The 1,038,602-nt window shown below is 30.1% G+C and overlaps 19 protein-coding genes and 1 non-coding gene across 29 annotated transcripts; 9 read left to right on the forward strand and 11 right to left on the reverse strand.

Annotated features, from left to right (window-relative positions):
* The first annotated feature begins 5,760 nt into the window (after positions 1-5,760).
* LOC132949309 (annexin B11-like) lies at positions 5,761-10,172 on the forward strand. Its single transcript, XM_061020130.1, has 3 exons — positions 5,761-6,030; positions 6,484-6,915; positions 9,224-10,172. Exons 1-3 carry the CDS (start codon positions 5,934-5,936, stop codon positions 9,517-9,519), a joined length of 825 nt encoding a protein of 274 aa, XP_060876113.1. The 5' UTR covers positions 5,761-5,933; the 3' UTR covers positions 9,520-10,172.
* Positions 10,173-15,211: 5,039 nt separating this feature from the next.
* Positions 15,212-27,415, reverse strand: LOC132948673 (soluble calcium-activated nucleotidase 1-like). Of its 2 annotated transcripts, XM_061019256.1 has the most exons (5): positions 21,273-21,528; positions 19,426-19,648; positions 18,470-18,968; positions 16,019-16,380; positions 15,212-15,515 (listed from the first exon to the last, which is right to left on the reverse strand). In XM_061019256.1, exons 2-5 carry the CDS (start codon positions 19,426-19,428, stop codon positions 15,303-15,305), a joined length of 1,077 nt encoding a protein of 358 aa, XP_060875239.1. In that variant the 5' UTR covers positions 19,429-19,648; positions 21,273-21,528; the 3' UTR covers positions 15,212-15,302. The 2 variants fall into 2 exon arrangements, with proteins under 2 accessions (XP_060875239.1, XP_060875238.1); XM_061019255.1 differs by lacking the exons at positions 19,426-19,648; positions 21,273-21,528 and adding an exon at positions 27,121-27,415.
* Positions 27,416-47,130: 19,715 nt separating this feature from the next.
* LOC132948941 (uncharacterized) lies at positions 47,131-140,826 on the forward strand. 2 transcript variants are annotated; one of them, XM_061019642.1, is made up of 9 exons: positions 47,131-47,528; positions 81,485-81,566; positions 127,052-127,388; positions 127,496-127,853; positions 128,043-128,165; positions 128,285-128,423; positions 130,304-130,638; positions 133,979-134,464; positions 138,612-140,826. In XM_061019642.1, exons 1-9 carry the CDS (start codon positions 47,433-47,435, stop codon positions 138,948-138,950), a joined length of 2,295 nt encoding a protein of 764 aa, XP_060875625.1. In that variant the 5' UTR covers positions 47,131-47,432; the 3' UTR covers positions 138,951-140,826. The 2 variants fall into 2 exon arrangements, with proteins under 2 accessions (XP_060875625.1, XP_060875626.1); XM_061019643.1 differs by lacking the exons at positions 47,131-47,528; positions 81,485-81,566 and adding an exon at positions 106,041-106,230.
* A 26,512-nt stretch (positions 140,827-167,338) lies between these two features.
* On the reverse strand, positions 167,339-167,420 carry Trnal-aag (transfer RNA leucine (anticodon AAG)). Its single transcript has one exon. It is a non-coding gene; the product is annotated as a tRNA-Leu (tRNA).
* Positions 167,421-210,284: 42,864 nt separating this feature from the next.
* Positions 210,285-240,640, forward strand: LOC132949254 (leucine-rich repeat-containing protein let-4-like). The gene is made up of 2 exons (XM_061020042.1): positions 210,285-210,839; positions 238,141-240,640. The coding sequence occupies exon 2, from the start codon at positions 238,155-238,157 to the stop codon at positions 239,976-239,978; it is 1,824 nt and encodes a 607-aa protein (XP_060876025.1). The 5' UTR covers positions 210,285-210,839; positions 238,141-238,154; the 3' UTR covers positions 239,979-240,640.
* Positions 240,641-247,260: 6,620 nt separating this feature from the next.
* LOC132949767 (glutathione S-transferase-like) lies at positions 247,261-251,766 on the forward strand. Its single transcript, XM_061020834.1, has 5 exons — positions 247,261-247,420; positions 247,575-247,722; positions 250,281-250,448; positions 250,526-250,668; positions 251,462-251,766. Exons 2-5 carry the CDS (start codon positions 247,593-247,595, stop codon positions 251,633-251,635), a joined length of 615 nt encoding a protein of 204 aa, XP_060876817.1. The 5' UTR covers positions 247,261-247,420; positions 247,575-247,592; the 3' UTR covers positions 251,636-251,766.
* Positions 251,767-253,131: 1,365 nt separating this feature from the next.
* LOC132949764 (glutathione S-transferase-like) lies at positions 253,132-514,135 on the reverse strand. Of its 4 annotated transcripts, none has more exons than XM_061020833.1 (5): positions 514,129-514,135; positions 255,451-255,590; positions 254,557-254,724; positions 254,330-254,472; positions 253,132-253,556 (listed from the first exon to the last, which is right to left on the reverse strand). In XM_061020833.1, the coding sequence occupies exons 2-5, from the start codon at positions 255,581-255,583 to the stop codon at positions 253,383-253,385; spliced, it is 618 nt and encodes a 205-aa protein (XP_060876816.1). In that variant the 5' UTR covers positions 255,584-255,590; positions 514,129-514,135; the 3' UTR covers positions 253,132-253,382. The 4 variants fall into 4 exon arrangements, with proteins under 4 accessions (XP_060876816.1, XP_060876815.1, XP_060876814.1 ...); XM_061020832.1 differs by lacking the exon at positions 514,129-514,135 and adding an exon at positions 255,790-255,998 and having other exon boundaries at positions 255,451-255,587; XM_061020831.1 differs by lacking the exon at positions 514,129-514,135 and adding an exon at positions 255,790-255,998 and having other exon boundaries at positions 255,451-255,602.
* On the forward strand, positions 319,836-332,191 carry LOC132949051 (F-box/LRR-repeat protein 4-like). The gene is made up of 3 exons (XM_061019807.1): positions 319,836-320,280; positions 324,122-325,359; positions 330,754-332,191. The coding sequence occupies exons 1-3, from the start codon at positions 320,225-320,227 to the stop codon at positions 331,173-331,175; spliced, it is 1,716 nt and encodes a 571-aa protein (XP_060875790.1). The 5' UTR covers positions 319,836-320,224; the 3' UTR covers positions 331,176-332,191.
* Positions 347,797-697,787, reverse strand: LOC132949763 (junctional adhesion molecule A-like). 3 transcript variants are annotated; one of them, XM_061020828.1, is made up of 10 exons: positions 697,172-697,787; positions 630,203-630,249; positions 513,528-513,582; positions 461,878-461,974; positions 440,419-440,551; positions 404,019-404,230; positions 370,303-370,464; positions 353,333-353,467; positions 352,152-352,365; positions 347,797-349,435 (listed from the first exon to the last, which is right to left on the reverse strand). In XM_061020828.1, exons 5-10 carry the CDS (start codon positions 440,516-440,518, stop codon positions 349,332-349,334), a joined length of 927 nt encoding a protein of 308 aa, XP_060876811.1. In that variant the 5' UTR covers positions 440,519-440,551; positions 461,878-461,974; positions 513,528-513,582; positions 630,203-630,249; positions 697,172-697,787; the 3' UTR covers positions 347,797-349,331. The 3 variants fall into 3 exon arrangements, with proteins under 3 accessions (XP_060876811.1, XP_060876810.1, XP_060876812.1); XM_061020827.1 differs by lacking the exon at positions 630,203-630,249; XM_061020829.1 differs by lacking the exons at positions 630,203-630,249; positions 697,172-697,787 and adding an exon at positions 540,672-540,689.
* Positions 451,895-455,343, forward strand: LOC132949077 (dynein regulatory complex subunit 5-like). The gene is made up of 2 exons (XM_061019848.1): positions 451,895-454,563; positions 454,852-455,343. Exons 1-2 carry the CDS (start codon positions 453,519-453,521, stop codon positions 455,301-455,303), a joined length of 1,497 nt encoding a protein of 498 aa, XP_060875831.1. The 5' UTR covers positions 451,895-453,518; the 3' UTR covers positions 455,304-455,343.
* LOC132948319 (uncharacterized) lies at positions 464,223-465,584 on the reverse strand. The gene has a single exon (XM_061018739.1). The coding sequence runs from the start codon at positions 465,582-465,584 to the stop codon at positions 464,223-464,225; it is 1,362 nt and encodes a 453-aa protein (XP_060874722.1).
* LOC132948320 (uncharacterized) lies at positions 465,678-466,904 on the reverse strand. The gene is made up of 2 exons (XM_061018740.1): positions 466,334-466,904; positions 465,678-466,202 (listed from the first exon to the last, which is right to left on the reverse strand). The coding sequence occupies exons 1-2, from the start codon at positions 466,811-466,813 to the stop codon at positions 465,678-465,680; spliced, it is 1,005 nt and encodes a 334-aa protein (XP_060874723.1). The 5' UTR covers positions 466,814-466,904.
* LOC132949653 (uncharacterized) lies at positions 476,516-487,092 on the forward strand. Its single transcript, XM_061020641.1, has 9 exons — positions 476,516-476,699; positions 476,825-476,951; positions 477,774-477,900; positions 478,021-478,130; positions 480,098-480,300; positions 482,575-482,697; positions 485,546-485,711; positions 486,502-486,594; positions 486,682-487,092. The coding sequence occupies exons 1-9, from the start codon at positions 476,620-476,622 to the stop codon at positions 486,832-486,834; spliced, it is 1,182 nt and encodes a 393-aa protein (XP_060876624.1). The 5' UTR covers positions 476,516-476,619; the 3' UTR covers positions 486,835-487,092.
* Positions 697,788-729,606: 31,819 nt separating the features above from the next.
* LOC132949081 (general odorant-binding protein 69a-like) lies at positions 729,607-734,834 on the reverse strand. Its single transcript, XM_061019853.1, has 7 exons — positions 734,670-734,834; positions 734,513-734,594; positions 734,390-734,442; positions 730,832-730,867; positions 730,661-730,760; positions 730,001-730,071; positions 729,607-729,815 (listed from the first exon to the last, which is right to left on the reverse strand). Exons 1-7 carry the CDS (start codon positions 734,736-734,738, stop codon positions 729,795-729,797), a joined length of 432 nt encoding a protein of 143 aa, XP_060875836.1. The 5' UTR covers positions 734,739-734,834; the 3' UTR covers positions 729,607-729,794.
* A 3,410-nt stretch (positions 734,835-738,244) lies between these two features.
* Positions 738,245-742,497, reverse strand: LOC132949343 (general odorant-binding protein 69a-like). The gene is made up of 7 exons (XM_061020193.1): positions 742,388-742,497; positions 742,233-742,314; positions 742,104-742,156; positions 739,316-739,351; positions 739,138-739,237; positions 738,639-738,709; positions 738,245-738,451 (listed from the first exon to the last, which is right to left on the reverse strand). The coding sequence occupies exons 1-7, from the start codon at positions 742,454-742,456 to the stop codon at positions 738,431-738,433; spliced, it is 432 nt and encodes a 143-aa protein (XP_060876176.1). The 5' UTR covers positions 742,457-742,497; the 3' UTR covers positions 738,245-738,430.
* Positions 742,498-815,687: 73,190 nt separating this feature from the next.
* On the reverse strand, positions 815,688-819,274 carry LOC132948323 (ATP-dependent Clp protease proteolytic subunit-like). Its single transcript, XM_061018746.1, is given in 8 exon segments — positions 815,688-815,798; positions 817,056-817,079; positions 817,082-817,256; positions 817,328-817,343; positions 817,346-817,418; positions 817,484-817,642; positions 817,900-817,931; positions 819,256-819,274. Coding segments are annotated over 8 exon segments (609 nt in total).
* A 1,046-nt stretch (positions 819,275-820,320) lies between these two features.
* LOC132948263 (uncharacterized) lies at positions 820,321-821,040 on the forward strand. Its single transcript, XM_061018666.1, has 2 exons — positions 820,321-820,768; positions 820,871-821,040. The coding sequence occupies exons 1-2, from the start codon at positions 820,321-820,323 to the stop codon at positions 821,038-821,040; spliced, it is 618 nt and encodes a 205-aa protein (XP_060874649.1).
* An 87,045-nt stretch (positions 821,041-908,085) lies between these two features.
* Positions 908,086-909,617, forward strand: LOC132948326 (uncharacterized). Its single transcript, XM_061018748.1, has 4 exons — positions 908,086-908,261; positions 908,415-908,593; positions 908,662-908,930; positions 909,071-909,617. The coding sequence occupies exons 1-4, from the start codon at positions 908,086-908,088 to the stop codon at positions 909,437-909,439; spliced, it is 993 nt and encodes a 330-aa protein (XP_060874731.1). The 3' UTR covers positions 909,440-909,617.
* Positions 909,618-927,575: 17,958 nt separating this feature from the next.
* Positions 927,576-933,514, reverse strand: LOC132948570 (forkhead box protein D3-A-like). The gene is made up of 2 exons (XM_061019095.1): positions 931,126-933,514; positions 927,576-928,178 (listed from the first exon to the last, which is right to left on the reverse strand). The coding sequence occupies exon 1, from the start codon at positions 932,955-932,957 to the stop codon at positions 931,263-931,265; it is 1,695 nt and encodes a 564-aa protein (XP_060875078.1). The 5' UTR covers positions 932,958-933,514; the 3' UTR covers positions 927,576-928,178; positions 931,126-931,262.
* Positions 933,515-976,031: 42,517 nt separating this feature from the next.
* On the reverse strand, positions 976,032-1,005,773 carry LOC132949213 (zinc-regulated GTPase metalloprotein activator 1-like). 3 transcript variants are annotated; one of them, XM_061019978.1, is made up of 13 exons: positions 1,005,544-1,005,770; positions 1,005,229-1,005,417; positions 1,004,571-1,004,759; positions 1,004,438-1,004,497; positions 1,003,263-1,003,300; positions 1,001,813-1,001,871; positions 996,211-996,297; positions 996,076-996,120; positions 995,945-996,001; positions 990,411-990,468; positions 990,171-990,305; positions 977,079-977,202; positions 976,032-976,213 (listed from the first exon to the last, which is right to left on the reverse strand). In XM_061019978.1, the coding sequence occupies exons 2-13, from the start codon at positions 1,005,398-1,005,400 to the stop codon at positions 976,131-976,133; spliced, it is 1,107 nt and encodes a 368-aa protein (XP_060875961.1). In that variant the 5' UTR covers positions 1,005,401-1,005,417; positions 1,005,544-1,005,770; the 3' UTR covers positions 976,032-976,130. The 3 variants fall into 3 exon arrangements, with proteins under 3 accessions (XP_060875961.1, XP_060875963.1, XP_060875962.1); XM_061019980.1 differs by lacking the exons at positions 1,005,229-1,005,417; positions 1,005,544-1,005,770 and adding an exon at positions 1,004,948-1,005,103; XM_061019979.1 differs by lacking the exons at positions 976,032-976,213; positions 977,079-977,202 and adding an exon at positions 980,120-981,769 and having other exon boundaries at positions 1,005,544-1,005,773.
* Positions 1,005,774-1,038,602: the final 32,829 nt, after the last annotated feature.

Below are 1,038,602 nucleotides of genomic sequence, written 5' to 3' on the forward strand. Positions count from 1 at the left end.
AATTTTATTTCTTTTTTTTTTTGAGAAAATCCGTTTGTTCGATTTAATTTAAATATTATAATTAAGGATATACATTTAAAAAAATTATTTTAATTATAATAACAGCAACAACTATTGGCCGTTGTCGTCGATGTTTTGTTTAGATCAGTAAAAAAAAAAAACAAAACAATTTAATACCTATTTCAATGTACAAGTATTTTTTTAAATTTTAAAAATCAAATAATAATAAAATATATAACCAACATGGCATACTCTCTAAAAATATATTATCCTTTATACTTTTTGTGATAGGGGATCATTTATGAATTACAGATTTTATACTTTTTTAAAATTACTCGAAAATCACAAAAAAAAATACGGCCGCGTGAATGCGTTTATCCAACATGTTATTGCACTGGTATCTACTTATGTGATGATTTAAAAACCAATAATATTATGAACCACAAAAAATTTTAAAAATTTTAAAAAAAAAACTGGTCGAGGGCATAATGTTGATTTTTTACTTTTATACACGTACAGAGATTATACATATTAAGTATGATAATAATATATTTTTAAGGTTTTTCAAATCGTTTCCTCATCGTTTATAGATGATCAGCTCGGGAAAATCGTTTACACGGCGTCTACGGCGATCTGATTTTACAAACATTCGTGCGGAATATTTATTCGCATATACTTTAATCAATATCGAAATAAACGAACGATAATAGATAAGCTTTGGTACTTTCGTGACAGTAGTCGTAGACCGTAGTCAATTATATCTACGCACAGGCCACGCACACGCACACGCATATTACATATGATAATGTATTATGTATTTATTCCCACGGCGGCCGGCCAGTTCTTTGGCTGCAAAAACCGTAGTATATAATATATTCACGGCCCGGCGTGCACTATGAGACTAGAGTCGGGCAAGTACGTGACACGCGTTTTGCTAATGTGTATAATTTTTAAAAAAAATTTTCTGAAATTTTTATTTTCTCGTTTTTACGTGCCTATTGTTTGACGGTCACGCGGAGCTCGCGCGTGCGTGTGTGTGCGTGCCGTGAAAACCGTCATCGGAGCGACTACGACAATGCGAAAAAAAAAATAAAATAATAATGTAGGTATATTATATATATTGGCAACCGATCGCAAACTCGTGTGCCGACCGTACGTCGTGTGGGTGTGCGGGTGTGCGGGTCAACGACGACGACGGCGACGACGTGTCCATCGTTCCGAGATTATACAGACGTCGTGTCTCGTGCAGACACGACAGGTCCTCCTCCGAGCCGGACTTCTGTTCTGCCGCTGCGCCCAGGTGCTCGGTTCGCGTTGCGTCACAAGCTGCTGCCGGGTTCATCAATAATGAATGAGCGTCGCCTCTGTACGGACATAATAATATAATATACTATGCGACAGTAATAATATGAAATTATATTAGCAACGTCAATATCGTCACGACACGGTTTTTGTCTTTAGAATGCGTCCCTGGACAACACTATCGGCAGCAGCGGCGGCGGCGACGGCGACGAACGTACAAATAATAATTAAGTGTGACACATCTCGCCCGGAAAATGCGACGAGCTTACAGTGCGATTGTCATGCATCATTGCGTATTCGCGACCATTCGCCGACATACGTTGGTGAGCTCCGACCGCGGCAGTCGTCCGCTGACGTAATAAAGTGGTGTTATGATAATAACATTTTATTATACTATAGACAACAATGGACGACAGATAACGTATCTGCTCCGGGGACTGATGAAGACGTGTGTATCGAGCCTAGATTACAATACGAATTACACTCGTATTACACTCAGTACAATATAATAATAGCTGCTATTATTATTGGTGCGTTTGAAAATAAAAAATAAAAAAAACACTACCTACCTATTATATTATTATTGTTTCGCGAATAAATGGTATGATGATGAATAATACTCTCTCGCGCGAGCATTGGCGCAACTAGGACCATTTTTTTAGGGGAGGGGTATTTTCATAATATTTGCAACGAATCACGAAAGTAAAATATCATTTAAGATCTCAACAATAGTTCATAGATATTAATTATCATTTTGTATAACAATATACATGAATGGTACCATGCTCATCATACTATATATTATTAGACTTCGCTGGATGATCTCAAACAGAATAATCGAGTTACTAAAATCTTTCTCATAAGACATAGGTAATGGCGTGCTTACCTGTAATATAAAATGCGTTATCTATACATTTTATCTTACAGTCCCAATTAATTTATGTACCAAATTACCAATATCATAAATATTATAAACTAAAAACAACTAACCAAAGTAAAAAAAAAATAACGTCCCGAGGGGTTATATCACCCACATTACCCCCCGTAGCTGAGCCGCTACATATGACTATAACATATAATAATATGTATTTATGAAGTATGAGTTTTGAAATGTTTGGTACAAATAATTATGTAGGGGAGACGGCGGGGATAGTTGTCACATAATTCAAAATACCATCTTAAAAGAAAAAAATGTAGTACTTATAATATGAAGTCAGAATACATATTTTAATTTTTACTAGTCACGTCATCACTGGGTTAGTATTATCCCAGGTAAATCAAATGAGAAGCCACATACAATTTAAACTTTGTATAAAATTTTCAGTTTAAAATTTGTGTCAAATTTTCGAATTACTCAATACAAATACATATAATCTAAGAATAATTGTTTTAAGTAAACAACAAATTTAAATCATATTTAGTATGAACCTTTTAAAAACATGTGACAACAAGTTGAACAAGCATTTCGTACATTTGACAATAATCCCCAATCTCTTATTTTATAACAAATTAACTTTATGAGTTATCATCATTTTCCAATACAAACGAAAATAACACACCAAAATATATGCCTAACAATAACACACTAGTTATTTTTAAAGTTAACTGCAATAATTAAAACGTTAGTTAAAAGTATATAAATGGTAAATATTAAAGTATATTTATGGAAAAAAAATTACTCAATGAATTAAAATTTATCATACGACTACAATCAGCCCATAATCGAGATAAAAACATTATTTTCAATGCGATAATGTACAGAACACAGAACATGCAATTTAGTTTCAGAGTTATTAACATATGCGGTGACAAACCAACCCGTGTACCATTACGTTATAATTGCATTTTTATTAGGGTATATTATTCTAGATATCTTTGGATATATTGTATACCATGTGTTCATATAATTATTAAAACATAAACATGACAATTCTATAAAAAAATCAGTTATTATCTCATATAATACTGAGTCAAAACAAATTATGTTGACGTCGCAATAGTTTCAGAGGTAACAAAATATTTTAATATTTTTTTTTATGAACTCGTTTAGCTTATACTTTAGAATTAAATCCGAATTAGGTATCTTCAAATAAATTTCGAATCAATTTCAATTATGCCATCTTAATATATTAAATATTATAATATTAAAATGTGGGTTTCCAACACTAAAGTTATTACTCGAGAAACACATTATTATATTCTGCGGTGAGACATTTTAACCTTTGTGATTTTTTAGAGTTATAATCCAACGTAATATAATTTTCATTGAAGTTCTTAATATAACTGATGAATTTTGTTATATTTAGTATTTAAGTACCTGTGACAAAGAAAATTAAAATGTGTATGGTGGTTTACCACAGGTTGTATAGCTGTTTTAAATAGGTAGGAAATTCAATTTCAATTTTATACAATGACTTATAAATTATAATGTACAATAACTAATAAGTAATATTCTCTTTTAAAATACTAAACAATCTTCAAGGAAATTTAATACTCACATTATATTTAAACTTTAAAGATAAAAAAAAAGTGGGTAAGTGGGTGTCGCTCTGCTGTACAAGTGGATCACTGTAATGGATGGTGTTACATTTGAATTCAATAATATAATACCATTGTATACGAAAAACTGAGCGGAGGCGGTTTGTCAGCCAATTTTATATTATATATTTTATAATATTATTATAATTACCTATTAATAACACGGTAACCGGTAAGTTGAATTAATATTATTTCTATATAAAAAAATACATTAGAAGTTTCAAGAACCCATGAATCATATTTTTTAAATATATCACAAAACTAAAATCGTTCTTTTTCATTTAAGTATCTAATTTCGTCCAAATATGAACATAAAATAACAATAAAGTTTTTAGATTTTTTGGTTACCTATTAACCTTATCTATACCTAACCTACTTATGTAATCTACCTTATTTTAAATATTCAATCCTTACCTATAAAAGTTAAACTTTATGTACATTTTTAACTACAAAATCATTTTAAAATGTTGTCAACAAGTAAACAGCACAAAACGAGTCAAAATATTTTGAAAATGTTATCAAGTACAGGAATAGATGAAATATTTGAATGATGTATATTTCAAGTATCTATAGTTACTCGTTTTTGAATTACAGCAAAATATGAAAATCGCTACATTAGAAATCGATTGAAAATCCAATGTTGTAAAAATTTAAATTTCAAACGCTCATAAAAATTTAATTTGACTTTCCGGTAAAAATTTTTTTTGATAAAGGTAGACAGACTTATGAGAATTTTCGTATTACATTTTCAAATCTTAAATTTAAAAATAAAAATTGTTACAAATTTCTAACTCAAAATATTTTGCACATTTTCGTGATTTTTAGAATGTTTATGATTTTTTAATCAATATTAAAAATCGATTTCAACCTCTGAGAATACTTAAAAATACTTCAAGGAAATCATTCAGAATTTTTTTTAATGAAATGCAGAATTGGATGTCGAGCCTCTCATAATATTACAACATTAAGGCGATCATATTATTTATGTCACGTTGATAATCAGGGTTGGGATTTAATAGCACTTAAAATTGCATCAATACGCGCTTTAATATTACTTTAAACGTTTAAACCATTGCTAAATATGCACACAAATGTGAAATGAAAACAATAAAATATGCAAAATTGGCATTATAATCAAAATTATACGTTCAACCGAAAATCACGGTTATAAATGATAACGAATATTTCAGCCAAACCTAAACTATCTTTCTGGGGTAGGTAGATACTCCAACTAAACATGCAAACCGTTTTTTTCCTCTTCACAATAATATAATATTATTATCGCGGGTACCTCTATATATTATTGTATAGTGCCAATAGTATTATAATCCGAACGGGAATATAACATATTATACAAGTACTATTATAATCATATCGTTTATTTTAATGCGATGTATACACCTACGTGTGCGTGCGTTAATATAGGTAACGATTGACGATGATTCTATACGACATATCGAAATAATATTATAACTGCAGTCCGCGCACACAGGAATCGTTAATGGGTTTCCAGCGGCATTTTGGCAACTGTGGACTCGCCCATCTCGCCCGAACCCGGACACGGCCGATCAGAGCATAATATTATATTTTATAATGCACGCGACGACAGCGTATCGTCATTATTATAATTTAATGACCATCGCATTATTATTGCGTTGGCGCGGCGACCGTTGAAATTCGCGGAAAACGGCATCGACGAATAATTGGTATAAATCGCGCGCGCGCGCCCAATAATATTCAGCACCACGATTACGCGTCCAGACCACGTATCGGGTGGACCGGGGGGATAACCCCCCTCCCCCACCCCTACAACCACACACGACCATCTTACAACGGCAAATTTACGCCTCCCCCCCCTCGCACCACTGGCAACCCCGTAGACGACTCCCCGTAGGGGCCTATATATACGGGATCGCGATCGGTCACTCGTCCCATTCCACCGCTGATCGCCGAGCAGCCCACTAGAACACGTCAAGCTCTGCTCTGCAGCAAGTACGACACTGGACTGAAACATCCCCCCTCAACACAAGTCCTGCGTACCGTTTTCGGTTCAAGTTTCCAACCGTAGTACACTGCAGCAGATCTTATACGAAATGGCTAGCCGTTACGCCTCCGCCGCTGCTCTGCTGATCGTCGTCGCGGTCGCCGCCGTCTTCCAAGCTACGTCCGCCGCTTACATTGTGCCCGAAGGTAAGTTCTTTCCTGAAAATGTTTGACGGTTTTGAACGATTATCTATTAGGGATTTAGATTAAAAATAATGATATGCCCTCTCTCTATACTGCACCACCGCAAGAAGAGATCGTGTTTTGCGACAATTAATCGCATTTGTACTGAACACCCATATATAGCAGACAAAATCAAAATGTTTGTTGTGCATAGTGCATTTTTGAAAAGAACCGAAAAGAAATCGTAGGCAAGACGCAATGGCGTAGGTTAAATTCGTTTCGAGAGTAGATTATTTCGTGTGCTCGCGTTCTTGGAAAATGATTTCGAATGTTTCCTTTCGTGTTGCAAATCGACCCAGTAAAAGTCTATGGACGCCGAAATAAAAGACATCACGTCATAATATTGTCATTCGCCGCCTCGCGGAGTTTCGTGGCTTACGAAAATGGTATGCATTTAACGGTTAACCTTTTTCGCAGTGGTCATGATGAGGATGAAGCGTAACCCCGAGCCCATGCGATCGTTTTCGTACAGCGGTTTCAACCCCAACGGGCAGATGTCCGCGTTCACTGGTCTGGCCGAGTACCCGATGTTCGGTGGCAGCTTCGGATCACCGCAGCAGGCCGGTCCGTACAACTACGGGCCACCGCAGGCCACGCAAGACTCTTACGGGCCACCGCAGGCCACTCAAGACTCTTACGGGCCGCCGCCGTCGGGCGTTGCGGGACCGCAGCAGACACCGGCCGCCGACTCGAACAACAAACAGCCACAACAGTACGGAGGCTCGTCGGCCGCGGGCAGTCAACAGCAACCGCAAGAGTACGCGCCGCCGAAATCGGGCGTGCCGGTCGATTCTAGGGAACAGAACAACAACAGCGTGGAACAAGCAGACAACAAGAAACAGCACAGAGGTAAGCGTGTCAATTTATTATTCGCTGCGTCAACTCCGGCCGCGCATGACGTGTGCGATGATAATTGATATTATCCTGTAAACCTACTTGTGTGATTCACCGAACGTTCAGCTTATTTCGTGTCCTTTAAAAACGAGTTTGTTCAAAATTTCGAAATTTTGATTTTTTACATTTAAAATAAGTATTTAATAGGTATTAGGTAATAGGTATTTAAATAAGACATTTTTTGTGATCGTTAAACAGATTTTTTATGCCATTTAAGGATTCTCCTATGTCGATACAATCTTGGTTTTTTTCATACAAAGAACACCCTCATTTACCGCACATTTTTAAGCAGATTATTTTTTGTTTGATGTGCCTATATAAATTGGAACGAGTAGTATATTAATAATTAAACTATATGTACTAAGGATATAATAAAATTAAAAATAGCCTATGATAATAAATAATAATATAAAGGTTACGGGGGCTACGATGATTTGAAATATATTATAATTATTAACATTTTATGCTTTTGTAAAAGTTGTCCAATTATAATTGAAGATAGGTACTAGACTGAATACTTATTACCTATTTACCTATATTTTTTTATATATATATTATGTGAAACCATTAAGAATATTTTACTCTTATTGCGTACAGTGAAATAACTCAAAATTACACGTTCGAATTAGTGTTTAGATGTTGTAAAATTTTCAAAGAAGTCATGTGCTTAACAATATTTACTATGGAGAAGGGTGGTTCTTATTTTTAAAATTAAATTTGTATCATCACGTCACGATACTACTTAAATTATATAAACAATTTATGTAACTGAAAAAAAGATCTTTAAGTAGGTATAATCAAAAATTCCAAAAATCAAAACTGGTTGGTGAATCACCCCGTGTATGCGTACAGTGTGTTTGCCCAGGTCGATGACTTTTATATCCTAAGACACTACCGTGGTTCAAGGTTCATGCAAAAATTTAGTTCCAATTATTTTATCGAATCGTTTACTAACTCCCGGCTGAATGTATAAAAATCTATTTTGAGTATACATTCGTGTTCCTTAAAATCCATAAAACCAATAAAAACGTAAATATTTAAAAAAAAAAAAATAATAGAATTACTGATTTCCATTTTCCATCGAGTAGGTATTAAAACTTACTCTAACAGTATTGACAGGAGAAGGATGAACGTATAAATGTATACTTGTTTATTTAGTATGTGGGCGAGTGCTCACGGCGACAAACGTGAGATGTCAAACACAGTAATGTCGTAGTCGTGTGTAAATTAAAATACCAAATAACATAATAGTTTTGTCCGATATGATAATATTATTATTATTATTATTATTATTGTATTGTTCGCCTAAGCACGTCGTTGAGGTCATTGCCGTTAGCATACTAGCAAAATATTATGTACTGTTTATATTTTTTAATAATATTTTATCTAGTTAATATATTATTATTATAGATGTTATAGGCAACATTATTATACATTGTAATACCGTCAACCATTATAGTCCATTTTTACTGCTGATGTACCGCAGTTTTCAACTGTTTACTTATTTGACACTGTTTTCCGTAAAAAGTTTACTATAACTTTGCTATGGTTGACCTACGTGATATATAATTTGTTTTATTGAGAAAAATGTTTTCAAGGAATCTATTATCAGTTCAAAATATGTATTCATAACTCATAAAACATAATATATTATACGAAGAAAAGTCTATTTATCAGAGACGAACAACATTTAATACTCGGTATATTTAAAGATGGCTAGTATAGATTATTGATTCGTGATATTTTATTAAACCCGCATATTATGAACGAGTTCCAAAATAAGAATATTATTGATTTACATGAATAACTATTAATAATATTGTGGTTAAAAAAAACGATTTATTTTATAGAAGAAAACTTATGTTCAACATTAATTATTATCTAACAATAATAACAATAATAATTTTTATAGTAATAATATGTAATAATAGTTATTTATTGGCCATCCAGTTAATCACAATAATAAATACAATATAATGGCCCAATTAAACGCTCAGGAATTAGGATATCCTATTATTTCATTAATTTCTTTCTATGATCAACTATGATGAGTAAAGCGTTGTTTATTTAGTTAACTGTATACTAAGATACGTAAGTAGAACTTCAACATGGAAATACCGTAGTTAAATACTTACATAATATCATCGTGTGTCGTATAGCTGTATGAAATGTACCTAACAATAATGAAGTCACCTATAATAAAAATAATATAGTAATGTGTTGATTAATAATAACATATTAATATTGTCATGGTGGTCGGCAGGTCGCGATGGTCCGAGCAGCAACGCGGAAGCTTCGTTCAACGCTTGGTTTCCCATAATGTTCGGCGTTTTCCCCAACGGTGCCGGCAGCGGCAACGGTCAGTCGGGCAACTCGAACAACCGCGGTTACAACAACCAAGGACAGGGCCAGGGTCAGGACCAAGGTAACTCGTACGGGGGCAACGGTTACGAGAGGTCATCGGGCACGACGGTGATCGCAAACAGCGTGAGCAACGGCAGACACGGTGTGGCCACCAGTCATGCGATCGCCTACGGAAATCCCAGGTCGCAAAACTGAACGCGACCATCAGTCATAATAGTTGGGATTAGAAAGACCCCGAGTTAATGATTTTGTATAGAATTAAAAGGCCATTCTAGTTCTCCACGATATATATATATATATATATATATTTATACTATGATGTTAGATACCGTAAAATGGGTTAACTGCATACCAATGTATACCATATACCTAATTACAAAATATTTTCAAATTATAACTATTATATTATATACATATTTTTTTTTGGCATATAACAATTATAATCGTGTGTGTTATATTCGTAGTTGCATTTTGTAACAATAATTGGTACAATAAATCGATTAAATATGAACATAATATGTATTATACACCTACTCCTTAAACTGTCGTCTCTTTCATTTATTTTTAGTTTTTACAATAACCTATCGGCTACCGTAATTACATGCGTTGTCTGCTTGATGGTTCAACTTGCGTAGAATTTTCTTATCCATTCTCATAATAACAACATAATTACTCCTGAACTTCGTCAGAATAGTTACTATAGGTTTACATAGTTACATTTACATTAATAATTTTTATAAAACGTGTCTTATAATAAAAATGTACCTATTTGATATGTTTCTTATTTATTGTTAGATCTTTTTGATGAAGTGAACCAATTGATTTGCAATTATATTATTTATGCACTATATTATATTACTATATTATATTTGTACCTACATATTTTATTTAATATTTTTACTTAGGTTTTACTAAAAAATAACGTTATTAATCATACAAACGTATTTGACCTGTGCATTTAAATGTTGTTCGTTTTACTAATTTCCGTAATACTTTAAATAATATTTTGAACAATTATATGACATATAGGTCATATAAGAATAATAATTATTATATGTAACGCTCAATTTTGTTTAGAGAAAAACAGAGGAATTATAATTATATATATATTATTATGTTATAGATAGTAGGTAGTACCTAGTAATTTTTGTAATAATACAGATTTACAGGTGCCAAATCAAAATTTTGGATCATGGTGCCAACCAAGGTCTAGTTAAACTTTACAATTGGTATAACACTCTTAGTATAATAGTACTTAATTATTTTACTGCACGTAGATGAAAAATTGTGCACTAAGTGAACAGATAATAATTACCTACCTATCTAAGAATATTACAGGTCAAATTACCTATGTGTAAACTCTTTGCGTTAGCTTAAATAAAATGATTTAAACGGTTTGAAATTTAAATATTATATATTCATGCAGACAATTTTATGAGATATATAACATATTTACATTATAATAATATATTCATATGATCAAGTTTGTATAACTATCTGGAGAAGAAAAAAAATTAAATAAATAAACAAAATATAATTTTTTTTTATTTCCAACAGTTAAGCTTCACTTACTCAAAGCAACCGATCTCAAAAACGACTTTTATGTCACACCAACGCTTAAGTCCAAGTCAATTCATCATTGCACATAAGACTCTCTTTCGTTTTATAATAGTAGTAGTAATAATAATAATAATAATAATAATAATAATAATAATAATAAGACGTTTTGATTTTTTCGAGAAAGAAGAAAATAACATTGGCCCGGCAGCGCATTAAGCACACAAAAGCGACACAAGCCCTTTTAACTTCTGGGATGCTTTTGTCAGGTATCTCCCGGTACGCTAAGCCCCGCGAAAGAAGAAGAACAGAGTGAGACAGATGTATATACATATACATAAAGGTGCTCTTAATAGACAGATCGAGTCCCCTTAAGCTCCGAGACATTTTTAAATTATGATCTTCCATCGCCGCCGCGGCAGGTATATATATTATCGAGGAGGAGATGATGGCACGGTGGCGGCGGAGTCACGCGCTTCTAATTATGAATGCGCGGCCGAGAGAACGGGTGGGAAGAAAAACGTCCCGGCGAGAGAGGAGAGAGACAAGGTGGCGTGGCGGGAGGGGGGAGGGGGAGGCAAAGAAAAGAGACGTGGGTTTAGAGCTTTTGTGATGGAAAACGGTGGAAAATATTAACAAGTAAAAGATTTGAACAGACGACGCACGGTAGAGAGGCGCCGAAGGGATCAATTATGAAGTAGGATTACTACTGTACTATATACTAAAGGATGGGGTTGATGATGAAGAATGTCGTTTAAATTTCATTAATGTCAGTCTCCATTTTTATGTTATATACATAATAACAATATGATGCGAGCGAACGAAATACGGCGCGAGGGGAAAGGCTATACACAGAAGAGTTTTTTTTTCTACCGCGCCACACGTCGCGCCGTCCGCCCCTCGAGATTCTTTTTGCGCGCAATATTATAAGAATTTAAGTCAGCCCCGAGCGACAACAACGATATATTAACGACCACGGATCGTTATTGGCCATTACGCGCAGAAATAAGCCACGTCGCGGTCGTAGCCAGCCGAAAAAATTATTATTATTATTTGATTTTTTTTTTTTTTTTTTTAATGCTTTACACAGTACGACACCCCACAGATAATATACGTCAACTGAGAAAACGGAGTGGAAACGAAATCGGATTCAATATAATATTTTAATTTCTGAGAATATTGATGAGAAAAACATAGTTTCTTTTATATGGCGTGCCTAGTGGAGAAATATATCAACGACTATACCTGATTAACTCGGCTTCAGCCGTGTGCAGTTTTTTTCGTGTTATAACGTTTTGCTTTATACTACAGGAAGAGATTGAGATCATTACCATTATTAATATTATAATTATTTATTAGATCACCTCGATTTATTAAAAATAGTTATTTCTGGGTACTATTCTAAAAAGCTGTAAGGTACGATGTCGGTTTCTACCTTATCTGTCCAAGTAATCAAGGCAACCATTTATATATATAAAAAAAACATAATATAAACATATTATGAATGCATTAGTTGTGTGTGTGTTGGTAGCAGTAAATAAACATTACGAGTAAAATCGTGGCCTGCTGCACCGCAAACTAATGACATTATATTATATTTGTTCACGGAGATGGAAAGGTTTTTATTAGAATAAGTAATTAATATTTTCACTATATTCAAAGTTCGATTAATTTAAATAATTATTATTGATCATATTTACGTGTCTTCGCGTATCAAGTATGGATTTTCTAGTCATTAAATATCCAATTTAAAATATTATAAATGTATAACAATGTATATATTTTTCTTGGTAAAAAAAATATAACTATTAGTGCTTACATATTAAGTACGGGATTATTTTTACTAGAAAAAGTTTTTATCGGTATATATAATAATAATTTCTAAAACTAGTACATCTGTCAATTACTCACAATTTAATATAGTAATATATCAATACGTTTAAATACGGGATGATGTATCTATTAAACAGTGTTCGGTTCATTAACTTTTACATACAAAAAACGTGTTCAACACATCAACGAAGCAGTTTGATTCTAGATGGATACCTATATTAATCATGAAATGCACGGTAAATTCCATCACGGCGGAGGATGAATTTAAGACTGGACGTTAAAAGCCGACCAAGAGAAGGTAATCGAGTCAGACCCTTTGAATAATATTATGGTACCAAAGAACGAACGAAGAAAGTACAGAGATATTATAATGAAATCACTGTGCGTGTTCTCAGACAAAGGTTAATTGACTATAGAGTGAAACTTCATGATTTCATTATTAGTTAAACGAATTATACATGTTCAATATTATGTATATTATATTCTTATAACATGCACATGCATATCACGAATACCCTGCAGACATATATTCCGTAAGTCAAGAAAAATAATTTTTTAATAACATTATTTTCTAAGAGATTATTAATTAAATAACCGCATATTAAGCTCCTTCTTATGGGAGGACACACGTGGTTTTGATATATTATTAAAATTGTGTTATTAAAAAATGTTACTCAGGGATAATGCTGCAGCATTCCATTGGTAAAATAATTTTCAAAATCAGTTCTGTAGATCCAGAGATTACCCGCTACAACCTCACAAACTTTACCTCTTTATAATAATAGTATAGATTACGAATAATTAAAAAAAAAAAAAAAACAATAAAAAAATACTGTAATATAAAGTAATATTATAATATATTATAATCAGTGGCTTGGCGTGGCGCGTTGGCTGCTAACAGTCGCGGAATGCGACTGGGAGTAAGTAACGGTCACAGCTACTAGCTCCCGGATGGGTGACCACTGGGGTTCATAGTAGTTAAAAACCTTGCCACACATACACGTGTTTGCTACCTACCGTAACAACCGTTAAAAAACAATCGTGAAACCAATCTACCGTACCAACTTTACCTCTACCACAGTTCATAACCCCTACAACAGCTAATGGCCATAGTCGCCGGGCTTAAGTTCAATAAAAAAAAAATAAAAATATTTATTTTTTTTTTTTTTTTTTTTATTGGTCTTGAAATCTATAAAATTTCTGCTTCGACAACTTGGTCATTAGCATGTTACTATAAATAATAGATACATAATATTTATAGTGGGTAACAGATCTAAGAATTAAATACAAAAAGATACAATAGAAACAGTTTTAGATTAGTTCGTTAGTTTAGTAATTTGTACATTGAAAAGGGGTTGACTAGAGTAGCTTGAGTAATTTGGTTGTCTTGAAGAATTCGATGGTGTTGATCTCATTTTCAGGATTTGGGCCTAGACTTGCTCCAATTTGGTGGCTTATATTGAGCTCCTCTCTTTGTTGTATGTAAATTCTACATTCTTCGAATATGTGTTTTATTGTAATTGTTGTGCCACATGATTGACATATTGGTGGGTCTCCTTTGATCATTATGTACTCATGAGTTAGTCTTGTGTGGCCAATTCTGGTCCTATTTAGTTTTTTTTCATTTGTGGTACTAATATTGGGATTTCTTCTCCATCTTTGGATCGTTTGTTTAACTTGGTTTAATTTGGTGTTTTGGATGTTCCATATATTTTGCCATATTATAGTGGTGTCTCTTTGAATTTGTTTTCTTATGTCAGAGTATGATGAAATGTTAATATATTGTGAATTCGGTGAATTGATTGCTAATTTAGCTTGTTTATCTGCCCTTTCGTTGCCGATTATTCCAATGTGTCCAGGTATCCAGATTAATTTTATATTGTTGTTCTTTTGGTTTGCTTCCTCTAGTCTATTCTGAATTTGAATTGCTATATCGCTCGGATTGAATTTATAATAATAAAAATATTATAATCACTATATAGTGATTTATTTCATTTTAATTATATGTGTGTATATTTGTGTATATTAAGTTATATATGTATTATTAATGTCCATGTTCATTATATTCCAATAAAAATATTGTTACACGACGTTCTATTGAATAAAATGAATATTACCCTGAAAATTACCGAGTGGCAACCTCAATTGGTATATTGACCCAGAAAATGACCGAGCGCAATTGATATATCAAAAAGTAATTTTAAGCGCAATTGGTAAATTTAAATTCGTACTCCACGGTAAGCAATTTTAGGAGGTATAGATATCCCAGTAATATTATACCGGAGGCATAAATTTTCCAGGTTTTCCATACCCCATGGAGGTAAAATGGAAAGATTACGTTTTGAAATGTCGCCCCTCAATTTAGGTGAAACCTTTTCGACGAAAGCGGTTTGGAAATAACCGAACAATGTCTGGGAGCCGTTTGGGATGCGCCGAATACTTTTATACCAGGTATAAAATATTAATAGTTACCTACTCAATAAAATGCAAATTATAATATTATAATATTGTACAATGTAAATTGTACATTCGTATATAAACTGTATATAACTATAAAAACAAATATAGTTAATTTATTAAATAAAAATTTATATAAACTCAAATCCTTCATACTTAAGATCCGAAACTTTAGTTTCCGGAAAAAGGATCTCTCCGTTGACGGTGAACGCCTTTATAAACGTGGCTGTAACGCCGCCTTCTTCTTGAGTGCTGATTGCAGTAATAACTGTATTTTTAGTTCCAGGAATAAATTTAAAACTAGAATAACCATGGTTAGGCATTAGTTCACCAATGCATATTACCTATATAACAAAAATCAAAAGCATAACATATGTTTAAGGGTCGCTTTAAAGAAATATTGTTTAGGTAGCTGGTGTTCAAGGTGACAAGATTTTTTTTGGTAGTATATAGGTTTTATAAGTTACAGTTATTGAATATAGTTTATATCACTTATATCCAATGGGTAGGTATCCGAATAATACATGCCAGGTAAAGTTTTAAAATAAAAATCAAAACAACTTAAGTATAAAAATAACAGCAAAAGTCGGAAATAAAAATAACCACACCTATATTATCAGAAAACCTCGCTGACAGCAGCAAAATCAAAATAAAAATAAACCGATATTTTACATAAAATTTGACGAACATTTAAAGTCAAAACTTTTATCACTGTATACTTGGCTTAGTTTCCGCGTTGGAAATAAATAGGCAATACGTAATAGTATACATCGCATAATATATACGATGTATATCGCGTATTATATACCTAAATAAATGTAACATGTTATGTTATTATTTTGTTCACCTTAACGTCATCAAAATCTGGTGAGACGGATAACAGTACGTTCGTGCCTTTCTGGCCGTCCGTCAACTGATCGTACGGTTCCGCCGAAGCTTTTCTCGGCAAAAAGAGCCATCGGCAATGCACGTCACTCCACACGACTGCCTCGTGAGTCATGTACCCCGGGAAGTGTATATTCATGGCAGCCCGGACTTTGACGTAGTTTTCCGTCCAGTCCAGGTGATGCACGCTTCCGGACTTGTCGATGGTCTTCACCCACATTAATGACCGATCGACCTCCTGACCGTTCGCCGACACCAATTCATTACCATGCGAGCCCACGTAAAGTTTCGAGTCCTTAACGGTGGCCCATTCGTTCTTCATACCTGCAATAGGTACCGTGGTAAATTTTCACTATCTACTTTTTTTTGAAAAACTTAAAAGTTACTATAAGTAAAAATAAAAACATTCCATGTTCAATAGACATAATCATAGCAATGTTTGGATTTATTGTTTTAATTTAAAATATATTCGTGCAAGTGTGAATATTGTGCATGAGCAGTGGCGTAACTGGATAAAAATCTAGAGGGGGCAAAAAAATTAACCTCCCGTTCGGCCGTTCCTTTATTCATAATCGCGATTTCAAGATAATAACGTGTTCACGAATAACGGATAATAATAGTCACGAATAATGCGATTATTGCGATAACAATAACACTGACAATATGTCAACATAATATCATTCAACAAGAGAAACCTATAAAATAAATGTAAACTTTTATAAAGTAATTTGAGGAAAAAAATATTTTTATATTGTAATATTATGCTAACAGTCTTGTTAAGAATACTTTTAAATATGGATTATTTGGAGGGGCAAAATGATACTTATGCCTCCACAAACATTTCTGGGGGGCAAGTGCCCCCCTTGCCCCCCGAAATTACGCCACTGTGCATGATTAATTAATTAATTCTATCTAATCCCTCCCCTACCCAGCATAAAAAAAAATATAATATTTTCTTGTTGCACCAACAGTAACAACAGTTAAACCAACAGTAAAAACATACATTTTTTATATCATTTTCTTAAGCAGAATATTATTTGGAGTACTTCGATCTATCAAAATATAATTTCGAACAAGCATAGTTTATAAGTTAATAAGTGTTTTAAGTTTTAAATGAGCTGACTAGTTGACTAACATTTTGCAGAGTACGCCTATTATTGTACCATTCTACTCCGCTCATCCAAATTTTAGATAACACCTAAACGACCAAAATTCGAATTTTATGTATCGAAGTCCTCCAAAAAAATATTCTACTTTGGGATAAGGAAAAATTAAATATGTAAGTTTTACAATTTAATAAATTCTGACGATGTAAAATAGTTGTTGCTTATAATAATATATTATATTTGTTTTGTTTTTGTTATTCGAATTTGGCGCCATTACTGTTTGAGTAACTATTGCCATAGTGCTGCCGATTGGCAGCACTGAGTGATATCGGTCGAAGGCTGCGGGATAGGGATTGAAAAATTATAGGTTGTGATGTTTTTAGTATTTGTGAAATTAAAAGTTTCTTGTTCTTGTTTTGTCCATAGTACGGGCAAGAGCCTTGTGTTGAAAATGTTTTGGTTGCTGTGGTCTTCGCATTAACTCGTTTGGTATCTATTGTTCGGCAACTCTAACTATAAAGCACGTTTTGCTTATATTTTGTATTATTAGTCTAGGGTTGTCATTTTACCCGTGATGTTAATAGTTCTGGCACTTCGTGTCTGTGGGTCCAGCAATGTAAATTAACGTGGTTTTCCTGTTAATGTCTAGCTGCGACAGCTCTGTGATCTCTTGTATCGTGCACGTAAGTTTATGTCATCGTATGTGCTGCAGCACATAGGTACAATTAATGATATTAATATTATTATTATCAACTTGGGCCCCGAGTGCCTTATATTATCATTATTTTGTATTCATTTAGCCGTCTGAGGCAAGTGTTATTATCACTATTATTATTATAATTGCATTTACTATTGGCGCCTTCTGGGCTGTACCTATACATATAATTATTATACCATTTTGGGACTTTCAAGTCAATTATTATTTATTTTGTAATCTTTAAGGATTTATATTTGCCAACCAGGCAGCTGATATTATTATTATTATTATTATTATGTATGTATGTATGTTATAAAATGATTGCAACTTTTTTAGAACAAAAAAAATAAATACATTTATACAGTTTGCTACAAAAAGTATGTTAATTGATTTATATTAGAGCGACAAAGACTGTCCACCACAACTGTGGGCCCTTCATGTGCCTACAATAGTAAATATATATATATTTTTTTAGAAAAATTTTGTTTCTTAACAACTTAGTATTATGTAAAAAAAAAAGTATATTTTCAATAACTTGTAAATAGTTTTTGAAATAATTATGTGTCTTACGCGTTTAATGGATACCTCAGTATAAAATGTATATTATTACCTTTCGTTGTTGGTCCATTGCCGGCAGAAACCGTCACCCAGGGTATCAAAACGTTGTTTTGGATTAAATAAACCAATCCAGTTTTGTCGTCTAGTGTTATTAGATTAGCATCATAGGTAACTAACTCTGATAGCTCTGAACCTCGACCGTTCTCCGAAAAGTGCGATTTTAACTGATCGCCTTTACTCGTGGAATTATCCCATTCAATCGAAATTTTTTTATTGGCCGGACTATAAGTCAGGTACCCTTTTTTGAAATAACTGATCCACGTAAAAGGCTCGTCTGGGCTCACAGAGTTTTTGTCCAAGTCGCTGATAAGAGCTATGCGGTACTTGACACTGCCATCGGGCAACACTATTGGGTCGGTCAGTGGGTATCTAGTATCTATAAGTTGCGTTATCAAATCGCAATCGGAATCCGAGACAGAGGTTGTTGGGGCACCGAACACAATGTTGGTGGCTATCGCTGCCAAAATCACTAAACTAGTAAGTTGGATGGACTGAAACACATTACATTAATAATAATTAGTATTCAGTTAAATATCGTGTTAGGTATTAACAGAAAAATATTTCATCAAATTAGGAATAAAAATATATCATGTGTTATGCGATGTTAAATGAAAAAACGATGTAGTGTAATGCACATTTGTGCAATATAAAGTATAAGAAAATCGGCTGATTGGGTATTTTATATTCTGAGCGGAGCGATGGATGTATTACAACGATGTGTGTTTTTTTTTCTGTGTGTAAACATTTTATTTGGTAGAAGCAATTCTTCGATTTTCATCTTTAGCATATTTTCTAAAGTGAATCTGATTGGTACTTATATGAGAGATAACATTTAAAATGCACAGTTGTTTTCAAAAGCATCGGGAAAAACAAAATAATATTAAGGGAAAATGGAGATTTTCACGCAAGACCCGTATTCGAGTTTAGCCCGTATAAATGAATTCTTACCATTATTTCTATTTTCCAACAAACTGCAGTATTATTTAGAATTTATTATACACTATGTAAAAACGAGAACTCGATACAAACTAAAACGTTGCTTTTAATATTTGTGTTACTTATACGTATACCAACTAGCATATGGGGAGACAACACTACGCGTATTTATATAAACCAGTTATGAAAAATGAAAATGGTATGAGTCTCAGATAACACAGCTGCTTACATCATCCTAATTAAATAAATTGCACAGATGTTATTTTTTTAACTAACGATAAAATTGTTAATGATATAAAATTCAGATCAATACAAATTACTTTTAACAAAAGCTAGACTACACATTATTGTGAAAACTATAAAATGATGAATACAATATTATATTATAATAAATAAAATAATCTACAGACTTTGGGTTTTATTAAATCAATGAATTAACCTTTAAGGTGGGTTTCCACTACATACGCGCATATATGATCGAATACGTTCGCTATGAACGGTCTCACAAACGTTTCCCATCGGTTAATATGGGTTGGATCGGTTAGGATTGGTAACATATTAGTTACCTCATATATTCTTATGTTATCAATATAAAATGAAAAGTTGAACTGGATCCAACGTCATGGTATCATGGTCAAGCATGTGGTAAGAACGTATAACACACTGGTATACCAAACACTTATCATGTATACCAACCAATCACAGAAAAGTATTTTTATGCAAGTACACGTACATGTATCTAGTGGAAATCCACCTTTAGTGACGCCCTTGGTCTACGTGGTATCAGACCCATATATAGTTGCACGCGTGGGGTCATTTTTTTCCATTCAATTTGTAATAATATATGACACAATGGACCAATTTTTTTTTTTTTTACTCTGTTTTGAGTTATATTATTAATCGTTACATACCGATTAGGTAATTAATTTAAATTTTGTATGTAGTAAACAAATGAAAAATGAAAAGTTATATTTTGACATTTTAGCGATTGCATGGTTATCACTTAAAGAGATAGCATTACTCAATAGAACACTCGCAAAATTATTCATATGACACTTAAAATAAATAATGGTGGAAATTTCCCACCCGGCTGTTTTTGGCGTAGTAGGACATTCCCCCCCCCCCCTAACCGATACATTTTTGATGCGGACATTTTCCCCCGTTTTATTTGTTTTTAATTATTTACCTTTGAATATAAAATTATTATTTTTAAGGCATATTTTTTAGCTTTTGTTCATGTTAATTTTTTTATTTTTGTAAAAACTACGTTAACTAAAAAATGATTAATCTTAATTTCAATAAAAAAATAATAAATAATATTTAAAACAAGTTAAGTAAAATTATAATTTTAGATAAAAGATTGTATATTATAAATAATATAATATAGTACAAATTGTAAAGTACAGCTGGCCAAAAGATCCGACATAAAAATAAAAAAAGATTGTAATACCAAAATATAATTAATAGCTAATACAATCGGCTAAAAATTCCGACATAAAAATAAAAAATATTGTATAAACAAAATATAATACATATAGTTTTGTATACAGTGTGTTCCGTTTTAAATGTACCACTAAATATCTCAGCCCGATAATCTTAGATTGAAATACGGTTTGCTGCAATAGCTAAGGAGTACTGAACTACACATTTAAGGACAGATTTCCAATTTTTAACTTGTAATATGTGCATGTGCATTACAAATTTTTTTTTTTAAATTACAACACCTATTTTAGTCACCGGATATGGATAGATTATTTTATTCTAAGTAATTTTGATCCATTCACCATACTTCTAAACCTAAAATTAAATGAGTTACAGCTTTTGGAAATTTTAAAATAATTAAATTTTTTAGATTTTACCTAAAACATTACACGCTTGAATTTCATACAAAAGTAAATCATTTTTGAACAAAAAAGAAATGTATTTAAATAATTTAATACAAAATTTAAAATGTTAAACAATAGTGAAAAAGTTGATATGATTTTAATTTATGGTGAGTGTCAACTTTTTCACTATTGTTTAACATTTCAATCAACTTTTTCACTATTGTTTAACATTTTAAAGAAGAAAAAAAGAAAAATCTTTCAAAGTATTATGTTAAAAGTTATAAGTGTCATCGATGAACGTACAATACTGAGTGAACGTGCATTAGTTCATTTTTGATAATCAAACAATATCTACAATAATTATCGAAGTACTAAGAATAAAAACAATATCTACGATAATTATCGAAGTACTAAGAATAAAATTAGAAATAATGTACTATTATCAAAGTACTAATAGTAAAACTTGAAATAATTCAATAACTTTTATCGCACAATAATAACGCAAATTACAACGTCATTGTCAATTTAGTTGGTAAATTTATTTTTAAATTAATTAAATTTAAATTAGTTATACATTTTTTTTTAGGTAATTTTGTATTAAATTATTTAAATGCATTTCATTTTAGTTCAAAAATGATTTACTTTTGTATGAAATTCAAGCGTGTAATGTTTTAGGTAAAATTGAAAAAATTTAATTATTTTAAAATTTCCAAAAGCTGTAACTCATTCAATTTTAGGTTTAGAACTATGGTCAATGGATCAAAATTACTTAGAATAAAATAATCTATCTATAACCGGTGACAAAAATAGGTGTTGTAATTTTAAAAAAAAATTTATATTGCGCATGCGCATATTACAAGAGTTAAAAATTGGAAATTTGTCCTTAAATGTGTACTTCAGTACCCCTTAGCTATTGCAGCAAACCGCATTTCAATCTAAGATTATCGGGCTGAGATATTTAGTGGTACATTTAAAACGGGACACACTGTATATAATATAGTCTTTAAAAACAATTTTTAAACCTCTGTCTGTTTTAAGAATTTGTATTTTATCCATGACTACAAAAAAAAAAAATTAAAACGAGAATTTTTATTTTAAAACGTATACAACCACTATAACCACTAAACCACTACTAAACTGCTTTGAACAGTTTTGATATAAAATATTGACTCAATGCTCATGAGTCATGACTATGTAAGATTGTATTATAATGTTATCTTAATAGTCTTGGTAATTGACTGGGTTTTGGACACAATTTTTGCGGCGCTGACAGTCGCGGGTTCGACTCCCGGCCACTGGGCGGCATTTTTCTTCGGGCAAGTCACGGTGTCCGGAGAACAAGTGCCGCCATCCCCCACCCGGGCATGGCAGATACCTACGGGTGCCCGAATTGAAAATTCTGCCAAAACCCAACACACACGTGTTCCCCCCTACTACTACCAACAATACAATACACCTAACCAAAACCATACACCAAAACCATACAGCTAATGGCCATAGTTGCCGGGCTTACGATCAATAAAAAAAAAAAAAATATTAGACACATAATATACAATTACAATTTAAAGCATTGAACAAAAAGTATAATAACAATGTCAAATATTAAAAACTTATAGTAAATAAATTAAAAAAAACAACACCAGGGAAGTCGCTGTGCTCTTTAGTAACTTGTAACTGTCGAGTGTCCTACGAACGACTTAGGTCATCGTAATCGTAATGGATATGTTAAGTTTGAACTCGGTGATAAATCATTTTTTACGAAAAATATTATATAATTAATTATTTATATTGCTATTGGTAATTTAATTTTAGACTATTGCAACTCGTCCACCTGGTATATTCTAATTGAGACATTTCGTATAGGCTTGTAAGCTTATTACATTATATATTGGGTATAAACATTATTTGGGGATTAATGGTGTGCTGGTACAAAAAACGGTAGGTGTTAAATGTCTATATGAAATATGAATATATTTTTATCAAGTTAGATTTATATGTTTGTCACAGATTAGTGCTAGATTAAGAAATATATTCCACCTTGCTCATTATAATACATCATTAACTTTAGGCATTTTTAGTTGTACTGAGTAATATACATGAGTATGAAACATTGTAAATTTATTTTTAAGTTGTAGCACCTAGTAGTACTGAGTTGTAATATACCAAGGATGGAACACTGTAAACTTGTTTTTATTTAGTTTATTTTTCTTGATTTAGCATATTTTGGAATTTTTAACTCCAATTATTGAGCATATTTTTGAATGCATAATTATATGCATATTTTCTGGTTTCTCAGTGCTTAAAATTCACAGCCACGAATGTCATAAATCAGAAAGTAATAATTAATAATAAAATATATTTTAAATCCAAAAATGTATTGATAAAAAGAAAATTAATTTGTATGCAATTTTTCTACTTGATAACTACTAATCAACATTGTTAAATAACGCATATCCTTCGCTTTTTCAGAGTTTAGAAGTAGATCAAATTAATTTTTTTAAATATGTGTTTAAGTTCTTCACTGTTATTGTACGCCAATAATGACTTATGTTACCAATATTGAATTATAGAGGTAATAAATAACCAACGAAAACCGTTCGTCGGCGATATTCGTAGATATTTTGCTTTCTTGCAACTCGAATGTCGTGCCATCATGTAAGAGGAGACATCGATACTCAATATTTCACTAAAATACAAATTTTCATTCATATTGGAAAAAAGAAAAATATGTAATCAATATAATACGTTCAGAACCCCGAGTGGTTTCAATAAATACGGTCAAATGGGTCTGCAGCCAATATCCGCTAAACTGTCCACTATACGTAGTACCGTCATTGACTCTCTTATATAATATTAACTTTTCCTATGGGTTACCATTTAATACTCGGCGTATTTCTATATACACGCAGTACCTACTCATAATTTTAAACTACTTTATTTATAACCCTGCGGATTCAATATCCGGTTAAAGGTTTCCATTAATCACTTAAGATCAAACGAGCGTTTCAACTGAAATATAACGTAAACGTTTCTATGTTTGTCTTTTAAACTGATCAAATAATCAACATAATTCAACCCGCAACGAAATTATATAACACATATTTTTATAAATACATATACATATACGTTCAATTTTAAATCAAAGGTCTCAGAGAAACCGTATTATTATTATTATTATTATTATTATTATTATTACTGTGTACACCAGTAGAGCTTTTAATAGAGTTACCTATACTGGTTGGGTGATGTGATTAATGAACCATCTAATTAGCCGTCCCGATTTTACTCGACAGTAGCGGCGATTAAATTACACGCATACGTCTATAGAGACTCCTCGTCTAGAGAGTAATCGAATTCAGTTGACCGAAAGGTCCACTTCAAAGGACCACCATATCAAACTCGAAGATATATATTATTATTATATTATTATTTAGTGGAACTCTTTATCTTAAGTGATCCTCTCGGAATATGCATTTAGCAAATAGATTATAATTTTTTGTTCGACCCATACACTTACGTATATATTCTCATTTCTCGTATGATTACTTACGCGTTCCGAATTAACGGTTATTTATTTGTATAATAATTTAAATTATGAACGTAATAGATTAGTAATGCAAATTAAACATAAACGGTTTGGTTCGAATGCATATAGGTACCTACACTATAATTATACCTAAATAGCAGAGGTATTCAAAGTATTTCATCCCACGGCTCCTTTGTATGTTCACTATAATATATTATGAACATATTATGTCTATATTTGTACGGCTCCCAAATTATTATGAATAAATTGAAACAATACGGATACAATAAGATAGCTAATATGGGTGATAATAACTGTGACTTTAGAGGGATGGAGTGGCCAAGCAGAATAAGGCGTCGGTTGCTACGCGCACTGTTGCCGGTTCGAACTCGGTCACGGGCGGCATTTTTCTTCGGGCAGTCATGGTGTCCTGAGAAAGAGGCCACCATTCCCCACCTGGACATGGCAGATACCCCCACAGTTCCACAGGCTAATGACCTCAGTTGTCAAAGCCTCAAACAAAAAAAAAAAAAAAACAGTGACTTTAGTACTAGAAATAAAACTTCAAATACCTAGTCGGGTAATATGTTTCATTGTCGTCTCCATAATCGCTTTAATGATTATAAATAACATTTGTATTAATTATACTTTACCTACATTAATTTTGGTGTCCGGTGCTTTAACGCGGCTCGGCTCCCTTCGACAACTCTCGCGACGCCCCTGGGAGCCAAGCCGCACAGTCTGAATACCTCTGCTATCATATACGGATATAGTGTTCTAAAATCTAAGTAAAATACATTTTAGTCAGACTTAAAAAATGCAAAAATATGGTGCATCGATTTAAGAAAATTCCACCCTAGTACCCTACATGATACTGTTATATAATTATAGATAAATGATTTTGAACGATTATTAAAATATATAAAATAATATAGATTAAAATTCAATCAAATAAGGGGGGAGTAGGCAACCACTCTGTAGTCTATCTTCACTTGTAGGTATCGAGTGTACTTCGTCATTGACTAATCACTGTAATGTTATGAGCTAAATTTGAATACGATGAAAGATCATTATCAAATTTTCATTAAAAAAAACGATTCTGAGCGAGTCGAGGCGAGGTACTGTACAAAAAAATTATCCATTAAATATCCACTAATTATCCACTAATTAATTAATTGAAGAACATTAAAAAAGAGGATTCTCATTTATCAATAGTTATTTTTTATGATACTCAATCTTTTGATAAGAATGATATCCATATAGTTAATTGATATACAATAAATATAAGAATTTTACATAATGTAGGACATAGGTATATTAATGTATAATATTATACAGTGGTACCTATTTACAATTTACTACACATTTATTATTTGCATTCACATTCATTTAAGTAGGTATCAAAAATGGTCCAAATGTTTAGATTTTTTGAACAATATTGGGTATAATAAGAAGAGTAATTATTATATAGTATTCGCATAGTCATCCAAGTTTCAGATTAATGTATATACTTATTATTATTGCATATACTTACACTCTTAATCAAAGAGTCATTAATAGAGTTATAACATTTTAATTACAAGTTTTATTTAAAAATAAATATTAATAAAAAAGTCGATATTTTAATAATATTCTTTGATGATTTTAAATATACCCTGTTGACGACAGAACTATAATAATATAATGTTTAAGCATTACAATTTTAAACAGTTGATTTTTCTACTAAATATAAATTTTATATTTTTGCGTGGATTGTTTTGTATTAAAAAGAAATGCTCAGTGTTAGAATTTTAAATAAAAAAAATTTAAAATAGAAATAAGTGATATAATACTATAATCTCATTGAACATTTTCTTTATTTTAATATAACAAAATAAAAGTAATAGCGTTTTAAATAGGTTCAAATTAAATAACAACGAAAGTAATAACCACAAATATAATTTAAAATTAATAAGTATGTTTTGTCCATAAAATTATCGTTTAAAAAATTGTACTAAAATTAGTCAGAAAAAAATATCATGCATCAATAATGGACAAAAAGTGTAAAATATTATTGGAGTTCAGACGAATAACTTTTCTCAAAAAAACTTTAAAATATTTTCGTTTGTACATTTGTATAATCACCTCTCTCACACATGCTATTATTCCTGCACACACAAAGTTAAAATATATAATCATTAGGTACCTTGTTATCAATTTTCTATAAAATATATTTAATGAACACGATTCGTTTACAATGTGTAAAGAAATATAATTTATTATATTGATAAAATAATTATTGCTTTTCTTATACTAATTTATATTGTACAGTATTAATACATTGCAATAATTTAAAAATTCAAAATATTTACCTACAATTTCTGGATGATGTTCATAATATGTCCACTTGTTATGATAACCCCAAACTAGAAAATCCAATTCGTAAAACAACATCTTCAACTCAGTGACCCGAGATACAAAACATAACAATTTATTATACTATGTAGGTACTTACATACCACGTATTAAATTAAGAAATAGTGTTTTAAAGGTTTTTAAGTGGTGTGAAAGAGCCAAAATGTGATAATATTTTTAAATACAAATAAATGGTCTGAGAAAATAAACCTTAAAAGATGATTAAAAAAATCAGAAACGATTTTACTTCATGTTATATTACATTTGCCAGAAAGTTACTGTCAGATTCATGCGAAAATAAGATAAAACGATAACGACGTATATTATGACTAAATGAGACCACAATAATTTATTAATGTCGTTGCTCCGTCAAAACAAACATTATATAATTTGTAGGACTATTATAATACGTCGTTAACCGTCGCACACCTAATTCAAACAAAGCTTTAAATCCTTAAAAGTTTAAACTGATTTTTCTTCCAAGTGATTACAATGTCAAACGTTTTTAGTAGACGCTTTTTTTATTTTTTACTCGTATAATATCCGTTCGCAATTGGCATCCTTACTGTCTTACGCATTGAGAAATAATTATTATATTACATAGCAATATTCGAGCGAAATAAAAAAAATCATCAAATCATTATAATATAGGTAATAGGTATCGAATTACAAATAATGGCAATGTTATTGCTATTATTTTTACTAGCCACTTTACTCGTATTGACAAGTAAACTTTTGTTTTGTTACTGAAATATAAAAATGTTGAGATAATTATAGACCTACGCACGCGGCTTTGTGCGGAGAGTTTATTGTCGGTTTTTATTTTTATTTTTTGTAATTATCTACTCGGTGACTATATTATAATATTATAAGACGACGCAGTAAAAAACAAATGGCCCCACTTAATTTTGGTTTAGACGTGTACGCATACTTAAGTTTTGGGGCTCGGCGGATTCGGGGGCAGCGTTGTTATAGACTATACACTTATATATAATATATATGTATACACAAAAGTATACGGGCGGGCACGTGACCTAACGGTGAATTATGCACAGTATAGTACGTGCTCATTGACGGGAGGAAAAAATGAGACAGTGATCCCCGTCTTAACCCGATAATTAAGAAAATAAACGGAGAAAAAAATGTCCTTCCGCCGCCGACGACCCGGTGCCACTTAACGTGGAGAATCCCCCGGCAGAATAAATAAAGAAAAAAATATATATAAATATAAAACCCCGGTAGTTTTCGTTTCTTCCCTCCACACCATCCCCCTGCGACATCCCTCCGCGCCATCACACCACCGCGCACCGCTCCCGCCGACCGTATTGTTATACTATATTAAAGGCGCGCATACAATATTACACAGTCATTTTTGCCCCGCGCACTTTTTTCTCCGCTTTTAATCCCGGCACTTAATTTGCGACGTCGATGTTGTTGCAGCAGTGCCTGTGTGTCTGTGCCGGAAAATATTTTCTCGTAGCGTGCAAAAAAAAAATGGAAATAAAACATGGGAAATCCCTCGACATCCTCACCACCACCTCTCCTCTCAGCATCATGATCCATACGACCGCGTTGCGCCCCCCCCCCCTCCCATCATCCAGTTGATGAGTCTCCGTTTTAATCGCGTTCCGCCCCGGCATCGTTAATTGACCAGACGCATTTTTCCCTTTCTTTACATTTCGTAATCCCGGTGAATTCGAAATACACGCAGACTCGCTTTCACGGATATCTTTTCGCCCGCTCGCTACACCGTCCGCCGTACGACTCTCGTCTCAGTATAATATTGTAATACAGGGTGATTCACCGTGCATGTTCACCTCCAGTTTTTCATTTAATATTTCAGTCATGTTCAAATACTGATTTTTGGATTTTTTTTTTAATATGTACTTGGTCGAGGTTTTTAAATTCTTGAATCTTTTTGTGCTACGCTGCAAGGAGTGTCCCGTGGTGATACAAACTTTTGTTTTTCAAATGAGAACCCCACACTTCCCCCTCTTTTTTTGACTATAATATATATATAAAGTGGATAATTGTTTTGATTATTTTGATGTACCTACCTAATTATTTGAAAAAAATTTAATCAGTGGATTCTGAGTTATCAAATTGTTTATGATGAAAAATGATTTCACAAAAATATAAGTTAGAGTGTAATATTGAATTTAGTATTTATTTTGTACCATTTTTAAAAACTACTAATGTTGATAGATTATTATTATTAATTATAATTTTTAAATCACCATATAGCCACCATATCTTCCAAACCCGTTATCCTTAACACACCAAGTTAAAAAACTCAGAAACTTTACTCGATCAAATTTTGTTTCTAATGCGCCAACGTTTTCAGAAAAATTATTCGCTTAATATTTGAAAAAACAGAAGTTATCGCTACAGGAAACTCCTTGAGTAGAAAAAATAATCTCTACAATTTTAAAATATGGGCTTTAAATGCAATATATAAAAAATTCCAAAAATCACATTTTTGAACAACTGGGCATTATTGAAAAAGAAAAAGGGGTGTAAGTGTGCTTGGTGAATCACACTGTATATATAATGTAACACACACTATATAGTATATATATTATATATTCAGCCACCCCCGCGAAAGATTCTTCCTTTTATTTATTTCTGATCCGCTACGGCACTCGTTTCTTTACTCGGGGATTACAGCGTGGTCGAGGAAATTGCTTTCTTTCGAATAATATAAATTAAAACAACGCTGAACGAAAAAAAAGTCATTGTCTTCATGCATATTGTCTTTATTATTATTATTAAACAATCAACATACAGCCGCCGTCACCGTCATCGCATGCGATTGTCATCTATTTTCAAAACAATCGTTCTGTAAAACATATTTTATGAAGGTATAAGTGTATATTACCTATGTCTGTGAATCTATAACCACTCAAAATGTATATGTCTAATAAATTCAAATTTCCCAATAATTATTATATTAATTTGCAAGTTAAGCTATTTTCATTTATCCATAGAAGTTTACATCACACCTTATTTCTTCAAAACTGGTTGTTTTGTAATTTCCAAATTATCGGTCTTGCCTAATTAATGCTTTAATGTATTTTTAAACAGCATTACAACCAGCACAACAATAAAATAATTCTAAGGCATCCATTCTTTAATTTTCCCTAAAATAGAAGACACCGGTGCATCATAGAGCTTATCAAACTTTAACTGTTCCAAAACGGTAAACAGAAAGGTCTAACAACATTTTTGTGATGAACTAAAGAGGTTTGTTTTTTACATTTTGAATTTGTGTTATAACAAATAATTACGAATCGTGCAAAACATTTTGACGTGATCAAAAACTTGGAAATGATAAAACTGAAAACAGGTATAGGTTTCGTAGAAGTTATCTGCGAAATAAACTTTTGTGAATAAATGAAAAACGCAAAACTTACATAGGTACTACCAATATTATATTCTTATGAATACTTACAAATAATTTAGATTGATACTATATTATTGAGAAAACTTGAATTAAAAAATTGGATTTTAGGCAATAACTTCATGGACGTCGAATTAAGTACGCGTGCTCGAGCAACGGCCGTGTATTTTTTTATATTTAATTATTTATTATTCTCGGTTGCGAAGTGTGGTACTTATATTTTAAGTTTAAAATCTTTACGTTCGTGTAACTTAAAATCTACAGACTTCATTCGAATGTACAAGTATAATTATAGTATACATTATAAAAAAATATATTGTGTTAAAACGAAATTGGGTTGAACAATATTATCCACCTTATATCTTAATTTTTATAATAGTTAGTTTCATATTTATGCAACCGTGAATATGACGGAATTTGATTTTTAATTCAGTAAACAGTTGCCTGTAAATTAATTTAAATTAATGTAACTAATGAGTAGTCTTGTGTTAAACATCACAACATTTAATCTTATACATTTTATATAGGTAACTATATCCATAGGTCGCAGAGGCATTTTGCATTGTGTACTTACATGAAACAATTAGGTCAATATAATATAGACGACATGACAGTCGAAAATATAATAATTGTTGGGAACGACCCGATTGAAGACCTATCTCATTACCTATATTATCTAATGAACAGATAACAAATATTTTACCCAGCCCGGCAGAGCTCTATACTGTCAGAGACTGGACAATATATTATATTCGTATTTTTAATTATAAAATAAACATCTTTGATAAAAAAAAAACTGAAAATATCTTAAAATATCGGTTTTTTAACAAGTTATTAAGGTTCTCGAAGTGGGGTATAAATTTACATTTTACTGCATAGTCACATTCTCAATTTTGTTCTAAGTTGAGACTACATCTGATGAAAGAATGTGTACAATTTCAAAAATATTTGTTATTACCTACTTTTTATACTGTACTATGATAACGAACATTATCACTTATCATGTGTCAATGAGGTCGTACTTATAGTTAAATAAAAAAAATAATAAAACTATAATCTCAACAACCGACATAAATGAAAAAACACATTTATTTAACATTTCCGAAAGAAAATTTTTTTAACAATTTAAGTAGGTAAGTATTAATTTTTTTTTTTTTAATTTTAAAATAAAGTTAGTAAAGTTTTTATTTTAATATTAATATATTTTTACATTACAAAAACAAAATTATATAATACATAAAAATTGTTGTACTATTTTGTTTTTGTCTTCTTTCAGTAGGTTTATATTTAGCAGGTTAGGTTAACCTAACCTATGTTATTTTTAGTTATATGAAAGCAACTTTAAACATTATTATTTGCAACAAAATATTTTAAGAACGTTAACACATTTGCGTTTTTGACCGAATTTGTTCATAATTTATTTATTTTTTATTCACGAATACCTAAAAAAAATTAAGTCGTATATAAAGTATAATTCACTCGTTTATACTATGATCGTTGAGTTTATTTTTTTGCATTACCCGTAGAGCTTAAGTAAATTATATTCCGCTGGTACAATTTTTTTTTTTTTTATTAAAGGTACACTTTAGAGTTTTTGTCCTCCTCTCGTGGCTTTGTGGGGAACGGGGGTGGGGGGTAACCACCGGCAACTGGCAACTGAGCTCCGCCTATGACGCCTGTTCGTGTGGCGCGACTACTGGCTGGGCGGCGTCTCCGTACGTTTAGTTGCCACCCGACGCCTGTCAACCGGATTGCTCTCACACTTTATTTTAGTCAATAATTGACAAGCCACTTTAGCCAGTCACAGCATTACTATAACGTAATAATACTATTTCCGATTTCCCAAAAAAAAAAAATATTATAATTATTGTATTATTAATTTTAAAACACCATCCAATCTATCTATATATTATTATCCTATTAACATCGATTCAATAGATATAAATTATAACATAATTTATATTATATTCAAAGTACTCAATACTGATACTCAGCGGTCTCAAACATGAAACATATTATTTTTAGTATTATTTCTATGTTATTTAAATATAGCGTGAAACTTAATAAAATATAATATTGTTGAGATTAAAATTGATTAAAATTTTAAAAATATAGTAAAATGTTATAAATTTACATAGGATTTTATAACCCTATAATTTATATAACTTTTGAAATATTAAAATACCAATAATAATTTGCACATTAACCTAAAAAAATCTTCTAATACATTCAAATCATTTACAGGATTGAGTTTGGTACCTACATTCTAAGTGAATTAATACTTGATTAAATTTAAATTTTAGTTATAAATCGGTACAAGCTTCCAATCCTCTGATCACATACGAATACAAATAAAATGTTTGATTACGTTACATGTCATAATAATATGGTCCCCAAAAGTGTTTTACTCATTTAAAATTCAACATTAAGAGTCCTATTGTGAAAAACAGTTGTTAAGGTGTTGGATATAGGCAATTACTTATACAAATAAATATATTTACAATCGCCATGTTCGTACTTAGTTGTAATTAATATTAGCACGGCGTCGAGTACATTTGGACTAAAACTCTCATGTGCATCGCCAACCTTATTTATATTTTACTATATAGATTATTTGGATGAAAATCATGTAAAATTATCCGTAGGCCGTAGGCGTTAATTGGTTATCGCCCGTACGTATTGTATAGGTACGCCGTATGCTCGTGTCCATTCAGTATCACTGTACTAGTTAACCGATATATATTATACTGTAAATATATAGAGAATTACGTTTTTATAAAATAAGTAAGCCTAGTAACCAAGGCTGGGCAAGTTAATGTTTTTTTTAACTCAGTTAAGTTAATATTCACCAATAATGAAAAGTTATAAGTTAAAAGTTAATTTAATTATAGGTTAACTCAGTTAAGTTAAAAGTCAATCCACACTTTTTGTTAACTTTTTTTTAACTTAAAAAAAAGTTAATTTGTTTGTACGACGCTAGCGTAGGTGCTTAATTTTTTTCAAACTCAAAACTAAATAATATTATAGACTATAGTGTTTAAACTTCATAGAGTATTTCCATATAAGTTAGATTCGAATGATATACATTTTTAACTTTAAACAATTCGCGGTTTCGCGGTATATATTTGTTGATATGAAAACGAAATAGACTGAAATAGTGAAATATAATTAAACTAAAAACAAATAAATTAACTTAATTTACTTCTTTAAATGAAAAATTAATTCGTTAATTTAAAGTTAATTAAAAAAGAAATTTAGTAAGTTAACAGTTAAGTTAATGAAAAGCCAAAAGTAACTAGTTATGTTATAAAGTTAAAACAAAATTAACTTTTTAACTCGTTAATGCCAGGCCTTGCTAATAACTATAAAGTCTAGGATGGTGGAACATTCGTCGGACTTGAAATCGAATGTCTCCGCGGGAAATTTTCTGGAAAAAACAAATAATAATATAGTCATCAATCGGCAGGCCAATACTCCTCGTTTAAACATAATCACAAAACTAGTTTTTAACAAACTAAAAGTGTCCGAAAGTTTTTAGATAAAGATAAAATATAATATGTTTTTATCTAGATACAAAAAAATATAAGTAGGTACCCGAGGTACTTCAGTATTTTTCTGTAGGTCCTGTAACATTGGGTAACATTGGGTTTTCATGGGTAAAATCATAGTAGATAATAGGTAATAACTAATAACTTTTGTAATAATAAGCAGTGATTTAATCTTAAATCCTATAAATTACTTACTAAAAGTCTAAAATGGTGGAATCTGCAGGTTTGCCAGTGCCGTAACTATACCAGGCATATAAGATGTGCCTTGAACGTGGACCTCAAACCGATAAGTATTGCCAGCCCCTCCCACCTCAATCGGTTTGTTAAAATTAATTTTACAGCCATAGTGGTTGAGATTTTAAAGTAACTTTTTTTCAGTCGGATTGTCTCCCTAGCATAGCTAGATTATTAATTAATATGTTCACGCGTACTGTCGATTATTTTATCGATTTTTGTAATGTTAAAAATATTTCTTAAGACATACAGCATTTCCCAGTCAGATTAATTAATTGTCGAATATAATAATCTTGTCGATCACTGATCAGCTAAAGATCAGTTGACTATCGTATTAAATATCACCAGTTCAACAAACAGTATCGTTTCCCTAACCAAAATTTCAATATTTAAAATTATTGGCAAATATATTTTTAACCTAGGAAACATTGAGATACAACATAATACTAACTTACATTTTTGACAGTAAAGCATAATGATAATTGATATGAATTATTATTTTTAAATTTGTATGCTGATATTTTTATACAGTATACATTTACTAAAATATTTATAGTTATTTATTAACCCTACATTTACATTAAATCAATCAACATTGACTTATTAGGTACTCAATATATTTGATATATTAATATTTCGTGTAATGTAGGCTGGACAAACTAACCTATATCCTTCTAAATGTTCTGTATGCGCTCGTAATTGTATTTAATTTAACAAAAAATTAATGTTGAGATTTAAAATAGAAATCGATTAATATTATAGCTATCGAGGTGATTTTAGTACGAGAGGGTCCCTTCCTAAAATAGGCGGCAATTCAAGTGAATGATCTTTTTGAAATCAGGAGGCAGTTAGAGTAACCTTTTAAAAAAAAGTTCACTGGAGGTAATTCGAGGGTCAGATGGTAGGCAATTTGTATACGTCCAAATAATATTATACTCCTTTAGAAAATAATTACTTGTTTGTTACCGATAAAGTGATAAATATAAAGTAACAATAGTCAATAGTTAATAAGTTGAACTAAATTCAAGTTTGTAAAATCGTTTTCAGTAATTTGTTTTCGGGTGGGAGGGCGTCTGGAATAGGCAATTAAAGTAACGTGCATGCGCATTTTTGAAGTTAATTCAACATGAACTGAACATGAACTAGTTTTCTACGGAGAACTTAGAGATGACTTATTGTTCTCTCCACGTATATGAGATATTTGAAGGGTCCAGTGCAACAACCTGGTATGTCCACTTTCTCAAAAAAGTTTTTTTATTGTGGTTTTCTTGAAATTTCGGTGTAACAAACTGGTATGTCCGATTATTAGATACGGAGATATAAGCAAAAATGGACTTACCGGGTTATTACATTCAATGCAAGAACCTGATATGTCCTTATTGTCTGGACATTGTTTTTGCACCGAAACTAATTTGACTAAAAATTATAAAAATCAAATTTATGAGCAAGAAACCGGGTAAGTCCATAAATTTATCCTATTTATAGATAATAACATTTTTTGTGTTATTATAATTGTAATTTGAACGCATAATATCAATAAAGAAAATAGACTGTTAAATGTTTTCTATATAAACATAAAATGTATGGCAAATACCTATTAAAGAATTTAAACGTTTATTTCTTCTTCTGAAAAATTTCCAAAAGTGGACATATCAGGTTGTTGCACTGAACCCTTGAAACCTTTCAATTATCTTTTGACCATTAACCAAGATAATGAAAACGTGATGGTGAGACACTATCGGTATCCCGTGGTTTCTGCGATAGTAATAATTGGTGGTAATGACTGGTGATTTATTATAATTTATCACTCAAATTAGTAAATAGTAGGGTAGATATCGTGTTATATTTCTATTTGTATAGATAAAACTAAAATAAATTCTATAAAGTAAAAAACGCTATCACAATCTGAGTTACTAAAAATTGAAAACCCTTTTTCAAAGTTCTTGTCAAACATGCGACCAACACACACAAAATATTATTATACTGAATCATTTCGACGTAGGTACAAAAATGGCTCAACAATAATCAGAGTGAAAAAGAGTGTTAATATATTGTATCTATACAATATAAACACTATGCATTCATATTATTATGTAATACGCTGCCATATTATTATACGCTTATACAGTAGAATCAGTTTATTACGATATTCTCAAAACAACAATACTCAGCCATGTATTTAATTTTTGGTTGGTTTTATATCTCACGTACAGTATGTTTTTGTCATCCGGATATAATGAACTTTGGATATAACGATATTATTCTCTAGGTCCCTTGAAGATCGTTATATAAGCGGATTCTACTGTATATATAAAAATTATGCATTTATTTTGCATTAGACATCGTGTGCACTTGCAGCGTTATATGCAGTTATAATATGATGTACTGGCTTACCGCCGGGAATAAGAAATCGATATTTTATTACTGCTACAACTACACTATAATAATATTATTATTATCGCTACGAGCAGACGTCCCGAGTAAACTCGATACCTGTAACGTCGGAATCTAACGTGGAAATAAGATTGCGCTTCGTATATTATGTGAGTATAATATTATTATCACGATTAGCATCGACAGTAACGCGTGTTATCGACTCAATTGCTTTATATGTATATAGCGCGCAAAAACTATATACTTAAAAATCGAACGCAATAATAAAGAAAACAACAAACAACCTAAAAGGTTTAACAACCTTATACAAATACAATTAAACATACAGGATGATTCACCAAACAATTTTTTCTTTTCGAAATTTTAAGATACACTTAACGACGATGTTTTCAAATTCTTGGTACTTTTTGTACTAGGTACTTAAAGAGTAACCTATGGGCGACACAAAAAACTGTATTTCAAATGAGAATTCGTATTATTACCATAATTTATTAAGTAGATCATTTTTAATACTTAAACTTAAACGAGTAGTTTTTAGATACCTATTAAGATATTTATACTAAGGATTAAAGTCCACATTTACACAAAAATATAAAATATATTTAATATTGGATCTACTGTTTATTATACTTGGAACATTTTCAAAAATGATAAATGTTGTAATAGATTAATATTAATTACTCACATTTTTAATTCATCACAGCCCCCATATCTTCCGAACGCATTATCATGCAACTATTATCCTTAGTGCCTATATAAAGTTAAATAACTCGAAAACTACTCATTCAAATTGTATACGTCTACTTTATCAGAAAAATGATTGTTATGACATTATCCAACATTATTGTTGGAAAAAAGGGGGTGACCACTGACCATGCTGACGAATCTACTCGTATTGTAAAACCAACCAAAGGTCGTGTAATTAAATATGCATTATGTACGCAATATATGACAGGTATATTTAGTATGCGATTGCAATGTCCATGTTAATATTTAAAACATAAATAATCATGATTTGCATTATATATGTACTAATGCGTTGTAGTAGTGACTACCGACTACAACTATGGAATATGGATGTCGCGAAACAATGAGTATAGTTGTAGCCTGTAGGTATGAGCACACAGAACAGTTACAACACCGAATGTGAACGGAAACGCCGTTCTTATTTCGATCGATTTCGTCTTTACTCGTGTTCATATAGCGGATAATTTTTGCATGGGAAATTCTTCACCGATCAAAATAAAAATAATAATATAATTATTATTATGTGACATATTTACTGCAGACTAGTGCAGAGGTTTGGTTCCGAAAGGATTTCCAATTTTCACACAATCACACTCGAACCAACGGTGAGAACAACGTTTCACAAAAGCCAGCACATAATATTAATATTATATTAATACGTTGTTCGCACATCTAAATAAGAAAAATATAAAACTACAAAATTCAATTAAAATAAAAAAAAACTATTCATATATGCTTTATATTATATATTTATTATTTGTCAGAAATGACTGTAAAATATTGTACACCAAAAGAAAAGTGTTGTTTTGTTCTCAATGTTAGTTTGTGCTAGTTTTAAAATTTTAATACTATAGTAAAAATTTACATTTTCACATCCAGCAACATAATTCGGTATATTAATATATAATATACATTTTAAGTAAAACATTTTTTACCCAAAGTAAGTATTTTTTACTAGGTATAGAAACTGATAATATACATTATACACTGTGATCACGGTTTACGGTAGGTAACACTAAATATTTCGGCCGGATAACCTAGGACTTGATTCATGTTCTTACCGCACAAATGACTTATTATTCCCTTATATTATGCATAAGTAGGTACACTAGTGTATTAAAAAATTACAACACTTTGATTTTGAGTGTAGCGATGAATGTATTGTTTTTACAATTTTTTTTTCTGCATCAATATTTGAGGTACTTATAGTAAAATGCTCCAATTTTTGAATTAAGCATCTTTTCTAATACAAAAATGAAGGAAGTCTAAATAGAACATTTTATAGCGCCAGGAAAACCAAAAAAATAAATAAATAAAATACAAATAGGAATTTTTAAGCAAAAACCAATTTTGGAAAAAAATTGATTTTATTTTTTTATCGTAATTCAAAAATCAATAACCATAGAAACTTGAAATTCTCACCAAATATTTATATTAGCATTTTCCATATATTGTAATATTTTTGAATTAATTTGAACCTCTTTCTCTTTTTGTGCTATTATTATAGCCATCAGGAATTTTTCGAATTTTGTTAATTTTTTTTAACTATTGTTGATAAAAACTTTTTCAATTAGTAAAAAAGCTTGAACATTTATTGCAAGGGCCCTCATCAGTTTTTTTTAATAATAGTTCAAAAATATTTAAGATACATAGGCACGAATATTTTTTTATATGTATTTAAAGTTCAAATGTTAACAACATTTTTCAAAATCCCGAAAATCCCGAAAACGCTATTTATAGCTATGAGATATTTTCGATTTATACTAATAAGGTTATTGTTTAAGTTATGTAACATAGTCACTTATCATACGCATGTTTATATATAGGTTAGGTTAGGTTAGAAATTAATAATTTAACAGAAAATGTATTAAAATACGTTATGTCCCATTATAATGGCTTCACGCTTGAAAAGAAAATATTATATATTATTATTTATTATTAGGTGTTTTAATTGTTATGACGTCTTATTACAATTTAAATATTTAATATTTATCAACAAGTTTAATTTATAATAGAATACCTTTTTTTCCTGATGAGGAAATTAAGGGATATATCCTATAGAATATAATTTGACCAATTTTTATGAAAATTTCAATCTATTCTTAAAGACCAAAGACGTCTGTAATGATTAGAAATATAGTCTGAATCCCGTTTGTAAATATGCCAAGTGCTATAATATCCTACAATCCACCTCAGTTGGATTGTCAATTTCGGAAGAATTTCTTTACAAACCGAGGTATACACCATACATCAATACCAATTTTCCTGTGAACTAAAGTACACTAAAGCGCGTATACAGCACAGTATTTTATATTTTGTTAATTTTTTCACTGTTGAAATTGGGTTACTCAGCTCCTGCTATAGTGTCTTATAAAACGAGACAAGTTTAATATTATGAGAATTAATGGTGTACAATATTACTTAAGATATTAAACCGTATATCTTGTAAAAGCCCATTTTACTTAACAAACTTATATAATTTCAAGCTACTAAGCATTATATCTGTTAATATTGAAACATTTGGTGTGTGGGGGGGGGGGATAATTATAATTATTTTATTATTTTATTTCTCAATACAAGAATACTGGACCCCACTGAGACTCTCACGCGGGGGGCCCAGGAGTCTAATCAATAAACCTTATATAATAATATGAATTAATTAACACAAGTTTGTATAATCTGGAAAAACTAAAGTAACATCTATTTCAATAAATAAACTTAAATATTAATAATATCAATTACTCAAGCTTAATATGAAACGGTACTATTGTTTTATTTAAATTATATAACTGAAACCCCGTAAAGTCGGAAATTAGCCAATGTGTTATAGTATTATTAAAATTATTAAGATTTGAATTTAATAAATTATGATGGCAACATAAGTGGGTAATATATAATAATAAGTATCACATATGACACAATTTTACTAAGATTCTTTTTATAATACATATTTAATATTGTGATTAAAATATGTTTATTTTTAGTACCTACACATCGACATCTAATAAATTAAAGTGCAAAGTAAATAATTTTTTTTTATTATGTGTCGATCAGCGCATGTTTTAAAAAATAAAAGTTACTCAAAAAAATAATTTGTATAATATATATTACCTAGTCTAAACTGTTAAATAGGAAATAGTATAATGCTCACAAAGCTGATTAAATAATTTGAACAAAAAAACTTATATTTATCACAATATGATATTAATTATATACTTTATAAGATGTTAGAAATGTTTATGAAATAAATGACATAATAATATGTGTTATTTAGAAAATAACTCGTCCATTATGCTGCCTATACCTGTTGAAGTATTCTCTGCATATTCCATTAACTAATCCACTTATCAAGTAGAATAATATTAAACAAACTGACACAGATTTGTGTAAAATAAGTTAGGCAAGTACTCAATGCTGCTCTTGAGATACATAGTTTATGACTCCCATAGGCCATAGTTCCATATTCAAAGTTAATAATACTACTTTTATTATGTTGTAAATTATTATTAATTTGTGAATAAATATTTAATTAATTTATAAAGCGTTTAAATTATATAAAAATAATTAATATTTATTTTTAAACATTTTCTAGAAATGTACTATTAAATATTTCAGTGTATAAAATATAATATGAATATTAATTTCCAATTTGTATATGGCTATTTAGCTTAGGATGTTTATTCCGATACAAACATTGTCTTTTGTACTATTTATTGATTTATCATATTGGTTTTAATTATTATAATCACAGATCATCTGCAGTACAACAATCTTATAAATGTTACCACAATTTTAATTGTTAGCACAATTATAACACGTGTGACAAGTCATCCATTTCAATTTCAAGAATTTAATATAGTAAAACTCAAGAAATCTCTACAAAATTATATAATTATATCCAACTTGGTTACATATATCCAATACCTACATGAGATTCAGGCGTTCTGGTATAGTGGCTATAACACGATTGAGCATAAAACAACTTTTTTACGACACGATTGAACACATTTGTCGGCGTATCATGTAGGATATAGAAATACAAAAGAAAACCTACATGATTAAGCATAAAAATATCTGCGATGTTGCCATTTTTAATAATGAACTATATTATACAACAAATATTTATTTGAATACTTATAATAATTTAAAATATGGTATGAGACACTACGAGTTAATAAATAACATGATTTTATAGTCAATAATTGTCAAATTTATATTTCTTATAAATTCACTAAGGTCAATTCTTTGTCTCTTTCCAAAAAAATTATTGTTATATGCATACTTATCATTCATATCCGTATTAAGAAAATAAACTGAAACTTTGTTTAAAGCACTAGGTGATACGACTATTATAGGTGATCAAACTCTATATAAACTGAATTATTTCTATATAATAATTTTGGAACTGTTACTTCTCTTAATTATTATCTTATATTTTCCCTAGTTGCTAAAATATGTTTAAAACGTCACATCTTTAACGGTCAGTACATTACGAATAAAACTAATATTTATTGCTCCCGAACTAAATTAATCAATCAATAATATTGTCAATAAAGCTGGGCTCGGCTCACCACTCGCGGTTCGTTTATATTTGGTATCATAATAGTTGGTGTAATAATACATGAAAATAATAAATTACACAATTTCGGCAATGTGAATGTGGCAACGTCACATTCAAGCCAGGATAAGGGGGGGGCAAAAGGGGGCACGGTCCCGGGACCATTAATTTTAGCGACCCATCTTTATCCCCAAAATATATTTTTTTTAACCAATAGTTTAAAAAAAAAAAATTATTTATTTCTTGTAAATTAGGTATTTCAGTTAAAAGTATTAATGCATATTACTATACTAAACTTTAGAGGACCATAGTAAATAACCTAGCAAACCAAAATTGATTATTTGACTGTCAAAATATTCAGAAAAAAGCTTTACCGGAATCCATCAAAAAATATAGTGGTTACCATTTGAAAAAATAAAGTCAATTTTATTATTGGTACAACTGTGTTTAAAAATTTTGAAAATGTTATAAAAAAATTGCCTGTTTAAAATAAAGAAACACGCGTCTTTTTTTATTTTAACTAAACTCTATATCATCGATCGATAATTGTTAAAAAAAAAACCGCGTACAATGACATAGGATACACTCTGTATATTTTTTTTTATAGTAAAAAATTATACAATAATATAAAATCGTTAGTATGTAATGATACAATTATTTTGAAGTTAAAGTTGAAGGGGGGCCCACTAAGCGTATGGTGTCCCGGGGCCCAATTGATCTTTAATCCGGGCTTGGTCACATAAAATATTCAATGCTCGATCATGTTGCTAAAAAGATATATGCTCAATTGTGCTTTACCGCTGTTACCCTGTTAGTAATCCAACTGTTTGGCTTGTCTCGTGAAGACCCGAAATCTGCAATTTGTGAGCCTGTTGTCCTAAATTAGCTAAATAAATTGTCCCTTTATGCATGGCAATCACTCAATATAATTTGAACAACAAACCGTGCCTTTTGTCGTATCGCTGGGAGAATAGAGTTGGTAGCTTGTCCGTTGCCCTCCCTGTATATATGCTATTGTATTCACTAAAGTTCTAACAAACAGAAGCAATCACGGCGACATAATAAATACCATCAACAAGGTGCTAATTCCTAGCATTCTATTATAACCGTAGAGTAAGAATATAATATGGGTAAGGAATATGATTTTAACAATCAGTAATAAATTAGAATATAATCATTTTCATAAGACATACGATATGATGGGTTAATTATTATTAATTACGTTTATTACCTAATATTATTGACGCAGGTGTAAATCCTTCCTGAGTCATTAGTGGATTCTACCAGCGTGTACCTCACATGGTACGTGCATGAAGTTGGCTCTCCCACCAAGGCCAAATAAATTAAAAAAAGATGTGATAATTTAGCAAATTGGTTTTCAAAATTTACAAATCATTTCACAGTATACTATTATAAAAATAATAATATTGAACTTCACGCAGCCCCCTCATACTACCTATATGCCGATGACGACTTCAAAATGATACAATCATTTTAGTGCCATTTTGAAGTATGTACTCCCCCCCCCCCCCCCCCCGATCTTGGTGTATCTATATCAGACTACCGAAAAATGATTTTTACAATATTCTAAATATTAATTTGCAAGATTTTGGTACCATTTCATATAGGCCGTAAGTTCCTAGGAAGTGGGGTGAGTGAACAATAAGATTAGCCCCACCTCACGATATTTTTGTTTATATCGGATTAGGAAATAGTTTGTAAATTCTAATAATCAATATGCAAACGTACTACATAATTAATTTTTAAATAAATTGGTATTAGGGGGGGGGGGGGGGTACTTAACGCACATTTACATGGTTATATACTTACATATATGCGTGACACACTGTAGCTCAACCAAAAAAAAAAAATTAATAATAATGATGATAATAATCAACCGTTGATGAAACTAGGATCGGCGGCCGCTTCGTATGATCTACCTATACGGTCAAACAAACGTGAATTTGCAACCATTTTCGTAAATAATAATATCTTAAACGTAGGTATATTATAATATTATATTGATCGGATCAGCCCATATGAGATTAAACCATCGGCAGCGAAGTTAATACAATACAATCAGGATTTACAGTTACCATGTCACAAACTAACGCATAAAATAAAACTCAATTACCACTTATAAAATGTGATATACTTATACAATAACGGTGGAGTACATATTTTTGAATGTGCCTTTTGTATAGTATGTAGACATGTACCTACCTAAGTAGGTACTTTCAATGTCACCTTTGCAATTATAAAATACGTTTTTGAGTAAGAAAAAAAATACCCAAAAATAAACTGTTAGCTTTTTCCAGTCTAATGTGAATTGTGATATCATCACTAAATCATTTTCAGCAATGATCGTCATCACATCTACTTTGTGAAATTGTTGTCTTTGTGAAGCGCTAATGGATTTCCACAATAAACTTCATTGAAAAGTATCCATGGATCGATATGCAAATCGTAATAACATTTAAAACTTATCTAATTTTAAACCAGTCTTAGTACCAAATTGTTTAGATTATAATTTAAGATATTCCTTAGAATATTATTTTATTTCGTAAAATATTACTGAAGGATGATACTGAATTAAGAGGACGTTATACCCGCATGTGTTGTCTCCGTCTTACAAGTGCGTAACATAGCAAATTTTACGCTCAGTAGAACACGTGTAGCTCCGTTGGTATAAAAATTAGAGCGAATTGACATCTTATAAAATCTAAAGGTAAGATTATTATCTAGGCATCCTCATGGGCTTTTTATTATATTTTAATTTAAACGCGAGTTATGAGTATTTTAAAAATTAAAATATACTAAAAAGCCCATGAGGTTGCCTAGATAATAATCTTACCTTTAGATTTTATAAGAGGTCAATTCACTCTAATTTTTCAACTAACGGAACTACACGTGTTTTGCTGAGCGTAAAATTTGCTATGTTACGCACCTGTAAGGCGGAGACAACACATGCGGGTATAACGTCCTCTTAATGGATGAAACAAAGTAGGTATAACGCATAAAATGTATTCAAATCTGTGAATAACAAGAAAAAAATGAATTGTCCTCCAACCACACAAAAATAATCAAAAATAAAGGTAGACTTTTTTCGATGCTTGCATTTCTCTATTAGGTTTTTTTTGTTCCGACTAATGAATACCTAATTATTAGCTATTTATTTATTTCGTGTGGTAAAAGTACCAAACACATATCACACTAACGTCTAACACACTATAGGTATTACAAAAAAATTCGGAACAACATAACTAGCCATTATATATATATATATAAATATATAAATCAACGTACAAATAAATAATATGTAAAATATAATAAAAATAAATTACAAGTCTAAGTCATGTTCATTTAACCATGCTATAATTGCCTCTCTGGTTTCTCGACCTATATAGTCCCTTGTTCCCTTGTATAGTTCCTATGTGTACAGAATATGGCACTTTAAACTAGTATAAAGAGAGTTTAACATGTGACTGCGGAGAAACAGAACAAAATATGACTCACATTGTGGAATTAGTAAATAAGTTGAGTCCAAATAAAAAATGATAAGAAAGCGTCTTAGTTTTCCATATTTTATTAACCCTAGTCGCGTCCCCAACTATCGATATAATAATTTAACAACCTTCAGGATAATATTAATTATTATTGGTTGTACTTCCTATTAGTATAATGTTAAAAAATAAATCTTAGTTTACCATTAAATTATATAATATACTAGCTGACACGAGTTGACTAGCGTTGCTATTGCTGGGTTTTTGTGATTGATCAACTCCTTTTGAGTGTGACACGCTGTGGAAGCATGTCTTTGTGTAAATTATATTATAGTATTTTAATTTATAGCCATCCCGACCGGCGTTGTCCGTGAGATTCGCTTGTGATTATGCGAGCAGTATATTATCAGGTAGGCAATCTATCTGCGGTAGATCGCGGACCCCGTGTGGTGCGTACGTAAGTGTATAATTTAACTCTAAAGCATCAAAAAATGCAAGAAATTGGTCTACCGAAACCGCGGTTCGAACTCGAGACATTTTGTACTAAATCATAGGCAGGCTTACCGAATTAATAATAATAATTATTATTGTTATTAAAACCAATTGCAACCATTTGTAAACACAAATTTCCATCTTAAATCTCAAAATCCCTGTTGTGACAAAAAAATGTTTGTACCTTATTACGCAATAACATATTACGATTATTGGGGTTTTTACCTCATCCCTCACTAGTCACTGGAAAAGATCCTAAATATGAAAATACTATAATATTATATTGCATACTTACGCCACTGATAAACCGTTAAAAATAAGAAAACGTACTATAATAATATTGATAATAGCATGTGAAATGTAAACATATTACAGTAGAATGGTAAATTATTATACATTATAGAGCTGCCAGAGAACGATTGCGGGAAAACGAACGGGACGGGACGGGACGGGACGGGACTACTACTTTTACATGTTATTATATCTTAATATGTCATATAATAACAACAACTACATATTATAGTATTACTATACACCTGCAATGCTGCAACTGTAATATATATATATTCCGAGGTATATAAATAATATGTTATTCGTGATGGATCGCGTGGTACGGGGGGGGGGGGGGTGCACGGCAGCATGTTCATAATAATATTAGGTGTATATATATATATAATATAGGTATGAACACGCGAGTCGGAGCTTTTGTGCGCGCGGAGGTGTTTTGTCTTTTGAATTGTGTTTTAATATTATTATTATACATCATAATATGATATTATTATAAAAGCGAAGGGAATCCACTCGAAGGCGGGTCCCGAAACGCCGGAGAGGGGCGTATTTATGTCGTCTCGCGGCTGTGCGCGGTAAAAGACGCTGCCGTTGTCGTCGTCGTCGTCGTCGTCGTCGTCCGCGGTTTTCGCGGGACACGCTTGGGCGGACGAGGCGGCGGCGGCGGCGGCGGGCGAGCGCGAAAGACGACGGTCGCGCGCCGGGGGGGTGGGATGGGGGAGGCGTCGTCGAATAATATTCGCGTCCGACCGACAGCGGCGGCGGCGGTTGCGGCGGCACATGTTTACGTCGCGCAGTTCAGTCGGCTCCGGAACGCGACCGCGTGGCCACGTGTTCTGCTGCTCGTCCTGTTTCCGCCGCGTACCGCTCGTCCGACCGACCGTCACCGCCGCCGTCACACACGACGAATGCGATCATCATCACTACGGCGCTACGTCAATAAATTATTATCTCCCATTGCAGCGATACCGCGGTAACCGCGCTCCGTTTAACATTTTAAAAGGTCCTGCTGCTGGACGGTTTTCGAAAAGCCCTAATCGTTGTAAGATACGTTACTACAACTGTGACGTTGTCGCGAGTCCACCAAGTCGGGCAACGATCTCCCCGACATGGACTTCCAGAGCGCCATGGAGACGTTTGCCGAAGCGTGGGTGGTGGCCAGTGCCAAAGGCACGTTCACCTATCCGCCGATCAACGGATTCCAGGTCAGTTTTATTATTACTGCTCCGGCTACGTATATATTATTACAATATTGAGTTTCCGAAAACCGTAGTAATACAATATTTTATTTTATAATTACCATAGGCTTCCCGATTCGCAGCCTCTGAGCATCGCGAAACCATTCCCATTTTAAAATATTATATATTTACTGCACGACCATATGACATGATAATATTATAACATCGTCCTAGAGTCGAGTGACAAAATATTTTACCGTTTACGCAGCTTTTGCAAAATACATATTTTCGATCTGGATTAGGCGTATGATACCTAATATTATGTTCTATAAAATACTAAAATTATCAGCGCACCTATATAAACATGACACAAAAAACTGAATATGATAATAATATTGTACATCCTAAATGTGTAAAAAGTATACGAGTAAAAAAATACGTTCATTACTCATCCGGTCGTTCGGTACACAGAACACACGCTAAGTCTGAGAAAAACATTTTATTCCAACATTTTGTATTTGCGCGCGTATTACGAATGATAAATCGTCGTATTCAAGCTAATCGTAAAATTTTTTAACTGGCGTCCCAAACTTAAATTTACAACGTTGAAAACTCGTAAAAAAATTACGTGGCTTTTTAAACCGCTGTATAATTATATCCATGTGTATATTATTATTAATATCTGATACAATGTTATTACAAATGATATTAATAAAAAAAAAACGTAACCGAATTTAATTACTGCATTAATATAATAATATGTAAATTAATATCGAGCTTAAGTAAACTTATTTTTAGATTTCATTAATTTATAAATGTTTAGTTTTATTTGCTATTAATGTGTACGTTTATTTTTGTTCGAATAAATTAGAATGAGATAATTTACATAATATGCTAAAAAGATAAAAATATAAAGTTCTGACAATTAATAAAAGTTAATTATTTCAAAATTAATCATTGTAAAGAAAAACCCAATGACCTTTTGATGTAATCATTTGAATTCATAACTGCACAATAAATATTTAAACAATAGGTAACTGCTTAAATATCACAAGTACCTAGCTATATCGGTACGACAATGCACAAACTAATGCTGTTCGAGGTTTTTTTCAAAAAAAAATGATCTACCACATATAATCTTGAAATCGATAAACTTTTATTTAATGACACAATTATTTTTTATCACATTTAATGGCCAATATTACCATTAACGTGATTAAATTAGTTTGAGCTGGGAATACGTCATGCCAATTGAAACTATATATTATTAATTGAACAAGACGCGCAAATAAAGTATAATTCACAAATAAATTATAGAAATATAGGTGATATAAATTAACGTAAAGACAGGTCTAATTATTTCAATAACTAATAACATTATTCAATATATTTTTTTTACTTAATTTTAAGTTATAACAAAGCAACATTATTTGGAATTTGAAACTATATTTAAACTGCAACGTATTAAAACGATATATAAAAAAAGTAATATAATATATATTATTTTGTTTTGTAATTACCTAGGTATAATATTATAAAAATAATACGTACTTCAAATTATTTAAATAAAAATTTTTGAAAGCGTTTATAGTTTTTTGAATAGTTTTTGAAATAATGGCGGGTACCTATCTTAATTCAAAATAATTATCCTTTATAGTATGATATTAGTTACTGCTGAAGCGTAATACCATGGATTTTGTCCGGAATCCGTCAACTGGTGGTTTAAAAGTTTTTACCCTCGAAGTACTGCCACCGCGCGCAACAATATTATGTTTTCACTTCGTAAAACGTGCACGTTATGCAACAGATTTGTTGAAAGCTAAGCTAATCTGTCGCAACTGTAAGTGTAACTCAGTCGTAAGCACGAGAGAAAAATGAGAAGTAGGGTAGAAATAACACACCTGCCAACACTCGAGACGGCTATATTTGCTCTGTTTATTTAATTTATTTTCACCCGTTAAACGTCTCTATTTTGTGTCTTGTTTATAAAAGCGCAAGCACTTGAACGACAGCCGTAAAAAGCTTTTAAACGGTAAAAAATAGATCAACTGGTTGTGCTTTTCGAGTGCTTATTACCACATTATTTTCACTGTAGAAAATAAAACAAGAGCCCGCTGTTATATTAACAGCTAACCAATCGACTTTCAATAATATAATATTATGTTTTCTATACACGAAGTACGTCGCTTTACTAAATCGAGGAACTAAACACTATCGCGTCGTATGGGTTATACGCCAAAATAAGTATAACATCCGAACATCGTATATTATATAAATACTTTTTTATTAGTTTTGACATTTTATGATATGCGCACATTATGTTTGTACATTGAACATACTAAATGGTATATTAGTAAAACGTTTACCAACACAAGACCGTGATGTGATGTTTAATATTATCGCATAAAACAATACTGTCAACCCCGTAGTGTTTGTGATTATTCGGTTACAATAATATACAATGTAAGTTATACCTATTGCATTAGTTGTATTGCGTGGTGTTTAAAATTAACTTTATTTTTTATAAAGACGGATTAGGAAACAGTCAATTGTACTCTAAGGTGAAAATATATTAGGTATTATCTAATGAAACAGTGGTATACAAACATATTTGAAAATTAATTGTTTAATTAACCCCGGGTACTTATATATATTATATAATTAGTATAATATACTCTATATTCATTCACACAAGTTATAATTAAATAATGTACATATTTATAAATATTACAAGCAGTACCTAAGCACTTGATACCATTTATTTTTAATTCCTCAATATTGCAATAAATGCAAAATGTATAAATTATTACAACTGTATTATTGTGAAGACTATAATATTATAATATAAGAAGTATATAGATATAATGTATAGATACCTACAAGAAAAATGTAATTTTATCGTAAAATTAATCCAAGTGTTTTTAATTTTATATACTGAATGTCTTCGGGCGTGTATTTCAAATAAATAAAAATTTTACTCTAGAAAAAAAATAAAGCCCTCTAAATAAATAAATCAGTTTAAATTGATTTATGATTAGTCTAGAAATTCTCTTCACCGTGATAATTATTATTGGTTAACTTAACAGTTTTGTGAAGCGTATTTACGATAGTACGTTAACATGGAATAAGCTACTGTATACCTATAGTCACTACAGATTATCGTTTAATTTATCGTATCAATTGAGATTTAATAAGTATTAATATTTTAATATTATATGCTATAGTTGTTCATGGTTTATTATTGAATCAATTTACTTTATCGCAACCGAAGAAATTGTTTTGACGCATTTGTTATAAACGTAAAGGGGCTATGGAACGTACATTATAAGTTATAACATTAATTTGAACGCGATACGCAGTATTGAAGTGTTCTACTATAATAATAATTTATAATATCAATAATAATAATATGCGATATGTCTAATCCATTTTATTTTTTATACAACGCAATGCCAAATCACATAAAAATCATAATCATAGTTGTAGGTACCTATAGAAGTATTATGAATTGTTGATATTTATTACACGCGATTACGCGAAGCACGGTGTACGCATTTATGTAACACATTTCGAGTTTATTATTATCAGACTTCAAAGATATTGTGTACAAACTACAAAGACGGAAAGAATAAACAATAATCACTGCATTATGTTTTCAAAACGGACTTAGATTAAGAGGACGTGATACCCGCATGTGTTGTCTCCGTCTTACAAGTGCGTAACTTAAACAATGAATTGATCTCTTATAAAATCTAAAGGTAAGATCTATTATCTAGGCAACCTCGTGGGCTTTTTATTATATTTTAATTTCAAAGCGAGTTATGAGTATTTTAAGATGTACAAACAATTTACGATTTAAAAAAAACTTATAACTCGCTTTGAAATGAAAATATCATAAAAAGCCTATAGATCTTACCTTTAAATATTTTACAAGAGGTCAATTCACTCTGATTTTTATAAACTAACGGGGCTGCTCGTGTTCTGCTGAGCGTGAAATGCACTATATGTTACGCACTTGTAAGACGGAGACAACACATGCCAGCATTACGTCCTCTTAAAATACGCTGCAGTGATACGATTTACCTAATCTAATAAATAACGTCGCGGGCCGCGGCTGTGTGATGTATATAATGTACATAGGCGTTATATCAATATCGTGGTGTCCGGTGATAGCCATTGAAGCCTATAAATCGCAACACACTGTAACACGAAAATACTAATTATTGTCAATAGAGCGGTACTGCGAGATAATGCTGCAGTGGTCTGCGGCAGCATATTATAATATTATAAGCAAGTATAGGTAGGTGCCGTATTATAGGAATGTGATTACATATAAAATGACATTTTGCACGACGTACAAGGTATACCTACTTACTCGGGACATCGCGGTTTTCGGTTAATCGCGTATTCAAAACCATCTCCCGACGTAGATCGTCGACCACAATATGACATTTCACCGCCACCGGCCGCCGCTGCTCCATCCGTCGTATCGATACGACAGAAAACCCATTCCTCTCCGATATTGTTCACGATACATTAATATACGCACGTGGGTAAATGTGTTATACACGATATGTACCGCGGATGTACCACACTATACCACGATATTATATATATATATATAGGTCACAGGCGCGTATTACTCAATTAGGTACCTATACTGTCTAACAGTGCACACGTCACATTTCAATAATAATATCCAATATCAAATTATAAATTCGTGACAGCAGATGATCTTCTATATATACAAACATGCGCATGGTGTATACTAATAAGTAATACGTCATATTATATTGATATACATATTATACGATGGTATAAATGGACGCGGTGCGTTTCTGTTGATGATGCGGCGCCGTAGGGTCTATACGCTGACCAGAGCACACCGCTGCACCGGGATTACCTCGAGAGGTTTCGAAATTATTGTGCACGATCCGCTACAGATTAGGACGTCGCCGCCACGCTATAGTATGTGCAGTATATATATTATATTGTAAATGTAGATACCTAACTACTATGTGTAATAATTCCGTTAGTCTGGCATCGAATCGCAATATAATATTATAATATCATATAGGTAATATAGTCTCGTGTACCTATGTATATAATATAGGGGGTGTATTATATATATATACACTCCTGCAGGTTCACGTATTATTGGAAACTACGGGGTGAATCGTGACTTTTTCATACATATTGCGGTGTAACGATGATGGCTGCTAGAGCCTAGAACACAGGGGTCCGTCTTGCATATAAACAGCGACACAAGCACACTTCAGAAACACGTAATAAACCAGTAAACCTCGTAGTTTTTGCGTTTATTATATAAATGTTGTATCGTTGTATGATCGGTCAGTATGGTCACTATAATGATGTATTGTGAAAGTATGGGTTTGCAAAACCTAGGATTCCTTGAGGATCCACCTAGGAAGACAGCGCTTATTATTTATCCACCCTCCTCTGCAACCCCGTGCAGAAGAAACTTACTGTAGGAATACTAAGTTTATTATGTTCGGGTTGCGCTAAAGTATATAGTGAAGTATAATCCGTTTAAAAGGGGTTACGCGTGTGTACACTAAGGTGTCGTATTTTGATTTCTAGAGGTGTTTTTAAGAAGGCTTTATTATACTTGAATTTAAGATCTTAGAGATATCTCGCACACGCCGCTGACAAAAGGTTTTCAGATTAATTTATTATAAGGTGAGCATTATAGAAGCGGGTCACGCAGAATACTATTATTATACAGAAAAACTACACTGTAAAAATTACAAAATAAAAGTATAGGCTCTTAGAATCTTAGATGCCTACTAAATTGAATGAATATTTTAATAAAATAAGTTTGATTTACTTAACGTTTTTCAATAATCTAGGTATAATATAGTTATGACAATAGGTACTAATATAAATACAATTAAGTACGTTATTGTAGCAATTTGTTTTTTTTTTTGTGTGTCAACCGAGTTGACAATATTGGTATATTTTTGGAATATAATGAAAACGCTTAAGTTTTTTTTTCACACTCAATAAGAATAAATCAAATAATATGATGACATGTACGTTCATAGATACATTTATGATGTTATACACCACTAGTTTTTCTAACGCCTACAAAGAGTAAATGTTGTAAATATGTACCACGTACCTACGTTTATTTAATGATACTTGATTAATTAATGTATTTAGAATTTTTATATGGTACTGTTTACTATTATAGTTTAACAAGAACTAATATTATATAAAACTCGGTATCTTATGAATAAATTTAAATACCTTTATACATTACAGGAGAGTTTTATTTTTATGTTTTTTCAATAATTGATAATGACCAGTGGTGGATCCAGGGCTTAATTTTGAAGGGGCATGGGGGGGGGGGGGCAAAAGTACAAAAAGTTCCAAAATTGGCTAAACACGGTGTAAAACAAAGGAAAACTACAGCGATTGGGGGGACAAATGCCCCCTTTGCCTTCCCCCCAGATCCGCCACTGTATTGACGTAGCTAAACAAAATATTATATAGGTATAGGTAAATAGCTTCTTAGAAAATCATAAATTTTTTTTAAAAACTATAATACAATATAAGCCCATGTATAAAAAACTGTATAAAATTGGAGATTTTTTCAATCTTTAGCAGAGCCTATATTTGTCATTTATTCTTTTTAACAACTATAATAGTATAATAATATACGATATACATAATATTATATTGAACTGTACATATTGGTCTATGAATAAATGTCTATGTTGGATTATCACGTAAGGTTGTCCTTTAAAATAAACCTACCTAATCTGTACGAATAATGTCGCTTTTTCCTCAAATATATACATGAATTTCGGAAACCTTCTGTTCCGAACTAAAAACTTATGACCATAGTACCTAAAGTATTTTATATATTTAATCATTCGCGGAGATTTTTTATTTTGATCAAGACTTACGAGAACAATAATAATTTGTATAGATGATAATATTATAGATACGTATTCAACGAACAATCCTGATGTGCAAAACACTAAACCAAGAGTATGCCGCTCGTCGTGTTAATATAAATAAATCCGCGGTAGGTCACGCGCTTTTAAATTATATTCAAAATGATTAAATATGCAAATGAGACGCGTGTAAAAACTAATTTTATCTTATGTGATCTTTAAATTCCTAAAAAATACCAACAACACGATTGGTTTTCGGTTCGTCGTGTTGCGCTGCTTGAAATAATAATATAATATCAGGCTTAATAGTAATTAATGTGTCTTGCGATCGACAACCAATTGATATACAAAATAATTATTGCAATATAGAATTTACGATTAACGTGAATTTATAGTGTGGACGTGTGGTAACTGTATTATTAATATCATAGTGCCACTCAGGATAATTATTTGTCTGATGATTAACCAATGTATCCGATCACTTATTGTGACTGATTCGCGTGCGTATGTGTGCGTATGTGTGCGTATTATTTTCGACTGTTTCTACAACAACTTGAACAAAATAAATAATACGAAAAACGCTGTTAATCACTTCGCGATAAAAAAGTATTTTAAAAATGTATAACATGCAATGTACATTATACTATTATATTAAGATACACCACGTCATTAATCATTTGACCGAAGAAAAGCATCCGTTTAAAATGATCAATAATAATATAACCAACACTTGTATAATATTTAACATCATCAGCATACTTTGCATTGGAATTCTTGTTATCGGGTCACGTGATCCGATGATCGGTGAGGACAATCAAGCTTTTCATCTGTTAAACAACTATATGTCTATATATCATTACAACATGTGTAGTAGGTACGTTCATTGATAATATATGCGCCGTAATAACAAAAGTAAATTCCTATACAATAACACTCACTGTCTTCAGTTTTGGTGCTAATTCCAAGCACCTATATATGTATAGTGTTTTAAAGAAACGAATAAACTCGATAAATATTGTTGAATTATTTATGTATTTTGTGGGTTATCACTATATTATATTCTCCTCAAACCGATTCAAAATCAAAATATATACTTATGTAGAAATTCGATTCGTGTACAACCTAGGGGATACCTGTATCATTTTAACATAGAAATGTTTTTGGGCTGGGTATAATTTTTTTATCTAACCAATTTTTGCGAAGCTGATTTTTGTAACACCTTGTCTATTACCATAGAAACGCAAATCAACGATACTAAAAAAAAACAAACTATATTAAATTCCTAACGAAATGTAGCATGGTTCCTAGATATTTTTCCACTGCACTATACCCAAAAACAAATCTATGATAATGATTCGACAATTTTCCTGGAAGAGAAAAAACAGCATGCTACTTATATTTCTATAATTTTATACATTTATTGCATTCACAAATCAAGTGTTTTATTCGTTTAATGATATATTATATGGATAGTGTTACGATTCGATAGCAAGCATACGCACTTGTTATTAAAAACAAAATCAAATTATATTAAATATCATTTTGGATGTGCACACTGCACGTGCAGTATAGCACGCACCCAACGTTTTATTAAATGGAGGTGTAAACAAATAATAAACATCAGATGAATAGAATAATATACGTGTTATACTTAATAAAGGTACCGGGTCTTGCCCAATACTATGGTATCCCAAATTTTGGGACGATTTCCAATAGGATTTTAAGGTTATCTGCGTGGATATTGGATACGGGGACGTTTATGATTTAAAATATTGCTGCCGATAAGATTGTCGTATATTATATTATCATTATCAAAGCATCAAAAATATTAAAACTCAAACGAATATTTTAGCGGGCTATGCGCATTAATGTTACCATATTATAATAATTTGCAGCGGCTGCAGACAAATCTTCGGACAACAATACATAATATTATATTACGACAATCGGCGGTTGTTTCTCTGAGTGTCGAGATTTGTATTTATAATTTTGGTAGGTAGGTTGGTAGGTAATTTTTCCTCCTCCTTCTTTAGATTTATCGTAATTCCACTTTGCACAGTTCCGGATGACGTCTTGCGAAAACCGCAATGTTCTCACGCATTATGACACCTGTATATATTTAATATAAATAATAATACTCGGGCTACCCTCTCGTCGAAAGCACTGCTCCACCGGCATTATAATTGTCGTGTGTCTTAATGATGACAATGGTTTAACTTTTCGGTTGGACGGTTTTTCACGCCGGATGCCTGCAGCAGTCGTGCACTCGAATAAGTGCCAATTTTCCCGAAACATTTTACACGTCTAATGCGATTATTGAAATCAACTGTGTTTGTATTCCGTTTATTATTATTTATTATATTTGTTTCTTTAATAACAATGACGTTTTGATTTTTTTCCTCTCTCTCTCGGGTTTCGACACCGTCATTGTTCTCTCATGTCGCACACACGCTGCTCCTCACCGCGATCTTATTTTAAAGCTGTGTATTATTATTATTTCCGCGCTAGTATGTTGTATAATAATACTACTCACGAGCAGTGGAAAAAAACAAAATAATAATAATAATAATAATAGTATCACGCGTGTCAACTTATTTATATATATACAGCGTATTACGGTTTCTTTTTTGGACTCTGCGTGGATACTACAGCGAGGGGGAGGAAATATGGTAAAACGTCATAAATTTCTCTTAAACTAGATAAGGATTTTCTTCCGGAGAACTTTCGCGCGCCTCACATAAATCAAACTTTATACGAACAATAATAAAATGTCTTTGTGATTACGAATTCACGGACTGCGTGCGGTCGATGAGTAAAAGATAAACTCGTCACCAGACCCTGCTGCAGCCCTCCTCATACATAATATTTGTATTCTATTTTTGTTCATTTTTTTTTCGTACGAGTGACCCTAGACAAGTATAGTTTATCAACATGTTTTATTATTTTAACAAGAAATATGATTTACGCGCGAATATAATATCATATTAGGAACAAGGATCATGTGATACGGACGTGCAGTTCGATTTCTAATAAACGATGGCTTTTACCTTGAGTTTGCTCATATATAGAATGCATATAATCGTAAATCAGTTTTTGTTTTGGTTTCTAAGCCTAACATCAAATATTCATCCAGTGACTATTATCATACAAGAAAAATGATTGTACGTTTCGGCTGAATACCAATGCTGTCCTGCAATCGTAGCCTATAAAACAGTCGCTGTGTTGTGTGTACAGTGTACTTATACATTTTGCAACGTTTAAAGATAAAATAATAAAGAAGTGTGTATAATACATATTATTATTATTTCATAACCAATGAAAAAATAGGCATTTTCAACGACAGTTAAGACAAAGATAATTTATCGTAATTTGTTACAATTAGGTAGATTGTCTTCATATATTATGCATTATAAAATTATATTTAAAACTTTTTTTTTATTATTCTTTATTAATTAAACAAAATAGTATATTTTATAATCTGTAATATTTTATATACAATAAGTTAATAAGTAAATTTAAAAACTGGCCCACTGTGGAAACCCTCTGCAGATACTTGTTTATTTAAAACATAATTTTGTTTGATCTGTGTTATGTGTACTTAATCGAATATATGCATTTATATCTAACACTTGTCACATATGTAATATACTAATATGTATACGTTGTTACTTAATGGAACTAAACTTGAAATAAATTATATTGATTTGACTGAATTATTCTTGTACAGGAGCGGAGCAAAAAAAACTATTCAACAAACAATCACACTTTTCGGTTTTCATAGATAGTCTGTGGTGTGAATTTAAGTAGGTGAGATAGTAGTGATAAAAAATGTTGGGTGTTGCTTTTACAAAAATTCGCCAAGAACACTGCATTTGTGGATATGATATTAATATCATATGCCATATTATGCCAACACTACTTGTATATAATATATAATAGTGATATGACGAAAATTGGTATCAATTAATCCAAATTAGTTAAATGTAATATCGAGATCAATGAAATACATACGGTTACTACTCGATAATTTTGTATATTATATAAGTCGAGATACGATGTTTGTTCAATTGGTGAGCTCTAGTGAGGATGACGCACGTTCAAAAAAATGTACTAAAACTACTTTCAAACAAACAGCTTACGACCAAACACATTTTCAAAAACAGTCTAATCACGCACTGTATAATATACAGTAATTATACATAATAAGTATATTATACATTATACATTTATCGTGCATCTGGTGGTATACTCAGAAACCACAAAACACGTTATGAAATTTCCGATGTTACGTGCGGATATAGGATATAATATTGTATAGTATAATTATTATTACATGCTATTATATCTCGGGGGACAATTTCCATTAAATGTCCACTATTTCTTAAAGTTTTCTTAAATTATTCATGCCGGTGAAAACTCCGCGGGTTACGGTGATATTTTTTTAAACTTTTTGTAACGATTCGATTGTGCAGAGATATATTATGAACGATGTAAACCCATTTCCATGTAGATCCAAGTGTATTATACTGTTATACAGAGTGACGTGCACAGCTGTGAAACACTCAACACTGTGCGCGTTGTACCTACATACACCGCGTATTTCAATTAATATTAGTCATCCAGAATGTCAATAAGGGGATTTAAAGGCATCATAGAATAATATTATGGAGATATTGGAAAAACAGAAACTGATACCTATCTTACCGTAAGATATCCGTTACTACTTTCTATAAGATACGATTTTATTACGCCGTACTTAAAAAAATGTATAAAGTTATACACAAGACGACGACATCTATACTTCCTCCAGTATAATAGTCATGGTATACCTATACTTACTTACGATATATATATATATTAAAATAATATGAATCCATGGCGACCACGTACGTTGGTCGTATAGGTATAACATCAATATACCGTGTAATGTTATTATAATAATAATATAATATAAATGATGTAATTCGTTATTTGATTATACACATTGCAGTACACAGCACAGCAAAAGTAGCATGACATAGTATGCACTGTGCAATGCACTTACATAGACATTTAATAGTATTATGTATAGTATAATAGTTATAGGTAGGTATAGTGGAAAAACAGAAATTAGTTTATAGCGATGGATGTTATTGCGCTTATTCGTGGAAAGAATTTAAATAAGTGCGTATACGAAGTATAGTATAGTGCCCGTGTATTATAATGACAGTACGCGGGTGGCGAATACCCAGCTGTAAATCGGAACTAAATAACAACACCGTGACATTGTAAAAAAGGAAAATAGGTGTCAACGTTTTTCCGCTACCATTGTGTTGTATATTGCACCCGTTCTTCGGTGTAGGTATATATGTATATATATATATATATATATAATATCCTATATATACGTATCAACAGATATTTATTCTACAGGACGACGCTAATAAATAAAAATACAATTTACGGTATTCGATTATTCCGTTTCAAAATCGCCTCTTCTTGGTTGGCTGATTCGGATCGGTCCACCATGATCTGCTATAAAGAAGAGAAATAATACCTTATAACGAGCGCAGCGAAAAAAAAAAATTGACTGCGAACAGAAAGAAGATGACGAATAATAATAATATAATAAATACATATATATTATATGTAAGAATAAAATGAGAAAACGACCAGATAATAATGGCAACGGATGAAAAATACCGTCACACGATCGGTGTACAATGACAAATTAGTTGGGTTTTTTTTCTACTCTATTCCACCGCCATCGTCTTTTCCGCGGAGGCGGCGATTATTCGCGGTGTTTTGTGATGCTATATAATATTATATTTGTTATATTCTATAATAATATAATATATATATATATATATATATTCCGGTCGTGTATTACATACTTTTAATATTATATCGTTATTATACGAGACGGAACAAATATGGTTTCTCGGAGAGGCTAACAAACCGACAATGAACCGTAATCGCCGTCGTTGATACACGAGTATCATACATAGGTAACACATTATGTTATTATTATAATAATATAATGTGTTACCTATAATCCGTGTGTCCACGGAAACTTGGCACCTACAGTCTATAATTAAATTACCCATTTTATTATACATATTTATGAATTCTGTTTACGGGACATGAAACTAGACTATATTGGATCATCTATATCTCCCGCAGATAGAATTCTAGGCATAGAAGTCCTAGAAGAATAGAGTAGGTAAAGGATACGCCTCTAAAATATATTTGTGAATTGTGATGTACAATGTACATAAAGTGCACATACGAGGTACAGTGTATTATTTGCAAATTGTGTGTATCGAGGGTTATATTATTATATTCATATATAAGGATTTATCATGTGTTTATTAGATGTTTGCGTTAAATTAATTCTAAATAGTATATTAAATATTTTATTAAATAACAACAATACTTTAAACTAGAGATATTGTGGGTAAACTAATTTGAATGAATTTAAACATTTTAACAAATCAAAACAAATGTATCAATAAGGATTCGATTTTAAAAAGCTTTCTTCGGTTAGTTGTTAATTATTAAGCCATGTAGTTGACGAGTCAATAAATCACTTGAAAAAATTGGCCTGTCCGAAAAAATAGACGTTGCTATTCAAAACAATTAAGTGTTGCCGCACATGCGCGTACCGAGAGGGGGAAAGATTTGAAGTGTTCCGATAAAATATATTATATAAAAATGTGTGTATTCTTATTATTTGAGACTAGAGTATCCTCCAGCTTAACAAAAAAAGTCTTGTCGACAAATCGAGTATTCTCTAAATGAGTATGTATTTTTAAAATCGTAATAATCTTAAAAAATATTGTGCTGTTATTTTGACTAGGCGTTGTTTAGGTACGATATTGTTTCCTGTACAATATTATATATAAGTATATTTTTAAATATTTTTTTCGATATTAACGTTTTAAATTTAGAAATGGTAACAAAATATTTGAAATGTTGTTGAAGAGAACTGATCTGTATTCCATTAGTTTAAACGTAATAAATAATAATACACCTTATGTTTACAATTATGTATTATTACCTATTAGATCTTATAACGTAATTGGTTGTGTGTATTGTTATCCCTAAAAACTACTGATCATAGAAGAAAATAATCGATGGACATATGTATTTTGTTTTGAAATAATTATCAATTAACCAGTTTTAAACTTATAGTGTTATAGATTATAATAATAGTAATAATAATAATAAAAATAATTATTATTTATTTATGTGTAATAGTGTTGTATAAAATATAATACATGTAGCAATTTTTATGGAAAATTATCTCTAGACCTCATTCTAATTAAAAATCGTAATTATTTTTGATTACAATTCAATGATGTTGTTTTCTTATTGAATAATAAATACCTATCATTCAATAAGCTATAGTGATTGAACATTTTATTATAATATATAATACATTATTAGTTATATTTAACTCTGTATTATCAAGTTTTCATCTTAAAAATAAAAAAAAACAATATTAATAACTTGGTAGAACAGTGATTCCCAAGCAAAGTGTATTTTTCAACTAACCTAAACTACAGAATTTGATTTATGAAACCAACGAATACTTTTATTTTAAATTTGTTGCAGTTCTTAGTGTAAACCTAAGTAATTCAAAATATTATCTAAAGACATTTTATTATGTTTAATATACAAATATGAAATAAGGAATGCTCAAAATTTAACTGGTAAAGAAAAATTTTATGCAGAATTTAACAAAATCCTAGTCTTATGTTTGAAATGCATGTTTAAAAGAAATTAATAGTACTAGGCATATAGTTCAGCACTAGTTCACCGATAAAAACCATCACAAACGAGTTATTACTTATTTCAAATTGTTTGGCTATAATTTATTAAACTTAGGATTATTAAAGCATTGTTAGGGTTAAGTGTTATTTTTTAAGAGATCATTTTTTGGCTATTTTTAGAGCATTTTTCGATAGTTCTTATGTAATTTAAATAATTAAATCATTTACGAATCACTAATTATTTTTTTGTACTCTTATACGCGATTATATAACATATCTTTCTCTTTATTCTCTACACCTAACTCAACTGTTTTAAAATTTAAAATATTTAAGGATTTTAATTTATTAATTTATAAATAAATAATTAAAATTATTCGTTTTTCAGAAGAAAAAAGTACGAAGGTAGTCAATAATATTTTAATGTACGTTCATAAAAAAACTCATGTAGTTTTGTACAAAACTTACGCAACAATAATATGTGTGAAGTTGGTACATACATATAAATAAATACACAACGCCATAATCCACAACTACTAGTAGTAATATTTCCATGAAAAAAATGTAATATACGTAGGTAATTCGTTTTTAAAATGTTGTCTAAATTGTTTTCAACACTCTGTAATCAGCTGTATAATATTATCTAAGTGAAGTTCAATAATTAATATGTATATACTAAATATAAGCATATTATTTATAAAACTAGTGAAAAGTCTGAGAATATTATTATTTTTATTCAGCTTATAATTCTCTGATTAACACAATAACACGTTTGTTAGTTTAACAGGTCAAAGTTAAATCAATTAATCGAGTAATATGTTTAAAATTATATGAGTATTTGTATTAAATAAAACATTATACTAGTATAATAAGTTGTAGCTACAACGAACGAACGTAGGCATATGCTAATAATACGCTCATTTATTGATACAAATTAACTATAACTCGTTAAAATATATTCGATAAACATTTATTTCAGATAAATCGCAGTTAAACCATCCTGTGAATGTAGGTACTATAGGTATATTACAACGTTATGAATGAACATTTAACGATTCTGGATTTTTTTTATGATCATGTAATGTTTGCAAACAACAAAGTTTAAAACTATTGGAGTTACAATAATTATTATACAATTAGCTATGAATTAACCGTTAAATAAAAATATAATTTATAACTATAATTTAAGTGTTTCAATCCTCATGGATGTATTACTAATAGAATATCGGATTCTATAATCATGTCCTAAATTATTATTCTAATAGATAATATATATAATGTTCACATATTTAGGTCAATAAATCACTTTTATTAAGTATTTCGGTTTATTTTAATATAATTTCTGGTTGAACCTGAAAACTAATTTAATTTTAGATTCTGAGTAGAGCGGATGATTTGATTTTCTTCAACAGTATCTTGTTTGATATGAAAGTGAATCTAGTTGGTGCATTTGGCAGGTCAACATTTAAAATTATCAATAGTTTTCAAAAGCGCCGGGAAAAACAAAATAAAAATTAAGGAAAAACGGAAATTTTTACACAAAATGGTTATCGACAAATTTTTGTTCTTATAGTGTCACTCTAAAACAAATGGCCCAAAATACATGAAAATTTCATTGAATGTTTATATTTTAATTTTCTATACACCATGACATTTTGAAAATATTTTGATTCGTTTTGAGCGGTTTACGGACATTTTAAATTTTTTTAGTTTTTTTTTTCTATATGTATATCGTATATGTCAATATAATTAGTTGGGTAAAAAGGCTTGAATATTTAATACAAGGCTCCTGATATAATATTGTTACAATAGCAGTTGAAATATATTAAAAATACATGGGCACAATTTTTTTTTATAAGCATTTAAAGTCCGAATTTTGACAAAATTTTAAATTGATTTTGTAGTTATAAATGTATAAATGTTCAACTTTTATAGCTAAGAATTAAAAATTTAAAAATGAGGTTTCACGTAAATAGGTGAGTAAATTACTTTATTCAGAATAATTTCATCAAATATACTTATAGTTGTGTATCATAGTCTGATATCGTTTTCGCTCAGAATCGTTTTTCGTATACAATGATATTATATCATTGAATTCAAATGTAAGACCACGGTTCGAACTCGGCCATGGGCGGCATTTTTCTTCGTGCAGTCACGATGTCCGGAGAGAGATGGAGAGAGACGGAGAGAGACCTACTCGGAAATGGCAGATACCTATATGGATGCCCACATAAAAATTCTGCCAAAACAAACACACACGTGTTCAAAAACCTACAATACCCTCCCCCATAGTTCCACAGATTAATGACCTCAGTTGTCGAAGCCTCAACTAAAAAAATAAATAAAAATCGAGAAACAATTAAGTTAATAATGATAACTGGAAGATCTATTAGGTGCGTACAAATGTACAATAATAACTATTTTGTATACGTATCGATATATAAATATATTATTAGAGTTTTCATATACAATCACACCGTGAGACCTACCTACTATAATATTATTGTGTATTGTAGTAGAAGCATTTTGTAAATAATAAAAGTATTAGAAATTAATGTGTGTGTGTGTGCGTATCTATATACCTATGGTGTATATACTATACGAGATATATATATATGCATAACCATATTATTGTATTATACATTATATATATATATATATGTATATACGTAAGACGGTATTTGATCGTAAAACGTCTTCGCGGATTCGATGGCAACGATGATGGTGCTCCATTTTATGATGTGCGATTGGCATTCACATACATATGTGTACCTATCATATATATGACTGCGGTGTGTGTGAGTGTATGTAGGTACACTTATATACTAACTTTATCAATTATTCGCCTGTTGCCACTGCTGCTAACAGCGACGTCCCGTTACACCGTGCGAATACAATAAGAATAAAAAGCCGAAAAATATATACCTATATTATATTACCAGTGTATAATAATAATAAAGTCGAAAGAACACCGCGAACGCCACAAAAAAAAAAAAACCATAGACGATTGCTGTTTGTATATAAATCCTTTTCCGACGGGAAAAAAAAATAGCATCGCAGCCGACCGGCAAAACGAAGATGATAATACTATATAGCTACAGGACGGTGGTAGATATAGCTGCAGCAGGTACATTATATTATTATTATCATTATACCCATTACCTATTATATTATATATATATGTGTGTACAGATAGATATAGATAGGTAAGTAGGTATACGTATATAATATAATATTGGCCGACACAAAAGCGTCCTCAATTGTACGCCTATTATTTAGCCATGGGATTCGCGTTTCGGAACTATTGGACGGTCGGATGGCGGAATAGGTGCGCAGGAAAAAAAATTATCCTCCAATGTCCGATACAGATAAACAATGGATACCGCATTTTCGCCGAATCGGCGAGCTGCGAAAACGTGAAAAAAAATCGAAATAAAGAAAGAATATAATATAATAATAATACCGAAATATCCGTCACCGTATATACTTATACATATATATATATATTTAAGAGTGCCGTACCTATAAATATATAATATGCCCACTAAATTTGTGCGGAGTTCGCGTAACGGAATGTGTTGAAAAAATATCTGGTACACCATATAACAATTTGTGTGTGTGTGTGCGTGCGTGGTGTAGGTGTAACCATACGTCTATATAATATCATTATGACAATTTGATTATGGCAAAGACGTGTGTGCCTGCATGGAAGTATGTTTATTAGATTCTCTGCCGAATCGCGTGTCGTACGTGATGCTCGTCGACGGTTGTCATCCGCGGTGCACGCGATTCGATACGGATATTTTGGCGACGATCCAAAACGATAAAGGAAAATAGAAAAAAAAGTAACCAAATTTAACGCTAAATTGTTGTCCGGTAACTATAATATAAACAACGAATTAAACCTACCTAGTACCTACCTACCACCGTTTTCAATGCGCGTGAATTTCGATTTGCATGTACGTCGTTGTTTACGTTATTATAATATAATATATGGAGTAGGTATGTATAATAATATATTATATTGTGCACAGTAAATATTTTATTGAATACGATGTCTTGCGATATTGCACCGCGAAGAGGACAATACCGATTTAGAACCGAATATTTTACTAGAAAATTTTATATTTGGTTTTAATGAATTCTAGAGTAACAGTTTTTTTTTACTTTACTACTCGCGTTCACTTCTCGTCAAAAAATTAATGTTTTATGACAACGATTCACACGATATCAATCTAAATATATAACTATTAAATAAAGTACATACCTAATATAGTAATATCAAGTACTTACCTATACATCAAATTGTTTATAATATTATAATATTATATAGTTTTAGTGCTCAAAACTTTCATGTTTTATAAAATATTTTCTTTTAAAGTTATAATTAAGACTTAATATACCGGTCAAATATGTATACAATTAACCAATATACCTAATTTTTTTTAGAGGAATCTAAATTCAAGTGATTTTATTTTATTCTCTGGTCCATACGGCCAACAAGTTATGACTATATATAATTACGTATAGTGCTATTGTACTACAGTAGAGTACATACTATGGTTATGCGCTATATGTTTTGCAATTAATACAAATCAATCCAAAACAATGGTTAATTTGCAAATTTCCACGATTTAAAGTATAAAATAACGAAATTAATTATGATATTGAATGAGTTTGATGTTGCAAAATCTGACTCCACTATATCCACTAGAGTTAATGAAAAAAAAACAACTAAATAAGTTCAATTTTACTACAATTTTGTGATTACCTACACAATATTAATGAGTTTTAATGTCGATCGAGTGGCTGTTTGAAACAAAATTTATGATTATTATAATTATTATATTATCCATACACAATAATATAACGTTAGTTAGCGTAAAATGCACTTTTACAATAAAGTATTGAAGTACCTATACATATTATATATATTATATATATGATGCAGCTCGTTTCGAATTTTTTTTTTTTTATTATTATTTATATATTATGATTACCTATTACGGTTTATGACTAGCTATAATGAGTTAAAAATACAATTAAATCTATAGATCATTTCACAGAATATAAATTCATTATTTTTTATCTAACGCAACCCATTCAAATCTGTTGAAATAAAATAAACAATATATTTATTTCGTAAAATTAGCTTTTATAAATAATAAATACCAATTGTTTTATATGTTTAGATCTTCTCCATTTGATATGCACTAATTTGGCTTCTTTTAGATTCACACAACATTTTAATACCTATAGTCATTTTATCCAAATAATAACAGATAAATTATAATACATTATCGCTGGAGCTTGCGAACACACATGTATTGGATATAAATATATAACTAATCAAAAATGCTCTACTAAAAATCAAAAATTCGGTCAATATACAGTATAATATAGTAACTATATATATATATTGTTTAAATATAATACAATATTATGAATTATCGCAAATTCACGAGAATTTTTTCAGTTTTTATAGTAACCGTAGGTACCTCAAAATATTAAATCCCTTTTCAGTTCTTGATTTCGGGTTCATGCAGCTTTGATCACGAATAATTCGTAACAAAATAAAAATACCAATAGAGTTAAGCGGGGTTGCATTTATTCATACGTGGTTATAGGGGGGATCTCCCCCCCCCCAAGAACTTTATCAATACAGCCGCGCAAGGTTTTAGTCCTTCTACTACACATATAAAGGTAAAAATTTTAAACAGACTTGACCAAATATCTGCCTATGTATATAATATCATGATCTATAATTTGCACCTACTATATATTGTGCAGCATTGGCTGTGACGTATGATATTGGGGAGGAAGCATCAGTATTTCTTGATAGGCGTACCTTCCACAATTTCTGTAATTTGTAGGAGATTTAGCCATTTAGGTGGGTGCCAGAAAAGAGAGCATCACAGATGAATAACATCGAATATTGCCGTAATCGAATAATAATTAAATTAGACCACTGAGGAGGAGAGAGCGGCAGCAACATCTATAGCACCGTTTCGCTACCATAATTCTATAATATTATTATACGCGTGGGCGAATATATAAGAAGAAAAAGAAAAAGAAGAAGAAGAAGAAGAATACAAATAAGTATAAGATTTAATTTTATCGACGTCCGCTGCTGTGCGCGACTGTTGTGTCGAATCGCTGTGATGGACTTGCGTCTGTATAATATAATATGTATACCACGGTAGCGACGATGATAAGAGACAATGACGACCGGGACGACGTGGAAATAGGAATACCAAAACGTATAGGTAATGACGTATAATACATTATAAGTCCAGGGCTTGAATTCCCACGTATTTGCTTCTTTTTTTTTTGACACGATGCATTTCAAGCTATAAATATTTTTCAAGTACACAATAATATAATGTTCTAAAAACGAATTTATACACATTTCGTGATTTTTTTGATTTTTAGGTAATTTTTAATTTATTTTGATAAATGTGAGATGTGACAAAAAGAAATTGTCTTCGATGCAAGTGTATAATGTGTATTTATTTTAGTTTACGCTCTATAACAAGTCGTTATCTGGTTTTACACGAGTATCGGATTTATCTTATGATGACCGGATCGGTCGGTTACATACACAGCTGACGATGAATTTCGTTAATTCAAAACGTCATGTCATCACATTTTTTTTTTGCTAAAATATAATTATGTTGCACTTACAAAAATAAAAAATAAATAATATTATCCAAGCCCGTATTTTGTCTTGAGTTCTCAGGTCATAAACTCATAAATAATTAGAATTTTTAGGAAATTTAAATCAACTTCCTAGTTATTTCATAGTATTTATCGTAATGTTTTATTATAATAACGAACCAGGTATAAAGTCTTAGATTTCGTCGGACGGCATTAGTGCATAATATATACTACCTATCCTATAATAGTAGATAATAACATGCTGCAATATTGTTGCGTACCTACTTATATGCATAATCATTTTTAAGAGACAGACTCCGTCGTCGTGCCTATCGTGTAATAAATAATAATGACATCTCGGTAATAATATTATCATAATAGAATGGTTTTCGACCATATTATGTGGTCTACGTGCGAATAAAATTAGTGATAATATTATGATTGTTCGACATGCGACAAAATTCCTCTCAGCAGTCGGCTGTGTCTATTCCTATACGTAGTCTGTACAATGACGTGTCACGGGTCTGCAGTAGGATCTCATAGCTTACATAATATTATTATTAAATTATACAATATATCATGTATAGGTAAATAGGTAATACCGCAACTACCTGTTGTGGCTTGTGGGCAATACAAACAAAAATTCTCAAAAATCTATCTTAATCGTATACCTAAATAACGTTTTTGTGTACTTGCATGTAATCGATTCGATCGTATTCGTACAAAAAGTTTAAAACCACAAAAGTATGCTTTGTACTTTGTGTTGGTATAAGACAATAATTCAACCGTGGTCGCACGCGTAAAAACCCAAAGTTCGCATGTATATGTTTACAATATTTATGTATTATAACGATATCAAATTACCATCGGCGTGGTCGTAGGAATAATAATAATAATATGTTGGGACCGCGCAAACGGGTACAGTGAACCTATAATTTTGGGTGCGCGCGGGCGTGGCCAAACGGAGGCGGCGGGGCGGATCTCGCGGTCGACCGCCGCCGCCCGATCCGGTTATCTTATTGGGCCGTGGAAATTCCATGGGAAAAATCAGAAACCAGTTTTCCTCGTCGAAATCCACTCGGCGGCGGCCGTGGAAATCCACCACCGCCGCGCGCCCATTCCTCTCGCGCGCCGCCACCGCGGATAAACCGCGTAGGTATTATTACATATTATTATTATTATTATTATTATTATTATTATTATTATTATTATTATTATTATTATTATTATTGCTGTTGTGGCGTTCTTTTTGTATCATGCTATTATTCTCTTTCAATCTGCACGCCAATCGTCGAACGATTTACTTCGGATTTTTTTTCGTTACGTTTTGTTTTTTTTCTTTCGATTTTTGCTACGCGGCACAATATTCGTCCGATTATCGTCGGTGCAATCACCTCTCACGGGCGGCTATACATAATATTATAAGCGACGACGACGACGACGACGACGTGGGCATACATAATAATAATATTATTATTATTATTACGTTCGACTGCCCCCGCCCCCGCCCGCCGTCTATTTCTAATTCCACGGCTGTTTATGTACCAAATAATGATAGTGTAATATCATAATATTATTATTGTTTCTCGTGACCGCTGCGTGTCGTCGGCCAAACGAAATATTGTGCAGTTTACGACGTTGATAATAATAATAATAATAATATATTTATTGTATTATTATTATTAGTAATTATTAATATATTATTATTATACATTATGCTTGTAACATAATATTTTACAAGTTACACCACCAACGTGTTGCTTCTGATGCAGCTATCTCGTGTCACTTGTTCTTAGAAAACATTCATATTATATGGAAACATTTTTGTTAATACCAGATCTAAAATTAAATAACTAATTGTAAGTATTAACAACGCTGCTAGAAATTCCATAATTAATATTATTTTCTATATATTATGTATTAAAATAAAATATATGTAGTAACATAATTTTACTAAGCCTCTATAGTTTTTTTTTATACATTATGTTTTTGAGGATAAAAGTCTAAAATAATAATTTTGTTTATGCTATATTTTAGACATCTTTCTCTGACTGTTTTGAATTTTCAAACTACAGAAACATCTTTAAAGCTCGTTAGATTAAGTTAACTCACGAGTTTTGAGTGGATATAGACGCACTTATTTCTATTCGAATTAGCCATTAGTTATTTAATGCACGATGAAATTATAATATTAACTCCGATGCACATTAACCGCGATTGCATATAAACTCGGTAATACCAAAATGATTGCGTTCTGCTGTTCGCGTTTAGTTTCATTAGTTTAAATATTAGAGTACTTAAAAAGTAACAACATTGTCCGTTTCACTGTGGTTTTATTCAATATTTTAATTTTAAATAAAGTCAAAGTTTTAACTTTAACTGAAATATCCACTTTATTTTTATGATGAGTTTGAACAAATAAGTCTAATTACATTGTAACTATGTAGTAGATCAGGGCGGTCCAACCCGCAGCCCTCATAGCTTATTTTGTGGGTGTCCTTGGCATAATATGTAGTACATAATATTATATTTAATAATTTTAGTATTTATATGTGTGATGAATTTAATAAAAACTAAGGCGGTGGAAGATATTAATGACAGTATTAATCTATACGTATTTTTTATAGTATAATAATTTGTTTATTTATATTATAATATGTTTGTTATAAAATAAAATACAAATATTTTTTTTTCTATCGTCAGCCCCCTTAGTGTTTAAAAATGTGTGTAAATTGGCTGGCCAACCACAAAAGGTTGGACCACCCTGTTTATTAGATAAGACTTAGCTAAATTATTTGTCACTTTATTTATCGACTAAGAAATTATTGATTGGTTCATATCAGCACTCTCAATCCCGCAGGTAGTACAACTGTGTCAATGACACGGATACCGAATAAAATAAGTTAAATAAACACGTCTATTCGTTTGACTAGATTCGTAAATCGATAATTATTTACATTCATAAAGAAATTACAAAATTATTTACGGTATAATTATTTTTAAATCTAATTGTTTTGAATCAGATTTTATAATATATTTTTGAATTACAGCTTACGACCTATGTTATCCGGTCGTTTTGGGCTGTGCTAACTGTGCAATTGTTAAAACGTGCTATTCGCAAACGAGTAACGACCAACAACATTTTTTACCTGAAAGATTAATTATGTACAACAATCAACTTCACGGTTATTTACACCGATCACAAGTAAAAAACTTCCGGAAAACGACTGCGAGCACTACCCTTAGACATATCACATATTATTATTATTTTCACGTATTATTTCGTGACTAAAATTCAAAATCACATGTGCTTGCCATATCATATAATATTATTATATCACAATAAACTCGTTCGGCCAAACTGGACAACATGAAGATGAGATATAAGATAGTATCGAGAGCTTGATGTAGGTATACGCATACGCGTATGTGAAACGTTGAAATTCAAACAAAAAAATTGAATAGGTAATAGTTTCATATTATTAGTTGTTACACCTATGTAGTTCTGTACAACTATTATTATGTAGAAATGCGTATACAGGCAACGCCAGACTCCAGGCAATACTTTCTGCTCAACAGGAAATATTGTATCTTTTTAAAGTTGGTATAATATCCAAGCAGACGGCTATTTGTTTTCATTTTCATTTTTTTTTTTTTATAATAGAAAATCATTTGCGAACATATTTAGATATTCTTATAATATATTTCTAAACTGTTGACAACTTGTTTGTGCACAAAATGCATAAAACCAATTTTTGGATACAGGATGAGTACCATAATGATGAGTATAATACGTAGGTAATAACTAATTCGACGATTTGGAGCTATACAGTACACAAGTTATGCGTACACTCTGTAGCAGTGTACGTGGTCAAATTTTATTGAAAAAAATGTTTCTATTGGTCGGAAATTGATTCAGTTGTGTTTTTGTGCGCAAATGATTTGAAAAGGTAAATGTGTAGTTGCAACCTATAAAAGTCGCTATGCCCACCGGCTAAGACGTCGTACCCATAATATGGCTATGTACTCTAACCGGGCAACGCGTATATATTACCCTATTTACCCTTCCTATTGCAGACGACAAGATACTATTTTAGTGAGTTAACACCGAGCAAAGTATAATAATATAGTATAGATATTAGGTACATAGGCCGCGTGCAACGTGTATCACATTGCCCGGAACATAGATACCCACAATAAATGTATTATCTATATCAATTGTGTACGGCTGTCACCCGGCCACAGTGTGTACAGCGTGCGTATTCGGCATTGCGACTTTTCGAAATCGTCCCGAATTCTATACCCATACAAATTATTGGCATTATTATTATTATGTATCTTGTGCATTTCCCTAGCAATAATACTATGGTCAATATATAATGAAAACGACGGCGTGATTTGGCATAAAATAATATTATTTTAGGCAGACTTATTACAACGAATATTACGGTTTAAACGAGCCTATCAGCGGGTTGCGTAAAATAAAATCTACCGTTTGCACACATAATAACATATAATATAAGAATGTGTTTGGTAATCATTTTTGTTTTTTTTCACTTTTTTTTTGCCGGATTTTTCTCCGTTCGTTTAATAGTAGAATAATATTTTGCTAAAACATGTGTTACGAGTTTCAAAGAACGAATTTACGGTACTGACTATTACAAATAATAATAATAATAATAATCGTAATAATAATGATATACTTCGTAGGCCCCCACACGAACATGTTCAGTGGGGCCCATATTATCTTCTTGAAGAATAAATACAAATAAAAAAAATAAAATACTAGGTGATCCGTTTAACGTAAGATACTCGTTGTTTTAAAAACTATATTGACTTTTTTTAAATACTTTTTTTAGTGAAAAGTTTCATGTTATGTAATCCTCTTCATCATTATTACTTGTTGTGCTTAACTGTATAGTTGTATATTTTCATATTAAATAAAAAAAAAAAATTCTTTATTCCAAAGTATAATATGCTCCCTGTCCAAATTTTGTTTTTCATAGATCGAAATACTCTGAATATTCTGATTAGGATTATGAAATTGAAATATACGTTGTTAATGAAAAGAGTTTTGACTTAAAAAATGATGAAAAATTTAATTTGTTTCCATAAATGTTTTTTTAACGAATTGAAATGATGTAAAAGAAGTAATTTCAAAATCATTAGTAGATTAGAAGTTGTTTCATATTTTCTGAAATAATGAACGTCTTACGTTTTAAAATTTAAAAACCCGTATATTAAGTACACGTCGAATTTACATTATTAGCACATAATATTAATTTAATCTTTACTTTTGTTCCAACAAACATTCTTTTTTTTCCATTTCTATTTGTACCTACTTAAGTTCATATTTCAAACTAAACTGTTATGCCGATGTTAAATAAGTTTAGCTTGTAACTCTATATTCACCTCGTAAAATCGACTGTTTGTGCGAAAATTACAAAAATAAATATATATTAAATAGTATTGGTTTGATCATTAAGTATATTTTACCAGACTTTGCCGCTCGCACATCTCCGTATTGGTATTCAATCGTTCTCATTTAGATAGCTGTGATGCGTTGAGTATATTAGTTCAAAAGTTTCATTGTTGACCTATTCATATTATTATGTAGGTACCTATAATAGATAGGTATATTATTTGTGAATAATATTATGATGTCACGTCGAGTTGGCAACTTACTAATAAAATAACGAATACATGGGAAAAATATGTATGCATTCAATATTGTTGTTCTATATTTATTACTATATCATAATTTGTAACATAATAATCACATATAGCATTAGTTAAGGTTTTAATTTAATCATAAAATAATCATTTTCGGTTGTATTATTATTATTATTGTTATTATTATACTGTTAAAATACTTGTGTATATTTGGTTCTCGCATTCGAACCGTAGCGATTTTTAAATGACAAATATACGATAATGATATGACGTAATATAGGTATAGGTAATCGAAATTTATCCGTTTCTATATTTTAATATTGAATATTGTTATATACCTATACAATATACATAAATACGACTTTTTAAATTTGTTTAATACCATGAATGATGGTAAGTGTTTATATATATATATATTTACATTAGTAGTAACGTCACATACAACATAAATAGGTGCTATAGTTCGGTATTTTGTCTGCTGCTATAATTGCAATTTTACCGAACACCGTAATGTTAATTTTTAACAATTATCTCTCGTTAAACTCGATTAAATAATGGAGTTATAAAAGTAATTAGAAGACATTTTAGGATATCAAAAAACAAAATACTAGATTTGAAAAAATGATACACGTCGAGACTATATATATAATATATTTTAAGCTACGTGAATTAAGAAGAATCTTAATTTTTTTTAGTCGAATTGCAAAAAAAATATTTCATGAGAATTTAAAAAAAAACATCTGTTCCCTATAAAATTTAAAAAAAAAAATGCAGTAAAACATTATTTAATTAAATCTCAATTTGTATAAAAAAATGTATATTCATTTTTTTAAATGTATGAGAAAATCACATTGTAAATCTGTAATATGTAAGGTAATACATATGGGTAGACCTAAGTAATTTTATCAACTATAGCTATCGGTCGACGTATTGTTTAATTTATTTTATGTGATTCTTATCACTATAATAATAACATAATGTCTCACTTTATATATTATTATTATTATTAATTATTAATTCTATGAAAACCCTCAGTTAAATACCGTTGATTATGGCTACGTATGTTAGTTTAGGCTTTAGACATTACTTTTATATTAGAAAAATACATAAAATGCATAATCTGCATAACTATACAATTATACGGAATCGTGTAAATATTGGAGTTAATAGGTAGGGAGTGATGATATTATTAAGACAGACTAGAAATTATTATTAAGCAGTAAGAACCACCTGTAAACAGAGTATATAATATAAGGTATACAATGGCACGTTTAGTCTAATATATATATTACACTGTTATTGAGAATCAAGAGATGTGTTCTAATCCTTCCGTGTGCGTACAGTAAACATATCGGAAGTTTTAACTACATTACACTTCGGGTCTGACAAAATTGTATAATAACACTAACTGATGTTGTGCAAACACCAAAACAACGGTTGCCTAATATCATAATACCAGCTAACTACTAAATCATATTATTCGTGTCATTTTCAAATGCCTACGCTTTCAATTTAATAAGCACTATTAAGCATAATATTATACATACTATTATTAATATATTATATTATGTACTCATTATAAAAATTTTAAAAGGCGTTTTAAAAACAGTAGTCTATTGATCTATATATGCTCTTATAATAATAATATAGAAGATATTATGGGGAAAAAACGACAAAAGGAGGGAATAGTATAATTATAAAAAAATAAAAAACCGACTAAAATAATAAAATTGGTGCATGTCTTATTCCATACCTATACAAATATATGAAATACTCCCTCCATTAAACCTGCATTATAGGTAATCACTGCTTAGGAGGTACGAACACGAACCAAACGATTATTATTCTTAACTGCAAAGTGCAAGCGGTCACATGGAATGATAACCAAGTTTCATATTGATTGATAATATCATATTCATATTATATGATATACCTTTGTCGATTTCATTAAAACGTCGCGAGATGATCGATAAACACCCAGCCACTGAACATTATCTGAAATGGTTCAAAACAAATTGCCATAAAACGGTTTGAGCATATTACTAATTTTATCACCGTTTGGTTTACATAGGTATTATTAAAATATTGAAATCGAGTAGGTATGTTTTTCTCGTGTCGGGCAGCACACGATACATCATGATATATTATAATTAAACATAATTTAATTACGTAATTTAATTTTTCTGATGGTTCCGTTCATCGTTTACCAGCCATGCCCGTTTGTTGTATTTTCTACTGCGATACAATATTAACATTTAACATAATGTTATTATAGGCTATATTAGCCTACATTAAACTATGATAGGTGCCTACTATTAGCCTTTCTGTATAATATATCAGACACCAAATCTATGAAAACAACTTTTTATTTTTTCCTTGTGTTATCGACGACGTTGCCGGGACTTCTTGCGAATTACTTCGGCAACGCCACCATCGTTTATTAATTAATTAATAATAACATACAAATATTTACAGAACTCTCAGAAAGCCGGAGAGTACTTTCCATACAGCGATACAGCTAGTGTTTATGTATAGGCTCCGGGCGACCTGAGAGTGTACATTTAGTTTTTATTTTTGTTGGTTGAAGCTTTTGCTGGGCACTTTGCGGAGCGGCCTTAGCCTGCCGTCCTTCTAAGAAAACAACTACTATAATTTATAGAAGTTATTTTTTTAATTTCGTTGTTTACATAGTATATTGCTCAAGACTCGTGTCTTTTGTCAGAAATACGCTAACTGGCGGTGTAGATAGACCAAGCTCGGTGCAAAACTGTTGCGGCGGAAAGCACTCGAGTATTTTATATAATATTATTTTCAAGTCGACAAACTACAACGTAAATGTGCAATATTATATTATGCAATAATAATTGTTTGGTACGAGTCACATACGCGTGTACACCTACTCAAAATCAATTTATCGAACCGATTGCTTTGAGATAATAATCATGAAAATCATTTCTAGCTACATAAGGTATAGATACTATTAATATACTATATCATGTTGTAATAAATAAAGCAATATTTTAAATACCTATACAACACTCATTTTTACTTTTTTTTGCTCATTACGTTTTTAATTGCGCATAATATACGACGAAGGTCTAGTTAAAACTATATACATGTTAGCTATTAGTTAGATCTAAATTTTGTTGTCATATTTTTATCCGTTTAATTTTTTAGATTGTTTATATATACTTTTATAAATTATTGTATGGTCATCCAAAAACGGAATTCTTTTAGCTTTAACACGTTTATATAGTACCTATATGTAAAACAATAATTATTTTATTTTTATTTTTGAACTTGAGCCCGGTGACTGTAACCATTGGCTGTTATAGGGGATTATGAACTGCGGTTGGTAAAGGTTGGTACGGTAGGTAAGAAAACACGCGTGTGTGTACTGTGTATGTGTGGCAATAGGTTTTAACTACTACGAACCCGGGTGGTCACCCATCCGGGAACTAGTAGCAGCGGACGTTACTCACGTTACTTGTTTAGTTTCTTTTTATATACCTAGTACGTTCGTGTGCGGAGGGCCCCAGTAGCAGCCAACCCGCCGCGCCAAGCCTTACAATAACTATTATACAGTTTAATAATCGAAATATTTATGCAGACAATTAACAATACAATGCGGTTAGGTACCTACTCTATGATATTATATGCAGTCACCTATAGGCTATAATAATTATCGATGTCTTACAATAAATACATATTAAATCGTTCGAGAAACGATAATGATACAGCGTATAATATATAGTCTCGCGGTGGTAAAAAATGCATGCACACTATAATAACGCCGTGTGATAATTATAGCAGCTATCGTCATATTATGCGTACATCTGCGTGAATATGTCGAAGAAAAACGCGGCAATTGCATTTCAACATACAATATTATATATGATTGGAACGTTTCGAGTTAACGACGTTTGTATAGCTCACTAAAAAAAAAAAAAAAAAAAATAATAATAGTAATAAATAAATGATAATAAGTAGAAGAAAAAGAAAAAGGAGTCGACTTACTGATTCGGCCTCTAGTCGTTGACATCACTTAACCCCGGTTTAGAAAACTATCGCCGTGGACCGCGCGGATTATTAACTCATTTTTATTGTCGTCCCATAATGGTGGTCGAATTCATTAAGCGGGTTCACTCGCATGCTGCACTGTTTCTATATTTATTATTTAATATCGTATATACACTGCACACACGCGCGCGCGCGACTTGGGCTGGCCAAATGCGAATTTAACACCAGCGTCGATTTTTGCAAATTACAAACAGTTTAAGTTTGACTCTGCAGTGCGATATGATATAATATGCGATATCGTATATTACGCTGTGCGCAAGCGTTTAATTTTGTACACATTATTATTATGAAGACGTGTATGACGTACCTACCATTAGTGTTGTTGTTGCCGCGGTGTGGCCGGGAAACTGGCCGTCGACTCGTCCAACACGAAACGCGATACCTCCTATATAGCTATCTTATATAATAATATCCATAAGACTTGCACAGATATTACAGGGTATACAGGGTGTTTGATGTGTAACTGGAATGAGTTTCGATATCATTTTTTTTTCCTTTATCGAAAACAGCAGCGATCGTATTCAGCGGTCGACCACCGCGTTTTGTCGATTATTTTTTTCCGCAGTGAAATGCAAGGCTGGGCATTGACGCGAGTTAAAAAGTTAATTTGATTTTAACTTCTTTACTTAACTATAGTTGCTTTTGGCTTTTCATTAACTTAACTGTTACCTTACTACATTTCTTTCTTAATTAACGTGAAATTAACGAGTTAATTTTTCATTTTAAGAAGTAAGTTAAGTTAATTTATTTTGTTTTTAATTTTATAATATTTCACTATTTCAGATTATTTTGTTTTCATGTCAAAAAATGTGTATCGTTAATTGTTTAAAGTTAAGAATTCATATCATTAGAATCTAACTTATATGGAAATACTGTATGAAGTATAAACACTATATCCTATAATTTAGTTTTGGGTTGGAAAAAAATTAAGTATGCTAGCGTTGTATAAACAAGTTAACTTTTTTTTAACTTGATAAAAAGTTAACAAAATGTGTGTATTAACTTTTAACTTAACTGAGTTAAAAAATGCATTACCTTGCCCAGCCTTGGTGAAATGTATATAATAATACAATATAATATTATAACTCAGATCTAGGCGGTGTGTACAGTATAATATTATTCAATATTGTAAGATAAATATTATAGAATATGCGCATGGTGAAAATACAATAATTATCAAACTTTGATATTATATATAATATGGAAAGTGGTAATATTGATGCAGTACGATATTTTCATTTCTATTGATAGGTATCGCGTATAGTATTATGACAAGTAAATTTACTAGTGATTTTTTTTACTCTAATGTAATAATAGCTTCTTTTTAACTATTTATTAATTTATCATTTTATTTTATACCAACAAAAAAAAAATACATTTTAATAATTAAAAGTTATATCGTAGAAATAAATTAGTTAAAATAATATTCGGCTAATTATTTTGCTATATAATTGGATAGATATCTGATTAAATAGTTAAATTTATTTGCAGGCAAAAAATAAATAAACAGAAAATATAAACTAATATTAATAAATTTAATGCGGATAACACTCATTTTTTCAAAAAAATAACGTATTTGAAAATATTTTTTTACTTTAATAATCAACATTTTTCTAAAAAAAATGTATTTATTTTTTACCTTTCTTAGTGATAACATTCGTTTATAATTCTTACTCCATAGCATATATTATATAATATTATTCGGAGTAGGTACTTCAATATATTAAAATCGAATTTCAGACGAGTAGTTTATGATTTATAAGTATTCAAAGTTTAGATAAACGGAGTGGATTGGTACACTGGTACAGGCCAGGTACCCTACACAATGTTGGTTCGCTACTCCGCTCATCAAAACTTTAAATACTTATAAGTTATAATATAACTTATACACTTAAAGTAGTCTGAACAGAGTCCGCTTTGGAATATTAAATTAAAAACGTTCGTTGTCGTTCAAAAGAGTAAAAAATATAATTTTGTTCCGAGAAGGTTGTTTGCAACGACCCCTATAGAGTCGTGTAGACGAACTATTTTCAAAGACGAGGGTTTTCATAAAGAAAAATGAGTGCGTCTCGCGCGTTAAACGGATTATCCCGTAAATGTATACATGTAAGCATTTCTAACATACATGTTACATAATATGTACATCGCATTTGCGCGAGACTTTGGGCACACGAATTACCGCGGGTGCCGATCGCCGGAAATGGGATACTGCAGTGGTTTTGGATCGGCGTCGTCCTCAGACCGTGACAAACCCCGCCGCCGGCGTTGAATCGAAACCCGAGTGTAGAAAAATGACTGTCGAGGAAGCCGTTAATCCTTGTGACAATGTAAAGGAAGGAAACAACGGTTCATCGGTTCCCTTTTGACTGATTGAACTCGTTGGGGGGACGACACATCCAGCGCGGTTGCGGTAGATGATAAAAACAAAACGAAAAAAAAAATAAATAAAACACAATAAATTACCCCGCCGAGGGGAAACGCAAAAGAAAAGAACCGCCTGCCGTTCGAACTGCAGTTTATAGTGGGCGCATAAGGAGAAAACCCTCATCGTCGTCGACGATGATTTCATTTTGTTTACTTTGTTACTGCACAGGCCGAGGCCCGAAAACATAAGTTTATACCGCACGATAAAGACAATGTGATAACAACAATAACGATAAGATCGAATACAATATTAATCGACTAAATAGAGTGTATTGTTATAATATTATTATAGTATTACTAAAATACATTATATATTTTTTTACGGACTGTATAATAAATTAGTATAATAATAGTATGACGTCAGTGTATCGTGTACAATATAATATAGTTCGCGTCTGTCCTCACAATTTTATAATATTTAACATGTGATTTTTATGAATAAAAAAACAATAAATGTGTTTTCTTTTTTGTACAGAATCAATCAATGTCATTGACTCCACACTTACAAGGATCCACGTCACCGGTCTCTACAGCAAACGACGGACAACTCGGACCAGGTATAATAATTTTATTATTGTTTTTATTTAATATAAAGATGTTTTTTTTTTTTTAATTTTTGCACATTTCGGGTTTAGCACTTTAGCCCACAAACTTCATAGATCAAAAAATCCTAGTCGACGGTAGCATTATTATCTAATCCTTATGGATGCTATAAAGACCCCATATATAATATTATATAATATGCAAATATTTAGATATCAAAACGTTAATTCGAATATTAATACGGCAGGTTGTACTAACTTTTGCCGAAAACAAATCGCATTTTAGGTATATTATGCTTAGTAAATTAGTAAACTATTATAACAATATTTCATAGTATAGGTTATAGTCGTTATAGGTATAAAGTAATCTAAAATGTTGAAAGTTTCATTGTGTAGGTATATTTAATATTAATACATACAATGGTGAAGAGATTCTAGTAACTCGAATAATATTTTTTTGAATTACAACAAATTACTAAAATCGTTATTTTTATTTTAAATATCCAATTTTGACGAGATATGAACTTGAAATGCAACTTATAAAAAACAAATGATGCGTATTATGCAATTTTGAGATGTTTATGTTTCTGTAATAATAATTTATGAGAAACTTTGAACCCATACAATTTTTAATCCTCAATATTATTAAAATTTAAAATTTAAACTATAAAATAATTTTCATATTTTAGTGATTTTGACAAATGTTGTAAACATTTGATCTTTAAACGCTTTTTTAAAAAAAAATTAAGAGTATCAACTAGATTCAATTTTCCACTAGAAATCACTGTCAATGTTGAACATTACTGCTCTTAACGGTGACGCTTCACACATCATTAAAATAAGTTAAACAGTTGTATACAAATTTCTAATATAAATAAAAATTCAACGCTCTGCGCAGAATCTAAAAAAACCTTGTTGGTATCTTATTTTGTCGAAAACAACAATGTATTTTGTACTCATCAAATTCCGTGGTGGCTCATCGGCTGTACATAATAATATAATATTATATTGTAATGTGCATAATGTATATATTGACACCTGACCCGAAGATTAGGTCGTCGAACCATGGAGACTGTTTGTATTGTCTTATCCCGTAGATTGTTCGGTTGGCCGGTCAACCGATCGGTTGTGTATAATAATAGTGTGTTAGGTGAAGTCGTCGGTGAACGCGCAATCGGTCGGTTTATATTATTGATTGTGCACCCAGTTATAGACTAAACGATGGCACTGTGTAATTTCTAAGGTCGTATCCATAGAGTTCTTTGAACATGGTACAGCATTAATAGTTTCAATAAGCATTGCTCGGATGTCTATTATAATGGCTGTCACCAGTAATAATAATAAAAAAAAAAAAATCCACTAAGATTAAAAAACTAACGACGTCATTATTTTTTTTTCAACCGATTATTATATAGATTGGGTGTTATTATTATTTCTGTCTGAATAATAATACATATTATCATAATGTAATATTATAATACTATGCCCGAGTATTTTATAATAATAACTATAACACCCAATAGCTAACTACTATTATACACTTCAGTGTTGTACCGTATGTGTCGTAATACCATTGCTGTAGGTTTTCCGGGTTTTAAGCTAAACAAGCGCGTTCTCTATTCAATAATATATATATATATATAACTCTTTAGCAGTTTACTATTTTAGATATCATATACATTGTTAAACTGTTTAGTTCGGAGAAAATTGTTTATATCGTTCAATGTTAAATTGAACAAAAAAAATTAAAAATAAAAACAACAAATGGCCACTGTAGCAGTGTACGCACATAATATAACTGAAACTATACGGCAGAGGTCATTATTGTGGGTTGAGAAAAATTACAGTATATCGAACGAGTAAAAAATATATACGGCCGAGAGTTACAGTCGTGGAGGGAAAAAAATAAGTTTCGTTGTTTAGGTGCTCGGCGGTCGTCGGCGATATTTTTTATTGTACGGAATTAGGGTTCATTGGAGACGTAGCTCTGCGCGCGTACACACCGAAGCGACCTTTATTATCGAATCTATGTAATATGTTTATGGCGTTGTGTCAGTTTTATGATGATACGGAACCGGATGTTTGCATCGTTTCCGTGGTCATAAATACGCGCGCGTACAGTCTGTTTTATAAAATAAACGTAATCAATGGATTTATTTAATCTAAATCTGAACAACTCGGTCATTGTTGCGAGTATGAAATATAAATAATAATAATAATAATAATGATAGTAAAAAAGAAACAGAAAACAAAACGGAATTAAAAATACGCACTGCACACGAATCCTGCTGCTGCATCTTGTCGTACGCCCCCGTCTTTATGCAGCACTGCATCAGGGACGCGTATTTACCATATTAGGAACGATATGCCCAATGGCCTCCGTTATTAGAATGACTATAGGAATTTATGATATGAGTGTACAAATGTATATCGTTTTACAAAACTAATGATGTCAACAAATATGTTTAATTTGTTTCAATATTATCGGTATACATATTATTATTTAATACAGACAATATGTTGAGATAAAAATATTATAGTGTTGTAATTTTGTTTGTGAAATGTTTGAATTAGGATGGTTGATCATATCAGGGTCGTTACGTATATCCTGGATAAAACGGCAAAGGCCTCAAAAAATTTACACCTGACCAGTATTTTAAATCGTAACTACATAATTTGCTTTATATGACTCGGGTCATGGGTAAAGTGGTCAACAACCGGTGGGGGTATGAAGCGGGGGTACACTATAACGTTGCACAGTAGAGGTCACGTCATAATATAATAGTCTATCTCGCCTTATGTCTCAAAACACCTAAATCAGGCCATGGACATGTAGCGAATACAATAACGATGATATTTTTTGGAATATTAATATTTTTGACAGAAATAATATTAATATGTGATTCTGCCACCGCTGTTATGGTGTTCAGCCGTTATCAACGATCCGATCCCTTAACGACGAGACCACGACGGCGTATAACGGGATTATTGTGTACACGCGGACTTCACCTCTAGACACCCGGTTAAGACTCCGAGGCTTTGTAAACTGACACCTGCGGGTCCCGTTGTCGGTGGTGGTGGAGGTGGTCGGTGGTGGTGGTCAGCTCATCGTCTAGGCCGGTCCGAGCGGGGATAAATAATTAGAGACCTGGGCACGGCCCGTAATGGACCCGGCCGGTCTTCTTGGACAGTGTAATAACGTCTTGTCCAAAAAGGCTTATCTGAATTTAAATGACTCAACCCGCGGTTACAATGGCGTTTTGATTGAATTCCGGGTTGTATGACAACTCCGAGCATAATAATAATATTATAATATATAATATATTTATGTATATGCCTACGTATATCCCCGCTGGGATTGCAGCGTTTGTGTATGGTGTGGTGTGCCGTGACACGCTAAGTCCGAGTGGCTCAAGACATCAACGTGTTTTCGTTCCGATATATTATGTATATGCACGAAGATACATGGATATATAGGCGCAAATAAATGTATATTGGATAATATAAGTCATGAAAAATGTTTTCTTCGATGAGGCATAAAATTGACGCTAAGCCATTAGAGCACAAAATTAACGACTGCTAGGCTGTTTGGACAGATCTCACTTGTTCTCATATTTGGCAAATGGGTATAGATTTGTTGTAGATACCATTTAAGGAGTGCAGTCCCGTGGAGATACCAACTATTTTTTATTTAAATGAAGTCCACAACCTTTTTTTATCGTAAATTATTAAGCTGATTTTGTATTTATCCTTGTTATTAGGGTCCTTGCAGAGTATATTTAAAAGTTCCGATTGTCAGAATTTGAATAAATACATATTGTTCAACGATAATACGGGGAAGTGCCTTGCTTGCCGCTTGGCGAATCATATACTGCAGAATAAATAATATATTTTGATAATTATACATTTTATGCAAATTTGTATTTATTGCAAGATTTTTGCAAGTATGCTGACTTAGTAGAGTAGAGTTTAGATGAATTAACACAGATTATAAGTAGAAAATATTATAAAGGATAGCCCCCATAAAAAAAAAAAAAACGTAGTCCCATACCTAGTTGTACCCATGTACTTGGACACCGTAGCGGTCGACTAAAGCCCGTACGTATAACGCTAAAATTGCACGTGTTTATCAATAAACTCGAAAAAACCTAATTAAAATATTTGATTTTTTTATATAACTTTTTGTTATGTAAACGAAAACGAACTGAATTTAACAGAATAAATAAAACATTTTGCGGCCGTAGAACATGACATTTTTAAAACTAGCGTCCATATTCATAATACACGTATTTACTATTTTATTTTAAAATTAATAACACGTTGTAATTTTGAACCTACTCGTATTATACAAGTCAGTCTAAAAAGTCCAATTAGAACTTTTACCGTATTTTTTTTTGAGATTTTAGAACTGAATTAAACATCTGAAGTCCAGTTCAGTTGAACATTTCAGGTTACATCAACAATCTATTTAAAATTCATAAAAATTCGAAAAAATTAATGCCCTTTTATCAAAATATTAACCACATAGGTTAATGTAAGTAAACATTTTCTGTCTATGTTTTCATGGACACGGCAGGTCGCTCGTAACCTGCCCATACACACTAGTAATAGCGCCCGCTATTTAAAGTAGTCTCCGGATGGCTGAGAGTTTCGTATATTGTCGTACGTCGTTAATTGTGATTAATTAATAAACGATGGCGGCGTTACCCAAGTAATTGGTAATAGAAGTTCAGGCAACGTCTTAGATACCATATAAGGGGGAAAAAAATAAGGTACATGGACACCGTGATAGTCGCCTAGTCCGCACGTGTAACTCTATAAAGCTACACGTGTTATATCGATACCCAAGGCCAAGGCGTTTGCCAAACAACCGCGATCTATATAAATTGTTGTAATATGGTTAAACAAAACGTTTTGGCGTGAAATAGTTAATAGTATATTAATATATTGTATTATATTATATTATATTATATTATATTATATTAATATATATATATATTATGATCGCCTTTTACACATTTCTAAAACAAAAAATCGTTTCGACGATTGATATATTATAATTGCATTATACAGACGTATTTCTCAAATTGACGTTAGGTTTTTTTTCCTTCGATTTAAAAGAAAATAATGATCAGTTTTCATTTAATCAATTATATACCAGCAATCGAAATATTGAAAGTAGTCTGCGCTATGATAGTATATTAATATATGTAGATCATAAATACCAGCAATCTTCCCGACGATGTTTTAATTATCGACGGCCGTTCTAATTATATTTAAAAAAACGTGATTGTAACAACTGATAAAAAAATAAAAAATACATTTGTTTTTTTCCCTCTCAAAATGTGCATATTATAATATTATAATATACATCATTGGGATTACCATGATGTAGTGTCTACGGATGAATCTAGTAATGAAAAATAACAAATTTTAATAAAGCTAAAAATATATTTGGCGAAGTAATTAATTACCGTGCATTAAGAGATATGACTTGCGTGGTGGGATGTAGGCCATAAATATTTTTAAATGACCTAACCGCGTAGTTATATATTTTATTTTAAATACTATCTAGTTATTACAAACTATGTGTTTAATACTACTTAACACCTCAATCTAGTTCTATTGGCTATAACATTTAAATGAGTATTGGTTATTTTATCGATTATAATATAACCACTTTTACTAAGAGCTCGTTAAAGTGGAAATCAAATAAAAATAACAACGCTAAATTTACTAAAATTATTAATTGAAACGCAAAATTCGAAGTTATCATTTTTTTCAATACGTTTTTAGGCCAATTAACTCAAACCGGTTTCAGTCGTTTTCTAATTATTTTTTTACTATTTTTAATCAAACTCAACAAACCTATACGATTTAAAATATTAAATACGCACATAACATTATAATTTTATATAACTAGAATTATAAGTCATACAGATTTAGTTTATAATTATTCGGTTAGCCCAAAAGTGACGCCGGTGGTCGGCCTCTCCTTTCAAGTCTTCATGTTAAACCTAATTAGTAATTATATTTTTATTTCAGCTCATTATACATACGTTTTATAGATCATTTAATCCAACTAAAAAATAAACTAAAATAAAATAATTTAGTTGGTATTTCGTAGGTAGCTATAATTTATGTATTATTATAATATAATATACCTATATATTAAAGTTATAAATTTAGAGGTTTTTAAAGAAATGCATCACTTAGTATTACTTATTAAGTAAGTATAAGTATAATATTTATTAATCAAACCTGATGAATTGGTGTTTTAAAAGTTATTTATTTCGGATTATTCGAATAATAATGAAAATTAAAATGATTAAAAAGTTTCAGCCGTTTATCATTCGTATATAAGCGGTTCGTAGGTACCATAAATTACTAAAAATCTGTAGGTATTACAAGGTATTTCCTCCATAATATTTTCGGTTCAAATTAAGTAAATACAACTATTGAAAGAATACAATTTCGTGCATCAACATTTTAAAATAAAAAATAAAACAAAATTATTATTATCTAATATAAATATTAGATTCGTTTTTGCGTACAAACAAATCGCAACACAATGAATTATTTTTTAGTATAAAGTACCTATAAAATAATATTCACAATACTCTAATATACCTACGTTATATATTATGTATACAATATACAAAAATATATCCATTTAAAGTGGCGTTATTAGTCCATGCAGATCTGTGGGATCCTTTGTACTAAAATAAATTACAAATTGTAATTTTTAATTGTATATGCGTACTTAAGTCTTAAAAGTTTAATTAGAACTTTTTTTCGTATTAAGATTTTAGAACCGAACTATCAACGTCTAAAATTTGGTTCAATACAACATTTTAACTGTTCATTTAAAATTCAATAAAATAAAAAATAAATGTTGTTTTCACCAAAATATTTACCACATCATATCTCTGTCTGGCTGTCTATGTTTTATGTTTCTTAAATATTGGCTCGAACAATTATTATTCATATGCGTTTGATATTTTGTATCTTTAATATTCTCAAAGACATTTGATGATTAGTATTGCAATTTTTAAGTCTCTAAACTATTATTTTTGTAGTTTCGACTAAATAATTAATAAACTTTTCATGATTTCGCAAATTTACACCGTTGTATATCCAATTTTAACAGCCGAGCTTAAGAGGACGCCGCACCCGCATGTGTGGTCTCCGTCTTACAAGTGCGCACATTTTACGCTCAGAAAATCACGTTTAGCTCTATTGGTTTAAAAATTAGAGTAAATTGACCTATTATCAAATTTAGAATTAAAAATATTATCTAGGCAATCACATATAGCCGTATAGGGTTTTTATTAAATTATAATTTTAAAGCGAGCTACACGTGTTCTGCTGAGCGTTAAATTTGCTATGTTACGCACTTGTAAGACAGCGCTTATCTAGATAACTTGTAACATGTGGGCGCGGAGTCCTCTTAATTGTTTAAGACAACAGTTCTTAATGACATCTTTAATTATTTTCAATGGTTTTTCTCAAATTTATGAAAATCTATTGAGTATTACGAAAAATTACCTTTCTACAATACCAAGCTAAGGCAATTTTCCATCCAAAGACATAGATACATTTTTTTGGTCATTATATATCTTGATACCAAAAACTCGTGAAACAATTGATTATAGTTTATAAATACTAGTATTTATAATCAATGGTAAAATAGACCACTAAGAATCTAAAATAATAATGCTGTAAATTTAATTTAGACGCGTAAAATAGGTATTATTTTATTTTTATTTTTGAGGCATCAAATAAATTATTTAGGGGTGGATAAGTCCCCGTAACCCCCCTCCCGATCTCTGCCTATAGTTTTTAACTATTATATTGTATTCGATGGGAAAATGCTTTAGATGAACAGAATCTGGATCTTGTGTTCTCTTGTTGCCTACTGTAATCGCCTTAAAACCGAACTTAAAATGGTATCAGTGAACCGTAACGACATTATACAACAATACAATATATACATAACATAAATGTATACTCTTCCTACTTTGCCCGGCCAGATAATATATATATTCTTATGAAATCAAGACATTAAGTCAATTTAAGCTATTTAAATACATTTGAAAAGCAAAAAAATATGATGCACCTTTTTATCATTATAATAATACGCATAAAACAATGCGTACTTCAGGACATTAGAAATGTACTGCACATTTTAATACAACTCAATAATCGTGTGACAACTGACCGATTATTCTTAATGTAGACAGTCCACAGTAGACTGAATACGAGTGAATAAGTGTGATATTATACCTATACTCCTGAAGATATTATTTTTGAGTGTATTTCAAATAATTATGTATCATTCTGTGATTTCTATGTCCACGATTGGTGTACCTACATAATATTTTAAAATAATTATTTTTCGTCTAATGTTTAATACGTCAATAATAATATCGTATGACGTATATTATACGGTATGCTCATATTATTGTACTCGCATAAGACCCGAGTTTATTGTACCCATACCTATTTATAGTTTAATATTATTATTCACACGTGAAGTGGTATTATTGTTTTCCTATATATTATATACGTATCAGTTTCACGTATAACGTGGGTATATGAAATAATATTAAGCGCGTGTTCAGTGCAAAGTCTTTTGAATTAAATTTGAAATCGTAGGACGTCGAAAACAATCTAGTTACCGTGGCGAGGAAAAATCTTCAAGAGGGGGGGGGGGATCATGAATCGTTAACGATAAGTCCGTTGGCGTGTGTACATGATCATCGTCATTATTATTATTATTATTACCATTATAATAATATTATTATATTATGGTCGCGAAGGAAATCTCCGTTTTTCCGACCTTAACATCAGAATGGTAAAAAAAAAAAGATCGAAATTCCGCGTAGTTATCAACACGTGACGCGCGCCGCCGCCGACTACGGAATGCGTATTTAAGTATTTTAAACGGCCCGGGAAATTCGAGTGAAACACAACCGAAAAAAAAATAAATAGGTACAAAAACACGAGAAAAATGTGCGCCACTCAAGGATGTTTCCCAGGTGATGTGCGCTGATAAGGAATTCTAATGTGCGTATCTGCGACCGCCGCCACCCGATGGAATGCGTATATATTTTATTATTATTGTGTCCGTCTGCCTATATTATAGCCGGCCACAGACCGTCGCCACTTTTTTTTTTTTCATCTCATTTTCTATTTTCTATTTTTCTACAATATCATACACTCTGACGGTCGCCGGCGAGACGACTTCGGCTCGCGCGCGCGACGCCTGGCCAAGGTTAATTCCACATTGTTTACACACACACACACACACACACACGACGACGACGGTCCGGGCGGCCGACGTGGCGGCGCTAAAAACCCGGCAGTTTGCCACTGCCGCCACTGCCAACTGCCTCTGCCGCCGCCGCCGCCGCCGCCGGGATGAACAATGTGAAGCCCGCGATGCACATTCGTCGCGGTGCACCGATTATTATTATCTCTATTATATATATATATATTATATACTCTTCGTTTTACTATTTTTTTTTTTTTTTTTACTGGCGTATATAGATTAAAAAAGACAGGAAAAAAATCTTCGCCACAACAGTCGTACAATAATAATAATATAATACCCGATTGTTTCGTATTTAGCCGCGTGAAACCACCGACGCCTGTACGCATAATATTCCTCGCCGATGTCTATAATAATATATACCTATATTATTGTATTCCCGGCCAATTATTATTAGGCGCATCTTATAATATTATATTATGCTATTACGATTTTTTTTTTTTTCAAGCCGACCGCTGCGACACTTCCTCGTCTGGAATTTTCGTATTAAAATTCTCAGCCACGTGTGTGTGTGTGTGACGCTCAATACGTACAATATACGCACACACATGCACGCGCACAAGTACTGTTTTTTTTTTTTTTTTTGGCGCCTAGTATTATAATAATAATAGACGCATGACGTGTACATTTATATGTTTATAGGTAACTGCAGCCACAGCGCGTATAGTAATAGCTGTGTATAGGTATGCAAAGTCGAAGAAAAAAAATATTTAAAAAAAAAAACACAATCAGTCGTAATATTATTATTTATTATTTGGAGAAACACGGAGCACGTCTTAACGATGTGCCCGTGACGCGCGCCTTATTTACTGCCTATATTTTAATGTGATTATCTGCAGCGTCGGGTGCATTATAATTTATAATAATATTATAATACGACGTATAGGTATACTGTTTGCGTCGCCGTCTATACGAGCTATGAGAATGTGTGTGTACTGTGTTGTGTTCGTTTCGTGTACCTACTCGACTTAGGCGTGGTGGACTGTGAATTCGGCCGGGGAAGACTATATTGTGATCGGCCCTCAAATTTGTTTCGTCCTCAATATATATATTATAATGATATGGTGATTTCTAAGACTATAAATGCATGCTTATTTTGAATTTTTACAGATCATGTTGCCACTTTTTGGAATCAATAACTATTACCAAACGAAATAACTTATATTTTGCACTTGATAAAAATATAATATCATATAAAATGTAATAAAAATTTGCATACATTTGTATGGTTTTATTTATCTTAATAAATCGCTTTTATTTTAAAAAAATTCAATATTGTACATGTATAATATGTTGATTGTGAACAGTCATCATAAACGGGAATGCCTCTAATACCTAATACTATTATTCATTTGTACTATAATAACATTCGCGGCCCACCCGGATAAGTCCCCATACCCCACCAGCAAAGTCGGCCACTGATACTCGTACATCTGAGTTCCTCAATCAGATCGGCCGCCGCGCCAAAAAGCAAATTATTATATTTATCCTTCGTATCAACTATAGGTAGGTAGATGATTTAATATATTTTAAACCCAGTTCCTATATTTTATTATATACTTATATATTGTTAATATAAATATATCATGTGATTCTGTGTACTGAATTAATATTGAACATAATATTGACCACCGGCATATCAATTATTATAAACATTATATAACAGCATCACATCGAACGCACATTTCGGTTCGAATCTAGCTCAATGTCGTCGAGTGCGCTTGATATCGAGAGAATGAACCCGAACCCTTTAAGAAATTATGGAACAGAAACCTCCAAGTAACTTTTATTTTAACTTTTTAAGAATCAATTACGAATAATTTGGAACCAAAATTAAAGATTTTTCAGCATTAATAAATCCTCTATTATTTTTGAAAAAAGTTTACACTGTCGATTCTTAGTAAGACAGGTTACTTTCATGACTAATATCAATATACCTAAAGAGATGTAAAGAAATTATGATTTTAGAAATGGGTTTGCTATATATACGCCTAATAGTTAAATCTACCATTCATATCATATAAACTGTTGAAGTCTCTACAAAATTGGGAACAATAGTGAAAACCAGCATTGTAACATAATAATATACTCTAACGAGTCTAATCGAATTAATAAGGTACGGTGCCTATTGCAATACCCGTCCCACACACCCGTGTTTGTATAATTTATTATTATTTTGAACTAGTGAAATCTGACTCAGAAACACGTAGTAAATGTATGATAATTGGTTAATGTATAAATGTTTATGTATATTATTTTGAGACAATTTTATTTGTATAAGAAATATTTTGAGTTAAAGTAGTCCCTCCTCATTACAGACTGTATAAGTACACTCAAATCTCATAAAATCCAAAAATGTCAACTGATAATATTACATTGAATTGTATCTCCTCATTTATTGTGCTTGTGATCGGATCGTCTAATACTCATTTGATACACGACGTTCCATCAATGGATCAATCAAATGGATTCAACCAAGTCTCTCATGCCTTTATAATATTAATAAATTATCTAGCTAATTTAATTTAAACTGTTAGATTTATATTATTATTTTATATTACCTTAAACATAGTTTTTTGATTATTGTAAAAAAGTTATTTACATTGATAAAGTTGATCGTAAATACAATCTTTAATAAAAAGTTCAAGTTTTTGTTAACACTGGTTTTCTATAGTAGGTAGAGCCGAAGAAATCTACCTAATTATATCAGTCTTCGTTAACTTATAGAGCAGTTCAAATTGTATGCTAAAGAAGCATTTGATGGCTGTATACAAACAGTTGTATTTAAAAACTGAGTTCAAATTTCAAACAGATGGATTTTATGCCTGTATAAAATATTTCTATTGTAACTTTAGATACAAATTGAATTTGCTGTGAGTAAAGTATAAAAATTGGATTAGTTACACCTACCTTAAAACATTCTCAGTTTCACACACTCACATAAAGTATATTATATTATGTCGGTTCTTAGATTTTTACCAAATGTTTCACTATTGTGTGAGTAATACAAGTTATTATAGTATGCCACTATATTAAACAAAATATAACTTGTTTAAGTGAATTTGATTCATTCAACATGTTTCAAACAAATAATGGACGAGACAAAACGAAATATTATATTATGTAATGTATAACGTTATTTATAATACGTTAAACCTGACAATAATATAATTTACTGACCTTTGACCGTTTACATAATATTATATTATAATAAGTAATAACTATCACGTTAACTGAAGACACTGAAGACACATCTTCTCGATTTCGGGTCATCCCATGTATATCGTATCAATGGTTTTCAAAAAAAGGGTAGTGTTTTAAGAACCCTTATTGTAACCCATTGAAAATATTTTAGCCCCCCAATATGACCTCACAGATGGTCACGATACGCATTATCACGCTTATTAGTCGACGAAAAAAGAATATTGTGACATACTTGAACATAAAATATTACTATGAGACCATGTAGTATGTACATTGTACACATTATTGGGAAAAAGTAAGAATAGAAGTATTATAATAAAATCTATATTGTTTATCAAATCCTTAAATCGTGGGAAATAGTTTGTACATAATCTGTATTGTTAATCTTGCTTATTCAAAATATAAATATTTGTATTAACATTTATATTAATAATATGTGTCGGAAATATACTGGTTGATTTTTGGGTTAACAATACACATTTGTCATCTAAAAAATGTATTAATGATTTTGAAATTATTTTTTTTTACACAGTTTGAACTTGGACTTCAAACCAATATTTTAGGAAAAAAAACTAAATTTGTCTTTCTCTTATCGATATTAAACATTTTTGCTTTTTTAAACGACAAATGACAACATTTTCTAATATACAACTCCACAAATCTTAACTCTAAGTACTTAAAATTATTAATTAAATACTCGTTTCTAATAAGTTGATATGTTTATACATCAAAACTCTCAAATAAAATATTCTGTTTTGAAGTATGAAACTAAAAATGAACGTTGTAACTGGGAATAAATAAAAATTATAGTTTATTTTCAAAAACTTTAAAGTTTTTTGAGAAAATAATCGTTTACTGTTTAAAGAATCTTAATGTTATACCACTTATACCTATTATAACCTACAAATTGTTTTTGATTTGTCATTTATTTACTTGGTACGTATCTACTTATGTTATTACTAATGTATTACGTACATTGTATTTGTATAAATTTATAATACATTACATATTATTGTAATTTCATTTTCCAAATCAAGATGGAAAGATGTAGTAAAAAGCAATATGATATTACTTAAAGAGGGTTTGAATTGGAAAGAAAAAGCAACAGTTAGAGAGGAATGGAGTATTGGGTATGTAAGATGGAATGGTTACTGGAGTCTAGAGGCCTATAATAATCAAAGAAGAATCAGAATTTAACAGTGTTCATATTATCTTGTAATTATTTTTGTTTTATCTCAATACAATTAAACAACGCCATATCTATCACTTATATAATATCGATTCAATCAAGTGTAAAATATTTAAACATTATACCTATATAGTATATACGGTAAAAATTTAAAAACCAACTGTAGGAGTCAAAACACCATTAATCTAAACAATATCACGAATCAGATGCAATCTTTAAAATCGTCTTAATTATTTTAAATAAATAAATAATATAGGAAAAAGTAATATTTCAAGTATAAAGTATGAACAATATATTTGAAACGCATATAAGAGATGGGGGGGGGGGATTAACACGTAGATTTATCTGGAGAATTATTATTACCTTAAAATGTAATATCTAGACATTGAAGTGCTATCGTTTTAGTAGTTAAGTAACTAAGTAAAAGAACTATAGGTAGTAAAAATAAAATCGCCTGACGCCTGAGACTTACTATGATAATATATATATAGTGATTAGAATAAGAGTCGAGTTCATAGATAAATCGCAACTATCGCACACGCAGCTAATACCTATATAGATGATGTATTATAATTTATAATATTTAATCCCTTTTCTAATAACCACGTGGGTATTAATATTTGTATACGTTTTAAACAATAAAATAATACAAGTATAGGAAATATATTATATATCATAGCTAATTGATTTTGGAGTAAATTCTCGCTGTAAAGTAAAGTGAGTACTATAAATATTGTACCCTCATAAATAACGCAGCAACGATTGTTAATTAATACTCTGAGATCGATTATAATGGACGTCTTATAGCCACTCGAGATTATCGAGACGATTAAGCAAGGCAACAAAACTATCCATTTATGACGTATTCTCGGAAGTCGGAATAATAATTGAACATTTAAAACATAAAATTAAAACCGTTAAGACGAGACAGTGTATTGTAGATTTCTCTCCGTGGTTATACGGTACTACAATTTCGAAATTGCAGTTATCTTCTATTCTATAAATTGGACGACCCTAACCAATCGCTTTGAAATCCACTATGCGGAGGAGCAAAACGGTCATGTATATAAACCGACGTACATGTATAGGCGTATACGTCACGTTCAATACCTCGGGGACTTTATCGTATTTTGATGTGTATATGAGTTCGAGTATATACGTATTGGCCTCCGAATGTGTAATTGGTGCAGTGTATGTGTATGTGTGTGTGTGTGTGTGTGTGTGTGTGTGTGTGTGTGTGTGTGTGTGTGTGTATTTGTATAGTGAACGGATATAGGAGTTTGCGTCGGCGATGTTGTTGGTGATGGTTGTGGCGGTGGGACGAGGAGATGCGGCGGTGGAAGGATCCAAATGGGGCACCGAGGAAAGAAAAATCATCACGACGGCGGCGGTGGACACGCGATTTAACGAGACTTTACCCACTCACCCGTTGTTCTTTCACACACACACACATGCACATATATATTCGTACGTTACCGTGTATACCCCAGCTATACTACCACTACCACTACCACTACCACTACCACTACCACTACCACTACCACTGCTACGCCTTAGCGCCCTTGAGGTAATCCGGATTTGCCGGATCCGTTTCCTAATAGCCCTCGCCCGTCGGGGTATTTGCCCGGGGCGACCCGGTAATCCTGCACTAATGAACGCTAGGGATAACGGCTTAAATCCCTTCGGCGGCCTCGCCATCATCCTCCGCACAATATATACCTCTCTTCCACTCACGCACGCACGCACACTTAAGACTACTACTATTACCACTATACCACTACCACTACAACTGCAAAATTGTGTACAACAAAAGACTATACGATAAACACACACACACACACACACACACACACACACACATATATACATACATACATACATATATATTATATAAACACTCGCGGTATATATATTTGTATGCGATAATATCTGTGTGAGAGTGTATGTGTGTGTCTGTAAGTGGGCGTGCGTGTGTGTGACCGGTATAAGGATTACGGTGTACACAGCGCACACGGACTAGTGTGCTCGGCCGACCGAAATGCCTGAGAGTCGGTCGAGTAATCCGGGCGGCGATAATCTCTGCAGCAGTTCGCCGGTTGCAAGGGCAGCACGTGGCCAGTTTTCCCCGTATAATATATTATGCATAATACGTTTCGTCAGTCGATATTATGCTAAACGAAAATAACGGCAATAAAAAAAAAATAACAAACCTATATACACGCAAAACTGTGTTCTATAATTACACATAATAATAATATTATGTATAACAAACTATAATAACTATCGATAGCAGACAGTGACGTATATAGGATTTAAATACAACTCTAGAAATGCTAATACCAGGTAACCGTTTGAACGGTATACATATAAAATACAACTAAATGTACGGCTAATCATATGTTTTTTTTTTTTAATTCGAGTAGCCAAGTGGTGGTCATATCATACAGCTCATATAAAAGCTCTACCTTGACTTATTCCTGGCAACGCTACCTCTGTCTATATACCTATTTCTACCTACTTGTATATCACAGAATTAAATTCACGCACGTATATATATATATACGAACAATATAAGTACCGAGTTATTGTAACAAGTATTTTTGATGCTTAAATTAATTATAATTTTCATTAAATATCCAAGATATTATTCCTGCTATAGGTACATACGTTGCAGGTCTAAATTATCATACGTCATATAATAGTTCACGATTATCATGATATTAGCCTGTGATTATTACAGTATAATAATCTCGTATTATATATAGATATATTTTTGGGTATAGTACAATGGAAAAATATATAGTTTCATAAGTACTATATTTTGTTAGGAATTCTATGAATCAAGAACTATATATAGGTATTGACTTTTAATATATATATATATTAATAATAAGCGTTTCGATGGCGATAAACAACGGGTTATGAAAAATAAATTGGTTAGAAAAATAAAGTTGTATCCAGCCCAAAAACATATCTAATATGTTAATAATAAGAATCTGTAACCATTGCCCAAGTGACAGATTACGCTGGGCATCATAATATTATTATGCACGCGTTGGTATTTTTACGGAGTCGACTATAGTTGTAGTGCAGTGGCGCCATTTGCGTTTTTTAATAGGGGGTGCCAATTTTTTTTTTATCGCAATCCACTTTTTGTCCATCACACTAAATACTGTGTATTTTATGTATGCGGAGGGTTGAAAAGTTATACTATATTGGATATTTTAATGGATTCAAAAAATTGGAAAGTTTCAATTCGGAAATAGCTTTTGTCAAGCATATGGCATTGACATACATACCATTAAAACATAAATCTATAAATAATAAAGTGTACATTACCTCCGTACACAATATTACATTTTGCGCATTTATGTTTTCATAATATTACCTATATAATATAATATTAACTCTCATAATATGCATCCGGCCGTCGTCGCGTTTGAAAATTTCGTACGACAGGCCTATAAGACGCGTACAGTGGTCGTGGTGCCAACTGCCGAAGTATACCTTGCTCCCCCCCATCTAGTTCGCACTATAATACAACAACATATATTACCTAATATGCATATTATTATCAGTCGTGGTGAGGACTAACGATAGTGTGTATGCATCATGTACATGACTGCAGGAAGTACAACTACGCGTCTATACGATGCGTTCAAAAACACATTTTCTCGTGCGGTCACTGCGCTTTGAATAATATTTGGATCACGTCGTTAGGGTCTGTTCTACCGTATTAATCTCTACCGACATCTCGCGCGCGCGTGTGAAATCGATGTGTCCATTATTGTAAATACTAAATATTATAATATATTATTATTATTATTATTATTATGATTACGTTTGCAGTACAACTGCAGTATAGGCATAATACCTACACCAACGTGCGTATTGTACGAGTACGATACGCGAATTATTATACAATCCGCAATACGCGTAAACGCATGCGAGTCCGTATACGACATTCGCATTTAAACACTATGCCTACACCTATATATACCTATTATGCATACGCCATAATATCGGTACGCCTAAACGTCGGATTAGCGTGGGTGCCGTGCATATTATTAAATTAAACGTGTCGGGTTCGGTGGCAGCCGGACGACGGGTTTTAAAGAACCTCCACGTCCTGCAGGTGGTGGCGTGTGCGTCGACTCGAGCTGGATTCGGATATACGTACGTATATGTACCGTACCTATATATTGTTATATATAACACGATATTATATTATTATCGAACGCATACTAAGTAGGCATAATCCGAATAGAGGAGTAGTGCAGTAAGAGTTATATATATATATATATATATATATATACACTAACCCAAAATCATTTTATCAGACTATTATATTATTATAATCCGGTCGCACGTATATATAATAATATATACGCGCGCGCCGGGTCTTAATCCAGATTTATTTCTTTGGCGAATTATTTCGGTTTCCGAGTTAATCCGATTTCCAAACAAGCCGGATTTTTATCATAATATATATACGTATATACATATATATTATTCTAAGTAATTTAAGCAGTTGTAGTATACCCATTGTCCTAGCCTATTAAAATAGTTCCGTTCAACCATTGTTGCGATTCTTCTTCTTATTTCTTAACATCGCGGTCCTACAGCTCTGCAGCCACTAATAAAAAAAAAAATAAACACAAATTCAGTTTATTATTATATATTATACGTTGCGTGTATAATAAGTTGTATTTTCACGCAACAATCCTATTTTTATTACGATTTTATACGTATTAGTATCTATCACGATAATAATATAATATTATTATTTAAAACAATCATTATATTATTATCATACAAAATTAAAAATATCGATCGAAACTGCCATTATTCTGACTTTGCAAATACCTAAGTAGGTATTGAAAACGTATCCACTATATCGTTATGTTGGCCACAATATGCTATGACTTTATAATACTCATTTCAATAATAGTAGGTAAATTAAATTATACAATACCGTTAAGTGTTCTTAAAATGTGTGTTTTTACTTGTACGCATTATTTTTTTTAATAAATAAAAAAATCGAATGCATTGTATGGAGTGCATTCAACAAATATCTACCTACCTACTCGTTGTTTGTACGTAATGATTTATTTTTCAAACGATACGAGCTTTAAATTTAAATCCCGCAGTCATCGGACTCATTTTTCCACATTGTGGTTTCAATAGTTTTAAAGGATGTGGAATCTATATATACCTATAATTACGATTAATGCTTATTGTCCGGTTCGTTTTTTTTGTTGTTTTAAGGATTGATAATGTAATATAATACCATGTGTCTATAGGTATATGGCAGCTGCAGCCGCCGTTGAACACTGATTATTTTTACAGTTTTTCCTGCTGTACACGTTCGAGTTTGATTTTTCCGGATTTCTAAATTATCGACAATCGTTTTTATAGTATATTCGAGTAAAAAATTTTTTTTAAAAAGAATCACCGTTACTGAATCGGTTTTCCATTGTTTGAACCATTGGCTTGCGTGCGTATTAAATAATAATATACCTACCAACATTGTTCGGTGTTTTTCATTAGGGTATTTTTTTTTCTTGTTAATTTCACCGGATCATCGTAAAATAATTTAGTTACGATAATGTCATTAAGAAACATTTTGATGGAGATTTACCTCACCGCCACCGCTGTGGGATCATGAACCCGGTATAGATGATCGTAGTATATATACGATGTATAGAGTCATTATGCATGTCCCGTCAACTTAACTCTTTATAGGACTCACGTATCTGCGCAAGCGCGACTGCTTATCAATGACGTGGTTCACGGAAATTATTGGTTGATTAGGTTGTCACCTTTAATTTATTGATATTTATAAATTATAATATTTTAAATTTACCTTAATAAAATATGATAAGAGGCCATGATGCGGCGCATACACGTCATTTCGCGATCGCTGCGGACTGCGGCCCTTTAGTTGTGTTATCTTCACATATACTTTTCGAATGACTATATCCTTTGTAGTATACATGATAAGCCATTCTAAGCGAATCCATGAAGAATTTGCAGCAGCTACAAATAATAATATTATGCGGGGGGACGGTGTGGCCGAGAGGACTAAGGCTGGTTCGATACCTCGGCCGCGGGCGGCATTTTTCTTCGGGCAAGTCACGGTGTCCAGAGAAGTAGTGCCGCCATCTCCCACCCGGGGCATGGCAGAAACCTACGGGTGCCTCATTAGAAATTCTGCCAAACACAACACACACGTGTAAAACCCTACAGTTACTGGGTCCACTACCTACAATCATAAAGAACCCACCATCAGCTAATGATAAAAATAAAATAATAAAAAACAGATAAAGTGATACAAAAAAGTCGCCGGGCTTAAAGATCAATTATAAAAGTAATATATTAATATAAATATAAATATAAATAATAATACGCGCTATCCCCCGCGACAATCGCCGTCCGCAAATCGAGAAAACACTGATGATGGCGCTCGCCAATTTCACTCCATTTTCCGTCGTCGTCCGAGAGGAGGTACTTACTCTTTCCGTGCGTTTAACACGCCGCGTGATGCGTATACCTCTTCGTATTAAAAAAAAAACGTATATAAATCGCAGTACAAAGAAACGGCGGAACGACCAGCCGCGAATAGAGCGCAAACGGATACGCGTGGTGGAGATATCGCGATATTATGTACAGGTACAATATACCTAATAATAATATTACGTTCAACCGTGGTGAACTGCAATTGTCCGCGAATAACGTATAGTTGCAGCGTATAGTACAACAACACTATAATTTATAATGATAATAATATATTGCGTTATGGCGTGCGAACGAGAAGAAAATGTATTAATAAGCCACGTCGGATTAGTCGACGACGGTTTTTGTTATTTTTCCACGACCGCCTCCCGCAACTGTATTATATTAATATGTTATTATACACCTGTAATATCGCGTAGCGTATAAAAATAATATAATAATAAGCAGTAGTAGTGGCCGCTGATCTTCGTGGAGGAAGGAGAACCCCTTCGATCGACTTGGTACTGGAAAAAAAATTCTATTATAACCATACAAAAACGAATTTACGTGAAAACTAGTCTTAAGGGGATTGGAAGCGGTGATTTTCTGTCTCTGTTTAACACACGTGGAACATAGGGAATTATACGTGTTTTCATTCCAACGTACCGATTCTAGTGAAGCGATAAGAATTCTAAAAACAGATTTAGATTTGTCATCATGTCTACTTCAGATTGACTTTTTCACATTTTTGATTTTATCCTCCTAAATCCTAAAAAAAATCGTACAAAAAAGGAAAAGGAATATTTACATTTTTGGAGAAGTTAAAATCAAAAAATTAAAAACTTGAGAAAATTGATCTCAAGTAGACTTGACGACAAATTCAAATCTGTTTTTAGAATTCTTATCGCTTCACTAGAAATTGAGATTTAATATTTTAATTTATGTAGAAATTAAAATACGTCTAAATTCCTATTCACTTCTTCCAATTCCCTTGAATCCGTTGACACTATTGAGACAATGATGACCAAAAAATTAATGATGTACCGAATTATTAAAATTTTTAATGTGCATGGAGGTAAGTATATAACTATTTCCTATATAATTTACAAATTAATTTACCTATACATATATTCATACTTATTTGCCCAAAACGTATTTTTTTGTGAAATAAACACTCGCCCAAACGATGTACGCCGGTCTATTGCGTCCCAAAGTTAGGTTAACGACATTTTTTCCCCTTTTTTATGTCTGATTGAGTTCTATTGTAAAGTGTAGATAAGCACTAAATACCTACTCTATTTAAAATATTATGAAAGCACGTACAATAATAATGATAATATGAGACTGGGGAAATAAATTAGGTCAAACATTTTTCATAATATTATATCATTATTTATTAGATACAATCAGTCAAGTATAGGATTCAACAATTAAAAAATGAATTTCTTTGTCAGTGTTATTAAAATACAACAATAATAAAACAAAAAAATTACATTTAGTATTAAACAAAAGTAGTTATAAAGTATATTTTGATCAAGATATGATTTTTTTATTTAAAAATTAATAGGTTTTAAGTGAAATAATTGTAATTATATTTAAATATGATATTATAATTTTATTATATAAATTGCTTTTTTTTTCAATATATTTTAGTCTTTTAAATAGTTTGCTCTGTGTTTTAAAGACATTCAATTCTAACTGTCACGTCTGCACGCCACTTGGACCAAATATAACTTTATACCTTGGTCCAATACAAAACATCACGAACGCACAACATATTATTTTTAATTTACATGACTTATAGACGAAATTTAAACACTGGAAATGTATTACTTACATTGAGTCCTAATTATATTTAATTATGTTTAATATACTTAATAATTGCCCCTGCTCCTTGGCTACGGTAATTATATCTACTAAGAGTTCCATGACTCTTCCCAAAAATCTTATATTTAACTTGTCATCCACGACCATGTTACACCTTAGCAGTGGTGGATTTATAGGGAAGAATAGTATTTTTTTAAGGGAAGAATAGCGACCATGGTCTATTATAGTTGTGATACAAAATTTATGAGTAACTTATACAGTTATACCAATACTTTTAAACTCTTATACTTATAAGTACGTACACTCATTTATTATTGTACATTATAATTTATAAAAATACCTTTATAGTAATAAAGGTGTATTTTTTATAAATATGTGTTGTATTTACCATTTTTTTGAAAATCCCTTCACAAAAAAAAAATAAAACAAAATCCTGTTATAAAGTTGTAGTATACATATTATATGTTATTTCAATATGCTGCGGCCGTTGGCAATTGACATAAGCAATATTGTTGCAGTTTTGGTCGAAATATTGAGTCATTGTCAGAGATTCAATTTAAAAATATTCACATTTGGCGGGAAATGATCGATGGTGTTATTGTTTTTTAATATTTATTCACCTATTATTATTATTATTAAAGGTATTGGCCCTCTTCGTGTCGGTTTAAAGACCTAGGTACTAATCGTCCACGAACAAATAAAAACGTCCCCTCCACGAAATACACATGCGTATAATAGCTTACGCTAAAATACAATCGATTTTTGTTCTGTTTTTTTTTTTTTTTTTATTTATTAGACTAACCGTTCTATTAGCGAGAACTGTCTGTTTGACATAATACGCATTAATGACTCGTCGACAAGCCCTAAACGGAATAGCGTGAAGAACGGGCACATATTATAGGCGTATTATAGAAGAACAATGCTCGTATATATTTTTATGCATCGAAAAAATACACTTTTGATGGGTATACGGTACGTAGATTAGGCGTACTGCCTGGTCATGTCAGAAAATAATAATTTCATGGTTCGGATTCATATACAGTATAGATGATGACGGCGACGCACGGGGTGATAAATTTTCATCATAATACTAGGAACCGTCACTATATTCTATAACATACAATATTATAATACAGTCTGTAAATTTAACGGAATGTGCCGAACATATAATATACGACCCGATGTATAACATAAAATCACCATCCTACGCAGTGTATTGTAACGATCATTTACAAAAACGTCAAAACGGCAATTTTATGTGTTCGCGGCGGCGGTCGCGGTCGTCTCGTACCGGGTTGCAGCTGCATCAGTGAAAGAAAAAAGGATTTAAATGTGTATACGAGGTGAACCGACAGTAAATTTGTGCCCGTCTGCCTATATACCCGTCACCGTAATGTAATTGTATTGCATATTACCGTAGTCGTCCGTAGATTGTTGTCCATCGAACGGAGTCAAGTGACTGATGATATTATACTCGTCGTGTGTCGTATACGTATACATAATTTAATATTATTCCAAAGATCCTAGGATATAGCATAGGTATATATTTATTCATACGCCATAAATTGAACACATTCGCGGGATTATAGAACGATCGGGTCTGTCCTTTTTTGCCCCCGTATTATTATGTATAACCATATAGGAATTCATTTCGTAGACTGCACTGGAAGACAAAACGCAATATTGAATGTCGATCTCGGTCGGTCGGTGGTCACCCTCCTCGTCGTACTTTTGCCCGGGCAAACGTTCGATCTCTTCAAAACTGCACTTCACTTGAGAACGCGACCCGATAGTACTGTTTAATATAATAATATAACATACGGAGACCCGTAAGTTTCAGAATAAACGATATAAAAATGAATTTTACAACGAACTAGACAAGAGTATATACTCTCACATATCAAACTATAGGCAATACATAATATTATGATATGATATGTCATATTTTACGAATATTTACGAGTTGACGTATAGCAATAATCATAATGATGTAATAAATTATATTGCACACGCGGCAGTCGTACGTTTCGGTTTCGGTCGTCCCGTCGGCGGCAGCACTGCAGGGGTGGCGCTGGTCGGAGGACAGAAGGAGGTGGCGGGGGGATGCCGCCGTAATCCGGATTAAGGGCGCGTCAGTGGCGGCGGCGGTGTGGGGGTACGGTCGTTGCTATATTCCCGGCTAATCTCACCCCCGGTCTGCACACTCCACGCCGCGAACCGTTCGCAGTGGCACACAAAGTTTCACCCCGAACGGCACACGATAATCCCTCTGGTCTCCTTCCACCACCACGCACCCCGACTGCCGCCACCGACTCTCCGCGTCCCCGTCGTCGACAATCCTCATCCACCGCGGCTGCCGGACGGGTTTTTCGACTCTCACCGTGCGCGTGTGTGTGTGTGTGTGAACGCGGTCGCGCGTTAGTCTCGGTCGGTCAAACGGGCCGCGTGGTGTAGTGTCGTCGTCGTCGTTGTGCGGGGTACAGTGTACGTAGTCGTCGATTCGAGAACGACAGAAATAAAATTAATACCGATATTGTACATGATCACGTGCGCCTTATCCGGACACCCAGGGAACCCGGACGAAATGCAAGATCAGCCGACGACGTCAGAGTCGGAGGAACTCGTCACCGGTAAGACCAGCGCGTTTCGTCTTACATTTTCATTGTATATTGTATATATATTTATATATTTGACTCAATTTCTTACTACCATGGTCATTTCAACGGAGAAAAGCGGAGAATTTTCGGATTACAATACATTTAGAGGCACCGAAAGTTGGTTTTCGCCTATGTCAAATGTCAACTTTAAATTCATTGTTGGATAATTTGTTTGTTAGTACTTGTGGGCGGAAGCCTAAGCTTTAAAAATAATCAAGCTTTTCAAAAGAAATCTGTGCCTCTTGCAATAATTAAAACACGATCATTGTATAGGCACGTGTATAGAACGCGTGTATATAACTTTCCAGCGGCAACAAGTGTGCCATGTAGATGTGTTTTCGCCGCTGATTAACGAAACTCATTCAACACAGCATCCGCAAGGCGACATCAATAATATGACATTTATTCACGCACCTTATAAATTATGGTTCACCGACCACCGGGCCATGTACTCTATACAGCCACCATATTTTCCTCTAATACCTATAGGTTATAGGTAACGATTTTGTTCAAATTCTGACTTTAGGAAGTTTAAGTATATCTGTACCAATGCTTAAAAACTATCTTTTCAAATATAAGTGTATACAATTTGTATGTAATTTAAGTAGAGATGTGGTGTCATGTGGTAGCGATATCTACAAACGATTAAATTACAGTCAACTTGTATATTAATTAGATGATTTTAAACATTTTTAAAGAATTTGATGTAGGTACCTATAACAATTTAAATTTAAACGAGTAGTCTCTGAATTAATTAACTATATTATTATGTACTAATAATGATAGTCAATAATATTGTATCGGTGTAATGATAATATGAAAATTATTGTAATATTATAACATTACTTATATATTTTAATATTATTTGTATCGGTCTCGTTTGATGAAGTATCTTAATACAATATTACTGAAATGCTGAATGTCGATCGTCAAAATCTATCAATCTCGAGTCCGTTTTAATAGTTTATTAAATGGTGGCTAATTCGATAATAATGTACCTAATGAAACGTTAAAAATTTAAAAATGTCTAGTTTTTACCGCAACTACGCAATACGGGATTATCTTACACGGGTGTATATTATAGTCGGTAGGAAGTAGATAACACGCACAGCTTTATCCACAACCCACATAATACAGTCACCGCATATTATTATTTTATAATCATATATATTATAATACTCTGCCGAATATTCGTAGTTTATTATGTGTTATAGTTTGAACATAAAAAAAAACCAAGGAAAACAAAACGATGATTTACAAACAAATTGTTTTCCTTGTATCCTTTATTGTTCATATTAACTATCATAATATGGCCATAGGTATATTTATATTATACTACACGTGTGGTGGGTATAATATAATATGTATAATATTATATTTCTATTGTTTTTGTGTATAAGCTATCAAGGTGTGTTTTTGGTACCTAATATAGGTGATAAAATATATAACAATACTAGCTGAACCCGTGCACTTCGTTTCCCGTTAAATGTATCAATTCTATATGACTCAAACTTTGTTCAATTCGTTATTTAATTTCCGGTGTATGGTGTTTAAAATTTATCTTAACTTTTCCGTTGCCCGGAATAAAAATTCTGATTCGCAGCTAAACATTATCAGGTGGGCAATCTACCTGCGGTAGATCGCGGACCTCGTGCTGTTTGTACATAAGTATATGATTTAACTCTAAAGTATCAAAGTTATACCTAGTTTGTCGTTTTTACTTAATTCCACCTACGGTGGATTAATATAATCAATTTATACAAAATCCTATCCTAACCTAACCGTACTAAAATCCGATGAATAGAAAAAACAAATTTAACCCTTTGTAAATTAACCTATCTTCTTAGCAGAGGTCTAATCTACCCACAAACTTTAGTTTATATATATACATATATATTCAACTATAGAAATACACAGACTATAACTATACAGACTAAACTCTGGAACTACTTATCAGATCTTCTTGTATATGATTTATTTATGTTTATTGACAAAAAATAATAATACAAATCAACAAACATGCCCGATTAACCAATAGCGACCAATATATTATACACCGGTGGTTTTTCCTAAAATTTTCTTTCATATAAACCTTCTCCGTGAATTACTCTTTCGTTTAAAAAAAAAATCAAGAAGACCTGATAAGTAGTTCCAGAGTTTAGCCTGCACAGAGATTTTCATTTCACATTTTTATAGTTAGATATAATATTATAATTTATATTTAAAAAGTAAAGCAAATAGTTTTTTTTTTATTATTATAAATTATTATTATTATAATAGCTTAAAATCCATGGCAGCCATTTATAAACGAAAATTTCCATCGGAAATCTCAAAACCTCCCGGGGTTGTTCCTCTCTCTTTTTAAATTAGCCTCTCTTTTAAGTTGGACTAAATTACACATGGTGTAAAAAATTTCATCAAGATCGGTCCAGTAGTTTCAGAGTTCATCCCGGACAAACATTGTGACACGAGATTTTTATATATATAAGATGTTTTTTTTGTTGTTATTATTTTTATGTAAAATGGTGTATCTGAAATAAAATTCTTGTAGTAATACGATATACATGGTTTTTCACTATCGATTTGGAACCTCTCCAAGTTGAACAACTGTCGTGCAATATTATATGCATTATACATTTATATGTATATAAAAAGTGTATAACACTTGTCGTCTATAGTTACGAGTAATTACAACAAATTTAATATTATGTAATCATGTATAGGTACACATATCTCCTAGCAAGTCACAATAAATATGTAAATGATTAGTGTTGAAGATTTAAGGGTTTTGTGAACATAATAATTGCAAATAATTTGAAGACGATCGTATAGAACACCAATATAGACTCGAAATCAATTGTTGTTACTCGTCCAACATTTCGTGTGAAATAAATTCTGCATTATTTATGAAAATAAACAACGTTAGGGCTGACCCTGTTTCATGTTCTACTTGAAAAACGTAGATTAAATGGACGACTGAGCACAATTTCATGCATAAAGTGATTTTTATTATATTCTTAATTTCAAAAATAAATCGTTTTGATGATAAATTGGGTTTTATCCAAATCCCATGAAATTTTTTTTCGCAATCGTGTATTTCGTTCAATAGTTCTTGCTGGGGGACACTCACGCTATGGTTTCTGTTTTGGCAACGAATGAATACGTGAGTTATTTTCATACGGACGTCAGATCGTTCACAACAATTTTACGCTAAAAAATACTTCCGAAAATTATACATATTTTATATCTGTGTGACATATTATTATTTATTACTGTTCGATTATAAGACACGACTACAAAAAAAAAAACGCCAATGTCAATTTTAATTTAAACGCATTCATCGTAGTAACGCAGAACGTAATGAATCAAAATCAAAACGTTTTAAACGCCAATAAAATCATATACCATATAAAATATATAAGTAAAATTATACTTCAAGGTAATTTGTATTTTCATCTATATATATATAAATGAATATATATTAATTCAAGTGGCACATGTATGCATATCCAGATGCAGAACATACTATATTATATTATATTATATATAGGAAATATTGCTATGGAGAAAAAATGATTCTTCATTTATCCCGGACTATATGCGGTGACGGTCGTCGTTTTGATTTTGGGCCATAATAATATGATAGAATATAAATCGTAGGTATGTGAATCAATACAATATAATATTATAGGTATGATGTGATGAAACGATTTTTGTATGTTCAATATACGAGAAAGATAATATGCATATTATATTATTATGAGAAGGAAATTGTGAAAGATTTATTATAAGTGCATAATATTTTTTTTTAATTGCATGAAAACACTGCGTGAAATTAAGATATACCGAATTTGTATATTTTGCGTACCTACCTATTTATTATGCAATATTATGTACCTGTCACTCAGACATGTATAATGTATGTATATATATTAATATATTTAACCAACCGTCATAAAAACTAGAGAATCGTCCGTGTACACGGAAAAGTATTACTCGACTCGAACAAAAGGACGGACGATATTAAAAGCCCCAAAAGCCGGATAAAGCTAAATGCTCGGGGAAAGCCTGAAAGCCGTGCCTTGGTGTAGCTTAAATAGATGTGGTCTTGCTGACCGAAGGGATTAAGCTCATCCTACCCCCGAGAAGAGAGGTCTTACGGGCCCGCCGAACGTTTCCCCACGGGAGAATATTATCCCTTTGACTTGCCCCACCCCCACCCACTCCAACCTCTTTACGTTTCTAGACATTTCTCCCTTGCTGCCACACCATCGTACCACATTATATAAGACCTATAGCTCGTTTGACAAACGCTAACCCCCACATATTGTTTTGCGGAACAACGGGAAGGAAATAAAGGATATGCGAAATCGGTATATACGAAATTGATTTCTATCTGACAGACGACGTCTCATAACAAAAATATAAAACATTCAAAGGCCACGACAGAATTCGAAGGAAATATACTTATTCCAATGTATTATGACGTATAAAATAATATTTAAAAACGTATATATATAATATTCTATACGTTGGAATAATATTAAGGCCAAATGATTTTAGGATTATATTTAAGATCAGCGGTTACAGACTACAGTTGTGTATTTTTTTTTCAAGTTCGCTATTCACGTACATGACGTATACTTGCATAAAGAAAACAGTGGAAGACAATACATTAAAATATATGGTTAAATATCGCAACTTCACTAATTTATTAAATATTATACTATAATTCACTTACTTTACAATCGTCAACGAAATATAAATCGATATTTAAGTATAATAAACGTTATTTATTTAATGTACCCATATACTATTATATATAATATATTTGAATAGTATATAAAAATAAATTTGTTTTGTTTATTACAATAATAATTTTTGGTATGCTTTGTTGGTGTCATAATGAAATAATAATATATTTAAGTACCTATTATTATCGTTTTTAAATAATATAATAATTCAATTTTTGGAAAATGTACTTTTTATCGAATGTGAGATTTATTTATAGCACGTTCGCTGAAAAGGACCATTAATTTTAAATAGTCGTTCAGTTGTATTTTCTGGGTCTTATGATTTGGATATTATTCCGTTTAAAATGTACTTTCTAAATAAGTATAAAATATTTACTTACCGTTCAGCATTCTTTAATGTGATGAAATAGCAAAATAATTGTATTCGTTTTTAAATTTATCTTACACATGTAGGTACTTAAAGCAAGATTTTTTTTTAACTTAAATATATTTTAAAATATTTTATCATTAAGATATTACCACGTTATATAATATCAATAAAGTGATATAGATAAATAACACTAGCAGCAGTTTAATTTTAATTTAAAACTGTGGTACATACAGTTTGTTTTAATATGATAAATTCGAAAAAAAAATAACGTTCTAACCAGAAAAAAAAACTCAGTCTACGAAACGATCAAACTAACTTACTAGTTACGATATAGCAACGATACTTCGTTGAATGTTCCAACTTCTAAACCAGAAAACATTCAATTAATTTTATCCACCGTGCCGGGTGTAGAAATATTTACGCGGGTGCATGGGTTAAGTGATAGGTACCGCGTTTCTGTACAACTATGATGATATAATGATACAGTTCAAAGGTAAATAGATTCTGCCGATTCCGGTTGAAACCACTACGCGATACCGTTTCTGCAGTTTCGTTTGATCGTCTAATGAAAAACTACTCTGATTTCAAACGTGTCGTTCTGGAAATCTCTGGCCGTCGCCGCGCAGATATTGCGGCTGACGGTCTGCCGTGCATTTTTGATGTGCAAATTCCGAGGACTGTATTATAGACCTATGTGTTTTTTTTTTTTTCGGACATAATATATACTTATTTCGCGCGGTGCAGGGTGAGAGGTGGAGAAAAACGCGAGGCGACGTTGAAAGCTTTTGATTGAGAGCGAAGGACGACGCGGAGGGGCGAGGAGCGAATCGAAGAAAAAGGACGGCGAGAGAGTGAGGTAGTAGTGAGTGAGAGATAGAGAATGTGAGGAAAAAAAAAACTAAAATAAAATATTACCGAAATTCGTTTAGGCACGGGGCAAAGCTCAGCCGTTCGCTGTGGTTGCATGCAAATGGAGTGTCATCAAAGGATTATGGATTTGCAGAAAACAAAAACAGACGCAGAAGCAACATTAACCGAATATAAAACCGTAGAAACGTCGCCGTGTATACGTATACCGAAAGACACACGGCACGGTGTCTGCGCGTATGTATAGCGCTCGCGATTCCCGATACACACACACACGCACACACGCACACAGACTGTACTCGGCAAAGAGCCGATCTGAGTAAAAGGATTTCACCAGGACGCGGAGCCTATATATACCCAAACCTCTGCTAACGAGATTATACAATACAAATACTGTTGCATACGTAATAATCGCCTTCGCGAAAACCTTTTAGAGAGAAGGGAAAAGGCCAGCGTGTGGGGCGCATGCGAGGTTATACGTATATATATATATATATAATACATATACACGTCGTGCATGTGTATACCGAATTACTGGCGACGTGGAGGGGTGGCGGTAAAAATAAATAAACTAAGACGGCCTTTGCAGCATCGACGAACCCGGCGGTGGCGGCGGCGGCGGCGGGAGAGGGGCGCGCGACCCACTCTCGTTGCGGCGGCAATCGGTATAAGATCAGACCCGATCGGGGTCCCGGGGAGGTGGTTGCTTGCGGATGACGTTGTGTATATATGTGTGCGTGGGTGTGTGTGTGTGTTGTCAGTTGCGTTTTAATTTCAATATATAGTCTCACTCGGATTTAGCAAAGGCCGACCGACGCATGGATTAAATGGGATTTTGCCGGACAAACGCGGCCTACACAGTATAATACTATAATATTATATAGGTAGGTGATTTCTACTGTAATACGTACAACCGGCCGGGTGTGAGAAGAGGAGGGGGGGGCGGAAGGATCCTTAATGAACTACTCGCCGGCGTATGCCACGTTTAATAGTTCTGTGCACGATATGATGTAACAATATATATTATAATTGGGTATACGCGCGTTTGGAGGTAGGTACCTATGTTGGTTATGGCGACGAATTATTGGACGCTCGCAGAGCTAACAACGGCTACAGCCCTGCAATAGACTTGCAGGCGACGACTAACCTAATAATTCCGTCGTCGTGGTACAGTACTGCGATTTGCCGACGACAAAAACGTTCACGTAGTGGCGTATCTACAAATCTAAAACGGGGTGATGGGGGGGGGAGGGGTTAATTATTTTCGGGAAAAATACAATAATTTATATGTTAGTTTTATGGATATAGGTTATGGATAAAAATATAAACATTTTTATTTTTTATTTTGGACTTTGAACTATTATTATTATACGAAATTTCTAAAGTGAAATGCTAAAGCAGAGTAGGTACAGATGCAGAAGCACCAGCAGTTAGCACCACGGCTAATAATTATATCATCAACTGCTCTACTGCAGTTGCAGTTAAGTAATGCACTAATAATGTACAAATTATTGAAGTTTAAATTTTCGTCACGGCTAAAACCTGCATGCTTATCGTTAAGATTGTAATATAAATTATATTATGATATTAGATTATAGTTTCTAAGATCGTATGATGTAAACTATGATATCGCTAATATATATTCACCGTTGACCAATAAGTATGTGATTGAAAAAAATGTTGCATGCAAATGATTTCAGAAGAAATAATTCCATGATATAAAATAAATGGTAAGACTAGAACAGATGAAGGAAATTATTGTGTACGCTTCTTGTCCTCTGTGTAGTTTTTTTTTCCTAAGAAGACGTCATTGTAGTTAAACATTCACTTTTCAATAGGCGAACTCACATTGACTAACTTGAGAAAATTTTTAAGAAAAACAAAATTTATATCTATAATATTTACTTACCTACTTAACACAATAACACGTCGTAGTTAAAAGGGAAATCATGGCAATAATAATTTTGTTTAAGGCATCATAGTAATATAGGAATTGGGCAACTAAGATTATATTATATTTTCAAAATTAAATTGCATAGCCAAAAAAAATCATGAAAATGGGTCACGTCTCTAATTAGTTATTACCTATTATCCGACTATCCGACTTATACGACACTTCGTTGTCCAGTAAACCACAGATAATATTGTACTAATGTTATAATATATCTATTTAAAAACGCTATAATCCCGTTTAACTGTAAATTGTAACACTCAAAATAAAATTTATTATTGTTAATTTTTATTATTCATGTCAAAACACTTAATTATTAAAAATGATAAGCAAAAAAATTGAATAAAAAATGTTCAATTATAGGTTTTCATTACTCATTAGTGGTGAAAATCTTTTGACAAAAACTTGAAACTGCTGAAGCGTAAAATACCGTGTACAATTAAATTCAAAATTGCATTTTTCATTATGTTATTAAAATCATTCGATGTTAAGACGTTTGCCGAAAATTAAAATAAATTCATTAATCATTTTTAATACTTTTGATTTACCACGAAGTTTTATTAAAATAATTCAAAATCGATTATCAAAATTTACGAAATCTGATTACGCGTGTCACCGCGGTATTGTTGATAATATACAGTTTAAGTAAGATGTATCTATATAAAAAGGGTTTTCAATTATTAAAAAATGTACAGAGTATTAACGTAATATTTCACTTGAAACATTAGTAAAAATACGAAATAACGAATACAATAAAATCGAGTGGTATTGTACGTGTCTACACGAAAACAACAATACCGATGTACACAAAAGTAAAAAAATTCTAAAGATTAAAATATGATTTTTCGGTGTTTAAAATATATTATTTTTAATTATCTGGCTCGCCGCGGCCGCAGTGTTTGATATCGTTATGTAGGTACTCCTCGACGGCGGAATAGAATTATAAGAAGACGGCAAAAAACTTCAATTAAAACCGATTTTCTCCGTATTTTCCATTTCAACACGTACGCATAATACGCGCTTGCGGTTAGTAGGTAGTAGCGGTTGATTGTCGGCAGCGAGAGGGTATATACCGCACCGGAAACGAATTATAACCGCGGTGGCGGTGGCGCAGCATCAGCAGGCAATATATTATTATATTATATTGTTATAGTTGCACTCGGAACAATTAAAACGATAATAATAGGTATATAATAGGCACATCATAGGAATGCTAATCACCGTCGTATGCGACGACGACGGCGGGTTTTTGTCCGAGTGCGGAAAAAGAGTGGAATTAAAAATATACCTATATTATGTACAACTCCAGACCGTGTATTTTAACGAAATCACTATTATACGATATAAAAACCTATTCTCTTGCCGGTCCCTCCCCCCCCCCCCGCGACGCGTATACGTGATTAACCGGCGAGGTTAATACGTCATAATATATATCATATTATTATACATTATTATTAGGTATGACAAGTGTTTTATATGGAGAACCGCTGCGCCGAAATCTCGTCGAACAATACCCGCCGCCGAGACGGCTATTAGATCGGAACGCCGCCGACTGAGGATAATTCGGAATTCGTATCGGCGGAAAAAAAAAAACGCGTTTATTTCAATTTTCCAGGAATGCGCGTGGGCACCCGCTTCCCGACACCCCCTCCGCCCTTCGTACGATACGTATAAATAGTGTTATAATAATAATAATAATAATAATAAATAATACCTCATTTATAACACTATGTGCGTACACTATATACCGCAGCAGTGTGTCGCGGGTAAATGCGTAAATTATTAGTCGCTTTTCCAGACCATCCGGAACGCGATGGCCAGGAATGCGCGTGCAGTAGGTACACGCATTATATTATTATTGTTATTATAATAAAGTTGTTGTTATATCTGTGTACTTACGCGCGGGCTGCACCGGCTGGTACCTACCTATGTAGGAAGGTCGACGCCGAATCGCTCACCTTGGCGTTCCTGCGTCTCGTGACCGTGAAAATGTCCGGTACGAAAACGCTGCTCGGAAAACGCCGCTCGGAAAACGCCGACGCCGAATTAAGGACGGCGGCGGCGGCGGCGGCGGGAAATCGTCGTTTCATTCCGACGAGTCGTATTGCGGAACTGCGCGTGTCATCGGCGATGGAATTTTTCGGCGGCGGCACATCGGGTTATCGGGTTTTCGTGTTGTCTTCCACCTTACGCCGCTCCCGTGGGAGAGTGTGCCGCAGATGACACACGACGATCATAATATTATAATAATAAAAACGTCTCGACGAAGAGTATAATAATAGGTAAGTATGTAAATCGCCACACGTTAACACTACACGTAAAATATATTATTATTTTATGATTTCCATATTATTATAATAATGTGATGCGAGATTATATCGGTAGACGACAAACTCCACGCGCTTAACCTAAATCATTCTTGTTTTTTCAATCTAAAATTATTCATACAATTGAATAGTATGTATCTACCTACATCATAATTTGTGCAGGCGAAACGCGGTAATATTCGGCGACTCTAAATCAGTACCTAGGTATACGCGATACACCCATAGACAATATCTATCATACTTAACACTTTTTTTTTTAGTCGTGATGTAATAAATTTCTGAATGTGATGTTGAGTCATTTAGTTGATCAATTCAATTTGCAAGTTTTTAATCGAACATCAATATATACATATATATTATACAATATTAGCATATTAAGTTATAATTAATAATTGTTCTTCGAATTGCTTTTTATGAATTTAGGCATTATAGTATAGAATACTTCACTTGAAACTATATTGATAAAAATTATTTATAAAATTAGTGACAATGTCGATAATAGATAATCTGAGGATATTGAGGTGAACCAATATTGCTCAACAGTTAAAATAAATGTGGAATTAAATTTAGGTGTAAGTAATTAAAAATCTAAAAAACCAATCAACGATTAAGCTATATAGGTGTCAGGTTAAGTAGTTTTTATAAAATTAAAATAACTTCAGTTTTTAGTATAATCTTCTACAGTTTTGCATGTTATAAAGCACGAATGATAAATATTTACTATTTAGTGCCTCAGTCATGTAATTCTTAAGTAGGCTTTTGAATTTTAATATTTTAAGACGAGACAATGTTATCGTCAGTGGTTTTCAAAAGAGATCTAACCATGAGAAAATACACGTTAACAAGTGCGCTTAAATTAAAATCAACCAAATATTAATCTCATAACTTATATTTTTAATAAAATCCACCAAAAATAATCTAAACTATTTACACGCGATATGCGTATAATAAATTTACATATTTGGGAACAACACCGTATTTGGTGACTTTCTAAATTTTTAAATATTTAAACGTACCACGTAGGTAGGTGGTATTGCTTACCACGAAGTGTGAATTTGCAGTACATAATAATGGCAACTCTTAATAATTGAATGCACTGAATACATATAATAATATTATATTATTTCATCCCGATACTAAACCTTTCCGCTGCCATCGCACAACTATTTCAGTATTACAATATTATATGAACTAAAATCCTTTATCGATGCACGTCGTATTCGTACGTCACGATTGCCCGGAAAATCTCGAATTCATAATAATAATAAATATTAATAACACTATGATCGTAATACTATTTTCTCCAAAACGAATATCACGAATAATATGGCGTGTAATAATTAATAGGATCTGTCTGCGTGTGAAGATTCCCATCAAATATAATACTATTGAACGAGAAAAAATAAAAAATAATATGTTAAACCGCATTGTCGGGCCGCGGCGGTGTTGGCGACATGCCTAAATACGTGCCATATCGGGAACGACGATTAATACGTACAATATAATATATCGCAAAACATATTATATTATTATTCATTGTTTTTCATTCCGTTCTTAATATTATATTATTATGTGTAATTTAGTTTTTCTAATATTATGCAAAAATGTTGATGGGAAATGGGAGTTTTCAGCGTGTTCTCATTCCGGAATGTAATTCGATATTCAAGTGTTATACTTATTATGAATTCCATACTGGCCATTCCGAAACTAAGCTCGATTAAACCCGGCGGAGTATAATATCATAACGCAATAAAAACGGATTGAAATTACAATAAATTACAATATTAACGTTTGAGATTATCACATTTCGCACGGTTAACCGGTATTTGTTAATATATATATATAAATATATATTTTTCAAGTGATTACATTGTATATTTCTTATTATTAATATCAACTCTTAGAAACGATTAAGTTGGAATTTTAATATAATTGTCAAATACCAACTGATCCGAATAATTTGATAATAATATAATAATTATTATAATACTACGGTTTCGAATCATTGCGTGTTTTATAGGGTTTAAATTTGAGTGTGCGCATATTATAATATTGATTTTTCTGGACCGTTTTGATTTTTTTTTTTTTGATTTTATAGATCTTAAAATTTACAACATATTAATTGTCTACCTATTGTATTGATAATTCGATATGAATATCACAAATGCGCAACATTATATTAAAATATAACTGGATGAAGGGACTACACAGGGATAATTCAGTGCGGTGACATTTATTAATTGTAAAATTAAATTCAGATTTGCCTCGATTTACACCGCAAGATATCTGCATCAATTCCGTTTTAATCTAGTTAATCTACAGCAGTAAGGTCGGATAAGGGCGAGGGAGGGGGGAAGAATACGGAGTTTAGATAGGAATCTGTTGTAAAATAGTTTCGATAGTATCGCTCTGTTATTAATCGTAATTTAATGCAGGTCGTGATTCGTTACATAACTCCAACCGTAGGTACCATTATGGCATTATATTGTAGGTCCACCACAGGTTTTTGTGTCGGACCAACACTAACGCGCGTGACATTGTAATATCATAATAACTACAATAAACATTTTATACTAATCAAAAACTTTAATTTTTTTAACAAATTGTATTCGTTAATTGTACTCGAGCCAAAACCACTGCAATCGTTATAGCAGTATACAATATATAATATTAATATTAAATTATTATTATTATTATTACGACGCAGAAATATCGTTACTACCTATATCATACCACGTACAATTTATAAAGGTATATACAATTTAAAATAATATAATATTCAGAGCAGTAGACCTAGTAAGGGGGGAGAAGTTCAACCCTTAAAAAACGCACTTACAACATGGAAAGTATGTATCTAAATACATTTATACAAACAATTAAAACTACTAACATATTTTAAAGTATTTTTTATTTAATATGATGAATCCCCCCCCCCAATATTAAATTCCTGTCTACGGTAATCTAACTATTGCATATAATTGTACAACTATACTATAACATTCATATTTGGCGTGCATTAACTTATTCGTATTACACCCCGCACACGACTTGCTGTGGATTTAAAGTGAAAGGGTTTCGAGTGATTATTTTTTTCATCCCTTCCACCGGTCCTTAATCCCCCGTTCCCGAGAGTTAAACGCGGCATGACCTTATGCAACTTACAAACACAGTGTCCACGGTTAGGTTAGGTTATGATCGGGTGGGGAGGTGGGGGTAGTGGGACACGGGGAATTGTTTTAACAATGCAACCTTTTCCGTACGCCACCCTCTCCGCCCGCAACAGACGTTTTGCGAGAACGTGTTAAACCTCCAGGGCCGCGGGATGCAGAGAATTATTAGAGACCCCTTCATCCGGGGCATCCTCCATCCCTCACCCGTGCCAGGACTTCTGTCCCGCACGCCAATCGTCCTACCTACATCGCGTATATTGTAGCGTCTCTCGATTATATGAATGGACAATAGAGGCTGTTCGCCGACACCCACACCCCTAACACCCACACACACACACGCAGATATACGCTCGCGCGCGCGTGAGTTTAATCCCTCCAACTACAACTTATCTCTTTTCATCGCGGGATCGCAATTTTTTTCTCTCTCCTGCAATCCGCTCATTGCCGCCCGCACAGTATATCGGTATATTTTTCTCGTATTTTTAATCCTTAGCACCACCGGCTCTCGTCGCGCACCATAATATACCTATCTGGAGAGGTAATGCTCGCCGCAAAATTTGGTTTACATGTATATATAGGCACTACGCGGGTTTGTGCCGTACGTGTATGTGTGTGTGTGTGTGTGTGTTCGGGATCAGCGGAATCGGTAGGATCAGAGTACTTAGCGACCTCTCTCTCTCTCTCTCTCTTTCACTTTCTCTTTCTCTCTGGCCCTTATTCTCTCGATATATCCCCCACCCTCTCTTACCTTGTTCCTGTAAACGGGCCCCTAGTTAAGCTCTTTGTAGCCGCTTTAACCGGTCCCTCTCCGCCCCATCCCACCGCGGTGTATACGTTTTAATAAGAACCCATCTCATCGCATAATTTCAAGATGCCACTAACCTCTCCGCGCCTTTCCCTTCACTGTCGTCCAACCCCAGTCCTGCCGCCTTCCCATTTCCTTTCTCTCTTCTGCCGCGCTTTTCACGTGTCTTCCTGCGAGTTTTCCTGAATAACTATATATACAACATTGTCTATGTTTTCTGAGTTCAAGAAACCATAAATACGATTTAACACCAAGATCGGCTTATACACAGTGCTTTAAAATCAATCTTGAACAAAGTATGTAGCGTGTATTATAATATATACATTTATATATGCACATTGTATGTATTATACCCCAACCTATGCGAATTAACAGTAGGCATAATGCGTAGGCGTATTTTTTTTCCAGTAAATACATCATAATAATATTATTTCGTCGTTTTTAAATATACGTTTAAAAACAAAGTTAGTAGGTACCTACCTATTTCTAAAACCTAAATAATATTATCTCTGGAAAGGTTTTTACGACGATCTATCAAAACGAGTAATCATGGCGTTAGAATTATTTCATCCTATAATATTATTACGTCGATAGAATTTTATATACACATAATATGTGTATGTCCAATCCAATTCAATACAATTCTGAATTACATCAGTTCAGATTTAAGCTTACCCAACATTATGTTATTCTATAAGACTATCGATAACAATTATTCTTTATTTTCAATAACATTGATCGCATATATATTATGCTTATCTGCGATCAAACGTCCATTATTTCGAAAAATTCAATACAAAAAGGACGTTTTTATCCGATTTGTCTTAATTTGAATAAGAAGATTTAGAACATTGATATAATATGTATATACATAATACTTGTGCAAGATTAAATCTTTAATTAATTTTTTTGGAATGTATACTATAGTAAGTACTTACCTAAGTAAATATATTTTTAAAACGATATGAAGCATTGTTTTATATATTTTACTTGAAATTAGTTTCTTTAATTCGTTAGTCTTACTCAATTTACACAAGTCTGTTGAAAATATTATAAACTAGTCCAATTCAATTTTATTTTTTTAAATCGAGTTCATACTTTATTATTCTTTACCTTACCTATCATATAAGTGTTAACGTTTAGTTTTGTTTTACTTTATTTTAATGGAAATATGATGTACCCTGCAATTAATTATACGTGAATATGATTGTAACATAATTTAACTATAAAAAATTTAAGATTTTATTTCGTCCATGTCGATTAATAATAAGTTTGTATTTATTTAAAGCCTCGACAACTAAGGTCATTAGCCTGTTACTGTCAGGGTATTGGCATGAAAAAGCCCAGCCCGAAAAAACCTGGGCTGCTTTTCTTCGTTAAACCCACTCGACATTTAGAAAACCCCTTGAAAAAAACCAATGCTCGTTTTCTTGGCGAAATAGAAATTCACTCTAAATTTTTTTTTAATTCTTGTGTTATTTATCAGAAATGTTTAGTTTATAGGTATTAATTAATTTTCCAATTAAACTTTGATTAGAAAAAAATGTAACTATCAATAAATATGGATTCAGATTCCATACATTGCCATCCGGCTTTATGGCCACTACCAAAGACTGATGTCATGACTTATAAATTTAAATTTAACAATTCATTAATTATTCAACAATAAGAAACAAACAAAAAACTTAACAATGGTATGAAAGGTAAAAACCACCAACGTCAATAACAATGGGAAAATGTTGGAATGTCAATAATATCAGACATATTATTATCATATAGTTTTTGGCGGAGACGACAATTATTAAGCATGTAGTAAGCCAGTTACTACTTAACAACATCATTGTAATATAATAGTAATTATACTATACTATAGATTAGCTATACTGTAATTCGGCATAAATCGGATATTAGGAACGGAAATAGGATTTCCTACTGTTTAGCATGAGAAGACAGGCTCACTGAATAATGTAATTACTCGGGGAGTCCTGTGAACGACAATATTCAAATATAAAAATATAAAATAATGGTTATTTTAATTACAACGCTGTACGCGACGATGTTCAATATAGAAATATAAAAGAGTAGAATGATTATTCAATTGAATCATAGATTAGCATTTTTAGCAATACGTAGAAATATAAGGAAGTCATAAAATGCGTGGGCCGGAACGCTGGTCACACACATCACATCCGTGAGCCGAGATACAGTATCTATAGGCAAGGGGTACGGGGAACTTCATATATAAGGGAGCCCGAATCGGCCTGTTTTCAGACGTGTACTACCACCCATTAGTGCAAGCACCTTCACGCCACTCTGTACGAGCATATTTTGGACTTAGAAAAATTATCAACAATATAATAAAATTCACAATAAAACAACAATTGTCTTTTATTTATTATCAAGCACGACTACAACATCAAACAAATTGTCTGCGACCTGCAACTATAATATCTTGGCAGCCACTTATCTACTATCAGTACTACGATAGTAGGTACCAAGCTACCGAGAATATTACAAGCATTTTACTCTAAAAGAGACAAGGCGATAAGGTAAAAATTAGTCCAGCTAAAACATAGAAAAAAATTTCTTATTCTTTCAGATTGGTTTTTTAGAAAAAACCTGATAGGTTTTATCGACGGTTTGTTCATTATAACTTTAACAATAAAACACTCCAGGTTTTTTGGTGTTTTGTGTTTGAAAAACCCTGAAAAATCCAAACGGGTTGGGTTTTTTTCTATTAAAGTCATGGTTTTTTCCAAGCCTGGTTACTGTGGGAGTACGGTTATTTTGGGCAAGTATGTGTATGAGTTGCAAGGATTTGTCACTAAGAACCCAGGTGGTGGTCACCCATCCGAAGTAGTGGCACCGGCCGGTGCTTACTCTCAGATCACGGTTTGTGACTGATTGCAACCACCACGCCATGCCAAGCCACATTAATAATAATAACATAATTGATTTTTTCAGACATTCTGTTATATTTATAAAGACAATCTGCAATAAATTGAATGCGCATTGTAACGAATTAAAACAAATTATTATTTTAAATGTCACAATAAATATCAACTTTAATATTGTATTTGTATATTACCTATGTAGATGTTGGAGAAATACAAAACATAAATTTTACCTGCCACGTTTTCGTAATATAAATATTTTAAACAATTTTAAGCAGACGTAATTCAAATTCTTAATGATTTTTGGATTTCTATATTGTATTAATAATATTAAAGTTATCGCGCATTATTATACGATTCTTTATTAACGATAACATACCTACTTTATTTACTATTTTTAAATTTCTAAGTATTAACCAAAAGAAGTGGGCGGCAAGTAAGAGGTAATTGTTCTGCTGTGCACTTGTAATTATCGAGTGTATCTCGTCATCAAGTAAGTCACTGTTATATGGAATATGGATGTGTTAAATTTGAAATTAATAATGATGATCATTGTACATAAAAAACGATTCTGAGCACAGACAGCCTGTCAGCCTATGTATATATTACTAACAAATAAGTAAATCGTATTATTATTATTATTATTATAGTAATTTATTTTACTATCAGTAATATGGTGGGTGGTATACGGTATAATAGCTTAAAAATAAATCTAAATATTTTGAAAATGTCATTGCGTATAGTAAATCATTAAAAAATATGTTTAAAAAAATTATTCTAATTTAGTATTCCAGAAAAATATAGTAAAATTTCACGGTGTCCCACCGCATGTCGTAACTCCTCGTAATGATCAAAATTGCGTGTATTAAACCTTATTCTTATCTCAACTCTCAAGCAGTGTTTGAAATCAAAAAGTAATATAGCCTAAAAATCACATATTTTAAATAAATAAAAATATGTCTATTTTTTACACAACATAAACGTAGATAGTGAAACATTGAGTATCAGAGCAAAATGTAAATATCTTTTTGTTTTACAATAATATAGAATTACAGTAAACTCTCGTTAAGCGTCAAGAGAAATGGAAAAAAAAAATTCAGACACCTAGTTTTATAGTAATTCAATGGTAATTCAGTGGGGATTTCAATTTAATTCAACATAATGAACAATTCGAGATATCAACATAATACAAATCTACTGTAGTTATATATACCTATGTATAGGTATACTTACTTGTGTTACTAAATAGCTGCGGTACACGCGTTACATCTTACATGCTCGCGAGATGAAAATAATAATATTATATTAACCAACTTAAAGAGTATATCGTTCTATGCTGCGAAAAAAATAATATATATATAATATTTTAACAACAATAAGAGCTGATTGTGTTTTCCTAAAAACAACCCGCTGTAACCGAATGGCATCCCCTTCGAAAGAGAAACCAACTACAACAACAACAACAACAACCCCCGACGACATTTGTATATTCCACATTACGCACCGGATTCGCGAGTTTCCGGTATAAAATCTTCGTGGCATTTAACACAATATAATAATACATATATATATGCCGAACGGGCGAAAACCAAACACACGGTGTGCAGCTATACCTCGTTTATTATTGTTTTTTTTTTCTTTTTTAACCAACCATAAAGAACCACTGCATTCGTTTCGTTCAACAAATCAATATTTCGCGTTCGCGAGATAACGTTTTTCACACGGCAAAGCCACGCGACAGTATTATATTATTAAATCTGGTAAAAATGTCTTCTTAAAAACAGATAACGAGGTTTTTCCGCGCCCCTCGCGCCCTCACACGCTTTCATTTGGATAGCGTTATTATTATTATTATTATTTTTTTTCCCCGGTCTCTCTCCACTCAACAACCGCGTGCCACTCCGTGTCTCCCGTCTCGTCGGGCCCGGTTGGTTCTGTTTTTCATTTCCGTTTGCACCACCACAAAAGGGTGGAGAGGGAGAGAGAGAGAGAGAGATGCTGCCCGTGCGTCGCCGCCGATCCGGTTATTTGTGTACGGCACGTATACAAACGCGCAGCGCTCTGCAGTTTCTTCCGATAAGAGCTTATTATTACTATTATTATATTATTGTCGTAGTCGTCGACGCCGTCGTCGGTGGTGAGAGCGAACCGCGCCGGCTAATAATGAAAAACGCTTTACACCTCCGCGTAATGTACAATATCATATTATTATTATTATTATAAACACCGCACCAACCAGTCAGATAGACACGTACGATAGGTATATTATATAATACTGCCACAGAGACCCGCCACCACCCGCAATGCATTGTTTATCGGGCTGTCAACTTTTGTGGTTTTGAAAAGTTTTTACAAAGTGTCATCTCCGTTTTAGCGGAAAATCCGGGGAGGCACTCCGCAGACGTAGGTGCATTATAGACGCCGGATGTGTCGAGACGAAACGCTATCTCTCTAGGAAACGCTGGATGGTTTCTGCTTTATATTTAATGGTACGATATTATATTTTTTTTTAATCTTGAACTCAGTGGTTGTCTGTAAAGTTATGCGGTTGTCTGAATACTTCTAACGGTGCACTCGGCACGGCGTCATTGAAGATGAAAATAATACGTTATATTATTATGGTGTATTGGTATATATATTATTACTATTATGGTATTATAAATATTAAGTAATATTGTGCATACTCGAACTTTATTAAAATCGGGCCACCATTTGATTTTCTACTCGACGTACTCCCTACAATAGCGTGTATCCAAACCATTATAAGTGCAAGTGCAACGCCATAATATTATATTGTGTATAGGTGCAATAACGGCGATGATGTTTAATTGATTGCATTCTATTTTAATATACTCTTTTTAATATTTTCCAATTTAAATATCAGCTGTGTACTTATTCGATTTAAATAAATAATCAATTTTTAAAACTAACTATATATTTTATTATAATATTGCTATTTGGAAAAATTACGAACAGCAAAAACAAAATACCGATGGTCCATGTATCTAGTAATAATGGATCAACTTCAAATAAAATAAAATAAAATATCTGCAAAAAAAATGCATAAACATGTAGTTGTTTTATAAAAACGATTCATTAAAAATAATCAATTTAATCTAATAAATCCGTCTGAAAAAATAATAATAACTAGTTACAAAATATATAATTAAAAATAAAAACTATCCAATAGACAGAAAATATTACCAATTAATTACCATATTAACTCCCAATAAAATAATTGTACTGTTTTCATCGAATAAAAACGAATATTATGAAATTCAGTGATGTTTTCGAGATTACGACTCGAGTGATAGAATACAATAAGCAGACCAATAGTTTCCAAAGCGTCTCAAATTAAACTTTAATCCGTCCTTAAAACTCCGGCCTAAGAACCGTGTCTGAAACCCGTTTTCAGATTAGAATGAATATAGACTCAACTCTGGCTTAAGGCTTAGTCGAAGAATTATAAACTAAACTCTTTGGATTAATATTAACATTATAAATACGTCTTCGCCTGATATACATAATATAATAATATGCACAGGCGCGTATAGTACACTGGACAGCAATAAATATCGTGTACTATCACTGCGGATTGTTTTTTTACACTGTTGTTTTATTTTTTTAAAAAACGTTAAATTCATTTTTTTTTTTAGCGAAATCTATACCAGTTCACTGCATAGTGGAATCGATCAACCATGTTTATCAATGGAGCCAAAAGCACTCGCCGTCACTGCATCGTCCTAAAGGCCACGTAGAATTGGATAGATTCGTCATCATCCCGAACAACACTGCGTTTAGAGATTTGACGGAAGCCGCATTGGTACGCCTGGGCTATTCCAAAGACACGGCAGCGGCGTCGAAGGGATTGGTAGTGCTGAAGAACTGGTTGCCGTTAGACCTGGACACAATCGCCGAAGATCCGGTGCTGACAGTGAACGACGTCCTCGGAGAACTCACTACCTTAGCTACTCTGAGAATACTCGTGTTCAGGTAAGTTTTCACACCTAGTGGAATGTTATTGTTACCATTATGATGAAATATTATGCGATTGCCAATAATTATGACCAGCTGTATTATTATCTCGATTGCCTTTGCAGGGAAACGAAAAACCGATTCTCCGATTTGAAGGACAAACTGTTGAAACTGCTGTTGGTACAAAGCCAAACGCAGCTGACAGCGTCGGGATGTCCCCTGGACGAAGCGATAATATTGCAGATGATGAAGGTGGGGCAAGCTTGCCCAGATTTGCCCGAAGATTTGTACAAAAAATTCGAACAATGGTGGATCATGCAATCGTCAAACATCGTTCCCAAAATACAGCCATCAGTATTGCCGCAATCAGTGAGAGACATGTTCTATCGTAACGGCTCGTCGCCAAGGCAGTCCATCAACATGCAAGACAACCCCGCTAATTGTATTGTTCCTAAATCAGACCCCAAGACACACAGTCTCCAGGTGATTTAATTCACACGATAATTATTATATTATTACATAGAATCATCCGCGTTGTATATTTTACAGTACTCGACAAATCGTGTAGTTGTGTGTTATCTGAGTATAATAAAATTATTATTTTATTATTTGGGTACCTAATTTGTATTATTACTTGAATTGTATTGACAAATATGATGTTTTTGTTTTTAGTCTGTTTCTCAAAATCAGTTCCAAGGTCAAAAAACGCGTATGCGTACAAGCTTCGATACAGAACTCGAACTCCCGAAATTGCAAGCTTGGTTCGCTGAAAATCCTCATCCAAGTAGACAACAAGTACGTCTTTCGCCCGTATACATAATATACTAAATTATATATTTTATATAATATTATTTTTATGAAGCTTTGACGTAATTCGTGTTAATTGTCGATTTTTGATACTATTTTAACAAAAGATACACCACTACGTGAGTGAATTGAACAATCTGGAATCGCGAAAAGGCCGTAAGCCGTTAGACGTCAACAACGTCGTATATTGGTTTAAAAATGCCAGGGCAGCTCAAAAACGGGCTGAAGTACGTGGCACAAATTCAGGTCAGTATACTTACATACTAAATAATACTAGTATTGTTATTAAAATTTGTTTTGGAGAGGCAAATCATTTGTTTTTTACAAAATGCTGCAGTAGTGCAGTGACCACTTCAACACCTACCTTTCTCATTGCTGTCCTATTCTAAATTGTATAAATAAATGTCTAGGTATAAATATTGCTCATAGCTCAACTTCTCTCCCGACAATGGCTGACACGCATCCAAATATAGCTCATATAATATTATCCTCTTAATAAGAAAATGTCATTGCTATTTTTCTTCAAAATCTAGCCTAAATTTCACACTATAAACCTAACTAGACAATTGAATACCTAATTCCAAATATCAGTTCTCTTAAAATAATATATAATCTACGACATGTAGTCCTAAACAATATGATATAATCCGTCCCACGAGAAAATTAGAGCGTTTCGCGCATGTAGACAAACGGCGAGCCGCTCCGTTGCACCGCTTCCCCTCCATTTTGTAACAGTCGGCGGCTGTGGGAATGCTAGTTTTGGTCGCCGTTCGGTCTACTTCTCTCGTGGGATGGAGCATAGTATACATGGGTATTTATAATATTAGTTACATTGGAGGTACCTATAGGTAATATTCTTGGAATTCATAATACATTTTATGTAGATTAGTACTACGTTAATTTCAACATTTCCGTAAACTCCATAGTAGATAATATTATATATAACTAGCTGATCCCGTGCACTTCGTTACGCGTTAAATGTACAAACTGTATATGACTCAAACTTTGTTCAATGCGTTATTTAATATTCGGTGTATGATGTTCTAGATTTATCTTAACTTTTCTGTTGCCCGGAATAAAACTCTGATTCGCAGCAGTATATTATTAGGTAGGCAATCTACCTGCGGTAGATCGCGGACCCCGTGCTATTAGTACATAAGTGTATGATTTAACTCTAAAGGATCAAAGTTATACCGAGTTTGTCGTTTTTACTTAATTCCACCTACGGTGGATTAATATTATCAATTAATACAAAATCCTAACCTAACCTAACCGTACTAAAATCCGATGAATAAAAAAAAACCAAATTTAATCCTTTTTAAATTAGCCTATCATCTTCCAAGAAGTCTAATCTACACATAAACATTCTTTTTTATGTATATATTTCGACAAAAAATAATAATACAATAATCGTCAAACATGCCCGATTAACTAATAGCAACCAATATATAATACACTATTATTATTTTTATTTTTATTTTTTTCTGGACAACCCTTATCACTTAGGGGTATGAAAAATATATAGTAGCTGATTCTCGGACCTACTGAATATGCACATATAAAATTTCAAAAAAATCGGTCGAGCCGTTTAAGAGGAGTATGGTAACTGACATTGTGACACGAGAATGTAGATAATCGCGCTATTGTAGGTTCGAAGTTTGACTTTGAACAGTTCTGGGTAAAATCAATCATTGGTTTTCCATCACAGTGTATATACGATACACCACACTGACACTCAATATATAATATACCTATATTATATAAACCAGTCTGGCTATAGTATAAAAAATGTGGACTTTTCAACACCTACCGTAGCATAGGGGGAGGGGGGGGGGAGGCTGCGGCCCGTGAGTCTGTAATTACGCCACTTTGCCGTGTAATATCTCAATCTGCGATGGCATAATATTGGAGTAGCTGCCAATAATGCGTGGGCACCTACCTAGGTACACAATATTATTAACGACCGTAATCCGAGTGGAATAATGCGATTTAACGATATCGTTTTCTGTGGACTCGGCCGACCGCGGCAACACGCCTACGCCGCAACATACCCCCCCCCCCCCCCCCCGTCATTGTAATATTATTATAGCGAAGTATCCGTTGTCTACAATGTCTTTGTGTCGCAGGCGTCGCAGACAATATGAACCCGGCGAACAACGACGGCAACGCGAACGGTTACTGCAAGAGCAGCAGTCCCAGCGAGCACGGCGGCAAGTCGTACAGCGGGCAGGGGTCGGTGAGCGAGGCCGAAGACGACGACGACGACGACGACGACGACGACGAAGAGTTCGGCGACAACCGGGACGACGACGACGACGACGACGACGCGAAACCGCCGATGAGCCCGCCGGCGGAACAGCCGATATCGTTGACCACGCACGGCCGGTTTAGTAACGGCGAAACTCTGTTGCAGTCTCCAAGACCGCAATCGCGCAGCTCACAGCAGAGCCCCGAACACAAGGTAAGATAATATTATATACGCGTCGATGTTATGATAATGTAAGGCCACACCATTATTTCAAATACTGGCTGAACTGTCTATTGCAGTACGCGTGAAAATAAAAGAAAACCCGGGGGGGGGAGGTAATCTTTTCTTAATCTATTTACAAGAAAATAGGTACGTCACATTAAACAATAAATGTATACGTTAACAATAAATTATACGTCACAATAAATTCGGCATAAAAATGTTTTTTCAGTATTATTGTTAACAACTCGGAAAAATTTACTTTTTATATGGTGTTCGTCGTTATTTCTACACGGACATTGTTCTATTAATAAAATATTTATTACGTTCGCTGCTCCTCACTTAAATTGGATACAAATTACAAATATCAGAGTATCATATTTATTAACTAGGAATCATCCGGAAACCCCATGCTTGTGCTCAGCTTGTATCTGGCTGTCGAAGAAAACGCCCAAATAATTGCGATCCACGAACGACATAGACATTAATATAATGTATTATATTTTAATAAAAAAAAAAGAAATTTCAAGGAAGTTCTAAAATTAAATTTATTCAAGGATATAATAAGTCACACAATATGCATGTAGTAGGTAACTATGGAATAATAATTTAACATCACATTACATTTTAATTCATTAAATTTGGTTGTATGAAGTTGAACGTATTTTAAAATGTGTTTTATTTTCACGAACATTATCGATTGTATCTGTTCGATACCTAAATTTGTGATAGTTTTGATTTTGGTTATAATTGTTATTTTACTCTGGCAAACAAAAGCATTGTGTTAAAACTTACAGTTAAACATAAACTATTTGGTAAGTTTCAATACGTGAATTAAAAATATTATTAAATAATATTGCAATAATATAATATATTTTAGGTATTACATAATTTATGAATGTACTGCAAAAAAAGGCGTTTTTCATATTTTATAAGTCATCAACAAAATTGTTGGCATAATTGACAAAATATTTTCAAAAATATAGGTTTCTACATAATTGTATTATAGTTTTTAAATATTATCCACTTAAGATAAATATACGCGTACTGCAATATACACTCGTATCGTTATAATGTACCTATAATTCTTGTTTGTGTAAATAATTAATATAACCTTTTTTTTTTTTTAAATTCGTAAAACACACAAATATGTCGTTTATATTGAAAGTGTTTATGTCATCAGTCGATCATATACCATGTTCTTTACATTTTCCACATAGGAGTTTGGAAATCTCGTATTTATTTTAGATTTGTTTATTAAACAATACGATATTATTTTTCATTAGAGTAAAGTTAATAATATAGTTAGTAGTTACACTATAATTTATTTTTATAAAACTACGATTCCCCGAAGTTAATACTGTTAAAAATACTGTAAAAAATAAAAATCATTAAATTGTATCTAAAATATCATACATGTCTGAAAAGTGTTCATTTAAGTTATTAAGTACCTACCTAGTTCACACACATTTCAATTTTTTTATACGATTCCAAAATATTAAAAGTTATCTGCTGCATTATTATCGGAACACTTTGCGATTACCGGTTGTCGAGTTTAAAGTTTATTTGTGACCTACAGTAAATTAATTTATTCCACACACGTAAAATAATTCCGGGCACGTAGTTTTAATAACACCAAAGGAATGGGAATAGCACATATTATAATACACGTGTAACGCTGTAATGTGTATTAAATATAGGTGATTCATTCCAAGTTATAAACAATTTGGTTTGCAAGCGTCAGAGAGCCGCGTTTTTAATAGAGGAGTAAAAACTTCGATTGTCTGATTTAACTATATTTAAATATATTTATATTAATATTTTTATATTTATATTTACCTATACAATATTATAAATTAATCAAATCATAACAGTTATAATTACATAATAATATACCCGTTTATGTGTATCGTAGCCTGTAAGTACTATACAATATCACTATAACCAATATTTACAATCAACAACTATACCTATGTAGTTAAACCAATTCAATAAGAGTCATTTTTTTTATTTATATATACTATATATGTATGTTATATAATATTATCTCATGGTCAAGGATGACATTTGAGAGACGAAGTCATTGACTGGGAAACGCAGTCAATATTCAATGTAATTGAGCTAATTATTTAAGGAAGTGTTGTTAAATAACATTATGTACTATAATTATCTACCATACTATTATTATTACCTACAATAATTTTCGTATTTTAATTTAGTCTTATAATCATGGTTGGTAAAATTATAAACTTGCCCCCCCCCCCCCCCCCCCCCAACACAATTATTCAATAGTCTTGATGATTAATTATGTATTTTTACAATATGTATTAACTTATAAATATAAAGTAAGAACTAATTATCATTTAACCATAAATGGAATATATTATGAGAGTGTCCGAAATTTAAATTATCCGTATATCTGAATAATATCTAAATCTGGATTTGAATCAAACTCTTATCTGGATTTCCCGAATTATTCGGATTTATGGATTTGCTTTTTATGTGAATTATAATTATTTACAATGTATTTGTAAAATAATTTTTTTTTTATTGTAATGAAAATATGTTGTACAATTTAATTTATTAGAATATAAAAATGAGTCATAATCAGCATATTTGGATTTCCTAAATCCGGATTTGTCAAATCCGAATGATTCGAATTTTTGAAATCCGGATTTGCCCACCACTTATTAACGTCACCGAACGTAACATATTTTATACACAATATACCTTAATCTATTCATAGGATATTGTAGTCTTGGAATTAACCACACTATCCAATAAAATAATATTTTATTAAAGCGCACTAAAAATAATACTCTGGTCTGGTTGGCGATTAATGTTTCTCGCATACCAAGTTAAGATTTTGTAAAAATGCATACATTTTTTTCCTTATTTACTTGTAAATAACAATAATTTAAATTTTTTTGAAAATTATCTTTTAGCCAAATACGTGCTGATTTAATGTTATTTGAAAATTAACAAATTAACAAATAAAATTGTTATTTTGCCAGTGGGCCGAACTTACTTTTTAACTCTTATAATAATGATAGAAATAATTTTTCATAATTTATAAAACTTTTGACTGATAAATGTATAGTATATAATATACCCAATGATAAATCTTAATTATGCAGCACAATACTATTTCCTTCGCAATATTCTCCAAGAGTAGGCCATACAAGTGTACTTGAAAAGAAATAAAACACTTCTTAGCGTAATAATAATAATACATCGCCATCAGATGATGGGCAATATACCCTAAAAACAATTTTACAATTTACCGTTCTGAGGGGAATTTGAAACCAAAACACTGTTTTGATTTTTTAAAAAGGTGATGGTGATCAAGGAAGAGCCACCAGATAAGGATAAGACGACCGTGACCACCGGACTGAACAATAACGATTACGAGGACGAGGACGATTTCGACGAGGACATGATAGACGGTGACGGGTCGGACGGTGGCGGTGGTGACGACCGCGACGCGATCGGCAACAGCTGCAAACGGTTATCATCGCAACAACAACAACAACAACAACGACAACAACAGTCAGCGATGTCTTGCACCACCAGCCCAGTGGACGACCACCCAGTTGCCACGGGACACCACCACCAGGCGACGCCGCCACCCCCGCCCCCGCCGCTGTTCCACCGCGCCGCCGATCTGCACCAGCCCCTGGTCCGGCCCGGGTTCTCGATGGTGCCAAACTCAATGTTCGGCCACAGCTTCATGTACATGAGCCAATGCTTGCCCGGCTTCAATATGGGCCGCCGGCCACAGACCGGCACTCCGCCACCGCCACAACCGCAACAGCCTCAGGTAAGTCATCGCGTACTATTACCATAGTTAGAGTAGGTGCTTACTAATTAATAATCATCGAAATATGATACTCGAACCCCCCAGTAGCATATTTTGTATGAAGGTGGCCGGGTAGGTGATAAGTGGTTTCGGAAATATGGTGGGGTTGAGTCGCTTTTCAGCCGTTTCACTTTTCGGCCAAACAAAAGTTTTAATAATATTTACTTTACATTATCAATTATTACACATACCTATGGAAAAGTATTATAGTTATTGGCTATACAAAATATGAAATATAAAAATAAAATTACAAATCAATATTATCACTACCTATTCTGTTTATAAAAATAATAATATAGTTTGTTCGGTGGTCGTCGAGTTCGATTGCAAAGGCAACTATCTAAATTATATTAAACCCCGTGCATATTATGGGTAGGTATATGACATATTAACTTAAGAACAATGTTAATATATTTGAACTACGGCGGTGGTCGGTGGAGAAGTATTGCCGACAGTAGTTCCTACTCCAGCTCTCGATACCACGTAAAAAATAGGTACGTTCTCGGTATTTAGCTCCCCATTATCGAACCAGATACCGAGTGCTTTTCTCCGTAACTACAATTTGTATGCGATGCTTTTCAATACTTTTCAGGATTATCATCACTATCATACTATACCGTGATATATTGGAATTAATTACAACGACTAAACAGTTATTTTTCGAGGTCAGTCTAATAAAATAACATCAGGGTTTCCGCGGTAACTACGATATCAAAATGTATTCCTCATCAATATTATATTACATTATATTAAATCGTGTTCTATGCTATGCTATTATATTTTATTATATAGTATAATATACTATTCTAACATTAACTTTAAGCCTTAAGGTAATGTTAAATTATTTAATCCGTTTGATTACTATAACAGTTTTCTATAGGATATTAAATAGGATTTAAAATTATTGTTATTTGTAATTATGATTTACCGGCAACCGCCAACACTAAAAAAAATATTTTTTTAATGTTAAATGTTTTTCCTCTAAAGTATAATTTTTAAACTATAATTTATTTTTGTTTTTTATATTTATTTGATAGATCACCTGTTTAATTTTTAACATTTTAAAACATTTTGTTTCATACAATTTAAAATTATTAAAAACATGATGGTCTTATAACTTAATTTTCGATATTAAGATTGTCATGATAACCTGGAAGTACCTACCTTTCCCCCTCCCACTTGGACATGTAAATTAGAAAAATATAATAGTCGCGATCGACTTTCCGTTTTTAGATTTCTTTTCTTTTCTTTCACTCCATCTACATTTTTAAAATCTGAAATGTCTGTAAGGTTAAAAATTTGACAAAAAAATACAGTTAAGAAATGCTGTTTGCGGTTGCCACCTTTATATACTATACAAACAATTTAGTAGGTATCTATTTAACATCGGTAACTACTAACCACCGAAATCGCCATCCATAGTTTGTTCGTACCTAACTTTAATCGAAGAAAACCCTTCAGAATATAGTATATACCCAGGCTAGACGACATGAATTATTGGATTTTCTGGATGCGTGAAGTTAAATGTGTTGTTAAGTTGGTAATTCATAAACCCTGAGTAGTAAAGTATGGATTTCACAATAGTTTACTTTAGGTGAAAAAAAAATTAACAAAACAAATATTGAAATATTTACAAAGCTACACACCTATATAGATATGAACACTTTAATAAACAAATTAGTTTTTCAAACAGACGATAAAATATAATTTTCTCTATATCATAGATACAACATAATAATATAATATACATTTTGGTTTCAATATTTTTATACTGTCTGCAGACGATTTGTTGCGACTGTCGTTGGACTACGGGTTGGTAACCACTGTTGTGTTTTGTGTATTACTTATTTATAAAATGTCCATGTGGTGAATTTATATCGTGGTTTAGTTATGGGTAGTACCTATATAGTTGCTAAAGTGTAAAAACAAACGATTGCGGTGGTCTGACAGGCCTCTGGGAGGGGGTTCTGAGTCTGACGAAGAGTAACGGGAATTCGAATAGTGAATATTTATATTTTTCAAATTGTAATAATGTTAGATACGCTGCAATACAAAGGTGATATCATAGGCGGATATTTGATTGAATTTTAGGGGGCTTAAATTTTTCTTTTCAAAATAAGCCGTTGGGGCTTTGCCCCCACCCTCTCTCTAATATCAATATTACCTTCAGTACGCATTAACTACTAAATTACTAAATTACTAAATTACAACACTACTGAATACCCATTACTAACTACATAATATGCACTTTGAAAATCACCGTGATATAGATATCTTGAGTTAAGTTAAGATAAGTTGGACACTGAGTTATATATTTTACTTATTCGGAATGAGGTAATGACTAATGCGAGTATTTCGATGCAATGAGTTCGTCAGAACACTCAGAACCGCGTTTATCTAGCAGATAACCGCGGTTAGAACGAAAAGTACTGCATATTGTGAAAACACATGCCATAGTATACCACATGTATTATTTCGTATGTACTTACAAGTTACAAGCAATACGTTTTTAAGCGTTTAATCAGCAAACACATAATTAAATTATGTAAATTGCAAATAGTGAACCAAGAAGTAATTATTTACGGATAATCTTTAGATAGTCAAAAGTGTATTTTAATCGCCAAACCATCTTCTGAGAATCCGCTTTAAATAATAGGTACTAAATTCACTCAGGATAGTAAGTACCTTATAACAGATACATTATCAAATAAAGCAATCAAAGCACTTGATGTATAATACTTGACAAAAGGAAAAATAATAATGACAGTAGTACCTAATCACGGTGTATTTTAGTACACCACAAACAAAAAAATATCATTCAAGAACAAATAAAAATTAAAAATATTCAAACGGATTATTGTCAGAAAAAAAACACCTCATGATTTTTTAACGATTATCGCAAAAACTGATAACACGATTTATTCTACTCTCGTTGATAAATACAAATTAAATAAGTTTATACACATATAGCTACTACTTACGCAGTACTTGAAAATATGTTTAAAATTATATCAGGTCTTATTTATTGTGGATTATTATGTAATTACCTGTTTGCAGTTTGTGTACTTTGCACAGTTAGGAGTTAGGACTAGTATCTATACTGGTATAGAACACTAAAATGTTCCCATTTTTGACATGTAGAGAAAAAAAATGTTCTCGTCAACATTGTTTTCTCTCGTAGTTAAACCTGTTAATACGAGACAAATATAATAATATATTAATATATGTCTTAATGGTTGGTTAGAGCTTGAGTAATATTTAATATTCAATTATTTGTTGTTTACTGGTGATCTTAACTTATTCGGATATCGGTAATTTGATAACAATATAAAATCAATACAGTATTAAAACATTGTCTTGTACTTAACTTTAAACTTACCTATTTGAATATATACAATTGAAGCGTGAAGTTTCACACTGACCAATGATCATTGTCCATGGACGAATATGGTGATACTATAATAATTGTTCAATCGAAATGATTAAACCATAAAACGAATATTGTCATAAGTACATTCAACAATATATTTTGTGGATGTGAAGACTCATGTAAGCCATTTATTATACATAAAACCAAGAGCGGAATCGAAAACAATTTTTTCGGTTTGGTTTTGGATTTTAAAATCTGGCTTTTTATACAAACAATTTTGTTCACCGGTTTTAATAACCAAAATAATTATTTTCTGTTTTTAAAACGAGTTATGAACTACAATGGTTTTGGTTAACCACTTTCAGGTTTTTTTTTAAATATATAAATATTTATGTTACAATGCCTTTTCATTTGGGTTTATACCTAACATCACTTTTTCCTGCATACAAATAATTGTGAATGTACAGTCAAAAATTAACAAAACATGTTAAATGTACATCAAACGTCCATGTATGCATCGCTAACGTAGGTAAAAATAATTTCACTCGCCCAAACAGTATAAATGATATTATGGTCGCCCAAAATTATTACACTCGCCCGAACGACCACCGCCTGACACTATTGCGGACTTACGTTATATGCATCTCATTTCATACCTCCACGCACACACACACACACACACTCACCTCCACCAAACCGAACGTCGAATGAATTTCTATTGTTTGCGCGTGTTGACAGGTGTCGTCTGCAGCCACCGCAGCGGGTCTAAATCTGTCGGCGCTGGCCGAGGAACGCCGGAAACGGAACCGGACGTTTATCGACCCGGTGAGCGAGGTGCCGCGGCTCGAACAGTGGTTCGAGCACAACACGCATCCGTCGCACAGCCTGATCGCCAAGTACACGGACGAGCTGAACCGGATGCCGTACCGGCAAAAGTTCCCGCGGCTCGAGTCGAAGAACGTTCAGTTCTGGTTCAAAAATCGCCGGGCCAAGTGCAAGCGACTTAAGATGTCCCTGTACGACGCCATGTCGCCAAAGGATCAATTCTCCATGCCCACGTACCTCAATCACGATTAATGCTGTTCCACGCGTCGTTGTTAGAAACAAACATTTTCACGGATGAATAACAATATTATATTATACTAGGTATTAAATACAATATTATATACACAATATTTATACGATAAAAATATTATTTGCTATAGGTACACCACGCGGCTGCTCGTGTGTACAATACTACTACTATGGCATCGTTATGTATTATTCGAGTATTAAATCACGTGTAAAGATGAAAAAATTTTTTTTTTACTAAATTAATACTTTCGGCGCTTAAAAAAATGGAAAAAAAATTCTGAACAAAACGAGTAAATATTTTCATTATAAGTATTCATTATTTATTTTTCAATCGGTTTTTCCTTATTATATAGTCGTGCTAGTCAAAAACGTTATCCCCCCCCCCCCCCCAAATAAATAAAACATCCCCTACACACGTAGATAGGTACTATATGCGTTCGTTATAAACATCAAAAAATATAATATTTTAACTTCCGAATAATATTTCGTACTCGTAAGTACGAATAATAATTAGTCCCGAGAATTTAGTATAATATAATAGGTGCGTCAATGTTTTCCGAGCCGTTCACGCGAAACAGACAGCGTGTTTCGAGGAGAAGAGCACAAGTTTGCACAATATTATATATTTTATACTTTGGTATAAGCGTTCTTAGCTCTTCGCTTTGGGCATCGCCGGGTTCGAAACGTGACCGTTCGTCGACGCATTCCCGCTGTAAATATTGCACACTCGTCATAATAATAAAATAGGTAATAATATTTAATAATAATAATAGTAATATAATCGCAATAAAAGATCGCCCACATAATATGATATAGTATCTTAATAATATCGCACCTCGTTCGTTGACGCGTATAAAAATAATTACGATCCAGCTGTGGTCTTGTCGCACCACACCTCCGCCGTGGTGTCACGTTAACCAAAACCAACGGACTATAATCTATACCATTATAATATGATGTAATTATTTTTCGAAAAATGCGTCCGACCCGAGTTGTATCGTCGAGAAATCGGCGAGGTTCCGGAACAGAATTCGCACACGATTTCAATCGACGGGTCAACGGCCTTTTTTTTTTGGACCAGATCTCGGGACGCGTCTTGTCGTCCCTGCTCTTGTCGGCCGTGGCCGTGGCAGTTATTTATTTGAGGTCACTCGGGGATGACGGAAAGGGCGGTGGAGTTTTCGACCGTTTTGCCTCCAACGAGTGCACGATTAGTGCAAGTCGAAACTTAATCGCGTTTATGAGTAATAATTAGATATCGATAGGTGTATTATAATCATGATAATAATAAATAATAGTGTCGCGTAGTCTTATCGATATAATAGCTGTTAAATAATATTCATATTTGTATTTGGATTTAAAAGCTTTTGAACGTAATTATGAAAATATAATGCCAAAAAGAAAAAATAATGTTTATCTCGCTGGCCATTAAACGCTGATGTGATGAATTTCACCGGTCGCGCATTGTATAATATTATAGCGGATTAAATAGTTATACTAAAAAAAATGTTCCTGGGCGGACCTACAAATTTGATATTATGCCTGATATTACGTTTCTGAGATCGCGGTCTACGGTCTGTATAATAATAATATTTCACGTCGACTACTATGGGTTCTAACTGACCCATCGACATGTTGCATTCGATTGTTCTTGGACAACATTCCTCTATACCTTCCGGACAAGTCTGGGACAGCGTAATCACTAGATCAGACGACTATAAAAAATAACGATTGTAGTTTTGAAACAAAGCCCAATCCGTTTTGTTGATATTAATATTAGGTCTGGGACGTGTACAGTTATGACAATTATTATGATGATATGTAATATTAAGCAATGTCATAGACATCGCGGTTCTCTCAACATATTACTAATTACAATTTACAATAATAAATTACATTATCATACCGAGAAGATGGTGATTTTTAATTTTTGTTTGTTTTTGTAACACCGATTTTTAATTTTTGTCCGTTTTTTAACACCGATTCTTCAGAAACGACAGAAACAATACAATATATTTTATCTGTAGATCGGACCAATATATGATCTCTCGCTTATGGTTTTTGTTGGTTTTTTTTAATTTGTTGTCGTTAAATTTTTTATGATATTATTATTTATTCATTTTTTTTTTTTTTTTTGTTGTTTGTATTATATTATAATTTTCAATTATTTTTACGAATCGCCTTCGCAGTATACGCTTGACACTATATCATAGTATCGGCGCTAAATGTTTAAGGATTTGGGATAAATAATCGCCCGAGATTTTCAATAGGCGGTGTTAAGTTATCTACAACATCGAAACCAAAGATTTATGTTCTATGTACGGTATACTTTGTTTTGTTTGTTTGTTTGTTTGTTTTATTAATTTATACTATTTTAAAAGCGATCATGTACAATATTATTAAACTGTATTATACAATATAATATTATTATTATCACATTATACGATAAAGTGTTTTTAATAGTTATTTAGGGTTTTGTTGGTAAAAATTAAGCGTTATTATTATTATTGATTTTTTTTTTGTATTTTATTTATTTATTTGTATTTTATTTTATTATTATAATCTTTTTTTTTTTTGTTCCTCTAGTTTAGAATAAAAAAATAATCTTACTATTATTAATTTATTTCAAAGTCATATAATATATGTATTTCCAAATACATAGAATGTATTTTAACAATAGTCGGTTCAATTATTCAACAAAAACCTTTTACTTATTATACTCCTCTGTTGTATCCTATCACCCATTCACATTGATTCCGTTAAAAATGAATGTTCAAAAATAAAAATTTGTAACAAACAAAAGAGGGTCGTTTACAAATCCAAAAGGGCTGCAGCTAAGTATTGAGAGCCACCGATTTAATTAAATTCTTTTTTCACTAGTCCTTTTTTTTCTTTTTTACTCATTCCCTACTCTCTATGTATTTTTAATTCCGAGAGGTTTAAGAAATAAAAATTAGCCTTCCAGTGCGAGGGTGGAGGTAGTGGTAGTGGTGGTTACCAGTAATGCAATTTAAAAACATAATCCAAGATTTATATAGTGGAATTTCGTACGTACGCATTCACACACACACACAGACGCGTCAGACATTTGTTCGGGAAATGTTAAAAACTTGTAGTTTTTCCGTGCTGCAGACCTCGACAGAATAAGAAACATAGCTCGGAGTGAGCGATTAAAGGATTTACCGTCATTTGTTTGGAAAATAAGAAAAAATAAACTCATCCCGATCGAATGGACGCTGCAAGGTTTGTTTGAACGTTATTTATTTTTTTATTTGCATTAAAAAAAAAAAAAAAAAAAACAGTAATAATAATAATAATAAAGCTATGCCATTATTTGTTTTTGAAACTTGAAATTAATTTCGTACGCGGCTTTCCTCCGTCGCGCGAACCCGAACACATCCGCGCAGAGAAATCGCCCCACAAACCTTCACGACTGTTGTAGTTTTCCTCCGCGTGACTTGAAATCAAGGCGATTTCGGTTACGGCACGTGGCTCGGCACATGGAGTGGGTTGCACCCGCCGGCGGGTAGAGCGGTGAAAATGGAAAACCCCACGGTCCACTCTCGGTAAAAAAAATATATGACCATTACAGTTGTCGTTGCAGTCCTCTCGGTCGCCACGTGTCGTCCGCTCGGGAAATGAGTGTTACTGGCTTTTCACGATATGTCACGCGTACGTATATGCGTGCAGAGAATGTTATAGTGTAACAATGTGACGACGAAACAGAATGATTTTATCAAACTTCACCCGATAAACGTAACAGTCGTATTTGTTCGTTATCGACTGAATATTATTTTAGTGGGTGAAAAAATAGTTATTGCTTACACCTTTAACGTCCTATCCCTAAATAATTTATAAAAACAAATTTAAATACCAATTATAGCTTTATGCTAAAGCTCGTCATGTTCCAGAAACAAGTACGTAGCATAAAAACCTGCTGCTATATAATTATGTCTATGACATGCATCAGACTCTACCTATAATATTGTTCATTTACTCGCCTCTTAGAACTCAACTCAGAGCCGGAGTTATTGGCCTTTTACCGTTGTCTGTTACTAAGTTTTTGATATATATTTTAACTACACGTCATGATACCGTGGCCATCACAGGCGTGTGATAGCCGTGAATTAAGATGAACGAAAACGTGGACCAATATTTTTCCGGGTACCAATAAGCCACTCTACTTCATTCGACTTAACTTTGAATATTCATAAGTTATAACTTATTAGTTATTAACCACTGCAAATCGTTCAAAGTTTGAACGATAAATATTTTGTTTCAGAATATGATTTTAATAATCTACGTTGTTATTCATTAATAAGTTTTTGCCATCACTTCATATTATCTAAAAATATTTTTAACAAAGTTAAAACTTATTGAAATAATGGTCGTACTATAGGTACCAGTAGAGTTATCAATATTAGTGTTCTACGAACTATTGATAGTTTTTTCATATAATAGTTTTAATATTAATATACAATAAATAGGGATGGGCAACTCCCAGGAACGTGCGGGAATTCAAGGGAATCATACAGATATTGCAGGAGCCATTGATTATTATAATTTGCGCACCATAAATCTATATTATAATGGTGTACTTCTTTCATTTCAAATGTTAAATTTGTTTGCTAAATTTCTTCGAAAAAAAATACTTATACTGCTGAACGGGTTAAAATAAATACTGCTATTAATATAATTAATGTTCTAGGTACCAAAAATGGTACAAAGAGCAGTTAATCTGTTAAAAATATAAAAAACTAAAAATTATGTTTCAATATGCATATTATTATGTATCTACCTGTACTGGCGGAATCTATACTATATTATGGTCAAATCAATGGGCCTTATTACAATACATTTTCGGAGATGTTTTTTCTCGGGAAATTCATAGAGTGCCAACCCTAACTCTTCAAAAGTACAATTTATAATATATTTATCTAATTTGGAGTAAAAAATTTAATAGTGAACTATATATAAAAATAAATTCTTAGTTGAGGAAAAAGTTGTCGACTGAGACGTGTCACGCGTGTGCCGTGAAAATTTCATAAAAGTTTAGCTTAAATTTATTAATTTATTGTTTTATACATTCGAGTTTAATCAAAAGCAGATAGTATTAGTAAGTATTTACTGCAATCTTATTTTAGATTTATTGAAATTAATCGTATTATTATAATTAAAATATCTTCTAAGAAAGACACGTCTTACGTTTTCGACTTATAATATAAATTATTATAAACACAGCAGAACACTAACTAAGTACATAAACTAAATCTGATTAAAATGAAATATTAGTATGTGATTGTATCTTATGATTTGACGAATACCCCACATTTTGAGTAGGTATTGCGGAATGCCACGGGGGGGGGGGGGGTGTTCCTCCCACTGCTAAATCAACCTTACATTGTTTTAGGAACCCAATTTTTTTGTTTAGAGCTTATATTATTATGACCGTTTGTCCGTTGATAGAAACTTAGAAAACTACTTAATGAAAACTTTTGAAAAAATGGAAAAAAAAATTGTCACTCAACCATGCAGTCTTTTCGGAAATCGATATACCTAACTTTTTATGGATTCTGTTTACATTTTAATTGAAATAATAATGAACATTTTTTTCTGTAGTATTACGACAAAAACAACGATTATTGCTTAATATTTGATTTTATTATAAGACGCCACGAACTACGCTCATCGTATAACCACCCAATTCACCGCTCGATGCGTCTCACAAACGAACACCCTTTTAACCTCACCTAACCTTGTCGTATAAATATATGTTGATTAATTCTGTACAGTGTTTGGGCTTTGGACTGTAATGTTATAAGTATAACACGAAATTAAAAACCAAAAAATATCAAGTCAGTATCTAATACAATTTATATTATTATTTCAGTTAGGTATATATTACTAATTATTATATTACAATATAAATGTTAAGTAAAATATTGAACGAAATAAGTAATAACTTATGTACACAGCTCGGTGTTGTACCGTTTACGTAGAAACATCGATAAAAAAAAAATATATATATATATATTTTTAGAAAATTATAACCGAATGGGATCAATACATATTTTGTTGAATTTTGAAATCTTAATATTATTAATTTGAATTGTTCATTGGAAGTAATGCAATATTGCACTATAATATATTAATATTTATCTGGCAGAGATATTTAAATGAATCATCCATAATACTCAAACATATTGTAGAGATACAAATCCAAGACGCCGAGGCCGGAAATATTAATATGGCGTTGCTAAGTTCCAGTCAAACTTCCGCACTATATTAAACAGAAGTAATTTGAAAAGCGTTTAATATAATTAGTAAATTAGTTTGCTATTGTTAGTTTCTTGTAGTATAGATCGTAATAATAACACAAGTATAGGTATGGTTAAAATAAAATATTTTGAAATTACTATTATTACTTATTAATTCTGGCGTATACCTATATAATGATATAATATGATATTTATAAAATATATAAGACGTTTATCATAAATTACATTCTATTCAATATTACTTATTGTTCATAAAATCATAAACATATTATTATATAATATGAATCATATTGATATTTCGACTTTTATTCGTTTAGAAAAAAATCAAGACAATCAACAAAATATTTTTACGATTTAAATTTTTTAATTATTTGAATGTTTTTCATTAACCTGTGATATTAACCAGGTGATTTCCATACCTCCATATTTATTCACTATAAATTATAATATTTGTTCGTTAAAATTAATTTTTGTATTAGTATTTTTAGTATACATTTAAAAATCTTATCTATATTATTTTTTTAGAACATTCTAAAATAATCTAAATATTACAGTTTACTTAAATACTAACTACAATTTTTATTTATTCCCATTAAAATTAGTATTAAAACAATTTAATAAAACGTTAATACAATTTTTAATCATATTAGGACCCGTAATGATCAAATTTTTTAATAAGATATCTACCAAAAAATTATTTTAATTTTTGTATTTTTTTGGTTCTGTATAAAAATTAATTTTCTTTTGTGTTTCATTCCTTTAGAAATATGAAAATAATTATGATTAAAATCGTATTACGCATTATTACTTTTAATCCTTTTTTATGGCTTCGTATAAACCATTGATTCGGTTATTTGAGTTTAAGAAAAGAAACAATACCTACATAATATCTACATAATAATTTGTTACATTATATAATTTTTGTTTAGTTCAATCTCATAGCTGCAATCATGGTTCGTTTATTGGAATTTAAATGTTTGCTTTATTTTTTGAATTTTGATAGAATATCGTATGGTTGCTTTTGGTATTTATTTTTTTAATATTAAATTTTATCACGCACACTTTTGTACAAATAATATATGATGGTTACATGATTTTCCAAGATCATTCGTGTTTAGAAAAATATTTTATGATTTCAATTATTTTTTTATGTTTTACTTATCGGACAGAGAAAAATGGTTAAACGATGATAATGATTATTGCTTGAATTATTGAATAATTACCTACACAAAATTATGAAAACTCGTGTATTATTTAGAAGGGGGCAAGTTATGAGAGTATAAATCTAAATTTCCTAAAACAAACCTATATCATATTATAAATATACCACGCCAACCAGATACAGGTGATATGGCTTTATTCGAGGATATTATTTGAGTTTTATACTTTTATCCGTAAAGATTTATGTTGTTCAACCCTCCGTGAATTGAATATCATTAAATAGGTATACACGTGGCAAATCCTAAATTGCTTACAAACCTTTTTTCTCACCGTTAACAGCACAATATTATTATCTGCTATAATATTGGTACTGAAATTATTATACTCACCAACTTTAATACAAATTTATTTTATATACATAAACACAGTAATAATAAATATAATAATAATACAAAATAAATAAATATATATATAAATAATGTGACCGAAGGCCACGAAGACTTTTGCGGAGACTCCACGAACAAGGCTGACGGTAATAAGAGACAAAACAATATAATATATTATAAACTATCTATCTCAAAATTACTTACATTAAACTTAGTTATACTCTTAAAAAATATCACTATCGTAAATCTCAAAATGAATGTATTAAGTGTGTGAGCACCTCTTTGAAAATGTGCAATGGCACAGTGAAAATTATTTCTAGTCTCTAGCTATCATAGTTAAGGCTTTTCGTTGATCAGTCAGTCAGGAGACGTCCGATTATATATTGTATAGATTACCTATAATACAACTAGGTACTGGCTTTTTCCAGTTTTGGAACTCTGTTGGTGCATTGCAGAACTTCACAATTTGTTTCCCACTTTAAACAATATTATTTAATAATAATAATAATAGTAATTGCCTGCATTAGATGATGGTAAAATTATAAGCTAATAACGACAGTCGGAAAACATAACACTTTAGCCACGTTTAGACAATGATATAAATTAAAATCAAATATGGTTCGCGTAGCAGACGACGACGACGGCGACCATTTTGAGAATTAATATTATTTAATAATAATTGCCTGCAATAGGTGATGGTTAAATCATAAACTAATAACGACAGTCGGAAAACATAACACTTTAGTCGCGTTTAGACAATGATATAAATTAAAATCAAATATTATGGTTCGCGTAGCGCAGACGACGACGACGACCATATTGAAAATTCGGTCTAAAAAAAACTTGAAAAAAGAAAATATTATAATATAATATACTATAAGATTACAACAGTATACGATGCGCATCAAGTGTCACGGTTAACTTTGGATTCAAAACGTGAGTGGAAACTTTTTCTCTCGGCATTAATGTTATATATTATTATTATCAGCTTGGAAATAATAATAATGTAAAGACTCACGTGTGCCTTTGAATGTGCGAGAAGCTTTTCAACGTTTCACACAAAGTACGCTCACAAGTGCGCTTTACAAAACCAATTATTACCGGTTGAATTGAAATTATGTACAAACGTCACTGTACAAAAATAAGCTTGTATACACAAATCTGTACCTAATACCTAATACTACTTAATACTGCATAAATAAAAAATATATTTTATACGGTTATATATTCGACTGCACTCCACTAATTCACTCATTATATTATATTATGACGGTTTAAATTGTTCTTTCCATCTTGTTTGATGCATATTTAAATAGGATAATAATATTTGCTCCTTTTCATACGTCGCGCGTTATATTATTCCCACTATACCCACGTTATTGAAAGCGTCGTTAAAATCGTATTTAAGTATAATTTTTTATTATTATTGTAATAAAAAAAGGAATATTTCGAATCTGTATTATTATTATTATTATTATTATTGGTACAACAAGTGAATTTTATAAGATATTTTTTTTTCAAAATATTTGTACGGTGCATATTGTTTATACTATACAGTAAAAAATAAAAAACAAAAACATTAAATCACTGCATGAGTGAGAAGCAGTGTGTAAGTCCTCAGACTTTGAAAAAAAGCAATTACTTAGTTATTTTTTAATTAAAATATACCTAGGTGATTCGTACAACACGAATTGTATGCACGTGTGCATATAACGCATTATACAATATTATTTAAATAAATAAAGTTTAATAAACACTATATTACTTATATAATTATAGATGTTCCCGAGGTAGTAAAATTTCTGTTGAATAATACATTGTTATTTTATTTTAAGGCCTCAACATATTGTATAAAAACTACAATATTACGCAGACCAGCACTTATTAGTTAGGTCTTTAATCCTTCATATTTAATAATCCACAAACACATCTAAACAATGATTTTCTATGCGCAACTTTATAATCACCTCCATGTACATTAAAGCATCGTATAAAAATCAACTACAACAAAAAAACAAAAAAATTATTAGAGGATAAATCGTTATTATTTTGTTGTTCGAAAAATTGCACGTAAATATGAAATTCAAACGTTTATAAAAAAACATTGTGATCATGTATTTTCGACGTTTTTAAATTGTTTAATACATAGTTGTTGTAATCAATGGTATAACAAACCTTACATTACATATTTTTTTTTTAACGAGATAATAAATGCTATTAACATATCTCTAAAATAGTCGAAAATTTAAAATGCCTATAGTTAATAGCCTAAAAACAGCCAACATAACATTTTTAATATCAAAACATAACTAGAATATGTTAACATTCATAAGACTACAACAGATTTAATTTGCTAACAGAAACCATCCTCGATAGTTAGGCTTTTTACTGGTATAAAAAATGCGTACAAGCTTTAGTATCAAGGCCCCCATTACATTCAAGGCTCTTTTCAGAGTCTAAAATGATAGGCATTAATTCCAAACGAAAATTGTTATTAATTACTTTTTTACAAGCCAATGCGTTTTGTATTATTTTGTTAGCTATGACGTCTTTAATCATTTTTTTTCTATTTTTTTTCAAAATTAGTAAGTACTTTCAAATTTTCAGACAAACTTATCCATCGATTATGCTAGACATTTTATCTTTATGCGGTATTTTAGAGAGGTAATTTTTTAATTTCTCATTTAATGGGTAAGTTGCACCTAATTTTGAATATTATTTGTTTATTTGTGTATGAAAAGAAAAATATTCTATTGGTTGGGACGGTTGGGTACCTAAGAAACATGTATCCATAGTCAAATGATTTTATTAGTAGGTAGGTACATATAGTTATTTGTTTTCTCTAGTGTACAAAATAGATAATCGCCAACCCGTCTTTTTACATATTAATATAAGTGTTGTTGAAATAAAATAATAATAATAATCTCAGATACTATTATAATGTTTGCGATGAGGTACTATAGATTTTCATAAACTGGGATGTTTGTTTCAGTTATTACATATAAAATCGAAAAATATTATTTCCTCATGTACCAACAATATAGACTAGGTTTTGAAAATGTTCAAGTGTTCTTAAAAATATTCCTACTATATCACACAAACAAATGATTTAAATACATCGTTGGCGACAGATTTCCACTCATCACGGGAAGGGTCGGGCTCCGGAATAGGCTATAGACCCGTCATCCGCGCATGCGCTTACGTATTATGATTGTTACAGTTATAATAACAATAATATTATGCACATCGGTCGTGCCACTCGTGTGTCAGCACTCACCACGACTGACAGGTGGTGGCAGACATCGGAAGCCGCAGGTTGTGGATGACATTCGAATATCAGATCGCCGGCCTGATCGAGAAAATCTCTTCGTACTCATCGTATTATAATATTATTATACATTGTAACAGCACCGCGAAGGGGCAACCACCGCACTACAACCAGATAATGATTATTATTGTTATTTTTTTCCCCTAAGCGTTGCGTTAAGTTAATATCCTAAACTGTCAAACCGTTTCCTCTGGATCGGCTGGCTGCGCTGATATTTGGCGGTGGTTTTTGACGTCTTCTGTTGCTGCCGGCGCTCTGCACTATAATATATTATACGACTCCCTATAATATAATATCTGACTTGATCTACGACAGTGTTGATAATAATAATTATTGTTATTGTTACACGATGTGTCAGGGTTTCGTGAGCGTGTGTGATATATAATATGTATAATAATATAATTGTTGTATATATACATGACTTAAAAAAAAACGTTTATTATAAAATATTGAAATATCGTACTACCCACGAATTATGATTACATTCGAAGCAGACGTCAATGGATGCCGAGTCAACAAAATTGCAACGACTACATAAGGCGACGTCCACAACAGGAGCGGGGCTGTCGATCATTAGCCGTGTCGTAGCTAACGACCAGCCTTTAACTTTTTTAGTTGTTTGTTTTTTGGAATATCTTTTTATTACATTTCAGTTTATTTTTAACCAAGTGGCACTTGTTGTTCTCTACTCCTGGTTTAGAGTATTCTATCTCACGTGTGCGTACACAGACGTCTGTGACGGAAAACACTTTTACAGTAGTCAAGACACCGTTATACTTACTTTCTCATCCAGTACTCGTTATCGTGGTCAGTTGTTCTAGAGTAAAGTAACCTTACGGTTGTATAGTGTAAATCCTGTTGGACCTTGTTTAATTATCCTTTTTGTTAAATAATCGTTAACGCGATTCTAAAGTGTCTCGGCCGTATATCATATGCATACAGTGCGATTCGTCAAGCAAGATAATTAAACATCTGATTTTTGGATTCATTTTTCTGAAAATATTTAATCAAAATCAAAATTTCATCAGATACCTAGTTTTTGATTTATTTAACTTTGTATTCTAAGGATAACGTATAAGTTCATGATGATGGGTTTGAGAGATTTAGGGGCTATGATAATTTGAATGATTTAGTAATTTATATCAATCTATCTATATTTATAATTGTAAAAATGACCTAAGATATTATCATATTATCTAATAATATAACACCTTTTACATAATATTATTATAAAAACAATTTTAAGGACTATTAAATCTATAATATAAACAACTTAAATAACTGAAAAGCTACTCATTTGAATTTTGAATTAGATACATCAACATTTTCAAAAAATCATTCACTCAATAATTTACAGTAAGAGAGGAGGGTTTCTCGTTTGTAAAACAGAAGTTTGTATTGCAAAAGAACACTACGACATAAAAAATACATAAAAAATCTCAAAAATTCTAAATACATAAATTCTTAACAATTAGGGATAATAATTCCTAAAATGTCCACAAATATTTGATAAAGCAAAATATTGTAAGCGTTTGAATATTATCGTAATCAGTTGACCAATAGTGGCAAGCAAATAATTTAGATATCTTATATCTATATATTTATATTGAACTGCGGAAATTCGTGTAAAAATAAAATTGTAGGGATATATAATAATCGAACGTTGATACGTTGTCGTTCCATAATTAATATTTGATCAGTTTATACTTTATATAGGTAGTATGAAATATGAATCCAGTCTCCAGACATCCAAAACCTTGTTATAATAATATAGTTGAATTATTGAGCTGATTCTGAGCGAAGCGATGAATGTATTGATTTTACAATGATGTGTGTTTTTTTTTTTTTTTTTTTATTTTTTTTTTTTGTGTCTGTCATCACCTTTTAGGACAGTAAAAGTGCTTGGATTTTCTTCAACAGTAACTTTTCTGATAGGGTAGTGAATCTAGTTGGTACTTTGGGGAGTCAAAAGTAAAAATTCCCAGTGGTTTTTAAAAACGACGAGAAAAACAAAAGAAAAACGGGAATTTTTACGCAAAATCTATTTTTGAGAAAATCGATTTTGGTTTTTGGTGTAACTCTAAAACAAATGACCGTAGGGACATGACATTTTGACTGAATGATTATAATTGCATTTCCTATACACCATAACATTTTCCAAATATTTTGACTTATTTTAAGCTGTTTACGGACATTGTCAATTTCCATTTTTTTAGTTTTTTTTTCTATAAATATCAATAAAATTTCATCTGTTGAGTAAAAAAGCTTGAAAATTTAATAGAAGGCTCTTAGGTTATTGCTTCAAATCCAGATGAAAAAAATTAAAAATCCTTAGTCACAGTTTTTATTTATAAGCATTTGAAGTTCAAATTTTGACAAAATACGGAAAAATCACGAAAAATAGCAAATTATTTTGAGTTGAGAATTCATAAAAATTTTTCTTTTTAAATCTAAGATTTGAAAATGTAATATAAGATTACTCATAAGATTGTCTACCTTTATCAAAAAAAAAAATGTCTAGAAGAAACTTAAATTAAATTTTTATGAGCGTCTGAAATTTATATTTTTACAACATTTGATATTCACTCGATTTCTCATGTAACAATTTTCTTATTTTATTGTAATTAAAAAACGAATGACTGTAAATACTTGAAAATTTCACTGAATGTTTATATTAGCATTTTCTACACATCATAAGATTTTCAAAATATTTTGACTTTTTTTGAGCTGTTTACGGACATTGTAAGTTTTCAATTTTTTTAGTTTTTTTTTCTATAAATATCAATAAAATTTTATTTGTTGGGTAAAAAAGCGTGAAAATTTAATATAAGGCTCCTGATAGGTACATCGTTCTAATAGCAGTTGAAAAATATTAAAAATACATAGGCACAATTTTTTTTTATAAGCATTTAAAGTTCAAATTTTGACAACATTTATCAAATTTATAATTTATTAATTATTTTGTAGTTAAAAATGTATAAAATGTTTAACTTTTATGGCTAAGGATTGAAAATCTAAAACAAGGCTCCACGTAAATAGGTTATATATAAATTACTTAATTCACAATAATATCTTCAAATATACTTGGTAATATCGTAGGCTGACTGACCGTTTTCGCTCAGAATCGTTTTTCTTATACAACGATATTATATCATTGAATTCAAATTTAACACCATCCATTACGGTGACCCACTTGTAACCTACTGTACAGAAGAGCGACATCCACTTATCCACCTTTTTTTTATTTGTATTATATTATCGGAAGTGTATTCACGAACTCATTTTATTTTTGTTCGTGATTCCAAGTACCTGCAAACAATAATATGAGAAATTTAAAATATTTAATTACAAATCGGTATGTAAAAAAATGTACATATTATATTTCACACACTGTCGACAACACAGAAATGGTAAAATCAGAACAAAGCCGAAATCAATCGTAAACGAACAATCATCAAATTAAACGTAGATTGGTTTAACATAGCTAACTAAAAATATAGGTTATTGGATCCTACCCGAGGACGTCCTCAAACAGGGATATTGAGATTTTGAAACAGGGATGGAATTTTTTGTTTATAAATGATTGCTATTGGTTTTAATAATAATTACTATTTTTACTTTTTTATTTTTTTCTTTATCTATACATACGAATGTTTGTTTTTTTTAGTCATCGGATTTTAGTATTAATTGTTAAGTTAGGTTAGGTTAGGATTTTGTATTAATTGATTGTATTAATCCACCGTAGGTTGAATTAAGTAAAAACGACAAACTCGGTTTAACTTTGATCCTTTTGAGTTAAATTATACACTTACGTACGCACCACGCCGAGGTTCGCGATCTACCGTAGGTAGGTTGCCTACCTGATAATAATATACTTCTCGCATAATCACAAACATCTCACGGACAACGCCGGTCGGGATAGCTATAAATTGAAATTGAATATAATCAACACTTAAAAGACGTTGCTTCCACAGCGTGTTGCACCCAAAAGGAGTTGAACAAAGACCATTTTTTCCCGGGAAACGTCGGGTAATACGGCAAGTAAACTAATAAAAAGTTTCAATTCCCACCGTGAATCTCAAACTCATTGTTTGAGCACCTCTAATTTACATTTTTTCGCGACAAAATGTAGCATATTTTCTTCCCCGAGGTATGATCTATCTTTTTACCAAATTTCATCGCAATCGGATGAACGGAGGTTTATGAATGCATAAAGGATCGACAGACAAACATTCATTTTTATACATAATATAGATATTATATTTATGCTTAAGCAGATTTTAAATAATGTATTAAAAGTCATTGAAAAAAACGATTTTACGTGATTTTGTTTTATCTATGTTGCTTATATTGGCCTAAAAAAAAAATATCGCCCTGACATCCTCTTAATACACATTTTAGGAGGTACATACCTGTATATATTTAAACAATATAATATGTATTGTCAACCCTCGATTTCCGTAACGGCGTAACGTTTCTGCCGATATGATTATACTCTTATTCGATCGTTTCAATAATATATTATAATAATAATTATTGTTTCAATTTCGTACGACGCGCTTTGCAGCCACTGGAGTTGCGCTGATGCGTGTGGTCGGATGGGGTGGGTCGGTGGTCGGAGTGCATGTAGTTGTACGGGGTCGCGACGAGGGTAACTCGCGTAATAACCTTATTATTGCTAACTACGACGACGATGAAACGACCCCGCGTAAAACCGCAATAATTTCGTTGTTGTTATAATCGCGCCGTGAGAACGACCCACAACCTGTCGCGCGCGCGGCGAGTGTCGGCGCGAGGTGCAGAGCTGCAAGACCTGCAGCAGGTAAATCGGGCGGCGAGAGGCTGCGGTCGCGACGAGTGGGCGGGTGGGTTGGTGGGTAGTGAGGTGGGTGCCCGAGACGGAAGACGACAACGACGACGGCGACGTGTTTGCTCGCGTGCGACCGAAAGACGCGCGTATTATATAGATGTACCTGTATAATATAGACGCTGCAAAACACCGCGTATTATATTCACACACCCACACACACACACCCACACACCCGCGCATTATATTATATATACATGACGGCGGGGCGCTAATAGGTGGCGGGTGGAGGACGGTGTTTGGGTGAATAAACCGTGATGACAAAATATACTCGAGAGGAGACGCGAGCTTGTCGTCGTCGTCGCGGTGCGGGCGGAGGTTTAAAAGTTCTCGTTTAAAATCGACTTAAACGCGCAAAGTTCACGGCGCGGCTTTATTGTTTATCTCCGCGGCGCCGTCGTTAATGCCGGGCACGCGGATTTTGCCACCGCCTGCACCTCCTCGCACACCTTTTGTATCGCATCGCGTTCTCGGGCTCGTTCGCGCGTAACGTTCAAGCCGCGGAGACGACCCTCCTCTTCGGCGCAAAAACCGTCGTCGCCGTTTTCGCACCTCGTCACGACTATATACGATGTCGGATTACGACTCCTTATATAATATAGCCACGGGGGACTTACCTACGTGTACACGATGACGCGTATATTATTTTATTATTATATAATTACGTGTGGCAGCGTTTCGGCAATGGCGTAACAGCGGCGCACACGATGCCCGACCTATAAGAAGTCGCATGCGACGGAAGCGAAATCGTCCGGCCCCGGCCCCCGCATGATTCGATAATAAGCGCCCAACGACGTTACATTAGTAATGAACTCGATTTCTTTATATTCGAAATCTATACAATAATAATATTTATTGGCCAAAAAAATTACAATTAAGTGACCGATGATTATATATTTATAAGACATAGTTAAATGGCCCATCTCACCACTGAGAATAACCTCTTATCGGTGATTTTGGAGTACTATTCAAAGATAAGTATAAATTACATAGGCTACAGGTCACTAGTATTATTTAACAACCATAGTTTAATAGAGTGTTTATATATCTTACAAGATGTACTGTTAATAATTTGCACCGGAATATCATTTAGTAATCTCAAACCCACTTGCGAAAAACATCGACTAGATTTCAATACACGTACAGTAGGGATTTCTAAGTTATTTTTTAGACGTGTGTTGCATTTTTAAGTTTAAATGATTTTTCTGTGTTCACTGTTGAAATGGTATTTTTTAGCGTTTTACTAAATTATTGTTAAATTTTTCCTTATATCTATGTATATTATAAATTATTTTTATGACCAAGGCCATAAGTGCAATAAGAGGAGGGAAACTGTGAGAAAAGCCTCCATTAACCGTACCATAAAATATGATAATGTATAATGTAGATTTTACCAGGGCTTGAAATCGAAATAAAATTTTTCGATTTTAATTTCAATTTTGCTTATCGATTTTAGTTCTTTTTGATTTAAATTTAAAAATAATTTATCGATTTTAGTTTTTTTCGATTTCAATTTAAAAATAATATATCAATTTTAGTATTTTTTGATTTTGATTTAAAAATAATATATCGATTTCATTATATTATGATTTTGATTTTAAATATAATTTTCTTTTTTTCAATTTTAGATTACATTTTAAAATTTAAATATCAAATTTATACTATTATTATTTCAATGTCACTGAAATATTTTCAATTTATGAACTTTAACTATACATTTTTGATTATTCTTTATTACTTTTACATTTCAATCAATGTGAAATTTAGATTAGATTTTAGATTCTGATATTGATTAACTTTATCAATTAAATTTCTGTCGCAACCAGGCCCGTATTTAAGGGAGGGCTCGGAGGAGCAATTGCCCCTGGCGGCAGTATAAAAATTAGGTTTAGGGGCGGCAAAATATTGAAATGGTCAAAAATGTAAAATGAAGGTTAGCCCCTGGCGGCAATATTTGTTAATACGGGCCTGGTCGCAACCATTTAAAATTTAAATAATAATGCCCAAGATCTAACGTTTACCTAGTGTTTAGACTTTTTTAATAACAAAACACTTAAGAGCCACCAAAATTAAAGATATTACCCAATAGATTGTTATGCTTTTTCAATTTTACCTTCAATCTTACATACGGACTCATTTTTGTCAATATTGTAAGAAAAAAATAATTTTTTCACGGGATTAGTTTGAGGTCTACCCATTTAAAATTATATAATATGACAATTTTACAACGTGATAACTAATAACCGGGCATGAGCGGCATACACGGCAAGCTTCAGCAAACTGAACAGTCAAATCGACAAAATGTAATGATTGAGATTGACGACGCGTAGCAAATTAAATTATTAAAACTATTTTAGTATTTTAGGTTATTGGTTTAAACTTAACAACATACGCGCCACGCACTAAGATATTATTATCTTACCTCCATAATACAAAATATCTATATACGGAATAAATAATGTACGATAATGGAAAAATTATTTTTCCAAGCATTTTACTTAATAATAAGTTAAATGTGTGTATGGAAATAAAACTTGCAATAACAACAACTATCGCCTGTCGAACGCTGATTCCTTTTATCCTATAATATTATGTAGGTACACTATATTGTAAAGATTCTATTTTAACTTTCAAGAAAACAAAATATTAGACACAAGTTATTAATTATTACTAGTAATTAGTTATTACTATTGTGCATAATACGCAATATGGTCATTATGTAAGTATATAATAGTCAATGCTATAACTTATAACCCAATATATCAATGCGTGTGCCTATTAACAATATAAAATATAAATAGACCTGATGGCTGTATGCCTGTATACTTTTTAATTTTAAATTAAATGTTTTTTGTAATTTCTTTAAAATCGATATTATTATGATATGATTTCGATATTGATATAAATTATCGATTTCAACTTTTTTCAATTTTAATATAAATTTTGGAAATCATTAACCAGCATTAATGATTTCGATATTACTTTTGATTTTTTAAAAAATTTTTAACGATTTTTATCGATATTTAAAATCGATTTTGAAATCGATTTCAAGCCCTGGATTTTACACATTTGCAAAATGTTTTTCTTTAGTTGTCTTATTATATAAGAAAAGCCTTAATATTCCGGTATGGACCTGAGTTTCATCCCCCCCGCCCGCCAAATTTCAAACACTACTTGCGCCTATAGCTAAGACGCGATTAGTGTTGGAACTGTTTTACATTTTCCAATTGTTTATAACATTATAAATTTTGTTTTAATTATTTTCTTTCAATAATTTGGACTGATTTGATTATAAAATATAGATACTACAGATAAGTTAATTTAGTACCTTTTATACTTTAATATATTTTAAATATTTGTATACATTTTTTTTGTCATAAAACGAGATTATGAATTTACATTAGTTTTCAATATTAGATTATAAGGTCTTAATAATAATTTCAAAAAATATAATATACAATGTCTCATTAAGACATGAAAATTAAAATATAAATTAAGGAGTTATAGCCATATAATATAATAATAACAAGTCATCGGTGGGTCATATTGTATTATGTCAAAGCAAATTTTATGAGAGTTGTTTTTTTTACAACAGAAGCTTAAAAATATTTTACACTTATGATAGGTATTGATAAATTAAAAATGCATCAAATATTTTTCTTTTTTATCTAAAACTACCCAAAATCCACACAAGATGACTCTCTCATTATTATTCAATATTAATACTACAATATGTATAAGAAGAATATTCAAATATAAGTATATGGTTACTAAAATCCTTATAAATAATTAAATTAATAGAAAATTATCGGGTCTGGACGTTTGATTCACAGGATAATCGATTGAAAATAAATATACCACTATACCGCAAATATTAAAAAAAAAAAAACACATGATTTAGACAAATTTAAAATTATTCATTAAATACACATCACTTTACCTTTTTATGTTCTTCAGTTTTATTTTAAACTTATCGAAGACGGGAATCCATGCGAATGCGTTGATTATTGCTCAAAGTCACGTATTATGTATATTCTGGTGAATAATGGCGATCAAATAACACTACTGTCATCAACTATACATCAACTATTTTATAAAAATGCGCAAGCGACTTTTTTTCTCCTACTTATTTATTTTGGTTCTTAACATTTTCGTAAAGTCACATAATGTGTGTACCAAAGCTCTCTCTCTCTCTCTCTCACTCTCTCTGTCTCACGAGATCATATAGGTCAGGGGTCACCAACTGGCGGCCCGCGGTCTGCATCCGGACCGCAGACACGTTTTTTACGGACCATAATGGCTGCGTAATGATAAAATATATAATATAGTTTTACATTACGTTTTTATAATAAAATGACGTATAAAAATATGTTCTTATATTGTGAGTATGGTATACAATATACATATATAATATATATCATATACGTGTCTCCTTCGCCAAGCGTTACGTTCAAAAGCCCATCGGTGCAAAAAATAATTCAGAGAATTCGACTGATAGATACGTTAGTAACGTTAGACGCTCGTTCCAAGTAGGTACGTTTTATTACAATTTAGTAGTTATTAATTGTTAATGTATGAGTTGGGTATTTAAATGTGTTTTGGACCGTGGGAAGTTTGGTAAGTTTCAGAAAGGACCCCTGTAGAAATTAGTTGGTGACCCCTCATATAGGTAAACTAGAATTTTCACCGAAGTCAACTTTTAGATTTTATTATGTACATTATATAGTTGTATGAAAATACTTAAAACAATAAGTATCATAGAATATTCAAAACAATAATAATTATTGAAATAGTTTTCGTCTGTTTCTTACAGACTACAGTCAGTATAAGACCCGAGCATTTTGTCATCATCTAATAAATAAATATAATTTCATTTGCTGTATTTAAATATAATTCAGACACAAAATACGAAAAAGCAACCGTTATAAAATCAATACATTTATCACTATGTTCAGAATTTAAATTTAAAATAAATTATAAAAACCCATTTATATATTTTTAATTTTGTCAATAACAATAATAATTAACCAATGATAAAAATTATGCATGCCTTTAACTAATCACTACCTAAAATAAACAATAGTTATATAATAACTAGGTAAAATATAACAGCCGAAGATATTTTTTACTATATTTTAAATTACTATAATATTATTAGGTATTCGATGTAGATTTTTCTGGTGTTCTAAACTATAATTATTTCTAATTCTATATATTTTATTTTTATTTGTTGGAAACCTTAAACCCACCCTATGCTGGTCGAATGGTTGATTGTTCATAGGGAAAATGAAATGGAATTTTAATTTTCGATTGAACTATCAACTTAAAATATTTCAAAGTATCGACGAATGAAATATTTTGTCGTGTACAAAAAATATCACTATAGCAATACAATCATAATAATATATAACATAAATATATTATTCAATTGTTATACAACAATATGAGTATACAAAAACTTTGATGGCAGACTTACAATACGGTTAGACGGAGCACTTGCGACGCAGTAGGTGCACTACGCTCGATTTCGAAAGTTTGGTTTGTGTAAAAGACGCGGATAAATGCAAAGGAGGTGGCGGCGGCGGCGGTGGCGAAGGGGTGGAAGGTGGTACGCGATATCCTTATATTAAACAGTTACTAAAAAGTGACAAAATTAATTTCACTCGAACGCCAAGCGAATAAAGCTCTTTACCGGGAACAGCGGCGAAAATAATATATATATAAAATATATATTTTATTGTATAATATTATTATATGCGCCCGCCACCGCCGCTCCCATATAACGCGTACAAACTCTTCTTCTTCGCGCTACGGTCTGCAGTGCGTGTGCGTGTGTGCGTTTGTGTGTGTGGGTGTGTGTGTGCGTGTGTGTGTGTGTGTGTGCGTGTGTGCGTGTATTTATATATATAAAGTGAGTATGGCAGCAGAAAGCTCGCAAATAATAATAATAATATAAAGCGCGCGAGAAAGCTATAATTCAACCGGCAGCCAACATTAAGATTACTAATCTTTAATCCTCGGGCACCACCCTCCGTGCCGCGGCGCCGCATCACCGTCGTCCGCGCGCGCGTCCTCTCGCTCCTCGTCCACCTCCTCTCCCGCGCGTCTCACCTATATACGCCGCGATATTATTATATACGCGACGCGCGGACCACCCGCCCGCCGCCGGCCGGCCGCCCCGACAGCATCGGCGGCGGCGGCGTACCCCCCAAAGTTAAGATTTACGGGCCCGAAGGCATTATACGAGTCTCGGAATCTTCCACGGCGAATTATTATGATATAACGCTAAGAAATCGTTATTATATGGTAACGGGCTTATCTCGGGTACACGCACAGCCACGGCGGCCCACCCGCACCGCCCGGACGAGCGCGTCTTCATCGCCGCCGTCCCGCACCCCGTTAGTGCCGGTACGACGACGACGACTACGACGACGACGACAACAACAGCGGCGACGGCGACGGCGACGGTAGTATATGTGTATAGTAATAGTCGTACCGCGACTAGTAAGTAAGTATAACGGCGCGCGTACACATATTATGCGTATGTGTGTGTGGTTGTGTGGGTGTGTGTGGGTGTGTGTGTGTGTGGGTGTGTGTGTGTGTGTGTGTGTGTGGGTGTGTGTGTGTGTGTGTCTGTGGTGTAGGTTTTTTTCCATTGCCTACCCTCCCCTTCGCGCGGCGGCCGCGGCGCATACAGACACGCTGCATGGCGTGAAACATAAAATATTACCTACCCCTCGACCCCCGGTTCTGCGTATCAATCCTATTATATTATATATATATATTATATAAATGGAGATTTAGATAACCCTTTTTGCACTCGGCAAACGATGACAAAATCGTCGTCTTCGCGCCATCGCGCACTATATTGCGCGTTATTATATCTTTTTTCCGGTGTTATTTTCGCACTATGTATTCATTCGATTCGAATTGCTACCTGCGACGAGTATTGGTCCGCGGTGGGTATGCCCCTAAGATTATATTATTTTCAACAAATCGCAAGGATCTACTTCAAGATAATACGCCATTGTTGATTTAATAGAAGATTGTTTAACTCGTGGTCAACCATAATAATATTATGTTGGTAGAATATGCTTCTAGGCCGGTCCTTGCATAGCCGGAACCCCTAACACCCCTAAAAACCTTTAAAAAATCAATCACCCGAAACCAAATGATTCTGTTTTCAATTCACCCGAATAAAACATTCTGATTAAACCGAAACCCGAATAATTTTGTTTTTTACAATCTCCGTGTGCCATATTATGATTTTGTATGTACTTCTTGTGGTGAGTTCGATTCTGTAGTTATTTATTTATTAATAATAACAAATTAACAGAAACAATTTTACAATCAATCATAGGTAAATTCAATAATTATTTTCTTGAAAATAAAATCATCAATTGATTCTGAATAAACCAAATCGCCTAACACTAAATTATTTCTTAAGGTCCCCACACACTGCCGCGGTGGCGGTGACCGGATTTTTTTTATAAACTTTAAATGTTTAAATTTTTAAAGATTTTTTCTGATAATCGTAACAAAATATTGTACCAAAATTATAAATAATATAATTAATTATTATTTGTTCATTACTATAATATAATTACGAGTATCCGACGTATGGCCGTATGGGCTATAGGTAAATAATCATTATAAATATATTAGATTGGGTAATAGATATATAAGTCATTACTCATTAGGAAGTCGCTAGTATATAGTTAGTATAGCTAGTATAGTAAAATAATAATAACTGCATTGACTGACCCAAAATAAAAAGGGAAAGAGGAGAAGGTGAGGAACAAGCATTACTATAAGATGTAAGTAAATATTTATATACATATATAAATATTTAAGAACTCCACAGGAAATAATAAAATAATATATAGAGAGTTTGAATGGCTAAATATATAATTCATTAATTTTATCTTGTGATAAGAACAGTAATCGCGTACATGAGAACCCATACCATAATTTCATACCACGTTCGACTGTCAAAGGCACGTGTTTAAAAAGTTTAAATTAAACCACATAATATTCTTGTATCTATTACTACGTACAAATATACAATGGACGTATATTTATCATCAGAATCAGAAGATGATGAAATTTTACTTTTGGCAGCAATAGTGGCAGATGATGAAGAACGTAAAAGGTATTTTTAGTTTTACTTTATATAATTGTAATTTGAAAATAATTAAATAAATATACTTTGTCATAGAAAGAAAAAAAGAAAATGTTGGGTTCAAAGTGTTAATAAGGAACGAGAGATATCTGGAGAGTATTGTAATCTAATGCTTGAATTAAGAAAGGGCCCAGAAAGGTTTCACATATATTTTAGAATGACTACAGAGTGTTTCGATCAAATATTGGTATAGATTATCGATGACATTCAAAAAATGCTAAGGTATGATTTTGTAATTATAACTGTATTTTACGAAACCAAAATATTATATTTCACTTGACATATAATAATAAAATTAAAAAGTAGCTAGGGGTAGTACATTTGATAAGTTTAATTAAAATTCATTTAATTACTTTGAATGTCTACTTATACATGAATTTAACAATTTTAGTTTTTATGAAACTTTAATCATAAATTATAATTGATGTATATTATAATTGCTAGGACGGTCTGCAGTTGACAAATTAATTACATCACCTGTAGGCTGGTATGTCTGCACGTCATCTGTAGGCTGGTATGACTGGTATGTTAGTGGAGATGATTGATAATATTGACGGTGTTAATTTTCTTCAATCTGTTCCAATTCCAAATTTGTAACAATTTCTGTAATATTTTTCTTTGCTATGGATTGTCGTCTCTGAGAAAAAGTTTTAACTGTCTTAGCATGGCTTAACATAAGCATTTTGACTGCATCAAGTGGGATCTTTTGTTTTTTTATTTAAATGTTCTAACACTTTATCGACATTAGATTCTATTGGTACATCAACTTTTTCTCGTCCCAGTCATCTTTTTTTTCCTATGTTTTCTGGAATTTTGTCATTGCTCTTTTCGTTTTCATAAACACTGTCCTGTATGTCTAGCCTTTCTTCGGAATCTACTACTTCAACATTAGACATTGTGCTGAAAACAAAATTATATTATCTAAATATTATTATTTTAATTATAAACTATTTTTAAAAATAATTTACATATATTATGTTTTTGTTTTATCATTATTACTTATTAGTACCTATTATTTTATTTACTATCTGCATGCGTAACATACAATTATAAAATGCAGTTAGGTGGTCCGCAATATTGTAATCAAATTGATAAATAATAAGTTTGTTTTTAAGTTTTAACACATTTGTATCAATTTTTTATATAATTTATAATAATTTTTAATTTTTAAGACAATATTTTCGTATTACATATTTTGAATTTTTTATGTTCATATTTTGGTCGTATAAATATATATATTAAATTTTTGTATTATAAACACATAAACACATATAAATCATAGCCCTATTTATCACAAAGAACGTACAATTAATTTAATACCTAATAAAAGTTTTTATTTTTAGAAATATTCATTCATTTATAGAAATACATACTTAGCGAAACTTAAATGTAGTTTTAAAATCTCCAAATGATTTGCCCAGGCCCAATATTTGTATGTATCCAAGTGTTTTCCTTTTATAGCACCTGCAGCCTGACCAGTAGTTGTCTTATTTGCTCTTAAATGTTTTTGGTAATTATCTCTTAAGCTTTTCCATTTTGTTTTTAAAGTTCCACCTAACACAACCATATAAATTAAAAAAAAATTATATTCTTAAATAAAAAAAAATATTTTACTTTTTATTATTTATCTATCTAATATTAAACTTTAAAATACAATTTTTATTTTTTTTTAGATATTTTGCCACCGGTGACTTGTTTTCGACAATAGGCCATAGTTTTTGTGTTGGGTTTTCTACTGTTAGTAACATTGTCACAGAGGTCAGTGAGTCTATTATTAAAGTTATGGAACCAATGTTTATGCCTGAACCTACCAATAACATTTGGGAAGAATCTGCACAAGGTTCTTACGAAAAATGGCAATTCCCCAATTGTATAGGTAGCATTGATGGGAAACATGTCACTATAAAATCTCCTAATGACAGTGGATCCAGAAATTTTTGCTATCTAAAAAAATTTTCAATTGTTTTAATGGCTATAGTCGATCCAGGCTATAAATTTATTTGTGTTGACGTTGTTGGATATGGTCGAAATGGTCATGATTGTGAAATACAATTATGTTTAAGAGGACGTTATACCCACATGTGTTGTCTCCGTCTTACAAGTGCGTAACATACCAAATTTTACGCTCAGCAAAACACGTGTAGCTCCGTTAATTTAAAAACTAGAGTGAGTTGACCTCTTATAAAATCTAAAGGTAAGATTATTATCTAGACAACCTCTTGGACTTTTTAGTATATTTTAATTTTAAAGTGAGTTATGAGTATTTTAAGATGGATAAAAAATTTACAATTTTAAAATACTCATAACTTGCGTTAAAATCAAAATATAATAAAAAGCCCACGAGGTTGCCTAGATAATAATCTTACCTTTAGATTTTACAAGAGGTCAATTCACTCTAATTTTTAAATTATCGGAGCTACACGTGTTTTGCTGAGCGTAAAATATTCGATGTTAGGCACTTGTAAGACGGATACAACACATGCGGGTATAACGTCCTCTTAAGTACGCGTTTATGAAACTGTCGGCCAAAACTAAACAAGAGCAACTAAACACTGTCCACTACTTGTTTGAAAATGATTATAATAATAAATATATTAAATACAATTATTTCACAGAAAAATATTTCCAGAAATTGCCAAGTTTGGAATCAACGGCATACGATGACTATAAATACTATTAATACTAAGATATAGGATAACTAAATAGTATATTTTTAATTCAAAGAATAGATATCATTTTTAATACTAATTTATTAAAATTATCGGACACCAAATATTGACCCATAAAGACTATACCTAATCAAATCCACCTCTATAATTCTATAAATTTATCTTATCGTTTAATGTTGTTGTTAATTATATATACTTACTTATTTACTTGCGGGTTTCACTTGTTGGACATGTAGATGGTATTCTTTTTTAGATCATTAGAGCCGTCGTGTATAATATAAGATTTGTCCGATTTGGCGATATTTGTATTCTATAGAATAGAAATTCGTATTTTCTTGTGATAATAATAACTGCGATCGATAGATAATTATGTTGGTTTGATTTTTTATAAATCAGTTCTTATAAAATAATTATATTATATTAATATTTTTAGAATTCGTTCTGGACTTCTGGTACAGATTGTCTTATTATTTACTATTTACTATTTATCTTACTATTTACTTGTTCTGTTTTTTGGTCGCTCTGAATAAATTCCATGGCCTGAAATCCATAGTAAAGGCATTTTGTTTCTGTGTAATAACAATAATAACATTGAGTTTACGGTTGCTTTGAAGATACGTCTCTAGGACTGAAGGGTGTTTTAAATAAAATATATATATATATTAGGTATTATAATTATAGGTACAGTGTCCTCGAATAATAAATAAAAATCATTAGATGTCAAGTTTTTATATGTGTAGTTACTTTAAAATAACGCAGTCGTAACTTGGGCTGTTGTAAATACTTATATAGATAACAATAACGGTCATTTATTTTTTTGGAACTTTACAAAATTTCGATTTTTTGATAACTGCTTTGCCAAATCCTTCTTCGAACTGTTTTTATTATTACCATTTATACTGAACCGGGTATAATATAATAATATACACGACGTATTAATTATTATTATACGTGCCAAACACTGTAGCGCAAAACGTACGTTCGCTGGTTCTATATAACATGTATTTGCAACACAGGCTTAACGCTCACGCAGAGGCGTAATAACTAGGGCTAGGTCATGGTAAAGGAGGATCAATATTTTGATGTTTTTTCTTCGGATATTTTTGCCGTCCAGCTTATAGTTGACCTAAAAATTCAAAATCAACTATATTTAATACTAAATCACTATAATAATATCATGTACGCCAACAACCATAAAAAATCTGCGTTGCAAACATTTTTTCTACATGATTTGTTTAAAATAATAATTATTAGTAATCTACTATAATTGTTATTTTTTTAATATTTTAATGATTATAAATTTCACATGGTTTTTATGTAATTTTAATTTTTAATTGAACATATTATTATATTTTAAACGGATTGATTTTTTCAATAAAAAAATGTACAATATTCAATATAATATTGACCGAGATAACTGCGTTGATAATCATATAAAACAATAATAATATTCCTAAGAAATTATACCGCGTGATCGCAATTACTTAATAACGAGATGAGATAAAAAAAAAAATTGTTGTTGGCAGCGGTGGGATTCGAACCCACGCCTCCGAGGAGACTGGTGCCTTAAACCAGCGCCTTAGACCGCTCGGCCACGCTACCACCGTGAAACAAATCTGTTGAAATAGACCTATTTTTGACGGGCTGAATAACAGAGGTTTTCAAATTTCAACGATAATAAACTTTACCTATCAAGTCTATTTATTGGACTTGTACTATGGTAGGTACCTACTCTATGAAATTCGTTTTTTCATATCCGAGAAACGATATTCAGTTTGCTAGATTTTATGGAAAAAAAAGTCATCCTTTAAACTACGTACAAATATTACCTATTATGTTTTAATCATTGATTTTAGTTGACATTTTGATATTGGTAGTTCAATGCTTCAATCAGCTGTGGATCCAGAGAGGGGTCAAAGGAGACATATCCCCCCTCAATCGTTAATTAAAAAATTGACCAATGCGTTAAAAACGATTTAAAAAACATTACAGGTAACAGTGGTTTAATCAATAACTTTTTTTAAGCTATTAATTACATGTTAATTAATAGCTTAGTAAAATAATAACTTACAACTTATAGATAAAATATGTGTACTAAATACTAATGTACTATTATACTACTATGTACTTTCGGGTGGTCCTTATTTTTCGTTTGTTATTTTTTTTCAGATTACCCCCCCCCCCCCCCTTAAAAAGGTTCAACCACAAAAAAAAAATCATACAAAAAAAGTTTCATGCAAATTCTTTAATTTTAACTCGTGCCCCAAAAGCTCTAAGGTTACAAAAATGGAATAATTTCAATATTATAAATTTTTTTGATATTCTTAAACATAACTCTATAAAAAAAAAAATGTTACAAAAAATGTGTTGAGACACAAATGATAGAAAACTAAATCTACTACAATTATCTATTTACAATGTACCCAACATTATTAATTGCGTTATTTTTTTAAGGCATTTATATCCGGGACTCAGTTATAACTATTAGTAATAACAAAATAAAACTCTTGCGCTCTATCGTAATCTGATAATAAATTATTGTCACACAGGTATCTGCAGTGGTTCAGGCACTTTTGTACGCAATACGATTTATTTTTTGATTATTTCGTTTTGGCGCTTATGTCTTCAACAGTTCAACAGACGGAGCATTGGAGCAATAGTTATTTAATAGTTTTTTTTTTTCATGTCAATAACAAAATAATATGTGTACACTAATAGTTAGAGAAATACTGAAATGGTTTTATTATTTTTAAATCAGTGAATTTGCACACTCGAATTATTTATTCCACGCAGTGAAGGTCAAATGGTTGTGGGGTAAGGGAGCTGAGGCGGATATATCAGCCCCCTCCCCCTCCCATTCAATTTTTTTCAATATTGATAATAATATAAATTATAAAACATATATTTTAATGATCAAATAATGCATGTTCAAAAATTAGCCATATCTCCCCCTTGGGCCGTGGTGAAATAATTTGACCACCGTTTCACTTGCGTTCTCTCCTCGTTCGATATAACTATTGCGGGTCGACTAGTCAAGCGTACGTATATATAGGTACAATACGCGTCTAAGACATAATACATTAATACATATTATTTATATAAAATATATATTATATTGTGCTAAGACGTAACACCGCGGGGCCAATCAGGACCGGGAGCTTTGGGATGATAACGATTTATCGTTGATTATATTCTTTGGCGCGCGCGTTTACGTGTTTGGTGCGAAAACCGGGCTGCACCAGCGGAAAATTCGACGCCTGCACGTCGTCGGCGTGGCGCGGGATGGCTGTAGGGAAAGGCGAAAACCTAACCTATTATATATATTATTATTATTATTATATTCGGTCGAGTACGTGATGGCTTTAATTTCCGTCTCCCAAAGTATAGTAATTAACTTTTCGCCGTTCAACGCGCGGGGGGGGGGGGGGAGGGGGGGGAGAAAAAATATAACCGCCGCGGGCACACCTCCGCGGCGGCGCCGCTATGGAACCGCGCGACCGGAGCGGCGGCGGCGTGGCCTTCGATAATCCGCAATAAGACATAAATAAAGGTGACTTACCTACGGAAACTTGGTCGTGTGCGGGCCGCGTATAGTCGCGCGCGGCGGGCTTAAAACCACCCTGGGCTTTATTTATAGGCGAAACTCCTTGGCGGCCGCCGCCGCCGCGTTGGTGCGGTGCTATCAAAAATGATTGTTTATGTCACGGCGGCTTCTCCGCCGCCGCCGCGCACGCGGGTCGGGGCGGCGGCAAGTTGGCTAAGAATTAACTTGCCATTTATCTAACCGGCAAAGCCCCAGTCCCCCCCCCACTCTCCTCCCCACCCCCTTGTCTCGTCCAGCCGCTTATATTTCTCCCCTCGCCCCTGCAGGCCCCGGCGCGCACGACGCGATATTATACGATATGATTTACTGCCACGGTTTACTCAGTCGCTAATTTAAAGCTTTCGCGCCGCCCGACAACGACTGTATACATATATGTGTGTGTGTGTGTGTGTGTGTGTGTGTGTATGTGGGTGTATAAATACGCGAATGCATGCGCGTGCGTGTGCGAGAACGTCTTTGTGGATGGATGGGGGTGGGCGAGGGGCGAGGGGATGGAGATGGCCTCCTCGGCAGCGGCTGTGGCCTTTGAGTTTGCCCGCGCGCGTCTTACAAAATGTTATAATATAACAAGACAAGATATATTATAATAATACAACGGCAACGAGGACGCCAATGCGTTGCAGTACGCATTATTGTTACTCTCGAACTATATTATTATCATATCAGTTGTTTGCGTGAAACGTCGCAGTGTTTTGCGCACCCGTCTGCGATTGAGCCAATCGTTGTTTATTAGGTGGGTTATACGTGTATGCGATTATCAACATCAGTAATGCGACTAGTGCCGGATTACGAAAAGGTGCCGCCCTAGGCCCTTTTAAATGTGCCACCCTTGCCCCAAGAAAAAAAATGTGGTATTTATTACAAATAAATGTATTTCATTATAAAAAAATTAGGTCAGTAGTAATTATAAACAAAACGAGTAATTATAAATTCTAACAAATGATAATAGTTTTTATATGATTTTTCATTGAATTTCTTACAAAATTTGCCACCCACAAAAATTTGCCGGCCTAGGCATAAATCCAGCCCTGAATGCGGATCTAATGAAGGATGACTTCAAGCGTAGATCTAGAAATCTTAAGTGGTGGGGTGGGGAGCTACTTTTTTTCAGAAAAAATGCAATAGTTATAATTATTTTAGTACCAACGTCATAATATTGATTATTGATAAGATCTAATAACAATGTAATTACAATTTTATTTATACAAGATAAATAAAAAGGCCTAACCTAACCTTAGTTTCCCTTCTGAATCCGCCACCTGAATGGCTTTGCGTTACTGTTTTTTTTTTTTTTTTTTTTAATATTTATTTGTATGTATACAATCTGTAAATAATAGTTACAATAAGCATATGAGCTGAATTACAATTGACTTTGAAAAAACGTGAGGGGAGTAGTTACCCAGCAATAACACTCGATTGCGTTAATATAATATTATAAATATGTGTATCTATATGTAGTATGAATGAAACGTGGTCCTCATCCGGTTAGCGAATAAAACTGTGAGCGCGAGACCCCGCGAGCATATCAGATCCTAAACCATTCCCAGAGAGACATATCTACCAATAATACTGCAGTATTTATTATTATTAATGGTGTCTTTCATTTGAGTGCAATTCACATTATATAGAATGATTATAATATATAATATAAATACATTTAATACCTACCCGGAATAAACCAGTTCCCTTTAAATATTGTAATTAGTAATACGGTTGGTTGAACTGTTTTCTGCCAAAATCAAAATATTATTAACACATCATAATGATAATATACTATTAAACAAAAGTATTAGTAAAATACAGCATATTATTTCGTATAATATTATACTAGCTGTTAGTAATTTATAAAGTTTTATAAGTCAATAGCACCACCATAGATACTATAATATAGCGTGGTCACTGACCACTGGTCAGTATATAGATACCAAAGTACCGCGTAAAACAGAGTGTACTTATACCTAGGTAAAGGTTCATGGTACAAATATTAAATAGCTTAATAATTGTAATAAAAATATTTTTTGAATAAATAGACATCGTTGTTTTTATTAAATAATCTATATAACTTTAAATGTCCACGAAAAAAAATTATGGTATAATGTATTTATAAGATGTTAAGTTTCTGTAAGAATAATTCTTATTAGGAACATTTTGTTATACTTTTAAACCTCGATTAAACCTGAATATTATACACATATTGTTACATTTTCCAACTTTCGTGATGTTTACGAATTTTATTTTAATTTAATTTGACAGAGAAAAAGAAACAACAAACACTTGCATGCGTTGTCTCAGTCTTACAAACGCGTAACAAGAATTTAAAATTTTAAAATTCTCACAATTCGCTTTAAAATTAAAATATAAAATAATACCTTTGTCATTCATTAGGTAATATTCTTATTTATAAATTTTGGTAATAGGACAATTCACTCTAAAACCAAACATAATGCAGAGTTAATAGAATTTTCCAGACGTACAATTCGCCGCGTTATGCGTTAGTAAGACGGAAGCAACACGTCATGTGTGTATGGCACTGCGTCCTTTTAATAAAATACCATTAGGCCCGGTTGCACAAATATGTATTGGTTAAAAATTTCAAATGTAGGCCGACAAAACGTATGGCACCAGTTCAGAATCATTTTTCGTACCTATGCTATAATTTAATTAACATACATTTCAGTGATTCAATCACGAGATACAATTGACATTTACAACTACTATATAGATAATATAGCGAAGACAGTTCCTCGATTGTGTTTGTATAAATGACACCTATAAGAAAAGAAAATAAACCCTATGGAACACAACAAACATATTGCATTCATTTTTATAATAATATATACATTTGATTTCTTAACACTATGACTGTGGTTCTTTTTCACAAAATACCATTTTTACCAAATGGTACTATTGACACGGGACCACAATTTCTAAGATAGTTTGAATAAGTATTTAAATTTAATAGTAAATTCTCTTCAACATCGCAATAAAATTGCCTATATGAGACGCCTTAAAATGTGGAAGCGTGGCTGCCTCTTAATAATGATAGGTTTAATAGAATATATTATTATTATTATAGTCATAACTACATATATTCAGAAACTTGGGTAAAATTCATTGGCCAAGAACTTAGTCATAATCTTTTAAGTGAGATACAAAGTAAAGTTACATGTTGGGAAATAACTATCAAACGAAGGATCAATATTAACCCATTCAAGTCATAAACTTTACAGTATAATATAACATTTAGGATTATGAATTTGATCGTTTACATAATAGTAGAAGGTAGTTGATCATATTAAACCTATAGGCTATTATAATAAGGGTAAGCCAAGTGTGCATCTTATTCAGGAGGTATTTATTATACGCCCCACATGTCCGCAATCGAAACGAGTTAGGTAAGTCTGCTAATTTTTTTTTTTTTTAAATCGAACAGCTGACATGTCTTTGTATAAATCACTGCAAATAATCGGCAAGACGGATACTGACGTATCAGTTCAAGATGAGTGTGTGTATGAAATAGTCCACTAGTGCGTAATATTGTTTGGAGGACAAATTATTTATTTAAACCTGGTATAATAAATTATGAAGATTTAAGTTTTTCAACGTCTGAGCTAGTTATACGTAGGCAACACACACAAACGGGGCAAAATATTAGGTATTATAATACTTCTATATAGTTTTGGTGAACTTTTATCATATAAGTACCTACTTTAAAATGTTAATAAGATAATATATATAGTATTTAAGTAGTTCTTATTGTATTTTGGTGTTATCCTTTTAAATCTTTACCTACGGTATTTTATTACCATAATATTTTGGCTGAGTTATACTAAGTGTAACACTGCTCACGTTTCCTTTTTCGTAAATGCATACATAGCATTAAAATATTAAGAGAGTTTATTGAAAAAACGAGACATGTAAAATTAATGCACGGGTATGAATACAGAGTGTATCAATTATAATATTAAGTCTGCATATTTTTTTTTTTTTTTTTTTATTAAGTTATCCGTGGCAACATAGGGTATTGGGGTGTGGGGGAGGGCACTGTAGGTTTTTAAATTGGGTAGGTCGGTACACGTGTGTGTTGTGTTTTGGCAGAATTTCTAATGGGGCACCCGTAGGTTTCTGCCGTGCCCCAGGTGGGGGGGATGGCGGCACTTGTTCTCCGGACACCGTGACTTGCCCGAAGAAAAATGCCACTTACGGCCAAGGTATCGAACTCGGGTCGACTGCATCGCAGCCGACGCCTTAGTCCGCTCGGCCACTACGTCCCCCCTCTGCATATTATTATCATGTACCTACTGGCTATCTACTTGTCAGTAACTGAATTTTTAAATTAAATATGGTATTAAATTGTGTTTGTTCAATTCTCGAGTTTGATGTTTTTGTTATCACATAACACATTGATCGTTTTTAAATGACACGAATTAAATTCAAACAATCAATTATTACCGTTGATAAAATATATACATTTTTTTTATTATTACAGCCAAAATAAATGTTCATTATAATATGATACGTATACATGTATAGACATATAAAATTATAGATTAATTAAGTATAAATTAAGTTTAAAATGGGTGTATAATATTATACTATTTTAGTGGTATTTAGATTGTACATTATTATTTTATCTCTGTCTTAGATTTATAGTCTTGTACTAGTTATACTAGAACAATAATTAAGCAAAACATTAACTGGAATATTTTTTTCAAAAATAAAAATAAGTCGGGAATGTGAAACATTAGTTTTTATTCAAACAAACTGAAATCTATGAAACCAAATGATGTAACCCTGTAAAACGTCAAAATGTGGTTAAATAATATTTGTTGAATTTTGTCATCCACTCCTTTGTAATAATGAATAGGCAATTCAAAGTACACATGTATAATATAAGCTTCATCTACAACAACTGTGTAGGGGACGTAGTGGCCGACCCGAGTTCGATACCTCGGCTGCGGACGGCATTTTTCTTCGGGCAAGTCACGGTGTCCGGAGAACAAGTGCCGCCATCCCCCCTCCCGGGGCATGGCAGAAACCTACGGGTGCCCCATTAGAAAATTCTGCCAAAACACAACACACACGTGTACCAACGTACCCAATTTAAAAATCTACAGTACCCTCCCCCACACCCAATGGCCTATGTTGCAGCGGGTTATCCAATAAAAAAAAAAACAAAAAAAAACAACTGTGTAACTGTGTAAGTAGTTAATAATTTTGATGATTTTATAATATTTTTTGTTTTTATTTAGCTTATATTAATTATAAATTGTATTCATTACTCATTTTAGAGAACAAAGTCAAAATCATGATAAGATATAATATTAATTATTAATTATTATACTACTATACAGTCTACAATAATTTCCTATAATAATAATATGTTATGGCATAGTTGTTATTGCATCATTTTATCATCATACACCGAAATGTTACACTGTGTGTGTCTATAACTAATGAATAGTAGGTACCTATATCATAACATTTTTTTTATTAATAGCGACTTCAGCACAAATCCAATTAGCTACTATCTAGTATAATATTATTGTAATGTTGTACAATTATTTGTTTAATTATTAAAATGCAACTTATGGTTTCGTATCATATTTTATGTTTTTGAAGTTCCGCAATATATTATTAGATTGTTGTAAGTACTTTCCTCTCGCTGAACACTTATTTTTCGATCAATGGTAAATACGAGTAAGTAATTAATATAAGTAAGTTGTTAGGGTTTAATTTAGTACTAAGTTGTATTCCGTTACAATAATGTCAATAATTTTCCTTAAACTTTTCCTGAATATTTCGTAAAAGGTACCTTTGATCATAGCCTCAAAGCCTCAATGGAATGTATAAGAAATAGAGAGTCAAATTCTCGATTTGGTAAGAATAAGAACAGCTGCACAATATATTTTATTTTTTTTGGGGGGTTTCACTTTTTTTGATACAAATTTAGTTTTCAGCTCGATTGTTATCGGAGTGTGTTTGGTGACCTATCCTATGTATTAGGTTCTTCGTATCTATTATAATTTATATTATAATATATTATTATTGTCTGGTCAATATCTTTTACAATCAATTATAAATAAATAAATAAATAAATAAATTGGTTATCCCAGTTTCGGAAATTACTCGAAAACTCGTGTATATTTTTTGTCATATATTATTATTAGTTTAATTTATTAATATTATCAATTTTCACTGAAAAATACATTTTGCGTTGGGATGCAATAACTAACGCTATCTAGTTGTGCGTCTTACGTTTGATTCGTTTCATGGCAATCACTAAACGCAAAACAAACTGTAAATCACTATTTTTTAAATAATCAATTTTTTAATAGTACCTACTATTATTTTAAGAGACTCAGTGGAAAAAGTAAATTTAAAATGATATGAAAGTATGAAACAATAAGGGGAATAACATTTCAAAATATAATTATATTTTATATTGCTATTATAATTAATAGTTAGTGATAGAGACATAGAGCTAAGTCTTTCAGTTGGTTTTGGTTAGGCATTGGTATATTATTTTGTTTAGTTTAAGCGTAACGGAAAAACAATTAAAAACGAGATTTTATGAAAAATTCAAAAGGAGAATTTTGTGTTTTTTCCTTGCGCATTGTACGAACATGTGATAAAACAAACCAATGGATACAGGTAGGATTGAAGGAACTCTTTAAAGGACAGTCACTTAGATTTAATTTATTTCCTACCGGAAACGGGCATTGCGGATAGCTCAATTTATTTGAAAAAAATTATGTCGGACATAAAAAAACACAGTCTTAAGACTAACATATTATTGTCATATTGAGACAAATGAAAAAAAATATCGATGACTATATGAGGGGACGATGGACAGTAGTACCTACCTACCTATGCGCTCAGTGGAAAATAATAATAATAACTAGGGCTCGGATTTATAAGTATTTGTATAACCAAAGTATGTATTTATACAACAAAAATATGTACATAAATATGTGCTAAAGAATTCAAAATATGTATTATCAAAAAAAAAAAAAAATGATAATAATAATTAATAATAGGTATAATAGAATGTAATAAAAATGTATATTAATTTTAATTTATTGATTACAATTAATAACATTCATTTTTAAATTTTCGAATCCAAAAGTTCGTAAAATGTAATAAAAATTATTTATTTATTTAGTTATCTAATTATCTTGATTACAGTTATAATAATAACATGCACTTTAAAATTTTCGAATTCAAAAGATCGTCGATATAATATATAGTCATGATAACCTTTCAATAATTCTGAACTCTGAAGAAAAGACATTAAAACAGTATAATTGTCTAAATATGTGAGAACAAATTGAATAGTTGTGAATTATGTAATAACATGTATTTATGACAAAATATGTAAAAATACGTATATAGCTCGTTTTATCAAAAATCTTGTGAAACAAATTTATCACTTGCCGAAATTAGTTTATCCTGTCGCAGAGAAAATATGTATTTACATATAAATCCGAGGCCTAATAATAACTAACAATCGTGTGACAACCCGTTCGTTAACGAATATTATTATATATTATTATATCAATATACCTATTGATAGCTTAGAGAGATCGCGACACGTGTATAAGGAACATACCAGATTTCCTGAAACACGATAATCAATTTATTTTGTACTTACCTACATACGATCAGGTGAGGATCGAAGGGTGGATAAGGGGCTTTAGTCCCCCCACCAAAGAAAATAGTATGTATTGTGTATTTATATGCATATAATTGTTTAACAAATAATTCATACAGCTTAAAATCTATAAATTTAAAATTTAAATAAACTTGTAATTGTTGTTATCAAATTGTATCTATAATATTATATTATACGGAAAAAATTATAATTGTATTTTTTCCGAAAAAAATTTAGTCATACCCAACCCCATTTCAGATTTCTAGATCCACACATGCGTACCACGACGTGTTGATAATATTATTTATATTCATAATAAATAAAAACTATTAAAAAAAATTAGTACCCACACCTAACCTAAGGTTGTGACCGCGGTCGGCAGAACAGCACACAGGTATTATATACCTACTTAGGACATATCGGTACTATATTTGATACTATTTACTACGATATTGTCGGTAACCGCACATTTTACGAAATTTCAAATTACCGGAATTGGGGGGGGGGGAGGGGTGTGTTTGGTTAATAGTGTTATTACTTATTAGTTTAAACGATACCTGCTAAAAAGATATACCTATATGTGTCTTATAATATTATTTAGGCACCAGCATAATGTTGCTATAATCTCATTTCTGAATTATTACTACTGCACGTTTCGTCAATCTTTTTCTCGTTTTCTCGATTATAAAATGTGTAACTAACCGCGACCACCGATCATATTATTATACCTTGAATATTATTATTATAAAAATATACCTACGCTCGTTATTCGACTAATATAATATCACAACAGTCAGCTATATGCGATGAACACACTCGGTAACGCTATACCTATGATTTTCCCCGTTGTAATAACTGCAACAGTCGTCCTCTCTCTCTCTCCTCCTCTAAATGTAGGTACGTATACCTAGTAATGATATTATCATTATATGTTTACTGCACACGCCGCAATAATAACTATAATATAATGATTTGTAACTAATATTGATACAAGTAGGTTATAAACTCGTCGTTGGACATTATTTTTTAAATCGCTCGATATAATAACTATTATATGGGGAGCTCTCGACCCACAGCCGTACGCGATTTTCGTTTCACTCATGGCATAGTTTTTCGAACTATCGAAGTATAAACACCGACACTCAGCAGAAAAATAATTTATATTATTGAGGATGGGCCACGTGCAGGTCGGACGAAATTCGAATTTACCCTACAGAAAAATTAAACTGTACGTGTACCTAATATTGTCTAATCAGCATTGTTTTCGATAATACTCAATACACCATTAGAAATTATAATATTATACGAGCATGGACGCATCAACGCCGGTGTTTTGAAAATACGAACCAATTGCGTAGGCATCGATTATTCGTCGGCAGACAGTAACTTGCACCGCCAAAACTAGTGTTTTGTGATTTATTTGCTCGAAAATGAGTACCATAAGTCATAACTATGGTACATATCCTACATATCTATGTATTTGATTATCAATTAGTATTCAATTATTTGATCGGTACCCTTATTGTTGACGTCGAGACTCGACGGACTCGAATGACAATATTATTGACGGTAATATATAACTGTTCGGGATTTCTAACTATTCACAGCCTTATTTGGTAATAATTACAATGTCAGATCCGTCGTAATCACGTTATTTTACAGTATTACCTACATTTATTCAATTTTGAGAGAAATAATGCATATTTTACAATGTATATTATATTATAATATATTTTTCGCATATAATATTATTATTATTGTTTATTAGGTACCTATAGCTTTGAAATCTATATATATTGACGTACCGTAAACTAAAATTGAATATTCTATGTTATTAGCTTCTCTTTTATCTCAACATATCATACCTACTCTACCATCGAGACGTGCAGTACGTAATGATCGTTTTGAATTTTAATGCAAATCACAGTTGATATTTTTTACTACTCGAGATGTTGCAAATCACAAACGCATTTAAAAAATTTCAGTGCAAATTAGGTACCTACTCGACATGTTGTAATTATTTTGAGTCAAATTTAGGTCAATTATTTTGGTGCAAATTTACAACTAGCAGTTCAACCACAGCGGAGCGAATATGCGACCGAAAGGAATTTCAACGACAAGAGTTATTGTATACCTACATAGGTAATTGTGGCTGGTTGTTATGATTAGCGATAGTAGGTACTAGGTAGTAGATAGGTAGGTAAGTACCAACAATAATTAGTAAAATACAAATTCCTTGAATACGTCGTTAAAATATGTCTATACTCCATCGTTAAGTTAATGTGTTTTTTGTATTCGTTTTTAACAGACAATAATAATAATATTATAATAATGTCTAGGTTTTTGTGCAGCAAGATACAACCATTTCCAGCAAATTCATATGATAACCAACAATACCACCGTACAAGGTGGACATATGAAAGTGATTTCACTTTCACGTAGGTATGTGGGAAAGATCGGTTGTAGTTAAATATTATTGAAACAATACAAATTTCCATTTCCAGCTACTATTTAATTCATCAGTTAACTAATAGGTAGTAATTATTCTACTTTAACTAATTTATTGTTAGAAGAATAACTACAATAACTACTCACTACAATAATTATTAGTGATACTATTTAACATATTTTCATAAATTATAGAAAATTGTTACTGCCCTCAAAATCCTTTACAAAATCCTTCAAATGTAAAAGAAAGGAAGAAAATATTGTTTTCTGTACTAATTAAATGATGTAATATGAAATATGATAATATTTTATAGGTATTCAAATACAATTATTAGAAACTTAAGCTTTTTACGTGTATGAAAAAAAACCATTCTGAGTCAGAATTTCTGACATATATTTTGCAGATTAAAACCTTCAATTCCTTTTTGTTTTAAAATATATATCGTTGGTCCTGTCTATAATATATTATGTAACTAAACCAAATAAAAAAACACATGAGTAATTGTCTTAAGTGTATTGCTTCACTATGTACAATTTGTCGATACATTTAATTCAAGTTATTCATGATTGAGCAGATCAAAAACTATGACTGCGCAGTTCTAATACATCTATCTTATGAAACAATGTACGTAAGACTATTATATTATACACGACGATTGATAATTTTGAATTCATAAGTTAACAAAATATTACTATTACTAACAATTTAAAATCATATTCGTTTTTGAATATTTTTGAATACCTAATTATAATATTTTCATCCTAAATATTATATTCCTATGTATAGAGGTACTATTTTTGTATTTTAATGAAAATTATTTTTTTTTATTCAGCCATTTTTTTTTTTACTTTAAACTATTATTATTATTATCTAGACAGAGACTAGATCAATACATGTATCAACATCTTACATAATAATATTTATAAGACTATAGGGTTTCTATTATGCAATGGAGAATAGTAAGTTATAATATTATAATTTATAATCATCAATTTGAGTAAAGTCATTATAATTGATGAAAAATAAAAACCATCAAATATGTTTTTGAAATAAACCCTAGCCCCAATCTCAATTAAATGTAATTTTTTGACACCTAGAAAATATTATCGATAAAATAGGTATGTATTATTTTCTTTTATTGAAGTCAAACTTTGAATACTTATAATACGATTAATGAAAGAAAAAAATGTCCATATAACTACTACAAATTACATTTGATGTGAATTTGTATAATATGCAATTAATGTACGTACGAATTTACTTTAAATTTTATAAAACTTATCAAACATATATTTATTTTGTATACCTACACATAATTAAACTAGTATTTTAAATATATTGCAATATATTTTATTACTATTGAAGATGTGAAAAACCTTATTTATTTTTCTAATATTGATGTGATGATGGTAGTTGTTAACTTATTCAGTTTTATTTCAGAATATAACATTCTTTTAATCAATAAACATAATATATTATTTCTTATTTTATTACAATATAAAAAAAATATGTATATAATTATTATAATAATAAATTTTATTTATAATAAATTATCTGTACCTATATTAACTGTTGACTGTATTGTGAATAAATGTAGAGGATATTGTGTGCAATGTGCATTCTATATAATAACCTTATAACTTATACTATGATGTAAGTATATTATAACCCTCTAAATAAACATAATAGGTTTATTGCATTATGATTACATTTAATATTAGAGCGATATGACCTATATTCAAACTTAAAGGTAGAATATAACCTATGTTTGTTTTTCCATAATTTAATTTAAAAGAACATTTTGTATTTTGTATTTTTAAATTGTAATATTTTACATAGTCATAACTCGCTTAAAATGGAAATAATAACATAAATTAAAAACATATCTACAAACACAGACAATATTATGTCCTTACTTTTAATAGTTACATATTATTAGTCAATCAGTCTAATGTTAACAAACTAAAACTAACAGCACAAAATTGGTTCTGTTTTAAACGCGAATTTGTAAAGTTGTAAGTAAATTAAACAGAGATATTACACATTGGTGTGTTTAACATCCTCTTAACTGATGAGGTGATTATTGTGTACCATAGATTGAATATCTCTTTGTACCTACTTGGTACATCTAAACTCTGAAAAATAATTATCAATATTTTATAAAAATATTCTAATTCAGTGTATGAAATGTAGTTTATTATTTTAATTTCAATTTAGATACGTAAGTTGTATTGGAAAATTGGCTATATTATTTTACCTCTAACATGGACAAAAAAATAGCAATGAACAACTTGCCTCATCTTTTTTTTTTTTATTAAATTGTGATCTTAAACTTATGACAATTAATATAGTACTTGGTAACAGTTGTTCGTCTTTCTTGGGGCAAATAATTCCAGGTGAAATTATTTAAACTTTTAATTTATTTTACTAAACAGTTAAAATTATTCGAAAAATAGTTTGAAATAGATTTGCGTGACGCTGTGTGTTGGTGCTCAAACTATTACGATACGACATGACTGACTTCTCGAGTTGGCCACGGGATAAAATATTATATTCTCAGCTAATTGTGATTTGCAATAAAGGCCGACGGGCTTACCAGATGTCTCTTATATCTCTCAGATAAGGGTGCCATTTGGTTTACGTCAGTTTATATTAAAATATCTTTATATTTCCCAAAAAGTCTATACAAATGACAATAATTATCTGTTTTTTCGTACGTGGGATAGCATATTATATGTTTAGACCCGCGTATAGTTGTTAATAATATGGTTTATAAAATATAATACATTTCATGTAGACGATTTTGGTATCTGTGTTTTTATTCTAAGTCTTCATCCGTATAATGTCGTAGATAATGTTATATAATACAACGGTTGTGGGCCCAATTTATTTATCTCCTTGTACTGGCATCGATATATAATTTGATATAGGGTAATTAATCACTTAAATAGTTTTAGCTTTTATCATATACATTTGGCAGAATATGTTTAACAATATAATCAAAATCTGTGGCATATCCGTGGGCGGACAGGCTAGGGTGGCGGGTGGGCGATTCCCGGCTGGGTCTGGCGAAAATTTGTGCTGCTTGAATGGATTTGGGCCGATAACTTATAACAATTTTATTATTAGCCCAAAATAATATAGGAGGCCAATTTGTATTCCCAGCCCACCCCTGGGTACAATACAACTGCAAGCAACCCATTACCGTCATCTTGTTGGGTATTTTTTTTAAGTATAATAGATATATACAACTTTAAATGTCTTATGCGCATGATATTTTACGTAGTGAACCAGTGAATCTGCGTCAGGATGATTAGGGACGTAGCTAATTGAAAAATATAAATGGCTCTCATTATCAGTTATAAAAATTAAAAGGTTTGCACTTAACAATGTAGGCAGAGTCTATTCAAGACATTTAATTGTAGTGAACTTTATCTTAAGTTTTATATAAATTAAATCATCCACGAGATTATTAGACTGAATTGTATACATTGTATAATTATAAATTATACATTTGACTGATGTGAATATTGTTTACCAAATTTACCTCCTTTAAAATATAAAGACAATTATAAAGACATCAGAATGTTGATGAATTAATGACGTAGTAAAGTATTCCGGATAAATTAAATTGATATATTGTGTACAATCTAACCTTTTACTTGTCGATATTTTAGCCAGCTAATACTACCGATCTTAGAAACGTTCCAATTATATTTGTATAGCATGAAAATTCTTTTTATAAATTATTATAAGTCATAATGAATGTACGCATATTTTAATACCAAAGTCATTTTATTTCTTAGGTCAGTTATAAGAGAATAACAGAATATTCTTAAATACTCTTAACATGTTGAACAGACGCTAAGTATAAAGTATATTTTTTACTTTTGTAGTAATATTTCTATAGTTGTTGATTTCTTCAAAATGTCATAAAAATTATTAGTCAATAAAAGTTTTTAGTTTTAAGTTTAATATTAAAGTATAATATGTAGATTTTCTTTGCTCGACACTGACTACTTTGAATTAATACAATTTCATCTTCAACATTGAAAAATAAACCATATATTATATAATGGAACTATAAATCGAAAACATAATTAGAAACTACTTAACCTGAATAACTGATTTAATTACATACGAGGAGATGATGAAGATACATTGACTTTTATGATCCTTGTACTTTACTATCTTGATATAATTTGGCAAATTAATTATCCAAATATATTTGAATAATAAATATGTTTATTCAGTCTTTCAATTTATAATATTATGATCATATGGATTTTGAAAAATTTCAAATATATTATAGGTAGGTAGGTATTACGCTTTAAATAAATAATCAACAAATCTTCAAAAATTGTTCTACCTTTATGTAAAAAATTTTGAAATAATAATTAAGTACCTATGACATTATGAACGCGATAGCCAAAAAGTGGCTGATATACAGTCTTTATTGCAAAATTCAGCGATTAAGTACATAATCTTGAAAATTATTGCTCCGTTCAAAAATATGAGATGCAATAATAATTTTGTTATTTTCGTGAAGTATGAAAAACAACATTATAAATTCAAATTTTATAATGTTACGTATCTCTCATAAAATATTATGTTACTCACTCTTGTTCGCTACGTACCTACTAATTCATGGGTAAACACAAATATTTTAACGTGCACTAATGAAATGATACTTACTGTTAAAATGATAGCTCTTAGATTGCTTGTGTACCTACATTAGCTAACATATAGCTACCTATTATACTATGTGTAACAAACGCGTTTTACAGTTCTATAATAATGGTCGAACGGTGCTGTAGATATTATGTCGAATAATGATATTAATGATAATCTTTTATAGGTAGGTACCTGTATGTGATTTTAGTTTGTTTACCGTTCATTCTAAATTCCTAACAACTGACGAGAGCTGAATAGTAAATTAGTAACTATTTTTCTTCTAGCACTTTGAGTTTTTTTTATTGATAATAATATGTAAGGATAGGATGTTTATGACTTTGCATGCGTTTTTTTGAAGTTGTTTTATTGCATGTGTTCTTAGATAGAAATATTTTGTTTCACGATATCTAGATTCAATTATCAACATTTTATTTTGCATATATTTGCATATTTTCCGAAATTGAGCATATTATTATGTGCACATTTTTGGTTTTTTCCTTGGTATCAATCACTTATTGTATGGTTTTCAATACAAAATATTATCAACAAAACAAAAAAAAACGTAATCAACTTAAACTGAATTTAATAGTTTGTACATCAGATGTATTTTATATAGATTATACAAAAATATTATCGATTATTTATTGTTTGAGATTTTATATTGCTATTCGGAGATAAAGGTACATGCGGATACACGGTGGAACATTTAAGCCATTGCTGTTCAATGCAACTCTCTCTTAATTAAGTCATTTATATGTATTTGTAATTGTAATTAACAATCATATTATATATATTTGTTTAAAACAGCTTCTTAAATATCATAGAAATATTAATATAAATAAAAAACGAGCAATAAATGCAGAGGGGTGGAGTAGGTCAGCGTTGGTGGAATTTTGTCCATCGTCCTTTCGGTCCTCGGACAAGATAGTGTATTATTGCAGCATTCGATTTGAATGCAATGATTGCATTTGATAAAAAAATGATTCTGATCGGACGAAAGAAAATTTATGAATCATATAAATATGTTTTAAGTAATAAGTAACCATCAATTATATATAATATACCTAGTGAGAATTGGGTAATTTTAAATTGTATTTCGTTTCTATGGTGATAACTGATAAACAAAGCGTTAGAAAAAAAAATTTTGGTGGTTTTTCCCGTGGCGTAAAAAATATTGAGAAAATATTTTTTACAATATAAAAAAAAAAATATATATAATTGAAAAACCAATAGAATTCATTGCTCCGCTCGTGTTTAATGCCTTAATAATGAAAATTTTACAATTTTTTGATGCATATTTAACTATTTTTTACTGCATAAGTGCATACTAACTTATACGTTATAAACATCACCTATATCGAGTTATATTATGTAGGTATTAGTATTGATATTTCAACAAGTTGTCCTGTTCGACTATATCGTCTGCCTTGAAATATTTTACCATAGTAAAATAAACAAGAAGCCATAAATCACGACCGGTGTATATGCCATTATATTTTCTACAACGTGATTATAATATTAGTATCATTAATCATCATCGATCGTCTTGTTGGATTTTAAGGATCGTTTTTCATGTGCGTTAAATGATTTCAATTTTCAATGCTCTGGGGACACGTCGCCATATTATTACAATTTCAACAGTGTACTTATGTGGTTATAACATCAACATTATTCACGATGATCGTTGTATGAAATATGATCACTTTATTTGATTTTTAGACTGTTATTTTCACGTATATTAAAAACTTATATTCTATATTTTGTATATTTTTTATGACAATTTAACTGTGATAAAGTAGGTACATTTATAAATTTAAATAATTGTATCTTTTAATAAGCTATAGTTATGTTTAATAATTCAACTAAAAAACGTCCTCATAAACTGTTTCAAAGCATGAATAAGGTACATATAAGTTGTTATAATATTCAAGAGTTAAAACTTGGCAAAATGTACAAAAATATTATATATTTACGTGAAAAATACAATATGACCAATACGTTTCCCATCAACTATATTATACACGTACAACTGTATACACGTGTGTATTTATATATCTCTAACAATCACCTTTAGTACACAGTAAACATAATATTAAAACAACGCTGAAGTTCGTGCCTGACTAATGATATAATAAAAACAAAAATGCATTCGCCTACAGTGCACATCAGACGACCGCGCATGATGTGGCTAACATCATAAGTGTCTATAATAATAATCACAATAATAATATTATTATAATCACGCGGGGCTTATAATTATTAAAAAATGATTTTTTTTTTCATTTTTGTCTTGTAATATTTTTTATGCACGTAAAATATAATAATGTTTTCATAGTCTCATATTATATCCACATCCCGGCTGTAAAATAATATAGGTACGATATTATATGCAAAGGAAGCGCAGCTGCTGCAGTACGTATATCGAACAATATAAACTTAAGAGGATACTACCCATGCGTGTTTGTTCTCTCCGTTTTACAAATGCATACGACATGGCAAATTTTCGTTCACTTTTATAGCTGGTAAGAAAATGTTATCCGTCGGCTTACATACGATATTTTAATTTTCAAGCGAGATATGAAAATTTATGAATTGTGATATTTCACATACCTATATCTTGCTTGAAAATTAAAATATCGAAAAAATCGCTGACGCTTAAACACGCATAATTTTCTTACCTAAAATGTTGGTAATATAGGTCAATTCACTCTAATGTCAAAACTAACGAAACAACAATATTGAAACAAGGGAACGAACATTTGCTATGTCGTACGTGTGTAAGACGGAGACAATAAATGCGTGTGTAGCGTCCACTTAAGAGCGCATAATATAACACAATAACTATAATTATAATATCGAATAATAGTAAAAAAAAAAAAAAAAGATTAGGTATTTATTTATAAATTTATATTATTATTATTATGGACTATAGTGTACCTACATTATACTTAATATAATATACTCTTGTATACGAGCACGGACTCCACGCAGACAACAATAAACCGCAGAATTAGTATATAGTTGTGGCGCGCAACACACTTGTTGCGTCCGCGAAAAAGGATTGACTTACAGTCTCTCACGACGGGCACGTCACAGAGAGAACACGAAACCGCGCTAGACGTTTTCATATTACGCATTACCTATATGGGTATAATAGTATAATATGTTATATACCTAGGTAATAATAATAACGTACCAAGTACCAACGCGCTACACGTCACTGGGAAATATCAAACGATTTCATGGTATCATTATACACCACCAGCTTACACCTATAATAATAATATTATATAAATACATTTTACAATATATACCTATATACGTATGCACCTCGTTAGGTATAGGTATATATTATTATTATGTATTATGTACAGCGAAACACGTGACGCACATGGACGCGTATCATATTGTGTGTGTCCATGTTCCTTACCTTGAACTACTGTTAAACATTTTTTTTTTCATTTTTTTATTTCCCAATTCAATTTAATAGCACGCTTACATTTATTATTATTTTTATTTTTGTATTTTCACGGTCGCAAAAAAACTCATTCATCCACCACATCCTTATTAAAACGCATCAATTGAAACGCCTCGCGACCTATAAGCCAACTACAACACACACACACGCACACAAATCGCAAACGTATAAATATATATATATATATTATTATTGTGTTGATGATGATAAGGGCTCGAAATCATTGTCCTAAAAAATGAAGATTTCCTATAGGTACTATAATTAATATAATATTATATTTATTTCACATAAAAAATAAATTTACAGGACAATTGTTATAAATAAGTACAGTTATTACATAACTATCATAATATGCAACACTCCCGTTGTAAGCCAAGCTTGTGTTGGGAAAGTGAGTTCATCAGCGTAGTCTTACGGCAGTATTGTAGTCATGCACTACAAAAATTATAAAACAAAATAGATATCTATTATAACGCGTGTTTTAAATCGTATAAAATATTGGTATTTATATGTACTCTTCACATCTACAATATCGATGTACAATAGTTATAGATATTATAGGTACGCGTATAGTATTATAAAACAAATACGGTCATCGAATTATAGCTATTTTTGATCACGAATTAATGACACGAGATTAAAATCTCAAGCCGGCATTCTTAATTTACAAAGTTTTTTTTTTTTTTTATCACAAATCACAACTAAAAATGTTAGCTATCATATGGAAAAGGTTACAGAATATGCGCTAAAAATTACATAAGCAGAAAAGATGCACTAACAAAAATGTCTAAATATGCAAAATAACACGCGTTAAAAACTTTTTATAATATTTTATACTTCGATATACGAAATCAATATTTTATAGCTCACCCGTATAGTAATAAATCTAACGAGCAAACGAATGACAGTAAAAAACCGCGCTTTTTATGCAATAAAGTTCCTGCGTTAATGACGACGATTACGGTTATTATTCCAACGTGTACGCACCGCAAGCGCTACGTATATATACGACAAAAACGTATGTACAACAGACGGAAGAAATTCCTCAAGTGGTGACTCGCCCCTTACCCCGACACACCCCGATCGCCGGACGGACGGATTAGGGGCTGTGAATATTTAAAAGAAAAAAAAGAAAAAAAAAGATACATCTCATGTATTATATTAATCATATAAATTCGAAACACATATTATTATATGTATTGTGTGTGTCATCGTCGGCGGCGTCGGCGCGGGTGAAAAAGAAGACGAACCCTTCGCTACAATATTACATTATGTACACATTATCGTCCGTCTACAACAAAACGACATTTAGTCACGCTCGAAATCATGCCTGGTGGCGCGTTGAGAGTGCTGCAGTGTACAGGGTGCTGCAGAAACGTTACCACTAACCGCGTACGACCAGACATGAAATATGTTTGTCATAATGTGCGTATACCGCCGCGTGTCAGACGACGTGGAATGAGACGTTTACTACGATTTTTTTTCCCTTCTGCTTCCATAGAAAAACTCCTTTTATGACGACCACGACCACTGTCTATATACGACGAGTTGTAGGTACTATAATACGTACAATATTATTATCATTTAGAAATGGAGAATAACAAATCGCGTACACTAATCGCTGTATTCGAAAAAAGTCATTTTAGTTTCCCTCGGCCACGTCGCATAACATAATATATGGTGTCCCTGCGGGCATGTGTACATAATTTGACTTTACGATTTATATATATATACGTAGTCTTTGGTCTGTAGACAGAATATATTTTTGTCCTGCGCACCCACCGTATGTACCTATGCGTACATCATAAAAAAAAAAAAAACTTTAATTAATATAATTACAGACGAGGTCTGTCTATAATATACTTTTGAAAAAATTTCAATTTTGAAGTAATTTCAATTTTTATGATTTTGATTGGTTGGATTTTTTAAAATTCAAATTTTTCGGATGGTTGTATGAAGGTAGGTACAACGTAAAAGAAAAGACTATACATCTATAATTATTATAATTACATCCGTGGTCTGTTTAGTATACGTAAAAAATATAAATTTTGTTGTTATGTATACATTTGATGATTTTGTTTGGTTGAATTTGGTTTTTAATTTCAAATTTTTTTTTATTGATTTTATGGTATATACAATATGTGAACCAATAGCGGCGATTGTGTTGTCGATATAATATAGTCGAGTCTCGATAACTCAAATTTTTATACTAGCTCTTGAAGTGTTTGCAAGTTGTCTTTGAGATAGTTATATAACTTGAAAAATACATCAGTCGAATTTGTTTTTATTCCATTTGAGATTTGACTGCGTATCTATAGTCTTCAGGGAGTGCAGTTGCATTTAAAAGTTAACATACTAATATACGAATATAGACGTAGACGTTTTCTCATATAATGGTGATGATTATTGATTAACCACAGTTATGTTTAACTTTAACAGTATTATTAGGTTAGGTACATAGGATAATATTACTACTTCTACATATGAAATTCAAATTTAAAAATATCAATCATCCAATCGTCGTATTATTACAAAATGGATGTATAACATCTCACGTGCAGTGAAGTTACACAATAACAATGGCGAAAAAACAATAAAATAATTTAATATTTCTTCATGATATATCATTACTTATTATAGAATATAAAATAGGTGTAGGAGATACCTCCACTTATCAATAATTATTATAACAGCAGCTATTACCTATCTATTTTCTTTATATAATTTCCAAGGTCAATTTGTCACCTGGATTGTAAATTATAATATCATATTCACAATTATTAAATTATATACGTCGTATATACCTATAAATACAGTTATACATATAATTTTAAAAGTAAAATCGAACATTTCATAGGTGGAACTCTCGAATATTCTTGATAAAAAAATACGACATATACATAATTTTTTTCGAATAAACAAAATTGGAACCTTAATAATATATTATTTTACTATGCTGCGTATCTGACGTCTGCAGGCAGTGTCGTATTTTTATAGTGCTACAATATAATAACAGGTAGTTGTTTTGATAACAAATTATTCTAAAAAGTTACTTAACCCGTGCATTGGTACATTGTAGATCCGTCTAAAAAGACGACTGAACGGATTTAAAATTATAATCGGTAAACCATTATATTTTATACGGTCATATATATAAGTCTGCGTAGAATGTTCATAAATAACAAAATCAAAAGAAGAATTATTGTTCTATCGACAATAACGTTCCGTCGTAAACCCCTTGTCTGTTTTCTTAATCGTTCTTAGATGTTCAGGACCGTCCATCATTTTAAATAATATAATAATATGTAGCTTTGAAAAGTAAGTTGGTAAACATACCTAAACCAACGTGTTTTGGATATAAATATTATAATAATTCAGTAATGTGGTGCGGCCATGTATATTGTTGAAACGTCCATGTCGTAAAAGTTAAAATATTTTTATATTAGCTTACAAAGACGTCGTACCCCTGTGTCAGTTGTGTCTACCTTACTAAGGCGAGACATATCAAATTTTACGTTCAGAATAATACACTTTAGTATACTTTACCTACATAATATTAGAGTGAATAGTAGTTAAAATATTTATTTTGGTCTAAGCGGGGCCAATATTATCGATAATATTGTGCTTACCTTACGATTTGATTCTTCTAGGTTCCACGTTTTCTTCCAAGGTTCACAACACATGTGGTTACGGGTGTACGAAATCTTAAAATAATAATTTATAACGGAAATATAGTATAATAATTAGGATCACTAAATATTAAAAATATATAGTTATATCACAGTTATATAGGTACCCACAATGGATACATAATACCTATAGTGGCTAGTAATAATTATTTTCATTACCCAATACTAAATCGTTAGTATAATATATCACTCGTTATAGGTAGTCATCGTGAGATTTAAAATGTAATGCTTGTTTTTACGCACTGCGCAGTTCGAAAATCGTTTATACCATAATATAATAACATCACATAGATTTAAAATTATTTCGGTTCAGTTTATCGTTCCCAACTACTTTTTTCCTGTTGCGTTTCAAATCGAATTATAGTTTAAGTTAAAATACTAATTTTTAACGGCACGCATAAAATCATGCTTTGGGTAAAGGAAATAGAAATCGTTAGTCGATAGTATTAAAAATTACTTTTATCACGAATCAAAAGCAAACATTGACACAAGTGGACGGATAATTAAATTTCTTAAAGAAAAAAAAAAAAAATGCCAAACGATTCATATGGTAATACAATACCTAAATTATACCTACGTGTTTATATAAGTAGATAATAACTAATGATTATAATAATAATATTATGTATTATAAGATCACGGTATTCCGATTTTGAGTGACTTGAGTGCAAATGCGTGTGAAACATCGCAACGCCTATAATAATATAATATATAACATGAATTATAATACATTTCGGCGAAAACGTGTCGAAACTATATTATAGGTGTACGGTTTCAAAGAAAATAAATCGTACACTGGATAATAATAATAATAATATTATGCACACATTATTATTTTACATCCGCTGGCCATATTATTTTGATAACGTTCAGACGATTTATGACCTGTACACGACCGGGCGACTTTGATCAGCCTACTTGTCAATGTCAAACGCGCGCACATGGTGCCCGCCCGGTAGACTTATCGGTTTCAGGCGAATACCGATATTGAAACACAACTATGGTTGAGGTATACGCTTTCTCGTTTCGAACAGCGCTCGGCGTCCGGTCCGGCGGCTATTATTATGTGAGTAATCGCAGGGTAAATAATAATTTAATATACGACGTGTGTTATTGTATTTCCTATTATTATCATTATTATTATTATTAATATGACGTATGCTGCGGACACTACGGAATGACGAGAAACGAAAAACCAATAAGGGAGATAGGCGTATTATAATTTTGTATTTTACCTTTTTTATACCTTTATAATATTTACCTCTGTACTACAGTACGCCTAGGTACACGTTATTATCGAAACACAACCTAATGCATAGTTATGGGTATACGCCCATTTTACTGCACCTCCCCCTCACCCCCCCCCCCCCTATAGAAATTGGCACTAAACATAATATATCTGATCCTTTAATACAATATGTAATATATATTATAATATTTAAAAAATAAAACATTTAAAATAATTAAAATATATTAATTGTAACAAAAATGTATGAATACATACTATTATGTTTCATAAAAATATTAAAAATGAGAAAAAACATTAAAAAAATATGCTCTTGAACCTATCGAATTTATTAGTGTACCTATACGTATACAAGCCATTAACATGGTTTTACGTCTATACTTCTTGGGTCCAACTTACCGTTATATACGTCTTATATTATCCTAGTGACCGAGTCTATTATATATTTATAATATATCGTTAGAAATCCCGAAATCCAAAATTCCTACCTACATATTGTACCATAGTATTTTACCCTTTTACAATATTTATTAATATCAGATAGGAAATTATGTGCCGACCAGTGGGCCCCAGCTGCAGATGATGCGTAGGTGATAGTATTATAATGTGGCGTAGATAATATACAGTGGGCGGTCGACACGTCGAGGGTCAATGTTTGCGGCGGCGGTCAGTCTTCAACAATATTTATACGGTGCAACGGTGTAACATCGATTTTGATTCGGCTGCATGCGCTTACAACATGTGAACATTACACATTTGGAAGTCGAACGACCTGCCACAACGATTTTGGCAGTCTGCCGCTGGCCGGTGTGCGCCTACACCATACTTCGACGTTTGAGCGAGTGTACTGCACACCACGTGCCTGCCGCCGTCGCGTTTGTGTGTGTGTGTGTGTGTGTGTGTGTGTGTGTGTGTGTGTGTGTGTGTGTGTGTGTGTGTGTGTGTGTGTGTGTGTGTGTGTGTGTGTGTGTGTGTGTATGTGTGTGTGTGTGCGTGTGTGTAGGTGTACCACCCGCAAACAGGAAACGATCGAGCCCCACGATACATTATCGAAAAACGGTCAGCCCCGACGATATTGTCTCGGACAATCGGATAAATATTCACACACACGAGATGGCCATTGACCATATTTATTTGCCGACCGCGTTTCTGTCTAACCGTTACACGGTTTCATGTTATATCCTATAGAATCTATAGACACTATAATATTATAACATACACCGTCCTATATAATAATATTATGTTAAGCGCACACGCACAAACCACGCGGTAATATTATATTGAAGAATATAATATTTAATATTATGCGCTTCGATATAGTTGCGGGTAGGACCCGGATGATGATGCTCTAAAAAAATGCATTTATGACATAAAAACCCAAAATATGTCCTTATTATAATGTATAATATGTTAACGACTGAAATGTAAAAAAAAAGATCATAAAAGATAAAACTGAATAGGATCATAAAAATTATTTTTTGATTTTTTTAATTTAATTTTTTTTTTCTTTCATATGGTGAGGTAAAATTTAATAATCAAGTTTAATGGTAATATTCATAACTGTACAATTTAAATAACATATTGAAAATATAAAAATATAAATAATTATTACCTCATAATTTTACTCTCAATTGTTAAAAAAAAATAGTAAAAAAAACGCACTATATTATAACTTCAAATATAGTTCTAAATTATAATATAGATTCGTATGTTATTAAAATACATGCAATCAATCACTAAGAATGCATAGTCTGTGATGTTTCAAAAAAAATGTGCAAAACTGCGAAAGTCATCAACATCTAGACCTTAGTGTAAATAGTTATGGATAATGGATTAGTTGGGCTAATATTTTGTAGAATTTAAATAATAATAAATTGTTCGCATTGAACTCCTGCATACCCCGCGGTTATAAATTCAACGAGTAAATACCTAGTACCTAAATTGAATATACCAGTGTTAAAATTCAAACATATCTCTGTCGCATTATTATCATTTATCACTTTTCCAGTCACAATTTTAGTGAATTTGGAGAATTTATTATTTTTTTAAATGTTATTATTTAAAGTTTATCGTTTACGTCAGTTGCTAGATTTATCTAATTAAAATTGTAAGCCTCAACTAATTAAAAGTTTTCCAAACAACTACATCAAGTGAGCAATATAGTATAGTATTGTACTAATATTTAATGGACAGAATTCTAGCCGAGACATTAATATCGTTATTCTTATTTGATACAGTTTTTTCCCCAAGATGTTTTTAAATCATGTTTCTATATTCTATATTATCTTAATTTTTTAGCATTTCAAATTTTAGATTATATTGTCTTAAACTGCTGATTATTATTTATTTTATCATTCTTGATCAACTTATAAATGCTGCATTCCAACATACAAATGCATACAAATAATGATATGGAATGTAAGGTTAAACGTTAAAAATGTATTAAAATGCCATTGGGGTATTAATTATTTAATTATACGTTATTAAATTCCTATAAATAATTTCAATCAATACAGTCTTTTAAAATTCTATTGTACCTATATTATATTTTACAACATTTTACACTTCCGGTAGCTTACTGTTTTCATGGTCAACGCATTAACGACGGTCTAATGGTCGAATATTATAGTCTCGTGTGTACACAAAATTAGTGTTATATGCAGACTTATGGACTATGGTATATGTATGAAGTTATATATGCATATATATATATATATGTGTGTATACATATTATAGGTTAATCAGCTCAATTTAAATATTTTACTTTACTCTCCAATATACACACATACCTACACATATTGAATGTACACGTCGTGATTGTTGTTTATTAACGCAAATTATATTCTTTAATGTGTATTTGAAAATAATTCCGCGCTGAGACAACATTCCGATCGATTTGCGGTATAATGTTCACACAATTATTAATATATTATACTCTATACTCCATAGTCCACATCGCGGTATAATATTAATTAACCGCGACGACTCGACTTACAGCAATCCTAATCGATCCATTTCTGTCGCCATCGCGCCACTACCACACCTCGAACATCAATATTAAATATAAATATTATAATAATAATAATAATAATTGTATAATTTTTCCTTAATGGCCATGATGTAGTCTACGTAAGAATCATACACCTATAATAACAGTCGCTATACACATAGTATAATAAAACGTACTATAGGTACTTTCGCTTTTCAATCTCGCGAATAACAATATTATTATCCTGTCGTGAATTGTTCGTTCCCCGACGCATTAGTTTAATTTTCTGCGCGGTACCTACCTACGTTGTTAGTTGTTGTTCACTGTAAGTTGTTGGTTATTACGTATTCCTCTGTTTTTATTAATTATATTTATCAACCAAGGACAATATTCGTACATAGGTATTTGAGTGCTTCAGCGCCGTTTTATAATCACAACTTAAATACTTTTACAGCGACCATTTGCATATTTTTTATTTTTTATTTTATTACTCTTAATCTGCTCATAAAAACTAATTAAATTATCCATCATTAAATTATGAAATAGTTTTGTTCAAACTTTTTAAACTATAATAGGTAATCATGTGAACGTGGTGAGTCATCCTCAGGTTATTAAATCATTTTATACATCGAGCAACGAGCGTATACGTATATTATAACAAAAATTCAAATTATTAGGTTTCGAATTATCATAAGTTTAAATAGATTTAATATAATATTGTATTATCAATATTACATAAAAAGTACTAAATGTTCGAAATTCTTTTTCGAAATCAACAGTCGTATAATAATAATTTTTGTGTTTGAATATTCATTTTCTGTTGGTATATGTCTATTATAAATTATAATTATTATTATTGTTTAATATTTGATGTTTTTTATGAAATGAAAGTTGGTATATTTGAGTGGGTATATAGGTACACAATAAACATAATTTATCCCAACGAAACACTTACATACACTAGACATTGTATTTTTAACACTTTTCTTAAGTTTGGTTTCACGTCTGTCTGTGATCAAATCTTGCGCGCTCGATTTGAGGCACTTTTTGAAGATGAAAAATTCTGAAAATTGGTATAGACCTTGGTCTTGGATGACAATACAATAATCCGTTGTCATTTTGGGACATGGACCAAAAAAAAAAAAAAGGATTGTCCCCACGACGTCGCCGTAATATCTCTCGCAGATATTGAACTTTCTCTCTTCCCCAAAAAAAACCGCAACCTCTTACGAAGCAAGTATAGGCGTGTCCTATCCATTATTATAATATCTATGGTAACAACGGTAATTATTACCAAATAACATTATACCGGTATTCTGATATAGGTACCGAAAACACCGGATAACATATTTCTTAAACGTTTAATAAAAATATTTACTTTCAACTAAAAAGTAGAAAATAAAAAATAAAAAAAAAATTTTAAAAACACACTTTTCCATAAAAACATTTAAAAAAAAATTTTAAAAATTGCACTAAAAAGACAAAAATAATTCTCTGTACTTAAAAATAATGAAAAATTTATTGATGAAAAATTTAAAAGTGTGTGGTGCATCATACAAAACATTAAAAGCCGAGCTAAGTCTCACATACACTTCTTTGTTCAATCCTGTTTATAAGATAGTGACTGGCAGTATATGTCAAGTATAAGAGCAAAATAATGAAAAATTTACTGATGAAAAATTTAAAAGCCAAGGAAAGTCTCACATACACTTCTTTGTTCAATCATGTTTATAAGATAGTGACTGGGAATATATGTCAAGTGTATGAGCACCACACACTTTTAAATTTTTCATCAATAAATTTTTCATTATTTTTAAGTACAGAGAATTATTTTTGTCTTTTTAGTGCAATTTTTAAAATTTTTTTTTAAATGTTTTTATGGAAAAGTGTGTTTTTAAAATTTTTTTTTTATTTTTTCTATTATAATATTAACGCTGACAATAATTGCATTCTCTCTATCTTTATTGTATTATTATGTACACAACTACGAATTTAATTCATCGGCACTCTGCGATACATAGTATGAATTGCAATCAAATAATCTACAACTTACCACAAATATTTTTTTGTTCTATAAAAACATAAACTATCATAAATTTAATATAATACGAGTATCAACTATTTGAAATATAATTTCAAGAAACGTTATTTTATGTTTTTTTTTTTTACTTCCAATGCATTTCAATAAAAAATAACTCGTGAACGACGAACGTACATGAATACAAACTTATGATTACCTATTTAAAAAAAAACAAAACATAAAGTACCCAAATTTATTTTCTGTCTCGGTATATTACCATTAGGCATAATAATACAGCTTAAACAAGTTTACACAAAATATTTAAATTATATAATTACATATACATTTTTTTTGTAATTTTCAAACTAGAATTATTAATTATTACTCATAACTCATAAATGTTTCGTTGATTAGTAGGTACCTTGTTAAAATATAACCACCACAGTTTTTCTATAGTATCACTTACATGTTTTAAAATAATTATTGTTGACAGCAGTTTTAATTTCTTTAAGCACTCAGTCACAATAGCTCAGTTCACTGACCCATGCCATGCTATATACCATGCCATACCATACCATATACCACATCATACCACACCACACCATGTCATACAATACAACATCGTATGCAATATATATATACTATATTGCATAGGATAAATATTTTGGGTATGGTGGGTATGGCTTTAGGCTATATTCACGTAGGTACTTACGTCCAAATTAAGAAACCGAATATACCTTCCTCTATAGGTGTCACACCATCGGAATATCTTAATCGCGACCGTGCGTTCTTATATTTGGTTGGTTCGTTTATAAATATTATTATAATGTTACTGTCAAAATATATTTAACAATAACCGGAAACCAACTTGAGACCGAGGTATTGTATACGAATGTTATGGTGCACACGATACCTACAGCGTCTATATTAAAAATTGAAAGAGTCATAAAACTGTAAAGTATAATAACAATATAATATTGAGCATACAAGAAGTAACAACGACCCGTTAGGTCAGACAAAATATTCAGAATAATAAATAATAATATTATTCACGCCGTTGTCTTTGCACCTAAACATAAGTAGGTATGTGACTCACGAGCTCATATTATCATCGGGCTGGCCGATATATATACATATTGTCATCGGGTAGACGCCAGTGCGTTTACCTATATGGCGTGCAGTGAAACAAAATCACAAACGCAGACACGACGATCGTATCGAGTTACCACCTGCGTGATGGCATTGAAATGATTATTGGAATTAAACGAGTTTTGGCGTCCCGTGACAAAATAACCGATCAGCGACATTGTAATAGTATTATACAATTATTATATAAAAACAGATTCATATTCCTAATTTGCATAATATCTACGCTGTGCGCGCGCGTTGAAACGGAACGGAATTACGAAGGAATAATATTATAACTATATACGTACCTATTTTCCGGTGCGATGTAAAATTATTGTTATTCCTCGTCGTGTAACATGAATTTATTATTCTCGGGATGCACAATCGGTCGCGCACAAAAGTAGAAAACCCAGCAGGGGCATTAGGTATGCTGGACACCGCGAGGGTCTGCAGGACAATCATTTTTCGTTTTGTACCTGGGCCATTATTTAAGTTCTGGTAGGCACCTACCCTATATTTTATTGCCACTAGAGGCGCCACACCAAACGACTCGTGCGTTTTATATTCCTATATCCGAATCCATTCTGTAAAATATTTATGAATTTTTTTTACCAAAACATTCTGTCTCGCGCACAAACATAACACTAAAAAGTAAAAACTGTAAAATTTGTAGTATTTTTTTTAGAATCCAAAACCGTATATTACACATGGTTTATATATTTGAACTATTACATACAAGTATAGTCACCGTAACAGGTACAACACATTTTTTTCGAAATAAAAATAAAATATGGGAGATATTCAACAGGCATATTGTATCCCTCTCATTATTATTTTATGGTTATATTTGATAGATATTTCATTAAATAAATCTACAGCGTAGATTCAATCTATGTATAGGTAGGTAGTATAGGTACATAATTTTTAAATAGTAAATACATAGTATTATAATATATAATACCATGTATTGTTGTTATTACTACAACATGTATAATTATAATCTATTTTTAGTTAAAATTAATATTATGAAATTATTTTGTTCACTTATTTTTTATTCGATAATACTAAGTAACCTGTAAAATAAACAGTATTTCAAGTAGTTTTGAAAATTATATTATTCAAAAATAATAAAATCATATTTAGCAATGCATAGTAATTATTTGTCTATCGTTTCTGGTAAATTACAAACTATATTTTAATATAATTAGACTATGTCCTTAAGAATGGTAGTTTTTTAATCCAACCTACTTATTTATTTACCTAGGTGGTAGGCACTAAACATAGTATTATATATACGACTGTTGTTAAACTAACATTTATAACATTATTAAATTGTTTAAATGATTTATGAAGAATTTTAAATTTGTTCTTTTTTTTTTAATAAACCAATTTAATCTTTTGCAATCTTTTTCATGTAGTAGGTATATAAACGAGTATCTTACTGTCTATTTAAAACCTTTTTTGATGAAAATATTACACTAATTCATGTGCCCTTGAGCAATGCACGTATTACTTTATTGTAAATGCAGTTTGTTAAGTACTCATATTTCATAATAAACTTTTCATACGACTCATGTCAAACGTTAAAAGTTCAGAATTTAAGAGCACACTTAAATAAGTGTTGCGTCAAGGTTTAGTTGTTGGGTATCTTTTAAAAAATATTTTTATTTACAATTACCTAGGTACCGAAATGGAAAAATGGATTGTAAAATATCTTAAATAATTTTTATATGATTAGGTAGTTATAATAATAATAATATGTTTAGTGGCTTATGTATAAGTAGGATTATACAACTAACCATTACACATTAAGAGGACGTCACACCCGCATGCATTGTCTCCGTCTTACAAAATATGTACAACATAACAAAAACTGTTTTGCGCGGGACAACTTTTCTCGCACCATATTTGTTGAAGAACTACCAAGTTTTCACAACACGTAAAGAAGAACTTTATCTGTGCTTTTTTTTTTAATAGCACTATCCAAGCATTTTTTATAAGCTAATGCAAGAAACAAAAAAACGAAATGTTTAGAAGCAAATAACTTTTGTTGCATTTATGTTATCTAAAATATAGACACGCTGTTGCATAGATAATTTTTTTCCCTATAAGTTCAGAAATTTTGGAGCCACTACTACAAACACAGAAAGATAAAAGTTGTCCCGCGCAATACAGTTTTTGCTATGTTGTACATTTGTAAGACGGAGACAACACATGCGGGTGTGACGTCCTCTTAAACATAATATTATGCATATTTGTACAAGACGTAGGTACAAACTATAAAACTGCACAAGTCACGAGATAAAACATAATATAAAAATAACAATTATCTGAAAAATGTCTATAGATGTTTGGAATGACGAATAAAGATAACGTAACTTTGCAAATGATACTTTGTAAATAATGAACCGAAACCCGAAATAATATTTAACGATAGACCGCATGTATACGTACCGCTCCGGTACGTAACAGATAAGACGTATAGGTTAGGTTACAAATGTTTACAAACACGAACACCGGGAAATCAATTATAGAAAAATAATGTCAGAAGGTTCAAGGTTACATGCCCTTAGATAAACCCTACATTTGGGGTTTAAGTAGATTTCCATATACAAGGTATTGACATAATATTATTGTATGATCGCGTAGTTAAAATAATTGCAATATATTTTTTGAAATATATAGGTCATCCACCTGGTTGGTATATGATTTTTTGGAAAAATTACTGTAACTAGTTTTATAATAAATAAAACTGCAGACAGCTTGGTATATCATAAAAAAAAATGCATTAAAATTATAGCATACCTAAGGATAAATAATTTACTAATGTACCTATGGTTCAATTCAAGAACTTCAAGCTTTCAAGGACATACGCCTAATGTGTAATGTCATACCCACCAATTCGATAAAATGTCTAATATAAGCGGTATCTGGTTAAATTAAATTAACAGAAATTTAGAGTTTGTTTCAAAATTAGGTTAACTATTATTTCCTTGCGTTATTACATTAATAGTAAGTACATCATAATTTAACGTACCCTGCGCATAATACCAGCTTTAAGTGACATTTTAATACAAGGTTACCTACTCGTACATTATTCATTACTGTATACTTTAATAGACGTTCAAAATGTTTTATTATGATATTATTTGTTTAAGGGTAACATCATTCATTTTTAAATATTCCTATAAACACTATAAACCACGTTTAGTATGACTTGTTTTTTTAACACACATATATTTTGTGCGGGAAGTCATCGATGAGTGAATACTCACCACTTGCTCTCGGCATATTATATAATAAACTATTAGGTTTTTTAATGATATTTATCTAAGATAAGTAGCTACAATTTATTTAACTATTTAAAAACTTGGAATGTATAATACATACTATGGTAATGCACTTTAAATACTAAATAATTTAATTACGTATTATGTACCTATAACCTATATATTTTATATGAAGATAATATACTGTATTGTAATGTTCTGTGTATCTCAAATTCTGTACTATTACTAGGTACTATCGATTTAACCAACTATATGGTGAGTGGTAAAATGTTATTTTTTTTGAGTATGATTTTGTTCATTTCCACATGGAAATCCGAAATATCCCGTTACTCAAAATTAAAGTATACAAATTGATGTAGTTTTACTAACAGTAAATATACATTATTGTAAGTTTTTAAATTTTTTTTACATGTATTTGTTAGAAAATGTGACTCGACAAAATATAACTTTCACGTGTGAATATGTGATTCATACCGGATAATCCAGTGAATAATGAAATTAAACTAAATGACTGTAGCCTCTACCTATTATTTTAATATCTTATTTCAAAAATATAAATTAAAAAGTAAAAAATTATATATGTAAATAAGTACCTAATAATATAAATAAATATTTAAGTATATAATAAAATAATAATGATAATATATAAATATAAAGTATCAGCGTTAGATGTTATACTATTTCACTTTAATAATATATTATACGTAACTATATTATAATGCATTCAGATATACTTAGAAATATACTGAATAAATGCTTATTGTAAATTTGATTTACGTTATAATAGCGATTACGTATTCAAAATAAAAGTTAAAAAATGTAGCTATATACTGTTTAATATACTTATAGGTATAGATTTTAGGTTGGGATTCGTATTTGAATCCCATTTTAATGATATTATAATATTTTATATTTTAAAATAATTTGATAATCAGAATATAAAATATAATATAATAGTATAATAGAAAATATAATAATTAATTATAGTATATAATTAATGTATACAAGTGTTATCATATTTTGTTAGAATATATAGGCACCTAATACGTATAATTAATCATTATAATACTGAATAATAAAATCTTGATGAAATGAAACTGTACTGGATAGTAAATTTTTTTAATAAATAATGTTGATATCATATAAATATTTATTAAAATCTCAAAATTTGTGCGTTCTCTGCACATTCTCCGCACATTTTATAAATAAAGTATAAATAAACACAAACATAGCAACAAAAAAATGTTATTGAAGTCTTCTCTGCGTTTCTAAGTATTTGGGGAGCCCGATAATACTAAACTAGTGGAGAATTTAAACATTTAAATGTATATAAATTATTGTGTGCGCGATATCAAACTCATTTTTAATCCTTTACATTTTGTTTTAAATTTTAATTGATTTTAGTAATGACAGAATATAGCAAGTTTGAAATTATCGATGTTGAAATGGTAGTTGTTAGTTTTCTAACGAGAGAGTAGCCTATAGATAGGTACATATTTTGTATATTCACAGCACCCTTTTACAGGGGGATTTCGAAAGTTTAATCGGGAATGTTCTTCCACCTTGGTTCTCCTTAAAGACATTAATTCGTCACTTGCACAAAAAATTTACCATAATATGCTACGGTTGCCTTACGTCTCGATTTGCCCGGCATTACACTGGTTTTGAATATATAGCGTCCCGTTGGCCCGATAAAGTGTTTCGAGACGGCTAATATTGTCCCGGAATCAAACTTCAATAATTATTTATGTCTGTTTTGACATTTTGTCATTTTGTCTTTTACTAAACATTTGTAATAGAAAAACATTATTGTTTTGATAAATAATGAAATAATCAAGTTTCAGATTATTCAGTTGACTGATGAAATATCTTTTAAAATTATTTTCCTGGCTTGGTGACGGCAATTATTACTGAATAATATCTATGATCGTTGTTTTCCTGCTAACCCTCGACAAATTTTGTAATCAACTATCGCTCATCAACAAATTTTTTGGTTAGTGGTTACTCATTTAAATTTTTAACGCTGAGTTAGTTTTCACCTTACAGACGTATGTCATAGAGTGCTGACCATATTGTGAGTGCTATTCCAATTTTATTGTGAAATAATAACAGTGTGTTAAAACTTTTTGATCGGGGAAGAGTGGTACGATATTTTCCATAAAAAATGATGCAAAAAATATTTGCAGAGTGGCCGAGCGGACTAAGGCGTCGGTTTCAACGCGCACCGACGCCGGTTCAAAACCTCGACCGCGGGCGGAATTTTTCTTCGGGCAAGTCACGGTGTCCGGAGAACAAGTGCCGCCATTCCCCACCCGGGCATGGCAGATACCTACGGGTATCTAATATACTATATAGAGTACGTATTAACAATGTTCATTTAAATGTAAATATTATTATGAAGAAGTTGAAATAAATAATAATTATTATTATTATAAATTATAATTTAATACATATAATTTAAAATACGAAAGTTTGTGAATTATAGTAAAAATAAAATACATCATATCGTAAAATTTCAAGTGCCTAGAAATAATATTGTATTTGAATAACGACAAAATACCTAACTAAAATCGTTATTACAATATTACTTGTTTGAATATCAAATTTTAGATTTTTAGGTTTCTACAAGCAAAATGTATGTGTAATTTTGTTTAAATTTGTTAAGCCCTATAAAAATTACTTTTTTTGAAATGTTGAACTATACATATACCTAATAATTTAAAGATTTCTTGATTTTGACAAATCTTATAACAAGATTAAGAAAATTAAATGTCTATATCAGAACAAATTATTTGGGATCTTGTATACATTTTCAGGCCTTTTGACTGATCATAAAAATTTTCATCAAATGTATTTTAAAAAAAAAACTAAATGAATTTTAAAATTTTAAATGCCTTTAAGTAGCTTAAAATTAGTCTGAATATTTTAAAAATGCCATTGTGTATGGAAAATGATAATTTGTTTAAGTTATAATGGAATGTCTTAAGTGTCTACGATTAATATTTTTAAGTAATAAAAATATGATAATTGCTTAATATTTAAACGAAACAACAAAAATCCATTAGAGGATGAAACGTTATTATACGTCTAATTACCCCATATATCGTCAAAATGTTAACTTCAATGGCTCATAAAAAATGCGTGTGGCTTCACACTTAACTTATAATTAATCATATTTATTTTTATTGATAAATAATATATATATATAATTTTTTAACATTTCATTTGATATAAGAAAATATATAATTTAAATGTCAACATATTATTTTTAACTTAACTTAATAAGCAAAATTACAGGAATACTCAAAGTTTTGAAATTTAAAGTTCAAATGTTAAATAATAAAGTAAGTATTGAAATTCAATGAGATTGTATAGGTTCCTATATAGACTTAAGTAACCTACCTTACAGTTTTACATAATACATATACATTGTCGACTTATTATTTTGGAAAAATGAATTACCTGCTGTATCCTAAAGTATGAATGTATAATATTATAATAAGAACGTTAAAATACCATTATAATTTATTTACGCTTTTATATTTGTATGTCTTGTGTGGGTACCTAATACCTATAAATGCTATAATAAGTCATGAAAGAATATTAAGAATTAAAATATATTATCAATATGCTACACCGAGATTTGGTTTATGTTTTTTTTTTTTTTTTTAAGATTTAAAATATTTTTACTTGAATAGGTCTTTATACTAATATTGTGTAATATTTATGTAGTCATTCGATTGAACAAATATTTATAAACGATATAGATAGGTACACAACGTCAACTATACAGTGTAAGTTACGAATATTATATGTTAAGTGAAATCGTAAATTGTAAGCTATATTATTTGATGAAATCTTAAGTGAGTTGATGTATACTGAAACTGTTCGAATTCGTAGGTTTTTTTAAATGATCATCAGTTGCCACCGTAAGACTGGATATATTATATATATTATATCCTGTAAATGATGCGCTTCAGTTAATATGCGGAGGAAATTCTCAGCAGTCAACGTTAGGTATATATGATACTATATATAAGTACGGGATATAGTAATTAGGATTTCAATTTTCAATCACGCTACAGCCAGTTTGAGTAACAAGTACAATGTTAGAGTATTATGTTTATATACACTAACATTTACATACTATACATGTAATTGTCCTTGAAACAAAAAAAAAATATATTAAATACTTTTAAGGGTCTAACGATTATTCAGTGAACAATGAACTAGGTATACGTTTTAAAACTGGGTGGTTGAGAAGGTCCCAAAATCGTGTGTACTTACCTATATCTTAGGTACCATAACCAATCTGAAATCGTTAATACAAAATTAAACGTAGTTTAAAAAAATCAACTTACTATAATATTATAATAGTGAATACCTGTATATTAAATACCTTTTAATGCCATCAACGTGAACTATTATATTATTATTCTACGTTTAATAACCTGTAGGTATTATTATATTTAAACATTTAACTGTGATTTAATATTAACGATAATATTATTAAGTTTGATTTATATATAATATATTGTATAGTACATTATGTTACTATAAATCATAATACATCAAATAAGTGTAATATATGTAATTTATGTATAATATATTATACATGAATCAAATAACAACTTGTATTCATAATGTGTAATTAATATATTTTGTGAAAAAGTTACCAAGACCACGTCATATTATATAGTAGCTGTAGAAAAATGTTTACAATTTGAGGGCTTATCAAAATTACAATATTACCTTTACAGTTTTTAATTTAAGATACTAATTATTAAATTCTAATAATGGACGTTAATCGACATAATAATATGGCAGGCACTTGTTTAAATATTAATATTTTTCCTACGATTATGGTATGTGTGATATCAACTACTATATAACTATTTATATTATATTTTAAAATGTTAAACAAAATTTCATATTTTAATGAGTCAATCTATAATACTATTATGTTAACTTCATAAATAATTAAAATACTACTAATTCCTATATAGATGGATCAAAATGTTTAACGGTTAACAAATTAATTTTATACAATTCAATATAGGTTCTAATATTGTAATTTAATATGTTTTCCAAGTTCAATTTATATTTAATGTAACCTAACCGATAAACCTTTAAACAGCTCAATTGAAATTTAAGTAGGTACTATGAATTTTAGAGAACATTTACACGCGATATATGGGTGTTGGTAAATTTATTGTATTTATCCGCGAGGGCATTATTATGTATAGGTAACCTTTCTTAACATCGACTTGAGCCTGTCATTGAGCAAACATGCATGCATAGACGTTTTATTTTGCTAATCTTTGGTACGTATTATATTTTATAGATACCTGTTAATTATATTATAATCATACATTTGTATTGCTATATTTTCTTTTTAAAATTACAAGAAAGTACCTAACTAATAAATAACAATAGAAAGGTTATTTTTATAAATACCATAGGTATTATGGATGGTTGTTAAAATATAATCGTGTCAGGAAATTCCCAAAAGAATATTTTAAAAAAATTAGGTATTATACCTACTCAATATAGGGAATCGCTTGTGGTAAGAGTAGGGAGTCTGTTAGAATATTAATTAATTAATTATACACAATTTTAGTTTTTACAGTACATAATATTGATAAGAATGAAAACAAAACAATAAACTAAAACTAGTTTTAAATAATAAATACAACTGTTATTATTGTAATAATACAATAATTATATTATTATATAATATATTTATATTAATTTTAAGCTATTTACACCATTATACCGTACGCTACTGGTATTATACTATTATGATAAGTTAATGACAATAGTATATGACATAATATTATTATAATTTATTATAATTGCTATATAGCCGCAGACCTTGATTAACGTATGCGCAAGGTATAAGCACATGCTTAGGGCGGCTAGGCAATTGGATGGGCTATTTTGTTTGTAGTATTAAATCAAACTCATCATAGTATTCGAAATTTAAAATCTTTTTAATGACAATACTTCTATGATAACATCATAAAAATATAAATTCAAATAGGTTATCAATTTTATAAATATATTGATATCATTTTTTTTTATGTCTATTGTTTATGAAAATAGAAGACAAATATATATATATATATATCGTCTGAAAATTCAACAGCCCTCACAATGTTAACATATCTTAAAAGTAGGTAAAGAGTTGGATGGTGTTTTTCCAAATCTTAATTGATAGTCTTAAGAAAGTTTCTGAGTACCAACTACACTTGTAAATTGTACGGGCAATTTTTCATTTTCAGTCGGGCCAGTCTCAACGGGTAAAAAACTACACACGAATATGCGATATTGCAATCTACTAAAGTACTATGTCAAAGGAAAGATTAAATGCTTTTTCTTAAATCCAGTCCTGTGTATAGTTAATATTACATGTGATTTATTTTTGACTAAAATCAGTTCAACCAACCTTATTACTAATAGAAAAATAAATTACCAACTATAGCATTACATAAATGCACCTAGCTATAATTAAATAGGTAGCATTAAAAAATATAGGCTAACAAAACTAATCGTCCTTTTTTATTGTAATTCGATGTATAACTGTAGAGACTTTAATATTTCTTAGAAAATATTTATTATTTAGTATTTTCATGAACACGAGATTAATTACAAAATTATATGTTTGCTCTTTTTTTCTATAGATTGACATTTGATATTTCCTGCTTTTTTGTTACAAAGTTCTCCATAAGTAGTTGTTCTTACCCCAAATAAATAATATCTAAAATACATTGAAACGGATTGTGTTTATAAGCGTTTAACATCTCAATTTTTTTCGAAAATATGTAAACTATTTTGTAGTTATAATATATTAAGGAGGAAGTGACATCTTATATTTTACTACTCACAGAATTCACCAATATAATATAATTTATACATGTAAAAATAACTACCTATATAAAAGTCATTGAAGTTTTGTAAAGTTAGTTGAAAATATATCAAGTGTTAGTACTCACGTTAATTCATATAGTGAGCATAAGTTTAAGCATACCTATGCATTATACATATTTTAATAACTAATACCTATTAGTAATTATTATTACAAATGTTCGGATTTTGTAGACATTTAATTTTTTATCTGTTGGTCTTAAACAAAGCTATAAATTCGATTTATACTACTTAGAATAAAATACTTGACATTTTATCTAGCTATTCACTTTTAAGTAAAACGAAATTTTTTTCGCTTTCCAAAATAGATAATACCTAACCTCGAGGACACTCGATCGATAATACGAGATATTATATTAGGTTTATAGATAAATTATTAATAAATCGTGTCTACTATAATAATTGTCTATAATTGTATAATTGTATACTCTGGTCGTAACCCTGTAATAATAATAATTAATAAATAATAATTATATTGTTAAATTAAATCTTAAATGGCTTAAATTACTGGCATTTATAATTTAATAATACTTTTAAATTTTCATTAATTAATCTGATTGTTGGTTTTTTTTTGCCTGCCATATTAATTTGTAGTAAAAAATCGGCGTGTGAAAATTTGAGCACATTAATACAAAATATCCAAAAAATGAGTCAAAAACTACGATACAAATTACGATTCTTATTAGTGCCCGAGCTTTCAGCTTTAATGGGTACAGCACACACCTGTCGCAGTAATAATTTTAATGACGTATGTTTGCATAACAATAATTATAGTAATAATATAATGTCATTCGTATTACATAAGGTCGATAACGTGGTAGATACGAGTTCTCGGAATATAATAATAATATAATAGTATTACGAGATTGAATACTACTATAGTCAGACTATATAGCTGGTATCCCCTGTATACAGAGTCGGTGGAAAAAGACTGTTCGTCGTGCGCAGGTCGTCGTAATCGTCGATATAATAATATGTAATAAAAATGTTATAATAATAATAATAATATGATAATATTATAATAGTGACGACGATGACGATAATAATAATAATAATAATAACAATGCGATCGAGCACAAAACGAGAGTACCTATTACCTATATTACTATTGTCATTATCGTTTACCTCTCTATACCACTATTATAACACTATAGAGAGTAGATAGGTACCTACGTCCTATTATGATGATGAGCCGCACGTGACAAAAGTTTAACGGCGGCGGCAGACAGCGCTGCGGTCGAGGGTCAGCGAAGGTCGCGTCGCCGCTGACGGTTCAGACGACGTACGCCAGCGTACGCGGGGAGGTAAAAAACGCGCACAGACACGACCGACCGACCGCGTCTCGTGTGGTAGGAAAAAACAAATCTCACGCCGCCGCCGCGTTCTGGGGGGATCGTATTTTTTCGACCGCGACACCGCCGCCGCCGCCACCAGTTGATTCACGTTTTTCGTACCGGACGAGCGCGCCCGCCCGAACCACCACCGACCGTATCCGACGCCGCCCGGCCACCGCCGCCGCCGCCGCCACCGCCACCGACGCCGCCGCAGTCTGTAGGGTCAAAATAATCGCATCCCATATCGCTCGAGCGCGTGTGTTCGTCCGTCCGTCCGTCCGTCCGTCCGCGTTTGTCTCGCGTCACACGCGCCCGCGCCACAACGCACGCCCATACCGTACGCCGCCGTCGACGTCGCCGCACGCGCCGCACACAAGGTGCCAGCGTTTTCGCGGTCTGTCGCAGAATATTTTTTTAATAATAATCATTATCGCAGTTCGCACCCGTGAGCCATAATATTATAAGAAGAAGACGACGACGAAGAAAAGGGATTTCTCTGGCCGATCGAGGTACTGGGAACACGCATTTTAATATTTCCGGTGAGTAACGATAATAATAATAATTGTATTATGTCCCGTCAACACTTAGATTCCCAAGACACCATCATAATATTATAGGTACGCCATCATAATATTATTATAATATTATTAATAATTGATAAATGTTTATCATACAACCGCTCGTCCTTCCCGCTTTTCCCGTTTCTTTACCGAAATTGTCCACTCGCTCGCGATTTTCTTGGCATTTTACGCGCGAATTTATTATTGGTGCACTGCTCGCAGTACATAGTACCTACGCTCCGCGCGTTCCAATGCAACGGTTATTTTTACGACTCAGGTACTTTTTTCCGCCGCCGGTCGTGACTATAGAATATTATGCTATAATATAATAGAATATTATCGTACATTATGTTCGTTTTTGTTAAAACGTATCAATAACGAGAGTATATTATATACCTATATATTATTTTATTGCGGTCCGAACGGAACATATAGTATAATCCGCAAACGGATAAACTATAGATTATTTTGATTAACGTTTGATTTTATTAATTCAATTATTTCCGGCGATAATAGACTTGTTAGTGAAACTTCGGTGTGCACACTTATCATTATCATTTGAGTAACTTGTACTTTCCTACATTACAACACATAGTTGGGACAGATTTAAAATTAGAACGATTTAAACGAATGAATAAAGGCCGGCTATTAAAACCATTAAATATGCCAACAACAATAGTTGGCACTTTTTACCATGGTCAAGGATTTTTGGAAAAGTTACAACCTACGTATTTCATCTTCCGGTTTCACTAATCTTATCCTAAAGATATAGAGAAAAACAATATTATAGAATAGAATAAACCCCCGAATAAACAAACGGTTTGATTAATTGATTATATCATTATGCTTAACATTTAAATACCTATAATACCTGCTATTAGTCCATTTTTCATTCAAAACAGTTAAATGTAAGAAACAAAATGTTCTTTTATAATCAATTTTAATCGTATAGTGTTATAGGTTAGTTTAACCTACCTTAGTAATGTATAACTATATAATGGCGTTACAACCTATAAGGTTTTTCTACCTGGAACAGTTGAATTGCAAACGTTATTAAGGGCTGATGCCTGCTGAGTATAGTAAATTGAGCATTTTATTAAAGAAACTAAAATATTATATTGGCAATGATACGATAATGGTTGGTGCGTGGTTCGTGGGTGGGTGGGTGGTGGAAAGGTATGCCAAAATATATCCACCCCAGAGAGCCAAACATGTGAGTCTGCTTCTGGTTACTTCACTATCATATACGAGATAAATATCAGGATTAATAATATATACGTTATAATAGTATTGCTTTTTATTTCATGCTGTATACAAAATATGTGTAAAATCAACATCTTGTTATACCTATATACCGGATACCTATATCATTAATAAGTAATACAAGTATCTACATGCCATGTTGTTTCAAGCTTGGTGTAAAACTAAATTTAACCTTAACATATGTTTGTTAAATTTTGTTTAATAAAATAAATTATTGTTTATTAAGCAGGAAGTATACTTCCCCAATCCTGACCTTAACCTTGTTTTTTAGTGAAAACCTGCTCAATGAATACAGAATAAATCGCTCAATAATGAAATTATATCTATAATAATATATAATATTCATTAGGTAGTTTATTATGTTATTCAGACCTACTACAAATTACAACTACATCATGGTTACTGTCGTATATTTTAATTATGATCGGCACCATAATTTTTTACGTTACCGCTAACTCTCAATTTTATTTCTTGGTTTAAAATTATCATTTCACTGGACATCTGGACTGTAACATTTTTAACTGGTTAAGTATCATTATTTTTCGTCATTTTTGATTCATGGTTTAATTTTTTATCGACATTTACCAATGATGTAGATACATATTAAGTTTAAAATAGTTATATATATATGATACATATATTATGAATTATGATCTATGATCATACTAACATATTTATTAGTTTTAATTAATTAGAAATACAGTTTTTATTGCTAGAATATAGTTGGTATACGCGTACAATTCAAATCAGAGCTAGATCAAAAATTATTTTTATAATAAAATATTCGTATGTAAGTAGGTATATCGTATATATGGTGTATATAATATATATATATTTTTTAAATAGTCTGTGTTGACAGATATGTTATGGATAAATCAACACAGACCACGGGACATCATATATAATATTTATGGATATAACTATATACCCAAACAAGTACCTGTATAATATTACAATTTCACTTTTTAAACATTTACCTATGCAAGGATCCAGAATTACTCATCTGGAAATTATTACATAACATTATAGATTAATGTTTAATTAAATTTATGAAATAATTTTATTTTTGTTGGTAATCAAACATAATTAAAGTAAATTATTAATAATAATAATAATTATTGTATGTTAGGTAATATGCGAATCAGTTTGAAAAAAAAATGTTTGCCATATGTTTGCCATGTTTGTTAACATACAAAACGTTGGATACCTACCTATCTGTACGGAAATAATGGCCGTAATTCTGTTATAGATGATATTTTCTTACGGGTTTCTCGAAGCATTTGAATATCATATATCACGATGTGTGTAACTATAATAATTATAAAATCATATTTAAAATACTATACCGATAAGAACTTTTCTGTGAAAATATTCAAATTAATAAATGTATAACAAAGAAAATAATCTAATACATTTCTACAGAGAAAACACCGCCAGAAATAATATGATTCCATAAATATAATATTATGTGTGATAGGTACATAGGTTAATGTACAAAAAAGTAAACCATATAGGTATAATTTAGTATCCATACGGATGAAATCAAACGTAACTAGTAACTACCAGCATGTATGATTACATGGACATTAATTATATGAGGAATTAAAAAAAAAATGTGATGTTTTATAGGCTCGATGTTTTATACGTGAATTTTGTGTTTTAGAAATATGATTACGTAAAAAAATTGAATCTTTCACCGCTTCCACACCTTGTGATTACATGTTATCATGCTAAGCTCGTGTCACTTGGTGTTTCTCTGGTTCATTGCATCTTAAAAATATATTGTACTTTAACCGTTTCACTTCCATTCTGTAGCCTATACAATTGTATGTTATGTTGCAACATCACTCATGGGGTTTTAGAACTATGAAAACAGTCAACAATTATTGTATATGTCACTTGACGCTATTAACAATATTATTAATATATTATGTGGAAAACGAAGATATTTAACATATGATATAATTTGAAAACCATTATCAATAATATTGTTTAATTTAGTTGAAATATATAATTATATGATTTTAGTAAAGGTATGCACCTATATAATACTCTTGTTATAATACACTTGTTTGAGTAGACTTTTGCCTTTCTAAAACTATAAAAAGCGTCTGAAACGATAAATGAGGAAAAATAATTATGACTACCCGATGAAAGTACCAATTTTTTTTACTCTTTTATAGCTTGTTTTAGGTTAGTGCAATTCGTTAATATTACGTCAGGATATGCCAATTTATTGCCACATAATTTTCACTTGTCTACATGTATTTGAATCACCATTCATCACATTCAGTAGGAACTATTTAAATAAAACAAACAATATAATAGTCATTGCTTATCATACTTCTCGAACAATCTAAATAAAATAAAACAAAAATTAATTGATGCCTAAGTATAATATTGTCTACATACTTTCTTTTAACAATAATAATAATAATTATTATATTAGGTATATAGGTATAACTATTTTACTTAATCTTAAAGTCAATCAACTACAATAATTTATTGTGTGTAACGTTTCACATCTGCTCCAAGTTACATAGATAACCATTAAATATATTTTATTTAAGTTTAAATACATTATCAAAAAAAAAATGTAGGATTACGACGCTTCTTATAGTATTAGTAGTAATTTTGCAAAGACAGGATTTTGCAAATATTTTTACTTCTAGACATCCGATTCTTTACACACAATCCAACGTCTAGACATTCAAAACTGTTTAGGTATTTCAGTTTAAATTCAGAGTATAAATGGCTGGATTGGAAATAATACCAGTCGCACCCATTTCCCGTCCCTTTAACCAGTCGATAAAGTGACAATGACGCCATACGCATATATGTCGAATTGTCGACCCACAATACAGGTAAAATAAATTATGATTCTATTGTATACGCATCACACATTGTATATATTGAGGGATATCTTTTATATTATTTCTCTAACCTTTCCACTTAGTTTCATATCTGAATTTTATCTGATGTATTGTAGGGGATAAAAATGACCAAACACGGTATTTTATCCATTAACCCACTACCATTTCAAAAGAATGTATAGGTGTGGTAACATATAATATAATTGTAGTTTGTAATTCAGAATGTAAGCCTGCAAGCGAACAATTCTAATTTTGATCCATTTTCACGCGACTGTAAACTGAACTGTCACATCCACACTTAGCACATAGGAAAAATCATACTATGTATAATGGTAAATGATGCTACCAGACGTTTTCAGAAAATTTGGGAAAACATAATATGTACATAAATATACAAAATGTATACTTATTTCACATTATATCCGTGAAAATCCAAATAATTAAACAATGAAATATTTCTAAAATGTACATTACATCCATTTAGATTAAAAATATGATGGATGTGTGCAGCGGGCTATTAATTGTTTTTCTCACTGACTGAAGACCAACATGGTGAATTCACGTTCAGCAGAATTAATCTTGTATAGTTAGCTTTAATATCAGAATGAATTGAACCCTGAATTGAATATCATTAAACTCAATGTTAAGAAAGTTATCCGTGTTTTTTCGGTTATTTAAATTATTTATTTTTCTGCAACATCGCATATATGAGCATTTTTTAATTGTCATATTTTGCACACCCGTTACTTGAATACAAATCGAAGTAAAGTAAAAATAAACATAGGTAATGTTCTTAACTCTGAGTTTGCTAATAGGCCAATTCACTCTTATATCAAAGCTAACAACACAAGATTGGTTCTATTGAACGCAAATTAATTCCCTATATTATTGCGGTTGGCCCAGAGAGAGAAAACAAAATATAGTGCGCTGACATCCTCTTATAAATGTGTTCCGTAGTCGACCAATATACAGACACGCGAGCGCTACATTTATACTTTATCAATAAATATTTAAAAAAAAATACCCCTTGAGGTACCTGTCAATCATACTGGCTGATGAACTGGCTAATGGTATACTCTGTGCAGTATGCATGTATTATTCAATTAAAAGCATTGCTCCACAATATGTCTAGACACGTGCGTTTTACTCGATTACTAACAGTTTTTTTTTAGCCCGGTTATACCGCAGGGTACCTACATTTTATAATTCACGGTTTACGTGCTGAACTGTTGCACATTTTTAGAAATGTATTGCCAATTTAAGTACTTTCTAACAGCAACGCTACAAATTATATACCTGGGTAGGTATTTGTAGCTAACGTAATAAATATTGTATTTGTTAAATCAATTTAAATTTTTTAGTTCCGTAAGTTCCGTTACCTTTTAATATTGGACACGTGTTGTGCAAAGTTTTTGAAAAAATCTCAATAATAATTTATATTATTCGATATTAATCGCAAAAAGGTTTTCAAGAAATATATAAATACTTATTATAAAATGTGGGTGGCTATATTTGTATCTATTTTGTTTATAAGAATACATAATAATTAAAATTAAATGATGACAGACAGATAGATTACATGTAACTATGTTGTATATATGGTAATTAACTATTTATTTAGAAAAATAAAAATGTAAACAAAAAACTGTTTTTGATATCAGAATGGTGACAGCATCAGCTATTACTATAGAACGTAGAAAATAGGTAGGTATTTTTTGAACGCATAAATTATGTAGGTACCTTGCTCACGTTAGAAATTTCAATAGCTGGTTAAAGCTGTATAATACGTCTAAGTATACGGTAAAATGAGTACATTTTGATTTTCTTTTGTCATCAATCGTTTAAGTCTTTGCGGAGTAGTACACATTATAGGTAGATTAAGACACCGGTCCTATAAAAGCACGCGTACGGCCAGCGTAATATAATATCGGACAGTTATAAGTATACAGTTCCAATATTCTTCCGAAAGAAACTTTCCTACGGTTTATGTTATTGCGTTAGGTCAAAATAATAAATTATCTTTGTCGGAGATCGCGTCGGTAATACGGCCTGGCCCCGCTAAGGTGAGGGTGCGATTCCCGACGATTATGTAATTAAATTCAATTTATCTAAACTAACCAGGCCGGTTCACGTGCAAATGTATAGTGGACACAGTGCGGAAAAAAAACTAAGTATTATAATATCGTAATAATTTATATAGTAGACCGGCCGACCACGGGGCACCGACGACAGTGGGAAACGAGCAAATGATTTACAACAGGAAACATAGTTGTACTGTATACAGTCTACACTCATGTTCTTATATACATATGTAGATTATAGTATTATACGAAATACATCACACGCAGTCGTGCCCTTTTAAACACTTAAGGCGCGGTCCCTTTACACGTGTTTTCGGGTCACCCTGTATGGCAGTTTATTGCGAGAATGTCATATCCCACACGATCGAGTTTTCTCACGTTTTCTCCGTGCACACTGTACATATATATATATGTAATAGGTACTTACAAATTTGTAATATCTACTCGCGCGATGACAGCGAAAACGGATGACATTTGACATTTTATCATTATTATTTTTTGTTTAGGGGTTGGTACGGTGAGGGGGTTACAATCCAGGATTTACGTGGTCTGTGTTCCATATCGTATATAATATATTATTATATGAGCTGCAATGTTGTGTGCGTACCATCTGGTCATGTAAAATATTCAATTAACTCGAAAACCCGCATTGTCCTGTTGGGCCGCACACGGGAAAACGGACCCGTAGGCGGATCATATATATTATATTATTATTATTATTATTATACCATATACGCGTATATGGTTTTGCGCGTGCACATGTGGTCTTTAGTCTTTTGTTCAGTGAAAACTGAAAGTCGCTTCTGAACATTAGATACAATATAAACGAATACAAAAGATTGTTCAGATATCATGTACATTTTTTAAGGGCTCGTAACATACGTTTTTCATCCCGAACGTGACAAATTCCAAAATACAAATAATTTTATAGGTATAGGATTTTTTACTAATAGATTTCGATTCATCGACATGTGGTTTACATCGACATCGGATGTCAAGTGAAAGCAAAAATGGCTCTGCCGTCCAATGTGTTTACGACTAGAAAAGTTATTCCAGTTTAGTAGCCATATAACTACATTATTTAGTTTTGAACAAGCGTTAACAACAAGTGTTTGATATATACAGAGTGATTCGTTAAGTAAGCTCACCCCTATTTTTCACTGTAATGATGTAGGTTCATCAAATTCTGATTTTTAAAATGTTTAAGTATAGGTACTAAAGTATAGGAATTTCAAATATATAGATTTAAAAAACCATTTAAGGAGTGTTTTGTGGCGAATACCAACTACTTTATTTTCAAACGACAGTCTCACTTTTTCCTGTTAGTCAAATTACTTTTTTTTAAATGTTTATGTATTAAGATACATTTGAATTTGAACGAGTATTTGTTGAACAATTTAACTTTGTGTACTAAGGAGTAAGGATAATAAGTTCATGGGTTTGGAGGTATAATGGCGGCTATGATGATTTAAAAACTTTAATGAATTAAAATCATAGACGTATACGTCCGTAATTAATATTAATCCATCAACATTTTATAATTTGTAAGTATGCTTTAGTACCTATAATAAATACTAGATCCAATATTATTTTTATCCCTAAATGGTATAAAAATCTAAACAATCGGAGATATGGTCTTTAAATAAACTTATAAATTCATAAAGTCAGAATTCGAATAAATTTTATTATTAAATTTTAAAAAAATGGGGTTGAGAATTTTTCGTTAGATCACCCGCCTATCATGGTTACTAAAATACAATTTAAAATTGTTTTCATAATATTTTATATGAAGATTAGTTACTATCATAGTTATCTTAAATCATTGATACATTTTAAACCAACAATAATGTATCTATACAAATTATTTCACGTCTTATACTTGCATTTTTACCATGATCTGTAAATATATTTCAAATTTAGAAACGTTTCTAACTGTTAACTTTAATAGGCGGGGCAAAGAAGTCATACAGGATTTAAATTATATTTGTACCTTTTAAAATAAATTATTGCTTTAGTTAATCAAGATGAAAATTGGTTATATAATCTAATTACGTTTTATTGCTGCACAATTTTATAATATGCTATAATATTTTTTTTTAGAAAATCGTTACGTTATTATTTTTATTATCATTATTCTTTTAAGAACAGTTATATAAATTCAATTTTTAATAAATAAAAATTCAATGACACAAGTTGCAGTATTATTACAGTGAGTTAATTCTGTTTTATTTTTAGAAATAAATAATTTTTTTTATTGATCTAGAGCCTGGCAACTAAGGCCATTAGCTATTGTAGGGGTTACGGTTGGTACACGGTTGTATATATACACGTGTATGTGTGGCATGGTTTTTATCACTAATGACCTGGATGGTCACCCATCCGGGAACTAGTAGCAGCGGCCGTTGATCTAAATTGATTTCAACCACTGCGCCGCACTGAACCACTAAAAAAAAAAAAACAAAATAGGTATCTATTAGTTGCTAATCAATTAGTTTTTTTTTAACATATTTGAACTTTTTCAATATAACTAGAAACATTTTGTATGATATATCTAGAACATAATAAATATGCTGTAATTGGTCATTGGTTTTATATTATACAATAGGTGTATAAAAGACAAAATTTAATAGAAATTCATAAAACCGATTAAAAATCACCCATAATTTGAGGATCAAAACAGAAAAAAAACAATGATATTAACCAATAACTTATTATATAAGCTGGTGAGAATTGTAGATTGTTATATAACCCACTAAAAAATATAAACAAAACAATTCGGTCCAGAACGCAATTCATACTACAGGTATGACCTTTTTCAAGATAAAAATATGATTGGAAGCACTTTTGTGCTCTCTAATTATTATTAAACCATTTTTTTTTTCATGGTTGTTTTTGTTATCGCCGTATACATGGGCGACTTCGGGTCAATTCCATAGGGGCCAGGGGGAGGGGGGAAATACTTTAGTTTTTAATACCGTTTTGTTAAACAAAAACTTAACATAATATTCTATTATATGCTTATATAATCTATATATTTGATGTTTGCAACGGTTTGTATAATCAGTCTACAGACAATTAAAAAAATGTATACAATCTATTCATCTATTAGCAAAAACAGAACATCTCACGACTTATGGTGTGGGCCGTCGCCCCCTTCGCCCCCCTCCCCCTCAGGGACGCCACTGGCCGTATATGTGTTATTGATTTTTTAGATTATGATCATAAATCAACTGATAACGTCTTAATGTATTAAAAATTTTTTTGATTTACAAAAATGTTTTATCTTACAAATTTCCATTATTTTTAGTTTCTTCGAATTATTTTAACAAACAATATCGGATCTGAATTACCAGCTAATCTAATACAATTTTTGATTTTGTAATATCATTTTGTAATATCTATTAAACAATTTATAGCTCTTAAAATAGTTTTGAAAACTCATCATTTTTTACTGTGATTCCATAATAATTTGTATAGTAAATAGTAATTAAATTGTGTAATATTTATTTGCCTTCTTGTAGCTTGCGTATATCAACATACTATTATATACACCTTATAAGGAACAAAAAGTCACATTTTTTAAATGGTAGATTGCTCCTATAGAAAACTCTTTGCTCATATTATATAAGTGACAAATGTGAATAAAATAATTATGCAATGATAATTACAAATATGTATAGTATTCATGCAATTTCTAAATTAAACTTAATTTCTATGCAAATTATATTTTAAATAAGGAAAGCGATGTCCAAGCTGTACCGATCTATTACGTCGATTGACAAACACTACACGAATACCTTACATGATAAAATAATAAAAATAAGGTACCTTGTACCAAAAGATTAAAAATAATTTTTGTGGTTTTCGTCCATTTCTTTTTACACGATAATTTACACACAAAACATTTTATACCAATTTTGATGATTTTTCACCTTGACTTATGTGATTTTTCAACTGATCATTATTATTTCAATAAGTACCTATGCTGATTATTTTTTGGGGGTCATTTGATAACACGTCACATATAGTTAGGACTAATCATTTGCTTCAATCTTATTTGAGTTTCCAACTTGAGTAGTTCATAGATCAAACAATAGTTTTAAATTATAATTACTATTAGATTAGTTTATACAAAGGTCGTTCTGAGTACTTGAACAATCGGGTTTTGGTATTTGATAAGTAATTCTACACTTAACAAATTACAAACAAGGTAAATATTTTTTCTGATTAAATTATAATAATATTAATAATTTATTATTATAATCAATAAAATATCCGTCTAGAAAATACAGCATTGTATAACCTTTGAAGCTATTAATAGATTGTAAAACGATTGCTAAATTAATATCTGATATACTTAATTATATTATTATAGTTTAATAATTATAAATTTATAGCAAATGTACAAAAAATACAATTGAATTAGTAAAAAAATAATAGTAGGTAATTACTATTGATAATAATTGGTATCAACTTATTGTGGAATATAGTTCCAAACAGCATGTTTACATTTTATTTTATAGTTGTTTCCTCGAGTACATCAAATAGTAACATTTCCTTATTTACTTTGCATTTAGTATAGGTACCGAGAACTAAAATAGTCTTGAGATTTCTATCGAAAAAATAGTTTTAAATTAATTCAATTTATTCGTGTCATTGAAAAAAAAATTGTATCCAAATCGTATTATATTATTATTATTGAATGTCAACTTCTTCCATGTTTATACAGTAATTTCTCGTTATCCGAGAAAACTTGATATTGTTGTCAATAAAATCGATAAAGATACACGCAGCATATTATAATATGATACGTTATAAACAGCAATCTATTTTACAGACGTTTATAAAAAAATTAACTTATTATAAATTACAAGATTATATAATATGTAATATTATCTCCTGCAATGGTCAATATTGAAATTGTAACTGCTGTATTAGTTAGTTAACATAATAATATACTACACCAGAAATTGTTTTTCAATAAAATATTCGATTTCCAATTGGATTTTTATATAATTATTTTAAATTAATAAATTTATTTCACATCATTTGCGTACCTAGAGGTAACTATATTAAACACATAATAATATTATTTCATAGAATTCATAAAGTTATAATATAGTGTGGAACATTTGATTCATGCTACCTTGACATACATATTAAACGGCTAATTTTCACGAAACTGTCAAACATAGAAAAAAAATAATAATAATAATAAATAAATAAATTGTATGTATTAACCAGTTAAACGGGTTTGTATATATTTTAAACGAATTCAAAATTTGCTTTTTTTTTAATTTGTATAGGTACAAAGATAACTTGGAATTAAAATAAAACAATTTGTTTTTACAAAGTTTATCTAATAATAAATATAACATTATTATATTATATCAAATAATGATATTTATGTTATTCTTTTCAAGTCTTGAAACAATATACCGAACAAATTCCGCTTGTTTGCTCCTGCAGCGCCAATTTATGCGACAAGTATAAATTTCTTGTGGCCGACGACGACACTATACGGTGTACACAATCATGATAGGTGTTAAGGTCCACAGATTTTTTTTCCAATCACGCGTATTATAATAATACCTACGTTGAGAACACTCCTATGGGTTCGGCCTGTGCGTACCTATAGTCACAACGAATAACTCACCGCTTTTCTATTTTACCACTAGGCATAATATGTTTTCTTGTCTCGTTGAAGACGTGTTGTTTAATAAACTATCTACACGATGTATTTTTACTTACACTATATAATAGCTAGAGGAAATATTATGTTTTGATCCGCACTTCCCTTTGCCTCCGGTCGGACGGACCAAAGCGAAACAAATGACGGTAAACGCGGGTGCAACAATACACTCGTATACTTGCCCCAAGGACGTTGTGGATGTAAAAAAAGTCATACCGTAATGATAATCGTAATGATTGTCGGTAAGTGGGATATCATCACGAAATCCTTCATGTAACACATAGAGTTTACAATATTATTAATTCAAGTAGATGCCTATAGTGCATGTTTTTGTTTTGAAAACATGTATTAGTCATCGCTTAAAACATTTTTAATTGATCTCACGTCGAACAGTACAAAGCACTTGGGAAAAATCGATAAACCTCAGGATGTGTTCATCAATATTATAGGTAGCCACGAGAATTCATCTATATAGATTTCGATTACCATAGTGGTGGCGACGACGACTGCTGCAGTTACCACTAACCGGGTACATTATGACGCACTCGCGTTGTACTATATGCGTGACAGCTACCCGTCTGCCGGCGACGTAACGAACAACCGGTTACCATCATCGTGGATAGCAATCCTGTTTAATATGCTTCAACGTATTCTTCTCTCAACCACCCTCTCCTTATAATGACGAACCTGCGTCAGACGCGAAGACAATAAAAACGCTCCTACATTTTTTTTTCGTTCTCCAATTTTGTCCTCTATTTTTTTTTTTTTCATGGATTGTTATGCTGCTCGTTTTATACGCGCTCACGGTCTAGCTAGGTGGTCTGACTGTGAGTTTTACGGAAATACGAGTAGAATACACGTCAGTTTGTGTTTTGGATTTTTTTCCTACGGGATGAAATTATACAGAAAACCTCGTGGATTTATGTGTTCTTAACTCTTGAGCTACCCGTATTACTGCGTCCACCAGGCGCATAGCTTTTCGTAACTATTATAAATCCTACCGAAAAAACCGGCGCATAATCAACCAACGGTACATGATATAATATTATTTTTTTTCCTAACGATCAGCAGCTAGTAGGTGTATAACGTCATAATAATAATATATTAACTTTCAAATAAGTACTTTTGTTGTTCGTGTAACATATTCAAAACAGTCTAAAGTACCTATACATATACATTATACATCCACGAGAAAAAAAAATACAATGTCTTCAATGCTTTTTGTATTGTACGTTTGTGTGTTATTTATAGGTATAATATCACTGTGCTTAACATAATATACGACTAGCCTCACTCGTAAAATATTCCGAAGGACAAAAATCAAAATACGTTACAATTAAGCATTTTGATACCATCTAACAACACTACAGTTATTATCCATAAATGACTTGACAGAATATTGTATTGATGACTTGTGCAAAATATTAAGTTTAAGAATACACTGCTATCATGGGTACCTATTATAATATTATTATTCCGATAATCGAAAATAATTATTGCACATGGCGATAAAAAAATTATATTGCCATTTGCCAGCAGTTTAACATGTTTGCTTATAATGTTTTCAACCGTGGTTTCTGATTTTATCAAAAATTATCTGTAATAGTATCAATTTTATGATTACAAATAGTCCTATAGACTTGGTGATTTAATTAGCACATTTTCCGAGACTCGCATAACGAAAAAAACAACATAATAGTGTAATAAATCCATCGGCTGCAGAAGTTGAATATTTTTAGAAAATTTAACGCTGGAAATTAGTTTTATTTCAACGATGGTGCGAACTGATAATATGAGCATGCATAAACAACACAATATGGACGTTTCGGTTAACCACCGGTCCTCGTCAGTTATTCACGGCCACAACACTAATCATATTGTAATCGGCTATATGGTAGCACGGAGTCAATGATTATATAGGTATGAAAAATTCGGTATTCTCGTTTCGAAACCGGCCTAGAAATGTCTCGATATAATATATAGTATAAAATATTATACCTCCCTAAACATGTAGGTACTAACTATTCGCTTTATTAAACAAGAATCGAGATTAACAACGCAATATATTATGCAGGGTATCCATTTATATGTATTTTAATACTTTCCGCGAATTATTTTTTATTTACGTCTCATTATTATTTGTTTTTAACGTAAAAAGTAACCCGCCGTTCACATAATATTTTTTTAACGATAATCACACGAAAAAGTCGCAGTCTAGTGAGTTCACCGTCATGACCACGATGTCGTCGACTGCTCCATAATAATATATTATGTTCATATTATATTCTGTTATAATAATATTATTATTGTAGTTGCCCTATCAAGTGGCTGGGTGCGTGCTTTTTTTTTAAACGGCAATCGAACACACATCGTATTATTGTCTTCATACACCTGCAAAAGTCTCGTCCACTCCGTCTGTCTACGCGTTCTCGATCATCACATAGACACACCCGAACAAATTATTAAGTGAAACACAATGGACGCAAAAATCGCGTGTGTATTTTACTATCACAAAAACGGCTTAGAACCTAGGCGCACGTTCTATGCAAATTCATACAATGTGCGTTTAACGAACTAGGTGACAATAGCGCCTACTGGATTTTTTAAATATAATAATAATAATATGTAGGTAGGTACGCGTAATTTTTCATATACTCGTGTATACCTACATCATATAATAGAACTGTGGCTACAAAAGGGGTTTTGAATTGCAAAACAATATACAATGATATTCAAGGTCCATATTCATCGCACGGATTTTTTTTTTGTTTATTTATTTTTTTTATCCGGTGTAACATTGTTTTGAAAAAAATTTGCCAAGTTTATTGATCCTTCGGATGCGGGCGTATAATACCCATTTTTTTTTTTCGTACTATATTATTTAATATTATCGTAGGTTATACCTACGAAGAACAAAACAAAAATGTAAAAAAACGGCAACGCGCGCGTATATTATGTACCTCTACTGCATCGTAGAAATTTCGCTCACCGTCGTCTGAAAAGTAAAAATGCGCTTCCATCGTACAACGTGCGGATACATTCGAAGGAGAATAAATAATAGAAATAATGAAAATAAAAAAAAAAAAAAAACCCATGTGCGTTCTTCGTAAGACCTGTGCGTACCCAATTAGGAAATTTGCCGTCGACCAGTCGGACGGGTCCCGTGCAGACGCGGCGGTACGAGTAAATTGCTGCGTGCGTATATCATATAATATAATATACCTACCTTCGTCTAAGATGAGTGGTGGCCATTGGACGCGAAAATAATATACGACATTAAATTCGGTTCTCGGAATCGGTGACGGACGACCGCCGCGGACACATGCATCGCGCGCACCGGCCACATGGGAAAAGTTTTTTAAGGGTCGACTTTCACAATATCGGAATATCGTATAGGCACACGCGCCTAACGGTGTGCGTGCGTGTGTGTGTGTGCGCGCGTGTGTGTGTGTGTGTGTGTGTGTGTGTGTGTGTGTGTGTGTGTGTGTGTGTGTGTGTGTGTGTGTGTGTGTGTGTGTGTGTGTGTGTGTGTGTGTGTGAGAGTGTGCGTACGATGTCGACTCGATCCGATCGGCGTTTAAGGTGTGCATTTGAGAACAATTATTGTTTTATTAGTTCCACAGATGGTTTTTAGAAAACACTACACGCAGGCACTTGTTAAAAAACAACAACCAAGTAGGTATAATATGTGCACATAAAATATAATGGGTACCTGCCGGGTTTCCGGAAAAATGTATTTTTGTTGAAAACTCACCGAATAGTAGAGGAATAATATAAAAAAAAAAAAACGAAACGAAATTAATCGATTATACTTGTCGATAACCCGCCGATGATTAACCGATCGCCCGGACGAGAGTATACTCTTAGTAGGTAAAGTACCTTAATTGTTTTTTGAACAATTTCTATGCAATTAAATATATAGTTTTTTATTTTTTGTAAAGGGAAATAATGGCGTTATAGAATATCATTACTAGTGATGTGCCATTAGGAATGTTCCCGGGAACAGGGAATATTCCCCAACCTCTCGGGAAATTTCTTTAAAAAAAAAAATTATTATTTTTATGCTATTCAGTATCTAAATTGACATAATATCAATAATGAGCTGTCATTTGGATTATTTATAAATTTACAACTATAAGTTTAATTTAAAACTGAAAACTATGATGAATATTTAAAAACTTAATATATTCCCGGGAATTTCCCCATCATTAATTATTACATATAATTACATAGGTAAACTTTTGTTTTTTTATTACCTTGTTATCATCCACCGAAATCGTCAGTGCTTTGTAAAATAATTGAAAGTTATTTTCGGTCAAGAATAAGTGATGAAATTAGCAGGATTGGCATTTACTAAAATATATAGGTACTTATTGAGTTAGGTCGCACCAGAAAATTAGAATTGGAAGACATTATATAAACGAGTTCGGTTGCTTTAATGCTTGTAATTTACTCTTTTTTTTTTTTTTTTTTTTTTTTTTTTTTTTATTGAGTAACCCGCGGCAACATAGGCCATTGGGTGTGGGGAGGGTACTGTAGGTTTTATATTGGGTAGGTTTGGTAGGTTTTTATATTGGGTAGGTTGGTACACGTGTGTGTTGTGTTTGGCAGAATTTCTAATGGGGCACCCGTAGGTTTCTGCCGTGCCCCGGGGTGGGGGGATGGCGGCACTTGTTCTCCGGACACCGTGACTTGCCCGAAGAAAAATGCCGCCCAGTGGCCGGGAGTCGAACCCGCGACTGCCAGCGCCGCAGTCGACGCGTTAGACCGCTCGGCCACCTCGTCCCCCAATTTACTCTTATTTGCGGTTTGTATAAAACATCTAAACATAATTATGCAATACTTACTAATGTAACTTATATATTTAGTATTTACGTACCAACCTATACAATATATAGTTATAAAGATTAAAATACTAAAAAGCCAAAAGGTTATATGTATAAAACGTGTTTATTTTTATTTTTTTTTTAAATATTGTTACATGACCTATTTTTTTCCTGTCAAAAATAAACTTATATGTATGGAAAAAGGGAGAGCTAAATTAGATTCTGTATGAAACAATAATTCCGAGTACGTATCTTTAACTTGTGTAATACGATAACTATCTACTATTATGATGTTAGTAAAGCCAAAAACCATGGAATCTAATATAATTTCTCGTTGTTCCTTATGTAATTTTTTTTGGTTGTACAGAGAATTTACACTTATTTTTAATAATAATTAAAGTTTACAATGAAAGAAAATAAAAATAAAAATATATACCACCTTTAATCACATGCTTGTGGTGGTGGTTGAGAGTCATAATAACATATTATGAACAATTTAATTATAAAATACGAAAAACGGACAGTAACTGAATATTCTATACATAAAATTAGAATGCTTTTTTATAGGTAATATACAATTGCAACAGTTCTTCAAATACTGAAAATAGCCAAATCTGAATTTTTTTTATCCCTGTAGTTATACAATTCCCATTATTATAGAATATGTCCTTTTTTATATTTATTGGCATTACGTTGTAGTTTTTTGGACCTAGATAGTCTATGCACTTTGACCAAACGCTTTTTTTGAATACTCCATTCTAACATCAAATGCTCTATTTTATTTTTTAACTATTTCTTTTTTCATATCCAGAAACGTATCTAAGTTTTTAATTATGTATAAAATAATTATTTTCTTATATAGATACAGACTTATATGGTAACACATCTAATAACCTTTAATTATTATTAATTATTAATTATTTGTTTTAAAAAAGTACATTTGTACGTATACCAATGACTATTATTCCTGTTTTGATTCCAAATTAAGGTAAACGAATAAAACATTTCATTTGGAGGATTTTCATGAGAAAATGTGTTTCCATTACAATGTATCTACATTGGATTAAAAACATATATATATATATATATAGTATTTATTAGAAAGAAAAAACCATTATCCCGTTTGTGTTTTGTCCTCTTATTTACTCTAACTACCAAAAGACAAATGACTCTTAATTGTTGAGAATCATTAAAAATTACAAAACAATCTGCCACTATCATCTGAGATTAAAACCTCGAGATTTCAAAACGATTACGTGATAATATAATAATTATACCCACGTTATTTTTTTTTTACATTTTTAATAAAACACTCATGACAGTTATAACACATGTAATACGACCAAGGTTCGCATAATCGTGTCAATGGGTGGAGTCTGCAGTATTTTTCGGTCGACGACAAAAAGAAAAATGATGATTTAACTTTGTTTGACGTGCTGCCTAGACGTATGTAACGCGGTTAAACACGCCTCGGTCGCCGGTGGCGGTAATTACAGACGAACTGCACATAGAACACAATAATAATGTGCCATTTGGCTTTGCACAGGTAGTTAAATAGTGACTTCAGGAGTCGTACTCGAGTGTTGTAGTTGTCAGAAGTAGTTGGTCATATGGATAAATAACCTCCCCATATAACCGCGGTACAGTTCAAACATTACCACAGATATTATAATGCACACAACAATATATTATATAATATAATATTACATATAGTAAAACACCATACGGGAAAAAACCCACGTGTACCGATGTCGTCGATGCGAGGTACTCGAGTAAATTATCATAATATTCAAAATACAACACCACTTAGTAATCACTATAATAGTCAGTCGCACTATTACTGTTCTTAGTTCAAATGCAGCTTAAGTTGCATACAATAATATTTTATTCTGTTATTGAAATAATGGAAATAATTTATTAGGTATAGTATATACCTAACTATTGTATTGTAGAAAAGTCATATTTCTGTTTTATTAAATATTACTTGTAAGTATTTCATCTCTCCACTAGGTATATACAGTAAGTTGTATACCAGATTGTAGTCGAATATAATTCTGCAATATATATTAATATGCTTGTTATTTATTGTATTTGTGTATTTTCTAATAACATTTTCATTTAAATGCATACAAACATTATTATTTCTATAAACCACCTTTTAAGTTGTACTATCCTTTAACGAATGTTTTTCTGAATTGCAGCATTATTTTATTATGCATTAAACTTATTCAATTTGAATCCATAAAAGTTATTTTATCATAATATTATAGTGTGAGAGGATTTTAATAATTTGTAATGAATATTATAGTTTAATAAATATTTATGTTTCATCCCAACTAGCGAAATCTATACATACATGCCGCCGCCATTGGTAAATTATTACATTTTTTAATACAACTGGTTTAAACATTTTATTTTAAAACGGTTAATTAGATAAACAGTACCTTCCTTACCTACCTACCTATAAGTCCATCGCTACATGATATAAAAGTTTGAGTACGATATTTAATTTAAAAACTTAGGTATATTAAAAGGTTATCATTTTATTAATTCTTCTTAATCTTATTAAAAGTGCCATATTATCTTGACTTTTGTAACTAAAATACTTTTGAATTTCCATTAATAAATTCTCAGTATTTGTAATAATAATTACACATTGGTACATAATATAGTATTACGAATTTTAGATTCGTAGGCATGTGAAATTATATTAGTTTTTCTTCTTTTTTTTAAAGAAAAATTCGATTAAATCTTGTTGATTAGAATGTACCAATAATCATTTTTTGTTAGTACACGCGTAATCCAATAATTCATGCACATAATAATATATTATGAGTTTATGTTTAAACAGGCCCTTACAAATTATATAAAATACTAGTAAAATATTTTTTGAGATGTATTTTTATGCATTCTAAATAATGATAATGACATAACATTATTATGGTACAGGCATATCAAAATATGCCCTTAAAAAAATTTCACCAATAAAAAAACACAATTTTTTCATGCTTTTATAAACACTCCGTATAATGTGTGGACGATAATATCATATTATAAGGTTAAAAATAATATTAAACATTATCCTACCTACATAACAAATTTAGTACCAAATAAATAAACAATTAATGTATGCACCCGACAAACATACCACACTCGATAATTTTATCTCTGTAATATGTATATATTTATAACTTTCTGGAATGGTAGTCCAACAACTGCGTATATTCTATAGTTAGTTTTAAAATTATTGTATCGCATTATAATGGAGTTGAAAAATATATTTCGGTCTTAAGAAAGTCCTACGGAAAGCCAAAAATATATTTACCTAAAAATATGTCTGTACGTCTGAATCACGGATATCTGCTCGAGTAATCTAACCGTGAGTAGATAACGTTTGTTGAGTAGATAGCCCTTAGTCCATACGTATAGGTACACATAATGAAACCGAATAGCGAGCACTATAATATGAGCCATATGGTCCCTTATCGTAGCATACGGAACAGTTACTATAATAACTAATAAGACATGTTTTTGTCGTTTGTGAAACTGTAGAAAAACGTCCGAAGAAGACATTCTGTCATATAGACTTGGGACATAGACATTAGTAAAGCCGATAAACACTACAACGAATTGCATGTTTAATGTGTCGTGTGTTTGAAAACAACGAGAAATGTCAGTGTTTCTTCGGCTGCTGTCGTCTACAACTTGCTGGTGAACGATGTATATATTAGCTAAAATATTCACGAATGACATTGGGATAAAAGTATTTTGTAGTTGAGACCTACAACCGCCGAAATCGTGATGACAGTTGCGTTAAACTTAGCCAAAAAAAGATTTTTTTTAATGATATATTAATTACTTCGTAGTTTGTACGCATTATATTTTATTATTTTTTAACGTTCACGGATATCTGTGGTTGAGAGCCAAAACATGATATGTGCAAAATGATTACTTTACAGGAGAACGATTTTAAAAAATCAACAATTATCAAAATACAAAAATTCTACTTTATGAGTGTTTTTTTCATTGTTTATTGTTGTCTAACCATATAAATGTGCAATATGCATGTGCAATATTAATATAAATAACTGATAATAGAAAAAAAATAATATTCTCTATAATTTTTAGTAACATTAAGAATTTAAAATGCAGTTATCATATTTAGTCATTTTTTCTTTTACATAAATTAATAACATAACATATTTTGACACAAAATTTATATTTTCTAATTATTTGAAAAAAATTATTATGTTATTATCATTGCTTTAAAATCTCAATTTATTAGAGTTCAGACATAGAAAATAACATAATATGTAAATAAAAAATAAAATAAAAACTCAGACTTGTAATAAATTAATATAGTAGATACTCCACATTTGTAGTTTTAAAAAAAAAATAAGTAACAATATTATTAAAAATGTAACCTAGGTGGCTAGGTATTCATAAAAAATGGTTAGTAATTTAAAATAAATTATTTGTATCTTTAGACTTAAAAAATAACATATTATATAAATAATTAAACAAAATAATAATATAAATATAATAATAATATAATATTAACAATTTAAAATGTAACCTACTTATAAAAAAAGGTAAATATAAAATTTATTAACTAATAAAAAATAAAAACTATTCATCATCTGATGAGCTTTCATTTAAGTTTGCAGCTGTTTGTTTGGACTTGGTTTTGAGTCCATAGTAAAACGGATGATACAAAGGATCTATCAATGGTAGTAGACTAAGGAGATCTTTCTTTTTCTCAAAATCAATTGGATTTGGTTTATTGTATGTCTGTGGAATTACCAGTTGTGATGCACTTATAGTCTCTTTTCCAGCTCTTGTTTTACCAGTTGTTTTTTTTAAATCTAAAATGCGGAATGGGGCATCAGGGTCTAGTGTAGCTTTGAATTTAATAGTGCCAAAATTCTTATCATATCGTAACCATGTAATTTTCAACCAATTTACTTTTTCTTTATTCACATCCAAGTTTCTTTTAACAAAAGTACTTGATAACAGAGCTGAAAATGTTTTGAAATTGTCCATTTCGATTTCAACTACTTTAAGAGGTATTTTGCCTCTTACATTTCTCACAAAATTGTACCAGTCTATGGGTATGGATATTTCAGAATCAGATAATTTTTTAGCTTTTTCTATTCTTGCATGATCAGTATCACATTCTAAGTGTGTATGACCTGGTACAAGGAATTTTTGGTCAATTATTTCCAAAGAGGGATGATTTTGAATAGCCACACTTCATAAATAATTACGTTAAATAAAAATATATTATTATTATAACAACATTAACAACTGAAAATATACTGAATAGTGAATACTGATGCCTGATAATAATGAACAAATATAATTTTATTATCATTCGTAGAAGTATTCATTTTTAAACACATGAGTAGGTACATGATATTGGTTATTGCCGCTTTAAATGAGCAAAAACAAAGCAATAGCGGGAAAATAATAAATATTATTATTGTAAAACCATGATACAATAATAAGAATAGCTTGTGTCAAACAATGATAAGTGCTATAAATAGAAATGGACAAAATATGATACTCGTCGAAAATCAGCACATATCAGGTTTTGTCCAAATAAAAAAAAACATCAATTTTGATAAGTGAAATATCATATAATGCCACAAAATAATTTGTCATCCAATAAAAGATATCATTTATAATTGTTGTTATAACATCTTTGATATTAGAGCTACAGATACCATATTTTGACACAATAAAATATAGAATTAAAACAACATTTATCATACATAACCTCAAAATCGAATTTTTGCACATATCATGTTTTGGCTCTCAACCACAGATATAATAAGTGACGTGTGTAGAATATAAAACGCGACTAAACGCGTATTTCAGAAAGTATAAATTCTCGTATTAGTGATGTTTATTATTATATTTAGAACAAAAACCAATAATTATAAATTCGTTTTCGGACTAAAGAACTAATTTTATATATATGAACTGTGCGGAAACGGTCGACGGTGACGACTAACGAGACGATACGTGGCAACAGTCGCTCGACTGGTGCAATGACTCTCGTCCAACATTCAACTAATTGCATTTTCAGTTATTGATGAAAACGCGAAAATGGGATGCAAATATAATCCATCTATCGAAACTGCGTCGGTGAACACCACCAGGCACCAATGGGAAGCCAATAGGAAGCTGGCCAGCCAATATTTTAACATAATATTTAACATTATTATCCCATTGTATCGTTACTCCGGATCGGTAGTCGGTGTATAGGTCTGTACAGGGTGATACATCAAGCATGTTTGCCACTTTTCTGCTCTTGAATAATTTAGATATTTAAAATGTGATTTTTGGAATTTTAAATATACCTATTTAAAGACTTTGTTTTCAAATTCTTGAGATTTTTTGTACTACTTAAGGAAAACACTCCTGTGGTGATACAAACTTCTGTTTTATGAATAAGGATCCCCCTTTTTAGTGTAATTTATTAAGTGAACAATTTTTTTGAACATTTTGATGTAGGTAAGTACATAATTCAAAATTCGAATGAGTAGTTTTTCAGATATTAAAAAATATATATATATATATAATAGCTGGATCATATAGTCCTTAAAGATGCTTTTAAAAAATATAAAATAGAGGCGTGATAGGTGGATCTAGTATTTATTATAGGTCCATTTTTATAAATCATGGTTTAAGTAATCACTACAATTATTTAATCACGATATTATCTCCCCCCGCCCAATCTTCCTATCCGTTATCAGCTATAGGCTATAACATTATGCTTGGATCACAGAGATAGTCAATTAAGAAGTCTGCAAAAACTGCACGACGGAGCCCCTGTCGGTGAATCACCCTGTACATCAATATAGTATATAATAACGTGGCCGATATGTATTACCTATATATTATTATTAGGCTATAGGCCGCAATGACAAAACAATATTCGATTACCTGTTTGATTTCCCCTACCCCACCACCGCTGTAACTAGTGATATTGTGTCGCAGCAAAACTGCTTATGCCGGAATCAGGTTAACCGTCCGGGGTTTTTTTTTTTTTTTTTGCCAACACGTCGGTGAAATTTGAATCGTTGTTTGAGTCGCCAAGAGATTTCGCAATAGCCATCATACTGCAGGTGCCTACCTACACAGCGGGCAATATACGAAACATTTGTCACGATCGGTTTCCAAAACGCATAACAATATTCGAAACGGCCCGAACGACGGTCGAATGCTGCTGATATTATACTCGCGCCCGACCTATTTGTCTGCGGCGGTGATGAATTAATGCACATTGTCGTGTCCGGCTGCTGTAACCGATGCAAATCTACTGGATTTTACCGAATTCAGTTTAATATGTTGTGTGCTGCAGTATTATGTGGGTACCGGTTTCACTTTTCACACGTGCCCCGCGTTTCTGCGGCGGCCCATTTGCACACAATCGATTCGGAAGAAGACCACTGCGAAACCGTCGCGATTGTACAGCCGCTCCTCTTTCGTTCTTTTTTTTTCCCACCGCACTCGCCCCGGGGCGAATCCAGTGCAACGTCGCCGTAGCCGTCTCCGAGGAAACGAGACACAGTATACCTGAACAATATTATTATTATTATTATTATTATTATCCGAAGGCTTACTGTAGCGAAAAATATAATAATATACGCGTGTACAATTAATTACAGTTTGCCGCTCGTGTTTTATTCGCTCAATGTTATCAACGCACGTCTACCTAGTTTAATGTTATAACCGAACCAATTTTATCTCAGAGTAATCCGACACCGCGTGTGTATGATATTATGTACGTAAAATAATATAATAAATGTATAATAAGTAGGGTATTAATAACGCTAACTGTCCGTTTTCAATACGTCTCGTCTCGGCTTCTGAAACACACTGCGGCGTATTATTATTATTATATATTTTAAGGGCAGCGATTGGTTTCCAACAGACTACAACACACTCACTCGCCTTTATAGAAAACGTGAACGCGAATAGGTATATAATCATAATTTAATATTATCGTTGTGCCTACAGAGAGACTCCCGGTAACCTCTATAATATTATAATGTAGTGTATTATTCTCACTAGGTTCTGTCGTTCATTTTCATTCCACTCAATCATTATAGGTACTTCGATATTTTGATAAAATAATATAATAATAATATATCGTATTCCCAAGTAAATATATGTTCGATATAATTATAATTTATGGCTGATATTCAATGTTATTGAACATGATACATAATATGCATGATCATAATATTATTATGTCTATACGAATAATATAATTATATTAATACTGTATTATAATGATATTATTATTACGAAATTATTAATTGTAATTAATCAAAGTTGTTTAACGATGAATAATAGGTAGGTACAGGGTTTTAAACGAAAAATGTAGTCGATACAATTAAAATTGTTTACTACAGGTATTAAAAACTGCAATCATACATTTTCTGAACTTAAATATAAATTCTACCAATCGTATTAACTGCTACAGTTTTGAGTTAATTCTTAATATTTTTTTCAACTAAGCAAAGGACAGTAATTCGAAGGAATATATTATTTTTTTTGGTTAAATAAAGCAATATAAAAATAACAATAACTTATCAGCTAGTTTAGGTTATAGTTTTTTACTCGTGTACTAAATAGATTATATAGTGTATGTGCCTTATATAATACTGTAAAACCATAAATGAAATCATTAAAAAGGATTAAAAACTCAAAATATGATTAAAGACTTATGAATTATGGGCTATAATATATGTGAAATGTTAACAAGAGGAAATGAAATGTCGGAAATATCCTGCAATCGGTGTTATGCATTTTATTATACTATATTATTATTTTACAAGTTATACACTTCCACAGTTGTTTTATTTGATAGCCAAAAAATTAAAATAATTGTAATCTACACATTTTTGTTAGTTTAATGTTAAATCATTTCACTTTGATAATATTATTCCAGAATCCAGAATAAATTATAATTTATATTTGTTTAAAATAAAATAATTATTTTTACTATTTATTGGATATTACTTAATAATATAGACCTGACATATCCCTTATTATAATAAATTGTAAATTGTAGAATATTTATTTTGCTTTATTTGGTTGTCAATTATTTTTAATATGACTACCTACGACTACGGTGGTAAATAATGTTAACTAAATATATTAACCAAATATTTCATAATACTATTCACTTAAATGTAATATTTCTAATATATCTTAAACAGAATCACATTTTTAATATAGTATAATATATTAAAAACCGTGGCTAGTTGGTGGATAATAATGATAAGGGAAAATAATGTTATTATTATTATTATTAGTAAATAATCTAATTAGAGATTCTGTGAATAAATTACAACTTTCTTTAGTAATAATTACTATGTCTCACTAGTATCTACACTAGGCATATAAATAAAGCCTATTTTAAAATATGAATAAAAGTTTAAACGGAAACTTACCATCAGCTAGCATCTTCACTTCAGTTTACTCGGGATTTATATTATAATATATTATATTTTGTGTCTAAACTATTAAATTAACATTCATGATTTATTGAACTGTTTATTAAATAAATACATAAATCAATAATTAATCTGCTTTTTTACCACATAGGTAATGCAATTATTACTGTTTGCTGATCAAAAATTAAAATATCAACGACGTGCAACTGAATGACTATAATATTATAACGTTTTTAAAAAGCTTACAGATATTACAAATTGTACATAGAAAATAGCAATGCTATATAATATATTATGTTATTAATATTTATTACGCAGTTACATAACTGAATATTATTTAATTATGTCACCATCAAACATAAACATAATGAAACTTTATTATTTTCACGTCTTACATATTTTTGTTTTTGAATCAATGCATAATTGTATTTAGATAATTTATAAGTTGCAACTTGCAATCATCATTTTAAATTCGTATATTTATTATAAGTAGAATTTTCTACGAATATTCTTCCCCGTTGAAATGCTATTTTCTTTGTCACTTCACAACTACTCACTAGTACCTGTCCTCGGTTTTAAACGCAAATATTTTGAGTGCACATATTATAACAACTATATTGTAACTGTATTATAATTGCACATATTATACAAATGATTATACTTTTTTGACCAAAATATAAACAACTATTTAACAAGATAGTTATAGGTAAACATTAAGTAGTGCATTCCATATCGTAAAAATAAACTCTCGTCAATTTTTATCACGTTTATTATTTTATTAATCACCCCGTTACTTGATAATTAATATGTATTCTGTTATTAATTTTTGAGATTAAACCATGCATATTACTGACGTATTTTAAATACCTTTCAACATGCCTCCTAATACTAGAAAATATTTATTATACTTTCTATACTAGCTACTAAATAATTGTTAAATTATAACACATACATTTTAGAAATGGATACATCTGAGAACAAAAAACAAAATCAATACAATAACATAATATTATTATCGTAGTAATTTCATTCTGAAGTCATCTAAATGTTTTATTTTTATTTTTTATTACAGGAAGAAATGCAGTTATGATCTCACAAGTCATGCAAGCACTTACGGTCCTGTGTGCCTTGTTTATTGCAAGTGCATCCGCTACACTTTGCCCCCATCCATGCAAATGTTTCACCACCGAGAATGGAATACAAGTAGCTAATTGTACCGACTTACCGGATCAAATGACGACCGCATGGCCACAAAAAATTCTTCGAATTCACTTCGAAACTGATCGTGCGTCAACGGTTATGTTGAAAAACAAGGCGTTCAAACACTTCCCGCGGCTTACGTATCTAGATATTACTGGAGGCACGATACACTACGTGGGAATTTTGGCGTTTTATGGGTTACCGGAACTAGTGGAACTTAATCTTGTAGGAACGGGTATTAGAAAACTACACCGAAATACATTCACGAACAACCGGAAACTGGCATTCTTGTCATTAAGTAAAAACCCTAGACTCTTTGTGGGTCCTTCATTCCTTGTGTCCGAATCTATAACCGAGCTTGACCTATCAGAATGCGGGTTGACCACACTGAAAAGTGTGTATTTCAAAAGTTTACCCAATTTAAAATACTTGTTTGCTACGAAAAACCAGATCAAATCACTCGGTTCACAATTTGGACCTTCCGGTGTGAAGTTTGTAAACCTTGCTCACAACCAAATTGAATACATTAACGAAGACTTGGAAGCATATAAACGTTTGAAAACAATTGATCTTACCGGCAATCCAGTTAACTGCACGTGTGAACTCTCGGAAATTGATAAAAAATTATCATCTAGGGGCGTGGCTTTTGGAAATTCGATAACATGTAATAATACAGGAAAACCGTTGGGTGATATGTTTGAAGTATGTTCAGACAAAGAAATGATGGGAGACGACCCCATGGACATATACCAAGCGGATCATTTATTAAAAATCGAAAAAAGTGAGATGCATTCATTTGAAGAAATTGATGATTCTGGTTCAGGTTCAGGCAGCGGTGATAGTGAACCTACGGTGGTATACGTTAAAACTACAGTACAAACTGAAATGGAAAACGAAAAAAATAACACACAAATTGACGAAGTCAAAAACAATACACAAGTCGAAGAAGTAGTATTTACCAAAGCTCGCGTGGTTGATACATTTATAGTTCCTAAAATCGAAACGACGTCAGTAGAACCCATTACTACCACCGTTGAAGTATCGTCCAAAGACAAAACGGACGATACTACTATACTCCCGAACGAGGAAGTAATGGTTCACGTTCAACCTTCGGTCAATCCACTCGATGGAAATTCATCCACCATGCGATCCAGCATGGACCGTGGAATTGTCTCTCAGACGATACAAGCGCAAGCGCCAGAAGACGAAGACAATGTCCAGACCCAGGTTGCCGAGTTCCTAAAGTCTAATGTCTATATAGCTGGAACAGCGGCCATATTGCTAATAGTCATCGTAGCTATCGTGTACAAGGCCGTGTGTTTGGGAAAATCCCAGAGTCACAGTATTGTGTCCAGCAATGATAAGTCCGTCGAGCTCAAAGATATAAAATACGAAGCAGCCAACACGGAGGATACACGTGACGATTCGCCGGCTAGTTCGGTGGAAGAGAACCTGCTGGGAGACCACGATAGTGATGACGAAGACGACAGTAGCGGCCCCAACGAAGACGATGCATTGTCTTCGTCACCGGTAACCAATGGTCACGCTCAAAACGGTTTGTTGAACAGCGTCATGGATGCGGTGAAAAATAACGAGGCGCCCACAGCGAGGACTACACCCGGCGGCCAAGACGTTCCTACCAGAGTGATAGTGAAATTGTGTGAAACTCCAAAAGCCTCCAAGCCAATAACAATCAATAACGTCCATTAAGTACTCCACACAACATGAAGTAGCTCCTATATATTATTGGACGACGACGAAAAACACATATCCAAATGTAAAATTCGTAGCATAATGTATGTTTACCATTTAAATGTATTAACGGTACCCCGTGTATAATTTAAGTTTTAACAGACCATTTTAAAAAATAAACACCTACACAACTAAAATCATACGAATCAAATATCTCTGGTGTATAATAATATGTACTAGTTTAGAAAACTACTGTTGGGCTTCAACGGTTAACTTCGATCCTAGTGGTGTCATTGTGCTTGTTGTACATCGACGATTCGATTTATATATTTTGTTTCTTCGCCAAAAAATGGATAGTATAGATATGTCATCCCGTAAATCTTAATATCTGTTTAGTTTTATAATATTATGATTATATGTTTTTATAATCAAGCCTTTTTTCCTGGTTAAAAGATCATATCATATAATATCCATATTTTTAGAGATTCAAAACACTGTAAATGTACATTTTGCTTAAATATTTAATATTATTTTATTTATTGTTTTTCTACTATTTATTTTTTAATGATCTGTAACTTATGTTAAATTTTAATGTAAATTGTTTTTAATGTAGGTATATACACTACGTTTATTTGTTTTTTTTTTTTTTTTTGTAAATAAATAATTATTATTACATTTTACAGGTTTCCAAATTGAATTAATAATGAATAAACTATTTTTAATTATTCTAAGTACTTAAGTAATATTATATATATATTGTTTAAGAAGTTAAACAAAACTATTTGAATAAGAATTTCAACACAATGATCGTCAACTTAATCACGGGTCTTAGAAAATGCATTAGTGATTATACCGGGGTATGAAACTTGATACATTCAACCTAGTGGATTATGCGTGTCTATATTATAGGTGTTATATTATATTATACGCAGAAAAACACCAACATAATGGGCTGCTAGGATAGTCTATTGTGCAATAATATTGAGCTCGTCAAGCTGCATATTTGTATAACAAAACATGTTTTAAGTTCCAAGTGCAGATGGACTGATAACGTAGTTATACAATTAATACAATTATAGATGTATAATGGTCGGAATCATATTATACTCAACTTACTATAAGTGTCGTTCAAATTAAATAATATGTCGGCCGATGCACAGAATAGCACAGAATAGCGTAGAATAAAATATAATTTTTATTTATTATTAATTTATTACCAACGATGGTTATCGGTGGTTTTTTTTTAAAAACATCCAAGTAACAAATAACACTTGTCTAAGCTTTATTATAATATTGTAAATGTAATCAAATATGACGTTATTCCTGCATAATTTACCGTGCTAATGACGTATCGGTTACACATAATATCATCGATATTATGCATTTGAGGATGTCATGCCCGCATGACATTGTTTCCGTCTTCTACAACTAATGCATAACATAATCCTAAAATTATCGTAATTTACGTTCAACAGTGTTCCAATGTTTTGTTGTTTTTACTGCTGTGGAGTAACTAGGTAAAGAACTAGGAGAAAGGGAGGGCAAAAAAGTTAATTTTCCAAAATTAAAACCATAAACCTAGCTAATTATTGTTGGCTTTTACACATAACTACATATAAGGTAAGAGTGTTGACTTAAAACTCATTTTACACGGCTTGGAAACAAATCGTTGGTTTACCTATACCCATATTGTTAAATAATAATATTAAGTACAACATAATAGTTCATAAATAATAGGTGATAAACTTGTTTGTAAAAAATATATAATGTGATGATAATCCTGTAATTATAGTTCATGAAATTAATTGGGTTATTTTTGATTAACCAGATTATTCGATAACGTTGACAGTACGTCAACATTATATATTATATTATTATATAAAAAGAAGAAATTTGAAATAATTAATCTTGTTATTTGCAATAATTTGAGGGAAGAATATGTTTATTTTATGCATGTTGAATAATAAATGTGTGGCATTCATTCTTTAGTGTAGAAGACATTTAAAATTTCTACAACTGTTGGCATATCTGGGGGTAGCAAAATTACATCTTTCAAATTTAAGGGGGGCAAGTTTTCCACATTTTCCTAAAAATTACGCCACTGAGCGCTGGCTTGAAATATATTAATGTGAATAAATATTCACCTATATAATGAAAGTTCAAGGTCAGAATATTTTTATCTGTGTACTCTCGTTGGTTTTTATCATACCTATTTTAAGTTTTCACTGAGTTATGACCAGGCGAATTATATTATTTATTATATAATATTATTTTATATTTATACGAACTATATTATTTCGAAATGCTCACGACTCGCTCAAAAATGTAGAATGATATGCTTGTAAAGAAAATCAATGCGCTGAGAACGTTGATAATGTTTTTTATGATTGATAATGATGAATAATGATTATAATCAGTGTCGACATGAATTATTTTTCCTACGAAGCGAATACCTTAAATAAGTACCCACACGGCACACACCAATTTTTTCACATTTGAGACTTATCTTTTCACATAATTTAAACGCAGGTCGTATGTGACTACGCGAGTGTAAATTATAAACTAGTCTTGCCGTCTAGGTCTTGGAGAATGGACTCATTGGGATACCCACCCCCATTTTTGCATGAGGCGGCCGCCTCATAAAATATTCACGCCGGCACTGAATTTATAATTAAGTCCATTCCCTCTAATTATTATAAAAAACCAACAGACGACAGCATAAAATTGGATCTGCTGAACTAAAATTTGCCAAGTTCATTTGTAAGAGTAAGACGGAGACAACCACATACGTAATGTGATGTATGTAACGTACCTACTCTTAATTAGTCACACGTTTGGTTGGTTATCATAACGGTATTATAATATTATCTATATAATTCATATTCGCGCGTTTGATTTACTTGGAACTAATAAAAATGATAAAACACGCGTACCTATATAATATCAATGTAGAACTTTTGCACACCAGCAAGTATTATACCTATATTATTAATAATACAATTATAATATTGCAAAGTGCAAACATATACAGCTTATCACGACCACGTGTGCGCGTGTATTATAATTTATTGTACCCATACCTTATATATTTTAATGTTCGCCATTTAAGTGCAATAATATAATTATATTATAGATAAAATCGAATTAGATACGATTAAAAAAATAATTTTTATTATATTAATTGTTGATACACATAAACGTTAAGTAAATTCGGTTCGTGTGTTATAGATCAATAAAAATACAAATAATTGCAGAGACTACTTATTATCATCTGTTTTACTGAGTGACTAAGTGCATGGGTTTTGCTTGGGCGATTGCAGGATCGTCGACCGGTACGTACAAAGTTCGAAAGCTAAATTATTTCTGCCATGGTAGTTTAATAATAATTAATAACATCGTGTTATCAATTATTAATAGCATGCTGTTTTACAGCCAACCAATTTTAGACAAGGCCTCGTTTTAAATGGAACGGTATTTTAACTTTTGAGTAAAGCCCGAATTTGTGCGAAAAATAACGTTTGATAATATGATGCACTTAATATTATTTATGCATCAAAGTAATATTATAATATTATATTATGAAGGATATGCACAAATAAATAAACCAATAAATAGTATACATTATTGTACGTATAGATACATATTAGTATTTTACCATAAGAAGTGACTATGTTTATGAATTAAAATACTTGGAAAATGGTAAAAAATTTTCAATTTTTAAGACGTACCTACAATTTCTAAGGTGTTTTTAATTTATTATGAAACAATATTTAAATGGTATTCATAGCAATAAAATTATAAATTTGGCACTCTACAAAATATATTCATAAGATTATAAATATTTCGCCAGTCGATTTTTCTCGATTATCTTTGGTCCAAAATACAAGAATAATAGCCCGTAATATAGATAATAAATTATATAAAAATGATAATAAAAAATATGAAAATAGTAAGTATAACATTATTAAAAATACTTTGAGCAAAATTTAAATCGTTTTATCTAATGCAACATTTATATTTTACAATTATCTAAATATATCCAACATACAATATAGTTACAATATGAGTTAACTCAAATGATATGTAGAGTTCCGAAACGTTCACATATTTTAATCACAAACATTCAGAGTTTAAAATATGCTAGGAAATCCAGGTCCTAATAATTATAGATATAATATATTATATTCAAAACGTTTTCAAAAAACCATTAGGTCGAGCTAGTCAGCCAGTCGATGGCGACGAGTCAATAGGTATAATACGTCGTACACGATTGTGTGGATTGTAATAAAATTCTCTTGAATCGATTAATGTGTCGATAGACGAATTTATTGGTTTTTAAGTGTTTGAAAATCACCGCCGTCTAATGCGAATTCCTGTGTTGTTACAAATCGCGTCGACCTACCGTCCACAGCTGTCTTTAATCATCAATAAATTAATTTTTTTTCAGTGGCGACCAGCGGATACTCATTTATTGGTAGCAAAGTGGAAGTGTTTAAGACTCGATATGGCCATATGTGTTTTTCTATTATTTTTACATATTTTACAAAATACTTGTATTATGTTTCTACGATGGTAGGTATACAATTTAGGCCTCTGACAATACATGGTACCAATTTTTTTAGATTTAGACACACCAGGGTTTCTGCTATTATTATACAAAAACATCAAACTAATAAAAATTGTACACACTTATCTATAGCTACCTAAAATAATATAATTTTTAATATTATTAATTTAGTAATAAATTACTGTAAACATAATATGTTATTGTAAAACTCATTAAATTCTAATGGCCGAGGACAGTTCTAAATTATAATAAAAACAAAAAGTTCTCTAGAATGGGTAACTGTTCTACTGTACAGTAGGTACATAAAAAATATACGTTAAGATATTAAGTCCCCACAAACATTGTTAAATAATACATAATTACACTAAAAAAAATTGCCGAATTTTCAAGCGGATATGTGAATCTAACTTCAGGCGCCCGATTTTGACTCGGGTAGGCAACTTATCATTGGTATTTGCTTATGTGGACGTTGTAGGTTTTAGTTTTAAATTTAAACATAAAAATATATTATATTGGGTGGAGTTAAGCGAACTCATACCTCCCAGTTCGACGCAATCTGTTATTACTTGTTGGTATTTCTTCCTTAACCACTGGGCTAATATTCATTAAACTAGAATTATATTATAATATCAGTGGTGTAGCCACGGGGAGGGACGCATAACCCATTGCCCACCACCCAATTGGCCATATAATTTTGAGCGCTGGACGTTTAGGTACATTGACCTAAACGCCAACACGTTTTGGTACAAATAGACACATAGAATAAAAGGTATTTTATAATTATTTTATCTGGTAAATCGGTCTAATTAGGAAACGTTTGTGTAAACGTAATATACGATATAAGACTATAATCTTTATTACGCCTGTATCAATGTAATATATATGAGTTAAGGCAGAGGACTTGTAGTCAGTAGGCTAAAGCCATAACAAGTCATAAAATATGCACTATGATACCTACCCAAAATAAGTATTTATACCGCAAAATATATATTTTAAAAATAAAAATCGAGCGCGCAAGATTTGATCACAGACAGACGTGAAACCAAACTTAAGAAAAGTGTTAAAAACCAGACTATGTTTATTTATTTTTTGTATTAACTGAATTTATTATTTTCAATTAGTTTTATTTGTTCCATGTGTTACTTCTTTAAGTATTGAATTTTATTATAATATATAAAATTATTAAGAATAACGCATTCCTGCCATTATTTGTACAAATAATCAGTACTTATAAAAATGTTGAAAAATTGCCATAAAGGTGCTCCTCTTTTTAATTCGTTTGATATTGACAATTTATATTATAATTTTTATTCTTATTTTTTTTTTTTGCGTTTATTCAATAATAAAACGGTTGCTGGTTTTTTTTTTTGTTTTGGCCTTCCTTATTCCAAAATGCTGGCTACGCCATTGTATAATATTAATTATTATCTGAAGGGTACATACTACATAGGTAATAAGTTTGTCGTTTCTAAATTCTGTCATTTAGTAATTATTATGATAAATTATTACTCATCTACTACACAATAAAAATAAGATCCCAGGCTGACTAACTAACTTACAGCCAAGACTTTCAAAGCTAGAGACACAACACTTTCACTTTCGTACCACGATGTTACATTGTTCGATGTACACAAATAAATAATTTTTAAAAATTCTCATTTAAAGATGTTCTTACATGGAGAAATTGATTAAATGTTTTCAATTGTAAGATTTTGGATTGCACCCCTCCCAAATACACACACATTATCATAACCAATGCGTTGGTCGGTGATCAGAAAAAAACATAAAACCTCATAGATATCTTGGCACGGAAGAAGGAATTCCGAAACTTGTATAATAAATAAAAAAGTATATACTTACTGCGTCATCTAGTGACAAAAGTGAGCGTTAGTCGATGATGGATTTTCGAAAGTATACAAACATCATTCAATATAAAATCATAGATGTCACTGGCATTCATGACCAGCGCACCGACCGAATACAAAAAAGAGCGAATCACAGTCGGAGATATTCTCATTTCTCAAGCACGATGCACTTATGCACTTGTGTGATAGGTATATACTATATGTATACTATAATATTATAATATTAGATATTAATTATTAATTTTACAGATCAGAAGGATATTATTTTTAAAATTTTTATTTTATTAATATTCGAGATGCAGATTTACCGTGGTCATCCCATCTAATTGATAAAATTGAGTTTCCAACATTGATATTATAATTTATAATATCATAATATATTTAGTAAAAATATAAAATAGAAGTGAATTAATTTTAATGATATATATTATAGTAAAAGTATTGAGACCGGCTCAAGTCTCCACACGTTTAGTAAATAAAAAAATACATGCCAATATTGGCAATATTATAATGAATTGTACAATAGTGTGGGTATAATGTATTAATATACCTATATAATGTATATACCTAATGATCAATAAGATGCATATTATATCCAAGTAGGTATACGCCATACGTCACATCGCCGCATCGGTACCATACCATATTATTTTTTATTCTTATTGTTGATGGTACATTTTAATTTTTGCCTTTAGGTAAGTACGATAGTCGTGGACTTGTTGTTACAAATTGACGATATACATAATTATTATTAAAGTAAATAATAAGCACTAGACATGCAATCCTACGGTCGACAAACGCATCGGTGAAACATTCCCACTCCTTCCTATTCGGCCTTGGACATAAAAATCACTCTACCAGAACATAATATTATACACTCGACGAGAATTATAATAAAATATCTGTCTGCGACCGGTCTGATAATATAATAGTTGACGGTCGAGTGTTCGATATTGTAAACGCGTGTTTGGTGTACCTATGTCCGTCGTGAATTTGTTGCCAGCTTTGTTATAAACTATAATTTGATTGTAAGTTTATCTTTAAATGCATGTTATATATTTATTTAATTTATACAGGACTTTCAGTTGTTATATACTTATATCTATATACTATCATACCGTGTATCGTTTAATTGATTATATAAAATAACATTTTACTTGTAAACGTTCGTGTATGTTATAGCTGAGTAAAGTTTTAATAATGACTTACAAACTAACATACTTCAACTTCACTGCTTTGGGCGAACCCATCCGATTCCTGCTATCTTATTTGAACATTGATTTTGAAGATAATCGTATCGAAGTCGAACAATGGCCATCAGTCAAACACAGTAAGTCGTTTAAAATGTTGTTGAGATACGATTGAGCAAAATTGTCAGCGTATCAAGGGAAATCAGAATACAAAAGAAAACCTACACGATTGAACACAAAAAACTCTGAAACGTTGCCATTTCCCATTTTAAATTATATTATATAAAAATATTTATTTAAATAATTCTAATAATTATAAGATATAACATATCAAAAAAATAACATGATTTCATAGTCAATAATATAGTCACATTTCATAAATCTGTTTGATAATAATAATAAAAAAAGGTGGGTAAGTGGATGTCGCTCTGCTGTACAGTAGGTTACAAGTGGATCACTGTAATGGATGGTGTTAAATTTGAATTCAATGATATAATATCATTGTATGAGAAAAACGATTCTGAGCGAAAACCGTCAGTCAGCCTATGATATTACCAAGTATATTTGATGATATTATTGTGAATAAAGTAATTTATATATAACCTATTTACGTGGAGCCTAAGAGCCTTGTGTTCAATTTACAATCTTTAGCTATAAAAGTTGAACATTTTATACATTTTTAACTACAAAATAATTATTAAATTATAAATTTGATAAATGTTGTCAAAATTCGATCTTTAAATGCTTATAAAAAAAAAATTGTGCCTATGTATTTTTAATATTTTTCAACTGATATTGTATTAATATATCAGGAGCCTTGTATTAAATTTTTACACTTTTTGGCCCAACAAATAAAACTTTATTGATATTTATTGAAAAAAAAAACTAAAAATTTGAAAACTGAAAATGTCCGTAAACAGCTCAAAAAGATTCAAAATATTTTCAAAATTGTATGGTGTATAGAAAATGCTAATATAAACATTCAGTGAAATTTTCAAGTATCTAAATTCGTTCGTTTTTGAATTTCAACAAAATAAGGAAATCGCTACATGAGAAATCGAGTGAATATCCAATGTTGTAAAAATTTGAATTTCAAACGCTCATAAAAATTTAATTTGACTTTCTTATAGACATTTTTTTTTTGATAAAGGTAGACAAACTTATGAGGAATCTTGTATTACATTTTAAAACCTTAGATTTAAAAAAAAAATTGTTACGAATTTTTAACTCAAAATAATTTGCTAATTTTCATGATTTTTCCATATTTTGTCAATTTATGAACTTTGAATGCTTAGAAAAAAAACTGTGACTAAGGATTTTTAATATTTTTCATCTGCCTTTGAAACAATATACTAGGAGCCTTCTATTAAATTTTCAAGCTTTTTTAGCCAACAAATAAAATTTTATTGATATCTTTAGAAAAAAACTAAAAAAAAATGGAAAATGAAAATGTCCCTAAACAGTTCAAAATAAATCAAAATATTTTGATAATGTTATAGTGTATAGAAAATGCAAATATAAACAACCAGTGAAAATTTTAAGTATCTACGGTCATTTGTTTTAAAGTTACACCAAAAATCAAATTCAATTTTGTGTAAAAATTCCCGTTTTTCCTTAATTTTTCTTTTGTTTATCTTATCGCTTGTGAAAACTATTGGGAAATTTTTACTTTTGACCCCCCAAAGTACCAACTAGATTCACTTTCCTATCAGAAAAGGTATTGTTGAAGAATATCGAAGCATTTTAACTGCTCTAAAAGGTGTCCTCAGGCACAAAAAAAAAAAAAAAATTAAAAATTAAAAAAAAAAACACACATCATTGTAAAATCAATACATTCATCGCTCCGCTCAGAATCTAATAATAATAATAGTTATGAAAATAATAAAATCCAAATAGGGTTTCATTAAAAAAAGATACTGCATGGTTTATAAGTCAAGAACACTATAGAGTATGGGTGATCGAACAATGATATTATTTCTATAATAATTTTGGAATTGTATTAATTTATAAATGAATTAAAATGTTTTTATTTTTTACTTTATTGCTCCGGAACTAATTTTAAATCGATAACATTGTCGATAAAGCTGGCCTCAGCTCACGGCTCGCGTATAGCATTATAATAATTGGTATAATAATACGTGAAAATAATAAATTACAAAATTTCAGCCTCGTGAATGTGGTGACATCGCATAAAATATTCTATGCTCAATCGTGTTGCTAAAAAGATATATGTTCAATCGTTTTATGCTCAATCGTGCTTTATTGTAAAATGTGAAGAGTATTATGTTACTTTTTATTTATATTAATTTGGTTATAAAGTTATTGTTTGTATAATGTATATGTCAGACATATTTTGTAAAAGTTAGGCAATAGATAATGAAAAATATACTTGAGTTAATAAATTAAGTCAAGATAACATTCAAATCGTAAAGTTACTAATTACCTACCTAATGATAGTATATTATGTATTAACTCAGTTAAAAACAAGTAAATTAATTTTTTTTTAATTACCATCTGCATTAATAACTAGTGCAACTTTCAAATTAATTAAAAATAATTTTGTTGAAATTGTACCCTACTGTTCATCTTCTTATCACTCACTAAAATACAAGACATCATACAGGCCAAATCAAATTGGTAAATTTTATGTCGCGTAATTCATAGTATCATAATAGTGAGTATATTATTTTTTTTTCAGCCATCCCGTATGGTAAAGTCCCGTTGTTGGAAATTGACGGTAAAGTATTGAACCAATCCACAGCCATATGTCGTTATTTAGCTAAAAAGGCTAATTTAGCTGGTAGCGATGATTGGGAATCTTTATTGATAGATATCGCCGTTGATAATTTTCAAGATTTTCGTCTAAGTAAGTACGAGTCTCTCCGTCTGTGTACTTACACTGAATGAACTATGTATTTAAAGGGTTTAACATTGTTTTTAAAGGTATAATATCGTATTGGTATGAACAAAATGAAGAATCTAAAGCTGCAAAATATGTAACATTGGTCAATGAAACTATTCCATATAATATGGAACGATTTGAAAACATTGTTGTTGAAAATAATGGATACTTTGTAAACGGAAAGGTAAATAATGTATTAAACCTGAATGATTTCATTATTTATTTGCACCTAATCTGAATTATTTTATAGAGTACCAACATAATTTTTCATTAATTTTGTAACTCTGTGTTATCGATATATCGATAAAGAGAATGAATGGATTTTAATAACTTAAAATAACTATTATTGTTATTTCGACAGGCACCGAGCTTTTATTATTGAAATACATTTAGGTGTATTTAATAGGTATATTTTAAAACTGGTACAATGCAACTGAAAATACTGCCAAGCTTATGAATAATTATATTGTATTTATCTAAAAATTATATAATCCACATGTTTTTATAATAACAATATCAAAATTCAAGATTAACCATTTATCAGTTTTCCATTTATTTGGTTGCATGTTGTCGTTCAGCTATTTTTTTTTATAGACAGTATTAAAAAGATGACTTATACTTATATACTACCATATGATTTTATTATATGGTAATATTTATTATTATTATGCCAATGTTATATTGTATCATTATAATTTATTATCAACACGTAATTTTAATTATAATTTATAATACACGAATATAATATTATAAACTTATAACCAGTACCATAATTTTTGTGGATTATGTAGATAGCCAGGTGTAAGTAGATGTTTTTATGCGTTAGTGTATAATATACACTTGAATGTACATAAAAAATTTAAATTAGTAAGTAATTCAAGTAACAATACAATACATAGTATGTTTTAACACTTTTAAATAAAGGTGGTTTGCTATTAACAATGTTGTACTTACCACGATGTCTTCTTTTTTTCCAGTTATCTTGGGCCGATTTATTCTTTGTTGGAATTTTGGACTACCTAAAATTCAGATCAGAAATTGATTTGTTGAAAGATCGTCCTAACTTACAAGCTCTCCGAGAAAAGGTATTGGCAGTGCCCAAAATCAAATCATGGATTGAAAAACGACCATCAACTGTTGACATTGCATAATTTCGTCGTCTTTGTTGGACATAATTAATTAAATCATATCATACCCAATATAAAATTAGATAATGTATTATATATTTGAACACAATATTTAGTAACATTTTATGTAGAAAAATAAACGATGGTTACACTCAGTGGCTACAATGTTACTTTATTTCGAACTAAGGTGTTGGTGACAAACCTGTTGATGTTTTTTTTAATATAAATTTTACTTTTAGTGAATTTTGCGGCGGAAAGATTTCCGAGTGAACTTCAAATCTAAGTTAGATAGTTTACAGCACCGTTGAGTAACAATTTTGCTCAAAAATATTTGCAAAAATGTTTGTTCTACCTAGGAAAAGGATTGAAAACAGTTTTTAAAACGACGTTTATGTTACTTCGATTTTTGAAAGGAAGGATCTCACTTTTACACCTAAAACTACGATATACTAATTATTTAAATGGAAATCTATATGTCGATAGAAAAAAAATTCAACAAATCATAAAAATTTAGTGTGGATTTAAGCTCAACTTTTTTATAATAATTATAACATTATAAATGCTACGTTTTCTTCTAATAATTATTTATTTCAAAACTCGTATTTAGTATTGTTTTGTTTTTAATCATGCTACACTAATTAGTCATAGTATAATACATAATCACTCAACATCCAACCACATTAATGGTTATCTTACAATAGAATAATAAAGTATACATATACACTAAGTCTTGTCATCGTACTGTTCTAGACAAAATAGCTAACAATCGGCCTTTCTATGTCCTAAAACACTATAGTATTATTAGTTGACACTTGTATGGTTTAACAGTGATATTGTATTAAATTTTCAAGCTTTTTGACCCAACTCATAAAATTTTATTGACAATAATTGAATAATAAGCTATAGTTGTTATAGAAAAAAAAATTAAAAAAATTGGAAACTAAAAATGTTCGTAAATAACAGAAAGCAAGTCAGAATATTTTAAATATTTTATCGTGTATAGAAAATGCTAATATAAACATTCAGTGAAAATGTCATGTATCTACTGTCATTTGTTTTAGAGTTACTCCAAAAACCAAATATCGATTTTGTAGAGAATTAATTTTGCGTAAAAATTCCCGTTTTTCCTTAATTTTTATTTTTATTTTCCCCACGCATTTGAAAACTATTGGGAATTTTAAATTTTGACCTCCTGAAGCACCAACAGATAAACTTTTCCATCAAACAAGATACTGTTGAAGAAAATCAAAAAAGTTTTACTGCCCCAAACGGTGATGACAGACGAAAAAAAACAACACATCATTGTGAAATCAATACATTCGTCGCTCCGCTCAGAATCTAAAATAAATGTGACTATTTTTAGTAACATGCAATATTAAATATCATAGTCGATAGATATTGTTTATTATTCGATAAAATATCATTATTGTACCTGTCGACATTATTTATTCTAATACAAACTTACTATATTGTATACCAGGAATATTATGAGAACAATAAAATAAAATAAAATACCGATCTTATAAATAGGTAGGTAATATTATATTATTATTATGAACAAGTTTAAAAACATACATTTTATTATAAAAGTCTTCGTACAGTTTGTGTTACCAGTATGCATCTTGAATTTACTGGGTAAAGAAGAAATAAATTTCGAAATCAATAATTGTCACCTGATATTATAATATCATAAGTCACTTGGGTAAAATCAATTTTATCAGGGCCACGTGGAAACTACCAGTGGTCCCAAAATTAGTTATCATTTGAATCATCACAATTTCATGGAGAATGCAGGTCTTTTGGCGATCCATGATTTAATTTGAGGTATATCAAATATTTTTTTTTTATGTGCTTGTAAATTTGGACGTCCCTCTAGTAGATCCACTTTTGCCAAAAAGCTCAGAAAATCTAAAATAGCTACAAAGTGTATATCAGCCAAGGACAACTAAAATAAATAAAATAATTAAATTAAAATTGGTAAAATCAATAAATTATTATAAACAACTATTGAAAAAAAACACAATTTTGAATAACGAGATAAAAATAGTATACTAAAACTAAATCGAAGTCTGTATAATATCTTATAAATATAATATTATTACGTACAATGAGTGTTTTTACTAACGGCTAATCTCAGAAACTATTAGATCAATTTCAATAAAAGTTATATCAATAGATTCTTTCAGAAATAGATTGGAGGATGTTTATAGCTAGTTTAGTTATAAAAAAAATAAAAAACAACTTCAAATATTATGATGTTGCATATAACAATTATTAATTTATTTTTCAAACATGTTATAAGAAAAATAGGACATTATAATACATACATAGAGTAATAATTATTATGTAGTGTGTACTAAATCATTTTTAATATAATAATATTTCATTCGATTCAATAATTCTTAATATTTTATTAACATAAATATGTTTTTGGGATGAATATACGTTTTTTTTCTGACCGATTTTTCGTTATGTTTTCGTTGTTATGGTTACCTATTATTAAACATTTTCAATTTATGAATCATGGATTTTCTTTGGAAAGGAAAAATATAGAGTAGCGTGCTATGGTTTTTTGAGTCCGTCTATTAATTATTGTATTTATAGGTATTAATAATTGTATTAGACACAGTTAATTTCAGCCTATAGTCAATAATTTAATTTATCTTATGAGTTAAGATATAGCTTTAAATAATATGCAGATAATTAAAATAGCATTACCTTTCCATTTACAAAGTATCCATCATTTTCTCCCACGGTATTTTCAAATTTGTTCATATACAACGGTATAGTTTCGTTAATAAGAGTTACATATTTTTCAGCTTTAGATTCTTCATTAGGATCAAACACTGGCAATGCAATAGCTTTGAAAATAATGAACAAACATACAATTTACATATTATTGTTATATATTCTTAAAAATCAAAACAATAATTTTTATATTTTACCTTGTCTCAAATCATTAACGTTATCAACAGCGATATCGATCAGTAATGATTCCCATTCATCACTACCGGCTAATCCAGCTTTTTTCGATAAGTAACGACTTATGGCTACTGATTGATTCAATACTTTACCATCGATTTCTAAAATTGGGACTTTACCAAATGGCATTGCTAAAACAAATAATAAATTCAGTTCAAATTACACAGTAGGTATATTTGTTAGGTAGATATACAAATCAGGTTGGTATACTGCATAGACCTACTATGCTAAGTATTAACAATTAACATAGTAGTATAGAACATACATAAATAATATTTATTTGAAATATCAATCCCCATGGAGTGAAAAATACAAATGTGTCTCAACATTTTAGAAAATGGTAAATTGCATTCGATCACAACAATAGTTACTAAATATTTATTGTGATTCAGAAAAACAAAGATTTGACACCGTAAAATGTTTAATTTATAATAATTTTTAATTATATTATATAAATATTATGGAAGAATGAGTTTTTCTCAGTCATACGTTGATTACACAGTTTCAACGTAATAGGTAAGTACATAATTTTATTGTTTTTGAACTATTTTAATTGTTTTTCTAAAATTTTTTTTTTAAATATAAATATAATAATACACTTATTTTAACAATGTTCAATGGACAATAAAGATAAACTAATTTATTTTGGAATAAACTGAATTGAATTATTTGATTAAAATTTGATACGGAGTTTCTTTAATTAATTTATGAAAGTATAGATTTAAATACTTATAATCGTTTTTTTCCAATATTAATCGCAACCCAATAACTATTAACTAGCCATAGTTTTATTATAATAATATAAAATGTAAATCAATAAAATGTATGTATTTATTTAAAATTGTTTGATTACTTACTGGGTTTGATTGATGGCCATTGTTCACGTTCGAACCGAACGTCTTCAAAATCGATTTCCAAATATGACAAAAGAAACCTGATAGGTTCTGCCAGTGCAGGAAAATTGAAGTACGTGAGCTTGTACACAGCCATTTTTCTGCTGAAAGTGTGTCTATTAATTTCAAAATATGTTTTACTTATTTTGTTAGCCGAATTTATTGAACGTTTGTTTTTAATAGAATACCTTCGAATATCAATATGTGTTTGATACTCATTGGTACTTAATACTCAATGGTAATACTTATAATATTTATTTAAAAAAAAAATAAAGATAACACGATAAATTGCAAAATACTTACAACAAAAAAAACCTTTGAATAATATGGTCAACGAGTGGATATCAAAGACAACTGTATACAATACTGTGTCGCTGGACTGTAATTATTACAATGGGTCCGTTCTAATGTCTAACTGTTTATTTATATGCTGCAAGTGGATAGAACATAATATTATCCTACCTGCTACGAATCATAAAACCTACTCGGCACTTATCATGGCTGTTGACTGAATTGTCAGTAATTTATTTATTTATACAAGCTGATTAGAGTATTAGACAACTATCATATTTCGAGGCCGTTCGCGTACGGCCGCCGAAAGCGTCGTAGGCGATGGTTAGGAGAGCAAAATCGGAACATTTTCTTTACCACGTAATGATGGTTATTATTAAGATAATTACTGCTACTTGATTATACTTTCCGTCCATGAAATCATCAATCTCGAATGGTCGATGACGACATTCGATATCAGTGTTATCAAAATGTTGTATATTCTAGACGGTCGTAAATAATGTTATTATATTTGTATCATATAATATTGTACAGTAAGTTATACAACGACAGCACACTAATAAACCAATTACATAATATGATACTTATAATTAATGGTTTGTATTGTATTAATAGCAAACAAGTAACATAATTTATACATTGGAGATAAGTTAATCGATAAAAAATCCTATTTGTTATTTTGTAAAAAAAAAAATAGTTTAATATTATATTATTGTTTATACCTTCCTTACTATTTTTTAAGCTCTTAATACATTTTCTAATTAACCTTAATAATGTTCTATATTTTTATATCACAATACAAAATTTGCAATATTATTGCAGGTTTAAGGTAATTGAGCGTTTTAAAAGTTTTTTTTCCTAAAAATAAATATGATGATTTATCTGTAAAATTAAAAACAATAAGTAAATTAGTAAACTATTAGTTGTGGGATTACAAAAACTTAATGAAACATAATGAAATTGGTGTACAGTAAGACTACTTCAGTTTGATTGTGTGATTTTATTAAGTGTAAATATTATTTGTATGAATACTTAATTATTGTCAATTAGCTTTATTTTATGATTTACGATTTAAACATTTTAGTTTAGGTAGTTAGTTGAACTTAAAACAATTCAAAAATAGAGAGTACTAGTTACTAGTTAGTACCTTTACGTAGGTATACTAAAATATTTTGAACTGTATATACAGATGGGTGTGTTATTCAGCCATATCCTCCAACCCCACCCATGTCAAAATCATTTGACCATCACTGATAGAAGCTATATTATAGTGACGTGTACCTACTTATATTCCTTGTATACCAGGTGTCGATTTAAGTTTCTACACTCATATTTTGAAAAGCTTAAACTTTAAATTTTTTAATTTTTTAATTTCATTTACCAGAGCAAAATATTTTTTGAAGTATTTCAATCTATTAAAATTGAATTTCAGATAAGTAGTTTATTAGTTATAAGCATAGATAATATAAGAATGGATAGGACATGCCTAAACCAGTTCCATATGGGGCCGTGTACTTTTTTGGGGAAGAGAGAACGTAAAGAGAGAAAGACGATATGGGGCTTTTTAAAATGAAAAACTATTTTATTAAATAATAATGATAACATGATAGTCAGTTATTATATTTAGATATTTGTCAGTCAGTTTGTATTTTGATTGTTGTGCCACTTGTGCCTGGAAAATTACTCTAAACTTTGTTAGAATATAGAATAATATTGTTAAATATCACTAATTAATCAATAATGTTATTAGTTATTACAGAACAAAATTATGTTATTTAATATTTATTATTATTTATCAATTATCATATCAATATTTGCCCCATATAACCTTAAAAATAGTATCATTTAAGTTTCATGTGATAAGTTCTTATGTTCTATCCATTCTTATATTATCTAAGGTTATAACTTATAAGTGTCTAAAGTTTAGATTAGTGGAGTATAATTTTGTGTGGTTCCCCCGATATACACACAGAGTTTTACTTGCAAGTTGCAAAACGTTCAACAAATACATAAATCTATACAATATTATAATATGACACGTTTTTTATTGTATATAAGTATATGACACACAGTATTATCAGTGGCGTGCAATGGGGGGAGGGAGAGGTAAGGGGATATACCCCCCCCCATTGCCTTTTTTTCCCGACCTACAGACAACAACTTATTAGTTATTACAGCTATTTTAGAGTCATTACTTTTTATAAATTATAAATTATAAATTATTTTTTTAGTTGTGTCTGAACGCTGAGTACACGATAAGTAGTCGAAATAATGGTTTGATTTTCAACTTCAGTATCATGTTTGATGGGAAAGTGAATCTAGTTAGTGCACAGGAAGGTCGAAATTTAAAATTTCCAGTAGTTTTCAAAAATGCCGGGAAAAACAAAAACAAAATTAAGGAAAAACAGGAATTTTTACGCAAAAATGCAAAATTGGTTTTCGACAAAATCGATTTTGGGTTTTGGTATAACCCTCAAAAAATTACTGTAGATACAATTTTTAAAATATTTATATTTGTTTTGAGTTGTTTACGGACATTTTCAGTTTCCAATTTTTTAGTTTTTTTTGCTATAAATGCCAATAAAATGTATTTGATAGGTCAAAAAGCGTGAAAATTAAAAACAAGGCTCCTGATATTATATTATTACAATAGCAGTTGAAAGATATTTAAAATACATATGCAATATTTTTTTTTCTAATCATTTAAATTTTGAATTTTGACAAAATGTATCAAATTTAAAAGTTAAAAATAATTTTGAAGCAGAGCGATTTCCACTTAACCGCTTTTTTACTTATGTTTAAAAATGCAATACATTTTTTTAGTTTAATGGTATTATTTCAATAATTCATTTTGGCTACTTATAGAAAAATTAACAAATTTACACAATTATAAACTAGAAATGATTTTGGATGGCATGAAACATAAAGCCCTTTAGTTGTGTTTTAGGTATTACCACGACATATCATTTAAATATGTTATTACTTATAAGTTATAACTCCCCCTCCCCACTAAGAATTCCTGGGCACGTCATTGATTATTTTAGAACTTATATAACTTATTATTCGATACAACATTGTGATTATTCCGGTTTGACATAGATTATTTAGTATTAGTATTTAGTATTAGCCACGCGGGATCTTTAAAAGTGAGTGCTGTCATGGGCACCCGGTAGAAACGAAGTTTCTTTTCCAACAAATATTATAGATTACAAATACATTGTAGTGAAACCATTCAAAATAAAAGTAAGTATCAATAAGTAAATGTGAAAAATAAATGAAAATGAAAATGATTATTATTACTATTTAATTACTATTATATTAATCATATTCAATAATCGAAATTACAGGCCTGAAATATGACACGTATGTTTGTGATGTAATTTTTTCCAAATATCTTGAAAATACTGCAACGATAGTGGTGTGATACTGTCATATCTCGTTGTAGATTCTGCTGGATTGTTTATCATATGTAAATTGAATGTGTCCATATATGGAAAGTTTTAAAAGTTTCCGATTTCTTATCGTTAAAATTGATGTTAAAGTCACCAAATCATTATAATTTATAAATAATAATAATTAATAATTATAAATGCATAATATGCAGATCTTATTACGCTGTTGAAATTCTCGAGTTATAACCGTTTTCTATTACCTAGTCTATACCAAACGCGACGCACAAAAAAATGTAATCACGGCAAAAGTAAAGCACTATATAGGGATATATGCAACAATCAGATTATTCTTGAAATGAAAATGTATACGCGTCATGCAAGGAGATTATAAGATGTATATGAGATGTAACCAAAAGTTTATGTTTTGTAAGAACCGTGGTATAGATTTCAGTGTCTGGTCGTGCATGGAATACGAGCCCAGCAATTTTGAAGATTTCCACTTTTTTGCCCGGCACTATGGGGATTCCCACTTTCCAACGCTTCAACCACAATAATAAATATCAATCTCTATTGAACGAATAATGAAAAAAAATTACTTATATTTAAGAAATTAGTAAATTGTAATTGATCACGACTTCAGTAATTATAAATTACTTATTATGATCGATACATAAAATGTAAGTGTTTATTTAAAACTGTGTGATTACTTACTGGGTTTGATTGTCGGTCATTGATCAAATTCGATTCGAATATCTTCAAATATAAATTTCCAAATATGACAAGAGGAACCTGATAGGTTCTGCCAGTGCAGGAATATTGAAGTACATGAGTTTTCACACAACCATTTTTCAGCTAAAATTCTTTATTTATTTTTAAATTCACTACTACGCAACTATTACAGAAATTATGTTCTAATGTTCAATTGTTAATATATAGAATTATGTATTGTTTCACGAGAGAAAGGCACCTATAGAAAGAAACCCTATATTTACCAAAAAAAGTTTAGTAAAAGTCAAATTAATTTTTTACGAGCTTTTCAAATTAGACATTGGCTATTCACCCGTAAATTAACAAATTCTCATACAGTTTAATAGTTTATACAAAATTAAAACGTTATGTACCAATGTTACTTTATCTACTGGAATAAAGAATCATACCACCTAATTATAAACAATATATTTTTTATTTTTAAGGCTTCGACGACTGAGGTCATTGGCCAGTAAGGTTGGTAGGGTTGGTGTAGTAGGGTTGGGACTGTTGGTACGGTTGGTTAGGAACACGTGTATGTGTGACAAGGTTTTTGCGCACAACGAACCCGGATGGTCACCCATCCGAGAACTAGTGGCAGCGGCCGTTGTTTACTCTTAATCACGTCGCGTGATTGATTTCAGCCATTGCGCCGCGTCGAGTCACAAAGCAAACAATATATTATTGAGTCTATTCCATCTATATTAATTTGACCAAAAGGCAATTCTTCAGACCGTGAATATTAAGTTGTTTCTATTTTTTTATTTTTTTTTTATTAAAGTTATTAATTTTTATTTAAATAAAAGTAATGTTTCATAATTTATCTTTATTTTTTGATTTGAATATTTTATATTATTTTGTATAAATACATTACTAACACATTACTATTTTTTTCAGGCTCTTTGATATTTTCTTATTATTTATCATATTATATATTTCTTATTAACTCACTAGGTACATCATAATGATATTATTTTAGGTTTAAGGTTATTCAGTATTTAACTTAAACAAATTTTTGTGGGATTTCAAAAAAATTGTATTCCATGATGAAAAGGTTGTTTAGATAGACGAAGTTTGATTGGGTTATTTTATGAAATGTAAATATGATTTACATGAATAGGTAACTAATTATTATGTATTAGTTTTAAATTTTGATGACATAACACTTAAACATTTTAGTTTAGGTAGTTGGTTAAACTTAAAACAGTTCAAAAACAAAGTTTATTAGTTGTTACCTACGTATAATTAAAATATATTTTGGACTGGATAAAGGGATGGGTGTGTTATTCATATTAAAAGTTAATTTTAACTATTAGAATCAATAATAGTAGAATATGTTTGGTTTATTTAGTCATATGACTATTACAAGCAATAATATTGGTAAGACTTATTAGGAAAATTAAGCAAAAAAGGTATACAGCGTGCTATCTGGTGACAAAAGTGATTGCGATTATAAACACCCGGACGAATACAACTTAAAACGACTACAGTAGATAGCGCAGCTTTTATCGTTCAGACGCGTCAACTGTATTCAACAATAATTTAAACAACTTTTAAAACAGTCAAATTAAAAATAATAAAACTGTGTCAATAATTATTTTGTTTATACATTAGTAATACAAATATAAAATAATACAGGATTCAGTGGCGGCTTGTGGGGTTCATTGAAGGTGGGGCACAAATATTTCCTTCTTTTTCCACTATGACAACTTTGAACTTACCATAAATTCCTGTTGATTTTTTAAATAAAATAAAACATTTTTTGATACCTTTGATACCAAAACCTTATACGCTTATAAAGTATCTTGCACAACAAATTATTTTAAAAAAAATGATGGTTTAAAAATAAATATAATTATTATGCCATTATAATATGTAATACAATATATTTATAAGTTATAACACAATATTATGCGGTCGACAATAACAATACGAAGGCGATAAGACCGACAAAATCTTGTAAATCGTAATAAAAATAGAATTCGGGCACAATCGGATTGTGCCCGGCAATGCCGTATAAAAACTTAGTTGTGCCCACCGCCCAATGCGTATATATAGTATACACGTATCGTATCTAGGAGCACCCGTATTTGATAAAACATTTTTTTCGATAATATTCGATAATATACCAACTACCAAGTACCAACTTATATCATGATGGAAGAAATACCTATTCAATTTTAATTTTAATAATTTAATATAAATTTTTCTTTTTTCTTCTCAATTTTTTAGGTGGGGCACGTGTCCGTGTGCCCTATAGCACGAGCCGCCACTGACAGGATTACATTTAACAATGTAAAAATGAGTCAAACAAAATATCAGTTAAGAACATTTATGAATACACACAGCAGTCAGCAATAATAGCAATATTATGTCAAAACTATTCAAGAAATGTCATACAATTATGTAATAATAAAACTATTTTATTTTATTTTTAAACACTCTCTGTATATTACTTAAATTTTACCTGTATCTTACCTGTTAATAGATCGGTACCCGTACGTTGCCCGTACATAGGTAATATAGATAATTGTCTCGGTAGGTCACATACTAAACTCGATTTCCACTCTGTAGGTCACATAGTAAACGATCGTGATTCGTATCTATGTTACGAGCTTAAAAATGTATAAAAGTAAACGACAGCTATTCATACCTACCATCCGAGGTCGAGTAGTGGTAGCGGTTTTAGGGGGGTCTCAACTCCATTTTCAGCATGAGACGAAAACATTTGACAAAATTAACTTTTAGATTATCGTAATTATATAAATGGTAGCAGAATACTAATAATATATGATTAGGTATTTTTTTTTTATGTAAATTACAAAACAACAAAATAATGACTAAAATATTATTTGAGATATTATTATAATTATTTTGTTGTTGTATTAATTTAATGTCGATAGGGGTGGTGTTAGAAAAAAAAATAGCTACCTACCTATTTTTTTTTTTTTTTTTTTTTATTGATCTGAAATATACATCGACAACTAGGCCATTAGTACATGAATTTTAGATTACATTGTTAGTATTTTAGCATTTACATGGTTACATTAAATTAAATTGTACAATTCTGTTTTTTTTAAGAATAACATTAAGTTTTTAACGTCTTGTGGGTTTGGTCCTAGTGCTTGACAAATTTGTTCTGATATGTGGTATTGATTTCGATACATGTTGTATTTTTGACATTCTGTGATGACGTGGTTGACCGTTAAAAGTACATTGCACGCGTCGCATAGTGGAGGATCGTCTTTGGTCATCAAATAGCTGTGAGTTAGGTGTGTGTGACCAATTCGGAGACGGTTTATTATGGTTATTACTATTAAAGAAAAGAAGAAACTACCTATTTTATACACTTCAAAATACAATACAAGCTATCTCAACAGAGCATCACAAACTAAAGTGTCTATCTTATACACAACGATAACACAATATAATAAATATTTATCTTAACATAGTATTTGAGAACCTTAATAAGCTATTTGAATGACTCAATTCAATTACACTTTGAAATCAACTATAAGTTTGTTTAGTAATTATTATTAATAATGGATAAAACTAAAATTATTATGATGACACCTAATGCAAAGCAATTTGAACGGATATAGGTGGTAATGATTTTAGACAATATGATGTGTTGTAATGTTGTCGATTACCGCATAATTCTTATTGATTTTATCATAAATCTAAGACCGTCGGTCGATTTCGTGCGATATTTTAACTAAAAAAGTATTGCTAACTTAATAATCTGACCAAATAGTGAGACAGGTGGAAATGAGCGATGATTTTTGCAATCCGGTAGGTACGTCATGCGTTGTTTACGCACGAATATACCATGTAGAAAGTAGATAAATCGATGGGTTTATAAATGAATATATAAATATTTTATGTATATCATGATGATACGCATTATTGTCTTAAGACTACAACTACACGATATACACATTATAAAATATTATGAATTTATGAATTATTATGGAATGACAATTTATCACGCACTGTAGCAGCAGGTGGAGTGCGTATGTGTCGTTTAAATATGAATGATTTGCGAGATGAGTAGGTACACCCTCCTATACAATTTAAACGCGTGCGCATCATATTTGAACATGGATTAACTTATTTATTAGGCACAAGCTCTATTTTGAACGATACGTTGTAAACGATGTACGTTACGTGCGCATTACTCGAAACGATTCCAATATACTTTACGTAATAACTATTTTCGAAATTAAATACAAATATTGTAAACCATAATATTATAATAATGTTATGAAAATACTAAATAGAAGGTAAGTAGTTACCTGTATTTAGTTTTGCATGCGGTGACGGTTGTTTATACACATTCTGACATTCATAGGTATTTTTTATATTACTAATAATATTTTTGTAAATAGCAAAAACTTACTGATCTACAAATTGGCATAATAATATAATATACATGATTATTTGTGGACAGAATATGGTCGGAAAGAACGTATGTACGAACTAAATTTTAATCATTTAATTCAAATTCAACTCATACATTACAGTGACTTACTTAATTACGAGGTACACTCGACCTCTGTACAACGGAGCGGTTACCTATTTCCCATCATTTTTGTTACTAGGTATACTAGGCTTTATTATAAAGGAATTAAATTAATTTTAATATTAATAAAAATGATAATATTATGACGTTCTCCTCCACAGTATATGTGTCTATTTTGCATATACGTTACGCCGCGTAACATTATCCGTAAAAACCGAGTTTACACTAAGAAACTGTTGATAGAAATCGGTTTTCGATTAGTGCTGACCAATCGAAAATTTAATGGTTAACAATTCGCGTGTAACTACATGTGGTGGGTGGACAAATTGATCACAGCATATTATATGGTCTCCTGTATCGACCTTGGTAAAAATTCCGTTACCATGGTCCACATTGGTTTAACAGTATTATATTCGTGAGCAGGAATCACTATATATTTCGTCATATGTGTGTCAACTATCAGTCTTAAGAAAACGATGTCTTTATCAGATAGTGATTATTTACACATGATTTAAGAAATTACTATAATTTGATTAAAATTACTCTTAATATTGAAGATTAAACCAAATATTCTGCTCCAAAACGTAATGATAAATACCAGACACAAAAGGCCCATTATTGTAAAACAATTAAACCAATACATTCCTTAATATGCTCAAGATGAAAAATTACAAATAATCGAGCTTATGATATTTTTTTTTTGTTTTTACAATGAAATCCACTTCAACTGCTTAGTTGAAACAATTGTACACGAATGTTCGTCATTTTTAATCGTTATATTGTATTATATTATAAATATGTATGGACAAATGACAATCACTTGTACAAAATAACATCTCAAGACATTGTCTGTTTCGAATATAAGGAAACTGAGCTTGGACTTAAACTTGGAAGGATTTAAAATATTATGTATAGTTCAGGTTCTACCCGTAGTAGTAATACAATTACAATAAATAAATGTGACACGATTTTTATTATATTTGACATACAGTACTTTAGATATTACTTGTTATTTAATTCAATATTGTTATTATTAATTCTAATACCTACAGACGTTTATTAATACACTGAATTTTATTAACATAATGCTAATGTATTAACATATGCTAAGTACAAAATATTTAAACATAAATAAATTCAATGTTAATAATATGTACTAAATTAATTAATTATAAGCACGAAGATGTCCCAAATATTCCATGAGGGCATATCACCTCCCAAAATATATCTTTGGTTTGAACACATGTGAAATACAATTGAATGTTTAAGTGTTTGATATTTTTATGTGAAGCCATCGTGGTGAAGCCAAACTTTGCGTATTATGAACCATGTAACTGGTTATTTTGATAGTATATTTACAATAAATTGTACCGATAGTAATTGTATAACGTACCAACGTGTACGTACGCCGAGTGTTATCAAATTAATTTAAACATTATATTTTATAGATTAAAATACAATTTACAGAATTTAAATGTGAGTGTGCGTTTTGGATAGTTAAATAATATAATACTATTATCTCCAAAAGTTCTGTCATTTAGTCCTTCGAATACAGACCGCGTACAAGCGTTATTGTGCGTGACAAAATGTAAAATCGTGAGCACTCAAGTTGTACAAATTACGTAAAATCGTAAAATAGTATGAGTGGTGTACGAATACATTCGCGTAATATTATTAAAATAAATTCATATTCACTAGTCATCGTGACAAAAGCAAGTATCACGTGCCTGAAGTCAGCCCACCAACGACGAACATAACTTTAACTTCTACAATGCGACCATGCCAAAAGTTATTAAACAGTTATAGCAAATATATTTTCAAAATTAACGAAATATAACATCTACAATGTTCAGACAAAACCTACACTTAGGTGGGATTCGTAAGCGTTCCTTCCAAATTCGTATATCTACTTAAATGTTTAGACTTGATACACCGTTTGGGCACATTAATAATATGTACCTATATAGAGTGTATGGAAATGTACATAAAATCGTATAAAATATGATGATGGCTATATTTTGTTTCGTACCGATGCAATCCAGTGGTGTCTTCAGCACCCGTTCATATTCATACATTATAAATTGTAAAAACGCATTAACAACCGTAATAAAATGCACTAATAAACGTCGTTTGCGTACAACAGTATGTAATTTAGTGTGTTAATTATAAAATTATTATGGTTCCAATCCAAGGTTATACGGTTTCATGATATCACACACTTTATTTTATGGGTGTAACTATTATTTATTACAATAATCTTTTGTGTTTCATTATAACTCTTTTTTTTTTTGAAAATATATTATTATGCGATTTATACTATTTTATTCGTAATGATGAATTATTATAGTATAGGTTCCTAATAAACACGTGTATGATGTAGGCTAATGGATCACAAAACCCTCGAAAGTAATATTCATGATAAAATATATTTAATAATTATTATTAATTGGTAATGTACCTACCTAATTTTTATTTTCCTTTATTTTTTGATACTTGCAGCAAATTAATGAAAGACATGTTATTTTAAAAAATAATACACTATTGATTTAATGTACCAAAATTATTTTTACTGTAGTATTGTACACAAACATTTCATGACAACTTTCTGCTCCATTGTATATTAATTGATATTATACAGATTCCTGTTAAAAAAAAAAGGAATTTAGTAAAACCACCTAAATATATTATTGCAAAAATAATTGAAATTTTATCATTTTTTCATTGTTGCACTTTTAATATAATTATTTTACATATTATGTAGGTAGGAACGGCTATAAGTTTTACGTGGTAAAAATAAAACAAAATAATTGTTTATAAAAAACATAATAATATATGAGTACCATGCGTTAGAAAAATTGTACCGTATTTTAAATGATACAGCGAAATAAAGTGTTTAGTTTACCGTGTTAATAATTAATGATGTAGATTGAATCCGAAGAGAAAAGTTTTTGATGAATCGGAATTAAGTGGAATGAATTAATAATGAATTTACGTCGTTTAATTGAAATGGGGTTGTCGAAAACTAGATAAGGCTCAAAATAATAAGGTGTAACTATGTAAAATAATATAATCATAACCCTGCCATATGAATTGCATTGTAAATACTTAGGGACAATATTTACAAAACTCTTCTATACAGTAATATCTAGTACATAATATAGTATGAGCACTAATACCAATGACCTTATAGTAATTATAATGCACAGAAAAATTAAAACCTATTAATATTATCATATATTATTACAGAGGAAACGATTTAATCACTCGTATAAAGAACAAAAAAAAAAGCTACAAGCCTACGAATTATACACTTTTTATTAATGTAATTTATATATTTTGTAAATTCAAAACCTTAAGTGTTAGACAATTCATATAATGTTAATTTACACGTAAATTTAAACTTAAATGAGAATCTCCGAGTCTGGAACATGAATAGAGTTCTATAAATGTTAGATGTTTTCAAATACTTACAATATAATATATGCATCAACATTCATCAAGAATAAAGTATATAACTTATACTTATTAGTTATAATTATTTTTTTAAAACTAACATTAACTACTAATTAATTTAATTAAATTAATTAACTTAATGGAATTTGTTAACCTTATTTAAATCAATATCATTAACTTGTTCAGCCTTTCGTATTACCTACTAATAGACGCTAATAGTACCTATTATAATGCTCGAGAATGATAATTGTATTAAAAAATGATTAAATCTTGGTATCATATTATATTATAATATTATGTTAATATGCAATATAAAATAAAATACATAAATGTTTTCTCTAAATTAAAAACAAGTCAAATAATTGATCATGCCGATATAACACACGCTAACACAAGCTCTCATGAACATATCTCTAACCATTCACCACAAAGCATGAGAACACTGCAATGAGTATTTAACCGACTGATAAAACGACTGCTTCAAGTGAAATATGAATGTAGGTAATTATTAACGAACTGAACAAACTCGCAAAAAGCAATTATTTCACTGTGAAAATGCTATTTAAATTTTCAAAGACTACAAACAACAATTTATAATATTGCACTAGATTTTTAAATTGGAGGAAAAACATATTATTTTATGCATAAATCAAATTCGTTTAAATTTTATAATTTTTATTATGTAAGTACCTACTTACTAAGTTTATTTTATAACTCTCAATAACAGGTAAAATAATTTTATAATATTTGTTTCAATATTACGCAAAATAAAATATGTTATAATATTAATGATTGGTACATCTATATCCTATTAAATTGGCTGACAGCTGTACTATAAACTACTACGAGTACTATTATACTACCTATGTGAGCTGTGTTATTAGATTTTAAAATAATCATAATATTATGATGGCATATGCGGAAATTTTATTTTAACGACAGTGCTCTGACATAAGACTAAGATAATATTTAATATTATAATATTTAAGAGAAATTTAACAGTAGGCACCTAGGTATTTTTATCATTTATACATTCTAATATCAATACTAATATCGATACTATATTTATAAATTGTTTGACTACAACATCTGAACATTTGTTCGAGCTTATCATACATACTGCAACATAAGACACTAACATAATATTATTTGCGATAGTATTCTTATACACGATATTATATGTGTTGATATTACTCATTCCTGCCGAATTCACTGTTAAGTTAGGTCTCTACGTTAAATCAATAAAAAAATATTCGCGCAAACAAAGATTAAATGTAACGTAGGTACTATTGTAAATATTGTAATATATTATGTGTCACACCTCGCACAGCCGTACAATATTTTTTTCGCTTATAGCAGGTGCCTAAATATATTTAAAAAAGAATGAAAACCATTCGAAAACTTTTGATATGTATAGTCAGTCCACAGATTTAGTTTTATGTGTACACGGGGCAAAACAGATCAACCATAGCAACACACCTTGTGTGGAGAGTTTGGCCATTCAAAGTTTTGTAAATTTAATCTAAACTTTTAGTTTCACGCACACGTGTTATATTGATAATTTTACCTCGGTAGCTTGGTGATTACGCCTTTTAACATCTTAATCAAAATTATGTTCTAAACTGTACAGAGTGTACCAAACGACGCGTTCCGCCAAGAACCTACCTATACGTAACTCCACAGTCGCTCATATATTTTACACGGTAGTGGTTTTCAGCTAATTACATTAAAATAATGTTTGCCCTTTGTTTATTCTATAGTGTTAAGAATTCGGAACCGTGTTGCTTATAATCGTAAGATAATAAAAATATTATTAAAAGTAATAACAGGCACGGAATAAAAATAAAAATATAATTAATGGTTTTACGTTATAATAATTTTATAACATATGAATTAGAATTATTATTATATTGGTTTAGCATTGATCGAGTGTTTCAGTTATTTGGTTACAATGTGACACCAATTTGCACACTCACACGCACATAAAATGTTATATAATATGAGTTATAACGATGATATCACAACCTCTGTGTCACCCAAAATGCCACTCAAAGTGTGAATGATATTCTACAATGATCATTAATAATATTATTTTATGTGAAACACTTTTTTTCGGCAGAAGGAGAGATTTAGTTTGGAAATTTATTACAGGCTGTATTAACATCAGTATGTGAGTGGACTTGATTAAAATCCCTGTTCAAAAAAGAAATATGAATGCACTTTTGTGATAAAAATTATGATATTATTTTTTTTATTATATTTTATAGATGGATGTTCGAGTTATCTCGACAAACGAAATATGAATATTGACTGAATATTCAGCCATTATTTTCCAACTGTAATTTAACTAAATTATTTTTTTACTAAAATCAATAATTTAAGTTTGCCGTATTATAGGCATCCATATTATAGTATCTATCTATTATATCGACAGGAAATTCTTATTTCAACTAACATACCAACTTGAACCGTACGCTGTACAATGTACATGTTGTCGTCTTCAACAAAAAACCTATTTAATATTATAATATTTAGTACAGTAGTATAGTTATTGACTGAATTTCAAATGACCTTCGCATTTGTTATTTACATTCGCGTGCGTGGTTTATTATTTCAGTAGGGATGTATTATTATTAATTATTTGCCACCCATTTTTTTTAAACGGCTTCAATCCATAGAGGAATATAAAACATTTGACTAATGTTAATTAAACCTTACGGGTTTATAGACAATACTGTTTATATAATTAGGTTTAATATTAAATATATTAAAAATATAAGCGAATAGCTGACCGTTAATTTCATTTCACGGTTAAGTCAATAAGTAATATATCTAACGAGTAGTATACAATCTGGTCTTATAAAAAATATCTATTCGAGAGTTCGACGTGCACTCTTTAAATTATTTATCAATTTACAAACATATTGTTATTATATTATTATCGTATATCGATGCACTATTTATAAATAATTACTGAAAATCAAATAAGTGGATAATTCAAGATTCACGTTAAAAAATTGTAAAAAAAAAAATTATAGTTCTTAAGAGTCAAACAGTATAACCTTAAATACATACTTAAATTACTGGATTTAAATATTTAAATATGCTAGAATTTAAGATTGCCATTAGTTTCTCTTTTTAGGAATAAATGCAATATTTGAAACGAATATGGTGGAACATTTAAGTTATTATTTTTACACAACTCTTTTTATAGGTAGAGAGAGTATAATATTATAGTTAAATGATTCAAGATACATTCAACATATTTTAACATATTGAATTGTATCATACAAATATTGAAACAAGTAAGTATAAGTAAATAAAAATGGTCACACATTTTTTTCTCTCTTTATAAATGAATGTAATTTTGAAAATCGATTAATTTTATTCTATGATTTATTCATTTCTCAAAAATTATAAAAACGATTTTGTGTGGAACTGAGTGAGAAAACAAATATTGAGCTGATATCCTCTAAAATTTTCGTATATATTTTCTTCATCTTAAAAATAAAAATGTTTTAATGATTTCCTTAGAATATTATACACTTTTATTCTTTGTTTATGATCTTTTGGTTTAGTATTGAGTCATATTAATTGAAATGTTACAAATCATAACTTATTTAAATATTTTGTACTTGAATAAATATTGATGTGTGGAGAAAATTAATAAACTATTGTGTAATAATTATTATACTTTAATTGAATAATGTTATAAACAAATATTATATTGTTACGACCTTAATACAAACAAATGTCCATTTCAGGGGACTAGTGCCTACCAATAATTAATAAGCAATAAGGTACCAAACTAACGACAGACGCAATACGGTAGCAACGGTTATTTCTATATTACTTTATAATTAATATTATTGAATAAAGTATGCTTTCGAATACAGGTTAATATTTGTTTATTCAATAAGCCAATTAATAAACATAAAAATATTATTTTTTTTAAATATATGAGCAATTAAATTCTTAGGTAACTTTGAGTAGGTAGTGAATAATACTCAATGACCGTTGACGTTTTAAACATAATATAATATTCAGTTTAAAAGGTATTTAATCATAAAAATTTGAATACCATAATACCACTGATTATAAATACCTACTTGTATTTATAATAAATGATAATTCTACGAAGTCTGAAGTATTTGTAATGTCATTCGTGTTTATGATCATTAAAAAATGTAATAGTTTATAAGGTACGTATGGCAGAAAAATCTTCCTCAGGGCATAGTATATTTGTTAATTTTTAATTGGTTTATATTAAAATTTACTTATTGTTTTATTGACGATATGCCAATCGGTGAAATATAATATAGTTCCTAAAACATTAGTTGAGAAATAATTTAGGTAAGCATCGTACATCACCTTTCTTAGGTATATATTATATTCCAACATATTCTTAGGTAAATTGGATTAGCGTACAAATAAATATTCTAGTTTTTTCCGGGATAATTATTTAATAACTCTCAGGACATCTGGGCGTATGGATCATTAGCTTGTACTGTCCATTGATGAACTGAAATATCTATATTATCTATTAATAAAAAGTAATTTAGCGTGTGTGTATATTTGTGTGTGTTTGTAAGCAATCGACAGGCACCATAGTGGTTCTAAAATTGTATGGATAGTTAATCTTATAACCAAAAATGTGCAACTGAAGAAAATCTTATAAATTATGCATTTTAAAGATGGGCTCATGCAGGGATTTGTTGTCTTACGAAAAGCGAATATTTTAATTTTTTTTTCATTGGTTGCATGCAATAAAATAGTAATTACAATATTGTATATAATTACTATAAACCTATATTTTATATTTGGTCAAAACCTTTATATGAATTTCGCCAAAATAATATGTGTAGTTTACATTTAACGGAGTTTAAGACAGGGTATTTACACTGGCATAATTGCATTAGTCGCCGAGCAGGATCAGCTAGAAGAATGTTCAGCGGAATTTTTTTTTTGATTGTTTGTTTTTGCACTCAATAGCTATATCGGACCATTTTCAATAAAAAAAAATATTTAAATCATTAGATTCATTGAGACTTGGAGTGTATCTATAGCTTGCAATATAACTATAATAACTTCTTTAGATTGCTATTGGGTGGCTCACACAATAATTTAGTTTAGGCTCACGATAATTGAATATTGTTTAAAATGGTGACCGTGATTGGTCATAGAATATATTAGCGCCATTGGTTACAGAAAATAAAATAGTTATTATGATTGGATGTAGACCTCTTATGTTTGGTCAAAACAATCGAAATAACAGTGTTAAAAATCTGTGTAGTTTACATTTAACGGAGTTTAAGCAGGTGTAAATTGACGGATATTTAATTTGTTACAGGTAACGGCGTGCAGGATCAGCTAGTTGATTAATAATAATGAGTTTTGCAATCGTATGTTATTATGTTACTATATGTTATCTATTTTGCCAAAACAATAAGAAATAAACTATTTTATATTAGTTCAGTGTGGCCGTGTGGGCTACAGTGTTTTCCCGTTACCAAGACGTATATTTAGGAAATTATCTGGGGATGCATCTAAACTCTAGACCAGCGGTTCTCAACCTGGGGTACGCGAAAAAAAAAATTGAGTAATGGCGGAAAAAGTGAAATTTATTGTAACTGAAATAGTTTGCTATTAACGAAATATTTAATAATTGTGTACCTACTGATTACAATGTAGAGTCTGCGATTTAATGTTATTAATGCGATAAGATTTTATCGTTATAATATGAACACCGTAGAAGTATAGAATGTAGATGATTTAAGTAGATACATTTTTGTAGATTATTTTTAGATAATTGTAGAGACTCGTTATATCGCTGTATTACAGATGAGCCATATAAGGTACCTACACAATCGTAATAATCGTCAACTATTCAGTTGTTATATGATATTTGTGAGTGGTACATATTTCAAAAAATTAAGTTCAAGCAAACAAGCTCAAGGTTCACATTAAAATAAAATTGTTTAGTTGATATTATTATTTTTATATACATTGTTTGGCGCAAGCTAATTAAAATAAATAAATATTTCCAAATTTTCCTTAAAAATTATTATTATTATTATTATTTTCCATTATTTATATTAAAAATTGATATTTGGGGTACGTGAAATAGTGGTGAGTGGTAAAGGGGTACGTGAATGAAAAAACGTTGAGAACCACTGCTCTAGACCTAATGGGAAATTAGGAAACACTACGTCCGTCCAAAAATATCGTATTGGCTAGCATATTGTACAAAAAAAATCATCTTCTGGTGTTCAGTTGTTATAGTTATCGTAGTCGTAAAATGTTGATAAAATATATATTAATATAAATATATATTAATAATTAATATTTAAGCAGTCATTATAACACTACTTAGTATAACAAATTATTATGACAAGAGTCATATCATCGGAAATGTTACTCCACGTGTATGTATATTACGATGATTTTTGGTTTTAGATGTACTAACATTTTGAACCGTACCTATCAATAAAAAAAACTCAACATTTTAACGAGAAAATGCATTCATTTTTTCATTAGAAAAAAATACTTTCTAGAAACTATAAAAAGGTCATAGGTTTTTATATTATAATTTTTACTTAAATTCTTACCTATTTTTTTTGTTAAAACAAAAATAACAATCGTCACATCATTATTATGTACGAAAAAAATAACTTAAATAGAATTAAAATTATTGTTTGAATTAGTAAATTCTCAAGAGACATTCAACGTGTTGTGTCTTATATTATTATGCGTTCATAGAATTTGTGTGCTATAAAAATGGTAGAGATTGCTTAAGACTTCACTAATGACTCTAATTTGTAGCCAAAGTCGCTTTGGATGTTTATTATGCTAACAGGAAATTAGTTTTTAAGTTAATATATGACTTCAGGTTAACTTCATTGTTTAAAATAAGTTTACTATAATGTTACATCAAAGTTTTCGTTACCAGAGAATAGCCAAAGCTTATCTAAAGCTAACAAATTATTTCCCATAACTTTTTGATGGATGAAATTCTTAATAAAGAAAATAATTTTAGTTTCAATATTAACCCAGGGTGAGTGTTCAGTTATTTTTGTATGATAATACAAACATTGTTAAATGCGTTCTTTATTATATAGGATATTTAATCAGCCATTTTATAATTAGTTTTCTTTTAAACATTTTTGCTATTCTATGGTTGTTTGGGGGGGGGGGGGGCATTTTCAGATGAACTTTTATTATGATCTATAAATAAACAAACCGTACTCCAGTTGGAGTAAGTATAATACTTAATTTTATATTACGCACTATAATTTAGTTAAATGGTTTCAAAATTGGTTATAAGCTTATTATTATAATCTTAAGCTATATTATACTCGTAAAGTAGAAAGTAGAACAGTATCGTCTGTGTTGAAACTTTGCATTTTAATGGTTTGTTAAACATTTTATGGTATATGAATACGTATTTGTTTTTGAAAAACTTACATAATATTTTATAGCGTACGTTGTAATCGTTCGTTAGTTTTTTTTTTTATTTAAATTGCTGTAACTTCGTGTTAATGGAAAAAATATATATATCAGTCGGTTATCCGGGAATATTTTTTATCGTACCTAGTGTAGAATAACGTGCAGTGTGGCCCAGTTAAAAAAATAATGTTTTATACGTAAACTTGTGTGTGGATTAGGTACAAGTTAAACTATGGATGGATGATGGAAACTAATAATATAAAGATGGTCGAATGGATTTCTCGAATGTGGTCTAGACATAATATTATTATAATACATGCTTATAGACACATTGTTAATAATAATTAATATTGTATGTAATTCCACGCATTATACGTACATAATAGTATAATAGACCTAAAGGATCCACCAATCTTGGAAACTATTATACAATATACGTATAACATTGATACGAAGTTTGTAAGTTATAGCCTGCAAATACTAGATCTGATTAAAATTTAAATACCGAGTTTCTGCAGCAAGATGTATGTAATCGTACTTAAATTAAGCGTGTTTGAGTATACATAATACGTCATCATAATATTAATATCATGAAATCATAAAATAATAATAATATATCGGTTTGAATTACACGATAGTCTAGAGTTCTACTACGGATGAATGTATTGGATACAGCCTACACGATTTCACGATAATAATAATAAAAAAAAGAATATTCATAAGACGTACTTCCATTTCTGTTGTTTTCGATACCTGCCCTAGACGTATTATACATTAATTTTTACTATTTTACAATCTGGGTAATTCAATGTTTATTATACAAAGTACGCGTACGATTCTTAAATATCGCGCTATATAACCGTGTACCTATATCATTTCAAACGGTAAAAAAGTTCTACAATCCCGTCAACATGGCATTGCGAGAAAACGTTACAAAAGACACTTTGTATTGTTTATGGTACGAATAAAAAAAAAATAATAATAAAGAGCCTCGTAAAAGACAACCTAGAAAATGGTCTCAGGTGTAATGCGGACAATAGTATGAAAAACAGTTTGAAAAGTACGTTTAAGAATCATAGCCGGTTTTTGAATGTTTATACGCAGAACGCAGAAGAGGAACAGAAAACTGGAAATTCATACGGAATATGCCTTTTGGGCATTGTAAATAATTGACATGGACATAGGGGAGAGTGGGGAAAAAAGCAATGGCCGTTAGAACTTAAAACATTTTTCTGAAATAAAAAAAATTACGAATAAAAACTAGCTGCGTATACTGGTATAACTGCTGGTTTGTTATATGTGTCCCTTGTACAATGTACATAATATTTCGTTGAAACGGAGCGATTTTTTTCTCGTCCTACTTAGTTATATTGCGCATACGAAACAGAACGTAATTCTATAACATTTCGTACGGTTAGTAAATCATGAGAAAAAAAACAAATTTTTTTTTTTTACAGTCTATACAATGTTTTATTTAAAGTGTACTACGAATTACGTCCACTTGGAGTTTTACAATTACATTAATATGTTTGTTTTTAAGAGTACAACATGGATTCCTTTAACTTACACCGCATAAGCACATCATAAAGTTATCTTATACCCGTTATAAGAAATTAACTAAATAAGGGCTGTTTGTTTTGATGTTGGCAAAATTATTTAAAGGATTTTTTTTTTTTTTTTTGATCAAGCTTCAACATAAAGGAACATTTCAATGTTATCACTTATCTGGTTTTTGAAAATAATGTTACAAAGCGCATTCGGTAAATTTTCTAAAAAGTAAGATATTGTTCATTGTTTGGCACATAGCAACGATTTTTTTCCTCATATAGGAAAAAAAACTAATCATGTCTGAATAATAATTATTGTTTTCTTATATAAGAAACTAACTATAGTTAAAACATATATGGCTGAATAATAACTATTGTAATTTGACAGTGATTGGTAATTATTTTTATTTTTCAATCGTTAACATAATAAATAAAGAAAACCCATGAAAATTTGTAAAAAAAAAAATATAGTTAACAGAGATAGCAAAAATATGTTATAATAATATCTAGTAATGTAAAATACAAAATATTAAGATTCCTATTCCTAAATAGTTGTTTTTAAGAAAATGTCGATAACTTTTTGATAAGCCGAGGTTAGGTTATTGAACTAAATAATACATATTTTATTTAAAATAGTGTGTTCAACATACATAGATACGTGTCACCAATTTAACTCTAACGTTTGTTTTTATTTAAGTAGTTACTTATAATTAGTTTTTAGTATAAATTATTTGATTTTTTCCCCCGACGTATGGGCTAGTTTAGTTATATTAATTAGGTAATGATATTCACATTGTTTCACCTGTCCAAATTTTCTGAAATTAAATTGACAAAGAGTACCAATTAAAACATGCTTACCAGTCTAAATATTATCTTAGATTTATTAATTCATTAACTATAATTATTGAATTTTAATTTAGGTTATTAATTATAAGCAAATAGTTGATAGTTAATTTAATATAATAAATTAGTTGTTTTAAACTATTTTACATGTGGGCTAGAATTTGTGAGATATGAACACTCATAGATCTATCATTCATAAAAATAAATGATTTAAATGAATCCACTAAATAATTTACAGTAAAAAATGGAGGTTCTCATTTAAAAAACAATAGTGTGTATCGCCACTAGTAAACTCCTTCAACAACCAAGGTAACTTAAGAATTTGATATGTGGACTAAGAGTAAGTACTTATATTTAAAAATTATAAAAACCGGAATTCGAATAAATGCATTACTATAGGAAAAATGGGGTTGAGCCTGCTTGGTGAACCACCCTGTATATCAAATAGTATAGTCAGTAAAAGTTAGTGAGCCAAATAGATATCATTATTCTATCCAAACTTTGGAGTGTCATACTCTCAAATTTTTGTTATCAGAAAAATGAACATTAAACTTGGTAATTATAAACATACAGTAGGTACAAAATACACGTCATAGAGGTTTAATCAACTGAAATAATTAATTATTAATTTGATATTCCGAAGTAAAATATTTTTCAGTGTATTTATATTTATAAAAATCAAATTTCAGACAAGGAGTTTATTAGTTATAACTTATATGTAGGTATTTTAAGTTAAGATTAGCAGAGTAGTGGACCAATATTGCAGGGTGTCTCTGTACCAAATCACACCGCTGATTCAAACTTTAAATACATAATGTAACTCATAGGTAAATTATTCGTAAAAATTCAATTTTTATATTACAAAGTACTACTAAAAATATTCGTGAATTAAAAGTTGTTGGTGACATACTAATGATTGAAACTAGTAGTACTCCTAAAGACATACAGAATAACTAAATTAGTTTCAGTAGGTTTTATATTAAACATTATAAAATGTGAGTTGAAGTATAATAATTTTTTTTTTTTATAATTTTATATTATTCTTATAATATAAGGATAATCAATAATTATTAGCGTTGTTGGCTGACTGGGGGGGGGGGGGGGTAGAACTCAATCGTTTATTTCACATTATATTTAAAGTGATAAGTCAACTTAGTAAATTGCTAATATGATACCAAGTCATGATATTGCATACTTACATAGTGTTCTGTTTGCAATGCGTACAATCTATTTACTATCTTAATGCGGATAGAATGGGGGCTACGGTGGCTGAATACCCACCCCTAAAGCCTTAGGTACTTAAAATATTTCAAAGATTACTTTAATTTTTAGTTTATTAACTAAGGTAAAGCGATTAGAGAAGAAATACTATACTTAAAACATATTATATTAAATTGCTTATTGACATTTAGGAGTGTTTGATAATCGTACATGTTTTCATCTAGCCCTTCCCCTTTTTAATTTATAGATCTACGCATGCACGCCACTAATCCTACCAAATTCATTCTGGTTTATGTAATTAATGTTATTGTACAGAAAAATCGTGACCCCAATGACTGTAAAAAATAATTTAAACGAACACCGGAATACTATTTTTAAATATTATGTAATGTGGATAAATTACATTTGAGGTAGGTTAGTGTTTACTGTTTAGTTACAATTTTTAAGACCAGTGATATTTGTAATACGCTCATCATACGTTATCAGAAATTCAAAACTAATATCGAACTAAAATGATTTCATCATCAATCGAATCATATTGTTATAGTAAAAATATAAATTAATCGATATTACAACAATATTTTTGTTTATTTTATGTTTTAAAATAGTTTTCCATAACAAAACGTGTTTTATTTAGTTTTTATTTTAGTTGACAAACTACGTTGGTGACGTAAACAACTTATGACGTTGTCACTCGCTATATTATTTCACGCAAAACTTATCTTTATCATAGACATGATATTATTGGTAATTTATTATTGTGGTGTTATATAATTTATTGTATGGAATTTGATCACAACATATTTTTTTTTAATATAATGGAAATTTGTAATCGAATATTAAACGATCGTTAAACTATGAAATATGTTGGTTTTATGCATTCAATATGTTCGATATAATCAACGAGGTTAATCGAAAGAGAAATCATATTAATTTATTATACTTATTTATTAAATACATTTTTAAATTAGACTTATAGGTTTCATGTGGCTTCGTTATAATTCCTCGTAAACTATGGATTACAGTTATTTTTATTTAACTAGGTAATTATTTCGTAATAATCAACGAAATTCACTACTAATTAAAATGTATTGCCATTCATATTTGTTCATTATCGTAAATCATATTATTGTTGTTATTATTATTATTATAATTATTTATTAGTGTGTACGTGATAGTAGTCCACGCGTCCTAAACCGTGTCCTTGTTTAATTTAATTTCCTTAGTTTTTAGTACTAGCAAATTCCAGTAGAACGATTTTCTATTATGTTTAAAATAAATATTATGCAGCTTAATCGTAAAATACTACTTGCAGTAGTTGACGAATGTGATGAAAAGAATAAAACGCAACAATGGTTCACGAAAATGTTATCTAAAGTTTATACTTATCAGTTTAAAGTTTTAACAATAATATTAATTTATACTTTTGTTACTTGTTAGTCATGTTTTAGTGTTTCACAGGGATCAAATTGTCTTTTTGGCCCTTACCAATTATACAATTTAGGTCACATAAATTAAAGTGGTTAAGTTATATTTTATTTCATATTTAAAAACGGGTTTTTTAATTTTAACATCATTAAGATATTATAATAACATTTTAATCATCGACTTTTTAGTTTTATATTTTATAATTAATACAACTATGTTCTGTGTTTATGTAATATATTTCGAATTAATAAAATAAAATAATATAAAACCTAACCGGCATAACAATGTTATGATTCAATATTGATTAAGTATATATAAACCAATTTGAAGTTTTAACAATGATATAATTATATACTTTTGTTAGTCATGTTTCATAGAGTTCAAATTGTCGAAGTCGTCTTTTTTAATATACACAATTTAAGTCACACAAATTAAATTGTTTACATCGTATTTTATAAAATATATTTTCCTCATGGTTTGAGTTTTTTTTGACATCGTTTAGATAAAAAGTGTCGATCATAGATTTTTTAATTTTACATTTTCTAAAAAAAAATCATAATAATTAGATTTATTAACTATGTAATATATTTAAGGTACTTTAGATACGATATTACTGAAAATATTTTAGCCATATTTCTTTGAAGTCCATTTTGTTTTGAAGTTTATATAATTAAATTATGACTTTGAGATACTGAATATATAGCTAGGTTGTATCACAACAGTAAACATATTTTATTATGGAGTTGCATAATTAATATGATTTAAAAATACGATTGCACGTTGGCATGTGGTGTATGATAATTGATTATAATTCAGAAATATTAAATAATAATTGATGAGTTTCCTACATAAAAATAAATTAAATTATATTTAATGTATCTGATTATAAAATTATTACCAAAATAATATTGTTAAGTCTAATGCGTTGATTTCATTTGCACATTAAAAATGTATTAGTATTATTAATACATCAACATATTTTAAATTTGGTTAGAAAATTAGAATTATGTAAACAATCGTGTTTACACAAATAATTTAAATTAAATTTTTTTTTAATGTATAGTGATGAATATAGTACCTATCATAATTCATAAGAATACAATATACTTAATATTAAGTGTCAAATTTGGTTTTTATTATACGTAAGTATAAGCATTATAAATACAAGTATTATAACTAGTATTTATAATCAATGGTATAAGTTTAAGATTAATTGATGTTTTTTTTTTAGATTTGAGTGTGGTTGTTGAAATAATGAAATGTAAACAGGTTATAAACTACCTATTAGATAATCGATTTATGTATAGTTAAAAGAGTACCTAATGCAAATTTTAACTGGAATATTAAAATATAATAATGATCAAACATTTTTATAACTATGTTTGAAGGGTGCATGTAAGACAGCAGTTAAATGATTTGTCATAAACGATCATAAGATTTTATATACAATTTTTGTATACAAAGATAACCTATTATAGGTACAGATAATAATATTACGGTGGTTATAAAACCATTACGTATTTCCTTTCTAAAATCATCATTTGTCTATTGTTTTATATTACATTGTGTCACAATTGTTTTTATTTACGCTTTACACAGACGTCACTACTTTTATTTTCTCTACCATGTATTTATACCTCTTAAAATGAATTACGACTTGTTACAAATGTTTATAATATATTATTGATAAATGAATTAAGGATGAAATAGGTAGAGGTGGATAATTAAATTGCATAACTCAACATAATTTTATAAATGTATTATATTTAACTGATCCAACATATTATAGTTTGAAATTTGTATATTATCATAATACAAGTAACATAAGTTATGTATAATAACTAATAAGTAATAACTTTGTAAAACGCTGCAATCTTTATATTAAACTAGCTAAATTTCCCGACATTGTCGGGGTTAAAATGAATCTATGTTTCTATAATTTTCCGTTTTGCTTCAGTTAAAATATATAATACAAACACAATTACAATAATAAATTGTATGTTTTTCCTCTTCTTAAGTGGACATATTTTTTAATGGAAATACAAGAAACCGGAGACAGATTCAACAATGCTTGAAAGCCGACGTAAATACAATATCGTTAAGATTAGTATTCGTCTTTATGCGATGACATAAAATATAATATATGTCTAGATTTAAGAATTGAAATCATAAATTAATCACTGTAGCTGTATCCATAAGAATTTGATTTTAAGATTTGTTTTTATTTTTTTAAATATACATTATACATATTTATATGCATTTGTATATTATGCTATATTTCAATTAGGTAATAAAATAGTTATATAATCTGTAACCAATAGCAACCATTTAAATAAACAAAAATATTGGCACCTCGTGAGCCAAAAATAAAATCATCTATAGAAATGTTTAGGGGTTGAACTAATACGATATACACAACCACCTAGTCTCAAGTAAATCTATTGATACGTTTATACATTACATATTTAGTTTATTATTATTTAGTACCTATATATACCTAAATATATAATCTTGATTATTATAGAATTCTAAATAATAAATATAACTAATATACAATTTAAAATAAAATAATGACTAGCGTGTTTATGCCAACGTACAGGTCATTGCAGATGAAACGCAGCGGTATAGTACATAAATAATATTACTGATCATAGTGTCATTGTTTATGCATTGCGCTACTCAAAAACGGAAAACAAATTAATATTATTTATTTAAAATGTATAAAGGTATAATAATATAATATTATAGAACATGATTATTAAGTACTATGGAATTATTTAAACGTGCTTAATTAAGCATTAACCACAGTATCTACTTCACTAATCAATTATCAATATTCGATAGGTACTAAATTTGTTTTAGTATGATGTACATTATAAAGGCAATAAACACACACACATATATAATATTATACGCCATTATGGATGGGTAATTACTTGAAATAATTATATTTAGAATGTAAAAATTATACTACGTACCTATTACCATTATTAATATTATATAGTAATACATTTATTTTGTATCTACGTTCATTATTTTGAACTATTTAAAATTTTTTTTTTTTATTATAAAGATATACATTATGAAATAATAATAATGAAATAATAAATAATTATAATTTAATAACTTACTATTTACGTTTAACTTGTGTAAACCATTCATACAATTATAATAATATTATAATAACAGACATTTCACGTACAGTTATTATAATTCTTAGTCTAAGTAGTAACGTTCTATGTTATTGTAACGATAGGTTTGCCAAGCATAGCAAGGTAACCTCAGTATTGATGTGAGTAATTGTAATTCAGATTAAAATTGAAATATTTGTTTTGATTTTGAAACATTTGAAGTCCTCATTCAAGATTAGAGTCGAAACTTCACAATATTGCATGAGATTGTGCCACGATGCTTAATCGAAGTTTTGAATGGTAATCTTAGATTTAATGTACCTACCTGGTGAGTTTTGGATGTAAACTAGATATTTTTTGTACAGTGTCCAATGTGCATGTACACGTGGAGTCGTTCGGCGTGCTTCAATTCATCACAAGCAACCGTGAAGTATTTTACCATCATAGTATGATTATATGAATGTCTCAATAAATGATCTATAATATAATGTATGGTATTTTGGGTGTAACAATAATAATATATACAATTTCCAACAAACTTGATTTTGGGTCCATGCCAGAGTAATTTATATCCAAAGCAAGCGTTTAAGACAGGACATAGAGCGCATTTGGTCGAATGAATATTCTTTTTAATATTGCATTTTAAGGCAACACATTTGAGAGCTTTGGGCAAATAATAAAAATAGACAATCAAGTATTTCAATCATTCTATAAACAAATAAAAATGAGCATAATTTATAAATTAAATTATGATTTTTTAAATGGCCAATTTATTTAGTGTAATATAGGTACCTACTAGGTAGCTTATATTATAATTCTAGCAAAATTACATAATATAATATTAATATATTATGCTCTACGGATAATCTACATGTAGTACAGTGAGATTTAGTTTCCTAAAAGTTTCGTAATTAAAAGCATGATAATATTATGTCCTTATTAAGTAACAGTTATTACATTTTAAACTTTATAATATTATAATATTGCAATGCGATAAATTATAGTATTGTTTTACGTTTTTTTTTGTACTTCCTCTATTTCTAATTTTTCTAATTTTAAAATAGCACCGTATAACTATATTGTATTTTGAGTAATCGTAAAGTTTAAAATGACGTACGTAGTGCGTATATAACATAATATAACTAAAATAAAACTAAGCCATATTAATAATAATAATAAACATAACAATTATTGTATTCGATGCAGTTGTAGGTTCTAATGATACTAGTTTATTGCACACACCTATCGCAATCGATACGTAAAGATAAAAAAAAAAATATTATTTAGTTATGACTACAGATAAATCACCGATAAGTGTATATACAATTAATTGTAGATGTATAAAATGTATTGATGTATATTTTAAACCAACTTATATTACGTCTTCCGATAAATACGTAGATCAGGGTGTTCGTTATAAAAAATTTGATATCTGTTTTCTGATATACTGTTTCACATACTTTGTAAATAGAAATAATTGAACAATACAATATCTGTGTAGTCAGTACCTACCTACGCGCGGTTACATTACAATTTTATTGCTATAAAATAAAATTTTAAGAAGTAAAGGTGACAAATTGGGAACAGTGCCTTACAATTTTAACCTTTTAAACAATTTGAGTAACATAATATTCTAGAATTTATTTTTTATGATTTATATAATATTTGTATCGTTAAGAGTTTTTTAGGTTAATGTGAATTTTGTGAACAATGGTGAATCTTATCGTGCGGGACACTAATATTCCCAATATACTTAAATATTTTATTATAATTTAAAGCACCTATATTATGTTAAAATTCATTTATATTTGTCTTTTATTTTTTATCTCGAGACAGTAGTCTTGGTTATCTGACATATATATGACCAAAGTATTGTCGGGTTATTGTGATTTATAAATGAAAAATGAAAAATGTATTAAACGACACTTATACAATATACATACACTATTTTTTTTTTTTTTTTTATAAATTAACCCGCAGCGACACAGGTTATTGGGTGTTGTAAGGTTGCTACGGTCGGTTAGGAACACGTGTATGTGTGGCAATGTTTTTGCGCACTACGAACCCGGGTGGTCAGCCATCCAAGTATAGAGGCAGCAGCTATTACTTACTCTCAATCACGTCGTGTGATTGATTTCAGCCACTGCGCCACGCCGAGCCACACCTACACTATTATTGTTAGCCGAAAGATAATATTAAACAAATTAAATTTGACTGGTTTGAAATGTTCTTAGATAAAATATTTGATGTATGGTGATAATTTTTATTGAAAAAAAGGGGGCTGGATTATCGGACGTGTCAGATTATCACGTGGCCGGCTTACTGGACTCAGCTGTAACCTAATCTTTTTTATATACTATTTTTATTTTGAATATTTACTATATTTTTAAGTATAATTTTTCTTTGTAAATATTTTTTTCAAACACTTGTACAATCGTTTAAAACTTATACCTTATACGTTTTAAGTGTGAAAAATGTACTGTATTCAACACAACAGTATCAATATTTTAAATATTGAATGAAATTTCAATACAAAACTCTAGTTTATTCATTCCTCATTATAGTAAGTATTGAGGTAAGCCTCTTAAGTTTTTCCATACAAAATAAATGTAATTTAATATTATATCTATATAAATTATAAATAAATTATGATTTAAAATTATTTAAATATATTTTATAATATAAATATTGCAACTATTATATTGTATGCCTATATAGTATATAAGTTTTACATCATATAAGTGTTTCCAACTATACCAAGTTAGAACAGCAGATAATAGATAAACGATAACGATACATTAATAGCAAATAAGTGGTAATATATCCACCAAATATATGATATATGATCCATAAAAAGTACCAACTAATTTTTGAATTTTTTTCTTCTTTAAAACGTGTACACATACACAAAAAACACACATCACTGTAAAATCAATACATTCATCATTCCGTCCAAAATCTAAAATACTTAACCTAAAAGTATAAAACGAGTAGGTACAGTATAATACAAATGGAAATACGAATCCTAGTTAAAAAAAACAATGGACGTACTCGCAGGCTAGTAATAAATGACGTTGTACCCGTCGTCTATGAAATATTTGAATTTTTTGGTAACGGCTTAGGACGAGTTTCTGTAATTTTATTGAATTAATTTATGATTATGCAGTGTCCATCCTACGAACTACTGCTACCTACAAACTACTACGATAAAAACTAGGGTAACCGTCAACGATATCAAATTAGATACTAGTGAAGTCTTTGATACATTGTCAACCACTATCACGAACGAACAAATATATCAAGAAGAACAATCTACATCATCTATTATGAACAACGAAGACGACAAATTTATTGATAACATGGTAGCCCGAAATTGTTTACACGGTATGCTGTGATGGCAGGCGATGCTGAATCTGTCTGAGCAAACTAAACAGGGTGCAGTACTGACTGTCGACGCGGCGCCGGCATCAATATGAGTGGTAAAGGAAGACATTTCGGCTTAGGGCCACACAGAAGAGATGGACGATGGAGAACTGGTCAGGAGCAATCACAGTAACTTGGAAATCAACACGTGGACGGTTGAGGCGAATCATAGCCACTGCATGGAGAGGAGTAAAATGGACGGGTTACTGCTGAGCGGAATAACGTCGGCAATTATCCACCCACTCCTCATCAGTCGAGGTACATTTAGACAAGACGACGTCGATATACCGGATTATTAGTGTCCGGTGGTAAGTGACCATAGCCAATAGCTAGTACGTTATCTGGTTACCCGAGGCTCAACATGCGGGACCATTTGGAGGCTCTGTGTGGGCCCGGCTGCTTCGGTCACCCTTGGAGCGACGGCCGACGACGACACGGTAGCTAGGTGCCCCAACGATGATGTCGTGTAAGACGGTGACTCGACGTTATGGTGGTGACGAAGATAACACAGCACGACGGGTGAGCGATAGAGCTAATAGCAACACGTCCTGAACATAACGTCCACATCGCTGACCTGTGGAAACTGATACAATACTCAACCGAAAATACCCAACAACACACGCAAAACAAATCCCACCTCCAGAAAAATAAAACTTTTACTGAAACGGCGGCATTCACAAAATTTCCTAAAAAAGACCGAGGAATAGTATTTTATATAGTACATAGTATAGCACAAATAGAATACGTAGTAACTATTAGTTAATTAACACCGCCTTCCAATATTATTTTTGTTCCATGGATCTCAAACAATCGTTTCTGTGTATACTTCACAAACAAAAATATTGCCAACAACTTAATCGAAAACCATTCATACTTAAATGTCAATGATAACATAATACACCTACGTAGACTAAAAACTCTGGCCAAGAGGATAATAATTTAAAATGCTCACCTAATAATACCTCACAACATTATTGAAAATTAAATTACTGAAATAGAGGTCCAACACATGTCTCCTTCATGAAAGTGGGATTTAATATTGAAGGACTTGATCACATCGGCCGCTTTAGAAGATATATATTTTTTAACCCCGATGCCACACGTAATAACTACCCAAAACTACATGAGTTCATACTTCATTTTGATAATACTTATTACAGGATCTTTCTGTCTGATGAAAAATGTATACATATTATGAAAGAAACCTGGCCACACCACTAATTATTGTAACAATATCTAAGAAAATAAAAAAAACCAACCACAAATGAACCCTCTTCTCACCAAGTTTTATTATCAAATAAAATTTCACACATTCTAACATTGCAGGTTATTCAATTGGTACAAAACTACACCGTTCATTCCCAGACACCTCCTTTGAGAAATTAGATATCAATCTTCCTCTTAATCACTTTCTGTATCCATTAACAAAACAATTTGTCAACCTCGCAGAACAAATAAAAATGGATAGGGTCAACAACCCCAAAGCTCAACATCTGCTCACACTCTTGATAATACTCGACCTAATTCTGGATAAAAAAAAAACACACAACGACATAACACCCATTCAACCATTCGATCAAAATTAAAGACCAGTGGCAGAAACATCTACCACAAAATGTCTTAGCTCTGATACATCTCTTAACAATATGAGTATAGACAATGCTCTAAATATTAAATTACACAGTAACAAAAAATTGAAAATAAGATCTAGATCCAACATACATCAGCATCAAGGATATAAGATAATACTGATATTGATCCATTAAAACCTGCCAAATGCCTATTTAAAAACAACAAAGATCCATCTAAAACAACCATCTTCTTATAATTCAAATATATTTTAGAAAATTTTTCTATCAAAAAAATTAACATATACACTCTTTGTGAAGAAAAAACATCCCAATGTTCATGAAAATAATCGAAGAAATCCAACCAAAAATATCGAATTTCAACTATCAGAAATATGAAGACCAAGCTCACGTAACTGGCTTACCTTCTATTTCAAACCCTGGTCATTCTGGAGGATGACTATATAGCCCTTTTTAGCAACGGAGAACATAAAATGCTTTACCCAGCAAATGGCTTATTCTCAACAATTTACCTATCGCTGTCAAGTCCATCACTAGTAATAAACTGTAATAATAATAATATTTTCCATTTATCAGTAAATATTTATATACTACTTAAGATAAAACTACTTTTACGATTTATTTAGGTAATACTAATAATATAATTAAGTTTATAGAATAATGATCTGTAATTCAAATGCGTATGATCTGACGGTAGGAAGGAAAATCCACTTTTCTTCCATATTGTTGAATTTAATCAATAAAAAACAATATTTTTAATAAACGAAAAAAATATAACTTACTACTTATCATTGATTCACATTGATTGAATATTTTAACTTGTATACAATTATCTACTGTAAATTCAAATAAAAAAAGATGGGTAAGTGGGTACCGCTCTGCTGTACAGTAGTCGTCTAGTGGTTCACTGACCATTGAAATAGACTTGTTTAATCATTGCATACAAATAACGATTCTAACAAAGACAGTGTATTAAACTGTACCTATAATTAGATATTCGATATTATTGCTGTTAAAGTAATTTATTTTACTATTAGTAATACTAATACAGCAGGTAGAATAAATTTTTGACAAAAAAAATTTATTTTGAAATGTCATTGTGTGTATAAAATATAATTATATACTAGGTAAGTTTCAAGTACCTACAAACAATATTTTTAAATTTCAACAAAATAACTTAAATTATAATTCAATATTATTCATTTATTATTTAATTTATAATTTGGTCCTAATTTGAACTTAAAAAATAGATAAAAAGTTTAAAAAAAAATTGAAAATGTCTATAAATAGCTCAAAACGAGATTAATTACTGTTGAATTAATTGGAAATAAAAAAGTTGTTCAATGAGCATTCGTTAAATAAAGGTAAATATCCAACTATCTAATGTCAAAATAATTCTAACGCTCATAAAAATAATTTCACTTTTTGATAAATTTTTTCTTTTGTTCAAGGTAGAAAAATTCATAAGAAACTTGTATTAAATTTTAAAATCTCAGATATAAATAGACTTTTTTCAATAATTTAAAAATTTACGTATTTTTGACAAGTTTTGTTAAAGTTCCAACTTTGGACATTAATAAAAATTATTGTGTTAATTATTAGTAATTAAATTTCAAAGTTTTTTGATTTGCAAAACAGTTAAATTCTAATTATTACAAATCTAAATTATCTTATGCCTATATAAATAGCTCAAAAATAGTCAAAATGTATATTTTAAAATATCACTAATTTTGAGTACCTATTTCCGGATCTTTGTTTTAAAGTTACACTAATATAACTTAATTGATTTTATCAAAAACTTGACTATCGTACAAATCCTCGTTTTTCCTGATCATTTTTATAACTTTTAGGATTTTTTTACTTTAGAAAGTTGAGAAATTTAATTAAAATTTCTAGATAGATTATCTGATTGCACAAAATTTATTTTATTTATATAATATTTATTTTTTAATTGATACATTATACCTATTCAATAATATATAGTTAATAATTTACTAATTTATGTACCATAAATACAAAAAAAAAAGAAAACGACCCTTTAAATTCCTGAAAGTATAAAAAAAGAACACAATAAATAGGAAATTCGTATTCAACAAAATACTTCATGTCTTCATAACGAGTATATTATGCAATGAATCTTTTGTTCGTTGATCTTGAAAACAAAATTCATCTCATATTTATTATAGCACTATTTTTTAATTCCACTTTAATCCGATGGTGGGTGTGTTGATTTCATAAATCAGGAAGTTTGAAAACCCATTCACGTGATCTTTAGAAAACTGATGTGAACCATGGATGAAAATAATTCATATTTAAGTATATTATTAAGTAGATAATTTTAAAAATAAAATATATTGATCGCATAATAGTATGCAAATAATATAATACTATATGTCATGGGAATTTATTATTATTAATATTTTTTATTATTAACATTCACAGGAATAACAAATATTAATTTCGTGTTATTCAACTATTGTCTATTTGTGCGTTTTCTTTTAAATTAGCCATTGACGACCTCGTTTGGCTTGTTTAAAAGAAACGCATACCACCTATATAGCTATATATGCCTTACTTTGATAATATCATAGATATGTTATGACTATTTTTAACATTCAAAACTAACTTAGCACCTATAAAATTATAAAGAAATCGATATAATTTAGATTGGTTGTATGCTTAATAATAGAAAATTTATAATTTAATGCTAAATTTAGGCAATATAAGCACACATTAGAATTGTATGTGATTTTGATTTGAATTACAATATATTATTATCATATTATTATACCTATAATCAATACGTTCCTTTTCGCAAAGCGTTGTATACGTGTACGCTAATAAAATATGATTATTATTACCATTTGCTAATTTAGTTTTTAGTCAAATTTTTTTTCTAATCTTCTACTTTAAACCTATTATAATAAAATATTATTATGAATAGACAAATAGCGTAACGTAAATATTTGTCTTAAACGTATATTTATCTGATTGAAATGTACTGCTATTCACATGATAACCTCAGAGACGAGATAACCCACGTTTCAACCATGCTACCCAATACTTATATTTATTTTATTTTTATTATTGTAGGTATATGATATTAATACTTATGATATTATAATAAAAACATATTATCATGTTTTTTTTTTTTAAACAATAGTGATAATATAGGTAATATTGTTTATTATAACGATTACGGTTTATAAATTGCACACATTAAAGTTCGTGATGACGACGAAATTATACGATTGCGAATAATAATAATAATAATAATTTGACATTCGAAGAAAATCAACAGTTAATTATTTATGCACATAAATAAAATATTATACTTATATTATAACACTAAATAGTACTACTACTCTACCTATCTGTAGCTTATATGTATACAGTGTGATTTATTAAGCGTGTACTTCACTCGTACGTATAATTATTTGTTTTAGTTATATACCTACAATTGATAAATTAACCAGTAACCAACCAATTTTCTAATTACGATTTTTGAAATTTCAAAGTATACTCAAAGAATACATTTCTGAATAGGTACTTAAGTATTTTCAGCCATTTAAAAATCTCATCTATGAATAGGTCACTGTTATAGATGTGTTAGATTTGTATTCAATGATAAATAAATAATCATCGTATACGATAAAGTTATGAGCGGAGACTGACTGCTCATTATATTTTAAGAGGATGTGATACCCGCATGTGTTGTCTCCGTTTTACAAGTGCGTAACATATCAAATTTTACGTTCAGCAGAACACGTGCAGCTCCATTAATTTAAAAATTAGAGTGAATTGACCTCTTATAAAATCTAAAGGTAAAATTTTTATCTAGGGATTTTTATCTCATGGGATTTTTATTACAGTTTAATTTTAAAGCGAGTTATGAGTGTTTTAAAATTATAAATTGTTTGTTCATCTTAAAATACTCATAACTCGCTTTAAAATTAAAATATAGGTACCCCATGAGATTGCCTAATAATCTTACCTTTAGATTTTATAAGAGGTCAGTTCACTCTAATTTTTAAATCAACGGAGCTGCACGTGTTCTGCTGAGCGTAGAATTTTCTATGTGACGCACTTGTAAGACGGAGACAACACAATATGCGGGTATAACGTCCTCTTAAGAGGATGTCAGCGCAGTATTTGTTTTCTCTCTCTGACCCACGCGCAACATAGACAAAACGCATTTACAAAGAATCATTTTTTCTATGTTTTAAGTAAACTTAGAGTAAAATTACCTATTACAAAAAAGATGGAGAATAATATTTTTAAGGGAATGACATATCGATTTGTTGAAATATTGTACCGAAACAATTTAAACATAATTTAAATTTACAAAAATTTTTGTTTATTTTGAAAGTTGAATACAAAGTCAAATAACAATAAAATATAAAATCGATATGTCATTCCCTCAAAAATATTATTCTCTATTTTTTTTGGAATAGGTGATTTTACTCTAAGATTACTTAAAAACATAGAAAAAATGATTCTGCGTTAATGCGTTTTGTACATGTTGCGCGTGGGCCAGAGAGAGAAAACAAATAGTGCGCTGACATCCTCCTAATAATTTTCATGTTTGTTTATTTCGACGAAATTGTTACTTTAAAATGCTATAATAAAAATTGTGTATTTATATTTTGTTAATTTTAAATGTCTATAAAAACCTTAAATAGAATGCTCAAGACTTGGCTGTTTAATTGAAAATTGTAGGAATTAGTTATACTACAAACTAGTTTACAAATGTTTGCGATTTTGAGGAATATCTTGTAAATTAAAGTTGGTATTTCAGAAACCTAACTTAGGTTAATTCTTAAAAATAAACACACATTGTGTCAATAAAAGTTATAAATTTAAAAAAAAATGCGCTTTCATCGGGATTATAATTTACTTTGTAAAAATCATATTTTTAAAAACGTCTAAAATATGTAATGAGTGATTAAACAGTAGTTATAAAATGGTACCTATAGCCTGACAAGCGATTCGCACTTTTGTTTAACAATACAATTACATTATTTACAAATCGGGCATAAGGATGATATAATTATAATTAGCTATAATTATTGACATCACGTCGACGACCAACCCATACTGCAGTGCCACTGATTTACATAAATCCTTTATATTGCGAGATGACGCGTCTATATGATTATATTCTACGTTTTCGAGCGTTCTGTTTGAATTTGCGTAGTGTTGGTCTGCATCCGACCACAAAACGGCTACAAATTATCCTGACCAAGCATAATAATAGGTAGACACCTGCAATTGTTGTAGTTCTGTTGAAGCGTCATTAACGGGGGGCGTCGCGACAATAATGTGTCATTGTCCGAAAATTGGATGTTTTCCGTTCAAATCTCCACGAGCCAATCGAATTTCTGTTCGTAAAATCGATAGACCCTATTCGTTTCTGCAGAAAATTGTATATGTGACGCGTACAACAATATTATAAAAATAAAAATTGCTTAAAAAAAACTTAAACTATAATAAATATTTATTGTAACTTGAAAAAAATATGGTCTATGAAGCCAAAGTATCTATTTTTATCAATAATGAAATAAAAATAATATTTTATTTTCTAATAAATATTGTTGAATAAACTATTTCATTATTTTAATTTATACAAAGTAAAGCATGACAATATTATTTAAGTATAGTTAATTTTAACTGATTCGTCAGAAAAATTCAACATAAATCAGTTATGCGTCCAACATTGTTATATTTTGACCTCTATTACTAAGCACAATTTCCTTCTTATTTAAAATAGTGGTATTGTTAAAAATAATAAATCAATATTATGAATTAACGATAATGCCTGTAATATGTGACTTACAGAGCTGCTATAAGCATAAGTCCCGATCGAATAATTTTAAGTGGATAAGAATTAGAATCTCAAAAGTAGTATCACCACCATGTGGCTTTTTCGCCATTATATGTATATATATAGGAATGTATCACAATATATTGTTATTATACCCTGTTGGGTAAAGGTTGAATGATATATATTTTTTTTTTTAAAGAGTTAAATTTTTACTTGTTCATAAATTTATATTTGAGATCAAATAGGTATATTTTGTGTTATTAAATTAATTTTTTCTCAGGATGATAATATTACAATAATTGTACTAAGAAACAAATACTAATAAACCTGAGCATTTTCGTTTTTATATTTTATAAATTGAGCTCAATTTATTGTTTTATTTGTTTAACTGTTGAAATTTAATAAAAACAAAGCTTATTTAAGCATCTACTATTATAGAATACATTATGCAACTGAGAACTGATTGTGTACCTTTTATAAACACTGAAACATATTTTATTTTTATTAATTAAATGTACAATTTTTTTTTTTTTAATGCAATTTAAAAGTTTAGGTATTAGACTATTAGAGATATTTAATAAGAACAATTACATTTAAAATCATATTTGTATAGTAGGTACCTATGTTATTCAATAAAAATATATAACATGTAGGTAGTTATTATATTTTATACTAATTCATTATATAATATCAATACAAATATAATAACATAGACGAATATAAGACGAATATAAGTGAATATACAGCGAATTTATGTAAGTCTATTTTCTATCTATACACCTAACTATATAAAATGTACGAAAAAAAGCCACGGACAAAAAACCAAAAAAAAGTCAAATAAAAATTTATAAATATATAAAATAAAATAAAATTAAAGTATGAAATTATTATTTTTAATTTTGAACATGGTAGTTGGTCATAAAATTAAAGTTTAGGAAAATCAAATCAAATTTTTATATTTAAAAATGTCAGTTATTGTTGTAAATTATACTATAAATATTATAATAATAGCAATAGTATTCTATAGTAATGAATGTATTGATTTTACAATGATGTGTTTTTTTTTATTTTTTTTTGTGTGTCTGTCATTGCCTTTTAGGGCAGTAGAAATGGTTTGATTTTTAACTTCAGTATCTTGTTCGACGGGAAACTGAATTTAGTTGGCGAATTAAGGTCAAAATTTAAAATTCTTAGCAATTGGCAAAAGCAAGTAAAAAAACCAAAAAAAATAAGAAAAGGCCGAAATTTTTAAGCAAAATCATTTTCAGCTTCTAAATTTTTAAAAATTAAAAATTAAATATTTGAATTTATATTATTTAAATTTTATTATTTTTTTTATATACGCATTTATTAATTTTTATTTGACTCTTTTTCCGAGGCTTTTTTTTCTGACTACTATAAACATAGATAGTCTGTCTGTTGGTCTGTCCGGGTGGCCGGGAAATATGCTCATAGAAAAAATGGCCAGAAAAAGATATGGACAAATACATAAATATCCAGAGGGAAAATTGGCCAAAATCATCAATGTTTAGGTACAAAATTTACAAAGAGAAAAAAATGTGTGTGAATAACAATTTATTTAAATAGTGTAAGAACCATTAATTAATCTACAATTTTAGGCCATGTGAATTTTTATTTGCCTGAGACTAGTGGTAGTCTTGAGGACAGCCCTAGCTATTGTGTAGGTCTTACCTAATAATTAATATTAGCTAAATAATATGCGTGTTATTAATTTTCTTTTGATCGATATAAGAAACTTATACCTATTCAACTGTTTATTTCTTAATTAATGTTTAATATTTATGTTTAACACAATTCTGTTCAAAAAAACATTTAAATAATATACATGAGTTTTTACTTTCATGAATATTATTTATATTTTTCCATTTGCTGTTTTAATTTGTTTTTTATAAAAGTTTTCTAAAATTATATTTAACTTTTCTTAGTTTCTTTCTGTCTTTTTGTTCTGGTTAATATTGTTTTTTATTTTCAATATACAACCATTACACCGTTTTAATTTTACATTCACAGGTGCACACATCAACAATAAATGCAATCTTAAATGAGGAAAGGCTTATTAGAAATAAAACCAACAAACATCTGAAAAATTTATACATATATACCTCAATGTTTCATAACTGCTGTTAATTATTATGGACAAGTTATCAAGTCCGCGAGATAGTAATAATTAATAATTTATATATATAAGTTTTGGTCAGCTTAGCTAAGTCAAATACTGTGTACTTAAACCGAGTAAGTAAGACAATTGTATTTGTTTTGAAAATATAAATTTATAATAAACTTGTTAAAATATTTTTTAATATTCATTGTAGTTGTATAATATGATAATACATAAGCACGTATATATACTTTACCCTTATTTGATGAACTAACGCTTAGACTGCTTAGAGGGTCACCAGTTTTAATAGATGATAGTGACGGATGACTGTCATTGGACGACGGTCACTTACCGATAATTCGGAGACCAGAGGATTTCGGTGATTTAGCTGTTGTAGATTGGAATACAAATTCTTCGCGGAAAATAGTACTTGTATTATTCAAGTCACGTAAAATAATTTTAATATTATTTTATTTAATATTGTCGTACCCTCAGGCATCACCACGTCAACATCGTCCTGTCAAACACATTAAGGACTATCGCCGGCCGGCATTAAACGCGCATATATAATATATATATATTTTTATACACCAACACATATACACATTAAATGAATTTGCAACGTTAATTTGTTTTGTACTATTTAAATGTTGTTGTTCATGATAATATGCAGTAGTGTCAAAGTTTCTAAACAACGCTAATCGTTGTATATTTCTAGGCTCCTTCGAGTGAGCTCAAATTATATTGCATTATTGGAATCGTAATTATTATAGACGCTATAAGTAATTTATTAAAATAAATAGTTTTTTTATCATTGTTTTATGAAGCATACTAATCGCCGCTAATATGTCGGTAATACACCTCCATATATGTGTGCAAAAGGTCACAGTGCCTATTAAATTTTTATAAGGTGTACCCAATCATATTCGTGTTCTTAATATTATTAGATACCCTTATATTGTGTGTGCTAGTTATTTTCTTATATTATACATTTTGTGAGTACTAGTTATTTGTTTTAATTATTATATTATCATCATATAGAAAAGCGCTCGATTAAACTTAAACTTAATAATATTTCAGTAGCTCAAATAATTGTCCTCTAATCTTATTATTTACAATATGTCATTGCCGATTATTTATTATTACTTTAATGTGTTGTATTATTATAGAGTCAGAAGACACGAGTTTCTCTAATAATCGTTTTTTATATTTTGTATTAATTGTAGGGCCAAAAAAGACTGTAATTATTGCAGTGTGAATCTTTGGGTTTAGCCTGGTTTCGATACATTAATCAATTAATCTTTCGTTAATATTATTATGCAGTTATTATATTTTTTTATTATTTGAATTACATTTACATGTACTACTATCTAGCAACATATTTTTTGTCACGCCTGCACTGAAAGTTTAGTTTTCGATGACGGTTGAAGCGTTGGAAAGCGATGTCTTTCCGTTCGTCACGGCGGGCGGTAAAGTGGGAATCCCCAAAAGTACTGGGCGGTAAAGTGGAAATCCCCAAAAGTACCGGGTGGTAAAGTGGAATCCCCCAAAAGTACCGGGTGCTCAGAGCTACTGAGCTCAGATATGACGGGTATTCTCTGAACAGACACTAAAATCTATACTGCGGTCCTCATAAAACATTAACTTTTGGTTACATCTTATATTCATATTATAACCTCCTTGCATGAAGCGTAAACATTTTTCTTTCTTGAAATTGTTTTCGTATAATGATTTGATTGATGCATAGATCCCCGCATAATGCATTACCTTTGCCTTGATTACATTTTTTTATTCTTATTTTTTTTTTATATAATAATAATTATTTATACTGAAATCTATATCACGGTCCTTACAAAACATAAGCTTTTGGTTACATCTTATATTCATATTATAACCTCCACGCATATGACGCTTAAAATAAATAAAACAAAATCGTTTCTTTCATGAAATATTGTTTTCGTTTTAGTATTAGGGCAGTGTTTAAATAAGTATCCAGGGGAAGGTACATTTTTTTAAATAATTTTAAATTTCTGTTATTATTATATCAAGACGTATATTAGTTAAATTCAACACAAGACGTAAGCAAAAAATAGGCAAATTACGTGCTGCGACAAAAAAAAAAATTATAAATTAAAACCAATATAGGTAATAAATAACCTATTCAATGTATCATTGGATATTTTTTTTATTTATATTTTATTATATTATATCCATGAATTAATATAAGACGTTCCATGTTATACGTGATAAGTAGTTTTCGCTGTATAAATCTATATAATCAATTATTATAAATTGTAGTCGATTGACGTTCGATTTTTCTCGCTTACGACGTGGACTAGGCCTACTAGGGACACCACAATAAAATAAAAATGTGCCATATGTAGGCAATACCTCATATCTACTATTAAACCACACGGACGACGTGTTTTCATGTCGTTTAACGAACGAAGGTGGTGAGGAAATGTACACAACATTGTCGTTCCACTTTCATGAGCTAAAAGTTGCGATATACCCTACAATAAGGGTGATTATGTTAACTGCAGTTTAGTAAACACTCATTACAAATAATTGTTGAATATCAATAAAATAATTTTATTTATATCGACAGACGAGAAGTAAGTATTGACGTTCTTTAAGGCACTACAATAAAAATCAATGCTACAAACTTCCTATATTAATTTTTTATCATAATATAAGTATTTACCCCAGAATCGTTCCAAACGCATTGCTTCATTTTAATAGAATCATTTATTTTCGTTCATCGGACGCGTATTAGTTTGAATGTTTTAAACACAGATTTCTATATTGTGTAGTACTTACAGAAGTCTGTGGTTTAATAACGGTTTTATTATCATTTAATTTTAACAAGATATGTTAAATGATAAATGATAAATCATTAAGTTTTCAAATGTGCGATGACCTTTTTATATTTGTGATTTGCATATTATTGTAGTGATAAAAGTAGAAAAATTTGGGTTGAAGAGGAATAACTACGATGGCCGGCGTTTATATTTTGCTCGTATGCCCCTGACGAAAGTAGCAATTTCACAACTGTCACTAGGTATGTTGACGTATCAGTGTACACATATCAGACACCCGTAGACGTCTTGGCAGTTTTCTACTTGCGACCGGCTCTCCATATTATTCTTGGATTTTACAATCTGATTTGCTAGAAATGATAGATCGGTATTGTTTAAGTTTCGAACAATGAATAGTGAGAGGAAGGAGTAATACATACCTACCTGTTCGCTACTCTGCTCACCGGCCACTAAGCATTTTAATAGTGTATATTACTTATGTAAAACAATGTAAATAGCGTAGCTCCTTTGTTTATATTGTAAAATATACGTATGTGTAAACACAGATTATTATATTTAAAAATGTTTTGACATTAGGTTTGATAAGTTTTATTCGAAAAGATTTATTTTGATATTGTATGTGGTAAGCATAAACGATGATAATAATAATTATAATATATTTTTAGATATAAATGGCTGATATTATACAGTGTTTTGAGGTATCCATTTACGACATTAAATATTAATAAATAAAGAGGTATCGATAAGCTGTTCTATATTTCAACGCAATGAACCCTGGATAATGCGAAGTCTCGACAATAATATGTGATTATTATTACCTATGGCTGTGGTGTTTTTAATGTATTGCTGACAGCAAGATAAATTCGTGGAAAGCTTAATTATCTGATGTATACATAGTAAAACCATACTTTTAAATGGTAAATAAATAATTTTATAAAACCAATATCTTCAGAAGAAAATAACCAACAATTTATACTGCAGATTTAAAAAAAAAACAGACATTCAAAACCACATTTTTATTTATCTTGATAAAATTGTAAGGTCAACCAGTTAATAGTGGGGGGCTATAGCCCCCTTAGCTTCTGGCTAAGCCACTGGTTTATTTAATTTTACTATTTTAGTTTTTTTTAGGTTTGAAGTCTAATAAAAAAATTCTTATTTAAAAAAACAATTAAACAAATATTTGATCCGAAAAATTATTTAAACAATTCTAGACGATAGATGTAGTGAATGTAATGGAAATTTAGAATTTTGTCTATAATTAATATTATACTTTAAGATCAAAATAATTTCTGCCATCCTGAACCAAAACAGGATAACTCCAGTCAATACGATTATTGAGAAACAGTAAATAATGATTTTAACAGTAAATCAAGCTTTAAAAAAGCTCTTACACAAAAAAATTATCAAAACTTGTGCTGATATTTCTAACTGTAGTTGGTTAAACATTTTTAGTTTCAACTTGTTTGCGTTTATTAAGTAGAGAATTGACATCCTAAAATAAATATCGGAGTAGGTAGCTACTAAGCGAAAAATTGATAACTCCATAATTATGGACCTACCGGATTATCGCTTAGACTTTTTTAGACATACCTATTGTTTGAGCTTACAATCATACAACATTTTTTGTAGCTATGAAAGAAAACCCGTACTTCCAGTTTATCAATAAGATCATTTTAAATTCCTTTAATTATTAAAAAATTATTACAAAATAATTTTAGTTTTATTTTTAATAACTACTAAAGTAGTAAAATAGTAAAAAAAATTTTAAAAAAAGGTGGGTAAGTGGATTTCGCTCTGCTGTACAGTAGGTTACAAGTGGGTCACTGTAATGGATGGTGTTAAATTTGAATTCAATGATATAATATCATTGTATAAGAAAAACGATTCTGAGCGATAATTTTTTTCATCTGCCTTTTAAAAAATAACCAGGAGCCTTCTATTAAATTTTCAAGCTTTTTTACCCAACAGATAAAATTTTTTTGGTATTTATAGAAAAAAAAACTAAAAAAAAAAGGTGGATAAGTGGATGTCGCTCTGCTGTACAGTAGGTTACAAGTGGGTCACTGTAATGGATAGTGTTAAATTTGAATTCAATGATATAATATCATTGTATAAGAAAAACGATTCTGAGCGAAAACGGTCAGTCAGCCTATGATTTTACCAAGTATATTTGATGATATTATTGTGAATAAAGTAATTTATATATAACCTATTTACGTGGAGCCTTGTTTTAAATTTTCAATCCTTAGCCATAAAAGTTAAAAATGTATACATTTTTAACCACAAAATAATTAATAAATTATAAATTTGATAAATGTTGTCAAAATTTGAACTTTAAATGCTTATAAAAAAAAATTGTGCTTATGTATTTTTAATATTTTTCAACTGCTATTAGAACGATATATCAGGAGCCTTATACTAAATTTTCACGCTTTTTTACCCAATAAATAAAAATTTATTGATATTTATAGAAAAAAAAAAAATAAAAAAATTGAAAACTGACAATGTCCGTAAACAGCTCAAAAAGAGTTAAAATATTTTCAACATTTTATGGTGTATAGAAAATGCTAATATAAACATTCAGTGAAATTTTCAAGTAGATACAGTCATTCGTTTTTTAATTACAATAAAATAAGAAAATTGTTACATGAGAAATCGAGTAAATATCAAATGTTGTAAAAATATAAATTTCAGACGCTCATAAAAATTTAATTTAAGTTTCTTCTAGACATTTTTTTTTGATAAAGGTAGACAAACTTATGAGTAATCTTTTATTACATTTTCAAATCTTAGATTTAAAAAGAAAAATTTTTATGAATTCTCAACTCAAAATAATTTTCTATTTTTCGTGATTTTTCGGTATTTTGTCAAAATTTGAACTTCAAATGCTTATAAATAAAAACTGTGACTAAGGATTTTTAATTTTTTTCATCTGCCTTTGAAACAATAACCTAGGAGCCTTCTATTAAATTTTCAAGCTTTTTTACTCAACAGATAAAATTTTATTGATATTTATAGAAAAAAAAACTAAAAAAATTGAAAACTGACAATGGCCGTAAACAGCTCAAAAAGAGTCAAAATATTTTGTAAAATATTATGGTGTATAGAAAATGCTAATATAAACATTCAGTAAAAATTTCATGTCCCTACGGTCATTTGTTTTAGAGTTACACCAAAAACCAAAATCGATTTTCTCGAAAACAGATTTTGCGTAAAAATTCCCGTTTTTCCTTAATTTTTCTTTTGTTTTTCACGTCGCTTGTGAAAACTACTGGGAAATGTTTACTTTTGACCCCCCAAGGTACCAAAGTACCAAGATTCACTTTCCTATCAGAAAAGTTACTATTGAAGAAAATCTAAGCACTTTTACTGTCCTAAAAGGTGATGACAGACACAAAAATAAAAAAAAATAAAAAAATTAAAAATTAAAAAAAAAACACACATCATTGTAAAATCAATACATTCATCGCTTCGCTCAGAATCTAAAATGGAAACTGAAAATGTCCGTAAACAGCTAAAAATGAGTCAAAATATTTGGAAAATGTTATGGTGTATAGAAAATGGTTATATAAACATTCAGTCAAAATTTCATGTCCTTACGGTCATTTGTTTTAGAGTTACACCAAAAACCAAAATCGATTTTCTTGAAAACAGATTTTGCGTAAAAATTCCCGTTTTCCCTTAATTTTTCTTTTGTTTTTCATGTCGCTTTTGAAAACTACTGGGAAATTACTTCTGGCCCTCCAAAGTACCAACTAGATTCACTTTCCTATCAGAAAAGTTACTGTTGAAGAAAATCCAAGCATTAGCATCTACTGTACTAAAAGGTGATGACAAACACAAAAAAACACACATCATTGTAAAATTAATACAACCATCGCTTCGCTCAAAATCTAAAAAACTGTCAACATACCTTTGAATATCTGGCAATAATTAAATACATTTAGTAAAATAAAATGTTAGTAGCTTAAAATAAATGTAGTCTTTTTTTATAACTACCTAGGTAAATGTCGTCGTCGGAATGACATATTTTTATATTAAACTTACAATACAGAAATATATAGAACATATTTTCTTATTTTAAATTGTATTTAAAGATGGCTTTTAATAAGAAAACCTTATTTTTACATCAAAAGTTGGTATAAAACCATTAATATTTTCAATAGAAACAAAAAAATCATTTTTACGAAAAACAGAGTCATCCTGTTATTTCTCAGCACTGCAGCTTAGTCAATAGACAATAATGTAATAGATTTAGTATAAAAAAACAATAGCAATAATGTGAATAATAATAATAATAATAATAACCAACGGTTCTAAGATCCACTCAATGAAATATAATATCTATAATGGAATAGAAAGCTAAACGAAAAGTTTTAACTGTAATAATCGACAACAACGATGGATATTTAGTTTAAATTAATATGCAAACGAGCAGTATAGAAACAAAATCTAATAATGAATTTCAAGTACGTGCTATATTTCTGTTTTAAATTAAATTAGCCGTTCAAATAAGATAATTTTTTCCCGTAAAGCCACGTTGAGGGAGCGCATGGTTTGCGTGAATAGAAAAAAAACAAAATAATAAAGTAAACAAATAATATACTTACCACAAAATATTTATCATCAATACAATATTTATATAATATATTATAATATATTAATACTATAGGTAGTTTGAAGCCTTAAAAATCGTATTAAATCTTTAAATTATGATGCAGCTTATGTACCCTATATGCAACACACCCAACCCCCAAAAAAATGTTCAGTTTGCGTATTATATGAATATGTTTTTTTTAAAGATAATTTTAATCATAGTACCTATTTTTCTTAAAATGAAATTACCTTGACTTTTACGGTATTGTTTTAATATCTATATTCTATTTTAATAACACACGTACATAATACAATTAGACACTATTACCAATTAGGATTAAAACAGTAATTATTATTATGTTATTATCTGTACATCAATTTCTATAATAATTAATAAGCGATAACAGTGAGCGCCAAGCGATAATACCTATTAGTTTTTAATCTTTGTTGAAATAATTGCGTGGTTTTTCACACTTCTTCGTTAATTAGGTAGATATTTTGCAATCGATGTTTCCCTCAATCTGTCACACACATTCGTATTAAATTGTGGAAAAATCAAAAATAATACAGAGTTATTTTATATTTAGGTTTTGTTAGTATTTTATCTAAAAGAAATACAGTTGCTTAGCTGTACATTACATTGGCCTAGGCACTCAATGACGAGGAACACTCAATTATTTAGTATTCTACACAGCAGAACGGTTACATACTAGTTACTATCTAGCTTGCTTTTTGAAAAAAAAAACTTTTAAAGATTCTGAGTGGAGTGATAGACGTAATGGTTTTACAATGAAGTGTGTTTATTTTTTAATCACAATATTTTTTTGTCCAAAGACACTTTTTCTGTCAACAAAAAGGTTCCAGTAATGACTTTTACGAATGTTTCTGGTGTCGAATTGGATCTAGTTTGTCCAGTATTATTCAAAATAATTGGGAATTATAAAAAATTTACATTTAACAAAATTAAAACCAGGCTTTGAAAAAATTGATTTTGTTTTTTTTTATGTATTTCAAAAATATTACAGAAACTTGCAATTTTCAAAAAATGATTTGTAGTACACTTCAAAAACATGATACAATTTTAAGAATATTCAAACGAGCTGTGTATAAGAATTTGAAGTCCAAACTTTGGTGACATCGGGGATTCAAATGTATAATAACGATTTACCGTCAAACGATTTTTGGTATTTTATTACCTTTTGAATAAATAATATTTTTTTATAAATATAGACATATTTAAAATATTTAGATTAATTTTAAGCTATTTATACCACAAACCTACTTAGACCATGAATACGATATTAGTAAACTATAATTAATTGTATAGTTAATTGTCATGCTTGTTTAACATTAGGTACCTACTCAAATGTGTTAATATTATATTTAGTTTTTTTAGTAGTATAATTGTTAATCAAAGATCTTTGTTACATTAAAATTTTTTTTATTTTAATTTTTGTTTAGACTTAAAAATCTATATTCAACAATTTATGTTTCTAGTACTGATGTATTAATTATATTGTATTTAATAATTATTAATTTTTTTTATGTAGGCAACTACCTACAACCTTATTATTAAAAACTGTTTTCAATTGTTTTACATAAAACGTCTGGTGTACTCACCTTTTGGCATTGTATTATTAAAACAACAACAAAACTAAGCAAAATGCATGAATATAACAAATTTATTATTATTATTATTTAATTGTGTTGACCTTCGCTGACTTTAGACAGGATTCATATTGTTTGTGGGACACGATAAGAATGGTGCAATCCTTGTGTTAATTAAAATATAAATTCTCATTGGCAGATTGTATTAACTAAACATCTGTTTTTTGCCTTGTACAATTCATCTATCGTGATCAAATAGGTATTCTTCTTCTCGTGTCCGGGTCAAATAGATAAAACGTGTACAGCTAATAATATAAAGATATTATGGTATAACAGTACATTTGAATGTAGTATTTACTAATAATATATTTCTAAGAACTTTTTTAAACTATTATAGCCATAGTGCGTATATTAATTGCGCCGAAATGATCTTTTTACCTGTAAGAAATCTATCGATTGAGTCGCATATCAACTCCGCCGAACTTTTTTACATGATGATTCTGACGGTTATCACTTCACCGAACTTTTAGAATTTGAGCGAAGCGATGAATGTATTGATTTTACAAAGTGTGTTTTTTAATTTTTAATTTAAGTTCAAATTTTGACAAAATCCGTAAAAAATCACAAATATGTGCATATTATGTTGAGTTAGAAATTCATAAAAATGTTCAAATTTTATAGCTAAGAATTGAAAATTTAAAACTAGGTTCCACGTAGGTTACTATATACTTAACAAAAAATTCTTAAAAATATAAAAACACAGTTTTTTTTTTTATAGTTTTTTTATGTTTAAATTTTGATGATATTACATATTAAATAACCGAGAATAACAATTTTAGTTATTTTACTGTAATTTTATAATATTTATTCAATTTACCGTATTAATAATAAGTAATAACAATATAAATATAATATAGAATATCTACTCTGACAAACCATCTCCGCTCAGAATCGTTTTTCGTATACAACGATAATAACTTTATTTTTCATCAATAATTAAAAATATATTTTAAATCCAATTGCTCGTCGTTAATAACATAATGGTGACTAAAGTGTTAATAAGTGATCATTTTTTGTACGACATAAAATACTCGACATGTTACCATAGTTAAGACTAAATAATATTATAAACCGTTTTTTTTGTATTTCTAATATGAATCGTTATTGCACATACATCTACTAGGTTTTATTTCTTTCTGAGTATTGAATATTGACTACACTTATCTTGTTTATAAATTATAATTATTATTACAAAATTTATTTTCCACTTATAGTTGATTTCTACGCGCAAATGAGATTGCGGGTTACCTATTATAAAAGTATGGTAAAACTAACATCAATGAGCATCTAAGCTATAGTTGCTAGTCACGAGGAAACTATTTTGTAATGATCATACGCACTTACTGTTTAGAATATGAGAATGATTCAATTGCAGCCTGCAGGGCCTAAAATACAACTGATTTCCGTGGACACATTTATTAATTTAACTGTTACTTTTGGGCTTTGACAGATTTCCATAGCAAATATATTGTCAAAGTACAAAATATTATACTAATGAACGATATATCTTAATAAAATATAATTACTTTTTTTAATTTTTTTGATTTCAATTCAGTTATAAATGAAAAACAAATTGTAAGAATATGTTACAAAAGATAATTGGACTCGAATATAATGTCAATATCCCACAATACTTCTTTCATTTTTACATTTTACCTAAGTATTTACCTCATGGTCGTGTTTTTCATTTCATTATTATTATTTTTCTTTAAGAAAACTTCAAAGAGATGCAATTAAAGTTGGTATATTTACAAATTTTTCGTTAGACGAATGAATAATATAATATAATAATAATAATAATAATAATAATATATGTTGTAGTTGTATAGTATAGAGTTTGATACATTATATTATTTTTCTTAATCATTCTAATAGGAATTAATATTTGTTCTATTAAAATTATCTGTTTATAATACATTACTTTTATAATACATTTACTCCTAAAATAAATTATTCTTTATAGTATATGGTTAGACACAGTACTAAATTATTTGAATTTTGTGGAAATCATGCAATAATATATCTTACAATTTTTATCTTTAAACTTAGACTTTTAAATTTGTTTAGTTCTGCAAAATGTTGCTGGTTTCAAAATTAAAAATGTAAATAAGTTTGAATTAAATGCTATACTATTTTTGAATAACGGTGTTACAAGACAATAATGTCCTCGAAAGCTTACGTCAATCAGTGCAAAGTACAATAACAAATCCATGTCAAATCGTCATTAGTTTTATAAAATATGAGACACAAGCTAATTTATTTTTCGGTTGATAAAATATATATTTTGCTAAACTATAACTAAAACATGATCATAATAGTCGGTTAAAAGACCTACTGTTCTAGTCAGTATAGTTAAATAGTTACTAAATTAAAATGAGTTTTTTTCATCTCATAAAGATTTTAATACCTATACTAATATTATATGATTTATTTGTCAGTTAAAATATAATATAATATAAATTATAAATAAGCATCATACAAATTATTGTTTTATGGATGTTATTATGATTCATCGACCATATTAAATTTTAAATGACAGCATATCATTAATTATGCATCTATTGCTAGTATACCTATACATATAATATGAGAAGCATATACCTACTTCATATTATGAAAAATATCTTCCACGTGGTATATATGTCTTTTTATTGTAATGTCATAATAATTTATTATTATCAGGAATAATTATTATAACTACACGTGCACCGTGCAGCGTGGCTCTAGATTATAATGTATGATTTATTACGTTTGTTTTAACTAACTGTAAAAGAAAAGTTCAATGTCTAGTTCTTACAACCAGATATTATAATATTATAAATAGGTATATAATTTCATTTTCAGTTTCCGACAATATAAATTCATGTAGGTAATGGATTCCCAAGCTAAAAGTCTAGATAATTAAAGTTTAATATGTTCCGTATTTTTGAATTAACCTATGAATATATTATGATCAATGAGTGTATTCTAAAACCATGTGTGGTTTTAAGTTTTAGTTTTAAGGGTGTCTTTTTATTTTGTTGGTACTTTAAATATGGTTTTTTACGGGTAGTTAAGGTAGTTTAGATAAACGTATAATATAACTTTCAATAAATTAGTAGATACGGTCAAATTAAAACAACTATTATAGTTTCTTGTTGATTATTGATCTTTCAAAAAATAATTTATTAAATAGATACATATTATTATTCACAATCTTATTTATATTAGTCTGATTAAACGTAACTTGTAAATTTAAAACGTTTTGACTATTATGAGGTTTAGTTGAAAATACCCCTTAATCTTTATTATTACAATATTTGTATTACTTATACCTAGACATTTAATAAAAGGTTATAAATTACTAGGTAGGTACATTAGGTTAACATTCTGCATAAGAGTTTAAAGTTTGAATTAAAATTGTTTTAACAGTATTTGTAGCTTTATAAATATTAAAGCTTGACAGTAAAATACAAGGTTAGTAAGAAAATCATTATTATTTTGTTTAATAATTTACAAAGTTAAAAATTCTTGATTATTTTCCTAAGGAATTTTAAATTTTAAAAAGTCTGATAAAAACTTTATTATAGTGAGCTGAACACTTGTCAAAATCGCTTATTGAAATTGATATTATTGATTATTGCTCGCATACCATAACTTTTGTGAATCATAATTTAAATCAAATAATCTAGGTTTTTAAGTATTTTCTCAATAAATATTTTAAAACTTCAGTTTGAATAATAGAGTGTTGCTTTATTGTGTTTCATTAAAAACTATTATATAGGTCCTGAGCAAAGAAAACGATGTTTATATTATTATTTTTTTTTTAGTAGATCATTAGTATGCTCAAAATGTTCAAACAGAAAGTGGAGTTGGTAGAACTTATAAATTGAGGTTTATCAATGTTATTAGTAGTTTTTTAAGGTTGTATAGTTTCTAATTAGTTTGTTTTACTTATAGTTTATCCACAGTTAAATACGTGTTATACATGCACATACTTTAGGCTATTAATTTAATAGGTAAAATAATCTCAAATCAGCCGGTATATTATAACTATCAACATTAATGTTATTATAATTTATAGACTAATTATTATTGCAATCGATTTTAAATAATATATATATTATGTATATTATTTTTATATAAATCTAATACATTTGTTTAGATTATAATTTTTAAAAACAAAACTCGGATAGCATTTATTGTGTTTAGTCATATTTCTTTAGGTTAATGCTTCTAATTCTATTAGATTTTAATGATTTTAATATTTTTGAATTATCGTAATAATTATTATTTGTTATTTTTTTTTTTTTTTTTGTGGTCAATATTACAATATTAAATATGTATTATAGAGTTTTTGATGAATGTGTAATTATTTATTTTTTCGTTGGTATTTAAGGGATAAGAAGTAGACAATTTTCAGTAATTATGTTAGTAATCATATACAAGAAAAAAAACGTAAACTAGAACATTTTTACAACAACTGTTTTTGGAAAAATAGATTTTGATTTTTGATTGTAATTGCGATGTAAAATTAACAACTATAAATATTTTACATTTTCAACAAATGTGTAATTGCATTTTTCTACATATTATGATTTGCAAAAACCTTAAGAAGAATATAGGTGATATGATGATTTTAATATGTTATAAATTGCAATGTACATATCATGTTTATATTTTAATAGTGTGTAAAATGGCCCAAGTATAATTTGTGGTTTAATATATTATTACACTTATTTTAATTTTATGAAAAACCAATGTTAGTGAATATTACCCTCAAACCTATGAGTATAAAGGTTAATAACTGATAAACATGTTCGTTTGAATTTTGAGATATTATGTATACTAGGTAATTAATTTATTATAAGTATACACAAAAATTCTAAAATAGTCAACTGATTAACAATGTATATTGTATAGTTTGATACTGTGATTTTACGATAAATGGAAGTCCTTATATCACGTAACACACTAAATATTATAAACCATTTGGATTTTAACTTTTAAATAAAATAAAAGTTATAAAAATCAGAATTTTTATAAATGCATAATTAAATAATAAAATAGGTTGAACATGTTTGGGGAACTACCCTGTACCTTATGGCTTATATTGTATATACAATAAATTATATAATACTAATAATATATGCCTACTATGCATATTATATAATTTTAAATGTAACTAATAATTTATTATAGTAAATATTCGGCCACAACTGGATCAAATTTAAATACCTACTACCTGTGTAACATGTACCTATTTACATAACTAAATTTATACTTAATTAATTGTATTTAAAACGCCAATTAATTATTGTTATTTTATATTTTTATACCTAGCTACTCTTTTGGTTGTATACGTGAATAATGAATATAAACTAATTATCTTAATAAATAGGTATTGTAATTATTTTGGGAAATCAATGATCATATTATATCTTCCAATGTGTTTCACGGAAAGATTTTATTGATTTTTAACTTATTTCATACACGGTAGAATAAACCCTGAAAGTGTATTTTTCAAAAATAAATAAATAAGAACTTTTTTCTTTTAAGTGCACTGTGCACACATTTAAAAGTTAAAAATAAAATATTAAAAGTAAGGAGAAATGATATTTTTAAAGTACCATTGTATTTTCTTACTGAACTTTTGTTCGTATAATTTCCAAACAGTGCCAAACGAATTGATTCTTAACACAAAACTATGTACTTATTGATAAGAACAGTTGTGTAACTTGTATGGAAACACAGTCAAAGCAGTTTTCAAATTTTGTTTGTAAATCCCTGTTCAGACTGAATCAACATTTTCACCAACTTGTGTTGCTGACAACGTAGAAAATAAAAATATAAAATGTGTTGCAATCAATTGTGTCTTCAACAACCTTAATATTTCTACCTAAGTAAGTGAAAAAAATTGCAAAAATGTATTTTGTCAGGATTTAAAATTATTCATATTTTTAATTCGGTATACAAAATATCAGGTACAATTATAACATAATAACAAAATATTATAATCCATATTTTTTATCTTATTGTAGCCTTGATGGATGTAATAAGGAATTTATTTATTTTTTTTAATTATCCATTGTTTGAAAAACACATTTTTAGTAGAAAAATATTTCCAAGAAGATGCGTAGAATATATATATTAATTAATATTGAAATAGATAATGTTTAAAAATAACTTGTTCTATGCACAACACAATATCACTGCCTTTTAATTTAGTGTTACCCACATTTGCGACCAACTCAAATTGTGTTTTATTTTAATTTATTTTACATTCTTATTTTTTTAAATGGTACAACGATTTATCGTGAATTTATTCCAGATAAATTATATTATAATATTCATTAGTCATTATTTATGACTATATTGATAAAATAAGAACTCTGTTCATAGACATTAATTAGGGTTTTACTTTCCTTTTTGTTATTGTATATTTCAAACCAATTACAGTTTAAAATTTATAAGCTTCATTAAATGTTATTTCATCACATTTTTTTTTTATGTATTATGATTCAATCAATTAATTTTATTAAGAAGAGAATTCTTAGTTGAGTATACAGACTATTATAGTAGTTACATACATACATAGATTCATTGAGATTACAATTACTAATATTTCAGCTTGATACTATAATTTATTGAGCACACAAGTTCAAATACGAAAAGATGATGATTATAGTAACCAATAAATAATAATATGAATTATGGAATATTGATATTTATACTTGTTTAGACACACGAGCCGGCCTTTTATTATGTTATAAATAGGTATATTTAAAAATTATTATTGCATAATATTAAAGCAATATATATACTAAATAAGCAGTATATATGGGCATTGGGCACAACCATTTAGCATATAAATAGAATATTCAAAAGTAATCAAATAGCTTTTAATATTTTTAAACGGAGACAAGCTTATTATTTGTGTACTGCAGTTGTATTAGTCATTACTCCTGAGTATTGAAATGCTATGTTGAGTAGGAGTTTGTTTATGAAATTATGATGACATTAAAAAACGAAATGTTACCTAGTTATGTATTATTTAAAACTTCATATGCACTTGCATGCACATTTATGTATTAGTATTATAGTAAAATAGATGATTGATAACTCAAATTCTAACATATTAATGTACAATTATTGTAAATTCGATAATTTAGGGCGTTTGATTTTGTGAATATATGGAGACCCATTTATTAACGTGACAATATTAGTTACAAGAAAAAAAAAACGATAGAAATATTTATGTCAATATTGTTTAAACGTTCGACGAAACGCTGTTAGTGTTTAATTTGTTATTATTGACAAGTCAAAAATCAAATGATATTATATATTACATATTTGAATGTAATCGACGGACGATTAAAATTGTAATAATTTTGAGTTTAGTAATTTATTAGGCTAAGTTTAAATTGTATAATATACGATTAATTGTAAACGCAATTCAACGTAGTACCTAATTACTAATTTTATAAACAATAAACGTTTTAGGTATTATATGAATGAGTTTTTTGTCAGTGAGGTTCAAGATATTAAAGGTCATACATTTTATATGATTATTTTATATCGCATTATATACGCAATTCGTGACGTATTATATTATAGGTTTTAACGTATATAAATATTAAAATGCAAACTTTTTAGTTTCTGCTGTAGTTTATCGCTAACTGAACTAGTATAGAATTAATTGTTATAATTTTAAATAATCTTGGATTCTAAATTTCTATGCCTACAAATAAAATATGACAAATAATATTTTGTATAACATTAAATTTTGTTGTATTAAAAACTTCTAACATTAGTTTCAATTTTATGGTGAAGGCTTTTCATTTTAAATTTTTTGTGCAAATTGCATCCTATTTGATATCAGTTGAGATTTTATTGCAAACTTTTCTCTTGCTATCAGTATAATTTACTTTCAATAAAATATAATATAACTGTTTACTATAATTGAATTAATCATTAAAAAACCAATAAATTGTAATCTAAATTATTAACATTACCTATAGGTAGTTAGTAGTTATTACTCATCTGCTTTTGTATAGTCAAATAAATAATAACAATAAAGATAATACTAATTTATAAAGATAATAACTATTCAATATGAATGTACAAGGAGTCAAAATAATAGTTGGATTAACTGTTTTACCCATTTTTTGTATGTATGTAACTAGTTATATTTATAGCTATTATAAACATATAAAATAATATTGTTTTATATATTGAACTGATTTGTGGAGTTGTAGTTTAACAATATATTTAATTTAATATGTTAAGACTAATGTAAGTTATTGTAAGCTCGTAGCTCGTAGACCGAGGCTAGTTAGCTTACTTTGTATACTTGTATTTTTAACTCTTTGAGTATTTGTGATACTTTTAATGCTCCAACTACACTAAACATTTCACTAACATACAAGCTACATTATTAATTTACGTTATTGTCTTAATTAGTAATCTGTAATTGGCAAACAATATAACGCTAAAGGCTAAACAAGCCAACTTGCCATTATCAGGACAAGTTGATAATACCATTGGGGCATGTTAACACATATAGATATAATCAATACTATAATCAGCTTTGTTTATTTATTTAACTTTTTTAATATTTAAAAAATAAATAATAATTTACTAACTAATTTAAATTAACGAAAATTAAATAACCTCTTTATAGTTAGTTAAAAACAATATTTATATAAAACATCATCTGTAACACGTCCTCTTTCAATTTTTCGGATATATTTTCGAATCATCTATATAAATAAATAAAAATAATTTAAAAATATATTTGAAAAATACTTAAGAAGACCAACTAGTCACAAATTACTTTTTCATTATTTTGAACCAATTATAAATAATATGTGCATAATTATGATGGAACAATAGTCGAACCACGTATTATGTACCTTGCCTAATACATATCATCTGCGTCAAAGGTTTAAAAAACTATTAGGTGAAAACGATACTTTTAAAAGTTAAAACACGTAAAAAAAATAAAGATTGAGGAATACTTTTTAATGATTAAAATACCAAGGAAAAATGCATTATCATATGGGTTTGTATGGTGATAAAGAATGATATATATATAATTTAATGACTATGGTACAGTGTGTCTAGCTCAAATACTCGATTTGAAAATTCAAGTTCACCAATACTTGCCCCGGTACCCAACTAGCCCCAGTCTTCCCTACGCTGTAATTAGATAACTTGAAAATACGAAGTTATCAAGTGAACGTCGTACCAAAATACTGTGTTGTCTACTTTTTTCGTTTAATAAATAATAACCGTTAAATAAACGCATAATATAGCAAATTTTCCGTTCAGAAGATTCTTATTTACTTTATTAAATTCTGAGTGGATCAATTATGTATTTATTTCACAATGATGTGTGTGTGTTTTTTTTTGTGTCTGTCATCCACCTTTTGGGACAGTAAAAACTTCAATTTTCTTCAGCAGCATCTTTTCTTGTAGATTATATTTAAGAAAAAACTGGAATTTTAACGCAAAATAAGTTCACGAAAAAATTGATTTTATTTTTTAGGGAAGGTAAATCTAAAAAAAAAACAGTAGATACAAGAATTCTGCGTTACCCGCTTACCCACTTTTTATTATTTTTTTTGTATTAATTTAAAATGATTTAATGGTTTAGCTATTTTTTTACGGAAATAAAGTCATTTTGTGCAGGATACAAAAATTAATGTATGACAATTTTTGATCAAAAGTTACAATTTGTATTTCAATGTTATTATTTTGATAAAATACATATACATAACATGCATATTATGTAGCTATTCATTTCTAAAATTATAAATTTATAAAATTAAATATGACCAACAGGACTGACACATTATTCTTTGTAACAGCAGCTAATAAATAATATATTTCGAGTTAATTACTTCATCGTGTGCACTTTTATTATCTATATTTTAGAAGTTAAATTTATCTTTTGTAATCAATATTTACACAACGGATTAAGGTCATGACACGAGTGGGGTACCTATACTGTATTGTGGATTTCTCGGTGGCCATCTATTGTGTTAGTGTGTGCATATGTGTGTGTGTAGGTTAACCGTTGCTAAAATATATCATGCTTACATGTTAAAACAGCCGTTAACAACTAAGAAGTAAAGCTTCAAACCATATGCTTAAAATCTATAATAGTATATAGTAATATGAAGAAACAACAGAGGTAAACTAGTTTATATAATTTTTTTTTACTATGAGGTTTTTTATTAAAGCAACACTGTTTTACTAGTATTATTAATAATTCAGTCAACTTCACTGTAAGTACTATACCGTTAAATAATGCTTTAAAAAGTGTGGATTATATATTTATATGATGAGCACTTGAATCATCTCGCATACCTCAGCACAAGATAGTGGACTGTGTGGTGGATTATAATATCATATGAATATAATATGATCCGTTAAATTTTAAACTAATAAATTAATACATAATATTATAATAATGTAAATATTTTATAGCGATGGTCATATCATGGTATTTGCATGACGATATAGTTAATTTATTTAATTCATTTTTTTACGATTTTTGGTAGTTTTTATTTTCCATAATCATAGTGAATCCACAGAGAAAATGGAAAATATCTTTCCCGTTGCCACATCTAGTTATTTTATTCTATCTATAAAATTGTACTATAAGTATGAAACATGACTAATTTATTAATAGTTAGTGAAAATGAGTTTTAAATATTATAATATCGTTCGACGTGACTGATTAAAATATCACAGCAATAAATAAAATGCAAATTGAGTGTTTTTATTAACTTGCATTTCAATTTTACTTTTATATGCTACAATCTTTTAGTACTTGCAATGTAAATCAATATTTCAATTTTATTTTATTTTATTTTATTTCACTTGGTACCTATATGTGATAAGGTACACAATTAATGATTGTGCATAGGTAAAATGCAAATAAATCATTCCTAATTAATTGAAATAAAAACTAAATTGGTACTGCATATAAGTTTAGCGAATATTGAATTCCTGTTATGAGGGCAATATAAAATAAGCTAAAACAATAAGCAATAATATAATTTAATAGACTACCTATTGTTGATAATTTTTAGTTAATGTCGAGTAATGTGTATGATAAATAATAATGTTAACATGGTCATAATTATTTTCACATGTAAATCTTTCGTTTAAATATTGAAGTTTAACCCATTGTGAAATATGACTTACAAAGTTTCTTATATTATCACATACCTACAATTTCTGTGAATCGAAATATTGTAATATTTAAATAATGCATTAATTTCTTCCGTGTAATTGTTCAATGATAGATTATACAAGCTAGTTGAAAATAATACCTGTTAAAGTAATAAGTATTATTGTGCCTATAACTCGAAAATTGATTAATTCTCGATTCAAATTTCAAGTATATATTGATTGTTATTCCTTTGTAAATTTAATACTTACAATGGAAATGTTTAAAACTGTATTTATTTTAAACATTATGTATGATCTATTATTATATTTTAATGATTGTCTGTTTTCACTTTTTCAGTGTACTTAATATTTAAAATATATACTTATATATTGTAATTTACCAAAACTTATCAATTTAATTCAAGATTTTTTTAACATACTTATAAGTTATAGATGACTAAAGTATTAAAAAGTTTCTTCAAATTTATTTTATACACATTTTTGTTCTAGTGTTATAAATAATCCGGCGTTTAAACTTGATGAAAGTAAAATAATAAAGGATTTATTTTAGACATACAAATCCGATACTTTGACTATAAATCATTAACAGAACATTTTATAAATATCATAATTCATAATTAAACGAGTTAGTTTTTTACGGTTTTGTTTTTAATTAAAACCATCTACTTTCAACAATTATTCATTTTTTTTTATCTTGAGGTAAGATACCTAGGCAGTCAGTTAGAGTATCAATCGAGACATCGAGTGATTATCATAATTTATTTTGTGTTTGTATCAGGTAAACAATCATAACAGTCAACACAATTATATTATCGTTACTTTCCAACTATTTTCGAGAGCGTATTAATGATGTGAATGTAGAATGTAATATCTTGTAATAGTTACTACCATGTATTGTACCTATATCAGGTATTATAACTGTATAAGATATAAAGCTATTTTCAGCGACTAACAGCAACACTTAAAATCCTCATGAAACTCAAAGCATGTATTGAAACAGAATGGCTGCGTAAAGAGATATTACCAATATCAATTTTATTTTTCATATCATCAAAAATACGCTGACAAAAGCTAACAAATTCAAAATTCCCGCGCATATATACTTGGTTATTATTGGCTCCCTTTACGCTGCCATTGTTGTTTTTATCATCAAATATTTGACTGAGAAGGGGTATATATGCGATAACCCTGTATATTTAAACCATGATGTAATATTAGTGTTGTAGGCACCAATAAAAGTAAAAAAAAAATTTTTTCAATTATTGATGTAGAAATTTAAAATAAATTACAAATATTTATATATGTAATTTTAATGTTAATGGTTATTCGATGCTACGAAATATTTACTCCCAGTAGATGGCGATGTAACGTGACTACTAGCGATTACAACGTTACCAGACATTACTAACCACAAGCCCGTACCTAATAACATGGCCGCCCGGTTTAGTAAGGTCGGGTAACGTCGTGATCGCTAGTAGTCACGTCGCCTCGCCATCTACCATCTATCATATTTCGTGCCACTGAAAAACCCGCCAGTAAGGATCATCTATAGTACCTATATTTTATAATCAATGATGTTACATATGAATTGATACAATGTTGTTTACGTTTTATATATTATTCTGTATCTACTATAGTTTATTAACATTTCTATTTTGTAATATTCAAATATTATCGAATGATACCTATCATTACGTAAGTTTGATTCCCTGCTAAAGTTTATGCGTCATTCATAGAACTTTCAATTGAAATTCCCAGATAAATTAATAAAATCAAAGTTTTTTAGTATTTGACACTCAACGATGACGCCGTAATTATTAAAAATGTATTCGTAATTATGTAATGTTGTGCATTTTTTAGTCGTGTTAGTATTTTAGTGAAAATTGCTCTTTGTTTTCTCATTCGATAATAACATGACACTTTATATTATTATTATAGTATGCATTATTATAAAACATTATTCTTTATATTATTACAATCACATACAGATCGGTTTATTAAACATACATAATGCATTATTCTTTGTATACAGTTCATATTATATACGTTATACGATATTATTGTATATATTATGTGGGTAAGATATAATTTGTGTTTCTATATCTGTATAATGTGTCGTCATTATTCAGATTTAAAAATATGTTTGGATGTATAATAAATAATTCAAAAGTAAAATATGTGATAATAATAAACAGTGAGTAAAATGTTTACATTTTCAAAGGATTATTTGACATTTGTCGGACGAGTGGTTTTATGTTAATCGAATCCACCCACGTCCAAATGTCGTTTCAGTCGTAGAATAGTGTGGGAGTTCAAACACGAGAAGGTAGGAACTCCGTAAATGTAAATCTATAAAAAATAAAGTGATAGTGAAAATCTAAACTTGAACAGTAACCACGTAGAATTATATAATTTAGTAATAGATTTGATGATGTTGTGACAAAAAACATAAATCATAATAATATTCCACCTGTTTCGACAGAAAACCTAACTAAAATTTTAGTCACACAAAAATAATATAATATCAATAAAAGTTGTTTTTTTATATACCTACCAATAATACCACCTGTATACCTGTAATACCTGTATACCATAATATTACTGTCGTGCCGCCGCCCCGAACAGCAACCCTAAAATCAATTGCAAGCGTTTATTTTGCGAACGCGACGTTAAGATCAAAATAATACCTCGTTATCGGTGTATCAAATAACAATACTCCTTTGATAAATAATACTGTAGACGCCCTAAAGAGGTCAAAAAGAAAATCACATTTTCACGTTCCCTATACAATATATAGGTATACGAATAACACGCATCCGAAAGTGATTTACTCGTTCAGCGTCTGTCGCCGGCGCCCTTCCATACGATTTCCGATCCCATCGACCCGTCCATTACATAATCGATCTGTATGTCGGTATAAATAACAATAATAATAATAATTATTATTATCATTAATATTATTATTATTATTATTATTATTATTATTTATTGCGATTATTACGATTATTATTATGATATTGTTTTCACTGAACTATTTTGCTCAGATAATGCGTAAAAGCAAGTGGTGGCGGTGGCAGTGGCGGATCGGAAACGCGTATATAAGACAAGGAAACGGACCGGTCACTCAATGCACACACCGTGGTCGTGTGTTGAACATGTTTTTATAGTAAACCGACCTCGCAACTCAGTCCGTATTCCGTCTGCCGCTGCTGATACTTCTGCTGCCGCAACGACCGGTCTTCGCTTATTTTCTCTCAGTCCGTATATTTCGGTTTAATTTTCGATTTCGAAGTGGTCTCCGCGGTTAACGTTTCCGTTCGATCCGATTTCGAGTACGGTCTGACACCACAAAGTTCGTATTTTTCTATTCTACGTATGCAACAGTATTTAAACGTACGCAAAACCGTATTATAACCACACTTCACGTACATTTTTTTAAAGTTTGTAGTCCAACAGTTAACTATAATAGTTGGTCTTATTCAACTTCAGCACATGTCGGTCAGCGGCCAGCTCCAGACTACAACACAAAACATGGACGATACGGAAAAGTTAGTGTAACATAATATTATTTTAATCAACGCTTTATTTTCTCATTGAAAAAGGCTATTATTCAGATGAATTTTCATTCGTTTAAAAGCTAAAAAAAAATAAAAAATGTCATACATATCAGCTCTACATCCATCCATCCGCCCATACGTTTTATTATATTATTTTTCTTTTTTATTGTCAGGTATTTTTCCGATCGAATATTATATTCGCCGCTATTACGGTTTCCTATATAGTTTTTGTCTTTATTTTGGGTTTTGTTTTGATCGACGTTATTTCATAATGATACATGTCAAGTTTAAAGGACTGTGGTAGAGTTGTGTGTGTGTGTGTGAGTCAACGTGTTTGTACTAAAACTCTGCGGTCAGGCGATGTGTGGGTGATGATATCTGATTAGCACCGAATTTTCACTGATAAATTATTATTTTTTGAATACCGTTTGGATTGCTTTATAATATTTGTGTGTTATTGCCACGTACATTATTCATGTGTGTATATGTGTATACCGTCATAAATCAAACGTAGAACTGTGAACCAATGTTATCGACTTTGATGAAATAATAATAATTGTTACACTAACCTTCAATAAATCATTAACGGGAATATGTGATAAGTTTAATATACATTGTTACTGTGTAGACATCTAATATGACTGATCATATAATGTTATTGTGTTCATACTCATCGTTGTGTAAGCATTATTAATTGTTAGATAGGTCTTATTGTCTAGAACACATTATACGTTTTTTTCTTGTAATAAAAACCAAAACGTTTCCCATTTCGTGAATCTGTGTAACGCGAAATCGATTTTCATCTAATTTACCGTCGTCTCCGACCTGTCACAAGACAGCCTCGTGGGTCATTATTAAAAGAGTTAGAGAGACGAAGAGTGTGATAAAATAATTACATCAAGGGGTGAAAAAGGATGAACGAAATGAAAAGTATAGACAGAGAGGGCCTGGAATTAAAATTTAAAAAAAAAAATATGATATAATCGCGAATCTGCAGTGCCCACATACTTGTAAAAATAAATATAATACGGGTATATATCCACTAGAAGAGTGAAGTCCTTATAACATATCCTCTCTGGCATCGCGTAATGGAAAAACGTTGAAGAGCTGAAAAAAGAGCATTATTTGTATCCTTTCTAAAATACTTTAGAGATACCGCCACGCCAGCAATCGAATATAAGGCTCTGCCAAGGGATAATAGTTTTCACGAGTTGTTGAATGAAAATCGACATAACCTTTTATGGGCCTTTTATTTACATTGTGGCAAACAGAGGTACACGTAGACATGAAAGTTACTTGAGAGTATAATCATGATCATGACGTTATAGTCATAATACGCGCAATCAAACGGTACCTACTTTCAACGAACATTTTAAACGTACAAATAAAACATAATAATTAATAATGTACAATATTCGTGAACCTTAATTCTTCCTAAAAATCGATGGTTGTCTAAAAATCGCGTTAAATACTACTGTGTGATCTTTGCAGGTACCTCTGGAGTCACAAATCACAACTCCTACAGTCGATAGAATACAAATTCGATCGAATCAAGCTATATATTTTATCAATGTAGGTACAACGCACATTTGTACTTAAGCCGTTCGTCACTGTCCCACGGATATTATGACTTATTATTGTTTTTCTTTTTACGTATTTTCGAACTTATAAAAATCGAAAAGGAATACTGGGAATCACTAAAAGTTTATTGTAGTCACTGAAAGTTTATCGGTACCAAATTGAGTGAAAAATTGTCTCCTTTATTCTTTAAAGTTGAGATATAAAAAGTTTAAAACTCTTAACGGTTAAAACCCAATCTTGAATGTCATATTACAAAGAGATTTGTGAAACGTTTTGACAACGTCCCACATAAAAAAAACTGTTCTTGACAGTATCGGCTTTATTTTATATAACATAGAATAAATTGCTATTTTTTTCTTCATACAATAGTTATTGAGATGTTCACAGCTGCGAATTTATAAGCTTTAGATAACGCCCCGTAATGATTGTACATTTAACAAGAAATACATTTTTGACAAAAGCGTCAATGAAAGCCATAGTAAACACACGTGGTGTTTTTTGAAAAACGATGTTCCAAACCAAAAAGATTATAAACATTCGCATTAACTGAACCAATTAAAAGTTTAAAATCGGGGTAAAATTTGAACTGTTTTAAAATTGTATATAAAATATTATTAATTACATTTAAAGGTATGAATTGGCATCATACATCAGCATTGACAAACTTACTATGGTTGCACATGTGTGCGTCCATTTATCGGCTTCAAATTGCGAGAAAAAAAAATGTTGAGATTGCTCAAATTATATAATATACCTAAAATTATGTACCTAAAACAAAGACAATATTATAGTCATTAATATTTAAAATTACCACGGTATGATTAAGATAATATAATAAAATAAAAATTGTATCGACGGGAATAATTTCATTAATAAACCTATCGGGCCGGTATATGATATAATTTCGAACTTAACGTGAATTTTCGAATCCTACATAAATAAGTCCTCCAATCACCAAGGAAAAACAAAAAACATTGGTTTTAAAAACAAAACCAAACGTAACTGAAATGTGACGGCACTATGCTCAGTATCATGTGTAATATTATTATATTTATTTATTTATATAACAGACATATTAAGTTTACATTACAAATTACATTATATCGATGAGAATATATTATATTATATAGTAATAAAATTATAATGGTACAATTTTGTACATCAAACTATTAATAATAGAACACCAAAAAAAAAACAACGCTTAATGAGTTATTTAGCTAATACACAGATTATCATTGCAATATGCGGACCATCCCGTTGCATTATATTAAAAGAAGGATCGTATAAATAATTTTTGGATTTAGAACAAGTATTTTTTTCGCATATAGTAAGGATTTATTTTAAATTCAATTAGACGAAGAAAGAAGAATCGGCAATCTCATTCATTAATAATATTTCAAAAAAAGCGTGGCATTCGAATAATCTCTCCAATATCTTTTAATGTTCTAAAATGTAATCTAACCTAACCTAACCTTCGAGAATATTGTTGTAACTAGAGTGAGCTTTCTGGTAATATAATTAATTATAAATTATTAATTATAAGCTGATATATTATAGCAAAGAACAAGTTTTGTATAGACTCTTGACTCGATAGTCAATTGGTTTCCCAGACAATGTATGAATGTAGATTATTAATAACAATTTAATATGAAAAATAACTCCAAGATCTTTTATCCTTAGAACAAAAATTAATTATGGCAATTGGCTAAATTATAATTAAGTGTTATATGGTTGTGAATTAATAAAAAGTGTTGCATTTAAACAAATGTTAAGGGTTGCCCCGATCTTTTCATAAAAGATTCACTCATTTGTATTTCCGTTAATTAATTTGCATCATCAGTAAAATAAAGAAAAATATTTGTATGATAATTTAGAACTTATACAATATATCAGAGATTCTCAAACTTTTTTTCGCAGGTACCACTTTATTTGTATTATACATCGTTCATGTAACACTAATGACTAAAAATATAACTATTTAAAAATTCAATACCTATATTTAGCAAAAGTAATAACTTAGATATATACTATTGCAGTATATTTGTCATTGGGTACGAATATAGGTACACAAAATATAAAATAATATTATTACAAAAATAGGTAAATAATAATTTATCTATGTATTGCCTCCACACTGCCCTTCCGCGTACCACCTTATAACTTGAGAACCACTGCAAGACTGCATCATGAGTAAAAAATTATCACCATTCATTATGATACAATAATATAGTAATCGGGTATATGTCCACAGATCGTGTCCGAAATGCGTGTTCGACCGTCTGCCGCCAGAAATGATCCGGTTCATATTTCGAAAGCAGTCAACGGACGATCTTCTGCAGGCGTCGGCCACCACCGACCGGTTGTACCGAGTGGCCCAGCACCACATGTACGCGTCAGAAGGTGCGCTGCTCGTGCGCGGTGGCCAGGACACGGCGGCCACCGTGACGCGGACGTTCGACGTGCGGAACGTAACGTCACTGTACCTGGTGGACGTTTACGACTTTGACCGGGACGTGCCCCGACAACTGCGGCGATGCGACGACGACAGTGAAGACGTCGGTGAAGACGGTGGTAAAGACGGCAGTGAAGACGGCGGTGAAGACAGCGGTGAACATACTAGCGATGAGGATGACGACGACGACGACAACGACAACGAACTTAGTGACAAATTCCGCGACGGCCGAAGGTCGTCTGCGTTGGACGTGTTGCACGTGGGCTACGGTCGGGACGTCAGTTACACCAACCTGCCGGTCGACGGTCTGCGCCGGTTGTTGTCCGGCGTCCGTGCCCGGCGGGTGTGCTTCAGCAACGTTGTGATGACGGCCGACGACGTAGCCGACGCGGTGTCTGCTATGCTCGAGGCCCGCGATGACGCGGACGCTGTAATTGTCAATGACAACAGTGACGTAGTCGTTAATGACAACAATGATGTGGTCGTCAATGAGAACAATGACAACGACGACGACTACGGCGACGATGACGATGACGGTAGTGACAGCGGCGACGGTGGTGAGGACATCGACAGCCGGCCGCCGGTGCTCAGGTGCTCGCACGACCGCGCAGACGACAATCGAGTGATGGAACTCATGGACGCCGTCGAGCGCACCTGCGCCGGTCTGTTGTCCGAGTTCAGGGTGACGATCCGGCGACCGGCGCCGCACGCGTACGCCGTCTACCCGATGTCCCGGTGCGGGAGCGTGGCCTCCGTCAACGACTGGGACGACACGGCCACCGCCGCAAACGCCGCGTCCACCGTGGCCGCTGAGACGCCCGAAGACCTGCTCGCGCTCACCGCGGCCGACTGTTCCGGGTTGGGCCCAGCCGCGTACAGGCGGTTGGCTCCGGCGTGTCGCCGGTTGCGCCGGTTGACCATGAAGGCTGCGCGGCAAGTGGACGACGACGGGTTCGTGGCCGTGGCTGGAATGCCGTCGCTTCAACACCTCGACATGGAAGGCATGTCGGAAGTCACGTCTGACGGCCTGCTCAGCGGTGAGTCGAACGCTATTTTATTTATTTACATGACTTACACTAAGGGTGGTATTCGTAGTCGATGATTAAGAATAAGTATTGTTTAAGCTGATTTTTTTAGTTTAAAAAATATAAATATTTTGATAGTAAATAAAAGCAATGCTTAAGGTAGGTCACGACCAACCTTAATTTAAGTTTTTCTTTTCTTTAGCGAAAGTCTCGTTTATGAATTTCATTTGAGTCATAAGTATAGCTGAAGCAATTCTTATTCTTAAGCATCGACTATGACAGCCGTACCCTAATACCTAAACGCTGTTATGGTGGTGGTGGTGGAGGTAGAGTAATGCACCTCCATCATATTATTATAATTTTTCGAGTCTCACAAGCCGTCATCGATCAGACATATTATAATATAATAATATTATCATAATATTATAATGTATAGGTTTAATATTGGAAATTTTGATGTTCTATATACAATATGATATTATTTACTCTACGAAGTAGGCTTAGAAGTCATTCGAATACTCAGTAAGTAAAGGAATGTACGACAATATATGATTGAGGTGGTGGATCTGGAAATAATCAAAGTAATTTTAGGCGCTTATCAAATATTATAAGATACGTCATAGAATCGTATGACGTAGGCCGATTTGCAACAATTTATTAAATAAATAATGACTTTTAGCTTTGTAAATAATTATAAAATGCATTTCGTAAAGGCACGAGTAATTACGCCGTAGTTATTACTTATTATAAGATAACGCAACTACGCATCATTTTGGCATTTAGGAGTATTGTGGGTGGGACATATCTACATAATCCGATGAACGGTTAGGAATGTGATCATCGCGTTGTTTGATCATCAGGGGTTCTACTGAAATTGAGTTATATAGTATAGTTATAATAAAGAATACTAGAATAATGCCAATGACCTCCCTCTGGAAAAATAATATGAACATAAAATGTAATAAATAGAACCATATGGATATGGTGTTATCTAATTAAGCATCTTAATACCTTACTTAATTATTTAAATGATAATATAAAAACAAATGTTACCTAATTATATTAATTAATTTATAAGTTGAGATAACACTAATAATAACCCACTTTTTAGCATATATTTTAGAATTATTTATTTAGCCGACTTCTTTAAATTTTACCAATGGCCCATGGGTCCAAATAACTTTTAATTTAATAATTATTTTGGATTTTAAAAATTTCGTGTTAAATCTGGACTTAGAAAATAGTGAGTTGAATTCATTGTACCTAGGAATATAGAACAATTTTAATCAGTTTAAATAACACTTTTATATATCAAATTATAATTAATATAAACTTTTTCTAAAAAATATGCTGATAACATTTCATTTAAATTGCTATTAGAACTAAGCTTCCTTACGACTATACGAGTAATTTCCTTATCCTTCAATAGTTGCTAGTACGTGAGCCCGCTACACGTTTATGACAAAACAATTCGTTCAACGCCATAAAGTATAGACGTTGCCGAAATCAACGCGGTTTAACGAGCTTGGATGTGTCAAACAATTGGAAATGTTGGAAAGGCTAATTAGCCCAAAAGTTAAAGCGATTAACCTATGCCAAAAATGATCGGTTGCTGAATGAATTCCCGCCCACCTATAGGTACACGGGTAGGTAGTGCATTAGACTCGTTTTCCTAACTTCTACGAGACCAAAAACAATTTGGGCTAATGTTAAGTGTCGTGATGGTACACAGGTAATCGCGAATCGATGACACGACATAAATATTTAATAGGCATATATAGGTCCCTACAAAAAATAATGACACACATTTTTTTTTCATTACCTTCATTGTTAATATCGATATTAAATCGAATACAATATATTATACGATGCTTAAGTAGAGAAAATATAGCCATGGTAGATTACAATTATTAAACCCGCGTTAAATTTTACGAATTCACTATTCAAATAAACACCAGAGGCACGCCGGATAAGCGAAACGGTTATTAATATTTAAATTTTGTTAATTGCATTTTAACTCGTAATCCACGGCCGTCCGAAATAAATTAAAAGGGAATAAATAAATTTGAATAAATTTAGTGTCTGAACAAATCGGTGAGAATTTATTGATATTACAATACGATGTTTTTCGAACAATTTCTGAATAATAATGATAATAATAATAATTGTATTATTATCTGCAGTCGCGAGAGACACGAGGCTCGCGAATGTCTGCACTCACCCGGTGCAGTTTTTGCCCTAGGCCTATCCAAGTCATTGGGTCATGATTATGTTCTTATCACCTATTATTATCATGCATAAATCAATATTATTTAAATTTGCGTTATAAGCCACCCAAACATTGAAAATCGGATTATATCGATAAATATATGCAATTGTCTCGTGGTCGTCCTGCAGCAGCAAGTCGTATGATAATGATATTGTTAATATATTATTATTTCTTACAATTATACCCGAAACCAGGTATTGCGACACGACGAAAGTGAAACGGTATTATACATAATAATATTGTATTATATTTAGTAAACTCTTAGTGCGCACCACGTTCGCTAAAGTCAAGTGAACCGATAAATAATTATTGCCTATGGTATAATGGAGTGTTTAACAGGCTGCAGTGTCATTTTTGTACGACAAAAGGTTAGGTTCTCTTGCGTTTATTTACGAGCCACAATCATGATGATAGTTATAATAATAATAATAATAATAATTGTAACACCCCTAACGTTAGAGCAAAACCGTTGTCGGGTCCTGTACCCCCATATACACGTGATAGGGAGGCAAAATAGAACCCCCTCCCACCGTAGTCACATAATTAGCTTGTGTGGTCTACGAATTTTATATTATTGTTAAATATCAGTGCTTACCTATCATTGCAATTTATATAGTACATATTACTAAAATTAAACCAATAAAGTGATTTGACACTAATCGGGTAAATTATCGCTAGCCAAAAAAAGGCCACTTTTCCAGATACTTAATAAAATTAAATATTTTAAATAATTTTTAATACTGTTTTCATATTTCTTTGAACTATATTTTATGGATTTTTTTAAATATTTAAAATATGTTTTATTTTTAGTCTGATGACTTAATGAATATCTGCATTATAAAATTACCTTTTGTTTTATTTTGACTTTTGACCATTTGCTATTCTGAAATACTATAATATTATAACTTATAAACTAACAATAAAATGTAACAATGAACCTTTTTTTTTTTAACAAATTTGAAATATGATTTGTGACTTTGTGAGCATTCACATAATATGTCCGTTCACAAGAACAATGTATCACAATAATATGTAAATAACTGTGAATAACAGTGATACCATTGAATCCGGAAGAAAATTTACTACACAATTGAATACGCATAATCTGAAAAAAGGCAAAATTAGACACTTGTATCTTTGCCTGTAAACCGTTCTTAGGTAAAAATTATGCTGTAAATCGTCTTGCACTTACCCCCCTCCCCCCCCCCAAAAAAAAAAAAAAGTTGAACACTGGTTCCGCCATTGCGTAACGCACAGCAATATCATGCTGCAATTTTTTAGTACAATAGATTGATCAAAAGCCGGACTAGGTGTTTACGGACCGTAGAATAGTATTCCCAGAAGCAACTAGATATATTTTATTATGGCGGGCGGCGAGCTCAATCGGGATAACGTAAAAAAAAAAAAAAACAAAAGCTACACAATCGAATAAAGGCCATAACAAATCGATTTCAACAAACCCGGAACCGTGCGAGCTGCACGTTACGACGAGTACATCCTTGTCTCCTTTTATTTAGGTCGTATATATTTTGTATGCCTACGCGAAGGATTTATTATTCTGACTTCAAAGGAATCGTAAAACTGCAAAGGCGGTTGTCGTCCATGTTCCTTTCGCGCGTGCTATATGAAGTACAATAGACATCTATAATCTATACATTTATAATATTGTTATATATTGTACATAATATCCGTCCCGAACAATAAGAATCGATTTCTGAAGTATTATATAGGTAATATAATAATAATAATAATAATATATTACATACAATCGAATGTTGAGTTTGTTTTACGAAATTTTCTTCGGATCCGGTAGGATATTATCATTGTTATGATTTTGCCCCTGGATGCTGATGACGTCAATTTTTTCCACAATATACGATACATTATAATATTCAATAATCTCACGGTTAACAATAAAATTAGTTATTGCTACTGTACGGAATCACTGTAGCTTGGATAAGTACTCTACATATTATACCCACCCGAGTCCGTATATTATAATTTATTCAGAACAAACGCTGGGGTTATGCACTGAAATAATTTTTGTAAATAAAAAAAAGATGGACATTTTTACAAATTTATACTTCAAAAACGTTTGGTAGGTTACTTATCTGAAAAGTATTCAGTCATTGATTGGGATAGGACCATTAATTAATTTGTAATTTTCTAATGCGCAGATATTGAATAATATGTTATAGAATTTAAGCGATGGATAAAATAACACTAACGAGTAGGCATCTATACTTTCTACTTACACATTTTATGATATAAACTAAACAAGCAACTACGGTATAATATTATGTACCTAAATTTGATTTGCAAATAGTTTTTCTAATTAAAGTCGATCGGTTTAATCGATATACGAATATTTTTAATGATGCACGCTTTTCAACAATGGTGTATTTCGAGATTTTTCTCAGACTTGTAGATTATAATACTTTAAACCCTGTTAAATTCCAACCATATCACGATATACCTCTATGATTTTCATGTGTCCCCATAATAATAATTCATAATTTAATGAACAGATTTTGAATATTTATAATTTTTTATCGGGGAGAATTAATATTATACACAAACTAATATGGGACATATTGAAGAATATTATACACTATCCTATAAGCACAGAACTATAAGAAAGATGTACTTTTACAATTAATGTTATATTTACCCTCTACACTAATATCTGAAGATTTGAATGAATTCCTAAAATCTTCGTACACAAAATAAGCCTAAATTAGTTTAAAAACATTAAATTAATAAAAAAGTTTTGCGTGACTGCGATTCTATTGGAACATTTAACTACACAAAAATAGCTCTTCTCATTTAATTTTCCATCACCGCTCGTTATCTTGATTTATGCATCGTGTGGATCAGTTAAAAAAATTATGATTAATAATATTTGATTAGGTAAAAACCTTATTCGGTTGTACCCAAGTTACTTTTTAAGTACAAATCTTAAATTTAAGTTAAAAAACAGAATTGTATTGTTAAATACCCTAAAAACCCTAAAATATCCATACATACGAAATTTTTCCTCTTGAAAATATTGAACGTTACAGTCGCGTTAATAATATTATAATATCATATTAAATATTGTTGATGGTCATTAAAATATCATTTCGTCTGTCCCTCAGGTCTCGTGAGCGCCACCGGACTGCAGTCGCTGGGTCTTGCCGACTGCCCGTACGTGACGGACGACGTTCTGCGCCGAGTCGGCGAGATGAGGCAGCTGCGTAACCTACGGCTGGACCTGACCGACTGCGACAAGACGACGGCGGCCGGCGTGACAGACATGCTGTCCGGCTGCGAACGACTCCGCGAGCTGGACCTGACGCTGCCGCTTAACGCCGACTACGTGGCCGCGGCCGCGTTCGCAAGTCACCTGGACCATCTGCGGACGTTCCGGCTGACGTTCGAGCGGCTATCGTTTCAAGACCACCTGGACGACCAGCCGACCAACGCTGATTGGCAACAATCGCTGGCCGCTGGTTTCCGTGACGACGTTGAGTTCAGCGTCCGGCAGACGTTCACCAAGATCACCGTGACGGTCGACTGACTGGTTGTGCGCACCAGACGATCACAGTGACCGTTACCGCATCACCATACCGATTCGTCCACGCCCGCCATTTATGTCACCTTTGTGCGGTGATCGGCACGCACGGAATACGCGAAGTCCAACTCGTATACTGTTACGGCCCGAAAACGGTTACCATAATTAATATAATCGTGTACCGGATTAGGGTCCAGATAACTCAGGGGCGCCATTTGTGGAGGGGTGGCAAGGCGTACTTAAACTTTCCGATTTTCTTATGGTTTATTACAATATTTAAATATATTATAACCCTTCATCCCGATACATTCCCCACACACACATAAAACACCCGTATATTTACTGTGATGAAGATTAAAGGTTGACCCGACCTGAAATTGGTCGTCTAATTGCACGTCGGCACCACAAATAAAATACAACTCAAATGGCGTCTCTGAGTACTACTCGACATTAGATTACGGTCGTTTGGCGATGAGAAGACTTCCGTCCGTTAGTGTGCCCATCCCCCTGCACGACTGTCACCGCCCGACAAACGTGTCACCGAGTTTGGTCGACATCGTGTTAAGCACGTCCGATTTCGATTTATTGACGAGTGCGCGCCCAACCGAATTGCGTGATCGATTCTGAACACGATCGATACACGTGATTCAAACTATGGTGTCGCACACTCCTCAAGTGCACTATACGGTTTTAAACTATCGTAACTTGTAAATAATACACAATCATTAATACACCATACATTAATACACATAATATATAATAATATTGTTGTATCGTTATATCGTATATCCATATTTTATAATATTATTCATATTATACCCACTTATCCTATACATATTTTAATAATTTATAATGTTGTCATCTTGTTATTATTATTACAACTTACTATACATACTATTTATAATATTATACCTATCGAAACTAGTCAAAATTAGTTGTTATTAATATTATGTTTTGTTGAACTTGTGTGATTTTTTCATTCGAAAATTGTAAATATAGCACTTATGCGTGGTTTTTTTTTATTTGCACTGAAATATATTTTGATTCCTGGAAAACCACATGTTGTTTCATTAACGACAGTGCTTGTAACACGAAATTACCGTCTATTGGATTGTACTCGGAAACTAAGGACAATACTATAGAACCTACGACCTCGTTGTTGCTGTACGACGAGTTCAATAATTTTTATATTATTAAGTACTCCTCCATTACTATCCGAGAGTAGTAATACTAATTATAATTACCAACTGTCTGATAATAAGAAATCGCATGGTGGTTTCAAGAAACTTTGACTTAAAAAAATAAAATACATATATAATAATAATATTATATTATTATTTATTATACCATACGTATTTTTATTGTATACCTCGTTTAAATGTGTATGACTTTTTTATGATCATATATTATTTTACCACATTACTATAATACATCCTATTTATTTAATATAAGATAAATTTGTTGAACATATTAATGGCGGGTCTTGTATAAATCGTATAATATATACTATTATAATGCCGTACAGATTTTGCTACCTATACAGGCTACATCACGACGTCCTTCGGCTCATGGCACCGATGTGTATTTATTACCTAATAGACACGTATAGCGACATGGATGTTATAAACTTTGTCCTCTCCTGTCGCACCGGACGCAAAATTGTCGGTCAGATATTCACTGCAAATACCAACGTCGCTATGGCTACATTTCGCTGCACGGCCGGCCGAATTCGTTTTCCGGTTAAGTCGACTCGATTTTCAAGCCGTCCCTTTTCGACTTCACTTCCGCCCGAACGGCAGTTATTCCAAATGCTTGTTAGTTTAACATGCACAAACACAACCATCAAGTAAATAATGTATTACGGGTTATGCCAGGGGGCTGGCTAATGTAAGGATTTGTCGGTGAATGTTGAAAATTACAATTATCCACGGGCTTTAGCAAATGTTATGAATTCGGCAACTATAATCAGCCAATATTTTTGAAGAAATAATACCAATAACAGTGTATAAGATAGATATTGGCTTATTTTCAAAACATTTTTATGGTTTAAATGTATATATTCAAATGGATTAAAAAAGGTAACAATCATTTTATATTGTTACAGATACATAAAGCCATATAACTACAATTTAAATGATCTAAGTAAGTGTACAATTACCATCGAGCAAATATTTTATAATACTTTTGCAGTTATTTGTTTTCTTATATTAATGAAATCGTATTTATTCTAGTCTTATACAGATTAATAAAATATCTGTACAGCATTATTTGTCAGAGATATTAATCTATTTATTTACGTAATAATACAATCATCAACAATAGAAATATATTTAAGTTACTTATATATCACAATTGAAATTATACAAAAGATAAAATTAATTACATTTCTAGATATGTTTAAATACTGCAAAGAATAATCTAAATAAAAATGTATTAACCGTAATCATTAAAATATTCGCAGGGTAGTTTATAATTTAATTTCATTGGAGAACATTTGGTAAAAAAGTGTTTGGTATTTTGTACTGTGGGAATTTATTTTGAAAAGTGGAAAAGAGATAGAATTTTAGAGCACTCCTTGCCTGATGGTACCTTATAGTTGTGTAAGAATCGACAGAGTAAAAACGAACGTCTGTCATCAAACGGATATAAATTAAGAAAATTAAGCACATTTTGGTCCCTATGGCTGATGAATGGGTTTGAAAATATTAAATTTAAATCAGATACTGTGTAAAAATTATTTTGTTCGATGGCTTCGTATTGCTTAGATGTATTATTGATCCAATTCAACGGTAAATGTACAAGATTGGAGTGAACCTCTCGTTCAGTAGACAGTTTTTTAAAGCTGTTGGATCATTAAATTAATTACATTTACAATAGATGTCATAAATGGCTAATTGTTATATTTTTATCGTTTCACTTGATTGGAAATATTTAACCTAGAGTTAGAAATTGCACCAAGATATTTGAATTAGTTTAGGTACTAGACCAACATTTAATCTAGAGATGGAGTTAATAAAATTAATAGGAATTTTTATTTAGGTGTAGTGCATGAATTTACGTTTATCAATATTTAGATTTATGCAGTTATATTAGTGGACTATTCCCTAAGGCTATTTATATCCTTTTGAAGATTAATTGCGTCTTTATTTGTTCTTACTATGTTTATGAGCATCAGCGAAGAAGAACATTTGGGAATATTCGATTATATAAATATTAAATAGAGGAGTGTGGATAAATGATCACCTTGGGGGACACCTGAGGGGACATTAAATCGGGTAGATTTGAAATTTGGGTATTAAATTATGATACGATGATGAGTAAGAAAATAACGAAATCTCAATAGCAAAGGACCAGTAAATCAAAATAGTAACAGTAGTTTTTCAAATACAATTTAGAGATTGATGTTATTGAAAGCTTTGGCGAAGTAAGTATAAATTATGTCTAATAGAGCGTAGTTGCAGTCTCGGGATTATACAGTTATATTTTTGAGTAAAGATAAATAATTGTTACAAGAAGGTCGCATAGGAATACAACCATATTATTCACTTTTAGTAGGGAAATATAACAATAATTTTGTTATTTTTATAAGTACCTATTATTTAATATAGTAGACTATCTAAAATTTGAATCACGCAAACAAATTCTCATTCTATAACTATTCACAGCACATAAAATACTTATTACATTGTAAGTAATATAATGAATCGTAAGCGTCCCGTCTTCGTTTCCTTTATTTTATTTTAATCCATGTTATAAATTACATATCATGTATATTATATTATATTTTATTAGCTATGGCATGGTTCACTTATGGTCTTTAGGTACCGAGAATAATAATTTACACAACAATAATTTTAAATAGCCAAATAAACTGAACTGAACAATCAACTGTTGCTATAGTTGCTACCGTAGTATAACAGGGGTGTAGAACGGTATAGGAACTCAACAAAATAGACACAATTTATCTAATTTAGTGAAATATAATTATTATGTGAATTTCATATCAGGTACACTTTTATTGTGGAGACTTTCATTAGCCCTTACCAAAACAAATAGTGTCACTGATTAAAAGAATTAAAAAATGTATTTACAAGTTATATATTATAATCAACGATATAATAGATATTATTGTTTGTGATTGTGCGTGAGTATATTATAAGCATTGGGTTGTATCACAACGAGAAGATGAGGTTTTATTGCAGTCATATTTAACTAGTATAAAGAACACAAAAAGCCAAAATATTTTGAACATTATATCAAGTGTAGTAAATTATAAAATAAATATTTGGTGAACAATTCAAGTCTCTACAGATATTAGTTTTTGAATTACAATAAAATATCAAAATCGATTTTGTCGAAAACTATAGTTTTACGTAACAATTTGACCCTAATTTATTTTTTGATTTCCCTGTAATGCGTAGAAAAGTATCGGGATTTTTTTTTTTTTTGAACACCTAAATTTGGCAACTGGGTAGTTCAAATTGTCTATCTGAAACTACCATGAAAGTGGAAATTCACATTTTTACTGCATCAAAAGGTGATGACAAAATAAACACACACACACACATTATTGTAGATCCAACACATTCATCCCTCCACTCAGAGTCTTAAGATTTCACACTCACATGTCTTGTCTCCGTCTTACAAAATATTTACATCATGGCAATATGACGTGTTTAACACCTTGTCAAAACCTTTCATAAATGCATTGCTGATTGAAAAAATAACCATCAAATTTTATGTTTTTTCTAGTTTTGTTGGTTTTCAGTCCGATTGTTGTAAATTATAAAGTTCATAGAAGTTTATGAGTGAAATAGATTAATTTATAAATAACATTGTTTTGGTTATAAGTTATTGTAAATTGTGCACATCACAGCTAGCTTTGAAAGCTTGAACTTAAAAATTAGGGATCAAAGTTTTGAAATATTTTTTGGTAAAATACGGGACATTCGCTTGTTAATGTAATAAAAATTAATCTAAATTAAAATTCACAGTTCATTGTTTTTTTTATTTATCTGTTATTAATTATAACGTAATATAATAATACATATTTTACTATAAGTTTAATAATTGGTACAGTTTAAATTAATATAATTAGAGCTTACCTCCTTTGCTTGGGATGAACTTTGTAGTATGATGAATTTATAAAGTAAAAAAAAAAACGTTGGTTTGATCGATATTCATTATTAATAATAATATGGCCATTCCAGCTAATAAAATTCAGTAAACTATAATTATTTATAAAACATAACATCCATAATATTAATACGAATGTAGAAAACTGAAAATTTAAAAATTGAATGTTTAATTTATAATAAATGGTGGCCATTTCTTATTATGACATAAGTAAATAATTATACTAATGTGTATCATTAGTCTCACTCATTAAAATTGTCTCATTGATTACATATTTCAAATTTGCCCATGTCAAATAATTTAGAATAGTTGACTTTTAAGGTCTAAGAGCTCATGAAAACAAACCCCATAATTATCATTCAGACACTTCATGTAATTTTTATAGTTTTATACAATTTATATAGTTAATAATCATGTAAACATGGTGATTCACCAAGCATGCTAACCCAATGTGAATTTCTTTTGATAGGTAATGAGTTTATTTAAATTGTGATTTTTGGAATTTTAAAATATACTGAAAGACCAAATTTTCAAATTATTGAATTTTTGGTACTTCCTAAGCCTTAGGGAGTGTCTTGTAATAATACAGCTTCTGATGTGCCAAAATATTATTTTTACTAAATTTAAAAATAGGCAGGCACTGCTTGCTGTGATAAAATAAAATAAAATGTATCATATAGTATTAAAACTTTTAACGTTACAATAGTAAGTTATTAACTAATATAAATAAACGTAAACTCCATTAAATTGAGCTTCCCCAGAAATCCTTGACTGTCGATATAACTAGTTGATAATTTATTAAATATATATATCAAAAAGTTATAATCATTAATATAAACAAATAAGTTATATATTTTATAATTACCCAGTGCCGCATTAAGCCAAATTGCAGCTCCGGGGCAATATAAAATTTGCCATCTTATATCTTTTTTAAAGTATAATAAATTTGATTTTCACCTCTATTTTTAACGCTATTACAAACACAGCAAAAATATATTTTAATACGTGTTATAGTTTTAAAATATTAAAGATTAATTCCCTTACCTACATACAATGAATTTATACTTAGAATTTTTTTTAAACACATATTATTTAGATATTCAATATAGATAATAGATATTCATATAACTAATTGAAAATGATAATTAAAAACTAGAAATAGTAAATTAATATATATTTTTATTATTTTTATTTAACTTTTATTAATTTTTTCTATAATTTCAAAATTGTATTTGAATACAGATATTACAAACAAACACTGTTTTCTGTGGAAATTACGTCGGTACTGAGTCGACTGTCAATAATAAAAGATAATCAAATACGTATGTTACTATATAGTATTGTACGTTTAAAAGTAAACCATTCATAATTTATTGTTAACAATTATTATTAAATCATACGCCGTTCTTCGTCGAGATTGGGCCACAAACTAAAAGCTATAAACAACAGAGGCACACATCAGTGATGCATTTAGTTATTCTCGAATTGTTGGTATTAATAATTTTAATATGATATAATAATATTGTATTATTTAAAAAAATATGTAATACAAAATTCGTAAAGAAAAACGTATATAATATGATTTATATTATCTGTATTCACCACGTATAGTATTGTAAATATAAAATGTGTGCTCTATGTCCAAGATTTTCATAAACTGGACCCAGTGGCCAGCATTAATATTGTACATTAAACTATATTTGAAAATTTGTAGGTTTCCCAACTCAAATAAAAATATCATAATATACCAGTCCTATTTTTCAATTATACAGACTTCAAAAACAATTTTCACACTTCACTTTAATTTATTTGAGCGTTATTTATTTAGCTAAATAAAAACGAATATGCCGAACACCTTGATAACATCAATTAGCGTTATAAATTGTACTCTGGTTTTATATTATATAGATACGTAATATCGGTGACACATGCGTTTAATTCATATTAAATACTAAACTGAATATTGAAATGTCAGTTTCTAATATTATGTTTTTTTAAATTTATTTTCACGGTATTTTAGAATATTATGTGTCTCGTTCAATATTTATTCGTTTAAATGATTCTAATGACAAATTACCTACATCCAGATGAATACCTCACAGGTCGTTAGCTAATAAATGATTGAGAAACAGTAGGATTTCTTTTTGAAATTCTGTGAAAAAAACTGTAGATACTCATTGTAGAAAAAAGGGGATTTTATACAATCCTCTAGAAAAGAAGTGCCCATTAATATTGGGGACTATAACTATAAAACACTGACAGCATTTACTTATTTAAGAATAAATAGAAAAGAAGCTTACTTCTTTCGTCACGGGAGATAAGAAATTTGAAGTGTATACGCAAAGTTAAATTCAGGCACCTCTACTCGCCTGTACTGAGGTTTCTTACGTATTCAATGCACGAATGAAAAGTATGAGATTTTTACGTGGTTTCATTACAACTGCAAAAAACAACCATTAGAATATGCAAATTTAAACTTCTGATTCTAAAAAAAGGTTCGTATTGTAGTCCAATTTAAATTACCAAAAACAGTCTCACTGAAACAATTGCTTGGAGTGGATATTTTAAATAAAAATAAATTCTATGCATTTATGATTAAGTAATACAATGGAATAGAATTTTTTTTATGAGGTAATTTATTTATCAATTAAGTACCTAGTTAATTGAATATATTTTTAGTTAATTGTTATTTTAAAGGGATATTTCAATACTTTATATTTATCTATAAATTGTTTTTGAAATAATTTGTTATATTTTGTATTATTTAGTTTATATAATTTGTTTAATATTAAGTTAATAATATAGTAATATATAAATGTGATACATACAATTAAATATCTTATTATGAATTAAATATATAACTAATGAAATGCCTTAAAGCAAATAAAAATAATATATACATCTTCATGTATGTATATCATCTACATTCTACTTATCATAAAGAAATATTATTTTATTATTTTTGTTTTCATTTAAATATTATTATAATCTATACGCACATAATAAGTGCAATGGGTAATTTTGGTTGAGTACATAGTACCGAGAAATAACAGTATTGACAGAACACTTAGTAGTGAGACTCAACAAAATTAAATATTAAAAGCAGTTTTGTTTTATATTTTTCTTGTACAATATTTTAAATCGTAATACACATATCATAATATAATACAATATATTTATAATAAATTATTGGAGGACGGAGTGGCCGAGCGGACTAAGGCGTCGGTTGCGACGCACACCGTCGCCGGTTCGAAGTCAGCCATGGGTGGCATTTTTCTTCGGGCTATCACGGTGTTCGGAGAGAGAGGCCGCTATCCCCCACCCGGGCATGGCAGATACACTTACGGGTGCCCAACTTAAAAATTCTGCCAAAACAAACACACACGTGTTCAAAACTTACAGTATCCTCTCCCACAGTTCCACAGGCCAATGACCTCAGATGTCAAAGCCTCAACCAAAAAAAAAATAATTAAATAAATAAACTATTATTAAATATTTTTTATCCCTTCATACTGTTTAAATTTAAAAAAAAAATGATATTTAAATATTTATTTTGTGTAATTATAGTTGTCTCCCACAAACTCTCAAAACAACGTTTAAATTTAAGTTCATAAGATTATTTAATGCTATTATAGGCACTCAACATTTTGTTGAATCTGAAATAAAATATGATTGTCATACAATTTAAATTATGTTTATAAAGTCTCTACCTATTATATTTTAGACTTACAAAATACATTTTGATTAATTATTTTTAATTTAGTTTAAATTTTGTAGTATTACATTTTTAGGTTCTGAGATTATTGTTGCTTGTCTTATGCTAATTGTAGAAAATTACAATTTTCTATTTCGATCAATATTTATGTAGTACTATGATTACATTTATGTTAGTATGTAAAAGAGCTTGTTAAAGTTATAAAAGGTTGGTCGTAAGTTATAAATTTATAAATTTGAAAAAATCAAAAATAAATTTTCACTTATTTTTATATGCTTTTAAGGTTCTAATTTTTATGAAACTAGTATTATTATCACAAAAAACTAAGGATTTTAGTAATTCAGAACTACTTGACCGATTTATTCTAAATGTATTTGCAGTTGAATTTCACAACATACAAGCATATACGGAATATAATAACGGTTAACAAATGTATTGTGTGCTGATACTGTTTTGTTTTAATATTTTCTTTTCCATTTAAAATAGATTTGACATAATAATGTTATAGAAAAACAAAAGTAAAATAGTTAGTATAAACTTTGTTTTTCAGTAAATGGTCTTCGTTCATGATTCAATAAAAATTCGATGATATGGAGTGGAAAAAGTTTCAGGTACAAAAGTTTCAGTACTAAACATAGACAATTTCGCCAAGTACAATTTTCCGTGACCAATGAATGAGGGAAATGTAGGAAAACCAGAAAATGTTTTTAAAAACATCGAATTGAATCGGGACGTTAAGAGTTTTTGGAGTTTTGCCAGTTGCCATAAACAAGGAAAAAATCTGCCAGCCCTAGGGGTTTTCTTTTTTTTTTTGTTTCTTCTCTATTTTGGTACGGAATGGTGGCAAGTGAAACCGCCAAGATATCTTTTTTTCCAAAGCGTCTCTATCATTATTTTTCTCTTCTGCTCTTTCGTTATTCAACTTTCAGTTTTTCTACTTTTATATCAGATTTTTAGACTATTAGAGTTCTAATCTACATCTCTATTTGTATATGTGTATTCGTGCAGCGAGTTTTTCAATACAAATCAGTGGATTTCTATTATAATCCACGTGTGATGAAATAAATATTAAATTAACTACTATACATTTGTTAAATCCAAAATCATATTAAAAATATCAATATTATATTCCATTAATATAATAAAAGAAACATAATAGACTTTAGGACACTTTATTTCATACTTTTGATAATAACTCGATTCACAACAATTACAATTTAATTTAATGATGATAAACTTTATTTATAAAACTTTGCGTTGAATAATTTATTTAAGTTAGGCAATATAAGTATTATCATTTAAAATTAATACAACAACATTACATAAAAGGATCATGTTTTATGCCATTTTTTTCCTGTTTCAATTGCTAACACGGAGAGGAACTAAATCAGTATGATGACACCTCCACTCCCGATAATATTATCCCCGCCAACTAATCCTTACTTATTTCTCTAAGCCATGTTTGTACTGTAAGTTATTGTTTTGCTTAAAATTTGAGTACCTGTAATAATAAAAAATGTGACCAAGAATATTAATTGCCATACAATTAAACTTAACAGAAATATTTTTATTTGGTTATAATATTGAAACATATTACTTAAGTTAAATTTAACATTTTTATAAGTATTGTCCTATATGTTACTTTTATGGCAACGTTTATACACGCAAAATTAATATTCATGGACATTTAAGTAGGATCCATTAAAATATACGAACTAGTAGGGAAGATAGTAAACTTTTCTTAATTATTAAATATTTTAAACGTTTGGTTTTGAAGTTAAATTTTGACTAGGTAGATATTTAAATAAATATTCCAATAGGTAGATATTTAAATAAATATTCCAATAGGTAGATATTTAAATAAATATTCCAATATATTAAAATATAACAAATATTAAAATATTAAAATTCAACAAATTATGCTTTTAAAGTTTCATGTATTTTCAACAATAATTTATCATTCTTAAGTATCAGGTAGATAATAGGCCTAATAGGCATACAATTATTGCAGAAATAGATATATAATCTTACACCTATGTATTACTACACGTTTTTAAATGACCACCCAAACCCTTCTCGCAAAACATTTATCTCAACCAATTCCACAAAAAATCTCCCCAGCAGGTTGAAAATAAACTAGTGACGTTACCTACTCAACACATAATTCAGTTTATATTAAACCCTAGAAGAATCTTCAATGGATGGCTTCTCAAAATCAAGTTTTTTCAATTATAAGCCGTTCTGTAAATATTACTTATGCTTGTCATTCCTAAATTGTTTAAATATTATAAATTTGTAATTTAAAAAAAATTTTTTAAAAATACGTATGATACGATTTCTTTTTTTACAATCCTAAAATAAGAAGTAAAAATGTTACAATTACTACCTATGTAAATATGAAGAACCAATAATAAATTATATAAAATATAATATTAAATATTTTTAAAATAAAACCTAAATGTTTGATTTCCATAAAAGAAAAGTTACAATTTAAAAAAAAATTGCAAGACAACATAATAATAATATGGTGATTACCTATTATTAAATGTTGTTGTATACCTACCTATGTAAAACTTCGGTTTTTCATACTAAAATAGTAAAATGTAAAATTATATTGTAATCAAAAATATGATCCACTATTAATATACACATACCCAATATAATATTGTTGCCAAATACAAAAATACTATCATAGATAACATATTTTATTTTATATTTTATTCTATATTGAATATTATTTTTATTTAATCATGTAGGTATTATATGAATATATAACAAAATATACCTTCACATATTATAAAAGACATTAATAGTTATTAAAAAAATAAAATAAATAATACAATATATATTATCATATTATTATAGCATAATATTATAAACTACAATTTTCTTGGCTTTTGAGCGTAGTTCGTCGCTTATGAAACTGAAATACTAATACAGTCCGTCCTCTCGGGATAATTTTATAAGTTAAGAGGATGTCAGCGCACTTTTTATTTTCTTTCTTTGGCCCATGCGCAACATAGCAAATGTACGTTTAGCAGAAACAACCCTGTGTTATAATTTTTAATATTAAAGTGAATTTACCTATTACCAAACTTTAAGTTAGAATATTACCAGTGGCTGTACGTTGGCTATTTTATCATATTTTAATTTTTATGTAAGTTATGAGTGTGTAAATGATTAAAGTTTAAAACTACTTATAAATTGTACAAAAATTAAAATATCGTGCAAAAACCCAACGTAGGGACACATGTAATGTTCTTAGCTTAAAGTTTGATAATATGTGAATTCGTTCTAATATTAAAATTAACGACACTGGTTGGTTCTGCTAAACATACATATTTTGTTATGTTTGACGTGAGTCGGAGAGAGAAAACAAATGGAGCGCTATACGCTTTAACTCCACACGGTGGCGTTCTGTGGTAACAATATTTTAAAAACCAAAACTCCAACTAAGATTCTTTGTTTGATTTTAGCAAATATACATACATATTTATATTTATATAAGTAGGTACTCAAATTAATCTCTGGTGGATGGTATATATGTCTTAAGTCAAAAATTTACATTTTTTGGCTAATAATATGATTAGAATCAAACATTTTTATATTTTTATACTTTTTTGGAACATAATTATCACGGAAGTCAAAACTATAGCTCACTATCGGTGAAATTTGTTTTGGTTTAAACATTTTAAGTCACATTATATTTGGTACAAAAAAAAGTATGTCAGGTTAAGATTTGAGGAACTAACAGAAATAATTTTAAAATGGTCTTATTATCTTAAGTGAAGTTTAGTAATAATTTGAAATGCATGCCTTGATAGCGTAAGTCAAATAATATAAAAATTCAACTCTTATCAGCAGATTTAAATAAACGGGTCACGGAAACGTTTCGAACCGTTAAGACAATTAGCTTGTTGTCAAAGCAAAATAAATATAGTGTATATATTATACAAACTGTATAAAATACGGCTGTATTGCGCTTGATATTATACTATTGACATCTATGTAAAAAAAAGAGGGAAGAGTGGGAATTAAGCTGATCACTAGGGAAGGTCTGACGTTTGAAAGGAAATCAAATATAATCCAATAATGATGGTGTTGGTACATAAAGGTTCATCGATAGGGAAATATGAATAGATCATGAACTATATCAGTGTGGGTGTGAGACTATATAATATTATATTTAAGGAACAAACGAGTCTTAAATGAAAATTCAAATTAACACAGATGTAAGTTGAATTTACTCGTGTGATGTCTCATTGACTCATTAGTTACTTACCTACCTAACAGTATATAGTATATATAATTAAATTTGTGTATTAAGCAAGCATTTTTTTAAGGGTAGGTACTCGATTAATGAATGATTGATAATAATTAATTTTTGTCACGCCTGCATCGAAAGTTTAGTTTCTGATGACTGTTGAAGCGTTGGAAAGTGACCTTTTTCTTTCCAGCGGGTGGTAAAGTGGGAATCCCCATAGTGCCTGGTGGTAGAGTGAAAATCTCCGAAAGATCGGGGCGGTAAAATGGAAAACCCCAAAAGTGCTGGGCGTGCATATAACGCGTATCTCCTGCACAATCAGACACTGAAATCTATACCACGGTCCTTACAAAACATATTCTTTTGGTGACATCTTATATTCATATTATAACCTCCATGCATGATGCTTAAAATAAATAAAACCAAATCGTTTCTTTCATGAAATATTGTTTTCGTAGAATAGTCTAGTTGTTGCATAGATCCCTATTACCTTTGCCGTGATCGGTAACCACAGAGGCGTTACTAAATATAGTATGTGTGGCTCGTGTGACAAGGCAATTTCAATAAATGTATAAGTAAATAGCTTACTTCCCGCCCTTGCCACACAACATACTATTATTGACTTCACACGTCATCATTTCGATTCCTTGTTAAATATCTGTTCACTACGTCTTATTATCTGTAATAGACCTACGTAGTGCACGTTACGTTGGGGGAGGCTAATATACTACACAGATTAGTATACTATATTATATTGGTCTCAGTGGTTTTGATTTTAAATTTGCTTGTTGCACTGTACTACTGTAATTAATTTTTAATTTGTTTCATCTATTATATCGCACATGGTTTGCACATGTCTGAGAACTCACTGATGAAAATGTATGTAGTTTTCCAACCAAGCAATACAATGTAATATGAATTTATACCTTGACAAACATAAAAAAAAATGTTCCTATAAACGATGGTTATCTATACAGAATATTAATATGTTTTATGTATAATAATACTCTAGCCATTGTTTAAAGATGCGTTATGTTAATACCTATCCAATAATGCTTGATAATGTTGTTAAAGTATCGTACTTATGCTTAATGCTTGGAGTTTACGAACAACAACTATTCAATTATTCAGTTGTTACATAATATAATATTATACATTTACATCCGACAATAATATATGATATTGCTAAGCTATCTTTGGAAACTATTTTCGAGCATTGAAAATTCTGCACAAAGGGACAAACGTGTTATTTTTTTTTATCCCTTTTACCTGGATAATAATAATAATAATATGCTGTTAAAAGTACGTACTCAAATTTATCGATTTAAGAATACAACATTTTATAATAATTTGACATTTGCAGTAAAATTAATTTAATATTACCTACCTACCTATATATTATTTGCTTTTTTATCAATATGTTTTTTTTATAAAACCAGGACTCAATGTGTAAGATAAAATATTATAACAAAAAACATTCGATAATTTTACTTGCCTTTTCGTCATGTAAGTTACTAGTTACTACTATTCTTTTATTGATATGCAATTACTTATTAGTTATAAGTATATATATTATTATAGTTCCCAATAAAAATATTAAAAGTTTAAAATTTATATTGTAAAATATTATCAATGATAAGTTATCATTGATAATTTTCCCTTTTTTTAGCAAATAGATTATAAATTTAAATATATTTGATTTTTAGCAGTCCACCAAGCTGCCTAACTTGCAAGTGTATACGATTTTGAAATTATTCAATCGTTAGAATTTGGTTTGTGCACCTATATAATATAATAGTTGTATGTCAACATTTAAAACTCTAATAATTTTTAAACTCGCAATCATTAATTAGTGTAGAAAAAACCGTTGATGACAGTGTTAATATTATATCACGTGTAGTATTTCCAGTGATATTTTTTAAAAAAAAAACTGATTTTTTAGTAATTTTAGTTCAATAGAACTAAAGTAGATGATATTCAAACGCGATTGAACACAATAAATCACGCGAAAAAATAGATTTTCGGCCATTAAATCGGTATACTCAGCACTTTGCGCGTTATTGTTAAAAAAGAAAAAAAGATCTTTATCGCTTCTTTGTTTGTCGTCAAGCTCTATTCTCGACGCTGCTGCGATTTTGACTTTGCACAAAAGCGAACACTATCTTGCACCTGAAATCGTTAAAAAAATATGATACACGATATTTCATCGTATCTAAACTACACAGTACTGCCGTTTGGCTATCACCTTGGCCAATGACGTGTTTCGTCGTCGTAGTTGTCGTTGTCGGTTAATGCGCACAACAAACTTTTACGGAATGGCCGTTTTCAAATTTCTCAATCGATACCAGCTGCTGCTGCTGCTGCTGCTGTTACCGGAGGAGTCGGAAGTGGTGTTGACATTTCGGCGCCTGCGACAGCCGGTTTAATTTAAAATTACGTCGCTGGTAAAAAGTCTAGAGCGACAACTCTTTGGTAACGGCAAGTCCGACGCGTGTATAGGACTAAGTATTGAAAATGTGCAGTGTCAGCGTCGTCGCCCACTGTCCACTGACCTGTGGAAGGCGAGTTTCAGAATTGAATAATCGACCTATCCGGCGGACGCCAGGCGGGCGTGTTCCACTCTCATTATTTCACCCCTCCAAGTCTCCATATCCTGTCACGGCGAGGCAATAGCCCTCAGCATATTATTCCCGCGGATTAAATCCACGCCACAGTAAGCAGAACTGATGACACAATATTAAGCAAACGTTTTTTTTTTTTAAATTTATTTATTTAATTTATTTCTCGACGCAACATTGTCCGCGATACCGTCTTAAAACAGTTACGAACGTCATTCGGTTCGTCATTGTTGTTTTATACCCCAAAATCACCGACACAACTAAAAACAAAAGGAGGAGTTATTCTGTCGAATGAATATGAAAAGTTTGTCGATTATTCGCCAGAACGAGGAGTACAAATTATTATTACTTTGCTAACGACTTTTACAAACGGTATCAATTAATCCATGAGATTCTCAAACTTTCTTCTACAGCGTTAAGTTCCATAATTTTACTGCTGAAATTTCGTTTATCCGTGGTGGGCACCAGTCGTTTTATTGCGGTTAAATGTTAGAAATTAAATTATACGGTTTTATCGTCGAATTGGATTGGACCAATTTAATTATGTCATTAAAAAATAAAACGATAAAATTAATTTTAAAGATATCAAAAATAACGATGTTTCCGTTTAAGTTTTTGTAAAAGCATTAATAGCTAATATAGTTTCGTGTGCATTAAGTCATCTTATATTATTATTTATTACATACCCATCAAACAGTCGAAAGTAACATTTTTAATGGTGCTAAAAACATATTCAATAGGTAATAACTACAAAAAAAGTATTACTTTAACTTGTGACTTATAATAGATCATAAGTTTCTAAATATATAGTTAATAGTTTTAAATCACATAACATGATAATTTTGGTGAACACATAAAAATAAGCAACGCAAAAACAAAACAACGAAACCAGCATTTTGTTTTAAACTTAGTTTATTTTTATAATATTTATTTAACAATAATTAAAAGGACATTCAAGTATTCATTGTACATGTTATTGTAAGAAAATGAATATTTACAGTGGACTTATTATGCCTTAAGCACATATAGTATGCAGCTGACTTATAAGTGTCATAATATTATAATTATAGTATTACAATTTGGCAATACAATTTACGGAAAAAAAAATACAATAATATTACCAATTGATGAACATTATTCACATCTCAGAAACCTCTGCATGTTTTGATAGTTGTATTGTAATATTATAAGTAATAGTAGTTTTTTACACGGAATACGTTATAAACATTTTTGCTCTTTGAAAAAAGAAAACATAAAAACTTGTGAAATTCTGTACATACAACATATTTTCATTGAGCCCTTTATATTGTAAAACATAAACAACACTATTTCCAATCATTCTTTCGTAATATTAGTCCTTTTCAACATTATATCGTAATGACATATGCATAGTAATTGTATTATTTTATTACATTGAATATCCGATGATGTCGTTTTCAAACAATATAACATAGTACCAGAATATACATACTTAATATTATGATGTTTTAAAAATTCCATTACGTACAATCAGCATTAAAATATATTATGTCACAACAATTTTAAAATACTAATAATTAATATAATATTATAGTAAGTTATTAATAATAATTTTATTTAATTACAATTCTATTTACGTCCAATAAATCAAATAAGTAGGTACAGAGAAAACCAAATTATATTAACATGTTAGCCGTTAGGTATACATTGAGATGTATTAATATAGATATTTTTTTATTCATTTACACTTTATAACTTTAACTTTTCATATAAATATTATATATTAGAAGATAACTAAAGTCACTAATAACAACTAGTAAATAAAAAAATTAAAAATAAAAACAATTAGTTTTAGGCATTAATTTTCCAAAAATATTAATTAATATAAACTTATACATTAGTACAACGCATAACGGAAAAGAGTCATATAAAAATGGTATATACAATATTGTAATATTATCGTTAATAATATAAGTTTTAATTAATTTCGATTAAAATAAAATTAATATATTTTTTTTTTTTTGGAAATAAGTATGTGTAACCCTGTACAATATAACTTAAGTGCGATAATTAAAACCAAATCAAAAAGGTTATGTAACATTATAGTTATTTTAATACAATTTAAATTTTATAACACTTTTTAGATATATTAATAAATTGTATCTGTAATATAATATAGGTAGATATAAACAAATGTAATGGTAACGATACTAATAATATTAAGTGTGGGTTTATGAGATTAATTAATTAGTTAATAATAATTGGCTAAGTTCTAAATATTTATTTCAAAGTTATTATTTTACTTAATTCTGGTAATTGAAATAAAACACGATTAAACAAATTACATTTTTAAGAATGTTTAACAATAATCATAATAATTATACTTTTTACAAAGATAAAATACATACATATAATAATTTTTATGACCTATTCATAAGAATCGTTTTCCCTTATCTAATGGATATTACCATCAGTGGTAAAGCTACAAACCATAGCATCACTTCGATTCCCGAAGCCGTGGACTTTCTACGTGATATAGCAGCCATTGTGTCTCCTAAAAAATAAACAACCAATGAAGTGTATTATTTTTATTTTACATAAATTGTCTTTAAAATGTTATTCTCTTAGTATTACAGTACTATATCATGTCTCTACTTAGAGTATTTAGTAATGTAATGATGGTTTTAATATTTAAATTATTTCCAATATCTGTTTTAAAATTGCCCTTTTTTCCACTACGCAACAGAAACTAAATTCTTAATTATGAGATGATTAATAAAAAACTATTAAGTACATTATTATTAATAATCTACCTAAATAGTATTATTTTATTTTAACATTTTTTTTAGTAATTTATTATTTTTTAGTTATATATATTTGAAAACCGTTATTTTTAAATTGATTTTTTTATATTAGGCATTAAAATATAACCTCAATCACTAATATTTTATACCTTCTCGTGGTTTTTATTTCATCTAACAGTTTTTTAGCGTTTAGATAAAAGCTAATAATAAATTCATGAACAGTTTCAATGCTTAAATATTTTTCAATATTGATAATTGCTTTAACACAAGAACAATCATGTAGTTCAACACTAAAATTCCCAATATGATAAGACTTACTCAAATGGAATTCATTTTATATTTATATTATTAACATTTTTATTTCTTAGAATCAAAAACGAAATTCATAACGATACTCTGAATATTTTGTTTTGCTCTGCTCTCTTGCTTATAATAATATGTTTCAAATTCATGCTTAAAATAAAAATAATATCATAAAATATATATCAAAATAAAATAAATAAAACATAACGATAAAAAATTGGAAAAATATTACTTTATTCTGAAAATGTTGTTTATTAACAATTTAAAATGTACAAATCAAATATTTTCAAAACGTTAATGGTTTCTGAAATAATGAGTGTTTTATGTTAATTAATGGACCACTCGATAATTTATATTATTAATATACCTACGATTACACAGTAAATATTATAGTAAAATACTCTTGTGTTATAACAATGATAACAATAAGTAAGACAATTCATAAAAATATCTTCGAATTGTATGAAAAACACCTCTTCGACTGACTATCTCCTTACAACATCAGATGTTTGTTGTCATTGCGTAAAAAAACGAACAACTACAACTATATCGAGGTCGTACCATTGTCTCAATTATACTCATAGAGTTTTAATATCATTATCCAATTGACATAGTATTACACTCACCTGCACTTTACCTTTTGCCTATACCCAAATGTTTTGATTTTTTCTACAGAATTATATTATGTTGTAGTATGGTTTAAAATTAATACGTATAAAGCTGTCGTAGATACGTCTAACACAAGGGTAATAATGATTATAATAATATTATTTCAGTTATCTTTGAAATATTTGTTATAAGTAACTAATCAATTCGTTGTAGTAGCCATTTTTCCTCGGGGACACTAGTACTTTTTGGGAGCAGTACATATTTTGAGCGGGTTTTCATATGGATTTGCTACTATACTTAATTTATTTCGATTAACGTTGAATAGGTTTCGTTGCGTATTCGTATGCGACGTGTTCGACGAATTTGGAATGTAAATTTGTGTATAGGTACTATTAGAGTGTAATATTATAATCAGTTTGTTTTACGCGCGTTCGGTTGATTCATTATTATCTGCTGTCGCGAATGCACTTCAGGTCAAAAAAACATTTTTCGTGGCGTTTCGTTTGTCGCGGTCGTCCAATGCGGAAATACGACGGGGAAAATTCCGACCGGACCATCCGTCATCGGTAATAATATATCACTGTTTGTATATAAGGCACGATCGTTCTACGAATTCAGAACGTACGGCTGACGTTTCGTGTACGCATCGCTGGAAAAAGGGTTTCCACGGATCACATTGCTATAATAATATACCTAACGTAATAGGAACACTGCAGCACTACGACGACCACTGTTTGTACACGGACGACGACGGTTTCCACGACGTGTCCGGACCAATATTGTGTCCGTTCATCTGCTCCAGAGTCCGGCCGGATATTCTGGGCACGCCTAATATAATAATATCGTATCTACCTCCAAGACAAACGTACGATTATAAGCCACGCGACGACGTGCTGACCTGGTCCCGGGGTCAACCTGACCTTCGATCTGTGTGCTATACTCCAAACCGCAACAACTTACTGTTGTCACGTGACAATGATAATAATATTATTTCGCCCACTTTCCACCGCACCCACCGCGAGTGGTGTTATTGCGGGGCGCAACCGTTCAACCCGATCATAAACATTCTAGTACAGAAAATTGTACCGTATTACTGTATTAACTATAGTTATAGTTCGTCAAACACGATTTACTGCTAAAAAAATGTTGTATCGATTATTTCATGAGAAACTCGCGAGCTATCATCGTTACGCCAACGACAGTCTCACACGCGCACAACAGGCACAACAATAGACGTACATTGTTTTTAATTTAGTACATTTTATTATGATTTGACAATTATTAATATAACACTATTTTTTAGTTTATTAATTCTATCAAAAACGAAATAAATAAATATAGTTTCAATAATTTTAATTGGAGGATAAATTCATTTTTTTTTTTGTAGGTCTAAAAATCCAGGGAGTATAATATTATAACAAATATTTCCATGATATTAGAAGGGATTTGGAGTTAGACATTGCATGACAAAGTTATAATATAATACTATAAGTACTGCTTTTTTACTTGAGGTAGATACTTTATATTAAATGTTGATATGTCATTTTAACTTACCTTCAGATACAAAAACGTAAACATAAGCTTGTTCGGCATTTGCAGTTTCACATGTGTAATTTCCACTGTCAGTGTCAATAACGTCGTGGATGGTCAACCTGCTGGTACTACGGCCTCCATTTTCTGTATTGACTACAATACCACCTCTGATATTGTCATAATTGATCATTTTTTCATTATGATACCAAAACACGTACTGTGGAGGTTGCGGACTCTAAAAACCGATTCATACAATATAGTTTTTTTTTAAAAACAAAAAGATGATTAAAGATAAATTAATCAAAGTGACAATTTATTATTGGAATGATTATTATGTATAAGAAACAAAAAAAGAAATCCAAAAATTTTATTTTGAAATTCATCTTAATATTTAAATTCTCAAAAGTACACTTTATCAACATTTTAAAGAATAAAAATATGTTTGTAATAATGAAAAATAAATTATTATTATTATCAATAATAATATTATGATTATTGAGTTTTGTAATAATATTTTGGAAGCTTATGTTTCACGGCGTAATGGGTATGCAATATAATTACACACATTTGAACTGACTATAATGACGTTGTAAAATATTGTGTTACTCTTCTTTTTCTTAAATATAACTAAAATAATACAACTCCAGAACCCACTAAACGCCTAACTGTAGAAAACAGCTAAACAGTATCTAAACAGTTAAATAGACATTCGTCAATATGATGATACTTAACCAACTGCACGAGATAATGGATCACAATAGGACGCAGAAATCAAAGTTTTAAATTCTTAAAAAGAAAGCTGATTTGTATAAATTATTTTGAATATAAAGTACAATTTAGAAACAAAATGTAAATATTTATGTATAATAATTATATTAATCTCTGTGGTTAAAGCTAAAAATAAAAAAAAATATACATAATTTATATTTTATACTTCATTTAAATACTAGAATACCTTTGAAAACATTACAACGATTTAATACTATGAACTCTGTTTCGCAAAGAATTGTACTTTTATTTGTTGTACTTAAATATTAATCAACTGTTATAAATGCCGTTTATATAAAATATCAATATTATTGATTTGTATTTAAATTTTAAATGTAAATTAACTATAAAGTGTTACTAAATTTGATATTTAGTTCATTATTATTATCAGAAATTATTGCTGATATATTGTGTTAAAAATAATGAGCACTTACTTTTTCAATGATACAGAGAAGATTTATTATGCTGCCCATGTCTACGTGGAGTTCACTTGGTCCATCAATGTGGACCTCAGGAACGACGATGTGAACGTTGATGAACGAGGACATTATGCCTGTTCCAGTGGATATCTGTTAAACAGAATCAAAAACATAAACATTATAATCCATTGTCAACATTGAATAAATAATTTTAATTAGATACAAATGTGAAATGATAAATTTGAATGAAATTAATTAATTTAATATAAACATTGCTGTTGATTTTATGGAATTTTTACTCGACCTTAAATGTTTATAATAGTACAGACGTATACACACTAGTTATTATACATGTTGGATTAGTGAAACAATATATATAAAAAAAAAGTAACATATTATATTATACATCTCGTATCTAGTCATTTTTGTCTCATTTTCAAACGCTCTTAACGATAATATTGCTATCTAAGTTTTTATATAAAAATAATCTACAATTAGAAAATAATTTAGCTCTTGGACCATTTAAGAATAAAATATTATCATAATTATTGTGATGCAATATTAAATCTTATAAAACAGTATTACTATAAAAATATATTTCTTAGCTGAGTTACAGAAACGTATCATTAAAAATATAACTAAATTCAAGTATTCTTGGATATAATACATGCATTTTTTGTTTGCTTAGAATACACTCAATATTATTCAGTACAAAACATGATCACTATAAATGCATCAAAATACTTTATAAAAAAATGAAGTAATTAAAAAATGCACTTAACAGCATTAGTTTTATAATCATTTGATACTTTTTCTTTTTTTTTAATTAATACAAGTCGTTATTTTTTTGTAAAATTAATTCAGAAATGTAATAAAACGATAACTTAAATTTAGTAACAGTGAAGAAATATTAGTTTTAGTTCTTAATAATGATTTTTTTTTATGACAGCAATGACATTGTTAATACAAAAAATATATTTTAAATTGGCATTTTCTTAAGATAACAATTTATCGTTCAGATTTTAGAAATGGTCTGGATTTTGTAAAAAAAATAATTAACGATTATTCAACGAAAACTACATTTATTGTTATAATTCATTGTAAGCTCTAAGAATTCTGAGTCATTTTTGTTTCACTATATTATGATAACTGATAAGTATTGATATTTTTAATATTAACTGTAATTTAATTTATATTGTATTTTGGTTCTGTATTATATACCTAATAATATTATGATTACAAAATAAATATTGTTTATCTTATGTTGTTTAGTTAAAATGTTTATTATAACTTGCAAATAATAATAAAATTATAATATTATAGTACTGCTAACCGATATTATTTATTTTTAAATAAAATCGTATATTTGTTTTTATTTTTAATATTAATAATTGTTATATCGTTATTCAATGATATGAATAATGTAAATGGATAGTTTGGATAATGTTACCTATAAAATATTATATTATTTCGTTTAAAATATTACATACATTAATTGTACAACTACTATGAACATTTTTATTTTTTACCCAAAATATGACGTGTATATCGCGTATATAGTTTTTGTTTGGAACAAGTAAATATGATTTATAGTACAATATACTGCTGGATATTTAATTCTGCTGCACGCGATAATTTGTAACAAAAATTAATAGGGTTATGTATCAAAATCTACCATTCACTAGAAAATTAGAAATAAAAAAAACAAATTTACGGCTTTTTTTTATAGAGAATATTCACAAACACGTATAATAGCTAAACGATCTTACACACTCAGTTTTACTTGAATGTTAATTAAATGTATTATTAATATCGTTCATCTATTTGATCAAAATTATTTGAGTGAAATAGTATGAAGGAAATTATAAACAATATGTGCGTGTAAAGAAAGATAACAATTATAATTGCGTTTCAAATATAGTATAATTGGATGGTTTAATACTTAACAGCGTATTAAACATTTAAAAAGTAGGTTATTTTTTTTAACCAATACGAGCAAAAAGAATTGCAATCGTAATTAAAGTTAATTATAAAATAAAATTTAAAATGTTTACTTAATGCATCGAGCATATGGCCAAAAGCGAAAGTCTACAGATTACTTTATAAATTACTAACAAGTAACGTCTTAGGTGCTTGATAGTGTTCAGCATACCCTATTTCGGCTAAAACCCCACCCATTAGTCCCTGTCCCTTATCTACTAAAAAAGCAAATTATGAGCAAAATTCATGATAATGTGCGTTTGGAATAGATGTTTTACGTTGTATATAGACATAACGAAAATTCTAAGTCAAGGAGATTACAGTAAAAAATAAATGTACGAAGTATCTCAACATTTTTAAATATCTATAAAAGAATAATAATCGTACGAACATATTTAGAATTTTTTTTCTTACAATATTATTTGTTTACTATTTGGAAAGTTGTATAGGTACACAACTCTACAAAACCTGTCACGATTATAATAATATTTTTGGGAAGTCTAATTAATACGTCTGTAATCACTACTTTAAACTTAGATGACTTTAATCATGGGTAATTTTTTAATACTCCATACATCGGTAGCGAATAAGATTTTTATTTGGGAAGTTAAATCACATTTACCTCTATGTTCGTGTTATCAAAAGATATATTAGTATTGATACATGATAGTATGATATTTGATATCAGAAGGGCCAAATCATAAAATTACAGACGTCCAAAGTCAAGTCTAGTAATATTTTACCTTTAGGTGACAATTTTTCTTCTGGATCTTATGAAAATCCAATTTATTACCAATCTCTATTTTTACAGAACAATGTATGAATTTGAACAAAATTGTTTTTTTGGCATGCTGAACGGTATTGACAGTAATTGATCAGATGAATCAGGAATAGACGATGGAAATAGAATCTGAAGACCATTTATTAGAAAATAACGAAAAAGAAAAAGAACGAAAACTGTAAAAATCTGACAATGGAAGTGGTAAATCTAAAAAATATTTTATAATATGTGGAAAAGGTAATGTAAAAAAAAAATTTCATTTACATTTGGTCAAACAATTGGTATGATACCTCATGATATCATTACACAACTGCGGGTCCAAAATCAGTAAGCATGTATGGAATACTGTATTGTTGATTGTTTTTAATATTTTTGTGACGATATTAAAATAAGGACAATAATGATTGTTACCTGCTGTACAATAATTAATATTTATATTGAAAAAGTATCAACACTTTTAAAAATAAAAGCCTAAAAGACTTTCAGCAAATTAATTTCCTGGAAAAATCAACATTGATTGGTTTTCTTATTTTAGTCGGGGTAAATAAATCAGAAAAATAAAATATATTTGATTTTTGGGATACGAAATCATTTTGCATAAAATGTTTTTACGCCACAATGTAAATTCAGCGATCTGTATTTTTACCACGTTGCTTACTTAATAATAAACGTCACACAACGTAATAATAACCGCAAGTCCGTGAATCACGTCTATAAATGAACAAGTTTGCGCATATTCGTAAAATGTTCAAAATGTTAGTACAAAGTTGTCAATAATATTGGTATGTAAGGGAGATACACTGTTTATAACCTAAATTAAAATATTAAAAAAGAATGCTTAAAAAAAGTTACCTAACTAATTAGTGAACATATAAAATCAATAATTGCAGAAAAATATGACTTATACGATTTGAGTTAATGGTGTATATTTGATCACCTTGCTACTGATATTTATTTCAGGTAAATTTGAATTTTCAATGTCGTCTCATAAATGAATTTGATTCAAAAATATTTTGTCATCAATTTTCTTAAGCTTGTCGGTTTTAAGATGATAGAATAATATTGCATTAAGTATTTTGTATGTACTTTAAACTTATTAATTACATAATATTATTATAAAAAAAGAAACAAAACATTTTGCAAGCGTATCAATAACTTCTTGTATTGTAAAATATTATGTGATTCATATGCATACGTCGTCTTTAATTTTTGGCCATAAACACTTATTGTTATGAGTTCCTTTACGGATAAAAACAAAAAATAATAATAATAATAATATAATAGAATATGCAATAATATTAATGTAGGTTAGGTCTACCTACACTAAATAGATAAGACAATACCACATAAACTAAGGGCCGTAGTCATAGTCGATGATTAAGATTAATTATTGCTTAAGCTAATAATATTGTGATAATAACTAAAAGCAATGCTTAAGGTAGGTCATGACTCATGACCAACCTTAATTTAAGTAATATTGTTTCTTTTCCTAAGCCGAATTCTCGTTTATGAATCTCATTTAAGTCATAAGTATAGCTTAAAGCAATACTTATTCTTAAGCATCGACTATGACAGCCGTACTCTAATACACGATGTTATCGTGATGACGGTGGAGGTAGAATAATGTACCTCCATCATATTATAATTTTACGAGTCTCACAAACAGTCAGCGATCAGACATATTATAATTTATAGGTTCAAGATTGAAAACTTAGATGTTCTATATACAATATAATATTATATACTCTACGAAGTAGGCTTACAAGTCATCCGAATACTCAATAAGCAAAGGAATATACAACAATATATGATTGAGGCGGTGGATCTGGAAATAATCAAAGTCACTTTAGGTATTTATCAAAAATTAAGATACGTCATAAAATCGTATGACGTAGGCCAATTAGCAGCGATTTATTATACATATAAATAATGACTTTTAGCTTTGTAAATAAATATAAAATTAATTTCGTAAAGGCACGAGTAATATTACGCCGTAGCTTTAATAAGTTTTAATAATACTTATTCCTAATCATCGACTATGAATACTATAAATACTATCAATACTACCAATAAGTCAATAATAGTTTTTCCATGTTCTCTCATATGTCAAAATAATATCACAGACAATTATTTTTTCTTTTTTTGTTATCGATTTGAGTTAATCGGGTCATAAATTTATAGTTGTAATAGACAGATATATATATTATAATGTTTATTTTATACAAAAATATAATACATATAATGAAAAAAAATGCCTACATAGAAACCTCAGACCAAAGTAATTAAAAACATGTTAAAATGACCACAACTGTCGTATTAGTAATATAATATTTTCATTGTGACATTGATATATTTATATAATTTAACATGAAAACACATAACAAATTATTCCGCAAAGTTGGTATTATTGATGGAAATTTCTTTAAAGAAATGGATAACGGAATGTTAGACTTTAACCGGAATTGTCATCGGTTTATATCCGACAGGTAGAACTTGAACTAGTATGTATAGTGATTGATGGACAACAGTAGCTAATATACCCCTTTGGGATTACAGAAGTTGAGCCAAATTCGTCTATATTCTTGGTTTTAGGTTTTATTTTTCATTTCACGAACTATTTTCTTGGCTCTAACAATATTGACACAAATGACAGGACTTATAGGAAATTGGTAAACAATTTCCACATTTTAGACTTCAATAAGTGTTCATTGACTATATTTACAATTGAACAATTTTCAAACAAATAACTCAACGTTAAAATAATAACGTCGAAACATTTATTATTTAATTTTCAACCGATAAACAATAACCTATTGTTTTTCACATTCATATTATAAGACTTTCAACTAGAAGAAAAAAAATTATTCCTAGATTTTCCATTTTATTTGATTCTTATGTTATTTGTTCAATCAAGTATACAATCAGCAAAAACTAACATAATATTTTATGTTATAAAAACTCCCGAAACAAAACAATTTTACCAAAACCGTAACAAACATTTTTTTTTATGAATTTACTAAATAATTGTTTTTTAGATTCTGAATGCAGCATGAATGTATTGAATTTACAATGATATGTGTGTGGTTTTTTTTCTGTCTGTCATAAAAATTTGGGGTAGAAAAAATGCTCCAATTTTCTACATCAGCATCTTTTCTGATTCAAAAGTGAATTTAGTTGAGATTTTTGATAGTTAAAAAGGTGGGCAAGTTGGTGTCACTTATTGTATACTAATGTACACTATTAGTCATGTAATGTAATTAAAAAAATCGAATTTCTTGTTAAAAATATAGATGTACACAAATAAAATAATTATTGTTATAAATTAATTTAAAATGGATTTTTGGGAAATGTAGTATGAGCCAATATCATTATATTATTAGTTAATTAATTTGTCATAGTTAATAGTTTTTTTAAAAAAATACTGACGATAAAAACTTTTTCACTACCTAGGTAAAAAGCTTAAAAATGTAATGCATCATTCCTCAAAAGTTGTTTACATAGCCGTTCAAAAATATTAAAGATATTCATTCACAATTCTCTTTATATCCATTTAAAGTAAAAATATTGACAACATTCATCAAAATCCCGGAATTTTGCAAATTATTTGTCAGTTAGAAATTCATAAAAATTTATTTTTATATCTAACATTAGAAATTTTAATAGCAGATTCACAAACAAGTTTTTTAATTTCTTAAAAAAAAGATGGGCAAGTGGGTGTCGTTTTTCTGTACAGTAGGTTACAAGTGGGTAACTGTAATGGATAGTGTTAAATTTGAATTCAATGAAATAATATCATTGTATAATAAAAACGATTCTGAGCGAAAAATAAATATCAACGTTCAGTAAAATTTTCATGTATTGATGGTCATTTGTTATCACAGATATCTATATATCTATTATATAATATATATGTGTTTGTTATAGAGTTACACTAACAATAAAAATCGATTAGTCAAAAGTCGATTTTGCGTAAAAATTCCCATTTTTCCTTAATTTTTCTTTTGTTTTTCACTGCGCTTTTGGAAAGTACTGGACAATGTTTACTTTTAACCCCCAAAGTACCACCTAGATTCACTTTCAGAAAAGATACTGTTGAAGAAAATTAAAGCACTTTTACTGTCCTAAAAGATGGTGACAAAATAAATTTGCGACAGACGCAAAAATAATAAAATAGTGAAAAACACGGCTTTTAATTGTACGCAAAACCAATTTGTTTTAATTAAAATAATTTAATAACGTAAAATCTAATAACCGTACATTTAAAAGACTGTTACCAAATATTTATACTAACAATATATTTTTGCTCTTTTTGAACTATTTTTATATCCTTGAGAATTTTTCAAAAATTATTTTTCTTGATTAAAATACTTCACTTGGTAAAAAAGATTAAAAATGTAATGCAAAGTTCCTCGTAATATTCTTTAATGGAAGTTCGAAAATATTAAAGATAGAAATGCACAATTATATTTTATATGCATTTAAAGTTCAAATATTAACAAAATTTATCAAAATCTCAATTTTTTTTTTAGTTAGAAATTCATAAATGTTTTTCTTTTCATAGCTAACATAAGACATTTCAATAGAAGATTTCCCATACATTTTTCTTCCATAAACCAAAAAAAAAGTTCACCGGAATGTTATGCTATTTATAATATGAACCATATGATATTTTCAATTTTTATAATTTTTCTAAATTTTTTTTAATTATTAATTTTTAATATTTATACAATTATGCTAGGATGACAACGTTTACACTCAAAATCGCTTCTCGTATGCAATGGTTTATTTTTAAATTCAAATATAACACATAACAATGGCATACTCGACAGCTTCTATAGGTACAGCAGACTCTCCTGGGTAGAGCACTACCCACTTGTCTCACTGTGTAATCTCGTTTGATACATGGAATATTAATATTATTTTAGTATTCAAATTATTTCCATCTAAAATTGCTTACGAATATCTGTTTAAACTTTCACCTTAAAACTACACATACTGTCGCCTGCCACAGCAACAACATTAACCGCTCCCAACATAGTGACAATTTAACTGAAGTATATAACATTAAACTGTAGTGTTCAAATCTTATTGAAACAATTAGTCCAGGAGCTACTGGAGTTACTGACCTTACCCATTTTAGCTCACTTGGTTTTTTTATAGTATATACAATTTGGCCTCTTGAATACAATAAAAGAATTGGAAGAAGTGTCGATTGGCTAGAGGGAGGGGGGAATAAAAAAAAATCAAATGATTCTAGATTATTTAAAGATGTTATTAAAATTCGGCAGACAAAAATTAGTACTCAAACATAATATTATATATATTTTTTTCTGTATTTGTTCTTTAAACGACTTCAAGGTCTTGGTCAATGCTAGTATGGATAGTAGAGAGATCATTTGATATATTTATCTATGTATATATTACTAAATGCATGATAGTGCATTAGTACCCCCCTTCTCCAAGAGGAGACATGTGGGATGGAGTGGGACCTAGTTGGAAACCGGATGACGCAATCGGACGACAGCACGGAAAATGGTGATTGCGTAGAACCATACAAATTGTTTGTACTTTGCTATGAATCGAACCGATGACTGTGTTAGTCGTAGTCAACTGCGCCACTCCAGCCTCAATCACTTAAACATAGAAGAACATTTTTAATTCACCCCCTAACCCTCTCCTCATCAACCAAAAAAAAAAAAGGTTTACACTTCTACCGATTTCTTCATGGTATTCAGGATGCCCGATTCAACAATCAAATGACCTTAAATGGGTAAGGTCAAACCGTCAGTAGCTCCTGAACTAAATTTAAAGAGTGTGAATTTCTCAAATTGTTTCAAAATTGTGTTTAATTTTGATATTCTAGGTTGGTTGTAATGTCGACCTGGTAATATGACGTAATATAAAAGATAGATTGTACATTTTGTAGGGATTTTTTATTCTCAGATATAGGTGATAATCAATATTGAACACAAAAAAATTTAATCTTAAGGTAACAAAAAATGTATACGTAGTGTAATGAGTACAAAAGTTTTAGAAAAATATGGTAAAAAATTATGCAAAAAATAGCAATATAAAAATAAATGTATGTGGCTTCAATATTTGATAAACATCGTTTAACTCTTATTTTAAAACGAACTACAATTAATAGCCTTATACCTATTTAAAGTTTTTTATTACTTTTTTAATGCAATTAAATATTTATATATAGTATCTATATACATATAATGAATAAGCATATTTTAAATTATGTTTTACATTATAAACTATAGCTGATATTATAATTTTTAATTACCTAATATAATCATTTTGTTACTTTACAAAATTGTAACTACTGATTATTGATTACTTACATACTTCAAATATTTACAATCAAAAGTGAAAAATTTAAGTTTATAAAAAAAATTCACTTATTTACAAATGTCTAACCCCTGATAACATTAACAATTTCATGACTATGCGTTATTATCAATTGAGAACTTAAGGTTAAAAATTTGGAATTATAATTAATGAAGAATAACCTGGGGCCCTCGTAAAAACGCAAAGAATAGTATACTTCATCTGCTGATACCATAATAAGTATAATATCAACATATTATTATCATACCCAAAAGTCTCTTTCATCCTATATGAAAATAAACGTTATATTATGGGGCCCAGTCAAAAAAGTTAACATTCAAACGATTCAAGTTTTTCAATAAATTTGTCTTTGTTCGTCGCCAAAGTGCATTAATATGTAACACAAAAGTGCTAAACGATGATCTCCAAATTGAAAATATCACTGAAATGGCTATCACCTTTTTCAAAAGATTCAAAGCTTACTCCAATAAAATACAATTTTCCTCGTCTCTCAGCAGCTAGTTTCCAAAATACTTCCAGACAACATGATTAGATTTTTCAAACGCGGTCGGTGAAGATACTTAAAATTTGTAATTGACTTGAAAAGGTTACGTTTTTGAAGTTATCCTAGAAGTCATATCACAGTATTAAAACCATAGAATTTAAATATTCTATACATTGAATTAATAATGATCGATGTTATAATTTATTATTATTATTACTTAATTTATTATTACTACATAATGTATAATACATTAAACTAAAAAATATGTGTATACATTGTGCGTTTGCTTGCATACGATTTAAATTCTAATTTTTATTGCAGGCTATTATACTAGTAATAATTTAAACTGAATAATATTCCTAAAATTAAAAACAAGATTTATTTGTAATTTTTTTTAAACCAGGAAATAATATTATACTGACGTGATATCGATCATAGATTTGTTAAGGATATCGAAAGCAATTACGAATAGTTTTTTATTTATTTATTTATTTATTAATAATTAATACCGGGAAATTTAGGTGCGATTTGTCTGAACGGAATCCATTACAAAATCGATTTCAAGAACTTTTAGTGAGTTATACGCAATAAATAAATAAATAAATAAACGAGTTGCGAGACATGATCGAGTGATTCATAATATAACATGCTGGTATAGTTTGGTATAGTTTGCCAGTTTGGTAACGACAACGCTTAATGTATCATAAGAACTGCGTCAACAGCTGGTCAGCAGCTGTTAATTAAATACAAATGTCAGTGGAAAAGTGATATAATTTCTCATGACTATTATAATATAATATGTTATGTAGGTACAGCGAGAAAGTACATAATCCATATTAATTCCCTGCAAAGAATTATTTTATAAATTAACTGATTTAAATATTAACCACGTATCGATGATAAATAAAAAATATGGCCTATACAAAATCTGTGAATTTTCCCTTTACATATTTCTCTTCCTGTTTTCACGGAATAATTAAATACATTATAAAAATATGCGAGTTGAGTCTCTATCGGCATCCCGTTATTAATTAACAATATCGACACTACTTGAATTTTTATATTCTTCATGCAAATGTTTTTAATATTATGTTGTTTAATTTTAAGTTGATCACATTGTACTTCAACTTAACTGATATTTTGCAACACCGAGTTCCATAATTGTTTTGCATAAACAGATGTGGAATTAACGAGTAACATTTTTGTACGATTGTAAATTTAAAAACAATACGTTTTTACCATTACTTTTTATCACTAAGTTATTTTGTTGTTCTATTAAATATTTGAAACCAATTAATGTAATGTATTATCATTCATTTATCATGCAGTAAATGTACTTGATAGTTGGTAAATGATAATGCTCTAATTCTATATTACAAAAGATACAAATACTGCAGCTAATAGATTGAAACTAGAAATAACATAATGGGAAAAACTAGCAGGCTCGTCATGTAGATCATCTAATTCCACACTATATGAACGTCTGCTCTGGCCTTAGTTTACTCAGCCGCAGAGTACGCCTGCCTGCAGTGTGGCTAAACAGTTCTGACTGCAATAAAATTGATGTCCAACTCAACGAGTTGTATGAGAACCATCTCTGGGAATTGTAAAATCAACACCGAAACAGTGGGTTCTTGTATTGTGCAATATTATTCTACCTCATATACGCCATAAGTCAGTTAGTCATAGAGAACGGATAAAATATGCTGAAAATAAATCTGTTTCAATTCACCAGGATATCACTCGCAATTGAATCTTCAGACTGAAATCTAGAATACCCGCTCACATAAATATGAAATAACTTATCGAGAAACACTACAACGGGATTGCTGAATGGAAATCAAAATGTGAAATATCTAATCTTCCGGACAACCACAACATAATACAAACACTAGGTAATCCGATACAGGGATATCAGCTACCTCGACGAAATATTGGGTCGTGTTAAACTGCCTCCTCACTAGACGCGGAAGCTGTAAAGAGTTTCTTACAAATGGGAAATGGTAGACCTCCCAGACTGCGATTTCTGACATCCCTCTCAGACTCTCTACCATATACTGAACGATTTAGTTTCACACATTTAATGATTTATTATTTTTTTAATCAATTAACTGTTATATTTTATGCAATTATGTTAATAATTTGTATATTAATTGTATGGATCTAAATTAGTTAATTTAAATAATACTTAAATGACCCACTGTTTAGTGTACCAGAATACCAGTGGTTATGATTTTACGATCGGTAAGTTTAAATGCTGATAGTATACCTAATAATATTATGATTGTTATTTTATTTTTTATGTTTTCTTTATTTATACCAATAATTGTTATTAGAATGTTATTATAATTTTAATTTAGTCGATTTTAACTTAGTTAATTGTTAATTTTTTTTAACTATTAACAAAGTTATTAATAATATATCAGTTAACTTTTAAACTACTTTTACCTGTATTAACATATCGAGTTAAGCAAATGTACGTTAACTCGTCCACCCTTGCATGCAAATTGATTTTCAGAACAACTTAGTAGTTATGAACTCCGTATAAATTTTAACCGTATTAAGCCAGTCGCGTTAGAAGTTTAAATCACCCGCTCAGTCGTAGTACAGTGTGTTACTTTTTTTTTATCACTGTAAATCTGATAAAAAAAAAAAATAAAAACACTCCATTCCCGACGACTTTCGTCCAACGCCGCCGCCGTGCCCGACAAATCAGCCGTATTTTTATCTGTCGTACAATATCTTTTCACACTGGTGCACAAAACTACGAAAAACTTTTAAATGTGCTTGATACTTTTCACGCATGATTTGTTCTAGTTTTGGCGTGAACGTGAAAAAATAAAAATAGAGGTAAAAAATAGGTAGGTACCTATATAATAGTATTATGTATGTAAAAAAAAAAAATGTGAACGTATAACACGGACCGTATACTTAGAAAATCATTATAATATTCACATAAATGTATGCACCTTTTTAAAAGGCATGTATACACAGAGGAGAGGTTTCATTCATATTATAATAATAATAATATTACGAGTTTACACGAAACTATAATATTAGGCGCTTAATTTATTGAACCGTGTAGGGGAAGGAACGTGATATCGAGTGCTTTTTTCCCAAGATGTTAAATGCATAATTCTGTTACCTTAATATTATATTGAATATCTTGACAAATCTGTTTGGTCTAAACAATATTTAGTTTATGAACGAACTCATTTTATTATTCCATTGTACATTATTTCCGGACCCAATGGCTAAGTATTGTATTGTATTGAATGTGCTTGCGCATGGTATGACAAATATTATAATAAGGCTATTTTAAAAATATGTTTTGTTTTTTATATTCGTGAAAAAATGGTGTTTTCAAAGAAATGTAGGTACACGGTTGTAAGTTATAAGATTTTTATACCCTATTGAAGAGTTAATAGTAATTGCTTAAATTATTTGTTTAATTTTTTAGTTTATACTTGGAATATTGGAATAATACCAGTTCTATTATAAATATTATGCTATGATTATAAATTAATTGTATTGAGATCATAAGGGTTTTTTTAAATATGCAATTGGCATTAGATATATTATCCCCTACATAAATAATTTAATTTATAATTAACGTATGATTATAAATGCAGAAATATATACATACTATAGTTCTGAAATACATTTGATACAATTATGTGAAGGATACAGTATGAAATTAAGGTATATTCGTCTTCATTAATTTAGGTAGTAGGTAGTATAATACTCATACACAATCAATTACCATATTTCCATAGATTTTTACTTAACGTCAATTTTTTTAGAAATATGACAAAAGTGAAATTTGTTTCAAATAATGATAATATATTTTCAAGATGTTAAAACTAAAAGTTAGAATATAAAGTCAGTTCACATCAGATACCATAAATATCGTAAAGTCAATACACGGTATAGTACCAAGATTTATAGTAAAGTGATCTCAATTTTGCACAACTTAGTAAAATTCATAAAAAATAGTACTCACTCTTTGATTTAAAGTATAAAATATATTATTTATGGTGTATACGTACCTATTTATGTACAAATATTCACAATGTTTTTTAGATCGATGATGAAAGATAAGAATATTCAAAAGTTACGACTTATAATAATGACTGCATAAATTAATTTTCTTTCAAGACCTGCCAAATCTAAACGCGCTGAACTATTTGATTTAAACAAGGAATAATGAAATAAAATATTTTGTATATATATTGTATATATATTAATGTAATTTAAGTGTCTATGGGGTTTTAATAAACACGAAGTTAATTTTTTTTTCTCTTCTCTAACTGTGAGTTAACTTATTTTATTTTTAACCAGATATCGGTTTAGTCTGTATACAGCATATTATATATTTATTTGACGGTTATTCAATTGATATCTAGATATCTAACATTATAAACGAAGCACAGAATCATATAATATAGAATATTTATATGAAAGGAATATGACAAAACATGAGGTCCAACACCATTGAGTTGCTTTTCCACGTTCTAGTTGAAAATATATTTCCAATTTTTCACAACGTCTAAGGAAATCAATATAGCCATTGGCCCTGAACCATAAACAGAAATGACATTGATATAGTATGTCATTTTCGTGAGACAACATAATATTATTTTTGATATAAAACCAAATGACTTGATATTTAATTTAAAAATATACATTTCTTTTCATTTAGACTCTATTAAATACTTTATAAAGATCATTAATATCAAGCATAAATATCATTGGGTGCCACGCAAATATTTGAAAAAAACAATCGGTATTTGAGACAGTTAAAATGGCGCAAAAGTATAATTCAAACTTTTTAGATTGGATATTGGATTGTATTTAATTATTATGTTTTCAAATCTTGAAGTAGTTATATTGAAAAAAAATAATTATGATTTTAATTGTATTATCATAATTAGTAAGTACTCATGTTGATAATGATAGAATCATAAACATTTTATGTTAAGCCACCGTTGTAGATCAATATTACACTCATAATTTACATGCTATTATTGTGTCTTGATAATATTATGTTCAAAATCATTATCAATGTTATACAACATACCTTTTATTTTAATGAAGACAATTAATAGTTGTCCCTTCTTGTAATAAAAACTGGTATTTGAATTTCCTTCCATTATAAACTTAAATTTGTTAAGATTAATTGTTTGCCATTTTAAATTATATTCTATGTAGTATTAAAATCTCAGTTTACATTAATATAGTATTATAATATATTAAATATTTTTATTTTTACTAGTTTAACTTAATATTTTATTATCTCTCTAATATACAAAAAGTTTTGAAGTTTCATGAAATAATTACCATGACAACTACTATTAAAATTGTTTTGTAAATAATTGTAAGATGAATAAAAAGAGGTTTCAGATATCAAATGAAGAGCGCCCATTAAGAAAAAAAGAATAAACAAAAACGTGATGAGTATCACGAAAAGAAATCAAAGAAACAAAAGTTAGGAGAAGAACATATAGACGAGCCTGATATCTAAATATTTAGATATCACTATATTTATTTAGTGATATGATAAAAAAATTTAAATATTTTGACGACTTCGTAATTTTTTTTAAAAAAAAGGAGATATACAAATACTTGTAGTCACCACAGAAAATTTTAACTTCCTAAACATGATAAGTTTCCATAAGAATTTAAAGACTTATTGTATTGTTGTATGTGACTTGTGACCTGCCAGACATCCAGATGATGGTAGGTTTTCAATAAATAATTGAAGACTATTGGTGGATTGATGGTGAAATTAACAAACATTTTACACAAAATCATATCAGTGTTTAAAATAATGTGTTTGTACTAGCTTTTTTTAATTCTCATAATACTGGTATAAACTCGGGTAACCGTGTTTCATCTACAAAGATTGTTGGTCAAGTGCAGGTTGGCAAGCAGGGAGGAAATCCCACGGTTTTATTAAAATAATATAATATTGTATTTGTTTTTATATTTTTACACAGAGGTTAAACAGAATTTTATTGAATTACATTTCTAAATACCTATAATATAATTGAATGATTTTGAAAATGTATTTGAATTTGTTACCAAGTTACCAAGTGATTAATTATTACCTTATGTGTAAAATCTACTTACATATCTATCACATAACAGTCACACTATGAAATGAGATATTTATCATATTTTCTCAGTGACCACTCTGAGACAACGCACAGACGCTTAACGCCCAGTTTTTTGAAGTTCATCTGTGTGATATCTATTCAATTCTATAGAAGTACCATCTCAATGTATAACTTCTATAACGTGATATCTATGTTAAGTGTTAGGGAATGAATTTTTGGAATATAAAATGCCAATCACAGATATCTCATAGATATCTCAATAAGTGCAATTAGTTATCTATGAAACGTTACACTACTTAATATTTTATATTATTATGTGTACAAATGCAAAAGTTACCCGTGGATTTGTACAAATTAATTTACAATTTTAAGCCACCAATCTGGGAATCGATCATAGTATCTTAACCTATTTAACTTGGTAAAAGTACTCAAATCTGGGACACTAATGACTAATGAGTTAACAACTACAAGTATCAATTAGTTTTTTAATTTTGTATTTTATGGAATTGTCAATCAATTACCTACATCTCAAAAATTGCATGTGATAAATTCTAATAACCTTGTATCTTTTGTTCAGTATTGTTTTTACTTTTTAATATATTTCTTATAATTGTTTACGAACAATTTTTTTTTTTTGAGAAATAACTTTGGTCTTAAAGTTTTATAAGAAGACATTAAACGTAAAAGTAGAAGAATAAAAAAACACTGAACATAACTCCGTGAAATTGTTAAAAAAAAGAACAACAATTAGAAAAGTATGTTGTACTTGTTTAGCTTACTTATCACATGATGGAAAGTTGTCGTTTTTTATATAAAGAAAAATAAAGTTTCCACAACTATCTAGGAACATATTATATAACAATTTCAAAAAAAAAATACCTCACGACGGTGGTGTTTATACTTGTATTTCTACTAAATGTATATATAGTTTATACTCATATGTACTATATATATATATATATATATATTAATAATTATAATATATTCTGCACGGAGCAGTATAACATAATATATACACTTTTCGTGTAGGTATTCCGTCAATATATGCGTTATTCGATAGCGTTAAAAAAAATAAGGCACTAGTATAAACGTCACATTTATCCCCCCCCCCCCCCCCCCATCGTTACAAACCACATTCTCGGTGGCTGTGGACGACCCTCCGATATTATTATAATAATAATACAAATAATAGTAGATATATACAACGTAATGGTACAGCAAAGACCGAGCGGAATATTATATCAACAAGTTGTTTTTCACTCACCTGACATTCGTATGTGCCGTTGTCTCTTTTCTGCACGTATTTTATTTTCAATGTCCAATCATCCGAGCCCTCGGCGTGCAACACGGTGAACCTTTCGTCGTTTGTGTACGTAAACATTCCCGAAGTCAAGATGTGCCAGTCCCTGCGGCGAACCCATGATATCTGAAACCACAGGCAAATTTATATAATATTAATGCGATTCCGTAGTTGGATTAGATGAAACGACGCACACAGACAGACACGGACGCATAGCTAAACCACGTCAAGTCTGATCAGGGGAGGTTGGGCATGGTCGCGCACCGTGGTCGTGGTATACGCGTCAATGAAAATATTGTATTACAAACGCGATAATTTGTCTCACGAGTTAAACGTAGTCGACATTCCCGATACGCCTTCCGACACGCAAAATTATATCTTATGCGACGGTGAAGGCGGCGGTGGTGTCCGCATATTTTGAAAACGTCAAAACCGTGTAACATTAGACGAAGACTCAGTTTAGTGATGGGTTTTTCGCCATCTGGGAATTCGACCTCAGCTATTTCAGTCAGTTATTTCACTCTACGAATAATATGATACTTATAATAATATAACGTGTATCCGAAGATCGCCGTCCACAGTTGCTGACTATTGATTATAACAATAATATAATAATATCAGCTATCGTACGCAGTCATTGTTCGATCTACGGTAATATTGTGACAAAAAACATGTATACATTTAGGTGAGCGTCACTTGCGAAACTTCGAGTCACAAGTCACGAGGATTTTAATACCCTGAATGTTATACTTATATTATATTGTATACCGTATAATATCATAAGAGTGAGCTCAATGGCATTGAGTAGCTCTACATCGGTTTAACTATAATGGTGTGGTAATTTAAAAGAGAGATTTCCCTGAAGTTGTCAGGTAAATACTTCAGGGTATTAAATCACCATTGTTATACTTTGTTCCATACTACACGTCATACTCCATATGCATTTTCAAAGGGAAATTCAAATTTACTGAAAATTCACACATGGGTAATAAACCATTAAAATATAATAAAATATTTAGCACGTATTACATTATATTGACTTTCTATCGATATAAGTATATTTTATTAACAATGTTATGTATTGACGTCTGCAGAAGTGAAAGTTATACATTTGTAAAATCAAAACATCAATAGTCATTTACTCAGCCATAATTATCTTCTTGTGTGCGTATATTTTATTTTTATGCTTTAAATAATTACTTGTTGATAAATGTAGAAAATGTTTTTCCAAAAAACCATTTTTTTCAGTAAATGTTCCAATTTTCCGAAATACGAATGCCCAATTATTACCATAAAAGACGTCATTGTTATTATAAAAATCAGATAACAAAATAATAATATTTATATAGCATAATAAAATAATAAAACACTCTGACCTAGCAAAATAAACTTTTAGTTAATACAACATATAAATCAATTACCTACTTACATGAGAGTTTTTTTTAAAACTAGATTCAAAACTGATCGGCCTCAAATTTGAAATGAAAAAAAAATATATATTTTTTTTCTGGTGTCAGGTTGTATTGCTACAATAAGCTCATCGAAATGTGTTATGATCACAAAAGTTAGAATTTGTCGAAATTCGTAGTAAGTACTTACGTCAAAATAAAATAGGGTTAAGAGTATGAAATACTTCATTTGAAATTTTCAATTTGAAATATTTCAAACTTAAAACATTCACCCTTCTTGAAAATATATTTAAAATTTTTTTTTAAACTGTATCTTGGTATATTTCATAAAATCATCACTAAATGGTCATATTGATTTCATACCCGATTAGTGATTATCAACATTTAATTCCAGATCATGAAGAAGATATTATATAATATGATATATAATAGATAGATAATTACTATGTAATTTGTATAATGTACTATGTAAGAAATATTTCTATAATATTTTTCGATAACACTAAAATCAGTAGAGGTGTATACTGTGCTTTGTTATACTATAGTTTTAAATTTAAATTTTAAATTTTTTATCTTTCATGAATATGAAATATTTTATGAAAAATTCATGGAATATTTCAAAAAAATAAATTTCATGAAATTTCAGAACCCTAGACTAATAAATCAAGAGATTCTGGTACTGGGTTTTAGCACACTGTGCGGTTATTGATTTTAAAAATTAATTTCGTTGATATTACGAAATTATTTTTTCAACAATAATCAAGTGGACCTTTAATTAGATTTTTAATGAAAAGTAAATAAAAACACATGTTCAATGCAAATGATTTAATGCTATGACTTTTTCATTTTTCATTTTCTTTTTTACCATCAGCACTCATCCGTTTTAATCACTGTTCATTATACACTTTGAGAGCGAATCACATCAATAAATTCGGTAAGCACTAATTAAAATAACAAATAATGCACTAATGAATTGTTGAAAACCTCAATGCCCTATAGTGATTTGTAAAAATATAAAAAAATAATGACTGAAATTACATACGCGATTTTATGAAATGTGATAAAAAAAAGGTACAACCATACGGCGTATTATACAATATTTTATTCGTATGCGTATAAATAAGTGGTCAAAATTATTAATTAAAAAAAAAAACAGTAATATTTACTTAAACAAAAAATATTTTAACAAATTTAAATTTATTTTAACTTTACGTTCGAACACAATATTCGATAATATAATATTTTATACATTTGATTATTTAATGACGTGTATTTTTCTCAAGGACTTTTTCATTTATGTTTTTATCTCCACATTTTAATTTGATTAAAACAAAAAAATTACATCTCTATACTTTTATCAGTATTTAATATTTTGACATAATCAGTATTTATTTTATAACCCATAATTGTACAAATGTATGCATCTATTTAAATAATGTATATCACGATGACGATGACGTACATAGTGTATGTATTTTTTTATTTAATATTTCATTATCATTATGGTGTTTACTAGATGTTATCCTGAACCTATACCTACCTATAAATTAAACCTATGCAGTTTGTACCTAATTTAGAGTGTTATTTAACTATTTTAATATTTAAAATGTTATGTTAGTTATTCAGTATTGTAAAATAATCATATATGACATGCATTTGTTTGTCGACTTCAAAAACATTGTGAAATTTTCCACACATTTGATTTAAACAAAATCTTGACCATTTTCGTGTAGCCACGCTTGAATTATATTATTCGGTCACTGAATCCTGTCTATACTTATTCTCCTTTTATATTTTAAATGGGACGATGAAAATATTGGTTTAACAGATGTCTAGGTTCTAATACATTTTGGAACAGTTACATGGCAACGATGGCATAAAATGTTTTATGTCTAAATTGGTTGAAAATTGAACGTAGATTGTTCTTTAAAAAGGTTATTTTTCATATTTCACATTTGTTTTTAGAGACATGTTAAAACGCATTGTTGTGTTGGAAAGTATTAGACCTGACAACAGTTTTACAACTTTTGGATACACCGGAGGCTGACGTTCGATTTTATGATATAACGATTTATTAATGATTTCGAAAATTATCATATAATATTATAACGATCAATTAATTTATAAATTATTGCTTATTTTAATATCTTATTTTTTGGGATTTAGAATTGTAATCAACGCTTATAATGTATTGACAAAAAAAAAAGAAAACGATCCAACCTTTCTTTATCATTTTTTTTATTTGTTCACTCACAATATAAATCTTGTTATATAAAAATTATGACATTTTATTTAAAAAAACAAGCTTGCCCCAAAAGACGTTGTATTTACTTATCTTCCAATACACAGTTTTTGAAGCCGTTTCTCTTATAAAGTATTTGTACATGGAATTTAATATAGTATGGCGTCGGTAGTCTGAAATTTTCATCCTTTTGATCTTATAAACAGTTTTCTTGCCTTATAAAATATATTGAATATATTTTAATATGTGTTTTCGTAGTTATTCCATTCTATTATGTTATTATCAAACAGTATAGGTACGTTTTTAACAATAGAGTATTTCAAATTTTGCATTTTACAAACCAAACTATAATTACAATTGATTTATTTATAGTGGTCTTAAAAATACAAGTTATTTTTTTATTGATTTTGAGTAGAATTTAAGAATACAAGAAGATCTCTCAACAAAGATTAATTACAAAAGAAATACTTTAAATGCAAAGGAATTGTAAACGTAAAAGCAGAATGTCTTTCGAATTAAATTATCGATAAAAAATAGGGATTAATCATCGCTAGAATTAATTTAATTGTTAGTCATTAATAATACAATAAATGCACACTATTTTTAATGCAATATTACATTTAGGTATCTTAAATGTCCACTTGTTAGTGTGTATTAAATCTACATAATATTATCGTATCTGATACTTTGTATAGGATTATTAATATGAACTTTGATGGTTTACAAGCTATGATGATCGGTTAAGTAAAGCGAAATGTATACGCACGGTTTAAATTTCACAACTCGGGTTGTTACTATGATCTGTGGTTTTATTTTCATTTATGCTAATTGGCTTCACCGGTTGCCTAAAAATATACTAGTACTATGTGGGTCCGATCGAAAGTATTAGTTTATTTTAATTTTTTCCGCTTTCGTCGTTAAAAAATAGTAAACATTAAGGCCCGATTTCACCAACACAGTTAATCACGGTTAACGCTTAATCGGCTGACAACAGATATTTAACCAGCCAAATTCGGCCGATTAAAACTCCGGTTAACTTTAACCGTGATTAACTGTGTTGGTGAAATCAGCCCTAAGACTAGCAATACAACTCTCCCACGGTAGCGAATAAAAATAAACGAAATAATAGTTATACCTACCTATAATTTCTATACCTATATAATAATATAGGTACCGTGTTACGCTCGACCGACGAAAATGTCTCGAACATCGCGTGAATCGGTTTTTTTCACTCCTGTGAATTTTCTATTTTTCCACTCTACATTACTTAATATATAGGTTTCCCATATTATACGTGAGTATAACGCTGACACCGCCCGTTACCGCGTGTACACATATAATCGGGCCCACCACCGCCACCCATTCCCGCTCGCCCGACTATTAAATAATAATAATAATAATATCGTAAACCATCACCGCCGGTATCATTATATTACGGAGTTGAGGCGATTTATATGCGATAATACCGGTATACGCGCATACTATACCAGCTATATCAACTATGGGTATATACATAATATATTACCTATATCATAATATAAGAACGCATTTTTTATTTTTTCCCTTCCGTTCATATTTTTTTTTATAATATATTTTTTTATCCATCATCACATCGTGTTGTATTGTAGAGCTTCTTTTCGATTATGATTATTTTAATGCGTGCTCGTCACGAACGCATCGAACGTTAACGTTTTGCGGGCCCGCTGACCTGTTATGTTCGCTTCTTCGAGCCTAATATTATTATTATAACGGTACTTAGCACAGCTTAAAAATTGGTACCTACAACTGTATCTACTTATATGTAATGTATAATATAAACTATTAGTTATCATTCTGGGAGATTTATTTCATAAGACCAGTGACTACGATTGTCTATGAGTATTATAATATATTATTATGGTGTATGCTATAATATGCATGATGTCATGATAATCAATAATGCTATTATAATATCATTGCACTAAGTCTACATAGGTAATAAGTCTTATGGTTGAATAAAGAACATTACAATCATTTGCCGTTCCCGTCACCGCGATGCATAAATTCTTTTTAAACAAATTGTTTTTATATATTTAAAATAATTAAGTTATTAATTGGGTAGATGCATCTATGATATCATATTATTATGATATTAAACTGAATACCTACTCATATCAGAAATAGTATACAGGTGGGAGAGTTGAATAATCATATAATTAAACTTGAAACTAAAATGTAGGTATAACTCGTAGGTTCTATACATAATTTAGTAATCGGGCGAGGAGATGAATATCAATCAATTTAGATTTTAGACTTATTTTATTGGTACAATGATTTACAGCTTTACAAGAGTTTCTAGTAAAATTCAACTAGAAATTATTCGTTCATAGTCTGTTCTCCGAAAATGTTTTAAGGCATCAACACACAATAATAGCATTTAACAGTAAGTTATTAAATAATAGTATAATAAACCGGATGACGTCCGAATTATTGTATCCAGATATTAATACCTATCTACAGTAAATTAACTGTTTGTTTACGCGTAATTAGTTAAAACACTTTGTTACGTCCGAGTTATTTTTAATAACTTAATGTATACTTACTGAAAATACACTTATAAATTATACCGCATGTGTGTACAAAATCCATATCACACGAATCAATGCACAATATAAATTCAATTCGAAATCATAATGTACTGTTATGGATGCAATAACATCCGTATTATATTTATCGTAGTAAATATATTTATTATTATAGTTCTTCGGTGTATCCACTATAATTTATTAACTAAAATATAATGCGTTTTTTAACCACTCCATAATGTACGTTTGCGCGTTTTGGGGTTGCAGCATTCGCAGTGAAATTGTAGTCTACATTCTGATACAATAGCACGTGTACACGATGCAAAACGAATGCTGTCAATGGACTGCTCTCAAAACCACTACAACTACTGTGAAGTGTGTGTTTATGTAAACATGTTTCGGGCTACTTTTGTTATCTCCGCAGTGTTGACTGCAGCGGAGAGGTTAGCGGCGAGGGGGCGTTTACCTCGACAGACGGTCATGAATAAAACAGTGACGACTTACGATAATATAACGGCGCACGTCTATTTCTCGACTGTCGATTGTTTTTTTTTTCCGGTACCGTTGAGTCGATATATCCATGTGTTACTAAAAAAACATGACCAGACAAACGATTTATTTCGAGGCGCCGCCATTACAATATTCGATTTGCGTCGGTATTTTTTTCCTCCCCGCTATTCTTCTTTCCACACGTCCTCGTCACCCCGTAGACGCCTCGCCGACCGTTTGTAGTCTCTTTGCACACACCCACACAAACGTGCACACACGCGCACTGGCGTGTGGATTATATGGACTCGGATTCTGTAGCGATTGTGAATTCATGAAAAGCTGGCGTTGGCACCCACCTCCCCGCCCCACTGCCTGTCTCACGCGTTCCGTTCTTTATAGTCGATTGTCAAAAGGGACACCTTTGAAGAGTTCGCGGCGGCGTGACGGGACGGTTCACGTACGGTCGGGCAAAACGAAGAGTTGGAGAATATACTAACCTATTTACATTGGAAAACAGTACGGACGGGCGAGTGCTGCATAAAATCGTATTTATGATGGGCTCTTCCACGCACCCCCCCGAACCGAGTAAAAATAAAAAAATAAAAACAAAAAGCACGCATGCATGCATGCATGCGTGGCGACGACGAGAGGAAATAAAAAATATATTCGTCATAAATTTACCATATACACGCGCGAATGTCGTTATAATACTGTACGCGCGCGTATAATGCACGCATTTTATTATTGCGCGAGTGTGTGTGTGTGTGTGTGTGAGAGAGAGAGAGAGTGAGTGAGAGAGTGAGTTGGTGTGTGGGTGTGAGGGTGTGGGTGTGTTTGCGCGTACACTCTATAACAGTGCCATATATTTCTCCGCTCCCGCACTCACTGCTCGCGCGGCGTCTCTCAAAATCGTTCGCGTTTTATGTGTTGTAGTCGTCGTCGTGTTGTGCTGCCGCCGCCTTTAGAGTGGCTCGCACCCGGTAAGTGCTGCAAAAGGCACCCGCAACGAACGACGACGACGACGACGACGGAAAATACGGAACCGGAAAAACGGTTGAAAGACCGTGCACTGAACGAGACGTGCGTTTGTTTTCCCACAACCCTATCGTGTGTTGTGCGCCGTGTGCGTGTAATATTCCATCGGAAACAAAATTCAATAGGTACCTATACACGGTTTCGATTGTTTGACGATCAAATACTACACGAGACGACAACCCGTAACATCGCAGCCATTATGCCATAGGGTATAAGTGTTGTCGGTGTGGTGCCTCAGCATTTTTGGTGCTGTAACGACCGGCCATATTTGTATTTTTGTGGACCCTGGACTTGACTCATTATCATGTTTTGTTTTCGTTATCGAAACGCTAATAAGCTACGACCGTGTGCGATAGATATTATACTATGCCACACAAAAAATATAAATAATTTTATTTCGTCTGAAAAATTCCCAAGTAACCGCAACTTGATCGTCGCGCTGACCGATGCGATAATATATTATAATACATATTTGAATTTTGATGGATATCATGTTTTCATTAAATTCAGCGCATAGTCCCAAACAATAAAGCAATCACAGACATTTCCATTTTGTTACTGAATACATATTTAGTTCATTCTCATTTAAAATGCATATCGATATGATATATTTTATTCAAATAGTGTGCTACGTGCGTCAAACACAAACAAATTAACATGCAATTTTATGAGTTAATAATATTGACGCATTTCCTTTCACAAAAATTCAAAACTCTTACTATATTCTAAAATAATATCAAAGGTTGATATTCGCAGAATAATCTGTTTAATAAATATTTTGTTTAACGTTATTGAAAAAATATAATTTTACAAATTAAAAAAATATATATTAATTGAATGTTACTGTAAGTGACTAAAAACTAAAATCGTTTTTAAATTTAATTGTATTGCGATGTTGTAAGACAACAATTTTGAGATAACTTGTGGTCATTATTTTAATAAACACAATTATGTGTACTAAGCATTATTATTACTATTATTATTATTATTATTATTATTATTTTTTTTTTTTTTTGATAGTTTATAATAACCAGCTATATATGTGTTATATTAAGAATTAAACAAAGATTTACGTTGATAATAAAAAGAAAATACTTTAGAGGTAAAAAAAGTTTATAGTTTATAGAGGTCACCGATAAATATTACACAGCTGCAGCATTTATATAATATCATACATTATTGAAATATGATATAGAATGTTTTAAAGGCAATTTAAAAGGTAAAATATAGTGAACATGTCATCCTAAGCTATGAAATAGGTAATTTTTTCCATAATCATAAATTTTAGAAAACAAAATTATTCAAGTTGAGTATTAATATACTATTAACATACTAATAGTATATAATATAGAATTTTATAAATGTTATTTGTAAGTATGTAACTCACAGATAATAGTGTTATATAGTGAATTTGTTGTTTATTATATTTCTCTTCGTAACACATCATAACATATTATATACAATATGAAATAAGACATGGAATTAATATTCCTTACAACCAAAGATATAAGAAATGTTATTAATATTTCGTAGTATATGGAAATGGTCTGGGCTGATTTATTCTAAAAGCATAAGAACAAAGTTTAGTAGTGAAAAGTTAAAAAAAAAATAGTACGTTAATCTGTTTAAATACAGTAAATATTAATTACATTTAAATATTATAATATATTAGCTGAATAAGTTTTATCAAAATGCACATAAAGTATCTAAGTCATGATTTATAGCTTAATAGCCTGGCGGCCAAAAAAGGGTCTCATTTTAAATACTTTTTTATTCAAATTTAATTTATATTACTTTCATTAAAATTAAATTGTTTTATTTTTGTGATTGTTTGTACCACAAAGTTCTGAGACATAAATGGTAAACCTTCAGGCAATAAGAACTTTCAGCCCTTGATCTGACGAAGGGATTATATGGAAAAGTATAGAAAAGCATCCTATTCAATTCACACCATTGATAGGATACTTTATGAACAAAATTATTATTCATCTTATATAGCAAATTATTCTAATGATACAGGTCTACTATACAATGTACGTACCCATGTAATAAATTATATAATATATATATGTCCCAAAGATATAAATGGTTTGATTCGTCTTCATTATTATTTTATATAATTTATACTTAATTACGAATAAATATTTTATGCTAATATAAAAACGGTAATGTTATCTTGTGGAAATATGGCATAAATACATTTAGAATGAGTCTTAAGTAATAATTATGTTAACTGTTAAGCTTAAAATCGTAATACCAAAGTATTATTGTAAACGAATGCTTTTAAAGTACTAAATAGTTAAAAATTTGAATATTGTTCGATAGATCATATCCTAATATATGTCCTTCCTAATATCCTAATATTATTAACCTAACCTAACCTATTTTGGTCGCAAAAGTAATTCAATTATTTTCAAATTATGTTTTAACCTTGTTTAGAATAAAGAAAAATAGTTGGTAATATTATAATAAAAATCAACATAATGAAAACCTATGCACCTGAAACGCAACAGAGGTCAGAAGCTGTGTTTGGCGTCGCAATGGAAATTATATATATTAAATATATAATTTTGTTTTGAACCAATAACTAGGTCTGACAAATGAACATGAATGACGTGTCGTTTTTAAATACCTACATACAACAATACGGGAGTACAGTCATGGGACTTTGATGCATTTCGTTCCCTTATTTGAATATTTTTACGGATACCTATAATGATAGTAATTTGAAATTTGAATATGTCGTGTGATATCATATTAATATCATGTGGTCATCACTATTGGCCGTGTCGAGATACGTTTCCACAGTCGTGCTATTATAGGACAATATTATTGTAGAACTTAGGTATAAAGAGGAAAACAAAGTGATGGATAAACTAACTCTGGACGTGTGCTTATTTTGTCAGGTCATGGTCCGTTCCAAAATAAGCGTTCAACACCAACATTATACGCTTTTCCAGTGCTAAATACGCAGACAAAAGAAATATTGATGTGCATTAATTTCGCACCAGTTGTGGATTAGTTTCGTTCCCCAGAAACATCAACGTTTAGTTTCCGGTATTCTCTTCACCTGCGGTGTATAATAATTTTAGCTGCGACGGGTGGACATCGCGCAGTCGGACTGCCGCGATTGTGGTGCTCGATAAATACACAACAGTTGTACAAACGTATAATCTATACCATTCGCACTATACCGTGTATAATGACCGAAGCAAGTCAACTATTAATTCATAATAATATTATACCGGTGCAGTCACTGATTCGGGCCTGTGTCATTACGATTGCAGCCGGTGATCCCCATCCGGTGGCTCATTTATATAGTAAATAACTCTAATTTATTGTGAAACCGTTCTTCGTTTTATAAGTATTTTCTATGCGCGCAGACCATTAGGACATATATTTTATCACTATCGCTATAATAATAATATTATCTCTTTATTCTCAATAAACAAAAAAATACTATCAAAGATAAATAAAAACTCACAGTATGGCTTATAATTCACCCTTGCTCATCTATGATATCTGCTTAGTAATGAGATGTACCTACACGTCTTATTCAAAAATAATGCTTTTTCTTATTTCCTTTTATAAACCTATGTCTACGAAAAGTATAAATACATACCTACTTAATATTAAAGAAATCTTGTTTTTAATTCAGATTTAAGTATATATTATGAAGACATAATATATAAGACATAATAATTATGGATTGTTATGTATAATTTTACACATTTAAATACCAAAGTACTAATCATTTGTGTTGATTTTTTGAGTTCATTGCCTTATATTGTATTCCAAAAATGGACACTTTTCTTCTCTATTGCTTATTGTGATGACAAAAAACTAGTTGTATTGCAACATGCACTTCAGCAGTCTTCTCAGTTGCATTTTTAATGGCTCGTTTAAATACAATTGAAAACGTTTTCACAGCTATACAAACATTTCCGAGCGCTAATAAAAGTTCAATGCAAACTTCTTTTGTCTTTGTTTGACATAGAGCAGCATATATGACTAGTATAGCTTTTGTTTTGTACAGTCAACCAAGGAGACAGTTTTGACATGACCATCTGGATGAGTAGAAAAAAAATGCCATTAATATATAAACATTTCTTCTTTGTCGATAAAACTTTTAGACGTTCTATGTTCTAAAGATGCAAATAATGTTGTACCATGGTAATTATGATCTTGTCTCTCAAAAAATAATTTGGAGATACGAAACCTCTTAGATGTAGTAATAGTTGTTCATTATATTATGCAGTTATGGAATATCCTATATTATCTCATTTGGGTTTGTTAATTTATTTTTCAACCCAATATTATACATTTTTAAAACCATTTTTAATGTGTGGGTATTTGAAAACTATTTTATCTTATTAAATTTTGTTCACTGTATAAAACAACACCGTTTACAATAATTGTTCAATTTTACTGTTTTTTTTTTTCATTTAACATGATTACATCGAAAGATACTTCCTACAAGTTTTGAAAATGTGTTCAAAATACATAAACGTCGACAATTTATTATTTAATTCATGAATCCCCATGCATATTATATACCGATCACATATACATTATACATACAATATATTATTGTCTAAAAAATAAAGTTATAAAAGTAATACCCAATGTTTTCATTAAAGTTTTATTATCTAACTACAATAATAATCGTAATAATAAATACATTGACTGTATTAATAATGCAAAAGAAATTTCAATATAATATTTTAATAATAATAAACCAAATACAAATGTCTAAGAAATAATGTCATACCTGCTAATTTCTATTAGTTGTTAATTGTTACAAACACAACTTTTCAAGAAATTTTAAATTGTCTTTTAATATTAGTTTATTAGGAAGTTGAGATTTTTATTGTAGTCAAACATCTGTAGTACATCATATTAACTGATTCATATAATACAATTAGGTAACATGTCAACATAAACAATAGTTCGGTATAGGTACGCATTATCCTAGAGTTACAAATTGCACTACAAACCATTAATTTTGAATTATGAAAATTAAAATAATATTTTTAATGAAATAATTAAATGCTCGATCATTAATATATTATTAGGCAATGAAGAAAACTTGTATTTTTTTAAGATGAAATTTAAATAACATTTATTTCACAACTTTAGGTAATGTTCACCGCAAACATAATGGCTTGTACTTAAGTATAATATAAATCCATGCAATTATACGTTATAGTTTATATTGGTTTAAAACACAAACATAATAGCATTACAAAACTATTACTAATATTATAATAAGACAATTAAATATTTTCAACGACTAGGTTTATATTGCTACACTATGATTCAACCACATTTAATCGTATTTCATTTTATGAACTCCGTTTCAAGAATTATTCACGCCTAAATGCATCGTTCTATAACGTGGATCGATTGAGTCAATGTTTCTGCTATTATCTTTATGGTAATTTAAAGTTGGAGTCACTTTCTGAATACAAACCTTATAATATTGCTTTCTTTCAATTATATCATAAAATATCTGAAATTTATGATGAACCGGGACAAAAACGTTATTTACATTTTAATTTTCTATACCACACGTTACGGACTCAAAAATTCTTCTATTGTTGTTATTTTATTTTAAAGATAACATTTAAAATCTGTTTGCTATTTATTCGAATTCAAATCATTATTATTCGCTGCATATGTTGATAGGCATTAACTGTTCATGAATGTAAGTTAATTTTTCAACTAAAACTTTTTTCCACGTTGGTTATATTTTATGCCATAACACACACTCGATGTCAAATTACTTGGAAAATCATTGTGATTAAAACCCAAGTTCATACAAATATGATGAGTCTTCAATACTTGCATTAGTGGAATTTGAGATGAATTTCATCGAATAACTATTATTTTAATCTTAAATGATATATATATCTAATGGTTGTTAAAAATACAAAAATAAATACTAGATAGATAGAATGTTCAAAAACTGAGATAAACTCCAAATTATTATTTTTTTATACCTGTAATAATTTATCATGACTAAAAAGTTTAGTAATAAAAGCTTTTTATCAAGTTTTTTTAGTATCAATCTCATTTAACATTCAAATACAATATTAATATTACAATGTAGTATAAAATATCATTCAATAAGAAATAACGGTGCTCAATGAATACTGTACTCAAATCGTTGACTTTTTTCCAAAATAAATATAATTTTTATACGTAGTGCAATTCGTTACTAGCGCAAATATTATGATGAAAGCCATAATTTGTTTGGTTAAAATGTCATTGAATTACTAGAAAATTATTTTGCTTCAATATTGCGTTGAGTATTGGACGTGTTAAATTGTGATAAACCATTGCATACAAAAAATGATTCTGAGCAGAGACGGTCTGTCAGATTATGTATTATGTTCTAGAATATTAATTTTGAGAAACGGCATAATATAAATAACTTAATATTAGTCTAAATATTTTGAAAGTTTATTTGTGTATGTATGAAAACAATAATATGCCGGAATGCAAAAAGTTTCAATTTTTTAAACAACACTGATATTACAAAAATCGTTGTTTTTCATTAATAACGTATCTATATTTCTTGAAATTTGAACTTAATGTCGTGAACAAACAAACTAAATAACCATAAAAGAAATTGCATTATTACGTATGTATTGTGTATTTACAGTTATAATTTTAAAACCGTGGCATGTTTCAAGCTTCTACACAATTAATATAATTTTAATAATAAAAAAATAAAAGCATATCTTATTATTAAACTGTTATGTTTATACGTATGCATATCCACACTCGTCTATGTTAGAATTTTAAATTGGATTTTTATAGATCAAAATACTCTGAATAAAATATTCTGCTACGAAATACGAAATTAAAACCTAAAAAATTATGATGATAAAAAATACAGTTTTTTTCCAAAAATGGTGTCTTGTAACAGCTTAAATTAATATGTAAAAGAAAAATTTTCAAAAATGTTAGTGTGCCGAAACAAAATTGATGTGCATGCCAACCTAAAGACGGTTTAGACGGAATTAAAAACGAAGCCACCACCCTTCCCGAATCTCAGAAATCTATTGATACAACTTTTATTTAAATCGATTCGATGGTAATTATTGTGTCAATAGATTATAGAGGATGAACAAACAATCATTGGTTTGTATATTATTATATTAGATTCTCAAGCTGTATACGCAGGGGTAATGTATAGGCAAATTCGGTACAACGGTGTGTAGGAGGCTTTTCAACGGTATCGTGGGCTATTATCGAAGTATGAATTTAATATTAGAATTTAGAACACTTTGTAGCAACAATTACCTGCTTACATGTTTCTAACCATATGGACTTGGTATGTGACTGAAAAATTCATAGATCTCAGTTTCGAAGATGTGGTTTTAGTTATGTCGAAGTAAGGCATTATTATTATTATTAATTATTAATCCATTATACAGTCGTTATATTCTGAAATTCTTAAATTACCATCAGAAACATAACTCCAAAGTTGAAAAACCGTTTTAATAATGGTTAACGAGTTATTTTAATAATATTAAGTGTTTGGTAGCATGATGGAGATAATAGAATATATATGTGACCTAACCAAAAAAATAACATACTTTTCAGAATCACCAAATTCTGTTGTTATATCTATTGCTTGAATATTTCATTAGATTTTCATTACTTAATGTATTATGATGTTCATAAATTTAAGTTAAGAATAATCAATATGTTATAATAATTTATAACAATTTTTATTTATATACTGTTTTTATAGCATACAAATATCAAACAATTCCGATAACTTGACATTTACTTTAACTTAAATAAAGGTTTTATGTCAAGTGACTATCACTGTCGAGATACTATATCTTGTATTTGGCGTCAAATTATCCGTTATCCGTTATCCATAAACTATCCACATACAAATCTAAAATTACAAAAAACATTTTTTACTTATAATTTCTAAATATTAAACAATAGAACAATAAAAAAAATCTTTAACGATTAAAATTATTGAAGAATCAGGTCAAATAGTTTTATTCGCTTTATTTTTCGTATTGGCTTATGGCATTGTTCAGTGTTGTGTCAAGTTATTTATATTTTTTTTTCATTTTTGTAGAATATCTTTATCTGCATACAACTTCTCAAATTATATCAAAATAATTCAAACTTTATAAGTTTATTTATTGTCATATTGTTGCGTGGTTGTAATAATTGACGAATTAAACGCATAATACCAGCTATCGATAGAATATTTAGAAGTTCGAGGTGGTTCCATAATCCCATACTTCATACCTAATGGATTTATTTGATTCTTATATTTCTACATACTTAACGAACGATTCAAGTACCCTCGAAATAATACACATTTAGTTGAAAAGTTTTATTATTAGTGTACACCGAAGACATATCATCCAAAAATATTATGGACATTTTTATAAACTTATTAAAGTAAGAACAAAGTTTGATTGAGCCAAATTTAATAAGTTAGTTAAAATATTATTTAATTATAATATTAATGATCAAACCAAAATAGATAAATAATATATAAATAGGTAACTTGACCAAAATGACAAAAGACTGAACAATGAATTTTATAATCTAATAAACAACAACAAAAAAAGTTTTTATAATAATAAAATTAACTTTATGGTTTTGATTTTCACAGATATTTTTTGTATTAATTATTTTTTTTTACTAATTAAGTATAATATATTGTGAATTTAATTATTTATTTTGAATTTTATATTTTTCCGTTTAAATTGGTGTTTGCGCTGCAGTGTAAATTGCTCATTATAATAATTGTAACGTTAGCAAATCAGAGTGTGCCATTTATCAGTGGCTGATACGGCGGTTGCGCTTCCCATATCACAAATTGTTTATCAGTTATCACTCTCATTGTTTTCAGTTATGTTTAAATGTTGTTCACAAGTCTCAAAGTCCGTACCTCAGTGTCATCGAAAATATATTATTTCAAGCTTTCTCCGTTTGTTCGGGTGACACTGAGGTATCGTTCCATACTTGCATTACTTGCCACCACTTAACAAGGGCCTCAATGGCTTCAGGCCAACGAAGATCAATGGCCTAGGCTTCCCAGATTAAATGAAGAACTGCCAGAGATTAGGCCGTTAAGATTAGCGTTTAGTGCACAACGTCCATGTATATGAGCTTCTGGAACGGTACTCTTCCTGGAGACGACTCACTCACATTACAGTATGGCTTTTCGTTTCAAACATAGCACTTTAGCTCACGGTCAGCAGGTTTCACAAAAATCCCTGTACCTGACTGTCCTAGAAGTGCGCGCTGCCGAACATCATTGGATTTGTTGTGCACAAGCCGTAGCATTTGCCAAGGACATTCGAGATCTGAAGTGTGACCAGAGAGTGTCAGCCAAAAGTCATTTGAAGTTGTTGAACCCGGTCCTGTGCTCTGATGGCCTCATCCACGTACACGGCCGATTAGCTAACTCAAGTCTGTCAGATCAGCAAAAATTTCCAATAATTTTACCAGCCAGCCACAAAGTGTCCACATTAATCTTTTCATCAGAACACATACGACTCTTGCACGCCGGACCCCAAGCATTGCTGGCAAGTATGCATCTGCGATTCTGGCTGTTGAAAGGCAGAAGTTAAGCCCGATCCACCGTACATACATGCCTCACATGTTTCAAGTTTCGTCCTGCGTTTCTAAACCAAATCATGGCCCCGCTTCCTAAGGAACGCACAATAATTCAGTATCCATTCACATGCATTAGTGTGGATTTTTGTGGCCCAATAAATGTACGTATTGACATTAGATGTGTGATACCCGTGAAAGCGTACATATCCGTGTTTGTTCGTTTTTCCACGCGTGCTATTCATTCGGAACTAGTGTATGGCCTCACAACTGATGCTTTCCTAGCTACATTAAAACGATTAGTAGTTGCGATGTAGTTGCTACTAGCGAATGGTTTATTATTAATATACCTACACTATGCATTTTGATATATTTTGGGTTTAATGTTATCTGTGATATTTGGATCGTTATGCGTTAGTGAATAAAAATATATATTTTATGAATACCATAGTTGGATAATGAATATAGATATAAGATATTCAATTCCTTACGTTTAAAATATAATTTATTTCGAATTTCCAAATAATGGAAATAATATGTTGTGTATCTAAAATGAACAATATCGTATTAATTTCAAGAGAAATAGGAAAAAAATAATATACAAGCAATTATTTCTCTATAACAAGAGAATGGACCTATAGTTATATCTAAGAAATAAAAATATATTTTTCAACAATGTTGTTTTCAAATTCTAAATAACAAATTATATGATTTACTAGTAACATAGCAATAATTTGGCCTCTTGGCGTGAAATGTCTACGTTTTATGTGAGAAATCGTAATGTAGGATAAAATATATATATTATTTAAAAAAAAAAAATGTTTATTTACTAAGTTATTATTATTAATATTTCTAAATATAACTCAATACATATATTATAATTTATATAATACGTCAAAAAAAAAAAAAATATTTATTTATTATAGAGTTAAATAACTTGCATAACGTATTTTTTATACACCTGGTGGATTTAGGCATAGTATTATTATTTTTATACAAATATTTCATATCAGACATTTAATAATAATAACACAGGAAGTTTATATATGTACTAGTTTTTTTTTATTTAAGTTACGTAGGTAGGATAATAAATGTGCATCGTACACAATAATCACACTATCAGATTAAAAATATAAAATTATAAATTATATATTGTTACCAGTAAATTTTCTTTTAACTTTGAATTATATAAATTGATTTATAAGTATAGAAAACAAAAATGTCACTCTTTAAAATATAAATCAGTAACTTTACTTTTGATATTAACGAACTGACAAGATAAACTTAACTTGAACGAACGATTGCCAAGCGTCAAAATATTATTTTACAAAAACAAATAGAAGAATTATACCTAGTTATCGACATATTTTATATTGTTTCAACAAAACAATATTTTTTCTACATCTTACTAAGTTAATGAATATTATGCAGTATCTCCAATGTAGTGTTTCACGTAATTATAGATTTTTTAGTTATCTCCTGTGTTTACTTGATTCATTTTACATATTTTATTACACATGGGAGGTTTTCATACAAGTTTGAAAGTATCCATCTCGTGTACACTGTTTATACGAGGATAATAATATTATTATTCATATTAACATTATTCCAACACGGATAGCAGGTTCATTCGCTAGTATAGCGAGTTTTATTCAAAATTATGTGTTTTAGATTTTGAGAGAAGCGATCATTTAATGATTTGTGCTTTATTTGAGCGGTTAAAATTTTAGTATTTTCTACTTTTTTCATAGCTTTTGATAGAAAATTGAATTTTGTTGGTACATTAGTGCGTCAAAAGTAAAAAAACATATAGTACTTTTAAGTATAAAATCAATTTTATGTTATGCTGTTGTAATTTAAAAACAAATAATCATATAATCCTTGAAATTTTCATCAAAAATATTGTTGTTTGTTCATATTGCTAAGAATGTTTTTGTTTGGTCTAGTTAGTTAACTTACTAAGGTTTCTCAATATAGTTGTTCTTGCAGCAATTTCGTTGTTACAAAAAAAAACATCAAACATAAATAGTCACGAATTTTAAAGTTTTGGTGAATATAAAGGGTTAACAAAATACTTCAAAAACACAAAATTTGGTACTTATTTTTAATTATAATAACTTACTCTTGAAAATATAATACTCAGTATTTCATATACGTAGATTTAATGAAATTTAAAAGCAAAAGTTTGCACACAAAATATAAATTTTTTATGAGCGTTTGATGTTCAAATTTTCTCAAATCAGATATTTAAAAGGACAAGATGAAGAATCTTAGATTTAGTTTAGAGTCTAGTTCAGTCTAGAAAATTGAATTTTGTTGGTACATTAGTACGTCAAAAGTAAAAAACATACAGTACTTTTAGGTATAAAATCAATTTTGTGTTATGTTGTTGTAAACAAATAATCATATAATCCTTGCAATTTAAAAAAAATATTATTCGTTAGTACTTGAAACTTTTAGACTTTACGTTTATTATTGTTTATTATTTTATATACAAAATACAATATTCAACATAGTAAAACTAATTTTAAGCTATTTATAACTTATTCAGTTCTACGGTATGTCGGTATTGACTTATATTATGTTCATAACTGCTATTATTATAATATATGAAATAATATTAAGAGATTTTATTTTTTTTGAAATAATTATTTTAATTAAATCAATGCATTGTGGATATAATGTAACATTAAATAGTTCTAAAAATATTAGGCCTACAATTTTTAATCAGGCGGGTTTTCAAAAGTACAACAGAATTGTTTTACAAGTTTTACCGATCTCTAAAACAGGGGTAACTCGGTTTTCATTTTATGCGTGCTAGCGTAAAATATCGAAGTGTATTTCTCAAAGTCAGTGCATTAAAGATATACGAATACACTCTGACCATTAAGTTTTGTAAATAAAATAAGAATAGATGTAGGGTCTGCCATCGTACGTGCCTGGAAGATTAGAGGATGATTTTATTATTAGAAATAAATATCTAATCTCAAGACAAATTAAAAATCAACATGTTGTAGAATAATAACTATAGTAAATTTGGTTTACAATCAAGTTTCACACGTAACACTACATTAAAAAATAATTTAATGCTTATATGATTGTAATATGTCACTATAATATTATAATATATGAGGTTGAATAATAACTTTAAAAAAAAAATAATCTCAATATATTATATAAAATTATAAGGTGACTGATCTATCACTACACAGCACGTGTCCAGTAAAATAATATAAAATTCCACAGTTATAACGTAGGTATTTGCTTAATTTTTCACTAAACAAAAAAACGTATGAACTTCGAATATGGAATATTCTGGTACCTCTAATACTATTGATGTGTTTGGAAATTACTAATTTTATTCCAAGGCATACGCTTTATTTGGCACGCCAGAAAATCATCTAGATATTCCAATAAGAGTAGTTAACTCGGTGATTATTACTTGGATAATGTATAAATATTTTTAAATAGTCGGTAATTTTTCCTAATGGGCGTAATGGGCATATTATGTTGTCTTCGTAGATTGCACTTGCTGTAGCACACCATCGTGACCACAATTCACCACATGGGATTGCTTACCTTGATACACCGCTAGTATATTGTCCGATAATTGCTACAAATTACTAAATTGCACGCAAATCGATTTTGATTTGATGTGACTAGCTATTGGAATTCTAAAATTAAGCCTATTTAGTAGAACTGGTCATTCAACGACCGTCAATGAGTTTTGCAAAAATGATAGGTTTGTTTGAACTTGCCTTTCAACCAGCATGGTCAGGCCCAGGTGGCAAATTACTGGAATGATTTGTATTTATTGTACAATCGATGGAGTTGATTAAATATAACTAATAATAAAATAAAACCATATATTATAATGATAATATCATATATTTTACTTTGTTGTTACATGTTTGTTAATTTTTTAAAGGATGGATTTTCTGAAGACAATAATAACATCATATTTCATATGTTTCATGGTGAAATATTGTTGTATATTTCACCACAAATTCTTCGTCAAGTAATTTTTATCATAATATACGATTGCCTCTATAAAAATATCATGTATCATAATTCAATTTTATTAAAAATTATTTTCAAGAAGAAACTGTAATAATATTTTGGGGAGAGCGAGACTCGCCGACGCACGATCGCATGGAAAATATTATTATGAACAGTGTAAATAATAAATAGCCAATCGTTATAGTGGGCCGTCCCAGATTCCAATGTTTTCAGATAAAACCGAGCTAATCCATTGGTATATAATAGAACCCTTCGCATGACTATTCAACTCTAATGGAGGTAAAATGAAAAAAAAAATCGAAAAAAATGTACAAACACGGTCCCGCGCGAGCGTTAGTGTTTAGGTGGCTGTAAATTCGTGTACGAGTTGTGTGTTATGGATGAACGTATCCTATTTTTCTCAATTGAATACCGTGAAAGGAAAATAATGGCAGTGCGTATTTGGGTTTTTATGCGCGCGAAAGGGTGTTTTGTTTGAATCCAACGGTGAAATATCGCTCGACGCTAAACGCTATACGGCTCGAAGAACACAACACCCGCAGGCCTCTTTGTTTTCATTGTGTAACGTTTAACACACATGCCAGCGCATACACATGGTATGTTAAACAAGTTAATACCGCGGTAAACATCTATATATATATATATATATATATATATATTATACGTTTATCATATTATATTTTACTGTTTAACGAGCGTACTAGATAATTCTTTGATTTTTGTTTTTTTTTTTTTTAAAAAAAACGGAGGTACCTACTACAACGAGACTTTTCAGTCAGCGCTACGCTTCTGTCGACCGAACATGTTTATACTATTGTCCACACTGAATTTAGCTCCTGTTCTCAATGTTAATATTAATCGATGATTTTTTTCTATTTTTATGGGATAACGATCTTTGCCTTCCAACATACACATAGGCACGGGGTGATCCGTCGAACGTAAGACTATACACAGCTCTTCTCAGAAATCATTATAGAGTTTAATCAACATAAATACATAATATTTTAAATCAATACAAAACGAAATGTTTGGGAATAAGAATTATGATTTTTACTATTTTTATCGTTTGCAGTTTTTTTTTTTTTTTATAGTTTACTCTCATATTCCGGGGAAAAATATTATTTGGAGTATTTCGATACATAAAAATCGAATTTCGGTTAAGTAGTTTATAAGTTGTTATTATAAAGTGTTTGAGGTTTTGATGAGCAGAGTTGTAGTGGATCAACATTTTGTGGAGTATCCCTGTACCACTACACCCCGCTAAATTAAAACTGTAAATACTTATAACTCATAAACTATTCGCCCTAAATTTTATTCTGATACATTGAAGTACTCTTAAAAATATTCTGCTCTGGTATTAGGATTTAAAAATTCCTGTTTTCGTTAAAAAAGTAAGTAGTTTAAAAAATAATAACGATAAAAAATATATATTTTTTAGGAAAATGTTGTTTCTTAACGACTTGAATTATGTGAACAAAATCATTTCAAAAACGATTATAGTTTTTTTTTCAAATAACGTGTGTCTTACGTTAAATGGATCACCTGGTTGGTTTTAAAATTTCCTGATGGAAAAAGCCATCCAGCAGTCACACTTTCTATTGCTATCGATTTAAAATTTAAAAAAACGTCACAGAATGTCCATGATGTATGATAAAGTGTAAGCCTTTCTCAGGATTTAAAACTAAAAATATTACACAAAGTAAATCTTGATATTTGTTATATAATATTGCCATCGTGTTCGCACAATTGGATCATATTGTGTTTAAGTCGGTTACAGATAGCAGGTCAGTGCATATAAAATGTGTTTTATTAACACAAAAACTATACAATGTATGATAGTTGATGAAGTTGTTTTAGTGAATATATTTTACTTTAATATCAGAATCAATTGTTCAGTGATTAGGGTGATTAAATTATTTCAATGAATCGATAGTTAAATATGTACACAATTTAAAATAATATAATAAATTAATAGTTAATACATACAATTATGATTTAGATTAAAAATAATTTATTTTCAAATGCATGTATGCTTGATACAATTTGAATCAAATTACAAAACTGATCAAAGGATGGATAGATCAATAAATTATTATATTATATACATACTTCAGTTGTACTTCATGTTATTTATTTGGTTATTTACAACGACATAACGTTGGACTCAAATATGTGTATTCAGTTTTAATAGTAGAATAAATAGTACCTATATTATTATAATCATTATTATTTCAAATTGCATATCAATGGTCAAAAAACATAAATATATATCGAAGAAATAAGTTTTTATTGTAGATAAAATTTGAACGCCCACGTTAATAATACACGCATGGTTGATCAATACATGGAATATATTATGACCCTACGGTATTTAGTAACAAATATTATATATTTCATTGTGTAATACAACTGAAACCAACAGCTGGTATATTCATTTGTCAAAAACACCTCCCAATAAATCCAACCACTCGTCATCGAGAATACAATCGTTCGTTGTGCAGATTTTCAGCGATTGATCACTTTTCCACGCTGACAACAGTATAAATGATATTGTAATTTTCGTTCTAAATAAATAGAGACGCAAAAATAAATAAAAAAATATTCAAACAAACGGATTTTTTTTTATTATATATATCTTACAGCAGTGACATTCATTAAAGAGAAAATCGGAAAAATCCACTGTTGGCGTTACGGGAAGGGAAGTATAGTGTCGTAAACGTCATAAGTCATGTTCTGTCACGGACAATGGTTCTTCTCAGGACTGAAAAAAAATTATACAATGCCGTTTCCTTTTAGTGAATCTGATGGAGTGTTTAAAAAGATAAGAGAAAACGGATTTAGTATGGTGAAGCATCAACACAAGAAAGAAACAGAAAGTACCTCTTACCCGAACAAATATAAATACATACAACTTTTATTTTGTATGAATAGAAATTTAAATATAAAATTAGAGAAAAATTATAATATAATATTATAATGTAAATTCTACGCAGTTATTTCTAAAGTGATTATATTTTTTTATGTTCTTATAACATAAACGTTACAACGGTAAGCAATGTATATACATTATTCTAGAAACTATTTTTTCCATTTTGTCAACTAAGATGTTCAGCGGCTGTTCAAATTGATAATTTGGAAATCACATTAAGTTATTAAATGAGAATGTAACAAATTATTAATCATAACAAACAATTTTGTTTTCACGCTAATATAAATTAAGTTAAGTAAAATATTATTAAAATAATAGTTATGGTAACGTTTCTATAAATGAGTTATATTTTTAATGGTGTATTTATAAAAGTTCAGTAGGTTACAAAATCAAATTTCAGAATATATATACATTCTCGTACATATCGACAGTAACTTACTTTATGAATTAAATAATATTCACAATCTTAAGAACAAGGTGTAAAAAGTAACGTAATTGTAGTGGGACAGTATATGATATGTACTACCCTGTCACTGGCATTTTTTATTTGTATTGATGTTATTACAATAATCTATATAATATAACAATCAAAATATTATGCTAAAAAGTACTTCCAATTTAATTTTTAACCAAATGTAAGACAGAGCTTTTGAAATTAACTCTAGAGTAAGATTATTTTTTTTATTATTAATTTACATTCACATTTGAAATAAAAATTGGACATTTCCAATTTTTTTCTTATTAGTTAACTTAAAATGTAGGACATTATAATGTAGGTATACATTTTTGTGTTTATTTAGGTGAATTAATTATTATCATCGTCGAGATACAAAGTATACGTTTTATAATTAAGTACACGACAGTCAAAAGTAGAAGGGATCTACCTGCTGGTTTTACAAAGCACATTAATGTGTCTATGGTGGAAGAAACAATTTGTCTAGGTACCTATTATAAGTTTTATCACTTTACTTTAGGGTAAATATAGTATTAACATCCTATACGTTGTTATTAAACAGTGCATAAAAGTCTTTCAAACGGTTTAATTATTACATGTAATTTTTGTTTTATAACAATAATAACCAAAAGTTTATTTATTTGTTAATAATTTCATCAGTTATAGAATTGTTAATTCATACTTAATTAAAACTAATTTGACGTATTTTAAGTTGAAATGAGTAAAATGTAATACATCAATGGAGACTATATTTTATATTATAAATACCTATCGTTTAAAAAGTAAAGATTACTTTTAAAAAAAATATTAATAACCTATAAATTATAAAATATTTAAAACTATTAATAAACCTTGAGCAAAATTATAATAATAAATTATGAAGCCGAATAATTTAAGTCGTCAGTTTAATGTTTAATATTCAAGTTTATTTAAACTTAAATTACTGTTATAGTGGGTCGTTCATTAAAGGCTTAAAAAGTCTAAACAGTAAATTTTATTAAACATATTCATTATAATATAGTGTCGATATAAAATATTGATTTAATAGAATATTATAGTTAACCAATTTAGCTGAATAAAAAATATTACCACCAACCGTTCCAGCGACTGTCATAATTTTAAGCTGCAGTAGGTATGGGTGAGTGTATACCTAGTAATCTAACCTATCGCAGGAAAAAAAAAAACCGTTTCTTTAATAATATGCAATAATATCATTGCAAGAGTGTGCGATTTTTGTTATTTTTCGTTGTTAAAAAGTCGATGCGTAGGTAGGTTTAGTTTCTAATGATATACCTATACCTGGGTACTTATATTAGTTGTAGCCTGCATCTTAACTGGGTCGACTGCTAGGAATGCGTGTTTACACGAACGGCTCGCATTTTTAACCGGGAGTCACGATTCCGTTTATTATCCAGGCAAGACTATACAACTACACTGTAACAGCGCACATTACGGTTGGCCTGCAGTTATATAATATAAATAGGTCGGGTGGTGCCGCGGTGGGAACGGACACGGGCGTCCGGAAGCTAGGCGGGTAGGCGGCAACAGCGGCTGACGGAATTTAATTTCGCCCAATGGCATCTCTCTTTTCCGGACATCATTATGTCAAAAACTGCGACGACGACGACGACCCAAGAGATATATAAACGTCCGCGGCACTACGGTAAACGTGACCGGAATCTTTGAGTGAAATCAGCTCTCTCCCGCCCGGCTTCAAACTCGACAATTTGGTTCGAATGAGCGTGTTTTGATTAAGAGAGTTAACCCACTCCTCATCATACCTACCCACGTAAGTACTCGAGTACTCCTATTCCCATTCGTACTCTGACACTTGGTGTCTTCGAGCTCGGGGACGGGCGAATGAACGCTGGCCGGTCACCCCACTTAATTAGAGACGGGTATAGTATCCCGGCGCGGCACGTGCACGTGCAGAAAGCGTATAATATTTTCTCCGTTGACCGGCGTATAACAGAATTTTTTTAGGGCCTAACAATAATTATAAAAAGCCACAATTGATTCGGTAAAATGTTATCAGTTTTCCATTTTCATGAGCAAACGAATTTAATAAAGGTATACAGAAACTGCAGCTCCACAATCAATAACAGTAACGTGTATTGTAACTGAATATAATATTTCACCTAGCTTACCACCTAAATAAATAATTATCATACGATGAACCATCAACATCAATTTTGAAGCTAAAATCGGTTCGTTTAAATTTCATAATTTAAAAATATTTATTTATTTAAGTTGTCATAAAACCAGAGCCCAAATTCAAAGTAGGTACTTGCATCGTTTCTGAATGTTTTAATAATTACGATTTATCTAATACAAAATTACTGAGGCTTACTCTGGACTAAGTCCAACTAAACGAGGATGACGATCAGTATAAAGATAGAATGTGGGAAATGTTTTTTTTTCATTATATAAGTACTTATAGGCTATATTATGTAAAAATATATTTAATATTTGATTAGCCTATACTAAAGTTATTACACAAAAAAAAATGCGCGATTTGTTTATTGAGTTATTTTAATTATTATTACATATTTAAGTAATGATTCAAAACATATTTCATACACAAATGAAAAATAAATCAAGTTAAAAAAAAAAAATGTTCTACAAATTATTAAGAAAGGTACCTTTTTATTTAAATTAAACCATTTTTCAAACGTTTTTATATTAACAAAATAAAATAAAAAAAAAAAAACAGAAATTTAATTAACTACCTATTAACTATCTGTTCTTTTTGTTTTGAACAATGCATAATAAAACATTTTAATGAGTGCTAATGTTTCATTTAAATTGTATATTAGATATTATAAGTTATTTTGGAAAATTATTACCATATAATATATTATTGAAATTAAAAAAAAAATTATAAGAAATAAAATAATTTAACTACCTACAAAACATTAATTTATCAGCATTATATTATTTAAAAGTAATATATTTGAAATAAATATTAAATATAGAACAACTTCAAATTCTGTATTTTTCGTTAAACAAAAAAAATTATAATAGGTGTATAGTATAACAGCATGTAACAAGTTTAATTATAGTTTAATATTAATGACAGATAAATTAAAAGTCATATTATCTATGTAATAATTATATTATAATATAGTATTAACTATACACTGTAATTGAATATTAGTTAAATTAAAATACAGTATAATGATTGATATCCATTAACATGAAAATACACTACAACTTTAATAATTTATTGTAAATTATAGTTGGTTGACAATGCACTCTTCAATAAATGGTTAAACTTTTGTTATGGTCGTTTTACACCAAGAGCAAACATTAACAATGAAATTAATGTTCCAAGTGTCTTACCACGTAAAACTATAATTTATAAAAATAACCGCTTCACCACATATTATTGTAATAATTGTTCTAATTCAATACGAACTGAGTTTAAAGTTTTCAATTTACCACACGAATACAATATAATAACTATTTAAATTGTTTCACACTTAGATATATTTTAACAATTTTGATTTCAATTCATTGAAAGTATTATAATAGGTATTTTATTAATATATAAATTATGTTTCAACGTTTTGTGTTCACCTATACAAACTATTATAAAATATATTCTTCAAAAAACTTTTATTTTCCATTTAAATTATAAATCATTAGAAGAAAAAGTATATGACGTAATTAATTTAATTATAACATAATATTGTTATGATTAAAAAATGGAATGATTATGTTGTTTTAAGATTAAGTCTGTTATGTTTTAAATATTCGTAAATTGAATTTACATATTATATCATAATTCTAATCATAATTTTATATATCAATGCTAATAAATGTTTAAAACCATACACAGTTTAAGCATATAATATTACCCATGCTACAATAATATTTTCCGTAAACTCCAGTCTGCAGGGTATTAACGAGTTCATCCACGAATATGATATTATGCATTTATGTTTCTATTAATATTAACTTTACAATCTATTATCTTGTACATTTTTGAAAATAGAAACAATCGCAAATTATTGATACATTTAAAACGCTTTGTATTATACGAGTACAATATTATCGATAGCGTATTACATTAAAGTATTATTATAGACTAGCTATATATAAATAAATATTATATTATATATAAAGAATATATGTATTTACTAAAAATAATAATGAATTGTATACGTAATATTTATACATATAATACAATATTTAATGATTGTCCATACACTTTTTAGTACAGATGAAATTGGTACAAAAACACTGTGGTTTTATCTTGATTTATAAACCTATATATTATTATCACAGACTAAACGATTTAATGAAAATTATACAGTTTTTGCGTTATGAAGATAATATTATATTTCATAAATTAAATACACAGAGTTATGATAATTTATTTGTTGTTTTCATTTTACTTAAACTAAAAGTCACTGTTTGAAATTATTTTATTATTTGAAACATTTTTACATACCACAATATGGATACCTACATCATATATTATTTAACAAAATTCTCTGACAAACATTCACATAGTAGATTAGTGACTGTCTTTGTATTTTGCTTTTAAATCCAATCGTTTTAGATTAAGAATTGAAGACTTAACGTAATTTTGTTGAAAATAGATGAATGTTATAATTGAAACAAAAAAAAAATTTGATAAGTACCTACATATTTTTAGATTATTACAGTATCACTGAATCAGAGCATACATAATATTATTGTATCGATAACCGTCTATGCATATTATCATGATGATATTTAGATTATTGAAATGGTTACCTAGCTAGTATATTATTATACCTTTCAATTTTTTTCATAATTATTGTCTCTTATTTATACTATTGGCTAGTGCTAATGCTACCTACCTGAGCTAGACAAAGGCTTAATGAAAATAATAAGTTTTGTGGTTGAAAGTCCTCATCATTATTGACTAAGACCATGTAGCCAGATACAGAACTAATAAAGCTGTGATAACTTATCAGTTACTTTTAGAAAAAAATAATAAATTATGATCCAAAGAGAGTTATAATTGTGTACCATTAGAAATGTACCCATTATTGTAATTTTTGAAGAATTTTTGAAGAATTCTTGTAATTATTATTATTATACTATAATTTATTTGGACATCTTTTATTATCATCCGGTAAACCGCTTTAGAATTTCTCGAAGTGCAAAGACGTTTAGCTGAACGACGAGTACATTTATTAGATTTGAATTTCATTTTGTTGTGGCATCGTTGAAATCCTTGAGATCCCATAATACTGTTGTCCCAGTAGTAAATGGACACTCGTTGGCTTTCTAAAATCTAATAATCTAAATTTGATACTCAATTACAGATAACACTGTCTGTGTGAAAATTGGATATTTGAAAATTCCAAGTCAATCTCTCAAAGTAAAACATTGTCCTAATTACCAAGTCAAAGTTATAAATATTTTATGTTCTTAATGGATAATGACTAATGTACTTAGACATTTTATTACTAGCCTAACCATAATAAATAATGTATACATTTATAACATCAGTGGTAACTATTATAATATTATAATATTGCTTGCAGACTGTCAACATTTTTATTCGAATCAATATTTATTAAAGATGTTATCTTATAATTTTATAAGAATTATTCACTTAAATATATTAAACTATTTAAAAATACTGCACATTACATTTAGTTTGTATTTTTTGTTCAAAATAATATGTTAATATTATGAATTCTGTTCTATTAGTTGTTTAGTTGTTGTGGAAGCTAAAATAGGTATTGTACAATAGTTGTAAATTGAATTGGAATTAAATGTCCCTAATTGTTATTGCCTTTTGGCTATTGATAATAATCGTATTTATTAAAATGTCAGTATCGTATTCCATTAACCAAATAAAAAGCGTGTTTAAATATTTGATAAAAATCGAAATATAATTGATAATTAAAAAAAAAACACATTCTAATAGATTATCTGATAAATTTATAAATAAAATAATAATTATTAAAAAGTAATAGATGTTTATCAGTTTATTTATTTTATCATTATTTTAGAGAACCTATATTTATTATTTGTATCTCAACGGTTTGAGGAGGATTGATAAATTAATTTTGAATTTAACAGAAACAAAAGTGACTTTATCGATTTCAATATTGTTGATTTAAATTTAACTGTAAGCGAATAGTTGTTGAGTTTGTTACCATTATAGTGCGTTTTATGGTCCCCTGCACACAAATCGCACTTGACAAGCTGATGCAGAAATTGTGTACATAAGTTTAACTAATGCAACTCTTTGTATATTCCACAGAGTGATTGATGCATATTATGAATTATTTCTTGAAAATATCTGTATCTCGTAAGCTTGGTAGTTATCTCGTTGAAGTAGAAAATCCATATTTTCAAAGGTATTAAATGCGTTATTATTATTTATTATTATGTATTTCCATAAATATAAACCAGATTATTTGATAACGTCGGTCGCTAAAATTTGTAAAGTATAAAAGTATTTTCTAGACCACAAAAAATAAAATTATAAAGTGAAATAGTTTGAATGGTTATAAATATAGTAACACGAGAAACATGTTACATTTTTCCTTTAAAAAAAATAACTAACATTGCTCGTTAATTTTCAAATAAAAATAATTTCGTAAATGTGTACACCCAATATTATTCTATCCTTTTTTAATTAATTTGATTTCTGTACAACATTACATGTTTACGAAATGTAAACAATACATTGGACCAATATTATTGTATTTTATTTTATGTCCTTATTATGTCTTGTTATTATAAAAACATCTAATGATTTCAATGATTATTCAAAAATGGTAAAATTAACGAGTTATATGTAAAGACGCGGCTCTCTACCTACATTAAATTGACATAAATGACATTTTTAGATAAAGATTTCATTTATAATTTAAATTTGCTTAAGATGACTAATCCAATTTAATTGAGTTTTAATGATAAAATTATTCGTTGATCGTTAATCGAACAAATCATAACCAAACACGCGTGAGAAATGTTACTATGTTTTTGTACATTATTTGAAACAATATGTTGTAATGTCTTGGCTTTATGATTATTTATTATTAGAAATGTAATGCCTGCATTTAAATTACTTTTTTTAATAAACCTTATTAGTTTATTTTAGTTTTTCAGCTATTTTATTAATTAACTTAAACATAATTTCCGTGTCATGTTTTTACGATTGTTTACTTTTAATTTCCTCATATCATATCATAATATCGTATCATATCATAACATATCATTATACACTGTCTCTAATATACCAATACTATTTTTTGTAAATAGTAGGTACGCCTCATAAAATGCTGCGTGGCATTAAATTAAAATTAACAACACATTTAAATTAATTATGTTAAAATAATATATGTTATTGTGTAGAATAGTTTCACGATTACCACATATTGAGTTATAAAAAAAAATCATTTTTAAACACTAGTTTAAATATTGAAAACTTCAACAATATTAATTTAACATAATAAATAACTAAATAAATAGCAAAATGTGAAATATAAGTCACATTATTGTTTAAATTTAAAGAAGTAAAAAATTGTGACAATGTAATTAATTCGAGTAGTTGGAAAGATTATTGGAAATTGGAAGAGCTTAGATTTTTATTATTTGTCTCAAATCCTATACATAAATTAATACTCAATTGAATTTAGTCTTTTTAAGATTTTTCAAATTTAAATGTTTGGTTTTAAAATTGTTGGTAAGTATATTTTATAAAATATTGTGACTGGTGTGGTGATTTATGTACTTATGCAGTTATACATAATATTATTATAGTCTGTTAAAATATAAACAGTTATCCTTTAATTTATAAATAAGTTATAACAATTACATATAAATGTGAAAACTGAAAATATTTAAGTCTAAATCTGAAGTCTTTGATGATTTTTATTTCATTATTTACAGAAACATACCTATACCTACCAAAAACTACTGCGAACATGCTGTAAATTCTACAGTAATTTGTAGTTCTTAATTTATTTTTAACCTATTGGGAAATTCCAATAATGGTTACTTTTAAAGTAACATCTGTGCAGTTTTAGTTTGATAGAAACTCTACTATTGAAACTTTTTTATCCCATACATTTTAGAACCAAACGCAAGTGATCACAGAAACGGAAAAAAAAAAATATATATATATATATATTAAAATGAAAACGGTGTACCTACCTACCTACCTACATAACTTAATAAAGAGTATATTCCACCAATATTCTAAAAGTATGATATAAAATAATTTATAACTATAATTTATCAACTGATTAAATAAATATTATTCTGTGCAAGATTCTCATCATCATTTTTGGTTGGTTTGTATTAAATTACTGCGGGTAATTGATGTGAAAAAGAATAACAAGTGTACCGTATATAAATTTAAATATCAAGCGACTAATCAAACTGTTTTCATTCATTATTATAATAGAAACTTTTGTTGTTATTTCTAAACGATGATCCTGTTTTCCATTTTGATCCAATATTACTTCCGAATCAAGTTTGTGAATAATATCACTTTCAGTAATATGGAGGTATAATTAAGAGATTGGTAAACCAATCTCTTGCGCCATTGAGGTCAAAGTTTTGATTCGGTGTATTACTGAAAGTTATCTTTCACGAGATGTACAACTAATTGTTGACAAGATTATTAATTACACGAATTGAACAAGACGATGCAATTATCGTGAAATTGCAAAAATTAATATTAATACAAAACGATCCGATTGACTATAATGTTATACAAACATAATGTTATGCACTTAACTAATATGGCTATATATATAACAAATGGGTATAGTAATAGGTGCTATTGATGCCACCACCCCCTCCATGGTGGCCCGAATAACAAAAGTATGTCCACAATGATTTATTGAATGTCAAGTAAACTCATGTACTTATAAAATACAAATTGTTGAAATTAATATTATATTCTTACCGTTCGCTCGCCTAAGTTTCTGACACGACAATGAAGATAAGCTGTGCTTCCTAATGGCACAGTGAGGTTAGTTTCAGTGGTGTTGTCTAAAAGTGGCTCCGTGAGCTTTTGAAATTCATCAACGCTCGAATACCATAGTTGCTGCCATTCTGAGTTACCAGATCCCCCTGGTTGTCCACTTTTACTCTTCGGACTGGATATTTCTCGTTTTTCTGTAAAAAAAATAATGAATGTACATTGGAATATTCCTTTATAAGTACATAATTAGATTCTTTGACAAATATTAAAACATCGCTCTTAGATGTACAACGTACATAATACATACATACTACGTACGTAATACATTTATGTATTTTGGTTGTCTTCCAAATCGTTTTTAAATTACTTGTTTTTCATTGTCAAATGATTAAACAAAAACGTTTGAAATCAAAAGTCAACTATAATTATATGGTTATAACTTAAAAGAAAATAATTTGGTTAAAGATGTGCATTTACTTAATACCATAACAATAATGGTCTTAATTACTCATGTATAATAATTAATTACGATTTAACAAAGGACCTTCAAAAAAACCGTTATACATGTAATTGTACAACCTATTAAATATTATACTACATCAATTATAACGAAAATTATGTTATATCTGTTCATTCAGTATACATATCAAATGCATAATAAATATTTAATATATTATAATATAACACTAATTAATTATATAATATAAATTATTACACATCGTTTATAAGTTATAATAAATAGGAATACAAGTGTTCATTTCCATAATAACAATAATATGTTTTACATAAAAAATAATAATCAAAATTAAAATGTATTGCATTTTAATAACAATTATTATAAATAGGTGTAAGAATATTTTCTAATTTGTATTATTTGTACTTGTAAATCACAAACGAGGTAATTGAATTTCAAGCATCCATCGTCAATTGACTCACCATACCTTCTCCGTTTAAATGGAATTCAATCAGACAATGTCAAAAGCATTCTCATTATTGAGGGCATTTTCAGCTCGGTTTGAATGGAGAAAGAAAATAAATAAAAAATCTACTTCATTACAAAATGACGCGTAGGCTCAATCGATCCATTTTCCCGGGATTTAATTTTTGTTCTATTTAGAAAGACCATTGTCGATTAATGGATCGTTAGTTTTTTTTTTCTAACAGCATGTACCTTACTAGATTAACTAATGCATCTTAGAATCTTTTAATAGTTGTCATGAAATTGTGAATTCACAAAAGTACCAGCTGAGATTCTAAATGAGCAATTTCTGAGTAGTAGCATGTTGCGCGAGCTTTACCAGAGATCCATATGGTGGTGTTTTTCAATAACTAGTTGAAGACTATAATTTCAACAGTTTTAATTGCAAATATTTGTTTATTTTAAATAAAACATAAGTTTAAAAATAATATACCTATTGTACAAGTCGTGTGTGAGAGTGACGGGAAGATGCTCAGGACACGATGGCTATGGTACATCTGAAATAGCGATACAGCGGGTTTCCTTAACTTATAAGTGGTGTTCCGTTCAATTTTTTTAAACCGGAGTCCACGGAATTTGGCCAGCGCCCTTGTATTTGCAAAACATACCCTGTCATATACCCTGTCACTAACGCAGCCGTAATTTCGTACGTTTCTAAGAATTGCAACAGTAATATACCATTCCAAACTACATTTAAATAATTTTCGTAATCATTGAACACGACGTTGTAGCGTTTAGCTAGAGCTCTGGGCTGACAGTCATTACATTAGTATAGTTTTTGGATTCACGGAAATTGAGAGCGTGACAACTGAGCGCTGTGACAATTAAGTGCGATTTAAACCTCAGTATAAGTTATAATATGTTTATTGTAATAAATGTATAATTTATATTTATTCATAGTATGCTTAATAAATAGTAATACATTATGAGTCAAGACAAAATATTAAATAAAACATTTATAATAATATTTGGTAAATAATAATAATTTAAAAAAATAAACTAAGTCATAGTAAGTTATATTTTTAAAATTTGATCTGCTTTTCTCACTGCAATTTTAGAAATATCGGGTGCATGTGGTTTGCTCTTTTTTACTGTTATTAACAATTTGACCATCCATCAAATTAATACGATCACGATATTTTTTCGTATTGCACTCGATACATCGCCAACTACTACTTTTGGTCAAATCTATATTTGAAAGGTTAGAAAGTCTTTTAACCTTTTTCACTTTTAATAAATTCCATTGTTACATTTAAATTTAAATTGTGAAAACAGAACCGTGTGAGCAGCCGTACCTAACGCACGTCTGTACGGTCGCTCCGTTAAATACCGCTGTGTATCAGTCAATTTTCCCAAATTGACTTGAAAAACCACAAACACAAAAAAAAATCTTTATGATATTTTTTATTTTATTTTTATTTTGACCACAAAACGTCTCTATAATTCTCTATTATAATATGAACCGAGTTTAGCTCGTAATAGTTTAAAGTATCTTGTTACCTATAACCGTCGCGATATCGAACGCGCCACGCAACGGAGGGGACCTTTGTCCTCGAGATAAACATGCCTACATCGCCAAATGTAAATAATAATATTAATAAAAGTATTAATAAAAATGAAAACAAAACTATTATACAGGATGTTCGTCTAAGCAGCCCTTCAAATAAGCTTGATTCAAACAGCTGAATAATGATGGCCGGTCAACACAAACTAATAAACGTAATTTTTTCAGCTCTCCAAACTCAGCATCTGAACCACAAACTCCAAATCTAAATAAGAATATTATTCAAACAAACCATAAAAATAATTTTATCTCACGTAACAGGTTCGAAATATTTGCCCAAAATGATCCGTTTGAAACCATTTCTGTTGCTGAAATAATACCCAACTCTCATCAAACTAATACTGATGCTGAAACAATAATTATTAAAACTCCTCTTCCTATATTTGTGAAAGGTGTCGAAGATTACCCCGAACAATGCACGACCTTAATTGAGATAATTGGTGTAGACAATTGCATGTGGTTAGGTTAGGTTAGGTTAGGTTACATTAATATTATTAACTAATATTTAAATTTTTTTCTGGCCCACAAAAAATTTTTTTTAAATGATCTGGACCACCATAGAATTTGGTGTATGAGCGGAACAAGAAGAGCTCTCGTCCCCCAGAGGAGGATGGCACTGAGGGTAACGAGTGCCCACTGCACTGTTTCTAACTCGGCCATAATGTTGGTAACCAAGATTATCCCGATCCACCTGCTCGCTTTGGAAAAAATAGAAGTGGAGCAAGCGTGGAAGAATGGCAGTGACTTAGAAACCGCCAAACTATAGAGGCCAGAAGGAAGGCGTTGAGTACATGGCAGAGAGAATGGGATGCGGCTGCGGGAGGACGTTGGACGCACAGGCTGATCCCGACGATCGAAACCTGGAGAAACAGGAAGCATGGGTAAATAAATTTTCACGTGACGCAGTTCTTGACGGGACACGGATGTTTCAACGAATATATTTATTGCGATTCAAGAAGAGGAATGGTGCGGTGTGCATGTACTGTGACAATCCATACGACGACGCAGAACACACGTTTATCGTATACAGCAGAGGGTGGCGAGAACACCGGAATTTGAAAGTGGAGCTCGACATGGATATCACTCCAGAGGGGATGGTTGATGCAATGTTACAGTCCAAGTCCAAATGGGATGCAGTGGTCAATTTATTATGACGGTCATGGCCGGTAAGAAGGAAGCGGAAAATGCAGGCAGCAGGGAGACCAGAATAAAACATTTTTTAATTAAGTAAATTGTTGTGGCTTGAAGAGCAAAATTACAGGGATAGAGCCACGTGTTGTTTGTAAATATTAAATTGTTAGAGACAGTGAGTGGGGGATTGGCCCACCACTTCTCATGTTGTTTTGTGATTTTTTCAATAAACGATGGTCAGGCAAGTAGTGTGACGCGAAAGCAACTCGCTGTCCATAAATTGTATCTACATAATATTATAATAATTTTAAAAAAATACAATAAAGAGAAAGTGATACTGAAAAATCGTAATATCAATTTGACGCGTCAAAACATTGAGTGTGTGACCGTTTCATTATATTATTTATATTTCAACCTACCTACTTATCAAAATTTTATTTTTTTTTAGTTATAAGAGTACCTATGCCTAAAATATAATTATTATATACGCACAAACCCACGTAAAAAACGTACACAGTAAATCAGCCAATATTGTTATAAATATTCTCTATAAATCTATTAAATATTTATATATGTATTCAGTTATGCTCTAAAACTACCAAAATATATCCTTAAAATATTCTATAAAAATAAAACAATAAAAAGCTGTGTGGGTCATGAGACCCCAGCAGAAGCTATGTTTTCAAAAGAGAAAAACATATTTTTTCGACTGTACATAATGTGTACTTATTTATAATAAAATATTATAACATTTTCACTTAGGGGAGAGCTGGGCAGATTTGAATAAAAATAAAATTTTTTTTTTCAGTTAATTTGAACCGTAACAGTTCTATTAGATTTTTATATTATTTTAACAGCACACTGTAATTATTTAAACCCTAAAATATTATCAAATAGGTAATAATTTATTAAAAAGTGTAAAACACAAGTAGGTAACTTTTTATTCATATGTGCTGCATAGTAGGGGTACTTTTGAATCCAAGTGGTGCACATTTGAATGAGTCTTTATATTAAAAAAATTAACACGCTTAAAAGTATAGGTAGTAGTATTATTTTAATAAACTCACTCAGTATTATATTATAATAAACCTTGAACACAATAATTTTAACGTGAATATCCGTTGATCACAGATCGCGTGGGTTACTCGACGCTATTAAATATTACTATCGGACATGAGGGTTTTGCTAGTTGATACAACTATACAAGATACTTTATCGTGAACTATTCATAATAATTATACTGTATAAGAAAATGTATATTGTAAACGTATTGGTATAAATTATGTTCTAATAAAAAATAAAATTATAACATAACAAATTATTTCTCTAGTAGAAATTAAATTATAAAAACTAACAGTACTTCTGGTAAAAGTAGGTAGTTACTTACCTACCTACTTGCAAATAATAAAAATAACAAATTAATTTAAGAAGTCAATACAAAAATAAATAAAAGTTTAAAAACAGATTTTTATTTTTTGTTATAAATATTGATAACAGATAGCTGATAAACATAATATCACATATTGGGTGCAGCGTATGACGAACCGTCTGCATTTTAATTGCACCTAATTTCTCATTAAAACGAGTACGATTGAACCATTTTAAATAAACAAAATAGGAATTATAATATTATATTTTTATATCAAATGACAAAACACAGAAAGTAAAGACGTAAAATCATCATAGACCTTAATATACCCAGTAGTACTTAATATATTAAGGTTTGTAACGAATTATTCTTTACAGAAATTATTTGCTGTTATCTTGTTTACATTTCATCAATATCGAAGGTGTTCATAAAATAATTTTTGTACCACGTCTTTAGTATTCCCTAGTTAGCTCTGTCCCTTTTTAATTTTTTGTCGTTAACCCCTGCATAGCTTCAATACATTCTAATATTTTATTTAAATTAAATTATAATTTATAATTTATGTATTATATAATGCAAATTATTTAAACGATTGGTAAAATAAAAAGGGTGTGGTAATTTAGGATTTGAATTTCTCTTTATCTGAAAACCAAGAACTATTATATGATTCTCAATTCGTTAAAATGTCTTAAAAACTTACACAATTCTGATAGGTTAGGTTAGGCCCTAAAAATGCAATAATTCAAAAATATTAAAGTGTTGTGTACAAAATCGATAAATATTATGATATAAATGTTGGTATAAACTAGCTATTTTTATATAACCAACCACTGAAAATATGAAAATGCATACCAATTTTGGCCTTAATTATTAACATTATTAAAGATAAATAATATTGTAATTTAACTCAACTCCCGTGAGCGCATTGTGTTTCGTGTATGTATTTATCGTGCAAGTATTCATTACACTGCATGTGGATTTTTAGATATTTTTGGTTTTGCGATTGGATAAATAAGTATTAGTATCGATATAGACGTTATTCGTGTATCATTACAATATAAGCGTCGTACACTGTCTAAATAAAGTCAAGGAAAATATTGGATATTGCACGTAATATTTTTATCGTAATAAATACCCAATGAACAGACAAGTATCGTCTAAATTATGTGAGAGTTCAGCAAAATTATAAACTATTAAATGTAAAATATACCTTAAACAATACATTATAGTATACGTCATATAGAAATAAATTTATTCAGCTGCAGTATAATAAAAAATAAAAATGCATAATATATTGCTTGCCCATAAATCTACGAAAATAGTTTAACATACAAGCAGCTATTTTCAAGTTATTTATAGCAGTTTGGCAGGAAATATTGCAGTAATGTCACTCTAAACTTGCTGTAACTTTAATGTAATAATATGTGATCATATTTCTTTTTACGAATCACTGTTGTAGTAATCGTCACCAGAATTATTTGGCACTGATATGGCAGCTGTGTAACCATTAAGATTGCAAAGCATCATAACGAAATTGTTTCAATAATAAATGTAACGTTATTAGGTATGTACCTAACGTTACTCTGTTTATTTCCAAATAGCTTTCAACACTTATACATTATACGCATAGGTATTTTATTATATCCCCCCTCTCGCTCTCTCTCTTTCTGTATATTATATATAATATAATATAATATAATAATGTAATACTCAAAGCCATATTCATACATATAATAAATTGTTTACTGTAGGTACCAATGTTAATCCTAAACAAATTATATACTACTCAGTCATAGCGTTCACAAGAAAATGTCTACCTGAAAGTCAAATTAAATTTGTATGAACGTTTGAAGTTCAAATTTTTACAATATTGGATAGTCACTCGATTTCGCATGTAGCTTTTTATTATTTTGCTGTAATTCAAATACGAATAACTGTAGATACTTGAAATTTTCACCAAATGTTTTTTTTTACCAATTTCGGCCTATACTTGATAACATTTTCAAAAATACTTTGACTGTTTTCGAACTGTTTACGGACATTTTAAATTTTAAATTTTAGATTCTGAGCGGAGCAATGAATGTATTGATTTTAGAATGATGTGTTTTTTTTGTTGTGTATGTCACCACCGTTTGGGGCAGTAAAACTGCTTCGATTTTCTTCAACAGTATCTTGTTTGGTGGGAAAGTAAATGTAGTTGTAGCATTCGGGAGGTCAAAGTTTTAAATTCCCAAAAATTTTGAGTTATGAATTCATACAAATTTTTCTTTTTAAATCTAAGATTTAATAATATAATAGAAGATTCATCATAAGTTTGTCTACTTTAATCAAAAAAAATGTCTACAAGCAAATTAAATTAAATTTTTATGAACGATTAAAGTTCATATTTTTACAAGATTGGATACTCACTCGTTTATTCTCATGTAGCGATTTCATTATTTTGTATTAATTCAAAAACGAAAAACTGTAGACACATGAACATTTTACTGAAGGTTTATATTTTCAAAAAGCGTTAAAATGTAATACAAGGCTCCTGAAATATTGTTATAATAGCAGTTGAAAAATATTAAAAATACATAAGCAGACATTTTTTTTATATATCAATCTAAAGGGCACATAATGCAAGCCTAAGACAGCCTACATCAATAATTTAACGGCACAGAATAAATCACTTCGATCGGAAATGGTAAGTATGAGTGCCTACCTATCTTTATGTATATAGTAATTTGACGATGTATGAATAGGGACGTTACACACGGTGCGTAATAACTATTGTGGATGCCTTAAATTCATTGCACTCAGTAAATTAAAGAACTAACGGTCCTAAAAACATGACGTCAGAGACAGTAAAATCAATCACATTTGAGAAAAAAATATATAATCAAACATAAATAATGTAATAGATAATAAATATAGTATTCATATTTCATAATTAGTTAAATCGTACAAAGAGCATCTTGTATAGTGTTTGGATTTTCACACACACTCGTACTAGCTAATTTTACTCTTCTCCTCATATTATATCGCAAGACATTTAATTTTAAACAAATTATCTGTTAGAATAATTCATGGATAGAAGTAATTGGAACTTATAAATATTTAAATAGTTTAACTAAAGATCAACTTATCTACAACTATAAAGAAACACTAATGAACACTTAGCTGTTTCATTATCCTATAAAAAATTAATAAAATATTCTTTAGAGTATAGATAAATGATTTTTTTATGGATACTAACATCGTGAGACACTGTGCAATTTTTTTTCACATGTACCAATCTAGCAATATATTATCAACAATTTCTTCGATTTATAATATAAATACAATATTTTTTCGAAGTTACTTAGATCCTAATATTTGTCTTACAAATTAATGAATACATAAGATAAAAATATATAATTCATTAAAATGTAATACCATAATATTATAGATAAGTCATTATTACTATATTATATAATATGTTTATAATACAATCACTACACAACTTAATGTCTTCACTTTTTGGATTACGACTGAATTAATACATACATATATTTAAATATACGTAACTGAATTACAAAATATAGAGTACCTAATAGCTAAATATATTGTTTTCAAACCATCCTATTGAAGTTAGTAGGTACCTATTTAGTATTTAGCTATACAATACCTACTCAAAATATTGGACATTTCTGTTCATTATTATAAGTATTCTTATATAACACATACAAAGTTCCAATAACTATATTATGATTAATGACGTCAAAAATGTAAAACAAACTAAATAATGATACACTTTATTATAATACCTTGTTACCCACGTGTCTTTATTTTCATATCATATTTTCTTAGTTTGAAGAGTATAAGGTTAAGCTACATAAGTAATATTTTCTATATAGATACAACTTGAATTTTGATGATATAAATTGTCCAATCATCGAATGCATAGATATACTTTAAGCAAAATCTATAATATAACATAGTACGTTGATGCCTATAATATTTTCAATATTATGGTTAAAATAAGAAAATACTCTCATAAGTATTAAATACTTGGTATAAATAACAAATATTTAATGGTTGATATTATTTATATTCCTTAATATACCGTTAAATTAATCAAAAAAATCTCTTGCACGGGGTCACATTGTTTTCCTCCATGGGACGCAGCCATCGTCATAATAATTACAAAGCTTAACACACCACGTGCCAGCACTATGGTGAAACGACTAATTGGCAGTAATTAAAAAAAATAAAAAAAAACAATAAGCTAAGGGGCTACGGAGTAGCATTTGCATTTTTCGAGCAATGACTGGTAAATTCTTTTTGTTTTAAATATTTTTATTATGATTTTTTTTTACCGTAGTCCGCTAACTTTATTATTCCTTTTAATTTCCTTTCTCACGCAACGGATAAAATGTTTTTCATTTAAAACTGGACTAAGATTTTTTCAACGTTCATAATATGTTTAAGGTTTTTTTTTCTTAATGTAATTAATCTAATTCTAATCTCATATGGTATGTATTTTTGATTTTTGCTTCTATTAGGTATTATGTTTTGTGTGAGTAACTCTTCGTTTATCTACTAAGCTGGTGAGTTAAAAAACATAAAATATGCTAGGTGTGGTCTTGAAACGAAATATTATTTTTTTTTTTTGGAAAGTACTCTGTAAAAATATAAAAAATATAATGTTTTATATACATGGAATACGTCTATAAAATAATATTTATCAGCTCATCAGAATACAAATGAGATATTATATATATTATTAAATACATGGAGGGATAGTATTCCAAAATAACTCATAATTTAGTAGCAAGAAAGAGACATCTACTTGCTCTTTGAATTTCGTAATAGAAGCAGATTATATTTCACTCTATTTCATATACCTTTATCAATATACGAATTACTGAGAATATTATAATATTATTCAGAAAATTTTTCAAAATATACTTGAACACTATTAAATAACAAATATGTACGTTATATTAAACCGATCATAGTACTATTCACATCAATTATTTATTATAAATTATTGTTTGAGATTATATTATGTTTTTTTTTTTTTTGGCTCGATTACAAAACGAAAGGAAACAATATTTTATCGTAAATATAATTGTGTGGAGTAACATTTTTTAAATAATTTAATCGATATAAAAAACCCCACTATAAGAAAAACTATTACACCCATACCTATATTATTATTAAATTAATTACAATGAGAAGACAAAATATTTTAAAAAATCATTAAACTTATTATCTAGTATATGGATAAGCTTATCCAAGTAGGGAAAACATATTATTTTCACTTTTGCTTGGTAATATATTTTCTTAGAATACGCCAAAGAACTAAAGTAGAGCATGATTCGTATTAAAATTTTTATTCTTCAATTTCATACAAAACTTGTTAAGGTTTATAAGTAATGAGGAAAAAAAAAGTTGACATGTAACAGTACTGCTGAATGGTTTAGTACATGTCAAGTACGCCTCGTTATTGAGTAGATCACTGTAATTTACGTGTTAAAATTTAATTCAATGGTAAATCATTGAATTCTATTAAAAGCGATTCTGAGCGGAGATCGTCTGTCTTTTTAATATACCTATTCAAATTGTTGATTTTCTTATTGAGCTATTGATATAAGTAATGACATATTATTTATATCGTGCCTAAAATAATAATTTGTCATAAGTTAATAATTTTTTTTTAGAAGAATTTACCATGAGTTGTTATGGAATAATTGATCCCTGATACATATATTTGAGCTTGTTTGTAAGTAACTTAACACATCATAATTTATTGTATTGCATTTAAAATAACTTAAGTTTAGGGAAAGTGAATGTTTTAATTAAATTTTTCAAAGTAGGTAGTTGTTAACTCGCCACTTTTGTTACTATTTTAGGTATTTAATTATAAAATGCCAACAAGGTGTTTAGTTGACGCGTGGAGTTCCAATTACTTTTTTTTTAGTCCTACATTTGAAACCACAGTAAATACTGTTGTTCAATCTCAATAATTTAAGTTTTATATTTATTGTGTACAACTATAAACAACAGTGCTTCTCGACCTTTTATCTCGCAGAAGTACGATTCATTTTAGCTCAATTTAATGCTATTAACAACAATTATTTTCACTTTTATCAACGATAATTAATTGAAATATTAATTACGAATATCGTCGAAAAAGATTTTGTTTTATCTTAAACAAATTTATATTAAGATATTACGTCATGCATTTTTGATACATACTTACCTATATTAAAAGAATTCTGGTACCTTTGATTTGATTTTAATCTCAATTAATTTAAAAACGTACTATCCATTTGACAAAATATGCGCGTTCAATACTTCAAATACCTATGCAATACAATAATACATAACACAATGTATTAGGCACTGTAATTGATAATTATTGCACTCTGTTGACTTTTTTTAAGTGATTTAGATTTAAATACCGTGGTATTCGTTTTAACTAAACTTCCTTCTTCCTGGTATGTTTTAACATAATAATATTGTGGTAACGTTTTTTTTTTTACGATATCTCGTTAAATCATACTTGTGCATAATACAGACACAATTATTATTAATATACACTGTGTGACATTTCTTCGAAACTTTATGGTGGTATAGAAAGCTCGTATGAATAATTTATCATTGAGTATCCAACCACGGCGAGTTTCTAGTTTCGACGAACTGTAATGCATTAGGCTCTGTAAGTAATTATGGTAGATAACTACTTAATTGAATTTTTCAAGTCACCGAGCAAGATTTAAATGTCATGGTATTCATTTTAACCCTGCGTTCCTTGTAGTTATGTTTAAACATATTATTCTGGCTACGTTTTTTTTTTTTTTTCGATAACTCATTAAATATCAAATTGTATTCATTTTAACTATAGGTATGCGTGCCTCGTATTATAATTGAACATAATATTATGTCTACCTTCTTTTACGATATATTGCTAAATCATACTTATGCATAATACAAACAAAATTATTATTGTTGTAAAAAATGTCTCATTTCTTCGAAACTATATGACGGGTATTATTCATGGAAAGCTCGTATGAATAATTTAACATTGACGATCTAACCACGACGGCAGATGGTTTTGGTGAACTATAATGCGCCAGGCACTATAATTAATTATTGTAGCTTATGGACTTTTTTTAGTTTAGTTTAGTTCGATTTAAATGTCGTGGAATTCATATTTTTAACGCTGCGTTCTTTGTATATTTCAATATAATGATAACAATAATATTATGTCTACATATTTTAATTTTTTTTATGATTTCTCGGTAAATCATATGTGCGCACAATGCAGACACAATTATTATTGTTGTACAACTTGTGACATTTCTTCGAAACTTTATGGTGGTATTCTCTATACCAGTTCGTAGGAATAATCTATTATTGACGATACAACCGCGACGACCGAAATGGGACAGATAGCCATTTAGGCCGTTTCACCGGGAGGACATTTCGCCGTGAGCCGTTTCGCCTCGCGCCAAAGGGTCATTTTGCCGTGGTCGAAAAATTGTGTATACACTCAAATAACTTTAAATTCATCCTGTGTGATCGTTATACTATTATTGATATAATTGGATTTTACTTATTTGTTGTATCTTATCTTAAAGTGTATACGCACATCGCCCATGGTCTTCGATGACGATGACGATTACAATTATGGCAATAACGTTTTAATCAGTTCTCGTCTGGCTAGGTTAGGTTTTAAATACGGTTTTTTAAACTAAAAAAAATACACAATTCACAGTAAATTAGTATTATTATTAGTGTATTAATATATGTTTAAAAAAAGTTCAATCTGACCATGATTATTTTTATTCTCAGGAAACTGTAGGAAAAAGTCCACCCAAAAATTTAAAAAAAAATTGCCGATCTAGAAAGACGCATTTTAAAAATGGCAAGTACATCAAAACAACAGTAGAGACAAGAGACTATATATTGTTTAAAAGTCAAAGCAAATAATATTTCGCAACCATGATTACTCATTACTTTTATTATTATTTTTTGACCATTATTATTATATTATTTTAAAATTATGAATATGTCGAAATACACTATAAAAAATAGATTATTCTTTTTAAAACATTTTTATTATGAATATTTATGAATATTACGAAAATATTAAATGGCCACAGATACGGCTAAATGTCTTCCCGACTAAACGTTTACGTCGAAACGGCTACTTCGAAATGGCCACGGCGAATAATTGTCCTGGATCCACGACGGCAGCTGATGCGAGTTGTACTATAGTTTTGGACAAATTACAGTGCATTAGGCACCTGTAAGTAATTATGGTAGATATCTACTTTATTGAATTTTTCAAGTCGGCTATAGCAAGATTTAAATGTCGCGGTATTCATTTTAACTCTGCGTTCTTGTAGATATGTTCAGACACAATATTGTGGGTACGTTTTTTTTTTTCAATACCTCGTTTCAAATTGTATTCAAATTGTATTTATTCCTTGGTATGCGAACCTTGTATGTTTAAACGTATTATTATGTCTACTTCTTTTTACGACTATTTCTACAGAGCGTGAGAGTTTTTCCTGTAATACATGTTTTTGTACTAAAAAACGCATCGGCTCCGACGCCCTTAAATCATACTTGTGCATAATACAAACGAAATTATTATTGTTGCGAAATTTGTGACATTTCTTCGAAACTGTTTGGTGGGTGTTATTCATGGAAAGCTCTTATTAATAATTTATTATTGACGACCTAACCGCGAGACGGTTGTAGATCCGAGTTGTATCCACCTACACTAGTTTTGGCAAACGGCTTTTAATGTCGCTTAATATTATAATATATTTATTATCGTTTACGATGTTCGCGGTTGCCCTCGATATTGGCTGGAAAACGAAGAACCGAACCAAACGAGAATGATCCCTCCGGTGGCGATAACGATAAAATGATATCCGTATTTTCGACGATCGTATATCACGTCGTATTATTATATATTATTTCGTGTGCGTCCGTCCGCATAAATCACACGTGACGGAGGCGACGAAACGTCAAATTCGCTTTGGTGAACCGTCCGCAGTAGGAAAGACGGTCTCCCTATGGCTCGGTGGCCATTGTTATAATAATTTTTCGAACCCATCATCCCCGTGGATGTGATTTTCGAAACGTATACGCGCAAAGGGCGGCGCCGTCGCGTCCATCGTTTTGACGTGCCAATATGTTTGATAATAATACAAGTATGTTTGTACTATACAACAAAATTAATAATTACACATACTTTTTGTACAGTCGACTGAAAAGTCCAGGGTTTGGAGCCGAAAATGTTTTTCCCATTCCGATTTTTATTTCAAATACCGGAATTTATTTAATGAGGTTTCGATTTCGGTTTCGACCACTGGTATTCATTTTCTCGAATTTCAATTGCAGCTTTGACTACCGATATATTCATTTTTTTTTCTGATTTCGGTTTCGGTTTTGAGCACCGTAAACTATTTAATTTTTCCGTTTTGAATTTCGGTGTCAAATACCGATTTATTGTTTTAACTGTACAATAAATTGGTAGTGCAAAAAAAGTTTTAAATACAGAATTCCTTCTTACAACATTTTAAATTTCTATTTAACGCATATTTACGGCATCGTCAGCGAACAACAAAAAAACATCTTCGGATTGCCTTTCACTAATATGTTATTATTGTAACTGCCGTCATCCATGCGTTTATTCGCTAAACACATTAATTCACACACATGTGTGTGCACCCTCAACCTCAAAACTTCCGACTCGCAGTTCTTCCCCCTCCCCCCGAGGTTTGATGAGGGTTCACGTGCACCGCATTTACGGTGTTGTGGTTACCGCGCATGTCGGATCTGCACATACCACGGTCGGCACATGATTACAGTCGACGTCCGATGACATTTAACCGTAATTATATTATACAACACACGATCGTACTATATTGTTGTATTATTCATACGTAGGTACGCAATTACAGCATAATATACGTATAAGTAAAATATGGATACCTGTTCATATATTATTCGGGACCATTCATAATATAATATGGACGAACGTATTTAATCACGTCGTATACGCACTGAGATACTACGAGGCGTAGTGACGACATGTGCACTCTGTATATCTCACAATATAGACTATATTATATAGTATTAGCATCTTCGCACGTTCACCGCGGTGCACCGTTTCAATATTATACGTTGACACTGTTTATGTTTGCAATACAAACACGACGTCGCATGAGGTGGGGTGGGGGGAAGATAGTATTTGACGTAGGTAACGATATATAGATGATATATTATTATAACCTTTGGAAGGACGGCTCGGGTGTGCCGTAGATTTGGATCTCTCGAAATATAGTTGTGACCTATCAATGTCACGGAACCATCTCGTCCACCCGTAGACTCACCGGACAGGGGGTAGATATTAATAATTTCATCTAACCTGTGACGCACAGTGTATATAATATGCCGTGCACGTGAATATTACCGATGTGCACGCTTTAGTGGCATTCCCAGAAAACCACGAGCCATCAAAAGGACACCAATTAACTCAAAATAATTTATAATACATATTCAAATATTATTTGAATATCACCGTATCGTACAGAGCGTCAATTTCTTATAGGTATATAGAGTCTAGTATAGAGGTTCCAAAACTGCGGGCCATGATTAAATTTTCGATGGGTTGCATTTAGTTTTGAAATATTTATATAACATGTTATTATCTTTTATGTATAAATACGAGCTTTCTATGATACAGTAATTATTTTCATGTAATTTTATTATAGTTGTACACTGATGTTTGAATTCAGTTTTATTATTGATTCGGAACGATTACATGTCACTACGATGCTGCCAGAATAAAAGTCTTTACAACTATATAAGCAAGCTCATTAGTCATTTGTATGTTCTGGGTCCTAAAAATTTTCCAAAATAGGTCACACAATAAGAACTTTGGGAACTTTCGGTCAGGTTAATCACCGTGGCACGTAGACACACCAAAACTATTCGTAGAAAATAAATTTGTTTAGATCAGTACGTGATTCGAATGTATTAATATATTATAAACATCTGCAGTCTATCGAATGATTTAGTAGAGATATTTTTATTTCGTGCAGCAATACATATAGAATATATTATTTTGTGTTAATAAGTAAGTATTAAAATACTGTCGTTATACATTTGAAAAGTAATATAATTGTTAATTATAGTCCACTCGCTTTGCTGCGATCGATTTTCCGTACTTCCGTAGGTCTCATAATTTCTAGGGAAACGATATAACATCCCGTAAAAAAGGTGAGCGAGAGCGAAAATGAAAATTTGAAGAGGTAATGTCCGTTAAGAGAGAGCAGGGATGGAAAAACGATTTGTTGACGGACAAATTAATCATTACTATGGTTAAATTGGATTGAAAAACATATCTGTGCTCATTTCACCATCCCGTTTTCTAGCCCCTTAGAACTTCATTAACATTTCATCATCGTTTTGCTTTCGCAGAAACCAATTTTACAGTGTTTTATTGATTACAATCCATATAACTAGAGATGTCGTTACAGGTGCGATATATTATTAAATTAACTTTAAATGATGCTGCTATTAGCATAAGCTTTTCGTTTGATACACGTCCACATTCTGATTATTGTACAAAATATAATACCACGAAAGTATAGTTAATGAAACTAATGTGACGTATAGAACAGAAATATTTACTTTAAAACATATTTAGCTATAAAATAGGTACGTTAAACATTAATACATTTATAATGAATATTGTATCTAATTAAATGCAACCGTTTTACATATTATTATATTTCACATTTATATTATCGTTTTATGTTTAATTGAATTAATATAAAATTATTTTGCATACACATAAAATGTACAAAATAAATATAGTGAGATTTTTAAACACTTATAAATTATAATATATACTATATATTATCGAGTAATTCTATAAATGGTTTTTAAGGGTAAGAAAAATGTATCCAAGATAAAAAGCAATAACTGATAGTGCATCGTAAATATATGTTCAAACAGATTTTGTTAGATTTAATGTTCTCTTGGATTGACTCCAAATATTTAACTCTTCATTATGTTCTCCATTCACCGTCCTTTTTCTATATTTTTAATAGTTTTTGTAATTCTGGCATCATGGTATACTTTTATTGAAGTATATATTTTGTTCATTGTATTTGAGTAATATTGTTTTATTCGTTAAAATTAGTACGCAAAATGTTCTCAAAGATAAAATAAATATCTAAGCTATGTACCTAATCTTATTAATATGCTTTTGCTTAAATCATTATTCAAATTATATTGAATTCGTGAAAATTAAACAAACAAGTATTATTGTATTGGTAGCACCTCATTTCAAGGTGTGACATCAGACCCTAATGAAGCATTTATGGAACTTAATTATTATTATCCAGGCACTACCATTATTTAAGGTTAATAGTATCATAAGACACTTTTTATGTATATAATTAATTTAATAAATAAAAACAGAATTTTTAATTTAAAAAGGAATTTTAAATTAATTTTGAATAATTAATTGTAACTTACAAAAAAAAAAATTACAAAATATAAAATACAATTATCAGTTATTACAATATTAAGAATTATTTAATTCACATAAACCACTCATTAATATTATTATATATTAATATATTATACAGAATAAGCATACGTGAGTATAATTTCGCTATGTCTGTATTTAATTTATTTCTTATTTAATAATTATTGTACCTATGAAATTGGAGTAATAAATTATATTCTTTAGGTAGTTGGGTTAATTGGGTGGCCGAAAATAATAACAATCTATGTTTATATTATTATATAAAAATACACGTTTATCTGTATGTCAATTGAACTCTTCCTAAACCACTGGATATTTTTTATGTGTTTTTGAGTAAGTCCCTGAATGGCTTAGATTCACACTTAGAGTTTAGACCCAGTTGGTTCAACCAAGAGTGGTGCTCAAACAGGTATTTTTAGATTTTTATTTTTAAACAGTTACTATTGGTTATAGGAGAAATAATTAGTAAAAATTAGTGTTTTTAATGTTTGCGATTAGTTACTCTGGCAGATGAGGTAAAACCATCCATCAAATCGTCGCACGCTTATGGTTTTGAATAAAGAAATTATATCTTTATAATATTCTATCTATTAAATTATATCTTTATAATTTATAATATAGGTTCTCAAAAATTACTTGACCAATTTTGTGAAAATTTCGAATTTTTCTTGGACATATCAGGAATGTTTAAAGAGTAGTTTAAACCACGTTCGATTTATACCAAGTGCTATACCCAATCCACCACAAATGAATTGTTTACCTGGTTAAATATGGTATATACATTTTGTACAAATATATTTATTAAAAATACAAATCTTTGGCCTAGATAACGACGGGTGGGACAGCTAGTATAATATAATATAATATTATATTATATTGTATTATCTTATGCATGGTGACCCATTTAAGTTTTTACACTCACATCATATAATATATGTATAATATATATACTATAATATGCAGTCAACAACGAAACATTTGAAAAATATGCATATAAAATATAAAAAAAACTTTGAAACATGCAAAAATATACAGAGTAACATTTTGGATTTGAATTTGTATAGGTGTGAATATAGTGTATAGCTGATCAAGCAATTTTTTGGCCCCTTCTGTAAAAACCATGGAAATTTATGAACATTCGTGCCCTGCGACATAACATTAATATATATAGTATTATAGAGTTTTGTATCGAATGTAATACTAATGTTGAGATAATATTATTTATTTGGTTTTCTAAACAACAGATATACCATGATGTGTTAAAACGATCAAACATGACTGACAATACGTTAATGCGCAATATACTACCGTCGACTATATATTGCATACTTACTCTATATTATGTTTAATTCTAATAATATGTTTATGTACATTTTAACACGTTATATTGTTTAGATATAACGCTTAAGTCTTTTGCATAAGAAATGTCCATATTCCATACACATATATACATACAAAATAAATATTAGACCGCTAAATATTATTTTGATGCGACACAAAATTAATAATTTTCAATTTAAATAGTACATCATCATTATAATGTTCTCATATACTAGTTTGGGTTTAAAGTTTTAAACTCGCATAAAATTATGAACATAATTGCATTATAAATACAGTCGATTCTCGATAACTTGAATCTCGAGGGGAATAAAAACAAAAATAAATTATTTTTATTGAATTACCCGACTTATGTATTTTTTTAGTTATAATATACTTACCTCAAACGTAATTTAAAAACCCTTCAAGGAACAGGAAAAAAAATCGAGTTATCGAATCTCGAATGTAATTAGCTAGATGACCAACATGACGTTGTATGAAAAATATGCAAGGATACGTCTTCTATACTAAATACCCATCAAATATATCTGTGTTTGTGATACTTGATTTGACGATATCCATTTTTTTTTTATTATAATATATGACCGATAACCAAAATATTATGAGTTTTATAATAATATTCGTCGTTTAAATTGTTTCAATAACAACTTGTATACACGGAATTTTCCGATGTGAATAGACCACCATTTTTTCTGAATACATCACATTGTGGTGATTTTAGGAAATTGTCCATCTATAGTTGCAATTTTTTATATCCGTATTGAATATCAAAATATTGTGGCCCATCACTAAAACGACACAACAGATGGATATTCAGTTGTGAACATTGGCGGTTACACATTACGATAGCAATCTAGATTATACGAATAAATCTTTTTCGTAAATCTGTGATGACGAGAATGAATAATATTTTATCAGTCACAACGTATATTATTTCACACCACAATATTTGTATACAACTCTATCATAAACACGTTTATAAAAATGTAAGTTTATATTGTTATAATATTATTATTAACCGTCCCACATCTTTATTTGTACTTAATTTTAAAACTTTTAGTTCTAAAAACTTAATCAACACTTTATTTATCTTGGAATGTACAAACTACATATTATTTTCTTCAAGAAAATTTTTAAATGCATTAATTACATTTTGACTAATGCGCATTAGGTACTATAACGTTCCGATTCGGTGATATTATGTACTGTAAATTAATTTTGAACCCATTATTAAACGATATATCTGAGTTTTGCGTGCAAATTAAATTTATATAACTATCCTATACATATATCATACATAAAATATAATATAATAATATACAAGATTGTCCATTTATAATAATTATTTTATACACAAAAATCGAATTTCAAACGAATAGTTAATTAGTAAAGTTATATAACTTATAAGTATATACATTTTAAGCGAACTAAGTAGTGGGCCAACATTTTACGAGGTACCTCTGTCTCACTATAATATACATCACTCACATAAACTTAAAAAAACTTAAAACTTATTAACTGCACGTTTGAAATTCGATTCTTATGTATAAAATTACACCGAAGAATATTCGGCTAAGGAATATAATATTAAAATGTATGTTGTATCAAACTTAAAAAAATAATGAGTGGAAAACTTAAATTGATAATCTTGTTTCATATATTATAATCACAACTTTTGTAAAAAAATATTCAAGTTTATGTAGTATAAATTACTTTCTTCGACTTTCTGCAGGGTTTCATTAATAAATTTACAATTTAAAATTATTATGATATTTGGTAGAATACTAGGGAATATACATCAAATTGTATTGCGTTTAATTAAACCTGCCGTACAAAATAATTGTTTTATTTTTAATGCAACGTTAAATTAATATTTAAGTTATTCTAAAACTATCGTAAAATTGCTTGGATAATTTATTACAATATCAAATTCATTTTTATAGTTGATTATTCGTATTTTTAATGATCACAGTTTGGCTTGACGCTGGCTGAATTGTTATTTCAAAATTAAAGAATTGTATTTTATTCATAATGTGTTTATTTACGTCGCATACTATTTGTTGTGTTTGTTTTTAATTGTTCAATTTAAAATGCACATTCATAATTATTATTGTGTCCTTTGTAGACGATTGTAATACTATTTAGGTGTGCTATTTAACTATAAGTATAAAGCCTATATTATAGTTTATTTCAAAACATTTAGAGGGTATATAGTTATTTCATTTTTAAAAACAATTATAACATTATGTTCTATGCTTCGCTCAGAATCTAAAAGACAACCGCTTAGAATTATGAAGTGGGGCCATTAGACTTGAAGAGGTTCTGTCATGGCATCCAGTCATGTATACTTGTACCTACCATTATATTACCTATTGTATACATTTTATTACAGATTGAATATATTATATTCGTATTTATTCTAATAAAAGAAAAAAAATACATATCCAATTAAAATTAAATGACAAATAGTAATAATAATCTTCTGTTATTTTTTATCAAAAAATACTTTTAAGAGTTTCATATTGATGTTGAAAACTTTAAAATTTAAATAACTTCTGAAAGGTTAAATTGAGTACATTTTCGTGGTTAAATGATAATTACGAAGATTTATAATACAAAAATAATAAAATAAATAATAATTCAATTCTCAATATGAATTTAGTACTGTTTTGGATTTGAACTTTTTTCGTTCACTTCTTTTAAATCTTTTCTTAGAACTATTCTTTTGTTATAGTTTTTAATAAAAATAAATGTTTAAAAACAGCCATTTTCTTAAAACACATTTTTACTTGTGCTGGCTTTAGTTCTAACAATAAATTGTACTACGATTCGATATTTTAATAAAATATTGTCATACACACACCATAATATTGTATAAAATATATAACAAAAAAAAATACTGTTCAAATTGTCATAACACTTGTCTGCTTCATTCACTTGAAATTCTCGATGGGACAAATGTTTTTTTTTCTACTCGAACACTAAAATAACGAAAATCAACTGTGTAATCATTTATAGACATATACCTCATCCATTAAATTTGATAAAAACAAAAAAAAAAACTTTATAGTTTTTTGATTATATTCTTTGGGCTTGTTTTTTTAATTTTTAAATAGAGAAAAATAAACTTAAATATAAATAAACGTTTGATGTATAATTAAATGTGATATTTTATTCCACCGAAAAATATATAAATATTGAAATAGGTATTAAATAAAAAGTAATAGAGACGTTATTCCAATTTAATTTCTTCTAGCTTTTGTTGGTTACTAATGTATTATACTAATCATTGCGTCTTGTTGAAAAAATAAATAAATCTATGTAATTTCATTGAATAAATAAAAAGTATAAATTGTGACCGAAGGCACCATACCTAACTAGATTTGAAAAAAGACAATTACTACATTCATCAAAAATGAAACTCATGATAAATTAAACGTAAATATTGTAGATTTAAAATAAACTTGAACATCGAACTTTGATAATATAATTTCAGAACAAAAGAACAAGAACAAACATTTTTAAGAGACAGTAGAAATAAAAAATTAAGTGAATATTTGATAAATAGTTACATATTTTTTAGTAAGCAATATAATATTGTTAATAATCAAAATACTGCTATTCTTTACTTTTTAAATGTTTAAAATAATTTTAATATTTATATAACAAATTAATAAATATGTAAGAACACGCATTGATCCAGATGAATGTAATTATAAAAGAAATACATACTTTTTACAAAATGAATTGTATTATAGTAAAACATTTTATCGAATAATATGAAACAACAACAATCATCCTGCTGACGTAGCATTTATTTTTAACAAACAAATAAATAAAAAAATAATATTGTTTATTAAACATAGAGTAATACATAAATATTATTAGTTTATGCGTTTGAAATAATCTCAGAAACAATTATATAGAAGATGTTTTTATTTATTGAAAAAAGTTATTTGCATTAAATGACTATTCAATTTATATTTTTGTGTTATAATTAGATACTGAGTGAAGCGAAGAATGTATTGATTTTAGACGGATGTGTGCTTCTTTTATTTTATTCTTGTATCTGAAGATACTTTTTTTCTAGTAGAAAAAAACCTCTAATTATAAACTTTGAAAGAGGTTTCTAGCAGAAAATTTGATCTAGTTGGTATTTTTAGGAGGTCACTGTAGAATGATGTTCTGCACCTTTTAAACTAACCGGATATTCCCAAAATAAAAAACGAACATTTGTAAACATTTAATAATTACTATTAAAATAATAGCTTGGCAACCAATGTTACCATAAAGTTAGAATCAGAAACGTTTTTCATCGTTTACAATTATCATTATATAATTCAATTTTAACACAACCATTACAGTTGTAACCCGCTAAATTACGAGGTACACTCAAAACTTACAACTGTACGACATAGAGGTTACCTACTTGATAGCTTTTTTTAATATTGATAATAGTTTTATATATAGTACATGTTAATCAACTACGAATTAAACATCTTTCTAATCATGAATATTATACTTTAGATCTCACTGTGAATTGCAATAGCCTGTGTATGAAATCTGCATGGGTCTTAAATTTTAATAGTACCTAATATTAACTAAAAGTATCATTCCTGTTATAAAAAAAATTATTAAATGAAATAAAGTATTTTTGTTTTTGAATTAATCCAACCGCCTAAACTTTTAATAACAGAAGAAAATGCTGCTGTATACTTTAAATAATATAGTTTTTTTTTCTGAGACATCAAAATAGTATTATGAAAACATCAAGGATATTTCAATATTATAGATTCTTTCCATTATTCAATTATCCTGTTATCCAGTGTTCTTATTTATTACCTACCTATTTTGTGCTAGTTAATAAAGGCAGATAGTTTTTTTCGTGATAACAAAAATCGATTATTCTGTTTTTTTTTTGTACATTCTCTAAGATCGTGAGAATTTCAGTCTCATTTTATGGTTTCCACTTGGAAAAACACACCATCCCTGGGGTTATGTTTGCCATTTGATACGAGGGGTCTTAATAATATTTTACTAGATAAATATATTTTTTTTCAACGAACTATAATTTCTATTTGTATAAACCAAGACACAATATGTTCATCGCATTGACGTAAAATATATCACTGTTAAATAGTTTTAATATTGTTTATTATTATGAAATCATTGTGGAAACTTTTCTTTTCTGCATATTTATTGTGATATTATCGATGTATAATAAAATATTAGTTAAAATTAAATTATCACATACTTATTTGTATGCTGTATGTTTAATGGTATTATTGATATATACTTGTATAATATAACAGTTTGACAAAAATTATGTTACAAGGCCAAAAGTTGATATTATGTTAATTATAAATTAACCTTTTCTTTGACATTGTTTGATCTTCTTCATGAAATAAACAACTTTGCTTATACCGGGTGATTATTTTATCAGAAACCACTTATTGTTTGAAAAAGTATCATTGATTTTGGAAAAAAAAATTATATGGTTTCTACTTTCTAGACAAAAAAACAAAATTTAGTAAAAAATATATATATTTTTATATTTTTATCTTAATCATTTTTTAGGTTTTTACTTCTTTGAATGAGATCATACAGTTTTAATTTCATATTCCTATGTAGATAATTTATCTATAATTTTATGAATATTAATACTTTTTGAATGAATGACTCATTTAAGAAAAAAAAATCACTCTGTATACTTTGTTCAACAGTTTTTTTTTTTGACAAGTACCTCTTAATCATAGTTTCGTTATAATATCATGCAAATTTTAATAATTTATTTTTCTCATTAATCAATTTCTTTGAAATAAATTGAATTTTGCAATATTTTTTTTTTTATGTTATTTAAAACTTACATTTGTGTAGGTGAATCGCATAACCTGCAATGCGCCATTAAACCAAACAATAAAGAAAATATAATAAAGTAATTATTTTTCATAGTAATAATTAATTAGCAGAATAATAAATTGAGGTATTCAGAGGACAATCATTGGATATGTGTATTTTTTTAACTGAAATATTTTTTACTATGATGATTTTTGTTTTCCATTATAACTTTTTTATACTTACTTAAATTAAATAACTTTTACTGTCAATAATGATCTCTACGACAGCTATTTATTTATTTATCATAGCGCTCATTAATAAATTACTGGATAGTTTTTGGGGTTGTGTTATCGTTTTTGAGACTAAGACGGTGATGAATACCTTAAATGCATATCGATGTAATGACTCTAATAATATTTATTTATTATCATCTACGTTACAATGGATTTTTTTTATCAAACTCTTTTTGGGGCATATTAAAAAGTCATCTGAGGACTGACACCTGCTACAATATAATCACGCGGAGGTATCTACTCAATAACGAATTGTCCGGGCATACACACGATCCGGTGACACCGTGTCGTTGCAAGTGCACAACGCGAAATGAAACGCGTCCCGAAATCTGAGGGATTTGCTAATTTGTCTGTAACGATTTCAAACGTGACATGAAATGATTAAAAACGCTTTGGAAATCGCGAGCCTATAATAATACAACGACGGTTGGACGTAATGGACGTTTGACATATTTGATGACGTTGTGGGTTGGATTGGTTTAAATTCACACGGGTTATATTATATTATTATCATTATAATTATATTACATTCGCACAGGTCCCCCGAGAGTTTATAATAATAATAATAATAATAATACTCGTCCGTCGTATTATTGGTTTATACCTAATATTGTGTTGGTGGTGCTGCGGATAAAGCGTCGCCGACGTTGTAGAGAGGTATTAGTAAGTTTCACCTCGTGATTAAGCTACCGTCACGGTGACAGACGTGGTGGTGGCGAAAATGGTTTTCAGTGCAGATCTCGAAATCGGAAAGTTTAATAATAATTGTCTGAAACGAGTCGTTGTGGTCACTGGACGGCCGGCGGAGGGAGAGGGTTTTTACAAGACCGATAGAAGTTCTATCAGATGTAATCGTTTCCGTTTTTACGCCGCATTTTGTTATATGGACAGACAATAATATAAAATGAGAGTGTGATTCGCCGATAGTTTTCCGTTCTTATTTCCGACCACCGATCGTGATAATATTTATTTTGTCAGTATAATATGTGAGGCATAACTATCGTGTTTCACCAAACTGTGTTATAATAATAATAACAATATCATTTGAGACTGGGCTAAAATTGAAAATGTCTTAAATATGTATTCAAAATTACTTTCACATAATAGTCGATTAAGTCTTATATTCTAGAACATTGTCCAAAAGCAACTACAGAATATAATTTTATTCGGTACCAATAATGTTATTATATTTTGTATTACCATATTATAATGGTGCCTTGAAATACAAAATTATTGATAATATTTTGTCACAGTAAACACGAGCATTGTATTGGTACTTTATTCATGGTTTGTTTTCTATAGTTTTTTTTTTATTTTACTTACAAAAGATTTATTATCTGAAGATAATATATCATATTGTAATAATAACTTTATTTAAATATTATATTAAATAAACAATTGTCTTATCTATATTAATATTATGATGTTCGTTTAATTATCAACACACGCATACCACTATATAAATATGTGAACATATTAGTCAAAATTGATTACAGTGAAAAGGTGTAAGTTGGTTATTAAACGATTTTTGAGTAGTTTGGTATTACATATTATTCAAGTTTGAAGTCTTATTAGTATTTTAGGAGTGTCTTATGAATTTTACTTCAACTTCTTATAAGTTTTATGAAGCATATTTGTTTAAGTTGGTATACCTGTATTTGTATTTTTTTTTGTATTTTATAGTTTCAAAAAAAAATGCAAAAATGGGAAACAATTTAAATACAACAACTAACAAATCATTGTTGTTCATAGTTTTACCAACGCATCTGTAATATGTCATACTTTAATTCTAATGACATTGTGGTGACAAAATTAACAATATTAATGATATGAAATAAATAGCAAATAAAAACTATAATACTTTAATAAAATACATCAATAAAACTTGTAATTTGAAATGCGTCTTTCAAATTTTAATTTCGGCCAGGATTTTACGAAAATATGCCCCGTTGCGTTGGATACAACTATACAAGATACGTGCAATTGTGCCAAAATGTTTTAACGAAAAATAAATGTTACATTCTCATAGTATCATCAACAAAATTAAACACGTTTCAATAGTTCGGGATGTCCGTGACACAATTACTTAGATAACTACAAGTTCCCAAGTATTATTTTGTTGGACCGGAAATAAAAGTTGCCAACCCAACGCTATGCAAACACAAACGGACGGCAGCTGATACGCGCTGTCTTCCAAGCGGCTAGTCCAAGTTTCAAAAGTCATTTTAACCATAGAATCAATAAAATTCGGATCACATAATGAATACCCACTGGTTTGAATAAATCAGAAGATCAATAAAATGTGTTTAAAACTCATATCAAATGCATAAAAAACTATATCCATTAAAAAAAGAAAAAAATATATTTCGTAGTACCTACGCAGTACACACTATGAAATGAGATAAATACGTAATATTTTTTTCCACCAAAGCGATGTGTATACATATTAGAAAATAATGATGAAAATACCAAGTGCATTACTTTTGAATAAAAGTTTATTATAAAGTGCAGTTTACGCAACGCTAAAGCGAACGGAGCTTGCATTTATTTTATATTATTTTTTCATCGCGTATCCAGCTGCGTAAGTATTTGCAGTATTGGTCTGAATAATATTATTCGATAGTACACAGTTTAAATTATCTCAAGAGGTAATGACAAAAGAAAAACGTTTAAAAAAAAAAATAGAATTTTTACCGGCCGAGTTTAAATAATAATGAAATTATATCGTACCCTTTAAAACAACTCGTCCGTGGTAGTAGTCTGTTATGCTATTAATATCTATACAAAATATGTCCCCCGAGTGTTCGTACTAATCTAAAGTGGCCGCGGGGCTGCTGCTCCGGTCCGCTACATTAATTATTTCATTTTCGTGAAACACCTCGTATGATTATTAATAATATTAATCATTATTATTATATTACAACTTACTACATGCGTCGCACTCGTTTCGCCGTCACTGTGACACGCGAGCAATCGTATTATATCATTATATATCATATTATCTTACCTATTATAACGCCTTGTACCTAAAACTGTTTTTTATGATTAGTGTAGTTGGGGGGGTACCAACGAGTTTTGCGGACCACTAAAAAAATCAGTGCGGTTTTTTTTTTTGTTATCACCCGAGGTGACCGTGACGAGAATCAAACAGGGTTAGGTGGGTATATTATACTATTACTACTATAGGCAGGTGGGTAGTGCGATTTTGTTTGTCGGGTTTTTTTTTTTGCGTCTGTATTTGTTTTTGTTTCAAAGTCGATCGGGCGCTGGTTCATCGACGCGCCTCCAGCCGGCCGCATGTCGCTGCCAAGTCCGATTACAATAAATAACGGCCTGCACCGCCGGGGACCTTGCAGCACACGCACAACATTTGTTTGAACGAATCCAAGGGGATAATTACCATCAGTGAACCGCGTTTAATGATCCGCTTAAAGTTCAATAGTAAATTAGCGATGGAAATAAAACGCGCAGCCGTCGGGGGCGATGATACGCTACAGTGATTAGTATACAGTTATTACGTACAGTTAATACGACTAGCTGCACAGCTAGCGCGGGTGGTGGCCGGTGAGAAGGTATACAGCGTTGTAGTAACCACCTATAACCTTTTACCACCCCAATACACAACTTATAAGAATACAACCATAGTAGAAATAATAATAATAATAATCATAATATCAAACTATCAAAGATAATAAAAACGCATAGTTATTATTGCGATGGAACCCGTCGTCACCGTCGTCGTAACATTTGGAATATTATAGTAATATGCTCAGTACCTATAATATTGTCTTATTATTATTGTTATTTTATTTTTATAAAATATTGTACTTACTATATTATTATTATTATTATACTCGTGCGACGTGCCGTTAAATAACATTATAATAATATACGGCGTGTTGCGGAAGGTATACGTATACGGCGAAAACGCGATGCTCGAAAACGCCGGCATAAGTCGTAGGTATAACATAAAATTATTATACAATCTCTCGAAATACACTAACATCACGCTATTTTGACATCAATGTTTACTTATCATTTTATGTGTTTCTGTAGCTAATTCCGGGCGTTACGTGAAAATGCATAATTAATATACTTAGTTGGCCACGTGAATGGCGGATGTTATTTGGATTTCTGTGGGTGTGGGTGGGTGAGGTGGATGAGCGCAATAAAACGATGATCCGTATTCCATACAACCCGTTTTTCACACCTTTAGGTGGTATATTTCGTAATTTTTTTATTTAGTATTGACACGCGCATTTACAGTTTGTTAAGACGAAACTGCTATTGTATAAACTGGAAGGTTATGTGTAAAATATCAATGTTCAAAAAAATTCAAACAATCAAATACCGAGAATAAAAAATGTTCAGACTAACAATAGACCATTGTCGAGTTTTTAAAACAAATCAATAATGCACTGCAAGATACTCTATATTATAGTATAATAAATTAAGAGTCAACAATTATGTAGTAGATTTGTATGATACTGTTTCGATTTTATAACGTTATATTTTATAACCAATCTAATACGACTTGACTTGTTATTTTGTCATAATAATGATGTACCACGGTTTTGCGTTTTATCAGAACCCATGTTTCACTCTAAAACGCTTTACGCGTATCTAATACTACAGAGCCCTGCTCACTACGGCTATAAATGTTAAAGATATCATACTAAACTCTTCCCGTGAATCAACTAGCATTTATGTTTCGGGAACAGGAACCAGATGAATTTATCTCATATATAATATGACAAGTGAACCGGAAGAGCCAGTGCTCTCTGAAACACAATAATATATGGACCGATCACACGATCGATGACTCTTTTATCGATAATTTAGATGGCATTAGATAACTTAACTTTGAAATTATTCGACCAGAACGTCAAACTAAATAATACATAACATAATATTTTTTTCGAAAATCATAATATCGGGTTTGTAAGTCAATTATTATTCATAAACGTTTTATTTAATTGTTCAGAAAGTAGTCCATAGTATAATAATACCTATATACCTAATTCCTATACCTAATACCTAATACCTATATAGGTACTATAAAATGTATTTTTATATCTTATAAAAGTGAAATATTTCACATATTATATATATATTATTTAGAATTTATAAAGCAAATTTAACTAGAATTTTTATTTTATCATTAAAATAAACATTTATCAACAGTATTTAAAACTGTATTAAATCGTTTGCTCAGTTTAAATGATTTTCTACAAATCTAACAACAGGGGTTGGCAACCTTCTTTAATTTCAAGAGCCAAAAAATTAATACGTATACAATTTTTCACAGGCCAAAATGTATAATTCATTATCTTATTTTAAACAAAAATGTAGTCATATCAAATTTAGTTTATTTAATTTCATAAATGTTAGGTTTACCCAACAAAAACACTCCTCCGTGTAGGAAAAAAGTTAAGTAGAAAAAAAAACTTGAACTATAGATATTATCATTTATGTTAAATAATTGAACTTTGCTTAGTGACTTTAAAACACTCGATTATCTAGTATACATAACCTATTTCAATGATAGTAGACTATATTATTATGTACTCATTATGCTATAGTATTTTTAAATTTTGAACTTCGGTCGCCAAACTTAGTTTAATTATTTTAACATAAAATGAGTTAATAATTGATTGACATTGGTTGCAAATTATAATAGCTATAGCAGAAATAAGTATTATATTGGATAGTGCATCATAAGGCGGGCCACAGAGAATATTGTCTAATAAAATGTTGAAAATACGCTAAACTAATGTGTAGTTCAATTTTCTATAACTCTGTTTATAATGTTCAAAATTGTTTGAAAAATATAGCATGCACATCTACATCCAATTTCCAATCAGATGATAGTATTTCCAAACTTCATTATTTAACTACATATTTCTCTATACTTTCTCAAGACATTTTTTTAGTGAATCGTGTTGCCTTTTGTAATTATACCCGGCAAATTGTCTCATGTTGTATTGCCTATGTGTACATTTAAAGGCGCTCTTTTTTTATACTTAGCGTGACCCTGACGGGTTGTTGGATAAATTTAACAAGGTAGGTATCTACAAAGAAATACCGTTTTAATCCGCTTTTTTCCAGTTCATACTATCTTAGTTCGTGATTTTTATACAAATCATTGTAATTTTACTCGCGGGCCACATAAAATGATCGCCAAATGCGAGCAGCGGGTTGCCGACCATTACCCTACTAGTAGTTATAATTACTTATAAATACACAATTATTTGAGTTTCATTCAATTTAAGTATTTTTCATACAATCTACTGATGTCTAAGTAACAGTAAATCAAAATCAAAATTATAATAGTTATATTTCATGAAATGAAACTTAGGTATATACTTAAATGATAATATTGAGTACATAATATAATATATATACGCATAGAAATAGAATGTGCGATGGAAGAAGCCAGTAAGCCACTATTAAAATAGTGTGGGTTTAGCTTTTCAGCATAATATTATAGATATGTTTATTATTATTGGTTTATAATTATAATTTAGTAATTGTATGTATAGAGAAAAATAAACGGATAATGGTGGTTTAAATTGTACTATATAATATATCAAATGTTCAATAGCCAATAGGTATAACATGCGATTTTTTCAATATAAATTGAATTGATTTCATCAGAATATATAGAATAATGCAGAGTAGGTAATATATCAAATATTACCTGATGTGTGAAAATATTGTTGACCATTTTTTACAACTAAATAACTTATAACCAATTAATAACTATTCTTATAAATAAATAAAAGAGTTTGCTTTTTTCAATGTCTTCAATTACTTACTCTAAAAATATAATATTTTGCACAATTTGTTACCACTAAAGTAAATGAGTTTGATAATTTCTCTGATCAATAATGATTATATTATTACCTAAATAATCTAAATAACTGCCTCGTAACCTTACGTTAGTTTTTGATTTGATATACATCATCTACTCCTCTATACCAACTCTTTTAAATTCGTTCGTCAATATTTCACACTGTTATCAACTACCCATACAATAATCGTATGTATAAAATCATAACGATAATATATTAATATGCATTCAAAGTTCGTACGCATACTGTTCATAATTCCTACTGGGTACAGTGACGTTATTATCATACGTGTTATACTTGTGTACGGGGTGATTTACAATTTGATCAATATTGAGCTATACCGCGTGGTAACCGCGGTTGAAACGCGCACGACCGCTGCAAGATATTTTCAGAACAACAAAACGTCGACGAATAACGTAGATTTTCATTTCAACAGTCAGTAGCCCGCGTGGTCGTATTTGTATTGTACGTTTGCACGTGAAATTCAAAGCGCGTACTGCGACAGGCAGTGTTCTGTGCCGGTGGATGCGGTGGATGCGGTGGAAGTGGTGGAAGTGGTGGACGTGGTTGCAGTGTCGGTGTGGGGGGGGGGGGACGTTGTAGCGAAAAAGGCTGACTATAAAAGCGGATTCGATGGACAAATATTTGTGAATTATTCCGATCCGCAACAACAGCCGCGCGCAACAGCAACATCAGCGAACGTTAAACATTTTATGTTCGAGCGCGCACCTCTTCCATCATTGTCAAAAGTATTGTGCATGACGTATAATAGTGCCGCCCGCGCGCGGCTTTTACAAAAAGTTTCTCGTTTACCGCACCGCAGTCCGACCGACATCGTCACACCACGCGCCCCTTCCACCAGTGCCCGCTTCACTACACACATTATGTATATATATATATTATTTTCGACCGGCGCACCGATTCCGCAAAAGGATAGATTCATAGCGGCGGCCGCGGCTGTCATCGCGAACAAACAAACCTACAGCTGCGCTGCACTGCCCCCCCCCCCCCCCCGCCGATTTCCCGTCCCGTCGGCGATGATCCGCCATCGCCGTTACTACACACTTTTACGATTTCCGCACGCACTAATCGCTCTCCTCAGTACCGTTATGTTATTATTATTATTGCTATTATTATAACGGTTGTTGCTAAAAATAGTTTCCCCTTTATTTCCTACCCCCGACACGCCGCCACCGCGCGTCCGACCTCTTTCACAACTATTATACCTGTGGGAAATCAAAACTCGTTCCCCACGCCGCCCGCGGTAAGCTACTCGGTATACACGGGGTTTTAACGAATGGACGCTAACCGTTAGTTATATGAGGCACGCAAGAGCCGCAGGGTAGACACCCAAACACGCTGTTACTGTTAAACTGTTTTCTAGTTCTAATAGTGCAGTTTTCGGTTTTTTTTTTCCCTTCGGAAAACTATACGTCGAGTAAAAATGTATGATCGCCGTCGTTCCGTTAGTAGGTAGGCATAATATTAATTTTAAATCGTAAATCAAAACTCGTGTTGTATAATTTAATAGGTAGCTACAATAAATAAAAACGATGATCGAAACACTGGTTTCTCGGTTTTTTCCTCGATAATAATTGTTATATTACCCGATATGAGTTACACTTATGTCTTATACCATTCCAAATATTATTAATATATCTAAAATAATAGGTACGATTTACGATAATAATACACGGATTCACATAATAATATTGTCTTTAACACAATATAAATACTTTTATAATATTATAGTAAAATAGCAAATACCCATAATATAACTTTCTAAAATTGGACCTACACGACTATATTATGAGTATCATACATTATAACTCTTAATTAAGTAAACACGAACCGATCTTATAGCATGCATATATAGTTACACTCGATTTAATCAATTTCTAAGGATTTTAAATTGGCACTTGCCAGAATTCGTCGAGAACCATTTAAAATTGAACATTGATGTCCGTGATGATTCTAAAACTTTTCGAGTATTTAACGTAGACATTTTGTGTAGAACGACTTGACTACTATGATTAGTAGTAGCTATTTTTATTTACGCTGCGTACTTGTCTTACAATTACAAAATTATCGTCTCAATTACTTCTGAAAGAAATGGGGTCAACTTGAAATATTATATGTTATGGATACATGCATAGTCTAAGAAGACTTTTACAGAGAAAATGTTTAAAACAATTAAAAATTAGAAAATATTATTATTTTAACTTGATTTATTAATGTTCGAAAAGTTGAACAATAAATACAATTATTATAATATAGTAGGTATATAAATTAAAACAAAATATGGTTATTTGTAACCGTTGAAATATATAAAATAAAACGTCATTAAGAATTAAAATTAATTTATATAAAGTAAAACTCGTTTTAAGTGAGAACATAATATTATTAATTAAAGTTTTATGAGTATCGCAGTTAAACTGTAGTCTATAATAGTTTGGCAATATTGTGCCAAAAATAATTATTTTTCTTATTGCCATTCATTTTAGTGTCATGATATTTTTTGAAATTATTTATACTTAAATTTGATTGACAAAAATATTCTGATAGAACTATCACAGACTCCTATAATTCTACACTAGATAAGGAACTTCTATATAATTTACATTGTTACAAGTGAAGCTCAGCTGTGGACGGCTGCCATTTTGTCGGTTGGCCAAACAATTTATTCATTATAAAAAATCTAAAAGGAATTACAACGTTTTTAATGGTAAAATATAATAGTAAATGAAAAATTATTTATATAAAGTATTTTTTTTTTTAACAACATGTTTAGAAATAATTAAATATAATACAAGATAAATTATAATTTTATTTATCTTTTTTACCATATAAAATACCATACAATTGGCCAACTGACCTTGAAGCTTCAATTCATGGTGGAAGTTCGCTATCTAGTACTATATAGAAATCTGTTAGAACTATTTGTCTTAATGTTAAGAACATATTATAAATAATAAAAGAGCATCTTAAAATCTATGATAAAATAAAAATGGTTCGATAATATTATTTTCCAAGGTGAAGCTAGAGATAAGATTTTATAATTTTTTGTAATAAGTGTGATAGGAATTTGGGACATTTACTGACAGCAGTCGGCGAAACCTAGGATTTACCAGTAAATCCTAGGTTTTAATGCTATTTGTACTTTTACCGTAACATTTATATTACATGTTCTTACTTATCTGAAGTTTTATATTTTTACCAACCAAGTTTAAATGTCCTATTACATTAGATTTTATTTTTATATTAACTATTATCAGTAGTTATTCAAAATGAAAAATATAAGGTGTATATTTTCACAATGCTTGGGTTGGTTACCTACCTATTTCTGCTGTAAAATATTTTTAGTTATTATATTTATAATATATAATAAATATATTATTTATAAAATACATAAAATACATAACTAGAATAATATATTAATTGAGTAATAGGATGAAAAAAATAAAATATATTAAATCACTGAAAATAATAACGAAAAATTGCATGAAGAATAATATAATATAAGACCTATGTAAATAAAATATTCGAAAACGACAATGCATCAAAATAAAAATACACCATTATGCATATGGGGGTGCGTATAACCATCGGTATTGTACTCGTGTTTCGTTGTTAAAATGTTTACTATCGTATACTGTTTCGTTATATTGTGTACCTATACATTTTGTCAATGCGTATAACACAACAATGTTGTAGTTGGTGTATGCGTTTGTATATTTGTGAAAGTAGCCGTTTCCACGGTGTGCATATCTTGCTAAAGAGCAGCAGCTATGTGTTTAACATATTTGTCAAAAACGTTCACGTGTGTCCACCTATACACAGTACGTTATATTGTGCGATTTATAAATAAACGTTTGCTTTTGAATTTTACTACGTACTTAAATATTTTATGGTATAATCACTATCATAAATGTCGCTTTTATTAGAGCCCGAGTAACGAAAAACTTCACTTCAGTCTACTATAACTGCAGCTACAGGACGACGCTGACGACGCCACTATTAATAAAATAGTGACTGCGTTTTAATTTTCCTAGGTGTAAGACTCGTCGCACCCGGAAATATATTTTTAACTTAAATTTTTGATAATATGTTAATTTCATAATTTTATTATGCGTAATTACAATTAAAATAATCACACGCGCCGCGCCCCCGTCGTGTTACATTGTAAAATTTAGGTCATTCGTATCAGACACACTGGTGCCATTAGAGCTCCCATTATAATTAGAAGGATGGGTAAGATATTAAGGACTTTCTTGATTGTGAAACTTTGGTAATTTGGAACCATATGACGTAGGTATTGCGTATCCGAAACACGGTGCCATTAAATCAGACCAATTTAGTGACGACGATGCAGGTGCAGGGTGGTTGGAGTAAGCAGGGAAAGGCAGCTGCGGAACACACAATTCGCAAATAGAACTATAACCTTGCAAGTAACGAACGAAACTCACCTTTACCGTCACCTTGACCACAGTCCAAAAAGCACAGTATCAATAATGCAATGAACTTTTGATGGTGTCCGTGAGATTGGCAACCCGATGTCACCACCATCCTTGCACGATGTGTCGACTGTTCGCTGCCACCCTAAAACAATTGGTTTAAATCGAAATGAGAAACAAAATTCCACTCTACAGTCATTATAGGTAGATACATAAAATGGTAAGTAAAAAATATTCAAGATATTAAAATTGTAGTTCATATATTATATTAAATATATCTCTTGATATTTAATTATTATTGAATTTATAACATAATAACGGGCTTGTAACAGTTGTACATGATAACTATATAAATATAAACAGATAATTAATTTTTTTTAAACATTTTATCAATATCGGGATATGATTGATATTATAAACATATGTGGGTAATGATATACAAAATGAATACACCAATAATAATAATTGTTTGAGTCAAAACTTCGTTTTATAATCCATCATAATATATTATTTTCATCTTGCCAGTGGTTTATCAACGTTTTTGAATATTTTACTCGCCGGACTGAAGTGAAAACATGATTTTTACAAAATCAATATCAAACCACATTTTATGCGTAATTTATTCTTCCCATGAGGTATTATTTATTTATGTATTTTTTTGTGCTTTTTTTCAAAAGTACGGACTGAAAGTTTTTACTATTTGCGATTTACAGATGTAAAATTTTATATAATAAGCATTCTTTAGGAAGCTGCTTAAACTTTTTATTTTATAAAACAATTGTTAAAATTTTGAAACACAATACCTACTCAAATGTAATTTAGTATAATAACTTTTTGTTTTACTTAATATGTGTGTGAATCAAAAACGTATTATAATATTTATTTTAAATTTTTATTGTTTATGAAAAATAATTGTTTGGAACCTAATTGAATATACATAAATTTGTTTGCATGCAAATTGTTTGTATAAAATTTTTTTTATAAATAAATGAATTTTATATTCACAACTGTTGAATTAATAACCATTTATGTAGAAACCTCATATAATATTATAATAACAACACTTTATTTACAAAAATTTGTTTTAAAATTGTTGTAAAACAAATGAAAAGTTCTGTCGTAAAATATTTATGTTTTTTTTAGTTATGTATCGTCTAATTCAAGAACTTTCCCATAATTTTATGATTTCATATTAAATTAAATACTAAATGAGCTATATTCAGTGGCGTGTCCAGTGGATAGGGCTTGTAGGGCCTATCCTGATTTTGAACCCTTATAAGATTCCCAAAATATGTATTTTAAAATTAAAAACAAGAAATTGTATATTTAATTTTTTTACTAACACACCGAACATTAAAATATGAATACATTGGCGTACTTCTGTAGGCCTTGTATCGATTATATTTTGTGCCGTGTACAATATTTCATACAAAAATAAAATTAATTGGCAATCCTCAAGCACTCCTAGGGAAAACATGTATCCGCGGACCGTCAACAACCATAACTTTATATGAAAAAATTAAATATGTAAAGTATAAATTATTAGTTAATATCATGATTGACTATATATTAAAAAAAAATCGGGTAAGTGCAGAGGGATGGAGTAGGTCAGCGGCGGTGGAAGTTTGTCCATCGTCCCTTACTCCCTTTGGACAGGATAGTGTATTATTACAGTATTCGATTTGAATGCAATGATTGCATTCGATGAAAAACGATTCTGAGCGAACGATAGAAAATTTTTAAATCATAAATATGTATTAATAACTAATAAGTTATCACTAATGTATACAATATACCTAGTGGAAATTATGTATTTTTTACATGTTACATTACTTAATCATACAAATTGATAATTGCTTAAATATTAAACTATTATTAGTTTGATTTTAATATCTAGAAAATGGGTAGGTACTTCCATAATATATGGTATAAGCTATAAGTAATCCATATTGTATGACAACAAAAAATTATGGGAAATATTTATAGATGTTACGCACATGGTACCTATAATAGCTATACAATTGTATTTAAACTTAAACTCTTCGTATTAAAAACTTAATTTTTATCTGTTAGAGAAAATTATAATAAAAATATCGGTTAGGATAAAATGTTTTAATAATTGTTTTAAAATAATAAGATACATATTAGGTACATAAAATTGCAAAACACTTAATTATGTAAGTAAAAAAAACGTCAGGTTTTCTATTAATGTTATATCAGTTACAGACATTTGAAACTTTAACAATGTTGTCTTAACCTGTTATAAATTAATTTAAAAAATATTAGTATCAAGATTCTATTAATTTATCATGATAAAAATCAATGTAAATCGTGTGTATATTTATTATTTTGTTACAAACTGGGGTATAATATTAAAATGATTCAAATAGATATTTTTAAATAAAGCTTTGTAAGACTTTTGGTAGGTTTTTTCTAAATTTTATTGATCTTGAAATATTGGTTTGAAATAGTCTATTTTAAAAATTAGTTTTTCGTATCAGTTTCTTATTCATAATATATGAAATTACTTGAACACTAAATTAAACATAACGTAAATCCAACAATTTTATTAATTAGCTCAAAATAATAATACTGTGTACTAATAATCCAATACCTTTAGGTATATATAATAAATATTGTTAATGTTGGTAAGAAGAGTTTATTATTTTTATTATAGTTTATTTATTATTTTTTGTAAAATAGTATTACTAACGATACAGGTCTAACAATTCGAATATATATGTTTGATGTATCATTATGTTAAGCATATTATAAGCTTTTAGTACTCAATGAAATTTAAATAATGTGAAATTTTCTATATACACATACAATTTTCATATTTACCTTTTTCAGATTCTATTTCAAATTTTAAAAGTTAAGTACGGTTTAAATATAAACGTTTTAATATTTACTTGCTTCGTCTATACATACTATCATTGTGATATTACTTAGACGGGCAACACTTCAACCCAAAACTAAATATTAACATTATACAATTACTAATAAACTGAGAATATATTAACAGTATAGAAATTGTATTGTATCATAAATTAACAACCAACTAAAAAATCTTTTAGTGGCTATTACAAATATAAAATAATAATATTGATTACTGAACCCATCGTGTACAATATGAAACCTGTAAATATTAAAAAATATAATATTTCTTTTTTTATTTTGATTTTAAGAAAACTTTTGTTGAATTACGTCACAGAATAATGAGTTTTGAAATATATAATAAACTTTTAGAAAGAAATTAATTGATAAAAATAAATTAAATTAAAGTTCAGATGTCGTTTAATAACGAGAATATTATTATATTATACTATAAACTGGGAAAATGCATAGGTATTCAAATTATACAGAGTTCCTGTTTTGAAAAAAAATATCAACATTTTGTAATCAAGCCTAAGACAGGTTAAAAGAATATAATGTATATTTTTTATTGGTAACTTATTACGCTTGTTTTTTTCGGTTTAATAACGTACATTAGACATTTTATGATCATTTTATACTATTGTCACACGAATCGTAAACATTCAAAAACATAAAGTATAAGTATTTCTAGGACATTGTATCCTTTTTATTACAGATTTTTCTTTTAGTGTTATTATTCTTCTTTATGTTATTTGTAAATTATTATGTCCTAAGTTATATTACCTTGTAAAAAAAAAAAATTAAATAAATAAATAAAACGAATAATATCATGTTCACATAATATGATACTAGTATTTAAGGTACAAACACATATTATTTTTATTTTGAGTTTAATTTTATGCATGATTTCAGTAAAGACTTAATAGTAGGCATGGAATAATGCTACTTTGGAAACATTTTTATAAATGTGATGTATAACGTAGATTATATTCTAAACTTTTTTAAATTCAATGATTATTTTATGTTCTTTTCCTCTATTATTTTTAAATAACAAAAACTCCTACAAAAAAAATAAAATTAGTGTTCAATTAAGTATGAATAATTAATATTGTGCTATTATCGTTTATAATGTTAAATGTATCACGATGATTACTTGGCTGAACGTACAATGTTAATTATTATAATATGAGTAAAAAATTGTCAATTAGGTAACGGATCAGATTTAAATATATAATATTATTATCTTAGGCAATGATTTGATTTTAAGTAGCTGTAGGTAACTATATAGACGAACATAATATTATATATTTGTCTTTATTGTATTGTATTAATATAATAATCTATGTTATTAAATATAATTAAAAAAAAAGATAATTCTAGGATAATCGGTATGATTATTATTTATGCATATTATACATATTATATTGTACGCTATATTTATAGGAGTCGAAAACTATGTTTCGGCTATAATTTACTTATTAGGTTTCTAAAGGGTCTGTTGGATATTATATTCCCTAAAGACTCGGTGACTTGAATAGTGCTGTGTGGTTAATACACCGATATAACTTTAATATGATAATAACATGAAATTCACTTTTCGTAATTATACATGTGCACGAAAACAGTATGTACTAAGATGGAGATTAACTCAGTTTTCAACAAATAATCCAACGTTTCGACGATGACTTTTTGCCTCACATTGTTTATGGAAACAATGTAATGTTCTAGAACATTTTGATGAACTATTATATGACTAGTAGATATTATTATTACTATCAGATGTTGTAAGATAATACCTAGTCTTGTAACATAATAATGCACTATGAAAATATCGAAATCACATTCAAATATAATATTATGATGTTCATGGAGACACGTCGCTGTCGAAGAAAAGATTACACACGTACAGTTACCCAATGCCTAACCCTGCAAGATTACAAGAAACAACGCTTCGTCGGGGAAATAAAATTTATTTGTATCGTTCAAAACAGAACAGTGCAGCAGTCATGGAATAAAACATCGCCATGGAACAAACGCAAGTGTTTTGTTTAACATTTAAAAATAATTTAACGGATATAATATATAATTCTGCTGGTTTAAAGAAAAAGCGTCTTTAAAAGGAGAAATGGGAATAGGAATGGAACGGTCGTCCCCAGCGTTTCAGGTGACGCCAATACGAAAACCAGATTGCCAGTCGTCACGTTTTGGCGACATTCGGCAATGCATGGACGACAAGAAAAGACTCGCAGTTGCTATAAAGAGGACCATGTAAAAGGTTTAATTTTAAATATTTAATAGGTAAAAATAAAAACGTATTTAGTATATTTGCATTTACTCACGAATATTATAAATTTATTGTCTTATTCGTCAATAATAGTATTATGACCACAGTATCAAACCACAATTATGCGTAATTTATTCTTCCCATGAGGTATTATTTATTTATGTATTTTTTCGTGCTTTTTTTTCAAAAGTACGGACTGAAAGTTCTACTATTTTCGAATCTAAATTTTAAATCTAAAAACAAAGGTAATACCTATTGTACAATTATGTGTTATTATAATTGCTATTTTTGTATAATTTCTTTACATTAAATCCAAAAAATACAATTCTTTTAAAAACGAGTATGGTTGGGGGTTAGGTTAGGTCATATTAATACTGAAATGCGATTGGCAAACATTTAAAAATATATTGAAAATACGTTTATGTAAATAACAAACATTAGAATAATGTTCATTAGTTTTCTTGATAGATACCTATAATATACATTAGCATCGGATACAAAATGATCGTATCCCATTAAAATCGGTTACTATTTATTAACGTTAAAGTGTTTGGTATAAAGGTGGCGTATGCATTGTCAACGGCCACAACAGATACAAAAGGATCATTGGTCAATATTTACTATGTCCCAAAACGGTTTTCTCTGAAACAATCTACTTTAATAACATACCCAACCTTAAAGTTTTGAAAGTTAACGATCATTTTTAATCGAGTTAAGTTGATAGAATATATTCTAAAAACGTCATAGGTACTTATTAGTATAGGTATCCTAATTTTTTTTTAACTCAGTTAAGTTAAAAGTTATATAAAAACTCACAATTAACTTGTTAACTTAAATTAAGTCATTTATTTAAAATAATAAAAAGTAAATGTTTATGCAACATGTATTATCAATGATAATTGTATTATATGTATTATTTAATGATTTATAAATTATCGTAACTTGGATTCGATTAATATTGTAACTCGTTATTTATTAAGTTGAGATCAATAAAAATCAGTTAAGATAAAAATTAAGTCAAGAAAAATTCAATTTTAAAAAGGTTAAGTTAAAAGTTAAAATTAACTTAACTTTAAATTTTTAACTCGTTTACTTAGACACAGGCTTGAATAGATAAACCTCCGGTAGAAAATTTGTAGCCTTGACACTTTGACACAATTTAACTTTTATTGTTATCCTTAATATTATCGTATAACGTGTGTGTAGTCTTATAGTCGTAACTACTTATAACCATAGATATTTTAACATTTTACGGTTAGTTTATAATATAAATATCATACCTATTATAAACATGCAAATTTTGAATATTTATTACGACATATAACTTTTTATGAAATTCAACGTTTTATTAGTATCTTTGATAAGGTTAAGTCAGTTGGTAGTAACACAGTAAAATTATTATTCTACTTGCAAAGACAATCTGATAAAATCAAACATAAGTTTTTCAGTACGTAAATATTATTATATTCGTAATGATCGGGAAATTGTAAAGTTATTGGCACCAAGTAATTTTGTATTTCATATAAATTATTTTTTACTATGAATTTTAGTGATATTTTCTCTTAATTATTATGTTACACTGTTATATTATCAAAATTTGTTTTATCACTTATTATATTATTTAATATTTATTTGGTTATTCACACGGCTATATAATATACGTATCTATGGAATATTCTATGGTTACGTAATGACAAGATCTACTCTTGGTTAACAAAGCTTGATAAAGCGGTGGCAAATGTTTTTTTCAAATTTTACAAAAACCTGCTCACAGCCAGCGCTTCAAGTGGAAACTGTGGTGTACTATACCCGCGATCATAATATTATTGTACTATTACAACTAAATTTATATAATATATATATATTATATGCCTATAGTACCTACACCACTGGTTCCGCCGGAAGCGATAGAATTTAGTAGGTTTCTGTCTATATTTATGACACAATTTTACGCCATTTTTCTACATAGACTATGACAGAATAGATAAGAATCATCACAGTTGAAATAGTTTTTTTTCTAGTATGCGCAACTTCCAGCCAATGTTGTAGTTCTCCATTTCTGATTGGTTGATAAGAAACAGAGAAACGTCACGCAACTATAATAGGATCTATAGACGTGGTTATTAACAATTTGATGTCGTAATGGAACTGATTAGGTGCCAATAACTATACAAGTTACGCTATAATAAAATTATATTTTTAAAATACTTTGTTCATTATAAAATCATTACAAGATACCTACTCGGATTCCCAACACCAATTATTGAAGATATTTGTGAATGAAAATTAAAGAAAATGTCATATAATATAATATTATAATATTATATAAATTCACATATTTAACATAATACAAATTGAAAATAAACATTAAATAATTGTACATTTTATAATGCACATTTATTTTAAAACGTATTTTTTATCTCTCTTATTTTAGTCATGAAGACAATATATTTAAATTCTTTATTTTAATAACTAACAATAATGCAATTTCGAATACAATAATTTCTGTCTGCATTTTGACAATATCAGTGAGCATATTGAATAATATACTTATATACCTATTTTCGTAAATATTTAGTTTATTGTTATTATTACGAGTTTATTAGGTACTTCGTAAACGTTCATCAAGTAATTCGTGTCTCCGTCGACCACCTATATTATGCATTAACGATTACATCCAAAAAATTGATGTAGACACATTGCATGACGAATGATGCGGTTGTACAATAATTTAATTATTAGTTTTAAAATTATAATAATAATCAATAAATATATAGAAAAATATATAAATAAATATTTTAACATATTATATTCATTTATTTAACAATTTATTATCGACAGCAGTTTGTGCTTTTATGCTTTTTTTATGACGACACCTTAACTTAGATCCATAAAAATAGCGACACACTAAAAATAATTAAAGGATTTTCGGGAAAGCAACACTTATAAACCATACTGCAAATTCAGAATGAGACTATCTTCACAATTGTTTTTTTCTTATCTGTAGTTTTCGCCATCACGTCATATTGCAATAGTACCATATACTTTGAACACGTACAATATAAATAAACAATTTATTTGTTAATTATACTGATTTAGAATAAACATTTTTCTATTGGTAAAATATATACTTTTAAGTTGATAAAAATATTAATTGATCAATCACAAAATAAATTAAATCTCAAATTGAGAAAATAAAATATGTAGATACAAGAAATTCAAAACAGGTGAACTAATTTTTAAGATGCATGTTATACATTATTTTAATAATGTTTAGGCATTCCATAATATTATATGAAAATATCAACTGCCGCATACTCACACCTGTAATTATAACAAATTATTTGACTCATGTAGAATAACAATTACGACGCTACGTTATTACTGCAATTATAATCAATGACAGTCTTATATATGAAATGTTGACGTCGGCAACATTTGTAACGAGAAAATCGATTTAATCTCCTGAAGTAATTATTGTAAAATACCAATTGGTCCGTCCGGAAATGAGAAGTATTATATCCGCCCGATGAAAACGATTATCGCCCGTCCACGGGTGGCGATTGCCACCAAGGGACGCGCAACAGATTCAGCTCCAGCCACAGCTGCCAGGCAAGTCCAGCCAAGTGAGCCTATTTGGCGACGAAAAAAAAAATAAAACCGTGCAATGCACACACTCGAGCACAATTCAATATACTCAATATAAATTGATAAAAAAAACTCTTTTTTTTGTACGTCCTTCTCGACTGCATTAATTCCGTACCATCCTCTTTGTCACATCCTCTTCCTATCACTCCCCCCCCTCGCCATGCTCACTCATAACGCCCTTCTTACCTCCACCCTTCCACTTCTCACACTACTTTCTAGCCCCCACTCTCCTGTCTCGTTCATTCTCTCTCCCTTTCCCACTCCATCCGTTGTATTTCGCTCTGCACGTCTCATTTCGACCGTATTCCGTTGTACCAGTTCCATTTAAATTCTGTCTGCGGATGCGCGCTTCCTCCTCTTCATCCCGGCGGACCACTCAGTGAGGGTTTTGTTTGTCTCCAAAGCAACGGCCCAGTAAATCTGTCCAGGGGCGCGGCCGCGCGTGCAGGAGAGCAGACGCGCAAAGTCGTTTGTCCATTAGTTATTGGACCGGATGAACCCGCGCGACATGCACGCGGATGCGTTTTCTGGGCGGTGTCAGCATCCGAGAAAGGAGGACTAGCTGTTTCTAGATCGAAACGATGGACGATGGAAATGATCGCCGCCGGGAAAATGTATACAGTTTCCACGGCACGCGGGCAGTGGTCGCGCGACGGTTATATATATATATATACATATTTAGAATAGGATATTATAGTGTACACTCACACACACACACACACGTACACGCAGAGCTAAAAACGCGCTAATGCACGACCATGGTGTCGCCCTCAAATTTTTCATCCGCGGTCGTCCGCTTCCGGTCCCGTTCAGCTTTCACCAGGGTCACGTAATAAATATTAAATTCTATTATCATACGACGACGACGAACGTTATTGGATGGCCGTGTGTCACCCCACCGGGGAACGGAATCACGTCCGCCTAACGCTCCCGTATACGATATCCGCGTCTGCTGCTGCGACGACGACGATGATTGTTTATTTCTCCCGAATTACTTAAACACACTTTTCATGCACGCATAACGAGCACACAAATCACGTTTCCTGCACTTATCGTATCGCCGAACAATATCCCCGGCGGATCGTGATCACACTATTGAAACCAGCGGCACAGTCAATATAGGTAAAGCGCCTTTCGCGAAGCCATCATAATAAATATACACCCTTACATAAATAATAATAATTATTATTCTATTATGGACGGTATGGAGTAGATAGGTGCCAATGAAACTGAATGTCATAATATGTCATAGCTATGATAGTTTTACGATAAAATTTACGGAGTTCATAGTTCATAGCTTAACCAAGATAATATTGTAATATTACATTGTAATAATATGATTTTGAGTTAATAACCGTCATAAAATGATTGATTGATTATTATTACTATTATATTACTGCTACGCGAGTATTTTGTCAAATGTCACCATCAGTTGGGGGAATATTGATATGTACATACAAATTATACCAATTATGAACATTTACTGGGATAGTCAAGAATATTAGTGCTTTCATGAAGGTGCTTGGTAATGACTGAATATGACTATATCATTTTAGGTATTATGACAAATCGTACGTTATGTTATTTTGTAAATTCAAAACGGAGTGATGAACGTATTGATTTTACACTGATATGGGTGTTTTTATTTTTTCTGTCTGTAAACATTTTTTCTAGTACTAATAATATATACTTTGATTTTCATCTTCAGCAATTTTACCGATGAGAAAATTAATTAGGTCATTTTGATAGGAAAAATTAGAAAATTGACAGTAATTTTCAAGTGTCGGGAAAAAAAAATTTAGACAAATTTAGATATTTAAGAATAATAATCTTAGTTATTTTGTTGTAATTTTAAAATATTTTTCAATATTGGCTGACTGTCTCTGCTCAGAATCGTTTTTAATATACAATGATATTATAATATTATATTAATGAATTCAAATTAAATAGCATCCATTACAATGAACAATTTGTAACCTACTGCACAGCAGATCAGCATTCGTATTTTTTTTTATCTCAGAGTTCAATAACAACATAGTTATTAATTATTATTTTTTTTTAAATTAATCTTTACAGCTTATTGATTAGTTCTGTAATATACTAACTATTATAACTAAGTATAAAATATTATAGAATATTATATTTAACTACATGCATATGTATGTCGTTATTCCGAAATCCATATTATTTTAATTGTATAATGATAAAAAATAATATATACAATGTTTGTTGTTCATATATTTATTTCAACATCTACATTCGTTTGTGTATAGTTCATATATTATCATGTAATATTTTATATTATGCTTATTATTAAAATTGTATTACTTTTTATTAGATGTGATCTAACATACTATCATTATTATAACATTTTAGATATTTAATAACAGTTATATATTACTACTAATCAAATTACTCTATTTTTGTGAACAAAACTATTACACCGTAAAGTAAAGTTTAATAACTAGAACTATCGTATTGAATATATGGAAAAACTTATAATAGATAATTTACATAGTTTACTAAGTATTTCATTGTTCCACTTATATTAGATTTAATTTAAACTTAATTAAAATCAAAATAGCTCTGGTATTACATTAGTCTAAGAAATGTTGAAAACTTTTTATTTAATATTATTTTAGATAAAAATAATTACCTGATTATGGGTATATAAAAAAATATGTAAACAAATGCAACAATTGTTTTTACAAGCATTTAATGTTAACATTTTAATAAAATGTAATAAATTTAAAATTTAAAACAATAGGTTCCACGTAAATAAGTTATATACAAAATTACTTTATTCACAATAACATCATCGAATAAACTTAGTTATATCATAGGCTGACTGACCATCTTCGCTCAGAATCTTTTTTTTTATACAATGATATTATATCATTGAATTCAAATTTAACGCCATCCATTACAGTGACCCACTTGTAACCTGCTGTATGGCAGAGTGACACCCACTTGCAGCCCACATTTGTTTGAATAAATACGCATCAGTCTTGTATTATTTACATTATTTTATCATTTTTTACGAGCAGGTTAATAATATTTAATATCTACCTACATTATTTTGTATAGTCGGAATAAATGTATACTATAATCCGTCAATTTATTAATAATTATCATCTATGTAACCTCTTCTATATAGTATAATAAAATTATGGTATAAACAACGTTTGGGTGAATTAGGTTAGGTATCTAATAATGTTTGAACACGTTTACTAATAATATTATAATGTGCACAAATATTCAGTAGGTATAATGGATATTGTTGTCTCATTTTAATATATATTACTATTAATTAATACAATAATATCACACAGTTTGCTGAAAAACACTAAAAGACAATTTAGAGAAAATATAATTTTTATACCTATTTTAAAGAGCTTGCAGTATCATGTATTCAATATATCTTATGGATTATTATTTACAAAGTATTTTTTATGTGTAAAATAATATTATTGTAAAGAGACTCTCATTAAAACTAAGTAATATAATAGGGCCTCAAGTTAATCTTCTGTTATGAGTTTCTACATAACATCATCCTTCCATAGTTAAAAATGGAATGCTCTCTGAAACAAAAATATTAATGCTAATAATTTCCAGGTAGAAATGTGATGCAATAAGTTGATTAATATCAATGTATTATTATAATTAAACTAACTGCATAACAGGTCCATTTCAATTTAATAATACGTAATAACTATTAGTATTATTAATTTAGTATCGCTATTTCAAACGAGACCGATTAAATAATTTTGAAGTAGGTAGATAATAATTACAGTAAATAAAATTATTCTTAATAGTTGTTTATGAATAATATAATATTAACTGAAACATATTTTGCATAGTGTATAATATTATTATGTGTATTTTCTTATTGATATATTATATTACATTTTTATCCGAATGAAAAAATCGTTATAAGGTATTTAATGTATAATCTACAAGTGCGTAAGTATTTTTTTTTTAGGTATAACAATTGTGTGTACAATAATATTTTATATATAATTTTATATACTCAATAGTATAGTGAAAATACTAACCTAACGAGTTCAGTGTGAATAAATAGTATTGAAATAGTAAACTTTTTTTTTTTTTTTTTTAATAAATATAACCTACTCATTATTACCAAGACAACATTAATATCAAATTGAAATACAAACCAAAGATCAAGTAACTGAAATGTTCTTATTTATAACTAATTATTTTATTTTTTTTACTCCAGAAAAATGTATATTCTAAATATGGACCAATTTTTTTTTGTGAAATTTTTATAGTAACCATTTACACTATGTGGATACCACATACGATACCAAAGACAACTTTTCACCTGTTCATTCCATCGGATGAAATTGCCTCTTGCCGGTTGCTGCTGAATGAGGTCGAACATGTTGTAAGCTCTGTGAACTTTAGCTGGGCAGATTGTATGCCAAAACCGTTAAAGTTACTTTGCTTGGATAATATCGCCAACCATTTTTCATGGTACCCCGATCAGTTGTTCGAGTGGATTACTCCTATAAACACAGAGTACCTCGTGGAAACACTAAGTACTAGTTTACCGTTATCTTTAGTCATCCACGTCCCGGGTGATGAATATTGGCGCCGTCGGTATGCCGATACATGGCCAAACTGCATTAAATCAACACGGAACCCTGCAGTAGTTACGGACTCTGTCAAAATTATTTACATAACCAAATACGTATCGGAAATTATTGAAAACTTGGAACCTGGTTACGTCGATGAAACGGAGCTTTCCGAGATATTGATGGTTTGCAGCCCATACGTTACTGCGATAGATTGCCAACAGCTTCGTATCCAAGGTTCGATGATACAAACATTGGCGATCGATGAACCTAAGGGTATTTTACCCCACGATCCGATTCACATAGATATGAGTTTCGTGTTGGGTATTTTAAAAAACATTCGGACTCTAAGTCTGGTTTATGGTTCTAGGACATTCACAACCAAACCCCCGATGTATACTCCCGAACAGTACATGTTCAATATTGATGACATGGACACGCTCGGCTGTGGCTTGGTAATATCGGAACACCTGACAAGTCTGGCTATTACTAAGAGTGAATTAAATATGCCAAAGTTCAACAGGCTACTACCGTATTTAATGGAGTGCCATGGTCTTGAAGAGATCAATTTTTCGTTTTGTAAACTAAGTTCTCTAGGTGGAAAATCGGTAGCACATTTTGTAAAAACTGCGAAAATGTTAAAGCTGGTGAACTTATGCGGTAACAATATTGGTCCAGATGGAGTTGAATCATTATCATTTGTGATGTTATGGAGGCGAAATAACAACTACCCGGCAATCGAGTTAAATTTAAGTACGTATTTACTAAATAGTTTCAAATTTTTATTTTTAATTTTAAAAACATAGTTAAGTTACTTTAATTGCATATAAATATATTAACGTTTTAAACTTGATACGTATACAATTTGGTGGTATATGTGTTGTTTTTTAGTGTCAAATCAGGTTATAAATTGTATTTAACTTTAAAAAAAAACAATTCATAAATCAAATAATAATAAATTAACGAGAAAACATAATTCATGTAACCAAAAATCTCTCACAAATGTGATTAATATGCATAGAATATAATACATTTATTTAGATATGAACAATATAAGTGACATTGGTGCCAAATATTTAGCGTCTGCTTTAGCATCAGGAGTTCAACCTTTGACTAAACTTCGGGTTCGTAATTGTAATATAACTGAAATCGGAGGCATAAACATTGCTCAGTCATTAGCATATGATCGTGGATTACGTGCTTTAGAAATAGATAACAATCCATTAACATTGGAAGTGGCTATTGCGTTACACACAACGTTGAAAACGAATTTGAATATTGCGTACATATCTATTCAAAATTGCAACTTCCCGCAGAGCATCACAAATTTCCTGAGCAGAGTAGCGTTTTATAATAGACACGGAAAACGCTCAGAGTTGATCTACGTAGATCTCGAGTACTTGTGTTATGATGACGACGTAGAACAGGAAAATATATCACTAGAAGAAGGGACAATGGAATCAGAGACTATGGAAAATGACGTGAAGGATTAATATAAAATAAACGTTATAATATTATATACATTATACGTAAAATTAGTTTACTGACATAAATATTGAATTGATTGTTAGACAGTTTGGCACTAAAATGTATAGTAACAACGTAATATAAGGTGTCAACTATGAAAATATTATATATTATAATATACTTAATAAAATGATAATATAACGGAACCTGTATTACCTGCTGTCACATTAAATTAGTAAATCCTCATGGGATGTCTATTTTGACGAATAAGTTTTGCGTTTTAAAATGCATTTAATACAGTCTCGTTCTTCGATATAAAATAATATTCATGATTTTCTGGTAAAATGATAAAATATGAAATAAAAAAAAATAGTTAGATTAATTTAATTAGATGCCTCGTAAGAGGCAATTATACGTGTACGGTGGTCAATGGTCAACGAAGTATAATGATATTATAGTGTTTTATATTCTTAAAATAGTTACTTTATATTCCATTATTTTTATCTCGTTTTACAACATACTATTATAGGCAATGTTTTCATATTTTATCATTAAAAATCTGAAAAAGATGCAATTTTTTTAGAATGCCTAGTAAACTGCAATCAAATTTAATGTCACTAATCGTTTCCAAAAATAAATACTATTCTCGTCATAAGGAGCTACAATACTTACACTAAAAATCTTCAATTCATATTAATTTCTACTGCGCTACACAACTTAATAATTGGGATAAATAAATACTGTTTTCATAGAACACGATGATATTATTTGAATTGGAGTGTCAAACATTACTGCATGCAGATTTATCCGTTTGATGAAAATGATTGTTCTTGAAATCAACGTATTTATTTAATAGTATTTAAAAGAAAGCTACGATACCAGTATTAGTCCAGTATTATAGATAGGTATGCATTTTATATTATAGGTATGCATTCCTATGCATTTTAAATTCTGTTTATTCATGTCCATAGTCCATTCGTCGCACATCTTCTGACAACAGTTTAAGTAGCGAAATAATTCAGATATGATTAGTAGCAAGTTTCCTGGGGGTTTTAACAACGCAGTAACATGTGTCAACGGCTGAGGACAAGCGTTTCAATTACAGACAACATTTTCACAGGCTGATTTTCCGGATGGTGGATGTCGAGTTGCTCTAATTTTCCCCTCTCGACCACAACGCGTGATATTCATGCCGGGATATATCTGTGAGTCCTTTGCGTTATATTATTTGTGATTATTCGGCTTACTTGACACAGCAATAGTCGATTAAATTAATTTTGATGAGTAAATCAGACCAACCAGAAAGCATCGGTGAAGCGGTAGTAACAATCATACGGATATAAACTATACATAGATAATGAAATTAACTTAATGAAACCTAAACGAGATAAAATACGCTTTTGAGTTTATAGTTTTGCAATGTAGCCCATGTTAACTTTGGTCTACCACTGTGTGAAACGTGAAAAACAATACAGGTTTTGACACTGACCTAATGGTGGAGTATGATTTGTGAAGTATCTAATATAATAAACAAGCCTATTATAGTAACACCTATTTGTCATGCTTGTGAAATTGAAATTAATATAATTACAATGTGTTGTGCTTCATTAGATTTTAAATAAACATAATAAGTATTAGTTATTATTCTATACACAGTTATTAGTTATAGTATATAATATTATATATTTATATTTAAATGTTCAACAACAAACTCATATATTAAACTTCAATAGAATCCTTATAATTAAATCGTTTATTTACGGATATTTAAAATCAACTTTATGTGAAAGTTGACGTTACTAAATCACCCATAGAAATCCAAGTTTTGTAAGAATTACTCAGACCTCGAGACATCGGATTTTGTCAGTAACAGAAACTACTGCAGCAGTTTTGGGAAACTTTTTAAATATATTATCAATAGTTATTTTTACGATTAGGATAACCTATGACAAAATTGAATAATTAGTTCACGAAAGTACACACCTATTAATTATACTTAATCTTTAAACGTACAGTGTAATATCGAGGGTATTAAGTTGTTGTACTGTTCTAAAAATTACACAGAAAAAAATGAAATATAATAACGAATACTTTCTGAACCTGAAATATAAATATATTAATAATTAGAAGAGATTTGACCCTCTAAAAATTATGTACCAATATTGTTGATAATAAGTTCAGGTTTTTAATATGAATCAATAGTAAAAAAAAAACAAATAAAAACATTGAACAATCTTAAGATTGAAAAACAAATGACATTATGTATTAATAGGAATATTTTTACAACGTGTACCTATTAATTAGGTACATATGGACTATTTTTTGGTTCTTTATAGTTTAATATGAAAAGCCTGGATGATTTAACATTCTACGGGTATTCTACACCTGACGACAGATATATCCCAACTTAAAACGAATTGTTTGGTGGATTTAAAATATTACATGTTATGATCAGGTACAAGTGTGTCACGCACTATGTAAAATGTATGATTTTAGATTACGTACCATCGTGGTGGTGAAAAATAATACGGTTTTTGAATATTTCACGGTAGGAAGGTGGTTTGAAATGTCGAACAAACAGATCAAAATAATAATGATAATAATAATAATAACTTCTCGGTGCGTAGAACAATCAGACAAAATATACGATACACGAGAGCCGTGTGTGCAGTGTCACAGCGTAATGTACCTACAACGTACAAACATTTACAAACAACGACGACGTAACCAATGTTGGTAGCCGAAGTTTACATTTTAATTTATTGCGTAGAAAGTAATTAGGAGATTGCAATAATATTAGTCGGCAGATATGTAAATATATTATGTGCGTATGTGTTGAATATCAAAATTATGCTGCAGGCGTAAAACCTCTGAATGGTTGTGCTGACGGTGTCAATTAATGTTCAACACTCGAACAACCTTTAGGACACGTGACTACGGTTATCGGTATTTTTCCCAAATGAAATATTTCCCGAATAACATTTTTCCCACTTATAATCATATTTTTTAAATTTAAAATTTTTTTTTTTTTAGAGTTTTAAATAAATTTATTTTAACAACATTATTACAATAAATTATTATATTAGACTACCAATAAATCATCAAAATGTATAGAACAAAAGATTATATGAAAACGATGTTTGACTAAGTATCGTACGTAATATCTGTAATATTTAAGACTGTGATTACTATTGTAGATATCGTGCGTCATAATATATTATGGCATGTGCATCATACAGTGTGATTAAAATGTCAGGCTAACTGAAATTAATTTATGGTAGCTTAGCGTGCGTGAGGTCTTAATAAGACTCGTTCAGAGAAAAACTTAAATGTACAAAAGTATGCGTGGTAAACAGTGTAAAGCGTAGTCTCCGTCGAACTCCGATGAGGAAACACTATTAAATAAATCATAACGATGCGCCAAATCAAGAAGAGTATTTGGCAGAAATTATTCAATATACTTTGAGGGGGCAAAGCTAAGGATCAGCCTGAACAGATAAAGAAAGTGTTATGCATACTTGGTAGGAAAAAATAATATCTTCTATTGATAATATGTTTTTGATAAATAAATAATTATAATTTATATCAATCAACAAATTATTTTTTCGAGAAAAAATTGTATTCGGAAAAGTTTTTGTCACCGCGTGGTGACTGATAACTACCTACGTATAAACACGAGCAGTGACCGGTGACCACGGTTATAACAAACTTTTGCACCAGCATCGTATTAATTTTGATTTCTTGCCATCAGATAATAATACGAAGAGCGTAATATAGTCGTACCGGCAATATAATAATATTAAGCACATAATGACAAATTACAATATAATTAACGTTACGATCCAGGAAAACTAACACGTTTCTCGTTAATTATGATTTGTTCGTTATCTTAACTATAATTAAGGACTCTGCGATAACGTTCTAACACGTAGGTATTCTTTATAGTCTATACGCATTATAGGTACTTAAGTCATATACATATTATAAAATTATATATGTGTAATAATATAATATATATTACTTATGCATAATTTATGTTAATATTTTACTATTATTAGGTAAGTATAAGAAAGTGTCTTTGGTAGTCACAGAATAATAACAATATTGTTCGTTATTATTTATGTATGTGTATTGATTCAAAATATATAAAAAGGTGTAGGTAGAATTCGAACATAATATGAACGCTAGCTTATATAGTTCAAGTCGTCGATGAATATTGTTATTATTATTAACACACAATTTTAATAATAATTTTAATTAACTAGAAATATTTTCAGCAGTTTTTAATTTATTTGATACAAGGTTTATATATTTGCAGTATTAATAATATACTATTAAGATCAGATGAAAGGTTGAACACTAATTTATGTAAAAATAATATTGACTATTGTTTATCTACATCGGAAGTATGTTTTTATATGTGATTAGAATATTAAACTTTATGTGTTTTTTAAATTTATAGTAGATTTTCATCAAGTCATTTTTTCAAAAAGATCATATTTTCTTCAATTTTTGAACCATTTTACTTAATATTATTATTTTTTTCGGAATTTATCTTTATGATTTACTTCTTTCGTTAAAATTATCATGTACTTTGTATTCAAAGTATAAGAGTTAAGCTTACTGTTGTTCAATACTATTTTAATTTATAATCTTATGCATTTAAATGTTTGTTACGCATTAATAAATTACTAAAATGGGTTCAATTTATAATTTTTTGTTTTTAACTTAACTTTTTTGTATAAATAAAAAAAATAATTATATCTACCTATACTTGAAATTTATTCTCATAAGAACATTGACATTTATTTCAACGAAATTATTTTAAAAATATATTTTAAAAACTCTAGACATCTACATCACAGATAGTTATAGAAGCCTACTGAATGTGTGTCTTACATATAATTTGTAGATATTATTAATGAATAATACGATTCTATTTTAAATAATATTCATACATACAACATAATCACTAATCAGTGGTACATATCTTAATAAATAATTTATCTCGAAACTATAGTATTGCATAAATTAAATCACCACAAATCCTAGTAACAAAGGCCCTATGTGTGTATCGCGTATTTGCAGCTGGACTGGTATTTGGCAAAGATCCTGCCCCAACAAATGAACTAGGTAATATAGGTAGTATCTTCTAGAAGTGAAATGTAAATTTTAATTCAATTAACCGTCTACAAGTTACTTGAACTACTATACAATTTAATATAATATATATATATATATATATATATATATATATATATATATTTATCAAGACTTGATAAATTGAAGCACAATCAAAAAAAAACCACAAGAAAATTACTGATTTATGAATAATATGGAAATATATTATTTTTAATTTAGATTAAAAAAATCAAATATTATAACTACAGTAATACGTATAATATACAATATTTATTCTTATACAATATGTATTAAAAAATATTTACACGCAGGATTTATTATATTTGTCTTCATTTTATTAAATGTTTTAATAATTATATTAGTTTTTACCAAGACTAGATCATCATGCCCATAAAGAGATGGAGAGATGGTATGGAATATAATATATAGACAAACTCGATGAAATATCATATTATATTGAAAAATAATATAATTTTTATTGAAAATGAATAGAATTATCTTAATGAATACATACAAAATAAAAGACATACAATAATTATAGGCACATCAATACGTTTATTTTGAAAAATAAACAATCAAATGCCTATTGACGAGAAAAACGAAATACCGAATACTTATTTTATTTACCACTTTATGTGTAGTGAATCTAAACTTTATTTATACATAAATGTATATATTATTATATTATATATATTTTATATAACAATATGTTTTGACTTATATGATACATAGGTACTATAATAAATATATTGGTCACACTTATATTAATTTTTTTTTCTATGAGAATAGATTCAAAGCAATATTTGTTTGATATATTATATAGGTAAAATATAATAATAGTACTCAATTGAAAGATGAATATAATTATAGTTAGAGAACAAATTATAGTTTTTACTTCTTATACATATTATAAAAAAAAATCTAATAAATTCATCTTTAAAAATATACCTTTAAAAAGGTTGTGCTCAATAAGTACGACCAAATAATAATAAATTACTTTTCTTCTGTTAACATACGATTTCCATTAACATATGATTCAAAATTCAAATTAAATTTAAATAATACAATTTTACTAATTCAGTTTTAAGTTACATCAAGCACACAGATACCATATTATATATTTCAATTAATTGTTCGCCATTTAAATTGATTATTAAAATATTATTTTTCAAAAAATTATATAAGTTTATTGTCATACGTGAATTTTAAATTACCTAATAGTTATTTTATACTTCCAAATAATCATTATACATTTTTAGAAATTGTTTTACAAAAATAATTACTATACATTGATATTCTAATGTTTAGTAATAATATTGTTGTGAGACAATAAATTAATGTCTACAAAATTAAATAAATAATATTCGTCAGTGATGTCCAGTATTTTATAAATAAAATAAAATAAATTGATAATGTTGGTAATATAATATAATATTATAAAATTAGTGAATCACTTACCAAATTATGTTTCAGTTTCGTCTTGTCAACATTTGTAAGCAAAAAACATTGTTTTAATACAGTTGTAACGGTCTCGAGTACAAAACAATATTGAGATCTGAAAAAAATATCAAAAATTGTTTTTATAAATCTTTAAGAAGACAACAAAATATTATTAAAATAATGATCAAAATTACTATTTCCATAACTATTGTATACGATTATAATATGATACGATGAACATATCGAATTTTAATCAGACAATACAATGTAGATAATATTAAAAAGTATATGAATTAAAAATGGAAATTGTTTTTTGCAAGAATTTAATAAAAATGTAATATAATTAAAAAATATTATTATTATAACAGAACATAATACAAAAAGTCGAACTTCTATATAAGAATTGTTTGGGCTTAGCTTGTTTTAATAAGTTCTAAGTACAATTATTCGATGTTCCTATTGTACACATGGTGCAAACACATAATGTCAAACGCTAAATTCATAACAATTAACTTGTGAAACCAAGGTTAGGTGACATCAATATAGTAAGTATATAAGTAATAATAGTAAGTATTATATAGTAAGACATTATAATAGTACCATTTCAATACGAATTCTATAGCACCTATTTTACTCTGAGGGTCTGATAAAAAATGTATTTATACCTATATATTTATTATATATTATACATACGTTCGAATTTTCAATGAACAGTTTAACTATTCAGGTTCTTTTATTTATTTAAATTCAGGATGAACCAGACAGTATTATTTTTGATTGTAAGTACAATTTAATGCAGAATGTAAAAAAAAATTGACAAACACTATACAATATGTTTTGATATTTATAAATATAAACCTTTAACACTACAATCGTTTTAAAATCGTTTTTCTTTTCATTGTAGGGCATGTTGGATATTATTATGAGTTTTTGACATAAACTGTTCATCAACTAAAAAGTGTGACAATAGGTTAAACATTAAAACCAGTATTGAACTTTAGATACAACTAAATAAATATCAAAATATTATACGGCGTTAGAAGTTAGCTAAAATATCAATATGTATACCTAAATGAGCATAATATTATAATACTATATTAATATACAATAATATAATTCATATAACGAATAATATTAAAACAAATTAAATTATCGGAAGTGAGGGAGTACTGATACCATTTTTTTTCAAAAATAAGTAAAACCTTTGAGGAATCTTTTGAGGTACTGAAGTGTGCAGGTTCCATAAAGAGATGCATAAGTATGACATTTGCGTTTGACCCGACATAAAGTGGTTAATTATAACTACGTCATTCGGTTGTTATTTAACTGTTCCACAGTCGTAGTCATGTTGATTATTTTTGTATATTCGTCGACGTTCTTCAAGAAGTCCAAGTGGTAAGCAACCTTTGTAGAGAGATGTGTGAAGACCTGTAAATATGATGTACTTGGCTAAGATTAATGGTTATTTCAAACACACATCAGAAGCACGTTTTTCACACACATAATGCTGAATCGGGAAAACGTTCATAAAATATTTTGGTTTGGACGTATACAAATCATTTAAGTGTTAGAAATATTCTTCAACTATCTTATTATTCATCTTTCAAGATTTTATGCTTGTTCAAAATTCTTAGTGGAGTTCTTCAAAGTTTTGATTTTTGAATAAGCAAGCTGATGTTTCATTCCAAAAGAATATCATGCAGGAAATATTAGCTTAAAAAACTGTTTGATTCCCTATTTTAATGACACAATATTAAGAAAAAAAATGTCATATAATTTTTGCGTGATTAAGAAAATAATTAAATAAGAAATTTAAACGAAAAATGCAACGGTTTTCTGTTGAAACACGAATACTTAAGTACCTTCCTATAGATTTTATAATGACAAAACGTTCTAAATAAAATAATGCTAATTTATGGTTGTGAGCGGTGATGCTTTTTATTCAGTTATATAATAATATAATAAAAATAATAATAACATAATTAATGTGTGGCACTAAAGTTAAATATTCCAAAAGGAAGAAATTACCAAACCTTATGCAATATATCACAATAGAACAGATATAAATATCATATGGAGAAATTATTGAAAACATTTCGTATTTGCATCGTTACCCAATCATTTAAAAATTTATGTTGATTATGCGGTGATATTTTTACAATAACTATAGCCTTCGTGTACGGTATGATCATTTTTAAAAAAAATATTGATATTTATATATTTGTACATCAGTTCTATAGAATATTATTTTTTCATGTTAATTTTTTTAATAATATTGTTGGTTTTTAAAATAAGACTAGCAGACCCGGCGAACTCCGTTTCGCCACCAGATTCGTTTTATGTAACATAAATTGTGTTAGAAATTAAACCTGTGGCCAGTCTGGAACTGGGGTTCCTTGTTTGCGACGTTGGAATTTCTTTGTTGATTGATTCCAAGTGTAATACTTGGGCATTTCAAGGTACATCAGCGTCGCTGCGAATGGATCTGCTTCACACATTGCAAAGAAGCTAGTCAATGTTGTCGATGGTGGTCTCTCAGCTCGTTGTGCCGCATTAGCCTCAGTGAAGTAAACTCTTTGGCCATTTTCCAAATGCACTGCTAAATGTACAACTGTGGGATATCTTTCATGAATTTGAAATGACAATAATCGCCACAGTGCTTCATTAGTACTGACGTATCTGCCCATTTGGAAGTTGCTGATTTCGTCATTCACATTTTCCGACGCAATACCAAACACAGCCATGTCGCTGCCTTTTGTGACGTACTTGCACAAATATTTGATTGATTTGGCCGAATGACAACTCTCAACGTTTGCATGTGTTTCGAAAATTCGTGATAGCAGCGGGCAATATGGTACAATGAATTCATTTCCGATCTCAATCTCTTGATTTTGAACTTTAACTTTGATAGTTCGACCGTTATCTTCTTTTGAACGCCGACGATAAACTGGATATCCATCGTTCCCTGTGACTGTTTCAGCAACTAACGGTCGCGGATATCGTTTTGTGCACTTTCCATCAGCCATGCAAGGCGATAATGGATTTAATGCACCGCACGGTCCATGCACCATCTGCGTCGTCACAATGTCGTGTAGACGGGGATCAGTGACTGGATCAGGAATTTCAGCTGATATGATGTCATCCACTTCATTTGAATGTAATTTGTTCAGCAACCAAATTAGGATATGAGCATGCGGTAGTCCACGCTTCTGCCATTCCACCGAGTACATATAACAACGTGTGTCACCAAAAACTCGATACTTAGTAAGCACATCCATCATAACCTTGAGTTTTTGCTGAAATACTCCGGCGATTATGTCATGGCGATCTTGCGGTTTTTGACCCGGTTCCAACTCGCGTTCAATTTCCGTCCACTTCGGATTGCATGTGACCGTAATAAATAAATCCGGAGTTCCATAATTTCGCACGTACGTCATAGCGTCTTGAGCGTATTCGTGCATGTGGCGTGGGCTTCCGATATAAGTTGATGGGAGAACCGTCAGTCGTCCAATATTCTGAACATCACCATCTGAATGAATAGCATCACGCAAGTGTATATAGTCCTCAGATCGTAGCTTTGGCTGATTGAATCTGATGAACGCTAAACGTTCGGTCTCCACTTTGACATACATGTCGACAGCGAATTGCTGGAATAGCCGACCGCACTTCAGAATGACATTCTCCTCATGTGTACGAATCATCATACGATACGCATAGTAATTCATTGCGCTTAGATTTTTATTATTCGTTTATACTCCTGAAAATGCAAAATTAAATGAATTGTTAATGGAAACCAATAAAAGTAATAATGGAAATAATTAGTGTGTGAATATTGTACCTGTAATTGGATCGACCATCTTCAACGTGATGTCGTATCCGTCTTGCCCTTGCCAATAAATGATTGGATATTGTAACGCATCGTACAAACGATGTGTCTCGTTTACACGATGCATGATATTGCTTCTTCGCTGAACGACAATGTCTCGTGATTTAGTTGGATCGCCAACAATAATTGCAGCAACATCATTAATGGTGGGTGCATTGAATCTTCGCACATGTTCACCTGTTGGAGTACAATCCGCTCTTATGACAAATTTGTGCGTATCCGATGGCATTCGTTCCAATGCTGTTTTGAACATATTAACCACAGCATTATTAGCGTGAAAAAATGCTTGCAACTGTTCAATAATTCGTCTCTTTAACTGTTGTGCTCCCTGTATATTGCACCGCACGTTCAGCTGATCCACCATCGACGAAATGAAATATATTTGCAAAAATTGATGCGGTTCATCTGGTGTGGTTGGCACCATTGAACCATGCAAATGATATATTTGACCTTGTATCTGTAATTGCAAATAATCATTAAAATTTGTTCATGAATACATTGTAAATCGTGTGATGGTGTAGTGTGTGGTGTATATGAAGTTGTTATGTGTTGCAATTATGTGTTGGTTATGTGTGTTGTATCTTTTACCTTGCAAGTCGGCATGAAGCCGCCTTCTCGAATGATATTAGCTCCAAAGGAAGTCATGCGAAAGCAGTTATTGTATTCAAGGATGTGTTGAAGAAAATGGCTGGAATCGGGATCACTTCCATCAAACAATGTTTTCAGTGGCTGTGGTGGTGTAAGTAATGGATCCAGTTTGACTTTTCCACTTGCGCAGCACAATCCAACCGTTTCTCTTTTGAACTTTAACGCATTGCAATATCGGCATATAGTCGTCATTCGTCCAATATCCAAATTTTCATCATCACTGTAGTTCGCAGTGGGATCATATTGGAATGCCAAGCGATTGTATGATGCCAATGATCTTCGTGTGCTCACGCGATGTCTCAATCGGTCATTTTCTCTTATTATATTTTGTCTTTCTTCTCTTAAGTTCCTTGAATAGACTTGTTGCTGGCTTGCATGTCTTGTGCGGCGGCCGATGTTCGCACGTCGTTCTCTAGGCATTTTGGACTATGGACAGAGTGTTGAATTTAACTTCAAATGCACGATCCACATAATTTACACTGAGCTTAAATGAAATTAACTGAGCAGAGAATAATGACCATCTGTCAAACACTTTATCACGCACCGTTGCTATTGGTTTGAAGTACATGCTATGTATAATAGATGGCGCTGTATGTGAAAAACGATTTCCCCACTTTTCTGTTGAATTTTTCCTGAATTTTCCAGAATTTTCTTTGCTATAAACCTCACGGAGCCCAAGACCTTTCCAACGAATGCAAAACCGTGGAAATCGGTTCGTGCGTTCTGGAGTTATAGCGTCAGGGAGGAAAACCGGACTTATTTTTATATAATAGATTAATTTGTATCCACAGCTTATTTGATTTGCAACCAAATGTACGTCAATTATTCATAATATACATAGAATAAGGATAATATAGTATTGTTTGGGACCAATTTTTATTTTTGGTGTACAAATGAGATTTAATCTTAAAATTACTTTTATTTGATGCCATATTGGCCATTATTGTTACATCATGATATTATCACATTCTCGCGATGATTAATGTTAAATGGTTGTCAATTATTACGAGTAGTGAAAAGTGAATACTAAATAGATGTTACTGTGGGTGGTAGGATAAGTGAATAATATTTGAGAGTTTCATATTCATCGAGAGAAATAGGTTATGCTTAATTAAAGTTTCCAGAAATTTTGTTTGAATATATATATATATATTATGTATTATGAACTTAATACTGAATACCATTTATAAAGTGTAACCACACTGGGTTACTTGTTTTTTCATGTAACTTATGTCATGTTTATTTTAGAACGTATTCATATTGTAAATACAGTTTTACAGATTGTAAAATATAAAAAATTAATTAAATAATATACATATAGCTTAGGGCATTTAGCTATCATTAAAATATAAATATCTATATTATTAGTAGTTTGTTAACGTAATATCCTAAATTCAATTCATTGAAGAAATACAATTAAAAAACGCTGACAGTGAAAAATATTCCAAAATTTAATTATACTTGATTAAACAATCGATATTCGAAACTGTGTAACCTAGATGTATGTGTTTCACGTTGGTGCATGTATGTTTGTCGTCGTTTTAATACTTCTATAATACAGTAGGTAGTAAAATATTATTGTATTCGAAAGATAATATTTTATAAGCTGAGTAATTATATTTTAATTTAAAATAAATGTAGGAGTACTAGGATAATTATTATAACATGATATACGAGTACATTATATTAATTATAATATGTATTCAATAAAAATCTACAAAAATTAGATAGCTGAAGATAAGTAAGTTAATTAATTGGAGGAATAGGGTTTATGTACAACGATTGAAGGGGCGGCCAAGTTATGCGTACAAAAGGCAATTGTGGACCAGATTATCCGTTATTAAAAAAAAACTCGACAGTTTACTTAATCATTTACTTAACATCAGCTATCGAACACCAATCAATTTAACGAACATTTAGACATGTCATAGACACCATTAACTTACTGTTATGATATGTTTGTAGAATTGTAGATAAGCAGTACAATAAACAAATGTTATCTAAAAATAAAATATCAAATAGTTTTGTAATAAAGGAATATTTAAAATGTTTTTAATGTATTTATAATAATAATTGCATAGCATAATATTTTTTCGTACTTTATGAAAGTTTTCCTACTGTCATATTTAAACTTGATAAAAATACAATTCAATTTAATGTTCTGGTTGTAATATTATGTTCTGTGTTTGAATTTTTGTCTCTGTCTAAACTCTAAAGTACCTATACAATGTCCGCTGTCTTGTATCATAGACAAATATATACGTGCGTAGTGCAAAACGATTACATTAAAACCTTATATATAATATAACATATATGTTTGCAATATAGACTCGATAAAACAATTATATTTTGGTACATTGTTTTATACATTGATATACTGTATAATAAATATAACAAGATATTAAATTGAATTTGAAACGATGATTTCTATATTAAATTCATTCGGATTTCATGATATTGTAGTTAGTGATATGAAATAATAGTATAGATTTTACAGTTCATCTGTGTTTACCATATTAAAATAAATATAGGTACACTATATTTCTAACACAACTATACAACATAATTTTTGTGTTCTGGTGTTAAATTGTTGTCCTATGCAAGCTTAATGGTAAAATAGTAAATACAAGTTGACTAATATTAACTAAATTTTAATTTAATGCACAATAAAATCAGTACGTAATGTAGAAAGTATAAATAAATCAAACGAACAATATAGAACAAATTAATATTATCTGATTATTAGAACATAAATCTTGACTCTTAATTAATGAATTGATTGATGATAATTTTAAAATCACCTTATATAATGTACCTACATGTTATATGATAAAACTATTTATAATAATAATAATAATAATCATAATTTTATACTTAAATATTGGTACCAATGCCAACAAAAAAAAAAAGGTGGATAAGTGGGTCATTATAATGGATGGTGTTATATTTGAAATCAATGATATAATAATATATTACCTATATACGAAAAACGATTCTCAACGAAGACGGTCAGTCAGCCTATGATATATTACGAAGTATATTTGATGATATTATTGTGAATAAAGTAATTTCTTTACCTATTTACGTGGAACCTTGTTTTAAATTTTCAATCTTAAGCTATACAATTTTATAGATTTTAAACTACAAAATCATTTTTTTAATTTTAAATTTAATAAATGTTGTCAAAATTTGAACTTTAGATGCTTGTAAAAAAAATGTTGCATCTGTTTTCTGATTATACAATGATGTGTGTTTTATTATTTTTATTTGTTATTTAACCTCCTCATTGGACCTCCCCAATGCACCAACTAGATTCACTTTCCCACCGAACAAGTTACTGAAGTGGAAAATCGAAGAATTATTTCGACTAATTATCGTATACACAGACACAAAAAAAAAAAACATTGTAAAACCAATACATCCATCCCTCAGAATCTAAAATATTACCTACATAAGTTGTATCGGGGCACGTGACTGAAGATGTGATTCCTAATACTTAGTAAATTAAAAAATTACACCATTAGTGATATCGCACTAAAAGAAGCGACAAGAGCTGCTAGTAAAATGAGAAACTCAGTGTACGTTCAAAAAAGTTACTACGTTGATATGTACAATAAGAGGATGTCAAACCGTATCCGGTTTATACATTTTATACATTATTTGTTTATATTTTTAGTTTTCTTTTTAATAGTAGTCTATGTAATACGCTTTTTTTTTATAAATTATCTTTGTAAACTGTTCGAACGTATTTTTTTGGTAGATCTCTTACGACACCACGCTGTTTACCTAGATTTTGAATTTAGACAATTTAGTCAAACGTTCGTGAATCGTGATAGTGTACATACACAACTTAAACCGTGAAGAAAACTCGCTTTAACCATGGCTAACTACAGTAGAAACTAAAAAATATCATTTTCGGTCGATATGCAGTCCCGAAATTTTGGAGAGTGTACATATTTATTTATATATTTAGATACCTACTTTTCTACTTAGATAGTAGAGGTGGATCGAACTGATTACTGTTTAAAGTTTTAAAAATTAAACAGTTAGAGCTTAATGTGTGTTTGGTTCGAGTTTGAAAGTCAAACTGAGTTTTAAAAAAAAACCTAACCGAACCGTACTCGAACATAAAGTTCAAAGTTCTATAATTTTATTAATCCCAACTTCAAATAAAAATTATTTAAAAACGATTGGAAAACATTTTTACAATAGAAAATTATTGTGATGAGTATTTGAGCTCTAAAGCCTGAACTAAAAAGTTAGCACCGATACGTATTAAATTACAACTTGAACATTGGTTATTTCGGAATGACGTAAACTTCAAAGTTGGATTCAACAGTTATTTCCAAAGGTCAGTTTGGCATTAAACGAAATATTCGGTCCGAGTTCGACATGACCGTGAACTGTTCGTGTTCGGTCCGATAAACGATTAAAAAAAGTTCGGTTCGAAAAACCACAAATCTTAGTCAGACCCTCCTCAATTACGAAAAATTATAGATAAGGTGACGTGTAAACACTGGCGTTTCGGTCTGCAAGCGTGTGGGACGAAAGCGAATCCACGCACGATTGCATGAAACGTGCCAGCCGTGCAAAACGCGTAGGTACCGTCGCGGAACTCCAATCAGCGCATGTCTCTTCGCCGCCGCACTCGTGGTGTAGTACAGCAACGAGACGACGACGAGTGGGAATCTCGGAAAAGCGCGTTTCCCATTATTGTACACGTCGTGCTCATATTATTCACAACGTGCGCACATAATATTACAATTTTAGGTAGGTACGGCACACCGTGGCGGCGGCGCAGAGTAACAACCGCTCGCTCGGCCGCGTATCGGTTCTTTCAAAGGCCGAGGAGGAGGCGGCGGCGGCAACGACTAACGAGGGGCTCGCGACGCGTGTTCGCGACGTGTCCTTCACCACGGGCGGCGGTGGCTTTGACACGACACCACCACCGCCTCCTCGCCATAGAGATCACTGGTACTACGCGAGTTCGAGTGCGGCGCGATATTTTCATTTACAGCGGAAACACGTAGGTAGGTGCATTATTCCCATTGCGCCGCCGATCGCGAAACAAAAGAGATTGTCTCCGCGCACTATTGTTTGATATCTGCAAGGGTTTGTTCTTTTTCTTATCCGCCGCCCCGTCCTCGTCATTATTGTTACGGCGCGAGGCGCGTTATTCGTCTTTGTCGCATTCGTCGGCCGTAGAAAAATAGCGTTTTTTTCCTCGTTTTTGTTTTTAAATTCCGAGACAGACGCGCGCAAAATAGCGACTCGACCGGCGCGCGATCATTAATTTCGGACCGTTTTTAAGTGTAGACGTCATGTGGCCAAACGGCACGTCCATTAACACGTTCGCTGGTGGTCCGGCGGTGGCGGGGCGTATACGGTCCGCGGGGTGGTGCACAAGGAGTGGCGCGGGATGGGGCGCAGGGCGGGGTCTCACCCCGTCTCCGCCGCCGCCGCCGCTGACGGAATTGTGCGACATAATTTTTGTTTGTGTTGCCGTCGTCACCGCGTCGGAGCAATTAGTTTTTCAACGAGCCAAACACACATCCGAAAACTGACAACGGATTTACTGAGTTTGCGTGCCATGTGTCGTGTTTTGTGTGTGTGTGTCGTGTTTTGTGTGTGTGTGTGTGTACAAGTTTTACTCGTATATGATACAATGTTATACCATGTCTTCGAGTGTACACTTTTCTCGGTACTATCCGAATGATTATCCGGGCTTACGGAGCGTTGAATCTCGTAAAATATTAACGAATCGCACTTACCGTGTTCGGTCTTCCAGCAGTAACACAATAATATGTGTAACTGTATTTCAATTTGTAATGTCTTTCCGCCGTCCAGGGCGCGCACCGCATTATAGCAGAGGGTCCCGAGTTTTCGTGTGACCCCGTCCGTAATGCACGCGGACTGCTAAACCGCCCCTCCCCCCCCCGGACGAGATCCCGTCGCCCGAATACTCGCGATCGTTAATTATTGTTTTTACCAAAAAGCCTGACCTCGCCTGACCGCGAACGCTGTCAAATTTCCCTTCAAAGACCTCGGCCGCTGCAAAGTGGCGATGTCTATTTCATTGGTAAAAAAATCTATTTATTTCAAAAATATTTCCATCCGTCCAGATATAGATGATTATATTATTATAATTAGATAGGTGGACGCATCTACGTATATTTTTTTAGATAAGTTGCAAGAGTAAATCAAATTATTGCAACAAAATCGAAATATTATGGTGTTCAAAAGAATAGAAACTTAATAGGCACCTAACCAATCCTAACCAACTGAACATTTTTTCAGGTCGCTGGAACTGCCTTCGAACGACAACTTATTTAAACGAAATTGTTAAATACCGGAATAATAACGGGTGGAAACTAAAAGGCAAGACAAAAAAATGGCAATTTGTTACCCCATTTATTTTGGTTAACACGGGTGAAAAGAGTTGAATACACGGTTTTCCCAGGAAGTAAATAGTATTTTTGAACCTCATAGAATATTACCATAACATACGTAAAAATGTAATTTAAAACAATTGATAACTTATGTAAATATTAAATTAAATAAAAAATATTATAATATTTAATAGTTTTACTCAAATAAAATTACAGCCCTTTTTATTTATACATAATCCTAAATAAGTCGTATAATATTTTTTATATTTGTTTGAAGGTTAACTTACAGAAATAAATGTGAAATAGTTTTAAAATCAGATAAATCCAAACCATAAGCAATTCAAAACCTGTTTTGTTGTAAATTCATGAATAATAATTTTTCTTGAGTATTTTTTTTTTTTTATGTTAACGAAATAATTATTTAAAGCATTTATGTGATCATGACTTAAGAAATATAGTTACCATGTCAATCACTATTTAGTTCACAAAAGCAAAAAAAGAGCTTTATAATATTTTAGCTATCATTTTTTTTTCTTTGGCTCATCAGATTCACCCTAATGTATATGGTGAAATCATCCCTCGTTTTAATGAGCATGAATTTTCCACAAGACAAAAAGCTGGGTAATTAATCAAAGTAAATTGTCCTCGGTCCACAGGATTTACGTTTAATAAGAGTTCCGTTTACCGTTGATGTTAATTTTTTTTCATTTAGGTACTTTTTCTTTTGTTTTTATTTTAAAGATAAACAGAAAAACGTGTTCTTCCTTCCATTAATGTTTGTTACTTTCGTTTTTCAGTATTACCACCAATTGTTTTATACACACATAAAACATAAAATATTCAATACATAGTATTTTTAAAATATTTTATTTTTAAAAAGTTCGGACAGTTTTAAACAATTTAGTAAAAATTATTGCTGCCTAAATCCTCAAAAATTTGATAGTGCATATACGAATTGTATACGCATTGTTAACATGAATATTGAATAATATGTTTGTAACAACAATCAATCCACACACCGTAGAAAAAAGTGATTTGAAAAGAAATCTGAAAATGTGTTACGGACTGATTCAAATTATAAATGAACAAAATAATAATATTAAATTGTATTAAAGATCTTGACAACATTATTCACTCACTGCACACATAAATTTATGCTTTCTTTGAAATAATAATATATACATATTTTGTATTATAAGACTGTGTTTTATTAACGTATTATTGTTTTATATTATATATGCTGATTATTTACCTATAATAGCCAACCTACAGTATTGTATTTATTTATAGCTTTAAATTTATTTCATACATAATTTTAGATTCTCAGTAAATCGACAAATTTATTTTATTGTTTTGGAACGAACAATACAATTAATAGTTTTTTTTTTTTTAATTGGGTTTTAAAGTTTGAAGGGATGTTCTGATATCAAATTGTATATGGTTGTAACATGGTTATTTACTAAGTAGATTATCGTCTTATATTAGGAAAGTCAAAATTAAAAGATTCCCGATTATATTCAGAATAATCGGAAAAAAATAAATTAAAAACTATTTTTTAACGCAATATCAGTTATCGGCAAAATCAGTTTTTTTTTTTGTTGTAATTCAAAACAAATAACTGCAAAAACTTGGAATGTTTACGAAATATTTATTCATGGATAATATACTAAACATGGTGTAATTTAAAAATATGTTGTGCTATTTATATATATGTTTAGATTTTTGACTTTTTTAGTTTATTTTTTTTTCTAAAGATGATACATTTTTTTGTTTGTGTGTAGAGCTTGAAAATTGAATACAAATTTCATCATAAGTTATTCATTTAACTAAAAAACTCTAAAATACATAGAGTGACTCCCTCGGATTTATTTTTCTTGGTTTAAATATAAAATACAAATATTTTTTAATTAACATTGAATAAATAAAGTTTAGGTATTAATTGTTCTATTTTAATTATGAAATATTTAAGTATAGAAAAGTAAGATGTGATGAAATATGTATGTACCAACTTATGATTTTAACTATATAGCATAAAAACAATTAACATTAAGCTCTATATTCAAAACTCTTTCTAGTAGAAAATATTAAGAACAGTTTTTAAATTAAAGAAAAATAGAGATTAGGATTTTGATTTACGTATATACTTATGGATATTATGAATATATTATTATATAGTACAGTATATAGTTCTATACAGTTAGAAGTCTTAATATTTAGAATTATTAATAAAAAAAATATGGGTGTGGTAAAATTTACAAAGGTTTTCTACAATCTTTCCATTTTAACCTCTGCATGACCTAGATTTTTTTTATAAAATATTAATTAAAAAAAGATTTTTCTGATAGTATACTCTCCCAATAAAAACCGTAAAAATATTTTAAAATGTAGCAAATTTGTTTGCACAAAAACTGAAGTTTTCGATGTAGCTAACGTGATCCACTGATCCAGAAAATGGTTATGATTTTTTGAAAATATATTTAAGGATTTATTTAATACAGTTTTTTTTCATATTTTTAGGTATTATTAATACGTATTGATATAATCATTATAAACAAATTAGAATTCATAAGCTTATAGGTCCTATTTCGGAGAAACTTGATTGATACATCAATAACAAGTTTGGTTTAAGCAAATTAAGATATTATGGATAAATGTCTTAGAATTACTGTGTGACAATACTTTTATATTTGGTTAAAATATTATTTTATATATATTGGCTTTCGATAATTTACAAATCACATTTCATAAAATTAGTTTTAGAGGAAGCTGCTAATATTATAAAATTAATCACACAATAATAACTATTTATATGATAAAGTATAAACATTCAAGGTGACTCCCCAAATATTTCTTTTTATTTACATATTATATAGTAACTTTAACACGTTTTTGATTTAATGTATGCTGTTTAAGCATATTTAATAATATATTATTTTAAGAATAAATAAATAATAAATAAAATCTAATACTTAATATTATTACAATCAAATATAAGTTGGATATTTTTTTTATAATTTTGTATTCTGATAGTTATAATTAAATATTTATAACCATAAGAACATATCAAATAGTTGATCATTAAATTATATGAAACCGCATATCTACTATGTTTACATTCTAGAGCGCCGATAACATAATATCATATTATAATATGGCAAATATTGATCAGAATAGATGATATTTTAATGGTCGATATTATTATTGTAACACGACTTTATCTATCACAGTGGTTCTCAAACTTTTTGGTTCACGGGAGTTCTTAAGTTGCTTAACAAAAATACATAACTAATATAGTAACATATATACATTTGCACATACTTTTTTAAACTATACAATATATTACATACATAGTTAAAAATACATTATACGTACATAGTTAAATATATATATATTCATATTGTATTTTTTTATTTTTTTTTCAATCGCTTATTAGAAAAATTCGATTAATTGACACATTTCACCTTGGTCCCAAAGCGTTTCTAATAAGCGGCTTCTATACTGTATAAGAAAACCGAAAAGCTAGGAACATCAGTCTAAAAAAAATAAATCATGATTATTACTATAAATAATATTTAATTCGGATGTTTCCTACTCTCCATGAAATCGCTTGATCCCTCTTTCAGAACCCTAAGGACCCAATGAGCACATTTTGAGAACCACTGACCTATCTAATTATGCTAATCTACATAAATATTTTGTCAGAAACACACTATTCTACCGGTACTTATGGTTTCAGAATATTATTATAACATCATATCGTTTTGAACTATCAAAGTGTATTCATTTCGGTTTTTTCGTTTTGTGTGAAAAAAATATATTAATAATAATAAATTAATTATGATGTACAGATTAATGTTGCTTGTGGTTTTCTATAATGTGTTTTGCACTATTGCGGAAGTTCAAACGAACGGCTATCGGTAATACCAACAATAATATTTTTATTATAATATTAACTGAATCTCGTTTAGAATATAGAACCGTACCAATAAAGTAGGTACCTAAGAAATAATTGAGTGAAAAATATTTATTTTTTACTTTTTAGTATACCAATAGTTAGACGAAAATCACCGTTGCAGATGTTAATTAAAGATCCCGATTACACGAGGAAATTAAATATTCAAAAAAATCATCCGACGAACGAGAATATTACACTATTCAAATATTTGGACGTAAGTGTTATTCCGCATTGTTACGATATTCAAAATTGTAAAGTAAATATTTAATACAGAATAATGTAAAAACAAAACTAATTATGACGTTAGCGTAAAAATAGAAAACGGAGGAAATCAATACACCTAATTGTTTTCTTAAATACTTTTGAATTGCATTAATTGTTTTAATACAAATATGACGTTGGCCAATCTAAATTAAAAATGTAAATACGAGCTAACGTCATGATACAATTTATCAGAATGTCAAAAACTTCAATTATTTTTATAATATTACTATAGTTATATACTTATATAAAATTGTTCGTTGAAAAATAATGTATTAATGAATAAAAGTACAAACGATTTTGTAATACCTATACTATTATTGTTCCATATTCGTTAGTAAAATATTATGATAGAATCGTAATATTGTTCAGTGTTGTGAAAATTATTATTAGAATACGAACAAGTCTACGAATATATTATAAAAGTTAATATAATACTATGAAAAAATCATCTTAATCATAAACTATATTATAATATTAGTTTTTTTTTTAAGACTAAAATCAGTATGTGTTGGTTCGGCTCAATTGAAATCAGTGTACTAGGTAAAATCAAATTTGGCCCCCCTTAAAATAATTATATTATCATAGTTTTGAAAATTCCACCCTATGTTGCCTACTTGAGTCGGGCCTGCAGGGTATGTGTATGCAATACAAGAATAAATTGTAATAATTTATGATGTATTTATTTATTTCCCGATGCCCTGTTCAAAAGTTATGGTAATTTTAACTCCAGCTAGTATACTAAATTAATACAGATGAAAATTGTATTGATTAGAGTGAATATTATGCGAACATATTAGTGGGAAAACCAGGACAGAAATTTTCTGTGATTTTTGACACGACATGGGGTGACATGTGGATACCGTCAAAACTATGTTCAAAAAAAATATATCCGATTTGCAGTAAGTTCTTAGAAGTTGGTTCATATAATTTCATTTAATAATTAATACACTGAAATACCTCTAATACGTATAATAATCTTTTGATGTTCATTGTATATTAAATTATTATGTTACACAAAGACACGAAAAACTTGTATGATCCTGATATTTCGTCGTCGCACAAGTCTATCGATCCAGCACCGTTTGATGTGGATGGATTAGTAGGAAATTTAACATGCGACACAGTTGTGGTAAGTCATTATGATTAAGACATAATATTTAAAATAATACAAACCGATGATGGTCAAAGTATTCCAACCTCTTATTATTTTTAGCGCATAATACCTTTATTATGATATGGGCGAATGATTATTTGTTTAAGACTTCCAAGTAGAATAATAATGCGTAACAGAAATACATTATAATATACTAAAGAAGTGAATCAGTATAAATAATAAATATTATAACAAATTAAGTCATGAACGGGTGACCATAATATTTTATTTTACGATTTTTTTCTACTCACCGTGAACCACATCACCCTGCAGAAATTATGATAAATTGCGTTGTTTAAACTCGATACTATAGACTGTCATTATTATCCTTTATTTTATCGAAAATTGATTAATAAACCTTGGGGGTTGAGGTGTCACCGTGGAAATGGTTAGGTAGGTAATTATTTAGTTGCATGGCCTTTAGCTAAATCGGTAAACCTCGTTAAAAGCTGATTGTTCCATAATAGACGATGGCGTAGAGATATTTGATTAGAAATGCCCTTTAAACATCTTCAGTCTACTTATACTATGCACTTAATACGATCAGGGCAAGTACGCCGGTATATAACAAAATGTTAATATTATCACGACATTGGCTATTTACGCTAAAATAAACACTGTATGTTGTTTTTTTTATTATTCATAAATTATTAATCGTTGACAGATAATTAATATTGCGCACTATTAATTTAAAAACAGTATAAACACGATTATTTATTGCATTTTCAAGGATTTGAAGTTAACATTTTGACAAATTCATGAATACTTGTATAATAATATTTGATACCTAGTTGAAAATGTTAAAACATTTGAACTTTAAAAGCTAAGTCTTGAAGATGTAAATATAAGACTCCTCAGAAATTGTTCTGACAGGAATAGAAATCTCATAAATATTTTAAAGACAATTTTGTACAAAAATGTAGAGATTTAGAGATTTTAATTTAGAGATTTAAAAACGATTTATCAATATTGAATCCATTTTACGATTTTTCTTCATTTCTTTTTATTCAATAATCCTTTTTGAGGGACTTGAAACCATTCGTTAATGACTATATTTTTTAAAATATGTTGATTAATGTCAAGCTATTGCCTATGTATTCCACGAACCCATGTGATTACACCCATTGATTACATATAATAGTATATTCCATCTATGATAAACCATTCTACGGTAAGGCGGTATTGAATTGAAAGTTATTAATAATGATATACAAATATTGTATGTACTATTGTACGAATCAATGACATTAATGATATTTGTAAAATACAATTAATATGGACAAATAAATTAAGTAGACTCCAAGTAATATAAATTAATTAATTTTAAAATATCCATACGATAGAAGCTGAAAACCGTTTCCACTCAGAATCTTTTTTCATATCCAATTATTTATCATTGCATTTACGTTCATCACATTAATTTTAGTTACTTACTCAATTACGGAGCACAGAAACACCTTCTATTCAGTAGAGTTACTTCCCATGAATTGTAATTGTAATTTTATTTTTCACAATAAATTAAGTGTTTATATAATTAGTTCTAGCTTTTTGAGCTTTTTATCACGACACTATTTATTTATTCAATTTTATTGTTTAATTTGTAATGTTTAAAATGTTTAATTAGGTATAATAGGAATTATATAAAACTATAGTTTTGAGACTAAAAGTATTTTATAAAGATAAATAAATCATAATGATATTAAGTTCATAATAAATTATTCATCAGTTATATTATAATGAATTCCTTTATCTAAAATGGATAATATTTAGAAATTAATCAGATTTCTAACGCATGAGTGTAATTATAAATATAATAATCGGTACGCTTTAAATAATTTCAAAAATAATAAACATATAAATTATTATTTATGGAGATTTTTAAAACAATTGTAGGGTCATAATTATGTTTAAACACAATTTATAATAATAATGTATATATTTAGATGGGTCATTTAAATGTAAGTGATTTAACATTCGCTGCAATCAGTGAGATACCGAGTGTTTCGCAATATCAAATGATGCACGCCGATGGAATAATTGGTTTAGGATACAATATCTTGGCTAGAACGACAAACCAAACATTTTTTTATAAGCTATTGGAGGATAAAAAAATTTTGAAACCAATTTTCTCAGTATACATGAACCGGTAAGCAATAAATTGAAGTATGATATTATAATAAATTGTAAAACGAAAGTTACATAGCGATTGCCACGTATTAAATATATAGGTACTGTACAAAATTTAAGTGTGTGTAGCTACAAAAATATTATAATTCATATTGTTGTGCAGATTGGACATTTAAATGTATTTATCATCATTTTGAATATGCGTAATCTAGAATTTAGATTGAGCCGTTTAGATTTAATATTATATTTGACCTAGGTTAGTCTACGGTCGAGAGTTACCCCGAAGTATTTAACTGCTTATAGCATCGGAATTTGAATGTCGTAGAGGAAGACAGCAAAGTAAATGTCTGAGGGTATTTGTGGTATGTATGGATCGATTGATTTTTAGCCTCCGTATTGTGCAAAAGTCTTCTACGGAGGTTTCCTGAGGTTTTGAAGGCGGTGAGAAAAAATATAGAGTCTGGGTTTTTGGAGATTATATTCTAACTTTGTCATCAGCGCAGTCGGCACCCAGCGTGTGTGGAGTGGTGGGTTAACCAGAAGCTTAGTTACTATGAGGTAAGAGGACAGAATTCCACCTTGAAGAATACCCGCAGAGATTTTGGTTATACTAGAAAGTAGAAAGTGTTTGCCAAAACGAGTAATGAAATATCCAACAGAATGATAAGATTTAATGATTAGAAATAGTAGATTGTATGCAAAGATTTTTTTTCAACAAGAGACCGTTGTGCCAAATCCTGTGAAATGCCTGTGGGGTATCAAAAAATGCAAATGTTTTATGAGATATTTGTCGAGTCCATACGAAAATGTATCTAAAAACTTTATGCACTTAACGTATGGTTAAGTGGATACTGCGGAATCCGAACTAGGAGTCGGAAAGAATGAAATTTTTAATTTACCTCGGTAGAATTCGTTTAAGTACTTATCTATACGTCAAGTCTTTCAGGGAATGGTTTATATTTACTTAATATGAATACAAAAAAAAATAATAACATAATAATATAATATTTAATATTATATTGAAGGCCATTGAACGCACAAAATAAAATATGCTTAATGTTTATAAAATAGTTGATAATAGTTTTAATTTAAATATTGTTTTAGAAGGTAATAGAATAATTTACTATAATAGAATAATATTGTAAATCAGTGAATGTAAATTAATGTTACTAGGTAATTAATATAGGTAACACATTGTGTGTATGTTCCGTATTATTAGATATATTACCGTATAGCATTGCTCTATGAAGTCGAAAATTCAGTCAGAGCCATACACAGGTATAACGGTATAAGTTAACCAGACCAACGATTTTGTTCTTGAATATTCTTTGCCTAAGCCTAGTTGTTAGATAACTAACAATTTCTCTAAGAAAATTATAATATATCAGTAACATATTAATACATTGATATATATATATAAACATAATATATATTGTTCAATCAAGTTATCACGGGATAGATTAAAATATTAAAACTTATAAAAATAAATAAAACTAATACATGTAACGCTTTAAGAAAATATTAATTTACAAAAAACAAAATGTATTAAATTATATTTTTACAGTCAACATCAAAACGTAATCATATATAAACAGGGCCAAGCATGCTCACCTCAGATATAGGTTTTAATAAAAGATTTATTCTAATTTTTTTTTTTTTAAATATTCAAGTATATGTTATTAAAAATCATATTTTTTGAACATTTGTTTTCGTTCAAAATTGTAATATGTACACACAGCATATTTATCTAAAAAATCATCTTCTGAACAATAATTTACATTAAAAAAAGGGCAGAGCTGCATTGAGAGCTTATTCAGAAAAATTAATTTTGTACTCCCAAAGGAGTATCCCTTTTAAAATAGAATACATATATAACTCCATTTTGAAAATTATGAGATGTAATTTGTAAGTAAGCTTAAAAATTGCAAAAATCTGAATTTTAATATAATATATTAAAATTATAATTATGTAGGTATTACTAAAGAAAGATATAGGTGGTGAAAATGCCTGGTAAATCACTCTGTGTATATATTTTATAATTCATCACTTTTAACTTCGATAGATACAATTTATTAATTATAAAATATGCTTACACTGATCAAATGTAAATAACATAATGCCGTAGTATTATAGTAATATGAGTCCAGAAAATACAAATTAAATTGTACAAGAAATTTGAAAATATTTACAGATACGAGTTGTTTCTAAATTAGTAACAATATGTCAAATACCAAATGCAACTATCAAACTTTAGTATTAATATGTTAATACGATTATAATTTTATTTGAACAGGGATAAAACTACAAGTAAAGGAGGAATAATTTTTCTTGGTGGAATTGAAACAAAACACATCAAAGGTGAAATAACATATGTACCTGTATCAATAAAAAAGTATTGGCAAATTGAAATGAAACAGTAAGTACATGTATTTGTACACAATAAAAATAAAATCATCTTTTACAGGACTCAAAAAAAGTATTATTTGTTTTTATCTATATTACTACCTATTCATATTATAGTATGTCGATGGCATAATTCAAAAATGTTGTAAGTACATTTTTTGATGAAAATGAGTCAAGTGCATAATAGTATAAGAATAGTAATAACTGTATGTTTGCAAATATGTGGTAAGTTAAATTGTACATATTTAATTCAATAGATAGCGGACTATTATGTGATAAGTACTATAAATAAATATTGTTATTTCTAAAATGTGTTAAGCCCTATAATTGTGTACTAATAACAGTTTTGCAATAATGTGTTAAGTTCTCACCACTTACAACATTTCTATCGTCTACGAAATTTTTCCAGCCATATTGAGTGTGTGTTAAATAAATGTGTTAAGTACAGTTTTAATTTATTTATCTATAAAATGTCTTCTACTCATAAATAGTTCGCTTATATACTATTGATAGGGTAAACAAGCAGTGCATCACAACTATTCAATTTGGTTTTATTATTGCATAATCTCTTCAGTGATGCATACAAAATTAAAAAACTGAATTGGCTCTACTGTAAAATTCATTATTTTTTACATACAACGTTTTTGAATTAAGCCATCGATGTGTTATATACACTTATACAACGCAAAACAATTAACATAATAGTTTAAAGCCACAGATATTAAATATACTGTTGGACTATTCATTTTTCTGTAAATTATCAAACATTTGAATTCTTAAAAATGTCGAATAAATTTAAATCGAAAATTAAAAGAGTAGTTTTTGTTTTATTTAACTTAGTGTACAAACGATAATGGGTTTGGAAAATATGGAGGCAGAAATTGTTTGAACATTTTTGTAATTAACAATTTATAAGTACAAAAAAAGGTTAGTTTTCATTTTAAAAAATATAAGTTGTTATTGCCACGGGACACTTATTAATTGAAAATATGGTTCTTAAGAACACTTCAAAACTCCAAAAATAAGTATTGCTAATGGTACATCTGTAATTGCCTAATTATATTTGAATTAATTTAATTCCTGAGTTTGATAGTTTTATACGAAAGCTATATAAAAAGCTGTGGAAATATAAATTGTTAAACCGACAAATATTATCAATGTATTATCATTATCAGAACTATATACGACATACGTACCTCATTAGTATTATAATGTATAATAATATACCTACATATTTATAAATTGTACTATTAAATAGAATACACAAATTATATTTTAACATTTTTAACCATATTATCGTTTGTAATCTGAATCACGAGGATTAATATTAATTATTATAACACATTTTATGTGTATTATATTATATGCTTATATTTTAGTTTATAATTAAATCATACAATACATAGATGCGTAAATGTAAATTAATAATATAATAATTTTTAAAAGGTACTCGATTTAAAAATGTTCAGCGTACAACCGTAAAATTATTATAAAGTATTTTTAATCTTGAAAAGCGAACATATTATTATACCTCATACGGTTTATATGTGTCTCGTTTAATCATATTTTAAAATTACTTCCTGTCGTTATTTTTTTTTATTTTGAATCGTCTGTGCTTATAATCGTATTATAATAATATTAAATAGAACATATACATATATTCATTATATATATAAATTTAAATATTATTTTTTTTCAAGTATACGTTTGAATTCAAATTTTAGATCAGAGTGGACCAATAAGTTAATTGATTTTACAATAAAATGTCGTTTTTTGAGGTTTTTATCACGTTTTGGACCAGAATATATTTTCAATCTTCAATATTAAGAGTAGCTTAGGGAAGATAATTTTATCTAGTTTAAATATTTAAAATTATTGAAAATTAATTTTTTTTCATGGCAACAATTCTGAAAATGTAATACGAAGTTCCTCATTAGCTGTTCTATCAGAAATTTAAAAGTTTCACAAAAACATTGCACAGTTTCTTTTTTGGAATTTGAAGTTAAACTTACCACAATATTTGATTTTGATTGTAAATAACGATTTTTCTAATGACAGAACTCCATTTGTAACCCCCTTATAGAAAAATAAATTATTATATTAGTAATATAAATGAATTAATTTTAAGATGTCCACAAAAATCGAGCCCCAATAATAATTTTTGCTCAGAAACGATTTTCATATAGGTAACTGAATTCATATTAAATACATCCATTACAGTGACCAATTAATTTACAAGGTAATCAGAGTGATTTACTTGGTTTATTTTTAATGATCCCATGTTTAATATTAAATATATTTATAATAATAATGATTATAAATATTATATATAAAAATTAAATCATCGACCATGATGCAATGTGTTATATATTTTTAAATCTGTATTACATCATGGTAAATAATTTGACTACGCTTTATGCTCATAGAGTATTAAACAAAAATATAGTAATATAATTTGTGCCTCAGCGCTGTGCAGTAGCTGAAATCAATCACTCGACGTGATTGAGAATATAAGCAACGGCCGCTGCCACTAGTTTCCGGATGGGTGACCACCCGGGTTCGTAGTGCGCAAAAACCTTACCACACATTCACGTGTTTCCAACCGACTGCACCAATCGTTCCAACCCTACTGTACCAACCTCGCCAACCTAACAGCCTAATGAAGACCTCAGTCTAATAAACTATTAAGTTATACCATTAAGCCTAATAAAAAAAAAATATATAATTTATGGATTTGTTTTTAACCGGCCTTGAGTCACATTAAAAATTGTATAATAGACATATCTCAAAATAACACATATTTGATGTTTCTAACGATATTGAAAAAATTCATAGTGTTAATATATTGTATACATATTTAGGTTTTCAGTAAATGTGAACAAAACAAATTCAAAGACATTTTGTGGTAATCATGGATGCCAAGTGATATTGGATACCAGCTCGAACGCAATTGGAGTGCCTAATGAATACGTACTTGCCATAAACAATCTAATCTCAGCTACTAAGTATTTATATAACAGATACGAGGTAATAATAATTAAATTTGTTAGCTTTGGGGGAGTCTTGTACAACCTCTAAAATAGTAACGTTTCGTGTATCTAGCGGTGGCCTGTTTTTGATGAGATGCTAACCTATTCACAAAACAAAGACATTGAGAATTTAAACTCTTTTAACAAGATATATTTAGACATATCATATTATTAATATTTATTCATAGATAAAAAGCCATGGAAAAAGACTTTCTCGTGGCCTAACGAGAACATTAAAATAATATAATATTCTGATTGTTTTGACTTTTGGATTGCAAACAAATATTATTTGTACAAAACCATGCCTATAAATCTTGATTTCTCGTAAAGTATAATAATATCAACTAATGATATTATATTATATTATACTAGCATTAACCTTTCACTAAATTTGATTTCAAGATCTAAACATTTTAGAACTCAATATAAAAAGGTAAATGAAAAAAAAAAATAGTAAAGTAATTCTAAAGAAAAAAATAATGACTAAATTACTCATTCAAACCGTTTTTAGAATTATTAGCCGATAAATTGATCAATTGGTATAACTATGAATATAATATAGCCCATAGACGTGAAGTACTAAATTCTTTAAGGCGAAAAAAAAACGATATTGTGCGTGACGTTTCGCTAATGACATCTAAATGTTATGTACTATGATAGGTGTTCCACGCACACTATACATAGAGTATAATATTATATATACAAACCTGAAACCATTTACAGCCACTTTAAAGTCTTAACCACATTAACTTATTAATATAAATTTTCTTGTATACTCATATTTAAAGGTACCGTGTTCAAGAGTGAATAAGTTGCCAACAATTACTCTCAACATAGGTTCTCGGGATTTTCACATTAGTGGAAGAAATTATATCCAACAAGTGAGTTTGAGTGTATGACACATATACATAATAATGTTTAAAGTTTTGACAGGACTTTTTGGAAATTTTAAATATCATGGTTTTTAGATGGAGAATGAAAATGGAACGGTTTGCATAACGGCATTTTGTGACTCAGAACTGCCAGACGGACTTTGGTCATTAGGAGGTGGATTTTTGTCAAGCGTTTACACCACGTTCGATTTGGAAAATAATAGAGTCGGAATAGCGGATTTAAAATAGAAACAATATATTTTTTAAACATCTAGATGACATTAACATTAGTTACAACTATGTAGTTACCTATACACCGTATTTGAATTTTGAATTTTATTTTATTTTAGCACATTAATATTGAATATAATATTTACCCACCTAATATATCGATTGCAAGTTGAAGATGTATTTAATTATGCATTTATAAATAAATAGCTAATATAAGATATTATTGTATAAGCTCGGTGAACTTGAAATAAACATAATACACAATAATTTGTCCCTTGTTGTTTAATAGTAAAACCTTACACAGAGTTAACTGTACATTATAATATTATCCAGCCTATATCTGGAGTTTATCTATACTTAATGTATAAACGTATTTGTTATGATTTAATACGAATACTTACGCCGCATATACGAAACAATAGTGTTTCATTTATATTTATTCACAGCTGAATTCGTTATTTTAAAACGATTTATATTTTATGATATTTCATGGGTTTATGAAGTCCAATCAAACAGGATTTATGTCGTAAAAAACGAACTCATTTTTATTTTATTTCAGTTTACTATATCTTTTAATCATGTTTTTGAATCGATCCAACTTGAGACTCACACACACACACATAACGCGTATAGTTATAATGTGTATCAACACGTCTTTACGATTGATAAATATATACAAAATGGACAGAGGCAAGGCACTTTACTCTTGAAATATCAAGATCGTGGTGCGAATAGTAAAAACACCCGATTTCTTGGAGTCATAAACAGCCTAAACTTTTTACACACGTTATATTATTATAATATTATCTTCTATTTAAATGCACGTTGTAGACGATGTTAGGGAAATTTAAGATTGGCGACATCTGGGTACACCATCTGCTTCGGTGACATTTTAATATTTGCTTTATATTATTATACCCATTTTGAAATTATTCTGTTGAGTAGGTACCTATACAATATATTCAACGATCACTCAATAACTCGAATTGAAAAAAAAAACAAGTGTAATTTCAAGCACATTATTATTGTAATATCTGAAATTGTTTGGTAAAAGAAAACGATAACTATAATTATTGTCAGTATAATATAACTATCAGTTCTTTGACGATCTGAGCAGAATCCAAATACATATTTTATATTTCATATCGGAAATAATGTTTTGAGCTAAAATGGGTCTCATTTCTTCATTTATGGAAATATCGATAGATTGTAATATATAAATTGGAATTCCAAACAAACTTTTCAAAAGAAAATTACTTAGGACAAGTAAGAATAATGTCGTATAACGATAATTCAAACTTGAAAACTTATTCTAATTTATAATATTTGACCCGAGAAAAATCTTTTTGTGTGAACAAACGTTTATTTTCATTTATTTAATACGTGTACTACACTTTTGTGAAACTTTTTTTTTATTAGTTTGACCTGTTTAGACGTAAAAAAAAGAACGCCACAATCACTTATTACAACAACAACAAATGTTCATGGAATACATAAATATATATTTTTTTTCATCCGTATAAAATGAAAAAAGTGTGAGGTATTACCCTTATTCCGAGTAAAACGGATGGTTGTCCGATTAATCCGATATAAAATTAGCTCGTTCGTAACAAAATTAATTCGCACAATATTATCATAGACGACAGTTCAGAATTTTTTTTATTGAGTTAAGGCTTCAACATCCATGGTCACTAGCCTAAAGGTTATTTAGTAGGCTTTTAAAGTAATGGAGGGTATGGTTGGTCGGAACACGAGGATTTTTCACTAAAACCCGGGCGGTCACCCATCTGGGAACTAGTAACATTGGCTGATGCTTGACTACAGAACACGTTTGTGACTGAAGCCAATAGATACATAACTGTATTATTGGATTTTAGATATGTATGGCTCGTTGTGTATCTTGGTCATCTGAACATTTGAATTATAGGTATAAATTATATTTCACGTATCTTCACCATCATAATAATAATATAATTTGGACATTTAAATCCATATTTATAATATAATTATATGCCCATGATTTTCAAAGCATTTGTTTTGAAAAAATTTATCTTTAAGCAACTCGTTTTAAAATTGATTAAGACAATGTTTTGCCATGCAATAGTTCAACGGCTGTAAAATAATAGACGACAATATTAATATTAAATATTTTGAAGAAAAATAAAACCTAATTAAAAGTCGTAACGTGCGTAAACATTAATTAATTATAATAGGTGACGAACATAAAAATGTATATAAAGGTCGTTCAACGTATCATATTATAAAAAAAAAATTATAATTTAAAAAAAATAACAGTTAACATAGTTTAATGTCCGAATTCAGAACGACTTTAGAGAGGTTCGATTAAACAATGTTTTGCGTGTATTATTCAATACGAAAACCATATAAAACTGCGAATCTCTTCCGCGATCATTGAAAAAAAAACAACAAGTCATCATTCATAATATATTATGGTATAAAACAATCGGCTATAAATAGTCATAACATTATAATTATGCAATATGTAAACGAAAATATACCTAATACGCGTATGTATCAATATTGTAATAATTATTACACTAGTAAAAACATTTCAGACGACACTGGATTTTAATGACTATGACGTAAAACCAAAAAAATATCAGTAAAATTACCGAGCTTTACATCCCTAATAAAATTATAGTACCCTTAGTTAGGTGCGCAACAGTCGTGAAGGTCGGTAGTCAGACACCTGTGACGATCTGCATAGTTATTAATATAATGTTATGTGAATGGATATTCCAAAATCGGGGTTGTTTTTTTTTTTGTCAACACCGTTTTGTTAAATTTTTTTTTCGTGGTTGTGTTTGATTTCGACGTATTGCTTAACAGTAATTAGTGTTGCAATGAATGATAAAATATCTAAGTAGTAATATAGTGAATTACATATTATTATTACAGTCGAGTCTCAGTAACTCGAATTTTTTTCTTGCCCCTTGAAGTGTTTTTAAGTTGTGTTGAGGTCAAAGTTGTGTTGTAATTCAAGAAATACGTAAGTCGAATTCGTTTTTATTCTCCTTGACATTTGAGTTATCGAGACTCGATATTATTATGAGAGATTTGCAGGTTATTATACGTACACATACATAATATTATGCAATGTGCGTACCTACAATGGCTACTCGCGTGAACGACATGACGTCTATGCTGTAGTTGTTGTACTGCTGTCTCGTTCTCGTTGAAAATAATAATTACTATTAGAATTAATTTTGACAGTTCAACCCAGTATTATAATAGATACACTCGCCATGGCGATCAATATTATATAATTAATTATTACTCTGCAGTGTCCGACCAGTGGAGCGCACTATCGGGGACCAGCCATAATTGATAATATGATATGCAAACAGCTATTCAGCACAGTGATTTTAAGAACCGACAAATCCGGACACTATGCCGCCGTTAAATTCGTACCTATCTGCTTCTGCCATCGATAGTGTTTAAGCACTGCATACTGCTGCAGCTGTACTCATTTAACAGTTTTGAAGTGTTAGGATGAAGTCGGGCATACCTATCAGGCTCATTGCTCACCCCCATTTTATCCTAAAGAATTAATTATTCAAAATCTGACTATTGGAGTTTTTAAATAATATAATCAAATACCACTATTTCGAATTCTTGATTTTTGTTCGTACTGCTTAAAGAGTGTCCTAGTGTGGCGATGCAAACTTTAGTTTTTAAATGAGAACCCTCTTTTGTACCGCAAAATATTTAGAAGAACATTTTTTTCAAAATTATGATTTGCTTATTAATTTAAAATTCGAATGAGTAGTTTCTCAGCTTTAAAGTGTTTATACTAAGAATAATAGTCCTTAAAAATGGTTTTATAGAATCAACATACCTCACAAAGTCCCAAACCCATTATCATAGACTTAGTATATATTGCTAAGTTTAATAACTCAAATACTACTCGTACGCATTTTAATTCTGATTTGTGATCTTAATACAAATTATTCACTAAATAATTTACAGTAAAAAAGAAAGGGGGGAGGGGTCTTATTTGAAAACAGAAGTTTGTATGTCAAGAGGACATCCCTTAATAATAGTACAAAAACCCTCAAAATTTCAAAAATATAGTCTAAGTATATTGAAAAATGTTAAATTATTATTGAAATAGAAAATGGTGGTTAGTGTGATTTTTGAACCACTCTGTTTAATAATATACCTACTAACAATGACTCTTGTATCGTGTTCCAGTCAATCTCCACCGTATATGAATGCAACACAATAATTGTGGGGTATCCATACGTATATAGTCGTACAACACGTGTTTATGTTTATATGGTAATAATGGGTTTTGGTTTATATACTCCAATGTTTGGTGTGTCATGTTTCAGAGTGTAAGTTTTAATAAAACAAATGTGTCTACACTTCATGAACAATATACTTTAATGCCTTTTTTTTATTTTACATTTTCGATTTTATTTTTAATTTGTAAAATGTACCACGTTATCTAAATCACAAAAAAAAAAATCCTTATTATAAAAAAAAATGCCATAAGGTCTTCATCGTATTGTTCATACGTTTAATTACCATTACTGTTACAATCGTAGATTATTTAATCATTTAAAAGGCTTCAATGATTGAAGTTTTTTAATTTGTTCTTTGAGTTAATTTTTTTTCATACATTTAGAAATATATTTATTCTAATAAAGTTTATTCCAATTATTGAACACTACTTAAACCTAAAACATAAACGTATTTAATATTATTATAAAAATAACTGTAGTTCGAGTATAAGGGAGCCAAAAGCTTAGGTCCCTGCGTATAAATAAACATTAAATACTTTATAATTTTCTCGACGTGTATACTGCGAATAATCTGATTATTTTTGTTGTATACACCCACATTTGGCTCGAATGTTATTATTAAATACCTACCTACGCACCGTACTATTTCGGCATGTCTAAAGACATCGTCGGTAAATATTATATTGTACGCAGTAGGTGCGCTCGTTTAAACGCGAAATAAAATAAATTATGATAAATATTATTCCGTTTGCAGGTACCTATGCATCGAATTCCATCCAAACGAATGCATCGCATATTATTGTACAATATATATGTGATGCATACAAAGTATAAGCTCGCCATAAATCTTTCCCGTTAACTCCCGTGCATTATGGCTTCAAATAGAATATACATTTTTTTTTTACATAGCTTTGCACCGCACCGTGACCATAATATTTTTCCTATACCTATACCCTATGTTACAGTATAGGTATACCTAAATGTCGATGGTAAAATCATTGAATTTCTCTACGGACTGTCACGACGCCGAAGACGAAAATTTGAGAGGCAAATTTCTTCTGCAGCCTCGGCAGCTGTTGCCGATAATAATAGGAGCTTCCTGCGCACTTTCCGCACAAAAGCGTCGACGAGGTCTCAATAATGAAGATCTCGCGAATTTAATACTCGGAGGTGTGTTTGCCCTACGACGGAGTGAAAAAAAATATAACACATGTCGATATACATACGTCGTGTACCTGCGACCTATGTGCGATGCGAGTATGGTATTTAGACATTTTTTCTTTTCACTTGACTTTTACTTTTTTGTAAAGTGAGTTCTTTTCCTATAAGAAAAACAAAACCTTTGCCCGCATGCAGTTACGAATCTAGGGTTTTTTCGTGGTGGGTGCTATGTCAATAATAAATCTCCTTAGGTACCTACCTACTTATCACGTACAACTTCGGTGTATGAAAACCAAATTGACCTATTTTTTGGTAGCTGGTGTAGTCTTGTGGTCTACAACTAATACGCTTAGTCCTACGTGATAACTGATATCTATAAGTCATTTATAATAAAAAAAAAGTTAAATATGCGAAATGATGGGTGCATCAGTAACCAAGCACCCCCTCCCCACCCATAACTCTGCCACTGCACGCATGTGCAGACGGCCTTACATAACTACGTATAACAATCTGTGACCGAATTGCTAATGAACTCTGGTTAAGATCCTTTTTACCGTCGTATAATTGACGAATAGCCTTTGGCCGTTTAATCTTCAATGGATAGGTAACAACAATTATTCTATCCGCTATAAGTAGACTCTTACGTTATTATTAAATGACGAACATAATATGTGTATTTTGAAACAAGCTGAATTATATCGTTTGGAATGATTTTATATTTTATGTAAGGAAAAATATTTATGATTAAAATATTTTTTACTACTATGATAAAATAACGTAACATAATTACAAGCATGGAGTGTTAAGTTATATTGATATATTGTTTTCGAAACTTAAACAAAAAAAAATGTTGGTGGATTTTCCTTTCGGGAGGTAGTGAAATGAAGTAAAAAATGTATAAATAAATGTGGTAAATTCGTTGAGAGTTACCATTACACACGCCATGGTCAGAGTAGAAATTAAAATATAAGGTAGACACCATAATAGTAAATCCACCTTCACCTTGTGGTACACAATAATCTTATTTTTTTGTTCTAATAAGTTCTCTTTCAATAAAATAAAAAAATTCTTTGTAACCATGCGACGGATTAGTGGACTTACACGCTGTTATTACTACAGTCGTTGCATGAAATCTGATCGAACTGCTAGGTACTTAGATTTAGATCCTTTGATCTTAGTAATAATTCTAATTGACTATTAGTCTTTTGCCCATGTTTAATGGATAAAAAATTCTATCCTGAGTTAATATACGCGTAGTATACTCACGGCTAGTGGTTTCAAAAGTCCAATAAATAATTCTTTTGAACGTTAAATTAACAATTTCCATAAATTAATTTATTATACTGAGTGCACGTTTTTTTTTCGTTTGATTTGCGGTAGCTTGTTCTATACAAGCTTCACTTACCGCCTGCTGAATTCAATCTTTTTTTAAACTTTATCCATGTATTGCGTTAAATAGATGAATATTATTCGGTAGAAAAGCCGGTTGAAACTAAAACTACAGATTTTACGTTTGATTTTAGTAGTTATTATTAATGATTGTAGGTTTCACATAATTAACTACTAGGTACCTAAACTCAGTAAATACTTACAAATATTGTTTTGTTCTTTTTTTGTGAAAACCATTGACTAAATGGGCATACTTTAACAATTGTTTGTTATTATCATTTTTATCACTGAGTTTATCCAGAGTATATTGATAAAAAATCAATAATAATATCAAAAACAAAAGACTGACATTTAAGACAGTATTAACGATCAATGAATAAAATAAATGGTGTGAAATTTAAAACATTTAAAATGATAGGTTAGGTTAGGTATCTTATTTGTATTTTTTTTTTTTTTATTGGGTAACCCGCGGCAACATAGGCCATTGGGTGTGGGGCAGGGCACTGTAGGTTTTTAAATTGAGTAGGTTAGTACACGTGTGTGTTGTGTTTTGGCAGAATTTCTAATGGGGCACCCGTAGGTTTCTGCCGTGCCCCGGGTGGGGGGATGGTGGCACTTGTTCTCCGGACACCGTGACTTGCCCGAAGAAAAATGCTGCCCGCGGCCAAGGTATCGAACTCGGGTCGACCACTCCGTCCCCCCCCTTATTTGTATTAATAATTATATTGGAGTTATTTTATGTTTTAATGAAACGATTTATTATATTAATTTCTTTAAAATTGTTTAAAAACTTTGAGTGTTTGTATTTTAATTTTTTCATAATATATTATAATAATTTATTTGATAACTTATATTTATAAATAATCAATATTATATTCGATGATTGAGTTGTCTAATATATATATATATATATATATAATTATATTTTTGCTTAAACAACGTACCTAAGCGAATACTGAAATAACTGATTTATATCGACTTTCATTTGGAATGATTTTATATTTGATGTAATAAAAAGTATTCGTAACTCATATCAAAATCAAATTTAATTTAATTAGTATAATGGCTAGTTAATAGTGGTTATATTGTACTCTCACAACTTGTATAAAAAAAATTCTGTGCATTTTCCTTTCGATAGAAAATAGGTAGTGAAACGTCATAAGCATGTTTTAATAAAAAATATGTTACCGTCACACAAGCTACAATCATAATTGAAATTAAAATAAAAAGGCGGCACATGTCGGCACCAATAATCAATCCACCTCATATTACTCGATTTTTTTAAAAAATATATCCACCTACGGTTATTTTATTTCACGCATATAATATAATATTAAATTATTTGTTTCATACATTTTTTTCACTTATTAATTCGCTTGAATTGTCTGTATTATCCCCGTCATTCGTATTCATACAAAGCAACGCGGAATTTCATGGTTAGATGGATCCATATTTTTACGCTCGAGACCAGACTGTTTTGTTTTGCCAGCTTCCGAACTGCGTTCAATTATGCAAATATCGAATGTATATGTATAACTTTTTTTTTTCATAAACATAAAAATAAACGATGACTTTCAATTGAACAAAATGTATTCTTTATACACGATACGTATAAAAAAAATAATAATAATAATAATAATAAATGAAGATAAAAACAATGCAAAATATTATTCTTTAGTGGTTTTATCAGCCAAAAAGAAAATCATCCACCCATACTACTAAGAGGGTATTACGGTTATGTCTTCCGTTAAATAAACTGAAAATACTTGACTTTTTCAATTTCGACGTCGACGTCGACTGTAAATTGCTAATTTTGGGTATCATTTCAGTTCAGACTAAGTGTATCTCTCTTCTTAAAAATTAAGTGGCACGTGTGCCTACTACTTTTCATGGTTTTTATATTTTATTATTATTATTATTACTATTATTATCGACAATCTATAGCTTGTCGTCCGTAACGTACAGTATTTCATGCGTTTGATGTATTGGGTTCGTATAAAGTATAAAATGGGCTCGAAAATTACTTCGGTAAGTTCAGCAAACGATGTTAGTAAAAATAAACTATTTGCTGTTGTTTGTAAAATGATTCATGCCAGTTGTATAGAGTTCTCCGAAGACCTATAAATTCAAAGTAAGGAGCTTTGTAATACATATTATTTCCAATGAAGTTCGTTTTTTATAATATATAAATAAGTAAGCAAGTAGTTAATATCGTAAACGTTATATACCAATAATGCATGTTTCTTATAATATGATAAGTCCAATTTTTGTTTTTTTTTCCTTTAACAATAAATTATTATAAAAATAAAATAAATTTAAATGTTTCATAAGTATAAATATAATTAATATTACATAGTTCATCATCACACGACACATAATATTAACACTCGTCTCGTTATAACATATTTTATCATCGAGGCACTACTATGTGAAAATAACACCATTTTATTCAATTTATAACACTTCTTATGACGATTGATATGATGTGGACTTTGATAAAAGACAGCTAATCAGAGCCACACTTAAAGACATACAAATATTAAGTAATACACTAATATAGAGCTATTAGTACATCGTCTACAAGTCGCGGCCCTCCACCCATCTTACCAGTACAGAATGTTTTCAATATTTTCATGTTCACTATAGCTTCCTCATAAAAAATAAAACGTTCAATCATCGAATGTTTATCACTGTGATCAGACCTAGAATTAGTGTCACTCGGCAGAGTTCTCACCCCACAGACTGTCGACAACGATCTCAGTCAGTAACGCTGATCCTATATGGTTCACCTAATCTTCTGTGACAAATGTCATAGGTAATTTAAGGGGGGTAAGTTGATGTCAGGTTAGGATAGGGGATTTCGTGATAAAATGATCATCTGGGGATTGGGATGGGTGGTAGTTATACTATGTATAGAAATTCGGTCATAGGTATTTCAGATGACATCGGTTTTACGCTGATCTTAGTTGAAGGTAAACGCCACTATTATTCAGATTCCTGTACTCAATTTATGCGTTTATCCTTCTGTTGGTCGATTATGATATTTAGAAAAATCAACAATTTACTTATATTACTATAGTGACAATTTCAATATTATGAGACGTCATCATAACACGTAAAACATACAATTGTATAGGTAATGCAGGTACCTATACCTAAATAATATGATTATAACAGAAACGACTATAAATAATATTTTCCTCTTATATTGTCCTTATACATTATGTGTAATATTTACTCTATAGTTGCTTCACTTTGAAACTTAAATAGTTTCTGAATAATTTGCTATATGCCTGCACAGAAATATGTGTCTTGAATCTCCCCGATGGATCTTAAAATGCATTATTATTACCTGCTTTATCCGTATAGAGTAGATGCGTGAATTATTAGATTTGTCGAAATTATTAATTTATACTCTTGTTCATAATAAAAACTATTCAAGAAATTTCAATGCATATATTTTTGAGTATCTTTAGATATTCCTTTCATGTGTACTTTATAGTATCCAACATAATAAATCCGCTATGGAAAAAAGTTTTCACTTCTATCTCGCGTACATCTACCTACTGCATTATACATTTTTTCAAAGTGTTTCTATTTTCTATTTATTTTTTATTTGTAAAGAAGAGTTTAAATATATACATACAATGTTAAACATACCATTTTGACAACATTCGGGACGGGTTTTATGCGTATTAAATTCCATTGTATTCAAATTCCATATGTGCTTCGCAATTGTTATAATTACTCATGTATAATACTATATAATGTTGTCACAATATTATATTCATATAAATTAATGTACCTATGATATTGTTATTATTTCATTTTTGTATTCATTACATTCAAATAATCAGATAATTGTATATATTTGTATTTATTTTGAAACCTTACAGTAAAGTACGACTGATTAATTTATCCAATAAAATAAAATACTACCTACTACGACTTCAGCTATAAGTAGCTATAATATTATATAGATAAATATAGCCATTTAGCTTATGAAAAGGTAAACAAGGCGCATCCAGAGGATCAATGCACTGAAAATTATGGAATAATCATACTTAGATTAAGGTCAGAATAATATAGTATGTTAAACACAACGTGGTTGAATTTCAAGTAAATTATATAGCTTATTCAAATTCATCTTAGTACAAACATAGCATAAAATAAATTATAAACTGCTTTCGTATCAATTCCCTCTAATAATTATGTTAAACTTAAATCTGTTGAATAATCACATATTATATTCTTACTATCCAAAATTAATATAAAATCTAAAAAACCGCTACACACAACAACTATAATTACATTTATAAGGTACGATTTGGTTTGCTTTTTGAGAACTTTAATTTGTGATCGTAATGTATATACTAATAATATGTTGCGTTTTGTTTCGTGCCTTAAAATTATGGAAAAAGTTTCACACATTACTTTAAAGTATGCAGATGAATTATTTAGCGATAGCTTTATATATAATTGTATCTCTGTAAATTAAAAAAGTAGTTAACAATTTCTGTGTGTACTCTAACCTAAAATACTGTTCCCTTCGGCCCTATTCATTTCACGCTACAGAGTACAGTAGGTTCCTAGACATTAAATTACCTTGAAAGAAGTTTCTTTTACTCGTATTTTCAACAATGTACACTTTTGAATCAAATAGTTACCTCAGTTGAGTGCTTTTAACAGACATTAAGAATAAAATGGCTCCAAGACATTTTATAAAATACATTAAAGTGCCCGCATGATAATTAAAACAACTAAAAATGACGCGTGCCCAATAAACCCACAATTTAAATAAAACAAACATTACGCAAACAAAACAAATCAAATTAAACCAAAATATCAGCTACAGCTATCTATTTTAGTCTGCAGTTATTATAATAAAATTATTTTTTTTAAACAGAATATATATATTGTCAAACACAACTCAATCGGGAACTAGTTAATCGGGATAATGATTTATTAGTTTTATTATTACACTCAATTATTATTGTTATATTCTTACTTCATAATATTGTCTCTTGTATTAGTCAGTTATATAATATTATTAAATGTTTTTAATTATTATTATAAAAAAAAAAAAAAAAAACATATTTACTGATAATTCAACAAGTTTTTAGATACCGGATAAGACTACCATTTTGTCGGTATGTCCCGTGTCACTATAACCAGTTTTTACAAGAACTATGTTCAGAGTTCATACTGTTCTTATATTATATTATTCATTGGAAATGGCATATACTTTATGTTTTATTTAAAGGAGTACATATTGGACTGGTCTCTGATTACAATTACTCCGGATGAAGGAAAGAAATTCCGACTATATCTCTGGCGCTTTGATATATTAAGCACCAGCGTGGTAGATTGGCCAAAGACTTACTCTATACATAATTCATCTTTCATTTAGGGTTTACTTTTCCTTTTATCGTTGTTATATTCGAGTACATTTTATATTTAAGTTATACATTGCCACCGAATTATTATAAGGCATTAGAAAATTACATTTATCACAGAAAAAAGAATGAAATATTGTAATATTTTTTTTTTTTTAGTAAAAACGTTTCGCTGACGTGAAAGGATTCATAATATCTGATCCATAGTCTGTTATAAGTCATATCTGTCAATATAAAATAATAAACCTCATAAATGTTTATAATGATGTATATATTTATTCATTCATGATTAAATCCATAAATCATTAATATCTTTCTATCTTTCACCTGATAATTAACTATCCTGCTCTCTCTATTATTAGAAAAAATTTTAATTAAATTTTACCTCTCTCAGTCTCAACTTTTTTCATAATAAAGATCTTTCCGGCACTGATGTCTTTGTAAAAAAATTCGTCCTTCATTTCATCCTCTATATTAATTTAAAAATCTAAAAATGAATACGCTTTATCAGTTTTTTTCTGTTCGTTGACTAATCGATAATCATATAGCTCTTAATGGTTGAAAAGTTATATTTATTTATGTTAATATCTCTTTAATAGTAATAAACAATCTTTATATTTCATTTTGAAGAGTTAATTGGCAATATAAAAGTAGAAATTATCATTAAAATATCTAAATTAAATTATGCAGCCCATCACCAGGTATAGCAATTTTCCAGGTCTTAATAAAAGAAGTGATCTAATAACTAGTACTACATTCACTTTCTACAAACGCATTGCTCGTGAACTGATGCGATGAGAGGATCCACTGACTATTTGAGAGCTAAAATCTGATAAAATCCAATACATTTCTAAAAAAACGTTTAATTTTCTTTACACATTTTAGATTCATTGGAGTATCAGAATCGCGTAATTTATTGATGTTCAAAAGATGTCTTAAGTTTAAATTATTTTTTTTTGTGACAATGTATACCTATTTAGTTGGTAAAAAAATATTGTTTATATTATTTTGACATTTTATATGTTTAGCCTATAATTAAAATCAGAATACTTTTTTTGGTTTACAATATAACGGTATTTATAACGGTAAATATTATAAAACATAATAAGTTGAAAACAGGATTCACATTTCACTAACTGCTATATTTTAGAATTAATTCTCATAGTAAAATGTACACACCTTAACATTTAAATTCATAAAATGCAAAAATAAAACCTTGCCAACTATACAATTCAAAATGTATTTTGTATTTTTGTATGAGATTTGGCCAAGTAAAATAAATGGGCGTATTTTTTTTTTATGAACATACTGCTGTAATTCATATAAATAACAATTATACAATATTTAGTTATATTTAGTCAAAATCAATATTATAAAATAGGTATAGTTTACTTTCAATAATTGATAAATTAATTATTTTCAAACTATAAATATACTTTGTTTAGTATCCAAATATTTTATATTTTAATATATTATATTAAAAAGTTTAACTTTTCACGATATACAATATTTTTAATTTAATCTTCTACATAAATTTACATCTATTCATAATGATTATCCATTACAATTATACACTACAACAAAACAAAAGTTTAAGAATGAATATGATATATTTTTTTAATTACATACTCCAAACGGTCTAAAACAACTTTTGAATAGTATATTAAAATATAATGGTATTTAGTACTATAATACTACGTTGTGTTTCAAGAAATATGTTGCCGGAAAAGACGAACCAATCGTAAACAAATAAAAACTACTTTGAAATTTGATTGATGTGTTTATACAGCAGTCATTGTGTAACTATGTTCGAATAATTTAAAATTTGTTTGAAAAAAGGACAGGTAAGATTTCGGTCGTTTATTGAACTCTTGGGAATAAATATAATATTTTATTAGTTTCTAAAACAACGTAAGCCAAAGGCTAAACTTGCGCAAAGATTCGAAGGTATATATTTTCACGTAATTCAACCTATACTCAAAATACATTGAATAAAAAATAAATTATGGTACGTAATACGAATTTAGTTGTTATTTATTGTATAGATTATGTCGATCCCGGTCGTATTAATGAATATGAATTCCCAAAAATTTCTCGAGGAAGAAAAAAACGTTCTCAATATAATATGCAGTAGGTAAACTCGACATGGAAATATATGTGAAACGTTGCGAAAACCTGGCGCACTCGTAACTTTGAAAATAATAGGTGCCGTCGGTATCGTGCATTGGATAATGTAATCAATGTTTGAAAATAAATAATAATATAAAAAAAAACATGTAGCTATAGAGGTATATTATAGTAATATATTATGGATTAATGTCAAACAAAAAAAAAGTATGCTCGAAACGATTTTGTGTGACGTAATCAAAAATTCAAAGTCCATTCCACCGGATGTGTGTGTGTACAGTCCAATCGAATTTCACGAAACAAACTCTTGTCATCATCTGTGTGTGTGTCTGACCCACACGCACGTAATAAATATTTTTTAAATTATTTTCACTTGGGGTGGGTTGTGACGTCAATAATATAATAATAATATAATGTAAATAATAATATACGCTTAAACAAGTCTCCCACGGTAAAAAGAGGATTATGGTACTCATGTGGTTGGAAATGGTAGTTCGAACAATTTGTATGGTTATTTAAACATTATTTAATCTCTAACAACCTATGAATAGAAAAGCATACTGCTATTTGAAGAAAAGTGAACAAATGTTTTGAGTGGGTGGTATACAAATATTAGTCCGGGAAAAAAAAAATGCTCAAGCCACCACTCGGTGATGAACCTCGTACTGGCGTAGTTTCAGCTGTTGTACGACACAGTAATAGTAAATTATCCTTAAGGTACGCACCGACATTATAAAATTAAAATAAAACTAGCTAAATATCCGTGTGCTTCGTCCGTGGGCAGTTTTTTTTTGTGGCAAATTCTATTTAGTATAATACGTGCCATGGGTGTATATCGGATTGAGTGTTTCTCTGTTTTACTTATAGTGTACGGCAGTCTATCCTCATTTCATGGACAAATTGGAGTAAAAACTGAGATAAACTACAACCAAAATACACCTATATAGCGGTTATAGTATATTATACTATATTGGATTTAGAATTTGGTATATATTTTTTTAACGTGGTTAAACTACTTACTCTAAACACTTTTTGACATCTCTAATAAAAGTCTCTGAGATTTTCGTCAAATTTAATTAAGGAATTTTTGAGTGCAAATGGTGTAACAGAAAGACTCGACGAAAAAATTCCCAAAAATAATCTTTTGATATTATGTTATTACGTTCTAAAAATGTACACAAAAAAATATTGACATTTTTAATGTAAAAATTAATTTAAAAAATACAATATTTATATAACAAAAATTAATGAAAAAATACATGACTTAGATAAATATTTATACCATTACAATTTTTCTTATAATCAGATTTACAAAATGCATATTTTGAATTTTTCAAAAAAAATTAGTGTCAAATTTTTATTTTTATTTTCTGTAATAAAAAATAAAAAATATTTTTATATGTACGTGTCACTCAAATGACAATAAATTATATATAAAAAAACTTAAAAATATTTATTAGAATAAAAGTTATTTCATCTCTCAGGTAGTCTACATGTCTTCATGTTATACTCTGAATAAGCTACACACTTACATTTGGTTTTAATATATAGTTAAATAGGTAAGTATAAAATTGCATGCATGCTTGTACATTGTACCTGATCTGCCCGAGTGACCAATGGTAATCATTTATATACAAAAAATAAAAAAATAATACTAATTTTTACTATCACTATTGTAATCCACAACCATCTCTTTAAAAATTGTATATCGGAAAACACCATTTTTACTCTACATAATATAGAGCATTAGAGGAATCGCTACACCAAATTTCCGGTTCGTACAGTTTTTGAGCTATAGCGATGAACGAGTGGGTGAGCGGTACTTAGATTTTTTATACATTACTATACTACGGCCCAGGATAGTGTACTTCTCACTCGCGCAACCAAATGAATTAGGTCCGCGGCGGCCAGCGTACGGGAAGGTTTTGTGGTGGGAATGCGCGAAAACGGACACGTTTGAGCCGCCGCCCAGAAGTGCTCTCTCCTGGGCCATAGTAAAGCCCTCAGCTCCGGTCTAGTATAGATAATAATATTCAAACGCAACTCGCGATTCGCACGTCCAAAATCCGATTAAATACTTTGGCGAGTTGTAATATTATATTATACGAGTGACCGAGACCTCGGACGTTCTACGCGGAGTGTAATTGATATTGTTATGGTTATTGTTATTGTTATTATTATTATTGTTAAAACGATACGCGTCGTAACGGGTCGGTTGAATAATAATAATAATCGTGGGTCAACTTGGCCGCTGGACGACCTACGTTTGGCGACACTCGCGGCTGTAAGTTGTAGTGGCCGTGGCGAAAGGGTCCGATGGTCCGCAAAGTTTTCTGGGCGCACGTGGTCTTGCATAAATTCACTGGCGTCTAGGCTAATATTTCGTCGGCACGAGTACCTACTGTGTTCGGTTGCGGTTTCTTAAAATACTTCTTTACATTTTTTCCATTTTTCCATTCTTTTTCCATCGTACAAGCTCTTTTCGACCTAAAGAAATGCAAAGGAATAAACTATGGGTACGCGCGTAATGCGTCAAAGCGTTTCCGCTACGGACAGTTGTGCAAGAGTGTCTCGGGACTTTTTTTTCGCAGCACCTGAAACTATATTTGATCACATATTGTTTGTTTGAAAGAAACTTTGCATGCTGACTTATCGATTCCCGAACAAATTGGAGTTCGGTAAACGGAAGATAAATGACCGAACACGTAAAATTTAAGAATATCCATTATAATACTAAGTAGTTGCTGCACTATTAAAGTGTGTGATTGTTTATCTATCGTCTATTAAACGACACTCACTTATCGCCACGAAACGTAGTCGATCTCTGAATTATTATTATTCTACTTTTTCTTTCTTCTAATTGTTATTACTATTCGTATTATTATTTTTATTAATATTAACGCTATTATTATTTTATTATTCGTATTATTATTATTTTTATAAGCATTATTATAAGATACTGCACGTGGTTGGATTAAAAATGTTAACTTACAAATGTGCCCTCACAATGCACGAACAATTTATATGAATTGGGAAATAATATTTAACGGTAAATAGTACTTTTACGAATGGTGTTTAGGTATATATATAAAACATCGTAAATAAATTGTTTCTCATATTGGCATCCATGCGTATCATGAGGGTGGATGAGTGGTTTATCGCAGGGAATTTTATTCTTCATTTTATTTTTCAATAACCTTTCTACAATCATCGAAATACCCAAAAAATATAAGCTAAATGTTTATATATATATATAAATGAACGACTGAAAGCTGATGAGTAACATTTTTTCCCCTTTCGACATTCCTCTATGCTTGGGTTATCTTCTTTGTATATAGAATTTGAGAGAATTCTTTTGATTTCTTTTACAATAACCTAAAACAATTAAAGTAAAAACAAGAGGTTGGGTCAATATATATTATGTCTGTTAACAACATTTTAAATTGAAATCGATTCGCTATGCATGGCAGCATTTGGTGATATATTTCTAATATAGTTTATTTCTTATTTAAACAAAATGTTATAACAATACAAATATAATGATATACTTTTATGGCTTTATTGATTACATGGGTATATTTTGTATTTTCTTGTAAATAATTAATATTTTATGAAAACCAATTATACAAAATTAATCAGAATTCGAATAATATTGATTGATGGATATTATATTATTATGTAATTCTTAGGTTTTGAATTTGCTTCACAACAACATGGGCCATTAACAATGACTCATATTACCATACATTTTAATATTTCATTCAATTAAATATAATATTATACTAAGAAAATATTTTAACAAACATGAACAATATAGTACAACAAAATAAAAAATATCAAACTCTATTCATACGGAAAATAAAAATCTTATAAAAGTAAATATATAAAATATAAAAAAAAATCGCATTTTGGCGACAATCATCATAATTTCTTACAAAGGTTTGAGTCTTTGTTAAACAATGACAACGCCAACAACGACAACAACGACATTGTTTTTAAATACGTCATACCTGTTGTCTATTATGATATTTGTTGTGTATAACACAATAATGTTTTGGTTGAAATGCAGATTTTAAATGAGTATTTTTTAATGGATTGTGCACAATGTGAGATAATACTAAAGATTACATAATATTGAGACACATGAAATGTATATTAAAGTAAAGACCAATAATAAAATACATTATATTATTTATGTATGTTACTTTGTTACAACAAAACACAATTAATATATTATTATGGTTATGGTAAACAAATAAATAGACTTTTTTTTTTAATTAAACTAGGTAAGTAAACTCGAATGACTAAAAATAAATGAATTATTTTACTACAGCTGTGTAAATCCTCACGAAATTTACATGATTTTGTTTTCGTTCGTTGGTTTATGTTACTTGTTTTTTACATGATCAATTTACTTTAGTATATAGGTACTATTTTGTAGTTTGTTAAAATTGGATTTATTTCATTAGAAATAAATATAAATTTGGATTTAATAACAATATGATACAGCAAAAAAATTGATATCAAATTTGGTGGTGATTTGATTGATATCAATACAACTCTACCACTCTAATAGCTCTATTAAAATACTACTATACTACCGATATAATTTTCAGGGACATCCGTAAACCAAATCGATACATTGAATGTATTATTAAATTAACGTACCTACTATAAAAACCTCGCAGTTTTTTACTATTTTTAAATCATTATTTGGGATAAATTTTCTTTTTTCTTTTCTTGTTGAAAGTTGTTGCTATAAAAAATTCAAATTCAATTTAAAACCCACTCGTTAAATGTGTAATGTAGGGTACATAAACCAAAAGACGACTTGAAGCTCACATTTTATATTTTATACGTATGAATTTAAAACCGTATAATATATGAAAATAACTACTATTTTACGTTCATAAAAATGATGGTTTATTTTTTTAATTACTCAAGTTTATTACCATATGTATATTATTGAGTTTAAATGTTCATTATTGCTGCAATAAAATATCATGCATATAGAAGAATTCAAAAAAAATGTATACTTAAAATTTAAAAAATAAAACGACTCTGTCAAGAGCTTTACACTAAAGCATAGAACCACCGTGTTTAAAGAACAATACAACTATAAACAATATCGAATGCATAAATATTAATTTTCCTACATAGGCAATATACGGTGCCTAAATCAAGAACTACTGATTTACAGTGATTCAAAATAACAACAACGTCATCGATAATAAATATTTAAACTGCAGATAACTTATCATTGATTTTAATAATGTTACCGTTGAAACAATAAAACAGACAGTTAAAATGTCCATAGTCACTGATTCCCCTTTATTAACAATTAATTGTATCAATATATCTATGTCACATACTGTTTAAACAAAATAATTGAAGTTGTTTTGATTTATACAATTATTGTCAATATTTGACATTTATAAATCAAAATAATATAAATCATTATATTTCATAATAATATTGTTTATTTGTTGTTGAAGATAATAATTAATTGTTAATAATTGTAAATTGTTCAAGTAAATTAAAACTCTTGCAGGTATAGTAGACAGGCAATATATTTTCAATTCATGTATATATTTGTCTATAAAATATTGAGCAGTTAACCTGATGTTTATCGCGAGCATACGATAAAGTAATTTTTTCATGAACACAGTGGAACACGCCACAGTGATCAATATGGTGAGAATGCAAGACAAAGTGAATTCGTAATTCAACAAAACAGTAGATTTTATGTTAAACCTTTTTTAAATACCCTTATACCTACTTTAAACATCTTGCTATTTGGCGTTTCGTATTTTATATTTTATATTTTATATCAACGATGTATTATAATAAATTATGAACAAACCTTATAGGCATCCGGTATTATAATATTATACATAATGCTTGAACTCTGAAATTCTGAATACTATTTAAATAATCATTAGGAAATAATACGATACGAGTTACTAGGTAAACCGATTACAAAATAATAAATAGTACAAACAAAATTATTTTAAAATAATATGTTGTATCGTTGTTATCCCAATAATGAAAATACAATGTTTTTAACATAAATTTGGAATTTTTTTTTTTTATTCGAGCCACAACAACAAAGACTATTGGCCTTTTGATATTTAAATAGTATTTAGTATTTACATAGAAAAAGTATATTATAATATTACATTTTATATTTTGAATAAAATAAGAAAGCAGAGGGGGTGGGCAGTTGAAATAAGTAAAAAATCCATAACGATAGATAAGTATGAATTAGATTGTACAGTTTTGAGAATTTAAAGACTGATTTGATGTTGTCTGGATCGGAGCTTAAATCTTCTTATACCCTATTCAGAGTAAGAACGGAATTCGGTAGCCACTTGTTCGCATCGGTGGGGGTGACAAACAGGTACTGCCTGACCCCCGTACGACGAAAACTGGTCGCCGCTAAACTATGTTCTTATTCTGAATAGAGTATAGAGGTTTTCGGCTATTTGGAGGTTTGCAGAAGTCTCTGTAGCTTTGACAGTTTAGGACCAATTTTAATATATAACGATGGAGAGGTAACTAAAATTATTATTTTATAAGAGTGTATTGGAATTTGTTGACTTATATAGCTGTTTTAATAAAATATATATTATTTATTGATATAAAGAATAGTCTATTACGTATACTTAACTAATTTGTCATAATATAGAGTTGATGGTTTTGTAGAATGTGATAAAATACTAAAATACCGATATGGATATTAAACACCATGCAGGTAGTAATTATTGTAGCATCTTAAATGTTTTAATAGTTTAAACATCAAATCATATGTTTATATTATTATTTGTTGATGTTAAATTAGTTGTTTTTAATTGTTTTACAGTTTTAAATTGATAACATTATACCGTAGAATATGATGATGATTTTTCAAGTATAAATTAATTAAAATGTGTTGGTAGTTGGTTCTAAATAGTATCTAGTGAAAACGTTTACAAAAAATCGGTATAGTTTAATAATCTTATATTGGTATATCACTTGGGTATAACGCTATACAAGATGATTCCCAAAGCAAGCTCGGTATTCACCCCTCTTTATTCTTCGATAATGTAATTATAATGATTTTCGGAATTTTTAAATATACTTAAAGACCATATTTTTCAATTCTTGAGATTTTTCGTACTACTTAAGAAGTGTTCTGTGGAGATACGGAATTCTGTTTTTCAAACCCCTCTTTTCAACTATAAATTATTCAAGAGATAATTTTTCTGAAAAATTTCACATATTAGAATCAAAATTCGTGCGAGTAGTTTTTGAGTTATTTAACTTTGTGTTCTAAGGATAAAAGGTCCATGGTAATGGGCTTTTAAGATATGGGGGCTATAGTGTTTTTAAGTTGTAGTAATTAATAATAATTTGTAAAAATGGCCCAAGTATAATAAACTAGATCCTGATTTACGTCTATTTTATATTTATGTAAAACCATTTTTACGGACTATTATCCTTAATTCACACATTTTAATAACTAAGAAACAACTGATTCAAATTTTTAATTAGGTACAATTAGCATATTTTCCAAAGAAATTATCTACTAAATAATTTACAATAAAAAAGGAGGGTTCTTATTTGAAAAAACACAGAATTTTTAACCCCACAGAACACTCTTTAAGTTGCACAAAGAAATTCAAGAATTGAAAAGACTGCAATGGATGGTGTTATCTAAGTGTGAATCCAATGATATAATAATATCGTTGTATACGAAAAACGATTCAGAGCGGAGACGGTTTGTCAGCATATGATATTTTATATGATATTTATTTTATATTGTTATTATTAATAAGGTAGCCTGTTTAAGTTAAATTATTATTATTTGTTTGTTATCATATATTTGTGTAATATAATAATATACTTTAAAATTTTAATGTACCCACGCGAATAAGTTGTTTAAAGTGGTTGGGCGCGGCGCAGTGGCTGAAACCAATCAAGTTACGTAATGAGATTAAGCAACAGCCGCTGCCACTAGTTCTCAGATGGGTGACCACCCGGGTACGTAGTGTGCAAAAACTTTGCCGCAACACATGTGTTCTTAACCATATGTTTTCAACCCTACCAACCTTACATGCTAATTACCTCAGTTGTGTACAGACACAAATAAAAAAATAAATAAAAAAAAAAACATCATTGAAATATCAATAGATTCATCGCCCCACTCAGAATCTAAAACGAGGTTATGTTTTGATTAATAAAATCTGATAATAATATATATATCATACCATGTGCTATATAATTCTGTTATTTATAAGTGTTAGTATACCTACTAGTACCTATTATATGTTTCTATAGTAACGTTATTGTGCCATCATCAACGTACTGAATAGATTCACCATTGATGTTAAATTGAATTAAAATAAATTAAACACTACACGCGCCTTATGTGTACATACAATATTATCTGTGCGTTACCATTACCATATAATACCTATGATTATACATATTTTAAATGCGGTCCTTTGTTAATAACCTATTGATTTATGTATTCAAATCAAATGTGTATGCGCATATTATTCTGTGAGTGGCAAAAACGGATATTCCATATCAAAGGACACGATTTCAATACATGCCATAAACAATTTTAGTATCTAAGTATTACATAACTAGAATGTTGGTATACAATTTTAAAATAAAACATATCAAATGATTTTAAAATATTTATTAGGTAACTTAATATATCAGATAATATATTATATAAACCATATTATTATTTTGTTGGTTCTTATTGGTTCTATGCATTTATGAAAAATGGATTAAAATGTACACATATTAACAATAACTCACGTAGTATGTACGGAAGGGGCTTATTGAGGATAATCATATCATACATCTTGCATGGAAGTAAGTTAGTTATTTTTAATAAACTTAAGATATTATAGCAATCAGGTGTATCGTATTTTCAAAATATTATCATCATAGTTGGTAGGTTCAAACAGACGTTCCTTGTGATGCAGTTCGAGTACTAAAGATTTAATACGATTGATATAACACTCAAACACAGTATTATAATAAAAATCGTTCTGTGTTACTTCAGTTTAGTACGTTTATGTACGATGATAATATATTTTACAGTAATAATAACAAAACGCAGTAATAATATATCCATACAACGAAATTATTCTTTTGTTAGACTCCCGGATATTTTTGTATCGGTTGAAAATGAAAAATAAAAAAACCGTATCATGAAACGAAAACAGCTACCGCAAGCGTATTATAATATATAATATTGCCATATACTCCCGTAGAATACTTAAACATATGCATACCTCCCGGCATATCCCTGCAAAGTGCGTTTCGACAAACGCGCGAATGAATACAAATCGATGGATTTCCGTAGAGAAAGAAGAGAGGACATTCATAAATTGTGTACCTGATTCAGTTAGGTGTTAGATAATCAATGACCTTACGAGATAATCTAAGACACAAACAAAACTAATTTAGTCACTTTTATTGATAAAAAAAATATGACTGTATATACCGGGACTTGTGAAATATTCGTATTACACTATAACGAGTAGCAAAATAATATATTAGGCACAAAAGTCGTAGGGAAATCATCAACTGCAATATTATGACCTGCAGCTTCAAACAGAATTGAATGTGCCTTTTTTATTACGAGTAAAAGTCGTACACGGGCAGGCAGGTACATGGCTAATGAATAATTTTACCAGCAGAGTATAATATTATAATATGCAGCTATGTAAATATATGTAATGTCAGTATAACTTAACGACGATTATAAGTATTCGAACACTGCCGGGGAGCTGTAATGCAAATCGTGGTTCTCTCCCCGGTCCTAGATAATATACGAAAAAAAAGTATTCGAACACGATTGTATGTTTGCGATCCATTATAATGGTATGATGTAATGGCCAAAATCCGTACAGCGAAATAATGTAATATTTCAAATAAAAATTATATAATATTTGTATTATTTATAATCGCTGTTGTAATAATATTATCATTATTAAACAATTATAGAATGGTAAGAACAAGTAGTGTAGTATCACGAGTAAACAATTTCTCATTTATAAAAACGAAAGAATGTATTGGTACAAACAATATTAATTAATAAATATTAAATTGGGCCACAGTTGTAGTTGATTCGGCCGATTGGCTCGAGATATTGATTTCCGAAGAAAAGAAAAGAAACCAAACGGCCATAAATGCATTCCACATAATATTATTATCATTCGTCATAATAATATTTTATAGCATATGACTCTAGTCGGATAAAATTCCACGTCCCACTAGGGTTTTATAGACTAACCTGTATACGCGCGTATGTCTGAGCATATACAATCTCACTCGGGGGACCCACGATGAGTCTAGAGTTGTAGTGGTGGTGGTAGTAGTGATAGTGGCGGTGGTGGAGACGGCGGGGTGGTTGTAATTCAAAATCCAATATGCTGAAGTTGGCCAACGAAAAGCGGATCAAAAAAAGAAAAAGAAAAAAGTGAAACACGTGTGTATAAGACCGCGCGAGTAGTTTTCGCTATCGACCCTCGAGCAGATGTCGATTTCCCACCGTCATCGTCATCGTCTTATAATACACCCCCCCGCCACAACCACGCACTCATCCCCACGACGCTTTTCACTTCTCCGCCACCCATCGCTCCGAGACCATTTCCGTATTCTTATCACGTATCCGGTCCGTCACAGGCGCTAAAAGTATCATCAAATCGTCGTCCCAGAATCACACACGCACACACATATTCGCGTGTGCTCACACGTCTCGATCGAACCAGCCCGGCTCAGGTTTTCGCTCTTTGTATGTATAATATATTATAGGACCGATTTCATTCAAGGCTCGTACCCCTTTACCCGACATTATAACCACGTAATTTTGTGATGTACACAAAATAACAAACAATCCTTGACTCTTTTTTAGGGCACGCACTCGGGACTTTTGTTTGGTGTGCAATGAGTGGAAGGGGGTGTCTTACGAAAGTTCCTTATTTCCCTTATACACAAATCCGGATACCTACCCTACTAATTCCACTTTCATGACATCGAAAGTCAACAGTTATGATTATTATTTGTATCGTCGTTATCGATCGAAGGCCTGACCAGTATAATAAGTAACAATAATATTATTTAAATCTAAAAAACAACTGTCAACAATTAATCGATCGGTGATCGCCACAAACGTTATAATGTACAACTGTTAATAGTGTGTATCGAGCATAGTAATTAAATTTAAAAAAATAAATTATCATTTAAATATATATTTATGAAAAACAATACAATATACTTTATGCGTAGTGTAATCTAATATAAGAAATATTATTTATTGGGGGTAGATGACTTCAGTGTCAAAGCTTCCCTAGTTCTCAACATGAAGCTCGGAAAAAGACAAAGAAATCGTGGATTTCACTTTAAATAACAAGGTGTGCATTATTTTGTACAACATTTCGGTGCTTGGAAATTAAATAGTATATATTTACATCTGTTGTTTTTTAAAACAATATTTTACTCGCCTTTATACAATAGACACTTTATAGTTTATGATATCATCTGATCACTCTTATGAATGAGTAGGCACAGGGTCGAAACTTTCTAAGGTAATTCTAGTCTGTAAACTATGTACAGTAAAGGATCACTACATTTATTTAATTTTCCATAATATTTAAACCTACAATATTTATAGAAAATAATTGTACGTATATGACGTATACATATTATATTAGTACAAGCTTTATATGTTATTAAGCCATTATATTAAAGTCCATTATACCTAATATGCGAAAGATAATTGAATGGTTTGGTTAATCATGATTACCCACACAACTTGAGAAAATTAAATAACCATTATGTCATATAAAGCAAAAATATTTTAACTCAATGTATAATAGTATTATTATACTATTAAATTATTTTAATTTTATTTTTTATCGTTAGCGAAAAAACAGTTGTACATTATAGAACATAACTGTTAAATTAATTATGAAAAAAAAACCTTTATTCATAACTTATATTATATCATATTATAATTTTATTATTATGTTGCCTAATACAATTATTATAACGCATTTTTCAATTTCTGATTCATTCGATGTATATACTAAGGAATTATAATTTATAATCGACTTGTATGATATTAAATTAATAACAAGTATGAATTCTTTTTGATGATTTTAATTACAAATTATTGATTGCTGTTTGGAAATGTTAAGTCTGAAAAATGTAATCGAATAAAATACATAAATAATTAATATTTTTGTCAAGCAATCAAAAGCTTCCCTGCAGTATTACGAATTTTACCAATATCTGTTCACTTCAAAAAATAAAATCGAAATAATATAAACTAAATATTAAATCATAATATTTTATAATAACTTACCCGCAGTATCAGATTGTTGATGTTCTGCAACTCTCAATATTGTGTAACGTTAGATCTGTAAGGAAAAAACCAACAATTAATTTAAGAATAATATTATTGTATTACGTTCGTATTATTTATAAACGTGATTATTGTTAACTTCGCGATCAAATAATTTAGACTTTAAAATATAATACATTATAAATTATTATATTATTATCCACACATTGTATATAATATTATTTAATTATTATCAAAGACAGATACGAAAATAAACCCGAAATTCATCTTTGCATACCCTGATAGGATTAGCATATTTTTAGCGTTTCAGATTAGTTTGATCGTTTATTCGGATTCGTCGTGGCAAGAGCCATATATTTTTGACACGTGAATGGAAGGAGGTAGTTGTAAATTATCCTTTCACGGATTAATGTTCGTAATATTATTTACCATTTTAAAATGCTTCCAAGCCGTTTGCTACGGGATAACTCTGCCAACATAAAACCGTTAATAATCTACGTGGGCTAACTGTGCTTAGGGTTATGGATGGTTTTTTTATGTTTTCCACAGAAAGAAACGCCCAGGGACTTCATTTTTATCCAATATATATATAAACAACAACAACAAAAAAAAACAAAGAACTTTTCCGATCATTGAATTTCAATTTTTTATATAGGTGATTATTTCAATAAAATTTTATTTTCCTATAATTTTGAAGTGTACAAACCTTTTTTTCTTATTATTATTTTTTGTTTATACAAACATATTATTATAGTAATTTCTAGTTATGGCTGATTTCGAAATTCATCCTATTAGAGTACATTGCAATTTAAAACATTCACAAGTATAACTGCGTATTACGGTTCGATTTTATATTTATTCAGTACCTACTTGTGAAACATAATCTGCAGCAATAATACTTATTTCTAAATTATTTAAGTCAGCATTAAATATTGAAATTCAAGAGTTCTCGTTACGAGAAGACCATAAATTACGTATAGGATTATAAAAATATAATAAACTACTATTTTAACTATCTTATTTATTTTATTCTAGAAAAAAAACTTTATTCTTGGAACGAGTTTTATAGCGACAGTGAGAAAAAGACTATAAAAATCGATTGCGTAATTAGATTATTTCCAGTTTTATGATCATTTAAGATTAGCTCTTTTTTTATACATTATATATATTTCTTATTTCGTTCCCTAAATTGTTACGAAAACTAATAAAACTTAAAAGCAGTATATTATTAGAATACTCACTAAATTTGACTATAGATAAGGGTATTCTTTCACATTTTTATGTTATTAACAAGAAAAGGTTAACTACTGATAATATTCGGAAAATTATTATTTATTATAATTCGTGACTTATTTAGTAAAATTGGGGTTGTTGTTCTAGCTAGGGCAGATTTTACAATAACAGTTGTAGTTGACACAGTTTTGAGAATAATTAACAACATGAGGAGAAAACATTATAAAAATATTTTCTTAGCATTCAAAACTTATAGGAAGTGTCACTACTGGGTGGATTCTTTCATCAATCCCATTCATGTTAATGTAATATCTTAGCCCATATTCTTATTGTGCCCCAGGGTACCAGATTGTATATTTCATTTAAAAATAAAAAAAAAGCATTCAAAACTTAAACGCATCAATTATAATTTTTTTCTCCTTGAACCTCTCGAAAAAAATAATTTCCTGAATGAAAAGTGACACATTATTTCGTTAAATGTACCTTCCAGAGTTGGAGTACTAAGAAATTGAGAGTCCAGTGTCTACGTGAATCCAGAAATGTCAATATACTTGAGTACTTTAACACGTTGACCATTTTATTGTATTTTTCCTTTACCTTTTTTTCATTTCTCCAATCGAAAAATAGAAGGTCCCCTGAAAATAAAAGCTAAATATCCGGTCAATACGCGTCAGTGGTTTAAAAAAAGCCAGTGTCATTGTTATTGCATTTCTATATCCTCTCCAGTGGGGAATTACTATACAGGTTTTTAAACTTTTTTTTTCCATGTCCGTGAAACCTTCAGTCGATTCGGTTCAATTCCCGCCGAATATTTTGTCAAAATTCGGGGAGTAAACAATAATAATAATAATAAATAAATAAATAAAAACAATATCTCTATCACTCAAATCCGACAATCAAAAAAATGATTTAAAAATAACTGACATATAATATTGTGTAATTGAATTATATTTTACACTACTGCACGATTACTACATAATTATTGCTGTTTAACGTGTCACAGTTTTATGAATTAGATAAGGTCTAAAACTGTTTAACTGTAAATCATTATATCTCATAATTTTAATATTTACCCTTAGAATTACCCTAGGCTTATATAAGTAAAATACACACTCACGCGATTTGGCATAAGTATTTACTTATAATTTGTTTAAATCATTACTGATTATTAAATAATTAAACACAAGCCTTGCTTTTTTTTTTGGTATGTGTGGAGGGGGGTGTCATTTTCTCATTTTTTTGTTGACATTTGCTGTGTCATATTTTGTTTGTATTTGAATATACAATGACATAATATATATTTATATACTAATACTTATTTGATGGCAAGTGGTAATAATTTTACGATTCATTTTTATCGATGAGCATTTTTTTTAAATTTAATTCTGTAATAATATCATCCATACAGGAACTAGGTGTATATCTTTAGTGACCAAACTATTAAACTCTGACACATTGAACAAACTGCATCGGTATGACCACAATTTATTTATACATTATTTTTTAGATTTTGCATATTTCCAATATAATAATAATAATAATAATATATAATAATTATTTTGTGCGAATATGATAAACCAGTATTAATTGTATGTTAAGTTCAAAACGGGTGTAGAGGTACATACATTAAAACAACAATCCATATTTTGGTGTCCCACGATAGAATTGTTAATTTGTGACTTTTATTTCAAGATTAGGCACTTAATGAAGAACAACCCAGGTACATTACGTGTCAACTATTTTCTTTTTCAAAGTCGAAAGTGTTATCACCCAATCAAATAAATCACGATAAATAAACCAGGCAGGCAATTAAAAATGTGTACTGCAAAAATGAAAAGTCTGTTGTAAAAGAATGTACAATTTGTGTTAACAATAATTTAAATACTAAATTATTGGTCATACTAATTGTATAGGTAGGTACTCTGAATAATATATGTATAAAATACCTACTATAAATAATAACATAAGCGTTTTATGCTTTACGAGTATATTATAATTAGTATTTGTTTTATGTATAATCTATTATTGTACTGTAGTATTATTATATTAATTTTAGTTTATACATCATACTAAATTATTGACAAATTAAATGTTACTTATACCAGCTGTATTTAAGCTTTTTCTTGAAGTGTATACTTATTACTTACCTATTGTTACAGTTTTGCGAAATGTATTGTCCTTGTTTTCAATAGAAAGCGATAAATCTCCAGGTTAAATGTTAAAATAGTGCGTATAGATTTGAGATATAAAATGGAACAAAAATAAACGTTTGATAAAAAAAATAAGATTCTCCGCCGTCGTTAACGGCTCACGTTTTTTAATCTAATACGTCGATATTAAAGTTGTAGGTAGATATAACGTCATTATAGCGTTATACACATAATATAATTATCGGACGTATAATCGATCGAAAATGTATTCAATGTCAACAAGACGATAAGAATGTGACGGAAATTCATCGGTCACTGCACCGTGTTTATAATACGCGTATCATATTATTATCAAAAGTGTCAATAATGATTGCATGATCGGACAATGAACATACCTCGTATTATCACAGTTATCTACTTCCGCCATGTTCGGATGTATTTTGGTTTCTAGTACGTGAGGAGTGAGGAGTCCACAGCAACGATAATAATAAACTAATGAGTATTGTAATATTAGGAAGCTAACATTATTATAATACTCACCGATTTTACCTTCGAATTTGTCAATGTTATACTCAGCACAATTTTAACGATTTCAATGAAGTTCGAGACTATTTTCAACTTGGTAACAATAAAGTAGGATTATTGTAATGATATCAAACAAATTTCCATCTTCACATTTTAGATACTGAGCGTGGCGATAAGGAATATGTTGAATTTACAATTATGTGTTTTTTTTTCTGTCTGTCATCGACATTTTGGGTAGTAAAAATGCTTTGATCTACTTTTGACAATGCTTTTCTGATATAAAAGTAAATATCTAGTTCATGCATAAGGGAGGTCAAAATAGAGAATTTTTAACTTTTTGAAAAAATCGATTTTAATCAAAAACTTATAGCTGTAGACATAAATATTTCCCACACCACAAGAACATTAACTTTTTTTTTCGCAAATGTATTGAAACTTGAGAGTGTATGCACAGTGGTTTTTTAAAAAATCTTGAGAGTATACGGCGTACCTATACCCTAGATAATGGGAATATGGGAATACCCCAGTGATTTTAATATTATTGTGGAATAAGGGATGCTATAACTGATTTCAGTTTTCCGTGCTGCGGTGACGGGTGAAAAGTTTGACGATGGATATTCTGCGGTGCACGATTGTATATCATACGATATACGACACATATTACAATAATGGTAATGATATTATGTCCTGCGGAAGGAAACGTTGTTGCTCGCATTCGTATGGGCAAAACTACAGTAGGGATTGTTGTCACATGCATAAGCGTGCGTGTGTCAAACGGGAAAACTGTGGAAACTTTTGTCGCGTTACGCCACTCAACCGGAAGTGGATGACGGAAGCCGTTATTGCGCTTCTTTCGAACTATCGCGTCAGACGATCCAGCCCTGCACCCCGATTCACCTGAACAACAAGAGCCAAAAGGTGAAAAGCGGCTTTCCTTCCCGTGTGTGAGTGTGTGTATAATATCAAGAATACTAATTGCTTTTGAAACCACGCTTAGACCACTATAATATTATAATGTTATATTATATTATTACATGGTAGAGTCTCGATAACCTGAATGTCAAGGGAAAACTTCAAGACGTCTCCAACGAGGTTTTCGAGTTGTAGTCGATGTTTGAGATATCGCGACTATATATAGGTACGTGAATTAGAATTAGTATCAATTAGTATGATAAATAATAATTGATAATGTAAAACATGGTATAATAGTAATACATTTACTGAAAAAGTGTTAACACTTAATATTGATAAATTAATAAATTAAAAATAAAAATGACGGCAAATAACAGAAATTTTTTCAAAATTATGATTCTTTTATTCGTAGATACTAGATACTAGATAGTCGATTCACTGCGTTAGACAAACGGTTGATCAAGAGGGTGGACAGCCTCAGGGTATATAAAGTCCTAAGTTAGTACCACCACCAGCTTTGGGGGCCGTGCCGTGAGGGTGGTTTCGTGCAAAAGGGCTGCAGCGGTGAATCGAATATTATGGCGCAACACAATTTCCAAGGGGCTGTGGCCTGCGTATATGGGTAGGTACTTACATTAACAATTCATTAGACACGTCTACTCACTGATTTAATATAATATCATCATCATCATCATCATCATCATCAACATCGAATTCCTGAAGGCATTGAAGAGTTATTAAACAAAGCACTATGTAATACCTATATAATAATGTTATATAAGTATTGAATGTTCCTAAGTGCTGCACGAGAGCGTCTCGTGTTTTTTGCGGTAACGTCAATCATTTTCTCTCTTCGTTTCATAAATATCCTGGTGCCCGATGGTAGGTAGCTGATTTATGGAAATTTTAAAAAGAAAAACCTCAACTGGAGATGGCAATTCAGTATCAATTTTAATTGCCCGTGATCATAATAGCATTATTATGTTCGTGACGATAATACAATTCATGTGACTCGGTACTTATGTCAGGAGTTTATTTGTTATATCAATGTCCACTCAAAAGTATAAAACCAAAGTGATACTAAAATAGAAATAAATAAAGTGTTTTCCTAATTAAAATTCTGTTACATTGCAACGTAATCGCTGTTCTGTAATATAATAAATTAATGAAAACTATAAATATAAAAATTAAATGTTTAATAAATCAACAATAAATGACGTGTCACTGATAAAATATTATTTAGTATGGCTTATATAGTTATTTTATGAAAAACGTACCGTAAACATACGTATTCATTTGATAAATACTAAATAGCGATTTTAATATGAAAAAAATGAAAAATACTAACCAACTAAACGTAATCATAAAATAAACAACACAATATAATTATTATAAATCACAATTTAAGTGTAAACCCTTAATCATAAATTAAAACTGCTTAAACATTATACTACCTTTTATTTGAATTAAATCTAAGAACTTAGTATAATCTTGAATTCGCAATTAATTAAATAGGTACGTTTTTAAAATAATATATAGTGTTCTTAACTTATATTAAACAATGCTCATACTAGTTAGGAAATATTTAAGCATTAATTTGCTTCATTGCTTGTGATTTATTATTATTACTTTATAAAGAGTATTGAATTCAGGGTTGGCCCAGAAAAGCACAGTCAAATAAGACCCAAGCTACATTTCTGAGTATAACTCCTAAATTGTTAAAACAAAAAAAAATACAATACACATTTGAAAAAACAAAGTCCACTCTGTACTGCTTAAGCCCACCATAAACCCACGGTATGCACTATTTTTTGTGTTTGAATTTTGCCAACAACGATTCAAATTTTAAGATTTTACAAAATCAATTATCAGTCTAATGAGTACATTTCTGTAAATAATTAAGTATTTAATAGTTTTATCAATTAAAATTCAAACTATTATCTCACAAATAAATATTAAATTATAAAACGTAATCATAGTAAGATTGTTATATTATGACTAAACTAAATACAGAGTATTTTTAATTATAGCATTTTTGAAAATGGAAAAACCACAATATATTTAAGAATATATTATTAGAATATTTATTTAAATACTGATGTGATTTAATCAATCTTATATCAACCGAAAAGTTAATGACTTAAAGTTTGGGTGTTGAAGATTGATTGAAAAAATATCCAGTATTTTTATCTTTCAGTTTCAATCATTAAACTCTATTTGATCAATATTACGTTTGATTATTATTATCCATTTGAAATAAAAAAATTATCAATTATCAAATTTGAAAACTTTTATCAGTGCAATTTGATTGATAATACTGATGATTATAGGACGTTTTAAAAAATATCATGTGAACATAATAATATATTTAAATAATATATATAATTAATGATTAAAGACCAAATAAATTATTTATATATTATATGATTATTAAAATATAAAATGAATTTATATACACGCTAGTGAACAGTGCACATCGAAATAATGCTAATAGGGGACTAGCTAAAGAAGTTCATCTCATCGTTAAAAATAAATGTATTAATAAGTAATATTTTATGTTGCATAAATCATGCATTAAAAATCAAATATTTTATTTTAATTAGTCTATTGAGTTTTAAGCGGTAAGTAAACAATTTATTTATAATCGTTTTCTAAAATATAATTTTCAAGATATTGGATATTACACGTATTACACACTATTATAATTTATATTTATACCTATCTACTGTACATAATATATTATTACTAGCTGATCCCGATCATTTCGTAGCCCGTAAAAAAAAAATTTGATTGTTCAACTCCTTTTGGTTGCAACTCAGCCTCCCCGGTAGACAATTCGACTACGTCGGATCGCGGACAATGTGTGAAAATGTGATTTGATGTATTATGCTTGCACCTGATCATGCCCTATTGATCATGCCCTATTGACCAATGACAACCAAATAATAAATACCTATATACTAATTTATTAATATTTATTTATTTCTCCTATAACCAATAGCAACCAATAATAAATAAATACTAATTTCTACTAATTATTACTTTTATATAATCAATAGAAGCAATTTATAAATAAAAATGTCTGACCCGGCATACGTTGTTTTGCCATATAAATTATTTCATCCGAGTTACCACCATGATTCTGCCAGAATAACCAATGGCAACCAATAATAAATAAATACTAATTTCTACTAATTATTACTTTTATATAATCAATAGCAGCCATTTATAAACATAATTGTCCACCGTAAATCACAAAATCCCCGTTTGAGCACCTCCCCGGATGGCTGGTAGGAGGGTGAAAAATACCTACTTTACGACCTATTCTGAGACCTACTGAATATACATACAAAATGTCAAAGGAATCGGTCAAGCCGTTCCGGAGGAGTGCGACCACTAACACTGTGACACAAGAAATTTATATATTAGATTATTATGCAAGCCTGGGCATTGGGCAAATTAATGATAATTTTATAATAAAATTGAGTTTAGTAAAGTTGATATAAAACATTTAAAAAAGTTTAAAGTTAATAGTTATCCTAATGTTTAAGTCAAAAGTTATATAGAAACTTCCAATAAACTTACTAACTTAAATCAGGTTTTTTTAAAAAAAAAAATAAATAAATAGCCTGTAATATAATGGTTTGAAATAATAAAAAGTAAATGTTTATGCAATATGACGTATCATCAATAACAATTTTAATTATATTTATTATTTCATTATTTATAAATTAACGTGGCTTGGATTCGATTAAAAGTAACTCGTTGTTTATTAAGTTTATATCAATAAAAATCAGTTATGTTAAAAAGTTGAAATTAATTTCATTTTTAACTCGTTTATGCCCGGGTTTGTTACTATGTGTCATTGCGGTATTTTACTTGTGCACCGAGTCAAAATATTTAAGTGGTTACCGATGGTTTATTAAATTTTTATATCATGCAATATTCAATAATCCAAAAACGACCGCGCGGTGCACTTGAGTTTTCTTTCGCCACGTGCATTGTTTTTCGTTATTTGGAAAAACAATTAATCACCCCGCATACGTAAAACTATTCGAAGAAACTATTCGACCAATAAATGCGACTGGACTCTCCGAATATGTGGAGACGGCGAAAGCTCGGCATTAACGTAGTTGTTTTATTTGTGTCGTTAGCCGCTCGTGGTCGGGTTAATCCGGCGTACGAAATCGTATATTTTACGGTTTGTGAAGTATATAACGAGCATAGGAAGTGTTTTATAGCCACGACTACTACTATACTGCACTAGGTACTACTACTACGGTATGGTTTACTGTTTGCCTCCAACGCGGAGGAAAAGTCCCCGCACCGTCACCTCCACCCGACCCAGAAAAACGCAAACACACACACACACGAATTCATACACAAATGTTGTGTGAGAATAATGTGTGTTTGTGCGTGTGTGTGCGTGGGTTTTGGGTGTGTGGCGCGTGTATGCGACGACCGGACTGGGGGTGTCTGCTCCTGACGCCACTGCCGTTGGTTATTAATTTGCCCGAAAGGTCTCTCCTCCAACCCCTTCCACCCCGTCGTTACCCCCATCGTCAAACTGCACACGTATACACGTGCACGCACATGTACACACACTCATTAGGACCTGTTTTACCAATATATCCCATATAATCCCGGATTTCTCGGACCAACACATAAGTGCCTTGTCATGCTGTCACACCCAAACGAGCTCAAGGTTGATTGGACCCCGTACCATGTCGATTTATGTCTAAGAAGTAAGGTCTAACAGGCAATTTTTCATCTGATCGCTTCCACCGCTTATGCTAACGTTCGGTGGAGGCGTAGGGGAAATACTGTTTTAGCGTTGTCCGCACCCGTGCGATAAACCTCTGTTATTTCAATAAAAATAACATTAAACCATTTTTACGCCCGTTCCCGGGGAAATAAATTGTTCAAATTATTCCCATCTCCCGTATCACTCACGCGTACCCAATATTATGTTTTTTGCTGTATTTATATTACTTATAAGATTAGTTCTTACGTAAATATAGTATTATTCATTATGCGCATTATAATGATGATATGTGAATTATTTAACTATTAGCATACAGGTCAGAGTAATACATTATTTTTGGTATGGAAGTCAATAAAGCATTAAAGTAATGTTATTATAGAATCGTGAATCTACAAATACATTTTCCCCACTTATTCAGGATTTTCTGTAGATGTATCTGTAATATAAAATTATTTACTATTATGGTATATCTAATATATTTATCTCATCACGTATAAGAGTGAATTCCGGATTTTCAAATAATATATTTTAGTGTATCAACTAAACATATTAAATATTAAAACAAAATATGTAAAAAATCTATACAGTTGTAGTATTGGCTGAGTTTTGAATCGTTTCACGTTGGGCCTTGTGTGGTCAACCAATGTGGAATTTCCAACTCAACTAATTCGAGACTTAGATAAAACTATAAAAATAATTGCAAAATTTAACCATTAATTTTTTTATAATATATCCATTTATAAAATCAAAACTTTTTTTATACATCCTATTTTTACCATGTTAATAATAATAATATAAAAGTGTGCAGAACGATTCATTTCACGTTATAATAACATTAGTTATAACTTAAGATATTAATTTATTTAATAGTTATAATAATTGTCTTACAATACATAGATAATCATACGTGTAAATGAACGTTGGTCATAAGAGCTAGTGATTTATATTATGTTAACAATTTGTATGTATTTTATTAGCAATTTGTTAGGTAGAATCATACGTTATGTCAGTAATTATTCATTCACCAATAATTCCATGATGAGAGTTGAACGAAAATAACGATATTTTAAGCCAATGGAATATTAAAACAAAAATATGTTGCAAGACACAAAGATAAAAAAAATACGCAGAAATAACAGTTCCTATTTCGGTTTCCTTTCCAAAAAAACCAACAAAAAAAAAAATGATATTTCGTATGATATTGTATTCATTAGGCAATTTAAAAGAAGTTTCTGGTTCTAATACAGGGTTTATTTTTGTTCAGTTTGAGTCCAGCGAGAAGAGTAAACAGATTTATATTGCGTGACTTCAAAACTTTTGAAAGCAACAAATTATTGTTGTAGTTAAAATATTGAAAGAAAAATCTGAGATACTTTATTTCTTATTATAATTATGTTTAGAACATAATAACGCGTAATAATATAAATATAAGTTGTTTGGAAAAGAAATATTTTTTTTTTATATTTAATTTTCAAGAACATTGAGAAACTGGAATTTATTTTGTTGAAAAAAAGAATTTTTTTTATGGACAGTAGAAAAAAAAATTCTAACTGCGGTATCGTAAAATAGCATAGAAAAAAAATCATGTAGGTATAGGTATTATCAATTAATATAATATAATAGTATATGTGTATTATAATATCGATAATATTTATTTAAAATAAAATCGTAACAATTTATGTACAATTAATTTTAATTATTATATTATTATATAATGTGCCCGGAGTTTTTTCTATATTAAAATATACACAAGTTTGTGGTAATTTAATTAGTACGAACATGGCGCACCGAAACCGTGTAGAGATCACAAAAATTGTGACGACGATACTATTATTTTTTGCCTCTCTTTTAGGAAAATATAATATTATGCTTATTTTTTATTAAACTCGTTGTTTAGAGAAATAATAATAATAATATATACACAGCAATCGTTTTCCCTGTTTTGTATGTTTATGCTAAGGGACATTTTAGGTTTAACACTATGCCCAACCATATAATAATACGTTATTTGAATACACTACAAAAACCATTATTTTGTGTTCGGGACCGCTAAAGGTGGTTTCTACACATAAACAGTTGACCCTAATAATAGTGGTTTTCCTGCTTCTGTGTTTTTCACCGGCTCTATTCGTATTATCCCTACCGTTTTCCCGTTTCATTCGTCTCTTGCACTCGCTGTCTCTGCAGGGTCCCATTCTCTTTCTCATTGTTTTCCAGTATATTTACGTTTTTGTTGTTTTTATTATTATTATTATTATTTTTTTTTTTTTTTTTTACGCTCTTCCTTCGTTTTGGAATATTATTACTATTATTATAACTATTATTTTTATTATTATGACCGTTATTTAGGCTGCTACTGGTCAGACCGGCAACCGCACGAGTTACATGAATAATACATTACGCGAGGAATACCATTACAGTCAAACTGATAAAAATGAGACGATATGACTCGCGTTCTTCATGTCTCATCGTATTATTGCTATCATGCTCGCACACGTTTACTTGGGAATGGTGTACGTGGTCTCAGTCAGAGTCCATACAATATAGATTGACACGTCGGTGTGAATTTCGGCGGTCAATAATTTATATTAATATTGTTTTTGAAACTATGTTATTATTAGCGTTTAATCCGTGCAGTTGTATTATATCCTATAGGTACCAAACGATTCGGAATATTAATATTATAGAAAGTATTAGATTCATTATAGCTGTTATAGATAATAATATTAAGCCAATGTGTTGTCAGCACGTCATGAAATCGATCGTAATATGAATTTTATATTTATTTGATTGGAAATTGGTTGAAAAAAATAAAAACTTAATGGATATAAAATAATATATTACGTTGTATATCGTATAACCATGTACCTACTTTATTTATATTATTCCGTATGCACTTCATAAACTTTTACTTCAGTTTCGGTAACTGATACCAATATCATTGAACTTTAACTATAATTAATATTTTGCAAAGCGTCTTATAATCGACGTTTGTATACGTTTTAACTCAAGATGAATATGAAATAATTTACTAAAATATTCATATACATATTATATTGTAATCACAATATTATACCTCTGTGCAAATTTACTCCTTGGAGACATTTTAAATCAAATAATTTTGTGGTTGAAAGTAAATCGTGTCAATAATATTAATACTCTTCAAGTTTTCTCCGTTTATCATTGCAGAATTTAATTGTAACTAATACTTCAACAGACGACTTAAACATATTACTACATAATATATCATTTTTGCTGAGCATTTTAGTTTATTTTCATTTCCAAGTTAAAAATTGAATGTCATTGCGCAATATGGATGGCCTCAAAAGTAATCCTTGATCTTAATTACCTAATTAACCTTTGAAAAGTTAAAATAAGTCTATCTCAAATTCTCGACTCCCCTCATAAATGTTTGAATAAGTCACAACTATACGAAAAAACTGACCTTGTAATAATAATTTAATTAATACTTATTTGTTATTAATTTAATTGGAGAGTATAACACGCATTACACTAAAGTCTGTAGTTATAGTTGCATTGTTTAGTATTATTACCAAATACGGTACAATAAATATGCTAATTTGTCAAACTCAATTATATTTTTGACGCATTGAATTATGAAATAGTTTCAAAACTATTTACGTTCTACGCAATAATTGGTTACTGTAAAATAATAATGGTTAAATTGATAGCATACAATTATTATGATAGTACCACAAAAGCCAACTTGTAGGACAGAACCTTAGAAGATCCACAAATGTTTTCCTTTATAAAAATTATTTTTTATAATATCTACTATTCCAATAAAACATTGATAAGTCATTATTCATGTTGCTTTTTTTTCGAAGACCTTGGCACAACCACGCTATATAATATTATATATATTATATCCATTCGATATGAGTTTAAGATGCTATAATATATGACATTTTAGTTTGAATAAACATAATAGCGTACATAACTATAATTACAGTCAAGTCGCGATAACTCAACAACACAAAATCCTACGTAACTCAAATTTAAATTTTTAGATTCTGAGTGAAACGATGAATGTATTGATTTTACAATGATGTGTGTTTTTTTTTTTTATTTTTTTTTTTATTTTTTTATTTTTGTGTCTGTGTACACGATAAGTAGTCGAAATAATGCTTCGATTTTCGACTTCAGTATCTTGTTCGATGGGAAAGTGAATATCGTTGGTGCATTGGGGAGGTCAAAATTTTAATTTCCCAGTAGTTTTCAAAAGCGATGTGAAAAACAAAAGAAAAATTAAGGAAAAACGGGAATTTTTACGCAAAATCGATTTTTAACAAAATCGATTTTGGTTATTGGTGTAACTCTAAAACAAATGACCGTAGATGCATGAAATTTTCACTGGTTGTTTATATTTGCATTTTCTATACACAATACAATTTTGAAAATAATTTGACTTTTTTTGAACTGTTTACGGACATTGTCAGTTTTCAGTTTTTTTAAATTTTTTTTCTATAAATATCAATAAAATTTTATTTGTTGGGTAAAAAAGCTTGAAAATTTAATAGAAGGCTCCTAGGTTATTGTTTCAAAGGCAGATGAAAAAAATTAAAAATCCTTAGTCACAGTTTTTTTTTATACACGTTTAAAGTTCAAATCTTGAAAAAATACGGAAAAATCACGAAAATTTGCAAATTATTTTGAGTTAGAAATTCATAAAAAATTTTCTTTTTAAATCTAAGATTTTAAAATCTAATACAAGATTCCTCATAAGTTTCTCTAACTTTATCAAAAAAAAAATTTCTACAAGAAAGTCAAATTAAATTTTTATGAGCGTTTTAAATTCATATTTTTACAACATTAGATATTCACTCGATTTCTCATGTACCGATTTCCTTATTTTCTTGTAATTCAAAAACGAATAACTGTAGATACATGAAAATTTCACTGAATGTTTATATTAGCATTTCCTATACACCATACAATTTTGAAAATATTTTGACACTTTTTGAGCTGTTTACGGGCATTTTCAGTTTTCAATTTTTTTAGTTTTTTTTTCTATAAATATCAATAAAGTTTTATCTGTTGGGCCAAAAAGTGTAAAAATTTAATACAAGACTCCTGATATATTTTTACAATAGCAGTTGAAAAATATTGAAAATACATAGGCACAGTTTTTTTTTATAAGCATTTAAAGATCAAATTTGGACAGAATTTATCAAAATCTCGAAAATTATCAACCATTGTAATTAATAAATTATAAAATGTTCAGTTTTTATAGCTAAGGATTGAAAATTTAAAACAAGATTCCATGTAAATAGATAATTCGGTTACCAAAAAATCTAAAAAATACACAAGCACAGTTTATTTGTATAGTCATTTTAAGTTCAAATTTGGACGAAATTACATAAAAACCTAGAATAACTATTTTAGTTATTTTGTTGTGATTGTATAATATTATTCGTGGGCACTTGAAACTTCTAATTTGTAATATTTTCATCGATATATTATGATGATAGTATCACGGTTTGTTGTTGATGTATAACGCGTTATATGTACCTAATGGATATTGTGATATGATTAATTTGGAATTTATTATAGGTCAATTTTTTTTTTAATACCATAGATAAGTGTATAATATGTCTTATACCTAGACTGACATATCGTCTCCACTCAGAATCGTTTTTCTTATACAATGATATATCATTGAATTCAAATTTAATACCATCCATTATACAGTGACCCACTTGTAACCTACAGTACAGCAGAGCGACATCCACTTGCCCACCTTTTTTATTTTGTTAGTAAGTTGTAAATGGGTAGGTATATAACTTTTTATTCCCCTTGAGATTCGATTTATCGAGACTCGATTGGTATATACGTTTCCACGCCAATCGTCAGCCGTGCTCGTGGAACACAATAGCATTTTATAGGCCATCTGCTGATATCCAAATCGTCAGTGTGTCATCAGACCGTAAGTTGGCCGGCCTTCATCTTTTTATGGGCGTCTCGTCGTCTACCATATTAATATATTATAATCAGGCCCGGCTCAAGGGGTAGGCGACATAGGCCCATGCCTAGGGCGGCGCTTAAGCAGTACTTTGGTAAGGGGGTGGCATTTTTAAGATACTGATAATATTTTATTGTTAGGCGCGGAAAAATTTGATTTTGCCTAGTTCACTATTTTTGCTTGAGCCGGTCCTGATTATAATATGATAGTGGATAGGTATTATTACCGTGACATAATTGTGTTTACGCTCACCTGTCTCGGTCAGGCACGGATACGGTATACATAAAATGATCATAATCTATTATTAAAACAATGTAGATATATAAGTATCAGGTATACGAAATGTACTTAGACTACTATAAAAAGGTGCATTTCCGTTTCGTTGCCCGCAAGAGAAGATGACGTGCAGACCGGCGAAGCGAAATGTGCTGAGGCGACAGTATTTATTTTTTATTATTAAACACCACTCCACGCCCAAGGTGCAGTATCGCTGTGGTCGCGGAGAACTGGTCAGGGGTGTAGGTGGTGCGACGGCTGCATGTAGGCGAGCGAGCGAGCAACGGTGACTGTAACAACCGTGGTTGTGGGGGGGGGGGGGCTAAGTGTTTTATTCAATGTTCGATTTTAGGCCAATATAAAAGACGTGTTCTGATAAAAAAAAAAAAACTGCGTTTGATCTGAGTATAATAATAATTGTAATTTTTTGACGTTTTTACCATTTAAACGGAACAGAACCCCGGGTCGAGCTCAAACCGAATTGCGTAGCTGTGGTACGTACATGCAATTTTGAGTTGTTCTCCTTTAGGAGTGACGGGCGTATTCCTTCGTAACTCATTAAAGCTATAACAGCGCTAATCCAATAGATTCGGAGAGAGTCATTAGCTCGGGCCTCGGAGCGTATGCTATTATATTGGGCGTAAGATGGTATGGGTTTATCAGGTACCTACGAGTCACTCAATACGCGACAGACGTCATTACACTATATTTACATGATATAAATATTATATTTTTACTATACGCGAAACCCGTATAATATATTATATACCCCCCTCCTAAACCATATGCACTTGTTCCACGGAGGTTTTTAATTTTTTATAGTATTGTAATCCAAAGGGATTGGTTGACATGCGACCGAAAGGCATTTCCCGCGGGATTAAACGAAATTAATTTATTTTGTGCACATGCAATTTCCCATGATGAAAAAAAACAAAAATAAAATAATGATAAAAAATAAAAAGAGCACTTAAATAGACACCAAAAAATCACCTGTTGTCCCGTCGCAAGAGTATTCACGGAACCATCACTAGGTGAGAATTACTGCGGTGCGATATTGTCTTTTTTTTATTAAAACTGTTTATCATCGTTATCGTTATTGTTATCATCATTATTATTATCATTATTTAAAATCTCATTACTTGTTGATCTTTAGTCTAGCCCGTCTCTCTCGCGCACAACCACAACTCACATTATACAACTACTGCATACACGAACATCCAAAACTATTTTACAGCGCAGTCGTAAATCTGGAATTTGGTAAAATGCCACTAACTCGGCACAACGTCCCATAGGAAATCAAGCAGCCACAAAGAATAAACAACATTGTTTCGACGGAGGCGTAAGTTTTCAAATCGTAAATTACGAGGCAGACGGTTGTATTTCATCGGTTACTCGAAGCGCCGACAGCAGATTTCAAAATTTAGAACATCCAAATTGTTATAATATATTATAAATTTTTTTTTTTTTAAAATAACTCACAAAAGCTTGGTTCTCGGTACCTATGTGTAATTGAATAGAATAATAAATGCTTTTTGTTCGGCTAAATCGAAGTTTTGTTCAACAAATACCATATTTCATTGCTATTATTGTGTTTTTCCTTATTTCATGAAATCACGTAGGTAATACACGGCAAGACACAGAATACTGCTATACCATTGATTTATTATTATTTACACATACTTACACGAACTACCATGTCTTTTAAGACAATTTTTACAAGTAGCTAGTTTAATTCCAAAACATTAGCAAACTATTATAAGTTTGATAAATTTTATCATTTATTTCAATAAGTTATTAATTTTTCATCTGCAAAAATTGTCGATTTACTAAATAGAAAAAATTGAATTCCATGCTTAATAATTCAATATTAATATACATACCTATCTTATAGAAATAAAATAATAAATTACATACAATACATAATATGCCAATAACCAATCGGAAATTAAATGTATAAAACATATTTATTGTATAAACACATTTGCGGCGTGTATGGAAAAAATAAACATTTTATAAATTCAATTCACTATAAATATTTATATGAAAAAAATAAAAAATATTTTTTATAGATATTTTTTTAAGTATTAAAATTTAATTTACGTTGAGTGATATGATCTTAAATTAGTTGAGAAGTTCAGAACATGAGAATTAGGTTTTATATTATAAATGTATATTTTATATTTCTAAATTTCATGAATATAGTAGTTTTAGATTTTTTTTTAAAAAATATTTATTTTATCCAAATTTGATAGCATTTTTAACTTATGAAAATAGTATACTTATTTTCTTAACGCAACATATAAACAATACGCATTAAATCAAAAATAATAATTATTATTTTTGATAGATTATAATAATTATACTGTTTTAAAATGTAAATAGTACTACTAATCAATGTATTTGTGTTAAAAATTAAATCCTTGATCCGGATAATAATATTATGTTAAGATATGCTAAACAATATATCATAACTTGAGAATAAAACACTAAAATTAATGACTGAAATTAAAAATAAATAAAAAGTTATCGTATCTAAATATGTCAAGCTGTATTATTTGGAAAGTTAGAACCCACATCAATCATCACACTAATCTCTAGTTTTGTAATTTTTATCATAAACTTTTTATCGTTTATATATGTAAAAATTTAATTTAAAAACTATGACATTCCGCTGAAAATCCACTCTACACAGAACACCGTAAAACTTGTACAAATTCATCATTATTATTTCAACATGTTATAAAGGATCAGTTATAGATTATTTTATTGCGAACAAAAGAGCAATGGAAAACTATTTTAGTAGTAATATTACATGATAAACTTTTTTAATATCATACAAAATTTGTTCATTTTATTTCAAATTTTTTTGTTCAAAAGAATATTCAATTTTGATGATAACACAACCACGTATTATACAATATGATTCGTTAAAACCGTAACATCGTTCAACATATTATTATATTTTACCTTTTGATATTAAAGTTGTAACAAACAATATCCAACATTAAAGGTAAAGCATATCCTAATTCGATTCATACAAAAAAAAAATGTGGGCAAGTAGCTAGTAGCGTTGTGGCGCACATACATCAGTGTTGTAGGTATCAAGTGTACCTTGCGTCACCGAATAAGTCACTAATTAACAGGGAAAAGATAAATTTGAATTCAATGAAAAATCATTGCATATGAAAAATGACTCCAAATGGGGACAGTCTGTTGGCCCATAATATATTATGATTAATATCTATAAAATATCAAATAAACACATAGAACTGGTTTAGAAACCAAGTAAAACGCTCTATATCCAAATGGTTAGTAACTTGTTAAATATAGTTTATTTAGGTAAATACTATGTTTTTAAATTTAAAGTTAAAAGTTGCTTTTTTTTTAACTTGTGTATAATTTATATTTTATTGGTACACAAAAACAAAACATATATACTAAATAGTAAATATAATACTGTTATAATAGATATTGAACGAACAAAAACAGTAAAAAAGGCCATCCCTTGATAGAACCCTACTAACAGAAGTCATTAATTTTCAAAGAGTTTACGTCACCAAAATTTCATTAAACGCCTAACTGGGTTATCTGCGGGTAGGTATAGTGTAATTGTTGAGAGATTTGAAATGAATGTGTTTTGTATGAGGTTCTATTTTTCTATGCAAATTCATACAAAATTGTATTTAGGTGCATACGATATTTTATTCCTATTGACATCCTGAAATTGTGCGTTCTACACATGAACAGTCTGAAATTTAGTATCTATTAAAAATAAGTACTTAGATACATTATAAATAATATTCCTGTTTTTTTATTTTATTTTTTTCTATAAAAAAAATGTACTTAGTAAACTATAAGTTACTTAAAAAAAGCAATTAGAAATGCAGCTTACTTATAAGTAACTTAACTTAAGATTTCCTTTACGTTGATGCACAGTCCTGCTCTTGCTGATATCAAATCTCTACATTACCTATGTATGTTTAGTCCTAGTTATTATTTTTATGCTTTTTTTTTAAATTTTAATAAATTTTAAAATTATTATATCATCCAATATATATTTGTTTTTAAAAACTGTAAATGCGAATATAAGGTATGGTTAGTTAACAGATTGTGAAATTATTTGTGACATAATAGTTCTAAAATACTCCAACTAAAAAATTGTAATCACATTATAATTTATTAAAAACGTATTGTTGTAATATACAGTGTGATTCCTTTTAAAGGTAACACTAAATAATTCTGTCCAGTGACATCGGAATAATATGTGGTTTTCGGGGGGGGGGATAGGGAATACATAAAAACACATTTCTTGATGATTTTTACATTTTTAGATCTTTCCGTGTGCGCATGCACAATACAACTTGCATTTTTTTTAATGACAACAGGTGTTTTGAATACCAAATTCGGATAGACCGAATTTTTTTAAGTCGATTTGGTCCTTTTTACCATAGCTCTAAAATCAAAATTGACCAAATGGCAACCAGTCAAAGTTTCGATTAAAATTATTGAATTTTTCAACAATCGTACTAGAATTTTTTGAATTGTTATAAAATTTTAAGTATTTTTTTTGTTTCCGTAGGTTTGCAGATATTAAATCATTTTAATTTAGTTTTGAGGAATTGATTAACCTCAATTAGACGTAAATTTTATCATTTATTGTTATTTATTTTTCATGATACAAGTGGGTAATTACTTGTAAACTCTAAGATTATTTTATTTTCTCAAAATGTAGTATATTTAGTAGTGTAGGTACTATAAACGATAATATTATAATATGTGTAAACATAACCTTTTACTACTCATAAGATACAAAAGCTTGGAATTCTATTATAGATTTTTACTTTACTGTTGGCGAGTTATCAAAATATTATTCAATTATTCAGTACATCAAATACCTATTCAAACTAATAAATGTAATGTTTTATCGTTTTAAATCACGCAAATAAAGTTCATGTTTTATGATTGAATACATCGATATAATATTATTGCCTATTACATAGAGTAGGTAAAAAACATTGTATTAAATCAAAATATAACAAATAACAACTTTCATGAAAACAATTTTTATTATTTTTATTGTTTTATTTTACTGCAATTACCTATATTTAATCAACTAATAATATGTATCATATTATATATTATATAAAAACATAGGGGGGCGGAGTGGCTGAGTGGTCTAAGGCGTCGTTTCCTACGCGAGCCGTCACTGGTTCTATCCTCGGCCACGGGTGGCATTTTTCTTCGGGAAAGTCACGGTGTCTGGAGAAAGATGCCACCATCCCCCGATCGGGGCATGGCAGAAATCTACCGCGGGCGCCCCATTAGAAATTCTGCCAAACACATCACACACGAGTAAAAACCCTACCGTTACAAACCCTACTACCTGCAATCATAAAACCCCACAATCAGCTAATGATAAAAATAAAAAAATTAAAAAACATATAAAGTGATTCACCGCAAGCATATTTACCACATAGTATTGTATTAATTAATAATGAATGTATTCAAATTCAGATTTTTGTAATATTTTTGTATGGGTACTTATAAACATAATTATTATCAGATACTTTCATTTCCACAATGTTCAAGGATTTTTCTATAGCTATTCCTATGTCGGGATGGACTTCATTGTTATTAAATTAAGACCCACCATATTTCACTTTAAATTATCTTTAATTTGTAAGCGCGCACTTTTTCGAAAAATGTTATAAGTACATCTAAATCATAATACGAACTAATAAGTTTCTGAATTATTTAATTACTTCTGTTATGACATCAGGTAGATTCACAAAGGTAGAAGGTGATTTGGTGACTATCATAATTCTAAAGTACAAAATAATTAACTACTTGAAAACTGATCGTTAAATATCGATTGACATATTACGTCATACACCAAATAATTTAAAATGATAATCTGCCCAACAATAAACTTTGTAAATATTTTACTATTCTTTCGTGGATCAAAATATAAGAATAAGATGGATCTTTGTATTCAACTTTCGAAAAATCTATATTATGATTTATAATAATATATTGCTTGAGTTAAGAATATTTATAATCTGTGCCCATCATAAAATTTGTAAATTACTTATCATAATATGTAATGGCTTAAATAGAAAAGAAGATAGAAGAAACGCAGTATTGAGACCCCAAATGTAATACGTACATTTCAAGCAGAAAATCAAACGAAACTGCATAAGAGTACTACATACAATAAGCATACGAAATTCTGATAATTCATATTTCCAATATTTCATATAACTTAATTTTGTTTATTCAATACAAATTACTATTCAATTTTTGAAGTGTTGTTAGGTATGTAATAAATACAAAAATTAAAAATGTTATATTAAAATATCCAAAAATTAACAACTGAACAGGCTTAATTTCAAAAGTTTCGGTTTAATACAAAACTTTGTTATCTTAATACCTACACAGACCAAATTATATAATAATATCTCGTCATGTTTAAAGACTTTAAGCTCATATATTATCTACTAACAGCCAGAAATTAACACTAATGGAAAATATTTCAGTAGAGGTAGGATCGCACACAAAATCCGCATCAGGTTTATATGGGATTTTTATTTTGTTCGCATATTTTCTGTAAGTAAGATTAAGTGCATGAAAAAAAGAGAAAAATTCTTATCAACCGCGTGCTTTTGATTGAACGCAAAATATTTATGAAATAAAGACTAGATCACACGCATACTATAATATTACTATTGCCAAATACATTTCACACGAATGAACTCGAAAGCTTGGTTAAAATCACAGTGCAATCTAAACATATGGGATTAAGACACCTTATTAACTCGTTATATATAAATCGTCGGCAGGATTTTCGCAAGTGAACCACACACATTCAGGAATGCTTAATATTAATTTATTATTATGAGGTAACATATAATTTCAAACGTATTGTATTTATACTCAAAATTCCAAACGTATTGAACTGTATTTAACTCATTCGTATTAGTGTTTAGGCAAACACTAATAATAGTACCTAGGTAAGTACTAGACTTTTTTTTTGGTTTCCGATCTTCTAAATATTATCGATCACTTACTACTAATATTAAAGGGGCCTCAGAAAAAAAATCATAGTATTTTATTGTTGACACGACAATTATTAATGAATAAATTTTACTAAATTTTTCCGAATAAAGGTGATATTATATTATCAAGTAAAATAATAATTACTTGGCTTATATTTTGGTATTATAGAATAATATTAACTATTATTTAAACAGAGGAAATTACAGTGAGTAAATACAATTATATTTTATTTTTGTATTTGTTTATTTAAGTTAATAATAACAATAAAAATTATCTTGTAATACGTATACAAAATATGAATATGAATTTTTTAAAGTTTTATGACCAACGTTGAATAATTAATTGGAAAACCATATAAAAATACAAATTATTGTTTATGAACTTAAAAAAAACTATCCAATAAAATATTACACCTTACACTTTATTCTCTGTGAAGTATTTTTTACACAAATGTATTATACACACGAAACAAAATTAACCATACTTTTTCTTTAATTATTTTGTACAATATTATATATTATTATATTGTATACGTTTCATTTTAAGGTTCTTTAAAAAATTTAATTAACTACCTATATAAGTTAATATTGCTGAAAACAACAAGACAGGACTCAAAAATATTATTTGAAAATTGCTAACTACTTGTTATGTTCAAAATTAATTAAAAACATGTCATCTGTAATAATAATATACTAGGTTATAAACTAAAAATGTAATACATTTTAATGATATTGTTTTTAGTACAATTATTACTGTGTTAGTTATTTTTACTGTAGCGAGGTCAAGTTATAAAAAAAAAAATATATAAAAAAACCTAGTATTTTAAGAAAATAATATTCTATGTTACATATTTTAATTGATCGTGTTACATTACGAACATAAAATGTGTTTATTTTTATTTTTAAATAATAATAAAAACATAACAGCGCATAGCAATTTTTACATTAAAATATTCAAATAAAAAACAATAATATTATTATTGTTTTACAATGTAGCATTGTAAAACAATATAGGTAGGTATCTAAAATATAATATAATTAAGTATTAATGACGGGTTTTTAAAACAATATATTGTGTTTGGTTCGTCATAACGTCACAATTATTGAGTATAGTTAAGAAATAAAAGAAATCATGAGACTAATAGAAAGAAAAACTCTGTTTCATACTTACGTTATAATATGTAGAGTATCCCTGGAGGATTTTACTATAAATTTACACAGCAATTAAATTTAAATATGTCATATCCTGTTCCAAAATATAGTGTAATGTGTAGGTAAAATAATATAATGTATTAGGTTAATATACTGTATTATACATTAAATGTTTTTCTTTATTTAAATAATAAATTATGTTTACAAAATCTGCGATTCCGTGGAGAAATGCATGAGAAATGCATTAAGACCAATGGAAAAAATGTAAACAAAACAAAAGTAAAATTCTATAAAATAATATGATATTGCTGTAGTGGTTGTTAAACGAATAAGTTAGGTTTCAAGCGTTAAAACCCCAAAAAAATGTGCCATGGAAATAATACTATAAAATACTATGACATCAGTTTCTGAAACGTTATTTTCTAAAAATTCATATCTCACAGATAGTCGTCAGTAAGTAAATAGAATACTTTGTACTTAGTCAAACTAAATAGGTATTTAATTATTGTTGTATCACCAACTAAATGGGGTTATACAAAGGAATATCATATATTTTATAAATTTGAGATTCTTAAATAAATTGGTGAATTCACCAAAAAAACAACATTTGAGTTACCCAGATAAGTTGGTTACTTATTTTATTGAAAACATAAGTATTTAATATCATTAATATCGCATTAATCTTAATTATTTTCGAAAAAGACAGTATATTGAATATAGTAGTTTTAAATATTATACTCAGTTTAAGAAATTACTAACATTCAATACAATTATTTGACTGGTTCTAGATTCAGTACCTATATAGAGTTTATTATTACCATTAAATGTGATATAAAATTATCAACCTCAAACTATTATCCATCAATATAACCGCCTATATAATTTTAGAAGAAATTTTAACTATGATAATATACATAATGAAATAATAACTAACAAATTATCACGATTTAAAAAAATATATAATATTATTTTAAATTGTATTATTGATTTGTTTATAATAAATTATAATCACATTTACCTAACTTAAAAAAAAATGTTTCGACAAATATCAAGTGTGTTACACCTATAAATTAATATACATTACCTAACTATTTTATATTGTAATTACAGAAAAACTACCTATATTCAAATTAAAGTGACCAATATTATGATTATGTTTCTACGAATCTATAGTTAATAGTAAAAATAAATAAACGATTTAGAAACCAGTGAATTATTTATTATTACATTTTTCAGTTACTGATTATATTGGGAAGAAGTTAGCTGACAACTAATTGGCTGAAACAGCTAAACACAGTTTGAAAGATTTGATTGAATAAGTTTTGACGTTCATTATTAGTGATAGTTAGTTGTTTTTTTTTTTATTATGTTCAAGTTAGTGTTAAAATATCACATTAGGCCAAAGATTTGATTTAAAATAAAAATCAAAGCAGATAAGCATATCATAAAAATCTCAAATTTGATTTTAAATCATTGATTTTTTTTAATATTACTATCATAATTGCAATTAGACAATATTAGGTTGTTTCAATCTAATATAAAAAATTATTTTTTACTTAGCCTAATTTTAATTGTATTTATTTACGAGTAAAAAGGTTGTTTGTTTGCATTATGTTACTTTGAATACATTTTTGTCGTGTTTCTGTACCTACCTACTCATATTATTTTCTGTTCTCAACAATATTATCATGCTTTTAATAAAATTTGTAACTAGAATGAACAAATTCCAAACATATTCTTAAAATATTTTATCGTTTTATTTAGTGAGTAAGCACGTAAACCTCCGTTGATTTATATAACTGAACAATATCTAAATACATATAAAATCGTTAATAGGTACTTATTATAATATAAATAATATCGAAAATGCAAACATCTGTGACTTTAAACTTAAAACTTTATAATATAGTTCATCTTCGACTAAAAGTAATCTTTTATTCAAGTTTCAACTACTTGATTACAACAATTACTAATCTATTTTTTGACTTATTATACAATAAACAGGCATATTTATTTGCGTTTAATTAAATGTTTTCTAATTGTAGGTAATTGTATGCTATAATGTTAGTTATACAATATTAGTAAATTATTGTATAATATTAATAGAAAAATATAAAAAAAAATACACTGAAGTATTCAAATATACTCATACATTGGTCCAATTCAAATATATTAGATTGACAAGTATTATATTACACCTCAACTGGAATCATTCGATTCACCACACCCACCCAACCATGTATAATGAATATTTTTTATTGAAAGTGAATCTTCTGCATTACATATTTATTACACATAGACCATCTTTCACATAACCTAAAAGTAATTTTTTTCTTTTGAGTTTCGACTACTCCATTCTAACGAGCACTAAACAATTTGTTGACTTATTGTACGACAAGCAATCATATCGATTTGTGTTCTCATATTTGTAGTATCAGAAGTGTGATAATTTAACCACTATTATGGTATGGTAATATTATTAGGTGGGTATTCCTACCATTGGGTAATAGAAAAAATTCAAAATATACTCATATATTGGTATATTTTAAATATATTTGATTGACAAGTATAATACACCTATATAATACTTGAACCATTCAATTCACCGCACCCAACTATGACGTATAATGCATATTTTTAGAAGTGAATATTTTATATTTTAGATAAAATATTATTTTAAAGGTTTTATTAAATATAATGTAATACAAAACAATATTGCATTTAAATCAGAACTTAAAATAAGTAAGTACTATGTTAAGTATCAACATGTATTGAATAAAAAACAATATAAAGTATTAGTCCTATAATTTTTAAGTATTTTAACAACAATAATAAAGAATATTTGTAACAAATTAGTAAAAAATTAAACTGACTTAATATAAATTCACCTATCATCGCCTATAAACTACGATGGGATTAACAGTTTTAAATTAAACTAAATATTTATTTGTAGATTACATAATTATAATTTATAGCAATCAAATGTTAATAACACCTATTATTTTAGGCTAATAATTTTTATTATATCATTTATATATTATTGAAATATTATATAGCTACTATATAAGAGAAAAATTTGACAGAATTACTTACATTTTATGTGATACGAAATTGAACATGTAACATAGAAACACAATATTAAATACAATCAATACTTTCACCATTGTATCATTTTATTATATAGATTTTGTATTAACAAGAATTGGGAGGGTTAAAATATTATTTATAAAAGCATTGTAAATTACGAAAAAAGAACTTAATCATAAAATGTGCTCAGCTAACATTTATATAGTTTTTTAAAATCATAATTACAGTTTACTTAGAAAATATCTTTCGTCCAATCGTTAATAAATGTTGATATTTTTATTTATTTTTTCACAAAACAGGTGAAACATGTTTCCAGTGAATTGGTGTTTCGTGTAGATTGTTCTTTTTGACAATATTTTAAATTTAAAGTTATTTAATACGAAATTATTGAAAAATAATAATTTAGAATAATGGTATTATTAGTAGTTAGTATACATCACTGCTGTAACGTTATTGTTGGTTATTCAAAATAACTACTGGAGTTATCTAGAAGCATAATATTATCAGAGAATGTTTGTTATGATCAAATCCTGAACTTTGAAATTTATATTAAATTCCAAATTAAGACCTAAATAGAAATGTTTTCCTATCACAAGTTTTCAAACGTTGCAAAAAAAATAAAAAAAAAGTAAGCTTTTGACTGGGAGGCTGGTAAATACTGGTTAGTGGTAATCATCTATAGCATAATATAAAATGTAAATAAAAAAATACAGTAACCAATATTGTATAAATTAGGTTTGGACGTCGTTGTAACTAGTTTATATTTTTAACAAATACTGTTAAATTGTATGATAGAAAAAAAAATAGAAATATTGAGCAGTCTAAATTTATTTTAAACAAAACGTCGGTCAATAAATTATTTAAAACTGGAAGAACCATATTATAATAAATAGCAATATATTGTGAAAACAATCTCTCGGTTATTCGTAATAGGTATAATATGGTAAAATATTGGGTGTAAAATATGTTATATTATAAATAAAAAAATGTGGCATCATAAAAAATGTATAAGTTCAGGTAACTGCTTTCCCCTTATCATCACAACGCATGCAAACAATTGACAGTGTTTGTATTATTTTGTTATAGGTAATTAATTTTAAATGAATTGATTATCAACCATACACGATCGTACAAGATTCTGAAAGCAACGACTGTTTACTTTTATTTTTTTTTTTTACTTTCGTTGTCTTATTTCATGTGGTTTTTTGACTTGTAGTTAAGTACTGAGAAAATTAATAAAACAACCTATTTAAAATATTATTAAGTACATTTAATTTCCAACTGGTTAACTCGATGACGTCGTTTGACAAGAAATCAACCGGGGACCAGCTGACAGGAAAGTGTAACTATCGAGTAACTGTATAGTATATTATTACGGGCTCAGTTGGCTTGGCACTTGCCGGATAATATACACATCTCCGAAGATAGCTAATGACACATTTCAAGTGAATACATGTCGTAGAACCATAACGTTTTGATAACTGAGGAAACCGTTGCTCATGTCAATAGGGTATATTATATATTATATACGAATATTATTAAACATCATACATATAATAATACCTATTGATCAAAATCGGTGTCATTAAATATATGCACATAGTCTTAGGACAAACAACTTTGAATACATTTTGGATTATGCACGTCATCGATTTTATCATTGTTTCATATTATATTTAAATTTTTTATATAATATGTGTACTAAACTTTCTGATAAGTAGTAAAAAAAAACAGCTTTAAAAGGGCCATTCTCAATTTTATTTTCTGCTAAATCTGACATACCAGGTATAGCTATAAATTGTCTATAAGAGAATTTGTCGTTATTTTTGTACTTTTTCTGAAGTTTTGAAGACTTAATACAAGTGTGATTTCAAATTATATTAATTACTCTCAATGGTATAATAATAATAATCATTGTTATAAGCTAATTATTATGCTTATCCCCTTTTTTTATTCAATAAATAATAATTCAATTATTCAAAATTTGATAATTAGGAATGTTTAAATTTACTTTAAGACCATATTTTTCAATTTTTGAGATTTTTCGTATTACTGATAAGGAGTGTGGTGTGGATACACAAACTAGTGATTTCAAATAAGAACACACGTCATCAACTGTAAATTATATCTTAAATAATTTTTCTGAACATTTTCAAAATTCGCACTAGGTAGTAGTTTTTGAGTTATTTAACTTTGTGTTCTAAGGATAAACTGTCCATGTTAATGGGCTTATAAAATATGGGGGCTACGGTAATTTGAAATTTATTATAGTCATTACTCATTAATATTAGTATATCAGTATTAATAATATTTTGTAAAAATGACCAAATTATTATAATAAATACTAGATCCAATTTTACGTATATTTTATATTTTTGTAAAACCATTTTTAAGGAATAGTATCCTTAATACAAACATTTTAGTAATTAAGAAACTAGGTACTCAATAAAATTTTGAATTTGGTACATAAACATTTTCAAAAAAAATATCCACTAAATAATTTACAATAAAAAAGGAGGGTTCTCATTTGAAAAACACACGATTTTTATCCCCACAGGACACTTTTTAAATTATATAAATTAATTCAAGAATTTGAAAAAAATGTGTTTGGATATATTTAAAAATTCCAAAAATCAGAATTTGAATAAATGTATTATTTAAGGAAAAAAATGGGTGTGAACATGCTTGGTGAATCACCTTGTATAATTTACCACTATTCGTGTAGGTATATAAGAATTGTTTTTTTTTTTTTTTTAATTTCGTATGTTTATATATTCTTAGACACTTCTCTCCGCGTTTTGTGTACTTAGGTACCTATACAAAATATTTTGGTCATATAATATGATTTTCTCGGTATTATTTATATATTATTTAAGTGGTCCTGCCCTTGCAGTAATTATAACATTATATAACATTGGCGCAGCGTTGTGGCGTTAGGTGCTGTGTGTATACCGCTTATTATTATGCAGACATCGGATCCATAAATAATTTATTATTCCACTGAACTTTTTGGTGAAAGTTCAAGTGATGGTCATAACAATTATGACAATAATGATAAATGTGGGCGAGAGATCCGAAAACCGTAAAGTTGTGGACCATTGCGTGGGGTGCGTACTCGCGGCCGGTCGTTTTGGCTTTGCTCAGGGTGTAAGTCGCGTGCGCCCAAAAAAAAAACACCCTACTCCAACCATGAAACCCTTAAATCACGTATTCATACGTCATAACTACTGTAGCTCACTCGCGTCGTGGGTATTTTGTTCCCTACACTACTACACTCACGCAAAGGACGTGGTTGACCCCACGAAACTGCGAGCAGCTAAAGCTATTTTTTTTCTATTGAAAATGTGGCAAAACAAGGAGAACGCGCGCGCGATATCAACCGGCACAATAATCGTGATTACTATCGGGTTTTTCTCGTGGTGGAAACGGTTTATTTTTTAAGTTTTCACAGTGACGTGACTTTTACTAAGAGTTTATTGATTATGAGTGTATATGGGGCGAACGCAACGCGTTTGCTTTAAACACATTTATCCACTCTGCAGCCGATGGTAAAATTTACGATGCTGGTTGTATGTTTAATTAAAAATTCATAACCTGTAATGCAAGACTATACCTTTTTTCTGAAATAACAGTGGATACTGCGAGAGCGGCATTGTGCTCTGAAATTGGGAAAATTCGCAGCAGTTCTTAGTGACGTAGCTAGTACGTACTTACTTATTTATGTTTGTTGGGTCGTTATACTAATAAATTAGTTTTTTTTTTTATTCCTTAATCCATTAATACATGCAATTATAACGTTAATTAAACTGCAATGCATTACAAATAATGTACAATTATTAATTTAATTTATATAATTTGATATTGACAAATTGAAGAAAACCATGCGTGACAAAAAACTAAAAACGAATAGATAGAAATAGTGTAATGACTACCCTTTTGCAATATTATGTTAAGTGTATAGAAGGTATTATTATGTGAGTGAAGTAGTGTACAAATATTATAATATGAACGCAGACAGCAAAATTATTAACTCGTTGAATTAATAATTAAAATAACAAAAACAGAATATTTCATGAACACGCGTTAAAAAAATAATTTACGTTTCAAACTATAATATTATTTTAACTTTTGACCTATAGCAAATATATTATATTATTATCGGATACCCATAATTTTTTTCGATTTCCTCTTCATCGACATGTGAATTTAATTGAGTTTTTTATAGGTACGAATATTATAATATAATCCTCCCTATTACACATTTTGCTATTATAAAAAAAATATTTATTAACTTTATGGACTACCTATGGACTACATTGCAGCAGTCTACGAGGTAAAACGACTAGTGATGTAAGAATTCCCGGGAATTTAGTGACAGGAAATTTCCAGGAATATCCAAGACCAGAAATGTATAGGGATTATTACATTATTTTAAATATTGTTCAATGTTAAATTAAACTCGTAGGTAGTTGTAAATAATACAAATGACAAATATTTTATCCATTAGGAAGACTTTTGGATGATTTCAAAAACGTTTTAAATTTGTATCATATTATATAAACTTAATTCAACTATTCAAGTTATACACTTAAATATTAAATATACACTCAATTATTGTCAGTGTAAGTATGGGATTTTAAATAATTACTTTATTATAATAATTATTTAAACTGCCTAGTTATGGCATAAGTTCTACTTGTACAAGTATGTTTAACTTTTTTTGTTCAAGGATTTTCATCGAAAGATAGAGGATTATTTTGGAAATATTCTTAGTGGCACATCACCAACCACGGCTTTTAACGGACAACAAAACAAATTTAATATTATGATATTATTATATTGTAACACTCCATTTCAATAACTTGAATTATATGTGTCATAATATCGGTTTATTCACGATCCACGAATATATAACAATAATATTAAAAAAAGACAATACGAAATTGAATTTCTCTATAGCCCAAATACACAACACACCCAGTTATAAAAGTTCATAAAATAAAATACCAGAACATAATAATATCTACTCTCGTGTTAGTGCAAGAACATACCGTGACCAAATTAATACAAGTTCTCAGTTATAATGTTTTACTTTTTATTATAACTATGTAAATTATATTTTTACCTAAGCATACAAACAAGTTTAATACGTCGCTTAAAAGTTCCTTGAACGTAATAATCCATATTATAATATACATACTTCAAACATGTTTATTAGTATTTGTTTTTCATAATATGCATACATTTTTTTTTGAAATTTACTTTCTACCGAAGAGGTTTTTTAATCACGGGAATCCGATTTAAATACGAGAACTCATTTATTTTTAAACTTAATTTAAGTATATAAGTATAGGAAAAAATATATAGAAAAAACGGTGAATGCGACTAAATAGTACTATTTGATTTATTATTTTAAATACTACACATTTGTGCAGCTGCTGTAAATTAAATTAAACACTAAAAATGGATAGAAACTCAATCGATGTAAATTATTTTTCTGCGAACTTTCTAAATATTTAACGTAAGTACATGCAAAAACGTATCAATAGTTAAAATCAAAAGGTTAAATTAAAATATTATATAAGTACAGTTTGAATAAAGTCAAAATAAAATTATTAATTATTTAAATATACTACAAAAAACTTCATTGTGACTCATTTTAGTGAGTATATCAATCATTTGATATTATATAACATGTTATAATACTAACATAAGTTTGTCATTATTTTGGTATTTTATGCTCAGTTTTTAGTAGCAGACAAAACCCTAAATAAATATTAAAATTAGTAACTATATTTAAATACATATTTTATTCCTAAATCGCATGAACTACTTATACAGTCTCCGATTAGGTATTTTCAGTGAGTAAAAAAAACACTTTAACTGCATCTTAAATAGTTACCTAATCAATACAAAGACCATAGTATTAGAAAGTAGTAAATTATAAAGAAAATGTGTTAAAAAAATAACAAAAAGTTTATTCTAGTAATTGTCACTGACATAAGCAACATTGTAAAACGAAATATTATTATTGCCTATTGCCAATGGAGGAAGATTTTTTTTTACAAAAGTTATTTGAAAAAAAAACTGTTGCCAAACACGGACAATGTATATATTTAGAAACTAATTTATTTAAGATAATTGTTATAAAATGAATGTTCAGTTCATACGCGTGTTTTCATTATTTTTGCATAAATTTCACCACATCAATACTTTATAAAATGGTTGTTTAAACAATATAGTCATAAACATAAATAATTTATATAATAAATATTAGTTGTTTGGGTGAATATTCTTGTAGTGTATTGAATGCAATGCATTTATTATATTGTGAATTCAAGCAATAATATGATTTGATATTGCATTATTACGGTATACATTATTTTTTATTTTCAAAGGACAATATTATACTAATTTAACACACAGTTAGTATAAAATTATTTTATTTTTTTTTGTAAATAATTCAACATAATATTACTTATTATTATAACGAATTAGGAGTTTCAATATTATCAACCAAATAAATATATTACAATATCATAATGATAACGGTTTAAAATGTCTTTTAAATATACATCAGCGTATATAATATGGATAGTGAAATTATTTATTATTTAATTAAAGTATAATGTGTAATGTAAATGTTATAATCTTTTTTTCCGTAATCTTATCTTGTATAATTTGCCATTTGCGTGATCGTCATTTGAATGAAACACAAATATATTCTTCACAGCTTCAAAATAATTATATTCTATTTCACCGCTTGATATTTGGTATCCACACTGCAGGACGTAGTATATTCCCTCGTAGAACGAAGGTACGTAATAATAATGTATAACAGTAAAACGTATAACTCGGGATTGCATGTGAGTATTCTTTTTATTTATTTATTTTTTTGTCGTAATTTTGAATTCAAAAATATATGTATTTACGTTATGTATCCACCGTATGTGTATAAAATATAAACGTAAAGTGTAGTGGTGTAGATATATATATATATACAGGTACGCATCCTGCAAAGGGCGCATGTATATCATTATTCGTTTCAACAAGGGTTTAGATAGTTTCTATTCTCCGCAGAAATGAAAAACTTCAGCGACTGGGAGATTTATAGGGTGTCCGTGTATCCATATGTCCAGGTTATTTCAAGTAAAATATCTGACTGAAAAACAAACATTACAAACATGCCCCGTAAACAAGATGGGTCTTGAGGGATTGGGGGACGAATGTAATATACAAAGAAATAACAAATTGGTACGAATAATGTACTGCGGGTCGAGGTAACCTGCAGAACAACTGCGTCTAAGGGTAATGCAATGACATGGTAAAAATACAATTTTTACGTCGGTAAAATATAAAACAATTGCCTTTAAACAAAAAAAAAAACGCACCGAGTAATGCCGTAACGTCGGTTTTGAACCTATCACCGTATTACCTATTATATACCCAAGTGTATAGGTACACACAATGCGTCTACGTCATAATATATGCGATTTGAATTCACCATTACTCTATGAATTCTTATTGTTATTATACTTTACGCATCGGAATCATATTATGCTATAGTGGTCATATTATTATTATTATTATTACCATCATCGTCGTCGTCATTATGTTATGAGTCTGTTGTAGTAGATACTACAATATTATAAATCATCATAATATTACAATGCATGATATTCGTATTTATAAATCCACCGTTCCAGTTATGAAATAGAAGATGTTTAATTTAAAAAAATCGTGTATTATATAATATAATATATATGTATATGTATATATAACGTGCTTTATCAAAAAAATCAACAATCTGTAAATTTGACTTTATTCCGGAGGAAAAAACAGTTTCTAAGATGAAAAGGATTATTATAATGCGTTGGGGATTTATCACAACATTTGTTTTGTGAAGGACTCGTTGTTTCATAAATATTTTATTATAATATGATCATACATATTTTATAAATACAATATAACAAAGTATAATAATAATATATATATCTCACCAGATTTTTAAAATGAAACATAATGGTCACGGCCGATGAATGATGTTTGTTCGAATACACGCATGATAATAATATACTATTCATAATATTTGTGGCATAATAAACGTAGGATAACATTTTTTGTATTTTTTAATTAAAAAATGTGAAGGATTGCGTTTCTTTACGAAGAAAGAAAACATGATTTAAAACAAAACTAATACTTTATGAGGATTTTTAAAGAAAAGTCGTGGGCTCAGACACAAAAGATGCTATCTGAATGTATGAAACTGTTCAGGGGAGTAATTTTAAACTTTAAACAGTAATATATTCATTGGTAGTGTAAATTAATTTATTATACATACTAATATATAACATTATATACGTGAAGTATATTAAAAAAAAATTCTCCGCCCCCGAAATTTATTTTTAGTAATACATAACTTTAAGTAGGTGCCTCTGATATCAGTTCACCATACTCTTTCAAATGATCTTCAGATCCATCACTATATAATACCTCGTCTCATATAACCACATCCTTTTAAGTTCGTAGTTTTGTTGATAGACGTCTAATAATTGATTTTATTGTAAGATCATATTATTATCGTGGTTGATACAATGTTGATACTTTTGGGCAATCATTAGTTTTTTTTGTTGCATAGGACGTTTTGGTTTTAAAAATACATTATATTTAAGAACCAAAAAGTGCTATAATTTAGATAGCTATTAAAATATAACAAATTTATAAATCGTATCGATTTAGCATCTGGATAAATCTCCAAATAATGGACCTACAATATGGTTGACTTCGATTATCGAGTATTGATAAACAAACCTATTTTATATTTTAATTAAAAGTAGATTTTCAAAAAAATTGATTTAACGCCTATTGTTTCTGATCCCACTAAGTATTTGTTTCATGTTGGAAATCCAACGCTGCAAAAGGTGATGTATCAGCACATCCGTTACGTGGAAACCAGCGGTGCAGTAATAATGTTCATATACTGCAAATTGAATAATAATAAAAAAAAACCAACACCTAAACTATACTACAGAGTATAATATACATACAAGTATATGAATATGAGTATATCCGTTTAGTGGCAGTTTTTTAATAACAATATAGAAGTTCGATTGAAAACCCATTGGCGATAAAGCAGCCGCTGCCGGCGCAATCGCAATATTCGCGTGACTGGAAGCGGCGCGTTTGAAATAAAAATGAAAATATTAATATATTATATTGTTGTTGTTACTATAATAACATACACATAAATGTATAATTTTTACTGTGATCCATATAATTAATATAATTGGAATTTATACCCATTAAAAATACGTCGCACACATCAGTTAGACATCCTTCAAATTTCTGTGGTAAATATTATACTTTTTTAGAAATAAATACGTATGAAATTGTGATTTTCGATGCACCTACCGTGAACAAATTATTATTGATTTGAGTAAAAATTAATATTTTCTTATTTACTCCTCAAAGCCCCCTCCCCCCCTATCAAACAACAAACTTTTAGTTTAATCACAGTACACCACAGGATCACGTTGTATCAGAAATGTCAATACATTTAGAACGAACAATATTGTCATTTGTTTTAGTGATTTAATAGTAGTTTAACTATAATAAGTTATGGTATAGTAGTAGTGATGTAGTACTTGTGTCGCAAATAGATTAGTACTGAACCACAGTCGATGCCGGTATTCGCAATAACCGTGGTAATGCGATATCGGTTGTAAAAGTTACTTTTGATATACCTAACTCAATTTGTAGTCAGTGACATGCAGATGATCGATATTAACGAAGGCTGCTGTGACGACGATGATTTCTACGTGTCGTCAGGAATAGAGGACGACAAACGCTTGATATAGGCGTGGGTACCTTATTAATATGTGTGTCAACAAGAATAGAGAGCTCGTGATCATAGTTTATCTCAAAACAAATAAAGTAAAAAAAAATAATATACTTATTGAGTATTTACTGCCCGAGGTCCAGATTTTGGAAAACACCAGCTTTTGATAATCGGCTGCACTTAATGCTAAAACCAAACACGAGTTTTTCATCCGATAAACGAGAATACATGGAAAAACTGTACGCCGTTATGCATAATAATGTAATGTTCGATTGTATTCGGCTTGACATGGGAAAAACACTCGATTTTCCGGGAACGGGATAGACAAAAAACGGAAAATAAAAACGAAATAAAAAAAAGTGTGGTGCATTTTTATGGTCGATTGTTGGTGGCGCAGCTCTTTTATATCCATTGATTTTTATTGCAACGTTACTACGGTAACGGGATAAATATACAGTAATTGTACCGCGGTAAGTACCGTCGCTTAAGACAATTATCGTGTGTGGGAGGTTTATACAACCACTACCTAATGTTTAATACAGTAATTTAAAATAAAAATAAAAAAAAAAAAAAAAAAACTACAGAAAATATTTCTATTTTTGGCCGGGGCGAAGGAGTATATTGCTTCAGTTACAGCCTTTCTAGCAATTTAATCCATCGTATATTGTCTACATGTAAGAGCAGATCATAATATAACAGTTGTTTTCTAATCGTTAATAATAATAATAATAATAATAGTAATATATCGTACATCGAGGGTCATAGAAATTCAAAAATTCCTCGTTGGTAAGTATATGGATAGTGATACGCTGAGCCAATTAATTATAATATTAAACGTGGATGCGTGAGCATAAGTCTTAGTCTATGTACTGGTATTTAGGTCATCGTTTAGTGATCCAAAGTAGTAAGTACTTACACCGCAACCATTTACATATTTTCAATTAATACACATTTTTATAATTTTTCAACCCGATAAAACTCGTATTATATTTAAACACTATTTGTATTATTTCAGCGGCTCCACATATTATTATGACCCTGTGTAACTGGTAATGGTCAAATGCTATTTTTTTATATCATTATAACATATATTTTTAAATTTATAAATATTTAAAGACATATTTCTGAAGCGTAATAATATTATAATATATTAATTTCATTAATCACTCAGCTATTTTCATTGACATATTTTATAGTGTTAAAAAAATATTTTATAATATTTAACATTTTATTATATCCCTCGTATTATAATAGTTTTAACAATAAATTATAAAAATCAGGTAAGTGGGTAACGCTCTGCTGTACATTAGGTATCAAAAGAGTTACTGTAATGGATGACGTGTTAAATTTGAATTAAATGATATAAAATCATTATACCTATAGGAAAACTATTCTGAGCGAAGGCAGTCTGTCAATCTAATAATATGACTAAATATTTTTTATGATATATTTGTGATCAAAGTAGTTTTTTTTTACTATTTGCCATTCGGAATTAGTACAGTATGTTGAATTGATTTTACCGAAAAATTGCATTTGAAAATGTCATTGTGTGTATAAAGTATTAAAATACAATCATATATTTTAAAAGTTTCAAGCCTAACACAGGAATAATTTTTTAAGTTTCAGTTTGAACTACTTACGTCAAACATTGTTTTAAATTTTCATTACTTATCTATATAGTAACAACAGCTTATAAGGAACGTTGTATTAATTTTTAAAGTTTTTTACCCAAACGAAAAATTATTTATCAACAAAAAAAAAAACTAATAGGTAAAAGTCGAAATTTAAGGTCGAAAGTAGTCATAATATTTTGAAAATCTTTTGATGTATAAAAAATTCCAGTATAAACATACAGTGAGAATTGCATGTATGCACGGATAATTTTTTAGAGTTACTGTTACACCATAAAACAAAATTAAATTGTTCGAAAACCAGTTTTGCAAAAAATCTCTTTATTTTCTTAATGTTTTTGTTATTCCTGATGCATTTGTAAACTATTGGTAATTTATTGACCCCGACAATTCCAACTATATTATATTGCCTTTTAAAAATGATGCTGAAGAAAAAATTGAAGCATTTTACACCCCCAAAACGTGAAGACGACAGGCACAAGAAAACACACATCATCGCTCCGCTCAGAATCTAAAAAGTTTTTAATCAAATTTCTACACAAGCTATACTATAGGTATGGTCACCGAGACACTTAACTTTTTTAAAGCCGGTATGCGAAATAATACTATGCATTATTTAAACATATTATTTGTCTTTGTATCTCAAGTACTTTCCGTTTTTAATCTATTATCATAACACTCCGACAAGCATTCATAATATGGTACCTTAAGGACGATATATTTTATTATACAATTTTAATTCCAACATAGGAGTCTAATTTAGAAAACACGCGTAGCGTTGATGTGAATCAAAAATGGTTCATAATAATATATCCGCGTTACCTACTTTAAATTTCCCCCACAATTTTCAAACTTTCAACTTTATATTGTACAGTAAAAAAGACCCGACGGACACTTTATGGGTTCAAATAATCCCCATAGATAAGTAGGTAGGTACACGATTAAGTTATCAATTTTTGTTTATTTAAATTACAACATTTGTTTTGTTTACGATTTCAAAAAGTACCACTTACTAATACAAAAGTTCAAAATCAAAATCAATGTTATCATAATATAATATGCATAAATGCAACCTTAGTTTATATTATTTATTTATACGTATACAGAATTAATTTTTTACACACAAATGCTTTCGCATTGATTTGTCAAAGTCGCAAGAATTTTACAAAAATATAATATTATTATTATGATTGAACTCTTGCATTTCAGTCCTTATACAATCTATACACAGATTCTTAAACAAACCATTTGAGGATGTTGGTACACGTCATTATTATTATAATTTTTTTCTCGTGTTCTGCAGATAATTTTATCGATTTTGTTTTTTCAATCAAAATAATATTGTAAATAGTAGGTATACCTACCCAGTTATTAAATAAATTCGAACGTTATATACGAACACCTACGATTGTATTTAAACGACACATAAGAACTACGTGTGTGAACTACGATGTGTTCCATAATTCATGGTTTTTATTATTATGATTATTGTTATCATTAACATTCCCGAATTTTAGATGTAATTATTCATTTTGTTTAGTGGAAAATTTAATTTCACGCAAATATTCTTCTCATTAGTTATGTGATGACGTTATCTGTCCAGATGTCTCAACAATTCATATTATATATCCTATGTAAAACCGGTACTCCGGTACTCGGGATTAATAAATCTGCCTATTGTTCACTACCGTACAGATTATACTTGCGAGTACAGTGTGTATAACCTAACACTAGTTCTCCATTATGTTACCTCGATTATACAGTATAAGTTATTGCGTTCACATAACAATGTAATGTCTGTACTTGATAAAACTAAAAAAAACTTATACTCTCCTAAGATGGTTAAAACATAACAGCTATGATATTAATTATAGGAATACTATAATATTACCTGTTCGTGTATTATGATATTTGTAGTTTGTACAGACAACTTGTAAATATTTTATCAAATAATTCTATTATATTATAATAGTAAATAATATAATAAATTATTATTATTAATGATATAGTACTTTATGAACGTGTTCCTATCGAATAAAATCACACTAAAATTCCTATAGGAAATATTTCTATACAGGTACCTAATGTTTTTCAAAAATACTTTGACAATATCTCGAAATATTATATTAATTGAAGTAAAATACAATGTTTGTACCATGTTACACAAATATATTATAATATTGTAATGAATAACTTTAATTTTTTCATTAATTAATATATAACACAAACCTGTAGTACATTTTTGATTAAAAACTACATGTGAAATCGTAAAATAACATATTTCATAGTCATATATTATTATGTTCTGTACAATAATTTATAACACATAATATAGGTACTATTAAAATGCTATTGGAATAATAATGCAATGCCAACCTACTCCTTATTTTTTTTGGCTTATCATTAATTTTTATGGTGTAATCATTTATTATGTTATCATGTTGTTTTATTTGTGTTATAGTATTTACACTGAGTACAAAATAGAAAATAAATATGTGTTGGGTGAATTTAGTTGTATAGATACATTACATGACGTACAGTCTTACACGATGCCATAACAGTTTTGTGGTCAATGGTCTGTTGAAATTCAAGTAAGCCACATGTGTCTAACTGTGTATCCAAATCATGCCGAATAGGTATGCATTCAATTTGTTTTTACCTTTTAAACCACCAATAGATATCAATACACATATAGAGATATAATATATTATAAATTATTATGAATATTACACTGTCTGTCTGTTTAAAATTGGAATTGGAATTTTAATCAGTAAAATAAAGATTAGGTATTATTATTACTGTTATAAGTTGATCTGTGATGGCTAAACAATATATTGGTAAACATATAAAAATTAAATGTAAATAGCCGATTATTAATTTAAGGTTTATGTTCAATTATTTTTTTTTCAATTTAATAATTATGACAAGTTAAAATACGGAGGAAAAAAATCAAGTTGTCAACCAAATGTATTTATACATTTTTGATAAACCTAGAAAATATCAAAACATATTTTAATGTGTTATTGATCATGATTGGTCGAACTAATATAACTACTAATATGTAAGACATGATAAAATATAGACGAATTTTTATTTGTAAAATTCATAATAATATAATATAACCGATGTAATTGTATCATGTTTCAAAACATATTAAATCAAAAACAAACTATCAAACATGTATAAAGTTTACCAACTAATACTCATCATTAAAAAGTTTTCATACTGACATTTAGTATGGTTTAATTCTTGTTGCTTACAAACTTATTCAAAAAAATTATTATTATTTTTAATAAGGACTATTATAATTTAATCATGGTTTCAGGGTGTCTAAGTTGTAGTAAGTTTAGTACTTACTACAACGTATACCTACAATTTTTTTAAAAATCTCTCAGCAATATTATATGACGCATATACTAGGTAATTATGTACTTATAACATTATTAAACATACAAATCATTGAAATATTTAGAGTTTTTGATTTTTTTATACATACACATGTCTTGTCTTACTTTACTTGAGTTTAATTGCGATAAACCATACAACTATAGTTTCTGATCTGTACTGTATAAAATTAATAATACCAGGGTAATAACCTGTACATTTTTGTTTTTTTTTTCGTTTTGAAAGTATAATATTATAATATACTAAAGAAGCTGGTACGTTAGTTGGTCAAAGACTATCGTGAATCGTCCTTCTTCACAGTGTTTAGAGGATATCTGGACTGTGTCTTCGAATAATGGTTTATTTTCTGGTATTCAGACTCTTGATTATCCGATAGCGAGGCCGCCGTAAACATGCTCTTGATAAGTTATTGTTTGGCAGGTTTTCTCGTTAATGAGGACATTTGGAGGTCTGTAGGATCGCCTCTATTATCGTATTTGTTTTCTTCAGTATCTTTGTTATTCAATGTTATGATCAGTATATGTGTTGTTAGGCCGAATATCAATAGTAATGATTGTATTTTTTTTTCGCTTTGTTTTTAATAATCTGTTCCAAGCCAGGTTCTCACTTGAGAGTTTGAAATAAAAAGGGTTATAGGTTTTTATTTGCTAAGTGTTGATTAAAACTTGATCTTAGTATTGGTGCAAAAGTTAATTTTAGGCTAGTATTTCTGTTACAATTTTTTTAAGAGTGAGTGTAAAAATGTATTCCAACATTTGTGAAAAGATGTTTTAAGAATTTTGGATGGCTAATATGAAGTGGTTTTATGAAATATCTTATGTTATTACTTTTGCCGCACTGATATAAATTGTAAAGAGGAGCATTAACAAACAAGAGCATTCAAGAACCTACTCCAGCTTGGATACTGTCCAAGTGAGATGCAAGGTTTATTTTTCAATGAGTATTTCCATTAGATCATTTGATTATACACTTTCAGTTGCTCTGTATGTTTGAGCTCATGTCTTTAAAATTCGATTTCTAAGGTTTTTTTTTCTGTATTTAGGTACAGGGTTAATGTCATTGATTTGTCTAAAAAGAAAAGTTTTCATGATGCGTGAATACAATAAATTGCAGATGATAAATTGCAAATAATATACAATTAATTATATAAAATAAAAATATTAATTACTAGCTAATGACTATAATGTTGAAGCCGTAATAAATGAATTAAAAAAAAAAATAAAAATATTAATTTTATTTTTGTTTATATTATTTTACACTTTTGTAATTAGCAATATTATAATAATATATTTCGTAAACAAACAAATATTGCAAAATTAATAATCAAAATGAAGCCTAATAAATATAATATCAGTATAAATAACTAAACAAAGTAACTATTTCTAAAAATTAATGGCGAGATCTAACAATTTGCACGCTTGTATTTATTATTTGTATATCAATGCAATTACTTTTTTATGACATAATATATTTTCAAATTATAGGTACCATTCCTCAATCTTTAATTCGTCGAAGAAACTTGTTCAGCTGTGTTGATTCAATGTCTAATACAACAACGATAGTGATAAAATCTACTCAGCTGTCCTTCGTCACTCTGCAAACTAACATTAATCTAATCATCCAAACATCTCGATTTTAACATCGGCTGATTTACTATTCGCACATGCGCTTTTACGATCTCTTCTCACGTCTTTTATCTAAGTAAACGCATGTATAGTGTTACTGAAATCACCGCTGCAGCGTGTAAAGTTGTCGTACGCGTATCATTACATATAATTATTGTTTTTATCAAGAAATTTTTCTATTGCGTTTTTTATAATATTAATAATAGTTATTGTTCTATAGATGGTGCGTCCTCGGAACGTTTTTGACGAAATTATTATCACGCCATTAATTTACTATTATTTACTAGATCACATTTTACACAACAACGACGACGACGACGGTGTAGCGTTTCTCCGACGAATCGCGAATAACGGATTGTATAAACGTGGTACGTTCGGTATATATATGTACAGTGGCGGCGGCGGCGGTCGTAGGTCGGTCGGTGTGTAGTCGCGAGCGCGAGAGCCGGATGAAAGCCTCGGCGAGGCGGCCGACGCGTATTATAATATTATATCCGCAAAACGGGCCGTCCGTGTGACGTGTTTTCCGTCGCGTTACCGTGCACAACCCATAAATAGTGCTTAAATCTGCAAAAGATATACTAAAAACGTATACACAAGTATAACATATCTGCGTTGCCGCCTCTATATAAATATATATAATGTAAGAGTGGGTGGGTGAGAGACGGAGAGAGTGAGTGAGTGAGTGAGTGAGAGGAGCTGCGCCCGGTCGGGTCAGGCGAACGATGGCACTATATACTACTACACTGTCGGACGGGCCGGGATGGGGACGCGGTTAGGTCGGTTGACGTCGGGCGCTCGTGCCCGCAATAAATATACGACCGCCGCCACCTACCTCCAACCGCACGCGTATAATATATCCACCGGCGGCCACGATAATATAATTCTGTATACCCACACACACACACACACCCACTTACCCACACACACGCACCCACATACCCACACACTCGCACGCACGCACGCACGCACACACGCATATACATACGCCCGGGGAGTCGGATCACGGAATATTTTCGCTGAAAAACGTCACCTCACACGACCCGGCGATAAATCACGTTTGTTTTATATATATTGTTATTGTTATTATTATTACTATTAATATTACTATTATAATATGCGTTATTCGATCCGAACAGTTAAGTGCGCGCATGCGCCGCACTTTATGACGTGATTTTTCACCACGATGTGGCTACGCGTACTTTGTGTAGTAATAATAATATTATGAGTGTGACTTGCCCGGTCGGTCCGACCGACCCACCCTGTCTTCGCCGATGATGTATCGAATATGTACGCCAGGTGGACTTAGAAGCTGGCTTGGTGTAGACCTCGGTTGCGATATCCTCCGCTAACCGATCGTATATAGTGAAACGACGACGATGGGTTTTGCGGGATTTTGGGTGGAAGGTCATGATATAGCAATAAAAGCCGGTTCGGTCGGAAGGAACGAATCCATAATATTTCACACCACGGATCGCGGTTTTCGTGTCCGTACTCCTCATGGATAACCGTGTCCAGAAAAACGACGTGGTGGAAAATATTCAGCCACAGGCTGGACCAAATGGAACGGGTTTGGTGTAGATCTCGGTTGTGGTATCCTCCACTAACCGATCGTGAACTGACGACGGTGTGTGTTGTGGCATTCCCGGCAGTAAGTTATTATATTATAAAAATAAGAGCCGGTTCGGTCGGAGGCGACGTTTTAAAAATATTTCACACCACGAGCTCGCGGTTGCAGTTAATATGTCCGTTCTCTTCTTTCTTAACCATGTCCAGAAACGCGGTGTAGTAGAAAATTTTCGCTCGTCGCGTAATTACTTCGATTGAAATTTGCAACAAGCGTCAGCACGGTTTTCGGATCATAACCAGTCGATGTATGCGCGAGAACAAACAACTATAGGTCACGGAGAAAAACAACTCGATTTTATACTCTTTCACAATATAATAATAACAACATAAAGTATCACAACATTCGTAATATTATATTATATTGTACACGGTTGCATGTCATTGTATACGCAGCGTTATTCATCTTGAGCTGCTACTCGCTTGGCAATAAACAAAATTGATATAATATACTTGGCAGTTGTGATAATAGTTATGAGTACGAAAAATACACGGCGCCGTACCGATCGTGCCCAAAGTACTTACCTACCATAGAACACTGAATTAAAAATGCTGCATTCGGTCGTTATGACTGTTGCGTAGTCAATGGTAGTGCCTAAATAATTGTTTTATACATCATACATACCTACTAATAATATACGACTATCGCGAATACAATGATATTGCTAATCGAGGGTAGTCACGTTTTTTCTGTGTTTTTTTTTTTTTTTTATCAAAAATAAAATAATTTTAGGCCCTGAGGCGGAGCAATCATGATTGTATTGGTCTTACCATGGGGTGTATGTGTGTATTTTGTTTTGTAATTTGGTAAGTTTTTACTTTTTACGCTTATTCATATTAATTTGGAAACGTATGGTATAGCAGGCTCGTATCACTGTTAAATTAATAATAATAAATAAATGTTACTACATGAAAATTAGTCGGCCTAAATAAATTCATTTTTTTTGGTAGTTTTCGAGTTAATAATTATATTAAGTAACCATCTTTTTTGTTAAAAATTAAAATCATGGAATAATAATAAAATATAATAACCCATACACTATAATAATAACGACGTATGTATAGATATTTACTAAATTATTAAACCAAATACTTCTGTCAATAATGCTAAGATATAAAACAGTTTTCAAGCAAACAATATTATAAATTATTTATTTTGTCCTCCTAAAATGAAGTCTTAAAGTATTGAATAAATATAATACAAAATATATAGTACAATTTAAAACGACTGAGAAGAGTGAGTTTTCTTCTAGACCGGATAACCATTATTTAATTAGTAGAATTTTCTATGAGGCTTCCGAGGTAGATCGAATTAAAAGTCGGTTTACATAATATTATTTACACAAATAAAAACAGTCGGAGAAATAGCTTTGTGGTAACATAGTAACAAGAAATCGAAACAAAACTTTTTATCGTATGTATTATAACGTAGTAAAGTTCACAATTCCTTGATCATAAATATTCACACCATCGTAAACTATTTGGTTTTATGAGGTTAACAAACGCGTAGGACCAATATTTGAATGAATTGGTAATAACTGTTGACACGCGTTATAAAGTAAATCAAAAATAGTCCCGTAGACGAACATAATGCTATCGATTAATAAAATATGAATGTCCGCCAAACGAAAAAAATTAGGAAGGTATATTATTATATTAGTAAGTTTAAAAACAAAGAAAATGAATAAATTAAAAAATATCAAACTTGTTTAGAGTTTTAAGGTTTATAACATTATTATGAGTGTTTGATGTTTTTTATAGAAAGGTTTTCATAATTTGTGTCGCGTGTGACATGCGAAAATTGCGATCGCTTATAGTTTCAGGGGGGTAATACAAATCCAATCATTTTTAGTTTGCAACATAATACCAGCTACAACGGCGTACACGAACATACTTACTTCAAATAAATATATTGAAACGTTACAGATAAATTAAATAGATTTGTTGACAATTATAATTACAACGCCTTGATAGTAACATTAATTCATTTCGGCATCATATTTGCACAGTACAAAATACTAATATCAATATAACAATCTGCAAATTAATTGGCAGCCACGAACGTGCTGATTATTGTTACGTACTAATGCCAGATATTTGGAGTGGTATATTATGTACCTATTTTGATATCAATAATGATCGAATATAATAATTATAACTTCACATTTTATTACAACCGCATTAAAAGTTCGATTTAATGTCATTCAAATATAGCATATACCATTTCATATTGATACACATATTATTATATAGGTATATAAATATTTATTTTTCATTCAGTTAAACTTTGATATTTTATCGTACCTACCTATACATATATGTATCATACGAACTGAAAAAGAAATAAACTTATCTATTATTTGTATACACTTTATATTTCGATTTTATTTCCACTTCTATGTAAGAAGTATATATTATTATATATATTATTTCTATATCCAGTGAATTTCCCGCCAACGGGAAAATATTTCCTCGAATCAATGACAATGACGACTTACTCAAAAAATGCAAATATACTATTATTTACTATACTTAACCTAATTTTTGATGTATTGATTTTGTTTAAGTAAAATTAAACAGTCTAACATAATAATAAATACATGGATTATGTATTTAAAGATTTATTAATATCTTACAGTTATCAAGTTTATATGCTTTAAAATGTTTAAGTTAACATTGCTTTTTTTGTATTAGTATTTAATATAATATCTTGGTACCAACCAAGTTGAGTGACATAACTTAAACATAGTTTGAGTGCATAGTTGAGAGTCCTGTAATGACAATTACTTAATGTTCAGTCAAAATACGAATGCCAACATTTTCGTCTAAACATTGATGGATATTTTACTGAATAAAGTTCAAACGTTACTTTAATTTCAATTTTCTACGGGACAGGCTTATAACGAACCATCTATATTGGTAAGCTAGTATTGTTTACTACTATTATGCTTGTGCCATAATATCGAGTTACATAGTACACATTTAGCCCATTTAGATGTTTGCAAAAAGGACGCTAAAATATACAATTCGTTTTGTTTAGATTATTGAAAATAAAAAAAAAATAACGACAAAACCCACTAAATGTTTAATGAGATTAGGATTTTAACTTTTAAGTTCGTCATTTATTGGAATATTAAGGTAATTTAACTTACAATTCGTTTTATCTAAGATATCCCTGGGCAACTTATTTTGGTTCTTTTTTTTGCCATTTACTAATTAGTGGGCTAATTAGTGTACTTAATTAAGTACCAGGCAAGCACACTGAGCATTATAAACATTTATTAAGGAAAGAAATTAAGATGTACTGTTAGAATGATACTGCTTTTGAGAAGACGTATATATACCTAAAATGCACTTAGGTGTAGTAAAAGTTGAGTTATTTGCCCTCCTCTAAAACAAGTAACTAGTGTCTAATTATTAACAAAATGTTGTATTCTTACAACAATAATTACAGTCGTTAGTTATCTGTTCATGCAATAATATAGTAATACATGTTTTAGTTTGCATTAGTTACGTAGTAAGCATTGTTCAAAAAATTATATTTAATGTATTACCGTATTTGATGGTAAAAACGTTGTACAATATAAATAAGTAATAAGTATGTAATAACATAATTATCGTCCAATTTCCAAATGAATCATTATACAAGTTATTAAAAAGCCGTTTTCTGAATACCAGCAATGTTTTAATGAATAATAAAAATATAACGTATGTCTGGCTAAGTGGATAAGACATTGATTGGTCAACGCATTTCAAAACTACTTGATAGTAATATTTAAGCGTAAAATCAGTAGTGCAAAAATCATCAAACTAATAGTAATTAAGGTTAAAATCAAAATTAAATTACTTGATACAATATTATTATAAATAATATTATAGAGAAAGTCATAAAAAAAAAGCAGTTAAGTGGATGTCACTCTGCTGTACAGTAGGTTACAAGTGGGTCAATGAATAATGAAAAACGATTCTGAGCGGAGACGCTTTGTCAGTCTATATATTTTATATTGTTATTATTTAGTATAGCCTGTAAGTTGAATTGATATTATAATATTGTAATTATTTATTCGTTTCTATGGTGACAAACAAAGCGTTATAAATTAAAATCCCATTTTAAGCGGATTTTTGTAATTTTTTGGTTATTTTTCCCGGTAACTAGATATTGAGAAAATCGAAAAATGACCTCTCTAAAGTACCATCTTAATCCGATTTGCTAATAGATGAGATACTATATTATGTTGAAATCAAAGCACTCCTTCTGGTAGAAATCTTGTGTACGGGATACAAATAAAAATAAACACCATTGTAAAACCACCAGCTTCCTCGTTCTACTCAGAATTTAAAACTAACTTAAATGTATTCAATATCCTAAACATGGTATTCCTTCAATATACGCATGAGTATGCCTTAAAAATATTATTAAAAATATTATGTACTTGATATTATGAAAAAATAAAATATAATATAATATAAACATAATAATAAAAACCAATTTTATAATGTATTTTATATTATATTGTTATTTATTATTGTGAATACTATTTTAACTTTTAGATATATTTTATTCCAGTAGATGTAATTACTTCTTTGTCTTATGTATATTTACTCACAATGAACCAATATAAAAGTAAATAAATAAATTATTCGAAAATGTATACCCAAAGTATAAGATATATGCAAATATATTATTATGCGACATAAAACTTGGCATACGATTTTTTAAAGTTTATAAAACAAATATCAGTTTAACTCTGCAGAGCGTAATAACTAAAAAAGAAATATACAATTCCATAAGAAAATATTGAGTATAATATTATATTATAATATTTAGTCATAAACCAAATGAACATGAAAAATAATTATTTGTCAATAATATTTTGTGATGTATTTATGTTGCATATACAACACGCCGCGTTACACATTATACTTGACCGGTGGACACCATACTGTCTAGACTTTTGTAAGTGATCACGATTCGGTTTCATTCGTGCGAGAAAACAGAAGATTATTATTTACTTTAAAATTCTATGCAATTCTAAATCATTGAATTGGAAGAAGAGTTATGGTAGTCAAGGTTGATTTACTAAAATGTATACAATTTAAGTGGTTAAAATAATAATATGAACTTCAATAGTTAATATTAATATTACAGAATCAATATTGTCAAAATAAATTGGGTTAACTTGTATAATATAAAATGTATAATTTGTATTGATACACAATTCTAAATTGTATTCTACTACGAAAAAATGTACGAGTAACAAATGTTTATAATAGTTCTACGATGGCCTGGTATAATACAATCTCTTGCCTGTTATGTTTGAACTTATATTAACAAACATATACGCGGAGTGCGCAATCAACTAAAACGACTGTCAGCGTGTACGAACCAATTAAGACTGTTTATTATGTTCCAAAAAGGCTATCGCCGTATCGCACTATACGCCGATACCGATTACATAATATTATATATTAATTAGGTAACATTCATAACATTGCCATTATTATCAGTATTTACTAGAATATATTATTATCCATAATGTTTTAACCTTTATGTTTTTATTTTATATCCACAGCAAAGAACTTTAAAACATTTTAGATTAATATTATTATTATTTTTTTTTTTTTATTTATTAGTTAACTCACGGCAACTTATGCCATTGGGTGGTTTTTGAACTGTGGGGGAGGGAAAAGTAGGTGTAAGCACGTGTGTGTAGTTTTGGCAGATTTTAAAGTGGGCACCCGTAGGTATCTGCCATGTCCAGGTGGGGGAAGGCGGCACTTGTTCTCCAGACACAGTGACTTGCCCGAAGAAAAATGCCACCCGTGAACCGAGGTTTGAACCAGCGCCGCTGTGCGTCACAACCGACGCCTTAGTCCGCTCGGCCACTCCGTCCCCCATAAATATTATTATTCATTCCTTTTAAAATAATATTAAGTAACCGTTAGACATAAACAAATTAATTACGAACAATTTTAGGATTAGTGGATTCTTTTCAAAAGTGTAAGGATTATATTTTTTTAGATTGATACGTTATGTCTTATGAGGCACCTACCTACTTAAGAGTGTATCCATAGAAGACGTCTAATCCAAGTTTGCTGATTAGAGATAATATCATCGATGTGCTCAGACTTAAATATTATTAATGATGATAATCAAAAATATCCGAAGAAGTATAACGCTGTTCGACGAACATGTGTTACACAAATGCAGCGGAATGTGTCAACTGACCGACCAACAATATATTATCATCAGTTCCAGTTTCTCACTACATAGTACAACCGTCATCGCCACCGCGAAATAAAAGTATATAATAATAGCTGGTATTAGGATACTAACTACATCGAGCCAAAACGGCCAGCGCGGTGCCATTATTTGTACAGAAAAAAAAAATGGAAACATTTATCATCCACGAGCGAATAAAACTTTTGCACCGCATTGGCAGTGGGAGCGGCAAGGTTTTGGCGTTTGTTCGTTATTTTTATTCTCAATTTTAATTTGTGATAGTGGTGTGGCGAGACGATTCTGTGGTTAGTGTGCGAGTGGATTCCCTGCTCGGACCGCCGATTACAATAATATAACGATAATATTATACGGCGTATCTACTGCGATAAAAATATCGGACGTGGTCGAGTCCACTTGACCGGAGCGGTAATCATAATTGGTGCATTTTTGTGAAAGGGGGTTGGACGTGGGTAAAACAATCTCCCTCTCCCCCCGTGAATAAGGTATATATTTTGTAGTAATATAATATTATTGTTGTAAAATCAGAGTAAAATAAAATAAAATAACAAAACTACTGTTGAATAACAAAATCAATCAAGAACATGGTTATTATAATATTATAGGTACGTGCCGTTGCGGGAAATCCTCTGAATCAAAAGTTATATTATTATAAATAATACATTGTTATCACGCCTAACCAACATGTTGTGGTCGAGATTTGGATAATAGCCACTGGCCGCCAGTGGTGATTGACGAAATAATCTTGAACCGCGCACGCCTACCAAAAATCATTACAACTTTCGGTGACCGACCGAACTTCGGAACACTGCGGCAGTAATATCGCGTTGTCAGCTAGACACGCAATGGTAGTGAATCACTGATGGTCAGCGATTGCACATCATAGAGAGAGAGGCTGTGTACCCAACGCCCTACGCATAATGGAGGAAAAAAACTGACCCCGTAAGTTAATGCGTTGGTCTAACCATCGAGTTCGCACTCGCTCTCGCTCATTCCATACCTTGGTAACCTTTGTAACGGAAAAAAACGAGGTTATGTAATTAAAATCGTTTAATCTACATCCATATTAATCATATCCTACGCTGTAAATTATACGAGGCTACAGTTTTTTTTCATTTAATACAAAACGTTTGGCTTTTTTGCTAATTATTGTCTTCGCAAAATGTAATATGCAGTAAGTTCAAACACCAGTGTTTGAAAATATCCTCACATAGACACATTAACTTAGATTTACTATCCGCTTACATTCGTCTAAATACGCCTTGGAACGGACCGAGTTATATAAAAAACGGGGTTTAACAAAAATTAAGAAATGCCTCTATTTATGCGTTTTAAATGCTAAGAAGACAAAACATTGTGTTTTACTCAGAAAAAGGCCAGTTGATAATATTATAGTTGATTCAACACAAAGGTTTTTAATACAGGTAGTTTTACACTTTTACTGTTATACAATAACTAAAAAATTGTAAAAAAAAATTGTAAATTTTTATATACCACAATGTTATTTGGATTATGCTGGAGAGTTAAAATTAAATTTATGTCTATAAAAATCGATTATCATTTAGATATCCACGTGACTTTCTTCTTAATATCTGGATTCGGCATTGAAGAACAGTCCACTTTTGGGGTGAAAAAATCGAGCATTTGAATATTATATTAATGGCAAATCCTTATTGTATTAATTAATTAATTAAAAAAAATAGTTGAAATGCGATCCAAAATACTATTTCTGGAAATTTGGATTGGAAATAACCAAACATAATATCGAACCAAAATTACAATTTTCATAATCGTTCAACATTTAAGTATATAATGTGAAAGTCATATTGTGGAGGAACAGATTCTCATTGGTCGATCTTTTATAATCATACCTCTCAACTTAACACAGTCTTCGAATTTTTGTATACTGAGACTTTTCTTATCGTCACGCAATACCGAACGCCGCTAAAACGGGACCTATGACCTCGTTATTGGTCGCGTTCTAGGATGGAGGTGAGGGGGGGGGAAGTCTGGTTTTCGTATCCTGAAACACGGTGACGCCCATTCCGTGAGCCCCTGACCACATTGTTGCATTTTCGTTTGAAGTCGCTTTTCCTTTAAACCAGCACAATAATAATATCATAACCGTTATGTTATTTTTCAATGTAAATATTATAATAAAACACACGCGTTTCTTCCATAGAGGCGGTTTTTTATTCTTTTGTTCCACGACTGTATGTTCTCTTTGAAATAACCAATTAACTACCTTTCATCAACTACGGAGCAGTGGCGGGTTTAGGATTTTTTTTTTTGAGGGCGGGGCTTTTCAAAACAATATTACATACATATTGATCGAAAACTCTCTTTTTCTCAATTTCATATTATTAATGATAAATTATAATACAACGTACAATTAGTACGTAAACTTACGTACTTATGAGTATAAAATATAAAGTTATATTAGTATAAGTTACTCATACATTTTATGCCTTAACTATGTTAGTTACTATGTTAGCTAATTGGCAATGGGGGGCCCCGGTCCCTCTGCCGCCCTTAAATCCTTCTCTGTAACGAAGCGTTGTTGTTTGTCACTGGCTAACAGCAGTGTAACTGTGTAAGCGTCAACACCTAAGATAAATAAACAATGCCATAATATAATATTACTATATTTTTATATATTATATTCTATAGATACAACGACGTGCAATTATATTTATACGGAAATCGGTATAAAATGATTATGCCTACTGACGTGTACACACGATCGTTATGAATATAATATCTATTTATACAGATACAGCTATATAGTGTATATTTTATTATAATATCATGAGATTAAGTGTAAAAAAATTATTCGCAACTTTTTTTACATAAATTTGATGTCGGTTTCAAACGAAACAACCGCCGGTGAAACGCGCACTTATCGGTTTTCGACGATCCCCGTTGTACTTTTTTATTATTGTTTTTTTTTTTTTTTACCGACAAAAAAGTACCGTTGACACATTATACTGTTACGATATTCGTTCACCCAGTTGAAAACATCATCAGGTTTTTTTTTAATTCTCCAAGTGCTTTTTACTCATTTAAATTACTGAGGTCAAATTCTATTATTATACTGTGCCGTCGTCGGTCGTTAAATACACACGCGGGGTATAGAAATATTTGTTTAACAATCGATGGAAAAATTTCAAAACCCCTCTTTTACGCCAGTAATAATAGGTTAGTGCCAATATTTAGAAGAAAAAAAAAATGTTATTTTCCGTCAGGATGTCAGAGGAACCCAACAAAACAAACATGCAGTATTGAACTATGTCGTATATAGTAAATATATTTATTTAATATACAGACTTACCAGTTACCGTAAAATGGTGGAGTAATAGGTACGTGTCATAACTCATAAATAGCTAATTGCTAAAATCTGATCTAATCCAATTTTTTTTTTTTTTTTTTGAGTTCCCCCTTCGAATAATAATTTTGAACTACAACAAAATAACAAATCGATATTCTCGATAGTAAAAATATCATATTTTGCCAACATTTTAACTTTAAATGTCTATGATAAAAATGTAAATGTTTTTAATACATTCACTGCTCAGCTCGGAATCTAAAATAAATTTAAAATATCAATAATATTATACAATATAAATTACCTATAACAAAAAAAAATATCCTTACAAATATAGCGCGACAGACCGTCTCCGTTCAAAATTGTTTATAATCGTTTAAAATACATTTCAATATTTTATTATTGAATTCAAATGTATACATTTGTTACGAGGTCCACATTTTATTTTTAGTTATTTAAATTTAAGGTGATTTAACTTGTAATTGAACTTTACCTCTGATAATAATAAATGCTTTAATATACATCCGCCTAGTAAAACTACATATTACCATAATTCAATATTAATAATATTAAAAAAAAAAAAAAAAAAATTCTAAAATATAATTTACAGTAAAAATGTATTAATATTTAATACTGATCTAAAATAATAAATGGAAACTGTAGATAAAAATATACATAGAATAATCAATCCTCTGCAAGTAAATATGAAAAAAAAATTAATTTATACAATATTGTAATAAAAAGTCTATACTTCGTTTAAATTATTTATGATCTTTTTTTTTATAACGAAATATATAGCTTATAGTTAAATACTCGATATCAAACTATAGTATCGTGGTTTATATTCTCAAATGCATTTATTGAATTTAATTAAAAATTAGTAGAGAATATAAAATGGGTATTATATTTGCATGGCTCAAATTAATTTTTGAAACTAAAAAACATATCATTGTTGAATAACTGGACTGGGTTATCTTTTAGAATATATTTAATTTTTTATTTATTGTTCGTTGTTCATTTGAAACGGAATGCGATAAATTGCGGGTCAATAAAATACGATTAAATAAAAAATAATAATGATAAGCATCCAATCGTATTAAAATGGATTATGTCTGATTCCATTTTATGTAAATACGTATACTTTTTACAGTTGACTGTATTAAAATATTTTCTACCGGTGGTGGTATTCATTATATGCGATACGGGTTCAATATAAGTGGGTACAACTATGTTATTTCATACTTGTATACTAAATTAGTATACTCTCGTTGTTCTATTAAATTCTAGCCATACGACACCGAACCACTGCAGCTGCTGGAGATATAGAACTTGAGTAATCATACTTATAACTCTTTACATACTTGTGTAGTTTATTTTGTTTTATTTTAAATTTTTTAGGCGGGGTATGGAATATACTTTGTTTTGTTGTATGTACTTCAATTATTCAGCGGAGGATAAATTACGTGGAATTGTAAGGCACATGAACCGTGCGACTTCCATCCACTGAAATGGCTCTGCAGGTAAAACATAATGATACAGGTAGCGTGAGTGTTGTTCAATCAGCGGACGTATTGTAATTAGGTTAGGTATGCGTTTCTACGGGGCACGGTTAAGGTGGCGAAAACGAAGCACCTGATGGTCGGTCGGAAGAGTAACGGCGGAATAAATATAAATGGCCGACGTAGCGGTGGCTGTGTAGTGATGGCTGTGCAGGATTTATAGTGATGAGTGGGTGGGTTTAGGAGATAAATTATTTTCGACGACGATGTACTGAGTAAACGAATGTAATGTCGAAACCTTTCTGGCGGTTTATACGCGCACATACACGCACAACAATAATCACGATAATGCACCAAACGTGGTGAATATACAAAATCGCAATCAAAACATATTGTGTAACCACGTCGACCGGTGCCCGGAGTAGGTACAAAGGAAAAATTGAAAAAGAAATTGGATTTTTTTTAGATACTCCTCAAACCTGTACAACTGCTTGCATATGTTCAATACGAAAATCCGATTAAAATTGAAATCAGTGAAAGAAAATAAGTAAAAACTCCCATATTATACGGTTTTTCCAATACCTAATACCTCAGCAAAAATAGTGACGATACCAACTATTTGAGACTGATCTTATGTCATAACGTTTTCATTAATTTTATCGAGTAATCTATAATCATCGGTTGGTCGTCTACTGCAGTTTGAAATTATGCGGATGTAGGTTGTTTTCTGAGTTTTGTGGCAGTGTGTGTGTGTGGGGGGGGGGGGGGGGGGGGAGGGCGGCGTTAGATCGACGAATAAGAAGTGGAAAGAGACTTCAAACTTTGTTATTCAAAAACGCAATATCCGAGTGAAGAGACGGCGGATTATGATTGTTGTGTGTGTGTGTGTTTGTTTGTGATGTATTTATTTACTGACTGCTGAGCGTAGTATTTTAGAAAAATCGATCAAGTTTAAAATTAAAATACGGTTTATCTGAAATTTTAAACCTATACACGAGTCTGTATTTGTTCTTGTCCAATATTATGCAGCGACTACACAGCCGATATATTATACGACGTTCGTGTTCAGAAAGTAGAATATATATTTATGGTTTCGTTGGTTTCCAGAGACAATAAATCGTGTGCGACTCGAACGTTTACCGACTGAAACTTTATACTACCACAAAAGATACTGTTTGCAATCAAGTGCTTACATTTCTTATTTTCTTGTGATTGATTTTTACTTATCATAAGTCTTAATTTCATTGTCAATGATTGTCTTACAAATTAATTTTGACTAGAAATCTTAGTTAGGTACGCATCAAGCATATCGATGGCTTAATTTAAAAATGTTGTCAGTATATTTTTTGACGAAAATGAGTCAAGTGCATAATATTTTAAGAATAGTAATAATTGTATGTTCGGAAATTAGTGGTAAGTGATATTGTACATATTTAAGTCAATAGATAGCGGACTATTATGTGATAAGTACTACAAATAAATATTGTTATTTCTAAAATGTGTTAATTTCTATAATTGTGTATTAATAACAGTTTTGCAATAATGTGTTAAGTGAGCACTCATACAACATTTTTACCGTATATGAATTTTTTCCCGCCATATTGGGTGTGTGTTAAATAAATGTGTTAAGTACAGTTTTAATTTATTTATCTTTAAAATGTCTTCTACTCATAAATAGTTCTTATAATATACTATTGATAGGGTAAATAAGCAGTGCATCACAACTATTTAATTTTGTTTAGTTATTGCATAATCTCTTCAGTGAGACATACAAAATTAAAATCATTGAATTAGCTCTACTGTAAAATTCATTATTTTTTATAAACAACATTTTTGAATTAAGCCATCGATATGTACGTTAAAAATAACAATAACAATATGTACAATAAAAATTACATGCTCACTTATCCTATTCCATAATTGTTAACACTGTTCTCTTTTGTAAGGCCATCTATTATATATATTTAATACGTATATTTAGATACACACGTATCTAACGCAAACATGAGTTTAATACCAATTAAAATTATCATAACATTACTTACAACGTAACTACTTGACATTTCAGTAGACAAAGACAACTTTGTATATTAATTAATAAATAGCTATATTATTTAAATTATTATATTATATAGGTAGCCAGGTAGGTACGTATTCATATAGTTCAATAAAATTAGTAACTATTGCATGTTAAAAGATGATAATTGTCTATTGTTGCTATCTTATACCAAATGTTGTATTAATTTATTAACCAACAATAAATTAATAGATTTATTGTTTATCTTCTACAATGTAAGAATATGATGCAATTATTCAACGCGGTAGGCGTCTATCTCTCACTAATTACATTTTCTAAGATAGATAGAGCTAGAATTTTATTTTACACACACTTCTTAGTCTTCTAAACAAACTGCACTAAGCCACACAGTACTTTCACAGCTGTTAAAATACTGAAGCCATTATGATTGTACGTCACTATAACTGTAGCAGCGCTGATTTAATTATAACATTTAACTGTAATTCTAAAACAAATAATAATTTACCTTAAGTATTGAGTATAGGTACCTAAAGTTTGAAATAAGGTTATATAATATAATGTTATTATGCATTTAACTTTATAACAAAATATACAATTTTAAACTAATAACTAAAAGTAACGACATAGTTATTATATATTGATATTTGACCCAGAGGCGTGCTCAGGAATTTTGAATGGAGGGGTAGATAAAAAAAATTGCAAACTGCCTAAACTAAAATTGAGAAAAGCAATTATTATAATTAAATATATATGTGTATAGTATTAGTATATAATATTATGTAATATGTAATATACTAATATGTATAAAATTAAATATATATTTGTCTAGAGTTGAACCCCAACCCCCTTGAGCACGGCACTAATCCGACCAAAAAATATGTTCATAGATGTTTGAAGTGGTGCAATTTAATTTAAATGTTCTGATGAATATGTAGTTCCGGTAAAATATATGTCTGTGTTTTTTCTTAAATGTTTTTTTTCAACATATATATAATAATATTAGTTTTTAACATAATAATAATTATTATACTATCTATTAAAAAGTAATTATTATACTATGCAACTGGTGATAATCTTTAAACACGCATTTACAAATTGTTTACCAAGAACATAATATGTTTTCTTAGACATTATTAAAGTTTATCGATAAATCATTACTGAATATTTATTCTAAAAGTTTTAGTAATCTCCAAGTTACTGTCTTTAGGAAACAATTAGGTAACCACCAAAATCACAAGATAAATCATACTAGAGACTTGGACTCGAACCGTTTACATTATTTTAATTTATGATTGCTATTGTCCTCTACCAACAACATCGTCGCAATAATACTATGGTTGTTAAAATATAGTAATATATAATAAATACATGACTAAGTCAACAATGACATCGACTTTTCTACTTGTTTTTAATTTTTCACCCGAGTTGCGCGAACGCGTATAGCTCACGATGAAAAATTAAAATAATTTTTCATTCGTTATAATGATTTACGATTTTCAAGTGCGTATATCCACGCACTTTTATATCATTACGCCGATTATTTTTATATAATTGATGTGTATTTTTTTATTCGAAGTAAATTAATAGAATTTGAAGTTTGATTTCATAATAAAATGCGCGTGACTACACAATGGAAATGGCCTACAGCATACTGGTTTAAATTTATAATTTATATTTAATTACATAATGAAAAATAATGAAAACAAATTACTAAAATAACAAATATATAGTTTTTAATGTTTTAATATAACGCTGACTCCGGGTAAGGTTATCACAGTTTTTAAATTTGTATTTAATTTTTTTTAACACGTTTTTTTTTTTTGTAATATTGCATTGCTAATTATTTAATATCTTGACTAATTCTTATAAAAATAGTCTCATGTAATTATTCATGTTCATACAAACGATTGTTGATATTTTTTTTTAATTTATCCATCCAATATTTCAGTATGGGAATTTTGTCTTTAGAAAATCTTAACCAAAGACAATAGCCAGTAGTGGGAAAAAATGTTAACTAAAAATTTATCGTAACAGCTTATTACGACTTATCAATACAGTCAAAAATTACACATCGACAATTGCATTAATACACTAGTAGTTTGCTGAGTATAGAAAAAGAACGGTGGTAATAAATAACAAATTCACGCGAAAAAAATTATTAATTACTCAAATTTTACTTTTTTAGCGTATCATTTCATACACGGCAACATTATGTACCACCTGCTGCTCATTATGAGACAGGACGAGCCTAAAACAAATTTAAAATAGTAATCTTAAAGATAAAGTATAGAACGGTATAAATAAATCATAAAAATATCAACATATACACTTCATAAAGTACGCTCAAGTTTAATCTCCCAACAAGAAAGATGAATCCTCATAATCATATTAAAATCAAAATAATCAGTACCCATATTATACGTTGTAATACTTGTAAAATAATTTAGTTTTGTGAATCGCCACTGCCATAAGCTTTTTATCTGTATACGCAAACGTTTTTTTATATTTTAATAATATGTGCGCTACGACGGAAAGAAAACAGAATTTAACTGCATCATTAGACGATTTTCCGATAAAATGTATTTACGTACAATTTAAATGTATTTGTCGTTGCAACAGTTGTAGGCGAGAGTGTTGTATTTGTACGGAGGTGCAGTTGGTGTAAAACGAAGCTGATGTGCTAAATGTAATACGATTTTGAGAACGGTTCATCAGAATAAAATTAAATAATACCGACAAACTTTAACTCTCTGTAATGCTCACCTCTAGGAACGCGCATTCGAAGTAAATAATAATAACAATATAACAATAATTATTACAACGGACGGGTAGAGCGTTTATTTCGGGTGGCTTTGAGCATAACGACAAATATAACAATACTTCATCCGAAAGCTGTCACGACCATCCGAACGTCGCGTACGACTCGGCAGACTCGTTAAACGGCGTAATATCTGAGACCGTGGGACGCAAAGACGTCTGAAAGTGTGCTTTAAAAACGTTTATTAATGATAATATTGTTCTGTGTAGTATTATAATAATTATGCATAACTACTCGCAGCCGTCCACCGCCGCCGCCGCGGCGAGGGTAAAACTTTTGAACGAGTAAATGAGAGGTCTATCCTGGCAGTGGTTAACGGCGGTGGGGGGGGGGGGGGGACGCGAAAAAAATGACAGGTGTACGCGAATAAAGCCATCTTTCACCCTGCATAGTGTGCAGGCTGTTGCGCCATTGTTTGTAGGGGAAAAAATCGACACTCTCTCTTTCCCTTTCACTCTCAGTTCTCACCGATTGGACGAAAATCTTAATACAAATAGTTTATCCCTCGGAGATTGGCCGTGCCCCGTAGGCTGCACGACGTCGTTAAAATATCGGGCACTGCTGGCGTTTAAGTGGGTCGCACGAGAGTTGTTTGTGCCGAAAATGTACATCGGGAGTCGTAGGAATATGTGAATAGTGTTTTCCAACACTTTTGGCTCTCTCCAAAAACTATTCGACGCCGCCACACTCTAAAAGTGATATATTTTATACTCATATAATATATTATTATAATGATTATTTTTTTTTTTTCATTGGACGAAGGCTTCGACGACTGAGGTCATTAGCCCGTAAGGTTGGAACGGTTGTAAAAACGTGTATGTGTGCCAAGGTTTTAGCGCACTACGAACCCGAGTGGTCACCCATCCGGGAACTAGTGACAGCGGCCATTACTTACTCTCAGTCGCGTTGCGTCGCGCCACGCCAAGCCATATTATTATTATTATAAAGGTCAAAACGTATACTTTAATGGCTCAGCGATCTATTTAGGTTTTTTTAATTTAAAATTAGCATAAATACGTTTTTACATACGTTTTCAATGCTGCATATTTTATAACTGTTTTGAATAAAAAAAAATAAAAAAATAATAGTAAAATAACAGAAACTTATTATTAACGTTTTCCGTACACAATTAATATGTTGCCAAACGGATTCTTTAATATTTCGATCAGACAGTAAGTCTAAAGTGCGCCATCTACTGCCATTCGTAATAATGAGTTCTCGGAAATAAAATCTACAATTTCTCGTTAAGTGAAAACACATTATGGGAGGGATGGGTTTGTTCGAAAAAAAAAACTACTTTTGAAGTCAGTGTCAAGTGTCATTACATCTTATATAATATATCTTGTATATAGTATTATTATGATAGTATAGGTACTAGGTGCAGCATGTCTAAAACGTGACAATGATGTAACTATATTTGGTTTTTTTAACAATCGCACTCACACAGGAGCAGAATATCACGCTGGTGTTCGCACGCAAATGCAAAGGTCGATATCAGTTGAAGCATGGCCGTCGTTACTGTGTCTTCCAACGCGTCAATCTATGATTATTTATTATTCGGAAATTGTTCCCACCCGAAGTGTTCGGACATTTATCCTGAAATATTCTCGCCGCTATGGATGGTTTTTAGGTTTCTTTGGGTCATAATATATAGATGCTTAAGAATAAGTATTGCTTTATTTATAGCTATATATTTGTGACTCAAATGATATTCATAAACGAGACTTTGTCTTAAGAAAAGAAAAAGTATTGCTTAAATTAAGGTCCTTCGAGACCCACATTAAGCATTGGTTTTTAGGTATCAAATTATTTAATTTTCAAATTATAAATTAGCTTAATAAGCAATACGTATTCTTAAGCGTCAACTGTGTATATAGCCCTAAACCTATGTTTAAAACGCCTTATATCCGCGATGTGTCTGTTCACTCGTCCGTTTGTTATATATAGTAACCTGCAGCATGTATAGTTACGATTGTCGATATTAAGATATTAATTAGGTATTCATACACTGTTGTTTGTAAGTAATTACTATACATAGTTACGATTGTATATGTCAATACATTTAATTACGATCGTGTTGATATTATTCTAATTACTTATTGTATAAGTATTTGATATATAGATTCATACTATGCAAAATATTCTACCTGCCAACATATCACTAAGGGTACTTACCAAATTCTACTTAAATTGAATTTCAAATCATAGCCCGAATTATTGCTTTGTATTAAAATACGTCTTAAAACCGGGAATTTAGCGCTCTCGCAGAGAGAACTTTCCTAATTTTCGTTTACAATACATACGTTTGCGAATACAATAATATAAAATATAAACATATTACAATACTATGAATGATCAACACGTTAAGAAATAAAATAAAATATGTACCTATTAAATATTGTTCTCTACATTTTAATACTTGTTAAAATACTCTACTTTCACTGTTTATACAAGCGTGTTAATAATAATATATTTTATTATCTTATTTCTATATTTTATTTACAAACTGTATGTTTTAATTATATTTTCCTCGTATAACCGGCCTGAGCAGTACAAAAGCCTTTTACCAAGAATATTATAATACTCTAATATTCATGCGAACTACTGCTCGTTTACGGATCTCCGCTACGTCATGGTTCTCCCCCGTTAAGCTTTTTCCGACCTGTTTGAAGTAAAATTTTTTTCTACAAAACACTCAGCACGCAGCCACATTCTAACAGGTTTCCACCGAACCTTCTAACACAGACTTTACAAGTAATTACCTAAATTGTCATATTACAATCTATATAATTAATATTCCATCCTACAAAGAAATAAACGACACGTATATAATAATATCGCTGGACATGCGACCCCCAAGAACGCCTTGGTATATTTCATAACAGCTGCAGTAAGGCGTTGCACCGGTATAAATGTCGTTATTTGTATTGTTTCAATCACGGTTATTACTTTATGCAAATTAGATGGCATTATTGTTTCCAGAGAATCGGTAACGAGATTAAAAATATATTACTACAGTCTATAGGTGAATCATTGCGGTGCGTCATATTGCGCTAAAAATCACGTCGATACGACGACGGTACCCTCAATATTCAATTATCACTGCGCACAGTTCAGTTCACTGTAAGTAATTTCATTAGCACATTAAGGGTCTTGTAACTCAAAATAAATTGTCGGGAATTCTATTTTGATATTCCATAGTCAACAAAAGAGTACGAAACAAAGGATAAGGTTAGGTGTACCTATTATAATAGTGCAGGGCAGTATTATGTAACTCGCTAAAAGTTTTACGCTCCACGTAATTTTGAGGATACGTAACATAGTTACTTTAATTTTACCATTTAAAATTGAGTGTTTTCTTATTCATAATATTTACTTGGGCGCTTTTCGTAAAAAATAAAATATATACTGCTGCAGTACGTCTGAAATTAGTTTAATATTTGTATTTAATTTCCATTGTCGAGGTTTTCATACTATATAGCTCTGTGTAATCGTGTTGTAAACTAAAATAAAAAAATAATAATAACAATATACCTACTACAATGTTATTGTTACAAGACCACATTAATAATATATTTTATGCAAGCGAAAAGTACGTACCCGTTTCATACTTAAAAAAAAATTAATTTAAAATAATTATTATTTTATTTTATTTGTTTATTATCAAACGTACCTAATAGTTCTAAAAATATGTGTGTAATCTCAAAATCACTGAATTAAAACAATACGTGCCAAAGTTTATAATAATATTGAATCGATTTATAATAAATAATACACCCACATAATATAACTAACTAAACATTTTATGATTTCGTGAGTTTCCAAGTCCCAGCACTAATACCCATAATGCTATTAATAATAATTATAATCATGAATCATTGGATCAAGTAATATTCATTTAAACACAATAAAACGTACCGTTGTATTTTTTTTTTTTTTTTAGACTTCAATTACAAAGATTATTAGCCCAGAAACGTTTTATTATATTATAATTTATTGTATTAACAGAATATAGTATGACCCAAACAGAAATCGAATACTATTTTTAATGAGCGATAGATCTCCCAACGGGAAATTCAGAAAACAAATCGCGACAGCTGTGTCTTGGGACGAGGTCGGAAAAACAAACGGAATGTGAAGTCTCCGAAGTCAACGAGTATCTGCCAACAGTCAATTTGATAGTTGAAGGGTCCATCCTGGGGTCCAAAAACCTTCCGATTGTAAAGTCGAATTGACGAGAAGCCGAGGGTAGATATGATACCTATCATACCTTTACTGTCGATTTACATAATATGGGTGTGCATGGGTCTATAGTTTTTCCCTTCCAATTCCACACAGTCTGGTCGTTGTTGGACAGTTCGTCCCCATTTACCTGGTCCATAATGCAAAAAAAAAAAATTTTTTTCAAGGCTTTTAGAAATAAACGTAGGTACTTATATATAATATACAGCGTAATTTACCAAGTATGATCATTCCTCCATTATTATTTAGTTAAAAATGAACTTCTTTAAATTATGATTTTTGGAATTTTTTAATACGTGTAAAGACTATATTTTCAAATTTGCTAGATTTTTATAGTACTACTTAAGGATTGTCCATGAGTGTCCTGTGCCATGGGATTTGGTGGTAATACAAACTTCTGTTTTTAAGATGAGAACCGCTCTTTTTACTGTAAATTATTTAGTGGATAATGTTTTCAAAAACGTTTATGTTCCTAAATTTGAATGAGTAGTATCTCAGCTATTAAAACGGTATAATACTAAGAATAGCGTACTTAAAGATGGTTTTACAAAATTATAAAATAGTTGTTATATTAATCCAGTAAATATTATACTTGTAAAACCTAGATTATATATATTATAACATACCAAGATTATGAATTAATCTATCGATATTTGTACGTGTACTAACTATTGATCATTATATAGATTTCCGAATTATATCATTTATCGTTCAAAAATATTGTTTTTAAGACATACAGTAGTTCCCAGATGGATCAATTTGTTAAATGGAATAATTTTTCCAATCACTGATTATCAGTCAAATATCAGTCCATCATCACCAGTTCTACAGAGTCAGTTTCGTTACCATAACCGCTACCATAAATAAGATGTTTATATGTACATAATTTTATAAAAAAGAACATCATTAGTAAAAAAGGCAAAACAATTTTAATTTAGGATGAATTTAAGTTAGGATATGATCAAAGAATATTTCATCAACTCACCCTCATATTTATAAATGTTTGAATTGTGTTAAAAATAAAATCAATGCAGTTAGATACGGGAATACTGGTAAGATCTTCCAAAATGAAAACCAAAATAATTCATTTTATAAATACCTAACTTAATTGATAAATTAAACAAAAATTAAGTGGCAACGTTTGAAAGTATTGGCAAATAAATTTAAATCTCGGAAACAACCTGGGATACAACATAACTATATCTTACTAATTTTACTTTATTTTTTTAAAATTGCATGTGTTGATTATTTATTATTTTCTTAAATTTGTATCCAGATATTTTTGAAATAGTTCATTTACTTGAATATTTATAATTATTTATTAACCTTTATTGACATTAAATCAATCAAAATTGACTCAATTTCTTTAATTTGTTAATATTTCCTATAATGCAAGGTCAGAAATTGATTTATTATAGCTATTAAAGGCGATTACAGTACAGGAGGGTCATATATAGGCTCAAATAGGAGGTAATTCAAGTGAATGATATTTTTGAAATCGAGAGGTATCGAGAGCGTATTTAAAAATTCCAAAAACCAGATTTTGAACAACTGAAGAAATAACAAATGGGGGTGAACGTGTTCGGCGAATCATCCTGTATAGTCATATATTAGATATAAACAGTGATCCCGATGTGCACCATCGTGCAGCAACTTAGGTACTATCCGTTCCGCAGACGTTTCACCTACAGTGGGGAAGAAATGGAGTGAATAATAATATTATAAGCTTATAAAAAATAAATAAACAGTAGGTCACGAAGGATTCATCGCGCATCTGGGTTCGCGTCGAGATTCGTCGTTTGCAAGCCGACCGCGTCCGACAAAAAAACATATAATATCTTCGCACCGCACCCTCGCCGGCCGCCCACCGTGGCGGGTGGCAGAGAAAAATTTCTGGACATTTACCAAATCCCTTCCGGGCGCCATTCTGTAGCAACGTGCGAGTGTACCGATATAATATATTGTTATACACCAAATAACATATATATATATATATATATATATATATTATACTACACCACGATTCGCGTTTTGTATCGTCGCATGCAGCCCGCCGCGCTGAAATTATACGATAATACGCCGTATATAGTCTCTCCGATCGGCACAAATCCACCGTCTCGATCGATAAAATAATAATGCACTGCAACAGTCTCAGAGTCACGTCGATTCGTCGGGGTGCATGGAAAATCCGCCCGCCACTCCGATATAATATAATAACTCCCCGGACATATTATATCGTCCGGCCGGATGTTTATTGCATTCCTCCGAGACGGCGAAAACGTGATCTCTCCGAAATTACATGGCTACGAACAGGAAAAAGGAGAAGAGGAAAACCGACTAAATTCTGAAGGTTCCCGCGTATACCTATATTAATATTATATTTAGCTAGGACTTAGCCGATACAGATAACCGATTTTATTAATATCGGCCGATATCGCGGGGGCGTACTATTTTAATATTGGGTAAGGGATTTTTTTTCGAACCGATACCATAATATGCGAGTCGAATAGTGAAGGAAGTGGTTGTAACGATAGAGTCATGCTATTTTTAAATAATATAGTCCACTAGCGATACAGAAAAATGCCATGGGCCCGAGAAAAAAGTTCTGTAGGTTAGGTTAAGTTTGTTTACATGGAAATTCGTTATATAGCTGTTCATCAACAATTAAATCAACACATTACAAATACGTATTCATTTCCATTTAATAATATTTACATCCACTATACACAGAAACATATAAATAAAAATATCATATTACTTATGTATAAAATACATGAGTTATAATATTATATTATAAATTGTATTGTACATATTTATAAGTTATTACATCCCATTTTATTTTAATTTAGAATCGGTTGTTTTTTTGTTTTGTAGTCATTTGCGCTTACCCGGTCAATAGCATTGACCAGATTTAAAATGCTAGAAAACACACTATCTTCAATGATATTTCTATAACATGTGACGGTGCGCGTAGATCTGATTTTTCCATTATTACCTAACCTAACCATATTTATTGGGTCTATTATAAATTAATCGACATGAGTGATAAAGTACTTGAGTGTATTAATATTGTATGATAATCGTCGGAAAAACTTCGTAATAGGTAACAAATTGCTTCTATTTATTTTTATATATTTTTCATACAGTTATTATAATATACTGGCAGACTAGTACGTGCACCTTACATTAATAAAAAATAAAAATCGTAAAATTGCCTTACATCGTGAGAGCTTCGGCCAAAAAGACTACTTTATATCGAAGGGACTAAAATACATTTAATTTTTTGTTATACCACGAGGTTTTCATGCAAACAGTTTTGTCCGTTATAGTATCGAGATTTCCTTTATATTGAACTTCGTTGTATATACTTAGATCGCGAGTTGACTATACATATTATATTATTATGGAAATTATATAATTTGGTTAACTGTAAACCGTCGATCGATCGCGATTCAAACTTAACGTTTTCGTGTGTCCGCAAAAATGAATATCAATTAATGATCTTATTAATTATCGTGAATTCAACAATGAATACAAACCATGGTAAACTTAGATTTTACGGAAGAATGATATTATTATTATTTTAATTATTTAGTTAAATAATTTATTCTTAAAAAGTTAAAACTATATTTTAGTTTTTTGTTATTGACTTATTGTTTGTTATTATAAAAAAATAATTTAATACATAATAATATTAGAATCATTAATTATTTAGTAGTCATTTAATTGTTCATTATTATTTTATTGCTATTTTATTCTTACTATTATTGTTGTTTTATTTGTTTTCAACTAATTTAACTTTTGTATTGGAAAATTAAGCACTAAAATTAAATTAATTAATGTATTAACAATTATACAAGCAAAAATCTATGACAATATTATATCACATGATTTATATCTATTTATATCAATTTCAGCTACCAATCAGTTAAAAAAAAAAATATATATTGGATTTTTTGTATCGGATCTCACATGGATCCAAGAAAAATTCGTCGTTCTAGTAGATTTACTTAACGATTTGGAACACCATTTAATAATAATATCTTTCTCATATCAATAATACATTATTAACTTCTTATTTCCTATACATGTATTATACAAATTATATAAAAATTATAAACATCATATATTATAATAATAATACCATAACATCAAATACTTGAGAAACAAAACATTTTTGACACCGAAATTTATTTAACATCATCGAAATTATATTAATACATTGTATTTCACTTTCACATGCATGTGTCCATCCTTTTCCTCTCAAAATAGGTACTATAAATACGTCGGATGGATATATATTATATGAGAAACGAATGAAATATCATAAAACGTGAACAATTGACTATGTTTTTATTATTGTTTTCAAACGTTTGTTTCGATTTTGTTGTTTAAACATTAAAAATGAGTTATGTGTTTGATTAAATAGGTACATTTTTCGGAAACTCGATGTACACTAATCGAAATTTTAATTAAAATAGCTAATTTATTTTATAGGTAGCAAAACAATCAACGGAAACATAAAATAAATCAATAGGGCTTCTATTATAACTATCATAGATTGCGTAATAAAGCGATATTATATATAGGTACTTTTTAAATGTAGCTTTATATAAAACACATTAGGTTCCTTCGCCCAAAGTTTGAATTGAGTATTTTAAGATGTTGAAATTTTAATTTTTTAATTTTTTTTTTTGTTAGGTTGAGGAGATGATAAGGATTGTGGTTTGCTGATTCGATAAATGCAATAAATATTATTGATACAATTAATGACAATTGTATAGGTACATTTTTATGAACATATATTACTTAATTATTAGTGACCTACTTCTCGGTACTTAAACTCGAAAAAAATGCACTTTACATAATATCGAATTCTCTGGTTTTCAAAATACTTTGCTAAATGGTTGAGCACCACAAATAAAAGTACTACTTTCATTGTTGTATGAACTCGTAAAATAAAGAGAGAGTATAGTATAAAAACAAGTCCTTCGTATTTTGAAAGTTACGTGACTTAAAACAATTAATCCAATTATTATTTGACAATCACAAAAACTTTTTATTCCACTAAAAAATTAGATAAATTTATTTGCAAAAGACAATACCTATAGAATTACTATATTTATGAGTTACATTGAGATAATTATTTTATAGACTAATATTATATTATATTATTATTTTAACTATCATTATTAAATAAAAATGCATACCTATATATTGTTTTGTTATGTAATGGAGCAATAATACACATTTGTATTATCTTGTTAATTATGTTGTTTAATTTACATTATGTTCTAACTTCAGTATTTTAATTATATTTTGTTTGACTAACAAATCATAGTTAACAATTAAAAACTCTTTTTTTTTCTAAATTTTAATTATTATACAATTATTATATTATCATTAAGTATTAAAGTCTAATGAATAGTTCTGTAAATTAATTGTTTTTGTACAAAAAAAATATGTACGTGCCTTCAAGTTTAGTTGTAATAACTATTTCACGTTTTTCACAATTAACTAATAAATTACTATAAGTGATTCATTTTTAAAATTAATTTTATATTATTTAGGATCAATTAAAAGCCATATTTTTTTTTTAAACCAATAATAAAATATATTATCTAAATAAATATATAATACATAAATTCATCTAATTTTAGTCAATATTTCTACTGAAATCTTCAGTAGTTAATGTCAAGAAAATATTTCATACTTCTGTATCAAAGTTAGCATTTTAGATCATTGGAAAACCATTGTTTTTAAATCTGTTTATCTCTTAAAGTGCAATCATTCTATTTAATCATGATTAAACGAAATGAGCACAGAGTATGATAAATTATTAATATATTTTTTATTCCAGGAATATGACATATAATATTATATGGATGGAAAAAGGGATTGAATATGTGTATGATGAATTATTTATAACAACTATAAGTTATTTGTCGCAATCAGAAACCTAGGAAATTAATCCTATATATATATATATATATATATATATATATATAATATATTCTGTATGAAACATTGATATACATTAATGCAATATTTTTCTAACAAAAGAATCATAGATAGTATCAATTAGATACAATACTTGATAAAAACCACTTTGTGAGAGTAAAAAAAATGTAAAAGAAAATAGTCCAGTGAGGTTTTGAAATCGGGAGTCGATCATTGCGCTATCCCTATGTGCGTAATGGGGGGGGGGGGGGGGGAGAAAACAGCAGTCTGTTATAAATCTATATAGTATTTTATGATCTTGACCACGTGCGCTGTCTCAAGGCGATCGAAATGACAAATGGCGTACTTCGTTTCGTTTCCTGACGGCGGCGGCGGGATTGGCTTAAAAATACGATTTATCGACCCCGTGGCCCGGCTCCAGCCTTACAGCGACCACAGTAACTCTCGAATTAGTATAAATTCTAGAGCGCAATAAATTTCCCGTGGAATGGGAAATAAAAAGTAACACGGCAGTTGTAACGTAACGAACGGGTGAGCATGGGTTGGTAGATATATATATATATATTATATAACAGATAGGTAGGTTACCAATACACATAAGTACGCGTTATATCGACGACGTTGACCCAGTAATACGACCATTTTGTAGTATAGGTAATTTATACGCGGAAGTGGTCTGTGGAGACCACAGTTGAACGCCAGTCTCGTGCTCGCCCGTCTGACTTTCCAACGGCCTAATAATATCGATGACAATAATAATGAATGAATGTAATAATATTAATAACTATTAATTATCTTTTCGATATTTCGCGCTTTGGCCTTCGATGCGTGTATTGCGCGCACGGCAACTGCAACATATTATTATCGCGTTTGTTGTTTTATGATTATTATTGCTACAAATAATAATTATTAATGTTGATATTAATACATGTGATAATATTCATGACAGTGAATATTTGATTTAACACGTTTTCTTTCAATAAACACTTCTTACGTACAATAATTATTTTATCTTACTTTTTTTGTAGTAATTAATCTTCTATTTTATTATAGGCATTATTATTATTATTATTATTATTATTATATGGAAACTGTAAAATATCTATACTTCAAAAATCGCGGTGTTGCTCTAAACACTGTATATACTACCTTAGTCCGATAGAAATCGGAACACAATCTTGTCTACAAACTTATAACACCAAAGTTAATATCTAGATAATGTACAAAATCGTATTTTCTTGGGTTTTCATCCTTCAAACGTAAGATTACTCGCGTGACACCACATTCAGTCGTTGTTTGACATTGTTGGTTTGTCTGCAGGAAGGAGGAAAATAAGTTATGCAAAATTTCTATTTGAACTTGTAAATATCAGTTATATTGTATGCGATTGTCCTGAACTATTAATGTCCCTCGATATGTGTTACCAGGCCTACTACTCATTGTTTTTATTTATTTTAAAAAATAAAATAAACTTTAATGTCCTTTAACTGGGTCTATCGATTTAAGATAATGGAGATTTCAACGCAAAAAAAAATTGAATCAATCAACCCTACTTCCAGATTGAATCTTCCATATGGAATTAAATGCATTTAAATTTTAAATAAATTATTAACTACGTAGGCTGTGAATGGATATTATAATGGTATAGCGTAATAACATTACACGCGTACAGTATAAATACCGATACTTTTCCGAGTACGCAAGACGTGCACGGTAAAGGCCACAGTGCAGCACGCGTTAGCCGTTTTAAACCATTCAATATTATATTATAGAAACATATCTTTTACTCCTGCGCGTTCGGAGCGTTGTAAAGCTTTTCCGCTGCTCGTTATGATAATATTATTATTTCGCTCGGGTCCGAGGCGGCGACGGTGTTTAACAAAAGGATCGCCGCCGTCCTCTTTTGCTTGCCGATTCGGCCGAGTTTTCCGCTATAGAGAAAATACATAATATTATATTTTAGTTATACCACAGCAGCACCCCCGTCGATGTCGGCGAAAACGGCGGCGCAGGCCTCGATGCGGTTTCCGTTTTCACGTGTCCGTTTATTATTATTTTATAAGTACATAAACGCTCGTGCGATACGTTTCCTATTATTATTATTATTATTATTATTATTATTATTATTATTATTATTATTATCATTATTATTAGTATCATCGTCATCGTGTGTGTGTGTGTGTGTGTGTGTCGTCTCTTAATAAATCTGTATACACACACCATATTTGTGCGCACGCGCGCCTGTGTGTTGTACCTCGCATGTACAACTCTAGTCGTCGTCCACGGAATGGGTGTTAGTATAGTGGTGTGTGTGTGTGTGTGTGTGTGCGGGCGTGAGTAGAGGAGACTTATCGATTCGGAAGTACTGCCAAAACGGACGTGCATTTGGTATCGTATAGCCGTGGCTTTCACGTATTCGCGCGGGTCCGGACGTCCAGACCGGAGAAAAAAAAACCACCGGCGTTCCGACCGTACTAGGTAGGTATAGGTGTGTACCTATACACACTCAAAGTCCCGAACGTTCACTTAAAGTTTCGATTTCCAATGTAACTTTTAAATTATATAGACGGTTAAATAATGTTGTTGCGTATAAATCGTTTTCGCTGACGACGACTATACGGTAAGTAGGTGTATACACACACACACAAACTAATGTACGGTGCAAACAACCACTATATACCGCTGCAGCGAATTGGACGACATTTTTTTGTTGGAGTGCATATTATACCCACGCGGCAATAATAGTTCCATCGTTTTTTTTTTTTTCCGTTATATTATATTCTATACAACAGTTTAGCTATGGCACGTTATTATTACGGTCCGCTCTATAGATTACCGGCAACTAATGCTCCCCGACCCGTAGACCCCCGACATTCGTAAGCGGATCGTTTTAGTCGTGGGTTTGAAAATAATTGAACAACAATACTCGTTTGAACGTATCAATAATTCCGGCATTACGGATAGTGTTTGTTTGCGAGACTGTATATATATATATATAGTATGTGTGCGAGGGTCTTTGTGTGTGTGTGTGTGTGAGAGAGAATGCACTAAATTGCGAATTCCGTTTTATAAATAATAAAATAAGAGCACGGGAAGGGCTCTTTTTTTCCTTTTTCTTGCCATGCTATCCGCTCAAATTGGAAGAGATGTATAAACGGGGCGGCTAAACGGAAGCGGCGGACTCGGATTCATCGTCGTATATCCTCCTTAGACCTTACACCCATGGCCATATTAGTATACTACGAGCTGCAGCTGCTAACGTGATCCGATACCGAGGATAATGCGTAATTTAGAACTGTATTTTTGGCGTTGGTGTTAGTTTAGGTACATATCATAGGACATACACGCATTGAAAATATAAATATTATATATTATATAGGTACATACAGAATGTCCGTAGGGACTTTCCCAGGCATTTGGTTTATTAGACTACATTAGACGAACGCGTAAACAGGGGGGGGGGGGGGGTACGAAAAAGGGACGCATTTCCGTCATGTCACTACAGGTAATCAAATAATAATAATATACCAATCCAGCATCACCACCACAGAAAACGTTTGACGAGGTCCATAAATCGCGTCAAGCTGTGCAATTCACCGTGGTCATCTTGGAGTTTGTTGAATGGATGGTCATTATGATGTTGGATAGCGTAAGTATCGGTGAGGGAGTGAAAGAGGTGGTCAGCGGATTATGCACCGCTGCTGCAGGGACAAAACCAAATTTCAGCTGACCTGCAACCACTGCACCACCATTATATATTATGTGTCCATATAATAGTGTGTGTATACCGCACTATAATTACTGCATCTATTTGTGAATGTATATAATATGTATGTTTGTATGTATGTATGTATGTATGTATGTATGTATGTATGTATGTATGTATGTATGTATGTATGTATGTATGTATGTATGTATGTATGTATGTATGTATGTATGTATGTATCAATGTATAAATGGCAATACTAGTGTGTGTATTATAATCCCCAACAATCACCCTCATCATAGATATTACGTACCCACATGCACATGTAATTTAGGCATTAGATCAAAATATTCAAAATCAATTTATGGACGTGAAATAGCATACGCCTCACGAAAATTTAAGTACTTGCAAAGGTCCGATTTAAAATATTTAAACATGTTTGAATACATGAACAAGAATATTTTGCAACGGTCGGGGCACTTTTTCAATTTTAGTAAATTCTTGACGGGAATAATCATTTAAATGATTTCAATTTGTATATTAAATATATTAAAAACTATAAAGGATATTGTATATATTATGCTCCAGCCGATTCAAACTAAACTTTTTTATCTAATCAAAAATCTTTGCATTATTTAAATCAAAACACTAGATATGCACCTTAATCTTTGTCAGTCACTAAGGTCGTTTTGATGAAAAATTGATAGTGTTTGCAGGGCCTTAACATAAATAGTTGTACAACTTTTGTGGTCATGGGTGAGGTCGAAAATGTCCCTGGCTCGCCCATCCCCTTACGTCATCGTTTATATATCTCTTATTATAGCCACTGCACCATCGTCATTGGCTAATAATATCACAAGATCATGGGCACTATTAATCGTAGTCTCCGCCGTCACGGCCGCTACCTCGTCAGCTGACGACAATGTCAAATTCCGCTTTAGTTTCACGAACAAAGTGTGTAACGATCAAAACTTTGGCGAAACTTGACCCGTTTAAAGGGACGAAGAATGCATGCATTTCTTCATGACTCTTATCACGTGAAACGTACAAAAGCGAATTCTGGAGTTAAGTTGGCCACTAGCTAGAGGAACGGGGACAACGACCGTTTAATACACGTTTATAACTCGATAAAATGTAAACTATTCGAAAAGGGGTATGTAAATAATCCACGATAATTAGTTTAGTTATGTCACATTTTATTTTTGTATAATTTTGCGCTAACTACAGTCGCTTACTTTGACGGAAAACAGATTATTATAATAACATTAATAATAATAATTTATTGATGTCAAGAATTAATAATTCTGTGGGCTGACTGAAATAATATAGTAATGTACATTGTATATTAAAATATACGAGTAAAATTGTATTAAATGTTAAAAATACTTCAAGCAAATTATTATTATCATACTATAATATAAATGTATTTATTTTTATTAAAATAAAAAATAACAACAAATAAAATCGTCAACTTATACTTTTTTTTAATAACAAATACCATTGACTATTAATGTAGGCTGTCTATTGTAATCTTTAAATAGTATAACAATGAAAAAGAGACATAAATTATCAGCATAGATTGTTTCTTTACAATCAACGTGTTGCGTAGTCTTGATTATTATTATAAACGAAAACCCAAGTTCCTCTGGACCCGACATTAATAATCTAGTAATGCATTATAAATATTTGGCTATTGAAACATTTGCTCTGTATAATGTTGGAACTATGTTAATTATTTAATACCTTATTAGCTATTTTGAAATCTGACATTCTCTTATAATAATATTGTTTCAGACAAAATTGTTTTAGTGGCATAAATAAAAATAAATTCGAAATCGAAACCTAAATAAACACTACTATTGTTATTTAAATCTTATAGTGACCGTTCGGATAATAATTAATTATAATATTATCCTAAAAATATCATCAAATATTAAAGTGTAGTATATTATAATATAATATAGTATGTGATTTGATTATCGTAAGTAAAAATAATAGTAATAATGGTACAAGAAAAATTATTATTGACAAATTAACAATTATAAGGATGTTAACTGTAAATAGTTGTACGATAGTTAACTGAGCAATTGACATACATTTTTATGTAAAATATAAAACATAATGATGATGTATGCTAACCAACCGAACAAACAAATTACAAATCAAACATTTTTAATAATCTATAATACAACCTACATTATTCCTATATTATGGAATCAGGTATTTCATATTCCTATGGGTTAACCACAGATACCATGTACAAAATTTGACTAATAAAGTAAAATTACTATACACAAAAGCAAAACTAAATTCAAGCTAAATACTTGTAACCATATCACCCTACCGTAAAAGCTAGTATTAGGTAATAAATACATTTCCACAAACAGTTCTAAGAGTAGAACTACGTTTGAGAATTATATTAATTTACCGATCGTCGAGAGTATTAAAATAATAAACACACTAACTTAAATTAAATTATTGGTTTAAGATTAAGTTTTGGATTGTAAATTGTGTAGAATTAATATTGTAATTATAATATAAATCGACTACCAAACCTCTAAAAAAGTTGCAAGTCCAAAAATCTAGATACTACTTCTTTAGAAGCATAATAGCCTTGTCAGAAACCAGAATGTATATTCAGCAACCAGGAAAATAAATTTGAACTATCCGTGTGATGTCTTAAGTTTATATAGAAATTGTTTGGACTATAACCCGACAATTAATGACATATTATTATAGTCTATAGGGTTGGGTATGCATTTAGATTGCACAGAATTGCTTTCCGTTGACTGTCGATATCTAAAGACCATCTGTGTGCCAAGAATTGCTGTAGATATTTTCCGTGTCCTAATACCTAACCTAAATAATGATTCAGAATCTTGTTTAATCCCTTTTGGCCACCCGTTCGATGTAAAAATCGATGTACCCATTAAGAATCGAAATGGGGACTTCCTGTGTAGTTATTGTAGTTTTGAGATTAATTCATCCGACCCCAACTTGGTCCCGGACTTTATACAGGTAAACCGAAATTATATTAGAGATATATTCCACCGATGTCCGTTTTCCAATTTCAACAAATGTACGCGGTTTTGTTAAATAAAAACATGCACAGAGATATTTATTGTTATATAAATATTATAAATGTTATTATAATTAGTTAAAATTAATACACAATATTCCAATGCAGGTTTTTTTTTTTAATTGAATCAAATTGTTATTATTTTATTTTGTAGTATGTTTAAAAAAAAAAATTTTAAAAATAAATACGTATTTTATGATAGCAATCAACTAATATAACGATTTTAATTAAATCGTAAACATTTTAATTAATCTAGTAAATAAAATATGTGCGTAGATATATAATATAAAATATATAGTAAACATGCGATAGAGGAAATAAAATAATGGAGCAGATATACAATTGTAGTCTTTGAATATAGGTTTTATAGCATCTACTAGCTATAGTCTGCTATACTATAATATTTGAGTTACGATTATATTTAAAATGTACAATAGATGATTTATGTAACACAACATAACTTTTACGTCAAAATTACTATTGAAATACAATATAAGATAATTAATTAATAGCTATAATTTAAATTTAGAATTACTAAATACCAACGCTTAAGGACCTAAGTCGGTCATTGACAAGTAACATTGCTGTGCATCAATAATTACTATTTTTTATTAGTAATTATATAGTATAATATTCTTATTTTAACTTATTTTATTTTTACACGTGAAAAACATAATACGACACACATTAATATTCATTTTATTTGAAACAACATAAGACGCATGTGACGTCGTTAAAGAAATTGCTCTTTTACACCTTCAATTAATATATTATTATTTAAAATCAAATTGTATTATTTATTTGCCAGTCCAGCGTAGTTTAGAGAGTGAAATCTGTTTATTATTAGCATAACAAATCAATATTAAAAGCCCGTGTTAAACATAACACATTTCGATTCTTACTTAGAAGCCACGAAATATTTTTAAACGACGAGACAATCAAATTGTACAGTTTTCATCCAAGTTATTAATTTGAAGTCGGTAATAATACTTTTTGAATATTTCAAACACTGCCTATAGCTTATCATAGTATTTTATATTTAATTTTTATGTAATGCAGTCGCTAATTTTTTTATCAACTAAAAATTAATAATGAGAGAGAAAAATGTGTACTTTAAAAAATAACAGTTAGGTAACGGTCTAAGTGCAATAGTTATAGCGTAGTGTTAAAATATGTAATACTAATATGGTTTAATTATGAATGTAATAGTTTTTACTCTGCAGCTATGTTGTTGGTGTTTCGTAATAATAATATGAGTTATGATGATTCTACGAAAAAAAACTACGGTGATGTACCTGTGCTATCTGTTTGAAAAAAAAAAACGGGGAAATAAGGCTTGACAAAAAAATAAATACGCGGGGAGTATGGAAAATTAATGGTGCTGAAGATTCGATTTTCCTCCGGAAAACCATACACCAGAATTATAAAACCACTAGTGCGTAGGTACACACTATATTATATTATATTAGATGATATTACAATTACCTAATCAATACAGTATCGAAACGCTAGAGTATAAACGGCATGCATGGTGCGGGTCTAGAAATGTGAAATAGTGGCGGGTAGATACATTTTTTTCAGGAAAAATGCAATTATAATTATTTCGGTACGCAAATGATAATATCGTAGATAACAATATATTTATTTACGATTCGATGACCATAATATTGACATAATATTTATTTCTATTTTAAATGTATCGATTTCATAAAGACGTCCAAACAAATAATAATAATAATAATTGTGACGACGACAGTTTTCGGACGCGAAGTCGTACCGACGGTCCGGCGGCGGGCTGGCGGGCGAGAATAAACACACACTTTGAAACAAAAAGACGGTGTAATTTATAAACCTATACCTTTACGAGCTCAACGCGCGACACTCGCGTGGACACGACGGGACGCCGCGCGCGTGCAAGACGGATGGTTGACGTCGGCGGGGATGGTGTGGAAGGGGGGGGTGGTGTTGGTCGGGGGTGGTTGAGTGTTACAATAGGCTCGGTGTGTTGTTTTCCGAATAAAATCGCATCGGGTCCCGCCGAGACACATTACCGGCCGTCACGTAAACCGCCGGAGGAGCCGCGCGAGTGGATCGATTTCGGAAAGTTTGCGCACGTATCGCCGCGCGCGAAATCACGCGTGCACTACCTGCCGTGTCCGTCTTTCGGCGCGCCGCGGTGTCGTAGCGGCCCGTCGAGTGTCCGATTCGGATGAAACCGCGGAAATTGTTTGACACGGTAAGTTCAGCAAGTCGTCGTCGACGTCGTCGTCGTCGTCGTCGTCGTCGCATTGTTGTCGTTATTATTACTTATTATTATCGTCAACGTGGTGCGTTGTCGTCGTGTGTCGTCATCATCGGTATTTGATGTACCCGCGCACAAGAGTCGCGAGGGTGCGGATCAAAGTCGAGGAATCCCGTTCGCATTTCAAAGAAGGCGAGTGTGGTAGAACGAGCATCCATGATAATAATATCAACCGCGCTCGCATTGACGACCGTTTTAGGCCACATCGTTCGGTTAAAATGTTTCAGCCGTTCGTATAATCAACATATTGTACCGCCGAGGTATATACCTACTTGTAATTATTACGACAGTTTCTCGCGATATTCGCATCGAAATTATATGCAACTGAAACGGATTTGAAATTATTTTCATTATTTTTTGATTGGAAACTGTGTTTATTTTTCCGGAGGGGCTTTGCCTTCGTGAGTAGAAAGTTCAAATCGTACAGCCAAAAATGTTTGAAAATATTTGTTTGTTTTTTGAACTGACGCGGACGAGACAGATTATCCATCCATTGTCGATGTAGGACGTATAATATGTAGGTAGTATGACTGTGGAATATTTTCCACATCGAATGTTTAGCGCCACCCAATATGAGCTTTGCAAATATAATATTATATCGTATCGAACGCGTTACAGTAATATTCTCGAGCAGCCGTTTCCGGGAAACGTTGTCATGATCGTTCGTTGCCCCATTTGTGGAAGTCGCTAAACCTAATCCACCCCGCTACCGAGGACGACTGCGCCGAGACCTCCACTCGTATCCCCGGTGGCTTCTCGATAGACAGTGATGGGGAAAAAAATCTTGAGCGGTTGACTGTTGTGTAGCAATATCATGTTCCCATAAAAAAAAAGAGCGTGAAATACGTAGCACTGAGAAATATTATACAATACTGTAATAATTATAATTATGTTCTTCGAGCTTACTTTACGATTAATACCGACACCCTTAAAGAACGGTACGCCAACAGAGAATAATAAACGTTTACCAACCATCTGTGGTCGAATTTCATTGGAATTTCAATAATACGCAGCTTTGGTGCTTTTGACTTCTATTCGGGTTTGCAATAAATCCAAAGTGCGGTGGAACGCAATGAAACTTAGTTATTTTATTCTACACAATAAATTCGAGAACTTGAGTTATTGCACTATAACAAAAAATTTTATTTCTGTGGAAATTATATTTTAATAATTTTTATTGTTATAAGCACTTTAGATCAAGTCAATGAACGAATAGAAAATACCACATACCTATAATATTGTATTTTTATCTAAATTGATTAAGGAAATATAGTTGGATAGATGTGAAACTTAATTATATTTGCTCGTTGAAATATATATGATAAGTATAAGAAATTATTCGGTATTACTATCAAATATAAAATAAATTATAATTGATATGAATAATAATATTATAAGATATAATAATGATAATTATTTCTTTATTTTCAGGTTTCCTCTACCCGCACAGTCGTGAATATGATATTAATAAGAATATACTAAAACATATTTTATTTATGGAAATTTGACATCGTGTAATAATATGTATTATATTATGTATAATACGTATAATATGTATCTAAATAGTTTACAACATTTTCTTATATCGCGTTTTTCAATTACATGTTTATATATTTAATGCACCCACCAATAAATGTTTTTGTAATAAAAGTTTTAAATTAATTAATTTATAACCGAATATAAAAAATATAATAATTTCACAAGTCGTCATGATATATTTTTAACCCGGTGAAAAAATAAATAGAAATGAACTTACTGTACTCTGACACAATTTGTCCGACAAAGACTATTATATACCTCATACATGTACACATGCATTTTTTTTCAGCGGTTTATTTCATTTCCTCTACATCCTTGTCATCTGTCGACCATTCGTTTTTGAACCTTAGCCAACCGCATGTCTATTTCAAAACTGGGGTTGTCGGACAGTGTTAAAGCTCCACAGCCCTGTATTTTCGTTATCAACCAGTGCGGCGGCTGTGGCGAGACTTGCTAAAGAAAAGCTACTTTTTGCTACACAGTTTCGTGGATTAAATTATCTTATGTTATTTTTAAATTTAACGGTCCAAAAGAAAATTAGAAAAAAGACACGTCTGGGCTTAAAAACGCTTTTTTTTTTTGCTCACTAATCTCTGGAGCAAAAACTGTGATATTAATTTTGCAAACGATTTAAGCAAGCCTTAAATTAAAAACCTTAATGTAGTATTATAAACCGTGGACTATATGATGTTTTATATTAATTTTTAATGATTTAATATTATAGGGATAGAAAAATTAATTTTAAGATTTCCGGCTAAAATATTAGACTACGACGGATCATCACACAAAAGTGTTTTCCAGAAAGTATGCATGGTTACACCAGCTAGTACTAAATGAGGACGAAATGCCATATAATTATAAATTATAATTTAATTTAAATTCTGCATACAATTTGTATGTACACGCATAAATTAATATTAGTTTAGTGCATTTATCAGTTTAAGTTTTAACATAATCATTAAGGTAATCAGTATTAAAATTACTGGAATAACACCTCATGGCTCATTCTTATTTCCAGAAATTCAACATAACGCAGGCGTAAACTTACTTGGAAGATTTACAAACATACAAGATTTAGATACAAGGTTATTAATAATAACAAGATAAACACCCTAAAGGCATAACCGCGCATCTGCATAGACTATGTATATACCGTAATCGTTTGAATTTTAACTGGGCGTGATAAAATTACCTATCCTAAATTATAGTGAATGACTAACCGAATTAACAAATCAATTTTATTTTTTTTTAAACAAGGGAATTGTACAATCTGTAATTTAAAGGTTTGCAATAAGCACAAGTGATAAAAGAAAAATATAGAAAAGACGAAATAATAGGATAATAACAAACGGATTGATAATTACGATTATTTACAGCAATTCAGACAGGGGGCATGAGAGAAGAGACCGTCCATTGATGGGACTTCGTTCAAATCAATTTAGATATTTATTTCTCATTAGCAGTCATTATAAACGCTTGCGTATTAAATAGGACGATTTTTATTGAACTATATACAACTGTGCTTACAAAATATGTATTATAATGGTCTATAAGACATGATAATTAATAAACTTCTATCTATTCATATTTGTATTCATATTTTTAGAAACAACTAACGTAAACACAATAATAATAATAAAAAACTGAAAATTTAAATGAAAAAACTTAACTTAAACTGGTCATAAGTGATCGAGGTATGCGGCAAAACATAATATAATACCCTTGTAGATTGCACAAAATGCATTCCTAAAATAACTAAGCATTATCACGGGTGATCTACGGAATGTGAAAAATGTTTGATTGTACAATACTACGTACTACGCCCATCAGCTATAAACAAATTTTCAAATGCCTATTTACTAGAAGATACCAAACAAACTAAACATATTGTATTGTATAATGTATTTAATATATTTTATTGATTATTTAGGTACCTATTATATAATATGGTGTTTATTATATATTGTTTAAACGTTTAAATTTTAAATAATATATTGTACAATAGGGTTTTTTTTTGCAAATAAAAATGTTAGTTTAGGATATTTTTAATCAGTAATTTATAAATTAATCGATTTCAAAATGTAAATAATATTTACATAAACTGATGTTTTAAGCACGTTTTTTAATTTTCATTTCATCGGTGGCAGCATATTAATTTATTCAAAGACCACTACTTAAAACTTTTGAGCATCAAATTAAATAATAAAAAAATCAGTTATTCTCTAAGCTAAAATAAAATACCTATTCAATAATTATCTCTAAATCCTCTCCGTCACTTGAATTACCATTTGAACAATTTTTTTTAAATAAATCTAGCCAAAAAAAAGTTATTTTGTTTATAGTAGCGTTGTAATGAAACAAAATTATGTTACTTAATTAACATAATGATAACATTTACACAAGTTACAAATAATTACAATGATCATATTATGACAATATTATATTGTTTATATTCACTTAAAAAAATGTATGGTTAAATATTTAGGTATATAATTTATTCTGAATTTTTTTTTGTGAGCTGTATAAGTTTTTCCATTTAAATAATAGCACTTTTTTAAAACGTAAAAGTTTTCATCTTTAAAAAAAAAAATACGAACAAAATATTATGTAAGTACAAATTTAAAGAAATATATAAGAAAGACCTGGAGCAAAAGTAGTCTGAAAGCATTGAGTTTTTCTAAACTTAGATCAATGTGAAACTAAAAATAAGTGACGTGTAAATAAAATAATAATTACAAACTTTTGAATGTAATGTGTCTTGAATATTTAATGCAATTATTTAGGTACAAGTTAAACAAAAAATTTAGAGTTGGCTAAAATATAGTTACATTAAAATCATTGATTTTTATTTTATATAATATTATAGTTCCTTACTGTTTATTGGTATACAACAACAGTTTATTAACTTCATAACTGTTGAAAATCATAATGAATTTAAAAAAAAAAAACAGTTTTCTTACTGTAATTGTTCAATGTAACCAAACGTGGAATTACATTATTATGTTATATAAACATTTTAGTATTATTACTAAATAGATCCATACAATAAATTTTAAATTATAACCATCGTTGCATTCGCTCTCGTCTTATGAATTCTTAATACAGAATATATTCTCAACGAATAATACGCGTAATGGAGAAACATTTACATATTTTGTAATGACTGCACATTTCAAACGCATTTTATGTTAAGTTTATTATTAAAAGACGATTAAGCAGAATTACTGGACTTGCATAACGATTTTGCCAATTCATTTCAAGAACACCAAACTAAACTTACAATATAATCATGTCCGTTGCATCCCATAATAATATTAAATGATATTGTATCACTAATAATATGGTATTACACATGAGAATAAAATATAAATATGTGTATGGAATGAGCTAGGTTGTTCCTTCGTCGTGCAAATGCATAATATTATTAAAATGATATACGATATGGTAAAAGCGTATAATATTTCGGCTAGCTGACACATCCCACCAACTAGCGGGTAGTGGCATTCATTATTTTCCCAATACACAGTATTTTAGAGGAAACGTGTAAAGGGGGAATCGTGGAACAATGTCCCCAATAAATTTAAAAAAAAATTTATTTGAACGTGAAATTGTTTGTTTTCGTCTATAATGTCTAATTTTGTCTGAGGATGGAATACATTTCCATAAATATAATAAATTGTGGAGGTATATTTTTTTATCATTGTCTATATTTGAAATAATAATGGCCTATTTCACTTAACATATTTGGGACGAAATTCGTGAGTATACAATGAATTTAATTTAGCTAAATACTTTATTATGTTCAGTTAAATCACTATGGAATTATAAAAGGCTACCGATTAATAATAATTATTTATTGATCTATTACGTTTGATTATTTGCATTTATTTGTTTATTTTTAAATTACATTTTTTTTTTTCATTACTTATCCGCAAGAAGTCTGTTCTATTAACAATCTTTCTCACTGTTGTTTTGTGTTTAACTTAGCTCCACAGATTATGTTAACATGGTTGTAACTTTTTATACTTCTACAATTATTATTCACGACGAGTCTAAAACACAATTTATTCCACATATTTCCCGACCGTCCTCTGTTCAAACTCAATGCTAAAAACTTTTGTTATATATATATTTTATATTATTTGGTAGGTTGAGGTCAAAAGACAAGACATTTCATTAGAATTATTGTTATTTATGATAGAGATATACTTACCAGATATCTATTAGCAAGTTGTCAAAATCTACAAGATATTAGTATAACGGGATATTATAATATTTACATGATTTTTGTAAATCATAAATATTTCAATCTTTATTTAAGAAATATATTATGTATAATTTAAATTTTTAAATATAACTTATTGTATTATATAAAAATTTTAACGTAACTTCTTACTATAATACTAACGATCTACAATATAATGTCATTGTGTAGTTGTGTACATCAATAACATATTCCATTGTTCTAATAAATAGCATTTAATGCTTTGTAAAAAGTAAATGTTTTAATTTTGTAAAATACGATGGAAAACTCGGTACTAAATACTTTTATACATTTAGAACAAAAAAAAACTAATTGAATGCTTTGTGCACAAACATTAGTAACTACTGGAAAATTGTACAAAACGATGTTATTGAAAAATATTTATTTGCTCCACACAATAATGAACTAATTGAAATGATGAATTAGATGGTTAACTGATTTGATTTTAGTATTGAACAACCAACGCTTTAATAACTAATAATAATTATAGTATCATTAAGTTATAATAACGATTTGAACACGGTAATCAAAATATATCTAGGTTTTAATATTATTACAAATTACAATACCTACCGACTACCGATAACAGTTATATATTCTAATAAAGGGCTTTTTTCCAGACCCAACTGTGTACATGTCATGAGTGTTAAATATTAATATTTGAAAAGATAAATACTTTGATTGTGCTATTCAATTTATTAAAGGTGTAATAAGTCATTTAAAAAAAAAACAAATATTTTTTAATGGAAAATATGAAGTTTTAATAGTTTAACCTGCTTGTAATAATAATATAATTGTATGAATTATAATAATATATTTTATTTATTTTAACATTCAAATTATACTATGTAACATAATAGTATGTAATGTAATTGTCATTAGATTTATAAAAGAAAAGTATTGAATAAATGACTTCGTATGCTTGGGTAAAATCCGTGCCCCGATGAATTTTAAATTTGAATTATTATTCGAACTTTCTTTTTATTTCTGAAAATAAAATGTTTCCAACAAACAAATTTCAAGAGACTTTACAAACCTAGTTACTACAACAGCTGTATAAAGTCGTATACAGTGATAATAAATTAAATCAGTTAGGTCCCGACGTTTTTTTTAAACTTTTCTATTTTTCTAAGATTAGTTTTATGTAGGAACGTTGCGTTGCGGTACCACCGCAGTCGCCGTCTAATCTGCATTTGTGCAGATCAGATGTGTTTTTTTTTTCGTTGAAAAGACTCACAGCTTTGCGGATTGCTATAATTTGATCTACCAACACTGCAGTGTCCCGCCGTTCCATTCAGAGTTGGTTCGCAGGCACTATAATATATTATATTCTTCTTCTCGTTTTCTCGATGTTTCTCGATTTTTATTTATTTTCATTTTATCGCCCACACAGAACGGTTTGTTATTCAACGTGGACTAAATCCCTTTTCGTATTATTCCGTGCGTTAGCTTTTCTTAGAGGAGAATGCCTACAACTACACGACGACCCGGCCCGAATGTCTGATGACATGGCGGAATATTTCTTTCGTCTTCGAAGTTCGTCGTCTGAATCGGACAGTTTTTTGCTTTAATATGTGTACACGATGTGATATGGCTATGACAACAGCGTAATAAAATGTCGTTACGGTTTGACGGGAACTGTTCGATTGGATTCTACAGAATCCACCATGACCCATTGCAAAATAATCAGATAATACGCAGATTGTTGTTGTTGATAAAACTATTATAAAATCATTTTGCGCTTGGAAAACACGAACGAACGGAAAAACGTTTAACGGCCAAATGTTATATTATTATAGTTATTATTGTTTCGGACAATTCGAATCTATAGACACTATACCCATGAATATTATGATAGTAATATTATGTCCACGGCGGTAGCCGCGCGAGCAATAGCACTATAATATATTAAAATATTCTCCTCCTCTTCTCGATTTTTATTTAGGTGTTTTCATGTTATTTTACACACAGATCGGCACGTGACTAAATCGCTTTTCTTCTTACTCCATGCGTTAGCTTTTAGAGAAGATTGCACGACGATTCATCTCGACTGTCTGGCGACACGGCGGAATATTGCTTTCGTCTTCAAAATACGTCATCTGCATTAGATAGTTTACTGCATTAGGTATCTATACAAGAACTGAAATGACATTGACAACAGCTTTAGGAGTAGGTACACGAGGGTAACCTATCCCTTTAAGGGCGATTGTAAACTCTCCAGGGTCTACTCCAGTACTACCTGATAAGAGCATGTAAACTCTCCCAGATCTACTTCAGTACTACCTACTAAATTTAATTAAAAAAATTAAATTGTATAATAATAAAAATCAATGTCTTAAACTGCTGTGAGCTATAATATTATAGTATAATACTATAAACATTTAGTTTAACATTTAATTTTTATGATAGTATGAACATACAGATTTCAAAAAACTTAAGGTTTGTTGTTCTTATTTTATTTTGTTTATTCTAACTTTTAATTTGTATGTAAACTGCAGTTTGAAAATCTGTTAGGGCATTAATAATTTATATAAATGTTGACGAGTACTAGAAGTCTAAAGAAAAAGCCGATTTATAGAGTAGTAATAATATTTAAAACAACTCGGAAGAGTTTACACATTACCCCACAGGTAAACATAATGTTCATCCGGGAGAGTTTACACAATATTTCGTTCAGGTAAACATCATATGACCCGGTAGAGTTTACCATCGGGAGAGTTTACAAGTTTTAAAAATCGTGATAGTTTTCCATACAACCGCGAGAGTTTACCGCTGCCCACACGGTAACGGTTCAATTGCTTTTTTGCGGAGTCCACCGTGGATGACCCACAGCTAAATAATCGGATAATGCGCTGGTTGTTGTTATACTATATAAAACCATTTTGCTTGAATAAAACACAAACGAACGGGAAAACGTTTAACGGGGCCGAATGTTGCATACAATATAATATTGTTATTGTTTCGGACGATTCGAATCTATATGAATGCCATAGTATTATATCCACCGGATTAGACGGCGGCGGCGGCGGCGTCGCGAGCAATAATCACCAGATTTCATCTATAATGTCGGTACTCATTGAAACATAACCGGTGGTATTCGGTTTTCGATATTATTATTATTATTATCGACGGTTACTATTCGCACCAGTGACGGCGTGTCGTATATAGAGTGCGATCAAATACATCAGCTGCAGAGAGAGGGGTGAACTATGTGAGCAAATAAACTATGTTTTACACAAAGTTCCTATGGCACTCTTTCTTGAAATCACAAACTCTTGTCCGTTATAATTTATTATTATCGACAAATATTACGATCAAACTAAAAATGTCTAAAATTCCAAGTTCTTCAAGTGCAAAAAAATGTTTAATTTATTGTAAAAATAAATATATCGCAATATGTATAATGCATGTATATTATGTATTATGTAAAAATATAAATATAATATTACAATAACTTTCGGGATTATGACGTACAAGATACTTACGTTAAAACAAAGTTCGGAATCGTGAGGCATATGAAAAAAATAAAATGTTTTGAAATACTGTGCAGAATATAATATATTATATTAACTCGTATATTATTCAAATACATAAATCATCGATACCATAATGTCAAGTCTCTCTAACATGGTAGTTTTCTGAATTCAATCAAAATATATAAAATTATATCGGTAGTTTAATATGCACCTGTTACATTAAGAATGTCGTGGTCATTTCACCAATTTTTTTTTTAGGTAGTAAGTTTTGTACGTTTTACTGTTTTATCCGTGTACAATAATTATATTTTGAATACCAATTTGCAGATATAGGGTCACGACATAATATCCAAATAATCATATCATTAATCAGAAAAAAATGAATGTGTATTAACGTATTATGGTGGGCAAACGTTTCCAGACGATGTCTCGTTTCGTCGTGATTATCACGATTCACGATGACGTTTAATTAAAAATATCATACTACCGTTTTGTACATTAATATGACGAAAATATTAAAAACGCGCTTGGAGGCCATTTTCGTGATGGTACATTGTCAACATTATTTTTTTATGTTTAAAATCACAGGCACCCACGGAGTACATAAACATAGAACAATTATTTACATAATCGGGAAATATCACGACCTCGGCTACGACAGGAACATATTTTATAATAGATTCTGTTTGTCCCAGTTGATGAACACGGCCACCGTCATGAAATCGACCCGTTCACGTCGGCAGGCAGAAATTTTGTTAAACATCTGGGAGGGAAGGGGCGTTGACGGTTAAATTTCAGTTTCACGTACCTATATATTATATACCGATGCTGATCGATATGTTCTCACCAATTATTACTTCATCGTTGACACGTCTACACTCTATATCAGGGGTCTCCAACCTACGGCCGAATCCAGCCCGTCAAGGTTTTTGCACCAGCCCGCCAAATTAATTAATATTTTGGAAATAATTTATCTAATGTTTTCATTGTTTTTAATGTTTTGAATTAATTAAATAGTAATAGTTCATACTATTTTTCCTTTTTATGTCATTAATAACAGCTTGTAATAGTCTTAAATACCAATATTTTAACACTAACACTTACCTATAATAGAAAAACACATTATAAAACAAAATTGTATTTAAATAAACATACATTTTTATAAATAAATCTTATCTATTCTTAAATTGCATAAACTTTCATATTCATCTAAAAATGTTGGACCGTGACGCCAAAGTGTATCTCAAATTTGGCCGCCGTCAAAAAAGGTTAGAGGCCCTCGCTCTATATTATAAAGAAGTACTTATTTAATGTGTTTTTTACAATTTAAAAAGTACCTATTGATGTTAATTAGTAGTATTTATGTGGACCTCTCGGGACTAATGGAAATCGCATGTCCATTGTCCATATTAAATTTGGTTTCACACTATAAGCTTGCACGTTTTGTGTATAATTGATTTTTGATATCAACCTACCAGAAGTAGGATTTTTAAGAAATGATTTGCCAAACTTATGACACATTGTTATATATTGTAAAACACTCAACTGTATACACCTGTTATACGAATATAATATGTTTAATAAGCACAGAATAGTCTCAAATACGAAATTTTGTTACGCATATTTTTGCGCACATTTTGTACATGCGTTTTTCGTACTCAAAGGATAATAATCAAGACATTATTAAATTATTTTACAACATCGTCTAAAATTATTCTTTGAAAAACAAACATCAATTTACTGGAGGAAATAATAATAATAATAATAATAAGAATAATATTTGTAATTAGAAGGATAACCGGCGACATGTGACATTTTTCGGAGGATGGGGCCGCAATATTATAGCTTACAAGTCATTCCAGTCCCTGCTCGCTGGAGTTGGTTAATTATTGTTTTTTTTTTATTTCCTCCCCCCCCCCCCCCATCCCATCCTGGAAGTCGCTGTCGTATCTCTAAGCCGACGATACACGCGGCCACCGTTGATCCCTTTTGATTTATACAATATTATTATGTCACACCGTGTTTGCGCTCGACCACGATCGCACATAAATTAGTCCGTTGATCTGCTATAATACATCCATCGCTTGGTAGCTATCCGCCATCCATCCCGTCCGTCTGTCCGTCTACTACACGGTAATAACTATGGTACGGATCCAGCAGCTGTTCAGAGCGCCCGATAAGTCTCTCCCGCCACCGCCGAGTGTTTTATAATTAATTTTACTATCACATGACGCCTGGAAACCGAAAATAATATATATACATATAAGTATCGCGAGTGCCACAATTAGATCGACCGCGGTTATTAATGAGCCTGGGAACATAAAATATAAAAATCGCTCCCCGGTCGGCGCAGCTCGGCGGGGTCGGCTGTTGCGGTGTCGTACCGGCGGCGGTCTTAATGTTGTCCGGTCTTATTTTTTTATAATATAATATCATATATTTTATTTTTCCAAACGGAAAGTGACGGAAAGATTCCGACGCCGCCGCACCATCGCCGTCATAATCCCCGCGGCTGAGCACTCGGCGAAACTGCTGGTGGCAACCTAACCGAATGACAAGATTTATGGACGGGGGAAAATGAGTATTTCATTATTAAACCATCTGGCATTTGGGTATTTTCTTCTTTTTTTTTTTTAAGTAAAATCCTCGGTATTATGGGCACCATTACATGAATAATTCCAGTTTATACACGCGATTGAATATTATATCAAATAGAAAACTCGCGGTCGTACGGTTGAAATAAATCGATTATATTAATACCAGCACGATATAATAATTATGAATTTGAAATGGACGAATAATAAGAATTTCAGACTTGACAAATCACGACCCCTCTGTCGTTTGCAATGCAAGTATGACGTTTGTACATAACATTACCTATATTATTATGCATTTTTTTTTCTTAGAAATAGTTACAACTAAATATTGAAAGATTTTTTAGAAATTAGTCCTTCGCTGCGTTAAACAGACAAAACTTTTATTAATATTATAACATACGAAAAGCAAGAGGCAAAAATCGTTGATGGACGTCTTCTTCGAGAACCGATAGCTAGAACAATAATCACTATTTTCGATGATTCACAATCCACCGTTGTCGGATGAATAATCGACATCACTTGAGTGTAATATACTATTAAGTAAAAATGATTACTCAAAAATTGTGTGTAACATATAAATGCACGTTAATGTGCGAGGCGAGAGAAAAGTTTGCGTAAATCTTTAGTTCCCCATACATCAAAACATCCGGCCATAACAATACGTTATACTCATTGACCCAAGTTTTCTAAATTTTTTTTTTTTTCTTATTCTAGAGCTAAATAATAATTTTTGCAATTAATTTGAGTAGTGAACATATTGTGTATAGTTTATGCATTACGATATTAAATATCTAGCATGGCTCAAAATTGTGTTATTTTAATTAATATGCGTTCTTCTGTTATAATTATATTATAAGATAGCGTAATCTACAGGTGCAGAAGTAAATGTATCAGGCTACATTTTGTCACGAAAAAAAGCGGGAATCGAAACTTTTTATTTTTTTATAAATGATTGCCATTGGTTGTAGATTATAATGGTAATAGTAGAAATTTTTCAATTTTTTATACATAATATATAAATATATCGGTTGCCATTGGTTCATCGGGGCGATCAGTACAAGTATGGTTTTTTGGCAGTTTTCGCACGTTGCCTACCAAGGTGGCTGATATGCACTTACTGCAGAGAGTTACACCCAAAGGGAGTGGAACAATCGCAATTGTTTTAAGAGTTGTCATTTTGTACGGGCAAACTTACACTACACGTAAGTACGCGGGATCGGCTAGAATTAAATCAAAATAAATAGGTAGGTACCAAATAATTATATATATCTTAGAACTTGAAAAAGTATTATAGGTACTACACGGAATTTTCTGGAAAAGTAAATTATTTTACAACTTACAAGTGTAAACATACAATGATCATAATCAGTAGTTCACTCTTTTTCTATTTGTTTATAATATAACGAATGGCGACATTCGTAAGGTCCCTGCAAGTACAATATGTCACTGTTTTGATTGGGATTTTCTCACCTAACATCATACATTAATTTTATTTATATAAAATTATGTTAACACCAAAAAGTTAATCTGTTAGTTAATAAAATATAGGTACTTAAAAATTAACAAAACCTTAATTATATTGTACATACAAATTCTCATAGCATATAAAACAAATTGTTTCATTATTATACAGCTATTAATTTTTATATTCATTAGATGTTTTATATATTATTCTAATTAATTTTAGAAAATATTTAAATACAAATTTAATAAAGTCATTACTCAAATGATATACGGAGTATTTTCATTTTGAAATTCACAAATTTCAATGTTCTGATGAGATAAAATTGTGTATATTGTTGTATTATAATATGAATGCCATTTTATAATGTGATAATTAGTATAAAACTTTATATAAAATATATCAATGTTTGTAACAAAAAATCTGTTTTATTGTATATTGTATTCATATCAAAATATTATATTTTCGCGATTAAAACGGCATCATTTTGTCAGTTTTAATTCATATAATGACATATTTTAATGACGTATTCAAAAACCATAGAAATATAGTACTCTCATTGAAATGAGCAAATCCTATAATTACGTGCTTAGGTATGTAATTTTTTTGGATATCGAATTGTTTGAAAATATTTGAATTGTTAGTTAACAGTAAGCATTTTCGTTTATTAAATAAATATCTGTAAAAAGTATAATATTTAACTTTCATTTGTAGAATGTTTTTTTTTATTTTTATTTTCAACTCGATTTTCCACGTCACTACGCATAAGTTGCGCATACATACCTGTTTTATTATATTTAGGTGTGTACGATATATGTATAATAAAAACGTAAAATGAAACTCGTTTCTCTCAGAAGTTAGTGCATATAGACATTCGTGCTCATATGTCATTGGACGATTATATTTGCTTAGCAAAAACTTTAAATTCATACATGTGACCGAATAAATAGAACTTAACAGGGCTTTGCACCGTTTACGGCGAACACTGGAGTAAATAAGATACATATATATTATACACTCGCACACCGTATGCAGTAAAGTACCACGACCGTGTGAGTACTTTTCGGTTTACAATTCAATATAATATAATATTTACTAAAATATTGGGGGCGTGTAGAGTTTATTTTGAGTGTTTTTTTCAAAAGACATGTTACATTTTTCATGCCAGGAAAAAAACTATAAATCGAAAATGATCGGCGATACGCTAGTTTCGTTGAAAAAAAAATGAAACTTAATTTACAAAGACGATACCGGAAATTATGCGGACCCAGTGTCATTGGGGAGGGGTTATTGATAGCATCATGCCAGAATGACATTAAGGGAGTATTTTATTACTTTTACTATCATTATTATTATTATTATTATTATTATTATTATTATTATTATACAACAGCATACACTTATCTGTCACGGTTTCGTCCAAAAATAAAACGAAAGGGAAGACGCGCGGAGTGGGCGACAAAATGGAATAGGACAATATCTGCTATCCAAGATTTTCACTCGATTAGATAGTGGACTACACTATACACTTTTCATTGTGAGTGAAAAAAAATACATATATAAGGTATTTTTGTTCAATTGGAAATTGGATCCGTTCTTGTGAAATGTCGACACATGTGCTGATCCAACACAACACGGTAACCCGTCTGGATTCCAATTCGATTTTTTTTTTTTTTTTACCGAAGGATTTTTTCTTACCCCTTCCAATGTGATGCAAAACCTTTTTTCTATTTTATTTTTATTTTTATTGGAGAATAATAAAACAAAAAACTACCGTGCTCGTTTCCATATATACACTTTTATCCAAATATTGTGTACGATTTTTTTTTTATAGGTAATTCTTATCGACTTATAAAAGGAAACGTAATACACTGCAGCTTTTATTTGTTTAAATCAAATGTTTTATTTCAATATGTATATGTCTGTTTAATCATATGTAGACACATTTTAATGTTAGGTAATAGTTTAGGGGCACACGATAGCTCGTTTTCCTATGGTTTTAAAAAGTATTTAGTGCGTGTGAAAAAAAAATTTGTGGAGTTAAAATGTAACGCGTTTCCTTATATATGTTAAATTATTATTGAATTCTTCTAACATTTCCTGAGTATTCAACAGTTTTTTCCACAAAAAATGTATATCGATATGATTTAATTTTCCAATGGTGTTGTGCATGAATACTAATAAATTGGATTATGTGTATATTATTATTACTATTGTTGGATACTCTACAAAAACAAGTCGTAACAATATAAAAATTATAATTACTATAATAAGTACTACAATTCGAGAGTTTTTAATTTGTCCAGATACAATAATGTGTAATTATATAAAATTATAATGTGCTGTATTTATTTGTATTTTGTATGATTTTTATTATTTGTAAAGGTACGTTTTATATTTATACTCAAATATTATAGGGTCAATTTTAGCAACAACATTAAACTAGAACAAGTAATTTTTGTTTAATTTGTTTATATTTTCAATTTTATTAATTATTGTCTTTACTATTTTTTTAAAGTAAATCAAACTTAATGTAACACCTAGTACCCTATATTGCCTACTTATACCGGATGAAGTAAAGTTATCATATGCATACGACTGCTATTAGTGTATTATTGTATTATAATGTTTAGAATATATTATAACTTATTAGTATTCATCATGACTCGATTATTTACTTACTCAATTGAACCACCGTTATCCATTAAATGTGTTTTTAAATTGTTTATAAAACTTATTCTCAAAAATAATTATTGTCAAAAAAAAAATGTATGCGTTTTAATCGTAAGATCGTTAAATTATAATAAGATAATTAATTGCTATAATATTATGCTCCCGCACTCAGTTCAATATATTAATTAAATTTATTATTATTATTATTATTATTATTATTATTATTATTATTACTGTACCGAATGTATTTCATGGGTCTAATCACGAGGGCCAAATGTTATCCAGTTATAAAATATAAACGAGTTAGTCCTATAAATACTGCTTATATTTACTAAAAATCATTAGAACGAGTTTTGCTGCAGGGGAGGAAATGCGAATAAATAATAATAACAAATAATATGCGCTCCAACGCCATCGCATCTTTGTTTTATTCGCATACGGAAAAAAAATGTGTATAAGTAGTGTGTTTTAGTTCCTTCTGTATCCCCCGCAAATCCAGGGAATCCAGGTACCCCGCCTGTCCTATGATCGCGTACGTACGTACGTTACCACCGCAAATTAACTTGATTAATAATATTACGAATAGCTAACAATATTTTCTCATATTATATTTGTTTAAAATTATTATTCGAGCGATTTGTTATCAGTTTATATAAATTATCAAATCGAGTAAAGTAATCGATAATCGATATATTATATTCACTGACATCCATTTACTATAAAATATCTATAAATTAAACGAATATAAGAAATTAGTAGATAATATTTAATATGATTTAGATGAAATGACAGATGTATTGGCCACAAAACTGAGAAGCATTGGTGTTGGCAAAAACTCGATGGTTCGTATCTTGATGGAACGATGTCTTGAGTATACCATTAGTTACATTACTATTCATAAAGCTGGTACCTACGTTATTATTATTTGTTTATTATTAATTTGCAAAGTTTTAACAAATTATATTTTAAAATCGTACCTTTATAGGGGGTGCATGTTTAATCCTGGAGGTATCGTATCCATTACCACTTCTTTGTTTGGTTTTAGAGGATTCGACTCCCAGAGCAATTCTTACAAAAATATTCTTTGAAGAAACAGCAATTAATTTACTTGGATAATGGTTGGTACGATAGTTTGAAAACATCAGTGGATAAATCATTACTCAAAAAAGAGCCAAAGGAACTAGATGACTTAGCCGTTGTAGTGTTCTCATCTGATACCACGGGAAACCCAAAGGGTATGTTTGGCTGTAAATTGTGATTATTTAATATATTTAATACGAATCTTAGATAATTTCAGTATACAAATAGGTAATGTGTTCTCCAAGTTTTTTGCATTTTTTATTCATAGACAAAACTATTTGAGTTGGCTTACAATTTCAATGTAATTAATACGGAAATTACTTTGATAAAAACTAGAAAGTGTTACTATAGCTGATTTATAGATCATGTATGATATATTTAGAACACACTCGTAACATCATAATCAATTTAATGACACTCATTACTTAAAAAACTATAAACGTTTTTAAAAATAATTTTTTTACATAGTTTTAGGTCGTTACAAAACAATAATTTTCTAAAAAATTATATTTTCAATTTAATTATTTATCTTTTTTAATGACAAAATGCATTTTAGATTCCAAGCGGAGTGGTGAATGTATTGATTTTACAATGATGTGTGTGTTTTTTTATTTTTTATTTTTTTGTGTCTGTCATCACCTTTTGGGGCAGTAAAACTGCTTTGATTTTCTTCAACAGTATCTTTTCCGATAGGAAAGTGAATCTAGTTGGTATTATGATGATAACTATACCCCCCTCTTATTATTTTCCTATATTTAACTTTCCTGTTTTGACATTCCTCTTTTTAACCAGGGCAAAGACACTGTGTGTATTAGCTAAATCGGGTGATTATGGCCTTGAACACGATTTCCGGGGGGCGTGGTACGTTATCAATTAAATATATCATATCAGTATTATAAATTATTTGGAAAATGTCAAATAACAATATTATAATATTTAATGCATAGCAAAGTGTAGACAATACTGAAACTGACAATACCATACATAAAAAACTTTAAATTAATTAAAACTGCTGTCATCCGTGATTGTCAATGGATTGTTTCCGTTTTTATAATATCGTAACAATCAATATGGATACACGGTAGGGATACAGAAACCCGACCAGCTGATCGCGTGTCGCTCTAATATTGTTCTGTAACTTTCATAGATTTCATAGCCCCTCCTGGCTAACATAGACTTATTAAGGGCCAGTTGTACCGTAAGGTATTAAAGAAATTTAATAAATCTATATGGTTAGGACAGATGTCTTACAGCCTGAAATTCTATAGTATAATATACTATTTTAACTGAATGTCATTGGACGGTTAATAAGTGTATACCTTAACGAATACTATGATTTAACAGTTTTATTTACACGTATTTTCGTTTGGACAACAATGTAATCCAAACCGTTATTTAACAACGTTGTTTAACACCCTCGTGTCAAACAACAACAATAATAACAATAATTGACGATAGTGAAAACGGTATGATGGGTTTAATAGTAATGATTTCTTTTCATCCTTCCACACGATTAATGAGTATCCGTTTAATCTGACTATCGTAATAATATATGATATCCGTCGTGGCGTTATATATATTTATAAACCTTTTAAAAGGTTAAAACATTACCCATCATCGTATCCACTTAACATAAAAAAAAAAAATAATATAAAGACCTATAAAAGTCTACCTATCATAAGTATCTATAAAAGAGATATACTTATACATCTCGTAATAATATTTTCAAGAGTTTTAATCGCTGATACTCGTAAACAATATACCAATACATATTTATCACTTAGGTAAATATTATTTTTTTTCTCCAAGTATATATCAATATATCGATACATTCCACTGCTTTAACCAACTAAGTTATGGAGGAGCCTGTACACCGAAGACGAGTACAATAATATTATGACATGTATAATAGTGATATGATGTGTGTATAGGTAGATATTTTCATATAGGTATCATATAATATTGTATGACGTATGTATCACATTATTATACACCGTGTACGAAATAGTTCGTACATACATGCGTAGAATATGTTAAAAATGAATTTATTAATAATAGTCAAGTTAGTAGCTGACAGTATGACTCCTTTAAGTAAAATCAGCTCTCTATCATACATTATTTATCTAACCACACTACACAGTTATAGTATCGGATAATAAATATCAACTTTTCATAATACCTATACCATAATTATATATAATTAAGATATTAGAAAACTTAGACTATCATGTTAATATAAAAATATTAATGTAATTTTCCTAACGACATTTGATTGAATGTGTAATTATTAAGATGATAGAAAAATACTTGCACGTTATATTATTGTTATTGGTAATGGTTAGATAAACATCACAGTACATATTTAAATTGAAATACACATAATCGATTAGGATTTAATTGATTTAATTGTATGTGGCTTAAATTAGATTTGACTGTTTATCAGTGATTGATAGCGGTTCAGAAGTCATTAAAGGGTGATTAAAATTCGTATACAATATCAATGTATATTTATCACTTAGGTATATAAATTATTTTTTTTTTTTTTATAGTATATAATATATAACTATAGGTATGGATGATAAGGGGGGGGGGTATAGCCGAGCACGTATGCGATAGGTATTAATGAGAGGGGAGGGGATAAGGCCGGACACGATAGCATAGCTCGAACCATAGGCTGGACGGGGAGAGGAGGCGGTGGTTACGTACATACGCGATCATAGGACGGGCGGGTTACCTGGATTCCCTGGATTTGCGGGGGATACAGAAGGAACTAAAACATACTACTTGTATATTTATATCACTGGACAGGTGCTGTCAAACGCGGTGTGTTTCTACCTCCACTGTACTAGATAAGATAATGTATGTATATCATTATTTTATTTCCATTATTCCCATCACACTTTTCCCCCGTTATGATACGAGTGGAAAACCCATATCACTACCCACGTCCAGTTCAATTCCATTGTTAACGTTTTTCGTTTTATTATTTTCAAAAAAATGATGACAAAAACCCAAAAGCTTTTGCGTTGATGTTAAAAGAGAATAACACAAAGAATTTTTTTAGGTTTTTTTACTTAATTCAATTTTTCTTTTTTAAAGTAATAGTCATACTTTTAAAACGATTACATTTTTTAATTCAATGCATTGGAACATTTGGAACAACACGTGTATCATACTATGTTTTTTTATTTATAATATATTTCATGTAGTTACATCGTGCCACATCCTTAACAGCTGTAACAGGCTTACGACTTCAGTTATTATACAATAACTTTAATTCCATTTTAATAGTGTGTTAAAAATATTAAAGGTGAAAATATGGCGTTGAGATTTGAAATATCTTTGAAAGTTTGATTGTTAAAACTGATATAAATAATAATTAAATAAAGATACAATGCAGAAACTTGCGTAAAAATGTATAGTAATAATACATATTTGTATTGCCTACAAAATGTGAGTACGTAATAGTTTCACAGTTTTAATTTAATGTGTCAAGTTCGATAAGCGTTCAAATATCTATGTATATTATCGTATATGATCGTGGTAACTTTGACATAATACCTATTATTTAATATTTGTAGAACCTCTAAACATGGTTAGTGTAGGGTATACGGAGGGTACCTATACGCCATGTATACCTTCTGTTAGTTTTGTTATTTTCTTAATTTTCTAATGACAATAAATGAAATTAAAATCCAGAAATAAGAAATTTTTTATATCGTTATCGAGATTATTTTTCTAAAAGAGTTTTTGAAAGTTCATTTTAAAAATAAACTAAATTATTTTACAAAAAAAACAGGTTGGTAATAATACTTTTAATGACGAACCTGTGGGAGTCGGTAACCTAACCTATAGAACAAAGTTTGAAAGGAATAAAAAGAGGAAATTATGACACTTCAGATGTTACTAATTTTATATGATATTGAGAGCCAGGGAAAAACCGATATACTAACCTATTTACACTAAATTATAATTAATTTGAGTGGTTAGGGAACTGAATAACGTTATAAAATCATATACATTTAATAGACCAATTAATCTATATATCGAAATTGGCTTTGAACTGAAAAAAAAATATTTTAAGTAGTTTCTCCACAAATGAAATAGACATTTCTAGAAGACTAAACATTTTGTTCTTAATAATTCGGTTAATAATTCGAAAATAAACTTAAATATAAAAATAGAACATTAATTCAAATATCTTTAAATAGCATAAAACGAGCCAAAATACGCAATATTGGTTAAAATTCCCTTAAGGCTCAACAGTTCTACGATTTTTGAATTACAACCGTTAAAATTCAATTTAGTCGAAAAGTGGTTTTGCGTAAACATGTTTGAAACCACTAACTGGAGTACCTAAAACATTGAATCGTTTTTACTGATTCAAAGGGTGTTGATAAAACCTAAATACACACAATAGTCATCACCGGAGTGGAACTTAATCGTTTATCGACCTCTCAGAATCTAAATCTAATCGTAAAAATATTATTTATAGAATATCCACATAAACACTTTTTATTTTACTCAATGTACCAATAACTTTAGTACTACATTAAATTTATCTGTCAAAACATACCTATTTATTAAATAACGTATAGCATTATATACCGTTTTCACGTTACTTTACTTTAACGGGTAGGCGTCTTGGCAACGGCCGACTAAAATCGAACCCTTAGGATGACCGGATTGGAATCTATCAACCTTTCCTGTGGGTATTGAGGGTCTTAAATGTTTTACCCAGTTATTCCTATTCTATATTTCTACCGCCGAAGATATGATATTAATTTAAAACACAATAGAAGTGGGGTACACATTCAAGCACGTCACTCGGGACTGTTTACTTTCACCTAACCGGGTAATATTATTATTATTATTATCGTATTAACGTAAAATTGCCCTAGAATCTAGGGCCTAGATAATGTTATCGAACATTTAGAGTGTTTAATCAATATTCTAATATAGTCGTTGGAATTTCATCTTCGAAAATAACGCTTAATTATGAAATAATATTACGGTACTCAAATAATTATAAATTTGTGTACATTCCCCATTTACTAATTTGCTTACATTCCAATACCACACAACTGATCTCGGAACAAAAATACCAAAAGGGGGGACGAGGTGGCCGAGTGGTCTAACGCGACGGATTCGGCACAGCCGGTCCGAGTTCGATCCTCGACCACTGGGCGGCATTTTTCTCCGTGCAAGTCACGGTGTCCGGAGAACAAGTGCCGCCATCCCCCCACCCCGGGGCACGGCAGAAACCTACGGGTGCCCCATTAGAAATTCTGCCAAACACAACACACACGTGTACCAACCTACCCAATATAAAACTTACCAAACCTACCCAATATAAAAACCTACAGTGCCCTCCCCACACCCAATGGCCTATGTTGCCGCGGGTTACCCAATAAAAAAAAAAAAAAAAAAAAAAAAATACCAAAAATATTTTCAATAATTTGGTGAATTCCCCCTACGATATATGGACATATGAGTTGTAGGGAAATAACGCAACGTTTTTTATAATTTTCAGGTTTTGATATTAAATTATTGTAGACAATTATTATAAACATTTCATATTTAAGGTACCCAATACATTTTTTTTCTTGATCCGTTTGAAGTCTAAGGTCTAGCAAAAATAACGTTATTTCAAAAATATTGATGTTTGCTTTGATTTCTTACAGTTTTAGAAATAATATTCAAATACAAACCTAAGTATGACTCACCAATAATACATATACGCTTATGTAATACAAATACTTGTCAAATAATTACTCATTAAATTGCACAACACTTGTTAAAAATAGCATAGGTATAAATTATTTTAATACACTTATTATTCTCTTAGGTTTTCGAGAGATAATCAGAATAAATTGGTAAGAGGTCGATTGATATCAATATATATATATTGTGCAATTTGATTTACATCGCTTAGACCATTCGAAGGACAGAATAATAATAATAATATAGGGAAAATGCATTTTAAAAGGGGACGTTGATAAGGATATTAAACGCATTTCATTCAATCAAAATGCAAAGTATTATGTGTATCACCCCGCAAGTCCTGCGTACATTCAAAATAAGACATTTTAAAACCAACATCACGATCGTCGCGATGGACCGAATAAGCGAAATAATAATGTCCATGGCGAAAATGTGTGAAAATAACAATAACCATTATTATTTGATCGGAAGTTTTGTTCTGTAACGAGTGCAATGACTAATTGATGGACTATGAGACATTATTTCTATATTATTCATATCGGTATTTAGATTATTACTTTTTAGACGACTTCCGCGAATTAATTCAGTAGGTACTCGAAGTTTATCCCGGCCAATCGCAGCGCGTTTACATAATATTATATTGAATAAATAATATTTCGTACCACCACGCAGTTTAAGGACACGCCGGCCTATGGCTGCAAGTACCAAATATTCTTAATCCGTTTAGAGACCGACCGACCGAACGGCTGCGAGTTAATTATGTCGGACTCGTCGTCGTTTTAGACAGTTTTTATTGCAATTTCTTTACATCGAGAAACGCGCGACATCATAGTAATTAGTAATAATAATATATTGTTGTATACATTAATGGCGGAGAACGTTGATCGACCGCCACTGCTCTTGCCGCGGCCGTCGAGTAACCTAATTTATCATAATTGATGAATATTATTATGATTATGAACAACAGAAACGAGGGAAAAAAAACCCGGAGTTCATTCGTTTTACCCTTTTAAAATATTAAAATATTATGATAATATTATAACGTTCTTAGCTCACAAAAATCAAGAAAACCGTCGAAACGTAATATTATAATATTTATGCGATTGATTTAAAGACTACGTAATTTATGCTGAACCGTTATCGTCGTTTTAATATAACTCGATCGAAAATCTCGTATAATTTTTTTTTTGTATGTTGTAAAAATATACGTTTTATTATTTTAATATTCATTTGGGTAGCTACTTAAATAGTTATATATTGTGTACGTCGTTAAAAATATAAAGCGACACTGTTTCACGAGCATTGACTAATTACATGGTAACATTTTCCATTCCCATACCTACTGTAACTTACATCATGTTCTAGAGACTACACCAACAGTAGTTCTAGTACTTACTACGCTAAGTACTAGAACGTTCAATGTATTATATTATATATTATTATTTATATATTTCATCATTATTAATCTAAAACAATTTGACTATATTATAATACAAATTATTGGTTTAACGCCAACGTATTCTTTTTATAAAATAACTTCAAAGTTTGTGTTATTTTACTTTTTCTCGAAGTTAAAAAAATGTAAAATACTTTTAAACTTTTTAAAACTATTTACGTACCAATAGTACATATTTTTAGCTTTGAATACAAACATATTATCTTATTTTATTAGTTTATTCGAAACATTGATTAAGTTATTTTTAGAATGTTTCAAATTGTTGTTTAATATATTTTTATCGCTAAATATAATACTATTACATTACATTTAGTTTTATTATCTCACATAGTATTATCTATAATCTATATTCCGTCGTCTAATGATACAGAAAAGGCCGAATTCTGTTAAATGTTTTATGGTCTCTAGTTGCAGTACGTGATTTGCTGAGCAATAAAAGCGCTCAATGACTTTTGAATTCCCACGAAATATATCGATTGCACACTGTCCCGTTATTTGACACTCGAAATTCCCGAACGAACGAATAGTAAAGTATGGTAATATGTACAACAATCATTATAATACCATAATATGGTTTGTAGAAAATAATTTCATATTTTTTTTCTCGGGCAACGTGATACACGAAATATTATATTATTTTTTTTTAAATTAATTCAACGGTTTCGCTAATATTTGTTCAAAATAATGATGATTATAATATTCTTGTCAAAATGGGAAAAATAAAAATAACACAACTGCGCAATCTACATTATTATAATAATAATATATTGTTTTGAATGCATACATTTGTTGGCTAAAAGTAAAATATAACATTATTATACTAATCTCGATAGTCATTCTTCATAGTCGTATGATTATAATATTGTATGTTGTGCGTGTTATAATAATATATTATATAACACGTTCCTATTCCGTATTTAAATTATAATACATCAATGTCAGATATAAAGTTTTTTATCTATTATTTTCAGCGTTTTGTATTTCGATATAGTCTTCGCCATTAAAAAGAGATGGAAAAAAAACTCTAAACAAGTGTTGGTTGGGTGACGGTTAAGAGGGAGGAGGGTAGGTGATAAAGTAAGGGTTGATAATATATCTTGATTCGGGTAAACGAGACTACGATGTATATGTGTGTGGAGTTTATTTTATATAAAACAGATCACTATCGACCGTGCAATGCGTGCATGATATAAATGTCGGGTAAAGAAATGTCGTGGTTAATCATTTCTGTTTAACTGCGGCCTTTTACGAACTGCATATTGTGTGTCTTGTGTAAAAGTGGAAAATCGTGGTATGCAAATAATATTAATAATAAACGAAATAAAAACATTATTACATTTTTGTAGAGCTTTGTCTATCAGTACACAAAAAATATTAATAAAAATAGAAACTAATATGATAATATTATACATGTGACCCCATTTTTTCTTCCATAATGAATTCAGGGGATTTTTATTTGCAAAATTAAATTTTATCTGCACAGGACACTCATTAATTAGTATAAAAAATTTCAACATTTTAAAAGTACGTTCTTTAAGTATATCCTTGAAAACTCCTTGAATTAAATCTCGAATAACTCCATAATAGAAGAAAAGGGGGTGAGCATGATTGGCGAATAGCTCACAAATTTCTGCTTCGTTATTTTACCACGATAATTATTGTTATACAGCAAATTAAGACAGCTGATCTATGAAAACCGTTAACTTTAAAAAAGAGACTTTTGTCTCCACGTAGACCGTGCAGACCAAATGCGAAAAACTCATTATTTTGTGTCTTCAGACGAGATATTATGACACCCGCGCCTTTGGTTTGTTTTTATTATTATTATTATTATTATTATTATTATAAATCTCTACCTATACCTAAACACATTTGTGAGCTTGAGACATCACCGAGGCGAGAACGACGTGCTCTCGAGGCGAAGTGTTGTGGTAGTGAGGGGAAAGGCCTTGCAGGTAGTCGACGCTGCTGTCAGATATCACTGGGGACGGTGAGATTTGCATAAAAATATACATCCGGATATTATGTCATGCATCTTATAACGCGTGCTGTATGATAATAAAAATAAAAAAAACAACAATAATAATAGTTTCAACGTACAAAAATAATATGTTTTTAAAAAGTTAATAATCATCTATATTATAATACACGAGCATGAAGGTCGGTTTTCCAGCCGATACCGCCATCGAATTCACAAAGACTTCTCGAGTCTCGACACGGTCATTGGATATATTTAATAGTCCCAGATTTATTGTAACAAATATAAACAACTTACAGTAATATAATTATATTATCATAATAATACGGTAGGTAGGTACCTATATAATCGTATTTATTTGCTGCAGCTTATTGCGTCTCCTCGACGACGAGCTTTGTATCCTGTACCTATACAATAATAAGTGAGAGACGATGATACACGAAAAATACAAGTCTATATAGAATTTTTATGACAACTTGTTTGGGCTGTTTTTTACTCGGGTAACAATAATTTATACGATTATTTTCTTATCTTATATGTGTTTGTATATAATATTTTATTTTACAGCAGTCCGCCGCTACGCGTGTACCGAACTGGAAGACTGTGGAAGTATATATATTATTATGCGCATTATTATTATTACGATTTCATTTATTATTACTATTATTATTATTATTATTATTATTATTATTATTATTATTATTATTATTATTATTATTATTATTATTATCATCATTATGATATCACGAAAAGGGAGCGGTGCCACAGGGCGGGGAAATCAGGCTGCAGTAATCAAACGAAACGACGTTCATTACTGATTTTACCTCTACCAATACTTTCCTAATCGATATTTATTTGATTTCGATATTACGTGCGCATGACGTACGCGCTCAGCAGCACGATAATGAGAGCGTAATGCGTGAACGTTCATCTCGCGCGCAGTTTCCGAAAGAGGAGATTCCATAATGAACAAAATTACTAAAAATTAATAGGTTTTTTTTTTTCCATTAGTTTTTTTTTTTAACAATTCTGAGCGTAGCGATGAATATTATACTAGTCAAGCGATAATGTTTTTTTTTTTTTATTTATTATTATTATTTCATATGTCATTACCATTCGGTTAATAATGTATATATAGGTAATCCAATTAAATGTTCAACTTTGAGGGTGGTTTCGAGTAGAAAATTGAACAGCCAGTTGGTACTTGTGGGGAGGAGGGTCAAAAGTAAAATGTACTTTTCAAAATAATTGGAAAAAAATCACAACGAAATGGAAATATTTACGGTACCTACCTAGTTTTTGACAAAATCGATTGAGTATGTTATTTTGATGTAATTCAAAAATGAATAACAGTAAATAGACTTTATGTTTTCTCCAAATACTTATAATATTGGTAATTTCTAGAAATTATATAATTTAAATAATATTTTAGCTTTTTTTCAACTAATACTTAATATAAACCTATTCGAAATTTTTATTTCGTTTACAAATCATAATGATAATATTTATTGGTAGGTTAAGAAACTTGAAAATTTAAAACAATATTCAACGTTAGTTTTTTTCATAGCAGTTAAAAAATATTAGTGTATTAGCAATACATTGTAATATATAATTTTATAGTTAAAAATGCATACAATTTTTTTAATTAATACAATACATGTTAAGACAAATATCCATGCGGAGGTGTGTTAAAAAATGTCAATAACTTTATACAAGATCCCTCATAAGTTATTCTTACAGAAATTCAAATACATTTGATGTTACATATATTCACTATACATTAATATTTTTGTATAAGTGTTTGAAGTTAAAATTTGGAAATTTGCAATCAGTTGTAATTTAATACATTATTAAAATCATAGAGACTAGACACTTTTCACCGTAACGCATAATAGTCTTATTATTTTACTATACATAGTATAATTAATTATTTTCAAAATGTTCAAATTAATTTTAAGATATTTTTATACAGCTGTACCACTAAACGATTCACACCATCGTAAGGCCAGTATTGACCTAAAAGTTAATAACGAGATTATCTATATAATAATATAAGTAATATATTTTTCTTTATTAAATTAAATAAAACAAAATGGTTTGAATGCTATTTTAATATTATTTATTATAATATATTAATATGTGATGTTTTTTTTAGCAAAAATTAGTTTAACATACTGTATAACTATTAAAGAAAAATGCATTAATATTACTGGTATAAATAAATTATTAAATGTATTTTAAAATAGTCTGAAACACCGCTCCGACCAGATTAATTTTTCGCATACAGTGATTTATCATTCAAATCAAATTTAAGATTAATTACAGTGACCTTTTTTCTCTAACTCTTTTTCAACCACCGCATGAGGGGGGGGAGGCGCAACGTTGGCATTACTTTCTCTAAACCATTATAATGACCTACTCAATGACTATATACACTTGCAATTTACTATACAGCAGAGCGTTATTGATACCCCAGTTGTTTTTATTTAGTATTGTACGTTTGTATTTTGAGTTTATTAAAGGGGTTGCTTAAATTTTTCGAGAAAAAATATATCATTGCAACGAAATTATCGTAACACAGTTATTTCGATTTAATGTTAAACTAATAGTGAAACGAGATAAATGCTTTAATGATAACTTGGGTGTATTATGCAGTCAACGTTTATCGGCTATAATTAGATAATGTTTTGTTAGCTATTGTTATTTAATTTTTTTGTGACAATCAATATTATTACTATCACACGCGTAGGTACTAATATCGCTTACTACTATAATATAGTATACGATATTATTGTAATTGTTATCTATAATATGAAGTTTAAGAAATTTAATTTCTATTTCGATGTAAATGTATTTGAAGCCGGTCGATCCTCATCGGATCGTGTTGGATTCTATAATATTCGTATAACATGGATGTATCCAAACAGTAGTCGTAAAATAGTATTTATCGGGAATTCATCGTGATCTTCGAGAGGGATTAGGAATTCGCGTTTAATAAAACTTTACTTCTAGTATACAATACACTAACGACATCACGTATTGTACAACTCACGTGGTTTAAATTCTCCAGAGAATACAAAACCAAGCAATGCTATTTCCAATGGTTTTTAAAGTATTCGTGCAATTCATACCAATATGAAATATACAACTGGGTTACAATATTAACAACACGTATATTATTGACTAAAAAAGTTGTGCCATTTGCGGTATTAATAATTTAAATTTCACCAAAATTGTTCTTTTTTAATATTCTACATTGACACATGGGTTCTAGTATAATATTATAATACAGCGTGACTTAGTTTTCGTGAAATAGACAATATTTTGGAAAATGTAAGGACCATATTATTTTGTTCTTTTCATTTTATGCACAAATACAGATATTTATAGAAAAACTTAAGAAAGTCTAATATATAAAAAAATATTTAAAACTGTCCGAAATGTTACCCTGCACGTATCACAATAAATAAACCTTCATCTTGAATAGTGTACATCATATTTTGATGTAAAGTAGTATTTTAAAAAATACTGTTAAAAGACACTTAATTTAAACGCAATGTTTAGATATTCATATATGTATATTGTTGAGGTACCTATTTCTTTGCATTGCGAAGTAAATCACTAGAAATATTATAAAAATAAATATATATGTTATAACAGCTTCAGTGGTTTCTGCGTTTAACTAGGCACTTCAATAATTATAGTGCACCCTCGCGGATGTAACTGTCTTAAAAAAAAAAATGATAAATGTACATTCACGAAACGTTTTTATACCATACTCACATTTAAGGTAAAAATTAATTTATTATTTTTCTTTTAAATTTTCCTTTTGTGTAAAATAACTCGCTGACTTCTAAAATTGTCCATAATATGATAGTGTAGGTACCTCTATATAATTTAAAATTCTACTACATAAATACAGATAATACAATTAAGTTGAGTGTAAACTATAAAGGTTAATTCTTCGTTATTAATACTCTACATGAACATCATTTTATGACTTTTCTGAGTACTTAAATATAATTAAACGGGTTGATGCAGATTTTAAACATAATTATAGCCTAACCCTAAAATAAGTCCTAAGGTTTAGAAAAGGAGAAAACCCTCGAAATGCATGCTAGAAAAAAAAACTTATAAGCACGCTTGATTTATATATTAATGGAAAAAGTACTCTTCATTTGAAACAATGAAATCTTCGTTTCCATTGTAAAATAATTACAAAAGTTATTTGACAAAAAAAAACATTACCAATAAAATACATCATCTATTAAGTAAACCTTTGAGAAATATAAAATAAACATTAACATTTTGGAGTTACAACTTTCCCTATAAACTTTTATTGGTAAATAAAATTTGAGATTTTACCGATGTTTTACAAAAGTTTACTAATTATATTATGAATAGAAGGATTTATTCTCATAATAGAAGTTAAATTGAATATAACATTCATATTATTTCATTTGTTGAAGTTTTATTGATAAAATGTTTAACTGATTTCATATGAGTTTTCTAATGTACTTCATTATTGTTATACAATATAATGTAGTCCATTTGTTTTTAAATAATATTTTCTTTGAATTTTATCTTTTTTTCAGAATTACTTTTTTTTATAAATTTTAAACTTTTCATTAAAAGTATAAATTAATATACTAAATATATTTGATATTTCTTGTTAAATAGACTGTAAACGAGTTTTGATTTTTAAAAAAAAATAACAAACATAATCGTTGTAGAACAAATGGATCACTAGTTCCACATATTGTAATACAATAGAATAGATATTTTCAACACGGAAATAATTTGACAACGTTGCATACAATTTCATACGCAATAGTGTTTATTTTTTCTTCTTAAAGATATTTGCTACCCATCTTCAAACATACGCAATCGTGTCGTCTAAAAGGACAAACGTACGCAATCGTGTTCTACTCGAAATAATAATTAAAATAAACAATTATCGTGTTGAAAGTTGATAAATAATACAATTATTATATTATTTTTATGATAATTACTAACATAATTCACATAAAAATCAAAGGATTTATGGTTTAGTTTTTTGTATCTAGTAAGTCAGAATCATATTCAAACGATCAATAAGATAAATACAATAGTAAATACCTATAAGGTAGAAACTAGAAACTCAAAATAAACCATATTTTTGTAGAAAGTAAACACTCGGTTCTGGAGAACGAAAATAATATTATTCAGTTGTTCAAGCAAATCCAAATACTTGATAAACTCTAGCTAACTATAGCCTAAAATTTTTATACTATGACGTGTTTGAAGTATGAAATATTTCAAATGAAAATATTTCACCAAAGGTTAGGTATACATTTAGGTACCATAAAACTATGAAGGTAATTTATGACAATTGTATGTAAATATAGAACTTATTTAAAAATAAAACAAAATTTATTAAAATACTGAAATATTTCACACATTTGAAATATTTCATAAAATTTTCAAACACTATAAATAATAATATTAATTAATATTATTATTATGTCTTGCAAACGACTAATATTATTGTAAAATATGTAAATATTAGTACCAACTCTAAATCAATTATTCTGATTTCATATCTTATTTCTTAATCTCAAAATCTTAATAATATAATTAATATTTTAAGAAAATATATATGAATGATATGTATAATATATAATAAGTGCTAATGGGCTGTTCGAACCATAATCGTCCAATATCAATAACAAATAAATAGGTACAACTAATAAGTAATAATATAATATTGTCAACGGGTTATTAAATATTTATAAATTTAAAGATTAATTCAAGCGGAGACTTACCATTAATTTTGTTAACTATAATACGATAGGTCATATAAATTGAAAAACGTTTAATATTCAATCGCTATAGAAATCTTTATTAAAATCCCATGAACGTAATTTGTATTTTATAAATGTATTATTGTTAAGTCAAATTTTAAAAACTATTGAGAAATTATGATGAGTTGCAATTTCCATTATTAATTTATTGAACGTTAATAAAATGCAACCGTCGTATTTCGAAGCCTATTCAATCCTCCGGGGAGATTATTATGTCTTATAGTTTCGATTTTTCAAATGTGTATGATATTAAATTACGTGACAGCATTATTATATCTCACAAGTTATAAAAAAAATTGAAAATATTTTTATAACTTGACACTGAAAAATTGAATTTTTTATTACACAAAAAATATTTTTTACTGTTATTTTGGAAAGTAAATATAGTTTATAGTTAAATTGTAATTATTACATTATTATATTTAGCTAATAAAATATATCTCACCTATTAGTTTAGTTATCACTGAATTGATAATAGTATTCTAAATTTCTTAATTATATTTAGGTTACGTCATATAGGTAATTTTATATTGGAATAAGGTCAAAAATGTATTTATTCTTTTATAAGTAAAACGAAATAGGCTATTTTAATTCATAAATTTTGTTTAGTTTTATAAATTATAATATTATTTTTTAACAAAACTATCTAAACATAGACACAACTTTCGATATGAAATTTTGATATTTTACTTATCACATTGAAAAAAAATACGAAAAATATAATATGTATATGAATGGGTAGGCTTTTTTGTTCAAACCGCTATTCATTTTGGCTGCTTATTAAAAAATCGATATTGGACTTTACTCCTAGAGTTTTCTTGTATAACACGTCCTGTTCACCGAACGCAGAAGACTTTTTTTTTAAATAGTTGTCCAAGAATAGAGAACGAGACGATGCCACAGAGTAGCAGACACGTTTGTTGCTGTAGCGTCCATTGTTTGTTATTTCTAAGCTTAATGGATAGAATCACTGCGACGGTGTCAACTGACAATGATTTGTAACCGATTATGAGATAGTATACTGCAACATTTTCTAGAGTACTTATATTATACGACTGGCTTCGTGATATTGGTGTTGTTCTCTGCAATGTAAATATTTAAATAACAAGCGTAAACAACACGCGTATTTACTGAAATGTCATTGTTTAAAGATGACATGCAAATATGTTTGATGAAATAAACAAAATAATATAAAATATAACGTGATGCCAAGTTTTCAAATAAAAAAATAACTTGTGCTGCAGACATCAGACAACTTAGCGGAACGCAATATTTCACGTTTTCAAAATTTAATTTGTTTCTAATATCGTGCAGACATTTTATAATATTCTTTGAATCGTAATAATTATTATGTTTTAAACGTGCACACAAATTGGAAATTAAATATTATGATTAAATACAAATTATTTACACGAATTCAGGGGTTTTGGTTCTGGTGTGTTGACTTATATTTTGTCAAGCAGCCCAGAAACTACCGTATTATAGAAAAAAAAAAAAAAAAACGTTCATAATACCTACATTATTTTGTTTTTGTTAACAGAATAACAAAAAAATCATGTTACTTTCTCATTTACTATTTAATTTTTTATTACAATTCAATGGTTAAATGGTAATTCGAATACTATTATCAAACGACTTAATCTATAACTGAACATAACAATGTAATTGTATTGTGAAAACCCAACTATATTGCGGAGTAATTAAAATAGTCGTTTGGCTGTGGTTCTATTTGAAATTCACTAATTTACGGTAATTTGCTTTTAAGCAGTAGCAACGCGTGTTCACTTGAGTATACGGCGTGTTATCGTCGTGATAAAGAAAATGTTCCAATATTAGTAATTTGGTTAACAAATAACTACAGGCCGAAAATAATAATAATATTATAATTTATAACTTACACCAGCACGCTGGTGTACCGAAATTGCCTATACAACACGCCGGTCAATCGATATACATTTTACTCAAGTTATTTATATTTAAAAAAGATATGGATAAGAACAACAATAACCATTGCTGTAGTTTTCAAAATGGCAAATCCCAATAAACTTTATTTGGCGTGTTGTGCGCTTGTAAAACACGTATATTTTAGATGAATATTTTCTGTAGATATTAGTATATTAAAATATTAAATAAATTATATGTTGTATAATTTAAATTTTTCAAAGGTTTTGTATTAAGACGGTATGATAATCGAATGCACGTGATTGGAAACATTCAACAGACTGTGAAAGGTTTGTAACAACTTCCAATAATATTATATAATTAATTTTAAAACCTAAAGACTCTCGATCATACAATTATTAAATAATAAACTATTCAATTTTTAAAACATAAAAATATTCACAATATTTTTTGAACTATAAATTAAAATTAATATTATAATCTTTGTTTCAATTTTAAAAATGTAATTCTGAAATGTATATTTTATCACAATATTCAGAAATAGTACAATTCCATGTTGCCTGTTAAGTCATAAATTTCATTATAAATTCAAGTGATTTGACCATCAATAATTTAGCTGAATTAGTATTATTCAACAATTATAATATATGTACATAAAATAAATATTTTGAAATTTATTATCTATACTTAAATAATGACCTTAGTTCCATATATATATTCTTAAACGTTTTAAACATTTTTTACTATTGAAGTAAATAGCAAAAAGTATAATTCTAGGTGTATATAGATAAAACAACACTTTCTTTAATTGTTACGAACAAAAAAAACTTTAGAATTAATGATTCAATCACGAAAATAACACTTTAGTAGTTGTAGTTTTTTTAGTTTAAGTTTTCTATTTGAATACAGATTGTCGGTCATCCAAGGTTTATATTTTTGAAGAAAAACAAAGCTTTTAATAAAATAGTTTGTTTTATATCTCCAAAAACAATTATTTATGTATTTAAATCGAGTAATAATAATATTGAGTATTTTAATTTTTTTAATACAAATATAATATCATGTTAAGATACCAATAATGACATTTTATTTTATAAAAACTGCAGTTATTTTTTATTTTTATATTCATTATTTTGACTGAAATACTTAAAGAAAATTATTTAGCCACGTAGTAATGACCCACCATTTAATTATAATTCTTATTATTATGCATAGTACCTAACATGTAATGTGTACTATAATACCTGCACTGTATAATATATATTTATTGTATAAGGTACTTGTAATATCTAACTTAAAATATTTCAGTTTTTTTTTTTGAATATAACTACCTTTTCAGTATAATTATACTATTTAAATATGTTTTTTTCATATTTATGAGTTACTATAAGAACTAGAGACTTCCGGGATTATTGATATATTATTTTCAATTGCCAATAAAAACACGACTAAGTCATATTTAAAATAGCTTTTCACTGTACCATTATTATAGCCAATGGTAAAAAATGGTTTTCGTGTTTTACTCATTTTCATTTATATTATTAATAAAGTATGTTTAAGACAATAATTTTATAAGGTTAACAAATTATATTTATAACACGATAGTTTTTAATCTAATACGTAAATATTTTTTTTTTTCATTCTATGATGAATAATGTATCAATCATCTTAGAAAACTGGGGTGTAAATTATTATTGACATCATTAAAATTATATTTTATTTATAACCTAGTCGAGGGTTGCACTATTTCAACCTCGTCAAAATATAGTTATTACAGTATCACCCATAATGATTTGTATGAGTATTACTATACATTTGGTATTAATTTGTTTATTTTTAAAATATAACGTTTCGTTTTGTTATGAACCGATTTAGTTTGAAATGTTTCAAAATCCGATAAAAACAAAACTTATTTTTTTATGACAGTAATGAGAATAATATTCGTATCACAACATTCCGATATGGCTTCATAGACCTTATTTTTAATAGTAAAATGTTTGGCTTCAAACATTAGTCAGTAGGTATTTATCGTTGGATTACAAAGTTCAATAAAAGGAAAATTATAAAACTTTTAAAACTAAATTTTAGATTGCAACACTTGGTTAAGACATAAGCAAATTATTTGAAATTAAATGGTTCGTTGAATTTTAAATAATTTCCTTTGACTTATACTATATTATTCTACTTGCATGCACAACATTACTTACATAATAGATCGTTATTGAAATTGTTTTGAAATATTTTTGATATTCACCTGAAATCAAAAATATAAAAACGTTAGGTCATAAAATAATATTCAGTATATTGTATTGAGTGTTTAGAGAGATAAAAAATGAAATAAAAACCATCATGTCAGCCATTTCAATGTCAAACACTTGTCGCCTACCTATACTCACTGTTCAGAGCGCGGGGAACAATATGCACTATTATATAGTTGAATAACCATCCTAAACGGATAATGTTTTATCAATAATGTGGTGTTATTTCGTCAAAAACTTTGAGCCTCGAGTAATAATAATAATAATAATATCATAATATTGTTCAGCCATCTTTCTTTGCCTAGAGGACATTCAATGAATGCCGTTTTAATATTTACCATTTATAAAATTAGAATAATATAATATGTACCGGCGATTCATGTATATTTTTGTTATTCCATACTAAATAATACACCAAAAGTGTTTTACGGAAGAAAAGCACTTCGATAGAAAATCGATGTCCCCACCCGTTCTACAATCTGCAGCATCTAAAATTACAAACGCATCACATTTTGACCGCAACGGTTTTCCTATAAATAACATAATTTATACGTTACCCGTTTATAATATTATTCGTTACGGTCCAGTAATTTTACTTCAACGCACTAAGATAATGAATTGTATAAATAATTGTTATTGTTGTACAAGCCGGAGTGTATTATTTGCGTTGATTTCTTAAAAATGATGATTTATGATAAAATATAATGTTGGGAATTAATAAATTATAAACATTATCGTTTAACTACCAAGTTGTATGCTGCTAATAATCTTAACCTCTAACGTAACATAATCTAATTAATATTAAATTAAAATAAATTGGATATTGAGTGTAATACCTACTTAGAAGTAATTACTTTTACATTTTTCTTTTTCTTTAGACAAATACTTTCTGGGGAGATATAATTGAAGTTTATGATGTTAATGATTAAACGTTGTATAGATGATTGGAATCAAACAAACATTGTAATTAATAGTGGTAATTTTTCAAAATTCTTAGGTACGTCATACTGACTTGCAATAATAAGCTAATAACAATAATATAAAACATTATACCGTAATATTATTAATGACAGAATGCAATAACGCAATATTTTTAACAACAAATAGTTCTTTTCGACGCAGTGGTACTAAAAGAAATACTAACATATTCCTTATAGTAAAAATAGTAAAATAAATAAATTATAAAATATCCTTGGGATCGACACCGTTTCCGCTCAGAATCGGTTTTCGTTCACATTGATTAACCCTTGAATTTTAACAAATTTAGCATGATATTTATAGTAAAATTATCGATACCTACTAAAAATTGACAAGGTACACCGTCTTGAAAACAAATTTACAACAGAGCAACTTCCCTGTTTGTTTTAACTGTCAATAGCGTACGTTTATCTTTTGAATTTCTTATCAGAATTCCTTTTTATTTTTATAACTAAGATATTTTATATAAACTTCCGGTTTTTGGTTCATAATATTATATTCGTTAAGCTTGATATTAAAACCTTTGTTGTAAACTATATATATGCAAGTATCAACGTAAACAGTAGGCATTTCTTGTGTCCAGAGCAACGGCGTTGTATTGAAACATTTTTCATGATTTATTTTCTTTGTCAATAATAACAATTAGCTATAGTAGCGTAGGTACAGACGTTTCTGACATAATGCCATAAACTACCTACGCATACAGCAATAATTGTGGGGTAAAGTAATTTGATAACAACCACGATGGTGGTCTTTAATATCTGTTAAAAATAAGCTTTATTACTTTACTGTTAGCTTTTCGTTCGTCATTCCCGGGCCATTGAATTGTGGTAACCACGAGCTATTTTTATGTTATTTTTTCCTAGGTTTTAACTAGTGGCGTTCGTCGTAGTGTTATTCAAATAATATTATGTCTTTGCGACGTCCCGTTCAGCTGATTGGTCACGAAACCGTCGCCTCACTGACAACTCACTTTCAACAATTATTAACGAATTACAAAAGTGTTTCGCGGTACAGAGCATCCGTGCAATACTAGAGTCTTGAGTGGTCAGGCTACAGCTGCAGGGATATCACGTTTAATATTCGGTGTGAAATTTCATTAAAAACAGACCGTTCATTTAATCCGAATCTGCTGGACTGCAGTTAGACCCGTCCGTCGGCAGTCGGCGGATCTTCTATCTCGTAGCAGCGAATCGGGTGACGGCTCGGGGCGCATGGGCGTTGCTGTGGCACCGACGACAGTTTTAATACCAATTAAGGTGTCCTAGTAAAATGCGATTTTAATTTGTATTCCTCCCAGGGTTCAACGTAAGACACGGGGCAGCTATCAGCCGTGTATCGTACATAACAATATAAACCTTTACGGTTCCACGCGCGTAAACCTTTCGATGGTGGTATTAAATACAATTATTCTATTAAAAACATAAAGGGAATAAAAAAAAATAATAAATAAATTCGCAGAACAGTAAGTTGAAAAATTACGAAGGTTAAGTATTAATTATTTTTGGTGACCATCAATCAAGACGCGGAACGCCATGTGTTTAATATACCTACTCCCCTACAACTACTATCATGTCCTGCTATACAATAATCGCGGAAACAATAATAATTACAGATGAATAAAACAATAGTAGGCATACCTATTCCAAAATACATTTATTAACTACCTATACTGATTTGTGTGCGCATTTGCAATATTGGCTGTTAGGACCAATAATAATAATAATAATATATTATTACATTAGTATGTTTATTATAGTGCTTCCACATTTGCATATTAATAGAAGTATAATGTATTATATATGATATATACAATACTAACAGCTCGTGGACATCCAACCTCTTATTAAAATTTATGAATTTATCAGCATATCGATATAATATTATTACTTTTTAATCAATATCGATGATAAATTACTATCACATAGGTACGTCACCATCATGCGAGCACCGAGAAATATCGTATCGCATTATAGGCTCTACAGTATACAGCTTATATTATTATAATTATTATTTTGTAAAGATTAATATTTAATAAATTATGGAAAATTCAATTATTTTCAATCGAATATTATAATTTTGCAATATTATTACAATAAAATATTATTTGTCTCAAACATAATATTTTAAAAAAACGCTTATTATGTGAAACACTATAGTATATTATGTACATAATGAATGCCATGCTATTATTTTTTAATTCAAAACAGGTGTAGTAAAATTAATATATTCAGTTTGGAAGAAAATATTAGTTTTTACGTTTTAGTACCCAATTTACTTAGCAAATACGATGACATTTTTATGTTGAACTGCAATGATGAACATAAATATATAATTTACTGTCGTATTTCTTTCGTACACAGTACTATAGTAATATTTTATAAACAGACTTGAGTATTAACGAGTACCTACTACATAGTACAAACTACACAATACGTCATATTAACTGATTGATATTTAAATTAAAATTGATTAAGACTTTAATGGTTCATAGCAATACGCAAATAATATAATGTACATTATGATAACTATAAATTTCAATAATCTTCATAAAAGCTGTCAGTTAGAAATTGTTTTACGTTAAATTCCTGTGTGTAAGTATGTCATATCATATTATTATCGTATTATTTACTGTATATAACCTATAGTTACTGTATGACATAATAACATAATAATAACAATAATATATGCTGCGGGTACGGTTCACATTACGGTATTACCGTAACGATTTGCATATATTAATATTTTACATTTACAACGATCGACCAAACTACCGCGACCTTATTTCCGGCAACGGTATTATAAAATACAATATCTAAATCTTACGAGCAATTTTTTTTTATATTTTGTCCACAGCGTCTCAATTGTATTTTCTAAAGTGAGTATTTCGATTGACGACGAAATAGGTACCAAAACGATATTTTTCTTAACGGATTTGTTTATTATTATGTATAGTGAACTGATCCGACGTACGCGTGACTACGCATGCGTGATATTTATTTACGCATACTATTACAGTATTTATATTTTATAATACAAGAGCGTTTATTGAATATTTACAGTCTGTATATGGGTACAATAAGTAAATTTAATCGTATAACGTACGAATTACAGTGACTGGCGTGAAGGATGACCCACTGATATACTAGCTGATTAAGTCTATAGAGACCAGTTTTAACGTTTGAGTCGTCTTGTTGGATTATCTGGAAATTTCTTCGAGGTTAGATGCGAGGTGAGGCAGTTTGTGCTTGATTGTAGTTTGCCGTTAAACCTTTTATAGAAAATAATAGTCGTTTCTTGGATCGTTTTGATTTGTTGGTCGTCGTGGATAAGTTTCGTCGTTACAAACCGAAGGGCTTTTACAATGGTGCTCAGGTGAATAGATTACAAATCTTCTATTTCGTGTGCATTGGCTTTTTTATCTGGGCTCCAAAGTATGTCCAAATAGGACGAAGGAGACTTTAGTATATGTCAAGTTTGTTTGAGATGTTAATATTACACATGAATAAAAGCCTGAGGATATGAAGTCTACAACTATTAAACTTATTTTGTTTATCCTTGAGATGAGGACCCTGGGAGAGTTGTCTATCCAATATCTATTATAATACCAAGATATTTGACTATAATAGGAAGTAGTGGAGGAATCATGGACCGGGTCATAGTGATCGGTGGGCAATCGTATTACAGTATTTATATTTTATTATTATAATTTACATTATGTATCTATTCTATAAGAATCTCGTTACACTTGGTGGTACGCAAGTGGCCATCTTCCCCTCCCCCCCCCCCCCCACACAGATTTATGTTGACTCCGTCTCATTTCAACTAGATGTGCATGTGCAAACACTCGTGGCGATGCAAATGTAAAACCAGTTTATTGTCATGATTTTTATTATATATTTTATTATTTTCAATTTCTATATTGTGAATCTCAAAACTCTGCGAGCACTAAGCACTAGCTCTTTAAACATGAATTTTGGAAAAACTTTTCTTATTGCACCATTAAATGGTACATAGGTACTGGCAAAATGTTAAAATTTTGAAATTTCGGCGATACGTTGATCAGTCAATTATTAATCAGTTAATTATCAATTATACGACTGAAAATCTACTGATTATCAACCCACATTAGATATATCCCAGACGCGTGTCATCTTACATATTTTGTTCTATCTTAACACAGAGTCCCGCCATAAAATAGGTATAACTATTTTGATTGCTTAACAACATTTATAATAATAATCGTTCGGCTAGATATACGTGTGCCAAACTTGTCTCGTTGCATTGCTTGCTCCGTTTATTATTACAAAGCGTGTATAAAAAAACAATAATAATAAAAATAATAATGTATCGTTTTTCAGTGGCGTGAAAAAAAATGAAGGTATTGAGGATTGATCATAATTCATTTTATTCTATTAAAAATACTCGGCGATTAAGTGATTTCGGCGGTGGTGGTGTTGGCGGAAACAGTGTTACAGGAAGAGCTGAGGATGTCCTATGTATACTGTATTTAGACCTTGAACCGAACATGTGATGTATTTACCGTATTTTAAACTACAAGCCTGAGTGGTGGTAAAGTCGTCGTCGTCGTATTTTATACGCCAAACGAGGAGGACCTCGGCCATTCGGCTGCAAAACACCTGAGACTTTGGGATTTCCGCGAGCGCAGACGTTCTACTTTCTACCCCGCTCACCTGCAGAGCCGGTCACGGCCGTCAATACCGCCACCCAAACGGGGCACCAGACGGTCGTTGGCCGGGGGCGAGGGGAAAGGGGTGGTCGCCGTGCACAAAAGCAATTGCCCGGACGGATCCTTTCACGGCGGAGGACGCGCCCGAGGTACTTATCCAATAAAACGCGTGACAAAAAACTAGTCGCCATATATCATTTCTTCGGGACTCGGGTGTAGTAGCGCGGCATGTATTATATTATACGAGCGGTGGTGTAATATACGCGTGTGTGCGCCAGACCCGGCCGCCGTAATTTATTATGAAACACCGCGCGCCGGTGGAAAGATGGCTGTTGTTCGGACGACGAAAAACACCACGCTCGGATTCCGATTTACAATCCCGGACAACCGCTCATGAAATACAAGGACGTTGACGCCGTGTGCGTTTCGCGTAACCGGGTAACGGGTTGGTGTACCCTAAATTTGCGAAAATTTCACACACCCCGGATTCGCACACCCCTCGACGCGCCCGTGTCGCACGCGGACCCGCGATCCTCCGAGGCAGGCGCTAGTGCGTGTCCGTCCGTCGGCTCCGGCGGTCGTCGTCGTACGGCGGAAGCTGCTGCAGCTCCCATCGCTATCGTTATAATATAATATCCCGACGGTTGTTATTTTTACAGCAGATGAATACATTATAATATTTTTCCTTCTGCTATACCGAATGCAGAAATATAATTTTAAAACCCTACATGCCATTATATACACGTATCATACCGGGCGTTATCCGTGTAACGCAAGATGCACATTATTTCAAAGATTTTCAACTTTTTCGGAAATATATATTATTCGGATACTTTTAAGTCGTTAAAAAAAAAATATGTTTTTACTTTTTTTTTATCGTTATTGTTTATTATTTTATTAATTTATTCTTTTTTTATCACAACATGCATTTTCTATTTTTTATTTCAATGTTGAATATTTTTTTTTGGGGCTTTTCGACGTATCGAAATCGTATTTTGGACGGGTATAGTTCTTATAAGTGATAAATTATAGATGAGTGTAGCGGAGTGTTATACTCGGCTATCCCTCAAAACAATGGTCAACTACTCCGCTCATCTAAACTTTAAATACTTATGACTAATGAACTGTAGGTATTGTCCAAAATTTGATTTTTATATATGAAAATACTCCATATAATAATTATATGAATAATAAAAATTATTATTTAACTGCAGATATATTTACAAAAACCATATTGCGTTCTGAAAATAATGAGTGTCTTACGTTAAACGTGGGTCACCCCGTGTGTCGCGTCCTCATTTGTGTGTGCATGCGTGTGAGTGTGGAAAATGTGACAACGTGCAACGGTGAGAGTAATATAAATGTCTGCACTTTCCTGGCGAGGCGACAAAAAAACCGCAGACAACGCTAAAACTCGGCTTTACTAGAAATTATATACTATATAGGTATACACAATATAACTTATCGCATTGTATAAGAGGACGCCCCCTTGTGTGTGTGTGTGTGTGTGTGTACGCTACGTCATCATGCATGTATATATATATATATATATATATACATCGATGATGTATTTATGGGTAGTGCGTCGAAGACTGGAGAAATAATAAACGAGGAGATGAAAAAATAAAAAACCAAAACATGTTTGTTATTGTTTACTTTTATGATAAAAACGGTATCACGTGGGTGTTTGTTCTACATTATATTGTGCGATATACCAGGTGCATAATGTGCGCCCGTGCCATCGTATTAAAATATTGTTTAATCGTTTGCATACCGGATTGTTGATAAGTTTTGTTTGTCTTTCGTTCCTACTTTGAAATAAAAAAATCGATATTCTCTGAATATTGTTTTACGAAACATTGACGATAAAATAATAACAATATAATATGATATTATTACTTGAGCATTAAACAGCCTGAGTGCTAAACCAATAAATAATAAACTTTCATTCGGCACATAAATTACATTATAATATTATCTTAGATATATTTCTTTTTAGTAATATGATTTATTGTGTTTGGATAACACTTATCAAAACACTACACAACTTAAGTAACTGGATAAAGATTAAAATTTTTTTTTTTGTTAAAACACCCAAACCCGTTTCGTTAAATCGGAAACGTAATTCATTTTCAACACCATAAACATAATATATTGTATCATTATAAACTTTATTATAGTCGTATTCATTGTGACAAAAGTAATATTACAATCGCCCTATTATGGTGAAACAACAAACTATTGAGGTACCCATAAATGTATACCTAATAATACAATGTGGTGTGAATTGTTCAAAACTAGAGTTAATCATAAATAATTGTATAAAAGAACATCGCATTTTTTCGAACAAAAAAACAGAAGCGTCTCAAACTTTTTAACACACACATGATGATTTTTGCAATAATTTTATAATTTTAATTTTCAGCATATTATCAAATAAATCGATAATGATTTTATTAAAGAAACCTAACAGTTAAATTAAAAACATAATATTTTAGTATGAGAATCCGATCTTCTGATTTTACTCAATTTATTTATAAAGGTACCAATTTGTGGTCAGTGCTTTATTAGCTGCTCGTAATTGGAAAACCAATTATTTAAATGGTAGGTAATCGCTGTTTCTCCAATCAATTATGTCGGTTCATTTTCATTCTAATTATTATTTAATTACAAAGATTATTGGCTGTATGTGATTTATTGAGACGATATTTTAAGCTCATCGGTCATACTACTTTGCATAATCCATCGTCTAAAAAAATATACATAATCGTTTTGACACTACATTATAAAATATTCGAAATATTTGAAACGCATTTTATTTCATGACGGTCTAAACTATTTTATTCGTATTATAACTGTAGATAATGATAAAAATTTAATTTAAAAACAAAATGATTCATATTTATTATATTTTAAATTTTAATATAGTTTATGAGCTTATATAAAATTATGGAATAATAAGAATTTAACTGAAGGACGTATCTGTACAAAGTAGCTATAATATACTCGGAGTTGGACATATTTTTATTAGCTCATATTATATTTCTAATAAAATAAAATTTAAATCTATTTATTTATAAATTTGAACAAAAAAAAAAAAAATGATTTCAGTTGATTATATAGGAAATTATAATATGTACCTACCTACTCAAATATTTTTGAATTATGAATTCATATATTTTTGAAAGTGAAATATATTTTAATATTCCATCTTAATAATAATATATTGTTGTATAATAATATGTGATATTAATAATTCAGTATTAATCTCGGTATTAATCATCTGAATCTTTAAAACAACAAATAAAGTACAGCTATAACCTATCAGCTGCCTTAAAATGTATTGCAAATTTACCTTTTTATAAATACTTTCACGTAGTTCTTTTTTTTTTTAATTTTCCGTAAACGCTAACATTATATTATTTATTACAATTTATACCTACTAAATTGTATTAAGTAAACAATAATGACAAAAATATCATTATCAAAGAGTAAAAGTGTTCGATGTAATCCGAGATGTAATCACAACGAATAAAAATAACCGTATTTCGCACGTACCCTAAAAAGGCGTAAAATTGTTTTGTTAATTATATTTTCAGGATGAAAAAAAACTACTGACGGTCGCAAATTTAAAACATAGATTATAATAATAAAGAACGCACTTAGCGTTTACACTGTGTCGCATTAAACAGAGATTATAATAAATGAATATTTTTGCGAACAGCACGCGGATTCTAAACGAGCGCTGTGTTTGTATACGTTTTGGGTAAATTCCTAATGCAACGACATTGTTTCGATTTTTCGGAAAAACCTTTACCAGGAAATCAGTGCTTCTCAAACTGTTTTATAATGTAAAACTGTTACTGCCACATAATGTGAAGAATTTTTTTTTACTTAAAAATCGTTAAAATAATAGGGCAAATTATTTTCATAACTACCAACCTATGATACTAAATTTAATTCATTGGACACATGCTAAAGTATTCATATAAAACAAGTAATAAAATACATCCATATGTTTTTTAGTGTACATTTCATGGATTATCACCATTATTTGTGAAAACTTTGGATATCAGATAAATTTGTTCAATGCAATATTGTATTATTAATACAACACATTAGAAAATATTTAAAATAAAAACAATATATTCCTACAAACTCTTCACAGTCTCTTAGGGACTGTGGCCTACAGTTTGAGAAACACTAAGTTACTATAATATTATTATTATTATTATTATTTATTATTAATAATATTATGTAAAATATAACGCGAGTAGTGATTTTGCTTCGTCGGATGACTATGGTTGATTTGCAAATCTTTACCAATATACGATAGTCACATATGCTGTCACATATTCACCTCAAAAAATGGACGGCAATATATCCAACGATAGATCAGTGATGACGAACCATGAACGTATATTCTCCACACATATCACACAAGACACATAATTGATATTATGACGATATTTACTACTCAAATTTTGTGACGGAACGTGTGTGCAAGTCACAAATTAAATTTCGGGCAAATGATTGAATCAAAAATTAAATACCATTGGGCCATGGCACCTATTAATTATCTAGTACTTATATGGAATAAATATTATACATTTTTACTTATAAGATAGAAGAACAATACTTAAAGCTTGATATAAATTACTTTTTTTTTGGGATGTGGTGAAAATGAGCGCTTAAAACGTTTCTTGTTATTGTAGAAGTAACCCGCTTAAAAATATCTGAAATATAGTTTACTTCGAAGGAGTTTCGTTATTTCTGTCAACCGTTTATCGCTTAATAAGCTAACCTCTGAAGAAAAAAACTTCCGATTATGGTTGAAAAACATCGAGTTAATGTCAGCAAACGCGTTATCGACCAAAATTTGGTTCAAATACATTTTATGTACTAACAATTACCATATTAACAATAAAGGTTCTCGATCAATGGTAATATTATTACCATATGACCTTCGTCCAAACGAGAGAACTCAACTCGAGAGTTTCAAAAATGATTGTGTTTCTTCAACGTGAGAAGGACATGCGTGACGGACGGCATTCGACCAATATATTATAATATATTATACCTTATCGTTGTGTTTGTGTGTGTCGTTGTGAGACGGACTACGGATATGCGCCAACGACCAGTGTATGAGAGGGGGTTGCATTCCTCTAAAACTTTATAATTGTGTACTTAAGCCACGCTTAGTAATTCGACGTTTTCCCGTACATAGGAATACGCGCCACGGCTTCAGTGGTCCCTATAGTCGTTACGGGGTCAAACACGTATAATAATAACGTGTAATAATAATAATAATGGATTTTCGAATGGTCGAATTCATGTCTACGGACTTGACTTAATGGGAGTGATTTTTTCGCGAGTTCGACTCTCCGCTGGTCGTCCACCCCGAAACGGAAGCGTTAACTTGAAACTTTCCCGCGCATGGTAGTTAAGTCTATAGTAACGAGACGAACAAAATGGTGTATTCTCACGCCACGCGATACAATATTATGGCTCCACGATATTTTATCTCGCCAACTATTCAGTCTAGTGCAAGTATTATACGAGACTACATATGAAGCTATTATAATAATAATATATTTTTTTAGTCGTATATTTATAATACATATAGTATATTGTGTACATGTTGAGAAAATTCTATGCACTCGGAAATCACCAACACCCGGAACGCCCTTCCGGACTACGGTACGGTAGTGAACGATTTATAAATATTTATTAACGGTAAATCTATATTATTATTAATATGCGCGAGTCTATATTATTATTATTATTATTATTATGCGCTAGTTGATATTATTACTGTTTTTTTTTCGATATCCGAATACAAAGCAAAAACCTATCCACCAATAAACTGTATTTGTAATATCAGCTACAAGAATATCGGCCGATCACGATATCCATAAATAGGTACAGGTAGTAATAACAATCCAATAATGTCCGTACAATAGTTTACATCAAAACAAACACGTTTGGTTATGATTTTTTTGTAACAACAAATAATATTGATATTGCCTATTTAGGTGATCGACTGCGTACCTACCTATAAAGGAGCTTCAAAAACATATTACTTAATGTTTTTATTTATTAATAATTTCTTTTAATCCATCCAAAAATGTTCGAAACATTCATAGATGCTTTAGGATAGTCAATGACTAAGATCAGTTAATTCAATAGTGGATAGCTTCGATTTTATAAGTCAAAACGCACTTCTGTCCTTATATAAAATACTGATGAATGAATTTTGCAGATCCAACTATGAAATTACCATGAAAAATACAACAACAAACCTTTCGTTTATAATTTCTATTATAACCAGGAAAAATGTTTTACGAGTACATAATATAATTTTTGGTTAATGTTTTTAAATGTAAAATACATATTTTATATAATTTTTCGTACTAAAATTAATAACGTTTTGTCATAATTGAATAATTTATAATATTGAAAATACATTTTAAGAAATCACAACCCTTAAATTATATTTCACGAATTTTCCAAGCACAAACAATCTGCAATATATTTCATGGGCTAAGGTCATAATAAAATTCATGACCCATTTAACAACAATATAACTTAAGTACATGATAATACGATAATATTTCTCAATTTAATGTTTAAAATAATTTTTCCCCTGAGTAAAAGAAATTCTAACGACGTATTTAATATTTTTATCATCATGTTTGATCTCAATGTGACATAATTTGGTATTTATTTTTTTTTCTTACATTCTTAAAACGTATTTATGAACATTATGTGTATAAAATATAAAATATAATAATAATAATAATAATAAATAAAAATGTTGTACGACAATACTCAGTATTTTCATCATTATTTTGTAGTTATAATCTTGAGACTTATCTTGAGAAAAATAATACTTCTAAAAAGGTAATTTTTGATATATTGAACGTGTCATAAAGCTATTAGACTGCTTTAACTTCAGGAACTCCTTAATCCACTATTAGATTTTGAAATAGATAAATATGTTAAAAAACGTTTTACGATTTTTCGCTGAATTATGTTATATTGTGTATTATTTACTATGTTGGTACTTATATTAAATACTGGAATACGAAATTAAAATTATTGATATAGGTAGTAAAATATTATATTGAAATGTGTTCAATTAAATCTTAATTCTTTCAACTTTTTTTTGTTGGATAATTTTGGTACACATTATAACAACATATAAATAACTGTATAATATTGTGTAAGAAAAACAACTTATTGAACGTCTTACTCATTTAATTCTTAAGACATTGATATTATTAATATTACTATTGGTTCTTAAGGATTTACGAGCCAACTCTGTATAATATTATCATTATTCATATTTTAACAGAGTCTCTTTAATAATATTTTATCCGTATTTTCATAGAACTTCTGTAATGTGACTTCGATTTCCATTCATATTCCCTAACTTATATCCACACTGTCTCTTGCACGCACCCTTTGAGTTCATCCTGTCGAAAATTTAATAAGCCATGCAGTATATGCTGTTATTTTGGAATAATTCAAAACCAATATAGTCCTATCATAATATAATATATTCAAAGTTTGTATACGTCATGTCAAAATAGCATTAAATAATATTTCAAAGTGTAATTTACTTAAGTACATTTTTACTTGGAAAAATACTGTAATAGAAAGTTATAGATACAACTGTACATATCGCACTACTAAAAAAATAGTGACACAACTTAAAATTTCATATTTCTAATTTTCGGGTTTTGATTGATTCTAATACGTATTGCTCTGCTCTATTTTTTAGTTAACTTGATAAAATCTGGTAACTTTACTAGATCTGACATAAAACCTTTCATTGTTCTGGCTGGACATTTTTAATGTTTTATCACTTCCGCGCGTGAATAATGTCACAACGCAAAATTAATTTTTATTTTTTGAGTTGTGACACTATTCTTAACCGACTTGATACAATTTCATCTTTAGCAAAACGACACAAACTAAGTTTTTGTAGAGTACCTACTCGCTCTCTTCATGATTGTAAATAATATAAAATTATTATAAAATCGCACCAGCCAGCAGTCAAATATGCTATGATTATCAAAATAATAATTGAGTTGAGTTCCTTCTGCTTGATGATCGTCATTTTATTAAAGGCATAATAATATTATGATACCGTGGTCCATGTTTTAAACATAATAAATAATAATATTATAACCATTAAGAACTGTTGTGTCGTGTATTTGTTCAAATAACTAAATGTGCTAATAAGTTACTAATACTAAAATAAATCAACACAATTTGGTTGATAAATAATGTGGAATGGACTGTATTAAAATATGTCACACCACACAACATAAGTGCATAAAATAAATAATAATTATCATCATACACACGTTTAGGGATGTAGGCGCCTCTACCTACGATATAATATGAAAAACCGATTACTCGTTATTCGAGAAAATTGAATATAATAATTATTCGCCACGATGGCAGCAATAGTACAAAATATTTTATCAAGTATATATTTTTTACCAAATAAATTCCTTATTTTAAAGTTTTTTATTCCATTTCGATAATTTTTTATTTAAGAGATTTTTTTATCAAATATTCATTTGATCCTTATTTGATAAAAAAAAATCAATTTTGATAAATAATCTCTATTTAATAAAAAAAAAATTTGAATAGAATCTTAATATAAGAAGTTTATTTGGTAAAAAATCCATAATTTAAAATCTATATTTGATAAAAAAAACTTTGATAAAAAATATTTAATAAAAAAAATTCTGATTCGGGTCAAACAAATTCAAACAAATAACGACTAAATATTGGCAAAAGAAAAATCCTAGAAAGTCCATTATTTACTTATGAGGGGGGGCTGGGAAACGTTACATCTGCCCCACACGGGGAAATTAAATTTTCCAGGGTACCTGATGTCAAACAAATTCTGATTCGGGTCAAACAAATTCAAACAAATAATGTACTAAATATTGGCAAAAGAGAATTAATGAAAATTGATATGTGGGGGGCTGGGGAAACGTACGTCGGCGGTAGGCCTCTGCTGGCGGCGGCCGGACGGCAAGCCGGTTTGCACTATACGGCGGGAGGGGGGGGGGGGGGGGGGTTTCTAGAAGTTTCTACGCCTAATATCGGCGTAGACCCGCGACAAAATTAAATATTGTCGGCACCGACTGTGGTATAAACTACAAATACAAATTACAATGGGTTTACTATCGTAGATAATATTATTAATACAACTTATGATTTAAGTTGACATAGGTATTTTATGACATATACAAAAGTACTACATATTTACTAAGTTTTGAGTTGTAACACTATTCTTTCAGCAGGCAATATACACGAAACTTATTATTTCAGCCACAAACAGTGACATAAGTCATATTGTTTTTAAGTATTTGTTAATAACATTAATAATAATTCATTCATTTACAACATCCACTAAGCATATTTAAAAACAATGTAATTTAACATATTTCTATCAAAATAGCAGAAAAATAAAATACAAATTTGATTTGTAATGAATTTTTTAAACCTTAAATAGCTGATTACCAACAATCGTGTTTTTTGAGTTGTATCACTAATCATTCAGGAGTGCGATATTTTCAAAACTGCGAAAAATTGAACAACATTATCCAATAACATACATACCTAGTCTGATAAGTTAGATGGTATCTCTCATAATAACTATTTATAGATACATTTAATTAATATAGAAGGAGTAGATTGACGAAGGAAAAGAAATTATTTTAACATATTATGTCACCTACCTATATTATAGTGGAAATATAAATTGTTCAGCTCTGAAATTTATTTATTTAAATTTCCAGTAGGCTTGCGATAATCAAAATAGTTATACAAATCAACTACCAATAAATCAAATTGTATAATCCAAACATATTTAAATTTACAAAATTGAATTTAGATTGTCCATTGCAGTCAATTTGTTTTTCAACGCAAACAATAATATTTAAACACACATTTACATTTTTATATTATTATAATGTGATTACATATTTTACACTATCTGACAGTTGGAAATTTCCCCTTCTAGTATCACAATTTATAAATAAAATAACGAAAATAATAATTATGTATCAATGCGTAGAGAATACAATTCTTAATAAATGATAAATGACCATATATATACAGACAAAACGCAACTAAAAAGTCCCAAATGTATGGTTTTTACGGTTTGTGGTGGGATGGCGTAATAAGTACATACTATGAAATTTGTTGGTATCATTTAGAAACTGATTTATAAAAATAATAGTAATAGTCACAGTGTGAGTAAAATGTTCATAAACGTTTTGTTACTGTTCTAAAACACATTTCACGGCTGGTAATAATAATATTGTACTGTAAGTATTTTGTATTATAATACTATATAATATTATATAATATTATGGTATATTATTAAACGTAAAATGAATTATAGGACTCATTGAAAATTATTTTGTTTAAATAGAGATTTGGACAATGAATTTAGATTATGAGATAAGGGACGAAGTTCGACAGACATATACGCCATACGATAAAAACATTTATTTAAAAAAAACGTATTTTTAGGGCAGTAAAAGTTTTCAAAACTTTTTACGAAGCATATGCATCAGATTGGAAATTGATTTATATTTGATTGCATTTAGATTATGGTATATTCCGGCAAATTACCATTATTATAGCTTAGAGAAATCAAAAGCTAACGTGAATTAATATGTTTTTAAAACGACGATAATAACTTTTATATATTACGTATACAAGTTAATTTAGCTAGTGACTGAATACAATCATATAAAATACCATATTATAATTATATTATTTTGAGAGATATTGAATACGTACAAGTGTAATCGGATAACAGAAATAAAAATAAAGGTGTTTAGAAACAAAATAAATACCAACGTTAACCATTATAATAACTATTATAGTTTTTACCTAATTATAATGTACTACTTATACGCTTTACTTACGAAAAAATCTGTTTCGAACCTTTTGTATTATAATGGTTACACTGTTTTTCAAAAGAATTATTATAAAAATTGTACAATTAACAGAACATCAGAAATTTTTCCGGTAAAATCGAATCGTTATAACGACGTTCAAAGGGAATAAGATTGGAAGAGGAGTTTTGTTCGTTGAATTCATATGATTAATTCGTTTACAAATTTGAGTTACCTAATTGCAGGTAGTTTAGGCTATGGCCTATGGCATTAGACGGTAAACCGATTTTCGAGAAATACCTATAACTTGTAATAGCTTACACGCGTGTCTAAGCACGTGCAGTATACTCAGTGAACACGTGGAAGGATTTCACACGATAACAATTTTATTCTGTTTGGAGAACCGAGTCGTAAGTGTCGTAAGTGTCTAGTGGAAAGGGCACGTCGAAATGTTAGGTCTTAGTTACGAATGGCCCTAAACGTGAATTGTACTGCCCCGACCCAGACCTTATTTTATGCCTCTTCCGTATAACTTCTTTACGTCGTCGTTCATAAAAAAAAGTACTTTTTTCATGGACCAATAACCGTTTTTCGGGGGAAAAAAAAAACGCTTCACCGCGTATACCTAATGGGTTTAGTGGACCTTGCAACTATACGGAATTAGAGAAAACGGGATACTGGCCAAATCGTTTAATTGTTTTGGACTAAAAACTAAAAACGTTATCCTGCCACTTTTAGAATTCAATAATTCCGCGATACACGCACATAAATACAAAATCATTCTGATAGCTGGTTACAACCATTATAGATAGGTTTTACTATAGGTTTTGTATCAACGACGGTTATTGTCGCACTAATGGTAGTTGTACATACACTTGAATAAACCAGGAAGTTTTTCAAACTATGTAGACAAGTATTATAGGTTATACCTACATAATAATGTTATTTTGATTAAAACAAATAATTTAGGCAGTTTATGTAAAAATACAAAATACGGTTCCATTTATTTTAAAGTAAGACGATTGTAGGGGAAACCGTAAGCTGAATTGTTTGTACTGCGTTTTGCGTATTTAAGCCTGGACAGCTTAATGCTTTGTCTTAACTCGATTAAATTGATCTAATAATAATGCTGAATGAGATAATTTTTAGAGTTCAAACGAACTTTACATACACTTTTAAACTTTTATGCCAATCCTTGGCAATTATACACATTGCATAAAAAAGTTTAAATAAGTCATTGCTTCAAAATCATCACCAAACTTTGTAGTATCTCGTTGAGTAAAAATTCGTTCAAAGTCTAACATGGTAAATACATTTCACAACATAGTTAATTTAACATAACAAAATTAATTTGAAACGTATTTTTTTGAACGTACTGGACGATTAGGTATGAAAGTCTGTGTTAATTACATTTTAATTAATAAACGTTATACGCTAGTAGACAGTATTGTTTGCATTATATTAAAATGTGATAATTATTTTAGTTTGTTGAAAGTTATATGCCCGACTGGAATTCAAGTCATTTTTCAACGTGTATATTTTGTTATATGAATATGAAATGCCAACATACCTTACTCTTTGTTAAATTTGATTTTATAATATTATAATGATATATCATATTACATTTATTTTGTATGTACAATATAATTAAGTAATTTATATTGTATTATTTCTTAAATTTATAATTAATTATATGCAAAAATAAACACGATTTCTGAAACTATAATATTGAAAATAAAAATGTTCGAAAAACCTTATATATTTTTATGAACAATGATACTATCGCATTTAAATTACTATAGATTATACTTGGCTGCTACTCATAGAATTTAAATTGTATTGTAATTCATTTAATTACAGTAATATAATTTACACGCTGTTGCTACGGGATTACACATTTTTATGAAATTGAATTAAATTGATATAATTTGTTTTAAAAATGAATAAAGACCAACTACTCATCGCTGCATAACAGGGATCACATTGCTATGTGACAATAAAATCGAAACAAGTGTAAGATTCGGTTTTACGTTGCTGAAAATATTTGTAATTATAAAATTATCACTATTTTACACCCCTACAAGTTAAAATATTATTAAATATTTGCGTACGTTGACAGTTAAAAACAAAATATTCATAACAGTAATGTATATTTTCCTTTTCATAATGGCTATTAACGTAAACAAAATGTATGGGATTTATCATCATATTTTAATTTATTTTAAACTAATAATAAAATCTACTGCAAATAATTGCAATAGTGTACAGCATAATGAATGTTTGTTTTAAGTATTAACTAATTTAGTTGTATTATATAACATAATTATAAGAATTAAAAGTTTTTATTAAGCCATGAATCGTCAAGACATTTTTTTGAACAAAAGTCGGGGATTTGAAAATAAAAACCACAATTAAAGTAGTAAAAATAAATAAATGGTTCAAACATTAAGAACAAAAAAAAAATATAAGAAAAATAAATATATGTATAATAATGAATATTACATGATGAATACATTTCACTCAGAAAATAAATAAGTTCTACAGATTTTTATCCATTAATAATTCCTCTAAATGTTCTCTTTGTTAGAAAAAGTGAAAAATTTTAAATTATAACTTTTAGATGATAACCTTTCAAGTTTTAATCATGTAGTTAACCAAGAGAGATAAAGAATCATTAGAATCATTTATTTTCTTAAGCTTGATAAAAAAAAACCTCTACAAAGTTCTTAGAAGTGTGTAATTTTTGATAATCTTAAATATTTATCTCATAAAGTCATAACATAATATTGTTATTTCTTACTCTGCCGTCGTTAAACATTTGATATTATATAATATTCACTTGAGTGTTTTAAAAAAAAAAACATGTAAAAATGTATTGTGTCTATAGTCGTTTTTTTAGCGGTAAAAATATTTCGATTTCGTTGGTAGTTTCTGGTAAAAATGTTGATCTAGTTGTTACATTGGATGGCTCAGATGCGCGACTATACTTATAAGAATAACTAGTAAAAATAACACAAAATTAAGCAAAGGCGTGGTTTTTAACGCAAATCAGCGTTTGACATTTGATATTGTTTTTTTTTTTTTATTTATTATAAATCAAAACCTAACTGTAGATTATTGAAATTGTCACCAAATATTAATGTAATTTTATTTACAACACATAAAAATTAAAATTTTGCCTGTGCCCGTATATAAGTATTTTAGATTTTCGATTTATGTTTGATACAGTTTTTGTTTTTAGGTAAAAGTGCTTGATAATTAAATTCAAAATTCCTTGTAAGTTTATCGTATGCCAATTAAAATAATCGACATTTTATAGTCACAGTATTTTAAGTTCAGATGTTCACTTAATTTATCATTTTCACTAAAATTAGCAAATTATATTTCGTAGTATAAAATTAATACCATTATTAATATTCATACATAAATTTTGAAAATACAATACAACGTTCTATATAAGTTTTACTTACAATAATTATAAAAAAGTTGAGCGCAATTCCATAAATAGTTTTAACGAGCATCTGAATTTTAAATTTTAATGAAATTTGATACTGCGTGTGAATATTCACGATTTCTTGTCGAATAGTTTTAGTTTTTTTTATCTTCATTCTAAAATCATATTGATTAAACGGACTTGACATTTTTAACGTATATTATTATATTTATTTATAATATTATACGCAATAATATATTTAAAATATTTAGATTGACTTTAAGCTATTTTCTATATATATCAGAAATTAAAATATTCACACCGTTTAACAGAAAGTCGGTATTAAGTATTGACTGAAGATTTAATAACAATACAACAATTTATGATTTAAATATTATTTACTATTATAATTATTAAATATTAATGATAAACAAAAAAAAAAAAATATAAATAAATAAATAAATAAATATAATTTAGTATTAATGTAACGGTTACAGTCGAGGTTACAGTAAAAGTTGGTTCAACCTATTGATTGTATTAAACATAGTAAAATTAATGACTTCCATAGCAATAAAAATAGATATTAGTATATAAAATCATAAATTGGATCAACTTTTAATTTCTCAAATATTTGAAATTTTAATCACCATCGATAATTAATAATTACAATTATAACAACATCAACTACAGTAATAATAATAAAAAAAAAAACAATAAACTTTAAACACATAAAGACGTGTTAAAATGAAACGTCATTCATTCAACTGTAATAAATTTAATATTGTATACTTCTATGAGACTCCACTAAAAAGTGGATTTATATAAATTTTAATCTGGTGCCTGTATAATTTGTACAAATTTGAATTAATTTGAGTTGGTAACAATTTATAAGTACTTTCTTTAAAATTTGTTAAACACTAAACGAAAATATAGATGCATAATTACTGTCAAATATGTGTAATAATTAAATTTGTAATAATTTGTACTTAATTAATCGTGCTGCAAGTTGGAAAGCCAAGACTCTAGTTCAATAAGCTATATGTATATTATTAAGGGATTTTAACGAGAAGCTTTCATTAGTAGGATACTAAATTTTAATGTTTTAATATATTCAAAAATATTTACTTAAGACGATGGAAAAATATTAATATTGCAAACATTTAATAATACTATAACATAGTGACTATAATTTGCACATAGTACAATCTCCGACAAAATAATATATAGTTATCGTTTTCTGTTTACATACAATGGGCTTATACAGGTATTTTTGGGATTAGAAAGTTTACTTTCCTTAAATATTAATATTCTGAGGAAAACATTGAATTAAAAGTAGTACTAAGTGATTGTATTTTTGCTTTGTTTGAAAATAAGCTTAGCATTTTTAATTAGGTATAAACAGTAACATTTTTCGAGAGTAATTAAGTTATTCATATTTAAAACAGTTATAATAATAATTTATGTATTCTATTCAAATTTAATTCACTGGTAAATCTTTGAATTAATAGGTACATTTACTTTACTGCGTGCAGAAAATTATGTCCATAGTTTTAAAATGTAAGCATACAAAATACAGTTTGTGTGCCGCATTCGTTGATTTACGATTATAAATTATTATAATAAACTTACGTTTATTTCAATTCAGTGTTAAATAAGATTTCCATGGCAAAAGAATATTATAGTATGGTTGTGTGTTTTGATATATTATAATTAATATAGTTGTTACAATTTTTTCTATCACTGTAACTATTGAATTTTGCTGTTGTCTGTAACCAATAATGCTATTAATTATTAACATGCAAAATCACTTGAACAATTATTATTATTATTATTATTTTACTGAGTCAATGGTAGTCGGCGGCGGTGGTGGTAATGAATATTATGAAAAGCCTTTTTTTTATTTATTTCTGATAATTTATATTATAGCTTGATAAAATACAACATTTTCGGACAAGCTTGCACATAAATCTACCAACATCGTGCACATGTTGTTGTATTATTGTTATTTTTCCTTTTGAGTAAAATGTACATAAATATATATGATATTATATGTTCATAATATATAGTAGTTATGAGGCTGTGTAACGATGGTATTTCAGTAACTGAAAAGAGATCTCTTGGGCTTTTGTAACTGGCAACAATGACCCACAATAATTCAGAAATTCTTTCATTTTTTTTTTCTTTTATAATAATATAATAAAATATATAAATAAAATGGATTTCATTCAAGCCCATGTGAGACACCCAAAAAGTGTTTTATTTCCCGGGTACACGCTACACTCACTTACTACTTACGCCTATGAGCCAGAGTTTTATATTATAGGTTACGTTAATAGTTTATTCTTATGTTATTTAAAAAAACTTTTTAATACGCCTCGTTCATAATATAATAATATACATGGGGGTTAGTTGCAAAAAAAAAATTTTTACTGATTTAAATTAAAATTACAAATAATTTGTTGTAAAAATACCTAAAACAATTTAATCACAATACATTAAGTTATCTTATATGTTTTTAGTTTTCAAAAAATTAAGTTTCGTAAGTAAAGTATTTACATCATTTGTAGGGTAGGGCTGTTAAATAAATAACTCTCAGAGCAAAAAAGTTGAAAATAATACGGGACTTCAAAAACTTGGAATCTAACATGAATTTTACCTAGGTGAGTCATATCCAAATGAGTTGGGAAAAAAACCGATAAATTAGCTTGACCTCGTCAACCGTCAACACGGACGAAAGGTTTTAGTGACGAAGTACTAGATTATAGTCACGTGATGAACAAACAGTCAATAGCCCAAAATTTAGACTCTAAATGATTCACATTTCAGATGATATAGAATTTATTTAGTTATATTAAATTTGTTTTTAAACAGTTATTGATATGGAAAATTTGAATTTACCTATTGCATTATCTAGATATTATTATTATAATATAATTATCCTTATTCTACTAAGTGATGTTTTTTTTTATCTTGATCTAAAACTAGACTGTTTTTTTAGTTAAATTATCTTTACCTTATATGGTATAAATATATATAAACCCTGTGGCCAGTATATACATTATATTGTAACATTTTTGAAATTATAAACCGTGAAACTAAACTTGCAGATGCAAAAGTAATAGCGTCCATCGGAGAATGAAAGTGAGAGAAAATGCACAACAAAACCAAGATACAATTTATTTATTATAATGTTTACCTATCTAAATTTATATAATAATATTTTATAATAATAATTGAACTATAATTTGTGGTATAATCCGTAAAAAATGGGAAATCATACAGTACAATTTAAATTGCACATAGTTTTCCTGTTTAATATAATATATAATGTTTAAGACATTTTTTGTATGCATGTTAAACGTCATAAGTACTGTCAAAAATAACAATATATACATATTTTTTTATTCAATAGAAAACTTGGTAAGATACTACTTATGTGTATTTAGATAAAATATTTTTAGTTCAAAGTTAATCAAACATGGTTTCTTGTTCAAAATGTAATTTTTATTTAATACGTTTATGGTTAACTCAATACAACAAAAACCAAAAGTGACTTTTTGATAAATAAGTTTAAGTCAAATTAACTGTACCAATTTACTAATCTTCATTTTTAGCTCCAAATCTTACTTTTGTGTTGTGTTTCAAATGTCACAGATTATAATAGTATGACATAAAAAATGTATTAGAATAGACTTGGCTATAATCTAGAAGAAGAGATTTATAATATGAAATAAATGTATTTTACATGAATGCATGGGTTATTTTTAAATAAATTATTATTCTAACAAAAGTTAAATAATTTATATTTTGTTTTTGAAATATTGAAAAATGAATAAATATGAACGGAAATATGACCTAGTTGCATAAATGTATAGAAAAAATTTAATTTGTTTCCTTAAATTTGTTACATTACCAGAGGGTTTAGTGAAAATATCCAATTTATTTAAGAAAATCTTATTTTAAAGAAGAATATTTAAAATACATTTTTATTTTATTCAAAGTATCAAGAATTTTGTTTTAAAATAATACTTTTATAAATATATAGAAGTAGTTATTATTTGGCTACAAAATTATTCGTAATCTTTAATTTTTAACATTTCAAAAACTTACGTAAGAATTATTGAACAACAAGCCATATTATGTTATTTATTTCGAATGGATTTTTTATATATATTTTTATGTTTAATTCATTGTATTTCAATCTTTTTAAGTTATATTAACTGAGCCACATAACCTCATGGACCTTAATCCAAAACTTAATTATTAAGTAATAATTTTATAGATGCGCGTAAAATATAATTTATATCTAAATTAAAATTCTTAATTTTATTCATTTTTTATGTTTGAATCGCGTATGCCGGAGCACCGCAATCATTATCGTCATATTCAGGTCATGCGTGTACGTATCATATTATACAATTTTATTTTATAATAATAATATATTCGATAGAAGTCAAATGCGTTTGTAAACTAGGAAAAAAACACGAATCTTGATGTATGTGTACGGAAATCGTTCTGTCGATCCCTCCACACTACTCACACACACACACTCCAAGTTTATAAAGGGGTGGCGATGTATATTCGTTTGCCGCCAGCGGAAAAGTCCTTTGCATTTCGGTAGCGATACACAGTACGTTCGTTTTCGAATGGAAAATGATTTATGACGTTAGCGTGTCGTCGCTTAACATGATGAACACTATATGCGTGTGTGTTGTGTGTGTGTGTGTGTGTGTGTGTGGTTTGAATCGACTACTGTAGTATACGACAGCACAGGGTGGTTTTGGATATGGCGGAAGGGCTGAGTAAATGGGTGGCGGCGGAGTTTTCGGTGGCTTTTTCGAGGAAATCGCCGTGTAGAACTAAACGAATTTGAAAAATCAGACTGTTTACGATAGAAACGGTGATGGCGGCACAGTAAGTTGTGAGGGGGATGATGGTCTCGGGGGTGGAAAAGAATGCACGAACACCGGCGTGGACGGTCGCGGGCCGGCGCGGACTGTGAACGGCGGATGGGGATGCGGGCCCGCGAAACACGAGTATTTTAGAGCTCGTTTAGTCGGATGCTTTTACCCCGACGACTGACGTGTTTTCATAAGAGATTTCTTCTGAACACGACGGTTTCTTCTTTTCAAAAGGCATCGAACCGGACGGAAAGAGTAATTAAATCTGACAGGATTTCCCCCCCCCCCCAAAAAAAAAAATAAAGTATGAAAGCCGTTCTGACGTTTTTCGATAATTAGGGACCGTTCGGCTGCGGCGGCGGCCGTTTGTTTTACCTACGTCCTGCCTCCACGTGTCGCCGGCTGAGGACCGGTGCAAAGTACGAGAAGAAAGTAGAGAGAGAGGGTGAAAGAGGAAATACGGTTGTACCGAAAATGTGAAAGAAAAATAAATCGGTGAGTTTCGCCGCTGTATCGCAGCACGTGCGCCACAAGATAAACAATCAATACACGATTGTCGGACGATTGTTTACCTTTAACGTTGTTTTAATCGTGCGGCGGAGACCTAAGGACCTCGGAAACAATGCGTTACACTCAAAAGTCGTCTATTTCTGACATAGGGTTTTCGACGAAAAAATGCTCGCTGTAATTTCACGTGCGTGTGTTTTTTTCACTGGCCTTTGTATCGTACTATAATATTATGGTTTCGCGAGAGACACTCGCTATCGTAGGTAACCAATCAGGGTCGGTAAGTTGTAAACGTTGCGCCGCCGTCATACAATATCATGATAAATTATGTAAACAGTCGCTAGCCGGATGCACTCGCAGAAAAAGTTGGAAAACAGTTGTACTGATGGACACGAGCACACACGAAGCGTTATCAGATTTATGAAATAACATCGCGTGACGGTGCACTTCTGAATGCTATCGAATTATTGTTATTGTTACTATAATAATCGGTGTATTGGTGTATAATATTATATTATAATAATAAATTGTTACATTACGATTCTATATTACAATACTATATTATGTATTATTCATAGTATACCTGAAAGAACGCAGTAAAAAATAGTCTACACAAAAATAGTCGAACATTTAAAATTAATTATTGATTCAAAAATATATTGATATTTTAAAAATTTAAAAATAAAATAAACTTGAATACACGTTTTGACCATCAACATATTTCTAAACATTATATTTGCTAATTGGTTCTTTTGAATGTTTCCCAAATAATTTAATAAATAATTTGTTTTACATTTATTCATTTCTTTATTAGAAAAAAAACAATTTTATACTTTACTTGTAGCTCAAGCGTCTCTTATAAATATAAAAAATTAAATTTGAAATATATCGATTCGAATAAAAGTTTTTTAATTATCAGGTCACTCTGTCACACCTTCCATATTATTATTAAATATTACATCTGAATGTAATGTCGCTCCCGATTCCCGAGTCACTAAAGTTAAATTGAATTGAAACGGTGACTTAACTGACTATTATGAGATTGGATTGCTGTCGATTAAACACTGTAATGAACAAAATGTAATAGTAGTGGTTTTCTCTTAAATTATAATATTTTATTAACAAAAAATAATGGGAAATGTCTGTGAAACTGTTGTAGTGGCATGACGTGGATACGCGTATAATCAATATTGTCGAAGGTCTGCGAAAAAATGGTGTTCATCAATTCGATAACATAGGTTGCAGTATTCTAAATGTTTAAATATTATTAAATATATTTCTTCACTATAACACATGCAAATTATAAAACACGTAAATTAGAATCTAATATAATATGTATAACGTGTGATACTTGACTTCGCATCAATTGCCAATTGTAATTACTTAGGTAAATTCACATTTCTCAGACTGAATATAATAATATGTATAAACGTGTGCTTGTAATAAAATTATTATCGAAAAAACTATTTTGAAATTTGTTCTTAAAGAAATTATTCAAAACCTTAACTCTATACAAAATTACAAACTATACAATGTATCATTATAATTTAAAATTAATTTTTATTTTACAACAAAAAATGCGGTTTAAAATAGAATACGATTGTGGTAAGTATAAATACCAAAAGATAATTAAATTTGAACAAAATTTAAATTTCAAAATCAATAGTATAATCTAATTGTAATTAGATACCTAACAATAATGTTGTATTCCTACAACGCCTTATTTCCCTGTAGTGGTCAAATTCCCAAAGTTCTTTCTTAGAGGACACTCAGGTACGTCATAATATGCCATCTGTATGCCAAATTTCAGCCCGATCGGTCCAGTAGTTTGGGCTGTGCGTTGATACGTCAGTCACTTTGTCCTTTTATATATGTAATTGAGATTTCAGATTTATATAGAATAATAATAAGCGTATTAAAGAAAATATTATAAATAACCAATAATAAAATAATATTAAATTCTTGAACGTTACATGATGTAACAATAACTAAATATTATCTCCAAATGAAGTGCTATAAATAATTTATATAATATTATAATATAGCTGCTCAATTAACTATCCAAACACGTTATTAAAATTGATTTATTTACACCCATATGTATTCATAACCAATTAAATATGATATTTTCAACTATAAAACCCGCGATTTTCTTCGCCTGAACAGAGAACACCATGTAATGTAATATTATATGTATTGAAAAAACAATTGGAAAATATGGTTCCAGCATTGTTAGCCTATTTCCATACATATTGAACACGCGGTGCTTACAAGAGAAACTGAAATTAAATGTACTGTTTCTCGTGAATTGCAGATTTGCAACATATTCTTTCTCAATCTGCTGTACAAATAAAACATTTACTTGACTCGTTTCGCATTTTTAATGTACGCATAGGTCCTGGGGAATTCGGCGATATTAATATAAAATCTCAGAGGAAAAGAAAATTGGAATATTCTAGACGAACTCGGTTTGACATACGTGCCAGTATAATAATATATGTATAATACCTCTAAAATATATTATGCACAACCTGATATTTTAATAGGTTATATGGAAATCAACATTTCCAATTAATATTAACATTTTCCATTACCAAATAAAATAAAAATTAGAATAATAAATTATTATTGTCCAAAGTATAACAATACAAAAATTATTATTAATTATTAATAGTTTTGAGAGCGGATGCATATTGTCCTATCTTCGGTCTCCATTTTTCACGATAGTAAACGAAACGAGATAAGTCATTTGTAGGAGGTACCTACTACCTACTGGCCCTATTATATAAAATTTATTTAATATAATATATTATTATTATTATTATTATAATTATAATTATATTCATCACGCGTTCGGAATAACGGCGACGGTGAGTGCCTGACTAGCGGTATACTGGTCTATAACCTAAACTGGGGAGGGATGAAGATATCCTCTGTGACCGGGATTATGGGAATATATAGTATTTTGTCAACGTCATATTATGTGACACTATCAATTTTATCATACGTGGCTGCGTCCCAACAAGTGAAAAACGATTTGCTGTGACGACGTTCGGGTGCTAACCCAAAATCGTTTAAAAAATATTAGTGCATATTTTATTATTATAATAATATGGCTGCAAGTTAGTCGCACGGTGTGAACTTGAATAATAATTGTGACGTTACGTCTTATTGACAACGATGATGTGTTAACGTCGACCCCCATAAAGTAAATCTACAAAATACAACTGTATTCGATTCGATGTAAATATCAATTCCTTCGAATACTTAAATCTGCGTGTAAAAAACCACACACGGCATAATATTATAACTCATAATAAGGTCATGACTAGTTTAAGGTTAATTAAACATCCTCCACTCAATAGAAAATTTATTTTAAATAAAATAAATAGTTTAATAGTCAAATGATATGATACCAAAAATTGTATTTGATGATAAACGAAATAATATTTTAATTAAATTAATCATAAAATATTATAATATACATATATTACCACATCATTTTTTTACTTAGAGTATTAATAAAGAACCATACACGGACCACATCACGGACGTAAAAAGATTGAATGATAATAAAAATAAAAAAACTTTCATCCCTATGATCCTATAACATTTTGTCGAAAATCTCAAATTACATTATACTTAAGCATAATGTTTATTCCTCACAATAAGTCGTACAGTATTTTTTTTTTTTTTTGGTCTTAGTGAACTTACGTAGTGCATATTCATTTTCTGAACAAGTACAACTTTTTTTAACTGGATATATCACGAAACACAAGCGAAAAGCACAATGAAAAATACCGAATGACCAACGAATAAAAAATTAACAAAAATTGTTATTAGACTGTTAACTCTGAGATATTTTTTGATATAGGTATAAAACAAAATGTTATAATCAATAACTAAAATAAAGTGACAATAATAGTATCATGATATTAGATAGTTTACACTATTGTAATAGATAAAAACTAGGAACAGGCGCCAAATATTATATTTTGAAATAACTATCCGTGGCTTACATAATTTTGAAGTAAATTATTTGAAAATAAAATTATTTACGCTTATTTTGAAGTTATTAACTAGTTTAAAAACTCCAATAAACTACAATAACATTTAAATAATAATTCACTGATGTAAAAAAATATGTATATAACTGGATAATATAATATTATTATAGTGAAGAACTTTATACCGATCATTTAAAAAATAAACGAAAGTATTAAAAAAATATTCGACCGAGATTTTAACATTATATTATCGCACAAGATTATTAATACTTAATATGAATAGTAATACCATCAATTTACTACTGGCAACATTTCAAATTAGTTGGTCTGTTAAGGTTAACCATTTTTTTAAAGACAAATTAAACGTGTTTTATCTATAAGGTCGATTATTATTCCGAGTTGTGGTGATTGATAATCGTGCCTAACATAATATATTTGTAGAAATGTTCGCCTTCAAAGTACGACAATTAATAAGAGTGTGGTGTCATAATATTTCCCTTTGTGTGGTCACTTTGTGTACCTCTCCCCAAATGTATTGTTTTATCAACATGAAATATAACGTTTAGTTCCCGTATAAATATAAAACAGGAATTTAACATGCTTAGGTGTTTTCATTTCCTTAATTTAATTTAATTTTTTTTATAACGTGAGCACGCATGTCAGATATTATAATTTCTCTATTATAATATAATATATAACAAACAATTATTCATGAGAGCAGCCTGTAATATTCAATGAATGCATTTAATTTTTATAGAGTAAATTGTAATAATAAGGATGGCCTGTCGTATCATAATATCGTATCATACACAGATCAAAGGGTAGGTATTTTCTAAACAAACTTTTCGTTTTATGCGTAGGTACCCTTTACCTAGTCGCTAAATTAATATAATACTTCAAAGAATGAGATCACAACTAGTATTAGAGTATCAAGAGAGTATCAAGCAAGAGGTAATGTATTAAATTGTCTTCTTAAAAAAAAAAAATAATAATAATAATCTTGTATACGTTAATATTAATAGTTATATTATGGAAGTGTACCACGGAGCGTAACGGAAAGAACCAACAGATGTAGTTAACTAATTTCGTTATAACTTTTATTCTTATAATTTAGGAATTGTTTTTTTTATTATTTAGATAGATATTATGTTATAACTAAAATATAATTAAATATAATTTTAAACTATTTAAAATATTTAAAATAATAAACATTGATTAGAACAAAACTTATTACTTATTATTTAATTACACTTGTCTACTATTTCTGTAATATACCTTGTAATATAACAACGATAAAGGGCTGATGGTTACACACAGACTGAGAACTAAAAGATAAAATAATATTATACGTGAGTAGTCTGATAATTTATGCCGTTTATAGTTTTTTTTCGCATAGCTACTTTTAAATGTCCCATTAAATGTTAATTTAAAGAGCATTTATTAGTAGTTAATGTTATTGGTTTAGTACGTTAGCACGTGGTTGATGTCCCAATAGTCTAAAATTATAGGTTTATAGTTTACGTAATTTTAAAGAACAAACGTTCCAGATGTGACGTTTAACAGTCGTATACTGTAATCGGACTTCAGAAAATGTCAAAAATCAGTCGATATTCATAGACGTCTGTAGTGGTAATATAAACTATAAATGTTTTAATTCATTAATTAATGTTTACCAGTTCCAAAGAGCTATAAACGTAAAAAAAAACGCATTATGATGTGTTATCGCGCAACGCATCGATTAGTTTGATACACGTCCCCAAAGACCATGTCTGATGTGATTTGAATAACTAGGAGTAACCACAAAAATGTTTAGTACCAGGTAACATATTATTGAATGGTGTGTCTGTGACGAAAATGTAGTTATAAAAATGTGATAAAAACGAGGATAAATATATACGTTTTACGTGGTTTGAAAAAAAAAATGATTGTTTTAGGAAAATGTTTAAAATATGTGCAAGTAATTTGTTAATTTACTATTGTTAGACTATTGGTAATGATTTACAACTTTATTAATGAAACGAGCGAGTTTTAATTATCGTTTATCATCCATGTATTTTGTTTCAAACGATAAACATATTGAGCTATCCCAATACTCGATATTTATAGATGGGTACCTAGTTATGTATTTCACTGAATCAGATATATCAAAAAAAATTTAAACAATTTAGAAAGACAATTTAATTTTAATTTTTCATCTAACAATAAAGTGCAAGTTTATAATATGTTTTCGTCCTTTTTAAAGTCATTTTATTATTTTTATTCTTTGGTCACGTCATATCACGCAATCATTTTACGATAGCACAAAATACGTTAACAGACCAACGCAATAAAATGTGAACAAAAATGGTTTATTTTTTTTACCTATAGGTAGAAATTTTTTTAATACTTGTATGGTTTTTGATATTTATTTACAAAGACAAAAAAAGTTTCTTGGGTTTTACGGATAAATTCTCAATGTTATTTTTCATTTAGCCACTTTGAATATAATAGTATCTAACCTAATCATCGAACAAGTTTTAATAGATGAATTTAACAATAACAAAACTTATTTAGGTTCTCAGTGTTATAACATAGACATGTCACATGTAAAATATTATGTGTACGCCCATTTTAATATGAACGAAAGCAATTATATTTTAAATAAGTAATATTTAATTATCTTTATACATATTATTAAAATGTTGATGTTTAAAAATCATTCATACATATTAAAGTGATTAAAATATGTAATACTTATAATCTAATTAAATTTAATAAATTTAAAAAAAAAATTGTTCTAGTTATAAATTTAAGTTGATTAAAGCACAGAAAATAATAGTCATTATATTAATTTGAATAAAGTTATGTACCAACTAATAAAAACCGTCACCATCACGTTATTTGTCCCTTAATAACCAATGGTGATATTAGTCGGGTTTTTTGAATAGTTTACTTCACATAAACTCAACTTAAGTATTTTTAATTCATGTCACATAATGTATTGTAAGGTCAATCCCAATAAACAAAGCACTAACGTCATGCTGTACACTACATTTTAAATCCTTGCAAGTTTTTGCAAACAGAGAATCGGCAAAATTAAAGAAATGGCATTTCTGGCATTGGCACAAGACTAAATTGTCTTACGAAATCTTGTTTTTACTTGCAGATCAAAATACTTTTTACATAATTTATTTTTTATTGACAAATTTATTGTTACAATCTCTGTAATACATTTTTATTCTTATTTCTTTCGTATGAAAACAAATTAAATATGTTCACACACATCTGGGTTAAACATTACAAGGGAATCAAATTTGAATGACCAAAGTTAATTGAAATACTAAAAATATTTAAAATTAATTACTATCAAAAAATCTATTATATGATTGTGTTATGTGCTTAAAATAAGTTATAATTATTACCATACAATTTTTTTTTAGCTTTAAATGTACAAATATTATATAACTCTACAATTATGGGTACATAATCAAGAGGTTGTTACATTTGAAATGTTAAAATATAACGTGGAATAATTTTAGCAGAATATAAAAACAATTGCAGCATTGCATCAACTAACATAATAATGTAATATTATATGATAAAAAATAATAAACATTGATTAGAACAAAACTTATTACTTATTATTTAATTACACTTGTCTACTATTTCTGTAATATACCTTGTAATATAACAACGATAAAGGGCTGATGGTTACACACAGACTGAGAACTAAAAGATAAAATAATATTATACGTGAGTAGTCTGATAATTTATGCCGTTTATAGTTTTTTTTCGCATAGCTACTTTTAAATGTCCCATTAAATGTTAATTTAAAGAGCATTTATTAGTAGTTAATGTTATTGGTTTAGTACGTTAGCACGTGGTTGATGTCCCAATAGTCTAAAATTATAGGTTTATAGTTTACGTAATTTTAAAGAACAAACGTTCCAGATGTGACGTTTAACAGTCGTATACTGTAATCGGACTTCAGAAAATGTCAAAAATCAGTCGATATTCATAGACGTCTGTAGTGGTAATATAAACTATAAATGTTTTAATTCATTAATTAATGTTTACCAGTTCCAAAGAGCTATAAACGTAAAAAAAAACGCATTATGATGTGTTATCGCGCAACGCATCGATTAGTTTGATACACGTCCCCAAAGACCATGTCTGATGTGATTTGAATAACTAGGAGTAACCACAAAAATGTTTAGTACCAGGTAACATATTATTGAATGGTGTGTCTGTGACGAAAATGTAGTTATAAAAATGTGATAAAAACGAGGATAAATATATACGTTTTACGTGGTTTGAAAAAAAAAATGATTGTTTTAGGAAAATGTTTAAAATATGTGCAAGTAATTTGTTAATTTACTATTGTTAGACTATTGGTAATGATTTACAACTTTATTAATGAAACGAGCGAGTTTTAATTATCGTTTATCATCCATGTATTTTGTTTCAAACGATAAACATATTGAGCTATCCCAATACTCGATATTTATAGATGGGTACCTAGTTATGTATTTCACTGAATCAGATATATCAAAAAAAATTTAAACAATTTAGAAAGACAATTTAATTTTAATTTTTCATCTAACAATAAAGTGCAAGTTTATAATATGTTTTCGTCCTTTTTAAAGTCATTTTATTATTTTTATTCTTTGGTCACGTCATATCACGCAATCATTTTACGATAGCACAAAATACGTTAACAGACCAACGCAATAAAATGTGAACAAAAATGGTTTATTTTTTTTACCTATAGGTAGAAATTTTTTTAATACTTGTATGGTTTTTGATATTTATTTACAAAGACAAAAAAAGTTTCTTGGGTTTTACGGATAAATTCTCAATGTTATTTTTCATTTAGCCACTTTGAATATAATAGTATCTAACCTAATCATCGAACAAGTTTTAATAGATGAATTTAACAATAACAAAACTTATTTAGGTTCTCAGTGTTATAACATAGACATGTCACATGTAAAATATTATGTGTACGCCCATTTTAATATGAACGAAAGCAATTATATTTTAAATAAGTAATATTTAATTATCTTTATACATATTATTAAAATGTTGATGTTTAAAAATCATTCATACATATTAAAGTGATTAAAATATGTAATACTTATAATCTAATTAAATTTAATAAATTTAAAAAAAAAATTGTTCTAGTTATAAATTTAAGTTGATTAAAGCACAGAAAATAATAGTCATTATATTAATTTGAATAAAGTTATGTACCAACTAATAAAAACCGTCACCATCACGTTATTTGTCCCTTAATAACCAATGGTGATATTAGTCGGGTTTTTTGAATAGTTTACTTCACATAAACTCAACTTAAGTATTTTTAATTCATGTCACATAATGTATTGTAAGGTCAATCCCAATAAACAAAGCACTAACGTCATGCTGTACACTACATTTTAAATCCTTGCAAGTTTTTGCAAACAGAGAATCGGCAAAATTAAAGAAATGGCATTTCTGGCATTGGCACAAGACTAAATTGTCTTACGAAATCTTGTTTTTACTTGCAGATCAAAATACTTTTTACATAATTTATTTTTTATTGACAAATTTATTGTTACAATCTCTGTAATACATTTTTATTCTTATTTCTTTCGTATGAAAACAAATTAAATATGTTCACACACATCTGGGTTAAACATTACAAGGGAATCAAATTTGAATGACCAAAGTTAATTGAAATACTAAAAATATTTAAAATTAATTACTATCAAAAAATCTATTATATAATAGCTAAGAGTATTTATATAATATTAGAAATGTATAAAATTATAGACGTTTGTGTTATGTGCTTAAAATAAGTTATAATTATTACCATACAATTTTTTTTTAGCTTTAAATGTACAAATATTATATAACTCTACAATTATGGGTACATAATCAAGAGGTTGTTACATTTGAAATGTTAAAATATAACGTGGAATAATTTTAGCAGAATATAAAAACTATTGCAGCATTGCATCAACTAACGTAATAATGTAATATTATATGATAGTAGTAATATAAGTAAGTAATAAGTAACAGTAATATAGTATCTGTTTGATATAGTACTTTAGTCAATTCAAAATAAAAACATAGAAACAATAATATCAATGTATAAGAAGAGAAATGTTATGATTAATATCAAACCCAATTAACGTTAACATGGTATAGTCATAGCATTGATAACTAAAAACCGCACCCGACTACATTCTTATGTAGATAATTAAGGATTATTATACTGTGAAGTGTATATATGAAAATCAACGTCAGTAAGGAGGGAATTTAACAGCATAGTAAGTTAAAAAATTTAACTTTGAAATTCGTTGTAATAATGCAGTAGAGACGATTTCTGAACGTGAATTAGTTGGTTTGTCACAGCTTCTGCGAATGTTTTCATTCCGGGCTGAGTACGAGTTACTAGACTTTAGTCGGTGGAAGATTAAGAGACGATGGTTTAAACTTGAGAAAATAAAATAATGTTTCTTGTCGTGGAAAAGTTTTAACTTTTCATAAGACTGCTAACCTTTATAGTTGGTGGGCTGCGCGCAGGAACATGGACCGCATTTAACCGGTAACTCGCGTGACCTATAATTAAAGTCTTCAGTAAGGTAAGGTTCAGTGGGTGATCTAGGCGGAAATTCCCACAGTAGTATTGAGTGGCAACGATATTTATATTAGTGTGCCCACCTATAACTTGGCGATGTTTTCAAAAATTTTTGACAAAGACTTTGAAGTTAAGTTAAATTTTGTCAGCTTAAATAATCAGCTTGGTTCAGTTTAAACTCAATTTTTACAAATTTCGCAGAAAATAGTAATAGAGACAGTTTGTCGGTCCTATTGAGGATATTCCCAACGTTTAGAATGAAGAAACCGAATACTTTTAGGGCCGTTACAATGTCTTCGATGCATGTGTCGAATTATTATCGCATTGGTTGAACGTAGCTATATACATATAGATGTGTGGAAAGACAGATCTGACACCAGGTGATATTCCAAAATTCTTTTGTGGCTGCAGCTTAAAGTTTTAATTTTTATGAAATATTTTGATGTTCTAAACGTATTTTTATCTATGGTATCAAGATAGTGATAATATCGTGCGTTGGCGCATTAAGGTTAGTTATATTAGTAACAAATATTCGTGGTGACTTATGAGTAAGGTTATCGTTTTTCGTTGGCTGCGAGTTCGAGTCAATCATGAACCCGTCTTGAATAGGAAGTGGACCTGTGACCGTAGGAGGGCTGAATACCATCCTGAGATGCTCATATCGGTTTGGAGAAATGAAAGATTTACTTTTTTATCGGCTTGTTTTGGAGACGACGAGGGTGACGAATATGACGATAAATTTCGTTTTGATGGTTCATGACGGGACATGATGCAATTTTAGATACAAACACAATGGCAAATGTACAAAATATGTTCCTATTTTGTCCGAGCTATAATGCACGGCTATTATGATAACGCAGGTAACGAGCGTGATACGCGTGTAGAATGCGACGGTCAACATAGAACTGTTATCAATTTATAAAATTCACTATTGTCGTTATGTCATGTATTATGTTTTTAACAAATTAATAACATTATGTATTATGATGTTCATATTAACATCATCGTCTACACGAGGTAATTATGTACGACGCGGTTTCGGATATTTTATTTGCGCGGACTAATACTATTGTTCGTCGATTAAAAAACAACATGCCTGAACTCGTTTTAATATTCACGTGATACCTACATAATATTATAACAAACCTTCCCAGTTATAATATTTTTTTTTTTCCGGTTTACGGTCGATTACGCGAACCCCATTATCCTGCAGCGTATAGTACGCCCTTCGCGGCATTAGAATCGACTACGCAATAAACGCCGACCCGTCCTAAACCCGAACACGACTCATATTGTTATAATATAATGTAAAACGCGCACGCCGATCGGCACAGTGAGAGTGGAGCAGCTGCAGTCGTCGTGTTTGCAGTCGACCACGACCAGCGATCCGTCCCCGACAGTATTATAGCGGTGACTTTATTCATGGCGAGGATAGAGGGTTGTTAGTACACGGCGCCAATCATATTATAATATTATTATTCCAGTCGGTTTTCGTATTGTTTAGACTTATGGCCAACTAGTATACTAAAATAATCGTATTTTTACAATGGAAGAAAACCGGGAAGTTTTCCGGGAGTCTGGTGGAGCGAGGGGGGGGTGTAGTTAGACGACAGTTGATTTCGAGGAGTGTCGCAGTGGCAACTATAATATTATAGAACACTTAGTACTTTAGTGCGACATTCCGAATCCGTATAAGAATCGTCGTCATCACATATATCGTTCGATTTCCGTCGTCACCAACACCGTCTGTAAAACCTAATAAAAAAAATAATAAAAAAAATATATATTTGGAAAAAATTTGGGAAAATCTGACTTTCACCGCGGGGATGGATCCTGGTACCGGTCACGTGGCCTGGTCGTATACAGTAAATTGTGTACCGTATGACGGCCACCTACACCTCCGTCTCCTCCACCACCACTTCCACGTGCCACAGTCTACGCACGCGCGTTAGGCAGTGGAGGTCGGTGTTGGGTGAAAGGGTCATCGGAGGTGGGTGATTTCGGGGTCTAAAAGGGGGCAGACCGCAATTTGGACCAAGACAATAGACCCGGGTCGCGATCCCGGCTAAACTTTTATCTCGATTCAATTATTTTAACAGACCGACGACGTTATACCCTTTCCTTCTCGCGTCCGCAACCACCACCGCTGCCACCGACGACTCGTAATGCAATTTAAAATGATTAGTCGTCTCATTTTTACTCCTACTCCACCGCCCCATACATACGCGCCGCCATCAGTGGTGCCGGCCGCAGAGACCACTGTGCCCGGTCGGTTTTTCTCCCTCCCCTATCTTTGTCCCTGTCAGTTTTCTTTTTTTTTCGTTCCGTATTATTGCGCTGTGTCCTGCCTCTACTATATATTTTACGTTATAGTATCATAAATGTAATCAGTTGTGTAGTGTCCTACGATATGTGATGTTATAATAGCTACCACATGGTACCCATAATTGATGCGATCGAAGATGATGCACGGGATGCTGCCTCACGAAAATATCCTACTATGTTTGTCTGTCTTGCACGTTCACCGTAATTGCGCACTGGTATCACTGTACGGTATCTACGTAGGATGAATTGCTGATCCTGTGCAAATCCACAGACTTATCCGAAGGAAAATCCAAATTCATCCGGTACAAATGATTCCGTAATTTTATAATATGGGTAGCTGCAGGTTAGCGTCATGAGTGACGTCAGTGAGTAATAATTATTATTGTAATACACAATGTATAGTTACAGAATCTAAACTAATATAATATCACCTAATGAACAAAAAATAAATTTCGACTGATGTATTCCGATGACTTATTGAAGTATGTTGGTCATACGTTTGATACTGAGTTCTGTATGTGAGTGTTTGGTGTTCACGAAATATGATAAATAATAAGGAATTATCGTAAGCAACATATTATAAAAATATACTAATTTGTCATACACGGTGCGTATTGTTTTAGATCTCTGGAAATTCATATGTATTCGCACGTCATCAAAGTGTAACGAACATCCTTATGTACAAGACGCATTAATGGTGTATAACCCAATATTTGTACAGCGCAGATGAAATAAACTTGTACTAACACATTGTGATGAAGAGCATACGATTATTGACATAATGAAACAAACACAGCGTAGGGACGCTGTTTATTGTTGTAATTTTATTTCGTTTGACACTTTAATGTATTTCTAATGAACATAGTGAAGCACACAGAGCCTCTGTTCTAAGACGCGCGTAGTCGTAGGTACAATTATTATACATTTCGAGAAATTATAGCAAAGTAATTAATTTCTCCGCACGTTTGTAGTTTGTGAAGTATTTTTATTTTGTAATGTCGAAGAGGTCAGACAAATTAAACCAGTTTTTATAATTTTAAAAAAAATGTTCTATTTAGCCAATAACGAATAGGTGGGTACCTAATGAATATTTTTTATGCATAATAACAATATAACTTATAGAAACGAGAGTGTCCTAAGTATTATTATTATTCATAGTAACGCAGAGCCGAACTTATTAGAGCTATAAATTTGAAATTTACAATATATGCATAGATACAATTGGTGGTCTTATAATTTTAAAACAATAATATATATTATAAGTTCTTAAAAATTGATAAATATGCCACACAAATAAAATATATAAATACGAAATAATATACCATTTCTATTTGGTAATGTTTGGAAATATTGATCGATAAAATTATTTTTCTAACAACATTAGTTTTATAACGAATTAAAAAGTTTTATCTTCAAAGGCAATAAAAAAGATTGGTCATTTATATTTTTGGTTTTTAGATTCTGAGTGGAGCGAAAGAATGTATTGGTTTTACAATGGTGTTCATTTTTAAGGTGTGCTTCGATTTCAAGATATAGTATCTTATCTTTTAGCAAATTGGATCAAGATAGTACTTTAGAAAGGTCATTTTTCGATTTTCTGAACGACACACAGCTTTCTAAATAATAAATTACTGAGGTATCTCTTGTTCATAAATTCAGTAATATAATTAATATTGTGTGATATACCGTTAAAATAATATTGAAAAAAAGACATAAACCTAGGAAGTCTCTGTGTTGTCTAGTTGGTTTCAAGTGTGCCTTTTCGATGAATGATGAGTAACTAATGGAATGGATGTGTGAAATAAGAATTCAACAATAACTACCTACGTAGGTATCAGAGTATATTATAACTTATAAGGATATTTTATAATTTTAATGTTACTGTGAGTAATTTATTTTAAAGTAAGTTAAAACTAATGTGGTATGATGAAGTGATTTTTGACAAAAACTTCGCATAGTATGTTATATTCTGTATAATTAGTTATATCTTGAAATATTATTGTTATTAACATATAAGTCAATATCAATGTACCGCTAAGAACGGTGCAAATAGTTTCATGGTAATATACATATTATCTATACAACTTAAAATTAGTCAAAATATTTTGAAATTGTAATTGTGAATAAAACAAGTACAAGAAATGTAATATATAAAAAATGCAAGTCTGACGATTTATATTTTTTTGTTTACAATATAATAACTGAATTCGTTAGAGAAACAATTGTAAGTATGGATTTCTAACTTCATGAAAACCAAGACTTTAAATATTAAAAAAATAAAATTACGAATAGCTAATTTAAATATTTTTGAATGGCTCTATAAAAAACATATGAAGAATCTATTAAACATTTTCAAGATTCTAGTTCGAGAATGGTGATTATTATAAACAAAAAAAAATTACAAATTCAAAAAAATAAAATAATTATAAAAAGCGTATCGATACTATACTAATATTTTGAATTTATAAATTGTATTGAGCATAGAAAATGATAATTTAAGTAATAGTGAAATGTTTCATGTTTCTACAATAATTAATATTGTTTGAATTTTTATGAAAAAAATCACTATATTATTATTTGAATATTAATTTGTTTTTTTGATAGTAATACGGCTGAACTAATTTTAGCTCAAAAATATTAGTTCATAAAATACTTAACTATTTTTAGATAGGTATAATAAATACAACTATTTGCATGACCCGCTGCAAAATGTTCCTTTTTTGGAAATTTTACATTTATTTTATATTCTAAATATTATTATGTTCACGTTAGTCCACATCATAAACTAAGTAACATTTTATTATTATTTCACTATTGTCTCTTTATTATTTTTTTTTGTATGAAAATTAAACTTGTCCAAAATCATAAACTTCAAATATAGCATTGAATATAATTTTTAAATATTTATTATATACATGCATTATAACAATAAAATAAAAAAAAGAAAATGGTCTGGTTATTGACAAAGTATATGGATCTCATAAATAGGTACATTAAACAGTACGCTCAATTGAAATATTCGTCAATAATGCATAATATATTCTAAAACTAAGTAATTAAATCGAGTTCCACTCAATGGTATTAGAAACTAAACTAAATCTTGAAATGTTTTAAATTGCACTTGTAGCAAAAACTTATTTAATTATATGCAAATATATTCAGTGTAACTGAGTACAACAAAGGATATAATGATATAATTTAAAGTAAAAATTACTTTACGTTTACATGGTTTTACATATTTTAAAGGGGCAATTAAAAATAATAAAATTACCGTTTTAATTTGAGAAACATATTTAGACGTTATACTATGCAAATTTGAATTTATGACGATTCGACAAAATTGGATACGTCAAAATATTAGTATAAAAAGAAAAAACCTACTCTAAGTAGTGTACCTACTCTAATTTTTTTTAACAATACAATATGACGTTCTTTTCGTCGTCGTTCGCAGAGTTTTTAATTGTAAGAAAATCGTGACGGTATGTTAACATTATTAAGTGCAAATATATATCGTTTATTACATAATGTTGTACACGATCAACAAGCCCAATGCGTATTAGTTGTATTGATTTAACACGATTCAGAGAAAGAAAAATATACGGATTACATTTTCCTCTTGTAACTAACACTATAGTGTGAACACCGGCATGGTTTTCTGCGGAATTTAGAGAGAGAGAGAGAGAGAGAGCGAGAGTAATCTAACGGAGAAATTTTTATCTATTTTTTATGGAATGGAAAAAAAATTGTAGTGGAATAGAGGATAATATGACATCGGGTTGAGCATCTGAACGAGGGGAAGTAGTTTTTATGGGATCCTCGTTACGCAATTGTCGTTGTTTTTTCGTTGGTAACCAAAAAGGGTGTATCAGTCTACACTGGCACGGACAACTGTTGTAAAGCGAGTGACAAAACTGCCAATTTAACTTCCATTCACCACGTAATCAATTTAATTATTTCAATTTAGTATAATGTATCTTTGCGTTTATTTGATTTTAACCAATACATTTACAATGAATCATATGCGAATTAATTTTAATATATCACTTGAATATTTGAATAGATACGAAAATAATAAATTATATTATTTAATATAACTTGCAATTTGTCACTTATAAAAATGAGATACAACTTTCATCAGATATAATCCATTATACTAGTTTTTTTTTTATTTATTCGTATGGAAATTATTGTACTAGTAATTATCTTTCTTTCTTTCTCTCACTCTCACTCTCTCTCTCTCACTCTGATTCTCTCCCACGCACACACACACACACACACACACACACTCATGAATGATAATTGGATTTTGTAACATGAATGACCCTTTTAATGAGTAATCGTGGATTAAGAAATACAATTTAAATAATATTTTTTGTATTGGAATTATATTAATGTATTTAATTTTTGTTGTATATTTACATACAATAAATTATACTTAAGTAAATGTTCACAGAAAATTTTATTTTGAAAATAATGAAAATTTTGATTCTGTTTTCGGGAAATCTTTATAATTTAAAACGATGAATATTAGTGCGGCAGAAAATTATATCATCATTATTTATTATTATTATTATTTTGTACAGTAGCAATATTCGAAAATATAAATAATAAACATTGTACAAACATTGCACAAATTTAATTTTCAATTTTAACATATATTAATTCCGCCGTTTATTATTTATTTATTTTCAATTTTCAATTGGTATTCAAGGACATTATTATATCGATATATTCAATTTGTGTTTTTTTTTATTTTAAATATTTTTCATTTAATACTGGTTATGGTTAAAAAAAAAATACTGAAAAAGTTTAAATGGTATTTTATGATAAGCTAAATGTTAACTTTACGATACCATTTTTATTTGATTGGAATTCATATTTTTCGTTATTTTCATCGTACGTGACAATGCATTAATATGCCTCATAGGTTACTAAACATTATACACCATGTGTATTTAATCTGTGAGAATATATGGCTTGACATACTATATTCACAGTTGGTCTGTTTTGGTATAGATAACGTCACGGTATCATAATGTCAATAATAATAATATAACCAATAAAAACAAAAACAAGAACAGAAACATTTTTTTTTACAGCTTAAAGTGCCTAAGTAATTTGTTGTGTGAATGAATTGCTTACATGTCTAGGTTCAAAATATTCTCGCCAAAAGTTAAATTATAACATTACTATTGTTCTCGATAGTAAAGTTACAAAACTCTTAGTGGTATTAGAACAAACAGAATTATTTAGATGCTAATTCGTCGGCGCTCCGGATAGGCAAATCAACGGCATGCGTGTCAACAATAGCCATTTTGCCTGTACAGTACGCTATGTTATAAATTAATATATTAATAATATAAATTGTGCACATTGGTAAAGATCGATACTGCTATCACGATGGAGATAATATTACTAACGTTATATTTTAATTAAATATTTGATAATAATAATATAACTCAAAGTATAGTGTTAAAACCGTGTCTACGCTTGAAGTATCTTAAATGATATTTCCCTATGCGTCTCAATAATAATAAAATCCAACAAAACATTAACAAACAGGCAGACATGGAACAATTATATTTTATATTTTGTGTAACCGAAATATCATGAGACTATTAATTATAATAATAAATACCTTTTAAAGTAGGTATATTATTATTATATTCATTGAAACCGTGTTTTATATCAGGTGATAACGTTTTAAAAACCGTTTATATGTTTTACATTTTATGTTCATACACTGAGAATACATACATCAAGAATGTAGATACTATATTGTGCAGACTTCTTAAAATAATTGTATGGGGATTTTTCATATTGAAATTATTTTAATTGCAAAGTGTAATAGTTATATTTAAACACTGGAAACCAATTTTGAATCAACAAATTATATCATTATCCTAAACTATAACATAACACACGTAACTTTGAACTCGGAAAATCATCATAAATTATATAAAAAAATGTTTTCGAATACAGTGACAAGAGTTTGATTAAAATAAGCAATCGCATTGTACATATTTTATAATGAATTCCGATAGTAGTTCGCATGACGTATATTAATATTAAGTTCATAAAACACAATATCTTACTGTAGGATAATTATTATATTAATATGTTAAAACAAACAAATTGTTACAAAACGCAATATAATACAGAACTCTTTAAATACCTATTTGAAACCTATTTTTAAACAACAATTTCTCATTAATTAAGGTTTTTATATTATTTTATTTTATACGCCGCTCTCTTATTATGTATGCGTTATCTATGCATTTCCATAACCGTTTAGAAATTATTTACCAATTCCTAAACAATTTTACTCATCGGCAGTTTGTTGTAAAAATTTTATTTTTTGATTATTTTTGTTCTAAATAATTTCTCACGAGTATCTGAAATCAGGATTTTAAGAAACAAACTGCTTAAAACTTATTTTATCTCCAAAAATCTCATTTCTTTTACGAAAAATAATGGTATATGTTTTATAGTAGGTACTCTTATTTTCTATGTAGAAGTTAAAATATTAATTGTATGATAAATATACCTTGTTAAATAAATCCTCAAGCTGGTTCAATATTTTAGTTTAACAGCTGTAACTACATTTGAAAATAACCTATTTATAAATTTAAATGAATAATATTGGACCGTAAGTCATAACAAAAATGTAACGGTTATAAAGAAAACTAGATTATTATATAAAATGTACGTAGTACGTTTTATTGAAAATTATACTATTATTGACTATTATCACGCAGGATGTTATTGAGCAGCATATTTTACTACAAACGGTAAACTATATTTGAAACATTTTCACGTAACATGTTTCTGGTAAATATTAAAAAACTTTAAATTTGAAAAACTTAAGATCAAAGTTTCTAAATATTATTTTAATAAAGAATGTTATTATTTTTTGAAATGTAATATACATAAATTAAAATTATATAATATTAACTATATTCATGCGCATAATGTAATATAATAATTTATTAAAAATACCAACAACAAGGAAAATCTGATAATATTGTTTTAATTAAGTAGCCTCAAATTACAGTATTGAAAATAATTCATTATGCATCGCACGATTTCAATGGATCCTTTGGTCAGGACAAGAAATTGTTATCACATTAATGTGGTTAAATTGTATGCTTACTAAATATCAGAAACCACAACAGCAGCACAAAAGCAGCGAGGAGTTTTGCCGATGAAAATAAAAAATAAAAAAACCTTAATCGGTTGTCATAGTTATAATGACTGTTATATCTGTCACGTCATCTGTTTTCAAAAACATGTTTACAAAGTTACCATCTGCAAGTTTGACAGTTTTCGCATATCCATTTATAAACACTTTATAAGCAGGTTCTAAATATATTGTTCGAAAATAACAATGCATAACAACCATAGATACTTAGATTTTTTTATGTTACAAAACCACTAAGATATTGTCGTACAACTATTGTAACAAAAATAGTAAATACATCAATCAAAATAATATTATATTAACACGTTGCAACCAATAAAAAAAAAAGAGGATAATCGGTTTTTATATTGAAACGCTTAAGTTATGGTAAAATCTTGCGTAGTACCTATTAAGTTTTTACTAAATTATGATCATAATATTATAAACGTGATTCTATAAAACTGTAAGATAAATCTTTAATCTTTATAATATGTAATATGTTTTGAATTATAAGTGCTTATATTAATATAGTAAGATATAAACAAGTATTTGGGAAATAATTTCTTAAATATAAAATTTAATAATCGTATGTATGATAAAACTATTTTGTATAAATAAATTTAATAAAATGTATGGCAAATAGAACATATTATAACAGAAAATTTGTAGATTAAAAATAAATAATATATTTTAGAAACAAAAAATTAATATTTTTTTTATTCATGAATTCTGTATACTTAGTTCAGTAAAGGTTTTCAAGTGCGACTTATTTAATCTTCATTAGTGTTCATCAATATTAATATTACGCATTTTAGTGCAACCACAATTTAAAAGAAATACTTTAAGATACCAATTAAGTTGTTTTATTGGGTAAAACTCTCAGTACTTAAAATTTAAAGACGTGTTATAATTGTACATGTAATATTTGAAGTTGTCAGCATAACGTACTTTTAGTGGTTTAATTGTTACGTTTCATTCCATTATTTTTGGTTAGTACAAAAGGTCGTACAATTTCCTGGCATTTTAATTTATAAACTCAAGTTACCTTTATTTTTCATCTAATTTCTCCATATTATAACTAACATATAACGTTTTTCTAGCTCATTCAATATAATATTCAAACAAAATTTCTAAAGAAGAAATAATTTAACTGAATAGTTTATTACTGTAAGTCATTAAAATTATGAATTCGTCTTAGTTTACAATTTATAAATAAATTATTTTTTACAGAAAAACTTCAGGATTATTTCTATAGAATACAATATTTACAATTAATTATTATTTTAACTATAACATAAAAAGTTTAAAGGAAATATTAACTGCAAATGAATAATATTTTAGAGGCAATGTATATAATAGTGTAAATGTGTGGAATACACATTTCACGGGCATTTTTGGACAATATGTATAATTTATTATTTCAAACATTTCTATATTTTCCGCACAATTTATAAAATAACCAATTTATTGCGGTTTATGTGAACTTTAAAACAACATATAATTCATATTGATATTTTATTATAGTTATTCGTGCAAATAATGGTGTTCAAGTAGTTCAAACATTTAAAAAGTACTTAAACTACATTTCGTGTTTAATGTCTTATTTTAGTATATTAGTTATTATATAATATTATATGTTATTATTTATTCACCATCAACTATCATGGTAATAATATAAAACTGTGTATGCACTCAATAATAACTCCCATACTACTCAATTTTTATAATATTGATATTTCAAAATTTCAAAAACACAAACTGTTAATCTGTTTTATTAATACCGGTTACCTAATTACTTAGGTGTGGCCATGTATCATAATCCATATAGTCATAAAAAAATGTTTTAAAAAAATACAGTATAGTCAACGGTCTACCCTGACAATCACATACCGGAAATTTACTGAAGCTTTTAATATAATTCGGTATGCGTATAATGAAGAATTTCTAGCAAAGTGCAAAGTTCCCGGATGACTATGTAAATCAAAATGTTACGGAAGTATAATCCGTGTATTAATAAATAGTGATAAAATATAAAATCATTCTTTTTTCAAAATACATTTTTAGGTTTGTAGGTCATCATTAAATAAAACTCAATACATGATATCTACATATTATTTTGAATTAAATTGCAAGCCATGTAATATTTGTCTTCGCATAATAAAACTACTAATGTGACTACCTTTATCTACTGGCCCACTTACATTGGAATTCTTAACGATTCCCTGGAATTTGACGAAATTCCCAGTTTTTTAATATACCTACCCGTAAAAATAGTATACAATGGAAATTATTTTAAATCTGCACACACAAATATATATAATATTTCCCAACTCAAAGGTTTGATAATTTATATCAAATAGCTAGTCGTTGACGACAAGCCATAGTACTTGTTTTTTGATCACGAGAAAATGGATTCTTCTTACGGAGAGCTTATTATTATATAGCAAAATTTACAAGAAGTAAATTGGAGATTATTTTTGAGATGACTCTCAGGAATAGCGCACCACTTTTCTTTCAGTTTCAAAAAAGAAATGCATTCAACAAAATTTCCAAATTAAAGTTTTACCAACAAACTTGAAAGATAATAGCATAAATGAATTGTTGGACTTAGCTAATGTAATACGTTGTTTTGAGAAATATTTTTAAATTTTCGAGGCAAATAAAAATAAATAAATATAAATCTGAGAAAAGTCGTAAGAAAAATAACCAGGAAACAACGAATTATTTCGCCTAGAGCTATCATTTGGAATATACTGTACAAATTCAGATTTTACCTAACACCTGTTTCAAGTATAAAATAATTACTAGCAAACAAAATGTATAAAATCATTATATTTTGATTTCGTGTTAATTTATGTTCTAGTTATGCGTGATTTTAATCGCCATGTTGGCGTCAATGGTGAATCGTATTGTTCTTTAACACATCATATAATTATGTTCTTAAATTTGTTATTATATTTCAGTACGTGTGCGTTAAAATCCCAAAGTAAATAATCGGAAAAAACAATATATACGTCGGTCGGAAATCAATTCAATCGTCGAGAAAAATAAAGATAAAAAGGTTATAAAAGAAGAAAAAGAAGGAAAAAAAATAATAATAGTAAAGTTTGAGCTTGACTGATATTGAGTCCCTTGTTTCAAGTCACATCAGTCATTCTCGATTGGCGATCGGTTAAAGTTTGTTATGTTATATTATTATTTTCCACCCCCCCCCCCCTCCCCCTGCGCGTTTCATCACCACCGTGACCGTTCAAAGGTTACATAGATAAGGACCTATATCGTCTCGACATTTGCCCGGGCAATCCATCACCACGCATACCATCAACTAGGGACAGCTTGTTAAATTCGGTCGTTGTCATAGTCGCACAACGGTCCCTTTTCAATAGTTCGCGGGCGTGGAAAAATCGTATTAAATAAAAAAAAAATGTATATATATATATATATATATATATAAAATATGAATAAATAACAATAATAATACAATATAAATAATATCCGAAGAGTAGAGAATGAGACAATATAATAAATATACTTTGTATTCCCTCTGTCTTTCGGTACAGTTGCAAGTCCCTGGGGCACGTTACTGTTTGTTACTGGATCTGATTAACGTAATGTACCGTTAACATATATAGGTACCAACCTCACGACACTACTTTTCTACTACTGACTGCACGTCTTGTTCTCTCTTTTATCATTACCACTATTATATTATCACTTCCACTCTGCTACCAACATATTACCACTACCTAATACTATAGTTACTACTACTACTACTACGGCTACAACTACAAATACCTACCACTACTGCTACTATAATATTATACTTCCATCACTTCTATTTTCACTACACAACTATACGACTATTACTACTACAATCCAGACAAAATGGTCCACCGGTCGCAATTACCGTTACCGGAAACGATGCAGAAATAATAGGCTCCTAAGTCGTTCCTGTCCCCCGTACCACGGGCTTACGCGATACTTTTAAACTCGATCACCGTACCTAAAACAAAACACATTTATAATAATATAAACATTATATACAATATACATATATAGGATGAACAGATAGATGGATAAATAGATGTACACACGTTTTAGGAAAAAGGTGTTTCTCTGCAGATTCACAAACAATATGCTCTCGTATTTCTATGGTTGTATATAAAAAAAACATATGTGACGGTTTATACTTTTCACGAATAGTCACGTCGATACCTACTACTGAGAGCAATCCAATCGAATTTGCTGTATATGCGCGCAGTAAATGGTAATATGATTTCGTACTCATTCCGCTGTTTATTTTCTATACAAACAATATAAAAACATCAGTTCCTGTATTTTTTCTCTATGTTTTTTTTGTATCTATAAGACAACAAGACAACCACCGCTAATAACATTGTTTATTTGATATAGAAATTCAACTAATTTAGACGTGATTGTATTTTTTTTTATTTTCAACGATGTTCAATAAAATCTAGATAATATCATATTGTTTATCATTCCAACGGCAGCATTTTTACGATGGGTCACAGAGAAACCGATGGTTTAAACTATTATGCCGATATTTTATTTTTTCTTACTTGGAGATTAACACTGACATAATATTATTATTTAATATGGCATCTGTAGTCTGTACGTATTATTGGCATCTCACATGAGCGTTCGGAATAATTTTATGTCAGATGATTTATTCGAATCCATTCAACATTTTAAAACAACTCGACATAATTACAACTGTCGACGTAAAACTTTATACCGATACGGTCAATTAAATACAAACGAACGAAACGTCGCTTGGAATTGATACGTGACAGAAATATTGGAGCGTTTCATTTTTACTACATACAAACATCTATAGTTGTTGATTTATTTATCGTATGGTCAAATACTCCTCGTTGCAACGGGTGTTCGTGACGTGCACCCTCTTTGCGTTTCATGTTTTCCAACCACTGCGTATAAAGTTATCTGATAAATCTAGTATTGTTTAACTTATAGACGTTTTAAGATGATTGTTGTTGTAACGAATCTACGCTGTTTTCACTTTGTGAGAAACACATTACGAACGCATTAGCCTATAGTGTTTGCTTAAAAATAAAACTCATACAACGGATGATAGTCTATCATGGGAGCTAGGTACTATATTATTATTATTAAATTTGGCGATTTCCATCATTGCTGTAGTATACAAGTCAATGGTAGCTAGCAAATAATAATATGATATTTGTGTTACATAAATATATTCTTTTAATTTTTTTCCTTTTAATGATGTAGGTACGTTATTTGAGAATAAATTAAATACACTTTGCTTTACAATAATAGTAATTAAAATATAAATAAAATATAATATTATTCGCAGTATCATTTGGAAATTTTTCGACGATTTTATGATTTGACTTGATTTATTTCCGAAGTCCGAAGTAAGCCATGGTCAATGTTATAATATTATTATTATTTACGATAGTATTTTTTTATGAATCGCATTCAAAAAATATTATTAGAATATATGAATTTAAATATTTCAACACGAAAAATGTTCCCTTTATATGAGATTAATAATAATATAAAATGATGTAATCGGATATAATATAACAAACGGAATCACAGATTCTCATTCGACCTGCATAATATATTTGACCTTTCATGCATACATCTATTGTTCCTATTACTTTATGACGTTTCTACCATATTATGCGTATTATACCATTGTTTATTTATTATTGCGTAGTTCATCTTTAAAACAAGTAGAATACGCCAAAAATTAAATGTACGAATTTTCTTACGTTATTGTTATCGATATACCTATCCCGTTTACTCGTGTGCACAAACGCTCAACATTGTATTTGTATATCTAAGTGCAGGCCAAAATCCATATTGTGATACTATTCGTGTGTTTCTAGCTCACTCGACGGCGTGTGTGTTAGTGTGTGACGAGCGTTGAACAAACGAGCCATTTAAATGGTTTAACACGACTAAACGATTTCGGCATAGGGCACTTGTCTGACGAGAACCGAGATTCAAAACCCCATCCCGCCACACACGCCGTCCCCTGGCAACAAATCATTCACCCTTCCCAACTCCTTCCGTTTTACGACTCAGTTTTCATTTACGTTTGTCGAGATTCCTTGTCGTCGTCGTCGGCATCATCGACCATCGTGCGCAGTGGACTCTCGATTTTGAGGCTGCTAAATATAACATGTCTCTCGCCTAAATATTATAATTACAGCACAATAGCCGTGGTACGGTGACGATGATGATAATTATATTTAAACAATTTACATTTTAAAAAGAAATTCACCGACTTATCAGGACATTGTAAAACTGGCAATGGCGGAACAAAGACTTTATCATTCACATGGTCCCACACAAAGAAGTCTCATAGTGTGAGGTCATTTGGTGATCCTGAGAGCCAGGAATCGAGGTGCTGGTCTTGGTTATCTGCGCGACCTATTCAGCGTTATAGATAGTGTTGATTTAGGAAGCCTCGACCATTCACGGTGCCAACTTCCAAAGTGGAGGAATTGGAATACCGATATTGTTCGTGTTACAGACGGGCGGTGGCCACATGTATGTAGAATTGTAAAGATTCGTGAAATATTTTTAATCTGTCTGTGTCACTGTTAAATTAAGTTTTAGTCATTGAAAATTGGTGCATTCTTTTTGGAACGTTCTTTAGTTTATCCTGCACGACGACGAGACGATAAATAGTAATATTTTTGGTTGCAGCTCTCCTAAACTCGTCGTCGTAATTACGAATATAGGTATATAATATTATGGTTTCATCTAGAACATTACAACCATAGTATACTGTAATGGTTTAGTGGTGCCGGGAAGGAAAAAAATTGGTGAAAAACACGTGCCACGCTGAAAATTTGCTTCGGTGTCGCGGTAATTACATTTTTTCACCGGTTATTCGCCTATGGAAGCCTAGCATGATATCATACATTATTATGTTGATATTATAATATTTTTGTCACCCACCGACACCGTCACCGCAGCCGCCGCGTTATAATCCGTAAACGTGCACCGGTGCTTCCATTATATAGCTGTAGGGGTAAGTACGTACCGCACGTAGCAGTATCGCTTTACGGCTTGTCAGCAACGTGTTGTAGTCTCTCGTCGGTGGATGAAGTTTCTCACACACATTATGCCCGTACTACACACACACACATAATATGTTTATATGTATTGCGACGCCGGCCAAAAGACTCTTCGAGCGAGTGGTTCACATCGCAAATATTAATCAACTCGCACGCCCGAGTGTAACGACGTTCGGCGGTGGGCAACACCACGCACGCGCGCCACCGAATAACGACGTAGTAGGTAGGTATACCCATACTTATGTGCGGCGGATGATGATGCCCCACATGCGTGAGACAGATAAACGTGACGCTGACAAATGAAGGAAAGCCCCGAGGCAATGCCGAAACCGTGAGGGTGAATTGAAATGTCGTCATCAATTTTATTTATGTTTACATATTATTATTATTATATAGGTACGAGAGGAATCGGAGGGGGGAGGGGAGGGTGGTACGTACGCACCGCCGTCGAAGAAAGCACCGCCGCCACCAAACGCGAAATGGATAATAATAATAATATGAAACTCGAGAATTTATTGTAATACGTTATCCCTCGCCCCCGAAACACAGCGGTGCGACGACAATAACGCCACAAATGTGTATAGCTACGACGTAATACCACCGGTCTCGATGCTGTTATAATAATTTTCTGTTGAACATGATACACGTCATAACGCACCCTCCCCATCCCCCCCCCCCGAAATCAAACTAGTATAAGGTATAACTACCTCGCGTCTCGTCACACCGTCTATTTCTGTGTACACGACGGCTTAAACGGGAAACGTCGTAATTGCTGTTGTTGTTGTTGACCTGCCCGGCAAAGTGCGCATTGGTGTATCATATTTTTATCAATAGGGACCTACCTAATAATAATCAGCTGTTAAAAAACTGAAAACTGACAACAATTAATTAATCATTATTGGAGCGAGACCTACGCATTTCGTCGCGCCATCGGATAATTCTGTTGAATTCCACGCGACTGCTTCAACGTCAGAGTTACGTTTTAAGTCTGCCCCGGAAAAGTGCGCATTGGTTTCATTAAAGCAATGTTGACTAAAAAATATGATTTGTTACTTATATACGAAGACTCGACCGTCGTCGAATTGCATGAAATACGTAGGTGGATGTGTAGGTACGTCGCATCGATGGTAGTCATTGGACTATTATTGTAGTGATTGTTGTATTCTCAATAAACAATAATAACTATATATTTTTGTAGCGTACCTATATTGTTTATTATATTTTGTCACATATTAGCCATGGGAAATAGCATTCACATTAAATCAAAGTCAATTAAGTGTAGCGGTTAAATAGCCGACACTTATTTGTGATTGTACAGCTGATGACAGCGTGAATTTAAGTTTCGGATGTCAAATAAAATACACATTACATCAATGATAATAATTGCATTTCTAATTTAAAAAATATAATATATTACATTCTTGTATAATATTTTCTTCTAAATAACGATATTGTTCATGATTTAACATCCTTAAAAACGTTGTACTATAGCCTTGTTACTCTTCAAACTTTCAGAGATATTAGTCTTGCAAATGATTGGAATAAATATATTACTATATAATATGTATATATGCAACAATATATTCTGTATAGCAATATTCTGCACTATAGAATTTGGCCAATTGTTTACCGAATATGTTTTACAGCGTGACTGTGCTAATATCAATATATTTTGTTCATAAAACGGAAGGTTATTGAGTGTCAGCCATATTTACTTAAGGGATCGGCTCCGTCATTGGTTGTAACTTTTTTTTTTATGTTCAAATAACGTCAAAATTAATTTCATATTATTTTCAAATTCTTTGCGTTAAAGCAAATAAATTGAAGTGACGTGTTTATGCATCATTTTCATTTCTTCATCGGCGGAATATTTACGCCAAATAAAACCGTCACACTCAGTGCAAGGAATAATAATATATTATGTTTTCGTATTCTTGATAACAAAATAATGTTGTAATAATTTATAGATGTGGTTGTCCTAGTAAGACAAATTATTTATTAAATCAAATAGTAATATTAGGTAATATGCCTACTTGTATTTTTTTCTTTAACCTGTCTCACAATTATTCACAATAATCTGACCATAATAGACGGTTCAATAGCTTTAATAAACTAATTATTTTCATTTAATTACAAAAAATAATAAATATTACATATACTAACGACTTACGGTTTAATGATAAAGTATAAATGATTTATTCAATAATTGCATGACTATGATACCAATAAACTGTATTGGTATCATAGTCATGCAGTGATGTACAAAGAGAAAGATCTTAGACAGGCGTGGCAATATTTGGCACAACAATATTCCAAGAAAAATAATTAAAAAATTGTATGATCCGATATTATTCTAATGTGTCCATATCAATTATTATGTTATAATTTGTACAAAACATATAAACAATGATTAATGATAATTATTTATGATAGAAACAAAAATGTTTGTGCTATTACATAGAAGGTACGTCGTTTACAAGTTAAGATAATATGGTGCCAATTCTCCAAATATTCCACCGATGTATGAAATTTTAAAATTATATTGTCAACGTAATTATAATACTTTTCCACTTCTATACTGTCAGATATATAATAGGGGGTTGGGGGTTGGTGTATTATACTAACAAAAATGACAACGTTATTATAATACTTTTCCACTCGTATACTGTAAGATACATAAGTAGGGGGGGGGGGTCGGAGTATTAAGTTAACAAAAATAACTTCAGAGGAAAAACTCCAGGGCCTCATAGAATTTTCGGATATGGATAGCTTTTTTTTTATCTTTAAGAAGAAGAATTTGTATAACCCTCATAAAACTTTGATACTTTATTGAATATTAAATAATGTTATAAAAAAAATTGTAAAAAAAGCTTAAAATTGTATTTTTTATATAGATCTATTGCAAAGTTTTAAATTAAAATATTAAAAAACGGAGTTCAGCGCGGGCTACAAAATTATTTCCTCTATTAATTAAAAAATTTAAATCATCAAATTTGGTTGATTCTACGTTACAGGATCATTATTCCCGTTGACTGTATTTTTTACGGCAAAATTACATTGGGGCCGGGAGCCTTAAGTACAAAGTATCACCATTTACAATTTGACAAGACCTTCTCATAAAATATAAACTTTGTTTGGAATTTCTTAATACAATCATCCTACATTTATAACTATTAATATTGTGTAGATTGAGTTTTTGTATTATGACAATATACAACAATATACTATTGAGATAAACGCATATACGCGGATGGAATTATAGAATTAATGATAATAACTTAATATGGGAACAACATTTACTGACATCATAAAGCAATTAAATTTGAACATATTATTTATCAAAATTTGTAAATATACTACTGATACATTGTATTGATACATATAAGTATCTGTTGTATACTATTTGTTATGTAAAATATATAATGAAAAATATTTTATAAAAACACAGTTGTCCTCTTCACTTTATAAAATGCAGCATACATAGAGATTATTACTTAATACTTGGCAAATGTAAACGTATAAATCAAATCTAAAACAAAAATAATTGATCAAATGAGAACCTTTTATAAAAACGATTTATTTTCTATTGGTTGGGTCTTTTTAATTTGATTTTATATCCAATTCGCATACTATTTTGAATAACGTAAAATAATATTATGGGTTGCATTTACTACACAACGTCAGGTGTAATACGATTATTACGGTATAATATTATAAAAAGTTGTACTTTTATAAAAATGCAATAACGGTATTTTAATTTCTTTTGTGTTATTGAATAAAAATAATACAACTTACTATAAATTCCAAAAAATTATATAAGTACCTTATATTAATACCCTAATATTATGTTCTAACAAATAAATAAAATAAAGTTGAGCATTTTAGTGATAAAACTGTTTTATCAGGCATATAAATTTAAAACCAAAATCAAGTTGACATTTTTTTAGACGACCTTTTTATTATATCTTCCACTCAAGGGTTTATTTTACCGGTAAGGCGTATACATTATTATAATAATTTATTATGATCACACGGCGTTTTGTATAGGCTATTCGGGCACTCCCCTGTCGTGGATGCATTTTATTGATTATTATAGTTTTCAAAGTATGATAAAATTGATAATTTTAAGGTGCAATTAGTAAGTATATAGTAGGTTTATAAACATATATTTAGAACACCTTATATCCCCGTTGTGTCAGTCCATTCGTTAGTTATCTACACATAGTTAGAATTGTTTATTTTAAGGTGTTTATTTAATGTCCGTAGTTACTGTGCTTAGTTATAAGATTGATAATATTAAGATATTTACTTTCCATTTATGATATTAAGATAATAAAATTATTGTATAAGTATTAAGTATTTAATATAGATTCATACTAGCCAAAATATACTACCAAAGTGTTAAGGTTACAAAATTCTGTTTAAACTATATTTGGAATTATAGTTTATTGCACCGTGTTAAAATACGTTTAGAAACCGAGAATTTAGCACGCTCGTTTTGTGAGCTTCCCTAATGTCTTGTTACATATTATATTGTATACTTGAGGAGTAATTAAAAATTAAATAATTTCATATTTTTATGGTAAATATCGTACTCTGAATTATTTTTTCATAAAATCATTTTTATAATGGTCAGTATAGTGACAGTTAGAACATTAAACCTATTTTTTGGCTCCACTTTTACAGACAACACCGTCACTCTCACGACTAGCGAAATATTTGATTTCTTGCCAGCAGTTTGCCAGTAGGAGGTTTGTAGTGTGAAAAACTGACCAATGGGCACACAATTATATATACAACTCACAAACACATATTATGTAAACATTGATTTAGCGACCACGGATAACTCCTCAAATACTGTACACCCTAGGGAGACTAACATCCCAAAATTATCATTCCTCTAAACGATTTTATGTATTCGAATAGCAACAGACTTGTTAATATGCAGAGCACTGTTGTACACTTGTACCCGACCGGCTAAAAATAGATTTAACTTTTACCAATAATTTGCGATTGAAGTGTGGATTTTCGTCCAACTGGTTGATCACTAAACGTCCGTAAATCCTACCTAACCTAAATATTTTAATATGCACTAAAGCAATTTTAACTGGAGCTATTGGTTATAAAATTAATATTTAAGGGGATTCGATACCGTGATTTTCTGTTTTTGTCTAACACACGCGCGACATAGTATTTTAGACGTGTTTTTTGCCAAACATTCCATCTGATCTTTTGAAGCGATAAGAATTCTGAAAACAGATTTGAATTCGTCGTCAAGTCTACTTGAAATCGACTTTCCCACATTTTTAATATTATCCCCCAAATTCCAGAAAACGTCATATTAAAAAAGAGTATTTAAACATTTTTGTATTTCAATTTTTGGAGAAGCTAAAATCAAACAATCAAAATTGTGAGAAAGTCGATTTCAAGTAGACTTGACAACAAATTCAAATCTTTTTTCAGAATTCTCATCACTTCATTAGATCAATTGATATGTTTGGCAAAGAATCCGTCAAAAATCCTATGTCGCGCGTGTGTTAGACAAAAACAGAAAATCACGGTATGGAATCCCCTTAAGTGAGATATTATATTATTGTAGTATTCTAGCTGATCTTGTACGAGGTTGATAGTGAAAAATTAAATGCCCATGGATTTACCCCTTCTCCCTCATTGCCCGTATTACTTAAAAAAAAATATTTATCAAGTTTCAACTATCAACTATAGTAAGCAAGACGTAAATTCCATATACATCTGACCAGAATGAATTCATTTTTGAAAAAAAATTGTATTTGCAGCATACCAATTTTCCTAAAATTATCTGTAATTTTTCGGTAAAAGTATGAACTATTTGTATGAAAGACCTTGTATTAAATTGTCTAGCCATACAAATTAACTGTGGTTTTGACGAAATTTGAACTTTAAATGCCTATAAAAAATAACGATGATACCTATGTATCGTTAATATTTTACCTATAATAAAAACTTACGTATAACATTTTTAAGCATTTTGACCGGATAAATAATTTTTTATTGACATTTATAGAAAAAAAATTTTAATTAATCAAATACAATCCATATGAGGATGGTATAACCAAGCTGGTTTTATTTCTTTTAAATTTTTTTTTCTCTAATTATTTTAAAAAGCACTGAGCATTTTCAATTTCGACCTGCTAAAAGTACCAACTAGATCCAATTTGCTTCCTAAAACATACATTGGGCATCGAAGCTTATAATCAGAGCATTTTTTCTACCAGAAAAGTTGAAAAGTTACAAACATTTTAAAACACCTCGAATAAACATCTGAAGTTATTAGACTGGACAAAACAAAAATAAAATTGTAACTAATTTTCAAGCCCCCCTATTGAAAAATCCTGCGTACGCCACTGGTTAACTGCACTGATTTTTAACACAATTATTTGGGTTGTTCTTACCAAGTATAAAATACAAGTCTCAAATTTTTACAACCAATTTTAATACATTTTTTCTTTCTGTTACTTATAGCAAAAATATAATATTAGAATAAATACTTGGCTATGGATCGTTTATACACAACACAAATATTGCCTTTTATTAATAAAAAGTATGTTATAATATTTATAAATAATAGTTGTATTATATTGTATGCAATACGAATTATTTAACTTTAGAATTGCCAAGGAAACTCGAAGTTGTTTGATTACCATTTGTGAGATAAGATTAGTCCCATTATAATTTGTGTTATAAGATTGCGGTGTTGTAAATAAATATTTCTGTACTTAATATTGATTTTGTCTTCAATATACTTGCTGAAAAATGCCTAACTCAATAATATTTATAATTATTTTTGGTTCTGTGTGTGAATTTTGTGCACAACCAATCAGATATTCAAATATTTTGACTGGAGTCCGCCATGATTCTGGTAATGTATCCATAAATATAATATTTGTTTTGATCAATTTATATGGAAATAATAAATATCGATAATCATATTTTTATAAAATAATATACAAATTTACAGAAAATTAAGTTAGGGAAAAACGAAATACAATTAAACTGTTATTAAATTTGTTAAATGTATACGCTGATTAAAGAATTTTATATTGTTGACGAATACAAAACTTTTTCTAAAAAAACTTTTTAGTTAAATTGTACTTGTCAATTGCATTTAAATGAAGTGTTTTGTTTTAAAAATAAAGTTTTTGCCACATTAAACACGATTGAAGTATAGCATATAATTCGTGTTTAATTGGTGCAAACTATGAGGACACTGAATAATTGAGAATAATAATAATAATAATCATATTGAAAAAAATGTATTACTAAAATGAAACTGTGATTATGTAATTGTAGCCATAGACTCGTTTGTCAAAAACTACGACGACTTCGGCATCATAAACACCAAATGGGATTCTCCGGCTCAATTGGATGACAACGGAGTCGACACCAACATGATCAGACCTGTGTCGGCGACGAGTAATGTGGGAATACCAGCCATAACTGTGATCGACAAGGATCACACCGGAAGTCCACAGATCTCAGACGGCTGCGGTATACATAATGGGTTTGACGAAGCGGCCCACGAAGACGTGGCGAAAATAATCACCAAGAAGATTGTGCCGCTCGTAGAAAAAATGATAGGAATAATAATACAAACAAAAGCCAAAGTCTTGTAAATCTATGGTTCCGACGAACAATAAAAAACCCTGTCCGATAGACTGCGGTATCGCCTTGACGCAGACGGTTTTCTCGATTACAGTGGTTTCAGAAGATCGGTGATAAGTCAAAAGTGTGGCCGCAGGTTGACACCATCACAGTAAAATCTTGGACTCAACCGATGAAAACGTACTCAGACAACCACGACGACATAAACGTGAAAACAAATTATCCGGTTCAGTCAGATTTTGATGAAGTCAAAGCGACTGTCGCCGTTAACGGATGGCTTCGGTGATGGGTGGCCATTTCCACCATCTATCCAACAAGACTGCTGTTGGTGGTGTCGTATTGACGGGGACACTGTGCAAGTCGTAGGGAACTTGAAAAAATGCAAATGGTAAAGAGAATTTCACCAGAATAGTTGTTTTTCTTTCACCGAAGCTGATAGGAAACCATCCGGATTGCGTGGGACCATCGCCCGAACCTAACCAATCTTTTCAACCAGTGACGTGTCCAGGGCGCCGTTGACAAAATGCTTAAGTATTCAGCTATACACGTCACGTGAAACATTTTTCGGGCGATGGTTGCGTGGGATAGCTGAATACTTAAGCATTTTGTCAGCGACGCCCAGGACACGTCACTAGTTTAAAAGATTGGTTAGGTTCAAGCGATGGTCCCACGCAATCCGGATGGTTTCCTAACAGCCACGGTGAAAGTAAAACAACTATTCCGGTGGAATTCTCTATACCATTTGCATTTTTACAAGTTCCCTACGACTCGCACAGTGTCGAAAATATGTCTATGTGACACCACCAACAGCAGTATTGTTGGGTAGATGGTGGAAATGGCCACTTTGTCAAAATCCAACTGAACCGGATAATTTGTTTTCACATTTATGGCGCGGCGTCGTGCTTGTCTGGGTACGTTTTGGTCAGTTGGATCCAAGGTTTTACTGTGATGGTGTCAACCTTCAGCCACACATTTAGCCAATAGCTGATCTTCTGAAACCGTTATAATTAAGAAAACTGTTAGTTCGGGAAAAAATTTATATTGTTGGTTGTTTTTCTGTTGATTTTCGTTGTTTACAATATTATATAATATTCATTGCTATAGATAAAGAATTATTTATTTTTATGAACGTAAGGTCTTACTGTACTGTAAGGAATTTATTTATCATGCTGCATACTAGCTATAAACTCGTAAAAGTCGATAGTTTAACGAAAATACTTGTTAATAATAATACAAAAAACAATTTTTAAGAATTAAAATTAAAAATGTTTAATGTAAAAATAAACATTCTAACATATTCCGCATCGGAGTTATACTTAAATGAAAAATATGAAGTGGGGGGTTATCTTTAATACGAAGTGTAGATAAGTATATACAACATATCTGTGTTGTTCCGACTTGATAATATCAAATATTAAATGAAATATAGAACTTATAATATTTAAATTGAAAAAAAAAATCGAAAAAAACGCAAAAAATCTGCAAGTTCATTCCCAGCTTTACAGATATCCGTTATGAAAAAAGGAGGCCGAAAAAAATTATTTTATTTTTATGTGTGCAAAAAATATTATTTCGAAAAAAACTTAAGCATAATATTATAACATGCATGTACACACTGTACGTTATCAAGTTTATTTTATGTGAGTTATTCGCATAATTATTATCTATGTAGCCAATGCCACTTCCCCCGGTTTAGCGCATAAAAAAAAAGTACAATTTTATTTTTCGTTTTAATAGAGAAGATCATTAAATGTGTTCGCGTGAAAAAATACATCCCTTAAAAGTATACACTTTATGTTTTATTATATTTTATGCGATATAATGATTGGGAAATGAACGTTATTTCAGTAGGATATACTTCAAACGAGAGAAGAACCCTCTTAAATGCCGCACACGACTACTGCTACGATACACACGTGGACGTGGAAAAATAATAACAACGGTAATAAGAAAAAATAGTTTACTTGATTACAATAATATAAATTGTACCTCTGTCCACTTTTTTTCCGTCTCGACGATACGATTTAACAACGCACGTCTCCTGTACATTTTTCAATCAACACTATTGTCCACGTGAAATGTAATGAAACATCTTATTAATAATACAGTAGGTAAGTAATTGAAGAGTACACGCAGGCAATATTATTATTCATTGATTGAAGGTACTTCGAACGGGTGTTACAATATAGGTAATATTGTTATGCTGAACGTTTGACTTTTATAAGGTTTCATTTATTACGACGGTCGTTGTTTTACCAATAATATTGTTTGTCTTTTGCCATTCTAAATGTTTTTAGTATTATACCTATCCATAGTGAATTTTTTTTTTGACATTTCAAGTATTTTATTTGCCTGAACAGGATTCGTTTTTTTATCAGTTTCTGTTATCTTTATCAAATTCGTTTTTGCGAATCACACGACGAAAACCTCAAACTATTCATTAAACTATATACCAACAAATTTTATTATAAATCATATTATTATAGTTAACCAAACTGTTTTTAGATACGAATTTCAAATTACTTTGTTTTATTCTGCAAATTGTCTTGAATGATCTCTACAAAAAGTGATCGATTAAAATATTTAGGAAATTATTTTAATTATTGAATACAATCAATCATATAATATTAAATTAATAGCCTAGTAGGGTATATATTGCTTATTGATGACATTTAAAAATATATGGTGAACCTAACTACATTGAACGTATAAAATCATAAACTAGTATTATCGCATTTATAATAATTATTAAAATTGTGCACGTCATATTTACTGTTAATTAAAATGTAGTATTTGAGACAGTTTTGAAATTATTAGTTTTACTTACACTTGTATATTTAATTCACATTGCGCCGAGCAACATTTTATTTATAATACGTATAATTCATTTCATTCGGCTGAAGATCATTTATTTTAATGAACGTAAGATCCTATTTTTCAAACATAAAAGCTAAACAGTATAACGCAATTTAAATAATTTTATTTCATATTTTTTACGTCATGTTTGGTTTCATAAATTACATTTTAATACATTTCTAAAAGTGGATAGTATAACGAAAACTCGTTAATTAAGAACAATTTTAAAGAAATATTTTTAAATGTTGATTATTTTAATTTGTGTTTATAAATAGTCTTCATGAAAATTTATTTTTTCATAAAAACATAAATATTTAAATACGCCACCAAATAATATTCAGACTTCATAGTATATAGATAACTTGGTTATAAAAAGTTTATTTTATATCCATTAACGAGAAAGTTGGACCGGAAATTGTTGTTTTTAAACGACTTACCAGATAAATTACTCCCCAAGTAGTGCCAATATGAAGTTATGCGAAAGCGTTTGCATTTCTAATTGGTTTCTGTTTTGCTTGAATCAAAAATACGAGACCGAGAACTCGTTAAAAACTTTGTAGCCGCATTTGTTTCTTCGCGCCCTTATGTGCGTTTTCAAAATTAATATCATCCCTTTCGCTTTATTTTTTTCACTCCATCCACAAAGTGCTTGAGTATTCCCGTTACGTTTCCGGACACGTTGGTTATATGCCTTACCTATTTTTTATTGCCAAGGAAAAATAAATAAAAAAAGCTAATGGTATGGACAGTGAAAAGATAAGATAACAAGTTATGGGCCTTTATTTCACTAGCGAACGTGGTTCTCGGAAGCTGAAATAAAAATAACACCCCAGAATTATGTGTTACTAGAAATAAATTCCAACCTCGACTTAATAGTACGACGTTGTGCGTGCCTTTTTGAGAATTCTGATTTTCCAAGGAATAGTGCAAATTGTTTATCGATAAGGTTCTAGAGTTTAAAATGAACGGAATAAACAAGTTCGAATTCTGTTTAAAAGAATAATATTATGAACATAATGGATACAGACACAATACAAAGGCCATAATAGTTAATCTACTTAAAAAAACAAACACTAATAAAAAAAAAAAAAAAACGCTACATCTCTCAAGTTCAACTTTGTGACACAGTTGCAATATATTATAATAATATTATGATATTAGAAACTCGTCGTTTATTTATTTATTTGTTTTTGAGTTTCAGTGAATAATGACTAAAATATCGTCATAAAAATGTTAGAAATTATTGTTATGATAATTAGGTAGGCTTTATTATAGTTCATTGTTTGAGCAGCAAATTAATATTACTTCATACAAATAATTAAAATATAAAATACAATTACTAGTTATAATTAATAACTTTAAGAGCTGATCATAAAATGTTACATCACAATTCTCATACCACACACAACACACTGACTTATTTTTGGGTGTACCTGTGTAATTTAACTACTATACAAATCTATTAGAAACATCAACTCAATGCTATATTTTTTTACTCAATCAATTCATGATATTAGCTGTTGGAGAAAGCAAATATCAACGGACGTCTAGAATGAAAAATATAATATGTAATTACTTTATATTTATGATATTTTATTTTACGACTAAAATAATAGTTTAAGTCATCAATATTTACATATCCTATCAAATAAATTGGTTTACGGGCATTAAAATCAATGTAAATAAGAATAACATATAAATTACAAACCAGCTTATTCTATTTTAAATGGTACCTATCTAGTTAGTAAACTAAAATCACACATGTATAGGAATTATTATGACGTATACAACAAATCTACTGAATATTTTAATTATATTTTTCGAAAAATTCATTACTAATAAATTCTTAAAATTGCAATTAGTAAATATTTTTATTGATATATTGTGTACGTTGTTGAATGAGCGGAAATTCCATTCATTACCTATTGTAAAATACGAAAATTAAAAAAAAAAAAAAGCATACGCAAATCCGAAAAAATTATTTTAAAAATCAATTAATATTAATTATGCGTACGTGTGTGAACGTCATTAATAGGCATTTAATAAATGCAATAGGTCCCATTTAACAATATCATTAAACATCTTTTTTATTTTAATTGAATGTTAAATAATAATAACTAGGTGTTATTTGGTACAATAATTTATTCTTAAATTTAAAATGTCAAACAGTAATAATAATAACAGATAATAATTTGATAAATAATCTCAAATTAATTTTCAAATCCTAAACAATACATTTTTGATCATTTTTTGATTTTGATATTTATTATTTGATACTTATTATTTTATATAATATTATAGTATATTATATTGATTGGATTTGTTTTATTTATATTTAGATCATTATATTTTGAATGCATATTATTGTATTTTTTACGAGAACTACTTTTATTTATGAAGACTGTTCTGTGTTTATCTTTCGTCCATTGTTATAGGTACAACGTCAGACATCACGTATTTAATCTTTAAGTATCTCTTATCAGCAAAATTGAATAAACTACTCAGTTTATTCAGTGCTTGAAAATTTGATTCATCGTATTTTTACATTCCCGATAAGTCATTACCAACAATAACCATATTACGATTTAATAGAAATGCATTCATTTTCTGTAAATTCAAATAAAGTTACGTAACGCAAGCTACCCATGAAATAAAACATTAATTTCTGGATCTGCATAAAATAATTTAACGTCAACTATTAGAAGTCTGTAGTATGGATTATATTTCATAATATGGACTAAGGAGATTAATAATTATATCAATAACTACAAACTAACCTTAAATAAAATACGTTTGTTTCGGGATGTTTGTAACACACTATCCCGCCGCTATTAATATTAATTCATTACGCTAGTGATAAAATAAATAATAATGTCATTCTCATTCAGTGCATTAGCAGCTATCGATTCATTGACCAAATTTTGAGAATATGTGACAAATGAGTTTTATTATATTACGGGATTAGTTTAAACGTTTGTTCATCCGATGATTTTGGTTCATGTTCGATATTAAATACCATACATTTATAAAACCGACGACCGTTATAATATATAACAATATCTTTGAGATTTTCCAATCTTCATAATTTTCACATACACTGTAAGTATGTAGATAGGATAGGTATACCTATATATATACGTCGTAAAAATATAAAAAAAATATATTTTTTATACAACCGAAAAAGTGTTAAGTCGAATTTGACGTATTCTTGTATAATCTTAGCATATTATTTTGACGTTAAACTAAATATTGGCGGTTCTTAAACGAAATACTATCAACAAGAAAAAAAAACGAATCAATAACTACAAAAATAAAATATGAGCTGTAGGTACGCATATTCACTTGAAAATAACTTCCAATTTAATATTAAATATGATTTTTTTTCGACATGAACGGTAAACGCTCGAAACGTTCGTGCTGCATTTAAAGAGGGTTTATAGTCGTTATGAATAATGTCACACGTTGACAGGTCTAAAGACAAATGGAAAATTACTTATGTACAATTCAACTGAATTTCCTCACGCAATCGTCTCCAACCCATTTACAATTATTTACGAACGAAGATGATAATAATAATAATAATAATAATATTATTATTTTTATTATTATGCAATATACCTATATTATCCTCGAGTGCAACGAATGCATGCATTATTAATATTATTATTTATTATAATATAAACTGCAGTATAACATGATAGTTTTATGTGTGTGTGTGTATGAGTGTGTACGTGTGTATACCCACGGATACGTGTAAGGTACCTTGCAATGCAACGAACGACAGATGCAGTGCACTGGACTCAGCCGAAACTGCTGTTTGTCATTTCACCGGACTTGAGCTGGCCGCGGCGGCTGGTATATCACCTTTGCTGCAACACGACTATTATAATATTGTAACCGTATCGTATATCGCCGTCTTCGGTTAAACACACTCGCGCCGTACAACCAACACACCCGCGTACGATATCAATTAACGAATTGGTATTTATTTTTTTCATACACGAATTATTTCAGTTTGGTGTTCTATCGCGTCGACGGCGGCGAAATCACTCGGTACCGTACGTCGTAAGGACACGCGCTCACACACGAACACGTCGAACGGAAAACGCGAAAAACGCGGCAAACGACGACGAGTAAAAAAAAAAAAAAAAAACCGCAAAACGGCGCGAGGAAAACAAAACGGATTTCGATGACGGCGCGGGGCGATACGAAGCGGTGCGATCGACCGTTACTACGTCCTATCGCAATAAATATTGCCCCCGTCGCCTGTATAATATTATAATATTATATTATAATATGCGCCGGGTGGCGAGCGGACGAAAGCGGTGGTGCACTTGCCGCCAAACACGCGTACAATGCCCGACCTGACCGACGCACGGGTAACACGGTATTGCGCCGGTAAACGCCACAGCGACAGCGGTCGTGCGCCCGGCGCGGCCGATCCAGACAGCGCCACCGTACGCGCACGTCAATTTCGGCCGTTATTTATTCCACCTTTTTTCCTCGTCCACGCCACCTCCCGCCCGCCGCCCGACGATTCGAGTCCGCGGAAATCGGTCAAAAACAAGTGAAACACCGGCACCCCCCCCCCCCTCCCCCTTCTCGCCCAACACTTTACACGGATCAAAACGTTATCGTCGACACGGGGCGAAGACACAATAATATCTAGTCCGGCCCTTGGGAGAGTGAGAAAGAGAGAGAGCGGGGGTGTGCGAAATATCACGGGTCCGGAGAAACTTTGTGAGCTGTCTTGGACCCGGGCGATGGTGGACGGGGAGAGTTGTTGATTTGAGTGGGAATTAATGCGATTTAATTTAAAATTTTTTTTTTATCTGCGTTCCACGATTGCGAGCTAGCGTTATGCTTAGCACTCTACGTGAACTCCACTAGCGCACGTGTCTTCCGAACTTCGTGACCGCGAATAAAAAACATAATAACCGCCTGTGCGGTAACCATCATTGGTATAATAATATTATTATATCGTGGGCGGCCGGCGAACATTTCGTATCAAATTTTTACATCTTCGCGGTAATTCTATTAAATTGCACCGTATTATAATATTATAAATACTCGCTTTCTCTCTCTCTCTCTCTTTCTCTGTCTTTCTATCTATATATCTTGCTCTCTCTGCTGCAGCTGCAGCATTGATAATCGTCCGCTGAGTACTAGGAAAAGGGCTGCTCCACCACCCAACTACCCACTCACCCAACAACATCGCATACACCCGCCGCGCCGTGGGCTGTGAGTTTCTTGTGCAGAATTAAAAAGGAGTAAACTACGTCATATACGCAAGCGTGCGGGTGTGTGTGTATGTGTGTGTTTGTTATTAAATTTTTGATGGCGCATTCCAAGTGGATGTATACATTTTTGCGTTCCGATACAACGCTAAGATGAAAAAAAAATGCAAACAAGCATAGGTTTTTGTATAATACACATAATACAATCGTGTATTATGGTAAATGTGTACAGCGTGCGATCTCCGAATTTCGGTTTTCCACAGTTTTCGGTCGGTAAACAACGTGTTATTGTTAAGAATCATAATGATAATCAAATAACCACACGCACACGCATGCATTGTATATATCTATTAATACACGGCGTATATCGTATTTGAAACCCTCTACATCGCGAATAATTGTGTACGGTTTTAATTAATATGATCGTATTCAGAAGCTCGCCAATATATATGATATAGGTACTACACAATGCACGCCGCATGCATATGTATTATATTGCGTATTATAATATGTCTATATATATGTATACACTGTACCGTGGTAGTAGTACTAGGAAGGTCGTGGTTATCACCACCACCAATCCCATAATGTATTTCAATTATTCGATTCTGGAGATTTTTAATCTAACAGTATTCATATTTTCATCAGAAACAGAATTAATTACCGAGAAAATTATTATGGTCGTGCAGTTTGTTTATCCACATCGTGATATAACTGATACGTATAGGTAATTTGGAATTGATTACCTATAATTATAGTGTTACAATATTAATATTTGCCGTGTACAATTATTATAATGTACCGTCAGACCACAGGTCCGTGGAGATGTAACAATAATAAGCAGAATGTTATATCGTGACATGGTTACTAGGAATTAATATAAATTATGGTTGCTTAGGACGAGTTTAAACTTGTTAAACTTTAGTAAAATTGGTCTGTTGTAACACTGAATACGATTAATTAATTAATGTACTCAAAACATATTTATCAGAATTTTAAAATAGACGTCTTCTATACAGGAAAAATGACAACTTGTTGAAGTATGATTACGAAAGTCCTCCATTGTCCACTGATAATATACCAATCAGAATTCTGTTGTTATACGTTATAATTATAACGACTCGTGATTCATGACATCCCGTATGCAAAACTATAAGTAAAATCCAAAAAAACAAATTATGTTTATATTTTTCAAACAAGAAAACATATATCTTATCAAGCTAATAGTACCGGGAAATTACATAGTTATTTCTCAAAAAATAGTCCCACATATCATTGCGCTATTGCATCCTGTTATTTCTATTTCAGACGTTCGTATGTATCATATCGATACGATTGATAAAGAGATATATTATGTCAAAGGTCCTACGGTTAATATTATAGCATAATATTGATAATATGGGGGAAATGGATTTGTGGAGTCACAGTTAGTAGTTGAGCCCCTTCGCGTTATATATATATATTATATTATATTTTTAGTCAACATCCTGGTGTTATACATTATAATCATACGAATCGTGACAACCAATATTCAAAACTATAAGTAAAATCCAAAATATGATGTTTAGTTGTACGTAAGAATTATCTATCAAGCCAATAACACTGGGAAATCGCACAATTATTTCCAATATGCAGTGCCACATGCTATTACCTATGTAATTGTATCCTGTTTGTGCCAGCTCAAACGTATGAACTTTGTAGCCTATATGGCCGTTTCATATCAGTACGATTGAGAAGGATATAAAAGGCCCGACTGTGGTTAATAATAGATCATAGTAATATTATGCCGGGGAGACGGATTTGTGGAGTCATTGTAGTTAAGCACCTTTGCGATATTTGTATTATAATATATTATAGTTAGTTATCTGGACCGGAAATGATATCCAATCGCAGATTATCATATTATATAGTTTACACGTTCGAGTGATTGTATATAATTAAGTTTAATGCGACCGAAAAGCACGTGACGTTTGATTTTGTTTCGCTGCTTTACCGTTCGCCTCCGTCTTTGATTTACAATAATAATAATAATAGCCATCGCTGTATGTCGATACAATGGCATAGTGGCACACAACATTAGCACCTACTAAAATATATAATATTATTCTTCTGGCCTACTGTAGTCGAATACGTCACAACGATATTATAAATTTATAACAAATCAAAGTAGCCGATCCGTGGTTTGGTGATGCCACGTTAATTGCAAATCAATCAACAAGTCCCGCTACAATATATAATTATTTGACAACCCAGCGAGCTCACGAATACTTAGCAAAATAACAATACAAATAATACAAATAATACAAATAATAATAATACAATTAGTGTTCAGAAAACGACGACGGGGGTGGTGGTGGGAGCTCGTTTCTCGAGACTTCAATACCCTCGGGCTCCGACGTGCGATTGACGGCAACAATAAAACGTACATTCGCCCACAGACACAACACGACATTTCAGTTGTTATACGCAGGATTCTATAATTATTATATACGTCTAACGTTTATCACACTTCGCGGTCGAAGACTGTGTGCACACTGCTCGATGCGATCATAATAATATTATTGGAAATTGATTGATTTTTCAGGAAATTGCAACGATTTTTGTTTTTCACTACGGTACGATATCGGTAGACTGAGATGAAAAGACAAAATCATAAACCACACCTCTGTCCGTGGGAGGGAAAATTCGGTCAGCATAATATGCAGCATAGGATTTAGAGTTTTGGGGGCCCAGGGTAAAACATATTGTGTATCCCTAGATCTAATAAATTATTCTTCCTTATCTACTCAAATCTGTCTCGTGTGCCTTACCGTAAAACATTTAAAAATCACATCTTCACATTGGTTATTTACAAATAAATAAAATAATTTTATTTCTAATACGTGGCAATCCTGGTAATATATTAAAATATATTTGGAAAAACTATCTGTAAAAAAAAAATCGAAAATGGTAAATTCGCGTGTACTTCAAAAATACCCTTAATGCCTTCGGTAAAGTCCCGGCCCTGATGTCTGATGGCAGAGAGTGAATTTCGGTTGCTAATTGAGTACTCTGGTGCAGGGATGGATTGCTGCGACGTGGTTACTCATAAAATATTGAACGATTATTATGCGCACAACACTGTGATAATATTATGATCGAACCGACGACTGAAAAGATTCATAGTATTATAGTTGTTATTATTATTATTATTATTCACATATTATAGTATTCATATTATATATACAAGATTAGTGGTGGCCTCAAACTTTTTGATTTTCTGAAGCACATTGTATATTTTAAATATTTTTACCACCAACCAAAGTAAGTTTTAAAGGGCTAATTATGAATTTGGTTACATACATAAATTATAATATTTGTGTAGATGACTTGAAACCTTACGATAATACACCCATCCGGCCACCCACGCATCCCTTACAGACACGAAACAGTTACTTCAAATATTCCTTCAAACCGCTGCCACTGCGCAGTATCATTATTATCATAGTTTACATGCACCAGAAGTTTCCAAAATCATACGACCATGGCACCATTGGAAAAAGGTTCGTATTTCGTAGAACCCTAATGTCTGTAAAACCAATATTTTATAGCAATATCATGCTAGTTACTATCGTTTAGATGAACTTTTTTTTCCAAGTATAATATCAAAATATAATTTTCCCAATATTCACATACATCTGGCGAAACCCTTGAGATTGTCTCACGGAACCTTTAGATTCCACGGAACACACTTTGGGAATCACTGGTTTACACGTTTGAGTGATTGTTTTTATTAAGTTTAATGTGACCGAAAAACTAGTGATGTTTGATTTTGTTTCACTGCTTTGCTGTTTGTCTCTGCAGGTCTGCCTTTGATTTACAATTTATAATAATTATATTAAATATTATGAAACATATAATATTATAATCACTATAATACGCCATACAACACACGCGTATCTGTAATAATTTCTCAGCAATGGTTTCACCGCCATGATATAATATTTTAGACCGTTACAACTGTCGAGGTAAGCATTGTTGTTCACCAAATATCAACTAAAAAATGTAAAAGAATAATATTTAATTTTTATCTTATATTATGTTATTTAATTATATTTTATTAAAATGACTAATCGAAATGTGTCTTAATCTAAACTCACGTTTTTTTTTTAGATTCTGAGCGAAGCTAGGAAGCTAGTGGTTTTACAATGGTGTTTATTTTTTAATTTTTAATTTTTATTATTTTATTTTTTGTATACAAAATTTCTACCAGAAGAAGTGCTTCGATTTCAACATGTAGTAACTAAAGAGGTCATTTTTCGATTTTATCAATAGTTATTTAATGACACGTGAAAAACCACCGACAAATTACGAAAAACCGCTAAAAACAGGATTTTAATTTCCAACGCTTTGTCTATCACCATAGAAACAAATAAAAAACAATATTATTACAATAATAATTCAACTTACAGGCTATAATAAGTAATAACAATATAAAATATCCAGACTGACAAACCATCTCCACTCAGAAACGTTTTTCTTATACAATGATATTATTATATCATTGAATTCAAGTTTAATACAGTCCATTATACATTGACCCACTTGTAACCTACTGTACAGCAGAGCGACATCTACTTACCCACTTTTTTTTTTTAACTTTAGTCGTCTCATCATCTATATTATACAATCATCACGATATACTGTTATCGTACAAAGTTCCTATAACAATGATTTTACATTTATATTATAATAATGTGTGCAAGACATTTGAAAACGGTTGTTGTTGTTATTCATGAGTTCTTAGCACACTCTTCTGATAAACGCGCATGTGTGTGTGTGTGTGTGTGTGTTTGTTAGAGTGGTTTCTCTACTGGTTGTTTGAGAGGGCGTCTGCCAATGACAATATAATTTCAGTTTCACGTACGATGCACTGGTATAATATTATTCGAATGGTGAATATAGCGGCGTATTCAGATAAAAAAATGTATCATTTAAAATTACCAAATAAAGGAAGAAAAAACAATCTTGCGATGAATTAATTCGGCTCGAGGTTTTTCCCAAGGAGTAATTACGGACGACGGGGTGAGATTAATGTAAATTGGTTGGTAAAAATCACTCATGCGCGATCTGATTTCCTTCATTGCTCGCAATATATAGACACACCCTATGGCTATTAATATAACGTTATTTGGCATGTCACGAATAGTAAGAGATTGTACATAATCATATTAATTTTCCATTTACGAATTACAGTAATTTATGTTACAGAATTTCGGAGTTATTTTATATTATTGAATTGTCTTTAGAAGATAAATTAAACCAAAATTGAAATCTTTATCACAGTGAACCTTTATTTATTTTATTATGGTACCTAATGTAATTCATATGAATAACAATAAAATAGTTTGAACGATATAAAATCATTGTTTAATAGTAAAAATGCAATAATATTTTCGGTACATAAACGACCAAACGTTTTTATTTTACATAATAGATATTTATGCGTATAGCATTGGCTGTGCGCGGTTATTGTCACTGATAAATGACATTGTTTTCATACAGCAATTTTTATTTTTCACTAGGTACCATGTTATACATTTTAGTTTGACTGTAAGATCAATGTTGAAAAATATAATGTATATTTGTATGTAGGCAAAAGATAAAGATCTGAAATAAATTATCATATGTGCAAATCATAACATATCGAACTGTATAGTATCTTGGCTGGATAAGATAAAACAAAAATAATGTTTCAGAAGTGTTTGATATAAACTGATTCGGAGCTAGTCACGGTTTGATTAAAAATCAAATCATAATTTAGTTGGTATTAACTATTAGGTACTAATTTAGTATTATTATTTGTTTAAATCAAAATGCCCTCTCAATAAATATATTATTAAAATATAATACTGTATTACAATATTCCAACTATAAATTTGAAATGGTTTTGACTAATATATGGTTTATGTAAGAAAATTATTAAACAAACGTATATGGGTTAAGTTAGATAAATCGCTTAGCATAAATATTGAATCGTTTTAATATATTATATTTTTTAGTTTATTCAGAGCAATAATAACCGAGAAATAATATAATATAAATTAATAGCACTTTTTACAGTTACTTTTGTACATCAATCGGTATACAATTTTATAATCGTAGACAAAATTATTATTAATATATCACGGTCTCTATTTTAGTTGAATTCTAAACATTTAAAATAAAAACCCGGAAGTAGGTTTCGAGTGTACTTTGTCATTGAGTAGGTCACTGTAACGGACGTGTTTTATTTGATTTACATTTACTTTTCTATTAGTAGTATGCTGAATATTAGTGGTATGCTGAATATTAAGGTTTACCAAAAACATCACATATAGGCACCTATATCATAATAATTAACTGATAAGTCAAGATACTGTAAAGCGAAAAACTATGATGTAAGGAGGCAGTAGCTTAATATTAATCTTATGTTTTAAACATTTAATTTAATATAAAAAATAATAGTCTACTTCAGTTTTGGTCCTTAAGATCAATATTTTTTAATCACAAGAACGTTATTTTTGCTTATCTATAAAATAATATTGTAACTATTATAATATGTATTATAGATGTTTATTAATATCTATAATATGCACAACTAATAAGAGGATTTTTGTGTTAAATTTCCATGTCTTAGGTATTTATAATAGTAATAAATGTTAAACTACAAAATAATTTGCTCTGTTCAGAATCTTAAAATATAAATACACTAATCGGATGACATGAGTAAAAATATAATTTTTTTAAAAAAAAATGCAAATGTAAAAACGAAATTAATATTACAACTGTGGTGTGACGGTGTGTTTAGAGATAATATTATTATCTATGGTAATCTTATATATTTTAAAGTATAGATTATCTTTAAATTGTTATAGTTGCATAAAAAATATCTACCTACCAAAATATGATTTGATTACACAATACCAAGAATTTTTTTTTTTTATACCACCGACATAAGACTACAACATTATGTCAATATTTTTTGGTTTAATAATCAATTTAGTGGTTGTTGAAATCATAACAGATTCGTACTACGTAAAAAAAACATAAAACATTTTCATGTTAACTTACCTACCTACGTTTTCACAATCAAATTCATTTTTCGCAAGTTTATTGTCTTCGTCTTACTAATTTGTATGCTACTGAATTATTCTTTATGGGACCCACCGCAGCTGTGCGTAAGATATATTATTATGAATCAAAATGAGATTTGAAATACAATTGTATAATATTATTTAATTTCCGTAAACGTACAGTTTTTCAGTTTTTTTTTACTTTTCTCTTCTCGAATTTAAATAATTTCAAAATTCGGGCGTAACGATCAAATGATAAAGACATAAAAGTGTTTCGTATTATCTCTGTACACAAAAAAAGTACATAATTTGTTGGCACATCCGGTTTATGACGTGTATATAATACGTGTCATATAGTACGTTGAACACAAAATGCACAAAGTGTGTATAGAAAAATGTGAAGTATCAACTACTCCGTTATCCTTGGCTTTTAACTTGTACCATTATAGAATTTAACAATGCACTGTTGTACAGACTTAATGTTAATAACATCCTTCAGTTCTAACTGAAAAGTTTACGCGCACTCGTACAATACATTTTTGTACGGTGTGATACTACAAAACCGTGTAGGCTTGTTCCCTTCATTTATTTATTTACAAGCCACCAACCACGATTTAGGCCCGGAAAAACCAAAAACGTTACGTTTACCGCGAAACATTAAAAAACGTAACCGAACGTAAATGAAAAAGCGGCGCGGCGGCAGTGGTTGATAAATAGAAAAATCGCTATTACAATTGTACAATTGTAGTAGTTATTACTTCATTAGGTACAACTCATATTATAATAGAAATGCATCCCGTTATACGGTTATGGAAAAATAATATTAATTTGTTAAACACTGACGTCGTCCAAATATAAAAAAAGTTTAAGTTTATCGGTTTTACGGTGATATTTTTTTCCTCCCATTATTACTTAATATTCAATATTATTACTGTCGTACCCATGGCGAGTAAAAATGATTTTTTATACAGTTTAGGCGATGAGAATTTTACAGGGTGTAGTTTATTATTGTACGTAATAACATAAACAAGTTGTAGTTTTCAGACATATATTGTTCAAAATCTTAGATTTATCGAGTCGAAACAAACATTTGAGTTTAATATTGATATTATTATTTTAAATTATTTATTTAAACTGCCAATTAATGTTTTTTCTCGGGTGTGTTTATTTTCCAATAATGCTGAATATAGTTAATTGATTAATATAATATTATATTATGTATGATACAAAATTACACTGAAGCTCACACTGAAAAATATATTAGATATTATTTCTACAAAAGAAGTATATAAATAAAAAAAAATTGGTAAGTAAATCAAATGATAGATACATTTTGATAAATTTTGAATGAATGAACAGATATAGTGATCTTTATAATCAAATGTGGGTACATCATGGATAAATTATTTTTTTTTTAGAAATTATTTTTTAAACACTGGCAATATACTCGCTTATAATCTGGAAATAGAGTGTACTTCGTATATTTGGCACTTTAAAAAGGTCATACTTCGATTTTTTCAGCAATTTCCTTAAACGTGAGAAAAACTAACGACAACCGTTTAAAGACGTTTAAGAAATCTCGGCGAGCGTAGCTTACGTTTTGACAGAGCTCCGTTCGGAATCGTTTTTCGACTAAAACGATTTATCATTTATTTCGAGTTTATGATAATAATACAGCACTATCCTGCGCTGAGGCTGGCTAACGAAGCAAGACAAGCGCCCAACACTCGGTATCGGTATCAAGTCCGTATTTTGTTTTTTTTTTTTTAACTATTATTTTGGAATATATAAATACTAATAAATTCCTATGATTTATAAATAATAAATCTTAGTCGCCAACTCGTCAAACGACCTTCGATTCCAAAGTAATAATAAAATAATATAAAATAAAAATATAAAGCGTATAATATAAAGTTTTTTATTTTGCATTACAGCGGATGGTTTTTTTTATCTTATTTTTTTCCGTAATATTCGTTCCGTTTGTTCATAAATCATCAATGTGCATCTGCAAGCATCTCATAGTATATCGTCTTGCAATTTAATGATAGTAAATAATAACGTTAATAAGTAAATATAACCCTAGTTCTCAGTCCAAGGTTATCCGAGGTGATGGGGAACGACACTACGACAGTCACTCATCTTAGCGCTTTTTACTTTTATGATTGGTTTAAAATATTATATTATTTCATAGAAATATGTAGTTGATTTCTCAGAAAAAAAGAATAGCTATGATACGATAGCTCATATATACTGAATATTTAATAAATAACTGTCGTGGTAAATAATAATTAATATAATAATATGAAGTAAGTACGTACGGTACTAATTATTTTTTAGTTTTTATAATACACCCGTTAAATTAATGTGTGAAACCAAAAACCATAGACTTTAGTCTGAATTACACAAAAAAAAAATCATAAAAGCTGTTATATTATATGGTCTATACTAAAACTTAAGAAGCTAATTATTGACATGAACACTGAACATTGCATGGAATAAAATAGTTCTAGTGTTTTATAAAAATAATAAAATATATTACTATACCCTTGGTCTTGCCCTTCCATATTTTTTCCATGGTTCCACGTTATTTGATCCGGTATATTATATTCGGCGTCAGATGATCCACGTAATTTTATCGGGTAACCAAAATAATCATAAAAACAAAATTATATACTTATAATTCCTAAAAATCGTGAAATAAAAAATGTAATACAATTTTAAAAACAAATTAACACTATGGGAGAATAAAGCGCACAATACATATTATACTTATATTCTAGACTTCAAAATGTTTTCACTCGATGCTTCGAAACTATTTTTGCCCTAGGCCTCGCCGATCACAAGGGCCAAACCCGTCGTCGTATTTCATAGTATAATGCAAGGCTGGGCAAGTTAATGATTTTTTTTAACTCAGTCAAGTTAAGTTAATACGCACCAATAACAAAAAGTTAAAAGTTAAAAGTTAATTTAACTATAGATTAACTCAGTTAAGTTAAGAGTTAATACACAATTTTTGTTAACTTTTATTAAGTTAAAAATAAGTTAATTTGTTTACAACACTGTCATACTTAATTTTTTTCCAACCCAAAACTAAATATTATAGACTATAGTGTTTATACTTAGTACAGTATTTCCATATAAGTTAGATTCGAATGATATACATTTTTAACTTTAAACAATATACGATACATATTTTTTGACATGATAAAGAAATATACTGAAACAGTGAAATATAGTTAAATTAAAAACAAAATAAATTAACTTAACTTGCTTCTTAAAATGAAAAATTAACTCGTTCATTTTACGTTAATTAAAAAATACATTTAGTAAGTTAACAGTTAAGTTAATGAAAAACCAAATGTAACTAGTTAAGTTAAAAAGTTAAAATAAAATAAACTTTTTAACTTAACTTTAACTTTTTAACTCGTTAATGCCCAGCCTTGGTATAATGTATTATTATAAAATGAGTCCGCAGATGTATAATATTCTTACAACTTAAGGATATGATATTATTTCATATTATGTACATAAAATATAATATTATAATTTATGAGTATCTATAGTATTGTGTTTATAACCTTTTAAAGTACCTTTCCATTGCACCAATTACGGTAAGAACAGACCAATTGACCGCATGATGCGTTTGGGTAACGAGGACCCCGCCTTTCTTAGTTCACCTTAATATGGTGTTATTGATCTTGTAGTATATTTTTATTTATTTTGTTATATCATGTATGTAATTTTAGTTGTGTCCTAATTATTATAATTATAGATATTTATTGAACCTGTAATTTTGCTGCTTTTTTTTTTTTTTGGCCATCGCCCCTTGTATATGTTAATTATGTTAAATTATTGTATTATTGTTGTGTGCTGTAATAAATAAGGAATTTTTATTCCGTAAATTAATTAATAAATAAATAACTGTTTATGGCCGCCAGCCGGTAAGTTCCATCGCGCGACTCGACCGCCTGGTGCTGTGCACTCCGGATCGACCGCTGCAGAAATGCAGATGATATCAAACGACCATGGTGTGATAAAATGTACCAGACGTGATAAATCAGTCTCGAGCCGCACATCATAATTAAAATATATTAATATGAAGAACATGAATATAAATAATACACCTAGGTATGATTATATTAGTTAAAACGCGTGCCGTGGTTTGGTCACCACTGATATTATATAATATTATTATCACACCATTACCAGCTCCTACTGCAGTTATGTTGCATAAAAATTATTTTGTAATCGGTACCAATAATATAACATTATGTAGATGCGTACGTATTAGTCGGTCGACACTCGTCACGTGATTATATTAATTTATTATTGACTCTTCGATGTCCCGGTCATGGCCGCAGCTCTCCCGTCCAAGCCGACCCTTAAACCCGAATGCTGAGAGCAAATAATATACGCGGTTTGGGTTCGTCGTCATGATGGTTGTTGTTATTATTTCTACACGTCATGTGATTATGGTATTATTGTTGTTACCGTTAACCAATTATTATAATATTATCATCGTATCGCCGACGTGTCGTCGTCGCTCGTAATCGCGCCACGCGCCATATACTCTGCAGCAGCTACAACACCCGGACACCTATCTACAACCATATTACTGTCGAGTAGCATCCACTCCGCCGTGCAGTCTCGAAACGCATAAATCTGTTATGTTAATTAGTAGCCGAACCGAATCGCAGAAGTTAACATTTGGACCGGATAATTAATTAAGTCGCCACAGCTAACAGCAGGCAGCTCTGCGTTTAATCAAACCCCACACTTGAACATCATTAAGGCGGACCCTTTATACACACTACACAGCATACTACAGTCAATGTTCGATTTAAATGTATATTGTAATATTATAATGCCGTAGCACTGATAATATATACTTGAGCAGCTCTGTTGTGGCAGATTTTTGAAAACTGATAACTACACATACGTATAATAATATGAGTGCACTGTGTACAATAATATGGTACACCCAGGGAGTGCCGTTACACAGTAATAATAATAATAATAATAATAATTTAGGTATAGAGTAGCAGCAGATACCTATTGTATACAGAGTGATTCACAAAAATCATGTTCACCCCCCGTGTTTTTCTTTCGTAATGAATTTATTATCAAATTCTTACTGTTGGAAATTTACTCAAATATATTATACTCAAAGAACATAATATTTTAAAATTCTTAATTTTGTAGTATTTTTTGGTATTCTGATCAGATTAAAAATTCTGTTTTTCAAACCACTTTTACGCTGTGAATTATTTAGTGGATAATTTTTTTTTAAATTGACGATGTAGCTAAATTAAAATTATAACGACTATAGTTTCTCAGTTATTAAAATGTTTATGCTAAGGTTAATAGTCCTTAAAAATGGTTTTAAAAATTATTAAGTATAATGTAATATTGAATCTAGAATTCGTTATAGTTGGACCATTAAAACATAAATGACCAAAAATACAAATTATTAATGATGATAGATATCATTAAAAATTTCAAATCACCATAGCCCCCATTATCATGGATCTTTTCCCCCTTATTAAGCAAAGTTAAATAACTCAAAAACTATACTCGAAAGAATATTTTGATTCTGATCAAATGAACATTGTCAATAAAAAACATCAGCTAAATGTGTAGTTGAAAAGGGGTTCTAAGACGTCTGTATTATATTTTGTACCACAGAACACGCATCGTGTAAGACAAAAAAAACTCAAGAATTTGAAAATATGATATTTAAGTATATTTAAAAACTCCAAAAACCAAATTTTGAATTACGGCATTACTGAAGAAAAAAAAAAATGTGGTGAGCGCGGAGCTTGATGATTCACACACCCTGTATAATATTAAATATTATATTAAATACAACGACGGTGACATTTTTCCGCCGTCGAAAACGTGACGAAAATATTTTAAAAGAACCGGCTGCACCCGAACCGTCGATAATACTAGCGTGACAAAAATATAGTTCATACGGGCACAACAGATTTTGATTTCGTTTCGTGCGCTTATATTATTATTATTATTATTATGATGATGATCGTGTTATCATAATATTGTGCGTGGCGTAGTCGTTGTGCGGCATGCGAAATCTAAAACAACAATAATATCACACACACACACACACACATCGCACTGGCACAATACGTGTTGACTCGAAACAATAATATCCTATTATTATTTTAATTTATTGTAATAATATCGTTATACACCGCTGTGCTCCGTATTCTATTATATCGCGCGACGAGAGGCGCATAATCGTCGAGGGCATAAAACTACGGTATAAAACTTCTTTACGCGAAAACTTTGAGATTAAAAACCGAAAAAAAATAGAAACCCGGACAAGATAGCGGCTTGGTTGGTTGGTTTGGGCACTCGTCAAGATACTATTCGCTCACATCGGCCCACATTGGACGACGGCGGTGGTGAATTATAATTGTTGTTATAAATTCAACAGCAATGATAATAAATCGTGGAGTACGAAATACGATTTCGAGCGTTTAATATCGCTGCGCTTGACGGGGGATTTCTTTCAATACATTTCACGGGGGTAATTTTCCTTGCGCTCGGTGAAAGTACTGTGGAAATCAAACGATTTGGCTCTGCGAAATACCAACTGGACTTGATTTCCAATAAGTGGTAGATAAAACCTTAAATAGTTTTGAAAAAAAAAAAAACGTCGTCCATGCGGTGGTGAGATCAATACATTTCTCGTTACGTTCGGAATAATAATATGTGATTGGTCGGTACTTATGATATTGTGATAAAACATTTTTGAAAACAAAAAGCGCATTAAAATACACTTTTCATAATACTTGAATAAAATATTGTTACAAAAATCCATCGTAGTCATTATTAATTTATTACAAGATAAATATTGGGTCACTTGGATGTTTTTTTAAGAGCGTCTTAAAATATTTGAATTCAACTCTATTGGTTTTCACGAAAAATGTTCATGGATTAAAACTTGAATTAATGTAAGCGCCCATACTTTTTTCATTAAAGTCAATGTAAAAAATTATTTATTTATTAACATTTTAGATAAAAAATGGCGAGTAAACAGAATTCAATTTAAATATTAAATTATTTAACGTTATTGTGTATAAGTACTGTTCATTAACCATTATTGAGTAATTAATTAATTAATTTATATTTTAAAAATTATAGACATTCTTAAATTTTAATAATAGTATATAAATATACGTGGATACATAATGAATTCATAAAAATAACATCGATTATACAACACTAAGCAATTCAAATAAGTTGCCATGTTCAAAATTCCAAGCATTGAGCAAAGTAGAAATTGAAATACATTATGGTCTAAACAATTTAATATACATTTTCATAAAAATTCCTTTTAAAAAGCTATCAGATAAATAAAAAATACTACTGCTATAAGACTGCACCAATTATGGCACATATTATTTATAGTAATTAATGGTTAGGTTTTATCAATCCGTTTATATATAATAATAATGTTATCTATATCTATATTTATTAATAATATACAAAGAAGAAAAATTGTTCGTTTTGTACGTACCTCTACCTAGGTATATGCGGGGTAACATAAAACATAAGATTTCGTTATTTTTCCAAATTAATTATTCATATTGTTTGCGTTGGAAAAAAAAAAACGAAAACACGACAAAGCCAAAAGCGTGTAACTATATAGTATAATACGCGTTTAATAAAACGCATAAAGTAATAATACGCGCATGGCCTCGTCTCCTCGTAGGTACCTATAGCAGCCGCCGTCACCCCCTCCCCCCACTCTCCCCCACGATCGCCTTTGTTCTCCAAATAACTCATAACACAATATAATTCTGAGTAAAATTAGCTCTGGCGTATTATAAACTTTGAGCCAGTATCAAAGTTACAGGTATATGTAATATTCGGGAACAAGATAAGGATAGGTGCACGGTGTGCGTTTAAACCGAGCAGCAGCGTATATAATATATTCGTATTATAATGTCTAGGTTAGTCGTACAAACTCTGTGCACACATCCACGACCCATACACTTACACACACACACACACACACACACACACACACACACACACACACACACACTCACACGCGCACGGACCATCAAGGTTTTACAATATATTTTATTATTCATGAAAATACATGAAAAACTTGAGGCACCAATTTATAACGCGCGCGTGTAAGTCCCGCCGACATCGCGAAGTTCTTTTTCACCCGAACACCGAAAAATAATAATAATTATAATCACAATAATAATGATAATGTTAATAACGATATAATATTGTTATAACCACTCCACCGTGCCATGCGTTCAGCATCGTCAAACTATAACCGTTGACTATGTACCACGGTAGTGCGAGTAGGTTATTATTATTATTATTATTATTATTATTATTATTAAATGCCGTCTGCTGCTGAACCAATACACCGCGCGCGCAGCTAATTATTAAAAGTGACCTTTTTTAGTCTTTATTATTATTTTTTTTTTTATTTTTTTCAATTTCAGCTACCCTAGTGGGCCAACGAAATTATAATATCACGATAATAATATTATTTTTTATTTTTTTTTTTTGTCATTCGATGAAATTGCTTATACGACATGTCCTTTAATGTTCATCCACAACTACAACTGCAGTTTTGGCTTTATATTCCGTTCCTTCGAATGCAAAGCAAAAAGAGTTTTATTATAAAACTTTATAAATTATAATTAGGACAAAACTTGTTCACGATTTGAATCTATTTTGTGTGCACCGATAAGGTTACCTCGAAAAAACATAATTCAAAGCAGCTTTTGATGAAACTTACACGTGACACACTGTAAGATAAGGACGATAGTTTTATTCGTTAAAAAAACACAACATTTTAGTGTATATATTTCTCGCTAATGTTTGTTTTTACTTTTGTATTAAACAAATAAATAATTTTAACTGTTTTTAAAAAGTGTTTTTATAACTTTTAGGTTTACTTTTTTTTAATTGTTTGCAGTATTAAACTGTTTCTAGTTTAATATTCTAAATAATATTTTTAGAAAACTAAATTAAATAAAGTTCCATGAAGAGTTAATAAATAACTTATTCATAGTTTTTTTGGACACCATTTCATATAAAATTAATACAGAGTATAATATTTCTGAAATTATTTCTTTATTCACCCCGAAAATTTAACATAAACTTTTGAATTTAAAAACAGTTTCATTTCTATTTATTTTTTCACTTTAGTAATATATACAACTTTATTGATTTATAAAATATCTTTATGTCCAATTTAAAATATGAATTTGTACATTTTATCCGTATAATATATTCACTACATAATGTGTTCTATCAATATTGTAATAATTATGACTTAAGTAGGTTTTTATAATAATTTTAAAATTCTATTTTGACCTCTTAAAACAATAAACGTCATGATAAACTTAAAACAAATATTACTAAAAGTATAAAAAAATGATCGAGCTTCATATTATAAAATATTAAAATATATATAATCTGGTAACCTAGGAGGTACCTATTTTAAATTTTATAATTAAAATATAATTATTCTATAACTGTATAATATGTTAACAAATGTCTTGCAATATTTTTATTTATGTATACATAATAGTTTTGTTCTATTTTTTTTTTAACCAATTTGAAGTTGAAAACAATATATTTAAAGAATATGTAAAACATAATTTTGTGAAAAATAATTAGTAGGCACAATAATAAATTGTGTAAGGAAAGTGTAATGTAATACATTATTTGCCTTTTTAATCTTCTAAAAACTATATTAAATGCTTCTCTGTCTATTGACCAATAATACTGGCTATAATATTAGGTATGTATAATAATAATTGAAGTGAATTATGAACCTCGACTGTTAAGTGGTAACTATTTTAGTATATGTAATAGTCATAAGGAATAATGTACATAACTCAGACTTTGCACGGTCGTTGTTCAGGTAGGTAGATAAATTGATGACAAATTGTATGATGAAATATGTATTTACTTATGGAAGTAAATATTTTATGCGCTTAGGCTATTTATTTCAAACACGGTGGGATGCGAGCCAAGTAATATGAACGCTGCAAATCTGATCTATATACTATTTATTGTCCTGTTTGTATAACAGATTCTGTATAAAACCGTACTGTATTTACAATAATTTATTTATTTCCTAAATACTTTCCCTGTGAACATTTCTTTGGATAAAAATACTTTTAAAACTATATGAAGGTGGAGAAACTTTTAAGATCGGAAAACAAGACTGGATGGTATTTTAGTTTTGTTGAATAAATACAATTTGTTTCAAAAATGTTATGCTATTTGCAGCGTAAATATAATCTAGCTTGGAATAAGGTAATTGGAGCTAATCTGCTAGAATCTCAAAATGTATTGGTCTTTGATTTATAAAAAATTGATAGTTTCTATTTTCTTTTGTTTGGCTTGATATGTGTACGTTACAGTTACTACTGAATTTAACTATATTATAACCATTGGGTAGGTATACTCTATTCAAAATTGCAGGTTAATATTGTAAGGTTCGTCTATTTTCAACAAATTTCACAAATGTATATTACTTATCGATTAATGAGTTTAGATGACAACACACAGTCAGTAAAATGTAAATCTCTATAAAAACCTAATAATAAAAATATCTTTAAATAAAATGTATGTAATAATTCTTGAATTACACGGTGTCATACGTATTGTTATAACAAATTTAGATCATATATACACTCTTGTTGGTTCTAACATAATATTATTACTACGGAAAGAATACGATAGTACTTGTGAGTGCATCGTATAAGTTTAGAAACGTTTCAATTGGAGTAGGTACCTAGTCTAACTATAAGAGAAATACATTTTTTCTTCCCCAGGCTTAAAAAACATATAATATAAATTATTTGTGTACACCACTTGTAATGTAAAAATACAAGTAGTACTAGTATTTTATACATTTCTGAACTCTAGTTTGTTTCCTACTGCACTTACTCGGGACGATATTATCGTTTCCGTTTAAAACCCGTCTGCATATTTGGCCGATTCACGATGCACTATATAACCTATAAGGCTATAACCATAATATATATACCTACCAATAATTATAGTACAACTCTACACGCTCACGACAGATTATTTTTGTCAACTCGATTTTATTTCAATCGTTGACTGATAGAATAATTATTGTTTAATTTATTAAAATATTTCATTAATTCATTATTCATTTTTTGAGCCTTTATTATTCCTATACGACTAAAATATTATTCGTATTTGCGACGATCACGTATCTGAATTTGAACATTTATTACATTTATATAAATTAGAAATCAATTCGAAAATACGCTGTTTGGCGCAAACGTTGGAGAGATAACAGTATAACACTATAATATTCTGGTCAGTGGAGGATCTAGGATTTGTTTATGATGGGCGCTATTTCTACGTGGTGAAATTGATCTAAGTTTTTAATTAAAAATAAAAATAGTAAGTTAAATACGCAAAATGGTGGGCGCATCAGCACCCAAGCACCACTTATTCCGGCAGACATATTTTAACATAATATTTTGACGCCTAAGAGTAAAATATATTATTTGCGACGATTTCAAATCTGCATTTAAACATTTATGACTGTTATAGGAATCAATTTAAAAATACCCAGTAGGCGCAAACGTCGTCGGGATAACTCTATATTATAATATTCTGGCCAACATATTTCAACATTTGACGCGTATTCGGTATCACATTATTATTATTATGGCCGGTGGGCTGTAGTTGCAGCGGCAGTTGTAGATGGGCGATGGCGGTGATAAACCATCAAACATAAACAGAGCACTTAAAATACGATTCTTCGTGCATAATATTTTCAGTTATTTATATATTATGCATGTATATTTTGCATGTGGCCGGTAATAAATATTTGAAAGTCTAACTCACCGGATATCACGATTTCGTAATATTTCAAACCCCAATGGCCGCGCGAGCTCACACATCTCCGTGCCCAGTTTAACGACTATATGTCGTTTTATTTATAGGGTATTAGATATTAAACATCTTCCTCGTTGTCCTGCTCCTCACCTCCTCCTTGTCTTACTCACTCTGTCCAGGCCCTTTTGCCATATTACCTCTATGCTTTTAAATGCGGGAAAAAGGTCCGTTTCATAATTGCATTATACATTTTATTATGGCTGGTTCAATAATATAATACCTAATAATATATATCGACAGCGAAATGGACATATATATAATGTTATATATATATATATTATATAATATACACAATCGGAAGTATTCATCGACCAGTCCGAACGGAACGTTACATATTATTTTTTTACCCGCACTGTAAATGCTCAGTACACGAATTGACTTTATTTCGTGAAATCGAACATTGATATTATTTTAATTCAATAATTATTATAATATGTTTTATGTTGTAGGAATAAAAATATAACCAATTGCATGACGTATTGACCTATACCTACCCGTCAGTGTGTGCTCGTAATGTATACTAATTTTGAAAATATTTGAAATTTATGTTTAACATATTATTATGACTACTGCCAGGACATCATGATGATGCCTTTTTTAAGCGTGGAACTTCATTTTTAAATTAGAAATATGACCTCTAGACATAATATTCCAAAAACAATATTATTTAAAATGTAAATATTTTGTAGCACAGAGACCGACCATAACGCGTTGGTTGAAATATAATATATTATTTACGATTGTTTAGCGTAAATAAAGACGATAGGGTACTAAAAGAGATATTTTAATAATACTAACACTAAATTAACTAAAAAGTACATATTATTATTATACATTATCATGAGATCACGGGAAATAGTTCAGAATATCGTGTTCTTGATAGGAACACAATACTGAAAAAACCCAAAAGCCATAGGTACAAAAACAATCATAAACCACGGATAATAATAATAATAATAATAATAATAATACTATAATATAATGTGTAATAATAAGACGTATAATAACAACTAACAACAATAATATTATTATGTTGTACATTAAATATTGTGATGTAGGTATCGATGAAACGCGCGGTCGATTTTTGTATGACATTTTTTTCAACCATTAGATAAAAAAAGAAACACTTGTACAAACGCATTACATACGATTAGTATAATGAGTAATACCTGACGAGTTTAATATTATTTGAGTGTGTTACTGCACACGTATAATATTATGCTGCTAATTTATATCCAACGCCATCGGGCGTGTGGCCTAATTCATAGCTACATAATATTAAAACCGTATTTTTTCCGCGTGTTACACGATGATGATAATAATAATGATATTCGATTCAAATATGCCCACAAAGGCGGTTATTCAATTATACGTTTATAATAATATAATAGCGACGATGCTCTATTACTATAATATATTATTTTGATATGCACTCGTCCCAGCAGATGTGCACGGCGGCGATGATACGCGTTTTATTCGCTGAACAAAATTTAGTGGCCGACCTAATTTACATATTAATAATATCATTATTGCGAGCACCGGGACTTGGTCGATTCAGATTGTAACGTTTAAATGCGTATACGTACACTGCTGTGTATACGTATTACAATATTATAGCGACGGCGGTGTAAAAACGATCAGGTCGGTCGTTTCGGAATATTATCATTTCGCCGAACGTCAAACTAAGCGAAAACAGTATAACCTTTGTTTGGTTCAAGAAGGGGAAAAAAACAGTATAAACGGGGTTAAAAACTTGGCTACTCCGTCGGACGCATTGCGATAAACGCAAAAGCCGCTCAATGGAAAACGGAACGTTTCCGGTGCAGCCTTGTAGATTATAAAAGATTTATGAAAACTGGGTCGGAAAAGTGGAAATATTCATTATTTGGTTAAAAACATTGACAAACGGCGCCATATATTCGCGGTTCGACGAGTATCGCCGGCCTGCTGGTTGTTGTACAGTCGTGATTATATTATATTGTTGTTTTCTTAATAATTCTTCAAAAGATAGAGTTACACGGGAATCGAGCACCATCGTGTTGGCAAACAACAATAACGATAATATTATACTGTGTCCAATAGGTTTCGTATTATTTGCAATGGCCATATTGTAAATATTGTCACTTCGACGGACGTCTGCAGTATTAATAACACAATTTATTTATTCTTTCATCGGTATTGTATTCCGTGATTTATTTATTGTGTTTATATATTTTATTCGTTTGAATATCGTTGTACATAGCATTTTGGTCAAGTACCAGTACAATATTATAATGTCATAATAAATTTGTTTTTATACGATGATATCAGCTGTGCACTATAAACACGTAGGTATGACTTATTATACCAACCTATTACCATTAATTATAATGCATGCCTGTTATTACTTATTAATATACTATTATATAATCAATGTCATAAGCTAGACTTCAAAAAAAAAGTTTTAAAAAATGTGTTTTACATATTATAATAATTAAATAGTATACAGTGAAACCTCCCCTAACGGACACCTCCAAACGTATTTTTGGGAACAAACTACAACATTTTTACAATCTGGATCCTCTGAATAATCTGGACAACATTTCAGAAACCGAGAGTGTCTAGTAATTAGAAGTTTCGCTGTATTTAATCGTCAATCCCAATCCAATAGAAATATTATAACATTTTAGATTGAGAATCGGCTATATCTACTTAACACATGGTTAAACAATTATTGTATAAAAGTTTTTTTCTGATGACAAAATTGACAAAGTTAGAGTGATTTAAATACTTTATAAATAAATGCTATTTTTAGCAACATATTAAGTTTTAACCATTCGTTTATACTCGACATATCTTCAATATTATAATTGTTAAATTACTATTTGTGCACAGTGGTAATGTAAATAAACAAAAACGCTTATTATATAATAAATTCTAAAAAAATGAGCTATAGTTTTTTTTAAAATTAAGAAATATTATTACGAAAACCCAGTCATAAAACAGTTCATATGATCATTATAATTGGTAAGTTTCTACTAACTCCAACTTTGTCAATTTTACAATTATTAAGAAAAATAACGTTTTTATATAAAAAAAAAAATTACTTTTAACGAAAATAATCTATCCAAATCTGTAGAAAAAAATTGGCGCTACCATTTAAAAACCGATAGTTGAAACGTGCACATAATGTGTACTTTGTAGTTTGTACTATTTAATCTTCCGAAAACACCATTTTGATCTCACGTCATAAAACTAAAATATTTATTAACTCCTCTTATCGTAAATACAGTATGTATATATTATTATATTATATAAAAAAATATTTAGACGGCTTATAAAACTATGTATAAACTAATGTCTTTAGCAGCTGAAGTTGTACATAATCAATTAAAAAAAAATATAAATATAAATGTCTATAGTTTAATATTTATAATATTATGATTAGGTTTATAAAAAATATTACAAAATAGATAGATTTTGTTATAATAAATCTGTATACGAAACTTACGTCGTTTAAATATATTTATCTGTAATGTAAAATAATAATGATAAAAATAATAATAATAATAGTAATAAATTAAATTATAATATTGTTGGTGTAAATATTTTTTTGTTTTTCCGCTTTACTTTTACTAAACGGCAAACACAATAATAATATTCTTTTCCGCATTCACATAATATATTTTATAAAAAAACAAACAAAAATAATATACATACGCAGTGTGTCTCCGTCGATTACTTTTTTTCTAAATTGTATTTTTAAATATGTTTGCTGTAAGATTTGCAGTGCAGGCAAGAAGTGGATATAGGATATTTATAATAGGTGTCATGCAAGAGGAAACTCGACCTTACAATAATTACTTAAAACATAACATATTAGAACGCATTGTGTCGTATACAAATACAACATAATAAATATTAATATTTAAGTAGGGATGCATAGAACATTGATCACTATTATTTTTAGAAACATTCTTTAGTTAATTTGTATCAGTTATAAAATATTTTATTGATAGGCATACCAGAATTATATTTAAAATATGGTATAGTTTATTTAAAGGCTAATAATGTTGGTGCTTTAATTTAATACAATTTGTATTATGAATTATAATTCTTATAATAATGGTTTAATTAGTAATTAATTTTATAGTTATATGCGATATTGTATAATATCATATTACCAAAAATATGGTGTTGAAAGAAAATATTATAAAATATATAAAAAATATTACAGTCGTGTCAATACATTTGATTATAAAATTAATAATTATGCATTTTATGTAATATCGACGGTTTCAAGCCAAAACGGCGTAAACGACAGTTTTTACAAAACACATTTTTTCGTATCATGATGTAAACGCCAGAATTACGAATAGATTAAGCTTACTATCGTGTCGATTGATTAACTGTACGATTTTATATATAATATTTTAAAAGTTTGAGTCGTAAGCGACATTAATTAGCAGCTAGGTGTGCTGTTTAAATGAAGTTTAAACGTCAAAAGTAGGCTTAAGCGACATAACTGTATTGATTTATGCTTTAAGTGGCTGCACTACCGCTTACATCATATTACGTTTATCACATGTTTTTTTTTTGGTGGTTACAGCAGATATTTTTTGATAACGAGACATCATAACCATAGACCTATAAACTAATGGACAGCGCATAGAGAGAGAGGTCAGGGGTACGATATAGAGTAAAATAGAAAAGAGAACGTGGGGGAAATATAGTATTAGTTTCATACGTCAATGATTACCCCCTTTATGTTCTTTCTCTCTTTTCTCTCTTCGTTTTCTCTTCTTTCTTTCTCTTATATGATTCCCGTGCATTGACGGCAGGACGGAGTGGAATGCGCTGTCCAGGTCTATGGTCATAACTCATAATATTATGTGCCAGCTATTAAAGATCGCGGTATCACGATATTATTTATATTAAACCAATTATTATTGGTCGCTTACATCACAATATTATCATGTATATTATGTCGTTTACATCAAAAAACTGCTAGCTTAATAATGTTATTGTTTACAGCATACTTTTATTTTATATAATTTATTAGTTTTTACTAAAACTGTTGAATTGTAGTCATTATTGATGATTGATATACTAATTAATTAACTTAATTCACTTTTATTTTATTGTAGGCTTAATAATGGCGACTAGATCTACAAAAATACTCAAAGCTGCGTTGGAAGAATACTGTTAAATACTTTTCTATTGCTTTTACTATTATTATATATATAATAAACTGAAATATTGAGCAAAAAAATTTATTTCGTAATTTTATGGCACTTACATCATATAATTTTAATGATATTAAAAAAAAAAACACATGTAAGTTATGTTTTGTGGAATAAGCGACCAATCATTTTTTGGTCGCTTGGTACTCATTTAATCTTTTACATTTATATATTTGGGTTATTAAATATTGACAACAATACTATATTCAATATTTTATTTAATGACCATGAATTTGTGTAACGTAAATTTTATAGTTTAAATTGCTAAATAATTTTTTTTTCTAACGAATTTTGTTTTTATTTTCCTGAACATTTTTATAATAATTGTCGTTTACGCCGTTTTGGCTTGGAACCGTCGATAATATTATGATGCACATGCATGTGAATTGTGCAACGTGTTGTCAAATCAAACAATAATCAAATCTCGTTGCATGTAAACCTACCATTCCATAAAACACTGTCGTTTGAAATAGTTATAGGAATAATGATTAAATAGTTCAAGGTTAGGTTATAAATTATTTATATATATATATATATGTATAGTTTTGATATTTACGCAAAATGTATATAACATTATCGCTTTAGCTGTATATATTAACAGTATCAGTACGAAATACAGTATGATATTATTTTAATATATCATAAGGTATATCAAGTTTATGTCGTGAAATTTATAAACGATTACGGAACAGTAAAATAATATAAATTTATTATAAAATTATAATAGGTAGTGAGCGGTACAGATATATTCATCCATATCAATAATAATTATTATTCGATATAACATCAAATAATAATAATAATAATAATATTTTTGACACCATAGTTATTTATATTTTAAATTTTGCATGTATAGGCCCTAAACCGATTGGTTTTACATTTTAAGAGAAACAAAATTATTCTAGTGTTACTATCATGATTTATTATTCCACCATAAAATATGTTTTGTACTATTATAGGTACACATTGTTTCTATGTTAAAATCCAGAGTATCACGTGTAAATGTTTCCCCAAGAGACACTGAATTGTTTGAAGTTATTATTCCATGTATATTAAACAAGAGCTATAAACATGTACACGTGTTTGTTCAACTTTACACAATAGAACACAGATATATAAAAATACTAGATAGACGACTTGGAAATGTTTTTGAAGCCTAGAAAATGGCCGAAATTCTCTTATCTAAGAGGTGAATGTTGACATTTTCGTAACACTGATAAAGATATTATTGTTATCAATTGATCATATTAATTAATAATTAATATTTAATATTATAAAGTACAAGTTTAAACTTTAAAGTTGTATAGGTAGTTCATGATTTTAATAACTTAATTTACTTACATAAGTCTTAAATACATATTATTAACTTTAAGCTTATTCAACAGTTATGTAAATTATGTAATAAGTGCATGTGAATATTACATTTTTTTAATAAAAATTTGTTCTATTGTAAAATATTTTTAAAAACAATCGGCATTAATTAATTAACAATTTTACATACATTTAATATTTTTGAAATACTATATTTCAAATCAATAAAACAAATACACATACTATCTTATTTGATAATAAAACAAATGTTTAAAACATAACAAAACAAAACTGGTAAACTACCTAATTTAATAAATTTAATAATAATACAATTAATGTTAAAAAAAAAAAAACCAAAACTGGCCTAGTATAATAATAATTATAAAATATTTCAAATAAATACATCAAAACAGGTTTACTACCTTATCTAATAATAATAATAATATAAATGTTTAAAACGAACGAAACAAAACTGGTACCTATTGTCCTATTGAACTTTTGGTCAAACTTGTGAGTTGCAAATTGTATTATACCAATATACCATATGTTTAAAGTTAATACAAATAAATTTCATCCTTTGTATTGTTATAAATACCTACAAGGTTTTAGAATAATTGCAATTTAATTGTACCATTTAATCGCATTTATTTTGGAACTAATGGAACTCAACATCTAATAATAATTAGAAGTCTTTTTATTACATACATATAATATTAATTTAAACAATTTTTATAATTTCACCAAGTATAAGATATATATTAATTATATTCTCTCTTATATTTAATATTAAATTAAATTGTTTTCTTCTTTTTTGTTTTACTTTATTATGTTGTAATATGATATAACATAAGCTTTTATTTTTAGTTCATTTTTAATATGAACTCAGATCACTCGAATTCAAGCATGTGCTTATTGGACGAGCTTGAAACTTGTTTATTATATCTATATTGTATTTCCCGTTTGTTGCAATAAATTATACTTTTAATCTTAATTTTAAGTGGATGATGTGTCATTGTAATACATATTTAATAGTTTTAGATTCCCGTCATATCACGGTTTATCATAATTTACATTTTGTAAACATTCACCTCTTAGATAAGAGAATTTCGGCCATTTTGTCGGCTTCATAATTATTACATTGTAGGAATAGGGAGTCGTCTATCTAGTATTTTTTATATATCTGTGCAATAGAATGAGTGGGTTGACTCAAAATAATCTTTATAAAATATAATATATATTTGTAAAATAATTCTATTCACAATTCTATTTTTACTCTATCACTATTTGTCACAGAAAATATTCATTAACTTAATCATGGCCGAAATAATTGAAAATCCCATAAAATAATACAATTTAAAATTAACTGTTGTAATTAGTACTTTCTTTGTTTTGTAAAAGCAATTGTTATATACACTCCACGAACCACAAATTTGACTTTTAAATCTCTTAATTCATCCTAATAAATGTTGTCACTTAGAAACTCAAAGAAAACGGTATGAAATATAAGTTTTTGTGACAAGATAAAAAAATTATTTTATTTTGTTGATAAGCATAAAAACCAAAAACTGTGTATTTTGTTTTCGAAACTAATTGTAAAATCTTAAACAGCTTATTTTGAAGGACAAATGACTTATACCTAGATTCACTGCTATTTAACAAAGTGATACAATTATTTATAATTGTTAATTTGACCATATTGATTTTAAATTATATTCGAGATTAATATCAGATATGATTGGTGAACCACAGTGAAGTACCAGAAAAAATTGTAACTATATTTATATAATATTGCCACAACATTCTTAGGCTAAAACTAAAATATATTATACCACACTGATATTTTATTACTCGTATCGGATGCAATTATCAATAATTCTGTAAAAATCTATTTTATAATCACCAAACAAGTAAAAACACATATGTTATTAATTATTATTAGCAACACTATAATAGCATACACGCAAGAAACCGTGTGTACTCGTAATGAATGGAAAACGATCCGATAAGTAAAAAAAACTAAAATTTCAAGACGTTATACTAGTGGATTATCCGTAATCAGATTGTTCAGTTCAGTACACCATTTTCATCATGTTAAAAGCTTCACGAGCATATGTTTAGATCGCATCTAACTGACCACTTGCTGACACGTAATCTACCAATGTTGTGTCAAAAAAAAAAAAAAAACCAAAAGATTAGAGATGGTAGTCTAAGGGGACTTGGACCGATAAAATGCATGTGTGTTCATTAAACAATATTATACGCTATACTATGATAGACATTAATAGTACTTTGTCAAAAATAACTAACAAAATTCTGAGAAAATTTATAAAGTTTGAAAATCGATACAAATTGATTTTATATTTTCCAATTAATCCCATACTTCAGTGTTTACAGATTATCCATATATTATTACAAAATGTTATTTTTCTCGAGCTTAACTAATAATCAGACGATTCTTATATTATATTTCAACTTAATTATTAGTAATTTCTACTGCTAGATTATGTATACATTTAAAAATATTGATTATTTCTTGCCATTATGTATTCAAACGCTTATTTGAGTTTTAAAGTACTGGCAGGAGATGGATAGAGAAGCATATACTTTGTTGGTGCACGGGTATTATAGAAGAAGGCAAACATATATTTATATTGTATATTGAAGAAAGGGTGTTTCACTAATCACACGATTGCCCCGATCATACCTTTTAATTATGCAAGTATTTAAATTCCGTTCCTGGAATTTTTGAGTATAGTAATACCATAAAGATTATAATATTTTTATATACATACATTTTCATATGCTGTTTGAGGAATGCCCTGTGGAGAAACAAAATTATGCATTTTTTAACGATACCGTCACTTTTCTTTGTATAGAATAATACGTAGAGGATTATTTTTTATTAAAAATGTTGTGATATCAAAACCGATAGTCAAACAAGTATTCTGTAGTTTGTTTTAATAATTTTTATACTTGATGACCTAAAGATGGATATCTTACAATCAGTTTATACGTTAAAATTTAGTACCATATTCTGAAATATTTATTACCCAAGTAGTCCTGTATAATTCAAAGGTTTAAACAATGCAATGATAAGTGTAAACTTTTATCTAGATAATATGGTAGATTAAACTAATTTGTATTTTATTTAAATAGCATATATTTTAATTTTTTTCCTACGTAAACATAAAGTAACTAAGAGTCAATATAGGTACATACAGTATTATGCTATTATTATGTATTAATTGAATAGTGTTCTGATAAAAAAATTGTAATCGAAAAATATTATTCATGAAAAATGAATATGATTTAAATAAAATGTAACTAGATAAGTAAATATAATATCATCGAAGATAACCAAAAGATAAATGTTACCACAGATCTATATAAGATAATATATGAGTAATCTGCTCTCTAGATAAGTGTCAAGATGGTTTATATTATAATTATATAGACTTATAGAAATACCTAGACGGAACATCAGCTTTTTACGAGGATCGGGTGCTATTAAAGCTATGTATTGGCTGTCCTCGGAACAGTGCCCTTTCTGTCACTCTATTATGATAAAACTCGTACTATTTCTCATAATGCGTCTGGCACGACCAGTCTTCGGGACAATTAATATTTCGCCTATCTCTATAAGTCTGTGCTTTGGGAAAAGTTCAGTGATTTCCAATATAATCAGAAAAAATTAAAAAACGTTCTAAGAAAAAAAACAGAAAATTTAGTTATGCAATTAGAGTTGTTTAGAAAATTGATTTTGTTATTTCTTTTTTAAAATGTTGTTGCAACTTGAAAATATTACCTAATTTTTATAAAAGCATTTTTTAGAAAATAAATAATTTTCAAAGTATTTTAGCTTAATTTATTGTGGTCTTTATATATTTGAAACTTTTGATTTAAAAAGCATACTATCTATGTTTTCTTTTGTGTTTTTTTACGATATTTTAGTATTCAAGCAAGATATGAGTACCTAATACCTATGTGCAATGTTAAAATTTAACAATTTTCATAACTCTTTTAAAAATTAAAATATCGCCATTACCCAATGTGAAAATACACTAAATATTATCTTTACCTTTAAGTTTGATTGATGACGGAGACAACACACGCGGGTGTAAAATCCCCTTAAGGATTAAATTGGCACTGTCTTTTTGTACTATATAAAACGATAAATTTAAATTTTTAAAGCTATAAAAACAAAGATTTTATCTACTCAGTTTTATGACAACGATGACAACATTAAACTATAAGGAAATGTGTCACGAATTGATTGATTTCTTAAAGATGAATTATACACTTGGCATTACTCATGATGAACGATTGACATAGCTCTGGAACGAATATTATTATTACCAATATCCTGATATTCTGACACAGAAATACAATAATTAATTAGCTTCATCTACCAGCTTAATCAGTATTATTGATATATTTATTGGACGCACGAGTAGATATTAACGATATAATAATAGAACCGATACTAACGATATAATTACCCAATTAGGATTAATACTATTAATAGAAATATTGAGTTTTTTTAGTTGTGCATCTATGATACCACATTATAATGGTTGAATTTTCGTATTGAGTACTCAAAAGGTAATGATTTGTTTACAAAACAATTTAATATTATATAAAAAAAATTAAAATATATCATTCATGCAGAAAGTAATTAATTGTATTAGGTGTTACCCTGGTCACTTAATCACTGTTTTTCTAATATTCATTTCTGATGGGGTAATAATATTTTTCTACTATGACGTGACAATAAGTTGCTACGAAAGAAATTCAAAAATATTCAAAATACGTAGTCACGATGTTCTTATTTAATCATCTAAGTTTTTTTAAACAAAAATTATAGATAAAATCCTGAACATTCTGAAATTATTTTGTAGTTGAAAGACTTGAACATTAAATACAAGGTCATTATGACTACAGCGAATTTTTAACATAAACAAATTACATTAATAAATTTGTTCGTTTTAGTTGAGGTTTTCGCTATTTGATTTATAATAATATATTGTCTTTATACATTTATTTGTGTTTTTTGTTAAGTTAAGTATAAACGTCTATTATATAAATCAATAATTGTAGATAAATAAAAAACTTTTATAGTGATATTACACAACTTGATAGTTAATATAATTAAAATTATGTGTTAACTGTCCTACTGTGTACCTATTTGATTCGACATAATTTTATCTACAATTTGGGCAGTTTTAATAGATCCTAAAATCTAGTAGGTATTTTTATTCATTTTTCGGGTCTATGAATAAATAATTTTAATATTATAATTAATATAATGTATAATTATTTATCTGATTGAAGGTAGTAATATTAAGATATTGCTATCGTTTATTAAATAAGAAAATACAATATTTTGTTCCAAAACCGTTTCTTTATTTAAGTGCAAAATTACAATCAATCTAATTTAAATGATTGCATAGTCTGAAATTAGCATCGACAAGTAAGCCGTACTAGGTAGGTACGTACTAACAGTGTTTCGTATAATAACGATTTTACTATGTTTATCTATTTATGAGTGTATGATGGAAACCAAACTGTATCACAGTGGCAGTAGTTGAACCTGTAAACAAAATTAAATTTCGATTTTATTAAGTTGTATCTATATAATATAAATGAGATATTATATTATATACAACACATGATTTAAATAACAAAATTCAGTGTTTTTAAACTTTAAATAATATAATTTAATGACATTTAGAAATATAATGTTTATTTTTGTATATTATATTTATTGTGACTTACAGTTAATGGATTTAATTTCATACCACATCTTATAAACTCGAATGAAGCTTCACAACCATCTTGCTTAACATCTGCATACATAAGAAAAATAAATATTAGTTTAAACTTAGTCATTAATTATAATAAATTATAGTTAGTAAATAATATTAAAAAAATATATCCTCTCCAAAATGTCTCTTTTTTTTTAAAAAAAAAACCGATATTATACGTATTGTTATTGCTAATAATTGAATGATTGTATTTTTATCAGTTAGATCACAATTGTCTATACATTTGTGAGTAGGTGCTGAAAATATAATTATACCATAAAATAGGTCTCGTATAAGAGTGACCTCAAGAAGTGCGCTTCTGAATACGTGGCTAACGCATGCCAAGTAATGTGCTTTCAGTAGAGTCACTTTATTATTCCAACAACCACCTGGCTTGGATTTCGCTAAAATTAGTTACGGTAAAGAAAAATGTTTGACCAGGAACCGAAATACCACGTCAAATGTCGATGAAAGCCAATTAAATAAATGTGTGTGGTATGTACCAAAACAAAAGAAAATCTGTTGCTTTCTGATGTTAATCCAATTTGCGTCACATTGCATACGTATAATATGTTCAAAAGGAAAAAAAAAAACATTTTAATTAATTTATTAGATACATGAAAAATATTACTTTTTAAACAATTCGGGATGACTTGCTCGAAGATTGGCTTAATATGGTCCGGAGCCATTGCTTTCATTGAATCCCCATCGAGAATACCGTCTTCATCGATCTACTCAATATAAATAAATAATTATACTAATTTTCCAACTATATATTGATGACTCTGTTTACTATTCTTACCAAAGACATCTCGTCGAAGCAACACCTTAAAAAGCACTAAAAAAATAAAATATTCATTAATATGCTATAAATTACTTAATTATAATTTACCTATTTATATTACAAACTTATCGGTTCGTTAATATAATAACATAAATGTTTTATGTATAATAATTATTATGTGCTATTAAGTATTGACAAAAATGAGTTCAATCCGCCACATTTTGCTCAAAGAAAAATGAATGTTTAATACAAATAACAATTTCAATGTATTTAATTGCATAATACAAAATATCCATATAATTATAGGCTGGCTATACCGTCTACGACCAGAATCATATTTTATCGTAGGTAAGTAACGATTTATCGTTAAATTCAAATAACACATCCATCACTACTATACAGCAGAGCCACATTACCGGTTTTTAAAATTCACTCTCCATTACAGTATATTTTCGTTTATAGAAATTGAATTTCAAACGTGTACCTAGTACGTATTAGGTCAATGTTGTGTAGGACGCCAGCCGTGATACTCCACTATGCTCAACTAATCTTTAAGTACTAAGGTTTGACTGCAGATTAAAATTTAATTTGTTATACATCAAAATACTTAGAAAATTAATTAATTTAAACACACAGAAATGCTCAGAAGGTTAAAGAGTTTTTGAAAACTATAAATATAATAAAATTTATATCCAGTCGAATCTAATGTACTTACATAATACCTTTCAATAATTTAAAATACAGTTTTAGGAAAATTTCATTCAACATTAATAATTGTTTATTTGCGAATTGAAGCATATTCACCAATATTACTATCACGAACGTGGTATTGATTCTTACTTTAAATACATTTAGGAGAGACTAATAACAACTATCCATGTAAAACTAAACATCAATTCTCGGGTAATTAATTTTATAATTTGCAATAGGTATCTAATAAAGAATAATCTATATGTTACGGGAAGAGTATACAATTTGGTCATTTTATACAATGGCCGGGCATTTTATATAATGTCCGGGCGTTATGTAAAATTACCTTCATATATTGGGCAATATGGATAATACTATGTAATTGTAAATTATAAAGCATTTTATTCATTATATTTTAACTTTATAAACATGATACATATTAACTAGGAGGTACCTATACTAATATTATATTTTATTACTATTTAATTGTAAAGTATAGTCAAAATATCAATGTTGGATTATTATCTGTAGATTTGGTATTTTGGTTAGTTCTTATCGACTTATCGGGCAGTCACATATTATTTGATTGTAGTGTTTACCGTATAATGCCATAATAGATAGATATAATATTTTACCTATATTGATTAATTCTCGTAAAATTAACTATCGCTTGTATAGTGCAGTTATATTTCGAATAAAGAAAAGTTTAATGTAGATTTAAATGATTTGTAAGAAAAAAAAGGTTCATATACTTCATTTTTGAAAAAAAGCTTAAATATGATCAAATAATTTCGCATATAATTCAACTAAAGAATAATTTTAAAAAAAGGAACCGAACGATTATACATTTTTTTAAAAAATACGACGTGTTAAACGTTGCTAATGTTAACAAGTTATAATTGTACCTTTATCTGAAAATAATGAAATTAAATATTATGTACACGATGAAGAGTTATTTGATATTACACACGATGTTCATTTATCAATTGGACACGGTGGCCGAAGCAGAATGGAACACGAGGTAAATACAAAGTACAAAAATATCACTAGAGATATGATTATGCTATACTTAAATAGTTGCGAATCATGTCGAAAAAAAGGAAGCACAGTCAAGAAAGGGTTGTTGGTAAAACCAATAATATCTCTCTGAGATGAATTCTCGCTGTCAGATTGACCTAATAGATATGCAAGCACAATCGGATGGTGAGTATAAGTTTATATTGGTTTACCAGGACCCATGGACTCACCATCCGATTGTGCTTGCATCTCTAGTGATATTTTTGTACTTTGTATTTACCTCGTTTATTTTCTAGTTAATATTTATCATGTTTTATAAAGTTAAAATATAATGAATAAAATGCTTTATAATTTACAATTACATAGTATTATCCATATTGCCCAATATATGAAAGTCATTCTACATAACACCCGGACATTATATAAAACGTCCAGAAAAAAATATACTAAATAATAAAAAATTTAGTTTATTGTTGCAGATTAAAATAATAATAGTGTACCTATTATATTATATTGGTTGCTATTGGTTAATCTGTTGTGTTTGTTGGTTTGTATTATTATTTTATGTCAATATATATAAAAACAGCCGTTCTCGGTTGATGAGATAACATACATTTTCACGCTCCATTTTTATATATTATATAGATGAACATTTGTGTGTAGATTAGACCCTCTGGGAAGAAGATATGCTATTTTAAAAAGGTTTAAATTTGATTTTTTTTTATTCATCGGATTTTAGTACGGTTAGGTTATGTTAGGATTTTGTATTAATTAATTATATTAAGGTCGAATTAAGTAAAAATGACAAACTTGTTATCATTTTGATACTCTAGAGTTAAATAATAAACTTACGTATAAGCAGAACGGGGTCCGCGATCTACCGCAAGTAGATTGCCTACCTGATAATATACCTACTGTTGCAAACCAGAATTTTTCTTCCGGGCAACGAAAAAATTAAGATAAGTTTTGAACACCAATACACCATACACCGAATATTAAATAACGAATTGGGGGACGGAGTGGCCGAACGGACTAAGGCGTCGGTTTTGACACACACTGGCGCTGGTTCAAACACGGTTCACGGGCGGAATTTTTCTTCGGACAAGCCACGTTGCCCGGAAAGAAGTGCCGCCATCCCTCACCCGGGCAAGGCAGATACCCACGGGTGCCCACTAAAAAATCTGGCAAAAACTACACACACGTGTTACACCTACAGTTCCCTTCCCTACAAACAAAAAACAAACAGCCAATGGCCATAATTGCCGGGCATCACGATCAATGAAAAAAAAAATAATAATAACGAATTGAACAAAGTTTAAGTCATATAGAGTTGGTACATTTAATGGGCATCGAAGTGCACGGGATCAGCTAGTAATAATATAAATAAGAATGGTAATAATATAAATAAGAATGATAATTATAAAATTAAAACAAAACAATAGGCATAATTTATATTTCAAATAAACAAAGTAGGTTGGTATATTTCCTTTTATGGACATAGATCGAACTTTTTAATATTTTAAAGTTAAACTGTTTTATTAAAAATAAAAATTACTAAAAATTTGAAATATAACTATTATATAATTATATAATAATTATATTATTTCGGTATGTATTTGATCTTTGTACCTATACCTATGCCTACAATACCAGTTATATCGGCTATATTATATTAAAGTTAAATACCAAGTAATTTGTGTTATCTAATCTACAGTTAAATTTTTTTCAAATTTAATTTATGAAATATAATGGTCAAAATAAAATGTGTCTTATGATATACTAAGCATAATATTATCAAATCATTTCATTGTAATTGTATTATTTAATCGCATCGTCAAAACAAATCTGACAATGATTTAAATCACTCACTTTAAAAGTTGGGTCATCTGAAATTATTGCATTTTTCGCATTATTCTTAATTTCTGAAAACAAATTTAGGAACATACAATTTATCATCCATTATTCGACTTAAAATTTACGCAGAATCATTACCTTCCGTAATTGGAAACTTTCCAGCACATGCATTGTACAGTGTCTTTTTTATTTCCTCCATTTCATCTGGTTGTGGTCGTGTCTGACAAATTTAAACCATGTAAATTATATTATTGTTAAACAGTGGAAAAACTAAATGATAACCCATTACACTTACAGATGACTGTACTACCAACAATGCCATTACAATTGCAAACACAACGTTTGTGCTACGTAAATGTTCCATTTTAATTCACAGAGACAACTCGGTTTGCTTCAGTGTTCTGTCAGTTGAAAGATATTAGCGACTGAAGGCAGTTAAGTGTATTTATTCTAGCAGACAATGTAGTCAACAACGCAATGAACTATAATTTTAAATATCCTTTCATATTATTATCCACCATGTGTATACTTAATTTCGTAATCAATTATTACGTTATGTATTATGGTCACAATGGGCCCCTTACCACCTAACAAATATCGTATTGTACTACCTAAAATTTAGGTAGGTTATGTGTATAATTATTATAATTAACGTGATCGACGAATTGCGTTTTTTTTTTTTGCTCAAACTCCCTGAAAAGAGTTTTTTAGTTAATTGTAAAAATAATCAGACTGTTAACGTTATAATGATTCAGTATCAATGAAAAACCCTATATTTGTTTAATCATCTATAATTTTATACTTCAAATATAATAATACTTACAAACGACCAACAGTTGGTCAAAGTTTTTTATTTCTCAGATTTGTGGTCTATTTTGCAAGATAAATTTTTGTTAGTATGGAAGTTTTATGCAGACAAAAAATTAAAATAAAAGCAATTTCTTAAAAATATTGTATATTATACTTGTAACCTGTATAAGTATAGTTTAGTAAACTTAATTTTTTTTAAATATTTTTTTATTTGTTGTTATACGATTGTATGTAAAAATGAGTTTGATATGAAGTCTATTTGGTAAGCTTTGCTTATAACAGTAGAAGTACAATCATGTGTAATATCCTATGTTCAGTAGAAAATAATTCAATTTCATTTTATTTTATGTTGTAATTTTCTACAATTGATAATTATAGTTTACTGGTTTTTATAATATCCTAACAAAAACACTCAGTCAACTATTCGTAGAAACCTCGCTAAGAAAAAAAAAACTCAAGTTAGAAAAATTGTGATGTCAAAAAGGGGCCAAGTAATTTCTTAAATTCATTAGTATAGAAATTAATTGTTTGTATTTGATGAAGTGCGATTTTTTAATTCAAATAATTATGTTAATTATAACAAGTATGTTTTTTTTTTTTTAGTAAAAAACTGTGGGGACAAAATATCTTTGTTGTTTTATGGATTTAGTAAATTAATATGATATACAGCTGTGAATGTAGCTGGAAAACGATAATGGAAACATCTTTAGCTCCACGAGGCCATTGTTCATAATACATTTTATTACAAGCTGTAATCCTCCGATCAACTTGAAATTTGTAAAAGTATCGTCTACATAACATACTCGTCTACCCGTGTAAATTCCAAGTCAACCAGTTCATTAGTTTAAGCTACAGAGAGTCCAGGCCATTTTTTGTAAAATTACACAGGTTAAATTCGAGTTGGCTGTCTCGTGTAATATCAATGGCTAAGAGGCCAAAAGTTGTACGTTAAATTTAAAACATGTTTTATTTATACTTACATTTTTGTGATTTTAACGCACGATAGGTTTTATTAGTGCACACATATAATAAGTCGTAAATTAATGAGAAATACAACAAATATTTTAACATGATCTAAATGTTAAGCGGATAAATATAACAAGTACGGACTTGTTACTTTTTTCAAAACAATTCATGTCAATTGTTTAAGATAATATTGAATTTTTTAATCTATTTATATAAATAAATATGTCCGAGCGTGTTATTTTTTTGAAAAACTTTTTTTAATCTATACCGTTTTAATCACTGATGCTACGTGGATATGTCATAATATTATCATGATTTGTTGTAGTTGTGTCTACAGACTTATGAGTTTCTTAATTTATTTTATTTGGTTGATACTTGATAGTCAACATAATTCGTAAACATATTTAAACTTTGGTTTGATACCTTACAGTATTACTATTGATTATAATCAATGGTATTACTTTAGATTCTCAGCAGAGCGATGAATATAGTGATTTTACTAATGTTTTTGTTTTATACTTTAATGATTAAATTATACTTTTTAATTTATAATTTGTATTTGTTATTATTACACCTGTACTGAAGAAATCATAAAATAAAATAATTTTCTTTATAATTTATATTTAATATTTTTTCTATTTTTAACCTATTTACAACAATTATATATTCATATTTGATTTTTTAAATCAAACAAATTGTATTAAGTACATTTTAATTATTTATATCATTAATTAATTGGAGTTTATATTAAATTAACAATTTTTAATATGCCCATGAAAACCTTGTATTTCCACGGTAAAATATATTATAATTGCCACTTATAACAAGTCCCGTTTAAATTTAAAAAAAAACATTATAATTACGTTAAAAATAAAATTTTAAGACTTAAAAGTAATAATTTGTGTATAATCTAAAGAATATTTTACAAATAAATAAGTTGCAACACCGAAAAACAAAAATCTATAACACAAATTATTTGGTGGATCTAGCGACGCCGAACGATGTTCAGACACATTAGTGACTTCGGCCAACCACTATGCCATATCAGATCCCAATGTATTAATTATTTATATAAACTTAATATTACATTTTTTAAATATTTCTATTTTAATAACGATAGTTATACTTGCAACTTGTGGTATTAATACATAATATATCATTATTTACAATAAAATGCACGCCTATGGCCTATAAAATAGATTTTATAATAATATTAATTTTACTTAATTTTTATGAACTCAAACGTCCCAATCGCAAACCTTGCTTTTTGAGGGGAGTCAATTTCTCATTATTTTCGAAATTTATTTCATATTCCGTGTTTGTATGCAACTAATTAAATATAATTATGTAATATATTATAATAATACAAACTGAACCGTACACGGCTTCGTTGCCCGTTAAAATGTACATGACAACTCTATAAATTATTCAAACTTTGTTCAATTCGTTATTTAATATTCGATGTATGGTGTTCAAAACTTAAAAATGTTTATCGATCATCTTGAATTCTTGAATCTCAAAATACTTCTGGAAGCACCACTTTATAAAATGTGAATTTTGAAAGATTCTTTCATGCTGCATAGTGCATACTTACATGGTGGTACGAAGGTCCCATGAAAATTTCAATCCTCAAGCTATCATTATTTAGGCTCTACGTTGATCGGTCAGGACACGTTCGATTATATTATTATATTATAGCCATCCCGACTGGCGTTGTCCGTGAGACACGTTTGTAATTATGTGAGCAATATATTTTCATGTAGGCAAACCACCTGCGCTGGATTTCAGACCACTCTAGGGGCTTACATGCGAATATTTTACAATTTAATCAATTAAAAAATATTTAAAAAATGTATGATACATGTATAATATAATTATTTTTCTGATTTAGAAAAATAATATTGTCATAACGCCGTCGTTTATAATAGGTACCTATATTCTGTTCGGCGAGAGAACACGCCGATTCTGCGCATCCTTTCGCGTCTCCATGTTATCGAAACTAGTTCCCCATTGGCAGGGTGTTGCGTGGGGGAACCAGTTTTCGTCGGTGTGTGTCAGGATCTCTCGTTGAACAGAGTATAAGAAAATACAATATTGAATGCCAAAACCTTTTATTTTTTTAAGAGTGCAAAATTACATTTATTCAGATTTACATAATTGCATAGTATCAACTTTTTGTCGACAAGTAAGTAGTACTAGGTACGACGTATCAACAGTGTTTTGTATAATTACGATTTTACGATATCTATCCATTTATGAATGTAATGAATCAAAATTGTATCACAGTGGAAGTAGTGCAGCCTGTAATAAAAAAAAAAATATCAATTTTATTATTCTGTTAATATAAATTCGATATTATAGTATATACATTATACAACACATATATACCTAGCCTAAAATATAATAAAATTCCGTGTTTATATAATAAAATTAAATTAAATTTAAAAATTAAAAATTAAAATATATATTTCATTTTCTTGTGACTTACAGTTGATGGATTTACTTTTATTACGCAGCTAACAAAGTCGAATGCAGCTTCACAAGAATCTTGCTTAACCGCTACATACATAAGAAATAATATAACAAATGTTAGTTTGAACTTATGCATTAATAATAATTATTGTTATTAAGTAGGTAGGTATGAAACATATTAACTCCTCTCCTAATTGTATTGTCTCATTATTTTAGAAACCATTATTATATTTGTATAGTATACCTACTAATTAAACGATTTTTTTTAACCAGTCAAATACAAAACAGTTATATAATTGATTTGTGAGTACTGAAAATATAATCAAACAATAAATTCTATCTCATAGAAGAGTAATCTAAGCAGCGCGCTTCTGGATGCATGGCGATGGCTAACGCATGCTAAGTGTTGTGCTTTCAGTAGCGTCACTTTATTATTATTATTATTATTATTATTATTATTAGATGTGTTACGGTAAAGAACATTTTTAATTAATTAGGTACATGAAAAATATTACTTTTTATACAATTGGGGATGACTTGCTCGAGGATTGGCTTAATATGGTCCGGAGCCATCTCTTTCAATGAATCCCCATCGATAATACCGTCTTCATCAATCTACTCATTATAAACAAATTATTATATTAATTTTCCAATTCCATATTGATAAGTGATAACTCTGTTTATTATTCTTACCAATGACATCTCGTCGAAGCAACACTTTAAAAAGCACTAAAAAAATAATATCTTCATTAATATATTAATAATATATTATAAATTACATAATTATAACTTATAAACTACCTATTTATACTACAAGCCTCTTAACACCGTTCTACGACACAGTATTGACCCTCATAAGTTAATAATATTATAATAATATGTGTTATTATTTACTATGAATACTTGTATAAACAATTTTTTTTTTTTTTTTATTGGGTAACCCGCGGCAACATAGGCCATTGGGTGTGGGGAGGGCACTGTAGGTTTTATATTGGGTAGGTTGGTAGGTTGGGTAGGTTGGTACACGTGTGTGTTGTGTTTGGCAGAATTTCTAATGGGGCACCCGTAGGTTTCTGCCGTGCCCCGGGGTGGGGGGATGGCGGCACTTGTTCTCCGGACACCGTGACTTGCACGGAGAAAAATGCCGCCCAGTGGTCGAGGATCGAACTCGGACCGGCTGTGCCGAATCCGTCGCGTTAGACCGCTCGGCCACCTCGTCCCCCCGTATACACAATTGTAATATATTAATACTACTATTCATAATCAATTGTACTACATGATAGTAAATTATATTATTAACTTTTGACAATAATGAGATAGCACATAAATATCACATAGGTACCTACAACTCACAGAAAAATACATTTCCAATAGTAACTTAAATAAATGATAAAATATTTTCATAGAAACCCAGGATTGCTACCATCTCCGAGCAGAATAATTTTTCGTATGTGTTGACTAATTAATTTATCAATTAATTTAAATTTAGCACATCCATGACAGTGACTAACTCAATTACGAGGTAGGAACACTTTTAATCTATTATGCTGCACAGCGATTCTCGTGGTGTTTAAATTCACTATCCAAAATAGAATATATTTCTGAGTATTTTTGTTTGTATAAATTGAATTTAAAATATTTATTTATTAATTGTTATGATGAGCCTAGTAGATCAACGTTTAGTAGAATACAACCTGTAACTATGCTCAACTAAACTTTGAAATTTAAATACTAAGGTATGACGATTCATACGTATCACACGTATCATTGTTCATTCAAAATTAATTGATAGATGAACAATTAATTTTAATGTATCAGACGGTTAGTTATTTTGGAAAACTTTGAATATTATATTATACTAGTTGTCACACCCGCTAAGCCCGATTTTAAAAGTTATAATTATTTAATCTAAATATGCATTTCAATAATGCACAGTTTACTTTGTTATTTTCCTAACAAATTTATCTAGCACTATTAAAAGTAATATAAAAATTCGGTCCTTGATCTGACCTGAAAATAGTTCTATTCTTTCAGATAAAACAAAAAGTTATTAGAATTCGACATAATATAAATATTAGGCATGAAAGAATTTTCTCTGAAAAACTCCCGTTTGTTGTATGCACATAATGTGTTGTAAGGTTGAGTTAGATTCGGCAAATGTAAATTTACATGTTAACTGGGCCCCCGGTTACCTTTTTTGTTGTAAATTTGGCCCGGAAATTTTGGATAGTAAAAGGTCGGCTGTACACTCAGCCCGTAATTGATTTTAACCAATTAATTTTAAAATTCAAAAACTAATAACAAATAGAGATCAAAGGTGTAGGCCCTCTGTTGGTATTGTTGGTTACAAGTGGGTTACTGTAACGGATGGTGTTAATTTTGAATTAAACGATAAAATACTATTGCACACGAAAAACGATACTGAGCGGAGACGATTTGTCATTCTAGGATACTTTATATTATATTTAGATATACTGTTATTGTTAATACAGTAGCCGGTAAGTTGAATTAATAGAATTTGCATTTTATTATCATATTTGTAATTTGTATACAATAATATACAGTGAAACCTCGATAACTCGAACTTCGATATCTCGAATTTTTTTTCGCCCCTAACCGATTCGAGTTATCGAGGTTTCACTGTACTTAAGAAGTTTTAAGTTCCACGGATAATATTTTAAAATTAAAAGAAAATAACTAAAATCGTTATTATTGGTTATGTAATACATCATTTCGTCCAAACTTTAACGTAAAATAAATATTTGTGAGTTTACAATCCCCCGTAAGATTAAGTAAATGACGACAAATTTGATACTTATAATTTGGAACCTATAGCGTTTCCGTGAAATTCTTCACTCACCTACGCACCTCGAATGGTCTACAATTGTTATGCAATGCATAGTAAGTTTATAATATTATACTGTTCCGCAGTAGTTATCCAGTATAGTTTTCAAAAGCGCCGTGAAAAACGAAAGAAAAATTAAGGAAAAACGGGAATTTGTACGCAAAATCTGTTTTCGAAAAAATTGATTTTGGTGTTTGGTGCAAATCTTTAACAAATAACCGTAGGTACATGACATTCTGACAAGGCGGCTGTTAGGCATTAACTCGACACTTAAACTTTTGTGCTACTTAAGGAGTGTCCTGTGGCAATACAAACATTAATTTTTCAAACGAGAACCATCTTTTTTACTGCAAATTAATAAGCGGATAATTTAATTTTGATGAATCATTTACAACTCCAAGTATCATATGATTGTATTATTTAGGTATACGACTTTGGTACAAGCTAAACCATATTTAAGTTAAATAATATTACGTACCAATCTAGGTTATCTTATGTGCCTACAATCGAAAGTTCCTTATAATATTTTAAGCGTATTATCAGTTATGACATACTTTTATTATTGAGGTATTATGTAATCATATCGTAAAAAAAAATGTTGTTACTTATAATTTAACAATGATTTAAATCATTTACTTTAAAACTTGGGTCATCTGAAATTATTGCCTTTTTCACATTGTTCTTATGTTCTGAAATTCAAATTTAGACATAAAATATACCCTTTATTATCCATTATTCAATTTATGACTCGCAGAATCATTATACCTTCCGTAATTGGATATTTTGTATAACATATATTATACAGCGTCTTTTTCATTTCCTCTATTTCATCTGGCTGTGGTCGTGTCTGAAAAATGTAAACCATGTAAGACATATTATTTTTAAACAGTAAACAATTAATGATAACTCATAACACTTACTGATGACTGTACTACCAAAGATGCCATTACAAAAGCAAACACAACGTTTTTACTACGTAAATGTTCCATTTTACTTCATTCAGACAACTCAGTTTGCTCAGTGTTCAGACAGTTCGACGATAATATTAGTGACTAGAGGCAATCGATTGTATTTATTCTATCAGAACAATGGAATCAATAACGCAATTAACTATAATTTTAAATATTGTTTTATACATTACCCATTGCATGTACCTATACTTAATTTCTAAATCAATTTTTATTATTATTATTATTATTATTATTATTTTTTTTTTTTTATTATTGGTTTTCAATTTATAATAATTTCTGGTTCGACTACCAAGGACATTAGCATTACATGTATATGTTACGGGCAAAGTATACAATTTGGTCATTTTATACAATGGCCGGGCGTTATGTAAAATGACCTTCATATATTGGGCAATGTGGATAATACTATGTAATTGTAAATTATAAAGCATTTTATTAATTATATTTTAACTTTATAAACATATGATAAATATTAACTAGGAGGTACCTATACTAATATTATATTCTATTACTATTTAATTATATTTCATTACTTATTAGTAGTTATTATTTATTACCATTGAGTAATGATAATATTAAAATTTTATACTCAATGTTATCAGTTTATTACTTATTATCGCATGTACTACTCCCGTGGCATTTTGATGTGCATAGTCGCTCCGCAGCTTTGCACTTACACTTCCGTGTTTTACATTTTTGTACACACATGCATCGTTCGTAGCCCTGACCACCCAAAATTTCCGTGCTGTCTCTCGGAGTGAAATCTTGGTTTGTGGCACATCATCGAATTTAAAATAACACAACAAAAATAGAATTTTGATTTGCCAACTTCAAAAATTGATTTGCTATTATTTGCTAACTGTTTGCTAACTACCGGCGTTTGTTTGGAGACGATCGGACAAAGTGGGTGGGCTGGAATTTTTTTTTCTGAAATCGGCCAAAAATAGAATTTTGATTTGCCAACTTCAAAAATTGATTTGCTATTATTTGCTAACTGTTTGCTAACTACCGGCGTTTGTTTGGAGACAATCGGACAAAGTGGGTGGACTGGAATTTTTTTTTCTAAAATCGGCCAAAAATATAATTTTGATTTGCCAACTTCAAAAATTGATTTGCTATTATTTGCTAACTGTTTGCTAACTACCGGCGTTTGTTTGGAGACGATCGAACAAAGTGGGTGGGTTACCTGAACTTGGCCCACCCAAATTGATTTGCTAACTTCTATAGTAAATTTGCTATTATTTGCTTACTATTTGCTAACTTTTGGTATTGGTTTGGGTCTTATCATAGAAAGTGGGTGGGTCAAATTCATGGACATAAATAAATGTTGTATAACATAACTAAAATAGATTATAAGTATATGTACATATGTATTATTTATTAGATACAGTAGAAAAATAATTTGTAATTCATTTTTAGGTTTTCGGCTGTTTATTGACAAAATCTTCTAATTTTCCTATGGCTTCGAATATAGAAGTGTCCACACCTGCGACGGATTCAATAAACTGCCTAACAGTATGTAGTGATGATATTGCTTGGTTCGCCGTTATCATATCTAAAGTTCTTTCAGGCTCATCATTTTCGGAATCACTGTTTGATATATTGATACCCATGATTTCGTTATCAGTTAATAGTCCAGTGACTTCAACATTTTCATCGATTTTAGCACGATCGACACGATCGACACAACACTGTCAATAACATTATTAACCATACATACATACTTACTGTTATTGTGAATGCGCTAATAATCAGTTTCTATATCTACTCATTTTATCTTAAAGTAGATAAAACAAATTATTACGAAATACCCAGATACCCATATATCACAGATATAAATCATATACTTCGACTAAGCTATTCATTACAATTTTATATTCAAGTCAACAAGACTTATAATACATTGAGTGTTATGAGAATTTCAAGGGGAATAAAAAAAAAATCGAGTTGTCAAGTTTTTCGAGTTATCGAGGTTCGAGTTATCGCGACTCGACTGTAGTAAAATTACAGTTTTAAATTAAATATAATTGTATGTATTATGTACATTGTAATAGGTATATTGTCGGCTATATCAAATGTAGTATTTTTATTGTTTTAAAGAATTCTATTGTGTTTATTTCGTTGTCTGGATTTGGACCTAACCTTGTTCCAATACGGTGGCTTATGTTGAGTTCTTCTATTTGTTTTTCTTACTTTCTGTATTCCTTGAAAATATGTTTGATTGTGATCGTGGTGCCGTATGAATGTATGATCAACATATTAGTGGGTTACCACTTACCTTTTGCCATCATAATATATCCATGTATCAGTCTTGTGTGACCAATTCTGTCCCAATTTAGTTTTTTATTCGATTCTAGTACTAATATTTGGATTTCTCTCCATCTTTAGACTGTTCGCTCAGTTTGGTTTAATTTTAAAATAGTTTACTACATTATGTATCATGTGCACAATGCACATTGCACCACATTTCCAACAGGACATGTGACATTTCAATGAGTGGGACTCATGAGTGTATCCTGGATATTTGTTATTCATTATCAATTAAACAAATTTATCACTAAATATCACTTATATAAATTATACCAGAAACTTAAAGTGCAAAATGAATACAATTAAGAGCTTATTAAACAAAATAAGGTGTAATGACACAATTAAAATGTGTAAATGAATTATTATAATATATAATATACACCTACGGATGTACACAGAAACATTATACTTTATCCAGAACTTCTGATCTTCCATGGACATATTTCTACTGCGTATATTACATACAGTTATAAACAAAATGAATTCCAATACCTACGTCATATTGAATTACATATTTTATTTGCATAACAATGCGAATTATCATTTAAAATAATATGTATTCATAATTTATCGTGGGACGTGACATTACTGAAATTACGAAAATCATCTTACGACACGCATTCGAACGAAATAGGTACAACTGATGTATCAATAATAATAATAATAATAATAATAACAACATTGTCTTATAATATTATTTTATCGTATAGGTGTTTGTATAACATAATATGTATGCCATACTGCCATAGCCTATGATATAATATCGTCGTCGTATTTTTAAAACTACACATTTTGGGATTAAAATTACCACAATACCATCCATGGATTATTGTAATTTATGTGCTCTCTATTGAAGGTCAGTATCGGTTTAATTGGAATATACAGCGTTTATTTGACTAGATGGCAATAACGCCGGAAACATTAAACGAAAATTGCGTCCATAATAGTCGGTAAATTCATACAGCGAACGTTTTAAAGCTGCGGTAATGTCTGTTTGTGTATTTATTCCTCGTAATGTTTTTCCCCTCTAACGACTGTGATGAAAATATACACCGGGTATAAAACCATAATTATTATGAATTGTGTATCACACATGGACGAACAATTTACAACGGTTCCAGGAAAATAATTCGATCGGTTAACTGAAACGCGAGTATAGGTACGATATTATGAAAATCAAGATTGGAAATCCACAAAATATAAGAAAATAAGAAACACCCCCCAATAAATTGGTATTTCGTAAAATAAAATGAAATCGAAAATAGTGCCGTATTTTGGTTGTGTTAGGTTTGTGTTATTACGTATTACTGAGATGTGAACGATTTTAATTGGTAACTTAAATGGCGAGGAAAAATATATTTCGATTGCATAGTTATTTCGTAGTAATTCGTATCTTTAGGCCTCTTTAAAATGGCAACCGCCAACCACTTCTAATACTGAGCATGTGTTGTGGACTGTAAAATAACGTTTATAAAAAATTGGGGGTCTCTGTAATGAGTGTATTAAATTTGTAATTTTTAAATCAAAAGTTCTGTATGATTAACGGTTTTGAGCAAAAACTGTCCCTTAAAATATCTTACTACGTATTTGTAAATTACTGTTGGTAATTTATTTTTCTATTAGTCGTAGTACGTCCGGTTGAACAGACTTTTTCTGAAAATAAATCATATATAAGTTATAACTTATACGCCAACACCGACGTACCGTAGACTGACGGGAATAGATTTGTGTTATAAGATATGGCTTATAATTTATTAATCTACATATTTTGAAAATTTAATTGTGTCAGTAATTCACGTACCTATAGTGCAGGCAAAGAGTTTAAAGACCCAGTGAAAATATTTATAAAATTATAAGAAAATAATATTTTGCAAAATGTTGAACTTAAAATGTCGATAAACAAAAATTATGTAAATGTAGTTTTGAAATAAGAAAAACTTATCAGAAACCTGGTATTTATTTTTAACTGTTAACTATTAAAGTTAAAAATTGTACATATTTTTAACTTCGAAAGAATTTGCAAATTTTCATGATTTAGACTAATTTTATCAACATACTTTGAAATGCATCTACGATGAAATTATACATAATATATTATATATTTTTGATATTTTTCAATTGCTTTTGAGCACAACTTATGTGGGATATTTTATAACATTTTCCAGATTTTTGGAACATACAATTTTATCTTTATTTATAGAAAAAATACCTAAAAAAATCAAGAACTTAAAATGCTTATAAATAGATTACAATTAGGTTATATAGTTTTTGAAATTTTGAATAACGATAAAAAACTGAAAAAAGTTTGGGATCAATCATTACCTATAGTATACATTTGAATATCCAATTTCATAAATACTTCAATTACTCATAAAAAACTGTATAACAACACTTTTTTATCAATAAAAAATTATGATACCTTAATCTTGTATTCAACTTTTAAGCTTTTTTACTCATAAACAAATATTTGATTTAAAAAAGTCTATACTAGAATCAAAAATTTCAATGTTTTATAAAATATATTATATTGATAAAAAAAATCCAATATATATGTAAAATATAGTATAAATATTTTATATACAAATATTTGGTAAAATTTTCAAGTAATCTGCAGTTAATAGTTTTTGAATTAGAAAAAAATAATGTGAAAACTGGTTGTGTGCGCATACATTTTTGTTTTTCTCGATTTTTTTCAATAGTAGGTACTGGTTTTATTTCACAAAGCTTTACAAACTAGATCCAATCTTCGAATAGAATCCAGTTGACTATCAAAACATTAATTTAAAACAGCTCCAAAAGGTAATGAAATATAAAAAAAAAATAAAATTATTGTAAAACCAATACATGTATTACGAGATGTTTCACGTAGTGTTTGTTAAAGTAAAATACCTATGTGGTCTTAAGAACTAAGCCTATATAAGTGTAATATTAAATAGACGTTTGTGTCAAGTGCCAAACACATAATATTGATATAGATACCATACCAAGAATGGTATCACATTGGTTAGGTATGTGTAGTAGGTTTAACATCCCTAATATATCCAAATCATTCCCCCCCCTCCAGTTTTTTATGTTACTATAACTGGAATAACAGTGTCGTACCGCTCGTATAAGTATGGCAAAACATTTCGTACACATTTTTATTACGTTGGCGCAATGTCGGAAGCAATAAATCATTCTCGTCAAGCCGAATATGGTTTCAAATTATTCGACGGTTGAGAGACAGTTACTGGAAGGTTTCAAAGATTCGCACGGTTTTGGAGTTAAGCACTGAGTTTTTCAAAACATGTTAACAACATTATAACCTACGGAGTTTGATTAGTACGCATTCGTAATTAGTACCAAATAAAATATACACGGTATTAACTTAAACCAATACACAACATTCCTGGCCACTAACCACCGGATCACGTAAGGGCTAGTGTCCTCCTTGGCAATTTATTCAGGATCATACGTGACCAACCCTCGGGGGGAAGTGATAAATCAAATCCAGACGTGGCTTGCGAGTAGCGATTGCCCAGACCTCACGTTCTTCAGAACGGGACTCTGCTCGAGCGTGATTGTTGGGTATCATCGTCCTCATGCCTTACCCGGCACACTTTGTGGGCATAACTACGTTTATAATAATATGGTTCTATAATTAATCCGGGTGGCTTACTCTTCCGTCTTTAAGATATTTTACATAGACACAATAATTTATTTAAAAAAATATAGAAAATCATTTAGACTTCTTCATAATTTAATGTATTTTAATTACAAACAATAATATTATAGCTACGTACAATGTATCCAGTGGCCAACAGTAATAAAAACTAGTTATAGCGACTAAAAATCGGATCGGCCAGAAAAAGGTTTATGAGTTATAATTATTTTGGCTTTTATTATTGTTTTCAAAAATTTAGAATGTCATGACCATGGCCGTTTCAAGATTTCGTTTGCATTCGACTACATTAGTAGTACAGCATTACTATGCGCTTACCAAATACGATTAAAAACAAGTATTTGATTAAAAATATAACTCAATCATTATGCCATCAGATATATGGGTTGGCAAAAAGAGGGCTACATCTATATACATCAGGATTGATGGTTTGTAGTAATTTTTACTTCCTATTTTGTTGTATCACACGTGGCTATTATACTGTTGCACGTCGCGAGTGTAAAGAAAATATTATGCTTATAATTTGTGCAAGAAAATAAGTCAATATTATAAAATGCAGTTAAGATAATATTATATGAGACTTTAATATAGATGATGTAACTACAGTTCAAAACGTGCATGGGCTTTCTATTAACGTGTTCTATGATATTCGCAGGGGCAGTTGTTGTAAGAATACATTTACGTTGTAAGGTACAATTTAATCCAGTACGTTAAATTTTAACATATTAATCACTGATTTATTCATTAATTCAAACTTTTGGGTTCTTACTCTACAAACCTATTATACTAACAAATAGTGACGCAAAAGTTTTAAAATTAAAATGCATCCTGCACCACACGGACAATGCACGTAACAATTTTGGTATGTCAATAGTTTTAGATTCTGAGCGAAGGGATGAATGTATTGATTCTACAATGATGTGTGTTTTTTTTTTTATTTTTTTTTTTATTTTTGTGTCTATCATCACCTTTTAGGACAGTAAAAGTGCTTGAATTTTCTTCAATAGTAACTTTTCTGATAGGAAAGTGAATCTAGTTGGTACTTTGGGGGGTAAAAAGTAAAAATTTCCCAGTAGTTTTCACAAGCGACGTGAAAAACAAAAGAAAAATTAAGGAAAAACGGGAATTTTTACGCAAAATCTGTTTTCGGGAAATCGATTTTGGTTTTTGGTGTAAATCTAAAACAAATGACCGTAGGGACATGAAATTTTGACTGAATGTTTATATTAGCATTTTCTATACACTATAAAATGTTGAAAATATTTTGACTCTTTTTGAGCTGTTTACGGCCATTGTCAGTTTTCAATTTTTTTAGTTTTTTTTTCTATAAATATCAATAATATTTTATCTGTTGAGTAAAAAAGCTTGAAAATTTAATAGAAGGCTCCTAGGTTATTGTTTCAAAGGCAGATGAAAAAAATTAAAAATCCTTAGTCACAGTTTTTAATTATAAGCATTTAAAGTTCAAATTTTGACAAAATACGGAAAAATCACGAAAAATAGCAAATTATTTTGATGAGAATTCATAAAAATTTTTCTTTTTAAATCTAAGATTTGAAAATGTAATATAAGATTACTCATAAGTTTGTCTACCTTTATCAAAAAAAAAATGTCTAGAAGAAACTTAAATTAAATTTTTATGAGCGTCTGAAATTTATATTTTTACAACATTTGATATTTACTCGATTTCTCATGTAACAATTTTCTTATTTTATTGTAATTAAAAAACGAATGACTGTAGATACTTGAAAATTTCACTGAATGTTTATATTAGCATTTTCTATACACCATAAAATGTTGAAAATATTTTGACTCTTTTTGAGCTGTTTACGGACATTGTCAGTTTTCAATTTTTTTTAGTTTTTTTTCTATAAATATCAATAAATTTTTATTTGTTGGGTAAAAAAACGTGAAAATTTAATATAAGGCTCCTGATATATCGTTCTAATAGCAGTTGAAAAATATTAAAAATACATAGGCACAATTTTTTTTTATAAGCATTTAAAGTTCAAATTTTGACAACATTTATCAAATTTATAATTTATTAATTATTTTGTAGTTAAAAATTTATAAATTTTTAACTTTTATGGCTAAGGATTGAAAATTTAAAACAAGGCTCCACGTAAATAGGTTATATATAACTTACTTTATTCACAATAATATCATCAAATATACTTGGTAAAATCATAGGCTGACTGACCGTTTTCGCTCAGAATCGTTTTTCTTATACAATGATATTATATCATTGAATTCAAATTTAACACCATCCATTACAGTGACCCACTTGTAACCTACCGTACAGCAGAGCGACATCCACTTATCCACCTTTTTTTTTTTGAAAATAGGAAAAGAGAAATTATTATTGTCATCGGTTTATAATATATTATTTATTATATTAAATTACAAAGTCGATTGAATAAAAATACACATTGTTAAATGAAACCAAATCGGTAAAACTATAAAAGTGTAATTTTTAAAAATCATTTTTTACATTTTCTAAATAACAATATAACATACAAAGTGTATAATATTAAAGTATATAATTGGGGGACGGAGTGGCCGAGCGGGCCAAGGCGTCGGTTGCGGGCGGCAGTTTTCTTCGGGCAAGTAATGGTGTCCTGAGAGAAATGCTGCCATCCCCCACCCGGGCATGGCAGATACTTACGAGTGCCCACTAAAAAATCTGTCAAACTAACAAACAAACGTGTTTAAAAACCTACAGTACCCTCCCCCACAGTTAAAAACCACCCAATAACGTAAGTGGCTGCGGGTTAATCAATAATAATAAAAAAAAGTATATTATTATTTACATTACAGATACCATCCACACATGAAATCAAAAAAAAGTCATTTTTCTAAGGAACGAGCGTGTTTACTTATAGCCAATATTATACCAATCCCCGGAGGGTTGTTTCTGGTAGAAAATTAATTTATCTAGTTTGGTCGAAAAAAAAATTCACAGTTTTTTTTAAATAATTGGATATATTAAAAAATATATATATAAATATATTTTGTTAAAATAATAATCATTAATTGATAACCTCTTAGTTACCAAAATGTTGGACCGTATTCGCTCTGAATCGTTTTTCAATATATAATTCAATTAAAATTATTATTCAACATATCCATTACAGTGGCCTACTCAATGACGAGGTTCGTTTGACTCCATTGTGGTACAACTGCAGAGGTAAGGTAGGCTGTAATAAAATATAAGGAACGTAGACTTCTTGACGGAATTTTGTTTTGTTTTTGAACTCGGTCAAACAATAGAGATAATATTATTATGTTCATCGTGCGCTGATCTCTCTAAAAATATATTTAAACATTGAATACTCTCTGCAAACGTAATATTAGATATTATTATTATCTGGAAAGACATTACGGTTAAGCGAATTAATGCAGATCTCGTTTTTCACGTTATTCATCCCCGTAACATAATATTATATTTGCATGCGGTATTACCTCCGAGCAGTAATATAGGTACGCAGTTGAAGAGGACCCATCACTTTTATACCTTCACCCACCAAATATACTCTGCAGGTACACACTCGTATGATAATAGTCGTATAATGTTATACCCGACACCCGTATATTAAGCAAATGTTATTATTTTATTGTGTTTAAGTAATAATTATTTAATTATTGTTACATTTGTCGTCTAATCTTTCCTTCGTAAATTCGTGTTTCAAAGACGAATCATAAACAGCGCTGTTGAGAACTTCTACGTTACGTAGTCGTTCTCCAAAACAACAGAAATATTTTAATTAAACGCTGCAACGGTATATTATTGTATGAGAAAATAATTCACCATGTTCCGCATGATTTTCGTCATGAGTTTGAATATATTAAAAAAGAAATTTTTTCGTGATATAATTCGAAATATTCATTAAAATATTAAACGTATCAACTGTATTATAAAAGTGAAGACGTAGTGGTAAGAGGTAATGTACATGTTATTATAGAAGAGCAATTATTATTTTTATTTATTGAGAAATCAGATTATTACTATAAATTATATCTCAACAATTAATTTTAAGAATGAAAAATAATATAGTAAGTAAGTTATTCTTTCATAATATAATAGACAATAGTACAATGTCAACAATTAGTTAACTAATCGTCGCTTAAGATTATTTCTAAAATTAATTTCAGTTAAAAGATTACATTCAGTTTAAAGATATTTATATATAAAAAAAAAAAGGTGGACAAGCGAGTACCTAGTTGTCGAGTACCTATGTCATTGTAATGGATGTGTTATATTTGAATTTAATAATAAATTGGATACGAAAAACGATTCTGAGCGGAGACGGTGCGTTAGTGCCTATAGTCCTAGAACTCAGTGGCGCCGAACACGTATGGTTACTGGGGTAAATACCCCATAAATGTTGTAGGTGGTGGGTGGGTGAGTAGGTTGGTAGGTGGGTGACTGCTTAGAGCTTTAAGGTCTTGTTGAATTCGATAAATTACTACTAAATATACAATATCGTAAAAATTATATATTCAAACGCTCATAAAAAATATTGTTACTTAATGCTAAACTTATTGTTTAGTTATAACTTATAAGTAGATAATTTGCTTGAGAATCTTTTGTTAAATTACCTTATCTTAGCTATGAAAATAAAAACTTTTATGAATTTCTAACTGAAAAATAGTTTACGAAATTTGAAAAAAACTATCATGGCTTTAAATAGCTCATAAAGCGTCGAAATAGTTTGAAAATTTTACCGTGTATGGAAAATGCTGATATAAATATTATATGGTTAACATTTAATTAGTCTGCGGTTATTCGTTGAAAATACAACAAAATATAAGACATCGATATATTGCTGAATATCAAATGTATTAAAAATTATAAGTTCAAAAGCTCATAACAAAATAAAGTTCTGTTTAAGTACACTTTTTTTTATTTGTTATTGGTAGGAAAACTTATGCAAAATTTTCTATTAAAAATTTGTAATCTTAGGTATGAAAAGAAAAACTTTTATGAATTTCTAACTAATTAATAATTTATACAACATTTATAAATTTGTTTCATGGCTATTAATAGCTGAAAAAGCTGAAAAATTGTTTTTAAATATTACCATGTACGGATAATGGTTGTTTTAACATTTAGTAAAAATTTCAAGTATCTAAGTTCATTTGTTTTTAAGTTACAACAAATTATCAAAAATTGATTAATGAAAATTCTGTAACTTACCTATAAAAATCCAATATCGTGAAAATTTAAATTCAAACACTCATAAAAAATTAATTTTGCTTTTCGGTAAACTTTTTTTTTTGATTAAGGTAATTAAATTTGGGAGGAGTCTTTTTTCAACATTTATAATGTTAGCTTTGAAAAGTAAACCATTTATGAATAAATAACTAGCCAAAAAATCGTCAAAATATTATGAAAAATTTACCATTTATGTGAAATAATAAAATAATATTTAGTAAAAATTTCAATGGTTATTCGTTTTCGAGTTACACCAAAAAAAATAAAATCGATTTCCTTAAAAAACGGTTTTGCGTAAAAATTATCACTTTTCTTTCACTTTGTTTTGTTTTTCTCAACGCTTTGTAAAATTTCTTGAAATATTCAATTTTGATCCTTCAAAAGTAACAACTAGGTTCACTTATCTATCAGAAAATATGCTGATCTCAAAATCGAAGCATTCTTACTATCCAAAATGTTCCTGACAGACAGAAAAATACACAGATCATTGTAAAACCAATACATTCTTCACTCCACTCAGAATCTAAAACAATAGCTGTTGATATTATTCTATTCAGGTACATATTTAAATAATTTAGATTAATACTTTATGATATATGGAATTGTAAAAGACCACGAAACGATTAATTGTTGTTAGTTTTTTTAATTACCCATAGACAGTGTTGAGCCGAGATAAAAATAATGTTATCTAGATAAAGATGAAAAAAATTTTTTTTTATCTAGATAAATTATCGGATAATTTTTTTTGTATTGGTTTATGGCAATCTCCGAAAGCTCGTAGCAATATAGAATAACTTAATAGTATGTTATCGAAAATGTCGATAGTTATTAGTAAATACTACCTACTTAATAAATTACTTAACTGTCTATCTATAAATTATAATAAATAAAAGCTGTTTAATAAATTAAATTATTTGCATACATTCATCTAGATAACGGTGATTAATATATATACTAAGATGTACACTATAACTGTGTAAATTAATAATCTCCATTTACCTATCTAGATAAGATAAAAGATAAAATATAAAAGAATATTTATCTAGATAAACTCAATACTGCCTATAGGTACATATTTTGACCTAGGGAGTCACCACCAGTTTCTATGATAATATACTATCATTAGTAAAATTAAACATACAATCAAATTGTGTCTATTACTCTATTGAAACTCATAATTAATAACACGATTGTTACCTATAGGTAATATGTACTAGAAAAGATTTTAAGCCCTGTAAATTAATAGTTTAAAGTTTATATGTATCAACCATATCAGTCGAAGGTACCATTCTATCAACAAAGACAAAATAATATTTGAATATAATATTTTATGAACTCAATAACCTCGCAAAATAAATACGATCACTGGTTGGTAGTTTAACTTGTATTCAACCGTATATATTATATTTACGTGTATTTATTTTAATTAATTAATTGCATTAATGCATTATCTTCGAACCGCCAACGATCAAGTCGATATATTTAATATTTAAAATGAATTGTATAAGTGCACCACTACCACCACCGCATGCTTGGATACTATTTATATTATACCAATGGATTATGATTTTAAAGTGCACCTAATGGATTTTTTTCTTCTGAAGAATTAACTGCAAAGGGAAAATTATCGATACCGCTACAAAATTATACATAAAAAAAATAAGCAATGTTTAAGTATAAAGTGGTATAGAATAAAGCATTTGAATATTAAAACGATTGTTTCAAGAACACAATGTTGATTATCAAAAGCCTTGTAGATGGCGGATAATATGTACAACATCTGATATTATGAGTATTGAACGAACCGTGAATGGACTTTCTTTATTGAAACGCAATTAAAACATTCGAATATGAACAGTCATTATAATATAATAGACAACACTACGCGCAAGTTGGAATTGATTTTTTGTGAAAAACAGCATCGGCCAGACTTTACGTGTAACCCATTGAACGGATTAAAACCGTTGAAAGACGTGAACAACTATTTTATGGTTTTTGAGTATTGCATGTCTCGAGCATAATATCTAAAATACCATTCAAATTAATTGTCTTCTATTATGTCATTTTACGTTCGCTACGTAATTTGGCAATCGTACTTAGTCAAAAACCAGATACACCTTGAACGAGTCCAAAATACATATTTTTTAAACTATATTGATTTCAAAATGACCATTCGTCGTGTACCTTACGATTATTCCATTATAAAACAGTCCCAGTGTTGTGTATCATACGGTGGAGGTGGGGTGGTCAGGTGTCCAATACCCTCCCTTGGTATTTTCTTTACTATACGTATAGATAATTAAAAAATGAATACAATTTAAAAAATATATTTATATTAAATATATCATTTTTTAATGTAACTCCCAAATATTAAAAATATCTACGTCACTGAACAGGCCCTAAATAACCCTACTACACTTGCTTCCCGTCGCGATTAAGCGGACTTAGATTTCTTATCCGCAGTAAGTACTAAATGGTTCACTGGACGTTCCCGAACACCATTCCTGCTTTTAGAAATCAATGTACCAAGACATAAGACTTCTTATGTGCACAATCATACTCTGCACCGTGTGCTCAGAGTTAAAAATAATAATAAATCCATGGGTTTAGCACCCAACAACTTTAATTTAATTATTGTTTTACATACCTATTACGAATATGTGTAGGTGTGTTAAGCACTCTGTTTTTCTGTTTAATACCTTTCTTAATAAAGTTAATATGTACATTAGCCCTGTAATTCGTTATTGTATTATAACTTTCCAACTATTCACATGTATACTTTTTTACCAAATTATCTGTTGTAATATGCAATTTTGTCATTTGGTGTTAATAAAACAATAACAAAATAGTATAGTATTTTGTCGTCAGGATTATGCTCGATTCCACAATATTATTAAAGAAATTTATACAAACCTTTGCCTGTAATCGATACGGTCGTTGTATCATATTTTGGGGCATAGCCGGTTTCCACCAAAAGCATAACCTTTCCTTTTTTTCACCGATTCACTTTTCCGCCGAAACCACATTCACATTTCCGCGATATTTTACAACTTTTAAGATCATAATCGTAGTTCATAAGACGCGCGTATATACTGTATACCTATCATATTATAACTGTTATTTCCTACATTATTTTATCATTATACGGCTCATTGAAAAATAATTAACATATAAATGTATGCAAAATATTTGATTTTGACGAATTTAAACTATTATTGGTACTGAATTATATTGGTACGCTTGTAAAACAAAGTAAGTTTCTATATTGTATTTTTATCAATTATCAATAATAATATTGTAGGAATTGTAGGAACAACATGTCGCAACTATTATGAGGAACCTTGTGTTCAATTATTAATCTGTTTTGCTCATAAACAAAAATTGTGTGTTACACAAATCAAAAATTTGTCTATTTAATTTGATATTTGATATCTTTTTATTTGTCTTACTAACAATCTGTCCACCTCTCTAGTTTTAGCTACAACATTCGATATCATTCAAATGCTGTCCAACAAGTTTTTTTCATATGGCGAAAAAATGAATCCACCAATTTATGATCTTGCGGAAAAGGGGAAAGTATATTATACATACTATTGATAGAAACGGGTATCACTACCAAATTATTATTTAGATACGATTTTTATTGTACCGTTCGTATTACAAAATTATATCACTATAAAAAACACTGAATTATTTTGTAATATACAGGGTGTCCCACGAGGAATTACCCATTGCGATATCTCCTAAGGTAATAAATATATCATAAATCTGTTTTTTTTTATTAGACTCAATAAGAGACAATAAGGACTACCCGTATTTTATTTTTTAGTTACATTTTGGTAAAAAAGTTCATACAAAAAAAAATGTTTATCTTTTATTTTTGAAACAATCGAAGAAAAGTCAAAATTTTGTTGAGTTTTTTTTTTGTTAACACTTTGACTTTTAAACATTTCGTTTTCATTCATCTCATGGTTTTTAATATCTTTTTTAGTTTTTAGGTAAAACGGCAAATAACCTGTTTTGTCCGGGCAGCGAGTCCCCCTCTACGGCTAATTAGTGTAATGGTTATATCCTCGGACACCCTGTATAACAGCTATAATAACAATGTCGATATCGTCGTTGCGCAGGGTATTGCAGGAAACACTACGTCTGCAGGCGACGCCGCCGGACTGAATCCACGGCGCGTCGGTCACATTGAAACGATCCGATCGGACGGAAAATTAGATTCGCGCCGCGACGTCGACACAATGCGTGAGTCGCAGCCGCCCGCAAGCAACAGCAACAGCAGCAGCAGTCGTCCGACGATGATCAGCCTGCTGTAAGATTTTATTTCGGCTACCGCGGCGGTCATCGGCGGTATGTTGAATGGGGTGATTTCATACCAGAGTTAACCGTGGGGAGGCGGTGTAGTCAACGCGGACGGGGATGTGCATGCACGATGCACCTTTTGTTTTGTATATACCTACACGTGTATGTATAATATTATAATAATATAATAATATTGCATAGTGGCGCGTGGTCGTGAGCCAAGTCACCGGAACGACTGTTGAAAGCACACACACTCACGCCGGTCGGCGGTCGTTGATTAGACCATTGAAAATCCACCGGCACACGCTATTATATTATTATTATTATTGTTGTCGTCGTCGGGGGCGGCCTTCGTCGTTCGATATAAGTCTGTGATTATACGGCACGCACACACGCACGCAAAACAAACTATTATCCGTCCGAGAGCGCACACACGCAACTTTTGCGAACCCGCATGTTATCACGTACCTACGTATGTACCGCGCTCGCCACAATTTCATCGCCCACGCAATATGATATACAGGTGGTGCACACCGCACACGTGCAGCAGGGGAGCTTCGATTTGTACAACATATTACACCAGAGTCGAGGGTAATATTGTGCGCACTATATACGTCGCAATCGCAATCGTATGTGGAAATTATATTGTGATGCTAACATTATTGCGGTTAGATGTGTGGGCATTCGCGGCGATCGGAAATCCGTGAAACAGTCGTGATCGATGTACCGCTCGTGTATGATTTAGGACGTTTAGGAATTTTCCGCACCTATATTACCCGACCTCGCCGAACAGTTGGACTTGTTCGGTCCTAAAAAATCTGTTCAAACCGTTCAGGGGTAGCGAGATCACCCCCGTGCGCACTCCTAAAATCAGTAACCGACGATAACCTGCAATTATAAACAACAACAAAAATTTCAATTTGTATCTCGAATCTCGCAACTTTTGTTTGAGCACACACCTATTCCAAATGCAAATTTTTCAAAAATCTTTCGAAGTAAACCCCTGCACGGTGGTACGAATTTACCACTCACATTTTAAGTATCTAGTTATCATAATTTAGGTTTTACGGGTGTTAATTAGTCAGGACACTGACACCAACATTTTAAAAGTGTAAAAACACGGACTGTGCATGATAGATAGTGGGTATTCGGACTTATTAATATTATGATAAAAATCAAATGTTTAGTAAGTTACAGTTTTGAAACGATTAAAGTATTATTGTTCGATTTATTTGGCTAATAGTTTATGTGGATAACCTATTACTGCCATAACAGTACATATTATAATGACGTTAAAAATTATCTAAACTAAATAAATGAGAACGATAATAACTATCTATACCTATTTATACAGCGGAAATTTTTTTAATTGTTTAGTTGTTAATATTCGTTAATTCCAGAAAAAACTACGACTTTTATATTATAAATGTATTACTATTGTGTTTTTTTCAGCACGTGCGTGTGTATGGATATCCATTGCTTGGCCATCAATCATCATTTTACCATCAAATGATAACCATCTAGATGTTCAGTTCCGGTGACGAGAATGTTAGTTTGAACGACGACAGGACCGGAACCCATAATAGTACTCAACATAAAATATATTTTTCAGATAATTTGAGTTGAAAAATTATTAACAAATCATTATTTTGAAAAATTGAAAAAACACATACCAGCTAAGCCAAAACATCGAAATAATTTATGTGGAGTACAATACTATATAATATTAATACACATATAAATTAGAGACACCTCAAACATGTTCGTCCTATAGTTTGTCATAATTTAAAAACAAAGTAAAGCTTAAAATAAGTTATTGAGTATTTAACTTGTGTAACTCGCTACTCACTCCCCTCATAATTTATTGGTTATAATATAACATATTATGTGATATCGTTTACCAGCTATATTATACCCATCATTTCAAACATAAACTGAACAGTCAACTTGTATAATTTTAACCTTATTCATTTAATATTTATAAGTTATAACTCTAATTTAAATGATCCATTGACCATGGTCATTAAATCGTAAGTAAATAATAATAATGATAAAAAAAAAATCAAATTTTGAAAGTATATGTATACATTATATTCTGTAGGTAGGTACTTACATCACAAAGTACAAAACATATTTTTCCAAATACTATGACTACAATCCACTAATTAGGTAAGACTTGTTGGTATTATTTTTTTAGTGAAAGACAATATATTGGGTACCTACAAATTAAAAATGTATTTTAAAAGTACCTACCTAATTTATATTACTTTATTGCATTGAATTAACACTTAATATAAAAAATTTAAATGTGATGTAAACCAATCGTAAGGAGATACACCAGAAGTACTATAATAGTTGTAATGTGTAAGAACGAAGAACTTGCCAGTATATCATATTTAATAGCTAATTTTTTTACCGATAAGTGATAACAAACCATAACGTTAAATACCACGGAAATGGCATCCAGTGTCATCGTGTAGGTACTATGCAGCCGCGATTTACAAGTCAGCTAGGTCATGTATAGTTGTTTATTTTTGTCATATAAAAATATATATTATTATGAAGCAATGAAACTATATCCATAGCTATATAACGTGGTGTGAGAATAGTCAAAACTTCTTATCACCCTCCCCATTTCAAAAAAGTTGAGCACGCCAACTTTTCAAGTAACGTCATATTCTGCAAACAGTAAAATATTAACCAGTGATATCAATGCAAATCATCAAATGTTATTATTTATATGTAATTCGCATGACGATGTATAGGTAGGTAACATTGTAGTGGGCGAACAAATAATAAATAATGATATAATATTATATCCACTTCAATGTTTAGAGCAAATATAAACATAATCGTTATTTATCTAAACCGGTATTATTTAATAGTTCGCACACACGGCTCTAAATATACGTTTTAAAACAATTGCACATCTAACTACCTATACCGATTTTATGTAACTCGGTTTAAAAATGTATATTTTAGACGTCACCATAACGATTGCGTTTCAGTGGCAACAAAACTACTTTTATAGCATTTACATTAGATGGCTGTTTGAATTAACCCCAATACGAATGGTAGATCTAGTCGTCTAGATATATATCATTTGTTTTTGCACGATAAAACCAACTTCCTGAATTTGATTACGAACATTCTCTTAAAATGTAAGAAGAATACAGAATGACTCACAAGCATAAATATAACGTTGGTTGAATTTAAACACAGTCTTAATGTCTTTATTTTACTATAAAATGTAACCTTTTATATTTCTTGAAAAATATTTTATATTATTTTAACGTTTAAACATCATCATTAAAATTGTGCTATCCCAAATTAAAATAAAACTAATTTTTCCGAGTACAATATCTTCAAAACCACTGATTATTACTGACACGTTTCAAACCAAAGTGTTTCGTTTCAGAAGAATTGAGGTTAAAAAATATTTAAAATAATAAGTTAAACATAGTGTTGCAAACATTATTGATATATAATATTGAAGTTTTCATAATCACCTAATGAGTGATTATCATGCTAAAAGCTATAAAATAGTTAAAACACGAACTACAAGTGAAACAGTAAAAAAATACGTCAAATAATATAAAAACTAATATCATGCTAAATATTTCTATAAAAAAAAAAAAAAATAGGTAAATTTATAATGATTATAGATATATTCCGAAAGGGAATAATATAATACATCCATTGTCCAAGATTTCTTTTGTAAATTATTAAAACACTATTAAATTTATGGTGCTTGTGTGACGCTAAAATATTTTTAAGATACCTACTGTGTTGCATCCTGGATTTTGTTGATCCCCTTTTATGACGATAATATTTACATGTTATTTGAACTAAAAACATTGGCTGCGCATATGAATTAAGTGCCGGTGTTTTTTTTTAGGCACAATGGTACATATGCTAGTATAAACAAAATAATAATTGAGTCCCGTAAAATGTAAATCAGGTATAATAGTATAATACTAATTATGAGTCCATGTTTTAATACTATAACCCGTAAATATTTGAAAAAAAATTTTCCTTTTAATTTTTTTTTACAAACTTAGGACTGTTTATAATATGAATTCTACAGAACGGATTAGGTGGACATGTTTTTTTTATTATGTTTGTTTGGAAATATTATGAACTGATAAATTTGATAAATGTTGTTTAAAATAATAAATAAATACATTTTTTGTCATATGTCAGTAAAAACGTAAGTGATAATTTTTTGTATTCAAATCTTGTTACACTAAGACCTCATTGATCCTACTTATATAGGGCCAAGGGTTGTTGGACTGAGAGGGTTTGTCGGATTATTGAGGATTTGACCGAAAAAAAGAAACAGCTTATTACTAATGTAAAAATGTTCGTTTGATGTATGTTGGTAAAATTTATAATTTTTAAATGTAACGGTAATAATATATGATTTTTATTTTGTGACATTTTGGTCACTTCTGTTTCCAAACCATAATACCTATGTATTTAAGTCGAATTTACAAATGACACATTGACACTTATCGTATATTAAGAGAGAGAGAGAGAGAGAGAGAGAGAGAGATAGAAGTGGAAAAGAAAGTGTCTTGGAACACAAAAGAGGATGTCTAACTAACGAGGCCTTACCGCATATTATATGTTGCTTTGTTGTAATAGCTACATTTTTGTCTGATTTCGTTTTGTTTAGTTATGATATCATTTTTACTGATTAGGGTCCTCTTAATGTATACTGGTGGAGTATTTAACAGTGTTGGTACCTATTTACATTTCCAACGAAACCATATTAATGTATGTGCAAAATAAAAAAATCTACATTCCACAGACTCAATTAGTATATAGCTGTTTGCTCATTCATGTCCCATGCTCAATAATTATGAATAGCGTTCACCGAAAGCATTTTTTTCCATTTTAGGTAGGTACCTACATAATAGTGTTCTAGATGGATAATCATATTAATAAGTTCTCATACACAATAGTTTATGTTATAAGTTGTATCTCAAATCTTTTACTATAATTGTAGGCCGATTTATAATGACTATGGTGTGATAAATACAATAATGCAATAAACGTTACACACTATTAATATTTAGTGTTCGAAAAGTGTTATGTATTTACAATGTTTCACCTATTGGTACGGTACATTTTGAGGATGAGGTATTGAAATGTGTACATATCAAATTTAAAACAACTTAATTAATATTTCTCCTAGTTCGTTGAAAATACTATTTTGAAGTTTAATATGTAACGCTGGACATTATAAACACATTTTTTTAGTATTTTAAACTACTCAAAAATGCATGAAAAATACACAATTCTTATAATTTTTATGAACGAATCTGCACATTATCACTGTCGACACTAATTATATACACATGACTTATTCTACTGTAGCAATTAATAGTGTAGTCCTCGAAATGTACAATAAATAATATTTAATTCAATTTCCCTGTGTTATGCTAAAAATAAAACAAATTTAAATTTCTAAGGGAATATAAAATGAATAACGCGCAGTTTTAACGCCACCGTCGTTGTCGTCAGTATAAACTTCTGCAACATTTTGAATAATTGCATTATGAATTGCATAATCGTTGCACAAAGCAAATTATTGAAAAAAAATACTAATAACTTTCGTCTGTGAGTAACTGGTTTTTTTTTTAACGCTATTCTGTCCACTTTGTAAAAAACAAACGAAATAAATTTATGTTTTACGCGTCTTTTATAAACATTTACTATTGTAATATAATAAGTGTACGTGTTTATTACTTTAATATATAAATTCATTCGAGGAAATTACTTTTTTAATCATAATTATTTACGTTTTTTATTCGTGAAATGTGGTTACATTTGGACGAGTTTTGCTTCTTTCCTTTTAGGTCAACTGCGGAATACATTATTTTTCCCGGGAAATTTTTTTCGTTGTTTTCTCAGTGCATATTTTTGGACATTCGAAAAGAAGAGAAAAAAAAATGTTACCTGAATTACATTAAAACGGCAGATGTCTTTCACGTCGGTGTTTTCGGAATTCTAATTGTTCATTACTGCTACCCGTTGGCGGGGGGGGGGGGGGGGAGGGTTGGAATGGAACGAAAAATAGACTTTGCTTCTTCGCGATTCTGTTTAACGCGAATACGAAACACAACACAGACGGTATTAACGTAATCGAAACACGTTTGCAATTTTGTCCTGGCTTGTTATACTGCACCCCTTACCATCCCCCTTTAAAAAAAAAAACGTATTCGTATTTTGCGCCCCACCCCGTCACGCCGCTAAAAATTTATTCTTGCCATTTTGTTTGTTTTTAGTTGTTGTTTTTACGCAGTAGTTATCCACTCTCTTGTAAAATAATTATTACTATACCTGCAACTACTTTGAAATACGTATGTCCATAAATAATTAATGAAATTAGAATTTGTATAATTTTATCGAATGCACGACTGCAAAAACGTTTGTGAGCAGCATTGCTTGAAATAATACTAATTGCACCCACTATATAATGACTGCATTTCGAATACGAATTCCTAATATTATGATTTATATACTTATAATAATTGTGAGTACCGATTTGGTCCAAATATTATACTGAAGTCTGAAAGTGTGACCTGCAGTCCTATATATCTCAAACAGTGTATCTTTACCTCTGATTTTACTCTGTAGAGTAAAGTGCTTAGGTACCGCCGGTGGATAGGTATTTCAAATGAATTTATTAAGTATGATACACATAGTAAATGGACAATTATAACCACCACTGATTGTGATAGTACAATATTACTATGGCACAACTATTAGACACATAAATAAACGCTCTAAATACAAGTTCATTGTCAGCATTGAACATGACATTGAAATCAAAAAAAAAAAGTGATAGTTAGGTATAGGGTATACAATTATGCGATTGTTTTATGTTATCGATCTCATAAGAAAACATAATTACGTAGGATTTACTATATTACTATTATTGTTATTATAACTACTATCCATCCAATAAATTATTATAACAATAACGATTGTATTGTTCGGATTTTAATAATCGACTCTCCATAAACGAAACTAGTATAAAGCGAATACTTAAAATTATTATATTATAAAAACACAATGTAAAGGCGATGACTTGAAAATAGCTCCAGTTTTCCATAGTTCATTAATGCCGTTTTATATTTTTAAGTTAATAAAGCAGTACTTACCTAGGCAACTAGCTCTTTCATTTCGTTTGAATGCTCTTGACACCAGTGATTTTTATTAAATATTAAGTTTTTATCTGGATAAATTTAGCTATTGCACAACATTGAATATATTACATTGCGATAAGCAATCGCTTAGGAAATTTGCTTTTAAACTCAACTGATATGTATATTTTAATCTCTACTGATCCAACTGATTTTTATAACAAAAAACAAGTAGGCACCTAAAAAAACCTACTAAAAATTCCATTGTTTTATTTGGGAACTCTCAAGTGCTTCCTGAATTAAATAGTGTACTTTATTTATAGTACCTATAATCTATATGCTTTGTGTCCGTAAAAGGTAAATCACCCCACCATAACCCCTGACATAAAAATAATAATTTTTATTACATAAGCCATGTGTGTCGCAGTTAGTTTAGAAATACCCAGTTTGCTACACGAGAAGGTGAACTAAATTACACTACAACATTTAAAATTTAAAAATTTTTTCGCATTTATTTAGTCAATTTATTGATACTTGTTTCATTTTTTTCCCAAATTTAAGACAACTATCTATAGTCTTTGTTTAACGTTCTATAACCACGATTACAGCAATATAGTACGTATTTAATGCAAGACATTATTCAATATTAAATTTTATTGTCCCATAGAGTATCTATAAATAATGGATGGTTTCTCTATTCACGCTGCCCGATAATACCTGTAAGCTAGCTATCAAGTATTTTTTTGTAAAAATTAATTAGCCGATTTTTTTCACCTAATATATACGAAAAAAAATGTATTGCCGATAAATTTATCGGGATCTTCTGGGTTAGTGCTGAGATCAGTAAAATACGATTTATAACGGCATATTATTATTAATACGATTGTGAACCCTCAATTTATTTATTTATTTAATTTTCTGTGTTGCCATATAATTTTATAGTTTTTATCGAACAATTGAGCACGATTTTAGATAAGTAGTGAAAATAAGTGAAAATAAACTTCAAAATGCATAGAAAAAGTCTGATTTACCTAAGAGATACTGGCTAAAATCTATTTTTATCAACAATTTTTAAGTCATGAAAAAATATAAGACTTGGTTTTAATGTTAATGAGTTATTACAGAAGAACAAGGTAAAAAAGAAAAAAAAATCATTGAAAAAAGAAAAACACCAAATACTAAACTTTGAAAATATGTATAGATGGTTTATGTTAAATAAAAACAAATTGGTTCATTCAATATTCAAATATTTAGAATAATAATATAATTTAGGCTTCCGCTATCAGGGAATCGGCATAATATAGATACCTAACTAATCACTAGGTACGTATTATAATATAATAATTTCACCCATAGTTATATAAGCATATTTTTCTTAAGATTTTTTTTTTTTTTTTATTGGGTAACCCGCGGCAACATAGGTCATTGGGAGTAGGGAGGGCACTGTAGGTTTTTTATATTGGGTAGGTTGGTATACGTGTGTGTTGTGTTTGGCAGAATTTCTAATGGCGCACCCGTAGGTTTCTGCCGTGCCCCGGGGTGGGGGGATGGCGACACTTGTTCTCCGGACACCGTGACTTGCACGGAGAAAATGCCGCCCAGTGGTCGAGGATCGAACTCGGACCGGCTGTGCCGAATCCGTCGCGTTAGACCGCTCGGCCACCTCGTCCCCCTTTCTTAAGATTATAAAATATGTATGATATGACTTTGAACTTTTTTGTTTAAAATTTTACTTATATACTTAATATTTTATTATAACATGTTTTAACAATATTTTACTCTAATATTTTTCATTACACTTAAATATTAACAGTTTAAAAAAATACAACGTGCTGAAAAGTTCGATGGACTATTAAATTATAATAACATGGCAACGTTGAATGTAGTTCGTTCTCACTACTTACAATCGCACTAGTATTTTGGGATCAGCGATCTGGGTTCTTTATGAATTTTAAATGTTTTAAATTCTGAGTGGAACGATGAATGTATTGTAATAATTGACTTTACAATGATGTGTGTTTTTTTTTTATTTTTTATTTTAATTGAATTATTATTTTTTTTATTTTTGTGTCTGTGTACACGGTATGTAGTCGAAATAATGCTTCGATTTTCAACTATCTTGTTCGATGGGAAATTGAATATTGGGTAGGTTAAAATTTAAAATTTCCTATAGTTTTCAAAAGCGACGGGAAAAACAACATAAAAATTAAGGAAAAACGGGAATTTTCCATAAAATTGATTTCGGTTTTTGGTATAATTCTATAACAAATCAAAGTATACATGAAATTACATGAATTTTACAGTGAAATTTTCAGTGTTCATTTATATTTGCATTTTCTATACACAATAAAATTTTCAAAATATTTAAATAAATAATATTTATCAAAATTTGATTTGTTTTGAACTGCTTAGGAATATTATCTGTTTCCAATTTTATTAGTCTTTTTTCTATAAATGTCAATAAAACATTATTTGTTTGGTAAAAAAGCTTAAAAACTTAATACAAGGCTCCTACTATATTGTTACAATGACTTTTGAAAAATATTTTAAATCCTTAGTCACAGTTTTTATTTAAAAGCATTTAAAGTTCAAATCTTGACAATATACGGAAAAATCACGAAAATTAGAGTTGAGAATTCATAACAATTATTTTTTTTAAATCTAAGATTTGAAAATGTGGTACAAGATTCCTCATGAGTTTGTCTACTTTTATCAAACAAAAATTTTTACAAGCAAATTAAATTAAATTTTTACGAGCTTTTGAAATTCATATTTTTACAATATTGGATATTCGCACTCGATTTCTTACGTGGCGGTTTTGTTATTTTATTGTTATTCAAAAACAAATAACTGTAGATACGTGAAAATTTTACTGAATGTTTATATTTTCATTTTCTATACACCATAAAATTAAAAAAAAAATTTTTTACTAATTTTGGGCTGTTTACAAACATTAACAGTTTTCAATTTTTTTAGTTTTTTTTTCTATAAATATCAATAAAATTTTATTTGTTGGGTAAAAAGCGTGAAAATTTAATGCAAGGCTTCTGATATATTTTTACAATAGCAGTTGAAAAATGTTATAAATACATAGGCACAATTTTTTTTTATAAGCATTTAAATTTCAAATTTTGACAACATTTATCACTTTTAAAATTTAAAAATTATTTTGTAGATAAAAATATAAAACGTTCAACTTTTATAGTTAAGGATTGAAAATTTAAAACAAGGTTCCACGTAAATAGGTTATATATAAATTACTTATAGAGTATATTACATTATTACCTATAATATAATATATTACATAGTTAAAATAACACTCAACATCGAAAATCCAATATTGTTTTATTTTTATTATTTTTATTCTTTTATTTTTCTTAATAATAATTAACATTAGAAACATTGGCCATTAGTTATTTTTTTTTTTTGTTAAATTAGGTTATACAATTTTGTTGTATTTAACTTTAGAACTTTGAATTTGTGCGATGGTCCGTGTGCTGCGTCTAGGGTGTTGGGTTTGTTGAGGCTATTAAGTTCGTCTGCGTATTGGAGGCAAACTGTGAATATGTGGTTGACTGAGAGTTTAGTTCCACAAGAATTTAACCTTGGTTTTTCTTCTTTCTTCATGAGGAATATGTGTGTAATAAGGGTGTGTTTCTCCATATTTGATACATATCCACAGAGTTGTAGCAAGGTTCGTCAGCGATCCTGACCATTTAACATATTTCAGCCATTGGACATTTGTTTAACCCCCTACTCCCACAATCACGCACACACATGAAACATTTATACCTATATGATATAGGTATGTATGTATGTATTTTAAATTCTTACAAATAATTATTTTTTCTCCTGTATAACAGATAGCAGCGGAGGCTCTGTGTGAACAATACACGTTATGCTGCATCACCTTATTCACCTTACACAATAGAGATTAATATTAAAACTAATGAATAGGGCTCAGTCATTCAGGGCAGCTACTACCCATAGATTGGACCTTGATTCAGTCTCAGCTGCCCACTCGTCCAATTCTTTGCACAGTAGTATGTCCTCAACTGTGACATAAAATAACTGAGACACGTTGGGAGGCAGCCTGAAGTCGGTCATCAGACAAGACATCGGTGGGGCCACACAGAATATCTTGAACGTCCATCAGGGTGATGTTTCGGTGGCCGACAAACGCTTTCACTGCCATCCGGAATGGATCTCAGTGTGTACACTCAACAATTGTGTGCTTCGCAGTATCCCATGGGGGCTGTCAGTCATTGCAAAACCATTTTATAGGGCACCCTCCAAGGATCATTATCAACCGATGTGCAAAGGTCAGCTCAGAATAGCTTCTTAGAGTTGCGGATCAAGGCACGTAAAACTTTCCACGCCTCCTTGAATGTGATTCTTTCCGCTGTGCTGCAATCAGGGCCTTCACCGCCTAAAAAAAGATGCGCCTATTCGTTATGCATATAGCTCTGAGGTTGGCAATCTCCCGGTTCCACCAATCGACTGGTTTTTGTTTGTAGACTCTGTAGTGTCTAGGCATGCAGCGGCATTGCAAACATTGGCCAGGTAGTCACTAAAAACTTCCACCTTATTGTCCACTGTAATGATCTCATTCTTAAACGGTGGCCCCTTATCCAGTTTGTGAGAGAGTGCATCGTAGTTAAATATGTTGGAAGCACATCCAAGTGGGTCACACTATTTCCGTGGTTCGTCATCGCTGAGTACTCGCGTGCTGGAAATGAGGTTGAATGCAATGTAGTTGTAATCGCTACCAGAGTGGGCGTCTCAGACTCAATGTAGAATGCTGACTTTCATGGACTTATTTAAAATGACTATATTATATTGAAATAAGTGTTTCTATCTACCTGCCCATAAATATTAATATGTTGACGGAAATCTTAAAATAAGAAATTTGGAAGCCTATTTTTAACTTTAATATGCACCTAATATTGAATAATAGGCAATGCAAATTAATTTTCAAAACTACTTTGTGGACTGTCTACGTGCTGGGGTGGCGGTATTCTATGTTGTGGTCAGTATCACGGCCACGTCGAACACTGGTCACTACTCACTACTGCTTAATTGTCATTCGCATGACACACACCGGTCGAACGACAGGTGGTGGCGGACCGGACGTCGGCAACGACCGCGACGCTCGACCGATCCAACTGTATTTTCCGTACGTTGGATCAACTACACGTACGTGCATTGTATAGTGGTTATAATTAAAATAAAGTGAATTCGTTATTGATCATTTAACCCAGTTCACCCCATCCTCGCAAACACCTAATCAATCGTGTAAACTATACTAACAGCGCTTAATATATCATAGTATCATTGGGCACTCGGCATCATAATATAGTAACGTCATACTATTTTGTTAACACTTGTATAAATTGTAATATATAGGTATACAAAATACACTATACACTATAGAGTACATAGATATTATAATAGTATAACTATTTTGAGGATATTCTAAATAAAATATATATTGTAACTAATAACATACCTAGGTATATGTATATTGTTCTGACTTCTGCTACAGTTTGAAGTATTAATATTCAAAATCAAAATAGGTTTACCAAGTATAGATTTTAAGAACTCAGTTTTTACATTCATCGTAAATAGTTATCGAATGTTTCAAATGTTTTAAATGTATTCATGATAATATTCGTTGTCATATCTAACAGGTATGATAATGGTATATTACGCATAAGTACCTATTTACTCATCATTGTAAAAATAAAAATAATAACACAAATTAAAAACAATTTATAGGTATAATAAATAATACGATAATCATAAGTTATAATAGTCTGTTCTACAATACTATGGACGTGTTTTTTATCGTACTTTTTAAAATTACAATGTCCTATGGTATTATATATTGTTTAAAAACGGTCGAAGCAAGGCATTTACAACGCGTTGTAAAAACTTAAAAGCGTGGTATACGTATTCCACATCTAATTTTTTTTACGTAAAATGAAAAACAAACATTATGTTGTATAAATTGTATACGTGAAAAAATATATAACGTTAAGGGATTTCATATAAATCAAAAGTTTTGTTTTGTATCCTAAAAACGATGGCTTCTGTATTGCTTTAACCGTGTCGCATTTCGGCGGCGTAGGAAGAGTATTGTGAACAGTATTGTTTGTTTCGCAAAATGAAGCAAACTACTTAATAAAAAAAAAAAATGATTATTCTTATAAATTATCATAATAAATAAGTAGTAATAAAATAAAAGCTGCTACCACAAAACAATTTAGTCTACACAATATATTATATAAAGTACAATAATATCAACTAACAAATTTATCAGTATTTGAGAATATTATTATATAGAATGAAAAAGTTTTGTTAAAAAGTTGAAAAAAAAATAGTAATTTTAACAAATTTTTATCTTGAGGTTATCAATATAATATATTTTTATGAAATGTAAATAATATTCAAAATATTTTTTTAATATACAATACCTTTTTTTTACTATAGTGAATACTACAAAATCCTGAATAAAAATTAAGCCGATATTTTTTTGAAAATTTTGTGTTGCATATAACTTCATACATTTTCTATATGTCGATAATATATAAATTTAAATATATAAATGTTACACAGAACGGAAAATTATTGCAATTTTAAGGCCAGGAGAAAGAGTGACCATCGCAACAAATTAACTATTGCAATTTTGCCAATGTCTCTACCCAACCCAAAAAACGATTGTATAGTTTTGTTTAAAAATGAAAATATTCTACAATCCATTACGAACATCTTACATGTTAAATAAAATAACAATGGATATTTTTGAAGGCTTTAGAATCGTATGTATAATTTTTATATACATTTTTGAAGATAAATTATGCATAATATAGATAAAATAAGAACACTAGTTCTGAGTATGAAATTTGTAGTTAAAATTTAAACAATTTTAGATGATAATAGACATTAATAAAGATAAATTATATTAATTTTATATAAAAGTAAAAAAAAAATATTATAACCATTAAAAATAGTGCAAACATCTGGAAGTTTCTACTTGGTTTTAAACCAATTACATTTAAGTATAAAAATGTTATCTGTTAGTCATTTCTGTTACACCATTTCTAGTAGTGTAATATTAGTTCTTACTACTATAATAGTGGCTCGTTTGTTTTTCAAGGTGTTTTTAGGTATGTATGTGCGTATAAGTACAGGAATGGACTAGGTATCTGACAAGACTTTGTACATATAAATACATCCTCTATTAAAAAACAAAAATTATTATCCTAATTAAACGGTCGATATCATATTAAAGGGGAAATTGTTAATGGTGATATAAGATTGATCAGTGATCACCAAATTTTGATTGCCTCATGAAGTTTTTTCACTATTTCGAATTTAACTAATATACAATAGAATAGCATTATTATTTTTAGTTATATATCTATTATTATATAATTTAACATCTTGTTTATAGTAGATGATTACTCCTGCATTCTGTTATCGAATAAAAGTGATATTGTTGCCAATAATAATATTTTTATACAGACTATACAGTATAGTATATAGTGAGTACATATCATTGATTTTATAATAATATTATGAATATTAAAAAATATTAATATTAGTATATTTTTAAGCAAATGATAGATTTATAATTATGTATTTTATAGAGTTATTTTTCTGAATTCAGTATAACTGGGGAAAATATGATGTATTTATCAAACTACAAATATGTTGTAACTATGATGTAGATATTTTTAAATAACACCTGCAATTACTCGTTAAATGTAGTTATATTGATCAACAACAAACGAGTGCTTTGTATAAATAAATCATAAATCATTAGATGAGTACCGCCAGTACCGGCCGTACAGTCGTAATGTGTATACATTTTTAACTTGGCCATCAAACGATTGACCCGTGATACCTTCGGGGCCAAACAATTGGGAATACTTCAAATTCACAAAGAATTCACCACCCACACAAAAACTAAAATTATTAAGAACGAATTTATGTGCAACGTCGCCATATGATTTAATTTGCTATCGAACGGTTTAGCACGTTGTATTTTTTTAAACTGAAAATTAAAGTGCAATGAAATATAATATTAGAAATGTATACTGTTTAAATATTAAGTCAAAACGAATACATGTAAACAAAATGTGTAATACAAAATATGTTTAAAATCGCATAATCATAAATTATAATATTTATAATCTTAAAAAAATATTGGTATATAATAATATATATTATACATAATGGGTTGATAAATAATAATTAGTAATTAATTAGTCATATTTATCACAATTTCTGAGTAGCGTAAGCTAATATATTATTCTGAATATTTTAATGATTACACTCGGAAGGTACCATCGCTGGACGATTTCTCTCATATTGTGCTTCATTTGTTGTTTTTATTATGTATATATGTATAGTTATTATATATAGTGTTATGTCAGTCACCTTTTTTACTTATTGAAACAAAGATTGTACATTTTAAGAAAAAAAATGAATGTACTGAATTGTTTTATTCCATAAGACACACATTATATTTATTTTTAATGTTTACTATTTTGTCTAATTATTTTTTTGATAATTCCTTTTTTTTTCCTTGGTCTACTATTATAATTTATTGTAGACGAAACACGACGTAAGCAACTTTCCTAGTTTATCCGACTTATAAGCCATAAACCTAATATAATATTATATTATCACACAAACACAATTTCAACAGTAATATTCTACTATATACATCAAAAGCATATCAGGTAATTATATTGCTTAATCGCTGAAAAAAATTACATTGCTCGGCCGTACTTATAAATTCTGTTAACGTCTTATTGGCTTTAGCGCTGTGGTTTTAATTTATAATTATTTAATTCACGTGTATGGTTTGCTTCTGTTAAAATAAAATAATCTATTGTAAACATTGCAAACGAAGAAACAGTCTTGTACTGAATATCAGAATTTTTTAAAAAAATAGTTCTACACAAATACTAGAATACAATTTTCAAATGGTTTGGAACTTTTATATACCTAATGCAAATAAACCGTAAGCAATTTATTGGTTTTAGTATTGTAGTATGTTTATAGTATTGGTATCGAGGGTAAGTACATTATAGATGATAGAACTATGGTATTTTTCAGATTTTTGAAATTTGACTATGATAATTATTATTAAATATATTATTGATTTTTATAATCTACACACCTAGGTAATAATAAATACTTACTATATTATATTGTTATAACATATTGTCGTGTTTTATAGGTATATAAATGTTATTGTTTTGAGTTTATCGTATAAGATTATACTATCAAAGTCTTTTTACGTCGGTTCATTATGTATTATTTTGACCCAGCGCGGTAGATTTAAATCTGAGACCAGTAGTAGTTATTAACGCGGACGAACAATGAATATTTCATTAAACCGAACGAGTTCCGAGACACATCCCTTGTACGCGTCGGACAGGGGTGAAACATCTAAGCTCCAGAGAGATTAAACGGGGAAGCTTTCGAACCTTCTGCGACTATAATAGCATACATCGTGATGCGGCACGATTTCTTGTTACACAATATTATAATACCTAAATAAACTAGTGTGGATTTAGCGCATGCCAAGCGGTCAGGTTTAATAGAGGAAGTAGGTAGACACGGCACGGGGCCCAAAACCACCCGTGAGGAAGAGGGTGGGGAAGGTCCCGAATCGAATCACGTGCAACTACAACAAATTAATGTAATAAAAAACGATTGGGTGGAACACGAGAACATTATAATAATATTATTATTAGGATTTTAGACTGGTTCTTTGCCAAACATACCAATTGATCTAAATCGTTGTCAAGTCTACTTGAAATCGACTTTCCCACATTTTTGATTTTTTTGATTTTAACTTCTTCAAAAATTAAAATACGACAATTTTTAAAACTTTTTTTTAAATATGACATTTTTAGGAATTTAGGGGATAATATCAAACATATGGGAAAGTCGACTTCAAGTAGACTTGACGACAAATTCAAATCTGTTTTCAGAATTCTTATCGTTTCAATAGACCAATTGGAATATTTGTCGGAAAACCCGTCTAAAATACTATGTCGCACGTGTGTTAGACAAAAACAGAAAATCACGGTAACGAATCTCCTTAACTGCGTAGTCAGGTATACGAGTGTCTCGAGTGTGTTGTAGTGCGACTGCGCAATTGCAGAGTGATAATGGTGATCTACACTATTGTATTGGTGATTTGACCACAGAATAGACTAATTTAATAGAATAAAAAAGATCGCAAATCAAATGTCTAAAAGAATATTTCTATTAGAGAGCTTGGATAGATATATTATTATATTATTTTGTAATGTTGATCGAAAAGTGTTTCAATAATCGCGAATCGAAATATTGATAAAAAAAACCTCAAATAAAATGGCGACTGATTCTCAGTTGTTATCGGCATGTCGCTAAAAAGTGTCCACCCCCGATTTAACTGTGATTGATAATCAACGACGCAGGTTGTGTTTTGTCAAAATATTTTTTACGAATCGGTCACGATAATTAACTAATCATTATTATACTGCCGAGAATAGTCAAAATAATTATTCGTCAAGGCATCGCACTTTATATGATAATGAAAAAATATTATATGACTATAACTACTATACACTCCGACGGGGTACAGTGTGTTTGTCACAAGAACAGTGGCAGCATCACGCACGTACACACTACATTACTATTATTGTACTGCACGTACCTAATCTCTAACTGTTATTGTATATTTCAAACGGTTTTGGTGTGTACATAAATTGTTTCTATTGTTGAACTGCGTACAACACTCACATAGGCTAGAAAATATAATATTTAACCGCGCAATATAATATACTATTTTGCAATATGCAAATTACGCGTTGCAAGTTTAATCATATTTCAAATATTATTATGATGATTCCCTCTAAGTAATAATAATAATAATAATAAAAAAAAAATTACTGTGCGGTTAACTACCCAACCGAAAATATACTGAATAGCATGTTTCCAAAATATATAATAATAATACGTATTAATATTATGCACACAGTACACATACAATATTATAATAATAATAATAATATCTAGTGGTTCGGTAGCGGCTTACGAGTAATAATTGTTTAAATTTATGATGGCCGTTATGGGATGATTAAATAGTAACCTCTTAACCGCAGTTCATTATTAGTTATAACTTACTACAATACGTTTCGGATAGAGCAAATTAGTAGACCTTCGCCGTGAATCACGGAGCATGTTCGAACTTCAAAAATCTGTTCAATAATAGAACAGGCGGTAGGTCCGAGCCTTTATTATTTATATTATTTATTTACTGACATGATAGGTAATTAATAATTAATATTAACGTTCCAACCATATTGAGTGTTTATATAATGCTTAATTTTTTTCCTAAACTCGCATTCATTATTATGTTTCAGGGAGATTGTTTTAATGGTTGACAGACGTTATTTCAAAACAACGCATATTAATTGTCAAAGCAAAATATAATTTAATGTGCACACGCAATTATTCTAATATTCAAATTAGGTAGGTACCTTTTTTATCACCCACATACGTTTGTTTCAACCAAATTTTTTAACTGAATATTTTTCTAAAAATATTGATCTATAATAAATAATGTTACATTTGCTTACATTGAAGGAACAGTTTTCATTAATGAGTATTTAAGACTATTAAAAATCATGAGTGGAATAGAGTGGCAAAGTTAATACCTTTTTGAAAATAATGAACGATCAGTGGCAAAAAACTTAAGTTAGGTACTTGAGTAGAGCCCAAGTAGGTATATCCTTTAATCGGCTGTCATATTTCCATTTATATGTTTTAAATTTAATACTGTTTATGAATATATTCATGACATTTTGTAAAATGGAGTTTTTTTATTATAACAGTAGGTATTATAATACTAAATAACTTATATGAACTGTACAATATGATGTGACTGGTCATTCGGTTCTGCATATTATGGATTAATGATACTAATGACACGATACTATATAGTCAGCTCGTATATTTATTTTAATCCGTGTTTATAAGTTCACAACCTCATTTATGTATTGTTTAAGAGACAAATTAATCAATCGATTAAAAAAGACTGTTTACTGACATTGCATTTGAATTTCAAATTAGTTTTTATGTATTATTATTAATGATTTTATAAATTCTGAAAATTATTTCATAATTCAAAAAATAAATTTTCTTGATAAAACATCTATAAATAATTTATTATTTCAGTGTATATGGTAAGTTTACCGGTTCAAACAAAGTTACATTTAAAAACCACAACAATAAATATTGTATGTAAAAATTAAACAACAATACAAAAGCTATTTACTGTTTGCTAACCGATTTCCTACAAATTAAATTAAATTCACCAGGACTATGTTAAAATAAATCACATTTTTAGAATCTTTCTCGTTCAATATATTCTTATTGAATAATGTTGGCCAAAACTTTAAAATATAAATCAAAAGATCACCAAAATAAAATTTTTATATTTACCTTTATTAGACAACCCCGATTTTTATATAAAAATAAGTTTGGAAACTTTCCAGTTAGTTTTTCTTTGAAGGTAATTTTTGAAAATATAATTTGAAATTTGAAGTATAAATTAAATAAATTATATTACCAAACATTTAAGTTAGGAAAATACTAAAAACTTATAATTTTATCTTACATAAGCAGTATTTTAAAGTTTTAATAACACGACAGAAAATGAAATAAAAAATATAGTACAAAATGTATTAAAAAATCTTATTAACAAAAAAATAATGTTACAGATAGTGAATCAAGTGAGTCGGCTATACCATGATATCCCTTTTTATAATAACGATACCAAAGAAAATGTTATAGAAAAACAGTGACAAAACCTTTACAATAGTATAAAGTAATAATCTTTGGTATCAATATCAAAAAATCATTTTAGTGTTTAAATGGCGCAAAATTGTAAGTTACTAATGAAAATCGAATGAATAAATCTAAAAAAAAAATATTTTTTTTGGAATTATTATAATAGAGTCGAATTAGTACATATTTTACGTCACTCAGGTTGGTGAATTCATATCATTGCGGGGAGGCAAGGGGTGGGGGGCCACTTGCCCCCTCAGAAATGTTTGTGAAGGTAAAAGTATAATTTTGCTTCTCCAAATAATCCACATTTAAAAAATATTCTTAACAAGACTGTTAACATATTATTATAGTATTAAAATATTTGTTTCCTCAAATTGCTTTACAAAAGTTTATATTTATTTTAGGTTTCTCTTGTTGAATAATATTATGTGACTATTATTATCCGTGATTCGTGAACACGTTATTATCTTGAAATCGCGATTATGACTGCAGGAACGGCCGAACGGGAGGTTAATTTTTTGGCCCCCCCCCCCCCCTAGATTTTTATCCAGTTACGCCACTGCGCATATTATTGTAATATATTACAAAGAATCTTAAAAATAATCATGTCCGTGCATATATCTACGTGCACCACATCATATTTTTATAAAATACATGTTTTATTCCCATCCAATGTAAATATGTAATATAAATTATGATAAAAAAATATACATATAGGTACCTACTTCTTATATAATTTTAGTCACGAGATATCGAGTACATGGTGCACTATAACATTTGTTAACATTAAAATGTGTTACAATGCCACTTTCTAATGAAACAATAATCAACGCAACTCAGTCCAACAAAAGTGTGTCGTATGTGTTGAAGCATAAATGTGTGGATTCTTAGGGTGTCCTGATCACGAAACAAGACGTAGACATAGTGGTCTATACTCCATAATGTAGGTACAACTAGAAAAACCAGTTTTCCTATTTACAAAACATTTCAAATGGATAAATTTTAATTTATCCTTAATTAATTATCTTTTATTAAACCTGCATTATTTAACATTTTAGTAATTATTTATTGATATAGTCCGGCCCACGAGAGAAGATTACAGTTTCACTTGTGACGGGCGACGGCGAAGACCGTTTCGAGGCACCATTCCCCCCTCCCCCTACTTCCGCAACCGTTATGCGCCAAGAAGTGAATACAGAGTGTAAGAAGTGATATCAAAATATAGTGCGGAATGTGCGGAATCGTACGAGGTTCGTCGGGTGACTGTAATCTTCTCTCGTAGGCCGGAGTATAGCTAATTGTACAGGTGAAAAGTGACAATATTATGTCATTTATCAATAATGAGTAGCATATATAGTAGCATGACGTGTAATTTATAAATATTTAACTTTTTAAATATAATATCTAATTTTAGGTTTTGATCAAAGCTATGAATGTATTGATTTTACATTGAAATGTGTACATACATCCACAATTATTTTTTATGAGCATCTAAAGTTAGAATTTTGAAAAAATTCATCAACATTTTCAGCATTAATGGCAGTAAATTAACAATTTCTCATTTCTATGAGTGATTTTCTTATTTCGTTATAATTCAAAAACTATTGACCATTAGTACTTGACATTTTCACCAAAAAACGTTTATCTTATCATTTTCTGCACATGATAAAATGTTAACATATATTGACTTGTTTTAGGCTATTTATAGACATTTAAAATTTGAAATTGATTTGTTTTTTTCTACAAATAGTTATTTTTAAAACATAAATAAATACAATATATTTGTACAGTTGTCAAATAATTTCGATAACAAGAATCTGAAAAGAATATTTCGGTTCAAAGAATTTTTTAGTTAAGCGATATAAATCGTTTTCAAGTTAAACAAAACGTGAAAGATTGTCATGATTATAAATTGAATGAAGGATTTGATGACGTCAATACTGGATAGGTATATTTAGAACAAAAAAAAAAAAAATAAAGACAATAATATTAAACGTATCTGCAATGTTCTATTTACTGCGTTCTATGAAAAAATTCTAAAGAAAAACTAATCTGATAAAACTACATTATATTTTATGACCGTGGAATTATTTAGTATGTGTAAACAGCATAATATTATTATGATAAAAGTATAAAACCATTTTTTGTCGTACCTACCTACGCGTTACTTCTTGTTTTTGTACAATTTAGTTGAACATGGAATGTGTTATGAACTTATAAATAAATAATGTGTATATTTATAATATTCTGTTTTTAGCCGCATAGGGGGTGTTTCTTTGGCAGTCTACGAATTAATAATATATTATTCACCCTACTCATACGGTGCGGGTAGCCTCATACCGGTGTCCTCATCGCGCTAGAGAAATAAGGAAAATATATACAACCCCCGAGGTATTGCAGCGGTTTTCAGACGCCAAATATAATAGTTATATTATTAAAATCATTTTTGATCGCATTGCTCGCTCCTCCACGGAAGTCTTCATAATAATGTGGCATAAAGTCCCGCACGATGTGTATTCGCGGAGATTGTATGCGTACCGTTGGGATATGAAACCGAGTATAAGTCATACGACCACACGCTAACAAATATACGCTAAAAAAGGTCACGTTTGCGTCATAATATAATCTCCACATGTAAATATATCGATGGTTATTCCACACACACACACACACACACACACACACACACATTATGAGTACTATAATTTTCAGCCGTCGGTGGTTAGTGGCACAGCGGTCGCGCAAAGGGCAAAATGGCGAACAGAGCCACTTTTACAAATCAACTATCGACAAAACGCTTCGCTGCACCGACCCGTGACTCGCTTTTCTTACAGTCCTAGGTTGTTATATGTAGGAATTGAGAAAACCGCTTTGAAATGGATTAAAACACTTAACTTTACAAATAATTATCATGGTATCGTACGCGCGTTACGTTATAGGTATAATATGTCCTAAGGGTGCTTTTACGATTGGCTGGCCCGGTGAACAAATATAATTGAGAAGGCTTATGAGCATAAATTTATATTTTAAAGTGTCTTTAACATTTCCACTTTTTACCGTTCGTATTACATAACTGTTAAAAAAATAAACTAACGATTTTCTAGTATATGCAGAAAAAGTAGCTAGTTATTAGCTCCTAGCTAAAACTAACTATTATTTGAATACCACTAAAAAATTAATAGCGGCTGATAATGATATGGACGATACCGAAATACCTACATTCATCCTCTAAGACGAAAAATAAGGCTGCTGAACAAGAAACAAATTAAACTCATAGGTTTTCTGAAATAATTACTGTACCCCTTATTAGTTTTGCCATACAATATTTTCCTTAATCGAAAATTGTCTTAGACTAATTATTTTCTTCTGTCCCGCAGCAATGAATTTTATGATGTAAGATTGTAATTTATTATAACCCAGACAGCAATTTGTAATGATAATATTATAACAGTATAATAATAATGTTATACTAATATTATTCGTTATTACATAATATACAATGTTATAATAATATTATTAATCAAAAAATTGTTGCCTGATAAGGTACTCGTGATATACGCACAGTGCATAATAATATATGTCAAGTACGTAATATCACGAAAGCATCAAATGATAATAAATATCTTTTAAAAAATTTGCGAAAAAAAAATGGAAAAAAGTACACGTTGGTGTTCAACAAATTAAATCAGTGATCACTGCACGCAACTCTATAGACCTTGAATACGGCGAAGGCTAAATAAATTTAACTAAATTGACTGAATCAAATAAAAAAAAAAAAACTAAATCGAAAAATGTAACCAAGGCAAGCGAAACAACTCCGGGGCTTAAATAGGAAACAAAAAATGGCCACAAATGTCGGATACTCCCGCTTCGGCGGAAGTGTTGATTAATTTTTACGGACGAGATAAATCGCTAGCGTGTGTTTGCGGGTCGGCACCGTCTGTCTCGTATTACTCGTGGCCAAGAGGCGAAATGAAAAAAATTAAACCGAAACGTTTACGTTTACGGTTCTCTCTGTCCCTCTTTCCCTCTCATTCTCTCTCACTCTCTCGGGCAGAGACGATGTTTCAGATCCGCGCCGGAAAAACACGTCTTCGAAGCACCGCCGCCGTCGTCGTTCGGCAAGTCGCAGTTGATGGATACGGTCGATTTTCATCTCACCGCCGCGCCGTTCTGTATCAATTTTCACAAATCCCTTTTTTCGAACAGAAACGCTAAAAGGCGTACTCTATAATTCCGTACGTATACATTATACATACACGATTTTTTTCAATTCTCGGTTATGTGTTTTCTTTTGTACTAAGTAGGTATAATTCACTCGACGTCAATATATCGATACGGATCATAATATAAAAAAAAAACGCGTTGACGTAACAGCTAGCCGATAATAATACGACTCTTGTAATTTTGTCCCATTCGCTTAGTATTATTATATTATTATTATTATTACTATTATTATTATTATTATTTTCTTTCTTAATGTCAACGCCATGACAAACTGGCAGTTGGTGACTTCGTCCCGCCCGCAGACGCCGCCGCTAACGTAGTGCGACTAGATATAGTGCCGGAATAAAAATTTGTGGTCCCCTAGGGCTTATAGGTAGTTAAAATGTCGTGCCTCCCTAAAAAATTATTATCTATACAATATACATTATACGTCTTTAATTTAACTACTCAACATAATGGAAATAAGCAGCTTTAATAGTAAAAAACTTATTTTAATAAATAAAACAATGTTTATTTATCATTATTCCACTAAAATAATTATTAATTATTTAGGTACATCAAAAATTAATTAATATTTTTATTTTTTTACTAATTTTTTTTTTTTTTTAATTTATTTAAGCATATTTACAATCTATACAATTTGTACAATAAGTAAATTTGATAACATAGGTAATATTAAAATGACTTGAATTTCTTGAGGGGGAAAAACCGTCCATCAACAGTACCTCCTATTTAATTTGATGGGTTCATATAATATGGAGACCGTTAGGCAAGAGCGTCTCTTGGCCATTTTCTTTTTAACCTCCTCGGAGGATTGTTGGGGATGGTTATAGAGGACATGCGGGAAATTAAAGGGTTTTGGTTCGAGTGCAGTTTGGAGTGAAACTTTTTGTAATGACGAGTTGCTATTTCGTTGACTGTTGGGATTTGGAGATCTTTATGTAATGCGTCGCTGGTCATATACCATGGGGCTCCAGTTATTTGTCTAAGACATATAGACTGGGAAGCTTGTATGGATCTTATATTGGATGGTTTGGCTTGGCTCCAGATTTGGATACCATATGACCAGAGGGGGGTAATTATCGTCTTGTATATTAATATTTTGTTTTTTAAATTCATTGAAATTTTTACTAATTAAAAAAAATGATTTTTTATAAACTAGGTATAAAAAATAGTTTGACAAATATTTACGGCGGTCGATGAAAGTTTGCAGCGTAGGTACTACGCGTACGATGGTATTTAATATGTATTTTGGTCGCCGCATGTCAATATACGATAGTATTAATATTATACAGTATTATTATTACTATTATTATAACAGTATATTATAAATATTAATGTAATCAATTAGTATAATATTATATAATTCGACGAAATCCTAAATAATATTTTCTACTGCATACACACAGTACAATATTCATATTAAATTGTGTTCCGTTCTTCGCAAATGAAAAAAAGAAATGATTTCCTGATTTTGCGCGGCCCCTAGACGGGTGCTTACTTCGTCTAATGCGTATAATCCGAAACTGTCACTAAAACAATTTTAACACAATTAATTAGGAAACGTCCACACGCCAAAAGCACTGGTTTTTCACAAATAATTCTACATAATAAATTATTATCAAAACGTTTATCGATGATGGGCAAGCGTTCGCGGTGTTTTCGTATGACTCTCGCTGTCAACACAACTAGCCTTTCTTTCGCATCTGTGTATTTCGTCATTCGTACGCATAAATTTAATAAAATCTCTTTGTCGGTGTAGAATGATTATGAGCGTGGCCTTGTCTAAAAAGTTATAAAAATGTTGAACGGTGAGAGTTCATCGATGGAGGGCTTACCAGAAGATCTATAGATAACTGGAAATGATTTAACATATTTTTCTAAATACGCAACCAATATAACGTATTATGCAGACGTCGAAAGAAGTTTTTCTCGTTACAAAAACGTACTGGCTGACAGTTGGCGATCATTCGCGGGTATAGAAAGTATTAATAAAACATTAGTTGTGGAATGCAATAGTTTATCAGGACGTGAGAAAAATAGTAATATTGTAGAAATATCTTATCGCATTAGTAATCTTATTTATTAATAACAAGATTGAAGAATTTATTCAAGTAAATTACAATTAAATAATACTAAGATCGGTGAATTCTAGTGAATCAAGATTAAATATTAATAAAAATCAATTTGTTAAATTATTTTACTTAAATATACGTAAATTTGTTGTAAATATTTTTTTTTAAATATCAACGTATTTGAATGCATATTTTCGATTTATTATGTGCATCGTTTTCCAATAGTTACCTCCTTCAACTTCGATGCTTTATACTTATAGGAAAAAAAATCAGACCTTGATCACGAATGTCCACTAATCTGTTGTCGAACGGTACCAAATATCTATCGTGGTCGAAAAGTACCTTCAGATAGGTTGGGCTCCAGTCGCTTATTTCACATAAGGTACCTTGGTGTAGGGTGGTGGGGTTTTGTGATATTTAAATCCAAAAGCAAATAATAAATCAACGTGTGTGACGTTTAAAATAATGTACCCTTAAAAAAGGACCGACCGTACGATATTGCACCTCATCTGGCGGATTTCTCGCCGATGACCATCACACACCGATGCATACCCATGCACGTACACTACACAATTACCTCAAAACAAATGTGGCGCAGGCAGTGAACACGTATCAACCCCATCTTACATATATTATCCACATTCCATGTTCAAAAATACAGGGTTATTCAAAATGGTTCATCCGATTTCAAATGGTTATGTATTTTTAGTTTTTACTCTACAGTGCTTGAAATCTGTATTAAAAATATCAGTAAATACAGAAAAACCTTTTTTCAAAATCAAAAATTTAAACCAAAATCGAAATTTATCATTTCGGTTTCAAGCCCTGATTTTTCAGGATTAGTGTATTATAATATGAATATTATAAGAATATTATTTCAAATGTATGTAAACACACACGACATCTAACATCTAGCGGAACTCAAATTCATTCCATGCATATCCGTTGTAATTGACTCCGGTAATTTTTCTAGCTCCTCCGTTGTTGTTGATATTAATATTGTGGGAATGTACACAGCATTTTAAACATAATATAACACAACACAAGTATAGTTACATTCATTTTGAATGACCCAGCAGTATAAAAACTTAAAAAACAGCCAATAAGATATTGTTGTTTTTTTTTTTTGTCTCGCGTCCATCTACCTCTTTGACGGATTTACCTTTTCTGTCCCTACAGTTTTCAACACGAATCCAAACTTTGAACTCCGTACCTAGTTCACGACTTCAAGCACGTCTTATGTTTTTTTATCACTCCACTTGTAGCAATTTGACGACACGGAGAGGATTTTATAGTCAGTAATAAGATCCATCTTGTGTAAAACGGATTAAACCCACACTTAATTCGAAATATCAAAACACTTAAACAAAATCTATGAAGTATAATAATATAATGGTTACGTGTAATCGTGTATTGCGTAATGTTTAATAAGTACCTGCCTATATTGTTTGAGTTTGTAAAAAAACTAAAATAAATTACACGTTCATATTATTAAGGTCATACTCATACTAAACGTATCATTGAATTTGATATTTTAGGTATCATAATATGCACATTGCATACAATTAATATTGATGAGTAAAATTGACCAAATATATACATAATCAAATCATAAATAATGAACGCAAAACAAGGTAATATTTCTCAGAAGAAATCTAAAACGGAAATAGTCTTAGAAATATTAATAATACCTGCAAACATTTTGCTTGTACGAATATTGAATTACTTACAACATATTGATACAGTAATGATGTATACATTGTACATATTAATTGTTTAAAACAATTATTATAATTACGAAGTATGTATCCGTTATTCGATTATCTTTTTAGTAAAAAAAAAATAAAAGTTTTGTGTTCAAATAGAATAAATCTCTAAAATTGCATGAACATTCATTGGACGTACCTAAACAATTTCAACATTAAAATTAAAACCTAGGTTGTATTGCAAAATATATTTTGTTTTATTTTGAATATTTCTGAAAACAATGAAAATCAGTGATGAGTTTTTAAACAATTCTTAACACAAGAAATTTAAGTTTCCAATGATCTTTATTATAATTTATAAGGTATTTTTTTTTTTATAAATCGTACTTTACTCAACCTAGTATTGTATCTAACAATTGATATAAGAAAAGGAATAATATTATTAATAAAATTAAATCTTCCTGTAACATTTTCTAAGAATAATGAAGTTATTATATTATTCAATAACATTGTTGAATAGTTTGTAAAATATGTATTGATTTTATAACCTGAATAAAATTGTATATTATTATAACTTGTTCTAATATATAGCTTATAATTTAATTTTTGAGTAAATATACCATTTTTTTTTAAATAAGTGAAAGAATTTTAAATATGGAAGTTATATTATGATACAAAAAATTTAAATTTAAAATTAAACTTGATGCTTTAGTTTAAATGTAATAATATTATAATGGTTAAAATTGAATGTTATTGGATAACACTATTTAGTAATAAAACTGACAAATATTAATATAACAAATTACCGTAAAATTGGGTAAATAGGCTTATAAGTTGTAGTATTAATAGGCATTAGGCAATAGCTTAAAATGAATCTAAATAAAATGTAAATGTCTTTATTTTAAATTTGGGTATGGGAGCTATATATTTGATTTTAAAATTAAAAGAAGCCAATAATCAAAATTTCAATAACCATCATAATATTATAAAGTTTAATTTTAACAATAGTATAGTAAGTAAACATCTAATTAATATAAAAACATGATGTGAATGAAATAATGTATTGTAATGTCACATGATCGGCTATTTTCACGGACATTTATTAAAGGTTAACGCAGTTAATTACTAAATGTTGTGTCACGTTTACTTTGTGTATAATTTATATACTATAGAAAAAAGTAAAAACTTCAGTTTTATACCGTAGGTACATTTAATTATATTTTTATCGCCCAAACACCTGTGGTTAGTACTTAGTCTTTAATAACTCAGGGAAAGTATACTTAATACAATATTCGAATAAAAGTACTTTTAATTTATCTCGACACTGTATTATAGTCGTCACTTGAATGATAATTTATTAGTATTAAGAAAACGTTACAGATAAATTTGTTGCCTCCGTCTTACAAATGCCTAACAAACCAAATTTTACCCTCAACAGATCACATCTAACTCTGTCAGTTGAAAAATTCGATTGAATTGACCTCTTATAAAATTTAAAGGTAAGATTATTATCTAGAGCATCTTATAAGCTCTTTGTACTATTTTAATTTTAAAGCGCGTTATGATTATTTTAAAATTGTGAATTGTTTTTACATCTTAAAATATTCACAACTCACTTTAAAATTTAAATGTAACAAAAAGCCTATGAGATATAAATCGTACCTTTAATTTTTTTAAGAAGTAAATTCACTCTAAGTTTTGAACTAACGGAGCTAAGTGTGATATGCTGCTGAGCTTAAAATTACGCACTTGTATAAGACAGAGACAACAAAACATGTCCATGTAGCGTCCTCTTGTATAAATGCATTATATTCTATAAGAACTACGAACTTGTTAAATTATATAAAATTATTATGTTCCTACTGTATTCGAACGACTTTTTTAATTGAATAAATTATGTGTTTATGACCAATTAATCAATATATTATTATGTCTTTATGTCCGCATATTTCAGTGTCTGTAAGCTCATAACATGCATATTTTCGTAGTTTGCAGTGCATATACTATCGGACCATAGTTTTCAGAAAACCTAACTATAATTCTTCTGATGTGAAGGCAGAATGTTTATAAATATAACCATGTGTCATTTGCTGATTCGTATATATTTTTGGCTCCGGCATGTTAAAAATATGCAAATAATGCAATAGAAAAATATAATAATTGTAATAAATCTATAATACAATGTAAAATATTTCTGTACGTTTTAATAACTATATACTAAATAGTCAACTCTAATATTATGATGTCCTGCGTGTGTGGATATAGAAAACAAACAATGCACATTCTACAAACATTCCACGAGCATTTTCGATCAATCGTTCAAACGTTGCAACGTACCAAGGGGCAAGGGTCTATATATACGAAAAACTCGACATTATGCAGTCCCTCTATAAACAGTAGACTCAGTTCTAAAATACGAGCAATTATAATCGTATGGATTGAACGTTCCGTAAGCAGTCGATGCATACCAAAAGTATAGTGGTAGTATTGCATATAATATATAAGAATAATATATAAGAGATGTCAGATGACAAAAACAAAATAATATGTTATCAGCCAACGTTTTTATAGGTAGTTTAAACATCAACACACACATTATCATTCTATGATAGTCCACATCAACGTCTTTGTTTTGTTTGGACGAGTGTATTTTGACATAGCCCATAATTCAATGCGCCAGATCATTTTAAAAAACCAATGATTTAAAATAATTTAAAATCATTGCTTTTGATCATAATGTTAGATCAATAAAATGTATTAGGCATTCATGTATACACAATTTTGTATTTATATAAGGGGTTTGAATTGTGTCTCGATTTTTAAGTGTTGTTTCTATAATTTAAAAAGTCTTATTGTTACAAAAAAAAATCTATACATTTTTCCAATCCAATAAATTTTCTTTCAATTCTTTCACCTGTTGTAGGCTGCACGTAATCAACGGATTTATTTTTAACGAATACCTAATTTATTATTTTTTAGTTTTTTTCTTCCGAGTTTGGACTTTCAACTTGAAATTCCATTTTTCTTATAATATGTTTTTCACGAATCATATTAAAATTAAAATAAATAATAATATATCTTTAATTACCTATATATTGATATATTATATTTATTAATAAAGTATTTTACATTGTTTAGATGGTCACATTCAAATAAAAAGAAAACCAAAATTAAAATTAAACGATTCATAATTTTTGTCGTTCACTCTATTTTCATTACCACACATAGCTGCCCGCAATCGGCATCCGGAATTTCGGCGTACGGACTACGGATACGACAATGAAGATTATTGACTGACTAATAATATTAATATTTTATTGTAATAGAAATTGTTATCGTCTGATTGTCGTCGTAAGAAATAGTACATAATATTGTCAGGAACATAAATAATAATATTGAATTTATTAAAACTATTTCTACAACATGAAAATAAAATATCTAGACACATAACAGTAGATGATTGAAGTTTTCATCTAAGATGGATAAATAGACAACATTTAGATTTATGTCTAGATAAGATAATAGATAACTATTAATTTCTATTTAGATAAGTCTCAAACCAGTGAACACTGACATTAACAATACACTCTGAAGTGTTACATATAGTGTATCATCTCAATATCGTATATCAACTTACAATGGTGGACCTAGCACGTCATCGTACACTCATTGAACCGATACAAATCGAATTACGCGTTATATAATAATATTAAATCGTAGCAGTGATACCGCGAGCATCAAACCCAACCCCGTCAAAACATCTCTGCAATAACCATATAATATCATATTATCGCAGAAAGCGGAAATTACAACCGAGGTAAGTGCATTAAAGAATACATCATGTACAATGTATAATATTGTATGTATACACACATATTATTATATTATATATTATACATTACACAGTACACACATTACAATAATAAACAGCATTGGAATAACACTCGCACACACACACAGAGGCGTGTTGGACTCATTTTTGGTAAGGAGCAAAAATGTATACAAGAACCCACCCACCCTCCTTGATGCTTATAACAGCATTTCTAACTCAGCAAAAAAATTAAAATTAAAAGTGTACAAAATACGCGTACATTTGTAACGATTTGTATAATCGCATAATATGATATTTCTACGATATACCTAGTCACTTAGTAACCTAACTTTTTGTGGCAAGGGGGCCACCCACCAAATAACAATTTTGAAGGAGCAATTGCTTCAAAATAATACCTTTGACACGCCACTGCACACACACACAAACACACACATACACACACACACGCCAATAGTAAAGAAAAGAAATTACCGAACGATCTCAAATACTATTGGGCATACGAGGGCACCTAAAATAGTTCATTTTAGACAATACGCTTTGTCGTGTCCTAAATATTTTAACATATTATTTTTATATTTTATCGATTAATACTTCCCACACACCAATCACGGCCCGCCGCAGTGTAGCACTTCGCACTATACGCGTTGTCTCTTCATTTTTAATTCATGACCGTTCATCGAACTCCTAAATCAAACCAATTTAAAATTCCACTCTCGTATAGTGTTATTATCTATAATATAAAGTATCTTTAATCTTTATATCAAGTGTATACGCTTTATCAGCCATACCCTTAAGGTAATTACTACCGCTAAGTTCCGGCTTTCCATATTTTTCTTGTATATTATTCTACTACGACATTATAAAGTAAACCAAAAGACCTTATCAAATTAAAATTATTTATTTATTTGTTTATTTTAAAAATAAATGTACACTGTAAAATGATTTAAATTTTTATTCGATTACAAAATAAACGCTATATGCTGACAGTTTTTAATCAAAAACTAAATTCGGTGTTTTGGTTTCAGTTTTGCAGAGCTAATTTGGTAGGCGTAACTTTTTATACGATTTCAGTTGGTCGCTCAAACACAAGCGCAGTACTCGCTGAATGAAAAACAATTATTCAACCAGATCGCAAATTAGCGACAGACGACAAAAGCTATTAATTATTCGTTAAGTCGGTGTTGGTTTTCAATATAACGACGGATTTTGATGAACGCCAGTATACCACAAAGCTTTCTCTCTCTTCCTCTCTCTCTCTTCCTCCGCTCTTCTTCCCTCTCCCTTCTCTCAGATCCCAGTGCCGTGCACTTAATAAATCTTTTCCGGCTGAGACACAAGAGTTGCAAATCAAAACATTGAAATATTACAGTCGTCTAAAAGACCACTGAACAGCGTACGCACACAATGTAACTGTACGTAAAGTCGAACTTCCCGGCACTGCCGATTTAAACTGATTCCGTCCGACCGACTCTCACCCAAGCCCGCGGGTTACAGATTGCTTGAACTGCGAAACTCCCACTAATGTTACCACAGGTTATATTAAACCAGTTGATGCGCTTCTTATTCAAGCCACGTAGTTCTAAAAAATGTAAGCAGATCAAAACCTAACCTAAAATCACTATCACCACTGAGTACCGATTAATAGGGAAAAACTGTTTTTATGAGAAATTACGTATTGATTATAAATCAGGCATCATTGTATTTAACAATCATGCCAAATTCCTAACCATTGTCATATTATTTGATACAATAGTTTATTATAGTAAAGGTTGTTGTGCAATAATTATTAATTTCTCATATGTCATCCTGCAGCATTGGGGTAGGTATTAGTTATCACTTATCAGTAAATGCAGAAGTGCAGCATCAGGTTTAATATAATCTGTATTCTGTGATGTTACACTGGCAATAAGCTGCTGCTGATGAGATCGTTCCGTATACGATCCAAATAGCTACTATAGTATTGTCGTTGATAACGGCTCGTGTCTAAATGATAACAATGTCTTAATTATTACAACGTGATAAATTATAAGAATAAAATATAGTTTGGTATACTTTAGTACGAATGTTAATTGTAATTTACTTAATAGATTCGTTTTTGGATTTCATCTTCTTCACTGCCACCGACCACCGTACACCGTTTTACAGTGTCAAAAATATTCTGAATAAATAAACTTATCCTATGGACCTACACGGTTATCAATAACTAGGCGGCTTACATAAAATATTATGAAATAAGTTTTGAAATAATAACATACATACATATTATATTAATTATTATGATAGTAATGTAGGTAAGTACTTAATTATTAAACTATCCAAGGATTGTATCACTTTTAGATAATTCACGATTGTATAATATATTTTCAAAAATTCAATATGCATTATTATACCTAACTATAACATTATAATATTTTGTTTGAGTACTTAATTACTTAACTGGTATAGTTTCGTTATGTGTTGGTTTATTATAATACCATATCATGAAATATATAAAACATATTATAATATGTTATAATGTCACATTTTGTAAAATTATATTATTATTTATTTTCTGAATAGATAAATTTCAAGAATTTAATAAGTACATATTATATTATATTTTTATTTTTGTTTTTATATCGTGTAATAATATATATATTAGCCGACCCGCCATAGCTTCGCCCGTGATTGGTTGTTTATTTTGCCTTCGGACGATGATATTATGTATAATTGTTTATTCAAATTTTATCATTCAATGTGATCGGCAAGTAAATATAAAAAACGGTTAATGAAAACGTATTGAAATGTTTCTATCGCTATTAATGATAAAAATATTTTTATTAAAAATAGCTGATCCCGTGCACATTGTTGCCCGTTAAATGTACCTACCAACTCTATATGACTCAATATATCTCTATGTTTGTTCAATTTGTTATTTAATATTCAGTGTATAGTGTTCAAAACTTATCTTAGCTTTTCCGTTGCCCAGAATAAAAGTTATGATTCGCAGCAGTATATTATCAGGTAGGCAATCTACCTGCAGTAGACCGCAGACCCCGTGCTGTTTGTACGGAAGTGTATGATTTAGCTCTAGAGTATGAAAGCTATACCAAGTTTGGTCGTTTTTACTTAATTCCACCTATGGTGGATCATTATAATCAATTAATACAAAATCCTAACAGAACCGTACTAAAATCTGATGAATAAAAAAAAAATCAAATTTAAATTAAACCCTTTTTAAATCTTCTTTCTATCTTCTTCCAAAGGTCTAATCTACACATAAACATTCATTTATATATATATATATATATATATTAACAAAATTATAATACAAATTAACCAACATGCCCAATTAACCAATATCAACCACTATATAGTACACTATTATTATTTTAATCTGCAACAATAAACTAAATTATTTATTATTTAGTTTGTTTTTTTCTGGACAGATGGCACCACTATTGTATTTTTGACATCCAGATTTCCTACTTTTCTGGTGGATTTTCCTAAAATGTTCTTTCATAAGTCCTGACAATTACGAACAAAAAAAAAAAGAATCAGCTAAATCAGTTCAGTAGTTTTCTCGGTTAGCGCGGTCGTAGAAAACCCCTCACAATTTTATATAGTAGTATATAAATAAATAAATATTAAAATTATAATTTTTGTTAAAAATACAATATTTTTTAAATTCGAATACATTTGTTTATTAGGTATAACAGATAGAGATAAATTTACATATTTTTATAAAAATTATCCAGAAGATAAACAAAGTTATAATATTAAAAATTGTTTAGGTTTTATGATCAATAACGATTTAGCTCTTCAAAGTTCATTAATTTCTACAAAATTATAAAAAGCTTAGATCCAAACGCCAACTCACTAAAACAAAACTTAAATAAGTTGTGCATGGCTAAGTAGAAGAATCAGGAACATCCAACGAAGAAGTCATCATTGTTTCTTCAAATGACTATTTTTTTAACATTTTTATTTTATTTTATTGAAAGTTGGAAAAACCGCATAGAACATAATATGATGAATAATATCGAAGATCTAGTACAAGAATTAATAACTATCAGCTATCGGACGTCTAGAACAGTTCATATATTTTTATTTTTTTTGAAAAATTAAAAACTCCCGATGGTGATGTTATTTCGAATTTTTGTCGTTCTTTATTAAATATTGATAAGTGATTGAAATTGGTGAAAGCCATAATTTGTTGATGGTATCAATATTAGCAATAAATTACTATACTCAAAATCTGATACTACAACATCCAAGACGAAATCGGATATATAACAAAAAATTATTGTCACCACTAATATATGAGTAAACCCAAAAATTCCCTCCCGAAAATTCCTACTTGATTTTAAGGACTAACGAAACATTACTGTTTAAAATATGTGTTTACTTCAAATTCATCCACATTCGTTTGATGTTCGGTTTCCAAGTAGGCATTTGTAGGAACCAGAAGTGTTCGTTGGGTCTTCTCCTCATCAATTAGTGGCAAAATGTTTTCTTTTGCATCTGTAATTTCATCATGAATATTGAATTTATCAGATTCTAAATCTAGATTTGCATCGCTAATTTTGATATTATCATGGCCAGCTGGTGATTGATGAAATACTTCCGATAGCAAATTTTGGCTTTCACCGATTTCTATGTACTTATCAATATTTGATAAATAACGATTAGAATTCGAAACAACATCATCATTGGAGTTTTTAATTGTTTGTTCTTTCAACACATTAGACACTTTTAAAATATCAGCACTAGACGAACCCTGGCTGATTATTTTAAATTCTTCTACTAGATCTTCAATTTTATTCATCATAGGGTGTATACGTTTTTTCCAACTTTCAATGTGATCATACACGTCAAAAAACGTATAGTCGTTCGAAGAAACATCGATCACTTCTTTCTTAGATGGTTCTGATTCTTCTACTTTAGCCACGCACAACTCCTTTAAGTGTTCTTTATCTATAAGTTTTCCAGACAATAATTCGTTCATACTGGCCTTTTTGATAAGTGCATTGGCGTTTGGATCCAAACTTTTAATAATTTTGTAGAGATTAAAGAATTTCTCTAAATCGTTATCGGTCATAAGACCTAAGCAATTTTCAATGTCGAAACTCTGTTCATGTTCTGGTTTAAAACTCATATTGTTTGATATGTTTGACAGTAAAATATAACTTCGGACTGTTAAATAAAATTTAGTTAATTGTATTTGTTTGTTTGTAAACAGATTGAATAGATATGTCGAGTGTGTTTAAAAGTATATAGTTACATAATATGTGATGTGTTTTATTCAAACCAGAAAATAAAATAGTGATAATATAATTATAATTGATGTACTTAATAAGAAAATGAAAGAGAGTTTTTGCTATTAACACATTTTACAATAATTTATGACAGAATGGTACAATTTCTATTTTTACAACCTACGTGTGAAGGATAGTAATTAGCATTCTAACATGATACATAATATTATATCCAACCTAAAAAAATAATGAAATTTACATTTACCCCTAGGTCATTATGTAATATGGAAAAAATAGAAATATGTGTAATTTATTTATTCAAGTAATATAAAATCAATGATAATAACAAATATTTTCAAATACACCAGAGGTCATTCCTACACAGATTACATACTAACCAATTTGTTTGCATTCATTTACTCCGAAAAATCATATTTTGATGTTGCAAATTTAAATATAATTTTTTTTGATGTACATTAAAATTTCATTTGCGACATTGTCAACATCGGAAGTGTTCTAATTATATCATAATGCAGAAATCGCCAACAATTGTTATGACAACTTACTAATAATTGTATAAAATATGAGAATTTAAAAATATTTTTTCCATTTACCTTCTTGACTCTAATGTTTATGTCAGATATTTTATTAATATTTAACGGATTGTGTACCAGATTTTGTCAAAAACTACTAATAGTGAAATATTAACTGATCCTTAAAATGTTTGTTGATATCCAAAATGTAGTCTGATGAATATTTCAATTTATATAAATAATAAATATATTAATTGAACGAGTTGGTATAATTCTTGTGCGAAGAACTTTAGTTCTGGAATTCTGGACGAAACTTCACAAAGCTGTGAAATAAAGAGTAGGTACCTAATATTAAATATTAAATTAAATACATTTGTTTGGCTCCACTGGGTTTAAATGTAATGAATTATGTGTTGCCCTCCTGTAAGCGATAACTATTGCACATTATTCCAAATGCTGTTATACACTCATAAATTATTTATCGTATTGTATTTGTTGCTACGAGTTGTTAAAGTTTGTTCGGGTTAGTGTTTCGCGTTAAAAGATAGTGTTATTTTCAGAAACTCCAGTAAATCATCCAAGCAATGCGTAATATTGTATTAGTTTAATGATACTCAACGACGTCAATCTATTTTTAAAATAAATAATTATATTATCATCATAAGTTACTTAAACGAATTAAACCCATAACTTATGATAGTGTGAAGTGGTAGCTGAATATTCAATTATAACACAATGCATTGAAAATACTTAAATGTACAGTTTTTCAGTTACTATTTTACTGCTGTTGATGGATAAAGCAAGAAAATATGTATTCGTATAAATGTATATTATTTAATAATTATCGTATTATTAATTTCAAAATATACAATATCAAAATATTATAATATAATATACACTATCCGACGCTGACTGCTGAGGTGCGAGAACCGAGACACCTGGTATTCCGGTAAATCCTGTCCAACTTTCTTGATACAATACTTTAGGCACGATTACGTGGTAATGTGTCAGAGTATTTTAAGTAAGGCTTAAAAAGGTTATACATTTAATTAGTGAATTTAGTAGCTACGACGTAATGTTCTGCAAAAAACGATTGAAATTTTGAACGAAATGGCAACGGAAAATGAAAAAGAAAAATTTGAAATTTCGTCAATGTGCGAACATTATCGTTAAACGAAACATAACATTGAACTCGGCCAACATATATCCCGACTTAATGCGATTAAATATCTAAACTCATTCATAATTACTGTACAAAAATATGAAAAATAAAACTATGACAAGTCTACAATACAACTTTAGTCTTAGTGGTAAGTAATGAGCTACCCTTCGAGTAAATACTTATCTTGTTCTAATACAAAATTATATTTAATTATTTCAAGTATTTATAGACTTTATCTTTTTTATATAATATGTACCTTTCCTCGTATTTGAAATGTGTCATAATAATAAAATTCTAATTTTTCAAATATATTATTATACTACGTTTGATCGACTGACATCCAAATTGAATGTCCGTTGATTTGACATTGATTAATTTAAGACCTATAAAAATAATCCCATGGAACGTCATAAACGATTCTCTCCATAAAAAAAACTTTAACTCTCCACGGCCTCTCAGTTGGGTAAAACCCATTGGCCATTACAAAATATTTCGCATTAAATTACTAAACCATTCAAATCCTCTCGTTGATGTTATATCTTCCATTTACCACCCGGGCAATACTCGACGTCATTTAAAATACAAACTGTCAAGAGAATGACTCTAATAACAAAAGTACAAAATGTATTTAAATACATAAGGGATTTTTTTTTGCAAATTCTTGATATTTTCTATAGTTTAATACTTAATAAATATATTATTATTTTAGTGTTTAATATTTCAATATTATCTTTCAGAATACAATTTTTTCATAAACAAATTGATGCATCGTCAATTGGACACAATCACGTAAACTCAATTTATTTTACTTTACACAAATCATAAAATACGATGGATACAATTTATTTATTTACAGATAGTTTAAATGTATTAAATTTATTTATGTGAAATAGTTCCAATCAAATAAATATAAAATTGCCTTTTTAATGCCACAATTTAATAATTCGAATAGTAACTAAAAATTACTGTATTGACGTAAAATAATACGACGTTCATGATGATAATATACAAATTACTTTTGTTAGACCATATTATAACTATTATGAAAAAAGACAAAATTAGGCAAAAAACAATTTTTGGAGAAAAATAAAATCTACGATTTTTCTTAGCTTTTCTAAGAAATTGCTTAATAGTTTATATTTAAGTTTATATAGCTATTCATTTTGTATTGGAAACTTCTTATATTTAACAATAATATTTCTCATGGTGCCTGTATAGAAAAATAAATTATTAGCTTTGATAGAAACAGGTTTGAAAAAATGGCTTAAATGGATTCCGCACTAAAGTTTTTTGGAGAAAAATACATCTATACACGTTCCAACGTACTTGAGTCTTACTCCGATAATAATTTATTTTGAAAACATGTTTAAATTTATATTTTATTATGATGTATTTTTAGAATCTTTAAACAGAGTGAGTGGGATGAGCGTTACGCACTCATATGCTCGTGTCATAAAACGCATAAGTTCGAAATTATTTCATGGTGAAATGTTGTAAATCAGACTTAAACCAGATCAAACATACCAACTTGAGTCTTGCATCAATAATAATTTTGAAAACGAATTAGTTTTTTGTTGAATCAACTACCTTCTGTGCCACATTTTTAACTTATGATATTTAAAAAGAAATAATCTCATTTGAAATTTGGAAAAAGCTAACATTCAAATAATTTTAATTTCCAATCATTTGACTTAAATCGTGCAAACGTTGGTCGCATTATTCTTGAATACATTTTATGAGGTCTTTCAGCATCGTAAAACTTACAATTATTATTATTTTTACCACCGATTTAAATTATAGTATGTCACGTTAGATTCATTTACATTTTATAGTGGTCTTATATATCATAGTATAAACAGAACTATTATAAATTCAGACGATTCAATACAATTTTTTTATAGGGGTATTGTAAAAAATGAATTGAATTATACTTCACATATTATTTTAACAACAAATTGGTAAAATGATAAATTTATAACCGATAAAAATCGTGTCCATACCACTGACCACGTTCAGACATCGATATGTATTGCATTTGGATTCTCATTGATTTGTATGCATAGGTACCGTATTATTGAAACCCATATGACCTATATACATAATTTTTATAATTTTTTGAAACACTTATATTTTAGAGATAAATGTTATATTAATATACTGGCTGCTAGCAGGTACTTTTATCTTTCGATACACATAATATCGGTTTACAACTGTATTACGTCTGGGACAAGAATGGATAAATAAAGTGTACGAAAGATGCAACCACAAGTTTCATAACATGACACATAATATTATAACAATTATTATAAATGCCATTCAAACTTTAATCCAGTATAAATATAAATAAACACGAAATTATATTTAAAAAAAACTATTCTGTATTGATCTATGCATCGTAAATTAATAATAATATTATAATATATGTAACGATAACAGTATCATATCATTATTATCATTAGTCATTACTATTATTATTATTATTATTATTATTATTATATTGATGTTATGTCATTAATTATATTATGTATTTTTATTCTTCGTCTCCGTTATAGTATTATTAAAGGTAAGGTTAGGTTAGGTTATTTTATAGCATTAATTTTATACCCTAACTCTTAATTGTTTTTTTCTAACTACGACTACCTATTACTGATATAGTTTGATATTTCCTACTGTATAAGTTGTTTTTTTCCAAATATTTATTAATGATGTTATGCACATTATCTTATTATTAATGATTGTTATGTGTGTCAGTTCATCATGAACTGCGGAATATTACTGGATTAGTTTCAGTAATATTAAGATGTATGATGTTTAAGATAGTGATCAGCTGATTTAGAACATAAAAACATAATTTACCATTAATGTCTAATAAAGTTACTATTAGAGAAATATTATATTAAATTATAATATATTCAAGTACAAACTACAAACTTTAGTCTTGAAAATTATCACGTAATCGTTTTTTAACGATAAATTAAATTCATTCCGAAGAAAAACGTTATAAAATACCTAATTATTATTGATTAATTATTATCTTATAAGTTGCATATAACAGTTACCAAACAGTCACATCATTCTGATGAACAGTAACGCTACAATTTTTAAAACCTATAATGTCGGATCAATATCTATTTTAATGTTGTATTCTATGATCAAGTATGTCACGATAACTTATAACTTTTATAACGTATACACTTTTTATAATTTTCTGTAGGTAGATATTATTAATTAAGTGATTAAACGTAATGTTTTAATAGGTATGTAATTATTTTTTTTATAATAAGAAACAAAAAAAAAATTAACAACAAATAAAAATATATTATATAAGCAATTAAATTGATTGTATTCAAGTAATGGTGTAATCAGTATTCTGTTTCATCGCCGTAGTAATGCTCATGCAGTTAAGTTGGCTTGGCATTCATCAAGTTATGCTTTGTAGTTTCCCACATACATATCAACTTTGACAATACTTTTCATTATGCTCGGCAGATTACATTTATAGTCTAGGTCATTGTGCAATTTATTATAATTTTAATTTAGAATGTTCGTTACCTATTCTCGACTTGGAACGTCTAAAACAGATATTATAAGCACTTACTACATTCGTATTTCACTTTAGTACATTTAAATGACTAACTGCAAACACTTTATACATTATCTATTACTACTCAATACTCATTTTAAATGGTTACATTTTTGTGGTTTAATTATCTTTATAAAAAAATATGGTTAACTATAGTACACTTAATTTAAACAAAAATTATGTTTAATACTGACTTATCTGATTATCTTAGACAAATATCAATATTTTATTACCTAAACTACCGTACGCTATACACAGTAAGTCCAATGCGTGTTTTGTAATATGTATATTGTATATTGTATAATATACATTATAAATAAATAGTTCTATAAAACATAGTATTTTGAAATGTGATCTTTTAAAACCGTTATGTTTTTACTTTTTTTAATCGCTAAATAATTATGTTTAGGGAAATTTGCATGATATTCCAAGGTCTACTTTTTGACAAGCAAATAAAGTTTTCAGTTCATATATTTTATCAGGGAGGTAATAAAGCATTTTACTCGTGTTAAAAAATATTAAAATGTTTGCGAATAATTTGATATATTATAAACTTGAAATATTGAGCAAATTAAAAATGGTTTTTTGTAATTAGTTTAACATATTAAGCTACATGCCTAACACACTTTTTAATTTTCAGGAAAATTCTATAGAAAATACTATTAATATTATACAAACACAATATTATATTAATTTTAAAATAGATATTGTAATATGATGTGGGTACTATTGAATGTTTCATAAAGTGTTAAATGTTTGAAATGCACGGTTTTTTCTTTTTGTTTGAAGGTAGTCGTGAATTGTTTTAATTATTTTGGCTATTTTTTATCACTTTGTTTAAAAGAAGGTATTTTGTTTATTTTTTTATTGATCTGAAAAATCAGCATCTAAGGTTATTTATTTTTTCAAATTTTATACAAAGCGTATGTTATACAATATAATATAACATTGGAATACATTATTTATTTTTTTAATCTAATAACATATGAAAATTTCGTGTCACGGTGTTAGTGGACACACTCCTCCGTAACAGTTCGACCGATTTTAATGAATTTTTTTTATATATTTGATAGGTATGAGAATAGGCTGTAAAGCATTTTCACCCTCCTACTCCAACCCGGGGAGGTTCTCAAACGGGGATTTCAAGAATTACGATGGATATTTTTGTTTATAAATGGTTGCTATTGGTTATGAGAGAAACAATAAGTAGAAATTAGTATTTATTATTTGGTTGCCATTGATTAATCATGCGGATCAGGTAAAAGCATGCATCAAATAATTGCACATTGCCTACTTGATATGGTTTCGCACATTGTCCGAGATCTGACCAGGGAGGCTGAGTTGCCCCCAAAAGGAGTTGAACAATCACAATTTTGTTGTAATTTTTTACAGGCAACAAAGTGCACGGGATAAGCTAGTATATTTATATATATATATATATATGCAAATAAGAAAATATTATTTCTAAATTTGCTTAGTCACTTGATATATCTATATATATATATATATATATATATATATATTGGTCCTATGGATTCGCATAAGTTTGAGTTGATTTTGTGTTTGAGTCTTGCTTCTTTATAGGATCTGCATTTAGTGACATTTTTTTTTTTGCTGCCATTGTCACTCCACACGAGAAATACATTTGTTTTGATTCGAGAACGTATGACGTATACATTACTGTCTAATCGTTTTGTATCCCTTTGCTGTGGTGCCTATGAATAGACTCCACGCTTTGTGACTTTTTTTTATCTGTGAACTATAAAACATTAAAATATGAAAAATTAAGTATAGCAATTGCTCTTTTTTAAATTCTAAAGAATGTATAATACTTATTATGTTTTTTTTTTTTAGCTTCTTTGACCTAGTATAAGTCCCTTTTCATTATTATTAATACTTTAAAAGTTATATTTAATAACCCTGTGAGTATGATATGTATATTGCATCGTTAAGTATACAGCATGTACGTCAAGTTATATAATAAATTCAGTGGATGGTTTCAACGATTTGATAGAATGTAATGTTTTTTGTAAAATAGGTATGTATACAGAATTTATCACCACAAAAAAGTAATTTGTTTATAGTTGCTTGATTTCACATTTATATCCATCTGATATTTTTCTTACTTTAGCCACAAACATATAAGTAATAGAGAAAGTTATATCAAAATGCATAATGAACATTTTTAAATTGGATCAAGTTAATAAATTATGAAATACTTATCATTTTGTTTTGAATTTTCATACAATTATACAAAAAATAACTTTTATTAAGAATGTTTAAAATATAATTATTACAAACAATAAGTTGAAAGAGCGTGCTGAAATAATAACAATAATTTAAGCTTATCGCGTATCGTTAATATTCATTGTTATAACCATGTAGTTATTTCTGGCTCTATGTTTTCACTTTGTATGTGCTTGCTTTAAACTATTGTCTTAAAATAATATTTTCTTAACTTATTAAGTTATACTTATCAGCTATCACATCCTAGCAAAATAAACACTTTTTAAGAAAGCAAAAAACATATCAAAATATTAATCAAATTTACGCAAGATCATTTCAAAATGCATTCCAAAAGTTTTAATTGTTACGTATATATAGTGATAATAATTGTATTGTAGCGTTACCTCACAATTATACAATATCAAAACCATACTATACAATTGGCCATTTTTATCAGAAAATAACGTGGGTATAAGTAGGTATTCATAAATAAAAAATGTAAAATTCTGACACAAACATAATATAATAATATGAATAATAAGCTCAAATGAATAATACTTTATTGTAAGTCGTTTGGTAATTAATATCATAGTGTTTCATAATTTAGTAATGTTATATTATGTATATCGGAGGTACCTACAACTGATATTTATTATAGTATTATAATAATACTTCTGTAAGAATACTACTGTACAAGAATATTTGGAATACCTAGATAGTTCTGTTTATTTTTAGTTTTACAAAGTTCCAACTATACACAACTTTTTCCTAGAACCAATATTAAAGTTGGAAATCAAAAATTCTCATTCCCGAAGGGGTCCACAGAAAAACCAAATATTTTTTTTAAATCAATGTATTGTTGAAGAACCAATACATTTATTGATCCGCTCTAAATCAAATAGTTAATGTTCTCAAAATATTTTTTTTTGACAATTCGTTATGGCTTATTAAAACTATATAAAATATAAATAAACAATATTATATTATACAATAAATTGTATAAATATAAAATATTTGTGTTTTTTTTTCAATAAAAAATTTATAATAATAATACTAATACTGCAATAAATCAATAACAAATAAAACAATAGAAAACCACAATCAGTGATAAATTTATATTTTATAATATATAATATATTATAATATACATAATATATTATGTATATTAATAATATAAAATAATATAAAATACCATTAAATTAACATTATAATAAGATGTGTATAATATCATTAACTGAATTAAACGGCCGGATATTTTGTTGTAAAACATAGGTAACATAACTTTCGTTATTAAATAATTTGTAAATGTTCATGAAACAAAGCCGTGGTATAATAATTAATACACTTTTCGATGCAGTAAAACCTTTCAATAATTTATTGACAAACATTGTAGTAATCATATTACTTTGGGTAGGTACCACAAAAACCAAACCGACCGAATATTCGAAATTGAAATTGAAGGACAGAAGGTCATATTAAATCTGTAGAAGTTTTAGAAAACTTTGTGTTTTCCCAACAATTGTTTCGACTTCCGCGCGCGCCACTTTGAACTATACGAAAAAAAAAAGTTTTTCCGATTTCCCGTTGATATGCATCATGCAGGGTGGCCCGAGTGTTTTAAATCGGTTCGTATTATTTAAATGGAATTTCGTATTTGTTCACGGTGTCTATTTTTATGGTGTTTATTATTATTATTTTTAAATCCTCAATAAGGTATAAATGTAATCGCTCGGAACCGTCGAATGCGTGTAAAACTTGTCGAAACGTACAAATAATACGGGCGAACAAAAGTCCGGTGCATTCGGATTTCTCCTGCTGTTTGTCTTTACTGAACATACAGTGGAACTACTATACAAGCAGTATTTTCCGCCAAGACTCCGACCCGTTTATTTTGTCTATATGCGCACAGGAAAGTTTTGTAGAAAGTTGCCCGGGAATTGAAAAAAAGCGAGACTCGTGTAAAATGGTCTAGAAAACAAAATAAACACCGCAAGCTCGACTTGCTATCTGCTGATGTTCATCGGCCGTAGGTATAACCATAGTTTTCCCAGAATTTTTCCCCGAACGTTTTCGTTGTTGTTTTCTTTCCAATTAAAATATTATCAGTAAAGTTAACCTATATGATATAAAATCGATAATAACAGGTGTATAAATATAATTTTTTTTTTTTAATGCACTACGTCCTTTTGACATAATATTTTATTGGTGCGACACGCAAAAATAATTTTTAATACAGTAATACTACACATAATATAATATATAATATAATAAATAATGTATTAATTGCTTTTAAGCAAAGCTGATCAGAGAACTTTATTTTGTGCATTATAATAAATTATAATTCCAATAACAAATTAATGGTGATTTACTAATCTTACGGAATTTTATGGAACAACAGGAATCGTAAAAACGAGACATTTGCATATTAATTAATTAAACTTTTAACGTAATTTTATGAGATGGTAACAAAGTTGAACATAATTTCAATTTTGTTTACTATAAAAGTTATATTACACATTAAATAGTTTTTTATTATAATATTATCTGTCCACTGCGCGAAAAATAAACAAATACATTTATAATTGTTGACACACAATCTATTGGGTTAAGACTCAAGATTCTTAAAAAAACTTCAATCACAAAATTAATTTTTTTCTTCTAAACAACAAACATTTTTTTTTTTACTCTTGTTGTTTTCATTGAAATTCTTTGAATTTTTGTCACAACTCGCAAATATCATCAAATATACTTATATAGTAATATACTAATATCATAGGTTGACTGACCGTTTTCGCTCAGAATCGTTTTTTATACATTGATATTATATCATTGAATTCAAATTTAACAACATCTATTATAGTGACCCACTTGTAACCTTTTGTACAGCAGAGCGACAACCACTTGCCCCCCTTTTTTAGAAGTTACTTTATTCTTTTTTTTTTTTATTATTATTGAGCCCGGCGACTATGGCCATTAGCTGTTGTAGGGGTTATGAACTGTGGTAGGGGTAAGGTTGGTACGGTAGGTTGGTTTTACGATTGTTTTTTAACGGTTGTTACGGAAGGTAGCAAACACGTGTATGTGTGGTAAGGTTTTTAACTACTATGAACCCGGGTGGTCACCCATCCGGGAGCTAGTAGCTGTGGCCGTTACTTACTCCCTAGCAGCCAACGCGCCACGTCAAGCCACAGTTACTTTATTCATATATTATATTCTATATAAAACAATTTTTCTACATAACCTCATAATCTTATAAGTCGCAAACCCATATGCATTACACATAGATTCGTGACACATTTCGAATCATATCATTTTTTATTTTTTATTTTTTATATTTAGTATATTATTTATTACTTTTTACTTCATATTGTTTTATAATTATTATTTTACATTTTAATATTAAATTTATAAAATTATATTATAGTGTTATTAGTTATTATTAATTATTATCAATATTGGTGGTTACTAACAAAATATAGCTAATTTACAAATACTCAATACTTACTGCAATACATTAATTATACAAATTACACATTACATTTACTCCAAATTTGATTCAGACAATCATAGCGAATTTTATTGATAAATGATAACTGATAAAGTTATAACCAGCAACATGGTGATATTCCTGAAATACGGCTTTCGACGTTGATGAATCATTAATTTGGACCTAATCTATCGAATCTATAACCTGAAGCCTGCACGTGTAATCACTAATTAACAATTATCATCTATACCGGGATATATAATATATAATATAAATTATAATATATGTATATAATATTAGATTCTGAGCGAAGCGGTGAATGTATTGATTTTACAATGATGTGTGTTTTTTTTTAAATTTTTTTTTTTGTGTCTGTCATCACCTTTTAGGACAGTACAAGTGCTTGGATTTTCTTCAACAGTAACTTTTAGAAAGAAATAATTAAATATCGGTAAGTTCAACAGATGTCCTAAAATATGTATTTAAAAATTAGTTAGGTAGAATTATTTGTTTGTAAAAATGGATGTATTCAAGAATCAGTGTTTCACATTTATAATTATTTTTAACAAAGACATTCTAACTTAGGCTAAAAAAGTACATAATCTTCATAAATATTTATTTACTTTTATAACAAAAAGAGCATAATATGTAATAACTATATTTTATATAACCTAACTTTAAAACTTGCATTGAATTTTTTTTCGATATGTTGTCTATAATTAAAATGGATCTAACAAATTTAATCATATTTTATATCGTTCTTCATTTACTGATCGGAACTACAGAGACTTAAACTGAGATCGATTGCGAATTTACAGATAAGTAATATTTTGTTTTGAGAATGCATTAGTATCGGAACTATGAACGAAAAATGAAACAAAGAAAAAACTTTAACCATTTAAGTTAGAGAATAAAATCATATAACATGAAAATACTGAGAACTTTTATACATCTAACGTTTTCTATCAATTTTCAATAGTTTTTCAAACTAAGTGAAAGTTTGTTTAAATAAAATGAGACTCATTTGGCCAGTGCCATCGTCTCATTTTACAACTATACACAGTACAAAATATTCAAAAAATAATTTAAATCCTATAAAATTAGCGTTCAGATGAAATGCTTAGTATCTAAGTTGTTTTTTCAAAATTTTTTAAATTAAATGTAGTAACTATCTATTTTTATTGTTTTTAGATTTTTGTAAGATCTATAATAGACTAGAATTCTTAATGGGTATATTAACTGTTCAAGTCTTAGCTATAACATCATATAATTTTTTAACTACAAAATAATTTAGAAATTACCGTGATTATGATTCATTTTGACAAAATTTGAACTTGACAAGCTTATAAAAAGGCTTATAAAAAATCATGCATTAATGAAAAAATAATTAATAATTAATAATTAATTAATCATTACAAAAATCATATATTTTTCAAATTTGTATAATATAACTATAATATAAACTATAAGCACTCATTTTGAGGGATCTTGTATTATATATTCAAGTGTTTTTACCGAACTTAAGAATAATGATCAATACTCAATACTTTTGTAAAATTTAAAATGCTTATGAATAACTTAAAATCAGTCTAAATATTTTAAACATTTCGTTGGAAAATTAAATTTTTGTAATAAACAGTGGAATATTTTAAGTTTCTACAAATAATACTTTTTGATTTATGACAAAAAATCTAAAACCACTTGATGACATATCGTTAATGTAATTGTGAATACCCAATTTTGTCAAAATCTAAATTTCAGAGGCGCATAACAATATTTGTAGAATCGCTCTCAACTTTTTTTATATAAGTTTAAAACTATCGTAAGAAAAAGTTATATAAAACCTTTATTACATATTTAAACTTAAAGTATGAATATTAAAAAAGTGGGTAAGTGGACAAGTGAGTCACTGTAATGGATTGTGTAATATTAATACTGAGGAAATTTTTCAAGTATGTACAATCATTTTTTTTTCGTTACATGATACTACAAAATAAACCTTGTGGATTCACCATTTTACAAATTTAAGTAAATTCTTCACTTTTGACTTCGAATGTTCTTTTGGTACCTTAAATCCCCCCCCCCCCCCTTAAAGTTGAAAATAAAAGGGTTTCTATTGCCTCTGAAAAGTATAGTTAATATAAAATATATAATATAATATAAAATATATAATTGACGGTCTAAATTTAAATAAGAATTTAACTAATCCAAAAACTATAATAATATAACTTAAACAGCAATTATTTATTTATTATTCATATGGTTATTTTAATAATGATTAAAACAAAACCCAAGTACAGTAATGACTAAAATACTATGTTGTAAAATATAATAATTTACTACCATAAATAAAATACCAACTAAGGACACAATACAGTATAAAGCGTAATAAATAATAATTAATAATAAAATCATAGGGAAATCGCCATTCAAAGTCGATTACTGAAAACGTCAAGTTGAGGGCTTTAAAAAAATAACTATAAAATATGTGAAACCAGATAACTACTAGGAAAGATTATATTATAGTCAATATAGTATTTATTTTATAAATGCGTCAACATTTTCAGAAAAGCTATATCCGCTACTTCATTCACAATAGAAAAGGGATTGGGATTGTCATTTGAAAACTGAAGTTTGTATCTTAACGGGACGCGCTTATGAAAAATCTCAATTATACGAAAATATTATGTAAATAAGTATAATTGCTAAAAATTCCAAAATTAGAATTTAAATACGAGTGTTATTGAAGAAAAAAAATGGTGAAAATTCTTGGTGAATCACTCCCGAGTATTGTGCACCTCTTCAAAATATGTCGTATGGTAACATATAAATACATTTATTGTATGCTAGCTTAGTAGTACCACTTATTTTGGGGACTCCTCTTCGCAGCAATGTTTATAAATCCAATCCAAAAAATAATATTGTATGAAATGACCTGCCATTCCAAAAAAGTTTATGTTCTAAAAATGTCTTAGTAAAAATATTATTTCTTATAAAATGTAAAGTGTTATTTATACTTGAATATGTGTAGATATATGTAAAAATAAATAAGTTCATTAGAAAATAATTTTACACAACTACTAATGAATTAAATTAAAACAGGTATGTATTTATAGTAGTTAAATGTTCACAGTCTACCACAATGGTAATATTTTCTATTAAAATTATAAAATACAATATTGGACTTTACCCAATTAACTTAGTAAAATATGTCTTTTTACTTACTGAAAATTGTACATTTTCTTTGTTTCATTTTAAAACATACTTAACCAAATAACCAATGCTTAAAGTTTGTGGAAACTTTTTCTTTGGTAAGAAGAGTGCCGTTAATATTTATTTTATTCTTATAAATGCAGATTATACATTCTAATTATAAAAATAAAGAAAAAACATGTTTCCTAATTTAAATTTGTTTTTATTTAATGTCTATCATTAAGATTACTTTGCCTCTAAACAGGCAACGGAAAGTATTAAATGATTTTAATTTATTAAAATGCAGCAGAAGTGTAATCAATTTTAATTGAGATTTCTCTAAAACCAATTAAAAACTAACCACACTACTTTTCCCGTTCAAAAAAAAAAATATACATCATTTTATATATTCTTTATTCAATGATAACTAATTTCTTATTTTTGTATAATTTATATATTATATTTTTATATGTATTAAGCGCTTTTTAATTTACTTAAATATATTATACGAAGAATATTATACACTCGGACTGAATAATATTAATGTATCTTACATTCTTACCGGAAATCTAACAAAACTGAAAGAGACGTTTCCAAGAACTACTCAACTTTCAACAATTGTAAATTGTAATTTATAAAATATTGATTGTTAAAAAGTTTTAATAAACTATACTTGTTTCATAAAAAAAAAAATGTTCAGCCAAGCATTTGCATCAAACTTAAATGTTTTTGAGAAACAGAAATATTAAATTTTAACATTTTTTTTTCTCAATCATAAGACTTAAAAAAAACATAATGATGTATAATTTAAGTACTGCAATATGCAACGACAAATTCTAACAATAAATATCGAAGAACAAAATGTTTAATGTTTAAATCAAATCGTACTGTTATTTCAATTTTATATATTCTTTGTGATTATAAATGTTTTAAGGTAACTAATTCTATATTTTGCATAAACTATAATATCTAGTGGCTAAATCTATCATTTATCTATTTGCATTTATAATATGCAGACAGCAACATTTACCCGATTATGACTAATACAATACTCGTTTACTCGAAGCGCTATTATGCAAAAATATTATTATTATTATCTCGTGTCAAGAAACATAATATTATAGGTTTCATAGTTCGATAATCGTGAGGCGTGGTCAAGTTTAAAGTACTCTAAACATTAAATCGCATCATAATTTTGTTTTTGTATCATTTAGAGTCGTGTCTTTATCAAGTTAACATAAATCTATGTTTGGGATACGGTTGTTAACTCCAGTGGATGGCTTTATTTTATATATTTTATATATTATTATTTACTACGGTCACACCGTAACTGCAGCTGCGTATATATATTATTATATAATAATATATGGTGTCCACACTTCATTAAAAGATGTCGTCGTCGATGCCGTCGAGCGGACATCCCGAAGGAGGTCGAGAGAGACGTCCTGTCGTGCAAGGGTGCGGGAAAAGCTACTATAGTGATAGTGGTGGCAGTGGCGGCGGCGGTGGTGGTAATGGCTTTTCCAGCCGAAGAATCATCGCCGGGCGAGTAGACGCGGAAACCGTCTGCAGATTCCTGCCCGTTCCCCCGGGGCCATCAATCTAGATTATATTCTTTACCGCCTTGCAGTCAATACTTATATCAGCCGCCAGGTTTATGATTACTTTGGCGTGCGCGCAAAATACCTTAGCCTGTACAACAGTACAACACGCGCGCTACATGTACATTATACGCATATAGGTATACGCATTGGTACATGTGTATAAATTTATATTATACGAGACACGACAATAATAATATACGGTCCGGGCGAAAGCGGTAGTCGGCGTCGTAACCGCGTTAGTGGTTATACCGTATTCGCGTACGTGTAAGTAGGCATAGGTCGTATAGGTAGTATGTGCGACAGAAGGGCGCGCGCGTCCTCAACCTACGTGTTTTGAATGTGTGTGGTATTCGTGTTAGCCAAGTTTGGCGTATTGTCGTTATTGTACAATATAGGTGTAATAATATTATTATTATGTGTGTGGAGACGCGCGATCATACAACCCACGAAACCGGGGCTGAATATTATTCCGTTCGAATATCCGACGCACGATTAGTAGTATGTGTATAATATTTTACTGACCGTGTTTGTGTTATGTGTTTCGGTGGAGGATTTGACGATTTTACACAGAAATCACAATAATATGTTTGAAATTTGAATAATAATAATAATAATATGACATAAATGATTATCTTGCACGATACATGCCGTTATCCTGCCGCAGTATACCGCCGCCTCTTATTTACGGGCACGCATGACAGCAGCACCTACAGTCGCGATAATCGCCGAACAGAGTCAAAGTCAGATTCGTACTAATGCAGCAAGTGTATGATGATAATAACATAACATCATTTATCCGTTTCTCCCTCAACACAGCTCAACAGTCCAACTAGTCAAACTCATTGACGATATCACGGACAACTTGAACGTAAGACTAAAAACTGCTGTGACTCTGCTAGACATAGACATAGTTTTGTATAAAGTATGGCACGAGGGCCCCTTATTCAAACTTTTAGAGATGCATGTATACCTCATCAAATGGTCTCCATCATCAATTCATTCCTCAAAGATAGACTATTCTGCATACAAATTGGTGACTCTAAATCAACACCCAGGTACATATGAGCTGTAATCCCTCAGACCCTGCCTCTCTCCCCACCGGCCCTCTGTTAACATTGATGACATTCCAACAGTACCAAGAGCTAAAATAGCCTTAATCACCTACACACTATTTTTACGCAGTCAAAATCTTACAGTCACAAGTTGATATTCTTGTTAGTCGAATGGCTCCGCCAGTGAAAAATTACTATCAACCCACTTAAGATCTCAGTAATCATGTCCAGTAACAAACAAACTCAAACTGGTGATTGTCTTAAATTTGGAGATACTCCCATCAAATGAGAACATAAAATCAAATACCTGGAAATCATTATAGAAACAACTTAATGTTTTCCTCCCATGTCTAGAATTTTGTCTCCAAAGCTCAAGTTGCGAAATTTATACCTCTTCAATACACCAACTAGATTCACTTTTTCACCAAACGAAATATTGTTAAAGAAAATCGAAGCTGTGTCACAACTGTAGTGCCCCAAACGGTGATGACAGAAAAAAAAACACACACATCATCGTAAAATCAATACATTCATCGTTCCACTCAGAATCTAAAACATCATTGTTAAACCAATAATATATTATGTTCCCGAAATAATAAGGTATCAAAAAAATGAGTGATATCCCAACAACAACAATCTACTAAAATCCGTGTAAAAAAAGTTGCTCTAAAAGTTCTGATATAATTTTATACCTGAGTATTTGAAGTATAGATATCATTTATGTTAAAATAGTCTACTAAATAATTGAATTTAGCTTGGAGACTTAAGTTAAACATTTAAAAATACCTAATACAGCATAATGAGTATAATATAATAATATAGTCTACTATCATTAGATTATATTACTAATCAAGTGCTTTAAAGTCGTCAAGCTAAGTTAAATTGTTTAGCAGCCTATTTTAACATAAATGATATCTATAATTGTTCAAAACTTAGCTATAAAATAATATCACAACTTTAGGAGCAGTTTTTTTTTATACTTGGTGTTTTTTTACACGACATTTGAGTTAATAATACCTACGCTATAATCTTTTTATTATTTTTAAATGATATAATGCACACTTTACAGGTGAACATATTATTATACACCATATTAGCGTGTACCCACCTATTCGTTTTAATTAAAAACCTCGACCAGACGTATTTTGGTCGAATTGGTGTCATGTATGAAATATAAGAAGAAAACAATCTAATTGAAAAGAAATAAAACTCGATTTTATAATTTCTAACACAGAGGGTTGTACTAACTGATTTGTTTTTGCAAGAGAATATTTTATCTGTCGAAAACCTCCCAAACATTTATGAAACCCTATCTGTCGGTCAGAAATTGAGACTTGTCGGTACTTAACTTTATCGCCTATCGTATGAGCTGTCAATACCCATTAAATGATTTCAATTACATCCATTTTGTAGTAGCCAATGATATTTTGTATGATAACGCGTACTACTCAGTAATCGAAGGCTAAAGATAATATAAGGCTACCACGATTATGTAACAGGTACGTGCGAACTGTGAATCGTAGCCATGACTCATAAATCACGAACAAAATATTATTTTATCACACACATTTTGGTCTTCTAATTTATAGTCGGTAAGGTCAATCCAGCGCAAAATACAATTTTTGTATACGACAATACAGTAATAGCTTATTTTTGACTCGTTATCCGCAACAACTATAATATTGTAATGACCGCACGTATAAAAATATAATCTTGTAAAATTATATTATTATTATTATTATATTATTAGCCTGAGACCAACGTAAATGCATATGATTATAATTCAGCAATAAAAATAGTTACTATTTTATACCCTGACCACGTGTTTAAAACAGTAACAAATAGCAACGTAGCTGACATAAGTACGACACTTGTTCGTAAACTGCACCCAGAGCCTCGTCAATGGCGTGCAATACGAGTGGAAATGTGGCATAAGCGTCACGTTCCAATCCCGTTTCCAGGAAAACTTGAAAATTTAAGATGTTTGCTGTTCGACAATACTTGCGTCGAAGGGGTACTAAAAGCGTATACTTATATCAATAATAAATCACTTTGAGAACGTTGTCCCGAATTTCGTTGATCAAACAAAATCGTTTTTCATTAAAATCTGCAATTGACGAATATCTCATCTTCCCAATGGTTTTAACAGGTATCGTATAGGTCGTGACTCGCGATCATATGAGTTTGAAAATCGTAGGGTAAATGCATATGACGCATTGTTTGGAATTGGACTGTTCCAAGTTTTCGGTTAGTCGTGTATCGTTTGTGTACCGACAACTTTCAAACGAGATGGTTTTAGTATTCGGATACGACAGTGTTGTCGTCTTATTTTATGATAATAATTACACTTTTCATCTGAAGGTTTCGTCACGTCGCTGCAAAGGCACTGGAGTCGTTCCTATCGTCCAACATGTGCAGTGATTCAATAATCGGCAAAGTCTGGTCCTCCGGGTCAGAGGCTGGGATAGTTTTGACAATCCATCTAACAAAACAAGTTGTGGAGAAGGCGAGGGGAAACCACTGCGATATGATTCCCAACAAGCAACTATTGTTTTTATTTTTGTTATTATTTTAATACGAATAATAGTAGCTAAGTTGCCTTTAACGTATATTAACAGGATACAGAGTTGTACAATTTAAAAACCATGATAATTTGTGCTAATCCATCGGCCCGCTCTACCGGGCAAACAGCTGAACATATAAGGTGTCAGTCGATCAGAAATGTTTCGCAGATGGAAACGGGGTAACTTGCAGGCTGGTTTGGACGGCTTAAAAGTTATACAACCAAAAATGTTCAAGTACTTTTAAGTTTGATTTTTCGTATCAATGTTACAAAAATATCGTACAATTTAATATTGTCCCCCCCCAATCCACCGCTTATCCATCCAGCTACTCTCGTTGTTGCGGCTACATTCACTCTCAATCACGAAATTAAATTAGTAAAGTTAAAGCACGTTATTAATTATTTCTAGTCACGTAACAATGACTTACAAATAATAAGGTATCAAACAAAAATGTGTGATATCCCAACAAAAAACACTCAGCCAAACTCCAGGTAAAAAAAAAAAAACGCCAAGTATAAAAAAGTTCACAATAATTATACGTCACACAGGTATGGATCAGTGGAAGACATAAGCGCCAAATTCCTAGATTCCTTTATGGTTCGTTCTAGATATTCAATTTAGAAATAGGTAAATCGTTCAAAAACGCTAAACATATTGTATCTTAATTGACAAAATATGTATTATCTGACGGTGACAGTATAAAATTAGAGTTTTTGTGCTATAGCAGTATATTGTTAGTATTTAGTAAGCGATTGCGTAAGCTATACCTACCGCAGTGACAGTTAATTTTACAATTTCAATAAATATTGTGTATTATAAAGGAGTTTTATGCATTTTGTTCAATGGACTAGACTACAAAGCTTTACAATAATTATTATATAATATTATAGATATAGATTATTAACATTTCTATAAATATATAAAATATTTATATCGGTACAAATGATAATATTTCTGTTTTTACATCTCTGGCGAACATTTCCTACACATTTCGGCTCAAATCATATTATTTATTTTTATATCTTTGGCGCTTATAATATGTCATACAGTCATGTGGAGAAGGATCTTATTTGAGAGGGGTTCGGACGGTTCGGTACTGTATAATTTATTATTATTATGCCGGGTCTCGAGGCGAATCAACCTTTTCTGACGCTTTAGTAATAATAATATTATCATGTTTGCGTCGATACCGCGTGAACGACGCACTGTTTCGAGTCCGAAGTTTAGCCGTCGGGTTTTCCACAGAGTAGGTACTACATATTACTCGATGGGGTTTTCGCGCACTACTAACGAAAAACGTTCATAAGACCATTGGGCGGCGGTGCACATCGGTTCCTTCACGAAAAACTCTCCGACGATTCCGTTCAACGACTGTGCGATATGAGATAAAAACAGCAACAGTAATAATCATAATACACACTATAGCAGGCTATTATGCCTTCACATTTTTGCCCGAACGATAAAATATATAATATAATATTCGTCAAATCTTCCAATCGATTACGTACAATCGTCGAAAACTACCGCCAAACACGAAATCAAGCTTTATTAGGTATTATCCGATTCGATATTAATCTTAATGATCGTGTACACGCGACGAGCATGAATACTTTCGCTATATATATGCGTCGGACGTGTATATAGTTCAATGTTATTTCCGGATGAACGGAGAAAAACAAAATTAACTAATTGAAGAATTATTGCAGGTTACAGGTTACTATAATATTGTGTGTACAGTAATAATATTTAATAATTTGAACGTCGTGTCGAATTTTTTACGTTTAAAAAAATGTATACCTACAAGGAAGTAGTAAACCAATATACTTATACTTTTTTTAGAATCACATTACCGCGTTATACACAAGTGTCGTAGTGGTTTTTTTTAAAGTAATTAAGAACGTTATTCATTAAAACAACTTAATAGGTACCTACATATTAATGTCATGAAAATAATTAATAAGCATGCAATATTTTCTCTGAAAAACGAATTGACTGAAAACGTCATGTTTTATGCTGAATAAAATCAACCTGTATAATCAGTGGCAATCCATGGGTAAGAGGAAACATACATTGACGTATGGCAAGGCGCACAATTATTTAATGAACATTGCGGTTTCAATATCGTCCATAACACACTAATTATCTCCATTGCCCTTAACCACATCATAAAAACCATCAGTAACATTACGTGGTATTATGATTGAACGTTCGGAACCGGAGCAATGATTCAACTATAATATAATATTATTATAAGGCCCATCGATAACAAGTATTTTATATTAAACTAACCAAACCTTCACGTTTTATATTATAAGACTAGATGGCCAACTAATACATATTAAATATAATTATATTTCTATATGTGACTTTGCTTCCTGTGCAGTTTCATTCATTAAAGTTTATTTAATCTTTTTTGAGTTTGAAATACGCCCTTAAACCTAGCAAGTTTATTATATTATATCTACTAATACATATAACTTATTTAATATTAATATTTCTTAATTGGTGTAATGTAATGTTTTACTAATATTTCTCAGACAAATAAAAAAAATACTAAATGTACACCAAAAATATTTTGTTTACACAAACATAATAAATTCTATTTATATACAAGTTAGTAATAAGTACCTGCATTCCGCCAGATGGCTGATGAAGTGATGAATCATGATCCTTGAATGAGGCAATGCATGCCTTTTACCCTTTGCCACTGCGGCCAGTAAAATACTTCCCATACTACAAGCTTGTCCTATGCACCAAATTGAACTATCTGGCTTAATATACATCATAGTGTCATAAATGCCTAGACCAGCTGTAACACTACCACCGGGGCTAAACAAAAATCATAAATTTATCATTCATATTATATTATTGTATACTTATACAAATAAACAATATTTTACCTGTTAATATACATATGATTGTGGCTTTTTGATTTTCAAATTGTAAAAACAATAACTGAGCTATTACCAATGAGGCGACATGATCATTGATCTAACTAATGTAAAATATTTGTTCTCATAAACATGAAATAGATTATATAGCTTAAATGTAATTACCTCTCCCATAACGCAAATTATACGTTCTTTAAGAAGTCTAGAAAATATATCATAAGAACGTTCACCACGACCAGTTTGTTCTACTACAATTGGTATAGTCAATCCACGAATACTACTGGAAATCGGGCCATTACTCAGTTGCAAAATTTTGCTCGAGTGCTGAAAATGAATTATTTAAAATTACAATATTCCGAACATTGTTGAAGTAATGAATTCAAAATATAAGATTTAGTTTTAATTTATATTTGTAAAAACAAATAGGTACAAACATTGTAATGGACATCTATATTAAATACACTTTGATCAGGAATGAACAATTTATTTTTCTGTAGTTAAATATTGTATTCACAGCAAAATAGTTGTTATGTACATTGAATGTGAATACTATAAAGTATCAAGTATGTATAATAGTTTACCTGCAATAAACTGCGAGTGTGTGACAAACTCACTTTTAATTTAAATTAATTCTAATTTACTAAATTTCAAATAACTGAAAATTAAAATTATAAGATAAATTTACAACAATAATAATACTAGTTCTCAGTTCTCACGAAAACCCAAGTAGGAATATTATTATGATAATATGATAACCGTTTATCTTTAATCTCGATGATCTCGGCTGTATCTGATAATAGGTTTCACTGATATCAGCACAATGTGAACATGTGATACGTCTATGAAAAAAACATCGAGATAAACTTTATTCTTTAATCTTCAGTTTTTAATGTACTCAAATAAAGCCATTATAATATAATACAGTTTATAGTTTATATCTATTCTCGATGGGAAAAAACTAAAAAAAATGTTGAATTGAAAAGGTCCCGTAAACAGCTCAAAACGATCAAGTATAAAAAATTATAAAATAAACATATTATCATAGTGGAAATTTCGATTATTCGTATTTGAATTACAACAAAATAATAAAATCACTCCTCGAGAAATCGAGTAAATATCCAATGTTTCAAAATAGGTACTTTTTAAAATTTTATGGTGTATAAAAATTACAAATTTACACATTCAGTGAACATTTCATGTATCTATGTGTAATTTATTTTTAGAGTTACACCAAAATCAAAATCGATTTTGCCGAAACAGATTTTGTGTAAAAATTCCCGTTTTTTTGTTTGTTTTTCCCCGCGCTTTTGAAAACTAGATTCTGGGAATTTTAAATTTCACCTCCAAAATGCACCAATTATATTCAATTTCCCACCGGAAAAGATACTATAAAGTTGAAAATCGAAGCGTTATTTCGTCTACTTATCGTGTTGTAATGTGTACACAGACACAAAAAAAAATTGAAATAATAAAACACACATTATCATTGTTAAATCAATACATTCATCGCTTTGCTTAGAAACTAAAATGTATGATGAAAAAACTTAAAAAGAAACTATAACGATTAATTTTTAAAATTTTTTTGTCGACAATAATTTAAAAAAAGGTGGGCAAGTGGGTGTCGCTCTGCTGTACATTAGGTTACAAGTGGGTCACTGTAATGGATGGTGTTAAATTTGAATTCAATGATATAATTAAATATCATTGCATAAGAAAAACGATTCTGAGCGAAGAGTCATTGCTATTGTATTATCATGTAAACCCAATCGGTGTAAATGCAACAATTCTGGTCGACTTTGTAACTCAAAGTGCCATATTAGTTGTGTATGTGATTATAATCATAGGCAGATATTGGGAGGAACTTGGAGAGGCTTAAGTCCCCCCTGAATGTAACAAACCACACTAGATGTCAAAATAAATTGTGTATTTTAATATACCTATGTACACTTGGTGCATCTGCTAGAATAAAGTAGGAGTACTGAGTAGCCACTAGTTAGTAGGTTGAAGCGTTTAAAAATGTATGTTTACGCTAATGGATAAGACAAAAATGTCAAGCCCCCCCCACGGATAGTGGGGGGGTTGGGTGTACATTTGCACCAACATTTTTTTTAAAACGCCTTCTTTGGCCTGCCAACAACAAATATAAGCGCTGATGTGTTTTATATTTTTTCAGTATTAAAAAAAAATGTATTGTACTATAATGTTTCATTTCCAAGAATGTTTGATGTGGTTTTGTGGTCCCACAATATTATAATAATTATTGATAAAATTATAACACAAGCGTTGTAAAGAAGGGTACCCATAAAATAAATTTCTGGTTTTATTAAGCTATATTATGGATTTTGAGTATACAGGGAGAAATGTGTAAGTTATGTTCGGTTGGGTATTTTATTATAAAGGTGTTTTATGCCCATTACCAATACATTTATTTACCAAGTGTAAATTTAACAATATTGTGATATTTTCATACAAGTGACATATTAAATAAATTATACAAATATTCTACATTTTTTGCCCCAACTTGACCCCCCCCCCCCCCTCCAAAAAAAGGTTTTCTATGTGGCCTGCTAATGATTTGAATGGCTTGCAAACATTTTGGCACCAATAAAAAAAAAGTTGAAATGATGCCCCTGCAGTTTGCGAGATTGCCCGTAACATATATATATATATATATAAATAAGATCACCTAAAAGTATAAATCGAGTCACAGAATAATTCAAATCGTAATACCAGAAACTATCCTCGTTAAAGTATTATAGGTATAATATTATTTTATCAATAATAGTCTTTAGAAAAATGAACGCGCTCGAAATTCTAATGCTGCGGGCCGACGAGAACGATAAACATATTACTGGCCGGCTAGTAGTAATACACGTCGTCGTCGTCTGGGAAATTTTCTCGGAGATCGGTCTCTGTGTTGGACGATTTGTATTTAGCTCATTAGCAATTCTCGATTAAATCCCAACGTACACGTATACATATTATCTTCGCTCAAACAGAAGATGGCAACTAACTATTATAACATCGACGCTGTAAACGTCATATTGCTCGAAATCTTAGAAGACATTGTTGTCAACATTATGGATGGCACTTACGCTGACGAAACAGACGAATATCTCGTGGGTTTAGTTACCCTTCTTCTGTCTGCCATTGATTCGGGCGCTACTACTGCGAGTGGCGACGATCAGACCCTGGAGTCGGAGCCTGAAGGACAAAATCCGATTCTTGGAGGCGCAGATGGACAGGAGTTCGACGAAGACGCCGAGGAGTCCGTCTCCTTGCACAGTGGTGGATTGCCGAGCGGCGATGCGCTGTCATCTGCAGCAGAGTCGGAGCTTGCTCCGATCCCAGAGGCAGCACCGCTCGGCCACAACAACACTGTCCAGGAAGACGACAATTCGAAAATTTCGGAAGCAGAAGAGGACCATTCCGTTTTGTTGGCGAGCAGCTGTACGTCGTCGTGTGGGGACGCGCCGTCTTCGGAGTCGGGGCCTGTCAATCCCACTCCGACTCCTGAGGTCGGACCACTCGACGACGTTTTGCGTACAGAAGACGTGCTGGATGAGAAAATTGAGCCAGCCAGGGGTATAGTTGTAAAAAATAGTCTTGGTGAGCTGGTCGGTTGGCTGGACCCGGCGGCAGCACCCGGAAAAATCGATCCACCTCGTACGAGGTGGAAAAGCGTGAGACGCTTTTTCCGGGCTCTGTGCTGCTGCCGATGAGAACCCGTCCGCAGCTCACCCCCTGGTCGTAGACGACGGGCAGGATGACGGTGACACAGAGGAGGGGAGGATGTGAGAAAGAGCACGGACGGTGCGCGGCGGTAAGTCACCCACGCACGTTCTCCGGTCACCCGCGGCGCGACGGGTTGTTCGCGGGCGTAGCGCGCTCGGTCGTCTTTGACGCGCGAGACCCTCTGGCGGCTCGGCGAGCGCCCGGCTGCAGTTACGGTCACGTGGAGCGGCGGCGACGGACGACGGCGACGACACGGCGGCTAGTAGTAGAGGTACCGGCGCGGGCAACGATTCCCCGCCCCGACGGTACACCGACGATGACGACGGCGATGGCGACTCGGTGCGACGGCAGCGGCGGAGACCTTGGCACGGGGTGAGTGGTATGGAGATTTGCGTGCTAGGAACACGGGGACGTCAGCGCCGCCGGATCCAAGGAAACTCAACGGTTTCGGGGTCTGGCGGCGCGCGACTTCACCACCGCGGCGGCGGAACGAAGAAGCGGCCGAGGGGACAACGCCAGGTCGAAAATCACCGAGAGTCGAGGATCGCGCTGCGGTCCGCTGACTCTCGCCTTTTCGCCCCGCGGTAATCCCACATTGGCCGCTTCGCTCGTCCCCGCCGGTTCCGCAGCGCAAAATCTCGATTCGCTCGCTCCGTGTCTTGGTCTTTGCCGTCCGTCGGCAGAGTCGTCGCGCCGTCGACCGTCAACGCGCACAACATCGCGCACTATAGCCGCCGTTCGTCGCCGACATCCGTGGTCGCTCCGCGGCCGTATCAGTTTGGCCTCGCCGGCTGGGCAAGGTCGTCAAGCGTCCGAGCAAACGCGCCCGCGACATACTCGGCAACCCGCGGGACAGGTCGTGAGAACGTGCAGAGGTGACCAGTGGCCAATAGTAACATTGCATATATCCGCACCAAAATTCGCCATCTTGCATCCTCTCCCCCTTGTTGATTGTGTCCTGACCTCCTGCCTGACGTATTTTTTTTTCCTTTTATTTCTTTAAATTATTTCAAATTGTCAAATTTTATTATTGATAGCCAATGTGTTATTTTTTTTCAATCAAAATACCATTTCTGTTTTGAAAAATATTATTCATACATTTTTGTATTATCTTTTGTTTTTGTTATTAATAAATACATTTTGTGAAAAAATATTGTTTCTTTTTTTTTCGTTTTGTCGAGTGTATACCTAATCAATTGTTACAGATTTAACGACTAAAAAATCGTGAAAATATATAATTTAAATAAAAAAATTCGTTAGTTAATTATACAGAGTATAAACATAGTATAAACGCTACACGGATATTATAATATGTACCAAGAAATATTTAAGGCATCAAACACTAAAGGCGACGAAAACTGTTGAATAAATCATAAAATAACGTATTACACCGCGGCGGGAACGACATGAACAGTTTATTAACTATACGATACGAGGGTTCTAAATAACAATATGTATTTGTAGAACGTGCGAACGTCAATATAGTCGAATAGTATATAGTTAATACAAAATAATTTAAAAAAAATGATTTAATAGCTGCATGTCGAAAAATAATATTGTTTGAAAACATTTCGGTTGAAATTTGAACCCTTAAACCCCCATGTATACGTGCATGTATATCATATTATTTTCTACATAATTATTATTGACTTGAGTTGTAATATCCTAATGTGAACAAAACTTGTAACAGGTACCTTTTCCCTAATCTTTTATACTAGGAAATCACTTTTTGACAGTTGTACAATAATATAATAACTATATGTATAACCACACAAAAGGTAGACCTTTAACAATAATGGAAAATGCAATAAATTTTCGAAGCACGTATATAACATAAATACAAAATAATATGAATATACCGTTTACGCGAAGTGTCAATAATAATAATATTTAATAATATGATTGCGTCATAAAGATATTATAAGATATTATAGTTTTTGATAACAATTGCTTATATGATTTTAAAGTTTCTTCAGTGGCGTATATGGTGGGATGAAGGGGGGGGGGAGGTTAAATATTCTACCTATATTAGCCAATTAAAGTTAGTTAGCATATGGTATTATATTTGATGATATTATTGTGAATAAAGTAATTTACGCGGAGCATTGTTTTAAATTTTCAATCCTTAGATATAAAAGTTGAACATTTTATACATTTTTGACTACAAAATAATTATAAAATTTTGTTAAAATTCGAACTTTAAATGCTTATAAAAAAATTGTGAATATGGATTTTTAATATTTTCCATCTGTCTTTGAAACAATATATTAGGAGCCTTTTATACATTTTTAGCTAAGAAATAATTTTTTAATTTTAAATATTATACATTTTGTCATAATTCGAAATATATATTTATAAAAAAAATGTTGCCTATGTATTATTAATATTTTTTAACTGTTATATATAGCAGTATACTACTTATATAGTGACAATATTAGGAACCTTGTATTACATTTTCAAGCTTTTTGACCCAACAAATAAAATTGTATTGACAATTATAGAAAAAAAAAAATCAAAATAATTGATTATTGTTTTATCGACACAAAAAATGTATAAAAATAAAAAATAAAACACATCATTGTAAAATCAATACATTCATCGCTCAGCTCAGAAACTAAAACTATTTATATAGGCATCTAATAATTTACCTCTGAAGTCTGAATAATTTTTTAAAAACGTAAATACCTACTAAATATTTATTGCACACGAAAATCGATTTTGAGCGAAGACTAATTCATTAATCGTTATGATAGGTTACTTTAATAATTGAATAATTGTGCCTACTATAACTACTTTAAATTAAATTGTATAACGGCTTAGTGCCTCATTAGTGCTATAATATAATAAGGCATATTTTATAGTTTTATACATAAATAGCTCTTCAAACGTCGTTGGGGGAGACCACCAAAGCCCCCGGGGTTGGCGAGGAGTGTTGTCGATGTCGGAAGCCGCATTGGTCTCGCGGAGGTCTGGTGATAAGGATCTGTGAAAAAAATTAGTGATAAAGATTTTGGATTTATGATAAGATTAGTGGATTAGTGATAAGAACGGTGGATTTATGATAAAGATGGTCGATTAGTGATAAGTAAAGTGGATTAGTGATAAGGATATTGGATGATTGATAAGGATGTTGGATTAATGATAAGAATGGTGGATTTGTGATAAGGATGGTGGATTAGTTAACCGGATAGCTGTAAGTTTTTTACTGCCCCCGTCAAAAACGCCAAATCAAGTAATAAAATTCAAATATTTCGGACGGTCCAACTAATCATAAGCCACCTCGATTTATTTGGGGTCTAGCAGGTCAGTCACCTACCTCGACGTTAGACTTATATGTCTCAGAAACAGGTATGCACTATACAACGTTCGTTAGTGCTGCAGAAACTTCAAATTAAGTAATAAATTACGTGAAAAAAAAAATGTAAAACATTTTGGGCGTCCATGCAAATCATATAGCCGCCGTCTTTTTTTGAGTGCCTAGCAGGTCAGTCACCTCGAATGACGTTCGCCGTAGTAATAAGGATAGGCTATCCGACTTCGTCGGATAGCGGACAATGTGCGACGGCTAGATCACGTCGTCAGGTATGCATCCGACTGCGTCGAATCACGGATAGCGTTCATTACTGTCACCGAGAACACAAAAATAAATTACGTAAAAAAAATACAAAACATTTCGGGGGTCCATGAAAATCATATAGCCACTGTCTTTTTATGGGTGTCTAGCAGGTCAGTCACCTCGAATGACGTTCGCCGTAGTAATAAGGGTAGACTACTGGGCGGACAATGTACGACGGCCGGGTCACGTCATCAGGTATGCAATCCGACTGCGTCGAATCACGGACAGCGGTCATTACTGTCACCGAAAACACAAAATTAAGTAATAAATTCAAAACATTTCGGGCGCATATATTCAAGTCTGTATAAGATAGTAATAGCGACACGACGGTGGAGCTCTCCGCGATGTCAATCGGCCCCCGGGACTCGTCGCGAACGAAGTGCGGCCTACATATCTAGGAGGGAACGCGAATAAGGTTTCAACGGAACTGTACGGAGTCCGAAAAGGCGGCAAAACTCGAATTTTGAAAAAAATCGTAAAATTTTCGTTAACTACGAATAATATAGGCGGAAGTGATAGCAAAAGGTAAATAACGAAAAAAAAAATACGGATTATCACGGCCGCCGCCAATTCACGACAATCCCGGCGGCCGGCATCGAAACCACGACCCGCAAGTCATCCGCACATACGCCTAAACCTACCTGCCTACCTATCGAGTTGAAAACTGAAGTCAAATCTATGACTCTTAAACCGTAATGCGCGAAAAAATCTAACCCTCCGACGCATATATTCAAGCCTGTATATAGTAATAACGACGTGACGCCGCTAAATTAATTATTGTTGTTTATCAAATTACTTATTTAAAAACTATATTTACTAAACGTACCTACATAAGCAATATCAAACAGTATAGCCATATCATTATACATTATAACTACCAGACTTTACTGAAATATATGAAGATCTATTTGCTTTATTGTATTATATGGTATCTGCAGCATTATAATTTTTAATTTCCTCAACCAATCAAGTCACCTAAAAACTGTAATGAATTACTATATAGTTATATTGTACTATTGTCTATTCAAGTAAAGAACCATATAATCCAACCCTTGTTAAATAATACAGGTGGGTTGCTCAATAAATGTGTAGATAATAAAATAGTATTAATTAAATATTAATTATTAAATAGTTTAATAGTATAGTCATATCATAATACAATTTAACTGCCAGAATTTAATTAAATACATAATAAGTTATATTTTGTCTATTAATATACATAATTTGATTCACCTAAAAACTGTAATATTTTATTATATATTTAATATTTAACCACATAATCGTTTGACATGGGCTCAAAACCTACCTATATAGTATAGTCATATCATTATACATTACCTCAACCAATTAACTCACTTGAACTATAATATATTAAGCACGACATATTATATATATGTACGTTAGTTATGTTACTATTGTCTATTCGAGTAGTTAATTTATTATGTATTAAATAGTTTATTTCATATAATACTCATAATTAAACCTACCTATATAAGTTGTTTCAAATAGTATATAGTCATATAATCATACAATTTAATTTCCAGACCTTAATTAAATACATACATTTTTACTATGTTTATTTATATTGTATTATTAAAAATCTGTAACATCGTTTGTATTTTACACCAAATTTGACTCACCTAAAAACTGTAGTACCCGCTACATAGTATATTATATTTTTAATATTTAATATTTTACCACATATTCGAGCTCATGTAAAACGATTAATTAACGATTAATCCTATAGTATTCTTAGTCAAATCAAAATATTATTTAATATAAATTGATATTTTCAACAGATTAATAACTATTATAGTAGCTAAGTAAATATAACGTTTTTTTTCTATGGGGAAACTAGGTTTCAAAGTCCCATATCGGGCCTTCACTCCTCGTATTAAAGGTACAAACACGTATTATTATGACACAACCGTTATTGAAATTCTTCAATATAAAAACAAGAAAGTTATTTTGAAATTCAAAAAATATCTCTTATTGTAAGTAGTTGTAAAGTAAAATGTATGTAGAGAAAACTGCTCAATGACGTTGTTTGGTTATTTTCTCCACGTCAGCGACAGTTCAATTTGTGAGATGATAGGCATGTGTGACTCTGTCTTTTGGATGTTTTCGTTAGATGATTAAGTTGTTAATAATATATTGTCGTTTATCGTTTTTATTTCATCACTGAGTTCTATGACAATGTTTATTGATTTTCTAAGACACTTATTTTATAAATAAATTATATTTCCGGTAAACGTCGGTGTACTTTAGTTTAGTTAAGCTTTACCCACAAATCGCAATAATTATATGGTTTACGCTTGTTTGGTCTTCAATTTTGTATATTTCGTTCAGAGTGAACGGCGCATATAAAGCTTGGTTCCTTACTGACTCGGATGTGAGTTTAATATTTATGATTTTAATTCATTAACCAAAATTAATAACACTTATGAGTTACGATATAAGTACCGGAAAAGTGGATAACAGTGTTTTGTAGCTAAATTGCCTATCCAATACGCCGTGTAATAATAAAATAAATAATCCTTAATATATTATATTATATTATTATTATATAAGAGAACGGGCCTTTTTTATGTTCCCATTTTGTGACGACGCTATTAAACTTTTTTCCAATTTTTTTTTTTCACAGAGTTGTTCCAAATACCTTCTTGAGTGTCACCACGTCGCCCGATTTTCAAAATGTTGTTTTGAAAGGGTTGAAATCGGTAAAAATAAATTTGTACGTGTAATTTGTACATCTAAATTCATATAATAATAACAATAGCCGATAACGGCAAATACGGTACGGCACAGCGGCCTAAGGGTTTCCAGCAACCTGACCTTTTTTTTGTGTGTGCATTTTATTAACAATCTATCTATCCATCTATCTATATATATATATATATAAATATCTATTAAATAGATCTATATCTTACTATATATATATCTATTAATTATACATTTCCCTTGGACGCTGCAAAAATTTGGCTAATTCTTTTTTTGTTGTGTTCGTAATATTGTCAGAAGACGGTTCTTAACTCTTAAATAAGATAATTTTAAGAAAATCCACTGGAAAAGTAGGAAATCAGGATGAAGGTGTCATCTGTCTGGTAAGAACAGAAACTAAATAATAATAAATTTTTGTTTATTGAATAATGAATATAATTTTAGACCTGTAGCTATAAAGCTTAGTAAAAATGGTATTCCTAAGACTTATTTTTTGATACATGCACATTGTCATATCAACGTATTAATAAAACATTACATACTTATAAGTTATAATATTGCCAATTTAGTATTTCACCTAAGGTAACTTTTGCCCGGGCAACGGCAGATGGAACAGCTAGTAATATTAATAGTACTAGCTGTATATACTAGTAATTATTAAGATACCAGGAAATATGGTATTAGTGAATGTAAAAACACCAACATAAAGAATATGAAAGTAACGTAGAATGCGTGCACAGGTTTTTCGGTAATCTCGTGATTCTTACCATTTAAATACTTTAATATTGCGTTTTCTTGTATACAACTGCATTTGATATTTTTGCTTATTGCAATAAATAGTTATGAGCGTTTTAATATGTGATCAAGTCAATAGAACTTGCAATATAATTATTGAACTTTGAAATCATCCCAACAGATTTGATCCGAATACTAAATTATAAATATATTTCATCCTGATATATTATAAGGTGTAATGCCATTTCGGTCTAATATATAAAATAATTTTAGATTTACCGTCTGATATTTACAAAACTATCATTGGAATATAATGATTTTGAACAGTCTTGTAGTTTTGTTTCAATCGTATGGATATTAGTTAGTAAATAATTCTAAACATTTCTAGAGATATTTGAAGTTGATAGAATCATAAACTGAAATATAAAATATTAAAATTAAATTTAAATTTATAAATCTATAGTTTAAAAAATATTAATCGATGATATAAATGTACATATTATAAATAAATAAATTCTGTTAATCTTATGTTTGTTTGTTACGATATTTCGTTCTTAAAACCGTGTGTGGTAGTTATTGGGTGGGTCCCACATGAGTTGAGTTTTCTTTCTCAACAACAAAAAATAAAATAACTTCTATAATGATAAGGCTTTTAGGGGGCTTTTAAAATTATGACGATTCATTATTAAGTGGATTATATTTTTATACAAAGTTATATATTTACAGATTTGGTTTAACAGTAACATCGACGATATTACACAAATTGTCAAATTTTAAAATTAGCACCACACTGTATCATCAAATCATATTCCGTACATAGGTACAAGTATGCGCTTTGTAAAACATTCTGGGATTTCTGGACCTTCCACGAAAGTGGGTCGAAAGTTATACGTGAGCTTATTAGACGGTAACATCGGCATACTGAAGAGCCTTTTTATTTTCCGAACTCCATCAGCGTATAATACTTGTGACTAGACGTACACACTAATTTTACAATAATGTAAACATAAAATACATAATAGAAGGTACGCCCATTACACTTATAAGTAGGAAACTTTTGAAAACTAATCGTCCGAAACGCGATCACGTCGAACGGAGTTTTTTACGAACATGGTCGATCAAATCTAGGCTAGACATCGGGCTTTCCAATCTAAAACTAATCTGGTCCATCAAATCCGGATTTAACTACGGCTGCGGGCTTGCGATGGAATTTAAATTTGTTTTTATATTTTATAAAGCTTCATAAACGGAGAATTTGTTTCAGGCCGTGAGTAATAGTGATTATTTTAACGTGATTTTTATTTCGAATTTTATGGCTTTTTTCATTTTAATTTATATTAACATTTCAGCTTTAAAAAAAATATATATTTATGTTCATGAATCACTGATGAATTATAATAGAATTATAATTATTTAAATCGCTTAACACAGCATAGCTCTAAATTGTTTGTATACATATATAAATAGAATAATGTCATGCGCATTTTACGTTGGAATTTGATTTCACCTTTAGTATTTAGAACTCTGTAATTATCACTATTATCAGTAATGCAAGACTACGCGAAGTTAGCTTGATTACTATCGTTCAATCACATATGTTTTAGATGAATTACCATTAAATTAAATTATATTAATTGACAAGCCGTGTCACAGTTGCTTTTAATTGCAATATATAATAAATAGACTAAGAAGTGTTACACTTTTAGAACTATGTTATCACTGTTATCATATTTTATCAGTGTTGTAACGTTCCACGAAGTAAGGTTGATGGCGACTCTCTCAATCACACATTTTTTAAGATGAAAGTAACATTAAATGAAATTGTATTAATTTACTAACAGAATCACAGAAGTACAGAAGCTTTTAACTTTGTAATAAAATAAATACCCCAAGATGTGTTACTAATTCTAGCTGCAGGCACTATTTATAAACATACAATACTCGCACCTCTTTTCATACTTTTCGATCCGGAGTGTAATGGATCGCGTCCACAATGTCTACCTACTACAACTGTCTACTGTGCTTGGAAAATTCATTCATATAAAACGTCTAGTTTTCAAGATCTTTATTACAATTAGTTATGTAGAACTCACATGATGTACATGTCCTCGAGGCTCGAAATATGTATGAAACACCACAACCTCTTGATACGATGATAATATTATAACTAATATAAGAAAGTATGGATACATCATCAATCATAATATAGGTAAGCAGGTAATAAACTTTTAATAAACTTCACAAAAAAGTTTATTAGTATTTGTTATATTTTATCTACTTTTTATACAAATCTTGATTATCACCTATATAATATTATGATATTTTAGTTTATAAATATGGAGTGTTTAAGTATTTTAAAAATGTATTTTTTTTATATTTTATTTTTATTTTTCTTTGTATTTTTATTCAATACATTGTAACATATTAGGAACGTTTGCTCGTATTCCAACACGGACCACTGATCCCATTCATTTTCTAATCTCAGACCACCGGCAATTGTTTGAATAGCTAATCCATCCGTCTCCTCCCAGAGGAGTTACCGCTCAATATCAAACTGAATAAGTGATGAACTGATAAACAATTCGATATTAACGCGAAGTAATCTTACTTTACTAATGTATGTGTGTTTGCATGTTAGGGCAGAATATCAATGAATGAAAAGCTGACATTTCGCGAGAAATCACGTAGCTATAGATGGCAAATCGAACGGGGAAATTCATAATAATCAAAACTCATATTTTGGACATAATTTATCTAGTAAGGGTAGGTTATATTATTATATATTTGTGTGTCTCCGGATTTAATTGCACGTCATTGCTTAAGTATTTTCTGCACGACTAAAATATATGGTGTAGCTATAAATATAATTTAACTATTATCTACACAACTCTATACAGTACTATACAATAATAAAAAAAAAAAACAATATTTTTAGTAAATTTTAAATTAAAATAATCTGGATTTTTTGTACTCTGCGGGATACATTTGTTTTAGTTAAATTTCCGTTTTACCTTAATTTTTATTTTGTCTTTTCCGGCGCTTTTGAAAACACATATCATTGTATAATCAATAAATTCATTGCTCCATCACTCATAATCTAAAATAAGTTTTAAAATAGGTGTCCCATTAAGATGACCTAATCTTTACATTAATAAAAAGTTTCCGAAACATCTTGTCGATATTCTGCGTAGAACAAAAAACATAATATATTGTGTTTTTCAACTAGGTAGCAGATAGATGATTGGAGAACAATGATAAAAAATACTAAAGTCTACAACTAAAGTACAACAGTAAGCAATAGTGTAATTACAGTTAAAACGGAATTATAACTTTTGCGAGAAGGAGAGTTAGGTATATGTATATGTTTATTGTCTAGGCATTCGTTCGTTTGCACAACAATAATTATAATATACACATGTTTCAATTTGTAAAATTTAATTTTCTCGGAAATAAACTAGACTGCTGCCGAGGGTGGTTTTAAAACGATTTTTTAAAGCTCCGGATGAATGTTGTCGCACATCACAAAAAAACCAAAATGATCTTCATTAAGGACCATTATATTAATATATCTTCTTCTGCATTGTGCATTTTGCGCTTATAAAATGTCATAACAATATCATTGTCCCGGTAACGTTTTACAACAATGATAGTACATAGATATGGGTACTTATATGGTTACTAAGGCTATGATTAAACAATACCCATATACATACTTAATAATAATAATATAATGTGCCCATTGTAGTATACAGCTCGAAGTTTAAAATGCATTTAAATGCGAGTCAGTTACATATACCAGTCCGTATTTTGTTTCAGTCAGAAGAATGGAAACTCAGAAATCGTGGAAGAAATTGTATACATAATAATATAAATGAAGCGAAATCAGACATACAGCATTAAAATAATTAATATAACCTGCGTCCAGCACAATACGACGTTACGGGTGGATATCGTAATAATAATAATAATAACAATAGTATAATAATATATGACGTATTCTATACGTATTTTGTTTTCATGATATTTAATCAAGTAATAGTATTATATTATGGTAATGTAAACGAAAAAAGATTTTGAGATCTTCAAGAGTTTGCGGTGGTAAATATAAAAACAGTAAAAGTGCAACTAGGCAATAACAAGTATAGGTTGTAGGTAGGTAATTAAGAAGTTAGCTTTAATAAAAGAATAATGAGATAGATATGATATCCTGCCCAAACGGTATAATAATTTGAACGCAGAAAAACGTCATTGTGTTCGACCCTAAATCTTTATTTTTTTAACTTTTTTCTTAAAATACGAGAGCTGGATAGTTAGTTGATGGCTCATTAAAAATTACTTGTCAAGTTAGAATTTAAAAAAAAATTTACTTTAGTTAATAATTTACTTTTTAGGTAAAAAAAAATAGTTCATTTCAGTTAAATTTTTTTTTAGTGATGCAGCCTGATATTCGAATACAGAGAGCGTATTTTGTTGCACCTATATATGGTTTTATTAAAATTATATTGACTATAATAGGAGAGTACACTGAAGGTGGTTGAACACTTAAACCTTTATCTTTAATAGTTCCTTCACTATAGGCCTTAAGTTGTACATCATAAAAACACACATACTAATAATATGTATAAGATCTTAGTGCACCAACACAACAATTCGTTAAAATGTTGATTCAAAAAAAAAAATGTGTTCTGGTTCAGAATATTTTCTATTTTGTAGTATGATTTGCCATTTGGTATAATCCTGTAATAATTCAAATAAAATATGTTCTAATAATATTTAGTTGATAATTCTGCAAAAATTAAAAATCGAAAAAGTGGACCTATATGTCGACCCCAAATCGACTAGTGTTTTTTTTTCACTCGAAACGTCGCCGTCGCCACCACCAAGCTCATAATATTATTAAAATTATCGAAAAGACGACAGTAATAACTGGTATATATTAACGTGGAAATACAAAAACGAAAATCTCGACGAAGCCAGTACGCAAAATGCGGTTAACATTTGTTAATACATAGCTAGTAATATTGAAGTAGAATAATAATATTATAATATTATGTACACAGCAGCTTACGACAGTATGACACGCAGTTCGTAAATATTACGTTCGCCCAATGCAAACAAACTCTCCTCGCTTAAGCATGCGAAAAACTCTCTAAATATTTCGTAATAATTGTACGACACGTATAATATTATAATTATAATTGTTTGGTCGCTAATCGTTTTGGCCGATCGTTCTATCTACATGTTATAATCCTTTGCGCCGGAAAATTGTGGAATTCGGTGCCATATTAGTAGGTACTATAAGTTCGCGGGCTTTTCACCGTTCCGACCACAATATCCAGATCGCGACTGCACTTGATATCTAAATAATATATTGTGCGAAACAGATGTAGTTAAAAGACTGCGGCGCATGGGTACGTCCTGACGAAATTATTTGGTATGCTTAATCAAAACAATGGAGCCCCATTACTTCCGAATAGTTTGTTTCCCATAAAGGGATCTTTGGAGTAGGCGAGGAATTTCGTATACGTCACTAGGCAACACAGAAACGTCTGTGTTTAGATGAAAGAGAATAATATATTATAATATCTTAACCGGGAGTGGAGTTATAACGGTGAGAAAATTTACATTTTTCTGCACTTCCCTTCCCACCCCACCCCTACCATCACGTCCGTAATATGAAATATTACGAAGGTCTTTTTTTCAAAGAGATTTAAATTGTTAAAGTGTTATTATTTAATCGTATGTTTAATTTACCAAAGTACGTATTCCGAGTGAAGTGAGTAAATTTTCAATGACGTCGCTTGACTTAATAGGTTCACAATTTCACGTGTGTGCAGTAAAGCAGTGCTAACGGTTTTGTGTGGCATTCACTATAACATATGGATAGTGAATACATTCTAATATATTATTATTCATAACACCTATAAGTACTCCAAGTATTTAGGAAGATAAACGATTAGGTAAAACAAATTGAAAAAACGTAATATTTAATAGTATGTCATGTTTATAGCCTACTATAGTAAGCTTAGGCCCTAGAGTGCTGATTTTTTCAAAGATATTAAAGTTTTTGAATCATTTTTATTTAATCGTATATTAAATTTTCTAAAGTATATTATATTGCAGAAAGGTAGTACAAACAGTTTTGTGTGTCACCCACTATATGAATAGTAATACACCGAATAGATTCTAATATTATTGTTTTCAACACCTATATGGTTTCTAAGAATTTTGGAGGATAAACGTTAAAAAAAATGAAGGAATGTAAGTAAATACGTCTTGTTTCTGTAATAAAACCATTCAATGGTTGTTCTTCTAGTACCTATCGTTTTTCAAATTTGAAATTTGATGCATTCAAATTAAAAATAATAATATAATATAATGTTAGTGTTTCGGAGTCATTGATTTATCTCAGATTACAAAAGTTATTTTAGTTAATATAATATCGTCTATTACAAACAATTGTTGTTGTGTTATATTTTTTAGTTTAAAGCCTGTAAGCTATATCCTGATATGGTCCGCAGAAGTCTCCGTCAAGGTGGTACCTAATCGCACTGGTCGAATCCCAAAGTAGTGGTTGTCACTGGTTGATGGGAACGATCGTCACAGGTGCTTGTACTTAGTACTTACAACATTATTGAACCACGTTAATCCTACACCCGTCAACTTCTGATATTCGTTGCTACATTGTCTTTTGCCAATAACCATCTAAAATTCTAAAAGCATAAAGTAATTATACAGGTTGATCCATTTAACGTATACCATCACTAATTACTTCAAAAACTAGGTATTTACGTTTTCAAGGATAATTTTTTACATAATTCAAAGACATACAAAAACAAATTTTTTCTAAAAAATATGTTTGGGGATATGAGTTTAAGAATGTATGTTGTCGTTTATTTTAAAAGTGTGAAAAATGATTACGATAACAATTAGTTCCAAAAATGCTGTCTTGTGACGACTTCAAATAATGAGTGTTTTACGTTAAATGGATCAAACCACGCAACATTACATATTATTATGAATATGAATATTACATTTTTAATTTCCAACAAAATAACTGAAGAAAATACAGTTATTCCGGGTTTTTGATAAACATTCTTCGATTTACCGCCATAAATTCATATCACCATCGGTCATTAATCATACCTGTATTAATAATACAGTATTATGTAATGTTTTAGAACCGTAAAATATTCATTTTTAAAAGTTTAATGGCCAGCATATTCTTCTATGAAGTGATAAGTATCCATCGAATAATATTATAATAGTATAAATGTGTGACACATAATATATATGTTTGATTTTCAAACAGTCCAGTCCAGTCCAGACAGAGAGTATCTGATTCAATTGTGCCCAATACTATACGCAATATTATGTTATCACGCAGTCTGAAAGTAAATATTGTATTATATTGTTTAATATTTGTGCCGGAATTTGTCACCAAAAATATGGGTCAGGAAACCCGAGCTCCCATGATATATTACGCACATAAACATATGTGCGTCATCAATTTTTTCTCAGTCTTGTGAGTTTGTCATAGGCACACGAGCTCAGATCGTCTTTACAACATTAAAGGTAATACAGTATCGTATACTACATAAACGTATTTATAATAAAGGGCGTGAGAGTAAGATGGTCTTGAAAATAAAACCAGAATTTTATGATCTGTATTATATGCGTTGACGCGTTGTTATTAAATAAACCTTATTAATTTTCAGACACATACTTAGAAGTAAAGAAAACTCTATGCTTGGAGTTTGCATGAAACAAATTAATGATATTTTATACTCATAAAATAATATCGAAAAAAAGAATTCAAGTTAACTTATACCCACTGTTTAAGTGAATAGTGCAATTCTTTGTAACATGAAGGGTCCAGTACAACAACCAGGTATGTCCACTTTTATGAAAAATTAGATTTTTGTGGAATATTATTCACGGAAAAAATGTCAATATTTTGGTAGAAAAATCAAAAATATCGCTCTATTACTTCCAAAGATATTACAAAATTATTTCCCACCAATGGTGGTACCTAAATGGTATAACGAAATGTCTTTTACTTTTCCTGAACAATTGATAAAAATGGACATACCGGGTTGTTGTATTGGACAAGGAATTATAAATTTATAACTGTTATTATTCTAAAGCCAGTTGATTCTGTTAAAAAAGCAATATTAAAAGAAATACTACAAGTGTTCGATATTTTAAGCATGATACTTCAGGCTAGCTAATTAATAAAAAGTTATTGATTTTTTTAAGAACAACTAAAAAGTAAGTATAATAGTATCACGTATAATAATAATTATAGTTAATATTAAAAACTATGTAATAACAAAATCACTGACGTCAGAGTTTTTAAAAACGTCATTACTAAAAAGAAAAAAATATATTAAATATCAAGTAAACTTAGATTTTGTACGAACAACGAATAATGTTTGGTGAAAATTATATTTAAATTACTTACCTACTCTAAAGTTAAAGGTTCAAACTGAAATTATGAAAAGTTGGCCAAGCCTTGATAACAAATTATGAAACTTTAAGAACTTGGTGTCGTTTCTCATACAAAACCAGATGTTGACAATTGAAAAAAAAAATTAAACGATTTTCAGTTTAGTTTCCTTTTTAACAGTTACTTTTGTTTAACATTATATTAAAAAAAACTAACATTTTTTTTAATTAGTTCTCGCAAACAAATTATGTAAGAAAATAAATATCACAGACCATTATTCAAAATGCGACAAACTGGTTAAATAAACAATCAAACAGAATATTTTAGAATAATGAAAAACATTAATTCACGTAAATTCTGTACAATAAATTTGAAATTTAAATCAGTTATTCAAAATATTGTATCTCGACTTTGGGTTATTTGTTGCTGCTAGAACAATGGAAGATGTGACTTTAATTTTACGATTAAGAATTTTAGATTGTAAATATTAATATCCAATCACGCTATGTGAAATCGTGCACAGTGACCAGCCATTAATTTAATATTATGGTATCTATATGTCTACATAATATTATTATTGTATAATGATCGGGGGCATAAGTCACATAGCCTAGTTTGGTTTCGTGTCGTTTATACGTATAAATTGATAAGACTAAGTATTAAAAAATAACAGTATGATGATAATAAATAAAATAATTAGTAATATAAATTAATATAATGTTGTATAAATAATATAAATCGTATAGTATGCTCTAGTAATATCGTGGGTGTTGGTATATATGTAAAATAGTTTTTGCCCAGTAATGGACTACGTCGACGGCCTATTGTCGATAACCTATGTACTATTATAAAACACTCGTTACTCACATATCGTATGTCGAAGGTTGACTAGAGCACTAAAGAACAAATCGTCTTAAATAATATGTGTATATATGTACCAATAGTTTATATTAAAATATAATAACACAAAATCGGTGCCGATCGCATTTATAGCATAAAAAAAATGAAGGACATATATATATATCAAATCCATAGTTCCATATTATTATACTATCTATACTGCAATGATCACCTATTAATGTCACGATAGCACAAAGCGTATAAACACATACGTAGTGAGGTGTATTATATTATCATATTGTTTTCGTGGTTATAGGCTCAGTAGCCAGTGCGTAAACAAACTTGAATTTACCGTATAGTCACTGAACAACAATAAACACATTTAACTTAACCAGTATGATGGCACATACAAAAGAAAATTGTTGTACATAATTTCCACTCAAATGATATTACAATAACATATTATTATTATTTTATTACATAAGATATTGAAACAAGAGTTATGTTTTATTAATCATGCATGGTACTTTTAGTTTTCCACTCATATGAGATTGTACTATTTTAAATGTACAGATGGGTGGAAATTTTAAAATGTACAAACAGTTAAAACAAAAATATCAGCAAAATGAATACATTCCGAATGCATTGAGAACATATATGATTATCTGGGATTTTATTTTAATTTCCAAAATAAAATTAACTTGGTCTACATCATAGACCTTATACTCATAAACACACAAATACCTTTTGCTCACAAATTGTGATCAATAATTCATTAACCACACAATGCATACAATATAAAATTGAAAAAATAATTTTATATATTTTCTACACAATAATATGTTTAACATTTTATTTTCAATAAAAGCTCAATTTCTCCTTTCTTCTTCTTTCAGTTTTGGCCAAGGTTTAAATACCAAATTGATACACTATCAAATATCAATTTGAAAATGGACGTGAAAAAATAATTTTAGACTGAATTAGTATGAATGGATTCAAAATTGGATATAAAGCAACGCAAATGGTTTTAAAAATCAGAAAATACAATTTTTTATCGGCCAAGTGGTCCAACTCAATATTATATATATATAAAAAAAAAATAATAGTTAAAACAATAAACTAAAATTTAAACTGAGTGTTTGTTGCAGCCGTATTGAATTTGAAGCCTGATGGAGGTCATGTAGGCGAAGCTGATTCCTCTGAGAAATATCTCTCGATGATATCAATTGCAACTTTGTAAATTTCAACACTTTCATGATTTTGAAGTTGTTCAATTTTATCAAGGCCTACACATTCTTCAATCAAATTAGCTAAGGCGTCAACATCAGGACCAGCAATTTTAAGCATATTTTGTAAGCCATATATAACTACTTGAATAACTTGACTATCTTGACAAGACAACAGAGCACAAATGGGAGCAACAACAACTGCACTGATAACACAATCTACTTGTTTGACTATTTCCACTGATAGCTAAATTAGTAATTTCCCTGGTGGCTTTTCTGTATGTGTTTGAAATTCACTCTTTGATAGATGCATTATTATTTTTGGTATAAGACGATGGTTAGGTCTATGACAGCTTGAACTTGAACTTGATTTCCAGCAGTAACATTTGAAAGAAACCAAACAGCTTCCTTGCATATTTTTTCTTTTGAATGAGAAAGTAAAGCTAGAAAATAATGCACCAGCATCAAGAACTATTTGTGTTTGTTAATCAATTCCTGTAACAATATTTCCTATTGCAAGCAATTCTGTTGTTTGTACCTTAACTTCTTTGTGTGACAATAGCGGTATTAGATTAGGTACTATACCTCTCTCAATAACTCTTTGAATTTGTTTGTTTCCTCCATCTGTCAAATAGCTGATAGCCCAATCGGTATCAACATGAATATTAATATCTATATTATTAATCAAATAATTAAGAGCAAGAAGAAGTTCATCTATATCATGTTGTGCGGTCGTTGGGTCTTTATTTCGGCACAAGTTAACTATAGTCTAAAACCCATGTGGCATTCCGCATAAATTTTATCTGTATAGCCGGATTGATTAAGAGAAGTAGTTTTGGCACAACACTCTAACTTATACAATAGTCACGTAGTTGTGGAACACCACCAATAATATTTCCTAATACCCAAATTTCTTGTTCACTAACTTTCTGATTGGATGAATATAATAAATTTAAAAACAATGGAATAGCTCCTTTTGAGACAACTGCCTGAGTTTGCATGGATGTACCACTTTCAATATTGGTTAGAGCCCATGCTGTTTCAAACTGTAATGTTGGGTTATTATGCTCGTCTAAACAACGAACCAAGATGTTACTACTACTACTACTCCTTGGTAGGACGGCTTTACGCCTATATACTATACCAGGCGTTTTGCCTTTGCTAGTAGCTGGGTGTTGAAGTGGAGTTTGCAAGGTAGGTTTTTTTTTTTTTTTTTATATAATTAACTTGTTGGCCATAATTTAACTGTAGGAAGTTGTTTATGTCTAGAGGCATGTGATGGGTTGGCAATTAGACCAATATTTTTTATATGGTTGTACTGAGAAGTTGAGATACGGTGGAATGTTGCTAAGGCGTTCTTTTTGATAAGTTGCTTGACAGGGAAGAAGCCGGTTGTGTGAAGAAGTACTGAGTTTTTTACTATGGACGGTTGACCTAGTATTACTCTGATACCTATTGTCTGTACTGTTTCTATTTTCCTCCATGTAGATGCGCTGATGAAGGGTGCCCATGCTTCACCGGCGTAGGTTAAGATAGGGATAATGTACATTTTGAAGAGGTTTAATTTGGTTCTGGTAGGGATTGGGCTTTTTTTGTTTAAAATTGAATATAGTAGACCGCGAATTTGAGTGGCTTTTTTGACAATGTTTGACACGTGAGTAGAAAAGTTTAATTTATGGTCAATTGTTACTCCTAGATACTTAACGCTCCTGGACCAAGGGATTTGAATGTTGTTTATTTGAGTATTTTTGATTTTTGTAGATTTTGTACGGCCGAACAGGATTGCAGTGGTTTTGGATTCATTTATACGAAGTCGCCATTTTTTGAACCAGACTGATGCCAGGTTTATTTGATTTTGAAGTTGTAAGGATGCAAAGCGCGCATTGTGGTTTGAACAGTAAAACATTGTGTCATCCGCAAATAGAGAGACTCGAGAATTAATATTCATTGGTAGGTCATTTGTATAAATATTAAAGAGCGTAGGGGAAAGACAAGAGCCTTGTGGCACGCCCGCATTTGCTTTTCTTAGTGACGAGTTATGGTTTTCAATTTTGACTGAAAAGGTACGTTCTGAGAGGAAGGATTCAGTAATTTTTATTATTTGTAGAGGGATATTCATGGACAACATCTTATGGAGAAGCCCGTCATGCCAGACAGTATCGAATGCTTTTTCAACATCAAGGAAGATGGCAGCTGTTTGAATACCTTGGTTGAGATTTACGCTGATTTGATCCATTAGTTTGGTCAGTTGGAGAACAGTTGAGTGGTTTTGACGGAAGGCGAACTGCTCGTCTCTTATTTTGCCAGCCAGAGATTTTAGGAGATCTTGAAGGATTAAACGTTCGTATATTTTTGAGAGGGAGGAGAGAAGAGCTATAGGTCTATAATTTTCTGGTAGTTGATGATTTTTGCCAGGTTTCGGAATAGAAATTATGGACGACTGTTTACAAATGCTTGGGAAGTAGCATAGATTAAAGCAACCGTTAATTATTTTAGTTAAATCGAGTAGCTTGTTTTTGGGAAGAAATTTGAGTGCAGTGTTTGTGATTTGGTCTCTGCCAGGGGCTTTATTTTTTTCCAACTTGGATATAAGTTTTTGGATTGATCCTGGAGTGGTGAAGAGATTGGGTTTGTTTATCACTGAGCCTCTGATAGTCGTAATGCTCTCAGTTACCTCTGGGAGATTAGGACCTTGAAAAGTAGAGAACTGTCGTTCCAGGGAGTCTGCAATAATTTCCGTTTTTTCTTCCGCGGAGTAGGATAAACCATTTGGACCGAGTAGTGGGTGAGTAGCTGGTCTTTTTTTTAGTAGACCTCTATTTAATTTATAAATTGAATTTTCGCTATGGTTTAGGGAATTTAGGTACTTGTCCCATTCGTCTTCCCTGTGGGTTTGCAGCATCAATCTTATTAAGTTAATTTTGGCATTTAGAGATCTTTTAATCTGGGGGTCTCGGGTTTGTTGCCACTCTCGATGGATTCGATTTTTAGCATTTATTTCATGCTGTATTTCTGCGGGAATAACTGAGCGGCGATTGATTTTGTTGCGAAGATACGAGCTATTGTCAAGAGCTGAATGAATGGAACCGGTGAATGCATGAATGCTGATGTCAATGTTTTGCTTGGTGTTGGTAAGAAGAGCCGTGTTAGGTTTTTCTGCACTAAGTGTGTGATAAAATTTGTCCCAGTGGATTTGGGTGTTTGGAGTTGGGGGAGAGATTGTGATGGGCGAGTCAGAGAATTCAAGTGATATTGGATTATGATCAGAGGATAACTCGTTTAAGTTTGTGACGTGTACCAGAAGATGAGTGCGGACTATAGCGATGTCTAATACGTCAGGTCTGTATTTATTAGAGCTTGGAAAGTGTGTAGGGGTGTCAGGAGCGATGATTGCGTAGTCATTCTGCAGAAGGTGGTTATAGAGTATTAGCCCAGCAGCGTTTGTCCTGCGGCTGTTCCAGAGTGGGTGTTTTGAGTTTAGGTCACCAGCAATAATAATATTATCTGCACTGTTGATGAGAAGGTCGAGGTCGGATGTAATTAAGGTTGACGATGGAGGCTTGTAGACTGAAGAGATGAGGGTGGTTTTGTTACTCATTTTTATTAATATAGATGTAGACTGAAGTTTAGTATTTATGTTGATTGGTTGATGAACTATTTTACGATGAACTAGGATTGCTGTACCACCGTGGGCTTTAGAACCGCGGATTAGCGGTAGGTCGTTCCTATATGTGAGAAAATTTGGGACCTTGAGGCTTAGATTAGGTTTGAGATGAGTTTCATTTAGTAGTATGATGTCGGGTTTGATAGTGGAAATGAATGCGCTAAGTTCGTTAATTCTTCTTGTAATGCCGTTTGCGTTCCAATGTACAATTTTTAGATTTGTGTTCATTTTTGTTTACCGAAGAGGGACAGGAATGATTTTATTGTGGATAATAACATTTCTTTGGGGTCATTTGTTGTAGAAATGACCGTGAGGAGATCAGTTAGTAGGGCTATAATTTGTTCATTACTGATAGTTTCCTTGGATTTGGTTGCTGTAGCGTAGTCTATTTTCGTGAGATCAGTGATGTTTGGTTGCGTGACTGGTTCTGGGAGGGTTGGCATTGAACGTTTAGTGGTTATTTGGGCAGACTTGGCGATTGTGGCTTGGGTAAGGTATGGACAGCCACGGTAGTTTGCGGTGTGAGTCCCACCGCAGTTACAGCAAGTAGGATCTTGATCTAAGGTTTTCGGACAGTTACTGGCTTGGTGTTCACCTGAGCATTTTACGCATCTAGGGGGATGAGTACAGTTTGAGGAACCGTGGCCAATTCGTTGGCACGCGAAGCACTGTGAGGGACCCGTTTGCTTGTAGGTCTCGACTGTGATTTTGATAAAGAATAGGTCATTTAGCTCGAAAATTTCTTTGGGATTTGTGCCACTTCCAAGTACGACTAGACAGATTGGCATGGGTTTATTTGGCGGACCAAAACGTTTAACGAGTTTAACATCGAAGTTTAATAACTCTAATTCACTTTTTAAATCGTCAGGAGTAATATCAGTGGGGATGCCTCTCAGTACAACTTTTAAGGTTCGTTCTTCAGGCAGTTTAGAAGTTAGAAAAGGTATTTTCATTTCAAGTAGGATTTTTTGAAGTTGTCTGTAGTGTGTTTGTTCGCGAGTTTTCACAATTATGGATCCATCTGAGGTAGCTTGCGCGCAAACAGTTTCAGGGGAGAGGTCAGAATTATTAAAAACGATTGGTGCAGCTCTACGCCAATCGGAGGAGTTTTTGATGAAAATCGGGGGTATACTAATCTTGGCTTTTTTCTGAATAACAGAATTTGATTTGGTAGAGACTAGGCTCCCTTCAGTGTCCGACGAAGCAAAGGAGTCACCCGACATGGATTCGCCAGAGACGGATGGTGAGGTTGGAGCGTCACGTTGTCTCGCAGTGGAGGGAGCGGAGGTTTTATTATTTGGCGTTACGGGAGGTGGTGAGTACCTACGTTGCGTTCCGACCTTTCTTGACAGTGGCCGTAGGTCGGTTTTTCTTAGAATCGAACAGTGGAGGAGTGGCGACGCGTTTTTTGCGACGGTTTCCCATGTTCGGCGTGCTGTGGCTAGCCTTTGCTGCGGCGCGAGACCCGGCGGCGTCACCCTTCGGTGACTGTGCCTCGTGGTCGCAGATGGTGGGGGGGAATGTATAAGGTATTTGGCTACTTACCGAATGATGTGAGATATGTCCGTCAGGATAGTGATTTTTTGACGACTGATGTAGAGTACTGGAGAAGCTGCTGCTTTGAACGCTGCACGTGATTGATTGATGATGATACGAACCAAGATGTTACGAAACAAACAACATTAAAAAGGTCTTTATCGAGACCACCAAAAACAATGGTTCACCAAGCAAAATAGACACATACAACAAGAGAAACACGACTACAATAGTCGATTTTATACAAATAAGTTTCAATGTAGTGACACATGAAAACTGCACCAGACAGATTAGAATGACAATGCAACGATGCGATGTAGTCTTGTCAAAACGTTAAAGCCCGACCAAGCAGCAATGAAGATGGTCAATCGAAGGGATAAAAATATAAGTAAATTTCCTAAGGTTAGTCAACTCAACGTCAGTAACAATCACATCACTATCAGCACTATCAGCATCACTATCCAGCCAACAGTTATCCTGTTAAGACGTCATCTGCCAACTACTACTCCGCAGCCAGCGTCCATTGGCAGCTCCTTCATCAGCCGTTCTCACCGCTCTCCAGGGCATCAGCGCCCACTGGCTCACACCAGTGAACCCGTCCACATTTAAACAGCTGTTCTCACCGCTTTCAACAGGGCAACAGCGCCCATGGTTTTCACCACGAACCTTCAACTCAAACAGCCGTTTTTACCGCTCTCCAACAGGGCACCAGCGCCCATAAGTAAGCCGTCACGGAAGCGACGTCCCTCCGTTTTAGCTGTCGTGGGGCCGCGCCCTCACATAGCCACAGCATCCCCTCCCGAAAAAAAACACACCCACGCCCATCACACATGGGCAAAAAACGCAAAGGGGGTAACCCCCCTACCAACCACTCACTTAAAATGGCACGTCAACGTTCTGCTCCCCCCTCTCCAACTCCATCAAAAACATCCGACTCTGACACCTTAAACTCTTTCTCTGACTCGAGCGCTTCGACTCAACGCTCACGGTCCTCGCTAACTTCCGTACACTCAACAGACAGTTTGCTTTCTGCGGTAACCAACACCCAAACTCCTTTAAAAACCCCACCCATCATCTTGAGTTCCGTTTCCTGGCGTAAGGTCGCGCCCACCATCTTCTCTCTGCCCAACTTGCAACCGGGCTCCCTGTCGGCCAAGTCCTCTGGCGAACGGGTAACCAAAGGCCGCCGATGCGACCCAATTCCGGCTAATCCAAAGCACCCTACTGAAACATGGGACCGAGTTCCACACTTTTTCTCTCCCCGAGGAACGATCCCTCAAGGTTGTTCTGAAGGGAATACCGAACGACATAACTCCGGACGAACTCAAGAATGAACTTGAATCCCTGGGTTACTCCGTCAAATTCGTCCGCCGCTTTGGCACACCGGAAATGCCAATGCCAATATGTCTCGTTCACATCGCCGCCAACCCGACTGCTAAGGACATTTTTCTCCTTACCAATTTATTTTACTTGGGAATCTCGGTAGAACCTCTAAAACCCTCCGGCCCTGCCCAGTGCTTCTCGTGTCAACGCTTTGGCCATGGTTCCCGAAACTGTGGTCACCCGCCACGATGTGTTAAATGCGCTGGAAACCACACTGCCAACGTCTGCCCCAAAACCCTCGAACGAGCTCCGACTTGCTGCAACTGTGGTGGTCCACACGGCAAACTTTCGAGGCTGCCCACAATTCTTGGCCCGAAAATAGCAGGTATCTCTATCACCGAACCAAAACTCCGTCCAACAACAAGCCTCACAACCAATCCCGACCACTGCACCACCACCACCTCCCCATCAACAAAACTCTGCAATGACTTACTCCGCAGCAACATCTAAATCAGCGCACACTTCTTTAGTTTCTCCAGTCCCACAATTTAACTTACCAATGATTCTCAACCTGCTCACCAACCTACTGACTGCACTATCTAACAATCAAGATCCGAAAACACTTATAGAAACTACAATCAAAACATTCCTGTCCATACTCTCACCTGAAGATGAATAACTTAAAAATACTATTTTGGAACTCCAACGGTATTAAACACAAACTCAACGAACTACGTTCCCTCGCACTTCTACTCAAATCCGACATAATCTTACTTAACGAAACCCGTCGATCCCCTTCTACCAAACTTCATATTCCTAACTATTTCACTTACAGGAACGATCTGCCACCCATCCGCGGCTCGCCTGCTCACGGTGGCACGGCAGTCCTAATTCACCGACGCATCATTCACCAACCTACCACCCTTAATACACTCATTTAAACCTCTTCCGTCCTTATCCAAATAAATGGCCACGAAGTACTTATATCAGCGGTATATAACCCTCCCGGCGTCACACTCACGACTCGTGACTTAGACTTGCTAACCCAAAGTGCTGAATGGCAAATTTCGGCAGGTGATTTCAACGCCAAACACCCTCTGTGGTTTAGCCACTCGACAAACGCTTTCCTCTTTGACCACGTTCAACAATCAGACTATACCACAGCTTCCTCATCCCCCACACACTTCCCGACAAACTCTCGATACAGACCCGACATACTCGACATCGCTCTCGTTCGTTTACCATACCCTACCCAAATCGATAACCTCAACAAACTATCTTCTGACCACAACCCTATTCTTCTGGAGACCATGTATACTCCGGTATCATCGTCCCCTCCAATCACTAACCGCTTCATAAACTGGACAAAATACAAAACAATCCACTCAAACTTGCCTAACCTAACCGAACGTCCGACCAACAACAGACAGTCAATTGATTCGGCAATCGACAGTCTAACTAAAAATCTACAACACGCGATCGCAGCTAGCGTATTTACCCCTAGACATAAAAACACATCCTTCCAATTACCCGACTACATAAACTAGTAATAACGGAAAAAAATCAGCTACGTCGTCAATGGCAGAGAAACCGTGACCCGACTACCAAACGTCAACTTAACGCCAAAATCTCGCTAATCAGAACTTAACTCGAAACTCACAAAACTGACCAGTGGGACATTTTTCTTAACTCACTTGACCACCAAGACGGTTCCATATACAAACTAAACAAATGTCTCCTTCACAAACGCCCAGCATCCCACCCGCTGTCTGGCCCAAATGGTCTAGTTTTCTCGGCCACCGATCGAGCCGAGTTAATAGGTGACTCTCTCGAACTTCAATTCCAACCAAACCTTGGCCCCGACCTCCCTGAAGTAACTGCACATTTCAACTCACTACAAAACATTAAAATCACTAAATTCAACCTATTTACCACTCCTGGCACAATCCAAAATATCATCAACAACCTCCACAAAAAGAAAGCCCCTGCTGATGACCTCATCACCAACGCTGCTCTCAAATTTCTACCCAATAACATTCTACTATCCCTAACACAAATTATCAACTGCTCCCTCAGAATTTGTTACTTTCCACGTGCTTGGAAAAAAGCAATAATAATTTCCATTCCCAAGCCAGGCAAAGACCACAAACTACCTGAAAGTTACCAACCAATCGCTTTGCTCTCCTCCCTATCCAAAATTTACAAACGAATCATCCTCTCTCACCTGCAAAACAATCTCCGTGACAAAATCCGCCCAGAACAATTTGCCTTCAGACCAGAACACTCTACCACTCTTCAACTGACCAAACTTACTCACCAACTCAGCCACAACTTTAACAACAACATAAACACCGCTTTCATCTTTCTTGACGTAGAGAAAGCCTTCGACCGAGTATGGCACGTAAGTCTCCTCTACAAACTATCTCAACTAAACATCCCGACTGAAATCGTTAAAATCATCGAATCCTTTCTCACTGACCGCACTTTCATCACAAACATCGAAAACTCATTCTCGTCCACCAGACACATACTCGCAGGTGTCCTTCAAGGATCCTGCCTCTCTCCTACTCTCTACTTGACGTACATAAACGATATACCAACAACTCCAAAAGCTCATCTCTCACTATTCGCCGATGACACAATGTTCTTTACTTTCGACAAAAACCCGAAACGCGCAGCCATACAATTACAACACCAACTCAACCTAGCTACTACATGGTTTCATCGCTGGAGAATCAAAATAAACCCGACCAAAACTGTAGGTATCCTTTTTGGACGTTCAAATACTTCACCCATCCTATCATTAATACTCGACAATCATCCAGTGAACTGGTCCAATCACGCAAAATACCTTGGCGTTACAATCGGCTGCAGACTCACCTTCAATAAACACGTCCAAAACATCACTAAAAAGGCCACTCGCGTTCGCGGAATGCTCTACCCCATACTTAACCGTTCTAGCCCCGTCCCAAAGACTTCGAAACTCAACATTCTAAAACTCTACGTTTCTCCAATTCTCTCTTATGCAGGCTCCTCTTGGGCACCCTTTATCGGTCCCTCACACTGGAAACGCATCGAATCTGTCCAAAACATCGGTATTCGCACGGTAAAAGTATGCCCACTATTGTCAAAAACTCGGTCCTTTTAAAATCTGCCAATTTCAAGTCAATCCAAAACTCTATCCGTACCCAAACTAAATCGATGTTCTACAAAAACTCCTTATCTGTTCATGCCCACATCCGACTCTTAGGTAAAACTCACCCCCCTCCAACCACTAAAAACAGGATCAAACCTTACCCACTATCATGGGTAGGCCAACAATTTTAAAATAATCCCTCTCACCAATTTTCATCCACTAGTAGAGGCAAAAGCCTGGTATACTTAACGGCATAGCCGCCCCTTCAAAGCAAAGCAAACTCAACGTCCAGAATAGCAGCTCACGCCTCAACGATAGACTAGCTTCTTCTGATCGCCACAAGAAGCTGAAAATCACTTCACAAACAGCACATCACTTCAAAAAACCGTAAGTACCTTGCATTACTACTCCTCCACAGACCACGGGGCAAGTGCACCTGAGGTGTGCATGCAGCCGGGTCTTGTACCGCAATCGCACTCAAAACACAGATCAAGCCACCTACCTACCATTATGGGCAACCATCGTGGTGACTCACGTCACAGCACAAACAATAAAACAGTCAACTCACAAACAGCTACTCTCATGAAGCTCAGACACCGTGAGGCAACAATCTCCACCGGTAAAGGACCCTAGTGACCAGAACCAAAGTCACCGTCCCCCTCCAGCAATAAATCCTCCATCGCCACGAAGTCACCAACTCTTTCTTAAACAACTATTGATTCAAACGACAGCTGGGACGGCAGCAAGTCCCAAACCTCACGCTCAAAAATCGAACCACCTCATGTTAAACAAGAATGAATTCCACTAATTATTATAGAACCAAACCATTGGATTAAAGCTGCCCCAAAAATAATGTCACTATTTCCAAATTGTAAACTTACGGCCAAACTTATCAACAACAATATAATATATGGCCTAGCAACCGGCTCTGCCACCTTTTTCCAAGCTCAAAACGTTTTGGAAAAACGTTTCCAAATCTTTTCGTTATCAGCGGATAGATCCTTAAAAGTCTTACTCCAAGGAACACCCAGCAACACCCTAGTAAAATACGTTCAAAACTATAGCGTCTATTTACCGTTTTACAAAATCGAGTTTAGTTTAATTTTATTATTATTAGTTTAAGGCTTTGACGACCGAGGTCATTAGCCTGTAAGGTTGGTAGGGTTGGTACTTGAAGGTTGGAACTATTGATACGGTTGATTAGGAATACGTGTATGTGTGGCAAGGTTTTTTCCATCCGAGAACCAGCGGCCGTTGCTTACTCTCAATCAGCGTGTTTGGTTTCAGCCACTGCACCGCGCCGAGCCACCGAGTTTAGTTTTGATTTATACTGAACGTCTGAATCATGCATATTTCTAACTGAAGGCCTTGATGTGAGCTTCACTCGGAATTAAAAACCTAAATCATTTTGTAATATTATAATATGTGTATACGCATACATTTTTAGATTTACCTAAATATTATTAAAGATTCATACATTGTCTATAAGTCTATTGCATTGGTGAATTTCTTTCTCATGAAATCTAAACGAAGATTAGTTATTTGTATATCATAAAGATAATATTACATTTTTAGCATGGAAACAAAGAATTGATACTGTTTTATTTCTGAAATGTCTAATAGGAATAAGTATAATAGAACAAAAATACGAAAAAATTCTATGTAAAAATAATATAATTGACCAGTTAATATTATTTATGAACACAATAATAGCTACATACCTTAAAAGTTTACAAATAAGTAGATTTTGATGAGAATAATTAATTATTTTTGTCGGGGAATAATGACGTTATGAAACTGACATTGGCGCAGAATAACATGTTATCCTTCCGATTTTTAAACACACGAAATGAATATTAATTGCACTGTATTTCTTAGAAAACGGTTTTAATAAAGTGTACTTATATTAATTTTAACATTGAAATGTGTACGACATGGTGAGCGATAAATTTCGCTCGAGTTCATTGTTCTTAATTAATGATTATAAATCGTAAACGAAGGGAAACGGAGTTAGACAACCTAAATGAAAATTCCGATGACTTATTCGTGACGTAGTTTCCGCGTTCGAGTATAATATAATACTTATTATAGAGGCTTCGCAAGACGTATTTTATTAATTTAATAAGCTATATAGGTACTCCAATACACACACATGCACACATCATTTTCGGCAAGTCTGCTTCACTTGAGATATTATACTTACCTACACCTGTGTTTCGTACCGAAAACATACGAAATCGATATGATAATATAGGTACGCCTGTGTTAAAATCTGTGAGTGCAATATATTTGGCTTATATGAAATGTATATTTTGTACGTTAAGTAAAATAATTCTTTGTTAATAGACACCGCCGATAAATACATCGATAAAAATAATTATAATCATCGAATATACCAACACCTACAATATTTCCCCTTGATAACGACAATATTATATTACGCTGTGACTTTAGAGCTTGAGTTAATGTTACCATAATATAGCTGATATGTATAGGTATGGACACTAGACAGCATATACAACTAAAATAATAATATACTCATCAAATAATGATAAAAAAAACATTCTGTCGAATTAACGAAGATCGGTTGATCGAAATATCAAATTATAACCCGTAGAGTGGAGGGTGTTCACAAAATAACTCAAATCCTTAAAAAAATTTTAATGGCTGGATAGTACGCTAGGCTGAGGGCCTTATTTAACATTTCATAAAAAAAAAGGTATTACCTATTGTTACGTATTTTTCAATTTAATATTTTATGTATAAATTTCTCTAATTTATAGTTTATAATTTTATTTTAGGTCTGCAAAAAAATTAACTCAATATTTTTACAGGTACAAAATATAAAACAAAAAAATTACCACATAATTATTTAAATCATATGGCTTCATTTTACCATCCCCGAGAATTGTAAAAGCCTAATAATTGGAAATAATAAAAAAAAACTGTTTTAGGGAATATTGTAATAATAATACCACTCCGTACGTTTAAAAAAATCGTATTCATTTTAATAATATCCAATAATAATAATATAATTGACACAAAGCCAATCAAATAATGAAAAAAATGATTGAAATTGACCTTTCCAGTGTAAAAATATAATAAAGACAACAACTTGTTATGTTGATTCGGAAGTATATTTATGGAAATAATAATATTTTTCTTTACTAAATAGGTGTTTTAATAAGTAATTTGAATTCACAGACCTTATTTCAATTTATTCAACGCGTTTTTTATTATTTTATTAAATTGAACATTTTAATGTTATAACTGTAGTTTTTTTACTGTACTATTGTAATAAATTTCTGTTGACATTTAAACCACATTTATGTATTGTATTATGTAAGTTAAGAATACGTCGTGTAGGTTTTCTTTCATCAATTTTTCAAGTATTTTTTTTTTTATTGAACTTCGTCAGAAATGGAGATTTTAGATATCAAAAATCTAATGCATACGAAATATGATTTTATATCGGCTTCTGTTTTCGTATAATACCTATAACCAATCCCCGTGATACGTGGCTAGAGGATGGCATGTCAAATAATATAATAAAATACCTAGGAAATGTGCGGTTGAACCCGATAAATAGGATCGCTAAACATAGATAAAAGTTTCTAAATTTATTGATTTGTAATATTACTCCAAGGCCAGGGTACAAACAAGTATTTCAGCGTTATTCAAATGTATATTAAGTTCAATCGAGGTTTTTCCATAAAGGCACAAATACGGTAGTTAAGCGCAAAAACGCCCCTCTTCCCATTAATCGTAAGTAAGGGTCGGTTAATTAAGGGATCCACGGCTTGTTTTTTTAAATAGGCAATGATCAACTTTTAGTCATAATTATTGTTTTCTTGTCAACCAAAACCGTTCACAATAATAGGCAATGACGCTCTCAAAAGTATATCTAAAAATGTTTTGGAATAGTGAACAATATTTGTATTATTGTCGTACAGAGTTTCGAATTGTGATGCGGTGCTTGCGAAGAGTTGCGAGTTTTTCTTATATAATATATTGATCGGATAGTCTTTAAAGTTTGCTGTACTTGTATGTAAATAATATATACTTTTAAGTTTTGAAGTTGATACTGGTAGTGTAAGTTGTACCTGCACAATGTGCGTTAGAGTATACAATACGCATCAGGGTGTTCCGACCTTTTGTAGTTGACGGGCCATTTTATATAAATACTGGGGACCAGCATAAGGAAAAAAAATTATTTTTATTAACATTTTATGACGATTTTCGTACAGATTGGCGATAAGCCGCAGAATTGTTGATATTATTATTTTGATTATTGGACGTTGATATAATAATATTATTGACTGCCAGCGTCTACCACTGCTTTATTGTCGTTTTATTTCGATCACACTCATAAACATTTAAAACTATTAAATATATTTACAGCATAAGTCTTCTAAGGAACTAAAAAAAAAACTGAGGGCCATAGGTTGGACAACCCTGTTATACATTATACATACGCAATGGATCATTATAATATAGGTAGGTACGCATTATTCCAAACATGGATAAACTAATATTTATGTTACGGGAAAAGTAGGAAATCGAAAATGCATATTGTGCTCAATGCCCACGCGGGTACTGTGCACAATGCCCGCTTTTAGTGGTAGAATATTAGGAAGCAGTCTACATTGTCAGACATTGTAGTGAAAATAATAAAATAAATGAAATGAAAAAATAGAAAATATCAAAATCAACAACATTTGATTCAACAAGTAGTATTTAATTAAAATAAACATAACAAATTAAAAATGATAAGTAACAAAAAATATCTAATATTTTTTTTTTTTTTTTTTATCAAACTCTTTGTGGCGTGGACCAATATTATTTTTATATGAACTACTGTTGTGACTATTAAAATGAGAAATAAACTAAAAAGCTATAATATCACAATTATACCGGGTAAACAATATTTGATTAAACATTTTATACAAAATATTATTATAAGCAATGCCATGATGACCTACCTACAAAATTATTATTTTAATTTATTTTTTACGCAAACCACATCGTTATACTAATAAAATGAGCAATTTGTGAATTTGACCTTTCAAAAACCATTATTATAATATGGCCCTTGGATAGTTTCAAAGTCGTCCTGAACTTGTACAACTATTAAAGGTACTTGTGTGCTTTACTCTTATACCAAAGTATTCATGTATAGCGATAAAATCCTTATCCTTATTAGCTAAACAATTAATACAATTTTAAAGATTACTTAATAGTCCCTTATATTACAGATAAATTGTGACTAATGGTATGATAACTATGATAGATAAACTTCTTCTTGAAAAAAAAAATTGATCCCAATACATTAATTATTTTTATTTTTTGTTTTTTTCAATCAAATTATAATATACATTTATTAGTAATAATACATTTAATAAAAAAATATTGCACAAAAAATAATTCACTTGTATTCGTGGTTCAAATTTCCCGGGCAGGAATACATTTTCCCTATTATACCTTAGTAACGACTGACTGGCAAGGCGGTGGTCAATAGTTGAATTGATAACGATTATATAACTATGTAATAAAAATGAAATATGAACGATGAGACCATGTCTCATAGCGCAACGTACTAATGCCCATCCCCTGCACAATCATTCAACCCATTCCTGGCTGAATGAGATAAATGTCCAATATCGTCAGATATATTTTAATTTTATATAATTTTTATATTTGATGTTTACTGGATTATTGACCAGACGGGACCTCCACTATCCAGCTCTCTCGCGGTGCCCGCAACTAGTTTATTCTAAGAATATTATAATCAAGAAAAAAAGAATTTAACAAAATATATATTATACTGTGTATAATCAATTTCAAATTTTTAAAAAAAAAATTTATTATTTTATAATAATATAACCAAATTATTTGCCCGTATTTTAAGTCGGTAGACATCATAGGTGTACCTAAGAGGAGACTTGGGGGGGGGGGGCTAAGCCCCCCCCCCCCCAAAAAATAATTTTAGCATTTGTTTTAAATGCTTCACACAAAACCATGTTTGGTTAATATAGATGTTTAAAAAATCTCAACACTGCTATGAACCGTATTAGTGTATTACTCAATAATGAGGTACAATATTCCTTATTGTTATAACTGATAGTATCGGATAGTATATCGATGTATCCATTGTATTCGATACATCGGATGATTCTGTTTAACATCGCTTAATGTGTAAAATAATAAACTAGTAATAATGAATGATACTTAAGGGATTAGTTTGTGGAGTGTGGGGGGTCTGAGCCCCCCAAATAGATTACTTATTTTAAATATGTTAGGACTGAATCCCCCTAACTTCAATGTCTAGTTACGCACAATGGTAGACATTGTCTCATTTTCTCATATTACCTATTATATATAACCTATTAGTATACATATAATATAAGCTATAATATACCTAGTAAATTATAAAACATTATAATTGAACCTAACCTTCAGTGTTTAATAAATAAGCACGTCTTATCTATAATAATAGGTTGAAATTAATTGAATACAAATATTTTTACTTTTGATTTTCAGTAGAGCCAGGAATAAATTGTTATTATACAATTTAACCAAAACTTGAAACAATGGTAGGTATTGAAAAAAAATCCTAAAAACGATTCATTTATTTGTAAATATTAAATTGAATACAATATACCTATGACAATTTATAAACTTCTAATTTTGTTCATAGTGATTAGCTGATTAGGAATAAAATAATTTTAATTTAGAATTTAAATTATTTTTAAGGAAAATAATTGAAATCCGGTAATAAACACAATTACAAAAAAGTATAATCATATAGGTAGGTTCAAGTGTACAACTGTCACAGATAATATTGAAATCTAATCACCAAAATAATATATTTCGGTATGAAGCCTGTTTAAAACAAATTTGGTCCTACTTTAGGGTTGATATCTATACTATAGGGGTAAGATATTATTATTAACGTAATAATATTACAATACTAAATAAAATAATAAATAAATAAATAAAAATAATAATTTGTTTGGTATTAGAATGTTTTTTTCGGAACTTACTGCGCCATCTATGTACGAAATATGGTCCCGAGAATTACATAATACAGTGAAGTCATAATTTATAGATGGCGTTGCCACTATGTACGGCGCAAAATCAATGCGAAGCACGTCATGATGTATAATAAATAATGTTATATTATTTAATGTTATAATGTCAAATTATATTATTTGATAGGCGTCGACATGACAACATCCGATCTAATAAAATCATTTCAATTTTAATGAGTAACTATGCATTATTACATTGTATAAAATTACGCATAGTAGTTGTAAGTGTTACACAAACAATAATAGTATCGTCGCTACATTATTAGAAGACGTGTCTCGACTCTCGGCAGTCTTTACACTTGACTAGGTAACATAACTAAAACTGTCGAAAATCCTGAATTTGAAGTAATTTTTGTGGAATTATCATTATGGTAATAATTATACAACTTATATAATGGGGACACCTTATTTTTTACTATTAAGAGAACTGTATTTTAAAACGCGACAAAGTGGCTGCTTTATATTCTATTTTTTAAACTAAATCAAACTATAATTATTATTACTTCAAAATGTTCAAAATGTCACAATAATTCGCATATCTAAATTAAATATACCAAAGTAAATAAATTATAGACTTCCTAAAATCATATCAATACTCACAACTTAGTGTTTTTTTTCTGCCACATAGTAAAACAAATAATAATAATAATAATAAAGGTCAGTAAATTACAGAACGTTTTAGTATTTTTTTTTTTTTTTTTTAATGAGATAATATTATTTTAATGCCGACGTTTTTCTTATGAAATAATTATAATATACTTAAACTAACTAATTAAGTTAAATATAATGAACATTACATAATTCAAGTCTAGAAAATAGATATACATAGTATATATAGTGTCTTGGATAAATGGATCAATGGTATACGAGATACAATTAATTATATACATTGATAAGTTTATGACAATTTGTAATTGTATATTTTTCCTCGTAACGTTACAATATACTTTTAAATTATTATTAACAAAAAAATACCCAATAGATAATATCAATTTCATTCTCTAAGCCGAGAGATTAATGTATATTCGTTTTGCAATAATGGGTGTGTGTGTGTATTTTTTTGTGTATCTAACCAGACATTTATGTTTTCATTTTCAATATACCTACGTGTTATAATTTTGAAAAAAATTTTAACAGTTTTTGAACTATTTATGGGCTGAAATATTCCAATCTTTTTAGTTTTTATTCTACAAATGTTGATAATATTTTTGTTTCTAAACCAAAATGCTTTAAAATTAATATGTTTTTCGTAAGCTGTTCTTCCTTAAAATGTTTTTGACAAAAATTAATTCAGGCAAATGTATAACTAGTAGAAAAAAAAGAAGCATGCAACTATATATATTTTCTCTGCAAGAAAAATTGAGAAATCATTAATCATATTATATATGTTTTGGGGTATATAGTTAAGTTGAAACCATCTAGTAGTTTGTTAGGTATTTAATGAATGATGGATTGATTTTTGGAATAATAAAACAATAATTATTATAGTTATGTTTTAATTGTTGATTTCTATTTTTATGGCGATGAACAAAACAAAATTAATTAGAAAATTTGGTTAGGAAACAAAAAAGTTGTATCCAGCCCAAAAACATACCTAATACCTATATTAAAATGTCTTGTATAAACGTATTATAAAATACCCATGAAAGTATAGGATGATACACCGTCTTTGCTAAGAATCATTTTTACATTTGCAATACACTCAAAACCTATTAAAGTAATATAAAGAGTTCCTTTGTTATATGTGTTACTGGTAAAGTACGAAAATTGGTTAAAGAAGTGAACACTACCTATGCCAATTGGATAAGGTAAAAATATTATTTGTAAAACGTTTATTTTTGTACATTATCTAACCGGCTAATTTGTATATTGTCTATCTTTGAATGGATAATATTTTTTTAATTGTGATATTATATAGCGGTAATCAATACTATGAGCTCGGAAATAAAAATGGCACTCTTTTTCAAATTTATTCAAGAAATCAATTTTCTGTATGTTCTGAACTATTGATAGATATTTTAAAAGTGTCGCCTACAAAAACATCATCGTGCGAAATAGCTAATGCACAATCTCTTTCGGGTGGCCTAGGTATAATTAATAATGTCTGTGTAAAAGTGCAAAGTTTATCTAATACCTAAATGTAAATGTAAATCTAGTGGGATACTTTTCAACTCAAAATGCCACCAAAATTTGAACTGTTCAAATAAATAACTGTAGGTACTTGTTTAATTTTTCAAATGTATGGGTATATTTATAAAATAATAACTTAATAATACCTAATTTACTTAATAGATAACGCTATAAATAATTTTTTCAGATTAATATGATTTGGTTTTTTTCTAATTCATACTTTATTCACAGCACACTGGATAATGTATGCATTGTATATATTATTCAAGGCAGATAATGTATACATTGTACTGTTCATATGGATAAGGTTTATATTAGCCGGGTAATGTGTACACTACCCATTTTCGTACTCTACCCGTAACATATTATTATATATTTGAACAATAATATCATTATATTGTTGTTTGGTTAGAAAAATAATGTGTATTAAGTTTCAGAAAGAAAATAATCAGCAATACGAACATATTTTTTGTAAAACAAATGATTTGAGTACCCAACTATTAATATTATAGTGTAAAATAACTGTTGATCTATTATTTTTACTTATATAGGTATATACATATTTGTTAATTTTCACCACAAATTTCATATTTATTTTTATAGCACTTTATTGTTGTATTCAATTACCAGCATTAATTTGGTTTAATATAGTGTATATAGTATAATATAATATACATACCAATTTCTTATGATTTTTCAAAATGTTAAAAAGAATGTTATTGTTGAGAATTAAACATATTACCTATAATGCTTATTCAAACATATTTTAGTCACAGATAATATAATATTTAGTCATCATTCCAGTAACTTTGATTCTTCGTTTTATTTTAATATTTACTCCAAAGACTTTCAAAGGTCTGCAAGAGTGTAGAGATAAAAATTAAAATACACAAATATTATATACCTTGCGTCGGATGATTATATTGTTGTTATTGTGCTATAGAGCGTATGCCGTATATTATTATGATTATAGATAGGTATACGACCGAATTAACGATAATAATGATTATTGTTGTAATGCGTGCGTGTTATAACAATCATGGTATATAACATAACATAGTCAGTCGTTACTCGTTGAGCTGGATTTTTCGGATCATACGCTTATACCTATACATAAATGCGGGTTAAACGATGTATGATGCGTAGGTACAAGAAGTATTGAAAAAAAAAATACAAGGCGACTTAAAAAAATATATATATTCCTATAAAAAAAAGAGAATAAAATCGGAGCAAAATTTTTCCAGCGATTTCGCATGTGCCCGCCGTGGAATGTCGCAGCTGCCGCCGCCGCGATTCGAGAACAAAACTCCACTCGAGAAATCCGCACGGGGTCGTGGTTATAACCGCGAAACGATGACGTGAGCTGTCATACGTGTGCGTAAATCTAGGAGAGTGGTACCAGCCCCCCCCCCCCTCCACCGTTCAATAATAATAATAATAATATAATAATAAACACAATAGCGTGGCTCGCGCACTGTTCCGAGGACGAGTTAAAAACGCCAATTAAACGTGTACGGTGTAGGTACCTATTATTGCATCCAACTACCCACTTACCGTGTATGAATTTATTTTACCGGCGTGCGTACGTGCGGCGACACATAAAAAGACGAAATAACGGACGAGTGATGTTGCTCTGAAGAGTGAAGAGCGTGTCCACGGGAGACAGACTGCGGAGACTGCTATGCGGGGAGCGCAAACGCACTTAGGTACCTTCGTATTATTATTGGTTTACCTGTATTGTATGAGCACGTCGTTTTCACCGAGATATCAGCGTACGTCCCAAAACCACTTGGAAAATTTAGAAAAAAAAAATGTCATAGCATTATATAATAATATGTCATAATAATAATATATTATGTACCTATGGATAAGCGGGTCGTCGGAGCCTGTGTTATAGTCACCAAACACGACGAGTTTTATAGGTACCTTTATAATATTATTATATTCACCGACACGGCCACTTATAAACGTGTATATAGTTATAGGTATAATATACTTCTACCACATTGGTGCGCTTCGCAATTGACATTTTTTTTTCACCAGTGTTTTTTCAGACCGTGTTTTTTGAGTCACCGTAGAGACTTCACACACACACACGCACAATACACCGTTTTTTGGGCGATAAACCAGCATAAAGTGATAAATACCCAAATACGCATATTATAAGCATATTGACATATTGTCATATATCAGTGGCCTATTCAACTGGTGTTTTAATTGAGATAATATAAAATATAAGGAAAGGACTTGGCTTGGGCCACGAAAACATTGTCTTGTAATCTTGTTGTATACTGAGCTTAAACCTGATACTAAAATAATAAAATGCTCACTAATGTTATTCCTTGTAACTTCTTTTATTACGTAATGTACATATTATTATTATACTATATAGTAAAAGTTCTTAACTTCCCATTCCAATGAAAAATAATAATGAAAATAATATTAAGTAGTCTTATCAAGACGAGTTGTTTGGTCCTCAATCACTAAAAACAGTAAAAGAAAACCCAAAAATTTCAACGCTGATAGGTACCTAATACCTATATAATATTACAAATAATATGTATACCATAATAATAACTTAACATACCTAGAATAATATGCTCGTATACATTCGAAATATTATAATATTATATAAAATGACCGCGGTGCATACCATTAAACACTTTAACCGCGATTTTCTTCCCCGTCGCCGCGATGCCGATATTAAGATACCGCACGAACCTAACGAATAATTTATTATTAAAACTCCGAATAATATGCTTTCGGTTTTCACTACTACGATATTATTATACACGTAAATATATTATACTCGCCCCGGCCGAGTCGCGTCTCTTATTCCCCCTGTCACCACCATGGTTCTTTTTGTTTTATAGTTTACCACTCATCGAGGGTGTCGGTTTCGCTATTGAATAATTCAGTTCGTTTATTATTCATTAAAATCGTTAAGCACTTCCAGGCTCCCTACCACCAACGACGACCGAAATAAGTACAATGTGATCTCCTCCAATAACTACCGATCCGAGCAATATTTATATAGCTATATAATATAATAATTATAGGTATATGCGATATACTCGTATAATATAATATAATATACCTATATAGGTACTATAACACTAACCTATCTGCAAACAAATTATTAATATGCTTATTAATATGCACTTTTTTATGCATTGTTTTGTTGATTTTTAAATATCTTTCATGACAACTTAAATATTTTTATTTCATATTATTTTGAAGCGAATTTTATTTTTATAAAATGTCTAGAGTATGTATATGTGTAATAATTAGAGCGCGGATTTCTATGCATTATTCTTTTCCTTTTAATATTTTTGGATTGTTGTCAGTTATCTCCACGAATCATCATAATTTGAAGCTAATAGAGAAAATTTTTTTTGCATATCTCTGCATATTTAAAGGTTATTGCATATTTTTGCATATTTTGGCAAAATTCAAAATTTATTGCATATTGAAGCAAAAATTTAAAAAAATGTATAAAATAATATTTTGTCAAGTAGAAAAATTAAAACTAAATTTCATAGTCACTAAATAATAATGTATATATATATTTATTTAAACCTTTATAAGATAAATAATCGATTACGACGTAAACTTAATCGTTCTTGCAGTGTCGGTCGGTTATCGACATACCGCGAAAACGTTCAGCTCGAAGATCTTTATGAAGACCCGACAATACTAAGTTGCTTCAAATATTCCCCAACAACTTCGATTGACGTCCAACGTTCGTTCTCAGTTTTTAAAAATATGTTAACCGATAAACGATACAGCTTCACAGAAGAAAAACTTGAAATGCACATGATTATTCATTTTAATAATAAATAACATTTTAAAAATAAATTAAGTTTTTCAGGAAATTCCCTAAATTTTTTTTAGGAAGTATCTATTTAAGTAATTAATTATTATAAGTTGTATTGTAAATTTTAAATAAATAAAAAATGTTTGCATATTTTTTACATATTTTTATGATTTTGACTCCATATTTTTTGCATATTTTCATGATTTTTACTGCATATTTTTTGCATATTTTCATGATTTTTACTGCATATTTTTTGCATATTTTCATGATTTTTACTGCATATTATATGGCATATTTCAATACTTTTAAGTGCATACAAATCCGCGCTCTAGTAATAATGTATCAAAATATAATAACCAATGATTTTTTTACTTACAATAACCTCAAGTTGAGATAAAACAAACATATTATAATATGTATCGAAATGTTTAGAAAATTAATTTGACTTGAACAATGACAATAAAATGCGATTATAAATACCCAATTATAGGTAGGTGTCGCCTTCAAAAACGATGGTACAATCATGCTACCCTTACAAAAAATCTTGATGATTAATAATTATTATTTCAAGTGAAACGCGATGAAATCGAATAATTGTATGCATCGCACCGCGCTATTTTTACACGCAATCCTTATCGAGTTTGTTGCGGTAACAATAATATTTTCTTAAAACGCTTTGCGTCACAATATTTTGCTACGTCAACATATTATTTTATTGGGATGTCGGTCGGAGTGAAATGTAAAATCAAAACACGTAAACACACAATAGCCGTACAGGCGCACGATGCATGCGATGTATTTGATATATACACAACCATAACAACAATAACAATATAATATTATAATAACGCGCGGCTGCGATTGGTCCGCGTACTCGTCAGCGGGGGGGCTGCTAATCCGGTTTTTCGTTTTCGTATCCACACCATAACATACAATACGGTACCTATATTACCACTGCAGGGCACAGTGGGGCCCGCGGAGGGATTTAGGGAGTGATTAGCCTCCGGGGGCCGGAGAAAAATGAAAGACCGGTTTTCTTTGCAGGGGCGTGTGTGTGCAGTAAGAAAGGGTAAATCGCGCTGTGACAATATTTACGTGGCGGCGGTGGTCCGTTTTCCAGTCCAGAGCACGTACCTATATATACAATGATATACATACAACCATAATAATATGATATTGTGAGCGCGGGAAATAATAGGTAGGTAGGTGGTGGTGTATACGCTCGCGCTCACACAAAACCGATGGAAATCCGCGGCCGTGTAAGAAAAAAATAATAATCACAAGACTTACGACGAATAATAATAATAATAATAATAATAATATCTGTGTGGCTTTGCTAGCAGTGGCGGTGCCGCGACCACGGTAGTGCGCGCAACCAGCGGGGTGAAAAGAGATTGTTTCCGGGACACGAATTTTCACCGGAGGGGGTGCGGCGGCCCGGCCTCCGCGTCTCATACGTATACGCCGCCACAGCGACACGCTCAACTTCGTTTTTACCTGCCTTTGTGGTTTTACCGACCGATTATTTCATTATGCTTGTTTTCTCTGCCGAAAAATATAACCGGAAAATAATAATCACAATAACACCTCCCACCATCATGCTTTTATCGCACACACACCCACGCACGCGCGCATGAATAAATATAATACAACAATATAATATGTATTATAATGCATATTGTTATTAGGTAGTTATAATATTTTGTGAATAGTTAACTGGTACCCACGCCATCGTGTTTAAGCGGGTACCTACTGCACGCCTAGTGTCTATACCAATAATAATAATAATAATAATAATAATATAATAACAACAATGAAAGTTTATTATGCTTTGGTGTTTCAGGCTATATAGCGCCCCACGCGCTCCTAGTTTGAACGATGTAGCAACGCCGAAAACAAATTATAATTACAAATTACAAATTATAATTATAAGTACAATATCCTATAATGCAGGGATACTATACCAGTTTAGGTTTTTCCATGCCTATACAGGGCAAGAGGTTATCGCGTCGATAGCATACGTTTTCATTTCTCAATCTTCTTATTGTGCTTAAAGTTATGTTCAGTAGGTACTGAATGTAAATGTATTAATCCAGTGGTTCCCAAACTTATTTGGTCCGCGGCTACCTTTTGACATGTATATGTCTTATGGCTACGGTCATTCTATAATTTTGTGCGACACGAAGAGTGTTACCGTTACAGTTGCCATGACAACCAAACAATAAATAATCTTATAACGTCTCTAGGTTACCCCCAGCAACCGATGATTAATATATTTAGATTACCATAGCAACCTAATTATACTTTGTTAGATTCTGAGCGTAGCGATGAATGTATTACATTTACAAGACATATACGATATACATGTCTGATGTATCTACATTCTACATGCAGTGGATGACACTACCTTTTTATTTTTGAACTAAGATCTTCTAAGGGCACCCTTCACATGTCATAGCAATATAGCATGGCTAATCATAGGAGATAAAAAAAAACCTGAAAATATATATGTATTATAATGGGTAATATGAAAATATATATTTAATTAAAATTATACATAATTTATAAATTTTGATTTGCATAATCGTAATTGTTTCAATCGCCGCCATCGTCGGGTTTTCAAATTTATGGCAGTACGGCACCCCTGTCAAGACACCGCGATGTACACTTCGGGAATCGCTGTATTTATCAATTTATCAGGTAGTCATTTGTTATATGTGAATATTAAAGTTAACTAGTAACACGGCATCGTGATGCTTACTTGAGTATACCGCGCTAAACAATTAAACCTATGACGATGACAAATGACAATAATATTATAATAATAACAATGAAAATATAGTATGGTTTGGTGCCTCAGCCATAGTGTTCCACGTGTTCCGTGTTTGAACGATAAAGTAACGCCGAAAATAAATTATAATAATAATATGATTTATTGCAGCAAACGAGAAATACATATTAAATGCTAACGATTTAAACATCACAGCTGTAACTAATAATAATGTGTTATAGGTACCTAGTTCATTTACTAGGTAAATACAAATTAAAAATGAAAAATATATATTTATTTTTACTGTATTAAACTATTATGAGTTTATTGTGTTGTATTATAATTGTTGTTTATGTAATATTTCAATATTTCATCATCATTGTATAGTGTGCTGTACTGCCACCGCATCAATTTCACCCTACCTATTTATTATTATTATTATTCATAGCTACCTACCAGTTGTAGTATTATATTCGCGGACGACCGTTTTCGGTTAACCGATTATCACTATATGTAGAGTATAGATCACATAATACATATACATAAGCTCTCGTATTATAATACTATATATTGTGCATATTATATAATGTTTTCCGTCCGACTACTGTCGTATCGGGTTTACAATAAAATATTCTCGTGACCTCGGTTAGGTCACCTTAATAATTATTGACCCTATATCATTATAATATCAATCATATTACTATCACACTAACCTACTGACGCGGTTCGTGTTAGTTAAACTGAACGTGTGCCATCATCCGATAACGTGTGATTATTATTAATTTTATAGGTTTCAATTTTTTTATGCCCGTGTCCCGATAGGGGATATTTTAACTCGTGGGCGTTAAGGATTTGTAACGCAAAATATCATAACTATACCTAAGTACGTTTTACACTGTCAAAAGTACAGTCATAGCTCGCATTTTAATAATAATAATAAAAACAATTTACAGCGTTATTATTCCTCTGCACCTGCAGCAACAATGCGTCTACAACGCTCTATCGCGAATCTGCAAAAAGTAATAATGCTTTGTCTCTGCAGAATGTGTTTTTGTATATTATGTAGGTATACGTACCTAGGTACATAATTGTGTATGTTATTCGTTTCTTACATAACTTTTATATATATTATCCTACACAGTATAACGTAAGTATGTGTAATTTCGTTTTACTGATATTTCGCATTGTTTACGATATACTATTAATATTATGTTCGTTGTTCGTGTAACTGTTTATAATCAATGCACATAGCGCATGACATATCGCTTAATGAATAATATTGACTCGGATTCAAAATACATCGTCTCTACAAAGTCGAAATTGCGATTTTGAGTCCATATTCCACACCTACATGTCAGACGTACATATTATTATCCCCAGCTCCTCAACCAAATCAAAAAATACGCACAGTAATTTTACATTATGTCGGTGGATCGTTATCGTCATCGTAGGTACCTAAGTAAAAACAACATTTTAGTACTTCCCTATTGCAGTCAATTATTACTTCAAATTCCAATACATTTAAAATTAATGTTTATAACTGTTTTTGGTTTTATTTACTAAAGAAAATTGTATTTCTACAAACCTTTACAAACAATACCTATGGTTGAGATGAAAAAATGGGGTTTTTGACATTTCACTTATTCCTGCTCCATCGGTTTTGAAATTCTTTTAACTTTTTTTGGTTAAAATTGTTATGCCTTTTTTTATTTTGGATCGGGTAATTAAATGTCCGTCTTAATGGTACGGTTTATGAATTTATTTTTAATATTTAACTATACTATACCTACTGATGACGGAAATAATTTCAAATAAATTATAACTATAACATAACATTGGATGACAATATTTTACTATGCGCAGCTGACATCGTTTAATGTTTATGTATCAAAACTTTATAATATATTATATCTTATTTTATGATTAGCTTGGTACACATTTCTTTTTTTATTTGTTCAATTCGTTTTTCTATCTATTCCTAGTATTGTCTCTTTTTATAATTTTTATCACGCAAATACAGAATACTATTGGTCTTTAATGCATTTCTTGTATTTAAGTGTGAGTACAAATAATTTATAGTCTCATTTTATTATTCTCAAAACATTATTAAACGACATTTTGATCATTAAGCTAAATGTTTTCCGTCTCATATATAATATGCTCGTTCGTGTCACACAACCGTAATTAGTTTAACGTATGTACATTTCATCCCATATAATAATAGTATTTATATTTTTAGAAGATGATATTATGTTGTTTCATCTACAGTTTATTTCGATGTACAACTCATCATTTTTACACGCTTTTGTTTTATCTAACAAAAATAATTATTTTATCTTATTCTTAATGCTTCATATTATTTTACACGGTCGATTACAACAACATTTATCTTTATTTATCTTAATGGTATATCTATACGAACATTAGTCATTTGTTATCATACGAACTACACGATTTATTAATTTTTAACGTTTTTTTTTAATTTAAAATAAGACACATAAAGTTGACAACTATATCTTGACGGTTTTTTATTTTATTACCGTATTTCCGTCTTCTTATTCTACTTAAGTATTAAGATTGTACGAGCTGCAAGTTATTATACGACCATGGCTTAACCACAAAATACACTGCATTAATACCATATTTATTCTATAAATTATGTGATTGTGGTACGCACGCGTTATACAAACAGCGGTATAGGCTATATTATTTTCTACGAACGCGGAGATTAATGTGTTAAAACAATAGCAGGTAGGTAAATCTACAATATTTTACAAACGAAATAATCTAATATTTGTCTAAACATAGTTGACTATACTTACAGTCACCTGTTTTGTTGTGATGTAAAAAGAGTATAAGAATTTTATTATTTTTTTAGACTATGTTTTTTGTTATGTTTCATAAAATCATCACTCGATGATCATAATGATTTCATATCTGATTTAGTGATTATGTTAGATAGTTATTATGTTATTTGTATAACGTACTATGTAAGAAATATTTCTATAATATTTGTTATTAACACTTAATTAAGTCGAGGAGTTTACTGTACTTTCTACTATAGTTTTAAATTAGAATTTGTTTTTTTTTATCTTTTGTTAACATGAAATTACTCTAAAAATCAATTTCATGCAATTTCAGAACCATATATATCAGTTAATTCAATGCGACAGACTGTCGATGGAAAATCAAGTGGTTGGACCGACAACATTATCAGCTATACATTGTGTCCCTGACCACCTCAAAAATTATTATAAGTTCGTCGTAGGTAATTTCACCGCGTATGATTAGGATATTAATATCTATGCACACCTGCGGAAAAACATCATAAATGCAACTCGGTGGCATCAATATTGACCAAACTGTATGCAGTATGCATACATTTTTTTGGCAGAAGTGAAGGGTGATTTAACACCTCTATCGAAATCTATATATTATATACGTCTAATCTATACGCGGCGTCACTAACTGCTGCAGCAGCAAGTTCACACATGACATGTTTACAATACGTAATAATTACAATTGAAATAATAATATAATAATAACCCCAAACAATACACGGTAGTAAATTAACGATATGGTATTGTTATTATTGTTAATTACTACACGATCGCGTACCTGGTGACGGTCGTCGTTCTCGCCTATGTAATAATATTATCATCATAAGACAGTATTCCGTTGAATTACGGCCGTGCATGTTCGGTCGGAATGGCAGTGGCGGCGGCGCTATCAAAAGTTTATGCGACGCGGGGCGGCAATTTCGCAGCGGGAGCGTGCGCCCGCATGTATAATCGTCTCGAATCAAGTCGGTTGGTTGGGCCGCCCAGTGTAGCTTTTCCCATCGGATCAGCATCCGGCCGGCGAGGGTGGCTGCGGTGGCGGCGGGGTGGATGTTTTTCAAGCACAAGAGCAAATAGTATGATATTCGACGAGGAGCCGGTTGGGCGACTGGAACAAAACGAAAATATATATATATATATAAAAAGCCCGAGCGAGTCCGATGGGTGGGGTAGGGGGGGGATAGCATAATACAAAAACGAGAGGAGAGTTTGTTTTTAAGCAGAAACGCCAATAAAACATCATTTGCGGGGCGGGGTGAGTGCGTACGTATACATTGTATTGTGTATATATGTATATATGTACGTAATATATCACCGCGGTGTAGGAGAAAAAGCTGTTCAGCTCGGTAATCTCCGTACGCGGGAATCACGACACACAAATGAAAAGAAGAAAAAAGCGCAAACGCCCTACCTCTCACTCTCACTCTTTCCACATCCCTCGTCCGTCACCCGCGCGTATTTGGGCGGCTTCGGATGTCACTCCGCGCGCAGTCCTCCTCGTCGACCGGCCAACGTGCTCACAACTACAGTTGTACTACACACTCGCACAGCACTACACACACACACACACACACACATTTATATATATTACATGCGTATGTATCTAAAATATTATACAGTGTGCATAACTACCCCCAACGAGCACAATACGCAGAGTGGTGCTCGACACTTGTACACCGCGATCGACGACCGGGACCTTTGTGCCGTTTTTTTCCCGCTCACTCACTCTCTCTCACTGTATTTTTATTTTATTTTTTTTTTTTTTAATGCGTCCGGCAAACAATCGTTTGTATTTTAATCGTTATTCGTTCGCAGCTGTTTTCGGGTACGGCGACGATGACGACCACGACAACGACAATATAATCACATCGTACACTGTATTAGGTATACATTATTATTATTATGTATAATATTATGTGCACGGCCCACTCGTGTCACCACGCGAGGTCGAAACTGCACGCCGCCGAGCTTTGCAGCAATAATATGATATTATTATTATTATTATTATTATTACTATTATTACTATTATTACTATTATTATTACTATACATAATGTTATATTGTACACTGAACATCGTAGAGTATGGTATTTTCTCCAATGATGTTCGGCGGAGTTGTTTTTCGCGCCACTTATCGACACACCGTTTTAAGTTTACACAGATCCCCACTGTGAATATCATAATACACGAACGAGCTCCGCATCTGTCAAATTGTTCATTCGGTATGATACATTTTGTGAAGGTACTTAAATATGTAATATCACAATATGCAAATTCATCGTTCGGCGTTTTGCCATGCTTAGAAACTCTTGATAATGTTATATTATACTATACTGCAACCACTATGCAGCAATATATAATAAGTAATAACAATATCGCGCGTACTTTTCGGTGATCGTGTCAAGGTTCCCAAAACTGTTATTATTGTTTATTGTTATGCCGAAAACGACACATCATTAAAATTTGGTAAAAAAAAACCGATACGACAACTTACCAGTTCGATTTTTAATTCATATAATAGTATATTGTATGTGACATGTCTGCAGGTTGAGTTTCGTCCGATGAGATAAGTTATAGTATAGGTAATAATATTATGGCTCGTTGGAGTTATAACCATTTTGTACGATTTTTCCAGATGCCAGTTTATTTATAATATCCAATACCTATGTCCTATATAGCCATCTGTATAGTAATTTTTGGTTAATTTGTTTAAAACTCGAAAACAAAACCAGTTCGGACACCTATTGAACTTTGAGTTCATAAGCACTAAACTATCCCGAACAAACGCAATAATATACAAGACTGTTTATTCATTTAGTTAGGATGAATATGCCAAACACGATATTATTTGGACCTTCCTATACATATACTTACAAAAAAAAAAAAAATGTTTGGTTCACGAATCGTTGTTTAGTTAGGTACCTAAATCATGCATACGACATTGATGACCGAGCAGCAATCTCTATGATATGTATTATGTATAAACATTTTCAGACCAAATACGAGTATATAATTATCGTATAATACTATAATATAATATATTATTATGCATTCAGTTTTTAGAATAGGACATTAATGTTTTTAGTTTTTAGGTTATACCAACGTATCTTACTGATAGTGACAACACAATACACATATTAGGCTATATTATGAAAAGAGCAAACATAATTTATATCCAATTTCACATTATTGTTAGCAGTTATTAAATTATTTAATTAGTCATTTTTGTACCTACCTAATTAGGTACTATTATTTTTGAGACTTTATGCTTTTGAATACAAAGTATTAAAATAAAATCCCAAGTGTACTTTTATTTTGAATTCTATGATAAATTCTCTATTGATTTGGTCTCCACCTTTTTTACAATGTTTTGAAATCATATTATTTTTGTTAAGTAAAGTTGATCCAATTGTAAAAAACACTTTTAATTCAAAAAGTATAAACTTTTTTTAAATATTTTATGAGAATTTTAAAATAGATACTAGTTAAAGTCTAAATATTTTTTTTGAAAAATTAAAACTTTTCAAATTAATAAGTCTTACCTCAAAAAAAAAATCATAAAAAATAAACCACTCTAAATATTTTACAATCAAAATTGTTCTAAAAACCAGATTTTCAAATTGGATATTTTCAAATTTTCAAAATAAATTTAAATCAGATTATATATGTTTTATTTTCAGTATTAAAAAATAAAAATAAAAAATGTTATATATTTTAATATGTGTAGCGCATAAGTCAATAAATTATATAGAAAAAAATTCAAAACATATTGATACAAAAGTAATTTCATTTGTCAGGTCTTCCTGTTCACTCTGTATATTCTATTATAATTATTTACTAACTAACGTTATTATATTTGTTGGTGAATGTACGCAAAAACCTTAATGTTTCTGGAACTGAAATTAATGTTAATTGTATGAATATTATATTTGGGTATTGTAAACATTTACTTTTTCTGGATATTATTTCTGATGATTATAGTAGTACTATATAGAACTGAAAAAATAGAGCCTTCAAGACTATTATATTTTTTATATATAAAAGAAAATACCTTATAAAAAAAAATTGAATAATTAAACTTTGAAGTCAACTTGTTTTTACTCGTTCCAATTTACATACTTTAATAAATTGTCTTATTGTTTAATGATGTTTAGGTTCCCAAAAAATAAGCAATGCTATATGGAATAAAATGTCATTATTAAAAAAGTTTATGAACATCAGTGGTATTCTTTCTTATATAAACAAAATGTAATGTTTATTTCTTCTTTAATAAATAACAAATTAGTTACGAACACAGTAAAAAAAACTGTGATTGAGTTCAAAGAGATTTCAAAGTAATATTTCTCTCATTTTTATTATTAAAATGATTAAATAAAATGTAATAAATTAAACAAAGTTGTTATTGAATATTTCAATTAAATATAATTTAAATGTGTCCTCGATTCTGAAATGATTGTTGTGTATATTTCGTCATACATACAACACTGTTATATTTGCGCTTTTATCAAATATAATATTTTAATACTATGATTTATGAACGAAAACCTTTAAAATGTAATATTTAAATAAATAATTTTTATCTGTTGAAAATTAAAAAAAAATCGTTGATATTATTATATAATATATCAAACCAAACGTCCCTTAGAACGTTATTTTAAGGGGTCTAGCTCATAATAAAATATAAAGACCCCTCAAAATATTGTAGGAACATGAAATGTAGTTAAAACGACACATTTCATTAAGTGTAAGTATATGATAATCTAAAATATATTTTACCTTTTTCAGCTAAGACGACACATTTTATTGAGTGTAAGTATAAACTATCCATAATTATATCTTACATTTTTAAGGGAAGGAAATAGGATTAAAAATAAATGAAGATAAGACAAAATACTTGGCCGTATGACTAGAAATATTTGCAGAGTAGGACACTTGAATATTGGTGACTACAAATTTGAAAGAGTGGTTAATTTCAAGTACTTAGGGGTGGACATTAATAAAGATGCAAATAACCAATAAAAAACAAAACGATTAGCAGCGGCAAACAAATGCTATTTTAGTACCCTTATTTAAATCATGTATCATGGAAGTTCACGAATTTCATTAAAATAACGGCACTCCATATAATATTGGCTATACCTCTTGTGAGGCATGACGCATGATAATATTGTGCAAAAAGTGCGCATATAGATCAGTAGTGGATACGTAAAATGTGGCGCTGTGAAATGATTTTATAACTACAACAGAGATCAAATTTCTAAAACATCTTCGGAAGACTTAAATAAAACTATATTTCGTTAGATTTAAAAATAATAATTACTATAGTGCCATACTATCAGTATCTCTGAACAAGAAATATTTGAAAATATTGTTAGTGCATATTAAAAATGCTCGTTTTTATTTCCTTTTATTATTGTTATTTATTTATTTATATTATTAATTATTGTGTTTTATCGGGTATCTAAATATGTGTTCCGGATGACTTTTGCGCCTCAAAGTATTTTACGAAAAAATGTTTATTATCATGAACCCGTCGATATATTTATAAATGGCTGACCGAATACGCAGAAACGGTCAAACGGTGGGCGTACAAAAAACTTTCCATGTGGAAACACTCCGAAGATTTCTTTCAGACTATATCAAAGGATCGCACGCCGTCGTGGAATGATATTTCCTTGACAAAATATGATTTACAACCGCCTATGAGTTTTAACGGTTGTAAAAAAAAAAGGTTTTTTTTTCAGAACACACTGATTATTCACACAAATAATATTGTTCGCCATTACATCGTAAACGGTGGGGCATTTTAGTGTTTTCTTTTTTTAACACACAAAGTCGCAAAACGATTTAATGTGCCGTTTGACTATAAAAAAAATTACATTGTAACTATCGGATGCCAGTTAAAATAATAAAATACGCATGTTTCCGTTGCGGCGAAAAATGCGTATACTCTTGCGATATTATTATATATGCGTAGCGTATTAAAATGTGCACCGAATGACGTGTGAACATCCGAAGGAATACAATTATAATATATATATATATATATTATAATAGCGCGAGCTATTTTGGACCGCTCTATACCGCACTGGTATATATACTGTATTGTGGTCGTCCGCAGCAAAGTCAATAGTGTTCTTTAACGTTTTTAATTGCCTATAATCGAATCGCCAGTAATCTTTCAACACGCGCGTGCGATAAAACACGATTTTCACGCGACACAAAAAATTGCAGTATTAAAAAAACACACACACACACAGACACACTAAGCCAAACAATTTTTGTTTATTATTATTATTATAATCTTTTATTTTTTTCTCGTCGCCGCTTAAATTTTCTTTGGCAACTGATATCGAATTTTTAAATAGATCAAAAAAAAAAAGATAAAAATAATAATAATTAAATAGAGAATGAAAAAAATAGCTCATCGCAGAGAGAGAGAACAATCACCAATTAGTCGTCAGTTATTGTCAAAATATAGCACACACACACTGACACATGCAATACACATTCCATATTATTCTTGAAATATGTGTCAAAACGATTTTCACTCGAGTTGCAAACAGCTGCAGTAGAAATTATGTTTTTAATAGACTCTTATTATTCATGCCATCTTTAAATATTGTTTGTAAAACGCCTACAATATAAAAATGTTCTAAATATTGTGAGAAATTTAAAAAAAAATATTATATTTGATACATGTTTAGATATTTACGAAAATCCTATACTCTTTTTTGTATTTGATATAACGTAGTAAATATCATACATTTTATAAATTATTGATAGGGGCCGATGTGCAGTACGCTAACCTACCTAAACGATAATATTGCTGCAATTTTCAAATTAAAGTTAATACAAAATATTATTCAATTAATAACGTTTTATTTTGTTATAAACTAATAAACTATAACATAACAATTTTTAAATCCTATTGATTTGCAACATTTCTAAAAACCTCCAAATAGTAGAAATAACAGTTTTAAGTAACTAAATAATATGATATGTATATAATATTATATTATATGGATGGACACTGCAACCTTAAGTTTACTTTGGGACGTAACCTTTTATAACCGGCTACTATTACTTTTTTCACAAAATAAACGTCTATGACGTACTTTGTGAATAAAAACCATAATATTAGAAACTAATCAGAAAATTGTATTATATTTTATTCACAAAGCGCGGACAACTGTTTGTTATTTGCATGAAACGATAACACCTATTATTATAACTTTTTTTTGTATACCTATATACCTCAACTGCTGAGGTTATTGCCGTTTCGGAAACACATTTTTTATAATAAGTCTTTTTTTAAACACTATCTATAGCTATATATTTTATGACTTATATTTTATTTTATAATACTATTTTTGTATTGTATTATAAATTGCATTATTTTGGTTTTCATTAGAATAATATGAAATACTGCCTGAAATACTAGTTCAGTTAGAAAAATAAAAAATAAAAATTTTAGGATAAATAGATGATAGATTTCGTTAAGAGCTGGATATCCCGTATCTTGAAACTAGTGTGGCATTTTAAATTATTGGTGAACACGACAGACCACAATAGGTATCAATAGGTATCAATGAAAAACAACAATAGGTATTATAGCAGTTAGAAACTTTAGATTATCTTAAAAAAAGATAATGGTTTAAATGTTGTATTTTAGATCAAATTAACGACACAGGGAATATCATATAATATACTTTAATACTTGTATGATATATAAATATGTTTAATTTTTAATTAAATATGAATGCAAACATTTTATTTGCAGACTGTTAGACTAAGAAAGTGTTAGTAGAATTTATTATATATATAAGTTCCTCTGCAACTTTTACAAAGTTTCAAATTAAATTTTACTTTGGATACTTTAGTGAATACAATTATTGTAAACATATTTTCTTCATCAAAGAGATTTTAAATTAAAGATTTATTTTAATTTGTTACCTAGAATGAATCATTTAATTAGTTCTAACAATAATTTTAATTTTTAATGATAATTTTATTTACTTATGAACGATTTAATTCAAATGTCTTTAGTAATAATATAATAATACTTAGGTAACAAAAATATTATATCTGTGCTATTGTTACTTGTTTAAAATTATGTTTATTTAATACACCACTAAAATAACGCTATATTGCAGTAAGTAACATATTTTTTTTTTTTTTTGATCTTAAGCCCGGCATCTATGGCCATTAGCTATATTGGTTTTGTACGTTTTAATGTCGGTAGGAGGGGGGATACGTGTGTGTTGGGTTTGGCAGAGTTTTTGATTGGGCACCCGTAGGTATCTGCAGCCATGCCCGGATGGGGGATGGCGGCACTTGTTCTCCGGACACCGTGACTTGTCCGAAGAAATATGCCGCCCGTGACCAAGGAATCGAGCCGGCATCGGCTGTGTCGCAACCCGCGCCTTAGACCACTCGGCCACTCCGTCCCCCAACATAATATTATATTATATTTTGATGGCACATAACTTTATGATAGATACTTAAGCTACACGAGATGACAATGTTCTGAAGGCGCTATGTAGGGTTATCCATTGTCGTGGTTTGAAGAGTTTTTTTTAAAAATTCTATGCAAATGTAGACGAATTATTATTACTACTTACTTTTATTTACTAATTATAACAGTGTGATAAACGATAATGCAATGTTTAACGATATAAGTAATTTATTAGGGTAGAAAATGAAGAATATCTTATGCGTAAAACCGTTTCCTCTCAACACAAACTACAAAAACTAATTGACTGGTTATTTAATATAAGAGATTTTTTATTTGGGCCATCGAGTCAACTTGAATACTTGAGGTTCCTACTTGTATACAAATATTATTTTTACGTTAATTTGACCTACCTATATTTGTATCGGATACTCGTCCGAGTAATAAACTAGACTTATTGAGAATTCCTCCCCTTCTTATTAGGTATTATACGTAACGGGGTAGACATACAAAACCGAAGTTGTAATATTATTATGATTACTAAACGCCTCAAACGCGGCTGATGCTACTTAGCACGTAAGACTCAAATGTAAATAACTTAGCCACGTAAATGCGGCTCTGTTGAGTCTTCTTATACGAGCCACATATAATAGTATTTCTCAGTGACATAATTTGAGTTGTATAATAAAAGGGTGCCAACATTTGAGCTGGCCAATTTTTCATTGCAGTCTATTTTTTCTTCATCAATTTCTTCTATTAGCAACTATATTGATGAAAATCTGGCAGCTATAGTGGTGGTTAAAAGTCGCTTGGATGATCATTTTTTAAATCTCCACAAAATTACCAAATTCGATTTACGATTTTTTCTAACACGCATAAGTATATTTTATAAATACCTCTATTCGAAACGTATATACTCAATGTTTTTTATATTTTCTGTGATAGCTATATAGGTACTTAGAGGTTCCAGATGTAAAATAATAATTAACAATATTATAAAATCATATGGACGTAAGACGTGCAGTATACGTAATTTTAAATAATAGCAAACATATTACAATATCCGATTTAACGTCACCGTGCAGGTGCGTTTTTCCGAGTGTCTATGTATAAAATTACAAATCGTGAACACGTGGTCGTTGGTGGATCAAGGAGGGGGGGGGGGGGCAAAGAGGGCATTATATTATTCGTATCCGCGTGTCACAAATCACGATATATTATTGTTTTAGTATTTTTTTTTAAAATTATTTCTAAGCAAACTATCCACGGCATCTGTGGCCATTGGATCTAACGTCATTATATTTTAGGTTTATGTTTACATTACATAAATACTTATCTAATGATAAACACAATTAAATTTTTAGGAACAACAAATAATGACAAACAATAAATTAAATTATAGATAACAATTAATTAATTTTTTAATTAGATAACATATTATAGTGAATAATAGAGGTTAAAATGTTCAGGATAAACGCATTACAATTTGTTTATAATGTGAGTTTCTGATAGAACTGGATGACTTCGGAGACGTTGTTGGGTTCAGGATTGAGTGTTTTGGATGGATGATTTCATATTTGAATATATTGTCTTCTCTCCTTTAGTAAATTCTGTATTCAACTAGAATGTGATTAACTATAAGGGAGACCCCACAACAAGCACAAATAGGGGGGAGTGGTCTTCTTTATTCATTAAATGGGAAATGACAGTATATGAAGCGGGTGTGTCCTATACTGAGACAGTTGATGCCGGTCTATTGTGTTTTCTTGTTGTGTTGTGCTGGGAAAAGAAAAGATTGAACAGACTTTTAAATTTAATTTAGCTGGGTGGAGTGTAAATTCCATTCCATTTCACACTGCATTAATGTGTCATCTTCGCTTACTGTCTTTAAGTGGTTATTGTTCCAACCATAGACCTATAAACTTAAATTTAGAGGTCTATGGTTACAAAAAATATGGTACACCTTATATTATGATCATGAGGGCCATCATCTAATATTGTCTGAAATCAAGATTCGTGGGTCACCGTCTGCTGACTCGATTCGTCCGCTTTTCATAGATGGTGCGGCCGAAATAAAGCCTGTTCCTATGCAAGTATTTACTTACTCAGAAAACAGTCTGAAAAAAACCCAAGTTACAGCAGTGGTGTGACGGACCTGCAGGTAAGGATAACCATGGTTAAACCTAAACGACACACGTTGTGGAACTTGAAGAAAAAATTCGTTCAGACGTATGTTTTGTTGCGCTTGATGTAGTCTGTATGACTGTATGACTGTACCCATAGGCGCACTAGACCACTAAAATGTGGGGTGCTATAATTGTAAATGCTTCATAGAGCCGTTGAGGACCTTGCCCCAATATAACCAAAAAGTTTTGATTTATTTTCGGTAAATATTTCATACTTTAAAAACATAAAATTGATAGTATTTCACTATAATAATGGTTGGCTTAAAAAAAACAAGAGGTACTAAATTAGAACTTGGGGGTGATACAGACTGTTTTTAATGATAACCATTATGATTTTAAAAGTAACATTATAAAAGATACCTATATTGTCAAATGGTATAATGTACATTATACACGCTCAAAAAAATGATACTTGTCTTTGGGGATATTTGAAATTATAGGTAGCTAATATTTAAAATATAATATATATATTTTTTAATATTGTATTTGTAAATTCGGGTAATAGAAGTGTGGTAAGGTAATTTATGATTTACAATAAATAACAAAAAATATAATTTATTGTACCTAATACTATGAAATTATTCTGAACAAAATATATGGATAGTATTTTAAATATAGAGTTAAATACATTTGGGAAACAACTGTGATCCTAAGTTATTCTGAGTACTTGAAAAATATTTCAAATACCACCCCAAGTCTGCAGCCAACCATAAATTGACATCAAACATACCACGATGGATACGGCATACCTCCAATAAGTACGCCAGCGCGAAACGGTGTGAGATGGGGAGGGGGGGGGGGAGATAGAGCGATGGTCGTCACTCACACCGAAGCTTCTGAGCCATAAAGAAATGCATGGGAGGAAAAAAAGATGCAGCGATGCATGTAGGATGTCTGCAGAATGGTGTCTTCGGTATAAAGTGTTTGCTTACAGATTTGTATACGAGTGCACGTCCACGATAAGTCTCATCGGTCGGTCGATCGATTCTTCTTGCTGTGCAATGGACTTGGAAGCATCTGCTCAGACAAGACGATTATTATTATTCCGGTCGGACCCACCGCGCCGTTTGGTGCGTACGTCACGGCGGCAACTTGTCTGAAAAGTCGTCGTTGGCATGGATCGCGCTCGGAGTTGGCCGGCTCATCGGTCACGTACGGCTATACAGTACACATATATTACTACTTAACCATATTATTATAACTGTATTCTATAATAGTATAATACGACTGCACGTACAGACGACATGTGCGCTGATGCTGACAAATTGCCCGGTACTATATACATCAAAACGGTCTCTCATCATCTCTCGAGAGAGGGGACCGTTTCGGTCTGGGCCCATCGAAGTATTTCGTACCGTCGCCAGCGTATATATTATTACATATTTTATTATTGTATACACGGTACACACACACACACACACACACACACACACACACATACGAGTGCGCGACGATGATTTCACATGTATTACTATATGACATGACAATACGTTCGTCGCGATGTATTGGTACTATACGATCAGAAACGGTTATGATATTATGTTTTTGGACGATATGAGAACATATTTTATATTTTAGCGGTGGTTAGAGCAATAATATTGTGGTGTAATAATAAGTTTTGTGCCGCACCACAAAGATACTATTTAATTATCTGAAGTAGACCACCACGCATGTCCAACGACCAAAGACGTTACAATCATTATCATTTAAAGCTCGTGCGAACACTTCATTATCGTGAGCTTTTTACTAAGCCTTTTTACGTAAGCCTATCGTGAAACATCAAATGTGTAAATTCGACGCTGACACGAGATAATGCGTTTTTGGAGTTTGAATTATTTTTTTTATTTCATAAATTAATATAGGTTGAACACTTTTGAAAAAAATGTTAATATAGCTGTAATTTTGTATTTTGCATTGCTAAATAAAAAGCTAAAATAATATAGTATAATATTAAATAACAAAACCTAAAACAAATGTATGTATATAAAATCTGCTCGACTACGTGAGATTTATTATTTAGGGGTTACAACATTAAAAGGATACTATTGTAAATTGCACTATAATTAATCCAGCTGTAGGGGCCAGTTCGAATTAATCAATCGGCCGTTTAAAACCACGTCTGAGTGTCAGACACTATCACGGGTCATGACATAAATATACAACTATAATATATACATACTATAGGCAAACACTAATGATTAATATATGCACATTTTAACTTTTAAATTAATGATAAACATATTATTTTAAAATTAGTAACAGTTTTAAGATAGACTTTCTTTTCAAATAATAGCGTGCCGAAAATGGTTGACAATGAGAAATTATTTGCATCGCCACTACGGAATAATAATCTGTTTTAATATATAGGAATAGAAATATTGCGATACACATTTCATTTTTTATTTTATAACAAAATTATCTATTAAACTAATTTGTCAGAGAACTGAAAAATATCAAGCTCAATTCATAATATGCCGAAAAATAATTATAATAAATCAATTAAAATTCATAATGACTAAAACATATTATATTATTTAATATAGAATATAGCTTCATATTGTTAAATGGATTTAAGGAAACTCAAATTATGAAATTAAAATTAAAACTGGTTTAACATGAGTTGATATATCTTATTCTAGTTTTAAACGAGATTGTGTACAATTATCAGCTATTTTGAAACATCGGTATGCTACCCCAGTTATACCGATATTTAAATCTGAAACAATTTTTGATGTTTTACAAAAACATGACAATTAATTCATACCTAGGCCTAGCTATCTGTATTTATTATTTAGGACAAAAATCCTGGTTGTGCACACTGCAACCTCGAGCTGCAGGCGTTATAGAAAAAACAATCAACAACCAAATCGCTAAGTGAGTGATTAACGTAATAACGTGCTTAAAATATCAAACCTTCAAACCATAATAATATTTATATTATAGTTATACCTTATGAGTGAATTGTACACAAATATTTAATTACCTATCGTTTTGAATGCGGAATGTATGGAATTTACAAACATAATAATAATATTATATACCTTTGGCGTTTAGTCATTTGAAAAAAATTGTCTTTTTTAATTGGTCTACAGTTTTTCGTGAGTTATGTAATCAATTTTTTTATTAAATATTATTAAACAAATGTCTCCTCCCCGTACTTTGTATGTGTAAATAAAATCATTAAATAAATGACGGAAAAACATATTAATAAACGTTAAACGAATATTATGATTTTGATATGACACCAAAAAGTCTTTGATGTGCCTCGCGAGTTATGATTTATAATGTAATTTGCTACACGCAGTGATTAATTCAAACTAATCATGTAACTTTCTCTGTCTGATTTACGTGTAAGTTATATTATAATTTGGCGTTCGTACAAAACGAAAATCGCTCTTCTAGAAAAATATTTCAGATGACTCGTGCATCTAGTATGTATATTAGTTAAACAAGAAGACTGCGGTGAATAATAATTATTATAGCGTGGTGATTAATAATGTTTCTGATGGGTGTTTTAATGTGGCGAGTCAATGAGTGTATGACGAAAAACTGATAATACTTATCGCAGGGGAAAAACAAAAACAAAATCGTACGATACCACTACCTACGACGCTTGTCGAAACGAATACGAGAGAAACTATTTGGGCATTGAAGTCGTTTACGATCGAAATAGACAAACTCTTGCAGTAGGAATAATAATGCGCGAATTCTGTGGACCTATTGCAATCACTGCAGTAATAGACTACAGGGTAGACTCAAAATATTAGCGGTGTTGTTTGCTGTAAGATTTCGCAACGTTGATGCATCCAGATGGATGCAACTACGAGATGACTCCATTTTAGATTCTGAGCGGAGTGAGGGATCTAGTGGCTATACAATGGTGTTTATTTTTTTTTTTATCCTGTATACAAAATGTCTACCCAAAACGATTGCTTCGATTTCAACATATCGCATCTTATCTTTTAGAAAATTGGATGAAAATGGTACTTTAGACAGGTAATTTTTCAATTTTCTCAATAGTTATTTAATGCCACGGGAAAAAAAACACCGACAAATTACAAAAAACCGCTAAAAATGGGATTTTAATTTATAACGCTTTGTTTATCACCATAGAAACAAATAAAAATAAAAATAACGATTTAAGTTATTTTTTTGTAATTTATAATATTAATTCAACTAACAGGCTATAATAAAATATAATAACATTATAAAATATCTAGACTATCAAACCTCAGAATCGTTTTTCGTACACAATGATATGATATCGTTGAATTTAAATTTAATACAATCCATTATACAAAGACACACCTTTAACCTACTGTACAGCAGTGTGACATCCATTTACCCACTTTTTTTAAGAAAAAGTTTTGTATAAAGTATAAAGTAAACCATAATACTTGACAGTTTACACGACGTTTATATTTTTATTTTTGTTATTTGAGAAATGCACAAAGAAAATAATTATCAAGAAGAAAGTAACATGTTACTAAATATTTTTCATCTGCAAAGAAAATTTAGGAATCACATGGATAAGTTTTTTTAAACATAATTTACCTATAATATGTTTTTGAGCTGGACACACTTTATTTATTCTTATAGACTTTGTATATCGTAAATCAACAACTATTATAATACTCAATCAATCTATGATAGCATGCTACTAGATATTTTTCCTCTATACCCCAAAACATATTAAGTAATATGATTACTTAATTTTCGCTGCAGAGGAAAAATATCTGTAGCAACATGTTACTTTATCTTGGGAGGGGGTTACTGGTGTCTTTTTTTTTGTTTTACATTTCTATGGCATACACAAAACATTACACAAAAGTGGTTTGAAAATAAAAAGTTGTATCCAGCTCAAAATCATATCTATCTTATTAAATAAACTTTATTAGAATAATTGTATCTATACCGATACCGTTCATTGGTTCATTCATAATATTATGGAATACATTTATTTTTTTAAATAAATAAGTATACAATCCGTGCATAATAAAAAATGTGATAAAAGTTATTTACATGAAAAAGCCACCCGGTTATGATACCATTATATCTTTTGATTTTTAAATTTGATTTTTTATCTATTATCAGATGGAATATTAAAATAACCTTTAAATTGTTTTCTCAATCCCTAAAAATAATTTAATTATTGTTGCTCGAATATCCATGTTATTTAAAAGTTTAAATTATGTAATTATTACGTATAAGAACTAAATATGAAAAAGCTGAAGTAATAATATTATTAATATTAATTTATTATATATAAACGACAAAATCAACTAGCAAAACAAGTCAAATTATCTGTTTATTGAACTGGGATTAATAAACATACAGCTTTATTTTTACTAATTATTTTTTTTTATTTATTAGACTATAGCATATACTATTGTATACCTACCAAAGCAGTACCTACTGTTATTTCACTCACTTTTGAATATTTTTTTCTTTATCGCATGTTACCAAAGAAAACGATTTTATCATAAAATGGAGTTGTCTGGTCGTTGCATATTGGACCCTTCAAATGCATTCTGTAGTAGTGACTTCTTTTAAGACCCATAATAATATTATTATTACGGCGTGCGAATGCGTATTGTATTTTTACTTGAAAAGTGATGGGTGGTATTTTTTTACTGTATTAAATTCTAATTTTCTGTTGAAAGATAAGAACGTTTAATAGTCAATAAGTGCATAAATTAATTAAGGTAACAAATAAATATTAACATCAATATAATAAATTTTTTTTTTAGAAATAGGTACTTCTTTATATTTTATTTTAATAATTATAAAGTATAATTGTAGGTAAGTAGTTACATAGATAGTTTAATATGCCGTTTAATGTTTATGGTCATACAATATAGATTTGTGGCGTGGCGCGGTGGTTGCGATCGATCGTGAAACGCGATCTGAGAGTAAGCACCGGCCGTTGCCATTAGTTCCCGGATGGGTGTCCACCCGGGTTCTTAGAGGCAAATCCTTCCCACACATAAACAAACGAGTCAAAAACCAACCATACCCGCCCCTACAATTACAAACCTACTAAGAACTTACTAATGGTTACAGTCGCCGGGATTAAGTTCAATAAAAATAACTAAATAAATATATATATATATATAGATTTAGTCTATTATTAGATAAAATAATAAAATTATATGAATGATGCAGGTAATTTTACAATCCTATAATACATTTTAAAATGAAAATATTTCTATATTAATGATTATTCAACATTATTTTAACAAGATAATTAATAATAATACCACGTCACTTTAAACTAATAATATTATTGAACACATCGAAAAATTCCAAGTCAATAAATCAATTCACTCGAAAATAGTAAAACTAACTTAAAACTACTAACCATATGGTTAATGACCAGCCTTGGTCTTGCGTTTTATGTATCGAATATCAATATCACAATAGGTATATATTACATTAATATCGCGCATCCCAAAAACGTGAAACCGTCACGCTACCGGTGGGAGATCTCTCGACAAAAATAAGCCACGTAGCACGATAATAATAATATACGCTATTATATTGTATAGTATAACGCCTTATAATATCGCCGTACGAACCGGCGGACGGATACCAACGGAGTTTGGGACGACCGCAAGGTGATTGATGAAGAAAAGAAGTCTGACTTTTTACGTGAATATTATAGTGTCGGCCGCGGACAGAAACAATCGGAATAACGTCGTCGTTGTGCAGGGGGGAAATAAATTACGTCGTCTATCACTGGTTTTTTTTTTCCGTTTAGTTTCGTGTCCGCTCGACGACCATACGTCGACGTGCTCGTCATCGTGGCAGAGCAGTCGTGTGGCTATGTCGTACACGACCGTCGCCTTCTTCTTATAACGTATCGTAGTGCAGCAGCAGCGGAGTATGTGTGTGTGTGTGCGTGTTAATTAGCGCATCAGCGCGCGACGTCAAAATCGGTCCAACTCGACGCAATAATAATAATAATAATAATGATAGTACAAGATAGTCGTAATACGCTACTGCACACGGCTAGTATATATTTTTTTAATATATATATATATTATATTATAATATTATACAGAGTGACGAGAATCCCATTAACGCTGCCGCCACCGTCGTCGAGGACGCGTTTCCGACCGTTTTTAATTTTGTCGACACGCGTTTTCGCTCCCTTTGCGGTGACAAATTGATCTGAGACTTAGACCTCCGCCGCCACCAAAGTCATTCGTCCCCACGCGCCGCCCGGCAGAAATGTTAATTAACTATAATATATACTATAGATACCTATAACTATGTACATAATGTATTAAAATATATGAAACTATACTGCGCTGACTCATCTGGCACACTCGCTCGCGCGCTGTACCGTAACAAGACGCGTCTCGCCAGATAAATACTTCATATTATTATTATATTATACATGTATACCGGCTACCAAGTGATCCGTTTAACCTTATACATTAATTATTTCTAATACGGTTTGGAAAATAATGTTTCTATATAGAAATTCTTGCTGTACATTGTTGATGAAATATAATTCATTTTCTTATCACGTTTTTTTATGTGTGTTATTTTTTTTTCCTAACGACGACCTGAAAGTCCGTACAAAATAAATTTTGTGTGAACAGTTTGAATAAGTGCGTATACGTTACAAACATTTTTGAAGCAACAGCTGCGCGACCTAAGCATAAAAGTGAACACAAGAGCTGGTATTATCGTGAAGTGGCTGAAGGAAATATTATACTTCATCCAAACTTCTATAACGCACTCTATTTGTTCAACAGTCCATAATTTATTATTATGTAAATATGATATCAGAAAATTATTCGGCTTTAGAATTCGAAATTTGAATAGCGGATCACAATTTAAAATTGTTACACACTCTGTATAGTGTATACTAGGTATACCAGGTAGGTACTTAATAGAACAACCAAAATTGGAAGGAATCGCTATACTGCTATATAGTGATACTAAATAATAATAGCATGAATATTTGTAAAACATACACACAATTGCACAATAATAAGAGACAACAAACAGAGTTTACCACTCGTTATTGCTAAATGTTTTAATATGAGACTGTTTAGACATACGCCTCACAAATGTTACAACTAATAGGGAATCGTCGCTGACTTGGGAGACCACCAAAAGACAGGATCACCTAAACTACAAATCGAGATCCACGTTTAGCATATCCACCTACACCCTTTTGATAATACTGTATATTATTAGGGTAGTGGTGGCGTGAATTTTTTTTTTCTATGAAACGACTATTTAAAATAAGTACCCGCCTACCAATTTTTCCCGTGGTAATGTGGATGGCTATAACCCCAAACCACCTCAACTACTAAACCCAATTCATAAAAGTATATAATTTATTCATATATTTATTATAAATGAACCTATCATTAAAATACTCACCCCCGCCTTCACATAAAAAGTTCGCTTCATAAAATAGATATTTACGCAGCCACTGTCTGCACTGTCTGCACTTTTTCAGTATAGGTCTAAAATCAGAAATGTCTTAAGTGGTTTTCAAACAGTTATTGACGGATAGGAGTAACCAAGACTATTCAGAACAGAATTATAACATTATCGACGTATTTAATGTGAATAATTTATTGGTATTGGGAAGCCATAATCTATGTAGGTTCGTATTAATAACATTTACAAATTAATAATAACCATTTCATATTAATTATCAGTGGTTACACCAGCAGCAAAGCAGTAATAACTTATTTTTCCTATTCCTACAAAAACGGAGTGGTTGGCACAGAGCTGGACTGTAATAAGTATAATATTATTATGATATTGTTAATACACTTAGTCCGTCACGAGTTTTTTTTGAAGCAATTCGTATTATAATTATGTAATTGCGTAGAAATTATCGTCAAAAGTCCTATTTATCTTGTGGCACTCGTCAAACAATGCCCCAAAGAACAAACATCGATTCACGAATAATATGACGCGCGATTTTTTATCTGTTGTTTTTGAGCTTAACGCTACTGAGCTGTACATTTCATACAAGATTTATAATTTTTTATCGTCAGCAGAAGTGTAGGTTGTCTTGTAAAATATTGTAGGATGCATATGCATTTTGTGGTGGCCAACTCTACGCTACTGTTACCATGGAATTATGCCTATCTCAATTTATTTTTTAGGTCAAAACTGGTCCAAAAAAAAAAGTTCACTTGGAAAGGACTGTCAACGATTACTGCGTAGGTATTGAAGATTATATTAATATAACAAATCGTCCGCCACGATATTAATTAATATAGTATTTTATAATTTTCTCGTTATTTGTCCCGGACCACCGCCACATAGTCACGACTACTTTGAACTTTCAGTTATCAACACCGCGGTCGGCCATAAACACACGCACACATATTATTATGAATGTTTACATACTTAGAAAAATGATTCGTTTATCAAAGATTGATTTTTGTTATTTTTAGCCTTCTTCCTGAAAACAGTACATATTAGTTTTACTCGGAGCCAACGAGATAGAGAAACGAAAAACGGAACAGTTTGTGACCATGCAGGTCGTCTTATGCAGTTATAGGACTTCTGAGTTATTCAACAATTCCCAGTAGGTATCTGAAATTCGACGTAGTAGAAATATTATAAAAAGTTCATAATATAGTATCAGACATCGGCATCGGCATCGCCTACTTTATAAAGTACAATATGTTGATACCTAGGTTTTGACACTATCAAAATAATCCAATGTTATATACGTGAGTACCTATATTATTTCTAAAATCTAAAATCAAATAAATCTAAACCAGAGTCGGTGCGCACGCATAAACCTATTACTACTGTAATGGATTCCTGCAGCGGCAAGTACCAACACCGTTAGTATACATCACCGCAGAATATAAATACCTATTTGATTAATCAATAGAAAATACAACACAAATGGGTGTTTATCACTTGAGCTCGGCCCATGACGACGCCGATCCGACTAAAAGTCAAAAATTTGTATTTAACATATATAATTATTAGATAATAATAATAATAATAATAATAATATACACGACTGGCGTATTACAACAGTATTAAACCGAGCGTTACACACACGCTGCAAAGGGATTTGACATGCATGTTGAACGTTATTTACGCGGGTCTGTGTGTGTGTGTGTGTGTTCCTCTCTTTTATAATATACTTACACACTTACGCAAATGCACAAACACACACAGGCGCACACGCCGTCGGCACGCCCGAGACGCAACATAAATAACCCACGAGATTAGTAGTTTTGACTGCGCCACAGCCGCTGCCGCCGCGTCAGATTCGGATGCCGAGCTAATATTTTCCACTCAACGCTTCACGGCGACGACGACGTGCTATTATTATCACTCCCGGCGTCGTCTCCGTATAGTGATACAAACCAAACGGTATTATTTATGATGAAACCGTCGTGATATTATTACTGCCTATGCACACTGCGGGCGATAGGGCGCGCGAACTTTAGCGAAAATCGGGAGTGGGGTGAGAGGACTAAGCCCCTCTCCAAAACGTTTAAGCACAACTACAGGCCTTAGCCGCCTCTCCCCTGGCCCTTACAGTTATTACAAAGTGCCTAAAAATATCTAATGATAATTTATTATTGTAAAATGCATTTTCAATAACGATTGGGACGATCATAAATAATATTGACCTGCAGCGCGTGTTTTATCAGCAGTCATCTGCAACCGCCGTCCTGGTTTCGGTTATGAAAATACGCAATAATATTCTATTTGAGCAGATAGTAAATTAGTTCTAATTCAATTGGTTTAATGACTTGATAATTATTTCTGTTTAGAATACTTTTAAAATGTTTATGCTCCTAAATGTGTTTGTACTTTCTTATGGTTAAATTGTTTGATACTTTTTCTACCCTCAATCACTGCCACTACCTACCGTGCGTAAATTATTGTGTATATATAATATATACTATACGGATAAAATAATATGGTGATCTATGTGAAAAAATCCGAACGACCGGCATCGTCTATATATTATGTAGTATATTATTAACGTTATTGCCCATGTTTCGCACCTGGGGACTGGAACCCATCCCCACTCAACATATTATATAAATTATAAACTGTACTGGGGTACAAACGAGTGGCGAAATAAAGACGAAAATAACGGACGAGTGCAGAAGAGTGAAGAGTGTGTCCGTGAGACACAGACAGGCTTCATACACTTAAGCAGGTACGCGTATTGTTATAGGTATTATCTGTATCATACACTTCGTTTTCACCAATATACCAACGTGTGTCTCTAAACCACTTGTGAAATATAATAAAAAAAAATGTCATAGTATTATATGTTATAATACGGTAGCGGTCGTCGCGGCTTGTACAGTCGGCAAACTCGACGAATAGGTACCTATTATGTTCACTGACACGGCCACTTAAACATTTAGTTCAATATACTTTTATCATATACCTATACATGGCCATATGGGACATGAGATATGCACGACGTCGACGATTGGGTGCGACTACGCAATTGGCAATTTTTTATGCGGTTTTTTTTCCAGACTTGTTTTTTTAGACGACCGCTGCAGAGACATACACATACGCACAATATACCTTTTGGGCGATAAACCACCTGCGAGGCTGGCGTTTTAAGGTTTTTGGTTTGTTTTTATTTGTTCTTTTATCATCCCGGGTTAGCTTCAGCAACGATAACCATCTAGGCATCTACATATGCAAGCGTCACTGCTTTCCGTTTACCGACCGTACAGTATAGTAAAATATAGGTACATTTTCGGCCAACAACAAATTTCAATTTTTAGATTTTGGTAACCCTTTATTGTAATATTCGGCATATTATATTTTTCCCCTATATAATAGGGGAAATTAAAATTGTAACACAGCCCCCTCCTCCCAGTAATTACACCGAATTTCCGATTATGGAAGCATTAATAGGTGTCTTTTGTGTTGCATATTCTGTATCCATATTCTATCCATAAGTAAAATGCTGTAACTTTGTTTCATATATTTTGCCCAAGGCTCAATATGAGTTTTCCTGCAAAATTAAATAGTTGGTAACTTGGGGCAGTTATACAAGAAAAAAATAATATAAAATTATGAAATAAGTACCTATACACAAGTTTTAATTATTAAAGTACCATATTAAGCCATATATTAGATCAAGAAAAAACTTTTCATTTAAAAATTGCCGCCGTATTCAATGATTATTTACTGAAATATATTATGTTTAAGTTCAAACTACCCCAAGTGTCCCACTTTTAGGGTACTCCTAAAGATTAAATTGGTAATTTGATATAAATAATAAAATATTGAAACATTTTCTAAATTCTACCTACGACTACCGCCACTACCACGCGTATAATATTGTGCATAGATATGCTAAGGCATAATTATCTACGTGGAAAAATCAGAACGACTGACATTATCTATACCTACATATAATATATTATTGTCCTGGAAGTGTGCTTGAGGCAATAGTTGTGAGACAAGCTGGTAGGGAGTTGAGTAAAGTTTTGATTTGGAAGCGAATAGTGTGTAAAAAAATGAAGCTGTTTCGTTGATACCGAATAATAATGTATTATGTATATATATAGTTGTAGGTGTGCAACATTATAATATTGTCACGTGACGCGTATAATATTTTACATTGTACCTATATCTACACAATTCGTGATTTATATTTCATGTTGTAACATCGTACGAGTTTCGAACCGTTTTCCGCGACAAAGGTTTTGAAAGTTTTTGCAACACGCATACATTATTCATGATGTGCTACAACTTACACGCTACATAACTATATATTACATAGTCACATATATTGCGTATGCGTATAGTCATTTAGGTATGGGTTTACCATTACCAACCATTACAATATAATGCACAATAATAATTATACTGATTAACTGTTTCTGCCGGTATTGTTAACCGTTGGATTTGAAAAGCTTTGTTTTTTTCTTGTAGTCACTGTTCACATCCTTATCCTTAACATCCAACAACCATCGATCAACTACCTATACCATAATATCCATCAATACTGTTATCAATTATTTTTATCAATGATTCTGCACACAACATAATCCTTAATTTCACGTGAAGAATTTTTTGTAAAAATGTTTTGTACAAATGGCCTAAAATTAAACAAATATTATTATACTCAATATTTTACGTTTGTCGAAAAATAATCAAATATCAAATATTTAAATGTATATTTTATTGATTGCAGTGGGTAGGTGGTTGGACGTCGTTAAACTATTTTTGTAATTGTGTTGGACCTTATAAGCTATATCGGTTATTCTTAACTTACACAAATACTTAATTGCACATTTTTATTCGCGTACAGCGTACTAATAACAGCCTTTAAGGAGTACATAGTTTTATTTTATTTGTGTTCTCGTCATGAACAAAACCGAACACGTAAGTTATACTGCCGCTCACGGTTGAATTCATCATTGTGATTCATACACTCAAATAATATAAATATATATTGTATTATATTATATAGACTGCTTTAAAAAAAGAAACACGCATAGACAATATTACGTTGAAATTGTCCCACTCGAAACACATCGCAAAAGCGTATACTGGAGACAAATAATGCTAATGACGATCCCACTCGTCAGCGCGTTTCCATCGCGTAATAACGCGCACAATGCACGCTAATAATATGAAGGAAAAAAAACCAAATGATAGTACCTATAGCTAAGTATGATATTGTGAGAAAAAACACGCATCTCCATTATCCAGACGACGAGAGGCGCGGTTTCATGCACCAGTAAGATATTATAAATGCATGTACCTATATTATAAAAACAATGGGTTTGATTATGATGAAATGTTGCGAATTGACATTTCCAACCAATTTCCCGGACCTTGCCACGGACGCCTTAAGTACCTATGTCATATAATATCATGATAATCAGATTTATATTAGAGTTGTGTGCATGAGAAGTTCCCTAGATATAAATACATAAATAATATCGACAGTTGTTGAGTATTATTCGAAATTGGTGAGTATAAGTAAAATAATTATTGAAAGTTTGACGTGTATCACATACCTACTTACATATTCACATATTATGGTACACAAAGCGGTAAACTTGTCATGACGTTTATCGAATACAATTTAATATAATATTATTATCCATCAACTATGAGGCTGCTGTTAAATTGTAATATTACTATCGCTCGCGCGTGTTTGAATGCACTATAAATGGGTCACGTCGAACTACATATGTACGGACCACATCCTCTTCTGTCCTGTCCTCTGGGACAATAATCAGTGGCAGATAAATTGCATGTGCAAACAACGGTGCATTTCACCGGGACTCCGTCGCTTTGAAATATATACAGTTGGAGCCTCCAATATTATGGATATCAAAGTATCATAAATAAGGACATTATGACGCATAAACATACTAGCCAGGGCCCAGGATTTCACTTCAGGGGGGGGGGAGGGAGCAGATAATTTGTTATATATAGGAGAAACTTATAACTATAGGATCTTTAATAGGTCTGATATGATAATGGCCTGTGGGTATTATAATTGATAATGATTTTGAAGGGTCCTAACATTTTCTTTTGCATCGGATTCCCATAGTTCAAGATTCAAGATCCAGCACTGGCAATAACTCTATCCCACGTGTTGTGTCATGTACTCAATGTTATAGTAATACAATTGTAACGTGATTAGATATAACCTGTCTTATATATAGTATGGGGGGTTTTCAAAGCCCTTTGAGTTATAATTTTAAATATACTTACTAGGAGGATACGGAAAATACATCGTTAAAATAATAAGTTCTAGCTGATGTATTTTATTATTTCACAATCCTAAATATTAGGATTTCACAATATTAACAGACAATCTTAATTTAATATTATTTAGTATTACGTGAAAGACTAACGAATATTATAATAGTCATCCGGGGTTCCTACTTCCTAGTATAAAGTGAGCGCTGGATGAGGTTGGTCTAGAACTTTACTATATCGAATTTGACATAATTTGTCTCTTATATTTGTTAAGATAAATAAGTATCTACCAACCTACCCATAATATATGTACCTATATTGTATAAGTCAGTGGTTTTCAAACTTACATTAAACACGGCACACTGTACGCTTCAATCAATTTTCACGGCACACTGGCCTTTTTTTTTGCACAGAATAATTAGTTCAACAATTTTGTTTTAAATTATAATTATATACATTAAATTAGAAATGTGTGCTTGATGGGAGAACAATTTTTTATTAATTTTATTCTTGGATGAATAGATGACATTTTTCAGGAGGTTTCACTTAATGAATGCTGGCGGCACCCAAATTTGAAAACTTCTGGAATAAGTGTACACGAATGACTATGATATATTGTTTGACAAGCATTATTCCTTATTTCCTAGTTATGTTTAAAGTTTTTAACGGTATCATACTACATCCGTGTTCTATAAATTTATTTTATATATCTATTTTATTTTACTGTCAAATTGCGCCCTCGTATTTACAGCAGTCTGCCACGTATCTGGAATTCTCAAGAAAACAATTAATTTATTGAAAAACACCTATGAAAATAAAATTAAAATAAAAACGATCCGTACACGCTGCAGAAAAATCCACAAGACGCGGTGTAACGCCTATGAAACAGGAGTGCAATTTTAGATTTGTACTTAAGCACCCCTTGTTTTTTCTTCATCTTATTGGCCCACCATACAATTTAGTTTCTGTACGAGCCACCGCGGCTCGACTTTCCCGCAGTCACCCTTACCCCCAATTCACGAATACGCTGACGAATAAAAGTTAAAAATACATACGTTGAAAAATGGAAAACAATAATATATTCGTATAATATATAGTAAGAAAATTAAGGTAGTATAATATATTTATTATTCATACATATGTATACTATTTGTATGCATGACAAAAGCGATTTACAACTTTCAACTTTCCAATTTTTTTTAGTTCATGAAAATATTAAATATAATTAACCCCGTATATACATATAAATATATAATACGTGTATTTACTATGATAAAGAAAAAATGAAAACAATAATTAGTCTGCTTACATTTTGACACCCCTATATTAATTAAAACTTAACTAGCGCTGCTTCTATAATTTACCACATAATACAACCGAAACTTATTTTAGATATGTAGGACCGTGTTATGACATGTGCTGTAGGGACAACATATAAAAACTACATAGCTAAACATAAGTATGTAAGTACGTGTTATTTTAGGTATATAAGGCAGACCTAAAATTAAACATGATTTGGTGGTAAGGGTGACTGCGGGAAAGTCGAGCCACGGTGGCTCGTACAGAAACTAATAGGTAGGACGTAGGTATATATAGGTATATTTTAATATCGTACGTCATAATAAGTATCCTCAAACCGGGGACTGTAATATTTTATCCTGCTACTTATAAGAGCAAGAACGTTTAAAATAATTTTAAGGCAATATTATTAGCTGACCATTATCCGACTTCATGAAAAAAAAACCCCGACCATAATATAATATATTTAATATTATATAGTATATTATACTTATAGTTAAAACATTGATTCAAATAATAAACTGAAATTAAAATGGAATTTAACAACGAGTAATAACAAAAATAATTATATTTGATTTCATAAAATTTGAAATGTTTAAATTGGTGGTTGCATCAAACCTCAAGTTTTGATGTTTTAATATCCTGAATTATATCATACTTATACTGACTTGGGATATTTTTTTCGTTCGTAATAACATCATATTATTACATTGTATGGGTATCTGAAGCAATCTATATATTTTTTCAAAGGAAAATCGTAAAAGTTTGTAGTACAATATATTATGTCTTCCTCGCAGTCAGATTGTTTTTCTCGTAAAATTGATAAATTCTCAAAAGTATTTGAATTTATTATTTTTGATATAATAAAAATGATAATATTATACTAACACTCATACATATTATGAGATTATATTACACATAATCCCGATATCAAATCGTATCTTCCTTAAGCTGATCGCGTCGACGCGGTCTCATAATATCTCCTTTCTCCGTAATAGCTCCTGTAGCAGGTTCTGTTGATTCTCCTTTGCACTAATTAACTTGAGTTTTTCCTGTTCTATGCACACACAAACTTCTACATTTTAAATTCCACATAGCATTACAACATATTATTAAACGAGCTTATCCCCCGTATGGCCGTATAACGAGGACTGAGGTTATAGCCAATGATGACATTTGTGTTTCGTCATTTATTCTATAATATTTAAGAATTTATTCATTATTAAGATACCACTTTTGTACCTTGGACTTACACTCGTTTGTATATGATAAATAAATAAATACCCCATGACGGTTCTTAATGTCCGAGAACGCTATATAATATGTTATATAGATACAATACTCTATGTATTATAAAGATTTTTTGCCATCTATAAACACTCTACCGGATCGAACGCATCGCCATTGTCATGCGTAGGTATATTATGTCACACACGACACACGCACATACAACTGTTATAATACAAGTATTATATTATACTGTATGCGTATTATTATTATTATTATTATTATTCGTCATTCTAATCGTTATTGGCCAGGTGTCGTTTTTATATGATACTATTATGTACGGCGGATGGGTGCGAGACGCGTATGATATTGCGTGAAAAATCCGACCTCCCCTCCAGTGTGGGTCAGTGCAGCAGGCGTGTACCTACATTATTATATGGGTACGACCACGGGATTAAGTAATTTATAACCAGTTTGAGAACGCTACGGTGGCGGCGGCGGTTGCGATTACCATTGGAGTAGGTACTCTGCACGTGTGTTTAGCGGAAAATTAAGACGTTTCGAGTAGGTATAATAATATAATAGGTACATTGTATATACATTTATTATTATAATATAATATGACGTGTTGCCCAGAGCTATGATGATAATACCCGTTCGAACAGAGGTTTTTTTACAGTAGCGTGCGTACGCACTCGTCCACCACGACGGTGGTTAAAAATGTCCCCGTGCGTGCAACAGAATATTACAATGTTGTATATGTAGGTACTATTATTATCGCTATAATATAGGTACGTCATTATACACTACTTACTGTACATTAACATTTAATATCCTGAAGGTGCGCGTGAATAATGCAAACACGATTGCTGTTATAATATACGCCTGCGTATAAATTATATAGGCGCTGTTATCCCTACAACAGGCATGTCAAACACAGGGCTCATTTTTTTATGACCCACAGATAGCAATATGATTTTAAAAAAAAAATAAATGAAAAAAAAAATTGAAAAAAAAATATAGGTATGTAAGTACAGTATATTTTTCATTTTGTATCACAGCTATGTGTCTACGTTAATGAAATGTATACCTACATTACGTTACATTTTTGTCTTATATTCTGTTAACTCTAATTGAATATGTATAGTATATAGTATTATATAAGTAATGAATTAAGTTAAAAATGTGTACCTATATTTCTACAGTAATTGTTTTCGATACATTTTTGTGTTAATAGTAAACTATTCAATATATTTGGCCCAATTAATACTTTAAGCTTGATATGCCTAGAGCCTTGGGGTAACGACGAAACGTACCTATTGCTAAAATAATATGCAGGATCTATTATTATTGCTATTGTTTGTTCACATTAATTTACAAACTTTCGATGAAAGCTCAGCTCAAAAAAAAAAAAAAAAAACCCAAAGTGATTCGACACAATATAATTTATTCAACGAAATCGGACGTTAAGGAAAAAAATAAGAAGAGTGCATTCTATTCATAGAAAAAAGTAGTGGGTGGTCACTTATACAATATTCTTTTCATTTATGAATATTGCCGGTATAAATAGCCTAATAATCTATTGCCACGAGAATATAAAATAAAGGCATTCCCTTTTAATCCCTAAAAGAATTTTTTGGAAAGAATTACCCAAAAGTCCCAATATGATAAGGCGTTTAAATATTCCTACTTTAACATTTGCGATTTATCAAAATATTATGAATACAAGTTGAACGAGGATAATGCGAATGATGTAATTACAATAACCATGCAAAAGGTCATTTTTCGAGAAAATATCAATTCACAAATAATATAAACTAATTCTTTTTTTTTTTTGCAATTCATTTTATTTTATAATAATATATATTATTTCTAAAACTTGATAAATAAAAATATATTTTGCAGATTCGTTGACATTATATCATGCTTTGGCATATAATGTGGCTAACACATTCTCCATAATATCTGCGTGGCATGTGCAAATAAAGAAGAAGCAAAACAAAACATGGACAATTCGTTTTCAGGATAAAAGCATCTAACTATATTATTAAAGTTATTTTGAAGAAAAAGTTTCAATTATTTTTCATATTTGTAAAAGTTTATTATTTCTTTTTAATGTCAATTCACATATTATCAACAACAGTATGTATAAAATATAACGTCACCAACGACAGATTAATACGGTCTCTGAAACGGTCACACTACATAGCTTATTTAACTGATTCGTTTATACTATTAGTAATTAGTATAGGTACCTACTGATTATCATATATATTATAATATATTATCATTGTATAAGTTCCGAAAAGGTATTTTACCTATATAATATATATACTATTAATTATACTTTATGAACATATTTTATGATTCTTGAGATATGTTGTAGACTTGTAGTACTTAATGAGTCCTGTGAAGATATAAACTTCTGTTTATCAAATGAGAACACTCCTTTTCAACTGTAATATATATATATATACAGTGGATAACTTTTCTGAAATTGTTGACGTATCAGAATCAAAATTCATATGGTAAGTTTTTTAGTCATTATACTTTGTGTTCTATAAGGATAATGGGTTTATAAGATATGGGGCTATAGTGATTTGAAAATTGTAGTCATTAATAATTTGTAAAATGGCCCAAGTATAATAAATACTAGATCCAGTTTTACGGTTATTTTATTTTTATAAGAATTAGTATTAGAATTAGTATAAGAAACTCATTCGAATTTTAAATTAGGTACATCAACATTTTCAAAAAAAGTATACATTCAATAATTTACAGAAAAAAATAGTGGTTATAATTTGAATAACAGAAGTTTGTATCGTTACAGAAAACTCCTCAAGTAGTACAAAAAAATTCAAGAGTTTAATAATATGGTTTAAGAGTAGGTATATTCAAAAAATCCAAAAATCAGAATTTGAATAAATTCATTATTAAAGGAAAATATGAGGGTGATCATGTTTGGTGAATCACCCTGTATATTACATTGGAATAGTATATTACTGCACCTTTGTTGAAGATTAAATACCTGCATTTTTTCTTTCATTGTGTCATAAATTGGCACGTTAAATAAATTCTATTTGCCACCCCTGAGTATAGTCACACTCGTGGTCCTGACATTTGGTGCACCTTGGAGCCATTTTTTTAAATTTTGCATTTTAAAAAAAGACCCACACAGGGACATTTTTGTTGGCCGACGAAAAACCAATATTTATTTTGATAGTTACAGAAAAGAAAATAGTTATTGTAATTGGATATATAATTCATTATTTAAGACGCGTATTTTATTTTTGGTTAAAAGTCAAAACCACCCTAATGACTTTTTTAAAAATATATGTGTGGCTTACACATACATTTAACGGAGTTTAAGACTGCAGCGCATCAGGGTAAATCCCCTGGCAGCATTTGATTTGTCACGGAAAACGCCGTGGTTCAGGATCGGCTATTATAAGTCTTATATAGAGGGATAATTGCCGATATAGTGTAATAAGGGAGTGAACGAACGTATACGAAAGAATCACAGGTGTGAAAGTCGAGGGGCTGCAAACAGAGTGCGGTGTAACTTTGATACTATGCGCGATACAAATTACATATATCGTTAACGTGCCACATTATATTTATAGGACCACCGCCGCCATAGAATTCGACGACGGCGATGCCATAGCAACGCAAATGTACGTGTATACCCACCACGTATGTAGTGCGCCGAGTGAAGGGGTTGACAGATTACTGCAGTCTATACTCTATATGATATATATACCTATATATATGCCTACCCGTACATGACGCTCGGTGTATATAGGTATACGATGGTAATATATATATACGGCACACCACGGAAAGAGGGGTAGTTGGCACCGGGGAGGCGATAAGGACGTTGTAAATTTCGTTATGGGCAATTATTGCAATTACACGCGGTGTTGGCGATGACGGTTTGTGTGTGTGTGTGTGTGTGTGTATGAGCAGCAGCAGAGGATTATTATTATCGAATACGATCACACCGTATAGCACTGTCGCCGCGCCGCTGTCGAGTGCCTTCGAGTATCACAGTGCACACACGCTCACACTTACCTACACTCTCATACTCACATTCGCCCACATAGTCGCCCACACATTCTCACACACACACACACACACACACACACACACACACACACACACACACACACACACAGACAAACGCACACGAGCGCGCGTGCGCATAAACGAGTGGCCTAAGGCGCTATTGTCCTGCCGATTCCCCACAGGCCCCGCACTTGACGGCGGCGGTACGACGACGACGAAATGGCATTGTCAACAAACGCGGCGCGTAATATATTATTATATATTGCAATATTATGTACATCGCACATTATACGGTCGCCGCGTGAGTATATATTATATATGATCGCGTGTAAGAGCGCGCGAGTTTTTTAAGCTCCGACTGCGTGCAGCATATTATCGTATTGTTTATAACTTTTTATCTCAACCCCGCGACCACCGAAACCTACCGCGGCTATTATTATATATACAGGACGTATATATTGTATATATCGTTTTTCGACGTTCTATATAGCTGGTATTATGTACTTGCGTACGTATCACGCCGCCACCACCATCACCAATAGATATATATATAAGTATTTCTGAGACAAAAAAAAATACACATATTAAACGCAATCGACGATATAGAACCCGATAATATATTATTTCGGTATTGTTCGGATTCGTTGAGTGTATACGATACAATATAATAATAATATACGTCGTAGTGTTTTACGTGCATAATATTATATAATATTATTATCGTCGTGAGCTGAAAAAAAAAATAAAGTTGTAGATTAACCAACAACCACCCATACGGGGTGTCGAATTTAAGTGCGGTGTTTGTACACGTGTCCGGCGACCGTCGTAAATCGCCTAGGAAGCAATAATAATAATAATAATCATAAAACGGGTACTCGACGGCGGACGATTAGGGGACGATAAATCCTATTCCGTACTACATGCTATACAATATTATATACCATATAATATATTATATACGCACTATTCATTGATCGATAAAACACGTGGGTATACGAAAAACTTCCATGATAACAAACATATTATTATTATTATTGAATTAATTGTCGAACATTAACCTAATTTTAAGTACCTCTTGCTGCGTACTTCTTGGATTTGACTTACGAGACGTTTGATGCGAATAGTGACGGTGACGACGACCTTAACATATGGCGTAAATCGGACACATGGTTATATTTCATATGCTCGGACTTCATATTTTACATGTTTAGATGCATTGTAAACATTTATCTATTATGACGAATACCGATGCACTAACAGTCTGATTGACCAATAGAAAATATTTAGGTTTTAAAAAATATTTTGTAAAAATATCATACGAATCCTTCTTAATATTCAAATTATAAAAATATCCAAAATAGAAACAAAAAAAAAAGTAAATATTTTAGAAAAGAAAAGAAACATGTTGTGCAATACATTATTTAAATACACCGAAACTATTAATGTTTTGGCCGTTGTATCAATACGTCTACAACGCAAGTGTGTACCTATATTTATAGGTGTCTTATAGGTAGGTACCTATAAGAAATTAATTAATTTACTAGTAAATAATAAATACTAGAAATTAATTACTAATTTACAAATTACTATAGTTAAAAAGCGAATTTATTAAATGAAATATGACCACGAAATAAAGTCAGATGGGCTTTCGAAAATATTTATAAAAATTAAAATATTGATATTGATAAAGTTATTTTTATTCAAATAATTGACTCAAACAAATTTGTATGCATTACCTACATATTATATAAATTTATAAATGAGTTTTTACTTTTAATTGTTTATATATTTTAACATAATATAACTATTTTATAGACAAAAAATTATAATGGACCTATTTTCGATTAACACTATAAGATTTGTATACAGAATTTGCAACATAATCTTGTGGTTTTCATATTTAGTTGACAGTTGCACTGAGATTCTTAAAAATACTAAAATACTGTGCAGGGACGATCTCAAAAAAAAATCATAGGGGGGTGTATCTAATCTTCAAAATTGCTGACTAGAATTTGAAATTCAAATTTTTGTTAACTATTAAGTTATTTTTAGTTACATGCTATAAATTAATAATTTCTTTATTACCTTATGTTTCAATTTTTAGTTTAAATTAAATTTGAAGTTGAAACTTAGAAATACCTAACTTATTATTTTTAGTTTATATCAGAATGAAATAACGTCAACAAACATATGGAATAGGTAATGATTATAATTCATCACTTATTATTATTGTTGCCAAATCATTATCTACATTATAAGAATCGTCCTCTTCTATCATAAATTCATAAATGTAAAATAATCTTAATAATTGTATTTGCATAAAATGTAGGTACCTAATTATTTACCAATGGTTTTAATCTAATTTTTAAAAAATGTGATTCAATTTAATACAAAATATTAGATTCTGAATGAAACGAGATATGTATAATATTTTTAAAATCTATATTTTTTGTATCTATATTTAATCTATATAAATATAATCTATATTATAAAAGTGATAAATCATATTATGTAGGTATAACATATTTTAACCTTTGAAATAAACAGGGTAGGTTTTAAATGAAAAATTACAATTTGCAACTCGTGGTACCTTCTAAGCCTTGTACCGGAAAATAACTCACGAAGTAAGCACAATAATAATTGTTAACATATCGAATAAGGTGTACAGACTGTTGTCAACTACAGTTGTACAGACGTCAAACATTATACACGATACAAGATAATCTATAATCTTCGTCTGTTGAGTGTTTCTTCGATACGAGATTATCGCGTATTTTGGATATTCCAAAAAAAAATGTATAAGTACATAATAACGTATTATATTATAATATTATAATCGCCCACCTCAACCATCGCCGCATGCTTGAATCATATACTATGGATGTAGATACAGCGTACCTATATGATTTTGTCGCCTATATTATAGCGACGAGTCACCGAATTAGGTGATCGATTTGCGCAAGCGCAATACAACTCGCATAATTATCTATAGGTATACAATAGGTATATGTGGATAAATATGCGAGAAGTCCCGTTGCGCATGCATATATCGACCACCTAATTCGGTGACTCGTTGCTATATCGGCAACGTTTTTTTTATTGATTTAATACGCTGTGGCTCCATATGATCTGCATTGCTTAAATGCGATGACGGATGACAGAAATAGACGGTTTATCGATTTTCTACTGTATATTATATGCATGATATAATATTATTAGGTACCTAGATATATCGTTATAAGTATAAGACAAGTGTTATGTTTTGAGCCATTCATTAGGTTTTTATCTTGTGCCGACTGCCGATTCTCGCAGAACTTTTGCGAATCCCATTCAAAAACCCATTACAAAAATATTGAGTTAAAACAATATTAACATTTAAACAATTTATTTAATTTTCCTTTCCTCGTCTTCAAAAAATTGTTTTAATTCAGGTGAAAATAAATTCAATTTTGCCGACTGAAAATCAAATATTGCTGTGTAGGGGGGGAGATTTTTTGTACTATACACACTCACTTGAGAAGTGACAGGAAATTTAGCCTATAATATAGCCTCTGAACTCATTACCATGGACCTATTATATAAAACAAATATTATTACCTATTATAGTATACAAATTTAAATAACTCAAAAACTACTTGTTTAAATTTTCATTTCAATACGTCAACATTTTCAGAAAAATTATCCGCTAAATTTGTAGGAAAAAGAGGATTTTTCATTAGAAAAACAGACGTTTGTATCACCAAATAACACCCCTTAAGTATTAGTAAATATCTCAACAATTTGAAATACGGTATTTAACTATTTAAGTATATTTAAAATAGCTAAGAACAAAATTTGATTAAATTCGTTGTTAAATTAAAAATGGGGGCGAGTATACTTGGTTGAATCACCTTATATAAAGCTATATACGTACAGCGGGTGTTTTTCAATTATACAATGAACCAAAATTCTTCAGCAATGGTTGACATTTATCACTTTAATATTATTACCGATACCGATACAAGTTGATTTCAGAATTCAAGCGACTTCAAAAATCAAATAGATTAAAAAATATATCTATAACCTTCCAGCTTAAAACGAAAAGCTGCGCGTTTATTTTTCATCTCTGATTCAACGAGTTGACTCGTGATAGTGTGATACGTAAAATACAATACTGATATTACACGATTTTAATTGACTGCGTGTCGATAAAGACGTCGCGGTTTACTATGCATATAAAAATAAAATATTCAAAAATATTACACGAACTTTGTCCCTCTCTATATTATAATATTATAGATGCGATATCGTATAGAAAATATCCGGACCGGATGTGCCCTGTCCAATGGTCGAATTTCGCTCATGACGTCCGCAAACACATGATATATTATATTATAATAGTAATATAGTATAATAACAATAATAATAAAAATAATAATGCCGACGACGGAGATGCGTGGTCCTTTTAAACTCGCCGCGGCCGGGGTAAATAATAATAATAATAATATGTTCAGGATCCATAAACTCGCATTCATATAATATTATGTACACACACACACAATAAATGCACATACATACTGCATGCGCACATTTATATATTATTATTATATCGCTTTTTCTTTTCTCTAAAATACTGTTTTTTTTCTATTCTTATTCGAATCGACGACGATTTGTCTGACATGCACACGAACACACTGCGTCGTGTACGCACATAATAATAATAATAATAATAATATAATATAAGGATCACCCACGATTATAATAAGCCGACATCGGAACCGTAACATACTATGTGTGTGTGTGTATTGCCGACCACCCCCACACAAAGATCCTAATCTAAACCGTTTTTAGAGAATTACAGTCGGTGCTCGAGACACGTTTCGATTGTTGTTGTTGTTCTTCTCGTCGTGTTCGATCGGGTTGATTTAGCGGCGGGCCGTCTCCTACGGGCGCTACCGGTCTTTCCTAGCCTCATCCGTCCTCCACCCTTTGTCGTCGGAGGCCGCCGCCGCCGCCCGCACAATGGCACAAGAGCAATAAACGTTCCGCGCGCATTATGTCTCATTTAATATAATACGAACAGTGCGTATTGTTATTGTTGTTATAATTTTTATTATTATTATACCGCCGCCGCCGCCGCCGCCGTATCCCCTGTATAATAATATAGTTACCGTACCTATATAATATTATAGTTCTACTGCATAATAATAATATAATACATACCTATATAATATTATATATTATTATGTTTTTTGGGTAAATCGGTGCTACCGGTTTTTGTTGGCATTTTTTCCCTTTTTATTTTCCGCTTCGGCTCGGCAGAGTTAATAGTCCGGTTTTATTTTTGGGAGGGGGGGGGTGTAGTGGTCGACGACACGATAGTTTCGCGAAACCGGTCACATCGTATCCGATTACGAGCCGCCGCGGCACTTTATTGTCGTCGTTATTCCGCTACATATAGTATTGGTGTACGCAGTTTTGCCGGTCGCGACCTCGAGGTACGATTAGCTACTGGTACCCACCACGCGGCTTTTGGTGGGAACTAAAATACTATTTTATATATTATTATAAATAAGGAGTTTGATTTTAATACCACTTAGCTAAATCACACGGTCCACGAAAATATATTGATATACCTACCTGATATTATTATAATATCGTCTTCGGAAAAATCTAATCGACCCATCCAGTTTCTGTATTAATCAGTAGCACGTATTGTATGCTTGTCATTATATACCTATATATATTATATTTTATAATAATGATATTTAGGCTGGACGTAGGTAAGACGCCAATCTGATCTAGTGAATTTTATATAGGTACGTGTGTTTTAATTCTTAATAAAATATATTTCATCAAACGAACGCTTAACCAGTGGCGTAATTGCGGGGGATGGGCACTTGCCCCCCCCCCCCCCCAGAAATGTTTGTGGTAAAGTATCATTTTGCCCCTCCCTCCAAATAATCCACATTTAAAAAGTATTCTTAACAAGACTGTTAACATAATATTATAATATTATAATATTTTTTTCCTCGAATTACTTTATAAAAATGTATATTTATTTTAGGTTTCTCTGGTTGAATAATATTATGTTGACGTAGGTATTGTCAGTGTTACTGTTATTGCAATAATCGCATTATTCGTGACTATTATTATCCGTGATTTGTGAACACGTTATTATCTTGAAATCTCGATTATGACTACAGGAACGGCCGAACGGGAGGTTAATTTTTTTGCCCCCTCTAGATTTTTATCCAGTTACGTCATTGGCTTAAACAATAATGTCTTGTCTACTTTAGATATTTTGTACTCAAGAATTACAAATGCAAATCGATTATTGCATAGTCCTACAGAAGATGCACTCGCAACCACGTGAATTGTCATTGTATACGCATTTTTATTGTAGCCATGCTATTGATCATTGTCTTATATTTTTTACTATCTATTAGTTCCTCCATGCATAGTTGTTTATGCTGTTTGTTATAAAATATATTTGTAGCATATAGCTACGCTTAAATACCGTTTGTAAACAGGACGTGATTGGTTGGACTAACATAGGTTAGCGAAGAGTTGAAAAACAGCCTAAAGCCCTACAGGCTACAACCTTCCTCGATATCCGCTAAACAAGGTAAAAAAAAAAAATCCAAACGATTAGGGCGTTCTTGACCTTACGAGTTTACAACATACGCATAATCTACTTAATAGGATTATATAAAATATACAGAGATTATGGGTGGGATTCAATAAATTTATCTTCTACAATAATATAATTGTTAACAATCTTAACTGCTGTCGTAATGACGAAACCCTTCCGGTTGTGAATAACATGTTGTATATTTTTGTACGATCGGATTATCTGTCTGCAATGGGTTTATGATCACAAGAAAAAATCAAAGAGAAAAAATTATATTTTAATGATATTACGATTTAAATATTATTCGATTCGTTCAACATTTTTTGTGTAATCACAAGAAATATAAATTAAAAAGAAAAAATAATATTTCAACGACATGACCTTACTCAACGGTTCATAATTCATGAGGTATAGTATAAGATCTTTGATATATTTTTATTTTGTTTTAAAAACAATCCAATCATTAAATTCATCATCCATAGCCAAAATATAGAAGGAGAGTTTGCTGTAGTGATCTGAAGTCAGATTTAAATAATGGTATTCTTTGCAGCCGTAATATTATTTGGTTATATTTTTTTAATTACAATGCTAAAAAATTATATAATATAATAAGATGGTTCTAAAATATTTTATGATACATGTAAGTGCACTCCTAACATAAAAATAAATCTATAGATTATTTTGATCGTCAGTGTATTTTAACTGTACTTTTAATAATAATTAAAATTAAAATCAAAACTGTATTTCAAATGATTGGCGATGCACACCATTAAAGATAAATTCAAGATGTCGTACAAAAAAATTCGAATGGAACTTATACTTAGCATAGATATTCTCATATTATATTAAAATCAGCTATATAGTATTAATTATTTGATGAACAGGTAAGCATTATATAATGTACATAAATAGATACCTACGCACGAAAAATCACTATGATTAATAATTTGTCACACACGTCATAAAATATCAATTTCCAAAACCTATCAATAAGATTAATTTTTGTAATTTTTATGTCTCTATGAAGCCATTTAAACTTTACGTCTTCAACTTTTAAAATGTATAATTATACTTTACAGTAATCAGTTTAATACAAATACAAATCCAAATCAATATAACCATATTATTAATTGGTTCACAATTAAATTATTAATCATTTATTATAATATTCCATACTGTAGTAAAAAAAAATCATAGTGCATAGGAAACTATTACAGATTTAAGCCAATTTATACATAATCCTCAGTGAACTACATATTATAGTTATTATTATAAAAAAAGTTTTCATCAACAATATTGATACAACTAAATTGCTTTCAGTGTTTTCATAAGTGTACGCTAAGTACGCCCCTCTGCCTATTCCCCAGTTTTTTTTTGTACTTATTATACTTATATCAAAATCAGCAAGCAATGGAGAAATAATGGAGAGTCGATGCTTTCAAAAAGTTAAACAATAGAACCACCGTGTAATTTAGGTTTGGTTTTTTAAAAGTCCGTTCTTAACAGTTTACAGTTTTAGTTATTCGCCGGCACAATAGTTGGAAGGTAAGGGTAAAGTTAAAAGGACGGACTTATAAAATATAAATGTACAAAAAAAAAATAATAGTAATAATAATATGAGAGGAATAAAAAGCGTTTTTGTAACAGAGAATAAGAAGGGGAGGTATTGCGTTGATGATGGCGGTACATAAAACACTAATGAAAACCTCAGTAAAGGATAAAGCGAGTTATTTTGATGAAATAATTTTTCTTTTGTACACATTTTCAACCATTAAACCGTTGCAAAAATATATTTATGCACAACCCTATTGTTCAGGACGCTAGCAAAATAACCAAGTAAATGAATAAAAATATACATTTTTTTTATTTATGTAATTTATGTTATACCTACTTGAATTAAACTTAACATTTGTATTACCTACCTAAAAATACACAATACGTGGTATTATATATTTTTATAATCTATCTCGTTCTTGTTGAAAATAAAAATCAGTATTTTAATAATAAGACGACATTTTATATTTTTATTAGTGTCGTTTAAAATTGTATTAACTTTGCGTGCGACGTACTAAGTTTTAAGTAAAAATAAGTTATATTTTCAACAATGTTTGTATTGTTTATTTTTCCTTAAAATATTTGGTGTACATTATCCAATTAATAACAAGTTGATTGATGGTCGCAAAATGATAACTGAATTTGTTTCAAAAACTAAAAAGTTTACTATTAAAGGTTTACTAACTACGAAATCATATTCACATATTTTTATAGTTCATGCTACAAAAATGCTGATAATAGGCAGTGACTTAGTTATATAGGCATAGGCGTAGTTAGGGGGGGGGGGCTTGGGGGGGGGGGCTTAGACCCCCCAGTTGGAATAATAGCCCCCCCAAAAAACTTAAAACTTAAGGCCACCTATATTTAAAAAATATTCAAATAAATAATTTTTTCGATATTTAAATATTGAATTACTTATTTATTTTTATTTATTTAGTTTATAAAGAAAGTTTTTAATAGGTATCTTGGAATCAATATATGTCCATTTTTCTTCGCCTTCCAATAACAAAAAGTTACAAGAAATGCAAAATCATTTAAATATTAAGCCATGCACTCTTTCACAAATAAGTGACACAAGATGGATTTGTCGCTACAAAAACTGCAAAGCAGTGATAGACAACTACAAGTCAATTGTTAAGATTTTAAAACAAGAGGTCAAAGATAACAATGATAGGGATATTTCAAGAGCAATTGGTTTGTGAACAATCATTTTGTATACATATCAATGTAGTATGGTATATTGGTATATGAGAACCAAATAATTTTTTTTTTTAGGCATTCTTTCATGTGTTCAAAAATCCTCATTTATTATACATATACATTTTATAGAATATGTTTTAAATATAATTAGTATTCTAAGTAGCCAGTTACAAAGTAAAGGAGAGACACTTGGTAAATCAGCTGTTTTAATAAAATCTGTGATAAAAACTCTTGAAGACAGTAGAAGCTCTGAAATATACACTAACATTTGGGAAAATATAGTTAAATTTTGCGAAGAACATAACATAGAGTTTAAAGTTCCTGTTGAGAGTAATACACATTTTTATTTTAAATGATTTTAATTTGATTGATTAATTTTATTATTTTTTCATTATTAGTGTCTAATAAACGGAAAAGATTTGAGCCTGCGTCTTTAAGAAATTTTGTTGTAACAACGACAACTGGTGCTGAAAATGATGATTCTCAAAGTAAAACTAATATTAAGGATTATTGGAAAACTCACGCTTATTATTATATAATAATAGATGATGTTGTGAGTAATATGAAAACCAGATTTTCATCAGAAAGTTTACAGTTGGCAGTGGCTATTGATTACTTTTTTGATCTTGACTATGAAAAGAGCTTATTTTTTATTCAACAATATAAAGTGAGTAAAAAATTTAATTTACATTAGCTATTTTTTTATTTCAATTGCTTTAAATTTGACGATTTCAATTACTTATAACTTAATAAAAATATTAATTGTTTATAATTTTTAAGAATAATGTGTCATAATTATTATTTTAGGATTTACTGAAGGTTGATTTAGCATCGCTTAAAGCGGAATTAATGGTAGCTAAAAACTGCCTGGAAAAATACGAGGGTTCAGAAACTAGAAACCAAATAAGTTCATTTCAAAAATGTATTACAGTTGAAACATTTCCGAATCTATACAAACTTCTGAACTTGGCTTTAAGTATACCAATTTCTTCAGCATCTTGTGAACGGTCTTTTTCGACTATGAGAAGAATCAGTACTTATATACGCTCTACCATGAATCATGATCGTTTTTCCTCTTTAGCTATTATTAATATTGAAAGAGATGTATCGAATAATATAAATGCTGAAGATATTTTAGAGATATATTCTAAAGAAAATAGACGGTTAATGTTATAACAGTAAAAAAAAAAAAAAAATAGAATATTTTAATAAAACCTTTGATTGTCACACGTTATTTGTATTTTTTATGTAAATTTGCAGATGTACCGGTTGGGGGGGGGGGGTTGCTAAATCCTTTCCCTGGAAGGGCTAAAGCCCCCCCAAAAAAATTGACCACCCTACGCCTATGTATATAGGCACTCGTTTCTCTTCTCCCACCCCGAATCAGGATAGTGGTACAAGTAGAAAAGTGTTTGGGGAATGTGGGGTGGGGTGTTCAGCACTCCCAGGTTAGACGGGAGATGTCGTTTTCTCACACTGTTAATTTTCCTCCAATCAAAAGAGATGTACTTTCCATTTTCCTCCGTACATTTTTGTTGGATTAAATTTTGTCTATTTTTTCCAGATATTAAAATTGTTTAGTACCTAAATCTTATAATATATATATATATAAGTAATAACATTATACATGAAATGTTGGTTATATTTAAGCCTGCACCGACGAGATTAACTATTTTGAAGTGGGTATATACTGCAGTCTAATACTATGGCATTGTATTATAAATAGTCAATAATCTGTGGATTCCATACTCCATCTGGTAACTTACTATGATTGAGCTTATAATTAAGCGTTACACCGTAATAAGGTTTATAGTATTTAAATCAAATTAATTTCTTATAACTTATAAGTATAAATAAGCTAAATTAAAAATCAAGTTTTTAAGATAGCTGTTGATTAGTCATTTTAAATAATAAAACTTTAACATATTGAATAGAACAATACATTTATTTCATATTTCTATTATCCGAGTTACATCCATGTAACTATGTATACAACATTAAATTAACTGCTAATATTTATTTCCATTAAGCAAGATATTCATTTATTGGTATAATAACAAAATAATAAAATACTATATAGGCTCACATATTTTATGTTTAGTGAAGTTATATAGCGTAGTTAAAGTACGACATGTTGGCATCAACTATTTGGTTTGTATTATTTTATTAATAAAACATTTTAATAAGTTATTATAGTATTATAAATTAGGTATCCTAAAATGTATATAAATAACATTCAAATTTCAAACGTTTTTTATACGACTCGATATTGTTTTATGCAACCTGCATCTCAATTTACAACATTTCTCCACATGCATTTTTTCTATACTGATATGGTTGATATTATTTTTAGGCTACAAGACAACGCACGCGTATCTACAAACAATTCTAAGGTTCCGTCTCATAAATTATATTTTAATATATTATTATTGTGTTATGTACTCGGTTGGTTAAACAAACGATAAACAATATTGTTGTTCTTTTAGATTGCATGATATAATATATTGTACATACATTATTTTTACGGAACGGAAGAAACACAGAAGCACATTATATTATATAATAATATATTGCTACGGTGCCGTTTATGCGCTTCGGTTATTCAAGCGAAAAGTCGAGTACGCGAAGGGTAAAAAATACGCTCATTGAGTGAAATACCTGTCCCGATCAGGTGTACCCGCGCATAGTATACAAAGCGTATACTCTAAACGTAAACTGTGTATGTAGGTTAGGTATATAATATAAAATACTTTACGTCGTAGATGTATCGTTCTCGATGTAAATAAACGGAAAAAAATAGTACAGAAAAAAAAGGCACTTGTGATTTTTTATCGTCGAATCAGACGTCAGGACATCATCACATATTATTATGTTTGCATTACCTGAAATATCAAGCTATTCAGACTCCGCCGAAACAAGACGTCAGCCGTTTTCTTTGTTTTTTTTTCCTCTTTATGTGATGTAATTTCTGTTTTTAGAAATACGTATAATACGATAAAACGTCGTTGCGGGGCAGTTGATCAAAGAAATAAACACTGCAAATGAAACAAAGAAAGACTAAAGTAAAATATGTAGGTATATTACTATATAGGCAATACAAATTAACAATTTATTAAATTATAATAGTACATTCTGTGAATAAAACTATTAAATAATGTTTTATGTTGATAAAAATGTACGATTTTTTTTTAGACCATTTAAACTCGAAACTGCTTTTGTATTAAAAACAAGGAAACAATAAAAAGTTGTCTATGCTTTTTTTATTATTCAAATACAATAAAAAAATGTTTGGTTTTTTAAATTACATCATCGGTATTTGTTATAAAGTACAATTTTTTTATCCGCTAGTACTGAACAACTAATACAAATGAACAAGAAACCTCAAGCGTTTCAGCTTCATCCACATATATAGTTATATAGTTATACTTAATTTTAAATCTAAAATGTTTATTTGTGTGTATATTCTAGTATAAAACAATAATATTTTAGAGGACTTCTAAGCGGAGGGGCTTGACACTAGACCCCCTCCCCTCAAATTCACATTAGATTCTAGACTATAGTTTAAAGTTATCTATTCGAGCATTTTGCGTTCTTAGCGTGTTATTTATATAGTTTTTCACAAACGTTCCATTATATAGTAAAAACTAAAAACAGAATTTTGTTAGCCAAACGTATACGTATAATATTAGTTCTTCAAATCTCCCCGATTACAAGAATCTTTTGGCTTTCTAATATCTTTATTAATACCACGCAATGTGGTAGATCGATTTTTCTCGGTAACTATACCTATAGTTTGATTTCGATATTAATTAATATAATTATAATTGTATGTGCAATAATGATTACAAAATGTATAAGATATTGTATATATATACCGGATGATTATATCTTATTATTCAACACTCGTTATTTCAAAATGTATAAATGTTTTTGAAAAAACCATTTTTACACGGTTTCTAGCCGTTAAAAAACATTTTAAAATATAATTTTTCAATAAAACCATTGTTTTGTAACAACTTAAAACCATGTAAAAAATAAAATACTTGTTAAAAGTTACGACTTTAAAATACTTTTTCAATAATGATAGTGTCTTACGTTAACCCGGTATATCGTTTGTTGTGTAAGTATATTATATACTTGTGACGGAGTCGTGAAGATGACAGGCTATTGTAATTTAAACTAAAACGATAACTATATTATTATGTATTGTAGCGAGAAGCGCTGCTGCAGTATTACTTCGTATTGGTATAATATTATATATTTATACGAATCCCATTACGGTCGTTGCGAGTATACAAATGTGGGGTAGGTAACTATATATAGGGTTGCTAGTTACCAGAGTAACCGCTGCGGGGGGCGGTATGTGTTTGTGTGTGTATACCATATATACCACATATATATTAGTTCACACTGCAGACGGAGTTTATCGCACCTAAGAGGCGGTATAAAAGGAATCGGTGACGGCGGCGGGGGCGGCAGAGCCACGCGTATAGACGGGCGCGCACAAATGCGACGTTTTTCACACGGACACTCACACCCACATAATACGAACGTACCTATATAACGTATGTGTTATAGCACGCAGTCTCGTCGCATACACGAATCACATCGCACAGCTGCGGTCAGATTCCACAGGCCGTCACGTCGAACTTACACGGAAATACACTCTTGACGGCGGCGCGCGAGCTCGGTGCCCCTGCAAATGCCGTCGCCTCGGTGACGGGGTATGCGCGTATATAGTGTGTAACACTATAAAAGCGTTAAACTTTGGAGTTGCTAAATACGGGTATGAAGTGTGTGTGTGTGTGTGTGTGTGTTTTCAAGTGTATATACATGCAGAGAGAGAGAGAGAGAGAGAGCGACAGAGAGATGGCAAATATTATAATATGCGTGTGGATTGCAAGACGTCTTAGAAAAATAAAAAAATAACAATCTTAAAACATCTTTTAGATAGTAGATACCTATAATATGCATACGAGCAGTTATGTATTTATAAATAAAATATAGGTAAATAAGACTTTACCTTTAATATATATGTAACTAGCTGTCCCTCCCGGCGTTGCCCGGGCAAAAGTTACCTCAGGTGAAATAGTTGGAAATAGCCAATAATATAACTTATGTATATAAGTTCAAGGACTCAAAAATACATTAATTGTATATATATTATAGCTGATCCCGTTCACCGCGTGTTGCTCGTTAAAATATGTACCATATCTATAGGATTCAAACTTTGTTTAATTCGTTTATTTAATATTCGGTGTATGATGTTCAAAACTTAAAAATTTTCATCGATCATCTTGAATATATAATAACTCGAGAGACACGCTTGTATGTATTGTATGCGTGAGACATATAGTATGTTTTCAGGTAGGCAATCTACCTATACGGTGGATTGCAGACTCCTCGAAGTGCGTACGTAATTACGAATGTTTTATTAACAAGTTGATATTACGATGTGCATTTGTCGACAAAATTGTCTTGGGAATACCGTTTTTACTCAGCTATACATAGCTACAGGTCTAAAATTATATTCATTATTCAATCATGACCAATAGCGCAACATTACAATAAACAAAAATATATTATTATTTAGTTTCTGTTCTTACTGGACAAATGGCACCTACATCCAAATTTCCTACTTTTCCGGTGGATTTTCTTAAAATTATCTCACTTAAGAGTTAAGAACCTTCTCCTGACAATATTACGAACACAACAAAAAAAGAATCAGCCAAATCGGTGCAGCCGTTTACGTGTGATGGAGCGTCCAAGGTAAATTTACATATAGAGATTAATTTATCATAAGTAAATGCCGACATTTCACGGCGACGCCATGGAACACGTGATTCAACTAAATTTTCGTCAATAGGAAAATCGTGAATATTGTTAATAATATCAATAATAATATCGACTATATCACTATCATTAAATGCAAAGTTGTTATAAATATTGTCATCATTAATACTACTAACACTATTGATAATAGATATATTATTTATGTTATCATCATTATTGTTATTAATATTGCAGATATCTGGCGAGCCATTGTTATTTTGACTTAATCTGAGTAAATGTTGACGTTTTATTCTATTCGATGAACGATCTAAATTAATTTTCCTTTTCATTGTGATAAATGGATCGAATTAGTAGTGATTGTGGAAACCCAGAATGCTTGCCATGTTGCCAAGTCTACGTAACAGGCCATTAGTTATAATAATTGATAACTCCTTTGTTTATTAAGTTAGAGAATTGATCAAATGCCACAAGCCTTCTCCGCAATGAGCTCTTAATTTAAAAAAAAAATCATAACGATGGGTTCAGTAGTTTCCGAGAACATAGGCCTCAAAGGTTTTCATTTAAATATTTATATATAAAGATATATGAGCGCGGTGACTTCTATTCTAACATACTCTTACTTAGACTAGTCCCAAAATATATGTTTGTACAATTTGGTTTATAATAATTTATATCCAATCATAATAACTATTTTATTATCATTTATCTTTATTCATTAACCACTTAGCAAAGATAACCCTAACATAGGTATACATATAAACAAAAAAATATTTGATTTTCGAGAGACGAAACAAAATGCATGCGTGTGAACGTCCTATATGGGTTGAACAAATCTATAAACTCTTCCAGAGTCTCGAGGAATCTATTGATATCACTTTTATTTAAAACGGTCGAGTAGTTTTTGAATCTTTAGAGAACAAAAAAATAACGTTAATTAAGGTATATATTATAAATGTACAATGTGGCTGGCCTACGTTATAGTATTATATCATAGCCTATCTTATGTTATGAAAAAAAATACTTTTAAGGGGTGGGTCTAACTTTTTTTTTTTAAATTTTGGGCAATTCAACTTTTTTAAACTAACCGGACCCACCACACATTTGCTGACGTATCTTCAAAACTTGTCAACTTTTTATCGTAACTTTAAAGCGATTTTACTGTGTTACAACTAACATTACACATTCAAACCAGAAATGTACAAATTATTTTTATTAAATTAAAAAGGTGAACTTATGTTGAATAATAAAATAAAAATAAAAACTGTATACAGTTATTTATTATATATATATATAATATATATACATATTATGTATATACTATATACATATATACATATTATGTATTAAATACAGCGTTATTTTAAGTAATAGACGATTTCCTTGCAACATTTTTTCTTTTTAATGTAATAAAAATAATTTGTACATTCACCAGACACGTTGTATTTATGTATATTGTATATGTATGTATTAATATATCATTATTTAGCTAATAGTTTGATACGAATATATAATCTATTATATTATTATAAATATTAGGTATACACAAGCTACTGAACACTGTTGATGTTGCATTAAAGTTTTGGGTGTATTCCGAATGTTTCCAGACTCGAAGTCCGAATGCCTAAAGGTACGCGCGCACTTTGTTATTCTGACGTCAGGGGACATTGAATGAGCAGCAATAATATGAGTTATAATAGACTATACCACATGTAACTTTATATGGTATAGTGACTGTAATGCGTGTATAGCATTAAGTATACAAGTTGTTGTCAAACTATTCCGTCAGTGCTCCAAACTATAACGACGGATCTCTCGACAACCATAATAATATATATTGTACGTGCGGTGAAACCGTGGTATTGTAAACTATTCATTCCACAAATTGTCTTATGACTTATAGAAGTACATATTTTCTGATTTCATATATAATATGCAACGCGTGTAACACAGTAAATATGGCGGTCTTACGGGATATCAGGAGTAAAGTCTTCTTAACATTATATACTTACATGGCTACATGTATAAATGATTAATTACTGTATAATTGATATAAACTATATAGGTACATGCAGATACCTATGTCAATATGTCATAATTCATTAGGCATATAATGCATATGTGATATGTCACTATCACAAATTAATCAGCATGCATCTTCATGAATCATGATACAGTACCAAGGGTAAGGTTAGGTTAGGCTGATAATTAATTCTCTTTAAACGCAAAATATTTCTTCATTTAAAATACACCAAACATTAGAGCCTACAGTGAATTTATATATTATATTAATATTATTACTGTTGACTGTTATTGTGCAATATCATTACTTAATGCATTACATATATTGTGTTCCGAGTGGAAAATAAACCGATTTTATATATTGTATGAACTGTCTCATAGGATAGTGGAATACAATAATAATATATATGTATTAGAAACTAACATAATCGGGGTTGAACCTCCATTAGTTCATAGGCTATACAGAACCGCATGAACACTTACTAGTCAGGATCCCTAATAACACCCTTTTTGAAAAGATAAATAAAAAAATCCGCAATAAAATCTTAAATAGTTGCTCCGAAACGAGTGAATAATATAATATTTTACAGTACTTTTATACGGTAGTCCCCGCGGTGGTATGAGGTACTATGGCAACGATACACGCACGATGGTCTTCACGACACTTCGCCCGTTAGCTATTTGTTTTATCGCGTGGATTTTTAATGCATTCATACGTCTTGTATAACACGGTTTAGGCTCTACGTTGATCAGTCGGTCAGGACACGTTCGATCGTGTATGATAATAATAATATAGATAGTGCACAAGGCCGGTGAGCGATGGTTAAATGGTTTGGAGTTTGTAAAATAAGATATTATGGATTCGCGGCCGGAAATCTTTCGGCCTGACTACGACCACAGCCCCTGATCGCGCTACAAGCGTTTCTTCGACGACCGCGCGGCCAGCACAATAACAACAATACAATAATAATGATAATAATAATAATACTTAATGATAATCGCAATAAATCATAATAATAATATCGTGGCCCGCACTGAACCGAATGCCGCGCGCGCCCGTGTTTGTTCGACGCGCGCGTTACACGACCACCACCGCCGCCGCCGTCGCGAGCGTATCGCATGTTGTAGGCGACAAAGCATGAAATTAAAATCGAATTGAACCTTCGCCGCGGAGCTCGCAGTGTGTAAACACGCCGAACCCGCCGCCGCCGCCGTAGTAAAACGTTTTCGAGTGTTCGGCCGTACACTGTACACACACTCGCACAATCAGTATTTACCGCCATATTATTACGTCCCGAGGCTATTTGTGCCCGCCGACCCTTTTGTCTTTTGCCTTTGACGAGAGCGCTGCCGTCGCCGTTATTGTACATTCGCACAAATACACAACTGCACGCACACACACGCTCGTGTACAATATTATATTATTATTATTATTATTATTATTACTGTCGTGTACATCATTATATTATGACGTCAACATAATATTACAATAGGTATATCAGATAGGTACAGGGTGATTCACCACCGAGGTGCACTCGTTTTTTTTTTTTTTTTACCTAACGAATCTATTCAGATTTCGGACTCTTTAGAATTTTTGAATATTGTCTTGATACTCAAAATACCATATTATTATCGAATATAGGAGAGATTTAGGGTTGTTTATTTGACCCCACCCTTCCGAAACTTTAGTATTTTACCTCTGACGAGAGCGTTGCCGTCTCCGATGTTCTATATAATATGCAGCTCGACTGCACACAAATAATAATTTACAATTAATTATAAAAATACTAGAATTATTTTTATAATCAATGATATTACTATATTGTTTTAATTACGTAAACATATAGGTATAATATATATATATATATCAAATACCGAGTAATTCACTACCGAACACAAGCTCGCCATCGTTCTTTCATATTTTAATAACGAATTTATTCAAATACTCCGATTTTTGGAATTTTCAAATTGCTTACAGCCGCACAGGTACTTATACTCAAAGACCATAATATTTTGGAATGAATTGGGTGAAGATAGTTACAAACTTCATATGTTTTGCAAACGAGAACTATAGAGAGAACCTATATTTTTTTTTACTGTGGATATTATTTAGTGGAATAATTTTTTTGAAAATGTTAATTTACTTATCTGTTCACTTAATTCAAAATTCGAACGAGTGGTTTTTCGGTTTTTAAAACTTTTTTAACGTTCATATACTAAGGGTTGTATAATAGTCCTTAAAAATAATTGTACAACAATTTAAAATAGATGTAATAGATGATCGGATTTAATGTTTATTTTTTGGACCATTTTTACAAATCATGATTGTTGATAGACTATATATTAGTAACTAAATTTTCAACTAACCACCAAAGCCCTCATAATATTATCTTCTAAATCCATTATCATGGAAAAATAATTATCCTTCGAACAAAAAGTTAAATAGCTCAAAAACTGCTCGGTCGAATATTGATTTTGATTTATCGAGATTTTCAGAAAACAAGTTAAATAAGTTGTCCACTAAATAATTGAAAGTAGAAAGGGAGAAGGAAGGTTCTCGTTTGATAAATACAAGTTTGTAAGACGACGCTCCTTAAGTTGTACAAATAATTTAAAGAATTTAAAAATATTTTATGGTCCTCGAGTATAATATTAAATATACCAAAAATCAAAAATTAAATAAATAAATTATTAAATGAAAAAAGAGTGTTGGCATGCTTGGCGAATCACTCACCCTGTATGTAGAACCGTCCTCGCAGGTGATGGCGATAAATCGAGAATATTATTTGTATTATTATATTATATATTATAATATTATTATACCATACATTTACGGTCCGTGTGTGCTACAGGATTCGAGTTCGTGTGCCTCCGGGTCTTATCAAAAACAATCATGTCGTCGTCGGGCTATTGTACGCACTATTATATAATAAACCAACTGCATATACGTCAATGTAAACACAACAATAATATATCCAAATCGTATTTTACCCTCAGCTCCGTTTGTTTTTTTTTTTTTTTACCGTACGTCGATTTGTATTATTCATACACTACTGCAGTTGTGTGTTAAGCCTTGTACGCTCACACATTGATAAAATAGTAGTCTTACTTAATTTTTTTTTTTTATTTAATTGTTTACCCAAACGAAATATATAATATTAAACTGTGCACACGGCGCGGCTACGAACACGACGATGCCCCGTGTTATCGTGTCATCATTTTCATGACGAACAACAATACAAAACGGTCCCACGCCAAGAGATATATTATGTCGGCCGTAGGCTGTTTAGAAGAAAAAAGAAAATCTGACGCGACTATTTTTTATTTATTTATTTTTTTTTTTTTTTGTAATTCATCCCTGTCTTTAACAAAGGATACGATGAAAAGTTTTTTTAAAGTCTGTTGTTTCCAAATTACATTCGATCGTTAGAAATACAAATACGTCTTCAAATGCTGCATTATTATATGTGCAGGGGTTCTATTTAAATCGTCCCTTCATCATGATTATTTTATTTATACATACAATACTTAGTACGTAGCTTTTATTAACTTAAAATATTACAGCTCAACAATATTACGTATTTAGGCAAAACAAAATGACTAGTTGATATGGGTTTATGTTTTATTATGTGATAATAATTCAAGAAGAATAGTAATACTTAGATAAATATTTGGGAAAATATAATGATCTGATGGTATGACTTTGACAAGGGGACCTATATACTCCCAGTTTTATCCATATCACCTGTCAAACTTCTCAATAATTAACCGTGTGTTTCTCTTCAAGGACCACAGCATTTTTTATTGCCCGTCATTATACATAAATATATCTTTTGAGCACCACGTAATATGAACGTAACTATTTGTTTCTTTTTTCCTTAACGGGGCTCCCTCGACATTACACATCTATTCTCTCTAGCATTCAGTTGCATGTTCTTTCTTACCACACTAGAGTCCTGCATGCTATTATTTGTGTCCATTACTCCCTGCTCTGTACTCACTAGAGTACTTGACGCTCACTCATTCTCATATACATGTTTGATGTCATTATATAGCAATTAACATGTATAATGTATATTATTTTAAAAGGTAATAATAATAATAAATCGATTTAAGATTAAAGAGTTTCGTAGTATATTATAACAATTTATTGAGGTTTAGTTAGCGAGGTATACCTATAACTCTATAAGAGAAGGATATAAAATAAAACAAAAAATAATTCATAATTTTTTAAGTGCATAGAATAGTGTAACGCAACTATAAAAACTACTAAAACTATTGCACAAATAACTATGGAAATTAAAATTTGTACAGCAACAATAAAATTCACCAAATATATATAGGTATAGGTACCTAAGCTATGATGTACTTGCATAAGTATATTAATATGTGCCTATTACTGCTTGTATAATATTATGATAAGGATAATAAGATGCCTGCAATGGGATTTGATATTTTGACAATACCTATTTTTTCGTACCACCATACTATATGTACTACCTATGTAATGGTGCACTGAGAAAGGATTTTTCCAAATTTCGCGTTTTAAAGAGTTTCTCAAACAAGAATTTTGATTTTCATAATGAAAATAAAATTAAAACGGTTTGCCATTGATTACAGATTTTAATAGTATAAAAGTAGAAATTGGTATATTTTTTTTTTATGGATTATTATTGCCATTACTGGTTACATCAAATACAATTGTTATAATGATTATAAATGGATATCATTCTAACCAATTCGATATTTGGTCAGTATATTATTTACCCACGAGGTAATTGGATACAATTATATTTTAAACCGGTATTTGACAATTGGTCTCTTTTTTACCCGCGTAACAATTGCAATGTCTCCAACTCAGCCTTCATTTTTACGGGCAACGAAGTGCACGGCCCGCTATATAGTATTTTTATAATCATAAATCAGGATGTGTACAATACATAGAGTAATGAATATAGGTATTAATATTACGATGACCAGGAATCTGTAACCTACGTTATATTTTATTTGAAGTCAAACGTCCAGTCGTGACAAAATAAGGTTCGTTTCTTCTAAACTTACTCATCACGGTCTTTATAATATTATCTTTGCCATGTGCAGTTTAAATCTTACACCAGCAACGAACACAATAAGCCTATCAAAAGAATTAATGGTGTTTTTAACTATAGCTGCGTGGATACGTCGTGTGGAGAAATTAATTACCTACGTCACTAAAATAATAATGATAATTATAGTTACACGTCACAAACAATATTCTACATCAATATATTTATAATATCATAAATACAATAAAATGAAAATGTAATTTGATGTACAAATTCTTAATAACAATGTATAATATTCAGCTAATCAGCTATATATATATAATTATTATATATGATAATAATATACCGTACCTATATATATTATAATTTATAATGATTCTAGTAGGCATGACATTCGATACCTGAGAAGTCGTACATATAAGAAATTCGGTCGATCCTCTATACTGCATAATATTATAAGTACATAATAGGCACCTATATATTGTATAAAGGTTCATTAAGTAAACCTACTTACGAGTTACAATAAAACGTATAAAAGGTTCCTATAACATACACACTGCATGGGGAAAAGAAACACGAGGTGTCATTTGCAGTTCAAAACAATAACGATGAACAACAATAATATTATATAGGTAGGTGCCTACGAATTAGCTCTTGTGAAAAGTGCATACAGATCAGTTGTTGTGGGTACGTAAAAATGTGGTGCTGTGAAATGATTTTTGAACTACAACATATCAAATTATTTTTCTAAAACATTTTCGGAAGACTTAAATAAAACTATAATTCGTTAGATTTAAAAATAATAACTGCTGTAATGCTATACTGTCAGTATCTTTGAACAAGTCAACAAGATATATTTGAAAATTGTCAGTGTATATTAAAAATCCTCGTTTGTTTTAGTTTTTAACTCTTTTTTTTTTAGTAAATTTAGAAAATTGCTGTATCTACCTTGTAAATGTAGAAGTTTAAATTTTAACTGACATTTAGTCACCAATTATAATTATCATCTAAGTCATATTATAGAGAAATAGTAAGAGTGCCACGGGTGTAACGGGTATATTTGGGCGAGAATAAACACTGTTATTGAGTTTTTGTTATAATTGAAAACATAAAAACATTCACACATTTCGTATTATAAAAGTGTATTACTATTTACTGACTACTGGCAAAAGATTAATCCACTGCGCGTTGTCTATTTAGAATTTAAAATGTCTCGTTAATATAAAGCCGTTACCCATCGTACGTTTTGTATATTACCATATTATTATCATGAACATTAAGTCTATATGTATATAGGTACCTATCATACATTCGTACTCACGCATTCATATTAATTATAGTAATAATGTCATCCTCCCTTTGCTATTTTTTCCGCTCGTGTCATAATATCATAAGGTCTACAGCGATGCAAGTTCGATTTTCTTGCGTATACAAATATAAGGTTTCCACTAGTAACTGCAATATATATTATAAGTCTTAGTTTACTTTGCAATTCCATCGCGTGTGGGGTTTCAGTAAACGATGCCACGACCAGACTATTAAGAATATCGGCAATAGTATATACATATTATACTTTCGATTCCACAAACATTATTACGACGCTTGTCCCATATATATGCGTTTGTGGGTACTATCTACAATATGCTATTATATAGTCATAATAGCCGTTAGCCGGCTTATAATATTTACATAATATATTATGAAGTAGGAAATTAACGATGTGTACAGTACCTATACCTATACTGTATACTGTATATACGGTACACAAATGGATAATAAACACTATTTATAGATTAGAAGGGGGATGCAAGGGGCTAATAGCTAACCCTTATTTTTAAAATATATTTTAGCATTCCCTTTTATTTTTTTTCCAATTCATGCACTAATAAAATACGTGAAAACTGAAAACCGAATTTCTTCGATAAAGGCTCGGAGAAAAGTGTGACAATCATTATCTGTCTCGCTTTAATTGACCTCCAGGCTCAAGAAAGCGGTTATAGGTCTTGCAAACATCAAATTTTAACAAAATGCGATAGTTCAACCTTGTTTGTACCAAACGAGTTGTGTGAAACTCCAGTGAAGTTGAACCTGCACCTCTGTTCTGGACATTTCTTCACGATTTTCGACGGTTTTACCTATGTACAGATATTTTCTTGATCATGCTGTTCATAAATTATAGAATTACAGTGAAATCGTTCAGAATAACTGAACATTTCAACTCTAATGCCCGTATGCATGTCAAATTTATGTATCGCCAACTATTACATGGTAAACTGATAAATTGATAACACATAAATTGATTATGTATAGGTACGGACATAAAAGTTAAAACACCATCTGCAGATGCAGTGTGTTTGACTTGCAGTAATGTGATTTATAATAATATTTAGAACACAATACATTATCAGGTATGTACCTATTTTTATAAAGTTCTTGTTCCGTTCTACAGTAAAAGTATTATATTTAAAATAACATCGAAATGACGTGCATCACTGATGCAAGCACGCGCAGCACATGATGTTATTATGGCACATATTTTTGTTCACTATTACAAAAAATAAAATGGAATGTGAAAGCTATATTTTATTGTACTCGAGTATTATAATATGACGTGAATTCCAATTTTTGACAACAAATACTATTCCAAACCGGATATCACTAATTTCTATTTGTATTGGTGGGCGGGGTGGGGAGGGGAGGGTAAAAGTTAACATTTTAATACGGTATTTTTTTTTGTTTAATTTTATATTATAATTATAAATAACTTCATTTGATACGTCTATTATAATAAATATGAATCATTATTTTTGTCATATTTAGTTTTTAAATATGATATTATGGTAACATTAGAATAATAATTATTTAAAAAAAAATGTATTTCTAAATAATTCTAAACGATTATGATGTGCTCGACTGCTGAGAGAGGATAGGTATATATATATATTATAAGTCATATAGATATATAAAAAAAAACTTAAAATTAATGAATCGTGATTCGTGACGTGACGTAAGCATACCTATATATAGAACAAGAAGAAGAATCTCTTTCAAACAATCCTAATGTTTAATGATAGAAACGGACCAGTGCGGTGGCAGCTGCTGCAGCAGACATTGAATTATGTGAAAATTCTTTGCTGCATTTGTGCGTCTATTGTGTCGGCGATTGGATTGGCAAAATGAACAGCAGCAGTACAGTCCGCTGTCGTTTTTTACACACAGTTTTCGTATATACATAAAAAAAAAATAAATAAATAAAACGGTACAGAAGATTAACCCTCTTACGGCGCACGCAACAGATATACGACTTTAGACCGACATTTATGCGCCGTGAGCAAATGGAGAGGGATGGCCGTGTACCCTCATCGCGTATCATATCGGTCGTACAATTCCTCTCTATCCTATATCTGTTCCTGCAAAAGGATTAATGTAAATAAATAAACAATTTTGAGTGCGTTTTCTGATCAAACTAATAATTGAACATTATATAATATTATATAGATAGCTGCGCGCCAATGATAATGTTTCAGTAATTCATATCCTGTTAACACGCTGCAAACGTAAATGGCACAGCGCTGTAAAATATACAATATATAATATAACCATACAAATATGGGTAGGTTGACAGTGTACCATTTGTGTGTGTGTTAAAACGACGGTAAAGTTGTATTATAAAGCTTATGATAATATTATTAAATGTATACACGTCGAGATAACTACACACACACTTATATATATATTATATAAACGTACATTCTAAACATTAATAGAGCCTAATATTATTATATCGTCGTACTTAATACTATATAAAAAAAAAAATAGTGATAAATATCAATTGGCTTTTTTCAATGTGTTTTTGTATTATTATTATTATTATAAATTATAATTTCTTAAAACATAATATTCAGAAAAAATATATTTTACCACTAAAACTTTCTATATCGAACAATGCACTTGTGGTTAAAAACGTCTAAAAAAGGTTAAGATTATAATATGATTTCAATGTAATATCAAACACAATATTAATAAAATATTGATCACAATAGTTTCAAAAATATAAAGGTAAATATTATTATTGGAACATACACACATTTTTGACGTTTACTGAAATTCCAGAATCATTTAAATGACTTATTAATGTTTACTCTTTATTAAGCTGACTGATAATAAGTTGAATATTAATAGGCAAAACAAAATAACAACAACCAAGACAATTATTATATTATTCACTATAAACGGTGGTGGGTGTATTTAGCGTTAATACTTAATATAATAATATACGGTTTATAAGTTTATATAGCCCTACAAAGGAGGTAAATGGCCTAATATAATTATTGTACAAAGCATGAAAAAATAATTATAAAATTGTACCTAATATTGGTTACAAACGATTGGAGTTGTGTTCAATGTGTACGATTCAGTATGGGTAATAAGTAGGTACTATAATTATAGGTACTTATCTATTATTGTTTTAAATTTTCAAATTACAAAATAATATTTTATATTATATTATATAGTTATAGGTAGGTATATAAAATCGTTTAACTGCATCAGCATCATATCTAATAATTGACAATATTTATAAAATTGTATTTAACAATATTATACTTTATATTATATAGGTACCTACTACCAAAAAAATACGAAACCCGTAAGCGCAACCGTCAAGTATAATTATTATTATACTGTCTCGTATCTATATTATATACGTGAAAAAATAAAACTTAGCCGCCAGACAATGTAAAAACAAAACGACGGCGGCCGTAATCGAAAGAGATTATAATAATATACGCGGACTTGACGCGATGGCGACTGAGTCTGAACAACTGCATTATAATAATAATATCGTAATAGGTATAATAAATAAGGTTTAACAAGTCACTGTATCCGGGCGTTTAGCTATTGACGGTGACACATAAAGAGACATAAGTACAGTACGTCAGTAACAGTGGATATTCATGGTCGAAAACACGATTTTAATTGGAAACCGGCCGTATGTCTACTTGGCTCTTTATTAATATTTCGAGAAGACGATAAATACAATTTAAAATAATATTAGGTTATGTTTTTTTTTTTTTTACGATTGCTGAACAGTTATATATTATTATCATTTATCTTTATGCATTTGCAGGAGAAGTTAGTAGACAATCCATCGCTGGTCGTCTTTTTTTATTTAGAATTTGAAAACTTAATCAAAACGTAGTATCTAGGTAGGTAGATAAAATATTTTTAGGTTACCCATAAATTAGAATTATTGTTCTATATATTAAAATAACAAATCGAAGTCATTATAAATAAAAGTTGGTACATCTATTATACGGATTTCCAATTTCTAACTTTCGTGTATGTTCATTAGGTTACCTACTCTTTGTTATATTCCTAAACCTATACTCCTCTATCAATGGGCAAATAACTTAGTGTAATAACTTCTAGTTCAAGCTCTCAGCTTCAATAATGAAACCGTTTTCAGCTTGCAGCAGCCAAAGTTTAATAATATGTTTAGCAGTTGAACATAATATTATTATTATTATAGAGTTTATTTAATTATTTTTATAACTTTCACAGATTAAAATATTGGTTTATAATATTCCGCAACTACGAGCGTGTACATTATGACACCTATTCTGTTAACATATTGTATTATTGTTAGGTATAGTATAACCAACTCTAAAACAATATATTATTAACATAATATTGTACGAAATATAGCAATACGGCTAGGTACCTACCTTAATAGGTAAAATATTGATTTTCATTCGGCCACAAATGATTATCTCGGAACACGGCAGTGCACGTCAGTAATTTATCATAGTGTGTAGAGGTACCTAAAACTTAATCACGATATATAATATAATATTACTATCTCCGACGTGGGTACCTAATACCTGTTTTAATAGCTCAATAAAAATTAAATAGCTCATAATATAATGATTATCTAAAACAATAATAATATTGTCATCGGCCTAGCTAGGGTGTCTGTCCTATAGTACTACAGCTGCAATACCTACTTGTAAACATGTTGTCACACGTTGTCGTTTCACCCACGTTATGTAATGTGTATTTTTAGTGCATGTAAGTGTGCTTGTGTGTGTGTGTGTGTGTGTGTGTATGTGTGTAGGCACCGAAGGAAAACGGTCGAGACGAAGGACGGTCTCGACTCTCAAGCCGGTGGTAGGCGAAGAGGAAAGAACATAATAATATATACACTAATTTTATTTTAACGAAACGATCGTTTATTGTTTTTATTTTAAACGTTTTCTCTTATTCTTCTAAAATAACACAGCACTTAAAATAGATACATTACACTAACTGACTCGTTTTGTTTAATATATATAATATATATATATTATAATATAATCACGTGACGTACCTAAACATATATAGTTATAATATTATTATATTATCATCATTCATGTATAATAATAATATATATTATATATTATAATGTAGAGGTATACAAGAAATACGTTTAATAACAATATATTATTATGTGATAATATATAAACGGTGAATTTATAATAAATTAATTATAATTATATAAGTTTAAGAATTATTACATTCTGTTTTTTCTCTACGAACGTTTAATAATAATAATAATAATAATAAGTATATGTACACAGTATTCTACACGACGTCTTCTAAAGACTACGACAATAAAAATAATAATAATAAAACAATAATATGATAAGAATATTTGGTAACGAGGATCATAATATATAAATATGATAATATAATAATAATATAGGCTATGTACAATATTATAATAGTGTTTGCGATAAATAATAATGATGATAATAATAATAATATCAATATATTCTATAATAATTAAAATGTATTGCACTATTATTTTTATTATTATTATTATTATTATTATTACTATTACGATAATATACTAAATCGTATTTGTATAAATAAGTATATGTTTATTATATAAGTATTGTATATTATACGTCTGTATTGTAATAGGGTTGTTGGACAAATTGGGACTAGATGAGAAATCGACACCGGCTATGCATCAGTGCGATTCGTTTGCATGACGGCTTCACGAATCTTCGATAATGCTGAAAAATACAAATTGAACACAAATATTATAGTTATGTTTGAATAATAATTATAAAACTAATTAATTGTGTATTCATATTATAAACGATTTCGGTTATCTAATAACACAAATATTATACTATGCAACTGTATTGATATTATAATATATTGATATGTAGGGTACAATCTCATATCGCATCTATAATATAGTTCAATAAATTCTTACAGCTCGTACAAACACTCTTAAGTAGATTAATATTGAAATTAAATCTGTTTAAATTAATAGTAATAATGCAATATTAAAAACCAAAACATCCAACCCAACGTGCAAACCTATGGGCGATGCAGATCTTTAAAATATTACTAAACATTTTAAATATAAATATATCAATGAGTCAATATTTGAATTTTGAATCGTCTTATTAGAAAGAAGCTCTACAGATTACTAATAAATAAATAATAAATATAGTAATAATTTTGTCATTTAAGATTCTGAGATGAGAAATATAAATGTATCGATGATGTACGAGCATGTTGTGTTTTGTGAATGTCATCTTTTGAAGCAATTGTTAAGTAAAAGTGCTTCAACAATCGATTTTTACAGGTTTGGTTTTTGGCGGAAAATTATAATATCTATTTAATGCTCTGTACTCGTATAGAGGGTAAATTTTGTTATTTTGTTGTATCTTATTCAAAATTGAATAACCCTATCACGCATGTAACTATACTTGATATTTTCACCAAAGATTTACATCTTGACATGATATTATTTTCAAAATATTTTGACTCTTCTTGAGTAACTATATACTATACTCATTATATTATACAGTTGAAGTGTTCGACTCTTTTAGTTTTTTATTTATACAGATGACATTTTTTTTTCTTTGTCAAAAACCTTGAAAATGTATTACAAATTACAATAAGTAACCCAATAAGGTTTTCTTACTGCAGGAATTGAAAAAACATAGTCACAAATCACAGTCATAATATGCAAAAATATGGCAAGGCTTTAGGGGCTAAGCCCCCAAACATCGTGATTGTAGAAACTTGAAACATTCCTTGATTACCTGAATTATTATTCGTGTAGGTATACTACGTCACAATGAAAATTTCAAAATATTTCGACTAATTTTAAAATAGATTTATACCATCATGGACCTATTCAGTCGGATCTACGATACGCGGTATTGACTAATATAGATAAGTTAATAACAAAAATATTATTTAATATCGGTGCCTGTAAAATTACAATCTATAGGTATACTAATATATTATAAAGCCGAAAAGTGTGTATGTTTGAATGCGCCATATCTCAAAAACTAATATGGACCGATATTAACTAAAGTTGAATCAATAGATTCCTTGAGATTAGGAGGGTGTTTTAAGCTCATTCTTTTAAAACCTTATATAGGTTGGTATAGGGTGGATCACGCATGAAATTCATTATGGCTCTCAAAAATCAAATAATTTTTTGTTGGGTTGCCATTGGTTAAAAAAAAATCCGTACAAGCCAGCCGCAGACTCCGTTGCTATGGAATTTGATGTAAATAAACGGAAATAATATATGATTAATTGTTTGTTATTCAAATGTACCTACCTATACAACAAAATGCAATGGCCTTACGATTGTAGCTTATATTGACTCAAAGCAATTAACAAGCTCGATTAATGTTGATGAACATTTCAGAGGTTGTTCGTAGAGGCATCAGAAACAAGGGGATTTTAAACCACGTTCAAACAAAGGCCAGTCCGGTCGAATTATGCAAACCATGCCTCACCCATAATAAAGATACACTATAGTACCGATTTTCCCATGGATCGAGGTACCATAAACCCGATCTACACAGATTTTAACTAGCGCCGTAGTTTTAAATCAGTTAATTTTTACCCGGGCGAATTAATATTGAGTAATATACTTTCGATAACATTTATTTTATTATAATATAATATTATATACCTGCCTAAAGCGATGTTTTTGACAAAAACTAGTTCAACAAAGACAGACCATATCAATAACCAAAACTAACCAACCTCATAGCAATATAAATAAAATATAAATTATAAAATCCGTTTCTGCTCAGAAGTCAGAATTCCAATTTTACACATCTAGAACATCAATGACCTACTCAATGACGTATAGGTACCCTAGAAACCTATATCATATTGTATTATTACAGTTACCGTTATAGTGTTATACACTTATCAGTAAGTGCCTACCTAAATATATAAACACCTAAATACATAACGGAATATCGTAATTTGTCATAGTACAATTATACGGATGGGGCTATAGTTATTCCAACGCATATTATAATATATACCTAATATGTATAAAATGTTATGAAAACAAAACAAAAATGATCGAAAAAATTAATTCTTCTGTAGTATACAATTATTATTATCAGTAGCAAGGATATTAAAAAGAATATAATTAATTATTGCAACGAATTTTATAATATTTGAAACGAAAACTATTTTTCTATCAAGTTAATAATATGTTATAAAAGCGTATAAATCTTATGATATTGACATTATATTTTTTAAATCTTATTTCGTTTTTAAATGGTTCTTTAGTCGTAAACATAAATTTTTAATACAAACAAAATATCATCGTTTTATTCGAGTGCGATCATAATTAATATAGGTATTTTTTTAAATTTGCCAAGGATATAATATTATACTATTTAATGCGTATTAATTATTATATAGGTAAGAGGGTATAGTATTATAATATTATGTATAAGGTCCATTGATTATTATGGGCAATTCGTAATTATAACTATTGTCTATCAGTATAATAATAAGAGCTTATAATTAATATATTATACCTATTATTATTGATTACGAGCCTATACATAATACATTAATACTACCAAAAATTGGATAATCAAATATTGAAATATAGCGATCAACGTTTTAATAGAAAACTATAAACTAATAATCATAAAAATAAGATATAATTTTTACCTCTGACGAGCTTGTTGGTACGTATAATCGTTCGGCACGATGAACTCCTCCGCATGACAAAACGGTAAAAATTATAATATTGTCACCATGTCATGCGTCGAGTGACACGTGACCGCGCGGTGGCGGCGGCCACATCATCACCTGGCCCACGTGGTCTGCTGGAGCGGCGTGAACGCCGAATCGAAGTTCTGCCTGGCCGACGGCTGCGGCGAGACGTCCGCGGCATCGTGGTGACGGCTGACGCGGTGATCACGGTGGTCGTGGCCGTCATCGTCGTCGTCGTCGTCGTCGGGCTCGCGCTGCTGCAGCGGGTGGCGGCCACCGGGTCGGGCCGGTGACACGTTGGCTGGCGGCGCGGCGGGCGAAGGCCTCTTGCCCATGATGGAGTCGATGCTGAACCCGGTGGACGGCTGTTTCACGGCCAACCGACCGCCGCCGGCCACCACAGTGGTCGCGTACGACGGCTGTATGAGATTGCCGTGTTGGTGCAAAACCAGTGCCGGCGGCTGTGACGGCTTGTACGCGGCCGCTGCGGCGGCTGCCGCCGCGGCCACTTGTCCGTTGTGCAGCAGGTTCAGACCGAACGTTATGCGCGCCAGCTCGGCGGCCGGCAGCTGTAACGGCTGCATGGCGGCCGAGGGCTGCTGCGTCGGCGAGGGTTGCTGTGGTTGCGGGCCCTGCTGCAGTTGCTGCTGCTGCTGAAGAGGCTGCGTCTGGGCCTGCGACGGGTGTGGTGGCTGCAGATGTGGCGGCGGTGGCCCGAGGTGATGGTAAGGATAGTGATGGTGGTGGTGTAACACCGAGTATGGGTCCGCGGCCGCGGCGAAGTGATTGTGGTGTGGATGGTGATGGGGATGGTGCTGATGGTGCGGATGGTGGTGGTGGTCGCTGCCACCACGGTGGATGAAAAAGTCTGACGGGGCCTGCATGCGCTTGTACCGCTTGCGCCGCCGAAGGAAGCTGCCGTTGTCAAACATGTCCTCGGCCATCGGGTCTAGGGTCCAGTAATTACCCTTCCCCGGGTTGCCCGGTTCCCGTGGAATCTTGATGAAGCAGTCGTTGAGCGACAGGTTGTGCCTGATGGAGTTCTGCCAGGCCGGGAACTTGTCGCGGTAGTACGGGAACCGTGACATGATGAACTCACAGATGCCGCTGAGCGTGAGCTTCTTGTGCGGCGACTGCAGTATGGCCATGGTGATCAGCGCAATGTAACTGTACGGCGGCTTGACGGGCGACCCGTTGCCGGTGCCCGACGCCTTATCGCCGTCTTCGCTGCACGCGCCGCCCGCTTGTGCGCCGGGCGACGTCGTCTTGCTACGGCGGCCACCACCGTTGTTGTTGTCGTTGCACCCGGCCGCGACGGCTGCCGCGTCGTAGTCGTCGTCGTCGTCGGCCGAATCCACGTTCACGTCCGTCGTCTCAGCCGATCCGACGCTGCACGGCGGCGACACGGACGCCGCTGTCGAGACGGCCTGCACCATCACGGCGGCGGCGGATGCGGCGCCGGAACCACCGCCGACGCCCCTCAAGTCCAACGGGCTGACGACTTGATGCATGGCCACCGAGTCCAAGGCGGCTTGGTATCGGCGGCTGAAATCGTAGACTGGTAGGAACACGGCGGCCGCTGCGGCCGCGGCAGCGGCGGACGAGGAGGAGGAAGTGGCCAGCTGTACAGCGCCTCCGCCGATACTACCGCTACCGCTGCTGCTGGTGCTACTGCTGCGATGGTGTTGTTGGTGACGGCGGTTGATATTGTGGTGGTGGTGGTGTTGGAGAAGGTTGTGGTGATCGTCGTCCTGCATGCCGGCGGTGCTGATCACCACGCAGCACATTTGGCCACAGTCTCACACGTCATGTACGACGACGGAAACTGGCTCGAAAATTAATAACCTGATAAAACGGCGTATTATATTATTATTATTACTAAATATATGATGGGTAGAAGAGCGTCGTGGATAAAACCGAAGCGATTAAACGAGGATAGTGCGAAAAAATCGGTTCACCGAGCAATGAAAATATGTACGAAACGGTGTCTATATATTTATGCGGTCGGAAAAGTGAAAACTCTATCGGCAAAGAGCTGGTTATTATAGGCGTACGTGACGACGGCGGTGATTGCGGCGGTACCGTCTATTATTGGTTCACGTTGACGTGTGGCGCGCGATATTATCACTGAGCCGTCGACTGCCGCGTCGGTATACCGGTGCCGGCGATGACGACGGCGGCGGCCGCTGATGCGGTGGGCGTGGCCGTCAAGCGGACGCGATGGGTGTGGACAAGCGTGAACCCGCCGAATGGGCGTGCGGTAAAACACAAACGGCGGTGGTGGTGGCTAGGTGATCACATCATCCTTTGTATATTGCGTATTATATAATATACATATAATGATATCGTGTACGCGCTCATCCATCCTGTCCGAGACAAACTGCCGTTCCGCGATTGTGCCAACTGTATAACCGGTGGCAACCTCAATGCGGATTGTTCGACTACCCTCCCACACTGCTCTATCTGCCACCCACCCCCTCCCCTCCCCTCACGACAACTCCCCTCCTCGATCGTAACCTGCAACCGCCACTGTGGCCGCGCTCGCATTATTTACATCCACCATAGATTACCCATATATATATATATATATATATATATAATATATACATTGGTATTATGTATATGATATGCAAACGCAAATAATTATATAATGCTCTTTCTCTTTTTCACTCTTTCTCGCTCTCTCTCCCTCTCGCCACTGTCTCTCATTCTCGGCTCATGAACTCTCTCTCTCTCTCTCTCTCTCTCTCTCTCTCTCTCTTATATTCCCACTCAAACGTTTTTCCTCTTTCTCTCTCTCTCTCTCTCTCTCTATTTCTGTTTCTCGTCGAGTATATAATATATTATCATATACCTAATAATATACATAATATAATATATATAAATGTATCACACCCACTGCAGCACGCATTTATGCGAATCATAAACCGCCCTTAAACCTCGGCCGCGGCGCTTTGAAGTCGCACCCAAACTGTTTCGGTAAATCGTCTCTTGACTTATAAATACCTATATTGGTACGTAATATAAGAGTTGTATAGGTACTTATATTTAGGCCCACAGCGTGGTGAAGTTCACAACAATAGCATGTAAAAGAAAAACGGTTATATATATATATAGGTATAGGTTATAGGTATAGGTTTTTGTATAGGTAGATTCTTTTACATACAAGTATTACAACTATAATATTGCAGGGATGATTGTTTATACACATAGCTGGTATATACCTATTATTATTTATTAGTATATAATATATCAAATTAACAGTATAACGGCTAAGTATACCTAAACTAACATATATCAGTATGCTAAACTTATAGGAGACCCTATCGTTAAACTAATTCAAACATTATATCAGCCCACCTCACTCCAAAGAAAAATCTTGGCCACGCCACTGATATACGTATGTACTGTATAGGTACATATATATATATATATATATATATATAGGTATGTTCTTTAAAATTTACTAAAAAGTGGAACGTAAATACTTATACACATATAAGAATATACATCTATACACAATAATAGTATAAATGACTGTCATAAAGGATATAATAATATTATATAATAGGTATATTTATACTTTGAAAAATATAAACCGACGAAATCGAATAAAAAAAGGTAGAAATCTATAAATAAGAAGATCCTGTCCTAATACAACTTTTTTTATTGGTAGGTATACAATATTATATTATACAACCAAATTTTATAGAAAGAAAATATTTTTGATTTGAATCTATTTAAGTTACACGAATACCTTCTGCACATGCGCGGAGCATATCATAATATAATATATCATAAAGTTACATAGATACCTGTATGTATTGACATTTTATCAGAGAAAAATAAATATACCTATATTGTAATATATACCTAATATGAGTATATAAGTATATACCAGCTATTAGCTGATTCACCGGAATTATAAGATCGAAAAACATACATATATATATAGCCATGTAGGGTAGCTTATAGTATATAATATTTTTCAGACCGTAATCGCTATATACTTCCCACTGACTACCACAAACCTGCTTATAATAAGGTGCCTATATTATTCGTACGAGTATATATAGGCAATTTTGAAGGAACCCATGCGCATATAATCATTTCATCATTGATTTTAACCGTTTATACATACTATTCTTGTATATCAGCAGGGATGGGTGACACGCAGCCCTCGTATACCCTTTTTATCTGACCCCCGCTGTGTTTTAAGCAATTTTGAATTTTATAGATTAAAAAATAAAGTCATTAAGAGGCCGATCGGGCTCAAGGCACTATTTTACATTTTTAAAACTGAAAACCGGCTCACTAGTAAATTTTAGTTATCCACCCTTAAAACTGTTGTAAATTATAGAACATGTGTTCCACATTATATAGACTTATATAATAACAATGCATCGATGTATATTTATATACATATTATACAGCATACATATATATCATAAAATATAGTTATTTAAAGGCTTAAAGTAAAAAAAATAACTCATACCTAAAATAGTTACATATACGGGTATACCTATATAGTATTTTAGTAGTACCTATCTACATAATATATCCATATAGGAAATATAGCTGCAGGATGCCAGAATGGTACATAATCCACGTGTAATAGGTAGGTACTGCAGTTACCTTTGCGTACCCATTATTATTATATTATATATATTATGTCCGGTATATATACATTATATAAGAATATATTATAGTACCTAGGACGGTGATTACATTTTAAACATTATATAAACTATAATAGTGGGCTATGATGAACTATGGGTGCACATAGTATACACTATAATATACATTATTTTTAAGTATTATTATGTTATATTATATATATATAAGTACCTATATGATATATATTCTACTTAATTATAAACGATTCGCTTGTTTAGAGAGTTAAGTAGGCGGGATTAATACGATTACGATATAGAATAAACCGGGTACATAAACGACGATGCTATTAAAATATAATATAATATAAACTATGCAAGTTTGGAACGAGTTAAAAATTGGTAGGTATTATATACATATATATATATAATATAAATCACGTTTCTTCAGCGAGGGAGACTTAAAACAAAAAACGTTTACAGAAGTGTTTGGGAGGTGTGTTTCTAATATTATTAATTTTTTGATTTATATCCAGTTGACGGCTGCACGATGCCCGTGTATATTTTAGTATAATTCCGTATTTTTCACTCGTTTCTTGTCTATACAACAGCTTGTCAGTTGTCACCATGGCGGCCAACAATAATTTAATACAATATATATTATTTGAACATGCCTGTAAATTGTAATAATAGTTAGACAGAGCATATATTAATATATTATACTGATATTACAATGTTTACACTTAATATGATATATATAATATATATTATATAAGTGAACACGCATATACGACACATATAAATAAGCACAATATTAATTATAGTACCTATAGGTACCTATATGGTTATTGGTTTCATAATAATATAGAACAAACCTAAATATAGATAGGTTGTATTATTGTAGGTATATTGAGTATAATTTGTATAGGTATACGTCTTAACCTAGTATACAATATAGGTAGTAATATGTCTATATGTTACGGAAAGTTGTATTATATCGAAATATTACTACATAATATTAATTATATATTATACGTTGTTGGCCATACAGATATAATATGGGGTATGATATATAAAGATTAATAAGTAATAATAGTAGTGAACGTTATATAATGGTATACAAGTCCATATTTACCATAAGGCAGAATATAGGCAACTGCCTATATGGCCCCCGTTGTTAGAGGGCCTCAGATTTTTATGAACATTATTTTTTTCTTTTAGAGTACAACTTCCATTGTATAAAATAAATATAAGAAACGTATAATATTTCAAAAAAATTAAATAATTAATCCATCGTAAAATGTAAATGAAAATAAATAAAAGTCTAATAAGTTTAATAAGAAAGAATTGATAACTTAGTTTTACTATTAATAGAAAGCGATTTTACATCAGCTTCTATAAACTTCGATGACATAATAAATGAATTTGCTTTTAAAAAAGCAAGAAAAGTAATATTATAAAATAGCTTATTAATTATTTCTATTATAAATATAAAAATGTATTGTTTATTACAGTTAATAAATAATATAAAAAAAAAGAAATGTTTGAATATTTTGTTTTCAATATAAATAATAAATATATATATATATATATATAAATTAATAAATAACAGGTAAAAGAAATCTGTAGCCTGTAGAGATAAAACATATAATATAACATTAAAATTATATTTGTGAAAATGGATAAGTAAATATACTAAATTGATATAAATTATTATTTTGTTTTATACAACTCGTTTGTGGAGGGGGAAGGGGGCTATACACGCTACTGTTGACAAGGGACCACGCTTTTTATTTTGCCTAAGGCCACAAAATACCTAAATCAGGCCCTGGTGGTATAGAGATTATAATTGTGATATTTTTTAGTAAATATAACATTAAGAGGACGCGTTACACATATATTATAGTTGTCTCCGTCTTACAAGTGCATAACATAGCAAATTTACGCTCAGCAGATCACGCTTAACTCAGTTAGTTTAAAAATTAGAGTAATTAAAATTAAATTAGAGAATCAACATATTATGAAACTTGGTGGTAAGAACATTATCTGTGTTTGTACCTGCTATGTGCGTTTTTTACGATAATTCAGTTTTTAAGTGAGTTATGAGCATACTTTTTACAATGAATTATGAATTATGATTATATCTATATTGTTTGTCAGCTATAGCCTATGACTGAACGAGACTGATTCAGACCCACCATATAATATTTTAAGATAGAAGGGAATACAATGTATTATGTCATAATATATAGAAAACCAAATAAAGTTGTGATGTTGGAGTATATTATAATATAGTTAGAATATTATTGATTTATAGCGAACATTGTTGCAGAGCACTGTCCAATTTTGTTGGATTTTATTTTCGTTGGTAGAACTTTTTAGTTTTTTCTTTAGAAACTTTACTCCGACATCACAACTTTTTGGTTGCAAATTTTTTTTATTAGCATGTATGTACCTATATATTATTATACCATTTAGGGATTATCCCGAGGCTAAGTAAACTTATTTTTTTCTTATGAGATCTACTATTTTTATTGTTAATTGTAAAGAACATAATATAAGTCCTTGTTAAAAATGTAGGTTGGTACCTATTATTATTATTATTATTATTATATATATACCTGCAGCTACATTAAAATTTGAACGAGTAGTTTTTGAGTTATTATAAAGTATATACTTTATATTCTAATTATAATACAATATAATCACTACATTTTATTATTTTCAGCAATATGACAGTATTTATGTTTAGGTATAGGTATAATATTTTATATTATAAATTGTGTAATTATATAGAATTATATATATATGATTAAAATACATATCAAACAGTCATTGCGGGTCAATAGAGATAACTAATAAAATAATACTTCATATATCTGTTTTTATTTGAGTATACTAGCTATGATTTAATATTATATTATATTGATTTAATAATATCATTTATTAATCGAACAGTTCATCTAGATCGAATATAAGTATATGTAAATAATTTTACGATCACAAGCTGTGTAGATATAAGTACATAATCATTCGTAATTAAAGTATTTTATTTTTATGTACGTTGTTAGTACGTTTGATGAAAGTTATAGCCGAATACAAATTAAAACGGTATAGATATCTATTGATAACCGAATCTTATATGTGTTATGTGTTACGACTGTTAAAAATAATTTAAGATCAAAGCAATATATAATTAGTTCTCATGCTAAAATAAAACTTCTATAATATTATAGTACAGTGTACAATATTATCTTTGATAATATAATCGTATATACTCTTGATACATACCATTAAATAAACCCGGCTCAATATTATCATATAAAATAGTCATATAACTATAATATATTATATGAGGCTATATATAGCGCTATACTGAATAAAAGTAAAAAATATTATTTTGTTTGAATGCAGAATAAAATGTTTCACTTATATTATAATATAGTTATATGTACCTGTACTATGTAATATATAATATATACTTAGGAGGTAGTCCTACGGAGGTTCATTCTTTATTACCACCAGGTGCAGGGATCTTCATGTGACCAATTTTGGGCCAGTGTACCCATATATTTAGTGTGTGTGTGTATGATATATATAGGGCATTATCGTCCTAAAAAATATTCATGTCAGTGCGATAATTGTTTGGCAACCACATTTTATTAACCTAAATAACTCGCTATAAAATATATACCCTCTATGCTATTCATTATATTATATGTATTATAATATATTGTGTATAGGTCGTATACGATAGCATATTATAAAAACTGCAGTTCCTATTATAGGTAGGATGTATGATGTATATACATTTAGTGTTGAGAAGTTCGCACCGCAGTCTTCATCATTGTATGATAATAGTCGATAAAATTGAAATATGTGTCCCATCGATTGGCTGTTAGGTATCATAATATAGCCACATATATAATATAATATATAGGTTAGGTATATACAGGTAGTTATTTAAAATTCCCAGATTTTCTATACTTTATTTACGTCATATTAGCTATATACGGTCGGTCATGCTGTACAATATAGGGTCTGAAATGTGTACCATTTATTAAGTGGCATTTTGTAAAACCACGACGGAACCACCTCAGATAAAGGCTGCAGGCGAGCGGATATTATCGACGCGGGTTATTATGCGTAAACGTGCGAGTGGCGTTTGGATTATACGTGTTGGTGTCGTAGTGCGTGTACACTGTACAGGGTGATTTACCGAGCATGCTCACCCCTGTGTATCCTTTGATGATGGAATTTATTTAAATTCTGATAGTTGAAATTTTTAAATGTAGGTATAGGTATAGGTACTAGGTACTATATATTACGCTTAAATACAATTTTTTTCAAATTATTGAGATTTTTGTTGTAACACTTGTAACTATAGCTATACGCTTATACTTAAGGAAAAAGGATAGTGTCCGTTGCGGTGATACTGATATAGACTGCTATATCATATCTTTCAAACAAGAACTGGCCGGCCAGCGGCCCTTTTCTACTGTAAATTATTAAAAACATAATTTTTCTGAAAGTATTGATATACATTGTAATTCAAAATTCGAACAAGTATATAGTTTTTCTTTATATAGATGCTTAATAAAGCCATGTAAGATATAATAGTAGTCCTTAAAATTGGTTTAATAAAATAGACGTATAATATAATTGGATCTGGCATATATATTATAATATATATTATGCTTAGAGATAAGAGATTATTAGACCATTTTTACAAATTTGAAATATGTCGATAGATAAGTATACCTATATATTAATTACTAAAATGTTCCAGTCACCGCATATACCTATATAGTTCCCAAATCTTCCAACCCCATCGAATCATGAAATTCTGCTTGATGACACAGTCATAAAATAACCCATATACCTAATCGGCTAAACCACTCCTTAGAATATTTTGATTTTGAACTATCCATACAATTATAAATAAAAGAATGAGGAGTATAAAAGCTTTTATTAAAAGTCTGTGAAATAATTCGCAGGCATTAGCTGTCAGAGTTAATGTTGTGGAAGCGGACGCCCAGATATTAGGAGGAAAATCAGTAAATAAAATATAATGTGTTTAAAACATAACAAGGAAATATTGTCCAAGTCGATCATCATCATAATATATCGATGAATTCAAGGTCACTTGACACTGGGTGCAATTTAATATACCCATTTTAGAAATCGAAAAATATACCGGATGCAATTTAATATACCTACTATTTACACTATAGGTACCTGCATCAATGCCCATCATGGGTGCAATTTACAAGCGCCCGAAACGCAGGCGAGACGGGTTCTAAATTTAAAAAAAAAGATGTGTAGTCTCCACAAGACTGCAGCTCACCAATATCAATAGAAGTAAATAAGAATTTGGCAATACTTCGTTGTATAATTTAATTTGTGGCTTGGTGCTAGAAGAACCAATGTCACATTTGAACGAATTTTAGATTGATTGACCAATTTTGAAAAATAATATAGGTACCTATAAATGTGTATTCAATTATGTATGGGTATTATATAGTCATGAGTGGTATACCTAACTTATTTAAAGATCGTCCGATTTTGAACGACTGAAATATATTGGAGAAAAGTGGGGGTGAGCATGCTTGCGGTGAATCACCCTAGCTGTACCTACACAACATAATATTGTGTATAATATAATACAGGCTAATACTGCAGAGAGCCACAACGTCTTTAGGGATGGACGGGGGGGGGGGGGGGTTTGGGTCGACGGCGGTGACTGAAAACCACCGTGGTTCAATCAGTGGCGAGAGGTGCGGCGGAAAGTTGTGCCTAGCTATGTATACGTTATATATATATATATAGGTAGGCATATACATATCGGATATACTCGCCAAATTCGAGCGGCGGCCGCGGTCATCGATGTGGGTATACCTACCCACATTATATATCACACCGGAAGCGGGTCGAGCGTAATATAATAAATGCGGTGACGATTCGCGGCGGCGGTGACCTCTTGGCCGGCCGGTCGTTTCTCTTCGCATCGCCGCCGCGCGATCGTCTGATTAACCGCGGCAGCTGCTGCGAGTAGCGACGGTCGAAGTACGCGCCCCGAAACCGCGCCCCCCGGCAGGTCACCGGCAACCAATGGTCGGCGGTTACATTGTATCGGCAGCGCTGTTGGATGTTTTGTCGGCGGCGGCGGCGGCGGCGGTGGCCCGTCGTACGGTGGTGGCTGGTGGGGGGGGGGGGGAAGGCGCGGGGTGCACACACGCCGTCACGCACACGCAAGGCAGGCCGCGGGGAGGGGGGGACGCGCACGGAAAATCGACTTGGCCCCGATAACCGTAATAATAGTAATAATAATCATATATATATATATAATATGTAGGTACTAAATAGAATAATATATAAGCTACGTTATTATTATTTATTGTAGGTATATAACGATATATAGTACGGCTTACGATATTATTTTATTATTTTGAACTCGTACATAATATTATTATTGTGAATATATAATAATACAATCATAGATACCTATTATATCTATACATATTTAGTATATTTTATATTATATAGGCTATATGTCGATAACAATAATTATTATTATGTATTAGCTGCTAGATAGGGTGCTTTATATTATTATTAATTTAAACAATATAATACGGCATTTCTGTTTAAGAGGACACAATATATTATAGGTTAGAGAATCATAACTAACTCTAACAGTTTAACGAGTTTCTGTTTAAAAAATATTATACCTACATTTATTATAGATAATCATATTATATTATATGCGTATATACTTAGGTATAAGAGGACGTGTGATTATATCTCCGCCCGTCTTACGTTAACAAACGTATATTATATTCAGCCATCATATAGGTGTACAACATACAAATTAGTACCGATTATTTAGTGTAGTACCTATATATTATTTAGGTAGTTAACCTTTGACAGTGGATATATAGTAAACTACAGTAAACTTATAAGATATTATCAAACTTAAAATTAAGAATATTATCCGTGTTTTCTGGTAGACCTTTACGATATTCTTAATTCTAAGCGATAGATTGATAATTTTAAATTATATATTATTTTACGTACTTATATGCAATTAAATCATAAAAAATAATTCACTCACTTTAATAATTCAAGGTATTATTAAAAGCGCGTATTACCTACACACTACACAGAATTGGAACTACTAACCCATAAAATATATGTTTTACGTTTGTACTACTATTATTACAGTGAGAGTGTGAGACGGAGACAACACATGCGGATGTGGCGATATCTTATAAGTACCTACCTATACATAATATAATAATAATAATAAGATATTTTTTTTAAATAGAAACTCGTTAAACTGTTAGATAATTTAGTTATGATTTCGTTTATCTATATTTTTTTCTCAAGAAACCCGCAAAGATATAAAGATATAAAATTATTTTATAATCCAATACTGTCTTATCGAGACCTTATGTTTTATGTATTATATTTTAGTATACCTATATTTATTGTGTCAAGTGACAAAATATAATATAATATACGATAATATTTTATTATATACTATATATAAATACCATATGTCCATATATGCACGTACCATCATAAACTGTATACGGCATGTAACTATACACGCATAAAGATAAATTATTATAATTAAGGTACCTATATATATGTATACTATACCAAATGTACATACAATTATTTAATAAATAAACATTTTATTACATCTTTCGTTTTGAATATTTTATTATAATATAAGACAGACATAAAGCGTTCTTATCATTGACAAATTATTATTATACCTACAAAAATTTTTTTTCTCGAAATTCTATACTATTATGCCAACTGCATGTTTCAATTAGAACAATAAGCTTATATTATATAAGTGATAAAAATAATAAATATAATGACATAGAAAAAAAACACAGAGAGAACAGAGGCCTGCTCCCAGCTGAGGCGTAAATTTCAACGTAAATAATAATATATCAATACGATATATTATATATAGATACTATAATATAATATAATATACTAATGTTACATATAATTCTTATTTTTTCTCTGTTTTTGAATATGTCATAACTCATAATGTATATATATATCATATAGGTATATATACGCTGTTTATATACATATATGGATCATCATTTTATGGGGGGATTCTGTACCATTAAAATCTTAGCTTTCATAATATATTATATATACACTTTAAATAATAATATTATATAAGTTAAAACTAATTAGATAACTAATTCAAATAATTAGGTATAAAAAAAATATAGATGTCCAAAAACATTCATTCTTTTTGAGAAATAAATGGGTGTTTATTAGCTGTTTACCTTTAAAATAATCAAATTACATATAATGTATGTGTTCCCTGATATGTATAATATATTAGGTATTGGTATAGTGGAATTACGATAGTTTATTTTATACCTACCTATATACGTGTATAAGACCATAGAAACTGCGATTACTTTCGCTTGGTGATTAAAATTCTGTTATGCAAATAATATCATTCTATTTTTCTAATTTTTTTTTTACTTACTATATTATTATATATGATAGATAGATTGCCGTGTAAGTACCTATAATAACTTTACTATTATAGATAACCAATATAATATATTTAATAGGTATATAACCGTGTGTCCCAAAAAACAGGGGCCACTTTACCACTCATTACCATGTTGATATTTTTCAATTCTGTTTGCGGGACATTAAACTATAGACTAATGGATCGTAAATTTGTATGACTTACAATATTTTTAACTCGTGTATCTTGCGCAATAAAACTTACATTTTTTTAAATGGCAACCTGTAATTTAAATACCATATTCGGGTTTATCGATTTTTTTCAAGCCATTTTGATGTATCAACTTGTGTCCTAAACCCAAAATTGACTAAACTAGAGCTAAGTAGAATCAAAAAAATTAAAAAATTAAATTTTTTTTTTTCTTTTTTATTTGAAATAAACAATCTGTACAATTTGCACAATAAGCTTATATGATATAAGTACATGATACGTGACAGGCGTGATTTAAGCAGCCACCCATTAGTGACTCTTGAAAAAAATTAAATTAAATTAATTTTTTTTTTCTAACTGTATGTACTTATTTTTTTTTTTATTCTAAACACCATGAAACAAACAATCAAAATTATTATTATTAAACTAATTAACTATTTACTATTGACACATGACTCTGATAATGAGTTCCATAATACCTAATATAAAAATAGCTAATGACATTTTAATAGTTATAGGTAGATAACTAAACTGGAAACATCAATGCTCACTATTATTTGAATAGATGGGTACTTAATTATAATTCTGATGGAAACAAAAATACACTTCTTCTCTTTTGGTTTCAGCCAATTAAGACCATATGCATTTTCATAATGTGTAATAATAAAATAAGATAAATAGTAAATAGTTAATTAGTTTAATAATAATAATTTTGATTGTTTGTTTCATGGTGTTTAGAATAAAAAAATAAGTACACACAGTTAGAAAAAAAAAATTAATTAAATTACATTTTTAAATTTTTTTAATTCTACTTAGCTCTAGTTTAGTCAATTTTGGGTTTAAGACACAAGTTGATACATCAAAATGGCTTGAAAAAAATCGATAAACCCGAATATGGTATTTAAATTACAGGTTGCCTTTTAAAAAATGTAAGTTTTATTGCGCATGCGCAAGATACACGAGTTAAAAATATTGTAAGTCATAGAAATTTACGATCCATTAGTCTAGTTTAATGTCCCGCAAACAGAATTGAAAAATTTTTACATGCTAATGAGTGGTAAAGTGGCCCCTGTTTTTTGGGACACACGGTATATTATATAATTTGGAATAATGCGTTACAGCCGTGATTGTCCATCAATGCAAAAAAAAAGTTTTTGCATAAAATGTTTTTCCCTGCTGTAGGGAGAAACATATTACTAACATATTATTTAAATATATTATACACGCCCGATAATGGAATTTTACACGTTTTTCATGTTTTTTTTTTTTATATTTGTTATATCTATACATTTATTTTGTTTGTTCATTTTAGATTCTGAGCGGATTGTTATAGCGATGATAATGTACCTATTGATTTTACAATGATGTAGGTACATGTACCCACCTAGGATGAATCTGGTAAAACAGATCTTTTTCATATTATTTATTATTATGATATATGACTACCATTATTTATAAAAATAATATCGTAATATAATAATAATAATATTAGTACAATAATATTGTAATTTGTAATGTCAAAAGATTAGTCAGTTTGTAATTATAGGTAGATCGTAGGTACATATATTATAATAATTGTGTAATTTTACTGTAATGACGTAGTTCGGTGAACGATGATGCTATATATTGTTTTCTTAAATAAATTATTATTTTGCCGTTTGATTTAAGACATTTATATATATAGATGTCTCAAATCAACTCTATAGTGTCGCAGTCAATAAAAAAAAAAACAACATAATATAATAAATATTTTTTGCAATAGCCAATATAGGGCCGAATATATATATATAATAATTATATTATCATTAATGTTTGAACTATGTGAAGATTAGAGACAAAAAATATTATTAGCCAGTATTTGAGACGAATAAAAATATCATTACCTAATATTTTCTTTTTGGGGCCACTTTGATGAGTTTCGCTCACATATAAACACATGGCGTGACATTCGTTATATTATGTAGAAACACTCTGTATACCTATATAAGGTATACATATACACGCGTAAACACACTCGCACCCGTTAAATAGACATATTATATACACTAATACACTATAATACGCCTATATATGTACACACTACACATATATTATGTCGGTATATATAATATTATGATTTATATTATACATTATGAAAGGGATCCGATGCGCAGCGTTACATATATACTTATTATATTCTATATACTTATACGCACAGCCTCAGGGTGGGCCGCTACCGAGTTTCTGCGTAGTTATATATATAATGCATCATGTATATTGTATATGTATATATTATATACTATATAGTGTATATAGTGTATACCTACATTAGTTCACCGGCCGGTGCGTTTCGCCGATATATGTATACGCGATTTAACACTTCTCGAGTTCTTGACAGGGACCTCCTACTGCGGACCAGCCAGTATATCACATCGTGTGTATATTATATACAATCATTTGTTTAACACGCGCTAGCACACGGCGTTTATATAGGTATATAATATATAATAATATGTACAAATGTATATAATATATATATTGTGTAAACAATAATGCAGTGGAGGTATGTTATATATATTATATTTATTATAATATTGTAGATATTTATATGGTCGTCGAATAATAAATAGGGTCCGAGGCCGATTATATATTATATTATACGGCATTTGTTCCGGAGACCTAAACTAATAACACGTAATAGGTATACCTATTAAATATGTATATGTGTATTGTGTACAATATATAATATTATAGATATATAATTTGATACCGGCAGAACATTTAATTTACATTGTTCAGAAAACGTCACGTAAAAAATAATCGTCTCCATATAATATATTAATTATTATGCATATATTACATATAGCCTACTTGTATATATACAAATTATGTATACATAGTTAATACTACAATATTGGGTAATCGCGTGTTTTATAATACATATAATAACCAATTTAATATAATATGTACATATTCGTCCAACACAATATAGGTAAATAACGACTGTTTATTAGAATTAATTTATATAAATACGCGTATCATTGTTATGAGGTTCTAATAGAAATCTATAAACTAAAATGTACTGGTTTAGGCAGGTAATACCTATTTAGGACAAAGATACACGATTCATTTGAATGTCTAAATCTCTTGTCTCAAATATATGCATCTGAATTCAAAAATTATAATAAATTATGCCACTATATAGGTAGTTTACTTGTATGTCACTGCAGTTTAATAACAAGTTATATTATATTATATTGGTATACATATACTACACCTCTATGTAATATCGTAATATTATGAAAAATTAGATGTAATAGCATTTTAAAATTATAAATTTTTTTCTATAACTTTTTAAAAAGTTCCAATTGGAAAATAGTATATTATCTACTAACTTACTACCTGGCTTATTATATTATCATATTCTGAGATATATATATATAACTTGTCTACAAAGGTCAAGTCCTACCAAACAGTTTTTTTGTACGCACTACAGAAACGAACACAATGGGAACAACGTTACTAAAAAATAAAAAGATCAAAGAAAATAGTTTAGCATATACATTATACATCATATATATAAATAATTAAGTCTGTATTATAATACATATATATATATATATATATATTATGATATTCAAAGAATCTTAATCTTATTGTGGTTAACAAAGCAACGTTAAAGATCAAAAGAGTTGTTCATATTTACAATAATAATTACAAAAAAATGTTTTTATACATACATTTCTACATTTTATTGAAATACAAAACTATATAATCATAACACTTAATCATAAAAAATTGCTATTTAACAAAAATAATTGAATACAAACAAAATAATTCAGATAGATTGATTAATACAAATAGGTAAATATAAAGCATGTCGAGAAGCCAGCGGCAGAGTAGAGAATGAAATCGATCATTAGAGTTATGAAAAGTGGCAAACGGTAAGAGCCCACGTGGAATAGTTTTACATTTTTATATCGGTTGATGGGGTACCTATATATGTGGCCATAAATATATAAAAGAAAACGGGATAAGGGTCGGATCCTCACTTGAGAGAGAATGAGAATATAATTAATAAGGTTGTGGCAAAACTATGTAACAAATAACAATCAGTTGTGTTGGCAAGTAAAGTTGGGGCGTAGAAGATAAAATGGAAGACAGCTGCAGGTTGAAACAGCAAATTGGAATAAAAAGATTGTAGGTATATAAGTACTTGAGAATTAATAAATACGGAAATACTTTTAAAATTTTAACGACATTGTTTCTGAAATCGGTACTCTCAACGAGTTATACCAGTAGCTATATATAGTAATAATAATGTATAATTGTATATAACTATTAAAACATGATGGTATAATGTTTTTATATTCTTTGTTTTGTATTATTATACGTTCAATATACTATTTATTATACCATGAATATAATTATATAGGTAAATCGAAAATATATTGCATCAACCCATTGGTATGTTATTGAAGAAACAATAATAACGTCGTCCTTAATTGGAGAACTTATTTTATAATATATAGTGCGGTCACCGGTCTGCGGTCAAACGGAAAAAATTACAGTAAAATAATTTAAAAAAATAATTTTTTGTGATACCCAATGTTTATGTATTAATGACAGTAGTATATTCACATATATAGAGTTAATGTTGGAAAAGTTTGGACTTTTGGAGTCTAAACTAGGTGCCTAAATCTTGCAGCAACGCCGAGAAGTCACTATATAATATCAACGGGACAAACAAATCTTTTATAATTCAACTAGCTTGGAAAAATTCTCAATGTCTTATATATAGGTATACTTTTACAATTGATTCAATTTTACAATGTGTTATAACTTATAATATTATACTAATGTACTAGCTGTTTATCGTTGTTGGTACCAGCTATATTATGGAAACATATAAAATGACCTAGTTAATCGTTCACCATGAGTCATGACGTACAACTCAAAAAAACCTCGCGATATCTCTTTGTTATGACCTCCGGCTCAAAACAATAGCATTATAAACGTTTTCATGTAAAAAAAAATAATAATTTACTGCAGATAGTATAATATAATATTATCATATTTTAAGTAAACTTAAATGATCGCAACATTTTGTAATCACCAAACCTGCAATATATTGGTATAAAAACCTTAAATACCAAAAAAACAAAAATAAACATAATTATTGTAAGTGACTATCAATTTATTACGTATACTAAATTACTCTTATTTTATTGAACTGTTAATTATTAAATATTCGTATTACTATATATTATCTACTTTTTATATTATTTTTATGTAAGATAACCGTTTCGATTTTCTTGCCAACGTCATTATTATTTTTATTATTCTCTCTTCTCTTTTATAATATTAAAGCTAAGTACTCTTGCTCTACAATATTATGCGGTTTTACTTCAAGTATAGAGCAGTTTCTAGTAATATTTCTCTATATTTATTATTTGTTCTATGTATATATCTCGTAACTATAATAAAAGCTAAAAACTATAACACTTATACAATCGTAAATTATTGTTCACATAAAAAAATACCGATAGGTACAATTTATTATAAATATTTTGAACAATTCTATATTATGCGACAATACATATATATGAGACAATACAATTTTGTGTAAATACGTTAGTTTACAGCGTTGAAAAAAGCGGCTTTATGTATATTTGTAGATTTAATCGATACGTTTATAAAGGAGAAGAGAAATACATTTTTCTCTCACTATATGGTTTATAAACGTCTTTTATTCATTGTAGCCATTAAATTGATGTACTCCACTACTCCAGTTTCAAAATACAACTATCAAAAGTGTATCATTCTATTGATCAATATTACACATATTTTATGAAGGGGAGGTACCTATATTATTTATATGTTTTATAAAAATGTGCGTGAACGTTAATGTGGTCTATACGCGTAGTATTTATAGTGATATTTTAAATAAAAACAATACAATTGTACTTGATTAAATAATATTATGTTATGTTCAGCTATAAACATTAATTTCTCTGAACAAATTCTTAATTCAAATTTTAATCTATACTCTAGAGTATTATAAAAGTGTGAATTTAAATATATGTATTGTTTTACTCGTTAATACAGTAAGTCAACATATTATTATGATGTAATAATGGTTTTTTTTTCGAACATTTTTTTTAAAATATTTTTATTATTTTGAATGTACAATTTTTTTATAGAATCATAAAAAATGGAATTTTTGGGCTTGTGATTTTATAGGTCACAAATGCATTTTCCAAGGTTTTTTTAATATATCAACATCAACACTAAAATGTAAACTACAATGTTGATACTTCAGCTATAACGATAGACGATAGTATACCATAGGTATATTATAATAATATAGTATACCTACTATGATATTAATAAAATATATTCCCCTTGTAATGATAATATACTTTATACTTATACAATATTATAAATTATAATTTTATATAGTCGGCAGGGGCACACGCGCAACATTTTGTGATGGTAGGTATATATCATTATAATAATTATATATCTATATGTATTATAGACGATAATTTAGCTAACCAAACACGGCCGACAGAACACCGGGCACTGATTTCGGTAGTAGTTATATACCTACATTTACGGCGTGCATAATTTTGTACAATAATTTGTCGGCCTGTCTTTGTGCGTAACAGCTAACAGTGGCCGTCGGGGGGGGGGGGGGGGGGTGCAACGTCCGCTACCCGCGCGCAGTTTCACCCTAATAAATACACGTCACGTTTGGCGAATGAGAAAAAGTGAGGAGAAAAAAAAACAACTTCTGAAGAAAGAAACAACCCCCCCGAAATTAGCCGTGTTAATAATGATAATATTGTATGCGTGTGTGTTATGGTCTCCTGCCGCCGCGGTGAAGTCGTCTCTAATAAGGTGTCGCCGCCGCCGCCTTCGCCATATGTGCAGGCGTGCCGGCGGGTCTGGCGTGGTGTTTGCGAAAAAAAAAAAGGAAACGTTTGTGCGTGCCGTCGTCGTCGTGTCTGACATGAGTTTACGATATTGTTATTGCTCTGCTTGTATAATACTACCAGCTAACGCGTATCTGGTTACTGCGGCGGCGAGGGTTTGTGTGTGTATATATATATATATATATATATATTATGTTATATATAGATATAGATATGCGTGTGTGCAGTGGGTGTGTACAACAGTCGGTGGCGGAAGAGGAGGACCGACACGAATTGGCTTTGTATATATATATATATATATAGTCGTTATAGGGTGCACAGACTTGTTATTACTATTATTATTTGTTAATATATATATTTTTATTTTCTCAGCTCTCTGTCCCTCTGCCGTATAGAGCTGTTGCTGTGCAGTGCACGGCATCGGCGTTTGCAAACACGGACACGTGTACAATAATATTACATAATATTATATATATATGGTTGTCGTATGGTGCGCGACTCTACTCGGTATGCAGCGCGGTCGCCGCCCAGACTGCGTGTCGCCCGCGTAGTACCTATTTACACGCATATACATATAATAATAATGTACTGTGGTGAATGTGTGTGTGTGTGTGTGTGTGTGTGTGTATATAGAAGGACGGCGGGCGGACAATGTTTTTTCTTTTACACACACACACCTAAAGAACCACCCGACCGACCGCCGCATTGCTGACAAATTTGTTCTGGATATTTACGTTTGGTGTGTGTGTTTTTTGTTTTGTTTTTTTACAAACCCATCCGACCGAGCTCCGTTTTAATATATGCGTCCTCTTTTTTTTCTACGTCATATTTTTCCTCCTCATTTCACCCACCTGATATCCAAATTTTATACATGCCATGTGTCCCCCCCCTCCACGCTGCTGCTGCATTCTAAACGTTTACTGCAGACTTACCTATATATATATATATATCCGTCAACTTTATAATTGGGATTCGTTAAAAAAGTGACGGACGGCCGCCGCCGTCATGCTTGCACACGTTCAAAGACGATTTACTAATCCTCAATTTACGTAATTTTTTTTTTTTTAATATGCCATTATATTTTTTACGTCACATCTGATCCGGCGATACGATATTCTTATTATGGCGTTATGAACATATTTTATATGTCTACACGTTTTAGTAGTATACGTCAAACAGCCAAACGGGACTAATAATAGTTCAGATATATACAGATTATACCGTGACGTAGGTACGTCAAATATTATTACTATACCTGTTTAGAGTTCTGGATTTGAAATATTTCAATGAAATAATGAAAAATAAAAACAATTTTATACTTATTCTGATATAGACGTTTAGATTATGATTATCAATAATGGTTAGTGATTAGTTATTATACGTATACATAAAATAGCGAACATTGATGATTAATGATTTATCAACGTTGATACACGTAGTTTAAGAATATTATACACATAAGTGTAATCATGGTCAATGGTACATACAATCAGGTACTTATAATCATGTAGACAGAGATAAGGAGATCAAACTCACACGCTTTAAACGTTTCGTAAAACATCGCATAATAATTTCCCTACCTGCTGAAGGGCAGTCACATATTATATCCGTATAATACGACGCTACTTTACCCCGTCCAACAACAAGGAATTTACGTTGTTTTATCGCAGGTTTTTTTTTCAATGAATACCAATAGTTTCAAAATGTAAAATATGACCTATATTATACGTTTTGTAGGTTTTGAAATTCTACTAGAAATTCTGGAAAAACTTGGTAAACACCAAACTATTATCAGTGCGATATACGATTATATTCTAGCATGGAATTACACTGTCTGTGTTCGATTTGATCGTAAATGGTGTATCTGCGTGGCGTATAGTATATGTATACGATATAATATAATATATAGTTGGCCGTTCTACTGCGGAGGACCAACCAATTAAGGCGGTTTATCGAATTTCCGCAGCGTTATTTCGTTCTTAATACATTTCGTATAACTGTGTGAGTGTGCGTGAGGGGTAGGAAATTGATTCGCGGTGTTTCTTTCGCCCGGGGCAGGCGGGAAAACGCGTGAAAACGACTGCACCCCATACCTACTACCCCTCGGACCGTGCCGTCACCCTATAGCATATTTTATATGGCATGCATGTATATATATATAATATATATAAACTGCAGCGCCCATCACCTCGTCCGCGAGTGCCGCCCGGGTTCCTCGTCGCGGATGCGAATAATATATTATTATATCACGCGGCGCATACACCTAATTCAGAGAGGGGCGAAAACGTTTTAATGTCCCTCGCCGGAAAATTGATCGGAAAGCCTCTTCGAGTGAAACGCGTGTATAACAATATATATACAACACGCGATGCGGCGTGTTTAAGGGCCCGGAACTAATAAAGCGCGATATTGTAATTCTATGTAATAATATAACATAGTGTAGTCGGTCCCCGCACACACGCGCATGTATTATGGTACCTATTATTATTATTATATAGTAACAGATACGACTTTGACCATACGCGGTCGAGCCGTCGTCTCCACGAAAAACGTCCACGTGTGTCATAATTATTATTGTTTACATGTCTGAGTGTTGTATTATGCACTCGCGATGACGTGCTGTGAATGTGCGATATTATTAGCATAATGTTTAGCTGTGGCATCGATATGCTATTATCTACGGTATTTTACACTGGAGATACATATATCGCCGTATATGATATTATAATACTAAAGCTTTGTTTACTCGAATACTTCACATAGTGCAAAATATTTGCGTGTCGTACCTATGTCGTACCTGTGAATTTGTTTCTGTTAAATACTATAAATATAATAAAATTATAACCCTATTATACCCGTACGATCCACCGATAATATATTATTAAATGTCAAATGTATAAAATATATCGTAATAAATACCTCGTCGTGATCATCATCGTTCCTTAATATTATGACATTATTGCACAATAATATTATGCGCTTTAAGATTAAAAAAAAAAAGTTCTAAGATATTAAACAGTAGGTATTTATTATATATTTTTTACCCAAACATATAATATTGCAGGTAATACCTGTATATAAATTATTTGTAGTTACTGGCGGAGTCTAGTTCGACCACGTGGGCATCATATTATACGACGTGTACAATCGTTGTGTACTCACACAATACTACAATAGGTTTATGCATTATAAATATATTATTATAGGTAACATATTATATGCATACAAAATATTATATCATAATAATATATTATTATTACTATATTTATATACAATACGCGCGTATATATAACGCATATATAATATTTACTTTCATTCGCGTTTCTTCAAAGGCTCTTTAGCGACAACGCGCGCGCGGAGACGCTAAACCGTAGTAAACAGGGACGACTGCAGCAGCAGCGCACAAACTGCAAAAATGGGGTGAGAGCAAGAGAGCAAAAGAAGAGGAAGTATTAGTTTCCAGGTGATTGCGGCCAATCTGTAACGACCGGCCGGTAATAAAGGGACTCTCTTCTTTTTTTTTTTTTTTTTTGTCAGACCCCAAACCGTTTTCATTTATACACGCACATCAATCAAACGCTTATATTCTGTATATTATTATTATTATTTTTTTTTTTCACAACAACATTTACCTGCGATGTGTGCGTGCAGTGTGCTAAACATCATATTATATTAGCCCATATTATGTCGTTTCTCTTTATTATGTGTGTACCCCGCGACTGTATATTATTATTATTATTACTATTATTATTGTTATGTGTATTAACAGCTCTTCTCTCCGTATCCCGCCGCCGATCCATTATATCCGTACCCCGTGTGCCCTGGATCGGATAAACCAGGTCATTCATAAAGAGCTGATGCAGTGTTCATTGTCGGCCGCCGCTATATACATATTATTATGTACCTTTTGCCCTTATCTTCCTCTCACTCACTCTCTCTCTCTCTCTCTCTCTCTCTCTCTCTCTATCCTACTCTTTGCACCTACGTATATCCGCTCCTTTCTCTCTCTTCTGTCGCACTCTCTCCATGACTGCACATTATATAGGTACTATCCGCGCATCCGTACACCAACATTTATAGGTACGCGTATCCATGGCTGTCCAAATATTTATCCATACGGGAAAAATCCCAAAGAAAATATAAACATCTGTGTTTGCGGTCGAAAACTCCGACAATATAAGGTGTATAATACATTCGTATATACTATATACCTATATATATCACATGGTGCACGAATATCGCACGCCACTGGTCTCATCACCGTCGCAAACTCACATAATATACAATTATATTTTTAAATGTATGATATACATACTTATCCGGAACCATTTAGAAAGCTCACCGCTTTTGATGATATAATAATATTATTGTTAACACTAGTTGGAAGATCGGAGGCGTATATAGTTAGGTATAGTTCCATAGTTTCTCGTAATCTTGCAGTGCGCGGTACAATATATGACACCAGTCGTGTTAACGACTTAAATTAGGTTTGTACTTTGTTGTAAATGTATACTTCTGCAATCAAAACGTTATGTTCGAAGCTTTATGCACTTTAGGGCTAGTTGTAACATCTCCGACAGTTCGACTAAAGTTAACCGGAGTTTAATTGGCCGAATTTGCCCGGTTAAATAATCTGTTATCAGCTGATTAAGCGTACCTAATCGAAGTTTAACCGTAGACGGTACAACTGGCCCTTGGTGTTATATTATATGTATATAGTATATTCAAATATAAAATGTTCAGTCAAAGACAGTACCTATAATCAATTATACTTATTTGTGAAATCCATTGTTTATCGCTGAATTTCATTTTACGACTCAGAATATTTTTAATAAGTTAACTAACATCGACTTTTTTTATTAAAATCCGTGTATTATGGTAACAGTGTCTTTTATTTTACTCAAAATATTGAAAATTTAACATAGTTAATTTTAACTTTTAATCTTAGGTAGGTGCATATAGGTACCTATCAACAAGTTATTAATAAAAGCAAGATATCTTATTAAATCTTAAATACACTATTTTATAAGTAGGTAGGTACTAGGTAGGTATGAGCCATAAGGTATATTAAAATTATTAAAAAAGTATTCTTGCCGATAATTGTGAATTTAACAAATATATAAGTAGGTAGTCATTAAAACAATTAAAAAAACTAAATAAAACAGAAATTACATTTTGTGTAAAAATTAATTACTTAAAATTGTTATAAATACCAAAAGTATTTTTTATTCAAATCATAAAAATAGGTACTTATTTCTAACCTGCAGGATAACTTCAAAAACTCTAGATTTTTAAAGAAATGAAAACCTTTTATTAAGGAAAGTAGAAAAATTATATTATAAGACAAGTAGGTACCTATATTATATTGTATAGTTTTCTGAATTAAAAAATTTATAAGTATCTTAGCATTTAACTGCCGGGTATATAATGTTCTATACGGTCTATGACATAATTTAAGATTCTTATTGGTTCCTAGATAACTATATCTGCGACTATTTTATTAGTTTGAAATATTATATAATACGTATGATAACAGATGAACAATAATTTAAATATATTTATACGGTCGTATTGTAATGATGAGCTGATGCCACTATGAATATTATGAAACTATGAAAGAATAAAAAATTAAAATTAAACTAAATGGACTTGACATATTTATCATAATAACGTTTGTTTTTTCGGTATTATTGTCAGTGTAAAAGAAAAATATCGTAAACGTCCTTGTTATGAAACTACAACAATTTATTTATGGGAAAGTTTTTATTTAAAATAACAATACGTTGGTATAATATGGTTTGTGATAAATAAAATATAATAATAGGTACCTAATATCATAATATGAGCGTCGCACCAATAATATATTGATAACAATATAATAATATGAAAACGACGTGCAGTCGTAAGCATTATAATATTATCAAAACCTGAAAGCATATATAATATGATAATAATAACATTATAAATATACAATATAATATACCATCTCTTTCTGGATTTCGGATTTGGGGCGTATAATAATAATGTAATAATTTTTGTTTCTTCGGTCGGAACGAATTCGCAAGCCCGCGATTGAAAAATCGACATGTTTCGCAGCTGCCGTCTATCGTCCGGACTATTTGCTCGGCGGTATTTCGCGTACACTGCTGTATAATAATAATAATAATAATAATAATAATATAATAATAGTGTAATGTTGTATCGCAGTCGGCGGCTGTGGTGGCAGCGGCGGCGTTGGAGACGAAGACGACGACGACGAGGACGACGTGGAAATAACCAAAAATCCGTTCCAAACAATTGCGCATTGTACGGCATTGAACTTGCCGCGAAACCGCTTTGTACACACGGTAATCCGTTTAGAAACGCGACTATAATCTGCTTATGATGTGCATCGACGTCGTCGGAACAAATACCACCACAGACTGCACTGCAGCATTATATTATATTATTAGGTATATATACCCGATGAATACCAGCCATACCGCGGTTCAGCGGTCGTTGGATAAATATTATATACGCGCGAGTCTACAATATTCACACAGCGCCCGATCACAGCAGTGATAACGACGTGTAGGTACCCACGTGGTTTCTGGAAAGTAAAATCATTTTTTGATCTATGTGGTAATTTTTAGTGTGACGCACTAGTGATTCAAGTTTTTGGATAGATGTATAGTTAAATGATAAGTTTGGTACCTAATTGGCATAACACATCGGTGTATACCGGTTTCGGTTTACCTCAGTTTATATATTGCATTGGTATATTTTTGAACGTGGTTCAGACTACTTTCTAAGCTTTCCAGATATCTCTAAGAAGTTTCTCACAAATTGTCTTCAAAATCGGTCGACTAGAATTGAAAATTCCCGGGCACGCCTCGCCACTGGTCGTTGTACAAAGGTCATTGTAAGTCAAGTCCCTAGCTATTATAGATTAGGTTATACATATGTTAATCAGTCAGTTAGTACGATTTTACATAGGTAGATAGATACTATGGTAACCGTATTGTTGTATACCGCTTATACTAACCACAAGATTCAGCCAACCACTGTGACCAATTTTATTTTTCCGGAAATCACGGTTCACTTTATACCACGGAGCAGTGTGAAGTCGCCTTTACAGGAGTGTTTATTTTTCGGTAGACTATACTGCAATTTTATTATTATATACTCGCAGGATATTTTAACGTGAACTATTGTTTTTCCTCGTTAAAAAACTCGGCCGCCCTACCCACCCACTCGCAAAAATCTATAAAATCGTCGGTGACGCGAAAAGGGTTATTTTAATCGCACAGTTTTTTTTGCTGCGGTAATATAGGTACTCGTAGTAGGTATTTATGGGTAACAAAAACAAATAATAATATTATATCGAGTGGTCACGCGCGATTTTCAATGTATATTTTACGTCCACCGGCTACTTTTGTACCTATATACCTATATACGAATAATAAGCGTCTACAATAACACATGTGTGTTGGTGGGTGTGTATGTGTGTTATATTGTACGCCGCCGCCACGGCCTCCGGAGAGGACCGCACACGGCAGTTATTCGCGGGCTCCACACGGTCTGTCGGCCCGGTCAGAGGACGGCTCGTCATCAAAGGACCGACAGGAAACCCGCAGCCAGAGAGTCTGTATACTGGTAGTATGTAGGTAGTAGCATACATATATATAGGTATATTCGTTATTATTATTGTGTGTAGAATATTATGTACACATACACACACACAAACACACACACACACTCATATGTATTTTAATATAGACTATACAGTAGTATTTAGTCTTAGCGATGTAGGCGGAGGTGGCCTCTGTTCGTGCGTTTTCACTGAACCGTGAAATACTGGTATAATATGGTTCTAATAACGTGGTTGGTAAATATATATATATATAATATATTATATTTTACCAAAATCATGTATTCCACTGCAACAGCGAGTTTACGCGCATTACACTATACAGAGTGATTATTTAAATGGTGAAAACTCATCATTATCTCGAATATTTTTCGTGACTTTTCCTGACAGAATAATAATGTTAACGCGTACCTCAAAGTACTCAATGCGCTTTTGAAAAACACATTTTTTATAAATTATAATTGTGATTTTTCAATGTTATTTTAATATTCTTACCATGAAGAATGAAGATATCTTTATTCTTCATGGTTCTTACCTATACATTTCAATTCGACGATTTGCCATTAATTTAATACGCAACGATTATTGTGATCTCGGCTGAACAATACTTACCAATTGTTTTACAAATTATAATAGTACATGTGTTTATGAAAGTAAAAATACTGTGAGTCGTAGATATGAAAATTAAATAATCACGATTATAAATGATTTTAAAATACATGTATATGAGTATTCTTTTTTTAAATATGTCGTACTTACTCCAAAATTCAATCTATATTTACCTATTCAAATACCCGTGTTTGCCGCAAAAATAATCACGGTGTATGGTGTATGCATATGTATTAATCATTTTAACACACTCAGCCCCTCGTAGTAACTGTATATTATATTAGTTATTATATATTGTACACTGAGTTGTTTTACGGTTTGCCGCCGCCGTCTCCCTCACGCCAATAACACTGCTGCAGCACACGTGCACCACAGCCTTCCGGATATTGTCGTAACGTTTATAACGTATTATTATAATATAATCACTTGAGCTCTAAAATATATTATCATACCGTCCGTGTTGCGATGTCGTGAAGTCTGCAGCCACTGTATATTATCTATTAATTATTAAAATACAATGCTTGGTAGGCGGTGTGTCGTATATATGTGTCCACTGCAGCCAAGTCTATGACACTTAGTGATGGGAGGTCTTGTTTATCGTGTAAAATTTTACCAGTAAGGTAAGTTAACCGTAAATTTACAACGAAAAAATTTACCGTTCACATTTTTTTTACTAAGTCGAGTGACCACTATTAATTTATGCGTTTTTATATTTTTTATCAATTTATTAGAATTATGATACAAATACGGATTTTTACAAAATGATAATTACCGATAACTGGGCGATAAATGATAAGAACTATATTGTGATTATTAAATACAACATTCGTTAAGGGGATTCGATACCGTGATTGTCTGTTTTTGTCTAACACACACGTGACATAGGATTTTAGACTGGTTCTTTTCCAAACATACCAATATTGATCTAATGAAGTGATAAGAATTTTGAAAACAGATTTGAATTTGTCGTCAATTCTACTTGATATTGACTTTCCCACATTTTTGATTTTTGTTTTCAACTTCTCAAAAAATTGAAATACGACAATTTTTAAATACTCTTTTTTTAATATGACATTTTTAGGAATTTGGGAAAGTCAATTTCAAGTAGACTTGACGACAAATTCAAATCTGTTTTCAGAATTCTTATCGCTTCAATAGATCAATTGTAATGTTTGGCAAAAAACACGTCTAAAATACTGCGTCACTTCAGCGATTTGTGGTTACTGCCTAGTGCCTACTGGTTAATATTGTTTAATATGTAACGTTATCGCTTATTTATTTTATAATATTTTTCTTGCCATATTAATACTATTGTATAACTTGCCATATATACAATAGTTGTTAGTCATTAAATTGCCCGAAATGTAATGCGAACGATTCGACCTACTCTCGATCTGTAGGCGTCCGTGAGTCTACCGACGACTGCCGCAGACGTTATTATTATGATGCGTCTGTGCGGCTATATTATTATTATTGTAGATCGACGGCGACAACTCAACGTGTTTTGACGTCAAGCCATATCCCCCGCCTATATCCACGTGAGAACCCCGGACTGAGACTGAACAGGAAGTGTATAATATTTTGTATCTTAAACCCTCGAAATGGCGACTTTTAAAGAAAACAGAATTTATAACACGCATCACACGCAGACACGACGTATCATATTGCACCGTCACAATATTATATAGGTATACTCGCGATTACCAGACTTATAAAATGAAAAAGGACCGAAAATCCCACATTATACCAATTATACGTGTTTTGCACGCATTTACGATAAGTAACTCTATACTCACACTTATGCATATAAACTTATAAATAATAATAATAATATGGAATGGTCTCATTATGTAGGTATAGATATTATATAATATATATGAAAACGTATAGGCAGTACTTGAGTTAGGAATAAATTAGAAGGCGAATGCTAAGGTGTAAAAAAAATGTGAGTTCCTGAACATTTAAAGTCCTATTGATTAGGATATAATTAGAAGGTGTAACTCTTTTTTTAAAAGAAGAGAGACTCTGACCCCCCGCGTTTCCCGTCAAACCAAGCACTGTAATAATATAATGGTATGTGCCGTGTAGGCATAACATGACGTGTAATGTGTAAATGATTAAAGTTCATATTTTAATCGTATTGAAGTGCGCGTATTTTTGAAGCATAAATACAATTGATTCCAAGTAATTTTATTGAAAATCAGTAAAAAAAAAAAGACATGAACCCGAAAATCTGAAAAATGTTTTCAAAGCACTGCGAAGATATTAACTCATGAAGGACCTTCATCGAAGCTATATATATATATATTATAAAATATAATACGTTTATACGGGTTATATAATAGACGTTGCACGAGAATAAAGTGGAACTCTTATAAAGAATTGGGCAACTATAATATTATAATTTAAATAACGCTGTGCGTTATAATATTATATATTTGTATTATAATATATTGGAACGTGACGTGGTTCATCGCCGCCGACCGACCTATTGAAATTCCCTCACCGAGAAACCCAACGGAACGATAATTTTCCAGGCAATAAAGTTTGTGTATGCACTCACACGTCGCGAGTTCGATATTAAAAACAAAGGCTGCGCACATGTCATATTATGATGGTGTGAACAAAAAAAAAGCCTACTTGGTTCGATTCGAGAGGGTTATCAGCACGATACCGTTTTTGCAGAAAAGTGATCGTGTTGCACTTTTTCCCGCGTGCACCAAACACTAACAATTTGCATATTGCTTATTAATGTTTTGGCCTAGTTTTCGTTCAAGTGAGTCACTTGATATGACCGTCCAATGAAAGTGGCCCGTAGTATATATACATAATAATAATAATATATTCTTCAATATTATATGTATGAGAGGTTGTTTGCGAAGAGTACACACGTTGGGCAAGCATATTACACTATACACAGCCATCACTTTTGGATGTATTATATACCCATCATACTTATACACAAACACACACATATATATATATATTATAATATAGGTACTACCCACCACCATTATAATACATCATATTATATATTATATATATTGCCGTCAACTTAAAGCTCGTGGGGGTAGATCTGAGGGGGTGGGTAAAGACCTCGATAACTTTTATACATTTATTGGATCTCGTTTTGCCCTTTTTAAATATATTTATATATAATATACTATACGGTTGCGCTCCTAGAAATTTAATATTGACCTAGTGTAGTACGCCGCAGTTGAAATCGCGCTCATATATTATTATTTGAAGAATGAAGTGCTCAGATGGACGGATTCGAAAAAAAACAATAGTGTTTTTATGTACGTATAGAGTACCTACCAACTAGTAATAAATAATGTCATTCAATAGTACACTCGAGTGCCTTTTTTAAAAGTAGTTTTTCAAAGTTAATTGCAGTCGTATTGCAGACTTCGTATTATAATAATGTAGATACGTGTTTAATTTTCGAATATAAATTTTTTTATAAATTGACTAGAGAACCTATAAAAAAAACCCCTTGTAGTCTACGATTTAAGTGTAATACGTATATGCTGCAGCTCATCGTAATAACTACTTGAATACTGCAATGTAATCGGATTATCTCTCACTGCCTTTTTAATTACTGTATAGTATAATTATAATGAAATTATTTTGAACAGATATAATAACTTTTCGTTCGACTGTAAATCTGGTGAATTTAATATTGCGTGTATCTTCATTCGCTGTCGATATTAGTACACAAATATATGTATGAATAAATTTATTATATTTTCACTAATCGGTGTCAAATGTAATTAGTTTATATAAAAATATAATATAAAATATAATTAAATTAGGAATCCGATATAGATACACGTATTTTTTAACTGACATGATTATAATATATTAAATCGATTAATTGATAATAAAGATTATAGGAATTAATGCAATTTTACATATACTATACATTTACAGTCCGCTGTGACAATTTTATATTTCAAAATGTGAGTGTAATTTAAAAATTACATTAAGAACAATTTTAATCAAATTCATCGATACATAAGTTTGGGTATGCTTATTGCAGTGGAAATGGATTTTATAGGTAAATAAATACAATTTGAACGTCAAAAATTCAATCTAACTCACCATCTCGCTGAAAACCTCAACATCGATACAACCAACGTTCTCAAATTCCTAAGGGATACAGAACTTCATAAAGAAATTTAATATATATTATAAGTATAATGTACCTACCATATATTTAATGTAACTTTTCTATTATTAATATAAATACTATGTAATATTTTTTTGTAGCCAATGGCCCATAGTTGCCGAGGCATTTGTCACAATAAAAAAAAAAAAAAAAATACAATTTGTTTCATCGTCGATATTATAAAACCCAGTGTGTTTTTTATGCCGTGTGGAGTTAGGAAAGAAGTATAAATTGAATTCTTATTATATTATGATAATAACACGTCGTACACAGGGCTGGAGAAATATAACCATTATTTTATTTAGCTGGTATAATAGGAGTGGTAAAAAAAATCGGTTGACGACAATTATTTGCGGTGGTCGGGGTGGTATAATATACGAAATACCTACATGTAATAATATGTAGTGCCTATAATATATCTAGTACATATAGGAAGTAGGTACATACGATATATACTTGAATATTCTAAGAGTTTTATTTGCAGTGGAAAATATTATTGTTCCGCGGCGAAACAATGGGTTTTCAAAAAAACTTTGAAGTCGTGTATGCAGCGTAACGGCGCCCCGCGAGTAAAATCGTAACGATGCGGGATTGAAATAAATCATTTTTTATTATGTTTTTATCGTTGTTTAATATAATTATTTATTTTTTTTTTAATATTTCATACTTTTCCCATCGCTTTGGTGATAATGCCGCACCATCGTGATGATATATAGATATACGTATATTGTGTATATGTATATAATATAAGGCGTATCTATACATAGGTATATAATATATTGCCGAGCTATACCGCGGTGTCTACACCACGTTTATATTGTATTATATATTTTATTATATACTATATTATACAGTATATACCTCTATATGTATTGCCGTGCGGTACCTATATACATATAATATTTCGATTATATTTTATAATATTATACGTATATAATACGAGCGGATCGCGCGCCGGAGGTGCCGGAAAAAAGTTGTCTGTAAGTATATACGAAAACTTAACGTGCAGCCGCGAGTCGAGTTGAGTGATTGTTCGCGTAAAAACTTACGCGTTCGGAGCGGCGTTCATAAGGTAAACTATATATATATGTATTGTATACACACACCTTTAATCTATATATATATATACGCGTCTTATTCCTTCCCGTCTGCAGTATATAATATAATATATGTCTTTATATATATATATACACGTCGCGTATAATACAGCGGGCGGAGACGGAAACGTCGAATTAACCGCACGGCGACGACGAATCACCGGATTCGGTAAAAAGCCCGGCGGCAAAGTTCCGACGAGACGCGTGTGTCTCTCAAACTTTACGATCCATTTATGCATAATATGCATATAAGGTGTTTTGCACAAGAGTTGAATACGTTTTCCTCATAGATATATTATGATATATATTTAGCAGACGTGCGCTCGTGTTTTGTATACAATGTACACACACACACACACACACACACACACACACACACACGAGGTTAGATGTATCCCAGTACGGCAGTTGGATGTGCGCTGCTCGCAAAAGAGGCGTTTGCGAAATAAATTAAAAACTATTGCGTTTGCAGGTGTCATATACATACATACAAACATATATTGTATATTGTGTGTATATCGTTGAATATATATATATATGTGTGTGCGGAGACGGCATACTATACCTACACATTGTGCAAAAATACACACCTATATATTATTATACAAGCGATTTATGTACGTATCGACATAATATGGAGTATTACCTGGTTTATGTATACCTATATATATATATGTGTATATACATATCGCAATACGCGCACGTTGCGTTGACAAACTTACTGTATTTACAAAATACAAATTGTATTTGAGCGCGATTGTTGTAAATGGTTTCGTCGAAAACTTGCGTAGATCGCGTAAACGTGTATATATAATAATAATAATTATACTATATTATACACCGCACGTGCAGGTATTGTATAATAATATGACGTACCTACCTGTCATTGTACGGGCTACACGCGATATTGTTAGGTAGGTGTATGTATTTTGTTATTAATAATCTTTCATAATATTATGAATGTTTTTACTATTAAATATCTATATTACAATCTTCAATTTCAGTTGTACAAATATTAATTTGTTATCATTATTATTATGTAGTTATCAAATATATTATACCTATTTTATTATAATAATAATTCGTACAATTTAATTTTATAGATATTATATTACAACATATTGTAAGACTGAGAGTCTTTCTTCCGCTAAAACTGAATTTCGGAATGATGATACTTTTTCCATAATACTCGCTAATATGTAGACGTAGGTAGCTGTCGCAAAAGTTCATCAAATGAGGTTATCTACACCCTATAGTGAAAAAAAAAGGATGCCTTTTCGTCTCTGCTTTATGAATTCAGCCTATAAAATTACTAAGTATAGGTATAAATACCATATAAGATTTAACAATACCAATAATAATAATAATAACAACAACAATAATATACAATTTAAATAAACAATAAAAGCGGATTTAGGACAATTTATTCGATGATGAGATGGCGTACAAATGGATCCGCTAGGACAGGTGGTGCGTATAAGCCATACGCTGATACGCGTCATACGCATAATAACATATAAGTCATATCATTATTATTATTGTTATTATATTTATTTTTTATTATTATATTGTCCTCGAGGATTCTATGTTTGCGTTATTTCGATAACTATATACACACTATACAAAGTACGTACGAAATCCAACACAATCTGTACTAACGGGGTGTCAAATTTATCAAAGTAATAGCAGCACAAGCATCACAGACTGCATCTGCGACAGTATGGCCATAATCACAGATGGGTGGTTGACGATTACGTTCAATCCTGGAGACTATTTGATATTATAATGGATATATATATATAGGTATAGGTATTTTATGGGCCATATAACACGTTTGGGTGCACGAGGTTATTTTTTTACCTGGCGATCGGGAGAACGATTGCAATGTACACACTTTAAGGTATACATAATTTTTTCGGACACCAAAAATGAATACGACATTTTAGCCGTAGTTATCTACATCATAATATTATCAATTATGCCACAAAGTTGTAAAACATTTTTACTATTTTACCTTGTGGATTTCTCCATTAATTTTGGATTGACGTTGCCCAGGAGGATGTTGGCTCATATCATTTAATTGTCTCCCAAAAACTTGTTTGCAAATTTAATTAAAAAATATGTCGATCGTCACGTATTATATATTAATAAATAAATCTATAAAACTCAAATCTCTATTTTCGTCTTGAGCTTTATTTTTACAACTTAGTTTATAACAGTATAGGTAACGTGTCTTGTCTATGTGTACCCAAACGTTATATGATTTTCTATAGTTAAATGCGGTCACGGTCATGTATCCAAATCAATTTTATTCTTTGTGTCCAAACGTGTCGGATTTCGTGTCAATTTGTCCTAATCATCCGACATATAAATTATTGAACCATATGGGCATATTTACATTTAGACATTATAATAATATATTATGGAGTATCAGAACGGAAGGCCGTCTATATAATATAAATACCGTAGCGTTCACAATTTTTTTGTAAATTCCCTTATCGATACCACCGTCACCGGAATACTAACCCATTATATAGGTAACCATTTTCGCTCATCGCACTAACATACAGTGACTTAGTTGATGGAATAAAAAATATATTATCCAATTACCCCGTGTGTTGTATGTGAATCGGGAACGGCCGCGTCGCCCATCCATTCTACATAATATTAGTATCTACAATATGGCTATGAACTATGAAGTAACAGCAACGATAGATTCGATGTACTTTTGTGTATGTGTGCGTGCTTGCAGTGTAATAACCATCGCGGCAAATACATCAAACGGATTCGGTCGTCCTTGGGCCTTTGATATCGATAAACATTTACGGGAAGCAATAAAAATCCAATGTTTTCGTTTTCGACGGAAAACATAAACACGTCGATAATGAGATTTTTTCGCCTCCTTCAAAGGGTCCTAACGCAGCGGTCCTAATGCATACAAATACATCCTTACACACATAAATATAAACGAACACACGCAAACACACGTATTACACGTTATATATATATATATATATTATAAGACGATATATAATGCTAAGTTTTTGTGTAGTGGCGGCGACGGTTCACACACCGGTCCAAAAACAACATTGTTAAAATATAACGCGAGGCCGCACACACGCGTATATATTAATAATATAATATAAATTATAATATGTATATAATGTATGTGTATATTATACGATCGGACAGAGGAGATGGAATATAATATGTTTGAGAGCGTCGGAGGGCGGAGGAGTGTATACAGACATGTGTGGATGGTCGGTCTCTCCGTGCCTCGGGATGTTTATGTTTTTAAGTTGTCCGAAAACAGATTGATACATATGGTGTAAACGATTTTAAACACGGTCGGTTCGTATTAATAATAATAATAATAATAATAATATATATATTATATGATGTGCGTATGTACGTATGTATAGTGTATAGTTTACGTTTTCGGCGGGGCGGCCCGACATAAAAAGGAATTTTTATTTTCCATCAATATTATTATTACTATTATTATCATTTTCGCCTAAACAGTGTCGACAGCCCGTTAAATTTACAATAACAAACCGACCGTTTTCACGTGGGCTTACGATTATTATTATTGTTGTGCATATAGTATACGTTACCTACCTATATAGTATAATATATTATACTTACGTATGCCCACGGTGGATATTATTATTATTTGTGCGACGAGGCGAAGTGTGCGACCCGAAATCGGCCTTTTACCTTATATAGGAGCGGCAATGATATGATTTGTTTATTATATGGGTACTAATACTATAACTTCAATTTTTTTTTCAAGCGAAAGTAAAATGTATATTGTAATGTACTCGACAAATTTTTTTAAAGGTATTTCAGCTGTTTTATATTTCAAGGTTACGTTAACGTCTAAATTATTTGTCTTTTCACTGGAAAAAAATCAACTTAAATATCAACTACAGCCAGTAAACATAATGGTTCTATTTAATAATATTTATTTAGTTATTTAATAATAGTATACCTTATAATAATATACTCTATATTATCTTATGTATTCAAATAAAGTATAGGTGCCATAAATCATCATAACTATTAACTATTAAGATCTTCGAGGGGCTAAACATATTACACGAAATTTTAGTAAATTTGCCTGTGCAATTTGAAGATTTTTTTATTTCACGCATAATGTGAACCGAGCAGACTACATTATTGTATTTTATTGTTTATATAGATTCCAGAAGTCTAGAATAGTAAAGCCGTATTATACAGGTACAATATGTAGAGAAATGGAATTAAAAAAATACCAAAACGTTACCATAACTTCCTTTTTTTTACCATCATTCGTTGTCGCTAGCATCTGGGACGTATTTCGTGCAATAATTATTACTTTGGAAACTGTTCGATTGACCGCATTTATTTCATTATAATATACGATATTATATTAACAAATAAGAATAATAATCGGTCATAATTACACTACTATAATTGCTAATATATAATATAATAATATACCGACTACAAGTGCCGCGACGATACGCGCATTGCACTAACTCATTGTTAACTCACTACACAAAACTGTATATATATAACATACTGCCGTCATCGAATATAATATACTCAACACATGCCGCAGTTACTGAGCATGTATTATACATAATATAATAATGATATATTAAAGGCAACCACTCGGGCATTTCGGGACGGACCGCCGCGGCGCGGGTTAATTGTTTTATTATTTTTCTACGATAATGATATCATAAACATATAGTATAGGTATATATTGTATTATATCCCCCAAAGTCCTCGACGTTTACACACTGCGGCGGCGGCGGCATCACATTTCCAATGGTCGTGATTCGATCAGAACCTACAGAGTGTGTAACGCGTAAAGAAATAAAAGGGAATGAAAAAAAAAAAAAAAAATGTTTTACGAGAGGAGAACAGTTGGTCGAGTGGTTTTCGGGCGTACGCGTATATATTATAATGTTATTAAGAGAGGTTCGGGGGAGTTTTTGCGGGCTCGGAAAGACGTCGACCAGTGCCACTTCAAATCTCTGCAAACAACTGTCACTATATATTATTATTTTTATTATTATTACTATTATTATTATTATCATCCGCGTCATCGGTAACATAATCGTCATCATCGTCGTCGACTATATTCGCGTCCATAATAACACCGCACACTGCGATAATCGTATACTATATGACATAAAATTATATTGTACAACACCACCAGTTATATGAAAAACTAGCTGACACGGCAATGCGCTGTTATTGCTAGGTTTTTGTGATTGTGCGAGCAGTATATTGTCAGGTAGGCGTGGAAATTAATTCAAAATCCTAACCTAACTGTAGATACTAAAAACCGATTAATAAAAAAAAACTAAACATTCGAACTTACATGTATAGATAGAGAAGAAAAGTAATAAAAAAGTAAAAATAAGAAAAAAACAATGAAAAAACAATGCAATTAATAATAATAATAATTTATAAGCCATTTATAAACAAAAAATTACATAAAAAACAATGCAAAAAAATTGTGCACGAGGTTCGTTGATCGTGGTTCGAACTCGAGACCCCTGTTTAAATCCCTTGTTTGAGAACCTACCCGGGTAGGACATCTTATTTACCTTTTTCGCGACAAAACAAAGCCTATCTCCTTTCCCCTAGATGTAATCTATCTCTATACCAAATTTCATCGCAATCGGACGAATGGTTTACGAATGCATAAAGGACACACCAGTACAGACATTGTTTGTCTTTTATATAGTAACGTGTTTATCATAGAACGAATGGTAATTTACATAAATAATAATATAATACACTTTTACCATCTATCGTTCAACGAATGCCATTCTATATTGGTAATATATTATAAACTAACCGTATTTGCCGTTTTGGCACAATTCGGCACGGTAATTATTTTGCACAGTTTGTTTAGTCAATACTGAATAAAAACTAACTTAATATAAAAAAAAAAACCGGTGTAACCAAACCAAAGTTACAGAATTTTTTTAAAATAACTTAGGTAAACGTTGATTTCATAATTAACGTAGATAGGTATACTGTATACTTTGGTACCTATTAATATTTGTTATTTTTTAACTGTACGATTTTTTCTGGCTTCTGAGCTCTTATATAGCAAATTTTATTATAATTGTCAACAAAAATAACTGGGTGTCTGCCGTCTGGGTAGGTATTAAAATTTAAATCAAACTTAGTATAAAAAATGTATTTTAATTCTACAATAAAATAATTGAATAATCATATCATCCAAAAGAAGAAATACTGCAGAATATAATTTTATTATAATGATATCGTGCTAAATAATACAAAAGTATGATTCTTTAAAAACAATTTAAGAACGGAATTGCACTACAAACGGTAAAAGTTTTCTACATAGTTCCAGAGAATGTATCGATGGGAAAATAATAGAAACTGCGCTGGTAGGTATAACAGAGAGGTCAAAACTGATATTATTTCCTAATAGTTTTTAAGAAACAATTCATGTGAATAAAGTTATTTAAAGTAAAAAAATGCAGTGAACCAGGTATATATAAAATAAATTATAACTACTTTTCGTTGTTCACACGTTTACATTTTATTCGGAAAGTATAACTTTATGGGGGTCATAATAAAATAAAATAACACTTTGATGAAGGATTCTTCAAAAGAAATTAACATCTTGCATGATGGTTTGATAATATTCGTCAAATTGTATATAAAAACGTATTATGATGATGATAATATAATTTATTACAGTTAAAATATGTACACTTATAAGGATACAATAAGTAACTATTTCTTTATTCCTTCTATTCCCAAAATGTAAATAGATATTAAAATAATAAAAATAGATACCTAGGTATAGGTATATCAAATTGGTTTTTTTCTGGTGTAATGTCTGTCGAGTGTCGACTAACACACATGATCATGCGTGGTTCAATATATTATTTTTTTACACGGAGTTCGGCGAATATGAATATTTTTTTATGATACCTACCTTATTATTTCGGGAACATATGGTTTAACAATGATATTTTTATTTTAAACCTATACTAATATCATAAAGAGGAAAGGTTTGGATGTTTGTAACAAATAAACTCAAAAACTACTGGACCGATTTCAAAAATTCTTTCACCATTGGAGTGCTGCATTATCCCTGAGTAACATTGGATAATTTAAAAAAGGTAAATTAAAACTCGGGGAGATGCTAAAACCGGGATTTGGAGATTTACGATGGAAATGTTTGTTTGTAAATGGTTATGCTATTGGTTTTAATAATAATTATACCGCTGGTGACAATACTGGTCTGCTATAGTGCTAAGAGACTATTGCGTTCTTCGCGGTACTCTTCGTGTTGACTCCAAAACTCTTAGTTTTCTGTAGATGTGTATGTTTAAGAGTTGAAGATGGGTGCATGCTCGCTTTGCTTTGCTTTGAAGGGGCGGCTATGCCGTTAACTATACCAGGCTTTCGCCTCTACTAGTGGATGAAAGTTGGTGAGGGTGATTATTTTAAAATTGTTGGCCTACCCATGATAGTGGGTAGGGTTCGATCCTGTTTTTAGTGGTTGGAGGGGGGTGCATGCTCGGATGAAATGCACCTGTATTTATACAAAAAGTTTCTATCTAGACGCGTGCGGTGATTGGTGCATTACACCCGTTGCCACTTGAGAATCACATAGACTTCAATGTATTTCATATTTGTTAAATGTGATCCTCACTCGTTAATCTGTGTTTCTCTGTGTGATGGTATTGCTGGGTTTTCTGGTTTCCAGTACTCCGTTACACATTGGTTGCAAATTATAATAGTCATAATAGAAATTGGTATTTTTTTTTTTTTATTGGTTGTCATTGGTGTCATAAAATGATGAAAATGTGCTACAATAGTTTCTATACTCTGTTCAGCGAGAGACCGCACCGCGCACCGACGAAAACTGGTTCCCCCACGCAACTTCCTGCCATTGGGAAACCGGTTAGCATGGTGACGCGGAGGGATGCGCAGGATCGGCGCGTTCTCTCACTAACTCTGTTAGTCTGTTAATAATTAATATTGTTCAAAATTATTTGAAAAATACAGCATGTACTTCTACATAAAATTTCCAATTAGATGATTGTATCTTCAATATTTTTCAACTATTATTATAACAATTTATTGTAGGAACCTTGTATTCAATTTTCAAGTATTTTAACCAAACGTAAACAATTTTATTGACATTCACGAATAATACTTTTAAATTATAACAAAATAATTTAAATTCTAATGTATTCTTCGTTTAAACGTCTAATTTAGTTCAAATTATTTAAAATAAGTATTTATTAAAAAAACTGAATCAACTTTTTTTTTGTTAAAATATATGACTTATGCGTTATGAGATCTTAGATATAAATAGAAAATGTTTTATTGATTTCAAACTCAAAATAATAATATGCACATTTTCTTGATTTTGACGAATAATCTCGCGAAAGCCTAATAAATCTATGATCATGGGACTTGCCGGCTGCATGTATAAATATGAGTAGTATGCAAAACGAGAGAACCAGATCTATATATAGTCCATCGGACCCAAATATTGTAGTACCTACATATACTTATGTGAGTCGTTGTCTAGTTCAGCGTTTCTAAACAATTTCAACGTCACGAAATAGCTAAAAAATAAAATCATCACACCCCTTTATAATGAAAAACTTTTAAATATAAAACAATATCAAATACCACATTAATTTATACTTTTAACTTTATTATTCATAGTTAATAGTGTATTAATTTAATACTAAATATAACCGTAGAAACTATAACATTTTAATTTTTATCATTATATGGTTATGTATAAATTTTTTATTTTTAATGTAAATAAAAGGTTGTTTTTAAACATCAGCGTTTAATTATTTCTGACCGATGCTGAACGCTGGTCTAGTTATATATATATGACTGCTCACCGTGGCTAAGCATGTTTTCTGAGAACACGTTAAGATTTTTTAAAAATGCTTAAATATTATTGAATCTGACAATATTTGTAATGTAGTTACGCAATCCAATTTCAAAATGTCTTAAAATGTTGTAAGTTATACAATGCTTAGAAGTTATAATAGTACGATTCTGCCCCGCCTTTTCCTACCTATAATATTATAATATATACCATATACATTATACACGAAGACGAGTATATCGTTTCGGTGACAAACAGAAAAAAAGGGCGGATATGGGCGGTTTTCGCGGTTACAATATAATAATATATATTATTATATTTTCCGAGAAGACGACTACAAATGATTGCGATGGTTGTCGACCAGCTCGGGGCCATCGCGCGCGATTGTTCAAACAGCGGCGGCGAAAACATTATTTATTTCGACGCGCTGACACACCGCCGAATACGGTTAATTAAAATCGGACTTTCGCTCGAGGGGTCTATTTATATTATATAGTAATGGTAAAGTCACTACTCGATTATCAGCAAGACTCGTGATGCGTACTTACACGATATAGGTATCATAATATACACGCGGGCAATATTCACGACGACGACTCGTTCAAACGGTTTCGTTTCTATTCTTTTTCCTCAGCTATTTTCTTCTCGCGCGCCGTTTCCACTTCTCCACCGCAACCCACGAGTTTTCACTTCGGCGTGGTCGTGCAGTAGGCGTGAAGGACGTGAGCGCATTTAGAGCAGTACAACCGCGCCCGGCCGCGAAAGACTAATAGTGCGCCGGTTGACGCCACAGGGCCGGAGTCATTTATTTGATTTCGACGACGCCTCTCACGGGGGATCGAGTGCCTTTGTCGCCGAAACAATTGGTTTCCGTCGTTTACCAACGACGTCTTTGGCGACGTATTTCAGTAGACATAATATATTATGTTAGCATACGTACGCGATTCACCTAGGGTTCGCTCATCCCCAGTTTTTCATTTTTTAAATAATTCTGATTTTTGTAATCTTCAACTATATACATAGGTGCATGTCTTAAGATATTTGGATTTTCAGTGTTATTTAAAAATCACATGACCTGTATGGTACAAGTTTCTCTTTTTCAAATGAAAATATTTGTTACTGTTAGGCAGACGATTATTCCGAAAATGATATAGGTACCTGTATGGCTGTATCCAATTCAAATTTGAACGAGTAGTTTTTGAGCTATTTAGCTATTTAACTATGTGACTAAATGACTGTATATATAATAATAAGGTCCACGGGGTTGACAACCAATCTATGAATATTTTGTGATTTGAAAAATGATCCGTGTATAATAAGTACCCATTACATTGGTACATTATAAATTATGTATTATATTATATTTTATATAAAACCATTATGAATTTTACGCATGCAAGTAGGTAGGTATTTTATTACTTTTAAAACTACTCGTTCGAATTTGGATTAAGATACAAATACATTTTCATCATCTGCTTAAAAATGTATAGATAAACATGTGATTCTTAGGAGCTAAGAAGTTTGTATATCATCACAGAACACTCCTATGCCACTCTATATATAAGACGGCAGACAGTTCTCATCGAAAAGTTTGAGAACATAGTTTGCTTACAGCGATGTCGACGACCGTTTATACAATACTTATTATAAATATTTTATAATATTACCTATATTATAATTTATAACTATAGGTATACGCGCAAGTTGAATATTCAAATTGCTATCAAATATTTCACGGAGGAATCAATTTGTTTTGAAAACATGTTAAGAGAAGATCTCGTAGAGGGAGGAGGAAGTGAGGGGGGGTGGATATTCACTCATTTTGCAGCTTAGGTGGCAAAGCTATTGCGGTTCACGGTGATTTTCTTTATATTTGCATTGTGTATTTTTTTTGATTTTATATATGTGGTGGTTATCATGGCGATTGAAGGAGTTATTCCAACTTAGGCTATAAGAGCATAATATATAAATATGTATAAGTGAATAATATTATTCCAATACATACAGTAAGTTACCTAAAACTATTGGCTTGATAATAAAAATATAGTAGAGTAATGAAAAGTTGGTAAAGGGATAGTGGAAAGTGGGTAAGGTTAAGATTAATTTAGCACCTATTCAATATATTTTCAGCAGTGGACGTCATAATTTTGAACACTGTTCACATTTATAATTTGTTTAAAATAACAACATGCTATTAAAATAATTCAAAATATGTTTTTATTTACATAATATTGTCATTACTAATGAAAATTACAACCACTGATTAGAATAGTTCACAAATTTTATTTACAACTTATTTGCAGGATAGCGATTCATTTCCAGAATCTATACATTTAGTAAGTAAGCAGCTTAATTCGGCTTTGTCCAAAAACGTTCCTGAAAAAACAAAATATATATTAATATAATAACAAACATTTTTATGACTCTTAATCTTTGAATGCATTTTAGATTCCGAGCGGAGCTATGGATATATTAAGTATTGACTTCACAATGATGTGTATTTATTTTTTTTAACTGTTATCACTTTTAACATAGGTAAGTAAAATGCTTAGATTTTCAACTTCAATATCTACTCTGGTAGGAGAGTGAATCTAGTTGGTCAAAACTAAACAATTTAATTCCTAGTGGGTACCTACTTTTATTAATAATTAGGGGAAAATGTGAAATTTTACACAAAACCAGTTATCAACAATTTTCCTAATTTTGTTTCAATTAAAAAACGAATAAACGTAGTTAGGTACTTGAAATTTTCACCAAATATTATTAACACTTTTTTATATTTAATATTATAATTAAAGAATAGCCGTTACATACATTCCCCTTTTTCTTTTTTTAAAACAGCTTAAATTACATTTATTTTCATCGGTTAACAATCTCGAATGGAAAGTTTTAACATAAATATAAGTTTTTCCTCAGCCATAGAACAAAATTAGTAATATTTTGAAAAAAAAAAACTATTCTATTCTGATCAAATATTAAGTACACAAATTTGATATATGTGTATTTGGTTATATGATTTCTGATTAGAAACAAAGTTTAATTCACCACCAATATAATACAGTTCTACACAAACGAAAATGTTTATTTTTGCATTTAATAATAGTTTTATTCTGATATATTAACCTTTATATTAAACTTGGGAGATGCGATTTAAACTTAAAAATGCCTTATTTTAACGGATGTGTCGAAAAAGATCACCAAAAATGTTAACCAGTATATAGAACATGAAAAAATTACTTACCTATAAGAATAATTCTACTGCCCGGTGGTACTTCAGATAGACTTTTCGATAACTCCTGAAACTCGTACATGTCGTAGACGCTTTGTATCATAGCTATCGAACCGTCGGCGAATCTGATTACGCCCTGTAACACACGTTATACACAAAAATTACAACCCTATATAATATAATGTATAACACGCACACTCCGTCGAGTCCGCGCGACGTATCAAATATACCCTCCCCCCCCCCCGCGTAGTTGTATCAAATCAAATAAAAAACAAACAAAAGACGCGATCAGAAATCGCGCGGCGGCGTCAAAATCAATCTAAATGTAATTTACTACATGTGTGTACGCGCGCACCGAGGGCAAGGGATTTGGTTTTCCGTCGGGTGTTGTACGTGCGCATTAAACACATTGTTACGTATACGAGTGGAGAAATTAAAAAACTAAAAAGGATTATACGAGATCGCCAATAATAATAATAATAATAATATACGTATGCGCCGCGGCTTTTGCTCGCACTTGCAACATATTATATTATAGATTCAGCCTACCGCTCCCCTCCCCCCCCGCGGACGGCGCGTTTATAAACTATAAGTACACACGATGATAATAATAATAATATATTAATTCGTTTTACACCAGCGTATCAGTTTGTTTTGTCGGTATTTGTACAGCACCACCGACGACGACGGCGGGGGGGTGGGGGAGGGTTCGGGTGCAGGGTGTCGTACAGATAGTTTTTTAATTCGCAGCGATACAGCGATGCCGCTGCAGTGTTTGATATTGAAATTCTTCAGCCGGTCGTCCGGCCGTCGATGCGCATAACATTATAGTCCCCATAGTCGTCCGCCGGCCGGCTGTTTGTGTAACCGACCCTCGCCGAGCAGCAGCCTCGCGGACCGGCGGCGGGTGGCGCGCGCGTTAATCACGGTTTAATTAAAACATCAAAGGCCCCCCACCACTCCCCTCCCCTCCCCCCTGAAACCCGGGCGGGCGCCGCGGCTGATTGGTAACGCCTCCGAGTGTTGTAGTTACAAGCCGGACGACTTTGACGAATTATTAACACCGAATCGCACACCGATAAAACGCTTACGCCCGGCCCCCGCGCGCCGTTTAATGCACATCCGCGACGATAGCTTTTACACATCATGCCGTCACGAATCGTCGGAAATCGGCCAGCTTACATGCGTATACACGATATTGTTAGCATGAGCGGGCGACATCATGCAGCCGAAGTAGATGCGAAGGCATATTAATAACTTTCAACGTTTCTCAAAACTATGGACGGCTATATCGCCACCCCGGCGATGGGAAAATATTTATTCCACCCGAATTATCGCGCGACGATGGGTGAACGTTAAATGCCGCACGAGTAATAATATCATAGTGGGACGTGTGTTGCAGTGTTTCTTAAAATCACTATTACCGGTCATATACCCTTATAATGTACAACGGATCTCCATTATAATAGTATAAGAATATATAAGTACTGTTTATAGCAATCATTCGAAACTTGTACCTATACTTTTAACCCTTCTCGAGCAAGTTGACTGCCTTGTGTATCATAATATTATATGTGATACGCATCAAACTTTCAATTATAGCCCTTAATTTACTTATACTTGCCAATTTTGTCTTGAGTATTTCACAGATGATTTTCGAGATTATTTATACATTTTTATCTAGGGAATTTATCGTGCCAGAAACTCTTGTAATGTTACATAATCCGCTGATCCAGTGTATAACAGACTCCATGAACATCTCTCTCCAATACACCTGTACCGACTTATCCATATAATACGTGCTGGCCGTATGTTCTAGTAATACAACTTTATCAATACATGTACCTTATGCGCCGTACGTCCGAGCGACAGTCGTAGGATTTTATGGTATATTCTTATTATTATAATACTGTCACCGAAGTCAACCATGGAGTAGACCTAAAGGCCATCTTTGGCGACCGGCATCGCCGACGAATACGAGGGCAAACCCTTTGTAAGGGTAAACATAATATATACATATTACTTTGGCCGGTACGTTTACATTTATTATTTATTATCATAGTATAGGAATCTGACCTATTGTATTTATATAAACGATATTTTTGCATGCATGGTTATCTACGAGCATCTACAAGTACCAACGTCCGACATCCCTCATGAGGTTATTTTGTTATTATTATTCTGAGTCTACAGATTATAACTTTTGTTTACCACATTGTGGAAATTATATATTATACTTATATATAATTATTAATAGACATGATAAATATCGTATGATATCTCTATAGCCATAAGTTTAGTGCCTTGAACGAAACTAAAACGTCTTATCTTTTTTGCATAAATATTATACACTTATGTTCATTTATTTTACCTACACCCGTTCCTATTTATATAATATTCTCATACGAATATCCACGGTATCTCCGTATTGATTTTCAGACTCGGCGCGTGTTTGACGACCAAAAAAGGTTGTCATAATCATTAATCGTAACTATTCGTGGTGAGGTTCAACGAAGGTTCCACTCTAATGAAAATCGAAGTAGGTATCATAATATATGATACTCAGGCCGGGTTTATAAAACTACTGAGTGCATAAAGGCATCGTGGCAAGATCAGTGCAATTGGTAGGACAGGCAACTTTCTAGAGCAAACTCGCGTTTTCAATTTAATTCAAATGGAAACAAATATCGATCGATGAGTCGATGGTCAATAAATCAATCTGATTGATTGATTCAGAAAAAACGGATTCACCGTATACGAATACCTATAGAATAGGAAAGTACATAATATTATACGAAAAATACGTTTTTGCAGGGAAGTCTGTAAATATTTGCAATATTTTCACGGAACACTCCCGCACAAGGTTTAAATTAAAGAGTAAGTTATTAATAATAAATTCCAAATTTCTAAATCATTATAATATAATATATGTTGTACAGCATTCGAGCAGCGAGCAGTATTATTTATACCGACGTACGCCTACAACGAAATCGTGCTATTACTATATAATATATACTATATACTATATAATATATAGTATACTATATATATAATATATATAATATATAATATACTATATAATAATATATTTATATGCATATTATTATATTATATTGTTCCAGGTTTCTACGCCACTCTCAGAAAAATATATTATTGCGGTGGCGGTCATAAAACACGTACGATAATATTGCGGTGCAGTATAAATATTTGTGGCGGGCGTTGTCACATGCTATAATATATTATTATGATGCCAACGAAAACGGTGCGTGGTGTCAATGATGAGCTGCTACAGCTTAAAGTATTAATATTTTATTTGAATACGTAGTAGGTAGGTATCAACTAATATTGTAACCGGGAGTTTTTCATCTTTGCATTTCGCGATCTTGAACAATTTGAGCATTTTTAATTCTATTAATTTTTGCCGATACCTGCAGCGACTAGTTTTGAGCGGAGATGTATCGTATATTATATAGTCGACAAGCATTGGTTCTGAGCAAAAAAAAATATACCAAATATGGTTAGAATAATATAATATTTTTTATCTGCTATTGTTTTAGTTTTTTGATTTTCACCAAAAGGGTAATAGTCGAAAACTCCAATGCAAAGTATTTTATCAACTTCTAATTTGGTTTTGTCCTCCCTTCCTAAGGTTATTACAATAGGTGTATATCAGTAAATGTATAACTCTGCAGGTGAGTTATATATATTTTAAACACTGTTTTTACTATAAAATTGTTCTTTTGGTTTTGTCACTGAAACCTGTAACCTGCAATACCTACTAATTGCTATTGACTGTACAAGTAGGTACCATAGTTAAGGGAGATAATATACCTATTATTATACTAGTTTTACTTTTAAGTAGTACCTCGCAGTAATGTAAAATACATAATATAATGACAAAATACTAGATTTCAACATTAAAAATAGAGCCTGTAAGATAGTCATCTTATTCTGAAGAGATACCAGCGCGATTTAAAATCGAGCTCAACGTTTATAATATATCAATATATTTATGTAATGAGCGACAAATAGTATATAAAACGACAAGACCTCTTGCGCGATTCATTACAATAGGTACGTAAAACGTATTTATAAAAAAAAAAACGACTGCATATAGGTGGATATATTTTATACATAGATTATAGGTACTTTACGCGGCGTGTGCTCTTTGCCTTCAGCGGACTCCACACTGCAGCGTTGACCGCGTATTATGTAAGGCGTGCGTGCGTGTAAAACATACACGTCAGTCTGCAATTTAAAATTTAATAAAAACATTTTGACGCCCGTCGAAAGGCGTAGGAGCCCCACAAAAGCATTCCGTCCGCACGTGCCACCGCTGTTTCACTCGGCGACTTGGCCGTGCGGAAAGCGTGAATTTCACGCACTCAAAAACTACCAACCCGGCACCCGGCACCACTCCTTTTCGTGTACCGATCCCCCCCCCCCCCTCCTCGCCACGGCTATATACATAATATATTATGCATATATGCTATAAAATATATGAGACGTGTGTAGTTCTCCTTCTTATAATGTATACGTTTGTGCACTACTGCACTGCACGCATATACTGTTGTTTCCTCCGGCACCGAGACGTTTTCTCGTCTTCCACTTCTATTATTATTATTATTATTATTATTTCCTCTGGCGGCAGTCACGTGTCAGGTATATCGTATATGCGCGTTAGTTCTTTGGGTATATACGGACTGAAAACAAACGTCAGAACGATAAGCTTTTATACTGACAATCTATTGTTGAAATATATATATATATATATATATATACTAGTATACAACTTATCATCATAGCGTATATAATATATTCTGCGAATCCTAAACACCTGCTATTATTATATGTGTACACATTCTAACAAATTCGTTGTTAAATACCAGCTCATTTGACATGGCGAATATTAATGTGAATTTGTTTTTGTTCAAAAGATGAGCATACATTTGTCATTAATACGCATAAATATCATATTTAAACTTAAAACAAATCTATATTTTTAGGCATGTATACACACTATTACGTAATAGATTATAATTTTACATAACAGATTAGATGAGATTTTGTATTATCAATAATACTTTATATTTTATGCAAATATCAATAATAATATATTTTACAGCGTAAGAAAAAACGAACAAAAATTAATTTCACTACATTATTTATAATAAATTAGGGAAACATTTTGACGTATTTTTTTTTAATGAGTAACGTACATAATATAGGTTAGGAGGCGAATTTACATTTTTTTTTTATGTGGTGGGGGTATTATTATAATAACCCATATTTGTACCAAAGCCCTACAGATTTAAAATAGATAGGTATACTGTCAAAAACAACACAGTCTGAAACTCTTAAGTCTTAGGTACATGTATATCACATACTTTATCTACATATCGTGATTTCGAAAAATACATCGTCAATATTTAAATTTTTTTTCCTATTTATGTGCGCAAGAAGGTATAAAAATTATATATAATTAATTCCCAGAGGAGGACTCCATACGCCCACCACTGTATATAGTATGTTTAATGATAAAAATAACAAAACATTTTTCGAACCAATGACCTTGAATGTGATTCGTGTTTTTCATATTGCATAAAAGAACATTATTACTGCATTATTTTAAGAACTTTTATCCACACATAAACAGAAAATTGAATTCTCCACCTTATATTATATTCACTCCTTATTATAAAAGTGGACTATAATATTTGTACGAAAATAAGTCATGAAGTAAATTAATCGTATACGACAAACAAAAAGAAAAAAAAGGTGGGCAAGTGGGTATTGATCTGCTGTACAGTAGATTACAAGTGGTTCACTGTAATGGATTGTGTTAAATTTGAATTCAATGATAAAATATCATTGTATAAGAAGAACGATTCTGAGCGAATTTAATGATATTATATTGTGAATAAAGTAATTTATATATAACCTATATTTACGTGGAAGCTTATTTTAAACTTTTAATCCTTAGCTATAAATTTTGAACATTTTATACATTTTTAACTACAAAATAATTATTAAATTTTAAATTTGATAAATGTTGTCAAAAATCGAACTTTAAATACTTATAAAAAAAAATTATGCCTATATATTTTTAATATTTTTCAACTGCTACTGTAACATTATATCAGGAGCTTTGTATTCAATTTTCCTGCTTTTTTAGCCGTCAAATAAATTTTTATTGACATTCATTGAAAAAAAGATTAATAAAATTGGAAACTGAAAATGTTTCTAAACAGTCCAAAACAAATCAAAATATTTTGAAAATTTCATCGTGTAAAGAAAATGCAAATATAAAAAACCAGTGAAATTTTCATGTATATATGTTCACTTGTTTTAGAGTTACACCAAAAACCAAATACAATTTTGTGGAAAACAGATTTTGCGTCAACATTTTTATGTTGTTTTTCCCGTCACTTTTGAAAACTATTGGGAATTTTAAAATTTGACCTCCTGAATGCACCAACTAGATTCACTTTCCCATCAAACAAGATACCGTTGAAGAAAATCCAAGCAGTTTTACTGCCCCAAACCATGATAACAGACACAAAAAAAAAAACACATTATTGTGAAATCAATACATTCATCGTTCCACTCAGAATCTAAAAAAACATACATCATTGTAAAATCAATACATTCATCGCTCCACTCAGAATCTAAAATAAAATAAAATACAGCAGGTAAGTATATTGTATAAGATGTATTATGTTAAATCTTTTAGGAATACCTACTGAAATGTATTCAAATAATTGTAAAATAAGTAAATACCTACGCTAAGTATATGAATAACTAGCTTTCAAATTTCGAAAAGAACTTGTTCATTTGTTAAAAATAGAAAAGTATACGAGCGACTAAAACAAGCAAGTGACTATAAGGTCTGAGACCTGAGTGACTGAGTACTGTATTATAATATATTATAATATATTATTATACTGTTTCGGTATTATATAACATGCATGTTGCATCACAATCAGCTGTATACAATACGCGCTGTAATATCAATTGATGCTGTATTATAGAGCACCAGAACAACGAAGGAGAACGCAGGAATAACATTCGGGTTGAAAATTGTGAAATATTTGGCAATGGTAACGGAAAAAATTAGCGTACCAAATTTAATATATACGTGGTGTGTGTTGTGTCTGGCCAAGACATAAAACGAAAAATAAATAGAAATAAAACGAGAGCGCGTAAACGGCGGATGGAAAAAAACAACTATACCCAGACCGGGTTTCATATAAATATTATGAGAGGACTATGCACATTCTTGGTGGGCTTACGCAGCACCAGTACGGAGCCTTTGAATTGTCTGTTTATTAGATTTGGTCGGCGCGAAATTACTATCAGGCCTTTCGCTGACTTGCCCATAAAACATTCGGAGAATGCAAATCGAAAGCCGTCTGTCGTCTTACCACCCTTTACTACTACTCCGGCTCAAGTTATATAATATCTCACTGTTATAATATATACGTTTATATATTTAGCTGTGCACGCTACACAATATTATAATAGTATATACAATTTGATGATGTGAATTTCGTTTATCAAATATAAACGAATAAGTTTAAACACTTATATTATTGTAGTCAAAAACATTGTTAGATATTTAAGCTCGTTTAAGGTAAACTAACACAAAAACAATATTGCCTTTTTTTTATTTTGTGATAACTATCGTTTTATAAGGAATAAGATCAAAAAAAAAATTAACTTAGATTTAAGTATGAAAATATGTTATTATCATGATAGAACTAGGACACTCTAGGTATAACATAATTTGCTGTAATCTGGTATGAAAATAACACGAGTCTCGGATTTATCTTAATAACCGGAACATCCACAACCTCAACGGCCGATTACAAAAAGATATAAATTGTATTGATAATTTAAACACGGGTTAACACATTTTTTTTTATAAAATAATAATTATATTATCAAATATTAAGAAATATACATTTTTTGGAGGTATTAAATGCATTTTTGAGGTAATTAATCTATTTATAAACACTAAACATGTATTATAACATAATTTATTATTTTCTACTCTTATAGTACCTATTATATACATATAGTATTTCAATCTATTAAACAACAATATATGAGATCAGATTATCAGGATTATCAGGTAGAAATACAATATTAGCATGTTATACCATAATAGTCACGATCGGATTATTAAAATAAAAATACAAAATAACGTTAAGACTATTATTACGGTTCATTGTTCTGCAATTACATGCGAGAATATTAAAAAAGGTAGGTATTATAATAGTATATAGTATATTACTTATGAAAAAGTAATTTGATCATATTATTTTTTAATTTTTTTTTGAACAAATTATATTTAAAATGAACTAAGATATGTCATTTTTAGACACAAACCAAAAAAATATTCACCAACACAACTTATATTGGTTATAATTATTTATGTATTAAAATATAGTGCCATATTGTGTCACGTACACTTCGACGTATTGAGATGTTGATTTATAACAGCCGTGTTGGAGTTATTCGTGATATTATCGCATAATGTCGATCATGTTAGAATTTGGGACGATAATGTCGATGTGCCCTTGGGGAGGGGCCGTTTGTGCAAAGTATGCGGGCTTTTGCGGCAGGGAGAATTCCTTCACGGGTTTTTGTAGGTAACACCCGAAAATTAAGAGGAGAGGGGTCTACGTGATGGCAAAGACTCATGCTGGCTGCAAACCCCTTTTATTATTATTACATGGTCGTCGGATGCCGAGTATTCTGACTTGTTCTAACACCGTTTCCTTATAACGTGCTTACACGAGCTATATTATTTTATATACCTACACATAATAATAATACATAGGATATCTATAGCGTATTCCTATGACATTCTTCAAAACATATTCTGAAATTTCTATTCTCTTCGTTTTATTTAAATTTAAAAATGGTACAAAAAAAGTATCATATATAGTTAAAATAGATACTCATTTAAATGTAAATAATCTATTTGTATTAATTTCTTAATTTTTTTTAGTATTAATTTTAACCCAATTTTTCATAATTTAACACCAAACGTTTTAATTGTACTAATTAAAAATAAATTAAAAAATAATTAAATATTAAACAAATAGAATGATTAGTAATTAATAATCTATAATTGAATACTATATACTTATTACCTACATATTTGGTACTTAAAAATAGTTCACAAGACAATAACCAAGGTGAACTATCTATTCATTTTTTAAAATACATTATTGAGTATAATATAGTATGTATATTAATACTATAGAAGATTCGTAAATATAAAATTGGGATTTGCAGTCGGTGTATTTTGATTTGAAGTTTTGCCAATAATATATTAGAAAATCTGTTTACAAACGCACACAGAATTTGAGTGAATGACAAGATTTGTTTGCGTGAGAGTATACAAGGAACAGTTTTGAGATATCCTTAAGTCTATTTACCGATGGCTGTTTACAATTTTGCTGTCAAAGCAATTTCGAAAGGGACATTTTCATCCAATGGGGTTCATCAAAGCTATTGGGGGAGCAGTGTAATCCGCAAACTTAAACCCAATAAAATATTGAATAATAACTGAAATGTGAAAGGCATTAAACCGATGACAATAAATAAATCAATTAAATTATTGTCATAATATTTATTGATTCATCATGTCCTTTAATTTAAGTATATAGTAGGAATATTGCGAAAAATACTAAAATTAAAATTCACTAAATTATTATTATTTCTTTCAATTCATAACTAAACAAATTCGTGTACCTACGTTAATATCTAGTATCGCTAAACGTTTGATCATTCTTTTTAAATACATTTTTATTACCAACACAAATAGAGCGTTATTTATAATATACAGAGATAACCTATATAATATTGTCTATACAATAATATCGTTTATAAGACACATATTTATCAATAAGTTTTATAGGTTGACAAATATCTAAATCCATCATAAATTATAATTTTATAGTTTTTTAAGAACTCTATAATGATGGCTACTGAATAAATTATATTGATCAGCGTTAATATTATTTCTTAAATTGTTCTAGAAAATCGGATAGGTCAAAATACTTAAAAGTTATAAGGGATAGTAGGTATAGATAATAAATATAATGATTTATTAGATTATATGATCATATTATATGATCAAATTTAAAAGTTTCAATTGATATAAATAATACTAAGCAGCAAACCGTAAATAATTTTAGTACCATAATTAAAAATATGTCCTAAAACTGTTTAGTTATTAAGATAATTCTTCGAAATAAATATTATTATATTTCATTCAAATTGTTTTAATAAAAAATAAAATAGAAAAAATTAAATTATGCAAACACAATTTACATAGGAAGTAATACCATAGAGACACTACAAGATATTTTTTAGAATAATATATAAATACAATAACTTAAGAAATAATATTAATAACAATTAATATTCGCAATATATAGGTAAGACTATATAGGTTTAACTTTCTGATAGCGATGAATAAATTGATTTTATTTTTGTGTCTGTGTACACGATAAGTAGTTGAAACTTGAAATACTGCTTAGATAAAATGTTCAAAATATTTTGACTCTTTTTGGGCTGTTTACGGACATTTTCAGTTTTCAATTTTTTTAATTTTTTTTCTATAATTGTCAAAAACATTTAATTTGTTAAGTAAAAAACGTGAAAATGTAATACAATAAGCTCCTGATATATTGTTACTTTCACAGTTAAAAATATGAAAAACACAGCACAATTTTTTTATAAGCATTTAAAGTTTGAATTTTATTTAAAATTTCATAATTATTTTGTAGTTAAAAATGTATAAAATGTTCAATTTTTATAGCTAGGGAGTAGGGATTGAAAATTTAAAACAAGATTCCACGTAAATAGGTTGTATATAAATTACTTTATTCACAATAATATCATCAAATACATTTAATAGTAATATCATTGGCTGACTGCCCGGCTTCGCTCAGAATCGTTTTTCTTATATAATTATATTATATCATTGAATTCAAATTTAACACCATATATTACAGTGACCCAAATGTAACCTACTGTACAGCAGAGCGACACCCACTCGCCCACTTTTTTTTAATTTACCTTATCTGATGACAATAGACAGTATTGTAGCATAATTAAATATTGTATTTATATAATAGGTATAATATAAATTAGGATGCAATTATAGACAATATTGTTAACTAGTTTTACTTTTTATGGTAAATACAAACATATATCACGAACAAACGATGCATAGAATCTTTAAACGTTTTATTTCACATTTAAAAAAGACCTAAGCCCCGACTATCGGTTTTAGCTAGGTACATGGAATTTTTTTAAGTAGTTGTTATAGTTAGTATCGGCGATATAGCATGCAGATAACAATCAAAGAAGTTGGAAGCAATAGACTCGATCGATGTAACGGGGAAATCATTGTTATATTGTTATAATATATATTGTTCATATAATATAATATTTAGCCATGTTAATCATGCAATCGGTATACAATGGATGGACATACGAGCTGGGAAGATAAAAATCGAAAAATGATTTATCAGTACCTATACCTGCGCATGTATAATACACTCAGTGTATTATAAATATAAGGTCGCAATTTGTTTACGGGGATGAAGTCATACAAGGGTGAGGGGTATATTTATGTACGTATGCGTGCGTGTGTGTACACTAGTCTACCTGATCCACGGCCAATTGATTACATCTGGAGCGAGGATTAGCCCTGCAGTATGGAATTAAATAGGGATTTATCAACGACAAAAAATATATAGGTACACACACAATGGGAGCTGTCTACAACAATTAAATACGAACAAATCGTGGGCACACATGATATAATAATATAAACGAGTGCATAAACGTTCAGCCGCGGGGAGGGGAGACGCGATGGCTGGAGAGTATGAAAAAAATAAAGAAAAAAGGGCAACAAACATTATTCTCTAGCAAATATAAGGCCCCATCCATGTGCGAGCGTGTGTGTGTTCGTGTGTACAAAAGGGTGAGCCCCTGCAGCAGGATATGGATTTCGGACGTGGATAGAACAGCCGGCCATTTCAATACCTGGTGTTGACGAATCACAGTATACAATAGGATACGGACTGAAATTATTACGATAAACGAAAATATTGTTCTCCGTGTCTGCACCCCTTAAAAAAAATACGTAACACGTTTCAATAATTATTATTGTTACTTTGAACTCTTTTGTACAAGAAATGCCGGTTATGAGGCAACTCTGCAGCAGTTTCTATAATGTGTATAGACGCGTGGTGCCCAATAAACACGAAACAGTGTTGTAGAAGGACCGAGAAGGGATGTTACGCACAATATGTATTAAGAAACACGATTTAACAGATTTTTCAAAATGGCCAATCTATTCATATTACCTATATATACTATATAAGTATGACATTGTTGTATCAAGCATAATGTATATCTATTATATATATTATATATTTATGTATACATAATACTTTATGTAAGGTTAGGTTTATTTAAGTAAGGGTACATATATGTTGTTACCTGTTGCAATACATAGACATTATTAGAATTAAAACTATTAATTAAGTTAAGAAAATATTTATGAAATACGTAACAAAATGTAGTATTAAGACTTAGTCAGTAAGTCTTAGTAATGGACTAAAACAAGATGATAAGCAAAATAGAAACTAGGTTAAGCAATAAAAATATAAAAGAGATAGGAGACAAAAGTGGGTTCTTCAGCTCAGTAATCGCTTGATGTGGTCACTTTATATAGAACTATAAAACAGTAATAAAGTGTTATATTTTAATTGTGTGTGTTTATTAGTATGTATACGTCGGATGCGATTGGTGTATACAAAAATACACATCGACAATTTCTGTACACGCAGTTATAGTTATTTGAACGATACGGTTAATGTACAAACAATATGAAATAATAGGAATTAATAACGACTCATAATATTATAATATTATATTGATTTGATAATAAAGTTTAACGAACATTTGCGAATCACGAGTACCTACCAATGTATTAAACGATTTATGGTACAATTTCGACCAGCACATATATTGCTATCATAATATTATTTTAGTAATAATAACACCACTTACCTTCATTCTGATTATTTCTGAAGTATTCCCTCGACCATCTTTCAGCATATTTTCCCATAAGATCTGGCATACAAAAGTGTCCAGAGATGTCCTTAAAATACCATCGGGAACTTCAAGTGTGACAGTAGCCATGTTCTGAAATCATATGAAAATCATACTATAAAAAATTCAACACCGTACATAATCATGATTCATAAAATATATAATATAATATAATAGGTATGTATAGTATGCGTTTACTTGATGTATATGAGTTTTCCCTTCCAAACTTTCCACGTTTCTAATCATTTCGTCGACCCTGGAACAAACCACATGTATAAACGTATGGGCAATAAAAATATTAGCGTTTCATAGATATTACTATGAACGCCGGAGTTGCAGGGAGGGTTTTTGATGAAACGACAATTTGACTTGATAAATATTATTGTCAATATTGGTTTTAACATAAAAAATAAATAAATCAGTAATAATAATAATTTTCGAATAACAACAATACGGTGTAATATGGATGACATGGGGTTTATCGGAGGCATTTTCGGTCAAATATACGGCTGACGAGAAGTCAAGACCCCTCATGCTGCAGGGCATACGACCACCACGGCGACTATTTAGAGGGATCAGAGATAAGCCGCAGACTAATAGGGTGTTTTTATTATGGTATATACGATTATTGCGGCTACCACATTTCGTGCGTATATACGAAGAGTGTCTTCACTGTTTGAAAGCACGAGATATTCAATAATAATAATACATTATTTTCGTTAATAATACGTACACGTGAACATTTGGAAGTCATAATGTTGGGTTTCCGATCTAATGAATCGTAAATTCTCCAATGAAAGGGATAAGCGGGTTTATGGCACTTATGGCACGTTTCGTCGTGGTAGCCTTATAATATTGGTACAATTTTATGCGATCTACAGACAGATGGGTCATCAATATTAGTATTTCATATAAGCGGTTTTAGTGTGTATATAATATTTATATTAATATAATGAATGATTGCTATTTAGTGTTTTGATTTCGTTTGAATACATTTTAAATTTTTAAAACGTAATCCAAAAGATATAAATTGTAAAAGCTAAACATTTATTACAAGTTATTAGCGATTTAAATTAATGATTATAATGTTTATAATTTATAATACTTTAGAAGCAATGGCCAAAAGTGAACATATTATGTACCTATTTTAAAAGATTTTAAAGTATTCTGAATTAAAAATATAATCTTAAGCACGTCATAAGCACTTTGTCATTAAAAATATTATAATTAACTTTGCAGGCAGCAATTAATTCATTTTCGATATAATAAGATTATTTTTTGTACGTGTACAAAAAAATTAAACCAGAATAAAGGGGCAAATAAATAGAAATTGATTAATAATAACAAATAAAAAACTAAAAACTATTTCTTTAGAGAACAATACGTTTATGGTGTTTATAGAGAACTTCAAATCATGCTTAAATGAAATGATTATATATAGTATTAGAATAAAATACTTATGTAATATTTTTTTTTACTATAATACGCTGGGATGGAAATTAATGTATGAATCGAATATAAATAATGAGTTTACATGTTTTAGTTTTAATTTTTTTGAATTAATCCAGTTAAACTAAAAGACAATTTAGTTAGCACTTATATATTATTTATGAGAGATAATAAAAAATAAAAGTAACTATATAAAAATAAAAACAATAAAACTAACTTAACTATTATAAATTAGTATAAACTATAAAAAATTTTTTTCTAAAAATAATAATAAGTCATTTGGATACTAGTTTGTTAATTTGTACAACTATTACAACACTAGTGTCGTAAATTAAAAAAAAGCAGGTAAGTGGATGTTGCTCTGCTGTACAGTAGGTTACAAGTGGTCAATGTATACTGCATTTTATTTAACTTGAATTCAATGATATAATATCATTGTATAAGAAAAACGATTCTGAGGGGAGGCGGTTTGTTAGTCTGGATATTTTATATTGTTATTATATTGTATTATAGCCTGTAAGTTGAATTAATATTATAAATTACAAAAAATAACTAAAATCGTTATTTTTATTCGTTTCTATGGTGATAGACAAAGCATTAGAAATTAAAATCGTATTTTTAGCGGTTTTTCGTATTTGTCGGTGGCTTTTCCCGTGACATTAAATAACTATTGAGAAAATCGAAAATTGACCTCTCTAAAGTATCGTCTTGATCCAATTTTCTAAAAGATAAGGTACTATATGTTGGAATCAAATCACTCTTTTTGGTAAAAATTGTCTATACAGGATAAAAAAAACACCGTTGTAAAATCACTATCTTGCTCGCTCCGCTCAGAATCTAAAATACTAATTCTACAATGTACACATTCACTCTGTACATAAAGAATTATATTGTAGATTATTTTCATATGTTGTTTATATGTAGACATTTAAGCATATCTAAAGGTATACCGTATACATTATGGCTTATAGTTAAACTATTCAGTATTCACGGAATATTCCCTAAAAAATATAATTCTGTGTCACATATTTAGCAAATATTGTATTTTCTTTAATTATTGTAAGAATCAATGCTGTAGTACTGGTTTCATCATAATTAAATGTAACTATCATCATGGTTGAAACGAATTCATTAAAAATATCACATAATATAATTTAATTAATATGAAAACTAAAAGAACAGACACAACGTATACGCACATTGAATCTGCAGTAGGTCGATGAAAATCGCGCCTTCCAATATTTTAGGTTTCATATTATTATCATTGATTAAATATACATAATATACATGTATATTTAATCAATGTTATTATATTATATATTGTTATTATTATTATTATAATTACGATTCATAATGTGGTGAATATAGAAATAGGATTTATATATTATATAATATTATTTATAAGGCGCGATAACTCAGTCGAAGCAGATGTGCGGCGCACGTGTGTTTAATATCATATTATTACATACATATTATATTATACACTGATGTTATGAATCTGTGGACTATGGAGGTGGAGACCATGTAAAGGGTTAATTATATGTATATATAGGTGGTTTAATATAACGCGGCGATACTCGATCGGTAGCGGCGGGTGGCAATTTCTCACCCCCATATATATATATATATATATATACATTATACTCACGTGAGTATAGATAGGAGGTTCGCGCAGGGATTAATAACCTAGGGCGCGAGCGCACACGGCCACGTTCACTTTTCCACTCTCTTGAGCTCATTTATGTGTACGCACCGCGCCACCACTCGTATTATTATATATAATACGTTGGTGCATTATTAATATATATATATTATGATATGCTTACGCGTAAAATATATTGTATTATGTTGTCGCCCTATAAACCCTACCCCCTCCCCTCCCCTCCCCCATCAAATCACGATGTTGTACCCATGTGGTATTGTATTTTGGTTTCAAAGCTGATATACAGCTGTATAGTATACGTAGGTAATAATATAGCGTTGCAAGACAATGTTTACCTATAAATATCGACACTATTTGAAATATATTGATTATAATATATTGTTTTGTATCGACACAATATATTAGTGAAAATAATACTTAAGCTGCTTATAATTATAAAATGTGATATTATTTCATAATGTTTTCGATGTTTTTAGAAAATATAAGTTTAATCTACCCTATTACTAATGGAAAAATAAATAACTTATAGTATAGGGGTAATATAAATAAATTTTAAAATATCTTTAGAAATAAAGACTGGGCTGACACACCGTATTTGTTCACAATCGTTTTTCGTGACCTACTTAACAACGAAGCAGATACTAAAAATCTACGATACAGCAGACTTTTCCGGTTTTTTTTTCTTGACAAAAATAAATAAAATCCACGAGTTTTGAATTTGTTTACTATCAAAAAGCTAAATGTATATCAGCTATATATAAGCGAATATTGGTTTATATTGATGTCAATATGTCATACATATTTGTGTAGAATACACCATTTTATCCAGGCATAATACGCTATAATCACAAATTATAACCAAAGCAAATGAAAATTCTACCGCAAAGATAGATTTTGTTATTTCAAAATATAATTTTGATTTGCTGCTCTTTTGATAATAAAATGCATGTGAATATATTTTATTACACTGTTTTTATTCAATATATTAAACGGTAATAATATACACGTTGGCATATGAGTTGAAAAAAAGATTCATTAAATGATCGTGCAAAATTGGAATTCCAGATACAAAATTTAAATATATAACATATTATAATTTAACAATGAAATACCTATATATTATTATTACACAATATAGTATAACAGTTGTAAAAAAATGTAATTTATTTTATGATATAAAATATACTATAACGGGATATATTGTAGCTAATAACTTCAGTAATACAGTAATAATAATTAAATTAAATTTTGTTGTATCATTTTTTTTTTCATACCATTACAAGAACAAAAAAACACAGTATTTCAAACTGTCATTATGTTTTATGTACCTATACCTACTAACCTAAAATGTGTGTTACATAATAAACCTACGGCTTTAATTAAATTTATAAAACCGAATTTTCAATCATTTAATTATACTATGAATAAACTCAAGCACAAAAATAATATAGCCTATTATTTAAAAGTGAAAACAATAGTAGGTATAGCCGTATGTAGGTACTAAAGAACTGATTAAGAGTGTTAAGTCATTTATTTTGGAGTAGTGTCAACTGGCCCTCTTTACTGAAATCGTCTTGTCTTTGCATCTTTATTAAATGCATTATCATAGTACAGAAATACTGTAAAAATTAATTTTCTAATAATAATCATTTTAAAAAATTTCACCTACGTATTTTTGATAATTTTTGCTATAACTCTATAGAAGTATACAACATAATACAAGGAATCTTGTTTTGAATTGTCAAGCTTTTTTAAAAAAAAGTATAGCTATAATGCTTTATATAATATTACAATAAAAAGGTTATTTCTTCTAAATATTAAACCATTTACCTAATATATGGGTATCACAATTGACATATTTGCAGGTTACTATGATACATAAAATATTATTATAATATAATTATATTCAAAACATAAATTTAATTTCAAACATCAACTATAATACATTTGAAAGAAAAATGCTTAAAATAATACCTACATATTTTTTGATAAAAATTAAAAACAAAATATATACAAAGTATCCAATATAAAACCAAAAACAACTCCAAAAAAGAATAACGGGACATTTATAGTTTAACAGATGGCCGTGAAGTGTTTAAAGGGTGAGCTACGGACGAGGGTGGAAAATTTTACTTGCTTTATTACACGGCTATTAATAATCTGACAAGTGGTCTATGAATATTACCCATGAAAGTGCATTTTCCAGCATTTATGCCAGAAAAACGTTTCCTCGCAGAATAACAGGATGGCGTTATAAGACTTTCTATTTATTAATTATTACTACTAAAATACTATATTATAATAATAGTTATAACTATTTAATCATAGTATTACAGTATTCGTCTTATCAAGATTATTCATAAATAATAAAATATGGTTGTGTATGACATCAATCATATATAACCTCACTACCTCAGTATTAAATACTAATTTGACAAAACTGATTTTATTTTTTATACCTAATATTCTCCTCATCACAAATTTCAAATATATTATTTTAGACTATTGAGATATTTTCAAAAACATCTTTAGGTATATTTAAACTAAAAAAGCTAATATATTAATAGCGTCTATATTCCTAAAATAGTATAATATACATATGTTTTTAATTGTTAAATACCTTAAGCTGTTTGACGAAGAGTAGGATTTCAAATCAAGAATTTTATTCAAGTCAATTCTGAAAGGATAATAAAAACGTATCAGTATATTATCACAATTTTATGAATTAGTTTATAAACTGCAATAAAATACCTGCTATTTGTTGTCTCGATAATTTCAGAACTTCCATTTATTGATCTATAACAAAGGTAAATAAATATTTAAATTTAAAATAGAAATATGGTAACAAATATATGTACAGTCTTAAAATTAAATGAATAATATTACCTAATCTTGGTTTTTAACGTTTCCAATGTACTTCTGTCGACTAAGTCAACTTTATTGATGAGTATAATATCAGCTAATGCAATTTGTCTGAAATAAAATTACAAACAAATGTATTTATAGCACTAAAGAAGACTTTCGTTTTAGTCGTCTATTTCCTTCATAAATAGGAACACACAAAATTGAAAATACACTAGGTTTTCAGGCTTCTATAACGTCGTTTCGTTTGTTCAATTGCCATTGGATTTAAAATATACTCACACACCCATAAATGTATATACATCAACAGAAGTTGTTTAGATATTTCACTTTATACAAAATTGGAGGAGGGCTGATGATTTGCAGATTTGATTATATATACCGAGACGGATCTCCGTTTCCATGACGTTGATTCGATTTGGATATATTATTCTGTGTCCCGTCGTTTTTGCATAATAAACCCAACGGAGCATGTACGTAATTTATTTATGCTTGTCATCAGAACGAGTTTAACCGTTTTTTAGCAATTACAAATCCCACCACAATAAAAAAATAAATATATATAATATATATAAATAACACGGCTCATATAAACAATAAAGGAGTAAACCAAATATAATATAAAATATTATTTGTTAGGTATTTATATATTTCCAAATTGTATTTATAGTTGTTATTATTATCAGTATAGGGACCTATGTAATACCATTGATTGAAATATTTGTTTTGCATTAGAGTATACAGTTTACATGATATGCGGTGAAATGTATAGAATTAAGCATAGATAATAGGAAAATAGGTCTCCTGTACAGTTGATAGGTTTCGAGAATACTTCATTATTAAGTAAGTCACTGTAATATAATTGTTAAATTTGAATTCAATAATAAATCATTGCATAGGTACGAAAAACGATTCTGAGCGAAGACGGTCTGTTGACTGTCAGCATATACATATATATATATACATATAATACTGTATTTTATTATGATATTGTTATATTAGTTATATTGTTACTTACTATAGTAATTTACAGTTATAAATAGGTAATTCATTTTTTCCGAAAACATTGCATTTATTTATTTTATTGGCAATATTTAATTATTAAAATATTATATATTTATAATATATATTAAAGACGATTCATCAAAAATGGTCACCCTCATTTTTTCTTTAATAATGAATTTATTTTTCGGAAATTTCTGAATATATCCAAAGACCATTTTTTCATGTTCTTGAAAGTTTTTACATTACTCCAAGGAGTGTCCTGTGACGATACAATCATCTTTATTCTGTTTTTCAAATGAGAATCCAAATTTTTACTGCAAATTATTTAGTTGATAATTATTTGAAAATGTTGATATAAGTACCTAATTAAAAATTCAAACGAGCAGCTTCTCATTCATTAAAACTTTATACTAAGGATAATAATCCTGAAAAATGGTTTTCTAAAAGTCCAAAAAATATTTAATATACTTATATAGTTATAACCTACCTAGGATCTATAGTATAATTATAATTTATAATACATTTTTTTAACAAGATAAAATTGTCAAAATATTTATACTTATGTTAATCTATTTATATTACGAACCTATTTGCACCGTCTACTTTATATCAGACGTCGGTACTGTGTTGGCTTATAAGTTAATGTAAATAAAAAAAGGTGGGTAAATGGATGTCACTCTGCTGTACAGTAGGTTACAAGTGGGTTACTGTAATGGATGGTGTTAAATTTGAATTCAATGATATAATATCATTGTATAAGAAAAACGATTCTGAGCGAAAACGGTCAGTCAGCCTATGATATTACCAAGTATATTTGATGATATTATTGTGAATAAAGTAATTTATATATAACCTATTTACGTGGAGCCTTGTTTTAAATTTTCAATCCTTAGCCATAAAAGTTAAACATTTTATACATTTTTAACTACAAAATAATTAGTAAATTATAAATTTGATAAATGTTGTCAACATTTGAACTATAAATGCTTATAAAAAAAAATTGTGCCTATGTATTTTAAATATTTTTTAACTGCTATTAGAACGATATATCAGGAGCCTTATATTAAATTTTCACGCTTTTTTACCCAACAAATAAAATTTTATTAATATTTATAGAAAAAAAAACTAAAAAAATTGAAAACTGACAATGTCCGTAAAAAGCTCAAAAAGAGTCAAAATATTTTATAAATTTTATGGTATATAGAAAATGCTAATATAAACATTCAGTGAAATTTTCAAGTATCTACAGTCATTCGTTTTTTAATTACAATAAGATAAGAAAATTGTTACATGAGAAATCGAGTGAATATCAAATGTTGTAAAAATATAAATTTCAGACGCTAATAAAAATTTTATTTAAGTTTCTTGTACACATTTTTTTTTTGATAAAGGTTGACAAACTTAAGGATAATCTTGTACTACATTTTCAAATCTTAGATTTAAAAAGAAAAATTTTTATGAATTCTCAACTCAAAATAATTTGCTAATTTTTGTGATTTTTCCGTATTTTGTCAAAATTTGAACTTTAAATGCTTATAAATAAAAACTGTGACTAAGGATTTTTAATTTTTTTCATCTGCCTTTGAAACAATAACCTAGGAGCCTTCTATTAAATTTTCAAGCTTTTTTACTCAATAGATAAAATTTTATTGAAATTTATAGAAAAAAAAACTAAAAAAAATGAAAATTGACAATGTCTGTAAACAGCTCAAAATAAGTCAAAATATTTGGAAAATGTTATGGTGTATAGAAATGCAATTATAAACCTCCCGTCAAAATTTCATGTCCATACGGTCATTTGTTTTAGAGTTACACCAAAAACCAAAATCGATTTTCTCGAAAAGATTTTGCGTAAAAATTCCCGTTTTTCCTTAATTTTTAATGTCGCTTTTGAAAACTACTGGGAAATTTTTACTTTTGACTCCCCAAAGTACCAACTAGATTCACTTTCCTATCAGAAAAGTTACTGTTGAAGAAAATCCAAGGACTTTTACTGTCCTAAAAGGTGATGACAGACACAAAAATAAAAAATTTAAAAAAAAACACACATCATTGTGAAATCAATACATTTATCGCTTCGCTCAGAATCTAAAATATAAATATATAATAATATATGCGATCTTATTGACAATAATTAGTTATAGCGATATAATATATACACAATAGAAAAATAAATTGCTAATATTATTATAAATAATGTATATACTATTACTATATTAGTTGTATAAATGTATAATCTAACTCCGCTCGGGAAAAAATGAACAAATATAAAATACGGTGCTAAATATGTGTTCCTATCTCGATTTTAGGGTAGGTTCCTCAGTCCACGGTCAAATCGCTTTGTGAATTAATTCAACCGAGATAAACATCCACTTGTAAATATTGATCTGAACGTGGTTCAAATTGCACTCTAAATTTTGCTGGTATCTCTAAGAACAATCTTTAAAATGTTTTTCAAAATAGGTCGATTAGTTTTTGAGGTTATAAGCTAAGATCAGACATTCAACTCTCATATTTGTTTTAAAATATCTATCATTCGAGGCCACAAACGCTATGATGTGATGCATATTATGCATTAATAATAAACTATTACCTCATCTGCCCGAGTGGCCACGTACCCAATGGCAACCATTTATATACAAAAAAATACTAATTTCTATAAATGTCTACAAATAATATTATAATCTGTAACTAATAGGTAGAATTGTAGCAACCATTAATTATATAAAAAAAAATTGTCAATTTCCATCATTAATTCTTAAACCCTTGTGTGAATACTTTTTAAAAATGCTAATTTTGGAAAATCCTTTCTTATTGGACCCCTACACGGTGGTAAGAGATACCACAAAAATGGCAAAACTGTATATAGGTATCATAGTTTAGGTTTTACGTTGATCAGTCATTCAAGACACGCTCGATTATACGTAGATAGATTCTTGGAAATAGAGCCTGGTACACAGTTCTTCTCGGAATTGTTTTTCGTGTGCAATAATTTATAATTGAATTCAAATTAAACACAGCTATAACAGTTGTAAACAGTAAGGTTAAGCCACTTAATGGCTGTGGTTCATTAATAGGCAGGAACATATTATATAATAGTAGTACTTATACTCGAAACCTACTACACAACAGACCGACTTCCCAAGTTTATTTCTAATATTAGTTTTATTTAATATTTATATGACACCTATCCTATTCATAATGTTCATGTGATCAAATTTCAAAAACCGAATATCCTGAATATAAACGCCACGTTAGCAAACCATTAAATATATTAGCTACCTGCTTTATTTGTTACAGTGACTTAGGAATTTCCCACTGCCAGATGCTGTATATTATACATTATAAATATTATACAGAATATTAATAAAATATATAAGCTACACTGTGCTTTATATTATATTGGCATTGTCGCACACGCAAAACCCAATAATCGCCATGCCTTTGACACGCCATGTGGAAAATACATCGACTCATAAAAAGGCCAAAGGGTCCGAGAAAAATTGAATAAGAATACTTGCTTACAGACTATAATGCTTACCTATAAAAGCCCCTAAGGTGAGTATAGGAAGAAAGTATAGCTATACTTTTATGTTATATATTATGCAATGTATAGATTTTATATGTATATTATTATACCACATTACAAAGGATTTTTATTATAGAGTTATAAGCTCTATATAAAGAGTTATTATACAATATCTGGTGAACTATTCAGCGTATTATACGTTTTCCAAAGTAAATATTTATATGTTATAAGATTTATTTCATTTTATTAATAAAAAATAAATAGTAAGTATTCTGTATTTGTAGTAAATAGTTATTACATAGTACCTACATACCATAAAAGTTAATAGATAATAAAAGAGTTAGATCTTAGATAATAATAACATTTTATAATATTTGAAGGATTCACATATTGAGAGTAATATTTATTTCGACATAGATACCGTTGCTAAATTTTTATATTATCATATAATGTTTGAAATATGATTTACCTTATAATATAATGAAGTACCTATTATTAAAAATAAATAAATCATTTATACAGATATAGGTTTTTATTTTTTTGTAATCCTTGAACGTTCCCGTTCCTGAGGGTATTAAAGCTCTCTGGAAATTTCTGGTTTATTTCCATTCCCGGGCTTTTCGGGAGTGCCAACCTTATCTATAATCTGTAGTTTCGTTACTAATAAAATATGTGCCTAATTATAATATGGTTCATTGATAATTATTAAAACTTAAAATTTTAAATCCAAAAAATATTTACTCTTGAAACTATTTAATTTTAATTATGTTTATATAATTTATTTATATATATTAAATTCATTTTTTTCTTGTTATTAATAAGTGATAAGTAATAAATTACTATTTTAATAATAACAGATTTTATGGAATATTATTTTTCAATATTTAGTACCTACATAAAGTTATAAATATTTATCTACACAGAAATTGTATAGCACCTATCTACTTTCCTAGTCATAATTAATACATTATTATAATATCTAAAAACTAAGTGTAACAAGTCTTTGAAACAAATTTGAGAAAATTTGTGACCAACTTTATAAACAATAGATTATTTTATATGAATAGCCTTAATAATGTTAAATTAACTAACCTTGTTGAAGGGTTTACAGTATTCAAGTTAGGTTCATCAAGTAAACTGTTGCCAAGATGCTGAAAAACAAAATTTAACATGTCTAAGATTCATAATGAACAAAACTACCTTTGATGAGAAGTCATGGGATAAGTTTAACCATGGAAACTAAATTGGAATTCTTCTGTTTTCTCATTATGTAAACTATGCGGACAAGGCTGAAAAACAATGAAGGGTTCTAACGGGATTTGCATTTATAAAAAAAAAAAATTATAATAATAAAAAAAGTAAAAGGAATAATGAAAAAATAAAAAACTTTGAAAATATTAAGACTGTGGATTGGAATGTCAATAAATAAGAAGAACTAATCGGAAAATTAAATAAGAAATTCATATCGTTTTTACCACAGCAACTGAGAAACCTGATGATATCAAGATATTTTTTAATTAATTTAATAAAAATAAAAAAAAAAATTATATTTACTTGTCATAATACTATGAAGTATAAGCTATAAATCAATGGCAATCCATCCAATCAAAACCATATTATACATCTCAAAAATACATGAATATTGCTTTTTTTTTATTTTATGAAAATAGTTAAATATTAACATGATGTGATTGGTATTGAAAATCATTCTTAAATGGTATTAATAAAATTACCTATTATTTGAGTCATCCTCTCAAAATTATAACAATACAAATTATTCATCAAATTTTGTTAACATATAAGTTTATAAATGTGTATAGTTAATAAAGTCTAATATATTAATTATATATACCTATTATAGAAAATTTTATATTGACAATATTATGAGAAGTAACTGTGATAAGTTTAATATTATGATTTAGAGGTATAATGAAGATAACATTTGATTTTCTTCATGCAAATAGTGCTCTGTATAAAAAGAAACCCAATGAAAATATGTACTCTATCAAGCGTCTTGGTGAATTTAGGAAAAATATGATATTATGCAGAATTATAGAATATTAATTATGTTCTGACTAACTGATTTTCTTGATGAAACCATAAATATAATTTCAGTATTCCTTGTATCAATCTAAGAATTTGTCCTCTATTCAATAACAGCATCGTAAGACATTTTCTGTAATACGCATTACCTATGACATGTCAAGAATATGATTTAAACCTAAATATTTATCAATATGATAAATCAATATCAATATGTACTAAGATTATAATGAAGTAGCACAAGAAAGTAGTAATGTGCAATATTGCATCAAAGTAAAAAAAAAGGAATTACCTCAAAAGTAAGATTATTTTTAACTTTATAAAGAAGAACCCTTTTTTAAGTAACAATTTATTAATATAAAAATCAAAATGCAAATAAATGTTTCATTCCTAATTTGAACACTTAAATTCAACTTTTGACATTGTTTAAATATATTGTATATTTAATCAATGCTTTCGAACTCATATTAATAATAAATTATAAAAGTAGGTACCTTACTTTATTTGCGTTTTTGCTATCAATGACACAGACTATTCCTGAAAATGTATACAATTAGATTATTTTATTATGTTAAGTACTATAAGAAGCACAACATTATAACATTCCTTATTTGACAAAATCAATATAGTAAAATTAATTGATTTTTAATATTAATTTAATGTTTAATATTAATTTAATGTTTAATATTATTATTAACTGTGCAGTATTAGATTTAGATAATAACAATTATGTAATAACAAATAACAATACCAATGAATTTTAAGTTAACATTGATATTCTTAACTTCAAGTATTTTTTTCTTACAAGAGTAAACATCATTGATAATGTAACTTTCCTATGTAATGAAAAGTACACTTGGTAGCTAAATATTTAACATATTTACATTATGTTGTTTTAATATTTTGAATATCAATACACATATACATAATTATATAATATCACTCATTATTAAATTGCCAATCAAATACCTAAATACCTAATAAAAACTTAGTTAATTATGCTTATTGAATTCCCATGATAAATGTCTTTTTGTTATTTTCTGAACTAACTTCTTTTCATGAATCTTAAGAGGGTACCACACCCACAAGTGTTGTCTTCGTCTGACAAGTGCATAACAGCAAATTTATGCTCAGCAGATCACATTTAGCTTTGTTAATTTAACAATTAGAATGAATTAACCTATTATGAAACTTGATGGTAAGAACATTATCTGTGCTTGTATATTTTAAGATGGTTCATTTTTTTACTTCAATACTGAATAAACGTAAAAAAACCAACATACGAACACAGATAATGATCTTACCAACAAGTTCCATAATAGGTCGATTCACTCCAATTTTTAAACTAACGGAGCTAAACGTGATCTAAAGAGCATACATTTGTTATATTACGCACTTATGAGATGGAGACAACACATGCGGGTATGTTGTCCTCTTAAATAAAATCATTTTTAAATAAATTATATCTACCTATAGGTAGAATTTAATATATGATAATATAGTTTGATTGCTTAAAATTAATAAATTGATTGCTATAAATTTATGAATATTAAGTAGTTATTTAATATTCATAAATTCATTTTTATATTTTTATGATATAAATAATTAATAATTTATTAATTTTACTAAAACTATAATATTTCTAGATTAATGTAAGAAATTTGATTTACCAACCATCTAAATGAACATCACTTCCCAGTTCAGTATCAATCCAAAATAATTTTGCAATAGGTCCTGAAAATGTAAAAGAATAAATGTATTTGTTGCTTTTTACATCAGCTAATCTATTTAAAATGTTCTAAGTTACCAGGATCAGCTAATCCTGTAGTTTCTAACAATATATAATCAAATTTTCCACGTTTGGACATAAGGTTTTCAATTGCTTTCACACCGTTATCTTTGACGGAACAACATAAGCAGCCATTTTGTAGTTCAAGCCATTCTTCACAAAGGTCTCCCTTTTCACCAACAGCAATCGATTTTTCCATAGTGTCACCTTCAAAAAAATAATAATTAACAATATAAATAAGTAAACTCAATAAAGTGTTATTGTAAAACTGCTACAAAGAATTTTTACAGTTTAAAAGATTTGTTTAGGATAAATATTTGTTGAGCAGATATAAAAAACTAATAATGATGATACTATTGAATAATATTGTGTTAACACATTGAATGCATACTGACACATGAACAATTGACTTCATATGGATCAATCAACAACGTGTTTGACGCCATTTGGCATCTAATATACAAGTAAATGGTTTATTATTCCCTAAGCGTGGCTGAATGTTATTTTATTATTATTTAGCGTAGATTAAACATATGTTTTTAAATATGTATACAGACGCAGTTTCTTTCTTTTGTTTTTACATATATAATGATTATTATCATACGTACTGGGTGAAAACTGCAACAAGACATATTATGCAGTCAACATGTTAAATGCAAAACGTCATATTACGTACCTTCACCAAATTCGTTCAATATGACAGCAATTTTTTTATTGTGTTGTTCCGTAAGTATATAATTTAAAAGAGTTGTCTTGCCAGACCCTAAGTAACCGGTTATAATTGTCACAGGCACTGGATCCAATGTAATAGCTGTCACCAATGATGGGATTTCATCGTCCGAGTCCATTGTAATTATTCTGCAAACTGATTTAACACAAATAACATCAATTAAATGAATTGGTCAGACCATATTAGATATTATCATCCCTGATTATAAAATAATACTAAATAGTATTTATACTTAGTAGTCAACGATATATTAGTATATACCTATGTATAAAAACAGAAAATTAAAATCACAAGCCCACGCACTACACACAGTTTATCCTTCGATAGTAAGTTTCACTAAGAAAAGTAAATACGTGTGTTAAGACTTAACCTAATCAAGAAAATGGTAACTTGTAGTCAGAGCGAGCACTGGGTAGAACAACACAGTACAACTTGAAATCGTTTGAACATAATATTTTGAAATAAAACGTTATCATATTTACGAACATAACATAACATAATATAATATTTCCTTTATTGATTACATTTATCATTAATAATATTATCAGTAGCACTTGATAATATTTACTAAAATGAAGTTGACAACAACAACTACAGTCGTTCCGGGCGGGTTCCCAAAATATTATTGTGATAATCACCTTGATAATATCACACTGCCAGACAATACGTACTGCGCCATCGGACGGTGGATGCATAAACTGTAAAAGTTCACGACTTCACGTTAGTAACGAACAACTGTTAGAGATGGCGTTGGTCATTTTTCCGATGGACAAAATAAGCAAAATTATTATGTGTGGACGACCCGATTCAGGGCTACAGCAATGATTGAAGTGGCGTTGTGGCTGGTGTTGGTGGTGCACTGGTGCGTGACAGTCCCTATACAAACTGTGCGACACGGGGTACACATTAGCTATTAAACGTCACGTCAATACCCGGACAGTGGGGTCAATAAGATTTGTGCTTTAGGTACCCAACCTATATTTTATATCTAATTAATGGTTAGGTATCGCAATATCGCCTATCGGACTGCGTTATACCTACAACATTAATACCGCGATTATCAATACACGAGCACCTGGCACCTGGCAGTTGGCACACAGATGATCACACGACGCCCAATTAAAATCACCCGTTTGAGTGTTCGACTGTAAAAGAATGACGACAATAACATATTATTCTGACTTGAATTGTGTCACACTATTTTAATTTTTTTAAATAGGTTGGACCGTGTAATACCAAACATTCTTTTTAATTAAAAATTAAATAAACAGGAATACAATTAATTCCTTAGTGGGTGGAAACAAAAGGTAGTCACTAGTTTTGTAACCATAGGTATACCTACTATAAATCAAATGCGCAGAAAAAAATTCAAATCCAATAACTTCTCTATCCTATATGATGGAGTATGGACTACAGTCATAATAATTTATTCAAATGGTTGCCAATAATAATAAGATAACGAACGCTGTAGCTGCAGAGTATAGCTGATATATTAGGTACAAACGTAAATTACATTATCACAATGAAATGTGTACAACAATTTGGATTTTAGGCTATTTAACATATCAAAATCTGCATATTATATTAATACAACGAGAATATTATATTTTATTAATTTCGTCTATTAACATTTTACCACGCGTATTTTTTACCACCTACATCGAGGTTACACGCCGAGGTAGGAATTTCGATATTATGTATATTATATAATTTATATACGACGAAGATATTATATTTTCTATTTATAAAACTCAGTGTTGAGTTTGAAATATCGCGTTACTTTGTAGAAACCATAATGTATTATAGTGAGTTATGTTAGGTACCAATACCTGCATCAATGATGTCTACGTCTTGATATTTTCCAAACATACCGATACCTACCACGGACTGCAGAGGAACTATATATTATGTATTCATGTTCATAGTTCATCATCGGATCGACACGTCATATAGTCAGTGGCAAAACAATAAATATTGTTTATATTGGTGGGGGGGGGGGGGGGGGTTAAGAAAAAATTAACGATAAAAGTTTCTAAATCCAAATAAAACATTACTTTTATCATAATATAGATAAATACACACATATATATATATATATATTAGATATTTATTATATATTTTATTACATTGTTTAACAGTAGTTATCCATAGACTGAAAGACGCGTGATTAAAAAGAGGAAAGGGTTGTGACCAAAAGTTTTTGTTTTCTCGGCTATAGATTAAAATATAGTTAGTACTGTAATATATTAATATATCATAATATAATATAAATGTTTTAATTAATACAAAGGCCGTGGCATTTGCGGTCATTAACAACCAACAATTAAAAGTCGCATACGATGTTACAATAAGAGTTAAAATTATTGTACGTCGGTTGATGTCATTTAAATTTAATTACATTAGCTACATTGTCTTTGGTGACTGGTAAATGCTTTATCTCAAGAGTTTGCTGCAGGAATGTATTGTTAGTTCAATGGTGAATTTCTGTCAATATTAAGGGATATGTTTGACGTTTATTTAAGTAATACATTTTTCATATATTGGTGGAAATTCTTTTCAAGGAGAAAAACGTTAGTATATTTTGGTATGTCTTGGACGTAAACGTGAGTTTTGCAAATTTTTCTTTTAACCGTTTTATATAGGTAATTTGTGTCTATAAAAATATTCGGTAGGTACCAGGTACCTATAGTTACGAAGGACTTAGTGTGATTTGTTTGGTGTTATTGTATTATTTGGTACTTCATCATCACAATCTTTTTTCAATCATGATTGGATACTTAAGTATTTTAATCTAATTTTATAAGGTAGGTGGTTCATTCATGCTGTGTAGTCGTGTAGTTTGAGAAAAAGCTGAATTTGTGTATGGTGAAATGTCTATTTTATAAAAAGTTAACTTCCTAAAAATGACAGTACTGCAGCGTTCCATTATTATATAATATTGTAATACAACAAATCTAATTGGGTTGAAACGTTAATATTTTTTTTTTTAATAAAACGATAGAAAGATCAAATCAAAAAAGGAATAATAATTTACATATTTTCATGATTTTTATGAACTTGCAGGTCACCATTTCAACGCTTATAAATACAATAATATCGTGAATATATATTTTTTATATAGGAACATATAAATATATAATATAACTATATGATTAACATGAGGAACCTTGAATTAAATTGTCGAGTTTTTTTACAAGGAAAAAATGTTATTAATATAATAATCAAAAATGTTTAACTTTTCATGTCTGTAAATAGTTTAAATAGGACCAAAATAATTTGATATCATATAGCCATATAATATGTATACTTATGGCATGTCTATGGTTTTATGGACATTTTTAAGGATGATTTTAAAAAAAATTGAAATTTGAATGTAAGAACAAATAATAATTATCAGACGCGCCCGCGGTTCAAACCCACGCAACTGGACACCTCTCGGAGCTATAGATATTTTACTATATAATCCGTGCCCTTGTGTTTTTAAACTAGAGAGTTGAACATTTTAGCGCGTTTAGATGAAATCGTAGGTCATAAAGTAAATTGGCACAATTTATTTCAATTACGCTTTTGACTGAGCTAGTCAGGTAGATAAGTTTGACAGCACAAATGCGGTCATAAAATGTTTTTTATTAGGCTACATTTAGACTATTTAGCCTTTAATTTTCAGTACGTTTAATGTTCATCGCATTTTATTGTACATATATGTAATGTGTATTATTCGTTATGTACGTTTAGTTCGAACATTGCAGTTATGACGATTCACGACAACTTCTTTTATTCATAATAGTACCAACCTACCTATCTAATAAGTGCTATCTAAAAAATGCTTCAAGTAACAACGGGAAAAATCGTTTGATAAAATATGATAAATGCAAATGTCATTTAATTAAAACTCTTAAATTGGGACACCAAATGTGACGATGTTTAGTGAACGTACGTATGTGAACAATGTATATTTTAGTACCTTGAATAGGTTAAGGTAAATATGGTGATTAGTTAAAAAAAAACAAGAGTATTTTAATGCAAGGTAAATAGCACTATTACAGCTAGGTTGACGGCGACCTCATTGTGGAAACATTTTTATTGGAATGATAAGTAATAATACGTATGTCTAAGACCTAAAAATATACAATTTGAATGGTTCATATTATTTTTGTTCCCGGCTACGTGTAATATATATAGAGATTAATAAGTTTTTCAATAGCATAATATATTATATATTTATATGTATTATAATGATGGCCACCGCCACGACTCACGACCCCTTTAACGATACGTATTATTCCTTGTTTTCCATTCTTCTCTATGAGGTTACAGATATTTCGAGGTGGAACTCCGGAAAGATGTGCCCAGGTCATAATACCACCGGAAATATTATAGCCCACGGGATTGACGACAAATGGCGTTCGATAAATTTCTGTTGGATAGTTTTTTTTTTTTTTTGCCGACTAAGTTATTGTTATAATAAATATTTTCTACCTGATTTAAGATTTATGTGTGAAACATATTTTACATTTATGTCTTGTGTGTATCAGAATATCACCGCAATACTATTATATTATATTATAATATTGTAATAATAATAATAATATGGGGGGGGGGGTGGAGGCGTAATAAACGCACGGCATATTAATACGTCGTCATTACAATATTAAAATAGTTTATGTACGTTTTGTATGTACAGTATAATATATGCATGGAAGGATATCCGGACAAATCCCTTCAGGGCACATCTCCCCTGTCAAAAATATTGGACGATTTTGCGCATTGTATGAGTTGTAGATGTATGCAAATAATATGCATTAATATACGTTATACATATTTATAAATAATTATGTTACATATTATAATATTTTATATTTAAATATATATATTATTATGTGGTGTACTACTGTGACGTGTAATAATAATAAAATAATATTATATTCGTATTTCTAGGTTATAATAGTATGTGTTATTTTTATTTTTAGTAATCTACGAGAATTTATTCTTCGCAAAATATACTATTTAACGATAGATATGTGTAATTTATTATTGTATATTAGGTACCTATTATATTATTATATTATTATATCGTACTAGTTTTCCTATAAAAAATATCATTCGTTCGACCGGTTTCTAATATTGTTATGAAGTTATAAACATTTCTTGATTAGGTAAAAATACTAAATAGTGGTACTAAACTATTATTAATCGTTTAAGAAAGATTTATATAGTAGAAAATAACTTTTCGAAGACCATTAATCATGTAAGTAGTTACAATCATGTAACGATTTATAAATTGTTTGCAATATAGCTAATGTATTAGGAGTATAGCAAATTCGCAAAGAATCACATGGAAGTACACATTTTTCTCCTCAAACGAGTTGATAGATTCGGCAAGTAAAATGACAGTCAAAAGATCATACTTAATTTTTCAGGTCAAAGTTTGTTTAGAAAGCGGGAACACTGAACAGGTAAGAAAATATAATTTTGGCATAATGATTTGTAGGTACATGCAGATTCTTCTTAAACTTCTACCGACAGTAAACGGGCCGCCACTCAATTTGTCCCATTGGCCTACCTACTCGTATAACCTATCACATAATATAATATCATTGGTCACTGTGTGGTAAAAAACAATTCCAATTCCTGCAATGACTTGAGGCGTCACACATAACTGAGAAAATATTTTGAACAAAGCAAATAATATGTGGAAATAACTGGTCTCGCTCAGAAATGTTTTTGGATTGCGATGATTTACAAGTATCATAGCTTTCAAAGTAATATGTATAAAAATAATACAATATACACCACTTATACACAATAATATTTAGCTTCGAAAAATATATTATGTTGAATTTTAAAATTTTATTTTTAAAATTAAATTCTCAGTGCTTAATATATTAAATTATTAACTAACCATAAATTATTATCTTAAAAATTATAAACACAATTTAGTACTTATCATGTTTGGCTCACAAATATAATATTTAATCTAAAAAATATTTATGTATGTTACTACTATGCTAGCTAAAAGTATTTTTTTTTTTAGTTTTCTTTAACGATCAATAGATAAGAAATACATACCCTATTTGTTGATGTGTTAACTTTACAGCACTCAGGGATAATGTAGCAATCTAATGATGAAAAAATTTTTGAAATAGGTCTAGCCGTTCTTGAATTATAAATGGTCTAACAGTTTTTTAAACTCTCTTTTATACATATATATAGATAATTATTTCTAAATGTACCTAATAAAAATAATTGTAAATGTGTATGCTTTTATGTACCTACTTATGTGATTTATAATATAAAAGAAGTGTTAAAATATTGATTATGATAAGTGATAACAAAAGATATTTTTAAAGAAAAAATTGGTAGGGGTACGCGATTTAAGAAAATCTTTCCATCAGGGGTCCGGGTTCACTAAAAGTTTAAGAACCAGTGAGGTAGTTTCCAATAAAATATGATCAACCTATCTATACTTCATAATATTCATTTCATAATATTATAATTCATAAACTGAATAATATCGAATTTAACAAACCTGAAGCAGTTATTACTTATTATACTGTATAGTTATTATGACTTGGTCTAATTATTATTAAAGGCTGAGTATTGAATAATTATTTATATATTGTCATTATTAACTACCTATACCTACATAATAAATAATTATATAAACATAGCGCCATACGATGAGTAAAATAAATAATTCAAAAATAGTTACGGTATTGATATATTTTGAAAAGTTGTTTAATGTAAATACTGTAAAATATAAAATACATAATATTATTATGTTTTAATATTAAAAATATATTTTATATTTTTTCGACCCTCGGTATACCTACTTTAAGATGGATATATAAATACTTTGGCACCAGTACTTCGCTATATCCTCCGAGGTTAAAAAAAAAAATGTAAATGACGCTTGTCGTATAGGTGGTTGAATGAATATTAAGTTAATGTTTCATCAAAAGTAGTATTGTTATTTTTTTTATTTATTATTAGCTTCAAATAGGTACCTACATATCAAACATTTTCGTTTTCTTTTATTAGGTACCTACTCGATTGGTGTCTAAAAATGTTCTACCTTTTATATTGCTTATGATCTGGATTAGTCTTACTGGAGACGCCATAATAAATAAATCACACAGCATTTATTTTATTTTTTTATGTGTTTGGAGTTCATTCGAGTACCTATTTGCAATTCGTTTTGTTGTTAAAAATATACCTATAGAAGATAAGTCTGATTCAAAAATTATAATTTGTAAGTACCTATGGTACTTTTACGTTTATTATTACATTTTACTAGATACTTATACAAATATAGATTAATTATGCCTATTATATTATATTATATACACATTTTTAAGTTTAGAAGTGGTTTAAATAATTATATTTTTTGATATTTAAACTGTCTTAATTATACAAGTAAATACATATACATAAGTTTTTTTAGCAACTTTGTACGATAAATCAAAAACTAATAATCATAAAAATATGAATATGTATTATGTATTTACATCCTTCAGGCTTACAAAGTTCTGTTACCATATTGTATAGCTCTAAACTCTAATAAATAATAAATTACCAATTTTCTAGAAATTATTGTCCCATTTGAAAACATTCTTATGTACAAAAGTCAAAATGTATAGATGAATAATCATAAAATAATATTATTTCGTGTAAGATTAAGTCAAGTGATCACCGTAAAAATTACTTAAATCAAATTAGTATATTAAGCATATGAATGATAATAATAGGTAAATAATATTATGACGGTAGTAAAAAAATACCTCTAGAAAAAAAGTGTATTACTGAATATATTATTATTATAATATTATGCAGTCCTGCAGGTGTTCAAACGTTGGGTTTCTTTTTATTAAATTAATTAAACAATCAATAATATGATTAATTTAATGAGTAAAATAATAATTGTATACTCTCATTTTAGATCCCGAACATATCATGAATACATACATTTATTTTGGATTGGTATCTGTAACTTTTGTTTATTTAACTTAGGCTTATAGCTTAATGATTTATATTTTTATATATTTTCCAATAGAAATATACCTACGTTTTACTCCGTGAAACTATTCATAGATAAGGAATGTTAACAATTTGGTGATTGGAACAAAGTAATGAATGTTTTTTATTGTTTTAGTTTTTTGAAATGCAAAGTGAAATATTATCGAATATAACCAAGACATTAATGTTCACAATATGTAAGCATTAAGAAATCAATTTTATTTTTCTAAGAACTTAGAACCTCACATTTTTCCAAAGTATTTATTTAGGTAGTCACTATCTTCTGTAATTTACATTACTTTCGAAACATACTACTACTTTTTTTTTTTTTTATTAGGGTTAAGGTTTCAACTACTAGGTTATTAGCCTGTGGTACTGTAGGGGAGGTTACTGTAGATTTGTTTACACGTGTGTGTTTGTTTTGGTAGAATTTTTAATTTGGGCACCCGTAGGTATCTGCCATGCCCGGGTGGGGGATGGCGGAACTTGTTCTCCAGACACCGTGACTTGCCTGAAGAAAAATGCCACCCGCGACCGAGGTATCGAACTCGGGTCGGCCACTCCGTCCCCCCCCTACTACTACTTCTGTACTAAACAATGATTAAATTCAAAATTATTGTAAACACACTAAGTATACATAATATTAAGATTATTGAAATAATATTACCAGCTGTATTATTACAAAAGAAAGATAAGTGCACAGGTCATGACATACTGTATAATAATATATGGCTATCCTGATGAGCTGATATTTTGTTTAACCTTGTAATAATTGATAATTAATTATAAATATTTATTTTCTTATATAATAATATGTTAAGAGGATGACATTAAAAATATTTAAGACTTAACTGCTTTTTAATGTCCACGACACGTTATATTAATTTTAATAAAGCCGGTGTACGATACACCAATACAGGGCACATTTTAATAATTATTTGTCAACGGTCCAAACGTAAAATTTAAATTTATCGGGGTTAGTTTTTGATCATTATTAAAAATTCTGTATTTGTAGGGAAATGTAACTTATTCATAAATATTTATATTCATAAGACTTTAATTTTAATTTTATAATTGGTGATCAGACAGTACGCAAGTTTAATTAATTTCCACCACGACGCTACATCTACATATAGTATCTTAAAATAAATAGAAACCATTCTACTTAAGTACAAAATATATGATACATAATTAATATATACTACATTAATACGCGCTGCAATACGACTTTCTATTGTTAATAGTCATCTCATTTATTTATACAACATTAATAATAATATGTTAAATAGGTACGTTTATAATAATGTACAATTTTATCAGCGCTGTGCCACTCTACAATACACATGGTATCAGAACCATAATATTATATTTTTATTTTTCTGGTACGTATATTTATAAATATCTAGCATAGTATAATAATATTATGCGGATTTGAACTGTTAACAAAATATTTCCGTTACCACATTACCACATAATCTCCTTCGCCGCAATACTCTCATTAATAATATGTGAGATATTATAATATTATTAGGCATTTTATAGTTGCCTGTGTTGAATAAAAAACCATAAAATTTTATACGCGCGATATGTTTGATAACATGGTGTAGAAATAATATAACGTGCAAAACCGAAAAATAAAATATTATGTAGTCTTTGTTCTAGCGGTCATGAGTAGTTTACTCGAATGACTTGTCTTTGGAAGGTAGGGTGGGAGGTTGTTATCGATCGAATTTTCGAGTTGTGCGACGAACATGTATAGGTACCTACCGTATATATATATATATATATATCTATAATAGTTATATTATTGTGTCCACTTTTGTAATCCCGTTAATATCCAATGCATCCTTTTAAGCGATGAATCCGGTATTATTTCGAGATCCTCTACCATGCATTTATGCATATAAATATATAACATTATAATATATTTAAGGATGTATATTGGGTAAGTATTGCTATACAGACTGTTCCTTACTGACACGGAGCTGCCGCAGGCATTAATTTATTATTCCATGCAATTTTGGTATTCATAAAATTAATGTAAGTATATTATATTTTGTATGTACTTTTAGTGATAATTGTTAAAAAAACTAAGTATTATAGTTTAAATATAAGAAAATAAATGATAAGAATTCACGTGATTGTAGGGTCGTAGCGCCAATTTTATTAAAGTTTCTAAAAGTGTAACGGAATTTATACAACAAAATTCAGCTACGCCTGATTTAAACATCCACATTTATCATTGTTTCGAAATTTAATTTCACAATACACCACAACATGCACCAAGGGAACGGAGCTGTAAGGTGTTAGGTGAATGCCTGTCTGCTAACGATTGTCTATTACAAAGTTTTTATGTAACTCTGAACATGAAGTTAATTTTCTCTATATCGATAATTTTTATACTTGTATACAAGGTAGATACTCAATTTTGTTTACATCCACTACGATTCTTATATTGCCCTTCATAATTTTTAACTTATAATATTTTATTTAATTACTTCTTAATTTCGGTTTGTTATAATGCAATATGGTTTAATTAAAGGCTCTAAAAGAGTTTTGATTCTCCCCGAAAATTAAATTGTCCACAGCAATTTGCTTTAAAATTACGATAAGAATGTGTATGATTGAAAAATATCTAACACTTTAAACCACGATTAACGATTAAAATAACATACAACAATTGTTTTGCTAATTTTAATTAATAGTAATAATGGTGTTAGATTATGTAAAACATTGTCATATATTTAAAACTCCCAACTTTGGAGTACTTATATAATAAATGTATACAAAATACTATGAAAATAAATGTATTGTAGGTACCTATGTTAAAGTGAATTTATTTATTATACGTATAATGTACACTACAAAAGTTTTGTGGCGTTTATACTGAGGTAGGTACCAACAGAATATCTTACGAAAATAAAGTTTAAATTCTGTCTACTCATATGGTAAGATAATTAAATTGTTTATTTTTTGTCTACTTTTCAAAGTATTACCATATTGTTTTTTGAAAACCCATTTTAGTTATAGAATTTAATTACTGCATTCCCGGAAAGTTTTCACTATTAAAAAATGAATATGTTGTACAGTCTAGACTCAATAACGCGTAAACCTCGATATCTCGATTTTCTTCTACATAAGTTTCATTTTTTTATTTCCCTTGAAATGCGATTAATAGAGATTCAATAATTGTATAACGCCCATAGTTCTTTGAAGTTTTTTTCTACGAATTTACGTTTGCACGTGCCAATACATAACTTAAGCTAAATACACATTTTATAAATATTTATCTAATTGATTTTAAAACCACATAAAATAAGATAGATTTGATGAATTCAATTTTTAAAAAATAATTAAATTGTAACTTCATTCAATGAAATACTCCATTATTATATTTTGATGGAAGAAAAAAGTTTAAATATAGTTTAAAACAATATTATACGAAAATCAATTTCTATATTTTTTATAAACTTTTAACATTATAAATTCTTAAAGTTTACTTTTGAAAACATTTTTAAATTATATTCTTTAAGTCATTGATGTGTGGATATTTTATTTTTATAAAGATTATAATTGTATTGAAAATTGAAATACATGTATTATTTTATATGTATTTCTAATTGTGTGTACCTATGACATCACTATAATATACTAGGTAATACCCAGCTGAAAGTAGTATAAAAATGAATACGACCCAGTAAATAAATCGGACTGACTATTAATGTAACCAAAACGGAACGTATGGAGATCACTACACCAGTCATGGATATGTCTTGATATCTAGAAGATATTACAGACCTAAAGTTTGGACACTTCAAGTTGTCAAGTTGAATATTTTAAATATTTTTGGATAAATATCAATATTGTATAAACAACATGCACAATAATATGAAGTCAAACATAGAATAAACGTGGCCAGCCATGATAATAATTTGCAATACTGATGATCAAAACAAGATTTTAAAAATCTTGGTCTTGGTCTTAGGTATACACGTTAGTATTGGTCTTGGTCTTGCAGGCCCACTTTTGGTCTTGATCTAGCGCAAGACACTTGCAAGACTTTTGTTATTTGGGGAAAAAAAAATGTTAAGAGTCTTGCAGTGTTAGTCTTATTTTGATCTTGGTCTGGAAATCCTAATCTTGGTCTTTCTACTACCAGTATAATATAACGGTGTTAAGAATAATTTTTAGCTGTCAGTATTTTCTTATCAAAAATATTTTTTTTCAACGATTTTCTTTTTAATTACAACCCACCAATGGAAACTAAAAACATGTATTGCTTAATATTTGTTTATTATACTGTAGGTACTACATACATTTCTAGGAATATAATTCAACAGCATTAAACTATTTACTCAAAAAATAAATTGTTAAAAAAATATAATATTATCTAAGCGAGTGATTACAATTTTGACATTATAATATAATATTATGTTACAATGTTCACAAAAATATTGTATTACTAAATACTTTTAGCAATATATTACATAAATTATAAGATATCTCTGGAAATAGAAGATGATCATCATCTCAGCTGACGAACGTATTTCGCATGTAATGATTAATCACTGAATTTTAATTTAGTACATCCATTGCAGTGACCTACTCAATAACGTGGTACATTCAAAAACCTACCATAAAACAGAGTGTTTTCTGTAGTTTTATTTTTATATGTATTACTATAATATATGTTATGTTCTAGATTTTATACTTGATCCATATCAGTGATTTATTTTAGGACTTATCACACGAAGCTCACAAACTGACGTATAATATAAAGAATAACAAATTAAATTATATTTTATATTTTTACTAGAATATTAACTTTTGTTATGGGAATTTTGATTTAACACGAAGTCGTAAATAAATAATAATAAAGAACGTAATAGCGATCAATGCACACGCATATTCTATTTTAATAATACAAATATCAAAACATTATTACTAATTGAGCAATTATTATCGGCCACCATATAAAATAATAAATCAATTCGAAAAATCATAAGTGTTCAACTAAAGATACAATTTAATAATATTCAACTTCCTCAATTATAATACACGTCGTACCTACATAAAATATTGATATTTGTACCAAAAATATATTATACAAATTTATTACAGATAGTGTTTAGTGTTTGTGTGTGTGCACGTGTGACCACTGACCAGTCGGTGAGGGTATGGATATTTGGCTTTATAATAGAGTGAGCGTGTAATTAAAATAAAATGTTATGATTACGCCAGCCGACTCGTCCCTCCTCATTTCCGCCTTCCGGTGCTCTAACAATAATTATTATTACATTGAAGGACTACAACTGAGATTTAAAAAGTGCACATAAAACCAACAATAATAGTTATTATTGAATAAGGTTTTTTGTTTAGAAAATCATATTCCTATTGTTGTTATTTTACAAATTATTTTCTCATGAAATTAGCTACTTTACTTAATTATTTTATATTCGTAGGCCGGCGCGTTGTATAGGCAATTTCGGTACACATACGTCGCAGTCATGTAGGTGCTTTTAAACGCGCGGTAAGCCCGTTTGTCATCCACAAAAGAATAATAATATAACAAAAATAAAAAAATTCGGTGATAATATCAATAGTGAATGAACTATTTGTGTAGACAGACGCTACTAAAACTGTACTGGTTAAAAGTTCTTTCCCGGACGAAGAAAATATAAAAAAACAATTTAAACATTTTTAAAAATTCGTTTGATTTTAAATTTCGTGTGAACACTGCACTTTAATATTGTAATAATTTATGTGTGTACTCAAATTTCGATTATAGGGTTCTGAATTTGAAATATTTAACTTGACATTAATTTTAGTTGACATTTTTACTTTTCATGAAATGTTTAAATGGAATTAGGAAAATTATGTATTTATTTTATACATATTATGCTGATATAGGCGATTAGTGATTACACATGTGATCATTGATAATGAACGATTCATCAACTTTGACATATAGTTGTATAATATTATTAGTTTTCAATTTTATCAGTTATTAAATGGGTCCATAGTATTATTTATGATTTTTAGAGCCAACAACGATGGTGTTAATGTTTGTAATTTTAATTAATGCATTGCTATATTGAATATTTGCAAAATATTCTTTTTTTTGTAACTACTTGTATTAAATATTAATAATAATAAGTAATAAATAATTTAACTATTGGTACTATTGTATTAACTGTATATTGTTTCATATAAATATACTATTTTAATTACAAATGATTATCAAACAATATTACATAACAATTATTAGTAAATAATTTTTAATTTAGATTTGAATTGTTTTATGATGTTATGAGTTATAACCTATGCAGTTATATTTAAATTATTAAGTATAGATGAATATAGTAACTTTCTCATAGTATGTTAGTAGTTTATATTTGTTTCATACAGAAAACAGGTACAATAAAAATATGTTCCACAGTACGTGTTTGACCACCGACAGTTAAACACGTGTGTAGCTCTCGAAATTGTGCGCATTTATATAGCTTCCGATAGCAGTATAGTGCTCCGTTATCTACGCTGACGGTCGATAAACAGGTAATATGTTTTTAACGATTATTTAATATCGACCAAACTTCGTAATGAATAACAAAGATAAAACAGGCAGTCTGCCTTTAATAAAATCCCCGTACAGAAAGAATATCCCAACAATTCTTAAAAACGCAAACAAAAATACAATTAAAGTTACTCATGCAAACATCGCATCAAACTTAAAACAAAACACAAAGTCAAACTCAAATGTCGTAATTAAAAACAACAACAGCATAACGCCACTACCTACCTCTACCTCTCATCACATCAAATCTCCGTCTACCTCATCTACGGCTTCCCCGATAATCGCCGCCGTTATTAATAATAACACCACTACCGCCGTCAATAATAAACCAAACGAAATCGGCATCGATGCCGATAACCCTCAGCGCAACACACTACAAAACCTCAACCAACCTCCCAGTTTCGCCACCATTACTTCAAACGAAAAAACGCCGTCTAGAGAACAAGCATTAGTTTTTAACTCCATCGACGGCATCCGCCAAGTTGAATACATCCTTGAAATCGCAAAACTGATATCTCCAAAAGACATAATATATGTATCAAGAATCTCAAACAACCGTTTTTGCATTTTTCTTTCCAGCAAAGATATCCTTGAAACACTACTCGGAAAATCCGAAACTATTTCAATAAATGAGCACATTATTCCTATGCGAAGGTTAATTAACCCAGCAAAAAAAATCACTCTATCTAACGTTTGCCCCTCTATTCCAAACCAGACAATTCTTAATGAGTTAAAAAAAATCGACATAATCCCAGTATCTCAAATTAATCACATAAAAGCCGGAATAAATATTGAAGGCTTCGAACACATACGGAGCTTTCGTCGACAAATGTTTATCAAACAAGAAGACCTAAACAAACTACCCGGCTCTTTAGTCATCAATAACAACCAAACATTGTTTCGAATATTTTTCACTGACGACAAGATCATCTGCTTCTTATGTAAAGGAGTGGGACACACTACTGCATCTTGCAAAAAACACACATCTCCAGACAACCCGCAATTCATACAACCACACAAACCGCCCCAAACGATGTCAAATCAAGATATCACATTTGATGAACACCCTACCTCCTTTCTGGAAGAAGTACAACCTCCAAATTCTCCAACTTTTGATGAAACCAACCTCCAAAATTACTCGGACCAGCATGAAAGAAAACAAGATGAAACCATAACCCCCGACTACGAAAATATTTCCAATTGTAATATAATAACCCAAACTCCAATCGAAAACCCAACTTACAACCATATAAAGAGACCTTTATCAGACACAAATTCACCAATGTCCCCCACTTCTCCAACGGCCTCAAGTGGTAATTTCCCTATCACGCAGCCCGATAAAAAAAAACCAAAAGTCGCCTCTAGATCTAACTCACTGATAATAACTCAGACTGAGGCCAGTAAAATAGATATAGCGTTACAACCAGCAGAGGAGTTTTTCACTTCCAAACTAGAAACACCTATAACTTTTATCCAGTTCAAATATATTCTCGAAAATTTTACAAACAAATCGATCAATATAAACTCACTATGTGAAGAAGCCAATATAGATAATATTGTACTTATGGACCTAATTGAAGAAGTCAAAAAAGAAGTAAAGGATCGGACCACTAAAGCTAGACTTACAAAATTATGTAACCTTCTGTTTCAAGCAGCACCCTCACCTCCACCCTCCCAGAATTGAAACCCATAATGAGTATAAACATAATTCAATGGAACATAAACGGCTTCGTAAAGAAGCTAAATGACATTAAAATAATCATCCAAAACCACAATCCAACTATTATATGTCTCCAAGAAACGAACCTTAATGACAACTTTACCCCCAACATTAATAACTTTAACAATTACACCACTAACAGGACAGACTGTCTCCGAGCCAGTGGAGGGGTCGCTATTTTGGCTCGTTCAGAATATCCAAGCTCACGGGTACCAGTTCAATCTACGCTGGAAGTGGTCGCTATATCCATTCAACTAGAGACCAAAATTACCCTCTGCAATATTTACATACCAAACCGAAAAAAATTTGATGCATCCGACATTGAAAACATAATTCATCAACTTCCAACCCCCTTCATACTAACCGGGGATTTCAACAGTCACAGTGCATACTGGGGATCTGATATAACCGATGACAGAGGGAAACAAATTGAAAAAATTGCCGAAATGGACAACATTACCCTGCTCAACAATGGAGAGCCCACCCGACTAAATTCAGCCAATGGTAAATTCTCTACGATCGACTTATCTATGTGTAGCACCTCCTTGGCCCAACGTATAAGTTGGTCAACCTTACCTGAAATTTACGATAGTGACCACATTCCAATAAAAATTGACTTATTCACCAGTAAAGCTCCTTTAAATAAATCGCCCCCCAGATGGAAACTCAAAAACACCAATTGGAATCTCTTTTCACAGATGGTTGAAATATACCTAAATTCAAATCCCCCACCTCCAGACGATCATATCAGCAATGATGCCTCTCACATAACAAACACAATTATAACTGCAGCTAACTTATCAGTAGGCAAAACAAACCCCAACTCAAAAAACTCCAAAGTTCCCTGGTGGAACCAGGAAATCAAACTTGCTATCCAAAACAAGAACAAAGCATTAAAAAAATTCATAAAAACAGGCAATATCGACGACCATATCCTTCTGAAACAACTTCGAGCAAAAACGCGCTATTTAGTAAAAAGAAGCAAAGAAAATTCATGGAAGTTGTTTACATCAACCATAGGACCCAAAAGCGACCCAAGCCTAGTTTGGTCTAAAGTCAGATCCTTGCGTGGTCTCAGCAAGGAAAAAGAACTCCACATTATAAAAGATAACACCCTTCACACCAACCCGACCGAGGTTGCTAACCTCATCGGAAATATTTTCTATGCAAACAGCTCTGACACCAACTATGATGAGTCATTTATAAATATGAACAACATAATTGACTCCCACGAACTTCATTCCAACATTAACCCTACAGACCAGGAACAAAAATATTTAAACTCCCCAATCAGCTTAAACGAATTAAACTGGGTCATAACCAATAGTTCCAGTCTCTCCCCCGGTCCCGACGAAATTCCATATATCTTCATACACAATTTACCTCTGTCAGCAATCCAGTTCATGCTTCGCTTATTCAACAAAATTTGGGACAACGGACAAATCCCTAAGCTTTGGAAACATGCTTATGTTATCCCAATTTTAAAGCCCGAAAAGAATAAATTTGACTCAAATAGCTATAGACCAATATCCTTGTTAAATACAATGTGCAAAATACTCGAGAAGATCATAGACACACGATTGAGATGGTTCCTTGAAAAAATCAACTACCTCTCCTCACACCAAAACGGTTTTCGCAAAAATAAAAGCACATACAACAACTTACATGATCTACAAAATGATATAATAAAAACTTTTGAAACCAAACAATCCCTAGGCCTAGTAGCACTAGATTTAGCAAAAGCATATGACACCACATGGCGTCCACGCATAACACAAAAACTACACAAAATACTGTGCGAAGGTAACATGCTCAACTTTATTAAAAACTTTTTATCAGACAGAACCTTCCAGGTTAAAGTCAATGGCCACCTCTCTCAGGTATTCAAACAAGAAAACGGTGTGCCTCAGGGCTCCACTCTATCCGTCTCATTATTTCTAGTTGCAATCAACGACCTTTGTGAAGAAATCAAATTCCCCGTGAAATCATCACTTTTTGCAGATGACTTAAACATATGGTGCTGCGGTAAAAACACCCAAAATATACAACCCGTATTACAAGACGCACTCTTATCTCTAGAAAAATGGTCATCAAAATCCGGTTACCGTTTCTCCGCCCCAAAATCTCAGAGCATCATTTTCACCCTTCAAAAAAAATACCAGACATTAAACATAAAAATAAACAATACCCCTATACACAACACAAGACTTTTAAAAATATTAGGAATCGTATTCGACACAAGAAATAATTGGTGCGCCCACCTGAAAGAACTTAGAAAAACAACAATAACAAGAATAAACATCCTCAAGATGTTGGCCCACACATCTTGGGGCGCAAATTCGTCCTCACTCAAAATGATATACAAATCCATCATACTTTCAAAACTAGAATATGGGTCCTTCTTCTTCATAAATGCGAGTTCTTCGAACTTAAAAATGATCGAAACAGTGCACAATTCGGGCCTAAGATTAGTCTCTGGAGCATTTCGTTCGAGCCCAATCCCCAGCCTACTTAACATTACTCAAACCCCTCCCATTTGCCTAATAAGGAAAAAGAATGCCATGCTTCTAGCCGCCAGGCGTACACAAAACAACCTACCCATACATCAAGGTATCGAAAACCTCCTTCAAAACACAAATATTGATATTTCCGGAATTATCAGACATGAAGGTCCCCTCACTCCCCCGTGGATCATGGATTTCAATATAAACACCACATTATCCTCACTCCCCAAAACCGATACTTTGCCCAGCATATACAGAAAAGAATTTCTTTCAATCTCGGAAAATCACCAAGAGCATACTAAGTTTTTCACCGACGGTTCTAAAACAAACTTGGGTGTAGGAGCAGCAGTGGTATATAACGAAACAAAACAAATGTTCAAGCTACCAGATTTCTGCTCAGTCTTTACAGCCGAAGCAACTGCGATTTCCCTAGCTCTCGACATAATATATGAAAATAGAATGAATAAAGCCATAATCTTTAGCGACTCTCTCAGCACCTTAACCAGTATCCTAAATATCCACCAACCCAACAGTATATCCGGAAAAATCCACAACCAGATACACCGCCTCAAATCCAATACACAGACCATTATTTTCTGTTGGGTTCCTAGCCACGTCGGAATCCGAGGTAATGAATTGGCCGATACTTTTGCCAAAGAAGCCATCTCTTCCCACCTCTCCCGACAAATCCACACCTGTACTTTTCAGGACCTCAAAACTACCATCGACAACCACATTCTAGCCCAATGGCAGATCCTATGGTCAACTCTACACACCAAGCTCAATAAAATAAAGCCCACAGTCTCCCCATGGCCATCCTTCTTATTACCTAGACGCCAGGAAGTAATATTAAACAGACTTCGGATAGGCCACACATGGGTGACTCACAAACATCTTATGGACAGATCCGAACCCGAACAATGCCAAACTTGCGGTGAAACCTCCACGGTTGAACACATAATATGTCACTGCCGTAAATTCGCCGACATCAGAATTAACCTCAACATATCAGACAACCTGGAAGAAGCCCTTAGCCCACAGTCTATCAACATAAAGCAAATAATTAACTTTTTAAAATTAACGGGATTATATCACTTAATATAACCTAGATATTTCTCAAACATACTGTTCATTATTATGTACTCATTTTTCTATTTATCTTTGTATCTATCTATTGTTATTTTCATATTCTATTTCTCTGTACATATCACTATTAATTTTTCTTTTTGTTAAAAAATATTAATGTTTTAATGCCAATAACCTTTGCTGTTGCGGCTTATGTAAATAAAATAAAAAAAAAAAAATATGTTCTACCGCTTTAAGTATATTATATAACTAGATACTAAAACAGTATTTTTTTTCTAATTTAAGATTGTTTTTCAAATAAATTAACTATTCTTGCTCATTTCATGAAATATATCAACAAAAAAAAAAGGTTTGAACCCTTTAAATCAAGAATAATTTAAATGGTCTTTAATTTTTATGGAATTGCGCACTATTCACACTGACTATCTCCAATCAAACATATATTATATTAAGATACTTTCAATCAACTTCTTTGACCAAATAAAACATAACAGCCACGTGCAATACCGTTATAAAAACAAAAAAATACCTTTCGTGGTTCCTGTGATGTTCTTATAATAAATATGTATATAAATGTATAAACAAAAACACAAAATACTCCAATATTATTTGTTATTTCTATGATAATTGAACACTATCACTATTTATTATTATTATAACTATACCATTTTCTATAATTTAGTGAATTTTTCAAAAATATATATTTATCCTGTGAATATAATTCCACTAACTGATGATTAATAATTATGGAAAACGTTATAGTTAATGATGAAAAAAAGCTGTATTTAGTAAAAACTAATTGAGCATTATAAAAGCAAAAGCCCCAGTTCACATTTGGGTTTTCACAACGAATTCATTATTCAGCTATTATAGTTATTACTATGGTTGAATATTAATTCAGTTGTTATATAGTATTATTATACTATTTGAAACGAGATTATAACATTGAATGAATCTTTATAAAAATAAATTACTTAATAAGAAGGTAATTTAATATAAATATAATATTAGTTTAAAACAAGATTAGCAAAACAAACAAAAATCAAATAACGTATTTTATTATTTTTATTTATGTGTTTGATAGTTGTGAGGGTAAATTATGCATATTTCATGTTTAAAAAAAAAACTACAAAATCATTACTGATATAAATTATTGGATTACCTATATTATAAAGATTTTTTTTTCACGAATAATATTATATTTTGAGTGAATTGTTGGATGTATTCGTTTTAACCTAACCTAACCAAGATACATTAATTTAATTAATGTATTGATATTAAACGCATAATTTACAGTTTTTTCTTTCCGATAAACTTAAGATTTTGAAGTTGAGCATTACGATAATTATAGTCTTCGCGTCGTTGGGAATTTAAAGGAAGAAATACAACTGCGTGAATATCGATTATACACTAAGTGTGCAATGCTGGCGTCAAGTGGTCGGCCGAAAAAGCTTTTGATAATTATTATTATACTTCACCCAAAATTCAAAACAGCTGTTGTACATTTTTATTAAATAAACAAGATTCGTGGAAAACTAATAAGGTTTTGTGAATTTTACTACTTTATGACTAGCTGAACCAATTATTATATATTAGTGTGTGACAACCCCCCTCCCCCCCTGCCAGTAGAGTCTATTAAGCTATCTTAAAATTATTTTTAGTTCTCCATTTTTGTAGTAAAATTCAGCTGTGGTAAAATCAGATTGGTTAATAATTATTTAAAAAAAAAAAAAACTCGTTTTAAACGACTAACTTAAATTATTTTTATAGAGTAATAATATACTACCTACAGACAATACATTATTTTTAAGTCATATGTTGTAGCCTTGTGGGTGTGCGAGAGTGTAAAATATTTTTTAATATTTGCTTTATTGTATACATCTATTATCTATAGTTATTTAATTAGTTTACGACGTTAACAATCGAGTTTTGTTCTATTTTACCACAATAAGAAGATGACATTAAATTCACATTGTCTTTTGTCAGGTGATAGTTTACGGATAATACAATATAAAATAATATCATTGACGAAATTATAATTGGTTATTATATGTCGTAATATGTGAAGCTGTTTCAGTGAAGTGTAATATAGTGTTATTACACGTGTCTAACGTCTTGAATAAACTAATTAGTTTAATCTGCTAGTACGTATATGATGTTGACTCTTCGAAAATGGGATGACTACGAGTGTCCTGGGTATTAACTAGATTAATGTTTACTAAAAGAAAAATGTTAATATATCTGAAGTGATATTTACCTTGGTATATCTGAGGTTTGAATAGTTTCCAAAACTGACTAGCAAATACTATACATCAGAAACTACAGTCAACTTACCGTGGTATAGACGAGGCAAATTACAGTGCGGGTTTTTAATAATTGGAGACGAAATTCTAGAGCTAAGTGTGCCAAGTGTTTTTTGTTAACTGATTGTTTTCCATTTGTACATATAATCTTAACAATTACATTATATGAATGAAAGTCAATAATAGTCTGTCAATAAAAAAAGTAATATTACACACATTTATTTGAAAGACGTTACGCCGTCATTTTTTGTCTCCTTCTAACAAACGTGTAACATGGCAAATTATACGTTCTGAATAATATTTATTTAACTGTGTTTTGTTTAATGTTAAGGTGAATATTGACTTGTTAAAAAAAATTAGAAGTACGAATTTTATTTAGTGAATCTCATAGGTTTTATTTTTTATATTTAATAATAATATTTCCAAGTGAATTCCATAGGTTATTTTTATATTTAAATTTTAAAATCTAGTTATGAACATTTTAAAACGTATATTTACTAACAATTTATAATTTCAAAACAATTATAACTCGCTTTAGAACTAAAATATAAATAAAACCTATGCATTTCATTATAGATAATACTTTCTTAATTCTAAATCTTATAATTAAATATCAACTCACTCTATAACATTATTCAAAATAACAGAGTTAAATGGATTATCCAGAACGAATAATTTTCCATATTATGCGTTTGCAAGACGGAGACAACGCAGCGGGCGTAGGGTCTTCTTGATGAATATTAGACTTATTGCCAATTGGAATTAAATAGGTATTGATATTCAATCATCCAGGATACATTAGATGTAGTTACCCACACAGCACATTGTTATAATAATATTTTGAAACAAAAAATTGCTGCCTGGGAAATTCTATGAGCTTAAAAAAGTAGTGTACTGAATAAAGTCAATTGAATTTATAATTCAATAAGATGGTTAAAAACAATTATTTTTTTTTTAAATACAAAACATAAATATGATTTAGGATTTTGGGAAAAACAAATGATAAATACGTGGTTGTGACAATTTTGGCAGAGATGAATGTTATTAATAAACCATAGAAAGCAGCCAACTGAATGGAAGTAAGTAAACAAATATTATACAACATGGCGTCATAAAATTACTTTATATTATGGTTGTTTTTTATTATCTTGGCTAAAAAGTGTTGTCCCATTGTGGGTAATTTCGTTCAGATTCATGCGTTGATTAAGATTATAACAAGTCTCAACAAATATAATTTACATTAGTATGCATAAAATAAAACATAGTAGTCATAAACAAAGTCATAAAAACAAGTGAAGAAAAATTACACTTTATGACCAAGCTAGTATAGACAATATAGGTACATGTATCACCTTAACCATTTAAAATATACCGTTTAATAATATTATGCTAAATTTAATATTATAAATGTATAACTATTCTACTTCTACATAATTAAGTCTACTCTGTTCAATCAATATATGTATGTTTAACTATTGACTTTGTATTATATTTATAAGTTATAAGTTTAAACATCAATGCTTATAGTTATACAAGCATTTTATTTAATATAAGTATTTTATTGATTTTCTAATACTATAAGATAATATAAAACCAGTAAAAAATTAGGTTTTTAATACATTTAAGTTTTAGACAATCGTTTAAAATTAAGAATTGTACATTCACATAATATTATTATAAATTAAATGTTTATATTAGTAGTATCTGTTTTATAAAAATATTGGACAAGTATTACCGCTGATAATGATCGGTATAGCGTTTTCTTAATACAATTAATACAATCACAATTAAAGGTGTATTGTATTGGATGCATACAATTTTTTCCGTTCAAAAAATTTGTTTTTTATTTTGAATGAAAATCCCTATTATTGAACCTTAACTTTCAAATAATAATTGTCGTAAGAAAACTGGTTTATTGCTTATATCTATCTATACTGACATGAATCCAGTTAATAATTGCATTTTTATATTATTATAGGTACCACAAAAGTCATGACAGTTGATGTCAGTGTGGCTTATGATTTCGCTTGAGATGAATTTAAATGGTTTTAATACTTACATAATTTATACTAATAATGATGTAGGTACCGTAGCAGTCAACATTTTTAATAACAATCTATTAGTTGAATAACCAGGGGTGTGAATTCTGATGTATATAGGTACTACAAAAGTCATGGCAGTTGATGTCAGTGTGGCTTGCGATTTGAAACAGGTCTATGCCCATAATACATGGTAGATTTATGTGTCACATAAGACCTGTTAAACTAAGTCTTATGTGACACATAAATTGACTATGCATACGGACATTAGATGATATGTCAGATAAATATAATAGATGTTAGTGAGGCTCTTAACAGACCAACAAGTGTACAACACTGTTTGGCGCCTAGTATATCGTATCGTATAAACACAAATAAATAAAAAATGTAAGAATTATTTTTATAATTACTTGTTTTAATTTTGTATTTTTTTTTTTTTTGTAAAATATTTTGACTTTACATGACTACTCTGTCTTTTAAAAGATACTTTTTAAAAGTATTTAAGTCTAGATACTCGTACTTACTTATTTTGAAAAATATTTAAAACAAGTAGTTAAAAAAGTATTAAAGTATAGGTACTAACAAATACAAATACTTAGAAAAGTATTTATTGATACTTTCAAATACATAGATCATGTTTATTTCTTCCTTGTAAATTATAACTAAATTGATATTTTTTTGCGTTTTCTTGTTTTACATTATTTTATTGAGCATTTTACACATTATCATTTGGTGTAAGTATGAATTATTCATTTGTTTTTTTTTGTCAAGGTATTTTCATAATGGATATAATTTACAATCAATTGTGGTACAGCTATTGTATTATATTCACCATATTGTTTTTTATTTTACGTAATTTAAATGCAATAGAAAGTATAAAAACTATAAAGAATATGTATTTTTTATCTTAAATAAGTACAGATATTTTTACCAATTACTTTTTTCAAAAGTGTTTAAAAAATGTATTTATTAGTACTTAAAAAGTATAGGAATACTTTTACTTAAATACTTTTGCTCAAGTACTTTACAAGCCTTCCTGACGTATATATGTTAAAAGTAGGTATTGGTTTTACAATAATGGACGTAAAAGATGAAAAATAAGAATATTACAATAAAATATCTGTATTGCGTTTACCTTAATTTTTCAAAATTAAAATGTCATAAAAAGGTTATTATTAATAAGGGTTTACTGTTTTAATAATCTTGTACTGTAAGTTTCAGTGTTCGTATTAAGTATGTATATACATGATGATACATTTGATAAACGATGACTGTGATGATAATATCATATTATAATAATATATTAATTGTAAATCGTTTGTACATTTATTTTTATTTTATGTCAATCGAATTTAAACCATTTAGGTAAACGAATTTAACTGTGAACGTTGTAGTCTGTTTTTCTTGTGTAAGTGTATAGTATTTGTACAGTTTTCGATTTTCGACAAAAACCGTGACTGCTTATTTGAAACCCTTACAGTGCACACTCTGCCACAGACACAATTTATGCTATGGATAATTTAATTAATTATAAATCTATAATTTGTTTAAATTAACTTTCGGAGGCCTGTTTATTTAAGTATTACTTACTAAAACTTACACACTTCAAAGATAAGACGTTAGTTCTAACAGTTGTTCCTTCTGTAGACCAGGTTAAAATTTTTTTTTATAGACGTTCGTTTTCATTTCGACCTTCTATTCAATATTGTCTGAATAATTTCAATTAAGCTGGTGATTTTCCGGATTAAAACCCTCATCGGTCTTAACACGATGCAAATGGCAGTTAACAAGGAAAGCCAATGGGAAAAGCGGTTTTCAAGAATCTTTTTCATCGTAAACCTCGTAAATAAAGTCAAACACCTACCCTGGGAGCAGCTTGAAAACCAATATAAAAATTATTACATGACAATAATGTTCATTAAATACTAAACCATATTTAAAACTAATAGCATATATTATTCTATAAAAACTTTGATAGTTATTTCATATTATTATTATTTTATCGTTATCGATTGGGTTTTAGAAAGTTCATGACATTTTTAAAAGTTACATATAGGTAGAGTTCGTCTTTATACAGAAGGTTTAAACAATCATTGTATATTAATGTGCATCGGAACTAGCACCATGGTATATTTTCTATGGTAACGAAATAATATAGACATTTTACAGCACAGGTGAAATATTCCAACAATTTATATTTGATAAACCATACATTGGCAATTATTTAAGTATAACGTTTTTATGAGGTTACCGTTTATTTCACACCTAATTATACTCACAGCTAGGTTTTGAAGTCTTGTATAGTGAAAAAAAAAAACAAATGAAAGAAGTTATTAAAGTAATGCAAATAGATCCATGTTAGGCGCCATTTTGAAGTAGAATAAAATAATACAATAAATAAACGTTTTAAATTATGAAATGTCCACCCGGCTATCACTAATCACCCTTTAGAATGTACCTAATAGGTAGTAGCCGTAGTACATTTATATATGCGAAATAATATAAAGGACGCTCTTAAAATATTCGTTCAAACGAAAAATTATGTTAATATGAACTGGTATGGAAGATGTGTGGTGTTGATGCTTAAAAAATGAAATACTTTCGTCAGCTCTTAAGTATATATATAATATGATTTTGTTGTGGAATTATTCCCACTATATTTTGTTTTGAATCAGTTGTGTAATTTTAATTGTGTTGTTTTTTTAATAATGCCATAAAATAGTAAAGTAAGCGAAGTAGGTAATTTTTATCAACATTTATGTTTTTAGTGAATGGAGGGTACCAATAGAACCATTTTTTAAATTAAACGATCAATCGTTTTTAATCTAAAGATGCTAGTTTATTTTAAGCCAGTCTGCTGCTGTCACCAATTGTTCCAAAATGGTAATATTACAACAACAATTTGGACTGAAAACAAACCAAGCACACGTCATAATAGTTTATTATTTTAAGGTTACAAAGATTTTTTTTGACTTTGAAATACTGAAATAAACAATGGATATGTTTATGCATCGTGCTGATAATAAAACAAGAGATGCACAGAAAGTGATTAAATTGTACTAGTAGATTACATATATTATTATAGTAAATATATGGGTTTGAAACTTCAAGGAAAACGATTTTTACAATTTTATTCATTTGTTTTTTATTGTATTGTTTAATTAAAAATGTTTGGATTACAACACAAATTATATTTTTTTCCATACCCGTATTATATGATGTACTTAGTGATACACGAACAGCTCTAAATCTGTAAAATCAGAGGAAACAAATCAAACAATACATAATATGTATTATATTCTCTAATAATACTACCTCTGGTGCGCACCTTGACATAAGTGAACCTCGTTTCATCAGGAGTACCCTCGGTCGGGAATATACATAGGTACAACTGTAAAACTGTACAAGATACCTATAATCGAATATTTCTAATCGTATGTCTTCTAAGGACCAATTAGAGATATTTTGTTGATGTTAGTATACATATTTTAGCACTCTGCATAAGACGTGTTTGGGGTGTTTTTTTTTATAAATGTATAAAAGTGATTGAAATATGAGTTTGAGCGCATTGTGTCTAGTTATCATATTTTATCACCAGTGTAAATCGGATATTGGTAGATACGGTGCCCCAGTGCGTGTGTGGAGGTATGTTTTTGAAAACTGGAAGGTTTTGAGTTGATCATTGTCTAGTTGTTGGGCATTTTCGGTTCAAATTGAACCTGGGTACGGTGCCCCGTATATTTTAGATTTTAACGTATCTCGGTTTGAGTGCGATTGGATTCGGGTGTTATTAATTGTTTGTTTAAAATATTGGATCATCTGGCTGTGCATTCGAGAAAGCTTGTTTAGGATTCGATGCAGTTCTGTGTATTTCTGTTTAACTGTGTATCGTGAATAGGTTTATTGAAAAATCAGTTAAAGTTTACCTCACATAATGGTTAAATTGATCACGTTGGCCATTGTTTTTGTGATTTAAAAATATTTAATTATATAATCAATGTGGTCAGCGTGGTCGATAGGAGACCGAGTTATATTAGTGGTTTCAACTATCAGCGTGTCATATTTCGTAGTGTATAAAAAGGAATAACTACAAACAATAAACTATAGTAATATTATTATACATGTATAAGACCCATCAGCTGTAAATAGCTTTTAAATTATTGTGTAAAAGAAACATATTATTCATCATTATAACCGTGGTGAATTAGAGCAGATTATAACGCGAAAACGTCCTAACCAACAATAACAATAAAATATTTTTTTACTTAACGACATGTCATCATCAGTCGTTTACTCAGATTCGATAAAACATCGAATTTTTACGTTATAAGCTACGTATAATATAAAAAATACCAAACAATATGATAAATATTGATATATACCTAAAAGTTATTATTTTTGTAGTTTTCAGTATGTATATATATTTTCAACAAAAACCGTTATTAGTTACCTACCTACTTACAATTATTATACTTCTCTTATTTTTTTCTTAATATCAAACTGAATCGTACGGTTCCATTTGTTGCAGAGAATGAATTATTTATTTGTTGATTCTTGATTGAGGTCTCAGGATTTTGTATAATTGGTTGGTATTATTTATTTTCGTTTTATTCCTGTCCATATTAATAACCCGATTGGAGACATTCTGTTGTTGACATAATAATTTATTATACAGTAGTTATTAAAATGGGCCGTATTCATAATTCAAACATGCCTACCTCAAAAATCGATTATTTTCAAGTTTTATTTAAGTCACACTTTTATTCATACGTAGGTACCCAGCCGAATAATTTCTTTTATAGGTTGGTTCGACTGACTAACTTGCATTATACCTTATATGCGGATTGTATTGGATGTTGGTAAATATTAATTATCAAAATTACTGTCGAATCAAAGAGGCACAAATCGGCTTCCTGGACAGTTGTCGCTATTGTTCAAACTGAAATGGTTTTATCAATGTGTGTATTTTAGTGTCAACTTAGGATATTTTGTTCTACATAATATTTGAGCTACTGATAAAAGTAAAAAAATCTAATAATAATAGAGAGTGAAATGATAGTAATTAATTAAGCATTGTTTTGTGTTATTGCATTTTTGAATCTCGATGACCTTCATAATATTACTCACAACGTATCTAGAACACTCAAACCATCTTTGCAGTTGCACAGCTCAAACCACATTCAAACCAGCCCTAATTTGAATAACACATTTCCTTAAATGTATTACTAAAACGGATTTATATACAATTTCATGCCATGTATATAAATATGCTTTTCATCAAGAACCACATCAACAACGCCGTAAATTCAAACAAATATAATATTATGCTTTAATAATCAGTTTAGAATCTAAATGGTACCACAGATAGTTTAATTCGCACGTATACAATTGAAACATGAACAAAAACCCGCACAATATATTATAATGATATTAATAACCCAAAGTTTGTGCGTCTAAGAGATTGTCAAGCTTTTGTTATAAATTATGCAATGGCATATGTTTTAAATTAATTTTCATCTTGATTAATTTGTACGAAAACAAAAATCTGGCTCAATCAATTAATATTAATTTATTCTTTCTTGTAATAATATAATTATTATTATACGCTATTAAAAAAAAAAAAAAAAAAAATTGAGATTAGTTTTTATGAGTATAATATATTTATATAAGACGGCTTCAATGTATTTTGTGATAAATATAAATGGCACTTGACATTTTTCATTAAACACAGTTATATTATCTTGTCGGTCAACGTTTAAAATTGACACAACGCACAGATTTCTAACCCAGTACAAGTTATTTAAACAAAATATAATTCTTCCTTAATTAAAAAAAAATTTAAATCCTCTCCAAACTTTTGTTGTTGAATTGAATTGTTCAAAAAAAAAATAAAACAAAATTGTCTCTCATGATTAGTGAATTTGAAATTGTGTTGGTAACAATTTTAATACAAATACCTGTTAAGACAAAAAGTTATATTATGTATTAATAGAAAATGAAAATTATTTTTAACATTTCCATATTATTATGTAAAGTTTACCTAATATAATCTATTCGATGACAATAACTCGGTGGTGCATTTAAAAATTAATATCGACGTAAATTGTACACATGCAATGTTTTCTTTAATGCTATCGTGAGTATGAATAAATTGAAAACATTTTTTGTAGTATCATATTTATAAAAATTGTATTACAATTTGATGTCATTGATACATACTAGTAAATGGCATTCATAACTCGAAAGTATTTTTTTTCTTTACAAAAGCTCTAAATAATTTTTAATACTCTCAAGTGCCAAATGCATTATACATCTTTCGACATTACAATAAAAAATGAGTACGACATATCTTAGTCGTGGCGATTAAGTGTCAACAACGCGTCGAAAAAATACATTTTAAAACCATAAAAGTACAGTTTGAGAAGTTTAAAAAATGTGTATATATTTTTGTGTTGAAAGTATGTTATAGAATTTCCAACGTGGTTAGGTACGCACAAATTACAATGATTGTCATTTTCACGTCTTCATAATTAAACCGTGCAATGTCTCGTAAACCACAACTTGTATTAGCTAGTGGCATGTTAAATATTCAATTTACTTAAACTTAGATGACGTTCTATGTATTTCACACATTATTTATACGTGGATAATAAAACAATCTACCGGGTAGGTAGGTATGTATTATTATTGATTATATTTTGTTTAAATTATAATTTACTTTCTATTGGAATTTCTTCGGTATTAATATTATAGATAATCAACATTACCTGCAAACAGTCAATCTGTTTTGACAACATAATATCATAATATCACACCTTAGTCAAAAACTAATGAATATAATAAATCGACCAAGACATGTATCAATGTATCATTTCGAAAAATTACTATATTCATACCAAAATTTAGAGCATATCAGAAACCACAATATAGGTAGGTATTTCTTTGAGGGTCTTTGGTATTATTTTTATTTATCTCCTTTCATATTTTTAATTTTTACACCTTTAAACTGGACGAAACGTTACTTATTGCATTTGTTTTATATTGATGACCTATATTTTGGACATCATTAAACATTTTTACTATATTTTTAATATTTATTGATTTGAACTATTTAATGTATCTACACAGAAAGTATTACGTGATCTAAATAATATTATGACAAGGAATATTTTCTATACAAAACAATGCACCTATTCGTATTATATTATTGCAATAAAATATGGTCTCTAATATCAATTGACTTAAGACTAATTGGTTGTTTTAGGGAATATTATTATCATGCATAATTATGATGTACCTATGCGCTGTAATAGTGTTTGTGGCTAGAATTTAGTTTGATCTTACGTAGCGTTAAAACGTATACTCCTATAAATTTATATATCTAAATGGTTTATCTGATGTATGAACATTTGCATCACACCGTCACTGGACTGAAAAGAATACCACTTCAGGTCTTGCGTGACTGTGATATGTTTGCAAGTGCTAAATCTGAGCTTGTACTGAAGATTTATCTGACCGAATTATCTCTAAAATTGCTTTTAACATATTTTGTCTTTAGACTCTTTGGCACAGTTACGGTAAAACGTGTTTTCATTTCAGCATTATTATCAAACATTTTCTATTATTATTATTTTAGATTCCGAGCAAAAAAATTAATGTATTGGTTTTACAAAGATGTGTATTTTCATTATTATTGTTATTGTCTTATTGTCACATATCATCAGAGTTGGTGTATTTTTCATTTTTGAAAAAAATAACAAAAAATACTGTTCTATAAAAAAAATACACACAATACTCACTCAGACCATACACTGTTTTAAACAATTAACAAATGTTTTTAATTTATACAATCTTGTATAACATGGATTATAGACACATATTATTTTAAAATTTGTATATATATATAATTATATTATAGTAACTTCTGGTAATGATAAATGGTTAATGAAGATGATTATGTTACAATAATAATGTGAAAAATTGTATGGGTAATAATTCGAGTACCTAATGTTCTACAATGAATATATTTATTCAAAAATATAAATCTTTCGGAAATCAAAAATGTCTCAAAACCAAAAACCTTGAAAATAATAATAAATAGTTAAGTGAATTTAATAATTATTTTTACAACATTCCTTGATGCCGATCAACTAGCAGTTTCCTTCGTTCACAATCGTTTTTTTGTTCACCTTCCCATTTACGATGATAGTATATATTTAATTTCATATTTGACACGTCCATTACCAGATGACGAGTTACATTCGAAACCTACCTACTATACAGCAGAAGTGAGGTACCAGGTTTTTTTTCACTTAAATATTCTACATGCGTACGATAACTGGTGAGACGTGGTCTCACCAAAACGTATTTTATGATCGAAACACCATCGTCCTCTCGTATATAAAATAATAATATAGGTGTACATTACAGCCATGTAAGTACACAGTACACATATACACATTATATATTATATACTCAATATAAATATATACATGTGTGTGTGGGTGTGTGTGTTAAACATATACACACAGATATTTGGCCAATTCGATTCGGAGCAGAGTAGGTCCAAAATGCTTAGTCGGCACTTAAAAATTGCCATCGCATTACGGGTTACTGTGCATTGCGGGTTTAGTTAAAGTTCGCTATATATAAAGTCGATATCCATGTAATTACGCAACATTAAATTGCGTTTTCGCAAACTTTTCGCTTTTCACTATGTAGTAGCGTTGTAGTAGTTGCTGCCGCCCAGTCTAACTAAGTACATTCGTAAACGCTGTAAAAAAGAAATGCCCCAAAAAGTAAATTATGCGATTCACATCAGTTGTAAACTTGTACCCGTATACATATTACAATGTTGCATACACATATATAATATAATATATTTGGATATAGTCGCATTACCTATCTCACGGTTTTGTTTATTCGCCACTGGGGTTATTGTATTATTAATATTATTTATTTTTTCATTAAGTACACACATTTTGTATTAATATTACAACACTATGCAGCTATACAGCTGCAGCAGTAGTTTTGAGTTGGGATAAATATTGTTTCGGCAAATTAATTGTATTGTGATGA

This window comes from Metopolophium dirhodum, chromosome 7 (genome assembly GCF_019925205.1).
Source record: "Metopolophium dirhodum isolate CAU chromosome 7, ASM1992520v1, whole genome shotgun sequence".
NCBI classification, from domain to species: Eukaryota; Metazoa; Arthropoda; class Insecta; order Hemiptera; family Aphididae; genus Metopolophium; species Metopolophium dirhodum.

Bases quoted from the DNA above. Each gene is read 5' to 3' on its own strand.
- LOC132949309 (XM_061020130.1), top strand. From the start codon at position 5,934: ATGGCTAGCCGTTACGCCTCCGCCGCTGCTCTGCTGATCGTCGTCGCG. The intron at 6,031-6,483 runs GTAAGTTCTTTC...CCTTTTTCGCAG, and splicing joins CGCTTACATTGTGCCCGAAG to TGGTCATGATGAGGATGAAG. The intron at 6,916-9,223 runs GTAAGCGTGTCA...GGTGGTCGGCAG, and splicing joins CAACAAGAAACAGCACAGAG to GTCGCGATGGTCCGAGCAGC.
- LOC132948673 (XM_061019255.1), bottom strand. From the start codon at position 27,198: ATGTTGTTTTACGAATTGGATTTTCTAGTTTGGGGTTATCATAACAAG. The intron at 18,969-27,120 runs GTAGGTAAATAT...AATGTGTTTCAG, and splicing joins ATGAACATCATCCAGAAATT to TCCATCCAACTTACTAGTTT. The intron at 16,381-18,469 runs GTAATAATATAC...TACCTATTGCAG, and splicing joins CAATGGACCAACAACGAAAG to GTATGAAGAACGAATGGGCC.
- LOC132948941 (XM_061019642.1), top strand. From the start codon at position 47,433: ATGGACTTCCAGAGCGCCATGGAGACGTTTGCCGAAGCGTGGGTGGTG. The intron at 81,567-127,051 runs GTATAATAATTT...TTTTTTTTTTAG, and splicing joins CGACGGACAACTCGGACCAG to CGAAATCTATACCAGTTCAC. The intron at 130,639-133,978 runs GTAAGATAATAT...TTTTTTAAAAAG, and splicing joins AGCAGAGCCCCGAACACAAG to GTGATGGTGATCAAGGAAGA.
- LOC132949254 (XM_061020042.1), top strand. From the start codon at position 238,155: ATGATCTCACAAGTCATGCAAGCACTTACGGTCCTGTGTGCCTTGTTT.
- LOC132949767 (XM_061020834.1), top strand. From the start codon at position 247,593: ATGACTTACAAACTAACATACTTCAACTTCACTGCTTTGGGCGAACCC. The intron at 247,723-250,280 runs GTAAGTCGTTTA...TTTTTTTTTCAG, and splicing joins ATGGCCATCAGTCAAACACA to CCATCCCGTATGGTAAAGTC. The intron at 250,449-250,525 runs GTAAGTACGAGT...TTGTTTTTAAAG, and splicing joins TTTTCAAGATTTTCGTCTAA to GTATAATATCGTATTGGTAT.
- LOC132949764 (XM_061020833.1), bottom strand. From the start codon at position 255,583: ATGGCTGTGTACAAGCTCACGTACTTCAATTTTCCTGCACTGGCAGAA. The intron at 254,725-255,450 runs GTAAGTAATCAA...TATTTGTTTTAG, and splicing joins ATGGCCATCAATCAAACCCA to CAATGCCATTTGGTAAAGTC. The intron at 254,473-254,556 runs GTAAAATATAAA...TTATTTTCAAAG, and splicing joins CGTTAATGATTTGAGACAAG to CTATTGCATTGCCAGTGTTT.
- LOC132949051 (XM_061019807.1), top strand. From the start codon at position 320,225: ATGTCGGTCAGCGGCCAGCTCCAGACTACAACACAAAACATGGACGAT. The intron at 320,281-324,121 runs GTTAGTGTAACA...ATATGTCCACAG, and splicing joins AACATGGACGATACGGAAAA to ATCGTGTCCGAAATGCGTGT. The intron at 325,360-330,753 runs GTGAGTCGAACG...TCTGTCCCTCAG, and splicing joins GTCTGACGGCCTGCTCAGCG to GTCTCGTGAGCGCCACCGGA.
- LOC132949763 (XM_061020827.1), bottom strand. From the start codon at position 440,518: ATGGTGGTGACATCGGGTTGCCAATCTCACGGACACCATCAAAAGTTC. The intron at 352,366-353,332 runs GTAAGTGCTCAT...ATCGGTTTTTAG, and splicing joins TTCTCTGTATCATTGAAAAA to AGTCCGCAACCTCCACAGTA. The intron at 349,436-352,151 runs GTAAGTTAAAAT...TTTATTTTTTAG, and splicing joins TTACGTTTTTGTATCTGAAG to GAGACACAATGGCTGCTATA.
- LOC132949077 (XM_061019848.1), top strand. From the start codon at position 453,519: ATGTGGATACCACATACGATACCAAAGACAACTTTTCACCTGTTCATT. The intron at 454,564-454,851 runs GTACGTATTTAC...ACATTTATTTAG, and splicing joins GGCAATCGAGTTAAATTTAA to ATATGAACAATATAAGTGAC.
- LOC132948319 (XM_061018739.1), bottom strand. From the start codon at position 465,584: ATGAATTACTATGCGTATCGTATGATGATTCGTACACATGAGGAGAAT.
- LOC132948320 (XM_061018740.1), bottom strand. From the start codon at position 466,813: ATGCCTAGAGAACGACGTGCGAACATCGGCCGCCGCACAAGACATGCA. The intron at 466,203-466,333 runs GTAAAAGATACA...TTGCAATTACAG, and splicing joins GCTTCATGCCGACTTGCAAG to ATACAAGGTCAAATATATCA.
- LOC132949653 (XM_061020641.1), top strand. From the start codon at position 476,620: ATGATGTACAGATTAATGTTGCTTGTGGTTTTCTATAATGTGTTTTGC. The intron at 476,952-477,773 runs GTAAGTGTTATT...TGTATTGATTAG, and splicing joins CACTATTCAAATATTTGGAC to AGTGAATATTATGCGAACAT. The intron at 478,131-480,097 runs GTAAGTCATTAT...GTATATATTTAG, and splicing joins TAACATGCGACACAGTTGTG to ATGGGTCATTTAAATGTAAG.
- LOC132949081 (XM_061019853.1), bottom strand. From the start codon at position 734,738: ATGGAACATTTACGTAGCACAAACGTTGTGTTTGCAATTGTAATGGCA. The intron at 734,443-734,512 runs GTAATGATTCTG...ATTTGTTTTCAG, and splicing joins AAAGTTTCCAATTACGGAAG to AAATTAAGAATAATGCGAAA. The intron at 730,868-734,389 runs GTGAGTGATTTA...TTATTTTTTTAG, and splicing joins CAGATGACCCAACTTTTAAA to TGCTTTTTAAGGTGTTGCTT.
- LOC132949343 (XM_061020193.1), bottom strand. From the start codon at position 742,456: ATGGAACATTTACGTAGTAAAAACGTTGTGTTTGCTTTTGTAATGGCA. The intron at 739,238-739,315 runs GTAAGAATAATA...TATAATGAGTAG, and splicing joins GCTTCGACGAGATGTCATTG to ATTGATGAAGACGGTATTAT. The intron at 738,452-738,638 runs GTAAGTCACAAG...TTTTTATTACAG, and splicing joins TAAAAGTAAATCCATCAACT to GCTGCACTACTTCCACTGTG.
- LOC132948263 (XM_061018666.1), top strand. From the start codon at position 820,321: ATGGCAACTAACTATTATAACATCGACGCTGTAAACGTCATATTGCTC. The intron at 820,769-820,870 runs GTACGTCGTCGT...TGCGTACAGAAG, and splicing joins CGTTTTGTTGGCGAGCAGCT to ACGTGCTGGATGAGAAAATT.
- LOC132948326 (XM_061018748.1), top strand. From the start codon at position 908,086: ATGCAAAATCATTTAAATATTAAGCCATGCACTCTTTCACAAATAAGT. The intron at 908,262-908,414 runs GTGAACAATCAT...AAATATAATTAG, and splicing joins ATTTCAAGAGCAATTGGTTT to TATTCTAAGTAGCCAGTTAC. The intron at 908,931-909,070 runs GTGAGTAAAAAA...TTATTATTTTAG, and splicing joins TTTTTATTCAACAATATAAA to GATTTACTGAAGGTTGATTT.
- LOC132948570 (XM_061019095.1), bottom strand. From the start codon at position 932,957: ATGTGCTGCGTGGTGATCAGCACCGCCGGCATGCAGGACGACGATCAC.
- LOC132949213 (XM_061019978.1), bottom strand. From the start codon at position 1,005,400: ATGGACTCGGACGATGAAATCCCATCATTGGTGACAGCTATTACATTG. The intron at 1,004,498-1,004,570 runs GTAACTTAGAAC...TTACATTTTCAG, and splicing joins TACAGGATTAGCTGATCCTG to GACCTATTGCAAAATTATTT. The intron at 990,306-990,410 runs GTAAACGCATAC...ATATGATTTCAG, and splicing joins GGAAAACTCATATACATCAA to AACATGGCTACTGTCACACT.